Below are 916,175 nucleotides of genomic sequence, written 5' to 3'. Positions count from 1 at the left end.
GAAGCATGTTGTACTAAGGTCACGTAGTTTACTTATATACGCAAATAATACTCTTAACAACACGATTGAACTATGCAAGTACTTTAAAGAGAAACTGAAATATCATATGAAACGGTATTCTCATTCTAAAGTGATATACGTTTTTACGTACGTGGTATTTCAAGTGATGGAATGCGAACAAACACACCGCGAAAGTGACAATGTATTTCTCTCAATAGGGTATTAAACGTCGAGTTTTCAGGTGAGCGTCCTGCGCTTCTGGGTACTACATGTGGTCTAGTTTGACATAGAGATACACGTACAACAAGACAGTTAGTGGACTTCCGGAAGAGTGTTGAAACTTTCTTGCAAGAAGTAAGTAGTAAATGCGACTACACAAGTTTCATTTAACAATTTAGTTATAATTGTGTGTTGATGTTTGCGGAATAAAATCAATAGAGAGGCTAAAAAATAATTTATGTGAAGAAAGGAACTATTCTGGTAAATGAGAGTCATCTTGTGACGTACTGCAGTATCGTGCTGATGTGATAGGTCGCTGCTTACAACAATGATGCATTGGCGTAAGGATTGTGACCAGAGATATATAAAAATGTCTTTAATCACGTACAGACAATTCTGCAAGCACTCAGGCCTTCTAAATGCCTACGCCATGACCAGTGTTCTTCTTCTATAGGTGGTATAGAGACTCCTACATGCGACACACTATGTATAGCACCTCCGACTTTTTATGGTGTATGTCGCTTTGTATCTTAAACGAATATAGGCCTACAACACGTACCGCTTCCTATAATGCGCCTACGCATTTTGTCAACCCGGCAATATTAATTTACTAAGCTAAAACTTATAAACTAATAAGAGAAGAACAGCTGCTGTCTATCGCAACAGCTCACCGTTTAATTACGTCGCACATTTCAGTCCGTGTTGTTGAGATTTCCGATGCGCGCTTCAAACGGATTGGCGTCATTCAGATCTGCAAACATCCTGTCACTTATTTGAACAAGTTCATCATTTTGGTTACCTTCACCGTGAATTTTACGTCGACTACCATGACATGTTTGCACATAATATTTTCACGTACCTTTTCGCCACTCCATGCTGCCTGCTGCTCTGCCGTCATTCGATCGTCCGCTGTCTGCCGCAGTCTTTTGTTTACTACAGATATTAACCTACCCGTCAGTAATTCTTTTTTTCGGATTTTGGATTGTACATGTAATACATTTGAAAAAAATTATGACACAATTTTTTCCAGAATACATTATACACCTCATATTTCTTCCATTTTATACAAAGAAGCGAGATACAGTGAGCAAAAAGTGTGCTTCCTCAAATAAAAACATTTACTGAATTTCTGGCACAGCATTCCTGATGTTAAGGTGTACCGGTCAGACTCAAAACCCGGTTGTTGTTGTTGTGGTCTTCAGTCCTGAGACTGGTTTGAAGCAGCTCTCCATTCTACTCTATCCTGTGCAACCTTCTTCATCACCCAGTACTTACTGCAACCTACATCCTTCTGAATCTGCTTCGTGTATTCATCTCTTGGTCTCCCTCCAGGATTTTTACCCTCCACGCTGCCCTCCAATACTAAATTGGTGATCCCTTGATGCCTCAGAACATGTTCTACCAACTGATCCCTTCTTCTGGTCAAGTTGTGCAACAAACTTCTCTTCTCCCCAATCCTATTCAGCACTTCCTCATTAGTTATGCGATCTACACATATAATCTTAATCATTCTTCTGTAGCACCACATTTCGGAAGCTTCTATTCTCTTCTTGTCCAAGCTATTTGTCGTCCATGTTTCACTTCCATACATGGCTACACTCCATACAAATACTTTCAGAAAAGACTTCCTGACACTTAAATCTATACTCGATGTTAACAAATTTCTCTTCTTTAGAAACGCTTTCCTTGCCATTGCCATTGACTAGCATAAATTTAAACAGCAGGTAACCCGGTGCATTAATTCTACTGCCCGCATCGTATATCTCTTGTACGCAAATAAACCAACCCTACTTTGCCTAATAGTGGCTGATGAATGATGAAAGCGACTTCTTTATCTTAATTTTTTTTTCTTTTCTTCTTTTTGCGACTCGGAATTCTCACTCCCGCTATTCATTCAGAATACTTATTTAACGTTTTCATTTTAGAAGTGTCGCGTTTACACTTTGCACCTATATCTGCACTCTAGCAATCACAGTTAGGTGTGTGGCAAGGCATACATTAGGCTTTCTTCTCTTTCCACTCAGGAATGGAGAGAGGTACGAATGACTGCTTGGACACCTCTGTGCGAACCGTTATTTGCACTATCGCTACGGGATTCAAGGTAGGGAATGGATGAATATTTATTTTTGTAAATAGGTTCTTACCAAGCGTAATCTGTCCTTCGAGTATGTGTAGTTATGTTATTTTAACATGGCAGTTGCAGTCGAACAAGCTGTACATCTGCATCTACTTTCTGATCCGCAACCCCTCACGGTGCGTGACAGGGAGTGCCTCACTACCATTATCATTTGTCCCCTTTTATGTTGCATTCACAAGCACAGCCCGAGAAAAACACTGGATTGGCTCCGTACAAACTGCAATTTCTCTCATTTTTCCGTAGTGGTCATTTTGTCTTATGTATGTGGGACGAAGCAATGTGCTGCCTGACCCTTCTTGGAACATATGATCTCGGAATTTTAACAGTAATCCTATACGACGTGATCCGCAACGACACTCTTGTAGCGTCACGTATGGAATTATAGCTGTCTCGCACTTGCCGTATGAACCCCTTGACGAAACGCGCCGCTTTTCTTTGGACTTTCTCTATCTGATATGTACCTGGTACGTACCCGGAGCTTACGAGGATCTGTCGAATTATTGTTTTGTGAGCTATTTCTTTCATGGATGAATTACATTTTGTCGGGACTCTTCTAATGAATCTCATCTACTTGCCCTACTAATAGTTCTGTGTCATCCTTCCACTTTAAGTTGCTCCGCGCGGCTTTTACCAGAATTTTAGAGTTGTTACTGCTTCTAGTGTTTTATCGCCGATAGTATAATGATGGATCAGGGCCATCAATCATGTAGGAAGACGTAAAGAATGCAAACTGCAATGAAAAATGGGGAAACAGTGGTGCATGCACTATACCAGGAGAAACCTTTCAGTGTTTGAAGCAAGAAGGAATGAGAGAAATATTGAGGTTATACAACAAAAGAGGTGAATATGCAGTGCACTTGACAAGTTGACAATAGTTACGATTGCAGTACGAAAGACAAGAATCCCAGTAAAGACGTGAGCACATCACTGTTAGCCTCATTTGACACGCAGCCAAAGTGATGTTAAGAATCACGGATAAAAGACTGGAAATGTACTGGATAAGAATTTCGCTGAGAAGCTGTTTGGTTTTAGAAGAAATCCAGGTACAAGATATGTCACAGAGGTCTTGCGAATTTCGGGAGAGAGGTTTATCGAAAAGGCAAGCGGCTTCTATATATGCTTAATAGAAAACGTTATTTGATAATCTTGCTTGTTAGAACTACAAAGAGGGAAAAGGGAGTGGTCTGGAAAAGCCGTGAGACGTATAAAGTCAAAAAGCGTCAGCGAGAATTAGAGGAGGAAGTACCAACCGGGCTGAATTAGGTAAAGCAGTAGAACAAGGCTGCTGCCTGCACCCTATCCATTTCAGTTTGCACTTGGGAGTATGGCTGAGCACTTACCATAAACTGACAAAGGTGGTAGAATTTCAGGAAGAGGAATACGGTGTCTGAGGTTTGCCGATGACATGATCTTTCATGTAAGGGCTGAAAAGGAGTTGCTGCTGATAACAGAAGTCGTCGTATCTACAGGGAAGAGCTGTGAAAAGAAAATCAAAACACAGAAAGCAAAAGTAATGGCTCTAGAAGGAAATAAAATGATGAAGATGAAGCTGAATGGATAAACATTAGAACAGCTGTAAATCGTTAAATACTTAGCAAACAGAAAGACAGCATTTTGACGCTTAGCAAGGAAACTGAAAATTATTTAACAACCAGTAAAGCCCTATACCCAAACCTTAAGGAATGGAACTTCCACGCATAAAATAGCTTCAAACGTCTGATTACTTTGCAAATGTGTTACAGTGTTAAATATTTGGCATCAAGCACGCAGGCGGGAAATGGTTAGAAATTGTTTAAAATTTTGTTTAAAGATTCTTGGAAGTCGCTAAGTGCTGTTTTTGTAAAGCACTGGTTGAGTATATTCTGGGTGATTTGCACTCCGTTTAATTAAGCTAGTTTTTCACCCATATCAAAGTTTACAACGGCACATATGCCGCACAACTTGTTCTCCATACAATGGGAGGATTTTGCAGATACATTCTGTGGCGGGTGTGGATACTGTCTGCAAAGTATGTTGCGAATAGATAGAGCAGTAAAGAAGCGCCTCACGCAGAGGTTGGAGTGCGTGAGTAGCGAATATGTGTGAAGCAGTGATCTTTTTTCCTTTCATGATTTTGTGCTGGAGTAGAGAGGGAGGGAGTGTCAAGGAGAGAAAGTTTCGTAAAGGTTTGAAATCACATGTGAAATGTGTTGTAATTCGCCAAGTACTCTCGTTCGCAAGTACTGGATGAAGACAGTCCGTCTGCCTCAAGAGATGTACACAGTTTCTGTGTGCACTACTTGTCTCTTAATGAGAGCATTTAAAATTTTTTAATTCGATCAATAATTATATGAAATACTTAAAAATCAACTATTTGTTGATCCTGGAAACATTTAAATAGGCCACCTACAACTATGACGGTGCACAATGCCTCGGTTTAGCCGTCTAGTAATACAGATGAGAAAACGGGCATATTGTAAGAAAAGTACGAGGGTTGAATGAAAAGTAATGCCTCCGCCTTCGTTAATTGGGTTTGGATGGGAATATTTTAATGAATCAAACACATAAATAATCCTTAGTATGTTATCTTAAATTACCAATATTCACTTTTCCACATAATCACCAGCCAATTGGATTCATTTCTCCCAACGATGAACAAGTTTTGTGAAGCCGCCACGGAAGAAGTCTACACTCTGTCTCCGCAACCACAGTCTCACAGTTCCCTCAAACTCTTCATCAGAAACATAAAGATGTCCCCGCAGATCCTCTTTCGTTATCGGGAACAGATGGAAGTCAGACGGTGCTAAATCTGGACTGTATGGAGGATGCCGTACGGTGGTGAGATTCAGTCTCTGAAGTTCTGCTGTGGTGGCACGTGAAGTGTGCGGTTTGGCATTGTCATGCCGAAGGAAAACATTTCCCTTTTCCTTTCGGACCCTTCTAAGCCGAGTTCGCATCGTTTTGATGTAACGCTCTGAATTTATTGTAGTTCCACGATCAAGGAAATCAACACGGATAACACCATCTGCGTCCCAGAACACTGTGGCCATTATTTTTCCAGCTGAATTTCTTTTTTGGGGCAAGTCTTTGTGTAGGTATTCCATAGACTGACGTTCCGTCTTTGGGTCGTAATGGTGTACCCACTTTTCGTCTCCTGTCACAATGGAGATAGGCGTCACCTTCGTTCTCGTAACGCGAAAAGAGTTCCTCGCAAATTTCAAGTCTGCGTTCTGTCATTTCAGGAGTCAGCATCCGGGGTACCCATCGTGCACAGATGTTCCGATAGCCAAGCAACTCAATAATGTGACCCACACGTCGTTGTGAACTGCCGATGGAGTTCGCAGTTTCTCTCTGAGTGATACGGCGATCGTCGTGACTCAATCTGTCAACAGTTTGCTGGTGAAACTCTGTGGCTGCTGTCACAGGACGCCCAACTCTTTGTTTGTCACGCAGGTCAGATGTTCCCGCCTCAACATCTTTAAACTTACTCGCCCAACGACGCACAGTATCCACATCAACACAATCACTACAAACTGCTTTCATTCTCTGATGACTCTCCTTTGGGGTGACACCTTCTGGTGTCAAGAATCCAGTGACTTGCTTATATCGCACTCACCGACTGTCTGCGCAGGGTTCCATACTTTACACTGTAACAATACAACGGTTCAATACTAACGCTTCACGCAAACTGGAGCTGTAGAGCAGAGACTACGAAAGAAGCCAGTACCTGCCGCATACCAATGCTGCCAACTGTTGAAAAGTTACGAAGTTGGAGGCATTACTTTTCAGTCAGCCCTCGTAGATGTTGACAAAGATTTGAGTAAAATACTGATGATGTGTGACGAAACATGGACAATGAGAAAAAGAAAACTGGACCAAAAATGGAAACTTTTGAGATGAGTGCGTGGTGGAGGACGAAAACAATTGTAGGACGGATAGAGAGAGAAATGAGGAGATGGTGAGAAGAATGGCAGAGCAGAGACAGTTACTGCGAGCACTGCAAAGAAGGAAAAGGGGGCTGTATGCGGAATATACAGTGCAATCCATATAAACGTGAACTACTTTAATGAGTCCTAGCTTTTAACCAACAATAAGACACATTTGCAACTTTGGAAGATGGTAATACGCAACTGGGAGATTAAATACATGCACAAAAGTGCTCACAGCAAATGTTGGAAGTGCCCTCCACCATTATCGATGGACAGCTTACTTCTTTCATAATATTCCACAGCATTCTGTTAAGTGTATCCTCTCCAATGTTGTTTATTTCTTGTGTAATGATGTCAAGGGGTTCTGTAGTTGTTTGCGGCCTATTCTTTTACCATAAGAAAAATAATATCCGGGGGGGGGGGGGGGGGGGAGAGGGAGGTGTTTAGGACACGTAATCGAGGGCACAAATTTCGTGAGATTATTCGGTTAGCAGAGAAACTGGTTAAAAGTTGCGTTGAAGCGTTAGTTGTGTGACACGCCGGTCCGTCTTGTTGGAAACGATCCTCTTTAAGTTCGACGTCATCCAGCTACTTCACAAACGTACTGAAGACGCCCGTATAAACGGTAGTGTCTACGGTCCTATTAATGAAAATAGGGCCAACAATCCTGGAAGGTTACACCGTGCGCCACACACCATCCATTTCCTCACGCAATGGTGTTTGATGGATGATACGGGGATTTACACCCTGTCAGTATCTGCTTTCTTCTGTGTTGAAATAACCGGATAGATGGAAACATGGCTCATCTGTAATCCATGTTACTGAGGGCCTGTCTGGACGATGAATAAGAAACCCCTGAAACGATAGACAGCAAAGCATCTTTTCTCACGATGTACTGCTTGCAATACTTGTACCCCGTGCAGTTTGTTTGGTCGCATTGCCGCACTGGCTCTCTGAAACGTACCATATGAAATGCCTGTCTCCCAGCACAATCGACGCAACGATTTCCTTTTCCTTATAGAGTTCTCCAAGCGTCTTCGAGCGTCATCAGTGAAGTCTGCAGCTAATTATGGTCTGTCACTGCTTAGTACAGCAGTTCTCTCCAGCTTCCTTACAATCGATAAAATTTTTGCTTTTGTTGGAACATCGCGCACAGTGAATTTTATCCGGAATGTCCAATTGTTGTACCCAGTGAGTCCGTTTCCCAATATGTTTTCACAATAGAAACCCACACACGCCGCCTGAACAAAACACTCCCAGACTTCACAAACAGCGACCGACTGGGCTACGAACATACAAAGACGAGCCGATCAAGTGTGGCACTGTACCGGACAGAGGACCTTTCCCGCAGGATCAACAGTCAACTGTCCAACAACGGGCGGTACTTCTGATTCTCCCAGAGCTGCTGAGATCATTGAATCAACATCCCCATGTCGACGAACTTTCGTAGGGAAATTATGACCCACTGAAGTAGTTCAAGTTTATGTGGACTGCCGTCTACTAAGACAGAAGGAGGGGTTAATAGAAGCGGCTGCAAATTGATAAGAGAAAGGGAAGAGGGGCCGAGGGTGAAGACAGTTCAGATCGTGGACCACAAGCTGGGCAGCAAGATAAGCAGCGGCCGTACTAAGAAGGAAGCGAGGGACCGCCAGAGGTAGAGACGCACAGGACCTGCTAACTAGCGGGAAGCCGGTGATGGTGATGAGTCTCTGAGTGTCCCTAACTCCACTACGGCCGTCGCAATGGGAGACGACGCTCGAGCAGAACAACTGAGAGCGAGAGCAAGCCGGGGCCGGCCGGCCGATCGCATTGATCTGAGCGGCGGTCGGCGCAGAGCAGGGCACAGCGCCGTCCCACACGGTTCAATACCGGGACCCGCGCAGCCTGCCGCCTGCTCTGTATCTCTCTCCCAATTAACGCTCCCTGCCGGACAACAGCGGCCTGCGTCCCGCCCGCGTACAGCGGCAGTCTCACACACGCCGCTCTCGTGTTTACATCTGCAATTCCTGGTACTGTATCGACCGACGAAGAAGGCCCGGCCGGGATCACAGCGCTGGTTCAAACCCGACAAAGAGTGTCTAATCTCAGTATCAACGTACAGCCCGATACACGGCAGCCGTAGTGGGGGGATGGTTTTAACTTTCTTTTTGTTGTGACCAACAGTTCTAAGACTGATTTGATGCAGCTCTCCAGACTTGTTATCCTGTTCTGAACTCACGACTTCTGCAAAAACGCTGCGTCCTACAATCATCTGAACCTGAACGAGCTTCGGTCTCCCTCTAGAGTTTCCCTCCTCCTCCCTCCAATATCTCCCTCCATTACCTAACTGACGACTCTACGATGGCACAGGACGTGTCCTATTCTTATTTTGATCACTGTTTCCCATAAATTTATTTTCTCCCTAACTTGCTTCCATATCTCCTCATTACTTATACGATCTACCTGCCCAATCTTCAAGATTTCTCTGTTGCATCGACTTTCAAAAGCTTCTTTGTTATAACTGCTGAGCATTTGCATTTCACTTGTGTGCGATCGAGGCAAATACCTAAGGAACAGACTTCCTAACATTTAAATTTATATTCTGTGCTACCAATGTTCTCTTTCTAGACGTTTTTCTTGTTATTACCGCTCTGCATTTCATATCCTGTGTGCTTTAACCATCGTGAGCTAATTGTGAGCCTAAATACCAAACACGTAGACTACTTCTGGTGCTTCGTTTCCTCATCTAATTCTGTTAGCATTATTCGATTTAATTCGGCTACATTCTATTACCCTTATTCTACTATTGTTGATGTTCACCGTATAACCTCTTTTTGAGACACTATCCATTCCGTTCAACTGCTTGGCCAACTCCTTTGCTGTGTCTATTACGTCAACAGCAAACCCGGAAGTTTTGTAGAACTGATTCGTACTATGGAGAGCAGTGTGCTCTGATTTGGAGCTTCATGGGGGATTGAAAATGTAGCATTCCAAAAAAAAAAAAAAAAAAAAAAAAAAAAAAAAAAAAAAAAAAAAAAAAAAAACTGGCCGCAGGCATCTGCATCATGGTGAATTTCTCCCTGAACGTTAGGGTGCTTGCGATACCTCTCTACACAGTCCGTGACAGGTAGAGGGCTACACAACCTTCTAACTAGTGGAACACTTCTGTCGCAACCTGAAGATTCAAATGGTTCAAATGGCTTTGAGCGCTATGGGATTTTACTGTTGAGGTCATCAGTCTCATAGAACTCACAACTACTTAAACCTAACTAACCTAAGGACATCACAAACATCCATGCCCGAGGCAGGATTCGAACCTGCGACCGTAGTGGTAGCGCGGTTCCAGACTGAAGCGCCCAGAATCGCTCGGCCACTTACCAGGAGTCTGCGACTTGCCTGTGGATGTACATCACTACAAATCTAACACTCCAGTGAATATGGAGGGTAAGTAATACTGTGACAAAAGAGAGAATGAAAGGTGATATCTATTTATAATTTTGATTTGCACCTCCGTGTATAGGCCGTGTTTGCAGTTAAAATTGTTGGATTTTATGCAAAACACAGTTTTTTCTCTGTACCCAAACATCTATACTGCTTCTTCTAATTATTGTGAGCAATAATAAATGAAAAGCACCAGTTTGCTTTTCTTCTACAAATTTTTGAGCAAAGTTATTACTCCATTCCACATACGTCTCATGAGATGACTGCAATTAGAAAATTGGTAGCTATACATAAACTGATCGAGGAAGTATGAAAATGCTCACGGAAATCAGTTAATGTGGCTATATAAATACTTTAGGAACGTGATGAATAGGATGTGTAGGGCAGCCGCGGTGATATGGCTGCGGGGGGAAGTAAAATTATGTGCTATTTTTCTCATTGAGATAGTTCCCCATCTGGACAGAGCCAGATGGAGGACTACACAGCATTGTAGCTGATGAAATAGTGCTGTCGGAACGTATTGGTATTTCAAGAGAATTCGAAAAGATCTGTAACTTGGCTGAGGATGATTCTTACTTCTCACAATCTACCCGATTCAAATGCTACTATGTATCAAAGATGGAAAGATTCGTGAGAATACGGTGGGAAGTGAGAGACAAACAGCGGCAGAAATTCCATCTTATGTTTTCTCGATAAATGTTGTTGTTGTTGTGGTCTTCAGTCCTGAGACTGGTTTGATGCAGCTGTCCATGCTACTGTATCCTGCGCAAGCTTTTTCATTTCACAGTACCTACTGCAGCCACATCCTTCTGAATCTGCGTAGTGTATTCATCTCTTGGTCTTCCTCTACGATTTTTACCCTCTACGGTGCCCTCCAATACTAAATTGGTGATCCCTTGATGCCTCAGAACATGACCTACCAACCGATCCTTTCTTTTAGTCAAGTTGTGCCACAAACTTCTCTTCTCGACAATCCTATTCAACATCTCCTCATTAGTTATGTGATCTACCCATCTAATCTTCAGCGTTTCCAAAGCTTCTATTCTCTTCTTCTCCAAACTATTTATCGTCCATGCTTCACTTTCATACATGGCTACACTCCACACAAATACTTTCGGAAACGTCTTCCTGACATTGAAATTTATACCCGATGTTAACAAATATCTTTTCTGCAGAAAAGCTTTCCTTGCCATTACCAGTCTACATTTTATATCCTCTCTACTTCGACCATCATCAGTTATTTTGCTCCCCAAATAGCAAAACTCCTTTACTACTTTAAGTGTCTCATTTCCTGTTCTAATTCCCTCAGCATCACCCGACTTAATTCGACTACATTCCATTATCCTCGTTTTGCTTTTGGTGATGTTCATCTTATATCTTCCTTTCAAGACACTATCCATTCCGTTCAACTGCTCTTCCTAGTCCTTTGCTGTCTCTGACAGAATTGCAATGTCATCGGTGAACCTCAAAGTTTTTATTTCTTCTCCTTGGATTTTAATACCTACTCCAAATTTTTCTTTTGTTTCCTTCTCTGCTTGCTCAATATACAGATTGAATAACGCCTGGGAGAGGCTACAAACCTCTCTAACTCCCTTACCAACCACTGCTTCCCTTTCATGCCCCTCAACTCTTATAACTGCCATTTGGTTTCTATACAAATTGTAAATAGCCTTTGACTCCCTGTATTTTACCCCTGCCACCTTTAGAATTTGAAAGAGAGTAGTCCAGTCAACATTGTCAAAAACTTTCTCTAAGTCTACAAATGCTAGAAACGTAGGTTTGCCTTTCCTTAATCTAGCTTCTAAGATAAGCCGTAGGGTCAGTATTGCCTCACGTGTTCCAGTATTTCTACGGAATCCAAACTGATCTTCCCCGAGGTCGGCTTCTACTAGTTTTTCCATTCGTCTCTAAAGAATTCACGTTAGTATTTTGCAGCTGTGACTTATTAAACTGATAGTTCGGCAATTTTCGCATCTGTCAACACCTGCTTTCTTTGGGATTGGAATTATTATATTCTTCTTGAACTCTGAGGGTATTTCGCCTGTCTCATACATCTTGCTCACCAGATGGTAGAGTTTTGTCAGGACTGGCTCTCCCAAGGCTGTCAGTAGTTCTAATGGAATGTTGTCTACTCTGGGGGCCTTGCTTCGACTCAGGTCTTTCAGTGCTCTGTCAAACTCTTCACGCAGTATCATATCTCCCATTTCATCTTCATCTACATTCTCTTCCATTTCCATAATATTGTCCTAAAGAACATCGCCATTCTATAGACCTTCTATATACTCCTTCCACCTTTCTGCTTTCCCTTCTTTGCTTAGAACTGGGTTTGTATCTCAGCTCTTTATATTCATACAACTGGTTCTCTTTTCTCCAAAGATCTCTTTAATTTTCCTGTAGGCAGTATCTATCTTACCTGTAGTGAGAAAAGCCTTTACATCCTTACATTTATCCTCTAGCCATCCCTGCTTAGCCATTTTGCACTTTCTGTTAATCTCATTTTTGAGACGTTTGTATTCCTTTTTGCTTGCTTCATTTACTGCATTTTTATATTTTCTCCTTTCATCAATTAAATTCAATATTTCTTCTGTTACCCAAGGATTTCTACTAGCCCTCGTCTTTATACCTACTTGATCCTCTGCTCCCTTCACTACTTCATCCCTCAAAGCTACCCATTCTTCTTCTACTGTATTTCTTTCGCCCATTCCTGCCATTTGTTCCCTTACGCTCTCCCTGAAACTCTGTATAACCTCTTTTTTAGTCAGTTTATCCAGGTCCCATCTCCTTAAATTTCCACCTTCTTGCAGTTTCTTCAGTTTTAATCTGCAGTTCATAACCAATAGATTGTGGTCAGAGTCCACATCTGCCCCTGGAAATGTCTTACAATTTAAAATCTGGTTCCTAAATCTCTGTCTTGCCATTATATAATCTATCTGAAATCTGTTAGTATCTCCAGGCTTCTTCCATGTATACAACTTTCTTTTATGATTCTTGAACCAAACGTTAGCTATGATTAAGTTGTGCTCTGTGCAAAATTCTACCAGGCGGCTTCCTCTTTCATTTCTTAGCCCCGATCCATATTCACCTATTGCGTTTCCTTCTCTCCCTTTTCCTACTCTCGAATTCCAGTCACCCATGACTATTAAATTTTCATCTCCAAATCCTTTGGGTCCCGAACGTGCCTCGACGAGTTCTTCACCTCAGAACCACGCGATTTCTACATTCGCAGAATGGAAAAGCTACCCCAGTGTTGTCAGACTGTCGTGATGAACGCATGGAAAAAAAGCTGCCAACCCAAACACTGCGTCCCGAGATATCAGTCCGTTGCGTGAAATTTAGATCTTTTGGCACGACATGCTCTCATACTGAATAAGCTACGCGAAAACTGTCAATTTTTAAAATCTTTCCCCCTCTTGGATAAGAGTGGCCGAGCGGTTCTAGGCGCTACATTCTGGATCCGCGCGACCGCTAAGGTCGCAGGTTCGAATCCTGCCTCGGACTTGGATGTGTATGATGTCCTTAGGTTGGTTAGGTTTAAGTAGTTCTAAGTTCTAGGGGATTGATGACTTCAGATGTTAAGTCCCATAGTGCTCAGAGCCATTTGAACCATTTCGAACCCCTCTTGGATAAATATAAACGCTTATGCCTTTCAAAACACATTCATAAACGTGCTGTCGCGAAATGCACACATCTCATCTTTAACATCTGGAATCTTTTTTTTTCTTGTTCGTCCACAGAAACCAAATTATTGCTCATATTTGACAGTCGATGTTACTTGAGGCGGAAGTGGCGACTCTAAAACTTTTCACGCACCTTAGAAGACAGCAGCGTTCTTCAATTCCGGACTGTTGGCTCCTTACTGGGGGTGTAGAGCAGTTGTCTCCTCTTACCGCCTTCCATGAGCCGTGTGCAAATTTAGTTTATTTTGCAAAGTTGCTGTCTTATTTTTACTACTCGATCAGATTCCAATAGTGAACCTGTGGCATGTGCTTCAGTTCTTCCGTCAAGTTGCTGCCTGGAAGCATTGTCTTCAAATGAAAATATTCCAGTGGCGGTTGTTGTGTAAGAGCGCATTACTACGTGAACACAACGCACCTTTTGACAGCTTGCGGATTTACTGATTATTTTTGTTTTTGCTGCTCAAGAATGTTCAAATATGTGTGAAATCTTATGGGACTTAACTGCTAAGGTCATCAGTTCCTAAGCTTACACACTACTTAACGTAAATTATCCTAAGGACAAACACACACACCCATGCCCGAGGGAGGACTCGAACCTCTGCCGGGACCAGCCGCTCAGTCCGTGACTGCGTGTTTTTGCTGTTAAATTTAGTGCAGATGTGGCAATCTCAAATACATGGCACTTAAATCTACCGTGCGGTTCTGCTTCTCTAGACTCCGTCAAACTCGGCATGACGGCTGTGAACACACCCTCAGTTGTGCACGTTTTAAGGAGCTTTTGCACAAGCGAAACTGGCGCGACGTACTTGCCTTGTGGGCCAAATACATACGGATTTGACAAACAATGTGCAGAATTAACGGCGTGCATTGCTAGTCCTTACAACTCAACTGCAAGTTTACGTCAATGCCACTAAGTGGCAGGACATTGCGGCAGACTTATCCACATTTGCTCGGCATAAATCCTACTAGATGACAGCACACTTCACAGATATGCCAGTTCACCGACTATACAGGGTGAAGTGAAATTCGCGCACTTGGATTTCGCAGCGTGACTCCTCACATGCCAGCGATAAAAAAAAGTCTCTCTCAAAATTTCGTCCGGCGACTACATCCAGCAAAAAAAAGCACTTTAAAGAGTGGCAATCTGGCAAAACTGTGACCACATGTATGGTAACTACCTTTGTCAGTACGTTCCAATTATGCTGTGCAGTTGCTGCAGTGGGTAGAGTTTTGGGTTAGCATGCAGCTGGTCGATGGTTCGATCCTGTGTTGGGGCATATGTGTTTTATATGGTAAATGTAGTCCAGGTGGTACAGTATGTGGCATCTTATTCGACAACAGCCTCTTCAGTGGGTCCTCTAGTCAACATTTGCACTTACATACTACAATCGTAGGAATGGAAGACTGGTAAGCTTTAAAAGAAGCTCTTTCCGCATCGTGGGCGTGAATTTATTCGCACCTCTTCATTTACTATACGTGAAACCTTAGGAATGGAAGATTTGTAAGCTTTAAAAGGAGCCCTTTCCACATCGTGGGCGTGAATTTATTCGCACCTCTTCATCTACTATATGTGAAACCTTAGGAATGGAAGATTGGTAAGCTTTAAAAGGAGCCCTTTCCACATCGTGGACGTGAATTTATTCGCACCAGTTCATCTACTATACGCGAAATCTGTTTTCTTTATACCCTCCTCCAATGGTCCTATAGATTAGTAGCAACTGTTATTGATCCCTCGATCAGTTCCATTACATTTCGTTAGGGCCTTACGTTACCCGTAGGACTAGCAACGTGCTCTGCGTATAATGTACAAACTCGGTTACTATTTGCACGTGTTATCACAATGGTCCCAATAATTATACCTTTCAACATCGAGTCTGGTAACCGCATACTGTTTATTACTTATCTCAATGCATTATTATTATTATTATTATTATTATTATTATTATTACTATTGTTGTTGCTGTTGTTACTGTGAACGCAGCTTTGCTGTGAATGGTCGAGAGCTGTATGATCCGGCGGGTTGCGCAATGTAGAGCATCTGAGTACAACATATTCTGTTGTGGAGGTCATGCGGTTATTAATATGGACATTATTATTATCACTGGTTGCTAATGTGCGACATCTGAGCGCTCATATTACATGTAACATGAATGACAAATACATGTTGTATTGTTGTACTCTGCTGTCATCTTTAGCGTCTCGAAACTGATATTGTTTTTGCAGTTATTCTGTGCTCTGACAGAACGTTTGTTTCAACTGTCTGTTTCTTATTTGCCTAACCACATATTTGTTATGTTCAGAGTTACAAAATGTTGTAAATTTAGGATACATGTAACCTAAGAAATGGTGTATATTGCCAGATTGCTACTCTTTATCGTCCTTTTTCTGTCGGATGTACTCGCCGGCCGAAATTTCGAGAGAGACATTTTTCATCGCTGGCATGTGAGAAGTCAAGCTGCTAAGCCCGAGTGCGCGAATTTCGCTTCACCCTGTATAGTAAAATTAGATTGAATGTCACTATATGTTATAGTTATACTCATAGAAAACTTATTTTGTGGGATTCTGAATGAGAGTATATCAAGTTTTGGATTTTATCATACCGTAATGCATTTGAGCCACTGAGAACCATTACGCCCATCATCGTCGATTATGACCCTGTAGCTGTGTTCATGCTTCTGACATTTGTTGATCTTATGGTGGGTTCAAGTGGCTCTGAGCACTATGGGACTTAACATCGGAGGTCATTAGTCCCCTAGAACTTAGAACTACTTAAACCTAACTAACCTAAGAACGTAACACACATCCGTGCCCGAGGCAGGATTCGAACCTGCGAGCGTAGCGGTCGTGCGGTTCCAGACTCAAGCACCTAGAACCGCTCGGCCACAGCGGCCGGCTCTTATAGTGGGTCAGCTTTGTCTATAATGTAGATCTATATTGTACATTTATCTGAAAATTCGCTAGAATCTGTCTCAATGTTTCGGCTGATATTCACTTAAATATGGGGGCTCGAAGACGTTGTGCTTTTGGCCCTTACGGCTCTCAGCACCTGTTTTATATTGCAGTCAAGTGACCTAGTTGTCAGATAGTACTACTTGAATTTAATAATTTCCGCAAACGGCAAGCTCTAAGAGAAGAGAAAAGAAAAGTACCAGGAAAAGTCGGCGGCCAGGGAAGTGGGGTCTCCTAGACCAGATCCGCTGTTTGACGAAATCAAATAAGCGTGACTACAACCGAATATTTAACAAAGAAGTGTATAGTGTGCGAGTTGTTGTGTGAGTGGAAAGTAAGAATGTCTGTTATTCTTCCCAGAAGTTAAGTCGTTAACTTATACATGTATTAGGGATCTTGTACATTTGCACGAAAAATAAAAACACGACATCTCCAAATAACACATAAATGCTAAACGGAGAGTAGTGAAAGCTTATACATTATTTCGTTCTTGCCATAGACTGTACTTAATTATGTACAAAACAACAAAATTCCACGAAACAATTCTTTTTTTCAGAAAAGTTATGTATATTATTATTATTACTATTATTATTATTATTATTTCTGGTATTATTGTCATTATTATTGATAGCACATGAAGTTGTATGAACATGTTGATAAACATAACTGTTGTACAACAGATACTATTAATTTTGCATTCTCAAATTTTTCTGAATATAAAAATTTGTGAATAATCAGGTTATATGCCTATGAGCCTGTGTGGTTAATGACGAACGCAGTAATTCAGGTGTTAGCAAAGGGAAGCAGAGGTTGGAAAGGGAGTCAGACAGGGTTGTAGCCTATCCTCGATGTTATTCAATCTGTATACTGAGCAAGTAATAAAGGAAGGAAAACAAAAATTTGGAGTAGGTATTAAAATCCATGGAGAAGAAAGTAAAACTTTGAGGTTCGCCGATGACACTGTAATTCTGTCAGAGACCGCAAAGGGCTTGAAAGAGCAGCTCAAATGTTCTTGAAATATTATGGGATTTAACTGCTAAGCTCATCAGTCCCTAAGGTTACACACTTCTTAACCGAAATTATCCTAAGGACAAACACACACACCCATCCCCGAGAGAGGTCTCAAACCTCCGCCGGGACCAGCCACACAGTCCATGGCTGTAGCGCATTAGACCGCTTTTTCTTTTCGTCTCATTTTGTTCGGCATTTTTCGTTGCGTATGGTCTGGGCGGACGTCACAAGACATCCGTTCTAGCTGATCGTTAATTCCTTCACTCAGTTTCTTTATAACAGATGGCGAGCGGCCCTCTGACCGAACACGCTGAGCTACCGTTCCGGCTAATCCCGCGAGTCGAAGACCAGCTGAACGGAATGGACAGTGTCTTGAAAGGAGGATATAAGATGAACATCAACAAAAGCAAAACGAGGATTATGGAATGCATTCGAATAAAATCGGGTGATGCTGAGGGTATTAGATTAGGAACTGAGATGCTTAAATTAGTAAATGAGTTTTGCTATTTGGGGAACAAAATAACTGATGATGGTCGAAGTAGAGAGGATATAAAATGTAGACTGACAATGGCAAGGAAAGCTTTTCTGCAGAAAAGACATTTGTTAACATCGGGTATAAATTTCAATGTCAGGAAGACGTTTCCGAAAATATTTGTGTGGAGTGTAGCCATGTATGGAAGTGAAGCATGGACGATAAATAGTTTGGAGAAGAAGAGAATAGAAGCTTTGGAAATGTGGTGCTAAAGAAGAATGCTGAAGATTAGATAGGTAGATCACATAACTAATGAGGAGGTATTAAACAGAATTGGGGAGAAGAGAAATTTGTGGCACATTTGACTAGAAGAAGGGGTCGGTTGCTAGGACATCTTCTGAGGCATCAAGGGCGACCAAGAGATGAATATACTAAGCAGATTCAGAAGGATGTAGGTTGCAGTAGGTACTGGGAGACGAAGAAGCTTTCACAGGATAGAGTAGCATGGAGAGCTGCATCAAACCAGTCTCTGGGCTGAAGCCCACAACAGAAACAACAGCAAATCTGAGGCGATTTCCCAAATCGGTAGGGGTAAAGAAAGCCGTTTCGGGCTCTCCGCCAGTTTCATTAGTAGCGTTCGGGCGCTCGTGCTGGGCTCGGACCTCTCCGCTCCCCCTGGTGGGGCGCCTCCATTCGCCGCGGCAGATGCGCCGGTTACAGGTACGGCGCCTCCCCCCTCCCCACCCCCGCTGTCACGTGATTCGCCAGCCAGCTGAGAGCAGAAGAGTCAGCCTCGCAAGTGTGTCGATTACAGAACTCGGCGCCGTCTGTGCGTGCCGTTCTCGGGTCTGAGGGTAGGGGTGGGGGGGGGGGGGGGGTGGCGGTGCGTGCTTCAGATCACCCACGTGTCTCCCGGAGGGAGGCTTCCACGCGGCGTGCTCGTGCGTTGTCTAGAATGACGAATCCGTCACTTTTAGGCTGGACGGTAGTTGGGAATACTCTGTTCAAATTGTTCTCGGTTGCGGTGAGAGGCGTCCGACATTCGAGGTGAGGCGTAGCTGAGAAAACGTGTAGACTGTTGTTCAAATGTACTGTTGTGATCACTGTAGCCTCAGCTCTGGCTGGGGTCAAGAGTGATAGAGGTGACCGTACATCAGTTTCCGTTATGAATGTCTTTTACTCGAAATTCCTGTTTTTTCAAGCTGTAGTAGCGCCTCTGTGGCAGTACATTAAAAATTAGGAGAATTTCTTGTCGTCCTTGGTGGCAAACTATTTTTTTGGAGAACTTTGAGGAGAAGGCGCTGGGCTGTGCTAGCTTGACGCCGACAGTATTTTCGAGGTACGTTGATGACACGTCTGTAGTGGGGCCCCATGATAAGTTAAAAGAATCTTTCAATAGTCTGATTTCCATCCACAGACAAATTCAGTTCATGGCGGAAATCGAAAAAGATGGGTGCCTTCTATTTTTGTATGTTTTGTTACGATGCAAAGATGATGACACCTCGGGATATGCAGTAAACCGGAAACCGACCCATACGGATATATATTTTCGTGCAAATAGCTGCTACCATCGTTCACAGAAGACGGGTGATCTCAGATTTCTGGTATACAGAGCGCACGTCATCGCTGACGACAGCAGCCATGAGGAAGAGCTGCTAAAGCTTGATAAGAGTTTTGAAGCCGCCGGGTACTCTCCCCAGGAGATACGTAAGGCACTACGAATGGAACCAAGGGTGGTCATAAGGAAAGCACAAGAAGATACGGAAAGGCTCAAGTGCATGGCTTTTCTGCCATACGTGGGAAGCCCATCATCAAAAGCAGGACGCAACCTCAGCAAATACAAAGTGAAACTGATTTCCCGCCTTCCACCAAAGACAGCAGCAGTCCTCGGATCCCTTATAGATGATTTGGTGCGTTGGAATCCTGTGGCTTACAAGAAGCGCTGTGAGTGTGGCCGTTCATTCATCTGACAGGCGACACGTACAGTCCGTGACAGATGCACAGAGCACCCGTTTCTTACAAACTAATATACACTACTGGCCATTAAAATTGCTACACCACTAAGATGACGTGCTACAGACGCGAAATTTTACCGACACGAAGAAGATGCTGTGATATGAAAATGATTAGCTTTGCAGAGCATTCACACATGGTTGGCAGCGGTGGCGACACCTACAACGTGATGACATGAGGAAATTGATGAAATCTTCTCGGGTTATCAGCCGAGTGGTGGCGTCGTCTTGTCGCAACGTTTCGATGAGTTTCGTACCCATCATCTTCTGGCGCCAGAAGATGATGGGTACGAAACTCATCGAAACGTTGCGACAAGACGACGCCACCACTCGGCTGATAACCCGAGAAGATTTCATCAATGGAATACGCCGAGAAAGACTGCAATCGCATATGACATGAGGAAAGTTTCCAACCGATTATTCATACACAAATAGCAGTTGACCGGCGTTGCCTGGTAAAACGTTGTTGTGATGCCTCGTCTAAGGAGGAGAAATGAGCACCATCACGTTTCCGACTTTGATAAAGGTCGGTTTGTACCCTATCGCTATTGCGGTTTATCGTATCGCGACATTGCTGCTCGTGTTGGTCGAGATCCAATCACTGTTAGCAGAATATGGAATCGGTGGGTTCAGGAGAGTAATACGGAACGCCGTGCTGGCCTCGTGTCACTAGCAGTCGAGATGACAGGCACCTTATCCGCATGGCTGTAACGGATAGTGCAGCCACGTCTCGATCCCTGAGTCAACAGATGAGGACGTTTGCAAGACAACAACCATCTGCACGAACAGTTCGATGACGTTTGCAGCAGCATGGACTGTCAGCCCGGACACCACGGCTGCGGTTACCCTTGACGCTGCATCACAGACAGTAGCGCCTGCGATGGTAACTCAGCGACGAACATGGATGCAAGAATGTCAAAACGTCATTTTTTCGGATGAATCCAGGTTCTGTTTACGCCGTCAGCGTCCGTGTTTGGCGACATCGCGGCGAACGCACACTGGAAGCGTGTATTCGTCATCGCCATACTGCCGTATCACCCGACGTGATGGTATGGGGTGCCATTGGTTACACGTCTCGGTCACCTCTTGTTCGCACAGACGGAACTTTGAACAGCGACGTTACATTTAAGATGTGTTAGGACCCGTGACTCTACCCTTCATTCGATTCCTGCGAAACCCTACATTTCAGCAGGATGATGCACAACGCATGTTGCAGGTTCTGTACGGGCCTTTCTGGATACAGAAAGTGTTCGACTGCTGCCCTGGCCAGAACATTCTCCAGATCTCTCACGAATTGAAAACGTCTGGTCAATGGTGGCAAAGCAACGCCAGTCACTACTCTGGATGAACTGTGGTATCGTGTTGAAGTTGCACGGGCAGCTGTACCTGTACACGCCACCCAAGCTCTGTTTGACTCAATGCCCAGGCGTATCAAGGCCGTTATTACTGCCAGAGGTGGTTTTTCTGGGTACTGACTTCTCACGATCTATGCACCCAAATTGCGTGAAAATATAATCACGCGTCAGTTCTAGTATAATATATTTCTCCAATGAATAGCCGTGTATCATCTGCATTTCTTCTTGGTGTAGCAATTTTAAAGGCCAGTAGTGTATCAGTGGTGACAGAGCACTGTGTTGACACTGGGCACTCTATGGTGTACGGTAATTTTACCCTCGATTTTATCTTTCTGGGACTCGGTAGTGAAGGAAGCAACTGAAATTCGGTTGGTGACGAATTTAATTATTAAATGTAGCGCCTTCAGCTTGGAGAAGTCATGGAACCTGACACTTTCTGTAATAAACTCACAGAGACGTCGCGATCCTTGCAGCTCGCAGTGATACATCGATATCACTATGTGGGTCGACCGCGCAGCCGTAGGTCTAATTTCATGCATATGTTGTACCTTTTTTCCGTCTATCAACGTCTCTGGCGTCTTGTGTATCTGTGGCCACATGGGTAGCGGCGCAGTCCGCAGGTTTAGAAAGACGGAGCAGGTGCTGGAGCGTCAGTCACCTAGATTAGATTAATACTAGTTATATTGATCATGAATACGATATTTCGTAATGATGTGGAACGAGTCAAATTTTCCAACACATGACATAATTAAGGGAATTTAACAACATAATTAACTTAGTATAACAATTTTTTTATTTTTTGTTTCTTTAGTTTCTTTTCTTAATTTATATCTAAAAGTTCCTCTATGGAGTAGAAGGAGTTGTCATTCAGAAATTCTTTTAATTTCTTCTTAAATACTTGTTGGTTATCTGTCAGACTTTTGATACTGTTTGGTAAGTGACCAAAGACTTTAGTGGCAGTATAATTCACCCTTTTCTGTGTCAAAGTTAGATTTATTCTTGAATAGTGAAGATCATCCTTTCTCCTAGTATTGTAGTTATGCACACTGCTATTACTTTTGAATTGGGTTTGGTTGTTAATAACAAATTTCATAAGGGAGTATATATACTGCGAAGCTACTGTGAGTATCCCTAAATCATTAAATAAATGTCTGCAGGATGATCTTGGGTGGACTCCAGCTATTATTCTGATTACAAAAAAATGGGTCAAATGGCTCTGAGCACTATGGGACTCAACTGCCGAGGTCATAAGTCCCCTAGAACTTAGAACTTCTTAAACCTAACGAACCTAAGGACATCACACACATCCATGCCCGAGGCAGGATTCGAACCTGCGACCGTAGCAGTCGCGCGGCTCCGGACTGAGCGCCTAGAACCGCTAGACCACCGGGGCCGGCTATTCTGATTACACGCTTTTGTGCAATAAATACTTTATTCCTCGGTGATGAATTACCCCAAGTCACTCTGAAGATGGTTGCACGGTATACAGCCGAAATTTCAGAAGAGGAAGTGAAATTTATGCGGCTGTACACACAAGTTTGTGGAACAATTTCCTGATCTTGTGTGTAAGTACGAACTTGGCTGGAATAAATAGCACGCAACTCTTTCTACAGGCAGACCGAGGCCAGTGAGGTGCGCCGATCGCCCCTGCAACTACGGTGATCTCTCGCGTACGTGACTTTAGTTGTCGAAGGCTAGCAGACGTAACGCGAGGTACAGGTTAGAGAACGGGGCCGTTTGCCAACAGTCGGCCTGTATCCACGAGCTACGTGAGACGGACGTCGACTCACCGGCCTGGAGAGCGAACAGACGGAAATAGCGGGGCCGGCCCGGAAGTGGAGCGCAGCGGCTGGAGAGAGGACGCGCAAATAGACCGGCCGGCAGGCTCGGAGCTGCGCCACGTCTCCAGGGCGGGGGGTGGGGGGTCAGTGTGCCGTAGTCTGGAAAGGCCGACGTGCGTCCAGCAGCCCTCACCGCCGACCAAATGCAGCCGCTAAGGCGCCTCCTACGCTACTACTCCTAAGCCGTCAGCACACGGACCGTGCTGTCGAACGTTAACGTTGAGCGTGCCAAGTTCAACGTGCTGCTGGACGCTCAGGAGCGATGCGACTCGTGCACACGGCACGTGGGCTCCAACGTGCTGTACGCGATTGCAACGCACTCCAGCGGCAGTTGACGGACGTTTCTAGTTCGTAAATCACACTGTTTACTCAACGGGCGCGCGTAAAATTCCCACGTTACCTCTATTAAAACGCACATTTCCTCCATCGTCCACGAAAAGGAAAGTACCATGTCCAGTCAGTAAGGACACAGGCTTATAAAAGTTTCATTACAAACAGTGTGTTACAAATTTGGAATACTTCTCCGCATAACATAAACGTTATTTGATCATTCCCACATTTTAGAAAAACCCCGAGGTCAGACTTACTTGATCACTGTCCCTACCCAGTAGCAGAATCTTTGTAACAAGTGAATTAAGGAGCGTTAAAGAAAAAGGAGCAAAATATCTTTATACAAGTAGCGCAAGCTGTCCTGTAGATTAAGCCAATCGAACAAAGTCACCCCTCAATATTTACATAGCATCAGATATATTACATACTTATATTAAACTTATAATAAAGTATCAGAACCTAATAACAACGCGAATGATAGGAAAAAACTTGGAAGTTTCAAGACGCAAACCACTGCCCCCAACAAGCAACTCAATACTGGACAGTGAGGCTACTCATTTCGATTCTTTTTAAGGAGGGTGGGGAGGGCAGTGCGATCAGGGGTCGTAACCCGAGGCCTGGTCACAGTGGCCCTCTCGCCCGTCAAGGAATCAAGGAACCAGGGATGGTAAGGGGAAATCTTTTGTGAGAATTTTTACTTATTTATTTATTTTTATTTACTGTTTTTAATATATTCTTAATTTGGTTTTACTTTATACCACAACAAAAATAAATGTACCTAGCACCACATCGTGCTCTGAGTGAAGAAAACAATATCTCGGTACGTTCCTACACCGTGGTAATGTATATGGGGGGAAAAATGTGATGCAGATAAGTGTATCGCTACTCTTCCTACGCTTCATCATCCAGGTGCGTCTTCACGTATGTCGTATGTTTTCCACCGAGAACCGAACTTAGTCTTGTCAGCTCACTCAATGGGTGTCTTCTCCTACCTGTTGATGATCCAGCTGCATGGAGGGTCGCGTAGGGCACTCTCTAAGTAATTAGAAAAATACTGACTGTATTTTGGGTTCCGTGCGATCTTGCAATGACGTTCTTGTACGTACTTCCGAAAGTCGAATACATCTTTAGGTCCACTGTGAAAGACGTAGTGTACCGCATGCGCACGGATCCACGTGACAGCGTTGGTCTTGGCGCGCGGGAAATACTGTTGATCCGGAAATAGTAGAAACCGAGGTGTAATGTGTTCCGGAGTCAATCGTAGAAAATACGACAAAATTTGTCGCACCAAGCGCCATACGTCTTCTGCCGCGCCACCTGTTAGACGGTGTTCGTCCGTTTCTGGCATCCCGCAACACGTACAGGCGATTCCGCCATGTTTATCTTGTGGAGGGGTGATAGGGTGATCTGTTTACCATTGACTGTTTTGTACCATGTGGATCGGACGTCTGTGTCCAGTGTAACCACGTGAATCGCCTTCCACACCACCTTCCAATTAACCTGAGGGCTTTTGGTCTCCACGATGTTTAGTGGGCGCCTCTGCTGTAGGACATGATATATATCCCGCGCCGACGCCTGTTTCGTCGGTAGTACTGCGATACGGACATAGCTGTGTTCAATGTAAAAGTTCCCGAAGTAGTAGAAGGGTGGGGGTATGTCTTGCGTCGTCAGTTGGGCCATCAGTGAGGGCGCAGCTAAGGACTCCAACAGCAAACCTGTCTAACTTTCCGGGTGGTGGCGCCACAGCTTGATGTGTGAGCTGACATACAGGGCCACAGCTCTGTCGTGGGCATGGACGAGACCAAGACCTCCCCTTTCTGGGGATAACAGACGCTTCTCCACAGCTTAGCACTTTACCACAGAGCTAGGGAAGAGGTAAACGCTGAATCAACATCACACCCCTCGCATCTAATCATATTATGTTACCGCTTGCTGAAAACCTTAATTGTAGATATATTACTACTTGAGATTTAATTATAACAAATTATACCAAGAACATTGCGTTTTGGGTGGATCTTCAGCGTGTCGCTGCCCTCAAATAGCCCACTCTCATAATAGGCAAGTTACAATAATTCTTTTGCCACGAATATGACGTTTCTCATTATTTTATCGGAACGAATCATAAAGTTAACAACGGGTTTTCCAGTGATTCTCAATTTCCTGGTGCTCAGAAGTAGCATATATACATATTGGCTTGACATAAATGCCAATATGGCGCCCCACAACTGTCTACTGAGGGGAGACAGCGTGCTTGTGACGTAGGTGGTGTTGTGCCATCTCATTGGTCAACGCTCAGACGCACGCTCACAATATCTGACATGCCAGATATTGCTCTGGACGTTCGGAAAGACTCCCGAGCGTACTATTTGTTGTGTACATACTTCTGCGTAGTCAGCGCGTACATACTTTCCCACTAGAGCACATCCCAATAGCACAACAGTGCAGGCGCAGCACTCGTCCGTCTCTGCACTACGAGGTGGCGTTGCCTTAGAGACGGACCAAATTCTGCTTCCGCCGATCCGTGTATTAATATGTAACGCAGCCAATGAGATTGCTGCTAACGTAGAACCTTTTCTCCTCGCGAAGCACACTCGCGCAGTGATACCTGAACACTCGAGGTATCATAACGAGTGTACAGACCTCCAATTAATCAGTCTGCATTTGTCTGCACCAGTCTGCACCAGTCTGCATTGGTCTGTACCAGTCTATAGTCAAGTTCCAGTCTGCGCCTAATAACATTACCATATTCCTGTACATAGCCATGACGAGAAATGAATAGACACTTTGTCAAGTATCAGACATATGTGAGAATAAGATTAACGTGAATGAGATTTTCACTCTGCAGCGGAGTGTGTGCTGATATGAACTTCCTGGCAGATTAAAACTGTGTGCCCGACCGAGACTCGAACTCGGGACCTTTGCCTTTCGCGGGCAAGTGCTCTACCAACTGAGCTACCGAAGCACGACTCACGTCCGCTACTCACAGCTTTACTTCTGCCAGTATCCGTCTCCTACCTTCCAAACTTTACAGAAGCTCTTCTGCGAACCTTGCAGAACTAGCACTCCTGAAAGAAAGGATACTTCGGAGATATGGCTTAGCCACAGCGTGGGGGATGTTTCCAGAATGAGATTTTCACTCTGCAGCGGAGTGTGCGCTGATATGAAACTTCCTGGCAGATTAAAACTGTGTGCCCGACCGAGACTCGAACTCGGGACCTTTGCCTTTCGCGGGCAAGTGCTCTACCAACTTTTTTTTTTTTTTTGAACAGGATAAATGAACAAAAGATCTTTATTGGTACAAACTTAAATACAAGAAAAATGCCATCCTTCCGGCGAAAATAACGCAAGACTTGATACTCGTACAAGGTGAGCAAGTTTTTTTTTTTAGTATGAACAAGGTGTAGGAAAAAAAAGCTAATAATACTGATGGAAGCTAAGAGGTGTAAAGCAATTTACAGTGGAGTGAGGGAAAAACCAGAGTTTTTTTCTGGTGTAGTGCATAAAAGAAGGCGCGTGTCCATGCGCCTACTCCACTATGGGTTACAATGTAGAAAGCAGCGCGAGGGGTCTCAGATGTCAACAGGCGGGGCGGGAGTGCTGTCGGCTTGTGGTACCATCCAACTGAGCGGGGGTGACGTAAAGATCGCGTGTAAGTAATTAGCGAAGAAGGCGCGGTAGCGCGGTCGCTGTTCGACTTCACTGTGGGCGGTTTGTAAGTACTGCCACAAATCAAGGCGTGATTTGTCGCCATCATTATACATGTAGGTGATGGTCCATCCCTTGACCCATACAATCGCATGATTTTTTGTGGCGGGGAAATAAGTATTCTCAGGATGGATAAAAGTCCATGGGTCAATCGAGTCCGGCGGAACACGGAGGTAACAGGCAACGAACTGTCGGGCAAGTTTCCAGACGTCACTGGTGGCAGCACAAGTCAGTTGATGGACATCGTCATCCATGAGGTGGCAGATGGAGCAGAGTGGAGAGTCCTTTAGTCCGATGGCGTGAAGACGATGATTTGTGGCGAATTTTTCATTTGCGACCTGGTACCATGTTGCCCGGACGTTGGAAGGAAGAAAAGGCTGGTGGATGTGACGCCAAACCGTGGGCCACCGCGTGGACGGATGTCTCAGTTCGATATTGTTGCTGGATATGGAACGAAGGAGTGGGGTGTAAAAATCTTTAGGTCGAGGAGAACGCGTGGTCGGTAAGTGTGTGTGAGCATAACTGAAGTCGACGATGAAATCGGAAATGTGCGTCATATGGTGCTTGATGTGTCCGACTGGTACTGGTGGTGTTATGGTCGAGGGCACAAGAATTTCCAGCAAGCTGCGCGTAAGGGAGGTGCCCCCGTGCCACTGCTTGTGCGTGGTGGACATGTACAAGGACGCCGCGCGGAGTCGCACATTGACAAGACCGAGGCCACCCGCTCGCGGGGGAAGGGTGAGCGCGTCGTAGCGGACCTTAAAGAGCGTACCGGCCGTAAGGATGTATCCGAAGGCAGCCTGGAGGCTGCGTCCAATAGTTGATGGCAGCGGGAGGACCTGTGCGATGTGGACCATTCTGGACGCCACATGTTGATTGAGGTATTGGACACGTTGTAAAGAATCGAGTCGTCGGAGAAGATTTTGTCGCACCTTCGTGCGGATGGTTTGGAGAGCACGCCGAAAATTGATGGCAGCGGAGCGGCGCACGGTGGAGGTGAAAATGATACCGAGGTATCGTAGTTTCTGTACACACGGGAGAGGTGCTAAGTCGTCGTGTGAGAGGCCGCGTCCAATGGGCATCGCCGCGGATTTAGCCACATTCATGTTACTGCCCGCTGCAGTGCCGTACGTTGATATCAAATCAAGTACCGTGTGTGTTTCACTCCGTGAGCGGATCAAGAGGAGGAGGTCGTCCGCATACGCACGACATCGAAAACTGTGCTGTCGCAAAGTGAGACCAGAAAGGTGGCTCGTCAGACTCCCGATGAGTGGCTCCAGCCTGATGGCATAGAGTAGGGTCGAAAGTGGGCAGCCTTGCCGTACGGAACGTCGGATCGCCACTGGACCCGCCACACGGCCATTAACCTGAATCAGCGATTCGGCGGTGCCGTACAGGCGCCGGATTACGTCGCTAAAGGCTGGTGGAAAACCCATGCGGTTCATCACGGAGAACAGAAAAGGATGCCGCACTTTGTCGAATGCGCTGTCAAAATCAATGGCAACCACTGCGGCGCGGAGTCTGCACGCCGCTGCCAGTGCAATTAAATCGCGACATTCTCCTGTGGCCGTTTGTGTATTAACTGAGCCGCCCGGAGTTGTCTGTTCCGGGGATAGAATGCTAGGCAGGACCTTGCGGCATCGCGTTGCCAGGAGGCGTGTAAAAATTTTACAGTCTGCGTTAAGCAGAGTCAGGGGACGGTAATGTGCTGTCGTCACACCTGGTGTCGGTTTGTGGATGGGTATAATAATTCCCGTGACGAAGGACGGCGGTACGGCGTTCCCCATCGTCAGCAGTTCATGAAACATCGTTGTCCACCGTGACGCCATTAGTGTGAAGAAAGCACGATAAAATTCTATCGGCAATCCGTCGACACCAGGTGACTTATTCAGAGCACCTTTTTTGATTGCATTGTGGATTTCGTCACGCGTAATGGGTTCCGTCAGCTCATCCGCTTCGTCGCTGGTGAGGGTGCGAGTTACGTGTGGTAACACAGACTCCTCAGCGTGGTTGTCGGTAGTCTCCTCCTGGTACATTGTGCGGTAGTGGTCGACAAAGGCACTGACGATTTCGGCCTGGCAAGTGACGTGCTGGCCGCGACAGGTTGTGATCTCGGTGATGAGTTGTTGTCGCCGATGTTTCCTATCGGAGGCGATATGATGCATGGTCGGATGTTCCTGTTCCGCCGAATCTTGATATCGGGTTCGCACCATAGCCCCCTGCAGTCGACGGCGTGTCAAAGTTACAATTTGGGCCTTAGTCCTGCTGCGTTCCCTCTGGGTGTCGGGTGTGGGCGGTTGGGCGTCCAGGTCGCGGAGAACGGCGTAGAAATAGTCGGTAGTGTGCCGGCGCCACATAGCAACTTCTTTTCCATACTGAATCAAAGTACGTCGAATGGCAGGTTTGGCACATTCCAGCCACCAGGTCAAGGTCGTGCAGTATTTAGGTAAGCGACGTTCACAGGTGGTCCATGTCTCGGTAATACGTTGAAGACATTCGGGATCATGAAGATGGGAGGTGTTTAGCTTCCACGGTGCACGACTACGCCAGACCACTTGCTTGGGGAAGAGAATGTTGCAGATGTAGGCACAGTGGTCCGAAAAGGCCAAGGGCCAAAGTTCTGCACCTTGGACTGCAGGTGTGAGTTCCCGAGAGACGTAAATTCTGTCCAGGCGGCTCGCGGAGTGACTCGTCTGGTAAGTATGTCCAGGGGCGTCGCCGTGCTCAACTTCCCAAGTGTCGCGGAGCAACAGATCTCGGACGACAAGACGCAGTTCTTGACAGGTGTTGTAGTGGGGCACTTGATCTTTAGGGTGCAAGACACAATTAAAATCACCCCCAAACAAGTAATGGTCGCAGCGTCCAAGAAACAAAGGAGCGATTTCTTCTGAATAGAAGAGGGCCCTGTCGCGTCTGCGGGTGGAGCCTGACGGAGCGTAAATGTTGACGATACGCGTCCCCATGATGGTGACGGCCATGCCTCTGGCAGATGGAAGGTATGTGATATCGGTCACTGGAATGCCTTCTCTGGCGTAGATGGCTACGCCGCGTCCCAGGTGGTCACCAGGAGAAGGATAAGTGTTATATCCCGCGACGTCTGGAAATGTGGCCAAGTGTACTTCCTGTAGTAGTGCTATATCGACGTCCGACGCCCATATCATCTCTCGCAGCAGTTGAAGTTTCACGGGTGAGCTGATGGTGTTAGTGTTTATCGTTGCTATGCGGTAGGTTTGGAGCCGTCCCCCGCCGTGAAGGGGAACTCCATCGGCGGAGGATGAAGAGGGGCGAGGCAACGGCGAGCCGTGCCGTGCGCCACCTGACGGCGTTATCAGCGGCTTAACGATGCTTCCGTCTGGGGTAACTCTGTCCCCAGCGTGTGGTCCGGGTCCTCATCGACGTCCTCACTCCACACCATTGAGGGCGCTGTCGTTGTGATGGTCGTACGTTCCACTTCGGTCGTAGGGGCGGAGGACGTCTCGGCGGCAGTCGCATCGGTGGAGTCCATTGGTTCAGGAGCACCTGAGCGAGCCCGTAGAGTTGTTGGCATCGAAACATCCACAGTCGGCGTCATGTTGTCGTCATTCGTATCGTCGTGTAGGTTCTCTGAGGCCTCGTCGCGTCGGACGGCCTCTGGAGCATCAGGGGGAGGTGATCCGTCTCGTTCCGAGACCGTACGACGCCTCCTCTTGCGCCTCTTAGGTGAACGTTGTTTGCGGGTTCGTCCCTCTGTGTCGGAAGACGGAAGGGAGTCGCGTCGCTCTGAGAGGAAGGCCGTCGCGGGAACGTCAAATGAAGGGGTGTCCATATGTTCAGGCTGGTGGGTGTCGGAAGTCGTCGCTGTTGGTAGTGGCGCCGTAGTAGCGTCTGGCTTTGAGCGCGACGTGTCGGCCCCGGCGGTATCCATAGCAGCTGGAAGGGTCACCGGTACATGGTCCGATGAGCGGCGGCCGGTGGGAGGAGAAGAGAGTGCCGATGCGTAGGTGATCGGTAAAATCGTCGTCGGAGCCGTTGGTGCCACGGTAGCGCCTGGCAATTGGGTGATCCGTCGCTGAAGACTCTCAGATCTGAGGTGGCCTTCTTTTCCGCACCCGGAACAGTCTTGGGTTGGCCGTCGTATATGACAACCGCTAAGCACCCGCTAATTTGCAGGTAAGATGGCACGTGGCGATGGAGGTCGATGGTGATCTGCCGTACACCGTTAAGAACGGGGTACGTTTGGAATTGTGCCCAGCGTTCGGCAGTGTGGCCATGTACAGTGCCATAGGGGCGGAAAGCCGCGATAACGTCTTCCGCCGGTAGCTCGAACGGGAGTTCGAAAACTCGTATGGTGCGCATTCCTAAGCCGGCATGGTCGACAGTGACCGCTCCGACATTGCCGTCGGCGTGGCAAAAGCGTAATCCGTGGTTGGTGTCACGAAGTATTCTTTCACATACCGGGTCATTGACGACTTTGACGTACACCGTAATGCTTAATATGGATAGATAGCTGCCCGAGATGTCGGAAGCTGGGATCTTAGCAACGTCGCGTAAGAAGCGTTCCACTTCCAAGGCCTTTGGTCGTGCGTATTCGTTGCAGAAGTTGAATCGTAAAGTTGATTTTCGAAAACGATTGGCCATGGCTCTATTGCACGTAAGCGTCACGTAAGTGACGGCCGCTGAAATGTAAACAACAGCGAGCGCGCGCGCTCCGCAGGCGGAAACAAACAACACGTCCGCACTGCACGGCGGCGAAAGCCGGACTGTACTAAGCTACCGAAGCACGACTCACGTCCGGTACTCACAGCTTTACTTCTGCCAGTATCCGTCTCCTACCTTCCAAACTTTACAGAAGCTCTTCTGCGAACCTTGCAGAACTAGCACTCCTGAAAGAAAGGATACTGCGGAGACATGGCTTAGCCACAGCGTGGGGGATGTTTCCAGAATGAGATTTTCACTCTGCAGCGGCGTGTGCGCTGATATGAAACTTCCTGGCAGATTAAAACTGTGTGCCCGACCGAGACTCGAACTCGGGACCTTTGCCTTTCGCGGGCAAGTGCGCTACCAACTGAGTGAAAATCTCATTCTGGAAACATCCCCCAGGCTGTGGCTAAGCCATGTCTCCGCAGTATCCTTTCTTTCAGGAGTGCTAGTTCTGCAAGGTTCGCAGAAGAGCTTCTGTAAAGTTTGGAAGGTAGGAGACGGATACTGGCAGAAGTAAAGCTGTGAGTACCGGACGTGAGTCGTGCTTCGGTAGCTCAGTTGGTAGAGCACTTGCCCGCGAAAGGGAAAGGTCTCGAGTTCGAGTCTCGGTCGGGCACACAGTTTTAATCTGCCAGGAAGTTTCAAGATTAACGTGCGAAGACCAAAGGAACTTCAGATTGTCAATTGTAAACAGCATCCAGAATCAAGTTTCGTAATATCTATGTTTTTCATTATTTTAATAAATGTGTGTGAAAATTAATCAAGTTCAGTTTGAAGTTGGTCACTGTCATTCTGCTACTCTAAGCGTGCAATTGGCATTTCTATCGTCTGACCTAACGGCAGAAGATAAACACGCCACGATAAGACTACGAGACATATTGCTGACACTCGCCTACTTCGTTAGAGCGACAAGTCAAATAATCTGACAGCGTGTGTACCGAAGGTCTTACGGTACGCACACCACACTATTCCACGCTCTGACGTCAGAAACTCGGCGCGCTCAACGCTCAACGTTCGGATGCACGGTCCGTGTACCGACGGCCTTAGCGCCAGTATTGTAAAAGCAGTAGCTATACTTCCGTTCATCCGTGGACGCCGAGCACAGTGCGCGGAAAGAAAGTGACACACGCAGAATGGGAGGAGGAAACGAAATGAAGCTTCACAGTTTGAAACGATAGCCCTACGCGATGTTCTTGCTCTGATTACAAAGTTGAGTAATGTCCACCAAGTACTTGCCGGTATGAGCCCACTCATGACTACGACATGGCGCCCGGTTTGGTGTGGAAGCAAGCAGGGCTTCTGCAAGCCGCTGTATCGCCTCCTGGGTCGAGCTGCTTGGCAGCTGACGTACAGTGTGTAAACACTTAGATGGGAGACCTCTCCCTAGTCCTGAATCGGCAGAAGTCGGTAAACGTCGGGAGGTTTCGGTAGACACGCAGTTTAGACTGCTGCCAACATTACGTAGCTGACTGTGTTGTACAAGGTAGCCATTGTCGTCTGCTTCTTTATTGTTTTGCGCTGTACTGTTCTGCGTGTTTTTATTGTGCAGTTGTGCTAAACATTAACAAAATGAGTGAAGAGGCAGCTGCTGGCCCATCTCGGGAGTCGCCAACAACCCCTACCGGTAGGCCAAGGGTTAGAAGGAAACCAGTATTACGTAGCGATGCTCGCAAAATTATATTGCGTGTGATTGAATGCTGCGAAAGGGAAAGGGAGCAGAACAAATTGCTTCATCCCATTCAAAAAATCTTCAGTGAGAGCTGCTACATACACAGGACAAAGCATGCGTAGCATTGGAAGATTCAAACAGTTTTCCGAGAATCATCCTGGCGTACCACCACGAACGCCTGGCAAGAAAAGGTGAGTTTCCATTTCAGATATTTTGTTCGCGATCACTTTGAAGGACTCACCAAAATTTCATCGCAATCGGATGAATGGTTTGGGAATGCACAGAGGGCAGACACACACGCACACACACACACACACACACACACACATATATATATATATATATATATATATATATATAACCTGTTTAAGTATATCTAAATTTTATAATTAATAGTTTAACATTGGGGGGAAATAAATAAAATGAAAGAAACATTGTCCATTACTGTCTTCGGGCGTTCAGAGAACAACTCACCAAAGTTTTATTGCAATCGGATGAATGGTTTGTGAGTGCATAGTAGACAAACATATGGTAGGTCTGCCTTGTCTCCTCCTCAACGGCTCTCCACCCCTCGCCAGCCAATGCTTGCTTCCTCCTCTCCCGGCACTCCCCTCACAACTCAGCCATCGTACAGTTGACACACTGTAAGTGGCCGTCGCGCCCTCGACACCGGCACTGGGGCAGAGCTGACGCCCTGGCTGCCGGCGCACGCATCCTGTCCGGGCAGGACTGGCGACCTCGCAGGCCGCAGAACCACCTCGGCAACACGCAGAGACACGTGCCGCGTGTGGGCGACCGTTCTCCGTGCACAGCTCACTGTGTAGTGACAAAACTAAAATTATGGCCTTAAATAACGTAGAAATTACAAAGCGTAACCAGCTTGTCACAACAACATTTGAAGTGAATAACTTAATACTGCCGTATGTGTGCAACCTGTTCTTATTTATTCTATTATTGCTTTGCTACATTGTTAAAGAGCAATTAATGATTTTATTTTATAGAAACTCGATAGATGTCTCCTGTATGGTGTTGCGTTCTTCCCCCCTACACGTGCTGCTCACTCGCCTCTCGCCCCTCGCCCCCCGTCACAAAGCCCGCATTCTCTTACTGTCCAACACATTCCATATTCGAGAATGAGATCTGCACTCTCCAGCGGAGTGTGCGCTGATGTGAAACTTCCTGGCAGATTAAAACTGTGTGTCGGACCGAGACTCTCACTCGGGACCTTTGCCTCTCGCGGGCATGTCTCTACTATTTGAAGTTTCCAAGCCCGAGTCTCGGTCCGGCACACAGTTTCAATCTGCCAGGAAGTTTCACATCAGCTCACACTCCGCTACACACTGCACATGCCATTCTGGAAACATCTGCCTTCCCCACAATATTATCTATGTGGTCTTTCCAACTGAAGTTGTTCGTAATATTAACACCCAGGTACTTAGTTGAATTTAAAGCCTTGAGAATTGTACTATTTATCAAGTAATCGAATTCCAACGGATTTCTTTTGGAACTCGTGTGGATCACCCCACACTTGTCGTTATTTAGCGTCAACTGCCACCTGCCACACCATACAGCAATTTTTTCTAAATCGCTTTGCAACTGATACTGGTCTTCGGATGACCTTACTAGACGGTAAATTACAGCATCATCTGCGAACAGTCTAAGAGAACTGCTCAGATTTTCACCCAGGTAATTTACATAGATCAGGAACAGCAGAGGTCCCAGGACGCTTCCCTGGGGAACACCTGATATCACTTCAGTTTTACTCGATGCTTTGCCGTCTATTACTACGAACTGCGACCTTCCTGACAGGAAATCACGAATCCAGTCGCACAACTGAGACGATACCCCATAGGCCCGCAGCTTGATTAGAAGTCGCTTGTGAGGAACGGAACGGTGTCAAAAGCTTTCCGGAAATCTAGAAATACGGAATCAACTTGAGATCCCCTGTCGATAGCGGCCATTACTTCGTGCGATTGAAGAGCTAGCTGCGTTGCACAAGAACGATATTTTCTGAAACCATGCTGATTACGTATCAATAGATCGTTCCCTTCGAGGTGATTCATAATGTTTGAATACAATATGTGCTCCAAAACCCTACTGCAAACCGACGTCAATGATATAGGTCTGTAGTTCGATGGATTACTCCTACTGCACTTCTTAAACACTGGTGCGACCTGCGCAATTTTCCAATCTGTAGGTACAGATCTATCGGTGAGCGAGCGGTCGTATATGATTGCTAAGTAGGGAGCTATTGTATCAGAGTAATGTGAAAGGAACCTAATCGGTATACAATCTGGATCCGAAGACTTGCCCGTATCAAGCGATTTGAGTTGCTTCGCAACCCCTAAGGTATCTGCTTCTAAGAAATTCATGCTAGCAGCTGTTCGTGTTTGAAATTCTGGAATATTCCATTCGTCTTCCCTGTGTAATTCTCATTATGTTCCATGAAGAGTTGTTGAAGAAGAAAAATTCGGTCAATTACTTTCTGGGCAGCTCTCGTACAGTGATGTTTGGCAGCCGTTTGCTGTGTAGTGTTACCACGCACGGGACGGTAACTCACCCAGTCCAGCTGCCGACTGTGCCAGACCACTGGCGCTTGGTGACGCAGGATGTCGCAGCGGGTCACTTACTGGTTCTCAGATGTCAGACGCAGAAACGAAGCAGCTACCACGTGCCTGGTACACAGTACGGCGTTCCGTCCTTCTGCTGGTCAGATGATGTCGCCTGAAAGCTGCGTCTCTTGTACTAGTAGTTGCGGAACCTTGTTCTGAAACAGCAATGGAGCCAATGAATTATCCGGTATTCTTTCTATTCTGATTCGTTAAGACGTTTATTTTCCGCAGTCGCCATACGTTTCTGCAGTTCTATGTCTTGGGACCAATGGACGCCACACGAACTGTGTATCTTGGCGTCGGTGCTTGTGGAAGCGTCGCGGCGCTTCGGTTTGACCTCTTGTGAACGCTGTGACTATTTCACAGTTCAGCTGTTTCAATGAAATATTAATCGCACCTCACCCCGTCTTTGTTCTGCTGTGGGCGGTATTACGTCTCACAACAGAGAGACGTGTTCCCTGCACTCTGAAACGTTGTCGTCCGCCCACAGGGCACGGCGAATGTTCGCAGGAGAGCTGCAGTTCATTCGTGGCGTTAACTCCAACAGTCTTTTGTCTCTCTGCGACCGCTGACCGCCTACCCTCAGAAGCGCGCCGGTGTACTGGTTTTCGTGTTCTTCTCGGCTGTCATTGGAAATGCCGAGTTGGGAGATTTAAGTTTAGCTTTGGTATAACATCACTGTAGCGCTGTCGGGAAAGAGACGACTAAGCGACCTAACAATTTATATTCCTTTGTGCCAGGCACGAGTTTAGCTGAACTCTGTTTGCTCTGTATCTTTCTGCAGCGCCCCTTACTCTAGATGGAGCTGCAGTGGTTAGTTTTTAGAGTCATAATCGAAAAACCGCTCACCACAGCGTATCAAAGTCGACGCTGGTAACTGTTCGCCGTCTCAGAGTCACCATAATTACGTCCCTTTCGCCTCTCTCCTAGAACACGCCAAATGCGGCCTTTTTACCATTACACTATTTTTTATTTTCTGTTTTGTTGTACTGGATTTTAACGTAACAGAGTTGTGTGCGGCCTGTAAACTATTTATCTGAGCGCTGAGCTGGCTAGTTCTGAGTACCAGAAACCTCAAGACTGCAAAACTCTACGTAGTACTTGCATCCATTCGTTACAGGCGAAAAGCTTAGAGCACACTACAATACCTGTGACGCGATGTGTCTCTAGAAGATCTGTCTGTAGACCGTGTAGAGATAGTGTACCCAGACTGTGTAAGAGCTCATCTCCTTACATGACACACATAAGTTAAAGTGTCTCCTAAGAAACGTGTTAGTGACAATTATGAAAAGAAGTGTAGAGATCCCATGAATAATGTACAAACGTAACATTCTAAAAAAACTAATTGCGTTATTTTCTGTTCCAAGTGCAGGACAATATGTGACACGACACTGTGTTCAAACCGCATTTTCTTACGTTTCGTTTTTGTGCCGCGGAATCTCACATGGAAGGAATGGGCCCTCTCAGAACTGGTATTGGAGATACGGCGTACTGAGAACTTGGCCCGAGAAGCCACGTTAATTCTGTATGGATAGCAACAGAGGGCTCCAGTGTCGAGGGCCATGTCTAAATGTTAAAGGAACCGCTCGCATCCATACAAAAACTAATATATAAGTAATATAAGAAACTTGTAAACTATTCCATATCAGGAGAAATCCATATATTTTAAGAGTTAAATCTCGTGTAACTTGTCCATGTGGGATCTCCTGCATATCTTACGGTACAGGTAGTCGAACCGTACATGCAACCACAACGAAGGGGTACCTGTTCAGAGGCCAGGCCAACGTGTTGATAAATGGTGTGTTTCCGAGAGTTATTTCGAGCTGTGGTTTCCGTTTTATGCACAACGTGGAGATATCGTGTTCTGTCGGTTATGAACTGCAGATTGAAACTGAAAAAACTGCAAAATAAAGTAGGTAATAAAGGGGGTGGGAGATAACTTCGTTGGAACGACGAGAGGTTGTTGAGAGTTACAAACAGAGCATTACTCGATATTGGTCTGCAAAACGAGAAAGGAATGCAACAGACGAAGAATGGGTAGCTTTGAGAAATAAAATAGTGGAGGCAGCAGAGTATCACATTGCCAAAGGTAAAAGGACCAGGAGAAATTCTTGGTTAATAAACGAGTTTTCGAATCTAATTGTCGAAAGCAGAAAACATTAAAGATTCAGCAAATGAAGCAAGCAAAGGGGAATACAGACGTATAAAGAATGAGACTGACAGAAAATGCAGAGTGACAAAGCAGAAACGGCTACAGGACAAATGAAACCCATTAGCAGCATATCACGAATAGCACTCCGTCTTCAGGCCACAAGTGGCTCATCGGAACCATCTGACCGCCGTCTCGACCTCATTGAGGATGCGGATAGGAGGGGCATGTGGTCAGCACATCGCTCTCCCTGTCGTTATGATGGTTTTCTTTGACCGGAGCCACTACTATTCGGTGGAGTAGCTCCTCATTTGGCATCACGAGGCAACAACGCATGGCAGCCGGATGGTCACCCATCCAAGTGCCGGCCACACCCGACAGCGCTTAACTACGGTGATCTCACGGGAACCGGCGTATCCACTGCGGCAAGGCCGTTGCCCATATCACAAATAGGGAGAAGATATATGCTTCCTGTAGGAAAATTAAAGAAAGAAGAGGTGAAATGAGAGCCTATACTCAGCAAAGAAGGGATAACTGAAAGGTTGAAAGAATGTATAGCGGGCTTTTACAAAAGAAACAAACTTTAAGATGACAATAGAGAATGAGATGTATTTGACAGAGCAGTGAAACAGTTAAGTATAAATCAGGTCCCTAGACTACATGACATTCTCTTCGAATTGTCAGGAACCTTGAGAGAGCCAGCTATGGCGAAACTATTACACCTAGTATGTAAAACAGGCTTCAAGATGAATGTACATCTATTTCTGAGAAAGGCAGGTGCTGACGTGTGTAGATATTGCACAACTATCAGTTTAATAAGTCATAGTTGCAAAATACCGACACAAATCGTTTAAAGAAGAAAGGAAAAGCTGATGGAGTCCGGCCTCGGGAGAGATCAGTTTGCGTTCCGGGGAAATGTAGGGGAACATTGAGCAAGTATTCGATCTAAGATTTGTTTCAGAAAATAGAATGGAAAAAGGCGAACATCCGCCCAGATAGCCGTGCGTGTTAAAGCTCCGTTTAAGGGAAGGGGAGGTGTGGCAGCCGCAGGACGTGCCCGAGGTGGTCTGGTGTGCCGGCCAACCAGCCTGGATGTGGATTTTACGCGGTTTTCCCCACATCCCACTAAGCGATGCCGGGCTGGCTCCCAAGTCCCGCCTCAGACGAATCGCAGACGTTCAGAAAACGTTCGCTCACTTCCACATGAATGGCATTACGGGCAGAAAGTTGGGTGCACATGTTCCCTCTCTATGGGTAACAGGGTGGCTATCCACACACTCCGCGATGATGATGGCATTGAAACAGAGGATGACACGCGTAAAGCTGAAATACTAAACACCCTTTTCCAAAGCTGTTTCACAGAGGAAGACCGCACTGCAGTTCCTTCTCTAAATCCTCGCACAAACGAAAAAATGGCTGACATCGAAATAAGTGTCCAAGTAATAGAAAAGCAACTGGAACCACTCAACAGAGGAACGTCCACTGGACTTGACGGGATACCAATTCGATTCTACACAGAGTACTCGAAAGAAATTGCCCCCCTTGTAACAGCCGTGTACCGCAAGTCTCTAGAGGAACGGAAGGTCCCAAACGACTGCAAAAGACCACAGGTAGTCCCAGTCTTCAAGAAGGGTCGTCGAGCAGATGCGCAAAACTATAGACCTATATCTCTGACGTAGATATGTTGTAGAATTTTAGAACATGTATTTTGCTCAAGTATCATGTCGTTTCTGGAAACCCAGAATCCAATCTGTAGGAATCAACATGGATTCCGGAAACAGCGACCGTGTGAGACACAACTCGCTTTAGTTGTTCATGAGACCCAGAAAATATTAGATACAGTCTCCCAGGTAGATGCTATTTTCCTTTACTTTCGGAAGGCGTTCGATACAGTTCCGCACTGTTACCTGATAAACAAAGTAAGAGCGTACGGAATATCCGGAATATCGGACCATCTGTGTGGCTGGATTGAAGAGTTTTTAGCAAACAGAACACAGCATGTTGTTCTCAATGGAGAGACGTCTACAGACGTTAAAGTAACCTCTGGCGTGCCACAGGGGAGTGCTATGGGACCATTGCTTTTCACAATATATATAAATGACCTAGTAGATAGTGTCGGAAGTTCCATGCGGCTTTTCGCGGATGATGTTGTAGTATACAGAGAAGTTGCAACATTAGAAAATTGTAGCGAAATGGAGGAAGATCTGCAGCGGATAGGCACTTGGTGCAGGGAGTGGCAACTGACCCTTAACATAGACAAATGTAACGTATTGCGAATACATAGAAAGAAAGATCCTTCGTTGTATGATTACATGATAGCGGAACGAACACTGGTAGCAGTTACTTCTGTAAAATATCTGGGAGTATGCGTGCGGAACGATTTGAAGTGGAATCATCATATAAAATTAGGTGTTGGTAAGTCGGGTACCAGGTTGAGATTCATTGGGAGTGTCCTTAGAAAATGTAGTCCATCAACAAAGGAGGTGGCTTACAAAACACTCGTTCGCCCTATACGTGAGTACTGCTCATCAGTGTGGGATCCGTACCAGGTCGGCTTGACAAAGGAGATAGTGAAGATCCAAAGAAGAGCGGCGCGTTTCGTCACAGGGTTATTTGGTAAGTGTCATAGCGTTCCGGAGATGTTTAGCAAACTCAAGTGGCAGACTCTGCAAGAGAGGCACTCTGAATCGCGGAGCAGCTTGCTGTCCAGGTTTCGAGAGGGTGCGTTTCTGGTAGGGTTTCGAATATATAACTTCCCCCTACTTATACCTCCTGAGGAGATCACGAATGTAAAATTCCGGAGATTCGAGCGCGCACGGAGGCTTTCCGACAGTCGTTCTTCCCGCGAACCATACGCGACTGGAACTGGAAAGGGAGGTAATGATAGTGGCACGTAAAGCGCCCTCAGCCACACACCGTAGGGTGGTTTGCGGGGTATAAATGTAGATGTAGATGTAGAGGATACCCACCAGGGAATCCGGTCTCCCTTTAAACTAAAATCCATTAGTAATTACGGCGACCCTGCACGGCTGGGTGCAGAGGCGCAAGAAGAAGACTGAAGACTGAAGACTGAAGAACGGAGAACAGCCCTATGAAGATAGCATGGAAAAATACACAGGCTGAACAGCTATCTACAACTTGTACAGAAACCAGACTCTAGCTATAAAAGTCGAAAAAGGTTTTTGGAACGGGAATTTTAATTCATCGAGAAGAAATAAAACCTTTGAGGTTGGCAGACGACATTGTAACGCTGTGAGAGACGAAAGAGAAGTTGGAAAGTCGGATGAATAGAATTGATAGGGTCTTGAAAAGAGGTTCTACGATACACGTGAACAAAAGTAAAACAAAGGTAAGAGAAAGTAGTCGAATTAACTCCAGTGATGCTTGTGGTGTTACATAAGGAAATGAAATACTAGAAATAGTCTATGGTTTTTGGTATTTGAGCGAAAATTAACTTACGATGGTCGATACAGAGAGAAAATAAAATGCTGATTGATAATAGCAAAATAAGGAAGGTATTCGTCTCGAGTGCAACCTTGTACGGCAAGCAGTTCAGACAAGAAGAGAGAACAGGGGCTTTTGAACATCAGATGCGTAGATCGAGTAACTAATGAGGCGATACTGAGTCAAATTGGGTAAAAACGAAGTTTATGGCACAATTTGACTAAAAGAAGGGATTGATTGATAAGACACATGACGAGGTATGAAGGAATCAGTACTTTGGTGATAGAGACACAGTGTATGTGAGGGATTAGTACTGTGAAATGGGATCGAGCCTTGAATACGCGAAGCAGGTTTACACGGATGTAGAGTGCGGTAGCTATGGGGAGACGAAGAGGTTTGCAAAGGACAGAACGGCGTAAGAGTAGAATCAAGCCACATCAAAAGACTCTGTTATTATCACTGTCTTCAAGACGCCGACAGTGAAATGTGAAATGTAACTAACACTTCCCTTATTACTTATTGTAAGACAGCACTCACTCACTCCGTCTTTAGGTCACGAGTGGCCTACCGCGACCATCCGACCGCCGTGTCATCCTCAGACGAGGATGCGGATAGGAGGGGCGTGTGGTCAGCACACCGCTCTCCTGGTCGTCACGATGGTATTCTTGATCGAAGCCGCTACTATTCGGTCGAGTAGCTCCTCAATTGGCATCACGAGGCTGAGTGCACCCCTTATTGTAAGACACACTTGAGGTAATGTAATAATACTCTCTGTAAGAGAGTATATCGAGTACTTAGTAGTAAAGGTCTATTACATGTACGTGGGTAAGATTTTCTGTCTGGAGTATGATGGATAATCTTAGGAAAAGGAAGATTTTGCGAGTTTGTCAGTAGATTGCTTGCTGATTTACGCACACATAGTTTCTCGTTTCAGTTTGTAATAAACGTAAAATTATCATTGAAATTAGGCACTTATTACTATGTTTCCTTTTTATTACCTTCAAAAAATTTTAATCAGCAAATTGTGATAATGAACGTGATTAGAACTGGGTAAGTTATTCCCTTTTAAAAATGGGAAATTTACTTTGCTCGTAAGACTTACGAAAAGAAACAGAAATTATTAATCTGGTAGGAAAGGAAAGACAAAACTAATTCTTAGGCCTTTGAGAGAATTGCGTCAGCTATGAAGATAAGAATGGTTAGTGCCCGTTTGTCTGCGATACCTGTAACGAGGTGCCAAAGGTCATGGGGCACCGCCTAATACCGTGCAGGACCTCGCTATGCGCGGCGCAGTGCAGCTTCTCGACGTGGCAGGGACTCAACAAGTCGCTGGAACTTCTCTGCAGAAAAACTGAGCCGTGCTGCCTCTACAGCCGTCCATGACTGCGAAAGTGTTGCAGATGGAGAATTTTGAGCACGAACTGTCCTCTCGATTATGTCCCATTGTAACTAACGTGTTTGTATGGGTTATTACGTTAAGATTAGGGTTGCCACCGACTCTAAGCAAACAACTAATCAAAGGTTTGACCGGGTCGGAAAATAAATTAATTTGGTCACAGTCCACAAACTCATGAAAATGTATACGTCGTGATATCGCTCATGGGGGATGCGATGTAATTAATAGTATTGCCTGTGCACTGTTGACGAGAATCAAATATTTAACTCGTGAAACGGTACACGTTTCGCAGTACACCCGGGTGCCCACGTGGTTTGTGGAGACGCAGTGTCTAGGTATCGTGGCCGAGTTGCAACAATATCACATCGCATAATCATGAACAGTTAACATTCTTTAAAACAAACATGAGATCGGACAGTTAGTGATGATGGTAGCCCAACAAACTCTAATGTTCAACCACGTGGTCGGCTCCCCACGGACGAAAGATAGATAAAGCAAGCAAAATTTACGAGAAGGCAAAGCTATTGATATTTAGGAAAATAAAAGCTTATACAGGCACAGCTGAAGGCAAACAGACATTGATACAGGAGCGAGTGCTCACTTCTTATCGACACCTTTGTGTGGCGCTCTACCGGCGGATCCAAGTCTGCTGTAGAAAATTTCTAAAAGAAAAATGTGCCAAAGTTTTGCATTCCTTGCTGAGACAAGGCAAAGCAATGTTTCAGAGTTGAAAAGCGAGACCAAAAGCTAACAGCTCTCCCCTCGTCAAGTAACAACGCGCCACCCGGTCAGTCTAACTCAGCCTTCTTCGACTGGAGCACAGCTGTGGACGCTTCGCGTACCGGCGGCAGACTGCCTCCCTTTTTCCCCTCCAGCCTCCTCTCCGCGTGGCCCGGAAAACCCCAAGATGCCATTTCCGCCACCAACCTAACGCAGGTGGATTTCTCACAAGTAGCGCAAACCTCTTGCCTACTTGGCCACTACGAGAGTTGGCTATTCTGTACAATTGCTGCTGAATCTGTATGACTATGGCAGACTTTCTGCAGCAGACTACGCCACCGCCTAGCAGCGTGACACACAACCACTTTCATTCAATCACACCACTATGAGAGTTCTGAAATGAGAGAAACAAGGAAAAGAAAGAGAAATGCTAGTGAAAATACACTGGGCTCGCATTCGGGAGGACGACGGTTCAATCCCGTCTCCGACCATCCTGATTTAGGTTTTCCGTGATTTCCCTAAATCGCTTCAGGCAAATGCTGGGATGGTTACTTTGAAAGGGCACGGCCGATTTCCTTCCCCATCCTTCCCTCACCCGAGCCTGCGCTCCGTCTCTAATGACCTCGTTGTCGACGGGACGTTAAACACTAATCTCCTCCTCCTGCTAGTGAAAATGGGCTACCGGACTAATGAAAGGTCGCTACAGGACTCTTTCACCATAAATGTTCGATGGGATTCATGTCTTGCGATATGGACGGTCAGATCATTCGCTCGAATTGTCCAGAATGTTTTTGAAACCAGTGACATGACGAATTGTCATCCACACGGAGCGAGGTGGTGCAGTGGTTCGCGCACTGGACTCAGGTTAGAGAGGACGACGGTTCAAACCCGCGTCCGGCCATCCTGACTCAGGTTTCCCGTGATTTCCATACATCGCTTAATGCAAATGCCGCGATGGTTGCTTCGAAAGGGCACAGCCGCATCGTTCTGCATCCCCCCCCCCCCCCCAATCTCTAATGACCTCGCTGTCGACGGGACGTTTAACACTATTCTCCCCCTCCTCCTCCACCATTTCCTCCATTGTCATCCATAAAAATTGCAACCTTGCTAGGGAATCTGAAGTCCATGAAGCTGCAAATGGTCTCCAAGTAGCTGAACATAACCATTGCCAGTCAACGATCGATTCAGTTGGACCAAAGAATCCAGTCCATTCCACGTCAACACAGCCCACACCATTATGGAGCCACCACCAGTTTGCACAGTGAATTGTTGACAGCTTGGGTTCGTGGGTCGAACACTATCTTCACCTCTTACCCACTGATATGTCTGCCCCCAGTTGCTGAATAGTCAACGTAACGGATTGTCAATCCTCTGGGCCCGGATTCGATTCCCGGCTGGGTCGGGGAACTTCCCCGCCCTGAAATTGGGTGTTGTCCTGTCATCATCATCCTATCGTCCTCATCGACTGCAGGTCGCTGAAGTGGCGTCAAATTGAAAGACCGGCACCCGGCGAACGGTCTGCCCGACGGGGGGCCTAGCCATACGATTAAATAAATAACCAGCCGCTACGGGGCCTCGTGTAGACACCACGGTTTTCCAGTCGTCTACTGTCTAAACGACATGCTCGCGTGCCCAGGAGAGGCGCTGCAGGCGATTCCATGCTGTTTGCAAATGCACTCGCGTCGGTCGTCTGCTGTCATAGCCCAAATTTCGCCGCACTGTCCTAAAGGACACCTTCGTCGTACGTCCCACATTGATTTCTACGGTTCTTTCATGCAGTGTTCCTTGTCTTTTTGCACTGACAACTCTGCGCAAACAGCGCTGCACTCGGTCGTTAAATGAAGATCGTCAGCCATTGCTTTGTCCGTGGTGAGAGGTAGTGCCTGATATTTGGTGTTCTCGGCACACTCTCAGCACTATGGATCTCGAAATACTGAATTCCCTAACGATTTCCGAAATGGAATGTGGCATGCGTCTATATATATATACAAAAACAATTACAATATACAAAGACACAGAAATGTCATATCTTCAGGTAACAAAATAAGGAAAGCATTTATAGGACAATAGAAACAGGAGGATATGCATTTCCGGTTTTACAAGTCCACAATAGTTTTCGTTGATCCAGCATGGGCGACGGTGTTAAATGCGAAATGCGTGCACGCTCGGTACCACCAGTTTCGCCCACCTGACGACTGCCTGTTTCCGAGCTTCGCTCCAGAGGTGTGAGGCTGAGGGCCTGCTCAACAGTGCCAGCCCTCTCCTCCCATCCCTTCCCTTCCCTTTGGCTGGCAGGGAGGCTGCGTTTTGCCGGCAAGTGAAGGCCGTTTCTTCTAGTCTCGGAATCATTACCATCACACTCTGTGTTCTGGCTGATTTTTCACTCGTTCAAAACAATGTTCAAATGTGTGTGAAATCTTATGGGACTCAACTGCTAAGGTTATCAGTACCTAAGCTTACACACTACTTAACCTAAATTATCCTAAGGACAAACACACACACCCATGCCCGAGGGAGGACTCGAACCTCCGCCGGAACCAGCCGCACAGTCCATGACTGCAGCGCATCAGACCGCAAGGCTAATCCCGCGCGGCTTCACTCGTCAGGTGGTAGCGGGAACAGCAGGAAATCACAAGAGACCGGAGTTTTAAAGAAAGGGGCCAATTTTCTTTCGTGCTCTTTGCTCAAACTTTTATTGTATACCCAGTTAAATTAAGTATTAATTTTTTTTAAATTTCTGGCACTGTCACAAGGAACGTTATTTTGACAACTACAGATGTTAAAGTGTAGCTACTGTGACACTGCCGGCACACAAGTACTTGACTATTTCTAAATTAGACATTGGTTTTGTGCCACAGAGCAAATAGTAGACGAATGTGGACATAAAACTTCGTAGTGCGTCGTCACGAAGGTAGATCTGTCAGAGAATATACGCGCTATTCACTTTGCTTCAGTAATTAATTATGTAATAATGGAAGAAGAGATAGCGGGGTTACGTCCCATGTTTCTGTCTCTCACATAGGAACACGAAAAGAGAGAGAATATTTCTCGCATTATGGTTGAATTACATTCGTGTCGCAAAAAAATTAACATCTAAAGTATGCGGACTGTAGACAGCTCTCAAATGAATACTTAAATATAACGATCGAATGCTTGGAATAAAAACTTCTGACGGTACAGCTATTGAATCAGCACTGAGATTGAGATCATCTATTAGGACCCTCTTTAGCATGAAATCGTTTGAATGATGCGTCATACCTGATCTCCTTTTGTGATAGCCACAATTGTCGTAAACTATAGCTCTTATCGTTCGCGGGAGTTTAGGGTTCCAATACAATAACGGACCATTCCACTTCGAAACTACGTCTGTGAATATCTGGACAACAGAGACCCTCATCGTACAACATACCAACTGCTAAGGTGAACCAGTCGATTTTCTAATTGGATTCCTTAATGGGAAACCATATTTGCGACGTAGCATTATAATGGGATTGTTGGTTAGGTCGTATCTGAGCTACGCACGGCTCTGTTCAGAAAATGTGGTTCGACGTTGTCATAGTCTAGGGTCGAGGCGTGCTTACACGTCTGCTTTCATGCCCATTAGCTAAGACAGCTGGAACTACAATCACAGATTGTAATCCTCCAGTCAAATAGCGAAAGCAGTAGCAAGTTAAGCGAGATTTCAAACAAACACAAACTGCAATTAAATTAATAATTATAAGTGGCAATAAGAGGTTGTTATGTGCTGATAATAAATTGATGTAGACGGCAAAACAGATCTATGCTGAAGCAAGTGGTAATTTATTGAATCAAACATATGAAAGAATATCTGCAAGTGGTGGTCCTACAATAATTCACTTTGAAAGATGCAAATTGGTAATATTCCATTACAGTTAAGATTGCGTAAATCTGCGTAATCAGAATGGTAGTAGACTCCCCAAAAATCATAAATCACCTCTAATTCCTCAAAATAGCTAAGTCCCATGCTTTGAGCTAGGCGCAAATAATCCCAGAAAAAGAAGTAAATCACGCGAAAGTTCCATGGAGGATGATGATCGCTCAAAACCAAAATTCATACTAACTCAGTGAGTCAAAATCCAACTAGCCACACTCTACCGTGCTACCTGCTCTGCCACACAAAGTCTTTCTCTTCTTCCATCTCGACAACAAGTCTCCCCTCTATCCCATCTCGACACAAAGTTTACTGTATCACATTTCCACACCAAGTGCTCCCTATCACACTCGACACAAAGTGTTCGCTACCACATCTCTATATCACTTCTCTGTATCACATCTCAACACAAAGTGTTCGCTATCACATCTGTCTATCACATCTTCCGTTTCATATCTCGAGACAAAGTACTCTATACGATCTCTTCCCTATGACATCCTGACACAAAGTATTTAAACTCTCTGTCTTTCCCAGGATTTCCACCTTGCTCTGAAGAGCCACTCCAGAATGTCCGAGAACCCCACGGTTCGCGCCAATAAGAAACATTCGCTCCCCTATCAAACAGCATGAATTACTAAAATGTGTAATATGGAGCACCATTCGCATAATAATAAAGCTACAGGTTACATGTATGGTTTAAATTAAAGAACATTTTTTCCAGCTTCAGTAGACAGCAAACACGATATTGTACACAGAAAAGCATAGATATGACTAATTAAACACAATCTCACACTTATGAACAAAAGAGCAAAAATCACACATCAAAATATTTGAAATGTAAGTTTGGCCAGCTCAGCTGATGGGTCTTGTCATGCTCAATCTATTTATGCTATTAAATCTTACAAATCATTTGCCATTCTTAAATTATAGAGATTTTAATACTTCCCAACATAAATTTTATTAATAATTCAGAAACAGTCAATGACTGAGATAAATGTAACCTGGTCACATATGGCTAAACCTGAGAGTTGCCATGCTGTTTGCTGTGTATCCATAGAGCATACTATGATATAACACATTAACGTAATAAAAAGATATAAAACACACTAATTCAATAAATAAAATATGTATCAGTGTAGATAGGGATAGAACGTAGAGTGCTGAGCTATCATCTGATACTTCGATCTTTAAGATCACATGAAGCCGTTATTAATTTGTAGTGACTATTGTAAGTACATTTGTTAAGTGTGTTCAACTTAACTTGTAGAGTTTTTATGGAATGTGTAATACGAGGTGTGACAGTAAAGTAATGAGACTGATGTGAAAAAAATGTTGCTTACCGTTTTAGTCAAGCTCAGTGTTGTCTCCTTCAAAATTGTTCCCTTCTGATTGCACACACTTTTTACAGAGCTTCTGCCACTGATGGTAACATTTCTAGAACTCTTCTTCTGCAGTATCCTCCAAGACCCTCGTGACAGCTTTGTGGACATCTTGTGTTGTTTGAAAATGGTGTTACTTCACCGCCGTTTTGACTCTCGCAAATAGAAAAAAGTCGCACGGAGCGATATCTGGTGAATAAGGTGGCTCTGGTAGTACTGAAGTTTGTTTTGAGGTTAAAAACTGCTGTACTGACAGAGCAGTATGGCATGGCGCATTATCGTGATGAAGAATCCAAATCTTTCTCATACCAAGATCTTCAGTTATTATTAGACGAACCGTTTCTCGATCGATGTTCAGTTCTTCTGCAAACATTTTCACAGATGATCTTCGATCATATCGTACGAGTTCACACACCCTAGCCAAGTTGACATCTGTCCGTGAGGTTGATGGTCGTCCACTGCGGTCTTCATCTTCAACATTCGTTCTGCCTTCACTAAACATTTTATGCCAACAAAAAACTGGAGCTCTTGTGATAACCTCCTCTCCAAAAGCCTTCTGAAGCTTACCGCAAGGTGGCGCGTTTTCACCCGGCTTAACGCAAAAAGAAATGACATACCGTTGCGCAATATCATGCGGTTCCATTTCCGTGACGAGAGACACAAACACATGCTAACCTATTACAGCACAACTTACGACTGAGCAGTTGCATCGATGTGCTGCTTGGACTAAAAGCAGCTTATAGACCAAGGTCAAAGATATTGTGCCTTCGCAAGCCTGCAGGGTTGACACATCTTGCAAAGAAAATCAGTCTCATTACTTTATTGTCGCACCTCGTACGAAGGTCTTAATAAATTGGCATAATTGCAGCAAGCGTGCTTGATATATTTGCATTTGTAGTACTGTAAAACATTGAATTACTATCGAGTTATGAAGTACACTACTGGCCATTAAAATTGCTACACCACGAAGATGACGTGCTACACACTCGAAATTTAACCGACACGAAGAAGCTGCTGGGATATGCAAGTGATTAGCTTTTCAGAGCATTCACACAAGGTTGGCCCCGGTGGTGACACCTACAACGTCCGGACATGAGTAAAGCTTCCAACCGATTTCTCATACATAAACAGCAGTTGACAGGCGTTGCCTGGTGAAACGTTGTTGTGATACCTCGTGTAAGGAGGAGAAATGCGTACCATCTCGTTTCCGACTTTGATAAAGGTCGGATTGTAGCCCATCGCTATTGCGGTTTATCGTATTGCGACATTGCTGCTCGCGTTGGTCGAGATCCAATCACTGTTAGCAGAATATGTAATCGGTGGGTTCAGGATGGTAATACAGACCGCCATGCTGGATCCCAACGGCCACGTATCACTAGCAGTCGAGATGACAGGCATCTTATCCGCATGGCTGTAACGGATCGTGCAGCCACGTCTCAATCCCTGAGTCAACAGATGGGGATGTTCGCAAGACAAAAACCATCTGCACAAACAGTTCAATGACCTTTGGAGCAGCATGGACTATCAGCTCGGAGACCACGGCTGCGGTTACCCTTGACGCTGCATCACTGACAGGAGCGCCTGCGTCGGTGTGCTCAACGACGAACCTGGGTGCACGAATGGCAAAACGTCATTTTTTCGGATGAATCCAGGTTTTGTTTACAGCATCAAGATGGTCGCATCCGTGTTTGGCACATCGCGGTGAACGCACATTGGAAGCGTGTATTCGTCATCGCCATACTGGCGTATCAACCGGCGTGATGGTATGGGGTGCCATTGGTTATACGTCTCCATCACCTCTTGTTCGCATTAACGGCACTTTTAACAGTGGAAGTTACATTTCAGATGTGTTATGACCCGTTGCTCCACTCTTCATTCGCTCACTGCGAAACCCTACATTTCAGCAGGATAATGCACGACGGCATGTTGCAGGTCCTGTACGGGCCTTTCTGGATACAGAAAATGTTCGACTGCTGCCCTGGCCGGCACATTCTCCAGATCTCTCACTAATTGAAGACGTCTGGTCAATGGTGGCCGAGCAACTGGCTCGTCACAATACGGCAGTCACTACTCTTGATGAACTGTGGTACCGTGTTGAAGCTGCATGGGCAGCTGTACCTGTACACGCCATCCAAGCTCTTTTTGACTCAATGCCCAGGCGTGTCAAGGCCGTTATTACGGCCAGAGGTGATTGTTCTGGGTACTGTTTTCTCAGGATCTATGCACCCAAATGGCATGAAAATGTAATCACATGTCAGTTCTAGAACAATATATTTGTCCAATGAATAACCGTTTATCATCTGCATTTCGTCTTGGTGTAGCAGTTTTAGTGGCCAGTAGTATACTTCAATATGATCACCTTTCATACTGTAGCAAACGCCGCCATAGTACCGGACTCGTTACGTAGTCAGGGGCGGAGGCCTACCCTGCTACTGGTGTCCGATTATGGCTGGTCGTTGCTCTGCGTGGCACGTGGGCCATCCGGAAGGCACGTGCCGCCAGACCGCACTCCCATGATACGTTTTAAAAGTTCCCTCCGGCTGATTTCCCGAGAATACGCCTTATATTACAACCGGTGGAAGTACAGGGTAGCGCGCACTAGGCTTTCGTTGTGGAGGACGTCGGTTTAGACCTGTGCAGCAAGCACACAGCGACCACCACCGTCATCAAGAGCTTTGATGGAAACCCAGTTCTAAGCAAAGAAGGGAAAGGAGAAAGGTGGAAGGAGTATATAGACGGTCTATACGAGTGCGATGTACTTGAGGACAATATTATGGAAATGGAAGAGGATGTAGATGAAGATGAAATGGGAGATATGATACTGCGTGAAGAGTTTGACGGAGCACTGAAACATCTAAAGCGAAACAAGGCCCCGGGAGTAGACAACATTCCATTAGAGCTACTGACAGCCTTGGGAGAGCCAGTCCTAACAAAACTCTACCATCTGCTGAGCAAGATGTATGAGACAGGCGAAATACCCTCAGACTTCAAGAAGAATATAATAATTCCAATCCCAAAGAAAGCAGGTGTTGACAGATGTGAAAATTACCGAACTATCAGGTTAATAAGTCACAGCTGCAAAATACTAACGCGAATTCTTCACAGACGAATGGAAAAACTGGTAGAAGCCGACCTCAAGGAAGATCAGTTTGTATTCCGTAGAAATGTTGGAACACGTCAGGCAGTACTGACCCTACGACGTATCTTAGAAGAAAGATTAAGGAAAGGCAAACCTACGTTTCTAGCATTTGTAGACTCAGAGAAAGCTTTTGACAATGTTGATTGGAATACTCTCTTTCAAATTCTGAAGGTGGCAGGGGTAACGTACAGGGAGCGAAAGGCTATTTACAATTTGTACAGAAACCAGATGGCAGTTATAAGAGTCGAGGGGCATGAAAGGGAAGCTGTGGTTGGGAAGGGAGTGAGACAGGGTTGTAGCCTCTCCCCGATGTTATTCAATCTGTATATTGAGCAAGCAATAAAGGAAACAAAAGAAGAGTTCGGAGTAGGTATTAAAATCCATGGAAAAGAAATAAAAACTTTGAGTTTCGCCGATGACATTGTAATTCTGTCAGAGACAGCAAAGGACTTGGAAGAGCAGTTGAACGGAATGGACAGTGTCTTGAAAGGAGGGTATAAGATGAACATCAACAAAAGCAAAACGAGGATAATGGAATGTAGTCGAATTAAGTCGAGTGATGCTGAGGGAATTAGATTAGGAAATGAGACACCTAAAGTAGTAAAGGAGTTTTGGTATTTGGGGAGCAAAATAACTGATGATGGTCAAAGTAGAGAGGATATAAAATGTAGACTGGCAATGGCAAGGAAAGCGTTTCTGAAGAAGAGAAATTTGTTAACATCGAGTATAGATTTAAGTGTCAGGAAGTCGTTTCTGAAAGTATTTGTATGGAGTGTAGCCATGTTTGGAAGTGAAACATGGACGATAAATAGTTTGGGCAAGAAGAGAATAGAAGCTTTCGAAATGTGGTGCTACAGAAGAATGTTGAAGACTAGATGGTTAGATCACATAACTAATGAGGAAGTATTGATTAGAATTGGGGAGAAGAGAAATTTGTGGCAGAACTTGACTAGAAGAAGGGATCGGTTGATAGGACATGTTCTGAGACATCGAGTGATCACCAGTTTAGTACTGGAGGGCAGCGTGGAGAGTAAAAATCGTAGAGGGAGATCAAGAGATGATTACACTAAGCAGACGCAGAAGGATATAGGCTGCAGTAGGTATCGGTAGAGGAAGAGGCTTGCACAAGATAGAGCAGCAGGGAGAGCTGCATCAAACCCGTCTCAGGATTGAAGACCACAACAACAACAACAACAACAACAACAACAACAACATGCGAAGCGGATCTAAGGCTTCTATCCGGTCACTCTGGTGCAGCAGCTGAAAAACAGCAAACCGAAATTCTAAAATCCGCATTTAAGAAATCGTTCATGCAGGAGAATTGTACAGACATACAGCCCTTAGTCCCGTATGGACGGCGTAGTAGGAAGCATCCTTGGCGTAGAGAAACGAGTGGAAGAGTTGAAAACAACCGAGCCGCCAGATCATAGAATGAAGGCAGTTCGCCGCTTGTCCTCGGAGGATGATGCCTACCGCAGTCGAAGCGAAACGTCAGGGGAGAGTTTCATGTATGGACTACGGCATCTCAGCCCTGAAGTGTTAAGTAACGAAACTAAGTCACCAGGTCCGGATCGACTCCCATTTCGGTTTTACAAAGAGTACTCTAAAGCGTTGACGCCTTAGTTAGGTCGCATTTATTGCGAATCTCTCGCCCAGCGCAAAGTCCCAAGAGACTTGAAAAAAGCGCAGGGGATTTCTGTATACACGAACGATAAAAGAACTGACTCTCAAAATTGTAGACCAATATCTTAACATCAGTTTGCTGCAGAATTGAAGAACATACTCCGAATTCGAATATAATAAATTTCCTAGAAATGGAAAAGCTCATATACACCAATCAGCACGGTTTTATAAAGAATCGCTCTTGTGAAACGTAGCTTGCTCTTTTTTCGGTCGGAGGACAAGAAGCGGATTCCATATTTCTAGATCTCCGAAAAGCATTTCACACGGTGCCCCATTGCAGACTTAACGAAGATAGCAGCATGTGGTGTAGGTTCCCAGATATGTGAGTGGCAAGAAGACTTCTGAAGTAACTGAACCCAATACGCTGTCCTCGGTGGCGGGTGTTAATCAGAGACAAGGGTATCATCAGGAGTATCCCAGGGAAATGTCACATGACCGCCGTTCTTCTCTGTATACATACATGATTTCGCGGACAGGTTTGTCAGAAATCTTCTGTTGCTTTCTGATGTTGTTTTGGCGTACGGTAAGCTGTCGAAGTTGAGTGACCGTAGGAAGGTACAAGACGAGTTAGACAAAATTTTCAGTTGGTATGATGAATGGCAGCTGGCTCTAAAAGCTTAAAAATGTAAGTTAATGCGGATGAGTAGGTGAAAACAACTGGTAATGGCAGGTTGCAGCAGTAGTAGTGTCCTACTTGAGACAGTCACGTCGTCTTAATATCTTTGCGTAACGTTCCAAAGCGACGTTAAGTGGGACGAGCTAGTGAGGACTGTGGCGCGAAAGGCGAATGGTAGACTTCGGTTTATTGCGAGAATTTTAGGGAAGTCTGCAACGGAGACCGCCTATAGGATGCTGGTGCGACATATTCCTGAGTACTGCTGGAGTGCTCCGGGATCGACAACAGGTAGGATGGAACGAAGACATGGAAGAAATTCAGAGTCGGGCTGCTAGATTTGTTACCGGTAGGTTCGAAGGGCACGCAAGTGTTACGGAGATGCTTCGCGAATTTAAAAGCAAATCCGTGGAGTGCAGCCGACATTGTTTTCGAGGAATACTACTGGGAAAATTTAAAGAACGGGCATTTCAGACCGCCCGTAGAACTATTCTACTTCCGCTCGTGTACATTTCTAGTAAGGATCACGAAGATAAGATATGAAAAATTAGGGCTCGTGCGGATGCATATAGACAGGCGTTTTCGCCTCTCTGTGTTTGCCTTTGGAACAAGAAAGGAGATGACCAGTAGCGGCACACAGTACCCCCCCGCCACGCACCATACGGTAGCTTACGGAGTACGAGGGGTGTTTGAAAAGTCCGTGCAAAGTCCAAGAGATGGCACCACCGGCGCGTATCGAGGTCATGTTTACTTAGTAGCATGTTTGGAAAGAACGAACACCAAGTTTCAGCCACATTGGTCTATTTCTTTGTGTTTGGCATTCGCGTGAATCAAGAAACTCGAGTGACTGTCAAAAAAATGGACGAAAAAGAATTTCGTGTGGTGATTAAACATTACCTTATTAAAGGCTAAACGCCTCAGGAAACTAAAGAGAAGCTTGAGAAACATTAGGGTGACTCTGCACCTTCGATTAGAACAGTTTATAAGTGGTTTCAAAATTTTCTGAGTGGCCATAGGGGCACAAGTGATGCTGAACGTTCTGGACACCCTGTGGAGGTTACGACTCCAGCAATCATTGGTAAAATCCATGATACGGTGATGGATGGCAGAAGAGTTAAGGTGCGTGAGATTGCTAGTGCTGTGGGCATCTCGAATGAACGCATACATAATATTTTGCACAAACATTTGGACACGAGATAGCTATCCCCAAGATGGGTTCCGCGATTGCTCACGCATGTCTAAAAACGGAATCGTGTGATGCGTTGCAAGGATGGTTTGCAGCTGTTCAGGAAGAATCCGCAGGGCTTTAAGTGTCGTTTCGTCACTGTGGATGAAACATGGACACATTAAATATACTCCTGAGACCTAACAACAGTCTAAACAATGGGTTACCAAGGGAGAATTTGCACCAAAAAAGGCGAAGACCATTCCTTCTGCCGGAAAGGTTATGGCGACTGTCTTTTGGGATTTGCAAGTGATAATCCTCATCGACTATCTGAAAAATGGTATAACCATTACAGGTGAACATTGTTCATCGTTACTGGACCGTTTGAAAATCGAGCTACAAGAAAAATGCCGGAGATTGGGCCGGAATAAAGTCCTTTTCCATCACGACAATGCACCAGCACACACACCTCAGCAGTTGTGGTTCCAAAATTAATGAAATAGGATTCCAACTTGTTTCACATCCCCCCTATTCTCCAGACTTGGCTCCCTCGGACTACTATTTGTTCAAGTGGCTCTGAGCACTATTGGACTTAACATCTATGGTCATCAGTCCCCTAGAACTTAGAACTACTTAAACCTAACTAACCTAAGGACAGCACACAACACCCAGTCATCACGAGGCAGAGAAAATCCCTGACCCCGCCGGGAATCGAACCCGGGAACCCGGGCGTGGGAAGCGAGAACGCTACCGCACGACCGCGAGATGCGGACTACTACTATTTGTTCCCCAATTTGAATGAATGGCTGGCGGGACAAAGATTTTATTCAAACGAGGAAGTGATTGCAGCAATTAGCAGCTATTTTGCAGAATTGGACAATTCCTTTTATTCGGAAGGGATCAACAAATTAGAACAGCGTTGGACGAAGTCTAAAAGGAGACTATGTGGAAAAATGAAAAGGGTTTACCCCAAACACTTAATAAATTTTTATTTTTGCGCGGACTTTTCAGACGCCCCTCGTATCGGCATAGATGTAGGTCCCCGTCAGGCACTGCAGATTTCCGTTTTTCGTTGTTTCCCTAAATAGCAAAACCGAGTTCAGGGCTGATTCGTTTCAAAAGAACGCGACCGATTTCCTGCCTCGTCCATGTCCCAGTCCAAGCTTCAGCTAACCACGCGGACTGCAAGGGAAGAGACCCCGGTCTGTCGCCAGATCCCGTTGCAGAGGACTGCCAGCACGGCGGTAGACGGAGTCGCCCGTGTGCTGAGCCGCGGAAGCATCTGGACAACAGCTGTGCTGCAGGCGAGAGCCGTGAGTGACCGAGTGTGGCAGAACTGTCAACTAGCGGTTGGCCCTTGCGAGTCTGCACAACTGCCGTGGACTTAGCTAACTTACAGCTATAAAATGTTCGCTCTTCGTGAGAATAAGTAATAGCTCATTAACGCAAAGTAGTCAGCTGAGAAACGTGTAGCACGTGAATAATTTGACCGCAAATTCAGAAATTGGTAATGCGGACGCATTGGTAGTTTACATACGTCTCACAGTGCGGTTGGCCACTGCAGCTACTACTCTGCCGACCTGCTTGTATCAGCATTGGAGAGAGCTGCACGGGCGTACGCGTGCTCCAGCGTGATTAAAATTGCCTGTAGGCTGACACCTCAGGCGTTGGAGGTGGTTTCCTTTAACCAGAGCGTCGCAGCGTCACCACCAAACTATTCGCCGTTGCAAGCTGCCACAACAATTCGATAGTTCACTTTGGAATTTTGGCTCCCCATTCTTGGGCCTCCCCCTTTTATTTAGCATTTCATCAGACATGGAAAGACTCAAACACACCAATAAACACACACACACACACAACGATGCTAACGACGTCATCACCTTTCGTACACAGCCCTAAACCAGACACTAATGTATCGCACAAGACGCGATTCAGCGTAACATATAGGATCTTCCCGTATGAGCATGCAAAAACGCAACAGGACATAAAGGATGCACCACTGAACAATTTGATGTAAGAACCTGGGGTCGGAGCCGTCAGCTTAAGGAGATAACAGTAATAAAACCACAATACTGTGTACTTTCTTATTTAGGTTAGTTACAGTTAACAGCAAATACCATCATTGACGCAATGAACGTACCACTTTTACTGTATCTTACAAAATGTGCAAAAACTGGGATCAACCTCAATGCGAGCATGACATCGTCGAATAATATTCTGACGCACCCTCACAAATATCCCTGGCGTGTTTCGGATCACATCACAGGCAGCTACAATTCTGGCAACTAATTCCATCTCCGTAACCACTTGAGTCTCATGCACAAGTGGCTTCAGATATACCCATTCGAAATAATGAACTGGATTCAGGTCAGTGACCTCTCAGGCCATGGAGCAGGACCTCCCCTTACAGTCCAGCGACCAGGAAAGACTGTGCCGGTATTGATTCATAGTATTGAAGTGTTGAAACGTCCCGTTAGAAAAAATTAATGAATTACTGTGCTGATAAACCTCTTACATTATCTGATTTTCAAATAGCTGAGCAGAACTGAACGTACTCAGACATTTCGCTCTTTCTCTATTCTGATCAACACTAAACTGGCACACAATATTTTTAGCGCAACGCAATCTGACTTTCAAATATCCCTACAAAAGAATGGTCCTGACTAACAATAACCTATACCTTTCATGAATCACTTACCTCACAAAAATCTTCGTTACTCAAACTACTACAATACAGCGAGCGCCACTACTGCCAGCTAAATAAAAGATCCTAACTACTGAAGGTACTAACTACCGATAGGCTTAGTTACCAAATGAAAGATTTTGATAGAGAACAAACAACGTATTTACCTTAATAGTGTTTAAAAGTCATAATATATATAGCAGTTCATGACATCCAGTCTTACAAATTTACTGTCTCTGATGGACACACGTCCAGATCATCCGCTCTCAAAACTCCGCCATTTCTCTCCCCACATCCACCACTGCTGGCTGCTCACCAACTGCGCAACGCTACGCGCTCTTAACAGCCAACCGCCCAACACTACAATAGCAAATTCCAACACAGCCAGTAATTTTCATACAGAGCGCTAGGTGACGGTGGCGTTACCAATATAAGAACCTAAACAGCCTACTTACACTGTACGTCTCTGAACAGCACTGAGTAATGAATGAAGATGTCGTCGATTCATAGCACGTTCTGTCATGAGACAATGTAAATACGATGCAACAGAGCCATATTATGGACAAGTAAAGTAAACAAAACCTGCATCATGACTCTTCCTCCTTGATCCCTCGCGGGAAATAAAGAATGTACAGCACAGTGCGTGTAAACTTGTACGCATGTTAGTTGTAAATGAGCTGGAAAAAAGTAATGCTAGACAAAGCGATAGACAAGTTTGCTTCCATATCTCCTTAAGCTGGATTCTCTAACCCCAGGCACTCTACCTCAAATTGTTCAGTGGAGCATTCTCTACATCCTGTTGCATTTTTGCACGCTCTTACGAAAACACCCCGAATACGGTTACCGTCGTCACACAGAGATGGGCTACATTAGATACGCTTCGTACGTGAGGCCGTACTTTTTGGAGGCAGCAAATCATCGTTGCAACAAGTTCTCGAAACTCATAAATATAACAACGGAATGCAGAGTGACGATGTAGCGCAGTGGTTAAAATACATTTCTTGATTTGAATTTTGTCACGTGCTTTGAAATTTGTATTTGTAAATATTTTCAAAATGTCTTTGGTTATTATTTTTATTCGATAAACTGGATTAAATGCAATTTTTTTATTTCAAATACTTTGCCTAGTCATGTTCTTTGTTGTATTGAATTTTTTATGTACTCTCTTTTTTCTTCCATCACTCTTTTTTTCGTTTGGCTCACGCATTTGTTGCCTATAACCTGTAACAAAGCCTGATCAGCGGTCGGTAGTGCAGCAGCTCATGTAGCCACAATGACAAAACTTTCAGGTAATCAATGAAAGCGACGAATTACAGTTTTCTTTCACCGTTAAAACTCAGTGTTTTCCGTCTTGAGTTTGCTCCCAGAGATTAGCTTCAATACATTTAAAAAAAAAAGAAACAAAAAGAGCGTGATAAGTGTTTGTGCCGTAGACTGTTGATCGCCATTTTTTTCCGAATTCACTGCACATCACGCGGTTGTAGTTATGTTGTGACATGAGCGTAAATTCTGAAATCATCTAATGAAAAAAATATAATGATCCGAAATTACAGAAAGTATCTACTACAATGAAAAACATATAATCCGGAAATTTCAAATGAAGGAACTTTCAGTATTGACAGTATTAAGTGAAACTAGCCTGGTCAGGGATATGCTAACTCACAGTGGCTATACATTACGCGTCGAGAATGTGATCATGTCTAATTTATTATACTGTACGCAAGGAAACCACCTTGCAAATGAGTTCTGTAAAGTCTTACCCGCAACAGGCGCTCGGTGTGCTGCCAAAGATAACGCCGTTGCGACATAATAAGCTTAAAGAGAACAGCGCTGAACAGTGTGCTGTAATTCACCGCCTGTCAGGAAGGAAAACAACCTGTACACTCGTCGTTCTGTTCTTACTAGTCACTGCATTCAGAACGTATGTTATTCAAGAAGAGGATGATTATAAATGAAAAACAAAATGAAACCAGGATCTATTTAAATTTCTCAAAATTGCAAATGTAACTTTTAAACTCCTTCTAATAAAATTACTCATTGTTTTTAATCCTATCACAGACACCGAGTATTATTGAGGTATAAAACTGCTATTAAATTAACACCTCCCTTTAATCAACAGAAGTGGATGCAACTCGCTAACACCTTCGACGTATGACTGATAAATTGTCTCCTTTGCCTGACACTCGAAATCACTTAACACTGAAAATTAACAAACTACTAAATTGTGAGTGTCGTGTGACTAGGCCCTTCCATCGGGTAGACCGTTCGCCGGGTGCAAGTCTTATGATTTGACGCCACTTCGGCGACTTGCGCATCGATGGGGATGAAATGATGATGATTAGAACAACACAACACCCAGTCCCTGAGCGGAGGAAATCTCCGACCCAGCCGGGAATCAAACCCCGGTCCTTAGGATTGACATTCTGTCCCGCTGACCACTCAGCTACCGGGGTCGGACCAAATGAACACAGAGCAATGCGACTTATACCTTTCGGTTGCTGAATCGTTTCTGTGTACAAATCAAATTCCACAAGTCTTTCCTCCAGTAATCTTCATTTCTTAGCTATTTTTCACCTCTCAAAATTCCTCATCTTCGAAAGGGAAGCACTTGGTCTGACCGAGAACTCCTCAGCCAGGCCAACCGATCGCCGTCGCATCTCGCCCAACACACAACACGCCTGCGACTACACCTCGCTCTCACCGTTGCTGCTGCTTTTGTCCTGCCGGCCGCGCGCTACTCTACGCAACGGTGCTTCTCTTAATACTCAAAGACAATGTTTCCTTTCATGTGTCCAAGCTTTACAAATGTATCTATCAGAGATAAAGTCTTTGCAGTTGATCTGTTACACAAACGACTGATACACTGCTGCTACAGAAATATGTCACAGTTTCTGGCATTTGTAGACTTAGAGAAAGCTTTTGACGGCGTCGACTGGAATACTCTCTTTCAAATTTTGAAGGTGGCAGGGGTAAAATACATGGAGCGAAAGGCTATTTATAATTTCTACAGAAACGAGGTGGCAGTTATAAGAGTCGAGAGGCATGGAAGCGAAGCATTGGTTGGGAAGGGAGTGAGGCAGTGTTGTAGCTTATCCCCGATGTTATTCAGTCAGTATATTGAGCAAGCAGTAAAGGAATTAAAAGAAAAATTCGAAGTAGTAATTAACATCCATGGAGAAGAAATAAAAGCTTTGAGGTTTGCCGATCACATTGTAATTCTGTCAGACACAGCAAAGGACCTGGAAGAGCAACTGAACGGAATGGACAGTGTCTTAAAAGGAGGATATAATATGAACATCAACAAAAGCAAAACGAGGATAATGGAATGTAGTCGAATTAAGTCGGATGACGCTGAGGGAATTAGATTAGGAAATGAGACACTTAAAGTAGTGAAGGAGTTTTGCTAGTTGGGGAGCAAAGTAACTGAATGGCAATGGCAAGGAAAGCGTTTCTGAAGAAGAGAAATTTGTTAACATCGAGTATAGATTTAAGTGTCAGGAAGTCGTTTCTGAAAGTTTTAGTATGGATTGTAGCCATGTATGGAAGTCAAACATGGACAATAAATAGTTTGGACAAGAAGAGAATAGAAGCTTTCAAAATGTGGTGCTACAGAAGAATGTTGAAGATTAGATGGTAGATCACATAACTAATGAGAAAGTATTAATTAGAATTGGGGAGAAGAGAAATTTGTGCCAGAACTTGACTAGAAGAAGGGATCGGTTGGTATGGCGTATTCTGAGGCATCAAGGGATCACCAGTTTAGTATTGGAGGGCAGCGTGGAGAGCAAAAATCGTAGAGGGAGACCAAGAGATGAATACACTAAGCAGATTCAGAAGGATGTAGGTTGCAGCAGGTACTGAGAGATGAAGAAGCTTGCACAGAATAAAGTAGCACGGACAGCTGCATCAAACCAGTCTCTGGACTGAAGACCACAACAACAACAATTCGATACATTACAGTAACTCGTTACATTACAGTAAAGAGAGTCGACAAACTATTTTTATAGATAAAAGTTCTTGGTCAAATAAGTGGCAGACAATGTGTTTCTCTAAGATTCCTCTATCATACTAGTAAATCTGGTCTATAGATTATTCCTGTGTCATGCATAGTGCGTGGCTTCCTCCCTGCGGCGACCTTTCAGTTCAGGTCTACAAAACGTCTCGTCTGTCACGGTTGTGTCACTGGTCTCTTAGAATCAGCTGTCGACAGAGGTCCCGCGTTCCCGCCACGCCGCAAGACTGCCGCTTCCAGCACTGCTCCGCTTTACACGAAGCGCTCGTGGAGTGACCCGCCGTATGCCAGCGGCTTCTCTGACGTCATCTCCGAACGCGCCGTCTCCGTGTGTCTCCGCGGCCGCTCCCGTAACCGACAACCCGCCGCCACGTGAGCCTGTTGTGGTCGGGTACAAGTGTTCTGTACTGCACTGTACTGAGCTGTACCACGCCAGCACCGAAAGGAGGGCGGTACACGAGTTGGCGAGTAGGGCCGAGAACTGCCTCAGCATGGCCGATACACGCACAGAGGCGGGGATGACGTCTCTCTGTCTGTACGTGGTTAACTTAAAAGTTCCCCACCACCGTTTCCTGTCCATACGTGAAGAACGACCTCACAAAATACCGTGGGGACTTTGATACGGTTTCACTAACAGGCTGAGTCACGACGACGATTTGCGTACACAGTGCATTACCGCTACGATAGCCAATTGGTGCGGCCTCCGTTTTTGTAGGTTCATCTTAGTATATGCTGTCTATTTAGAGAAAGTCCAACAATTGCGTTCACATACGCACACACTTTCGACAAGGTACCGAGTCTGAGACAACGGTACAAGAAAAGAGTATAGGAGTATGACGTCGTTAATCTGAATGATGGTTACCTACAGTATTAAAATAAATTTACAGTAGTCGTCAAAAAATTACAGAAATAAGAAGAGGAAGTGGGAGAATACAAAGTCTACCTGTCAGGAGTCAAAGCAGGAATAGCACAATGGGGTGTAGGGCTTTACATCAGGAAAGAAATGGAACCCAGCGTAGTTGCTATAAGGTATGTAAACGAAAGACTGATGTGGATAGATTTAACAGCGTCTAGAAAGAAAATTAGGACTGTGTCAGTATATTCGCATTGTGAAGGGACAGATCAAAATAAGAAGGATAGTTTCTATGAAGCACTCAGTGATGTAGTTGTTAGAGTAAAGGACAAGGACACTGTTCTGCTCATGGGTGATTTTAACGCCAGGATTGGAAATCGAACAGAAGGATATGAAAAGGATATGGGCAAATTTGGAGACGATATGGGGGCCAACAGGAACGGGAAACAACTCTTGGATTTCTGTGCCAGTATGGGCTTAGCAATCACAAACTCCTGTTTTAAATATAAGAACATTTACCTGTATACTTGGGAAGGCAGGGGAACCAGATCTGTCATTGACTATATAATAACAGATCAGGAACTCAGGAAGGCTGTGCGGGACACACGTGTATTCAGGGGATTCTTTGATGACATTGATCACTATTTAATCTGCAATGAAATTGGTATTGTGAGGCCAAAAGAGCACGAGGTCTGGTCCATATGTAGGAGGATAAGAGTGGAGAAACTTCAGGATAAGGAAATCAGGCACAAGTACATAACAGTGATCTCAGAAAGGTACCATAGTTAAATGTAGTCAATTACAGTCATTGGAAAAGGAATGGACAAGGTACAGGGACACAGTACTAGAAGTAGCTAAAGAATGTCTTGGAACAGTAGTGTGTAAAGGTAGGATGAAGCAAACAACTTGGTGGAATGACACAGTCAAGGCAGCCTGTAAAAGGAAAAAGAAGGCGTATCAAAAATGTCTACATACTAGAACTCAGGTAGACAGAAAAAGTTATGTTGAAGAAAGAAACAAAGCCAAACAGATAATTGCAGCATCCGAGAAGAAATCTTGGGACCGCTTTGGAAACAGGTCGGAGTCTTTGGGTCAAGCTGCTGGGAAACCATTCTGGAGTGTAATTAGCAGTCTTCGAAAGGGAGGTAAGAAGTATTTTGGACAGGTCAGGAAAACTGCTAGTGAATCCTGTTGATGCCTTGGGCAGATGGAGGGAATATTTTGAAGAGCTGCTCAATGTAGGTGAAAATACGATCAGTAATGTTTCAGATTTAGATGCTCAATGGGATAGGAATGATGATGGAAATCGGATCACATTTGAGGAAGTGGAGAAAATGGTCAATAGATTACAGTGCAATAAAGCGGCTGGAGTGGATGAAATTAAGTCGGAACTCATCAAATACAGTGGTATGTCAGGTCTTAAATGGCTACACAGGATAATTGAAATGGCGTGTGAGTCGGGACAGGTTCCATCAGACTGGACGAAAGCAGTAATCACAGCAATCCTTAAACATGGAAACAGAAAATATTGCAACAACTACAGAGGTATGTCACTAATCACCGTTGTGGGTAAAAATCTTCTCAGGTATTGTTGAAAGGAAAGTGCGAGTATTAGTTGAAGACAAACTGGATGAAAATCAGTGTGGGTTTAGGTCACTTAGAGGTTATCAGGACCAGATCTTTAGCTTACGGCAAATAATGGAGAAGTGTTTGAAACAGGGAACTGTATCTATGCTTTATAGATCTAGAAAAGGCATATGACCGGGTTCCTAGGAGGAAGTTATTGTCTGTTCTACGAGATAATGGAATAGGAGGCAAACGTTTGCAAGCAATTAAAGGTCTTTAGATAGATAGTCAGGCAGCAATTAGAGTAGACGGTAAATTGAGTTCATGGTTCAGAGTAGATTCAGGGGTAAGACAAGGCTGCAACCTGTCTCCACTGTTGTTCATATTATTTATGGATCATGTATTGAAAACAATAGACTGGCTAGGTGAGATTAAGATATGTGAACACAAAATAAGCAGTCTCGCATATGCGGATGACTTAGTTGTGATGGCAGACTCGACTGAAAGTTTGCAAAGTAATATTTCAGAGCTAGATCAGAAATGTAAGGACTATGGTACGAAGATTAGCATCTCCAAAACGAAAGTAATGTCAATGGGAAACAGATATAGGCGGAGTGAGTGCCAAATAGGAGGAACAAAGTTAGAACAGGTGGACAGTTTCAAGTACATAGGATGCATATTCTCACACGATGGTAACATGGTGAAAGAACTTTTGATGAAAATATATATAATGTAAAATGATGAAGGAATGGATGAAAAAATGGTGGGAAGAAAAGGCTTTAAATATTTATGTTATTTACTCTTTCAGTACGAACTTTGTTGTAGAACCCCTTATTTACGTGTGGTAATAAAAATTCATTTACACAGAATTAAGCACATTTAAAATTACGTGAACCTTAGCAGACCTTTCATGCTGATAAATTCAAACTAACTGATTAGTAACATTTATTTGAAACTTATTTAAATTAATTTTTTTACGTATTTAGGCCTTGGCACACATTTTCTAGATGCAGTAGGTTTTTAAATATTTACTGAATTCTTTCCCGGCGTTAGCTATGGAACACAAGACTGTCTCTGTTAGCATAAAATGGTTGAATATTGCCAAGCCGACCTGAACATTTGATTTTCATTGACAAAACACACTTCACTATACGTTTAAGTTAATGGAAAGAACCAACAGATTAACAACTTCAACGTTAATTATCCGCCTATGAATGCACAAATGTAAAACCAGTAATAAATTCAGTCAGCCTCAGGATCGCTGTAAAAGAAATATATTTCGTAATTCATTGCTAATTTTACCTGTTCCCATTTTACGGGTTTGGTTAATTTTATATCGGAACAATTTTTTAAATGTGCCGCAACTGCAAATCGTTCGGTCGCGGCACAGCCCAGCAACACCAACGATAATCGCTAAAAGTGCTGAAAATTCTTTAAAGAAATATTAAAGATGACATGGGCAAGCTAATTTACATTAGTAATACACAATTTTGATAAATTATAATGTATTTAGACCATAACAATAATTTAAATTACACACCTGTACAATTTCTCCTCTAATGGCGGCTAAAGATAGATACAGACAAACGAAGTCTACTCATTCATATAATGCTACGTCACAGGTTCCTCTCTCTCTCAGCTCTAGAGGAAGACGACAAAGAATGCACATTATGTAGTGCTTTTTATATTATTGCTGATTGTGAATGTCGCTTTGTAATCTTACATTATTTTCCTCTGTGGCTATATTTTACATTTTTCATCGCAGATATTAGTATATTTCGTAATTATATTATGAGTATATAAATATTACAATCGTAAATACATCGAGAATATTATTACAGAAAATATTACAATAATAACCAAACCCTTTAGACAAAATTAAATAACATTTTTTATTAAACAATTACAGTACATTAGAATTGCTTCATAGCGGCGTACATAGTACAATTAAATGTCATTTCATTTTATTAATATTGTGTGTGCTGCCAGGGAACGTTACAAACTGGAAGCGAGGTGTAGCAAAGCTAATGCAGTGAGCGCTCAACTACGATCTACTCTCTTGTGCAAGAAGGAAGTCAGTACTAAGTCTAAGTTATCTATGCACCGTTCAATCTTTCGACCAACTTTGTTGTATGGTGGCGAAAGCTAGGTGGATTCAGGTTACCTTATCAATAAGGTTGAGGTTACGGATATGAAAGTAGCTAGGATGATTGCAGGTACTAGTAGATGGGAACAATGGCAGGAGGGTGTCCACAATGAGGAAATCAGAGAAAAACTGGGAATGAACTCTATAGATGTAGCAGTAACGGCAAATAGGCTTAGATGGTGGGGTCGTGTTACACGCATGGGAGAAGCAAGATTACCCAAGAGACTCATGGGTTCTGCAGTAGAGGGTAGGAGGAGTCGGGGTAGACCAAGGAGAAGGTACCTGGATTCGTTTAAGAATGATTTTGAAGTAATAGGCTTAACATCAGAAGAGGCACCAATGTTAGCACTGAATAGGGTATCATGGAGGAATTTTATAAGGGAGACTATGCTCCAGAATCAACACTGAAAGGCGTAATCAGTCTTAAATGGTTATGGTGATGATGATGATCATGATGATGATCATGATGAGCTAAGCGTTTCTAGGAAACCGTTGAAAAGGGTCATTAAATTTAAATAACATAATCTGAAAAGTATTGACAGCAATTAACATATATCAGATGTGTGTAACAGATCATTGTTTCTGTGAACCAATTATATGTCATCCGCAACGTTAAGGTCCAGACGACTACGACACTGGGCAACAACCAGACCTACAGCACTGAACTTCCTCTCACTGGATCCACTCGAGACTGGAATACACAGTATGCTCTGGGCTACAAGTGCCAGAGGCGGTAGTATCGTTCCACGTTTGTCCGTCTCCCGATCTTTTCCGGCAGCGGTAATGGAAATGAGCGTTTGACGTCATTGGCCGGGAGGTTGGTTGGTTGTTTTGGGGAAGGAGACCAGACAGCGAGGTCATCGGTCTCATCGGATTAGGGAAGGACGCGAAAGGAAGTCGGCCATGCCCTGTGAAAGGAACCATCCCGGCATTTGCCTGGAGCGATTTAGGGAAATCACAGAAAACCTAAATCAGGATGGCCGGACGCGGGATTGAACCGTTGTCCTTCCGAATGCGAGTCCAGTGTCTAACCACCGCGCCACCTCGTTCGGTTTGGCCGGGAGGCCCTTTGCGGGGCAGGTCCGGCCGCCTAGGTGCAGGTCTTGTTACATTCGATGCCACATTGGGCGACCTGCGCGCCGGATGGGGATGAAATGATGTGGAAAAAATCCCCGACCCAGCCGGGAATCGAAGCTTTTTTTTTGTAACCATATATATTTATTAAAAAATATTAACAACGATACATTTAAGTAAAAGACATTTTATTCTATTAACCTATTATATTCCTAGTGTTGGTTAATATTACTGTAATTTTATAGGTTTTCGTTTTTATATTTTTTCCTTCTTCGTTTTTCTCTTATTGTTGTTCCTTAAACCCTTTTACATGGCCATTTGTCATCTTTTTTGGTGTCAGACATTGCAGGACAGGCATAACAGTTTATATTTCGCGTCGATGAATTGATTTTGAGTTCATGTTTCTGTATGTCATGCACTTGTGATGCCACAGGCACATTGTGCATTCTGGTTTGATCTCTTCCTCTAGTTTACACTGTTAGGTGGGACAGTATGAGGGAAACATCACCATGATAGATGGAGCAGAAGTGGAAGAAACTTTTTTACATATACTACAGATTATACATAAATTGAAGAAGAGAGAAAATTTTGTCATATTATATAAGAGAAGCAGAAAGGAGAGTGTAAGTAAACAATAGAATTTTATAAGCACAAAGTAAAGGAAATCATGTAAAAAAATTATGAGTAGCTGGCACTTTCCACTAACTAATGCTTGTCTCCTAGACAATATAGTACAAAAAATTTAAAAAAAATTAAAAATCTGGTAGTACTACTGGGCATACTATTGACACTGTTTTGGCTGCGAGCATGGCAGGTGTTTGGTGAGAAGGACTTTGTATCACTGCTTTCACTAAGAAGAAACACTTTATACTACTATACTTCACTATATGAGACGAGAGGAGAAAGCACTTTATCTTTTGTGTTGCACTTGTTCACTATCACTGCACACGTTCTTCTTGTAGTGAGTGGCGAGTGTTTGACACTCGCCTGAAGATGGCTGTAAGGTTGTCAGCCGAAATATCGTGGAAAGAAGTCGACGAGATCCAGCTGCAATCCCGAAATCTTGTGGAATATTCGATACGCCGGGAAAACTTCAAGAGTCATCCCATTAGTCCTTTACACAAGTTTATTATCTCTTCTGCATGACTTAGTTCCGGCTGTGACGTGAAAAACTCCGAGCTGAAAGTGTGTCTGAGTAAAGTGCTAAGACCGTGACAAGAGCTGGGAAGTCTTGTTACGTGTTTCAGACCTGCCACTATGTTACAACCTTGACCTGTTACGAAAGGTGGTGACTTCATTAAGTAATAACAAACTGCCAAGGACTCGAAACAGCCAACAAGCTCCGATAAAACGTTAACTGCTGGTTTTTCCTCATCAGCAAATGGGTCGTAAAACAGTACTCTGTTCTCCATATGCCACGTTTCACTAATAATGTAGTAATGTTCACTAATAATGTAGTGTATGTTATTTTACGTGTATCCTCCATCCATACATCAGTTTGGAAAGAGGCTCTTCTAAAGGTAATGCAGCAATAACCCATGGATCCAGTACCTTTTTAATAGCGTCTGCAATTGCAATTACCCTGTTCATAACCGTAGTCGGATGAGGTAGTAAAGACTCGACGTCTACGTCACAGCCCACTGCAGCTCGTGCAGATGCGACTGCTTGGGCCACGTTTCTGACACCGGAGCCGTAACCCGTACTGAATGGTGTAGTATACCCGCAGCACACGGCTGGCACTGAATCACAGACAGCGCACATTTTGGTTGCAGGGACATAACAATGGCGATGACATGCGTCTTGTTTTGTATTGATGCAACACGTATGTTTCCTCGTGGTGAAAGCAGAATAAACAATAATGCAACCATTTTGTTTGAACTGTGCAAAACTTGTATCTTTTACGTCTGCAGTGTGCAAAACAGCGTAGAACTTCTTCCAGACGTCACACTTCCTCTTTTGGAGCACATTTGAAGTTATGTACGCTGCAATCACGCAATTTTCGTTCTGCATCCCTTATAGTCCTAGGAGCCACAGATTCGTTAGAGTCGCTCATTTTTGCCCCGTCAGTGCAACACAACGAAGCAAGATCGTGTACCCAACTTCTGTATTATGTCACGGCTAACTTTACTCTCCTGCACGCTTCCATTTATCCATTTCATAATGACTGACCCATGACTTTGAATTCATATTGCGGTCACATTGGACTATGAACATTATGTCTTATACCTTTCTGAAGTCGTGGAACTGTCTAGTTTTATTTAGTGTATAAATATTACATCTTAGTTGAAATCGGGGAGACATACGCGGTGATAGTTAAGAGAAATCGCGCTTTTTCTAGCTTTCCTCGGCAAGTGACAACTTTACGGACGCTTAAAAATCAGAGCGTAATTAGGAGAAAAATTCCCGATGCACAGTTTACAGATACAGCCTTGCTCTCTTTTCAGGCGTACTTTCCTTAGTTTCTGATTACTCGTTTCATCGGTGTAATGTCAAACGCAAGACGCTGCGTTGTAGCTACTGCGACGGAGAAGGCACTGGTCTTAAACATTAACTTTTGTTGGTTACTTCATATGTATTTTGCTTGCTTACGTCATATATCTTTACAAGTAAATAATCCTCGTGCTGGTTAAATGAAATGGCTCTCAGCACTATGGGACTTAACTTCTAAGGTTATCAGTCCCCTAGACCTGAGAACTACTTAAACCTAACTAACCTAAGGACGAGACGCACATCCATGCCCGAGGCAGGATTTGAACCTGCGACCGCGTGCTGGTTAGTTAAGTTTGTAAAGCAATCGTGTCAGTAGTTCCAATACACGCGGAACTGTGGTGGAGGATAGTTGCGACTCCAGCGCGCCGGCCATGTTCTAATGAGCCAGAAACGCCTGTTCTTCAGCCAAGACTAGAGACTTCGTAGTCGCATTCCAGTACGGCTTTGCACGTTCAGTTGTTGCGAGTAGAGGGAAATAATGTAGGGAATTGCAAATTAATGCTCGATATGCAAGCAGCTCACAATAAATGAACATTTGTATAGCTCCTTTCAACAGTAAATGGAGAAGTCGGTTAGCTCCAATAAATTTTGCAGTAAAGAATGACGACTGAAATAAAACCTACCTTAATCGCTTTCGCTGCTGAGCTGCTACTACTGCAGTCGTCTGTTGATCAGCAACGGTTCTTTTGCTGTGTCAAGACAGTGGGCCCTTTGTGCATGACTGTTTATAATTTTGTGCACATGACTCACTCAATTCCTCCAGACACTTTGGGGAACACTTTCCAGAGCGGAGCGACACAACTGAAAAATATCATTTATTTTAAAATTCTTGTTCTCCTTTGCTACCTTGTTCTTGACAAACGCACAGATAAGTCCAATGGCGTTCAATTAGCAACGTGCAACAGGCAATCAATGAAGTTTAATGTTATTGCCCACTGATCGCAATATACTTTCCAAAAGATATTCCTGCACCCTGAAGTGCGGTTGCACGTCTCCAGTAGGTCTGTTTTAGTCAATTCCTCACACGATATGGCATTAGATGGAAGCTCTACATTATTTCTCTCCATCCACTCACTATCGTTTCTCCATTTCATAGATGGATTTCATGATACTGCATTGATCATCGTGTTATATGGAACCTTAGCGAAAATAATCGCATTTCTGTCCGGAAACTTTTCGGCAACGCTCCTAAACCACATTTCGTAGTGTTTGGCATTCATTTCAGAATGATAATCTGCACTTCCTTTTTGCCCAATAAAATATGAGCTAGCATTTTGCACAAATCCATCTTCGTTCCCTTTGTGACATATTATAATCCTTTTTCCACAACCGCAAGGTGTGTGAGTTGCTCCTTTCCAGCCATTCAGCTCTTGAACACTTCCTCTTCGATAATCGTATACATATTCTAATGCATAAGGCAGTTTTTGTTCCTGCCAACCAAACTTTCTGGAATGATTGGAACCACACCAACTCTCATCAGTGTAGTAAGTAGTGCATCTAGTGTTGCGAAAGCGTCTTATTTCCCAACAGAACTCGCCACTTTTTCCTGTTTCTTGGTTATTTCCTCCGCTTTGGCAAATGAATCACCTATCGTTCCTAGAAGGCGGCAAGAGTCACGGTAATGTCTGTTTCACATGTATGCTATTCCATTCCGTTCGGCTCGTTCTCGGTTGTTTCTTGGCCACTGCCGACAAGTGTGACCTAGGAAACAGCGGAGCTCCGAATACCCCCTCGACACGAACAGGTTTCATCAGGTTTCTATTACGTGCGAACTTGTTTCCAGGGAACAGAAAGGAATCGAGGCCTTCACACACGCACAGTTTTGTTTCTGTTTTAACCTGATAGCGAGTGGATATCTTTAAAAAAAGATCTACTTTTATTGGCTCTGAGCACTATGGGACTTAACTTCTGAGGTCGTCAATCCCCCAGAACTTAGAACTACTTTAACCTAACTAACCTAAAGACATCACACACATCCATGCCCGAGGCAGGATTCGAACCTGCGACCGCAGCGGTCACGCGGTTCCAGATTGTAGTGCCTAGAACCGCTCTTATTATTATTATTATTATTATTATTATTATGTTTAAGAGTTCCATGGCAGAATCAGTGGAAACGGAACTGTTGTAGGAAGCTTTGTTGCCCTTCCGTCTGTCTGTCCGTCTGTTAACAACACATTTTCTCTGGAACGGGTAGACGTACAAAATTCAAATTTATCTCACGTGTTAAGCTCTATGGTGCCTTTGCTGTGTTAAAACTTTAAGCTTCTACGTCAATTGAAGAAAATGGTACGACCACTTATATCATTAATTTTGATACTCGAAAACTCACTCATTACAACTTATAGGCTACTTCTATTTGATGTTGAGTTATAACATTTGGCAAAAAGCAACGTTTTGAAATACAAGTAAAGTAACAAAAATCTGAAAACTGTTAAACTGTGATTACATCGCACAAAAAACTATCTTTTTGCCATTAGAACATACATTGCATTCATCATCCGTCAAAAGCATAATAGACGAACCTTACTGCATTTAAACACAAATGTAAGTTGTAGCCATATTTTAGTAAGCAAATAAAAAATATTATTAAACTTTCTCTCTCTACGTACGTAAACTGGAGTACCCTGCTAGCCTCTCTTCGTATGTGTGTGCTAGTCTGAGGAAATACTGTAGAGATTTGATACGGTCTCGGAATCCCCGGAACCGATCTCTTGCCAGTATCTGCAGCGAAAACAGACAAAAATAGTTGAGACCGTCAATTCACAGGATGGATGATATACACTCCTGGAAATGGAAAAAAGAACACATTGACACCGGTGTGTCAGACCCACCATACTTGCTCCGGGCACTGCGAGAGGGCTATACAAGCAACGATCACACGCACGGCACAGCGGACACACCAGGAACCGCGGTGTTGGCCGTCGAATGGCGCTAGCTGCGCAGCATTTGTGCACCGCCGCCGTCAGTGTTAGCCAGTTTGCCGTGGCATACGGAGCTCCATCGCAGTCTTTAACATTGGTAGCATGCCGCGACAGCGTGGACGTGAACCGTATGTGCAGTTGACGGACTTTGAGCGAGGGCGTATAGTGGGCATGCGGGAGGCCGGGTGGACGTACCGCTGAATTGCTCAACACGTGGGGCGTGAGGTCTCCACAGTACATCGATGTTGTCGCCAGTGGTCGGCGGAAGGTGCACGTGCCCGTCGACCTGGGACCGGACCGCAGCGACGCACGGATGCACGCCAAGACCGTAGGATCCTACGCAGTGCCGTAGGGGACCGCACCGCAACTTCCCAGCAAATTAGGGACACTGTTGCTCCTGGGATATCGGCGAGGAAAATTCGCAACCGTCTCCATGAAACTGGGCTACGGTCCCGCACACCGTTAGGCCGTCTTCCGCTCACGCCCCAACATCGTGCAGCCCGCCTCCAGTGGTGTCGCACAGGCGTGAATGGAGGGACGAATGGAGACGTGTCGTCTTCAGCGATGAGAGTCGCTTCTGCCTTGGTGCCAATGATGGTCGTATGCGTGTTTGGCGCCGTGCAGGTGAGCGCCACAATCAGGACTGCATACGACCGAGGCACACAGGGCCAACACCCGGCATCATGGTGTGGGGAGCGATCTCCTACACTGGCCGTACACCTCTGGTGATCGTCGAGGGGACACTGAATAGTGCACGGTACATCCAAACCGTCATCGAACCCATCGTTCTACCATTCGTAGACCGGCAAGGGAACTTGCTGTTCCAACAGGACAATGCACGTCCGCATGTATCCCGTGCCACCCAACGTGCTCTCGAAGGTGTAAGTCAACTACCCTGGTCAGCAAGATCTCCGGATCTGTCCCCCATTGAGCATGTTTGGGACTGGATGAAGCGTCGTCTCACGCGGTCTGCACGTCCAGCACGAACGCTGGTCCAACTGAGGCGCCAGGTGGAAATGGCATGGCAAGCCGTTCCACAGGACTACATCCAGCGTCTCTACGATCGTCTCCGTGGTAGAATAGCAGCCTGCATTGCTGCGAAAGGTGGATATACACTGTACTAGTGCCGACATTGTGCATGCTCTGTTGCCTGTGTCTATGTGCCTGTGGTTCTGTCAGTGTGATCATGTGATGTATCTGACCCCAGGAATGTGTCAATAAAGTTTCCCCTTCCTGGGACAATGAATTCACTGTGTTCTTATTTCAATTTCCAGGAGTATATATATATAAAGTTTGCACGGAAGCCTCAGTGGCCGAGTCCTGCTCGCCCGTGGTCAACTTTTTTAAAAGTTGTTGTCGCAGTTTTTCTGATTAAATGAGTGGTTTACCGGATGTTGATGTGGATCGGATGATTTTTGCAGTGCAAGCCAAACTAGTACCATAAGACAAAACTTGTGAAAAATAGAAGGACGAATTAAAGGCGCACGAAGCATGGAAAGACGTATGTGTAGAAATTTTCGACGTTATTGATTAATTTGACGTCACTACAAATTTTAGTTGGGTAAACATTGAAAAATTCGTTCTTGTCTAATAAGAGACGTAGTCCATAAGGACAAATAGTAAACAAACCGTGATTTTGAGGAAACATAGAAAGAAATGATTTGAATATTAAGAAAATAACCAATGGCATTTATTTAAAATACATATCAAATTATAATACGGTACACCGTTTTTAATCTTTTGTAGAGAACAATTTTACTTCTCTCCATGATGACTACTGAACCTGCGTGCAGAAGAAAAAACAAAACGTAATATGAACCGTGTGAGAATCGTGTATGAGTGAAAGGGTTGCATTCGTTTTTCATTGCAACCGAAAACGAATCGGACCGGATGGGACCCCATGAATGTGAAACAGGTCTAACGCGAAGCGTCCCTTGATACGGTGACAAACAACGGCATTCACGGCATCGGGTATACTGCACGCCTTCACACGCCTCGCCGCTTTTTCGGTCTGTAATGTTGGCAGAACGGGTTGGGCAGCAGCTGCGTTATCTCTGGCAGCGAGCGTCAGCTGATATCTCCGCTGCAGCCGAGGTTAGCCAGCTGTGCTGTGCGTGAAGTTGTATGTAAACAGAGGATTCCGCCGGCTCGGGACGGGATTGCGTGCCGCCGCAGAAGTCAGTCAGCCGGCACGACTTTGTGGCAGCGTCACGGCGTGGGCGGACACGGTCGGCGCCTCTTTCCGGTGAGCGTAAACCTTTACAAGCTGTGTCCTTTCATGCAGTGACGCAGGGATCACGCTTATCTAAAAGAACAAGCGGGGAGTGATAAGCTAACGTGGCTACAACACACTGAGGCGAAGAAATTGAAAATCTGTGGGTGCACACTGCATATAAAAACACAAGCAACTCGTTCAAAAATTGTGTGACATTGTATTACTGTTCTATCAGCGTCTACGCGTAAAACATCACTATACAGCTATAAATCGTGTTATTTGTTTCACTGGTATTTAACTGCGTTGCGTATTTTTCCCACTGTCCCTGTCAAAACATTCTAGAATATCTGTCTACCGTGTGAAGTGCGGTGACTAAATTTTTGTCTTCATAATGTTTCTTTCTTTCACATATCTCCAAATTACCGGTACATTTATTTTCATCACCCGATCGGCGTTACCTATTTGTGACATTTCTTCTGAACAGCAAAAGTATCAAGGATTCTCAGCGTATCCAAATTGCTCAATACCGATCAAGAAACTGCCAACAAAGTTTATTTAATCACGGAAATATATTCGAATTTGCCTGATTTCCGCATGTAACCCGTTATTAAAACGCACCTAACTCTGTTCATGGGTAGTTCACAATACACTGATTCCCGTGGGCATCTGTTTTGACTCTGATGTTCCTACAGGAAGAGTTTGTACTAGTAATCCACAAACTAAAGTGAATCAAATTCAACATATAAATCACTGTTGGTCCATGATGGTAAATTGTGTAATAAAGAAGAGAATCAATCCTACTTTCGTCTAATACACGACTTACCTAGCAGTAACTTTTCGAACCTATGAGCGCCTTTAGTCAGCATTCTACACTTCCCGCTGAAATTTCACATTATTTATCATGCTCAAAAAGAGAATTTTGTAAACTCAGTCAAAAACAGGTTTTCTCGGCACCTGTTTGACCTTAGAAACTGATGAAGGCACTGAAATCACTCTGTAGAATATAAGAAAAATTAGCCATCATGTGTGTGAATGTAGTACCATCTTTAAACGAAAATGTACCCCGGCCATTTAAAAATAATGCAGGACTAATACTGGTTTTAGGCGAATAGATTAACCATGGAGTGTTTTGTGACACACTGCAGTCAGTGAGTGAAAATATTTCTTTTCATGAGGACTTTACATGACAAATCCCTTAGAAGGTTTAATAAAGCAAATTAAATGGTCCATTCGACGAAACTGTTGCAATGTTGGGGGAAGGAACACTTCGACAAATTACTGTATTAATTAGACTTATCTTTCAAAAGAGCCGCTTTGTTTGAGTCTAACACCCCGTTCAGTCCATGCACTAATACAAATATCGATATGTTCTGCTTGCCAACAGCTCAGTTTTTAACCGATCTATGTACACAGTAGCGCCCGCATCTCGTGGTCGTGCGGTAGCGTTCTCGCTTCCCACGTCCGGGTTCCCGGGTTCGATTCCCGGCGGGGTCAGGGATTTTCTCTGCCTCGTGATGGCTGCGTGTTGTGTGACGCCCTTAGGTTAGTTAGGTTTAAGTAGTTCTAAGTTCTAGGGGACTGATGACCATAGATGTTAAGTCCCATAGTGCTCAGAGCCATTTGAACCATTTTTTTACACAGTAGCAAGTCAAATTCCGCGTATCACAGAACAGCTTCCTGTTACAGCAGTGTTCAGTTATTTCGTTATCTGTCGCGGCGCTAGCCCGATAACTGAAACGGCGTCAGCTCTACAGCGAGTGTTTTGTCGCTGCCTGCAATAAAAAGATGGCCCTTACTATATTTTACAGATAAACTAATATCAGACTGACGTCGTGTTTATCGTGTCTGTCACGCATCGTGGATTTCGAACAACGTATGAAGATTAAGTTCTGCTTTAAGTTGCAAACAAGTGCCAGAGAAGGTCATGGAATGTAGAAATTGGTGTGTGACGATAATGCTGTAATTCTGAAAACTGTTTACGAGAGGTATTTTCGGTGTAACCATTCGTGACGAAATTAATTAAAATTTCGCACATCACAGTAAAAATTAGTTTTTTTTTTCCTTTTGGGATTGATGCTGAGTGAGGCCATGTTCCTAAATTTCGATTATTGTTCATATTTTTATAATTATTTTCTATGGGCCGTATATGTCCCGTTGGAGTCGAGAAGGAATAAATGGTTCCCTAAAATTTATTCCTGCTGGAGTCCAGCAAGACTTGTACATTGCACTTAAAATAATGTTTTTACTAGGGATCATGTTTTTTTTTTTTAAAGGAAAGCACCATTATTATGTCACACAAATTCCAAGATAATCAGCCAGTTACAGTTTTGTCAACTGCTGATGACGTGATTCGTCACAAGAGAAATATAGATGGTGTAACCTGAGCCCTATACTGCCCTGCATCCACAGCAGATTGCGCGGCTGTAATGGGAGGTGTGGACCGGTTCTATCAGCGGAAAGGTCTGTTACTGACAGTACGTTACTCAAATTGTGAAATTGTCCTCCTTATTTTCTTTTGGAAGTTTCAATAATCAAGTTTCATCATGTGGAACTATAACAATGAAGGGAAATGTGACAACCATTCTTTTCACCTTGATTTTGTAAGCAGTTTTCGACTGGGAGAAATGTAAATACAAACGGAAGGCAATCATCAACTGGGAGACATATTAAGAGAAGGGGAGCGCAAGCCTCAACTGGGAGAAACATAAATAGAAGGGGAAGGCAAGCACTGGTGTCAAAAAACAAACCACGATTCAGTGGAGTTTTCCATTTTATATCAATTCAACGAAAATAAAATAATAAGGTTACAGCACCGGATATAACATAGAAATGTAAAAATTTGGACACAAGTGTGGACGAAGGGCACAAATATAAGTTCTCTGCACACGCTCTAGCTGTAAGGTATAACTACTAAAAGAATTTAAAAGCGGTTTATCAATAAATATGTGCACAGATCTGTATCTTTCTAGAAAGCAATATAAAAAAGACAACAAATACGTTTGCGGAACTTATCTACTGCAGACAGGAAAAAATTACATGAAACTGAAAAAAAGGGCACAATGAAAAACTGAAAAAATTAAGCGATATATCGCTTTTGGGGCTCCAACAATGAATCTATTGTCTCCAAACAGTTGATACATTCAAGTGTAGATTGCAGCACCACGTAGATGTGGGACATTCACATCGCTGTGAAATCAGGGAAATAAATTTGTGTATGGGACACACCTTTCTCACCGAACACGAAAGCGGAAATGAGTCGGTACAAGAAGAGCAACATTCGGGATGTCCATTAACCTAAAAAACAGAGGGAAAAAAATACAAAAGTGGAAAAAATTGTTTGTTCAGATAGGCGTATAACTAACTCTTCCATACGTTACCAAAAAAGTCTTAGGATTTCGTATGGGTCCATGCAAAGCGTTTTAACCTATAATCTGCATATGTGACGAGAATGTGCAAAATTTGTTCCGAGACTTTTTTGTGCCGTATGTCTGTCTGCATGGAGTTGAAGGATTTTCTTCGTTCAGATCCGGACTTAAAGTCCAAAATTGTAACAGTAGATTAAATTTGGATCTCAAATTCTTAATGTACCGATCCTTATGTAAAATTACTTCAGTTACCATTTTTTATGTGCAAGTCTTACACACAGAGAAAAAAGGGGTTCACTCAGCCGGTTAGAAATTCTAGAAATAAAAAAAAAAGCAGATTTTTACATCCCCACATCTGTTAGTAAACGAGCAAACGCAATTCAGTTATTCACCTCTTTTAGATGATATTACAACTGCAGAATGGAAGTAAAAGTTTGCGCATCAGTCCTACAGTAGATAAAAAGTTCTAGGCTGATGCATAATTTTATTCCTAGGTATGCCAAGTCATGTTAGTGTAATTGCTGAATTGTATAATTCCATATGTAATTTGTCAAAAAAAGGTCATTGAAGTACTTTTACGTTACGCCAAGGATCGATACATTAAGTAGTTGACGTGACTATCTTTGGCTTATCATCATGTTTACCTTGCATTATCACCTTTGTAATTAGTAATGTACTTGAAAATGGGCTTATAACCCGACACTTAGGTCGTACAGCAGCCATAATAAAATTTGTGAAACAAGGCAAAAACAGTGTTTCATTAGTTAATTTACAATGTTTCTTCACGAACCCACAGTTTGTAAGTAGGCTGTTTAGGTTTTTATGTTGCTAACGCCACGTAGGGCTCTGTATGAAAATCGCTGACTGTGCTGTGTGCAGTCTGTGGCTGGTTGGTACTGTTGGAATTCGCCATTGTAGTGTTGGGCAGCTGGATGTTAACAGCGCGTAGCGTTGTGCAGTTGGTGAGCCGCCAGCAGTGGTGGACGTGGGGAGAGAGATGGCGGAGTTTTGAGAGCAGATGATCTGGACGTGTGTCCATCAGAAAGAGTAAATTTGTAAGACTGGATGCCATGAACTGATATATAATTACTTTTGAACACTATTAAGATAAATACATTGTTTGTTCTCTATGAAAATCTTTCATTTGCTAACTACGCCTATCAGTGGTTAGTGCCTTCAGTAGTTTGAATCTTTTATTCAGCTGGAAGTATTGGCGCTCGCTGTATTGCAGTAGTTTGAGTAACGATTTTTTTTTTTTTTGAGGTAAGTGTTTCATGAAAGGTATAGGTTGTTGTTAGAAAGGGCCATTCTTTTGTGGGGATTTATGAAAGTCGGATTGCGTTGCTCTAAAAATATTGTCAGTTTAAGCACTGTAATTTATAATTTTTCTAGGGGGACGTTTCAAGTTGATCCAATTAAAAAGGAAAAGAGATATAAACACAACGACAGGCTCACATTTTGGGGTAATGAGCGTCCTGAGGCTGTCGCTGTAGAAGTAGCAACCCGTGGCAAGTGGACAGCTGTAGTCACCACACACAGATCTCCATCAGGTGATGTTGAGTCATTCATATCATTTAAATCACGCTCAATCAATTTTCAAGAAGAATTATGTAAGTAGCAGTGCTGAATCTGATAACAGTTCTATATACGCACGAGACTTCAAAAGCAGTCTGTAGATACTTGCAGTTAAGCTAAATGACTAATAAATGGAAAAGGAACTGTCGATTTTAAGACTTATTTGAGAGATCCAGATAGGAAAGATGTACTGAACACACTTGTAACGTTGTGTAATCTAGCCCACGGGACCAAAGAAAAACGTTCCAAAAAAATTATAATAATTTTTCCAAGTATTAGTGTGTAAGTAGGATGTTTAGGTTTTTTTATTGGTAACGCCGCCGCCACGTAGCGCTCTGTATGAAAATCACTGGCTGTGCCGTGTGCAGTCTGTGGCTGGTTTGCATTGTTGTCTGCCATTGTAGTGTTGGGCGGCTGGATGCTAACAGCGCGTAGCGTTGGGCAGTTGGAGGTGAGCCGCCAGCAGTGGTGGACGTGGGGAGAGAGATGGCGGAGTTTTGAAATTTGTAAGACTGGATGTCATGAACTGCTATATATATTATGACTATTAAGGTAAATACATTGTTTGTTCTCTATTAAAATCTTTCATTTGCTAACTGTGCCTATCAGTAGTTAGTGCCTTGAGTACTTTGAATCTTTTATTTAGCTGGCAGTAGTGGCGCTCGCTATATTGCAGTAGTTCGAGTAACGAAGATTTTTGGTGAGGTAACTGATTTGTGAAAGGTATAGGTTAATGTTAGTCAAGGCCATTCTTTTGTAGGGATTTTTGGAAGTCAGATTGCGTTGCGCTAAAAATATTGTGTGTCAGTTTAAGCACAGTCGTGTATAATTTTTCTAAGGGGACGTTTCAAGTGGACCGACGGAGGTCTACTGCCATTGCTAGTAAACATAGGCAACATAGGCCAGTACATGGCTTTCGTCATACTCGTTGATATTACCTGACAGATGGCTGGCGTATGGTGGGGTGGGAATGAGCCAGCGACTGCAGCCGATATCGCCGTAGACCAGTCGCTCTTCGGCTCGGCCCTCAGAGCGAACGTCGTACAAGTTAACGAATTAAAAGTCAGCGTCAGTCTTCGAATCCAGGCTGGTCTCCGGTCGCGTATAAACCACACCTGTCTTCGTTCCCATGGGCGACAGCCGTCAATAGCGCGTGTGACTTGTCACGCTGCAGGTTCTGATAGGCAGAGCCCGGCAAGTCGTCCGCGAAAGTGCAGCGCCCTACGAGTGCACAACAGCGTTCTCCCTCATCCAGTCACAGTACCCGGTGGCTAACGTGACGTCTCCGTTCGATGGGCGCTGGGTGATTCGCACTTGCCCGGTCGTGCTTTTGCGCTGTGAGTTACTGCCGCGTGCTGTCTGAATACCGCTCCATCGGCAACTGAAACGCAGGTTCTGACCGACTGATCCTCAGCGTCCAGTGGTGACCATTGCGGACAAGGGTAAAACAGATCATAGCCCAAAACTATTTAATTCCGTACGTATCTATATAGGCACTTTTTTACTATTTGAACGATACTATCCCCTACGAGGTCTGACGGCACGTCACATAAATATTGACATTTTAGCGGTTGTAAATCGTAGTTTACGTATTTTATGAATATAATTAGTGTAAAACGTATAGTTAATGTTCTTGAAACAGTTGATATGCAGCGATAGCATCTTTATTTAATGTTTATGAAAATAAAAACAACGATCGAAAGAGACGAGATTGTACGGCCGAGGAGGAAGGACGTATTTTGTGGTACACACACTGTTTTGTTTCGCTACACGGAAGGAATCCATTGACCGGCTACACGTATTTTATGTAAGTTATTCGTATTTATTGCTAAAATAAACTTGTTTATTATTATTACAGAATGAATTTCTTTGTGATAGTTGTCACCTCAAATGCTCGCAGTGGCTAATTATTGTTAATAAGCATTTTTTCAGTAATTTGCGCTGCGAGAAGCTCATCTTCCGATGCAGCCGCTGGTTGGCCATTACGCGCCGAAGTATTAATTAATTTTTCAGTATTAACAGTAACTGTAAATGCGAGAGATTTCGTTATAAGAACCTTTTTAAATTGCAACAGATAATTAATTTACGTTAAAGTTCGTGTTTTTAAACTATACAGATGCCACGAGTTAAGTAAGTTTTATCTTGGCCGCTCCACGGCAACAATAGAAATTCTTTCAAGCCTTGCTTTGCAATCAATAAATAGAAATTAACAAAATTACATTCAATTCAGTTAAGGGCAACTATATTTTAGTTATCACGTTCAAAATCTAAAGTTGGTACATGAATAACTGAGGCCCTTCGAGAACCCGTTTCATATTTACTTATGCACGTAAGTAAAAGTGGTAAGAAAAGACAATATCCCTGAGAGAAAGAATCATGCTGATGAATTAAAAAATAAAAATATATATGTAATAATTTTTTTGTATGTGACGTAACGAAATGCCACTGACGTCACAGAGGATACGAGACTTACTTTTTAAACACCCTATGTATTTATTATTGAGCGAGTAGCGCTTTGTATGCTGTCCTCATAGCATGTTCACATAAAACAACTTCAATCGTCCAGAATGAGATTCTCACTCTGCAGCGGAGTGTGCGCTGGCAGAAGTAAAGCTGTGAGTACCGGGCGTGAGTCGTGCTTCGGTAGCTCAGATGGTAGAGCATTTGCTCTCGAAAGGCAAAGGTCCCGAATTCGAGTCTCGGTCGGGCATACAGTTTTAATCTGGCAGGAAGTTTCAACTTCAGTCGTCTCACAAGTGGAAAAAATACATAAAAAATTCGAAAAGACCGCTCTTTTATTTGAACGATGTGAAAAGAAAAAGCTCTCCATAGGCCGAGGATAGTTTCCACAGCTGAGATTTAAGCTAGGTGTGGTCCCACGGCTAGCGCCACACCCTCGCCGTTCTGGGACGTCCTATGCGAATGACGCAGCCGGTTGCGAAACGCGGAACAACTCGCCACTCGACACATTAGTTCGGTTATCGCCGGCAGTGAAAGAGGCGATTAGTGGCGCTGTCTACTGGAGGAGTTACTGAGGACTTGACCGGCTCTGGACCTACTCTTTGACACACAGCCAGGTAGTCCACAAGCCACACCTAACTTCTCAGTACTGATTATACAGGGTGGTCCATTGATCGTGACCGGGCCAAATATCTCACAAAATAAGCGTCAACCGAAAAAAACTACAAAGAACGAAACTTGTCTAGCTTGAAGGGGGAAACCAGATGGCGCCATGGTTGGCCCGCTAGATGGCGCTGCCATATGTCAAACATATAAACTACTTTTTTAAAATAGGAACGCCCATTTTTTATTACATATTCGTGTAGTACGTAAAGAAATATGAATGTTTCAGTTGGACCACTTTTTCGCTTTGTGATAGATGGTGCTGTAATAGTCACAAACATATGGCTTACAATTTTAGACGAACAGTTGTTAACACGTAGGTATTTTAAATTAAAATACAGAACGTAGGTACGTTTGAACATTTTATTTCGGTCGTTCCAATGTGATACATGTACCTTTGTGAACTTATCATTTCTGAGAACGCATGCTGTTACAGCGTGATTACCGGTAAACACCACATTAAGTCAATAAATACTCAAAATGATGTCCATCAACCTCAATACATTTGGCAATACGTGTAACGACATTCCTCTCAACAGCGAGTAGTTCGCCTTCCGTAATATTCGCACATACATTGACAATGTGCTGATGCATGTTGTCAGGCGTTGTCGGTGAATCACGATAGCAAATATCCTTCAACTTTCCCCACAGAAAGAAATCCGGGGACGTCAGATCCTGTGAACGTGCGGGCCATTGTATCCACCTGTCATGAAATATGCTGCTATTCAATACCGCTTCAACCACGCGCAAGCTATGTGCCGGACATCCATCATGTTGGAAGTACATCGCCATTCTGTCATGCAGTGAAACATCTTGTAGTAACATCGGTAGAACATTACGTAGGAAATCAACATACATAGCACCATTTAGATTGCCATCGATAAAATGGGGGCCAATTATCGTTCCTCCCATAATGCCGCACCATACATTAACCCGCCAAGGTCGCTGATGTTTTACTTGTGGCAGCCTTCTAGGATTTTCCGTTGTACAATAGTGCATATCATGTTGGTTTACAACTGTTGATGAATAACGCTTCGTTGCTAAATAGAGCACGTGCAAAAAATCTGTCATCGTCCCGTAATTTCTCTTGTGCACAATAGCAGAACTGTACACGACGTTCAAAGTCGTCGCCATGCAATTCCTGGTGCATAGAAATATGGTACGGGTGCAATCGATGTTGATGCAGCATTCTCAACACCGACGGACGCATTAGCCGCGACAGCAGCTAAAACACCTTCTTGGGCATCATCATTTGTTGCAGGTCGTGGTTGACGTTTCACATGTGGCTGAACGCTTCCTGGTTTCTTAAGTAACGTAACTATCTGGCGAACGGTTCGGACACTTGGATGATGTCGTCCAGGATACCGAGCAGCATACATAGCACACGCCCGTTCGGCATTTTGATCGCAATAGCCATACAACAACAGTATATCGACCTTTTCCGCAATTGGTGAACGGTCCATTTTAACACGGGTAATGTATCACGAAGCAAATACCGTCCGCACTGGCGGAATGTTACGCGATGCCACGTACTTATACGTTTGTGAATATTACAGCGCCATCTATCACAAAGCGAAAAAAGTGGTCCAACTAAGACGTTCATATTTATTTACGTACTACACGAATATGTAATAGAAAATGGGGGTTCCTATTTAAAAAAAAACGCAGTTGATATCCGTTTGACCTATGGCTGCGCCATCTAGCGGGTCAACCACAGCGCCATCAGGTTTCCCCTTTCAAGCTAGACGTGTTTTGTTTTTTGTAGTTATTTCGTTTGATGCTTATTTCGTGAGATATTTGGCCCGGTCGCTCTCAATGGACCACCCTGTATATCGTTACTCTTGCCAGTAATGAAGAAGTCTTCATAGAGATAAACTAATTTAAATAGGAAAATAGTGCATGTACTGGGTCAGTCTTGGCGGTGCATACGGATGTGTTTTCTCCTACAAATAAAGAGCAGCATTATATGACAGACCGCCTTGCTGGAGAGAGGGTTTACTGAGAGGAAGGGTTATAAACGCCGCTGATTCGGGATTTTCCTTTCTCATAGCTAAGGTGACTATCTACTCCGCCAGTAAACAGTTTAAATGTAAAAAAATCGAATGGAACTATTCTCAGAATTAGAATTTAAACTGCAGGCGCCACCTTAGCGACACTGTCTGTGTATCTGAAGGCTACAGCTTGCCCACACTCCTTCCAGAAGGCTTTATGAAGACTACTACCAGCACAATGTTCAGAAAGACCCATACACAGGCACAAATGTGGTTCGTCTAACTCAATAACACGATATCAGTTTTCTGCTACCATTTCTCGTCGCCCACTGTAAGCGAGTGACTCCGACAGTAGGGTGTCTTGCGTCCCGTCTATCCCACACGTCCATTCTCAGGCGCATCTTTTGTTATGACCTGCTGGAATTTTACTTTTCTAGAGACATATTCAGTCTCAACTTTATCTTTGAGGAGCATAAAAGCTGACGTAATGGATTAAAATTTGTGCCAAGACCGAGACTTGAAGCCGGGTCCCCTGCTAACTGGGCAGGCGTGCTGCCCACTGCACCGCCCTGGCGTTGTGGCTAACAGAGCTGCACGGACTGCCTGCCACAGTCCAGTGCCTTCCCTATTACGAACCTCAGCTCACGTCTCAGCCAATCTTGACTTTCCCCTTCTCAAATCGCTAGTATTGCCGAGGCTTTCCGGTATTAGAATAGCACCACAGCTTTGTATACAAGGCGGTAATCCCGCGTATACACCTCTTATTACTTCAACTTCTATCCTTTTCGAATATGAAAGTGAGAATCAGTATGTCTCCAGGAAAATGTAATTCCATCAGATCAATAGATCACCTACACCTGACGTTCAGGTAGAATTTCCCCGTTACACAGGAAGCTGGGATGCTATTCCAGTGTTGAAGAGCCTCAGCAGTACTGACGATTTACACTACTGGCCATTAAAATTGCTACACCAAGAACAAATGCAGATGATAAACGGGTATTCATTGGACAGATATATTATACTAGAACTGACATGTGATTACATTTTCACGCAATTTGGGTGCATAGATCCTGCGAAATCAGTACCCAGAACAACCATCTCTGGCTGCAATAACGGCCTTGATGCGCCTGGGCATTGAGTCAAACAGAGCTTGGATAGCGTGTACAGGTACAGCTATCCATGCAGCTTCAACACGATACCGCAGTTCGTCAAGAATAGTGACTGGCGTATTGTGACGAGCCGGTCAAAAATGGTTCAAATGGCTCTGAGCACTATGGGATTTAACATCTATGGTCATCAGCCCCCTAGAACTTAGAACTATTTCAACCTAACTAACCTAAGGACAGCACACAACACCCAGTCATCACGAGGCAGAGAAAATCCCTGACCCCGCAGGGAATCGAACCCGGGAACCCGGGCGTGGGAAGCGAGAACGCTATCGCGCGAGCACGAGATGCGGACCGACCCAGTTCCTCGGCCACCATTGACCAGACGTTTTCAGTTGGTGAGAGATCTGGAGAATGTGCTGGCCATGGCGGCAGTCGAACATTTTGTGTATCCAGAAAGGCCCGTACAGAACCTGCAACATGCGGTCGTGCATTATCCTGCTGAAATGTAGGGTTTCGCAGGGATCGAATGAAGGGTAGTGCCACGGGTCGTAACACATGTGAAATGTAACGTCCACTGTTCAAAGTGCCGTCAGTGCGAACAAGAGGTGACCGAGACGTGTAACTAATGGCACCCCATACCATCACGCCGGGTGATACGCCAGTATGCCGATGACGAATACACGCTTCCAATGTGCGTTCACCGCGATGTCGCCAAACACGGCTGCGACCATCATGATGCTGCAGACAGAACGTGGGTTCATCCGAAAAAATGACGTTTTGCCACTCGTGCACCCAGGTTCGTCGTGTACACCATCGCAGGCGCTCCTGTCTGAGGTGCAGCGTCGAGGGTAACTGCAGCCATAGTTTCCGAGCTGATAGTCCATGCTGCTGCAAACGTCGTCGAACTGTTCGTGCAGATGGTTGTGGTCTTGCAAAAGTCCTCATCTGTTGACTCAGGGATCGAGACGTGGCTGCACGATCCGTTACAGTCATGCGGATAAGTTGCCTGTCATTTCGACTGCTCGTGATACGAGGCCGTTGGAATCCAGCACGGCGTCCCGTATTACCCCCCTGAAGCCACCGATTACATATTCTGCTAACAGTCATTGGATCCCGACCAGCGCGAGCAGCAATGTCGCGATACGGCAAACCGCAATCGCGATAGGCTACAATCCGACCTTGATCAAAGTCGGAAACGTGGTGGTACGCATTTCTCCTCCTTACACGAGACACCATAGCAACGTCTCACCAGGCAACGCCGGTCAACTGCTGTTGGTGTATGAGAAATCGGTTGGAAACTTTCCTCATGTCCGCACATTGTAGGTGTCACCACCGGCGCCAACCTTGTGTGAATGCTCTGAAAAGCTAATCATTTTCATATCACGGCGTCTTCTTCCTGTCGGTTAAATTTCGCGTCTGTAGCACGTCATCTTCGTGGTGTAGCAACTTTAATGGGCAGTAGTGTAAGAAAAGGAAAATCGAGATGGGCTGAGGCGCGAGTTGAAGGGCACCTGTGTTAGCCAGGATGCCTGGGTGGTGCAGCGGACAGTATATCTGCCTAATAAGTAGGGGACCTAGGTTCAGGTCCTGTCCTTGCCACAAATTCCATTTCATTACGTCATTTTTATCCTCACCGAAACTACAATCATTCGATCATAACTGTGGGTTCATTGGTTGCTCTAGGAGATGGCTGATCAGAACTATGACATGGTAAATATTACTTCACTTTATTATAAAATGATGAAAAGATTTATTTAGCCTTAAACAGTCCATAGGCAAAGGAATATACCGAAGATTTACAATGGTAAAAGTGAACTTGGTTACAACCGCAAGAATTTTCTGTATCGGTTTCGGCCTATTGTAGCCCATCTTCAGACCTCACACCACGATGGCACACGGTGGCTGTGAACGGGGCAGGCGCTACGACTCCACCGACGCTCACTGCTGTGAGCAGTTCATAGCCACCGTCGGTATCAAGTGCAGTAGCAGCTAGTACTACAGTTTAATAAAGGCGGCAATTATTAACGCATTTCTGTAGGGATTTAAGAGAACCACAAACGAAGCGATGAAAGGACGTAAAAATTTTACAGCTTTAACAATAGAACTCCAGGTCGCCGCACTTCTTTTTTTTTGCCTTAGCTACCCACCAAGCTCCCTTTGCTGTATACGCAGTCAACTTGATCTGCTTTGTAAATCTCATTTTCTCTCTCTCTTCTCTCTCTCTCTCTCTCTCTCTCTCTCTAGTAGAGTAATTGCTGCCAGTCAGCTGAATTCTTTTACATACGTAATGAAATTCTTTTATGTGGATAACGAGGAACTTAATTGGCGCATTACTCGTCTCTCTCTGTCTTGTGTCCGGTTCCCACCTACACACGTGCTGTGTGCGCCATTACCAGCACTGCCCGGAAATTGTCACACTGTCAGAGCGAGAACGTTTCTCCAGACCGGACAGTTTGTCAAGGCCGCTGCGAGGCCGTTCCTACTGAACTACTAGGCTGTCGCGGCTGCTACGTACTTTCTGTCACAGCGCCTTCAGTGACTTCCGGCGTTCAGCCGCTGCTGTTCCGGGTGCTGGCCAAATGTTGGAAGTATACCACCGACACACATCGCCGGACAATAGAGTGTGCTGTTTTTAGATGAAAAAACGAAAATGAGAGATTGCGTGTTTTCCCCGATAGCTTACAATGAATCCTTCAAAGCTTCCTCAGTATAACTTCAAATGGAACAACGTATTAATAATGTTCAAAAGTCATCAGATATATAATTTTGTGATATCCAATTAAACAAATTAACTTATTCTGACTGACATACGTCCAGATCGTGCTCACATAGTAACCTCTCAAAACTCTGGCATCTCTCCCTCTCCCTCTCCCCCAACATTCGCCACTTCTGGCGGCTCACCTCCAACTGCGCAACGCTATGCGCTGTTCACATCCAACTGCCCAACATCACAACAGCGAATATTCCAACAATGAGTCCAACCAGCCACAGGCTGCACACAGCAGTCAGTGATTTTCATACAGAGCGCTACGTGGCGTTACGAACATAAAAACCTAAACATTCTACTTACAGTGTTAGGAAAGACAAGGCGTGGGAAGAAAGATGCGAACGTGTAGGGAGGATAATTGCTGGGACTCGCAGCGCTCAGGCACGGAGAACAATCATGTGTGTGAGTCAGCCAGTCACAAGTTACATGATAATGATATTAGTCATCATCAATGGCTAACGTATTTTAAGGATTTATTCCAGGAAAATCTGTCTGAATTTTCACATGGATGTGAGGTTAGGAGTTATGGCGTATGCTGTGAGGTTAGGAGCTGTAAGATAACAAAGGCACCAGGATCTGGATCAACATATCCACAGCTGGAATGAGATTTTCACTCTGCAGCGGAGTGTGCGTTGATATGAAACTTCCTCGTAGATTAAAACTGTGTGCTGGTAGAGCACTTGCCCGCGAAAGGCAAAAGTCCCGAGTTCGAGTCTCGGTCCGTCACACAGTTTTAATCTGCCAGGAAGTTTCATATCCAGAGCTGGTGGAATTTGCTCCACCAAAATAGTCTGATATGTTAAGGAGGCTGTTTGAATGAGTATTAAATGGGGAAGATGTTCCTTTGGAATGGAAAACATATTACATAGGACCAGTGCATAAGAAAGAGTCACGTAATTATAGGGGATTAGCAGTGATCCGTTTCGCTGGAAGACTGTACTCAAAGGTACTGAACGATCTGGTGGAGAAAGAACCTTGTCACAAGCAGCAAGAAGAGCAAGTACGATTCTGAGCAGGAAGATCGGTAGCGGATAACATTTTCACAGTGGAACTAATAAGTGAGACACCCGGGAAGGTTGCACTGTAGAGGCATATAGCTTCGACTGACCTAGAGAAAGCGTATCATAATATACCCACCAACAAACTGTGGGAAATGTTGAAAGTGACAGAGTTGGATCAAAGATTCCTAAAGGCTGTTATGAAGTTATATGAAAATAACACGGCGAGAGTAAGGATGGATAATAGTTGGACAGCATTTTAAGCGGTATGTAGGAACGATCCTGCAGACTTGGGATAGGGAATGCCAGGTTACGGGAGTGACGGTAGAGGGCAGCAAGGTATTTAGCTCGTATTTTGCAGGTGACCAAATTGTACTAGCAGAAGATGAAGATGATTTGAGCTAAGTGATAGGAAAATTTAGACGAATAAAATAAGGCTGATCTGAAGATGAACTTGAACAAGTGTCGGCGCTTGGCTGCTGGAATTGAAAAAGTAAACAATTTGGTGCTGGATGAAGAGGTAATTGTAGATGTGGAAAAGGCAGAATATCTTCGCGTATTATTGATAATTATGGAAAAACTGTTAGAAGCCGACCTTGGGGAAAATCAGTTTGGATTCCATAGAAATGTTGGAACACACAAGGCAATACTGACACTACGACGTATCTTAGAAGACAGATTAAGGAAAGGCCAACTTACGTTTCTAGCATTTGTAGACTTAGAGAAAGCTTTTGACAATGTTGACTGGAATACTCTCAAGTTCTCAAGGTGGCAGGATTAAAATACAGGGAGCGAAAGGCTATTTACAATTTGTACAGAAACCAGATGGCAATTATCAAAGTCGAGTGGCATGAAAGGAAAGCAATGGTTGGGAAGAGAGTGAGACAGGGTTGTAGTCCCTCCCCAACGTTATTCAATCTGTATATTGAGCAAGCAGTAAAGGAATTAAAAGAGAAATTCGAAGTAGTAATTAACATCCATGGAGAAGAAATAAAAGCTTTGAGGTTTGCCGATCACATTGTAATTCTGTCAGACACAGCAAAGGACCTGGAAGAGAAATTTGTTAACATCGGCTATAGATTTGTCAGGAAGTCGTTGCTGAAATTATTGGTGTGGAGTGTAGCCATGTATGGAAGTGAAACATGGACGATGAATCGCTTAGAGAACAAGAGAATAGACACCTTCGAAATGTTGTGCTACTGAAGGATGCTGAAGATTAGATGGGTAGATCACATAACTAACGAGGAGGTACTGAATATACACTCCTGGAAATGAAAAAAGAACACATTGACACCGGTGTGTCAGACCCACCATACTTGCTCCGGACACTGCGAGAGGGCTGTACAAGCAATGATCACACGCACGGCACAGCGGACACACCAGGAACCGCGGTGTTGGCCGTCGAATGGCGCTAGCTGCGCAGCATTTGTGCACCGCCGCCGTCAGTGTCAGCCAGTTTGCCGTGACATACGGAGCTCCATCGCAGTCTTTAACACTGGTAGCATGCCGCGACAGCGTGGACGTGAACCGTATGTGCAGTTGACGGACTTTGAGCGAGGGCGTATAGTGTGCATGCGGGAGGCCGGTGGACGTACCGCCGAATTGCTCAACACGTGGGGCGTGAGGTCTCCACAGTACATCGATGTTGTCACCAGTGGTCGGCGGAAGGTGCACGTGCCCGTCGACCTGGGACCGGACCGCAGCGACGCACGGATTCACGCCAAGACCGTAGGATCCTACGCAGTGCCGTAGGGGACCGCACCGCCACTTCCCAGCAAATTAGGGACACTGTTGCTCCTGGGGTATCGGCGAGGACCATTCGCAACCGTCTCCATGAAGCTGCGCTACGGTCCCGCACACCGTTAGGCCGTCTTCCGCTCACGCCCCAACATCGTGCAGCCCGCCTCCAGTGGTGTCGCGACAGGCGTGAATGGAGGGACGAATGGAGACGTGTCGTCTTCAGCGATGAGAGTCGCTTCTGCCTTGGTGCCAATGATGGTCGTATGCGTGTTTGGCGCCGTGCAGGTGAGCGGCACAATCAGGACTGCATACGACTGAGGCACACAGGGCCAACACCCGGCATCATGGTGTGGGGAGCGATCTCCTACACTGGCCGTACACCTCTGGTGATCGTCGAGGGCACACTGAATAGTGCACGGTACATCCAAACCGTCATCGAACCCATCGTTCTACCATTCCTAGACCGGCAATGGAACTTGCTGTTCCAACAGGACAATGCATGTCCGCATGTATCCCGTGCCACCCAACGTGCTCTAGAAGGTGTAAGTCAACTACCGTGGCCAGCAAGATCTCCGGATCTGTCCCCCATTGAACATGTTTGGGACTAGATGAAGCGTCGTCTCACGCGGTCTGCACGTCCAGCACGAACGCTGGTCCAACTGAGGTGCCAGGTGGAAATGGCATGGCAAGCCGTTCCACAGGACTACATCCAGCATCTCTACGATCGTCTCCATGGGAGAATAGCAGCGTGCATTGCTGCGAAAGGTGGATATACACTGTACTGGTGCCGACATTGTGCATGCTCTGTTGCCTGTGTCTATGTGCCTGTGGTTCTGTCAGTGTGATCATGTGATGTATCTGACCCCAGGAATGTGTCAATAAAGTTTCCCCTTCCTGGGACAATGAATTCACGGTGTTCGTATATCAATTTCCAGGAGTGTAATTAGGGAGAAGAGGAATTTGTGGCACAACTTGACTAGAATAAGGGATTGGCTGGTAGATCATGTTCTGAGGCATCAAGGGATCACCACTGTAGTATTGGAAGGGGAGCGTGGAGGTTAAAAATCGTAGAGGAGACCAAGAGATGAGTACAGTAAGCGGATTCAGAAGGATGTAGGTTGCAGTAGGTACTTCGAGATGATAGAGCTTGCACGGAATAGGGTAGCATCGAGAGCTGCATCAAACCAGTCTCTGGACTGAAGACCACAACAACATTAATGAGTAAACAGAAATCACTAGTCGGATGACTAAAAGATGAGGTGTAGCAAGAGCACAGAACTCTGTTCTGTGGAACGTCGGCAAAAAAAAAAAAAAAAAAAAAAAAAAAGGGAAAAGAAAAACGGCTTGCCGCTGATATGTATTACTTAAGACGAAGATCAAACTGTACTAGGATGGCTAGGATAAGAAATTACCTAATATGAAATAGGATGAAAATGGATAGGGATATCTGTGATGACATGCAACAAAAACAGCTGGCTTGGTTTGGCCATGTGAATAGAATTAATGAAGAAGGGATACCAAATAGGATACTACGCTGAATACCATCCCAGCGGAAGAAAAGAGGTCGCCCACGACGCAACTTATGGAATATGAACATTAAGAAAAATAAAGACAGAAGAAGATGACGATTGGGGATGGCGAACCGGCGCCAACCGTAGATAATCTGAAAGTAGGAAGAGCAGTATGAGGTCGAATTGTCACAGTTGGGTGGTGAAGTTGCCCCCGACTGCACATCTTTTTTGTAAGATCTACCGTGTCGTGATGAACAGGAAATCGTTGTGAAGGACTTTGGAAAAAGGAGATGAAAGATCAGAGTTTGTCCCTTAGTCGGTGCAGCACAATCTGTGACTCGCAAAGGAAGTCGGCTATCAATCTCGGAGGAACCAGCCCTGTTGTCTGCCGTTAGTGGCTTAGAGAAACCACGGAAACTCTGCATCAGCATTGCTGGACGGGGATTTGAAGCGTCGTCCAACTGAAAGTGGATCCCGTCAGTGCCTCTGGACTGCACCAGACAACTCGCTGGCTACCACGCAGGCATCTAAGACTCGCTGAGTATCAACAGTCTGATAAGTTTACAGAAATGTCGAAAGGAGCGACACAAAGGCCAGAAGAGATGTCGCACGTGGTGGGAGGTTGGTTGTAGGGTATTGAGCGACTGCGGTTTACCTCCGCTGTACAACACGTGTGCCCGAGAAGTTCAAGGTTGCGTGCGGGCGGTGCAAAACAGGGGAACAATAAAAGAAACAATAGAATCAAGGACGCAGCAGTAGTCGTTCAGGAGCGAGACCGCAGATGCGAGCGACACAGTATGTCGGGGGCGGGGGTATACCCAAGTTTACCCAAGCAGTGGTGTCTACAAAATCTCGAATAGTGTGAAATGTATGGAGAGGCCACCTTTTCCTACCAGCTTTCTCTGATAACTTGCGGGCAGTTGGTAAACAGCATTTTCTTTTCAGAAGTTGTATTCGTGATACTTATGTGAAGAAGTCGTCACACACTACATCCAAGTATTCATGTATGGACCAACAAATGTCTTCATTAGAGGAGATCGCCAGCAGGACCGATTCCACCTTCATCACATTATCGGAAAGCTTTTAGCATGGAATCGCTGCCGACAGCCACTTGGCGTTTCTACCCGTACCTCTCAGGTTTTGAAGCCAGACTGAGTGAACTTGGACAGGAACAACAACTGCTCGACACAAATATGTAGACCGGAATGCACATGCTTTGACATCTTGCTGTGAGTGTCTGTCATATGTATGACATGAGAGCACACCTTTCCCTTTTAGTCGCTTCGATAGCGTGATTCCATTGAATGTAGTGGTAGCCCTAACGTAGAGGATAGCAAGAAACGACTCAACCCCTCTAACGGTATCAGATATAGTAGTGTGTTTGAGAATATATTCGTCAATAACAAATGCCAGTCGGTCCAGGGTAGACGTCTGATGGACCCAGGCTTTTCGGATATGGGGAACGACCACAGTTATCCAGAGGAACATTTTGCTGTCCACGCTCTGCCTACTCCCCCCTTTGTCGACCCTAAGCCTCTGCCTACTTCCCCCTTTGTCGACCCTAAGCCTCTGCCTACTTCCCCCTTTGTCGACCCTAAGCCTCTGTACCGACAGTCAAACCACTGAGATAGTTTCTTTTAAGTGCGTTGCATTGCCTTGTGGGAAGTGTGTGGTTCAGTTCTGCGCCATTTAAGTGAGAATCGCCATCGCCTCTAGCTGTACCCTCTGTTCGACATTGTGAGCTTGCAAAATCCCAGCAGTAGCAGCTCGGGCAGCTGTACGACAAATGATTGCGGCGGAGCCGGCTCGGCTACCTTTTCTAGCAGTGCGATGAAGTGGTTGGCCTCTGAATGAGGTGACACCAAGAGAGAAGCGAAACGAGTGTTGAGATAAGTTACTGGAATGCAGCCGGGTGACGACATCGACAAAGGCGGATACTTAGATAGCATCACACCCAGCACAGCGCTTACTTGCCGCAGACTTGCCTTGAAAACTAAAGGGTGCGTTCCTGCCGAAATACCAGCGGTTGTCGACAACGTCTGAACTGTTCCTACAGGGTGTTTCAAAAATGACCGGTATATTTGAAACGACAATAAAAACTAAACGAGCAGCGATAGAAATACACCGTTTGTTGCAATATGCTTGGGACAACAGTACATTTTCAGGCGGACAAACTTTCGAAATTACAGTAGTTACAATTTTCAACAACAGATGGCGCTGTATGTGATGTGAAAGATATAGAAGACAACGCAGTCTGTGGGTGCGCCATTCTGTACGTCGTCTTTCTGCTGTAAGCGTGTGCTGTTCACAATGTGCAAGTGTGCTTTGGACAACATGGTTTATTCCTTAGAACAGAGGATTTTTCTGGTGTTGGAATTCCACCGCCTAGAACACAGTGTTGTTGCAACAAGACGAAGTTTTCAACGGAGATTTAATGTAACCAAAGGACCGAAAAGCGATACAATAAAGGATCTGTTTGAAAAATTTCAACGGACTGGGAACGTGACGGATGAACGTGCTGGAACGGTAGGGCGACCGCGTACGGCAACCACAGAGGGCAACGCGCAGCTAGTGCAGCAGGTGATCCAACAGCGGTCTCGGTTTTCCGTTCGCCGTGTTGCAGCTGCGGTCCAAATGACGCCAACGTCCACGTATCGTCTCATGCGCCAGAGTTTACACCTCTATCCATACAAAATTCAAACGCGGCAACCCCTCAACGCCGCTACCATTGCTGCACGAGAGACATTCGCTAACAATATAGTGCACAGGACTGATGACGGCGATATGCATGTGGGCACTTTGTAAGGTAATGAATGTGTTGCTTTAGGAGTCTGGTTTACTCTCTTATTTCAAATTAAATTTGCGTGATTTGTGTTTCCGATTTCTCTCAGATGAGCAATAAATTTATCCAGAATGTTTATGTTCATTTTTACTGTAGATCTTACTCGTCTCCGATTACTTGATATTCCAAAGCGGTTTATGACCTTTGATTCGGAAATGCCTTCCTTATTCGATTGACAAAATGTATTTGATATGTAGTTCCATTTGAAACACGGCTAGTGCAATTTCTACTTTTTTATATCATGAAGAGAGAAAATATGTTCTACTCCAACACCCTACCAACGTATGCTCATATCTGTATCGTATCCAAAGTTTTTCACTGATGAATCGATCTTCGTTTCTGTCATAATTATGAATTAAAATTTCCCATTATCTTTTAATCGAGCTTTTCGTGCTAGCTTTTTAACTAGTCGTAGAGGTCATCCAGTTCTTCGGTACAGTTTTTTATCTTTCCGTGGCTTCTCTGAAAACCGAGATATTAAATTCGCTTGCACAGGGCTTCCCTGCTACAGTTTTGCCTTGAAAATGGCGGCGTGTGTTCCTGTCGAAATATCGGCGCTTGTCGATGACGTCATCCAACTGTATTCCCGTAAATTTGAACATTGTATACGCTGGAAGAGACGCAGGCCTCGAAATGAGAGTTTTTTTGTGGGACGACTGCAGTTGAAATGAAAATTGGGAAAGAAAAATATATGATCTCAGAAACGTTATGTTTCTCATACTTTCCGTTTCTATGCACACACGGAGGTTTATCAGAATCTTCATCCGAGCTCCCTGCTGTACTTCGTTTTGCATCATCATCAGTATTACTTTAAATACAATCTGTATATTCTGCTTCACGTAGAATTTCTAGAATACGATATATCAATACCAACTGCTCACCCGTGAGATGGCGCAGACGAACCTTAGTACACCACTTCAGACGGCCTGTTATTCAACTTACACAAATTTTTATTCTGTCAAAGATGTCTCACTACAGTTTTGCGGCCGGCCGTTGTGGCCGAGCGGTTCTAAGCGCTACACTCTAGAACCGCGCGACCGCTATGGCCTCAGGTTCGAATCCTGCCTCGGGCATGGGTGTGTGTGATGTCCTTAGGTTAGTTAGTTTTAAATAGTTCTACGTTCTAGGGGACTGATCACCTGAGATGTTAAATCCCATAGTGCTCAGAGCAATTTTTGAACAGTTTTGCGTCTGCTTGTATCAGCAGACAGCAGCAATCGGCAGTACTTGATTTATCCAGTGGAACAAAAACTTCTCCTCGGAAATTTTATATAATTATTTTTTCTTCAAACTCTGCAATCCACGACACTTACTCTTATTTACAAATGAACTATGCTAGGAACTATTGGAAGTCGTGAAGACTGATCTCCCTCCCAGAAACCAGGGATTAAAATTTTGCTATGGAACAACGGCTCTAGTGTTCAGAGCGACTATCAAGGCTGTGAGCCACACTCCGGTGTGAACGTGTAGAGCAGATGCAGTCAACGTTCCGTACTTACAGACCAGTTTTGTGTCCATGTTGCTACTAAAATCTTCTAACCGCCGAATGCTTCCACAGTGAAGATGGTTTTTTTTTTTAAAATACTGAATGTGGCCAACTATGGACCGCAAAGAAGACTTCTTGCCTTTTCTCCTCTCCTCCTAAAGCCTCTTCATTCTTTCGCTTATTTTCTTTCTCTCCTGCTCAGACTCGGCCTCCTATTTGGTGGTTTCTCTCGAAATGATTTTATGTTGTTATGTTTATTATTGCGCAAGCAGTAAAGGAAACAAAAGAAAAATTCGGAGTAGGTTTTAAAATACATGGAGAAAAATTAAAAACTTTGAGGTTCGCCGATGACATTGTAATTCTGTCAGAGACAGCAAAGGACTTGGAAGAGCAGTTGAACGGGATGGGCAGTGTCTTGAAAGGAGGGTATAAGATGAACATCAACAAAAGGAAAACGAGGATTATGGAATGTAATCGAATTCAATCTGGTGATGCAGCGGGAATTAGATTAGGAAAGGAGACACTTAATGCAGTAAAGGAGTTTTGCTGTTTGGGAAGCAAAATAACTGATGATGGTCGAAGTAGAGAGGATATAAAATGTAGACTGGCAATGGCAAGGAAAGCGTTTCTGAAGAAGAGAAATTTGTTAACATCGACTATAGACTTAAGAAGTCGTTTCTGAAAGTATTTGTATGGAGTGTTGCCATGTATGGAAGTGAAACATGGAAGATAAATAATTTAGACAAGAAGAGAATAGAAGCTTTCGAAATGTGGTGCTACAGAAGAATGCTGAAGATTAGATGGGTAGATCACATAACTAATGAGGAAGTATTGAATATAATTGGGGAGCAGAGGAGTTTGTGGCACAACTTGACTAGAAGAAGGGATCGGTTGGTAGGACACGTTCTGAGGCATCAAGGGATCACCAATTTAGTATTGGAGGGCGGGGTAAAAATCGTAGAGGGAGACAAAGAGACGAATACACTAAGCAGATTTAGAAGGATGTAGGCTGCAGTAGGTACTGGGAGATGAAGAAGCTTGCACAGGATAGAATAGCATGGAAAGCTGCATCAAACCAGTCTCAGGACTGATAGATAACTTTTTTATAGATAACTTTTTTATAGACCAAGATAAATTTAAGGACATAAATGCTTATCCTGTTGAGAATGGTCTTTCAGCTCATGGTGCACAGTTAGTTACAGTACATGACATAGCTCTATGCTGTATATCAAAACATAATTTCAAAGCAGTGCGTTCAATTAACAATATAAATATTGCAAACTTTAGGGAAAGCCTAAAGTAGCTAGACTGGGATGAAGTGTATAAGGAACCTGATGCAAACTTTAAATATAACCTATTTCACGATACATTTTTAAGGGTATTTGAAAATTGTTTTCCCAAGAAAACAGTTAAACATAATTCCAAGAAAACATAAACCTTGGCTAACTAAAGGAATAAGAATAAATTGCAACCTTAAAAGAGAACTGTATCTAACAGCAAGAGTCAGTACTGACCCCAAAATTGTTCAACATTATAAACTATTGTGTGGTACTAAGAAAAGTTATTAAAAAGTCCAGAAGCATGTGTATCATGTCTGAGATCAGTAACTCTGATAATAAAATTAAAGCAATTTGGAATATTATTGAAAGGGAAACAGTGCAACCAAGAGCACAGGAAGACTTTAGTGCCATAAAACTGAATGACAAGTGTGCTAACAAACATTCAGAAATTGGAAATAATTTCAATAATCGTTTTTTAAATGTTGTGGAGAAAATAGGACCTAGATCTTCACTAGAAGAGGCAAGGCTTCTAATAGAAGAGGCCATACCTGTGCAGTTTGAGACAACTATATTTCCACCAACCACTCCCTCTGAAATCAGTAAAATAATAAACTCACTGAAAAGTAAAAGCTCTTATGGAATTGATGGCACTTCCAGCAAGATACTTAAAGCTTGTTCCCCAGAGTTAAGTAGGATTCTCAGCCACGTATGCAATAGCTCTTTGGAGCAGGGTGTTTTCCCCGATAGACTGAAATATGCCATTGTAAAACCATTGCATAAAAAGGGGGATGCGACGGATGCCAACAACTATCTCCCAAACTCTCTTCTGACAGCCCTATCAAAAATTTTTGAGAAAGTAATGTGTTCAAGAGTAGCCTCCCATATTTGTAAAAATAAAGTACTAACAAAATTTCAGTTTGGTTTTCAGAAAGGCTTTTGAACAGAAAATGCTATATACGCGTTCACTGATGAAATATTAAATGCTCTGAATAACCAGATATCACCCACTGGTATTTTTTGTGATCTCTCAAAGGCCATTGATTGTGTAAATCATGGAATTCTTTTAGATAAGCTAAATCATTATGGTTTGGGGGGGGGCAGTGCACAAATGGTTTAACTCATACTTCACTGGAAGAATGCAGAAAGTTGAAATAAGTGATTCATGTAATGTTAAAACAAACTGGGGGGGGGGGGGCTATCAATTACGGGGTCCCACAGGGTTCGGTCTTAAGTCCTTCACTGTTCTTGATATACATAAATGACTTACCATTCCACATTGATGAAGATACAAAGTTAGTTCTTTTTGCTGATGATACAAGTATAGTAATAACATCCAAAAACCAAGAACTAAGTGATGTAATTGTAAATGATGTTTTTCACAAAATTATTAAGTGGTTCTCAGCAAACGGACTCTCTTTAAATTTTGATAAAACACAGTATATACAGTTCCGTACAGTAAAAGGCACAACTTCAATAAAAATATGGACTTTGAACAGAAGTCTGTAGCTAAGGTAGAATTTTCAAAATTTTTAGGTGTGGCCATTGATGAGAGGTTAAACTGGAAGCAACACATTGATGGTCTGCTGAAACATCTGAGTTCAGCTACGTGTGCTATTAGGGTTATTGCAAATTTTGGTGACAATAATCTCAGTAAATTAGCTTACTATGCCTACTTTCATTCACTGCTTTCGTATGGCATCATATTCTGGGGTAATTGATCATTGAGTAAAAAAGTATTCATTGCTCAAACACGTGTAATCAGAATAATTGCTGGAGCCCACCCACGGTCATCCTGCAGACATCTATTTAAGGATCTAGGGAACCTCACAGTATATATATTCACTTATGAAATTTGTTGTTAATAATCCTACCCAGTTGAAAAGTAATAGCAGTGTGCATAGCTATAACACCAGGAGAAAGGATGATCTTCACTATGCAGGGTTAAATCTGACTTTGGCACAGAAAGCGGCAAATTATGCTGCCACAAAAGTCTTTGGTCACCTACCAAACAGCATCAAAAGCCTGACAGATAGTCAATCAACATTTAAAAATAAATTAAAAGAATTTCTAGATGACAACTCCTTCTACTCACTGGCTGAATTTTTAGATATAAATTAAGGGAGGGAAAAAAACTAGCTTAAACATTAGTGTCATCCAATATTTTGTGTAATGCAATATCTTGTAGAGTCATCTTTCGTTAACCTGACACGTTCCACATCATTACGAAGTGTCGTATTCATGATCTGTGGAACAAGTATTAATCTAATCTAATCTAATCTAATCTGAAGACAACAACAACAACAACAACAACAACAACATGTTTATTAACTGCATAGTGCGGAGTCCGCAGCTCGTGGTCTCGTAGTCGCGTTCTCGCTTCCCGAGCATGGAGTCCTGGGTTCGATTCCCGGTGGGATCAGGGATTTTCACGTACCTCAAGATGACTGGATGTTCGTTTTGTCCTCATCATTTCATCATCATTCATGCAAGTGGCAAGATTAGACTGGGAAAGGGTTAGGAATTTGTGTGGGCGCTGATAACCGCGCAGTTGAGCACCCCACAGTCCAAACAACAACATCATCATCATCATCAACATCATGTATAGTGCGGAGAACCGGTGTGTGCATCGCACCACGCACTTGTTTTAGTGTTTCAAGAGTAATCAGATCCGTCAGTCGAGTGATAGCTCTGCTAGAAGCATCAGCGAAGCATTAGTACCGTGAATCGAAATAAGAAGCGAATTACTTTAAATTTCGTAAGTGTATTTCGTGCGTGTCTCTGTATGTATCAGAGCTGCTTTAGTATGGACAGGAACTGTGATTTCTGTGTACAGATTGGAGCCAAGTTGGTGACCCTTCGCTTACAGCAGGCGGTGCTGGCTTTGGTGATGCAGCTCAAGGCTGCTGCCAATTGGCAACACTGTGAGGGACCAGACTGGGCGATCCGTGGGCGTCCAACACGACGCACGCGCTCCACGATTGATCCACTACTGTGGCCACCCTGGGTACTGCCCACACTCAGGTCGATCCTTACCCGTGGTCCAATGGACGGTTGTTTCAATGTGTGGCTGGAAGCGAAAGACTTTCCGAGTGGCCGATGGGAGGGTCTCCCCAGTTACTCTGATGAACAAGTGTCGGGCACTACCTGTGGCTGTCGAAGTCCGTGAGCGAGATGAAGTCACTAGCTCTGTTCCACAGGAATCCTCTCGGCCTGTAAGGTGTGGACATTCACTAAGGGTTGGATTACTGGCAGGGAGCTCCAACGTTATGTGCATTGTAGAGCCCTTTAAGGATGCGGCTGTAAAGGAGGGAACGAATCCAACATTCACTCCGTGTGCATACCGGGAGGAGTCATTCCAGATGTGGAATGGGTGCTTCTGGATCCCACGATGAGCACGGGGTACAGCCAACTGCAGGTAGGGCTGATGTCGGTACTAGGAATGTGTACCGCTTTGGATCAGAAGCGATTTTGTCTGGTTTAGGCGCAGATTGCTGAAGTAATAAAGACTGCCAGTCGCGCTTGCGAGCCGAATGTGGTCCTTTGGCACGGAGCAGAGTGGAGGGTATGAATAAGAGGCTCAAACTGTGTAGGTTGCAGATTCCTAGACTTCCGCCATATGGTGGTGGGTTTCCAGGTTCCTTTGCAAAAACAGACATAATGTCTGATAGGATATCAGCAATCAGTGAATTTTACGATGTTACTTATAATCCGTCTTGATTGCAAAATTTTTATTCATATGACCGGTTTCGGTTCATCTAGAACCATCTTCAGACCCGATATTTCGGTTAAAGGAGTAACCCGTCCAAATGCAGCAACTTTCACATGAACCGAAACCGGTCATATGAATACAAATTTTGCAGTAAAGACGGGTTTATAAGTAACATTTCCAGGTTCCGCTAAACAGGTCAGGAGACAACTACATGCAGGAAGCGTCTACATGGGTGGCATTAGCAATTTCTGGCGTGGAGCAGGCCCGTACACGCCACCACGGTTGGGCGTGCTCCATATCAGCGTCTGCTGCCATCACCAAAGAATGTAGACCTGATGAAAATCTCGGTATAAGGTCGAAACTGTTCATCTAAAAATAAAAAGTAACAACTTGTATGTGCCCACGACTGTGTTTACTAAATAAGTTATTCAGATTTTATTTTATTTTGTGCACTAGATCATTTGGGTTGTGCAGCAACTTCAAAGTAAAACGTCTAACTCGTTTACTACATACGTCTTACGTTACACTCATTTTCGTGAGCATTCCGTGGTTCACCCAGTTTGCAAATTGTATAGCTACACCACCTGCCTCCATGGCTGGTGGCAGACTGGAGTCGGACCCGAGGCGTTAAGTTACCCGTGTGTAATGGTCAAGAAAAGACACGGACGGAAAGAAGTAGCCAAAATGTTTGTTTATTAATAAAAAACACCAGTTTGCTTTTGTTCTAAAATTTTTTTACTAGTTTTGCTTATTAATAGAAACTATTATGTAGGCACGCTGTTCCTATTTTGTACTAAAGGTTTTCCTGTCTACTCCATTGTTATTTATGTACTAATCAATTTTTACTTTTACATTGCATTACTACCACACTGTCAAACATGTTACTTACTGTATGTTTCTACTTCAGTCTAGACGTGTTGCTTCTCTTCGAATGTGGTTTGTAAACATTGTAATTGCTTTGATGGTAATACTCAGTAAATGTCTGAAGATGGGCTTGTAAGCTGAAAACCGGTTAACAATAAAAGTAATTGTAGAACAAAAGCAAACTGGTGCTTTTCATTTATTGTAGTGTTGTTCTACCAAGAACCGACGGAAGATTCTGTTAAAATGTTTGTTATTTCAAAAGTAATCGCCACAACTGTTAATAGATTTATGCCGCTGTGTGGCAAGACAGTCTGTGCTTTCATGGGAAAATGTCTGCGGTGCGCAGAGCCACATGTCGTCAAGGCTGTTTCGACTACGCAGCGGAAGTTTCGCTGGAAAACCCTTACGCGTCCTTTCTATACTCCCGACCTCTCCGTTTGTAACTTCGATACTTACGGAGCCGTGAAGGAAGACATTCGTGGCCGTCAATCAGCTTCAGGCAAGAGGTGCCGGCCTGTGTCAAATCACGGTTCCGCAGGCAGCCCCAAATATTTTTCCGTGGAGGCGTTGGTCGTCTTGTCTAGCAGTGGAATAAACACTTTAACAGTTACTCCACATACTTTTCAAGTAATAAACAGTTTACTATGTTTTTTCCATCTGTCTCGTATCCATTTGACTGCCCACGCAGACAGACGACAGAGGGATAGAGAAACAATTAAAATCGCTCAAAAGAGGAAAGGCCGCTGGACCTGTTGGGATACCAGTTCGATCTTACACAGAGTACGCGAAGGAACTTGCCCCCTTCTTGCAGCGGTGTACCGTAGTTCTCTAGAAGAGCGTAGCGTTCCAAAGGATTGGAAAAGGGCACAGGTCATCCCCTTTTCAAGATGAGCAGGACTATAGAGCTATATCTCTAACGTCTATCAGTTGTAGAATTTTGGAACACATATTATGTTCGAGTATAATGACTTATCTGGAGACTAGAAATCTACTCTGCAGGAATCAGCATGGGTTTCGAAAAGGACGATCGTGTGAAACCCAGCTCTCGCTATTCGTCTACGAGACTCAGAGGTCCATAGACACGGGTTCCCAGGTAGATGCCGTGTTTCTTGACTTCCGCAAGGCGTTCGACACAGTTCCCCATAGTCGTTTAATGAACGAAGAGCATATGGACTATCAGAGCAATTGTGTGATTGGATTGAAGAGTTCCTTGGTAACAGAACGCAGCATGTCATTCTCAATGGAGAGAAGTCTTATGAAGTAAGAGCGATTTCGGGTGTGCTACAGGGGAGTGTCATAGGACCGTTGCTATTCAAAATATACATAAATGACCTGGTGGATGACATCGGAAGTTCACTGAGGCTTTTTGCAGATGATGCTGTGGTGTATCGAGAGGTTGTAACAATGGAAAATTGTACTGAAATGCAGGAGGATCTGCAGCGAATTGAGGCATGGTGCAGGGAATGGCAATTGAATCTCATTGTAGAGAAGTGTAATGTGCTGAGAATACATAGAAAGAAAGATCCCTTACCATTTAGCTAAAATAAAGCAGGTCAGCAACTGGAAGCAGGTAATTCCATGAATTATCTGGGAAGTAGGCATTGGGAGTGATTTAAAATGGAATGACCATATAAAGTTGATCATCGATAAAGCAGATGCCAGACTGAGATTCATTGGAAGAATCCTAAGGAAATGCAATCCAAAAACAAAGGAAGTAGTTTACAGTACACTTGTTCGCCCTCTGCTTTAATATTGCTCACCGGTGTGGGATCCATACCAGATAGGATTGATAGAAGAGATAGAGAAGATCCAACGGAGAGCAGCGCGCTTCGTTACAGGATAATTTACTAATCGCGAAAACCGAGCCGAGGTGGCGCAGTGGTTAGCACACTGGACTCGCATTCGGGAGGACGACGGTTCAATCCCGTCTCCAGCCATCCTAATTTAGGTTTTCCGTGATTTCCCTAAATCGTTTCAGGCAAATGCCGGGATGGTTCCTTTGAAAGGGCACGGCCGATTTCCTTCCCAATTCTTCCCTAACGTGAGCTTGCGCTCCGTCTCCGTCTCTAATGACGGGACGTTAAACACTAACCACCACCACCACCACCACCACCACCACCACCACCACCACCACCACCACCACCACCACTAATCGCGAAAGCGTTACGGAGATGATAGATAAACTCCGGTGGAAGACTCTGCAAGAGAGACGCTCAGTAGCTCGGTACGGGCTTTTGTTGAAGTTTCGAGAACATACTTCCACCGAGGAGTCAAGCAATATATTGCTCCCTCATACGTATATTTCGCGGAGAGACCATGAGGATAAAATCAGAGAGATTAGAGCCCACACAGAGGCATACCGACAATCCTTCTTTCCACGTACAATACGAGACTGGAATAGAAGGGAGAACCAGTAGAGGTACTCAAGGTACTCTCCGCCACACACCGTCTGGTGGCTTGCGGAGTATGGATGTAGATGTAGATGGTGGCCGACATTTCGCCTCCTTATACTGAGTTTCGTTTTGGAGATGCTAATCTGCATACCATAGTCCTTACATTTCTAATCTAGCTCTGAAATATTACTTTTGCGATTGAAAGTTTGCAAAGTAATATTTCAGAGCTAGATCGGAAATGTAAGGACTATGGTATGAACATTAGCATCTCCAAAACGAAAGTAATGTCAGTAGGAAAGAGATATAAACGGATTGAGTGCCAAATAGGAGGAACAAAGTTAGAACAGGATGGCAACATAGTGAAAGAACTGGAAGCGAGGTGTAGCAAAGCTAATGCAGTGAGCGCTCAGCTACGATCTACTCTCTTCTGCAAGAAGGAAATCAGTACCAAGACTAAGTTATCTGTGCACCGTTCAATCTTTCGACCAACTTTGTTGTAGGGGAGCGAAATCTGGGTGGATTCAGGTTACCTTATCAACAAGGTTGAGGTTACGGATATGAAAGTAGTTAGGATGATTGCAGGTACTAGTAGATGGGAACAATTGCAGGAGGGTGTCCACAATGAGGAGATCAAAGAAAAACTGGGAATGAACTCTATAGATGTAGCAGTCAGGGCGAACAGGCTTAGATGGTGGGGTCACGTTATACGCATGGGAGAAGCAAGGTTACCCAAGAGACTCATGGGTTCAGCAGTAGAGGGTAGGAGGAGTCGGGGCAGACCAAGGAGAAGGTACCTGGATTCGGTTAAGAATGATTTTGAAGTAATAGGCTTAACATCAGAAGAGGCACAAATGTTAGAACTGAATAGGGGATCATGGAGGAATTTTATAAGAGGGCTATGCCCCAGACTGAACGCTGAAAGGCATAATCAGTCTTCAATGATGATGATGATGATGATGATGATACTGAGTTTCAAGTTTTCTATGCAAATGGGGGAGTAAGAGAGTGTTAATCATTCTCCTTTTCTACCTCTGGCGATGATTTGATAGTTTGAGTTCGTGTCAGTTCGTGTGTGTAGGTTTCCGCTGCACGCTATGTTCTAGATTCTCATCATTTCTCGCAACCACTTAATTTCGGAAATGTAACTGTTGATCTCTTTCCATCTCCGTGGTACATTTAATATTGTCGTGGAGGCTGTTGAGGTGTCTTAGGAGGCCAGCGAACTGTTCTTCAGCATGGATGAACACGACGGAGCTGTCGGCGACGATCTAGTACCACAGCTTAGGTTTAAAGGTGTGGAACCCAGTCGTGTTTTTCGAAATGCTCCATACCTCCGTGGTTGAGGAAACCTGTATTAGAAATGCAGATCGGGAACACACAGGATAACTGTTTATTAGCCTCTTCCAAGTAATATCTCCCATGTGATGTCGAAAAGCACATTCAACTCAGAAATTTCCATGTAATTCCAATTTTGCTTTGCGTATTAACTAGCTACAGTGGATCATATGCCAACGCAGCGGTGGGAAGGAAACCTTAGTGCTGAACGGATACTTAAAGTCTAGAAGGCTATTGTTTGCTTCAAAATGGCCAACACGTACCATTGTGCACTCTTTCCGTTATTGGCGTCGGCAATCTGTAGCCCGCCTTCGTTTCTTTTACAGACGATACGCACCAGCGGAACAATGGGGGCAGCGTATTGTGGTGTGGCTCGGAACTGCTGCTGATGAACAATGCGTTGTGATAACGGCCTGAGTTCGCCGCTGTTGCCGAAGAAGAATGTGCCGACAGAGGCGGCGGTGCTGAATTTTTCAGCCGATTACGTTGCTAACATTCCCACATGAGGATAAAACCTAATGCTTCACTGCTGGAAGCCAGTAAAAGGAGAGGTAATGCGTATGCTAACACTGTAGGGCGCTTTCTGCACAAATGGGTTTGAAGTTGGACGTAATAATATGGTGTATAATACTATGTGGAAGCTGTCGTCCATATATGAAGTATATTGAAATTACTGAGTAATACTTGGGGATCGGGTACCTCTGTGAAAAATAAAAAGCAACGATGTGCAAATATTTATTCTTAGAGTTATGAGGCATGCAGTTATAGCTAATTGTGACTGGGTGTGTTGAGTCACATCCTGAAAGCTTCTGCCTAGTTACTCGGATAACTGAACAGTCTGTAAAACTTTGTCGTGAGGCTGATCTTCCTTGTTCAGGGATAGTAGAAGTCTGGAGAATTCCGGCCGCTGCTATGCACTTACATACGAGATGTAGCTGGTGATGATGTTGTGGCCATACGAAACCACTTTTGTCCGGCCGTAACTGTGGATTTTTTGATTGCTCTGGGAGAAGTCTCACCAAACTAGAAGACACGTAATACTAGTTCACTTTAGTACATAAACGAATAAAGGATTTTCTTGACGTCGATACAGTCCTTTGGCACAGGCTTGCTTCATAATTTACAGCTGACTTTGAAAGAAGAAAAATTCGCAGTAGGTATTAAAATCCATGGAGAAGAAATAGAAACTTTAAGGTTCGCCGATGACATTGTAATTCTGTCAGAGACAGCAAAGGACTTGGAAGAGCAGTTGAACGGAATCGACAGTGTCTTGAAAGGAGGATATAAGATGAACATCAACAAAAGCAAAACGAGGATAATGGAATGTAGTCGAATTAAGGCGGGTGATGCTGAGGGAATTAGATTAGGAAATGACACTTAAAGTAGTAAAGGAGTTTTGCTATTTGGGGAGCAAAATAACTGATGATGGTCGAAGTAGAGGATATAAAATGTACACTGGCAATGGCAAGGAAAGCTTTTCTGAAGAAGAGAAATTTGTATCGAGTATAGATTTGAGTGTCAGGAAGTCGTTTCTGAAAGTATTTGTATGGAGTGTAGCCATGTATGGAAGTGAAACGTGGACGAAAAATAGTTTGGACAAGAAGAGAATAGCAACTTTTGAAATGTGGTGCTGCAGAAGAATGCCGAAGATTAGATGGGTAGATCACATAATTAATGAGGAGGTATTGAATAGAACTGGGGAGAAGATACGTTTGTGGCACACCTTGACTAGAAGAAGGGATCGGTTGGTAGGACATGTTCTGAGGCATCACTGGATCACCAATTTAGTATTGGAGGGCAGCGTGGAGGGTAAAAATCGTAGAGGTAGAGCAAGAGATGAATACACTAAGCGGATTCAGAAGGATGTAAGCTGCAGTAGGTACTAGGAGATGAAGCAGCTTGCACAGGATGGAATAGCATGGGGAGCTGCATCAAACCAGTCTCAGGACTGAAGACCACAACAACAACAACAACATCAACATGTAAGAATCATTTGATGCACCGATTAACAAAGTGTTCTCTTGCAGTACAAAATGCAACATTCACCAAAGAACATTTCATCAGAAACTTGAACAACTGTCAGTGTCCTGCTTGGCGGTGATGTTGACTGCTTCAGCTCGACACTACATTGACCTCAGCGAGAGGGCGCTGCTGTACTGAGAGTGGGCGAGGGGAGAGAGGGGGGGGGGGGGTAGGCGGCTTGTGTCCTGGAGTTTCTCCCACTGGTTGTTCCAGATTTGCATCGACAGCTCGCTAATGTCCGCGGTATCCATTCACGTTGCCGACTTCGGTGATTTCTGGACGACACCGCAAAACGTTCTGGCGATACTTATTGACAGTACACGTGGAAGTTTCGACTTTGCAAAGCCACCAACGAAACCCACCGATTTTGACTATTAAGCGACTTCTCTGGTCGTTATTGGTCACGATCACAGATTTGTTGGTAGGTCTGGTGGATGTGTGGCTCATCTTGACTCTGCTAATCAATCTGAACGAAGTTGAAGCAACTAGTAGCTGCAGTGGACAGTGTTCGCGATTGCTTTAATGGAGTGTACGCTTGTGAAGAGAAGGAAATAAGTGAAATCTGTTGTTTTGTTGGCGGAACGAGGTCCCACGCAAAAGTTGGCACCTACACTGAAGGCAGTCTCTGCCAGAAGCGGAAAGGGATCGGAGACGTCGGCGTGGGCGCGTCCACGACTGCCTCCCTTACGCCTCCACAGCCGGGAAGTCATTTGCGTCCGAGCGTAGAGCTGACCGGCCCCAGTCTCCACGTAATCAGCCCAGCCTCTCTCTCTCTCTCTCTCTCTCTCTCTCTCTCTCTCTCTCTCTCTGTAATCAGCGGTCAGCTATAATCATCGCTAACTACCGTGTCGTCATATCACAGATCCGGTGGCGTGCCGGCAGCACAGTTGTTCTGAACTTACGTCCAATTACGCAGTTGTGCTGAAGGTAGGCAAGTGCTTGTGAAACCACAAATCCTGCTGACCGTATGGAAATACATCCCTTCACTTCTTTGTTTGGTGCACACCAAGGAAAACTTATGGTCATGACCGACATCGCAGTTACACGACTTACAAGGACACAAAACACTTTTATACAGGTACATTTATTTAACACTGTACCGACGCAGGAAGAGTGTGTGAATGTTTTCGGGAACACTACACGAAGTGGCTCGAGCAAAACTACAGAGGAATTTAAGAATCGTGATAAAAAGAAATATGTTCTGTTGAAGCTGCTTTAACGCCAATTGTTAGTACCACTGAAAGGTTTTCTTTTTCTTGACTATTACTGCACTGCACCATACGATTCTCAATGTTTGTCTTTTACTGCACTGCGCGCACCATTCACTTGTATTAGTACGATATTAACATGGACGCCTTATCGCGCAGAGATGTTTTATACAGAGTGTAAATAAAATTGTGACATCTCTGCAAACTGTGGCGACATCAACAGCATGCACAGTGCTCGAAAATGAAAACGAATAAGTAAATAAATAAAAAACGCACGAGATATGCGGAGAAAAAGTATGGGCTTCATACTGCCGCTGTAATGAGTTGGCAGTGAGACTCAGATAAATTTGTCAGAGAGCGCACTGTGCTTCAGCACTGCGCGTAAAGAGAGGCGCCTTTCACTGATCCCTGCATCTACATCTGAAACCTCTCCTCACAAAAATAATTGAACTACTGTGCTGATAAACCTCTTACGTTATTTGATTTTCAAACAGCTGAGCAGAACTGAACGTACTCAGACATTTCTCTCTTTACTTATTCTGATCAACAGTAAACTGACACACAATATTTTTAGCGCAACGCAAACTGACTTTCAATAATCCCTACAAAAGAATGGCCCTGACTTACAATAACCTCTAACTTTCATGAATCACTTACCTCACAAAAATCTTCGTTACTCGAACTACTGCAATACAGCGAGCGCGTACTACTGCCAGCTAAATAAAAGATTCAAACTACTGAAGGCAGTAACTACTGATAGACATAGTCAGCAAATGAAAGATTTTGATAGAGAACAAACAATGTATTTACCTTAATAATGTTCCAAAGTCATCACATATATATCAGTTCACATGATATCCAATATTACAAATTTACTCTTTCTGATGGACACACGTCCAGATCGTCCGCTCTCAAAGTTCTGCCATCTCTCCCCCCACATCCACCACTGCTGGCGGTTCACCTCCAACTGCGCAACGCTACTCGCTGTTCACGTCCAACTGCCCAACAATACAATAGCCAACATTCCAACAATGCAATCCATCCACAGACTCCACACAGCACAGCCAGTGATTTTCATACAGAGTGCTACGTGGCGTTACCAACATAAACCCTAAACAGCCTACTTACACATCGTGCAGTGAACAGAAAGATGAGTGATGAATGTAGCATAAGAGGATGGACAACCAGACATTCCTTTTCTACACGTATCACGTATGCACCCCCTACTGGGCAGCCGTCTCTAACGACCTCGATGTCGACGGGACGTTAAACCCAGTCTTCCTTCCTTCACGACCGGTTAGAGTAATATCCACTAAGGTAGCGGTACATTCAGGAGCGTCCCAGTCAATAGACAACAACATTTTTGAGTTTTCTCCAGAACGCTAGTAGAAAGGTATGAGCGGAGGGGAGGAAACCAGCCCTGCTCTGGACACTGGAGGCTGCTGGAGGTTGCTGGAGGTTGCTGGAGGTTGCTGGAGGTTGCTGGAGGCTGCTGGAGGCTAGTGCTCGTCGCATAGAGAGACCGCTTCGCCTCCGCCACCCAACGTGGCGACCAGAAACTGTGCACAGTGGCCCACACCGAGCGAAAGGGTCCACAGAAAAGGGAGTCACACATGAAGGAATCAACGCCCAAGTACTTCACAGAAATGAATTTGAACGCGCCTCATTGACACGGTGAAAAAGCTCGTGCTGCAGGTTACTCATGAGCTCTCAGGGACATTCAACAATGGCCTGCTAAAGGCTGTTGAACACAGTACCGGTTCATGTCCAGAGCTGACAGAGGCAGGTCGTTGAGATAAAACATTAAGGACTTGTGCACGAGACACCGGCTAATGTGACCTCATTTTTCAGTATTGATATCAGTATTGGCAGAAAACAAATGTTAATTCCTCTTTTGACGGAAAAGCATGGGACGATTTGCAAACACGAGAACACGCGCCATATGTATCTATTGCTTACTCATTCTTGTATACACATTAACATCTGTCCAAAAGTTTCCCGGTTCTTGCGACGGCTAGAGATCAGGGACAGCCAGTAGGGCCACATGGTTTATTACTTCCATGCGACACACATTTTCGGTTAAAAGTAGCACACTAGGCCGCAGTAGCAACAGGTAAAACACAGTTCGAGGCGACAATGACAAGCACGTTTGTCGTTTCGGAAAGTGTACTCGTTCAGAAAAGTCAACGAGGAGAAATCACGGAATAACTCGGTGGTCTTGGTTATTATCTGTGAGGAAGCTGCGTACTAATTATACAGCTAATACCACGAAGACGAAGTGCTACAGACGCGAAATTTAACCGACAGGCAGAAGATTGTGTGAAATGCTTTACAGAGCATTCACACAAGGTTGGCGCCGGTGGCGAAACCTACAACGTGCTGACATGAGGAAAGTTTCCAACCGATTTCTCATACACAAACAGCAGTTGAGCGACGTTGCCTGGTGAAACGTTGTTGTGATGCTTCGCCTAAGGAGGAGAAATGCGTACAATCACGTTTCCGACTTTGATAAAGGTCGGATTGTAGCCTATCGCGATTGCGGTTTATCGTATCGCGACATTGTTGCTCGCGTTGGTCGAGATCCGATGACTGTCAGCAGAGTATGGAATCGTTGGGTTCAGGAGAGTAATACGGAACGCCGTGCTGGATCCCAACGGCCTCGTGTCACTAGCAGTCGAGATGACAGGCATCTTATCCGCATGGCTGTAAACGATCGTGCAGCCACATCTCGATGCCTGAGTCAACAGATGGGGACGTTTGCAAGACAACAACCATCTGCACGAACAGTTCGACGACGTTTGCAGCAGCATGGACTATCAGCTCGGAGACCATGGCTGCAGTTACGCTTGACGCAGCATCACAGACAGGAGCGCCTGCGATGGTGTACTCAAAGACGAACCTGGGTGCACAAATGGCAAAACGTCATTTTTTCGGATGAATCCAGGTTCTGTTTACAGCATCATGATGGTCGCAATCGTGTTTGGCGACATCGCGGTGAACGCACATTGGAAGCATGTATTCGTCATCGCCATACTGGCGTATCACTCGGCGTGATGGTATGGGGTGCCATTAGTTACACGTCTCGGTCACCTCTTGTTCGCATCAACTGCACTTTGAACGTTACATTTCAGATGTGTTACGACCCGTGGCTCTACCCTTCATTCGATCCCAGCGAAACCCTACATTGCAGCAGGATAGAGCACGACCGCATGTTGCAGGTCCTGTATGGGCCTTTCTGGATACAGAAAATGTTCGACTGCTGCCCTGGCCGGCACATTCTCCAGATCTCTCACTAACTGAAGACGTCTGGTCAATGGTGGCCGAGCAACTGGCTCGTCACAATATGCCAGTCACTACTCTTGATGAACTGTGGAGTCGTGTTGAAGCTGGATGGGCAGCTGTACCTGTACACGCCATCCAAGTTCTGTTTGACTCAATGCCCAGGCGTTTCAAGTCCGTTATTACGGTCAGAGATGGTTGCTGTGGGTACTGATTTCTCAGGATCTATGCACCCAGATCGTGTGAAGATGTAATCACTTGTCAGTTATTGTATAATATATTAGTGCAATGAATACCCGTTTATCATTTGCATTTCTTCTTGGTGTAGCAATTTTAAAGTTCAGTAGTGTAATTACTTCAGAACAAGTGAAATGGTACTTGTAATAAGATAATATGCAAAAGGAAGTCTCTTATTCGTGATCAATAAGTTAGCTTCGTAAGATACGGGTATGAAGCTGGGCAACCGTAATGCCCTTTTGCCTAAGATAGTTAGTGTATCTTTTACGTTAGCATCTCCCACGAGTAATAAGTTTTTGCGAAAAATCTGTTTGCAATGTATGAATCCACTTAGAAAATCTTTATAACGATACTTCAGTCATGATGATGATGATGATGATGATGATGATGATGATGATGATGATGTTTGGTTTGTGGCGCGCTCAACTGAGCGGTCATCAGCGCCCATACAAAGTCTTAATTTTTTCACAGTCTAATATAGCCACTGTCACGAATGATGATGATGAAATGATGACGACAACACAAGCATCCTGTCCCCGGAGAGAGAGAGAATCCCCACCCCGGCCGGGAATCGAACCCGGGACCTCGTGATCCAGGGCCACCAATGCCAGCCACTAGACCGCAAGCTGCGGACGGTACTTCATTTATCTCTGTGCGATTAGTATGCATTGAGAGAAACGGAGGTTCACTTGAGAAATAGTACTTTTATTAGGGATGTCTTGGCATTGTCTTTCCACCGGAGGAAAATCATTTTGTCAGCTTCATTACAGGAGAAACCTACAGTTTACGTGGATAAAGTTAAACGTTTTTCACGAAACCAAATCAGAGAATGAAAATAATACGATATAGGTGTATCCATACATTTTTATTTTATCTAGAGCGTGTTTAGACCTTGAATGCCTCTTTTACATAACTGTTCTTAATGAAAAGTGCTGGCAGTTTATCTACAGCAAGGTGCCCTGGGGTTTTTTGTTCCACCTTACCTTTGCAAGAAGGAAACGGCGTGCTCAGCAATACGGCAGATGTCGTCACGTGTTGTGTCAGTATAACGGATAAACCGAGCGTAGCGGGAAGGCTGGCACTAGGGTTCAAATCCCCGTTCGGCCATCTCGATTTAGGTTTTCCGTGAATTTTCCTAACTCCATGGTTCCTTTGAGCCAAATGCTGTTCACTTTCTCCCACGTCCGACGTAGTGTTCCCTCTGCAATGCCGTAGTCGTCTTAGGGAGCTTAGGCCCTTATCTTCCGTCCCGAATCAACACGTAACAACTGACTCAAGCAGATCGGGAGATGGTGATGTTGTGAAAGTCACAGACGTGAAGACGTTCTGTTTGCAACATGCCCAAGAGGTACCGCTGAGGTAGTTTCATACCACCTCTAACTTACTGAAAGGTACAAAGAATCGTCTTCTTTCGTTGCTGCAGTGGGTTCTCGTGTAGACTGTGTGCGGAGCCAGGAGCCGTCTCACTGCTTCCAGTAACATAGGCTGTATCGAGGAGAGCTGTTCAGACGATTCGACATGTTTCTTTCGTATCTTTTTCTTTCAAGACTTATAGCAGAGCTGTGTGCGAGTATGGTTTAGAGGCAGAACGAGTTTCAAGGCTAGCTCGTGTGAAATCGGCACTGCGAACAGAAAATGATAAACACGAAACCTTTTATTAAGCGATTACCCATTGTCTGCTTCTTCCTCCTGCCGCAAGCGTGACCGCAGACGACAGAGGTGTATCGCAGACGTCTGCCTCTGGGCGGTGTTGTGTTGGGCGCTTATATCAGCCTCCGAGCAGCCAACCGGTGATCCAGAACAGCGACCTGTCGTGCAGAACGCAGTCAAGGACGCCGGCCGGCTAACCGCGACTCGCCGCGATGTGACGTGGAAGCTGTCGTGTGTAGCTTCATCGTGTTCCTGTGCTGTGCACTGTCGGGCAGTCTTCTCACGCTCAGTTTCAACGCTCGCTGTAACTGTGCCCTTAGTACGGCAGTCAAAATCCCCTTTTATTGGGCTCCATCAACTACAAAATGTGACTCTGATAAGAACTACGGAGACAGGCTTTAATTATGCCTTAGCTGGAATTGCGAGAAACCGTCAGAGTTCATCTTATTGTGTAATCGGGACATTAACGTCGTACAGATGTTAGTGGGAATGATGCAACAATCTTGACGGGTTACTTCCTGGAGAACAGGGTGGATGAGCGGCTCTCCATCTCGCTGTTAAGTCCCGTAGTGCTCAGAGCCATCCATCTCACTCTGCAGACACAACCTTCATACAAATAGTGTGTAACAATGTCTACCAAACGTACGGGGTGATCACAGTTAAACTTTCAGTGCTTGAGAGCGTCCGTATGAAAAACGAGTGACCCTAGGAAGATGAAACTTTGTGGAAACATTTGTAAGGACATGCGGAAGTGAAATAACTGATAAACCGTTCAAAGAAACAAGTTTTAATTTCGTCATGAGACTGTAACATTTGGCAATTGCGTACCTTGTTTACGTTCTCTCTAGAGAGAGGTGCCATTTCACAATAGTCCGCGGCACTTTTCAAATGTTCAGCCGTCGTGAGGCAGTTCGTGCACTGCTTGAACCCCCCCCCCCCCCCTCCCCCATTGCGTCCAACGTACTCAGCTGTGGCAACTTGAACTTCTTCGACAAGCCGCGCGGGATTAGCCGAGCGGTCTAGGGGGCTGCAGTCATGGACTGTGCGGCTGGTCCCGGCGGTCGTTAGTCCTCCCTCAGGCATGTGTGTGTGTGTGTGTGTGTGTGTGTGTGTGTGTGTGTGTGTGTGTCCTTACGACAGTAGTGTGGAAGCTTAGAGACTGCTAACCTTAGCAGTTAAGTCCCATAAGATTTCACACACATTTTTTTTTTCTTCGGCAATGTGTGGCGCCATTTCCCGTCGGTGTCTCCCGGGAGCAATTCCCAAATCGCCACTTACATCGACCTTCCGAATCGTGTTCTTGACACCCGGTGCCGAAACACGACCTCTCCGTATTCCTTTAATACTTAGATACTCGCGAATGGCAGCAGCACTACTGCTGGTGTTGGGATAAAACATCTCCACCAGTAGAGCCCTGGTCACCTTGTCCAGACCCATGTAGACTGTCTGCAACTGTATCGCACACTGATGCCTGTGTTTCAGCCCTGCGTCGCCGTCACCAGTAACGCTACTAACAATAGTTTTCCGTTTACACTGGCCCAGTAGCGAAAGGTTAATTATGATCATCGTGTATTACGGATGACACAAACACACAGACTGTTGAATGCCGTTACTGATTGGAAACTTGCAGGAGCCACGGTCACGCGAACTGGCCGTGACAACCCCGGGATACCTGGCTCTCTGAGCCGGCAGCGTTTGGGCCTGCCGTAGCTTTCATTATGGCTGACATTACTGATACACGGAGCTGAAACTGGCAAAATGTTCATTGACAAAATCATGTTGAATGCGCACAGTTCTAGCAAAGTATTAACAACAATATAAAAATGCTTCTTGAAGTCTCCTCCACAACTAATCAATTAACACCACAGAAATTAAACACTTCTTCAGGAAATTTTCTGTGGCAAGCAGAGCTAGTCTTGAACACTGTAGTAAACAACACAGTCTGGCAAAACGTCAATATCTGGATAACAAATAATCAAGTCCCTTGCTGGAAGATATAACTGGTAGAACAAAAGCTAAAGTTCTGACAAGCCACTACAGTGAACATTCGTCATGAACACTAAGTCCGTGGCAAGAACGACTAATGAAAAAATTGTATTGTATTGTATTGTATGTTAACTGGGGGCCTAGAAACGATGGAGAGGCTCTGTCCCCACCACAGCCCCACCACAGCCGCAGTTGCCCACAACCCCACGACGACTACCGCAGTCCACTTAACGCCTCAGCCACCCTACACCGAACCACTCTTTCAAGGTTATTGTCCCGCTGCCCCCCCCCCCCTCCCCCCCCAGGGAACATCTCACACCAGACCAGCATAGCCCCTATGTTTGTGTGGTAGAGTAATGGTGGTGTGCGCGTATGTGGAGAACTTATTTGTGCAACAGTCGCCGACATAGTGTAGCTGAGGCGGAATAAGCGAAACCAGCCCGCATTCGCCGAGGCAGACGGAAAACCGCCTAAGAACCATCGACAGACTGGCCAGCTCACCGGACCTCGACACAAGTCCCCCAGGCAGACTCGTGCTGCAGATCAGGTTCAATCCGGAAAGCCATTCGTTATACCGCATGGCTAACCAGGCGGGCATAATAAAAAAGTTAATGTTCCTTTCTATAATCACTACTGAAACGATGACAAAATTGACACAAGCTGAGCTAGTCGTCTGCTCCCTGGGGGCGCGACGCCTTGGCTCAAGTGCATTGGTGGATGGCAGACTGAACATAGACAGCGACGGCAGTTCTGGTGCAGTTCATCAGCTCCAGTCAGGCTATGTCAGTGCCTTCTGCTTCATCAGAACATACTCTTCTCGAGTCATGATGATGCTAGCTGTGTACGACGATTGGCATTTTGGTGCCGCCGCCGGAGTCGCCCTCTGATGGTCTACTCGATGACTTCTTCGCTCTCCTGCAGTTGCGGTGGAGCCGTGGGCGTTTCAGTTGTCCAGCTGGCAGATATATGGCCACCGACACTCTGCAGGTCACACGCTATACCATCCCTAGGACGGAGGCGTCGACATGGAGGCATGTTGCTGCGGCCTCGCTGACATCAGAGTCCTCCGATCCCTGGGGGAAGCTCCAGGTGATGCATCAACATCCATCTGGAGGTGCTGCTGAGCTGCTGCTGGTTGGGTGGTGTCCACCTAGGATGACACCTAGTCATTGTCAGCTGTTGGCGCCGTGGTTTTTGGAACAAACAGTGCCGTCACATTGTCTGTCGCTTGTCAGGTATCCTGCTGTGGGCAAAGTAGGTGCCTGTGTCTACACCCATCAACAAATGAAATTCCCACCATGGACGTTGCTAGGAGGCGCTGAATGGAAACTGGGACCCAAATCTGCATACCCATGGTACATAGATTTGCTCAGACCAGGTCTCATTGACTATACCTGCGATGCTGTGGGCAGGAGGGCTGATACAGTGGAAGTGTCAGGTGGATGATGGATAGTTCAACACATAACAGGTATCTGTGTATCTTCTCAATGGGTGACACACCCCCTTGTGAGCATGTCCCCATTAGGAGGATAGAAGAAGGGAGAGTGCATGATGAATGTGTGATGCTTGCAGAGTTTAGACATTTTGACTTTTGAAAGTTCTTACGAAATGTTCCTCCAGGCTGTTTGAAGTCGGATTGAATGGGGCCATATGGACTAACGTGACTCTGTAAACTTTGCAAAATTCTTGGAACTCTGTGGGTGTAGATGGGGAACCATTATCTGTTACTATGGATTCTCAGGGACCTCTAAGGAAAATATCTTGGCTGAGGGCTGGATGGTGGCAGCAGAAGTGGTGGAAGTCATCTGTGAGACGAATAGGTATCCAGAGCCTGCGCCACAACAGTGAGCCAAAGGTTCCCTGAAATGGGCCAGCAAAATCCAGATGAATCATTGACCAGTGGGTTGAGGTGGATGGCCATGGGAAATATCTATAGCCTGGGGCCTCTTCCTTAGATTGCCAAATGGTACAAGTCCAAACTATGTTTGTGATGGATGTGTCAATTCCCCAGCAGTGCATGTGATGTCTGGCCAGCTGCTTTGTGAGCACCACCTCCCAGTGACCCTGGTAGCAGAGTTGTAGTCCCTCTGTTAAAGTGAGATGGGGATTATGACGTGTGTTCGCCCATTTTCCCATGGAGCAATATGACCGCCCAATAGTGTAGAGAGGTCGTGGTAGTGATCCCAGAAAGCTTGAACTTCTTGGTTTTCTGTATTTGTTTTCTTTTGGCTGGTCACCTAAACTGCATGCATCTGCCAGCCTTGCCTAGTATTCAGTCCTGTTGTGTGTGGTGCTTCAATAGTGTTGACATCCAGAGGGAGGTTGTTGATGTCTTCCTCTGCTGCAATACTCAGAGGGAGCCAGGCCTTGTGGTCCTTGCTGAAGGCACGATCCAAACCTCAATGTAAACAGGAGAGATGATCTGCATTAGAATGGTGCTTTGTCGAACTAAACTAGATATCGTATGAGTAACTTGATAAAAAGAGGGCACAGCAGTGAAAGCATTAGCGGTTATGGTGGGAAGAGTGCAGGGATGGAAGGAGGGTCCCATGGTATGTGGGAAGTGTGAACTGACGGCCATGGATTTAGTCGTAGAATTGCTTTATGCCAAATGTGATAGCTGTAATTCTTCTGTGCATCATTCAATTTTTTGAAAAAAAAAGACATGGGGCTTTCCATCCTATTCACTATTTGTGAGAGAATCGCACCTAACCCATAATCAGATGTGTAGAGCCAAAGAGACCAATGACTTTGCTGAATCATATGCTATTAGGGAGGTAGGTTTCAGAAGAACCTGCTTCAACCTGTGCAAAAGCTCAATCACATTGGTCCATCCATTTGTAAGGTACTTTTTCCATAAGAGCTAATGTAACAGTTTCACTATGGATGCCACCTGGAGAATGAGGCAGTGGTAGTAACTGATTTGACCTAAGACCGACTTGAGTTGGGGTTAGGCAGCGTTTGGACCCACATACGTTGAGGTGGGACAGATACCCAAAGCACTGAATGTGTGTCCCAAATACTTCACTTGGTTTACGAAGCATTCACACTTGTACATGTTCCAATGTAAATTAACTTTCTGAAAATCGGAATAGTAAATAATGCTTCTAAATTATGAGGATGTCCTCTGTAGTTTTTCCCACCACCAAAATAGCGTGTATAAAATTGGATGTACTAGGAACTTGTCCGATTAACTGTTCTAAATATCCTTGGAATATGGCCAGCGCACTGAAAATATCTAAAGGTAATCGTTTATACTGGAAAAGTCCAAATGACGTATTGAACACAAGTAAGCTCTTAGTCATTGTCATGGGAGAGCTTTAAATCAGTCTTGGCAAAGATTCTATCCCTAATGAGATGAGACACGTCATCTTCATCTTTGAGCATTGGATATGAATTGATGACCTCATGTGCATTGATGGTGGCTTTAAAGTTCCCAAAAATGCTAGACCCTCCATTGTGTTTCTTGATTAAGACAGTGGGGTTGCCTATCTACTTTTGGGCACTGGCGACAGAATTCCATCCTATTGCAGGTGTTCAAGTTTCGGTGAAGCTTCCTCAACAGAGTAAATGGAACATTATAGGCTTTAAAAATATGGTAATGTGTGCCTCACAGTTGTGTATCTGTTTTATTTGTTGAAGAAGTCGTGTGGAACTGTTGAACGAAATGTCATACCTACAGCAGTCTATCGCCTGATAGCACTGTTGGTGACATGTCACATATCTCTAAGCCCAGGATGTGAAAGAGTTCCATACCCAGCAAATTAGAGGCACCCATGGTAGCAACAACCACGATGTGAGTCGTAACAGATTTGACCATGACCAATGGAAGAAACCTCTTACCAATATCACATCATTCTGAAACTCTTCAATGGAGTGGAAAAATGATGCAAAGATGGTGCTCCCACTTTTTTGTACATGTTCCAGTCAATTATTGTGACTGCTGAACGAGTGTCAGCATCTCCGTAGTACTCCTCTAAACATTCATGGTGGTGTCTGTTTGTCTTATATCGTGTCTCCCTACCACTTTCGCACAACGACGCTCTGAGCGTGTTTTTTTAGGGAATTGACTACTCTGAACCTGGGACCTGTTGCTGGTAAGGAGACGACAGACCACACATGACATGTAGAATTCAGAAGAGATCAATGAAACTAGCGATGATATAACCAAATACTTAATGATCTCAGCGTCAGCTCCACTGCACTCCCTGTAAAAGAATATTAATGCTACCTAAATTTAGTGGAAGGGGTTCAAGGCTTTCCTATTTTTAGTTAGCTGGTAAAATAACGTCGAAAAAGCAGTTACGTTTACCACTGGAAATTTTATTCTACTCACAAAACATCGTTTATAAATTGCACTATTGATAAAAGGAAATGTTTTAATACAGGATGGTAAAAACCAACTGCATTCAACAAAAATGTCAACGAATATTACTTGAATAGGTTCTCAAGTTCTACAATGGATCGAAGGATGACCTATGCCATATCACATCTATAATCTAAGTTTAAGTTTCACAAAAGAGAAAACTATCAAAAAGGTCTACAGTGACCCTCAATTATCTTTAATTACTTATCTAACTTGTCGTGAATTACAGTGGCTGATGTGGCTTCTCAGTAACTATATAAAAGAAAAATCATCGTGTTTCAGATTTTTACTTCAAGTGGCAAATGTGAACACCATGAGCATTAATTTACGGTCGACACTAGTATTACGTAAAAAGGGGGTGTAACAGATGAGACTTCTGCAGTTCTGAATGAAGCCCTATGCGCTCAAAAATGCGGCATCGCGTGCGTTCATTACCTTGGCGGTGTTTAGGCAGCGACAAGTCGACAGCGGCTGGCACACCAGCCATCCAGCTCGCCGTCTCGGAACTAACTCTCCTCTAACTTCTCCTTACTACAATTTACCGAAGTTAGTTTTAAAAAAAACTATCTGGCTATGTTTTCATCTGACCAATCAGGGTCTCAATGTTAACCTTAAGCTCCGCCTTCAAAAGTTCTGTCTATCCAATGAGAAACGTTATACTTTTCGTGGTGGGGCAATGTTTTTAAAGTTTGCATCATAACAAGACGCGAAAAAGTCTCACGCTAAAACTTGCAGCTGGTGTGGTTCTTTTAGCGTTATCGTAAGATCTATACTGTTGTTCTGGAGGGCTCTATCTTTTAACATGGGCTGGGGAGTGATCCTAATGTAACAGACACGTGAAAAGGCTCACGCTAAAACTTGCGGGTGGTAATGTTTTGTGTTATCGTAAGATCTATACTGTTTTCTGGAGGGCTCTAGCTTTTAACATGGGCTGGGGGGTGGTCCTTGATGTAACAGAGACGCGAAAAAGTCTCATGCTAAAACTTGCGGGTGGTGTCGTCCTAACGGTTAGCTGGCGACGTGGGTGTCCAGTCCGTCCCTTATCGTAGGGCCTTCTAGCTTAACACGGTTCTGCTCTCGGCTTCTGTTCTCGTTTCTCCCCTCGGAACTGTGTCGGTCTCATGGTGGGAAGTTACAACATGCATTTAGGCATTCTTGTGTTAGTCTGTGGTATTCCATTTGCTCACTCGTTACTCGTATTACTTTGGTTAATTTAATGTCTCGATTTATTCGGAGCTATGTGACATACTACTGGATTTGCTTATCATGTCAGGGTGTTCATGGAAGGTGTCGGATTTGCCTGACACCTTACATATCACCACCCTTCGAACTTAATTTTTGCACTGAAGTTAGACAATGATTGAATCGTTGTCTAAGTCAGTCAAAAATTATTCTGGTGTCTAAATTTTGTTGCCTACTGTTCAGCCACGTTATTCTGTTCTATGCTCAGTATTAGTAATTTATATTTTTATATTCTTCCACATTATAATTAAAAATGACAACAGAAGAATATTTTTATGCTGTTATTAATATTTAATTATTTTCTTTCTTTATTTAAGTGTGAAGTTTGTTGTTTAAGAAGTTTGTTACCGAAAGTGAGGAGTCTTTCACATCGATTTTCTTAGAAATATTGTTTTTATAAATATAGTAACTAAGTAAAATCTATTCCTAACACATTTTCTAAATATCATGTACAATTAAAATGTTTTTGTTTCTAGACACTCATTTCAACATTGTTACACTAACAAAAAGGAATTATTTCCAAGAATTGGTTTGACAGAGAAATATACATACACACATATTGAGGTATTATCCTAATAAATGGTACAAATGTTAAAGAAAGGGAAAACATCCAACAAGATATTTTTGTATTCATTGTTTTTATAAGGAGAAAATAAGTAAAATATAGTTAATCTTTTATTTTTATGAGGAGAAAATAAGTGGTATATAGTTTTAGCGTTTATATTGCCTTACTTGGTGTTCTTTATATACTGTCCATTTCAGAACTAATGACTTATTTTTATCGATAGTCTATTTTTTACTTAATTCCATAGTCAATGACTGTTATTTTTTAGTTTATTAGCTGTCTGGTGTGCTTAACTTATTTAGTTTTTTGCACGTTTCTTTTGAACAATTCCGACATCACATAATTTGATTTCACACATTCACACAATCCTATGAATGTTTAAGCATGAGGTTGGCGAATGTTTTTGCACGAAGGTGATGGACTTGAGCGAGGTGGATGTGGGGAATCATTTGATGTACAGGTTCTTTCGTCGTTCCTTGTTGGTTTTGCAAGTGTGTGTTGCTGTTGTGGAGGTCCCATAATGGAATGGAGCTGTGAGTGCAGAATCTCGTGATTTACTGGCTTTGTATGCGTGGAAGTCATCGTTATGTGTCGCTGAAAGCGGTCGTTTGTCGTTGTAATACTTCACAGACGACTAGTTTACAATAGGATAGGGATTTGGGAAGGTATGTCGTCTATTCTTCACCCATCTTCTTTCTTGGTCTCAATCTTGCGAATCTTCAACTTCTGTTCTTCCTGCTTTTTCTCTGCTTCTTACTTGCTTCTTGGCTCTTCTCTGGGCAGGATATGGAAATATTTATTGATAACTAGTCGCTTTGAAGTTCTCCTCCTAGTAACAGTTTGATAAATTGTTTGGGTGCGTCATTTTTACTTTGTGGAAGTTCTTCAGTTTCGTGCATCAGTGTGCTGTTGAATAGCAGTAGTGTGACTTTTACGCATATTTTTTGCCAGCGGTGACTTTCCCAAGCGGTCTACTCGTCTGGCCGTTTTTTGCTCGCTCCACTGAGCCGGGGGCTCGGAGACCCTTCCGGTGTTCACCCGTCCCGTTGCGTCTCAGCAGGGTTCCCACTAGCGGGCAAATTTGTTGCCCACTTTCTATACAAGGGTCTTATGTTGGTTTCACTGTCCTTTCCCATCTCTCAACGCTCCTGCTATGTAGGAATCGTGTCTTGCTAATTATGTCCTTTTCTTTCTTGATAAATCTCGCGTTGCAACTTGTGGGTCGTTGCATCTGGTCTTTGTTGGAGTTTTTACAATGGTTCTTACAAAAAGTTTTACTTACAATCATCTAACATATGTCTAGTATCTACTTGTTTTACGCCTACTTAAAAAGCTTTGCAAATTTTGGCGCCCTTTCCATGTTACAGTTCTAAGATATCTGGAGTCTTAACGTCTATGCAATAATCCTCAAATTCGTTTTTTATTTTTGTGTAGTGTCGTGGTGTATAGAATTTTAGCATTTCATGCTGTTAGACTATCTACGCTTTATCCCTTCTCCTTAATCTATGGAACTATTGGTGTTATTATTGAAACTACTTTCTTTTTCCCACCTTCCTCTCTCTTCATTCTTGTTTCTCCTGACTATCTTATCTGCAACATAATCTTGAAATATTGTACTGATTATTTACGAGTAATAAAATTAATCTTCAAGCTTGTACTGGAAGTGTTTAATACTGCCAGCCTTAGGTAAAAATACCTCTGCTTTATCTCGGAAAATACCCTCTAATTCTCTTTTACTTTGTTCCGAAATACCTTGAACTTCTTGCAATTTTTCATCGATTTCTTTATGGACTTGTAACATGAGTTAAGGCGATTCCCCCTTTTGTGCATACCATTCTCATTCTTCATCCTCTTTATCTCGCGTCAATATTAATTGTTTGTTTATAACTGGTATTTCTTCTAATTTTAGCTTTTGCTCAAACAGAAGTGTGACGTTCCCGAATGTTACGCTACCTTTCCCCATATCTATTATCGCACGTCTCTCATTTAAAAAATCTGCACCTGTAATCAAATCTACAGTTAGTTTAGGTATAATCACGAAGTTGGCTTCGATCTTTTGACCTTGGCACGAAAGAGTTAACCTTGTTTGTCTCGTAACTTCCGCAGCATTGTTTCTAATAGGACCTCTTACTTTAATCTTACATGTTTTCAGAACTGGCAATTCCTCATTGGCATTACACTGCATGAATAAATTTTCTGAGATCGCAGTCAATTCACTTCCGCTATCCATTATAATATTGACTGGGATATGCTTTACCACGGCCTTCACAATTGGTTGAATTTGAAAGGGTTGGTTCTGTTCTTCTTCTTCTTGCATCAACGAATCCTCCACTGAATCATACATGAGTCTTTTTAGGAATTTCCATTGTGAATTCGAACTTTCTGTAGGATAAGCTTCGACTGCTACTCCTCTCTTTTTATTTCCTCTTCTTTATTTCATCCTTCATTTACGCTCTCTTCAACATCCTCTACTTTTTCCTCATCCTCGTCTATCTTCTCCTTCTTCGTCGCTACTTCCACATAATCGCATCTAAATGCTGTAATTATAGCTTCATAACTTCCTTCATTATATACGTTGGGTTGTGTGCCCACTCGTAACTTATTTTCAACTTCTGGCGACTGCGCATTATCCTCAGTGAATTCCCTTTCCCTGGTTTCCATATCAAATAGCTCTGCAATACTCATTACTTCATCCTTTCCTCCTACATTCGTTGTGCATGCCTCTGGTAATTCATCTTCCTCGTCATTATTCTCATAATTAATTTCGTCCCAACACGATTATGTTATTTTCTTTGCCTTTGTTTTCATCTGGTCCCTGCGCATTTGTTTTTGCCTTCTTCTTTTCTCGTGATAAGATTTTTACTTCTCTGTTCAAGGTGCTGCAATTGTCCTGGGTCAGTGCGTCATTCTCTTTGGCATGGGCGCTTAGCTGTCAACTCGAACGTTTATTGGTGTTTGGTGGTCTTACCTCCACGTCTTCTATCTGTATTCGCTTTTCTGGTTCAGCTTGTTGATAGTGGTTTCTTTGTTGATAATTTGTCGGTCTATTGGTTCTCCAGTATCCGTTCCAGTAGTCGTTATTCCTTCTGTAAAAGTTGTTGCCGTTCCTGGGTGAATTATAGTTATTGCCATATTCTCTTCTAAATCCATAACCGGTTCTTTGTTGCAATCTATTGTCGTTTCTCGGTGCGAAGTTATCACGTGGTTCGTAATTATTGTTTCTTCTTACTGTGTCTTGTGGATTCCACTGCTTTTTGCTTTCGTTTTCACGTGTGCTTCGTCTTTTTCTTGCGTCATATTGCGAAAATATGAACTCTAGTTCCCTGAGAATACCTTTAAATGCTTCGACGTCATTGGCTCCGCGACCTACTAATGATTGCTGGTATTTCAATGGTAGCTTCATCGCGCATAATTTAATCAACTCTCCGCCACTGTATGGTACAAATAAGCATTGATTTTTCTTAGCCATTAATTCGAAAAATTTCACGGGACTCTTCTCTCCTGAATTTTCAAGATACGGGTTCTGCAATAATTAGTACTTCACTCTGTTCTGTGCTTCGCGCGACCAATATCGTGAGAGAAACTTCTCTCTGAAATCTTCGTACGATCGACATGTCGCTGCAACATTTTGCATGATTTCTGCGACTGTTCCTGACATGTGTGCACATATAAAGTCTAATTTGTGTGCTAGCGTCCAGTGTTCTGGTAATCCTACTCGGAATTGATCAATAAAAGTTCGTGGATGTAATGAGTTTCCTTCTCGAAAGTGTTGAAATTTTCTGACTGTGAGGAAATGATCGTTGTCGTACTTCGTCATAGTTCCATATGTAATTCGCGATTCTTCGCCACTTTTGCTTCTGATCATTTCACCCGTCGTTCTTTCCGGTTGTGGTAGATCCATTGCATATTGTCCACTGTAACTTTCGCCTACCCTTGCGTAGTATCGTTGGAGTGGTACGCAATAATTTTCTTCCATCGGTTGTGAACGTGTAGCTGAATGCATTGCACTGTACTCTTCGCGACCTGGCTTTCTATTGTCACGTATGTTACTTTCCACCTGTGATTGGAATCGCAAATGCGTAATATTTTGGTTAATTGCCTGATTTTCCGGTGCTGTTACAGATACGGATGTGGCTGCAGACTCTGTGCTTGTTCGATCCTATTCACTACGCTCTTCAATGGTTTGCAACGCCCCTGTTCGCAATTTCTGAAATTGTCGCCTCGTTTGCGCCCCTATTTTGACTATGCGATTATTATATCTTTTCAGCGCTGCTTTTGTGATACGTTTGTGCAACACACTGTTTTCAACAATTTCACGCGCTGTACGTGCTGCTTGTCTAGTAATTTCGTTTATCTGTTTCTCTAGCTTCTTGACTTCTCCGTGGGTGTTGTTACGTAATGTTTTGATCTCGTCCTGAATGTCATTACGCAATGTTTGTACGTCCTCTTGTACCTTGTCAATGTCTGTTCTCAATTGATTGTAACCTGTTATTAAGTTTCCTATCACTTCTCGAGATTCTTTTGCCTCGTCTTCAATATGACTTAGGTGTAACTGAATTTTTTTGTTTTGTTCTTTAATCTCAAGCATTTGTCTCGTGGTTTCTGCATTTTGTTTCTTCATTTCTGCATTCTGAATTTTAATTTGGTTCGCAATTCCTTTATTTTGCTTTGTCATGGTTTCCGTAATTAATTGTAATAATTCTGCCAGATTGGTGGGTCCTATTGTGTTTTCTTCCGACGTCCTACGCTCTGTGTTTTCGCCCAAGTGTTGGTTCGCAACCGATTGCATTGAACTGTGCTGTGACACGTTTCTGCGCGCATTCCTTGTACACTGTGGTGAGGGAGCTCTGATTACTTGTACTATGGGTTCTATGTATTAAAGTTAGAATACTCATCACCTGTCTCACTACTTTCCTTCTCCTCTGTCGTATGCTGACCTAGGTTTTCTGTGCCTTTGCGTACATTATCCTCGTTATGGTGCGTTATCTGTCCTATTTCTCGCGATACTGCATCGTCTGTTGTACTGTCCTCTATTCTCTGTCCATTTTCATGCTGAGTCTCTACCTCAATTCCGTCAAGGTCTCGATCTGCCATTGCTAATCTTTCCGAATCCCTTATTTTCTGTTTTAAAAACAATTCACGCGCCCTACTTCGCGTCAACATGCGCTCATACGATCTCACGCGTTTCATAAACTTTTTGTTCACACGACTTGACAAACCATTCACTTACTTTTTGGATCAGAACCAACTTGTCAACGACGTATCCGCCAGCTGTGCGCTTGCATTGGGGAGAAAAATTAATTCTAACAATTTTTAAAATTCATAAAGTTAATTATGCTGTGTCTCTGCTACAATGTCTCACTATTTCTTGAATACTTTCTTACTATCTATCGCTGCAGCTACTGTTTTCGACTGTGTATAACTTCAAGAAAAAAAATTTTTTAGCAGGATATTTTTCTGACATGTTTAGGCATGTGGTCGACCTTCAATCATGGTATTTTACCATCCTGGCAGGGTCGCCAGTTTCTAAACATTCACGGTGGTGTCTGTTTGCCTTATATCGTGTCTCCCTACCACTTTCGCACAACGACGCTCTGAGCATGTTTTTTAGGGAATTGACTAGTCTGAACCTGGGACCTGTTGCTGGTAAGGAGACGGCTGACCACACATGACATGTAGAATTCAGAAGAGTTCAGTGAAACTAGCGATGATATAACCAAATACTAAATGATCTCAGCGTCAGCTCCACTGCACTCTCTGTAAAAGAATCTTAATACTAACTAAATTTAGTGAAAGGGGTTCAAGGCTTTCCTATTTTTAGTTAGCTGGTAAAATAACGTCGAAAAAGCAGTTACGTTTACCATTGGAAATTTTATTCTACCCACAAAACATCGTTTATAAATTGCACTATTGATAAAAGGAAATGTTTTAATACAGCATGGTAAAAACCAACTGTGTTCAACAAAAATGTGAACGAATATTCCCTGATTGGGTTTCCCAGTTCTACAATGAATTGAAGGATGACCTATGCCATATCACATCTATAATCTAGGTTTAAATTAAGTTTCACAAAAGAGAAAAACTATCAAAAATGGTCTACAGTGACCCTCAATTATCTTTAATTACTCATTTAACTTGTCGTAAATTACAGTGGCTGATGTGGCTTCTCAATAACTACATAACAGAGAAAACATCGCGTTTCAGATTTTTACTTCAAGTGGCAAATGTGAACACCATGAGCTTTTATTTACGATCGACACTAGTATTACGCCAAAAGGGGGTGTAACAGATGAGACTTCTGCAGTTCTGAGTGAAGCCTTATGTGCTCAAAAATGCGGCATAGCGTGCGTTCATTACCTTGTCGGTGTTTATGCAGCGTCAGGGCAGCGGCGGGCAACACAACTCCGCTCACCTCGCCATCTCGGAAGCAACTCCCTCCTAACTTCTCCTTACTACAATTTACCGAAGTTGGTTTTAAAAAACTATCTGGCTGTGTTTTCATCTGACCAATGAGGGTCTCAATGTTAACCTTAAGCTCCGCCTACAAAAATTCTGTCTATCCAATGAGAAACGTAATACTTTTTGTGGTGAGGCAATGTTTTTAATGTTTGCAACGTAACACAGACGCTAAAAAGTCTCACGCTAAAACCTGTAGCTGGTGTGGTCGTTTTAGCATTGTCGTAAGATCTATACTGTTGTTCTGGAGGGCTCTAGCTTTTAACATGGGCTGGGGGGTGGTCCTTGACGTAACAGAGACGCGAAAAAGTCTCACGCTAAAACTTGTGGGTGGTGAGCCCCAGTAGTTAGCTGGCGACGTGGGTGTCCAGTCCGTCCCTTATCGTAGGGCCTTCTAGATTAACACGGTTCTGCTCTCAGTTTCTGTTCTCGTTTCTCCCCTCGACTGCGTCGGTCTCACGGTGGGAAGGTACGACATGCATTTAGGCATTCTCGTGTTAATTTGTGGTATTCCATTTGCTCACTCGTTACTCGTATTACTTTGGTTAATTTAATGTCACGATTTATTCGGAGCTATATGACATACTACTGGATTTGCTTATCATGTAAGGGTTTTTATGGAAGGTGTTGGATTTGCCTGACACCTTACACTCGTGTTGAAGTGGAACCTTAAGTCGCAATGACAAGAAATCATTATCTGAACCTGAAGGACACTGTGACTGCATCAATTTGAACTTGCAGTTTTATGTGTGTGGCCAGAGCGGTAGAACAGACTGGATGTGTGCTGTGTTGGGATCCTCAAACTCTGTCTGGGCCTGGACTGCACAAATTGTTTAGTTTGACTATAATCCACAATCATTTGTAAAGAGGAGTGGTAGACCTCCACTCCTACTTTGGTGCAAGGTGTACATTTCATGCACCGAAAACGACAGTGCTGGGGCGGGTGCCGTGTGAAACATTGTGTGCAAGGTGGGAGGGCCCTGCCAGCGGTACCCCATCCTGCTTCTGGAATGGAATGGCCACTGGGGTCCACAGGTGGGCTTGGCCGACTTGGACGTGAACACTTTGGTGGGACCTTCAGGGCTGCTGAAGAGTGTGGAAGGGGTTTCTTTCAATAAAATGATGATTAGGGACCCTAGGCGGGTCAGCCAAATGTCAGGAGGTTGTAACAGGAATGCTTTTACTTGTTCACTTTGCCTACTGGATCGGGTCGTTATCTCTAGCTGAAGGCCTGTTATGAGACCCAACCTGTTAATTAAAACTGCCCCTTCACTAATTTGATTAATATTTAACAACTAAATAGTGTTCAGTGAACTGATCACTAATAACAAACATTGAACACATTTATTGAACACCAATCTTCCTAACACCAAACTGAACAATGACATACATTTATAAGTGAAAAAATTAAGCTAGTAATGGCAATGGCCCTTAAATTCCAAAACTAACTTCTAAGGTCGGATAACGCATCTGTACTTGTTATTTTCCACTCTCTCCCCTCGTCAGACGTCATAAAATACGTTAGAAAACCTACTGCAATTAACAAATTCTCAATAAAAGCGTGGCTGGAAAACTGAGCTCTGGTAATCACAGGCGTGCGTAATTTCTTATTAAACGCCGAAGCTGAGCACCACGTCACCAGATGCAGCGCCGAGGACAGGTGAGCAAGCTGCCGGTGGCGTCTCTGTCGTCGTGGAGCCTCAATTGCAACAAAAATGAATTTATTTTCGCGAACAGGCTTTCTGTTCGTAAATTCCTATTCAAAAGCTAACTCTGCTTTCTTTCCTTTGAAAGGGCACGGCCGATTTCCTTCCCAATACTTCCCTAACCTGAGCTTGCGCTCCGTCTCTAATGACCTCGTTGGCGACGGGACGTTAAACCCTAACCACCACCACCACTGTCCATTAGTACTCATGAATTTATACTCTCTTGATAGTCCCTGTAAGAGGGTGATCCACTTGCGGTATGAATCAGATTCTATCTTGTGACAGCTTAGAAACATATGCATCACGGTTGTGATGTGAATCTGCGAATGACAGTAGTCTGAGTGGCTAACTTTGAGGGCATCATCGGGCTTAGGGCTCTGCTTCACTGTGCAGTTGTTTCACTGACTGGAATACTGAAGGGCCCGCACGAGTCAGAAGGAAAGTACAGCGCTGCATACCCCCTGTCACCTCATAGATGCAGAAGAGTTGTTCCAGCTGGGCGACAGAGCAGTCCGGTGGTTCTGCCCTCCATTTGAAGGTCGGAGGCAGTTGGTCGATACTGCACACAGACGAGTCCTCCAGTTCCGCCAACAGCCTCTCACCGGTCTGCTGGAGGTATATGGGTGTGGGGTGTGTGATGTCCACTGTCTCTGGTGGAGACGCTGTGTAGATTGAAAAACTGGTGGACACAGTTCTAAGCCTTCAACTAAGTGTAAAAAACAACACAAAAGAGGCCTCTTCCAAAAGTAATCAATTAAGAGCATAGAAATTAAACACTTCTCCAGAAAATTTTTGGTGCCAAGAAGAGCTATTCTCGACACGTGTACTAAACAGCACTGCCTTGCTAAACGTCAACAGTTGTAGCCGATAGGCAGAGGATGTGCCGGGATGTGAAAATGATTAGCTTTCCAGAGCATTCACACTAGGTTGGCGCCGGTGGCGACACCTACAACGTGCTGACATGAGGAAAGTTTCCAACCGATTACTCATACACAAACAGCAGTTGACCAGCGTTGACTGGTGAAACGTTGTTGGGATGCCTCGTGTAAGGAGGAGAAATACGTACCATCACGTTTCCGACTTTGATAAAGGTCGGATTGTAGCCTATCATGATTGCGGTTTATCGTGTCGCGACGTTGCTACTCGTGTTGGTCGAGAGCCAATGACTGTTAGCAGAATATGTAATCGGTGGGTTCAGGAGAGTAATACGGAACGCCGTGCTGGATCCCAACGGCCTCGTATCGCTAGCAGTCGAGATGACAGGCATCTTATCCGCATGGCTGTAACGGATCGTGCAGCCACGTCTCGATTCATGAGTCAACAGATGGAGACGTCTCACAAGGCAACAACCGTCTGCACGAACAGTTCGACGTCGTTTGCAGCAGCATGGACTCTCAGCTCAGAGACCATGGCTGCGGTTACCCTTGACGCTGCACCACAGACAGGTGTACTCAACGACGAACCTGGGTCCACGGATGGCAAAACGCCATTTTTTCGGTGAATCCAGGTTCTGTTTCCAGCATCATGATGGTCGGATCCGTGTTTGGCGACATGGCAGTGAATGCACATTGGAAGCGTCTATTCTTCATCGCCATACTGGCGTATCACCCGGCGTGATGGTATGGGTTGCCATTGGTTACACGTCTCGGTCACCTCTTGTTTACATTGACGGCACTTTGAACAGTGGACGTTACATTTCAGATGTGTTACGACCCGTGGCTCTACCCTTCATTCGATCGCTGCGAAACCCTACATTTCGGCACGATAATGCACGACCGCATGTTGCAGGTCCTGTATGGGCATTTCTGGGTATAGAAAATATTCGGCTGCTGCCCTCGGCAGCATATTCTGCAGATCTCTCACCAACTGAAAAATACTGGTCAGTGGTGGCCGAGCAACTGGCTCGTCACAATATGCCAGTCACTACTCTTGATGAACTGTGGTATCGTGTTGGAGCTGCATGAGCAGCTATACCTGCACACGCCATCCACGCTCTTTTTGACTCAATGCCCAGGCGTATCAAGGCCGTTATTACGGCCAGAGGTGGTTGTTCTGGGTATTAATTTATCAGGATCTATGCACCCAAATTCAATGAAAATGTAATCACATGTCAGTTGTAGTATAATAATTTGTCCAATGAATACCTGTTTATCATCTGCGTTTCTTCTTCGTGTAGCAATTTTAAAGGCCAGTAGTTTAGCTTGAAGGTGATTGGATGAACCCTCCGCGAGGAACTTAAGTGTGAATAGCAGAGTAGTCACGTAGATGTGGATACAGTGGACGGCCGAACACTGAATCCACTGCCTGCCCACGACTCGTGCTCCACCCTCCCCCCCCACCCCGTGTCCCTCTGACGGCACCTCAACACTCAGCTGAGCGACTGGCACGTGCCTCTGAACATCACCCCTGCACCATGCAACAGCGGCGACGTGTAGCGTGGACCAGTGAATCCCGACTTCATGTGTGTCGAGCTGATGAGCGTGCGAGGGTGTGGCGTATGTCCCACGAAACCCTGGAGCCTGTGCGTCGACGAGGTTGTCTACAGCCGTGAGTGGATCAGTCGTGGTCTGGGCTCCGTTTACAGCACCGCAAGGTCCTGGTGTAGAGAGCAGTGACGGGTGCACGTTATGTATAGATCACGGAAACCGCCTGCATTCACTCCTGTCATTAGAGTGCCCTGATGGAGACACCGTGTTTTCACAGGGCGAGGCGACGCCGATGCTATTTGCTTCTACGCGTGTGGCTTGACGAACACACCAGAGAATTCACTACCGTGACTTGGCTCCTCAGATGAACCAATCCAGGTTTTACAAGATTCTGTCTATACCCGGGTACTCTGCGCTAGGACAGTTGTGGGTGGATCAGTATCTCTGCAGAAGAATTCCAGTACTTCGTGGAGTGCATATCTGGAATTTTACTTCAGTTTCCTGAGCTTCTGGAACAGGGACTAACTGTTAATAGCAGCGCGGTTTAAGGCACCATGTCACGGACTGTGCGGTCCCTCCCGCCGGAGATTCGAGTCCTCCCTCGGGCGGTCGTGTGTGTGTGTGTGTGTGTGTGTGTGTGTGTGTGTGTGTGTGTGTGTGTGGTGGTCGTAGCATAAGTTAGTTTACGTAGTGTGTAAGTCTGGGGGCCGATGACCCCAGCAGCTCGGTTCCCTTATTAATTCACAGACATTTGAACTTTTTTTTTTCACTGTTAACATCACGTCCAGTGCCTCCGCACGACTTTCGGCCAGTCAGTGCTTCTACTGGTAGTGGGATGCCCTTATCTTGACGCGATCTTTGGAATTACAGATCCAGCCGCTTCTAGGGACACCATCACTTTGACGTAGACTGGCAGCTAGTGCCATATAAGTTTTATAAAGCTATTCGTGATATGAAGGATGGGAAGGCGTTGGTAGTTGACTGTGTTTCAACAGAAGTGACTGACCTGGAGGGAAAGATCTCCAGAAGGTACGTGTAGCGTTATTTACAGGTTGTCACTGAAGGAAGACAACTCCTGCCCCCCTCTCAAACTGGAAAAATGCGATATCTATTGTTCCTCACATGAAGTGAGAGAGGCGAGATACCAAAAATAAGATACACTTAAGAGTCTCATTTCCATAATACACTAAATGTAGACCTAAGTTATGTAATGCAGCTCTTATCTTTGGGGGACAAATATTAATTATCAGTAGTAGTATATTAAGCTGCAAATTATCACTTTAACCCCCCTGCGGGTTCGGGGGTACGAATAGGCTCGCGGTATTCCTGCCTGTCGTAAGAGGCGACTAAAAGGAGTCTTCAAAGTTTCGGCCTTATGTGATGGTCCCCACTTGGGTTTGACCTGCCATTTTCAAAATTTCCGTTGTTAGTGCGTGCCATTTGGGGAAGGACGCCTTACGTGGTGTTTTTCTATTGGTCCATCGTGCACCTCCATATTGCATGCTATCTATTGTCGTGTGGAGGGATTTACACCCCATGTCTTCTGGGTTGCCTCCTCGTCTTGTGCGCAATCCCCTTCTTAGCGCCCACGGCAATTGTGGACCCTTTCAACACCTAAAATCCAGCACGGTAGCCAGTCCGTTGTGGTGGGGTCGTCATGTACCCTCTTGGTGGTAGCCCCCTGACCACGCAGGGATCGCACTACAGATGCCAGAGCTGTTTCCTCCCCATGCATGCCAAGGAGTATGTGCCCATCTTGTCTGGGGCACGGGGACTCCGGGCAATGGGATATCGGCCAGGTACCCGTTGCTTTGGCTGGGTGGCGCCCTTGGGGAGAGCCCTCGTTCGGAGTAGGTGGCATCTGGGCGGATGTGGCGCAATGAAGCGCAATAAATCTCAGCAAGCTGGTGGTCGCACTGCCACCAGCGTCTCTAAGGGAGGCAAAATTGAATTCGATGCTGCACAATATGATCCTCAGTCGTTCCCCTCGTTGGCTGCGCCATGGGAGGGACGCAGATCTAGTGCCAAGCAGGAGCCTTATGTACCACAATACCTTGTCTGCAGCAGAAGTGATGGTGACTCCTTTCTTTCGACAAAGCCTATGTTTTTTGTGGAACACCTGGAGGATAAGTTTGGGGAAGTGGCGGGTTTGTCTAAAATGAGGAATGGGTCCATCCTCCTCAAGACGGCCTCCCCAGCCCAGTCACGGGCGTTGCTCTTGTGTGATAAGCTGGGAGACGTCCCTGTTACCGTCACTCCCCACAGTAGCTTAAATATGGTCCAGGGGATTATTTACCAGCGCGACTTCTTGTTACAGTCCGATGACGAGCTGAGAGCTGACTTGGAACGACGTGGTGTGCATTTTGTCCGTCGTGTGCACAGAGGACCCAAGACCAACAGGGTGGCCACCGGTGCCTTTATCTTGGCCTTCGAGGGTGCTGTATTGCCTGAGAAGGTCAAGGTAATGGTTTACCGTTGTGACGTCAAGCCATACGTCCCTCCCCCGATGCGGTGCTTCCAGTGCTGGAAGTTTGGGCATATGTCCTCCCGTTGCCCATCCAGTGCCACATGTCGAGATTGCGGACGCCCCTCCCATCCCGATTCTCCATGTGCGCCTCCGCCTGTCTGTGTCAACTGTGGGGAACACCACTCTCCATGCTCGCCGGACTACCCCGTTCTTCATAAGGAGCGGAAGATTATGGAATTTAAGACCCTGGACCGGCTTACTTATCGCGAGGCAAAACTGAAATTTGAAAGGTTGCATCCTGTCCCTCTTCAAACTTCTTATGCTGCAGCTACGTTATCGTCGCCCTCGCGGGCGGCAGTTGTCGCCTCCTCTGTGCCGCCTTCAGTTGGCCCTCGGGGCCGTCCATCTCTGTCTGCCCCCCTTGTGTCTGGGGGCAAGCCTTCCTCTGTTGCCCCCTTAGCAGTTGGGGGCAAACGCCCTTCTGTCACTCCCCCCGCACATGCTTCAGGAGTGACATCTGCTCCAAAACCAGGGGGCTCGATCCCTCCCCCTCCCCCTCCCCCTCCCCCTCCCCCTTCTCTGCCGGCGTCGTCTCCGCCGGCGTCGTCTCTGCCGGCTCCTCTCTCGCGGAAGGGGTCCCTCGGGGCCTTCAGTTTCTTCTGCTACCCCGCCGGATGTCAGCCAGTGGCTGAAGGTTCATCCACCTGCTGGTCGTAGGGCTTCTGCGTCGTCGTCAGCCTCCGACGCTCCTTCAGAGAAACTCTCCCAGCCCTCTAAGCCAAAGGACAGACGCGAGAAGAAGGACCGGAACGTGTCCAAGAAGAAGGACGCTCCGGCAGTTTCAGTACCGCCTGCTGTCAATAGCTCTGGCTCTGGGGATGCGGTGGAGATCCTCGCCTCTGCCGCGGATCTCGCCCTCACGGAACCCTCGGGGACCTCTCCTATGGACACAGCTGACTCTCGCTCGGTGGCGGCCGTTGACTCTGCGGCGCCGTCTGCCTCTTAGTCGCCTTCACGCCCTCCCAGTCCCTTCCTGCTTCCATTCTCCAGTGGAATTGCGGCGGTTATTTCCGCCACCTGCCTGAGCTCCGGATGCTTCTGAGTGTTTCCCCTGTTCTGTGCATTGCTCTTCAGGAAACTTGGTTTCCAGCAATGCGGACCCCTGCCCTTCGCGGTTATCGGGGATACTATAAGAACCGCGCTGACTGTCAACGAGCTTCAGGTGGAGTTTGCCTCTTTGTTCACCACTCTGTCTGTAGCTCACCAGTACCCCTTCTGACGCCTTTAGAGGCAGTCGCTGTCAGGATTGAGCTCTCGCCGGCTATTACTGTTTGCTCTGTTTACATTCCTCCGTATGGGCAACTCCCCCGACATGTCTTGGCTGCGCTGCTGGCTCAACTCCCGCCGCCATTGCTGCTTCTGGGCGATTTCAATGCCCACAACCCTCTATGGGGTGGGACTGTCTCCGATGACCGTGGTCGCGCTGTGGAGCATGTGTTGGCTCAGCTCGACCTTAGCCTCTTGAACACCGGTGCTCCCACGCATTTCAGTGTGGCCCATGGCTCGTTCTCGGCCATCGATCTCTCTCTTTGCAGCCCTGGACTTCTCCCATCCCTTCACTGGAGAGTGCATCCTGACCTGTGTGGTAGTGACCATTTTCCCATCTATTTGTCACTGCCCCAGTGTCATTCTTCTGGGCGCCTGCCCCGCTGGGCTCTCAACAGGGCTGACTGGCCGGCTTTTACTTCCGCTGCCACCATTGCTTCTCTCCCACAGGGTGACATTGACGAGGTGGTCCGTGTCCTGACCTCGTCAATTATTTCTGCGGCCGAGACTGCCATCCCTCGCTCTTCTGGACTCCCTCGGAGGAAGTCTGTCCCCTGGTGGTCACCGGAGATTGCTGAGGCTATTCGCGACCGTAGGCGGGCTCTCCAGCGTCATAAGCGGCACCCGTCTCTGGAGACCCTCATCGCCTTTAAGAAGCTCCGTGCCTTGGCCCGTCGTCTTATTGCACGGCGTAAGCAGGAATGCTGGGAGAGGTACATTTCATCCTTGGGCTCCCGTGTCTCCCCGTCGCTCGTGTGGTCCCGCATCCGGCGGATTTATGGATACCAGACCCCTATGGGTGTCCCTGGAATCTCCCTGGACGGCGCTGTCTGCACGGACGCTGCCACCATTGCTGACCACCTTGCCACGCACTTTGCTACGAGCTCTGCGACTGCAACTTACCCTCCTGCCTTTCGCTCTCTAAAGGAGCGCGCCGAGCGGACGCCGTTATCGTTCCACACACGTCGTTCTGAAAAATACAATGCTCCTTTCAGCGAGAGGGAATTCCTCGCTGCCCTCGCCAATTGCCCTGATACAGCGCCAGGACCGGACTGCATCCACGCGCAGATGCTGAAGCATCTCTCCAGGGACTGCCAGAGATACATCCTCACCATCTTTAACCGCATTTGGAGCGAGGGCGTGTTCCCGTCGCAATGGCGAGAGGGTGTTATCGTTCCCATCTTGAAGCCCGGTGCGGACCCTCTGGCGGTGGACGGCTATCGCCCCATTACACTAACCAACGTTTTGTGCAAATTGCTCGAACGTATGGTGGGGCGGCGTTTGTGTTGGGTCCTTGAGTCGCGCGGTCTCCTCGCTCCATCCCAGAGTGGCTTCCGTCAGGGCCGGTCTGCTGCGGACAATTTGGTGCGGCTGGAATCTGCTATCCGTACGGCCTTTTCCCGCCGTCAGCATCTCGTTGCTGTATTTTTTGATCTGCGGAAGGCATATGACACAACATGGAGGCATCACATCCTTGCTACGTTGCGCGAGTGGGGTCTTCGTGGTCAGCTTCCAGCTTTTCTTCAAAACTTTTTATTGCGCCGCTCTTTCCGGGTGCATTTCGGTGCCGCCTCTGGTTCATCTTATATACAGGAAAATGGGGTCCCGCAGGGCTCGGTATTGAGCGTTTCCTTATTTCTAGTGGCCATTAATGGTCTGGCTGCAGCTGTGGGGTCGTCGGTGTCTCCTTCTTTGTATGCCGACGACTTCTGCATCTCATTTAGCTCAACGACTACGGGAGTCGCCGAACGCAGGCTGCAAGCAGCCGTTCGCAAGGCGGCATCATGGGCTCTGACTCATGGATTTCGGTTCTCTGCGGCCAAGACTCGAGTTATGCACTTCTGCAGGCGTCGGACGGTCCACCCTCATCCGGAACTTTACCTCGACGGTCACCTACTTGAAGTGGTGGACACTAGCCGCTTCTTAGGACTCGTCTTTGATGCCCGGCTCACATGGGTTCCTCATATTACTCAGCTGAAGCAAAAGTGCTGGCAGCACCTCAACGCCCTCTGCTGCCTGAGCCATGCGTCTTGGGGTGCAGATCGCAGCACGCTGTTGCGATTGTACAGAGCCCTTGTGCAGTCCAGGCTTGATTATGGGAGCCTGGCCTATGGGTCTGCATCGCCCTCAGTGTTGACGTTGTTGGACCCCATACACCACTGTGGGGTTCGGCTTGCAACTGGTGCTTTCCGTACGAGCCCCGTGGATAGTCTGCTGGTGGAGGCCGGGGTTCCCCCGCTGCGGATTCGCCGCCACCGACTGCTCGCCGACTATGCTGTCCATGTGCATTGCTCACCAGGCCATCCCAATCATCGCCTGCTTTTCCCTGCCAGGGTCCTCCCTCTGCCCGACCGGCGACCTAGGTCTGGGCTTTCCATTGCTGTCCGTGTCCAGTCCCTGCTGTCGGAACTGGGGTCGTTCCCTCTTCTGCCACCCTTCCGGGCCTGTGCACCCACGCCTCCCTGGTGTATGACCCGTCCGTCCGTCCGCCTGGACTTGGCACGGGAACCCAAGGACTCGGTTCCGCATGTGGCCCTCCGTCACCGTTTTCTTGCGCTCGTCGCCTCGTTTTCAGGCTGTGAGCCTGTCTACACTGATGGTTCCCTGGTGGATGGTCGTCCTGCCTACGCTTTTGCCCACGCTGCCCATGTTGAACAGCGCTCCTTGCCGGCTGGCTGCAGTATTTTTACTGCAGAGCTGGTGGCCATATTGCGCGCTCTTGAGCATATGCGTTCCTGCTCAGGTACGTCCATCGTCATCTGCAGTGACTCCCTGAGCAGCCTCCAGGCTATCGACCGCTGCTATACCTCTTGTCCTCTGGTATCCTTTATTCAGGAGTCTGTTTTTGCCATTACCCGCTCTGGTCGTTCGGTGGTCTTTGTTTGGACGCCAGGTCACGTTGGCATCCCGGGGAATGAACGTGTCGACAGGCTGGCCAAAGGGGCGGTCGACGCCCCCACTTTGGCGATCGGCCTCCCGGCTCGTGATTTGCAGCTGGCGTTGCGCCGTAAGGTGCTTCAGATGTGGCGTGACGAGTGGCGTAGCCTGACTTCTCCGAATAAACTGCGGGCTGTCAAGGAGACGACCGATGTGTGGCAGTCCTCCCTGCGGGCTTCTCGCAGGGACTCTGTCATCCTGTGTCGGCTCCGCATCGGCCATACCTACCTGACGCACGGACATCTTTTGCGTCAGGAGGATCCCCCCCTGTGTCAGTGTGGGTCCCGGTTGACGGTCGCCCACATTTTGTTGGAGTGTCCCCGCCTGCGCATCCTCCGGCAGACTTTTAATCTCCCGGGCACGTTGCCTTTGGTTTTATGCGACGATGCCTCCATGGCTGACGACGTTTTAAATTTTATCCGTGGTAGTCCTTTTTATGGTTCCATTTAGGGGGGACCTGTCCCTTTCCCTTTCTGTGTATCTTGTCCTCGAGTGTCTCATTGGTTGCAGATTTTAATGTGTGTATTCGGATGGTTGACTCTTTCCCAATTTTTGTACCCATGGTCAGTCAACCAGTCTCCGACCCTCTTATTTTCTTCCGTTTCTTTCTGTCCAGTGTTCGTCTGTACTCTTCTTGTCTCTAGTGTTCGCTGACACATTGGTGTTCTTTCAGTGACTGGGGGGAGGGGCGTCTCCTCCCCCCTTGGGGTTTTACCTGTTCCGTAAATTTTGTTTCGCCGGTTTTTTGGAATGGGGGACTGATGACCTTAGCTGTTTAGTCCCCCTTAAACATCCCAACAACAACATCACTTTAAACCTGTGTGGCCTCCCTGGTGTGCCTGGTCGACCACAAGTCCCCGCCACGCTGTTCACTCTATTAACAGAGTGCGTACAGGGTTGATGACATGGAGAAAGAAAGCTATCGTCACAATTTGAAGTTAGAGCAATGCAACTTTCTTACCTTTATTGGTCGCTCTTGCACGCTCGTGGTCCAGTGATGAATCTCGTGATGACTGGGTGCTGTGTGATGTCCTTAGGTTAGTTACGTTTAAGCAGTTCTAAGTTCTAGGGGACTGATGACCATAGATATCAAGTCCCATAGTGCTCAGAGCCATTTTGATGAATCTCGCTATCCGCTGTTTGTTAAACCAATTTGATGTCCTTGGTGTGTGTTCTGCTGCGTAAGAACTGACAAATATTTAAACTTCCAACTTTTATTTTATAAATGCTGACCGTGACGATATTCAATAATTTTCAAAGTAACAGCTTTTCCAATACATCATTTCGTTTCCTCTATCCTTGACCTTCTCAAAGCAAGCGTATTAAAAGACGTCTCAACACCAACTACCCATTGTCTCTACACCCGCCAACAACCGGCTTCTGTCCACAGAGCTTACAAACTGTGCAGTACTGCCAACCTTGGTTGTATATCGATACTTTACACATCGCACGTATACATATATGAAAAATGAAAAGTGTTTATAACATAGTTCTGCGGCAATATACCTCATGATTGTCCTCATATTAACAGTTTTGTAACAAAATAATAATATTTCAATTTATGTTTCAGTAGTCAAAGTTCACTTGCTCCCTCAAGTTTGGAAAGTATACGAAAATAAAGGAACGGATCAGGGAACAGAGTGGAGCGCAAGGTGAGGGAGTAGGGAGAGGGTGTGCGCGGTGTGCAGAGAGGTGGACGCAGCCCTTCATGAGCAGTGTGTGTCAAGTGGCTGGTGGTGGTGGTGATTTCCTTGAGCCAGAGCTGCATTTCAAATGTTCTGAAAGACGAGATGTTAAACGGTAACGATCCTCTTTTTAGGACCTTTCTCTGTGAATAGACAAAAAGGGCAGGCACCGCCACCTTTAGGACAATGTGCGTTTCGCGCTGTACAAGTGAGCGTCGGAGACGGGTGTGAGGAAACCTAGAGCGCCGTTGTAGACCAGTGGGTCCGAGTGGCGATGAGCTGCCTCTGGCTGTCGCCGACCTGGTGTGCAGTGAAGTGGCACGTCTGTGACTGTCTGGTGCGGACGTTCCTGAGCAGTGCCTGCACAGTGGCGGGGCAGCGCCGTAGTTGTGTGGGGGGCGGAGGCGGTGGGTCCAGAGCCCTGCACGAGCAGGTGGAGCGGCGGCAGGGCTTCACGCCCTCGTCTGCTGGAGTGTTGCTGCGCGGTATGGGATCCTTACCAGGTAGGATTGGCGGAAGACGTGGAAAAAGTGCGAAGAAGGGCAGCTCGTTTCTTGTTATCGTGCGATAGGGGTGAGACTGTCACTGATACGAGACGCGAGTTGGGGTGGCAGTCACTGAAACAAGGGCCGTTTTCTTTGCGGCGAGATCTATTTACGAAATTTCAATCGCCAAGTTTCTCTTCCGAATGCGAAAATATTTTGTTGACACCCGCCTACGTAGGGAGAAATGACCATCATAATAAAACAAGAGAAATCAGATCTCGAACGGAAAGATGTAGGTGTTCCTTTTTCCCCTGCGCCATTCGAGAGTGGAATAGTAGAGAAGTAGTATGATAATGGTTCGATGAACCCTCTGCCAGGCGCTTAACTCTAGGACACCTAAGGGGTGGGGGTTTCGTTGAACCCACAGTTTTTTTATATCCCCTGCTTCTGCAGAAGTAAATTTCATACTACATATTCCCCCTTGAGTTATTGTTTGTTGGCTTTTTTATGAAAGGTTAGTGTCAATATATTTTATAGAAAATTCCTGCTTTGAAAGAAAAAAAAATAAACTTATTATGGGTCTAACAACCCCCCCCCCCCCTTAGCATCCCATGTTATAGTAGCATTTCGTATTCTCATCTTTACAACAATGCAAGTTAGTTTCTTGTTGGTTGGTATTCTTGATATTCACAACAATCGGTTTACTTTCTGAGGAAATGATAGTTGACGTCAGTCAGCTGTTATTTATCTTGTAAACCTGCAGTGAGTTAGTGCAATTCCCAACACGTAGGCCTCCAGTAACTTTGGTGTCCTACACAGAAAAAACGAAACCAAGTAAAAAACTTACTGATGATGTCAACAATGCACCAAGATAAAGGCACTGTTGGAGGAGTGAAGAATAAAACCGAGATAAAAGCATATTATATTTCCACTAAAGGTGGAATTGATACCATTCATCAAATGGCGCGTATGTACACCTGCAAGAGGGGAACAAAGAGATTGCCTCTATCTGTATTTTACTCTCTCATCGACATTTACGCTATCAGTGCAATCACCATATTCATCCAGCAACATCCAAGATGGAATGAAGAGAAAAACAACAAACGGAAACTTTATCTTTTGCAAGCTGGGATGGAACTAGTGAAATAGCAGGTAGAAGAAAGAAGTGCCAATGCAAGAGGGTTATCTAACCAAATTGTTCAATCAATGGAGACTATTCTACAAAAGAAAATCAAAGAAGTGACAACAGAAGGACGTCAGCCTCCTGCAGGGAAAGGTCGGTGCCATGTTTGTGTACGAAAAGCTAAAACAAAGAAGAAGTACAACAATCTAAGTAAACCAAAACAGTATTGTGGACAGTGTCATAAACATGTGTGTAACACACATTCAGAATAAAATTGTGAAGTGTGTCCCTTGCCTTGAAGTGGAGGACTCAAAGCAGTCTATTGTATACGGACACATCTGTATTTTGTATTGTAATGCGTCAATTTTTTATTCACTCAATCCAATATTTATAACAATTATTCAACATTTATAAACCGATGGTCAGCCGATGTGGCCGTCCGGTTCTAGGCCCTTCAGTCTGGAACCGCGTGACCGCTACGGTCGCAGGTTCGAATCCAGCCTCGGGCATGGATGTGTGCGATGCCTTAGGTTTAAGTAGTTCTAAGTTCTAGGGGACTGATGACCACAGATGTTAAGTATCATAGTGCTCAGAGCCATTTAAACCATTTATAAACCAATGCCATGGTTAAAATACATAAACCAATTTGAAAGTTGTAAGTTTTCGTCAGTAAACTTATTTAATACCTGTTGGCTCCCCCCCCGCTCTTCTTATGCATCCAAGTTAGCAAAAAAGGCTTTGGCGTCCTAGGGTTAAGTGTGAATTGCAGAGTAACCATGTAGATGTAGATAGCTACACTGTGTGGGGCACTGAGGAGAGGTTGACTGACAACAGGACAGAGTCCTCTAGTCTCCTCGCTGACCAGACACAGCTGGCAGGAGTCTCTTCCGCCTCTAGGACTGAGGGGGCTGCCTGAGAGCCGAGTGCCAACACGCCAGCGACGCTGGGGGGATCGAGCGAGTGCTGCAGCCAGCACTTCTCCACACGGACACGTGTGCGTCGTAGACATGTCGACATCGTGGCTAGGACAAAACGTCGGCGCTGCCAAAGCCTTGCGAGACGTCAGGGGAGCGGGAGGCAGCGTGGTGGTGCACGCGAGTCGGGGGCGACAAGTAGACAGCGAGCAGCGTGGAGCGGGAAGAGGGGGGGGGGGGCGCTAGCCGAGTAAACTCCTTGGCTGACCGCGCAGGCACGCGCTGGAAGCATGCCAGACTGCTGCTGCTGCCGCCTGCAGCGTGTTTCCGGGACGATAAGAGGGGGGAGGGGGGAGGGGGGAGGGAGGGAGGCGGCCGGACGCACTACCGGCAGGAGGCCGTGCACACACACATACACACAAAAACACACATCTACATTTATACTCCGCAAGCCACCCAACGGTGTGTGGCGGAGGGCACTTTACGTGCCACTGTCACTATCTCGCTTTTCTGTTCCAGTCGCGTATGGTTCGCGGGAAGAACGACTGCCGGAAAGCCTCCGCGCGCTCGAATCTCTCCAATTTCGCATTCGTGATCTCCTCGGGAAGTATAAGTAGCGGGAAGCAATATATTCGATACCTCATCCAGAAACGCACCCTCTCGAAACCTGGCGAGCAAGCTACAGCCGCGATGCAGAGCGCCTCTCTTGCAGAGTCTCCCACTTGAGTTTGTTAAACATCTCGCTTACCAAATAACCGTGTGACGAAACGCGCCGCTCTTCTTTGGATCTTCTCTATCTCCTCCATCAACCCGACCTGGTATGGATCCCACACTGATGAGCAATACTCAAGTATAGGTCGAACGAGTGTTTTGGAAGCCACCTCCTTTATTGATGGACTACATTTTCTAAGGACACTCCCAATGAATCTTAACCTGGTACCCGCCTTACCAACAGTTAATTTTATATCATCATTCCACTTCAAATCGTTCCGTACGCATACTCCGAGATATTTTACAGAAGTAACTGCTACCAGTGTTTGTTCCGCTATCATATAATCGAACAATAAAGGATGCTTCTTTCTATGTATTCGCAATACATTACATTTGTCTATGTTAAGGGTAGGTTGCCACTCCCTGCACTAAGTGCCTATCCGCTGTGGATCTTCCTGCATTTCGCTGCAATTTTCTAATGCTGCAACTTCTCTGTATACTATAGCATCATCCGCGAAAAGCCGCATGGAACTTCGGACACTATCTACTAGGTCATATTGTGAAAAGCAATGGTCGCATAACACTCCCCTGTGGCACGCCAGAGGTTGCTTTCACTTCTGTAGACGTCTCTCCATTGAGAACATGCTGTGTTCTGTTTGCTATAAACTCTTGAATCCAGCCACACAGCTGGTCTGATATTCCGTAGGCTCTTACTGTGTTTATCAGGCGACAGTGTGGAACTATATGGAACGCCTTCCGGAAGTCAAGGGAAATGGCATCTACCTGGCCGCCTGTATCTAATATTTTCTGGGCCTCATGAACAAATAAAGCCCGATGGGTCTCACATGATCGCTGATTCCCATATCGATGTTGACTCCTACAGAGTAGATTCTGTGTTTCCAGAAACGACGTGATCCGCAAGCAAAAAACATGTTCTAAAATTCTACAAAAGATCGATGTCGGAGATATAGGCCTATACTTTTGCGCATCTGCTCGACGACCCTTCTTGAAGACTGGGACTACCTGTGCTCTTTTCCAATCGTTTGGAACCTTCCGTTCCTCTAGAGACTTGAGGTACACGGCTGTTAGAATGGGGGCAAGTTTTTTCGCGTACTCTGTGTAGAATCGAATTGGTATCGCGTGAGGTCCAGTGGACTTTCCTCTGTTGAGTGATTTCAGTTGCTTTTCTGTTCCTTGGACACTTATTTCGATGTCAGCCATTTTTTCGTTCGTGCGAGTATTTAGAGAAGGAACTGCAATGAGGCCTTCCTCTGTGAAACAGCTTTGGAAAAACGTGTTTAGTATTTCAGCTTTACGCGTGTCATCCTCTGTTTCAATGCCATCATCATCCCAGAGTGTTTGGATATGCTGTTTAGTTCCACTTAGTGATTTGACGACTGCCGAATAACAGATTCAAGACTTTGTTGTGCCGCCTGCGTCAGTTCGCGAGGACTGCTGCGTGCAGCTCACTGTGAAAGTACACACAGTGGCACGTGCTCCGTGTACGTCTACATCCGTAGTGCACTGTCCATGATGGCGGGTACTCGGTACCACTAACAGTCATTTCCTTACCTCATAGAATGAAGGTTTTCACGGCAGGTGTTGTCATCACGTAACACTCCCGGGCTGAGATGCCGTGGGACTCTCCCCTGACGTTTCGCCTTCGACTGCGGAAGGCATCACCCGCGGACAATCGGCGACCTACATCGAGAGCACTTTTTTATTCCTTTATTGAATTTCGATTCTCCCCAAAGGGGGCGGGCTGGCAGCAGCTTATTACGCTGCTCTGCAGCCTACAGACTTTTCAAAACGTAGGAACAAGATAAGAAACAATAAAAGCAGGCGATTATGCGGTGACTTAAATTGTAAAACGGCGGAAAATTGGGTGAAGTTAAAACATAAAGCAAACGGTTGGCAAAGCTAGTAAAATACACAGGAAGCAGACAGGTAACATAGTAGACAGACAATTAAAAAAAACATGGCGACAGTCTGGTGTCTGTTCGCAAGAGATATAAAAATCACACCCAGCGACAGTATGATGTCCGTTCGCAACACTTCGGACAAGACACACAACAAGGAACACTCACTGTAAACAGTGCACTAAAATGTCGGCACAAAGATGACACACCATAGCCAATGGTATATATGGGGAGGTGGGAGGGGGGGGGGGGGACAAGGAGGGAGGAGAGGAAAACGAGAACACGAGTGAGCGCCGTACATATAGGCCATCCAGAGGGCGCCGCTGTCAATCATGTGACGCCGGCTGTGCTATAATCTCTCTGATATTGCCAAGTTCCCCAACTGAAATTAATCGATTGTCACGCAGTTGCTCCAATGTTGACATCCAGCTTAATGCCTTCATCTTTTCTATTAAAATTATTGTGTTTAGCAGTCTGAATAGCCTCTCTGTGCATTCGCGCATGATAATGCGACCTCTTTGCTAAGACGGTCGTCTCAATAAACTTTATTTCATGATCACCTTCCTGAAACACATGTTCCGCTACAGCCAGCCTCTTGTGGCCGAGCGGTTCTAGGCGCTTCAGTCTGGAACCGCGCGACCGCTATGGTTGCAGGTCCGAATCCTGCCTCGGGAATGGGTGTGCGTGATGTTCTTAGGTTAGTAAGGTTAAAGTAATTCTACGTCCTAGGGGACTAATGACCTCAGATGTTAAGTCCCATATTGCTCAGAGCCATTTGAACTATTTTTGTTCCGCTACAGCCGATTTATCAATATGCCTGAGGCGGCAGTTCCTTTTATGTTCACCCAGACGGTGTTGACACTTCTTTTTGTTGTGCCTATATAGACCTTTCCACAACTGCACTGAATTTTATAGACACTCGGTGTAGCTAGAGGATGTCGTTTACCTTTTACATATCGTAAACATTGTTTTATTTTCGTGATGGGTCTGAAAACAGTTTCCACATCGTAGTTGCTTAAAATTTTTCCAATGCGATCAGTGACGTTACTGATGAATGGTAAGAACACTTTCCCTTGGGTTGGTGTCGGTCCTCGTCCCTTCTGGTTGTCAGTCTTGGGCGCAGTGCACGATCTATCTCTCTGTTGGAATACCCATTCTTCTTGAAGGTCGCTCTAAGGTGTTTAGTCTCATCATCTAAATGAGCTGGTTCACATATTTTGTGGAGCCTGTCTACTAATGTTTTAAGAATGAGATTTTCACTCTCTGAGCTAATCTGCCAGTAAGTTTCATATCAGCGCACACTCCGCTGCAGAGTGAAAATCTTCTCATTCTTGAAACATCCGCTAGGCTGTGGCTAAGCCATGTCTCCACAATGTCCTTTCTTTCAGGAGTGCTAGGTTCGCAGGAGAGCTTCTGTAAAGTTTGGAAGGTAGGAGGCAAGGTACTGACAGAAGCAAATCTGTGAGGACGGGGCGTGAGTCGTGCTTGGTTAGCTCAGTTGGTAGAGCACTTGCCCGCAAAAGGCAAAGGTCCTGAGTTCGAGTCTCGGTCCGGCACACAGTTTTAATCTGCCAGTATGTTTTAATCGCCGCTCTTTTATGTCTTCGGTGGTGGTTAGAATCTTTCTGCAGATAACGATGTGCGTGTGTGTGTGTGTGTGTGTGTGTGTGTGTGTGTGTGTGTGTGTGTGTGGAATGTGTGTGTTTACTGAAAACCTTATGACCCAATGATCCGTCCTCTCGTTTGATTAAGTCACATCTAAGAAGTTCACGTGACCATTGATTTCCTTTTACATAGTGAATCGATTTCTTGGATTAATACTATTCAGATGTAACAGGAAGGCATCCACGCAACAGCGTACAACCTATTAATTTCAATAGGGAAAGTTGGCAATATCAGAGATCATAGCACAGCCGACGTCACGTGTTTGACAGCAGCGCCCTCTGGATGTCTCTTATATACGGCGTTCACTCGCGCTCTCGTTGCAGTTCGCTGATTGTCCTCGGAGGATGCCTTCCGCAGTCGAAGGCGAAACGTCAGGGGAGAGTCTTACGTACGGACCACGGCATCTCGGCCCGGAAGTGTTAACTGATGATTTCCTTACCTGTTCCACTCGCATACGGAGCGACTGTCTGTCTCCCTCTGTACGAGCTCTAAATTCTCTCATCCAGTCTCCGCGATCGCTTACACGAAATGTACGTTGGCGCCAGTATAATATTTCTGCAGTCAGCCCCAATTGGCAGTTCTCAATACTCTTTCGCGAAAATAACGTGTCCTTCCCTCCACAGACTCACATTTGAGTTTAGAAACCATCTCCGTAATACTCGTGTGTTGATCGAACCCACCGCTCACGAATCTAGTGAAAATTCTCTGATTCTCCTTCATTTCTTCCTTTAGCCCGATCGGGTGGGGATCGCACACACTCCAGCAGCATGCAAGAATGTGTCGCACTAGTGTTCCGTACGCGGTCTGCTTTACAGCAGGTGAACCACACTTCACTAAAATCCTCCCAATATACCGAATTCGACCATTCACCTTCCCTACTGCAATGCCTACATGCTCGTTCCATATCACGTTACTTTGCAGCGTTACGTCCAGATATTTAATCGACGTGACAACGTCAAGCATCACACTACTTACATTACTTTACCTATTTGCGCTCGACAACACTGCACTTATTTTCGTAAATTACTCTAGAGAAAATACTGCAGCCATAATTTTACTCCAAATAATTTTATTATACCATTACTAGTTTCGGGCCTGAGCCCACCATTAGGTGGTAGCGTTGTCTCCTTGCAAGTTTTACATTTGAGGTTTTCCTGAAAAGCTCTCCTTCACACACCTCTGGCTTATAATATTTGGAGGAGAGCTTTCCAGGAAGACACAAATGTAAAACTTGCAAGAAGTGAATGCTATCGTCTGATGATGCGCTCAGGCTCGAAACTAGTAATGGTATAATAAAATTATTTAGAGAGAACTTGTGGCTGGTTGCACGATTTCCTAGAGTGTGACCTACAGTACCTAATATTTTATTGAGACATTAAGGAATTGTTGTTGCTACTTGCCTGCACTAACTTATGTTTTAATACTTTCAGAGCTAGCTGCCGTTTAGCCCATCCATTAGACCACCGTTGTATGTAGAGAATAAGATTGGTCCTGTAACACTTCCCTGGACTATTCCTGACGGCAGCCATGTCTCTATTGAAGAGTCGCTGTCGATGGCAAAGGTAATGCGTTCTATTACTTAACAAGTCTTCCAGCCACTGACAGGTACGCCGACCTAATCTGCATTCTCGAACCACCGTTAACAGTCTGCAGTGGGCCATCGCGTCAAACGTTTCCCGGAAATGTAGAAATACAGAAAGTGCCTATTGCTCTTTGTGCGGAAGTCTGAACACATAATGTAACCAAAAGCCAAGCTGAGTTGCGCATGAGCGATGGTTCTCAAATCCACACGTGCGAAATCAAGGCACCAGGGAGGCCATTCCTCAACCCATTTGTGCCGTGAACTAGAATGTGATGTCCTTGCATTATATTACTGGAATATGTCATTTGGATCCTGGACAGGAAAGGAATGGCAATAGAGGCTACCATTCTCACCACGTACTTCAGAGTATTTAGCCTCCCTTTGACAATTACCAAATCTATTCAAATTTGGATCAAATGGCTCTGATCACTATGGGACTTAACATCTGAGGTCGTCAGTCCCCTAGAACTTAGAACTAATTAAACCCAACTAACCTAAGGACATCACACACATCCATGCCCGAGGCAGGATTCGAAACCTGCGACCGTAGTGGTCACGCGGTGCCAGACTGAAGTGCCTAGAACCGCTCGGCCACAACGGACGGCACACAAATCAGTCCTCCTGCCATACCCAATATCTCCCACAGTTACGTTGCACGAGCTGCAGAGATTTGAGTCTCAAGAATTGCTGTTTGCTGTTACTTTTGTAACTTTTCTGAATAAAAATGTTTCTTTGTTGTGGAATAAACCATGACTGGACTGGTTTCCTACCTTAAGCTCCCTGTACGTCTTTTATCGTACTCAACTATGCAGGTGGTGTAAAATTACAGACACGCTATCTGATTAAATGAGTCGCCAATACTATCTGAGACTGTATAACTGTATTTGAATAGTCGTTTATCAAAATAATCAGAAAACCTGAAGCAGTATGCTAAAGACAATATCCTGCGAATTCCATATTGTGCAGACCAGCGCTACAACGCATGACGTCACACTACGTGACTTGCAATTTCGACAGACTAACAGAATAAAAAAATGCTGCATAAACTTAGAAACTGAATTTCGAAAGAATAAATAACACAAAATGTTTCTGTGAAAATACCCTGTAATTTTACGAACAGAAACTGACTAGACAAATTGATACACAGGCAAATGTAGCACTGCACTATGAGAATAGAACTATCTGGATAAGAAATGAGATCTGAACACACTTTACCTAATCTGAACCTGACGATAATTTTGAAATGCAAAGCTAACAGTAAATGATCTTGCTATATTCTGAATGTGATGCAAAACTAGCCATAACTAGTTTTCGTGGCGTATCTGTGTCAACTAGATACTGCTAGAAGTGACGAACATAAAAAATGCACTACAGCAGCAAAGTAGTCACATGAAGGAAAACCTTGCGTAGCGCAATGCAAGGATATGCAACTGTTCTAGGGAGTTCACGCTTTCGTTTTAGCCACTGTGTCCAGCTAAGTGCAATGTGGTGACACACATAACCAAACAGTAAACTTTCTTGGGGAGACGGTGGTACAGACTCAACTTGTAAACTTGTTAAATGACTGAAAAGAAATTAGTCTTTCTAAACAACTATATTGTGAATAATTAAACTCACTCTCAAAATATTAGTCACGTTCCTTTTTTTTTAAAAAAAAAAGAAGGTTCATATTTAAAATATGGCTGCGACCTGAAATCAGTTATTGAAATGGCAACGGAGTGCAAGCCATGTGAACAGATAACTTGTTTAACCACGTCTCAATTATGAGCTAACTGTTCCAAACAAATAAAGAAAAATCCTACTAAAACTTCCGATTGCCCAGACACACCATAAACTACGCGCAAGCAAACACAACAACAACAGTTCCTATAGGTCTTCACTTCTCTAATTAATCTTTACCAAATCATGTTTTCCTAATCCATCATCCTCTGCATCATCATCTCAGTGGTCTCAAGCCGTTTACAGACAGTAGGTAGCATGACAAACATCAGACTCACTCACTACCTTCTCTTACAATGCTACAGCAACGATAATGCTACTAACAACCAAAGATCACACTGTTGCACTCAGAACTTCTGTGGTGTAACATACTGACAATTGAATACGAGTGCCGGACGGGGTGGAGGAGCGGTTCTAGGCGCTACAGTCTGGAACGGCGCGACCGCTACGGTCGCAGGTTCGAATCCTGCCTCGGGCATGGATGTGTGTGATGTCCTTAGGTTAGTTAGGTTTAAGTAGTTCTAAGTTCTAGGGGACTGATGACCTCAGAAATTAAGTCCCATAGTGTTCAGAGGCATTTGAACCATATTTTTGAAAACTAGTGTTTGAAGAATGTTCAGTATACACATATGAATTAAACTGGAGCTCACGTCTCTTTTCTTGACTACGACTTGATGCCGATCTGAAGACCACAAAGAAAGGCGAAACAGCGCCGTGTAGCACGCAGTACCCTCGGTGTCCCAGCTGACTGCAGCTCCACGCTGTACAGGTGGCTGTCCTTTTGTGACACGGTCACAGCTGAGTGCAGCTCCACGCTGTACAGCTGTCTGTCCTTTTGTGACACGGTCCCAGCTGACTGCAGCTCTACGCTGTACAGGTGTCTGTCCTTTTGTGACACGGTCACAGCGGTGAGCAACGCGTGCCAGACCGTTCTCTGAATCCAGTTTCCAGTGATCTCTTCCAGAAGGCTCATGGTGACGCAGTGCCTCTAACCCCAGCTGTCATCACCCGTCTTCGTCTGAGCCAGTTGAACGATCGTATGAAATTCTCTTGGTGTGGTCTTTATGGAAGGACTCGTGCCCACTCTTCTTGACAGAATGCTTTCTATCTCGGAAATGGCAGACTTTATATTTTGTTTTATTCCTGCAAATTTCACTGCTCATGTCGGCCGTTTACCGTGTTGAATAATATACTTCCGTTATCCTTGTTGATGGTAAGAGCAAAGATAAAAGCACATTGTAAAAGCATTTCGCAAAGCTACCAAAAACAATCTGGTTCTATTAGAAATAATACATATGTTACACATACCCAGAACCGTTAATGATTTGCAGTGACAACATTAACAGATGTTTACTGCATGCTGCACCAATGGAAAATAACGGAGGGACGTGTCTTCACTTGTTAACAGAATTCTGTAGGTCTTTCATAATAGCAAAGAGGTTGCAATGGAAGACATGTGTTTCATGGTAGCGAAAACGAATAAGTGCTCATAGCTGTAAATACACACATTTTATAGCCCATTTCTACCAGACATTTTTGTTTTGTTTTGGTCCATGCTACCACCTCTCGAGTTATTGAATACTTTCTTCAACATCGTATTTGTCATCGACAACGATTCTTTGAGTGTTTCTTCTTTTATTTCAGGCCATATTCACATTTCTATTAACAATGATTATCACTTTAGTTCCATTTTAGAACAGTTTTAGTTGTGTTGAAACAAGACACGCTGTTTTATGTTACGTAACTGATCTGGAACACAGGTGTCATAAATATGAAGGTGTATGTAGGTGTAAGGAAGAATGGGATTTCTCAGCCACTTCTGCCCCCTCTATATGTACGCCATGAGTGTATATCCTGGTGTGTGTGACCTCCTCCCTCTCCCACACACATCCACCCCCTCCGTTTGAGTAATACATAAACGCCAGGGAAGCCAGTCTCAGCACAATCATCATTGATCGCCTCCCCTCATGTGTCACTTTCAAGGTCATCCCTCCCAACTCCTTTAGGCTAACTGTCGTATATATAAATGGTGGCCTGTTCTCCTTCTGGCTGGGGCACACGAGGCCAATGATTTCTGACATGTCATTTTGTAGATCATCTGAACTGTTACCCATTTCGTATAATTTATGAACAAAAAATAGCTGAAGCTCACAAAGACATCAGATACGTGAAGTTTTATATGGCGGGGAGAAATTAAAAAAAAGTATATTTTGAAAACTTTTATGACATATATAAACCGGTATAATGTTAAAACGCTGCGCTAAGTATAAACTGACTTGAAATTCTAAAAATGCACTCTACTCGTAGTTTGCTTGTTAAAATAATTAAAGACTTATTTCAATACATTAACTTAAAACATTTTACCTTGAACTCTCTTGATCGTAAGGCAGTAGCTGTGTTTGCTTTATATTTATGTCATGCATATCTGTTTCGCTGTTTCACTCTTCCACATATCGTACTGTGCACATACATAAGTAGGAACGACCCTCATTCACACACAGTCTCTCCTGCTCTGATTTTGTGAATTCAGTACTCATGTGAAGCTGAAAAGAAATGTACGCAGCTAGCAATATTTCACTGTCTACTTAGGTATCAATTTAAAGACATGTAAGGACAACAAATTTTGCTTGTTAGAAATGCTAATGTCGATCAGCGTAGCAAAGCTCCCCTGCGTGTAATGTGCCCAACACATTTAAAGATGCCAGGCACAACCCATTGCTGATAATGACTTATGATCAAACAAACAACTCGGACTCCTCATGTTTACAATGGTGTGATAAGTGATTTTATAAATACAAATAGATTACTCTTTTGACAAAGAAGTGGTCGTCCTACTTGGTAAATACTAGCATAACTAATACATAGTGTAGTCACGATCAGATCCCGTCTTACAGAAGTCTACCTCAGTTCAAAGTTGTGCTCCAGCTACATAAATTTGGAAAATAAATAATAACGATGAACCTCAGTGTGTAATGAGTGTTCCCAAAACATACTGGCATTAGTATTGATCATATGTGTAACTGCGTATTTCAGGTTAGCTTTAAAATAGTATCATTATTTGTGGAAATTATGTTCAAGTACAAACAATGTATACTTTTAATATTATGCTCCAGTATTCATTGCACGTAGCTATTCGTAACCTCTGAATGTTGGATGCCAAATATAAAAGTTGCAATCAGCTTTTAACTTTATTAAATTACATATCAACAAAAATTTTTCGTTAGTTCTATCCGTATGAATAGATTTTCCCTTACAGCCTAGGTCAGCCATCTTAGAGACTGAAAACTCTGTATGCCAACATAGCTCTTAATTAAATATTGCACAAGTATCAAATGTTTCATTAGATTGAAATGTCTCACTGGTCATGCTAACTGATCACCCACTCATATACTAGCATTTGCTTTAATTTTATTCTACTATCTCAAATCACTTACAAGGCAATGAATATAACTTGTCTCTGAACTATTGTCAGCCAGAGGAATTTAAATATTGTAAGAATCTGTTTATTTTTTCAAGCCCCCATGGGGCTCGCGGTTCTTTCGTGAGCTGGTGCGTGGCGCCCAACTGCCCCGAGCTGCTGCAGCCCGTTCTTCCTCCACTGGCTGCGTTCCCTTCTCCGCGCCCCTCCCTCCACATCCTCCTTCCTTCCCCCTTGCCCCCACCCTACCCCTCTTTCGGCCTTCTTACTTACGTCGTCCTCGCCATCCACCTGGTTTCCTAGATTCCTTGCGGTTTCATTCGCCTTGTCTTTGCTCTTTCATCATCCCTTTTTGACGTTTTTAGTCCCCCTTTGGAGTTTGACTTCCACTTTGTTAGACCCACTAATGTGAGAAACACTCCCGCATTAATCAATTTTCTGCAAGCACACCAGTGTGTGCAAATATCTTCTCTTCCTATTCATACACTGATCAACCAGTACATCTACATCATACTCAGCAAGCCACCCAATGGTGTGTGGCGGAGGGTACTTTCGGGACCACTATCTGATCCCTCCATCCCCGTTCCACTCGCGAACAGTACGTGGGAAGAATGATTGTTGGTACGCCTCAGTATTGGCTCTAATTTCTCTAATTTTCTCCCCGTAGACAATGTGCGAGATGTATGCTGGGGGAAGTAATATGTTGTCTGACTCCTCCTGTAAAGTGCTGTCCCGAAATGTCAGTAGTAAATCTCTCCGTGATGTACCACGTCTTTCTTGTAATGTCTGCCAGTGGAGTTTGTTTACCATCTCCGTAACGCTCTCTCACCAGTTAAACGATCCCTTGACGAAACGCGCCGCTGTTCGTTGGATTTTCTCTATCTCCTATATCAGTCCTGGCTGATAGGGATTCAAGACAGACGAACAACACTCAAGAATCGGGCTAACAGGTGCCTTATAAGCCACTTCTTTCGTGGATCAGTTACATTTCTTTAAGATTCTTCCGATGAATCTGAGTCTTGTGTCTGCTTTTCCCACTATCTGTTTTATATGGTCATTCCACTTACGGTCACTCTGGATAGTTACGCCTAGATGAGTCGCTGTCTCCAGCTGTTTGTCATAAATAGTGTAGCTGTACAGTAGTAGATATCTTTTCCTATGTGTGCGCAATATGTTTCATTTATTTACGTCCAGGGTCAACTGCCAGAGCCTGCACCATTCATCAATTCTCTGCAGGTCGTTCTGCAAATTCTTACTGTCTTCCGCCGTTGCTACTTTGGTATAAAAATAAATAATATAAAAAATATTCACATTTAGTGTAACCTCAAAACAGAAAATTTCCTAAAACTGTCAACAGTAAAAAATATAATTATGTCGTTCACATTCAATATAACCTACGAACAGGAAAATTGCGTAATGTTTCAATAACAAAATGTGATTAATCTCTCAATAAAATTGCGACTCACATATAACCTATCAATAATTGACTGTGAATTTAAACTGGTAAATTTAGGACGTCAGCAGTGCTGCGTCATGGCCCTGAAAGATCATACTGAATAAATTGAAAATTCTTACCTCAGTCTAGTCGCCGGATGACGCATATATATATATCTGCTCCTATATGGAACTAAACTTTTCTGGCACAGCCCAGTGCAATGCTGGCCGATAGATTTGTCATGTATAAAAAGAAACAACTGATTTTTCTTTACAATAATCGGGATGACCATGGATTGGAGAAATTAGTGAAATCTTTAAATCGAGATGAATGTCAAAAGTTACTTTTTATGAGAAAGATTATTAGTAAAAGACATTTTTTTAATATTTACATGGGACTGGATATAACAATACTACACATGCGCGACGCTGCTTTTACCTTATACTACAACGCTCAGGCTCCGCCATCGCTCCACACGACCGGCCCAACCAACTTCACACTCCAGACTGCTAGCAACCACTTACTCCTACTGCCACACTGTTCCTACTGCATACAACACTGCTCTTTGGTCTGAGATTCTCTTTTAGCTTACATACCGCAGGTAGCGCGTGAGCAATCCATCGAAATTACATCTGCTCGAGTGCGCTAACAACGAATTCCTTAATCATGGACCTCTTACAGGCTCTACAGTCTGGAACCGCGCGACCGATACGGTCGCAGGTTCGAATCCTACCTCGGGCATGGATGTGTGTGATGTCCTTAGGGTTGGTTAGGTTTAAGTAGTTCTAAGTTGGTTAGGTTTAAGTAGTTCTAAGTTCTAGAGGAATGATGACCTCAGAAGTTAAGTCCCATAGCGCTCGGAGTCATTTGAACCATTTGTCTTACGGCCTTTCCTAAAAACGCGAGTGACCTGCGGTTTTTTTCAGTCGTTAGGTATGTTTCGAAGCTCAAGCGATCTACGATAAATTACTGCTAGAAGGAGAGCAATTTCTTTCGCATAATCTTTATAGAATCTTACAGGTATCTCCTCTGGTCCTGAGTGATTGTAGCTGCTTTTCAGTATCTGCCATTCCGACGTTCGCACGACGATTGAAAGGAGGGGCAATGTTACGATCTTCCGCAGTGAAACAACTTAGGAAGACCGAATTCAGTATTGCGGCCTTCTCTCTGTTATCTTCCGTTTCAGTGCCGGAGTGGTCGCTGAGAGAATGAATAGGTAACTTTGACCGACTTTCTGATTTTACATACCACCTATATCTCTTAGGGTTTTTACTCAGGTCAGTTGCACTCCGTCTTCAGGCCACATATGGCCCATCTGGACCATCCGACCGCCGTGTCATCCTCAGCGAAGGATGCGGATAGGAGGGGCGTGTAGTCAGCACCCCGCACTCCTGGTCGTTAAGATGGTTTTGTTTGCCCAGAGCCGCTACTGTTGGGACGAGTAGCTCCTCAGTTGGCATCACGAGGCTGAGTGCACCCGAAAAATGGCAACAGCGCATGGCGGTCCGGATGGTCACCCCATCCAAGTGCCGGCCACGTCCGACAGCGCTTAACTGCGGTGTTCTGACGGGAACCGGCGTATCCACTGCGGCAAGGCCGTTGCCTCAGGTCAGTTGACAACTTTCGAAATCATTGAACGCTTCTCTCTTTGCTCTCCTTGCTCTCCTTACGCACATTTTGTGACCACTGCTCAACGTGAGGTTGTATGCTGCCTGGTGGCGCTGAGGGCTCGTGATGCTTTAAGAGAAGTGTGCGAGCGGAGCAGAGACGGGTGGGGAATCATTGTAGCGACTAAGTGACTCAAATGCGGAAATCCACCGACTTAAGCGACTTTGACGAAAGCCGAAGTGTTGTGGCCCAGTGGCTGGGAGCAAGCATCTCGGAAACGGCGTAGCTGGTGAGCTGTTGGCGTGCTAGTATATAAAAAAAAAGGTCCAGATGGCTTTGAGCACTATGGGACTTGACATCTGAGGTCATCAGTCCCCTAGAACTTAGACCTACTTAAACCTAACTAACCTAAGGACATCACACACACCCATGCCCGAGGCAGGATTTGAACCTGACTGTAGCACCTAGAACCGCTCGGCCACTCCGGCCGGCGTGCTAGTGTCGTGAGCGTCTGTGTACCATGGTTGAAGAGTGCTGAAACCACGAGTAGGCGACGACAAGGAGCTCGTCGACCACACCTCATCACGGAAGGTGGGGGTAGCGGCTCGCCCGCCCTCTAAAGCAGGATGGGCGGCGGTATGCGGCAGAGCTGGAGACAGAGTACAGGGTTGGCGAGACAGGCTCTACTGTTTTGGAGCACAGTGTTCAGCGCACAGTGTCGAACAGTAGAGGACCACTGTGTGTTCCCATGTTGACCCAACAACACAGTAAATTATGATTACAGTGACTGGAGAGAAGATCAATGGGAATCGTGTCGCCTGGTCGGACGAATCCCATTTATTGTTTTGCCAGGTCGACGGTCGTGTCCAAAAGCGCCGTCATGCAGGCGACCGGCTACCAGAAGTGTGCACCACGCACCGACGCAGGTCGGTGAGAGCCGTGTCGGGGTATGGGGGACATTCTCCTGGGCTTCCAGTGGACTTTCGGTAGCAATCTATGGCACCGTGACAACTGTGCACTACGGGAACAAAATCAGGGAGCGCCTGCAGCCCCTTATGCTGGACGTCTTCCTCATTAGCGATGGCATCTTCCAGCAGCATAACTTGCAGTGTCACAAGGCCACAGCCGTGGTGCAGTGGTTCGAGTACCATGACAGTGAACTCACGTCGATGTCCTGGCCATCAGATTCGGCGTGTCTGAATCTGATGAAACCCAACTCGGACGCTATTGGGCGCCAGCTCCGCGCCCACAAACGCCCCGCTCGTAAACTACAGGAACAGCGGGATCTGTGAGCCGTCATCTAGTGCCACAGACCTCTGGAATCGTACCAACTACTTGTCGAGCCATTGCATGCGGAATCAGTGCTGAATTGCCTTCCTACTACACTACTGGCCATTAAAATTGCTACACCACGAAGATGACGTGCTACAGACGCGAAATTTAAGCGACAGGAAGAAGATGCTGTGGAATGCAAATTATTAGCTTTTCAGACCATTCACACAAGGTTGGCGCCGGTGGCGACACCTACAACGTGCTGATATGAAGAAAGTTTCCAACCGATTTCTCATACACAAACAGAAGTTGACGGCGTTGCCTGGTGAAACGTTGTTGGGATGCCTCGTGTAAGGAGGAGAAATGCGTACCATCACGCTTCCGACTTTGATGAAGGTCGGATTGTAGCCTATCGGAAGTGCGGTTTATCGTATCGCGACATTGCTGCTCGCGTTGGTCGAGATGGAATGACTGCTAGCAAAATCTGGAATCGGAGGGTTCAGGAGGTTAATACGGAACGCCGTGCTAGATCCCACCGGCCTCGTATCACTAGCAGTCGACAGGCATCTTATCCGCATGGCTGTAACACACACCGTCAGATGGCTTGCGGACTATGGATGTAGATGTAGAACGGATCGTGCATCCACGTCTCGATCCCTGACTCAACAGTTGGGGACGTTTGCAAGACAACAACCATCTGCACGAACAGTTCGACGACGTTTGCAGCAGCATGGACCATCCGCTCGGAGACCATGGCTGCAGTTACGCTTGACGCTGCATCACAGACAGGAGCGCCTGCGATGGTGTACACGACGAAGAACCTGGGTGCACGAGTGGCAAAACGTCATTTTTTCGGATGAATCCAGGTTCTGTCTACAGCATCATGATGGTCGCAGCCATGTTTGGCGACATCGCGGTGAACGCACATTGGAAGCGTGTATTCGTCATCGCCATTCTGACGTATCTCCTGGCGTGATGGTATGGGGTGCCATTGGTTACACGTCTCGGTCACCTCTTCTTCGCGTTGACGGACCTTTGAACAGTGGACGTTACATTTTCCGTGGCGCCACCCTTCATTCTATCTCTGCGAAACCCTACTTTTCAGCAGGATAATGCACGACCGCATGTTGCAGGTCCTGTACTGGTATTTCTGCATACAAAAAATGTTAGATTGCTGTCCTGGCCAGCACATTCTCCAGATCTCTCACCAACTGAAAACGTCTGGTCAACGGTGGCCGAGCAACTTACTCGTCACAATACGCCAGACACTACTCTTGATGAACTGTGGTATCGTGGTGAAGTTGCATGGGCAGCTCTACCTGTACACGCCATCCAAGCTCTGTTTGACTCAATGCCCGGGCGTATCAAGGCCGTTATTACGGCCAGAGGTGGTTGTTCTGGGTACTGATTTCTCAGGATCTATGCACCCAATTTGCGTGAAAATGTAATCGCATGTCAGTTCTAGTATAATATATTTGTCCAATGAATATCCGTTTATCATCTGCATATCTCCTTGGTATAGAACTTTTAATGGCCGCTAGTGTAATATTTTCGCTCATCAGTGTATTTAGATACATTCTGTAGTCTGGGTATAAATGTGTGTGTAAATTAATAAAGATATTGTACAAGCATATAGTTCTTATTGGCTACCCTACCAGGTGTGGATTGGTTTCTTTAGCATCCAACGGTTACATGGATTCCTCACCTAGCCAGAGTGCCTACAAAGCGGTTTCAGGACTGCTACTTCTGCTCCTCCTCCTTCTTCTCCTGAATGTTTCACATGAAAGCTTCTGTAAACGCATAAAGCGAATTGCCATAGTTGTATGTGGAGAAGGTGTACTGCATTATACTGCTATTGCGTCATACATGAATTTCTTTACTTGATACATTCAGTAGGCGTATTCTAGTAGGAACCTGAAGGAAGAATTGGTACATTTTCAAAATTTCAGAAAATGATTCTAAATTCTGACACTTTTTAATTAAAAAGAACACCACTGTTGATCTATTTTTAGAGTTTTCGTTCAGCATTGTCGATTTGGCACAATTCTTGATGTTGCAGAACTGATCAAACCATTTCAAATCATCAATTTTTTAGGCTCACGGTTTGTAATTACTGAAGACACGCAAGAATGTCCACCAAGCAAAGGTCCTTTAAGTCTTTGAGTTGAAGCCTATTGTGCGCTTGAATTCTTCCATTGTTTGCATCCATTTTTCTGTGTACTCAGATTAAGTTTCTTTTTAAACTAGATACATCATCCACGTGCGCCTGCCACTCGTCTTCCAAGCCAGCTTCGGAAAAGGAATTAAAAGCTTCTCTGAGAGTAATTAACTTATTCTCAAGTCTATTTCTTAGAGAAATTAATATATTTCCTAATACGTCATGAACTTCTGCAATGTAAGTGTTTTTCCGTTCAACGTACATCATTTTGCAATGAAAAATGTGCACGGTCTAGGAGCGAAGCAGATCATATTGCTCCGAAAAGTCGTTCTGTAGAGAATTTCTAATTTTATTACGCACAGATTTGGTATCCTAGGGGAGAAAGTAACATTTAAGTGCTGGCTACAATTGTAGAACCCTTTCTGTTGCTGGATACAATGATAGCCATCTGATACCGGACTGGATTAGAAGCTACTGGTAATTTATGTCCACAAATTCGCAGGAATCTTTCAGTTGCTTTGTGCGTACTGCATACACGTGAAAAAATTTGAAGTTTCATAACGAAAGATTCTGCGTCTAAAGGAAGAGAGTCAGTTCCGTGTTGCAAGGTATTTTCTGGTATACGCATGGTAGCCAAGATCTGTTATTATGCTTTCGTTTAACTGTCGTTTGAAAACAGAATACAAATTTTTTGCTCCCCTGGTTGTAAGACCAAAGAAGTTAACATTTGTACTATCACCAACATAAGCAGTATCTTGACAAGTGGTAAGGTTATTCTTTCTCGAAGTATTGTGATGTAGTTGGCAATACTTTCTAAAGTTTCGTTTGGACAACTTTGTTGGTCAACAACTTTTCGTTGAATGCCACTGTTATAGTAATCAAAATTTTGGATTACAGCTGACAATATTTTCAGTGTATCCTTATTACTTACATCTGTCCTCAGGCCATAACATGTAACTTGGTCATTCATCTACAGTTCGTGGTGCAATGACATAATTAACTACCTCTTCTGTTTTAGTTCTTCCAAAAGATATATTTTGTGCAACCTCAGATTTTCGAAGTAGTTTTGTATGTCATTTCCGATTTGTAAAAATGGCGGTGGGAAACCGTGTGGTAGGCCAGCATGGCTACTGTGACTTGAGCGTTTCTGACTGTAAGAGGGTGATTTTTACTTAGAAAATCAAGTAGTGAGCCAGACATGGAGCTGGCTCGTACTATCATTTTATTTTTTCCTGTGCTAAGTTTCTTTTCATGTTAACGTAACATTCACACACTGCGCATTTAGATTCCCTTTAGTTTCGTCCAAATACAAAGCACTAGCATCTCGTTTCTATTTTATCTGCCTTTTTCTGCTATCTATGGAATTTACAAGACGACGTACTTCAAATCAGATTTTAACTAATAAGCTTTTGTTTCAGTGCGTGGAAACATCAGGGTTTTGCTAGACGAATTACAATATCTCCACTCCAGATATCGGAGTCGACCGTGAAAATATCGAAGCAATGCTACACAAAGCACAATAGGTCGAATCGATATATCGTACGCGTCGACTACGAATGGAACGTTTCTCCGATAATTGGTAGCCATTGGTAACGGACCTCGTGAAAGAATGTGTAGCCAATCATGTGCAGCTTTAACGTACTCCAGTTACTCTACACTGAAATTCGTCGGAGGATGAAATGCAACTTCGTTACCAAAAAGCCGGACACTTTCTAAAAAATAAAACTTCCGACCGGACGTTAGAAAAAGCAAAACAGGACATGTCCGGAAAAATCCGAATGGTTGATAACCCTACTTCCCGTACACAACAGCCTCACCAGGAAACAGCTGCTGATTGCTCCTCACACTGTCCATCGCAGCACTTCTGTATACAGAGAATAAGCGCGCTCCTGTCAGAATTCCCTGGGCACTGCTGACGATACGCCTGTCTCTCGTTAACACTCGCCGTTGAGAACAACGTAGTGGGTTGTATTACTTAAGAAGCTTTCGAGCCACTCACATAAATATGGGAACCTAATCCGTATGCTCGTAAGTTCTGTCACATTAAGCGTTTAGGCACCGTTCAGATGCCTTCTAGAAATTTGAAATCTGCCTGTTGCCTTCCATCCACGACTCGCTGAATATGATGCGAGAAAAGGGCAAGCAGAGTTTAGTACGAGAAACGATTTCTAAATCAGTACCTATTCGTGGACAGAGGCTTTTCTGTCCCAAGAAAATTTATTACATTCGAATCGAGAACATGTTCAACAATTCTGCGGGAAGCTTATGTTCAGAAAGTTGATCTGTAATTATGTTGGTCCGTTCTTTAGGCCTTCTTATACGCAGGCGGCATCTACTCTTTTCTGCAGGCGCATCGGACTTTGCGCCGGACGAGAGACTCGCTATAAATGCAAGCTAAGTGAGTGGTGTTCCCTGCCGCCGTTGGATAAGCAGCTGCAGCAGCAAGTCGTATAACCCTAGCTTACTTATTTGTTAGATAGTTTAATTAATTTCTTTGCGTGTTTTTGGGTACTTGCATTGTTTAATTCATATATTTTGGGCGTATTATAGTATTTGACAGTTGTAGCATCGCACTTTAGTGTTTACTTCGTAGATTCTTATTTAAATTGCGTGTGAGTTTCGTATAGGAGGTGCAATTTCGAGTCTTAGTTACTGTAATCGTAAATTCAGCAGATTGTAGCGCAGTCGTTAGGCATTTGTACAGGTTAGTTGATACATTCTTTGCGTGTTTCGCTTGCGTTATCTAGGCACGGACTCGTGTTTCGGCAACTGTTGTTCAACATCGATTAGAATGGACAGGGACTGCGATTGCTGTGTTCGGATGAGGGCTGACTTGGCATCCCTTCGCTCACAGCTGCAATCGGCGCTGACTTCGGTCGCGCAGCTTGAGGCTGTTGCCAATGGGCACCACTGTGGGGAGCCGGACTTGGGTATCACGGGGATGTCAACCTCGTCCCGTCTGTCCCCAGATCGGGCTGCCGCTGTGGTTGCCCCGGTTGCTGCCCGCAGTGGGGCTGAGCCCTCGCCTGTGGTTGATTGGGAGGTCGTTCCAAGGCGTGGCAGGCAGCGAAAGGCGTCCCCGGAGGCTGATCAGAAAGCCTCCCCGGTGCGTCTGACAAACCGGTTTCAGGCACTGTCTCTGGCTGAGCCAGATGCAGCTGCCTGTCCTGTTTCAGAGGATCATTCTCAGCCTTCAAGGTCCGGGCAATCGCAGAGGGTGGGCTTACTGGTAGTTGGGAGCTCCAATGTTAGGCGCGTAATGGGGCCCCTTAGGGATACGGAGGCTAAGGAGGGGAAGAAATCCAGTGTGCACTCCGTGTGCATTCCGGGAGGAGTCATTCCTGATGTGGAAAGGGTCCTTCCGGATGCCATGAAGAGCACAGGGTGCAGCCAGCTGCAGGTGGTGGCACATGTCGGCACTAATAACGTGTGTCGCTTTGGATCTGAGGAAATTCTCTCTGGATTCCAGCGGCTATATGATTTGGTGAAGGCTGCCGGTCTTGCTTACGAGATGAAGGCAGAGCTCACCATCTGCAGCATCGTTGACAGAACCGACTGCGGACCTTTGGTGCAGAGCCGGGTGGAGGGTCTGAATCAGAGGCTCAGACGGTTTTGCGACCGTATTGGCTGCAGATTCCTTGACTTGCGCCATAGGGTGGCGGGGTTTCGGGTTCCGCTGAATAGGTCAGGAGTTCACTACACTCAGCTGGCGGCTACAAGGGTAGCGGAGGCTGTGTGGCGTGGACTGGGCGGTTTTTTAGGTTAGAAGGCCTCGGGAAACTGCGGGATGGGCTGCAATGTCAAAGGGTGCTTGGCAATTACAGGACGTGCTTGGATCAAGGAACAGTCGGAACTGTAGTTGTAAATTGTTGTAGTTGCGCTGGAAAAGTCCCTGAGCTTCAAGCGCTAATAGAAAGCACAGAAGCTGATATCGTTATAGGTACAGAAAGCTGGCTAAAGCCTGAAATAAGTTCTGCAGAAATTGTTACGAAGTCTCAGACGGTGTTCAGGAAAGATAGATTAGGCAGAATTGGTGGTGGAGTGTTTGTGTCTGTCAGTAGTGGTTTATCTTGTAGTGAGGTCGAAGTAGATACTCCGTGCGAATTGGTATGGGTGGAGGTTATACTTAACAGCCGAATTAAGTTAATAATTGGCTCCTTCTACCGACCCCCAGACTCCGATGATACAGTTGCGGAACAGTTCAGAGAAAGTTTGAGTCTCGTAACAAATAAATACCCCACTCATACGGTTATAGTTGGTGGGGACTTCAACCTACCCTCGGTATGTTGGCAAAAATACTTGTTCAAAACCGGTGGTAGGCAGAAAACGTCTTCCGAGATTGTCCTAAATGCATTCTCCGAAAATTATTTCGAGCAGTTAGTCCACGAACCCAAGCGAATTGTAAATGGTTGCGAAAACACACTTGACCTCTTAGCCACAAACAATCCAGAGCTGATAGAGAGCATCATGACTGATACAGGGATTAGTGATCACAAGGTCATTGTAGCTAGGCTCAATACCATTTCTTCCAAATCCATCAGAAACAAACGCAAAATAATTTTATTTAAAAAAGCGGAGAAAGTGCCACTAGAAGCCTTCCTAAAAGACAATTTCCATTCCTTCCGAACTGACGATGCGAATGTAGACGAGATGTGGCTCAAATTCAAAGATATAGTAGCAACAGCAATTGAGATATTCATACCTCATAAATTGGTAAGAGATGGAACGGATCCCCCGTGGTACACAAAAAAGGTCCGAACGCTGTTGCAGAGGCAAAGGAAAAAGCATGCGAAGTTCAGAAGAACGCGAAATCCCGAAGATGGGCTAAAATTTACAGACGCGAGAAATTTGGCACGTACTTCGATGCGAGATGCCTTTGTTCCACAACGAAACGTTGTCTCGAAATTTGGTAGAAAATCCGAAGAAATTCTGGTCCTATGTTAAGTACACAAGCCGCAAGACGCAGTCAATACCTTCGCTGCGCAGTGCCGATGGTACTGTTACCGACGACTGTGCCACTAAAGCAGAGTTATTGAACGTAGTTTTCCGAAATTCCTTCACCAGGGAAGACGAATCGAATACTCCAGAATTTGAAACACGAACATCTGCTAGCATGAGTTTCTTAGAAGTAGATACCTTAGGGGCTGCGAAGCAACTCAAATCGCTTGATACGGGCAAGTCTTCAGGCCCAGATTGTATACCGATTAGGTTCCTTTCAGATTACGCTGATACTATAGCTCCCTACTTAGCACTCATATACAATTGCGCAGGTCGCACCAGTGTTCAAGAAGGGTAGTAGGAGTAATCCATTTAACTACAGACCTATATCATTGACGTCGGTTTGCAGTAGGGTTTTGGAGCATATACTGTATTCAAACATTATGAATGTTTGCAGATGATGCTGTAATTTACCGTCTAGTAAGGTCATCCGAAGACCAGTATCAGTTGCAAAGCAATTTAGAAAAGATTGCTGTATGGTGTGTCAGGTGGCAGTTGACGCTAAATAACGAAAAGTGTGAGATGATCCACATGAGTTCCAAAAGAAATCCGTTGGAATTCGATTACTCGATAAATAGTACAATTCTCAAGGCTGTCAATTCAACTAAGTACCTGGGTGTTAAAATTACGAACAACTTCAGTTGGAAGGACCACATAGATAATATTGTCGGGAAGGCGAGCCAAAGGTTGCGTTTAATTGGCAGGACACTTAGAAGATGCAACAACTCCACTAAAGAGACAGCTTACACTACACTCGTTCGTCCTCTGTTAGAATATTGCTGCGCGGTGTGGAATCCTTACCAGGTGGGATTGACGGAGGACATCGAAAGAGTGCAAAAAAGGGCAGCTCGTTTTGTATTATCACTTTATAGGGGAGAGAATGTGGCAGATATGATACACGAGTTGGGATGGAAGTCATTACAGCATAGACGTTTTTCGTCGCGGCGAGACCTTTTTACGAAATTTCAGTCACCAACTTTCTCTTCCGAATGCGAAAATATTTTGTTGAGCCCAACCTATATAGGTAGCAATGATCATCAAAATAAAATAAGAGAAATCAAAGCTCGAACAGAAAGGTTTAGGTGTTCGTTTTTCTCGCTCGCTGTTCGGGAGTGGAATAGTAGAGAGATAGTTTGATTGTGGTTCGATGAACCCTCTGCCAAGCACTTAAATGTGAATTGCAGAGTAGTCATGTAGATGTAGATGGCGGACCAATGTCTCAGCGTTCTTATTGTGAATCCGAACTGGTATTCCCTATGGAGCCGGCGACATGTTTGTTTTCAGCTCTTTTCGCTGGTTCTCTACTGCACGGATTTGCCTACTACCGTGTCCTCAATGCTAGAGTCTGCACGTCCGTCAAACGGTGTTGTTGTTGTCCAACTAGCTGTTGAAGACGACATACGGAATCGTGGTCAACAGAACTTCACAAAGTGTCTGCCGTTCTATCAGCAGTGAGCCCACAGACGCCCCAGTCGTCACTCGATAGCTTAAAGTTTCGTCCAGCTAACGCTGCATTATCTGAGTGTAGACTTTCTTTGAATGTTTCTACAATTGTTCAATTGTTATGCCAGAATCGGGTGGCCGGTAAAATCATTCGATAATTAGCTATGTTATGTTATGTTAACCGGGGACCTAGAAACGACGGAGAGGCTCCGTCCCCTCCTCCCCCGACGACTACCGCAGTCCACTTCACCCCTCCGCCGCCCCACACCGAACCGAGGGTTATTGTGCGATTCGGCCCCCGGTGGACCCCCCAGGGAGCGTCTCACAGCAGACGAGTGTAACCCCTATGTTTGCGTGGTAGAGTAATGGTGGTGTACGCGTACGTGGAGAACTTGTTTGCGCAGGAATCGCCGACATAGTGTAGCTGAGGCGGAATAAGGGGAACTAGCTCGCATTTGCCGAGGCAGATGGAAAACCGCCTAAAAACCACCGGACCTCGACTCATCTGCCGGGCGGATTCGTGCCGGGGACCAGGAGCTCCTTCCCGCCCGGACAGCCGTGCGTTAGACAGCACGGCCAACCGGGCGGGCTGATAATTAGCTATACTTGGCCTGCTACTTGCGTCCAGATAACTTCGCGGTTAGATACTATTTCGACCTTGATAGGCGCAATACTTTTTTGAACAGCAATGAGCGCTCCCTGTCCTATGGCACGCAGTCTGTTGTTTCGATAACCGTTCCATGCCTCGCTAAATATTTCGGAGCTTTCTGCTTCCGGTTTGAGCCAGCTTTCTGTTCCGATAATATTTGAGGATGACAACTTTCCTGTAGGGCAGTAAATTCAGGAAATCTGTTGCCAATGATATGGCACTGCGCTGTTAAAATTTTGACCGTTGACATGTGTTTACTCTTTACACGGTCTGATTTCGCTGTCTGCTTATTGACTGGCCAGTTCTCGCCACAGAGCTTTAACTACAATCTAGGGAAAAAAGTGTACACTCCGCGAGTACTCAGCTACCCGAGTAGCTGCTTCTTTTGTGTACTGCACCCTTGGCCTGTCAAGGGGAATCAAATGGTTCAAATGGCTCTGAGCACTATGGGACTCAACTGCTGTGGTCATCAGTCCCCTAGAACTTAGAACTACTTAAACCTAACAAACCTAAGGACATCACACACATCCATGCCCGAGGCAGGATTCGAACCTGCGACCGTAGCAGTCGCACGGTTCCGGACTGCGCGCCTAGAACCGCGAGACCACCGCGGCCGGCGTCAAGGGGAATCCTACAATTCTCGACTCCATAATGGACGTCCAATAATCGGTAACCAAGACCGTCACAGAACAGACGGAGCCTTTGGTTGAGACCCTCCACGCGGCTGCAAACGAAACGACCCATACCAATTCTGGGAATGATGCTGCAATTTGTGAGCTCTTCTTGCACCCTGTGACCAAGTGGAGCAGTCTTCACCATTTCTGTCGTTCGCCCATACTAACTGATGATGGCCTCAGAACACTAGCAGCAGACATCACTGGTGCCGATATGAACCAGAATTTGCAGATGACAGAATCCTGCAGACTCAGTAGCCACTGGCAGGGGCTCCTTTACATCTCAGATGAGACTTCCGGCAGAGACGCAGAGTTCACATTGGAGTCCTTTCCAGCCCTGGACGCTATCTCCCTAAGGGGCCCCATAACTTTCCTAACACTGGAGGTGCCGACAACTAGTAAACCTTTCCACCCTCGCCCCCTTCTCCCCTCCCCCCCCCCCCCCCCCCCCCCCGACCTGTGGGCGCTCAGACCCTGCTGAAGGACTGGCTACATATTCACTCACAGCGTGGACGTGTGAGGCTAGACTGCCAGCAGGCTCCACATTGACTCTCCACCTCAGGCGATGCGAACGGGTCACCGTGCATCGCTCACCCTCTGTGGGGATGGAGCTGCTGCGTCAGATACACCGGTAGGTGCTTCGGCAGCGCAGTCCGTGGGAGGAATGAGTCACACCTATGGTGTTGACCACTCACGACGCATCAGACGTTCCGTCACCAGTACAGCCCTGAGGCAGCAGCCTGCAGGTGGCTCACCAGTCATAAGCGTCTCCAGCTGTTCGCAAACTGTGGCTAGGTCCTACTGTATCTGCACACAGCATGCACACACGCTATACATCCTACTACCGCCAACTATAAAACAAACAGAAAAAGCTAAATGTGTGACTTTTTCCTCTTGTGCCTCACCAATGGAGGCTGGGAGCTGACCAGTTCTGAGTCTGCGTATGACACTGTGGTGGATGTGTCCTTGTGTGAAGGCCGAGAGGAGATTTTAATCGTGATCATGGTAAGGATTAAGCTATTGACTTGATGGTATAAGGTGCCATCAGTTACACTATGCGAGCACCTATCTCAGAGGTCCTCGTGGCATTATCTTTCAGCAAGATAGCGCAAGACCGCAGACTGTCTGCGCTCTTTTGGCCTGCCTCGGTACAGAGAGCACTGAGACGTTATGCTGGCCAGTGCATCGTCCAGCAGGCCTCTCACCTGCCACACACATCTCACCGTGGCACGTCGATCGACTGGTGCCAGCCCCCGTGACTGATGAGCGTTTTGCAGCAGAGCAGCATGGAGTGACGTAACCACACACGTCGCCCGAGCTGAGGTCCACTCGACGCTCATCTCGGTTACATTCAGGGCTGGTGGCAACTCTGTGTACCGTGTTTTGCATCATACATACCTCCAAGCCACACCAAACAGTTTTCATATGTTATTCCTACTGCACTGTGTATGCACAAGGTATAAAATGTTATAATTTTTAATATACAGGGTGTCCCAAAAAGTGACCCTATTTTAAATAGAATTATTTGTTAGGAAGAAGGGCTTAACACCAATAAATTGCATACTAAATTACTCTGACAAGACAGAAGTTTATAAAAATCCACCATAAATGTTCAATATGTCCTCCATTGGCTGCACGGACAACATTTTGAAGATAGCCGAATCCATCCCAAACTGAGCGTAAGGTGTCTTCTTTCACTGAAGCTACAGCAGCCGATATTCTGGTTTTTAGTTCATCAGTGTCACGAGGTAAGGGAGGAATGTAAACACATTGTTTAACATATCCCCACAGGAAGTAATCACATGGTGTTAAGTCAGGGGACCTAGAAGGCCAATAGTGTAAAGCCTTGTCTTGCGGTCCTGTACGCTCTATCCAACGTTGAGGCACGTTGGCATTAAGGAAACTGCGGACGTTTTTGTGCCAGTGCAGTGGTGCTCCATCTTGCTGATAGATGAAATTGTCAGAGTCAAGTTGTGGGAATAACCAGTTCCGTAGCATTGCAAGATGTGATTGTCCTGTTACGGTTTCTTCCTCAAAAAAGTAGAGTCCATAAATCTTCTTGGCGAAACAGCACAAAAAACATTCCTTTTCGGTGAATCACGTTCGTGTTCAATTATTTCATGAGGGCTTTGGAGCCCCCATTTACGCAAATTATGACGGCGAACCTTACAGCTAATTTGAAAGGTTGCCTCATCATTGAATGTCAACCGTGACATAAAAGTGTCATCTTCCAAGTCCTGTAGAATAGCATTGCTCAAGTGCACTCGCTTCACTTTGTCAGTATCTCGAAGAGCTTGTACCAGTTGTACTCGGTATGGTTTGAGGGCTAAACGACGCCGTAACACACGCCACGCTGTCATGGGCGGTAACACGCGGCTAGCACGACGCGTAGACTTACGGGGGCTCCGCTGATATTCTCGTCGGATTTGTCGCATTGTTTGTTCAGGAACGCGTGGCCGGCCAGACCTTTTGCCTTTACAGAGGCACCCTGTTTCTTCAAACTGTTTATACCGCCGTCAAATGTTCTTTGGTGATGGTGGTTTGGCACGAAGACGAAATGAAACGCCCGCTGAACTGCGGTCAGTCACTAAGTGCGAGACTGGCTGCACGCTCCAGGGCAGCGCTCGTAGCGACATCTAGCGGATTTTTTCTGAAACTCCAGACCATGCCGATTACATCTAGCACCGTTTCAGTTACCTAGTGACGTTTGTCTCAATATTATTACAAGTTAAAATCGGGTGATTCTCTTTGGGACACCCTGTACTTCCTGATGTAATTTCAATGCGGGTTTAGCCTATGCGCCCTAGATGTGTCTGTGTTGGCCTGCCTCAGCTGGCCCGCCTTGCACATAACACTGACAACAGCGGCAGACGAATGAGTGCGCGCACGCCACCTGCTGGTAACCTGCGAAATGCTGTACTCGCTGTTCTTGGCAGGTGTGGCGATTACAGAAATGACTACACAACAAACATCGTTCCTTACGGTTTGGAAGGTAACTGCTCTGGCGCTGATTTTTAAATGAAAGCACGTGTCGTTTCCTTACTGGTCCGGCGGTAGGCGACTGTGCGAGAGCGGCTACATCTATCCTAGAACACTGGTTCCCCAACCTCGCGGTAATTACACCCTGAGGGGTTAACTGAAATTTTCTGAGGAGGAAAAAGCAATAGAGTTCAATATTGTATTGCGGTTATAAACTTAAATTATTGCAAAAGATCATTGCTATCAGCACTATTTCGTAAGACTGTAATACTAGTTACCTAAATTGCCACTAATTAATTTTTTCAACTACAGTAAATTCTACAGTAAATTCTACAGTATCAGTGGGTGGATTATCCTCTTTGCGGGTTATCCACGGCATAATTCTCCCACTTTTTTTTCTGCTGAAAATTCTGTGTTAACCCGAGAGTGGTCGCGAGTGGGCAATAATCTCACGTTACAACACGTGTGTAGTAAGTAATGTGCAGTTCCATCACTTCAAGAACTGGAATGTTTCACACTAATGTAACATACGTAATGTGAAATTGGATTGTACTGTATTCGTTGACAGCACGCAATTCTCACATATACTGTGTTGATTAAAGTACAATTTATAATAAATATTATTTAATGATTTAAGTTATGATATTCTAATTAATTTTTATTTTAGAACAGCCATAATACATTACTGTGTACTTTAATTGCGGATTATCCGCAGAATTTCATTATTCGTGGTTTTCAAGTCCTCAGTTGCCGCGGATAATCGAGAGTTTATTTTTTTTTCACTAGCTTTTATATTTTATGACCCACCGTATAATCTCCTATGGTGGGTCGTATGTTGGCACTTGGCCGCTGTGACTGGGTCCGGGGTCCGGAGTGACTGTGAGTGACTCCACCCCGGCTCCCCTCCCCACTCACACCGTTGCCCGTGTCCCGTCACGTGGTGGCGGGCTGTGTTTTTTTACATCCATTTGATATCTTTTTTGTGCAGCATTAGAAAAACTTATAACTAATTCAAAATCAAGTGAGATATTAATAAACAAAGCGAAATTAAATATTTAGAAAGAAGGAAGGAAGAGAACTGAATAGAGAAGAGATAGGTATAATATTGCCGTCACCTGGTTGTGGGCGGCGGCCCGGGTCTTGGAATGACCCTCAATACGCTGGCCGTCGCTCACTGTGCCTTTAACATCTACCATCCCAAAAACTAACTTAACTAGAAGGGATTAGGGTACGTTAAAGCTAGAAACTAAGACCTCTATGTCCAGCCTGCTAAACTATTTACGATATACAGTGGAGAGGTAACTGGTTTTGTGCTGGCCTCAAAGTTGCTGATGAAAGGGTTCTAGTGGTAATAGTAATAAAGGTAATGACGCTACTGTACTAGCAGTAATGAATGCCACAAACTGCTGAACGTTTACTCCTCCCGCACCGGCCATGAAGCCCCGAAAGTACCGACCGGCCGCCGTGTCATCCTGAGCCCACAGGCGTCACTGGCTGCGGTTATGGAGGGTCGTGTGGTCAGCACGCCGCCCTCCAGGCCGTAGGCCAACGTCCGACACCGGAGACGCTACTCCACAATCAAGTAGCTCACCACAGGCGTCACTGGCTGCGGATATAGAGGGTCGTGTGGTCAGCACGCCGCCCTCCAGGCCGTAGGCCAACGTCCGACACCGGAGACGCTACTCCACAATCAAGTAGCTCACCATTTTTGCTCACAAGGGCTGAGTGCAGCCCGCTTGCCAATAGCGCTCGGCAAACCGGATGGTCACCCATCTTAGTGCTAGCCCAGCCCGACAGCGCTTAACTTCGGTGATCTGACGGGAATCCATGTTACCACTGCGGCAAGGCCGTTGGCGGTGAAGGTTTACAGCTTGTGAAACGATTGTATGAACATCTTCCTCACTACGACAGTAAAACTGAGACATGTACACGGTCCGATGACATTGTCAGCCCCGCTTACAGTGTGTCCAGAAAAGGACTCCCTGATTTCAAAATTAAATATCTCGAAAGCAAAGATCGATAGAGGAATGCAGTAAACGGTACGTTTATTGTGAAAGCTGTAAGAAGTTTATACAGCAGTTTGAACTAATAGTTACAAAAGCTGCTAACAGATGGCGCTGTAATCACCATACGTAATGCCTAGTATAAATAGTGATACGAAGCCCAGAGCGATCAGTTCCACTATTGAAACGTGAAAGGAGGTTAGCGTACCGAGGAAGAGATTAAAACCATGTACTCCATTGAACAACGCGTTTTTCTGGTGCTAGAGTACCACAGGTTAGAAGAGAGTCCTACGGCAACAAGGCGAAGTTTTGAAGCACGATTTAATGTACCACAAGGACCCGATGCGAAAACCATTCCTACGCTCTTAGCAAAATTTCAACGAACAGGCACCGTAACTGATGATCTAGTGGGGCATGTTGGCCGCAAGCAAACCGCAGTTACGCCTGAAAATATCGCCACAGTTTCTGGAATTATTCAGCGATATCCAATGTCATCCGTCCGTAGAATTGCATTTGAGACTGGTTTGAAACGTTCCAGCAGGCAGAAAATACTGAGAAAGAGCCTACACATGCTTCCATTCAAAATTCAAACGCACCAGGCCATATCCGTAAAAGCTGTGCAACAAAGGGTTGCCTTTTGCTAATCAGATGCTCACAATGATTGACAGTGAAGGATTTGATGTTGGCTGCATTTGGTTTACAGATGAAGCACACTTCCACCTGAATGGATACTTGAATAAGCAGAACTGGCGATTTTGGGGTTCCGAAAAGCCATATTGGTGTGAAGCGAAACCCCTGTATTCTCTTAAAGTTACTGTGTGGGCTGCAGTATGCAGCAGAGGCATTATTGGCCCTTTTATCATTCGAGAAACGGTCACTGGTGCACGCCACGTTGCAGTTCTGTAACAATTTGTCGCCACACAGCAAGCGTTAGAGGATCGACCAGGTACTGAATGGTTTATGCAATATGGAGCCCGACCACATCGTACCGAACAAGTGTTTCGCTTTCTTGAGGAATACACCGGGAATCAAGTCATTGCTTTGGAATATCCCAAATTTACTGGTGCAGACATGGATTGGCCTCCATATTCGCCGGATTTGACTCCCTGTGACCATTTCCTTGTGGGGCACAGTGAAAGACATGGTCTACCCGAAGCATCCCGCCACGGTGGACGAGCTTGAATAGGCGATCTCTGTGGCAAGTGAATCCATTTCGGTTGAGACACTACGAAATGTGGTGGCGAATTTCATTCTTCGTTTGAGCCACCTCTGTAGTGCCAATGGTGAACATTTTGAAAACATTGTGATGTGATTGTTTGCAAAGATTGTTTTCATACGATTATTTCACTTATGTATGCTGATATGAGCTGTACAGCGTGCAGCGCCATCTGTTAGCAGCTTTTCTAATTATTATTTGAAACTGCTGTATAAACTTACAGCTTTCACAATAAACATACCGTTTACTGCATTCCTCTATAGATCTTTGTTTTCGAGATATTTCATTTTGAAATCAGGGAGTCATTTTCTGGACATCCTGTATGTTCGACGTCAACGTGTAATAACCATTCACAGACGTCATCTGGCAGCGCTAGCAGTGGAGGGTATATAAAGGGGTCAGGAATATTGGAAAATAGTGCAGTCGTTGTCGTAATGCGGAAACGGGGCGATTTATCTGACGTACAAAAGGGCCGAGGGTCGAAGCAGTTCCGAAGTGGCTCAGTCTGTAAAGTGTTTGCGTGCCGCCGTGGTTAAAGGATACCGCGCATAGCAAAGTGGCGCACCGTGGGTCATAGACGGCAGAGTGAAGGACGGCTGCGGAGATGCGTACGGGCGGATACACACCGCCCAGGCGAACCAAGGTCTCCTCAACGACAGTTGATCGAACGTTGCTGCGTGCGGACCTCCTCAGCAGGCGCCTGGTTGGTGCACCCGTGCTGTCCCCCGTTCATCGACGGCGAAGGCTGGAATTTGTACGCCAGTACCCCATCTGGACGTCCACTGAGTGACAACAGGTGTCCTGTTCAGATGAACCACATTTTATGCTCCTTTGGGCAGATAACACTCTGCGAAATTTATGGTCTGGGGAATGTTTTTGGGGCATTCCCGCGATGGTCTCGTCTCGAATGCACAATCGATCAACACAGGTTGTAAGTAGGCTGTTCAGGTTTTTATGTTGGTAACGCCACGTAGCACTCTATATGAAAATCACTGACTGTGCTGTTGTGTAGTCTGAGGATGCTTTCCATTGCTGGAATATTCGCTGTTGTAATGTTGGGCCGTTGGATGTGAACAGCTCGTAGCGTTGCGCAGCTGGAGGTGAGCCGCTAGCAGTGGTGGATGTGGGGAGTGAGATGGCGGAGTTTTGAGAGCGGATGATCTGGACGTGTGTCCATCACAGACAGTAAATTTGTAAGACTGGATGTCATGAACTGATTATATATGACTTTTGAACACTATTAAGGTAATTACATTGTTTGTTCTCTATCAAAATCTTTCATTTGCTAACTATGCCTATCAGTAGTTAGTGCCTTCAGTAGTTAGAATCTTCTACTTAGCTGGCAGTATTGGCGCTCGGTGTATTGCAGTAGTTCAAGTAACGAAGATTTTTGTGTGGTGATTCGTAAAAGGTATAGTTTATTGTTAGTCAGAGTCATTCTTTTGTAGGGATTTTTGAAAGTCAGATTGCGTTGCGCTAAAAATATTGTGTGTAAGTTTAGTGTTGATCAGAGTAAGTAAAGAGAGTAATATCTGAGTACGTTCAGCTTTGCTCAGCTGTTTGAAAATCAAACAACGTAGAGGTTTATCAGCACAGTAATTCATTAATTTTTCTGAGGGGAGGTTTCAAGGTACACATCTATCGTTAGGGGTATGTACAGCCCTGCATGAAGTTTTTTTACTCGGCGCTATGGCACCTACCAGCAGGGCAATGCAGCGTGTCACACAGCTCGTATACCCTACGAGCGTGGTTCGAAGAGAACCAGGATGATTTTACTGTACTCCCCTGCCCGTGGAACTCCCGGGGTTTAGGTGTAACTGAGTCGATGGGAATTCGTCGGGCTATTAGGGCCACGAATCTGCAACCGAGAAACGTAGAGCAGCAGGTCACAGCACTGGAGTTCGCATGGCTCCGCTTACCTCCCAGGACTGCCTTGCTGCCCGTCTCTCAGGGGTGCCCATCGCAGAAGGCGGTTATTCAGGCATTTCTAACAGGTGGTCGCGTTAAAGTGTATATCACATACCGTTAAATATCTCGTGGAAATGAGTTGTAGGTATACCATGCAGTGACCAAAAATGGCTTCGTTAAAATAATTATGAGCGTATGGCATTGGTGGCCGCCGCTCCACAAGTTATTTAACGCCACTACGGCGACTTGCGACTGAATGAAGATGTAATAATGATGAGAGACCCACAACACCCAGTCATCTCGAAGCAGAGAAAATCCCCGATCCCGCCGGGAATCGAACGCGGGACCCCGTGCTCCGGAAGCGAGAACGCTACCGCAAGACCACGAGCCGCGGACGTAGCTTCGTTGTTTATTTTGCAACAATAAATAAACTGACAGGACGACACAGCAGTAACTTTGTATTGCTCAATACACACACTGCTTTGGGATTCACGCGGTATTGTTATTAGTAGTAGAGCTAGTATTACTACAGCCAGCAGTGGGACACAAAACATTGGCAACCCATAGTCTTCCAAATTCTTCCATTCCATAAGTAACGAGTCTACCAGTCAAGTGAGTCACAAACAATAAGTGGAGTGCAGACACATTTTACCTCGCTTGACTGCAAATCGGGCTGCAAGGTGTGAGTGAAGCAAGTGTCGCTGCGAAGCACGTCTTGTAACGAGTGTCTGCCCCAGGTGCCGATGGTTGGCCTTCTTTGCTGGCAAGGGCTTGTAGGAAGTGCCTCCGTTGCACCTGTAACTGCTTTATCGTTCTAACAAAAACAAACAGTACCAGTTGTGTCACTGACTCATAAGTTCATGGTTTAATAAAACGTCCTTTCACAATAAAAATATTCGAAGGAAGCAAATACACCCTGAAGAAGGTCACTTGCAACAGTGACCGAAACGCTGTAGTTTTTCATATTGACAATGCGGTCACAAAGGCACAAAAATTTTATTGACTGTGACAATGGTCGCGGAAGCCTACGTTTGTATTTGAAGGAAATTGTTTTTCATTCGAAAATTTAGCTATGGGCTAATATTGTTGATGAGGGGTGGGGGGAAGCGAGCGGTAATAGCCGATACCTGAATGTACTCAAAAGGAGACGGCACGAGCGTGGGGTCGGGGATTCGTCCGAAATTTTGTGTGGTGAAAGAGGACCCCTAACACCTCACGTGGTTAAAATATTAGGACCCACTAACCGGAAAATTCCGGGAAAAATCGATCCAAAGTTTCGTAGGTGCCTTATGAGTATAAATGTTAGTTCACTGCCGGGACACCGTCTGGCCTAGATGTTTAGGGCACGGATTCTTACGCCAGAGGTTTCGGGTTCTATTCCTCCTCTGGCACTTTTTTTTCTTCTGTTTCATTTTCTTTTGTTATTCCACCGATTATTCAGAAAATTTCCCTAACCTGCATTATCTTTAACAAATTAGGTACATTATTGAATAAAAATTATTTTCTTTTTGTCCAACAAGACAATTCATGTCGGTGGGTTTTCCATTTTTCATTGTAAAGTATACACTCCTGCAAATTGAAATAAGAACACCGTAAATTCATTGTCCCAGGAAGGGAAACTTTATTGACTCATTCCTGGGGTCAGATACATCACATGATCACACTGACAGAACCACAGGCACATAGACACAGGCAACAGAGCATGCACAATGTCGGCACTAGTACAGTGTATATCCACCTTTCGCAGCAATGCAGGCTGCTATTCTCCCATGGAGACGATCGTAGAGACGCTGGATGTAGTCCTGTGCAACGGCTTGCCATGCCATTTCCACCTGGCGCCTCAGTTGGAACAGCGTTCGTGCTGGACGTGCAGACCGCGTGAGACGACGCTTCATCCAGTCCCAAACATGCTCAATGGGGGACAGATCCGGAGATCTTGCTGGCCAGGGTAGTTGACTTACACCTTCGAGAGCACGTTGGATGGCACGGGATACATTCGGACGTGCATTGTCCTGTTGGAACAGCAAGTTCCCTTGCCGGTCTAGGAATGGTAGAACGATGGGTTCGATGACGGTTTGGATGAACCGTGCACTATTCAGTGTCCCCTCGACCATCACCAGAGGTGTACGGCCAGTGTAGGAGATCGCTCCCCACACCATGATGCCGCGTGTTGGCCCTGTGTGCCTCGGTCGTATGCAGTCCTCATTGTGGCGCTCACCTGCACGGCGCCAAACACGCATACGACCATCATTGGCGCCAAGGCAGAAGCGACTCTCATCGCTGAAGACGACACGTCTCCATTCGTCCCTCCATTCACGCCTGTCGCGACACCACTGGAGGCGGGCTGCACGATGTTGGGGCGTGAGCGGAAGACGGCCTAACGGTGTGCGGGACCGTAGCCCAGCTTCATGGAGACGGTTGCGAATGGTCCTCGCCGATACCCCAGGAGTAACAGTGTCCCTAATTTGCTGGGAAGTGGCGGTGCGGTCCCCTACGGCACTGCGTAGGATCCTACTGTCTTGGCGTGCATCCGTGCGTCGCTGCGGTCCGGTCCCAGGTCGACGGGCACGTGCACCTTCCGCCGACCACTGGCGACAACATCGATGTACTGTGGAGACCTCACGCCCCACGTGTTGAGCAATTCGGCGGTACGTCCATCCGGCCTCCCGCATGCCCACTATACGCCCTCGCTCAAAGTCCGTCCACTGCACATACGGTTCACGTCCACGCTGTCGCGGCATGCTACCAGTGTTAAAGACTGCGATGGAGCTCCGTATGCCACGGCAAACTGGCTGACACTGACGGCGGCGGTGCACAAATGCTGCGCACCTAGCGCCATTCGACGGCCAACACCGCGGTTCCTGGTGTGTCCGCTGTGCCGTGCGTGTGATCATTGCTTGTACAGCCCTCTCGCAGTGTCCGGAGCAAGTATGGTGGGTCTGACACACCGGTGTCAATGTGTTCTTTTTTCCATTTCCAGGAGTGTATAAGGAGAATCATTGGGTTTTTAATCAGAATAATAAATTCGATTGGGAAACATTCAATTTTTATACATATAGTAATTATAAACAAGAACCGCAATGGTAATCATCGTAAGAACAAACGAAGCAATAATTTTTGCGACACATTTCGCAACATATAAAAGTGGATTTTTTACAATCACAGGGCGTTTGCAATAAATCTGTACAAAAATATGCCCCATTAACATTTACGAAAATGTTTAGAGTTTCTAATAATTTTGAGGCAAACCAGGCATACTGAATCATGTCTCGGAATATTGGTGACGATAACTGACGGTGAATTATAGAACGAATTTTTATACAGTCTTCCCGGGAATTAATTTCACGATTCTCCTGTAACAATGCGCTGCAATTTTGCAAGCAACAGAAGAACTCTGGCCAGACGGCAGCTCGGCAGTGGACTAACATTTAACACTCACAAGGCACCTAAGAAACTTTGGAACGATTTTTCTCGGGATTTTCCGAGTAGCGCGTCCTAATATTTTAACTACGTGATGTGTTAGGGGTCCTCTTTAATCAGACAAAATTTCGGACAAATCCCGGACCCCACGGCCGTGCCGTCTCCTTGTCAGAGAGGTTGGTAACGGCTGTCTGCAGTCCTAGAAGGAAGCCTACTGCTCTCACCGAGGTCATCCCGTGGTCGTGGCCTCCTCCCTAGTTGCGATGGCCAACTTTTCATGGCCGGCAGGCACTGAGCAAACGTCCAAATGGAAGCGGCCTGCCTTATGCTGAACGACTGGTAGGTGAAAGGCTCTGCGATCAGTCGCTGATAACTGCTACTGTAAAAACTTGAGTGGTTATGATATTAATCATCTGTTCACGCAGTTAGTTGCTCTGGGCTCTCGCTACTGTCCCTCATTTCCCGTAGTTTTTTCAAGTGTGATTTAATGGAGCTCTTGAGCGCAGTGCACACCTGCTCGCCTATACATAACTACAACTACATCTACATCTTCATCAACATCTGCATTTATACTCAACAAGCCACCCAACGGCGTGTGGCGGGGGGCACTTTACGGGCCACTGTCATTACTTCCCTTTCCTGTTCCAGTCGCGTATGGTTCGCGGGAAGAACGACTGCCGAAAAGCCTCCGTGCGCGCTCGAATCTCTCTAATTTTACATTCATGATCTCCTCGGGAGGTATAAGTAGGGGGAAGCAATACATTCGATACCTGATCCAGAAACGCACCCTCTCGAAACCTGGACAGCAAGCTACACCGCGATGCACAGCGCCTCTCTTGCAGAGTCTGCCACTTGAGTTTGCTAAACATCTCCGTAACGCTATCACGCTTACCAAATAATCCTGTCACGAAACGCGCAACTATTTTTTGCATCTTCTCTATCTCCTCAGTCAACCCGATCTGGTACGGATCCCACACTGATGAGCAATACTCAAGTATAGGTCGAACGTGTGTTTTGTAAGCCACCTCCTTTGTTGGAGGACTACATTTTCTAAGGACTCTCCTAATGAATCTCAACCTGGCATCCGCCTTACCAACAATTAATTTTATATGATCATTCCACTTCAAATCATTCCGCACGCATACTCCCAGATATTTTCCAGAAGTAACTGCTACCAGTGTTTGTTCCGCTATCATATAATCATACAATAAAGGATCCTTCTTTCTATGTATTCGCAATACATTACATTTATCTATGTTAAGGGTCAGTTGCCACTCCCTGCACCAAGTGCCCATCCGCTGAAGATCTTCCCGCATTTCGCTGCAATTTTCTAATGCTGCAATTTTCTAATGCTGCAATTTTCTAATGCTGCAACTTCTCTGTATACTACAGCATCATCCGCGAAAAGCCGCATGGAACTTCCGACACTATCTACTAGGTCATTTATATATATTGTGAAAAGCAATGGTTCTTTAACACTCCTTTGTGGCGCGGCAGAGGTTACTTTAACGTCTGTAGAGTCTCTCCATTGAGAACAACATGCTGCGTTCTGGTTGCTAAAAACTCTTCAATCCAGCGACACAGCTGGTCTGATATTCCGCAGGCTCTTACTTTGTTTATCAGGCGACAGTGCGGAACTCTATGGAACGCCTTCCGGAAATCAAGGAAAATGGCACCTACCTGGGAGCCTGTATCTAATATTTTCTGGGTCTCATGAACAAATAAAGCGCGTTGGGTCGCACACGATCACTGTTTCCGGAATCCATGTTTATTCCTACAGAGTAGATTCTGGGTTCCCAGAAATGACATGATACACGAGCAAAAAACAAGTTCTAAAATTCTAAAACAGATCGATGTCATAGATATAGGTCTATAGTTTTGCCCATCTGCTCGACGACCCTTCTTGAAAACTGGGACTACCTGTGCTCTTTTCCAATCGTTTGGAACCTTCCGTTCCTGTAGAGACTTGAGGTACACGGCTGTTAGAAGGGGGACAAGTTCTTTCGCGTACTCTGTGTAGAATCGAATTGGTGTCCCGTCAGGTCCAGTGGACTTTGTTGAGTGATTTCAGTTGATTTTCTATCCTTTGGACACTTATTTCGATGTCAGCCATTTTTTCGTTTGTGCGAGGATTTAGAGAAGGAACTGCAGTGCGGTCTTTCTCTGTGAAACAGCTTTGGAAGAAGGTGTTTAGTATTTCAGCTTTACGCGTGTCCCCCCTCCCACCATTAAGAAATTGGCGCCACCTTGATGTCTCAAGATGTGTCCCACCGTCATATGTCTTCTTCTGGTCAAGTCGTGTCATAATACAGCTCTCCTCCCTCTCCTCCCTCTCCTACCCCTCTCACCCCGATCCCATTCAGTAACTGTCCTCGTTATACATCTAATCTACCCCACTACTCTTGAACATTCTTACAAAACAACACATTCCTGAAGCTTCTTCCCATTTTTAATCTCTGCTGCTAATCATCTACAATTCTCTTTGGTACTAAGCCACAGATTATATATTAAAAAAGTCTCCATGATGCATTCACATTCGATGTTAACAGCTTTCTCTTCTTCAGATTTTTGTTGCTATTGCAGGCCTGAATTTTGAATTCTCTTTACTTCGTCGATCGGCAATTATTTTGCTGCTCAATTAGCTAAACTTGTCTGCTAATTTTGGTGTTCTCCATGATTTGATTCCTCTCGCCATAGCCTCACTTAATCCGAATATACTCCATTACACTTGAATTACTCATGATGATGATCATCTTATAACAGCTTTCCGAGACAAGTTCTTTGCCGTTTCTCACAGAACGACAAGGTCATCGGGAAACCCGAAAGTTTTTATTTCCCCTCCGTGAAATTTAATTCCGCTTCGCACTGCCTCCCATTCATATCATATAATTGCAGTCTAGTTTTAATGGTTCAAATGGCTCTGAGCACTATGGGGCTTAATATCTTAGGTCATCAGTCCTCTAGAGCTTAGAGCTACTTAAACCTAACTAACGTAAGGACATCGCACAGCCGGCCGCGGTGGCCGTGCGGTTCTAGGCGCTGCAGTCCGGAACTGCGGGACTGCTACGGTCGCAGGTTCGAATCCTGCCTCGGGCATGGATGTGTGTGATGTTCTTAGGTTAGTTAGGTTTAAGTAGTTCTAATTTCTAGGGGACTGATGACCTAAGACGTTAACTCCCATAGTGTTCAGAGCCATTTTGAACCATTTGACATCGCACACATCCATGCCCGAGGCAGGATTCGAACCTGCGACCGTAGCGGTCGCACGGTTCCGGACTGCGCGCCTAGAACCGAAAGTTCAGATCCCCGTCCAACCGTTCAGATTTCGGTTTTCCGTACTTTCTGTAAATCGCTTAACGCAGATCTCGGAATGATTCCTTCGAAAAAGAGACGGCCGACTTCATTTCGCATCATTCAAAAATCTGAATACGTGCTCCGCCTCTGATCACCATGTCTCAACGTTACGAAGAGACATAAAACCCCAAGTTTTCCTCCTTCCTATTCATCGGCGATTCTCTACTGCCCCTACACATAGCTGGACTTCACGAGTTCATCTAAAAAACCACACCAGATCTCGGACCCTACCTCACGCATTGGTATTGCTTGCATGGCCACAAATGCTGATTCGTTGTCGAAACAACGTAAGCGTTGACATTTTCTATATTTTCCTCCCAATATATGTTGCCCCACATATTGGTACCTGCCTAGTCGACCAATACTTTGGAGCCGAATCTGCTTATGGTAGTTCCCGTAAACATGAAAAAAATTATAGGCGAAAAAAGTATACCTAATTACTATTGAGATTAAATGACGCAGCACCAACTATTAAAAGCAAAAGTATGTGTTTCTGATCTACTGGGTGAAGAGCCCTCACAATACACGCTCGCACTGTACACCACCTGATCAGCAGTACCCGGACACCTGCTGTGGACATTACCGTAAAATGGAGTGTGTCCAGCCTTAGCCTTTATAGCAGTTTCATTTTGCTGTGGACCCTTTCAATTGTGTTTCTGAATGGCTCTGGAAGGAGGGCAGCCCATTCTATCTAAAGAGCCGAAACCAGATGTTTTTACGGGGAGTTGATGCTTTGTTTGGGTTCGTCCATTCTCTTTTTTTCCCTATGTTAGCATAAAGACACCATTTCTCGTCACCAGTACCGCTACAGGATAGAAATCGTCGTTGTTGTTCAGCCAACATGTGATAAGCAAGTAGAGATGCACTTTCCCCACTGCATGCAAATGTCGCACGATGGTGGAATGATCACAGTTCGTCACATTCGGCAGTTCTCGAGTACGCTGACGTGTATCATTGTGGATTAATGCGTTTAAACGATCTTCATCAAACCCAGAAAGTATCCCTAAAAGTGAAGAGTCAAAAATCATCCTTAAAACGAGAAAATCATTTTCTTGCGGTGCTGTGTCCAGTGACATTTACCCCATACAAGCCGCAATTGGTTTTGGCTGCGTTTGCTACTGTCACCCCTCCAGCGAACTCAAACGGAAAGATACGTCGGAAACGCCACGATCTCTCCACTTGGCACGCCATTTTCTAGCGTGCGCTGCTCCGCTCACTATCTCCAAATGACTGTGTACACTAGAATAGAAACAGTGAACTATAAAGAAAAAAATGACAACTGATAAAAAGCCCATAGGAAAAGGAATACCAATAGGCAAAACAAAAACGCTACGGACTTATGCACCAACCGACTACCTAGATTTTAAAAAATTGAAAAATAACAGTTTAAGTGCAAAATATATTCAGAATAAATATTTTTTAAATTCTTTGTGGTACTGCTACATTCGTTCGGCGAATTGCCTGCTCATAACCCCCCACCCCACGGCTGGTACCATCAGCATATAGTCTTTTTTCAATTGTTAAGACAATGAGCTAGTAAAAGGCATAGGGGTGCTAGAATTTCGTGGCCATTTTTCATGAGATGGAACGTCATACCGAGCCAACGTAGCTACACGAATGAAATTTCATCCTTTATTTTCAAACTGCTATGCAGCCTATTTTTTCCCATTTATCTGTTTCGAAGTGTAGCTGTTCTAAATTACTTGTAAGTTTCATTACGGCTATGTAAAGCCAAGGAAGCCGATCAGGTCGTTATAGACAACATTTGATGGGTGGTTATCATCAAATTAATTCTGGAGAAGAAAATTGAGAGTGGCAGAGAATTAAGTCACCCAGTCACAAAAATACGCACATCACCCTGTTCCCCAGAACTCCTGAAGATAGACGTTGACAGTGGATATTGTATCACAGACACAGTCCCTTCGACTGTTCAGAGATATCACTAAACCCTCCGAAAGATTGATTGGCGACTCCATAGAGTCCCGTGTGCACAACGATATATGATAAATAAAATTAGTAGGTAGGTCAGCATTGGCCGTAATTTTGATGATTTATTAATAGCAAAATCGATTTTCGATCATATAAACCGAGCGAGGTGGCGCAGTGGTTAGCACACTGGACTCGCATTCGGAAGAACGACGGTTCAATCCTGCGTCCGGCCATCCTGATTTAAGTTTTCCGCGATTTCCCTAAATCGCTCCAGGCAAATGCCGGGATGGTTCCTTTGAAAGGGCACGGCCGACTTCCTTCCCCTTCCTTCCCTAATCCGATGAGACCGATGACCTCGCTGTTTGGTCTCTTCCCCCAAACAACCCAACCCAATGATAACATAATGATCATCTTCAGTGCTTTAGCGTACAAATTAAAGCTCTTAGGCACTGGCATGTAGTTATTAGCAGTAAAAGAGGCTATGAAACGATGACAGACTATTGTGATAGTTTCATAGCTTCATGCCAGTGCCTACGAGCTTCAATTTGTACGCTAAGGCACTGAAGATGATCTTTATGTGATCGAAGATCGTTTTTCCTCCCAAAGATGTAAACAACCATGCACGAGCAGCGCCTATTAGGCGGAGGGGGTCCGACAGCCGATCAGTTCCAGTCATTGCACCAGGAAGGGGGTACACGGCTCGTGTTGTCTGTAGTTTAACCACGCCTAGGCAGTCAGTACCGCGCCTCTCTGTCGTTCATAGGTCCCCGGTTTAACAAACATTACACACACAATACGCAATACCTGTGCAGATGTTATTGCAACTCCGTTAAATGTTAGGATGAAAGGGACATTTACTATAACTGATGTATGCTATATTCATTTAATGTATGGCGAGGCGAGAGGTGTTGCGTGGGCACTTCTACAGATTTATCGAGGACGCTTCCCACAACGAAAACTTACAGCACGATAGATATTTGTTGCTATTTACCGAAGGTTTGTATCGTCATAGTTCTCTAATTTTACTCGATTATTCTGCGATCCCCCACCCATGAACCATGGACCTTGCCGTTGGTGGGGAGGCTTGCGTGCCTCAGCGATACAGATGGCCGTACCGTAGGTGCAACCACAACGGAGGGGTATCTGTTGAGAGGCCAGACAAACGTGTGGCTCCTGAAGAGGGGCAGCAGCCTTTTCAGTAGTTTCAGGGGCAACAGTCTGGATGATGGACTGATCTGGCCTTGTAACATTAACCAAAACGGCCTTGCTGTGTTGGTACTGCGAACGGCTGAAAGCAAGGGGAAACTACAGCAGTAATTTTTCCCGAGGGCATGCAGCTTTACTGTATGATTAAATGATGATGGCGGCGTCCTCTTGGGTAAAATATTCCGGAGGTAAACTAGTCCCCCATTCGGATCTCCGGGCGGGTACTACTCAAGAGGACGTCGTTATCAGGAGAAAGAAAACTGGCGTTCTACGGATCGGAGAGTGGAATGTCAGATACCTTAATCGGGCACGTAGGTTAGAAAATTTAAAGAGGGAAATGGATAGGTTAAAGTTAGATATAGTGGGAATTAGTGAAGTTCGGTGGCAGGAGGAACAAGACTTCTGGTCACGTGACTACAGTGTTATAAACACAAAATCAAATAGGGGTAATGCAGGAGTAGGTTTAGTAATGAATAGGAAACTAGGAATGCGGGTAAGCTACTACAAACAGCATAGTGAACGCATTATTGTGGCCGAGATAGATACAAAGCCCACGACTACTACAGTAGTACAAGTTTATATGCCAACTAGCTCTGCAGATGACGAAGAAATTGAGGAAATGTATGATGAGATAAAAGAAATTATTCAGGTAGTGAAGGGAGACGAAAATTTAATAGTCATGGGTGACTGGAATTCGTCAGTAGGAAAAGGCAGAGAAGGAAACATAGTAGGTGAATATGGATTGGGGGGGAATAAATGAAAAAGGAAGCCGTCTGGTAGAATTTTGCACAGAGCATAACTTAATCATAGCTAATACTTGGTTCAAGAATCATAAAAGGAGGTTGTATACATGGAAGAATCCTGGAGATACTAAAAGGTATCAGATAGATTATATAATGGTAAGACAGAGATTTAGGAATCAGGTTTTAAATTGTAAGACATTTCCAGGGGCAGATGTGGATTCTGACCACAATCTATTGGTTATGACCTGTAGATTAAAACTGAAGAAACTACAAAAAGGTGCTAATTTAAGGAGATGGGACCTGGATAAACTGAAAGAACCAGAGGTTGTAGAGAGTTTCAGGGAGAGCATAAGGGAACAATTGACAGGAATGGAGGAAAGAAATACAGTAGAAGAAGAATGGGTAGCTCTGAGGGATGAAATAGTGAAGGCAGCAGAAGATAAAGTAGGTAAAAAGACGAGGGCTAATAGAAATCCGTGGGTAACAGAAGGGATATTGAATTTAACTGATGAAAGGAGAAAATATAAAAATGCAGTAAATGAAGCAGGCAAAAAGGAATACAAACGTCTCAAAAACGAGATCGACAGGATGTGCAAAATGGCTAAGCAGGGATGGCTAGAGGACAAATGTAAGGATGTAGAGGCTTATCTCACCAGGGGTAAGATAGATACTGCCTACAGGAAAATTAAAGAGACCTTTGGAGAAAAGAGAGCCACTTGTATGAATATCAAGTGCTCAGATTGAAACCCAGTTCTAAGCAAAGAAAGGAAGGCGGAAAGGTGGAAGGAGTATATAGAGGGTTTATACAAGGGCGATGTAATTGAGGACAATATTATGGAAATGGAAGAGGATGTAGATGAAGACGAAGTGGGAGATAAGATACTGCGTGAAGAGTTTGACAGAGCATTGAAAGACCTGAGTCGAAACAAGGCCCCGGGAGTAGACAACATATAATGACAAGGAAGAAGGAGAAACATATGCTGATTTACCAAAATCCTTATTCGCCAATTCAGAAATATGGTAAGTGCGATAAGCAATAATGTCTCTGTCAACAAAACTTTCAAGTCCAGCAACACTTGGTACTCCTGTACCACCACGAACAATGGCTACGGTAAACCATCCGTTACCATGACCAAAAGAATCATTCATATCTAAACTAAAATTAAGTCTGCAACTGACGAAAACAGCAGGACCATCCAACAGAGCTTGTGCAGCGACAGACTTCACTGGAATACGATTCTTCTTGTCTCCAGCTGTTGTAGCAAATTCGATGTTCTCGATGGTCTTGTAGACTGTTTGTTTAGAACGGCGGCGATATCTTCTGTAGTTTCCCCTTGCTTTCAGCCGTTCGCAGTACCAGCACAGCAAGGCCGCTTTGGTTAATGTTACAAGGCCAGATCAGTCCATCATCCAGACTGTTGCCCCTGAAACTACTGAAAAGGCTGCTGCCCCTCTTCCATTATGACTTATTAAATTGATAGTTCGGTAATTTTCACATCTGTCAACACCTGCTTTCCTTGGGATTGGAATTATTATATTCTTCTTGAAGTCTGAGGGTATTTCGCCTGTCTCATACATCTTGCTCACCAGATGGTAGAGTTTTGTCAAGACTGGCTCTCCCAAGGCCGTCAGTAGTTTTATACTGACTTTGGAACAGCGGCGTCTGCAGTCAATGCCTACAAGCGTTGGAAGAGCAAGATTTCCCTCCGTGGCAAGAATTGTTGCAGTGGTTCTTTCACTCTCCACCAATGAAGCGTATTTCACTCGCGACGGAATAGCCAATTTCCATAACACGCAGACGTGGAGCCTACACAATCCGCGCCAAGCAGCAGCAACACATTCACAGCGCCGCATTTCCGTAAATGTATGGGCGAGTATGATCGATGATTGCAGCATTGAGCATTACGCCTTACCCGCACGACTGACGAGGGGAAAGATTGCTGCCAACTTTATTACAAAATATTCCGTTTGCTGTATGACATAACATGTGGTTCCTCCACTATGGTGCTCCACCGCACATTGGTCACAGAGTACGAAAATTTTTGAATAAAAGATTTCCAAGACAGTGGATAGGTCGGTTTGGTCCTCGTCGATGGCTAGCACGCAGTCCTGATTTAAATCCGTTGGATTTCTGCTTTTGGGGCAGTATGAAGGAACTTATTTATGCTCAGCAAATAAATGAAAAACAACTTACTCATAGGATTTTCAGTACTTCCATTACCGTAAACACAATTGTGCTTGCATGTGAACGCTTGCTTTCTTTGGGACTGGGATTATTATATTCTTCTTGTAGTCAGATTGGCATATGGTTCCACAAATTGTTCTTGTACACTAATGTGGTTTTAACGACAAGTCAACATACTATAATAGCTTCGTTAAATGCAGAAATGTATCAGATCAAGAACCCGAGGGCGAATACGACAGTACCGAGCGAGGTGGCGCAGTGGTTAGACACTGGACTCGCATTCGGGAGGACGACGGTTCAATCCCGCGTCCGGCCATCCTGATTTAGGTTTTCCGTGATTTCCCTAAATCGCTCCAGGCAAATGCCGGGATGGTTCCTTTGAAAGGGCACTGACGACTTCCTTCCCTAATCCGATGAGACCGATGACCTCGCTGTCTGGTCTCCTTCCCCAGACAACCCAACCCCCGAATACGCCAGTGAAAATGTAGATGTCTTTTATACTTCAGCAAGCGCAATCGAAGCTATTGCTGAGACTGTTGTAGCGACAGCCGATCGTATTATGCAGATGTTACAAAAATTAGAAGCGAGGACAGGCACAACTAGCGTGGGTAGTCAAGTATTCTGTTTTTTGGTAATTAATCTTCAAACCCCAAGTTTTGTATGCTACTGCTAGTTGATTGCACATATAGTTAGCATCCTCCCCATCTTGTGCTACGACTACTTGATCATCAGCAAATAATAAATGATGTAGGTAAACTCCATCTCTTATTTCTAATCCCATACTATTACATTAACGAGACCATGTTCTAAGGCTAATATCTATATAGATTTTAAATAATTATGGAGTCATGGGACATCCCTGTAAAAGGCTTTTGCTTGTTCTAAATTTCTGTGAAAGTTTGTTACCAACTTTCACTTGCCAAATGTTATCTTTATACATCTGTTGTATTATTTTAATCAAGGAAGGGTTTATGTTTGCCATATGTAGTGCTCTCGGTCCTTTTTATTGCTGATGTGAACCACTGACTGCACTTTGTACCACCATACAGTGAGACCTTCAGAGGTGGTGGTCCAGATTGCTGTAGGCCCTACACACCGCCGACCGCGGTGGTCTCGCTGTTCTAGGCGCGCAGTCCGGAACCGTGCGACTGCTACGGTCGCAGGTTCGAATTCTGCCTCGGGCATGGATGTGTGTGATGTACTTAGGTTAGTTAGGTTTAAGTAGTTCTAAGTTCTAGGGGACTGATGACCACAGCAGTTGAGTCCCATAGTACTCAGAGCCATTTGAACCATTTTGAACCCTACACGCCGGTATCTCAAATACCCAGTAGCACGTCCTCTTGTATTGATGCATGCTTGTATTCGTCGTGGCATACTACCCAAAATTTCATCAAGGCACTGTTGGTCCAGATTGTCCCACTGCTCAACGGCGATTCGGCGTAGGTCCCCCAGAGTGGTTGGTGGGTCACGTCGTCCATAAACAGCCCTTTTCAATCTGTACCAGGCATGTTGGATAGGGTTCATGTCTGGAGAACATGCTGGCCACTCTAGTCGAGCGATGTCGTTACCCTGAAGGAAGTCATTCATAAGATGTGCACGATGGGGGCGCGAATCGTAGTAAAAGAAGATGAATGCCTCGCCAATATGCAATATTGCACTATCGGTCGGTGGATGACATTCACATATCGTACAGCCTTTACGGCGCCTTCCACAACCACCGTCGGCGTACGTAGGCCCCACATAATGCCACAAAAATATGAGGAAACCTCCACCTTGCTGTTCTCGCTGGACAGTGTGTCTAAGGCGTTCAGCCTGACCGAGTTGCCTCCAAACACGTCTCCGACGATTGTCTGGTTGAAGGCGTATGCGACACTCATGGCTCAAGAGAACGTGATGCCAATCCTGAGCGGTCCATTCGGCATGTTGTTTGTCCCATCTGTACCGCGATGCATGGTGTCGGGGTTGCAAAGATGGACCTCGCCGTGGACGTCGGGAGTGAAGTTTGGCACCATGCACCCTAGTGCGCACAGTTTGAGACGTAACACGACGTCCTGTGGCTGCACGAAGAGCATTATTCAACACGGTGGCGTTGCTGTCACGGTTCCTCAAGGCCGCAATCCGTAGGTAGCGGTCATCCACTGCAGTAGTAGCCCTTGGGCGGCCTGAGCGAGGCATGTCATAGACAGTTCCTGTCTCTCTGTATCTCCCCCATGTGCGAACAACATCGCTTTGGTTCACTCCGACACGCCTGGGCACTTCCCTTGTTGAGATCTCTTCCTGGCACAAAGTAACAATGCAGACGCGATGGAACCACGGTATTGACCGTCTAGGTATGGTTGAACTACAGACAACTCGAGCCGTGTACCTCCTTCCTGGTGGAATGACTGGAACTGATCGGCTGTCGGACTCCCTCCGTCTAATAGGCGCTACTCACGCATGGTTATTTACTTCTTTCCGCGGATTTAGTGACAATTTTGACCAGTCAAAGGCACTGTGTCTGTCTATATTCAGTTGTTCTGGGAACTGGGTGATGCAAAACTTTTTCGATGTGTGTATCAAAGGTACTGCTGAATAGGAAAAACAATTGACTGAGAAATTAAATACCCTACAATTAGAAAAAAATATTTTAAACTCATCGGCAGGTAGTAAAACAGGTAGAGGATCCTTCTACCAAACGTGAAGGAAATGTAGATGACTTTTTAAGAGAGTAGGATGGTCACATCACAGAAAGATTAGCGTCAGAGTTAAAAGGAGCGGTACAGCAACCCGTGACTGAAGTATAGAAAGAGCAAAGCATGGCAGCACAGGCGACAATGAGTGGCACCGACAGAAGAGTTGCATGAGTGGAAGAACAGTATAGAAATTTAGTTTAGTACTCAAACACGCAATATTGAATATGAATTGAATGCAGTTAAGGAACATGGAAGGAATTGTGCAGCCCATGTAGTTAGGACTGTCGTCTCCTGAAATGGGAATGCTGGGGAAGTACACAGTAGTAAGCAGTTACGACAAAGCCTTACACCTAGTAGTATGGGGGCAGGGCCCACTCTTTCTTCCATTTTGGTAGACGAAACTCTAGCAAAACACAAGCAAATTTCGATATTCACATCCAAGATAAATAGTATGGATGACAAAAACTGTACCAGCACTTACGGCACGTCATTTCTCGCAGGTTTTTTCGTCTCTGTACTTCGTAAGACGGAAAAGTCAGTGCGGTGACACAACCGGTGGGAAAACCACTGCACTGCGCTACGCACGCGGAGCACATCCAGCTCTACGTGAATACTCTGTTATTCACAATAAAGTGCCTGACAGAGGGTTCATTGAACTACCTTCATGTTGTCTCTCTACCGTTCCACTCTCGAACGGCACGTGGGAAAAACGAGCACTTAAATTTTTCCGTGAGATCCCTGATTACTCTTATTTTAACGTGATGATCATTTCTCCCTATGTTCGTGGGTGCCAACAGAACGTTTACGCAATCGGAGGAGAAAACTGGTGATTGAAATTTCATGAGAAGATCCCGTCGCAACGAAAAACGCCTTTGTTTTAATGATTGCCAATCCAATCCACGTATAATGTCTGTGACACTATCTCCCCTATTTCGCGATAATACAAAACGAGCTGCCCTTCTTTGTACTTTTTCGATGTCATCCGTCAGTCCCACCTGATGCGGATCCCACACCGCACAGCAGTACTCCAGAACAGGACGGACAAGCGTAGTGTAAGCAGTCTCTTTGGTAGACCTGTTGCACCTTCTAAGTGTTCTGCCAATGAATCGCAGTCTTTGGTTTGCTCTAGCCGCAATATTATCTATGTAATCGTTCCAATTTAGGTTATTTGTAATTGTAATCCCTAAGTATTTAGTTGTATTTGCAGCCCTCAGATTTGTGTGGCTTATCGCGTAATCGAAATTTTGCTGATTTCTTTTAGTACTCTAGTGAATAACTTTGGACTTTTCTTTATTCAGGGTCAATTGCCACTTTTCGCACCATACAGATATCTTATCTAAATCATTTTGCAAGTCGTTTTGATCATCTGATGACTTTACAAGACGGTAAATGACAGCATCATCTGCAAACAATCTAAGACGGTCACTCCTATGTCACTCCTATGTCGTTAATATAGATCAGGAACAATAGAGGGCCTATAACACTTCCTTGGGGAACGCCGGATATTATTTCTTTTTTACTCGATGACTTTCCGTCTATTACTACGAACTGTGATCTTTCTGACAGGAAATCACGAATCCAGTCTCACAAGTGAGGCGATACTCCCTAGGCACGCAGTTTGGTTAGCAGACGCTTGTAAGGAACGGTGTCGAAAGCCTTCTGGAAACCTGAAAATATGGAATGAATTTGACATCCCATGTCGAAAGCACTTATTACTTCATGAGTATAAAGAGCTAGTTGTTTCACAAGAACGATATTTTCTGAATACGTGCTTACTATATGTCAATGAATCGTTTTCTTCGAGGTACTTCATAATCTTAGAATACAGTGTATGTTCTAAAACCCTACTGCATTTCGACTTTAGTGATATAGGCCTGTAATTTAGCGGATTACTCTTAACTTGCCTTTCTGGGTATTCGTGTGACTTGAGCAATTTTCCAGTGTTTACGTACGTATCTTTCTGTGAGCGAGTGGTTGTATATAACTGCTAAATATGGAGCTATTTTATCACCATACTCTGAGAGGAACCTGACTGGTGTGCAGTCGGGACCAGAGGCCTTCCATTTATTAAGTGATTTAAGCTGCTTTGCTGCACCGAGGATATCTACTTCTATGTTTCTCATCTTTGCAGATGTTCTTGATTGGAATTCAGGAATATTTACTTCGTCTTCTTTGGTGAAGGAGTTTCGGAAAACCGTGTTTAATAACTCTGCTTTAGTGGCACTGTCATCAGTGACTTCACCGTTGTTATCGCGCAGTGAAGGTACTGATTGTGTTCAGCCACCTGTGTGCTGTATGTATGACCAGAGTCTCTTTGGGTTTTTGCCAGATTTCGAGACAGAATTTCGTTATGGGAATTATTATACGCATCTCGCATTGAAGTACGCTCCATATTTCGAACTTCTGTAAAACTTTGCCAATCTTGGGGATTTTGCGTTCTTTTAAATTTGGCATGCATTTTTCGCTGCTTCTGCAACAACGATCTGACCCGTGTTGTGGATCAGTACCATCACTTATTAATTTATATGATATATATCTCTCAATTGCTGTTGATACTGTCTCTTTGAAAACATTCCACAACTTTTCTACACTTACATGATCAGATCGGAAGGAGTGAAGACCGTCTCTTAAAAGGCGTTAAGAGCATTTTTATCAACTTTTTAAAATAGATACACCGTGCGTTTCTTTTTGACGGTTGTAGTATTCAGCCTAACAGCAACTGCCTTGTGGTCGCTAATCCTTGTATTCGTCACAAAACTCGCTGTTTGTCCAGGATTATTTGTTGCTGAAAGGTCAAGTATACTTTCGCAACCATTTACGCTTCGAGTGGGCTCATTAACTAGTCGTTCAAAATAATTTTCTGAGAAAGCATTCAGTACAATTTCGGATGACGTTTTATGCCTGTCGCCTGCTGTAAACATGTAATTTTTCCAGCATATCGAGGGTAGATTGAAGTCACCGCCGACTAATTTGTATGAGCGGGGTACTTATTTGAAATGAGACTCAATTTTTCTTTGATCTGTTCAGAAACTATGTCTTCTGAGTCGGGCAGTCCGTAAAACAATCCAATTAATAGTTTAGTCCGATTGTCAGGTATAACCTCTACTCATACTATTTCACATGAACTATCTACTTCAATTTCGCTACAAGGCAAACTACCTCTGGCAGCTATAAATACTCCACCACCAACTGTGTTTAATCTATCCTTTCTGAACACTGTTAGATCGTTTGCAAAAATTTCTGCTGAACTTATTTCTTGCTTTAGCCAGCTCCCTGTACCTACAACTATTTGAGCTTCATTGCTTTCTATTAGGGCTTGAAGCTCTGGTTGTTTCCCAACATAGCTACGACAATTTACAACTACAATACCAATCGTTCCTACAACTACCTTACTGTGTTTCACCTGCCCACTTTCTGACGGACGCACCTTCTGTAGTTCCCTGAGACTCTATAACCTCGCCTTGTGTTAATAAAATAAGTTGTGTGACGGAAAAACAGTCGGTTTTCGCTCTCCCTGTTTAGGACGGTACACTGAACGGAATATTATCTTAATATATGGCGTGTTACACCTACTAGGTCGACCAGAGTGGGCGGGGGCAGTTTAATTCCAAATAGTGAGAATTCACCACGAGGGCAGATACTTTTAGCTTTGTCATCTAGTAATAAAATTAAGGAATTTTATTTCCACATGGACGTAAAGAAATACTAGAGCTTGCAAGTAATTAATGGAGGTGGAAGACCCACCCAAGGTTCAGGAACCATAAATCTTGATATAACACTGCAGTTATTACTTAGTTGGGTTCCACTGACTACATTCAGATCATAACTTAATTATAGTGAAATAAAAGCAAGCAGCGATTACTCTGTTTTCATGGACTAAGTTAAGTTCTATTGCTATGTATGAAAGCTTCATTTCTTCCGGTGAGAATATTATTATTAATTAGTAACTAGGATACGCAAGTAACTAGTTGCTGTACATCAACAGCAAGCACTTTTTATAGTGACTGATGAAAAGTGTTACGACAGCTGTGATATTAGGTTAGGGTTATTAAAGGAAACCAAAGTCGATTGGCACGGCCCAAATAGCTAATTAAATACACTACGGCTGCGGCGATGAAATACTGGCGGGGCGAATGAGTTGACCTTCCACCAGGTCCGGAATTTAAATGATAGATGAGTAACAGGGTTCATTTTGTAAAATATCTAGGTGGGCAACATGAACTGAAGACTGCATATTAGCACTCCCAGAGAACTGGATAGAAAAGTAATGTTATGGCAGACACTCATGGAAGCATATATTTAACTGCGCTGAAAACTGGAATAAGTATGTACATTTTGGCGTGAACTCTTGAGTGTGAAACTTCAGTTACTGTTATTTCATAGCTTTAATATGAAAGCATTCTTGATATATGGTAAGACGGAAGTATTTTTCCCATCATCTAGTTGCAAAGTTAATGAACGATGTCTAGTGGGCGTGATGTAACTATTGAACTACAATGTGGCAAATCACTCGGGAATTTTTAAATTTTATTTTTTATTTTATTATTTTTTGAGGTGACTACCTCGTGTGACACGAAGTGATGCAGACTGTGGAATTATTTGTAATGAGCAATGACTAATGCTATATCTTATTATTAGTAATGGAAAGTCACAGTTTTCTAATTAACTGATAGAGCTACATTTTCACTGACAGAGTGATGTAGCACGTAATATTAGAAATACACTGAAGCACCAAAGAAAATGGTATAGGCATGCGTATTAAAATACAGAGATATGTAAACAGGCAGAACACGGCGCTGCGGTCGGCAACGCCTATATAAGACAATTGTCTGGCAACGGTTGTTAAAACGGTTACTGCTGCTACAATGGCAAGTCATCAAGATTTAAGCGAGTTTGAACGTGGTGTTATAGTCAGCGCACGAGCGATAGGACACAGGATCTCCGAGGAAACGATGAAGTGGTGATTTTCCCGTACGACCATTGCATGAGTGTATCGTGAATATCAGGAATCTGGTAAAATGTCAAATCTCCGACATCACTGTTGCAGTGAAAAAGATCCTGCAAAAAAAAAAAAAAAAAAAGCACCAACGACGACTGAGGAGAACAGTTCGAAGTGGCAGAAGTGCAACCGTTCCGCAAAATGCTGCAGATTTCAGTGCTGGGCCATCAAGAAGTGTCAACGTGCGAACGATTCAACGAAACTTCATCGATATGGGCTTTCGGTACCGAATACCCACGCGTGTACCCTTTATGACTGCACGACACAAAGCTTAACACATAGCGTTCGGCCATCAATATCGACATTGGACTATTGAAACTGGAAACATGTTGCCTGATCGGACGAGTATCGCTTCAAATTGTATCGAGCGGATGGACATGTAGGGGTATGGAGACAACCTCATGAATCCACGGACCCTGCATGTCAGCAGACGACTGTTCAAGCTGGTGGAGGCTCTGTAATGGGGAGGTGCGTGTGCAGTTGGAGTGATACGGGACCCCTGATACATGTAGATGCGACTCTGACAGGTGACACGTATGTAAGCACTCTGTCTGATCACCTGCATCCATTCGTGTCCATTGTGCATTCCGGCGGACTTGGGCAATTACAGCAGGACAATGCGACACCCCAGACGTCTAGAACTGCTACAGAGTGGCTTCAGAAACACTCTTCTGAGTTTAAACACTTCTGATGGCCAGCAAACTCCGCAGACATGAAAATTATTCAGCATTTCTGGGATGCCTTGCAACGTGTTTTTCAGAAGAGATCTCCACCCCCTCGGACTACTACGGATTTATAGACAGCCCTGAAGGTTTCATGGTGTCAGTTCCCTCCAGCACTACTTCAGACAATCGTCGAGTGCATTCCACGTCGTGTTGCGGCACTTCTGCGTGCTCGCGGGGGCCCTACACAATATTTAGGCAGGTGTACCAGTTTCTTTGGCTCTTCAGTGTAATAGCTAGTAAGAATTTGATTCAGCACTGTTAATTAGCAAATTACAACATTATTCTTGATGTGCTGAAGACATTCCAGTAGCTGAAATTTTTGGGACTTACGTGATGAACTGAATCCGAACAATACTGATCCACGAATTTAGATAGAAGTACATAATTAGAGAAGTACAGGAAACTTAGATTCCTTCTATCTATAAATTTGTAAATATGTATACATATATACTTCTTAGATAGTAAATGAACAGTATCACATTTGAACAGTAAATGATTTATCATTTGCCATTTTAGTCAGTAAAAGAAAAGAGATATGCCTTAATACACCTGGTGGTAATTGCCTGTTAAAGTAATTTTAGGTAATGTTATATAAATATTTTCTATGAATAAGTAACTGAACAGGGAAGAGTATAGAATTTTGTACGGGTCCCAAATGAATAGATTTTACTCGGTTCATTTCTTGATGAATTTATTTTTTGTCTCCTTTGGTTGAGACTTACATCTGCACATGTTGTTGCTTGCTTCTTATATGCTAATTCGCATACTGAAAGCTGCTGAATTACTCTATTAGTAAATGAAAGAGTAGCATATATTTGATGCGGGCACGATATACGCTGAACTGTGTTCTCCGTTCGCCGGCCGCTGTGGCCGAGCCGTTCTAGGCGCTTCAGACCGGAACCGCGCTGCTGCTACGGTCGCAGGTTCGAATCCTGCCTCGGACATGGATGTTAGGTTAGTTAGGTTTAAATAGTTCTAAGTCTAGGGGACTGGTGACCTCAGACGTCAAGTCCCATAGTGAAGAGCCATTTGATCCGTTTTTGTTCTCCGTTCGTATAACATAAAAGCCCGAAATATTATCACGTAGATAATTGTATGTTCTCACCGCTCAAGGAAAAAAATTATAAATTTTCAAATAATTTAAATTGATGTAAAAGCAGAACATAGATTTCTAGTTAATTCACAATTAGAGTATTCGTGAGTGAGGCCGACATGTATAAAGTATTCTATAAGTAAAGTGAAGGGGAGAACGAATTTAATTGACCCAGCGTAAATAATTAACTGTGCTATGTATGTACAGTACTCTTAGTGAAAGTGAAAAAAACGTGAAACTGTGATACATAGTGATGCTAAATAACTGTACCGCCTACTGGAAAACCTGGTTGACAGTGACAGAATGCATTGCTTACCAGTGCTGGAAGGTTGCGGTGTCGGACAGTGATTGAACACGAGTAAGGTCTTAGTTTCTTCCTGTGAGTAGCAACAAATGTTGCGAAGTCGCCGACAGCAGCCCTGAATGTTAAGCAGATCAACGCTGAATATGGGTGTGTGTACGAGGCTGTCGTCGTGGCAGCGTAGCGCAGCCTCGCCTGTGAGCCGCTTCCTGCGGTCCTTCAAATTTACTGTCGGTGGTCTAGTGCTAACGTCTTGACGTTTAATGAACGTACAAAAGAATTAAGGATTGACAATATCACACGCAGAGACACTATATGTTGTTCCTATGATTGGTTATCTCTAGCTAATGAAGACTATTTGAAACTGTCTGTGGATTCCCTGTAAATAAATTGTGCTAAAGTTACATCTGTCATAGTCCTGAAATGATACTCCGGCTTCTAGTTAAATTCATGAGGATTCCCAATGAATTTTGACTTGGGTCAGTTATAGAAAATAAATTAACTGTGTCCTAAGGTGAACTTTCCTTTCTGCACAAGAATCTGTCTCGTGTGTGTGCAACTATTCTGATTAGTGCCTGTGTATTGTTTCATGTAATCTGTCTAATGTGAACGTCACCACGACCACCTGAAATCCTATCTTGAACGGCCTCGAGGTGTCCTGTCCACTGAAATCGAAAACCTTCCCTGGAGGTCCCTACATCGCGATGATGTGTAGTCATGCAACTAAGTCTGGAGTCTTCTATCTCTTGTCGGCAGTGCAGTTATCACCAGTTACTTCCAGTCGAAATTTCCACTAAAATTGACACAAATAAACTTACCGTTTCATCTCAAATTTGTTTAAAGAAAGACACTATCGTAAATATGAAATAATTTGTACCTTTGTGTCGTGTAATGAGCGATCATAGAAACTGAGTGGATAGAATTTTTTTCCTAGTCGTGGTTATGTGATTGACACTAGTTTTGAAAAATGTAAACATTTTTAGTGAATTTGGAAAACTAGATGGACTGATAAGTTTATTTTTATCTATGTATCATGAAGATATTGCTAGTTATGAGAAATATTTTTCTTTTTTTAATATATATATATATATATATATATATATAATCTTTGATGGTGTAAAACCGGGGTTCCTAAAGTTTTCTTTCCACGGAACACTTTAAAAATCCTGATACTAAGATGGAACAGCTTGTTTATTTTGAAGGTTAATAAAACTATTAAAGTTTTTAAAAATAACAAAAACTTGTGTTATTAAGTCATTAGTTGATTTTAAATCATATCTACTAACACAGAAATCGTAATACAATTTTTTTAAATAAGAAAGAATATGAAAATACCGGCCATGCAATTAATAGTTTTTCGTGGAACAATTATTTACTTGCCGCAAGCATCAGTGTTCTGCAGAACACAGTTTGGGAAACACTGGTCTAGAATACTTTCTTGTTATAGTCTGCAATAAGAAATGTTACTAAGTTTTGATTTATTTGTACTGCTACATGAATCACCTTTTAACTAAATATGTAATAGTTTAAATGCTTGTTTCATTTTATGTTTAATGCGACGTGTAAAAAAAAAAGTAATACGCAGCATTTTTGTGCGATATGTGTAAAGTCAAATATAATGCGATGGAGGTAAAAATAAGGGAGATGGCGCTACAGACTTTATTTCAAATTCTTTTAAAGAAAGACACTATCGTAAATATGAAATAATTTGCACCTTTGTGTCATCTAATGAGCGATCGTAGAACAGTGGATGTTTTGAAGGAGGAGTGGGCGGGGCCTGCCGCCATCTTAAACAGCCCAAGGCATTGGCACACTTCCATCTACGATGGCTTCTTGTCCACTATATCTGTCGTGTGGGCACAACAGCTGTTTTAAACACTAAAAGCTGCATTGCTTACATGAATAACTCAGTGTCAGGAAGGCAATTTCAAACGTTTTTCTGTTCTTGAATTCGTATTTGCTTTAATAATAACACACATTTGGCCTCGTTAATGTAACTGGTTTTTCTTGATACATTTCGAATGACCAAGTCGAGGAAGTTGTTATGTGAAAAGTATGCTTTCGTGATCCATGTAATTCCATCTACACCGTATTTGTACTGAGAGCAAATGAAGCTGCAACTCCGAAACCAGTGCTTGTTTGTTTACTGTTACAGCTTCTTGTTCGTTAGATTTTCATTTTTCAGTTTGTATGCCCAACATTTTTAATGTTTACGTTCGCAAAAAAAATGTTCTTTGTTAGCTCATAAACGCGTGCAATGAGGAAAGAAGCGAGACATGCTATTGTATCTTGTGCACGTCAGCAAACTGAAGGATTGTTGAAATGTCATAGAAATAGAACTGCATGCATAATAGAGATTTTTATGAAACAACCACATTTCCACACAATCATCGCACCAGATGTTATTTGCGATACGACCACGAAGGTCGATAGTTATTCCCATCACTCGAAACTGGCCACGGGCGCATCAGAGTGATGGCACGGCTGAGTAATACTGCGGTGAACCGTGGAGGTACGAATGCGGCGACCCTAATGTTTTGGGCTACATAAGATGGCGGGCGTCGGCTTCAAGTTTGTGACGTAATGAAAACTCCTTTCCTCTTGTATCTCCATATGTAACGCATTGGAGGCAAAAAAGGAAGAAGAAAGTTGTCATTACGTCACCAACTTGAAGTCGATGTCCGCCATCTTACGTAGCCCATAAACACTAGAATCACCGCAGTGATGCGCCTCTGTAACGTCACTCTGACGCGCCCGTGGCCAGTTTCGACCGTGTTGGGTCCTTTGAATGTGTGTAAAAGTAGCTGTCTCGTCAAAAACGCTAGCTTGCGTTCTTTACGGGTGCACTAATCGATCCGATCACAACTTTCCACTCGTAAATGAAACCGTTCAAGCAACGTTTTATTTCTATACATGAATTGTGACTGCAATATTTACTTCTATTGTAATGGTTTTATCTCTGTCATTTGAATTTAGACTTGCCTTACTTTACTCAGTTGCTGTTCATTCTCTTCTTCCTTCTGTTTTTCGTTGCCTTCCAAATCGCAAACGCTCCAATATCCGAGCCACGCTGTATCAGAGAACTCGTCCCCTCCCAACACACGGCTACGTAACCGCGTGGATTGTTGAGGCAGCATCTGATGCCCCAAATTCATCCCGCCGATAAATATTCATTGTTCACATTTCCTCCCCCTTTAAATTAGATTCTGGCTAGAAAAGCCGGAGACGGCGCGAATGTGTGTATGAGTTCCGGATGTATGACTGTGTTAACTTGTATGTCTTTCCTTCGCTTCCTCTCTGAAGAAGGCTTTGGCTGAGAAAACACGAGAACACACTTTCCGTCGCGCCTGCCTGCTGCTCGACATATGAGTAGCTGTCTATACGTTTCACAGTATAGTTAATCCCTCATGAAGTTTGTTGGAAATGGTCCACCACATTTCAACAGGAACAATGAAGTACATCACTGCAATAACGGGAAAAAATGACATTCATTACGTCACATTAAGATTGCCTGTAGCACAAACAGGGGTTCACAATGCTACAACCAGAAGTTTTGCCACCCAGCCAGCCGCGCGAACCGTGACAGACAAGACGCCTCAGACTGCGCGGTTACCCCGTGTGGCATTATTACAGTGTGCAGGAATCAGACAGTATTGAGCTTGCCCGTTGTTTTCTTAATCACGAAGTCTGATGCATCAGTGCGAACGAGTTTGATGCACATAAAAAATATTTAAAATTGATGGTCGCGGAATAATTAGCCAAGCCACTTAATTTCTAAACACAATATTTCGTGTTTTTTCGTTTAACACTTGATCAAGGTCATCAATGTAGCAACAGCGTTACATGTTATAGTTTCTCAGTGATTGTTGTTTATATATATATCCTTCAGTCTTTTAGTTTCTTCTTCATTATATTTCGTGATTTACTGAATACAGTGAAAGAATTATTCCAGTAACGTCCAAAATTTTGTAAAATTGCTTCAAAAATCAAGGTTTTGTCCCTGTTGTCAATGAGTATGTACAACATAAATCATCCAGAGTGTCCAACCCACCTATGATCGTATTTTAAAAAATTGAGGAAAATTGGTTTGAGTCCCTAATGCGAGTATTTTTGTTTTTAAAAAAAGGAGAATAAGAGCTAAAAATCAGAAATTCGCTGAAAGTGAACGTTAGTGTATACTTCTCTCTTCCACTGACTCCTTTTAACTTGGTTGAAATTTCTTTTTATTTGTATCCTAAAGAGACATCCAATAACATGCATTATAATGATCGTAATGTCCCCTCATGAACCATGGACCTTGCCGTTGGTGGGGAAGCTTACGTGTCTCTGTGATACAGATAGCCGTACCGTAACCACAACGGAGGGGTATCTGTTGAGAGGCCAGACAAACGTAAGGTGCCTGAAGAGGGGCAGCATCCTTTTCAATAGTTTCAGGGGCAACAGTCTGGATGATAGACTGATCTGGCCTTGTAACACTAATCTAAACGGCCTTGATGTGCTGGTACTGCGAACGGCTGAAAGCAAGGGAAACTACGGCCGTAATTTTCACGAGGGCATACAGCTTTACTGTATGATTAAATGATGATGGTGTCCTCTTGGTTAAAATATTCCGGAGGTAAAATAGCCCCCATTCGGATCTCCGGGCGGGGACTACTCAAGAGGATGTCGTTATCAGGAGAAAGAAAACTGGTGCTCTGCGGATCGGAGCGTGGAATGTCAGATACCTCAATCGGGCAGGTAGGTTAGAAAATTTAAAGAGGGAAATGGATAGGTTAAAGTTAGATATAGTGTGGATTAGTGAAGTTCAGTGGCAGGAGGAACAAGACTTTTGGTCAGGTGACTACAGGGTTATAAACACAAAATCAAATAGGGGTAATGCAGGGGTAGGTTTAATAATGTGTAGGAAAATAGGAATGCTGGTGAGCTGCTACAAACAGCATAGTGAACGCATTATTGTGGCCAAGATAGAAACGAAGCCCACACCTACTACAGTAGTACAAGTTTATATGCCAACTAGCTCTGCAGATGACGAAGAAATTGAAGAAATGTATGATGAAATAAAAGAAATTATTCAGGTAGTGAAGGGAGGTCAAAATTTAATAGTCATGGGTGATGGAATTCGAGTGTAGGAAAGGGAGAGAAGGAAACGTAGTAGGTGGATATGGATTGGGGCTAAGAAATGAAAGAGGAAGCCGCTTGGTAGAATTTTGCACAGAACACAACTTAATCATAGCTAACACTTGGTTTAAGAACCATGAAAGAAGGTTGTATACATGGAAGAACCCTAGAGATACTAAAAGGTATCAGATAGATTATATAATGGTAAGACAGAGATTTAGGAACCAGGTTTTAAATTGTAAGACATTTCCAGGGGCAGATGTGGACTCTGACCATAATCTATTGGTTATGACCTGTAGATTAAAACTGAAGAAACTGCAAAAAGGTATAAAATTTAAGGAGATGGGACCTGGATAAACTGTAAGAACCAGAGGTTGTTGAGAGTTTCAGGGAGAGCATAAGGGAACAATTGACAGGAATGGGGGAAAGAAATACAGTAGAAGAAGAATGGGTAGCTTTGAGGGATGAAGTAGTGAAGGCAGCAGAGGATCAAGTAGGTAAAAAGACAAGGGCTAGTAGAAATCCTTGGGTAACAGAAGAAATATTGAATTTAATTGATGAAAGGAGAAAATATAAAAATGCAATAACCGAAGCAGGCAAAAAGCAAAACAAACGTCTCAGAAATGAGATCGACAGGAAGTGCAAAATGGCTAAGCAGGGATGACTAGAGGACAAATGTAAGGATGTAGAGGCTTATTTCACTGGGGTTAAGATAGATACTGCCTACAGGAAAATTAAAGAGACCTTCGGAGATAAGAGAACCACTTGTACGAACATAAAGAGCTCAGATGGAAACCCAGTTCTAAGCAAAGAAGGGAAAGCAGAAAGGTGGAAGGAGTATATAGAGGGTCTATACAACGGCGACGTAATTGAGGACAATATTATGGAAATGGAAGAGAATGTAGATGAAGACGAAATGAGAGACACAATACTGCATGACGAGTTTGTCAGAGCACTGAAAGACCTCAGTCGAAACAAGGAACCGGGAGTAGACAACATTCCATTAGAACTACTGACGGCCTTGGGAGAGCCAGTCCTAACACAAATCTATCATCTGATGAGCAAGATGCTATGAGACAGGCGAAATACCCTCAGACTTCAAGAATAATATAATAATTCCAATCCCAAAGAAAGCAGGTGTTGACAGATGTGAAAATTACCGAACTGTCAGTTTAATAAGTCACAGCTGCAGAATACTAACGCGAATTATTTACAGACGAATGGAAAAACTGGTACAAGCTGACCTCGGGGAAGATCAGTTTGGATTCCGTACAAATACTGGAACACGTGAGGCAATACTGACCTTACGAGTTATCTTATAAGAAAGATTAAGATAAGGTAAACCTACGTTTCTGGCATTTGTAGACTTAGAGAAAGCTTTTGGCAATGTTGATTGGAATACTCTTTCAAATTCTAAAGATGGCAGGGGTAAAATACAGGGAGCGAAAGGCTATTTGCAATTTGTACAGAAAAAAGATGCCAGTTGTAAGAGTCGAGGGACATGAAAGGGAAGCAGTGGTTGGGAAGGGAGTGAGACAGGGTTGTAGCCTCTCACCGATGTTATTCAACCTGTATATTGAGCAAGCAGTAAAGGAAACAAAAGAAAAATTCGGAGTAGGTATTAAAATCCAATGAGAAGAAATAAAAACTTTGAGGTTCGCCGATGACATTGTAATTCTGTCAGAGACAGCAAAGGACTTGGAAGAGCAGTTGAATGGAATGGACAGTGTCTTGAGAGGAGTATATAAGATGAACATCAACAAAAGGAAAACGAGGATAATGGAATGTAGTCGAATTAACTCGGGTGGTGCTGAGGGAATTAGATTAGGAAATGAGACATTTAAAGTAGTAAAGGTGTTTTGCTATTTAGGGAGTAAAATAACTGATGATGGCCGAAGTAGAGAGGATATAAAATATAGACTGGCAATGGCAAGGAAAGCGTTTCTGAAGAAGAGAAATTTTTTAACATCGAGTATAGATTGAAGTGTCAGGAAGTCTTTTCTTAAAGTATTTGTATGGAGTGTAGCCATGTATGGAAGTGAAACATGGACGATAAATAGTTTGGACAAGAAGAGAATAGAAGCTTTTGAAATGTGGTGCTACAGAAGAATGCTGAAGATTAGATGGGTAGATCACATAACTAATGAGGAATTATTGAATAGGATTGGGGAGAAGAGAAGTTAGTGGCACAACTTGACCAGAAGAAGGGATCGGTTGGACATGTTCTGAGGCATCATGGGATCACCAATTTGGTACTGCAGGACAGCGTGGAGGGTAAAAATCGTAGAGGGAGACCAAGAGATGAATACACCAAGCAGATTCAGAAGGATGTAGGTTGCAGTAGGTACTGGGAGATGAAGAAGCTTGCACAGGATAGAGTAGCAATGAGAGCTGCATCAAACCAGTCTCAGGACTGGAACAACAACAACAACAACGTCAAGAATTAGACGCTCAGGTGAGAGAGTTCTTACGCTCATATCCAGGGGTACTGTTGTGTAAACCAAACCGTTCTTCGCATGAAAGGTTTTCATTACATGACTGTCACTCACAGACAGTCATGAATTGCAACTAAAGATGTTACGTGCAAATGGTTCAAATGGCTCTGAGCACTATGAGACTTAACTTCTCAGGTCATCAGTCCCCTAGAACTTAGAACTAATTAAACCTAACTAACCTAAGGACATGACACACATCCATGCCCGAGGCAGGATTCGAACCTGCGATCGTAGCGGTTGATGATTAGCTATTACTTATTTGAGAAACATCTCTTGATACCAGCAATTGAAAAACTAGGCTGTCATTATTCAGATATTTGAAATTCAAATATTTGAAAACAGAATTAAGTTATGTAAAACACGTATCCCTGTGAGAGTCGTGAAGTGCCAGCCACTTTGAACTTTGATCGTGATATAAAAAAAGCACCTTTTTCTGGAATACAGAAATTGTTTCTCATCGACGTCGTGTTTTCTTTTAATTCTATGTCTGGAGCCGCTTACTGTCAGCATACTTATTAATGGGAGATACTCATATAAACACTGCAAAATTTAGTTACGTGTGTTTCATGTTTTGACTGGCAGCGTATTTTGACTGTGAGGGAGAGGTGAGGAAACAGTCCGACATTTCGCTAGACAAGTGTGGAAAATAGCATCAAATCGCTGCCAGACCATACATACGCTGTACCACTGCACGTGTTGTCAGTACAATGGGTGAATTCAGCCCGTTTCCCGCTAACCCTAGCGCCTCGTGAGTCATAGACAACTAGTCCCAAATTAGATTGAGAAATTACGTTCTTTAAACTGGCTGAAAGTGCAACCAGCCACTTGTTCTGCAGCGCTTTCGGCACCTCAATGCGTCACATCCATTTGTTGCCACGACACTTGATACGTGAGGTACGTGTACATTAGCACCGAGTAAACCGTCAAACAGCAAGTTGTTGAAACTAGTTTCGACCTGTACTGTCTTAGTTAAGGTGTTATTAAGTTTCACATTGGGCGTGTTACACATTCTGCACTACTAAAAGACAAACTATATGAAATTCAAAAGTTTTCTCTCAAAATATATCAACCGGGCAAAAGTCGTCGACAGTGTTAAACTCTTGTGATTACAGGTTGACAGTGAATTGAGTTGGGAGGAGCATATTACAGAACTGGGTAAGCGTCAGAAACAGATACTTATTTGCAATGCGTGTGTGTCACCGCTAACAAAATTCTCATACTTTCGTTGTGTGAGGTCAAACGGAGAGAGTCATTAGTGTACGTAAGCTGAAGTTTTCCAAGTCCAAAAACGAGTAATACCAGTTATTTGCGTTGTCAATTCAAGAACTTTCTACAGAGGCCTGTTTAGTGAATTGGGGAAAGCGACTGCTGTTTCCTCATGTATTTATTCCTGAATAGCATCTCTCTTTTCAAATCGACAGCTCGGTACTACAAAAACAATAATCTACACAAAGATTTAAAGTGACTTTCTTGGTACGTAAAGGTATTCGTTAACGTGGAGCACACGTTCTGAACAACTTGCTAGAAGGCATCAAGCTTTTAACTACAAACAACGTACGATTTAAGAGGACCCGAAAGAATATATTGTCAGCCAACCGCGTGTGTTCCACTGATGAAGTTCTGTAGTAGAACCAGTTGAAATATAGTTTATTAATAACATCAAATAACGTGAATGTTATGAAAACTCTCACATCCAATGTGATCAGCGTAAATAAGTATTGCAATTTTTTTAATATGATGTGGCTACAATGGTCCATAAATTATCTTATGCACTTTTGGTGTATATACAGGGTGTCCCAGGAGTAATGATCAATCTTCAGGTATATGAGAGGAACAATCGTGTGAAGAGAAAAAGTAAACACAGGCTGTAAAATGCCTACCTTAAGAACTGAGAGCACTTGGTCGGTAGAAAAGATGTGTTTTGGAGTATCGAAGATGATGAAGTGGTCATAGTTTTTAAGGTATGCCTTTTTAGGATCCATGTTTATTAGACATTTTTGCTTCGAAAGATTGTTGTTGTCATATTCGTGAATATTGACCATTGCTTCTGGGACACACTATACATTTGCTGGTTTATTTTACGTATTTGACACTCTCGAGGATCGTTTGATGTAGGATATGAATATTTATTCGGTATTTCTGCTTTATTAGATGTAATGCATCCTTAAGTATTTCCTCGTTATTGACCTATGGAAAACCGTATCTTTATTAACCAGAAACCTCTCTGTGTTTAAATCTACCTACCCATCGATGCAAATTATTTTACTTTCCACTTCCAGACACAGAGTTATTCTGCTTCACGTATTTCCTTGTTAACACTGTAACGGCAGTACATTCCTGATGCTGGACTAAGAGCCGTTTCTGGCGCGGTTATGTCTGAGCTGATTGCACATGCAGAGTGCAGCAACCTGGTCGCCAAAAAAAGGCAGGAGCAGAACGGCAATCCCGGCTGGACTACCGGCCGTCCAGACGGGTCCACGATCCAGTCTGCGTACCTGACGAATCGTTAGCTGTCGCCAGCCGACACCGGCTACTGGCAAGGCAGCGCAGAGTAGAGAAGTGTACCACGCACGCCCTCAGCTGTGCTTCCGACCGGTTCCTGGTCCCGCAGTGCGCTTGGCTGACCGGGTGCTGCTTACCGCCCGATTTCACAAGGTTACACCCACTTTCACCAGCACGTAAAAGGGTCAGACGAGTGAAGCCGAGACAGACGAAAAAAAGTAAGTAAACTGGTCATTACTTCAAACCTAATTACCGTAACTCTTAATACATTTACTCCTCTGTCAGACAAGACGGTCAGTGCCTTAATGGACAAAAACTTGCAGTTGCTTACGGTAACGTGATTGTACCTATGCGCGCATCTCTTCATCCGACACAAATTGACGACTGCGAATGTCTTTCTTAAGGGTTCTAAAACAATGGAAATTGCATCGGGAGGGATCAGGACCGTATGGGGAGTGTGTAAGGGTCCACCTTTTGCCAAGTTTGTTCCGACTAACTATCGATCGGAAGTCCTTAAACGTCCCACATACAGAACGGATCTCTTCCCATACGATTTCCATATCTTCTGGAGCTCTAAAGAAAGACATTCGGGCCGTCGATTTGCTTCAGATGAAGAGGTGCGCACCTGATTGCAATCATGGTTCCGTGGAGAACAACAAACATTTGTCCATGAAGGAACTCACCGTCTGCTCTCACAGTGGGATACATAGACTGAGGTGACAGAAGTCATCAGATGACTCCTAATATCGTGCCGGACCTCCTTTTGCCGAGATAATGCAGCAGTTCCACGTGGCATGGACTCAAGTCGTTGGAAGTCCCCCACAGAAATACTGAGCCATCCTGTCTCGTGTTCACGAAAGCGTTGCCGGTGCAGGATTTTGTGCAGTAGCTGGCCTCTCGACTATGCCCCATAAATGATCGATACGATTCATATTGGGCCGTCTGGGTGGGCGAACCATTCACTCGATTCGTCCTGTCCACCGCTCATGGTCTAGTAGTTGGCGTTGCTGCCTCAGGGTCACTGGGTCCCGGGTTCGATTTCCGGGAGGGTCCGAGAGTTTCTCCGCCCGAGGACTGGGTGTTTGTCTTGTCCTCATCATTTCATCGTCATACAGGGAAATGGCGCGACTGGACCGTGACAAGACTGGGAATTTGAACAGGCGCCCTACAAACCAAACATCGTCATCATCATCGTCATCATTATCATCACCATCATCATCATCATCATCGAATGTTCTCCAAACCAATCGCGAACAATTATGGCCTTGGCACATCGCGCACTGTCATCCATAAAAATTCGATCGGTATTTGGCAACCTGAAGTCCTTAAACGGCTGCAAATAGCCTCAGTTGTTTCATTTGGACTATGTGATCCAGCCCATTCGTTGTAAACATTGCTCACACCATTATGGAGCCACTACAAGCCTGCCTTGTTGACAACCTGGGACCATGGCTTCGTCACGTCTGCACCAACCTCGAATTCTGCCATCGGCTCTCAGGAACTGAAATCCGAACTCATCTGACAAGACCACGGTTTCCGAGTCTTCTAGGGCCCAATCGATCCGGTCACGAACCGAAGACAGGCTCTGCAGGCTATGTCGTGCTGTTAGCAAAGGCATTTGCGTCGCCAGATTTCGCTCCATGTTCATCGCATATCCCACACTGTTTTCACGGAGTGTTGCTTGTCTGTTACCACTGACAATTCCACGCAAACGCCGCTGCTCTCGGCCGTTAAGTGAAGGCCATCGTCCACTGTATTGTCTGTCGTGAGAAGTAATGCCTGAAATTTGGTATTCTCGTCACTCTCTTGAGACTGGGTATCTCGGAAGTTGAATTGACTAACAATTTCGGAAACGGAATGTCTCATGCGTCTAGCTCCAAATACCATTCCGTTTTCAAAATATGTTAATTTCCTACGTACGGACCCAACCGCGTCGAAAACCTTTTCCCATAAGTCATCTCGGTACAAATCTCAGCTCTGCCAAGTGAATGCCCTTCTACACTCCTGCAAATGAAATAAGAACACCGTGAATTCATTGTCCCAGGAAGGGAAACTTTATTGACACATTCCTGGGGTCAGATACATCGCATGATCACACTGACAGAACCACAGGCACATAGACACAGGCAACAGAGCATGCACAATGTCGGCACTAGTACAGTGTATATCCACCTTTCGCAGCAATGCAGGCTGCTATTCTCCCATGGAGACGATCGTAGAGATGCTGGATGTAGTCCTTTGGAAAGGCTTGCCATGCCATTTCCACCTGGCGCCTCAGTTGGACCAGCGTTGGTGCTGGACCTGCAGACCGCGTGAGGCGACGCTTCATCCAGTCCCAAACATGCTCAATGGGGGACAGATCCGGAGATCTTGCTGGCCAGGGTAGCTGACTTACACCTTCGAGAGCACGTTGGATGGCACGGGATTCATGCGGACGTGCATTGTCCTGTTGGAACAGCAAGTTCCCTTGCCGGTCTAGGAATGGTAGAACGATGGGTTCGATGACGGTTTGGATGTACCGTGCACTCTTCAGTGTCCCCTCGACGATCACCAGAGGTGTACGGCCAGTGTAGGAGATCGCTCCCCACACCATGATGCCGGGTGTTGGCCCTGTGTGCCTCGGTCGTATGCAGTCCTGATTGTGGCGCTCACCTGTACGGCGCCAAACACGCATACGACCATCATTGGCACCAAGGCAGAAGCGACTCTCATCGCTGAAGACGACACGTCTCCATTCGTCCCTCCATTCACGCCTGTCGCGACACCACTGGAGGCGGGCTGCACGATGTTGGGGCGTGAGCGGAAGACGGCCTAACGGTGTGCGGAACCGTAGCCCAGCTTCATGGAGACGGTTGCGAATGGTCCTCGCCGATACCCCAGGAGCAACAGTGTCCCTAATTTGCTGGGAAGTGGCGGTGCGGTCCCCTACGGCACTGCGTACGATCCTACGGTCTTGGCGTGCATCCGTGCGTCGCTGCGGTCCGGTCCCAGGTCGACGGGCACGTGCACCTTCCGCCGACCACTGGCGACAACATCGATGTACTGTGGAGACCTCACGCCCCACGTGTTGAGCAATTCGGCGGTACGTCCACCCGGCCTCCCGCATGCCCACTATACGCCCTCGCTCAAAGTCCGTCAACTGCACATACGGTTCACGTCCACGCTGTCGCGGCATGCTACCAGTGTTAAAGACTGCGATGGAGCTCCGTATGCCACGGCAAACTGGCTGACACTGACGGCGGCGGTGCACAAATGCTGCGCAGCTAGCGCCATTCGACGGCCAACACCGCGGTTCCTGGTGTGTCCGCTATGCCGTGCGTGTGATCATTGCTTGTACAGCCCTCTCGCAGTGTCCGGAGCAAGTATGGTGGGTCTGACACACCGGTGTCAATGTGTTCTTTCTTCCATTTCCAGGAGTGTATATCCCGCATGCGCGATGCTGTTGCTATATGTGTATACATATCACTTATCCCACGAGTTTCGTCATCTCAGTGCACGTTAAAAGCTAAGTGATTACGTTTGAAATAATAAACAGTTTACTTACTTCTTTTACATCCTCTTCGTTTCCGTTTGACGACCATTGATTTGTACATACATACTCTCACCGTCTCTACCCCAGCATGTCCAGCTTTGTATAAACAGGTCAGTAACGTCGGCGATACATACGAGAAAGTCAATGAACAACGAGCAGTGTTCCAAATTTCTCATGGTACTGAAAATCAGTTAATTAAAATTACGCTCAGCACTTTAATTACAGGTAGTATGTCGTATACGATAGAAATGTGGTGTTTCAGAACAGGCAGTGCTCCTGCACTTGTCCCGGCTACGGAATCCATTGATACGTTTCGTTAACTTGTATTGCAGACAGACTGCTAGCGCTATGTCGGGCACCACTGCGATGCCAAGTTTCGGCAGAGCCCGCTCTTCAGGCACACACTGGTCTTGCCGACTCTTACGCTTGGCACCTCAAGCGGAGGAGAGCTGTCCCCACACGCCGTCCATGACTTAGGTGTTTCTGCATATTGCATGTTTTCGATAGAGACCGCATGGTCGCTGCGCTAAACGAAAACTGGATCCGACTCCGCTGTATGTGCCCATAGCGTTTGGGATATGTGCTTTATTTTAAGACGATATCGATGTATGTGAACTGTTGACAGTGATTCGAATTATTTGCAAAAGATCGCGAGTTGGTACTGAACAAAGATCAGTTTGGCTTCAGAAAGTTACCAAAGAAGCAATACTGATCTTCTGATTAGTAACGGAAGGGAACACAAAGAAAAAAAAAACGGCTACTTTCGCAATACTTACGGGTCTGGAGGAAAACGGTGACAAGGTAAGAGAGAATAACACGTTCGGAGCCCTGACTTTAATTGGCACAGAGTAAAGAGAGATATAATCTATGAAGCAATAAAAGTGAAAGAGCGAGAAACTCTTGTCCGTGATAAAAATTGTGTAAGGATTGTGGCTTATTACCCCTGTTTTGAAGCTTCTAAGAATAAATAATGAATGACTGAAAGAATATCTCATAAAAGAAGACGTTGGTGCGGTAACCACGTTGGTCGCGTTTACATACTTCAGAGCAGAACACACAAAAATTGCCAGAAACTGAAAACCTTTATCAGGCAATGTTGCCTTTTTCCAACCTTCATTTAGGCCACCAACACAAATAGCCTATTAAATAGCCAAACAAAGACTTGTTGTGACATTTGGTGAATTTTGGAAAAATGGATCTGCCTCGCTGTTGCAACATACGACTTTCTTTTTTGAATACTATGTAAAAAAACTGAAAAAAGTGCTATTACTTTACAGATTACTGAATATGATGAAGAGGGTTACAATCAAAAATTTAAAAAAAAAATGATATCCTACTAAAAGTCATATGTGTGGAAGGTTAGTAAGAAGTTAATTGTGTTTCCCCTTCAGATAAACTGCATGTAGCACTCGTAACATTTCTGTCACAGACCGCATTAGAATGAAATTCCGAGTCTGAAGCTGATACATACTTCTTCGCAAACTCAATGACATTTTCATATTTCTCAGATTTAACTGGAAGAGACACTTACTTAACTTTTTCCTCAGGAAAACTCAAAGTATGTGTTACTTTCTGAACGATGAAATCACGATAATGATAATTACGCACTATCCCCATGACGAACCATGGACCTTGACGCTGGTGGGGAGGCTTGCGTGCCTCAATGATACAGATAGCCGTACGGTGGGTGCCACCACAAAGGAGGGGTATCTGTTGAGAGGCCAGACAAACGTGTGGTTCCTGAAGAGGGGCAGCAGCCTTTTCAGTAGTTTCAGGGGCAACAGTCTGGATGATGGACAGATCTGGCCTTGTAACATTAACCAAAACGGCCTTGCTGTGCTGGTACTGAGAACGGCTGAAAGCAAGGGGAAACTACGCCGTAATTTTTCCCGAGGTCATGCACCTTTACTGTATGATTAAATGATGATGGCGTCCTCTTGGGTAAAATATTCCGGAGGTAAAATAGTCCCCCATTCGGACCTCCGAGCAGGGACTACTAAAGAGGACGTCGTTATCAGGAGAAAGAAAACTGGCGTTCTACGGATCGGAGCGTGGAATGTCAGATCCCTTAATCGGGTATGATAGAAAATTTAAAAAGGGAAATGGGTAGGTTAAAGTTAGTTATAGTGCGAATTAGCGAAGTTCGGTGGCAGGAGGAACAAGACCTCTGGTCACGTGAATACAGGGTTATAAATACAAATTCAAATAGGGGTAATGCAGTAGTAGGTTTAATAATGAATAAAAAAATAGGAGTGCGGATAAGTTACTACAGACAGCGTAGTGAACGCATCATTGTAGCCAAGATAGACACGAAACCCACGCCTACCACAGTAGTACAAGTTTATATGCCAAATAGCTCCGAAAACGACGGAGAAATTGAAGAAATGTGTGATAAGTTAAAGAAATTATTCAGATAATGAAGGGACAGGAAAATTTAATAGTCATGGGGGACTGGAATTCGATAGTAGGAAAATGAAGAGAAGGAAGCGTAGTAGGTGAATATGGAATGGGAGTAGGAATGAAAGAGGAAGCCGCCTGGTAGAATTTGGCACAGAGCATAACTTTATCGTAGCTAACACTTGGTTTAAAAATAATGAAAGGGTGTTGTGAACATGGAAGAGGCCTGGAGACACTAGAAGGTTTCAGATAGATTTTATAATGGTAAGACAAAGATTTAGGAACCAGGTTTTAAATTTTAAGACATTTCCAGGGGCAGAGGAGGACTCTGACCACAATCTGTTGGTTATGAACTGTAGATTAAATCAGAAGGAGCAGCGAAAAGGTGGGAATTTAAGGAGGTGGGATCTGGATAAACTGAAAGAACCTGAGGTTGTAGAGTGTTTCAGAGAGAGCATTAGGAAACGATTGACAAGAACGGGGCAAAGAAATACAGTACCGGCAGAAGAAGAATGGGTAGTTTTTAAAGATGAAATTGTAAAGGCAGCAGGGGACCAAGTTGGTGAAATGAAAAGCGCTAGTTGAAATCCTTGGGTAACAGATGAGATATTAAACTTAATTGATGAAAAGAGAAAATGCTCGTATAAAAATGCATTAGGCAAAAACAAATACAAACGTCTCAAAAATGAGATCGGTGAGAAATGCAAAATGGCTGAAGAGGGATGGCTAGAGGACAAATGTAAGGATGTGGAGGCATATATCACTAGGAGTATGATAGATACTGCCTACAGGAAAATTAAAGAGACCTTTGGAGAAAAGAGGATTGGTTCAAATGCCTCTGAGCACTATGGGACTCAACTGCTGTGGTCATCAGTCCCCTAGAACTTAGAACTACTTAAACCTAACTAACCTAAGGACATCACACACATCTATGCCCGAGGCAGGACTCGAACCTGCGACCGTATCAGTCGCACGGTTCCTGACTGCGCGCCTAGAACCGCGAGACTACCGCGGCCGGCGAGAAAAGAGGACCACCTCTATGAATATCAAGAGCTCAGATGGAGAACCAGAGCTAAACAAAGAATGGAAAGCAGGAAGGTGGAAGAAGTATATATTAAGTTTATACAAGGGCGATGTACTTCAGGGCGATAATGTGGAAATGGAAGAGGACGTAGACGAAGATGAAATGACAGATGTGATACTGCGTGAAGAATTAGGCAGAGCACTGAAAGACCTAAGTCGAAAAAAGGCCCCAGGCGTAGACAACATTCCATTAGAGCTACTGATGGCCTTGAGAGAGCCATGCCTGACAAAACTCTACCATCTGGTGAGCAAGATGTATGAGGCAGGCGAAATACTCTGACTTCAAGAAGAATATAATAATTCCAATCCCAAAGAAATAAGGTGTTGACAGGTGTGAAAATTACCAATCTATCAGTTTAAGTCTCGGCTGCCAAATACTAACACGTGTTCTTTACAGACGAATGGAAAAACTGGTAGAAGCCGGCCTCGGGGAGGATGAGTTTGAATTCCGTAGAAATGTTGGAACACGTGAGGCAATACTGACCCTACGACTTATCTTAGAAGAAAGATTAAGGAAAGGCAAACCTACGTTTCTAGCATTTGTAGACTTAGAGAAAGCTTTTGACAATGTTGACTGGAATACTCTCTTTCAAATTCTGAAGGTGGCAGGGGTAAAATACAGGAACCGAAAGGCTATTCGCAATTTTTACAGGATTCAGATGGCAGTTATAAGAGTAGAGGAGCGTGAAAGGGTAGCAGTATTTGGGAAGTGAGTTCGAGTCTCGTTCCGGCACGCACTTTTAATCTGCCAGGAAGTTTCATATCAGCGCACACTGCGGTGCAGAGTGAAAATCTCGTTCTGGAAATTGATACATTCTAGACTATTTTTCCATCATGGTAATAGTAAAACATAAGAAAATGAAAATTGAGATATTAAAACGATTGACAACTATTAATCTTATGGTTACATTCTCCAGTCAGGCATCTGGCTATGTAACTGGGCAGATGGAAATTGAGGTTTCATGCAGTTAACGGTATAGCAAAAGATTTTTCACGTCATTTTTAACAAAAAGAATGGAGAAGATTCTAATTCGTAATGCATTAACTGTGAGGAGGGGATATTTTTGTGATTGGAGAGGGGGTGCGGATGATAAATAATGGATTTATGTAGCCTGCATTTGGGTGACATGGGGCAAACGTGGAATTGGTAACACATGCTTGGATAGGTAAGTGATTAGCATTTCAATTACCCGCACAAAGGTAGGCAAAGATAATGCTATCCACTGTCTATAGTGATAGATCGTGCAGCGCGTTTCTCATTCGCGAATCGCATTAGAATGTTGACAGTTGGTGAGAAGATGGAGTTACTCATCCAGTAAGAAGGCAGCACTAGCAGGTGACAGAATTAAAGAGCGGCAGAGTCCTGGCCTGTCGAGAAGGCGGTTTGCCTTTCCACATTACTACTATTAACATTTGGTGGGTCGGGTATCACGCCTGTCATGCGACAATGGAATCTGTGGGTCCATGAGGGCTACACGCAGTACCGTGCAGGAACTCATTGGCCCATGGAGCTAGTGCCGAAGACCATAGCCGTGAACTGTCTCATCGAAAGTATCGGTTCTCGTGTTAGTGGACATATTATGGAGTGTTATCCACCTTTCGCCTTTATTATGGTGGCGTGAACTGTGTTGGGGAGACTTTCAGTGAGGCGTCTGAACGTCTGGGAAGGAATGGCAGCCCATATTTGCTCAGCAGAAGAATCCTGAGAAGGATGATGTAGGACGCTAGACTTTAAAGCGAATTCAGCGTCGCAACTTGTCCCCGAAACTTCAGGAATGATAGTGTCCAGAAACGACTGCCTAAAAGTTGCTCATTTAAGGCAGGGTGCACATTCGTACTGATATAAAGAGTCAAAGCGGCAGGTGGATCAACACAAAACGTCCACAGACTCTGTAACCAAAATGGTACTGAAAAAGAGGATAACGAACTAAAGGCCGAAATACTAAACGCCTTTTTCCAAGCTATTTCACAGAGGAACACTACACTGTAGTTCCCTCTCTAGATTGTCGCACAGATGACAAAATGGTAGATATCTAAATAGACGACAGAGAGACGATTAAAATCGCTCAAAAGAGGAAAAGCCGCTGGACCTGATGGGATACCAGTTCGATTTTACTCAGGGTACGCGAAGAACTTGCCCCCCTTCTCGCAGCGGTGTACCGTAGGTCTCTAGAAGAGCGTAGCGTTCCAAAGGATTGGAAAAAGGCACAGATCATCCCCATTTTCAAGATGGGACGTCGAACAGATGTGCAGAACTATACACCTATGTCTCTAACTTCGATCAGTTGTAGAATTTTGGAACACGTATTACGTTAGAGTATAATGACTTCTCTGGAGACTAGAAATCTACTCTGTAGGACTCAGCATGGGTTTGGAAAAAGAATATCGTGTGAAACCCAGCTCGTGCTATTCGTCGATGAGACTCAGAGGGCCATAGACACGGGTTCCCAGGAAGATGCCGTGTTTCTTGACTTCCGCAAGGCGTTCGATACAGTTCCCCACAGTCGTTTAATGAACAAAGAGCATATGGACTATCAGAGCAATTGTGTGATTGGATTGAAGAGCTCCTAGATAACAGAACGCAGCGTGTCATTCTCAATGGAGAGAAGTCTTCCGAAGTAAGAGTGAATTCAGGTGTGCCGCAGGGGAGTGTCGTAGGACCGTTGCGATTCACAATATACATAAATGATCTTGTGGATGACATCGGAAGTTCACTGAGGCTTTTTGCAGATGATGCTGTGGTGTATCGAGAGGTTCTAATAATGGAAAATTGTACTGAAATGCAGTAGGATCTGCAGCGAATTGACGCATGGTGCAGGGAATGGCAATTGAATCTCAATGTAGACAAGTGTAATGTGCTGCGAATACATAAAAAGAAAGATCGTTTATCATTTAGGTACGATATAGCAGGTCAGCAACTGGAAGCAGTTAATTACATAAATTATCTGGGAGTACGCATTAGGAGTGATTTGAAATGGCATGATCATATAAAGTTGATCGTCGGTAAAGCAGATGCCAGACTGAGATTCATAGGAAGAATCCTAAGGAAATGCAATCCGAAAACAACGGAAGTAGGTTACAGTACACTTGTTGGCCCACTGCTTGAATACTGCTCACCAATGTGGGATCCGCACCAAACAGGGTTGATAGAAGAGATAGAGAAGATCCAACGGAGAGCAGCGCGCTTCTTTACAGGATCATTTAGTAATCGTGAAATCGTTACGGAGATGATAGATAAACTCCAGTGGAAGACTCTGCAGGAGAGACGCTCAGTGGCTCGGTACGGGCTTTCGTTGAAGTTTTGAGAACATACCTTCACCCAGGAGTCAAGCAGTATATTGCTCCCTCCTACGTATATCTCGCGAAGAGACCATTAGGATAAAATCAGAGAGATTAGAGCACACAGGCATACCGACAACCTTTCTTTCCACGAACAGTACGATAAGGGAGAAACGGTAGAGGTACTCAAAGTACCCTCCTCTACACAGCGTCAGGTGCTTGCGGAGTATGGATGTAGATGCCTCCGAACAGTTCCTCGACTGTACGCAATGCACACTGTTGTAAAAATCTTGTTCCGCATTTAGCGTTTTCTCAGCGGCAGTAAGAGAACAATGCTGTAACCACGAACCCTCCATCCGTAACAGCACCACCTCCGCACTACGCTGTCGGTACCGCGTATGACGGCAGGTGACGCCCTCCACGCGTTCGCCAAAACCAAACCGTTCCGTCGGATTGTCACAGGGTGCAGCGTGGTTCATCAGTCCAAAGTACTCGTTTCCAGTCACCTACTGTCCAGTGGCGTCGGTCTTTCGCCACCTCAAGCGTCGCTCAGCACTGGCTACAGAAACCTGTGACTTATGAGCAACCGCTCGATCACCGTGCCCCGTTCTTTCCAGCTCACTACAAACGGTCATGTGGAGTTCTTACAGCCCATTGGAACCCACGAGCGATTTCTGCCGCTGATTTCATACGATTTGTCTCACAACCACCCTCCAGGAGCAATGCTCGCGGTCCCTGTCCTTCTGTACCAGAGGTCTGCCTGATCTTGATTTAGCTGTTGTGGTCCCTTCGCGTTTGTTCTTCATAATCACGTGACCATTAGTCGGCTTGGGAAAATGTAGAAGAGGCGAAAGGTGCCTGACGCATTTGCTACACAGATTAAATCGAATGAGCAGTCCACGTTTGAAGTCACTGAGTTCCTGTGACCGACCTGCTCTGGTGTTATCGCTTCTGTGCTGGTAACACAAGTCTGCTCGCCCCCTCTCACTGAGGTCAGGGCAACTGTCGCCACACCCTACCTTCAGGGCTGTCCGTGTACTTTCCAGCAGCTGGTGTATTCTCCGTCCTACAGCCAGGGAGCGGGCTCGTCTCCAGCGGGGCCAGTATGCACACGTACAGAGCGGAACGCCTCGTCTGGATCACCACGATCCACTGTCGGGGCTCTCCTTCAGGCGGCAGCAGGGAAGGCAGCGCTGAAGACACTGGGTACTGGCTGGAGTCTTCCCACACCAGTCGCCCTCCGGAGTACAGCCTCGCGATCCGAGGTGCGATGTAAGAATCCGTGTGGGGCCCAGGAGGTGGCGTGATGGTTTGGTGCTACACTGGGAACACAACACGACCACTTCTGCTTCTCAAACTCTCGGGTCAGGGAGGGGGTGAATAGCGTGCACGGTGGCCGCTGTACATCTTTCCAAAAAAATCACAGTGATAGAGAGTTGCGTTTATCTTTTCCTTCGAACAAAGAAGATGCCGTTCACTTGGATTGAATTTCGGCAACATCGCTGGTTAGGCCACACGCAGTCGACAGAAATCAAACTGCTTATTGCATCACCTTCGGTAATTCAACACTTTTGTTATAATCGTTGAATATCTTAGGTGAATTGACTTGTTTTTCCCTCTGCTCCTATTTGACGCAAGTATACACAATAATTTGTATCAATTTTATTTTGTTATCTTGATTTATTTATGTAAAATTATTTACGTTTCAACATTTTCTTAAGGAACATGTGGAAGTGCGTATGTCATCTGATCTCTGTATTATTCTGAACTATGAGTATTAACCTGGAAGAAATACTGAATATCATTTTTACGACATACAACAAATAATTTTTCGTAAATATAAATCTCCCGTCGGATAGATCGTTCAAAAATGGTTCTAATGGTTCTGAGCACTATGGGACTTAACATCTGAGGTCATCAGTACCCTAGAACTTAGAACTACTTAAACATAACTAACCTAAGGACATCACACACATCCATGCCCGAGCGTAGCAGTCGCGCGGTTCCAGACTGAAACGCCTAGAACCGCTCGGTCACTGAGGCCGACGTAGACCGTTCGCTGGATGCACGTCTTTCAATTTGACGCCACTTTGGCGACTTGCACGTCGATGTGAATGAAATAATGATGATTAGGACAACCCAACACGCTCTCCCTGACCGGAGAAAATCTCTGACCCAGCCGGGAATCGAACCCGAGCCCTTATGAGTGACATTCTGTCGCGCTGACCACTCAGCTACTAGGGGAGGACATAATTTTTAGTGTTGGGACGTACACAGTTACGTCATCTGAATCATCTGTTGCCATTTAATACTTGGTCGGTTATCCACGTGCCTTAATCACCGCTTTGATGCAAGCACATACGCATAAGAGTCTCTTACAGTTGCTGTGTATTATGTGGCATCGTTTTTCCGACAGCATTTCTCGTAGCTACCCATCTGTTCTCAATAGGATTCAGATCAGGACTGTTTCCAGACCATTGCAATGTTTGAACATTTTGTGTACGGAATTTTTTTTTTACCCGAAATGTAGAAATGTAGGGACATCATCCGCTTCTTGCTTGATGCAGGACTCATCTTGAAAGCAGGTCACTTGTTGCTGTCATAAGCTTCCTTTCAGGGATGTTGATGTTTCCATTTGATTCGACAGTGCCCTTTATGAAGTCCAGACAACGTACTCCGCCAGCAGAACGCATGTTTGACTGTGTTATATACGAAGGCAAAAATTCATCTAGTTTTCGATTCATGAACACTTCGGCATCGAAGCCACGCAAATTAAATTTAGACTCATTTGAGGGGATTACTGTGTCCCACATCTCCGATGTCCACTTAGTGTGTGCTTTTGACCATTTTAGCCGCTGTTGTAGCATTATTTTTGTCAACAAAGGCTTCTTTCTAGGTCAATGGGCAGCGGACCCACATCCAGCGGTCTGTTTCTGCTGGTTACCGAGACCTCACAGATTTCTTCCCAATCTCACTTTATCTGAGCTGAAGACAGGCAACGATACACGCGGGATAGTCTTTTCAGTATCCTATGCTGTTTGACAGTAGACGTCCTTCTTTCTACGTCTTCGTGTCTCACGACCAAAATTCCCTTCTCCCTGTGCTTTTACAGTAATATAAAAACAGTAGAGTCTCAAAGAATATCTCTACTCTCGTGCTGAGACGAACTGATGCATAAGTGATTGTAACAGGTTTCTTCTTTGGCGTTGATTGCACTGACGTTCCAATCTTTCCACTTCAGTGTGTCAACACAAAACGACAATATGGACACTGCTTCAGCGTAGATAACATTAGTGGCAACAAGGGTTTGGATATTGTTGGAAAAAAAGATGTCATACGGAGTGAAACAATAAAGGCAAGAATATTTAACCGACTGTTTAACAACAGTGAACTGTTACAAACAGAAGCAAACTGCCGCCAAGGCCACGTAATCACTGGTGATGCAATAAACAATTCGGTCTCGCTACTGCAGTGCAGCCTCAATTAGCGCGTGTGCGGGCAGGGTTTGGCTCGCGTATACCGATGCCTCCTCACATTCTGTTAAGATTTCGCTTGGAACAACTGGCTGTAATATGAAGCGGTTAGCGACAAACGTGGAGACCTCAGTGGTCCATCAACTTCTAGAAGGGTGAGAGATAAACCGAACGCGAAAACGAGAAGGTATGATGTGAACCTTTTACTTGTAGCTCAACAGTCGAAGAGAATTCCAGTCTCTAATGACACAGCGCGTAGAAGAATTTTAAGCGTTTCTGACTGTTTTCTCGAGCATTTAACTGATAAATTTGTAATAATTGTTTTGCACTTAATGTGGACAAAGCGACTGATATTCATAAAGTTGGTCATTTCTTTGCTTACATCGTTGATGAGTTCCACATGCAAGAGAAATCGCTTTTCTCTGAGCAGATACTAAAAGCAGCTACGGCTCAAAGCCTTTTTGATATGATCAACACTTTTCTAATCAAAAAGGGATATCTCGACGTAGGTGTATCGGAGCATGCACAGATGGAACTCGGGGAATGTCTGAAATTCATTGTGGATTGCAAGCGAAAGTTAAATCTGTACTGCTGATGCAGCAGGGCGTCATAGTATGATACATCGGAAGTCTCTGGCTGCTGAAGAAATTAGTCCACAGTTTCGTTACGTGCTGCAAATGGCTATTTTTAAGGAAAATTGGAAATTGGACGTTTGTGGTAAGTTCTTGTGGGAGCAAACTGCTGAGGTCATCGGTCCCTACTCTTTCACACTACTTAATCTAACTTCAGATAACCTACGCTAAGGACAGCGCACACAACCATGCCCGAGGGAGGACTCGAACCCCGGACGAGAGGGGTCGCGCGAACCGTGGGAGGGAGCCTCAGACTGCGCGGCTATTACTAAGGCAAAACCTGTCAGTTAGAGGCTTTTTAAAGTGCTACGTCAATACGTGGGTCCTGAACACACTCAGTTGCTTACTTTTAGTAATGCTCCATGGTTTACAGGGGGTGCTGTTTGAACTGAGGAATGAGGTATCGCATTTCTTAAAGGAGAAAAGTTACTCTCTGTCAGACTGTTTGTCTCACTGACACTTTTGAGAAACTGAACATTCTTAACACTTCACTTCAAAGTAATGAAACAAGTGTACTACCTTGGAGTGAAAAAGTGGAGGCGTTGATAAATAAATTAGAACCATGACAAAGCCGAATGGAAACTGGCATGCTAGATGTATTCCCTACTCCAGTGTCACTGTTAAGAGAATACGGACAAGTCGGTGCGACCAAAGGCGATAAAAGCCTGCCTTGTTCATCATCTTGTAACACTAAAAGTTAATTCGAAAGGTATTTGAGCGACGATTTTGATAAATTTGATTGGTTTCAAAATACATTAAAAAATCCTGTACCATAACGTCTAAATATAAGAGAGCAGAAACAACTAGTTGATCTCACTTGTGATCCTTGACTGAAGAGTAAATTTAATAAGGTGTGTTTGTTGGAGTTTTCGACATATATTAGGAATTAATTCCCAAAAAGCACTGAAGATCCCGATTTCTTTGTACGAGTTTTGGCAACTATGAAGTCGAACTATCGTTCAGAGCTATATGTGAGCAAAGAAGTTCGAGTTGCTGTTTGTGCTATTACACCACGTCTTGGTTTCGGTTTCTGTTGCGTACAATCCTAAATTGAACGTGGTGGAACAGAGAATAAGGCAAATAAAACACAAAAAATAACTATTTTTATCAACGAAATAGCCCCGAGAGCAGAGCCGAGCTGACAGTATTTTTACACGTGAAAGGTGGCCCAGAGGAAAAAAGTTTGAGGACCAATGGCACCGCCGATAATTCGGACAGCGGCCGTTAACATTTATGACGTATAAAGGCCGGCGGCTGCGCGCCGCCTCTGAGCTCCCAAACAAGTTGTCCTTCAATCGAGATATCGCGAGACCGCATTTCGCCCGTGCTCTCCTGACCTACCTCCACACAGAAGCTGTTCGACCGTCCCCCTGTCCAGCCGACCTCAGACTGGAAACATCTGGTGTAGTCGCTATTGATGCGCACGGTGGAGTCACGTTAACGCGACCACCGCCTATGTCGGGCGTCAAAGTGCACCAAGGACTCACAGATGGCAGGTGGTAGCACTAGCCGTAGAGAGGGTATACGGCAAAGCGTGTCGGGGGTGCGCGTAATGCAGTGCAGCCCTTGCCGCTATGCGAAAATGGAGCTGTCTATATGACGTCCAAATGGGTGTGAACATTGGCTTCCGGGCCAAGGGCTGAAACATTACCAAAACGCGTCGAAGACTGCCACTGACCGAAACAGGAGCCGAGATGACTGTGGTGCACCAAGGACCTCTGATTGCAGGGGCCAGAGATGTGTACGTGCAAATGCTGAGGAACTGGCCGTCCAGGTGAACGAAGGGGCTACCAGCAGTGTTTGCTCAACGAGCGTTCAGTGAATGTTGCTCCCTATGGAGCAGGCGCCTCGTTCACGCACCCAGGCTGCCTGCCGTCCATCGCTGACGAAGGCTGGAATTGGCACTCCAGCAGCGCCGCTTGGCGTCCACTCAGGGGCGGCAGACGGCCTTCTCAGACGACAGGTAGTTGTTAGCGTGTACGGCGTGGAAATTCTGGCAGCAAACAGTCTGCAGCAATTGCTGGAAGGGTGCAGGCCAGAGGAGGGAGCGTTACGGTCTTGGGGGATGCCTTCGTGGCATTCCCTGGGAGGCTGAGTGGGCCGACCCAAGTATGAATCTATCTGTGGGGACCATGTTCAATGTCCCCCGGTATGGCCGAGCGGTTTTAGGTGGAACCACGCGGCTGCTACGGTCGCAGGTTCGAATCCTGCCTCGGGCATGGATGTGTGTGATGTCCTTAGGTTAGTTAGGTTTAAGTAGTTCTAAGTTCTAGGCGACTGATGACCACAGATGTTAAGTCCCATAGTGCGCAGAGCCATCTGAACCATTTTTTTGACTCTGTCAAACCCCCACATGCTGTTCGTTCTTCCTCAGTGCGATGGCATCTACAACCAGAACAATGCAACGCGTCAGAGAGCTTGCGGCGTAGACACGTGATTCGAAGAGCACGAGTCTGGGTTTACCCCACTCGCCTGCCCAGCAAACTCTCTAGATTTTAACCCGATTGGGAATCTGCGGAACTATCTCCATCGGGTTGTTCGCACCGGGGATCCTCAACCGACACAGCTAGGGCTCAGCAGGCCACCGTACTGGATTCGGTACGGCTCCACCTGCAACTCCACCTCCATGTCGGCACTTTCAGAACATGGTTGTCTCCCTTCCTTCATGTTTCGCAGCAGTCGCCGCTGCAGGAGGTGGTTGCCCAGGCTGTTGACAGGTGGCTACGTTAATGCGACTGCACAGCGCAGTATCAACAGTGTTTGGCGACCGTTGAAAAGTATTCCTATCGCCGATGACACATTGCGTATAATTCCAGACATTTCTGACGTTTTACTGGAGCAATTAATCCAAAAGGTACGTAACTACTGTTGAGCACTTACAGTGAACAAGGCGACTGATATTCATAAACATCTTCATTTTGTTCTTCAAAAATGGTTCAAATGGCTCTGAGCACTATGGGACTTAACATCTGAGATCATCAGTCGCCTAGAACTTAGAACTAATTAAACCTAACTAACCTAAGGACACCACACACATCCATGCCCGAGGCAGGATTCGAACCTGCGACCGTAGCGCTCACGCGGTTCCAAACTGAAGTGCCTAGAACCGCTCGGCCACAACGGCAGGCCATTTTATTGTTCATCGAATTACTTTTCTTTAAGCAGATACTAAAAAAAAACCATTTTGACATTATAGAGGGGGGGGGGGGAGAGAGAGAGAGAGAGAGAGAGAGAGAGAGAGAGAGAGAGAGAGAGAGAGAGAGAGAGAGAGAGAGAGAAAGAGATAGAGAGAGAGAGAGAGAGAGAGAGAGAGAGAGTCAGTGAGAGAGAGACAGACAGAGAGAGACGGCATATTGTGGAGTAGGTGCGCAGGAGTATTCGTGATGGACTTCGAGCGAAAGTTCAAGCTGTAGCTCCTGATGCTAGTAGGGCCTCACTGCATGATACATGGGGAGGCTCTGACTTCTAAACAATATAGATTCCCCCCCCCCCCCCTTCCCCGGTTGAGTTCATTCCGAAAAGCGGAAGAGACAACATGGGCACACCACCCTACAGGACAATCACTTCAAATCCGGCCAGCGTGTAAAGTGACAGTTCCTTCCGGTATTTGTTCTACTTCCGTAGGCTGTGTCGAATCGTTAAAACTTTCTCTCCGTTGCGATCACCACCGTGGACGACGACGATTGCAGCTCCATGAACTTCACAAACCCAGCCGCACAGTGTCGCAAACGTGTCGACCCCATCGCTGAAGGAACAATCACTTACCAACGAGTAAGATGGAGCGCCAACTTATTCACAACCATCAATAAAGGGCCTTCCACCGAGCGAGGTGGCGCAGTGGCTAGCACACTGGACTTCCATTCGCAAGGACGACCGTTCAATCCAGCGTCCGGCTATGCTAATTTAGGTTTCCCGTCACTTCCCTAAATCGCTCCAGGCAAATGCCGGGATGGTTCCTTTAAAAGGACACGGCCGACTTTCTTCCCCGTTCATCCCTAGTTTGATGAGACCGATGACTTCGCTGTTTGGTCTTCTCCCCAAACAGCACATCCCAAAGGACCTTCCATCTTACCTGTTGAAAATAGAGACAGAAACTTGGCCAGTCTCCATACTGTGGCACTACGCAAAGTCATAACGCGGACTACGAGTCACAATTGGAGCACACAGGCAATATTGTCCTCAAGTACATCGTCCTTGTATGGACTCTCTCTATACTCCTTCTACCTTTCGGCTTTCACTTCTTTGCTCAGGATTGGTCTACCATCTGAGCTGTTGATAATCACACACGTCTTTCTCTTTTCTCCAAAGGTCTCTCTAATTTTTTTCTAGGATCGATCTAATTTACCCCTAGTGATGTTTACTCCTGTATCCTTACATTTCTCCTCTAGCCAATGTAATTGAGGGAAATATTATGGAAATCGAAGACGACGTAGATGAAAATGAAAGGGGAGATGAAAGGGGAGGTATTTGACAGGTCACTGAGAGACGTAAGTAGAAACAGCCCCCCGGGAGTAGACAACGTTCTATTAGAATTACTGAGAGCCTCGGGAGTCCCAGACGTGACAAAACTCTTGCATCTGGTGTGCAAGATGTATGAGACAGGCGAAATACCCTCAGACTTCAAGAAGGATATAATAATTCCAATTCCAAAGAAATGAGGTGCTGAGACGTGTGAAAATTGCCGAACTGTCAGTTTCAACAATCACTGTTGAAAAATACTAACAAGAAATCTTTACAGCTGATTAGGGAGACTGGTACAAGCCGGCCTCAGGGAGGATCCGTCTGGATTCCGTAGAAGTGTTAGAACACACGAGACAGTACTGACCTACGACTTGCCTTAGAAACCAGGTTACGTGTCTGGCATATGCAGACTTAGAAAAAGCTTTTGGCAATGTTGACTGGAACACTTTCTTCAAAAGCCGAAGGTGTGAGGGGTAAAACACAGGGAACGAAAAGCTATTTCCAGTTTGCACAGAAACCAGGAGGCAACTATAAGAGTCGAGGGGCACGAAAGGGAAGCAATGATTGAGAGGGAAGTGGGAGAGGGTAGCAGCCTATGCCCGATGTTATTCAGTCTGTATAGTGAACAAACAATAAAGGAAACCAGAGAAAAATATGGATAACGAATTCAAATCCAGGGAGAAGAAATAAAAACATTGAGGTTTGGCAGTGACTTTGTAATTCTGTCAGACACGCTAAAGGACATGGAAGAACGGTTGAACGGAATGTACAGTGTCTAGAAAGGTGGATGTAAGATGAACACCAAGAAAAGCAAAACAAGGATAGTGGAATGTAGACGAATTGAATCAGGTGACGCTGAGACAATTAGATTAGGAAATGAGACACTTGAAGCAGTAGATGAGTTTTGCTACTTGAGCACCAAAGCAACGGAGCGTCGTCGAAGTAGAGAGGATATAAAATGTAGACTGGCAATGGCAAGGAAAGCAAAGAAATTTGTTAACATCGAGTATAGATTTAAGTGTGATGGAGTCTTTGCTGAAAGTATTTGTCCGATCCCCGGCAGGAATCCGCCCGGCGGATTTGTATAGAGGTCCGGTGAGCCGGCCAGTCCGTGGATGGTTTTCCATCTGCCTCGGCGAATGCCGGCTGTTTCCCCTTATTCCGTCTAAGCTAGACTATGTCGGCGATTGCTGCGCAAACAAGTTCTCCACGTACGCGTACACCGCCATTACTCTACCACGCAAACATAGGGGTTAACTCGTCTGGTGTGAGACGTTCCCTGGGGGATGGGCAACGGGAGCCGAACCGCAGAATAACCCTGGGTTCGGTGTGGGGCGGCGGAGGGGTGAAGTGGACTGCGGTAGTCGTCGTGGGGTTGTGGACCACTGCGGCTGCGGCGGGGACGGAGTCTGTCCGTCGTTTCTAGGTCCCCGGTTACCATAACATAACATGGCTATGAAACATGGACGATAAATAGTTTAGACGAGAAAAGAATAGAAGCGTTTGAAATGTAGTGCTGTAGAAGAACGCTGATTACTAGACGGGCAGATCAGGTAACTAATGAGGTGGTAGTCAATAGAATTGGGGAGAAGAGGAATTTGTGACGCAACTTGACAAGAAGAAGGGATCGGTTGGTTTTGAGGCATCAAGGGATCAGAAATTTAGTAGTGGAGGAAGCGCAGAGGGTAAAAACCGTTGAGGGAGACCACGGCATGAATACGCTAAACAGATTAAGAAGCATGTAGGTTGCAGTAGTTACTCGGAGATGAAGCAGCATGCAGAGGGTAGAGTAGCCTAGAGAGCTGCAAAAAACCAATCTCTGGACTGAACACCACAACAACAACAAGCAATATTATGGCGGCGGGGAAAAACCGTATAAAAACTGAGACTGTCAGGATTAACTGCCAGAACCTTAGCTCGACACTCTTAGACAAAGCAACACCAGAGACCTACATTCTTCACTACAAAACAAGGTATCATCGATTCTGCTGGAACATTCCTTGCGTAGGACGTATGACTGACGGAAATTACGTGTTGTTGCGAAATTATTGCCATCAGGAGATGTAATAAAATTGTAATTCTGAACGGGCAAAAGGTAATAAAGCCGTCTTCGGAATGTGTTGCGACATTTAGATAACAGCGGTCCCCACAGTTTGTCTATACTCGTGCAGTTCGCTGCCCAGTGAACGTGTACCCTCCGTCTTTGCTGTAACTGTTTGCGATGTGGAGACGGCTGCAAACAGTGCAGAAGCGACCAAGACGTGCGCACTGCGCAGGACCTCAGACATGCGGTGCCTGCGGGAGGACCAGTCAGCTGCCAGTGGCCACAGTGCTGCGTCTCGAACCTGCACAATGTACCTCAGGCACAGGGAAACTGACAACAGCATGTCTTCCAATAACGTACTCTTTCTAAAAGCAGCAGTTGTGTTTGAAAACAAGCCTTATGCGAATGCACTTGCTCCTTCCGCCGGCCTTACGAGACAGGGTACAGAATTCCCGCCCCCTCTCGGTTCATCGGCAGCCAGTGCCACAGACGCCAGGAACCGCGGCCCCAGAGGATTCACCGCCGACCCCACCGCGCTCTCCCCTAGTAGAGCACACCCAACTACCCCATCAGCAACGCGCAAATTCTGTAGAACATGCAGGATCCCATCAAAGCGCGATCACGCGGAACCAGTCATAACAGCCAGAACTGTGCCTTCCTGTAGCACCATTGGCTCCAAACCCCTACTCACCACAATTTGACAGATTCAGCCAACAGAGTTATGTTGGGAACCCATTCGACCCGCGTGTCAATCCAAAATATGTTGACCACACTCCTTCCACCCCAGAGTGGCCTATAAAATCATCCAATGGAACGCACGATTGCTGAAGGCAGGCAAAGACAACCTTCGACATTTTCTCTCTCTCTCTCTCTCTCTCTCTCTCTCTCTCTCTCTCTCTCTCTGTGTGTGTGTGTGTGTGTGTGTGTGTGTGTGTGTGTGTGTGTGTGTGTGTGTGTTTGAGGTTTTCGGCGCTAAACAGCGTGGTCATCAGCGGCCAAACGCATAGAAACAGGAGCACATGCAGTGAAGGGACGAAGGCGGACGGCGAACAAGGAGAACGGCGAAAGGACACAGACCTGACGCGGTTCCTAATCCTCACATACAGAGGCAAAACAAGACGAGAAGAAACGCACTAAAAAAAAGGAAAGGAAACACAAGGAAAAGAGAACAGACATTTTCTGCTCGAGACTGAAGTAAACATTTGTGCCATCACCAAAAGACGAACTGTCGCACTCCCGGGCTATTATGTCGTTATGAAAGACAGAGATGACGGCCTCAGTGGTGCAGCATTGTAACACAAGATATCCACTTTTCCTTTGTCAGTACTGGCACTCAGCATGATCCATTGCAAATAATGGGTATCCTCCTGCCCAGCAAGGACCTCCATCTGAAACTGATCGCAGCACGCAAATCGCCTGCCGACAGTGATTCTAAACAACAGTTGTCAACGATCATTGTCTCCCTCGGTAAATCGCTTTTGCTACTAGGTGACTCACCAAGCACTGTGGCGCTGTAGAAATGCCAACACAGCGGATGTGCTAGATTCGGTAAACCTTACAGTACTAAATGGTGGCTCACCCCCACAAACAGTCCGACAAAACGAAGCCATGACGGCAGTGGACTAGAGCATGGCATCCCTTGCCCTGTCTACCGGAACAATATGGGAAGTGGTGCCTGTTACTTTAGGTTTGGATCACTTGCCGATCCAAATCATACTAAACGCACAATCTAGGTAGACTGTCAAACACGCAACCAGTCGGTAAGGGGACACAAACAATTTCAACTGCAACGTATACGAAACACTACGGGAAGACAAACTGGAATCGATCATGGAGATTAGGAATCCCGAAAGAGACTTCTGGGGTCTTGATATCGCAAATCATTGAAGCTGCGGAAGTCTCAGTATCTCGAACAAGACATAACTGAACTAATGATCGGCCACCACTCTGTTGCTAGAATTCAGACAGTCCTCAAGCAACGAAGGGAGGCGTTAAGAAGATACAAACATCTCTCTAATGGCACGAATTTTCGTGCTCTTAAGAAAGCAGCCAAGAAAATTTTCAGGTTCAAAAAAAGAAAATCGTGGCAAAATTTCTGCACTGCGGTTTGCAAAGAAACACCAAGATCTGGAATGTAACACGGAACATAAAAACTGATCCTATAGCGGACACGAACACGCCTCGGCCATTAGACGAACTTTTAGAATCCCTCTTGTGTATGATACGACGTAATGGACAAGAAAGAGCAGGCGGAATATGGAGAGGACGGCAGTGTCACTACGCAACACCATTCGCTGGAAGAACTTCAGACTGGACTACATTGACCACCCAGTGCTACGTCACATCCCACACAAAGCGGAACTGCTGCTGCTCAAAATTTACAATAGCGTCTAGACACAAAAGATGAAAATCGTTTCGCCGAAAACGAGTCGTGTCGTCCCCGTCTACAAATCGGGAAAAAGATGTGGTATACACGAGGCGCATGGACTCATCAGCTTACTACGATGTTCGGCTAAGGTAATGGAAAGGATTATTAAGCGGTGCTTAGAATGGTGTTGTGAAAGCAGGCAAATATTACTGGGAAAACAATTTGGGTCTGCCAAACAAAAAGGGACAACTGAAATCCTTCTACGGTTATCGACTAACATACAGCACTTTTATCTCTGAAGAATTTCATGATGGTTACGTTCATCGACTTCACGATAGCATACCACAACGTCGTCTTGTCAGCGTTATGGGGAAAACTGGACAACTTCAGATTCAAAAACCGCTTGTGTGTAAAGTTGTCGGCTTTCTAAGCAATGGAAAGACAATCATTTCAGAACACGTAACCACACTGGGATGCAGAGAAACTAGCAGAGGACTCCCGCAAAGATGAGTCTCGGGTCCCTTTCTATCGTCTCTTTACTGGAGACCTTCATGACATCTTTGGTAGTGGCAATCAACTGTTGAAATACGCAGTATTCCGAAGACAGTACTCATCAGTCCTGTCGTCTGTAAATCACCCTCCTCGCGCACTTCTGCATGAGTGATTCACAGAGAGTGGCCTCGAAATCCATGGTAGCAAGTCTGCTGTGATGGTCTCTACTCGCCACAGGTTCCCACTTCCTCAAACAATGCAACCGGCACAGCACACTTTCCTAACTGCGAAAACTACTCAATATCTTGGGCTGATTATCGCCGGTAAAAAAAAATGGCTCTGACCACTATGGGACTTAACATCTGTGGTCATCAGTCCCCTAGATCTTAGAACTACTTAAACCTAACTAACCTAAGGACACCACACACATCCATGCCCGAGGCAGGATTCGAACCTGCGGCCGTAGCGGTCACGCGGTTCCAGACTGAAGCGCCTAGAACCGCACGGCCACATCGGCCGGTTATCGCCGATAAACTAAGAGGGGCCTGTCATATCTGACATAGCTTTACTAGATGTGAAAAAGCCTGCTACGTCATCAGGGCTGCGACTAGAGTACGGTGCGGCTCTTATCGGAGGGCAGCGGTAACTTTGTACCGGTCCCTACAGAGGACACACTTTGATTACCGCCGAATGTGCTTCGGATCAGCGTCAGGCAGCACGCTCCAAAATCTTGACCCTACGCAGTACAAAGCCTTACGTATAGCGCATTCATGTCAACCCCAAGCAACACTTTACCTGCCGAAGCGAGTGCACCACAATTAAAGCTGTGACGAATATTCCTTTGCGAGAAATTCTTCCTGCGGCTCTGTTTCGACGGATATCGGTCCCTTGACGAAAACATCTGGCGATTAACATCTTACTGTGTATGCGGAAGATATTTTGGACTAATAAACAGCTTCCACCCGTCACGGCTGAATATTTGGAGATGTAAGCAGTAAGGGACAAGGTGCGGACAAGTCCTCTTATACCGCTTTACATTAGGCCGTACGAAACGTCGACTCTGCGGATTGCTACTAGTACGAGCTAAACGCTTGAAATCCAGCTCCCAACTAACACAACGGCAATAGAGTTCCTGCCTGACTGTCACGACGCGTGGTTGGTTGTGTGTAGATGGGTCAAAGTCTAGTGGAGGCGCTCGGAGCGCCTACTGGCTACCCAGAAGCAAACAACAAGACCTATACAAGCTGGACGCGCACTCCACTGTTATGACAGCCGAACTGGGTGCCGTTTTGGAAGCCCTGCTATACGTACAGACGACCACAGCAGACACAGTAGTCATAACCTGTGTTAGAATGCCAGCCCTACAACTGATCAGAAACCATCAAAATAGTTGTTGTATTCCCATGGTTGCACTAGTGTCGACGTTGTATTGCTGTGCAGAACAACTTGTGACCACCTCTTCTCTCTTTGCTAAGTTTCTTTCGCTGATCCTTCCTCTTCGTTCTTCCTTCTTCGTACCGCGGCCGTATCTCAGGGTTTTCAATGCAAAAATGTACTGAGAAGGGGGCACATGCGTGTGGTGGTTCACGATGTCGTAGTGCTGTGAGGGAGCGTCACTCGTGCCTCTGGTTTGAGAAGAGTGACGGCTGAAGTACGAACATTTCTCAAAAGAAAAACAGGTATGTGCAGTCTTTTCTTTTAAAACTATAAACAGTAGCGTAGCTAGTACTATCTATCGTTCTACTAATCTGAAAGTGCGAACCCATTGATGAAGTTTCAACCTCGAAAGAAGTTTATTAACACCAAGTAGCTGAAATAAAAAAGCCTCATCCAATCCAGAAGTCACTCATAGTTAGAGCAATTAGTTTCTGATGTGTCTGTGGTGGTCACTGATACTTAAAAGATCGTTTCAGTAATTTTATCACTGTCCGTTTATGAGGTGCTAAGCAACGTATCAACAAGCTGTATCCCGACAGTACATCGCTTATCACTTGCTTTAAGCATCAAGACGATTACTATGCCGCTCATATAAGTCTTCGATAGTTATTATCAAGCTAATGTACGTAAATTGCGGTTAATGTTACTCAATCCCACACGCGACGATAACGCCCGATATCTAAGCCGCGTACCTTAAACTCCGCGCCGATATTTGAGAATTCGCGCGCGATTTGTTTGCTCCAAAGTCGGCCCGTGGTTCCTTACAATAATTTTTAAATCAACTCCGTGTTGTAAATTGACAATTCTGTGCCCATTGATGAAAGTTACAGCATGTCCGCACTCCACGAGTACTTGATCGCGCACTCGAGCAACACGGGAAGCTTCTGCTCTTACAAAGAGTAAACATATCATGCATAATGCAACAACGTTACTTGCTATGTCAAAAAATATTTATATCTATATCATTAAAACTCATAACCTATTAAATGTTTATATAATTAAATTTTTTTACTCTGCAAGTAATCAATAAAATTTAGAAATGAATTAAATGTATAAAAAAATTTCTCAAGTTGATATGACGTCATGAGTCACTACTGGTTTCGACTTCCCTACACTCACGTGACGCAAAGTACATCCGACTATATTGGACATACTCATGTAATGTTACAAACTGTCGCAACATCTTGATGGTATTGACGAAAGGCCACTCTGGGATACCTACAAATGAAGAAGTAGATGCCTGAGCATAGCTGGCCTCTCCGAATGTAGCAATGAAATGTGATGAACTTTCTCTGACAGATATGGTACCAATGTTCAGAAATCGGTTATCCTCGTACTGACAAGAGGAATAGTCGAGGACATCTAAAATCGAAGGCAGTCACTAAGCACTGACACACCCGACGATTGCAACAGTACCGAGATATAACAAGGCACAAACATCAAGGGGCTTCATGAGAGTTGTAGCACGGCTGAAATTCAATCATTGGAAGTTCAACACACACCTCTGCCGGCTCAACCTAAGCACCTCCCCTCTGTATATTGCGGACAGGAAGACAATCCAAAGCGTGTATTCCTACAATGTCGACGAAACACGTATCACAGATGGAAACCTTCAAGTAATCCTTGGGGTCTTGGACATCAGTTCCGAATCAGCCTGCAACCTTGTGAACATCCAAGGATACCTCAACGTAAAAGAGACAGTGCGAGGTCGTCAACAGAGGCAGTATCGAGATATAGGTCTCTGCGCTGCTAATCTAACTGTGTTGACACTTACAACGTCAGTGGTGTCCAAAAGCTCAATTTTGTATTTTAACATGCTACTCAGCATAATATGGAACGTTCAGCCTCTAACTGTATGTCACTGTGTATCTCCTATATGTATGTGTCTGATTACTGGTGTACCTACGTGTGTGGCTGTAATATACAAATGAGGTTCTTGTAACCTGTTCTCCTGTTCTGTCTAGATGGTACTTACAGACCAGCTCAGATCTTCAACACTCTGTCCGCAGCTTTTGGAAACATTCTTGCAGCACAGACAAAGAACATTGTATTGTTAATTTAGATACGTATTCATTAATATGGGCTGAACTGGAAGTACCCCAGTTGTGTTCCACAGGCGATTTACCATTTCTTATTGTGTTACCAGTAAGATTTGACAGCGTAGCACTACTTTGTATTCTGTGTTACAGTTTCCACTTATTCACTCGTTTTAGTATAGACTGATTGTAAAACTTGTGTCGAATGAGTCCTTTGTTAAGCCTATGTAACTTCGTACCAAAGTACGACTATAGCTAATGTTTGTCGTAAATAGTCAAAACAAGTTGTGACATAACATTTCCTGTGTTGAAATTGCTGTACAGGCATGTTCCGAAAGTCAATAAATTAAAATAAAAGAAACTCATTCCGCCCCTTCATGAAATGCTGCTAACAGTTACAAAATCAGTTAATATTATTAAGGCAAAATGTACAAATTCAAGGCTTTTTAAAGTACCACGTGAATAGATGGGAGCTGAACGCACTCAGTTCCTCGTTTTAGCAGCGCTCTATGGCTTTCAAGGGATGAGGTACTACAAAGGATATTTGGACTGAGGAATGAGGTGCTCTGTTTCTTAAAGAAGAAAAGCCACTCTTTGGCAGACTGTTTCTGCAATCGGGCTTTTCTTTTGCAAATGACTCACTTCACTGACATTTTTGAGAAACTAAATATACTTCAAAGATCTCATCAAGGTGGTAACGTAACTGTACTACCTTGGGACAAAAAAGTGAGGGCCTTTATTAGAAATTAGACGTGTGGCAAAACCTAAGGGAAAGTGGCATGCTAGATATGTTCCATGCTCTAGTGTCACTTTTAGAGGATACAGATAAACCGATACTTACAATGGTGACAAAAGTCTGCTTCTCTCATAGTTCTGCTACACTAGAGGTTCAGTTCGACAGCTATTTCAACGACGGTTTTGATAAACGTAGTTGGTTTAAAAATCCATTCAGAAGTGCTCCCGGAGCATCACGTCTAAATATAAGAGAGCAAGAATAACTTATTGAGCTCACTTGTGATATTTTACTAACGCGTAAATTTGATTATGTGTCTTTCTTGGAGTTTTGTGTACATATTCCCAATTCTGAGCCAAAATGCAATGAAGATTCTGATTCCTCTTGCAACAACATATTTCATCTACATCTGCATGGATGCTCTGCAAATCACACTTACATGCCTGGTAGAGGGTTCGTCGAACCATCTTCAAATTAACTCTCTATTATTCCACTCTCGAACAGTACGTGGGAGAAACGAACACCTTTTGCTTTCCGTGCGAACACTGATTTCCCTTATTTCATTATGATGATCGTTTCTCCCTATATAGGTCTGCGTCAACAAAATATTTTCGCATTCGGAGCATAAAGTTGGTGGCTGAAATTTCGTGAGAAGATTCCGCCGCATCGAAAAGCACATTTGTTTCAATGGTGTCCATCTCAAATCCTGTATCATTTCAGTGACACACACTACCATATTTCGGGATAGTATAAAACGTGCTGCCCTTCTTTGAACTTTTTCCATGTACTCCGTCATTCCTATCTGGTAAGGCTCCCACACCGCGCAGCAGTATTCTAAAAGTGGACGGACACGCGTAGTGTAGGCAGTCTCCTTAGTAGGTCTGTCACATTTTCTAAGTGTCCTACCAATAAAGCGCAGTCTTTGGTTAGGTTTCCCGATAAAATTTTCTGTGTGCTCCTTCCAATTTAAGTTGTTCGTAACTGTAATTCCTAGATATTTAGTTGAACTTACGGCCTTTGGATTTGACTGATTGATCGTGTAACCGATGTTTAACTCATTCCTTTTAGCGCTCCTGTGGATGAAATCACACATTTCATTATTTAGGGTCAATTGACTGTTTTTGCACCACATAGAAATATTTTCTAAATCGTTTTGCAATTTGTTTTGATCTTCTCATCACTTTATTAGTCGATAAACGACAGCGTCATCTGCAAGCAACCTAAGACGGCTGCTCACAATGGATAGCAGAGGGCTTATAACATTACCTTGGGGACCGCGAGAAATTACTTCTGTTTCACTGGACGACTTTTCGTCAATTGCTACAAACAGTGACCTTTCTGACAGGACATCACGAATCCAGTCACATAACTGAGACGATATTCTATAAGCATGCAATTTCACTGCAAGCCGCTTGTGTAGTAGAGTGTCGAAAGCCGTCTCGAAATCTACAAACAAAGAATAAATTCGAAATTCTTTGTCAACAAATGGTTCAAATGGCTCTGAGCACTATGCGACTTAATTTCAGAGGTCATCAGTAGCCTAGAACATAGAACTAATTAAACCTAAGTAACCTAAGGTCATCACACACATCCATGCCCGAGGCAGGATTCGAACCTGCGACCGTAGCAGTGACGCGGTTCCAGACTGAAGCGCCTAGAACCGCACGGCCACACCGGCCGGCTTTGTCAATAGCATTGAACACTTCGCGTGTGTAAAAAGCTAGTTATGTTTCAAAAGAACAATGTTTCATAAATCCCTGTTGACTGTGCGGCAATAGACAGTTCTCTTCGATGTAATTCGTAACTTTTGCGAGAATGGCTTTTAGGCTTTGGCAGCTATGAAGTCGAACTACCGTTCAAAGATAAATGCAAGCAAAGAACTTGGAGTGGCTGTTTGTGGTACGAGTATTATACCAAGTCTTGAGAAGCTTTCTTCTTGGAAGCAAGCTTATCCGTCAGAATGAACTTTGTAACTTAAAGTTTTAATGCTCCTGTAATCTTTGTTTGCTGAATAGTGCCTGCTGCTGTGGCCGAGCAGTTCTAGGCGGTTCAGATTGGAACCCGCGACTGACACTGTCGCAGGTTCAAATCCTGCCTCGGGCATGGATCTGTGTGTTGTCCTTAGGTTAGTTAGGTTTAAGTAGTTCTAAGTTCTAGGGGACTGATGACCTCAGATGTAAAGTCTCATAGTGCTCAGAGCAATTTGGACCATTTTTTTGCTGAATAGTAAATGATGGGTTGGCAGAATAGCCAACACCGTGTTACTAGAGGAGGCCGAAATGCACGCGTTTTAGCTCACGCAGGCTGGCGTGAGGAGGGCAGAACTATACTGACGTGAGGTCTGGAACATGACAAGGAATGAGTATTCAGAAAGCGGACGTAATTAGTTTGATACTTAACTTTAATCCATTAATAATGAACGTCGCTCTTGACGGTACACGAGTCAAAATACTATCTGTTCAGAAGACATAGTAACTAAACATGGCGCCTTGCTAGGTCGTAGCAAATGATGTAGCTGAAGGCTATGCTAAACTGTAGTCTCTGCAAATGAGAGCGTATGTAGTCAGTAAACTATCGCTAGCAAAGTCGGCTGTCCAACTGGAGCGAGTGCTAGAGAGTCTCTCTAGACTAGACCTGCTGTGTGGCGGCGCTCGGTCTGCAGTCACTGATAGTGGCGACACGCGGGTCCGACGTGTAGTAACGGACCGCGGCCGATTTAAAGGCTACCACCTAGCAAGTGTGGTGTCTGGCGGTGACACCACAGTAAATATTGTTCATTTCATAGTTTTTGAATTAATGACAATGTGGTGAAGGTAAGCTATTTGTTTCGTATCTTCATTTTAATAATTAATGTAGTTTTGGTTTCAGTTGCGTAAAATCCTTCAGAGTCGAATTTGGTAGAATATAGGATACAGCAAAGAAGATATTAATAAGTGAATATTGATAAGATTGGCGTGAGATGGGGGGCGATACAATGTTTTGCTCGTGAAAGGTGGCACAGAAGGAAAACAGTCTGAGAACCAATGGCGTAGCCGAAATGTGGACAGCGTGTGAAGGCCGGCGGCTGCGGCCCGCCTCCGAGGTGCCAGACAGGTTGTCCTCCGTCGAGACACGGCAGGACCGCGTTTCGCCCGTGCTCCCCTGACCTACCTCGACGCAGACGCTGTTCGACTGTTACCCTGTCCAGCACGTTGTGCAGACTGCAAGCACCTGGCAGTGGGTGGGCGAGGGTCTGGCGCGTCGCCGCCGGCCACTGGCACGATTGCTAAACCCTGTCCGGCACGGAGCTGAAACCGCAGGGGATGACACTCCTGCGCACCCGGACTAGATCTGTTGTTAGCACCCGACGTGGTGACAGATCTGTGACCAGACAATGTCACCCGCAAATCCACTACAAATCTAGTCAGGCATTCTTGTTGCTACACTGTATATGTAAAATAGTCATAACCTCGTTTATCAAAAGAACACCATGTTCAAATAAAGAACTTTTCTGATCTTACCTCCTTACCTACATGCTGTCGAACTTACTTGAAATACATAGCATTGAAAAAATCCTAAGACCCAAAAATAATTAATGTAGACTAATGAAAATTTGGGAATACACGTGTCTCGGTAACATATTTAAGAGACAATACTTAAAGTTCACAGGCACAACGGGCTTGTACGCAAACTAGGCGAAGCTGGTTTCCCGGACGGACTCGTACGTCTCATGCACTCATATCTCGCGAACAGGTGTTTCAACACTAACATGCAGGTCAGCCAATCAACACAACACGGTATCCAAGCTGGAGTACCCCAAGGAAGCATCCTAGGGCCCATCTTGTGCAACCTGTACACTAATGACTTCCCAGCGACACGAAACACGACGTTAGCCGCCTACACGGATGACACAGCCATCCTTGTGCAAGATTGGAAACCGTCGAACAACCCACGAATACAGACAGCACTCAGAACAGCTGCGCCTTGGCTCGAGCGATTCCGCATTAAAGTAAACGTCGACAAGTGTGAAGCAGTTCTGTTCACACGCAGACCGAAACTACTGCGCAAACACCAACACTGTAGACCAATAACACTGCATGCACGCCCAATACGTTTCCGAGATAAAGTCAGATACCTAGGTGTCTTGCTGGACCGGACACTTACATGGGGCGACCACATCGAGTACGCTGCCAACAGAGCGCACGCGAGGCTTAAACAGCTCTGCCCAATGCTCAACAGGGAAAGCACACTGAATAGGAGGGTGTCGAGGTCCATGTACGTGACACTGATTAGACTTCTGATGACGTACGCAGCTCCCGTCTGGGGATATGCAGCTCCTACACGACTGCGCCGCCTGCAGATCATACAGAACAAGGTACTACGAATCATTAGCAACGCTCCACGCTACACACGCACCGTGGATCTTCACCATGAATACCGCCTTGATACCCTCAAGAAAGTATTCAAACAACAAGCCACACGGCTATACAGGAACTCGAGACATTCGAACAATTCTTTCATCCTCACTCTGGGAAACTACGATCACATCCACAGGTGGAAGCACAAGCGGCCAAAGACACCGCTAGGTAGGGCATAGCCACCTGTGGTAAACTAACATACGCAAACAGCGACAAACGTCGGCAAGCCCCTGAATATCAGCAACACTGACTGGTAACTACCAGCTACTATCAGAGCCGACCAACAGGCCACAGCAGGGACACCGACGAGCTCGCCCACAGACGCACAAACAATCCGCCAACATTCCCTCACACTGTGCTTCCGGTATATGACCTATCGGACACAAAGATCGATAACAAACCTAACTGTTGCAGGTTGCCGACGCTGAACGAGGACTCTGTACCAGCACCCAGCGCCAGCCGCCGAGCAGCACAAACGCACAACGTCAAGGTATCGACATGCATGATAACAACTACTAACAAAGCCTTTTCTTGCACGACCTATCGCAGGCAGCAAGACAACCGCTACTACTCTTACCACCGACCTAACTATCGCAGAGGTTTTTTTTCCCTTGGCTCTTGCCTTGGCACTTTTTTTCCTCTGCCCTTCAAACCGCTACCCTTCGTTCGATTTCGACCAATCTATCTCCAGATGAGCGCGTATTAATGGTTAACCGTACCCAGACGTACGCAGACATCGCAGTACCCACGTCCTGCGACACCTCACCTTAGTGAATACTAACCCTAAAAAAGTTCACAGGTTAATGTAAGCGCGAGGCAGCCATTGCAGATGTGAAATCCTGGTACATTAATAACCGCTCTGACCGCCAGCATTTTGAAAGCAAGCAAGCATGCATACATCTACATCTACATGGATACTTTGCAAATCACATTTAAGTGCCTGGCAGAGGGTTCATAGAACCACCTTCAAAATTCTTTATTATTCCAATCTCTTAAAGCGCGCGGAAAGAACGAACACCTGTATCTTTCCATGCAATCTCTGGTTTCCCTTATTTTATCGTGGTGTGATCCTTTCACCCTAAATAGGTCGGTGTCAAAAAAATATTTTCGCATTCGGAGGAGAAAGTTGGTGATTTCAATTTCGTGAGAAGATTCCGTCGCAACGAAAAACGCCTTTCTTTCAATGATGTCCAGCCCAAATCCTTTATGATTTCTGAGACACTCTCTCCCATATCCTATCTGGTAATGAAGCCTGACGGCGAAGCAGTATTCTAAAAGTGGACGGACACGCGTAGTGTAGGCAGTCTCCTTAGTAGGTCTGTCACATTTTCTAAGTGTCCTGTCAATAAAACGCAGTCTTAGGTTAGCCTTCCCCACAACATTTTCCATGTGATCCATGCAATGTAAGCTGTTAGTAATTGTAATTCGTAGGTATTTAGTTAAATTTACAATATTTAGATCTACTGATTTATCGCGTAACACAAGTTTAACGAATTCCTTTTAGCACTCATGTGGATGACCTCACACTTTTCGTTATGTAGGGTCAACTGCCAGTTTTCGTACCATACAGATGTCTTTCCTAAATCGTTTTGCAATTTGTTTTGATCTTCTGATGGCTTTGTTAGTCGAGAAACGAAAGCGTCATCTGCAAACAACCTAACACAGCTGCTCTGGTTGTCTCCTAAATAGATTATATAGATGAGGAACAACTAAGGGCCTATAACACTACCTTGGGAAACGCCAGAAATCACTTCCCTTTTACTCAATGACTTTCCGTCAATTACTGTGAACTGTGACGTCTCTGACAGGAAATCACAAATCCAGTTACATAACTGAGACGATATTCCATAAGCACGCAATTTCACTACAAGCCGCTTGTGTGGTACAGTGTCAAAAGCCTTCCGGAAATCCAGAAATACGGAAAAGATCTGAAATCCCTTGTCAATAGCACTCAACATTTCATGTGAATAAAGAGCTAGTTGTGTTTCACAGAAACGATATTTTCTACACCCATGTTGACTGTGTGTCAATAGATCGTTTTCTTCGAGGTAATTCATAATCTACGAACACAGTATATGTTCTAAAATCCTGCTGAATATCGACGTTAACGATATGGGCCTGTAATCTTGTGGATTACTTCTACTACCTTTATTGAATATTGGTGTGACCTGTGCAACTTTCCAGTCTTTGGGTACGGATCTTTCGTCGAGCGAATGGTTATATACGATTGTTAAGTATGGAGCTAAATGATTAGCGTACTCGGAAAGGAACCTAATTGGTATACAGTCTGGACCAGAATACTTGCTGTTATTAAGTGATTAAAGTTGCTTCACTGGTCCGAGGATATTTACTTCTACGTTACTCATGTTGGCAGCTGTTCTCGATTCGAATTCTGGAATATTTACTTCCTGTTCTTTTGTGAAGGCATTTCTGAAGGCTGTGTTTTGTCTCTGCTTTGGCAGCACTGTCTTCGATAGTATCTGCATTGTTATCGCGCAGAGAACGCATTGACTGTTTCTTGCCGCTAACATACTTCACATACGACCAGAATCTCTTTGGATTTTCTGCCAGGTTTCGAGAAAACGTTTCGTTGTGGAAACTGTTATAAGCCTCGGGCATTGAAGTCCGCGGTAAATTTCGATCTTCTGTAAAAGATCACCAGTCCTGGGGATTTTGCGTCTGTTTAAATTTGGCATGTTTGGCTCGTTGTTTCTGCAACAGTGTCCTATCCCGTTTTGTGTACCAAGGAGGATCAGTTCCGTCTTTTGTTAATTTATTTCGTATAAATCTCTCAGTTGCTGCCGATACTATGTTTTGGACAAGTGCCAGACGTCAGTTTGTGGGATGGAGTTCCAAGGCTATTGCACTTGGTCTGCCAGTACAGGGACGGTTAATGCGGATTTTGGATGACGCTGGAGTTGTCTGGTGATGTGCCGTATGTGCTCGACTGGAGATCGATCAGGCCAAGGCAAGAGGTCGACACTGCGTAGAGCACGTTCGATTACAATAGCAGTATGTGGGCAAGCGTTATCCTGTTGGAAGAGACCTGGTGGAATGCTGTCCACGTATGGCCGCACAGTCTGTGGAACCACCAGACTGACGCACAGATTTGTAGTCAGGGCGCCTGGCATAACAAAGAGTGCGTTCGTGCTGTTAAACGAAACCGCAACCCAGACCATACAAAACTGCAGATGCAGTGAATCTGGCACGCAGATGGGCTGGTTACAGTCGCTCAACAGGGCGCCTAGTAAGCAACACACGGCCACCACTGGCAACGAGGCAGAGGCAGCTTTCATCAGAAGACACAACAGACCTCCACCCTGCCCTCTCGCTTGACATCACTGAAGTGGCAAATAGCGGTGGTTCGGTCTCAGTGCAAAGCACGGTACAGGGCGTCTGCCTCGTAAAGTCCTTGAAGTAACAGATCTGTAACAGTTCGCTGTGTCACTGCGCCGCCAACTGCTGCTCAGAGTACTATAGCAGATGCAGTGCGATGTGCCAGAACCGTACGCCGAACATTATGGTGTTCCCCCTCGGTAGTGCCACGTGGCCGTCCGGCGCCCGGTCTTCTCCCTACTGTATGGTCTGTCTGTAAACTCAAGAGCGAGCAGCGCTTTTGGTGGGGGAAGTGGCCTTTCCCGGAAGAACGCCTCCACCGGCCTACAGGGTCACCCAAAATCTGTGGCCCGTTATCTGTCTAGCAGTGTAGATAAGTCGTTTCTGTTCGTGGGATCTTAGTTGCCAGTGTCAGTGAGATAACTTTGTATAGTTACCGATGTACTTCGATATCCGTAAGTGATGAATAATCGTCTAGCATTGCAAGACAATGCACAGAATACGAAAAAGTGGAGGTATTTGTTGAGTAACGAGCGTTCGATCGTCTCTAATGTTATTACAGCGTGTGTTAAGGAGGCGACACTAAAAGAACTGTTGGTTAATATTACCAGTCACACTCAAAGGGCTGCAATTTATGCAAACGTCAGCATCACCTAATAGGACGCGTAAGTAAGAAATGGAAAAATAAGTCGCATGGTTCACTGGAATCGCCATGAAGGAAAACTAATAATTTTGGGAGGAAACCCATCGTTATAGACACTTTCAAAATAACGTAAAACCTTTGATGCTTATGGAACACTAAATCTCTATCTCTGTCACTATACATTTATTCTAAGACATACTGCTTAAAACATATTATAAACACTGCTCAAATTTCCTTCTGGAGTTCTAAGCAAAAAGCTTGACATACGAAGTGCGTTCACATATTAATTTTTGATGAGAACTTTATTTGTTAATGTACAGCAATGTTATCCTCTTCAAGATATTACCCATTACATACTATACACTTATGCCAGTGCTTTTTTGAATTCCCGCAACACTTCAGAAACTGTTTCTTCGGGATTGTTTATAGGTCTCTTAACTGTGCATTGTTAATCTCATACATTCTTGTAAAACCGCTGTCCTTTAAGGCCTGCTTTGAAATGTTTATATCACTTGTCTGCCCTTGGTCTACTCATAACAGGCTCACCAAAAGCAATATTTACCATTTCCAAAAATTTCATACACTTTATTCCATTGTTATAACAAAATTTAATACAGATTCTCTAATTTATTTTTATGCAAACAAATAGTCGTTGATGCTACCAAACCACATGTAACCTTTCTGACAGCTGACAACAGAGTAAATACCCAATATGCATAACTATGAACACATACTTCTGAGGCATGTTTACGAAGACAGTGACAAAGTAGTGCGAATCGAACTAATACAACCCACAAAATTATAAATATCTGCTTACTTCTTAAACACTCTTCGTGTTGCAATAATTGTTTAGTTTCACTGCAATCCTTCAAAGAAAACTTCTACCCTTTAGTAGAAACACAAAGTAAGCACAAGCCTTAAATTCTACAGACTGATTGCATTATATGGGATTCGTTTTACGAATAGCAATAGAGCAGCATACATTCACATGAACAGGCATTTGATCTATGTTTCTAGTAGAATCTTGACTTCCATTTTATGTTAATATTATTTATTCTATAATGTTGTGTTTCGGAAGAAGCTATCGTTTTTTGTATTCCTTGTGGTCGTAATGCGTTTGTCTAAAAATAAACGCAGCCGAGACGTATCTGTACACGGGTTCGCCACAGATTTAAAGCGCGCGCCGTGGCAGGGACTGCACTAAGTTGTGAAACAGCCTGTAGAAGACCCTCGTGACGTATCTGGGTTGGCAGAGTGGGGTCTAGCTCACTCGCTCTTCAGTTTACCGACAGACTATACATTCCCGTGACCACCGCTGCCAGCAGTCAAGTACAGTGGCTACACTCCTGCCAAATCTTTCCCCAATATTGCCGAAGGTACAGCCGTATTACACGATCCCCTACAAAGTCAATGAGGTGTTGATAATAGCGTCATTGTCGCCTGGAAGGCATTCATCACTGACATCGAGTTACCACATCCAACCGGGGAGACAACTAACGCTCACGAGCGTCTCAACACGCCCGGGGGTGCAAATGGCGGGGTCCCTTAAACTGCTTGTCGTTTCGGACCGTGCACCCTGTCCTCACCACGTGCCTGGTAATCCCGCGGGGGTCGTACTGTTCTGCTCCACACTACCGCTGGCTTGCCTGGAGTTATCTATCGAAATATGCAAGCGTGTTTAGGGGAGCCACTCAACGTTAAAACACTGCACCTGTAACCTCCTCACTTACCGACGTTAATGACAGTAAGAAATGAAACCACGTGCACCTAATGGAAACTTGGGAAAAGCAATCTTCACCGAAGTTAATTTGTCGGTAAAGAGGGAGGAAACGGTTACATCTAAATGAAAAAGAAAAATGCAAATGAAATTGGTGGAAATTAATTTTGAGAAAACGGTAAAATTAATGAATAAAGTAAATGTCCGTCGTTACATTAACAATTAATTGGCGTTAATTAAATATTTGAGATTTGGGGAAAATTACGGTCGCCAGTCCTATGGACAACTACTACAATAATTGAAAATGAAAGATTAATGCACATGTAAATAGCACTAAAAGTGTGGCAACTGAAGGTTGACACGTGCTGTGTGAAAACTGAATGTTTGTCAGAAGTAATAAATTTCGCTACACTCTGACATAATTTATCAAAAGAATTAATAAAACGGAAAAACTGAAAGTTAATTTAGTGACTGAAATTAATAGTGAGCTTTGTTTTTGATGCACATCGAAATTCAGTAAAATACGGTTAGTCTTGGGCTACCTCAACAATCATTTCAAAAGGTACTTGAATCTACGCAAATTAGAAATAAGAGATTTAACTTTTAACTTGAATTAAATGATTCTGAACAATTAATAATAGTAAAATTTAGTACGTTCCAAACTGAGCTGCAGTCACAGGCAAGCTAAAATATGGTATCAAAACTCGCACTATTAATTTGTGGTTGCGTAATCTAAATATTGTAGCCAGCTGTGAATACTTTAACTGAACTTTGAAATTAAAGCAGTGAAATGGAATGATATTACTTTAATGCTGGCGTATGAATTTCAATGACACTCGGGTGAATACCAGAAAAGGAAGGGACCCTGCTTGTTAATGCAATTCGGACAATGAGCAACAAAGTTTCATGCTACGTTGCTGTAATTTCCTGAGACAAATTGAACACCTTGAAAAGCTGAGGTCTGCCATACAGTTCTAAAACTTTACGTGCTTCTAGTCTTCCTGGTTGGTTGATTGAAGGTTTGAAGTCGTCGATCGAGGAGGTGGCGACAGTCACTCATTGTCGGCCGTCGCTGTTGCAGAAGCTGGATGCTGGCGCGCCTCCTTCTCGACACGGTCACCAGGCGAAACAGGCTCTTGATGTGCGCCAGTTAATGCTTCCCGTCCGCGACACCGTGCCAGAAACTATCGTAGCAAGTGGAGCGCAATTACATTCTGCCAAATCCCGAAAGCACGGCAACTCGCGGGAGCGTCACTCAACACACCTGCTCCACCGCCCTACTCCAGCCAGACTCCCTCTGCTCGCGCTCCAAACGGCAGAGTTAACACTACCACAGATCCTAAACACTTTGGTTCTCCACACGACCTATCGATGTAATCGTTCGATAGCGTAGTTTTCCCTATGCCAGACTCAGCGTAAAAATAGAAATAATATTTACAAAACAAACCAATTATACATCTATATATATATATATATATATATATATATATATATATATATATATATATATATAAAGACACAGAAATGTCATATCTTCAGGTAACAAAATAAGGAAAAAATTTATAGTACAATCGATGGAGATAGGAGGATATGCATTTCTGGCGTTACACACTCATCTACATCTGGTGTGAACAACAATATTCTGAGACGGTAAAAGAAAGTCGCAGGCTGCACTGTTTAAACTCTTAAGTCGTAAATGTTTATCCCACTTAACAATTTTGATGATTGTCTGTCCACAATATCACTTGGACGAGCGTACGCCTACCGAACACGGCGCGGATGATTGTTGATAATGCGGAAACGCGATGATCGAACGCACGTCCTCACGCTCGCTACAAGACACAATTAGTAACATAGAACTAATAAATTTAAATGTCTTGCATGATGCGGTAGTTTATTACGCATCTCAGTGTTTGCGTCATATACCCTAAACTAAGTGTCGCAAAGGGAAGTAATTTTTCTGGTACATTCAGTGGAATGCGTGAATACTGTCTGAGAAATGTGTAGCGGATATAGTTAGTAGTAAATTAGTAATAAATTAAAACGTGATGCCTCAAGTGACAGTTTTAAGGCATGAAAAGCGAAAATATAGCAAGCAATTAACGTTTTTCCTTTCTTAATTAAGTGAGTGTCGTCAGTGACAAAGTTTCGTAAAGGTTTGAAATTATGTTTACAAACTTCCTGGCAGATTAAAACTGTGTGCCCGACCGAGACTCGAGCTCGGGACCTTTGCCTTTCGCGGGCAAGTGCTCTACCAACTGAGCCACCGAAGCACGACTCACGCCCGGTACTCACAGCTTTACTTCTGCCAGTATCCGTCTCCTACCTTCCAAACTTTACAGAAGCTCTTCTGCGAACCATGCAGAACTAGCACTCCTGAAAGAAAGGATATTGCGGAGACATGGCTTAGCCACAGCCTGGGGGATGTTTCCAGAATGAGATTTTCACTCTGCAGCGGAGTGTGCGCTGATATGAAACTTCCTGGCAGATTAAAACTGTGTGCCCGACCGAGACTCGAACTCGGGACCTTTGCCTTTCGCGGGCAAGTGCTCTACCAAACTGGCAGAAGTAAAGCTGTGAGTACCGGACGTGAGTCGTGCTTCGGTAGCTCAGTTGGTAGAGCACTTGCCCGCGAAAGGCAAAGGTCCCGAGTTCGAGTCTCGGTCGGGCACACAGTTTTAATCTGCCAGGAAGTTTCATATCAGCGCACACTCCGCTTCAGAGTGAAAATCTCATTCTGGATTATGTTTACAGTTTGTCGCAAGTCCCTAATTCCGTCATTGTCAGGTACTGTACGACTGAGGTATGTGTAGTCCCGCGTCGTGAGCTGCAGTGCTTTTCCACGCCTACCCCCACACCTTTGATAGGTGGGTCGTTGTTATCCCCACAATGATTGTTTGCAGGCAGCAATTAAACGTCTGTCCTATAGAGGACGTGCGCGTGCAACGCAAAGAGTAGGGCAATCTGATGTTGGGTATTATGTTTAATTTGATATCGCGTGAACGCATGTTCGCCACACTGGTACGATTCAAGTTTAATTTGACCCACGAAGAGTCGCAGTACGTCCCAAGCTAGAGCAGCGCGCCGGCACGCAGTTTCAATGTGCCACGCAGTTACAGAGCTACTAAAAATATTGTTATTTTTTTCGGGTCTTAGTGAGAGTTGGCAATACTCTCTTAGGATTTAAAGGTCGGCTACAGCGCGCAAACACAAGCTCTGGAATCTGAGATATTGTTGTCGCGCCTCGCAGCGCACGGATTAACTAGTGGCAGTTTGGCGGCCAGTGTGGGAGCCCGCCTGCTGTGGTGAGCACGTGTGTTGGGCGAGGGGTCGTCGCCGAGCTGCCGTACTGCCGTGTCCGCCAGCAGCGACACAGGATTTGGTACTGAGTTGATATTTTTCATAATTTGCAGCGCGCTTGTTAATTTAAAGAAAATGGTTTGTGTATGTGCGTAGAAGCAGACGATAATTTTGATAATGATAGGAGTTGAATTCTTAAGGGAAACCATTGTTAGGCGAATAGATTAAGTATTGATTTTTGTCATTGATTTCTTTTGTAATCATCAGGGAATTGTTTCACTATGCATTTAACTAAGAAGTATTTCAGTCTGTCTCAAGAGTTTGATTAATTTGTAATATTGCTTTAATGCCACTGGAGGCCGATTTACATACGAAGCGATTGTTCAAAGAGCTTCTAGCGTTTTGTTAATTGAATGAGAGAGAATCGCTTTCAGTATATAGTTTTTTGTTTGGGTTATCATTTACCTAGTTTAGATTTGACCAAAGCCTTTCTCTCGAATTATATGTAGTTGTAGTAAGCAGCAGGAGCCGCCATACAGAACATGCATTGCACTGACCATGAATAATAGGTTTTTTTATGTTTTTGTTAAATAATGGAATGCAGCAGATCAAGCAGTGGCAGCAGAAAGATCAAGTCAGTTATCTTTTGCGCACAGGACCAATGAACAAAAATTTTAGGCGATGTCTGTAATAGTAATGTTAACAAGAGTACAAGCACGAGATTTTCAGTAGAGAACACGAGATAAGGAGATAGAGCCTGCGACTTTCATTAGTATAAGACTATTATTTGTTCCTATTGCAGCATTTAAAAATGGCCGTTGTGGACTGAAAGCGGTTGTGACTGTCTCACAAAATGTGACTGCGCCAAAAATAAACAAAACTTGACATAACTCCTTTCTGCCACTGTCACGTCGGCCCGAGTTACCGGGCTGACTGCAGACAGCCACATCTTACGTCATCGGCGGGGCGCTACAGGACCGGCCGGCAGGCACCTGTTCTGCGTCACTCCGCACCGACCGGTTCCCGTGTCAGCGGCGGTCATCCGACGTTACGTCCTCTGGCCTGATGCGGCACAAGAGTGTTCTAGGAATGTACGGTCTCGGAATTTTGACAGAAAACGGGACTGCGATGATGATGTTTGATTTGTGCGGTGCTCAACTGCACGGTTATCAGAGCCCGTACAAAGTCCCAATTTATACGCAGTCCAGTTTTTTCGGAATCCAATCTAGCCACTGTCCATGATGATGATGATGATGATGATGATGATGATGATGATGATGAAGTCAACACAAAGACCCAGTTTCCCGGCAGAGAAAAATCCCCTCCAGGGAGTGGCAAATGACCCTTAACATAGACAAATGTAATTTATTGAAAATACATAGAAAGGAGGATCCTTTATTGTATAATTATATCATAGCTGAATAAACAGTGGTTTGCAGGAGAGCTTCTGTAAAGTTTGGAAGGTAGGAGACAAGGTACTGGCACAAGTAAAGCTGTGAGGACGGGGCGTGAGTCGTGATTAGGTAGCTCAGTTGGTAGAGCACTTACCCGCGAAAGGCATAGGTCCCGAGTTCGAGTCTCGGTCCGGCACACAGTTTTAATCTGCCAGGAAGTTTCATATCAGCGCACAGTCGGCTGCAGAGTGAAAATCTCATTTTGGAAACAGTAGTAGCAGATACTTCCGTAAAATATCTGGGAGTATGCGTACGGAACGACTTCAAGTGGAATGATCATATAAAATTAATTGTTGGTAAGGCGTGTGCCAGGTTGAGATTCATTGGAGGAGTCATTAACAAATGTAGTCCATCAACAATGGTGGTGGCTTACAAAACACTCGTTCGACCTATACTTGAGTATTGTTCATCAATGTAGGATCCGTACCAGGTCGGATTGACAGAGGAGCTAGAGAAGATCCAAAGAAGAGTGAGGCGTTTCGTCACAAGGTTATTTGGTAAGCGCGATAGCGTTACAGAGATGTTTAGCAAACTCACGTGACAGACTCTGCAAGAGAGGGGCACTTCATCGCGGTGTAGCTTGCTGTCCAGGTTTCGACACGCTGCGTTTCTGGATGAGGTATCGAATATATTGCTTCCCCCTACTTATACCTCCCGAGTGTAAAATTAGAGAGATTCGACAGCGCACGGAGGCTTTCCGGCAATCGTTCTTCCCGCGAACCATACGCAAAGGGAGGTAATGACAATGGCACGTAAGGTGCCCTCTGCCACACACCGTTGGGTGGCTTGCGGAGTATAAATGTAGATGTAGATGAACCCGGCCGAGAATCGAACGGGGGCCCCGTGATCCAGAGGCAGCAACGCTGGCCACTAGACCACGAGCTGCGATCAACGACGGCTCTCTCTTAGCGCCAGTCCGTTGTAGTTGGAGGAGCACAGCGGTTATCGCCTTCGTCGATACCAGAGTGGGCGAGGCCACAAAGTCGCTGATGTCACTGGCTTTAGCAGTATGCGGGGTGATTCAGAAGTAGCTGTACACACACTTCGTGGGTGTAATGTATGAAAAAAAGTAAGAGTAAAATTTTGAATAAAGTTTTGTCTGAAACTGCGTTATTTCCGAGTTGTGACGCATAAGGTTATTTGTGGTCGGCATTACATCATGGGGCAGCACTGGCTGCTGACGGGTCGTGTTTGCTTGCATATCCACTGGTGTTGCTTTGTACACCCCACTACACTGCTCGTTTGATTCTGGCACGAAATGCTTCTGTTTAGTTCTGTGTGGTCCGTTGTCCTCTACGGTGCTGTTGCAGCGTAGCGTGACCACACGTATTACGTACACTCATTCTGTCGGTAGTTCGTCGACTGGAATCGCCGTGTACGATACGACGGCGTACTCAGGCGGTGAATACGCGGAAATGCCGGTCCTCCACGATGCAGCAGAAGGCTATGCGCGAACGGCGAGACAACGATATATGGAAATGTTTCTAAACAGAAGACTACCGAACCGTCAGACTTCGACATTAGAATGCTCGCGTAACTAAAGTATGAGGATATCGTTTTGCACTGAACAGTTGGTGTGGTGCAGTGGACAGTCAGTTACTCGAAGCGCATGTTACTCCACGGCACCTGACTGGTAGAGTGTATCGGAAGCTTTTGGAACATGAACTGGGTACCTTGCTTCATGGTGTCGCACTCGCTACACGAACCAGCTCATGGTTTACACACGGCGCTGAGCTTGTTTAAATGTGGAAGCAAAAGGGTGTCCCGCTACTGATTATCCCGATGAGAGGACAGGTCGTGCTGCACAAGTGCTTGGCCCGCCAGACCACCGGATTTTAAGAGGACCACAGATAGAAAAAAATCGATTTTCGGTTTTCATCATATTTCGATAGATTAAGGTTTTATTTAACTACTCAAAAGGATTTAGCTGAAATTTTTTTTTCGAGCATTTACAGAGCATTTTCCTACCACGTGTGTTTATGTGCCACGCCCACTTTTCTGTCCACTCGCTGTCAACTCTAAGCCAGATGGAGATACCATTATTATCAAAATAGAATGTGTAGGCCATGTTCAAAAAAGTTTGGGAACAATGCTGAGAAAACTGCTGATATGAGAGGAAAAAACTAAAAAATGGAAAATTGTTGACGAGACAGGGTCGGTTAACTAAAACTGAAATAGAAAACTTGCAGGTATGCTATAGGTAGGCAATTAGGAGAAATAAAGAAAATGTGGAGGCAATGAACAGAGATGTTCGGGCCATATTCTTCCATAAGTCATCTACTGATGATAAGCCATGTGATGGATTGTGTCCATCAGGAGAAAATTCGTGGTGCAACTACAAGAGGGCTCAGGCAACTGGACAATCTTATTGTCACCAGCATTCTCTTCCTCTTCCTGTTTGTTATTACAGCAATTAAACCTATTTTCAGACAGTTGGCTCATCCTAACCTTGTAAGGAAATGTCTGCATGGGCAGACGCAGAACCCAAATGAATGTTTGAACAGCATAATTTGGAACCGCCTTCCTTAAAACTGTATTTGTAGGCACGCATACAATGACACTACGAGTACATGATACTGTTATTACATTCAGTTATTACATTCAATTGCGGTAATGTTGGAAAGTGATGGTACTGAAAAAGCTGGGAATTAACCCTGGTGAAAATGCGATAACTGGGGTGCAACACTGCGATAAAATGACGATGGCTGATGCAGACAGGTGTGCATCTAATATGGCCAAGAAAGCAAGACAAACGCCCAGGAAGGTGAAAAAGAAGCTGGAAGGCCTGCTAGAGGCCAAAGAATGCCCATCATATGCAGCAGGACAGTTTTAATTAAGTGTAAGAAACAAATTTCAAAAGTTTTTTTCTTTAAAGTCAATTTCCTGCAAAACAAAATTACCAGTACATATGCCCCATTATATCAGAAACTACCATAGGTAAATGAATGAAATTTAAAGAGACTCTGCATAACATAAAAGGGTCACCTCTGGTACTACATTCATTAATATTCCACCATTAGGAAGTTCACAAAAATATTTTCTGCAGAAAAAACCTAATACTTTTTGTTAATAAATTTAAAAAAGTATTTATTAAAAACTATAAAATGGATAAAGTGGATTTTAGTGCAGTTGACTCCACTCGCATAGTGTAACATACAGTAAAAATATTAAGGTCCTGCATCAAATAGCTTTTTCAGAAATGGGTTACATACTTGCCTAAATTAACATGGGTTAGATAGGCACGGTGTGGTCCCCTGAACTTCTACCACCTTTGGGGCCATGTTAAGGAGGTCGTGTATGGCGTTGCAAGTGAGAATACAGAACAACCACAACAGCGAACTGAAAATGGTTGTGCAGCTGTGCAGAATGAGGTGAACGGAGGCTGAAACATTCAGAGAGCGGTAAGGCGTCGTGAACGTCACAATCTTCGTCTACACAGACACAATTTTGAAGATGTCCGGAGTAAATGTACAGGACGTAGTCCTGTTCAGCTTCGGGTCCCTTCGTGTCGTCGCTTTCGGAGAAGAATCAATTACGTGTTGTTTGTGTCGCACTTTTGATCCCTACACCGCTACATAGCTCTGAAATAAAGAAGTTTTTAAAAAAAGTTTACTGAAAATGTTACGTTTATTCCGATGCATAAATTACCCTGTATGTGCAAATGTAGACTGGAACGGGAAGTGGCGGAAATGAGGATGCTGAGGTGGATGTGTGGGGTAACAAGGAAGGACAGGATTAGAAATGAATTTGTTAGAGGAGCTGTGAAAGTGGGACCCATGGGGAAAAAGATACAAGAGAGCAGACTAAGGTGGTACGGAAAGTTAGAGAGAAAAGGGGAAGAGTTTATGGGAAACAGAGTTGAAGATATAAAGATTGAAGGAGCGAGAAGGAGAGGAAGACCGAAGATGAGGTGGAAGGATAAGATATCCGGGGACCTAAGGGAGAAAGGATGGAAGAAGGAAGAGGCAATGGATAGAGTACTGTGGAGGAGAAGGCTCCACAAGAGCAACGCCGACCCTACGTGACGAGGGACAAGGCGACGATAAAGAAGAAGAAGAAGAAGGAGACTGGTACGAGAAGGAACCTCGATAAGTGCAACGGTTAAAGCTACTCCCCGTCAGTGATCTGCAGGGTAGTGATGTGCATGAAGCCGCGGCACTTGTGCGGAGTGCCAGGCGCACACCCTGACGGCCGTCTCCTGTCTGCGCCGCGCCGACCTCTCAATGTGACCGACTGCTGAGTGAGTGAGTGGGCGAGTGGGCGAGACGTGAGCGATGCCGCCGGCCGTTTAGTCACGGCGGCGTGCCCCGTCATCACGTCCCCACACGGCCGCCGGCACTCCGCCTGCCGCGCCGCTCCAGCTCCAGTCGCGACCCACCGGCCGCCGGCGCTGCACCTCCACTGCCCCTGCTCGCAGCACCCAGGTACGTGGCTCACCTGGCCCAGGGAGCAGGAGCGCCTCCACCCTGCAACCCGAGCGCACAGCCGGTCCGCGTCCAAACACCAGCACTCAGGCGACCGATACAGCACTCGCACGTCCTGCCTGCGCCAATCACATACTGTAACTGATCAACGCTTCCGTCAGCTTATCATGCTAGCGAACGTGTCAGTCTCAAGAACTGAAAGGCTCACTGAAAGGAGAAATCCTAACTGAAGTCTGTGACGAGAAAATTAAGTTTTAAATGAAACAACAAGATGACTGTTACCGGCCACTGTTTGTTTATCTCTACGACGCGTTTGAAACGTTTAAACCTCCATCATCAGGTGGATTTACATTTATTGTTATGACATGTATGTGTGTGCTGTGTTAGGATTTTTTCGAGGAAATGTCTGCACTATACAGTGCCCCAAGTTCCAACAAAAACTCGAAACACACACACACACACACACACACACACACACACACACACACACACACGGCATACTAACAAATGTAAATCAAACCTGATGACGGTAGTTTAAACCCGTGAAACGCGTCGTGGAGGTCAATAAATAGTAAATGAAATTTATCCATAGTGGATGCTGTAGAGCCGGCCGGAGTGCCCGATCGGTTCTAGGCGCTACAGTCTCGAACCGCGCTATCGCTACGGTCGCAGTTTCGAATCCTGCCTCGGGCATGGATGTATGTGATGTCCTTAGATTAGTTAGGTTTATGTAGTTCTAAGTTCTATGGGACTGATGACCTCAGAAGTTAAGTCCCATAGTGCTCAGAGCCATTTGAACCATTTTTGGATGCTGTAGAACTCCGTGACTGCTCCTTTATAGCGTGTAGAAAAATTTCCACTACCAGTCAAAGCCACGGCCCACATGTTTGTATGTAAGCACAGTGTATTTCACGAGTGCACATCGTAATAGTGAAATATGCAGCTGAAATTTATAAAACTGAAATATGGATGTGAAAATTATAATAAGTGTACAACTAAATGGAAAAACTGTCACCACAGCGTAACTTTAATAATGATGCTTCATTTTTATTGATCTCCAACAATATAAACATGTACATAAATGTATGAACACCTGAGGATGGGCGCAAGCCCGAAATCGGTCGTGTGACAAATAAATAACCTTTTATTGTGACTGGTAGCGGAAATTTTTCTGCACCCTATAAATAAACAGTGACTGTTAACAGTAAAACTTGTTTCATTTAATGTCAATAATAGTCACGGTAAATTCTAACCTAAAAATCTTCGAATTTAAAATTAAGTTGTTCTAAATTCCAGCTATTAGCAGGCACGTAACATTTGCATCTTTATATCTAAGGGTTATAGCACCGCTAAACAAGCGTCGAAATGCGCAAGATACTGTGTGACTTAATTGCAAAATTATTTGTTTCTTTTCACTTTCGAATTTCTCACACGTAGATTCTGTGTCACGTGAAGATGTTTTAATTGAATTTTTTTTTTTTGTGCGACAGAACTTCGTTCCATTACACAGAGAACAGTAACGAAATAAAAAAAAAGTTTGAATTAAGCAAACTGCAAAACGTTTTTCTTTTCCAAATTTGTCTCCAGGTACACGCTGCAGTTAAACTCCTCAATTTCAGAAGTATGTTCAGATTCTGATTCGTGATTTCTGTAACACATTGGAAATGAGCGTTTGGCTTCATTGGCCGGGAGGCTCCTTACGGGGCAGGTCCGGCCGCCTTGGTGCAGGTCTTGTTACATTCGACGCCACACTGGGCGACCTGCGCGCCGGATGGGGATCAAATGATGATGAACACAACACAGCACCCAGTCCCTGAGAGGAGAAAATCCCCGACCCACCCGGGAATCGAACACGAGGCCGTGGGACGGCAATCCGTCACGCTGACCACTCAACTACCGGGGCGGACTGTAGCACATTGGTACACAGGAGCTGTAAATTTTAATGGGGGACTCAATCTTGTAAATTTCAATGAAGAACGCAATACCGTCATATATTGACTTTTTAATTGATCTGGCACGACCGTATTTCGTCTGTAACACTGAACGTTTGTCGCTTCCCCATTCTACCGACCGTTACCTTTTTGCTACTACTTACTTCAGATTAAGTTCGTCATTTCTGTCACTAACTACACACTCCTTACTCTGCTTTTCTTTATGGTTTCAGCCTATTGTGCAGGTCAGTCAACTATTTGCATTTTCCGTTTTAACACTCCTCTTACAGCGAAATCTGCAGGATATAGCAACAACGTACGCTCTGGCAGAATAATCTCATGTTGCGTTTCCCACCACCAGACGCAATCGACCATCTCAAGATAAGCCCCACTGCCGTAAATGTATGATTTTGGCCTCTCATCTCAAAACATTGGTCATTGTTACAGAGCATCACGGGAATCACTTTTCCAGAGGCGAGAAGTATATTCCTTTCCGGGGTTGCACAAAATTTCGTTCTCCAGTTTGTTCCGTTCCTATAAATTCCTTTTTGCTCTGACGTTTAGATATACTACAATCACCATCTCTACCACTCGGGATATTTGTCATACTGCAGCCGTTTCAAAGAATAAAGCTGCATTTTTCTGCCACAACAATGCCGATACACGCTGTCTGTTGTGATTGTTCCTGCCATTCAAGCGTGGAAACATAGAAATGAAGCCCCAAAACCAAATGCAACTTCGCGGAGAAAGTTAGAAGCAACGTATTCTGTGAACTGATAGAGGATGGAGATAGGATTAAGCGGCGTACTCAGTGTCGGTAAGATAAGCAGACTACGGCCGAAACTGGCAATGATTCTAATCATAGTTCTGTAATTCTGTCGAAAACAAAAGGAAGTGTACGTATATTTGCAGCATCTGTCTGGTAACCTTGTCGAGCATGCATCACGCCTTGCTACCAATACGGAACAGCGCTGAATAAGGCGGGTTTGCGAGAGTTCAAAATGTTTAGCCAACATTTTCCTTTTCTTTTGGAGTAGGTGAAAGAAGGCTACTTAAATGTTACAATCATGTAAATATATTTCCTAGCCTTATCTAAGGTAAAAACAAACAGTATTGATCCTCTTTTTCCCTTTCGGCTTGTCCCATTAGCATATACAGGGCGTAAAATCCTAGGCATACAAAATTTTGGATTGTTTAGAGGAGATAAAACGAAAATTTTATCTCACAAGAACGTTACAAGTGTACCGGTTCCCCACTGTGGGTCATTGAAGGTTTTGACGCTAGGGATGTTCAGAGACGGTGTCCAGAATTCCGTGCAATGAAAATCATTGTTCTGTATATTTTTCTGAAAACGTCGTCCGTTTACGTTAATGCACAGCTGGTCTCTGTGTGCTAATGATTGTCTATCACAGCGGTTCCCAAACTTGTTTGACGACGGAACCATTTTGAAATTCTAAGTATATAACCGAGCCCTAAAATAAGCAAAACCTGGTTTTATGTTTATTCTATAATTACAGTTCAATCACTTAATGAAAATCACACAAAAATAGGCACATTACTCACTAGTGACTTCTATAACACTATACAAAACAACACACAGTAATACAAAACACAAAATAAGACTAGGGTACCGTGGAGCTATTCCGATCATGTTAATTCCTCTACAGGGTGAAGCGAAATTCACGCACTCTGCCTCCGGAGCGCAACTCCTCACACGTTAGCGATAAAAAAAGTTTATCCCAAAATTTCGTCTGGCTAGTACATCCGACAGAAAAAAACTTTAAAGCGTGGCAATGTGGCAACACTGTAACCACATGTATGGTAACTACCTCTGTCAGCACACATTGTTTGTATTGTGCACTTGGTGCAGAGTATAAAGTTTTGGATTAGCATGCAGGTGGTCGAGGGTTCGATCGTGGGTTGGGGCGCATATTTTTTATTTGCTGATTTCATTCTGACATTTTATTCTGTAATATACACCATTTCTTGGGTCACGCATATCCTAATTTTACAACATTTTGTAACGGTAAACATAACAAATACGTGGTTAGACAAATCAGAAACAGACAGTTGAAACAAATGACCTGTCCATAGGAAAGAATTTGATATCAACAGTCGCAGGTGATGTTCGGGTTAACCTCACACCAATGGTGGCCATTGTGCATATTGAAGACACCTGAAGAATGCTGGTTCATCTGACCATATAACGGTGTTCCCAAAGCCATCGTTGGCTTCCTTTTTTTGTTGGAACCGTTCACAGAATTGCATTCTCTGATGGTGATCTGCAGGATACAGGTGTCGCGTGAAAGCATAATGATAGGGGTGAGGTCCATGATCGTGTAGCACGTTAACGACCGTGCGATGCGAGACACGCAGCTGGTCTTGCTACGCTACGTGTACTTCGCTGAGGTTCTTGGTGTATGACCTCCAGAATAGCTTCCTCAGTAGCTGGGGTACAGCGAGTCCGTGGAAGACCTCTGTCACGCGATGGTGGAAGGAGACAACCTGACTTCCGAAGGCGCAGTTCCAGATGACAAAACAATTTTTTTCTGGATGGCGTCGACGAGGATATCTTGACCGGCCCGGTTATCAGATGCACCATGGACCAGAAGCATACCCACATATTCGTTTGTGTATGCCATACATCTGCCACACTGGTTTACAGGTTTACGAGAGAATTCGATACGTTGTACGCAAGTACATTGGAGTGTCTCACTGGTGCGTTACTCCAGTCGCAACTAGTTCCTGGCTGGTGGACGGGGCATACAGTATAAACACGCCGTCAGTCCTGTCAGCTGTTTCACCTAATGCACATTACCCTTTTGACAGATGTTATTGTGCATGATTCGTCCCCACACCGCTAATTGTGAAATGTTCGGTTTCGAATTACACTGTTTCCCTAACTGTAATAGACGTGATGTCTCCACAATCCTGTCGATACAATAATAATAATAATAATAATAATAATAATAATAATAATAATAATGCCACAAATACAGAATACATCACATACATTCAGCAACAGAAAGATTCACATTAAGCAGAAAGGAAGGAGGAAGAGGATTTATCGACATAAAAAACCTATATTATGAACAGGTAGACAATTTAAGAAAGTTCTTTATAGAACGAGCGGAAACTAGCAAAATACACAAAGCACTCACTCATATAAATACATCGGCTACACCACTTCAATTTCATAACCACTTCTACAACCCTTTAGATCACATAACATCAACAGATACGAAGAAAGTAAATTGGATAAAGAAAACACTACACGGCAAGCACCCGCATCATCTAACACAGCCACACATCGATCAAGACGCATCCAACACATGGCTAGCAAATGGCAATATATACAGTGAGAGGGAAGGATTCATGATTGCAATACAGGATCAAACAATAAACACCAGATATTACAGCAAGCATATTATTAAAGATCCCAATACCACAACAGATAAACGCCGACTTTGCAAACAACAAATAGAAACAGTAGATCACATCACAAGCGGATGCACAATACTAGCAAATACAGAATACCCTAGAAGACATGACAATTTAGCAAGGTAGGAGACGGATACTGGCAGAAGTAAAGCTGTGAGTACCGGACGTGAGTCGTGCTTCGGTAGCTCAGATGGTAGAGCACTTGCCCGCGAAAGGCAAAGGTCCCGAGTTCGAGTCTCGGTCGGGCACACAGTTTTAATCTGCCAGGAAGTTTCACATCAGCGCACACTCCGCTGCAGAGTGAAAATCTCATTCTGAATACATCAACAGCTTGCCTTACAAAATAACTTATAAAACAACACGTTCCCACATACAAGTATGCACCACAAAATGTACTGGAGAATGATGAATACAAATTATACTGGAACAGAACCATTATAACAGATAAAACAACACCATTTAACAAACCTGACATCAGACTCGCCAATAAAAAGAAGAAATTAACACGACTAATCGAAATATCCATACCCAATAGAACAAATATACAGAAGAAAACAGGAGAAAAAATTGAAAAATACATCCAACTGGCTGAGGAAGTAAAGGACATGTAGCATCAGGATAAAGTTGCCATTATACCAATTATGCTATCAACTACAGAAATCATACCACACAATATCCAACAGTACATCAATGCAATACACCTACATCCAAACTTATATATACAACTACAGAAATCCGTAATTATTGATACATGTTCAATTACACGAAAGTTCCTAAATGCAATATGTACCGTAGTCACGCTTGATCAAGGTCCGCGTCACTTTCCATTTTTGACCAGACATAACGTCTGAGAAAAGAAAGAAATAATAATAATAATAATAATAATAATAATAATAATAATAATAATAATAATGATGCATTGAGATACGTATTAAACAGCATGTGGTTACCAGACTCAATGTTGAAAGGTATAATTAGAGGGACCATGCTGATAACACATACAAATAATAACAGAGTTTGGACATTATTCGCTGGCCGGTGTGGTGGAGCGGTTCTAGGCGCTTCAGTCCGGAACTGCGCTGCTGCTACTGTCGCAGGTCCGAATCCTGCCTCGGGCATGGATGTGAGCGATGTCCTTAGGTTAGTTAGGTTTAAGTATTTCTGAGATCTAGGGGACTAATGACCTCAGATGTTAAGTCCCATAGTGCTTAGAGCCATTTGAACCATTTTTTGGACATTATTCACAAAGCAAGTTGCTAATCCTATTGGTAACGTAAGGCCCGAACGAAATTCAATGGACCTGAACAAGGCAAGAACAATAGTTGATACTGTGGAACCATGTCCGCCCCTTAGTTGAGTGTTTAGCGCGACGGAATGTCATACCTAACGTTCCGGGTTCGTTTCCCGGCTGGGTCGGAGATTTTCACCGCTGTCGGACTGGATGTTGTTTTGTCCTTATCATCATTTCATTCCCATCGAAACGCAAGTCGCCGAAGTGGCATCAACTCGAAAGACTTGCACCAGGCGAACGGTCTACCCGACGGGAGGCCCTAGTCACACGGAATTTCCATTTCCATATGGGACCGTTGGAGAACGGTACAAAGAAAACAGGTTTCGCATCTGGTAGATGAAATGGTGCTAATAAATTCACGCCCACGTTGTGGAAAGGGCTTCTTCCAAAGCTGACCAGTCTTCCATTTCTACGATTGTAGTATGTAAGTGAAAACGTTTTCTAGATCACCCGCTGCAATCGCTGTTGACGATTAAGACGCCAGGTACCATACCACCTGGACTACATTTACCAAATAAGAAAAAAAAAACGTATGTCGCAACCCTGGTTCGAACCCTCAACCTCCTGCATGCTAACCCAAAACTTTATACACTGCACCAACTGCACAGTGCAACCAATGTGTGCTGACAGAGGTAGTCACCATACATGTGGCTACAGTGTTGCCAGATTGTCACTCTTTAACGTCCTTTTTCTGCCAGATGTACACGCCAGACGAAATTTTGGGAGACACATTTTTTTATCGCTAGCATATGAGGAGTCACGCTTCCAAGCACGAGTGCGCGAATTTCACTTCACCCTGTATAATACTATACGAAACCTTCTAAAAAGTCTGTCAATGCGATACAATTATGATATTTTAATTGTGAATACGTTCCAGTATATAACGGATCGAAATTCCTTTACATGAAAAATAGTTAAAGGCACAAATCACGCTATATAAAAATGATGGGGCTATCCCCCCCCCAATCAAGAATCTATTGCGCCCACTGTATTTCAGTGTCAAAATCACAAGCATTTACCACAAGTCAACATTTTTGGTCGTATAATATCGACACGCACGTCGCGAAACCACGTGCCACATTGCAGGCACTTTATCCAGAGAAGCTGCCAATAACACTCATTAATGCTTGCTTCACACCTTCCTCTGACCATGAAGCACTCGGCTTTTCCCGAAAAGAAATCAAGAAAACGTGTTCTCTAGAATGTGCCTGAGCGGAAATAGCTCCACGTGTACAGGGCGAAATAGCACCACGTGCAGACATTTCCAGAGACGCGGCAAATCAGACCTTTGTGGAAAAAGTCAGCAATATTTGCTGATACACACACCATAACAAGTGCTCTTACACAGGTAACGATAAGAGTCTGAAATTTCACGTAATTGTGGATGGCACACATTAATTTGGTAGGTCGTATTTTTTAACTGTGCTAATGATGCATCAAAGTGCGCTTACCTCTAGAATTTGTTCTTCTGTCCTGTCAATTACGTGACAGAAAACTACTTTGGTACAACAACGTGGGGCGACACGGAGATACTGGCACACGCTGAAGGCAAGGCGACCCTGACTGGGTGAGGAACCAGAACACTGTTGCAACACTCCGCATTGGAAATTGTTTCCTTTTAATGGGCGGCGGAAAGTTGCAAGTTGCTTTTTATGTTTGACTCACTGTCGATAGAAGAGAGCTGAAAAAGCAGGTCAGTTTCAGCATCCAGTCTGCGGCGATATTTTGTTTTTGTAGGTACATACTCTGACAATGCTGTTTCACAGAAGTATGTTGTTGGCAACAGGAGAAGAAAAGTGTAGTAAGTTGTGGATATTTGTCGAGAACGGGGCACCAGGAATCATCAAATGACATCGTCTTGAACAACGATTCCAAGTTTTAACCTGTTGTCATTTCTAAAAAATATTCATAGATTTCGTTTGACATATTTTCTGGCATCGGCAAATTCCGTATAAAAAGTTTTCTGAACCCATGCATTGTAATATCAGTTTTGTATTCTGCTCTTCAGGAAAATACAGTACTTCTCAAAAGACGCGCATATCATGGAGCCGGCCGGGGTGGCCGAGCGGTTGTAGGCGCTACACTCTGGAACCACGCGACCGCTACGGTCGCAGGTTCGAATCCTGCCACGGGCATGTATGTGTGTGATGTCCTTAGGTTACGTTTAAGTAGTTCTAAGTTCTAGGGGACTGATGAGCTCAGAAGTTAATTCTCATAGTGCTCAGAGCCATTTGCACCATATCATGTAGTCATCAGTCAAATTCTTCACCTATATCATTTAGTATTTCTGCTGCCTCACCAACGAACACATTCAGTGTTAAATAGCTTTCTAGTTCTCTCTTCGCAACACAAACAATGCAAAAATCTAATTTTTTAAGGCTGCTATTTTGTTCTTAATATTTAAAACCTTTGTTTCTTTTCATTGTAGACATAGATTTAAGTCATTAGTTTTTCCTAGTGTATCTGTCAAGAAAGCTACTCTGAACAAGCAAGCTGCATCGCTCAGACGCTAATTTAAATGAAGTCAGTCACAAACGCCTGTAACTCACCTCTTAGTTCGAATAATCCTGTTAACGTCTTGCCTGCAGATGACCATCTAGCCTCGGTGCGGAGCAGCAGTGTTTATGTCTGCTGTCGTAACCTTCACACAATACTGGAAACAATCGGCGCTGAAAAGGGCTTTATTTACATAACTGATTAATTTTTACCGTATCGAATCGCTACATGCCTACGCGTACAAATTCTTTTGTTTCTACCTTCTGATCGTAGCATTGATGCAGACTTAGTACGCTCCCTGGCGCCTCAGTTTAGGCTGTCAGGCACTGACTAGGGAACCTCCCATCGCACCCCCCTCAGATTTAGTTATAAGTTGGCACAGTGGACAGGCCTTGAAAAGCTGAACACAGATTAATCGAGAAAACAGGAAGAAGTGTGGAACTATGAAAAAAATAAGTAAAATATACAAACTGAGTAGTCCATGCGCAAGATAGGAAACATAAAGGATAGGGTGAGCTCAGGAGCGCCGTGGTCCCCTGGTTAGCGTGAGCAGCTGTGGAACGAGAGGTCCTTGGTTCAAGTCTTCCCTCGAGTGAGAAGTTTACTTTCTTTATTTTCACAAAGTTATGATATGTCCGTTCGTTCATTGACGTCTCTGTTCACTGTAATAAGTTTAGTGCCTGTTTTGTGACCGCACCGTAATGGCGTGCGATTAGTAGACGAAAGGACGTGCCTTTCCAATGGGAAACGAAAACATTTGATCGGAAGGTCATAGGTCAACCGATACCTCCACAGGAAAACACGTCTGATATATTCTATACGACACTGGTGACGGCATGTGCGTCACATGACAGGAATATGTTGTCGACCCACCTAACTTGTACACTTGGCGAATGGGTAAAAAGATTCTTCTACCTGGTCCCATTTAGGTTTCCTTGTGGATGTGATAATCACTCCCAAAAAAGTGATGAAAACATAAGAGTTTGTCACATAAACTGCAACAAATGAATGCAACACTTTCACAGTCGCACAGTTTTCCCTGTGCTCTGTCAAAACATATGTTTTTAACGTTTTCAAATTTTTCCGTGTGTAGACCGCAAAATCCTGCATATGTCCAAGCAAATATGAACACGTCCTGGAATTCTGGAGAGCGAAGTTGATTATGTGTGAGTGTCTGAACTTTGATAATTGTCTGAAAATAAAAAATTAAACTTTTCACTCGAGGGAAGACTTGAACTAAGGACCTCTCATTCAGCAGCTGCTCACGCTAACCACGGGACCACGGCGCTCCTGAGATCACATTATCCTTGATGTTGCCTATCTTGAGCATGGACTACTCAGTTTGTATATTTTGCTTATTTTTTTCATAGTTACACACAACTTCTTCCTGTTTTCTCGACTGATCTGTGTTCATTTTTTCAAGACCTATCCACTGTGCCTACTTATAACTAAATCCGAAGTGGTGCGTTCGGGAGGTTCCCTTGTGAGAGAAAGAAAATAACGTTTATAAAAGCAACACCGATTTGATACCTGTTGTTTGTCTCAGTGTGTGACAAGACTTGGTGCGTTTTTGTTCTTTTTCATTCTACCGGAGCCCTCGCAGAGCTCCAGAGCTCTCGGAGCACATTTTGAGCATCGCTGGTCCATCACATTCAGAACTAGCACGCGTTTTCCGAATAACGACTGCAGCCTCACAGAACGGGGAACCGGTTCTCCCGCAGTGCCTGCCGGCGTCTCGAACACCTTATCGCCCATCACGGAAAGGAATCCACAGGAGGGAGGTCGGGAGAATGTTAGCAAAGCCCTCGCTGTCTAAAAGTTCCCAGACATCAAAGGCATACTGAGGTGGGCTCCTGTCGTGCTGGAAACACAATCACTGCCTTATCGCTAGCGGGACTTTCTCCGACATTTCCGATAAAGCTCTCTTGATGGTGAAACACACGCATTGCTTTGGGGGTTTGCGACTCCCAGACGTAGCTATTGTGACTTTTCAATGTTCCTTCCCCTGTAAAGGCAAATTCGTCAGTAAACAAAAGACACTTTTGGAAGTCAGGGATGTTTACCGATTGGTGTGACAGAATTCCACGTGCTGGGGAAAGTCATCAGCTGAAAGGTGTTGTACCTTCTGATTCTCGAATAGATGCGTGCCCACGTCGTGCATGGTATTCCACACAGTGGCGTCGGGGACATTTCTTTCCGTAGCTGTGGATCGCGTGCTGGTGCTGGAGTCGTCCATAGGTAACACCCGCCTGCAAGAAGGGTAGTAGAGGAGCTCCACGAAACTGCCATCCAATATCTTTGAGATCAATTTGTTGTAGAATCTTAGAACGTATTCTGGGCTCAAACACAATGAGGTATCTTCAACAAAATGACCTCCTCCATGCCAACCAGCTAGCATTCCGAAAACAGCGATTATGTGAAACCCAACTCACACTTTTCTCACATGACAAGCTGAAAGCTGTCGATCAAGGCAGTTGGGTAGATGCAGTATTTCTTTGTTCCCGAAATGCATTTGACTCAGTATCGTATCTACGCTTACTATCAAAAATACGATCATATGGTGTATCAAGTGAAATTTGTGACTTGATTAAAGGACTTTTCGTAAGGAGGGAAACAGCATGTTGTCTTCGATAGAGAGTCATGGTCAGACGTAGAAGTAACATCGGGTGTGTCCCAAGGAGGTGTGCTGGGACCCTTGCCGTACATGTTGTATGTCACTGGCCCTGCGAACAGTGTTAATAGTAAGCTCAGCCTTTCTGCAGATGCAATTACCTGTGATGAAGTAGCGTCTGAAAGAAGCTGCGTGTCAGATCTTGGTAAGTTTTCAGTGTGGTGGAATGATTGGCAACTTGCTTTAAATGCCTAGAAATCTAAAAGCGTGCACTTCACAAACGATAAAACGAAGTATTCTATGATTATAAAATCAATGAGTCACTGTTGGAATCCTGTGCGGCTGATCCCGGCGGAGGTTCGAGTCCTGCCTCGGGCATGGGTGTGTGTGTGTTTGTCCTTAGGATAATTTAGGTTAAGTAGTGTGTTGTAGTTGGCAGGAGAGCCAACACCGTGTTACTAGAGGACGCCGAAAGGCACGCGTTTCAGATCATGCAGGCTGGCGTGAGGTCTGGAACAGGACAAGGAAATTAGAATTTAGAAAAACGGACGTAGCTGGTGGAATACTTAACTTTAATCCATTAATGATGGACGTCGGTCTTGACTGTACATGATTCACAATATCAATAGTAACTGATAATGGCGCCTTGCTAGGTCGTAGCAAATGGCGTAGCTGAAGGCTATGCTAAACTGTCGTCTCGGCAAATGAGAACGTAAGTAGGCAGTGAACCATCGCTAGAAAAGTCCGCTGTACAACTGGGGCGAGTGCTAGGAAGTCTCTCTAGACTAGACCTGCCGTGTGGCGGCGCTCGGTCTGCAATCACTGATAGTGGCGACACGCGGGTCCGACGTATACTACCGGACCGCGGCCGATTTATAGGCTACCACCTAGGAAATGTGGTGTCTGGCGGTGACACCATAAAGTGTGTAAGCTTAGGGACTGATGACCTTAGCAGTTAAGTCCCATAAGAATTCACACACACACACACACACACACACACTGTTGGAATAGACCAACTCACACAAATACCTGAGTGTAACACTTTGTAGGGATGTGAAATGGAATGATCACTTAGACTCAATCGTGGGTAAAACAGGTGGTAGTCCTCGATTTATTGGTACAATACTGGGGGAAGTGCAACCAGTCTACACAAGAAATTGCTTAGAAATCACTCCTGTGACTCATTCACAATACAACCAAATTATGTGGGACACATACCAAACAGGACTAACAGGGACATTGAAAGTATTCAGATAATGGCGGTACGAATGGTCAAAGGTTTGTCTTATCCGCGGGAAAGTGCCACAGACATTCTGAAGGAAATGAACTGGCAGACTATTGAAGATAGACTATCCCGAGATAGTCTACTAACAAACTTTTAAGATCTGGTCTTAAATGATGAATCTAGGAATATTTTACAACCTCCTACGCATCGCTCACATAGGGATCGTGAGGGTAAGATTAGAATGATTGCTGCACGTACAGAGGCGTTCAGACAGTCATTCGTCCCGCGCTCCAAACGTTAATGGAGCGGGAAGAAACTATTGATAATTGTTACAATAGGACCTATCCTGTGCTATGCATTTTGCGGTGTTTTTCAGAGTAAGCATGTAGCTGTAGATACAGCCGTAGAATTCGCATTATCACAGTAAGAATTGGAATGATTATGTACTGCGCTTGTCTCATGTATCTCGCATACCAGATGCAAGAGTTTTGTCATGGCTGGCTTTCCCAAGTCTATCAGTAGTTCTGAGGGTACGTGGTCTACTCTAGGGGCCTTGTTTCTACTTAGATCTTTCCGTGCTCTGTCAAATTCTTCTAGCAGTATCATGCGCTGCATATCATCTTCATGTGCTTCCTCTTCCCTTTTATAATGCTGTCTTCTGTGCACACTTCATATTCCTTCCACATTCCAGCCTTCCCTTCTTTGTTTGGTACGGACGTACAATCGCAGGTTTTAACACTTTTGCAGGTGCTTTTTATTTTCTCCAAAGATGTCTTTAATTTTCCTACAGGTGGCGCCTATCTTCCCTCTAGTCATGCGTGCGGCGTCTATGTATGCCCTAGTCATGCAGGCTGCTACAGTTTGGGATTTATCGTATAGTCGGTGCTGTTTTGCCATTTTGCGCTGCCGACCAATTTAATTTCTGAAGCGTTTGTGTATCCTTCTGCATGCTCCATTTTCTACATTTTTTATTTTTTACTTTGCACTTGCGTCGAACACATTCAGTATCCCGTGTTATCCAAGAATTTCTTCCGAGCTTTATCTTGTTGCCTACTAGATCTTGCCCTTCATTATGTCAGATCTCAGAGCTACCCATTCGTCTTCTGTTCTGTTCCATTAGTCCAGTTATAGTCAGAGTTTTTTGCTTAAGAACCAACATTGACACTATCGACCGTGACTTCCGACCGCATATGAAATGGGGAGGGGTGGTGGTGGTAAAGTGGCCACTCAAACAGAAATTCAACCAAACTGTGGTTATGGACACAAGACACAAGCTTACCACTCACGCATTTTGAATCTACATATTGGAATGAACCACACCAAATACTTCAGTATATTATCTTCTTTTTATCTTCGAAGAGCCAAAGAAACTGATACACCTGCCTAATATACTATCGCGTAAGCCCCCCCCCCCCCCCCCCCCAACACGGCGTGGCATGTACTCGACTAATGTTTGAAGTAGTGCTGCAGGTAATTGACACCATGAATCCTGGATGACTGTCCATAAACCCGTCAGACTACGTGGGGGTGAAGATCTCTTCTGAACAGCACCTTGCAAGGCAAGGCATCCAAGATATGTTCAGTAAGATTGTCTGGGCAGTTTGGTGGCCAGCAGAAGCGTTGAGACTCAGAAGATCTACTCTGTAGCAGTTCTGGACGTGTGGATTGTCGCATTGTCCTGCTGGAATTGCCCAAGTCTGTCGGAATGTATAATGGACATGAGTAGATGCAGGTGCTCAGACAGGATGCTTACGTACGTGTCACCTGCCAGAGTCGTATGTAGACGTATCACCCCAGCTGCACGCACCCAGTACCATTACAGAGCCTCCACCAACTTGAAAAACCCTCTGCTGACATGCAGGGTCCAAGGATTCATTAGATTGCATTCATACCCAGACACGTGGGCCATCCGCTCGCTAACATTTTGAAACGAGACTCGTCCGACCAGGTAGATGTTTCCAGTCATCGTCCAATGTCAGTGTTCATTGGCCCAGGTGAGGGGTAAAGCTTTGTATCGTGCGGTCATCAAGAGCACACGACTGTGCCTTCGGCTCCGAAAGCTCACAACGATGGTGTTTCGTTGAATGGTTCGCAAGCTGACTCTTGTTGAAATGGTTCAAATAGCTCTGAGCACTATGGGACTTAACATCTGAGGTCATCAGTCCCCTAGAACTTAGAACTACTTAAACCTAACTAACCTAAGGACATCGCACACATCCATGCCCGAGGCAGAATTCGAACCTGCGACGTAGCGGTCGCGCGGTTCTGAACTGAAGCGCCTAGAACCGCTCGGCCACCCAGGCCGGCGGACTCTTGTTGACGGCCCAGCATAGAAATCTACAGCAATTTTCGGTAGGGTTGGACTTCTGTCACGTTGAACGAACCTCTTCAGTCGCCGTTGGTCCCGTTTTGGCATGATCGTTTTCCGGCCCCAGCAATGTCGGAGATTTCATGTTTTACCGGATTCTTGATATTCACGATACACTCGTGGATTGTTCGAACGGTAAAATCCCCACTTCATCGCTAGCTCGGAGATGCTGTGTTCCGCCGCTCGTGTGCCGACTGTAACACCACGTTCAAACTCACTTAAATTTTGACAGTCAGTCATTGTAGCAGCAGTAACTGTGAAATGTCCCCTTAGAAAAATTATACATGACTGTGCTTAAACTGACACACAATATTTTTTAGCGCAACGCAATCTGACTTTCAATAATCCCTACAAGAGAATGGCCCTGACTAAATTAACCTATACGTTTCACAAATCACTTACCTCATAAAAATCTTCATTACACAAACTACTGATTCCAGTGAGCGCCAATACTGCTAGCTAAATAAGAGATTCAAACTACGGAAGGCACTACCTACAGACAGGCATAGTTAGCAAATGAAAGATTTTGATAGCGAACAAACAATGTGTTTACCTTAATAGTGTTCAAAAGTCATAATATATATAGCACTTCATGACATCCAGTCTTACAAATTTCAAAACTCCGCCATCTCTCTCCTCACATCCACCACTGCTGGCGGCTCAGCTCCAACTGCGCAACGCTACGCGCTGTTAACATCCAGCTGCCCAACACTACAATGGCAGACAACAATGCAAACTAGCCACAGACTGCACACAGCACAGCCAGTGATTTTCATACAGAGCGCTACGTGGCGTTACGAATAAGAAAACCTAAACAGCCTACTTACAACTGATCTAAGAACTGCGTCAGACACTTGTTTTCCTATAGAAGCATTTCCGAGCGCAGCGCCGTTTTCTGCCTGTTCACATATCTCTGTAGTTGAATACGCATGCCTGTACCAGTTTCTTTGGCGCTTTAGTGTGTATTGGAACTACACGCACGTTTGTGAAGGCTTACCTGGTGATGAGTTTCCCGTACTGAAGCGGGTTCTGTGGCCAGTGCCCTTGCAATAGCCTCCCACGTTTGTTTTTCTGATTCCCTGGCGAATTTTATAGAAATTTTCACGCCCTGTTATCAAAGGCAGTACCAACCGGCTGCAGCAGACCGTTTTCAATCTGACTTTTGTATTGGCCTAAATCTAACAGAAAAGACACGGTTTTAAATAATATGATGTGGTTAATTCAAAATTGTCACGTAGAGATAAGATGGTGTATGGCAGCTTTATATTGTACGTGTTTCTTGGAAGTGACTGATTGAACCCGCCGTTCCGACCAGTGATATGCCCACTTTTCCCGATCGCACGCCATGTCGGCATTACTGAGCCCCAGAAGATTAGATTAGATTAGATTAGATTAGTACTAGTTCCATGGATCATGAATACGATATTTCGTAATGATGTGTAACGAGTCAAATTTTCCAATACATGACATAACTAAGTTAATTTAACAACATAATTAAGTTAATATAACAACTTTTTATTTTTTGTTGTTTTTTAAATTTTTTAAAATTTTTCTATATTTTTTGTTTTTTTCTGTTTTCGTAATTTATACATAAAAATTCCTCTATGGAGTAGGAGTTGTATAATTCACTCCATTCTGTGCCAAAGTTAGATTTAATCTTGAATAGTGAAGGTCATCCTTTCTCCTAGTATTGTAGTTATACACACTGCTATTGCTTTTGAATTGGGTTTGGTTGGTAATAACAAATTTCATAAGAGAGTATATATACTGAGAAGCTACTGTGAATATCCCTAGATCCTTAAATAAATGTCTACAGGATGATCTTGGGTGGACTGCAGCTACTATTCTGATTACACGCTTTTGTGCAATAAATACTTTATTCCTCAGTGATAAATAACCCCAAAATATGATGCCATACGCAAGCAATGAGTGAAAATAGGCGTAGTAAGCTAATTTACTAAGATGTTTATCACCAAAATTTGCAATGACCCTTATTGCATAAGTAGCTGAACTCAAACGTTTCAGCAGATCATCAATGTGTTTCTTCCAATTTAATCTCTCATCAATGGACACACCTAAAAATTTTGAATATTCTACCTTAGCTATATGCTTCTGATTAAGGTCTATATTTATTAATGGCGTCATACCATTTACTGTACGGAACTGTATGTACTGTGTCTTATCAAAATTCAGTGAGAGCCCGTTTACAAGGAACCACTTAGTAATTTTCTGAAAGACAGTATTGACAATTTCATCAGTTAATTCTTGTTTGTCAGGTGTAATTACTATACTTGTATCATCAGCAAAGAGAACTAACTTCGCCTCTTCATGAATATAGAATGCCAAGTCATTAACATATATTAAGAACAACAAAGGTCCCAAGACCGACCCTTGTAGAACCCCATTCTAGATAGTTCCCCAGTTTGAAGAATGTGCTGATCTTTGCATATAATGAGAACTGCTTATTTCAACTTTCTGCACTGTCAAACTGAAAAAGTACGAGGAACTGCGTTTGTAGGCAAAAAAGACTTTGTTTGAACATTGATATTGTTAGAAATTATTTCTCTAGATACAAGTGAAGTAACAAGAATAAGATTTATCTTTCATCATATGACTAAAAAACAAAAAGGTTTCTTTCAAAAAAACAACAAGCACGCTTTCTGTATCGTTCTCGCTTGCAACAGCGGCGATGTTTATTGGAACTGGTCTGACCACTTCTCGCAGGGCTGTTCAGGTGAGAAAATATGCAGTGGCCACTTTTCCCGTCCTGGCCACTTAACGACACGTTCCTCTACCGATCTCACTATTAATTAGTAACCTACATAAATTAGTAGGTCATATTAATTAATTAATAACGTTAATGGAAATACCAGGCAAGGTCACAAATGTTTTCTGAATGTTTTGAATGCCATTGTTTGCTTTTACTCACTGCAGTGTATTACAACTACTTTCATTTGATTGCCCATTACTTGCTGAAGACGCGGTCTCTCCAATACGCGTTCACGAGTCCACAGTACTTCCGTTTGGCACTCACGCCACAGCAGCTGGTCGGTGTGCTAGTTGCGCAAGCCCCGTGAGCAGTCAACAGTGGAAGACAAGACACGATAAAGTATTCCCCGACTCACTTCTTTTATTATAACTCCGCAGTGGTCATATCACATACCACTGCGCAAACTGTACTGCTGCCCAAGCACGACTCACGCCCCGTCCTCACTGCTTTACTTCTGCCAGTACCTCGTCTCCTACTTTCCAAACTTTACAGAAGCTCTCCTGCGAGCCTTGCAGAACTAGCACTCCTGAAAGAAAGGATATTGCGGAGACATGGGTTAGCCACAGCCTGGGGGATGTTTACAGAATGAGATTTTCTCTCTGAGTCGTGCTTGGGTAGCTCAGTTGGTAGAGCACTTGCCCGCTAAATACAAAGGTCCCGAGTTCTAGTCTCGGTCCGGCACACAGTTTTAATCTGCCAGGAAGTTTCGTATCAACGCACACTCCGCTGCAGAGTGAAAATCTCATTCTGCTGGAAACTGGCATCAGTCGCTTCTTGTGGAATCATTGTAAGCCCCGCCGTCACACCGTCTTAGGGTACTCGCAACGCCTCATCGCACTCACTCTTGCTGACTCTTCTGCAACAGTTCGTAATTCATACGCATCTCCGCGAGTGTAACGTTGCGTATTTTGCAAAGCATATCGCCCCTCGCCCTTACTGGGGAAAAAAATATCACGCCCTGGAAGATCCGCACCGGCATCTGTACAGCGGGTTTCTCTGCTACTGGATGTCCGGCAACCTAGACCACTGAACCGCAGCCGACTGTGTCCTTGGTCGACTTATTCCTGTTACCTATTACCGAATGGTTCCTTTAACGTCCAGCCTCGCGTTCCACTCGAGAAATGGCACCTTCACCTAGCTCTGTATAACATTCGAGACCTTGGCGTGCCTTGAACGTAGTAGTGTTATCTGTATGCACGCTCTGCGCAGCGGTTGGTCTATTACCGCCAGAGATTATACCTCAGTCACACAACGTCTTTTTTTCGTCGTACTGCCTTTCTGTGCTCTCGTAACAACTTCAGTTCTCCTCACCTCCGTGTTCTCCTTCTACTTTATCGTCTCCCCACAACAACATTGTCCTTCACTTCGCATACTGAGTGCCTCAACAGCTCTGTAGATGAAATATTTAAGAGAGTTTCTTTTTGTTTCGTCTCTCTGATAATAGTCTCTCTCATTTCCGTGATCCAGACAAGTGTTTACTTCTGTTTGCAGGAGTGCAGCGGCATTCCTCCCGTTTGTTTATTCTTGTTAACTGCACAGGCACGTCCACAAAATATTAGTCTTCGTTTTCAGCATTACGTCTGATCTTTTCTGTATAGTGATCGAGATTATCTCGTTTCCTCCTTGGCTGAGCACTATATTTCACCAATGATCAACAACTAAGTCCCACTACATTGTGCTTATAATGAAAGTCATTGGAAGGTGATGTATATGGTCTGCAAAGCGGAGTCAGTATATTTGTCTGCCCCACCATTTTGGTTTAGATTTTTCCTGGTTTTCCCTAATCTTTTCAGGCGATTCGCCAGACGGTTTCTACCAAAACGGAATAGCCTCTATCCCCTCCTTTCGTTACTAATAAGTTAAAATTTTCCTTTCTTGCAGTATCCTGCCCTATGCCTTGGATTTTGTCGCTTTCTATGTTCCGTCCATGCTGCTACTGTTTTCTTGCCTTCTGAGTTTCATGTCTACATCCACACTCGACAAACTATTGAGATATACATGGAATATTAATAGCTGGTCTATTCAAATCACATCCTTTTCCCCATTGTGCTTTTCCTTTCATCTATTGCAGATATTTCCAGATACGGTATTTCCTTCCGTTATTTCTGCAAGGTACTACGTATTTCAATTCCCTAGGCATTTCTGTCTCGCTTATTTATACGTCTATACATTTCGGTACATTTATTTATTCCTAATGAACTTCTTTCAATTTTACTTGTTATGTTAAGTCCTGCTACGTTGGCTATTCTTTCTAAAAGATTTTGTTGGGTGGTTACATTCATAGGATCACTGAAAACATCTTTAATTCGCCGTTTTCTTTCCAGAAGGGCTGATTTAATTTTGTAACTTTTCTACTATTTCTCATACCGTTTCCAGCAATCAAGCAATAAAGATGATAAGCCATCACCATGCCTTACATTACCTGGCATTTAAAATGATCGACGTATTTCTCCTCTAAATTTTACTTCGATTTCTTATAATTTTACTCGTAATTTTCTAATACTTTAATATTTATCTGGTGAGTCAAATTCTCTCTTAAAATAACAAAGAAAACCACTATTTTTTCCGTGTACACATTCTGAGGATTTATTGATTTCAAACTAAAATTACGCCTTAAAAAGGGCCTGCCTTTCTGCAATTAGCTGGTTATCTTAAATTGTCTCGACCTCGTTTACCAGGGTATTTGCCAGTATTAGCCAGTTTTGTCTATGCAGTTGGTAAGTGACGGCATACACAATTATCTTTACCTTAATGTAATGGCAGATAACAAGCTCGTGAGACAAAAGTTCAGCGGTACTCCATAAGGTATAAATTGAAAAACGCCAGAATGTTGGCCCAGGTAAATAAAGCAGTACTGTACGCACAATAGGTTTATCGGTAATCTGAAACGACTGGCCGCCGGTAGTGGCCGAGCGGTTCTAGGCGCTTCAGTCTGGAATCGCGCGACCGCTACGGTCGCAGGTTCGAATCCTGCCTCGGGCATGGGTGTGTGTGATGTCCTTAGGTTAGTTAGGTTTAAGTAGTTCTATGTTCTAGGAGACTGATGACCATAGATGTTAAGTCCCATAGTGCGCAGAGCCATCTGAACCATTTGCCATTGACAGGTGGTAGGGATTACGTGGCATGGCCACCACGTTCCCAAAATATGAGTCCATTGGATTTCTATCTACGAGGAACTGAAGACAACTGTGTATGTCGTGTAGTTCAGAAACATCCTACACCTCAGGGAGCGGACTGTTGATGCCTTTACCCGCATCCCGGTAGGTCTACATACGTTCGTTAAAGACCACGAAGAATGGGTGAAGCGGATTACAAAAATATTGCAATTTGCTGGATAACACGTCGGGCTGACTCTGTAGGCTTCATGTGGTGTCAGCAGTATTTGGCTTGTTCTAAACAAAATAAGACGCAAGTCGAGAATGAGTAGAGCTATGGTCAAATGAAAGACAGCATCGTTGACCTCGTGTTATTCTCTACTTCTGATGTATCACATGACACGTATACCATTTATTATCACCAGTTGCTTCTAAAATGATCGCCACCTTGCTAGTGCAGCCTCGTGGTCTAAACAAAACAGTTCTCTGCGCCAGTCACTCATTTATTTTCCCATTTCTCAAACCGATGAGCCACCCGTTACAATAACGGTGCAGGCGGAAGTTTTTCGGCACACACTGTTGAACATACGGCTCCGCCGCAGCAGGTGATGATACGTGTTCCCACGTTGGCCCAACGACGGCGTCCATTACGATTGCAGTGGCAACGAGATTATCGAGAGTGGACCATGGATCAATGGAAATGTGTCGCCTGGTCGGATGATTCAAAAGCCTTGTTATACGACACCCACGGGGTGTGCAGTTATGTCATCAATGAGGCAATCGGCCCGCATTCGTGTCATTGGGGGCAGCATTAAGCTATAGGGGGGACATTTACATGGGCTTCTATGGAAACCGTGGTAGTAATCGAAGGTATCATCTTGACAGGTGTGGACTGCGTGAACTTTACTGCACACCAGCAGCATCCCTTTCCACTTGGAGTCTCCCCCGACGGTGGTTGGCATCGTCCAGCACGATAACTGTTTGTGTGACGTGGCCTGGTTCGTGTTACAGTGATCTGAGAAACGTGACATACAACTCACGTTGATCTCTTTGCTGCCAGTTTCGTGCGATGTGAACCCGATGGAACGCATTTGGGACGCTATTGGATGCCAGGATCGCACACACATACCACTCGCCCTTAGTTTACGGGAATTGAGTGACGTGTGCGTGCACGTTTGATGCCACGCACTTTCGTAAACGTGGCTAGGGACTTATCGAATCTACACCACGTAGAATCGCTGCTGCGTCGGGCTAATACGATATTAAGCGAGTTTCCATGATATTTTGGACAGGCTGTGTCGCGTGGTCTACGGAGTCTCGTGACGGTTCGCGCGACTCCCCCGTCGGAGGTTCGAGTCCTGGCACGGGCACTGGCGTGTGCGTGTTGTCCTTAGCGGAGGTTAGTTCAAGTTAGATTAAGTAGTGTGTGAGCTTAGGGCCCGATGACCTCAGCTGTTTGGTCCCATAAACCTTACAACAAATTTCAAATTTTACAAGCTGTGTATGATCACCTTGGAGAACATAGTTCATGGTTGGCTATCGGACTGTAGGAAGAGAGACTTTCTTAAGCCGTGATAGCATAAAAAACTAAACAGAAGCCTAACTGTATTTGATGAGACGTATAATTACTGCAGTATTTATCGTAAATATTGGCAACGGTTCTTCCTATATAGAAGCTAATGTTCTTCAACTTAAATTATTCACCTTCCAGACAGTAGAAAACACGCTTAACTGTATCGAACTTATTCACTGTGATGAAATTGTTGCTACAGTTTATTCATTCTAAATGCGCACGATTCAGCGTTTCTGTTCCAAGGAAATATTTCTCTCAATGCACTATTGAACACTTTGTAATTCAACTAAGCGTGTTTGTGACTCACGTCTGATTCATCTCACGCTCACTCGATCGACTCCGCCGCACTGCTGCCTCGCGGGCTCGCCAGAGTCCTCGCAGGATGCACTGAGAGGGGTCCTCGCAGGATGCGCTGAGAGGGGTCCTCGCAGGATGCGCTGAGAGGGGTCCTCGCAGGATGCGCTGAGAGGGGTCCTCGCAGGATGCGCTGAGAGGGGTCCTCGCAGGATGCGCTGAGAGGGGTACTCGCAGGATGCGCTGAGAGGGGTTCCGCGCAGGATGCGCTGAGAGGGGTTCCGCGCAGGATGCGCTGAGAGGGGTTCCGCGCAGGATGCGCTGAGAGGGGTCCTCGCAGGATGCGCTGAGAGGGGTTCCGCGCAGGATGCGCTGAGAGGGGTTCCGCGCAGGATGCGCTGAGAGGGGTCCTCGCAGGATGCGCTGAGAGGGGTCCTCGCAGGATGCGCTGAGAGGGGTCCTCGCAGGATGCGCTGAGAGGGGTCCTCGCAGGATGCGCTGAGAGGGGTTCCGCGCAGGATGCGCTGAGAGGGGTTCCGCGCAGGATGCGCTGAGAGGGTTCCGCGCAGGATGCGCTGAGAGGGGTCCTCGCAGGATGCGCTGAGAGGGGTTCCGCGCAGGATGCGCTGAGAGGGGTCCTCGCAGGATGCGCTGAAAGGGGTTCCGCGCAGGATGCGCTGAGAGGGGTTCCGCGCAGGATGCGCTGAGAGGGGTCCTCGCAGGATGCGCTGAGAGAGGTTCCGCGCAGGATGCGCTGAGAGGGGTCCTCGCAGGATGCGCTGAGAGGGGTTCCGCGCAGGATGCGCTGAGAGGGGTTCCGCGCAGGATGCGCTGAGAGGGGTCCTCGCAGGATGCGCTGAGAGGGGTCCTCGCAGGATGCGCTGAGAGGGGTTCCGCGCAGGATGCGCTGAGAGGGGTCCTCGCAGGATGCGCTGAGAGGGGTTCCGCGCAGGATGCGCTGAGAGGGGTTCCGCGCAGGATGCGCTGAGAGGGGTCCTCGCAGGATGCGCTGAGAGGGGTCCTCGCAGGATGCGCTGAGAGGGGTCCTCGCAGGATGCGCTGAGAGGGGTCCTCGCAGGATGCGCTGAGAGGGTCCTCGCAGGATGCGCTGAGAGGGGTTCCGCGCAGGATGCGCTGAGAGGGGTTCCGCGCAGGATGCGCTGAGAGGGGTTCCGCGCAGGATGCGCTGAGAGGGGTCCTCGCAGGATGCGCTGAGAGGGGTCCTCGCAGGATGCGCTGAGAGGGGTTCCGCGCAGGATGCGCTGAGAGGGGTTCCGCGCAGGATGCGCTGAGAGGGGTTCCGCGCAGGATGCGCTGAGAGGGGTCCTCGCAGGATGCGCTGAGAGGGGTCCTCGCAGGATGCGCTGAGAGGGGTTCCGCGCAGGATGCGCTGAGAGGGGTCCTCGCAGGATGCGCTGAGAGGGGTCCTCGCAGGATGCGCTGAGAGAGGTTCCGCGCAGGATGCGCTGAGAGGGGTCCTCGCAGGATGCGCTGAGAGGGGTTCCGCGCAGGATGCGCTGAGAGGGGTTCCGCGCAGGATGCGCTGAGAGGGGTCCTCGCAGGATGCGCTGAGAGGGGTCCTCGCAGGATGCGCTGAGAGGGGTTCCGCGCAGGATGCGCTGAGAGGGGTTCCGCGCAGGATGCGCTGAGAGGGGTCCTCGCAGGATGCGCTGAGAGGGGTCCTCGCAGGATGCGCTGAGAGGGGTCCTCGCAGGATGCGCTGAGAGGGGTCCTCGCAGGATGCGCTGAGAGGGGTTCCGCGCAGGATGCGCTGAGAGGGGTTCCGCGCAGGATGCGCTGAGAGGGGTCCTCGCAGGATGCGCTGAGAGGGGTCCTCGCAGGATGCGCTGAGAGAGGTTCCGCGCAGGATGCGCTGAGAGGGGTCCTCGCAGGATGCGCTGAGAGGGGTCCTCGCAGGATGCGCTGAGAGGGGTCCTCGCAGGATGCGCTGAGAGGGGTTCCGCACAGGATGCGCTGAGATGGGTTCCGCGCAGGATGCGCTGAGAGGGGTCCTCGCAGGATGCGCTGAGAGGGGTCCTCGCAGGATGCGCTGAGAGGGGTTCCGCGCAGGATGCGCTGAGAGGGGTCCTCGCAGGATGCGCTGAGAGGGGTCCTCGCAGGATGCGCTGAGAGGGGTCCTCGCAGGATGCGCTGAGAGGGGTCCTCGCAGGATGCGCTGAGAGGGGTTCCGCGCAGGATGCGCTGAGAGGGGTTCCGCGCAGGATGCGCTGAGAGGGGTCCTCGCAGGATGCGCTGAGAGGGGTCCTCGCAGGATGCGCTGAGAGAGGTTCCGCGCAGGATGCGCTGAGAGGGGTACTCGCAGGATGCGCTGAGAGGGGTTCCGCGCAGGATGCGCTGAGAGGGGTTCCGCGCAGGATGCGCTGAGAGGGGTCCTCGCAGGATGCGCTGAGAGGGGTCCTCGCAGGATGCGCTGAGAGGGGTTCCGCGCAGGATGCGCTGAGAGGGGTCCTCGCAGGATGCGCTGAGAGGGGTCCTCGCAGGATGCGCTGAGAGGGGTCCTCGCAGGATGCGCTGAGAGGGGTTCCGCGCAGGATGCGCTGAGAGGGGTTCCGCGCAGGATGCGCTGAGAGGGGTTCCGCGCAGGATGCGCTGAGAGGGGTTCCGCGCAGGATGCGCTGAGAGGGGTTCCGCGCAGGATGCGCTGAGAGGGGTTCCGCGCAGGATGCGCTGAGAGGGGTTCCGCGCAGGATGCGCTGAGAGGGGTTCCGCGCAGGATGCGCTGAGAGGGGTTCCGCGCAGGATGCGCTGAGAGGGGTTCCGCGCAGGATGCGCTGAGAGGGGTTCCGCGCAGGATGCGCTGAGAGGGGTCCCCGCAGGATGCGCTGAGAGGGGTTCCGCGCAGGATGCGCTGAGAGGGGTCCTCGCAGGATGCCCTGTGAGGGGTCCTCGCAGGATGCGCTGAGAGGGGTCCCCGCAGGATGCGCTGAGAGGGGTCCTCGCAGGATGCCCTGTGAGAGGTCCTCGCAGGATGCGCTGAGAGGGGTCCTCGTCCGGAGCGCTGAGAGGGGTACTCGTCCGGAGCGCTTGCCGACTTCATTCGTTTGTTCAGAAGGGAAGAAGCGAAGACCGACAGTGTCTGCCGCCTTTCGGCCGGTCTGCCATGACAGAATACAGGAGCGCTCCGCGCAATCTTTCTCAAACGAGTTTACACAATCTAATCGGTTTGTTGTCGTCGTGGTCTTCAGTCTTGAGACTGGTTTGATGCAGCTCTCCATGCTACTCTATCACGTGCAAGCTTCTTCATCTCCCAGTACCTACTGCAACCTACATCCTTCTGAATCTGCTTAGTGCATTCATCTCTTGGTCTCCCTCTACGATTTTTACCCTCCACGCTGCCCTCCAGTGCTAAATTTGTGATCCCTTGATGCCTCAGAACATGTCCCACCAACCGATCCCTTCTTCTTGTCAAGTTGTGCCACAAAATCCTCTTCGCCCCAATTCTATTCAATACCCCCCCATTAGAGATTGGATCTACCCGTCTAATCTTCATCATTATTCTGAAGCACCACATTTCGAAAGCTTCTATTCTCTTCTTGTCCAAACTATTTATCGTCCATGATTCGCTTTCATACATGGCTACACTCCATACAAATACTTTCATAAATGACTTCCTGACACTTAAATCTATACTCGATGTTAACAAATTTCTCTTCTTCAGAAACGCTTTCCTGGCCATTGCCAGTCTACATTTTATATCCTCTCTACTTCGACCATCATCAGTTATTTTACTTCCTAAATAGCAAAACTCCTTTACTACTTTAAGTGTCTCATTTCCTAATCTAATTCCCTCAGCATCACCCGATTTAATTTGACTACATTCCATTATCCTCGTTTTGCTTTTGTTGATGTTCATCTTATATCCTCTTTTCAAGACACTGTCCATTCCGTTCAACTGCTCTTCCAAGTCCTTTGCCGTCTCTGGCAGAATTACAATGTCATCGGCGAACCTCAAAGTTTTTACTTCTTCTCCATGAATTTTAATACCTACTCCAAATTTTTCTTTTGTTTCCTTTACTGCTTGCCCAATATACAGACTGAATAACATCGGGGAGCGGCTACAACCCTGTTTCACTCCTTTCCCAACCACTTCTTCCCTTTCATGCCCCTCGACTCTAATAACTGCCATCTGGCTCCTGTACAAATTGTAAATAGCCGTTCGCTCCCTGTATTTTACCCCTGCCACCTTTAGAATTTGAAAGAGAGTATTCCAGTCAACATTTTCAAAAGCTTTCTCTAAGTCTACAAATGCTGGACACGTAGGTTTGCCTTTTCTTAATCTTTCTTCTAAGATAAGTCGTAAGGTCTGTATTGCCTCACGTGTTCCAACATTTCTACGGAATCCAAACTGATCCTCCCCGAGGTCCGCATCTACCAGTTTTTCCATTCGTCTGTAAAGAATTCGCTTTAGTATTTTTCAGCTGTTACTTATTAAACTGATAGATCGGTAATTTTCACATCTGTCAGCATCTGCTTTCTTTGGGATTAGAATTATTATATTCTTCTTGAAGTCTGGGAGTATTTCGCCTGTCTGACGCATCTTGCTTACCAGCTGGTAGAGTTTTGTCATGACTGGCTCTCCCAAGGCCATCAGTAGTTCTAATGGAATGTTGTCTACTCCGGGCGTCTTGTTTCGATCAGGTCTTTCAGTGCTCTGTCAAACTCTTCACGCAGTAACTTATCTCCCATTTCGTCTTCATCTACATCCTCTTCCATTTCCATAATATTGTCGTCAATTACGTCGCCGTTGTATAGACCCTCTATATACTCCTTCCACCTTTCTGCTTTCCCTTCTCTGTTTAGCACTGTGTTGCCATCTGAGCTCTTGATATTCATACACGTGGTTCTCTTCTCTCCAAAGCTCTCTTTAATTTTCCTGTAGGCAGTATCTATCTTACCCCCTAGTGAGATAGGATTCTACATCCTTACATTTGTCCTCTAGCCATCTCTGCTTAGCCATTTTGCACTTCCTGTCGATCTCATTTTTGAGACGTTTGTATTCCTTTTTGCGTGCTTCATTTACTGCATTTTTATATTTTCTCCTTTCATCAATTAAATTCAATATTTCTTCTCTTACCCAAGGATTTCTAGCAGCCCTCGTCTTTTTACCTACTTCATCCTCTGCTGCCTTCACTACTTCATCCCACAGAGCTACCCATTCTTCTTCTACTGTGTTTCTTTCCCCCATTCCTGTCAATTGTTCCCTAATGCTCTCCTTGAAACTCTGTACAACCTCTGGTTCTTTCAGCTTATCCAGATCCCATGTCCTTAAATTCTCACCTTTTTGCAGTTTCTTCAGTTTTAACCTACAGGTCATAACCAATAGATTGTGGTCAGAGTCCACATCTGCCCCTGGAAATGTCCTACAATTTAAAACCTAATTCCTAAATCTCTGTCTTAGAACTACGTAAACCTAACTAACCTAAGGACATCACACAACACCAAGTCATCACGAGGCAGAGAAAATTCGTGACGCCGCTGGAATTGAACCCGGAAACCCGGACCACGGGTTTGGCTGGCCTCAAGAGATACACCTCCGTTGTGGTTGTATCTACGGTACGGCTATCTGTATCGTTGAGGCACGCAAGCCTCCCCACCAACGGCAAGGTCCATGGTTCATGGGTAAATTTCAGTTTTGCTTTGCTTGTAGATTTATATGTCAGGTTCATGATGTCCCCATCATTTCGTTAATGGTCATAGTTGTTGCTACATTTACGTGGAATTAAGACACTGCACGAGATGAAAGAGTTTTCAGTTAAAAATAGGCGTCACTGTGATTTCGCATCTAGTATATACTGGGTGATCAAAAAGTCAGTATAAATTTGAAAAGTGAATAAATCACGGAATAATTTAGATAGAGAGGTTCAAATTGACACACATGCTTCGAATGACGTAGGGTTTTATTAGCACCAAAAAAATACAAAAGTTCAAAAATGTCCGACACATGGCGCTTCATCTGATCAGAATAGCAATAATTAGCATAACAAAGTAAGGCAAAGCAAAGATGATGATCTTTTGCAGTAAATGTTCAATATGTCCACCATCATTCCTCAACAACAGCTGTAGTCGAGGAATAATGTTGTGAACAGCACTGTAAAGCATGTCCGGAGCTGTGGTGAGGCATTGTCATCGGATGTTGTCTTTCAGCATCCCTAGAGATGTCGGTCGATCTGGATACACTTGCGATTTCAGGTAACCCCAAAGCCAATAATCGCACGGTCTGAGGTCTGGGGACCTGGGGGGCAAAGCATGACGGAAGTGGTGGCTGAGCACACGATCATCACCTAACGACGCACGCAAGAGTTCTTTCACGCATCTAGCAATATGGGGTGTTTTTTTTTGGTTCTAATAAAACCCCATGTCATTCCAACCATGTGTTTCAATTTTTACCTCTCTATCTACATTATTCCGTGGTTTATTAAATTTTCAAATTTATACTGACTTTTTCATCACCCCTTATTATATAATATATTGCCATGGACGAAATTTAGCATACTGAATATTTCTTTACGTTTGCGTGGAGGTCTATGTCTCTCTACAAACTCGAAAAAAGTGATCTAATGTACCACTCTCATTGGCGATCGCACCACCCCAGCCATAAGGCCAGACTGAAATATCTACGACTTTCATTATATTTGAGATACTGAAATGACATTATAGGAAATGACAGCACATAAAGAGGGGAGTATTTTGTCGTATGATTATTACGCAAAGGTTCACTGTCTACCATGTTATTTCACTAACCACAGACTTACCCGATGGAAGAATGGAATTTTTAATGGCCATTTTTTTGGTGAAGTGAGAAATGTTATGGGTTCTGTAACAGCACAGGTGAAGACATTACGCACTTATTTTGTACTGAGGATGTGCTTTTTTATAACCTACTGACCTTAGTTTTCATCTGTTCCTCATTTAATAAACTTAATAATCAAGTGTTTCAGAAATCTCTCGCAACTGTGTCTGTACAAAGAGTTAGTGGGGTGAGACACAGTAAGTGTCACTGTGTTTTGTCAAAAGAAGCAAATTTTAATGTGGCAACAAGAAGACTGTATAACATGGCAAAAAGAGCAATGTGCGGGTTTTTCTCAAAATTCGCTACTCGTGATGCTCCTGTGAAAGTTGCAAATCATTAACAAATTAGAGCGAAAATGAATTGCTGCGCCGGAATTCTTTTCGGATTCTAACTAAAGCAGAGGCGACAGTTGCTTTTGAATGGTCGCCATGGAAGTGTGCGCCTGGCCGGGCCCCACATCATATTTACAAAAAATGCACTTCCCCCTCCAGCGCTCGGCATTTCCCCTGCAGCCACTGCCCGCACCCCCCACCACTACAGTTCACCTCATGTGTGCCCTGCCGTATGCGCATCTACCAGCCACCGTATTCTGTGTAGACTGTAGTAGCCCACATTCTCGACGTCATTGCCCTGTCCATTGGAAAAGACAGGAGGACACTGAATGTTCTAGATACTACAACTTGCCAGCTCTAACCTTCCACTAGGTGGTTTTCTGGCAAACTTACCGATCACAGTATCCTTACACCACGGACTGACATGTTTGACATGACTGTTAAAACAACACGTCGCAGAGTCGCACCTATTAAGCAAATAATATGCTCCGCACATGACGCTCTAAAAGGAGGATTCACCAACTTAAAGGCGATGAGAATGCTGTAAGGTTTTTATTACAGTGCGTTTCTACACAGGCAAATGGACATTTGCAGACAATTGGCGAATTTTCACTACCGTTTGCTACCGTCTATGAACGAGTGTCTATACTAGAGGGAACGGAAGAGAACACGAAATACACTACTGGACATCAAAATTGCTACACCACGAAGATGACGTGCTGCAGAGGCGAAATTTAAGCGACAGGAAGAAGATGCTGTGATATGCAAATGATTAGCTTTTCAGTGAATTCACACTAGGATGGCGACGGTGGCGACACTTACAACGTGTTGACATGAGGAAAGTTTCCAACCGATTTCTCATACACAAACAGCAGTTGACCGGCGTTGCCTGGTGAAACGTTGTTGTGATGCCTCCCGTAAGGAGGAGAAATGCCTACCATCACGTTTACGACTTTGATAAAGGTCGGATTGTAGCCTGTTGCGATTGCGGTTTATCGTATCGCGACGTTACTGCTCGCGTTGGTCGAGATCCAATGACTGTTGGCAGAATATGGAATCGGTGGGTTCAGGAGGGTAATACGGAACGCCGTGCTGGATCCCAACAGCCTGGTGTCACTAGCAGACGAGATGACAGGCATCTTATCCGCATAGCTGTAACGGATCGTGCAGCCAAGTCTCGATCCCTGAGTCAACAGATGGGGACGTTTACAAGACAACAACCATCTGCACGAGCAGTTAGACGACGTTTGCAGCAGCACGGACTATCAGCTCGGAGACCGTAGCTGCGGTTACCCTTGACGCTGCATTACAGACAGGAGCGCCTTCGATGGTGTACTCAAGGACGAACCTGGGTGCACGAATGGCAAAACGTTATTTTTTCGGATGAATCCAGATTGTGTTTACAGCACCGTGATGGTCGCATCCGTGTTTGGCGACATCGCGGTGAACGCACATTGGAAGTGTGTATTCGTCATCGCCATACTGGCGTATCACTCGGCGTGATGGTATGGGGTGCCATTGGTTACACTTCTCGGTCACCTCTTGTTCGCATTGACGGCACTTTGAACAGTGGACGTTACATTTCAGATGTGTTACGACCCGTGGCTCTACCCTTCATTCGATCCCTGCGAAACCCTACATTTCAGCGGGATAATGCACGACCGCATGTTGCAGGCCCTGAGGGGCCTTTCTGGATACAGAAAATGTTCGACTGCTGCCCTGGCCAGCACATTCTCCAGATCTCTCACCAATTGAAAACGTCTGGTCAATGGTGGCCGAGCAACTGGCTCGTCACAATACGCCAGTCTCTACTCTTGATGAACTGTGGTATCGTGTTGAAGCTGCATGGGCAGCTGTACCTGCGCACGCCATCCAAGCTCTGTTTGACTGAATGCCCAGACGTATCAAGTCCGTTATTACGGCCACAGTTGGTTGTTCTGGGTATTGATTTCTCAGGATCTATGCACCCAAATTGCATGGAAATGCAATGACATGTCCGTTCTAGTATAATATATTTGTCCAATGAATACCCGTTTATCATCTGCATTCCTTCTCGGTGTAGCAATTGTAATGGCCAGTAGTGTAAAAAGAATAGTCCATTAAACGTGTGCTATTGTTTTTATGCTTAAGAACTGGCATGCAGACTAAAAAGTAGTGTATGAGGGTACTTGAAAGAGTAAGTTACACGTGTAGTTGCACGCTAAGGCCATTACACACCGAGAGTGTCGCATCGTAAGAAGAGAGTGCATGCTCCAGGTGTCCTGCAGACACGGGTCTGCTGTGGTACGGATGACAGACGCATCACAGCCTCCTTGTGAAATGGCGCGGCAACAGGAAACGTAGTCTGAAGTTGAAGTACACGGGACAATACGATTCTTCGTGGTTAAACGCCAAAGCTGCTGACTGAATCACCGTGGAACTCGCGCTGTGCACGTACTATGTAGATGCAATGTCGCGTGCAGGCGCAGTGACCGGGGCCGCGAAGCGCAAAGGACGGCCAGCGACATCGGCCGCGGACGACGTCTCCAGCCGATATGTAGTCTGTTCGTAATCAGAGCCCCATACAATCCCCCCCCCCCCCCCCCCACCTCTCTCTCTAACTCTCTTCTCTCTGCCTTTTTCGAAACTGACAGCTCATAGGCCACTCGTGCGATCTTTCTAATTTCGATGCATCTGATAAAATTAGTTATTTGCTGTGCTCGTGCATAAAACATCACGTCAGCATACAAGACTGATAAGCAACTTACTCCTTCCGATCGGAGCGTCTGTAGGTCAAGAAAATAATTTTACGAACTGTTTGAGTTACATTTCGTTAACACACAACTTTCCTCAAATGGTTCAAATGGCTCTGACTACTGTGGAATTTAACATCTGAGGTCATCAGTCCCTTAGAACTTAGAACTTCTTAAACCTAACTAACCTAAGGACATCACACACATCCATGCCCGAAGCAGGATTCGAACGTGCGACCGTAGCGGTCGCCACAGCGGCTCTCACAACGTTCTTCCCACTTTACAATAAGTTTACTAAATTTCGAAGTGTATTTAATGGCCCTAAACAGATATAACATATTTACGGTCGAGATGTCAGTTTCGTGCACACAGCAGGCAGTTCAGACGACGAACGTTATCAGACAACTTACTGACGGCAATACAGTTGCAACTAATATTAATTAATAACGACTTAATGAATGTGTCCATATTAATTCATTAATTACTTAATAAAAAGACATTACCAGAGATGAGGTATATCTTTCAATTAAAAGCGAATCGCACACATCGGCAGTTTATTTTCACAATTTTCAAACCTATTTCAATCAAACAACAATACTCTGCGCAAAAGAATTAAAGCGTCACTTTTTTGTTACCCCGTCATTTTCTCCCGTTGCAACGCAAATATCTGAAGGCTGCTTCAGAGATGCCTGCAAGCTCCCTCTGTAACGGTGCGGAACCGTGTCGGCTTGCGACCTCAACCCCCCTGGCTTGGTGACGCTTCAGACAGCGATGTGTCGACACATTCCACGGGAAGGTCACAGCTCAAAAGTGCGCGTGACGTCACGTTGGCCCCAAATTTCTCCACGGTGCTGTCCAACACTCCTGTGGCTATGTCGCACGATAGGGAGGACGTCACAGCCCCTCTCACTGACATCTCACCCCCTCTTTTGACACATCTGCGATGGCGGTCAGAAAGGCCACACCCAGCGTTGAAATCACGTGGTTTTCTTGTGGGTGGTCGAGGAAAACAGGGCAGACACACAGCCGTCCGGTATCTACCCGAAAAGGCCTCAGGACACGGCATATGGGGCGTCAATGAAGGCATCGCTACCTCGGGGCGTTCATTTACACAAATTTCGCGGTCGAAAACGATAACTTGCAGCGCAGTGTGCAACAGACTGACGCTGTTGAGAACCTGCGATCCTGCTGGCATATGCTACATCATTTCTCCCAATATATGTGGGTGACAACAGAATGTTTTCGCAGTCAGAGGAGACAAGTGGTGATTGAAATCTCATGAGAAGATCCCGTCGCAACGAAAAATGCCTTTGTTCTAATGATTGCCACTCCAATTCACGTCTGTGACGCTATCTTCCCTATTTCGCGATAATACAAAACGAGCTGCCCTTCTTTGTACTGGGCGATTCAGTCCTTTTCTTAGTGCATCCTGGGACTTCATATCCACTAAACATGAACTGACCCCTTAGGAGGACTGGGCGAACCAATTTTTTTGCTCTGGTATACAGGGAGCAACCTCTAGGAACCTTTCAAAGCCATTCGTCCAAATCCAAACATGGTGCGAAGCAGCACAAGGTATCTAGTTTCTTTTCCAGGCCTGATCACGTGGAATGCGAAACTGATAGCTGCGTGAATAAAACGACAAAGGGTCTTCTAAGACCCGTCTTGTTTGGCAACAAACTCGGTGCCACCGGTACACCTGTGTTGAGCACTTTAAAAATGTGCCTGTTCAGAGTGAGAGAGCCCCTGACGGATTCCCAGATGCCTGCAGGCAGGAAACCCCTACTCGTGCTATGCCAGGCACTGTAGTGTGTACCTGCTTGCGTGCGGAATCTGAGGCGTGCCGAAATTGTGATGGCATGTAAAACAGAAATGGAATTTTCCAAGAGACGTCTTTTATTATTATACACTATTAATTTCAATTTGAAACTAATTGTTGTTGTGGTCTTCAGTCGTGAGACTGGTTTGATGCAGCTCTCCACGCTACGCCATCCTGTGCAAGCATCTTCACCTCTCAGTACCTACACCAGCCTACATCCTTCTGAATGTGCTTAGTGTATTCATCTCTTGGTCTCCCTCTACGATTTTTACCCTCCACGCTGCCATCCAGTACTAAACTGGTGATCCCTTGATGCCTCAGAACATGTCCTACAAACCGATCCCTTCTTCTTGTAAAGTTGTGCCACAAACTCCTCTTCTCCCCAATTCTATTCAATACCTCCTCATTAGTTACGTGATCTACCCATCTAATCTTCATCATTCTTCTGTAGCATCACATTTCGAAAGCTTTTATTCTCTTCTTGTCCAAACTATTTATCGTCCATGTTTCACTTCCATACATGGCTACACTCCATACAAATACTTTCAGGAACGACTTCCTGACACTTAAATCAATACTCGATGTCAACAAATTTCTCTTCTTCAGAAACGCTTTCCTTGCCATTGCCAGACTACATTTTAAATCCTCTCTACTTCTACTATCATCAGTTATTTTGCTCCCCAAAGAGGAAAACTCCTTTACTACTTTAAGTGTCTCATTTCCTAATCTAATTCCCTCAGTATCACCCGACTTAATTCGACTACATTCAATTATCCTCGTTTTGCTTTTGTTGATGTTCATCTTATACCTTGCTTTCAAGACACTGTCCATTCCGTTCAACTGCTCTTCCAAGACCTTTGCTGTCTTTGACAGAATTACAATGTCATCGGCGAACCTCAAAGTTTTTATTTCTTCTCCATGGATTTTAATACCTACTCCGAACTTTTCCTTCGATTCCTTTACTGCTTGCTCGATATACAGATTGAATAGCATCGGGGAGAGGCTACAACCCTGTCTCACTCCCTTCCCAACCACTGCCTCCCTTTCATGTTCCTCGAGTCTAGTAACTGCCACCTGGTTTCTGTACAAATTGTAAATAGCCTTTCGCTTCCTTTTTTTTTACTCCTGCCACCTTCAGCATTATCAGCAAACAAAGTAAGACTACACTGAATGACTTTTGCCTCATATTTATGTATACTGTGATATCTGTAAACAGATCTGCTTTAGACACAAGTGGGAGTTGCTGCTGAGCTTTTGTGAGATGCGTACGTACTTCTCACTAATGGATTTCCATAATACTTTTGGGTGGCAAAATATTAGGAATCTTAGCTTGTGATAAAAGATGAAGTTTCAAAAATGGTTCAAAGAGCTCTAACATGGGACTTAACATCTGAGGTCATTAGTCCCCTAGACTTCGAACTACTTAAACCTAACTAACGTAAGGACAGCACACACATCCATGCACGAGGCAGGATTCAAACCTGCGACCTTAGCAGGCGCGCGGTTCCGGACTGAAGCGCCTAGAGCCGCTCGGCCACAGCGGCCGGCTTATGAAGTTTTAATTAGGAAATAAATGCACTGGGAACAGGCAATACGTTTTTTACATTCGTGACGGCAGGTCCAGTATTTCTACAAAGCCCTGGAAAACTCTATGGACCAAAAGATAAATATTTCTATTAATGTGAAAATGTCCGTAGCCACACATGTGGCATTTGACATGTGTACTTCGTTAAACTATAAGGGACGTTCAAACGAAAATGAGACAGAAGGAAAAATATAAGTAAACTGTTTATTATTTCAGGAACGATCGCCACACCAGTTAATACATTTATCCCACTGTGAGACAAGACGGTCAGTGCGTTAATGGGAAAATGATTGCGGTTGTCTGCAGAACCATAGTTGTATCCTCGCGTGCAGCTGGGCATCCGAGGCAAATAGATGGCCACTAACCTGTTTCTTCAGGGCTCCAAAAATATGGAAATCGCGTGGGTCCACCCAAATGTTGCCAAGGTTGTTTCCAGTACGCTGCGGAAGTTTCGCTGGGAAGCCCTGACACGTAGTCCATAAATTCCAGTTCCTCCCCACGCTATTTCCCTATTTTTGATGTCTTGAAGAAAGACATTTGTGACCTTCGATTTCCTTCGGACTACGAGGTGCACGCCTGTTCACAATCATAGTTCCGTAGGACCCCACAAGCATTTTTCCATTAAGGCGGCGTTGACCTTCTTGTGTCACAGCGAGGTAAACGAGCTAACAGCTGTGGCGATCACTTCTGAAATAATAGTTTTCTTCCTTTTTCCGACCTGTCTCGTTTTCATTCGACTGGCCCTTGTAGCGGCAACGCCACAGCCTTCATACTAGAATGTTTCATAACCTGCAAGTTATTATAAATGACGTCCATCAGTACGTCTGCAATGCACAAAAACAGTCTTTTCGTAAACAGCACACGTTTTGTGTTATTCACCAACTACTCTACTTTTACACCCTTTTCCACCATTTGTTCTCTGCATTCCTAGCTCTGAGCTCCCTTATGTGAAGCGGCTCAAGTCGAGAGTACTTAGCAAAGTGTTGTAGACGCTTTGTATCCGCTGTGAACATGCAAATGGAGAGGAGGGACAGCCAGCAATAACACGAGTTCTATCGTAGTTGAACGTTGCCCAACTAGCTATAAATTAGCAAGCCATCCAACATAAATACACGGACGTTGCTGATAAAACGATTACAGAGGCGGACAGGAACGTGATCCGATCTGCACATTGTCTGATAGCGAATCTAGTGCCTGTCTGTGAACAAGGGACACACTGGAAACGTTACACAAATAACGATATTAAAAATCAACAACAAATCCACAATGAGAAAGCTGCTGGAAAATACAACGTACCTTTCACAATAATGAGGTCTGTGAATCGTTAGTTCTTTCGAGCGTGACTGCCACTTCAAAAGACTGTAAGATCACGTGCCTCCGTAAATCAAACAAAATTATAGTTAATGCCGGCAGTGACGTCGACCAACCCTTGTCCTTGTCACTTCTGTATTCGCTATCGACGGAGCAAAAAATACCACTTGTAAGCGCAAGATATGATTTATGTTGTTTAGAAAAGGCACTGAGAAACTTGTGCGATTTATAGTTCGAAGAGTAAGTCTTTAATCAGTGTTACTACCTCGCAAGCAGCTATTATAGGCTTGCAGATTAGAATTTATTTGACATATACTCTCGCATTCCCATTAGCATTTCGTCTTTTATCCAAGGCTGGAATGTGTTCACTGTCGCTGAAATTTTAAGGAGTGTAAAGAAGTAATAATATTCACCATATAAAGAGAGCTCACGAAATCGATGTTCAGTTCATCAGACAAAATTTCACTTTGATAGCAACTGTTGTAGATAAAGATTGTTGGTAACAAGCCGTTGCTGCCAACTTACCCACGATTTCTTTTATTACAAATTATTTTTCCCAATATACGTATTACATGAAAAAGAGGTGGCATAGAAAACAGACAACATTTACTTAACACCAAGTAATTAACGTATGTCTTTAAAATATAACGTGTGATTCTAAACATTTAGTCTGGCTGCTTCTTTGGCTTACAACAGCAAAGCTAAGTTTACGACACAGTTGCAGTGTTAAGTGTTATCATCACAAGAGCAGCAGCAGCAGCCAGTGGAGTTGGACAGCAATAGACTAGGGTTGTTCCAGGCTCATTAATGTTTACATTTCAAGAGAGCACATGTTTGTTGTAATGTCACATGTTGCACCTAAATGGAATATTCCACGAATCATTAGTTGTTGCATTTGTGTTCACAATTAAATGCCTCTTGTATGGCCCAAGGTTGGTAAGAATATGGCTGAAAGCAGCACTGTGTGCGGCTTTATGCACTCGTGACCACCACAGCATTGTCTGCTGGGACGTTATTTTATCTTCGTCCGCTCTCAGATTTCTGCTTACGCGATGTTTTTAAGTGTTGGTAAACACAGCTGGCCAGTTGCACATCGATGCAAAACAAAGATAAAAAGCTGTTTCTATTTTTTTTATGTTCCGTGTCCGCTTCCCGAGACTTTCGCTTCCCAAATGTCTTTTGGAAGGACGTAAGGAAATCGCGAACTAATAGGGTAACCTGCATTGCTGTAGCGATTGTAAAGTGTAGTATTCAGAAACTTTTGTAATTTTAACAAACATTAGACGCAAAAGAATCAAAAACCTAGCCATTAAAATTCCACGGTTTTAAATCTGCTGGTCGCTTAGTATCAGCACTTCCGTAAAGCGTAGTGTACGTCCTTCTCGTCAGTTTATTTTGCGCTGAGACAAGTTCGTAAAGTACTTTCAGCAATGTAGTGACGTTTTTCGTCTAATTAATACTGTACAGAGTTATAAACAAAACAAGCCTTACAACATTTCCTTTCTCCTCCAGTTTCGGGTTCCCGGGTTCGATTCCCGCCGGGGTCAGGGATTTTCTCTGCCTCGTGATGACTGGGTGTTGTGTGATGTCCTTAGGTTATTTAGATTTAAGTAGTTCTAAGTTCTAGGGGACTGATGACCATAGATGTTAAGTCCCATAGTGCTCAGAGCCATTTGAACCATTTTTTTCTCCTCCAGTTTCCGCTGGAAAAGCCCCAGTGAGACGGGAGCTCTCGATGCTTCAAGTGGAGAACACGACGTTCTGGTGCAAACAGAATAACAGAACAGTCTTTTACTGCCTGGTAATAAAACACAGAAATCTTTAGCAACATGACGGTTAAGTCTTAAAATGAGTCAGCAACAAGTTTATAGCCAGCAGGTAGGAGGAATTAAATTACTTAAGTCGCGGAACAAGAAAGACAGAAAGTTAGGGGGAGGATTAAATAGCGTGTATTTTTGCATTAGCAACAAGTATAGACGTATAACTGGTCAGCTGTGGTTACCAACGCCTAAAAACATCGCGTAAGCAGGTGTCTTCGAATGAACAAACATAAAACTATGACTCAGCAGATAGTATTGTGTTCGTCAGGAACTGCATCATTCAGCACACATCTCTACTTATTTTCATTTTTACTGCTGATTTCTGTCCCATTCTGATTATTCTCGAACCACATCAATGAGCCTGGAAAAACTCTGAGGCAGGAAATCAGAAATGCTGATCATGTGAATTTCTTTGAGAGTCGGAAGCATACCACATCAAATCAAGCAAGAAGTTCAGCATCATGAAAAATGAAGATCATAGAGATATTGACGAGAGCAGAACTTATTTAACAAAGTTACTTATTCCAACACCAAAAATGTTGTGCACGCGCAAAAAGGAAAAGGAAAGAACGCCTGAAACAGAGCAAGGCAGCTATCAAAGGAAAGATGAGCGTTTCAAGCTAACAGTTGCATAAACTTGATAGACCATACTGAATTAAACGAAACTGTGGCATTAGGAAACATGTGAGTCTATGCAGTGGAAATTTATTAACTGAAACAATGGTAAGCAGTAAGACTATGAACAAAATTGGTTAGCACACTGGACTCGCATTCGGGAGGACGACGGTTCAATCCCGTCTCCAGCCATCCTAATTTAGGTTTTCCGTGATTTCCCTAAATCGTTTCAGCAAATGCCGGGATGGTTCCTTTGAAAGGGCACGGCCGATTTCCTTCCCAATCCTTCCCTACCCCGAGCTTGCGCTCCGTCTCTAATGACCTCGTTGTCGACGGGACGTTAAACACTAACCACCACCACCACCAACAACAACAACAACAAAATTGGTTTGGCGTGACGAAGTATGAATACTACGAGACGTACAGATTTCGACGTGTATATACAACGATTTTTCGTGAGTGTAGTGGAAGTGTGCTCTCTAACCAGTGACCAGATGAGCGAAAACATAAACTTTGGCGGGACAGATGAGTTGTTGTTGTTGTTGTCTTCAGTCCTGAGACTGGTTTGATGCAGCTCTCCATGCTACTCTATCCTGTGCAAGCTGCTTCATCTCCCAGTACCTACTGCAACCTACATCCTTCTGAATCTGCTTAGTGTACTCATCTCTCGGTCTCCCTCTACGATTTTTACCCTCCACGCTGCCCTCCAATGCTAAATTTGTGATCCCTTGGTGCCTCAAAACATGTCCTACCAACCGATCCCTTCTTCTAGTCAAGTTGTGCCACAAACTTCTCTTCTCCCCAATCCTATTCAATACCTCCTCATTAGTTACGTGATCTATCCACCTTATCTTCAGTATTCTTCTGTAGCACCACATTTCGAAAGCTTCTATTCTCTTCTTGTCCAAACTAGTTATCGTCCATGTTTCACTTCCATACATGGCTACACTCCAAACAAATACTTTCAGAAACGACTTCCTGATACATAAATCTATATTCGATGTTAACAAATTTCTCTTCTTCAGAAAAGCTTTCCTTGCCATTGCCAGTCTACATTTTATATCCTCTCTACTTCGACCATCATCAGTTATTTTACTTCCTAAATAGCAAAACTCCTTTACTACTTTAAGTGTCTCATTTCCTAATCTAATTCCCTCAGCATCACCCGATTTAATTTGACTACATTCCATTATCCTCGTTTTGCTTTTGTTAATGTTCATCTTATATCCTCCTTTCAAGACACTGTCCATTCCGTTCAACTGCTCTTCCAAGTCCTTTGCCGTCTCTGACAGAATTACAATGTCATCGGCGAACCTCAAAGTTTTTACTTCGTCTCCATGAATTTTAGTACCTACTCCAAATTTTTCTTTTGTTTCCTTTACTGCTTGCTCAATATACAGATTGAACAACATCGGGGAGAGGCTACAACCCTGTCTCACTCCCTTCCCAACCACTGCTTCCCTTTCATGCCCCTCGACTCTTATTACTGCCATCTGGTTTCTGTACAAATTATAAATAGCCTTTCGCTCCCTGTATTTTACCCCTGCCACCTTTAGAATTTGAAAAAGAGTATTCCAGTTAACATTGTCAAAAGCTTTCTCTAAGTCTACAAATGCTAGAAACGTAGGTTTGCCTTTTCTTAATCTTTCTTCTAAGATAAGTCGTAAGGTCAGTATTGCCTCACGTGTTCCAACATTTCGACGGAATCCAAACTGATCCTCCCCGAGGTCCGCATCTACCAGTTTTTCCATTCGTCTGTAAAGAATTCGCGTTAGTATTTTGCAGCCGTGGCTTATTAAACTGATAGTTCGGTAATTTTCACATCTGTCAGTACCTGCTTTCTTTGGGATTGGAATTATTATATTCTTTTTGAAGTCTGAGGGTATTTCGCCTGTCTCATACATCTTGCTCACCAGCTGGTAGAGTTTTGTCATGACTGGCTCTCCCAAGGCCGTCAGTAGTTCTAATGGAATGTTGTCTACTCCGGGGGCCTTGTTTCGACTCAGGTCTTTCAGTGCTCTGTCAAACTCTTCACGCAGTATCGTATCTCCCATTTCGTCTTCATCTACATCCTCTTCTATTTCCATAATATTGTCCTCAAGTACATCGTCCTTGTATAAACCTTCTATATACTCCTTCCACCTTTCTGCCTTCCCTTCTTTGCTTAGAACTGGGCTGCCATCTGAGCTCTTGATATTCATACACGTGGTTCTCTTCTCTCCAAAGGTCTCTTTAATTTTCCTGTAGGCAGTATCTATCTTACCCCTAGTGAGATAAGCTTCTACATCCTTACATTTGTCCTCTAGCCATCCCTGTTTAGCCATTTTGCACTTCCTGTCGATCTCATTTTTGAGACGTTTGTATTCCTTTTTGCCTGCTTCATTTACTGCATTTTTATATTTTCTCCTTTCATCAATTAAATTCAATATTTCTTCTGTTACCCAAGGATTTCTAGCAGCCCTCGTCTTTGTACCTACTTTATCCTCTGCTGCCTTCACTACTACATCCCTCAGAGCTACCCATTCTTCTTCTACTGTATTTCTTTCCCCTATTCCTGTCAATTGTTCCCTTATGCTCTCTCTGAAACTCTGTACAACCTCTGGTTCTTTCAGTTTATCCAGGTCCCATCTCCTTAATTTCCCACATTTTTGCAGTTTCTTCAGTTTTAATCTACAGGTCATAACCAATAGATTGTGGTCAGAGTCCACATCTGCCCCTGGAAATGTCTTACAACTTAAAACCTGGTCCCTAAATCTCAGTCTTACCATTATATAATCTATCTGATACCTTTTAGTATCTCCAGGGTTCTTCCACGTATACAACCTTCTTTCATGATTCTTAAACCAAGTGTTAGCTATGATTAAGTTGTGCTCTGTGCAAAATTCTACTAGGCGGCTTCCTCTTTCATTTCTTAGCCCCAATCCATATTCACCTACTATGTTTCCTTCTCTCCCTTTTCCTACACTCGAATTCCAGTCACCCATTACTATTAAATTTTCGTCTCCCTTCACCATCTGAATAATTTCTTTTATTTCATTGTACATTTCTTCAATTTCTTCATCATCTGCAGAGCTAGTTGGCATATAAACTTGTACTACTGTAGTAGGTGTGGGCTTCGTATCTATCTTGGCCACAATAATGCGTTCACTATGCTGTTTGTAGTAGCTCTAAATAATATTATATCCATGTAGAAAATTGGTGTGATCTTTTTCGAAAAACAAATCAAAATTATTCCAGAACAAGTTCACTGCAGATGCTTTTAATACAAAAGGGGAAATCCACTTAGAAGGTAAGTAAACATTATTTGCAGCAAAAGAAAGGTGTTTCAAGTTATAAAAGGAATATTTATGACACGAATAGAAAATCGAACAACGATACCGAAATTTCTGTAGATGTTACTATAATTTAAGAGATGAATAAAAAATACAGGTAATTAACAATGACAATAACGTTCTTCAGAATTACTTTAAGAGAAAATGGATAAGTTATTCAAATTATGAAGAACGTCCAGTCTAAAAAGGATGATGATGCAATAGAAATGATTAGCAGGCCTAGTTAGAGAGAAGTTATAGAAAGAACTTCAAAATTGTTTGTAGAATATCTGCGGAGGAAGGCAGTGCGATAGGTGTGGAAGAATGCTGTCGTTATTGTACTTCTCAAGAAAATATGCAAATATATACTGAGTTTCCTCTCTGCAATGTATAAGATGTTCACTGCACGGAGGAAACATCCGATTTCTATCAGAAAAAGTAAAAAGCTGGCTGTAGAAGGGAATATTATAAAATAGCGGATGTGAAATACGTGAACGAAAATGTTCAACGGAATGATTGGTATCTGTGAGTTAATACCTTGCCTGGAGTGATCGGGGCTGTTCGCGGATACCTCGTAAGATATCAGTGGCTAGGGCACCTCTCCAGAAATCGATTCGCAATACGCACCTCGGCTTGGATGCAAAGCACACCACTGCGGAATAAGCTGGCGTACAGTTGGGCTGCGCGTGTGTTTTGTGTCCTTGAATTCGCTAGTTGGGAGCCATCTGTGAAGGTTCAGCGGCAATTTTGTGCCAGATGCCAGGGAAAAGCTCCAACTCACAAAACAATTCATGGCTGGTACAACACATTCCGTGATGTGAGGTAGACAGACCGCCAGCAGTGGAGGCGGGGCGAGTGCGGGAGTCAGCAGCCAGGAGGAGTGCTCGGCAAGTAGCCGAGTCAGCGAAGACCGAAGAAGACAGAATAGGGGGGCAAAAAACTCGCGTAGTCGCAAATATTTGTACAGCGGAGTGCCATGAACAACATAGTAAAAGTCTACACCGGTGGGATGGAAGAAGCTTTTGAGGTAACCTTTTTATGTTATTCTTGAATAACATGAAAACAGAACAACATTAAACGACATTAAATTCTCTGTAAAGAAAGGTACTATGCAGTTTTCTCCTCTACGACTAATAGTATCTGTGTTACAGGACATGGAAAAATAGTTGACCGTTAGAAATAGTGTTTTAATTATATAAAATTAACGTTTCATGTTAAAGGACGAATGTTGAATGTGTGAAACAGACTCAAGTGCAATAGAGTCATGTTAAGATATAAATGGATAAATTGTCTAACAGGATGGAGGGGAAGGGGGCGAGGGGGGTGGAAGATGAAGGGTAGAAGTACGAGGGAAAGTGGGTCGCCAGCTTGTGGTCGTCCGATTCCTTCCTCTGTGTCACAAGAAGCAACTCCAGGGTGTTTCACAACATTACAACGAGTTACTGGTGACGCAGTGCACGGACATGCAAGCGGAGGGTGGATTTTCCGCACAGTAATATAACTACCACACGGAGTATACATGAAGCACCAATGAAACTGGTGTAGGCATGCGTATTCAAATGCAGAGATACGTAAACAGGCAGAACACAGCACTACGGTCTGCAACGCCTCTATAAGACGACAAGCGTATGGCGCAGTTGTCAGATCGGTTACTGCTGCTGCAGTCACAGGTTATCGAGATTTAAGTGAGTATCAACGTGATGTTACATTAGGCGGACGAGCGACGGGACACAGCATCTACGAGGTAGCGATGAAGTGGGGACTTTCCGGTACGACCATTTCGCGAGTATACCGTGAATATGAGGCATCCGGGGAAACACCAAATCTTCGACATCGCTGCGGCCGGAAAAAGGTCCTGCTAGAACGGGACCAACGATGACTGAACTGAAACGCTCAACGTGACAGAGGTGCAACCCTTCCGAAAATTGCTAGAGATTTCAATGCTGAGCCATCAACAAGTGTCAGTGTGCGAACCATTCGACGAAACATCATCGATATGGGCTTTCGGAGCCGAAGGTCCACTCGTGTGCTCTTGATGACCGCACGATGCAAAGCTTTACACCTCGCCTGGGCCGATAAACACCGACAATGGACTGTTGATGATTGGAAACATGTTGCCTGGTCGGACGAGTCTCGTTTCAAAATGTTTTCGAGCGGATGGCCCACGTGTGCGGGTATGGAGACAGTCTAATGAATCCATGGACCATGCATGTCAGCAGGAGACCGTCAAGCTGTTGGAGGCCCTGTAATGGTGTGGCGCATCTGCAGTTGGAGTGATATGGGACCCCTGATACGTCTAGATACGACTCCGACAGATGACACGGACGTAACCTTCCTGTCTGATCACCTGCATCCATTCATGTCCATTGCGCATTTGACGAACTTGGGCAGTTCCAGCAGGACAATGCGACACCCCACACGTCGAGAATTGCTACAGAGTGGCTCCAGCACCACTCATCTGAGTTTAAACACTCCCCAGACATGAACATTATTCAGCATATCTGGGATGCCTTGCAATGTGCTGTTCAGAAGAGATCTCCACCCCCTCGTACTCTTTCGGATTTATGGACAGCCCTGCAGAATTCTTGGTATCAGTTCCCTCAAGCATTATTCCAGACATTAGTCGAGTTCACGCCACGTCGTGTTGCGGCACTTCTGCGAAATTGCGGGGGCCTTAAACGATATTACACAGGTATACAAGTTTCTTTGGCTCTTCAATGTAGATATGTGTTATTAATATTACTGACGCGAGAAGCGCATGTGGATAGGATCTACGTAAATCTCTGCAAACTGTTCTACACTGCTACAGGGTACACTGATTCTTAGTCATCCTTCTTACGGGAAAGAGAACTTCCCCTACCACAGTCGCTGCTTGCTTTTCAGTTTAGAGACAGACTATATTTCCCCATCACTTCTGGGATGGCCAGGAGGCTCGGCACGAGCGTTCCGGAAACTGAACGACTTGCCAGGTGTTGAAGGAGTGCTGCGTTGAGTGTCTTGAACACGTGGCAAAACCAAGGTGAAACCACAACCAAACATCTGGGAGTTGAACGGCCATTACAGATGTCGGGCGTCATAGGCTGGGCAGACTGGTGAAGCAGGACAGGTAGCGAACTGCGGCGGAACGAATATCAGACTTTAATGCTGGGCAGAGTATAAGTGTGTCTGAACACACAGCGCGCCGAACACTCATAACGCCTGTGCATGTGCCAGTGTTAACACCGCGACATCGACGATTACGACCGAGATGAACGTGTGACCATGGGCACTGGCTGTTGGCGCAGTGGCAGAGCGTTGCTTGGTCTGGTGAATCCTGATAGCCTCTGCATCGTGCCGATGGGTGCGCGAGAATCCGTCCTCTTCCAGGGGAGCAGCTCCTTGTCGCCTGTACAGTGGTACGGAGGCAAGCTGGCGGCGGCTCCATTACGCTCACGTGGCCAGCCATGGGTCCAGTGGAGGTCGTGAGATGCACCACGACGACCAAGGAGTGACGATCATGTTTCGTGACGGCAGTGGCATTTTTCAACAGAGTGGCGAGTTCCAGTCTCCCATGAGGCACCGCCTTATCGTAGCACTGTCCGTGTGGGCATGAGAGTTTGTGTGCTCCAAGGAAGCTGAGAGCTATATCGGCGGTAGCGTAGCTACTGGCAGGTCCAACCTAGACGGGCAGGTCTCAGCAGAGGAGCCAGACAAAGTGTGCCTCACAACGACCCGTCCTATATCCTATATCCTACATATCCTATTCCCTACCCTCTCCTCAGTTACCATTCCTTTTCTTTTTCTAATTACCTTAACACACCACTGCCTTGTGGTTGGTCTCGGGAGGGATGAAGGCTAAGGGAGAAAACCCTGAAAGAAAATCTGGAGTGGGGCCCCAAAGGCGCTTGGAAGACGTACTACGTCCCCTTTCGGCAGCTCCTGCAGCCGAAGTGATACCAGACGTATTGTCTTGCCTTTCCTCTGTATCTTATCATTTAGGTCGAGAGGGAGACCGTGATGATTGGGCAACTCACGTGTCTTCATATTTATCGCTCAGGCGTGTAGCATCCTGTAGAGGACACTTCAGGGACGTCCAAGGACTTCGGCACAACACGGGAAGAGGCAGCCGGTTATAAGCTGTGTCTGATTGGCGTGAGACTCGAGTGCCAGGAGCCACTTCCGACGGTGGGAGAGATCATTGCATCTCATTGGACAGCTACCGCCCGCCTCAAGCTGGGCAGCCCCCAGCCAATGAGGCGCTGTCCCGCCACTATCCGCCTGCTTCACGGGGTGTGTGGAGCTTAGAAGTAATCTTCGACAAGCGGGTTGATATAGTGCACCAACCAACAACAAAAATGAAATAGTAAAGAAATCACTATATCGTATTGCCACCTGGAATGTCAGGACCATGTATCCAAGGTACACTGACGATGCCCAAGAGGTTCATTTCAGCCGTAAGACTGCCGTAATTGACAGAGAGCTCCATCGTTTGAATGTTGACATCGCGGGACTGCAGGAGACGCGGCTTCCAGACGCGGGCTCTATCAGGGAGGATAATTACACATTCTTCTGGCAGGGGAAGTCTCAAGACGAGCAAAGACTTCATGGCGTAGGATTTGTTGTTAAAAACACCCTTCTGGACTGTACTGTGCCACCATCCAGTGGAACAGAGCGAATTATCGCTTTAAAAATATGATCCTCAAGCGGCACTGTCAACATCCAAAATGTGTACGCTCCGACCTTATCCAGCGTGGAAGAGAAGGATCTGTTCTATGAGTTACTCAGCGATAGAACAGCTAGGGTACCTATCACCGAGACACTTTACATTCTAGGGGACTTCAATGCTAGAGTTGGATCAGATAACGACATATGGCCGAATTGCCTGGGACATCATGGGGTGGGAAAAATGAATGAAAATGGCCAGGGACAGCTTGAAGTTTGCAGCTTTTATGGACTCTGTGTCACAAACACATATCTCCAGCCTAAGGATCAGCACAAGGTGTCTTGGAGACACCCGCGCTCTCATCACTGGCATCAACTTGACTTAGCCATAGCTAGGCGTACTGGTCTCAAGAATGTGCTACTGACACGATGTTATCATAGTGCTGATTGCAACACTGACCACGCCCTGATGGCGTGCACATGGAGGCTCACTCCTAAGAAATATCACCTCGCTAAACCGAGAGGTCATCCCCGTATCAACACAGATCATGTTGATGACACACAAAGAAAGCAGGATTTTGCCAGTAATTGTCAAAGTGCTTTCGCAGGAAACTAGCAAAATTTGGAAGAAATGGAACCAGTCACTGAGGCTAAACGGAAAGCCCTGCTTGATTAAAAAAAAACAAAAACAAAAAAAACAAAAAAAATGAAAGAACTCGATATGACCTACGAAAATCAAAGAACAGGGCACAGCTAACATCCAGGACATGCACAAATAACTACTGGCTGAATTTATGTGCACATATACAGAAAGCGGCCGATTCTGGAGATGCTAAGGCAATGTACGATGGTATTAAGAAAGCAATTGAACCAACCGCCAGAAAAAACAGCTCCTCTGAAGTCCAAGACGGGTGAAGTCATTACTGACGAAGGCAAACAAATGGAACGCTGGGTTGAACACTACCTCGAGTTGTATGCAGCCGAGAATGAAGTTAACATGGATGCATGAGACGCCAGTTGTGGAAGAACTCAGTAGAGAAATAGATTCTCTTGCTAACGGAAAGCCCCCAGGTGAAGATAGGATCCCAGGAGAGGTTATTAAGTATAACAAGTGTGTTATTCTGAAACATTTACATTCCCTCATCACAACCAGCTGGCAAGAAGGTAATGTCCCGATGAGTATGCGGAATTCTAGGATAGTTACTCTGTGTAAACAGAAAGGGAGCAGAAGTGACTGTAACAATTACCGAGGCATTCCATTACTAACTGTAGCCGGGAAAGCTTATGGGAGAGTCGTCCTAATGCGATTACAGATCTTAGCTTCCAGAATCTACCGAGAATCTCAGTGTGGCTTCAGGTCTGGCCGATCAACCGTAGATATGATCTTCTCCTTAAGACAGCTACAAGAGAAATGTCTTGAACAGCAGAGGCCACTTTGTAATGCTTTCATTGACCTTGTTAAAGCGTTTGATTTAGTGAGCAGAAATGGGCTTTTCAAACTGTTCAGAAGATTGGGTGCCAACCTAAACTACTACAAACAATTGTCTCTTTCCATGAGAAAACACAAGCAACAATCTGCTTCAACGGTAAAACATCAGAAGCATTCCCTGTTAATAGCGGTATGAGACAGGGGTGTGTGTTAGCTCCAACGTTATTTGGGATTTTCTTTTCCCTTGTGCTCAGATTTGCCTTTGGAGACTGTGAGGAGGGAGTGTATCTACATACGAGGTCTGATGGAAATCTTTTCAACATTGCTCGCCTCAAGGCCAAGACCAAAGTAAATACAGTTGTTATCCGTAAGTTGTTATATGCGGACGATGCAGCTCTAGTAGCGATCACACAAGATGAGCTGCAGTATATATTTAACAAATTATCACACGCCTGTTAAAATTTTGGTCTACTCATCAGCCTTCAAAAGACGAAGATCATGGCGGAGAACACTACCAACCTTCCATCGATCAGCATTCATGGCAATCCTCTCCAGGTAGTTGACGACTTTACCTACTTGGGATCCACAATATGTAGCAACTTGTCCATGGACACTGAAATTACTAACAGAATCGCAAACGCATCATCTGTCATGGCTAGATTGAAAAACAGAGTATGGAACAACGGACTGCTTACCACAAAAACTAAATTAAAAGTCTATAACGGTTGTTATAAGCACCCTTCTCTATAGCTGTGAGAGATGGACAACTCTTTCTAAGCACGAATCTCGACTCAACATCTTCCATCTCCGCTGTCTCCGGAAGATCTTTCAGATATCTTGGAGAGATAGGGTACCCAACACCGAAGTCTTTCATCGTGCGAGCACATCCAGAATCTTTGCACTCCTGAGTCAGCGACGTCTAAGATGGTTGGGACATGTCAGGCTCATGGATCCGAAACAGCTGCTGTACGGAAAACTTCAGGAAGGTGTGAGGCCAGTGCGACGACCGCATCTTCGCTTCAAGGATTTCTGCAAGAGAGACCTGACCCAGACCAGAATCAATCCAAGTCGCTGGGAAAGCATTGCAGATGACCGCGTCAAGTGGCGAGTAACTGTGCGCAACGGCGTCAAGCTCTCAGAGGACGAACGCACACAGCAACACATCAGGAAGAGGACAAAGCGGAGAGACAGAGCGGCTTCTGTCTGAAGTCCCTCAGATTTCACACGTCCAAACTGCAGTAGGGACTGCCACAGCAGACGCTGGAGACTCTGAACCAAGCATGTTACACCATCATCCCTTAAGGGTGGACGGATGCCATTATAGGCGAGTTCCAGTTAATGTGCTGGTGCCCCAACTTGCCACAACTGAACTCGATCGAACACATCGTGGATGTGATTGGCGTGAGAGCTCATCGCCGCCCCCCCTTCCCCCTGCACGAAATTTACGGAAATCAGGTGATCTGTGGGAGCAGATTTGGCTCCACCTCCCTCCAGCAACGTGACAAGGCCTCACTGCTGCCACGCCACGATACGTCGCCAAACGCGGCTGCTGGGTGGGTGGTCATAAAGTTCTGGCTGATCAGTGCCTGTTCTGTGGTGTATGTCGATACTGCCTCCAAAATGAATTGCGAATAAAGTTAGTAATAATGACATTCTAAAGTAAAACCTCAAGCCGAATCCTGAAATTTTACTGCGTGTACAGAGAGAATGTAGTAAGAAACAAGCACATTTCCTTTCATCGTTTTTTGGGGTGTCAGCAAGGAAAAGTTTTGTAATGGTTTAAAATTGTGTGTAAGGTTCGTTGAAACTCGCTTAGCGTTCTCATGCTCAATACTTATTGAACGAAGTCTGGCTAATTTGCTCGCCGTGAGCCATACTGTGCCGCCTCACGACATATAGAGTGTTTCTAACTGTAGTACTCTTATTACTGCGATAAATCTTTAACATTAAGTTGTACATCTTAATAATAGATTAAGACAGCATTTTAAATTCTGAAATTCGGCCAGTAATTATACGAAATACTGAAAATCAAATTTCTGTTGCCCCTGAAAGCCAGTAGATGGGCAGCCTGCAGATGGAATCGTGCTCCTCGAACCGTGTGATGGGCCAGTCGCTTGGTGTTCAGCGATGGCAGGTGTATCCGGCAATGGCCCACTATTTCTCAGCAGGTTCGATGGGTACGTCCGTCCTGAGGATCACGTGGCGGTTATGTAACGGCTGTGATGAGTTACAGGCAGCTTGGTTTGGTATAGTCGAAGTTTCTGTCACCAGGCGGTACTCTCGATTGGGTCTACAGTTTTTCTCTCGCAGGCATTTCGTGGGGCAAATGCCGGTAGAGGAGAACGCTTTTTGTGTTGCTTTCCTTGTGTTTGCTAATGGTGACTCTTTTGCAAAAGCAAAGACAATCGTTTGTCGGAATCAGAAAGTGATGAACTCTTTTGTTGTTAATATTTGCAGCGATTTTTCCTCAGGTACTGCTTCATTTATGTTTACCGTGTACATAAAGACAAACATCATCCGTCTTTTGCAACCTAATGCATAATTCTTGCATATTATCAATTGGGGAGGTGTACTGCCTTCATCTAGTGCATACGCTACAATCAAAGGAGACACGAAAAGAACAGTAAACACAAAAGTGGGAAATCACAACTCTATACTTACTGTAAATAGTAATACAACCTGGAACTGCTGCCATGTGTCACAATACAATATTTATAGTTAACGATTTCCTCTTTTATTTCACGGTTTGCTGATGACATGTAATATGAATAGGTGAAACATGTTTATTTAAACAAAGATGCACTACCGATGAAGTAACCTTTATAAATCACTCAAAGCTGATTAAGAAATATGCATTACGGAGCCATTGAGATTCGCACTGGCTGAAGACTGAACATCAAAGGCGGAGGTTCTTGCTCGATTATGGGAGACTATGTGATTGGTCCTTACTTAACTGAAGAAATCGAAACAGCAACTGATTCTCACAGTCTCTTACTGAAGCTCCACCGGTCCACACATGTATATATGTGGTACCTGCACTGTGTATCCCCGGATCAGTCTGGGAAAGCACTCATCTGGCTCTCTTCCAATCACTGTATAGGTTCAGTTACAATACATGAAGACAAGGGGATATTCAGGAGAGAGCCCTTGTCCCATCCCACCTTTCCCCTAAAAACTAAAAAAAATACAGTGTTTGTAACCTGTAGCCACATAGTGTCCTGCCAACCAGTGAGACGTATTAGTTCACAATCCGTTTAACGAAACCCCGAATATATTACGGATAGTTTTTAGTGTAGAGATTTAATGTAACTGACGAAAAACGAAAATACAAAAACACAGCAAATGAAGGCAAAGAGATATATAACGGTCTGAAACTGCGTTTGACAGGAAAAGGAAAATAGTAAAGCAGGAATGGCCAGACGAGGAACCCTAGGACGTAGAAGCATGCATAATTATGAGAAAGACAGTTGCCACCTTCAGGAAAATAAGAGAGACCCGTGAGGAAAAGAGAACTATCTGGAAAAGTATCGAGAGGTCAGATGGCAAGCATATATATAGAACGGCTATACAAGGGAAATGAACTCGAAAACAATATTGTAGAAAGGGAAGCTGAAGTAGATGAAGATGAGATGGGACGTAGGGTACTGGCAGAAGAAATTGACATAGCGCTGAAAGATACATGTCGAAGCAAGGCCGCTGGATTGGATGATATTGCCAAAAAGATATTGAGCTCCGTGGGAGAGCCAGCCATCACGAAACTGATCCACCTGGTGTGCAAGATATGTGAGACAAGCGAAATACCCTCCGGCTTCAAGAGGAACGTAACAACCCTAATTCCAAAGAAGCCAGTTGATCATATGTGTGAATATTAGCGAACCATGAGTTTAATATGTCGTGGTTGCAAAATATTGAGACGAATTGTCTACAGGAGAAAGGAAGTACTGGTAGTAGTCTACCTCGGGGAAGATAAATTTGGTCTATGGGGAAGTGTGGGAACACGCAATACTGACCATACGACATACCTCAGGAAATAAGTTGAAGAAAGGGAACGTACATTTATATAATCTGGCGTTTTAGAGAAAGCTTTTGACAGTGTTGACTGGAGTACACTCCTTTCTTAAATTCTAATGGAAACGGGAATACATTATAGAGTGAGAGGTTATTTACATCTTGTACATGAAACTGAGTGAAATTGCTAGAGTCCACGCACACACACAAAAGGAAAGAAGTGGTTGAGAATGGGGAGAGACTTTGTAGCCTATCTCCGGTGGTAGGCATTCTGTACATTCCACAAGGTGTGAAGCAAACCAAGGATATGTGAAAAACAATTACAGATCCAGAAGATATAAGAATTTTGAAGTCTGTTGATGACATTGTCATTATGTCAGACACAGCAAAGAACTTGGAAGCGGAATAAATGCAGTGCATAGCGTCATGAGAAGAGCTTATGAGATGATCATCAACAAAAGTAGAATAAATTTAATGGAATTTAGTTAAATTAAATCAGGCGATGCCGATGTACGTAGACTGGGGAATGACATACTAAAAGTAGAATATGTGTTTTGCTATTTAGACAGCAAAATAACTGATAATAATAAAATAACTGAAAAGAACAGTGAGGGTATAAAACGCAGAAGAATGCTGAAGATTAGATGGGTAGATCACATAACTGAGGAGGTATTGAACAGAATTGGGAAGAAATTTGTGGTACAACTTGACAAGAAGAAGGGATCGGTTGGTAGGACATGTTCTGAGGCATCAAAGGATCACCAATTTAGTATTGGAGGGCAGCATGGAGGGTAAAAATCGTAGAGAGAGACCAAAGGATGAATACACTAAACACATTCAGAAGGATTTAGGTTGCAGTAAGTACTGGGAGATGAAGGGGCTTGCACAGGATAGACTAGCATGGAGAACTGCATCAAACCAGTCTCTGGACTGAAGACCGCAACAATAACAAGAATTTAGTTGGATTTACAGCCTTTAGATTTGTGTGAGCTATCGTGTTCCCAAAATTTAGTGGATCCTTTTAGTTCTCATGTAGATTATTTCACACTTTCCATTATCTACAGTCAATTACCAATTTTCGCACCATACAGATGTCTCGTGTAAATCGTTTTGCAGTTTATTATAATCATCTGATCACTTTATAACACGATAAATGACAGCATCATCTGTAAACAACCTAAGAGGGCTGCTCAGATTGTCTCCTAAATCGTTTGTACAGATAAGGACCAGCAGAGCGCCTATAACACTTCCTGCTGGAACACCAGATATTACTTCTGTTTTACTCGATGAATTTCCGTCAGTTATTACGAACTTTGATATTTCTGGCAAGAAATGATGAATTCCGTCACACAACTGAGAGGAAACTCCACTGGCACGCAGTCTGATTAGAAGTCGCTTCTGACGAACGATGTCAAAAACCATCTGGATATCTATGAATATGGAAGCACTGTCATCCTCTGTCGATAGCACTCATTAATTCCTGAAAATAAAAAACTAGTTATGTTTCACAAGAACTGTATTTTCTGGATCCGTGTTGCCTGTTTGTCATCAAATCGTTTCCTTGGAAGTACTACTGCAAATCGACGTTAGTGATGTGGGTCTGTAATTCAGCGGATTAGTCCCATTTCCCTTCTTCCGTATTTGTATGAGTTTTGCAACTTTCCAGTCTTTAGGTACGGATCTTTCGACTAGAGAGTGCTTGTGTATAATTGCTAAGTACGGACGTTGTGACCGAGCGGTTCTAGGCGCTTCAGTCCGGAACCGCGCTGCTGCTACGGTCGCAGTTTCGAATCCTGCCTCGGGCACGGATGGGTGTGATGTCGTTAGGTTAGTTAGGTTTAAGTAGTTCTAAGTCTAGGGGACTGATGATCTCAGATGTTAAGTGCCACAGTGTTTAGAGCCATTTGAACCTTTACATACGACCAGATTCTCTTTGTGTTTTCTGACGGATTTCGAGACCGCGTTTCGTTGTGAAACTATTAAAAGCATCTCGCACTGCAGTCAGCGCTAAATTTCGCGTGTCTGTAAAACTTCGCCTATCTTGCGGGTTTTTAGGACTTTTTCTTATCAACGTATACATATTGCTGTAAATGATAATATTAATTTCTTTTTCAAGCCTGACACGATCATGAAAGGAGACAGCCGTATTACTTAATTTATTCAAATTTTAAAAAAAGAATTTATTCCAAAAGGTTGTACTACCTTGCCGCAACTTACATTAGACATTTAAAACTTAATTACGAATATCAGTTGTGTATAACAACCATCGTCATATTGTGCAGATTGTAAATGAAGGTGAATATGCACTGAACAAGTATTTGTATTTAAAAAGAAATGACAAGGCTAAGACAATAGTAATGTTAAAAACATTGTCACGGGCGAACGAGGTCGTAACACTTATTGTTGCGAGGCGCAGGAAATGAGAAAAAGGAAGGGGCAGTTACACAAGGCAAATTCTGTCAGTCATCCGATATATGCGTCTGTAAAACGGGTAATGGAGTGAGACAGCTTTATGCAGGCAACAGCAACTAGAATTAAAAACTGTTGCACACGCTGTGCGTGTCCAGAGTCTGCTTCTGGTGGAGGCAGACTTTTACAGCGCAAGCAGTATTTCATTTCCCAGGACAATCACAAAGCGAAACAGGTGGCGTTATTTCTGGCAGCTCAGCGACGAGGCAGTAGCTTAGTAGTACGTCCCTCTCCAGCGTGTATCCCAACCAAGCGAGCTCCAGGAGAGTTCGGGTTGCTGTGGGGGAGGAGACCAGACAGCGAGGTCATCGGTCTCATCGGATTAGGGAAGGACGGGGAAGGAAGTCGGCCGTGCCCTTTCAAAGGAACCATCCCGGCATTTGCCTGGAGCGATTTAGGGCAAATCACGGAAAACCCAAGTCAGGATGGCCGGACGCGTGATTGAACCGACGTCCTCCCGATTGCGAGTCCAGTGTGCTAACCACTGCGCCACCTCGGTCGGTGCTCCAGAAGAGCTCCAGGGATTTCCAGACTCACCTTCAAAAAGGCGCCTCAGCTCGTTGTTGGCTCAGCCCGTCTTGACGTGCCGGAAAACGAAAGCTAATCGACAGATAAACTCATCAACAGGCTCCACCTTCCCACACAAATATGCCTTTCTCCATCAGGACATGAACTGAAATGTATTAAACTCAAACGTTCCGTTATAAAAGTAAATCCAGCGGCATTGTCGTAATTCAATCCTCGCACCACTGAAAAGATTAGTGAAACAGAATTTACTGTCAGTGGTACTGAGAAACAGGCGAACTCTCTACGAGGTGCATTCAAGTTCTAAGGCCTCCGATTTTTTTTCTAATTAACTACTCAGCCGAAATCGATAAAACTGGCTTTACTTCTCGACGTAATCGCCCTGCAGACGTACACATTTTTTACAGCGCTGACGCCATGATTCTTTCATTGTTGGAAAAAGCCAAAAGTCACTAGGAGCCAGGTCAGGTGAGTAGGGAGCATGAGGAATCACTTCAAAGTTGTTATCACGAAGAAACTGTTGCGTAACGTTAGCTCGATGTGCGGGTGCGTTGTCTTGGTGAAACAGCACACGCGCAGCCCTTCCCGGACGTTTTTGTTGCAGTGCAGGAAGGAATTTGTTCTTCAAAACATTTTCGTAGTATGCACCTGTTACCATAGTGCCCTTTGGAACGCAATGGGTAAGGATTACGCCCTCGCTGTCCCAGACTATGGACACCATCATTTTTCAGCACTGGCGGTAACCCGAAATTTTTTGGTGGCGGTGAATCTATGTGCTTCCATTGAGCTGACCGGCGCTTTGTTTCTGGATTGAAAAATGGCATCCACGTCTCATCCATTGTCACAGCCGACGATAAGAAAGTCCCATTCATGCTGTCGTTGCGAGTCAACATTGCTTGGCAACATGCCACACGGGCAGCCATGTGGTCGTCCGTCAGCATTCGTGGCACCCACCTGGATGACACTTTTCGCATTTTCGGGTCGTCTTGCGGGATTGTGTACACAGAACCCACAGAAATGCCAACTCTGGAGGCGATCTGTTCAACAGTCGTTCGGCGACCCCCAAAAACAATTCTCTCCACTTTCTCGATCGTGTTGTCAGACCGGCTTGTGCAAGCCCAAGGTTGTTTCGGTTTGTTGTCACACGATGTTCTGCCTTCATTAAACTGTCGCACCCACGAACGCACTTTAGACACATCCACAACTCCATCACCACATGTCTCCTTCAACTGTCGATGAATTTCAGTTGGTTTCACACCACGAAAATTCAGAAAACGAATAGTTGCACAGTGTTCAAGTAAGGAAAACGTCGCCATTTTAAGTATTTAAAACAGTTCTCATTCTCGCCGCTGGCGGTAAAATTCCATCTGCCTTACGGTGCTGCCATCTCTGGGACGTATTGACAATGAACGCGGCCTCATTTTAAAACTCTTTCCAGTCCGGAGAAAAAAAATCGGAGGCCTTACAACTTCAATGCACCTCGTAAAACATCGAATAAAGATCGATGGTACGATTGGATCACTATCAGATTCTAAACCGAACTCGCGGCTTAGTTAGCCCCTCTTTTCCAAGATAAATATACCGTAGATCCCCCGAGGAAGAAACGGTCCACATGGCTTTGAAGAAAAACACAGGTCACACTTGTGTACAAGAAGGATAGCAGAAGTGATCTACAAGCCTAACGGCCCATATCGTTGATATCCATTTGTTCTAGAATCTTACAATATATATACTGAACTGAAACGTAATGAGGTATCTGGATGAGAATGACCTCCATGTCAAAGTATGTATTTTGAGAAATCCAACTCACGCTTTTCTCGCATGACATCATTTGTCTAGGCAGTCAGATTATGAATCTAGGCAGTCAGATTATGAATCTAGGCAGTCATATTATGGATCTAGGCTGTGAGATAGACGTAGTATTCTTGACTTCCGATTTGTGGTTGAATTGAGGATCCTTTTGACAGGGAGGACGCGTCATGTTAACATCTGTGGAGAGTTGTTGAGAGATGCAGAAATAACGTCAGTTGTGGCCCAGGAAATTGTGTTGGGACACATGTTGTTCATGTTGTGTATTAATGACCTTTCAGACAACATAAAAAGGGCCTCAGACTTTTCGCGTGTAATGCGATTAGATACAGGGTGCGGCAGCGTTCATAGTAGGATATAAAAAACACGCCATCGGGCAGTAACTGTAACTTATTTATTACCTCTTATTTCAATTAAGTTAATGGTATGCCATTTACCAATGTGTAAGTCATTGTCCATTGGTGGATTACTTTTTGAATATGACTCCTGTCAAATGACGCCCCCTCTGCGCAAACACATTCATCTACGCGGCTTAGGAAGCTTTCCATAACCCGGCGTAACGTATTCCCTGGGACATTGCCGACGGCAGTTCTGATGCGATCCTTCCAACTCAGGAGTGGTGGCCGGAATTTGCATGGATTTCTTGCGACCGACATTTCCCGGTAGAGTAATTTCCCGTTTTGGTGACGTTTCCTGGCCGCCTCGCTCACCGACCTTTCAAGTGCAGACATTTTCCTTTGATGCTAACTGAAGCAAGAAGTGTTCCGAACACGTTGTGCCACCACTCCTGAGTTGAAGGATCGCATCAGAACTGCCGTCTGCAATGTCCCAGGGAATATGTTACGCCGAGTTATGGAAAGCTTCCAAAGCCGCGTAGGTGAACGTGTTGTGCAGAGGAGGCCGGCATCACTTGACAGGAGTCAAATACAAAAAGTAATCCACGCAATGGACAATGACTTACACATTAGTAAATGGCATACCTTTAACTTAATTGACATAAGAGGTTATAAATGAATTACAGTTACTGCCCGATGGTGTGTTTTTAATATTCTACTATGAACGCTGCCGCTCCCTGTATAATGAGGTAGTTTGAAAAAACCTGCACAAATATTCACTTAGATCTTGATAAGATTTTGAAGTTGGCAATTTGCTGTAATTGTTTAGAATTGTAGAACGGGAAAAAGCTTAATATCCTATGTCTAAAATTTCAGTGAGCTAAAGTTGGAATCGGTAATCTCATACAAATACTTGCGTGAGGGGGGAGATCGGTTTATTAGTAGAATATTAGGGAAATGGAATCAGTGTACAAAGGAAATCACTCTTGCGACATGTCCTAGAATACTGCTGAAGTATGAAGGGCCCGTACCAAATAGGACTAACAGGGGCTACTGAAGGTATACAGCGAAGAGCAGCGTGGATGATTTCAAGTTTGTCTGAACCGTAGGAAAGTGTCGCGGAGAAGCTAAAAGCACTGAACAGGCAGACTCTTGAATATAGACGCAAACTTTCCCGTAAGAGACCACTCATCTTAAATGATGAATCTAGGAATGTATCTACTCCTGTCTGTACGTGTCAGTCACGCAGGGACCGAGAAGACCGCGTTGGTCTGTTCAGCGGGTACAGTGGCACGTGTCCTCTGGCAAGCAATTAACAGTGGTTTGCACAGTATGGATGTACGAGTGTGAGTCAAATGAAAACCTTAAATATTTTTTAAATATTATTTATTGTGCGGAAGAGGTACAACGCTGTATCACTTTTCAACATAATCTCCCCCACGCTCAGTGCAAGTCTGCCAGCCCTTACAAAGAGCATAAATTCCTTTAGAAAAAATTCTTTTGGTAGTCCGCGCAACCACTTATGCACCGCGTGGCGTACCTCTTTATCAGAACGGAACTTCTTTCCTCCCATTGCGTCTCTGAGTGGTCCAAACATATGGAAATCACTGGGGCAACGTCTGGTGAGTATGGTGGATGAGGAAGACACTCAAAATGCAGCTCAGTGATTGTTGCAACTGCTGTACGGGCAGTGTGGAGCCTTGCATTGTCACGTTGCAAAAGGTCACCTGCTGACAGCAGTCCACGTCGCTTTGATTTGATTGCAGGTAAGCCTCAGATGATTTATTAGGAGATCTGTGTATGATTCACTGGTGACAGTGGTCCCTCTAGGCACGTAATGCTCCAAAAATGACGCATTTTTCGTCGTAAAAGAGAGTAAGGATAACCTTCCCTGCTGATGGTTCTGTTCGAAACTTCTTTAGTTTTGTTGATGGCGCCATTCCTTGCTCGCTCTCTTCGTTTCCGGTTAACAAGCCTCAACACGTCGTTTTCTCATTTCAGGAGTCAGCTGCCGTGGCACCCATCTTGCAGATACTTTGTGAAACTGGAGCACATCATGCACAGTGTGGTGTGCTGACCCATGACTAATCTGTAAACATGCTGCATTGTCATTCAGTGTCACTCTGTGGTTTTCCTCCACTGTGGCTTCAACTGCTACAATGTTCTGTGGACTCACAACTCGTTGTGCCTGACGTGGACGAGGAGCATCTTCCACTGCAGTCACACCATTTGTGAACTTTCTACTCCATTCGTAGACTTGCTGCTGTGGCAAACATGCATCACCGTACTGAACCCTCACTCGTCGATGAATTTCAATAGGTTTCACACTCCCACTACGCAAAAACCGAGTAACAGAACGGTGTTCTTCCCTGGTGCAATTGGCAAGTGGGGCGGCCATCTTTATACTGATACTACGACGGCATGTGTGCATCTGCACTATGCTGCCACCTACAGGCCACTCTGCACGCTGTTTGTAGCACGCCTCCCAACTTACAGGATATAGGCGCGAAAATTCGATTTTTTATTACAAATTTAATGTTTTCATTTGTCTCACCCTCGTAGATGTAGAATTAAATGATCTGTTTGGCGGATAAACATGTCAAAAGCCTAATTAAAGAAGTGGCTGGTGTATTGGTTACATTTCGGATTCCTGCATTTAGACTTATATGATAAACATAGCCGTTGAGAGAAAGTCTTACAAGGAGGACACCAGATAGCATTTGGATTTTTGTAATTTTTTATGTTTATAATACATGACGTTTAGCACTGAAATGTTAATATCCCAAAACATTTCCTGCAATTCTTAAAAATTCGTGAGAAAATCCACTTTGAATTTTCCCGTGAGTCTTCAACAACCTAAACATGGGTCCAGTTTTCGGCGAGCAGCGCGACGCTGTTCTGTGGTAGAGTAGAATGCTCGCCAACCATGTGAGCGGCCTGGCTTCGATTCCTGGTCGAGGCAAATTCTTAAATACTGGTGTGGCTCCTACGAGCATTTTCGTGAAGCGTAAAATACGTAAAGATGAAAAATAAATCGATAGTTGTCGTGTCTGGTAATTGCTGGTTCGTGTCTCATTTCGGTCATTATTTTCTCCGTTTTCTCCTGTGCAATGGAGTATCTACGTCATTTAAATATGCAATTTATCAGATATATGTTGATAACACATATTTAATTGCCATTTTTGTGATAGATGCGTATCTTCCTATTTCTAATTATATATCGCACAGAAAATTTAGTTTTCATCACAAATATAAATATCTGATTGACTGTCTTTTATAACAGATAGTTAATTAGGAATGTTTAAATTTTAAAAAAATATCAGAAACGATTTTTTTCAATCTAGATGTATTTTACGCTTCACGCGAATGCTCTTAGAACTTGGAGTTTTGTTTAAAAGTTTACGTTATCCAGGAATTGAATCCATGGCATCCACTTGGCTTGCAAACGATCTACCTCAGTGCCACGCTACCCCTTCGAAACGAAGATCTTGTTTTAGGGTATGAGAGACAGTTGGAAAAACATGAAAATCAATTTTGTTGAGACTTTTTGAGAGTTGCATGGTACTCCTTCGGGAGAACAATATTGTGCCTGAGCGGTCTGACATCTCCGATACATACATTTGTGAGAAACAGGGAAACTGCTCTCGACGTTTCTCTCATTATGAATGCAGAAATGTTGTCAGAACTCCCACGAAAATCCCTATTTGAGAGTACAGAGTGTAATGAAAGAGGGATACTGCATGTAATATTTGAATTCTGTCCTTCAAGTCCCATGAATATGAAAGAAAAAATACAAGAATCCGATTGTCAAGCGGTTTCCTTGCCAGCTCCAGCTCAGATATACGTGTATTACTTTGTACCAGATGTATAACTATTTGTTTAAATAACTGTATAGGCCGGCCAGAGTCGCCGAGCGGTTCTAGGCGCTACAGTCTGGAGCCGCGCGACCGCTGCGGTCGCAGGTTCGAATCCTTCCTCGGGCATGGATGCGTGTGATGTCATTAGGTTAGTTAGGTTTAAGTAGTTCTAAGTTCTAGGGGACTGATTACCTCAGAAGTTAAGTCGCATAGTGCTCAGAGCCATTTGAACCATTTGTGCACATCTGTCAACATTTGCGGTACCCAACGTGCGCACAATTTTCGGTAATTCAATTGCTCGGTCACAATGCCATTCAAAACAGTACGAGAAACATTACGAAAGTCATCGCGCAAGGAGGAAATCGTAAAGCACCTGTTTCCTCAAACCTTGTTGTCCACTTCCTGCACCAAACTTTCATTAACGACCGAAAGACGCCTACTCCGTTGTTCATAATGCACATTTGTGCGGCCATCTTTAAATGCTCTCACCCACTTTCTTATCATTCCATCACTCATAATGTTTTCTCCGCAAACTCCACAGATATCAAGATGAGTATCGATCGCTTTCAGGCCTTCATCACTAAGAAATCTCATAACAGCCCGTACTTCAGAGTCGCCGGGACTCACGACTATCGGAGGAATCTCAAACACTCTGTACACAACGTAAACCAGGAAGAATCAGACTGTGATGGAGTCAGCGAGTAGATTAAGGTACAGGCTTTCATGTGAAAATAAAATTATTGAGGTATCTAAGCACCTCTTTTTTAATTTCGACGGTACATACTTAAAAAAAAAACGCATCGTTCTTTCCCCGATGTGGTTATAGTCCTCACTTTCGTGATTCGTGTTCTTTAGAAAACATGCATAAAAATCAGTTCTGAACAAAACATAGAGACAAAAGCACAATTGCTGGCACCTACATTACTATTAGAAGCAGCATACTGAACATACTGAATATCGAATAATATTTTTATTGTATTATTGATTCTTGTCATTTGTAGCAATTATTGTACTCTACTGGCCATTAAAATTGCTACACCAAGAAGAAATGCAGGTCATAGACGGGAATGCATTGGACAAATATGTTGTACTAGAGCTGACATGTGATTACACTTTCACGCAATTTGGGTACATAGACCCTGATAAATCAGTACCCAGAACAACCACCCCTGGCCGTAATAACGGCCTTGATACCCCTGGGCATTGAGTCAAATAGAGCTTGGATGGCGTGTATACGTACAGCTGCCCATGCAGCTTCTACACGATACCACAGTTCATCAAGAGTAGTGACTGGCGGATTGTGACGAGCCAGTTGCTCGGCCACCATTGACCAGACGTTTTCAATTGGTGACACATGTGGATAACGTGCTGGCCAGGGCAGCAGCTGAACATTTTCTGTATCCAGAAAGGCCAGTACAGGACCTGCAACATGTGGTCGTGCATTATACTGCTGAAATGTAGGGTTTCGCAGGAATCGAATGAAGGGTACGGCCATCTGAAATGTAACGCCCACTGTTCAAAGTGCCGCCAATGAGAACAAGTGGTGACCGAGACGTGTAACCGATGGCACCCCATACCATCACGCCAGGTAATACGCCAGTATGGAGATGACGAATACACGTTTCCAATGTGTGTTCACCGCGATGTCGCCAAACACGGATGCGACCATCATGACGCTGTAAACAGAACCTGGATTCATCCGAAAAAATGACGTGGCATTCGTGCACCCAGGTTCGTCGTTGAGTACACCATCGCAGGCGCTCCTGTCTGTAATGCAGCGTCAAGGGTAACCGCAGCCATGGTCTCCGAGCTGATGGTCCATGCTGCTGGAAACGTCGTCGAACTGTTCGTGCAGATGGTTGTTGTGATGTGGCTTCACGATCCGTTACAGCCGTGCGGATAAGATGCCTGTCATCTCGACTGCTAGTGATACGAGGCCGTTGGGATCCAGCACCGCGTTCCGTATTACCCTCCTCAACGCACCGATTCCATATTCTGCTAACAGCCATTGGATCTCGACGAACGAGAGCAGCAATGTCGCGATACGATAAACCGCACTCGCGATAGGCTAGAATCCGACCTTCATCAAAGTCGGAAACGTGATGGTACGAATTTCTCCTCCTTACATCATCACAACTGCGTTTCACCAGGCAACGCCGGTCAACTGCTGTTTGTGTATGAGAAATCCGTCGGAAACTTTCCTCATGTCAGCACGTTGCAGGTGTCGCTACCGGCGCTAACCTTGTGTTAATGCTTTGAAAAGCTAATCATTTGCATATCACGGCATCTTCTTCCTGTCGGTTAAATTTCTCGTCTGTAGCACGTCATCTTCGTGGTGTAGCAATTTTAATGGCCAGTAGTGTATTAGGGGCAACATACTGAACTGACGTGGTCTGAATATCGAATAATACTTTTGTTGTATTCTTTGATTCTTGTCGTTTGTAGCAGTTATTATACATACATCGTCAATAAACTCCTATGTTTCCCTAAACCAAGGCTACATTTCACTTCCAGGTTTGGTTGGCAGTCGGCCACTGACGTGTCGTGTTCCCTACCTCTGCTGGTGGTGGGTGAGCCCCGCCTCCAGTAACGCTGCCTGCCTCTCTTTCTTTGCGCCCGCCCGCCTGCAGCAGTGAGTAGTTCGTGCGATGGCCGCCACCGCGTCGCTGGCGCTGGCCGCGGCGCTGCTCTCTCTCGCCGGCCTCTCCAGGGGATCCCCCCAGGATGGCCTGCCCAGCCGGGACTTCCCGCCGGGCTTCATGTTCGGCGCGGCCACCGCCGCCTTCCAGATAGAGGGCGCCTGGAACCTCAGCGGTAGGTCTTACTCACTTGCAGCACCCCTCACGTTCCTTCTTGTCAACAGCCTCTGTCACAGCTACTCACAGAAGCGCAGCAGACGTCAGAATTAACATGTGTACAACAATAGCTAGTTTTTGAGTACAGATCGAAAGGACATTTCACACAGTTGGACGATGACTATCTCGTAACAAGTATTCAAAACGTCGAAATGTCCTGACGGGTTAAAAGTGTTTGCTCGGTGGCAGCTCGAATCTGGAACCTTGGCTTTCACAGACTGTGCTCTTAGCAGCTGAGCCATCCAGGCGTGACTGACCACCCGCCCTCACAGCCTTACGTCAGCCAGTACCTCATAGTCTACCTTCCAAATTACGTAGAAGCTCTCCTGCATGCCTTACAGGACTATGGAACGGAACCCATTAAAGGCTTTCCTTTACCAAAGTATGCGATACCCTCCAAATTCAACCAGTTTAACGAGTATTTATGATCATAGAAAAGTTATTGTGTATGTTAACAATGATTGCATGACATGTTTCCATAAACAGTCAACCCATTTAATTATACTGAATAACTGACCACACAAAAGTTAATATCACTTGATCACTGATACAGCAAATGTCATCATGTAAAAACACTAAGTTTAATTTGAACGGATGTCTTGTGACGTCCGCTTCGACCAAACGCAACGAACTGTATCGAACAAAATGAGTAAATATGTACATATATAAGTTGGTAGAGCACTTGCCCCGAAAGGCAAAGGACCCGAGTTCGAGTCTCAGTCCTGCACATTGTTTTAATCTGCCAGGAAGTTTCCTGTAGAACCTGTTTGTGGCCAGGGAGAAGTAGCAGCGTTAAATATGGCAGACGTAAGTTTGGCTGTAAAGGGAAACTGTTATGAAAAGTATTTAATTCTGTAGTAATTCAGAGAATGAAGCCACAGTAATTTTCATGGTGATCCCAATAAAACTAGAATACTCATCATATCTTTAATAGCTTAGGATTTACTGTTAATGTGGAATTAACAATTTTTGTAACAAAGACCTGAATGCTGAAACCTGAACGCGTACGTCGATTATAATGATCGACATTTCCTATAAAAGCGCGTCAATAAAATGACAAATGTCGTAAATATCAACTCTGTAACATTATTTGTTTAAAAAATAAAGTAAATTTAAATAATCAGTATTTACAGATTATGAGATCACCGTTTCCTCCACACAAAACACATTGAACTATGACAGCATGCCACCTTATTGAATCATTAGGTAGTAGAATATTTGTTGTAAAGTTTAGTTGGGCGGGGGGGGGGGGGGTTGATTTCGGAGGGAAGAGACCAAACTGCGAGGTCAAAGGGTCCATCAGATTAGGGAAGGGTGGGGAAGGAGGTCGGCCGTGCCCTTTCAAAGGAACCATCCCGGCATTTGCCTGAAGCGATTTAGGGAAGTCACGGAAAACCTAAATCAGGATGGCCGGACGCGGGATTGAACCGTCGTCCTCCCGAATGCGAATCCAGTGTGCTAACTACTGCGCCACGTCGCTCGGTTAAAGTTTAGTGCATAATAGTTACTTTTGTTCTTTATTTATTTATCAGAAAGTACAGTAGTGCAAGGCTACTGGCCTTGGCGTTAAAGGTTAAGAAGGAAATTGTATTGGTTGTATGAAAAAGAATTTAACGTTTGTTATGCAATAGATATTATTGTTATTTTATTTAGAACGTGAAAGTGATCAAACTTTGAATAGTTACATAAATTAAAATGTAGAATACTGTAGAATAAGCCGTAGCCAATGAGATGGACGGCTTCAGGGAAGGGAACTGCCCTAGTCATTTGAGCGAGGATGTTCGCGCGCGGGAAAACGCGGTCTGAGACGGGCAGAAGGACAGCGCTGGGGGAGACGCGAAAGCAGACGGTCTGTCTTTAGGCAGCCAGGAAGTGAAACGACTTATAAAATGTCGCGTTGTGTGGTATCGCGGGACTTAGTCTCTGAGCGATGAGCATGCGGGCTCCTGGTGTGAACTCCAACTTCTCGCGTAGACAACTTGCATTTCGCGATGACATTGTGAATGATCGAACTGAGTGAAATGGATATACGCACGAGTGTAATTGTAATTCTAAATGCGACCTATTTCGCAATTACTTTGCTTTCTGAATAAACACTATTCTAACCAAATTGCACTGAGTGTCCTACATCATTTATGGGTCGTTAATTTTGCTCCCAATATTATTATTATTGTTGCTATATGTTGTATTAAAATTGTATGTTTCATGCGATTTCGCAAACTTGCCATCAGCCAAACAATTTAACCAAAAGGGCACAAGTGACCAATTTAGGGCGTGAGGTTCAACCCCTAGACGACTTTGAGCCAAGACTTTTAGAGGAAGAGGAACCGCATGTGAGCCCGAACACCTTTGGAATGTTAGCTCGCACCCAAGAGCCGAAATCAGAGAAGGTGGTTATTTTGGACGCTGGAGTGTGGTGCGAAATCAACTTTCTTACTCATCCCAAAAGTGTTCCTTTGGGTTGAGGCGTGACTCTCGGTGACCCCGTCCATTTCAAGAATGTAATGGTCCACAAAATCTTGCTTCACAGACGCTACTTTATGGCAGCACCTGCTCAGGACATCGCTGCTGGCACTACACGTGACGCCAGGTAACGTTCTACAGGATCCACCACACACGAACACTACCAGTGTACAGAATGGCTCACCACTCCGAAAGACTCGTTTCCGGTCGTCCACTGGCCTCGCTGATCACGTCGCCTGAGGAAATGTGTGGCTCATGAAGTGCCTCTCCACCATTGCACCCCAACTTCCTACCCGCAGTCTCTGCGCTACCCAAACTCCGGGAAGCACCTTGGAACTTTCGAGCGATTTCTTCTGCTGATTTCATGCGATGCTTTTTGGAACGACACCCTGCAATGCTCGACGGTCCCTCTCCATCAGTGCTTCAGGTCTGCCAAATCTTGGTTTACCAGTGGTTGTTTCTCCTAAGAGTCGACTTGTGCAGCTATAGAAGGGGTGAAATGTTGCTGGTCATTCTGCTGCTCAGGTGGTATCCAGGGACAAGTCACGAGATCCCTGCCGGGACCACCCTGCTGTTTCTGCTCACCTGCTGACACCACACTGCTCACCCGCCTGCTCCTCTGTGGCGCATCCGCCACTCGTGACATCTAGTGGTCAGTTCCGCACTACGTACGAGTTCAAATGGTTCAAATGGCTCCGAGACTATGGGACTTAACATCTGAGGTCATCAGTCCCCTAGAACTTAGAACTACTTAAACCAAACTAACCTAAGGACATCACACAAATCCATGCCCGAGGCAGGATTCGAACCTGGGACCATTGCGGTCGCGCGGTTCCAGACTTAAGCGCCTAGAACCGCTCGGCGGGCAACGTACGGGTGTCCAATAGTTTTCATCACATAGTTTATCCACGCATCCCACGGGTCTCGCACCCCAGCCCACTTTCAAATACCCCCAGTTCGTCTCGCAGCCCTTCGTGACAGACTGACGAAGTGCCTCTGCATTACTAACTGTTTTAGGTGGCTGCAAAGGACTGAGAGTGAGGGAAGTGTAGGTAGCTTGCCCTTTTCTCACACGATGTCCTGCGAACTATAGATAAGTGGCAACAGTTAGATTCCATATTCCTAGATTTCTGGAAAGCGTTTGACACAATCATCCACTGCAGACTGTCCAAGAACGTCCTAGAGTGTGAATTAGGATCCCAGAGCCGGCCGCGGTGGCCATGCGGTTCTAGGCGCTGTAGTCCGGAACCGCGCGACTGCTACGGTCGCAGGTTCGAATCCTGCCTCACACATGGATGTGTGTGTGATGTCCTTAGGTTAGTTAGGTTTAAGTAGTTCTAAGTTCTAGGGGACTGATGACCTCAGATGTTAGGTCCCATAGGGCTCAGAGCCATTTGAACCATTTTTTTAGGATCGCAGATAGGTGAATCACTCGAAGGCTTCTTATTAGCAGAACACAGTACTTTATCCTCGACGGCGAGTGTTCACCAGAGACATGTCTATCGCTAGGCGTACCCCTAGGGAACTGTGACAGGGCTGGACTAGTCCTCGATAGACAAAAATTATCTGAAGGATAGGCTAAGCAGCAACTTTCTAGTCTTCTGATTATCATATAATGCACAGGGAAGCATCTTCGTTGAACGACTGTAGAAGGACACTGGATGATTTGGACAGGCTTCCTGTCATGTTGCAATAAATGTAGATAGTTGTAAGTTTACACAGCTGAGTAGGAAAGAAATCCCGCAATGTTCCAATAGTATATTAGTGGTTTCGTGCTTGACACAGTGAGTTCAGTTAAATAACTAGGCGTAACTTTGCAAAGCGGTATGAAATGGAACGAGCACTTAAGATCGTTAAGAGGAAAGGCGAATAATCGACTTCGGCTTATTGGGAGTATTATAGGAAAGTGTATCTTATTTACAAAGCAGGCCACCTTCTGAACAATACTACGCCCCATCCCTGACTACTACTAGAGTGTCTGCGATCCACACCGGATCAGATTAAGGGAAGGGGCCGATGTAGTTCGAAGACGTGCTTGATTTGTCACTAGAAGTTTCTATCAGCATGTGAGTATCTCGGAGAACTAAAATGGGAAACCCCAGAGGCAAGACGACATTCATTTCACGGAACACTACTGAACAAATTTACAGAACCCAAATTTGCGTCTGACTACAGAAAGTTTCTATTTCCGCCAATTCACATTTCGCATAAGGACCAAGAAGACAAGATAACAGAAATTAGGGCTCATAAGGTGGCCATATACAGTTTTAATTGTGAGGTGAGTGGGAATCTAAATGACTGATGATGGTACAATATATTCTGCGCCATGCATCATACGTTGGCTTGTTGAAGTGTAGCTACCTAGCAACTGCGGTACACATTATACAGCGCTTTTCGAACGACGAGTTGTAGCTCCAACATGCACGATCCATATGCTTCCTTTTATTTGCAGACCAAAGGAATAGCTTTCTGAATAAAACTGTTGCAAAAACACCACAAAGACGTGCAGGAGGGACATGTGGACCTAGTGGACACTCACCTGAACTGCAACCCACACATAAATCCTGATTATGTTGCTTCTGGTGTCTACAGCTGGCTTGAGGATTTTCATTTAACTGTAAATGTTTTGGTAGTGCATTTGTGTATTAGAGTACATCGTGATCCTTTTACAAAATAAATGAGATTGTGACTTGAGAACATTATTATTCAGGAACTAAGGAGCTTCTTAGATAAGTTCATATCGAGTTAGTTTTGCTTTGGTGTGAATACCTTACCTCGAAATTTGCGAAAATATCTCACAAATCCCTGTTTAGAAAAAGAGGACAAAATATACAAAATTCATGTCCTATTTATGTATATGTTAAAGAAATACACTGAAACACAAAAACTAAAAGTATATGTACGAGCGCATCAGCAGTTTTTTGAAGCATGTATGCGGATTGGCTATAGTTTCCATTCAGTTTCATCAAGAAGGTGAAAAGTTAGGAACTGTGTTAGGAATTAGACATGTGACTCCACTTAACCAAAACTATGTTATACATCACATCCATTACAGATGACGAACTTCAAATGTCCTTTAAATTGGCGATTTGTGTGGGTATGATGTGCAACAAATCGCTTTATGGATTTGGTACAGTTTATTATACCATCAGCAAGTTGTCGACCCACTATATCCTCATCATCAGATGGTGGTGTTTGTTATGGAAGCACATATAGCTGCACTTGTTGCAGAGAATAATGTTCCTGCAACACGATCATCTGATACCAAGCCTGCAGTGTCACCAAAACTACTTAATCATAGAATGCATTGTTTTAAAACTCCAAAAAGGTGACTGGTTGTGCACATCATATCTTTATAAACCTCCTATTTCAAACAGCCTAGGAAGGGCCCTTCAGATCATTGAACTGGCATGAAGAAGAAATTCAGATAAATGGATCATATAGGGTTTGCAAATAATAATGTTACCTCAAAGTACTTAAACGATAGATAGATTTGATAAACAGAGCATGTATACAGTAGGCCTGAAGATTAGTTAAACTAAGATGACAGTAATACACTATAAGTATGCTGATAGGAAAATGATAACATTAATGATAAAATTATTGGAGAGGTTCCCGAATTTATTTGTTTAGGTGAAATGAAAACAAGAAGCAGGTGGATACTTAAAGATATAAATGGAAGGGCAAAAATGCTGTAGAGTTACTTGGAAAAGTAAGGGCTGTATTCAATATGAATTGCCAGTGCACCTTAAAGGGCAAGTTGGCAACCAGCACACATCGCTAGTACTCAGTCACAAAAATGACCCATGGGAATTGTATGAGCAAGTCAGCTCAGTGACTGATTGTTGTCCAATGAGCATTGGAGAGATTTATGCTGGGCATAATGAGAAGGCGCAGGAAACATAGTAGTCACAAAACAGGACAGTATTCGGGGATATGATAAAGTTCAATGTGAAATTCATGTGGAGAATGGCAGCAGATACAGTGAGGTGAGATGAAGGAAGCTGGGTGAAGTAGATTCCTTACTGAATTCCCATAGAGGGTGGCCTAATGGAAGACGCACTCACAACAAAGAAACAAGAAGCAGGACAAACATGGATGTGGCATTCTGAAGACCATAACGTAAGTCTAGAACAGGCCTCTACCCAGCAGCTCGTGTTAAGTACATGTTGACAGCGGTTTGGAAATGGAGGTCATTTGGTTGTGCCTAATTCCAGAAGAATATTATTATCAACATATAAGGAGGCACATTTCCAATAAAGAGGTAACGGGAAGAAAGAGAACATGAAAATATTTTATCCGTAACATTAAATATCGTCAGCAGGACACAGGAATCACATCAAGTTGATGTTCATACATGTTTCAATGCATTATCTGCTAATGAGGTATTTCTCCATAGTTGAGGGAAGACAACACTCCATGCAGATTGGGGATTACAAAACTCTTACTGCCTAATGAATTATGCACATGTTTCAGCACAATTCGAAATGCTTATTTATGTCACACCAGGAAGTTTAAAGATACATCTTCATCGTCTTAAACATTATATATATATAGGGAATACTTCGACATGTAACAAGGATTATTGTGATGTGTTATGCTACAGAGTTTTTTCTATTTTTTGGAATGGAGTACTTCAGTTAAACTCAGACTGTACATCAGAAACATAATTTAAAAATTTCAGAAAGTGAAGGAAACATCATATCAAATAAAGGAAAACATTCAGTACGATACAACTTAGGAGTCGATAATGGCTACATTAAGATTTTGTTTAGCTTTTGCCAATTTGACATCATCTACAAATATAGAAGTGCCATTGACTAAAAATGGATAAATGTCAAATGGTTTGTGACACCATATGCAGTATTTCAGGATACAATATGGACAAAAGTTGAGTCCTCCTCAGTAATCACTACTCACAACATAAATTTAAACTGTCTGCAGTTCAGTGGGAGAATACTCATGACAGAAATGGGAAACATCAGAATGTGCTTTAAAAAATTTCACATTCACAGACTGTAAATTATATATATATATTAAACTTCCTAGCGGATTAAGACTGTGTGCCAGACTGAGACTCGAACTCGGGACCTTTGCCTTTCGCGGGCAAGTGCTCTTCACTCTGCAGCAGAGTGTGCGCTGATATGCTTTCTTTCAGGAGTGCTTGTTCTGCTAGGTTCGCAGGAGAGCTTCTGTAAAGTTTGGAAGGTTGGAGACCAGGTACTGGCGGAAGTAAAGCTGTGAGGACAGTGTGTGAGTCATGCTAAGGTAGCTCAGTTAGTAGTGCACTTGCCCGTGAAAGGCAAAGGTACCGAGTTCAAGTCTCAGTCTGAAACACAGTTTTAAACTCCCAGGAAATTTCATATCAGTGCACACTCCGCTGTAGAGTGAAAAATTTCATTCTACACATATATTGATTACCTTCCCAATTTTCACAAAGTGGCCAGATTTCATTAAATATCACAAAAATAGTCAAAAAGTCACCAAAATGTCAGATTTTAATAACAAAAATGTCAAATTCATATGAATGAATAACAATCTGTTTTCTAAGCATTTTAACTGATCTTTGGAATATTCATGCTATTTTAAAACATTTTCAATTTTTGCCAAATATTTTTACTATTTTCTGAGAATTTTCACTATTAACTTCATGTTTGTTTTATTTGTCCAAATGGTTTTCAAATATTTTCGAAAAGATTTCAAGGAAAATCGTTAATTTAAAAAAATTAAAAAGCATAAAAATTTCAAATTTTCCAATAAACTCCTCAAGTAGGAACGGAAGGAGGGTTGCTATGATGCTTTTCAGTTACTTGAAAAATTAAAAAATTTCAATTAATTTGAAGAAAATTATTGAATTTTTCTAGAGGTATTAAATGAAATACCAAAATATTGTTAACACAATACTTTTTAAAACATTGAAAAATTTCAGCTATCTTATTATTACCAAATGTTTTGTTAAAATACTTCATTCCTTAAATGGAAGAATTTCTGCCTGCAATTCACTCACTAGACGTATTGAATATTGCAATAAAGTATAAGTAACTGTTACATTTACATCAAAATACAATCTTTATTAATGAGTCAGGTTTATACTCTAAACATTAAAAAACTAAAATATTAAAATTATTTCTAGATGCTTCAAAATAAAATTGTAATGAAAATTTCATCTATGTATGAGGATACTGAGAACAAAATTTGTCCTATTAATACATATTTCTTAAAAGAATTAATAGCAAATAAAATCAAACCTACAGATGATAATTTGGTTTATGGTTATATACAGGAAATATGTTAACAACAATTTAATAAGGATTATTGGAGAGATTATTTGTGCAAAAGACGAATAAAAATAAATCAGGAATGACGATTTCTTAAACAACTTTAATTTTTGTAAGGAACATCAAATAGAAGGCTTCAAAATTATTGTAAATAACAGTAAAGCTGTTGTTAAAGACTATTTCACATGAATTAATCATTATTTCCAATAAAAAGTCATACTTTTTGTCAAATTGTTAAAGTAGATTTTATGTTTTAATAAACTTATGCAACAATCTATAGGATCAAATTCTATACTATTTTTAAAATTTGTATTAGTATAACTAAAAATTGCTACTTCTAGTCTTGTAATTTCATGGTTTATGACTTAAATCAGAACTAAATGATCCTTTTAATCCTTTATCTAGACATTTTGCTAAATTTTTGTAGTGATTACCTAAATTTCTATTTACTCCAGCACTTGCTACTTTTTTGACATTTTTATTGTAGAATCATGATTAAACCATGTTAAACTATATTTACCAACAGTTTGACCATTATCTGAAATAATTATTCAACCTTGTTCTATTTCATCTTGTTTACAAAAATTGGAGTTGCTTAAGAAATAATTAGTCAATTATGTTTAATTAAAAATTCCTGAAGAACTTGTGCTATATCTAAAGGAAGCAAAAAATAATGTTCAATAGCTGTTAACTGTTTCTGGTAATGCTTATAATAATACTAATAATTTTCATGTGCTAATTCAATTTTATATGGAAATAGTTTAAATTTTTTATTACTTGTTATATATTATTTTGCTGTCTTCATGTATTATTTCTTCAACTACACTAGTTTATCTATTAAAAACTTATGGTAATTATGCTAAATACATTGATTTGCTAACGAAAATTTAGAAATTTGCTTCTTAAATAACTGTTAAGTCATCCACAAACATCGTTTGTTTTAATAATTGTCCTTCTAAAGCTACAGAACTTGTAAATTTAACAATCGTAATATTATTACAAGAAAGTTCTATTAGTCATTCAGATTTGCTTAATTTTTATTCATCTTTTGTGCAATTTATCTCTCCAATATTTGTCAATAAAATGTGGTTAAATACATTTTTTGTAAGTAAGTTTAATCGAAGTCCTCCATTGTGGATTTAATTTTACTTCCTAATAGGTCTGTTAAAGAATATGTATTTGAAGCACGATTTTTGTTTTCAATTTGCATTCATATAGAACATTTATTTAATTACAATTTTATTTTTCTTTATTTTTAGTTAAATCTACTATTTTATGTAGAAAATAGTTTATTATTACAAATAATGAATAAATTTTGAGTATGTTAATAACACAGTAATAAATATGTTGACTGTATTTTAATAGTTTCTGTTTTTGGACAGTTTACAATATAAACCTGGTTCATTAATACGATTTCTATCTGACTTTAAGTGTATGAGTTAGTTACACTTTAATTCTTCATAATTTTAAGTATATTTCGTTGGATGAAGAAATCGATCATTCAGAATCTTTTTTATTTAAGAAATTAAGTATTTTAACTAAATTTTTCATAATTTTGTTAAAATTATGAAGTAGCTGTTATTTTTTATATAAAATTTTTTTTATTAAATATATATTTGATATTTTATTTCCTAATTTTAGAAAAAGTATCAATTTTCTACATATTCATTAATTTTTGAAATTTTTACATTACCTGGAAAGTAGCTAGCAGCCCTTCTTCCTTATCTATCTGAAATACAATGAACATGAAGCAAGTAGTTTTTAGTTATTACATTAAATATATCAATGGACATTAGAGATACCCAGTTGATTATAGTTGTTCACATTTAACTAATAATAAAAAATTATAGAATGTATGAGGAGAGAAGATAACACATTCTGGAATTGAACATCTGAAGAGCCATCAAGGCATAATAACTTACACTTTTATTGTCTAGGTGCCATTGTTTATAACAACAAATAAGTTTGCCATCATGCTTATTTAACTGGAAAATATATAAGTCCATTAAGTAATGCTGGTAATTTACAACTAAATCATCCAAGCCTTGTAACAATTTATTTACGTAATTTATCAGGACATGATCCTCAGTTCTTCATAAAAGTACTCGATTTTGAGAAAAAAAGAAACAGATTTGATACCAGATAATTAGATAGTTTTGGTAAAAAATTCAAATTGTTACAACAGGATGTATTGATACATTTAAAATGAACCACCAAGTCTCAAAAAAACATTTATCGAATTCAAGAAACGATCAAATGACAACATTAAAAAAAATTTCAGGAAAATGTTGTAAATTCTGTAGTTTAAAGTGATTTATCCTTACGATTATACAGATAATTGGAAAAAGACTTTGAAGAAACAGGCCTTCTGACAAAACATCCTTTCTCTAGCAAATTCAATGAATGTGATGTTATTCATCAACATAATAAACAGTAGAAATTACTTCGAGCAAATTTTACTACAGAAAACCTTGGTAAAAATTGATTTATACTTCAGAAATGATGTTTTGTTACATAGAATATTTCTGAAAATTTTAGAAAAGCTTTTATAAAGTCTTATGATTTACATCGATCTTGATATGTTACAGTTCCTGATGTAGCTTTTGATTAGATGTTAAAAAGAAATGGTTTTAAATTATAGTTAGTGGATGATTACCACATGATACTACTGACTAAAAGGAAATACAGGCTGTATATCTGTGTTGTAAAATATAGTCAAGGAAAATAATAAATATATGAAAAATAATGATTAAAATAAAAATCAAATTATTTAACATACTTAAATGAAAGTGATTTATATACTGGGCTATGAGTCACTATTTTTAATGTGATGAATTTGAATGGGATAATCCAGATTATTTTGATTCTAAAAAAATAAAGCGTAATTCCTGATACTTCTAAATTTCAGTACAGTTTTCAAGCAGATTTAGAGTATTCAAAAACTTTAAATTATGAACAAAAGGTTTACCATTAGCTCTGAAAATAATTGTGCCTGGGACAAAAGAAATCTTATTAACAACTTTGAATGATAAACATGATTATCTGATTCATTAAATAAATCTCAGTTTTGTCTTTTGGAATGAGGATAACAAAAGTACATTATGTTTTAATACTTAAGCATTCACAATGATTGAAAAATTATGTAGATTTAAATACAGGAATGAAAGGTAAAGCAAAAAAATTAATGTATAATTGAATATTTGGAAAGTCGATGGAAAATAGAAACATAGCGGACATATAATTAGTTTCAGATACAAGAAAGAGCGAAAAATTTACAACAAAACCAATTGTCAATACAAGAACAACATTTAATAAAAACCTTGCTGCAATTCACACAAATAAGACCAAAATTGTGTTCAGTAAACTAATTTATATTGGAATGAGCATACTTGATCTGTCAAAAGAAATAATGTATAATTTTCACTATGGTGTTATGAAACCTAAATATGGAGGAAAAACTGAACTTTGTTGCCAAGCTATTGACAGCTCCATTTATAATATAGAAACAGAAGATATAAAGAAAATTTGTGATAAAGATAGTACAGGTTATTATGCAAAATATGTTTACAACATTCCTCAAGAAATAATAAGTATTTGTTAAATAAAAGATAAATGTAATGGAAAATTAATGGAGGAATTTTGTAGTTAAAGATCAAAAATATATGGTTACAAAATTTTTGATGTTTTTGAGAGAAGGCAAAAGGAGTTCATATATATGATGAAAAAAATAAAATAAGCTTACAAAATTATAAATATTGTTTGTTTAATAATACTGAACAATAAAGGACTATGAATATATGTAATAAATATATTATTTTATCTGTTGAGATTATTATGGAAATACATCTGGACCTAATGATGATAAGAGATACATTTTTGAAAATACGTATATACATACATAACCAAATTGAATAATATAATTAAATAATTCATAAATAGATTTTTGATTTTGTATAGCTTTAATTATTATAAAATTCACATTTGATATATTTGTCTTCCCCAAGAAAAAATCATTTTTATGGTCTTTGATTGTTAAGCAATATTCACAACCATCATAATTATGATTTAAACTCAAAACAGCAACAAAAATTTGAAAAATTCTATTATCTTAATTCTCAATATAGAATATACATGTGCTATTTAACATTTATATAGAATTATCAAAGAACACTTTTGATATGCCCTATAAGGTATTATTATTGTTAGAATTGTGTAACTCCTCCAAACCTTTTATTTGACACATTGATATTGAAATGATATTTTCAGTTAAAATTGTAAGGAAATAAATGATTGAAAACTGTGGGGCAGACCGATACTCAAACTGAGGCCCTTGCATTTTGCAGGCAAGTGCTCTACCATCTGATCTATCCAAGCATTACTAACAACTCGTCCTCTAAGCTTCAGGTACTGGCAGCAGAGGTACTGGCAATATTGAAGCTTTGAGGACAGGTTGTGTGATATACTTGGGTAGCTCAGATGGTAGCGATCTTACCCATGAAAGGTGAAGGTCCTGAGGTCGAGTCTCCTTCTGGCACACAGTTTTAATCTGCTAGAAAGTTTCATATCAGCACACACTCCGCAGCACTGGAGTGAAAATATATCATTTTGTACTGGGTTTTTCCATTTTTATATCCATATTTTAAAGTCAAAAATGTGGCAATGAGGGGCTGATTTCCCTGAATCCTGTGGAACATATTTGGAAAATGTTTAGACAAGTGAAACAAACATTCTAAGTTAATAGTGAAAATTCTCAAGAAATAGTAATAATACTTGAAAAAATGATAAACATGTTTGAAAAAACAGTGAAAAATATGACTGTATGGGTTATATGGGAATGAGCATGTGGTATGGACGATGATATAAAATACACTCTCTTTCATCATCTCGCTGAAAATCAGAGTTCTAAACTGTTCACAAGTTCCATATTATTTCCGAGCCACCAAGTACTACTGCACGAAAAGATTTAGACACACACATGACATAGCACAAACAGTTTAATGAGTCTCTGTAAATGGCATTGGACTTACAAATTTGGTTACATTTCATCAATGGGGTGCCAACTGACATTCGTTGCTATGCACACAGTGTTACATGAAATGATGTAATATAAGTGCAGGCATGATTTGAATGCAAAAATCACATACACGCTCATATATTGTTTAAAGTTTCACAAATTCGAGTGTATTTCCAATAAGAACAAAGAAAAATCGAAAGTCACAGTTCACAATAAATTAATTTCAGAGTCTGACTGAGTTTCTTAAGATCTTGGAGGTGGTTGAATAAACCGCAATTAATTATGTGAGCTACATTTAGAAAATCGTTAGAGCTCCGCATGATCTCAAACTATAAATTCCACAATGGTTGCACACTGCAACTGTCTAAGGGCAGCTTGCATCACACGCAAACCCCCTCCCACGCCCAAACAAAAAAAAACACATCTCCTAGGTGCCAAAGAATTTCTATAGCTAAAAGTAGGAACTCCGAATAATTTGCACATGTGAATATGGCACTATTTCCCACTCATCAGATAAAACTTTCTCGAAACACAGACTAAAACAGCCTGACCACATCCAACAGCGTACAAACATAGACTACACGCTGTTCACCCCGAAAACCTCAGTCAGCACCACTGAAATCATTGAAACCACTAAACATGAAAATTCTTAATATTCTTAATTTTTACCTTTTATATAAATATGATACGTCAATTCACATGAAATATTAACCAGATGTCAGTTTCTTTTACCTGCCATTGATTAATTACAAACAATAATTTCCTCCTTTTTTGGATTTATAAGTGCAAATATTAACAAACAATTTCAATTATACATTACATAATTTCACATCTATCTAAAGTTTACGGTACTGCCGCTACCTTTAATGTTTTTCTATGTACTTGACAAGAAAAACTATTTTTAATTGCAAGAAGTCCACTTTTCAGCCTCTCATTTAAATATTTGAATAATTTCAGTAAATATGCTGTCACAATCCGATACAGTTCTATGAGGTGGGTCCATAGACGTCTAGTTTGTTGCAATCACATAATGCGTTACCGACATATTCACTTTTACAGTTCAGGAATCATTTATTTCTTGTAACTTACGATAGCTTAGTAACTAATTCGAATATCGAAGGTACGTCTTCACGCTCGTAATTGTCCATCTGTTCTGCTTCAAATGAGCTTGCTGCCCCTTCAGTGACGGATATGATTCATCATTTATTAATATCGTGATATGCTTTGCGAGCTAACTTCCCATAAATGTTCTGGCTCACATGTAGTTCCTCTTCGTCTAAATGTCTTGGCTCAAACTCGTCTAGTGGTTGAACCGCACATGTCGCATTACACCCCCTAAATTAGACACTTGTGACAGTTAAATTGTCTGGCTGATGGCAAGTTGCCAAATACACAGTTAATATAATATCTGGAACTAAATTAACGGCCCATAAATGATTTAGTCACACAGTTGCGATTTGGTTAGAGTAATGTTTATTCAGAAAGAAAACTAAGAGCGAATGTTGTCGTATTTAGAGTTAGTTACACTCGAGCACATATCGAAATTCACTCCAGGCGCGCAGCTGCTCACTGCTCAGAGACTAAGTCCTGCGATACTACACAAGGCGAAATTTTCTAAGTCGTTTCACTTCCTAGCTGCCTAAAGATCCACTGTCCGCTTTTTGCGTCTCAATCCGAACTGTACCCTTTTGCGTCTCCAGCCGAACTGCCCCCTTTGGGTCTCGACCAGAACTGCTCTGTGCCCCTCTCCACTCGCGTTTCCCGAGCGCCGAACATCTTCGCCCAACTGACTAGTGCAGTTCCCATTCCGGAAGCCGTCCATCTGATTGGCTACAGCTTATTCCCTTTAACTCACAGCTTTAATTTTGCACTGGACTTGAAAAGCAGCCGTGATATACGAGCATCCATTAACCTGCCTGCTGGACAGGTTTATCCCACTCACCTTAGCGGCCTGTGGAATTCCGGAGACAATCCCATCTGTGGAGCATAGTATGAAATTGGCCATCCACGTGCTCCTGTCAAGGTGATTCCAGCTGTCAACGCGAATCTGATTCAATCTTAGCCACCCCTCTGTGCGTCCGCGGTCTCGAGTTTGTGACTAAGTGTTTCTACTCGTTACAGTAGGCTGTCGTGTCACAAAATGTTCCAAAAAAACGGTTCAAATGTCAAAAAAAGACGACTATTGTTGTTCGTAATGTAAATATTTGAGTTTTTTTATTAAAATCTGACGTTTTGGTAAAAACGTGTTTTTGGTGATATTTTGATGATTTTGTACTATTTTTGTGAAATTTAGTGAAACTTGACAGATTTGATGATTTTGTGAAAATTGTGACAGGAACTCCAATATATACCCCAATATAACTTGTATACTGGTCTGCAAGGAAATCGAAGTGGTAATAAAGACATTCTGTAAGAAACATAGTTCATGCATTGGACATAAAATCAAAACGCCAAAAAGACAATGACCAATAGAACAGAAGCGAAGTAACGAGATGGTAAGAGCAATCTGAATTGCAGCAAGGTATTAGGAAACTACAATTCACTCTAAGAGATTTGAAAAGTAAAACAGAGTGAATGAGGAAAATCAGAGACAAAGACAGTAGATTAGAAGCATGCTAAACAAACATACAATGTGAAGGGTGGTTTATGTTGGAGACAGAAGCTTAAGATCTGGGGGAAGTACTACTGGTCCAACAAGAAACTGGGTATCCCTTTTTACAAATGGAAGAGGGCAAAAAATATACAAAAATGACTACAAGGCTATTGACATATTGTTCTTAATCTCTCCAGTTTGGTGGTTCGTCGGCTCCATCAGACTTCCTCCCCAGTGTTGGTTTCATGTTAGAATTTCTGTCGTGACCTTATGACCTCTACCACTGCCTGTAGCTGGCGCAGTGCTGACCGCGTCCGTGTGGTCGTGTGTCCAGGCAAGGGCGAGAACATCTGGGACCGGTGGACGCACCAGCACCCTGAGTGGGTGGCCGACGGCAGCAACGCAGACGTCGCCTGCGACTCCTTCCACCGCTTCAAGGAGGACGTCCAGGCGCTCGTCGACACCGGGGTGAGTCGGTCAGAGGGCAACTCTCCAGTCTCACCAGCACACAGTGGCCCAAAGTGCACGCGACTGACGTAGCGTGTACCACCTGCCAGGAACGTACCTTCTCCATCTGTCAGTTGGTTCAGTGTGCTAACAATGGACGAAGCTGACATGAATCCATTAATCCTACGGTATATTGATAATTTTTACTTATGGAGCGTCTGTTTAATTTACATTTTTGTCACTGTGCCTATACGTTATAAACAGTTCTGGTGGTTGATGTTTCCCATTAAGTAGTAATGTTTTGAACTGTACTTAAAAGGTTGCATGAACAATTTCTTACATAATACTCTCCTGTTGCATTTTTGGTATTGTTCTTCTTCTTCTTCTTCTTCTTCTTCTTCTTCTTCTTCTGAATCCCATTTTTTGTTTTTTTCCCCACATTCCACAACACTATCAACTGAAAGCTTGTTTCAATGCAATGTTTTGGTTTCTGTTGCCGACTGTCAAATTTTGTCACCAAAGATCGAATGTTATCGCCAAACTTTCGAGTGTAATTGTTAAAGTATCTGTGATCTGTTCGTGTATGTGTGTGTGTGTGTGTGTGTGTGTGTGTGTGTGTGTGTGTGTGTGTGTGTGTGTGTTATGGTGTGGTTTTTTTGTTTTGTTGTTGTTCTTTTTTGTTCGGCTTGTGTGTTTGTGTTTGTTTGTGTATTTTGGTGTGGTATTTTTTTCATGTTTGTTTTCTGCTATGGCTTTCTGGATGTGGAAGTTTGTATAAGATGTTTCCCATGGTTGCTTATTCTCATTATTTTCTTTTTTTGTTCCATGTTTGTAGGATGATGGTTATGGTGTTTTAAATGTTCTGCAAATGTGGAATTATTTGTTTCATACTTCCAACATCTGATATGTTCTTTGTATCTTCTTTCAAAATTCCTGCATGTCATGCCTATGTATATTGCATCACAACTTTGACATTCAAGTTTACATATTCCTGATTGTTGAAATTTGTCCCTCTTGGTAGCTGACTGGCTTAGGTGTGATTGGAGGATTTGCCCAGGCTTATGTGCGATTTTGAAGCCCTGTCTCTTTAGGATGTTTGCAACCCTGTGTATTAGGTTATGTGTGTAGGTCATGGTGTACTATCTGGTTCTCTTCTATGTGGTGTTGTCACTGTGTGTGCTTGTTGAGTGTGTTTGTAAGTTTTCCGCTTGTGAGTTCTTTTGTATTCTGGAAATGTTGTGTTTCTTTTGTATTTATGTTTTTATTTTTTGATTGAGCCAGTGTACCACATGTGTGTCATACCCGTTGTTCCTAGCTATTTGTATGATTGTACTCATTTCTTGTTCATAGTTTCTCTTGCGGAGTGGGATTCTGTTTAATCCATATAACATGTGTCTTACTGCTGCAGCTTTCTGGCTGTGGGGTGGTTGGTTGTGGAATATATTATTGTGTCTGTTGGTTTGCTAAAGATGTTAAATGTATGTTTGCCATTTTCTTTTTTTATTGCAATGTCAAGAAAGATTATTTGAGTTTCTTTTTCAAGTGTGAATTTTATGCTCTGATGAGCTTTGTTTATTTCCAAATGGAGTTCATCTAGTTTTTCACTTCGCTCATCTACCAGACAAATGATGTCATCCACGTATCTGTACCAATATATGATTTTGAAACTTTAATTTGTGGTTATCTTTTCAAATATCTGATTTTCTAGTTGACTGATGAAAATGTTTGCTAGTGTTCCTGATATGGGGGATCCCATGGGCAATCCATCACTTTGTAGATAATATTCTTTCTCAAACTGAAAGTAGTTTTGTTCAGTTGTCAGTCTTGCATCTTGGGTCTGTGGTGAGGTTTCTGTGGGATGAGAGATTTTGCTCTATGCTTTCTATTGTTTCTGTGATAGGGATGGAGATATACATATTTTCTATGTCGAATGAAATCAGCGATGTTGTGTGTGGTACCTGTATGTTCTGTATGTTTTCTATTAGGTTTCCTGTGTTTATCAGGGTTCTGTTGTTTTCTACTTCATAATGTTTTGTAACTAACTTTTGGAGGTGTTTGGCTATGTGGTATGTTGGGGAATAAAACCGAAAATTGGCATTCGTAAGAAGAAGAAGAACATAAAAAATGCAGCAGGAGAGCAATATGTAAGAAATTGTTCATGCAGCCTATAAGTACAGTTCAAAACATTATAACTTAATAGGAAATACTAACCACCAGAACTGTTTATAAACTATAGGCAGAGTGACAAAAATTTAAATTAAATAGCTAACATATGTACATATTCCATGCCACTGATGATGCCTTGCAGAAAATAAAGGCGAAACGCATATGGCACTAAAATTGCGTTTTATTCAGTTGCTGTCAGACGGTCCATAAGTAAAAACTATCTATATAGAGTAATATTACACGCAACTGAGGAACACCGGACCACAAAAGTTGAAGATGCCATTAATCCTGATTGTTGTTCTTCTCTCTCTCTCTCTCTCTCTCTCTCTCTCTCTCTCTCTCTCTCACACACACACACACACACACACACACACACACACTGCAACAATGTAGCCTCTATGGCGAAACTTTGCCCAATACTTTTTTAAAAATTTACTATATTTTAATATAAAAAATTTGTATAACACTGTCCGCTGGATAACTCCAAGTGGTTGTTGAGTCGCCTATCCGTAAAGGGACTTATTCCTCCATCGACAATCACCCTTGTCCTCGAGTTGTGTGAGGGCTATTCTGTCCTGTACAAGCCTCTTCGCCTCCGAATAACTACTGCAACGAACATCTTTCCGAATCTGCTCACTGCATTCCCTTTGTGTCTTCCCCCCCTCCTCTCCAATACTAAATTCGTGAGCCATTGATGTCTTGCAGTCTTGCAACGTGTGTAATCGACCGATACCTTGCTTTGGTCAAGTTGTTCCACAAATTTCTTGTTTCACCAGTTGTGTTCAGTATCTCCTCGCTCGTTCTGGGATCAAACCATTTAATATTCATCATTATTCCCTACCACTGCATTTCAAAAACCTCTATTCTCCTGTTGTCGAAACTGTTTATCGTCCACCTTCCACTTCCATACATCTGTATCTACACAGATACTCTGCAAATGACATTTAAATGCCTGGCAGAGGATTAATCGAGCCAACTTCGCATTCCTACGTTATTCCAGTCTGGTATAGCGCGCAGAGAAAACGAACACCTACATCTATCCGCGCGAGCTCTGATGCCCCTTATTTTATTCTGGTGACCGTTTCTCCCTATGTAGGTCGGTGTCAAGAAAATATTTTCGCATTCGGAGGGGAAAGTTGTTGACTGAAATTTCGTGAGAAGATTCCGTCGCAACGAAAAACGCTTTTGTTTTAACGATATCCACCACAAATCCTGTATCATTTCAGTGACACTCTTCCTTATTACGCGATACTGCAAGACATTCTGCCCTTCTGTAAACTTTATCGATGTACTCCGTTAGTCCTATCTGCTATGGAACGCACACCACGCAACGGTATTCTAAGAGAGGACGGACAAGCATAGTGTACGCTGTCTCTTTAGAAGACATCTTACATTTTCTAAGTGACCTGCGAATAGAACGCAGTAAGTGGGTATCCTTCACCACGGCATTTTCTGTGTATGCTCTCCAATTTAAGGTGTTCGTCATAGTAATATACGAACCTGCATTGCAAATACCTTCATAGAAGGCTTCCTAACCCTTACAACTACATTCCATGTCAACAAATTTCTCTTCCTCAGAAACGCTTTTCCTCCCTTTGCGAATCTGACATTATATCCTCTCTACTTTGGCCATCGTCAGTTATTTTACTGCCCAAATAGTAAAATGTATCATTTCCTGCTTTAACTCCCTCAGCATCATCTGATGAAAAGGAGTGTCGCGAAAGGATTACAATTCTGCGTTTTAAGGGGAGCGGCACTGCAACAGTCCATGCTGAAGCGACATCACTGTTGGGCAACAGTGTACCATCGTATGGTACGGATGGTAGGTGGTGCACACGATTCCATTGCTGTCAAACAAGTGTTAGTGGCGGAGAAGCAAGAGGCGAACCATCGCTCCGCGAAGAACAGGAAATCGCAAAGACAGTGGAGGAAGCCATGGTGCTGAAAGACTGGTGTATCGCAACAGAGGCGACGTTGGAAAAAGGGGAAACCAGTCACACATCAGCTTTCAGCGTCTTGTGTATTTATAACAGGGCAGAGCCAGCCGCCTGCTGGGTTCCAAGGGCTCCTATATGTGATATACCTTTTGCGTTTCTTACTTTTATGTTTTCATCCTCTTTAAAAGCAAAGAGAAAAGATGAGGTGGTAGTAGCCCAGCGTAGAGCCTGTGCCTACCGTCAGGTATTTTTGACTTTCGGACGTTAAAAGACAGAGCAGTTTTTGTTCTTGTACGAGTTGTTGGAAGAAAGGTTTCGCTCAGTGAGTGAACGAGTGAGAACCGCCATTTTTTAGCGAGTAATTGCAGACCGCCATTGTGTGTATTTTCTATGTGCATCGACCAGAAATATAGTAGTGTTTTATTAACAGAATATTTGTGAGAGTTATTATTATTTCAAGTAGTAATGCAATAAGAAGAACGGAAGCCCACATGTGTACTTCGGAAAATTTACGAAGATCCGAATATAACAACACGGCCACAGTCAAGGAGACGGCGATCGGACATAATATTAATAATTGGTACGCATAAAATACTATGAAGACGATTTATTTATATAAATATAAACTAAAATGATTCCTTTCCCGTTACAGGCAATGCCTAGCTTATTGTGCTTGTCCTTCATGCTAAAGAATTAATCTCTTTAATTTATCCATTTTAAAAAAGCCACACATTCCAACCTTTTATTATCATTCATTCCCTATCCTATTATATTGTCATTTTATTATATTATAAAGTGGCGACAAGTGACAGGACTTGCTTCCGGGTGGAACTTGGATACTAAAATATGACGTATGTTTTGTGATTTTAAAAATGATTTCCATTGGTCACCTGTAAAATTTGAAGCATTATCAGTTAGAACCGCTTGTGGTTTCCCAATACATGGTATGTAGTCTTCCAGAATCCGTCTTATAATTGGTCCAGACCTAACCGTTTTGACTGCGTACGGGTGGAGATACTTATTAAAAACGTCATACACGGCTACGGTGTATTTAACCCCGCCGCGGGCTTGGGGATAATGTCCTGCGGCGTCAATAGATACAAGGTCCCTTGGTTGTTTTGGTATTATTGGGTGTAGTACATTAAGACATGTCCTATTTTGATGTTTGACCTTCTGACACACCGCACATCGTCTGATTACTTGCTCTATACGTCGCCTCATATTAGGGAAATAACAATATGTTGCAATTTTTGCAGCACACTTTAGCACTCCATAATGTCCCCACGAACGGTGCGTGTGCTGAATTAAGTTGTCCACATATTCCTGAGGTATGCACACACACCACTTATCCATTCGCCGATCTCTTCTGTGAAAGAGGACGCTATTATGTATAATGTAATACTGCTTTAACTGTTCGTGTGTTCCGGACTGCAAATATCTTCTTACCTTGCTCCATCTCGGGTCTTCTTCCTGTAGACGTTGCATGTTTTTGCACATATTGATATAATATGGTTTAAAAGTTCCATCATTTATTAAAAGTACTTTGAAATCAGATGTTTGTTCCTCTAAGTCGTGATAATCGGGGAGGCCTTGTGGTAATCGTGATAGTGCATCTGCCAAAACATTCTGTTCCCCTTTTATGTACACAACCTCAAAATCAAACTCCTGTAGGTACATGCACCACCTCGCTATTCTCTTATGTAACAACTTACATGTCAGAAGAAAGGACAAAGCTTGATGATCACAGTAAACTTTAGTATGTTTTCCCCAAAGGTAATATTGAAATTTACGAAAGGACCAAATAACTGCCAACAATTCCAGTTCAGTTACAGAATACGATCTTTCACATTCTGTAAGAGTTCTACTCGCAAAACTTATTACATTGATTTCTTCCTTACCATCTTTTGTTATTATTTGAAACAGACACGCATCAAGCCCCTGATAACAAGCATCAGTGCTTAAACAAAAGTCCAACTCCATATCCGGGTGTTTAAGGATAGGTGCATTAATCAGTGCCTGCTTAATGCGTTGAAAATCACTTTCACACTCTTTAGTCCACAGCCAACTGTGATTTTTACGCAGTAGGTTTAACAGCGAGCTACTGTTCAACAATTTTTGTGGCAGAAATTCCCTGAAAAACGAGACCATTCCTAGAAAACCTTTTAATTGTCTCTTATTGTAGGGTGTTGGGAAATTTCGTATCGCATCTAATTTACCTGGGTCGGGTAAGATCCCTTCTGGTGAAATAATATGCCCTAAAAATTTTATTTTGTCCTTTCCGAATTCAGACTTTCTAAAGTTAACTGTGACATTGTATTCATCGAATTTTTGAAAAACCTTTTCCAGAATACTTACATGTTCATCCCATGTTTGAGTTGCAATTAATAAATCGTCAACGTAGAGTGTAACCTGGCTAAGCAACTCCGGTCAAGTACTTTGTCTAATGCTTCAATAAATACACCAGCGCTCACGTTTAATCCGAAAGGCAGCACCCTAAATTGGTAACTCCTCCCGGCATTTATGAAAGCTGTATACTTTCTACTCTCTTCATGCAACAAAATTTGCCAGTACGAAGCTTTCAAATCGAGGGATGTTAAATACTTAACGCCATGAAACTTTAATAACTGCTATTCTAGATTCTCTGGCCTTGTTCTTATAGGAACGATGATTTTGTTTATTTCTCTCGCGTCTAACACCAGCCGCACCGTTCCGTCAGTTTTACCAACTGCGAGAATCGGACTGCAGTAAGCCGAGTGCGATGTTTCAATCACCTTCCACCTAATCATACGCTCTATTTCTTGTCTTACTGCGTCTTTCTTTGCCCAAGGAATGTCATATGACGTTCTACAATAGGTTTCATGCGGGCACACTTCCATTTTATATTCGTATCCCTAATAACACTGGGTTGTTTACGAAAAATGTTATGATATTTGAAGAGTAATTTTGCCAGTTCACTTCGCTGTTCATTGTTAAGACAAGTGGATTGACTTATTTTACTATCTACTGTTTGCTCATCTAGGATCTCACCGCCAGGGTCATCAAATTCCGTCTCCCTTGCTATTAAGACTTGAGGGTAGCTAAGTTTAACATCAATATCGGGTATCTGCCTACCCTGATTCGTCGTTGTAGTTTTTATTAAGTCCACTGTCAGTGTGCGCTCTCCTACATGAAATTGACATTCTCCGCTGCCGATATCTATTTTTACCCCATACCTTCTGAACACCTCCATACCAAGTATACAGTTCACTATCAGTTTGTCTATCAACAAGAAAGTACACTGCAAAGTTACACCACATATGCTAATGGGTATGCTGGCCTGTAATTTTATAACCTTAGATTTACTTCCCATTGCCGTTACGATCTTACAGTTCTCCACGGGTAGCGTGGGTACACTTACTTCCCTCGCTATCTCTTTGAACAAGATAGTAGACATGAGGCTTGTCGACGCGCCAGTATCCAAAACAACGGGTACATCTATGTTTCGCACTTTTACCTTTATTATTGCTTGAATAATTTCACTTACCTTGGGTGTTGTTCCTTTCTTCTGAGTAAACAGGTCTTCTTTCATTTCTGTGTCCTTATCATACCTTAAAAATAGATTCCGGATGTGCTGTATGTGTAGGTTTGTTTCAGTTTCTACTTCCTCCTTTCCGTCCCTGTTCGTGTTAGTGTTTATGTCGCTCATATTAGTACTGTGGCACATTGACAGTTCATTACCTCCTTCCTCTAGTCACGCTCGATTACTATTGCTTGGGGATGGTAAAAGTATGGATTCATTCTCTGCCGTCATTTCTACTATGTTCACTGTATGTTTGGGTGTTCGCCAGTTCGTGTCCCGGTTGTTTCGATTTGATTGTACTGGCTGCCTGTTCTCTCTCGGATACCTGTGTTGCATATTCCGATCCTGGTAATTTGCATTTCCTTGTCGCCTGCTGTCAAAGTTTTTCCCTCGGATTCCTAATGTCTCGGCCATTGCCGTACCTATGGGGCTGATACTTATTTTCGCACCCTCTGTCACCCTGTGGCTGGTGGGTAGGCCGATTGTACGGATTGCCGTTGTGACGCGGCGGTGCATACGGATGCCATTCATTCATACGCACACGACCACTATAGTTTCCAAATCCATTGCCGTTACCATAGTTGTTCTTTCCGTGTGGGTAGTGTTCATTACCGTTACGATAACTAGGCATGGCTTGCCCATCCTCATGAATCTGATCTATTGAGTCGAGCACTGAAAGAAAATACTCAAGGTCATATTCGGGAACAGTTACTAATTTTTCCCTAACATTTGCAGGTAACTTGTTCTTTAAGATTTTCAATACATCTAAATGAGAGATCGGATTATTCCAGTAACTGGTCTTGTTTAGATATGTTTCAAAATAGTTTCTTAGCCCCCCGAATTTTGAATGATATGGTACTGGGTTAAATACCTCTCGTCTTAACCTCTCCTGGATAGCTGTAGACCAGTATTTATCTAAAAATGCATTCTCAAACTGATCATATGTCTCGCAAAGTTCTGACATCTCCGTAGCCCACAAAAGGGCATCACCTTCGGTATGTCCTACTACGTATTTGATCTTTTGAGTTTCTGTCCAAGTCCTCGGCAGTACATTTCTGAAGGCTCAGACAAACAGTACCGGGTGCGTTCGCTTTTTCTCATTTGAGAATACGGGAAACTGTCGATGTTTTATTAAGCTCTCATCCATTAACAACGCTGTCCAGGAGGGCGGAACAGCATTTCCCTGCAGTGACGGTATATTTGTTTCACAAAAATTTTGCCCGTTGCTCGCGTCGTGCGTCGACATGCGGTCGCGCGGCGTGGGTTGGGCATTGTTGTCCGCGCCACTGATTCCTCCCACTGGCGGATGGCTGTTTAGCGCTCCGCTTACCGCCCCCGGCGATGATATTACCGTACTTTGTTTGCTAACTATTTCGTCCCTTAACCTTTGTTCTACCTGTCTGATGTCCTGTTCTATGCGTTTTAAGATTTCTTCTTCCTTTTCCCCCATTACTTCCTTTACCGCTTCCACGTAAGTGCGCTGTTCACGTACGCATTTTTCTGCGAACGTTGTGTTTTCGTCCTTTGTATTACTCTTTACCGTTTCGTAAAGCAGCACAATGTCTGAGTTGATTCTCTTGTGTTCTAACTTGAGTAACCCTATCTCCACTGTGATTTTCTCTACATTTTCTGGCAAGTCGTCACAGAAAGAATGTAGTTTCGCTACTTCTGATTGTACATTGTCTAAGTTAACCTGCGTATTCTTTTGCATTGCCTGTAAATTCTCTTGGGTTTCTCTAATACCGGATAGCTCCTGTCGATATGTGTGTGTTAGTGTCTCAAAATTTTCTCTCATTATGCCTTTTAATTTCTCACCCATATCATGAACTGAAATTTGCGCTTGTTCATTAATTTTCCTATCCACCTCCATGGAGATTTGCGAAATCTGCTGTGTGAACTTCGTATCCATGTTATTGAGTTCTGTGCGCAAACTTTGTACCTCGCCTGAAATGTGCGTCATGTTTGTATTTACCTTCGCGATCTCGGACTTTACTGTGGTCATGTCTGCTTTCATGTTAGTCATGTCTGCTTTCATGTTAGTCATGTCTGCTTTCATGTTAGTCATATCTGCTTGTATTATGTCTAAACTCGACATTTTTGAATTAATTGTGTTCATGTTAGTTTGTATAGTTTCTGTTAAAGCTCGAAATAATGCTTGCATATCTTCTCTATTCATTTCCGGCCTACGCCTGTCAGCATCTGCGTCTGTACTACGCGTACGACGTTCATTTAAAATATTCTCCTGCCTTGAGTTTTCATTAATTTCGTCTATTGTAATCAAAGTATTGCTGGTAATGAAATGTTCTGTATTCACGGGCGTCGAATGCAACAATGGCATGTTGCGCCCAGCATCCAAATAATCACCGCTTAACGGTTCTAAACCACTCATTGTTGCGTTTTGTAAATGCACATCCACTACATTGGCATTTTGATTTTCGAATGACATTTCCTTACTGTTTTGACTCTCCATTATAGAAACTCTTAAGGCACTACAGTTATCAAAATCAGTATTTTCTCTCTTTAGATTTCACTTTCCTGGTACTTCTCACGCTAAAAATGCATATACAGCTGTATGTAATTGTAATCTCAGTTGTTGTTCGGTCAATATATTTTCAGTACTAATAAAGAAATGTCATTGTCTCTACTCGAATACAATAGCGTTAATCTCTGAAGCTTTAGGTTCTGTATTTTAGGAAATAGGTGCTTGGGTTTTCTAATATGCTTACTGGGAACGCATTTTCTATATGCATTGCGCGGTCCTACCTGATTGTTGTCTTGTAACTGTTACGTCCTCTATTGTGCTTTGTTGTATGTTCTTGGTATTGTCGTCCTCTTCCTTCTAATTTATTTATTATTTCGTTTCAGTATCACATCACCGTCTCCGTCACATCATCAGCGTACATGGAACATAAAGAAATTGTTAACATACATGTATATTCATTTTCCTAACAATACTAGTACTCACAGTTTTGCCCACTACGTATCGTGCCTGTCACTTGTCGCCACTTTATAATATAATAAAATCATAATATAATAGGATAGGGAATGAATGATAATAAAATGTTGGAATGTGTGACTTTTTAAAAATAGATGAATTAAAGAGATTAATTCTTTAGCATGAAGGACAAGCACGATAAGCTAGGCATTGCCTGTAACGGGAAAGGAATCATTTTAGTTTATATTTATATAAATAAATCGTCTTCATAATATTTTATGCGTACCAATTATTAATATTATGTCCGATCGCCGTCTCCTTGACTGTGGCCGTGTTGTTATATTCGGATCTTCGTAAATTTTCCGAAGTACACATGTGGGCTTCCGTTCTTCTTATTGCATTACTACTTGAAATAATAATAACTCTCACAAATATTCTGTTAATAAAACACTACTATATTTCTGTTCGATGCACATAGAAAATACACACAATGGCGGTCTGTAATTAGTCGCTAAAAAATGGCGGTTCTCACTCGTTCACTCACTGAGCGAAACCTTTCTTCCAACAACTCGTACAAGAACAAAAACTGCTCTGTCTTTTAACATCTGAAAGTCAAAAATACCTGACGGTAGGCACAGGCTCTACGCTGGGCTACTACCACCTCATCTTTTCTCTTTGCTTTTAAAGAGGATGAAAACATAAAAGTAAGAACATCACTGTTGGGCAACAGTGTACCATCGTATGGTACGGATGGTAGGTGGTGCACACGATTCCATTGCTGTCAAACAAGTGTTAGTGGCGGAGAAGCAAGAGGCGAACCATCGCTCCGCGAAGAACAGGAAATCACAAAGACAGTGGAGGAAGCCATGGTGCTGAAAGACTGGTGTATCGCAACAGAGGCGACGTTGGAAAAAGGGGAAACCAGTCACACATCAGCTTTCAGCGTCTTGTGTATTTATAACAGGGCAGAGCCAGCCGCCTGCTGGGTTCCAAGGGCTCCTATACCTGAAGGCATGGGGGGGGGGGCTGCCACCCCCACCCCCGATCCCTCTAAGCTCTCAGGGAAAAGAAAAAAAGAAAAAAATATGGTTCAAGAAAATATTTTTAAAAGTCAGTGGTATCCAAGTTCTTAACAGGGTCGGAAGTGAAGATTTTTTATGGCTGCTTACACGTTGCCATACGTCTTCCGAAGTTTTTAATACTCCACACCCCCAGCCCATACAGACTAGTGTGGGCGACATTGTTTTGCTGGGTTGCGCCGCAGCTCACAGCCTTTCTAAAAGCCCGCAGGACCGAGGCAGCAACGGTACAGTTGGCAACAGTGTCAGGCCAATCCACATCACTTCTTCAGTCGCCTAATTGCCATGAGCGAGTGGCTGGTGTTACACTAGAACCGCAAAACAGATGGGCAGAGCGAGCAGTTGGGACAATTGGATTCACCACCACAGGAAACCAGAGTTGAGCCAGAGGATGCTGAATATTTTTGGGACTACCTTGGTATGGCGCTAACGGGTTATGGTCCTACATGTGGCAAACTGCCATAGAACCGTACTATTGAAATCACGTGACGAAGTGACAGCGGGATATCAAAATGGAGCTCTCTGTGGCAACCTGTCTGAGCGGGTTTCTTGCTTCACGACAACGCCCGGTTCACACTGAACGGATGCTCTCAGTCCTGCAGGTTCTTTCGACTAACAAATTTTATCCAACCCCTCACTTCCCTGCAGTCCGTCCTTTGTTTTCTTGATATGGTTCCTGTCACCATTTCCTCGTCCTTTGCTTGATGGGACGAAGGTGTGACAGCCATTCCAGAATGATGAAGATGTGAGTTTCGTCGGGGGTGTGCTTCTTGCAAAGCCTAAAAACAGTCACTGATGGACAGGTCTGTGAAGAATTATCCATTGTTGGCATGTTCTAAATACACAAGTCGCTGAAAGATGATGCGTGACTGGTTTCTCCCTTTTCCAACGTCGCCTTGGTTGCGATGCACCAGTCTTTGAGCACCAGGGCTTCCTCCACTGCGTTTACCATATTTCATGCAGATGCCTATCTCATAACATAACGTGGACTTATTTATTAATAACTATTTCCATTTTGTATTTAAGTAACGTCTGTATGAATAACGGCTGATGATCAGCGAATCATGCTCTGTACACATGGTAGTGTGGTGAATTAAACATAAGATAAGTAAATGTGGCGGGCAGCAGAAAATACAAATGATTATTCCTCACAGTCACAGTTCCTAAACCTATCCACCCTGGCTACAGTTAGTAATAATAATACAGGAGACAGTCAAAAAGGGTGAATATGTGAGGAAGACTTAAGTGAAAATTTCGCTCTTGAAATACAGGAAGAGTGGGATGAAATTATCAAAAGGGAGAGAAAACAAACGATGATGGCAAATTCTGAAGAGAGACTTGAAATACCGCTACACTTGTCCACTATATATGAGGAACCATATTTGGAAGAGACACATGCTCTTTGTCAGTAATGGGAAAAAATTTACACGAAACACAGGAAGACAGTTTTGGCAGAGGTCAAGTTAGAACAAACGCCTAAAGTCATGGGGGATAGATAATACTTGCGCAATGCGTGATTCGCGTCGTGTCTGTTGCGGCAACTGTTTTCTGCTTCTGCGGTCAGTGTGGGAGGGGTGGTAAATGGCTGTCGCGGATGACACTGAGTCGTCGGGGCGTTCGATTCAAGTCCCACCCAGGCGGCGGAGCACGAAGGAGAAGGTTTCTCCACAAAACCCAGTGTCTTAAGTAACTGGCTCACTGAAATAGTCATACGGCAAGCACCTCTTCACCATATTTCATGTAGAAGCCTATCTCGTAACATAATGTGAACTTATTTATTAATAACTAAATGGTTCAAATGGCTCTGAGCGCTATGGGACTTGACTTCTGAGGTCATCAGTCCCCTAGAACTTAGAACTACTTAAACCTAACTAACCTAAGGACATCACACACATCCATGCCCGAGGCAGGATTCGAAACTGCGGCCGCAGCGGTCGCTCGGTTCCAGATTCTAGCGCCTAGAACCTCACGGCCACTCTGGCCGGCTATTAATAACTATTTCTATTTTGTATTTAAGTAACATTTGTATGAATAACGGCTGATGATGAGCGAATCATGCTCTGTACACGTGGTAGTGTGGTGAATTAAACATAAGATAAGTAAATGTGGCGGGCAGCAGAAAATACAAATGATTACTCCACACACAGTCACAGTTCCTAAACTTATCCACCCTGGCTACATTTAGTAATAATAATACAGGGGACAGTCAAAAAGTAATGCCTCGTTTCTTTTTTTATTAGTCATGAATTTAAAATCGAACTAAATATCTTGGAAACCAAAACGTCGACGGTTAATTTAGGATTTCTCAGTATAATCGCCGTCCATTTGCCCAGTTAAAAACAAAGGCATGTGTTCCAGTGTGATAAAACGCACGGTCCTGCTTCCGAAGCCATTAATGGCCTCTTCATCAGCAAAGTGAATCTCACAACGAGCTTCTTTTAGCGACTTGAACAGGTGGAGTTCTGATGGCGCAAAGGTCAGGGCTGCACGGGGGATGAGGCGAGACTCCCCTTCCAGTTCTCACAGTCTCTTCCGTGACGTGACGGCTGGTGTTTGGTCGTGCATTGTCACCTGCCATAGCTTTTGCTGGGTGAGCTCGCTGAAGACGAGCTTGAATCTATCTGAGGGTTCTGACGTATCGGACGGAATTTATTGTGCGTATTTGCTCCAAAAAATCAACCATAATCACAGCTTTCTGCATCCCTAAATACTGTGGCCATAACTTTGCCAGCCAATCGCACAGTTTGAACTTTTTCTGCTTTCGGGAGTTTCTGTGATACCATTCGGCAGCCTGAGTGTTTGATTCTGGTTCAAAAAAATTAACCAATGTTTCGTCTCCAGTCAGAACTTTTTTCAGAAACTCCTCTCCCTCCAAACGCAACAGCAGCTAGTGCTGGAAGGCAATTGTTTTTCTTGTCTCTTTATTCTGATCGGTTAAGATTCTTGGTACTAAAGTTGCACAAACCACTGAGTATCCCGACTGTTGAATAATCATCACACTTCGTTTACTGGGGGAGGTAACGCGACACAAATATCTGCAGTCACCCTGTGATGGCCACGAATGATGCCGTCGACTCACAGAGTGTTGTCTGCAGTCACTGCAGTCGCAGACCTGCCGCCCCGAGATTCGTTAGCCAAAGGCGTTCATCCTTCCGCTTCGTTAGAGCGACGAACCCATCGTCTTGCAGTGCTCGTATGCACTGTTGTATCACTTGTACACATTTTTTCGTCTTGTATGAGTGCGTATGGCCGCTTCATCTGCATTCAACAGCTCTACCACAGAATGCTGTCTAATACTACCATCGATGTCGGGCATTTTGCAAGCGACCGCAGTATTGACATCTGTTGACGCAGAGAGTTACTACTGCAATGGATTTGAGAAGCAACCTTGCGGAATATCACCAAATTTAAATTTTTCACTTAACAAAAATTATTTAAGGAGGAAGGTCCTCCAGCCTGCTCATCACTGTGATCATTTCCGCTGGTAAAACATGCACCTTCGACCACATCTCCAGCCATAACAACACTAAAAACAGGCACCACTGCCTTGACATCATTAACATCGCCTTCCACAGTAGTACCAACTTCATACAGTTCAATGTCTTCCATGTCACACACTCATTCTCCTTCTCATGGCACAAATTCATTTTATTCAGTTGCATACCTGATGCATTTTCATTACCTAACATAGCTGCCAAGCCAACACTGTTTATTTGACTATCTAGGACAATGTGATCCCTCTCATTACGCAAACCTCCAACATTAATTTCCACCTTTTTCTATAAGCTCTCCTCTTATGATACTGATTCCCCCCCCCCCCCCCCCTCGCCAATAAAGTAGCTCATCTTCGCCTAGGATGGCTTCGGTACTACACATCGTTTCCTCCCTTATTGCCTTGATTACATACTTTTTGAAACACTCCATTATTTTTCCTATAGTAATTTTACCCTCATAATAATAATACTAAATTTATTTGTTATACTGACTATTCGGAACAAAATGCGTTATGAGATGAGAAGATCCACCCAGCATCGGCTGTCAGATGTGTAAGACATGTAATTATTCCACCACCCACTCACGGATTTTATGCCCTCATAAGTGCGTGTAACAAATGAAAAGAGCGTGCCAGGTCAGGATTGGTACCCAGCGCTGCCAGTATGTAAGCCGTACTACGTGGAATGCGTCACTCGCCCACACAAAGCTGTCTGGAGTTTATCTTGCGTGTGATATACGTGTGGAGAGACCGTTCCTAAATGGATGGCGTGCACGGCCATCATGTTCAGCGCAACTGGTCGCGTGTTGACATTGGGAAACGGTTGCGTGAGAGCGCTACGTAAGCAGCCAACGTCACGTCTTTATCGGTGCGCGAGTGCAGGTCTCAAGATAAAGCGGTTAGTGAGGCATTTGTGCCATGCAGGGCTGCGCTAGAAGTGTTCTACACACACACACACACACACACACACACACACACACACACACACACACACACTGGTGTCTCCCAAGTATGGCTCGGCAGCTCTGTGGTTAATTATAATGTTACTTAAAAACCGTCTTGATTGCAAATATTTTTATTCATATGACCGGTTTCGGTTCATTCAGAACCATCTTCAGATCTGATATTTCAGTTACAGGAGTAACCCGTCCAAATCCAGCAGTTTTCACATGCTACGTCATGTGACGTCATGTGACGTAGCATGTGAAAACTGCTGGATTTGGACGGGTTACTCCTGTAACTGAAATATCAGATCTGAAGATGGTTCTGAATGAACCGAAACCGGTCATATGAATAAAAATATTTGCAATCAAGACGGTTTTTAAGTAACATTATAATTTCACTGATTGCTGTTGTCCCAAAAGACATTATGTCTGTTTTTGCTGTGGTTAATTGCCAGACTACGACTTCAGAAGTATCTGGTTCTGCCTCTAACCAGTGCTGGGAGGAGGGGAGGTGATTAGTATTCGACGTCCCGCCGACAACGATGTCATTAGAGACGGATCACAAGCTCGGCTTAGGGAGGATGGGGAAAGAAGTCGGCCGTGCCCTTTCGAAGAAACCACCCCCACATTTGCCATAAGCGATTTTAGGAAACTCACGGAGAACGTAAATCACAAGGGCCGGACACGGGTTTAAACCGTCATGCTCCCGAATGCTAGGCCAATGTGCTAACCACTGCGCCACCTCCCCATCAGTACTAGAATTTTTACATGTCGCTCACCACTCTTTTCACGTCTGGAAGAGTTAGTGGATGTGGAAATCGCTTAAGTTCCGCTGCGGTTGGGATCCCACCTTAAATGGCACGAACCCCTGTAACTAGCTGGCTAAGTCAGTTCGAAGTTTGGCAAACGGCCAGTGCATCCCACGTCCAGCAGGAAAACGGCGAGTGGTGTTCAGTCGAACCTTCAGTCTGATGGCAACATTGTCTCCTCTCTACGTAGCAGTACGTACACCTCTTTATATCGTGAACGACATCGAACGCTGTTCTCGACAAGTGATTGTTCGCAGGAGAGCCGCGTGCTTTTGTTCTACGATTGTGCTGTGCCCGTTGATGGAAACTGCTGGCTGCAGGCTGATATGAAAGTACGTGTGTTCCCATCGCATCCCACCCCACGGATCGTCCATGAGTGACAGAACCAGGGACCACGTAGGCCAGTTAAGGTTCAGTGCATACCTCAAAGCGTCTGTAGCGTGAACTGCAGTGCGCGGTGTTGCGTTATCTCACTGAAATACATCATTTAGTACCCTTGTCATCGGGCGTGTGACGTCAGGGTTTGCCGTTCTCGCCACACGCTGGCGACCATTCAACGTCCGCTCAAAATTACCAACTCATCCTGCTGTCATATCGAGCTGTTCCCCACACTGTGACTGCTGGTTCAGATGGCTCTGAGCACTATGGGACACCTGAGGTCATCAGTCCCCTAAAACTTAGAACTACTTAAACCTAACTAACCTTAGGACATCACACACAGCCATGCCGGAGGCAGGATTTGAACCTGCGACCGCAGCGGCCGCGCGGTTCCAGACTGTAGCGCCTAGAACCGCTCGGTCACACCGGCCGGCATGACTGCAGGAACTAGAGCAGTATGGATCTCTACCGCCGCTGCTTCCTGTAATGATTCACCAGGACGTCTACTTAGGGACACGCTGGGGCCAGCATGAGTGCCACAAACAGAGGCGAGACTCATCTCTGAGCACCACAGACGTCACTCACTGTCCCACTTGTCTCTGGGTGTACAGAATGCAAGTGCCTGTTGTCCGTCGTACTCGTACGGTGTCGGCTGTCAAGGTCTCATGTCAGTCGACATCTCAACCCACCTTCCAGCAGTCTGTTCCCCACGTTTCGGTGTGACACAGCAGCTGTAACCTTTGCTCGGACTTCAGGTGATGTCATTTGTCTATTCGCCAGAACGATTCGAACAGTCCTACGGTCTTCTCGCGCTGTTGTCCTTTTAGATGGAACAATGTCTACTGTCTTGGAGTACTGCTGTCATCCCTCGTTCTACAGCTGCCAGCGTAACCTGTCTCTATTGTGCGCCTGTTTTCCTCATTCCAGTGACTCGACCTGTCTCAGACTACGCAAGATGGGGATAAACTCAAAAGTTCACATCCACTGGATAAACTGTGTTGCCATCTCCACATGAAAAGTTCCAGTAACGGTAGCCACGCGCAGTCTCTATCAAGCACTCACACAATACTCGACCCGAGCCGACCAGACTGGTTACCTTCCAGCTTGCCCACACTTTCCTCAATCATCCAACCTCTGGAAACTAGAGACAGTCTATCGCTCGTGTCTTCAACGTGCGAAGATAGTCAAACTGGCAATATTCCGTATAAACAGGCAATTTTCATTATATATGCATTCAGAGACGCACGAAATGGGAGTATACCAAAGTAAGTGTGATTTACTGCTATTTCATTTCGTGTATAAACCTTTCACAGAAATATAGTTTGGGTCCTTTATGCTGCCTAATAATTGAATACAAACAGCCTGCAATGATATTCAAGCATGACTATCATAGTTATTTTCGTTCAGACGGAGTCGAACGTTATTTTTTGGATTTTAGGTTCAACAAACACATCCTCTTTCAATGTGACTTAAAAGAAAGAGGAAACTTCTAGCAAAAATATTTCGAAAATTCTCAATCTTTGAGGAAGACATGAACATAATGTTCTCTTAGCCTCAACATAATTTTTAGAGATGGTAGTAGATCCAGTTATGTGAAAAGATCTACGGAAATTTTGCAAGTATCGGACTGGTGCTTTCATTTCTATCGCCGTACTTTTATACGCGGACTAGAATGTGAAGTAGTTGGTCAAGATGATGTGACCATTCTCGTACAAGTACCTCATGCACAGATCCCAATTCCTGAGTAATATTTTTATATGACTGTACACACACTTTTCATTCTCTATCGTGAAGGCTGAAGCTCTGTCCCATTGCAGAGCCTGTCCAGCTGTGACGAGGCGACATGGAACAGGGTGTGCGGGGACCTTCACTGTACGGATGTTTGGGAGGGGATATTCAGGACTGACATCTGCCAAAGGAATCCTCCATAAAGCCTCGATTGGAAGCGCGATATCTGAGCTATTTTTAACTTTCTTCTATGACAACATGTTCTAGACGTAAATATGAAGTCTTAGTGTCTGGTTATGTGTGTAACTCAGTACAGTCGATAACTTGCGGGATACACGCAGCTTGACTGTGCTTACAGTTGACTTTGTCCTAATGCACTACTTTTTACTTTCCCATCGAATTATAAAATCTTTGACAGTGTTCTAAGCCGTCAGTTGGTTTTTGCTACTTGAATTATTTCTTTCTTCTACTGTTCCATCAGAGCTTGGAGACTCCCACCGACCGCTGAGGGAAAATCTGTTTGTGGTACCCAGACATAATGTACGTGGTGTCGTGGCAGCATACTTTGCCCTCTGAAGTCGACTGACCGAGAAGAACTAAACTTACCGACACAGAGAAGAAGGCTGTTTCCTCAGTAGATGACATTTTGAGGGTTTCACAGTTCTATGAGAAAGTATGTTTTGCGACAGTATTTATTGTCTGTTACCACTGACCGTTTCAAACATTTCCTTGGTCATCAGATGGATCCAATGATCTTAATAATTATCTGTTGAACATGACAGTACCATGATATCAATAATAATGTCCCAGTAACTTGAGTTTCTCGCTTTGCGCGAAAAATGACTTCGCGCACTTATTACTGCTATGCGTGAGTTTTTCAGCACAATCTACACGTACATGACTTAGTTATTTTGAAGCACTGTACAGTGGATATTGCAGAGTACTTCCAACCAATGTTAGCCATTTTCTTTTCTTGCGACCAGTCACCAAAAACGTCGATATCCTCTTCGTGGTTTCGCACAGTCTTATCGGTATCGTTGCGAGCGATTTACCGAGCAACGTCACACCAATACTCAAGAAACGCAACAGGAGTAACCCATTGAATTACAGACCCATAACTCTGACATCAATTTGCAGTAGGAGATTGGAGCATATACTGTACTCGAACATTATGAATCACCTTGAAGACGACGACTTATTGATACATAACCAACACGGATTCAGAACATATAGTTCTTGTGCAACACAGCTATCTCTTTATTCCTATGAAGTAATGAGTGCCGTCGACAAGGGATCTCAGATCGATTCCATATTCCTAGATTCCCAGAAGGCTTTTGATACCGTTCCTCACAAGCGACTATTAATCAAATTGCGTGCATACGGAGTGTCGCCTCAGTTGTGTGACTGGATTCGTGATCTCGTCTCAGAGAGTTCACAGTTCGTAGTGATAGACGTTAAATCATCGAGTAGAACAGAAGTGGTATCTGGCGTTCCGCAAGGTAGTGTCATAGGCTTTCTGGTGTTCCTGATTTACATAAATGATCTAGATGATAATCCAGAGCAGCCCCCTTATAGTGTTTGCAGATGACGCTGTAATTTACCGTTTAGTAAAATCATCAGACGATCAATTCCAATTACTAAACGGTCTAAAGAGAATTTCTGTATGGCGCAAAAAGTGGCAATTGGCACTAAACAAAGAATAGTGCGAGGTCATCCACATGGGTACTAAAAGAAATCCGATAAATTTGGGGTATACGATAAACCGCACAAATCTAACGGCTGTCAATTCGACTGAATACCTAGGAGTTACAATTACGAGCAACTTCAATTGGAAAGACCACATAGATAATGTTGTGGGGAAGGCGAAACAAAGACTGCGCTTTGTTGGCAGAACACTTAGTAGACGCGACAAACCCACTAAAGAGACAGCCTACATTACACTTGTCCGTCGTCTGCTGGAATACTGCTGCGCGGTGTGGAATCCTTACCAGGTAGGACTGACGGAGGACACCGAAAAAGTGCAAAGAAGGGCAGCTCGTTTCGTGTTATCGCGCAATTGGGGTGAGAGTGTCACTGATATGATACGCGAGTTGGGGTGGCAGTCACTGAAACAAAGGCGGTTTTCTTTGCGGCGAGATCTATTTACGAAATTTCAATCACCAACTTTCTCTTCCGAATGCGGAAATATTTTGTTGAGACGCACCTACGTAGGGAGAAATGATCATCATAATAAAATAAGAGAAATCAGAGCTTCAACGGAAAGATTTAGGTGTTCTTTTTTCTGACGCGCCATTCGAGAGTGGAATGGTAGAGAAGTAGTATGAAAATGGTTCGATGTACCCTCTGCCAGGCACTGAAGTGTGAATTGCAGAGTGACCACGTAGATGTAGACCGTGCTCCATGTGGCGAACCGCAGGCTCCACAGCTCCGTGTCGTTGCTCGCATCTTCCGGCCGACAGGGCAGCGTCGTGTCGCGCCGACAGTGCTGGACGTGAAGCGAGGTTCTCCTGGCTGCGGGAGTCTCCCGCAACGTCCCTGCATCGAAGCTGCAGCGAGGCCACACCCGCCGCCCGCCATCCGGACAGTGCAGACATTCTAGCAGACCGTTTTGCCAGGGTGCGGGCAACGCAACGACGCTGAGGGCTCTGTGCTCGCGTGCTTCCGGGGGAGTCTGGCTCGCACGTCGTAACGGTTTGACGGTTTGGTCGGATGATGGAGGAAAAGGAAAAACGGGGGGGGGGGGGGGGGCAATATATTTGTTTCGTGCACACGGACAGCAGTGGAGAAGCCAATTCTTACGATCTAATTATGTAATTATTAATGAAATATTCACCAGAAATGTCGGCTGACCGCTTCTCTACCTCATATGATAAGCAGCGTATCGCGTTGGTATCCGAATAGCATGTTTTGTGAAATATTAATGATGCCACCTTGAAAAACTAAATACAAAAGGAGTTAATTTGGGCAGAAATCGGAAGAAAAAGGGGTGAAACACGTAAGAAAAGTTACTTTCATTATGTTCAATGTAATACATTTGTAAATACACTCCTGGCAATTGAAATAAGAACACCGCGAATTCATTGTCCCAGGAAGGGGAAACTTTGACACATACCTGGGGTCAGATACATCACATGATCACACTGACAGAACCATAGGCACATAGACACAGGCAACAGAGCATGCACAATGTCGGCACTAGTACAGTGTATATCCACCTTTCGCAGCAATGCAGGCTGCTATTCTCCCATGGAGATGATCGTAGAGATGCTGGATGTAGTCCTTTGGAACGGCTTGCCATGCCATTTCCACCTGGTGCCTCAGTTGGACCAGCGTTCGTGCTGGACGTGCAGACCGCGTGAGACGACGCTTCATCCAGTCCCAAACATGCTCAATGGGGGACAGATCCGGAGATCTTGCTGGCCATGGTAGTTGACTTACACCTTCTAGAGCACGTTGGGTGGCACGGGATACATGCGGACGTGCATTGTCCTGTTGGAACAGCAAGTTCCCTTGCCGGTCTAGGAATGGTAGAACGATGGGTTCGATGACGGTTTGGATGTACCGTGCACTATTCAGTGTCCCCTCGACAATCACCAGAGGTCTACGGCCAGTGTAGGAGATCGCTCCCCACACCATGATGCCGGGTGTTGGCCCTCTGTGCCTCGGTCGTATGCAGTCCTGATTGTGGCGCTCACCTGCACGGCGCCAAACACGCATACGACCATCATTGGCACCAAGGCAGAAGCGACTCTCATCGCTGAAGACGACACGTCTCCATTCGTCCCTCCATTCACGCCTGTCGCGACACCACTGGAGGCGGGCTGCACGATGTTGGGGCGTGAACGGAAGACGGCCTAACGGTGTGCGGGACCGTAGCCCAGCTTCATGGAGACGGTTGCGAATGGTCCTCGCCGATACCCCAGGAGCAACAGTGTCCCTAATTTGCTGGGAAGTGGCGGTGCGGTCCCCTACGGCACTGCGTAGGATCTTACGGTCTTGGCGTGCATCCGTGCGTCGCTGCGGTCCGGTCCCAGGTAGACGGGCACGTGCACCTTCCGCCGACCACTGGCGACAACATCGATGTACTGTGGAGACCTCACGCCCCACGTGTTGAGCAATTCGGCGGTACGCCACCCGGCCTCCCGCATGCCCACTATACGCCCTCACTCAAAGTCCGTCAACTACACATACGGTTCACGTCCACGCTGTCGCGGCATGCTACCAGTGTTAAAGACTGCGATGGAGCTCCGTATGTCACGGCAAACTGGCTGACACTGACGGCGGCGGTGCACAAATGCCGCGCAGCTAGCGCCATTCGACGGCCAACACCGCGGTTCCTGGTGTGTCCGCTGTGCCGTGCGTGTGATAATTGCTTGTACAGCCCTCTCGCAGTGTCCGGAGCAAGTATGGTGGGTCTGACACACCGGTGTCAATGTGTTCTTTTTTCCATTTCCAGGAGTGTATATTTGCACTGATCCTTTAACCGCTGTTATAACTAGTTTGATGTTGCTGTTATTGTGATTAATACTGTCGACGACGGTTAAAATTAGGCCCGTTGAAGTAATCAGAGAATCTCTCAGCTCTGGCTTAACCGCCGACGTCTACCACTGGTGTCATGTTGTCCTGGGCAGTTCATTAGCTTCAGCTACGTAGTCTGCAGAGTGAGGCAGTGGGAAATGGCATTCCTCAGCATCGTCGAGCAGGTGCTTTGTTAGTGAGATGTCATCCGGCCGTTGTTCTTCACTATAGAACGCTTGTGTGGCCGCTATGCGCTGCCCGAGTACTCTCCCCAATAATATACAGTCCTCCTCCAGTTCGCTAACTTCTCCTGTATTGCCGGAGTGCCAAATTAACAGCTTGTCTCCAGATCGATCACTGAGCCGCACGTTGTGCCTTCGCAGCCTCCGCTACTACAGCCGCGCCGCAGCTCGCTGGAATTCGCGTCGCCCTAGTGAACCACAAAGTACTTCTGTGCTCCAGGGGAACCTGTGGCACCCACTGACTTCCAATACACTGTGAAAGTAAAACTGAAGCCTTTCCGAAACTTTTCTCTCTTTAGCCCCCACAAAAAGGCCATTACGTCTCTCGCTTTGTGCATTCCGGACGTTTGTTACCTAAAAATTTACGCGTCACACGTGATATTTTAATTTGCTCTTTCACTGTTACTGACTCGCCACAAAGTTTGCACACGTTATCTACACTACTGGCCATTAAAATTGCTACACCATGAAGACGACGTGCTACAGGGGACAAATCTAAGCGACAGGAAGAAGATGCTGTGATATGCAAATGATTACCTTTTCAGAGCATTCACACAATGTTGGCGCCGGTGGCGACACCTACAACTTGCTGACATGAGGAAAGTTTCCAAGCGAATCCTCATACACAAACAGCAGTTCACCGGCGTCGCCCGGTGATACGTTCTTGTGCTGCCACGTATAAAGAGGAGAAATGCGTACAACTGCGTTTCAGACTTCGATAAAGGTCGGATTGTACCCTATCGCGACATTGCTGCTCGCGTTGGTCGACATCCAATGGCTGTTACCAGAATATGGAATCTGTGGGTTGAGGAGAGTAATACGGAACGCCGTGCTGGATCCTAACGGCCTCGTATCACTAGCAGTCGAGATGACAGGCAGCTTATCCGCGTGGCTGTAACGGATCCTGCAGCCACCTCTCGATCCCTCAGTCAACAGATGGGGACGTTTGGAAGACAACAACCATGTGCACGAAAAGTTCGACGACGTTTGCAGCAGCATGAACTATCAGCTGGGGCTACCCTTGACGCTGCATCACAGACAGGAGCGCCTGCGATGGTGTACTCAACGACGAACCTGGATGCACTAATGGCAAAACGTCATTATTTCGGACGAATCCAGGTTCAGGTTACAGCATCACGATGGTCGCATCCGTGTTTGGCGACATCGCGGTGAACGCACATTGGTAGCGTGTATTAGTCATCGTCGTACTGGTGTATCACCCGGCGTGATGGTATGGGCTGCCATTGGTTACACGTCTCGGTCACCTCTTGTTCGCATTGGCGGCACTTTGGACAGTGGACGTAACATTTCAGATGTGTTACGACCCGTGGCTCTACGCTTCATTCGATCCCTTCGAAACCCTACATTTCAACAGGATAATACACGACCGCATCGTGCAGGTCCTGTACGGGTTTTTCTGCATACAGAAAATGTTCGAGTGCTGCCCAAGCCAGCACATTCTCCAGATGTCTCACCAATTGAAAACGTCTGGTCAATGGTGGCCGAGCAACTGGCTCGTCACAATACGCCAGTCACTACTCTTGATGAACTGTGATATCGTGTTGAAGCTGCATGGGCAGCTGTACCTGTACACGCCATCCAAGTTCTGTTTGACTCAATGCCCAGGCGTATCAAGGCCGTTATTACGGCAATTAGAAAATTGCAGCGAAATTGTGCGCACGTTTGGTACCGAAAATGTTGACAGATGTGCACAAATGGTTCAAATGGCTCTGAGCACTATGCGACTTAACTTCTAAGGTCATCAGTCCCCTAGAACTTAGAACTACTTAAACTTAACTAACCTAAGGACATCACACACATCCATGCCCGGCCACACCGGCCTGCCAACATGCATAGTTTAAGAGCTATAGGCACTTGTTTATATTCGCTAAACACGTCTCTTCTATTGAACAAGTGCTCGTAACTCTTAAGGTAAGCATTTCAGACTTTTTTGCTTCCGTTACCCAAATTCTTGGTAACACGATAACTTTGCTGGATGTTGTAACGGAGGGCGCACAACTTCTGATCGTCGTCATCAACAGTGAAAGCGCACACTTTGCTAGCGGTGACTTCAGCGGGATGCAGTTTACACACAGCGGGGAATCTTGGCAGTGCAGTGTGTGGGTATGCGACGCACAAAGTACGAGCTTCACAAACTAACACATAGACGGTAACTGATGAGCAAACGGACGCCCCCTGCGCTGTAAACCGAGCCGCAGCAGGTGTTTATTGTTGCGCAGGAGCGCGGACAAATGCCATACGTTTATTGCTGTAGCGGATTCAATTTATGACCTCGCACCGGGTAGCAGATGTTTCCCGGGACGGCATAACGTGCTACTGCCAAACAATTCAGCAATAAAACTCCCAAAGGGACGCCTGGAGTTGGGGCCGGCTGCTAGACTGTTTATCTGCACCGTGCTCTCACGTACACTGTGCGTCTGCGCCGCTGCGTCCGCTTCGGTCAGGGAAGTTTGAAACCCGGCGATTCTCCTCACATGCGCTTCCTTTTGCACGCTGGAAATAAGCGAGGCTAGTTCTTTCATCGTTCCAGTTGAAATGTCCCCTTAGAAAAATTTATGAATGACTGTGCTGGTAAACCCTTTACGTTATTTGCTTTTCAAACAGCTGAGCAGAACTGAACGTACTCAGATATTTCGCTCTTTACTTATTCTGATCAACACTAAACTGACACACAATATTTTTAGCGCAACGCAATTCAATAATCCCTACAAAAAATGGCCCTGACTAACAATAACCTGTAACTTTCATGAATCACTTACCTCACAAAAATCTTCGTTACACGAACTACTGCAATACAGCGAGCGCCACTACTGCCAGCTAAATAAAAGATTCAAACTACTGAAGGCACTAACTACTGATAGACATAGTCAGCAAATGAAAGATTTTGGTAGAGAACAAACAATGTATTTATCTTAATAATGTTCCAAAGTCATCACATATATGTCAGTTCATGATATCCAATATTACAAATTTACTCTTTCTGATGGACACACGTCCAGATCGTCCGCTCTCAAAGTTCTGCCATCTGTCTCCCCACCTCCACCACTGCTGACGGCTCACCTCCAACTGCGCAGCGCTACTCGCTGTTCACATCCAACTGTCGAACAATACAATAGCCAACATTCCAACAATGCAATCCATCCACAGACTGCACACAGCACAGCCAGTGATTTTCATACAGAGCGCTACGTGGCGGTGTTTACCAACATACAAACCTGAACAGCCTACTTACTAGTGTCCAGAAGCGCAAAACAAAACTCTGTGCTGATAACAAAATTAACGTAGACCCGAACACAATTATTTATTTTTGGATATACTTATTCCGTACCGCTTCCGCAGGAAACCACTATTGTGGCAGAGGATAACGCGAGTGTTGGCGAGCGTCGTGCCATCCTCTACGGTCTGATATGCGAGTGACTTTTCTTTTTTTATGTATTCTAATCATTTTACCACTTCCTGTGCGGGTTGCAGTAGTTCGGCAGTTTAAAAACTAAAAATGATGCTTTCCAAAATTTGGCTTAATTTTTTATTATTAGTTGCCATTTATTTCATTAACAGTACAGAGTAACCCATCGCCTTGAAAAATAAGGTGGGTCGTATGCTTCTGAATCCATCAGCGAAGGTTTCCCATTGTTACAGTCTTATTCGTATACAGTTGTTAATGCTTCTTTTTTTAAATAATATAAAGAACATAATATATAAAGAGTTCTCTGAGGTTACAGCGAATTGAATGGTTAACCATTGTTACAATGGTTCCATATAGTTTGTTACTACATACTTGATGAGAATATACACTACTGGCCATTAAAATTGCTACACCACGAAGATGACGTGCTACACACGCGAAATTTAATCGACAGGAAGAAGATGCTGTGATATGCAAATGATTAGCTTTTCTGAGCATTCACACAAGGTTAGCGTCGGTGGCGACAGCTGCAACGTGCTGACATGAGGAAAGTTTCCAACCGATTTCTCAACACAAACAGCAGTCGACCGGCGTTGCTTCTGTGAAACGTTGTTGTGATGCCTCGTGTAAAGAGGAGAAATGCGTACCAACGCGTTTCCGACTTTGATAGACGTCGGATTGTAACCTATCGCGATTGCAGTTTATCGTATCGCAACCTTGCTGCTCGCGTTGGTCGAGATGCAATGACTGTCAGCAGAATATGGAATCGGTGCGTTGAGGAGGGTAGTACGGAACGCCGTGCTGGATCCCAACGGCCTCGTATCACTAGCAGTCGAGATGACAGGCATCTTATCCGCGTGGCTGTAACGGATCGTGCAGCCACGTCTCGATCCCTGAGTCAACAGATGGGGACGTTTCAAAGACAATAACCATCTGCACGAGCAGTTCGACGACGTTTGGAGCAGCATGGACTATCAGCTCGGAGGCCACGGCTGCGGTTACCCTTGTCGCTGCATCACAGACAGGAGCGCCTGCGATGGTGTACTCAACGACAAACCTGGGTGCACGAACGGCAAAACGTCATTATTTCGGATGAATCCAGGTTCTGTTTACAGCATCGTGATGGTCGCACCCGTGTTTGGCGACATCGCGGTGAACGCACATTGGAAGCGCGTATTCGTCATCGCCGCACTCTCGTATTACCCGACGTGATGGTATGGGGTGCCATTGGTTACACGTCTCGGTCACCTCTTGTTCGCATTGGCGGCACTTTGAACAGTGGACGTTACATTTCAGATGTTACGACCCGTGGCCCTACCCTTCATTCGATCCCTGCAAAACCCTACATTTCAGCAGGATAATGCACGACCACATGTTGCAGATCCTGTACGGGCCTTTCTGGATACAGAAAATGTTCAACTGCTGCCCTGGCCAGCACATTCTCCAGATGCCTCACTAATTGAAAACGTCTGGTCAATGGTGGCCGAGCAACTGGTTCGTCACAATACTCCAGTCACTACTCTTGATGAACTGTGGTATCGTGTTGAAGCTGCATGGGCAGCTGTACGTGTACACGCCATCCAGGTTCTGATTGACTTAATGCCTAGGCGTATCAAGGCCGTTATCACGGCCATTGGTGGTTGTTCTGGGTACTGATTTCTCAGGATCTATGCACTCAAATTGCGTGAAAATGTAATCACATGTCGGTACTAGTATAATATATTTGTCCAATGACTACCCACCCGTTTATCATATGCATTTCTTCTTTGTGTAGAAATTTTAATGGACAGTAGTGTAATTTATACAATGCAAATGTGAAAGAAAAATTTAAAAAAATGTAACACAATGAGCTTGGTTAAGAATAATTTGTAAAATAAAGAGGGGAGTGATACGCTGTATTTGGATGAGCAATACAGTCTAAGTAGCATGTTGTTTAGTAATAGCCTACTTCTATCTGTTTCAGATAGGAAGGTCTCGGTACAAGCTCGAGCTACTCTCATCTGAAATGGTTTGCGCTATTGTATGTTTACACAGATTATACAGATTAAATGCTGACTGAGCACTTCATACATGGAATACATGAATATTAGCTTCATTTGAGAAATACCATTATTTTTGTAAATTGTTAGTTGAATTAGAATTTAGTTCATTGCTACTCTTCAGTGCATTATTCCTTAAATAACTTCATACATTACTGATATATGAAATTCACTGATTATAGCTTTGAACAGGGAAAGGTCTATGTTGCTTACACCACCGGCGTCTCCGCGGTAGGTAGGCGGCTGACCCTCCCTATTCAGTATGAAGAGGTTGCATTCATTTACCACGTCAGGCACTAGTTGCCCTCTGCCGTCAGTTCTGTCTGAGTTCCACACGGGGGATTTTGCGTTGATATCAGTTAGAATGAGCAGCATTTTACTTTCTGAGTGTCGTGCAACGTCTTTTATCTTGTGTAAGAAAGGTTCTGTATCATACGAGTACTGAGCGTAAATAGGCGACATGAACCATACATCTGTCCGTCTGTTATTTCTGCTGTGGCAATGTGTTCAGACCAACACTGGGTGATCTGTGTTACTGTGAGGTTTTTATTAACTGCTGTTATCGCGGCTTTCGCGTTTGGTGTTCCAGGTATTGTGATGCAATGTGAGGGGAGCCCTGAAATTTTTCCGCCTCGCAGAAAATGTTCCTGAACGCAGGCTATGTCTGCTTTCGTTTCATCTAAGAGCCTACCTCGTTCAGTGTTTACGAGGGTACTGCCCTGGGAATTTAGTTGTATTACCTTGAGAAGGGATATCTAGTGAAGGAAAAACACTTGGGTGTGGTTTCTTTAAAATGCAGAAACACACGTCCGTGTGCTCTCACGAAGTCCTTGTACGCTTCCTCTAGCTTTAGGCCCTCTCTCCTTCGCGCACATGCCTCCCCTAGAAGCGTACGTAACTCTTTGGGGTTCGTTGGCAGATTTACAACTCTTAGGATCATCCTGTCAGTTTTTTCTGTAGTTGGAAAGCAGATTTTATCACCGTTTTCATGCTTAGTTGGTATTACATAGCGATGAGCTGTTTGAAATATGTCCTTGTTTTCTAGTCTGCTAAGCCGTAGGTTAACTTCTAAGTTTTCGTAGCTTACGTAATAAACGGTATTCAGCTTGGGGTCTTTAGTTGTATCTGGTTGGTGTTCTTGACTGTTTGTTGCTCCGATTTGGAGTAATTTTCTAGTGCAGCACGTCTTTCCCGCTTTATGGTTTCTGGTAGTATGTAGTTCGATGTGGTTTCGCTGAACATTCCCCCTGGTAGTGACTTATTGTTGTTTTTGATCTCTACCGGGGATTTGTTAGTAAAAAGTGACTGTATGCCCGTTTCTGGGGTGACTACGAAGGCTTTCCCGGTGTAATAATTGATATTTTTCTCGGGTATGCAGCCGGATCATAACGTCTCCATGACACAATATTTCCGCGGTCCAACTGGCCGCCATCTTCAGGTAAGAGTGCTGGTGCACGATCTCGCCGGAACTGACTTCCCAGCGCAAGCGGCGGCCCCTATATAGGCCACAGAAGACCCACAACACGTGCGCGAGAAGGTGCCGTAACTGCCCTCTAGCGCAGTAGACATACCCCGCCGCCAGTGATGGAAACAGGCGAAATCGAGATATCTCTGTCAAAAATTAAAATATAAAAATAAATATATATTTTATTTTTTTATTCCGACGATAGAACCACAGACCGTTGTTTTTTTAATGTCAGATAACACTGGGTCCCAAGTCTTACTTAAAAGAAAACCCTTGTCTCTATTAATAAGATTGTCAGATAACCGAATCTCTATAGATTCTTTTAAAATACAGTCCCAACAGCGAGATGCAGGGGCAACCATTTGTGTCTCGTCATATAGTATTCTGTGTCCCTCGGTGAGACAGTGTTCCGCCACTGCAGACTTCTCAGGTTGAAGCAGCTGTGTGTGCCGCTGATGCTCAACACATCGGTCCCGAATGGTCCGGATTGTATGACCAATATAAGCCTTTCCACAGTGGCAAGGGATCTTGTAAACACCGGGCTTCCTCAAACCCAAGTCATCCTTAACAGAGCCAAGGAGCGCTCTAATCTTCGCCGGCGGACGAAAAATACTTTTGATGTGATATCTTTTCAGAGTCCTTCCTATCTTCGAGGAAATGCTCCCAGCAAAAGGCAGAAAAGCTACCGATTTGCAGGTATCTTCCGGTGGTTCAGGCGAAGGTCCAAACTGGAAAGCACGACGGATCTGTTTATCTGTATAGCCATTCTGCTTGAACACAATCTTAAGATGGTCCAATTATTACGCCGGGAAAGCCTTCGTAGTCACATCAGAAACCTCTACGGGGAGGAGATGGTGGAACTTGTCAAGAAGTTCTGTTGCTGTATGCTTCCATTCCATGATAAATGTGATTTGTAGAGAAGTAATAAAATGAGCTGTAACATTGAAAGTAAGCATATCCGAACACATGTCCAGATAACATTTTTTTTTCTTTGTGTGTGAGGAATGTTTCCTGAAAGTTTGGCCGTACCTTTTTGTAACACCCTGTGTTTATTACAGACATCGATGTCTGACGTGACTGTTGTAAAACTTTTAGTTGGCCGACTAATATGATAGGCTAGTCATGACGTAAGGGAAGATGGAAGGAAAGAGGCTATTCGTGGATACGCAGAAGAATTTTAATCACTATGACACCGGCCGCGGAAGCCTACGTTCTCTTATCATTTTAGTTTCCATTTTCTTCCTTTTGGGAATTAACTCTCCACTAGATACCACTCGTCTTATTGCTCCCGAGCTGCTGCCCGTCGGAGTCGCATCACTGTTTCGACGTCCTCCGACTGATGAGTAGCTCACTCTGATTCGGGGAGCGCGTTCGGCGTTCTCCAAAGTAGCAGCGGCTGGCGCCAGCGTGGGCCAGGTTGTATGCTCCAGTGCCAGCGTATACTCGCGGACATGGAGCTTAACTCAGCTTTGAGCCGAGGCACCCGTCGCAAATGCTTCACAGAGTGAGGAAAAGTGGGCGCACACCGGACGAAATTTGCTGTACGGCAGCCGATTCCCAAATTCTGGATCCGTTGCGTATGTAGTTTGTCTCTCAACCGAGTGCAATTAGTTCCGTTAAGCGCAATACTCTCTGTGATTTGTTCTACAGCTTGCCGCGCTGTTACTCGGTAACGCCAGGAAATACGAGCCACACGCCAGTTGACAGTAGACCTACCTGCGGCCAGCTTTCCGTAGACGAAAAAATGGCTGACATCGAAATAAGTATCGGAGGAATAGGAAAGCAGCAGGAATTACTCAACAGAGGAAAGTCCACTGGACCTGACGAGATACCAGTTCGATTCTATACAGAGTACGCGAAAGAACTTGCCTCCCTTCTAACAGCCGTGTACCGCAAGTCTCTAGAGGAACATAAGGTTCCAAACGATTGGAAAAGAGCACAGGTAGTCCCAGTCTTCAAGAAGGGTCGTCGAGCAGATGCGCAAAACTATAGACCTATATCCCTGACGTCAATCTATTGTAAAATTTTAGAACATGTTTTTTGCTCGCGTATCATTTCGTTTCTGGAAACTCAGAATCTACTCTGTAGGAATAAACATGGATTCCGGAAACAGCGATCGTTCATGAGACCCAGAAAATATTAGATACAGGCTCCCAGGTAGATGCCATTTTCCTTGACTTCCGGAAGGCGTTCGATACAGTTCGGCACTGTCGTCTGATAAACAAAGTAAGAACCTACGGAGTATCAGACCAGCTGTGTGGCTGGATTGAAGGGTTTTTTTAGAAAACAGAACACAGCATGTTGCTCTCAATGGAGAGACGTCTACAGACGTTAAAGTAATCTCTGGCGTGCCACAGGAGAGTGTTATGGGACCGTTGCTTTTCACAATATATATATATATATATGACGCAGTAGATAGTATCGGAAGTTCCATGCGGCTTTTCGCGGATGATGCAGCACTATATAGAGAACTTTCAGCATAAGAAAATTGTAGTGAAATGCAAGAAGATCTGCAGCGGATAGGTACTAGGTGCAGGGAGTGGCAACTGACCCTTAACATAGACAAATGTAATGTATTGTGAATACATAGAAAGAAGGATCCTTTATTGTATGATTATATGATAGTGGAACAAACACTGGTAGCAGTTACTTCTGTAAAATATCTTGAAGTATGCGTGCGGAACGATTTGAAGTGGAATGATCACATAAAATTAATTGTTGGTAAGGCGAGTACCAGGTTGAGATTCATTGGGAGAGTCCTTAGAAAATGTAGTCCATCAACAAAGGACGTGGCTTACAAAACATTCTTTCGACCTATACTTGACTATTGTTCATCAGTGTGGGATCCGCACCAGGTCGGGTTGACAGAGGAGATAGAGAAGATGCAAAGAAGAGTGGCGCGTTTCGTCACAGGGTTATTTGGTAAGTGTGATAGCGTTACGGAGATGTTTAGCAAACTCAAGTGGCAGACTCTGCAAGAGAGGCGCTCTGCATCGCGGTGTAGCTTGCTGTCCAGGTTTCGAGAGGGTGCGCTTGTGGATGAGGTATCGAATATATTGCTTCCCCCTAATTATACCTCCCGAGGAGATCACGTATGTAAAATTAGAGAGATTCGAGCGCGCACGGAGGCTTTCGAGCAGTCGTTCTTCCCGCGAACCATACGCGACTGGAACAGAAAAGGGAGGTAATGACAGTGGCACGTAAAGTGCCCTACGCCACACTCCGTTGGGTGGCTTCAAGTGTATAAATGTAGATGTAGATGAAGACGGCGTCCGCTGAGCCGGTCGCTGCCGTCTGGGACGCCTGACGCAACGAACAGCTGTGGCTTGCGCAGTCAGCCCGACGCAACCCGCGCTGTCAACGCCGCCTGCGCCCGACGTCACTGCAACCCGCAGCACTCCACGCCGTCAGCGGAAAGCGCAACGCGTCGCAGTCCACAGAGAAGATAATAGCCTTCCGTTCCGCCGACGAAACTTGCCACACGGCACGCAAGAATACATTCACAGTCACAGAAAAGAAAGACTTCTCACGGTCAAACTAAGGTTTCCGAACTATCCACGCTGAAACTTGCACTGTACTCCGACCACTTTTTCCCACCACAAACTCGAAAACAACCAATGTTTAAAATGCCGTTACAAACATACTGACTGCAGCAACATTTGCATTCCAAAAGTTCTTTGGCCGCTGTGGCCTAGCGATTCTATGCGCTTCATTCTGGAACCGTGCTGCTGCTACGGTCGCAGGTTCAAAAAATGGTTCAAATGGCTCTAAGCACTATGGGACTTAACTACTGAGGTCATCAGTCTACTGACTGGTTTGATGCGGCCCGCCGCGAATTCCTTTCCTGTGCTAACCTCTTCATCTCAGAGTAGCACTTGCAACCTACGTCCTCAATTATTTGCTTGACGTATTCCAATCTCTGTCTTCCTCTACAGTTCTTGCCCTCTACAGCTCCCTCTAGTACCATAGAAGTCATTCCCTCATGTCTTAGCAGATGTCCTATCATCCTGTCCCTTCTCCTTATCAGTGTTTTCCACATATTCCTTTCCTCTCCGATTCTGCGTAGAACCTCCTCATTCCTTACCTTATCAGTCCACCTAATTTTCAACATTCGTCTATAGCACCACATCTCAAATGCTTCGATTCTCTTCTGTTCCGGTTTTCCCACAGTCCATGTTTCACTACCATACAATGCTGTACTCCAGACGTACATCCTCGAAATTTCTTCCTCAAATTAAGACCGGTATTTGATATTAGTAGACTTCTCTTGGCCAGAAATGACTTTTTTGCCATAGTGAGTCTGCTTTTGATGTCCTCCTTGCTCCGTCCGTCATTGGTTATTTTACTGCCTAGGTAGCAGAATTCCTTAACTTCATTGACTTCGTGACCATAAATCCTGATGTTAAGTTTCTCGCTGTTATCATTTCTACTACTTCTCATTACTTTCGTCTTTCTCCGATTTACTCTCAAACCATGCTGTGTACACATTAGACTGTTCATTCCGTTCAGCAGATCTTTTAATTCTTCTTCACTTTCACTCAGGATAGAAATGTCATCAGCGAATCGTATCATTGATATCCTTTCACCTTGTATTTTAATTCCACTCCTGAGCCTTTGTTTTATTTCCATCATTGCTTCCTCGATGTACAGATTGAAGAGTAGGGGCGAAAGGCTACAGCCTTGTCTTACACCCCTCTTAATACGAGCACTTCGTTCTTGATCGTCCACTCTTATTATTCCCTCTTGGTTGTTGTACATATTGTATATGATCCGTCTCTCCCTATAGCTTACCCCTGCTTTCTTTCAGAATTTTGAACAGCTTGCACCATTTTATATTGATGAACGCTTTTTCCAGGTCGAAAAATCCTATGAACGTATCTTGATTTTTCTTTAGCCTTGCTTCCATTATTAGCCGTAACGTCAGAATTGCCTCTCTCGTGCCTTTACTTTTCCTAAAGCCAAACTGATCGTCACCTAGCGCATTCTCAATTTTCTTTTCCATTCTTCTGTATATTATTCTTGTAAGCAGCTTCGATGCATGAGCTGTTCAGCTGATTGTGCGATAATTCTCGCACTTGTCAGCTTTTGCCGTCTTCGGTATTGTGTGGATGATGCTTTTCCGAAAGTCAGATGGTATGTCGCCAGACTCATATATTCTACACACCAACGTGAATAGTCGTTTTGTTGCCACTTCCCCTAATGATTTTAGAAATTCTGATGGAATGTTATCTATACCTTCTGCCTTATTTGACCGTAAGTCTTCCAAAGCTCTTTTAAATTCCGATTCTAATACTGGATCCCCTATCTCTTCTATATCGACTCCTGTTTCTTCTTCTTTCACATCAGACAAATCTTCACCCTCATAGAGGCTTTCAATGTATTCTTTCCACCTATCTGCTCTCTCCTCTGCATTTAACAGTGGAATTCCCGTTGCACTCTTAATGTTACCACCGTTGTTTTTAATGTCACCAAAGGTTGTTTTGACTTTCCTGTATGCTGAGTCTGTCCTTCCGACAATCATATCTTTTTCGATGTCTTCACATTTTTCCTGCAGCCATTTCGTCTTAGCTTCCCTGCACTTCCTATTTATTTCATTACTTAGCGACTTGTATTTCTGCATTCCTGATTTTCCCGGAACATGTTTGTACTTCCTCCTTTCATCAATCAACTGAAGTATTTCTTCTGTTACCCATGGTTTCTTCGCATCTACCTTCTTTGTACCTATGTTTTCCTTCCCAACTTCGGTGATGTCCCTTTTTAGATACGTCCATTCCTCTTCAACTGTGTTGCCTACTGCGCTATTCCTTATTGCTGTATCTATAGCGTTAGAGAACTTCAAACGTATTTCGTCATTCCTTAGAACTTCTGTATCCCACTTTTTAGCGTATTGATTCTTCCTGACTAATGTCTTGAACTTCATCCTACTGTTCATCACTACTATATGGTGACCTGAGTCTATATCTGCTCCTGGGTACGCCTTACAATCCAGTATCTGATTTCGGAATCTCTGTCTGACCATGATGTAATCTAATTGAAATCTTCCCGTATCTCCCGGCCTTTTCCAAGTGTACCTCCTCCTCTTGTGATTCTTGAACAGGGTATTCGCTATTACTAGCTGAAACTTGTTACAGAACTCAATTAGTCTTTCTCCTCTTTCATTCCTTGTCCCAAGCCCATATTCTCCTGTAACCTTTTCTTCTACTCCTTCCCCTACAACTGCATTCCAGTCGCCCATGACTATTAGATTTTCGTCCCCCTTTACATACTGCATTACCCTTTCAATATCCTCATACACTTTCTCTATCTGTTCATCTTCAGCTTGCGACGTCAGCATGTATACCTGAACTATCGTTGTCGGTGTTGGTCTGCTGTCGATTCTGATTAGAGCAACCCGGTCACTGAACTGTTCACAGTAACATACCCTCTGCCCTACCTTCCTATTCATAACGAATCCTACACCTGTTATACCATTTTCTGCTGCTGTTGATATTACCCGATACTCATCTGACCAGAAATCCTTGTCTTCCTTCCACTTCACTGACCCCTACTATATCTAGATTGAGCCTTTGAATTTCCCTTTTTAGATTTTCTAGTTTCCCTACCACGTTCAAGTTTCTGACATTCCACGCCCCGACTCGTAGAACATTATCCTTTCGTTAATTATTCAATCTTTTTCTCATGGTAACCTCCCTCTTGGCAGTCCCGTCGCGGAGATCAGAATGGGGGACTATTCCGGAATATTTTTCCAGTGGAGAGATCATCATGACACTTCTTCTACTACAGGCCACATGTTCTATGGATACACGTTACGTGTCTTTAATGCAGTGGTTTCCATTGCCTTCTGCATCCTCATGTCGTTGATCATTGCTGATTCTTCCGCCTTTAGGGGCAATTTCCCACCCCTAGGACAAGAGAGTGCCCTGAAACTCTATCCGCTCCTCCGCCCTCTTTGACAAGGCCGTTGGCAGAGTGAGGCTGACTTCTTATGCCGGAAGTCTTCGGCAGTGGCGGGGATCGAACCCGGGACCGAAAACGTTTTGATTATGAATCAAAGACGCTACCCTTAGACCACGGCTAGAACTTAGAACTACTTATACCTAACTAACCTAAGGACATCATACACATCAATGCCCGAGGCAAGATTCGAACCTGCGACCGTAGCGGTTCCAGACTGTAGCGCCTAGAACCGCTCGGCTACTTTAACCGGCCAGATCGCACGTTCGAATCCTGCCTCGGGCATGGATGTGTGTGATGTCCTTAGGTCAGTTAGGTTTAAGCAGTTTTAAGTTCTAGGGGACTGATGACATCAGATGCTAAGTCCCATAGTGCTCAGAGCCATTTGAACCGTTTTCGAAAGTTCAGACCTATGAAACTATTTAGAACAAAACATTAGCTGATTTTATAAAAATAGAGATATTCGTTCACACATGATGTGCTGGAAGACCTGCTAATGGTATGGAGATTTGTAATAGCGAATTGGCACAACTTACCAGTAGGTTCATCGCAAGAGATTTAAGTTACATAGGAAGAAAACACGTATCTGTTGACTCTACTTGAATTTAAGAACTTCCCGATCAAACAACCACTTTACGAATCACGCAGCTCTTTTTTCGTCTCTTTCTCTCTCTCTCTCTCTCTCTCTCTCTCTCTCTCTCTCTCTCTCTCTCTCTCTCTCTCTTCTCTTTCTCTTTCTCTTTCTCTCACTGGTCAAACATCAAAAAGCTGCGACAGTAACGAACAAAGGACAGAATCGGTACGATCAAAGTTCTGCACACGTCCTCTTGCAGCGACGCACTTCTTTCCATCCCTTTACAACGAAACCTGCACCTACCTGTGAACATTGACTCAGCATATCATCAGTAGGGAAGCCGAGTGAAACCTACTGTTCTTCAACGTGAACCAGGCTCCAATTAAAGTCACTTATCTACGTTTCGGGAGAGAGTTTTCACATGAAATGGAAGGTTGGAAATTTTGTCCTTAATTAATATATTCTGAAACGTAGGTGAGCAAGTATCATTTCCAAGCCCGTACTACTCTTAATAGAGTCACTCACAATCCCTTTCGCTCACGTTAGCAAGTTTATGGTGTTGCATTTCCCGAAAACATAATAGCTACAAAAATACTGATTGTTTTTGATTGATAATTCTCGCCAAATATTAAGTCTGTCGGTACCAAATGCAGTCACAGTTTTTAGCCACCGACCTGCTCAATACGTCACGCGGAATATATGTCTTTTTTAGTCACAAAATTCACTTAAAATTTCCGAAATTTCTACACGCCCATCGGAATAAATATGCCGTCACTTTACCACACTTTTGATGTATGAAACAGTGCTAGATCCGGCAACTTATCGTTTTCATCGGAACTAGTAGTACACACATTCGAACTGTTTCATGGCTAGGCTCTGACCCTTCTCTACAATACTCTGTCTTCTTTTCCAGCAGAGAAAGGCGCGCGAAGAATATTGCTTTACCATTAGCCAGTTTACTCAACAGCCAATAGCAAAACAACATTCTCCCCCGTCAGTACGTGCTTTTCATCCATAACCAACCGCAAAATAGTCAACCTCAAGACTGCACTTTTTACTGACGTAATTATCTAATATTTTGAAGTTTTGTTTACGCATAAAGTTATTTACTATTGTTATTTATACCTGAATTGACTTTCCCTTTACCATAAACTTACTTGACAAATCTAGTCTACAAAAATCCTCTTTGTCCATATCCATACTTCTTCGAAACGTTCCCACACTAAATCGCACTACATAACTCGTTAAACAATTATCTTCATATTAGCCTTAAACCACACTCACGCATCATTCATACTGCTAAAACACATGTACAACATTTTACATACACAAAAAGACATAATAACACTTTATGAAAATACTAGAGCAGTTTATGAAAAACATTCTATTACTTTAGTGCGCTCTAGTGGGCAGAACCGAAACTAAACCACAGTCCCCCTATCCAATACTGTCCCCTATCGGCTGATACATAAACTACGTGCGCGTCCAGCCTCCCGTCACCATCTGTCACTCTCCAGCTCTGAGACACATCTCCCACTTAACCGCCTCCACGGCAGGATCGGCACACGGCGCTACGCCTCAGTCTCTCATGCATGAATTCTTCGAATGAATCATAGTCTGACGTGTGCCTTACCCACGGTTCCATTCCTGTTGCCGGTCCACCTTTAATCTTGGCTTAACTTCCTGTACCGCGAGATATGCAGAAGCCTTGATACATATATGAAGCGTGTTTTCTAAGTAAGTATCGTTTGGAATTATAAATGAAACTAGTAGACTTTCCTTAGCAATTTCATTTTTACGTGAAAGCCTGTACTTTACTTTTCTGCATAACTCCCACCAACATTAAGGCACTTATCGTATCGTACAAACAGCCTCTGTGTACCATCCACGAAGCAATCTGCCTCCTGATTAGGTAAACTCACCACATAACTTCGAAATTGTTAATTTTCTGATCTTTTTCATCAACTTCATGTACCAAATCGCCACTAATGACTGCAGGTCGCCTGCTTCGTTCCTCATCGTGCGCATTCATACGGCCATCTTCAAAAACTCTTCATGTTTCCATACCCACCCCATCGCTCATAACGTGTTCTCCGTACACTCCACTGAACTGACGATGAATTTCAGTCGTTTCACGCCTTCAACACTGAGAAAGCGAATACGGCGCATGTTTCACAGAGACATTTCAAACACGCACAAATAAACGTAAACATGCCATAAACTGGTGGTATAATATAGGTAAGTAAAGTACGGGAGACAATGCAAAAGTAAAGTTGCTCAGAAGTGTCTAATGTTATATTTTTATTTCAGAACGTTACTTACTAAAAAGCATCCTTATATATATATATATATATATATATATATATATATATATATATATATATATATAATTCTCAAACTCTGAGTCTTAAGAGCCTATAAATAAACTGGACCGCTGTTGAGAAAAAGGAGTCGCTGGTGATAACTTTATTTCGGTAGCTGCTCGTGGAACTTCTATGGATCTCAGTAACTGGACACAAACATTCATTACGGTTCGACTGTTCAGTCTGGTAGCAACGCCCTCAACAAGACATCCCGTGAGTTCAGTCCAACTGAACACTTGCGAGGATAGACTAGACACGACGTAAAAATGTAACGGAATGTGACATGGTGTTTCTACTTTTAGAGAGTGAACAAGGGACTCCCGAAGAGCTCTCATGTTTTTATCCTTTTGTGCGAAACCCATGGGAGTTTGAAAATAGTGAAAAGCCTCCCACATGAGTACCGATATCCATCGCCACTCCCCCTCAGATTAGAATGTTGCTGAATGCTGAACATCTTCAGTCCTCCGTTTGTTACTGATCTGCACAACATTTAACCAAAGCAAAGGTGTTGTTTCATCCCGAGGTATTACGAGCTTTCATACATGCCGTCTTGGGGAAGAGTGGGAGATTACCTTTGATGTCAAAATACAATGAAGAGTGTTAGCGGGAAGGTGGAGGAGATGACCGCTTTCCTAATGACTTTAACCAAAGTACGACTCATTGACCGGAAGGTGCAACCTGACATACGTTCATCCATTAAGGTGCTTAAAATGCCTGCTATACAGACCGGGTGCTGCATAAGGGGTTGGCAGCACTGTGAAAACTGAGCATTCCGTGAGACTTAGCGGTGCCAGTTCGATAGAGAGCTGGATCCACAACCATTGAGGCTGCAGTGCGTCACATTTCAGCTCCCACCTATAAGTAACGCTAATAAGACGGATTCCAACAGCATTACTAAAGCTACAAAAAGTATCGTGGCCAGTGCTTCTGAGTTGTTAAAGATTTTTGTTTGGGTTTTTGGTTCCGTTTTTTATGTTAGCACTCCAACCTTTTTAGACGCACCGTATTTTTTTTAGATAGCTTTTCCTGTGCGACCTAAGATCTCGCTTGCCTTTTGGACTGATAATGTGTGCCATACAGGCTCTCCAATTTATCCTGAGGTGGGTCTATCGCGGTTTCATTTATATATATCGTCGGTTCCCACATTGGGCGGCTACAAAAGGCGTCTCTATCACATGTCAGTGGCGGCCTCAACCCACCTCCTGATCTGGAAAATCGGGTTGCCCTCGGCAACACGCCACAAATCCAACCACTAAACATCACGATGGAACAACGAGGAAAATTTCACTACCCTGGGCCCCAGTCAATAGACTGGAACAATTGTGAGCGTCGGATTCCCGGGACCTACTGACATCATGAGAAGAATCCGAGCTTCTCAAACCCTCTCAACACAAAACAAACACTACATCGCAACACTAAACATGAATACTCTATTCAAGACGGGCAAGATGAAACAGCTCACAGATACTTTAGACGTGTTCAAGATCAAAATTTTCGCACTACAAGAAAAATGGTTAAAGTCTCTGAGCACTATGAGACTTAACATCTATGGTCATTAGTCCCCTAGAACTTAGAACTACTTAAACCTAACTAACCTAAGGACATCACACACATCCATGCCCGAAGCAGGATTCGAACCTGCGACCGTAGCGGTCGCGCGGTTCCAGACTGAAGCGCCTAGAACCGCTCGGCCACCAGATGCCCACTACAAGAAATATAATTCCCAGACGGAGACCATTTCAACACAGGGAACTACAGAATATACAGAGGAAAACCATCGAAACACAGGAAGAACCTCAGGCTCTGTGGCACAGGGTTAGCAGCACACAGGACGATCACAGACGTAGTAATGGACTTCACATCGCCTACCGAAAGAATCAGCACGCTGACAACTAAGTCGGCAAACAGGGCATACACGATCTTAAACGCACGCGCTCCAACAAATGACCACAACGGGAAGGACCCAGCCGCCATTGAGGACTTTTGGACAGTAATGGAGGAGAGAATCAAGAAAATACCTACACACCGAACTAAAATTATTCAAGCAGACTTCAACGCGCAAAACTAGGAAAACAACAAAAATATAGGCACATTACAGAAATATACACACCACACCGTGACACAAACCTAAACGGGAGACACTTGATAGAATTCTGCGAAACCCGTGACCCCAAAGTCATGTCAACGAACTTCAAGAAACCAATACAAAAAATAACCACACGGAAACTCCCAAATGTCAATAGAGAATTACAGGTCGACCACGTCATAACACAAAGAAAAGCACGGAAGGAAATACTGAACATCAACACACGAAAGGGCTTGTTTGACTCTGATCAACATCTACTACAGATAAATACACGCCTAATCCCTAAGAGGAAGCAACAGAAAACTAAGATCATTAGACCAGAACCAGAATATCTGTCACTCAACCAAGAGAAAATACTGGAGAAAATTAAGATAGGAACAACGCAAATCTGGGAACAGCTATCAGCAAATCTTCAGAAAGCCATGAAATTAGCAGTACAGCCGAGGACAAGGAAATTCCGCTGGTGGAACCACGCATGTGACCTAGCAATCTAAAGATGGCAAGAATTTCTCAAAACACAGAGACAGACATGTAAAATTATCCGTAAAGAAAAACGAAACTACAACAAACAGGAACGTAGAGATGCAAACAGACTTCACAAGGAACAACATGAGGAATTTCTACAGGACGTTCAGAGGAAACATGATGAAATAACAAACACCGAACCTCTGCTTTAGGAGACCGCATGGCACACTAGAGACCAATACCAAGAACAACTCTAACCTTCTAGCGAAGTAACTTCGAGAAACTCTTAAAGGCAGAATCACCAACAGACAAACTGGACACAGAGGAACACGCATCAAACCCAGATAGCGAACCACCATTCGTAGAAGAAGTAAGAGAAATCATCAAGAACGTGAAGAACAGTAGAGCACCAGGAGAGGATGGAGTCATCGCGGAGTTCTGGAAGCTGCAGGACGCGGACCTCACAGAACACAGACACAACATCATGACGTGGGAAACAGAAGGGATACCGGAACAATGGCGCACAGCACTGATACACCCTCTGCACAAGAAAGGGAGTGAATTGGACCCAAACAACTATAGGAGAATATCACTGTTACCTGTCACATATAAGATATTGCCGAAAGCACTGCTCAATAGATTAGAGAAGCAAACAGACCACCTGAGTGACGAATACCAGGCTGGTTTTCGTAAACACAGGTCGTGTGCTGAACAGATATGGAACCTTAAGAACAGAACGTAACCTTCAATTTCGTCGACTTCAAGAAGACGTACGACTCAGCAGACAGAGAAAGCCTCTTTAAATCCTGAAAGAATACAGAGTAGATAGGAAGACTGTAACCACAATTCAGCAGACACTAAGAAACACGACATCTAAAGTGAAGTTGTGTGGAGAGCTCTCAGAACAATTCGAAATCGGGAGTCAGGCAGGGCGACGGCGCCTAGCGATTGCTGTTCAGCATAGTACTGGGCAAAATAGTGAAGGAATGGGAAAAGACACAGAAAGGAGTCCCGTTGGGAAAGTAAGAGACAAGTGCGTAGCGTTCGCAAACGGTTTAGCCATCGCAACGGTACGAGGGACAGAAACAATAAGAGCCGTAGAGGAACTACACGAAATCGCAGCCAAGACCGGACTACATATATCATACGAGAAAACGTAGTTCATGAACACCCGAAAACACCCACCATTACACACAAAATATGGGACAATACACAGAACAGAAAATTTCAAGTACCTAGGAGAAACAACAGGAAGAAATAAGGTATCTAATGAAGAGAGAAGAGCGAAACTAGAGAACGCCTACAAACTGACTTGGAATCACTACAATAAGAAAGCTATCTCACGAAAGGCCAAGCTACGACACTACGAGACGGTGGTGCTGCCAGAAGCCACTAAACGCAGCCAAGACCACAGTAGTACAAGGACAGACACGAATCAAACGTGTAGAGAAGACGGAACGAAAAATACTCAGGAAAATAGTCGTGGTGACGCAAAGAGACGGGGTATGGTTGAAGAGACCAGCTGAAGAACTATACAAACACACAGAGAAAATAACAGAGCAAATCAGGAAACGAAGACTACAGTTTTACGGACACCTCAGCAGGATGGCACCACATAGGATAACGAGACAGATCTTGGACTGGGTTAGCACAAGGAAAAACAACAAATGGGTGAATGAAGTAAGAAATGACATGGAACAACTCATCATCACATAGGAAACCATACAAAACAAAACATAACATTCCTTAGGAACCTGATCAGAAGAAACAAACTACAAGAAACACCACATAACAAACGAACACAATGGACGGGACAGAGACGACACGAACACAGACCGAGTGTGAAGGAACAAGAGAAAAGAGAAGCCGAAGAGAACACAGGACCTGAAGTGGACCGGAGAACGGAAGCAGAATTACAGCACACGAAGAAGGGAAGTTTGGGGAGAAGGTAAAGAGAAAACAACAGGGAAATGGACATGAAGTTTAATCTAAATGCGCTCTGTACGAACATAACTTAAATAATAATAGTAATAAGTAAACAAGTTTGTGTGTGCGGTACCTCTTATGAAGACTCGAAGAAAGACGTTTACCTCATTCACACACACACACACACACACACACACACACACATATATATATATATATATATATATATATATATATATATATATATATATATATATATATATATATATATATATAGGGTGATACAAAAAGGTACGGCCAAACTTTCAGGAAACATTCCTCACACACAAATAAAGAAAAGATGTTACATGGACATGTGTCCGGAAACGCTTAATTTCCATGTTAGAGCTCATTTTATTTTCGTCAGTATGTACTGTACTTCCTCGATTCACCGCCAGTTGCCCCAATTGAAGGAAGGTAATGTTGACTTCGGTGCTTGTGTTGACATGCGACTCATTGTCTACAGTACTAGCATCAAGCACATCAGTAAGTAGCATCAACAGGTTAGTGTTCATCACGAACGTGGTTTTGCAGTCAGTGCAATGTTTACAAATGCGGAGTTGTCAGATGCCCATTAGATGTATGGATTAGCACGGAGCAATAGCCGTGGCGCGGTACGTTTGTATCGAGACAGATTTCCAGAACGAAGGTGTCCCGACTGGAAGACGTTCGAAGCAATTGATCGGCGCCTTAGGGAGCACGGAACATTCCAGCCTATGACTCGCGACTGGGGAAGACCTAGAACGACGAGGACACCTACAGTGGACGAGGCAATTCTCCGTGCAGTTGACGATAACCCTAATGTCAGAGTCGGAGAAGTTGCTGCTGTACAAGGTAACGTTGACCACGTCACTGTATGAAGAGTGCTACGGGAGAACCAGTTGTTCCGTACCCTGTACAGTGTGTGCAGGTACTATCAGCAGCTGATTGGCCTCCACGGGTACACTTCTGCGAATGGTTCATCCAACAATGTGTCAATCCTCATTTCAGTGCAAATGTTATCTTTACGGATGAGGCTTCATTCCCACGTGATCAAATTGTAAATTTTCACAATCAACATGTATGGGCTGACGAGAATCCGCACGCAATTGTGCAATCACGTCATCAACACAGATTTTCTGTGAACGTTTGGGCAGGAATTGTTGGTGATGTCTGGATTGGGCCCCATGTTCTTCCACCTACGCTCAATGGAGGACGTTATCATGATTTCATACGGGATACTTTACCTGTGCTGCTAGAACATGTGCCTTTACAAGTACGACACAACATGTGGTTCATGCACGATGGAGCTCCTGCAGATTTCAGTCGAAGTGTTCTCCCGTTTCTGAACAACAGATTCGGTGACCGATGGTTTGGTAGAGGGGGACCAATTTCATGGCGTCCATATTCTCCTGACCTCAACCCTCTTGACTTTCATTTATGGGGCATTTGAAAGCTCTTGTCTACGCAACCCCGTTACCAAATGTAGAGACTCTTCGTGCTCGTATTGTGGACGGCTGTGATACAATAAGCCATTCTCCAGGTCTGCATCAGCGCATCAGGGATTCCATGCGACGGAGGGTGGATGCGTGTATCCTCGCTAACGGAGGACATTTTGAACATCTCCTGTAACAAAGTGTTTGAAGTCACGCTGGTACGTTCTGTTGCTGTGTATTTCCATTCCACGATTAATGTGATTTGAAGAGAAATAATAAAATGAGCTGTAATATGGTAAGTAAGCGTATCCGAACACATGTCCACATAACATATTTTCTTTCTTTGTGTGTGAAGAATGTTTCCTGAAAGTTTGGCCGTACCTTTTTGTAACACCCTGTATAATGGGTAACGTATGCACAAATTTGTCGAATGTAGGCTACGTGTTTCCATGTAGGCTGTAATATTTATTAAGAGCTGCTCTTAGACACGCTACTGGTTTCGGATTGAACACGTATTTCGACGGTCTGCACGATTTCCTACCGTTGGTGATGATGGGTTACACAATTACGATAACATTTCTACTTTAGTTCGAGAACGGTGGCGCATCGAATGAACATTTGAAAGTGGCTGCACTAACCGAAACAAGCTGCGTGACTAAGAAGAGGTCTCAATAAATATTACGTTCTTCGTTCAACACCTTTGGTTGCTGAGTTTTCGAAAGTTAGCTGTGGTGTTTTGCGAAATTTCGGCTGTGCGGAAGAAGATGTAGAGCGCTCTCCCCGCACGTAAACGTAAGCTGACACAGATCTCGAAGATTTAACATACCATCAATGAAGGTTGCCAAGCGTGAAATGCGTAGATGTGGATGGAAAGAAGAATGAAGTTTTTGCACCAGCGTGTAATAACGATCTTGAAGCGAAAAACAAGTGAACCTCCGATTGGATGAAGTGCGAGTGTGATTTTCTACTTCGAAACTTTTACGACATGAGCAGTACCGTGCTCTGTAAATGATGATCGAAAAGTAACTAAAGAAACAAATGCCACTCAGGCCATCACGTGATCCGGGACCGCGCGACCGCTACTGTCGCAGGTTCGAATCCTGCCTCGGGTAATGGATGTGTGTGATGTCCTTAGATTAGTTAGGTTTAAGTAGTAGTTCTAAGTTCTAGGGGACTGATGACTTCAGATATTAAGTCCCATAGTGCTCAGAGCCATTTGAAGCATTTGTCCTTGACAGACGGCGTGCTGTTGAGGAAGAGTGGGGGCCGCAACTGGACGTAAAGGTGCTCGCCGTGGCATGGGACCGTGTGGTAAACGTCCAGGAATAGAAGGCTTAAAAAGTTCTCAGTAGTTGGCACTCAAAGAAAGTAAAATTGTCACCTGATTGTGAAACAAAGACTAGTGAACTTCATGGTGCAGGGTAGTGTTCAGCGAGTATAAAGGCTTCTCAGACCAGTGCAGGAAATGACAGTGCTACATTAGAGACGAAAATGAAAAGGAAGAAAACAGAGAAAAGGAATGTAGAGAAGGAAAAATATGTTACAGATGAAGTGACTACAAGCTTTTCAAGTGTAAATCCGTTCAGCTTATTACTTGAAACTTTTGCGGGTATCGGAAATAAAAGTTAAAATAATTTTCAGACAATCAAAGAAGGTAGCTCAGTGGGTGAGTACCGGACAGTCATCCAAAACGTTACGGGTTCGACTCTCAGCTGGTCCCACGAGTTTTATACGTCACTTGTCCCTTCTCTTACCGTTGACACTTACTCTTTCATTTTAAAAATGGCGAGTTGCACAGTAGATCGGGGTCCGCGTTTAAGCTGCAGCTCTGTAGCAGACTGGCTGAGTTGGAAGATCGTAAGAAGGCGAGTGAGTAGCTCCTCCAATGTGACCGTGCGTAGTGAAGCACCGAGTATTCACATCAGCCTTCGGGTTAAGGACTGCTTGTAGTTGTTATGGATTTAAAAAGTCCTCCAAAAACCGAGGTGTATTTGAATCGCGTACTACAAGGGGCTTTGGCTAAGGTCCAGATCAGCGCCAGTGGCAATCATGTTGGTAGCTGGAAACGCGGCGATTTCGAGTAGCCAGTGGGATAATTCCCGCGTGTAAGCAGTGAGAGGCGAGGACAGGGGCAGTGTGTTTGTAGCGCGTAAATTGGAACCATTGTCTTGTTTGCTGTTTTTTCGATGTAGTAGTAAGAAATATTTTGTGGTTGTGGCAGCGAGCGTTGCAAAGTGGACTGATTAAACTGGTTTTGTTCTGCAGTGCGACGTCATCCGTTGGTGCATTTCCCCTGAATGAATTGCAGAAACATGAAGATGTATCAAATTTGGTGGGGAAATGACTACGCAGTCGATCTGCGTGACCACGCTGAGTGAGTGGGTCAATGTTATTTAATTAAATCATGGGAGAAGGTAGGTGCATCAATGTTCATTCATAAAAGAGTCGCACGTTCGATAGATTGATTAACATTGATCCACCTACCTTCTCCCATTATTTAGTCAAAAAACATCGATTCACTTACGCAGATGACCTGCGTAGGAACACAGTGCACAGAAATATTTCACTGCTTCTCCGAATATCTCGTATGTTGCTACTCTGTCCTAGGCTTGCAGATACCAGCAGAGTTTAAAGAGCTACAAGTCGAACGAGGAGTAAGTACATTTACAATCCTCGTTTTCACCAATGTTTCACCCGTCCTTCGGAATGTATTGCTTGGAAGCACGTCCTCTGCCTGCCGCTCTCTCGTCGCCTGCGTAACACGAACAGCTGACACACCTTCTTCTGTTCCCATCATACCTCACGGCGTGCGCTGCACGAAACACAAAAGTACACCACTGACCCTATTCAAGGATTTTACAGGGGCGACCAAATTGTTTCCGTTTGCTTGCGTTGCTGCAGCGTATATACGACCCAGCGCGACTGTGATTCGGCTATAGAAGCAGGCATAAGGCGAAACGTCCGGAAACATTACGACAAGGGTCTCTGCTGCTTGATGATAACGCACCTCGCCACATCGCAAACGTCGTAACGCAGAAATTACCGTCAAATCAATTGGGAGCACACGCTGTGTAGTCCTCATTTCCCCTTATACGTTTATCACGCCTTCGGTCCCTTAAGAAAAGCCTTGAAGGGTCGACGATTCATGCCGGACGGGATGTGTAACCGGAAGTTACGGTCCTCCACGCAGTATGACACGGTTTTACGGAAGGGCTATCTTTCAACCTGGTGCGTCAGTGAGATGATGTCCTTAAGCCGTCGACACACGGACCGTGCTGTCGAACGTTAACGCTGAGCGCTCAGGAACGATGCGACTTGTGCACACGGTACGTGGGCCCAACGTGGTATACGCGATCGAAAAGCAGTCCAGTGGCCGTTGAGGGATGTTTCTAGTTCGTAAATTACACTGTTTACTCATCGGGCGCGCGTAAAATTCCCACGCTAGCTCCATTAAAACTTACATTTCCTCCATCGTCCACGAAAAGGAAAGTGTCATCTCCAGTCAATAAGGACACAGGCTTATAAAAGTTCCATTACAAACAGTGCGTTACAAATTTGGAATACTTCTCCGCATAAGATAAACATTTTTTCATCATTCGCACATTTTAGTAAAACCCAAAGGTCAGTCTTACGTAATCACTGTTCCTACCCAGTAGCAGAATCTTTGCAACATGTGAATTACGAAGAGCAAAAGAAAAAGGAGCAAAATATCTTTATACAAATAGCTGAAACTGTCCTGTAGATTAAGCCAATCGAACAAAGTCACCCCTCAAAGAAAGGTGAACTTATATTTACATAACATAAATTATTATTATAGTATATATTTATATTAAACTAATAATAAAGCATCATAACCTAATAAAAAAGTGAATGTTAGGAACATGAGTTTGGATGTTCTAAGAAGCGAACCACTGCCCCACGCTACGCATTACGCTAAACGAAGTTCACAACCCTTTATATATTTATTACCCATTGCTGAAAACCTTAATCGTAGATATGTTACTAATGGAAATTTAATTAGAACAAATTGTACCAAGAACAATACGTTTTGGGTGGGTCATCAGTGTGTCGCTGCCTTCAAATAGCCTACTCTCATAATACGCTAGTTACAATAATTCTTTTACCACGAATATGATGTTAACAACGAGTTTTCCAGTGATTCTCAATTTGCTGGTGCTCAGAAACGGCATATATACATAGAGGCTTGAAATGTATGCCAATATGTCGCCTCACAACTCTGCACTGAAGGGAGACTGCGTGCGTGTGACGTAGGTGGCGTTGTGCCATCTCATTGGTCAACGGTCAGACGCACGGAAAGACTCCCGAACGTGCTATTCCACGCTATGGCGCCAGAAACTCGGCTCGCTCAACGTTCGGATGCACGGTACGTGTGCCGACGGCTTTAGTGCACACGGCATACTGATTCTGGACTGTACAGCCTTCGAAAGGGAACTTTCACGTTGACCACGCCGCTCTCCATCATTTCGGTTTCCTTAAACACTACGATGTTTTTCGCAGATCTTCGTTGTATGTTAACCATGGAGGAGTTTACCGCTACACATCGTGTGCTAATAACGACATTTTTTCCAGAACGGAGAAAGTTATCCATCAACTGTGAGACGTTTTCGCGTGATTCTAGTGCGTAGTGAAGCACCTAATGAATCAAGAATTCGCTGACTTATTGGAAGATGCAGTGATAACAGTGAAGATTATGTGTCCTGGACGGTCTCATTCCAGCCGATGTGAAACATCGCGGTGGTTTGCTAGTGTTAGTCCAGTGAAGTCGCTTCTTCGCCGTTCTCAAGAATTGGACATAGCATATTATTTAGCACCGCGAATTCTCCAATACGACCTGCATCACCGCAACTTTTACAGAATTTAGCTCAAGCAGCAGCTGAAAGAAACCGACCGTGAGAAAGGGCGATATTTTGCTCACTGGTTTCTGGGAAGACGACAGAAAGGCGATGGTTTTGTGAGGAATATCACTTTTAGTGAAGAAGCGCAATCCATGTAAATGGATTTGTGAATATACTGAACTACGGTATCTCGGGGCATCGCTCAAGAGAGCGAAATGCAGTGACAGCGAGTCACAATTTGGTATGGCTTTTGAGTGGACGGCATCATCGGCCCCAATTTTTTGAAGGAGAGACAGGATGTGCTGTTACAGTTAATGGAAAACGATACCGTGCGCAGATATGAGTATTTTTATGTGGCTTCCTGTCATGGGAGGGACGTTGAAAATTAGTGGTTTCAGTTGCCACGCTACATTGCCCGGGAAACATTTGAGTTCCCGGATCGTTTCCTCTCGCGTAATGGTGGCCAAAAATGCCCACCAAGGTTCAAAAAATGGATCTAAGCACTATGGGACTTAACATCTGAGGTCATCAGTCCCCTAGACTTAGAACTACTTAAAGCTAACTAACCTAAGGACACCACGCACATCCATGCGCGAAGCAGGATTCGGACCTGCGACCGTAGTAGCAGCGCGGTTCCGGACTGAAGCGCCTAGAACCGTACGGCTATATCAGCTGGCTCCCACCAAGGTCATGTGACTTAACTCCTCGCAATTTTTTTTCTTTGCTGTTATGTTAAATCATTGGAGTACGTCAGTAAACCCTGAAACATCCGTGAGTTCAGGAAGGAAATTCGAAGCGTTGTCGGCAAAATGCAAGCGGGTCAGGCACTCAGAGCCAATTTTACGGACAGAGTTCTTCTCTGTCAGAACAGTAGAAGGAGTTATGTCAGGCGTCATTTTCAGTGCCTGAAATGGGCACTTGAGATGAAGCCGTTTATGTATTTTGTTAACGAGTTTAGAAAAAATAAAGTTCATAATTTCAGTATTAAAAGTGACGCGGCTTTTGAAGGACCCTGTTCAACGATATCGGACATATTTACAATCGCTCAAAATGGTCTACATGTCTAGGACATCTCGTAACACGACCATTCTAACATTTGACAAAAAAAAGGCACAATTAGAAAGATTATGTAGCGCCAGGTGAAACAGATGTCTGTTCAGACATCAAGAAATATTCTCTTTTCTTCCGCCAAAGATGCTACTTGCCATTCAAATTGCATCACCAGGAAGGACAAGAAGGAATGAAAGTTTAGATACTCATCGTATACAGTATAGTACGAAGAACATATGACTGGATTTGTATGGCATTCTACGGTGTACAAGGCGCGAAGATCGGTGTACGGAGCTGCCGTCTGTTGCTAACCCAGGTGGGCATCAATTCGAACTGAGCCGGAATGTGAGACGCACGTTGCCTGCCTCACTCCGCGCTGAATAGAGATGGGGCCCATCCACGCCCGCACCAACGTGGTGACCAGACCAAAAGTTCTACTGTCACCTCCGTCAACAATTTAGTTATCTAGTAAGTGGACCACAGGATGCTGGGCTGTGATGTTATCCGTGCGTCTAGGTAAGACTACGCATTAAGACGGTCCATCAGGTGATAGATAGTGGACGAAACGCGAGTGAGGGTAGCGATTTGAAGAACAGAGGGACAAAAGTGCCAAGGCTCGTGCTGTGGGACAAAACCTCTGCGACAGTGGGATGGGTAGTAAGAGCAATAGTGGCTTACTAGCTGCGGTAGTTCATGCAAGGCTGGACTTGTTAGTATGGATATCATGCATCATTACCGTGGCAAGCGATGGTGATGTATCCCAGTTGCTGTAGCCGCTACATTCCTGGAACAATCAAGATCGTTATATAGTAGTGGGAGATCGGCCATAGATCATCTCACTCTGTGGGGGATATGTGGAGCTTGTCTGCATGCAGTGTACGGTACGGCTTCCCTGTGTGGTGCCAGTTATTCGGCTAGTGTGTTCCAGCTGGACATCTAGTAATGGCTTCTGATTAACAGGGGCTCACCTGTACCGTTGTGTTTGCGTGTGCTTGGCCATAGATGTTAGGTCCTTACAAGGACGTCTTTTGGTCTGTTATGTTTCCATCTATGGCTGTGGTCGTAGTTCCCCAGATTAAGAATAAACGGGTTCTGTGAATGTCTGGGGTTTCTGTACAGTCTTGTCGTGAGTTTGTGGATTACCTCAGTGAGAGTCTCAAGTCGGTATTCCCGGTGAAGGTCCGCGATGCGTGTGTATCATGGAGCATTGCTTATGATTTTGAGTACTTTGTTTTGTATGCGCTGCAGACGGCGCAGGCGTGTAGGCGCAGCGTATTCCCCAGACAGGAGCTGCTTACGTCATCAGGGGTCGAATAAGTGTCATGACCTCGACACCCTTCTGTTCAGTGTGCTACGCCTGTTGACCATAGGGTACAGCAGTTTGAGCCTCGCGCTAGCTCGGTTGGTCATGTGTTGTATGTGGTCCCCCCAGAGTAATTTTCGGTCCAGCCGGACACCGAGGTATTTGACTTTTTCACGGAAACGTATTGGGCGTGCATGTAGAGTTATTGGTCTGCAGTATCGGTGTCAATAGATGTGAACGAATGGCGTATAGCAGCAATGGACAGAATAGAATGTAGGAGGAACTTGTAGATGAGTGCGGTCCACTGGGCCTGATCACGTAGTAGTAGTAGTAGTAGTAGAAGTGTCGATGTTTGCGCAGTTGCTTCGGTCCTCTAGTGAACAGAACGGCTTCGCACTTGTCGACGTTTACTCTAACACGCCATTTCTCCAACCAAGGCTCAGCCACTCTGAGTGCAGTCTGTAAGCGTGACGTAATCTTTGATGGTTTGCAACCTTGCGCGAGGATGGCGGAGTCATCCCCGTAGATTGCCATCGTTGTGTTGTGTGTGATTGGGAGATCGTTTATGCAGAGGTTAAACAGCAGGGGCCCTAGGATGCTTCCCTGGGGTATTCCCGCGTGTATACCGTGTCGTGTTGATTGTTTTCCCTGCACGTCAGTGTTGAAACTCCTGTCTGTGAGGTATCAGTGTATTAGACGCACCAGCCCGTCGGGGAATCCCGTGTCACCGAGTTTGCGAATGAGGCCGTTGTGCCATAGACGGTCGAAAGCCTTTTCGATGTCCAGGAACACCGCCCCTGTAGCTTTGTTTATGTTGAAGCCATGTGTTATATGTTCAACGACCCGTAAGAGTTGTGTGTGGAGTGGTGATTCCTGAAGCCGAATTGCTCCGGTCTCAGGATGTCATTCGTTCTGCAGTGCCTAGTGATGCGTTTGATAATCACGTTCTCAACAATCTTACTGAGCGAGCTCAGAAGGCTGATGGGTCGGTAATTTTTTGGAAGGGTGTGGTCTTTCCCCGGCTTCCTGAACCGCAGGACCTAGGCCGTCTTCCAAAAGGCGGGGAAGTGTTGGTGTTTTAGTATGGCATTCGTTATGTGTGTTAGGTACTCAGTAGCTTTATCCGTGAACTCCTGGAGGACACGGTTTTGAACGCCATCATGAGTTTGCGCTGCGAGTTCATCAACCACAGAGGCTGGAGTGCCAATCTGTCGGCAACGCGTGACCAGAAGTTTCCAGTGGCTGAGTAGCCTGAAGGAACAGAGTGCTGATCAGGGAAACCGACGAACACCTCCTGTATCGAGCGAGGTAGGTCAGGGTACCAAGGGCAACATGCGGTCTTGCGATACCTTGTCGAAATATAACGTAACTCTGAGCTCAAAGATAGGACACTGCCGCGTCGAAACGTGACGCCTGCTGTCCAAATTATTGGCTGCGCGAACCGTAGGTGATGGTGTTCGCAGTGGCAGCCCACAGTACATGACCAGACACTGGGCCTCTGTGCTGGCCTCTGAGCTGGAGGTTGAGAGCGCGAGCACCCTAGTACTGTATACAAGAATGATTCATCGGCCCCTACCGATGTAGTTTTATGCAACCCACAACTTGCATCTGGCCATCAAAAACCACGCGCTAAATTTTCAAATTCTCGCAGTCGTTACGCGCAACTACAGTAACATTCCATAGAAACAATCAACGGGATCTTTTTGCAGGAAATTTAACGTTGTTAAATTTTGTACTGGTAGGACACGATTTTCGAGTTATTCGTGAAAAACGTACAAAAATGATCTTAAAACGCCTCTCCACCCCAACACTCATCCCTCATTAGTCAGGACTTCTAGTACGTTTTTCGTAACACTCCCCCCTAACACTGAACAAAAATTTTCGACTACACGAATAATTCCCGTCATTCGATCTTTTTTATCTCTATTGATCGGGCTATTATATCGCACGGTCTGTTATTTCCTTATCATTGTTAATTTAATCGTGTCCGTGGGGATAATGAAAGAAAAACGACTTGTGTAAACAGTACTCTAAAAGTACACTTGTGTTCAAAATTTTAAAACAACTAACCCCTATTTCCCCGTTTCTGTGTCTAAATCACGATATAATCATACAAACGGTCAACACAAGTCCGTATAAACGTGTTCTGCACGAAAGGTGGCATTCCGGTCAGCCAACCCATGAGGCCGAGCGGTTCTAGGCGCTTCAGTCCGAAACTGCACTGCTGCTACGGTCGCAGGTTCGAATCCTGCCTCGGGCATAGATGTGTGTGATGTCCTTAGGTTAGTTATGTTTAAGTAGTTCTAAGTTCTAGGAGACTGATGACCTCACATGCTAAGTCCCATAGTGCTTAGAGCCATTTGAACCATTCGGGTCGACGGACGAGCACGCGAACGATGACATCAGGGAATCTGTCAAACGGGGTAGTTTTTGCCTCGTAGACCCATATCTACAACTGTTGTGTACACAGTCACAGATGGGGTAGCATGGCAGGCGCGTACCAGACTCTCTGCGATGGAGGGCCACAGGAAGAATGGAAGCGGGACAGTCGCAAACTTATGTGGCCCGATAGCTTAACGTGAGCCGTTCTGTTGTTTCTCGGATGTGGCGACAGCTTATAGAGACCGAAACTGTATCCCGAAGACCAGGGAGGGACCGACCATTTGTGACATCCTACAGACAAGACCGTTATCTGGTTGTAGGGGCACGGCGATATCACCTGAGTACTGCGCTGCAATTGCCATCTGACCTCGCAGCATCCAATGGACGTGCTGTATCGGAGTAAACGGTGTACAGAAGGCCTTCTGTATGTGTACTTGCGGCGTGTGTTCACAAAAGGAGACGTCTAGAGTGGAGTTTTCAATTTGTCACCTGGACGGTCGAAAAGTGGCCTAATGTTCTTTTCACAGATGTGTCCCGATTTTTGGTCTGGAGAGTGATTCTCGACGAATTCGCATCTGGAAGAAACGCAGATCTCAATTTCGAAACCCAAACACTGTGGAAGGAGACCGACGTCGAGGAGGATCCCTAATGGTTTGGGCAGAGATATGTTGACCACTCGAACATCTGCTCATGAAATTGTATGGGTGAATCGGTAACGTTTAACTGCGTCAGGTATCGTGACGACGTCTTGAGACCCTATGTACGATTGTTTAGTGGTGCTGTGCGCCCAGACGTCGTATTGGTGGACGATAGTGCTCGACCTCATAGTGAACGAGTGTTTGATGTTTTCTCTGAAACGGAAGATATTCCACTCAGGGCGTTGCCTGCGCGCTCTCCCGGTTTGAATCCCAGGGAGCACGTGTGGGACGCGCTAGGGAGACCGGCTGCATCACGCCAGCACCCACCAACCACCAACCACTCTCCCAGACCTGCGAGCCGCTCTCCATGAAGAATGAGCGTTAGTGCCTCAACTTGAGACTGATGACGTCATTCACAGCGTGCCCCACCGTTGTCAGGCCTATACTGCTGCCAGAGAGGGTCACACCCCATACTGTGCACATTAACCAGTTTTCAAAATGTATGTGCAAATCCACTAAGTTGGAAAAAACGAAGAACATTTTTGTTTGCCGCTGTGTATGTTGCGGTTGTTTACGGTCTGTATTCTTTACGTTGTTTCTATTGTGTCTCACTGTTTAGAGGCACAAAACCCGTGGGTGTTTTCAGCTCGTTACTAAATGCAAATAAGTAGGAGGCCGAGTTGATAGGAGCTGAAGGAGTCCAGGTTGCAATGATATGCGGTACGGGACGCTGTTGGAGAGAAGGACTGTTATCTTCAGTAGTTTGTAGGACTGCAGTTGCGGCTATGAACTGACTATCTCGTAACATGTAATACCATGAACTAATACAACATATTCTCAGGGACTAAGCCTGATGGGCCCTCCTCAGAGAAACGATGCAAACATTACAGAACTGGCTCAGGGCCGATTATGAAAGTGCGTCTGCCTAGGTTGAGGTCTAGCTAAGAAGTGGACGAGGCACACTCCAGTTCCGTCGAGCTGCACAGCCCGCTAGATTGCGCGGCGTTGTAGTAGTATCTGTGGCAAAGATACTACAGTTCCTACCTTATCATCAGCTGCGCATACTATTTTGTGGCAAAATAAACGCAGCCTTGCAAGATTTTCGTTTGTTGCTTTAATTTTGAACACCAGTGCAATTACGTTGACAATTCGATTCAAACTCAAACTTTACAAGAAAAACAGTTTCGTGATCAGAAGACCTGACAATGTAATTGTTTATGATATTCTGTTAAAATTCACAAAATTGTTAGGTGAAATTTACACAGATGTCAATTTTACAATTTTTGAGCGGTCGACTAATCCTGTGGCGTAATAAGGCCAGTCAATGAAGACCAAAAAAGGTCGAATGTGGAAAATAATTCGTATAGACACAAATTTTGTACAGTGGTAGGAGGGAGTGCCGTGGACGACATGCTACAAATCCTGACCGTAGGGGGCTGATTGTGGAAAGGGGATTCTTTCGTGAAGGTCACTTTTGTAAGTTTATCTTGAATAACTCTAAAACTAACGCGTCTAATAAAAACGTATCTCGGTACAAACTTAAACTACATTAAATTTCATTTTTTTTTCTACAGAGCTAATAGTCGGCGCGTAGCAAGCGAAAGAATATGAAATCTGGCTTGTGGTTTTTGATGGCCAGATATAACATTGCGGGTTGTATAAAACACCATCTGGTGGGGCAACTGAGTCTCGCTGTATAGAATCGATATCGTTTCGTTTCTAGAAAGTGTTCGTAGGAGGGACAAAAGTAACAGAATTGAATTTGAATAAACACGCAATCATCGAATAAAACTGAAAATGGAAATTAAAAGCAGGTAATGGGTAAATGCCCCCCCATGACCCACGGACCTTGCCGTTGGTGGGGAGGCTTGCGTGCCTCAGCGATACAGATGGCCGTACAGTAGGTGCAACCACAACGGAGGGGTATCTGTTGAGAGGCCAGACAAACGTGTGGTTCCTGAAGAGGGGCAGCAGCCTTTTCAGTAGTTGCAGGGGCAACAGTGTGGATGATTGACTCATCTGGCCTTGTAACCCCTAACCAAAACGGCATGGCTGTGATGGTACTGCGAACGGCTGAAAGCAAGGGGAAACTACGGCCGTAATTTTTCCCGAGGGCATGCAGCTTGGGTAAAACATTCCGGAGGTAAAATAGTCCCACATTCGGATCTCCGGGCGGGGACTACTCAAGAGGATGTCGTTATCAGGAGAAAGAAAACTGGCGTTCTACGGATCGGAGCGTGGAATGTCAGATCCCTTAATCAGTCACGTAGGTTACAAAATTTAAAAAGGGAAATGGATAGGTTAAAGTTAGATATAGTAGGAATTAGTGAAGTTCGCTGGAAGGAGGAATAAGACTTCTGGTCAAGTGACTACAGGGTTATAAACACAAAATCAAATAGGGGTAATGCAGGAGTAGGTTTAATAATGAATAGGAAAATAGGAATGCGGGTAAGCTACTACAAACAGCATAGTGAACGCATTATTGTGGCCAAGATAGATACGAAGCCAACGCCTACCAAGGTGGTAAAAGTTTATATGCCTACTAGCTCTGCAGATGACGAAGAAACTGAAGAAATGTACGATGAAATAAAAGAAATTATTCAGATAGTGAAGGGAGACGAAAATTTAATAGTCATGGGTGACTGGAATTCGGTAGTAGGAAAAGGGAGAGAAGGAAACGTAGTAAGTGACTATGGATTGGGGCTAAGAAAAGAAAGAGGAAGCTGCCTGGTAGAATTTTGCACAGAGCACAACTTAATCATAGCTAACACATGGTTCAAGAATCATAAAAGAAGGTTGTATACATGAAACAAGCCTGGAGATACTGACATGTATCAGATAGATTATACAATGGTAAGACACGCATTTAGGAACCAGATTTTAAATTGTAAGACATTTCCAGGGGCAGATGTGGACTCTGACCACAATCTATTGGTTATGAACTGTAGGTTGAAACTGAAGAAACTGCAAAAAGGTCGAAGTTTAAGGAGATGGGATCTGGATAAACTGACTAAATCAGAGGTGCTACAGAGATTCAGGGAGAGCATAAGGGGACAATTGACAAGAACGGAGGAAAGAAATACAGTAGAAGAAGAATGGGTAGCTTTGAGGAATGAAGTAGTGAAGGCAGCAGAGGATCAAGTAGGTACAAAGATGAGGGCTAGTAGAAATCCTTGGGTAACAGAAGAAATATTGAATTTAATTGATGAAAGGAGAAAATATAAAAATGCAGTAAATGAAGCAAGCAAAAAGGAATACAAACGTCTCAAAAATGAGATCGACAGGAAGTGCATAATGGCTAAGCAGGGATGGCTAGAGGACAAATGTAAGGATGTAGAGCCTTATCTCACTAGGGGTAAGATAGATACAGCCTACAGGAAAATTAAAGAGACCTTTGGAGATAAGAGAACCACTTGTACGAAATATCAAGAGCTCAGATGGAAACCCAGTTCTAAGCAAAGAAGGGAAAGCTGAAAGATGGAAGGAGTATATCGAGGGTCTATACAAAGGGCGATGTACTTGAGGACAATAGTATGGAAATGGAAGAGGAGGTAAATGAAGATGAAATGGGAGATATGATACTGCGTGAAGAGTTTGACAGAGTACTGAAAGACCTGAGTCGAAACAAGGCCGTGGAAGTAGACAACATTCCATTAGAACTACTGACAGCCTTGGGAGAGCCAGTACTGACAAAACTCTGCCATCTGGTGAGCAAGATGTATGAGACAGGCGAAATACCTTCAGACTTCAAGAAGAATATAATAATTCCAATCCCAAAGAAAGCAGGTGTTGGCAGATGTGAAAATTATGGAACTATCAGTTTAATAAGTCACGGCTGCAAAATACTAACGCGAATTCTTTACAGACGTATGGAAAAACAAGTAGAAGCCGACCTCGGGGAAGATCATTTTGGATTCCGTAGAAATATCGGAACACGTGAGGCAATACTGACCCTACGACTTATCTTAGAAGGAAGATTAAGGAAAGGCAAACCTACGTTTCTAGCTTTTGTCAACTTAGAGAAAGCTTTTGACAATGTTGATTGGAATACTCTATTTCAAATTATGAAGGTGACAGGGGTAAAATATAAGGAGCGTAAGGCTATTTACAATTTGTACAGAAACCAGATGGCTGTTATAAGAGTCGAGGGACATGAAAGGGAAGCAGTGGTTGGGAAGGGAGTGAGACAGGGTTGTATCTTCTCTCCGAAGTTATTCAATCTCTATATTGAGCAAGCAGTGAAGGAAACAAAAGAAAAATTCGGAGTAGGTATTAAAACCCATGGAGAAGAAATAGAAACTTTGAGGTTCGCCGATGACATTGTAATTCTGTCAGAGACCGCAAAGGACTTGGAAGAGCAGTTGATTGGAATGGATAGTGTCTTGAAAGGAGGATATAAAATGAATATCAACAAAAGCAAAACGAGGATAATGGAGTGTAGTCGAATTAAGTCGGGTGATGCTGAAGGAATTAGATTAGGAAATGAGACACTTAAAGTAGTAAAGGAGTTTTGCTATTTGGGGAACAAAATAACTGATGGTAGTCGAAGTAGAGAGGATATAAAATGTAGACTGGCAATGGCAAGGAAAGCGTTTCTGAAGAAGAGAAATTTGTTAACATCGAGTATAGGTTTAAGTGTCAGGAAAGCGTTTCTAAAAGTATTTGTATGGAGTGTAGCCATGTACGGAAGTGAAACATGGACGATAAATAGTTAAGACAAGAAGAGAATAGAAGCTTTCGAACTGTGGTGCTACAGAAGAATGCTGAAGATTAGATGGGTAGATCACATAACTAATGAGGAAGTGTTGAACATGATTGGGGAGAAGAGAAGTTTGTGGGACAACTTGACCAGAAGAAAGGATCAGTTGGGAGGACATGTTCTGAGGCATCAAGGGATCACCAATTTAGTATTGGAGGGCAGTGTGGAGGGCAAAAATCGTAGAGGGAGACCAAGAGATGAATACACTAAGCAGATTCGGAAGAATGTCGGTTGCAGTAGGTACTGGGAGATGAAGAAGCTTTGCACAGGATAGAGTAGCATGGAGAGCTGCATCAAACCAGTCTCAGGACTGAAGACCACAACAAAAACAACAACAACAATGGGTAAATGAACATGTGTAATTACATCTACTCCTTGCCGATATGTCAAACGGTAAAACTGAAGTTACTTGCCTCGTCACAGGAAACAGCTTACTGAAACAAGAATGTAACGCAGTATGGAATCCTAAATGTAAATATTCAGATGTAAGGTGTACATGAAGTATGCGCGTACAGAAAAACATGCAGTGTCGAGCTTAGGAAGTGTTGCCAAATGTGTGTGTTCTCGTTTACGGTGAGTGATAACTAGATCCGTAAGACACGTACATCTAATCAAAGTGGATAAACCGTTGCAAAAACTGAATTGACTATCTAGTCACATTGAGACAGTACCTATAAAATATGTGTATGAAACAGTGAAAAATCGTAGGTATAGACAAAAGGAGCGGTCCACACAAGCGGACACACTGGCCAAGAGTGTGATATACGAGTGTAATCATATCTCGAAAAGAAACAGGTACTAATTACTAAGAAGTGTAGCATGGTCTAGAATACATACCAAGACTAACACGGCTAAAGCAGACTATATCAAAAAACACCACATTATAAGATGTTCCTAGAGCAGTCGAAGAATCTTCTATTTTTAAAGTCGATCTGTTCATTCAAGATGTTTTCTGGCTGATCTCTAAAGTCATATAAATTATCTGTACTAAACAATTAACCTGTTTGTGTCTTCCGATTCTGTGGAGAATTTCCAAGGAGTTTTCGATGTCATCTTATTTACGAGGCGTGTTTTTTAAGTAAGTACCATTTTGAAATTTAAAAAAGACGTGCTAAGATATCTCAATAACTTTATTTTTTCACTAAAGCCTGTACCTTAATCAACTTTTCTACATAATTTCCGTCAATACTGAGGCACTTGTCATAACGTTGTAGCAGTTTTTCAATACCCACCTCATAGAAGTCTGCCACCTGACTTGTTAACAACTGCATCACCACTGTTTATACTTCGTCATCTTGAAGACGCTGACCGGCCATGTGTTTCTTCAAGCGCACTAACAGATGGTAGTCAATGGGCGCAAAATCGGGGCTGTACGGTGGATGATCTAGAGTTTCCCATCGAAAAGATGTGATGAGATCTTTGGTCTGATTCGCCACATGCGGACGGGCATTGACTTGCAGCAAAACGATGCCGTTGCTCAACTTCCGTGGACTGTTGCTTTGATTCTAGTGTGACGTAGGCCACCCATGTTGGTTTTGTGCACATCCGTCAACATTTTCGGTATCCAACGTGCGCATAATTTTCGGTAATTCAAGTGCTCGGTCACAATGTCATACAAAACACTACGAGAAACATTAGGAAAGTCATCCCTCAAGGAGGAAACCGTAAAGCGTCTGTTTTCTCTCACCTTATTGTCCACTTACTGCACCAAACTTTCATTAACGTCCGATGGACGCCCACTCCGTTGTTGATCATGCACATTTGTGTGCCCATCTTTAAATGCTCTCACCCACTTTCTTACCATTCCATCACCCATAATGTTTTTTTCCGTAAACTGCACTGATCTTACGATGGATATCGTACGCTTTTAGGCCTTTAGCACTAAGAAATCTTACAGCAGTCCGTACCTCACAGGCGGGACTCATTATTATCGGAGGCATCTTAATCATTCAGTACAAAACGTAAACAAGAAAGAATCAGACTGTAATGGCGTCAGTGCGTAGATTAAGGTACCGGCTTTTATGTGAAAATAAAATTATTGAGATATCTTAGCACGTCTTTTTTTAATTTCAAAACGGTACTTACTTAAAAAACACGCCTCGTAGTTTGCTCATCCGAAGATGGTTCCCAAAAGATGAGGTACAATTGCAGCTGCTGTTGCTGTGTTCACAAATAGAAATGTTAAAGGTTCTACCAGTTTGTGCTATACAAAAATCATACAGGACAAACTGGTGCAACTGCGTTCTCTGGAACTTATGTTAAAACGTCTGCCTTATTTAGAAGTGTTGCGCTGGAACACTGCTCACTTTCACATGGAACCACGCAGAGCGCTTCGTGAGAGCTCCACGCTTGTTCACGCGTTCGTGTTGCTGCAATTTCAACATCCGCAAGCGTAGCATTTTGTGTTAAAGATTGCTGCAGTCTCGAAAAAACAAAATTAATTTTCGTGCCGTATACGCACACGTAATTAGTGTACGGAGCGTTCGACAGGTAGAGAGAAAAAAAAAACAACACGTACTTGGCAGAGCTGCACTGTCAGAGTTTCGGCGAGGGCGTGTGAGCGCACGTGGCAGGGGGTGATTAAAACCCACCTTTCCGCGCCTCCTGCCGCCCCGCTGGGTTTTCCATCGGCAGCCTGCGCGGAATTTAATATCGCCCGGCAGCTGGCGCTGCTGACAGCCTCACAGTGACGTCACGCCAGCGTCCGCTGCTGACGAGTTCGCCACGCGCCGATCCCAGGGCAGCACAAGACGAACGGGCACGAATCCGCCCCCAATTAAAGCGACAGCCTGCCAGTGGCTTAGCTCAGCCTCCTCGCCAACTTTATTCAGATCCGTTGTGGCTGTACGCAGTATACTCCTGGCTCCACATTGTGTGTGTATTCTATTGTGTACTGAACCGCGGATCTAGAAACGACGGAGAGGCTTCGTTCTGCCGTAGCCTTCAGTGGTTCACAACCCCACAACAGGCCACTGCAGTATGAAACACCCCCGTTTTGTCCTTTATTGAGTTTGTGTGATTTACCGAAACCGCCAAACAATTAATTATTAAATTATATGACAGTGTGGTAAATGGATGAAGGCTATCGGTTTTCCTGCTGTCGTTTCGGGGGTATTTCAACCATGTGCGGCTGTTCTGAGACGGAATACTTAATGATTGAAAGTTTGTCTATTATTAAGGACGACAAAAGTTGCGATATACAAATTGATATGTATTTTCTAGTAACACACGAATTCTGAGGCAGTTGCTACCTTCGTCTTAACGTCTAATTACGGTTATATCTTTTATTGGTTGCTGATATTAAATACTTCGTCACACGCAATGATGATGATTAACATTCACAACAATCCTCACTGCAGTCCGTGGTTATTGCTGGCCGACGCGGTTGACGCGAAACACGTAATTCGGCACTTGTCATTTTTGGTTTCGTATCACTCGCAAATCGGTGTGGATGAGGGTCAACCCCGCGAAGATCAGGGGGACGCTCTCATTCGTCATACTCCGGTGAATTTACCGTTTACTACTCACTCGACCATCATTCTTTCCCGTCTCTCCAGTACCCCACTGTTCATTCGACACTCGTCTCACTGCCTCCTGCAGCGCTCGACAATCGACTCCTCTCTGCTATCGACCTGCGTGTCGGGTACTAGCGTCTATGTTCGTGGGGTCACGGATCCCTTACAACTCCACCCAAATGTTTGCGTGGTAGAGTAGTTATGGTGTACGCGCTGCAATCGCCGACATAGTGTAACTAACGCAGAATAAGGGAAACCAGCCCGCATTCGCCTATGTTGTTGTTGTTGTTGTTGTTGTCTTCAGTCCTGAGACTGGTTTGATGCAGCTCTCCATGCTACTCTATCCTGTGCAAGCTGCTTCATCTCCCAGTACCTACCGCAACCTACATCCTTCTGAATCTGCTTAGTGTACTCATCTCTCGGTCTCCCTCTACGATTTTTGCCCTCCACGCTGCCCTCCAATGCTAAATTTGTGATCCCTTGATGCCCCAAAACATGTCCTACGAACCGATCCCTTCTTCTAGTCAAGTTGTGCCACAAACTTCTCTTCTCCCCAATCCTATTCAATACCTCCTCATTAGTTACGTGATCTATCCACCTTATCTTCAGTATTCTTCTGTAGCACCACATTTCGAAAGCTTCTATTCTCTTCTTGTCCAAACTAGTTATCGTCCATGTTTCACTTCCATACATGGCTATACTCCAAACAAATACTTTCAGAAACGACTTCCTGATACATAAATCTATATTCGATGTTAACAAATTTCTCTTCTTCAGAAACGCTTTCCTTGCCATTGCCAGTCTACATTTTATATCCTCTCTACTTCGACCATCATCAGTTATTTTACTTCCTAAATAGCAAAACTCCTTTACTACTTTAAGTGTCTCATTTCCTAATCTAATTCCCTCAGCATCACCCGATTTAATTTGACTACATTCCATTATCCTCGTTTTGCTTTTGTTAATGTTCATCTTATATCCTCCTTTCAAAACACTGTCCATTCCGTTCAACTGCTCTTCCAAGTCCTTTGCCGTCTCTGACAGAATTACAATGTCGTCGGCGAACCTCAAAGTTTTTACTTCGTCTCCATGAATTTTAATACCTACTCCAAATTTTTCTTTTGTTTCCTTTACTGCTTGCTCAATATACAGATTGAATAACATCGGGGAGAGGCTACAACCCTGTCTCACTCCTTTCCCAACCACTGCTTCCCTTTCATGCCCCTCGACTCTTATTACTGCCATCTGGTTTCTGTACAAATTATAAATAGCCTTTCGCTCCATGTATTTTACCCCTGCCACCTTTAGAATTTGAAAATGAGTATTCCAGTCAACATTGTAAAAAGCATTCTCTAAGTCTACAAATGCTAGAAACGTAGGTTTGCCTTTTCTTAATCTTCCTTCTAAGATAAGTCGTAAGGTCAGTATTGCCTCACGTGTTCCAACATTTCGACGGAATCCAAACTGATCCTCCCCGAGGTCTGCATCTACCAGTTTTTCCGTTCGTCTGTAAAGAATTCGCGTTAGTATTTTGCAGCCGTGGCTTATTAAACTGATAGTTCGGTAATTTTCACATCTGTCAGCACCTGCTTTCTTTGGGATTGGAATTATTATATTCTTCTTGAAGTCTGAGGGTATTTCGCCTGTCTCATACATCTTGCTCACCAGCTGGTAGAGTTTTGTCATGACTGGCTCTCCCAAGGCCGTCAGTAGTTCTAATGGAATGTTGTCTACTCCGGGGGCCTTGTTTCGACTCAGGTCTTTCAGTGCTCTGTCAAACTCTTCACGCAGTAACTTATCTCCCATTTCGTCTTCATCTACATCCTCTTCCATTTCCATAATATTGTCGTCAATTACGTCGCCGTTGTAAAGACCCTCTATATACTCCTTCCACCTTTCTGCCTTCCCTTTTTTGCTTAGCACTGGGCTGCCATCTGAGCTCTTGATATTCATACACGTGGTTCTCTTCTCTCCAAAGGTCTCTTTAATTTTCCTGTAGGCAGTATCTATCTTACCCCTAGTGAGATAAGCTTCTACATCCTTACATTTGTCCTCTAGCCATCCCTGTTTAGCCATTTTGCACTTCCTGTCGATCTCATTTTTGAGACGTTTGTATTCCTTTTTGCCTGCTTCATTTACTGCATTTTTATATTTTCTCCTGTCATCAATTAAATTCAATATTTCTTCTGTTACCCAAGGATTTCTAGCAGCCCTCGTCTTTGTACCTACTTTATCCTCTGCTGCCTTCACTACTACATCCCTCAGAGCTATCCATTCTTCTTCTACTGTATTTCTTTCCCCTATTCCTGTCAATTGTTCCCTTATGCTCTCTCTGAAACTCTGTACAACCTCTGGTTCTTTCAGTTTATCCAGGTCCCATCTCCTTAATTTCCCACCTTTTTGCAGTTTCTTCAGTTTTAATCTACAGGTCATAACCAATAGATTGTGGTCAGAGTCCACATCTGCCCCTGGAAATGTCTTACAACTTAAAACCTGGTTCCTAAATCTCTGTCTTACCATTATATAATCTATCTGATACCTTTTAGTATCTCCAGGGTTCTTCCACGTATACATCCTTCTTTCATGATTCTTAAACCAAGTGTTAGCTATGATTAAGTTGTGCTCTGTGCAAAATTCTACTAGGCGGCTTCCTCTTTCATTTCTTAGCCCCAATCCATATTCACCTACTATGTTTCCTTCTCTCCCTTTTCCTACACTCGAATTCCAGTCACCCATTACTATTAAATTTTCGTCTCCCTTCACTATCTGAATAATTTCTTTTATTTCATCGTACATTTCTTCAATTTCTTCATCATCTGCAGAGCTAGTTGGCATATAAACTTGTACTACTGTAGTAGGTGTGGGCTTCGTATCTATATTGGCCACAATAATGCGTTCACTATGTTGTTTGTAGTAGCTTACCCGCATTCCTATTTTCCTATTCATTATTAAACCTACTCCTGCATTACCCCTATTTGATTTTGTGTTTATAACCCTGTAATCACCTGACCAGAAGTCTTGTTCCTCCTGCCACCGAACGTCACTAATTCCCACTATATCTAACTTTAACCTATCCATTTCCCTTTTTAAATTTTCTAACCTACCTGCCCGATTAAGGGATCTGACATTCCACGCTCCGATCCGTAGAACGCCAGTTTTCTTTCTCCTGATAACGACATCCTCCTGAGTAGTCCCCGCCCGGAGATCCGAATGGGGGACTAGTTTACCTCCGGAATATTTTACCCAAGAGGATGCCATCATCATTTAATCATACAGTAAAGCTGCATGTCCTCGGGAAAAATTACGGCTGTAGTTTCCCCTTGCTTTCAGCCGTTCGCAGTACCAGCACAGCAAGGCCGTTTTGGTTATTGTTGCAAGGCCAGATCAGTCAATCATCCAGACTGTTGCCCCTGCAACTACTGAAAAGGCTGCTGCCCCTCTTCAGGAACCACACGTTTGTCTGGCCTCTCAACAGATACCCCTCCGTTGTGGTTGCACCTACGGTACGGCCATCTGTATCGCTGAGGCACGCAAGCCTCCCCACCAACGGCAAGGTCCATGGTTCATGGGGGGGCATTCGCCTAGGCAGACGAAAAACCGCCTTAAAAACCACCCTCAGGCTGGCCGGCAAACCAGACCTCGACACTATTCCACCAGGCGGATTCGTGCCAGGAAGCCGGCCGGTGTGACCGAGCGGTTCTAAGCGCTTCAATCTGAAACTGCGTGACCGCTACGGTCGCAGGTTCGAATCCTGCCTCGCGCATGAATGTGTGTGATGTGCTTAGGTTAGTTAGGTTTAAGTAGTTCTAAGTTCTAGGGGACTGATGACCTCAGATGTTAAGTCCCATAGTGCTCAGAGCCATTTGAACCCATTCGTGCCAGAAACTAGCACGTCTTCTCGCTCGGGAAGGAGTGCGTTAGACCGCGCGGCTGCCCTGGCGGGCTGGTTCCACAGTGCTACACTCCAAGAAGAAACTGGACCATTTAGGCGCGAGACACTGGCCACTTTCAGTTTGGGGCCATGCTCTAGGACCCACCGATTTCAGTGACCTTCTGCACATTAGTCGGGGGCCAAGGGAATGTATCTCCAGCCAAAGGGCTTAGCTCACAACACTTCCATTTTCTTGAGTTTTCCCAGGCGAAAATACACTCGTCGATACAACGGTGGGTTCTTTGGTTTGCTTCGGGAGGAGGCTGACTGAACACCATAAGACATATGACTAAACTCCGTCCCAATAGGCCCTATGAAGTCCCAACGATACCGACCGACCGCCGTGTCATCCTCTGTGGATAGGTGTCACTAGATCCAGATATGGAAGGGCTTGTAGTCAGTACAACGCTCTCTCCGTCCTTTTCAGCTTTCGCAATCTGAGTCGCTACTCTTCAATCAAGTAGCTTCTCAATTGGTCACACAAGAGCTGAGTGCACCCCGGTTGTTAACAGCACTCGGCAAACCAGAATGGTCACCTATCCAAGTGCTAGCAAAGTCCGACAGCACTGGACTTGGATGAACTGATGGGAACTGGTGTTACCGCTGTGGCGAGGCTGCTGCTGGGGCTGCAACACACAGTAATACGCAAAATATTAGTTCACTTTGTCGAAACATAGATGAAAAGAATTACCTAACTGCGTACAATTCATTTCCACAGGAATGTCACGAGTATCCACAAATGTCTCTGAACATTAACGTGTCATTTGATGGAGACAAAATACAAGAGTGTCACTCAGAGTACATTTGACAATAACTTTTAAGCAGACTCCTGTGTAATACAGTGATGACCCAACTGGTCTATTAGAAGACGGTGCAATCGTCTTAGTCGGTAATAACTCTTGTGGGTGTGGCTACGCCGGTGTCGCTCATTCGTCGGTGCAGCTTGCACTGTCTGTCTTACCCTTTGGTTGCGTCGAGAGGTTGCTTTGGCACCTCGTTCTTCGGACGACACAACAAAAAGTCACCGTAGTGGACCAGCTGACGTCATTAGAATACTTGTCCATAGCGAAATTTTAAGTATAAATATCAATACCGTAATATTATTCTGATAGACTATCCCACCTGATACCTTGGTCATGAAGGATTTCAGCACCGGGTTTACCATTTTTGCCACTTACTGATGATCATTCAGCCTCCTTCCAACATTCTGCAAATCATAACTGCGTATACCCCGATTCCAGGTGATGGAGACCCATCCATCTCGACGTTAGCCTGCTTCCTGTGACCTCCGACGAGGCCGTCTGTGGATACGTTGGCATCGAGCTGACGATCAGAAACAAGAGCTAGACTTGCCGCTGAACTCCACAGAGCGCCAATCGGCGTCCCAGTTGATTGTTGCTCCACCCCGCGCGAGTGTCTCTTGTCCGTGGAGTGGAGTGGAGTGGTGTGAGCGGTGAGCGGCGCGTGCCGACTCGACATCTCAGCCGCGCTTCCCGACATTCGTAGTAACACTCTGCCTGCCTGTCTGCCTGCAGCAAAAAATGGTTCAAATGGCTCTGAGCACTATGGGACTTAACATCTATGGGCATCAGTCCCCTAGAACTTAGAGCTACTTAAACCTAACTAACTTAAGGACAGCACACAACACCCAGCCATCACGAGGCAGAAAAAAATCCCTGACCCCGCCGGGAATCGAACCCGGGAACCCGGGCGTGGGAAGCGAGAACGCTACCGCACGACCACGAGATGCGGGCTGCCTGCAGCCTCTGCCCGATTTCAACTGTTGCCATCCGTCTGTTTCTCAGGGCCAGTGTAACTCTCCGTAGTCATACCTCCGGGAAATACGGAAGCGTCCGATCCCGCCCGTCTGCTTTGACCCATGACGTCACAAATATGGCGGAAACGACCATAAACCACGATTCCAATATGGCACATATAAAGTCGTTACGTACACATTATGAGGACGAAAATACATCGAAAAACAAACACACACACTTTCCACAAAAAGCCTGATGACACTAACGGGACAAGCGCGGAAAATGGGGTGTTTTTGGTTGGGGGCAAACTAAATATAAACAAATTTAGACACCCATCCCCATACAAAACCACACAAAACTCCCCAAATACCACTAAACACAATATCATCTGGAATCGGACGCTTCCCTTGACCTATATAGTTCAACAGCAGCTTCCGATCCCATACATTAGGATCAAACATTTCCCTTGGCCTATTTAGCTGAAAAACATCTCCCGATACCAATACCAGCCACACACTGGGATCGAACACTTCCCTTTACCTGCGCAGTGTTAATTTTATCCGTCATATCCATTCCTAAACAACAACCGATTAATTTTACTAAAATTACCGCACGACGTACAGCGAACAACACTAAATTAACCTTCACACAAAATCGTTAACTCACTTAAACGAATTCCACTACAAACGCAGCCGACACTCTAACAATTCTTGATAATGAGCAAAAGCAAACTGAGCCCATTACACCGCACAAACGAAAACCCTGAACATACCACCAGAGAGCACAACAAACCACGACACGACGACATCTACAAACACGCCACACTCACAAACCAAACTCCGCGCCGTCATGACGTCACACACAACATCCTTACGTCACGGATCAAAGCCGACGCGTGGGATCGGACACTTCTGTCGACCCTACCTCCGTAGGGGGGTGGTGCGTGTGTGGTGACGTCGTAAGTGACGGGGAACCGGTGGAAACAATGTGGACCAGCCCTACGACCTCACCGTGGTATGGTCTTTGTGGAACTGCTTACTACACTGTTCTCCGTGTAGTTGCGAAGCGTTCTGCACGCATTGCCCTACAGGCAACTGTCTGTGCGATCTATACGTTCGGTGCGCCGATGCCCCTCATGCCATTGATTTCAATGTCCGAAAGACGGCGAGAAGCTACATATGCACGGCTGCTGGCATGCTGTGTTGCTGTCTGTGCCTGAAAACTTCCGCCGCCGATGTGGCTGAGCGGTTCCAGGCGTTTCAGTTCGGAATTGCGCTGCTGCTACGGTCGCAGGTTCGAATCCTGCCTCGGGCATGGATGTGTGTGACGTCCCTAGGTTAGTTAGGTTTAAGTAGTTCTAACTTCTAGGGGACCGATGACCTCAGATGTTAAGTCCTATAGTGCTCAGAGCCATTTGAAGCATTTGAAAACTTCCGGTGACGTCAGATACACACAATAGCCACCATGTGCTTCGTCTATAGGAATGGATAGGAATGTGTAGGAGTAGACTCGAATAAGCGTGAAATTGTAACAGATATACCCGACAGGCTGTGTCAGTTCGGTAGCATTCCGTCAAGGTGTTCTTCGTGTGACATTTCCCATCCCCATCCGTGTAAGATGCCTTTCCAGAGAAGACACGACCAAAGGCATAGACGCGACCTTTATCAGATTTTGGCACCATTTTTGATATTTACATCATCAATGGGGCATTGGGGCACAGTACTTAATACCAACTGCTGCTTCATCATCATGGGGACCTTCAAACAATGTTTCCATTCTGTATTTCTGTGCAGCCACAGGAGATGGCAGATGAATTGCTATCATCGGAAGCAAAGCTTCACCTGCTGGGAGCCAGGTTCTCATCACAACCTTGAGGAGGGCCTTGCCGTCTTTTCCGCTATCCTCAAGGTTAAGTTCAATATTTAGTTTCTGCATGAGACTTGCAGATTCCTCTTTTTTATCGTTCATGGTTGAATCAAATACCTTTTAAACTGGATCCAGGACATAGATTAGATTAATACTTGTTCCATGGATCATGAATACGACACTTCGTAATGATGTGGAACGTGTCAGGTTAATAAAAGATGTCTGTACAAGATATTACATTACACAAAATATTGCATGACACTAATTTTTAAGTATTTTTTAAATGTTTTATACAAACATTCATCCAATGAGTAGGAGGAGTTGTCATCTAGAAATTCTTTTAATATAATTGTAAATGTTATTTGGCTATCTGTCAGGCTTTTGATGCTGTTTGGTAGGTGACCAAAGACTTTTGTGGCAGCATAATTTACCCCTTTCTGTGCCAATGTCAGATTTAACGCTGCATAGTGATGATCATCCTTTCTCCTGGTGTTATAGCTATGCACACTGCTTTTACTTTTGAACTGGGTTGGATTATTAACAACACATTTCATAAGTGAATATATATAATGTGAAGATCCCTAGATCCTTAAATAGATGTCTGCAGGATGACCGTGGGTGGGCTGCAGAGTTACTCTGATTACACGTTTTTGAGCAATGAATACTTTTCTACTCAACGACGAATTACCCCAGAATATGGTGCCATACGAAAACAGTGAATGAAAGTAGGCATAGTAAGCTAATTTACTGAGATCCTTATCACCAAAATTTGCAATAAACCTAATAGCATATGTAGCTGAACTCAGACGTTTCAGCAGACTATCAATGTGTTGCTTGCATTTTAACCTCTCATCAATGGACACACCTAAAACTTTTGAAAATTCTACGTTAGCTACAGACTTCTGTTCAAAGTCTATATTTATTACTGGAGTTGTGCCATTTACTGTACGGATCTATATATACTGTGTTTTATCAAAATTTAAAGAGAGTCCGTTTGCTGAGAACCACTTAATAATTTTGTGAAAAACATCTTTTACAATTACATCACTTAGTTCTTGTGTTTTGGATGTTATTGCTATACTTGTATCATCAGCAAAAAGAACTAACTTTGCATCTTCATCAATGTGGAATGGTAAGTCATTAATGTATATCAAGAACAGTAAAGGACCTATGACTGAACCCTGTGGGACCCCGTCCTAGATAAGCCCCCCCCCCCCCCCCCCCCCCTGTTTGAGGAATCTGCTGTTGTTTTAACATTATATGAACCACTTATTTCAACTTTCTGCATTCTTCTAGTTAAGTACGAATTAAACCATTTGTGCACTGCCCCACTCAAACCATAATGATTTAGCTTATCTAAAAGAATTCCATGATTTACACAATCAAAGGCCTTTGAGAGGTCACAAAAAATACCAATGGGTGATGTCCGGTTATTCAGAGCATTTAATATTTGATCATTGAAAGAGTATATAGCATTTTCTGTTGAAAAGCCTTTCTGGTGGCCACCTAGAGTGTTTAAACTCATAAGAGTGTTCCTGAAGCCACTTTGTAGCAGTTCTGGACGTGTGCGGTGTCGCATTGTCCTGCTGGAAGTGCACAAATCTGTCGGAATGCACAATGGACATGAATGGATGCAGGTGATCAGACAGGATGCTTACGTACGTGACACCTGTCAGAGTCGTATCTAGACGTATCAGGGGTCCCGTATCACTCCAACTGGACACACCCCACACCATTACAGAGCCTCCACCAGCTTGAACAGTCCGGTGGGTTCATTGCCTCCATACCTGTACAAGTCCATCCGCACGATACGATTTAAAACGAGACTCGTCCGACGAGGCAATATGTTTCCAGTCGCCAATGGTCCAACGTCGGTGTTGACGCGCAGGCGAGGCGTAAAACTTTGTGTCGTGCAGTCATCAAGGGTACACGAGTGCGACTTTAGCTCCGAAAGCCCATATCGACGATGTTTCGTTCATTGGTTCGCACCTTGACATTCGTTGACGGCCCAGCATTGAAATCTGCAGCAGTTTGTCAAAGAGTTGCACTTCTGACATGCTGAAACGTTCTCTCCAGTTCTCATTGGTCCAGTTCCTGCACAATCTTTTTCCGGCCGAGGCGACGTCGGAGACTTGATGTCTTACCGGATTTCTGATATTCACGGTACACTCGTAAAATGGTCGTACGGGAAAATCCCCCACTTCATCGCTACCTCGGAGGCGCTGTGTCCCATCGCTCGTGCGCCGACTACAACACCACGTTCAAACTCATTAAAATCTTGATAACCTGCCATTGTAGCAGCAGGAACCGATCGAACAAACCGCCCCAGACACTTGTTGTCTTAGACAGGCGTTGTCGACATCAGCGCCGTATTCTGACTGTTTACATCCCTCTGTACTTCAATACGGATGCCTGTACCAGTCTGCCTGGTGCTTCAGTGTATATTGACAATACAAGGAAGCTGGCAGTCTACACCGAGTACGAAACACGAATCGTCGAAGATCGTAAGCCCCTACGCTGATCAGCTTGTCCTTGCGTACATCAGAAATTGTTTTATTAAAATTGCAACATAGGAACTAAGCAACAGCTTTCAGTTTCTCCAGAAAGCGCAAAAAACAATGCAAACATTGCTGTTCAGTAGGGCAGATACGAAAGCAGTTTCATTCACATCGATTTCAGCTACTGTGTTGCTATCTTAAGTGAAATTATATCGACGCCACGATGAGTGATCGTAAATAAAATAGCACGTTGTGCCACGTTTCCATTGCAGATAACAGACAGCTAAAATGTGTTTATGATTTCACTGCTGATGGCTACATAGTAGCTGAAATCGATCTACACTAAACAGTTTAAAAATTCACGACAGGTGTTGCTCACCCTCCTATCCTGGATCTCGTTAATACAGTCGTTTAGCGCGCAGTTCTTGAAGAATATTAAATACGCTATTATCAGCCATTTCGAAAGAAGGGGGAACACAGCAGCACAGAATTATTAATTTGACTCACTTTCCAATATTTTCAAAAACGTTCGAGATTATCATAAAAATAAATTTTTAATCGCTTATTAAGGTAACAAATTACCAGTAGAGGACGAACATTGATTTCAAAAAGGATGGTCAGCTGAACACGCTATTTTTATCTTAAAAGATGGTGTCCTAGAATCAATACAACATAAATTGCTACTATGGTAATTATTTTGTGACTTAGCTAATGTTTATGAAGATATCCTCACGCAAAGGTTAAAACTACGACAGTCATTTCAAAAGTTCTGCACTCTGTAAGATGGAGTTGAAGAAAATTATTTATTTTACAAAATACCTTTACAGGCCTTCAATATGATCTCAATTCTTGCTTATGACAGCTTCCCTACGTTTCGGCAACTTATGTATTCCGGATACGACAGCTTTGCTGTTGAGTTGTCTGTCTACTTGGGTCACGTCACAGAAAGTTTCACCAGTTTTAGCAAAACTTTTCCCACGGAGTTGTTCCTTGAATTTGGGACGCAAATCAGTGTGTGGTGGGACGGGCTGGTGGCTGGAGAAACATTTCCCATCCAAATCTGTTGAGAGTTTCTCTCACGGTTAGAGAAATGTGGGGTCTTGCGTTAACGTGTAAGACAAGGACACAAGGTGTAAGCATGCCTCGCTTTCTTTGACTAATTTCGTGGTTCAAACCATTCTGCAGGGACAGATTGTAGCACGTATCTGTTACAGACGTCCCTTGGGGCACTCTGTTTGTAGCTATCACTCCATTCGTGTCATCCGCAAAGCCCGTCATCAGTTTCACCTTTGATTTTTGACGGGGGGGATATTTTCTGGCGTGGAGAGTCTGAACTTTTCCCTTGTGACGACTGAGACTCCATTTATGGCTTAAAATCTCGTATCCATATTTCATCAAGTTCAATAGTCTTTTTCAGAAACCGTTCTGCTTCTGTTCGATAATGTTGAAGCCGTTCTCGTGCCATTATTTCGCGACTTGATTTCTGCTCTTCACTCAGATCATGCAGAACCCATCTGGAAGCAACTTTTCTCGGCTTTAACTTTTCAGTTATGATTCCGTAAACAGAAGCAACGGACATTCTGGCCTCGTATGCAATTTCCTCACATGATTTTCGTCGATGCTCTCTCAAGATAACTTGAGAGGTGCGCTTCCAATTCTTGGGTTGTTCTCAGTGGTTACCCGACCTTCACGGAAGCGAGCAGACGCCGGTGATACGGTGCTGCGACCCACTACACTGTTCCCACGCACCTCTCTCAGAGGACTGTCGATTTCCGTTGGGTTCCTTCCGCATAGGGATTCGATTTTGACCTAGGAACGCTAGTCACTACGTGTAGTGCGACCTGACTCGGTTTCAACTTCCACTTTAAAACAGAATTACTCACGACACAGTCACGCGAACCAGAAAAAAAACCATATACGACCGTCACGCCTAAAGTCGCGCTCACGAGTGACACGCATTTCGACTTGATCACGCCACCGCAACAGTCGCGCATGCACGCTGTGCAGTACTTTTGAAATGAGCCTCGTATTACCGGATAATAGGCAGACACCCTAACTTAGCAGGAGACACTTGGCAGTTGTACCATAATGTTCAATTTTTGGTACCTTGTTGTCTCTGATGTACATAAATGATCTTCCACTTACACTGATATCTTTTCAGGTGATACAAGCGCAGTTATGAGAGTAGTGTTAGTCCACTCACTGGAAACGGACCTAACGAAATATTTGAAAACATCAACATGTGGTTCAAGGCAGATGGGTTAGCATTAAATTCCGGCGAAAATCAGTACATGCAATTCAGTACTTCTTACTGAACTTCACGTCTTTAAAACAGCTTATTCAAACGAAAAAATAGCAGACTTAAAAGGCGATACGTTTTTAGGGCTATAGGCCGATGATAACCGTTAATCACAAAACACACGTCCAGTAGTTAATGAACGACGTTAATCCGGTTTGTTGTAGTACACAACATTGGAGGTAATGGGCAATTTAAAAACCGGTAAGACTCTGACGATGAGGGTTCCGTGCAAATTGCGTATAAATAATAGCAATAACAATAATTATTGTTATTATTTAATTTCGTATGGTTCAGCCGCATGGTGCAGGTCTTCGTATTGGACGCCGCTTCGGCGACTTTCGTGCCACTTACCTGCCCCAGTTATGCAGACGTGGAGAGGGGAACAACAGTATGACGTGGAATCCTAACCACGTTTTGTTTCTCACACCGTTGACAGGTAGGCCTGTATTGTTTTTGATGAGAGAGCTTGTGACTATCAAAATATGTGACGTAAATGGCCGTATCGTTTCATTGCATGGACTTACAAGTTTAAATTATGTATGCCGCCAAGGGACCGTAGACATTAGTATTTGAGACAAATTTCAACTTGATACCTCTCCCAGTTCCTGAGAAGAAGTCGCCTTGGACAGAGTGACAGACGCACAGGAAACGACAAAAGAAAAATATTGTGTTGCGAGAAGTAGTTATACAGCGAGGGAAGAAATGTAGGAAGACATGGGAGAATCAGGTGTGTCTGGCAATACGGAGAGGACAGGATGGAAAAGAATGGGTAGGGGAGTCCTGATGTGGATCAGGAGGGGAAGCGAGGGGCAGGAGATGCCATCAGGGCCAGATGGGGCGCCTTGCATGGACTGTTATGGACGGCATGCCGCAGCTTGGGAACAGCATGTGGAGTGCGTGTTGGGGTCGGTGTAGCAACACACCTGGATTGGAAGTCGATCTGATTATGCAGTAGTTGGCCAGTTTAAAGGAATTAATCAAATACAGTTGTGCAGTGTAGCGAATTAATACGCTACTGGCTACCTGTATTAAAATTGCTACACCACGAAGATGACGTGCTACAGGCGCGAAATTTAACCGACATGAAGAAGATGCTGTGATATGCAAATGATTAGCTTTTCAGAGCATTCACACAAGGTTGGCGCCGGTGGCGACACCTACAACGTGTTGAAACGAGGAAAGTTTCCAACCGATTTCTCATACACAAGCAGCAGTTGACCGGCGATACCTGGTGAAAGGTTGTTGTGATGCCTCGTAAGGAGGAGGAATGCGTACCATCACGTTTCCGACTTTGATAAAGGTCGGATTGTAGCCTATCGCGATTGCGGCTTATCGTATCGCGACATCGCTGTTCGTGTTGGTCGAGATCCAATGACTGTTAGCAGAATATGGAATCGATTGATTCAGGGGGGTAATACGGAACGCCGTGCTGGATCCCAACGGCCTCGTATAACTAGCAGTCGAGATGACAGGCATCTTATCCGCATGGCTGTAACGGATCGTGGAGCCACGTCTCGATCCCTGAGTCAACAGATGGGGACGTTTGCATGACAACAACCGGCTGCACAAACAGTTCGACGACGTTTGCAGCAGCATGGACTATCAGGTCGGAAACCATGGCTGCGGTTACCCTTGACGCTGCATCACAGACAGGAGCGCCTGAGATGGTGTACTCGACGACGAACCTGGGTGCACGAATGGCAAAACGTCATTTTTTCGGACGAATCCAGGTTCTGTTTACAGCATCGTGATGGTCGCATCCGTGTTTGGCGACATCGCGGTGAACGCACATTGGAAGCGTGCATTCGTCATCGCCATACTGGCGTATCACCCGGCTTGATGGTATGAGGTGCCATTAGTTACTCGTCTCTGTCTCCTCTTGTTCGCACTGACGGCACTTTGAACAGCGACGTTACATTTCAGATGTGTTACGACCCGTGGCTCTGCCCTTTATTCGATCCCTGCGAAAACGCTACATTTCAGCAGGATAATGCAAGACCGCATGTTGCAGGTTCTGCACGGGCCTTTCTGGATGCAGATAATGTTCGACTGCTGCTCTGACCAGCACATTCTCCAGATCTCCCACCAATTGAAAACGTCTGGTCAATGGTGGCCGAGCAACTGTATCGTCTGAATACGCCAGTCACTACTCTTGATGAACTGTGGTATCGTGTTGAAGCTGTATGGGCAGCTGTACCTGTACACGCCATCCAATCTCTGTTTGACTCAATGCCCAGGCGGATCAAGGCCATTATTACGGCCACAGGTGGTTGTTCCGGGTACTGGTTTCTCAGGATCTATGCACCCAAATTGAGTGAAAATGTAATCACATGTCAGTTTTAGTTTAATATATTTGTCCAATGAATACCCGTTTATCATCTGCATTTCTTTTTGGTGCAGCAATTTTAATGGGCAGTAATGTAGTTGATTATATGCAACAAAAAAAAAATTGTTCACTGCTGGCAGCTACAATGATGAGACCTTACACGCAATTTGCAGTTATGCATGTTGCACGTGATATGAGCAACGGGTCTGGATCGATCAATCGCGAAAATTATTGGGTTTGCGCATACGTTCGCAGCGTTTTCCAGTTCACTTAACAGAGACTTTAGTTATTGACAGTACATTTTCCTTCACTATTGACAGTAGTCGACCAACGCTGAGGTAACTTTTCGATTCCGGAATTGTCGACATGACGGTGGTTTTGAGGCGAAGGACTCGTCGAGCCACGGTCGGAGCATATTTTGATCCAGAAAGGAATTTCCTTGACGGTTCGTCGATAGGGAGCGGAAAAAGTGAAGATCTGAGAGCGCAAGAACTGGTCATTGAGGTGGGTGCGGAATGACTTCTTCCCATATCAACTCCTGTATAGCATTTTTTGTCAACTTAGCAGAATGCCGTCAGGCGTTGTCTTAGAGTGGCATCACTTTACACTGTCTTTCTGGTCGTTGTTCTTGGACTGCATCTGCAAGACTTCCCAGTTGTTGACAATAAATGTCAATAGTGATAGCTACACCCTGGGGAAGCAATTCGTAGCACGCCATACCGTCGCTCAGCCACCAGATGAATGTGGGTGCACGGAGGTCCTGGTCCTATGAGTTGCTGCTTCCTTTGGGCTCAACCAGTCATTTGTTCTCCTTATGTAAACATAAAGACACCATTTCTCGTCACTAGAAACGGTACGTGATGGGAATTGTCGATGTTGTTCACGAGCCAATGGATGACCAGCAAGCAGAGATGCACGTATGGCTACCTGCTGATTCTTGTGAGTTTCGCTTGGAGCGTACACCGATTTCTGAACGTTCCCCATTGCACGCAAATGCCACACCATGGTGGAGCGATCACAGTTCATCACGTTCCCCAGTTCTCGAATACACTGACGGGTATCACTGTGGATTAATGAGTAAACGATCTGCATCAAATCCCAAAGATCCTCCTGAACGAGGAGAGTCATTAATCTCAAAACGATCCTCCTTAAAACTAGAAAGCTATTTTCTTGCCGTGCTCGGAAATGTTCCGATTTATCAACTTGGCACCATAATTTTTAGCGTCCACAGATTCACGCACTATCTATAGATGACAAAATGTAAACTCAGATAGCAACAGTGAAATACAAATAAAAAACGACAATCCATAAATAAACCCATAGCAACGGGAATACCGACATTCAGAACAAAAACGCTAGTAACTTATGCATCAACCGGACATGTGAACTGCAACAAGGATTCTTACCGAAAAGAACTTGGACTCTGAAGCAGATCACGCTTAATGAAGGGAAGACATGCTGTTAGAATTGTGGTTCGAGTCAGTTTCTCCCGTTCACGTCGAAGGTGGCCGTGACCGCCATCCAACTCGATCGAGTATGGTCTCTGTTAGTTCTCGAATCGTCCAGGTTAGTTGGCACCATGGGTGCTCATGCAGTTTTTACGTGTCACATCGAAAAATTTCCACCTCGAAAATCCTCTCGTCATCATTCTAGAAACGTCTTCCAGGCAATGGGTTCTTCACCCGAGGGAAGAGGAATAAGTCATTGGCTGGCCTTTCAGGAGAACACCGGCAGATGTGAGTGAAGTGAAACCTAGTAGCCGAGAGAATGACGTGGGTGGGCGTTGTCGCCGAGCACAGACACTCCCTTGGAAAGTCTTGTGCAGTCTCCTCAGCAGATTTCGGTGGTTTTCTCCTGTGACGGCTTGCCCGTCAAGAGCAAAATCTGTTAGCACCACACCATGACTATGTCAAACACACTCAGCATCTATTTTCTGTATGATTATTGGGTCCACATCTACATCTACATCATTACTCTCCTATTCAAATTAAGGGCCTGGCAGAGGTTTCGATGAACCGCCTTCAAGCTGTCTCTCTAACGTTCCACTCGCGAACGGCGCGCGGAGGAAACGAGTACTTAAATTTTTCTGTGTGGTCCCTTATTTCTAGGTTGGTGCCAACAGAATGCTTTCGCAATCGGAGCAGAAAACTGGTGATGGAAATTTCATGAGAAGATCCCGTCGCAACGAAAATCGCCTTTGTTTCAATGATTACCACTCCAATTCACGTATCATGTCTGCGGCACTATCTCCCCTATTTCGCGATAATACAAAACGAGCCGCCCTTCTTTGAACTTTTTCAATATCATCCGTCAGTCGCATCTGATACAGATCCAACACCGCACAGCAGTACTCCAGAACAGGACGGACTAGTGTAGTGTAGTGTAAGCAGTCTCTTTATCAGATCTGTTCCACCTTCTAAGTGTTCTGTCAATGAATCGCAGTCTTTGGTTTGCTCTACCTACAACATTACCTACGTGATCGTTCCAACTTAAGTGATTTGTAATTGTAATCCCTAAGTAATTAGTTGAATTTAAAGCCTTCAGATTTGTGTGAAATATCGCGTAATAGAAATGTAGCGGATTTCTTTTAGCACTCATGTGAATTACTTCACACTTTTCTTTGTTCAGGGTCAATTGACACTTTTCGCACAGATATCTTATCTGAATAATTTTGCAATTTATTTTGGTCATCTGATAACTTTAGAAGGCGGTAAATGACAGCATCATCGGCAAGTAATGGAACAGGGCTACTCAGATTGTCTCCTGTGTCGTTAATATAGATCAGGAACAATAGAGGGCCTATAACATTTCCTTGGGGAACGCCGGATATTACTTCTGTTTTACTAGATGACTTTCTGGCTATTACTACGAACTGTGACCTTTCCGCCAGGAAATCACGAATCCAGTCTCACAAGTGAGGCGATATTCCATAGGTATACAGTTTAGTTAGAAGACACTTGTGAGGAACGGTGTCGAAATCCTTCTGAAAATCTAAAAATATGGAGTCAATTTGACATCCCCTGTCGATAGCACTCATTACTTCATGCGTGTAAAAAGCTAGTTGTGTTCTGCAAGAACGATATTTTCTGAATCCGTGCTGTGTGTCAATAAATCGTTTTCTTGGAGGTACTTCATAATGTTCGAATACAGCACATGTTCCAGAACCCTACTGGAAATCGACGTTAGTGATATAGGCCTGTAATTCAGCGGATTACTCCTACTTCCCTTTTTGGGTATTGATGTGACTTCGGTGGCGTTCCAGTCTTAAGGTACGGAACTTTCTGTGAGCGAGCGGTTGTATATAATTGCTAAATATGGAGCTATTCTATCATCATACTCTGAAAGGAACCTGACTGGTTTACCATACGGTCCGGAAGCCTTGCATTTATTAAGTGATTTAAGCTGCTTTGCTCCTTTCTGCCGGTGACGTAATGATACAGTCAGCAATCGGCCGTGGTGATTAGCAGATTAAAAAAGTTATCTGAAGTAGGCTAATGCAGCTGCTGTATAGTTTGAGTTGTACATTGCACTATCCTTATTGTTCAATGTGCATCACTGCATAAGTTCGGCAGTCAATAGTTGCGCCACAGTTAATTAGGTAAGTCCATCGAACGCGGCAAGATCTGAACAAGAGGCATAACGTCTCTCTTGTAACGTCTGCATGTGGAGTTCGTATAGCTTCTCCGTAACGCTCTATCGCCAGCTAAACCATCCCGTGACGAAACGCGCCGCTGTTCGTTGGACCTTCTCTATGTCAGTCGTAACTGATACGGATCGCAGATAGATGAACAATACTCAAGAATGGGGCGAACAAGCACCTTATAAGCCACTTCTTTCGTGGATGAGTTACATTTCCTTAAGATTCTTCCGATGAATGTGAGTCTTGTGCCTGCTTTTCCCACTATCTGTTTTATATGGTCAGTCCACTTAAGGTCGCTCTGAATAGTCACGCCTACATATTTTACGGCAGACGGCGTGTCCAGCTGTTTGTCATCAATAGTGTAGCTGTGCAGTAGTGGATTTCGTTTCCTATGTATGTGCAAATGTTACATTTATTTACGTTCAGGGTCAACTGCCAGAGTCTGCAACACTCATCAGCTCTCTGCAGGTCGTTCAGCAAATTCTTACTGTCTTCTGGCGTTGCTACTTTCATATAAACAATTGCATCATCTGCGAATAACCTTAAAGAGCATCCGACACTTTCTACTACATCATTTACATATTTTGTGAACAGCAACGATCCTATCACACTTCCCTGTGGTACTCCGGATATTACCATGCACTTCAAAAGAACCTGTCTTTTCGAATTTTGTGGGCATTATAAAGTGTCACATCAAAACACCTTCAACCGTCTAAATTTCCATTTTTATTTAACTTTTGTTACCAGTTTCAGCGGCCGGCCGGTGTGGCCGAGGGGTTCTAGGGGCTACAGTCTGGAACCGCGCGACCGCTACGCTCGCAGGTTCGAATCCTGCCTCGGGCACGGATGTGTCCGATGTCCTTAGATTAGTTAGGTTTAAGTAGTTCTAAGTTGTAGGGGACTGATGACCTCAGATGTCAAGTCCCATACCGCTCAGAGCCATTTGAACCGTTTATTGGACTGCGTGGGAACGTGGGGGCAGGCAGACTTGTCAAGGTTCTGGTCAACCATATCTGACTACCACAGGGGAGGACCCACTACTGTGCACAAAGCACACCGCAACCATCACACTCTCGCGCCTGCCACCCGGGAACAAGTAATAGGACTCCTTGCAAAGTTCTGCGGCATCCCACACCATTGGCTGCAGACTGGGAGCAACTGGACTGGGGAGATACCGTCCCAACCGTAGTCTGCCTTCAGCACCACGACACAAAACGTCCGGTGCCGTGACTAGGAAACATGGACTTTTGGTGAACGTCATCGCACTGTGTTCAGCACTGAATCGCGGTTCCTCACTGCCCCGGATGACCCACCGTCGGCGACTATGGCGGGGCGACCTCGGCAGTAGTCTCATTCTTCCAACATTTTGGTGAGCCTGAGCAGTGTTACTCCTGGTGGCATGGCGGGGGCAGCCTTTGGGTATAACGACAGTGCGTGGCTGGCAGAGACATCCCCCATCCTCATCCTCTCATGGGACAGTACCACGGCGTCATTTCCCAGCTGGACCATGCCAGTCCACATATGGAACGTGTCTCTCTGAATTGTCTCCGTGATGCTGGAACTACGAGATGCATTCAAGTTCTAAGGCCTCCGATTTTTGTTCTAATTAACTAGTCACCCGAAATCGACGAAACTAGCGTTACTTCTCGACGTAATCGCCCTGCAGACGTACACATTTTTCACAACGGTGACGCCATGGTTCCATGGCAGCGGCGAAGGCTTCTTTAGGAGTCTGTTTTGACCACTGGAAAATCGCTGAGGCAATAGCAGCACGGCTGGTGAGTGTGCGGCCACGCAGGCAAATGCCGGGATGGTTCCTTTGAAAGGGCACGGCCGATTTCCTTCCCAATCCTTCCCTAACCCGATCTTGCGCTCCGTCTCTAATGACCTCGTTGACGACGGGACGTTAAACACTAACCACCACCACCACCACCACCACCACCACTGTGCGGCCACGGAGAGTGTCTTTCATTGTTGAAAAAAGCTAAAAGTCACTAGGAGCCAGGTCAGGTGACTAGGGAGCATCAGGAATCTCTTCAAAGTTGTTATCACGAAGAAACAGTTGCGTAATGTTAGCTCGATGTGCGGGTGCGTTGTCTTGGTAAAACAGCTCACGTGCAGCCCTTCCCGGACGTTTTTGTTGCAGTGCAGGAAGGAATTTGTTCTTCAAAAAATTTTTCGTAGGATGCACCTGTTACCGTAGTGCCCTTTGGAACGCAATGGGTAAGGATTACGCCCTCGCTGTCCCAGAACATGGACACCATAATTTTTCCAGCACTGGCGGTTACCCGAAATTTTATTGGTGGCGGTGTATCTGTGTGCTTGCATTGAGCTGAGTGGCGCCTTGTTTCTGGATTGAAAAATGGCATCCACGTCTCAACCATTGTCACAACCGACGAAAAGAAAGTACCATTCATGCTGTCGTTGCGCGTCAACATTGCTTGGCAACATGCCACACGGGCAGCCGTGTGGTCGTCCGTCAGCATTTGTGGCACCCACCTGGATGACACTTTTCGCATTTTCAGGTCGTCATGCAGGACTGTGTGCACAGAATCCACAGAAATGCCAACTCTGGAGGTGATCTGTTCAACAGTCATTCGGCGATCCCCCAAAACAATTCTCTCCACTTTCTCGATCATGTCGTCAGACCGGCTTGTGCGAGCCCGAGGTGGTTTCGGTTTGTTGTCACACGATGTTCTGCCTACATTAAACTGTCGCACCCACGAACACACTTCCGACACATCCATAACTCCATCACCACATGTCTCCGTCAACTGTCGATTAATTTCAACTGGTTTCACACCACGCAAAAACAGAAAACGAATGATTGCACGCTATTCAAGAAAGGAAAACGTCGCCATTTTAAGTATTTAAAAGTTCTCATTCTCGCCACTGGCGGTAAAATTGCATCTGCCGTCCAGTGCTGCCATCTCTGGGACGTACTGACGATGAACGCGGCCTCATTTTAAAACAATGCGTATGTTTCTATCTCTTTCCAGTCCGGAGAAAAAAAAATCGGAGGCCTTAGAACTTGAATGCACCTCGTACTACCGTGGTCATCTAGATATCGAGATCCGTCCCAATGGTACGGACGTGAACTACACCACAGTGCTTATGAAAGACTAGCTGCAACAGACGTGGGCCAGCTTGCCTCGGGAGAGGAGAGGAGAGGAGAGGAGAGGAGAGGAGAGGAGAGGAGAGGAGAGGAGACACCGTCCCCAACCGAATCACTGCGTGCATCCAGGCCTAATCGGATGCGAACTCAAACTGACAGGTGGGATCATACGGCCAAGCACTTTGTAAACGTAATCACTGAAATAACATCATGTACCCTCTCAAACCTGAAGGTTCGTTTCATTTCACTTCCCGCCCCCTTCTGGGTGCTTCACTTCCGTTGTCAAGCGGTGTGTACTAGTATCATCACAGGCCCACACAACAGTCGCGACGCTTCGTCTTGTTTTTGTTACCCCAGCGATACCAGCGCCCCTAGCGACCAGCAATCGACACATCTGAATACGATATCGGATGAGTGCGAATATTAACAATTATATTGATGTCTAACATAGCTTTTACTATAGATAGTTTGTGTACTGCCATAAAAAACGACAATAACTAAAAAGTTACACCGCATTTATGATTATTTACTTTCCTAATGACCCAGCGGGGCAACGGTCTTGCCGCAGTGGATACACCGGTTCCCGTGAGATCACAGAAGTTAAGCGCTGTTGGGCGTGGCTGGCACTTGGATGGGTGACCATCCAGCCGCCTTGCACTGTTGCCATTTTTCGGGGTGCACTCAGCCTCGCGATGCCAATTGAGGAGCTACTCGACCGAATAGTAGTGGCTTCGGTCAAGAATACCATCATAACGACCGGGAGAGCGGTGTGCTGACCCCACGCCCCTCCTATCCGCATCCTCCACTGAGGATGACACGGCGGTCGGATGGTCCCGATAGGCCACTGGTGGCCTGGAGACTAAGTGCTTAATGACACAGCGAGATACGAAACGGTCAATTACAGGACAGTTTATTTACAATTCTCTTGTAATGCACAGAAATTTCCCGACAAATGTTTTGCGTTATTAACAAAAAAGTTGGTGGTAAACACCAGAAGACCTGACCTTTTACAAAAAGACGTCGTATATCTATCCAACAAAGCAGAGTTCTGTTTGCTACACTTTCTGCCATATCGGTGAATCTGGAACTTAGGAAAGCTAGACGGAGTGTAATACCTACATTATTTAATGTATCAAATAAGTCACCACAACTGTATCTTAAGGGAAAATGACACAGACGTGACAATAAAACGTCAAAAGCAATAACATTGTTTCCCAACACAGGAGAAAGCATTTCCACAATTTTTGGTAAATATGAGCAACAAATGGGAATAATCTTCAACACATTTGCTTTTGAAGCAAAAGTAACTACATTTACAGAAATATTCGTGTATTAGAAGGTCTAATGAAGAGTAAGAAAGGGTGATTCATTGCACTCCATGAAAAGTTTCAAGTATCAAGGAAGGTTCCTATTATAATTACATCAGATAACAGAAATATATGTTTCTCACGCGTGAACTGTGTTTATATTCTTTTAGCTTTATGGGAAATAAGCTGCGGATACAAACATATTTGAAAGTATTTCTTCATGAATGAGCTGTAGCTTATGTAACTGAAACAGTGCGATTCGGCTATTTTTACGTGCATTTCGGAATAATTTATTTCTCTTGGTAACTGACTAACGCAAAAACTAAAAACCATTCCGTTAATTAAGTAGAATACAATTAAAAACAGACATTATGACGCATGTGACTCTCCGCTTTATCACCGCTTTGAGCGCTAGTGTCGCTCTGTCAAACGGCGACAACTTTCTCACCAGATAGTGTCGTGAATGTGTTTACTACACTGTGGTATTACCACTGTGTTCATTATTTTGAAATGAAATACAATTGTTTTCCTTACAGCTGAAGACAACGTAAGAGTTTCTGGACGCTGGAACACAAATGTCCTCTTTTGACTCTTCGCTTCCTTTGAATTTTCCGACTGTGGAATCGGTCTGACGTTTATTCGACAAGTATTCGAATGCAAAATCGTAGATCGTCAAATTCTTTAATTTGGTCGTGATAACTATCGCTTTGACCGCTGAGCTCGTTCATTCACCTCATACAGTAGAAATACGTGTTAAGTGAGCATTCGGATGCTCAGAACGAAATTGTTCTCGTCACGTGACCATGATCGGCTAAGGTTTGTCTAGAAGCGCTCTGCAGACTTTCAGTGTGATGATATCACTAGTACAGTCAGAAACCATTCAAAACTACCGTGAATTTTGTACTTTCATCCCATATCCATCTTAATAATTTGAATTCAGTATCTGGACTGAAGTTTGCTTAAACTTTTGAACAGCATCCTCCTTGTATGCGGCCAAGTGTCACACTTCTTACGTCACCATCTTTGTTTTCTTTTAGGAAATGAAAGGAAAGCCACCACTACTTTTACGTATTGTGTTGTATGTCGTCGTATCACCGAATTTCTGCTTTAATGCGTTATGGTAGGGTAGAGTTGCGAAATGTCTTCTTGGTACGTCAAAGTAAAAGTATAACGAAACACAGCGAATTTGGAGCTATGGCATGCAGTAAGTTAGCGAGCTATTAGACGTTCAAAATTTTTACGCCCAAATTCTTTCGCTTTTACTTTCAGCTACCGTATTTGTAATTTTCGTTTAACCTTAAACAGACAAATATTTTGATATCTCAGGTATGATTGGTTAAAGGTGCGCTTCCTGTTGTTCAAGTGAACTGTTTCCATGGTGTGCGCAATATTTGGACGACGAATCCAGCCGTCTTGGTCGGTCGGTGAAATATCTAACAGAAAAATGGAATCAACCAGTCTGTTGAAAACACGGAGGCCCACAATTGAACTAAAATATTGTTCGAACATAATGATTCCCCACGTCGTAGATGGTAGTCGTATTGCTGTCTGTTGTGAGTGCCTAAAAATAAACACAAAAGTTTAGAAATGAGCATAGCCCGGAGGTTATGACTCAGACTGTCATACGCAGATCTTACCCGCAGGTGCATATTGAGATAAACGTGTATACATTCAACGGATTGGCTACTATAAACCTACAACAAAATCGAAATTATCCAGCACTTGGCACAAGTAACGATCGTACAGTTATGTAAAGTTGCTCTACCCTTTCTTGCCTTCATTTCAGTGTGTCTCGATGATCTGCATCTACATCTACATCTATACTCCGCAAGCCACCCAACGGTGTGTGGCGGGGGGCACTGTCATTACCTCCCTTTCCTGTTCCAGTCGCGTATGGTTCACGGCAAGAACGGCTGCCGGAAAGCCTCCGTGCGTGCTCGTATCTCTCTAATTTTACATTCGTGATCTCCTCGGGAGGTATAAGTAGGGCGAAGCAATATATTCGATACCTCATCCAGAAACGCACGCTCTCGAAACCTGGACAGCAAGCTACACCGCGATGCAGAGCGCCTTTCTAGCAGAATCTGCCACTTGAGTTTGCTAAACATCTCCGTAACGCTATCACGCTTACCAAATAACCCTGTGAGGAAAGCGCGCCGCTCTTCTTTGGATCTTCTCTATCTCCTCCGTCAACCCGACCTGGTACGGATCCCACACTATGAGTAATACTCAAGTATAGGTCGAACGAGTGTTTTGTAAGCCACCTCCTTTGTTGATGGACCACATTTTCTAAGGACTCTCCCAATGAATCTCAACCTGGTACCCGCCTTACCGACAATTAATTTTATATGATCATTCCACTTCAAATCGTTCCGCACGCATACTCCCAGATATTTTACAGAAGTAACTGCTACCAGTGTTTGTTCCACTATCATATAATCATACAATAAAGGATCCTTCTTTCTATGTATTCACAATACATTACATTTGTCTATGTTAAGGGTCAGTTGCCACTCTCTGCACTAAGTGCCTATTCGCTGCACATCTTCCTGCATTTCGCTGCAATTTTCTAATGCTGCTAACTTCTCTGTATGCTACAGCATCATCCGCGAAAAGCCGCATGGAACTTCCGACACTATCTACTTGGTCATTTATATATATTGTGAAAGGCAATGGTCCCATAACACTCTCCTGTGTCACGCCAGTGGTTACTTTAACGTCTGAAGACGTCTTTCCATTGAGAACAACATGCTGCGTTCTGGTTGCTAAAAACTCTTCAATCCAGCCACACAGCAGGTCTGATATTCCTTAGGCTCTTACTTTGTTTATCAGGCGACAGTGCGGAACTGTATCGAACGCCTTCCGGAAGTCAAGGAAAATAGCATCTACCTGGAAGCCTGTATCTAATATTTTCTGGGTCTCATGAACAAATAAAGCGAGTTGGGTCTCACACGATCGCTGTCTCCGGAATCCATGTTGATTCCTATAACGTAGATTCTGGGTTTCCAGAAACGACATGATACGCGAGTAAAAAAACGTGTTCTAAAATTTTACAACATATCGACGTCAGAGATATTGGTCTATAGTTTTGCGCTTCTGCTCGACGATCCTTCTTGAAGACTGGGACTACCTGTGCTCTTTTGCAGTCGTTTGGAATCATGATAATCGAGATGAAAGTGAATTACGGATGTCAGTAGCATGAGGGCATTCACAGTAATTTAAACTTGCTCTACACCGGGACTCGAACCCGGGTTTCCTGCTTGACGCCAGCGGTCGCCTCGATCGCCGATCCGAGCGCCACCCACGGCCAGATCCAAATTTTCAACTTGTCGCACACTACTTCCGTACTGCCCGCCCCCACATCCAGCACGGCTTCCCCACTTGTAAGTTATGGGGTTTGTGCTGCTGCTATGCACTTGACAGAATAGTGGTACTGCAAGCGGGAGCTGTTTGGGGACACATGGTCTGGGGTGCAGATAAACTTGTCGTGATGCTTTTATCCTAAATAATCACCTCTTTTATTCAGAATAGTTACCTCATGAATCGTCCTTCCATGTATTTATCACACGTTTGTAATCCATCAGGACCACACACACACACACAAAGGTAATGAGTACATAACCACAGCACAAGAAATAAACGTGGTTATTACAGACAGAGAACCAAATTAAAAAAAGACCACAGTCCATACATCAGTAGATGTGGTCCAACAAATTACCCCAATCCATAAGAGCACATACTGGGGATGCTTTTAAACAAAAATTAAAAACGTCTGTATTCACTGAAATAATTGTAAGCTGTGTATATTACTTATTAGCCACTTGCAGATTATGAGTTGTATATTAAATGTTTGTACACTAATATGTCACGTACCACTTCCTTACGCACAACATGATGTTTCGAAAAGACTTCCTTTGACGACTACTCTCAAAAGGAAATGTAAGTAAAATGAAAAATAAATAAACTTATTTTGTCAGGATGGGTTGCCGTTGATGCACAGACTCTTAGTATTGTACGGTCGCAGTACAATCAGCAATGACCATTGTGTGGCCGCTTCGTATTTGTAAGATCGTCAGTTATCAAGATTAATCGAGTGCAGTTGCAGTTCAAGTTGCTGGTGCACTGTATTTCCAGTGAGCCATGCGTCGTCCTGTATTGCGTTCTCGCCATACTGCTTCAGTAGACCATTGCCTGCTTCACCGTCTCTGAAACACTGCCGCCGTTTCTACATTTGATATCTTCGACAGAGTTGTATCGACAGATTCATGTTTACAGCAAGAGTTGCTGTTATTATTTTATGGTTAGGACATGTTGTCACAGGAATTCTAGTAGTGAAAGGATCCCGCGGCGTCGGTAAGTATTCATCCTCTACCTTGCAAAAGTCAATAAGCCCATAGGAGATCCATTGGAAACGGAAAGTTGTTTCTACGTAGTTACATAGCTTGCTGCCACGTCTTTCGTACGTGCAACCATAAAATTATCGAAAAAAAAGGATGGTCCCGTCGACGGCAAGATCAGTAGAAACAGAGTATTGGGAGATGGCGGGTGAGGAAGTGGACAGTGCCCTTTCAAAGGCACCGCCCCATCATTCGCCTGAAGCTCTTTAGGAGACCCCAGAAAACCTAAGTGTGGGTGGCCACTGGCGGAGAGAAACCGGCGGTACGCGACCACATGGCTAGCCGACCACCATCTGCTGGCGCGTCACAACGTAGATGTGTTTAGGACTGACTGCTTCTGAGGAGCAGTATCAAATGGGACGACTGCACAAAATCGGTAGTTGAAAAGTTGAAGACTCAGACGCGTCGGAAGGCTTCTGTGAAAGCGCAGTGCACGTTGAAAGGGCATCGCATGCAAGATCGTAATGCAACCAGTTCTAGAGTACTGTTGCAGTGTTCGAGTTCCTTATGAAGTAGACGTGGCAACAGACACCCAAAGACTTGAGACGTACGATGCTAGGATAAATACACTCTCAGAGAGAGAGAAAACCGACGCACCACGAATGAGTTATCCGAATGCGACGAAAAACGGTAGACGTGATGTACATACACAGACATATTACAACAGTTCGAAAGAAATTGGATGATTTATTCAAAAGAAAGAGCTTCTCAAATCCACCACGTCAATTACGCTTTGGTCCACCTCTGGCGCTTATGCTAGTAGTTATTCGGCTTGGCATTGACTAACAAAGCTGTTGGGTGTCCTCCTGGCGAATATCGCGCGTAATTCTGTACAACTGGCGCGATAGATCGTCACAATCTCGAGCTGGTTGCAAGGCCCTGCCCATAACGCTCCATACGTTCTCAATTTGGGACAGGTTGTGCGACCTCGCTGGCCAAGGTAGGGTTTGGCAAACACGAAGAGAAGCAGTAGAGACTCTCTCCGTCTGCGGGCGGCCGTTATCTTGTTCAAATGTAAGCCCACGTTGGATTACCATTAAGGGCAGCAAACCGGAGCGTGGAATATCTTGGACGTACTGCTCTGATGTTGGGAGTACCGCGGATGACAACCAGAGGGATCCTGCCGTGGAATGAAACATCACCCCAGACCGCCATCCAGGTCGTCAAACCATGTAGCAGGCGACAGCTGGGCTGCTATCCCACCTCTTTCCGGGGCGTCTCCACACACGTCTTCGGCCAGGTGTCTCACTGAGTGGAGTAGAACTGTCTCCAGTGAGTCCCACTTCGAAATGAGCCCCGATGATTAGCAAAGACGTGTAGTTTAGCCTTGCTATTACAACATGTACGCTTGGTAATTCTTCCAAAAATCTGCATCCAACACGATGGATGCCCTGCCCGTAATTCTTCAGTAGCAGCAGATGCGTTAAGTCCGTTATTTCCAAATTGGTGGGTGGAAAGAGGCAGTCCCATTCACAGGTATACAGCACGATCGCCTGTCCTGGCGCCGTTAGACTTCTTCCCCTGGCCTCGTGTACAGCGTGTGGCCTACAAGCTGGTTGCAAGGGGTGTCGAGGACGCGGGAGACGCAATTACTTCTGGCTGTAAGGCCAGGTACCGCGACACTTGTGAGTTCGTCAGTCACGCAGCGTCTATGAAAGGCACTTGATACAAACGTTTTTCACTACGGACAACCTCTTTAAAATTTTCACCAACAGACATTATTCGGGACATAATAATGTCTTCATGTCTTTTTTTTTTAACATCTTTGCTTTCATTTATGTTACCTATTATACACAACCAAAAAATGTTTCCATCACCTCGGTTCCGAGAGTTCCGGAACATGTACAGAAAATTGGAAGAGACATTGTAACCTCCCTCTTACTAATCGGCCCATCCTACTTGCGATGTAAAATATGACCGTGGATCGCGTGTATGCCTAACGGATTTTTTTCTTAATGGATAAGGCGATTTTTCCCGAGGAAGTGATACCAACAAGTCGGAGTGAAGTGTACAACCGACCCTTCTGATGGAAGGTCTACTAAAATAAAAAGTAATTAAACTGAGTAGGGCTATAATTTGGAAAATAAAACTAATTTTGTGCGTTCACTCACGAACAGCACTGGACAGAAAAGCGGTACCACTGATCCAAAAGTTATACTAATTAACGTAAAGGAAATAATTAACGTTCGCCCGGCCACTAGGGTAATTTACATCTAAACATCCTGTACAAGATGATGGGAAAGAAAAACATGTATTATTAAACACTGACGTGGCAACTGAAGGTTGTCACGTTTATTGGCACTAATTTTAAGTGAGTATTTAATGATAAAGAATACTGATAAGTCACTCTTACGTTACGTTTTGCATTAAATTTTGGAAAAGGCAATCCAGTAATTATTTGAAAATATATTAAACTGTATGTTATCACTGAACTTCGTTATGTGAACAATGACCTTCAGTGACCTCAACATAACGTCAAAGAAATTTAGAAGAAAGGAAGCACTTTTTACTTTTCCATTACTTATTTTGCAAATTGGATTCCATATTATTGTCTGAACAACTGAACCTCTTTTACTGACTTGAACAGGACTTGAACAGAATTAAATACTAGGATACGTACCAAACCAAACATCCATGTAGTTCAAACTATATGTAAAATAAATAAAACTTTCTCACTCTTAACTTGTGCATTTCTTTCGATTTGGATTTTTTCCAGTGATTGATCCTCAAACTTGAAAAATGAGCTAGCTTTACTTTAGTCATATACTGAAACCACTGTTGTACAACAGTTAATTGAAAGTAGACTGAGGCTAAAATTCTTAAAAGTTAAATTATTCATTAATAAACTGGCTGTAACTATTCAATTTGTTTCTTATGACACTCGGTTGGCATATAAGGGAAAAAAAGGAACAAGGACCCTGCTTGGTAAAAATGTCTTGGGCAATGAGGGCACAATCGCCCTGAATTTAACTGATTATTATTTAAATAAATTTCATCAATCAATCACATTCAGTTGTGCTGCTGGGTTAGCCGTTGATACCTTCTACCAATGTACAGTCTTACTTCAGTGCTGTGCATACGACGAAACTCGGAGCCGACGACGAATCTGTGTTGCTGGAACTGCTGCTGTTGTTGTTGAAGACGGTAGCGTCTTGTGGGGCCACGGATAATTACAGGAACGGGCAATCGTGATTAATACAGCCTCTTCCGCCCGTCCACTGTCCTTCCTGCTACTAGTCATCTGGCCGGCGCGCGTACATTATGGCGCCGAAAATGGTACTCTCTACTGCGAGAGTGTTAACACCACACTTCCCCACACTACAAGCGCTGGAACCCGTCTCTCCCTCTCTCTCTCCGCGCGCTCCGCGCAACAACTCCCCACCCAAAGATTTTACAACGCACAAGCACTGCTATTGACGTTGCTAGTCGATGCAAATAACAATTCCTTTGGCTTTTTCCCAGAGCTTAAAAGTTTCACAGTAAGACACAGATAAATACAATGAAACGTCAACAGACTTCTACCTAAATTTACATATAGTGCAGCAATGTCCTTACTTATTAAAAGAAAGCATTTAAATTACAAATATTTACATACAATTCAGAAAAAATTATATATCGGTAGCAGGTGCGATGCATCCTGCATTTTCGGTATCACAACATCAACATAAACATCATTTCCGCCCTTTTTATTGCACATGAAAACTACACATTACATGTTGTACCGCAATACAGCGAGACCTTCGAGGTGGTGTTCCAGATTGCTGTACATACCGGTACCTCTAATACCCAGTAGCACGTCCTCTTGCATTGATAAATGCCTGTATTCGTCGTGGCATACTGTCCACAAGTACATCAAGGCACTGTTGGTCCAGATTGCCGCACTCCGCAACAGCGATTCGGCGTAGATCCCGGAATAGTTGGTGGGTCAAGTCGTCCATAGACAGCCCTTTTCAGTCTATCCCAGGCATGTTCCATAAGGTTCATGTCTGGAGCAGAGCGATGTCGTTACCCTGAAGGAAGTCATTCACAAGGTGTGCAAGATGGGGGGGGGGGGGGGGGGGGCGAATTGTCGTCCATGAAGTCGAATCCCTCGCCAATATGCTGCCGATATCGTTGCACTAGCGGTCGAAGGATGGCATTCACGTATCGTGCAGCCGTTACTGCGCCTTCCATGACCACCATCGGCGTACGTCGGCCCCACATAATGCCACCCCAACACACCAGAGAACCTCCACCTTGCTGCACTCACTGGACAGTGTGTCTTAGGCGTTCAGCCTGACCGGGTTGGCTCCAAACAGGTCTCCAACTGTTGTGTGGTTGAAGCCATATGCGACACTCATCATTGAAGAGAACGTGATGCCAATCCTGATTCGGCATGTTGTTGGACACAACCGTACCGCGCTGCATGGTGTCGTGGTTGCAAAGATGGACCTCGCCATAGACGTCGGGAGTGAAGTAGCGCACCATGCAGCCTGTTGCACACAGTTTGAGTCGTAACACGGCGTCTGTGTCTGCACGAAAAGCATCATTCAACATGGTGGCGTTGCTGTGAGGACTCCTCCGAGCCATAATCCGTAGGTAGCGGTCATCCACTGTAGTAGTAGCTCTTGGGTGGCCTGAGCGACACATGTCATCGACAGTTCCTACCTCTCTGTATCTCCTCCATGTCCGAAAAACATCGCTTTGGTTCACTCCGAGGTGTGTAGACACTCCCCTTGTTCAGAGCCCTTCCTGGCACAAAGTAGCAATGCGGACACGATCGAACCGCGGCATTGACCATCTAGGCATGGTTGAATTACAGACAACACGAGCCGTGTACCTCCTTCCTGGTGGAATAACTAACTCATCGGCTGTCGGACCCCCTCCTAATGGGCGCTGCTCATGCATGGTCGTTTACATCTTGGGGCGGGTTTAGTGCACTCCGAACAGTCAAAGGGACTGTGTATGTGATACAATATTCACAGTCAACTTCTATCTTCAGGAGTTCTGGGAACCCGGGTGATGCAAAATTTTTTTTGATGTGTGTATTTTCATTTACAATTTTTTGCCGCTGTGCGGATAAGACAGGTATACAAAAAGAATTTTAAAAAAGTGAAAACAATTTGATTTTCATTTAAATTAATATATTTTTGCGGTATGAGATTTTCACTTTGCAGCGGAGTGTGCGCTCACATGAAACTTTCTGGCAGATTAAAACTGTGTGCCGGACCGAGACTCGAACTCGGGACCTTTGCCTTTCGCGGGAAAGTGCTCTACCAACAGTTTTAATCTGCCAGGAAGTTTCATATTAGCGCACACTCCGCTGCAGAGTGAAAATCTCATTCTGGAAACGTCCCCTAGGCTGTGGCTAAGCCATATCTCCGCAATATCCTTTCTTTCAGGAGTGCTATTTCTGCTAGGTTAGCAGGAGAGCTTCTGTAAAGTTTGGAAGGTAGGAGACGAGATACTGGCAGAAGTAAAGCTGTGAGGGCGGGTCGTGAGTCGTACTTGGGTAGCTCAGTTGGTAGAGCATTTGAACCCGAAAGGGAAAGGTCCCGAGTTCGAGTCTCGGTCCGGCACACAGTTTTAATCTGCCAGGAAAGTTTTAATAAATTTTTGCTTCCAAATCGTTACACTCTTGCCACCAACAAGTATTCTTTTGTAAGCATCAGAGGTTCATATGGAAATCTGATAATTTGTTGAACATTTTGGGAGAAACGAAGTAAACTGTCTTACCTGAATGACTTTTCAGCAATGTAGGTTTTCTTTGATACGAAACGTGTTCAAGACATTGCATAGTCGGGCGCAGAAGAATGACATTGCCTCGTAACTCGGCCACGCAAGTTTCCTTTGAGGGTCCCGTAAACACTTCTCTGTCGTTGGCCATTGAAAGGCTGGAACAATAGCACAAAAAATGCTGCAGTCACAGTATTTTCAATCCAGGATCTACAAAATAATTGTATCACTGAGTTAGTCTCGTTGAGTTCTGCTACTCTGGTGCCAAAAACAGTAATGTTTGAAAAACAGAAGTTGATATCAGTATCTCGTTATTAATGAAACTAGAAGAACGTATCGCTTATTCTTCTGCGAGCCCCTGCCCACTATTCGTGTAGGTGAAAATAACGGGTCAGAAGCAAGTCTAGGTGGAAAAGTTACACCTTCGAAGTATATGCGATAGTTCTGGAACGTCAAACTTGGTACACTTGGGCATTATTACCAGCAGATATTTACCGTGAGAGTACGATACCCGTAGTTCCTGGCTTTGTGTGGACGGGCCTGTGAAAGTTTTTGGGTTGCAAGCATAGCGCTGGAACGTCTTGATCAGTTTTTCAAGGAAACTGCTTAGCGATTAGACGTACTGTCTTTAAAAAATTCTGTTGAGGTAAGACAATTGTAGCACCTTTAGAGACCGAAGTGTGAGTGTGGATGAGCTGACAAGTAAAAGTGATGGAAAACTAGAGATGTACACATTGGTGGATTACACTGCATTTTCTGCCTAAAACAAGTCCTGTGCAATAAACTAGATACGAATAAACAGTACGCCTCTGACTGCTTATGTTCGTTTTGTTTTCGCTTCAGTTTGACTTCTACCGCTTCTCCATCTCCTGGTCACGAATCCTGCCGCGCGGCACCGTCGACTACGTCAACGAGGAGGGCCTCTGGTACTACAACCGCCTCCTCACGGAGCTGATGGCACACAGGATAACGCCCGTGGTGAGTCGACCGCTTCTGGTACCTGCGGAGGGAGGAGGGAGAAGGGGAGGGAGGGTCTGTTCTCGACCTCCTCTATGTGCGTCTTCTCCTCCGCTCCCCCTCTCCTCCTGTCCTCTCTACCTCTCTCTACCTCCTCCTTTCCGCTGTTGACGTCCATTTCCTCACACCCCCTTGTCCATCTCCTCCCCCTATCCCTGACATTGAGCCTTGGGTCTTTGCTATTGCATATTCAGATTGAGTAGTAGTATTCTAATCATAAGCCCCAATAAGGTGTCCCTAAACGTTTATTGCAGCAATGTTTAAAAATCTGAAGTAAATCGTAAAAATACATGTTGAGATTTTCGATAACAATGTTACATACTTATCCAGTTCTCTCTCTCTCTCTCTCTCTCTCTCTCTCTCTCTCTCTCTCTCACACACACACACACACACACACACACACACACACACACATAGACATAGACATACACACAGGGGGATCAAAAAGTCAGTATAAATCTGAAAACTGAGTAAGTCACGGAACAATGTAGATAGAGATGTACAAATTGACACACATGCTTGGAATGACATGGGGTTTTATTAGAACAAAAAAAATACAAAAGTTCAAAAAATATCCGACAGATGGCGCTTCATCTGATCAGAATAGCAATAATTAGCATAACAAAGACAAAGCAAAGATGATGTTCTTTACAGAAAATGCTTACTATGTCCACCGTCATTCGTCAACAATAGCTGTAGTCGAGGAGTAATGTTGTGAACAGCACTGTAAAGCATGTCCGGAGTTAAGGTGAGGCATTGGCGTCGGATGTTGTCTTTCGGCATCCCTAGAGATGTCGGTCGATCACGATACATTTGCGATTTCAGGTAACCCCAAAGCCAATAGTCGCACGGACTGAGATCTGGGAGGCCAAGCATGACGAAAGTGGCGGCTGAGCACACGATCATCACCAAACAACGCGCGCGCAAGAGATCTTTCACGCGTCTAGCAATATAGGGTGGAGCGCCATCCTACATGAACATCGTACATTCCAGCAGGTGTTTATCAGACAGGCTGGGGATGACGCGAATCTGTAACATAACGGCGTACCTCTCACCCGTCACGGTAGCAGTTACAAAACCAGAATCACGCATTTCCTCGGATAAAAAGGCCCGATAACGGTAGATGGGGTAAATCCAACCCATACCGTGACTTTCTCGTCGTGGAATGTAGTTTCCACGACTGTTCTAGGATTTTCGGTATCCCAAATTCTGCACTTGTGGGCGCTGACAGACCCTCGGCTCGTGAAACGAGCTTCGTCGGTCCAAAACACGTTACTCAACCAATCGTCATCTTCCGACATCTTTTGAAACGCCCACACCGCAAATGCTCTCCGCTTCACTAAATCGCCAGGTAACAGTTCATGATGCCGATGGATTTTGTACGGATAGCATCGGAAGGTACGTCTAAGAGCCAACCAAACAGTAGTGTATGGAATGCCGGTGCGACGTAAGACTGCACGAGCGCTGACTTCCCCGTGCACAGACGAACCCGCTACAGTCTCCATTTCTCCCTGAACTGTCTCAGCAGCATTACGCCTTGTGCTCGGTCGGCCACTACGGAGTCTATCGTCTAAACAAGCCGTGGCTTCGAACTTCGAAATCATTCTCGCAACAGCTGCATTTGTCAACGGACCTTTACCCGTTCGAAACCCCTTCCTATGGAATAGGATCGTAACGCTGAAGTAGCACATTCCCCATTCTGATAATACATCTTCATTAAAAGCGCCTTTTCAGGTAACGTCAACATGCTGCGACTGCTTGCGCATTTGTTTCTCTCTCTCATTACAGCTCCTTTTATACAGGATTGTCATGCGCAGTCACTGACGTTTTGCTGTGCAGCGTCATCTGTCTGACATTTTGTGAACTTTTTTTGTTCTAATAAAACCCCATATCAATCCAAGCATGTGTGTCAATTTTTACCTCTGTATCTACATTACTCCGTGGTTTATTAGGTTTTCAAATTTATACTGACTTTTTGATCACCCTGACCGCTAAACCCGCTGGGCAGAACAGGTGCTTAGGATTGTGGAAAGGGCCCAAGAGGTTGGATCAGTTTCACCTTAAAATTGTAATTTAATAACACATTTAGAACCAAAGCGGCAGATAGCCGAACCTTTACAACTACGAATTTCAAAATGCAATTCTTTCACGGTCGAAGGCCTCCAAAAAAGAAATCTTATAAATCGACAAGATAAAAATGCAGTTAAAATGGCAAATAAAATAATTAAGATATATATGGTATCACAGCTAGGCTGGAAGCCTCAAGGCAAGCGTGGATAGACAAACATAAACAAGATGCAATACAAACGGCTGAAAGCCCACAATGAAGTTTTCAAGATTTTAAAATAAATTGCCATAACCTTTCAAAGGCAGAAGGCCGCAATGTTTAAGCTTGAAAGGTAATTTTAAGAATAAGATTCCAAAGCTGAAGGCCCACAATTAATTTTCCAAAATTAAAAAAAAAGATAACCGCAAGCCTTAAGGAGCTTAAACCAGACTAAAAGAAGAGACAACACAACAGCAACAATCTTTCAGCAAAAATCCACCTGCCAGAATACAAACTTACTTACATAAAACACACTAAAACCAAGAATATTCTTTATCATTGGCTGTGATAGATTATAAACCGACAATTCAACACCGGTGAGAACGCCAGTAAAGACAGCACTGAGAAGCCTCCAGGAAGGGTCGGTCTGCCTTCACTCCCTTAGGTGAGACACGTGGGGAGCCCAACCCAACCAAGGAACAGCCACGGACCGACCGACAAACGACTTGCTTGCCACCAATCGCTACATGAGAATTCAAACAAAATGTTACGGGCGTGATTATCCACAATTAATATGTATTAAGCTGTCAAAACTATACACCGTGTTGGACAGCGACAACAGGGGAGGAAAGGACACTGCCTGAAATTACGTTAGTAGCCATGGCAGATAACCGGAACACTAGCGGCCACAGGGCAGAAAATTCTGCTGGAGCACTTGAATTGTAGTCAACCAATATAGTTAATTCCACCGCATGGCGGCTAAATTTCAACAATAGAAACACGCGGTGTAGCTCACAGGAAAACCTCCCCAACAGCGAACCACCGAAACGAACAGCACAACACAAATGGACGTGCCTTGCGTAATTGAAACCACTACTCAACTTGATGCCCTGGGTCGGTGAACCACGAAGCTCGTAGCTGTCAGACAGGTCAACACACTCTCCGACACTGCGCAGGGACCGCCAGCGGACCTAGCTGACTGCACCGCCCGGAGAAAACTTTCCTGGTCAGCAGCAACGGACCGAATGCCCGCAGACCCCCTCGCCGGAAACTACACTCCTGGAAATTGAAATAAGAACACCGTGAATTCATTGTCCCAGGAAGGGGAAACTTTATTGACACATTCCTGGGGTCAGATACATCACATGATCACACTGACAGAACCACAGGCACATAGACACAGGCAACAGATCATGCACAATGTCGGCACTAGTACAGTGTATATCCACCTTTCGCAGCAATGCAGGCTGCTATTCTCCCATGGAGACGATCGTAGAGATGCTGGATGTAGTCCTGTGGAACGGCTTGCCATGCCATTTCCACCTGGCGCCTCAGTTGGACCAGCGTTCGTGCTGGACGTGCAGACCGCGTGAGACGACGCTTCATCCAGTCCCAAACATGCTCAATGGGGGACAGATCTGGAGATCTTGCTGGCCAGGGTAGTTGACTTACACGTTCTAGAGCACGTTGGGTGGCACGGGATACATGCGGACGTGCATTGTCCTGTTGGAACAGCAAGTTCCCTTGCCGGTCTAGGAATGGTAGAACGATGGGTTCGATGACGGTTTGGAAGTACCGTGCACTATTCGGGGGCCCTGTGTGCCTCGGGTGTTGGCCCTGTGTGCCTCGCAGTGTCCGGAGCAAGTATGGTGGGTCTGACACACCGGTGTCAATGTGTTGATTTTTCCATTTCCAGGAGTGTATATGCATCAAACCAAAGATGGTACACGGTGCAAATTTCGATACACGTCACTGCTGCCACGCGTAGAAGGAAGAAGAACCACGACGTAACAGCGAGAAGGGCGGGAAACCAAACATAGAGAGACAGGAAAGTTCACGAAAACGCATAGTTGGGAGAGAGCACAGATCAATATATAGATGCACATATTAAAGAATTAGGTATCTAAAACACATCAATACTGTCAAAGTTTCAAATCAGCTGAACTTTCGGAGATTAACGGTTTTGAAGAAACCAAAATTTACATTTTTATAACGTTTCCCCTTTTATTACGTGTTTACAGTGTGGCATTCCAGTAGATACATCAAAGCGCTTCAGTATTCAAATGTAAAGTTGTGTTAAAATTTCAAAGCAATCCATGAAGAACTTTCAGCTATTTGAGGTTTCGAAAAAACGAACATGTACTTCTGTATTTCTGTAGAAACTATAAATGTTCCTAATCACAGATCTCCAATGTTTTGTAATTTTGATACTACGTTGCACTGGAATACGCGTGTGTTTTAATACTCCTATATTTTAATATGTGCAATACAATTTCTTTAAACTTTATAACAGGGAAACATTGTTAGAAAAAATCTCAAAAACTTTATATAAATGTAAATATAAAGCCAAAAAACAACAAAAAATAAAAATACGTACCTAAAAGTACGCCTGTATTAGAATATAACGTTGTGAGTTAACCGATTTTGGACAAACCAACATTTACGGTTTTAGAATAATATTTTCACTCTGCAGCAGAGTGTGCGCTGATATAAAACTTCAAGGCAGATGAAGACTGTGGGCCTGACCGAGACTCGAACTCGGGACCTTTGCCTTTAGCGGGCAAGTGCTCTACCAGATGAGCTACCCAAGCACGACTTACAAGCCATTCTCACAGCTTTACTTCGGGCAGTAGCAGCAGGTCCGTGCTTGGGTAGCTCAGCTGGTAGAGCGCTTGCCCGCGAAAGGCAAAGGTCCCGGGTCCGACTCTCGGTCAGGCACGCAGTTTTAACCCGCCACGAAGTTTCACTTACATTTTTATTTATATAAATTGAGCCGGAGAAAAAGTACTGTCTGTATGCTTCTGTACTCATCCTAATCTGTCTCGCTTCATTCTCATGATTACTGCGCGGTGGTATCACAGGGTCCTCCTCAAATTTACCCAACAGTGATTTATTAAATCAACGGTCTATTTTATACCAGAGATTCCCATTTGTGTTAACCTAGTATCTCTGTAACAATTCCTTACAGGCTATATCAACTTTTCCCGGTATTAAAATTACATTATTCATTTAAAAAATCTGCCATTTCTTTGTACCTAGCAGGCAGTTTCAGAGGTTATTTTTTGGCTGTTGTGGCGTATCCCAGTCACACCCATCCTGTAACCACAGTTTCTCCTATGTACCACGTCCCCTACCCCCTTTCCCAGTTATACATTCGTTTATTCGGCTCTCATTAATGCGGATCTCCGGTTCACCTGGGTCCTTTTCTTTCTTTTTTTAAGTAATTAACTGCAAAGTATTTGATACTTCGTAAGTAATAAAGGCAGCCATTGGCGACGGCAACGATCGTTAAATTCAAGTTCGGCCAACCGCCACACTTGTTGTGCTACCGCTGTTTCTTCGTCTGCAGACAGTGAAGACAATAACGATGGATGAACGGACAAAGTTGGCGCTCATCATGAAGAGTTATGCCACGTAGAGAGGCAACAGCGCAGCCGAGCGAAATAACGGTTCATTTCGAACGTCAGCGGAAACATCTTCGGCCGAACTAATTCCGGCGAAACACCTTGCGAGGTCGTACTGCTACGCACAAACGACGAACCGATCTGGCTGAGAAGAAACTTACTGGCCATTTCAATGCAGGAAACTCACTCAGTTTTTTTTTTCAATATCCACTCAAAAGTTACATCAAAATAATGTTGTATAATTCATTCGTTTACGTGAAAAGAAATACAACATGTGTGTTTATGGCACTTCAAACAACTTCAATCGAATTTTTCCTGATTTTCCGTATTATCTGGATTTTTATATTCGGACGAGCTACGGTTCCAGCTAGTCCTGTTACAGGAGCTTCCATTTCACTTGCTTTCCATGTTGCTGTCACCTGTGACTGGCTTTGACCATTTAGTCACGACCCTTTGAAACACGATAGCTCAGATTTTCAAAAGACACCAAAAACACAAGACCATATTGTTCTTGTCACGGGCTTAGCGGGAGGGTAAAGATGGCATGTAAAAATTTTAAATAAATAAATAAATAAAATAAAATAAAATAAAATAAAAGCGATGTACTTCGTGACGACAGTTTCATCAAATGTATGTGGCTGGAAAGTGTGTGTGCTGACGTTCAGACTGTGTTTTGCTTTTTCTGTAGAGAAAACTCTGCCGCTATGAGCCGTAAATTATTCACTATACACGGAGAGTTATTAACTATTGCCACCTAGAATAACTCCGAAAGTATGATAGTACCTAAAAAGTTTGTGGGACAAATGTTGCGCGGGACAACGGGGGCCAAAATATGACGTTGGTTTTTTTGTTTCTAGATGGGGTCGCGTCAGAGATATGAAGGTCAACTTAGTTTTTTTAAGTGAGATGATATAGTTTTGTACTTATTTTCTGATAGCGGCTATTGAGACGAATCCAATGATGTGTAACAGTAGGGTCTTTGGAGGTCAACAAAGGGCACGGAAGTGGCATGAACGTCCACTTACAGAAGGTGTTCAAAGTAATGACCATTGGTGTCAGAGGAGTGCTGAAATCTTCTTATCATGGATTGTGTGGTATTCCTTATCACTTCGGCACTCATCGAAGCACATGCTCCGACAATTCTCTCTCGTATATCGTGCAAATAGTAAATATCCGCCGAATACGGAGTATCCATGTAATGTGCCATTGACATGTAAACACCATTCGACGGTTTCGCAGTACGACACTAATAGAAACGGTAAGACTAGTATGTCGGACCAAGCGAATGTGAATGATGTAGTCCTTCGAAGAACAGGTCGATATGCTCCTCATTTGCGGAGAATACTAACGAAATTCAGTGATAGCTAGGGACTTATACGCAGAAACATATCCTCAACGTACTCAACCTGCATGTCGTACATTTAAATATGTGTATGATAAATTGAGAACAACTGGACCTTTAATGCATCGGAAACATATCCGGCAAAGTTACTAAGGTGGAAACGCAAATTGGTACTCTTGCCACTGTGGTTCGAGATCCTTGGCTTAGTTCGTGTCATATCGCAAGGGAATGTGGCATGAGCCGGAGTAGTGTTATTCGTGTTCTGCATCGCCATAAATATCATCCTTACCATATCAGTCTCCACCAAGAATTAACTGGTACGGATTGTATGCGTCGCACTGAATGCTGCCGATGGCCTCAACTTCAGATTCAGAGGGATGACACATTTATTAATATGATTTCATTTACTGACAAGGCTACATTCACGAACCATGGAGATGTTAATTTGCATAACGTGCATTATTGAGCAACTGAAATTCCATGTTGGCTGCGGCAAGTTGCACACCAAAAACCGTGGTCGGTGAATGTATGGTGTGGGATTCTGGAGGTCTGAATTATAGGCACCAATTTCAGAGAAGGAAATCTTAATGTTAGGAAGTACACCACATTCCTGCAAGAAACAATAGGTCTGTTATTGGAAGAAATACCTTTAGGAACAAGGAACAGAATGTGGTATCAACACGATGGGTGTCCGGCACATTTTACGCTGTTGGCTAGAAATGCTGCACAGACAATTCCCAAATCGTTGGAGTGGACGCGGAGATGTGTCGTGGCCGGCTCGTTTGCCGAACTTGACGCCTCTGGACTTTTTCTTGTGGGGATTCGTAAAAGACACTGTTTATGAAGACGTTCCAACTATACCTGGAGATGTGCGGGAGAGAGTTGTCAGAGCATGTGCTTCGATAAGTGTCCACTAAATCCATAATGAGAAAATTGCAGCGCTGCATTGATACCAATGGTCATTACTCCGAACACCTTCTGTAAATGGAAGTCCATGTCACCTTTGTGACCTTCAAATATGTTACTGGTACGCATCAGTGGATTCCTCTTGATAGCCGCTATCAGAAAATAAGAGCCAAACTATAGCATTCCATTTAAAAAAACGAAGTTGACCTTCATATCTCTGAAGCGACCCCACCTAGCAACAAAAAACCAACGTCATATTATGGCCCCTGTTGTCCAATGCAACTTGCGTCCCACAAACTTTTCAGCAACTGTCATACTTTCGGAGTTATTCTTGGCGGCAATAGTTAGTCACTCACCCTGTAGAATTAGTGTAATAAAACTTAACAAACTCTCAGTAATACGACCAGTTAGTAATAAAATCAGTGTAAGACAACTCAAAAAAATTTAGTAATATCAGCTTTATCCACAGCGTCATGTTAATTTTAATGCTTCACAGTACGGATATGTTTTTCACGCTCGTTTCCAGTAAAAGTGGCGTAACGCGAAATTGCCTGTCGAAGGGTTAAGTTAATTTCTCGCCAGTTAGGTCGGCTTTACGGCCGAGGGAACAAACGCGTGTCACATCATCCCATACACGGTACTGTCACGGCAGGCCGTCACCTACAATTCACGAGCGGATATTGTGGTGTAATGTAACAACCTCCGTTTCACCATCTGCACTGGTACCACAAACTGCGCAGTTATTTGTTGTCAACAGACGCAGTTTATGGTACTTGTGTTTACTGTAGCTTAATATACGTAGTATATACCAGGAAACACGTTCACGAAAAATTAGTTATCAAGAAATAATACTGTAGCTGCGAAAATATCCTATCTAATTTAACACATTTTCTTCTTTTAACACAAAATAAAAATCGTTCACGGACGAAATCGTGTACCTGTTATCTATAGATGCGACTTCCCTTCCTTTCTTGCCGTTTTTTTGCCACACTGAAGTAATCAACCAACGGTTGCCGCTCCTGCTACATCGCCGCTTCTCTCTACGACAAAAACTTCAGTTTTCGGATTTGTTGTGAAGTAGATTAAATAAGAGTCAAAATAAGTGAATTTTGTGTCCAGATAATCTCATGGTTTTCGTTTCTAAATCCAGCTACTTTATATTTTTTTTACTTTTTATGCGCAACAGCAAAAAAAGTAATCTTTAAACAGTGGATGTTCATGTCTGCAAAGTGCCGATTAAGTTCTATGTACTGACTTGGCAGAAAATCGAAAGAAATTTTGGTCTTATGTCAAAGCGGTAGGTGGATCAAAACAAAATATCCAGACACTCTTTGACCAAAATGGTACTGAAACAGAGGGTGACAGACTAAAGGCCGAAATACTAAATGTCTTTTTCCAAAGCTGTTTCACAGAGGAAGACTGCACTGTAGCTCCTTCTCTAAATTGTCGCACAGATGACAAAATGTTAGATATCGAAATAGACGACAGAGGGATAGAGAAACAATTAAAATCGCTCAAAAGAGGAAAGGCCGCTGGAGGTGATGGGATACCATTTCAGTTTTACACAGAGTACGCGAAGGAACTTGTCCCCCTTCTTGCAGCGGTGTACCGTAGGTCTCTAGAAGAGCGTAGCGTTCCAAAGGATTGGAAAAGGGCACAGGTCATCCCCGTTTTCAAGAAGAGACATCGAACAGATGTGCAGGACTATATCTCTAACGTCGATCAGTTGTAGAATTTTGGAACACGTATTATGTTCGAGTATAATGACGTTTCTGGAGACTAGAAATTTACTCTGTAGGAATCAGCATGGGTTTCGAAAAAGACGGTCGTGTGAAACCCAGCTCGCGCTATTCGTCCACGAGACTCAGATGGCGATAGCCACGGGTTCCCAGGTAGACGCCGTGTTTCTTGACTTCCGCAAGGCGTTCGATACAGTTCCCCACAGTCGTTTAGTGAACAAAGTAAGACCATATGGACTATCAGACCAATTGTGTGATTAGATAGAAGTGTTCCTAGATAACACAACGCAGCATGTCATTCTCAATGGAGAGAAGTCTTCCGAAGAAAGACTGATTTGAGGTGTGCCGCAGGGGAGTGTCGTAGGACCGTTGCTATGACCTTGTGGATGAAATCGGAAGTTCACTGAGGCTTTTTGCAGATGATGCTGTAGTGTGTCGAGAGGTTGTAACAATGGAAAATTGTACTGAAATGCAGGAGGATCTGCAGCGAATTGACGCATGGTGCAGGGAATGGCAGTTGAATCTCAATGTAGACAAGTGTAATGTGCTGCGAATACATAGAAAGATAGTTCCCTTATCATTTAGCTACAACATAGCACGTCAGCAATTGGAAGCAGTTAATTCCATAAATTATCTGGGAGTAGGCATTAAGAGTGATTTAAAATGGAATGATCATTTAAAGTTGATCGTCGGTAAAGCAGATGCCAGACTGAGATTCATTGGAAGAATCCTAAGGAAATGCAGTCCGACAACAAAGGAAGTAGGTTACAGTACGCTTGTTCCCTCACTGATTGAATACTGCTCAGCAGTGTGAGATCCGTACCAGATAGGTTTGATAGAAGAGATAGAGAAGATCCAACGGAGAGCAGCGCGCTTCGTTACAGGATCATTTAGTAATCGCGAAAGCGTTACGGAGATGACAGATAAACTCCAGTGGAAGACTCTGCAGGAGAGACGCTCAGTAGCTCGGAACGGGCTTTTGTCAAAGTTTCGAGAACATACCTTCACCGAAGAGTAAAGCAGTATATTGCTCCCTCCTACGAATGTCTCGTGAAGAGACCATGAGGATAAAATCAGAGAGATTAGAGCCCACACAGAAGCATACCGACAATCCTTCTTTGCACGAGCAATACGAGACTGAAATAGAAGGGAAAACCGATAGAGGTACTCAGGGTACCCTCCGCCACACACCGTCAGGTGGCTTGCGGAGTATGGATATAGATGTAGATGAAAAAGATATATTTCAGCTCAAAACATCGAATCGATGGCGAATTTTGGAATATACATTGCAGTTCGTGTCTCCACCACATCGGGTATGCAGTTCGCCATAAAAAGTATTGACAAACACTTACGTGCGCATTGGAATTAAAAAATGAGCAAAACGATAGACGATATCGGAAGAGTTGTGGGAAATTTATTGCTGGAGAAAACATTAGTAATAAAAACAACACCTTACAGTGCAGTATAACACAGTAACGAAGCACAGTGCCTGTACAGTAGAAAGACGTAGAGTGCCTGTACAGTACAGTGTGCATATAATACAGTATAACGAAGGACAGTGTCCGTACAGTAGAGTGTAGAGTGGTATAGTGCCCATACACTACAGTATGATAAGCACAGTGTATGTACAGTATTGTACGGTGAAATTCAATGGCTGTACAGTAGAATATAGTACGGCGAAAACAGTGTCCATACAGTACAGCAATGTACAGTACCTGTGCAACACAAGTAAATAAAATACAGTACAATACAGTACAATAAAATATAGTACAGTACACTGCATTACAATGTAAGCACAGTACAGAATAGCACAATAAAATGCCTGCACAGTATAGTGAAACACTGTGCTAGTACGTTACTCCACAATATAGCACAAGGCGGTCCATGTATAGTATGGCAGAATGTAGTACAGTGCCTCCACAGTGCAGCAGAGTGAAGTGCAATGTCCGTACCCCCCTCCCCCTAGGGGGCTCGCTACTCTTTGGCGGGTTCGTGCTTGGCTGCCACGGGGCCCTTCCGTGCTCCATGCCTATCCTCTTGCTATTCTTCCTCCCCTGCCTTGGGGGGCATGTCTCGGGTGTTATTGCGAATGTTCCCCGTTGTCTGTCGCTGACATAAGAACAGTCTCAGCACTGTTTTTCGTTCCCTTCTTTGTTTCCCTTCTCCTCTCGTCCCTCCGTTTCGGTTTTTGAGGTTCCTCTTTTTCTTCTTCCTCCCTGTGTGCTCCTGAAGGCCGCCCCACACGTCTGACGCATAACAGGTGACTGGGTAAAGCGTAATTCCCAGCCCCGGGTCGACAGGTAGGGTTTGCACTTACGCCCTGGCTCAGGCCAGGTCCAGGGAGGGGTGATTGCCTGAGCTGCAACCTTGCCGATTGGCCCCTCGATCAGGTGTTCGGCAGTTGTGACCTGAGGTGTGAACCATCACCTAAGGTGTGTGCGCCCCCTTGTGAAGGGAGCCCCCAGATGTAAGTAGCGCGTCATCGGGACGTTGGCTATTGTGGGGAATTTTCTCGCAATGAGCCAATCATTTTCACAATCAGTGTCTACGGAACGTAAAAGTAATGAGGCTAACGATTCAAAGACCCATCCAGCTGCACCACGGCTCATCATGGTCTCATGCACTGAAGACGGTCAGTCCTACGCCACGGGAAATCAGTTTATTATTCAGAAAGGTGTTGGTGTAATTGCCGTCCCTGTGATATCCTGCTCTCGTTTACGGCATGGCATTTTGCTTTTGGAGACTACTTCTGATTCTCGAGCACAACAACCTCTTGCCGCCTCGCTTCCCCATGGCTACCCTGTTCGGGTTGAGGCCCATACAACTCTGAATTCGTAACTTGGTGTTATTTACACTAGGCTCGCGACGGTCTGACCAAGGCCGAAATCCAGTCTTACGTTTGTGATCAGATTCCTCCTTAGTGCTCACCCACACCCTTTTTCTCACCTTTGATAGAGTAGTACTTCCATCCAATATGAAAGCAGGCTATGAAGTTATCACAGTCCGACCATATGTTCCGATCCCGATGCGCTGCTACCAGTGTCATCGTTTCAACGACACCTGAACCGCTTGTCGGCACCGAGCCAGATCTGTAACTTGTATTCGGGATGAGCACGAGGGCGATTGTCCGCATCCCCCCCCCCCCCCCCCCCCACTGTGTCAACTGCAATGGCGGCAATACTGTCTCCTCTCGGTATTGTCTCTTGTATCTTGATAAGCAGGCTGTCCAAGAGATCCGGGTAAAGGAAAAAGTGTCTTACTCTGTCACTCGCAAATTATTGGCTAGTCGCAAACCCTGCGTTCTCTCGTCTGGCACCTATAGTTCTTGTTACCCCACGCTCCATGAAGGACATGGCCATGCAGACATGTGATCTCAAATTCAGCTCTTAGGTAGTGAAATCGCCCAGTGTCAAGGTAGCAACGCCATCCCCCCATCCAGGTGTGCAACAACCCATCAAACTCTCGCTACACAACTGGTAGGCCCGAAAGGACAGAAGGAGTACTCCCGTGAAGACTCCCTCCATTTCATGAGCCAAACGACGCCCAGGTCTTCCTTTGCTAAACGGAAAGGTTCAAAGAAGTCCATCAAAGGCAAATGGTCTTCTCCCTCACCAACTGAAGGTCCTCTTCAATGGTGTTGCCACGTGATACCTTAGCCCACCCAGCCTCTGTGTCGCCGGTGCCCACCACCAACCGTTTTTCTGCGTTGGACTCCACAGACCGACCGCACAAGCAAGTCGATTCTTCTGTGGATCCCATGGAGCGGGATCCTCCCGCTTCTCTGCCCTGTAGTAGCGACTCTTCGCAGGCTCTCACTCGGCAGCCACCGAGCTGTTACCCCTTCATCTCTGCCTCATCATGACTCTCGTCCAATGGAACGTTCGCGGCCTTCGGTCCCGCAAAGAGCATTTACAGCTGCATTCAGCATCAGAGCGTCCCCTTGTACTCTGTCTCCACGAAACGAAACTGCGCTCTCGCGACCGCTTTGAGCTTTCACATTTCTTCCTCTGAGGCCGGCATCCCATCCCATAGGAGTATCACGACATTCATAGTCGACCAATCTCCCTGAATACCGATCTTCAAGCTGTTGCACTTCATCTTTTCCTTCCCCAACTGAATTTTTCCCTCTGTACCATTTATGTCCCTACATAATTCGCTGTCAACAGGGCAGACTTCCTTCAGCTTATTGAGCAGCTACCTTCCTCATTTTTGCTACTCGGTGACTTTAATGCACATCTCATCCCCTTTGGGGTTCTCCCAGAACCAGTCAGAGAGGTGCCCTCCTGTCTGATCTTTTCAATCAACTCAACGTCTTCTGCTTTAACACTGGAGCGCACACAACCCTTTCAGACCCCTCGCACGCCAGCCAGCCAAAGTGGCTGAGCTGTTCTAGGCGCTGCAGTCTGGAACCGCGCGACCGCTACTGTCGCAGGTTCGAATCTAGCCTCGGGCGTGGGTGTGTGTGTGTGATGCCCTTAGGTTAGATAGGTTTAGTTCTAGGGGAATGATGACCTCAGCTGTTAAGTCCCATAGTGCTCAGAGCCATTTGAACCATCCTCGCACGCCTATTCCCATTTGGACCGATCCTTCTGCACTGCCCAGCTTGTCCATCGCCTTGAGTGGTGCATTCCTTCTGACACCTACTCGAGCGACTATTTCCCATGTGCTATCCGTTTGCTGACTTTTACTGCATGTGTGTGCACGCCCAAATGGCAGCTTCACTCCTTCCTGGCGACCTTCGAAGATCAGAATTAGTTGTGATGACTAGGTGGGATATCTCACAAACGTTATCCTTACTGCTGCAGAACGTTCCATTCCTCACACTTCCTCTTCACCACATCGTGTCCCAGACCCATGGTGGACTGAGTCGTGCCGCGACGCAATTCGCCCACGGAGACGTGCTCTCCGCGTTTTTGAGCGTCATCCTACGATGCCAAACTGCATTCATTATAAACAAATGCGTGCAAAGTGTCGTCGCGTTTTTCGGCAAAGCAAAATAGCTAGAAGGATTTCATTCATTAGTTCTTTTAACAGTTACACACTTACCTCTGTCGTGTGGGCCAACTTCCGACGGCTCTCTGGGACCAAGATCCATTCACCAGTTTCCGGCTTCACAGTAGCAGACGACGTTATCGTGGACTCTATTGCTATGTCCAACACCTTGGTCCACCATTTTCCCACTATCACCCTGCCTTTCCCCATCGACAACGAGTGGAGGAGGCTCGGGCGATACTTTTCTCCTCTCAGAATCGTGAGTGCTACAATGCCGCCTTTATTATGAGGGAGCTATATCATGGTCGCAGTTCATCCCGATCCTCCACCCCAGGGACAGACGCTGTGTACATTCAGAAGTCACAGCACTTTCTGCTTAATACGTACAACCACATCTGGGCAGAGGGCATATTCCCGAATACCTAAGCCCGGCAAGGACAAAACCCTTCCTTCTAGCTACCGCCCCATCTCTCTCACCAGTTGCGTTTGCAAGGTGATGGAACACATGATTCATGCCGGGTGGGTGTCGTGGCTCGAGTCTCGCAATTTATTTAACGATTGCACAGTGAGGATTTCGAGCGCGGCGTTCTGCAGTTGACCATCTCGTTACTTTGTCCACCCATGCCATGAATGGTTGTCTGCGGAAATCCCAGGGTGTGGCCGTGTTTCTCGATTTGGAGAAGACATATGACACCTGCTGGAGAACTGGTATCCTCCATACTCTCTACACGTGGGGCTTCCATGGCCTCATGCCATGTTTCCTTCAGGAATTTTTAAAGGACCGAGCTTTAAAGGTGCGTGTGGGTTCTGCTTTGTCTGACACCTTTACCCAGGAAAACTGTGTGCCCCAGGGTTCCGTCTTGAGCGTCATACTCTTATAATTGCCTGTCTCCCGCCGGTCATCTGCAGTTCCCTTTATGTCGACGATTTTGTCCTCTATTGCAGTTCTCCACGGACCTGTCTCACTGAGTGTCGTCTTCAGCGATGTCTTGATCGTCTTTACTCCTGGAGCATCGACAATGGCTTTAGTTTTCCCATTGACAAAACCGTCTGTATGAATTTCTGGCGGTTAAAATGGTTTCTCCCACCATCTTTACATCTTGGGCTTGTTGCTCTTCCGTTCGTTGAAACTACGAAATTCCTGGAGCTCATGCTCGGTAGAAAATACTGTTGGTCCTTCCATGTGCCTTACCTGTGAGCTCGCTGTACGCAGTTCCTCAATGTCCTACGTGTCCTCAGTGGTACTTCTTGGGGTGCCGATCGAACCACTGTTCTCCGTTTGTACCGGTCCCTTGTCCGTTCGAAATTCGACTCAGGATGCTTTGTTTTGAGCGTTCGTGCCGTTTATTGCTTGACAGCTTGTCTTTGTGGCGCCGCCGTCTCGTTTCTTACTCGGTTTACTGGCGGCACTAGGTTGTTTATTAGCTTGCCCGTGAGTGGCAGCAGCACCGCGTATCGATAAATGCACTGTCGTACTGTCTTCCTAACGACCGTTAGTACTTCCGGGTCGTCGTGTGTCTGGAGTTCAGTCGAGGACGGAGCGCCAGAAAGCTCTGGACAGCCAGTGCTCGCCGACCGCTGACGACACACACGCACTGGCCGACGGAAGGAGACTGGAGCGGGAACAACCGTTGGTTGGTCGTTCGGTCGGTCGTCTCATCGGACGACGTGTATTTGGTCGCCTACCGCTCATGGGTTCTCTGTGTGTCTCGACTTGTGATTCGCCCTTGTTGTCCCACAGTGATTGCTTTTAGGATTGTTCGAGTTCTTGTGAAACTGTTTCCGTGCAACTGTGTCTAGCTTGTGTGATTTCGACTGTGCAGTTATGTTAATGCTGCCTGAGCACTGGAGTTGTCAGTCGGTCGTTTGGGACAGTCCGGCACGGCGTGTAGTTCAGCAGCCTTTGGTGGTGTTCATATTTTTCAGTGGTTATGGCGCCTTGGATGCTTTTAGACGCCAGTATTTCAAGAATTATTGCTGCTGTTTTTAGGAAAATAAAAATTGTGTATTTCGTGCAACTGACAGCAACTGATTTGGGCCCCTTTCCACAACCTGATCACTCTGTCCTGCGAAACCAGATCACAGTTTATACGTTTGCGCGCCCATCCCTGTTATGCCGTCTCAACAGTATCCACCATCGTAGCATCCCTTTGGCCGCTGGCGGCTTTTACACAAGATTTTTGGACAACATGGTTGTGGAGATAGTTTCCTGCCGTTATGTAGACAGGAGTGACACCACCAGCTGTCGAACAATGGTGTAAACGCCCAGAAGATGACCCCTACTTCGGGTTGAAACCGGTTGGCGCAATAATAATAATAATAATAATAATAATAATACGCTATAATAATAATAATAATAATAATAATAATAATAATAATAATAATAATAATAATGAAAGCGATTAAGACTGTTCTTGAATTATTGGCCTTTTACACTAGTCCGGTTGAGAGTCTGTACGCTAAAGCTGCTGAACTACCACTGTCCTACTGCCGTGACTTTTTCCTCTGCAGGTATGCAGGCCGTTTGTCTGCCACGCCTGGCCACCCTTCCTATACCTCCTTCTGCGATGGGTACTTTGATTGCCAGTATGGGGCGCGTTCCTGCTGGAGTCCACTTTCGCCACTAGCTTCGGCAGCACTACCTGCAACTACCCCAGGGGGTGTGAACCCTTCAGCACCTTGGCCTTCATTCACTTCCTAAGGACACTACTCCAGCCTGGCTCTATCGGCTTCAGTTTCATGACCTTCACATGGAAGTTCGCGACAGTACCTTTGTGTACACTGGTGGCTGTCGGACTGACCGTGGGGTCGGGTGTGCCTTCGTCATTGGTGCCCACGTCTTTAGATATCGGCTCCCGGCACACTGCTCAACATTTACAGCCGAGCTCTGAGCCCTGTATCAGTACATCCATGGAGTACATCCGGCGACACCAACTTCTCAATCGTGTCCTCAGCTCAGACACTCGCAGCCCTTCACGCCCTTCAAAGTCTATGTTCGCTTCACACCGCCCGCCCGTTAGTGTAACGGGTCCAGGAAAACTGTCACTTGCTCACTCTTGGTGGAGCCAGTGTCATGTTTGTGTGGGTCCCTGGTCATGTCGGTCTGCCAGGAAACAAGGCTGCTGTCGCTGCTGCCATGGCTGCAGTCCTCGTACCTCAGTCCGAGAGTTCCTACATTCCCTCCGATGACCTCTGTGTTGCCGTCTGTCAGGAGGTGGTGTCCCTTTGGTGTCGGCATTGGTTCTCCCTTCGTGGGAATAAGCACAAGATTATTAAGCCTCTCCCACCTCTGTATGGTGTTCTTAGTAGCACTTCCTCCATGTCCCCGTATTTAGCTGTCTTCTCGTACGTGAATTGTGATTGACGTTTAGTCGATTTGTAACTCCTCACTGTTTTCGTGTTCTATAGTTTTGACGTAGGCGCGTATGGCCGCAGTTGTTTTTGTGCCCTAAAACAAAACAAATCAAACAAAACAGTGTCCGTACAGTAAAAGTTAATGCAGTACAGTTCGCACTCAGTTCCATGTAGTCCTAAAAATGCCTGCACTGTCCAGTATACTGAAAAATAAAGCCCATACAGCACAGCACAGTACAGTACAGTACAGTACAGTATAGTATAGTATAGTTATTACAGTGCCGAAACAGTGACCATACACTAGTACAGTATAGCGCAATACAAACCCTGTACAGTACAGTACAGTATAGTGCCCATACAGTACAGTTTAGTATATTGATATGCTTGTACAGCACAGCATAACAAAGTACAGTGCTGACACAGTACAGTATCTTGCAATACAGTGTCAGTTCAGTACAGTGCCCATACTGTACACTGTAATTAACTCAAGTGTCTGTACAATACATTAGATTACAGCACAGTACTGTACAGTACAGCATAGAACAGTCCAGTGCCCATACAATACCGTAGGAGGAGGTACAGTGGCCATATGGTAGAGCAGAATGAATTACAGTGCCCCTGCTGGACAGTATAAAAAAAAGTACAATGCCCCTAGAGTGCAGTGTAAGGAAGGGCATTGCCCTATCTACACAGTATAGTGGAGTACATTGGCTGAACAACAGAGTATAATGGAGTACAGTATCTGTGCAGCCTAGTGTGCCAAAGCACAGTAGCTGCGCAGTTCAGTATGGTATGGTACAGTACCTGTGCAGGACACTACAGTACAATGCTCATACAGTGCAGTATAGTAAAGTAGAGTGCTCATACAGTACAGCATAGTGCAATACTGTGCCTGTTCAGCACATTATAGAGCAATACCGTGCCCATGCAGTACAGTATCACCTCAACGTCAAACTGGAAATGCTTGCCACACAGCAGTGTTTCCGTTTCATCTACATGGATACTCTCCAAATCATATTTAAGTGGCTGGCAGAGGGTTCATCAAACCACCTTCAAACTTCTCTATTATTCCAATCTCGTATAGTGTGTGGAAAGAACGAACACCTACATCTTTCCGTGCTGCCTCTGATTTCCCTAATTTTATCGTGGTGATCGTTTCTCCCTATGTAGGTCGTTGTCAACAAAATGTTTTCGCATTCGGAGAAGAAATTTGGTGAATGGAATTTCGTGAGAAGATTCCGTTGCAACGAAAACGCCTTTCTTTTAATGATCTCCAGCCCAAGACCTGTATCATTTCAGTGACACTCTCTCTCATATTACGCGATAATACAAAACGAGCTGCCCTTCTTTGATCTTTTCAATGTACTCCGTCAGTCCTATCTGGTAAGCATCCCACACCGCACAACAATATTCTAAAAGAGGGCGGACAAGCGTAGTGTAGTCAATCTCCTTAGTAGATCTGTTACACTTCGTACTGCCAATAGAACGCAGTCTTTGGTTAGCCTTCCGCACAACATTTTCCATGTGTTCCTTCCAATTTAAGTTGTTCCTAATTGTAATTCCTCGGTATTTAGTTGCATTTACGGCCTTTATATGTGACTGGTTTATCGTGTAACCGAAGTTTGAGTTCCTTTTAGTACTCATGTGGATTACCTCACACTTTTCGTTATTTAGGGTCAACTGCCAATTTTCGCACCATACAGATATCTTTTGTAAATCGTTTTGCCATTTGTTCTGATCATCTGATGACTTTATTAGTCGATAAACGACAGCGTCATTTGCAGAAAACCTAAGACGGCTGCTCTGATTGTCTCCCAAATAGTTTATATAGATAAGGAACAGCAAAGGGCCTGTAACACTACCTTGGGGAACGCCAGAAATCACTTCTCTTTTACTCCATGACTTTCCGTCGATTACTACGAACTGTGACCTCTCTGATAGGAAATCACAAATCCAGTCACATAACTGAGACGATATTGCATAAGCACGCAATTTCACTACGAGCCGCTTGTGTGTCACAGTGTCAAAAGACTTCCATAAATACGGAATCGATCTGAAATCCCTTGTCAATAGCGCTCAACACTTTATGTGAATAAAGAGCTAGTTGTGTTTCACAAGAACGATGTTTTCTAAATCCGTGTTGGCTGTGTGTCAATCGTCGGCTTTATTCGAGGTAATTCATAATGTTCTAAGACAATATATGTTCCAAAATCCTGCTGCATCTCGACGTTAATGATATGGGCCTGTAATTTAGTGGATTATTCCTACTACCTTTCTTGAATATTGGTGTGACCTGTGTAACGTTCCAGCCTTTGGGTACGGATCTATCGTTGAGCGAACGGTTGTATTGTATATGATTGTTAAGTATGGAGCTAATGCATCAACATCTTTTGTGGAAAGAGAAATGCGATACTGGGTCTAATGTCAGGAGAGTATGTGAGGGCAGGGGGAGGGGGGGGGGGGGAATCCTTATATATAGTTTGGTAGCCCAAAGAAGCAGCGTGTGTACTTGCGGCTTGCGCAGAGCTGTTGTCATGGTTGGTTCAAATGGCTCTAAGCACTACGGGACTTAACTTCTGAGGTCATCAGTCCCCTAGAACTTAGAACTACTTAAACCTAACTAACCTAAGGACATCCCACACATCCATGCCCGAGGCAGGATTCGCACCTGCGACCGTAGGGGTCGCGCGGTTCCAGGCTGTAGCGCGTAGAACCGCTCGTGCAACCCGACCGGCTGTTGTCATGGAATGGGGAAAAAACCAGATGGGTAGCTTCATATGATGCTCCATCCAGACAGCCCTCTGTCACCTCGTCATGAGGACCGGGGCTGTTCTATTGTGATGTTTTGTCGAGTTACAAGTATAAGCCGATAGCCTCAGTCCGTGGCAATTCCAAGAAAACTCAGCATGACCCTACCTGGCGATTGATTGGGTCTTCGCCTTTTTCTGCAGTTGTGAACCCACGCATTCCAACTGCTTGTTTTCTCCTCTATCTTAAGGTCATTGCGATACACCCAGTTACGCCCAGGGTGACGTTGCGCCTAAGCAAGTCACCTGGACTGGTCTAACACGGTTGCAGCCTTCCCTCTGCATTGGGAGGGCTTCCTGAGTGGGTGTGACCATTTGCGGAACCCAGCCGGCGGTAACCTTTGTCACGGCCAGACCGGCGTGCAACGCGATGAAATCCAGCGCCTGACAGATGTTCGCTTCGACTGTGAAGTGTCAGTCGCCGAGCACCACTGCCCCACGTTACTTGCGTGTTGCCCGCCTCCGCCAACTCCGTACTGACTGTTGCACTGCGTTGTTACCCATCAGACGCAGTAAACGGGTTACTGTAGGGTACTCTACATTATGAAAGGACTGTGCCATCACATTTTCTGGTCATCTAGCGGTGCGGTACGGTGCTGTGATACAGGGATTTCAATGTATGCCAGGGATGCAGACACTTATCTACAAATAAACAAACAATTAATTATGTAAATTTATTATTTGTTGTTGATAATTAGAACTTTGTCTACTTGTTACACACTAAGGTGAAGATCTGCAGGACCTACAACATGATGAAGCCAGTGGTTGTTATGGTAAAGTTTAGCTACTACGTTTTGTTAAGCGGGGTAGGACGTGAAACGGGCAGACTTGGAGCAGGAGAGGCACCACAGGACATTTTAATTTCCACTGTCTATACTTTAACAAATAAATTCATAAAACGTTGTCAGCATGACCAGGAAGGATTCAGAATTCACACTCATAGCATTGGAAGTTCGAAAACATAACGAAGTAATTTTTTTTTACCTGTGAACTTTAATCATTTTTTTCACTTACTAATGGTAGAATTTGTTGCTATGGGTACACTTTTCTTCATAAGTAGCCGGCCGAAGTGGGCGAGTGGTTCTAGGCGCTTCAGTCTGGAACCGCGCGACCGCTACGGTCGCAGGTGCGAATCCTGCCTCGAGCATGGATGTGTGTGATGTCCTTAGGTTAGTTAGATTTAAGTAGTTCTAAGTTCTAGAGGACTGATGACCTCAGATGTTAAGTCCCATAGTGATCAGAGCCATTTGATGGTTCGATGAACTATGCACAGCATACATACCATACTTAAAGGTGTGTGAAACTGTAGAATTTTCCAAATCTATTAAAAACTATGGTAAAAATTGAGGTAGCGTAATTAACAACAAAATTAGTGTTTTTTCTAAACATGAAGTTTAAAATACAACAGATCATTCGTTTTTTCCTTAAATTAAATAAATTCTAGAGTATCATACACCTGTAAGTATGGAATGTATGCTATGCAAAATTCATATAAGAATCGCTCTAACTTATGAAGAAAAATGTACCTATAGCAACAAATGCAGCGATTAGTAAGTGAAAAAAATGATGAAATTTCACACGTAAAAAAATTATTTTGTTATGTTTTAGAACTTTCACTACAATGATTGTAAATCCTAAATCCTTCCTGGTGATGCTGACAAAGTTTTATGAATTTATTTGTAAAAGTATGGACACTGGAAATTAAAATGTCCTGCGGTGCCTCTCCTGCTCCAAGTCTGCCCGTTTGACGTCCTACCCTCCTTAAGCGCCGCAAAATCTTGAAGGAGGCAAGGGATCTTCGACAACAAGAACAACAACAGCGGAAATCTGTGAGATATCGTAATTTCTTACTCACCTCTTCGACATAACTTCAAAAACCATTTACCGAAACATTAGGAATGGATATGATATTGAATTTCCTGTGTTGTTAAGAACAATGGTGCATGCATGACCAAAGGAGCAGCCACTGCAGCCACTACAGTCGTTATGAAATGCATGAACTCGCGGTTGCGAATACGACCAACCGTCATCTGTACAAGGAAATAACGACAGTGAAAATTTGTGCCGACCGGGACTCGAACCCGCATCTCCCGCATTACCCGAGCGGTCGTCTTAACCGCTTTGACTGCCCGTGCAGGACTCACGGCCAGACACAAACTTCCAACTGTCGCCGCTCCAGCGTCACACAACCTGTACTCGTACACGCATTACGTGATTCCCGTTCAGGAGAGGACATTTTAACTGAAAGTGTCTGGTATCGGCGGATAAATACCATGTCGCACTGCCTCTGTTGTTAGAAAGAACGTGTCCTCATCTGTGCGCGAATTAAATTATGTGTCTACCGTGTACAAGTTCGGTGATAATTTTCACAGTCCTTACACTGACAGCAATCCTTTTACCTCATTTTTGTTGTCTAGACGTATATCAGCGCATCGGTACCGTCTTCAGTGACTCCTTGTTTTATTGAAAATCTGAAAATACAAACAAATCAGCAACTATCTTTCATGACATTGATGCATTCTGTTCTGTATTTTCCATTGTTTGAAAATATTATAGCATTTTTATGAGAGTTTCGAGTGAGTTTTAGATCTAAGTATTTTGTTAAAGAACTATCTTGAATTTTATAGTGAGAATTGTCCTCAGGAGTTACTGTTGGGTTCGTTGACGAATGCCTGGCTAAATGTTGAAATAATAAATCTTTGGTTTGCGATGCTCTAAAAGTAAAGTAAAAGGGTTAGTTTTCTAAAACAAACGGAACATAGTCACACATATTTTTTGGAAACGCGTACACTTTTGAGTTATCGAATCCAGAGCGCAGAAAACCTTCTAACCAGTCCGTAAATTCGTCAGTAGAAGTCTACTGATTTCTATTTAATTCGCACAAGAAGGAGTATTCTTTTGCGCGCTCACGAAATCCTGATGCGTTTTAAAAGTAGTCTTTCCGTTTCGTATTATCTTTCCTTGGATGAAGCTCACAACCACTTAACTGCCAAGACAATGATATCATTTTTTAATGATTTTTAATATTGTTTTTGTTCTTTTACGACTTTTGTGTTTCAAGAGGTACTGGAAAAGGCACAACATGCGACAGTTTATTTTTGACACCTCTGGGCTAATAAAGTCACTCGCTCAGAAATTTTCGCTGCCATTACGGTGCACCGTCCCTTCCGCGTGCGCTCCTGCATTACATCACAGAGAACAAAGCGAGCGTCCCGCCATTCCCTGAAGACCAGGGCATGCAATCGATAGAACCAGCCAGCCAGCCAGCCAGCCAGCCAGCCAGCCAGCCAGCCAGCCAGCTAGCTCTCCCTCCCTCCCTTCCTTCACGTGTCGTCCCTTTCTTCTCAGAACTATGCTCCTTCGCAAGCCCCCTCGATTGGTCAGATATTTATGCTTATAAATACACATATCCATATTAAAACAGTAGGCCTAACTAGCGACTCGATACACTATTTTTATGTCTTTCTAAAATACAGCTACTGTGCGTTAAAATTCCTACACCAAGAAGAAATGCAGATGATAAACGGATATTCATTGGACGAATATATTGTACTAGAACTGACATGTGATTACATTTTCACACAGTTTGCATGCATAGATCCTGAAAAATCAGTACCCAGAGCAACCACCTCTGGCCGTAATAACGTCCTTGGTACGCCTGGGCATTGAGTCAAATAGAGCTTGGATGGCGTGTACAGGTACAGTTGCCCATGCAGCTTCAACACGATACCACAGTTCATCAAGAGGAGTGACTGGCGTATTGTGACGAGCCAGTTGCTCGGCCACCATTGACCAGACTTTTTCAATTGGTGAGAGATCTGGAGAATGTGCTGGCCAGGGCAGCAGTCGAACATTTTCTGTATCCAGAAAAGCCCGTACAGCACCTGCAACATGCGGTCGTGCATTATCCTGCTGAAATGTAGGGTTTCGCAGGGATCGAATGAAGGGTAGAGCCACAGGTCGTAACACATCTGAAATGTAACGTCCACTGTCCAAAGTACCGTCAATGCGAACAAAGTCCGGAACCGTGCGACTGCTACGGTCGCAGGTTCGAATCCTGCCTCGGGCATGGATGTGTGTGATGTTCTTTGGTTAGTTAGGTTTAAGTAGTTCTAAGTTCTAGGGGACTGATGACCACAGCAGTTGAGTCCCATAGTGCTCAGAGCCATTTGAACTTTTTTTTTTTTTTTTTTTTTTTTGCGAACTAGAGGTAACCGAGACGTGCAACCAGTGGCACTCTATACCATCACGCCGGGTGATACGCCAGTGTGCAATGACGAATACACGCTTCCAATGTGAGTTCACCACGATGTCGCCAAACACGGATGCGACCATCATGATGCTGTACACAGAACCTAGATTCATCCGAAAACGTGGTGTTTTGCCATTCGTGCACCCAGGTTCGTCGTTGAGTACACCATTGCAGGCGCTGCTGTCTGTGATACAGCGTCAAGGGTAACCACAGCCATGGGATCCGAGCTGATAGTTCATGCTGCTGCAAACGTCGTCGAACTGTTCGTGCAGATGCTTTTTGTAAACGTCCCCATCTGCTGACTCAGGGATAGAGATGTGGCTGCACGATCCGTTACAGCCATGCGGATAAGATGCCTGTCTTCTCGACTGCTAGTGATACGAGGCCGTTGGGATCCACCACGGCGCTCCGTATTACCCTCCTGAACCCACCGATTCCATATTGTGCTAACAGTCGTTGGATCTCGACCAACGCGAGCAGCAATGTCGTAATACTATCAACTGCAATCGCGACAGGCTACAATCCGACCTTTATCAAAGTCGGAAACGTGATGGTAGGCATTTCGCCTCCTTACACGAGGCATCACAAGAACGTTTCACCAGGCAACGCCGGTCAACTGCTGTTTGTGCATGAGAAATCGGTTATAAAGTTTCCTCATGTCAGCACGTTGTAGGTGTCGCCACCGGCGCCAACCTTGTGTGAATGCCCTGAAAAGCTAATCATTTGCATATCATAGCATCTTCTTCTTGTCGGTTATATTTCGCGTCTATAGCACATTTATCTTCGTGGTGTAGCAATTTTAATGTCCAGTAGTGTATTTTTTTGGGGACAATGGTGAAAAAGTACATACGGACTTCATATTGTCGTGGTCCTTTACTTTATTGTTTGGCAAATAGCTGAATTCGCCCCCTTGGATATTATCAAGGTGTGTCACTTACAGGGTGTCCTATTCCACACATCAGTGTCGGGAGACAAGGAGGGTGCAATGGCCGCCCTATTAAGAGTTTCACACGGTCATATTAGGTATCGGCATAACTGTGACAGATGGGTCGAAGTGCACATGTAAAACTGTTTTATCACAGTGCTAGCATACGTGACACATTAAAGAAGGTCAGAGTGAAAACACACATGGTGTGGTCGGCGGCTGACATTCAGACAGGACGCGTCTCAGCCTCTACTAGGAACGCCATCAGATATCGCTTTCCACCCTCCCCCACCCAAACCAAACCCCCTCTGCTCCTGCCTTCAACACTAACGAATGGAGTATGACGTGTTGTAGGCACTAACAGTTTTAACTGTGATGCACATGATGGCTATCATTCGCTACCGAGGCCAGTGTACACGGGAAACTATTTACCGTGCAGGTTCCGAACTTTATACGACTTATGTTCACACTGCGCTGCAGGATTTTCGTTGTTAATACTGCTAGTGTCACGACGTGCCTACTGATACGGCGGCGTGGGGCTGATGCACAAGCATCAGTGTGCGATACAACTTCCAGACAGCAAGCATGGTGTAGTTACATGTTCCATAGGCCATCTGGACGATTCTTTTATCGAAATGACGTGTATGAGTCAGTTTACAGGATATGTGTACGTGACTTGTGTTAACGTTATTAACGCATTGTTTTTTATTCCTACTCTTGCCTCTACACTTAAAAACTAGATGTTTCTTTTTTTGTTGACTGTCAGTTTTTAAATAGAAATTCGCCCATGGAACAGAAGGAGCTGACCAGGAGAAACTATTTCATGTTACATTGAGCACTTGCTGCGCTGTGCTACCTGTCAGACATTTTGTGGTGTTGTGAACATCATCACAAATTTTTGTTGCCTCATACTCCTTTGTGAACCGCTCAAATTTTCCTTTAGTGTCGTAGGAATGGACATCACTACGCTTATCAAATTATGATGAATTATTTATGACGAATTTCATTCGAGAATATATGTACACTCCTGCAAATTGAAATAAGAACACCGTGAATTTATTGTCCCAGGAAGGGGAAACTTTATTGACACATTCCTGGGGTCAGATACATCACATGATCACACTGACAGAACCACAGGCACATAGACACAGGCAACAGAGCATGCACAATGTCGGCACTAGTACAGTGTATATCCACCTTTCGCAGCAATGCAGGCTGCTGTTCTCCCATGGAGACGATCGTAGAGATGCTGGATGTAGTCCTGTGGAACGGCTTGCCATGCCATTTCCACCTGGCGCCTCAGTTGGACCAGCGTTCGTGCTGGACGTGCAGACCGCGTGAGACGACGCTTCATCCAGTCCCAAACATGCTCAATGGGGGACAGATCCGGACATCTTGCTGGCCAGGGTAGTTGACTTACACCTTCTAGAGCACGTTGGGTGGCACGGGATACATGCGGACGTGCATTGTCCTGTTGGAACAGCAAGTTCCCTTGCCGGTCTAGGAATGGTAGAACGATGGGTTCGATGATGGTTTGGATGTACCGTGCACTATTCAGTGTCCCCTCGACGATCACCAGAGGTGTACGGCCAGTGTAGGAGATCGCTCCCCACACCATGATGCCGGGTGTTGGCCCTGTGTGCCTCGGTCGTATGCAGTCCTGATTGTGGCGCTCACCTGCACGGCGCCAAACACGCATACGACCATCATTGGCACCAAGGCAGAAGCGACTCTCATCGCTGAAGACGACACGTCTCCATTCCTCCCTCCATTCACGCCTGTCGCGACACCACTGGAGGCGGGCTGCACGATGTTGGGGCGTGAGCGGAAGACGGTCTAACGGTGAGCGGGACCGTAGCCCAGCTTCATGGAGACGGTTGCGAATGGTCCTCGCCGATACCCCAGGAACAACAGTGTCCCTAATTTGCTGGGAAGTGGCGGTGCGGTCCCCTACGGCACTGCGTAGGATCCTACGGTCTTGGCGTGCATCCGTGCGTCTCTGCGGTCCGGTCCCAGGTCGACGGGCACGTGCACCTTCCTCCGACCACTGGCGACAACATCGATGTACTGTGGAGACCTCACGCCCCACGTGTTGAGCAATTCGGCGGTACGTCCACCCGGCCTCCCGCATGCCCACTATACGCCCTCGCTCAAAGTCCGTCAACTGCACATACGGTTCACGTCCACGCTGTCGCGGCATGCTACCGGTGTTAAAGACTGCGATGGAGCTCCGTATGCCACGGCAAACTGGCTGATACTGACGGCGGCGGTGCACAATTGCTGCGCAGCTAGCGCCATTCGACGGCCAACACGGCGGTTCCTGGTGTGTCCGCTGTGCCGTGCGTGTGATCATTGCTTGTAAAGCCCTCTCGCAGTGTCCGGAGCAAGTATGGTGGGTCTGACACACCAGTGTCAATGTGTTCTTTTTTCCATTTCCAGGAGTGTGTTAACTGAAACTCCTTTTTTACCGTATCTACATGTTCGCTAACCATTTTCTCCTGCCCAGTTTGCTTATCATGACAGATGTTGCATCAGTTTGTAGGCCACCTCTTCTTACCGTTGTGTACGAATTAATACGACTGTTTTCGGCGCAAGACAAAAGATAGATAAGGAAATCGAGACTTTGAAACAGATTGCGAAAACAAATGGACACAGCAGTGCTGTGGTTACGTGCTTGTACAATAATTTAAAGCGTAGTCAACACGAACCTGAACTAAGGAAGAAGTGTAATTTTGTCAGAATCGCGTACCATGGCACGATGTCTGATAAAATCAGAAGATCCCTGAACCGTCACTAGGCCGGTTCACAAACAACAACTCAAGTACACATGTTATTCCAAAAACGTTGTCGTGTAAGTAGGGGCCAGAATGTGCTGCTAAAATAACACACACTGCTAAGGTTATCTTTTTATTTTGAAAGTCTTTCTCAATAATAAATTTTTAAGTCTGGCATTTAAAAGAAAACATTTCGAAAACAATTTCGAATAGCTGACAAATTTTCTTTATGAAAAGGAGATTGCCAGCTACGATGTTAACAACTTCCCATTAGTAAAATTTTAAATTGATTATATATATATATATATATATATATATATATATATATATATATATATATATATGAAAACAATTAAAAAAACTCTTAAATAGCTGGCAAATTTTCTCCATGTAAAGGATATCGCAAGGTATGACGTAACAACTTCCTAATAATAAGATTTTAAACTTGTTATATCCACAAGAGAACATTTCCTTAAAAAAACACCTTTAAGTAGCTAGTTTGTACTAAAGCTAAAATAGTTGTCTCTCACTAGTTAAATAACTTATATTACGCCTTTCAGTTGTTACAAGATAAATGTGAAAAAGTCAGCACACAAACCTTCACATTAAAGGCACTTCCCAAAAAAAATTTCCTCAGCTCGGTGAGGGAGCGACACGTGTAAAGGGGCCCAAATCACAATGGGCGGAATAGTTATTCGTGGTCTACAGGAGCACAGCAGATCAGTCCCAAAAGTTGCATTACAAGCGACCACGTCCCCGAGTTACCCAAAACCAGAAGATGTAGCAAGGGCGGTGGCTGCACAGGCTCCGAACCACAAAGACACGCGACACCGACCGTAAACTACCCAGTCGAGATGTGAATGAAACTGCTCGACCAAGAAGCAATTACCACACTCCCGCGGACAGGCAAACGAAACTGGTGGGAAGACCCCAACAAAACCTTCACTAGAACTTGAAAAACCCCTTTATAGAAACAGTACTCAACTTCTCGCACTCCACCACAGCGCCGGGAACACGTTGCACTTCCAAATGCTCGTCATAGCCAACCGCTGCCAGTGGTTTCAACGGCCGATAAGAAGACATATGGTCCCAAGCGCTGATCTTCTGCACCACGGCTTCTAAGCTTCATAAGCCACGTACATGCGGGTAAGGTAGACTCAGCCCCTGACAGCCGAGAGGTCGGCCAAAGCACGTGGCGAGCAGTTGACGACCCCCAACAGCAGCGCCACCACCTCTTTCGGTTACCGCGCCCATACGTACTCTCGATCGTCTCGCGACCGTACACTTGCTCCACTTCCCGCCAGAGGGCGGTAGCGATCCAAACAGCGCGACAAACCGAAAGCGCCACGGCAAACACTAGACGCGAAGCGAAAGCACTCCGCCTGGCGCGCTTTTCGAAGAGCCGGACACAACTACGGCTCAGTCCCTACGTAAGTCTAATGTAAAAGTTGCCTTTACAACTGAAAGTACGTAGGGATACAGGGCTCGTCAGAACATTTCACAGGGAAGGAATAAGTCAGGAGAGGACAGCCAGCCGTCACGCTGCACATGCTGCCAACGAAGAAGAGTTAGGCATGTGACGACACCGCCCTGTATACAGGGTGTTACAAAAAGGTACGGCCAAACTTTCAGGAAACATTCCTCACACACAAATAAAGAAATGATGTTATGTGGACATGTGTCCGGAAACCCTTAATTTCCATGTTAGAGGTCATTTTAGTTTTGTCAGTATGTACTGTACTTCGATTCACCGCCATGATTTCATACGGGATACTCTACCTGTGCTGCTAGAACATGTGCCTTTACAAGTACGACGCAACATGTGGTTCATGCACGATGGAGCTCCTGCACATTTCAGTCGAAGTGTTCGTACGCTTCTCAACAACAGATTCGGTGACCGACGCTTTGGTAGAGGCGCACCAATTCCATGGCCTCCACGCTCTCCTGACCTCAACCCTCTTGACTTTCATTTATGGCGGCATTTGAAAGCCCTTGTCTACGCAACCCCGGTACCAAATGTAGAGACTCTTCGTTCTCGTATTGTAGACGGCTGTGATACAATACGCCATTCTCTAGGGCTGCATTAGCGCATCAGGGATTCCATGCGATGGAGGGTGGATGCATGTATCCTCGCCAACGGAGGACGTTTTGAACATTTCCTGTAACAAAGTGTTTGAAGTCACGCTGGTACGTTCTGTTGCTGTGTGTTTCCATTCCATGATTGATGTGATTTGAAGAGAAGTAATAAAATGAGCTGTAACATGGAAAGTAACATATTTTCTTTCTTTGTGTGTGTGAGGAATGTTTCCTGAAAGTTTGGCCGCACCTTTTTGTAACACCCTGTACTGCTGCTGCCGCTGCTGCAAGAACAGAGGTGTGCGGGAAGCAGCAATTTAGGAAAGACACCAAACAGATCTGGTGTTGACAACTGACATCTTGTATATCACCATTTTAGTGCTGGTTGTTTCAATTTCGTAATGGTCACACAATTGGATTTCGGATGTATGCTATAAGAAAATTCAGTTGCCCGTTCCGGAATTGTTATGATGCACTCCAACAAATGTGTGAAGTAGTCATATTGTCGATATTCCCTTGCTCGCTTTCTGTATTTATTAAGGAATAGTAAGCTCATCTTGAAAACGATTCTGCACACACCTGGCAGATATTCGGTGCGGCAGCGGTCCCAGATGTGCATTAACTAAAACGGTCATCACTTAGAACATTTGATGATAAGAAAAACATTATTAGTGCAGTTTTTCCCCCTTATCTCTGTTCAATATTTTTCCGACCTACTGACAAATACGCCCTTCTTGGATCCACAGACAATTTGCATGTTGTTGTTATGGTCTTCAGTCCTGAGACTGGTTTGATGCAGCTCTCCATGCTACTCTATCCTGTGCAAGCTGCTTCATCTCCCAGTACCTACTGCAACCTACATCCTTCTGAATCTGCTTAGTGTATTCATCTCTTGGTCTCCCTCTACGATTTTTACCCTCCACGCTGCCCTCCAATACTAAATTGGTGATCCCTTGATGCCTCAGAACATGTCCTACCAACCGATCCCTCCTTCTTCTAGTCAATCCTCGCCCCGGATTCGAACGACGTACCTCAAACGCATGACCTCTCCACAACGCCCGATCAGTTCTTTCAAGTACGCTACAGTTCAGTATAGCACAGATGGCTCAGATTAGAGTATTTTCTATTGGTTTCAACGCGGCCAGAGTATCAACTTATTGTCTCGCCAGCGTTTTAGCTTTATATTCTCTAGAGAGCTCACTCATGATTTTCGTTGTTTTATAACATTACTGCTTCCTATTATTGTGAGGCGGTAAATATCAAGATTTCTGTTTGTGTCTGCTGAGCAAACCAGACGGACAGATGTTTTCGGGACAGATATAAATTTAAAGGTTGCAAAAAACGAGATTGGTACGGGCAGCTGAATCACACTGTGTAAAAATTATAGTTTTGCTTGCAGGACCGTCTTATAACGTAAATAGAACAGAACAAACAACTGCACTGACCCAAAGGGTCCAATACGTAAAACTCGCTTTGATGGATGTACGCTTTCACAAAGTGAAACCGCACTAGGGCTCATTTTTCGTATTGTATTGTATCAACATACGCAAACATAAAATCACTGGTACTGACAATAACATGAAGATCTTACGTAGAGCAAACAAAGGGCGGTACCTCGACGTACTTGAGGAATTTGAAATTTATACTGACAAAATAAAAGAATCTGACAAAAATCTTAACGAACAGAACGTAACACTTACCGATGACTCTTTCCAGTAGGTGTGCAATAGCTAGTGTTCTTCCTCGTTCGACGAACATGAGTCTGTTTATCATGTCATCTGGCCGGCGTATGACGTATGTAGTTGCCGCGATATGCAGCCTGTGACACGCATAATCAACATACTACTGCTTACCTCGTCACTCAAACTGTTGTGGTAGGTGGCGCACTCTGGCGGCAATTCCATTATTTTTCCCACACTAGTAAACGACTTTGTAATTTATAATACAGTATTCGCAAAAAGCTATAGTTATTTTTTTAACTGATTCCCTCATCTCCCGCTTCTTAGGGTCCTCAATATATTTGTATTGTTATTATGAAGGCCAATTCTTACAGTTGTATTTTAACAGGTGGAACAAACTATGCTGATCAGATATGCTCGTTAATTCTGAACTGTCTTTTAAAATATGCAAACAAGAAAGAAAATGTAGCATGTACACTGTGCTGTGAGGCTGTTTTTTTACATGTGTATTTTATCTTCTATTGTTTTATGCGTCATACTTACAGAAATCTACTGCATTATCATGTCTTTTAGTTCGTGATTCCATTGTTTACTTTTTCTGTTATTGTTGCTGTGGTCGTCAGTGCAAAGACTGTTTTGATGCAGCTCTCCATGCTTCTCCATCCTATGCATCCTGTGCAAAGCTATTCATCTCCGAGTAACTACTGCAACCTACATCCCTCTGAATCTGCTTGGTGTATTCATCTCTTGGTCTCCCTTTATAAATTTTATCCTTCATTTTCATCGTCCACGCTTCCCTCCAATACTAAATTCGTCATTCCTTGATGCTTCAGAATGTGTCCTACCAACCGTCCTCTTCTTCTGTTCAAATTGTGCCACAAATTCCTCTTCTCCTTAATTCTATTCAGAACCTCCTCCTTAGTTACATGAACGACCCATCTAATCTTCCGCATTCTTCTATAGCACCACATTTCAAAAGTTTCTCTTCTCTTCCTGTCTAAACTGCTTACTGTCCATTTTGCACTTCCATATATGGCTACACTCCATCCAAATACTTTCAGAAAAGACTTCCTGACAATTAAATTTATAGTGGATTTTAACAAATTCCTCTTCTTCAGAAACGCTTTCCTTGCCATTGCCAGTCTATATTTTATATCCTCTCTACTTCGACCATCATCAGTTATTTTGCTCCCCAAGTAGCAAAACTCCTTTGCTACTTTAAGTGTCTCATTTCCTAATCTAATTCCCTCAGCATCACACGACTTAATTCGACTACATTCCATTATCCTCGTTTTGCTTTTGTTGATGTTCATTTTATATCCTCCTTTCAAGACACTGTCCATTCCGTTCAACTGTTCTTCCAACTCCTTTGCTGTCTCTGAGAGAATTGCAATGTCAGCGGCAAACTTCAAGGTTTTTATTTCTTCTCCTTCAATTTTAATTCTTACTCCAAATTTTTCTATCTCCTTTACTGCTTGTTCAATATACAGATTGAATAACATCGGGGAGAAGCAACAGCCGTGTCTCACTCCCTTCTCAACCACTGTATCTCAACTGGTCGTTGCACAAATTGTAAATAGCCTTTCGCTCCCTGTATTTTACCCCTGCTACCTTTAGAATTTCAAAGAGAGTATTCCAGTCAACATTGTCAAAAGCTTTCTCTAAGTCTACAAATGCTAGAAATGTCGGATTTCCTTTCCTTAATCCATTTTCTTGTATAAGTCGTAGGGTCAGTATTGCCTCACGTGTTCCAAAATTTCTACAGAATCCAAACTGATCTTCCACGAGGTCTGCTTCTACCAGTTTTTCGATTCGTCTGTAAGGAATTCGTGTTAGTATTTTTCAGCCGTGACTTATTAAGCTGATAGTTCGGAAATTTTCACACCTATCAGCACCTGCTTTCTTTGGAATTGGAATTATTTTGTTGTTCTTGAAGTCTGAGGGTACTTCGCCTGTCTCATTCATCTTACTCGCCAGATGGAAGAGTTTTGTTATGACTGGCTCTCCCGAGGCTTCCATTAGTTCTAACGGAATGTTGTCTACTCTCGGGGCCTTGTTTCGACCCTAGATGTTTCAGTGCTCCGTCAAATTCTACACGCAGTATAGTATCTCACATCTCATATTCATCTACGTTCTCTTCCATTTCCATAATACATCACCCTTATATAGTCTCTCTGTACAATTCTTCCAACTTTCTGGTTCAAATGGCTCAGAGCACTATGGGACTCAACTTCTGAGGTCATTAGTCCCCTAGAACTTAGAACTAGTTAAACCTAACTAACCTAAGGACATCACACACATCCATGCCCGAGGCAGGATTCGAACCTGCGACCGTAGCGGTCTCGCGGTTCCAGAATGCAGCGCCTAGAACCGCACGGCCACTTCGGTCGGCCTCCAACTTTCTGCTTTCCTTTCTTTGCGCAGGACTGGTTTTCCATCTCCGCTTTTGATATTTGTACAACTGGTTCTCTTTTCTCCAAAGGTCTCTTTAATTTTCCTGCAGGCAGCATGTATTTGACCCCTAGTGAAATATGCTTCTGCATCGTTACATTTATCGTCTAGCCATTCCTACATAGCGATTTTTCATTTCCTGTCGATCTCATTTTTGTAACGTTTGTATTCTTTGATTTTGTCCTTTGCTTTTTTATGATGGAGAATCTCTTTGACGCTTGTATCTTTTGAATTTTTTCCTTTACTTTTTTATGATGGAGGAATCTCTTTGTCGCTCCATTAATGTAGTAACGTATGACATAATCACACGTCACGTGACTACACAAACATTTTTACACCGCCCACAATCTTTATACTGGGTATGTTCAAAACGAATGTGCGTATATGGAACGTAAGACACATAAGTATGAGACTTGGGACATACATTTACGACTCTATCAAGTTTATAGATTACAGATGTTCCATATGTTCTCCAACAGCGACACGAACAATATCACATTGATACTCAAATTCCTCCCATACTCGTGTAGGCATGTCCATCGTCATTGATGTCATAGCAGCAAGGTTCTCCAACTCTTCAAGGGTCTGTGGTAGTGTTGGCTCATAAATTTTGTCTTTAATGAAACATCACAGGAAGAAGTCACAGTGCTAAGTCACCGGCTATTCGATGACCAATCCAGCGGCTCGCTAGAGTTTCATTCAGATATTCACGCACATGGCGACTCTAGTGACGGGGTGCTCCGTTTTATTGAAAAATGAGGTTGTCTTCATTCACCCTAGGAAACAACCTGTTTTGTAAAATAGCAAGATAGTGCTGACCCGTTAACCGTGTTTTCTTCACAGAAGAATGAGCCGTAGACAGAAGAATGTGATAACGCCCAAAACACTTTTTGACTTTGGGTGAATCACGTGCGCTTTCAGTGCGTGCATGTGGTTCTGTAGCCCCCAAATTCTAACGTTGTGTTTGTTTACGTTCCCATTAAGATGGAAAATCGCTTCAGCACTAAACACGATACGTTGTACAAAAGAGTTATCACTCTGACAGCATTCTGAAACGCACCAGAAAATTCCACACATTTGTGTTTGTCGTTATGGCATAGAGTTCGTAACAGCTGCAACTTGTACAGCTTCATAACCAAACGACATCTCAAAACACGCCAAATTATCTTTGAAGACAGTTGTAACTCCTGACTGACACGAAGAGTTGATTTTGTAGAACTGCATTGGAAAGCGGTTTGAATTCGTGCGACATTTTCGTCGGACACACGAAGGCGGCGAGGGCTCTTTCCCTGACACACACATCCTGTGTTTACACACTGTCGATAACATACGCAAGTTTTCACCCATTCGGGGAATGAGTTTGGTTCCTCAACCTGGAACGTCTTTGCATTGTAATCACAGAATTACACTTCATTTCTGCTGCGGAGTATTAATTTTGTAACATGTGGCGGGTAACTAAGCAAACAGAAGAAAACTGATATGTAGCGGCAAACCAGGCAATGTATTCCTTCCTCCAACGAACGACCGCGGCGCAGCGATCGATTGCTTTGGCAACATAATTCTTTGTAGTACTTATATTCTTTTTGAAACACCCTGTATTTTACGTTAGTTGACAAACAGCCATTTGCGGCGCCAGTATTTGTGAAATCTAATAATATTTTGTTGTTAACTGCGCAATCCCTTATAGTATTGTTTGTAATGTCACACTTTTATAATTGTTATTATTGTTGCCTATTTTTCCTGTTCCCACTAGACCTGAAGATAAACTGCATTGAAACCGGTAGTCAGAAATAAAAGTAATCCGGACGGTATTTGTTTAGTTATGCCTTACATTAGTGTTTCACTAGCAATCACAAACATAAACCAATTGGATTTTTCAGTCCCGAAAGACACACTTGAATACAAACACTGAGTATTTAGTGAACATAATCAAGAAATCAAACATACTCACACCAGTGGTCGAAGATAACGCACAGCCCTACTGAGATGCCTGGGTGTTCGAACCTAGTCACTCACTGAATGCTAACAGTGTAATTACAAAGTAGCTAATCACAGACATTGGTATTAAAAAATTCTGCATTTTTTTAAGAACGTATATTCGTGGTACTAAGATCGTAGTTTCCTGAACAAGTGTTGATGTGCTACTGAGTCAAATGCTTTTCGAGAATGACGAAGTACTGGATTCACTTGGTTGCTGTCCATGGCTTTCAGGACATGTGCGAAAAACATGAGACGGATATGACCAATGTTCTCAACATCCGTGCCGCTTGACATGGCTGAGGTCATTCTGTTCGAGATACCTAATCACGTTTGAGCTTAGGATGTGCCCTGGTGCAGTAGATGGATGTCAGTGATGGGGGATGGTAGTTTTGAGGATCACTTCTGTCACCCTTCTTGTAGGCGGGTGTGCTTTCTTGCAACCATTGTGCATAGCTATCTGCGGTATATTAAGCTTTAACAAAAAAAAGGGTTAACTCAGCAGCAAATTTTGAGAGGGATTCCATCGCGACAGGTGGTCTTGTTCAGCTTCAGCGACTTTAGCTGTTTCGCAACGCAACTGACACTAACATCTTTGAAATGGTGCGAAAAGCAAACTATGCAGTACTGCTGCATCTTCCTTTGTAAAGGAACATTTGAAAGTGGAGTTCAGCTTTTCTGCTTTTGCTTTGATACCCAAGTTTCATTTCCTGTGGCTCCCGTGAATGCCTGAACACTAACTTTGGTTCCACTGACAGCCTTAGATGTGACTATAACTTTTGGGCTTTGTAATAGCTCTTCTGATGAGATTCTGCTGCTGCAGTCCTTGAAGGCTTCAAGCAGTGCCCGTTTCACAGCCAAATACGTCTCCTTTAGCGTCTTTATCTACAGAATTACGCATTTTTTTACACCTGTTGCGCGGTAAACGCTGATTGCTTAGACGTTTGTTTACAGAAGCCGTTTACCACAGAGGTTCCCTTACATCGTCAACAACTCTACTAGCCACTTATCCTGTGGTTACTCAACTGTTTTTTTAAACTTGTGCGACAGTTCCTCTATATTCTCCTGCCCAGCGCTAAACGTTTCCAGTTCCTGTTTCATAGATGATACTACTGCTCCTGTGTCAATTTTCAGGATGAGTCATCTCCAGTCCACGCACCACAGAAGGGAGGGCTTGCCTGCTAAAAATAAAATGTCAACTTCCAAATGCTTTCCACAGCGAAGTTTGCAGAGAAGTGCCCGTTATTTGATCACCCAGCCTTTGACAGTCATTGTTTAAGGATTTGTAAACACAAATACGAGACAACACCACAGAAAACATACCGCTGATACTACGATGGCACTGTTGCCAGATTTCAGTGGCAACAACGCATTTCAATAATAAACACTCACTGAGAGTCGAATAGTCGATACATTTCGTTCTGATTGAGCTCAAGAATACTTGGTGATTCACTTGGAGATCTTTGACTCTTTATATCCATCATCCTCCGTTTAAGTACCAAATCTAATGATGGAATACGTTTTGAACGCTCTTCTCTAATGAAATGACGTAAAAATGTAAAAAACAGTAAGCAATGGGTTATTTGTAGCCTCTTTAACAGCGATTGATCACGTAATTTTCTTCTTCTGCAGGTGACGATGTTCCACTGGGACCTCCCACAACCGCTGCAGGACCTGGGAGGATGGACCAATCCCGTAGTCGCTGACTACTTCGAGGACTACGCCAGGATCCTGTTCCGTCATTTTGGGGACCGGGTAAGCGGCGACGAGACGGACTAATGTCCGATTGCACTACTGAATAATAAATTACTCGAAACAGTTACTGCTGTAAAATACCGAGGAGTAGCCAGCCATCTGGTGCAACCCAAAGAGGAATTATCACACATTTTTATGAATCTGTAACCCTGATCAAGTTGGACTGACATGCAATGTAGAGAACATCCAACGAAGAGCGGCACGTTTCGTCAGTCGACACGAGAGTATTATGTAGACGATTTAAAAAATACTGTGTCAGACATTACAAACGGCACATTGTCCGTCGCTGTTGGTTATATTTGGATAGCGTATCTTCCAAAGTGGCTCGAGCAAGCATATTAATTCTTCCTGCAAATATCTCGCGAAATGACAGTAACGAGAAAATCAGGGAAGTTAGAGCTCATGAGGAGCTTTTCCGAAAGTCGCCCTTCCGCGCACCATTCGCGAATGGAAGGAGGGAAGAAGCTAGTGTTACCAGAAGTACCCTCCGCCATCTACCGGAAAGTGGTTTGAGAGTTATAGATTCAGATCTAGAGTAGTTGCTGAATGACTGATTTGATGTAGCGCTTTTGCTAACACTTCTGCTGTGATGATCACTGTTGCGACTGCTGTAAATTCTGTTTTTGGGCTAGAGAGAGGCAGCTTTAACTCCCATTCGTGCAATAGTACAACAGTTTCAGTAAAATGAAACTTATTTTACGTTGAAGGTGTCAGTATAGCATACAATGTGATTTTCATGAGATTACTTTACAATACAGTACTCAACAAACAAAACATTTTTGCAACAATTTGAAGTACAGAATTTAAGTGCTAAGCCTGCTGGTAAAGATGCCACTCGACTTTCCAGAAACACACACATTTTCCGAGCTTTCGATGACTGTGCCATAGTTCTACAGTTCCTTGCACAAAATTTGAATATTTCTCCAATATATCGCAGAAAATTTTAATCTTGAAAGAAAAAATTATTTGCTGTTTTGCGAATGAAATTATGATCGTAGCTCTTGGAAAACTTCGTCCTCAGTATGATCCATCCCAGCTGGGTAGCCGTCTGCGCAACGTTACAGTGTTTAGTCGTCTACTTTAAGTTAGCCATTTAAAATAAAATTGTGACAAAGATATATTGTGCAGCGTTTTTAATTATTATAGGAAGGTACATTTAATGTGCAATCTGGAAGAGCAGCTGAACGGAATGGACAGTGTCTTGAAAGGACAATATAAGATGAACATCAGCAAAAGCAAAACGAGGATAATGGAATGTAGTCGAATTAAATCAGGTGATGCTGAGGGAATTAGATTAGGAAATGAGGCCCTTAAAGTAGTAAATGAGTTTTGCTATTTGGGAAGCAAAATAACTGATGATTGTCGAAGTAGAGAGGATATAAAATGTAGACTGGCAATTGCAAGGAAATCGTTTCTGAAGAAGAGAAATTTGTTAACATCGAGTATAGATTTAAGTGTCAGGAAGTCGTTTCTGAAAGTATTTGTATGGAGTGTAGCCATGTATGGAAGTGAAATATGGACGATAAATAGTTTGGACAAGAAGAGAATAGAAGCTTTCGAAATGTGGTGCTACAGAAGAATGCTGAAGATTAGATGGGTAGATCACATAACTAATGAGGAAGTATTGAATAGGATTTGGGAGAAGAGAAGTTTGTGGCACAACTTGACCAGAAGAAGGGATCGTTTGGTAGGACATGTTTTGAGGCATCAAGGGATCACAAATTTAGTATTGGAGGGCAGTGTGGAGGGTAAAAATCGTACAGGGAGACCAATAGATGAATACCCTAAACAGATTCAAAAGGATGTAGGTTGTAGTAGGTACTGGGAGATGAAGAAGCTTGCACAGGATTGAGTCGCATGGAGAGCTGCATCAAGCCAGTCTGTGGTCTGAAGACAACAACAACAACAACAACAACATTAACAACAACATGAAGTTTTATAGAATCTGAAGCACTATGGAGATGCTGTGGTAAAATATTCTCGATAGTCTTTTAACTTGTTTACTGCAGGCCGGAATAACTTATTTTGTAAAACGATCTCGGTGACATACCAGCTCCGGATTATTTATTAGACAGAAGAAAACCACAGACTTCTGTTAAAAGAAAAGGCGAATATTGAGATAGCATGTCCGTAAGGTTTATTCGTAAAGGAGTACGTAACAATCAGACAATAAAGAACACGTTAACTAAGAAGACTGTAAGAAGTATAGCAACAATACTACCCACGCTCGTTTGAGCTGTATAGTTTCTAACATTCTGCGTGGTGTCTGTTTGTTCTATATTGTGTCTCCCTACCACTTTCGCGCAACGACGCTCTGAGCGTGTTTTTTAGGGAATTACCTGTTGCTGGTAAGGAGACGCCAGACCACACATGACATGTAGAATTCAGAAGACTTCAGTGAGACTAGCGATGATATAACCAAATACTTAATGATTTCAGCGTCAGCTCCACTGCATTCCCTGTAAAAGGATCTTAATACTAACTAAATTTAGTGGAAAGGGTTCAAGGCATTTCTATTTTTAGTTAGCTGGTAAAATAACGTCGAAAAAGCAGTTAAGTTTATCATTGGAAATTTTATTCTACTCACAAAACATTGTTTATAAACTGCACTATTAATAAAAGGAAATTTTTTAATACAGGATGGTAAAAACCAACTGCGTTCAACAAAAATGTGAACGAATATTCCCTGAATGGGTTTCCAAGTTCTACAATGGATCGAAGGATGACCTATGCCATTTCTCATCTATAATCTAGGTTTAAATTAAGTATCACAAAAGAGAAAACTATCAAAACGGTCTACAGTGGCCCTCAATTATCTTTAATTACTTATCTAACTTGTCGTAAATTACAGTGGCTGATGTGGCATCTCAATAACTATATAACAGAAAAATCATCGCATTTCATATTTTTACTTCAAGTGGCAAATGTGAACACCATGAGCTTTAATTGACGATCGACACTAGTATTACGCAAGAAGGGGGTGTAACAGATGAGACTTCTGCAGCTCTGAGTGAAGCTTTATGCGCTGTTATGCGGCATCGCTTGCGTTCATTACCTTGTCGGTGTTCGTCAGGGGGCGGCGGGCAGCACAGCTCCGCTCACCTCGCTGTCTCGGAAGCAACTGTCTCGTAACTTCTCCTTACTACAATTTACCGAAGTTGGTTTAAAAAAATACTATCTGGCTGTGTTTTCATCTGACCAATCAGGGTCTCAATGTTAACCTTAAGCTCCGCCTACAAAAATTCTGTCTGTCCAATGAGAAACGTTATATTTTTCGTGGTGGGGCAATGTTTTTAAAGTTTGCATCATAACAAGACGCGAAAAAGTCTCACGCTAAAACTTGCAGCTGGTGTGGTTCTTTTAGCGTTATCGTAAGATCTATACTGTTCTTCTGGAGGGCTCTATCTTTTAACATGGGCTGGGGGTGGTCCTAACGTAACAGAGACGCGAAAAAGTCTCACGCTAAAACTTGCGGGTGGTGTGACCCTTTTTGTGTTATCGTAAGATCTATACTGTTTTTCTGGAGGGCTCTAGCTTTTAACATGGGCTGGGGGGTGGTCCTTGACGTAACAGAGACGTGAAAAAGTCTCACACTAAAACTTGCAGCTGGGGTTGCCCTAGTGGTTAGCTGGCGACGTGGGTGTCCAGTCCGTCCCTTATCGTAGGGCCTTCTAGCTTAACACGGTTCTGCTCTCGGCTTCTGTTCTCGTTTCTCCCCTCGGAACTGCGTCTGTCTCACTGTGGGAAGGTATGACATGCATTTGGGCATTCTTGTGTTAGTCTGTGGTATTCCATTTGCTCACTCGTTACTCGTATTACTTTGGTTAATTTAATGTCACGAATTATTTGGAGCTATGTGACATACTACTGGATTTACTTATCATGCCAGGGTTTTCATGGAAGGTGTTGGATTTGCCTGACACCTTACTAGTTATGCTCGTTCAGTAAATGTTCTTGTGTAGTCGTCTGATATTTGCGAACGAGCCGGCCGCGATGGTCTCGCGGTTCTAGGCGCGCAGTCCGGAACCGTGCGACTGCTACGGTCGCAGGTTCGAATCCTGCCTCGGGCATGGATGTGTGTCATGTCCTTAGCTTAGTTAGGTTTAAGTAGTTCTAAGTTCTAGGGGACTGATGACCACAGCAGTTGAGTCCCATAGTGCTCAGAACCATTTGCGAACGATAACAACCTTAAAATGTACAAGCTACCAGAACTGAAACGCCTTCTCGCCTTGCAAGAATTTAATGTGATCCGCCATCGAGGCATTCTCTTCACTGCGTCTGATCTTGTTTTCCAGAAACTATCGGTTGCGATGGAAGACATCGAATAAAAATGTCATCGAAACATTTTTGCACAACAGTTAAGGAAGATCGTCATGGTCTTCTTACGTACATTAGATATACATTCATGCTGGAACGTTTCGTTAAAGAAAAATATGACAACAGCAAAGATGAGTTCTGGGACGTCTTTGGTTCATCGTCCAATAAGGACTTAACAAAACAGTTTGATCTTCTACCGTCAGCAGAAAAATGTGCTACCATAAAATCACCAAACAAGACAGTTGGAAAGAATTGTGATCATATGTTTTGCGAATTTCTGCAGAACTATTCAGATTTTACAGAGCACTCTATTCTAGCATATCTATTAAGAACTCTGAAAAAAGAAGTATATTTCTCGAAGTCGAGTGCCAACATCACAGTTAGTCAAAATGTGTCCCTCGTTACCGCAATTCTCTCTTAAACTATAATCTGTACAAAAAAGGCCTTAGGATTTCTTTAAAACCCTGGGAAGCTATTCAGAATTGTGATCATAATTGGCTAATAATTTTAATTATCAGACTGAAATTTGCTCGAGTACTATGCTTTCGTTATCGAAATTTTTCAGAACTATTCAGTTTTTTCACAGAGAACTCTGTGACTATAGAATGTCTATCAAGAACGTGGAAAGAAAATATATATTTCTCGAAAGCAGGCTGTCGGACTTCACATGTCAGTTGTGCATAGTTCAAGAGAAGCTTGTTGGATGCATTAGCGACGTTCTACTCCGTTGGCGAACTTCTTAGCAGAACTAGGTATCACCACAGCAGTGCATTCTGCCTAAGAAGCTACTGTAAGCTGCCTTCTTTTGACAATTGTTGACTATAATAGACTAGTCATTATTGTTGTATCTTTTACTGTGTGAGCATTTTCGTCGTTATGAAACTTTTCTGGTAACTCATTAATAAAGTAAGTTTAGTGTTTTTTTTTTCTTTTTCATATCAAATGCAATTATAAGGATGCAATATACACGATGTGATCAAAAATATTCCAACACACTATGAAATGTGGAAACGACCAATAGATGCCACGGGAGGCGGACCCGCCATTATAAGAGGAGGCGGGGCGTACTGTATTGTCAGCAGCGAAGCAGCATACAGGGGAATGGGTTGTTCACGAGAGCTCAGTGACTTCGAAGTTGCACTAATCACTGGATGTCACCTGAGTAACAGACCTATCAGGGACATTTCAGCTCTTCTAAAGCTACCCAATCCGACTGACTGTTGGTGTGGTGACTGTGGAGTAGAAACTCGAAGGAACTGCCGCAGCTAAAGCAAGGCCACGCAGACGTTATGTACTGACGGCCAGTGACCATCGAGCGTTGCGAAGCGTGATTGTAAAAAATTGCATGAAATCAGCTGAAGGAATCTCTCATAAATTTCAAAGTTCTACCAGACGCCCAGCTAGCACAGTGACTGTGCATGAGTGAAAAAGAAAGGCGTACAGTGGTCGAGTCACTGTGGAAAATTCTGGCATCAAATTGATGTCCCGGAAAATACATCAAAATACTTCGGCTACTACATGACAACATGAGTGCCGCTATCCTTCGCAGCAATGGATCCGGATAAACGTTGAAGATTACCACAGGAGTCAAGCAGGGATGTGTTATTGTCCCTAGCCAATTCTCGATATTTGTGTCAATCATATTTCACCTTGTTAAGGAAAACCTACAGTTGGGTGTTGAAATAGCTTATAGGACTGATGGTAAGCTATTCAATCTTATCAGACTCCGAGCTAAAAGCGAAATAACCACAACAACTGTCGTCGTATTTCAGTGCGCTAATGATAAAGTTCTCATGGTAAACATAGAGGAAGATCTACAAAGTACTCTAAATGCATTCAGTCTGGCATACAAATCTATTGATCTAGAGCTTAACACAGACAAAACGAAAGTCCTCTGTCAACCAGCCCCAAATTCCACCGCAGCAGCTCCAGTTATCACAGTTGACGGAACACCTCTACAGATTGTAGAGTATTTTCCTCACCTGGGAAGCCATTTTTCTGCTAATTCAAACATAGATGCAGAAATTCAACACCGAATAAAGTGTGCAAGTACTACATAAGGTCGTCTTTTCATTAGTGCGTTTGATAACCATGATTTCGCTGTCAAAATTAAGCTTACAGTCTACAACGCCATTATCTTACCTACACTTCTTTATGGATGTGAAACCTGGACCACCTACTGGCTCCAGGATCGGGGAACAAACAACTGCATTTTGGAAGAAACCACCTCCACCAGCATTGAAGCAAATATTGTCAAACATCAACTTCGCTGGACTGGTCATATCATCCGCACGCCAAACTCTCGTCTCCATAAGCACATCATGTTCTCCCAATTGAAGAATGGCCAACGCAATCAGGAGAACAAACAAAACGATACAAAGATGTCCTCAAGTTAGATGTGACAAAATGTCAAATACACACAAATGATTGGAAAACTGCAGCCCTAGACAGATCCAAATGGCGACAAATTGTTCATCAAGGAAAACTTAATACTGAAAAGCAGAGAAACTGCAGGAAAATAGGAAGAGAGATCGCAGAAGAGAACAGGAGCTCTTGAGAGGGACAAACCCGTTCACAATTCAGTCAACATCAACTAGGTATGCCATTACTGCAGGAAAATCTGTGGCTCGAAAACAGGGCCATTTAGCCACCAAAGAATCCACAGATAACGCTACTCGTGAACGAGTAAATGCCTATGAATCTGTTGCCACTGCTAAGCGACGCTTTAGGTGATGAAAGATAATTACGCCCTAGGACAGCAGATGAGTACAGATAAGTGATTGTGAGTAATGAATTACTCTACACCCTGTGGCAATCAGATGGATGGGTTAGGATTTGGCGAAAGAATGGAGAACGTTATCCGCCCTTATGTTTAGTATGTAATGGAGCACGTAGGGGGTACAAAGGACAGGAATGCAAAGGAACTGATGATACCAGCTGCATTAGGACATTACGGGGAATATGCGGAGACGAGTGAAGATGTATAACAGACAGACTGGGGCTCGAACCCCAGATCTCCTGCTTAGTACGCAATTGCGTTAACCACTGCGCCATCCACACACAGTACTTACGGCAAGTGCACGAATTGTCTCGGCAGAGTTCCCGGTCGATCCACTTGCCCACCTACCGCCACCTATCTGCAATCCCTGTCCGTGTTCTCGATGCTCGCTAGTTTTAGTTTGACGCTGGATGTCGGACGAAATGTGCACCCACACTGAAGGTTGTTCATTCATTGCCCATCGAGGCCAATCAATTGTATGAATGCGTGGTGTGTGTTCTTTCGGACACGCATTCATATAATTATATGTAGTGCCAACAGTCAAGTATGAAACAAATATGGTTCAAATGGTTCAAATGGCTCTGAGCACTATGGGACTCAACTGCTGTGGTCATTAGTCCCCTAGAACTTAGAACTACTTAAACCTAACTAACCTATGGACATCACACACATCCATGCCCGAGGCAGGATTCGAACCTGCGACCGTAGCAGTCGCACGGCTCTGGACTGCGCGCCCAGAACCGCGAGACCACCGCGGCCGGCGAAACAAATAGTATTGCAGTATGGGGGTGTTTTCCTTAGAGTGTGCTCCCGTTATTGCACTTAAGAAAGCGCTAAATTCGGGGGAATATGAACACGTTCCAAACTTTGTGTACTGTGTAAAGCAGAGGAACAGTTCGGAGATGATTATTGATTGTATCAGCTGGACAGTGCACACTGGCACAAAGCAGCATCTCTGAAGCAATCGCTAATGGGCAGTAACATTGCCTTCCCAGTCTCGACCTCATCCCAATGGAACACCTTTGGGATGAGTCAGAACATCGGCGTCGTTCCGGATCCCAGCGACCATCGTCATTTCCGTTTTAGTTTTGCTCCTTGAGGAAGAATCGGCTACCATTCCTCCACGGATATTCAGAGACCTGGGAGGAAGTGCACCAGCATGCAGAAAAAATTCCGAAGTAACACCAGAACAAATTGCTTCCCACATCATTACTACATGAAGAGTACCTCCTGACAAGAAACATACAAGACATATCAGACGACAGCTTCGTGACCTGAAAAAGGAGGCATCTCCCTCATCTGAGTATACCCAGCCCTTCACAGTTTGAGACACTGACTCTGGACTGAAGGACCTCAAACCTCTTAAGGCGCCTGGATTCGATGGTATCCATCCAGAATTCCTGATCCATATGGGAGGAAAAGCTAAGAAATGGCTGGCAGAATTCTTCACTGACATCCTGCTGACTGGTCAACTTCCATCGGAGTTTAAAAAGGCGAAGATAATATCTGTTCTGAAACATGCCAAACCCAGCAACAAAGTAGAAAGCTATCGCCCCATTGCCCTACTTAGTTGCTGCTACAAGCTTTTTGGAAGGCTAATATATAACAGAGTAAGTAGCGCTATCCTAGAGAACCTTCCAATTGATCAGGCAGGCTTCAGACCAGGGCGTAGCTGCTGCGACCAAGTATTGTCTCTCACAGCCTTCAAAGAGTGAGGATACCAAATGAAGCAGAAACCATCTGTGGCATTTCTTGACCTCACTGCCGCCTTCGACACTGTGTGGAAGGAAGGCCTTATTTAAAAATGTCTCCGCATCATACCCTGCAGAACAATTGCTCGGCTGATTAACAGCATGCTAAGTGATCGGAAGTTCCAGGTAATCAGGGGAAGCAACATAAGTAAGGAGAGGAATCTGAACAACGGATTGCCACACGGATCAGTTCTATCACCCTTACTGTTCAACCTATATCTATCTGACCTACCTGACACTTCGTCCAGAAAATAGTGCTGTGCCGATGACCTGGCTCTAGCCGTCAAACACCAGGAAATGAATACAACAGAAGAGATTCTAGCCAATGACCTGTCTGCATTAGATAATTACTTTAAAATCTGGAGACTCCAACCCAGTGTGAGTAAAACAGAAGTGTGTTGCTTCCACCTAAATAATCGGTTGGCGAACGTAAATCTGGTAGTAGGTTTCAGAGGCAGAATTCTTCGCCATAATTGGAACCCAAAATATCTTGGTGTCATCCTGGATCGTACACTATGCTTCAAACAACACCTTCTTAACTTAGCTCAAAAGTTGACGACTCGAAACAACATCCTCCATAAGCTATGCGGAACTACCTGGGGATCTTCAACAACCACCCTGCGATCTTCAGCTCTGGGATTGGTGTACTCATGTTCTGCGTATTGTGCACCTGTTTGGACGAACAGTCATCATACGAGGCTTGTTGATACCCAGCTGAATACGACAATGCGCATAATATCTGGCACAATCAGATCTACTCCAGTTTATTGGCTTCCTCTGTTAGCCGGTATAATGCCTCCTGATCTACGCAGGTGTACTGTCCTTATGAGAGAATTCCACAAGATCTCCAGGAATTCTAACCTAGCCGTGCATAGCGACCTGCCACTTTTAAATCGCAAAAGACTGAAATAACGCCGTCCAACTCTGTGCTATGCTGCTGACATGGTTGCTAAGGATTTCAAATCTCTTGAAGAATGGAAAGATCGATGGGAAGCAGCGACAGATGTGCACCTGCATAACATCTGCTCAGGTGCTAAACTTCCAAGTGGATTCGACCTACCGCGCAAGACCTGGACTACTCAACAGAATCCGTACCGGCCATGGCCGATGCAGGGATGCTCTCTTTAAGTGGAAGAAGCTGCCTGATCCAGCCTGTGACTGCGGGTCTCCATACCAGACTGTTCAGCACATTGTCAGTGAATGCAGGATTCGAGCCTATAACGGCGCCAAAGAGGACTTCCTGCTAGCAACTCCAGATGCAGTGCGCTTGATTGAAGGACTGGATATTCAGTTGTAAAGACAAACTTTAGTTTCTTGTGTGTCAATACGTAAGATGTATATGTAATTTAATGTCATGATATGTCTGCATTAGCCATACGCTAAATAAATAAGAGACCTCATTTAAAATGTCCCCACCAGAGTTCAAGCCATAATAGAGGCGAAGGTGGACGCACTCACCAATAGAAAGTGTCCAGATACTTTTGATCAGCTAGTATATACTCTGTTGCATGTCACTAGAGGCCTGGTCAGGCTTTTTGTCATTATAATTAAACATTAAAAAGATGTAAAATGTGTCATTATTTGTATCTGGCAACACGTCTGTCCTCAATGATGACCTTGAACCTGGTTCGGATGACAAGCAGTTTGCAACGAGCGACACGTCATGTTGATACAGTGGCTCTCTTTGTACGTGATATTTTGGGCGGTGGTAGCTGTCAGCCCACCTTGCTGCTTTTCTGACGTGTACGTACACGCTCTCAGGTGAAGTACTGGATAACCATCAACGAGCCGGCCAGCATCATCGAGAGCTACGCCAACAGCCGGCTGGGGGCGCCCGGGCTGGACGAGCACGGCGTCGCCGACTACCAGGCCAGCCACACCCTGCTCAAGGCGCATGCTAAGGCGTACCACCTGTACGACAAGTACTTCCGCAAGACGCAGAAAGGTGAGCGCTTTCGTCTCAAACATTTCAACCACAACTTCACACTCCATCCAGAGTGAGAGACTCACGGTACAGTTCTTAACCCCATCTGTTGGTGAACAAATCTACACTTTCAGAATGAAGTTTCACTCAGCAGTGGATTGTGCAGTGATCTGATATCTGCTGCCAGATTAAAAATGTGTAACTGACGAAATCGAATCTGGAACCTCTGCCTTCTACAATATTATTGTAGAGCAATGATGAGCTTTTTTTTTTCTCTGGTCCTTTCCTGAGAGCACTCTTAAGTACAGTGGTAGAGCACTTGATCGCGAAAGCGAGAGGTCCAAAGCGCAAATCCCAGTACGGCACACAGTTTCAATCTGCCAGGAAGTTTCAAACCTTTCAGATTTCTTGATTTCTGAAACGCATTTGACTTATTACCACACCCAAGCTTATTATCGAGAGCACAGTGTTACGAGATATCAAGCGAAATATGTGACATGATTGACTATTTATCGGTAGGGAGGACGCAGCGTCTCATCTCCAATGAACAGTCATCGACAGAAGCGGAAGTAACTTTAGGTTTACCCCAACCAAGTCTATTGGTAATATTACTGCTCATGCTGTATGTTAATGATCTTGCAAAATATGGTTCAAATGGCTCTGAGCACTACGGGACTTAACTTCAGAGGTCATCAGTCCCCTAGAACTTAGAATTACTTCAACCTAACTAACCTAAGGACATCACACACATACATGCCCGAGGCAGGATTCGAACCTGCGACCGTAGCACTGGCGCGGTCCCAGACTGTAGCGCCTAGAACCGCTCGGCCACTCCGGCCAGCAATGATCTTGCAGACACTATTAATAGCAACCTAAGATTCTATCCACATGCTGCCGTTATCTATAATTAAACACTGCATAACAACGATCTCTTGTAGAATTTTAGGACATGTTTTTTTGCTCGAGTATCATGTCATTTCAGGAAACCCAGAATCTGATCTCTATGGACGGCCGGTTGGCTGAGCGGTTTAGGCGCTACAGTCTGGAACCGCGTGGTCGCTACAGTCGCAGGTTCGAATCCTGCACCGGGCATGGATGTGTGTGATGTCCTTATGTTAGTTAGGTTTAAGTAGTTCTAAGTTCTAGGGGACTGATGACCTCAGAAGATAAGTCCCATAGTGCTCAGAGCCATTTCATTTTTGCTCTGTAGGTATCAACATGGATTCCGGAAACAGCGATCGTGTGAGACCCAACTCGCTTTAATCGTTCATGAGACCCAGAAAATATTAGATACACGCTCCCAGGTAGATACCATTTTCCTTGACTTCCGGAAGACGTTCGATACAGTTCCGCACTGTCGCCTCATAAACAAAGTAAGAGCCTACGGAATATCAGACCAGTTGTGTGGATGGATTTAAGAGTTTTTAGCAAACAGAACACAGCATGTTGTTCTCAATAGAGAGACGTCTACAGACGTTAAAGTAACCTCTGGCGAGCCACAGGGGAGTGTTACGGCACCATTGCGTTTCACAATATATATATAAATGACCTAGTAGACAGTGTCGGAAATTCCATGCGGCTTTTCGCGGATGATGCTGTAGTATACAGAGTGGTTGCAGCATTAGAAAATTGCAGCGAAATACTGGAAGGTCAGCAGTGGATAGGCACTTGGTGCAGGGAGTGGCAACTGACCCTTAACATAGACAAATGTAATGTATTGCGAATACATAGAAAGAAGAATCCTTCACTGTATGATTATATAATAGCGGAACAAACACTGGTAGCAGTGTAAAATATCTGGGAGTATGCGTACCGAACGATTTGAAGTGGAATGGTCATATAAAATTAATTGTTCGTAAGGAGGGTGCCAGGTTCAGATTCATTGGTAGAGCCCTTAGAAAATGTAGTCCATCAACAAAGGAGGTGGCTTACAAAACACTCTTTCGACCTATACTGGAGTATTGCTCAGCAGTGTGGGATCCGTACCAGGTCGGGTTGACAGAGGAATTAGAGAAGATCCAAAGAACACCGGCGCATTTCGTCACAGGTTTATTTGGTAAGTGTGACAGCGTTACGGAGATGTTTAGCAAACTCAAGTGGCAGACTCTGCGAGAGAGGCTCTCTGCATCGCGGTGTAGCTTGCTGTCCAGGTTTTGAGAGGGTGCGTTTCTGGACGAGGTATCGAATATATTGCTTCCCCCTACTTATACCTCCCGAGGAGATCACGAATGTTAACATTAGAGAGATTCGAGAGCGCACAGAAGCTTTCCGGCAGCCGTTCTTCCCGCGAACCATACGCGACTGGAACAGGAAAGGGAGGTAATGACAGTGCCACGTAAAGTGCCCTCCGCCACACACCGTTTGGTGACTTGCGGAGTATAAATGTAGATGTAGAAAGCTGCACAGATATTCAGTTGGATCTTGATTAGACTTCAGTGTTGTGTTAGGTATCTGTTGGATGATGATGATGATGATGATATGATGATGATGATATGATGATGAGAGGAGAGAGAGGGTTAAACCTGGTGCTGGCACACAGCCCACTCCTCTCAAATAGCACCATGGAGGCCACCAAGTTTAATTTCCCCATCCAATGCATGGACCAGTATCAACAGTGTCACATGCCCTCTCTTCATCAGACACTACAGAGGGGTTTGGGATTTAAACCAGGGCGTTGGCGCAAAGACTGGTGATCAGCGACTTTACGCCACCATCCCTCCTCCACTTGCCAGCAAAGTAGTGGTAATGGAAATTCATGTACCATGAGAGTTTGTACCGTGTTAAGTCTGAATCGAGCATCACCGCATGTGCGAGCTTTAGCGACCTGGACTACAGAGGTCGTTGGGATATGAAATGTAGACCGCAGAGGCTCACTCATAAGTAAACCAGTTGACAGACTTTGGTTCATTGGCAGAATACTAGGGAAACACAGTAAGTCTATAAAAGGAAACTGCTTACAAAACACTCGTGCAATCCATTCTAGAATACTGTTCGAGTGTGTGCAACACGTGCCAAATAGGGCTAACAAGGGATACTGAACGTACACATAGAAGGCCAGAATGAATGGTCACCATCATTTACACCCTCCCGCCGGAGGTTCGAGTCCTCCCTCAGGCATGGTTGTGTATGATCTTCTTAGCGTAAATTAGGTTAAGTTAGTTTATGTAGTGTTTAAGTGCAGGGACCGATGACCTAAGCAGTTTGGTCCCTTAGGAATTCACATGCATTTCATCATCATTTACAGAGTTTGGATGTGGATCCGGATCTAAATTTCCTCATGATTCTGCACATTTCCTGGAAGAACCTGTCTTCACCTGCAGTAGCATGAGTCGGGTGTTATGTATTGCTTCCGTTTATGCTGGTCGTCAATATAGTTTTCTAGCTTTTCTTACACAAAATACGTTTAGAAATACTTCAGTCAAGTGAATCAACTGCCAGTCCACACGTTGACTTGAAAGGCACAATGCTTTATGGTGTCGTGTTGTTGCAGGTGGTACACCTCTGCCTTACCCCTACGCTGAAGCAGCAAGTTATGATAGGATCAGTTTCCAGTTTAAAATGGAATCTGGGCATTATACACTCCTGGAAATGGAAAAAAGAACACATTGACACCGGTGTGTCAGACCCACCATACTTGCTCCGGACACTGCGAGAGGGCTGTACAAGCAATGATCACACGCAAGGCACAGCGGACACACCAGGAACCGCGGTGTTGGCCGTCGAATGGCGCTAGCTGCGCAGCATTTATGCACCGCCGCCGTCAGTGTCAGCCAGTTTGCCGTGGCATACGGAGCTCCATCGCAGTCTTTAACATTGGTAGCATGCCGCGACAGCGTGGACGTGAACCGTATGTGCAGTTGACGGACTTTGAGCGAGGGCGTATAGTGGGCATGCGGGAGGCCGGGTGGACGTACCGCCGAATTGCTCAACACGTGGGGCGTGAGACGTCCACAGTACATCGATGTTGTCGCCAGTGGTCGGCGGAAGGTGCACGTGCCCGTGGACCTGGGACCGGACCGGAGACGTGTCGTCTTCAGCGATGAGAGTCGCTTCTGCCTTGGTGCCAATGATGGTCGTATGCGTGTTTGGCGCCGTGCAGGTGAGCGACACAATCAGGACTGCATACTACCGAGGCACACAGGGCCAACACCCGGCATCATGGTGTGGGGAGCGATCTCCTACACTGGCCGTACACCGCTGGTGATCGTCGAGGGGTCACTGAATAGTGCACGATACATCCAAACCGTCATCGAACCCATCGTTCTACCATTCCTAGACCGGCAAGGGAACTTGCTGTTCCAACAGGACAATGCACGTCCGCAAGTATCCCGTGCCACCCAACGTGCTCTAGAAGGTGTAACTCAACTACCCTGGCCAGCAAGATCTCCGGATCTGTCCCCCATTGAGCATGTTTGGGACTGGATGAAGCGTCGTCTCACGTGGTCTGCACGTCCAGCACGAACGCTGGTCCAACTGAGGCGCCAGGTGGAAATGGCATGGCAAGCCGTTCCACAGGACTACATCCAGCATCTCTACGATCGTCTCCATGGGAGAATAGCACCCTGCATTGCTGCGAAAGGTGGATATACACTGTACTAGTGCCGACATTGTGCATGCTCTGTTGCCTGTGTTTATGTGCCTGTGGTTCTGTCAGTGTGATCATGTGATGTATCTGACCCCAGGAATGTGTCAATAAAGTTTTCCCTTCCTGGGACAATGAATTCACGGTGTTCTTATTTCAATTTCCAGGAGTGTATATACTTCCTAAATAACAAACAGAACGCTTAAATTACATATAAAGGCGTGATTATAGTTAAACTTTCTGACTGCTGTAGAAATAACATGTTGTTGTTGTCTTCAGTCCTGAGACTGGTTGGATGCAGCTCTCCATGCTACTCTATCCTGTGCAAGCTGCTTCATCTCCCAGTACCTACTGCAACCTACATCCTTTTGAATCTGCTTAGTGTACTCATCTCTCGGTCTCCCTCTACGATTTTTACCCTCCACGCTGCCCGCCAACGCTAAATTTGTGATCCCTTGATGCCTCAAAAGGTGTCCTACCAACCGATCCCTTCTTCTAGTCAAGTTGTGCCACAAACTTCTCCTCTCCCCAATCCTATTCAATACCTCCTCATTAGTTACGTGATCTATCCACCTTATCTTCAGTATTCTTCTGTAGCACCACATTTCGAAAGCTTCTATTCTCTTCTTGTCCAAACTAGTAATCGTCCATCTTTCACTTCCATACATGGCTACACTCCAAACAAATACTTTCAGAAACGACTTCCTGATACATAAATCTATATTCGATGTTAACAAATTTCTCTTCTTCAGAAACGCTTTCCTTGCCATTACCAGTCTACATTTTATATCCTCTCTACTTCGACCATCATCAGTTATTTTACTTCCTAAATAGCAAAACTCCTTTACTACTTTAAGTGTCTCATTTCCTAATCTAATTCCCTCAGCATCACCCGATTTAATTTGACTACATTCCATTATCCTCGTTTTGCTTTTGTTGATGTTCATCTTATATCCTCCTTTCAAGACACTGTCCATTCCGTTCAACTGCTCTTCCAAGTCCTTTGCCGTCTCTGACAGAATTACAATCTCATCGGCGAACCTCAAAGTTTTTACTTCGTCTCCATGAATTTTAATACCTACTCCAAATTTTTCTTTTGTTTCCTTTACTGCTTGCTCAATATACAGATTGAATAACATCGGGGAGAGGCTACAACCCTGTCTCACTCCTTTCCCAACCACTGCTTCCCTTTCATGCCCCTCGACTTTTATGACTGCCATCTGGTTTCTGTACAAATTATAAATAGCCTTTCGCTCCCTGTATTTTACCCCTGCCACCTTTAGAATTTGAAAAAGAGTATTCCAGTCAACATTGTCAAAAGCTTTCTCTAAGTCTACAAATGCTAGAAACGTAGGTTTGCCTTTTCTTAATCTTTCTGCTAATATAAGCCCTAAGGTCAGTATTGCCTCACGTGTTCCAACATTTCGACGGAATCCAAACTGATCCTCCCCGAGGTCCGCATCTACCAGTTTTTCCATTCGTCTGTAAAGAATTCGCGTTAGTATTTTGCAGCTGTGACTTATTAAACTGATAGTTCGGTAATTTTCACATCTGTCAGCACCTGCTTTCTTCGGGATTGGAATTATTATATTCTTCTTGAAGTCTGAGGGTATTTCGCCTGTCTCATACATCTTGCTCACCAGCTGGTAGAGTTTTGTCATGACTGGCTCTCCCAAGGCCGTCAGTAGTTCTAATGGAATGTTGTCTACTCCGGGGGCCTTGTTTCGATTCAGGTCTTTCAGTGCTCTGTCAAACTCTTCACGCAGTATCGTATCTCCCATTTCGTCTTCATCTACATCCTCTTCCATTTCCATAATATTGTCCTCAAGTACATCACCCTTGTATAAACCTTCTATATACTCCTTCCACCTTTCTGCCTTCCCTTCTTTGCTTAGAACTGGGTTGCCATCTGAGTTCTTGATATTCATACACGTGGTTCTCTTCTCTCCAAAGGTCTGTTTAATTTTCCTGTAGGCAGTATCTATCTTACCCCTAGTGAGATAAGCTTCACTCCTGATAACGACATCCTCCTGAGTAGTCCCCGCCCGGAGATCCGAATGGGGGACTATTTTACCTCCGGAATATTTTACCCAAGAGGATGCCATCATCATTTAATCATACAGTAAAGCTGCATGTCCTCGGGAAAAATTACGGCTGTAGTTTCCCCTTGCTTTCAGCCGTTCGCAGTACCAGCACAGCAAGGCCGTTTTGGTTAATGTTGCAAGGCCAGATCAGTCAATCATCCAGACTGTTGCCCCTGCTACTACTGAAAAGGCTGCTGCCCCTCTTCAGGAACCACACGTTTGTCTGGCCTCTCAACAGATACCCCTCCGTTGTTGCTGCACCTACGGTACGGCCATCTGTATCGCTGAGGCACGCAAGCCTCCCCACCAACGGCAAGGTCCATGGCTCATGGGGGGGGGGGGGGGGGAGAAATAACATAACTGATCATAATGACATCAAATCGCAACGGATTATCGGAGAAGGGAGAAAACGTGTGGCAGAAGAAAAATAAGTAGTTACAAAACGTAGCAATAGATGGCGCTTAAGCATCATAATTAAGAATCTACTACAAATGAAAAATGAATCATACAACGTCTAAAGTGTACGTTTGACGTTAAACAAACTCTACTACTCAGTGTGATACTGTTAGTCACGCAAGCTCATCCACTACGGCAAGGTCATATCACATCCGATCGGAAAAATCGGTTTTTAATTGTCCTGAAGCCAAAACCCGCATAAAAAGCATCAGTCATCGATTTTTAATTGTCCTGAGGCCAAACACCACACGAAGAGCATCAGTCGCATCAGTCTTTAATTGTCCTGACGCCAAAAGCCGCATAAAATGCATCAATCAAAATCAAATTGGATTATTAATTTCCGTGTGAGTGCCGCAAAACATGATGAATATGCCGTCCACCGTTTTCTGCAGCAAGCTGAAATCGAGAAACAGCAGTTTCACAACTGATCGAAGCGTTGTCGAGGTCACGTTCAGAATGTGTTGCGCAAAATCTTCCAGGGCCAATCATTGTCCACTTCCATGTGAACAAGAAATTCTCAAGGAAAGACATCTCTTGCTGGCAGGTCAACAGGAAGCAACTCGTGCACATGGGTAATTTTGAATGGGTAGCAAAGAAGGACGTTTCATAGGATTTTACACACCGTACTCACGGGTGCATCCAATGTCCACGTTTGCACACCATCACTCGTCGTCTCCTGCATTGCTGTGGCCACTGCTTCCACTGACGTCAAATCAATTCCTTTCCTCCCTCTACCAGGTTGCACACCAAAAGAACAGGTATTTTCGAATTTCCGATTCATTTTCTCGACCCACGGCAGTCGCCGGATCAACGCATATTTTTTCAAACCCTCCAGTGGCCGGAACTTCTGCAGAGCGACGTGTGCACAGTCATCATTCTTGTAATACAGCTTTACAAGCAGTGCGCGATCCTGCATTGAGACAGTCATGTCGAACGTCGGATACGCAAAAGGGGGAAAAGCCGTGTACCCGGCGTGTTTATACCAACTTCAGAGGGTTGTGCGCATGACAAGTGTTTTCATTTACGTTTTCTGACACATACAGCACCATCTATTGATCAATTTTCACACTTTTTTTGCTTCTCCGATAATATTCCGTTGCAGTTTGACATCATTCTGACAAGTGGTGTTACTTATACAGCGTTTTGAAAGTGTAACTTTAATTATAATCATCCTGTGTGTGATATACATGACACATTGTGACGATCGCCTGCTTCATTTCCTCGTTGATTGCCCTGGGTGTCAATGTACTGTGTTACTGTACTGGCTAAAAAACGGACGTTCAACACTGGCTACTTTAAATGATATAGCCGACAGGTGCACATTTGCGTTTCACAGTTCTTTACTTTCACCCTTCACAACCCCGCAATAAACACATTTAATAACGTCACTTAACTACTGTTTAACTTTCGATAAGCCTCATTAGTAGGTTGCAGGTAAACATTCACATACTGCTACAATAGTTTACTGTTGAACATCTATGAGCAGTAAAAACCTAACCACACATTTCACAGTCTTTCAAATAATTTGAACAGACACTGTCACTGCTTTCACATGCGACCTATTGGTCTAACACTTATTTCACAGTTAATTTGATGCATTGTTGTTGATCTATCGAATATGGCTTCGGCGTCTGAACTCGGCCATGGACGACTGACTGTCTCGGGAACAAAAATCAAGTCCTTATATATCCTCACAATAATCGGCACTGAAACTACACATTGTTTGATGTTTAAAATACAGAAATTACAATCAAAACTTAACTCATTAAATTAACTGAATACATCGGAAACTTCCTGCTTTTTAACAGTTCCTCCTACTACAAGGATTAAGCCGAATTATTTGTTTAAATCATGAAATTAACAAATATAATTACACAAACAATACTTTTGTCGAAACTGGAAATTGCTTTGGAATTAGTTAAGAGATGGCTTTGTTAACATGCCTTTCAATAGAGCCGAATGGATACTTTAAGATTACTAGTATTTCGTCTTCCAAATATTTATAATTAGTTCAGAATTTATATTTGTTTATAAGTAAAAAGTAGAATTTAAGTTAATATTTAATCCTATAACAAAATATATTAACTAGGAATAGTCAAAATAAATAAGAAAATCAATTACATAACTAATCACAAAATTAGATCTCGTGTGAAATTCTTTAATACTGCGGGCAAACCTTTCTCTTTTGTGAAAATGCAGATTATACTAAAGTATGTCAATGGTAATTAGTCAGACTTGAAAAAATGAATTTTAAGGAGGCATATGGCAAAACAAGAGAGGAAGTAAAAATGTTGCTGCTTCCTTCGTCACAACATACGTAATGTATCAATACAAAAGTACTTCCAATTTTAAAAACAGCATATACCATCCTATAGTGTGTACATAAAAATTATGTCACAATTAATTATTACAATTTATGTGTACATATATAAATACATGTACCAATAATAATTTGAATATATTTAGATATGGTTTGACTACGAACCATGATCGAAACCAGTAGCAATAAATAAAAAAAAACAGCTCTGTTGGAATACTCTACAACAAGCTTTGTACAACTTGTAGCTGCAGGGCAGCTTACCAAAATATATTCACTACAGAAGAATGCTGAAGATTAGATGGGTAGATCACATAACTAATGAGGAAGTATTTAACTGGATTGGGGAGAAGAGAAGTTTGTGGCACAACTTGACCAGAAGAAGGGATCGGTTGGTAGGACATGTTCTGAGGCATCAAATGATGACCAATTTCGTATTGGAGGGCAGCGTGGAGGGTAATCGTAGAGGGAGACCAACAGATGACTACACTAAGCAGATTCAGAAGGATGTAGGTTGCAGTAGGTACTGCGAGATGAAGAAGCTTGCACAGGATAGAGTAGCATGGAGAGCTGCATCAAACCAGTCTCGGGACTGAAGAACACAGGTTTTGCAGATCGAAATGCGTGAGACATGGGCAACCAAGCAGCACGTTTCAGTTTTTAAAAAGATTGCTCTCATTTTCCAGTGCTTTTAAAAGGAACATTTTTATGTCAGAGGTGATGCAAAGGAGGTGTGATTTGCACTAACACATATAGTCTACCACCAGCAGTTGTAGATGGGGCAAAACTAATTTGCCCTCTCGCTTAAGCTGTAGGCAACTCTGTTGTGTGTTGTGACCCAGGCTGTGTCCTGCATTTGGATTGTTGCACAGTCTGGAGCAACTGCATGCCTCATCACTGAAATGTGAGTGAAACCAACACAGGTCCTGCCACAGCCCATTGAGCTTCTATGTATGTTATTGTCAGCCACAGGTGTGGCACTCACATGCAGCTGAAGATCACCATTCCCAGGCCTGTCACTCGTGACATCTCTCTCATGAGTGTACATAACTATTCGAGTCTCGACACTTTCTCATGGCTGTAGTTGGCATGTCATACCAGAATGTGCTGGTATCATTTGTTGTTGAACTCACATTCAATTATTGTCATTGCTTTGGGATGGCGAAAAGTCAGTCAGCCAGACATAATTTATTTTCCCTCATATCATACTCATGCAATTATTGCCAGCCGGAAAAAACAACAGTAATTAAACTGAGCAGAACATCCAGAATGTGCTGCCGGATATAACATGAAGTTGATCTATTCATGGAGGTGCCTCGGCTGTATGAATTCAATGACTGTAGGTGTTCTGGTTGTAAGGCCAGTAGTTTAAGTTGAGAACCTGCTGATATATGTAGTCCACAGAAGTCCTGTTGAGGATGTGCTGGAACGTTCGGTCTGACATCGATGACAGACAGTATCCTGTAAACAATATACACTGGCATGCCAGTGTGGGATGTCACACGTAGGCCAGACCACCCGAACTGCGGACTTGAGGTGTAAAGAACACCAGAGACATACCAGACTCGGGCAGGCAACTAAATCAGCCATAGCAGAGCATTGTCTGGAACTTGGTCATTCAATGGATTACAATGACACCAAGATTGTGACACAGACCTCAAGATTTTGGGACAGTGTCATTAAAGAAGCCATTGAGATTAAGGTCTCAGACAAACTAATCAGCCGTGACTCAGGATACCAAATCAGCACTGCCTGGAATCCAGCGCTTGAGCTTGTGAAAATTCAACGCAGGGCACTCCGGGATTCTACAAGAAATAGAAGTGGAGACCGAGAGAACAGCCGTGAGACAAGGTGTCGGACTTCAGAGACCAGATCTGACACACCCCAGATCGTGAACTCGACTTCAGAAGACGGCCAGGCTGGGTGCAGACGGCGGAGGGAACACTGGCGGCCGAGAAGTGGAGACCGAGAGAAAAGCCGTGAGACAAGGTGTCGGACATCAGAGACCAGATCTAACACACCCCAGATCATGAACTCGACTTCAGAAGACGGCCAGGCCGGGCGCGGATGGCGGAGGGAACACTGGCGACCAGAGAGGGACAATGTAGCGGGCGCGGACCTCAGACGGAACACATGACGCGGCGCGGACCGATTAGGGAGCGCCCAGCACGAAACAGAAGTGGGAATCATAGTAACAGTCATGAGATAGAGTACCCAACATTTCAGATCGGGTCTGAAACACCTCAGGGGGAGAACGACGGTTCAATCCTGCGTCCGGCCATCCTGATTTAGGTTTTCCGTGATTTCCCTAAATCGCTCCGGCAAATGCCGGGATGGTTCCTCTGAAAGGGCACGGCCGACTTCCTTCCCTAATCCGATGAGACCCATGACCTCGCTGTTTGGTCTCTTCCCCCAAAACCAACCAGCCAATCTGAAACACCTCAGATGACAACCACAACTGTTGAGGAAGGCCAAAACGGGCGCCGGCGGCAGTCGGAACATCCGCGACTGGAGGGGTCCATTGAAGCCGAGTCTGGCAGGCGCGGACCACAGATGGAACACTCGACCCGGCGCGGACCGATTAGGGAACGCCCAGCTCCGCCCAGGGATAAATACTGGATTCGATCGACCCGAGGACCAGTCTCAGGTAGCACCTGAAGGAGACAGCGAGGCACGCTGTTGAAATATCGTGCGAGAACGGCGCGAACATCCAGCTGGATTACCGAATATCCAAGATGTCAACAGATCGCCGGGAAAGCACGAAGAATTACATTACAAAGAAATGCCTATTATCACAACTGTGATGGATATTGAAGGAAAATAAAGACTCAAAATATTGTTATGTAAATGTGAATTAGTTGACCAAATACTACCTTGTTGATATGAGGCTAGATTTACTTCTCACCGAAATCACTAAGGAGGTCAAAATGCATTACACATTGTACATACATATGTTCACCTTGTTGCTGTTGGTGGTGAGTGCAGTAGTATGTCACTCTTGTGTTTTGTTTTACACAAATTGTAGGCTGATCAAAGTGAAAGAGAATGTTATATGAGTCACTTTTAAAATCATTATTCTGTCTACTCACCTAAATATTATGATATACACATATTTGAAACCATCTTTTGAAGCCCATCATGTTACACTAAAATTTAACATAGGGTTCCATTTTTTAAAAAAACGAAAGATGGTCTCATATCTCTGTAATAAAATCTAGCACAAACATGAAATATGATATATTCAAGTAACCCCTGTCCCTGCAATTCACTGTCCAAGCGGCACCTTTGTATCTATTAGAGTTGGGGAGATACAAGGGGTGTCATGACTTAGCTGCCTCACCCTGTATATGCATAATTTAAAATTAGTAACAACTATACTTTTATGAATATGTAAAATGTATTTTTACAAAGCCAGTTGCAAGGTAAACATGCTGAATAGCTAATAAATGATCATATGAACATTGTAGGAATTTGGGTTTTAATGGTTTGAGGAATGAAGCTGGAAGCAGCGAGTAAAGTTAACATGACTTTTTTTGTTACTAATAATAGAATGTACAGAAAGATTACATGCACACAAAACAGTTGTTCACAGTGAAGTGAGGATGGCTAGAGTGCAAGGATATTCCTCGCTGTGGGAAGACTAAACTAATATCACTCCAAAGAGTTTTACTTGTGTAATATTTTTAGCTCTTGGTGGAGAGGTTACCACACATAATACAGTGTACAGAATTAGTTTGTAATAGCTGTTTTTATTTACTAATATGTTCCTTGACTCATTCCATATCCCTGGAGGTTTCTCATTGCGTATGTAGTACATTAAGTGAGTGAATGAATACTACATTAAGGATACAGGGTACTTTTCTGTCTAAATGTTATGTAAAAATCAACACCTATTTCTTTCAGGGACTATTTGCAACGAATATGTTTTATAGATTTTCTGTTGATATCAGGTAATGCAGCACACTTTCTAAAGTATTTTCTAAAGTATTTTGAATATTTTTGAACCTGCTTAGGGTTATTAAAAAATTACAAGGAAATTGATGCAATTTTTTTCCAAAATGCTTCCTTAATCCAATGTTATACGTGTGAAGGAGACACATTTTTACCAGATATGTATGACATGATCTCTGAGATACTAAACCTATTTAATTCTTCCTATTATGTATAACACAAGGAAAGAAATCACATCTTCCATTTTAATTTTTATAGCTTTTTTCCTGATAAAAATGTTATTTTTTCTATAATTTGGTTGATTCTGCCAAAAATCTTAGGTCTGCTACATACGTATGGACTATTGCAAATTACAGAAAAATGATTAGAGCAATGCTTTATAATCTTTAGGAAATATTTGTACCTGAATTCTGAAAAATACAACTTGCAGGAAGTTGCAAATGAAAATATGATTCCAATTAAACTGTTTCTTAGAACATTCCTGAAGCTTAGTTTTCACTCTGCAGCATTTCTTCATCTTCAAGCTTCCTCTTGGCATTCCTTTTAGCACTACTTGCTTCTTTGTTAACTTGAAGAGTGAATATTTCAGCTTCATGCACCCATTGTCTGTCACATGCAAGTAATTGATATTTCATATTACAGCCACATTTTATGCCTAAATATCTCAGGACTTCCATCCTTCCTATCACTCCATCATTGAAACATATCACTGCATCTAGTACACCATCTTTTAATGGATTTAGTCCTACAAAAACATTCTTGGGTAAACTTTCCTACATGCAATGGTTGAAACTTTCTTTTGTATTCTGAGTGCCCCCATGAAGACATTTACTCAGCAAAACTGGGCCACTCAGGTCTCTAAAAATTGGTTTTATTTCATTAATAGCAGGCTCAGGAAGAGAATGCTAATGGCTGTATATTTGACCACTTTCTTTTGCTTTTTAGTAACCACACCAAGAATACGCTCCTTTAGGGGAAAGTCCAAGAACAGGGTGGTCATCTGTGGACAACTTATGAAAGTAGATGGACCATACAGCTTTTCTCATTGCTGTAACATCATTTAGAGGTACAGTTCATCTAATAGCCAGTCCATAATAACTCCGAAGTAGGTCTATTTCAGTTTCTGTAAATCTGCCTCATCCAGACAGAGATTTTTTCATCAGGTAGTAACTTTCCTTTCATTTCTCTCCATAGCTCCTCAATCTAGCACCCATCCTCTTTTGCACATGTTCACAACACTACAGTTTTATTACCAAGGCATTGAACTCATTAATTTTATTGAAAGCTTTAGAGTCCCCATCAGCTAGGTACTTCATATACACTCCTGGAAATTGAAATAAGAACACCGTGAATTCATTGTCCCAGGAAGGGGAAACTTTATTGACACATTCCTGGGGTCAGATACATCACATGATCACACTGACAGAACCACAGGCACATAGACACAGGCAACAGAGCATGCACAATGTCGGCACTAGTACAGTGTATATCCACCTTTCGCAACAATGCAGGCTGCTATTCTCCCATGGAGACGATCGTAGAGATGCTGGATGTAGTCCTGTGGAACGGTTTGCCATGCCATTTCCACCTGGCGCCTCAGTTGGACCAGCGTTCGTGCTGGATGTGCAGACCACGTGAGACGACGCTTCATCCAGTCCCAAACATGCTCAATGGGGGACAGATCCGGAGATCTTGCTGGCCAGGGTAGTTGACTTACACCTTCTAGAGCACGTTGGGTGGCACGGGATACATGCGGACGTGCATTGTCCTGTTGGAACAGCAAGTTCCCTTGCCGGTCTAGGAATGGTAGAACGATGGGTTCGATGACGGTTTGGATGTACCATGCACTATTCAGTGTCCCCTCGACGATCACCAGAGGTCTACGGCCAGTGTTGGGCGTGAACGGAAGACGGCCTAACGGTGTGCGGGACCGTAGCCCAGCTTCATGGAGACGGCTGCGAATGGTCCTCGCCGATACCCCTGGAGCAACCGTGTCCCTAATTTGCTGGGAAGTGGCGGTGCGGTCCCCTATGGCACTGCGTAGGATCCTACGGTCTTGGCGTGCATCCGTGCGTCGCTGCGGTCCGGTCCCAGGACGACGGGCACGTGCACCTTCCGCCGACCACTGGCGACAACATCGATGTACTGTGGAGATCTCACGCCCCACGTGTTGAGCAATTCGGCGGTACGTCCACCCGGCCTCCCGCATGCCCACTATACGCCCTCGCTCAAAGTCCGTCAGCTGCACATACGGTTCACGTCCACGCTGTCGCGGCATGCTACCAGTGTTAAAGACTGCGATGGAGCTCCGTATGCCACGGCAAACTGGCTGACACTGACGGCGGCGGTGCACAAATGCTGCGCAGCTCGCGCCATTCGACGGCCAACACCGCGGTTCCTGGTGTGTCCGCTGTGCCTTGCGTGTGATCATTGCTTGTAAAGCCCTCTCGCAGTGTCCGGAGCAAGTATGGTGGGTCTGACACACCGGTGTCAATGTGTTCTTTTTTCCATTTCCAGGAGTGTATCTTACATTATAAACGTTATAAACGTCCTTCTGGAGGAACACACTGCTAATAAGACTATAGTGCGTGTCCGGGATAAGCCATTTTTGACCCGAAAAAAAATTTCTAATTTCCAAAAACTAACACCGGCATGCACAGGGTGCAGCCAGCTGCAGGTGGTGGCACATGTCGGCACTAATGACGTGTGTCGCTTTGGATCTGAGGAAATTCTCTCTGGATTCCAGCGGCTATCTGATTTGGTGAAGGCTGCCGGTCTTGCGTACGAGATGAAGGCAGAGCTCACCATCTGCAGCATCGTTGACAGAACCGACTGCGGACCTTTGGTGCAGAGCCGGGTGGAGGGTCTGAATCAGAGGCTCAGACGGTTTTGCGACCGTATTGGCTGCAGATTCCTTGACTTGCGCCATAGGGTGGTGGGGTTTCGGGTTCCGCTGAATAGGTCAGGAGTTCACTACACTCAGCTGGCGGCTACACGGGTAGCGGAGGCTGTGTGGCGTGGACTGGGCGGTTTTTTAGGTTAGAAGGCCGCGGGAAAGTACGGGGTGGGCTGCAACCTCAAAGGGTGCATGGTAAATACAGGACGTGCTTGGATCAAGGAACAGTCGGAACTGTAGTTGTAAATTGTTGTAGTTGTGCTGGGAAAGTCCCTGAGCTTCAAGAGCTAATAGAAACCACAGAAGCTGATATCGTTATAGGTACAGAAAGCTGGCTAAAGCCTGAAATAAGTTCTATAGAAATTTTTACGAAGTCTCAGACGGTGTTCAGGAAAGATAGATTAGGCAGAATTGGTGGTGGAGTGTTTGTGTCTGTCAGTAGTGGTTTATCTTGCAGTGACGTCGAAGTAGATACTCCGTGCGAATTGGTGTGGGTGGAGGTTATACTTAACAGCCGAATTACGTTAATAATTGGCGCCGTCTACCGACCCCCAGACTCCGATGATACAGTTACGGAACAGTTCAGAGAAAGTTTGAGTCTCGTAACAAATAAATACCCCACTCATACGGTTATAGTTGGTGGGGACTTCAACCTACCCTCGGTATGTTGGCAAAAATACTTGTTCAAAACCGGTGGTAGGCAGAAAACGTCTTCCGAGATTGTCCTAAATGCTTTCTCCGAAAATTATTTCGAACAGCTAGTCCACGAACCCACGCGAATTGTAAATGGTTGCGAAAACACACTTGACCTCTTAGCCACAAACAATCCAGAGCTGATAGAGAGCATCATGACTGATACAGGGATTAGTGATCACAAGGTCGTTGTAGCTAGGCTCAATACCATTTCTTCCAAACCCATCAGAAACAAACGCAAAATAATTTTAATTAAAAAAGCGGATAAAGTGTCACTAGAAGCCTTCCTAGAAGACAATTTCCATTCCTTCCGAAGTGACTATGCGAATGTAGACGAGATGTGGCTCAAGTTCAAAGATATAGTAGCAACAGCAATTGAGATATTCATACCTCATAAATTGGTAAGAGATGTAACGGATCCCCCGTGGTACACAAAAAAGGTCCGAACGCTGTTGCAGAGGCAACGGAAAAAGCATGCGAAGTTCAGAAGAACGCGAAATCCCGAATATGGGCTAAAATTTACAGACGTCCGAAATTTGGCACGTACTCACGTACTTCGATGCGAGATGCCTTTAATAGCTTCCACAATGAAACATTGTCTCGAAATTTGGTAGAAAATCCGAAGAAATTCTGGTCGTATGTAAAGTACACAAGCGGCAAGACGCAGTCAATACCTTCGCTGTGCAGTGCCGATGGTACTGTTATCGACGACTGTGCCGCTAAAGCGGAGTTATTGAACGCAGTTTTCCGAAATTCCTTCACCAGGGAAGACGAATGGAATATTCCAGAATTTGATACACGAACATCTGCTAGCATGAGTTTCTTAGAAGTAGATACCTTAGGGGTTGCGAAGCAACTCAAATCGCTAGATACGGGCAAGTTTTCAGGTCCAGATTGTATACTGATTAGGTTCCTTTCAGATTACGCTGATACTATAGCTCCCTACTTAGCACTCATATACAACCGCTCGCTCACCGATAGATCTGTACCTACAGATTGGAAAATTGCGCAGGTCGCACCAGTGTTCAAGAAGGGTAGTAGGAGTAATCCATTTAACTACAGACCTATATCATTGACGTCGGTTTGCAGTAGGGTTTTGGAGCATATACTGTATTCAAACATTATGAATCACCTCGAAGGGAACGATCTATTGACACGTAATCAGCATGGCTTCAGAAAACATCGCTCTTGTGCAACGCAGCTAGCTCTTTATTCGCACGAAGTAATGGCCGCTATCGACAGGGGATCTCAAGTTGATTCCGTATTTCTAGATTTCCGGAAAGCTTTTGACACCGTTCCTCACAAGCGACTTCTAATCAAGCTGCGGAGCTATGGGGTATCGTCTCAGTTGTGCGACTGGATTCGTGATTTCCTGTCAGGAAGGTCGCAGTTCGTAGTAATAGACGGCAAATCATCGAGTAAAACTGAAGTGATATCAGGTGTTCCCCAGGGAAGCGTCCTGGGACCTCTGCTGTTCCTGATCTATATAAATGACCTGGGTGACAATCTGAGCAGTTCTCTTAGATTGTTCGCAGATGATGCTGTAATTTACCGTCTAGTAAGGTCATCCGAAGACCAGTATCAGTTGCAAAGCGATTTAGAAAAGATTGCTGTATGGTGTGTCAGGTGGCAGTTGACGCTAAATAACGAAAAGTGTAGATGATCCACATGAGTTCCAAAAGGAATCCGTTGGAATTCGATTACTCGATAAATTGTACAATTCTCAAGGCTGTCAATTCAACTAAGTACCGGGGTGTTAAAATTACGAATAACTTCTGTTGGAAGGACCACATAGATAATATTGTCGGGAAGGCGAGCCGAAGGTTACGTTTCATTGGCAGGACACTTAGAAGATGCAACAAGTCCACTAAAGAGACAGCTTACACTACACTCGTTCGTCCTCTGTTAGAATATTGCTGCGCGGTGTGGGATCCTTACCAGGTGGGATTGACGGAGGACATCGAAAGGGTGCAAAAAAGGGCAGCTCGTTTTGTATTATCACGTTATAGGGGAGAGAGTGTGGCAGATATGATACACGAGTTGGGATGGAAGTCATTACAGCATAGACGTTTTTCGTCGCGGCGAGACCTTTTTACGAAATTTCAGTCACCAACTTTCTCTTCCGAATGCGAAAATATTTTGTTGAGCCCAACCTACATAGGTAGGAATGATCATCAAAATAAAATAAGAGAAATCAGAGCTCGAACAGAAAGGTTTAGGTGTTCGTTTTTCCCGCTCGCTGTTCGGGAGTGGAATAGTAGAGAGATAGTATGATTGTGGTTCGATGAACCCTCTGCCAAGCACTTAAATGTGAATTGCAGAGTAGTCATGTAGATGTAGATATCCAGAATAAGTCTTTTTTTTCATTGAAAATCACATTTACCATTACTTTATAGCACTGTAAACATTGTTTATCCTATACCTCAATGTATAAGAACTTTAACTTTTCTCCCTTTTAGAGCTCAGTCACACTCCATACCTCCACTATAACCATCATAATTCTTAGACCACTGCTGTTCAATATGTCCTTCAGTGTTACCATGGCAGGTGTGACAGTACTTAGATGGGCACTCAACATCAACAACTTTTCCGTTCTCCAGAGAAGTAGCACTTACAACACCATTCAAGGAATAATGTCTTTGATGTTGTCATGTCCCATCAAGTGCAACAGCAATGTCCCTAGTTCCACTAATATTGACAGTTTCTTCTACTGCATGTTTCATTGATGCTTTAGACACAACCATCCAGGCACCTAAAACTATTTTTATGTACTTCCTAAACCTACGGGAAGATCCATCAAACCTCAAAACGTTTGAGCAGCTTTTATTTTCTTTTTTCTATGCATGCATTAACTTCAGATTCACATCATATGATTTATACACAATGTTTGAAGTCATTTTCAAGGTAGATTTATTGCAGGATATACATAGAACAACTAATTTTGACACTAAACCCTTCCTGCTACTTTGTTGTTCAGTTATTTCCAGACACCCTACACCATCACACTGCTTAAATTTCGCCATTTTCTTTGTCAGAGAAGATATGATGCCCACAACAATAATAACAACAATAACAACAACAACAAATCCACCACAAACAGTGTCATTGTTAACACAAAAATTTGAATCACCAGGAGGCATACCATGTGGAAGTTTCTTCCCTGAAGAACTGATACTTAGGTTACTTTCAACACAGTGGCTTGCTTTGTTTATGAACTGGTTAACTACCATGGAATTTCCTTTTATTGAATTTCTTGACGTGTGGTATAGTTTGTATGTATTGCACACTAAAGGATATGTACTTCCACAAATATATGTAGCACTTGGGCAAAAAACATTCAGTAACTTGTGAACAAACTGCTTCAGCAAAACAAAAGTAAATAATAGCAAAGATAATCATTTACTGGCACTATAAACCTGCACTGTTACCAACATTCACAATGTATCATACATATAATCTCTGGAAACAGAAATTTCATAGTTCTTTTCGAAATAATACTGGTTTCTGCAACAGAAATAAAGGGAGCGGGGTGGCATACATGACCGTAACTATAAAATTTGGTATATATAGGTCATTTTTCATTTGTAACCCTATAATGTACATATCGATGTAATCAGGAAAGACTATAGAATGTAATAAGGTCACAATTTTTTTTCCATCATTTATAAGTATCCTGTATCCTTAAATTAACTAGAACTTTAAGTGCCAGCTGTTCCTCTCAAGTGCTGTGTGCTAATAGTAGCCATAGATGCATCACTGATAATGACCAACATCACTGTTCTTGTAGACTGCAGTACAAAATTCCACATAAAACCAGTGTAAACCATCTTCACAATGATTTCCTGTGAAGTGCATGGCAGAGAAGTTTATCTCTGTACCTCTCAGGGACAGTTAAGCTAGAGTAATGTTTATATACCAACACCATTAGAAGTTAAAGTGTTTCTTTAACAGGTAAACAATATAAAATTATTAGAAAATAATTTAACAGGGAAATTCAAACATTATTTTGCAATAACACTGATAATGAAAGAAGCTGATCAAAGAAATAAATATTTGCTATCATAATTATGTAACTGCAGGAAGATTATACCAAATTTATTTGTTTTGTGCTATTCTAAGAATTATACATTTTATTTCTATTATGAGAAGTGAAACAAGATGCCAAGCAGTCTTCTCTAAGCTTCTGTTTTCCCTATTTTATACTATGCATCAGATTTCTAGCATTGTTAGTAACAGTGCAAATTTGCTTCAATTTAAGGTCGTGTAAGCATTACACTGAATTCAGCATGGCATGAGCCTCGAACAAATTCTCAAGAAGATAGACAGGCAGCTGAAAGAGCCAGACAGTTTTATGTAAGTATTTCAAATCAAGTGTTACTTATTTTGTAATTCAGCTGCATGTAGCGTGAAGATTATTTTGTACTTATTTGACACTTATAGGGGAAAAAATTCTCCTACATCAATAACAACGTACCAAAACGTCTTGAGGTGAGAATTTGTAGAATGCCTGTAGACATATTTGAAACTAATAATAATAATAATAATAATAATAATAATAATAATAATAATAATAATAATAGCTTTATTCAACATCGAATGTACACTGCACAAGTACAAAGAAACAGTAATGATTAAAGTTATTTGTACAATATGCAAGACACATTCTTCTGAATACATCATTAATTTACAACAAAATTACAATAAGCTCTTAACTGATTTCTATTCACATAATTTCAAAAAGCATTTGTTGTTCTTCATATAAGTATGGTACTCTTCTAATGAGTAGAAAGGGTGTTTTACTAAAAATTTCTTAAGTTGATGTTTCAGTTTAATTGTAGGAAGAGCCATGACTGCACTAGGCAGTGCATTAGCTAATTTTATACCTGCGTACTGAGGTCCCCTTTCGTAAAGTGCTGTTCTGTGGCTGCCAATGTAAAATCTTTCTAGTACTGTACTGGTGGAAATCTGAATAAGTGTTTGGGTGCAGTCTTTTCACAAGCAATATGGCTTTTAGAATGTATGTGTTTATAACAGTTAACACCTCTGTTTTTGGAAACAAGTTGCGACAAGATTCCCTATATTTTGCTCCACAGATTATTCGCACACCCCTTTTTTGAAGAATGAGTAGCTAATCTAGATTAGTTTTGGTTGTTGCCCCCCAAATTTCAGTACCGTAGTTCAAGGGAGAGGTGAAAACAGCATGGTATGCAGTCTTTAGGACTACAGTGTCTCTACAGAACTTGTTAATAGTACTGATTGCAAATATATTTTTTGACAACTTAGTTGCTAGGTAGTCAATATGTGTGTCCCATTTCAGGTTGCTTTGGATTGTTATGCCAAGGAATTTTACACTAGACTCTTTCTTTACCAATTCATTACCCATGTATAATTTAATTTCAGTATTCAAACTACTTTTTTTAAACTCCATCAAACATGTTTTACTGGTGCTTACATTTAAATGGCTTTCATTAAAAAACTGAACAATTTCTTTTGTCACATTATTGCACTCAGCCTCTAGTTCATTACATGATTCCTTTTTACATACAATGGACGTGTCATCGGCATACAGAACAATTTTGGAATTTATAGTACAGTCTTTAATATCATTTACATAGATCAAGAATAGAAGGCGGCCCAACACCAAGCCCTGGGGCACACCATATTTTATGCAAGTGATCTCAGATTTGTAGACACCACTTTCCATTTTAAGTGGAACAAATTGTTTTCTGTTGCTCATATAACACTTTATTAGGTCATAAGCAGCGCCTCTAATGCCCATTTTCCATAGCTTGTCTAGTAGGATGTCAACATTCACACAATCAAAGGCTTTTTCCAGGTCTAGGTATACACCTGCCACATGTTCCTTGCTTTCAATACCCCCTATCACTTCTTCAATTAGTTTAGCGGCTGCAGTGCTAGTTGATTTACCTTTTAGGAATCCATTTTGATTTTCGAACATCAGGTTGTGTTTGTTAAGAAAGTTTATAATCCTGTTGTATATAACTTTCTCAACTATTTTGGAAAAGACAGGAAGGATTGAGACTGGTCTGTAGTTTTCTATTTTGTTGTTGTCACCTTTCTTAAAAATGGGTGTTACCTGTGCTATTTTGAGTCTGTCTGGAAAGGTGCCTGATTCTATTATATTGTTGACTGCTGCAGACAGAGGTACAGAAACATTTTGGCTACAGGCTTTTAAAACATTAGTATTTAGGCCATCATGCCCAGCTGAATTAGAGGGTTTTAGAGAGCTAATGATGCCCATTATTTCTGCACAGTTTGTTGGGGCTAGATATATACTATGGTCACATGTATTACCTTTAAAACTGCAGTGCATGTTTTTATGTTTGCCATTTATGGCTTCCCCTACGGAAGAAAAATATTCATTAAAAATATTTGCAATTTCCAGTTGGTCTTTTATGAGCATACCATTGTGGTTAATAGTGAAGTCCATACAGGATTTGTCATTGCAGGTTCTAAAACTGTTTATGACTGCCCAGATGCCAGCAGTTACGTTGTGTGAGTTTTGAAGCTTATTTGCAACATAGTTGCTCCTGGTCTATGAGAGTAAGTCCTTATAGTGTGGTTGATATATTTTGAAGGCTTCCTTTACCTCAGGAATCTCTCTACTATTCAGCATTGCACTGTGGAGTAGTTTTAATTTTTCCCTCGCTTCAGTGACATTACTATTTACCCAAATATTTTTGTTTATATTTTTTGCTTGTTTCATTTTTGTGATTACAACTGGGCATGTGGTAACAAGGCAGTAATAGAAGTCAGCAGCAAAGGTATCATATGAAAAGCTACTATTTTCAAACCATTTTATTTGTGCTAGCATGCAGTTTAGTCTGTTTATGTTGTCATTATACATTATTCTTTTAGTTACAAACTGTTGCTTTGTAGTGACAGTGGGGGCCTCATGGAGCTCCAATTTAAGCTGTACTGCATGGTGATCTGAGATGGCTAGTTTTAAAACCGATGCACTGTGGGATAGGTGGGTCATGTTTGTTATTATGTTGTCAAGACATGTTTTACTACTGTCAATTTCCCTAGTGGGTTTCCGAATGAGTGGGGTCAGGTTAAATTCATCACACAGACGATGTAACTTTTTGGTGCTGACATCATTTGTTAATAAATCTATATTTATATCCCCTGTAACTATAATATTTACATGACCATTTGGCCCAGAAAATGTTGTAACTATATATTTGTCTTAGGTTTTCAGTCAAAAGTCTGTGTGTGTGTCCTTCTGAGGAGAGAGAGGAAATGTTTAAGCATAGTTGTAATCTGTAATAAAAGCAATTTCAAACTATAGGCCCAGCAGATAGCAACAGGAAGGCAGAAAAAGATTAAGGCCCAAACAAATGAAATGTTAGAAGAACCCTTATATGGTAGCTCTGTGGAGATATAAACTGGAGGGGCAGAAATGAAAGGCACAGAAATAGTGTCCTAAACATAAACAAATACACAAAAAAGAAATTCCTATAGGAAGAAACATTACTTATGAATATTTTAGTTGCAAGAAAGGGTGATACACATAAAAAAAGATGCTTGTAAAAGTTATTGAGGAAAAAGATAAAAAGAGTATGAGAAACATGAAGACGACAAAGAAAAACAGTGCTAGGAAGGGAGTGAAACAGGATATGATATTAGCATCAGAAAGCTCACATAAAAACTGCATGTGCAAAAGAAAATGTTCAAGCATGAATTAAACTAAAATGGATAGCAGAAACCAAACAAGTTTCAGAGAACAAAAGGAACTTTCACTTTTTGTAGCTAATCCAACTCTCAACCAAAACTTATTGGCTTTTAGAATAAATTTATGTAGAAGCATATGTTGCTGAATCCTCAAAAATGTATATTATAATGCAGCTTTTGATACTGCTTTGAAAACTTACAGACTGTTTGCAAAGTGACGAGTACATTTTTTTTTCATGTGAGATTTCAAATATTTGCAGTTTCCATATCTGACTCATATTAAAGGAACTACTGTAAATTCTAGTGTGTGAGTAAGTACATCAGTGCACTGTGTTGGATAACTTAATTTTTGAATAATTTACATTGGCTAAATTCTTCAGTTCATTTGAAATTCACTGCTTGTCCACTGTCAGTTGATGTAGTTCCTGAAGTGATGGTTGTGCAAGAATAAACGATGGTTGAAAGAAGAAAGTAAGATTATTATAGCCCACAGACAATGGTGCATCACTGATAAACCACAAGCTCAGACAAGGTATGGATGAGGAAGGAAAATGGCCATTTCTGTTTCAAAGGAACCAACTCAGCAACTCTGATTGACTTAGGGAATCCATATAGCCTACATCAGAGCGGACAGACAGGGACTTGAACGCCACTCCTCTTTTAATGTTAATCATTTTGCTGACTACTGAGAATGGTGATCCCAGACCAGGAAGGACAAAAATATCAACAGGTTTATGAAGTGTAAAACTTCTCTCTTGAATAATATTGTGGTACAATGTGCAAAGACGTTTCTGAGAGATTCTAGCATCATCAGCATTCTCAATTCTTATAAGGGAATTAAGAAAACAGAGATACTGCTGCATGACATGTCCACTGCCGTTTGACTACTAAGTAGATATAGAAATGGCTTGACATCACTGGCTTCCAGAAACACAGGAACAATACTGACTGTTAACTGGTCTGGATCAAACTGTCATACTGATGCCAAGTTGCACTGTGCTTTGAAACTGATGTAAAACTTTAGGCCCTCATGTAACTGAACAAGTAAGCTAGTTCAAAGGTCAGATGAAGGCAAGACCTTATCATCTTAATTCATAATGATGCTTTCCTGATAACTAGTACAGAAAAGACTGACATCAAAAAAGCATAATCTGGAGAATGTAGTCAAGACACCATGACTTAAACTGTATCTAACACCACTATTAGTTTTGATAATGACTTCTTTTATAGAGTTGGGTGTGGAATTATTCAAATCAGTTTTCTGATGTCCAGAATGGATTACATTATATTAATAATCATTCTTTTCTTATCATATGATTTAACTCATTGCTTAGTGTTTGTATAACCATGCTGAATTACATATGTATAAATTAAGGAAGGGAAAGGCAACTACTCACCTATATCACATCAATGCATGGAGCACAGCAGCACTTAATAGCAAACAGCATTCACACTAGCTTTCGAGCATTAGCTCATTTTTCAGCAACATTAGTCACATGCATACATGCAACATCCAACCACATAGACACTCAAGCACACAATCACACCATCATGGCAAGACTAGTCATTGGCACTTGATTTTTGAAAGCAGTTGCCTGAACTGATGGAGACGGGGAGGGGATGGAGAAGGATGCAAGAAGTAGAAGTGGGAAAGAGGCAGGTCTTTGGACAGATGACTGCACAACAAGATGAGAAAAGTGTAGATGGTACAACAACAAAAAAAAGATGTAGAAAGACAGAGAGGGGGCAGAGAAATTAGGACGAAGGAGGAGAGAAAGGTGAAGATGAAGAGGGAAGGGGGTAGAGAAAGGAGAGAGACTGAAAAAGTTGAGAGGAGTGGAGGGAGGGAGGGGAGAAGTGAGAAGAGAGAAAAGGAGAAGAGGAAAGGGAAAAGGCAAGGTGAATCAGTGGGAACAGGTTAGTGGAGGTTTAGGCCAGTGGGATTGCAAGAATGCAGGATGTTTTAGAGAGACAATTCCTATTTGCATATTTTAGAGAAACTTGTGCTGTAAGAGAATATCCAAATGACCCCCACAGTGAAGCAACTGCTTATGCCACTTGTGCTGTGGTGTGCAGCATATTTGGCAAGTGGATGGTAAAGTTTGGATGCTTAAGTTTGTGGTTTGTTACAGTTTGGTGGTGGCCATTCATGCAAGTAGACAGTTGGTTACTTGTCATGGCCACATAGAATGCTGCACATTAATTTGAGCATAGCTGACATATACCATGGCTGCTTTCACGCATGACTCCGACTGCAGTAGGAGGTGGTATGTGGGTGTATGAGGCAGGTCTCACACCTCTGTCGACCATGAGGGAATGACCCAAGGGGTACAAGTTTGGAACAGGAATGGACCAGGATATTCTGAAGCTTGAGTGGGCAGCAGAACACCACTTTGGGTGGTTTGGGTGGCATTTATGGTAGTATATCTGTCATCTCGTGCCACAACAGGAAGTAGTAGAAGATCTGGTGGAGAATATGGTTGGCCTTTTCAAAGCCACAGTGATACTGGTGGCTGTTTAACACGTTTACTGGTGTTAGATGAACAGATGGTAAGGGAGACTTGTTTATGGATGAGCTGGATAAAATATTGCCTCTCAGTAAAGGTTTTGGTGAGGCTATCTTAATTTCGACAGCAGATGCAGTGTCCACAGATGGTGAGGCTGTAAGGAAGAGCTTTTTTATAGAATGGTTGACATTTGCAAACTGTTGGCATTTTGTGTGCTTGATATGGACAGATGTATTTATGGAGCCATCTGAGAGGTGGAGGTTGATGTGTAGGAAAGTGGCTCAATAACTTACGAAGGACCAGGTGCAGCAGATTTGGGAGTTGGAGTTGAGGTTATGGAGGGAAGAGCTAAGGTTGTCTTTGACATGAGTCCACATTGTGAAAATGTCATCAATGAATCTGAAAGACATAAGAGGTTTTAGGCAGTGATTGGATATGAGGGTTTCCTCTAGATGACCTGTAAATAAGTTGGCACAGGATGGAGTCATACAAGTACCTGTCACAGTACCACAGATTTGTTGGTAGATTGGGTCTTTGAAAGTGAAATAATTGTGGATCAGGATGTGGTTGGCTAAGAGGGTTAGGAAAGAGGTGGTGGTTTAGTATCAGGAAGACACTGGGAAAGGTAGTGTTCCATGGCCACAAAACCTGGGGCATGGGGGCTGTTGGTTTATAGACAAACTTAAACTGTTCCCACTGCCTCAACGTGCCTTTTACCTTCTCTCTTCTGCATGTACCACTCCTTCTCCATCCAGATCATCCACTGCTTTCTCCCAGCACTCTTCTTCTCCCCCCCCCCCCCCCCCCTCTCTCTCTCTCTCTCACTCTCTCGCTCTCTCGCTCTCTCGCTCTCTCTTACTCTTTCCCCCTTTCCCTCCTCCCCTCTCCTTTTCCACCCCTTCTCTTCTCTCTTCTTCTTGATCTTCACCTTTCTCTCCTTTTTACCCCTCCCCCTTTTCCTCCCTCAGTTCCTTGCTCCCTCCCTCATCTATTTTTGCTTTATCCTGTGTACTTTTTTCATCTTATTTAGCAGTCATGATGAAGTCATCTGTTCAAAGACCTGCCTCTTTTTTGCTACCCCATTTTTGCATCCTTTCCTATCCCCTCCCCACCTCCATCACCTCAAACATCCACTTTTAAAAATCGAGTGTCAATGATTAGTCTTGCTGTGGGCATGTGAGTATGTTTTTGGGTGTCCGTGTGGATGCATGTATGAATGTGTGTACTGCTGCTGAAGAATGAGCTAGTGCATGAAAACTAGTGTGAATGCTGCTTTCTGTTAAGAGTTGCTGTGCCTCAAGCATTGATATGATGTAGGTGAATAGTTGCCTTTCCCTTATTTTATGCATTGCTCCATCCAGGAATTTCCATTATTGTTGTGTAAGTGGATTTTATTTTGTGTTTTAAGCTTACTTGACACTGATGTTATGTGTCTGTAAAAGGCAACTAAAAAGCTGTTATTTTTGTTTCATTATTTATTTTTGTACAATATTGCAGTTACAGATCAGAATTTAACAAAACTTTTTCACAAAGTATTTTGATTGAAAGAATTTCATGGTAGCCTACAACACTCAGTAATTTGAGAAGTAAACATAAAATTTTTTCTGTTAACTAAAAAAGGAAAGTTACATATTTCATTGTTTGTTTTCATTTCAACTGCATATCTGGAGTCCCGGTACATACTGGAACTTCACACAACAGCAGTGAAGCAAAATGCTAGAAGAGCCAAAATAAAATGTTTCACCCCGCTGATAAAGTGATGGGCTTCCACACTGTTCTGGCACTTCTAGTGCCTTGCTGATGTACTGTGGTGTGAGGTTTCAGTACATACCAAGACTGTAGACATGTACTTGGATTCAAACAAACAACAATTTAAATACATAAGTTTATTTTTTTAGTTGCTAGTGAACACTTTGTAATTATTACTCATAATGCATTATTTTATCTACAAATTATGTATTGTGTAAAATGGCTTACATAATGTGAAGATTTTACTGTTTTATTTAAGTTTGGATACTGGGCCCATCCAATCTACAGTAAAATTGGTGACTATCCTGCTGTAATGAAGGAGAGAATCATGAGAAACAGCCTGGCAGAGGGCCGGTTCAGATCTCGTCTACCAGAATTTTCTCCGCAGTGGGTCAAATTTATCAGAGGTAATGATGGAAAATAATTGTTGTAGCCAAACATTTGTGCCTTTGGGATACAGACTGTGACATTCCATAACACAAAAATATTAAACAATGTTGATTATACATAATGAGATAAAACTGTATGACACATCAAAATTTGAAGCTAGATCTCTGCCACAACCAAGTATGGCATCTGGTCATGTCTCAAAGCTTGAGCCTGTCACTGGCTTTGTACTAAGTAGAAGCCCTCTTAGTAGATACTGAAAGACTAGTAGCACCTTCATGAGGAAGGGCCCCATGGGAAGTTTTACCTACCAGTCACTTCTTAGTCTGTTGCCAAATGAATTCTCATACTCTTTGCAGAATATGTGTCCCATTGATTATGTACATGAGAAGTGAAAGCTGCATGTTGGACAAAGATTCATACCCAAAGTCTTGATTTCACTGGCAGTTTGCTGCCAATTACACCTTGTCTGGCACAGTTCCGCTCTTCACATAAAATCTGTGTAGCCTCACTATAAATAGGCTAACAAAATTCATTCTCAGCAGCAACCTAGAACCAACTCCCACCATATTTTTTCACTGTGGTGCTATCCTCTTGGCACCATAGGGTGAGTAAAGGGGAGGAGGGTAGGAGGGGCTCACTGCACAGTTTTGAAGGGAATGGGATAGCTCGCTCCAGCTTCAAGCTTTTCGAGTTGGTCTATGAATCATGCCAAGACCACCTTGTTTATTATTGAAAACACGTGTGTGCACGCGCACACACACACACACACACACACACACACACACACACACACACACACACACACACACACATTGACAAGGTGGAGAGAGGGAGAGAGAGAGAGAGAGAGAGGGAGAGAGCGTTGCCTAAACAAAATTATGATTCTTACTAATTTTAATTGCTGTCAGTCATGTTTAGGTGTAATAAAAATGGAAATTTTTAAATGAAAACCATTAATGAAGTTTAACATTGAAATTTTTATGTGCAGTTAGTAATATGCATCCTAACTTAGCTCAGAACTCATGATTCTGTAATTTTTCTATTAAAGTTGCATTTTTTCTGGAGGATGTCATAATTTAAACCTTCTGCAAAAATCTAACAGTTTGATCAGTCAATTTAATTCTCTGTCACTGTAAGTCTTCAATTTATCTTACAGTGATTCAGCTTGTCAGTGGCTGTTAGTGAACAAAAGTTGTCTGGATTTACTAACATCTTTGAAATTACCCACAGTTATCCTGATCGCAACACTAGGCTATTGTGTGTTGCTGCTTTGTAATTTGATTATCACCCAGCATATACTAGTGATACTGTCCTGCTATTTTACTTGACTTGACCATTGCTAATGTAGGATTTTGTGACTGGTAGCACACACAGCTTGATAATAGACACTTTTAATATCCTCAAAGGTAACGCAATGCAGTGTCACTAGGTTATAAGAGGATGCACCAAAAGGAATATTATCAGCTCACAAAGGACAAATATATCTCACTGTAACAGTCAATTGTTGTTTGTGATTTCCCAATCGATCTTCAAGTTGTGACACCTCCCCCACCTTACATCTCGTTATTTTTTTTTTTTTTAAGCCTCGGGAATGTCAGATAACTGGTGTTCAACCTGCTACCCTGCCCTCATCATCATCATCATCATCAGTGGACACTCTGGTGTAGGGGATTGTGGCAGACACTGTTGCTCATTTATCTCCTCGACATCCCTGCTGGTCAAATTTGATGTCTGGGGTGAAGTGTTAATGGGTGGGAGGTAACACCCTGTAGTCATAGGCTGGTCCCCAGTTGCATTTGTGTTGGTAGTCTCCTCTGATAGATGAGCCTGCTTTAAGTGCATCACAGAAACTGTATCCTTGTGCCCATTCCAGATAATTTTATAAGTATGTGGTCCTCTTCATATCACCACATACAAAACAGAGTACATTGGTGTTGAATGTGGATGCACAGCACTGTCTCACACCCAAAGATGAGTAATACTAAACAGATCCTGGTAACTGAACACCAATTTGTCACAGTGAGGCTTCGGCTCATTCACCTACAGCACAGACACATTCTCAGGAAAGACATTCCAAAACTCAGAGATACTCGCCACCAGTGGAATCTGTGTGTGTTTGTCCATATTAAGCTCAGCAGGCAGTCTCAAGGTTTTGGCAGGGGCCAGCTGGGCTGTTGTGTGTTCTACATCTTCTTTCAGAGCCATCCTTAAACCCAGCAGGACCAAAGGAAATCCATCTGTTCACTTCTCAACTCTGCATGCCAACACTGCCTTAAAGTCTGGTGCAACCATTTCACCATTTAACTGGTGGTGTGAATGTTTAGGCAACTGCATCAATGAAGGAACTCCTGAAACAATGATTCTTCAAACTGCCTATCTCAGTTAGTGTCGAACAAAGACTCAAAGCATAGTACAAGATTTGTCACATCACAAAGATATAGCCAATTCTGGAACATGCACCTATGCTACTTCCAAGCTAGACTGCCCTTTTCCTGGGGGAAACAATACTCAGGGTCCAGTCTTTCAGCCGCAGCAATACTACTCAAGTCTACAGCCTTTACATTTGTGCAGCACCTGGACAGAAAATCCAGGACCACATTTCTGCTCCCACTAATGTGATGCCTGTCCATCATTAACTGTGACATGAGCTCTGTGTATCTGCATTCTCTAGGAGACCCATTGGAGATTGTTAATGTTGTTGTTGTTGTGGTCTTCAGTCCTGAGACTGGTTTGATGCAGCTTTCCATGCTACTCTATCCTGTGCTAGCTTCTTCTTCTCCCAGTACCTACTGCAACCTACATCCTTCTGAATCTGCTTAGTATATTCATCTCTTGGTCTCCCTCTACAATTTTTATCTTCCACACTGCCCTCCAATGCTAAATTTGTGATCCCTTGATGCCTCAGAACATGTCCTACCAACCGGTCCCTTCTTCTAGTCTAGTTGTCCCACAAACTCCTCTTTTACCCAATTCTATTCAATACCTCCTCATTAGTTATGTGATCTACCAATCTAATCTTGAGCATTCTTCTGTAGCATCACGTTTCGAAAGCTTCTATTCTATTTTTGTCCAAACTATTTATCATCCATATTTCACTTCCTTACAAATACTTTCAGAAACAACTTCCTGGCACTTCAATCTGTACTCGATGTTAACAAATTTCTCTTCTTCAGAAACGCTTTCCTTGCCATTGCCAGTCTACATTTTATATCTTCTCTACTTTGACAATCATCAGTTATTTTGCTCCCCAAATAGCAAAACTCCTTTACTACTTTAAGTGTCTCATTTCCTAATCTAATTCCCTCAGCATCGCCCGACTTAATTTGACTACATTCCATTATCCTCATTTTGCTTTTGTTGATGTTCATCTTATATCCTACTGTCAAGCCACTGTTCATTCCGTTCAACAGCTCTTCCAAGTCCTTTGCTGTCTCTGACGGAATTACAATGTCATCAGCGAACCTCAAAGTTTTTATTTCTTCTCCATGGATTTAATACCTACTCCGAATTTTTCTTTTGTTTGCTTTACTGAACCATGAACCATGGACCTTGCGTGCCTCAGCAATACAGATGGCCGTACCATAGGTGCAACCACAACGAAGGGGTAGCTGTTGAGAGGCCCCTGAAGAGGAGCAGCAGCCTTTTCAGTAGTTGCAGGGGCAACGGTCTGGGTGATTGACTGATCTGGCCTTGTAACACTAGACAAAATGGCCTTGCTGTTGTGGTACTGCAAACAGCTGAAAGCAGGGGGAAACTACAGCCATAATTTTTCCTGAGTGCATGCAGCTTTACTGTATGGTTAAATGATGATGGTGTCCTCTTGGGTAAAATATTCCAGAGGTAAAATAGTCCCTCATTTGGATCTCCGGGTGGGGACTTCGCAGGAGGACGTCATTATCAGGAGAAAGAAAACTGGCATTCTACGGATCGGAGCTTGGAATGTCAGATCCCTTAATCGGGCAGGTAGGGTAGAAAATTAAAAAAGGGAAATAGTTAGGTTAAAGTTAGATATAGTGGGAATTAGTGAAGTTTGATGGCAGGAGGAACAGGTTTAATAATGAATTAAAAAATAGGAGTGCAGGTAAGCTACTACAAACACCATAATGAACACATTATTGTGGCCGAGATAGACACAAAGCCCATGCCTACTACAGTAGTACAAGTTTATATGCCAAATAGCTCTGCAGATGATGAAGAAATTGAAGAAATGTATGATGAGATAAAAGAAATTATTCCAGTAGTGAAGAGAGATGAAAATTTAATAGTCATTGGTGACTGGAATTCGAGAGTAGGAAAAGGGAGAGAAGGAAACATAGTAGGTGAATATGGATTGGGGCTAAGAAATGAAAGAGGAAGCCGTCTGGTAGAATTTTGCACAGAGCATAAATTAGTCATAGCTAACACTTGGTTCAAGAATCATAAAAGGTTGTATACATGGAAGAATCCTGGAGATACTAGAAGGTATCAGATAGATTATATAATGTCAAGACAGAGATTTAGGAACCAGGTTTTAAATTGTAAGACTTTTCCAGGGCAGATGTGGACTCTGACCTCAATCTACTTGTCATGAACTGTAGATTAAAACTGAAGAAACTTCAAAAATGTGGGAATTTAAGGAGATGCGACCTGGATAAACTGACTAAACCAGAGGTTGTACAGAGTTTCAGGGAGAGCATAAGGGTACAATTGACAGGAATGGGGGAAAGAAGTACAGTAGAAGCAGAATGGGTAGCTCTGAGGGATAAAGTAGTGAAGGCAGCAGAGGATCAAGTAGGTAAAAAGACAAGGGCTAGTAGAAATCCTTGGAAAACAGAAGAAATATTGAATTTAATTGATGAAAGGAGAAAATATAAAATGCAGTAAATGAAGCAGGCAAAAACGAATACAAACGTCTCAAAAGTGAGATTGACAGGAAGTGCAAAATGCCTAAGCATAGATGGCTAGAGGACAAATGTAAGGATGTAGAGGCATGTATTGCTAGGAGTAGGATAGATACTGCCTACAGGAAAATTAAAGAGACATTTGGAGAAAAGAGAACCACTTATATGAATATCAAAAGCTCAGATGGAAACCCAGTTCTAAGCAAAGAAGGGAAAGTAGAAAGGTAGAAGGAGTATATAGAGGGTCTATACAAGGGCGATGTACTTGAGGACAATATTATGGAAATGGAAGAGGATGTAGATGTAGATGAAATGGGAGATATGATACTGCGTGAAGAGTTTGACAGAGCACTGAAAGACCTGAGTCAAAACAAGGCCCCATGAGTAGACAACATTCCATTATAACTACTGACGGCCTTGGGAGAGCCAGTCCTGACAAAACTCTACCATCTGGTGAGCAAGATGTATGAGACAGGCAAAATACCCTCAAACTTCAAGAAGAATATAATAATTCCAGTCCCAAAGAAAGCAGGTGTTGACAGATGTGAAAATTACCGAACTATCAGTTTAATGAGTCACAGCTGCAAAATACTAACGCGTATTCTTTACAGACGAATGGAAAAACTGGTAGAAGCTGCCCTTGGGGGAGATCAGTTTGGATTCTGTAGAAATGTTGGAACACGTGAGGCAATACTGACTTTACGATTTATCCTAGAAGAATGATTAAGGAAAGGCAAACCTATGTTTCTAGCATTTGTAGACTTACAGGAACCTTTTGACAATATTGACTGGAATACTCTCTTTCAAATTCTATAGGTGGCAGGTGTAAAGTAGATGGAACGAAAGGCTATTTACAATTTGTACAGAAACCAGAATGGCAGTTATAAGAGTCGAGGGACATGAAAGGGAAGCAGTGGTTGAGAAGGGAGTGAGACAGGGTGGTAGCCTCTCCCTGATGTTATTCGATCTGTATACTGAGCAAGCAGTGAAGATTGTTAATAGTGCTATTACAGGAGCACAGCCAGTGTAGGTGGAAAAATGTTTCCCTTCAAGTGAGTGTCTAAAATGCAAGATAGCAGCATGTATGGTGTACAGCTCTCTGTCAGTGGTGCGCCAATTCTTCTGAGCATTGGTGAGAAGCTGAGGAGAGAAAGAAGAATGCTAAAGGTTGTCACACACTTTCTAGGAACTGCTGTAGGATTTCCCCACAGCCACCTGACTAGCATCTACCATGAGTGTCATAGGCATGCTATGGTGTGAATATGCAAACAGTACAGCTAGCACTGCATAGTCCTTGACTCTATTGAAAAATGTCAGTTGTTCTGTTTGCCAGTTTTATCTTCCATGTTCTGGCTGTTTGTCTTCCTTTTTAGCAGTGCAGTCAGTGGTGAGTTGCTTCCCCAACTAGAGTGTGATACCTGTTGATGAATTTCAGAGCCTAGCAACATGATGCTGCTCTTCCCAAATGCACATTTATTTTGGCTGATTACCACCCTATATTCCTGTAAATGCCAAAAAAACTTGGCACACATGGATCTAGTGTTGAGTAAAACCAGGATGTCATCTGCATAACAAAAGAGGAATTCAAAGCCCTGAACACTTGATGGATAATGCACTGCCAAGTTTGCATGGCATTCTTCAACCCTTATGCAATATAATGGTACTCAAATAATCCACATTTCATGGTGAGAGTCATCTTTTCAGCATCAGTTGGTGCCACAGAAATTTATGAATAAGGTTAGGTGCTGACCATCAGGGTATGGTCACTACCAGCGGACCTACTGAAGTGTGAATGAAGTGCAGTGTGTTGTGTCTGGCTGTACTCTTTGCATCTGTCATTGATGTAATTTAAGGAAACACTTCCAAAATATACTTCAGATGTCCTGCATACTCTGCAGCTGTGACCTCTGCAGCGTTCCTGTGTTGAGGTCCATGACCAGTTTGAAATGGTGTAAAGAATCCATCTCCAAAGTGGTGTCACTGACATCCCCCTACCAAGAAATTCCTCTCAAATTGTTTGTTTAAGCCAATGTCTGATGTCATGATATTCTTGCTGTATGCTGTGATCACTGAATTGTTTGCTGCTGTAAGATGTAGTGGAGCCAACATACTGATCAGTTCCAAATGACTTATCAGTGGCACACCAAGGTCTGAACCTGTGTCCACCTAAAACTTTGTTCCTGAATACATGTCTACTATAAGGACAACAAGATACACTCAGTGCACTTGTGAAACCAATTCTTTGAGGATTCTAAACAGGCACATTAGGCCTAATGGTTGTATCACAAAAATAAAATTGTAGCTCCTCAAAGATGAGGTTCTTGCAGCCAGATGCAAAAGTAATGCAATGATGCTGTACATTGATTGATTGTGTGTTGTGTATAGATTCAAATTTATGATTCTGCACACCCATGTTTTGCTATCTGAAGAAAAAAAAACTGTTGTTTTGCTATTCTGTGCACTAGGGCCAAGAAAACTGATACCTCCCAGAATTAGACTAATTCACGTGTTCAGTGCTATGTGCAGGAAAATGATACAGTGGTTTCTCCACAGAAATAATCTAGTTCTTTGTGCCTGGGAGCACACTGTGTAATTTTTCAGCTATGGGTGTCATCGGAATACTCAGCACAGTAGTCACAGCAGGGGAAGAGGGGACGGGCACAATGGTGTGTAGCGCCCTTTATAATCTGTCAAGGGAGTTGTGTATTTGAAAGGGGTTGTGCACTCGCATGCCCTGTTTCCTAAACGTTGGTGAAACCAAAACCAATAATCCTTATGCTTATTTGTCCTAAATTTATACTGCTTGACACCTTCTGTTAGTTTTTGTGTCCTCCAAACATTACCTACTCTATGGTGGCACAACTTATGTGCTAACTGCCTGAAAGCTCTCTGCCAGCTTGCTCTGTGGAATTTGTCAGAGCACCCAGTTGAATGTCTGGTACAGGCCAGAATATATATCTGCCTCTGAAATAATTGGTTCAGGCCCACCATCCATATCAATTCTAGAACAGTGCTACAAACATTGAATTGTAGACAAAAATGGCCTCTGCTTTTCTATCAACACTTAGAGGCACTTCTGTGTCCATGGCTAGTATGATTCTTTTGTTATCATGAAGCCTTTCTAACCAAAGCGTTCTCACTGACCTCTCATGCAACAGATCTGTACCTGCCAGTGAATGAAGTTCTAGCAAGGGTTTTTTGGTTGGCTCACTTCCCTCATCTAATTTCTGTAACATAATAACCTCTGTAATCCAAACTATGGAGTAGGTGTGGCTGTTTTATTAGGTAAGCAATTTTTCAATGATGAGTAATTGCATGTAAGTAAAACTTCCTTTACCTCTAAGGTCTGCAAGTCTTTTAAATGTTCAATGATATAGTGAACTTGAACTATGTCACTGTAAACACCATATTGGCAGGAAATGCTATCAGAACCTGAGTTCCGGTCTAGATGTTCAGAATACCTGCAGTTTGACTGGACATGTGGTCCTATCTTGTTCAGGAAACGGATGAATCTGTGGTTGGTGATCAGTGGAAGTACCTGCTGCAGTGAGGTATTGTGTTTGCTGTACCTCATTTGTGTCCTCTTGTCTAACACTGACACTTCCAAGTTGGTCTGTCATTTCCTCGTGTTCCCTCTTGGGTCACCACTGTAGGATTTTGTGACTGATGTGCTGATCCACTGTGACAGCACATAAAACTTGCAGTGTTGCTAGGTCACTAGAGAATATGCCAAACAGAATACAAAGAGCCTACAAAAGACAAAACACATTTCTCTGTAACAGTAAATCGTTGCTTGCAATTTCTCAGTCGATCTTCAGGTCACTACGTTATCATACGTCTCCACCAAAGAACTGTATGCCACCCATTACAGCACTTGAGCATTGGTATCGACCAGCATGAAGTAGTCCTCCTACTTGAACAGTGGAAGTCCATATAGACCAGCAGTGAGTCAGAACATGATTTGCTTATCTTGGTAATTCTATTACTCATTTAAAATTTATGCCTGGCTCCCAGTTTTAACCTGCTGTATACAACCAATGTGACATATAATCTGTTTGGAGAAAGAGAATTTGTTCTTATATGACAGTATTACTCAAACTGACTCATTGATTGGATATGTTAGAGTTAGTGAATACATTTATTTATGTGTTATTTTCACATTCACAGTGTATTACAGTCATTGCATGGAATGCATAATTGCTTTTAGGTTCCTTTCATGCTTCTGATTTTGTTCATACATTTAAATGCTATCAAAATTTGATTTTCAGGACATAAGGTCATAACAGCTTTCAGAAATATACTTTCTGCATTTCACTGCTATGTTATTTATTAGATCAAGAGAATTTTGTAATAATTTAGTGATTTCTTTTGAAGCACACATAATAAGTTGCTACTGATTATGTCCTTCATTTCTGCTTTTAATAAATGTAGTAGTAATGCTTTTGTGTTCATAGCTGAGTATCAGTTTCATTAAATTCCAGACTAAAAATATTATGAACCCATTATCAGTGTTGCTCTTGGATTAAAGGTGTGTTCATGTATAGTTTGAGATCAAAAGTATCACACTTTTTCAGAATAGCTTTATCCTGTAAAGATTTTTGCTGTACAAATCTGAGGTGTTGTGGCTCAAATATTACTTTCTTTAACCCTTGACACATGTAAGGAACAGCTGTCTTTGTGTTACCAAAGTGAACATGTAAGAGCGAAATAATGGTTTAAGATCCGTTTAATTAAGCTATGATAAAATAAACTCACATAATATGTACTAAAGCACAGGTTAATTAAACAATGATGAAATAAACTTTCATCACATTCCTCTGTTGCCACAGACAGGTGTTACCCCACAGGAATGAGCCACTCAAACCATTAAACAGTGCAGAAGCATCAGAACCCCACCAGCCACTTCTTCAATTACACATTACCTCATAGGCAGCAGCCTCATTGTATGATTGTGCTGCTAGTTCATTAGTGATTGATTTTCTTGCAAGGATTGTAATTTTTTCTGACCTAGCTTACTGTTTATTTTATATTACTGCTGCTCACAAGGACCAATGACAACACAATTTATCACTGCAACAGTATAATGAAACGGATACTTGCTACTCACCATATAGCAGAGATACTGAATCACAGATAGGCGCAACAAAAGACTGTCAGAAGATGATCTTCTGGCCAACAAGGAATTCACCAACTCACACACAATTAACTGCAGTCTTAGGCAACTGAAACCACACTGCAAGCAGCAGCACCAGTGCATGATGGGAATTGTGACTGGGTGGGGTTAAGGAGGTGGATGGAGCAGGAAGGGGGAGGGATAGTATGGTTGGGGTGGCAGACAGTTTAGAGGAAGGGCAGGGGAGAGATGGAGATGGAGAGGGGGAGGGGGGAGTAGTGGAAAAGGAGAGAAAAATAAAAAGACTGGGTGTGGTGGTGGAATGACACCTGTGTGGTGCTGGAACGGGAACAGGGAAGGGGCTAGATGGATGCAGACAGTGACTAATGAAGGTTGAGGCCAGGAGGGTAATGGGAACATAGGATGTATTCCAGGGGAAGCTCCCACCTTACACAGTTCAAAAAATCTGGTGTTGGTGGAAAGGATCCATATGGCACAGGCTGTGAAGCAGTCACTGAATTGATGGATGTCATGTTTGGCAGTGTGTTCAGCAACAGGGTAGTCCACTTGTTTCTTGGCCACAGTTTGTCAGTGGTCATTCATGCAGACAGAGTGCTTGTTGTTTGTCATGCCCACATAGAATGCTGCACAATTGTTGCAGCTTAGCTTGTAGACTGGTTTCACAGGTAGCCCTGACTTTGATGGGGTAGGTGACGTTAGTGACTGGACTGGAGTAGGTGGCCATTGAAGAATGTGTGAAAAAGGTCTTGAATCTAGGTCTATTACAGGGGTATGAGCCGTGAGGTAAGGGATTGGGAGCAGGGGTTGTGTAAAGAAAGGATAAATGTCCTGTCCACTATCCTTCCCACCCCTTCCACAGTGGTATTCCACCATCCACTGAACCTACACAATATATCCATCCATTCTTACACAACTCCTGCCCCCAATCCTTGGATTTCATATACATCCTTTGCCTGGAGATAGTTCTACATATCTTGTTAACAATATAATATTTTTCCTGCTCAATTCTAGTGGTGTGGTATATGAATCGGTTTTGAATTATTTCAGAATAAAAATGGTCTTGGTTACAAAGTTATTTAATATTAATAATGCATTTCTCCCTTTCAAGGCGTCATTAGATTGTCTACAAAACAATCTATTAGAAACATATAGAGGAAGGGGCATGGACTTATCTTGTGTGATGTGAAGGTAAAATAAACTAAAAGCTGTAGAAACTTCATAAAAGTAGCTGAATATGTAATCCATCCATATAAAATGAAGAATGGATGCAAAAGTAACTAGATATGTAACCTACCCATCATAAAAACACATAAAATGGAAAGTGTACCTAGTTAAAAGAAAAGAAAACTATCAGTTTATCATCACAAATCTACAAGAAGGGGCAGAAAAATTTCAGGAGCTATCACATGTTACCTTAAGCACACCAGTCGACTCCACCACAGCAGCACAGAATAGGACCACGCTCACAAAATAAATGTGGTATGAGCTGCATAACACCCAGTAATATCTGTTTGGCATGCACACAAATATTACTGTGACAGACCAGGATACAAACACCATGTACAATGTGGCAAAAGGTGCCAAGCTGGCATTCAAGACTGGCATAAGGCACATCTATGAAATGTAAATCTATATAAAACAAATAGATTAATATGTATATATGTAAAGCATTGCAATCACATGTAACCAAAATTACATTAAGGTACCCCTACACCAAGCAGAAAAAATATGTGAAATGATAAAAAGGGATACAAAATATGTCAGAGTTCTGTGGTACAGGATAAAATAGTTAAATTTTAAAGTACATGCACAGTACATGAATTCAAGATCAACAGATCCAAACATCAAGGCATCAGGATCAGGGGCAATCATAAATGTTGCAAATTACAGACAAAAGCCTATTTTTAGCCATTAAAATAAAGAAACATAAGACATAAAATACAAAAAAGTAATGTCACTTATGATAAAATAAGACCATTAAAAAGCCCACCTTGAAATGTAATGCCTCTAACTTGCCTGATAACAAAACAAACAATTTAAAAAATAGTGCTGTTGACATAAAATAAAGATATCATTAAAGCAACACTCCAAACACTGGTAGCATTTCATCATAATGTACTTTATTTCTGCTAATTGGCTGATCGTTCAGTGACTTGTCCTACCAGCATACAGATACTTAAACGATTTCCAGCTCCTTGAGCATCTGAAGCTTTTTCTCTTTCTGGGCAAGGAGCAGTGTTCTCAAGGTTTCTAGTGTGGGAGATTAGTGTCCACTTGACTTAAGATGCTCAGAAAACATGTAATTCTGTTTAGCCTGGTCTTTCTTAGTTGGTCTGTGTTCATTGAACCTAGTCTCAAACATTATGCCAGTCTGGCCTATATATGATACTTCACAATCATTACACCCTCATTTGCATATGCCTGACCTGTCATTGTGAATATAATTATGTTGAGTTTATGGGTTACATATCCAGTTTCTTTTGCACCCCTTTTTCCACTTTATATGGCTTTGTGACTGATGGGTTACTTATACAGCTGCATTTACATGTGTTTCTGCTACTTTTAGTTCATTTTACCTGCATATTTGTACAAGTTGGGTCATAAAACGTAACTTTTGAGTTTAGTTTCCCCTAGGCTATTTACATTTCATGTCAGTTCCAGTAGAACGCTGTAGAATGGTGATTAGAGGTGATGTTTACGAACCATATTAAATGGATAAATCCCAAAATTAGATAATAAGATAACTGGACTGAAAAATGAACTTTGTTTTATTTCTCAGTGAAAAGGTAAAAAATATCAGTTTACATTATTCACTCACAAATGCATTCATTCTGTTGATCAGGAAGGAGTATGTTTCAGACCACCTACACAACTGTCATTATGCTTTAACAACAGCTACTAGATGTTATGCAAATACAAATAAATGAACCAACTCAGAATCTAATTTTTGTTTGCTTGTGCATTACATTTATCATAGAATGATCTCAAGAAAGTAGTTTACATATTTGTGGGATAACAACTATATTTTTATGGCACTTTGCATTTTGTATTAACCAGTGTGAAACATGATAAAAATGTTCCTCTTAAAAATCAACAGTGTTTATTCCAGTTTAATCTTGTTTTCAGGTACAGCAGATTTCTTCGCATACAATCATTACACAACACGATATGCTGCTTCAGGCACTCAAGGAGAAATTCCATCTCTTCAAAGAGATTCAGGAGTTATTAGAAGCTATGATCCCAAATGGCCTTCATCTGCATCATCCTGGCTTAAGGTAAAGTGGTTTATTGTTAAAATATCTGAAATTTAAGAATTACTCAAAGGACAGTGATTAACAATTTTTTTAAAATGTTTACTTACTTATTTTGTGTGGAATAAAGATATAGTTTCTTAATTAGGTAGTTATAAGCATGTTCTGTGGATCATAACTGTTACCTTTTATCAGTGCTTGATTTGCAAAAGAAAAGATTCCAGTACTATAGCCTTTAGGGGTGTGCTTTTTGAAATTTAGACATCTTAAAACATTTAAGTATATCCATTGTGGATGACAAACTGCAACTATGATTTAAACTGGTAATTTATCATGTAATAAATATGCAGCCACTCGCTTTTTTACAATTTATTCAACCATGAACATGTTTTCAAACCGCTACAGGCTCATCAACGGATGGGGATGATACAAGGACATTATGTTGTGGACCAAGTGTAGATAGATGCAGTATTGGTGTTCCTGGGGAAATGACAGAAACTTAGTAATCAGTGATGAAATGTTTACAAACCTGAATGTACCTAAACCATAAAAAAACTTTCAGGTTCATAAACGTTTTGTCACTGATTACTAAATTTCTATCATTTCTGCCAGCAGCACCAGCACTGCATATAGCTAATCTTGGCCCACGACATAATGTTCTTGTAACATCTTCATGTGAGCCTGAGGTGGCTTGAAAATGTATTTATGGTCGAATAATTCATAAAAAAGTGAATGGTTGCATGTTTATTACCAGATAAATCACTAATCATAAAACATTGTTTTAACACTCTTTTTTCTCAAAGTTACCAGTATGGTGTACCATCGCAAACCAAGCACTGCCTCTCACAGTGAGACAGTTTTAAAATTACACTACATATTTTCAGCAGAAAGTATGGCAACATGCTGACCAATTAATGATTTCTTAAGGTTTTTTTAATGCACACAGTGATTTATACTTAGCCATGTTCTCTTCCTCTCACCATCTCAAACCTCTTAAGAGAGTAAATGTATTGCAAGGCTACTGTTGGTACACCCAACTGTTTAAAGATCTGCTTAAAAATGTTCTAGAGTGGATGGCACACATAAATCGTTCTAAGTGCTTCTGTGAAACAAATACTTCTTTCCTCAGTGATAAATTTCCTCATTATATGATGCCACATAAGTGTAGCAAAATAGGAAAAAATAAGTCAACTGTTTTTATATTTTTGTCTTCAAACTATGATACTATCTGTAATGCAGAAGCTGCAGATCTTAGATGTTTAAAAAGATCTGTAGCATGTGACACACAGTTCAGACTCTTATTAATGTAAACTCCCTAGAACATAGAATATTCTGCATTTTTTTACTGGTTTACCCTCATCCATTAACTAAAGGCTGTGGTCAGGCTTTTTACAACACTCAATTGTATATAATAACAACAACATTAAAAGGATAGATTGCTTCTCTCCACATAGAGAAGTGTTGAGTTGCAGGGGAGGGGCAGGGATAGCTGCTTAGTGGGGAAAGATGATATGCTGCTTGTGGGAGTGTGGAGGGATATGGTGGAAACAGGATGGGCTGTTAGGTGTAGAGTCAGGAGGCCATGCTGGGGGTGGATGGAGGGAAGCAGAGAATGGGAAGCACCTCGTGTTGGGCAGTGTGCTCGACAACTGGGTGGTCCAGCTGCCTCTTGGGCACAGTTTGGTGGTGGCCAGACAAGCTTGTTAGTTGTCATGCCCTTATAGAAAATGGTTCAGTGGTTGCAGCTTAGTTAGTAGATTACATGGCTGCTTTCACAGATAGCTCTGCCTCTGATGGGGTAGGAGAGGCCTGTGACAGGACTGGGGTAGGTGGTAGTGGTAGGATATATGGGATAGGCTGTACATTTAGGCATATTGCAGGGGTATGAGCCACAGGGCAAGGAGTGGGGAGCAGGGATGGAGTAGATACAGATGGGGAGATTGCATAGGTTCGGTGGATGGTGGCATATCTTTTTAGGAGGTATGGGGAGGACAATGGGAAAGGTATTCCTCATTTCAGGGCATGACAAGAGGTGCTTGAAATCCTGGTAGAGAATGTGATGCAGTTGCTACAGTCTTTTTAAATCAAGAGATTATATTTTTAGCAGTCTTTCTCATTGTGACTGTCCATGAGTCAGTGTGCCCTCTATGTAAATAATAGGAATCTATCTTTTCTACACTGTTGTTACCATCCAGGACTTTCCACTGAATCATATGTATCGTTTTCATCTAAATTGAATGGCCATCCATTTGCAGGAAACTGGTTGTTCATTAGTTACATGTTTCATGGATCATTTGAATGGGTATTTTATTGAAATAATGTGGAATGAGTAAGAGGATATGTACACATGATTAGCTTAGTAATTATAAGGGAATGATCTGGTCACAAAACCTGACAGTATCCAGAAGAGCGGTGTGCTAGCCACATGCATCTCCATATCCACCTCCACTGACACCAGTAGGCTGAGGATGACACAGCAGTTGGTCAGTACCATTGGGCCTCCCAAGGCCTGTTCGGACAGTCTGATTAATTGCCTGTCATAGGATTCAGAAAGTGTGCAGAAGACTACTAATAACAAGCAAATGAGTTGCTAGTGACCTTGAAAAATATCTGGTGTTCCTCAGGCTACTTCAAGAAGAAGAACACATGGTAAGGATAAGTAAGTTTTAAGTTCTGATAATGGTTTAGGTTGGTTTCAGCAATGCTTTGAACATGTCTAGAAACTGAGGTAAAATAGTACATTAAAGACCTTGAATCCAGGCTGTTAGGACTTAAATTGAATGACATAAGGAAACTAGCATTTGAGTTAGCCATTGTAGCGGTTCACCTTCTTTGTTTCTTCTTTTGTTGTCCTCAGTGTCAACATACTGGCTGAAATATGGGTTGTGGAAGTGCGACTGCTGTCTGCTGTAATTGATGTAGTTGACAGATGTACACTTGTGTTTCACTGTTATTTACTTTCACTTTCCACAACCCCCCCCCCCCCCCATCCCCCATGTACATATTTAATATGGCCAGTGCACTAATGTTTAACTTCCGATAAGCCGCATTTATAGTTTTCAGGCGAACATCCACATACTGCTATAATAGTTTACTGTTGAACATCTATGAGCAGTAAAAAACCTAACCAAAAAGTTCACAAGTCCTGTAGTATAGAGGGTATGTATGGAAACAGTCACTGTCATTGTTTTTACACACAGCCTAATTAGGTAACACTTATTTCGTGGATGCATTGTTGTTGATCTTTCCAACACAGTTTCCTCATCTGAAACTCGGCTGCGGACTGACTCTCTCGGGACAAAAAATTGGGCCCTTATATATCCTCACAATAATAGGTGCTGAAACTACACATTTTTCAAAGTTTAATTTACAGAAATTAAAACTTAACTCATTAAATGAACTGAATACATCGAAAAATTCAGTCTTTTTAACCGTTTCTTCTACTACACGAGTTAGGCCAGATTATTTGTTTAAATTGTGAAATCAACATATATAGTTACACAAACAAAACTGTTAATTACTTTGGAATTAATTAAGGTCTGGCTTTGCTAACACATTTTCGAATAGAACCAAATAAATACTTTAAGATTACTAGCACATTGTCTTCCAAACATTTATAATTATTACATAATTTATATTTATTTATATGTCAACAATTGAATTTAAGTTATGAAACAATTACTGACTTCACCCTATAATGAAAGATATCTAACTAGGAATAGTCAAAATAAATTAGAAAATCAACTACATACATAAAACTAAGCACAAAAATAGATTGTTGTTACATTCTTTAAAACTGAGTGCCAACCTTCCTCTTTTATGAAAATGCAGATTATGTTCATGTATGTTATTGGTAATTAGTTAAAAGTGAAGGAAATGAATTTTAAGGAGGCAGATGGCAAAACAAGAGGGGAAGTAAAATTATCCCATCTTACTTCATCACATCAGCCGCCCCACTGGATTGACCAGAGAGATATTGCAAATGGCTAAGATGGCAATTCAATGACCACAAGTGACACCAGAAATTGAGTTTAAAATCGAAACACAAAAAAAATTACACAAGAAATCCTATCAAAAACTGCAGTACATATATTTTTAAAATTTATACTTATGAGAACTGGCCACACAAAAATCCCCATACAAAATATTTACATACAGTGCATTGTACACTGTCAAAAAGATCCACAAGTTATGCTTTTAATAAAAATTATACATCTTCATCATAAGTGATGTCCTTTGTGAGTAAATAAGGATTACATTCAAAACTACATATTACTTTAAATAAGTCATGTCTTGCAAACAAAGTAAATCGTAATGGGTTGCAAAAAGTTTCACAGGAACTTCCACACTTTTAATGATCTTTAGCACACTTTCTCACCACGCTGTCCATGCCTTTAACAGGTCCAAGTGGCAGTTAGGAAGTGCACTGCAATCAGTTCCCTTGGAGGTGATTCTTCTCCACCACAGTACACAAAAAAATTAGACAAAATATCCTACTTTAGTATACTTACTTTTTCTAACTTAAGTCTACAAATTTTTAACACTAATGGCAAATGATAGTCATTACATCATAAATAAATACATTACATAGTTCTCATAACATTACAATAACTAGCACTAAAATTGACTATAGTATGAAAAGGGTGTACTAGTAAAAATTTAAAATCAAATGCACATTACACTATAAACCTTTACTCTTAAGTTATAACTGTTTGAAACTGGTTAAACTTGAAAGACTTTTTTTCTTTTCCACTTGCAAAATATCACCTAAAATATGTACGTTACCTTTAATAAACGTTGAAGATGTGCAGTAGCAAAGCTTTACTAATCATTATGTTACGAAAAAAGGAGAGAGTCTCCATCACATAACCTACTTACTATCAAATCAAAATTAAGTGGATGGAAGTTGTACCAAATCATAGCCCCACTTGTCTACTCAACTCTGAGCACTCCTCTCATTCAACCAGAAAATTAAATCTTCATAAATTACAAAATGTTACCAAATACACTCCTGGAAATGGAAAAAAGAACACATTGACACCGGTGTGTTAGACCCACCATACTTGCTCTGGACACTGCGAGAGGGCTGTACAAGCAATGATCACATGCACAGCACAGCGGACACACCAGGAACCACGGTGTTGGCCATTGAATGGCGCTAGCTGCACAGCATTTGTGCACCGCCGCCGTCAGTGTCAGCCAGTTTGCTGTGGCATACAGAGCTCCATCGCAGTCTTTAACACTGGTCGCATGCCGCAACAGCGTGGATGTGAACCGTATGTGCAGTTGACGGACTTTGAGCGAGGGCGTATAGTGGGCATGCGGGAGGCCGGGTGGACATTCTGCCGAATTGCTCAACACGTGAGGCATGAGGTCTCCACAGTATATCGATGTTGTCGCCAGTGGTCGGTGGAAGGTGCACGTGCCCGTCGACCTGGGACCGGACCGCAGCGACGCACGGATGCACGCCAAGACCGTAGGATCCTACGCAGTGCCGTAGGGGACCGCACCGCCACTTCCCAGCAAATTAGGGACACTGTTGCTCCTGGGGTATCGGCGAGGACCATTCGCAACCGTCTCCATGAAGCTGGGCTATGGTCCCGCACACCGTTAGGCCGTCTTCCGTTCACGCCCCAACATCGTGCAGCCTGCCTGCAGTGGAGTCGCGACAGGCGTGAATGGAGGGACGAATGGAGACGTGTCGTCTTCAGCGATGAGAGTCGCTTCTGCCTTGGTGCCAATGATGGTCGTATGCGTGTTTGGCACCGTGCAGGCGAGCGCCACAATCAGGACTGCATACGACCTAGGCACACAGGGCCAACACCCGGCAATAATGGTGTGGGGAGCGATCTCCTACACTGGCCGTACACCTCTGGTGACCGTCGAGGGGACACTGAATAGTGCACGGTACATCCAAACCATCATCGAACCCATTGTTCTACCATTCCTAGACCGGCAAGGGAACTTGCTGTTCCAACAGGACAATGCACGTCCACATGTATCCCGTGCCACCCAACGTGCTCTAGAAGGTGTAAGTCAACTACCCTGGCCAGCAAGATCTCCGGATCTGTCCCCCATTGATCATGTTTGGGACTGGATGAAGCGTCGTCTCACACGGTATGCACGTCCAGCATGAACCCTGGTCCAACTGAGGCGCCAGGTGGAAATGGCATGGCAAGCCATTCCACAGGACTACATCCAGCATCTCTACGATCGTCTCCATGGGAGAATAGCAGCCTGCATTGCTGCGAAAGGTGAATATACACTGTACTAGTGCCGACATTGTGCATGCTCTGTTGCCTGTGTCTATGTGCCTGTGGTTCTGTCAGTGTGATCATGTGATGTATCTGACCCCAGGAATGTGTCAATAAAGTTTCCCCTTCCTGGGACAATGAATTTACGGTGTTCTTATTTCAATTTCCAGGAGTGTAGTTGACCTGTCAGAATATCCACATTAGTCTATCTACACAGTTGTCAGTTAATCAGCAAACTTATCGCTCTTCATTCCAGTATTACCATTTTAAGCTCATAATTCCTTTAGAAAACAAATAGAAGTTTTCAGGTATCCTATAGATCCAATGATTCAACATTATGTGACTTGTAAATATTTCTCTTTCTGTTAATCTCGCATTCCAGCTGCAGTGACATGAATTGAATTGCACAATATAAACAGTACCCAATACCCAGCGAGGTGGCTCACTGGTTAGCACACTGGACTCGCATTTGGGAGGACGACGGTTCAAACCCACATCCGGCCATCCTGATTTAAGTTTTCCGTGATTTCACTAAATTGCTCCAGGCAAGTGCCGGGATGGTTCCTTTGAAAGAGCATGGTTGACTTCCTTCCCCATCCTTCCCTAATCCGATGAGACCGATGACCTCGTAGTTTGGTCTCTTACCCCAAAACAACCATTCTTTTACTTACCTTTCTTACCTCGTTAACTAGTCGAGGGCATTCTCAAATATATTGCTACTGCAGAGACAGGCTCACTAAACATTAAGACCCTAATATTATTCATTATTTTATTGCTTCATTATCTACTAAATAAACACCTGCTCTGCTTATCTAATGCAAAACTGACTCTACAGGAAAACACTCCACAGTAACAGATACCTATGCTAAGGCAAACTTAACTCTCATCACCAATCAGACAAAATTATTGCTTAGAAAAACTATTATTTCACTGTATCCCATCTCTTTCCTTGAGATTCTAGTCTGAAGGTGAATATACAAGGTGTACAACTTTGCTGCTGCCATTTTCTCCCCAACATTTGAGGCTTTAATGAAACAAATTGGTTACACATTTATCATTCAAAGTATTTTCCATTGCTAGCCGCTACTTTCTCCAATCTTTTGGGCAGTACATGAATCCCATGTTGAAAAAATTGTTCATCTTTTGAAGTGATCCACAATTCGATCCATTTTGTGACTACTTCATGAGATCAAAAGTGTTGGTCTGCCAAGTCATGTGCCATGTCCTAAACAGGTGATAGTCAGAGGAAGCAATGTCTGGAGAGCACGGTGGGTGGGAACGACTTCCAATTTTAACATTTCCAAGTATGTTTTGACCTCTTCAGCAGCATGGAGGTGAGTGTTGTCATGGTGCAAAATCACTTTATAGTACCTCTCACTGTATTGTGGCTGTTTGTCTTTTAATGCTCTGCTCAGATGCATTATTTGTGTTCGATAACAAGCACCTCCCCCCATGAACCATGGACCTTGCCGTTGGTGGGGAGGATTGTGTGCCTCAGCGATACAGATAACCGTACCGTAGGTACAACCACAACAGAGGGGTATCTGTTGAGAGGCCAGACAAACGTGTGGTTCCCGAAGAGGGGCAGCAGCCTTTTCAGTAGTTGCAAGAGCAACAGTCTGGATGATTGACTGATCTGGCCTTGTAACAATAACCAAAATGGCCTTGCTGTGCTGGTACTGCGAACGGCTGAAAGCAAGGGGAAACTACAGCTGTAATTTTTCCCGAGGTCATGCAGCTTTACTGTATGATTAAATGATGATGTCGTCCTCTTGTGTAAAATATTCCGGAGGTAAAATAGTCCCCCATTCGGATCTCCGGGCAGAGTCTACTCAAGAGGATGTCGTTATCAGGAGAAAGAAAACTGGCATTCTACAGATCGGAGCATGGAATGGGAAATGGATAGGTTAAAGTTAGATATAGTGGGAATTAGTGAAGTTCGATGGCAGGAGGAACAAGACTTCTGGTCAGGTGACTACAGGGTTATAAACACAAGATCAAACAGGTAATGCAGGAGAAGGTTTAATAATGAATAGGAAAATAGGAATGCAGGTAAGCTACTACAAACAGCATAGTGAACGCATTATTGTGGCCAAGATAGATACGAAGCACACACCTACTACAGTAGTACAAGTTTATATGCCAACTAGCTCTGCAGATGATGAAGAAATTGAAGAAATGTATGATGAAATAAAAGAAATTATTCAGATAGTGAAGGGAGATGAAAATTTAATAGTCATGGGTGACTGGAATTCGAGTGTAGGAAAAGGGAGAGAAGGAAACGTAATAGGTGGGTATGGATTGGGGCTAAGAAATGAAAGAAGAAGCCGCCTTGTAGAATTTTGCACATAGCACAACTTAATCATAGCTAACACGTGGTTTAAGAATCACGAAAGAAGGTTGTATACATGGAAGAACCCTGGAGATACTAAAAGGTATCAGATAGATTATGTAATGGTAAGACAGAGATTTAGGAACCAGGTTTTAAATTGTAAGACATTTCCAGGGGCAGATGTGGACTCTGACCACAATCTATTGGTTATGACCTGTAGATTAAATCTGAAGAAACTGCAAAAAGGTGGGAATTTAAGGACATGGGACCTGGATAAACTGAAAGAACTAGAGGTTGTATAGAGTTTACAGGAGAGCATAAGGGAACAATTGACAGGAATGAGGGAAAGAAGTACAGTAGAAGAAGAATGGGTACCTTTGAGGGATGAAGTAGTGAAGGCAGCAGAGGATCAAGTAGGTAAAAAGATGCGGGCTAGTAGAAATCCTTGGGTAACAGACAAAATATTGAATTTAATACTAACAAAGAGATAGACGGGCTGGCCAGTACTTACCTCAGCTCAGTACAGCCGATAGATACACCAAAAACAACCGAAAATTTAAGTTCCTAGCTTTTGGAATAAGTGTTTCTTCATCAGGGACGAGAGAGGGGAAAGAAAGGGAAGAAAGGAAAGTGCATTTAGTTACTCACAACCCAGGTTATGAAGCAACATATATAAGATTTTCCATTAATTATTTAGAAATATTGAATTTAATTGATGAAAGGAGAAAATACAAAAATGCAATAAATGAAGCACGCAAAAACGAATACAAACGTCTAAAAAATGAGATCGACAGGAAGTGCAAAATTGCTAAGCAGGGATGGCTAGAGGACAAATGTAAGGATGTAGAGGCTTATCTCATGAGGGGTAAGATAGATACTGCCTACAGGAAAATTAAAGAGACCTTTGGAGATAAGAGAACCACTTGTATGAACATCAAGAGCTCAGATGAAAACCCAGTTCTAAGCAAAGAAAGGAAAGCAGAAAGGTGGAAGGCTTATCTAGAGGGTCTATACAAGGGCAATGTACTTGAGGACAATATTATGGAAATGGAAGGGGATGTAGATGAAGATGAAATGGGAGATACGGTACTGCGTGAAGAGTTTGACAGAGCACTGAAAGACCTGAGTCGAAACAAGGCCCTCGGAGTTGACAACATTCCATTGGAACTACTGATGGCCTTGGGAGAGCCACTCCTGACAAAACTCTACCATCTGGTGAGCAAGATGTATGAAACAGGCGAAATGCCCTCAGACTTCAAGAAGAATATAATAATTTCAATCCCAAAGGAAGCAGGTGTTGACAGATGGGAAAATTACTGAACAATCAAAACAAAGATTCGAAGACTTACCAAGCGGGAAACCGCCGGCAGACAGGCGCATGAACAAGACACACAAACACACACACAGAATTGCTAGCTTTCGCAACCGATGGTTGCTTCTTCAGGAAGGAGAGGGAAAGACGAAAGGATGTGGGTTTTAAGGGAGAGGGTAAGGAGTCATTCCAATCCTGGGAGCGGAAAGACTTCCCTTAGGGGAAAAAAAGGACAGGTGTACACTCGCGCACACACACACACACATAAGGGACGTCTTTCCGCTCCCGGGATTGGAATGACTCCTTACCCTCTCCCTTAAAACCCACATCCTTTCGTCTTTCCCTCTCCTTCCTGAAGAAGCAACCATCGGTTGCGAAAGCTAGCAATTCTGTGTGTGTGTTTGTGTGTCTTGTTCATGTGCCTGTCTGCTGGCGGTTTTCTGCTTGGTAAGTCTTCGAATCTTTGTTTTTATTATATTTTTCCCATGTGGAAGTTTCTTTCTATTTTATTTACATCATCATTAATTTGAACCCAACAATTACTGAACAATCAGTTTAATAAGCCATAGCTGCAAAATACTAACATGAATTCCTTACAGATGAATGGAAAAACTAGTAGAAGCCAACCTCTGGGAAGATCAGTTTGGATTCCATAGAAATACTGGAACACGTGAGGCAACACTGACCTTACGACTTACCTTAGAAGAAAGATTAAGAAAAGGCAAACCTACGTTTCTAGCATTTGTAGACTTAGAGAAAGCTTTTGACAATGTTGACTGGAATAATTGATGATGGCCGAAGCAGAGAGGATATAAAATGTAGACTGGCAATGGCAAGGAAAGTGTTTCTGAAGAAGAGAAATTTGTTAACATCGAGTATAGATTTAAGTGTCAGGAAGTCTTTTCTGAAAGTATTTGTATGGAGTGTAACCATGTATGGAAGTGAAACATGGGCAATAAATAGTTTGGACAAGAAGAGAATAGAAGCTTTTGAAATGTGGTGCTACAGAACAATGCTGAAGATTAGATGGGTAGATCACATAAGTAATGAGGAAGTATTGAATAGGATTGGGAGAAGAGAAGTTTGTGGCACAACTTGACTAGAAGGAGGGATCGCTTGGTAGGACATGTTCTGAGGCATCAAGGGATCACCAATTTCGTATTGGAAGGCAGCGTGGAGGGTAAAAATCATAGAGGGAGACCAAGAGATGAATACACTAAGCAGATTCAGAAGGATGTAGGTTGCAGTAAGTACTGGGAGATGAAGAAGCTTGCACAGGATAGAGTGGCATGGAGAGCTGCATCAAACCAGTCTCAGGACTGAAGATTACAACAACAACAACAAGCACCTATTATTGTTTCACTTGGTTTTAACACCTCACAGTACATGAAGCCAAGCTGGTCCCACCAAATGCAGAGCATGATCTTGGAGCTGTGAATATTTGGTTTGGCTGTTGACGTGGAAGCAAGGCCGGGATATCCCCATGATTTTTTGCATTTAGAGTTGTCATAATGAATCCATTTTTCGTCCCCGGTCACAATGCAATGCAAAAATCAGTTCCGTTCTTGCCTCTTAAGCAACTGTTCACAAACACACAAATGCCATTGAGCATCTCTTGCTTTCAGCTAACACAGGACCCTAGTTCCTTCTTTCTGAATCGTGCCCAGAGCCTTGAGACATTTTGAAATGGCTTGCTGTGTCACTCCCACTACTTGTGACAATTCCCCTTGAGTCTGGCGTGAGTCTTCACTCAACAGTGTCTCCGATTCTGCATCTTTAAAAACATTCTCTCTTCCAGCACTGTGCTGATCTATGACATTAAAATCATCATTCTTGAAGTGTTGAAGAGAGCATTTGATGAAACTCAGCTGCTGCTTTCTTCATATTGAAACAAAACTGTAACACCTCCCACAAATTATGAGAATTAGGCTCGTAACCTGACATTATCAATCAAGAACAACTTTATGATGCAGACACATATCAACTAATGTTTGAATGAGTTTATGTTGACCGAGGTCCAAGCTAACTGCCTGATGTCTGCGATCTGTTTCTTTTGACCACTACTTAATGTTGTCGCCACCTATTGGCAAATGGCAGAAGCAAAGTTGTACACCTTGTACATACAAACCTTGCTTATTCTTTCCACATACTATGTTTAAAGTTGTAATTCCTTAATGTTAGACAAGGCTGTACCATGACACTTCTCTGTGTAGATAGTTATCTCCATATACTGATGGCATTGAAACAACAAACACTTCTATTGTATCACAATAAATATTAAGATATAGTAATCAAGATGATTTTTACTGCCTATTTCCTCTGCTGCTGCACCAATGAGCACATTACTTCAGATGCTGATTATCCTTCACATATGCTGACACCTTTCATTTTCAGTTTACCTTACCTCTTTGACAGAAATTCTTTAATCATTGTGCCAATTTACTTTCTTCCATCTTCTTATGATTGCATTACTTATCACTAACACAACATATATAAATATAATAGAAAGAAACATTCCACATGGGAGAAATCACACACACACACACACACACACACACACACACACACACACACACACAGAAACACTGGAGAAAGCTTTTTTTTAAATATTCCCCTATACTAAAGTATTTTACTGTACAGAAACACATGAAAGTCAAAGGCAGAAAGACAGAATGTTTGTGATTCACTTATAAACTACAGATAGGGTAGGATAATAGTTTGACTGTCTCAGGAAAAATGAAAAATGAGACAGACAGCAGGGGTAAGCATTACTGCCACATAATGAATCCAACTCAAAATGTAGAACCTCCTACTTGCTAATTGCACAAGAAATTAGTCCCAAATATTTCATCAATGCTGAGATTTTGAATTAGCAAGAAACTGTATTTCAACAGCTGTTTTGCCAGTTTCACCATTAATAGTATCTCTTGTTTCACACTCTTTAATAGCTTACCAGTAGCACCAACAATTTTTATTCTATACACCTGCATCACCACTATACCCTCTGTGTTCTTAATAGATTCAAAAAATGCCTGTGAAATGCGATTAAAATCACTACCACTCTCCAGTAAACACTTAACATGTATATCTTTTACACTTGCTGTTATTACAGGGTGCCACTTTGTACTCACCATGTGATGTTCTCCATACAGCAAATCCTCTTTCCCTGGAAAAACTATCATCCTACTTATCAAATCAATTATCATACACTGTCAAATGACAGATAGCATGGTCCTCATTACCACTCTCAAACTATAACTCTTCATGCAGCCTAATATTATCCTCCTTTATTCTTTCTTTACTTACCACTTGGCCATCATTATCAATTACAAATTCAAATAACCTATCCTCTTCACCACTCTACTGAACAAGGTGGCGCAGTAGTTAGCATATTGGACTCACATTTGGGAGGACAACAGTTCAACCCCACATTCGGTCATCCTGATTTAGGTTTTCCATAATTTCCCTAAATCGCTCCAGGCAAATGCTGGGATGGTTCCTTTGAAAGGGCACAGCTGACTTCCTTTCCCATCTTTCCCTAATCTGATGAGACTGATGACCACACAGTTGGTCTCATCACCATACAAAACAACCCAACCAACTCATCACCACTGGATTCGTCACTGCTATCATCATTACAACTAGTCAGAATCAGACACACTGTCACTTACGTTGTACTTTAGATTTGGTACCTCTTCCACTTTCTTCTCTATTTCAGTCAATTTTGAATCTACATTTTCATTTACTTTTACCGGTTTTTCCTCTACCACTATTCCACACTTAGTTTCTACCTCAGTTTCTGAATCATTTTTAATCTGATCAATTTGGTTCTCGAGCTTAACCCTATTTTCAGCGCATTGTTTCTCAAAACCCTCCACCTTTCTACTGTTGTCATCACAAAGTTTCTCTCTCTCTCTCTCTCTCTCTCTCTCTCTCTCTCTCTCTCTCTCTCTCTCTCTCTCTCTCTCTTTTCTACACATTTACTACTCAATGTTAATTTCTCAATCATATTATGTACCATACTACTTTCTTCAACCTATTAATGCCTTCTTTTGTAGCTATATTATTCATAATTTTCCTTACTGTTGCTTCCAATTTTCTGTAATGACTATTTTCTTGCAAATCATTCCCTGTTAAGTCTTTCTGTTTATTTAAAAACTTAACCTCTACACCTTTGTTTTCAGTCACACTGTCTTGTTCATTAAGGCCATTCATTATGTTTCACTTAATATAAAACGGTTTTTTCCATGAATAGCCTTGTTTTTAATCAAAATAAAATAGAAAGAAACTTCCACATGGGAAAAATATATTAAAAACAAAGATTCCAAGACTTACCAAGTGGGAAAGTGCCAGTAAATAGGCACAATAAATAAAACACACAAACACACACACAGAATTTCTAGCTTTCGCAACCGATGGTTGCTTCTTCAGGAAAGAGGGAAGTAGAAGGAAAGACAAAAGGATGTGGGTTTTAAGGGAGAGGGTAAGGAGTCATTCCAATCCCGGGAGTGGAAAGACTTACCTTAGGGGGAAAAAAGGAAAAAAGGACAGGTGTACACTCGCACACGCACACATATCCATCTGCACATACACAGACACAAGCAGACATTGACAGGATACTTCCTGGGACTGGATCAGACTCTGAATGTGGCTCTCCAGCAGGTATACAACTTCCTAAAATCCTGCCCCGAAATGAGATCCATCCTTCATGAAATCCTCCCCACTCCACCAAGAGTGTCTTTCCGCCGTCCACCTAACCTTCGTAACCTCTTGGTTCATCCCTATGAAATCCCCAAATCACCTTCCCTACCCTCTGGCTCCTACCCTTGTAACCGCCCCTGGTGTAAAACCTGTCCTATGCACCCTCCCACCACTACCTACTCCAGTCCTGTAACCCGGAAGGTGTACATGATCAAAGGAAGAGCCACGTGTGAAAGCACCCACGTGATTTACCAACTGACCTGCCTACACTGTGATGCTTTCTATGTGGGAATGACCAGCAACAAACTGTCCATTCACATGAATGGACACAGGCAGACAGTGTTTGTTGGTAATGAGGATCTCCCTGTGACTAAACATGCCTTGGTGCACGGCCAGCACATCTTGGCACAGTGTTACACCGTCCGGGTTATCTGGATACTTCCCGCCAAACACCAACCTATCCGAACTCTGGAGATGGGAACTCGCCCTTCAGTATATCCTCTCTTCTCGTTATCCGCCAGGCCTCAACCTCTGCTAATTTCAAGTTGCCACTGCTCATACCTCACCTGTCTTTCAACAACTTCTTTGCCTCTGTACTTCCGCCTCGACTGACATCTCTGCCCGAACTCTTTGCCGTTACAAATGTCTGCTTGTGTCTGTGTATGTGCAGATGGATATGTGTGTGTGTGTGTGCGCGAGTGTACACCTGTCCTTTTTTCCCTTTTTCCCCCTAAGGTAAGTCTTTCCGCTCCCAGGATTGGAATGACTCCTTACCCTCTCCCTTAAAACCCACATCCTTTCGTCTTTCCTTCTCCTTCCCTCTTTCCTGAAGAAGCAACCATCGGTTGCGAAAGCTAGAAATTCTGTGTGTGTGTTTGTGTGTTTTATTTATTGTGCCTATCTACCGGCGCTTTCCCACTTGGTAAGTCTTGTTTTTAATCACTCGTTGGCTGCTGCTCTCCTGTGGTTATCTCAACTTGTCATCTGCTGCAAGTTGTAATTCTCTCAGTGAGGCGTCTTGTTTGTCTCAGTCAGCTCTGTCTACCTGCATGCTGCTGGCTGCTCCTATACTCAGTGGCTGCTTCCATAGAACTCGCTCATTGATTGGCTGCTGTCATACTGTGGCCATGAAACCCAAGAGCTGATTGGCTGTTGCATCAATACACTGTAAACCACTCTTGTTTTCACTGTTCAAAATTCGCGAGTCCTTGTTTATTGTACCCCCATACAATATTGCTCACCTGGGGCATCACATGTGATGGCATTCACCCTCTTTGTTTCTTCTTTTGTTGTCCTCAATGTCGATGTACTGGCTGAAATATGGGTTGCTGAAGTACAGGGAGACACACAGCAGATGGATGGTTTTGAACTGCGTAGTACTGAGGGCGCGGTGGTGGGAGGTGGTTGTGATGGGGATAGTTCTGATCCACACAAGACGCCATTTCATTTACTCAGTCACTATGGAGCGGTGGGACTTGCAACACTGAGTGTTTGTCTATGACAATTTCGTGAAAAGTGGTGAATCTATTATTGCTACGCAATGATTGTTTCTTGCGTGGTTTTATGTTGGTCAACATGGAGCTGCTCCAAGCCATAACACAATTCTCAGATGGGTGGAAAACTTCAGATCAACTGGAAACGTACTGGATAAGAAGTATCCTGGCCCGAGACGCAGAGTAACAACACCAGAAAATGTTGAAAGGGTAAGGCAAGCGGCAGTCAGAAGCCCAGGACGGTCAGCTAGACGTCATGCTAGTGAGTTACGAATCAATCGTGAATGAATTAGATGAATTTTGCGTAAAGAATTAAAATTCCCTCATTGTCCAACAACTTAAGGAAACTGATTTTTCTATACGAGAAGACTTCGCTTGCAGAATGCAAGTGATTTTGGGATTGAATGAAAATGAAATTTTATAGATGAGCAATGAAGCTCATTTTCATTTAAACAGGACTGTGAATAAGCAAAACCTACGTTACTGGGCTCCAGAGCATCCATACCTTATCCACCAGCAGCCTCTACACTCATAAAAAGTAACAGTCTGGTGTGCTCATGGCTCTGTTGGTATTATTGGACCTTAGTTTTTTTTAAGAGAATGGGGCCACAGTTACTGTTAATTCGATTTGCTACATTCGTATTCTTGAAACACTCTTGAAACCAGAACTAAGAAGACGATGAATCATTTAAAAATGTGTTTGGTTCCAGCAGGATGGGACAACATCGCACACCGCAAACACTTCAATGACAGTTCTTAGACGCATGTTTCCTCGCCGAAGTATCTCACATTTTGGCAATGTTCCTTGGCCTCCCAGGTCTCCCGATTTGTCAGTATGTGACTTTTTTATGTGGGGGTACCTTAAGAACTGTGTCTATAACCACAAACCACGAAATTTGGACGAGTTGAAGAATGCAATCATTCAGGAAATTGCTGTGATCCATGCAGAGATTTTAGCCCGTGTGATGGAGGATTCTGAGAAGAGACTTGAGTCCTGCATTCAAAATGATGGACATGTTGTGGTTGGCAGGAGAGCCAACTCCGTATTGCTAAAGGAGGCCGAAATGCAAGCGTGTCAGCTTACGCAGGCTGACGTGAGGTCTGGAACATGACAAGGGAATTAGAATTGAGAAAAACGGACGTAGCTGCTGGAATACTTAACTTTAATCCATTAATGACGAGCGTCGGTCTTGACGGTACATGATTTACAATATCAATAGTAACTTATAGGGGCGCCTTGCTAGGTCGTAGCAAATGACGTAGCTGAAGGCTATGCTAACTATCGTCTCGGCAAATGGGAGCGTATTTTGTCAGTGAACCATCGCTAGCAAAGTTGGCTGTACAACTGGGGCAGACCTGCCGTGTGGCGGCGCTTGGTCTGCAATCACTGATAGTGGCGACACGCGGGTCCGACGTATACTACCGGACCGTGGCCGATTTAAAGGCTACCACCTAGCAAGTGTGGCGTCTGGCGGTGACACCACTGGACATTACCTTGATGACATTATTTTTCACAAATAACTTTGTTAACTAAAATGGCAAATAATGAGCTTTGATTTTGTGAAAATAAACATGCATTAGTTTTAAAGATGGCTGAGTATTATTTCATTGAAAACCGTCCATCTCCTGTGTGTCACCCTGAACAACTACTGTCTACTGTAATTGATGTAGCCAACAGATGCACATTTGTGTTTCACTTTTATTTACTTTCACTTTTCACAACCCTCCATATATACATTTGGTATGGGCAGTGCACTGTTGTTTAACTTTTGATAAGCCTCATTAATAGTTTTCAGGCGAAACTCCACATACTGTTACCATAGTTTACTGTTGAACATCTACGAGCAGCAAAAACCTAACCACAAAGTTCACAAGTCCTGTAGTAGGCCTATAGAAAAGTGTGTATGGAAACAGTCACTGTTATTGTTTTTACACATGGCCTAATTGTGTAGCACTTATTTCACAGACACATTGTTGTTGACCTAACCAACACAGGTTCCTCGTCTGAAACTCGGGCGTGGACTAACTGTCTTGGGGCCAAAAATCGGGACCTTATATATCTTCACAATAATAACTGCTTAAACTACACATTGTTCAAAGTTTAAATTACAGAAATTACAATTAAAACTTGACTCATTAAATGAACTGAATACATCGAAAAATTCAGTCCTTTTAACGGTTTCTTTTACCAGATGAGTTAGGCAGAATGTTTTTAACAGTTTCCTCTGTTGCAAGAGTTAGGCCAAATAATTTGTTTAAATCATAAAATTAACACATATAGTTATGCAAACAATACTTTAGACAAAACTGTTAATTACTTTAGAATTAATTAAGGACTGGCTTTGCTAACATGTTTTGAAATAGAGACAAATAAATACTTTAAGATCACTAGCATTTCGTCTTCCAAACATTTATAATTATTGCAGAATTTATATTTATTTATGCATCAACAATAGAATTTAAGTTATCAAACAATTACTGACTTTGCCCTATAGTGAAAGATACTAACTAGGAATAGTCAAAATAAATTAGAAAATCAATTACATACATAAAACCAAGCACAAAATTAGACCTGGTTTACATTCCTTAAAACTGAGTGCCAACCTTTCTCTTTTATGAAAATGTGGATTATGTTCATCTATGTTAATGGTAATTAGTTAAAAGTGAAAAAAAAATGAATTTTAAGGAGGCAAATGGCAAAACAAGAAGGGGAGTATAATTATCCCAGCTTGCTTTTTCACACCATGTGGAATGAAATTGGCAACCAATTCAGTAAGCAGCCATTGATGGCAGGTAAACTCATATTTAATTTAATACAACAAACAATAAGCAGTTGCAGGAACTCAGGTATGGATGGGTGTGATAAAATACAACTGAGATCCATACATTAGGGTTCCCTCCTTTATTTACACAGTGTATGTATACTGCTGTGGACCAAACATCCTAACGTAACACAGGTTAGGTCCAGACTAAACTGTCAGAGACCATCTCCTGAACACTGCTCAATAGTCAGATATTTCGTGTTGGGCAGTGTCACTGGTTGAGTACCCACAGAGCCACCCCTCCACCATCTAGTGAAGAGCAGAGGATGATGAGAGAAGGGACATGGGTTGTTGGTGTGGTCATCTGTGAACAGATGTGCTTGACCGCATGTTTCGTGGCTGGCTGTGAGGCAGGCCACAGGCGGATCCTTTCTCACAGGGTGGAGACACAGATGCACCTGGCCAGATGTGCCATAAATGTTGTCTGTGTGAGGCATGACCAGACCATTAGGATATGAGTCATCAGGTTGAGATTTCCTAACTGTGGCAGGGGCAGTAGATTGCATCCCCTGCACTGCAGTTGTCATTTTTTGTATGGGGAGGGGTTGTTTGAAACCAGAAGATTGTATGCCACAAACTGTTCTTGCAGTTGTTGCAGTTGTTCAGGAGGGAACAAATGTTGCAAAGATGGCTTCTTGTATGCAACAAGTTGCCCAGTAGATGTCTGTGGAACCATGATATCATCCTGGAATGTTTGTTCAGTGCATTAACACTGTTCTTCTTGTGGCGCAAATGCTGCAGCGTGATGTCAGATAGGATCTGTGATTTAGTGCGCATGGTGCGGGTCATGTAGCACAGTGGTGAAGTGTGTGCAGAGATTGGCACTTGCATGTGGAGGAGCCGAAACACAGGTGGAACCAGCGTAGACTGGTGGTGCGTGGTGGGAGACTGGCATCTGCTGCATGAGAGCTTGCTGTGTTTTCTGGCGCCACTGCAAGGAAGTGTCACCTCCTTCCAAGGTGGTGATCAGGGTGAGCCATGTCATCACAGTGTCATTTGGACAAAGGCATGACATTATGGCTGACTGCCATGGCACGAAGAGGATGCCAGGTCCCACGACCATATGAAATGGCATGTTGGTAAGGGTGTCACGATCAGTGAGGGTCAGCTGAAGTCGTGTGAGCTCGGGTTCTTGTTCTCAAGAGGTGAGTGGAGGTTGCGGTGAGGCAAGATGGCTGTCATTGTTGATGGTGTCGAGCACACCATTTCTTGCACACTGATGGCAGGTGGGACACCGTAGATGCACTGGGTGACAGGTACACTATATGTTTGTGTCATTGTTTCAGGTATGAAAACAGTTTGATGTACTGTGAACAAATGCTCTGTGTCATAGTGCAGCATGTAAAACAAGGATGCATGCAAATCACTCTGTCAGTTCATGCAAAATGTGTAGGGGCAGATTTCAATAATGGCTGCATTAGCGTTCCACAGTAACTGGCTCTGCATTAAAGCGAGAAAATACAGCACGATGAGATAGCCTTTTAGGAACTTGAGTATGGACAGGTGTGACAAGATACAACACAAATCCATACATTAGAGTTCAATACCGTATTTACACTATGTCCTAATGTGGCGCAGGTTGCATCCAGACTAAACTGGCAGAGAGTATCTACTCAGCACCACTCTGTAATCAGAGATGGTGTTGGAGGGTCTCACTGGTCAAGACCCCAAACATATGATAGCCTACCTATAATTTGACAAACCATTATTTGTGATGTTTGCAAATAAAGGTGAACATCTATAGAAGACACAAGAGTATGTCATTTTGCCCAATGACTCTGAGGACATGACATTGTGTAATCTTTCTAATACTACATTGTAACACTCATATAAGGTATAACATAGTTTTCTTCCCTGTATCACTGTGTAATTAATAGCATTAATGTTAACTCGTACTTATAGTGTTAACTTATACTTCACAGTAGAAAATGTACCCACAGTAGAATATTTCCCTTGTGGTATGTCATTTTAGAGCATCTTCCACTATATACCATGCATTATTTGTGTACAGACATTTAATACATAACAGATTTATCTACAAAGGTTAATCTATAAAATATATACAGCTTAGAATTCTTTCAGTGAATACAGACACTTATTTACAACAAGAAACTTAAACTTTGTTTTCAATGGATCACCAGTATGTGATGTTACAGATTCTGACAATTTGTTGTACCACACTGAACCACTGATATATGAACTGTGATGTTATACTTTTAATTTCGTTCTTTGACTGAAATAATTGTGCTTATTTCTTTATTTCTTGTGCTGTGATTATGTTCATCAGAACATATGGGTGCATTGGCCTGACGGCTTAAAAAAAATTTTGTATACTGTGAGATATTTACTTTTGATAAGAACGTCATGAAAGGTCTCCCTGTTGCCCAGACCATGTATCAGCGTAACGGCTCTTTTGTAGCACCAGTATTCTGTTTAAGTGCAGTGGCTATCTCTCCCTCTTAGCTCTCTCCCATAACTCACTTATATTACACCAGTGTCATGTGTGCTTCATTATAATTAATAAATGGGAACACTTTCAGCGTTATATCGCATACAATTTTGGACCATTGGCTAAGTGACCAGAATTCACTGATTATTTTCCTGCAAGCAAAGTTGACATGGATTCCCACTGGAGACTGACATACAAGTGCAGACCAAGAAATTTACGATCTTCATTGTCTCTGTATGAAATTGCACAAATATTTCTCACACAACTGTGGCATGAGTTGCCTGCCTTGAACTCCAGTAACTGTGATTTTGTGATACTGACTTTTAATCCATGGTTACTAAAATATTTAGTCATTTCTGCTGTCATGTATGTTGAAAATGTGTCATATCCTCCTTGTTATCACCATAAAACAGCAGTGTGGTGTCATAGCATAAGTAATTATATGGGAATCAGCAGGTTGTATGATATTATTTACACACACAAGAAAAACAAATGGTCCCCATATTGATCTTTGTAGCACCATATGTATTACTGTTAATTGTCAACTGATTGTTGACGTTTCTCACCCAATTCTGATCGATTATATTTCTGCATTGTTTATGTAATTTTAGGTATATAGACAGTTCTTTATGAAACCACCAATATGATTTACACTTTCAAATGCCATAGAAAAAAATCACAAAATATACCATATGGCGATATTTTATTATTTAATGCTTGCAATTTTTGATGAGTAAACATATAAATTTAATTCTCATTTGAGCAACTGTAATTTTGGGGAAGAAATTGCATTTTCAAGTTTTTAAGTTAATTCATTTGGCTTGATTGTAATACTTGCATCATCAGCAAGATAAACTATTTCTGCTTCTTGAGCCTTTGATGTAAGATCATAACAAGAACAAGAGCAGACCCAGCATCAGTCCCTGTACTACACCTGTAGTAGTAGTAGTAGTAGTAGTTGTTGTTGTTGTTATTTTTATTCATCCATAACTAAATTTTACAATGATATTGGACAAGTCTTGCTGCTACAATTTAAGAATTACAAAAATAATGCAATTCGTTTATACAGGCATTTATACACCTACAGGTTTAGCTTGACAAGGATGGGGCAGGTAGTTGGTCATGGCCTTGTACTAGGAACCATGAACTGAAGTAATTTAGGAAAACCACTGAAAACCTAAATCATGGTGACAGGATGGAGACTGGAGCCTGCACCTTCCTAAATACGAGGCCAGTCTGTTTAAAACAGTTTGTCCCTAATGTATAGGACTGTTTTAGAAAGACATTATTTAATAAAGTAAAAGGCTAGTGCTACACTTTTCACTCATTCCTCACTCCCATACTCCCATACTACACACACTATACACACATAGTTTCATAATGTTACACTACACACTACCAGCTGACATAAGGACCATAGTAATGATGTCTGGTATCCATTTTATGTACCACAACCTCACAATTGCTACCCTGAAGAACTGTGTCAGTATCCCTATATAACAACTGAGATGTTGAACTTGGAAAGAGGATAGTGTTACTATTATACATTGCATAGCCCTGAGAGTAAATTTTTCCAGAAAAGAAAAAAGAGGAAAACCATAGTGTGAAAGTGTCATGTGAAATAAGACATTTTACTATCTTTACACAATGAAAAATACAGGATGGAATCCAGAGAAATATCTGAGGTGGCAAACAGCTACTCCAAATAGTTTGTAGCAGGTTGTCTAGAACTGCACCAGTGTTGATCTTACTATGCAGGTGCTGCAAGTACTGGGATGGTTCATGGTCCTCAGTGTCCTCATGTGTTAGAACCTTATGGAGGCATTCTTCTTGTGAAGATAATACTCTTCTCATTAACTCTGCCTTCAGCCAGGTGTATGAATGGCTTTCAGGTGGCCCAGTAATTATGTCCCGTGCCTCGGCAGCACACTGGTGGTCAAGCTGACTTATGACCAATGCAGACTTTGTAGCATTGGCACTTGTGCCTGAGTAGGTGAAGATAACTTTGTCTTGCACAAAACAGAGGACTGTATTGTGAAGTCAGAAGGGCAGCAGTCACACTGCAAGTCTTGACACAGTGAGGTTGGTCGCTGCCAGGCTTTCTGTCATCTCATAAATTGTCCTTGATAGTTGTTGTTGTTGTTGTGGTCTTCAGTCCAGAGACTGGTTTGATGCAGCTCTCCATGCTACTCTGTCCTGCGCAAGCTTCTTCATCTCCCAGTACCTACTGCAACCTACATCCTTCTGAATCTGCTTAGTGTATTCATCTCTTGGTCTCCCTCTACGATTTTTGCCCTCCACACTGCCCTCCAATACTAAATTGGTGATCCCTTGATGCCTCAGAACATGTCCTCCCAACTGATCCTTTCTTCTGGTCAAGTTGTCCCACAAACTTCTCTTCTCCCCAAACATGTTCAACACTTCCTCATTAGTTATGTGATCTACCCATCTAATCTTCAGCATTCTTCTGTAGCACCACAGTTCGAAAGCTTCTATTCTCTTCTTGTCCAAACTATGTATCGTCCACGTTTCACTTCCATATATAGCTACACTCCATACAAATACTTTCAGAAAAGACTTCCTGACACTTAAATCTATGCTCGATGTTAACAAATTTCTCTTCTTCAGAAAGGCTTTCCTTGCCATTGCCAGTCTACATTTTATATCCTCTCTACTTCAACTATCATCAGTTATTTTGCTCCCCAAATAGCAAAACTCCTTTACTACTTTAAGTGTCTCATTTCCTAATGTAATTCCCTCAGCATCACCCGACTTAATTCGACTACATTCCATTATTCTCGTTTTGCTTTTGTTGATGTTCATGTTATATCCTCCTTTCAAGACACTGTCAATTCCATTCAACTGCTCTTCCAAGTCCTTTGCTGTCTCTGACAGAATTACAGTGTCATCAGTGAACCTCAAAGTTTTTATTTCTTCTCCATGGATTTTAATACCTACTCTGAATTTTTCTTTTGTTTCCTTTACCGCTTGCTCAATATACAGATTGAATAACATCGGGGAGAGGCTACAACCCTGTCTCACTCCCTTCCCAACCACTGCTTCCCTTTCACGTCCCTCGACTCTTATAACTGCCATCTGGTTTCTGTACAAATTGTAAATAGCCTTTCACTCCCTGGATTTTACCTCTGCCACCTTCAGAATTTGAAAGAGAGAATTCCAGTCAACATTGTCAAATGCTTTCTCTAAGTCTACAAATGCTAGGAACATAGGTTTGCCTTTCCTTAATCGTTCCTCTAAGATAAGTTGTAAGGTCAGTATTGGCTCAGGTGTTCCAGTATTTCAACGGAATCCAAACTGATCTTCCCCGAGGTTGGCTTCTACTAGTTTTTCCATTCATCTGTAAAGAATTCGTGTTAGTATTTTGGAGCTGTGACTTATGAAACTGATAGTTCGGTAATTTCCACATCTGTCAAAACCTGCTTTCTTTGGGATTGGAATTATTATATTCTTCTTGAAGTCTGAAGGTATTTCGCCTGACTCATACATCTTGCTCACCAGATGGTAGAGTTTTGTCAGGACTGGCTCTCCCAAGGCTGTCAGTAGTTCTAATGGAATGTTGTATACTCCTGGGGCCTTGTTTCGACTTAGGTCTTTTAGTGCTCTGTCAAACTCTTCACGCAATATTGTATCTCCCATTTCAACTTCATCTACATCCTCTTCCATTTCCGTAATATTGTCCTCAAGTACATCACCCTTGTATAGACCCTCTATATACTCCTTCCACCTTTCTGCTTTCCCTTCTTTGCTCAGAACTGTGTTTCCATCTGAGCTCTTGATGTTCATACAAGTGGTTCTCGTATCTCCAAAGGTCTATTTAATTTTCCTGTAGGCAGTATCTATCTTACCCCTAGTGAGATAAGCCTCTACATCCTTACATTTGTCCTCTAGCCATCCCTGCTTAGCCATTTTGCATTTCCTGTTGATCTCATTTTTGAGACGTTTGTATTTCTTTTTGCCTGCTTCATTTACTGCATTTTTATATTTTCTCCTTTCATCAATTAAATTCAATATTTCTTCTATTACCCAAGGATTTCTACTAGCCCTCGTCTTTTTACCTACTTGATCCTCTGCTGCCTTCACTACTTCATCCCTCAGAGCTACCAATTCTTCTTCTACTGTATTTCTTTCCACCATTCCTGTCACTTGTTCCCTTATGCTCTCCCTGAAACACTCTACAACCTCTGGTTCTTTCAGTCTGTCCAGGTCCCATCTCCTTAAATTCCCACCTTTTTGCAGTTTCTTCAGTTTTAATCTACAGTTCATAACCAATAGATTGTGGTCAGAGTCCACATCTGCCCCTGGAAATGTCTTACAATTTAAAACCTGGTTCCTAAATCTCTGTCTTACCATTACATAATCTATCTGATACCTTTTAGTATCTCCAGGGTTCTTCCATGTATACAACCTTCTTTCATGGTTCTTAGACCAAGTGTTAGCTATGACTAAGTTGTGCTCTGTGCAAAATTCTATGAGGCGGCTTCCTCTTTCATTTCTTAGCCCCAATCCATATTCACCTACTACATTTCCTTCTCTCCCTTTTCCTACTCTCGAATTCCAGTCGCCCATGACTATTAAATTTTCGTCTCCCTTCACTACCTGAATAATTTCTTTTATTTCATCATACATTTCTTCAATTTCTTCGTCATCTGCAGAGCTAGTTGGAATATAAACTTGTACTACTGTAGTAGGTGTGGGCTTCGTATCTATCTTGGCCACGATAATGCATTCACTATGCTGTTTGTAGTAGCTTACCCGCATTCCTATTTTCCTATTCATTATTAAACCTACTCCTGCATTACCCCTATTTGATTTTGTGTTTATAACCCTGTATTCACCTGACCAAAAGTCTTGTTCCTCCTGCCACTGAACTTCACTAATCCCCACTATATCTAACTTTAACCTATCCATTTCCCTTTTTAAATTTTCTAACCTACCTGCCCGATTAACGGATCTGACATTCCATGCTCCGATCCGTAGAACGTCAGTTTTCTTTCTGCTGATAACGACGTCCTCCTGAGTAGTCCCCTCCCGGAGATCCGAATGGGGGACTATTTTACCTCTGGAATATTTTACCCAAGAGGACACCATCATCATATAATCATACAGTAAAGCTGCATGCCCTCGGGAAAAATTACGGCTGTAGTTTCCCCTTGCTTTCAGCCGTTCGCAGTACCAACACAGCAAGGCCGTTTTGGTTATTGTTACAAGACCAGATCAGTCAATCATGCAGACTGTTGCCCTTGCAACTACTGAAAAGGCTGCTGCCCCTCTTCAGGAACCACACGTTTGTCTGGCCTCTCAACAGATACCCCTCCGTTGTGGTTGTACCTACGGTATGGCTATCTGTATCGCTGAGGCACGCAAGCCACCCCACCAATGGCTGATGACTGGGTGTTGCGTGATATCCTTAGGTTAGTTAGGTTTAAGTAATTCTAAGTTCTAGGGGACTGATGACCCTAGATGTTAAGTCCCATAGTGCTCAGAGCCATTTGAACCATTTTTGTTTATCCCGTGTAGTATTGTGATTAAATTCGACAAACAATGTCTTGGTTCTGTAGCAACAACTTCAATCACTAGTCAAAATTAGATAATACAGCAAGGCTCTCTGAGCAGCTCTAAGAATAAACAGAAACATAGAGCATATAATAGAAACACAATGCCCCTTGTGGCTAGTGATAAAACTATTTTGGGACAGCACAAAGTCTGTAAACACAAACGCACCACACTGCGCAAATGAGCTGACAGCTGAGGTTGCTACAGAATTGTTCCACATCATTGTGATTTATCATGCAAAATGATCTATGGAATGTAAAACGAACAAATGAATTAACTAACTAACTAACTACCATGTCTCTTTATCAATTTTCACAAGTCTATTAGACATCATGAGTTTGTAATTTTCACCAGTTTCATGGACACAAATGTCTTCTTTTTGGAGACTATTGCAGTATTTTCTGTCCCTTTGTGCAGTAGTGTGGCACAGATGAAAATAAAGTACAGACCCCACCTTGGCGAAGAAAAGTGAGCAGAATGAGGACATTGACAACATTTTAGAAGATTGTTGTAGTATTGCTTGAATGCAGTTACTAACACAGCGTGATGATGAAGAATCCCAATGAAAAAATAAACTTGTTTGCTTATTATAAGTCTGAAAATGATTTTTTTCTTATGGAACAGACACTGGAACTGATGAACTGTCTTCTGGTTGTATACTGATCGATAAAAGATAAAACCAATTTGTCTCTGTGTAGTTATTCAGACAATGAAAGAAATGACAAACAGTGTCTCATTGAGTGACCTGTTCAACAAAGATATCAACAATTACTGAAAGAGAAAAAAAGAAATAGCAGACAGATATCTATTACAGTAAATTATACTTGTATACTCTGAAAAATGTACAGCACAGAACAGTCATTTCCAAACAGAAACTGAGTTTTTATACTAACAGGGTTAGTGCCACTTAATTTTTACTGATGGTTAAATATGGTTCTTTGTTGTTTGATTTTTTTCAGGTTGTGCCTTGGGGTCTGAGGAAGATGCTGAACTGGATTAAGAAAGAATATGGCAATCTTCCACTGCTGATAACAGAGAATGGTTTCTCTGACCATGGTGGTCTGCACGACAAAGATCGCATCAATTACTTCGTTGTAAGTAAAGTTATTGGATTTGCATTGGGGAAAAAGTTGGATGCCCATATGAGATTTCCTTCACGATATCTTTCGTGCTCTAAGCTCTTGTTTTCTTATTATGAAGCTAATTTTTAACATTTAAATGTTCTCTCCAAATTTGCAAACAGTTTTCTCACATCGTCCCTCAGCCTGAAGTGTATCTTTTACTTTCATTATTATTATTATTATTATTATTATTATTATTATTATACATTTTTGCCCTTAAGGCAGTGAATGAACTTGAACATTACATCATTATACAGTTTTCCCCTTTTTATGTTTTCTTTTTCTCTTCCCAAAACCTCTTCATTCTTTGACTGTTTTCGTGTTTCCTATGTTCTGCCCATATTTTCCCTGGTCACTTCCTTTCTTTTATTTCAAATTTCATGTCCATAATTTTGTTTCTGAATTTGTCTCTTTCATCTATTATTTCTTCATTGATTCCTGGTTGCTTTAGGTCTTCTATTTCATGAGACCAGTTGGTTTTTTTTATTGAGCTGTTGACTAAATCAAAAATCCTCTTTGTGAGTCTGGTGTTGTTCATTCTGTTTATGTGCCTAAAGAATGTTAATTGACCTTTTCTGATGATGTTTGTGAGTCAGTCTGCATGTTTGTATAGTTCTTTGGTTGACTGTTTATGTGCCTAAAGAATGTTAATTGACCTTTTCTGATGATGTTTGTGAGTCAGTCTGCATGTTTGTATAGTTCTTTGGTTGACCTCTTCATCCATGGACCATCTCTATGTACTGCACCAAAAATTCTTTGACGGATTTTATGTTCTATCTTTTCTGTCTCTGTGGTGCCCGATGCACCGATTGTGGTCATTTCTGATGCATAGAGGGCTTCTGGTAGTACAACTGCATTGTAGTGCCTGAGTTTCACCTGTCTTGAGATGCTTCTTTTATTGTAGTGTGTCCATGTGGGTTTGTATGCTTTCTGCTTGTTCTGTATTGGATGCCTTGTTGGATCCTCCTATTTGTATGTATTCTCCAAGATACTTGAATTTTTCCACTCTGTTAACCAGTGCTTAATATGTGTGCATGACTTGTGTATTGTTGTTCTTTCTTTCCATATACTGTGTTTTCTTGTACGATATCTGTAACCCTATTTTAGCAGAGACTTCATGTAAATATTCCAGGGTTTTTTGCACCTCTTCCCTGTTGTTGCTGAGTATTGCCAAGTCATCTGCAAATGCTAGGAATTTTATGATTGTCTTGTTTGCACATATTCTTTCTAACTCAATTCGTTTTACTTTTTATTCCCACTGATTGATAATTTTGTCTAGTACTATGTTGAATAGAATTGGTGCGAGACCATCTCCTTGTCTGACCCCTGTATGTACCTCAGATGACTCTGAGATTTCTCCCATAAATTTTATTTTGGGTGTGGTGTCTGTGAGTGTCTGTTCTATAAGTGCCCTAGTTTTTCTGTCTATTCCATATTCTTCTAGTGTGCCAAAGGGAGTCTACCTCTCAACAGAGTCATAGGCCTTCTTTTACTTTTATTTTTAACTGATATTTTTCTCATCTTACTCTTTGGTCACATGCAGCCTACATCCTCTCTGCACTGTTTGTTTGAAGTCTTCCTTTCTCTGCCAGTATTAAGTAGCTCCTCAGTTTATTATGTGAAACAACTTCTGAAAAATGTATTTATTAATGAAGGCTCTCTTTTATTTTTCAACTTTTTTTTTGTTTTTTCACTTACAGCCATAGGCTTATGAGCAGAAAAATGGTCCTGCCGGAGCACATAAAAGACTGTGATAAAAAAGTGGAAAACTAACTGCCTCAATCCTTTCCACCTTCCTCATCAAAAATTTTGGTACATGAATATGTCTGTGCCCTTTCAACACAGAATATTGTAAATCCTTTTACCCAGTCCCTCTTTACTCTCTTTATATTTAGTCCTTTATACTCAGCTTCTCCCTCTCATGGCCACTGTCTATATCCCTCTCCAACTGTCTCCTCCTTCTCCCATTGATTTGCAGTACATCTGATTGCCACTGCCCTCTCTCTCCCTTACACTGTCTCCTTTTGTCTCTTTCTCACTGACACTGTCTCCACCACACATTGGCAGCTAAAAAACTCTAGGGGGGAGGGGAAAGTCCAGCTTATTTTTTCTCTTTACCCACAGTGAACAGAGAATTGTATCTATGCTTTATAGACCTAGGAAAGGCATATGTCCGGGTTCCTAGGAGGAAGTTATTGTCTGTTCTATGAGATTATGGAATAGGAGGCAAAATTTTGCAAGCAATTAAAGGTCTTTACATGGATAGTCAGGCAGCAGTTAGAGTTGACGGTAAATTGAGTTCATGGTTCAGAGCAGTTTCAGGAGTAAGACAAGGTGCAACCTGTCTCCACTGTTGTTCATATTATTTATGGATCATATGTTAAAAACAATAGACTGGCTGGGTGAGATTAAGATATGTGAACACAAAATAAGCAGTCTTGCATATGCAGATGACTTAGTTGTGATGGCAGATTCGATTGAAAGTTTGCAAAGTAATATTTCAGAGCTAGATCAGACATGTAAGGACTATGGTATGAAGATTAGCATCTCCAAAACGAAAGTAATGTCAGTGAGAAAGAAATATAAATAGATTGAGTGCCAAATAGGAGGAACAAAGTTAGAACAGGTGGACGGTTTCAAGTACTTAGGATGCATATTCTCACAGGATGGCAACATAGTGAAAGAATTGGAAGCGAGGTGTAGCAAAGCTAATGCAGTGAGTGCTCAGCTATGATCTACTCTCTTCTGCAAGAAGGAAGTCAGTACCAAGACTAAGTTATCTGTGCACCGTTCAATCTTTCGACCAACTTTGTTGTATGGGAGCGAAAGCTGGGTGGATTCAGGTTACCTTATCAATAAGGTTGAGGTTACGGATATGAAAGTAGCTAGGATGATTGCAGGTACTAATAAATTGGAACAATGCCAGGAGAGTGTCCACAACGAGGAAATCAAAGAAAAACTGGGAATGAACTCTATAGATGTAGCAGTAAGGGCGAACAGGCTTAGATGACGAGGTCATGTTACATGCATGGGAGAAGCAAGGTTACCCAAGAGACTCATGGGTTCAGCAGTAGAGGGTAGGAGTTGGGGCAGACCAAGGAGAAGGTACCTGGATTCGGTTAAGAATGATTTTGAAGTAATAGGTTTAACATCAGAAGAGGCACCAATGTTAGCACTGAAATAGGGGTTCATGGAGGAATTTTATAAGGAGGCTATGCTCCAGACTGAACGCTGAAAGGCATAATCAGTCTTAAATGATGATGATGATGATGACCCACACATTTAAAATTTTGGTCCTAAGTGCACCCTCTCCTATACCTATGTGTTAAAAGTTCACCGGTGTGGAAGGGCCCAGATCCCCAAAGTGTGTGTATGGTCTCCATTCATCTGTATTTTTCATTTCCCCTGTCTTTTTTCTCTTTTGCTCCCATGGCTTCTATCTCCATCCATCTTCCTTTTCTCTTTTACTGTCACTGTCTCCCACTGGTCATCAATATCTCCTACCCCTTTGGTTTCCACTGCTATTGTCTCCATCCATCTCCCTTTCTCTTTCACTGTTACTTTTTCTCACCCACTGGCTCTGTCTCTTCTCTCTTCCACTGTCACTGTATCTATGCTACTCTCTTTCACCGCAAAAAAGTAAGAATATGTTTGCATGCCAAAAAATTTTGTCGAGGAAGCCAGAATGGGGTCTGTGGCACCTGCTTCCCTATTTTTGTATAATGGTATTTCAAAGAGAAATCTATTCACCTTTATTGTTCTCTGACAGGGCCATTTCTCTGCTGGTTCCCTTTTTTTCCAAGCTACAGTTGGGTGTGCTGCTTGTATAAAACAAATATATATGTAAATATTTTGTCACTGCAGTACCACTTTCAGCATATTTATGTAATCATGAAGTGCACATTATACAGAGACAGTACGTCATGAAGTTTTATTAGTGGCAAGATCATGACTAAAAACATAGCTTGGTGACCTCAGAAACTTTGTGATGACCTTAGAACTCTAAATGTGTTCACTATGTAAGCTAAAACTAATTTATGCCTCAGATTGGGTATTAAAAGCATATTTTATCTGCATAAGTACAGTAACTTTGAACTTCTGATCTTGGTAATGAGCAATGATATCACAAAAATTTCAGGCTTCCCTGAGGACATAGCATTAATAACATATGGTAAAAATTTTGGTAATTTTCCATTACAGAAGTTGCTGTCTCTACAACTGGTACTTTTTGTACCCAAAAATCATGGTTTTTTGAGGTCTTCTAAGAAAACCACCAGTGAACATGTGGTGCTTTTATAGGCCACCTAAGCTCCTCCCTAGACCACACCTAATGCTAAAGAACTAATCATATGCTCAGTTTTCCTGGGCTGGAGGAAGAGTGTAGTGTTTAAATTTTGATATGTAAATAGAAGGGGGATCACTGCTATCAGCTGATCAACTGCAGCAGTACATGAAGCAGAAACAGTGGCGATGAACGAAAATACATACTAGATTGGGATTTGACCCCAGATCTCCTTACTAGGCAGCTGCGGTAATCATTCACACTGAAGAAAGTGGATCCATTGCCCAGCCAAGCTTATCAATTATTTAATGCGCAGTGTCTGCTCCTTCAAAAGAACAGACACCATGCAAATCCAGCTGCTGTGAAACACTATATGTAAACTTAATAGGAATCACTGCTATAAGCTGCACTGGGACATTAAACAGAATCAGCAGCTCAAATACGTCAGACCTCCAGTGGGAATCTCTAAGCAACGAACAGGAGTATAATGGACAGGGACTGAGGATATGTGGCGCTCAATGGGAGTGTGGATCAGCCATGAGGCATACTGAGATAGTCCACGCAGTTACGATAATGCTGTGACCTGGATGGCGCAGTGGTTACATCTGCCTAGTAAACAACACATCCTGGGTTTGAATCCTGGTCTGGTACACATTCTTGTTCATCACCACTGATTCTGCTTAATGTCTCACTGCAGCTGATAGCAGTGATTCCTATTCAGTTTACATATAGTGTTTTACGGCAGCTGAATTTACATGATGTCTGTTCTTTTGAAGGAACAGACAGTGTGCATTAAATAGTTGATAAGCCCAGCTGGGCAATGGATCCACTTTCTTCTATGCAAATGCTCAAATATGTCTGACCTTGTGTGGGAATCTCTAAGTAGCAAACAGGAGTATAAGGTTCAGGGACAGTGGATAGGTGACGCTCAATGGATATGTTGATTGGCTGTGATGGGTACCAAGATAGTCCATGCAGTTGTGATAATGCTGCATCCTGGGTGGTACTTTAATTACTGCACCTTCCTTGTAAGCCAGAGATCCTGGTTTGAATCCCAGCCTGGTACACATTTTTGTTTGTCACTGCTGGGACCCTTGCTGTTTATGTTGTGTATGAATGACAATATTAATAGTAAAATTGCCAGAATTTTTGCCAATGATGCAGTTATCCATGATGATGTACTGTCTGAAAGAAGCTGTATAAATATTCAACCATGTCTTGATAAGATTTCAAAGAGGTGCAAAGATTGGCAACTTACTTCAAATATTCAGAAATGGAAAATTGTGCACTTCAAAAGTGAAAACAATAAATGTAATTGTAGTATCCTAAAACTATAATATCAATATGCCACTGTTGTAATCATCCATCTCATACAAATACCTGTGTGAAATGGCATGACTACATAGACTCAGCTGTTCAAAAAGCAGGTGGTAGACTTCAATTTACTGGTACAATACTGGAGGAATGCAGTCAGTCTACAAATCACTCATATGACCAGTTCTAGAACATTGCTTTTGAGTGGGATCTCTTCCAAATAGGACTAACAGGGGATACCGAATGTATACAGAGAACATGAATGGTAACAGGTTTGCTTGATCTGTGGGAGAGTATTTCAGAGGTACTGAAGGAAACGAATTGAAAGACTCTTCAAGATAGACGTAAAGTATCCAAAAAACTTCTGTTAACAATGTTCAAGAACAAACTTTAAATGCTGACTCTGGAACTCACATATGGATCATGAGGATAAGATAAAAATATTAACTTCGTATGCAGAGGCATTCAAACAATCATTCTTGCCATACTTCATATGTGAATGGAACAGGAAGAAACCCTAATAACTTGTATAATGGGACACAATGTGTGCTATGCATCTAGGATGGTTAGCAGAGTATAGATGTAGATGCTTTTAGAATATTTTTGCTGTTGCACTGTGTGATTGTTTTTAGGAGCAGAAGGAGAACTATCTCTTTGTTTGGTTCTTTTTCATTTCAAACTCTAGGCCATGGGATGGTGATTGGAATTTTTGTGAAAGAATATATCAGTGACTGTGGTTTATGTAGACTATACCCCCTAAGGTTCCAAAAGGTTTTCCAATTGGCTTCTCATATAACAAAAGTATCATTATGATACTGAAACGAACAAGAGAGCTTCATCTTCATTGTCTGAAGGGCTGCTTCTTCAAATTTTTGTACAAAAAATTTCTCTATCACTACACATGGTCACACTGTCAGTTTGTTCATGATGCCTGACCACTGAAAAGGACCTACACCTGCCACTTAGTAGAGTAGAAGTATATAAAATTCCCCTTTGTACATACCTCAAGAAAAACAAGAGCAGTTGTTTCCTGAGAAAGACACACAGAATCAGCAGTAGCAGACCATCTACTAGAACTGGGAAACCATCAAATTTGTTTCTTCTCTGACACTCGTTTTAGCAAGCTGTAATTATTACCACACTATGATACACAGTGAGGCCATAGACATTCAGGAAAAAAATGATTTGAACAAAAAGAAGAAGAATTGAAATTAACAAGTTGTGGCCATTAGTACTAAATAAAATAAACAACAGCAGCTCTTCCCCACTACAAGCCCAACAGCATATAATGGTGCGACTCCCTGATCTTAGACAGTGGTCTGATAATGTCGTGAGGTGACCATCATGTGCATGTATATAAACAGTTCAGCCATCCAAACTTATACAACTTGTAACAGCTTCCTCAGTTGTTAAACCCCTTGATGAAGTCTCCAGTAATGGAAGATGAGCTTTTAGGTTGAGAATTATGCCTTTACTATGACTTTATGTCCATGTCAGGCTGTATGTACATACAAAAATGATAAAGAAGATCAATAAACCAATACAATACAATGCAGTACATCAATAAATGTTTATTCAGCTTCACATAAACTCTAAAGATTAAGCAGTAGGAAAGAAGTAGGTGACCAGCAGAGCCTGGATCTGTGTTCTACAACTTACGCTTTATGCATTGTTTGCTCTTATAGGAATATAGTAACTATTAAATTGATTTATTATGATTATTTTCATGCTATTGTGACACATGGAATCATACTTTGGTGAAGTTAGCCACTAGCTAGAAAAGTGCTTCATTCACAGAAAAGAGCCATAAGAATAATTTGTGGAGTCCACTGTTGAGCCATATGCAGATATCTTTTTACAGAACTTGACATCCTTGCACCCACTGCACAGTATATATTATCCCTGACTTGTTTCATAACAGAACAAGTCCCTTTTTTAAACCTAATAATGTGTATCACAGTCATGATACCAGAATAAAAGAAGACATCCATTCTGAGCACAGAAACATGAGTATAGTACAGAAGTGCATTCATTCAGTGGCTTGAAACTGTCAAAGTGTAAATATTTTTATATTCAAACAATGGAAAGCCCAAGTTGGAACATCAAAAATTGCAAAAAGGATAGATTGCTACTCACCATGCAGATGACACAATGACTTACTGACAGTTATAATGAAAAGATTGCTACATGCTTAGCTTTCAATCAAAGCCTTCTTTAGAAAAGAAAAGAAAACATACAGATTCACGCAAGCAGGCACCTTACATGCACAGAATCACTATCTCCAGCCAACTGGCAGTCTGGTCAGATGGCCACAGATAGTGGTCCTGTGTGTGTAAGATGCCTGCTTGTGTGAATATGTGTGTTTTCCTTTCTTTCCTAAGGGAGGCTTTGACTGAAAGCTCAGTGTGTAGCAGTCTCTTCATTATAACTGTCAGCAACTCATCTTGTAATCTGTATGGTGAGTAGCAAACTATTCTTTCCACAATTTTTGATATTTTTATATTCAAACTAACGTGTACTGAGGTATGTAGTTGACTCTCAACAGCAGTGATGTTTTCATTAAAGAAGATGGTATAGAATTCAGAAAAGTGCCAGCCAAAAATTAACTGATAGAATAAATTAAAATGTCCAAGAAAATTTAATGGCTTGACCAAATCTGTGTTTAGGACCATTGCTTCCATGTATTTTTATTTTGTTTTACAAAGTATATCACTGTGTCAACTTTGGAGATCTAGGATTCATATCCCTGTCCAACCATCCAGATTTATATTTTCCATTGTTTCCCTAAACTGCTGAAGGCGAATGCTAAGATGGCTCCTCTTGTGATCTTACCAGACAAATCGGTGGATCACTCGATGTAATTATGCATACATCATATGAGGTGCAGTGGGGTACATCTGCCAGTGCCAGGCCATGTGACGAAACATCTGTGCCAGATTCAAGGGCTAACGTGGCTGCCATGATCTTGCCAATGTTTACAGCAAGCTATTCAGTGCAACTGTTAACAATGACCCAAATGCCACATGGTTTTCTCCTGGACTGTAATTTGGACATTGGACTGTAATTTGGACATTGTTGTTACCTACTAACAATGTTTGACTAGAGCATAGACTTGCCTATCTGCCTAATGCAGGGCTGTCTTTGCTCTCCATTCAACTGGCCCTTGTGTTTTCTGCGAACAAACTGATGGCATTTTGGCGAACTGAGAGTGTGGATTATATCCAAGTGTTTCGTACAAACAGTGTTCCCAGCACTGACATGTGAGTTATTTAACACATGTTCAGGGTACTGTATTGAGCATGAGATACCCATCACTAGAAGTCTTTTGTTTTGTATATTCATAGATGTTGCTTTTTGTGATTTATTTGTAAATAGATTCCTCTCAATAAAATCTGTGTCGTTGAAGAAGCAGAGTCAAAACAGCTCCAGTGGAAAAGGACATGACCAGTTTTCTTTCTGATCCAGCATTGTACTCCACCTCCATGGAGCTTATCAGTAGTTGGACACTTAACCCGAACCTTCCTTTTTTTACACTAGTCTGCAGTGCATGAATTTCTAACACATTCTTGTCAACAGAAGGGAAAGGGCTGTCAAAAAGGGTCATATTAAGTTAATTTTTGTGTTAAATCTGCTATTTACTAGGCATTTTTATTTCACTGCAGGAATAAAGAGAATTTTTGTTTCAGCATCGTCCATCCCTTATGGAGTTGGTTTCAGTTCAAAGTAATGGCCCTTTCTAATCTGTTATGGAATTATGGATGTTATTATTCCTTCTGAATTATGATTCATTGCTTAAAAGAAATTGCATTAGGGATTTTATGTATTGTGAAGTTACTGGAAAAGGCAGTTCCTTGGAGGCTTTAATAGAAAATATTGAAAGTAATACAAAATATAGTATGAGCAAAGCAAGCACCTCATGAGATAAAGTAAATTAAAAAAAAATGCAAATTCATCATGAAAAATGTGCACAGCTGAATGCGAGATTTTTTTGTCTCCCTCTCCTTTCCCCCAATGTGCCTACTGAAAGTTCATTGATTGTAGTAAAATGATTGTGACATACTACTGTAATTTCTGTGCGTATCTATTTCATTGGATCTCTGACAATTTAATGTGTTCATTGCTTAACTTCTTTAATCAAATGGAACTCTATGGTTCCAGAGACCTTTTCAAGTCTGAAGTATCTAAAATGTTTATATGCAGACTGAATCAATGAATGAAAATTTGTACTGGCCGGCTTTGGTCCAAATTTTCATTTATCACTTCAGTCTGCATACATACTTAATTTCTTTATTTATGCTAGTATGTTGCCTTATGTGTAAGTTTATATAGCAGTTGCTGTTCATGATGTGCCATTCTGCCTGCTGAACATTAAACTAAGTAAGTGTGAAATTCTCTGTCATTAATATTATACTATGATTTTAGATTATACTATGTTTTAGTGTAATTTTGGACTTGGATAAATAAATAAACATCAATATGTTCCCATTACCAGCACTGGAATTTTAATTTTTGTGAAGAAAACCTTGACTCTCTTGTATCCTAGTGATTCAGTCACTTTCTTGATCAGTGAATCACACATGAAATAACTAAATAAATGAACTACTGAAATGTCTGTAGATTTTCATATGGAACACATGATATGCATTTTGATTCCAAATCTACTCTTATGATTTTCCAGAGCTACTTACAAGAACTGCTGAAGGCTATTTATATAGATAAGTGCAATGTGTTTGGATATACAGCATGGAGTCTGGTAGACAATTTTGAATGGGCAAGAGGATATACGTGAGTATGAAAATTACATTCTTTCTGACAAATTTTAAGGGAATAAAAATAAATGTTTTATGCAACTGTTTTGCTTTTATCAAAATGCTGAAGGTATAATTGCTACAAAAAAATCTTTTCTACTCTGTTGCAAGATTGGAAATGCTTGGTCGATCTACATGATTGTTTCATACTTTTTATCACAATTTTTCTTTTGATTTTATTTTATTGGTCTATAAATCATTTCCAGTGGAAAAGTATGATATACAGGGGTTGAAGAAAAATATAGAAAGACCTCAATAAATGGATGCTTGAACATAAATGCAGTTGCTGGCCAAGCCTGCAGGATGCCCTGTTGTATTTGGCCATGAATGGCACCTTTGCAACATCCTCAACATGTTGCAAATGCCATTTGTGGTCAAAGCAGTGTTAAGTGAAACTGAACATGGGAAAATTGTTAGCACTTGTATGATGAGTTCTTCTGAAAACAAGGTAGCTGAAGTATGCGGTGTTTCAAGAGGCTCTGTACCAAATATCTATACAGCATACAGGGAAAGAAGAAAAACCTCATCCTCTAAATCACAACATGGACAAAGGTGTGTGTCGAACTCTATCAGCATGAAAACAACATGAAAGGAGCTCCATAAGCAGCAAGTTCTAGGCTGACCTGGAATTCCAAAAGCACTTATCAGTGATGTAAACGCCCATAACAAGAAAATGTGCTGTGAAAGCCATAAAATCTAGACTATTGAACAATGGAAGAATGTAATTTGGTCAGATGAGTCTTGTTTCACATTGCTTCCAAACTTCTGGCTGAATTTACATCCCAATAGTGAAACATGCAGGAGTTTGGTGATGATTTGGACAGCCATACCATGGTATTCTATGGATGCCGTGATTAGTCTGCAAAGTTAGATAACTGGCAATGATTATATGACTGTTCTGGTTGGTCAAGACCATCTCACAGCACAATGTTTGTTCCCCAGTGGGAATGCTGTGTTCCAAGATGACAGGGCCACTGTTCTCACAGGTCACATTATTCAGAACTGGTTTTGAGGATGGAATGTCACATCTCCACTGCCTTCCACAGTCACTAGATCTCAATGTTATGGAGACTTTGTGGTCGTCTTTGGAGAGAGGGGAGTGTGATCTCTCTCAACTTCCATTGTTTTTACCTGAATGTGCCACTATTTTGCAGGAATAATAATATAAGATTTTGTTGATAATCTTACAGGACGTGTATTTATCCATTCCGAGATTAAAAGAAGCTGTTTTGAATGCCAACGGTTTTCCTACACTGTATTAGCCATGGTAATGTGTATTGTTTCGGATTTTCCTATATTTTTGTCCTCCTCCTCCCCTCCACCCTCCTCTCCCCTCATAAGTGCAAGTCAACAGTGGTAATGTATTATGAGAGATGATATGATGACAAAAGTGATATGGATTAATGTGTTGATGTGACACATATGATTAGGTGTAGACATAAATACTGAAAAAATAAACAACACACTATGATTTAGATAGAATTACCAAAACATCACATTAGATTCCGGGTATCTCTCATAAGAGATGTCTGATGCATTTTCTCTGTTTGTTTCTGAAATATGGCGATAGTGATCCTGAAGAAATACTGTTTATCAAATGTTTAATGAAAAATGTAGGTTTGTTTCTCATCACAAACAAATGGTTTTTAAAACTGCAATTTTCTGTTCCCACCCAGTAGAGTGGCCCCAAATTATTCTACTGAAATGGCACTCATCATATCTGTAAATGTTCATCCACCGTGCCTTTCTGGATCGGCTTGCCCTTCTCACCTTTTTCATGGACCTGGCTGCTCTGTGTGTCTGCTACTGTCAACTGCACACTACCCAGTCACTGCTAGAGTATTCATTATTCTCTGTATTAAGTTATATCAGCAAACTGAGTATCACACAGGATTACTTTATTGCTGTTACATTGAATGAGTACAAATTATTTAATTCAAAAATTTGGTTTGGACTGACGGAAAAAAACCATCTTCCATTGGCACTAGCTATCACATGAAGCAGGTGATAAGTTGTATTGATTTGAAGTGATGTGATCATCACAGTTCACAAATAAAATTATAAACATTTGCTAAAATACCAGATACAATGTGCCTGGTAATTCTTAACATTCATTACACAGCAAAACTTTGTGACAAGGTCAATAAAGTAATGTAACATATTAACAGCTTCCAGAATGAGATTTTTCACTCTACAGCAGAGTGTGCTCTGATATCAATGAAAGTGAGACAGCATGCTGCTAGAGGCCTTCCACTTGTGCATGGAAAGCTGGACATTGCACGGCGTAAGGTCAGCGTGATTATAGCACTCTATTGGGCTGGTCCCGCAAAAAGTTGGCTGTATAATTTTTTGCTACTTATTTATAAACCCTTTTCCCTTTATCTACAGGTATATTTTGTCTCAATTGTTACATTCCATCTTGGATTTTCCAGTTTGATCTATTTTGTCTCAGCAGTGCATGTGCAGTTGTAGACCACTGAGGTCACATTATTAATCATGTGGCTCTGCAACTAACAGCATCTGCATATTCCAATTCTGACCCAACAGTATCATCAGTTATGATTATATTGGGCACAGGACTACTGAGGTTGGACTGTGATCAATCAAACACTACTGCAGGGTCATATGAATTACATTACTTTTTAAATGGTCATGCCAGCATATGCCATCATCCAGGCAGCTGGCTGCTCAAAATATGCACCGTGCCATCAACGCAGATTGGAAGGGTAGTGTTATGCTGTGGTGGACATTCACCTGGGCTTCAGTGTCAAGTAGTCTGGAACTCAAGGAGTGAAGTGGGGGGAGTGGTTGACACTGCTGTGAGGGCAGTGAAACTGTGGCTAGTGGTGTAACCTGTTCTGTTTGCAAGTTCTGAGGCTGTGGTTTTTTTCTCAGCAGCTGTGACTATGAGGGTTCTATCTGCCAACAATAAAGAAGATATTGTGTCTAAGTTGACATCCTGTGGAAGCCTATAATGGCCACAGTATATTTCCAGAGGTGTCCCTTGGTAGTTCCATCATTCAACTTGCTGTCATTCCAAACTGGAAAGGTCATTGATGTGTCTAACGGGGACTTTTTCAGGTTCAAATTGCTGCATGTCTATTTGTACTATAACTACACTGTCATGCTGACCAATGTGAGTGATGTTGTTCATGTGGTCGATGCTACTTACTATCATGTTGGAGGTTTCCTTAAGGATCTGCTCAGGTTTCAGTCTATTGACGGTAACAGTCACCAATTTCTATTTCAATAAGATGTCACACATGTCACTGTCCCATTGAATCAGTCTGTGCAGACCTGAGTAAAGTGGTTGCAATGTCGGGCAGGCAGTACCACCTGTCAGCATTATGTAGTTGCACTCCTTTAGGGCTTGATGGATGGAGATGCTATGTGAGCCATGTATGGTCCACTGGTAGAGCAAGTGGTTCCCTGGAAAGTACTTTTGCAAGAAATGCACAGAGGTCTTCTTTATATGCTGAATACATGCCTAAAATGCCCATGGTAGGGCTTCTGAACACCCCTCTCCATGACACATGACGGCTTTTTGTGGCATAAGGTGCCAGTGCTCCACTAGTCCATTACATTGACAATGGTAAGCTGTAGTTCAGAAGTACTGAACACTACACAGATGACTGAATTCAGTAAAAAGTGGTGATTCAAATTGTGTGCTTTGATCAGTAGCAGTTGAGGCAGGGTGACTAAAACTGGACATCCATAAACTGACAAATGCTTTTGGCATGGTTTCTGATGTGATGTGAGATATAGGTGTATAACCTCAACCCACTGAGCTGCAGAAAGGATATGATGAAAACCACCTGAGTTGGGGTGAGATCCGATGAGGCCTAGATGGATGTGCTGAAAGCTGAACTGACTAACAGACATGTTGTTGTTGTGCATTCCATCCTATTTTAGACTATTGGCAGACAGCACGTGATCACATCAAAGTTTTACAATCTTTTTTTTGTCATTTGGGCACACAGAGCAGCCTGTGACAAGTTTCACTGTTGGATGGTTCTCTGGATGTGATAGCTTGTGTAGTTTACTGAAGATGAGTCTCCACATGCCAAGAGATACCAGTAGCGAAAGATGATTCAGTAAAGCATCACAAAGCACCTCTCTTGAGGAGAAATGAACAGGCTGGCATTCTACTTACAAACTAACAGTGGTGTTGTGCAAGAGTTCACATAATTGTGTGTCCTGTAGTTGTGCTTCTGCTAATTTATCATAGCCAGTAATTACTGAGTGCACATTGATCCTAGAGAGCTAATCAGTGCCATGAAGATGTTGGACACCTGCTGTGAACTGTGGAATATAAATTAATTGACAAAAATGCGGTGGGCAACAGTCTTTTACTGGATCGTGAATGGAATCTGCTAAAGGCCAATGAATTGTGTAGATGGTCAAAGGTCTGCCCTTCAGTCTCCTTTAAAGTGCCATACTGCTTCATGCACCACCAGCAATTCCCCTGCCAGAAGTTGGTTGCTTGTGCTGGAGGTCAGTTAACCTTTTGGAAATGAAGCTAGTGTGAAGTATATGTTTGCAATAAAAATTTATCGTGCCAAGGAGTTGGTGTCATTCTTGAAAGTTATGTGACCAGGGTAGTTGACTAATGAGCTCAGTTCATTGTATTGTAGGCCATATACTATCACTGGTAACTGAATGGCCATGGAAAGTAACTACTGACTTTCACAATTGACATTTTTCCTCATTGCCTGTGATGCCAGGAGTATGTAAGTCTCTGATGACCAGTTGGAGATGTTCACCATGTTCATGTTGAAAAGTAGCGGAGGCTAAAATATCCTCTAAGAAGGCATAGCAAAGGGGAAACTGGAAAAGAACGTTATTTATGAACATTCGCTGAGTCTGCATTATTTTTTTAGTCTGCATGGCATGCAAAGAAATTCATAAAGTCCAAAAGGGATGGTAATAGCCATCTCTAGTGTATGCTCATGGTTTTTGGGGATCTGCAAATAAGTGTTTTTGGAACACTGCACATGGAGGCACCTGCTAAATTCTGAGTGAAGTCCTGAATATTTGGAATTTGATAACTGTCCAGGTTAGTGCAGGTGTTGAGATCCCAATAGCACCACACATTTTATTTGTGCCATCCTTCTTGTAAGTGAAGTGTTTCTTGTTTGATGTTGATGCAGCACTGGGTTAGTTGCTGCAATTTCAATGCTGGTGTCAGGGTGTCTCAAAATATCTGTTGGTTGTATTTGTCTTTGTTGACACAATGGATGACTTGTGAGCTGCCATTTGTGGAAGGTGGTTGCATGAATGGTGAGGCTGCACTAATGATCTCAGTTACAGAGCATTCACAAATAAGGGAGAGAGTGTCACAAATAAGATTAGTGAACTGGGCCAGCAGTTATTAAAACAAAACTATTTTTCATTTTTGAAATTTCACACACCAACTTTCTCTTTCAAATATGAATATATTTAGTTCACTCCTGCCTACATAGGGAGAAATCATCATTGTAATAAAATAAGAGGGATCAGAGTTCACACGGTAAGATTTACATGCTATTCAAGAGTGGGATGACCGAGAAATGGTATGAAAATGGTTCTGTGAACTCTCCCTCTGCAAAGTACATTTCTGAGTTGCAGAGTGGTCACATGGATGTAAATATCAAACGAATTTCTCTCTCTCTCTCTCTCTCTCTCTCTCTCTCTCTCTCTCTCTCTCTCTCTCTCTCTCTCTCTCTCTCTCTCTCTCTCTCTCTCCCTCTCCCATCTATCTCTTTCTTCAGTAAAATGAATATGGCAATAGACTAATTTGGGATTGCTCTGTCAGATGGGCACATAAAATCTCTCTTCAAAAATAATTTCGTTTGTAAAGGTTTCTGCTGATGCTGCATGTATATGAAAAATGGAATGAGCAGGCTTTTTTGGGGCTGACTCTAGCTACAAAATGCAAAGAAGAGATTGCTAATATCTGCAAAAACAAAAGAGAACATGCACCTGGTAACATTTAGGAAGGACACTCTGAATAGATGCACATACCAATGTCTGCACATAAGCAATTGAAAAGATGATTAGAACTCACCTTATCCTTTCTTCATGAGGTGATAGTACTCAGCAAGCTGTAGATGACAGCATATGAAAAATTTCGATTGGCCATTGTGAGTTAACTCACAGAAAATAGAAATTTGTGTTTGAAACATATCTAATATTTAAACAAGACTTCCACAAAGATTTATAAAGTAGCGTGCTTAATACAGTAGTTACAGATTACTTTAGCATAGTGGATATGCTAGTACAAAAATTGAACATGAAATAACAAGTCATGTTTCTTTATTTAAAAATATACCAACAAGATGTTTTTTACTCACAGTACACATATTGTGATAGTAAAGAATTTTGTGTTACTTAAAAAGTTACGACATATGTTTCTGTGTATATTTCAGGGAAAAATTTGGAATTTACCAAGTCAACTTCACAGATCCCAATCGTGCAAGGATTCCAAAAGATTCTGCTCAAGCCTTACGCAAAATCATCAAACATCGAGCACTTGTACCAAATTTATTACAAGGAGAAATGCCTGAGCCAAGAGTAGTACTTGTTACGTGATCACGTGGAATAATGTACAGCATTAATATTAGTATAACAGCACAATAATTGTAAAGTGATACAGAACAAGTTCCTTGCTCATCAGTATAGTATGGATTGCTTCAATATAAAAATCTATTGTGACTTAGTATTGTACCACACTAGGGAAGAATTCTAGGATTAAGGAAGTTACAGAGCAACTGGATCATGTTTGCTATTGATAAAATTTATCACTGTAAAAAAAAAAAATGTTTTGATGTAATGCATTTGTTATGCTTATAGCAAGTATAAATGTGATAGGAATGGCACAACTAAATCTCTTGAAAAGTGAGTTCATATGTGACATAGAATATAAATCAAGAGATTTTGCTGTTAATGGTTCTGAAAGAATCTGAATCATACTTTGTAAATATTTATTTTGTGTTTAGCTGTAAGTGACTCACATCAAAACAAGTGAGGCCTGCTGGTCTTCATGTGCCACTATTAAAAAGACACCCAGCAGCTATGTGAATTTTTTTGTTCATACTATTTAATAGTCCAGTATATAAACTGTTATGGAGCTTACAAAACAGCATGTCAAATGCTCAAATTTTCTAAATTACAAGCATATTTTTGTATTGATGTATGTAATATTACATGTGTCTTTGTAACTATTCCAGTAACCTTTTACTCTGAAGTATATTATATGCATATTTATTTTAAATTCAACTTCATTCATTTTACACATGTTAGATTCTCATAAATTATTTTGAAGTTTTTTAATGAGAGAAGTTCAGGTACCTACTTGCAACAGAAGGGGATTCCATTAACTGCATTTTAAGTAGTTTTAACCATAAGTATGTCTCGTATCAAAGACTGTTACAGCATTCATCGAAACTATTTTGCTTGACAACATCTCTCAACAGAAGACAGACTTTCAGTGAAGTAAAAAAGATGGTTAGGAAAATCTTTAACTGGACACAGTAAATAGAAAAGAATGAAAGCACAGATAGGATAAGGCTGAGGGGCAATAATTGGCTGCATTCATTTGAAAGGGAGCAATCCCCTAGTTATCTTAACGAAGACATGGAAACCAGAAAGAGCCTAGATCTGGGTCGCTGGATAGGTAGTTGAACCCTTCGTCTTCTGAACTTGAGTCTAGTGTGTTAACTATTATGCCATCATGCTGGGTACACCCAACATAGAACCCACAAGTTTAGAGATGTAAAATTCATTCTTTGGGAGTAAAGAACTTGAAGAAAAAAAGTGCAGCTGAGACCCATTGCTGAGGTGAGCATGAAGAGCACAAAATTGTGATCACTGCATAGCACCAATTTATTTTATTAACTGGTCTTTGGCTTACAAGGCCATCCTCACACTTTAACTTGGGAGCCAAAAACCAGTTAATAAAGTCTTTGCTGGACTACTGCAGTGGTACTCTCTGACTAGCTGAGGAATTGTGGCACCTGACACAGTTGTAAGGAAAATGAAAAAAAGAAGAAGACAGAGGGGTTAGGATGAGAGAAAATAAGAGAAATGAAATATGCTTTTAGACAAGAGAGAGGAAGAGAAAAAATAGAATATAAGGCCTCTTAGATATAGCTTGGTTAGGTCAATGGAAAGGATTGTGCAGAGGGAGGTGTTTGCTAGGGGCAAGTTAGGGAAACAAGTGTATCTGTCTCTCTATCTGTGACACATTATTTTTTCATGCCTATGACTGAGACACTTCATTGAGTAACTTTCACTTTTGCTTGGGATATTTAAATTGTGATCTATAGTGCACTAAGCACTAGTTGTCACAAAAACTGTCTATTCCTTCAGGTCACAACAAATTTTTTGCTATCAGATTTTGTTTTAGCTATGGCATTTAGTCAGATTCAATATTGTGATATCTTCATTATCAAAGTGAAAGTTATTGATGAGAGAAAAGCAGAACAAAACAGGAAAAAGAGGGGAAAATATGTAACATAAAAAATATAGTACTGCAATAGAAAAAAGACTATAACTAAACAACCCAATTTTGACAGTAAAAATTTGCAAGAAGAATGTGATCTCTCAATTCAGTTTGACCTTTTAATGTGTATTGTGGGAGATGATTCTTACAACATAATATCTCAGTTTTCCCAAAATAGTTCAGGTGGTTTAAACTTCGTTTTCACAATATAAAATTTTTAGATGATTCAACAAATTAGTTACAGAATGTCCTTGTTCAGAGAGATGTGTACTTACAGCTGGTATTGAAAGGGTTAAATTCAAATGTTCTCAAAATCTGATGTTAAAATCACTTCTAGTTTGGCCAGTGTACACCACAGGACAGCTGTCACATTGGGTACAGTCAACACCTGTGGCAGATATTTTTAGTTAGTGGTACATTCTTTGTGTCTGTATCTGCTGGTGATATTATTGGATGAAGTGTGCTTTGTGCTATTTTGTTGAAAACTGACATTCTGAGCCTGTGACTGTGTAGGAAGTATATGTTGACTCTTGCAGAGAAGGTAAATGCAATCAGCCACTTTTTTTTACAATGCTACTTATTTATTTAAATACCTCAGTTACCGGTTTCAAACTGGAAGGTACATCTTTGGACTGCTAGTTCACATTAAGATACATTTTACCTTAGCCTTCACTTTTTCTTTACCCAAATGATGAAATTTCCTTGGGTGGTACTGCCCTACAACCAAAACAAGAAGTGAGAAAATGTCTTTTTAACTCTAATTGTGCCTCACAATGATTTTAAATGATGTAAACAAATTATTCTTGTGGAAGGTAAGTAACCAAAACAATTCCACTAGAATAATTTGCTTACATCATTTAAAATCTTTGTGAGGCACAACACAGTTAAAAATACATTGTCTCACTTCTGGTTGTATTGTGACTCATATTTTGCATAGAGTGTTTTCTCATAAAGCAGAGTGCATTCAGGTGTTAGAGAAACTATGTGGAATGACCCAAATTTTTCAGTTTCATTGTTGTTGCAATTAGAGTTGAAGAATGTAAATAAAACAGTATGTGATTTGCAATCTACTGTGTAAGTAATATGTCAAACTAGATAATAAATAAACAATAAAAAGAAGAAATGTCCAATACGACAGAGCCATTGAGTTATATATAACTGATGAATTCAAATGTCAATAACTACTATTGAGCTCTTGAAAACTGTAGGCCACGAACATGATTTGTTACTGGGGCCATAACCGACTATAACACCAAGCCACAGCACGCTACTGTGAGTTACAGCTGCACCACGGAGCTTTAAATGGAAAAATATCCGTGAGTTGTATTTACTTCATGTGGCCCAAAGAGAACACTTCCTTTGAGTTATATTTAACTCATGTGGCAGTCAATGTGTTAAATATAAAGACTGCTAGCAGCTTTAAAATATTTATATTTGAAACCAATATCAATTAATGTGTGTGAGGATGTCATAGATCTCAAGGCATGCTGGAGGCAGGTTCGATTCCTGTTAGGGGACTGAGTGGAGTGTATCTTTCATCGTCATTGAGACGCAAGTTGCCGAAGTGGCATCAACTAAAAAGGCTTGTAATACGGCGGCTAAACCCCGAAGGGGATATCCCCATATGATAATTACATTTTACCTGATTTAAACAAACACAAACACGATGATTCCTCAGAAGCCTTAGCACATGTGCACTGGTGTTGTTACGCTCCTGGAAGTAAGTCCTACTTGTGTATGAGACATATTATTACTAAGTTACGTTACATGAAACTTAAGATATTCAAATATACACTACTGGCCATTAAAATTGCTCCATCATGAAGATGAGATGCCAGAGATGTGTAGTTTAACCGGCAGGAAGAAGATGCTGTGGTATGCAAATGATTAGTTTTTCAGGGCATTCACACAAGGTTGGCACTGGTGGCCGCACCTACAACGTGCTGACATGAGGAAAGTTTCCAACCGATTTCTCATACACAAACAGCAGTTGACCGGCGTTGCCTGGTGAAATGTTGTTGTGATGCCTCGTGTAAGGAGGAGAAATGCGTACCATCACGTTTCCGACTTTGATAAAGGTCGGATTGTATCCTATCGCAATTGCTGTTTATTGTATCGCGACACTGCTGCTCGCATTGGTCGAGATCCAATGACTGTTAGCAGAATATGGAATTGGTGGGTTCAGGAGGGTATTATGGACCGCTGTGCTGGATCCCAACAGGCTCCTACCACTAGCAGTCCAGATGACAGGCATCTTATCAGCATGGCTGTAACGGGTCTTGCAGCCACATCTCGATCCCTGAGCCAACAGATGGGGACGTTTGCAAGGCAACAACCATCTGCAAGAACAGTTCGACGACGTTTACAGCAGCATGGACTATCAGCTCGGAGACCAAGGCTGCAGTTACCCTTGACACTGCATCGCAGACAGGAGCACCTGCAATGGTGTACTCAATGACGAACCTGGGTGCACGAATGGCAAAACGTCATTTTTTCGGATGAATCCAGGTTCTCTTTAGAGCATAATGATGGTCGCATCTGTGTTTTGCAACATCGCAGTGAACGCACATTGGAAGCGTGTTTTCGTCATCGCCATACTGGCGTATCACCCGGCATGATGGTACTGGGTGCCATTAGTTACACGTGTCGGTCACCTCTTGGTCCCACTGACGGCACTTTGAATAGTGGACGTCACATTTCAGATGTGTTACGAACCGTGGCTCTACCCTTCATTCGATCCCTGCGAAACCCCAAATTTGAGCAGGATAATACACGAACGCATGTTGCAGGTCCTGTACGGGCCTTTCTGGATACAGAAAACGTTCAACTGCTGCCCTGGCCAGCGCGTTCTCCAGATCTCTCACCAATTTAAAATGTCTCGTCAATGGTGGCCGAGCAACTGTCTCGTCACAATACGCCAATCACTACTCTTGATGAACTGTAGTATCGTGTTAAAGCTACATGAGCAGCTGTACCTGTACACGGCATCCAAGCTCTGTTTGACTCAATGCCTAGGCGTATCAAGGCCGTTATTACGGCCAGAGGTGGTTGCTGTGGATACATATTTCTCAGGATCTATGAACCCAAATTGCGTGAAAATGTAATGACATGTCAGTTCTAGTATAATATATTTGTCCAATGAATACCCACCCGTTTATCTTCTGCATTTCTTCTTGGTGTAGCAATTTTAATGGCCAGTAGTGTATAAACAACCATCGACGCATTTCGTAATCACGCTTTAGCTATGTAGTTTTTATTTCAAAAATCGTGTACAGTCACAGTCTCTGCGCTGTTATGCTCCGATTGTCACGCAGTTAATGCGCAGTACGGAAATGGCTGAGGCTGCTTCCTGCTCCGCAGTGAAACACGGCCAAAAAGTGCTGAAAAATAGGTTGTTGTTAATGTTTTTCATAAATTTACACAAATAATTGGCTTTGAAGTTTTCCAAGGACTGTGTCAGATACAATTAACACATGAACTGACAATGTTTGTATAGCGCTATCGGTAGCATAGCAAATTACGAAGTCCATGGTTCGATGGATCAAGTCTCGCCTGAGTTACTTTTTTTTCCTTGTTCAATTTGAAATACCTACATCTCGTAATTGTAAAATTCATCATCACATTTTTACGAATAATGCAGGTCGTCTTGTTTCTAATTACATATTACATGCGAAACTCCTGTTTTCTTTTCAAACATAAATTCTTAAATATCGATATTTTACGGAAATACTGTTACTAAAAGTTGCGTAAACTAAGAAAACATAACAATTTAATTGTTTAAGGCAAAAATTTAAAAAAAAAAGCAAATACTCTTTATTTGGACTGTGTCCATTGTTTTATACCAGAGATGTAGATAAGTGTCGTAGAAACAGGGAAGACAATCATATTCAGAGCATCGAGCACACCATACAAATGCTGCAGTTTTACATTTGCCACTTTACCATTACAATATGAACCCAACAGAACTGATCTGGAACCAAGTTAAGGGATTTGAACCGAGAAATAACACGGCTGTTAAGCAGCCAGACCTAATGGAACCAACGCATGCAGCTTTTTCACATGTCACTGCCGAACGCTGGCGGGATACAGGACGGCTCGTCACAAAAGAAGAGGAGAAAATGCGTGGGTGGCTTCGTGGATTCTGTTGTTGATCGACTCGTTATCAACGTAGCAGGTGACAGCCCCAGAACTCAAGTGTATTTCTCGGATTCAGTTGAGGAAGGAGCTAAGAGATTACCTGACGACTGACTAATTAATACCTCCATTGGCTTCAGAATTCAACAGTATGGTGAAATCCTTGTAGTACGCATTTACATCACACATCGCTCGGTCAGAAGAATTACCCTTATGATGATGAACAGAGTATAGGTCTAGATGTGCTCGTGGTGAAACGTAGAACAAAAATTTTGTAGTTAAAATGTAGTAGGTAATTGTTGTAATTAACTGATTAATGACGTATATTTCGGTGTACACCGTCACGTGTGAGACGTCATCGTTAGTTTGTCTTGTTATTATGTTCTCGAAAGGAAAACTAAGTTGTCGAATAGTTAAATCACTATAATATTTAAATCACTATCTGGTAACGCATGGTATTGCTAACTACCTCAGACTGTCATGGATGCGTTTATTCCATCACAAGATTCAATGAATTTTTTAATTGTAAATCTTGCATTCTCCTCACACATTTCTTTGAACATAAACTCCTGATGAAAGAAAGAAAGTTGACGCCAAGTCTGCCTATTAAAACTCTTACGAAAATTTATAAGAACTTTCCAAACACAATGGTACAGTTAAAAAACATGATAAAGTGGCAGCCTTGTAAGGATTAAACTTTTTTGTATTTACTGTGTACTATCTGGAATGGGTAAAGACGGTTTAACATGGCGTAAGCGGGGGAGTAGGCGAAGAAAGTCTTCAAAATTCGATTTCGAAAGCTAAAACCACGGATTTCCACATTTCCACATTACAGCAGCTGTTAAATACAATCAACTAGGTACAGTAAGAACTGAGTATGCTCTTTCAGAAGCAACAGGCCTGAAAGCTTTGAACATTACGAGAAGGTTGATCGAAACAGAAGTATAATGAAGAGGCTTATTCCTATTATCTACTTTTTAGCACGGCAAGAGTTAGCTCTTCTAGATCATGACGAATCTGAGGTATCAGTAAATAAAGGAAATTACTTAGAACTTTTGGATTTCTTAGCAGAAGAACAACCACACATAAAAGATCGTTTAGCATCCTATGGAGCATTTAAAGGCACTTCCTCTGACGCACGGAATGAATTAATAGCTTTAGTATGGATGTTGTTAAAGAACAAATTGAAAGTTAAGTTAGAAATTGTCTTTTATATCAGTACAAGACGAGGAAAGAACGGATGTCTCAATTAGAAATGAAATGAGTGTAATTTTTCGTTTTGCAAATAACGAATCAGGGGAAATACAAGAGAGATTCGCAGGGTTTTATGACGTATCCGAAGACCGGGGGGCTAAGCAGTTGGAATATTGATAAAAATAAATAAGTATCGTAAACATAAGACGACTGCTGTGCAATGGCAAGGAAACATTATAGTGTCCATTGTGTTGTGAAACAAGCATATTTCCATGCTCTATTTATCCACTGTTACGCACAACAGTTGAACCTAGTACTCCTGTATGCTTGTAAAAGAAAATTACTATAGTAAAAAATTTTGTGGCAAATCTACAAGGATTTCGTGCATTTTTTGGCCGTTCCAGTAACAGAAGTGAACATGCTATTGTGAAACAAGGTGGAATTTTCATTCACGCGCTGTACAAACCATTATTCTTCACTATACAGACCTGAGAGCTTCACTTACTAGTGTGATAAACGATAAAGGATGGCATCATAATTCTTTATTGGTATGAATAGTATACTGGATGATGAAACTTTTCTTTTTCTACTGCAGTTCTACAATTCAATTGCAAAATAAAAGCTAGAAACTGGGATTTTCACACCTTTAGGGGGTTGAATTCCCGAAAACACTTAAAGTATTTTTTTATTTGTACCAAAAGTCAAACACAAATTTTCACTGATGTAGCTTTAGTTAAGAATGCTTTATTAGTTCCTTAATAATGACTTACATTAAAAAACTTGCACTCACTATTTTACCCCCTTGAATTTCCAAAAATGCTGAAAAACGTATTTTTTGTTTTCGTAATTATAGCTCCAAAGCTGTCTTGATAGAGAGATGTTTTCAAAAGGACTTTTATCCCCTGAGGAGCGGAATTTGGAACAATTCCTTCTTAAATGATGCCCACAGTATAAGACTCAAACCCTCTGCAAGTTTCAAATTTCTATCAGCGGTTTTGGCTGGGAGATGATAAGTCAGTGAATCAGTATGGACCTATTTCACCTCCTTAAGCGTTGAATATCCCAAAACAGTGAAACACGAATTTTTTTTCATATCTAACCGGGAAACCAAATACCAATTTCCGTCGATTTAGCATTAAAATGGGTTCATTATGATATATTTTCATAAAACAGTTCCAAAAATACTGAAGCACTCAAATATCAATTTTCATAGACAGAGATTACTCCTACGACAGTCGAGTCGTTCGCCCGTAGTAGATACTTAGAGGTGCCCGTGGAAAGTCCGGAGGAGTCGCTAGTTACATACAACCGGAGGAAAAAATAAGTTTACTATTTTAAAAACAAGTGACACAGGGACATTTACTCATTAACTGAACAGATTGGTAACGTACCTGACACTCAAATGATGGGCAAACGTTGGCTGGCGGGGGTGGCCGAGTGGTTCTGGCGCTACAGTGTGGAACCACGCGACCGCTACGGTCGCAGGTTCGAATCCTGCCTCGGGCATGGATGTGTGTGATGTCCTTAGGTTAGTTAGGTTTAAGTAGTTCCAAGTTCTAGGGGACTGATGACCTCAGAACTTCAGTCTCATAGTCCTCACAGCCATTTGATCCATGGGCAAACGTTGCAAAGGAGCGGTTGTCTTCACCGAGGCGTGCATAATTCGTCTAGCGCCGGGTATCACAGTATTCAGGGAAGTAGGACGCCCCGCATCTATTTCGAAGGCAATCTGAAGACTGTTAAGTATCGGAACAGGATTCTAAAACCGAAAGTGCAGCCCTACGGTCAACATTTCGACGACAGTTCCTATTTTAAGGAAATAACGCACGAGGTGACTGTACTCAGCTCGTGAAGACCTTTCTCGACAAGGCAGAAACCAATCGAATGGAACGGCCTGCAGTATTCTGCTGACGGGAGTCGGAATGAGTACGTTTGGAAACAAAAACTTGGTGGTGAGCAATGGATGACGTCATGAGGGCTGCAACGTCTGAACTACCCTGTGGACAGAATACCAACGAGGATGCGAGCGTTTGGAGTGAGTCGTTATTCGTTATTGAATAACGCTGTGCTCGCAGATACTGCTAAACCAAGCTATTGATTCAGTTTTTCTGAACGGTATTTCGACGACCAAAAACCGTCTCGCCATCTTCGCTTGCTGCGGACTGTGTTGTTAACGCGTACTGCAACTAGACTGTGAAGTACTGCGGGTGTCGTGCCGCTATTTGTAGCAGAATCCGACTCCTAGCTACTGTCACCGCCTATATTGAGGTACATCGACTGTAATACTTAATGCTTTTCAAAGAAAGAGCCGAAAAATATGTTACGCAGTGCTCTCAGATCAGGATGTATGGGATTATTTCGTGAAAGGTATCCTACACAAAATGTATTACGTCACTGTAGGTGGTGCTGACTTCCAATAAATGTTGGCACCTCTGAAGATAGTTTCTAAAAGGGAAACCAAATAAAAAAACTTGAAGCAGCTGATCATCTTAGTGCACGTATGAAGAGCTATATTAAAAGAGACGGATAATGTCAAGCAGTTTTACTTAGTATCCGAAAATATCTGTTCTGTTACACCAAAAACAACTTTTATTACTTTTTATTTTGACGAACAGTAAGTATTCCACCTGAAGCAAACGATCTTTGAAGTGTGAAAAGAGCGGAGAATTGAGTAGAATTGTATGAAAGACTGAAGGCGTTTATCGCCAGGAATGAAGTCAACTACTGAAGTGCAGCATGTGATCTCTCTGGTTTTTTATTTTCGGTGTAATTTATTAATGGTATGCTTTCCGGTATTCGGCCGGGCTGTTTGTTTCATTCCGTGCGCGATATTTTGACTACCGACGGCAATTGCCTTCTTCAGGTCCTGCGTGCTGTGTTGTAATTGCCAGCATTGTGAACCACAGTTTGTTCGCATAGCGCCGCTGTTAAGAATTCGTCTTCTGGCAGCCGCTTACGGCCTTCGATGCTCATTTTTCTTTCATACGCACTGTTATTCGATGATGAAACGCACGTTCCCTCAGCGTTTCTGAGTTCTCGTTGATGAGGTGACCGGCGAAATCGTAGTAAGTTGAGCGTCGCACCGACTTCGAAGCAAACGCTGTAGGGCTAGCCTAGCTCAAAGCAACGTGTTTCTACAGAGCGAAGCAAGCTAATTATCTGTCGCTGAACACTGTCTCGACTGTAATTAAGAAATAAAATACGACGACACCACTATCACCGTGCTAAATGACATGTTTCAGGAACAGCGTAGTTACGTAGTTTATCTAAATAACGGTGACCAAACTTTATAAACCGAGGCGAGGGTTTAAGTTTTAGCAAGGGCTGGGAACTAGCACTGAATTTATAAAGATATCGTCGGCTTCCTCATCCAACAGGGCTGTAAAACGCCGAGACAATATGCATTTCACGAAATAACATTACGGGCTCCGAGAAACAAATGAGCATCAGAGGTCGTAGTGCGAGTCGAGAGTTGAACTCGAATGTAAATGGCGGCGCGACAGCAAAAGCTCATCACAATCCAGGCAGCGAATGCATACTAACAACACAGCTCGCGACAGCTGAAGTTGGTGAAATATTGCATATGAAATGGAACCAAGAACTCTGCTGAACACTCGAAAGCAGACGGGTGCAGCGCAGCGCGCTCGTGTTGTGAGTTTGCAACCTACAATTTAGAAGTCCGCCGCGATGGAATAGTACGCGCGCGTCGCGCTGTGCAGATAAACAAGTCCCGCTGAGCCACCGAGGGCTTTTATTAGAGGACGGGCGTAGCTCCGCGCTCAGTACACAGGCGTCCATGCATCGTCCGCGACGCGTGAAGATCGGCAGGCGCAGCAACCACCGGAGGAGGTTCGCCATTCCAGCAGACCTGGGCCCAGGTAGGTCCTCTCTCTCTTGCTGGCAAACTTTAAGTTCCCCTCCATGGCTGGTTATGTTAGACGTGAAATTCAGGTTTACCGAGTCAACTTTTAATATTAAATTAGGTATGCTAAAACTACCGTAAGTTGTTAAGGTAACCTTAAGCTGTGCTGCAGGAGCAGCCCTGCGGGAGAAAATCTGTGTGGTCTATTGTTGTTTACACGTAATGAAATCTAACGAACCAGTGTTACAAATTTTTGCTGATTTACGGAGAGCAAAAATAAATTGTTATCCAAAAAAGTACAGCACCAGCTTAGGCGGACAAAACCGCACAGCTATTATAAACATACCCAACACGTTTTCTTACCGGACAAACTGCCGAGGGTTAGGCGCAAGTGAGCAAGGTTAATATTCGGATACTGAATTTTGCTTTGTAACACAAATAAATAAATAAATAAATAAACAAGTAGCATATATCAAGTTATATGGTTCAGATGGCTCTGAGGACTACGGGACTTAACATCTGAGGTCATCAGTCGCCTAGAACTTAGAACTACTTAAACCTAGCTAACCTAAGGACATCACACACATCCATGCCCGAGGCAGGATTCGAACCTGTGACCGTAGCGGTCAAGCGGTTCCAAACTGAAGCGCCTAGAACCGCACGGTCACACCGGCCGGCATCAAGTTATATGTTCTGTAAATCAAGCGTAAACTCTATTAACATAGCTTACAATACTTTTTTAATAGTACAAGTTAAAGAAAACTCGGTCCTGTTTTCACGTTACTTCAATATTTTGACACTTTTCAGAACTAATTATTTCAGGACAAATTTTTGTGAAAAATATATTTTTCAATAACTTGTCGTGCAGTTGTATCACTTCTTTTTTCAAACGCCGCGGCATACTGCCAACGATTTTTTAAAAATAGTCTGTTCATAGGCCATACCATTCTTCTCTCGATCGACACTTCAAAGTTCGTTAGGAAGATGTCGGTGTTTTGCTAATACGTCGCTCTAGTCCTGCCCACACATTCTCAGTGGGGTCGAGGTCTGGTGAAGTACGTCGTCGTTGTAAGACTTTAAGACTGATGTAAAAAATATTCCACAATGCGAGCCTTGTGTTTCCGGTCATAGTCCTGCTAAAACGTGAACGTGTTTGAGATCCCCATTTTTTCAACACTGATGCTCAAGTTGTTCCTTATTCGCTCAGATGGACCTATTTGTTCGTAATACTGTTGGTGAATACTAATTCACGCGGTTCAAATGTGGATATACAAACTCAGACAAGAACATTGCCGTCTCCATTCCTTACAGTCGGTTTAACCGTTGGGAGTTTAAAATTCTTCATTCTTCTTCCGCCACAGCATCCTGCGTCCATCCGACCAGTAGTTGCGAATTAAATCAGCTGAAGATAACGGTTCCAATTGAACAGCTAGGCAAACTTTAAATTCCTCTCCAAAGCTTGTTACGTTAGACACGAATATTTAGTGTTTACTGTGTAAACTCTTCACTAAAATCAGCTATGCTAAGGCTACGGAAACTCCATTAATTTGTTAAGGTAATAAACTGCACTTTAGAATCAGCACAGCAGTAGGATAGAGGACTTGTTGGATTGTTAGTGAGGTGCAGCGTTATTAAAGCGTAATGAAATCTAAAAACACATGTTTTAAATTTTTGCTAATGTACAGAGAGCGCAAATGAAATTTTCCTCTAACGGATACAGCAGCAGCTTAGGCGGACAAAAGCGCACAGCTAACATAGACGCACTCACACAAGTTTGCTTACCAGACAAACTTCCGCGAGTTCCACAACGGTGTTGCGGTTAGCTGAAGATTTTTACTTTGTTTTATATCACTTCATTCCCGGGCAGCATTTTTTCCACCCTGTGCAACGTACACTATAATTTATCATTATTTCGATGACACCGTTCTTTCTCAAGATTAAAAAATGTAAGGTCAAACCTGTTTCTATATTTCAATTTTTGAAATGTCACATGTGAACAAAATCACAAGATGTACGTATATGATGGAAGTCACTAAACAGCATACCAGTAATCTCGACACGTAGGCCCATGTCATTTGGACACATTCTCGTTCATTAATAACATTTCAGTTTTGAAGCAGCCAACGGCCTTGCTGCAGTGGTAACACTGGTCCCCGTCAGTTCGCCGAAATTAAGCGCTGTCGGGCTGGGCTAGCACATGGATGGGTGACCATCCGGTCTGCCGAGCGCTGTTGGCAAGCGGGGTGCACTCAGTCCTTGTGAGGCAAACTGAGGAGCTGCTTGATTGATAAGCAGCGGCTCCGGTCTCGGAAACTGACATACGGTTGGGAGAGCGGTGTGCTGACCACACGACCCTCCATATGCGCATCCAGTGACGCCTATGGGCTGAGGATGACGGCGGTACCGTTGGGACTTCGTGGCCTGTTCAGGAGGAGTTTAGTTTTGAAGCAAGTCATCTTCCTCGTTCTTTTTATTTCATTTTACCGCGTTGCCCCGTTTCTCTCTGTGATTTCACCCGAAATAGCGCAAATACTGCCTTAAGTTTAGGCCTTGAACACTGAAAATGACTACAGATCACACATTTCCGTGATTCTCACAGGTGTCTTCATTTACACTAATTATTACTGTAATCGATCTTTACTTCTTACGTGCTCCCAGATACCAAATTTGCAGAACATAGTGTACTTCTGTTCCATTTCTTAGTGCCTTCACTGAGCGAAACTGACTCATTTTGTTGTTGAAGACCAACGTAGTCGAGCTAATGGTTGCCCTAAATGACCACTCAGCAGTCAATAATATTAGGCAATATTTCATGATGCACGATAATACTGAACGAGTTGGGGTGAGAATGAGAGGTTGCACAATTGTATTGGGAACATTAAAAACTCTTGAAATATATTGCGCTGGCCGGAAATATTGTGATGCCTGTGGGCAGCCTTGCCTGTCTCTCGCGTGCTACAGTCGTTGGACATCTTTATGTTAGCTGTCCGTTGTTGTTGTTGTGCTGAAAATGAGTTCAAAACAAGATGAGTACAGAAACAAATGATAAGAATGAACAGTACGATTTTGTGCTCAGAAGATACCGGAAACGGTACCATACAGCCACGAAGAAAGATGATTTAAAAATTTTTAATCCTAGAGTACTAAACCCTCTTAAAATTTGTAGTTGGTATCTATTCGGCGTTTCTGCCAATCTGGAAACATCAGCGACACGTGCCCTTGAGTACCTTCGTGGAAAACATTGTTAACAATGGCTAAATTATTTACTGCCTGACTTTAGCGGTTTGATGACACTGGCGCCCCTGTCGTAAATATTACGAATGTTGTGTAACGGCACGCCTTTTTTATCACGGTCGACACATTTGTTTTATCGCTTACCGTTTTGGTGTGGCGTCTTAGTTGAAATATCAAGCAGTCACAGTTAGAAAAGTGTTGGCTTGCATCACATTGGCCCTCTTAAATTATAATCTCGCCTTTTGCGCTGAAGTTAGCGCAATAGGGTTGACCTTGAGTCTGATTGTCTCAGTAACATAATCAATGACTTGCTTAAAGAAGCTGATAGAAAGATACAGTTAATGGAGAATTTTGTCTTAGAATCTTCTCGAACAAGATAACAGTGAGATAAGCGCCGATTTTGAAGCAGCAACCGAGGGAAACCAGGAATCGGAAGACGAATCCCATGGTGACTGGGGAAGGCCGAGCCAGGTCGTGATTAAACTGTAATAATAGTGTCTAAACAGACGACTCACTGCTCTTTTTGTGTGTATATATAGATATATAGATATTTATGTATGTGTATATCAGAATATAACCACCCTACGTAACTTTTATCCGAACGTAAGTCACGCAGCGATTGCTAAAGCCTTAGTATTGTTTGACAGTAATCAGACGTGTAGTGCATTTGGCTAGACTTGGGGTTTAACAGAATCACCGAAAATCATTTCTAGAAGTGAATGAGAATTTTGTGTTGAATAGAAGCTCTGCACTCCATATTAAAGGAGGGGGGGGGGGGGTGGAGTGCTTATGTATGTGTACAAGCATTTCCAGGAATGTTTCTAATATTCGACTATCACCAAGCAAAAATTATGACGACCTTTGTTCGACCTAAATTCTCTCCTGAACGAATTTTTCATCCACCTTTTTTTTCCAGTTGCAACGAAGTAAAAGCAATTATCACGACAGGAAAGTCGTTATCGACCAACATTCCGAACCACAATATTATTGCGAAGTATTGTTGAGCACTCTAGTGAAAACTTCAATAACTGCAGTATTATTGACCGTCAAGCGATGCTTTAAGTACTCTGAGATCGAAGCTTCTGCGACATAACGTTCTTCTGCTTCGTTTCATCGTGCCACCATGTTCTGTTATTCGAAACGAACGTAATCTTTGTTTGGTTTTTCGAGATTCATGTAATCGAGGCGAACTTTCCTGCGTACATTCCCATACACTGAAATTTCTGAAACATAATATTGAGTATTTTTAAGTCAACAGCATTCGATATCCGTCTAAAACATATTATTTCCTATTACAGAACATTTAAGCATATTCACAGAATTTCTAGGACATTTGAGAACATTCCTAAACACTCTTCAACATTTATGAAGTTTTCGGGATACCATGAAAAGAATGAGTTAGAAATATTTCTCCACCATTTAAACGCTATTGAAGCGAGACAGCTGGGTCTTAAACCCTTTACACATCCATGTCTTCCAAAACATCCAAACTCACACCAAGAATACTGCAGTACTAAAAGAGAATTCGATAGAACTTGCTTGCAGGACTTCAAGTCGACGATATGTTAATCGCAGGAAGCGAGACTCGACTCTGTGGGAAGTGTGTAACAGCCCTCCCTCCTGTCTCTTTTTAGTTCGTAATTTATAAGCAGTCATAGTGCTAAGAGGAGGCCGATAACAGATATGACACATCGCCCAGTTAACCTGAACCATGTTGCCTGACCCAAATTTGTCACGCATATTATAAACTTTAGCTCCAAGAAACGAAGAATCATTTGAATGAAACGATTCATGAAATTGAAAATTTAACAGTTTTGCCATTTCATACAGGGATTTATCATTGCTTCATTTTATTGTTCCACTTAGAGTTTTCAAGTTCACTGCCATCATACAATTAAATATACAATACGTAACCATTATAACCAGAGACAATTACTGGATAGTAAATTCGTCACCTCCTTCCCCCCCCCCCCCCCCCCCCCGAACCATGGACCTAACCGTTGGTGGGGAGGCTTGCGTGCCTCAACGATACAGATAGCCGTACCGTAGGTGCAACCACAACGGAGGCGTATCTGTTGAGAGGCCAGACAAACGTGTGGTACCTGCAGAAGGGCAGCAGCCTCTTCAGTAGTTGCAGGGGCAACAGTCTTGATGATTGACTGATCTGGCCCTGTAACACTAACCAGAACGGTCTTGCTGTTGTGCTACAGAGTACGGCTGAAAGCAAGAAGAAACTACAGCCGTAATTTTTCCCGAGAGCATGCTGGTTTACTGTATGATTAAATGATGATGGTGTCCTCTTGGGTAAAATATTCCGGAGATAAAATACACCCCCATTCGGATCGCCGGGCGGGGACTACTCAAGAGGATGTCGTTATCAAGAGAAAGTAAACTGGCGTTCTGCAGATCGGAGCGTGGAATGTCAGATCCCTTAATCGGGCAGGTAGGTTAGAAAATTTAAAAAGGGAAATGGATAGGTTAAAGTGTGATACAGTAGGAATTAGTGAAGTTCGATGGCAGCAGGAACAACACTTTTGCTCAGGTAAATACAGGGTTATAAATACAAAATCAACTAGGGGTAATGCAGGAGTAGCTTTAATAATGAATAGGAAAATAGGAGTGCGGGTAAGCTACTACAAACAGCATAGTGAACGCATTATTGTGGCCAAGATAGAAGCGAAGCCCATGCCTACTACAGTAGTACAAGTTTATATGCCAACTAGATCTGCAGATGATGAAGAAATTGAAGAAATGTATGATGAAATAAAAGAAATTATTCAGATAGTGAAGGGAGACGAAATAGTCATGGGTGACTGGAATTCGACAGCAGGAAAAGGAAGAGAAGGAAACGTAGTAGGTGAATTTCGATTGGGGCTAAGAAATGAAAGAGGAAGCCGCCTGGTAGGGCATAACTTAATCATAGCTAACACTTGGTTCAAGAATCATAAAAGAAGGTTGTATACATGGAAGAATCCTGGGGATACTACAAGGTATCAGGTTATATAATGGTGAGACAGAGATTTAGGAACCAGATTTTAAATTGTAAGATACTTCCAGGGGCAGATGTGGATTCTGACCACAATCCATTGGTTATGAACTGTAGATTAAAACTGAAGAAAGTGCAAAAAGGTGGGAATTTAAGGAGATGGGACTTGGATAAACTGACTAAACCAGAGGTTGTACAGAGTTTCATGGAGAGCATAAGGGAACAATTGACAAGAATGGGGAAAGAAATACAGTAGAAGAAGAATGGGTAGCTTTGAGGAATGAAATAGTGAAGGCAGCATAGGATCATCATCATCATCATTTAAGACTGATTATGCCTTTCAGCGTTCAGTCTGGAGCGTAGCCCCCTTATAAAATTCCTCCATAATCCCCTATTCAGTGCTAACATTGGTGCCTCTTCTGATGTTAAACCTATTACTTCAAAATCTTTCTTAACCGAGTCCAGGTACCTTCTCCTTGGTCTGCCCCGACTCTTCCTACCCTCTACTGCTGAACCCACGAGTCTCTTGGGTAACCTTGCTTCTCCCATGCGTGTAACATGATCCCACCATCTAAGCCTGTTCATCCTGACTGCTATATCTATAGAGTTCATTCCCAGTTTTTCTTTGATTTCCTCATTGTGGACACCCTCCTGCCATTGTTCCCATCTACTAGTACCTGCAATCATCCTAGCTACTTTCATATCCGTAACCTCAACCTTGTTGATAAGGTAACCTGAATGCACCCAGCTTTCGCTCCCATACAACAAAGTAGGTCGAAAGATTGAACGGTGCACAGATAACTTAGTCTTGGTACTGATTTCCCTCTTGCAGAAGAGAGTAGATCGTAGCTGAGCGCTCACTGCATTAGCTTTGCTACAGCTCGCTTCCAGTTCTTTCACTCTGTTGCCATCCTGTGAGAATATGCATCCTAAGTACTTGAAACCGTCCACCTGTTTAACTTTGTTCCTTCTATTTGGCACTCAATCCGTTTATATTTCTTTACCACTGACATTACTTTCGTTTTGGAGATTCTAATCTTCATACCATAGTCCTTACATTTCTGATCTAGCTCTGAAATATTACTTTGCAAACTTTCAATCGAATCTGCCATCACAACTAAATCATCCGCATATGCGAGACTGCTTTTTTTGTGTTCACATATCTTGATCTCACCCAGCCAGTCTATTGTTTTCAACATATGATCCATAAATAATATGAACAACAGTGGAGACAGGTTGCAGCCTTGTCTTACCCCTGAAACTACTCCGAACGATGAACTCAATTTACCGTCAACTCTAACTGCTGCCTGACTATCCATGTAAAGACCTTTAATTGCTTGCAAAAGTTTGCCTCCTATTCCATAATCTCATAGAACAGACAATAACTTACTCCTAGGAACCCGGTCATATGCCTTTTCCAGATCTATAAAGCATAGATACAATTCCCTGTTCCACTCATAACACTTCTCCATTATTTGCCGTAAGCTAAAGATCTGGTCGTGACAACCTCTAAGAGGCCTAAACCCACACTGATTTTCATCCAATTGGTCCTCAACTAATACTCACATTTTCCTTTCAACAATACCTGAGAAGATTTTACCCACAACGCTGATTAAAGAGATACCTCTGTAGTTGTTACATTCTTTTCTGTTTCCATGTTTAAAGATTGGTGTGATTACTGCTTTTGTCCAGTCTGATGGAATCTGTCCCGACTCCCAAGCCATTTCAATTATCCTGTGTAGCCATTTAAGACCTGACGTTCCACTGTATTTGATGAGTTCCTACTCAGTTTCATCCAACCCAGCTTCTTTTTGTTTTGGTCATCAGTCTACTGACTGGTTTGATGCGGCCCGCCACGAGTTCCTTTCCTGTGCTAACCTCTTCATCTCAGAGTAGCACTCGCAACCTACGTCCTCAATTATTTGCTTGACGTATTCCAATCTCTGTCTTCCTCTACAGTTTTTGCCCTCTACAGCTCAATCTAGTACCATGGAAGTCATTCCCTCATGTCTTAGCAGATGTCCTATCATCCTGTCCCTTCTCCTTATCAGTGTTTTCCACATATTCCTTTCCTCTCCGATTAGGCGTAGAACCTCCTCATTCCTTACCTTATCAGTCCACCTAATTTTCAACATTCGTCTATAGCACCACATCTCAAATGCTTCGATTCTCTTCTGTTCCGGTATTCCCACAGTCCATGTTTCACTACCATAGAATGCTGTACTCCAGACGTACATCCTCAGAAATTTCTTCCTCAAATTAAGGCTGGTATTTGATATTAGTAGACTTCTCTTGGCCAGAAATGTCTTTTTTACCATAGCGAGTCTGCTTTTGATGTCCTCCTTGCTCCGTCCGTCATTGGTTTTTTACTGCCTAGGTAGCAGAATTCCTTAACTTCATTGACTTCGTGACCATCAATCCTGATGTTAAGTTTCTCGCTGTTCTCATTTCTACTACTTCTCATTACCTTCGTCTTTCTCCGATTTACTTTCAATCCATACTGTGTACTCATTAGACTGTTCATTCCGTTCAGCAAATCATTTAATTCTTCTTCACTTTCACTCAGGATAGCAATGTCATCAGCGAATCGTATCATTGATATCCTTTCACCTTGTATTTTAATTCCACTCCTGACCCTTTCTTTTATTTCCATCTTTGCTTCCTCGATGTACAGATTGAAGAGTAGGGGCGAAAGGCTACAGCCTTGTCTTACTCCCTTCTTAATACGAGCACTTCGTTCTTGATCGTCCACTCTTATTATTCCCTGTTGGTTGTTGTACATATTGTATATGACCCGTCTCTCCCTATAGCTTACCCCTAATTTTTTCAGGACCTCGAACAGCTTGCACCTTTTTATATTGTCGAACGCTTTTTCCAGATCGACAAATCCTATGAACGTGTCTTGATTTTTCTTTAGCCTTGCTTCCATTATTAGCCGTAACGTCAGAATTGCCTCTCTCGTCCCTTTACTTTTCCTAAAGCCAAACTGATCGTCACCTAGCGCATTCTCAATTTTCTTTTCCATTCTTCTGTATATGATTCTTGTAAGCAGCTTCGATGCATGAGCTGTTAAGCTGATTGTGCGATAATTCTCGCACTTCTCAGCTCTTGCCGTCTTCGGAATTGTGTGGATGATGCTTTTCCGAAAGTCAGATGGTATGTCGCCAGACTCATATATTCTACACACCAACATGAATAGTCGTTTTGTTGCCACTTCCCCTAATGATTTTAGAAATTCTGATGGAATGTTATCTATCCCTTCTGCCTTATTTGACCGTAAGTCCTCCAAAGCTCTTTTAAATTCCGATTCTAATACTGGATCCCCTATGTCTTCTAAATCGACTCCTGTTTCTTCTTCTATCATATCAGACAAATATTCACCCTCATAGAGGCTTTCAATGTATTCTTTCCACCTATCTGCTCTCTCCTCTGCATTTAACAGTGGAATTCCCGTTGCACTCTTAATGTTACCACCGTTGCTTTTAATATCACCAAAGGTTGTTCTGACTTTCCTGTATGCTGAGTCTGTCCTTCCGACAATCATATCTTTTTCGATGTCTTCACATTTTTCCTGCAGCCGTTTCGTCTTAGCTTCCTTGCACTTCCTATTTATTTCATTCCTCAGCGACTTGTATTTCTGTATTCCTGATTTTCCCGGAACATGTTTGTACTTCCTCCTTTCATCAATCAACTGAAGTATTTCCTCTGTTACCCATGGTTTCTTCGCATCTACCTTCTTTGTACCTATGTTTTCCTTCCCAACTTCTGTGATGGCCCTTTTTAGAGACGTCCATTCCTCTTCAACTGTGTTGCCTACTGCGCTATTCCTTATTGCTGTATCTATAGCGTTAGAGAACTTCAAACGTATCTCGTCATTCCTTAGAACTTCCGTATCCCACTTCTTAGCGTATTGATTCTTCCTGACTAATGTCTTGAAATTCAGCCTACTCTTCATCACTACCATATTGTGATCTGAGTCTATATCTGCTCCTGGGTACGCCTTACAATTCAGTATCTGATTTCGGAATCTCTGTCTGACCATGATGTAATCTAATTGAAATCTTCCCGTATCTACCGGCCTTTTCCAAGTATATCTCCTCCTCTTGTGATTCTTGAACAGGGTATTAGCTATTACTAACTGAAACTTGTTACAGAACTCAATTAGTCTTTCTCCTCTTACATTCCTTGTCCCAAGCCCATAGTCTCCTGTAACCTTTTCTTCTACTCCTTCCCCTACATCTGCATTCCAGCCGCCCATGACTATTAGATTTTCGTCCCCCTTTACATACTGCATTACCCTTTCAATATCCTCATACACTTTCTCTATCTGTTCATCTTCAGCTTGCGACGTCGGCATGTATATCTGAACTATCGTTGTCGGCGTTAGTCTGCTGTCTATTCTGATTAGAACAACCCGGTCACTGAACTGTTCACCGTAACACACCCTCTGCCCTACCTTCCTATTCATAACGAATCCTACACCTGCTATACCATTTCCTGCTGCTGTTGATATTACCCGATACTCATCTGACCAGAAATCCTTGTCTTCCTTCCACTTCACTTCACTGACCCTTACTATATCTAGATTGAGCCTTTGAATTTCCCTTTTCAGATTTTCTAGTTCCCCTACCACGTTCAAGCTTCTGACATTCCACGCCCCAGCTCGTAGAACATTATCCTTTCGTTGATTATTCAATCTTTTTCTCGTGGTAACCTCCCCCTTGGCAGTCCCCTCCCGGAGATCCGAAAGGGGGACTATTCCGGAATCTTTTGCCAATGGAGAGATCATGACACTTCTTCAACTACAGGCCACATGTCCTGCGGATACACGTTACGTGTCTTTAATGCAGTGGTTTCCATTGCCTTCTGCATCCTCATGTCGTTGATCATTGCTGATTCTTCCGCTTTTAGGGGCAATTTCCCAACCCTAGTACAAGAGAGTGCCCTGAACCTCTATCCGCTCCTCCGCCCTCTTTGACAAGGCCGTTGGCAGAATGAGGCTGACTTCTTATGCCGGAAGTCTTCGGCCGCCATTGCTGATTATTTATCAAAGTTTAGGCAGTGGCGGGGATCGAACCCGGGACTGAAGACGTTTTGATTATGAATCAAAGACGCTACCCCTTTTTTATTTTTTATTTTTTGGTTTTTCTTTTTTGATTTTTGTTTTTTATGTTTTTTATTTTTCCCCTTTTTCTTTTTTTATTTACCCCTTTTTTATTTTTTGGTTTTTTCTTTTTTCTTTTATTTTTTCTTTTTTATTTCTTTTTTGTTTTTTCTTTATTTTTTATTTATTTTTATTTTTTGAAATAGGCGCTACCCCCTTTTTTAATACCCTTTTTTAAGAAATTTCCCTTAAAAAGCCCCTTAGGAAAATGGAATTAAAAAACCCTTAAGTGCCACCGCCACTTTTCATCCTATAACAAAAAATCTGATCCACTTCAGGCGTTGGCTCCTGAGTAAACCCACCCCAGAGAGCTGCCTATATATCAGGGGAAATATGGGAAATCAAGGTTGGGGCTATCCTTTGCCACTTTTTTTTTTTTTTTTTTTTTTTTGTTACATGAGAATTCTAGTAACTAAGTGTTACAAATAAGTGTTACAACAATAAAGGTGACATAAAAGAGTAATCCAGAAATAAAAACATAAATCACTGATGTAATTCCAACTAAAAGGTTCTTCAATAATGTAACTGGTTCCACTTGGAGCCTCGTCATCGTTATCTGATATCTCCAATTGCGCCTTTGAAGGGCATCTGCAACGGAGGCATTCAGCTTCGCTAGTGCCTCAAGGAAAACAGCATCCTTGCAGCAGCTTGTCTCTTCCTTCGCTCATGGCTGACAAGGCAGAACGTTCAGCCGTTTGTGTGATGCGGCACAGAACATTAACCGCAGCTCGGCACTACCCAGCTGAGTGGGGGGTTAACGAAAACGCTGCGTAAACAATTTGCGAAGAGCGTACGGTATTTCGGTGTGCGTTCGAGGGCATTGTGAGCATTTTGCAGGAACCACCAGTAATCAAGCTGCTCTTTCTCTCCGTCGCGAAAGATGTAGGCGACTGTAAGTCCTTTGAACCATGTAAGCGCATGATATTTTGCAGCCGGAAAGTAAGTTCCATCGGGACAGAGTAGGGTCTGAGGGTCAATCATATCAGGTGTCACCCGGAGGTAACAAGCCAATATCTTCTGTGTTAGTCGCCAAACTCCGGACGATGATGCGCAAGTAAAACGATGTTCATCAGTATCCAAAAGGTGACAATCTGGGCAATAAGGGGAGTCTGCCAGTCCAATAGTGTGAAGTCGCTGTAGTGTGGCATATTTTTTGTTGGCGATCTGATACCACTTCGAACGCACCGTGGAGGACAGAAAGTTGTGGTGTACCGTTTTCCACACTCTTGGCCAGTGAACCGTAGGGTACTTGTTTTCCACCACGTTATGGGGAACAGCACGCAGAAGGTTCGTATAAAAATCTTTCGCCTTTGGTGGACGCGTGGCGGAGAGGTTCGAGCTGACATAGCTGTAATCAAGAATGAAGGTCGACACATGGGAGAGCTGTGGTGCGACGTGCGCAACCGACACCGGCGGGACGTTAGAGACTGGCATCAGAACCTGTAGTAAACGACCCGTGAGAGAGGTATATTGACTTTTCCATCGTTTCCTCATGTTGCTCATGTAAAGGCTAGCTGCTCTCGCCCTGACGTTGACCAATCCCAGCCCTCCTTTGTGCACTGGGAGGGTAAGAGTGTCGTATCGTACTTTAAAGATATGACCTGCGGAAACGTAGTAACTGAAGGCCGCTTGAAGCCGGCGACCTATCTGCAGCGGTAGTGGGAGGACTTGTGCCACGTGGTTGAGTTTTGGTGCCACGTAGAGGTTAAGGTATTCAACACGTTGTAGCTGGTTCAAGTCCTGGAGCAGGTTCTGTCGCACCATTGCGCGTATGATCTGTAATAACCGTCGGTAGTTTGCTGTAGCTGTTTTACGTACATCTTTCTTGAACGTGATTCCCAAATATCGCAGATCAGAAACTGGTGGGAGGGGAGCGAGGGCTTCCGGTCCGAGACCTCGCCCAATATCCAATGCCGCCGACTTGTTGATGTTCAGAAGACTGCCTGCGGCCTGTCCGTATCGCTCAATCCAGGTTAGTACGCTTTGAACTTCGTCATTGGAACGAACCAGCAGTAGCAGGTCGTCAGCGTATGTCCTATAGCGAAAGGTGACGTCCCGCAGCGTGATGCCACATAGGCGGTGGTTAAGGCCCCCTAGGAGTGGCTCGAGTGCGATGGCATAAAGGTAGGTAGAAAGGGGACAACACTGTCGTAGAGACCTCTTAATGGGTACTATTCCTACCGTCCTTCCGATGACCTGGACGTGTGAGCTGGCTGCGGTCCAAAGACGCCGTAGGGTGTCGATGAGGCCCGGGGGAAATCCCATACAGTCCATCACTCGTAGGAGGAAGTTGTGGTGCACTCTATCAAAGGCGCGGTTGGAATCTACGGAAACGATCGCCGCTTCCAGACGGCACGCAGAAGCGATTGCTATTAAGTCCCTGCAGTCACCGGTGGCCATGTGTATGTTGGCTTCTCCCCCCTGCGACGTCTGTTCTGGAGCGAGGATCATCGGCAAAGTTGTCTTAATACGGCTCGCCATAATCCTGGTGAAAATCTTGTAATCGGCGTTCAGCTTTGTAAGCGGCCGATAGTCGTTAATCGATAGCCCTCCACCTGGCTTGTGTACCGCTGGCGGCACAACACAGTCTGGAGACATAAGTTCGCGGAACATTATAACCCAGCGAGGCATCATGATGTCACGGAAAGTCCGGTAGAATTCGATGGGCAATCCATCAGGTCCAGGAGACTTATTGGTCGCACCTTTGTCCACGGCGTCTTCGACTTCTTCGAGTGAGATTTCCTCTGTTAGTGAATTCATGGTAGCCTCGTCGATAGTACGTGTTATCTGCTGTAACACTTCAGTAGTGGCCTCGTCATCGACGATTCTTTTCTTGTAAAGATGACGAAAATAATCCTCCACCACCTTTACTATGGTTGCTTGGGTCGTACATAAGCGACCGTCGTGTGTCCTGAGTTGTGTGATTAAATGTTGGCGTTGTCGGCGCTTATCCGCCATAACGTGGTGCATTGTGGGTTCCTCCGCAAACGTTCGGTCGTGCCGTCGCGAGCGGACGACTGCACCTTCTAGTCGGCGCTTCGTCAATGATAGTATGTGAGCCTTGATTCTGCTTTGATCATGTTGTCTCTCCGGGGAAGGGGATAAGGCGTCGAGGTCCCTGAGTGCCGCGTAGTAAAAATCGAGGGTCTGTCGATGGCACGCAGTCACGTCCTTGCCATATTGCATAAGTGTCCTACGGATTGCTGGTTTGGCACAGAGGAGCCACCACTCCAGGGTCGAGGCGTATCGAGGGTGGCGGCGTTCACAGTCAGTCCACGTTGCTGCAACTTGCCGACGGCAATCCAGGTCCTGGAGATGGGTTACGTTGAGCTTCCAAAAGCCATTGCTGCTCCAGACTTGTTGGGGGCGTAGGTGTATAGTGCAGGTATAGGCACTGTGATCAGAATAGGCTTGAGGCCATAGTTCGGCGTCCACCACAACTTGTGTGAGATCTTGTGACACAGATATGCGGTCGAGTTGGCTGGCCGAATGACTGGTAAGATGAGTGTGGCCAGAGCGGTTACCGTGGCCTTTTTCCCACGTGTCGCACAAGTGAAGTTCTTGGATCATCGCACCCAGTTCCGGACAAGGCGTGTAATGTGGGATTTGGTCCTTGGGGTGAAGTACGCAATTAAAATCGCCGGCGAAGACGCTGTGGTCGTAACGTCCTAGGAAAAGGGGATCGACATCTGTGGAGTAGAATCTGGCGCGGTCGTGACGTCTTGTGGTACCCGACGGTGCGTAAACATTAATGAATCGGGTGTTGAGTGCCGTAAATGCTATTCCTCGCGCGGAGGGAAGAAACGTGACGTCGGTAACTTCAATACCTTCACGCACTAATATTGCCACTCCGGTATCTGCAGGGCTACTGGGCGTCACATGTGTGGTGTACCCGGAAAAGTGCGGGAGTGCCGTCGTTTTCGCTTCTTGTAGGAAAGCAAAGTCAACCCCCATGGCTCGTATGGTTTCTTTCAAAAGTTGGATCTTGACAGGAGAACTTATCATGTTGATATTCGTTGTCGCGAGGCGGTAAGCCTGGCAACGAGTTGTTTGGGCGAGGTTATCCATGGTGAAGGTGGAGAGAAGCGAACATCGGAAGTGACGTCACCCCCCGCCGAACGCGGTCCTCCTTGTGCTGCTTATGCTGCACGATCCGGCGGCGCCTCAGCTGGCCGCGGGTCGGGATCTTGTGTCTCGACGTCCTCGGCCCACGAAGCGGGCGCGGATGTCTGTTCATGGTCCATAGCCTCGGAATGTTTGACAGCAAGGGACCGGGCGACTTCGCTGCCTGCACTGGTACCTTCCCGCTGCTCACTGTTTCTGTCAATGGGCTGATGGTCGAAAGCTGCACGTTTTTCTGTCTGTTCTGCAAGGTTGGAGTCAGTGGAAACAGCTTCAGCTTCGCGGCTGGCTTCTTGAGTGGTCAGTCGTTCTTCCCCGGCCGAATGCGAACCGCTGTGTTCCGACACGGTCCGACGACGCCGCTTTCGGCGTTTCGGTGATCGCTGTTTCCGTACGTGGCATTCATTGTCATAAGACGGCACTGACTCATGCTCCGCCGGAACAAACGCTTCGGTCGGTACAATAAGGGAATCAATTGCCATCTTACTGGCGTCAATGTCTGTCGCATTCGGTAGCTCCAGAGTCGTAGTGCTATTTTCCACCACTGGCCAGGTCGGCGGATCATCCAGGTCTTTGTCCGTGGAAAGTGATTCTTGTACCGCTGAAGCGGTCGGCCGTGTCTGTTGTGTGGAGAACGTCGTGAGCGCCGCCGCGTAAGTAACGGGTAGAATAGTCTTCGCCGCTGGTGGTGCAACGTCCTTCGGTGGGAGTTGTGTGATCCGACGCTGGAGGCACTCGGAACGAAGGTGACCTTCCTTACCGCATCCGGAGCACGTCTTCGGTTGGCCGTCATAAATAACTATGGCCCGGCATCCACCTATCTGTAGATAGGATGGCACGTGTCGTTGGAGATCTATGCGCACTTGGCGTACTCCATTGAGTACTGGATACGTCTTAAACTGGGTCCATATTTCAGCCACGTGTTAGTGTACCGTGCCGTAGGGGCGGAGCGCCGCTACAACTTCTGCCGCCGGGAGTTTAAATGGGAGTTCGAAGATGCGTATAGTCCGCAGTCCCATTGCGGCATGGCCGACCTCGACGTTGCCAACATTTCCATCTGCGTGGTAGAAGCGGAGTTCTTGTTTCATCTCTCGAAGCACCTTGTCGCAAGTAGTTTCGTTTATGAGCTTTACATAGGCCGTGCTACTGACGATCGAAAAGTGAATGCCGGCAATGTCGGCAGCCGGGATCTTGGCTTCCTCTTTTAAAAAACGTTCGACTTCGAGCGCCTTTGGTCGGGTAAAGTCGTTCCGAAATGTGAATTTCAAGGCTGATCTTCTGTATTGGTTTGCCATGGTCTTGTAGCGCTACGGCGTCACGTTAGTGTCGGCCGAAGAAAGTAAACAAGGCGCGCGGGCCCTCTCTGCCAGCGGAGAGCACGCACCGCACGTCCGCTTCGCTCGGCTGCGAGAGCCGCACTAACCCCTAGACCACGGGTACCCCTCCCAGCTGCTTTATTGCACTGCAATCTGTTGACCATTTTCTCCACTTCCTCATATGTGATCCTATATCCATCATCATTCCTGTCCCATTCTACCTCAAAATCTGAAACATTACTTATCGTATTTTCACCTACATTGAGCAACTCTTCAAAATATTCCCTGCATCTGCTCAAGGCATCCACAGGATTCACCAGCAGTTTTCCTGACCTGTCCAAAATACTTGTCATTTCCTTCTTACCTCCCTTTCGAAGACTGCTAGTTACACTCCAGAATGGTTTTCCAGCAGCTTGACCCATAGTCTCCAACCTGTTTCCAAAGTCTTCCCAACATTTCTTCTTGGATGCTGCAATTATCTGTTTGGCTTTCTTTCTTTCTTCAACATAACTTTCTCTGTATACCTGAGTTCTAGTATGTAACCATTTTTGATACGCCTTGTTTTTTCTTTTACAGGCTGCCTTCACTGTGTCATTCCACCAAGCTGTTTGCTTCATCCTACTTTTACACACTACTGTTCCATGACATTCTTTAGCCACTTCTAGTACTGTGTCCCTGTACCTTGTCCATTCCTTTTCCAATGACTGTAATTGACTACACTCAACTAACTGGTACCTTTCTGAGATCTCTGTTATGTACTTGTGCCTGATTTCCTTATCCTGAAGTTTCTCCACTCTTATCCTCCTACATATAGACCTGACCTCCTGCACTTTGGGCCTCACAATCCCAATTTCACTGCAGATTAAATAATGATCAGTGTCATCAAAGAATCCCCTGAATACACGTGTGTCCCTCACAGCCTTCCTGAATTCCTGATCTGTTATTATATAGTCAATGACAGATCTGGTTCCCCTGCCTTCCCAAGTATATCGGTGAATGTTCTTATGTTTAAAAAATGAGTTTGTGATTACTAAGCCCATACTGGCACAGAAATCCAAGAGTTGTTTCCCGTTCCTGTTGGCCTCCATATCCTCTGCAAATTTATCCATAACCTTTTCATACCCTTCTGTTCGATTTCCAATCCTGGCATTAAAATCACCCATGAGCAGAACACTGTCATTGTCCTTTACTCTAACAAATATATCACTGAGTGCCTCATAAAAACTATCCATCTTATCTTGATCTGTCCCTTCACAATGCGAATATACTGACACAATCTTCATTTTCTTGCTAGACACTGTCAAATCTATCCACATCAGTCGTTCGTTTACATACCTTACTGCAACTACGCTGGGTTCCATTTCTTTCCTGATGTACACCCCATTCTGCTATTCCTGCTTTGACTCCTGCAGGTAGACCTTGTATTCTCCCACTTCCTCTTCTTCCTCACCCACTAACAGCTAAAACGTCCAGACCCATCTTACTTGCAGCCTCTGCCAGCTCTACCTTCTTCCCAGAGTAGCCCCCATTGATATTAATAGCTCCCCATCTATAGGATCAAGTAGGTAAAAACACGAGGGCTGGTAGAAATCCTTGGATAACAGAAGAGATACTGAATGTAACTAATGAAAGGAGAAAATATAAAAATGCAGTAAATGAAGCAGGCAAAAACGAATACAAACGTCTCAAAAATGAGATCGACAGGAAGTGCAAAACGGCTAAGCAGGGATGGCTGGAGGACAAATGTAAGGATGCAGAGGCTTATCTCACTAGGGGTAAAATATATACTGCCTACAGGAAAATTAAAGAGACCTTTGGAGAAAAGAAACCACTTGTATGACTATCAAGAGCTCAGATGGAAACCCAGTTCTAAGAAAAGAAGGGAAAGCAGAAAGGTGGAGGGAGTGTATAGAGGGCCTATACAAGGGCAATGTACTTGAGGACAATATTATGGAAGTGGAAGAGGATGTAGATGAAGATGAAATGGGAGATACGATACTGCGTGAAGAGTTTGACAGAGCACTGAAAGACCTAAGTCGAAACATGGCCCTGGGAGTAGACAACATTCCATTAGAACTACTGACAACCTTGGGAGAGCCAGTCCTGACAAAACTCTACCATCTGGTGAGCAAGATGTATGAGACAGGAGAGATTCCTTCAGACGTCATGAAGAATATAATAATTCCAATCCCAAAGAAAGCAGGTGTTGTCAGACGCGAAAATTACTGAACTCCACAGCTGCAAAATACTAACGCGAATTCTTTACAGACGAATGGAAAAACTAGTAGAAGCTGACCTCGGGGAAGATCAGTTTGGTTTCTGTAGAAATGTTGGAACACGTGAGGCAATACTGACCTTACGACTTATCTTAGAAGAAAGATTAAGGAAAGGCAAACCTACGTTTCTAGCATTTGTAGACTTAGAGAAAGCTTTTGACAATGTTGACTGGAAAACTATCTTTCAAATTCTGAAGGTGGCAGGGGTAAAATACAGGGAGCGAAAGGCTATTTACAATTTGTACAGAAACCAGATGGCAGTTATAAGAGTCGAATGGCATGAAGGGGAAGCAGTGGTTGGGAAGGGAGTGAGACAGGGTTGTAGCCTCTCCCCGATGTTATTCAATCTGTATATTGAGCAAGCAGTAAAGGAAACAAAAGAAAAGTTCGGAGTAGGTATTAAAATCCATGGAGAAGAAATAAAAACTTTGAGGTTCGTCGATGACATTGTAATTCTGTCATAGACGGCAAAGGACCTAGAAGAGCAGTTGAACGGAATGGACAGTGTCGTGAAAGGAGGATATAAGATGAACATCAACAAAACCAAAACAAGGATAATGGAATGTGGTCGAATTAAGTCAGGTGATGCCTAGGTATTTACATTAGGAAATGACACTTAAAACAGTAAATGAGTTTTGCTATTTGGGGAGCAAAATAACTGATGATGGTCGAAGTAGAGAGGATATAAAATGTAGACTGGCAATGACAAGGAAAGCGTTTCTGAAGAAGAGAAATTTGTTAACATCGAGTATAGATTTAAGTGTCAGGAAGTCGTTTCTGAAAGTATTTGTATGGAGTGTAGCCATGTATGGAAGTGAAACATGGTCGATAAATAGTGTGGACAAGAAGAGAATAGAAGCTTTCGAAATGTGGTGCTACAGAAGAATGCTGAAGATTAGATGGATAGATCACATAATTAATGAGGAGGTATTGAATAGAATTGGGGAGAAGAGAAGCTTGTGGCACAACTTGACTAGAAGAAGGGATCGGTTGGTAGGACATGTTCTGAGGCATCGAGGGATCAGCAATTTAGTGTTGGAGGGCAGCGTGGAGGGTAAAAATCGTAGAGGGAGACCAGGAGATGAATAAAATAAGCAGATTCAGAAGGATGTGGCTGCAGTAGGTACTGGGAAATGAAAAAGCTTGCACAGGATAGAGTACAATGGAGAGTAGCATCAAACCAGTCTCAGGACTGAAGACCACACCAACAACAACAAGAACAAATAAGTCACAGGTAAACAACTATAACTAAGAAATACCTGTAAAAAAACAAGACAGGTCCCTGTAGTATTCAAAAACGCTGTTACCACAAAATGTAAACAAACAGTTTTATACTTAAGTCAAGTAACAGTTATAGTTTGATGTCGGCGTCGTGTGCACAACGCTATGCTCACTCCATAGACAATCGTACTCGATGACAAAACCGCTCACGTCCCTTAATTTTGTGTGGTGATCATACTTTCCGAGTGTTGTACCATTGTGTTGTTGCTCAAAGGTGCTTATGTCATGGCGTATTGAATTATTTTACGAAAACAGTTGTTACAGTAACAGTTATTTTACGATGCCAATGATTTTTAGCGGATGATGATGACGCAGGTAATAAGAGAAGGGAGGTGGCCCTACAAACTTGGCTATACATTGCCGCCGCTTTAGTTGGCACAAAACAGAAGCAGACTATCGTTCGTTTAGAATTGCTCCTTGTTCATTATTTCTGTCGTGTGTGCGCAACAAGTGTTCTAAATACTAAAACACACAGAGCTTACACGAATAACAGTCAGGAAACCATTTTCCAACATTCTTCTGTTCTTGGATGTGTATCTGCTCTAGTAATAGGACACATTTGTCCTCGTTAACGTAACTTCTTTTTTGCTGCTATATTTCGGATAACCAGAAGCAGAAGGAAGTGATGTGAAAAGCATGCTTTCACATTCCATTTAATTCCACTTTTACTGCCTTTGTATTGATACCGAATGAAACTTGAACTCCGAAATCAATGCTTGTTTGCTTATTGGTATCGGTACTGTTTCTTGTTCGTTACATTTTCAGCTTTCAACTCGTATGCAAAACATTTTTACTGTTCACGCTTGCAAAAAAGAAACTTACCTACGTGTTCTTTGATAACCCATAAACGTGAGCAATTAGGAAAGAAACAACACATGCTATCTTATCTTGTGCATGTCACCAAAGTGAATGATTATTGAAATGTCAAAGAAACCGAACTGCATAAAGGTATACCTCCATGTTTTATTAGAGCCTCATTCTAACGGTCTTCTTACTTTGAAATCTTACCTATGATGCGTGATTCACTGCGTGGCCAATAACAACAACTTACACGCTAAAAAAGATACAATCTTTCCAATGACTTCCAGCATTGTGGAATGCTATAAATGTTACTAAGGGAATGATCTCAAACGCTTAAAACCCTTCAAAATTATTATTTTGTTTTAACATGTATGTGAGTAACTTTTTAGTAATGATAGACTAACCTGTGAAACGTCCCCTTAGAACAATTATACACGACTGTGCTTAAACTGACACACAATATTTTTAGCGCAACGCAATCTGACTTTCAATAATCCCTACAAAAGAATGGCCCTGACTAACATTAAGCAAATGAAAGATTTTAATAGAGAACAAACATTGTATTTACCTTAATAGTCATTATATATATATATATATATATATATATATATATAATATCAGTTCATGACATCCATTCTTACAAATTTCAAAACTGCGCAAGAATGATGATGATGATGATGATGAGTCTCATATTTCTTTACAAAGCGTAGGGGAGCGACGCAGGAAACCCGCGCCGCCTTACTAGGCAAGGTCCTAGTGGAGGTGGTTTGCCATTGCCTTCCTCCGACCATAATGGATTCAAATGGCTTTGAGCACTACGGGACTTAACATCTGAGGTCATTAGTCCCCTAGAACGTAGAACTACTTAAACCTAACTAACCTAAGGACATCACACACATCCATGCCCGAGGCAGGATTCGAACCTGCGACCGTCGCAGTCGCGCGGTTCCGGACTGAGCGCCTAGAACCGCGAGACCACTGCGGCCGGCACCATAATGGGGATGACACCTTTGATGACTCACCAATACCATTATTTCTACAAGGACTGCAGTGGGTCTGCAGCTCTGGTGACCCACCAATACCGTAATCTCTACCAGGACTACAATGGGTCTACTCTGTGTTGACCTATCTACCAATATTCTTCAAAACTTCGATTGACTCTGCTGTGGGTTTGCTCTGTTGTGGCCCATTACCTGTCTGCATGTCAAGAGTCAGCACTGTCTTTCCGTTGGAAGGACAACACTACTTCTTCAAGACTGCATGGAAATCCACTACTTCCGTGTGCATTCTCTTTTACTACTCAGACTTTGAGAAAAACACTGCAATTTTACTTTGATGAATGATCAGGACTGTCTTTATGGACTGTGAGAAAATTTTAGCTTTTGACCAACATTGTATCGATAAGTGTGTGCGTTTCATTTCCTTGTTATTGTAATTATGAATTTTTTTTTCAAATATGTATTGGCCACTGCGCAAAACAATTTGTAAATGTTTTCTGGGGAGCATGGGGGCTATGTAAGTAGGCTGTTTAGGTTGTTTTATTGGTAACGCCGCCGCCACGTAGCGCTGTGTATGAAAATCACTGGCTGTGCCGTGTGCAGCCTGTGGCTGGTTTGCATTGTTGTCGGCCATTGTAGCGTTGCACAGTGGGAGGTGAGCCGCCAGCAGTGGTGGACGTGGGGAGAGAGATGGCGGAGTTTTGAAATTTGTAAGACTGGATGTCATTAACTGCTATATATACACTCCTGGAAATGGAAAAAAGAACACATTGACACCGGTGTGTAAGACCCACCATACTTGCTCCGGACACTGCGAGAGGGCTGTACAAGCAATGATCACACGCACGGCACAGCGGACACACCAGGAACCGCGGTGTTGGCCGTCGAATGGCGCTAGCTGCGCAGTATTTGTGCACCGCCGCCGTCAGTGTCAGCCAGTTTGCCGTGGCATACGGAGCTCCATCGCAGTCTTTAACACTGGTAGCATGCCGCGACAGCGTGGACGTGAACCGTATGTGCAGTTGACGGACTTTGAGCGAGGGCGTATAGTGGGCATGCGGGAGGCCGGGTGGACGTACCGCCGAATTGCTCAACACGTGGGGCGTGAGGTCTCCACAGTACATCGATGTTGTCGCCAGTGGTCGGCGGAAGGTGCACGTGCCCGTCGACCTGGGACCGGACTGCAGCGACGCACGGATGCACGCCAAGACCGTAGGATCCTACGCAGTGCCGTAGGGGACCGCACCGCCATTTCCCAGCAAATTAGGGACACTGTTGCTCCTGGGGTATCGGCGAGGACCATTCGCAACCGTCTCCATGAAGCTGGGCTACGGTCCCGCACACCGTTAGGCCGTCTTCCGCTCACGCCTCAACATCGTGCAGCCCGCCTCCAGTGGTGTCGCGACAGGCGTGAATGGAGGGAGGAATGGAGACGTGTCGTCTTCAGCGATGACAGTCGCTTCTGCCTTGGTGCCAATGATGGTCGTATGCGTGTTTGGCGCCGTGCAGGTGAGCGCCACAATCCGGACTGCATACGACCGAGGCACACAGGGCCAACACCCGGCATCATGGTGTGGGGAGCGATCTCCTACACTGGCCGTACACCTCTGGTGATCGTCGAGGGGACACTGAATAGTGCACGGTACATCCAAACCGTCATCGAACCCATCGTTCTACCATTCCTAGACCGGCAAGGGAACTTGCTGTTCCAACAGGACAATGCACGTCCGCATGTATCCCGTGCCACCCAACGTGCTCTAGAACTACCCTGGCCAGCAAGATCTCCGGATGTGTCCCCCATTGAGCATGTTTGGGACTGGATGAAGCGTCGTCTTACGCGGGCTGCACGTCCAACACGAACGCTGGTCCAACTGAGGCGCCAGGTGGAAATGGCATGGCAAGCCGTTCCACAGGACTACATCCAGCATCTCTACGATCGTCTCCATGGGAGAATAGCAGCCTGCATTGCTGCGAAAGGTGGATATACACTGTACTAGTGCCGACATTGTGCATGCTCTGTTGCCTGTGTCTATGTGCCTGTGGTTCTGTCAGTGTGATCATGTGATGTATCTGCCCCCAGGAATGTGTCAATAAAGTTTCCCCTTCCTGGGACAATGAATTCACGGTGTTCTTATTTCAATTTCCAGGAGTGTATTATGATAATATTAAGGTAAATACATTGTTTGTTCTCTATTAAAATCTTTCATTTGCTAACTATGCCTATCAGTAGTTAGTGACTTCCGTAGTTTGAATCTTTTAGTTAGCTGACAGTAGTGGCGCTCTCTGTATTGCAGTAGTTCGTGTAACGAAGATTTTTGGTGAGATAAGTGATATGTGAAACGTATAGGTTAATGTTAGTCAGGGCCATTCTTTTGTAGGGATTATTGAAAGTCAGATTGCGTTGCGCTAAAAATATTGTGTGTCAGTTTAAGCACAGTCGTGTATAATTGTTCTAAGGGGACGTTTCAGCTGTGTAACATGTAGGCCTACCTTTCGAACAGTAGCTTCTTTTCCCGGAATATTTCTCGCCAGTAACTCTGCCAGTTTTTCAGGAATAACCAAACATAGCACAATTGGAACGTGCATCTACTTTGATCATCTGCTTCATTTTACTTTTGAATTTTATTTTGATGGCAATGGTTCAAATGGCTCTGAGCACTATGGGACTTACCATCTATGGTCATCAGTCCCCTAGAACTTAGAACTACTTAAACCTAACTAACCTAAGGACATCACACAACACCCAGCCATCACGAGGCAGAGAAAATCCCTGACCCCGCCGGGAATCGAATCCGGGAACCCGGGCGTGGGAAGCGAGAACGCTACCGCACGACCACGAGATGCGGGCTTTTATTTTGAGGTTTTCAAAGTATATGTCTGTACCATGCTTTGTGGGATACCAATAGTTTCATTTTTCACGTATATTTCCAAGATAAATCGTGATGGAACAAATTATTATAATTGACATAAATATTCCAGAATGAGATTTTCACTCTGCAGCGGAGTGTGCGCTGATATGAAACTTCCTGGCAGATTAAAACTGTGTGCCCGACCGAGACTCGAACTCGGGACCCGACATAAATATTTCTTTTTGTAAATATGCCTCCATGCTGATCATTTTTTTTACGTTTTTTAATTAAAGACAGATGTTTGTCAGTAATTCATCCATCACCATCTACACATTACACTAATATATCTATTCTGCGGAAGATTATCAAAGAGAGACATTTTCAGTTTAGCTTCAATTTTTACTTCGCTATATGTCAGGCATTTTATACCAACGAGTAAGTGATCAAAAATTTTCGTTGCCGCATTGTGACCACGTTTGTGCTACAGACAACCTTAATGTGGCATAATGAATGTCATTTTTTTCTACTCTTATTATAATTATGTACATCATTGTTCCTGCTGAAGTGCAGTGGGTTATTTACAACAAACTTAAAGAGGAAAACGACTATAGTGTGAAACGGATAGATCGCCACTCACACGATGAGCACAAGGCAGGCAGACGAAAAGTGATCACATAAATTTTCATCCAAAGCCTTCTTCAGAAAGGAAGCACAGCACATACACACGAAACTCAGCGCGCAAATGACCGCTGTCTCCGGCTGTTCCAGCAGAATCTTTTAGGGGGGAGGGATTTGGGGCATCAGGTGCTGTCCCAACAATGAGCAGGGTTACGTAGCCGTGTGTCGTGAGGAACGGGACGTTGACGCAGTGTGATTCGGATGTCGGAGCCTGTGCGATTTGGAAGGCAATGAAAAACACAGGGAAGGAGAGAAGGAACGGACAATGAGCAAAGTAAGCCGAATCTAAAGTCAAATGACAGAAATAAACCCACTACAACAAAAGTAAGTAGGATAACAATAATTCATGTACACAAAAGAAAATATTGCTTTAATTGCTCCACTTACGAATGAAATGTGATTCCTTTAAACGTCAGATTACGATCGGATAAATTAGTACACCCGTAAACAACGCAAGCTGACAGTTTGAATGAAACAACGACGTCTCCACATAATCATAGCACATAACACGGTCGAAACTGGGCACGGACACGTCAGAGTGACGTCACGGGGAAATGTCAGCGCGGTGAATCTAATTATTTTGGGCTAGTTACATGGCGGACATCAGCTTCAAGTTTTTGACGTAATAACACTCCCTCCTTTTTTTTTTACATCCATGCTAATAACTGGCAGTTATCTGAACTGTAAATGCATACTGGAAGGCAAACTGTGTAGTAGCCATATTTTATTTCATAATTCTCAAGATCGTGTGCGAGAATTATTAAGGGATAAAGAGAAGACTCACCCAAAAGCAGAAGCGCTGCGCCGTCGACAGGTACAAGAACAAAAGGTACAGAGCTTTGCTTTGCCAGTTTTCGGAATGAACCTTTCTCGATCTGTAGGAGAGAAACACACACACACACACACACACACACACACACACACACACACACACACACACACACACACACACACACATTTTAGAAGGGGTCCCTCTTTCATCTAATGTTAATTGAATGCTGGTCGTGGATTGTACTTTACCCGCACAACCCAAACAGTGTAAAATATTTTTGGTGACTGTATCTAACAGTTTTGATAAATTGTGGACATGACGTCATGTAACAATCCACGTTGCTGTTCAATTTATTCTTTATTATGTAGCCAGTTTAGGACAAAGACATTTATCCAGCACAGACTTTTGCTAACAGCAACTACTTCTGCATCACTAAACATTGTTTATAAACATTATAATTGTGACATTGTGTTTTTATGTATATTTTTTACACCTGCTGTTAACAGAGATCGACGCTGGACAGTGGTATTTCTGTATCTGAACACACGTTCCACGTTCTGCAGAGGCTGCAGACGCTGGCACGCGCAAAGATACTCTTGACGCAGTTGTTACATTTGGGTACACATCTCTCAAGTTCTTGTCGAAGAAACTGCTGCGACGTGTTCAGTCTCTTTTATGTCACTAAGACCTTATCAACAATGAATTGAGATTTCAACAGAGGATGCAGAAATGTTGCATATGCTCCGAGAGACCGCAAAATGCAGCCAGGTGACATAAATTCGCAGGATCTCCTGCCCGCTATGCTTTCAGAAAACTGCAAACCCATGCTTAGTAGTAGTTAAGTATGTCTTGAGGTATACCTATTATATTCTTCCAAGCCTCCATAGTATTGCGTGTTAGTGTGTGTGTGATTACAATTAAACCCGGATAAACGCAGTATGGTGGCTGATTGGTTAGCGTCTTTCACGTGTGGCAAGACCTCTTAGCCACTCGTTGCTTACTGAAGATGTCAACTCATTTTTAATGATTTTTGACTAGGAAAAGCTTTCAGTTGTTGATAAAAGCTGATTGGTACCGTACCAGCTGAAGTCATTAGTTTTTCACGCATAATCCGTGACACCACAAATGTAGGAATACAACGCGTAGGAGAGCTCATGAGTGCCTCTCAGAGTAATCTCGACAAAAACTAGGCCACAGATTTTTCATCTGTTCAGCGGCAGCATCCTTAGATTTTTTGTTGATGAGTACAGGGATTGGAGAGAAACTGGAAAAACCGCGAGAAATGCATGCTCGAACACAAATGCAGATGCTGGCCAAGCCAAGAAACATCGCCCAGGCTGTGGCTAAGCCGTGTCTCCGCAGTACCCTCTCTTCCAGGAGTGCTGTTTCTGAAAGCTTCACACGAGAGCTTCTGTGAAGTTTTGGAAGGTAGGAGACGAGGTACTGGCGGAAGTAAATCTGTGATGGCGAGTCGTGAGTCGTGCTTGGGTAGCTCGGTCGGTAGAGCACTTGCCCGCGAAAGGCAAAGGTCCCGAGTTCGAGTCTCTGTCCGGCACACTGTTTTAATCTGCCACGAAGTTCCCTGTCAAGCATTTCCTTCTTCGTGACAATTCCAGTCCGCCCACTGCCGGGCAGTGAAAACGCCGTTACAGCGTTTTCCATGGGAACTGGTTTATGATCCACTGTACGCCCCGGACTTGGCTCCCATTGATGTTGACCTCTGCTCCTATGAACCACTGACTATGAAGACAACATTTTGGTACGGACGAGGAACTGCAGATCAGCGTAGAGAAATGACTGCAAGCACAGGCGGCTGCCTTCTATGGCAAGATTTAGAACTTATCTTGAATGGATTCCCACGTAGATTTCGTCTCAGTTGTTATGGCTCATCTTGTTGATTCTAGGGTGATTTCACTTTGACTGCTAGAAGATCCAGATCTATATTTTAGAAATATTTGAAGACCTAACAAATGCGTTTTTCAGGAAATTCTTAATGATCAAACAATCCCAGATCAGGACAATGGTATGGTAGAAATAATTTTTGACTTGGTGTTCACGATCCACATTTTTATTAAACTTCTTGTAAATTCACATATACTTCTGAATTGTCACATCATCAGGAAAACAGTTTTGTATCAATCTTCATAATTTAATTTCCACTTTAACCAAACACAAGACTTGACTGTTCTTTTACAAAGCGAAATAACAACTTAATTTCTGCAAAATGAAACAAAGACTGCTCTGTGCGCATTCACGCCAAAACGGTTACAAGTAAGTCAAAGATTATTACAGTCTCACAGAAATGAATACACACAAGAACCATATCACTGTAATATATCGATACATCGGAGTACCTATACATTAATAAAACCAAATGTCAATATTGTCACAAAAATGTCTGTTACCGCGCAGAAAAGTAGTACGATATTGTTCGTATCCAGAACTGGGGTTGGAATGCCGTAATAGTTACGTAAATAAAGAACCATTACAAGTAGAACTCTAGTACAACGATAAGACGAATGTCTAAGACGGAGCGGCGACTGTGCAAAGAAGTAGCTTCAAGGTTTGCAGGTTGTTGCAAATTTTTCGTTGCGGTTTGTATTTCGCGGACTGATCGGAACTTACTTTCTGAACAGTCCTATGAAAGTGGAATTTTACGTCGCTATTCCATTAAGCGGTCCCAAATTAGTGCAGTGTGACCATAGCCTTATCGACATGTATTAGCAGGGACAGTGAAGCACACAAAGAGTAACGGCTACTCCACTGGCGAGTCAGCAGCGGTGCTCCATAGCCGTAGCAGTCAGCGAGGGCTAAGGCGGTACTGTTCAAATGGTTCAAATGGCTCTGAGCACCACGGCACTTAAAGTCTGAGGTCATCAGTCCCCTAGAACTTGGAACTACTAAAACCTAACTAAGGTCATCACACACATCCATGCACGAGACTGAAGCGCCTAGAACCGCTCGGCCACAGCGGCCGGCCGGCGGTACTGTCATCCTGCAGTACTGGTTATTCTTTGTGTTTTTCAATGTCCCTGCTAATACATGTCGATGAAACAAAGATCACACTAGACTAATTTAGGACTCCTCTGTCGAATAGGCACGTAAAATTCCTCTTTGAAAGTAATTTTGTTTGTAATGGGAAACAAACCGACTGTTTCCGCCGACAGTGGGCGTTGCACAAGACATGAGAAGCCGGATTTTATTGGGCTGACTCCAGCTACACGCTGCAGCAACTAAATTGCAAATGTGTTGTTGTGGTCTTCAGTCCTGAGACTCGTTTGATGCAGCTCTCCATGCTACCCTATCCTGTGCAAGTTTCTACATGTCCCAGTACCTACTGCAACCTACATCCTTCTGAATCTGCTTAGAGTATTCATCTCTTGGTCTCCCTCTACGATTTTTACCCTCCACGCTGTCCTCCAATGCTAAATTTGTGATCCCCTGATGCCTCAGAACATCTCCTACCAACCGGTCCCTTCTTCTCGTCAAGTTGTGCCACAAACTCCTCCCCAGTTCTATTCAGTACCTCCTAATTAGTTATGTCATCTACCCATCTAATCTTCAGCATTCTTCTGTAGCACCACATTTCGAAAGCTTCTATTCTCTTCTTGTCCAAACTATTTATCGTCCACGTTTCACTTCATTACATGGCTGCACTCCATACAAATATTTTCAGAAACGACTTCCTGACACTTTAACCTATACTCGATGTTAACAAATTTCTCTTCTTCAGAAACGCTTTCCTTGCCATTGTCAGTCTACATTTTATATCCCCTCTACTTTGACCATCGGCAGTTATTTTGCTCCCCAAATAGCAAAACTCCTTTACTACTTTAAGTGTCCCATTTCCTAATCTAATTCCCTCAGCATCACCCGATTTAATTCGACTACATTCCATTATCATCGTTTTCCTTTTGTTGATGTTCATCTTATACCCTTCTTTCAAGACACTGCCCATTCCGTTCAATTGTTCTTCGAAATCCTTTGCTGTCACTGACAGAATTACAATGTCATCGGCGAACCTCAAAGTTTTTATTTCTTCTCCATGGATTTTAATACCTACTGCGAATTTTTCTTTTGTTTCCTTTACTGCTTGCTCAATATACAGATAGAATAGCATCGGGGAGAGGCTACAAGCCTGTCGCACTCCCTTCCCAACAACTGCTTCCCTTTGATGTCGCTCGATTCTTATAACTGCCATCTGGTTTCTGTACAAATTGTATATAGCCTTTCGCTCCCAGTATTTTACCCCTGCCACCTTTACAATTTGGAAGAGAGTATTCCAGTCAATATAGAGAAAAGCTTTCTCTAAGTCTACAAATGCTAGAAACGTGGGTTTGCCTTTCCTTTATTTTTCTTCTAAGATGAGTCGTAAGGTCAGTATTGCCTCACGTGTTCCAACATTTCTACGGAATCCAAACTGATCTTCCCCGAGGTCGGCTTCTACCAGTTTTTCCATTCGCCTGTAAAGAATTCGCGTTAGTATTTTGCAGGTGTGACTTATTAAACTGATAGTTCGCTAATTTTCACATCTGTCAACACTTGCTTTCTTTGGGATTGGAATTATTATATTCTTGCTAAAGTCTGAGGGAATTTCGCCTGTCTCATACATCTTTCTCACCAGATGGTAGGATTTTGTCAGGACTGGCTCTCCCAAGGACGTCAGTAGTTCTAATGGGATGTTGTCTACTACCGGGGCCTTGTTTCGAATTAGGTCTTTCAGTGCTCTGTCAAACTGTTCACGCAGTATCATATCTGCCATTTCATCTTCATCTACATGCTCTTCCATTTCCGTAATATTGTCCTCACGTACATCGCCTTTGTATAGACCCTCTATATACTCCTTCCACCTTTCTGCTGTCCCTTATTTGGTTAGAACTGGGTTTCCATTTGAGCTCTTGATATTCATTGCAAATATCTGCCAAAATACTAGAGGGGATGCCGCTGATCATTCTGAGGAGATACACGCTGTTGTGAAAAGCTGTGGTCCTATAACTTTCCCTGGGGTTACAGCTGCAGTCTTTTTGTACTTCTGAAAACTTCTCCGTTAAGAATGTGTAGTGTGTTTAGTTTGCTAGAAGCCCTTCAGTGAAACCACAGCATTTGATCATAAATGCTGTAGAGTCAGAGTTTCAACAAGAAACTTCTAGACTCAAGAGTACCACGTCTGACGCAGCCTTCCTGCATCCTTTGCATGCTAGCCTCCAATTTGAACGGGAGGAAAAAAAAAAAGACTCCGGCAAATTCGCTACGTTACGAAAGCGCGCTGACAAGTCCGCCGGGATCTCGAGGAAATTACATCCGGGAAGTGAAGCTGAGTGGCGAACCGCCGACCCGCGAGAGTCCTATCTGCGTGACATTCCTCACTGAGAGCAAGGACAGGCAGTCTGTCAGCGTACAGCGGTGTTCTTTGGAAGCGCACACGGAACGATTCTGCTCACCTTCCGCACAGCTGTCGTACATCGTTACACACAGCGAGTGCTGCGCTACAATTATGCACCTTGCCAAGTGTTTCCGGCAATTCGAGGTTCAAAGTTCTCCGAGCCTATTGAATGCCATACCAAAGCGCCAGGGTGTCAGCACAACAGGCCGAGGCGGCAGCATAAAATTCTGTCTCATCCCGCTGCTACCCAGTTTCGTCTCTTTTCCCAAAAACAAATCTTCTTTTTTTCTAGAAGGAATAAAAATAATAATAATGACGATAACCGTAGTGCAGCATTTCAAGTCGAGCTATAATCGAAGTACCAAAAGAAGTCGTGACCAAATGAACATTTATTTATCGATACATTCGTGCGCGTATCGCAGTGAAGTCATACCAAGCTGCACCTGCTTCGAATAAAATACACCATATTCTACATCTACATTTACATTCACATCCATCTTCATTTTCCTACTATAGAATTCCAGTCCCCCATGACTATTAAATTTTCCTGTCTACATCTACATCTACATCTACATCCATACTCCGCAAGCCACCTGACGGTGTGTGGCGGAGGGTACCCTGAGTACCTCTATCGGTTCTCCCTTCTATTCCAGTCTCGTATTGTTCGTGGAAAGAAGGATTATCGGTATGCCTCTGTGTGGGCTCTAATCTCTCTGATTTTATCCTCATGGTCTCTTCGCGGGATATACTTAGGAGAGAGCAATATACTGCTTGACTCTTGAAACTTCAATAAAAGCCCGTAACGAGCTACTGAGCGTCTCTCCTGCGGAGTCTTCCACTGGAGTTTATCTATCATCTCCGTAACGCTTTCGCGATTACTAAATGATCCTGTGACGAAGCGCGCTGCTCTCCGTTGGATCTTCTCTATCTCTTCTATCAACTCTATCTAGTACGGATTCCACACTGCTGAGCAGTATTCAAGCAGTGAGCGAACAAGCGTAGTGTAACCTACATCCTTTTTTTCGGATTGCATTTCCTTAAGGTTCTTCCAGTGAATCTGTCTGGCATCTGCTTTACCGACGATCAACTTTATATGATCATTCCATTTTAAATCACTCCTAATGCGTACTCCCAGATAATTTATGGAATTAACTGCTTCCAGTTTCTGACCTGCTATATTGTAGCTAAATGATATGGGATCTTTCTTTCTATGTATTCGCAGCACATTACACTTGTCTACATTGAGATTCAATTGTCATTCCCTGCACCACGCGTCAGTTCGTTGCAGATCCTCCTGCATTTCAGTACAGTGTTCCATTGTTACAACCTATCGACATACCACAGCATCATCCGCAAAAAAGCCTCAGTAAACTTCCGATGTTATCCACAAGGTCATTTATATATATTGTGAATAGCAACGGTGTTACGACACTCCCCTGCGGCGCACCTGAATTCACTGTTACTTGGGAAGACTTCTCTCCATTGAGAATGACGTGCTGCGTTCTGTTATCTAGGAACTCTTCAATCCAATCACACACTTGGCCTGATAGTCCATATTCTCTTACTTTGTTCATTAAATGACTGTGGGGAACTGTATCGAACGCCTTGCGCCTTCGAGTCGCTTTTGATGGAACACTAGAAAGCAGCCGTGCCAACCCGTTACTCGTGCAGTATGGAGCTTTTGTCTGTCTTCCTACCTGCTGTCATCCTGACCACCTCTTCTCGAGTCCAGAAGTGATCATGCTGTCAGTCAACAGTTCATAAAAGCTCAGGGAACTCTTTCGGTACGGGCACTGGAAACATAGTTTACTGCGCTTCTTGAAACGGATTCGTTACCAGAACTTTAAGCCCCTACTGAAGAACCATCGTACGAGTGTTTGGAGGAAGATTAGGGAAAAGAAAGACGAGAGTGGGACGGGATACGGGGAGAGTTCTAGTCTGTCACTTTAGCCGACTGTTGCGCTAGCACTGCTACTCGGCTTCTGGTGCTGTGGTTTTGTATTCAGGTGGCTAATAAAGCTTTGAATGTTGAAACGACTGAGAAACGCACATTACTAGTGAGCCATGCTCTCTCCCAACTTTGCGGTTTCGTGAACTTCACTGTCTATCTGGGTTTGGTTTCCCGCCCTTGTCGCAGTTACGTCGTGGTTCTTCCTCCTTCTACGCGTGGCAGCAGTGATGTGTGTCGATATTTGCGCCATGTACCATCTTTGTTTTGGTGCACATAGTTTCCGGCAAGGGGGTCTGGGCAAATCCTTAATCCGTCCCATCCTCTGTTATGCCAGTCCCACCTGGATATCTGCCCCCCCCCCCCCAATTCTATAAGTCCCTCTACATCTTGAGCGTCATGTACTCCGCCTCAGCTTCCGTATACGCCTCCCGTCCCCCACACGGATCCTCTACGACCTCATTCCTTTCCCCCATCTGCTCCTACTCCTCAAACATATCCGCATACTCTACACCTCCCGCTGCCTTGATCCCCCTCACCCCCTGGTTGCTCCTCTCCTCTCCCATCCCCGCCCGCTGCCACGCCTTCACTGTTGTCCCCCCCCCCCTACCCTCCATCTCTACACCCTTCATCTCCTTTCCCAAGGTGGCTTCCATCAACTCCCCCTCCCAGATGATGCCCTCTCTCCCTCCATCTATCCCTCCTATCAACTCTGATCCCCACCCCCACTCCTTTCCTCTGTCCTTTCCCTGGGCTCCCTCTTCCCCCCTTCCATCCTGTTTTCTCCCCACCTAACCTCTCCCTACCTCCCTTCTCCTCCCAGTCCTTTTTTATTTCCCTCCTCTGCCTTCCCCACTCCCTGTCGTATCTGCCCAGCAGCCCCCACCTTTCTTATGGGTCCTCATCCTCCATCATATCCTTTCCTGGTGTCCCCCCCTTCGCTTTCCCTCTCCTTCCCCCCTTTTTTATTTTCCCATCATCTGTCCAGTTTCTCCCCACCTGCTCTCGGCTGTGGTATGTCACATTTGCCAACTTTTTAGTGCACTGTTCGAGTGACTGTTCACTGTTCTTCGTCTTGCTCATGTTGCAAACAGAAACCATGCTGTCGCTAGGTGTGAATTTTATGTCCTTTGCGAACAGAAACCAGTGTGTCGCCGTGTTTTTTAATTGTCTGTCTATTGTTTTACCTGTCTAATCTTTCAAATGGCTCTGAGGACTATGGGACTTAACATCTGTGGTCATTAGTCCCCTAGAACTTAGAACTACTTAAACCTAACTAACCTAAGGTCATCACACACATCCATGCTCGAGGCAGGATTCGAACCTGCGGCCATAGCAGTCGCGAGGTTCCAGACTGAGCGCCTAGAACCGCGAGACTACCGTGGACGGCTTTACCTGTCTGCTTCGTATGTATTTTATTAGCATCATCATCCCTCTGTTCTTTGTTTTAAGTTCCACTATATTTTTTTCGCCTTGTTACTCTTTAAGTCTCCGATTTTATCGCCTGTTTTTATTATTTATTCTCTTCATCTTTTTAACAAAGTCTGTTGGCTGAAGAGCGGCATACTGAGCTGCTGCCAGCCCGTCCCCTTCGGGGGGAATTGAAATTCAATAACGAAAAATAGGGGTCTGGGGTCGTCGGTCGGTTATTGTGGACGAGGGAAGTTAACTCCGCGTGGTGTAGTCGGCTGGGTCTCCTGGCAGCCCTTGCGCAGTGCCGGAGCATGTGTGGAGCTGTCCAATCGCTAAGAGCTTCGTAGCTCACCGACCCAGGACGTGAAAGTTGTTTAGTGGCTTTAACTATCCTAGGCACGTCTATTCAGGTTGTGGTGGTTCACTTCGGTGGTTTGCTGTTGGGGAGGTTTTCCGATGAGCAACACAGAGTGGTTCCACTGCTGAGATTTAGTCGCCATGCGGTGCAATTAACTATTTTAGTCGACTACGTTTTGAGTGCAGCAGTGGAACTTTGTGTCTTGTAGTCGTTAGTGTCCTGGTTACCTGCCCTTGGCACTGACATAAATTCAGATAGTGTTCTTTTGAGCGAAGTTAACTATTACCGTGTTTCAAATTCAAGTGTAGCAGCGGAATTTTCTGCCTAGGGGTCGTTAGTGTTCTGGTTACCTGCCCTGGCCACTAACGTAATTTCAGGCAGCGTGCTTTCCTCACCTGTTGTCGCTGTCAAACAAAGTGTGTTCTAAACATTCATGGTGGTGTCTGTTCGTTCTATATCGTATCTCCCTACCACTTTCGCGTAACGATGCTCTGAGCGTGTTTTTTAGGGAATTAACTAGTTTGAACCTGGGACCTGTTGCTGGTAAGGAGACGCCAGACCACACATGACGTGTAGAATTCAGAAGAGTTCAGTGAGACTAGCGATGATATAACCAAATACTTTTCGTGGTGGGGCAATGTTTTTAAAGTTTGCAACGTAACAGAGACGCTAAAAAGTCTCACGCTAAAACCTGTAGCTGGTGTGGTCCTTTTAGCGTTATCGTAATATCTATACTGTTCTTCTGGAGGGCTCTAGCTTTATCATGGGCTGGGGGGTGGTCCTTGATGTAACAGAGACGCGAAAAAGTCTCGCGCTAAAACTTGTGGGTGATAGTGGATCTTTTTGTGTTATCGTAAGATCTATACTGTTGTTCTGGAGGGCTCTAGCTTTTAACATGGGCTGGGGGGTGGTCCTTGATGTAACAGAGACGCAAAAAAGTCTCACGCTAAAACGTGCGGGTAGTAGTCTTAGAGGTAGGCTGGCAACGTGGGTGTCCAGTCCGTCCCTTATCGTAGGGCCTTCTAGCTTAACACGGTTCTGCTCTCGGCTTCTGTTCTCGTTTCTCCCCTTGGAACTGCGTCGGTCTCACGGTGGGAAGGTACGACATGCATTTAGGCATTCTTGTGTTAGTCTGTGGTATTCCATTTGCTCACTGGTTACTGATTTTACTTTGGTTAATTTAATGTCACGATTTATTCAGAGCTATGTGACATACTACTAGATTTGCTTATCATGTCTGGATTTTCATGGAAGGTGTTGGATTTGCCTGACACCTAACATATCACCACCCTTCGAACTTAATTTTTGCACTGAATTTAGGCAATGATTGAGTTGTTGTCTAAGTTAGTCAAAAATTTTCTAATTTATCTCAATTTTGTTGTGTACTGTTTACCCACATTATTCTGTTCTATGCTAGTTTGTATTACTAATTTATATTTTTAAATTCTTCCACATTGTAATTAAAAGTGGCAAGAGAAGAATATTTTTATGCTATTATTAATTTTTAATTATTTTCTTTCTTTATTTAAGTGTGAAGTTTGTCTTTTAAGAAGTTTGTTATCGAAAGTGAGGAGTCTTTCACATCGATTTTCTTAGAAGTATTGTTTTTATGAGTATAGTAATTAAGTAAAATCTATTCCTAACACATTTTGTAAATATCATGTGCAAGTAAAATGGTTTTGTTTATAGACACTCATTTCAACATTGTTACCCTAACAAATAAGAATTATTTCCAAGAATTGCTTTGACAAAGAAATATACATACACAAGTATTAAGATATTATCCTAACAAATGGTACAAATGTTAAAAAAAGGGAAAACATCCAACAAGATAATCTTTCATTCTTTGTTTTTATAAGGGGAAAATAAGTAAAATATAGTTATTCTTTTATTTTTATGAGGAGAAAATAAGTGGCATATTGTTTCTTTATATACTTTCCATTTCAGAACTAATGACTTATTTTTATCGATAATCTATTTTTTACTTAAGTCCATAGTCAAGGACTGTTATTTTGTAGTTTATTAGCTGTCTGTTGTGCTTAACTTATTTAGTATTTCACGTGTTCTTTTCCACAATTCCTACATCGCATAATTTGATTTCACACGTTCACACAATCCTGTGAATGTTTAAGCATGAGGTTGGCGAATGTTTTTGCACGAAGGTGATGGACTTGAGTGAGGTGGATGTGGGCAAGTATTTGATGTACAGCTACGTTTGTGGTTCCTTGTTGGCTTTGCAAGTGTGTGTTGCTGTTGTTGAGGTCCCATAATGGAATGGAGCTGTGAGTGCAGAATCTCGTGGTTTACTGGCTTTGTATGCGTGAAAGTCATCATTATGTGTCGCTGAATGCGGTCGTTTTTCGTTGTAATACTTCGCAGACGGCTAGTTTACAATAGGGTAGGGATTTGGGAAGGTATGTCGTCTATTCTTCACCCATCTTCTTTCTTGATCTCAGTCTTGCGAATTTTCAACTTGTGTCCTTCCTGCTTTTTCTTTTCTTCTTACTTGCTTCTTGGTTCTTCTCTGGGCAGGATATGGAAATATTTATTGATAACTAGTTGCTTTGAAGTTGTCCTCCTAGTAACAGTTTGATAAATTGTTTGGACGTGTCATTTTTAACTTGTGGAAGTTCTTCAGCTTCGTGCATCAGCATGCTGTTTGATAGCAGTAGTGTGACTTTTACGCATATTTTTTGCCAGTGGTGGCTTGCCCAAGCGGTCTTCTCGTCGAGCCCTTTTTTGCTCGCTCTGCTGAGTCGGGGGCGCCCCGGGGTTTATGAGCGGTGCATGGGTCTCTTCTGGTGTCCCGTGGCGCCTCTGCACGGCTGTCGCTGTGTTTCTCCCTGTTCCATCCCAACAAGGTTCCACCTGGTGGGCAAATTTATTGCCCACTTTCTATACTAGGGGCTTCTGTTGGTTTCGCTGTCCTTTCCCTTCTCTCGACGCTCCTGGTATGTAGGAATCGTGTCTTGCTAATTACGTCCTTTTCTTTCTTGATACATCTCGCGTTGCATCTTGTGGGTCATTGCATCTCTTCCTTGCTGGAGTTATTACAATGGTTCTTACAAAAAGTTTTACTTATAATCATCTAACATATATCTAGTACCTACTTGTTTTACGCCTTCTTAAAAAGCTTTACAAATTTCGGCGCCCTTTCCATGTTACAATTCTAAGATATTTGGAGTCTTAACGTCTACTCAAGAATCCTCAAATTCGTTTTTTTATTTTTGTGTAGTGTCGTGGTGTATAGCATCTTAGTATTTCATGCTGTTAGACTATCTACGCTTTATCCCTTCACCTTAATCTATGGTACTATTGGTGTTATTATTGAAACTACTTTCTTTTTCCCACCTTCCTCTCTCTTCATTCTTCTTTCTCCTGACGATCTTATCTGCAACTTAATCTTGAAATATTGTGCTGATTATTTACGAATAATAAAATTAATCTTCAAACTTCTACTGAAAGTGTTTAATACTGCCAGCCTTAGGTAAAAATACCTCTGCTTTATCTCGTAAAATACCCTCCAATTCTCTTTTACTGTGTTCCGAAATACTGTGAATTTCTTGCAATTTTTCGTCGATTTCTTTATGGACTTCTAACATGAGTTGAGGCGATTCCTTCTTTTGTGCATAGCATTCTAATTCTTCATCCACTTTATCTTGCGTCATTCTTAATTGTTTGTTTATAACTGGTATCTCTTCTAATTTTAGCTTTTGCTCAAAGACAAGTGTGACATTTCCGAATATTACGCTACCTTTCCCCTTATCTATTATCTCTCGACTCTCATTTAAAAAATCTGCACCTATAATCAAATCTACAGTTAGTTTAGGTATAATCACGAAGTTGGCTTCGACCTTTTGACCTTGGCACGAAAGAGTTAACCTTGTTTGCCTCGTAACTTCCGCAGCATTGTTTCTAATAGGACCCCTTACTTTAATCTTACATGTTTTCAGAACTGGCAATTCCTCATTGGCATTACACTGCATGAATAAATTTTCTGAGATCGCAGTCAGTTCACTTCTGCTATCAATTACAATATTGACTGGGATACGCTTTACCATGGCCTTCACAATTGGTTGAATTTGAAAGGGTTGGTTCTGTTCTTCTTCCTCTTGCATCAACGAATCCTTCACTGAATCATACATGAGTCTTTTTGGAATTTCCATTGTGAATTCGAACTTTCTGTAGGATAAGCTTCGACTGCTCTCTCTTTTATTTCCTCTTCTCTATTTCTTCCTTCATTTACGCTTTCTTCTACATCCTCTACTTTTTCCTCATCCTCATCTATCTTCTCCTTCTTCGTCGCTACTTCCACATAATCGCATCTAAATGCAGTAATTATCGCTTCATAACTTCCTTCATTATATACGTTGGGTTGTGTGCCCACTCGTAATTTATTTACAACTTCTGTCGACTGTGCATTATCCTCATTGAATTCGCTTTCCCTGGTTTCCATCTCAAATAGCTCTGCAATACTCATTACTTCGTCCTTTCCTCCTACATTCGTTGTGCATGCCTCTGGTAATTCATCTTCCTCGTCAGTATTCTCCAAATTAATTTCGTCCCAACACGATATTGTTGTTCTCTTGTCTTCGTTTTCATCTGGTTCCTGCGGATTTGTTTCTTCCTTATTCTCTTCTCGTGATAAGATTTTTACTTCTCTGTTCAAGGTGCTGCAATTGTCCTGGGTCAGTGCGTCATTCTCTTTGGCATGGGCGCTTAGCTGTCAAATCGAACATTTATCGGGCTTTGGTGGTTTTACCTCCACCTCTTCTATCTGTATTCGCTTTTCTTGTTCAGCTTGTTGATAGTGGTTTCTTTGTTGATAATTTGTCGGTCTATTGGTTCTCCAGTACCCGTTCCGGTTGTCGTTATTCCCTCTGTAATAGTTGTTGCCGTTCCTGGGTGAATTGTGGTTATTGCCACATTCTCTTCTAAATCCATAACCGGTTCTTTGTTGAAATCTATTGTCGTTCCTTGGTGCGAAGTTAACACGTGGTTCGTAATTATTGCTTCTTCGTACTGTGTCTTGTGGATTCCACTGCTTTTTTGCTTTCGTTTTCACGTGTGCTTCGTCTTTTTCTTGCGTCATCTTCCGAAAATATGAACTCTAGTTCCCTTAGGATACCTTTAAGTGCTTCGACGTCATTGCCTCCGCCACCTACCAATGATTGCTGGTATTTCAATGGTAGCTTCATCGCGCATAATTTAATCAACTCTCCGTTACTGTATGGTACATCTAAGCATTGATTTTTCTTTGCTATTAATTCGAAAAATTTCATGGGACTCTTTTCTCCTGAATTTTCAAAATATGGGTTCTGTAATAATTCGTACTTCACTCTGTTCTGTGCTTCGCTGGACTAATATTGTGAGAGAAACCTCTCTCTGAAATCTTTGTACGATCGGCATGTCGCTGCAACATTCTGCATGGTTTCTGCGACTGTTCCTGACATGTGTGCACACATAAAGTCTAAGCTAAAAGCTAGCGACCAGTGTTCTGGTAATCCTACTCGGAATTGATCAACAAAAGTTCGTGGATGTAATGAGTTTCCTTCTCGAAAGTGTTGAAATTTTCTGACTGTGAGGAAATGATCGTTGTCGTACTTCGTCATAGTTCCATATGAAATTCGCGATTCTTCGCCACTTTTGCTTCTGATCATTTCACCCGTCGTTCTTTCCGGTTGTGGTAGATCCATTGGATATTGTCCACTGTAACTTTCGCCTACCCTTGCATAGTATCGTTGGAGTGGTACGCAATAATTTTCTTCCATCGGTTGTGAACGTGTAGCTGAATGCATTGTACTGTACTCTTCGCGACCTGGCTTTTCATTGTCACGTATGTTACTTTCCGCCTGTGATTGGAATCGCAAATGCGTAATATCTTCGTTAATTGCTTGTTTTTCCGGTGCTGTTACAGATACGGATGTGGTTGCAGACTCTGTGCTTGTTCGATCCTGTTCACTACGCTCTTCAATGGTTTGCAACAACTCTGTTCGCAATTTCTGAAATTGTTGCTTCGTTTGCGCTTCTATTTTGACTATGCGGTTATCATATCTTTTCAGCGCTGCTTTTGTGATACGTTTGTGTAACACACTGTTTTCAACAATTTCACGCTCTGTACCTGCTGCTTGTCTAGTAATTACGTTTATCTGTTTCTTTATTTTCTTGACTTCTCCCTGGATGTTGTTACGTAGTGTTTTGATCTCGTCCTGAGTGTCATTACGCAATGTTTGTACATCCACTTGTACCTTGTCAATGTCTGTTCTCAATTGATTGTAACCTGTTGTTACTTCTCGAGATTCTTTTGCCTCTTCTTCAATATGACTTAGGTGTAATCCTATTTTTTTTGTTTTGTTCTTTAAGCTCACGCATTTGTCTCGTGGTTTCTGCATTTTGTATCGTCATTTCTGCATTCTGAATTTTAATTTGGTTCGCAATTTCTTTACTTTGCCTTGTCATGGTTTCCGTAATTTGTTGTAATAATTCTGCCAGATTGGTGGGTCCTATTGCGGTTTCTTCCGACGTCCTACGCTCTATGTTTTCGCCCAAGTGTTGGTTCGCAACCGATTGCATTGAACTGTGCTGTGACACGTTTCTGCTCGCATTCCTTGTACACTGTGGTGAGGGAGCTCTGATTACTTGTACTATGGGTTCTATGTATTCAAGACGCAAGTTAGAATCCTCATCGCCTGTGTCACTACTTTCCTTCTCCTCTGTCGTATGCTGACCTAGGTTTTCTGTGCCTTGGCGTACATTATCCTCGTTATGGTGCGTTATATGTCATATTTCTCGCGATACTGCATCGTCTGTTGTACTGTCCTCTATTCTCTGTCCATTTTCATGCTGGGTCTCTACCTCAAATCGGTCAAGGTCTCGATCTGCCATTGCTAATCATTCCGGATCCCTTATTTTCTGTTTTAAAAACAATTCACGCGCCCTTCTTCGCGTCAACATGCGCTCATACGATCTCACGCCTTTCATAAATTTTTTTGTTCCACGACTTGACAAACCATTCACTTACTTGTTGGGTCAGAACCAACTTGTCAACGATGCATCCGCCATCTGTGCGCTTGCATTGGAGAGAAAACTTAATTCTAAACAAATATTAAAATTCATAACATAATTATGCTATTATCTCTGCTAGAATTCTCACTATTTCTTGAATACTTTTACTATCTATCTATCGCCGCAGCTACTGTTTACGACTATGTATAAATTTAAGAAAAAAAATTTTTACTACGAAAATTTTTCAGCAGGATATTTTTCTGACCTAGTTAGACATGTGGTCGACCTTCAATCATGGTATTTCACCATCCTGGCAGGGTCGCCATTTTCTAAACATTCATGGTGGTGTCTGATTGTTCTATATCGTGTCTCCCTACCACTTTCGCGCAACGACGCTCTGAGCATGTTTTTTAGGGAATTAACTAGTTTGAACCTGGGACCTGTTGCTGGTAAGGAGACGCCAGACCACACATTCATGTACAATTCAGAAGAGTTCAGTGAGACTAGCGATGATATAACCAAATACTAAATATTCTCAGCGTCAGCTCCACTGCACTCCCTGTAAAAGAATCTTAATACTAACTAAATTTAGTGGAAGGGGTTCAAGGCTTTCCTATTTTTAGTTAGCTGGTAAAATAACGTCGAAAAAGCAGTTAAATTTACCATTGGAAGTTTTATTCTACTCACAAAACATCGTTTATAAATTGCACTATTGATAAAAGGAAATGTTTTAATACAGGATGGTAAAAACCAACTGCGTTCAACAAAAATGTGAACGAATATTCCCTGAATGGGTTTCCAAGTTCTACAATCAATCGAAGGATGACGTATGCCATATCACATCTATAATCTAAGTTTAATTTAAGTTTCACAAAAGAGAAAACTATCAAAATGGTCTACAGTGACCCTCAATTATCTTTAATTACTTATTTAACTTGTCGTAAATTACAGTGGCTTCTCAATAACTATATAAAAGAAAAATCATCGCGTTTCAGATCTGTTCTTCAAGTGGCAAATGTGAACACCATGAGTTTTAATTAACGATCGACACTAGTATTACGCAAAAAGGGGGTGTAACAGATGAGACTTCTGCAGTTCTGAGTGAAGCCTTATGCACTCAAAAATGCGGCATCGCGTGCGTTCATTACCTGGTCGGTGTTTAGGCAGCGTCAGGGCAGCGGCGGGCAGCACAGCTCCGCTCACCTCGCCATCTCGGAACTAACTCTCCTCTAACTTCTCCTTACTACTATTTACCGAAGCTGGTTTGAAAAAGCTATCTGGCTGCGTTCTCATCTGACCAATCAGGGTCTCAATGTTAACCTTAAGCTCCGCCTACAAAAATTCTGTCTATCCAATGAGAAACGTTATACTTTTCGTGGTGGGGCAATGTTTTTAAAGTTTGCAACGTAACAGAGACGCTAAAAAGTCTCACGCTAAAACCTGCAGCTGGTGTGGTCCTTTTACCGTTATCGTAAGATCTATACTGTTCTTCTGGAGGGCTCTATCTTTTAACATGGGCTGGGGATGGTCCTAATGTAACAGAAACGTGAAAAGCCTCACGCTAAAACTTGCGGATGGTAGTGGCCTTTTTTGTGTTATCGTAAGATCTATATCGTTGTTCTGGAGGGCTCTAGCTTTTAACATGGGCTGGGGGGTGGTCCTTGACGTAACAGAGACGCAAAAAAGTCTCACACTAAAACGTGCGGGTAGTAGTCTTAGAGGTAAGCTGGCAACGTGGGTTCTGCTCTCGGCTTCTGTTCTCGTTTCTCCCCTCGGAACTGCGTCGGTCTCACGGTGGGAAGGTATGACATGCATTAAGGCGTTCTTGTGTTAGTTTGCTCACTCGTTACTCGTATTACTTTGGTTAATTTAATGTCACGATTTATTCAGAGCTATGTGACATACTACTAGATTTGCTTATCATGTCTGGGTTTTCATGGAAGGTGTTGGATTTGCCTGACACCTTACAGTGTAATTTTGACAGCTAATACGTACTCCATTGTGGATTATCACGTTTGTAACATTGCCGGTTTGAGTCCTCATGTACTGATTGATGGGAAGCAAGTCGTTGTGTCGTTCGGTCCGTGGCTGTCCCCTGGTTGGGTTCCGTTGGAACAAGTGTAGTTGGGCTCACCACCTGTCTCACCTAAGTGAACGAAGGCAGACCGACCTCCCTGGAGGCTTTCTGAGTGCCACCGGTGTTTAATTATCTGTTGTCAGCTATTTTAAATTTTAGGCTTATGGTTATTTGTTTGTTTTCTTAAAATTTTGCAAATTAATTTTTAAATTATCTTTCAAGCTTAAACACTGCGGCCTTCTGCCTCTAAGGATTATGGTAATATATTTCAAAATTTTGAAATTTAATTGTCGCCATCAGCCAGTTGTGTTGCACCTTGCATATGTTGCCTTTTGAGTTTTTAATTATTTTATTGCTATCTTAATTGAATTTTTGATTTTTTAAGTTTTCTTGTTGGCCTTCTGCCTTTAAAGGTCTGTGGTAATATATTCTAAAATTTTGAAATTTAATTGTGGCCCTCATCCATTTATATTGCGCTTTGCGTATGTTGTTTTTTGAGTGATTTTATTGGTATCTTAATTGGATTTTTATCTTGTTCAGAAATGAAAGAGTTGTATTCGGTAAAGATTCGGCTATGTGCCGTTTTGGTTGTAAAGGTTATTAAATTACAATAAATGCCAATTAGAAGCAGAAACTGACCTCAAACTCGGCCCTTTGCACAATCCTATTACCTGTTCTGCCCAGCGGGTTTAGCAGGCGTATCAACTAGAGAAGCGTTTCTTACGACTACGTACGCACTACAGCCTCGTGAAGGGCGACCAGATTGGTTGGATATTTGCTTAACTCGAGAGTCAACCGCCGGTCTTCTCACATGACTGGAGTTCATCATCATTTTCAGTCCACCGTCTGAGCCGTTTTTAAGCGCAAAACGGAGATTCCAGCTTAAACTTCCTTGGGCGTCGAGTTCATTCGAGGCGGAGCATTCAACAGCAGGCCGTAACGTTTTAGAAAGACCCAGCCAAGGATTCAGCTTTTATCGTCTCAACAGAGCTACGGAAAAACTAAATGCGGATGTCCACACAGGAGGCTAAGACCACTCCTTCCGAATGTGAGTTAACCAAAGCTGGAACACTAGGGTTTCAGCTTTCAGGCGAGTGCGGAACTTAGCATGGGACCGTATTTTTTGGAAATAAATATCATTGGAGACTGGCATGGTCACGCGTCTGCTTGTCTAGATCATAATAGAGATACTGTTCCACTTTACAAGCATTATTCATCAAAAGAAAAATGACGAACTAGAATAATTGTTCCATTGTTTAAAACCGTACCTTATAATGTGTAGAATGTACCGTTTATCAGCGATACCCTCAATCCATGACATCTGTAAATTTCTTAGGCCATAGTCTGCTAAATTTGAAAATAGTCTCCGTCAAATTTAGTATAATAAGTTGTAAACACAGTGGGTGCCATATATTAGAGGTAAATCATAAAAAAAGCGACACCTTACAACAGTGGCGATTCCCCAGACTACCTGATGCAAATTAGCCGTACTAGAATCCTTTAGAGCCATCCAAACACAACCGACGAAAAATTAGTAACCCTCTGGACATACCACGCTAATAGCTGAGGGAGAGAACCCGCAAGTTTCTTCATGTGTGCCACACCCAGCTGAAACTGCACCCTGACGATTTCGCAGAGCTACCAGATTGCGAGTATATTGACTGCAACGTTTCACCCGCCGTTCCACAGAGTCAGATATTTTGTGGGGGGATTGAGATCAGTCGATTTAGCAACCCAGACGAGGTGACAGACCCTCGTCGAGTGCTCGTCAAAGCAGCAACGTCAGTGTACAGCCCTCTGAAGAACACTCCTGTCATCATGAAGACCTCCACTGTTCAGTCACATTAGTGTGAACACCTGTCAAAAGCCTGCGCATAACCAACTTTTGCCGCGCCGCTCGCAGCGACACGTGCAAGGAGTGAGCTTCTGGAAGGTAAAGACGTGGACCTGGAGCCACGGAGGCTCAAGTGCCGTAGCCAGCTGCGCTCAGATTCTCGATTGAGGATCCATGGCAAGGGAAGCACAATCGAGATAGTTCCACAGATTCTCGATTGGATTTAAATTCGAGGAATTTGGCCGCCGGGGGAGAACGACAAACTCATTCCTAGTGCCCACTGAACCACACACATACAGCGGGATCTGTGTGACACGTTGCATTGTCCTGCCGGGAGAGGCCATCGTGTCTAGTAAATATAAACAGCGTGTAGGCGTGGACACGGTTCCCAAAGCTAGATGCATATTTGTGTAGAGCCATTGTGCTTCCAGGATGACGAGAGGAAAGGTCACAAAAACATTCTCCGCGCCTGCTATACGGACATCTGTCACAGCTCCCGTACAAGATAAGTAATTTAAATAGTAATAAACTGTTTTTAACACTTCATTCAAGCGTACCGTTAAAGGTTTTTGTCTTACTCGCGTATTTTCGCAATAATCACGTAAAGTTCGTTTTGTTTATATATCGCGACCAGGCAGAACTTTTGAGCTTTCAGATTAAACTTTATACCGCAATTTTAACTGCATTTACTGATAGTTGTGTGTGCTAAATACGTTTGCTGCCCCTTTAAATCTGTAGAGTATCGTCATCTCTTAAGGCATTTCCAGTAAAAAAACGTCTGAACCACTGTTTACATAGTCGTGAGTAGGCCTAATTTTTCGTACACATACTTTCATTGTTTTCCGGTAATTTAATTGTCTTTCTGTCACTAAAATCGATTTGTACCATGAGTGTAAAGTGCCTGCCGTGCCGTAGAATCGTTAGTTCCGGGGTCTGGTGTGATGGATGTAGTAACTTTTTTCATTGGGGCGATTGTAGTGGCGTGGGAATTGGGAAAATAAGCGAGACTCATCAGTGGTTCTGTATGCTATTCATTAGAGATAGAAAGATTGTGGAACAAGAGGGGAAAATTGCTGCCCTTCAGGCTGTGTTATATGAGGCTAGGCGAGAACTGGGCAGGTTAAGGGGGGAGAAGGGTAAACAGGGGTGGTAAGTGGCAACAGGCATAAGGAACAGGCCAAGAAATTCTTCTGACGGCTTTGTTGTTAATGTACAAAATAGGTTTGACCTGTTGCCTCAGAATAAGAATGTAGGGAAGTCTGCAAAGAGAAAGAAAGTCTTGTTGCTAGGTAGTTCGCATGCTAGGGGTGTGTGCCAACTTCTGCAGGATGAATCAGGGTCAGAATACAAGGTCACAAGTTTTTTCAACCCTAGTGCTGGACTGGGACAGGTTACAGAATACACTGCTGGAAATGGAAAAAAGAACACATTGACACCGGTGTGTCAGACCCACCATACTTGCTCCGGACACTGCGAGAGGGCTGTACAAGCAATGATCACACACGCACGGCACAGCCGACACACCAGGAACCGCGGTGCTGGCCGTCGAATGGCGCTAGCTGCGCAGCATTTGTGCACCGCCGCCGTCAGTGTCAGCCAGTTTGCCGTGGCATACGGAGCTCCATCGCAGTCTTTAACACTGGTAGCATGCCGCGACAGCGTGGACGTGAACCGTATGTGCAGTTGACGGACTTTGAGCGAGGGCGTATAGTGGGCATGCGGGAGGCCGGGTGGACGTACCGCCGAATTGCTCAACACGTGGGGCGTGAGGTCTCCACAGTACATCGATGTTGTCGCCAGTGGTCGGCGGAAGGTGCACGTGCCCGTCGACCTGGGACCGGACCGCAGCGACGCACGGATGCACGCCAAGAACGTAGGATCCTACGCAGTGCCGTAGGGGACCCCACCGCCACTTCCCAGGAAATTAGGGACACTGTTGCTCCTGGGGTATCGGCGAGGACCATTCGCAACCGTCTCCATGAAGCTGGGCTACGGTCCCGCACACCGTTAGGCCGTCTTCCGCTCACACCCCAACATCGTGCAGCCCACCTCCAGTGGTGTCGCGACAGGCGTGAATGGAGGGACGAATGGAGACGTGTCGTCTTCAGCGATGAGAGTCGCTTCTGCCTTGGTGCCAATGATGGTCGTATGCGTGTTTGGCGCCGTGCAGGTGATCGCCACAATCAGGACTGCATACCACCGAGGCACACAGGGCCAACACCCGGCATCATGGTGTGGGGAGCGATCTCCTACACTGGCCGTACACCTCTGGTGATCGTCGAGGGGACACTGAATAGTGCACGGTACATCCAAAATCGTCATCGAACCCATCGTTCTACCATTCCTAGACCGTCAAGGGAACTTGCTGTTCCAACAGGACAATGCACGTCCGCATGTATCCCGTGCCACCCAACGTGCTCTAGAAGGTGTAAGTCAACTACCCTGGCCAGCAAGATCTCCGGATCTGTCCCCCATTGAGCATGTTTGGGACTGGATGAAGCGTCGTCTCACGCGGTCTGCACGTGCAGCACGAATACGATCGTCTCCATGGGAGAATAGCAGCCCGCATTGCTGCGAAAGGTGGATATACACTGTACTAGTGCCGACATTGTGCATGCTCTGTTGCCTGTGTCTATGTGCCTGTGGTTCTGTCAGTGTGATCATGTGATGTATCTGACCCCAGGAATGTGTCAATAAAGTTTCCCCTTCCTGGGACAATGAATTCACGGTGTTCTTATTTCAATTTCCAGGAGTGTAATTATGTTCACTATGTAGAGGCTTTACTAAGGAAGATACCGTGGTTATTGTGGGTGGGCCGGGCAACAGTATTGACAGAGATCCGGGGTACAGCATAGAGTGTGACCTGGCAAATATTGCAGCAGCATCGAGTCATACCAGTGTTCTGTTTGTGTCGGTTTTGGAGCGCCACGACCGACCTCATTTGAGCTCTTCTGTCAGAAGAGTTAATTTGGAGTTGGAACGGCTACTTGGATCTGGTGCAGGGTCACACATTGGTGTGGTTCCTGTTGATTTACTCTGTAGGTGGGACTGTACTAGACATGGCCTACACCTCAACAAGAAAGGGAAGGGTAAACTGGCTGGGCTGATAGCAGGAAATTTAAAGGGGGGGGGGGGGGGGAGGAACTACATCTAATGGTGGAAACTATTTTTTAGTGTAAGATCAGTGTCCAGTGGGAAACTCAGCCAGGCAAGTACTAAAGATGTTAAAAAAGTTCAAGATACTCACAAAAGTAGATGGAAAAATAATGTTAATATATTTCATCAAAATATTGGGGGATTGAAGAATAAAATAGATGAGCTTCTGCTTTGACATCTTGCATATTCGGGAATCCAGCCGGATGTTCGCGAACGTTCGAGAACGACGAGAACATCCGGCTGGATTCACGAATATCCAAGGTGTCAACAGATCGCCGGGAAAGCATGAAGAATTACATTAGCTTCTGCTTTGCTTAGAAGATATAGAAACTGAGAATGTAATAGATGTACTGTGCCTGTCTGAGCATCACATTGTCACTGATATGCAAAAGGTTAGCATCAATGACTAAAAATTAGCTGCACATGTAAGTAGAGATAATATGATGAGACGAGGAGTTGCCATATATGTCAAAAGCTTCCACAGTGTAAAAAATTTCGAAACTAAATATTTTTGTGTAGAGCAACATATGGAAGCATGTGCCACTGAACTTAAACTAAATGATGGCACTTTCATAATTGTAACAGTGTATAGGTCCCCCTCAGGGAATTTCCAGCTATTTCTAGAAAACTGGATGCTTTGTTGTGCTATCTGTCTGACAGGGGGAAGCAAATTATCATTTGTGGGGATTTCAATGTTGATTCCCTGAAAGAGTGTAATAGGAAGAATGACCTTGTAGTATTACTCAGTTCTTTCAATTTGAGCTCCGTCATTGATTTTCCTACTCGGATAATAAAGAACAGCAGGACATTGATAGATAACTTTTTTATAGACCAAGATAAGTTTAAGGACATAAATGCTTATTTTGTTGAGAATGGTCTTTCAGATCATGGTGCACAGCTAGTTACAGTACATGACATAGCTCCATGCAGTATATCAAATCAGACTTTCAAAGCAGTGCGTTCAATTAACAATATAAATATTGCAAACTTTAGCGAAAGCCTACAGCAGCTAGACTGGGATTAAGTGTATAAGAAACCCGATGCAAACTTGAAATATATCTTATTTTACAATACATTTTTAAGAGTATTTGAAAATTGTTTTCCCAAGAAAATAATTAAACATAATTCCAAGATAACATATAATAAATCTTGGCTAACTAAAGGAATAAGAATATCTTGCAACTATAAAGGAGTACTGTATCTAACAGCAAGAGGGAGTACTGACCCTGAAATTGTTCAATATTATAAAAACTACTGTGTGGTACTAAGAAAAGTTATTAAGAAGTCCAGAAGCATGTGTATCATGTCTGAGATCAGTAACTCTGATAATAAAATTAAAGCAATTTGGAATATTATTGAAAGGGAAACAGGGCAACCAAGAGCACAGGAAGACTTTAGTGCCATAAAACTGAATGACAAGTGTACTAACAAACAATCAGAAATTGAAAATATTTTCAATAATCATTTTTTAAATGTTGTCGAGAAAATAGGATCTAGATCTTCACTAGAAGAGGCAAGGCTACTAATAGAAGAGACCATATCTGTGCAGTTTGGAACAACTGTAATTCCACCAACCTCTCACTCTGAAATAATAAACTCACTGAATTGATGGCATTTCCAGCAAGGTACTTAAAGCTTGTTCCCCACAGATAAGTAGGATTCTCAGCCACGCATGTAATAGCTCTTTGGAGCAGGGTGTTTTCCCCGATAGACTGAAATATGCCATTGTAAAACCATTGCATAAAAAGGGGATACGTCAGATGTCAACAACTACCGCCCAAACTCTCTTCTGACAGCTCTATCATAAATTTTTGAGAAGGTAATGTATTCAGGAGTAGCCTCCCATATTTGTAAAAATAAAGTACTAAAAAAATGTCAGTTTGGTTTTCAGAAACGCTTTTCAACAGAAAATTCTATATACGCTTTCACTGATCAAATATTAAATACTCTGAATAACTGGACGTCACTCATTGATATCTTTTGTGATCTCTCAAAGACCTTTGATTGTGTAAATCATGGAATTCTTTCAGATAAGCTAAATCATTATGGTATGAGTGGGGCAGTGCACAAACGGTTTAATTCATACTTAACAGGAATAATGCAGAAAGTTGAAATAAGTGGTTCATGTAACGTTAAAATAACATCTGATTACTCAAACTTGGGTGCTATCAAGTACAGGGTCCCACAAGTTTCGGTCTTAGGTCCTTTACTGTTCTTGATATAAATTAATGACTTACCATTCCACATTGATGAAGATGAAAAGTTAGTTCTTTTTGCTGATGATACAAGTATAGTAATAACATTCAAAAACCAAGAACTAAGTGATGTACTTTTAAATGATGTTTTTCACAAAATTAAGTGGTTCTCAGCAAACGGACTCTCTCTAAGTTTTCATAAAACACTGTATATACAGTTCCATACAGTAAGTGGCACAACTCCTGTAATAAATATAGACTTTGAACAGAAGTCTATAGCTCAGGTAGGATTTTAAAATATTTTTAGGTGTGGCCATTGATGAGAGGTTAAACTGGAAGCAACACATTGATGGTCTGCTGAAACGTAGAGTTCAGCTACGTATGCTATTGGGGTTATTGCAAATTTTGGTGATGAGAATCTCAGTAAATTAGCTTACTATGCATACTTTCATTCACTGCTTTCGTATGGCATCATTTTCTGCGGTAATTCATCGTTGAGTAGAAAAGTATTCATTGCTCAAAAACGTGTACTCAGAATAATTGCTGGAACCCACCCACAGTCATCTTGCAGACATCTATTTAAGGGTCTAGGGATCCTCACAGTATATATATTCAGTTATAAAATTTGTTGTTAATACTCCAACCCAGTTCAAAAGTAATAGCAGTGTGCATAGCTATAACATCAGGAGAAAGGATGATCTTCACTATGCAGGGTTAAATCTGACTTTGGCACAGAAAGGGGTAAATTCTGCTGCCACAAAAGTCTTTGGTCACCTACCAAACATCATCAAAAGCCTGACAGATAGCCAACTAACATTTAAAAATAAATTAAAAGAATTTCTAGATGACAACTCCTTCTACTCATTGGCTGAATTTTTGGATATAAATTAAGGGGGGGGGGGAGACTTAAACATTGGTGTTATGCAATTTTTTTGTGTAATGTAATATTTTGTACAGACATCTTTTATTAACCTGACGCGTTCCACATCATTACGAAGTGTCATATTCATGATCTATGGAACAAGTATTAATCTAATCTAATCTAATCTAATCTAACGCTCCCTCCTCCGGCCTGGGCACTTCCGTCGATTGTCACAGGTCCGTAAACAGCAATTGCCATACGTCACATAGAACACAGAATGAGATTGATCGGAAAAGGCCACCTCTCGGCACTCAGTGGTCGTCCAGATGCTGTACTGGTGTGCAAATTCCAGCCTTCATCGGTTATGAACAGCAGGCAGCATGGCTGCATAAACCGGGTGCCTGTTGCGGAGACCAATACGCACGAGCGTTTGCTGAACGGTCGTTGAGGATGCACTGTTGGTAGCCCTTGGTTCATCTGGGCAGTCAGCTGTTACCAGTTCCACGGCTGTTCGCCAGAGCACGTCCGAGCAGTGATACCACACCTGCCTCGGCGCCGGTTTTGGATAGCGCCATTTTGCCATGCACGGTGTGCTATAACCACAGCTGCATGCCAACAGTTTACAAGCTTACCAGCTGCGTTTGCAAGGTGATGGAACGTATGATTCATGCCCGGGTCGTATGGTGGCTTGAGTCGCGCAGTTTATTTTCGAATTCATTTAACCTAATTCTACTATAAGATAAAGGTCATCGTTTCCTCATCTTCATCACGATGGATAGTAAGAGTGAGAGTGATGCTAATGACGGTTAGTATGTTAGTATACTGGGCCCTTTTTCATCATCGTCAATAGCTTCCTCTGGATCTATGCCGATGTCATCTGGGCGATGTTCTATATCATATAGTTTCCTTATATATTCTTCCCATGTTTTCAGCACTTCTACTTGTTCAGTAACAACTTTTCCTCTAGAATTTTCTATTCCGAACGTCCTCACACTTTTGTTCTCTCCTTCTCCCACTTCCTTCGTTTTCTGGTACATGAGGTCGTACCTTCCTCTCCTTTGTAGTTCTTCTATTTCGTCACACATTTCTTCTAAGTACTTTTCCTTCGCTTTGTATGTTTCCCTCCTGAGGGCGTTGTTAAGTCTTCTGTATTCTTCTTCATTAACATTTTTACACTTCATCCTTTCCTCCATCTTCTCCAGCATCTCATTGGTGATCCAAGGTTTTCTCGCTCTCTTTGCTTCCCTCCCAACTTCCCTTTTCAGACTATTTAACAAAACCATTTTAACATTTTGCCACTGATCTTCCCCACTTACACTTGCAGTTTTGTGTCTCACTTCGTTAAATATTTTCTCTAACGATTTTCCTACTGCCACGTTATTCTCTCTTAGCTTTTGTAAGTCCCATCTGTCTTCTCCTCCCATGCTCTCGGATCTTCTTCAGCCTTGTGCTGATATCTGCAACCAAAAGGTTGTGATCAGAGTCTATGTCGGCAGCCAGTATAGTCTTGGCGTCCTTCACACTGCCCCTAAACCTCTGTTTGACGAGTATGTAGTCTATCTTATATCTGTTCATATCTCCTGGGCTCTTCCATGTGTACAGTTTACTCTTCGTTTCCTTGAACCAAGTGTTCATCACCACCAAAATTATTTCGGCGACAGAATTCCACTAGCATGCCTCCTCTGTTGTTTCTTTTTCCTAATCCATATTGTCAAACAATGTTTCGTAAATGCTTCCAGCTTTGGATGGAAAACCAATGATCATGTCGTTTCGGACATCAGATAAATCGCTAAATTTCTGTATTCCAACAACGAGAGCACTGTTTTCCGCGTTCCCTGGACACCCTTTATGTACCGTCCACGGGAAGTGCTGCCAACTGCCACCTGTGTTGACATCAAACATAGGTAGTGGTCACCCCCCAGGGGGCTCGCCACTCTTTGGTGCATTCCTGATTGGCTACCACGGGGCCACAGCCTTTGCAGCATTTTTCGCTTCCGTGCTGTATGTCTATCCTCTTGCTATTCTTTTTCCCCTCACTTGTGTAACATGTCTGGGGTGTTATTGGGAATGTTCTGCATTGTTTGTCAATGACGTAAAAACAGTTTCACCATTGTTTTTCGCTCCCTTTTCTTTTCTTTATTTCCCTTCTCCTGTCCTTCCTCCGCCTCGGCGTTTGAGGTTCCTTTTTCTTTTCCCTCCCTGTGTGCTCCTGAAGCCTGGCCTCTGTGTCTGACGCGTAACTGGTGACTGGGTAATGCCTAATTCCCAGTCCCGAGTCGACAGGTGAGGTTGACATATTCTCATGATAAAGGCCAGTCCCAGGAAGGGGTGATTGCCTGAGCTACAACCTTCCCAACTCGCTAATTGGTTCTTCTGTCAGGTGTTCGGGAGGTGCGACTTGAGGTGTAAACAATTATCTAAGGCTGGTGCACCCCCTTGTGAAGGGGGCTCCCAGTTGGAAGGAGTGTGCCACCGGATACGCTGGCAATCATGGGGGATTTCCTCGAAATGAGTCAATCATCTTGACAATCAATATCTACAAAACGTAAGGAGGCCACGATTCAATAATCCTTCCTGGAGCACCACGTTTCCTCGTGGTCTGTCATACTGAAGACAGTCAGTCCTTCACCACGGTAAATCCACTTATTATTCAGAAAGATATTGATGCAGTTGCCAGCCCTGTGTGAAATCCTGCTCTCGTTTACGAAATGAGACTTTGCTTTTGGAGACTACTTCTGATTCTCAAGCAGAACAACTGCTTGCCATCTCGCTTCTCCACGGCTGTGCTGTTCGTGTCGAGGCCCATAGAACTTTGAATTCTTCCTGTGGTGTTACATACGCTAGGCCGCTTGACGATCTAACCGAGACCTAAATCCAATCTTACCTCTCTGATCACGGTGTCATTGCCGTCCACTGCGTAATGAAAAAGGTAGATTCCGCCTTAGTGCCCACTCGCACACTGTTTCTCATCCTTTGATAGAGTGCTGCTTCCATCCATGATCAAAGCAGGCTATGAAATTCAATAAGTCCAGCCGTACATTCCGAACCCGACGAGCTGCTACCAGCGTCATCGTTTCAATCACACTAGAACGTCTTGTCGACACCCAGCCAAATGTGTAACCTGCAGTGGGGATGGATATGAGGGCGATTCACCGCCTCCTCCTCCCCACTGTATCAACCGCGATAGCAGCCATGCCGCCTCCTCTCGGGATTGCCCCATGGATCTTGATGAGTGGGCTGTCCAAGAGATCGAGGTAAAGGGAAAAGTGCCTTACCCAGTCGCTCGCAAGTTATTGGCTAGTCGCAAATCCTGCGTTCTCCTGTCTGACATCTATAGTTCTGTTCTTGTTAACCCTTGCTCCATGAAGGACATGGCCATGCAGACATGGACTTCCAATTCAGATCAGGTTGTGAAATTGCCCAGTATCAAGGTAGCATCGCCATCCCCCTGTCCAGCTGTACAACAAGCCATCAAACTCTCACCTCAAGGGGCGAAGCCACCAGCTACACAACCGGTAGGCCAGAAAGGACAGAAGGAGTACTCCCATGAAGACTTCCTACAACCCTCTCGCCAAACACCACTCGAGTCTGCCTCTACCCAGAGAGGCTCGAAGAACTCCACCAAAGGCAAACGGTCTTCTCCTTCGCCGACTTGAAGATCCTCTTTGATGGTGTCGTCATGTGATACCTGAGGTGGCCGTTTTCCAGCGTTGAAATCCACAGACCGGCTGCACGAGCAAGTCGATGCTTCTGTGAATCTCACGGAGCAGGATCCTCCTGCTAGTAGCGACTCTTCATGGGCTGTCACTCCGCAGCCACCGAGGTGACACCCCTACACCTCTTCCTCATCATGACTCTCCTCCAATGGAACATTCGCGGCCTTCGGTTCCGCAAAGAGCATTTACAGCTGCTTTTAGCGTCACAGCGTCCCCTTGTACTCTGTCTCCAGGAAACGAAATTACGCCCTCACGAACGCTTTCAGCTTTCACATTTCCTCCCGGTTCGTTTTGACCTTCCCTCTGAGGTTGGTATCCCATTCTATGGGAGTATCATGACATTCATAGTCAACCCATCTCCGTGACTACCCATCTTTAAGCTGTTGCAGTTCACCTTTTCGCCCGTCTGTGAGGCCGTGCGGTTCTAGGCGCTCCAGTCTGGAACTGCGTGACCGCTACGGTCTCAGGTTCGAATGCTGCCTCGGGCATGCATGTGTGTGATGTCCTTAGTTTAGTCAGGTTTAAGTGGTTCTAAGTTATGGGGGACTGATGACCCATAGTGCTCAGAGCCATTTGAACCAAGTTCACCTTTTCCTTCCCCACCTGACTATTTCCCTCTGTACCATTTATTTCCCTCCGTCATTCGATGTCACCAGGACAGACTTCCTTCAGCTTATTGAGCAGCTACCTCCCCATTTCTACTACTCGGTAACTTTAATGCACGTCATACTCTTTGGGGTTCTCCCCGAACCTATCAGAGAGGTGCCCTCTTGGGTGATCTTCGTAATCCAAACGTCTTCTGCCTTAAAACTGGAGCACCCACATTCCTTTCAGTCTCCTTGCACACCTATTCCCATCTAGACCGATCCTTCTGCACTGCCCAGGTTGCCCGTCGTGAGTGGTCCGATGTTTCTGACGCCTACTCGAGCGACCATTTCCCACGTGTCATCCGTCTGCTGAGTCCCACTCCATCCACGTGCACGCCCCAGTGGCACCTTACTAAGGCTGACTGGCAGCTTTACTCCTCCCTGGCGACCTTCCAAGAACAGGATTTCCCAGGTGGGATATCTCACAAACTTTGTCCTTGCTGCTGCGGAACGTTACATTCCTCGCACTTCCTCTCCACCAATCCATGTCCCAGTCCCTAGGTGTCCTGAGTCGTGCCGCGATGCAATTCGTGCACGGAGACGTGCTCTCCGCGTTTTTAAGCGTCGTCCTACGAAGGCAAACTGCATTCATTATAAACAAATGCGTGCAAAGTGTCTCGCGTTCTTCTGGATAGCAAAAAAGCTAGCTGGATTTCATTCACTAGTTTTTTTAACAGTTCCACACCTTCCTCTGTCATGTGGGCCAACTTCCGACGGCTCTCTGGGACCAAGATCGATTCGCCAATTTCCGGCCTCACTGCAGCAGACGATGTTATCGTGGACCCTATTGCTATCACCAACACCTTGAGCCACCATTTAGCGAAAGTTTCGCGCTCTTCGTTCCCACAACGAGGCCTTCCTCCACCGGCAACGAGGCTCGGGCGATACCGTTCTCTTCTCAGGATTCTGAGTGCTATAATGCCGCCTTTACTATGAGGGAGCTAGATCATTCAGTTCATCCCCATCCTCCATCCCAGGTCCAGGCGCTGTCCACATGCAGATGTTGCAGAACCTTTCCCTTGCAGGAAGCACTTTCTGCTTAATACGTACAACCACATCTGGGCAGAGGGACTATTTCCCAATACCTAAGCCCGGTAAGGACAAAACTCTTCCTTCTAGCTACCGCCCCATCTTTCTAACCAGCTGCGTTTGCAAGGTGATGGAACACATGATTGATGCCCAGTGGGTATCGTGGCTGGAGTCTTGCAATTTATTTAACGGTTGCGCAGTGAGGGTTTCGAGCGCGTCGGACCATCTCGTTACTCTGTCCACCCATGCCATCGACGATTTTCTATCGAAATCGCAGACTGGCCGTTTCGATCTGGAGGAGACCTATGACACGTGCTGCAGAACTGGTCTCATCCGTACTCTCTACACGTGGGGCTTTCGTGGCCGCCTGCCCCGTTTCCTTCAGGCATTTTTTAAAGACCGAGGTGCGTGTGGGTTATGCGTTGTCGGACAGCCTTACGCAGGAAAACGGCGTGCCCCAGGGTTCAGTCCTGAGCGTCGTCCTCTTTGCTGTAAGGGCCAGCCTCCCGCCGGGCATCTCCGGCTCCCTTTTTGTTGACGATTTTGCCCTCTACTGCAAATCTCCACGGACCTGTCTCAATGAGCGGCGTCTTCAGGGATGTCTTGATCTTCTTTACTCATGGAACATCGACAATGGCTTTTGCTTTTCCACTGACAAAACCGTCTGTATGAATTTCTGGCGGCGCAAATGGTTTCCCCCACCATCTTTACATCTTGGTCCTGTTGCCCTCCCGTTCGATGAAACTACGAAACTCCTGGGGCTCATGCTCGATAGGAAACTCTCTTGGTCCTCCCACATGTCTCACCTGGCAGCCCACTATACGCGGTTCCTCAGTGTCCTGCACGGTACTTCCTGGGGTGCCGATCGAACCAACCTCCTCCGTCTCTACCTGTCCCTTGTCCGTTCGAAACTCCACTATGGGTGCTCTGTTTGTGCGTCTGCACGTCCATCCCTCTTACGCCGTCTCAAAACTATCAACCATCGTGGCATCCGTTTTGCCACTAGTGCCTTTTACACTAGCCCAGTTGAGAGTCTGTTTGCTGAAGCTGCTAACTACCACTGTCCTACTGCCGTGACTTCCTCCTCAGCAGGTACGCATGCCGTTTGTCTGCCACGCGTGTCCACCCACCCTGTCCCGCCTCCTCCGATGATTCCCTTGACCGCCAGTATGGGGTACATCCCTCTTCTCTCTTGCCTCCTGGAGTCCGCTTTCGGCACACGTTACGGCGGCGTAACTTCACACTATCTGCAATTTTCCCGGTGGACGTGAACCGATCACCACCTTGGCTTCGTGAAGCGACCCATGTTAAGGACGCTACTCCAGCCTTGCTCTATCGCCTTCTTCGAATGGAACTTCGCGATGGTACCTTTGTGTACACTCCTGTGTCGTCGGATGTACCTCCGTCATTGGCGCCAGTGTCTTTCGATATCGGCTAGCGGCACACTGCTCATTATTTACAGCTGAGCAGTTCGCCCTGTGTCAGGCCACGCAGTACATCCGGAAACACAGACTTTTCAGTTGCGTCCTCTGCTCAGACTCACTCAGCGCCCTTCAAAATCTATGTGCGCAGTACACCGCCCATCCCTTAGTGTAGCGGATCCCGAAAAACTGTCACTTGCTCTGTCCTGGTGTAGCTCTGCCAGGAAACGAGGCTGCTGACGCTGCTGCCAAGGCTGCAGTCCTCGTACTTCAGCTCACTAGTTGCTATATTGCTTCGAATGATCTCTGTGTTGTCGATTGTGACGAGGTGGTGTCCATTTGGCATCGCCAGTGGTCCTCCCTTCACGGGAATAAGCTCCGGCATATTAAGGCTCTCCGTGCGTATTGGGCACTGCCCTTTTAGCCATCGTCATTTGATAAGTGACGCTCCCCAACCACTTTGTACACGTTGTGTCCAAGTTTTAACTGTCCACCACTTCCTGAGGAAATGTCCATTTTTCTAACTGTTTACGTTCCCGCTTGGGTTTGCCGACTGAGCCATCGGCCGTTTTAGGAAATGGCGCGGGGGCTGTCGACCGCGTTTTACTTTTTATCCGCCGAAGCAATATGGTGAAGTCCATTTAATTTTTAGTTTTGGACTTCTATTTCTGTATGGTGTCTTTTTTAGCCCTTTCTCCACGTCCCTGTTTTTAGCTGTCTTCTCTAATGTCACTTGGGACCGACGTACAGTCGTTTATTAACTCCTCTCTGTCTTCGTGTTCTACAGTTTTGACTTGGCGCTATAACTCCCCAACGACCCCCTTAAAGTCAGTTAAGACAGAATATCATAATATGAAGTGGGGAAGAGTTACCTTGGCAAATACTACATCTTTGCCGATAAACTAAAACCAAGAAGTTTTGATAACAACAACATTATACATCACTGAGATTTTTTGTTATGAAAAGAGGAGGAAGAAACCTGAGATTTAATTAATGGAAAAATATCCAAGTGATAACTGCAATTAATATCTTGAAAGCTAAGTCCAAGGTGATGTTAGTCAGAGATAACTTTTATGTGTAACAGAGCTGAAAGCGCAACGAAGAAATTCAATGCGCCTACAATACTCTTTCACAGAAGAAGTCGCTTGCTGGCTCTCGTCCTGTAAAGACGTGCGAGAACAATTCTTGTCTTAGTTATTCAGAGTACGGAACGCGACGAGGTTGTTTTGCCTTCAGAAGTGTGATGTGATTCACGAACTTCGGATAGTGATTTTCTAAGCAGAGGCAGGAACTGACAGACACATTTAACCGTGCATAACGGGTTAATTGGACTTTATTGACGAAACTAGTGAATATTGGACTTGACTTTCAAATAGTTGGAACTAAATGAAGAGTGGATAGTATATCAAAGGCCTACACTCAATTAGTCTCGAGTAGGACACAATTACACGACTTCACGAAGATAATACAATTACGTTGAAGAGTCAAGTTGTCGTAATTGTCAAGAAACATAATTTTAATAGAACTGACTTTACCATCCAACTGCATGTGCGTGTGGTACGAAAATTAAAAAGTATTTAGTGGCCAAGGAACAATAAACTGTTCGTTCCAAGTGAAATATCAAGCGTGGACTACATTATTAAGTGATTTAATTAATGACAGTTAAGCAACGACTGTTCAGCAGGGACAATTTAATCTGAATATCAAAATACCTACTTCATTAATCGAAAAAAGAGAACTTATGAACATTTTTTTAACATTACGGCGTAGGTTCACTCAGACGTGATCAAAGAGTATCTGTGGATCTCGCTTCGTACAGGTTCAACAATTCCATAGCAACGAGCCAACAACGTACGAGAAGACTGATAATTACCATGCTTCCTCGCAATTGGTGGTGTGTACGATGCGCATGAGATAAGATTTAACAACTACTGCATATCCGGGCAATGAAGCATTCAATCTTAAATCACAAGAAGCATCCACGGTACGAGTTCGCATTTCTGTCTCCCGTTCACCAACGGGGACCTACGTCATCGCACATCGGGTCTCAACTCCACTGCGAGAGGTGTGGCAATAGCAGCTCTACGGCGTCGACAATATCAGCACGCGGTTGGAGTGAAGGGACGCCAGTAGTTTTTTGCGCCCTGAAGCAAAACAAAACGAACATCATTAATGTGACTGGACGTCTGGGGTTTCGGAAGATGAGAATGCAAAAACAAGGCATACAGAAAAGACACATATTAGTGGATAAACTGTCCATACAAGTTTCGAATCTTAATACGCTCCTTGCAATAGTTTCACCAGGGCCAAGTTTGTCAGAACATGTAGACAATACATACGCTCCACATTGTCACTTGCAATTTACTGATGCTTCGAAATAAGCAGCCCTATGAACAGATGCTGTTCCGCCTTGCCAGGAAAGTTTGAATTAATCGTGCACACGTATTGAGGTTTTCCACGTTAGAAACCAGTTCCCATAATGATCACTTGTAATGTCAGGTGGAAACTTCGATAGATGCTGAGCCCACTAACGTGTCTATTTTCCGTGCGTCTATATAGCTTCAGTACCAGTAGCCGAGCGGTTCTAGGCCCTTCAGTCAGGAACCGTGCGATCTCTTCGGTATCAGGTTCGAATCCTGCCTCGGGCGTGGATGTGTGTGATGTCCTTAGGTTAGTTAGGTTTAAGTAGTTCTGAGTTCTAGGGGACTGATGACCTCAGATGTTGAGTCCCACAGTGCTCAGAGCCATTCAGCTCTGTGCTGGCGCGCCCGTCTCCCGGGAAGCCACGGCCAGCAGTTGTCGTGTGACAGACCGGGGACAGCGTGCTGGCCACGCTAAGAGTCGATCACACTCTCTAATGGGGCAGCTGACGTCACCACGGGCATCGTGCGGCGCTGCGTTATCTCGTTGGAAGAGTACATCACAGAGACCACGTTGACAGGGCACAGCCGCCGGCGTTAATACGTTACAGATGTAGCGGCTTCTGTCCGAAGCACTGGCTCAGCGAAGCTCGGGCGATGCTCTTGTGTACCATATGTTGGCCCACGTCCTCAAGGTAGGTGACGGGTACAGCGAATAAACTCTGGCGATGTTCGTTGTGCAGGCTGACTCGTACAGAGAAGGCGACAGCACCCAGCCACTTTTTACAATGCTGTTCATTTATTTAAATAGCGCCGTTGCTGCTAGTTCACTTTACGATACCATTTTACATTAGCTTTCATCATCTGGGAAAACAGAAAGTGAAAGCTAACGCAAAATGTATCGTAAAGTGAACTAGCTGTCTGAAGACGAACCTTTCGGTTGGAAACTGGTAACGGCGCTATCTAAATAACTGAATAGCATTGTAAAAAGAGGCTGTCTGCTTTCGTATTGTCTGTAGGAGTCAAACTGTATTTTTCACACAGCCAAGGGCTCAGTCAGTTTTCGACAAAATAGCAATGTTCGTTCTCGAAGTCTACACGTACGGATACGTCCATCGCAATGCTGTACACAGTACTGGGGTTTGACTGGAAAGACGACGCGTTGCCACTTACTTGTTTTTTTTCCTTAATTGTTCATTTTATCTATTTATCATAGTCCACCTTCTTGATTACAACAATGGATTGTTACAAACAGAACTACGTGTCGGTGGGTTTTCATGATAATCTAGGCCTACTTATTTTTTATTTCTTTTTTCGTTTTGAACGTGAATTTAGTTCACTTTGCCTATATACTTCTTTTCCTTCTCTTTATATTTTTCTACTACTATCACTCTAACATTTAGATGACTATCACTCGTTTTCCTATGGCATCTCTATACGCCTTCAGTCGCGTATACCTTTACTGACACACAAAGAGTGTCACAGATTCTCGTTATTTCAGATTATCTTGACTAATTTGCGGTTATCATTATACCTACGGCTATTACTACTCTTACGGTAACATATACCACTTCTACAATGACAAACAACATAACTATTACAAACACAGATAAGCCGCTAATACTATTCCCGTCACCAGGATTTACCAGCTAATGCCACTGCTACTGAAGATTATATTGCTGCTACGAATATTAGTATTTCGATAGTTCTACTATGATTACAAATGTTCGCTGTTTCTCTTTATTGTAGTCTGTGATGGACATACATACAATTTAGTACAATCGAAATGTATCTACACTACTGCCCATTAAAATTGCTACACCACCAAGATGACGTGCTACAGACGCGAAATTTAACCGACTGGAAGAAGATGCTTTGATATGCAAATGATTAGCTTTTCAGAGCATTCAACGGTGGCGACACCTACAACGTGCTGACATGAGGAAAGTTTCCAACCGATTTCTCATACACAAACAGCAGTTGACCGGCGTTGCCTGGTGAAGCGTTGTTGTGATGCCTCGTGTAAGGAGGAGAAATACGTACCATCACGTTTCCGACTTTGATAAAGGTCGGATTGTAGCCTATCGCGACTGCGGTTTATCGTATTGCGACATTGCTGCTCGCGTTGGTAGAGATCCAATGACTGTTAGCAGAATATGGAATCGGTGGGTTCAGCAGGGTGATACGTAACGCCGTGCTGGATACCAACAGCCTCGTATCACTAGCAGTCGAGATGACAGGCATTTTATCCGCATGGCTGTAACGGATCGTGGAGCCACGTCTCGATCCCTGAGTCAACAGATGGGGACGTTTGTAAGATAACAACCATCTGCACGAACAGTTCGACGATGTTTGCAGCAGCATGGCCTATCTGCCCGGAGACTATGGCTACGGTTACCCTTGACGCTGCATCGCAGACAGGAGCACCTGCGATGGTGTACTCAACGACGAACCTGCGTGCGCGACTGGCAAAACGTCATTTTTTCGGATGAATCTAGGTTGTGTTTACAGCATCATGATGGTCGCATCCGTGTTTGACGACAACGCGGTGAACGCACATTGGAAACGTGTATTCGTCATCGCCATACTGGCGTATCGCCCGGCGTGATGGTATGGGGTGCCGTAGGTTACACGTCTCGGTCACCTCTTGTTCGAATTACGGCACTTTGAACATTGGACGTTACATTTCAGATGTGTTACGTTCCGTGGCTCTACCCTTCATTCGATTTCTACGAAACCTTACATTTCAGCAGGATAATGCACGACCGCGTGTTGCAGGTCCTGTACGGGCCTTTCTGGCTACGGAATATGTTCGACTGCTGCCCTGGACAGCACATTCTACAGATCTCTTACCAATTGAAAACGTCTGGTCAATGGTGGCCGAGGAATTGGCTCGTCACTACAAGTCAGTCACTACTCTTGGTGAACTGTGGTATCGTGTTGAAGCTGCATTGGCAGCTGTACCTGTTCACGCGATCCGAGCTCTGTTTGACTCAATTCCCAGGCGTTTCAAGGCCGTTATTACGGGCAGAGGTGGTTGTTCTGGGTACTGATTTCTCAGGATCCATGCACCCAAATTGCGTGAAAATGTAATCACATGTCATTCTAATATAATATATTTGTCGAATGAATACCCGTTTATCATCTGTATTTCTTCTTGGTGTAGCAATTTTAATGGCCAGTGGTGTAGTTTCCAAGTTCTGTGCCAGATGAGCCACCCCATCGGGTTCACCGATACTCTGCTGCCTCCAGACAGCATGACGGCGGATTGGAGCTTATCAACTACAGTGGTTCCTCTCGCTCTTCTTGAGTACGCTTGTAACCACCTACCTTCACTCACCCCGTTACAGGGCCATGTGATCGTACAGCTATTGGGCTTCGTCGACATTCAATAGGACCGTATAGAAACCTCACTCGACTCTGCTGTGGTGTCTGTTGGCTGTAATTAGTCTTGCTTTCCTCGAGATGGCATCAGCCACAAGATTTAAGATTGCTCTAATCATGTCATAAAAAGATTTACGTATTCAAGCCTGTCTAGCATTCTTTGCTATATCTTCAATTAGGGGACATTCCCATTGAACATGGTCTGGTGTTCCAATTTCGGCACAGTCGGAGCTGCTTTATCAACTGAAATAGTGTCTCTAAATGAGTCCGCCATCATGTAATGGTACTTTGTTTGTAAAGGTCGATCTTGATCACACAAATTTTGCAATTCACAATTACCAGTTTCAGCTACTACCTTCTTCATATCTGTTACAAATAGAAAACACAGTGGTGTAACCACAGATACCAGAATACCCTGTGCGGTCACGAGATGTATGCACAGTAGAAAGCCGCACCGCTGATGGCAGAGTGAACCCAGCCAGAGCTCAGTAGCCCGCAATTGCCGTGTTGTAATCGCGTTTACGAGGGATAACGGGGCTTCTTACGGCAGTGTGAACTTTTATTAGTAATTGGCGATTGATGGATTGCTTGGAGTGAGTTTTTAAGTGAAAAGTAACGGCTTATTGTTGTAGATACTTGTAAAAGTACAGGTTCATTTTCACTGAAAATGCTCGTGTCTGCTCCATACATTTTACTAATTCGGATAATGAAAGCGATTTGAAAAGTGAACTGTTAAATATTCCTTCGAAAAACAAGTTCAAGACTGAGCTGTTCCATCTCTAAGCCTACCATCGTCAGATGCTGATTCGTGGTCTGGTAATGAGCTTAATAATTAGATAACGAAGCTTCCGTAAAGAAATACCTAGAAAATGTTTTACATGTAAATATATTACCAATTAATGAAGACATTAGTTTAGTTATTGCATTTTTTCGTGATGTTTTATAGTTCTCCGTAGTAGAAGATTAACAGGAACTATGCTTGCCGTATGCTGATGAAAGATGGGTTGGCCACTGTGTGTAAACATGTAGACGCTGCTTTGGCCATAGCTGACGCGGTTCAGGCTGCTGGCCTCAGCTGGTGCGAGGCTGAGGCAAGGTGCCAAGAGCCGCGACATCTCTGCTGTGGCTGGAATTCCCACGATGTCACTACGTCTTCCGCTGCACAACCTCAGATCGCTTAGCCCTGACTCGAAGGTGGGCTGCGTATTTTTGGGTGAAAGGTGATCGTGGGAACCAGCCTTACATCTTCGCAACAGGGCAGAGATGTTGCTCAGTCTTGGTAGTGCATCAGAGCCAGCACGGGATGCCTCGTCTTTTGGCCCAGCGGCCAATTTTCCTGCGCAGTTCAGAGAAATGCAGCGGACGAGTAAGCTAGTCCCTGGTAACGACAACGGTAGGTGGGTAAAGGAGCCCCCCAGGAAAATAACGCGCAGGTTAGGAAAGGTGTCCAGCGTGCACTCGGTATGTTTGCCAGGAGGTGTCGACCTAGATATGGGTGACACGCTGCCGGTGGCGGCTGAACGCTGTGGGTACAGGCGGTTGCAAATCGTAGTTCATGCTGGCTGGAACGAGACGCACTGCCTAAGTTCTGAGCCCGTCCTCAGTTCCTTTCTCTGAAATGGTTCAAACGTCCCCTTAGAAAAATTAACGAATTACTGTGCTGATAAAACTCTTAAGCTATTTGATTTTCAAACAGCTGTGCAAAACTGAACGTACTCAGACATTTCGCTCTTTACCTATTCTGATCAACACTAAACTGACACACAATATTTTTAGCGCAACGCAATCTGACTTTCAATAATCCCTACAAAAGAATGGCCCTGACTAACATTAACCGACACCTTTCACAAATCACTTACCTCACAAAAATCTTCGTTACTCGAACTACTGCAATACAGCGAGCGCCAACACTGCCAGCTAAATAGATGATTCAAACTACTGAAGGCACCAACTACTGATAGGCATAGTTAGCCAATGAAAGATTTTAATAGAGAACAAACAATGTATTTACCTTAATAGTGTTCAAAAGTGATAATATATATAGAAGTTCATGACATCCAGTCTTACAAATTTACTGTCTCTGATGGACACACGTCCAGATCATCCGCTCTCAAAACTCCGCCATTTCTCTCCCCACATCCACCACTGCTGGCGGCTCACCTCCAACTGTCCAACGCTACGCGCTGTTAACAGCCAACTGCCCAACACTACAATAGCATATACTCCAACAATGCAAACGAACCACAGCCTTCACACAGCACAGTCAGTGATTTTCATACAGAGCGCTACGTGGCGTTACCAACATAAAAACCTAAACAGCCTACTTACATGGTGAAGACTCATAAGGTCGCACGTGAGGTGGAAGCACGCCTCAGTACTTGCAGCATCGCATGCACAACTGAATTCGGCCTTCTGATGTGGGGCCAAGTTCAAGGTCTTGACTAATTGCTACAGAAAACTTGTTGGTAGCAGCGAAATTCTGAATTTGAAAATATCTTGCAAGGTTAGTCTGGACTCAGATGTTTCGATAATATCTGGTGGAGTGCTAGCAAGTTATGAAGGTGGAAAAATTCTGCACAAGCACAAACGTCAAAGTTTGGTTCAAATGGGTCTGAGCACTAGGGGACTTAACATCTGAGGTCAGCAGTCCCCTAGACGTAGAACTACTTCAACCTAACTAATCTAAGGACATCACACACATCGATGCCCGAAGCAGGATTCGAACCTGCGACCATAGCAGCAGCGTGGTTCCGGTCTGAAGCGCCTAGAACCGCTCGGCCAAAGAGGCCCGGCGTCAGAGTTTGGTCAAACACGGTAATCTCGTCGTTTTTTAGACTCCCTGACTCAGTAGATGTAGCGGCAGGGCATTTCAGACAAAAATTAGATAATATTGTGAGTAATTTCGTGCTATTGCAATAGGGGAGACGTCAGTATCTTTGTTAGAATGGGAGAATCATGCCATTAAATCAGGTACCGTGTTAATTATTGTAACCTTTCTTCCTGAAAAATACTTCGACCCAGTTAGTTAGAAAACCAACTCCTAAAGCCAACGCCTCAGAGCTCCGCCCCAAGTAACAGAAACAAACTTCTTGGAATAGTTGACGTAGAAGCGGTGTAAAGCTGCCAGATTTAGCCACCGCACTTAATATTGTGTGAATTACTTTAGATTTATATTTGTATTAGATCACTGTTTGTAATGCAGAACTTGATTATTAATCGTTTCATTGGCTGATACTAGCACGACACATTAACAATTTCTGTTGCACTGCATGTCTGGGACTTAAAATGGTTCAAATGGCTCTTGAGCACTATGGGACTTAACTGCTGAGGTCATCAGTCCCCTAGAACTAAGAACTACTTAAACCTAACTAACCTAAGGACATCGCACACATACATGCCCGACGCAGGATTCGAACCTGCGGTCACGCGGTTCCAGACTGTAGCCACCCCGGCCGGCGGGACTTAAATAGAGCTTATCACTGAGAGGTAGGGCGACGTGGATAGCGCGTTCCTCAGAAGCCGCTAAGGGGCTGAAGAGGAGCTGGCAACGGAGTTGTCGTGTTTTGCAGGGGCGGACGTTTACTGCCCTGGGAGAGAGCAGAGCGAGGGGGCGGCAGTTCACAATGCTCGAGGCTCCAGAACACCTGTAGCACGGGCAATGCGGGTGGGAGGTCGCACTCTGGAGGAACAGAAAATATTTCAGTATAACATACCAGTTGGGAGAGTGCAGGGGGCAGTACAAGGCGAAAAGACCTTTTGGTGCGAAGGAATGCGCCGGGTCACAAACGATGGTCGTGAGCCGACCTCCGAGGAATCGCCTCACGGGATGCTCCTGGTGACGCTTCCCGCTGAAAAGGAGAGATCCGTACTTGACTGGCAGAGTGCTAGGGGCGTAGGAGGGAAATTGGAAACTTCAAGAAAATCATCTAAAATGAATATGAGCTCGAGACGACTGTCTGGCAGATTCGTGACCCATACAGTGGGAAGTAATGTTTTTCTGCTGGCTGCTGGCATTTTTCGTCAGAGTGCAAACGTAGACGCCGCATGTCCAGAAGTGAGCGGGAGCATGGAGTGGAGAAAGTTCCCTGTGGGGATCGATCGGAGACACTCCCCTCTAGGGATCGACCTAGATACTTCGCTGGCGAGACCCACAGCGGAGAACCTGGCGCTCAGATTTTGAGAAGAGTTGCTTGGTGGCACGAGGAGCGTTGCTATTCTGTTTACTGTGGTGACGATTCTTTAGCTCTCTGCGGAGTCTGACACACAACAAAGTTCTTCCTTTTCAGTGGAAAACTTCAGTAGAGTTTCTGTTCCTAGCTAGTGAGCAAACAGAAATCTTGACTCGTGTTCTGTATTGTACCGAGGTAATTCCAGCCTTAGGTGTTTACAGAAGGTATATTGCATCCACTATGTAGGCAGATAATAACAGATACGTCACGTACGTCATCTGCACAGCGGGCAAATGCCCTACGAGCAGATCATTGGCTCAGTGCATCTGCTGCCCGTATTTCAATATGTGGTAGGCGCACTCTGGTTCGGCCGATATGGAAACACTCACAGTAAATGTACTGAGTTCCATTTGCTTCTACACTGAGGTTTTTCTGAAAGTACCAGTCAGTGAGTAGATCTTCTGTTCCTTACCGCTAATCAGCCAGTCCGTCTAATAAAAGAGGGCGTGGTCCAAACAAAGTCAAACATGAAACTTCCTGGCAGATTAAAACTGTGTACCAGACCGAGACTCGAACTCGGGACCTTTGCCTTCCGCGGGAAAGTGGTAGTGCTATACCACTTGCCCGCGAAAGGCAAAGGTCCCGAGTTCGAGTCTCGGTCTGGTACACATTTTTAATCTGCCAGGAAGTTTCATATCAGCGCACACTCCGCTGCAGAGTGAAAATCTCATTCTGAAAGTCAAACATGATATACCTGTCTCTAAATTACATTTTGGATACAAGCTGAGATTGTGTGCTTCATATTTATAGTTTTATGCACTCTCCATTTTTTTCGGCAGTAAATAGTTTACGGTACCCTAGTTATGATACATTCTGGTAGCATCCCGATAGGAATAACTGGTTTGATTTGCTACACTGGGGCAAAGTAAAACCACAACACAGTACTTCGTTTTATGGAAATCGCTAGATGTAGATGGTCAATGAGAGCGTCGTTTGTCATTTGTAGGCTGATAATTCCACTGTGGAGACAATGTTAGGTAGTCCCAATTACACACGCTATATATTACAAACACGGTAGAGGTGATCATAAGACAGTTTCAGCATCGATGACTACAGGTGTTAACGAGGAACGATAAAAAAGATAGGAAAGTATTTTTGGTTAGCAATAGCTGTACGAAATAAGTCGCAGATCATCTGAATAGCCAAGATAAAGTATTCAGCTCTAGGGACGAAGATGTGGAACACGAATGGATTACTACTTTCAGGCCATTGTACGCTGTGCCTTAGAATGGTATGCGCTGAGCAGGGTTGTGAGGGCTTGAGAAGACCTGCCTGGTGCAGTAGCTGCTCACTCTGTTTGCGGGAAGGCGTCCGGTTAGTGAAGAGAATACGAGCTTACCGAGTACCTGAACGGATTCGTAATTGGATTCATGACTTCCCAGAAGGTACGACTCTACAAATTTAAAATTTTTGAACGCGGTTGCGTGGTCAGTGACCGTTTACAAGTAAAATTAACAGCAATAGCAGCCATCGGTCGCAAAAAATGAGTCTGATGCTACGGTAGCTCGACGCACACGAGCAGCCCATAGTGGCTAACCTTGTGACTAAAGCTTTATCGTTTGATTTTTAGTTTAATATGTGACGTGCTAATTTGAAGATTTTATTTCTGATGAAGCCACTCATAGCAGTGCCGAAACCTATGTCAAAAGACTCCTTTTCTGTGACCGAGCTCAGCTATTGCTGTTAATTTCACTCTACAGGTTTTTTTTTCATCAGTTGTCTCACGGGTTGGATGAGGACCGCTACGTGTTCATCCTCTCTTGTGCCAACCTCTTCATTCCACAGATGCACTTGCGCCCTACAGCCTCGGTTATTTGTTGAGTATATCCCAATTTCTGTCTTCCTCTACAATTTTTACCCTGCACAGCTCCCTCTAATATCATGAAAGTCTTACCACCTGTCAAATCACACTGTCCTTTCTTCTTGTCAATGTTTTACAAATGTTCCTGTCTTCGACGGTGAACCTCCTCATATCTTATAACTGCACCAAATACCCACCAACCTTCTGCAACTTCACGTCTCAAACACTTCGAATCTCTTTTTCCCGGTTTTCCCACAGCCCATGTTTCACCACCATACAAATCTGTATTCCTAATGTTCATTCTCAGAAATTTCTTCCTCAAATTAAGGCCGATGTTTGATATTAGTAGACTTATTTCGGTCAGGAATGCCTCTTTGCCTGTCCTAAGTCTGTTTTTTGTGTCCTCCTCATTTCATCCGTCACGTCATTTTGCTTCAAAGATGTAAGAATTCTTTCATTTCATCTACTTCGTGGTCTTCCACTTTGATGTTAAATTTATCGCCAATCTCACTTCTGCTACATCTCGTGATTATCGTCTTTTTCGGTTTGTCCTCATTCCAGATTTTGTGCACATCAGACTGATCATTCCATTCAACAGGTCAGTAATTTTTCTTCACTTTCACTGAGGATAGCAATGTTTTCAGCGAGTCTTATCACTGACATCCTTTCACACAGATTTTTCATTCCGCCCTCGAAAATGGCTCTGAGCACTATGGGACTTAACTTCTAAGGTCATCAGTCCCCCAGAACTTAGAACTACTTAAACCTAACTAACCTAAGGACATCACACACATCCTTGTCCGAGGCAGGATTCGAACCTGCGACCCAAGCGCCTAGAACCGCACGGCCAATTCGGCCCTCGAATCTTTCTTGTATTCCTGTCATTACTTATTCGATGCATAGCTTGAACAGCAGGAGCGAAGACTTTGTCCCTGTCTTACATCCTTTTTAATCCAAGCACTTTGTTCTTGGCCTTCCATTCTTACCGTTCCCTCTTAAATTTTGTGTATACTGTAACTTACCCATTTTCCTCTATACCTTATCCCTATTTTCCGCAGAATTTCATACGCCTTGAACCATTTTACACCGTGAATCACTTTTTCTGGGTGTACCAATCAAATGAAGTAATGAAAACCTCTTGTTTTTGTGTGGGTCCGCCTTCAGCAAAACATAATTTTGTTTGCTAAAGGCGGACCCCCACACAAAAAGAAGTATGTATTCTTAAAGCAAACACAGACAAGAGCTTCAACAAGATGAAGATGTCTTGATTTTTCTTAAGTCTTGCTACCGCCACCAAGCGCAACGTCAGAATGATCTCTCTGACGCCACGCACTTTCCTAAAGCGAAATTGACTGTCATGTAACATAACCTTATTTCCTTTTCCATTTTTCTGAGTATTATTCTTGTCAATAATTGTGATTTATGTAGTGTTAAGCTGATTGCACCATAGTTTTCACACTTACCTGCCCTTGTTGTCTTCAGGATTGTGTGGATGATGTTTTACCGAAAATCTAATGGTATGTCTCCAGACTCGTAGATTCCTCACATCAACTTGAATAGTTGTTCGGTTGCCGCACTCATCAATGATTCCAGAAATCCCGAAAGAATGTTGTGTAATGCCTTCCGCCTTATTTGTTCGCCAGTCTTCCGAAGCTCTACTAAACTCTGACTCCAATATTCTACAATCTACGACTTCCATATCGATTCTCATTTCTTCTTCCATCACGTCATCAAAGTCTTCCCCCTTGTAGAGGCCTTCGAGATACTCTCTCCACATATCCACTCTATTCTTTGCGTTTAACAGTAGAATTTCCATTGCACTGCTAATGTTCACAACATTGATTTTAATTTGACGGGTTTTTATTTTATTTTATTTTAACTTCTTCATTCTGAATCTGTCCATGCGACTACAATTTATTTTTCGGTTTCTTCAATTTTTCCTGCAACTTTTTCGATTCATCTTCCCTGCCGTTCATATTTACTTCATTCCTAAGTGATTTATCTTGCTGCATATCTGTATTTTCGTGAGCATTTTTGTACTTCCTTCGTTCGTCAATTGATTGAAGTATTTCTTCTGTGGACCGGCCGATGTGACCGTGCGGTTCTAGGCGCTTCAGTCTGGAACCGCGTGCCCGCTTTACGATCGCAGGTTCGAATCTTGCCTCGGGCATGGATGTGTGTGATGTCCTTAGGTTAGTTAGGTATAAGTAGTTCTGTGTACTAGGGGACTAATGACCTGAGATGTTAAGTCTCATAGTGTTCAGATCCATTTGAAACATCTTCTGTGGCAAAAGGTTTCTTCAGTTACTTCCTTGTTTCTCTATTTGCCTATCCAACTTTGGTGATTGCCGTTGTAAGAGACGTCCATTCATTTTCAACTGCGCTACCTAGTGTACTATTCATAATCGCAGTATGTACAGCCTTAGAGACTTCAGACACTTTGCATCATTGGTCAGTAGTTTAGCATGCCACTTCTTTCCAAACTATTTCTTCCGAGCGATTGTCTTGAGCTTCAGTCTGCTCTTCATCATTAATGAATTGCGATCTGAATCTGCATTTTCTCCCGGGTACGCTTTACAATCCGCTATCTGATTTCAAAACCTTTGTCTGCCTGTGACCTACAGAATTCAGCTGGAATCTTCCCTTGCCTGCAGGCCCTTCCCCAGTACACCTCGTCTTCTGATTTTCGAACTGCGTATTCGTTATTAGTAGCTAAAATGTGCAGATGTTTTCAGTGCAGTTACAGATACAAAGATATAAGCACCGTCGGAAGTTCGAGTCCTCCCTCGGGCATTTGTGTGTGTGTGTGTGTGTGTGTGTGTGTGTGTGTGTGTGTGTGTGTGTGTGTGTTGTCCTTAGCGTTGAGTTAAAGTAAGATTAAGTAGTATGTAAGCCTAGGGACCGATGACCTCAGCAGTTTGGTCCCATAGTAACTTACAGCAAATTTCTAATTTCCAAAGATATAAGTGGGGGTTAAGGAACTCAACAAGAAGCAATTACTCTGTAACGAACCATTGGGGACCAAGGCTCCCTTATGCGAAAACACTCTGAGATACTGCTGAAGACCCTGGGAAATGTTGTCGATGGAGTTCGAACTCTCCTGGATCTGTGTTTGAAATTGTTGTTGTTGTTGTTGTTGTTGTTGTGGTCTTCAGTCCTGAGACTGGTTTGACGCAGATCTCCATGCTACTCTATCCTGTGCAAGCTTCTTCATCTCCCAGTACTTACTGCAACCTAAATCCTTCTGAATCTGCTTAATGTATTCATCTCTTGGTCTCCCTATACGATTTTTACCCTCCACGCTGCCCTCCAATGCTAAATTTGTGGTCCCTTGATGCCTCAGAACATGTCCTACCAACCGGTTCCTTCTTCTTGTAAGTAGTGCCACAAACTCCTCTTCTCCCCTATTCTGTTCAATACCTCCTCATTAGTTACGTGATCTACCCATCTAATCTTCAGCATTCTTCTGTAGCACCACATTTCGAAAGCTTCTATTCTCTTCCTGTCCAAACTATTGATCGTCCATGTTTCACTTCCATCCATGGCTACACTCATTCAAATACTTTCAGAAACGACTTTGACATTTAAATCTATACTCGATTTAACAAATTCCTCTTCTTCAGAAACATTTCTATGGAATCCAAACTGATCTTCCCCGAGGTCGACTTCTACCAGTTTTTCCATTCGTCTATAAAGAATCTGCGTTAGTATTTTGCAGCTGTGACTTATTAAACTCATAGTTCGGTAACTCTCTACAACCTCTGGTTTAGTCAGTTTATCAAGGTTCCATATCCTTAAATTCCCACCTTTTTGCAGTTTCTTCAGTTTTAATCTACAGTTCATAACCAATAGATTGTAGTCAGAGTCCACATCGACCCCTGGAAATGTCTTACAATTCAAAACCTGGTTCCTAAATCTCTGTCTTACCATTATATAATATATCTGATACCTTCTAGTATCTCCAGGGTTCTTCCGTGTATACAACCTTCTTTCATGATTCTTGAACCAAGTGTTAGCTATGATTAATGTATGCTCTGTGCAAAATTCTACCAGACAGCTTCCTCTTTCATTTCCTACCCCCAATCCATATTCACCTACTATGTTTCCTTATCTCCCTTTTCCTACTCTCGAATTCCAGTCACCCACGATTATTAAATTTTCGTCTCCCTTCACTACCTGAATAATTTGTTTTATCTCATCATAAATTTCATAAATTTCTACAGCCTCTGCAGAGCTAGTTGGTATACAAAGTTGTACAACTGTAGTAGGCGTGAGCTTCGTGTCTATCTTGGCCACAATAATACGTTCACTGTGCTGTTTGTAGTAGCTTACCCGCACTCCTATTTTTTTTTTTTATTATGAAGAGAGAAAAGGGACAAGAGGTAACATTTACACAACTTGGACTCAGCGGTCCACCGGCGCTGAACATGTGAGTTGTGTCCTGAGGGTAAACAAAGCCCTTTTTTCTTTACGTCCTGTAAATCTGCGCTCGGCGTCAGGAACCACAGATTCCATTTCGGACAGTACAGTAGCTGTGGAGCGGTGGAAAACTGTTTAGTGGCGAACGGAGCCGGCGCCTGCCGGCCCGTGGAACGGCTGCAGGAGCCTGAGAGCCGTGTGATGTGGCTGGCTGTGGCTGTGCGGCATTGTTCGCGGCGTGACGGCTTTATGGATGAATGGAGCAGCGTTACGTAAGCCCCGCCTAACACTGTGTGTCCCAGGAGGCACCGTCAACGGCTCTCAAGGCGGCAGGGCTACGGGATGTGGTCCGGAGCTGGTGGGCGCTCGTCGCTAGGCTGTCCGTGTCTCTCTGGTGTCCTCCTAGGCGAGTCTGCTAAAGGACGCTGTGGTGCGCTGGTGCTGGGGTCGGAGGCAGCCATTCAGAATCCTGCAGGTGGAAGACATTTCCGCAGCCAGAAATTGGTCGGTAGTGAATGGAGAGGTAGTGATGTCAGTTTTCTGATCAGTAGAATTTGCGCCAACGTCCAGGGTTCAATCTTGAATGTGTCCGCAATGTCTGAATGAATGACTGTGGGCATGTGACGCCGATGATGGTGATTTGGCCGTCGGAGAAGGACTTTAAGTTTGCTAAGAACAGATATGGTTGCTGTGGAATCTTCTAAGTCAAGGATAGCGTGAGGCCCTCGTGTGCTGTCCCTTGATCTGAGGATTGCCCATCTGAGAGGGTCGAAACCACTCATCCGATAACACAACGCTCTCATTGTGGCAGAAAATAAAAAACCATTCTAATAAGGCGAACTTTTCTCCTTCGGTGTAAGTACGACGGCTCAAGTGTTACTCCTTAACTACATGGTTCAAAAAATGGTTCAAATGGCTCTGAGCACTATGGGACTCAACTTCTGAGGTCATAAGTCCCCTAGAACTTAGAACTACTTAAACCTAACTAACCTAAGGACATCACTCACATCCATGCCCGAGGCAGGATTCGAACCTGCGACCATAGCGGTCGCGCGGTTCCAGGCTGTAGCGCCTAGAACCGGTCGGCCACACCGGCCGGCCTACATGGTTCAAATGGCTCTGAGCACTATGGGACTTAACATCTGAGGTCATCAGTCACTTAGAATTTATAACTTAAAGGCGTGTACATTTCCATTGTCTATTGTCAAGCCACAATTTATATTTTATTAATAGGATTAAGTAGGAATAATTAATATCTGTCATTTAGGAAATAATTGTGGTAGCAGGGATTGTCTGCACCAGAAAGCATTGTTGGCGGAAGAGACCGCACTTTAGCGTTCGTAGGAAGTCAGTAGTAACCGAGATGTGAAGCGAGTCGGTAGCAGTTCTGAAGCGAGAGGTTGAGAGGAGCGGTGTGCCTGCCAGCCACCAGCTATGATTTACAAGAGTTTATAAACGGATGTACAGAGACATCAGCTAACTACTATCATAAGAGGAACTAATATTTTTTTAATTATTCTTTTGAAAAACTCAAGACTACTGAAGGTATGTTTGCGCAATGCTAGTTGTAAGATTATGGTAAAAAGGAAGTCCCAGTTGAACGTTTGTAAAATCATTTTATTACCAAAAGTAAATATTTGAAGAATCGTTTTCAGAATATAATTAATTTTTGCCAGCAACATTGCATTACTGATAATAATCCGTCCCATAAAGCATCAATGTAAAACTATGCAAAATTTTATTGTTGTCAAGAAAAAGTTTAACTATGAATTACGTAACTTCGGTCAAATTAATTAGACAATAACGTCAGCTTTCATATTAAAGGATAACATTCGCTTTGGTAATAAATACAGCCACTTATTATGACAGCCCACCAGCAGCTTATAGCGTATAGTAAAAAAGAGTAAGTATATTCATGTCGCAGTTCGATGTAGCAGTCAGATGGTCATCCAGTAACAATGAAAAAGGTAAGGATTAGTTTTGGGTTATTGCAGGGAACAACTGAGGGCCACGACGACGACACATTCCATGTTTCGTCGAAATAATCAGCAAATCACATTTAATAAGCAGAATTTAAATTTGTATGCGAAGAATGCAATTATTATTATTATTATTATTATTATTATTATTATTACTATTATTATTATTATTATTATTGAGAAAGAGAATCAGTTTCAAAGGGAAGATTTCATTTATTATTATTAAGCAAGAGATAGAAACCCTAAGGGAAGTTTTCATAGGTTATTGTAGAAGGGAAGACTGCGTAACAAAAGAGATATAGGGGAGACGGAAAGGTTTCAAACTACTTAAACCTAACTAGCCTAAGGACATCACACACATCGATGCCCGAGGCAGGATTCGAACCTGCCACCGGAGCGGTCGCGCGGTTCCAGACTGAAGCGCCTAGAACCGGTCGGCCACACCGGCCGGCTTACTCGTTAACTCGAACGGTTTCAGTGTAGGTGATTTTGAAGAGTGGGTGTGAAGTGTTTGTGGTGTTATTTGTGGGAGAGAAAGCGGAGGGAGCAAACTCCATTTTGATAAGCAGCCTACTGCTCTCGAATGACGTAGACACTGCTGCAATTCTGACGAAAGAAGGAAGGTGTGCGGCAAGAACGGCTTTGATTTTCTAACACACTCACAGTGTTATATTTTCCGGTGAGCGGTTTCGACCCTCTGAAGCGGCCATCCTAGGCTCGAGGAACTGGACAGGAAGGTCATGCGATTTCACAGACCTGAAAGGTTCCGTCGGAGACATTGGAAAGCAGAACTTAATAGTAAAAACCGTTTCATGCGTTGTTAATTTCGTTCTTACTAGGCTAACGGATGTTTGGAAGTTACAGCTTTACCGTCGGGGCTTCATTTCTTCTGGAAACACCTTCATTGCGACGTCAACACGCTAGAAACACTGATCAGTAGCAATTTTAGTGCGCGTTTATAATTGCAGTTTTCGGAACTGTTGTGAAATACTAGGTCTCTCACAGAAAGTGTGTGTGTGTGTGTGTGTGTGTGTGTGTGTGTGTGTGTGTGTGTGCGAGAGAGAGAGAGAGACTGTAGCTGGGTGTGTTCGGTCAGAGGGCTGGCTCCTCCCTAAAATAAGTCTTTGAGTGATGTATTCAACGATAAACTTGGACAGGTATCATGTGACGTTCGCCTAGATCAAATATCGAGCCCAATTACGGTCGAGAGGAAGGGAAAAAAAGTTTAGCGTGTTCGACTACTAATGGAGGCGTCTTCGATCCCGGGTTAGGAGCTCGCCACAGCTTAAATTTTGAATGAAAAATACCAGCAATGGTGGCCGATGACTGGCAGAGTAAGAAGTCATTCTTGTTCTGCCAACGGCCATGTCAAAAAGGGCGGAGTTGAGGACAGTTTCAGAGCAAGTACGACGCTGATATCCGGCAGAACACCCGACAGCCCAAGATGTCAGTGTTTCTCCAGTCACTGACATTCAAGGTTCACTAAACTGACAGTTCTTATAATTGTGACTGAGCCGGCCGGAGTGGCCGAGCGATTCTAGGCGCTTCAGTCTGGAACCGCGAGACCGCTACGGTCGCAGGTTCGAATCCTGCCTCAGGCATGGATGTGTGTGATGTCCTTAGGTTAGTTAGGTTTAAGTAGTTCTGAGTTCTAGGGCACTGATGACCACAGATGTTAAGTCCCATTGTGCTCAGAGCCATTTTTGAATCGTGACTGATGTAGCTGTACTTCCTGGGATGGCAGCTGCCATAAGGGTGCAAGATTAATGCTGTCCCAGGAGGTAACGGTTACGACAGCCAGACCGTTACTCTCTCCGACCCCAGGTGACACACCTCTATTGTGGACGAGTCACCCAATGGCACATGACATCATGAACCTAACACCTGCCACGTGTTGGTAAAAGCTCTCTACGGCCTTCCGTGAAGTAAAACAGCGGACAAGATGGCCAAGGCAGACCCTTACGCCGGAGAAAGAGAGAAACCCAAAAATGTGTCCCAGTAACAGTTGCAAATCTTGTAAAAAGTGACATACCAGCAATGAGAGAGAGGAGTGAAACACTGAAAGGTAAGAGTCATCCAAATGCAAACGCACAGGTTACGCCAATGTTGTCACTTGGCGATAGTGACAAAGTTATGGCACCAAACCATCGGAGTACCAGAAGATTTAACACGCTTCAGACAACCAAGGATGCTATAGTAAACACGTACATCGCATTAACCTAGTGGCTTCCTCATTATACGACTGCCCTGAATAAGAGGCTGCCAACCACATCTTCTCTGGTAGCCGCAACAGATAGGATACTAAGAGTCATCTGCTACATAACGTATGGTCAACATGGTTTATCCTCTGACTACTTCTGTAACCCTGCTGCTATGCCTAAAAGGGTTCAGTGTACATCTTCTACTCTACCTTATTCCTGTAAATCAAGTGCACATCAAGTTTTAAAGTGTTGTGCGAACCAGAACTTCACCGCTGAACTTCCAAAGGTGGTAGTATCCATTAAAACAACGAAACGAGTGTCCAGTAAACACTGACTCCAAAATGTATGCTTTACTAGCTATGAGCACTTGATCAGTAGAAGAGATGTATTTCATAGTAGCGAAGGCGAATAATTGCTCGTACCTCTTAAGATTTGCATTTTACAGCCAATACTTACTGTTAGTTTGTTCCTTGCTTTGGTCCAAGCTACCTCCTCTGGAAGTTTGTCGGAGCTCTGGTTTACTCTGTAAGGTAGTATGTATGCAGGGTGGTCCATTGATAGTGACCGAGCCAAATATCTCACGAAATAAGTATCGAACGAAAAAACTACAAAGAACGAAACTTGTCTCGCTTGAAGGGCGAAACCAGATGGCGCTATGGTTGGCCCGCTAGATGGCGCTGCCATAGGTCAAACGGATATCAACTGCGTTTTTTCAAATAGGAACATGTCTTACATTGGTCAGACAAGAACTGTGGAGATCAGGTGCAAAGAACATCAGAGGCACACTAGATTAAGACAGGTGACTAAGTCAGCCATAGCTGAAGACTGTCTAGAACCAAATCATGCCATGACGTACGAGGATACCAAGATTCTAGCACAAACACCCAGATTTTGGGACAGTGTTATAAGAGAATCGATAGAAATAAAAATGGCTGACGATCTAATAAACCGTGACACAGGGTACCAGCTAAGCAGAGCCTGGGATCCAGCTCTGGAATTGTTAAAGGAGCAACGGGGCAGCTGCAACACTACACAGAAGAATCAGAGACATGGAGATGGAAAACGAGCCCCTGACGGACCGCCAGGCGCACCAGACCGAAGATCGAACACCCAGAAGTGGGACCGGTGGGCGCTGACGGCAGAGGGAACGTCCAGAGCCGCAGCGGACGGAAAACGGAGCGGCAACGCTGCAGCAGGTCGCAGGGAATGGGCGCGGACCACAGAGGAAGCGCCTGCAGCCGTTGGTGGAGGGGTAAGGTCATAGACATAAATAGTGGACCAGGTCGATTCGAGGAGCAGTCTCAGGTCGCACCTGATGAAGGTTACGAGCTACGTGACCGAAATATCGTGCAAGTACGACGCTGATATCCGGCAGAACACCCGACAACCCAAGATGTCATCAGATCGCCGGGAAAGCCTGAAGATTGTAGAAACACTCATTCAAAAGACCCCCATTTAAGTATCCCTAACCAAAGTCTAGTAAAAATTGTCGCTCTAATATACTGACCTGCTAAACTGAACCGTAGTAATCTTCGTGCGTATAAACTTCTTTCGATAAATGTAATAGTTTGGATGACACTCAAAGCAAATTTAGATACTTATTTCAGTTACGCTGTCATGGAAACTGGCGATCAGAAACGCTGCTTACAAACTCAGAATATACACGATCGTCCGCAAAGAACAGAGAGACGGAGACACTATTCTCCACATACGAAGGAAGCTGTCCGCGTTCCGGCTTTGCGAAGCCCGCAGTTTTCAGTTCTTAGCCAGAGAACTGCGGACACACTATCCCGAGGGACTTTCTGAGTCGAATTTCCGTTCTATATGCTCAAGACCACGCAAGACGTGTAGCGCAAAAAGATATTTCATAAATATTAAACATTAATTTTTGTGTTACCCCGAGTTTGTTAACCTGACAGTGCCTGTCTGAAACAAGTCCATATAGTCTCCACTCCGCTCAGTGTTGCGAATTTCATCGTCTAGAAGTTGCAGTACTCCCTCCCAAGATATCCATCTTGGTTTATCTGCTGAATGGCTGTAGCAGGTCTGGGGCGCCATGCCACGGTTCGCGCGGCTCCCCCTGTCGGAGGTTGCAGTCCTCCCTCGGTGTGTGTGTGTGTGTGTGTGTGTGTGTGTGTGTGTGTGTGTGTGTGTGTGTTGTCCTTAGTGTAATTTAGTCTAAGTTAGATTAACTAGTGTGTAAGCCTAGGGACCGATGACCTCAGCAGTTTGCTGCCATAGCGCTTTCCACGAATTTCCAAATTTGTATTACGTGGCAGAAACTACTTCCAGAGGAGGACGAAGATTATGTCCACACCGTGAAGTACTCGCGGTATCCGCGTTTTATTACTGAAATCAGACAACACGACACCGGGACCAGAGTACTGCTCACGGCATGCGTCAGTGCAAGACTCGAATATAAAAACCTGACGCCCGTTATTTGTCACGTTTACTGTAGTTGTTAATCTCTAAATTTTTCAAGGGATACATTATTAAATACGTAGTAGTAGGAATGAATTATGCGTGTGCATCACTGTTGATGTGTTAGTGTTGGGGGAAGGTTTGGTTTCCAGTAAAATAATTACGACAACCAAAATGCATATTCGAGATTTTCATTAATTGTGTAAGAATTATTAGACTTAATGTAGAAAGCTATTTCACGATTTTATTTACAACGAGATACACTACTGGCCATTAAAATTGCTACACCACGGAGATGACGTGCTACAGACGCGAGATTTAACCGACAGGAAGAAGATGCTGTGATATGCAAATGATTAGCTTTTCAGAGCATTCACGCAAGGTTGGCGCCGGTGGCGACACCTGCTACGTGCTGACACGAGGAAAGTTTCCAACCCATTTCTCATACACAAACAGCAGTTGACCGCCGTTTCCTGGTGAAACGTTGTTGTGATTCCTCTTGTAAGGAGGAGAAATGCGGTCCACCACGTTTCCGACTTTGATAAAGGTCGGATTGTAGCATATCGCGATTGTGGTTTACCGTATCGAGACATTGCTGCTAGAGTTGGTCGAGATCCAATGACTGTTAGCAGAATATGGAATCGGAGGGTCCAGGAGGGTAATACGGAATGCCCTGCTGGATCTCAACGCCCTGGTATCACTATCAGCCGAGATGACAGGCATCTTATCCGCATGGATGTAACAGATCGTGCAGTCACGTCTCGATCCCTGAGTCAACAGATGGGGCCGTTTGCAAGACAACAACCATCTGCACGAACAGTTCGACGACGTCTGCAGTAGCATCGACTTTCAGCTCAGAGACCGTGGCTGCGGTTATCCTTGACGCTGCATCACAGACAGGAGCGCCTGCGATGGTGTACTCAACGACGAACCTGGGTGCACGAATGGCAAAACATCATTTTTTTTCGGATGAATCCAGGTTCTGGTTACAGTATCGTGCTGGTCCCATCCCTGTTTGGCGACATCGCGGTGATCGCGCCTCAGAAGCGTGTATTCGTCATCGCCATACTGGCGTATCACCCGGCGTGATGGTATGGGGTGCCATTAGTTACACGTCTCGGTCACCTCTTGTTCGCATTGACGGCACTTTGAACAATAGACGTAACATTTCAGATGTGTTACGACCGGTGGCTCTACCCTTCATTCGATCCCTGCGAAATCCTACATGTCACCACGATAATGCAAGACCGCATGTTGCAGGTCCTTTACGGGCCTTTCCGCATGCAGAAAATTTTCTACTGCGACCCTGGCCATCACATTCTCCAGATCTCTCACCAATTGAAAACGCCTGATCAATGGTGGCAGAGCAACTGGCTCGTCACAATACGCCACTCACTACTCTTGATGAACTGTGGTATCGTGTTGAAGCTGTATGGGCAGCTGTACCTGTACACGCCATCCAAGCTCCGTTTGACTCAATGCCCAGGCGTACCAAGGCCGTTATTACGGCCAGAGGTGGTTGTTCTGGGTACTGATTTCTCAGGATCCATGCACCCAAACTGCGTGAAAATGTAATCAATGTCAGTTCTAGTATAATATATTTGTGCAATGAATACCGGTTTATCTTCTGAATTTATTCTTGGTGTAGCAATTTTAATGGCCAGCAGTGTAATAAGCTCGTCGGACAAAACATTTGTCACAGTTTTAGAAGAGCACAATGATCGCTTTGGGGCGATGCAGACGAATTACAACTCGTGCCTAGTGGGGGAGCGACCCTCGAGCCCTTACGGAAATCTTGGCAGCGCAGTAAGGTGTGGAATCAGCGCCTTACAGTGGGCTGGGGGACGTTTGTTGGTGTATCGAAGCGGACAGCCTGGCGTGTCTGCGAGGAATGGTGTACCATTCACAGCCGTGTAACGCGATTCGTGTATTCAGGCGAGAAGTGGAAGGCTAATGAAGGAAACAGGTCCTTCGATTTCAAGAGACTAGAAATGAGCCAGGTACTACGTAATAGGTGGGTGGACGCAAATTTGCAGCAATGGCTGCACACTGTACTGAGTGAAGAAGTCATGGTAGCAGTGACCGTCAAATAAAGTTACGAGACAATGTTCGTAATCAATGCGCACAAACAGCCTCGAGCCGGGAGTTGGGTTTCCGTCTTATAGCCAACTGTCGCCTCAGCTGTTAAGTTGTGCCTCCAGGCACGATTGACGGTTTCATTGTCTCTTATGTTTCCAAGTACTACTCAGTTTCCCGCTAGCGGTATGCAAGAATAACGGTACAATTGGAAAGGAGCCAAACACTGCAATCTACCCTGCACCAGGGGATTACAGATCAGAAATGAGCTGCGTATACTCGCTTTAAACTCGCCAGCGTATCGTGTGACGTCATCTCCGAGCTGTCTGACTCCACGTGTCCGTAGTCTCCAGTCGTGAGAGTCCACTACGGGAGACTACACGAGTTCTCAAGTCAAGTACGAGGCGTGTTTTTTAAAGTAAGTAGCGCCTTGAAACTAAAAAAAAGACGTGCAAAGATATCTCAATAATTTTATTTTTACAGGAAAGCCCGTACCTTAATCTACACACAAACGCCATTAGTCTGATTCTTCCTTTTTTACGTTGTGTACTGAGTGTTCAAGATGCCTCCGATAATCGTGAGTCCCGCCGACTGTGAAGTACGGGCTGTTATAAGATTTATTAGTGCTGAAGGCCTAAAAGCGATCGATACTCATCTTGATATCTGTGCAGTTTATGGAGAAAACGTTATGAGTGATGGAATTGTAAGAAAGTTGGTCAGGGCATTTAAAGATGGCCGCACAGCTGTGCATGATGAACAACGGAGTCGGCGTCCTTCGGTCCTTAATGAAAGTTTGGTTTAGGAAATGGACAATAAGGTGAGAGAAAACAGGTCTAGCGGTTCAGGCGCTCAGTCCGGAACCGCGCGACTGCTACGGTCGCAGGTTCGAATCCTGCCTCGGGCATGGATGTGTGTGATGTCCTTAGGTTAGTTAGGTTTAAGTAGTTCTAACTTCTAGGGGACTGATGACCACAGATGTTAAGTCCCATAGTGCTCAGAGCCATTTGAACCATTTTTTTGAGAGAAAACAGACGCTTTCCGATTTACTCCCTGCGGGATGACTTTCGTAATGTTTCTCGTAGTGTTTTGTATGACACGTTGGGTACCGAAAATGTTGACGGATGTGCACAAAGCCAAACTCTTAGACAGTGCATTGACTTTCCATGGTCGGTACCACATAAACGGTGATGATTTCTTAAGCCAAATTGTTACGGGTGATGAAACATGGGTTGAAATTCGGTTCGAACAATAATAGTTATGGTAATTACCATGAAGTCCAGATCAGAAATGCAGTACGTTGAGAGAAATAACTATCAGTGATAAAAAGTGGCTGTAAATATTTTTATTAAACGGAGGACGGAGGGTTCAAATGGCTCTGAGCACTATGGGACTTAACATCTATGGTCATCAGTCCCCTAGAACTTAAAACTACTTAAACCTAACTAATCTAAGGACAGCACACAACACCCAGTCATCGAGGACGGAGGGAACGCTTATAATAAATACTGTGCCAAGCCAGTCTCGTTTCATAAGACATGATTGTGAATTGTATCAATCGAACAATGAAATATACACCACTTTTCTAAAGATTTAGCACCGCACGTCAGTCAGTGCCCCATTACTTAGAGAAGTTTACGAGACTGGGCCTTCTGCCTTGCAAGTGAGATGAACATTACAGCCATCCAGGCTTCTTCAACCTAGTTAAATAGATTCAGGGAATTTTACAGATAAGGAAGTAAACGTGTAGAGGAGATGCCATTAATTGGCAATACTGTAGAGAAATTCGTAGCTGACGTAAGACGAAGCTCCTTGGTGTCCCCTAAAATGCTGTGTATAAAGCCAATCAGTCGGGTTTCTTGTAAGAACTGCGTGAAATCCGCAATTTATCATTTCTAGCGAAAAAGACAGAATCGACTCGCCATCGTACGATGCTGTGACGCCTTCGTTAACAATAATGCCACTGATAATATTAGTGGGTACTCTTTCTGCATCTTTATCTCTTTCTTCAGAAACCTGTGAAGCAAATTACGATAAAAAATTTAAATGAACGACTATTCAGTTAGAAAAAAATCTTGTGATTGGCACTCCAAAATCTGGAAAAATAGGGCAGAATAAGTTCCATAATTTATCCATTTTAGTGGCTGTTGAGCTCCGTGGCTATAGATTATATTATATTAATAAGTACAGCAGCCAGCCATACTGTCAGGTATTTTTGTTTAACCTTTCGATCTTTCACCCATCTGCAATTAGCGTAATGCATATTTGAGTCTTCAGACAGTACATATTTGCAACATCTACAGGAAATGGAATGCTGCAACTGCCGTATTTAAAGTAAATACTATGTTTAGCTACTACATTCGAAAGTTGTGTGTTTACTATGCCGGCCGCGGTGGTCTAGTGGTTCTAGGCGCGCAGTCCGGAACCGCGGGACTGCTACGGTAGCAGGTTCGAATCCTGCCTCAGGCATGGATGTGTGTGATGTCCTTAGGTTAGTTAGGTTTAAGTAGTTCTAAGTTCTAGGGGACTGATGACCACAGCAGTTGAGTCCCATAGTGCTCAGAGCCATTTTTTTGTTTACTATGTACTGCTTTTTAGGTGTACTTACTTTGTACTCTAGTTGTGTAATTTCGATTTTCGTCCATGTGGATGTGGCACACGCACTTTTTTACTTCTGTTTTGAACAAAATAGCCCAGTATCGGCCATGTTGCCGACTGACATCTTTGTTTACATCTGAAAATACATCTCTCGTCAAAGATTATATCTTACTTCAATGTTCAGCAATGGTCGAAGTTGTGTTTTGCTTACAGTTTTTGTATGACTAAATAGGATTAAAATTGTTTAACAAAACTGTGCTGAGTATTCTGTATGTGTGCGCGCGTGGTCTTCTTCCCGTGGTGGCACATTTGAGTGTGAATGTATAGTGCGAGAGGACTCACTGATCTCCCCTTGTTTCCACTCACAATAACTAGACGGAACAAGTTATCTGTTATAAGTATTTATTACATTAAAGTTTAGAACTTACACAGGCGGCGCGCCAACTGCGGCTCCTGGCTTAGCTGGAAGACATACACACGCGTTCGCTACGGGGTCTCGCAGCTACCTGGTCGGCCGTTACAACGGCTAATCCTACCTGCGTGCACAAAGGACCTGGGAGGTCCACTTCCGCACATAGGTTGCAAATTCTTCCGGCAGGGAGCAGACTGTACTGGACAGACAGACCTGCCCAGTTTGAAGCTGCCACTAGATGGCAGTTGGAGTGAGTAGCACAGTCCAAACATACTCTCACTCTAAAATGAGTTTTCTCATTTTACAAATACCAAAATTTTAAGAAACGACAAACTAAAACAAGTAAACAACAAAAATATAACTAGACACAATATTAATGCACATAAAACATGAATATACTAACATTTGGGATGCCCACATCACTGTCCTGCTGCATGTGAAACACGATGGGTACTAACATGCAGGACACAAAACAATAAAGTATTAATATTATATTGCATAAAAACATGAAATCAATACTAACAGCAGTTAGTCCACAAGAAATATCCACAGCTTCCCAAGCTGACCTTATGAATTATGAGGTTATTCCAGTAAATGGCCATTTGGCACTGGTCCTGTATCATATACCACTACACAGATCTGAGGGAACACTTAACTGATTCACTGCTTAGGCAGGGGACACAATATTGCTAAAGGTCTCTTAATCTGCCCATTAGCACTTTTTACCATTACCACACGCACACACTTATCAGGACCGGGAAACAGCTGGTCAAGGACAGCCAGCCTCCACACCAAGGGAGGCAAATCATCCTCCTTGACCAACACATGATCGCCGATCTGGGGTTTCCATGCTACTTCCGATGTCCACTTTTTGCGTGGCTGCAAATCATGTATGTACTCTGTGGACCACCTCTTCCTAAAGGACTGATGCAACTGCTGCACAAGTTGCCATCTGTGCAACCTGTTGGCGGGAACTTTAAGGACAGAGGGTTCAGGATGAGTACAAAGAGGCTGTCTGATTAGGAAATGACCAGGAGTGAGAGCAGCAGGAGAATCTAGGTCATCAGAGAGAAGACACAATGGCCTTGAATTCAAGCATGCTTCTATCAGAATAGTAGTCAGTTCTTCAAATGTCAGCACTGCACTGCCAATGACATTTTTGAGATACGACTTCATGCATTTGATTCCCACCTCCCAGAGTCCACCAAAGTGAGGGGCACGAGGTGGAGTGAACCTCCAACTGATTCCCTCTGACGTCGAAATATTCCCCACACCTTCAACAGTAACATCGATGGAGAGAAAACGTTTAGGCTCATTGTCTGCACCTACAAATGTGGTGTCATTTTCACTGTACATGTGAGAAGGTTACCCTCTTCTTGCAATGAATCTCCCGAAAACGGCAAAAAAAAAAAAAACTTGTTACCAAGTCACTAACTAATTCTAAGTGGATGGCCTTGGTTGCCATGCAAATAAATAAAGCAATATAAGCCTTGGTGGTAACCTTACTTCGTCTTCCACCATGCTATACAGCAATAGGGCCTGCATAATCTACTCCACAGTGCTGGAATGGATGAGACTGGTTTACTCTAGCTGCAGGTAGCTGACCCGTGAGTTGAACTGCTGTCTTGGACTTAAGCCTAAAGCATTTTAAACATTTTCTGGTAACTCCCTTCACTGTGTTGCGCCTATTGGGGATCCAAAACCTCCTCTCAAGATGCGCCAGTCTCTGAGAGTCTTGATGTCGTGATTCGCCTAAGGATTTACAGTCAGGTTTCACTGGTAGTCGAACCACAAATCTCCCTTCATCTCGTGCCGTGTGGCGCTGAAAGTGAGCTTCACGTATTTTACCCTGCTTAATAATCGTTTTCGTAGACAGTTACTCTAACTCCCAAAATCTTTGCAGTTTGGCATCTAAATTGTCACCTCTAACAAAGCACGAGGTCACTGTAGAAGGAGGCATGTTGCATGAAGCTGAGGCATTGTACCAGACAAAATCCAGCCAAATTTTTTTTCGACCAGTGAGGGATGACTTGGTTTCACCAGACTTTCCTTACAAACAACGTCAAAGAAAACCTCAGCACCAAGAATTAAATCTACTGTGGCAGGCTTGTTGAATTCTGGATCAGCGAGCGGAAGATTACACGGGACATTCCAGGACTTTGTATCTATCTTGCTCGCTGGTAGGTCACTGGTGACATGATCTACGATAGCACAAGTGGTTCTGACATGAAAGTCGTTGACCCTAGACGACAGGTCAACATCACAAGTGTAAGACACTGAGGCTGCAAAGGCATTGTTTATACCCTTCGCAGGAAACGAATGTTTACTTCGTTCCAGTTTTAATTTCTCTGCCATGCCCTTAGATATAAATGATAGCTGACTCGCACTATCTAGCAAAACTCTGCAAACCTGCTGTCTACCCATGCTGTCTTTAATGTTGACAATTTGGACTCTGCTACTCAGTAAGCTTATTAAATAAGTGCATTATTGACTGTTTAGGTTATGTGGCATAATACAGGGTGTTTCAAAGTAAACATAACGGTTTTAAGGCGTTGTAGCATTTATGACGTTCAACGTAGGATTGTAGATAATACACCAAATGAAAGAACAACTGAAGCAGTTTTGTTTGTATACCTGTGCGCAATGGGAACAGTGTGGAATGACTGAGAGTGACTGAAAAACGTGTTGGACGGGTGCGAGTCTTTCACGCTTAGCCCCAAAAAATATCCCCGCGGAAAGTTTATGGGCCTTTCTTTATGGGTGAATCAACTGTACTTGATGTTTCTTATCTTGATGCGCTACAGCTATGGCGCGTGCCTCAGTGGGGAGATGCTGAACAACACATCTTTATTTGGGAGCAAGATGGTGTTCTGCCTCAGTACGCGACTGGTTAAACGACGGTGTACCCGACCGGTGGATTGGATGCAGGGAGCCGGTAGACGAAGCACTTTGTGCATGACCTACACGTTCACACACGATCTGACGCGATCATGCGTATGTGCCTGCGATACCAGCTGATCCATCCGACTTAACAAAAGTGTTATTGCAACAGTTACTCCTGACACATTTAGGTTTCGGAACTACTCGACTATAGACTCGATGTGTGATCGGTGTTCACACTGGATAATTGTAAGAAAAACTGTTTGTGTTTCTCTATCATTTGGAGTATTATTTATAATTGTAAGGTAATATGTGCTACAAAGTGTTAAATCCCCTCTATTCATTTTGAAACACCCTGTATTATAAAAAATAAAAATAATATGGTATTTCTTCTTTTTCCTTCAGCGTTTGTGCCACGTGCCTGCGTGGTCCGCTGCATTGGTCCCTTGAATGTTTACGCATTTAAGGTCTTTATGAATCGTATCAGCCCAACGTTGATTAGGTCGTGCTTTGGGTCTACTGCCGACGACTTCAAGTGTGTAACCCGCCTTGGCAAGAGTGTCATCGCGGGCCCGTAAAACATGCCCAAACCATCGAAGACGACTCTCACGCATCTTGTGTTAAATCGGTGCAACACCAAACTGTTTCCTAACGCTGTCACTAGAAACGTGATCTAACTTAGTGAGGACTGCTGTCCACCGTAGCATCTTCGTTTCCATTATACTTAGGCGGCGTTCTGACTCAACTGTAGTCGGCCAGCACTCACAACCATACAAGGCGACTGGTCGGTTGGCGGCGCGATAGATTTTTGATTTTAAATTATCTTTCATCCTGCGGTCGCAAGTGACTCCGGTTGTTGTTCGCCACCTCATCCAGGCTGCCTGAGTTCTGGTGTTGACGCCTGCGGTGAGTCGGCCGTCGACGGTGATCTTGGAACCGAGGTACTTAAGCTTACTCACACCAGTCAGAGCTTCACCATTAATCGTGATGGTTCCCATTCCATGTCTGTCTGGTGTCATGTACTCGGTTTTCTTTAAATTTAGGAGCAAACCGTGTTGCGCGAACCGTTCACTCCATTCTTGAATTAGGCTCTGCAGATCAAGCTTGTTTTCTGCTGCCAGCATCACGTCGTCAGCGTAAATTAGGGTCTATGGTGATGACCGGTGCAGGTCAGCTGCCACTGTGTCCACTACGAGAACGAACAGACGTGGTGATAATGCAGAACCTTGATGGACGCCGACTGTGATGGGGAAGTCCTTGGATAGTCCTGAGGTTGTACGGACATAACTTCTGGGCTCGGCATAAAGCAACTGCACCCAGTTGATAAGCTGTTCAGGCACATCATGCTGTCGCAATGCTACCCAGATGAGACTGTGTGGCACCCGAACAAAGGCGTTTTCCAGATCCATGATGTTTCTCGACTAAGTCTTGCGGCATGAATCGCATCAGTTGCGCCGCAGTTCTTCACAAATACAGGTTGGTTTCTGGAAATCTGTGTGATATATAAGAAATATATTTTTTTCTTCTTTTCTTCTCTCACAGTATGAATGATATTTATAAACGATTAAGACATAACAAATTTATTTAGAACTATTTTATGCACTGGATGAGCTCACATTGCGTTATGTTTCTTTATCGCTGTGCTTGATGTACAGTTGTATGGGCAAATTATGGAAATTTACAAAAATTTTGTCTGATAGCTCTGTTTCGTCATTTAGGATGTCATTTGGAGATGCACATTTATGAGAATAAATTTCGATTTCTTCAGGTATGTTTATTCTTTTTCCATTGTGGACCAGGTGGAGTACGTGTAAGTTGTGAGCTATGCCTGTCACTTGATGTTCATCTTCAGCTAGAAGTAGGGCAAAGGGGGATTTGCTCAAGTTGTTTAAAAATGGTTCAGATGGCTCTGAGCACTATGGGACTTCTGAGCTCCTCTGTCCCCTAGAACTTAGAACTACTTAAACCTAACTAACCTAAGGACATCACACACATCCATGCCCGAGGCAGGATTCGAACATGCGACCGTAGCGGTCGCACGGTTCAAGACTGTAGCGCCTAGAACCGCTCGACCACACGGGCCAGCTAAGTTGTTTATATATAACAAAGGCAGCTATATGTTTCCGGAATAGTATCCTGTAATTTCTTCCTGTTTGGCCAATGTATGTCATTGAGCATGATTTGTTAACTTCGTATATTCCTGATCGAGTGTATGGCTTGCTATTATTTTTAACACTATGGATGGCTTTGTCCTTCGTTTTACTGTTTGTGTGAAAACTGATTCTGACATTCGTTCCGCAGAAAACGTTTACTACTTTGTATGATAGTTTTGCTAAAAGTGGCATGCTCACATATTTTTGTTATGTGGTGTAGGGTTATTTAGTATTGATTTGTCTTTGTGATTGGTTATGTGGGTATTTATTATACTATTTAGCTCATCTATTAGTTTTTGATTGTAGGCGCTCAGTCGGGAACCGCGCGACTGCTACGGTCGCAGGTTCGAATCCTGCCTCGGGCATGGATGTGTGTGATGTCCTTAGGTTAGTTAGGTTTAAGTAGTTCTAAGTTCTAGGGGACTGATGACCACAGATGTTAAGTCCCATAGTGCTCAGAGCCATTTGAACCATTTTTTGATTGTAGCCCTTTTTGTAATCACTTGTTTAGTCACCTGATCCTAATGGGATTTTGCGCATTCTGTTAACATTGCTCTGGATGAAGCCAATTCGTGTTTTATCTCGGTGGCATGAGGTTTTATTGATTGTGGCATCTATGCGCGTTGGTTTCCTGTACACTTGAAATTTGTGTACGTTGATAGAGCTACTTGTGAAGAGATCCAGGGAATTGAAGCCTTTAACTGTTTGGTGTTCAGCACTGAAGATGACATTCTGATGTATTTTATTCATTCCTTTTGCGAGATCCTCTATTGTACCATGCAACAAGATAAGTAAATCAACATATCTTTTATAATATACTAATTTGTTAACTATCTGCGTATTTTCTTTAAAGAATTTGCAATCTAAATTATTGATGGAAAACAGCAGCACGTAAACAGGCGAGGCAACTGCCCATAGCTAGGCCATTTTCCTACTGGTACATTTTGTTATTAAAAGAGTAGTAGTTTGACAGCACTAATGTTAACAAATCGGTCAACTCGTATTTCTGGTAAGGAAACATTTTTGTGATTGAGCAAGTTATTTTTAATTATTTCTATTGTTTTGCTGACAAGTATTGTCGTGCAGGGTTCGTTGATATCCAATGATGCCAACTCAGCCTTTTCAGAAAACCGAATGTCGTTTCTGCACTTAAATAGCTCACAACTATTCAGTACTGAGTATCACTATTCAAATTTAAATGTGTTGCTGAGAAATTCATTCTGGAATGTTGTAACTATGAATGACGGAAGACTGAAATCTGTATTACGCTAGTTGAAGACGGGTGAAAGTCCGAAACGCAAGTTAGCTTATAAAAAAATACAAAACGAAGTGGCTGGATGCTGCAGTTTTTTACCAGTTGCAGAAAATAAATCTTTGCTTTCATTGGACTCTTGACCTGGTCATAACACCACCTCCATATTTAGGACGACGACGAAAAGACTGTTAATATAATTTAGATTTCAGCCTCGGAACTTCTGATAGCTCTTTGTCATTTCAGGTTTATCCGCGGAACAGTACCGTTAAACTTCAGACATTTGTCCTTTGTCATTTTGCATCATTAGCGTTTTACGAATGCGATTACGTATGCCTGGTACGCAGCACAATACGCAGAAAAACGGACAAGGCCATTTCTTCCTCCATCCCTGTTCTGTCTAAATAAAACCAATAATTACTGTGAAGTGCCTGAATGCAATTTCTATTGTCAAGTGTGCTTGATGTAAGGAAAATGTTTGCTTTCATCACCCAATAGACACTTCGAATTCCTGTGACGACTACCGGGTACAAACAAGAAAGTGTTTGTCAGTAAACATACGCTGAAAAGCCAAAGAAACTGGTACACCTGCCTAATATCGTGTAGGGCGCAGAAGTGCCGCAACACGACGTGGCATGGACTCGACTTATGTCTGAAGTAGTGCTGGAGGGAACTGACACCATGAATCCTTCAAGGCTGCCCGTAAATAAGTAAGTGTACGAAGGGATGGAGATCTCTTCTGAACAGCACGTTGCAAGGCAGACAAGATATGCCCAATAATGTTCATGTCTGGGGACTTTGGAGGCCAGCGGAAGTGTTTAAACTCAGAAGAGTGTTCCTGGAGCTTCTCTGTAGCAATTCTGGACATGTGGGGTGTCACATTGTCCTGCTGGAATTGCCCAAGTCCGTCGGAATGGACAACGGACACGAATGGATGGAGGTGAGCAGACAGGATGCTTACGTACGCGTCACCTGTCAGAGTCGTATGTAGACGTATCAGTGACCCCATATCACTCGAAATGCACACGCCACAAACCATTACAGAGCCTCCACCAACTTGAACAGTCCCCTGCTGACATGCAGGACCCATAGGTTCATGAAGTTGTCTCCATACCCGTACACGTCCACCGCTCGATAAAATTTGAAACGAGACTCGTCCGACCAGATAACATGTTTTCAGTCATCAACAGTCCAATATCGGTGTTCACGGGCCCAGGCGAGACATAAAGCTTTGTGTCGTGCTGTCATCAAGGGTACACGAGTGGGCCTTCGGCTCAGAAAGCCCACATCGACGATGTTTCGTTGAATGGTTCGCACGTTCACACTTGTTGATGGCCCAGCATTGAAATCTGCAGCAATTTGCGGAAGGGTTGCACTTCTTTCACGTTCAACGATTTTGTTCAGCCGTCGTTGGTCTCGTTCTTGCAGGATCTTTTTCCGGCAGCAGCGATGTCGGAGCTTTGATGTTTTACCAGATTCCGCATATTCACGGTACAATCGTGAGATGATCGTACGGGAAAATGCACACTTCATCGCTACCTCGGAGATGCTGTATCCCAACGCTCGTGCGCCGACTATAAAACCGCGTTCAAACTCCCTTACATCTTGATAACCTGCCGTTGTAGCAGCAGGAACCGACCTAAGAACTGAGCCAGACACTTGTTTTTTACAGGCGTTGCCGACCGCAGCACCGTATTCTGCCTGTTTACATATCTCTTTATTTGAATACCCATGTCTACATCAGTTTCTATGGTGCTTCAGTGTACATTATCGAAAAATTATCCTAGGAACTGTGGTACACGATTTGTTATAAAATATTTAAAGTCAACAAAATGATATCTATATTGACGGAAGCGGTCTGTGATGGGACAGCATTCGCTGCCTTGATTTTCTTTCCTCTGATGCTCACTTGTGTAACAATTAAACCTGTAGTAGTTTAACTGCTGACATGAACTGCAAGCTATTCAAAAAAATTAATGATGTGCGGCATTTTTGGTCGGCCTGAGTGCTTCAAATTCAGATGTGGGCGGTTTGCAATTCGCCCTACACAGCGATGCGTTCTCTTGTTGCGGATACGTCTGCTTATTCTCCGATTCGCACGCAAGGCCATAAGGGCTGTACAGTCCGCCATTATGATCGACTCTTTGTGCGGCAGATACGAGTAACTTCAATTTTTTTTTTAAGTAGTTGCAGTGTGCCTCAGCAGCTAAAAGTTTGACAGTGCATTTCTTTTGGTGTATTCTCCCTCTGTGAAAAATTTCAGGTTAGGTTTCGACATGTCGGATTGTACCATTACCTTGTTAGCATATGAGCTTCAGAACAAAGAGATAGAGGAAGATGAGAAGAAAGTCCGCCGACGGGACTTCCAGGTTCCTTACCATTTTTGAACGATAAGGTGTGGTACGTTAGCTTGGTTTCTACAGCGTGGGCTGTTCCGTATCACAAATTTCTTAAATCGGTGCACTCGAGGGCTGGAAAAGGAAGGCGTCGACCTACACAGGAGTTGAACGGAAGCAGCTGCTTTGTCACAGGCGGTCATAAATCGCCCGCCTTACCTTGTCACCGCCGTGCGACTTGAGACACGTGACGTCATTAGCGCAGATGATAACAGCAACCCGTGGATCGAAAATATTACGCCTCAAACACAGCAGTTCTCGAACAATTCTGGTGCTCGCCTGGCTGGTCCGTGTATGCTGAAAACTATGTGGGACACCTTCATGTCAGCCCCGTCCATAATGACAACAGTACGTGCCGGATCACCTGTGGCAGCGGTATGGCTGCTTACGCCAGCTGACAAAGCATTCTGCGGATGTCATCCCAAACCCAGAGACAGTTTCTGGATCAATGAAATTCAGTGCATACCGGTGGACTCCACAAATATGGTGGCAATCAGTAAGGCACCTGTGAATGAATGTTTAGTGAGCAAATATCGATTACGGCGAAAGATGTACATACGTGTCAGCCTTCTCTACAAGCCACTGCAGGCGTACATTTGTGGGAGTCTCACACTTTCATACGTTTACCTGCTCTTAAACTAAGTTGTTTTGCTCATTATGAGTGTTTAGTTTGAAAGCAAAGAACAGAGGACAATGAAGAATTCTTTTCATACAAGCGTTAGCACTTCCCGATCATCAGGTGAGTGTTTTGTACTGCAAGCAGTCATCTAAAGATGGCTGAATTACTGTCAGGCGAAATGCCGTGACAAGAAGTAGACGTGATCCGTGTGCAATCCTGAAACTTCATGGAATAATCTTTACACCGGGAAAATTTCGAGAATCACAGCTTTTAGTATTTTTGATATGAGTTAGCTATGAAGAATAGGTCGTGTCGCACTTATTATTTCCCGCGTCGTACTCATTCTCGAAAAACCAGTTCCACATCAGGCACAGAACCAGGTCTCACTGTTTGGCCCTGCCCATATCTTCTGTATTACGGAAGGCTGTCTCACTTTACATTAAAGTAACCACTTTACTATATAACAGGTTAAGTCTAGAATACCTCTGTTTCTGTTTTCCTCGTGCAGATTTAATGGTGGATGTGAAGCAGAAACGGTTGAACGGTTCGAATGAAGTAAAATGTGACCGAGACGGTGATTTCTACAGTTTAGATTTCAAAACATGTCTCCTCCAAAAGATCAAAGCGACCTTTTTTTAATTTTTAACGAGTTCACTTTTCATGTAAATTGACTGTTCAGTTAGCAAAACAAGTTTACTTGAGTTATCGCAACGCCTATAAACTGTACCACAACACTGGAAATGAACGCAGTTGCGCAATAAGATTGAAATACCACGAAGGCGGAGTACGTTAGACGTGAAATGGGCATGGCGTTTGCTACACACCCTAGACAGCAAATGGCAGCTCAACTACGAGGGTCGGTCAAAAAGTAATGCCTCCCATTTTTTTTCTACTTAAAAAAATTAAGTTAAGTGAAAAATTTGAATTTGGCGCCATTCCTCAAACCTTCTTCTGCAATCCACTGCAGTAGTAACTTTCTGTGTCAACAGGTGGCAGCACAGCAGAAGTTTGTAAGATGGCCGACATCGATGTTCGTTTGAGACAGCGTTGTGTGATTGAATTCTTGAATGCAGAAGGTGAAACGCCGATACGCATTCATGAAAGACTGAAGAAGGTGTATAGTGTTGTGACAGTGGATGTCAGCACTGTTAGACGATGGGTTCGTCGTTGTAAGGAAGCTGAAGGGCAAACACCGTTGACTGACGAAAAGCGGAGCGGCAGGCCGGTGACTGCAGTGACTCCACACAACATTCAGCAAGTTGATGACATCATTCGTGGTGACCGTCGGGTGACTGCAGATGAAGTGTGTCGCATCATTTCTCTTAGTAAAGGCAGTGTGATCACGATTATTAAACAATTGGGGTACTCAAAAGTTTGTGCACGGTGGGTTCCAAGAATGTTAACCGATCAGAATAAAGAGGCAAGGAAAACAATAGCCTCTCAACACTTGCAGCGCTTCCGTTTGGAGGGAGATGAGTTTCTGAAAAAAATTGTGACCGGGGACGAAACAGGGGTGCATTTTTTTGAACCCGAATCAAAGAGGCAGTCAATGGAGTGGCGTCACACAAGCTCGCCGAGGAAGAAAAAATTCAAAACTGTGCGATCGGCAGGGAAAGTTATGGCAACAGTTTTCTGGGATACAGAGGGTGTGATTCTGGTTGATTTTTTGGAGCAGGGATGCACAATAAATTCTGTTCAATACGTCACAACCCTCAAAAAACTTAAAGCACGTCTTCAGCGAGTTCGCCCAACAAAATCAATGGCAGATGTTCTTCTTTTGCATGACAATGCAAGACCACACACCAGTCGTCACACCTCTGACGAGATTGTCAAAATTGGATGGGAAGTTTTGCCTCATTCCCCATACAGCCCTGACCTGGCACCATCAGACTTCCATCTGTTCGGGCCACTAAAAGAAGCTCATCGTGGGATTCATTTTGAAGATGAGGAGGCCGTCAAAACATCCATGCGTCAATGGCTTAGGAAGCAGAGCTGTGATTTTTACCGTGCTGGGATACATGCCCTTGTTCAAAGATGGACCAAAACTGTAGAGATGGGCGGAGATTACATTGAAAAATGACAAAATGATCCTCAATGTTGTGGTTTTCAACCTATGTAATTGCATTTAAATTTCCTGACAATTAAACGTAGAAAAAAAATAGGAGGCATTACTTTTTGACTGACCCTCGTAAGCAAAGTGCGACTGTATGGGTGTAAACTGGTCTTGATTTGTCAAAATCGAGATTCCGGTACTGTTAACTCCCGGGCGGTGTTTTTGAAACTTAGACTTCTTAAAACGTTTTTTAACGCTTTTACTGCACTTTAAAAATTGGAATATAAATTTGTACTCGTAAAAATAACTTCCATGTGCAGTATCTACCTTTTATAACATGTTTTATTAATTAAGTTAAATATAATTTTTGAATTTACGACTAGTTGCAATAAGGAGTTACAGTAAGGTGAGCACACCTAAATTTGAACTATAAGATATTAAGAAAGGGAAGAAAACATGAATGTTTTATTAACATTCAGGTAATAAAATTGTCCAAAGCTTTTAAGGTTTTCGTCGACCGTCTCTCTTCCTTTGCTGTCTGTATACATAACGGGCTTCCATCCACGAAGCAGCCAAGACTGCACGTACTGTACTTTGAAGAATCAGTACCAGTTACTTGTCACCCATTCACCGTCAGAAAAAGTACTACAGAAATAGTTTGTGTTAACAGAGAGGCTCTACGGTCGGTAGTGATCAGATTCATTTGGAAAAGCTCTCTCCCACATTCAGCAGATGATACTGGAATTGTCTTGATAAACTTAGAGAGGGTTCGACACTGAGGTTTGTAAGGCAAACTGTAATGTGCGGAATTAGAGCTTTTCTTTGCTTAAAGTAGCTGATTGGTCTATGATGATTGCAAAATTATTGTCCGCTTGCACTATACCACGCATAATACATTTACTCATTTCTGTGCTGATACGGTTAATGGTTTCGACAAATGCTTTATTCAAATATAAAGTATTCGCCATACATTTAATTCAGTGAGCTCTTGAACATAGATTTCTGATTCAGACATGTTAAAAGATTGGTTTTCTTTTGCAACTTTACAGGCAGTGTGAAAGATTCTCGCTGTATCTTCGTTCTCTTTTGATATGGTTTTCAAACAAACGTTTTCTAAGCCGATATGAAATTTCTTGGCAGATTAAAACTGTGTGTCGGACCGAGATTCGCACTCGGGACCTTTGCCTTTCGCGGGCAAGTGCTCTACTAAGTGAGCTACCTAAGCACGACTCACGACCCGTCCCCAAAGCTTCAATTCTGCCAGTACCTCGTTTCTTACAATTTCACAAAAGCTCTCATTCTGGAAACATTCCCCAGGCTGTAGCTAAGCCACGTCTCCGCATATCCTTTTTTCCAGGAGTGCTAGTTCTGCAAGGTTCGCAGAAGAGCTTCGTAAAGTTTGGAAAGTAGGAGACGGCGTACTGGCAGAATTGAAGCTGTAGGGACGGGTCGTGAGTCGTGCTTGGGTAGCTCAGTTGGCACCGGCACGGTAGCTCAGCGTGATCAGTCAGAGGGTTTAGCAACCCTCTGTAACAAAAAACTGAGTGAACGGACCGGCGAACAACCTGAACGAGTGTCATCAGACGTCCGCCACGAACAAATTCAACGAACAATATAGAACAAAATGAGATTAAAAAAAAGTTGGTAGAGCACTTGCCCGCGAGAGGCAGAGATCCCGAGTTTGAGTCTCGGTTCGGCACACAGTTTTAATCTACCAGGAAGTTTCATATCGGCGCACACTCCACTGCAAAGTGGAAATCTCAAACGTTTTCAACTTTTTTTTTTTTTTTTTTTTTTTTTTTGCTACTCGGATAAAACTCCTACAACTCCTACAACTGCTCTGGCGCGGCACTGTCTTTGTAGTGAAATATCTCTTTTCTCAAGGCTGTTTGTTGGTTGGTTAGAGTTTCCCCAAAACTAGTGATATCACATCCAGTCCATTACTTACACATTTTCATAGCAGTTTTTTACAACGCTCAGAGGTCAGAGGTTCAACTATTAAGCAAACTTCACAGCCAAATTTTCGGTTGTTTACAATAAGCGAACTATATATATATATATATATATATATATATATATATATATATATATATATATATATATATATATAAAGCTCGTTCATTTGTTCAGAAGTCCAAAAGCCTGGCCAATGTTTATCACCTCCTTTGACGTCTGTTTCTAACAACAAGGTCCTATTTCGTACCTGGTCTGAGGTGTGGGGTTGATCTCTTATTCTGTAATTCTGCGCAACGGATTAATCTGAGATGTACCCTTTACCCAGTGGTTCCTGCAAGATGCAATTTCCACCCCCACACTACTACAGAAGTCAGATAGACGCTCCTAACGTTCTAAAGAGAAATGCCTGAAAAACTTTCAGCAACAAATATCTTCTGGAGTCGTCCGGTGTGAGGAAATGACACAAAAATTCAGAAAATTTCTTACGTAACTAGTGGGATACTTGGGCACTGGAGTAGTGCTAGTTAGTGTAAGAAAAACATGAAACTAACGAAAGTTATTATCTATTTTGCAAAAATTCTGAGAAATCACAATGGCACTTTTAGTTATGAGTTGAACGAGTTATATTCTGGTTCTTTTCGGAATGTGAAGTTACCTCTCAAAGATAGGATTTGCTAATGAAATTTCTATACAAAGTTTAAGATGGTTGTTGACGTGACTGAGAGGCGTGTCTGCTCAACTTGAATATTTATCCTTTAGAATGTTGCTAGGTACGGTCGAGGCTGTCGCGTGTGAAATGCAGTGAAGTGTACTGTTGTGGAGGAAATATGAGGCTCGCAATAGCCGTAGCGTACAATACCCTAAGTTGCGATGACTGCTGTCTGCGCCGCTCGCTGCTGACAAATAAGATAACTCTCGTTCTACGTTGATTGACCTTCGCCAATCAAACTCTCCCTATGCCTTGATGAAGTCAAGGATTCCTATTCGCCCCTAGTCTAAATATTGGCGTGGTACACCGGTCAGATAACCACAATGCCACTCAAAATTCGCTCGCAGGCGTTTAACTATAACTCTGTCCGTTCACACCGCACAATAAGTGTGTCGGCCAACACAGTGAACAACGCTTAATAGCAAGGACTCAATATAGAGTCGCACTTCGATTCGCTCTCGACAGAGGAGCTCTCCTAGTGAAGTACTGAGGATATACTTGTTCCTCACTCCAAGAGTGACAACAGAACATCGCCTCTCCATACCAGACGTGAAGGGGTATATCTTTCGGTCTCTTCCATTATTCCTTCAGCTCAAGGCGTCAGAAATATTGTCTGCCAATCAGCATTGCTCTTCTAAAACGGGAGAATGACGTTTCGTTTAAGGCGACTAATCCGGAAACCTGTAGCATTAGCGTTTGGCGTTTGCTGTCTCCCTATGAAAATCTCTGAAACTGCATGCTATGTGTAAAGAATGCTGGCCGCTCCCACACAATGTAGCGGAATTTTCTTTTAAGCCGAACACGGTTTCGTTCCCCCTTTCACTCGGGCCCACGCTGTCCACTACACAGGCGGTCACTGGCCGACAAAGGCTGGGTCGTCCTCTGAAGGGACTGCGTCCCATTGTGTGGTTTCTTTTCCGAGCTAAAAGCAAGCCCCTGCGACCGTCGTGTCTTGAATGTGTGTGTGTGTGTGTGTGTGTATGCCAGCCTCAAGTATTTCAACCATGGTGCGCTTACTTGTTATTTACATATAGTTTACATGAATTCATACAACATTGACTTTATCTTATCGAGTTTGGGTTTGAATGAAGCGTCTTGATGTGCAGAATATGATTGTGAGGGCGGAATATTTAAGCAATGAAGGAGACCACGACGTCTTATAAGGTGAAGTTTGATATCTGATACTCCACGGTCCTAATTTTTCTTCGTCAGAAGTACTGATTCAGAGTACTGGCGTGTACCGCCACAAATTAAGCACTGGGAGTACAGCCATCTGCATTATTTAGACAAGGAAAGGTTATGCAGCCGGTGTAGCATTGAGAAATCTCTTTAGAACGTAGTTTGTATGTGAGAAGGTAGAACTGCGCCCCCTGTCTGGATGAGGAAAGTCTGCCAGCACGACAGCTGCTGAGCACCGTGTCTTACCGTGGCACTGGTGTGGATCTCGTGACTGGGAATCGATTGGATGGGGAGGGCAGCACTCAAGGCCCTGAAGGTTCTAAACAGCCCCACGCTACTAGCACCCGAGAGGACAGACATATTTTTTACTCGGCCGCGCAGAGACGTCACGTACCTCGAGTCTCGAAATGGGCTTGTTCGCGGCACTGTCGCACGCACAGTGTGACTAGGTGTGGAGCCTCACGGACTGCCTCCATGGCGACCATTGTTGCGGCCCGGCAGCAGAGGGACGGTGGGAGCCCACCACAACGACGGACACAAGAGTGGCGTCGAGCGTGCCCCGCTTCTGTGTACACGGTCACGACCCACGTATCTGAGTGTGGAGCGTTCATTGTCGTCGTTCGGTTCCAGCACCTGTCGCGATTGTGTGTCACTGCTCACACAGCACGATCTTCGGTGGTTAGCGTAGTCGCTAATGTGGACAGCAGGTATTATACAGAGTGAGTCAAGAAGAGACGTACATAGTTTCAGGGCTGATAGTATTATTACTGTAATGGACATTCGGGAATACATCTGTGTAGGTAAAACGTTTTAAGTGATTAACATTGCAAGATAAAAGGTTAATGTAAGCGTGAGATAATCCATTGCAAATGTGGAATGCTGGTACATTAACAACTGCTGTAATCGCGAGAATGTTAGATGAACGCATGTAAACGTGCTTGCATTATGTTGTACAGCTGTCGGATGTCAGTTTGTGGGGTGGAGTTCCATGCCTGTAGCACCTGGTCGGTCAACACAGGGATGAATAATACTGTTTGTGGATGACGCTGGAGTTGTCGGCCGATGATGTCGCATACGTGCTCCATTGGAGATAGAGATGGTGATCGAGCAGGCCGAGGCAACATGTCGACACTCTGTAGAGCTTTTTGGGTTACGATAGCGGTACGTGAGCGAGCGTTATCCTGTTGGAAAAACACCCCCTCCAAATGGTGTTCTTGGATGGCAGCACCACAGTTTGAATCACCAGACAACATCTACATATATACTCTGCGGTGTGTGGCGGAGGGCACAATTCGTTCCAAAGTCATATCCCCCCCCCCTCCCCCTGTTCCACTTGCAGATCGCGCGAGGGAAAAACCGACTGCCTGAACGCCTCAGTACGAGCGCTAATTTCCCTTATCTTTGAATGGTGATTATTGCGCGATCTGAAAGTTGGTCGTAATAATATATGCTCTATGTCCTCGGTGAAGATCGGATTTCGAAATTTAATCAGCAGCTCCTTCCGTTTAGAGCGTCGTCTATCTGCAAGTGTGTCCCACTTCAAACTTTCTATGAGATTTGTAACGCTCTCGTGATGGCTAAATGTACCAGGCACCAATCTTGCCGCTCTTCTTAGGACCTTCTCAATGTCTTGAATCAGACCCAACTGGTAAGGGTCCCATACAGACGAAAAATACTCTAAGGCTGGACTAACTAACGTATTGTAAGCAATTTCCTTTGTTCAAGGACTGCATCGGTTCAGGATTCTACCAACAAACCGAAATGTAGAGTTTGCCTTGCCCATTACTTGTGTAATCTGATCATTCCATTTGAGATCATTTCGAGTAGTCACACCATATGCTTGACGGATGTTACCGCTTCCAAAGACTGGGCATTTATTTTTTACCCGTACATCAATGGGGATTTTCGCCTTGTTAAACGCAGTGAAACGTCCCCTTAGAAAAATTATACAAGACTGTGCTTAAGCTGACACACAATATCTTTTAGGGCAACGCAGTCTGACTTTCAATAATCCCTATAAGAGAATGGCCCTGACTAACATTAACCTATATGTTTCACAAATCACTTACCTCACAAAAATCTTCATTACTCGAACTACTGCAATACAGCGAGTGCCACTACTGCCAGCTAACTAAAAGATTCAAACTACAGAAGTCACTAACTACTGATAGGCACAGTTAGCAAATGAAAGATTTTAATAGAGAACAAACAATGTATTTACCTTTATAGTCATAATATATATAGCAGTTCATGACACCAATTCTTACAAATTTCAAAACTCCGCCATCTCTCTCCCCACGTCCACCACTGTTGGCGGCTCACCTCCAACTGCGCAACGCTACGCGCTGTTAGCATCCAGCTGCCGCTGCTCAACACTACAATGGCAGACAACAATGCAAACTAAACACAGACTGCGCACAGCACACCCAGTGATTTTTCATACAGAGCGCTAATCGGCGTTACCAATAAGAAAGCCTAAACAGCCTACTTACATAGGCCCCATGCTCCCCACAAAAAATTTTTACAAATTGTTTTGGGCAGTGGCCAATAATGATTTGATAAAATTTTTCATAATTACTATAACAAAGATATCAAATGCACACACTTATTGATACAATGTTGGTCAGAAGCTAAAATTCTCTCACAGTCCATAAAGACAGTCCTCATCATTCATCACAGTAAAATAGTTGTGTTTTTCTCAAAGTTTGAATAGTAAAACAAAATGCACTTGGAAGTAGTGGATTTCTAAGCAGTCTTGAAGAAGTAGTGTTGTCCTTCCAACAAAAGACAGTGCTGACTCTTGACATGCAGACAGGTAATAGGCCATAGCAGAGTCAGTCGACGTTGAAGACTATCGGTAGGTAGGTCATCACAGAGCAGACCCACTGTAGTCCTGGTAGAGATTACTATTGGTGGGCCACCAGAGGTATAGACCCACTGCAGTCCTTGTAGAAATAATGGTATTGGTGGGTCATCAAAGGTGTAGACCCACTGTAGTCTTTGTAGAGATGGCCAGCAGCCATCTGTTTGACTGTGCAGGCGCACAATCACCATTGAAGAGTCTTGCGGATAATATAGCAAGTCCATAACCACCACTTGTGCACTCACAAAAATTGTTTTTGGAATGTCCTTAGAACCAGTAATGCTGTTATCCAGTCCCTTGCTGAATTATTAACACACGTGCAAACACTATCAGTCCCTACTTCTCACATATTGTCCATATACTATGACCAACAGAAACGTGTGCAGTGAAATGTAATTTACAAATTACTTAATTTGATGAACTGGTGTCAATTACAATTCTATAACATGTTGTTGTTGTTGTTGTCTTCAGTCCTGAGACTGGTTTGATGCAGCTCTCCATGCTACTCTATCCTGTGCAAGCTGCTTCATCTCCCAGTACCTACTGCAACCTACATCCTTCTGAATCTGCTTAGTGTACTCGTCTCTCGGTCTCCCTCTACGATTTTTACCCTCCACACTTCCCTCCAATGCTAAGTTTGTGATCCCTTGATGCCTCAAAACATGTCCTACCAACCGATCCCTTCTTCTAGTCAAGTTGTGCCACAAACTTCTCTTCTCCCCAATCCTATTCAATACCTCCTCATTAGTTACGTGATCTATCCACCTTATCTTCAGTATTCTTCTGTAGCACCACATTTCGAAAGCTTCTATTCTCTTCTTGTCCAAACTAGTTATCGTCCATGTTTCACTTCCATACATGGCTACACTCCAAACAAATACTTTCAGAAACGACTTCCTGATACATAAATCTATATTCGATGTTAACAAATTTCTCTTCTTCAGAAATGCTTTCCTTGCCATTGCCAGTCTACATTTTATATCCTCTCTACTTCGACCATCATCAGTTATTTTACTTCCTAAATAGCAAAACTCCTTTACTACTTTAAGTGTCTCATTTCCTAATCTAATTCCCTCAGCATCACCCGATTTAATTTGACTACATTCCATTATCCTCGTTTTGCTTTTGTTAATGTTCATCTTATATCCTCCTTTCAAGACACTGTCCATTCCGTTCAACTGCTCTTCCAAGTCCTTTGCCGTCTCTGACAGAATTACAATGTCATCGGCGAACCTCAAAGTTTTTACTTCGTCTCCATGAATTTTAATACCTACTCCAAATTTTTCTTTTGTTTCCTTTACTGCTTGCTCAATATACAGATTGAATAACATCGGGGAGAGGCTACAACCCTGTCTTACTCCCTTCCCAACCACTGCTTCCCTTTCATGTCCCTCAACTCTTATAACTGCCATCTGGTTTCTGTACAAATTGTAAATAGCCTTTCGCTCCCTGTATTTTACCCCTGCCACCTTTAGAATTTGAAAAAGAGTATTCCAGTCAACATTGTCAAAAGCTTTCTCTAAGTCTACAAATGCTAGAAACGTAGGTTTGCCTTTTCTTAATCTTTCTTCTAAGATAAGTCGTAAGGTCAGTATTGCCTCACGTGTTCCAACATTTCGACGGAATCCAAACTGATCCTCCCCGAGGTCTGCATCTACCAGTTTTTCCATTCGTCTGTAAAGAATTCGCGTTAGTATTTTGCAGCCGTGGCTAATTAAACTGATAGTTCGGTAATTTTCACATCTGTCAGCACCTGCTTTCTTTGGGATTGGAATTATTATATTCTTCTTGAAGTCTGAGGGTATTTCGCCTGTCTCATACATCTTGCTCACCAGCTGGTAGAGTTTTGTCATGACTGGCTCTCCCAAGGCCGTCAGTAGTTCTAATGGAATGTTGTCTACTCCGGGGGCCTTGTTTCGACTCAGGTCTTTCAGTGCTCTGTCAAACTCTTCACGCAGTATCGTATCTCCCATTTCGTCTTCATCTACATCCTCTTCTATTTCCATAATATTGTCCTCAAGTACATCGCCCTTGTATAAGCCTTCTATATACTCCTTCCACCTTTCTGCCTTCCCTTCTTTGCTTAGAACTGGGCTGCCATCTGAGCTCTTGATATTCATACACGTGGTTCTCTTCTCTCCGAAGGTCTCTCTAATTTTCCTGTAGGCAGTATCTATCTTACCCCTAGTGAGATAAGCTTCTACATCCTTACATTTGTCCTCTAGCCATCCCTCTTTAGCCATTTTGCACTTCCTGTCGATCTCATTTTTGAGACGTTTGTATTCCTTTTTGCCTGCTTCATTTACTGCATTTTTATATTTTCTCCTTTCATCAATTAAATTCAATATTTCTTCTGTTACCCAAGGATTTCTAGCAGCCCTTGTCTTTTTACCTACTTTATCCTCTGCTGCCTTCACTACTACATCCCTCAGAGCTACCCATTCTTCTTCTACTGTATTTCTTTCCCCCATTCCTGTCAATTGTTCCCTTATGCTCTCTCTGAAACTCTGTACAACCTCTGGTTCTTTCAGTTTATCCAGGTCCCATCTCCTTAATTTCTCACATTTTTGCAGTTTCTTCAGTTTGAATACAATAACAAAGGTACAAAATACATTTTTAAAGAACATAACAATACAGATAACATTTGTAGTAGTACAGGCTTTACAAAAGAATCGAAATAGCAAATACATCAGTGTTACAAAAATTACGGCATAAGTACATACATAAAAGATCATAATTACTTTTCAAACATCAACTTCACACATGAGCATTAAAATAAAACAGAATAAATAATGTCTAAGCATCTTTACAAAGTAAATAACATATTATCAGAAAAATTCTATAATGTAACTCTCATCAGATAGACACATAAAGACAGGAAGAACACAAATATAAAAGAGTACACAAACACATAGCGGAATAACAGAAAGGGAAAGAACAGGGTTTCATTTCAGTGTAACATTTGGTAATGCAGTCCAACCCAAAACGTCATTCTGTAGATCTTTCGTCTTATCTCAACATTTGTTTCCACCAAAAATATTCTATCCACGCATGCTTTCTGTATTTTGTTCACATCCTTTTTCAAAAATAGTTTTCCTCCACTATACACTACTTTTTTTGGCCAAATCATTTTCTTATAGCTTCTGAATGCATTTCTTCCAATTCCTCATAGTTAGTTTCTTATATAGTCTACCCCCTCTTAAGCTAACTTAAAATCTACTGAGCTCAGATGCTAAACTAAGGGACGACGCAATGCAGCAGCACAAAACAATTAACACAAACAGCAATGACTAAAAAATGCAAGTAAGCATAGCAAGCAGCAATAAATGTAATAACTTATACCTAAACATAACAAAGCTGAAGCAGAAAAAATATTACAGTAAAAAATGTTTAATACCTATGTCACATCTTAACACTAGAGTGATTCATCACAACATACGCTAGCAGATAAGTTACCAAATAGTAAAAAAATTATTTTTGCACTTCCTGTGAAGGGAAATTTCTATTTGTGCTCTCTTTTCTAAGAAAGTACATCATAAAATGGTTCTTTACTGGGTCTGTAGACAGAAAATAGTGATATTAGTACATCTATTAAATTTTATTTTAACCAATGCTGCAGTGCAGATAGAAACTGGATATTAAACAAAATGAGCAATCTCTCAGCTAGAAAGACAATAGATATAAAATGTTTCTCATCATTTCATTTCAGTAAATATCATAAATTAAGAGCTTCACAGTGTAATCATATGTTTTCAAGTTTGGGCGTGTCGTATTTGCGATGCTTTCTACAAAGGAATGTCAATAACGAGGTTAATGGCCTCCTTTTTTCTCCACCTGTGCCTCTGAAAGGCACACACTAATGACTTTTTCTCAAGGCAGCTGGCACACCTGGCCGCTCGCAACGCATTACGTCACGGTCACCTACCTTTCTTACCGAAATATTTACGACAGCAGTTTCCGCTACAGTGACAGTCTCATGTAAAAATATTTTCACAGGTTGAGAATTTGCGTTACAAACGCGTAGAAAATAAAATCCTATAAATTTAACAGCGTCCAAAAATTTTTCGGCAGCATTGTAATACATTCACGCATGTACACACATTTCATAACTCCTAAAGTACGATTCTTGGTTTCCAACAACCGTTTTCACAAACCAGAGTCCCTAACCACTACTCATTATTCCTTACCTTATTCGTCGACACTTCGTCGACACTTCTTCAATATTTCATCATGGCAGATACGTAGCATAACCAAATAACTCATATAGCATCAGCTTAAACATACCTCAGCAGCATAATTCACATCGTCGTCGTAATAATATCATAACACCTCAGTCAAATCTCAAAAACGTCATAGCTTTCTGCAATAATTTCAAAACCTAAAAAAAATTCTCTGCTCATTTCAAAAGTGTCATCTACCTCAAACGTACTTTAACAATCATGATCCCAAACCAAACACATCATTCAAAGCTCTCGTAGTATCACAATGGTTCTGAAAAAATATGAACATTTCACAAAGTACAGACAAAATACAATTTCTTTAGTTTGAAGTTATTCAGCTGTGTAATTACGTAAACATCTGTCACTGACGTAGTAAAAAAAAATGTTTGTCTCTCAGTTAAATGATCAGATAGCTGTGTAATTTATGTGTTAGAGAAATATAGTACCGATGTGTAAAGTTGTATAAGCAAATACCATATTAGCTAGGGCTTCTTGTGCTTGCCAAACACATGGTACACAAAGTAAGCGTGTACCCCCCTGAGGATTAATGTAATTATATCCTCAGGTGTTACAGATTACAGCAATGGAATGAAATGTATCACAGAAAACTTCCTTTGTAATTCAAAAATCTTGAAAAATAAATGGTTTAAGTACGAAATTAATCACTCAAATGCGTGTCCTGTAACACTAAATGTGCGTCTTACTGTAAGATAATTCTGTGGAAGTGTTGTAGTTATCGTCCTCTGTAAGCAAAGTTCTGCTGAAGTCAATGTACTTACCTCATGAATGAGATTTTCACTCTGCAGCGGAGTGTGCGCTGATATGAAACTTCCTGGCAGATTAAAAATCTCATTCTGGAAACATCCCCCAGGCTAAGCCATGTTTCCGCAATATCCTTTCTTTCAGGGGTGCTAGTTCTGCATGGTTCGCAGGAGAGCTTCTGTAAAGTTTGGAAGGTAGGAGACGATGGACTGGCAGAAGTAAAGCTGTGGGTACCGGGCGTGAGTCGTGCTTCGGTAGCTCAGTTGGTAGAGCACTTGCCCGTGAAAGGCAAAGGTCCCGAGTTCGAGTCTCGGTCGGGTACACAGTTTTAATCTGCCAGGAAGTTACTTACCTCATGATAAACAAAAGTGAAATTCTTTGCATATAAGTATCTTAGTTATTACGCTTATTGCCGTGATGAAGTAAGTACTGTACTGTACGTATTGTTGTGCTACAGAAAAGGCTGTCTCATTGTAGCTATACCACAAACGTTACTACTAAAACATGTTTTACTTTCCAGAAAAATTCAGACAAACTGTGCAGATATAAAACAGATAAACTGCAAAAGCAACATTGTAAATTGTCACTCATTAGTAGCGTCGTGATAAAATCGTGTAGCTGTCACATAAACTAACCACTGTATCATTTGGTATCTCACAGAAAGTACTTTAAATCCAGAATGTATTTTCAAGTAAACCAAAATGTTGCATTAAAATCTCATTAGCAATACTGGTAAATGTTCTAAGTATGTGAGACTTATAGTCGTTACGTAATCGTGCAACTAACAAGCAAGAATGTACACACACAATAACACTGTGACGTCTGTTCACTATAACAATGCATTCGTAATTTCTGTTTAAAAATGTTCCCTAGGTTCTAGAGCGTATAGTTAACTTCAAAACATTGTTGCATGTTAACAGTTTCTCAGTGTGACAAAGCATACTAGAAATGTAAAATGAAAAGTTATATGACAAAGACAAAGTTAAAAAGCTGATTACATTTCAATAAACGGTTTTACATGTGAAATGTGGTGTAAACCTTTACTCTTCCTAGTACGCAGACTGTCAACTGAAAAGCAGTTATCATGTGATTACGTCGGTAAGGAACACTGGAATTTTGCTCAAGGTTAGCTTATGTTATTTTTCTCTGAGCCAGCCGGCGCACGCGGCTGCCTGCGGTCAGTTTCTTTGTTGGCACGCGCCGTTATTGGGATTAGGAGACCTAACTTCTACAAATTCACCTTGCCGAGAGGGCCCTACCCTGTTTGAAGCTCGCCAGTTCTGATGGATTTCCGGTCTGTCATTATGATTATATCGTCTGTCATTATGTCGGTAGTTCCTGTAATTTCTTGTTTCTCGGTCATGTGGTGAAGAATTTCTCCCTGAATTATCTCTGCGCGGTGGACCCATGCGTCTGAAGTTATTCTGTCTCCCGTGATAATAATAGTTGTGGTTGCCATATTGTCTGTTTCTATGATTGTCTCTGTCATGTTCATTACTACGGAAATACGATCTTTCTCTGTAACTATTACTCTGCCAGTGGTTGTCTTACGGGTAGTGTCTGTTTTGGTCACGATTTGTGTTGTGAGAATAGCCTTGTCGTGTCCAGTTATTATTTCTTTCATCGCGGAATTGCGACGGATGTGACCTGTAATTGTTGTGTTCCTGTTTTCGCGTTCCGCGATTGTCAGTGTCAATTTCTAATTCATGTAAGAGTCCCTGAAAAGCTTCAATGTCGTCTTTGCAACGGCCTGCCAAAATAATATTCCTTAAATGTTCCGGCAATTTCATTAAGCAAATGCGGATGAGTTCTGAGGGGCTGTAAGGGTTTGACAGGTACTGATTCTTATGTAACAAACCTTCAAAATATTTGACAAGACTGGAAAATTCAGATTGTTCGAAATGTTTCATCATTATGATGCTATGTTTTACTCGGTCTTGTGTAGCTTGAGACCAATATGCTGAGAGGAAGGCATGATAAAATTCTCCTTCACTATGACAATCGTGAATGACCGATCGCATTCTTACAGCTGGTTCATTCTCTAAGTAGTCACACATAAATTCTAATCTGTGCTCTAGTGACCAGTTGGGAGGAAAACAATGAGAGAATTGATGGAGCCAAGCTTGTGGATGAATGTCGTTGCCAGAATTCTTAAATGTTTTGAATTTAAGTGTAGTAATGAACAGCTTATAGTCAAAATCATCGTGTCGGCGGGTCGCATATCGGTCATTGTTACGTCGTTTCGGCGGTTCCATCTCAAAATTCGGTGTACTTTGCCAATTTCTTTCATAATCTCCAAAGTGCCCTGTGTTATTATTTTGTGGCAGTTCCGTATTTTTATGTCCCTCTTCCCGTATTGGAGTGCGAGTGTCCTCTGAAATACGTAATTCTTGTATTACCTGTGTCAACTGATCTTGTACTTCCCGGATTTCTCTTTGGTGTTGCGTATTAATTTGATTCTGATTTTGTTTGAATTTCCTAATTTGTTCGAACTCTTCTGTGTCATTAAAGACTACCGGTTTTGTGTCATTCAGATTATCATCTACCTTCGTAGATAAATTAGTGAACTGATCTGAAAGTTCGGCTACTTTCTCCGATAGTGAACACATTTCCTCAGTGTGTTTTTCTGAACCAAGTTTCAGAGTGTCCATTTGTGTTGAAATCGAATCTACTGTGACCTTTAAGTTTTCCTGAGTTCTTGCAAGTTGCGTAACCGAATCGGTGGATGCAACTGAGTCCATTTTAGCTTGCAAGGTGTCGTATTTTCACGAACAATAGTTTGCAGTTCTTTTATGGCTGCTTCATGATTCTGTAATGCATTTTTATGCCGCGAAAACATAGGTTGAAAATGCTCCCAAATTTGTGTTTTAACGTCATTACAGATTTTTTGGCATTTCGATTCAATGTTATGTAACTCAGTAGTTAAATCTTCACGTGTTTGTTCAAGTGTGGTGTCTAACTTCCGAAGATTTTGTTCCATTGTGTCTAACTTTTGAAGCTTTTGCTGTGTTTGTCTCTGATTTTGTTCCATTGAGTCTAACTTTTGAAGATTATGTTCCATTGTGTCTAACTTTTGAAGATTATGTTCCATTGTGCCTAACTTTTGAAGATTTTGTTCCATTGTGTCTAACTGTTGCTGTGTTAGTCTGTGGTTTTGTTTCATTTGTTGCATTAATTGCAATAATAATGTATTAGTGTCTGGAATCTGATCCTCTATGCTTTTCGGCAGTGCATTTGCACCGGCAACATTCACAGTTTGACAAGCAGAAAATGTGTCTCGACTTATTTGAGAAAACGGTGAGGACGCAAAACCTGAATGTACAGTATTTGCAAAATTGTGTCCTGTCATATCGGATTCCTGACGCGAGCTGTTGCCGACCAATCGATCGATAATGCTTCCCTGTTCACTAACTGTTTCACTGCCTACACCATTATTTGCAGCCCGCTCCATTTCCCTATGCACTATTACCAAATTACTACTTTGAACATTTGTTAATTCATTACATGGTGGCGCTAACACACTGCTTTCGTCTTCACTGTCATTTCTCAGTTTACTTTGGATCCTAGTATTACGTTTTTCACACGCCATTATTGTCACAATATTTCACACGACAACACAGAAAAGCACAATTTGAAGAGCAAAAATAAGAGAACACTTTAACATAGCACTGAAAATAATATCTAGTTAATTGCAAGCAAAGCTGCGAAATACTTGGTATATGCGTGCCACAACTGTTTTACTGTACAACAATGAACGACTGCAACTACAAAGGAAATTCTCTCTATGATTACGCGCTAGCAATAAACAAAGGCTACACTAACTACACAAACTACAAGAAAAAATCAGAACATTCCAGTGAGGTATCCTTGGCTAAGGGTCGACATATGAAACGTCCCCTTAGAACAATTTTACACGACTGTGGTTAAACTGACACACAATATCTTTTAGCGCAACGCAATCTGACTTTCAATAATCCCTATAAGAGAATGGCCCTGACTAACATTAACCTATATGTTTCACAAATCACTTACCTCACAAAAATCTTCATTACTCGAACTACTGCAATACAGCGAGTGCCACTACTGCCAGCTAACTAAAAGATTCAAACTACAGAAGTCACTAACTACTGATAGGCACAGTTAGCAAATGAAAGATTTTAATGGAGAACAAACAATGTATTTACCTTTATAGTCATAATATGTATAGCAGTTCATGACACCAATTCTTACAAATTTCAAAACTCCGCCATCTCTGTCCCCACGTCCACCTCTGCTGGCGGCTCACCTCCATCTGCGCAACGCTACGCGCTGTTAGCATCCAGCTGCCGCTGCTCAACACTACAATGGCAGACAACAATGCAAACTAAACACAGACTGCGCACAGCACAGCCAGTGATTTTTCATACCGAGCGCTAAGCGGCGTTACCAATAAGAAAGCCTAAACAGCCTACTTACAGCAGTAGGTTACACTTGCTAATATTGAGAGATAACTGCCAGTCATTACACCACGCATTTATTTTCTGCAAATCCTGATTGATTTGTTCACAACTTTCGTGTGGTGCTACTTTCCTGTAGATTACAGCATCATCGACAGTCTAATGCCGCTGTCACTACCATCAACCAGATCGTTTAGTAAATCGTAAAAAGCAGAGGACCTGTTACTCTGCCCTGGGGCACACCTGAAGCTACGATTGTTTTTGTTGAAGTCACCCCATTCAGGACAGCATACTGGTCTCTGTCTGTTAGAAACTTTCTATCCAACCGCATATGTCATCGGATAGACCGTAAGCGCACAATTTTTGGGGCAACTGAGTCGAATGCCTTTCGAAAGTCGAGAAATATGGCGTCAACCTGGGAACCGGTATCTAGAGCCTGTTGTATATCATGCACAAAGAGGGCCAGCTGTATCTCGCATGACGGCTGTTCCATAAAACCGTGCTGGTTTCTGCAGATGAGCTTCTCCGACTCTAGAAAGTGTCATTGTGTCGGAACACAAATTTATGTTCCGTGATTCTACAAGAAATCGACGCTACTGAAACTAGCCGGTAAATAAGTGCATTCGATTTTCTACACTCCTGGAAATTGAAATAAGAACACCGTGAATTCATTGTCCCAGGAAGGGGAATCTTTATTGACACATTCCTGGGGTCAGATACATCACATGATCACACTGACAGAACCACAGGCACATAGACACAGGCAACAGAGCATGCACAATGTCGGCACTAGTACAGTGTATATCCACCTTTCGCAGCAATGCAGGCTGCTATTCTCCCATGGAGACGATCGTAGAGATGCTGGATGTAGTCCTGTGGAACGGCATGCCATGCCATTTCCACCTGGCGCCTCAGTTGGACCAGCGTTCGTGCTGGACGTGCAGACCGCGTGAGACGACGCTTCATCCAGTCCCAAACAAGCTCAATGGGGGACAGATCCGGAGATCTTGCTGGCCAGGGTAGTTGACTTACACCTTCTAGAGCACGTTGGGTGGCACGGGATACATGCCGACGTGCATTGTCCTGTTGCAACAGCAAGTTCCCTTGCCGGTCTAGGAATGGTAGAACGATGGGTTCGATGACGGTTTGGATGTACCGTGCACTATTCAGTGTCCCCTCGACGATCACCAGAGGTGTACTGCCAGTGTAGGAGATCGCTCCCCACACCATGATGCCGGGTGTTGGCCGTGTGCCTCGGTCGTATGCAGTCCTGATTGTGGCGCTCACCTGCACGGCGCCAAACACGCATACGACCATCATTGGCACCAAGGCAGAAGCGACTCTCATCTCTGAAGACGACACGTCTCCATTCGTCCCTCCATTCACGCCTGTCGCGACACCACTGGAGGCGGGCTGCACGATGTTGGGGCGTGAGCGGAAGACGGCCTAACGGTGTGCGGGACCGTAGCCCAGCTTCATGGAGACGGTTGCGAATGGTCCTCGCCGATACCCCAGGAGCCACAGTGACCCTAATTTGCTGGGAAGTGGCGGTGCGGTCCCCTACGGCACTGCGTAGGATCCTACGGTCTTGGCGTGCATCCGTGTGTCGCTGCGGTCCGGTCCCAGGTCGACGGGCACGTGCACCTTCCGACGACCATTGGCGACAACATCGATGTACTGTGGAGATCTCACGCCCCACGTGTTGAGCAATTCGGCGGTACGCCCACCCGGCCTCCCACATGCACAAATGCTGCGCAGCTAGCGCCATTCGACGGCCAACACCGCGGTTCCTGGTGTGTCCACTGTGCCGTGCGTGTGATCATTGCTTGTACAGCCCTCTCGCAGTGTCCGGAGCAAGTATGGTGGGTCTGACACACCGGTGTCAATGTGTTCTTTTTTCCATTTCCAGGAGTGTAGATTGCTATGACCTAGGCACTCTTCCAGTCCCGTGGAACTTTCCGCTGTTCCAATGATGTCTAATAGATGATGGCTAAGAATGGAACTATATTTGTAGCATAGTCAACATATAATCTTACGGGGATGCCATCTGGGCCAGATGCCATCGTGGCGTCTAAGGATCAACTGTTTTTCAATCCCAGATACACTAACCACAATGTCAGCTATCCTTGTGTTTGTTCTATAATGGAAAGGGGGAACGGTGCTGCAGTCCTCTACCGTAAACGAGTTTTAGAAAGCTAGGTTTAGAATTTCGGCCTTCTGTTTACCAGCATCCGTTACATTACCCGTACTGTCAACAAGAGAAGGTATTGAATTATTTGTAACGTTCATTGATTTTACGTACGAACAAAATGTTACGTACGACCTAATTTTTTGGGGATATTTTTAGAATCTGCAGATAAAATATTGCTTTAAAATTCGTTAAAAGAATCTCTCATTGTCCTTCTGAGAGCTGCTTTCATTTCGCATCATTTCTGTTTGTCAGCGGGGCAGTGAGTATGTTTAAAACGACTGTGCAAAATTCTCTGCTTTCTCAGCAACTTCCTTATATGTTCGTTGTACCAAGGTGAATCCTTTCCCTCTCCTATATTTTTGCTAGGCACATACTTCTCTAGCACGTGGTGGGCAATACCTTTAAATTCCGACCAAAGGTGCTCAGTATTTTTGTGTTCTGCGGTGAATGCTTGGAGCTAACTATGAAGATATTCAATATTGACAATTTTTCTTTTGCTTTCCCAAACAAGAAACTCCACGCTGTTTCTTTGTTTTTGTTGTTTTTTCTCCTTTTCTTTCAACCTACATTGACAAAAACGCCACAGGGACATTATGGTCGCTAATACCTTGTTCTAGATTAACTTTCTCAAACAGATCAGGTCTGTTTGTCGACAAGATATCTAATATGTTCCCATCTCGAGTTGGTTTTCTAACCAATTGCTCAAGGTTGTATGTTGAGAGCGCTCCTAGAATAACTTCACACGAGTCTTTGCTTCTGCCTCCTCTGATAAACGTGTAATTTTCCCAGTCAATGGATGCCAGATTAAAGTCTCCACCTATAACTAATGGATAATTTGGATATTTATTTCCTATGTACTCAAGACTTTCCCAGAGACGTTTTGCGACGTTTGTTTCTGATACTGGTGGTCTATAAAAACTGATGTACAGATTTGCAGTCAGTGAGCGTGAGATGAGCACGAAAGTGCTCCTACTGTCATACCAAATGGCAGCCCTCACCATAACTCCAGGTGTAGGTCCAGTGTGTTTGGCACACAGACGGGTTGACTGGAGGCCCTCAACTTGCCTCCTCATAACTGTTGAGGCCTCAGCTCCTCATCACTGGCGCCGAGACAGGACCAGGTTTCATCAGAAAACACTACAGCATTCCACCCTGCCCTCCAATGAACTCTAACTTGACACCTCTAAAGTCACAAATGGCGGTGATTTAGGGGTCAGTGGAATGCACTCTACGGGGAGTCTCCCTCGGAGTTGTCGTGGAAGTAACCGACCTGTAAGAGTTCGCTGTGTCACTGCGGTCCCAACTGCTGCTCAGATTGCTGCTGCAGATGCAGTGCGATGCGCCAGAACCGTACGCTAAACACGGTGCTCTTCCCTATTGGTAGTGCCACACGGCCGTCCAGAGTCTGATCTTCATGCGACCATAGGCTCTCGTGAACATCTCTGCCAGCAGTCACGTACAGTGGCTACATTCCTGCCAAGTGTTTCTGCAGTATCGCGGAAGGAACGTCCAGCATCTCGTAGCCCTATTGCACGATCCCGTTCAAACTCAGTGACGTGTTGGTAATGCGGTCTTTGTCGCCTGAATAGCATTCTTGACTAATGTCAACTCGCCACGTACAGTCGTAAAGATGACTAACGCTCACGACCGTTAGTGTGTATTTAAAGCAACGCTACCAGCGTCACTCTTACGCGACTGGCGCGAAATTTGAATAGATATCAACTTTGAGATGAAGAAACACGCCTACCAACTTTCGTTTCTCGCGCAACTACTTCTTGGTGTTGAAATTTCTTCCCGTCAGAGTGTATCATGTTCTTAAGCGATTCCAAGGAGACCAAAGAAAACAGTGAGCAACAGGACAAGTGCAGGTGATCTGTTGTTTTGTTTAATTGTGTACATTCCCCCACAAAAAGATGTTCAGAATGTCCACTGTCAACTGCAACATATTTTTACAGCTGTTATCGTCGTCGGCTGTGTTGCTAATATCATCTCATTCGTGCGGTACTTGAGCACACTTATGTAAAGACGCGTGAGAACTTCGGCCTTTGTGTCCGCTCTGTGCCTGTAGATCTCACTCCTAAGTCAATCCCATAAACAATAATCTAATAGAATACGACTGGTTGACATCGGCTGCCAAGAAATGACTCCACGGCGACCCGTCCAGCACCAAGAGTACGTTTCAGTGCTGCACTGTGTCGCTGACCGTACAGAATGTTGCAGGAACTGCGCCGTGCTGGAAGTGCGTACGACGTCCTGTTGCGAGAAATATCGCTGCAAATTTGTTTGGGCAGTAGTGCGCAGATGTTCATCTGCCGACACGTGATGGCTCTCAGCACTATTGCACTTAACTTCTGAGGTCATCAGTCCCCTAGAACTTAGAGCTACTTAAACCTGACTAAACTAAGGACACCACACACAATCATGCCCGAGGCAGGATTCGAACCTGCGACCGTAGCGGTCGCGCCGTTCGAGGCTGTAGCGCCTAGAACCGCTCCCCCACTCCGGCCGGCCTCGACACGTGAGATGTAGTCTGATGTAGTCGCAGGTACATTTTTGAATCATCAGTGAACACAATACGTGGAATATAGCATTCATCGGGCAATGATATATTGACAGAATTACTTTCGCTTGGCGTCATCTCATACATGCAGATGTTTCACACATTGCTGACGATACGGACGCAGATCCTACTAATGTACTGTGCTCTTCATTCGTGTTTGTGGAATACCAAGCTGTGCAGCAATTCTTCTAGAGCTGGTAGTTGAGCTGCGTTATATCATTTCAAGAATGTTCTCGTCTTCACTAAGATCTCGTGTGACGCAGCGTTCAGGCACAGCACGTACGCTGGGAAGCGTACCCAGCTCATTCAGTCAAACAGCCTGCTAAATATCCCGCCATCACGCGCTCTGCATTTAGAAAATCGTCTTTCGTATTCGCGAACAGTTGCCCTGTGATATGTCCACTGCTCTGCCCCGTACTGTCTTGACTGTACAGGTAACAACACTGTTGTATGCTGCTGCAACTGCTGCTGTACTGAGACGTGAGCTAAACAACGTGCAGACTACGACGATTCTTCGCCCCACCATGCGAAAGTGAAGCGCGCATTAGTAAATACAACACTACGTAGCCTAATGTCGCTTTGCCTCCATTCGTACGTGAGTGCTAATGAAGGAGGAAATGCGACTGACGCCCGTAGTTTCAAACAGCTGTGTGTCGGATACGGTTAAGGAAATGCATGTGTTCATTTGCATTTTTTGTTCAGAAACACCAATACTATCACTCCTCAGGGCGTGCAACTTTCCTCCTGACTCATCCTGTATTTCCATCGCGCTAAGTCCAGTGAAACTGCCTCACCTTCGCGACCGACGCGCCGTGCTGTCTAGTTCCATCTCGACACAGAGAGCACTACACTGTTGGCCTGACCAGCAGGTGCTGCTCATCTCTCACCCCTGGATTACATCCGGTCCTTACTTCCTGACAGATTTCCACTCCACACCTTGCCGTCCACACTCTGGCACAAAACTGAAGTAACACGGAATGCCGTACCCGTATATCCTGTCATCCAAGCACAGTTCGACCCTATGCCCAGTTGAGTCGTGACCGATGTTGCTCCTGGCAGGTCTGCGTGGTGAAGTTCTCGTCCAGTACACCCTCAAATCACCTATAGATTTAATCATCATATGGTTCAAATGGCTCTGAGCACTATGCGACTTAACTTCTAAAATTTAGAACTACTTAAACCTGACAAACCTAAGGACATCACACACATCCGTGCCCGAGGCAGTATTCGAACCTGCTACCGTAGCGGTCGCTCGTTTTCGGACTGTAGCGCCTAGAACCGCAAGGCCACTCCGGTCGTCATTTAATCATCTCTTCTTCTTCGTACTACAGTGTTAACACACAATAAGTAACATTTCGTCATTTCCTATTATTGGTCTTGCAACTTCATAGCCCACACTGTTATTGAATACATTCACTATGCAAATGATAAAAAACCTTTAAGAGATTTTCACCCTGCAGCGGAGTGTGCGCTGATATGAAACTTCCTGGCAGATTAAAACTGTGTGCCCGACCGAGACTCGAACTCGGGACCTTTGCCTTTCGCGGGCATGTGCTCTACCAACTGAGCTACCGAAGCACGACTCACGCCCGGTACTCACAGCTGTACTCCTGCCAGTATCTCGTCTCATACCTTCCAAACTTTACAGAAGCTCTCCTGCGAAACTTGCAGAACTAGCACTCTTGAAAGAAAGGATACTGCGGAGACATCGCTTAGCCACAGCCTGGGGGATGTTTCCAGAATGAGTATACTTTATGAATTTAGGTCTGTCGACTATCTCTATTTAGATTTTTTCCAGATTAACTTCGGGCTTACCTTGCTGGTCTGGTAGGACACTCGCACTTCATCGATGTTTTTACATAAACGGAAGAGACGTATGAATGCCATTAGAGAAACAGTGTTCGTCGAACGAGGGTTCTGTAAGCTGGCCGCTTCATGGATGGATTACAATTTCTGAAAATTCTTCCAATGAACACAGCCTGGGACCTGCATTTGCTGTGATTAGTTCAAATGTGGGCATTTCACTTCAAATCTGACCGTACGCGTACTCACATATATTTAATGCAAGTGACTACGTCCAGTGATTACGCTGCAGTCGTATCGTACAATAGCGGGTATTTCTACTTAACTGCGCAAAATACGTTACACTTGTTCATTCTGCTCTGCAGGGATTTCTGCATTTCGCTAGAATTTTCCAGCGTTTCGACTTTTCTGTATCCGCGAAGAGCCTCGTGAAACTTCGATGTTGTCGACGAGGTCACCATTGTATGTGATGAAAATAGATGGTCCTATAACGCTCCTTTTCCGGGTGTTTGAAGGTGCTTTTACGTCTGATGTCTTGTTTTCGCTAACAGTGACGTGTTGTCTGTCGTCTCTGTCACCGGCACGCGAGAGACGGCGCTTAACACTAGCGTCCCCAACGAGAGGAGGGGGAGGTCCCCTCCCCCAGCTGTAGAAAAAAAAGTTACAAACCGAGCTCGATTCCTTTCCCGCCAAACAGAGAGACGAAGTACTTCGGCGTCAGTTCGATGACAGCCCGAACGTGTTTCAGCTATTGACGCTGCAGTTTATGCAAGCCAAACAGGAGTGGTGTAGAGCGGGTTTCATACCTCGCAGGCTAGACGCACTAGCTCTGAAGCGAGCGTTCTGCTTTAGTTGGACCTTTGCTGCACGACTGACCGATTGCTTGCAGTGACGCTGTGACGTAACATTCACATTATCAAGAGCTACGACACAGGTTACTGTCACGCACTCGCTTGGGAATATAAAACCAGCCACTTTATGACAATAATTCTGGGGAAGTTCCGTGACGTTGCCAAAATGCGTTACAATGTTTCTTAGTCAGTTGTGAAATAAGTGTAGCTTTGTCTTGAAAATGTAGTTAGAAACATTCTTTTTATGAAATACAGGATCTGGAAAGATCATAACTGTTCTGCTATGATGGATGTGTTAAAATCCTCGAAATTCCTTCTTGAATAATATTGTAGATATTGTACAGGATACCAAGATGGACGTGTTCGACACTTTTGCACATCACACAGAGAAATAGTGGGGTGAGCTTTAGTGAGACCAATTAGAATCCTACCACCGGTGAAAAATCTAAGAGACAAATATGAACTACAAACCTATATGGGCACACAGTGAGAACATAAATACGCTTACAACAATAGTGTCTCCCACCAACTATTAAACCTGTAAAGTACTGGTAATTACAAATAAGTAATACTATAACAATTCATGTCATTAAAGGAGTATTATACTAAAGTTTGGTAGGAACATGGACCACACGAAAGATTAAATTATTGAGGGACAACAGCAGTGTGAACAGCCACCATTTAAAGTTTCTTAGAGGGATGTTAGAGGGGTACAACATAAGGAGTCTTTGTGAGAAGCCAGCAGATGTCCAGAGACAGCGGCCTGCTACAGCAGCCGACGACAACAGCCGGTGGTGCTGTACCGCTGTTCTGTTACTGCTGTACCGTGCTTTTGTTACACTGCTGCGTTTCTTGCAGAAACCGACGCGCCAAGCCGTCTTCGCTGTGACATCGACAAAAACTTATTTCAGCTAGTAACACTGGGGGTTACAATAGTGAGATGGGTGTTAACGTTCTTAATGGTGGCTGCATGATGCAGCCGTCCAACCCGCCACTGTGGGTCATCGGCTTCCGACAGGAGGCTGCAAACAGGACTTAACACGGAACGCCCCCACTGCCAACCGCACGCCAGTGTGGAGAACAGGGAGGAGCAGGCTGAGTACGGAAGGTGCTGCCGATTGCAGGCGTGACATCCGTGGTGGTGGTTAGTGTTTAACGTCCCGTCAACAACGAGGTCATTAGAGACGGAGCGCAAGCTCGGGTTAGGGAAGGATTGGGAAGGAAATCGGCCGTGCCCTTTCAAAGGAACCATCCCGGCATTTGCCTGAAACGATTTAGGGAAATCACGCAAAACCTAAATCTGGATGGCCGGAGACGGGATTGAACCGTCGTCCTCCCGAATGCGAGTCCAGTGTGCTAACCACTGCGCCACCTCGCTCGGTTCACATCCGTAGTCCAAGCGGTATAAGATCAGCGCTTCGTAAAAGTTCCGAAGAACTGTGCGGTCCGCGCCCCACGAAGAGTTCTTAAGAAAACGGAGAGCATTTAGCCGTGAGCCGGCGAACATGTGGCAGACAAGTTAGCTTGTTATCAAATAAGGCGCTTAAAAATTGAAACTGGTCACCAACATAAATTTCTTAGTACGGGTACGCGGTCCGGTGTCTGAAAATTCACAACTCATGATTTTGCAAGAGGAAATTAATAGGCCTGATCCATGGCTCAGTGATGTACTCTCCCGACAGCCCCCTGAAGTTGTAGCTCAGCGATGTGCAGTGTTGCTGAGAGACAGTACAGGCAAAGATCATCCACGTGCAGTGACGGACAGTCGGTGGGGCCCACTGCATTTAGATAACATTCATGTCGATAGCGAACAGCGTTACGCTTACAATCGATCCGTGAGGGACTCCAGTTCCCTATACGTATTGGTAACTGGCAGTCGATCCTGTCTGGACCTGAAAAAGATAAGAAATTCTGAATAAAAATTGATGAACTACCCCGGAAACCCCACTCGTGCTGTGTGGATAAAATGTGATGTCGCCAGGTGGATGTCGCCAGATGGATTCGTCTGCCTTCGGTAGGTTAAAGCACACAGAAATCATACGTTGGCGACGCGCTAAAGCACCGCGTACTGCAGCTTCCAGACGAACCAGATGATCTGCGGTGGACTGGAAAGCCCAAAAGCCTCTCTGTAATCGTGATATATGCCCTCCGGCTTCAAGGCACCAACAAAGACGGCGGTTGACCCGTTCGAATAGTTTACTCAGACCATTCGTCAGAGAGATGGGGCGGTAGTTAGTTAAAATATCAGGATCGTTTCTCAGTTTCAAGACGGAATAATATCGCCTTCTCGCCATTGCGAGGTAAATTATCCTTTCCGCCAAATACGATTAAAAAACCTTAGGATATATTTCATACTGTCGGCACGGAGATGTTTGAGCAATTGGTTGTGAATTTTGTCGGGTCCAAGGGCCGTGTCTCGACACTCGGCCAAATCGCTGCGAAGCTCACATTCACTTAAAGGGGCCTTGTACAGTTACGGCACAGCCGCGTGCACAGAAGGATAGCAGGCGGCGCTCAGTAATGTGTTTCTGGGTCAGGAAATGAGGATGGTAATTACTGACAGCGGACGCTTAAGCGAAGTGTGCCCCAAAACATGCCGCGGGGTCAGAACAGGTTTTACCATTGGCGAGGATGCCAGGAAACGCCGTGGGCATTGGATGCCCGCAAATACTGCGCAGTTCAGTTTATACTTGGGACGATGGAGCGCGGGATCGAATAGATGACACATATTGCTCCTAGCACTCCTGCTTCCTTTTCTTTATCTAAAACTTCGCTATCGTCCGGAGTCTCTTGAATGCTATTAAATTATCGATACAGGAATGGCGCTTGCGCCGATGAAGCGTCCTGCAGCGTTTCATGATAGCTGCGGCTGTATCATCAGACCACTGTAGCACCGGCGGTCGTCGGGATGAACTGGAGGAGTAGGGTATCGTTGCTGCTGTAGCATGAATAGTAGTATCCTCTACCACATTGTCGATATCCGTCGCACGACTGTATGCAAAAGTGGCTGTAGAGGAGGGAGCCTGCCAGTCAGCTTTTCGGAGCGACCAACGTGGAGCATGTCCCAGATGTCTGTGATTGGAGAGGGAGAGAACTACAGACAAATGGTCGCTGTCACAGAGATCGCCGTGGACGCGCCAATGAATCAGGCGTGAGATATTTGGGCTACAAACAGTGAGAGTAGTAGCTGAGTATGTTTCACGGGCCGCAATGAAACGTGTGAGTAGGCAGACGTCCAATTGCGAAAGGAAGTGTTCTAGAAAACGACATCTGCGAGATACAGTATTAAAGTACGCTTTCCCTGCCATTGCCAGTCTACATTTTATATCCTCTCTACTTCGACCATTATCAGTTATTTTGCTCCTCAAATATCAAAACTCCTTTACTACTACTTCAAGTGTCTCATTTCCTAATCTAATTCCCTCAGCATCACCCGACTTAATTCGTCTACATTCCATTATCCTTGTTTTGCTTTTGTTGATGTTCATCTTATATCCTCCTTTCAAGACACTATCCATTCCGTTCAACTGCTCTTCCAACTCCTTTGCTGTCTCTGACACAATTACGATGTCATTGGCGAACCACAAAGTTTTTATTTCTTCTCCATAAATTTTAATACCTACTCCGAATTTTTCTTTAGTTTCCTTCACTGCTTCCTCAATATACAGATTGAATAACATCGGGGAGAGACTACAACCCTGTCTCACTCCCTCCCCAACCACTACTTCCTTTTCACGTCCCTCGACTCTTCTAACTGCCATCTGGTTTCTGTACAAATTGTAAATAGCCTTCTCTCCCTGTATTTTACCTCTGCCCCCTTCAGAATTTGAAAGAGAATGTTCCAGTCAACATTCTCAAAAGCTTTCTCTAAGTCTACAAATGCTAGAAACGTAGGTTTGCCCTCCATTAATCTAGCTTCTAGATAAGTCGTAGGGTCAGTATTGCCTCATGTGTTCCAACATTTCTACGAAATCCAAACTGATCTTCCCCGAGGTCGGCTTCTACTAGTTTTTCCATTCTCCTGTAAAGAATTCGCGTTAGTATTTTGCAGCTGTGACTTATTAAACTGATATTTCGGTAATTTTGACATCTGTCAACATCTGCTTTCTTTGGGATTGGAATTATTATTTTCTTCTTAAAATCTGAGGGTATTTCGCCTGTTTCATATATCTTTCTCAGCAGATGGTAGAGTTTTGTCAGGACTGGCTCTCCCACGGCTGTCAGTAGTTCCAATGGAATATTGTCTACTCCGGGGGCCTTATTTCGACTGTGGTCTTTCAGTGCTCTGTTAAACTCTTCACGCAGTATCGTATATCCCATTTCATCTTCATCTATATCCTCTTCCATTTCCATAATATTGTCGTCAAGTATATCGCCGTTGTATAGTCCCTCTATATACTCCTGCCACCTTTCTGCTTTCCCTTCTTTGCTTAGAACTGGGTTTCCATCTGAGCTCTTGATATTCATACAAGTGGTTCTCTTATCTCCGAAGGTCTCTTCAATTTTCCTGAAGGCAGTATCTATCTTACCTTACCCTAGTGAGATAAGCCTCTACATCCTTGCATTTGTCCTCTAGCCATCCCTGCTTAGCCATTTTGCACTTGCTGTCGATTTCATTTTTGATACGTTTGTATTTCTTTTTGCCTGCTTCATTTACTGAATTTTTGTATTTTCTCCTTTCATCAATTAAATTCAGTATTTCTTCTGTCACCCAAGGATTTCTACTAGCCCTCGTCTTTTTACCTACTTGGTCCTCTGATGCCTTCATCCCTCAGAGCTACCCATTCTTCTTCTACTGTATTTCTTTCCCCCATTCCTGTCAATTGTTCCCTTATGCTCTCCCTGAAACTCTTTACAACCTCTGGTTCTTTTAGTTTATCCAGGTCCCATCTTCTTAAATTCCCACCTTTTTGCGGTTTCTTCAGTTTTAATCTACAGGTCATAACCAATAGATTGTGGTCAGAGTCCACATCTTCCCCTGGAAATGTCTTGCAATTTAAAATCTGGTTCCTAAATCTCTGTCTTACCATTATATAATCTATCTGAAACCTGTCAGTATCTCCAGGCTTGTTCCATGTATACAGCCTTCTTTTATGATTCTTGAACCAAGTGTTAGCTATGATACTGAGTAGATATAAAACCAAAAACTAACTTCCATCGATGGGTACTTCGCAATACTTGACGTGAAAGAATAAGCAGCGCACAGAACGCGTATGACAGTTACAATATCATACGCCTATAATTGTTCGTAAACCAGTGGTGCACTGCCAATCATGTGGTAATTATTATGGTTAATAGACACAGTCATAAGGAAGTGTGAGATCAGGAAAGTGGAAATGATACTATAACAGCTCTACAACTCTGGATGTCCGAACGAACAAAATGTATGCCGTCTTGGACGCCAGCCGCGCGGCATTGTTATGGCCCATCTGATCCCGTAGATTCTACATTCGTGTGATGGGATCCGTCAATGTGAACAACAATATCACACAAGAATAAATAAGTCTTGATGGGCAACCGTTGCTGCCACTGTCAGATCCAAACGGGTGATGGCACTGTGCGTCATTCTTACATGAAGTGCAACACCATGTTCTTCCTGCACTCCATAGCTGAACGAAACGGGAAAAATCCATAATGGCTGGCATGAGAGGACATATCCTCTGCCGTGTACTTCACTGTGGTTTGCAGACTAGAGATGTAAATATAGAAACAACTAACATTCAAACGCGATTTCTGACTAAGAAACCGGCTGCACAATATTTCCTTATACAGAGTGTAACAGAAATAACTGCATATATTTTTGTACGTGGTATCTTAACATGTTCAGGCACCCGTGTGAAGGTTGTTTATTCTGTGAGTCGAACGGCCTTCCCACAAACATGTCAAAGTTTTTACGACCTGATGTTTTCTAAACAGTGATAACTGCACCACTTACAAGGAGACGGCACGAGTGTGGGGTCGGGGATTTGTCCGAAATTTTGTGTGGTGAAAGAGGACCCCTAACACCTCACGTGGTTAAAATATTAGGACGCACTACCCATAAAATCCCGGGAAAAATCGATCCAAAGTTTCTTAGGTGCCTTATGAGTGAAAAATGGTCCATTGCCGAGCCGCTGTCTGGCCTAGATGTTTAGGGTGCGGACTCTTACCCCAGGGGTCTCGGGTTCCATTCCTCCTCTGGTACCTTTTATTTCTTCTGTTTCATTTTCTTTTCTTATTCCACAATTATTCAGAAAGTTTCCCAAACCTACATTATCTTTAACAAGTTAGTTACATTATTGAATAAAAATTATTTTCTTTTTGTCCAACAACACAATTCATGGCGATGGGTTTTTCATTTTTCATTGTAAAGTATATACGGAGAATCATTGGACTTCTAATCAGAATAAGAAATTCAATTGGGAAACATTCAATTTTTATACATATAATAATTATAAACAAGAACCGCAGTGGTAATTATCGTAAAAACAAACAAAGCAATAATTTTTGCGACATCTTGCACAACATATAAAACGTAATTTTCTACAACCACAGGGCGTTTGCAATAAATCTGTACAAAAATATGCCCCATTAACATTTACGAAAATGTTTTGAGTTTCTGATAATTTTGAGGCAAGCCAGGCGTATTGAATCGTGTCTAGGAATATTGGTGACGATAACTGATGGTGAATAATAGAATGAATTTTTATACAGACTTCCCGGGAATTAATTTGACGGTTCTCCTGTAACAATGCGCTGCAATTTTGCAAGCAACAGAAGGGGGAATCGAACCGGAGACCTCTGGCGTAAGGGCCCGACAGCTAACCATATAGGCCAGACTGCGGCTCGGCAGTGGACTAACATTTTATATACATAAGGCACCTTAGAAACTTTGGATCGATTTTTCTCGGGATTTTCCGAGTATTGCGTCCTAATATTTTAACCACGTGAGGTGTTAGGGGTCCTCTTTCACGCAACAAAATTTCGGACAAATCCCCGACCCCACGGCCGTGCCGTCTCCTTGTTAGTGGACTACGGCTGTCAGTGTGGGCTAAAAATTTGGCATCCACATTTCAGGCCCATACCTGCTACCCACGGAAAAATAAACAATAATGGCTTGTTCTTGCCACATGTACTTGGAGCTGCTACCCAACTTAAAAACATATGACTCGTTATAGCTATAATAATTAATCTGTAAATGAAGTAAACAGTGATACAGTGTTCAGTACACTGTCCTCTGTCACCAATAAAAATATCTGGACTTATATCCATAACGTTATGTATACAGAATATAGACGGCGTTACCTCTACCTGCTTTATGGAAGACTGCGAGATTTCATATTCAGACCAGTGGCACACTCCACGCCAATTTGACGTTTTCGCATGCTGTCTACATGCTGTTGCGATTTAGTGGCCATGTGCTCTGGTGTATGGTAGGAAAATGCTACCAATGCTTTTGTGTTCTCAGTGTAAACACGAATCGATTAACAACGATTTTTGAGAATCTACCAACAATAGTCATGACGCAGTTCTCTTTATAGAACAAATGATTCAAAATTCTATTGTGTCGAGGTGATTACCCTCGCCTGAGAAAGGTGTCGCGTTCTCTTAGACATCCAACGCCGGCACTGGACCGAAAACAAGAGTCCGAGAATATTTCGAGCAGCTTCAGTTGTGTCTCTGAATCGCTACTCCTAGGTATACATGGAAGCACGCGGCATTGTAAATAGGAATCCAGTGAAGTGTTTCCTTTCCTGAACCTCCTCGTTTTCTTGCGACGGAGAATGGCTGGGCTTAATAGCCCGTGGAGTGGCAGCGACCAAGGCCGTAAGATGGCCACCTTCTCCGCGGAGCAGCAACGACGGAAAAACCAGCTGGCTGAGTCAGCTGGATTCAGATCCCTACCAGACCGTAGCGAATCATTGTTTTCTCGTGTTTCCTTGAATCAGTCCGACCGAAAACACGGGCGGTGGAGGCGCGTTTTAAATAAAGCAAACACCCAAACCGCTCTGTGCGCGAAGAACAACAGTGGTGAATACTCATATTGTTGTGTGGGAGAAAGGGAAAAGCACAGCATCATCCAATTAAAAAATGGTTCAAATGGCTCTGAGCACTATGGGACTTAACATCTGGGATCGCCAGTCCCCTAGACTTAGAATTATCTAAACTTAACTAACCGAAGGACATCACACACATCCATGCCCGAGGCAGGATTCGAATCTGCGATCGCAGCAGCAGCAGCAACGCGGTTCCGGACTCAAGCGTTTAGATTCACTCGGCCATAGCGGCCGGCTACATCATCCAATAACTCTGTCTCTTTCCAGACCTATAACAGACTAATACTAGCAACTTATTTATATACAAAAATCTGAAATGACCACTACTGATGTTCGAGTAACATTTATTTTATATTTTGTTGCAAACTGGCATTCGGACAGCTTAAAACCGAACAGATAGTCCACATAACGTCAGAGAGAACTTCTGCAAAGACTAGTACTTCCATAACTGTATAGCATTAAACATTATGCATCTTTAAGAAAAGGATAAAGCACAAAATTGGAATGTTTCAAACTGAGATGGTTATAGAGCAAGAAATGATACGTAAAGATGTACTGAATATTTTATACTTTAAAGGTGTAATTATAAATTCACAATCCCAACATATTTATACAGCTATACAGATACTGGTTAAAATGTCTAAGCTACAAACAAAGCCGGCCGGAGTGGCCGTGCACTTATAGGCGCTGTAATCTGGAGCCGAGCGACCCCTACGCTCGCAGGTTCGAATCCTGCTTCGGGCATGGATGTGTGTGATGTTCTTAGGTTAGTTAGGTTTAATTAGTTCTTAGTTCTAGGCGACTTATGATCTCAGACGTTAAGTCCCATAGTGCTCAGAGCCATTTTGAACCTACAAACAAACTGCTGCTGAAATATGCGGGGTGAATTATGCAAACCTGTACCGTAGATATTACGGAAATACAAAGTGCGGTTATTACAGTATGGATTGAAATTCAGGGGGCTCGTATTGTTAGCCAATCAAAATGTTGTGATACTACTTACAAAGAGTATTTTTTGTGCAAATATACACTTTTTGTAATTGACAAACTAAAAGTAGGGTAAATTAGAATGCCAGTAATGTTTGTTGCAGCACTCTAGTGCGAGTCATTTGCGAGATACCGTATTTTGAATAGGTCCCACTCCAATACTTGTACAACACCTGTGGTAGCACACACTAGAGAGCAACACAAGTAGACACACCAGTTATGTGGATACTGACCAGTAACGAGACAGATGGCCATCTCAGGTTGTGTTCAAAATGACCACTGGCAGCGGAAATAGGCGCTGCCAGTCTGCTGTGGAACAACTACTGCACACGTGCTGGCATTTCAGCGCAGAAGTCCGGGCAGGCTGCAGTGATACGTCGTTGCATGTCATTGGGTGTAGTCGGTATGTCAATGTAGACAACGTCTTTCAGCTTTCACCACAGAAAAAAATCTACAGGCGAAGGTACTGCTACTCTGCGTCCAGTCCACCTGTTGGGAAGAATCCGCGAGGACGTGTTGTAGTGCTTGGTGCACTATTGGCTGGACAGCCACCGTGTTGGTACCACAGGTCCCTCCCAGTGTGCAGAGGAACCTGTTCCACCGTCCACGGAAGACGGTCTGTTAGTAGTCAGCGATACTTGTGCGCGTTCAGTGTTCTGTCTGTGAAACACGGGGCTATGAGCTGATGGCTCACTGTCCCACACATCACGTTTACACTCCATGGACGTTGACGTTCCACCAGACGAATCCAACGGGGATTGTCAACAGACCAATACTGCACGTTTCACCAGTTTACCTGGCCGTGATTGGTAAATGTGACTTCATCACTGAACAAGGTACGTGATACATCTGGAGTGTCTTGTCCTAATGCCCATGTACGAGGCGTGTTCTTTTAAGTAAGTACCGTTGTGAAATTTAAAAAAGTCATGCTAAGATATCTCAATAATTTTATTTTTAGATGAAAGCCTGTACTTTAATCTACGCACTGACGCCATTGAAGTTTGATTCTTCCTTGTTTACGTTGTGTACTGAGTGTTTAAGATTCCTCCGATAACCGTGAGTCCCGCCGACTGTGAAGTACGGGCTGTTATAAGATTTCTTTGTGCTAAAGGCTTAAAAGCGGTCGATATTCATCGTGAGATCTGTGCAATTTACGGAGAGTACATTATGAGTGGTGGAATGGTAAGAAAGTGGGTGAGAGCATTTAAAGATGGCCGCACAAATATGCATGATGAACAACGGAGTGGGCGTCCTTCGCTCGTTAACGAAAGTTTGGTGCAGGACGTGGACAATAAGGTGAGAGAAAACAGACGCTTTACGATTTCCTCCTTGTGGGATGACTTTCCTAATGTTTCTTGTAGTGTTTTGTATGACACTTGAATTTCCGAAAATTGTGCGCACGTTGGTTACCGAAAACGTTGACGGATGTGCACAAAACCAAACGTTCAGAGAGTCCATTGGCTTTCCTTGAGCGGTACCACAACGACGGTGATGATTTCTTAAGCCAAATTGTTACGGGCATGAAACATGGGTGGTCTAGGTCACACCGGAATCAAAGCAACAGGCTATGGAAGTTGAGCAAGGACATCGTTTTGCTGCAAGACAATGCCCGTCCGCATGTGCCGAATCAGACCAAAGATCTCATCACATCTTTTCGATGGGAAACTCTAGATCATCCCCCGTACAGCCCCGATCTCGAGCCCAGTGACTACCATTCGTTCCTGCACTTGAAAAAACACCTGGGAGGTCAGCGTCTTCAAGAAGATGACAGAGTCAAAACAGTGGTGATACAGTGGTTAACAAGTCAGGCGGTAGGCTTCTATGAGGAGGGTATTCAAAAACTGGTACGATGTTATGACAAGTGCCTGAATATTGACGGAAATTATGTAGAAAAGTAAATTAAGGAACAGGCTTTCATGTAAAAATAAAATTATTGAGATATCTTAGCACGTCTGTCTTTTTTTTTAATTTAAAACGGTACTTACGTTGAGGTTCGCCGATGACATTGTAATTCTGTCAGACACAGCCAAGGACATGGAAGAGCTGTTGAACGGAATTGACAGTGTCTTAAAAGCAAGATATAAGATGAACATCAACAAAAGCAAAACGAGGATAATGGAATGTAGTCGAATTAAGTCGGGTGATGCTGAGGAAATAGATTAGGAAATGAGACGCTTAAAGTAGTAAATGAGTTTTGCTATTTGGGGAGGAAATAACTGACGATGGTCGAAGTAGAGAGGATATAAAATGTAGATTGGCAATGGCAAGGGGAGCCTTTCTGAAGAAGAGAAATTTGTTAACATCGAGTATAGATTTAAGTGTCAGGAAGTCATTTCTGAAAGTATTTGTATGGAGTGTAGCCATGTATGGAAGTGAAACATGGACGATAAATAATTTTGACAAGAAGAGAATAGTAGCTTTCGAAATGTGGTGCTACAGAAGAATGTTGAATATCAGGTGGGTAAATCACGAAACTAATGAGGAGGTATTGAATAGGATTGGGGAGAAGCGAAGTTTGTGGCACAACTTGACCAGAAGAAGGGATCGGTTGGTAGGAGATGTTCTGAGGCATCAAGGGATCACAAATTTAGCATTGGAGGGCAGCGTGGAGGGTAAAAATCGTAGAGGGAGACCAAGAGATGAATACACTCAGCAGATTCAGAAGGATGTAGGTTGCAGTAGGTACTGGGAGATGGAGCTTGCACAGGGTAGAGTAGCATGGAGAGCTGCATCAAACCAGTCTCAGAACTGAAGACCACAACAACAACAACTCAAAGATAAAAGGTATATGAGTATAAAGGGAAAAACAGTGACCAAGTGAGCAATGACGTAGATTAGTATCGTATATGGACAAAAAAAGTGTCTGATTTCTTTGACACCCAGAATTTCCAGTAATATTGGTTTTCTGTCTTTATTTGATACGAGGGGGAGTTGGAAAATAAGTTTCCCCTGTCGACTGTGGGCAGAGTTGTGTATGAAAGGAAAAAAAATAGATTGAGACATTAAAGATATATCTCTGTTTTTCTACATAATTTCCAAGTACACTTAGACATTTGTCTAAGCGCTTTATATGCTTCAAAAAGCTTTCCAGGAAAAAAATCAGAGCGTTGCATACTTTGTAGGATGCAACGATCAATACTGTGCGGTACTGAGCCACTCTATCGAAAGTGAAAGGGGTGACTCGGAAAAAGGGGCGTGGTCTTCTGAGATCTGCCGTTCTGCTGTTGGATGACAATGCGAGACCACGCACGGCGACGGCGACGCAAGACCATATTGCAACTCTTGGTTGGGAGCGCCTATACTATCCCGCCTTACAGTCCGGATCTCGCACCAAGTGACTTCCATCTGTTTCCAGATTTGAAGAAGACTCTCGGCGGAAGGCACTTTGGCAGAAATGCTGACGTCAAACAAGCCGTTCAACGCTTCTTCCGTATCCAACGTGCTGATTTTTTCCTGAAAGGTTTTTTGAAGCTTATAAAGCGGCATGACTAATGTCTCAATGTACTTGGAAATTATGTAGAAAAATACATAATGTCTCATTCTATTGTTTTTTTCCTATCATACACAACTCGGCCCACAGTCGACAGGGGAAACTTACATTTCCAACTCCCTCTCGTACATGGAGACTATAGTACATAATGTCATAAGAAGGACATTCACTAACAAACTCCTTGAGTGCGAGATCGCAAAATGCTGTTGACACTCACGGCATTCGGCGACCCACATATTGTCTAAATGGTTCAAATGGCTCTGAGCACTGTGGGACTTAACATCTGTGGTCATCAGTCCCCTAGAACTTAGAACTACTTAAACCTAACCAACCTAAGGACATAACACATATCCATGCCCGAGGCAGGATTCGAACCTGCGACGGTAGCGGTCACGCGGTTCCAGACTGAAGCGCGTATAACCGGACGGCCACACCGGCTGGCCACATATTGTCTACCATGCGACCAAAATATTGGTTGCTGATGGTGAGTACAGCATGGGGCTACGGAACGTATTTGAAGTGCTTACTTGACGAGTAACTCACACCAGTGCTCCACTGCTAGTGGTGTTCATGCAAAGCAGAGCAATGCAACGATGGACAACGCAAATATTCCGTTATGTCTACCACAATAGTTGCCGAAGTTTACATTTCATCGGAAAGGAACGCAAGAAATTGCACGGTCAGAAATAAGTAGCAGATGAAATATTAGCGTTCCTGCAAGATGATTGGAATGCACGGTGTCTCATACGCGCGACTGCGCGTGAAATGTACATCAGGAGTGCAATGGTGACGAAACATTCGTAGAAAGGGGAAGTGAAACAGTTTTCGAGCCATATGGTTCACCATTCTTGTCGGACAGGGAGCCACAAATGCCGTTTCCAGTGAAGTGTAGTACAGTCGTTGTCCAAGGGGCGGGTAGTTGACATAGTTGCGTACACTAAAGATCATCCGCAGCGTAGCTGAAAAGCAATTACGGACAGATTTCTAGCGAGTCCGCAGCAGTATGACAGTGTATTGCATAAGAAGGACAAGGCACACTTGATACAAAAACTAGAGTTCGCGCGTTTCGAGGACGTGCGGTACAATTTAAGAGATGTGCGTGACAGTGACTTACTACGTTAACAGCGCTTCACAACTGGAAGACTTAAGGTAACGAAATTTCAAACGAAGCGTCAAGTTGACGATGCACAACAAACTGTGGAATCGGCCCGAAAATTTGTAGATGAGGTAAACAGACTTCTACCATCGTTCAGTAAGGAATCTGTTTTCAGCTCCGACCAATCGGGATTTGAAGAGAGGTGCATATGAAAGGAACCCTGGAAATCAGAGGTACGATGAGAGTTCTATCAAGATCAGGTAATATCAACGCCTTAACGCATTCGTATACAATTATGTTTACTGCTAATCTGGATGGTAAATTTGCTGGAAAGTTCTTTATTGTGCTGCGAGGAATCAGAGCTGCTTTCGCACCTACAGTTCTTCGTCGTCTGCGTCGTATTGTAAGAGCAGTAGGGAATAACAGCAAGCAAGTGTGGGTAGGTGGGCTTAAGGAAACTATAACTGCGATATGAGCTCTGCTTTTGGCCAATAACTGGTCAAAATAACTTCCTTTTCCTTGACTCCTTGTATGCGTATAAAAATCATACTCCTTTAGAGCAAACTATCCCTCCTAAAAAGTGTTTGACACTGCAGCTTATACGAATGCTGGACAAATTCAGCCTCTGGATCGTTGTTTTTTCCGCGCCTACAAAACACACTGTCTCACTGTCTGCAGCTACACCTTACAGGATAACCAGTTTCACCACATTCCACGACGAACTGTTTAGTAACCGGTTGCGTGGCATCACATTCCGCCATTTCCCATCAGCCTGTTACACCATTATGATTGTGCATGCATTCTTTAAGAGTGGACACGTAGCTTAACGTCCTACACGGTTTGTCAACTCCCAAGGTATTCGCCTTCGGTCATGATGATGTGAACCTTTATTGATGACTGTGGCGCGCCATTTTTCATTCGCTGTTCATGGTGAAAGTCAGTGGTTCGTTTTGAACATTTCTTGGATGTTGACAATATCCATATTGTGAAGTGTAATGCGTACATCCCATAGAAGGTTGATCTCTGCACGGCCCGGACACACATTTTCTGTCGTCCTCCTGGTGCAAATGGTTAGCCATTAGCAGCTAATATTTTTCATATCATAACTGTTAGCAAAATGAGCAGAATTAAAGACTGAACTAGCGACCTCAAGGAGTTCCTTGTAAGAGTATGTTCAGTAAATCTATCATCATTCTTTTTTAATCTCCAGTTCCCTTCACGTTCAATCAGTGTACCTAAAGTCATAGCCCTACCTGATTGGCGTATATTGTGTTTGCGACACATATGCAACGAGTCCTATCAATTCTCTTCTCTTCTGTTCTAAAGGCTGAATGTATATTTTGTAGATTTCAGTTTACTGGAAAATGTGTGTGAATTCCAGCCCAGACATAACATGGGGAGCCATTTATTGCTGGTATGATTTAGTGCCTCTTCTGAAGAGAAGAAAGAATTCCTGTTATTCTCTGTATACTCTTTCTTCTAAGTCAGGTTAAGACTGTAACTCACTGTACATAATCGTTTATTTATTTTAACTAATTTCCAAACATGATTTAGTTTGTCATATAGACAGCAAGTGATGCACAATAAGGTGGGAAGCTATATTTTTGTGTATTTCAAGGATCCTGGGAGATAATAGATATTAGAGTGTCTGTAGAAATTACTTTCTCGTGTATATTATATAAATATTTTTGTATAGTAATGCCTAAATGGTAAGGTCTAAGAAGCTCATAGTCTACTCCCAACTTAATTTTACTGTGATGCAAATTTAAATGTAGAAGATATTTTATCATCTTTAGTGACTGTTGAACTCCCTGGCTGTGCATTATATTACTTTAATGAACACAGCGACCAGTCACTTTGTTATGTATTTTTATTTAAGGTAATACGTGTTTCGGGCCTCCACGCATCTTCAGTTAATGTGTTCTGTACAGCGCAGCCGCAGCATACAGTTTGTTGCCTATGTTGTTAACTATCTACTGACTGAAGACTCAGATATGCATTACGCTAATTGAAGATGCACGAAAGCTCTAAACGGGTATTACTTTAAATAAAAATTCGCAATAAAGTTTCTGGTTACTGATTTTTTTAAAAATAATAGAAGATATCTCCTCCGTTCCCTTTGCCCTCACGCCATGCACTCCCAGTTCATGACATCCACTAATCTCTGGATTTGTTTCCATATTCCATAGTAACCTCTGCCACTTCTCATTAGATATACTGTTTTGTCCTTTCTATTCATCTACTTTTAATTTGTGACTGCAATCTAATATACGGTTTATTGGGACATAAAATTTCTTTGTGTCTATTTCGACATCAGTCTGTGTACAATTTAGAGATTTTTAACTGATTTGTGTGAAACTGGCGTAGTTCAGTTTGTTTAGGCCAGTGAAACATTGAGGCTGTGGATTTATACTGAGATCTTTGCATTCTAAAATATTGAGCACCTCATTACGTAGTATTTCTCGTTTTGTACTCATGTCAAATTGAAGAATTCCAGTTCTTTGTTTTCCGTGAAGATGCGTAATGTCAAATGCCCTATATCAAGCCGGTCGCTGTGGCCGAGCGGTTCTAGGGGCTTCCGTCTGGAGCCGAGCGACCGCTACGGTCGCAGGTTCGAATCCTGCCTCGGGCATCGATGTGTGTGATGTCTTAGGTAAGTTAGGTTCAAGTAGTTCTAAGTTCTAGGGGACTGATGACCTCAGATGTTAAGAGCCATTTGAACCATTTGAACCCTATAGCAATGTAAAGAACAGGCTTCTCACAGCTAGAAGTCTTAAGTTGTCTCAAAAGTAGCTAGAAAGCCGAAGCCCGATTCACAAGAAAATACACTCCTGGAAATTGAAATAAGAACACCGTGAATTCATTGTCCCAGGAAGGGGAAACTTTATTGACACATTCCTGGGGTCAGATACATCACATGATCACACTGACAGAACCACAGGCACATAGACACAGGCAACAGAGCATGCACAATGTCGGCACTAGTACAGTGTATATCCACCTTTCGCAGCAATGCAGGCTGCTATTCTCCCATGGAGACGATCGTAGAGATGCTGGATGTAGTCCTGTGGAACGGCTTGCCATGCCATTTCCACCTGGCGCCTCAGTTGGACCAGCGTTCGTGCTGGACGTGCAGACCGCGTGAGACGACGCTTCATCCAGTCCCAAGCATGCTCAATGGGGGACAGATCCGGAGATCTTGCTGGCCAGGGTAGTTGACTTACACCTTCTAGAGCACGTTGGGTGGCACGGGATACATGAGGACGTGCATTGTCCTGTTGGAACAGTAAGTTCCCTTGCCGGTCTAGGAATGGTAGAACGATGGGTTCGATGACGGTTTGGATGTACCGTGCACTATTCAGTGTCCCCTCGACGATCACCAGAGGTGTACGGCCAGTGTAGGAGATCGCTCCCCACACCATGATGCCGGGTGTTGGCCCTGTGTGCCTCGGTCGTATGCAGTCCTGATTGTGGCGCTCACCTGCACGGCGCCAAACACGCATACGACCATCATTGGCACCAAGGCAGAAGCGACTCTCATCGCTGAAGACGACACGTCTCCATTCGTCCCTCCATTCACGCCTGTCGCGACACCACTGGAGGCGGACTGCACGATGTTGGGGCGTGAGCGGAAGACGGCCTAACGGTGTGCGGGACCGTAGCCCAGCTTCATGGAGACGGTTGCGAATGGTCCTTGCCGATACCCCAGGAGCAACAGTGTCCCTAATTTGCTGGGAAGTGGCCGTGCGGTCCCCTACGGCACTGCGTAGGATCCTACGGTCTTGGCGTGCATCCGTGCGTCGCTGCGGTCCGGTCCCAGGTCGACGGGCACGTGCACCTTCCGCCGACCACTGGCGACAACATCGATGTACTGTGGAGACCTCACGCCCCACGTGTTGAGCAATTCGGCGGTACGTCCACCCGGCCTCCCGCATGCCCAATATACGCCGTCGCTCAAAGTCCGTCAACTGCACATACGGTTCACGTCCACGCTGTCGCGGCATGATACCAGTGTTAAAGACTGCGATGGAGCTCCGTATGCCACGGCAAACTGGCTGACAGTGACGGCGGCGGTGCACAAATGCTGCGCAGCTAGCGCCATTCGACGGCCAACACCGCGGTTCCTGGTGTGTCCGCTGTGCCGTGCGTGTGATCATTGCTTGTACAGCCTTCTCGCAGTGTCCGGAGCAAGTATGGTGGGTCTGACACACCGGTGTCAATGTGTTCTTTTTTCCATTTCCAGGAGTGTATATTACTGTGGAACATCAGTGCTCTGTATATAAGTTTTTAATACGTCTGTGTTGCTCTAAGTACTGATGGAATATTGCACAAAACTTATATTTCTTTTTATTTGATAAATGTTTTCCTCCAGCTTTGTCTTAGAGGAATTTTAATAAGCGGAGTGCTTTTGCCTGACAACGCGAACTGAAGTTTACAGCTGAGGAGACAGAATATTCTGACTACCTCTGCAAGAGGCACTGAGATGTATGTTTTTCCCCTGGTGCTTCGGTAGATATTACATATCTGGGATTTTCTTATGTCGATGGAAGCAATCGAGAAGAATAATGCCACATTTTACGCAACGCTCAGTGGCGCTTTGTTTTTCGTTATAAGTAAAACGTTATTTGGAGTACAATTTTAATGAAGCAGTGTGGGCAGCAATAGGCAAATATTAATCAGTAAGCGTCGTAGCCGTAGAGTCTTGACTGTCATCTCGAGATGCGACCAGGAAACTTAGTGATGGTGTTGAACCTACTGCACATGTTCAGCCTTCAGTGCGACATGATTTTCCAAAAGTGGATGACTAGAGGGAGAGGTTGCACAGTCAGCATTTTCTGTGTTCAGGAAATGTTAGACGTTCAAAATTTGCTCGCCATCGTGCTTTTTGAATTTAACACAATGTTTTCTTCTTCCGAGGAGAAGAGAGGAAGAAGTCAGTGGGTGCCATGTCAGGAAAATATGGGGGTAGGCAAAATGTGGCAGCTCAGAGAATCAGTGTCTGCGACTGACTAGCAGGGGCCCTCTTTGACAGCTTCTGGCACACTATGTCTTGATAGCTTTCCAGGAGACTCTGGCAGTAGGCCAGTGTTCTTGTGACGGTTTGCTCCTGCAGGAAGGCAGTCTGCCAGTACCACAACACGGCAGTCTCACTCGGCACCAGCTTCCCCGAAGACGTTTGGATCTTCGCCTTTGTCAGCGGTGCCGAGATCCACATACCGGGTGGTCAAAAAGTCAGTATATATTTGAAAACTGAATAAATCATGGAATAATGTAGATAGAGAGGTACAAATTTATACATATGCTCGGAATGACATGGGGTTTTATTAGAACCAAAAAATACAAAAGTTCAAAAAATGTCCGACAGTTGGCGCTTTATCTGATCAGAATAGCAATAATTAGCATAACAAAGTAATACAAAGCAAAGATGATGTTCTTTACAGGAAATGCTTAATGTGTCCACCATCATTCCTCAACAATAGCTGTAGTCGAGGAATAATGTTGTGAACAGCACCTTAAAGGATGTCCTGAGTTATGGTGAGGCATTGGCGTCGGATGTGGTCTTTCAGCATCTCTAGAGATGTCGGTCGATCACGATACACTTGCGACTTCAGGTAACCCCAAAGCCAATAATCGCACGGACTGAGGTCTGGGGACCTGGGAGGCCAAGCATGACGAAAGTGGCGGCTGAGCACACGATCACCACCAAACGACGCCCGCAAGAGATCTTTGACGCTGTATGTAGGCTGTTCAGGTTTTTATATTGGTAACGCCACGTAGCGCTCTGTATGAAAATCAGTGGGTGTGCTGTGTGCAGTCTGTGGCTGGTTGGCATTGTTGTAATATTAGCTATTGTAGTGTTGGGCAGTTGGCTGTTAACAGCGCGTAGCGTTGTGCAGTTGGAGGTGAGCCGCCAGCAGTTGTGGATGTAGGGAGCGAAATGGCGGAGTTTTGACAGCGGATGATCTGGACGTGTGTCCATCAGAGACAGTAAATTTGTAAGACTGGATGTCATGAACTGATATATATATCTATATATATATTATAACTTTTGAACACTATTAAGGTAAATACATTTTTTGTTCTCTACCAAACCTTTTATTTGCTAACTATGGCTATCAGTAGTTAGTGCCTTCAGTAGTTAGAATCTTTTATTTAGCTGGCAGTATTGGCGGATTCTGTATTGCAGTAGTTTGAGTAACGAAGATTTTTGTGAGGTAAGTGATTTGTGAAAGGTATAGGTTATTGTTAGTCAGGGCCAATCTTTTGTAGGGATTATTGGAAGTTAGACTGCGTTGCGCTAAAAATATTGTGTGTCAGTTAAGTGTTCATCAGAATAAGTAAAGAGAGTAATGTCTGAGTACGTTCAGTTTTGCTCAGCTGTTTGAAAAGCAAATGACGTAAGGGGTTTACCAGCACAGTAATTCATAAATTTTTCTCGCGTGTACCAATATGGGGTGGTTCTAATAAAACCCCATGTCATTGCAAGCACCTGTGTCAATTCTTACCTGTCTATCTTCATTATTCTGTGGTTTTTTAAGTTTTCAACTTTATACGGAATTTTTGATCACCCGGTATTTTCACCGTTTGCTTTGCGTTTTCTTTTTTTTGTTTTTTTGTTTTTGTTTCTCGGTGGTAGAGATGGGCCCAACACTCATCCTTGCTGACCAGGCGGCTGAAGAAGTCCTCTGGACTGGGGCGACACAGCGCTGCTGCCTCAGTTCCTGGACGGGTGGCACGGTGAACACGACGCGCAAGCAGCTGAAAACCGGCCCACGGCCGATGTTCGCGTTCTCCACTGTCCCCTCGATTCTGTTGCACCGGACTAGGGTCACCAGGACTCCCGCTTCTCTTGCGGCTTTGGTTTTCCACCTAAGCGTGTACATCTACAGGATCACTCTGCTCATTCTCTACTGTCCCACTCTCGAACAGCGCGCACGAAAACCTTCCTGTGCGAGCTCTGGTTTCCTTTATTTTATTATGATGATCATTTCTTCCCATATTATGAAGATGGCATCTGTTATTTCGGACATGTTCGAAAGAACAGATGCCATCTTCATATCGTTAAGGCTAACCGGCTGACGACCTTCTTCAGTGCGCACACGAATTGCCTGAACTCTTACGGGACACGGTGGATTGTCTACCGCGAGTAATGGATATGATGGCAGGGGCACTACGAATGTAGTGTGCGGACTGTAAGTTGAGAATGTGGGTCTTACGGGGAGCGTGCCAGGGACAAATCCCTGCAGTCGCGCTATCCTCAGTGCCCTCAGATGGGTAGAGCGTCTGCCATGTATGCAGGAGATCCCGGGTTCGAGTCCCTGTCGGGGCACACATTTTCAACTGTCCCCGTTGGTATATATCAGCGCCTGTCAGTAGCTAATGGTATTGATTTAATAGTAACTTCATTCTTCCTATATTGGTGGGCGCCAACGAAATATTTTCGCACTCTGAGTAAAAAGTTGGTGATTCAAATTTCGTGAGAAGGTCCTGCCACAACGAAAAAAGCGTTTCTTTCATGATTGCCTCCCAAATTTGTGTATCGTATCCGTGGTTCTCTCTCTTTCCTATTTCGCGATAGTACAAAACGAAATGCCTTTCTTTGAAGTTTATCGACATCCTGCGCTTGTCCTATCTCATGGGAATCTCACAGCGCACACCAGTACTCCGGAAGCGTAGCGCAGGCAGTCTCTTTACCAGGCCTGTTGCATTTTCTAAGTTTTCTGTCAGTAGGTCGCAGTCCTTCGTTCGCCTTCGCAACAACTTTGTCTGTGTGATCGTTCTAATGCAAATTATTTGTAACTGTAATCAGTAAGTATTTATCTGAATTCATAGGCTTTAGATCTCTGTGATTTTGCGTGTAGTCGAAATTTAGCTGATATCTTTTCGTACTCGCTTGGGTAACTTCTGAATTTTCATTATTTAGAGTCAGTTGCCACTTCACGCATCCTACAGATATCTTGTCTAAATCATTTTGCAATTGTTTTTGATCGTCTGATGACTTTACAAGACTGTAAAAGAGTTATCTGCACACAATCTAAGAAGGCGGCTCAAACTGTCTGCTAAATCGTTTACGTAGATCAGGAACAATAGAGGACTACAAAACTTCCTTGCCGAACGTCAGAAATGACTTCTGTTTTACTCGATTACTTTTCGTCGCTTACTGCGAACTGTGACCTTTCTAATACGAAATGACGAATCCAGTCACACAACGGAGACTATTCTCCATAGAAACACAATTTGATTAGAAGTCGCTTGTGAAGAACGGATTCAAAAGCCTTCTGGATATCTAGAAATATGGAATCAATTTGACATCCCCTGTCGAGAACATTGATTAATTTGTGCGAATGATGAGCTAGTTGGGTATCACAAGAACAATATACTCTAAATGTGTGTTGGCTGTTTGTCAATAAAGCATTTTCTTCAAGGTACTGCTGCAAATTGACGTTAGTGATGTAGGTCTATAATTTATCGGATTACTTCGGGTCTGTAATTCATCGGATTACTTCTGTTTCCTTTTTTGTATTGGTGTGACTTGTGCAACTTTCCAGTCTTTACATACGGATCTGTCGAGTAGCGAACAGCTAAGTACGGAGCTACTGTATAATCATGCTATTAAAGCAATCTGACTGGTATACAATCTGTACTGGAAGCCTTTCCTTTCTTAAGTGTTATAAGCTGCTTCGCTATACCGAGGATATCTCGTTCGTGTTCGGAGCTGTTCTTGACCAGAATTCTGGAATATTTATTTCGCCTTCTTTGGTAAAGACACTTCGGAGAACAGTGTTTATTGGCTGTGCTGTAGTGGGCACATCCATCAGTAACATCGCCATTGCTTACGCACAGTGAAGGTACTGACTGCGTCTTTCCGCTGCTGCACCTTACATACGACCGGCGTCTGTTTGGGCTCTGCACTAGATTTCAAGACAGAACTTCGTTGTAGAAACCATTAAAAGCATCTCGCGTTGAAGTTCGCGCTAACTTTCGAACGTCTGGAAAACACCGCCAATCTTGGGGATTTTGCGTTCTTTTAAATCTGGCATGCTATGTTATTTGTTTCTGCCACAGTGTTTTGAGTGCCATGGGGAATCAGTACCATCTCGTATTAATTTATTTGGTATGCATCTCTCAGTTGCCGTCTGCAGTATTTCTTTAAATCCAAGCCACATCTGGTCTACCCTTACACTGTCAGGAAGACTGGAAGGGGTGGAGACTGTCTCGTATGAAGGCGACAAGGGAATTTTTGTAGCTTTTTTTTTTTTTTTTTTTTTTTTTTTTAACAGGAGAGACGGTCTGCCAGTTCATTCTTCGTCATTCAGATTCGTCTGACCACACTGGAAACATCTCGTCACGCAGCAGCGCAACTAAGTCACTGCTGCAGTACTGTCTTGTCTCTCGTGTTTCGCCGTCCCTGTGAATGTGTGTAGTTACACTGAATATCAGACATACCTAATTGCTCCCTACTCTTTTGAATGAAGGTATATATATTTCCATTTTAAAACACAACGAAACAGTTTTTGCAGATGTTTGCAGTTGTATAGCTTCTAGCACAATATAACATGTCAGCGTCATGCAAGGTGTGTCTAAAACTACATGAATGTGTTTTGCAAACTGGTGTTCTACGCTCAATGTTCGCCATAGCATAAACGTACAATATTACGGTCCTCAGTTTTGTAACGTGGACCATTAACTCCATATGTAAAGTTCCACGTGCTGTCCCCAAGACGGCCCAAGCGGGACCAACCGGCCGCCGTGTCATCCTATGCCAATGGCGTCATCGGATTCTGCTTGGGAGGTATGTAGCCAGCACACCATTCTCCCGATATCGCCAGCTTCCTTTACCCAGGAGCTGCTATTGTTCGGTACACTGAGCGGATATTCTCAGTTGGTCTCTCGAGGCTGAGTGCACCCTGCGCCAGCCCCCCCCCCCCCCCCCCCCCCCGCCCCCCTCTCCCAGGTAAACATCTCTGGCAGGAACGGGAGTCGAACCTGGGGCAGTCAGCAGCAAAGATACCTGTTTGTTCCGCCATTTGGTCTGGGTGGAGGTCACTTGAGAACCCCGTCCTCGCTGTTGACTGAGCTATGGAGACGACTATCGATTATTGAACGAAGGTCGATCACGACCACTAACAATACACTATTTGACCCCTGGCCTAAATTGATTTTACGTAAATTCAATGTTTTAATGCTTAGGACATGTTTATAACTACAGCACAAAATTGGTAATTGGTCGCTGATTCCATAAATATCATACAGTCCTTCTGAAATCGTATTTTTGGATTCACGTAAGAAATGAGCGTTTCGAACGATGGAACGAGTTAAGTTCATGATCCCATGGTTTGCTACAGTGAATTGAGGATACATAACAACTAAAGATCATAATACGATAGTAGGTTTTATGGGGGACCTACTGCTTTGGCTAATTCCAAAATTGTTCCAAGCATCAACGATGGAGTTTTTGACCTGATATTGAAATTCAGGTAAAAAGACTGTTTTCAAAAGTAACATAACCAAAATCTATCAGATGAATTAATATTAATAAAATATTAACTATAACATTAAATCTTCCATAACTTCGGAAATACTACAGACGCGCAAAAAAGTGTAAGTCCAGTTTTGGAGCCAGCACAAAATTTCATTTAAGATGAGACATCCTACACATAATTTTACAGTCGTTTTAAATTTCGTAGCAATTACATGCATGTTATTTTTCTAAGATAGCAGAACGAGTTGCAGAAGCCAAGACGGGTACGAAAGCCCCAAAATGATCAGGGCACTAAAAATGGAGTTTTTAAAAGTATTTGTGGCTGGTGGCGTGATTCACCAAGAGTTGTGACCACTTGGTTAACAGCGAGTTGGTCCATCTTTAGAACGCGGCACAGCACCGGGTTTGCTGAGCACGGATTCGGGAAGTCCTTGCTAGCTCTCCGGAGGTAAACTACGGCTCCAGACGTCTGAGCACAGGCCACGGTGGTGTGTTTGGTGGCAGAGACATCAACGTGAGTCCGCTGTCACGCTGCTTAAAACACTGTAGCGAAGATTCTGACACTGCCAGTTGTCCTGCTGGAAGTAGCCATCACCGTCCTAGATGGCAGCAGATAACAAAGCGTTGTCGGTGATGACAATAACGTTGACGACAGCTGTCACGGTGGCTTCGTTTACTGCAGAAGTCCACGTCAGTGTCCCCCTTGGCGCTTTCTGGTCTCGCCGGTCAATAAACAATGGCATTCTGAGCCCTCTTCTGTTACGTCACAAATATTATTGATTTCATCGATAGTTATTGATGAATTAATCAAACCGCATGCCCTGCATTCCAGAAGTTTGCTGCCAGGGTTCACTTGTGCTAATAGCTCTCTGTTACATGTACCAAGCAACAGGTCCAAACATGTCTTTCTTCTTCCTTCGAATAACCCATCTGGAGGGTACGATGAATCAACTTTGGCTACTCTTCATTGTATTAGATTTCCTTAGTTTCCAAATTTCCTCCATTTTTGTGGAGTATTGTTTCCTTTCTTCTTGAGTCTGCTTTCATCTAGTTGTTTTCTTTCTCTACTGAAATTCTGCCTTTTGACCTGCCTTTCTCAAATATGTTCTGTTTTCTATTGTGTCTATTGTAATTCCATCATTTTCCATGTCCTTTTCAGTCACTATGAACCATGCGGGCTTTCTGCCGCATACAGAGCTTCAGATCTGGCCACTGTTTGGTAGTGTCTTCATTACGATTTTCAGGACAAGGATTTTTTGTTGTAAACGTTTTTGGTCATATGAAAAACTCTTTCCATTTTGTGCACTCTAGTTTCTATAGCTGTCTTTTCTTTTGCGTTGTATGTATTCCACTTTCCTAGGTATTTAAAGGAATCTGTTTTCTGTATTGTAATGTTGTCAACTGCAATATTTTGAGGGGCATCACAGATGTTTGTCATTAACTTTGTTTTTTTTTCAAAGGATATTTGTAGTCCTACTTCGGCTGCTTGTTTTTGCAGTTCTCTTATTTGTTCTTGTGCATTATCCAGCGAGTCTGTAACCAATGCCATGTCATCTGCGAAGGCTAAACAGTCGACAGTGATCTTGTTTGGATTTGTTCCTAGCTGAGTTCCTTTAGTATTGATGGCCTTTCTGCGTTCTTGAACTGCCTTCTCCAATACACAATTGAAAAGCAGAGGTGACAAACCATCTCCTGTCGGACATCTGACTCTATTTTAAACGATTTTGAGAGCTATCTCCTAAATTTTACTTTCGATTTTGTATTTGTCAAAGCTGATTTAATTATTTCAGTTGTTTTAGTTCGATTCCCAATTCTTTTAAGATATCAAGCAGTGTATTTCTGTTAATTGAATCATATGCTTTTTTTAAATCCACAAAAGTAATTACACACTTTAAGTTACTGATTTTCCTCATTTCTATTATGTTCTTTACGTTTAATATGTATTCTGCACATGACCTTCCCTTCCTAAATCCAGCCTGATACTCTCCTAGTTGTTTGTCAAGTATTTCTTCTGCGCCTTAAACAAGATCTTATGGGGCACTGGTAAGAGGGAAATTCCCCTATAATTGTTGGGGTCTGTTTCTATGTAGCGGATGTATTAGTGCAGATGTCCATTCTGGTGGTTAGCTTTGTGTTGTCCAGATTTCTTTGACTGTTTCTGATAGACATTGTATCATGTTGTCACTAGAGTACTCCCATAGTTCAGCAACTATATTATCCTCTCTAGGAGCTTTATTATTTTTAAGGTCTTCAATGATTTCTTTTATTTCTTCTGTCGTTGGCGCCTTTGAGTCCGGTGGTGTTGAGTTTACAGTACCGAAATTAAATTTTTGTTTCGGTGGATCACAGTTACGTAGTTCTTCGAAGTATCCGGCAAGTATTCTACCGTTCTCTGTGCTATTGTATGCAGTTTTCTACGTCTTGGGTCCGTGAGAAAGAGACTAGGTGGAGTATATTTCTTTAAGCTGCTTTCTAAAGTTTTGTAAATGTCCCTAACATTGTTCTGTTTGAATTTGGTGTCTATTGATGCTAGTTGGTCTTTCATGTATTGTACTTTGATCTTTTTAAGGCCTGTTGATGCTTGCTTCCTGGTTTCTTTTAGGGAGTTCCTCAAAAATGGTTCAAATGGCTCTAATCACTATTTGACTTAACATCTGAGGTCATCAGTCGTCTAGAGTTAGAACTACTTAAACGTAACTCACCTAAGGACATCACACACATCCATGCCCGAGGCAGGATTCGAACCTGCAACCGTAGCAGCACCGGGGCTCAGGACTGAAGCGCCTAGAACCGCTCGGCCACAGCTGCCGGCGTAGGGAGTTCCTATTTTTATCGTTTTTATTTGCATTCCATATGTTCCAAGCTTGATATCTTTCTAGGATTAGTTCGTCACAGTCATCATTCCACCAGGGTCTCTTCTGCTGTCTGTACTATGTCTTTTTAAAGTTGTTCCGATGTTTCAGGTGTTCTCTTTTCCAAAAGTGTCCTGAAATTGTCTTCCTTAGTTAATTTCTGAGTGTCAGACTTTTTCGGTTGATATTGGCTGTTCCTTTTATATATTGGCCTAATTTTGAATTTAACGATAGATAGATAGTGATCTGAATCTAAACCTGCACTCTTAGCAACTTTTACATTGAGTATATCTGATGTAGACTGTCTGCTTGTAGCAACATGGCCAAGTTGTTTCTCCCCCACTGACCGGATTCGAGGATACCTACGTAGTTTGTTTTGAAGGGAGTTTTTTTTTTTTAATTCAGATTTTAGAACTATTTGATGTTCTCTGCATAAACTAATAACTCTTTCTGCACTTGTATTGGTTCTTGTATGTGCAGGGAATTTGACTACAGTGATGACGTTCTTTGCCGATTTGAGCATTAAAATCTCCCAGCAATATTATTGTGCTTTTGGATGAAATCTGGTCTAAGGTGTTTGACACATGTTCCTTTCAAAAACATGTCTTTATAAATTACATTTAATACGTAAACACAGTTTAGATCCAGAGTCGCAATATCAACAGCCATCGACCATGTTTCTGCACGACTGCCTACTTAATTTTTGCATACTTCTATAAAAATACATGTGCCGTCAGCCACAGTGCTTTACCTCTAGATTTGCTACCACTGAACAGCCTTTGGCGTCACTTAAAATTGAATTCTATGCACCAACAAGCTTTCCCCCACCAGCGTAAGAGATGTGAAGTACCAGAAACAACGCATACTATGTACTTCGTGGAAGAATTAAGCTGCCTGGTGGTTCGTGCTACTTAATTTATGCTACTTTTTACATAAGAGTTTTTCTTTTGTCTATTAAATTAACCGTGATGTACATTTATTAATGTCTTACTAAGAATGTCTGAGTCACAGTACCGGACGCCAGCAGCGCGATCTCACACCGCCGGCCAGTAGTTTGCTGGGACTGTGTGACGTGTGCCTCTGGATGTCTGGTGGCGCTGTGTAACTCCGGAAACCTAGCGAGGACTTCCCGAATTCAGGCCGAGAAAAACCGGTGCTCTGTGTGGTTAGGTCATTACAGCTTCACAGTTGTAAAGTCTTTCACAAAGAAAGATCATCAGTCCACAAGATTTAAACAATCTGTATGATAAATTCATGGAACGTATTGAGAGGAATACTAATGTGTATTCTCTGTTTGATGGTAACAGTTTTTACCTTTCTTTTATGATGGTAAAAATTCGAGAAAGGGTTTCTTAATAACCCAAGAGGTAGCTAAAATGTACTGAAGCCCTTATTTGAAGGCGTCGCTGGTTGCGTGAAACTTATCGACAGGGGCAGCTGAGTCCCCCTGCCTACAGGATGGTCAGAAGAAGCGTGAAAACTTCTACCGGTGTTGCAGCGCAGGTTGTGCTCACAAATAATTGTTAACAAAAACTCGATACGTTGCACCTTTCCCGAATTAATCAGCATTAAAGTTAGCCAACCAGGACGTTATGCGGCCAAATTCTCGCGGCCCGCCAGATACAATTAGTCAGCTGTTCCCATAAGGTAGATGACAGCGCACGAGACTGCTCACCCCTTGTCTCGGGTTCGATGCTTAATGAGCCCCATGTCCAGTTTTTGTATCGCTCTCTTGTTCTGTTTTAGCAAACCACACGAGGAACACGTTCGGGGACGCCGTCTCTTGCGGCGGTTTTGAATTTGCGAGCGCGCAGCGGTCTGATTGGCTACCTTCAATGCTAATTAACTCGGACGCAGTGCAAAGTACCGAATTTTTTTTACTAACAGCTGTTTGTCAGCGCAACCTACCCTTCAACACCGTTACAAAATTTTCAGACTGTTTTTGACCGCCCTGTATGCATAGGCCAGTAAAATCAAAATTAAACAGATCTACTAAAAGTAAGCAGACCGTTTATTATTTCGAAGGTAATCGCCACAACTGTTAATACACTACTGGCCATTAAAATTGCTACACCACGAAGATGACGTGCTACAGACGCGAAATTTAACCGACAGGAAGAAGATGCTCTGATATGCAAATGATTAGCTTTTCAGAGCATTCACACAAGGCTGGCGCCGGTGGCGACACCTACAACGTGCTGACATGAGGAAAGTTTCCAACCGATTTCTCATAAACAAACAGTAGTTGACCGGCGTTGCCTGGTGAAACGTTGTTGTGATGCCTCCCGTAAGGAGGAGAAATGCGTACCATCACGTTTCCGACTTTGATAAAGGTCGGATTGTGGCCTATCGCGATTGCGGTTTATCGTATCGCGACATTGCTGCTCGCGTTGGGGGAGATCCAATGACTGTTAGCAGAATATGGAATAGGTGGGTTCAGGAGGGTAATACGGAACGCCGTGCTGGATACCAACAGCCTGGTAACACTAGCAGACGAGATGACAGGCATCTTATTCGCATGGCTGTAACGGACCGTGCAGCCACGTCTCGATCCCTGAGTCAATAGATGGGGACGTTTGCGAGACAACAACCATCTGCACGAACAGTTCGACGACGTTTGCAGCAGCACGGACTATCAGCTCGGAGACCGTGGCTGCGGTTACCCTTGACGCTGCATCACAGACAGGAGCGCCTGCGATGGTGTACTCAACGACGAAACTGGCTGCACGAGTGGCAAAACGTGATTTTTTCGGATGAATCCAGGTTCTGTTTACAGCACCATGATGGTCGCATCCGTGTTTGGCGACATCACGGTGAACGTACATTGGAAGCGTGTATTCGTCATCGCCATACTGGCGTATCATCCGGAGTGATGGTATTTGGTGCCATTGGTTACACGTCTCGGTCATCTGTTGTTTGCATTGACGGCACTTTGAACAGTGGACGTTACATTTCAGATGTGTTACGACCCGTGGCTCTACCCTTCATTCGATCCCTGCGAAACCCTACATTTCAGTAGGATAATGCACGACCGCATGTTGCAGGTCCTGTAGGGCCTTTCTGGATACAGAAAATGTTCGACTGCTGTTCTGGCCAGCACATTCTACAGATTTCTCACCAACTGAAAACGTCTGGCCAATGGTGGCCGAGCAACTGGCGTGTCACAATACGCCAGTCACTACTCTTGATGATCTGTGGTATCGTACTGAAGCTGCATGGGCTGCTGTACCTGTACACGCCATCCAATCTCTGTTTGACTCAATGCGCAGGTGTATCAAGGCCGTAATTATGGCCAAAGGTGGTTGTTCTGGGTACTGGTTTCTCAGGATCTATGCACCCAAATTGCGTGAAAATGTAATCACATGTCAGTTCTAGTATAATATATTTGTCCAATGAATACCCGTTTATCATCTGCATATCTTCTTGGTGTAGCAATTTTAATGGCCAGTAGTGTACATTTATCGCCCTGGGATGCAAGGCAGTCAGTGGGTTGATGGAAATACATTTACTCTTGCCTACGGAATCATGATTCTACCCAGGAGTGCATCTCTTCGTCCGAAGCTACCCGACGTTAACGAATGTCTTTCTTCAGGGCTCCAAAAATGTAGAATTTCCATCGAAAGAGATCGGGACTGTACGGGAGATGCGTAAGGGATTCCCGTGAAACTTCTTCAGTGTAGTCAAAACAACGCTGGAAACATGTGGGCCGGCAGTATCCGGCAACAGAACGATTCCGTCCGTGAACATTGTAGGGTATTTGGATTTGATGCCACCCTTCCATTTTTGCACAGTGTCTACGCGCCCCTGGGCGTTAACTGTGGCACCGTGTTCCAAAAGGTTAATGAGCAGTGGTCCTTTGCTGTCAAATTGAAAAGTTCATGGTGACTTTCCCGGAACTGGCGTGCCTGTTGTTCCGACTAAGCTGCTGAAGTTTTTCTGGGAATCCCTTACACATCCTCCTCAAAGTCACGATCTCTCCCCCATGCGATTTCCATACTTTTGGAGCCCTGAAGAAAGACATTCGTGGCCTTTGATTTGCTTCGGACAAAAGAGGTGCTGGCCTGGGTACAGTCTAGCTTTCGTTGGCAACCGCAAAGATTTTGCCATGAATAGAATGACCGTATTGTCTCACAGTGGGATAAACTTATTAACAGCTATGGCGAAAGTGCCATCACTTCTGCCTCTATGCTGTTCATTTTTGGAACACAACCTACGACCATGTTAGAGACGGAAGTGATGGCACATTCTGCAGGACCTGACCACCGTTTTGCAGAACAATGCTCAAGCACCTACAGTGCAAGCTGTTACTGATTTGTTTGACTGGTGCGGCTGCTAAGTGCTGTACCTCCTATTGCACTCTCCTAACTTAAGCCCTCGTCAGTTCAAGTCGATTTCTAAACTGAAGGAAGCACTTCCCGGCATTCGATTCACAACTGCTACAAATTAGTCAGGTAATAGACCGCGCCGCTCGAACTGTCAACACAACTGGCACTGCGAAGAGTATCCTACGACTTCCACACCGCGGGCAACTGGTTATAAACAATGCTGGTGACTACTTTGAAGGTCAGTAAAACTTAGAAACACGTATCTATTTTGTACGAGCCGTAAATAAATGGTTGCCACTATTTAAGTTCCAACTCTCGTATTTATTTCAGTGAAACTTTTCTTTTGTCCCGTGTCTGATGTTTGCAAAAGCCATCAGCTTGATGACTACCTGCAAGCAATATAAATAAAGAAATGTTGTCGGAAAGCAAAATGATACGCCAAAAAATAACACAGTACACATCGCTGGTAACAGCCCCAATCCTTTCCCCTCCTCGCCGGTTTATAGACAGAGCCAAGGGACTAGGGCAGTGGTTACATTAGACACTGGACATGTATTCGGGATTAGTAACGTTCCGGCCAACCAGATTTACATTTTCCGTGATTTCCCTACATCGCTCCGGACAATTCACGGGAAGGTTCCGCCGAAAAAGGCACGGCCGATTTCCTTACCCATCCTTGAAAAAGTCGTATCTTGTGACCCGTCTCTCATGACTTCGATGTCGACGGGACATTAAACTATCTTACATCGAGTTTACAGTCGGCTGCGGGATGCGCGCTGCCTGAAACCGGACGTTTCGCTCTCGGCGGAATCCTAAGGAAATGAGCCTGCAGTCTGCAAACTTCCCGTCGCGCAGTCGAGAACGCAGTCGCATTTTTGTCGGGCTCCTCGTCTATGTTTCTGACGCTGCTCGCTAGATGGCTCCGCGTGCTGTCTGCTGACAACTGGCGGCCCGCCTACCCCCCCCCCCCCCCCCCCCCCCCACAACACCGCCCGCAGCTGGTGCCAGTAATCTTGCACAGGACTGTGAAAGCAGTGTGCAACGCGATGTCGAGTGGCGTGCTTGACGTTGTGTGAGATGACGTGTAAGCTGGCGTCTCCTCCGGGAAAGAGCTCTTCTGGCGGCGGCTCCGTTGTCGTCCTAGCTTGTGGTGCTGTAGACGGACGCTCTTCTGCGGAACGTTACAAGTTTCACGGCTTCTAGAGAGCAGGTCACCGACGCGCAAAACGATGCCTTCCGTTCACGTTATTCCGTTGCATACGCCGGCAAGTCAAAGCCAGTTAAAGTTTTTCGCTGGCGTGATAAAACGGTCGATTCACAGTAGTTTCCTGAATATACGTGGTTATAATTTTATTTTCGAAGGTTATATAGTGTGCTTCGCTGCATCGCGCTTGCGACAGAAGTTGCGTAAAGTGGGCGATAAGGCTGACATATGTGAGGGGTTCCGACATTGTTTTCGTCTCTGCGCTGTTGGGCAACGCACAAAGTTTGTGTTTGTGTGTTTATGTGCTCAGAGAAGAGAGTCGAACGCGGTTTCCTTTGCTTCTCTACTGATGCCGTATTTACGAAGGGGAAAGTTGGGAAAGACTGTATAGGTGATTCCAATATTTAACCGTTTAACCGCAGAATTATTTATTTCCTTCGCCACTACCTTAAACAAAATGAAGTATCGTCATCTTTTCCAGTTTTCCGTCGTTCCTTAGTTTCTTCAAAATTCATTGAGATGTGTATGTTTCGTCTTTCAGCTAAATAAAAGGAACCTTGTTTTTTGCGGTACGCATTTCGCTATCTTTTGTTTATGGAGCGTGTTCAGTGACGGCCCGTAATATATCTTTGTTTTTATGTATATGGTGATTCAGCCTGTAGATCTTATGCAACCTGCACCACCTTCAGAAACCAGAGGCGAAATTTTCATATTTTCTCGCTTGCTACTGAAAAAATGAACATGACCTTTCGAAGGAAATTTAATGTACTTAAATTTTCTACTAGACTACATTTTCGCTGGCGACCATGGTTTTTCAGATATTAAAGAAAAGAGCTTTCCAAGATCAGTTTTGTACGTTTTCTATAATAATTTGAAAACTACAGCATCTAGCAAAACCGTATCCCAGTACAAAATTCAACCCCATTAAGTATCCTACAAAAACGTCCTGATCGTTTGAAATGTAGGAGTGACAGTTTGCGTGTAGCGAGCGAGAGAGCATGAAAATCTCATGCGTGTTTCTGAAGGCATTGCGGGTTGCATCAAATCCATAAGTAGGGGCACCTGACCCACCTTGAGTACAACAAATGCATTATACGTTACGTTTCCTCTCGTTATTCTCTAGTTTTTCAAGTTCGAAACAAATTATGGTTTTTTGGGTTAGAAACAACTTGTTGTCTGTAATATGTATAACAACACAATAATGTAGGAAAACGTAACATACTTGTACAAACTACATAAAGCATTTATTGTAGATGTACAGACAGAAATGTATTAATTACATGCCACTGAAGATGCTTGATAAATAAAAGAAGCGAAACACTTATGGCAAAAAGCAAACTGCCTGTCATCTAGCTGCAAAGACAGAACATACCTTCATGAAAAATGAAGCTTAACAAAAGAAACGCTAAAAGAATGTGTTTATATAAAAGGTCTTTTCCAGTGTCTGTGACCTTCCTATTTGTGTGGAGTAAGGTGATTTTTGATGTTAGATTTGTTTTGCATTTTGAATCAGTATTAGTTATTCTTCAGATGTCTGCTTCCCGTTTTCAGTAACCAGATTCTTAAACGAGTGGCATCCTCACAAGCAAGCCTGCATTAAAAATGGTGCCATCACAACCACGTAGGTGAAATTTGTTATCGTCACACGAGTTTCTCTTGTAACACTTCTGCAATCACTGCTCAACGTGGAGGCATGGCGGTCGTATTTTGGGGAACACGATTCAGATTCCCGTCCAGCTATCCGGATGTATTTGTTCCAGTTTTTCCCTATGTAAGGGGCTACTGACATATTTTGTGATCTGTCAAAGGCGTTTGGCTGCGTAAATTAGGAAATCCTGTTTAGTACAACAGAATATTATGGTATAGCAGGAAATCAAGGGATCACCAACTTACTATTAGAGGGAAGTGTGGAGGGTAAAAATCGTAGAGGGAGACCAAGACATTAATACACTAAGCAGATTCAGAAGGATGTAGGTTGCAGTTGGTACTTGGAAATGAAGCAGCTTGCACAAGTTAGAGTAGCATGGAGAGCTGCATCAAACCAGTCTCTGGACTGAAGATAACAACAACAACAGGAAATGTCACAAAAGTAGTGGACAGAAAGGAATGGGTGCCAATAACGAGTCTTGTTAAGCCTCAGCCGTCTTCCAACTGGGAACTAAGTACTTGTTATTTTCTCACAAGCTGCGATGCTGTAACCCTTGGTTCTTCCTGTGTAGCTTAAAGATCTTTTCCGAATCCTGGTCCGCCACATAGTTTCATGCGGTACTCAGTTTAGAATGTAGGATCAGATACGCGCATGAAGACAAATGTGTACATCGCCCTGCTCATGGGCGGTAATACTAGCGGTTATCGTTTTCTCGAACGTCGATAAATGGAATCTGTCGATATGTCGAACTCATTGTGAAGTTACCTTGAAAAGAACCTCGTTAAATCGGAGAAATTTTGTTCCTTTTTCTTACACACGATAATTTGAAACGATTGTCGTGACACAGAACCTCGCAAACAACCAATAATATCTAATCAGTGACGATGCAGTATTTGGTAATTCGAATTGTTAGAGTAATTCTTCAAGTAACTGTTTTCCAGTCGGTTCTGCGAAACACTTTTCGATTTCTCAGCGATGGGTCACTTTCCACAGAACATACAAATCAATTAGCTGTAACAATAACTTCCAAGAAGCACAGCTGTTTGACTTCCGCAGAAAAGAAGCGGATAACTGAGGTCGCGGACTCTGGAGTTGAAAGAAAGAAGGGAGGATGTAGCGAAAGGTTTCGGGACACCGTGATGGGACGTTGTCGAAAATTCTGAACCACGAAGGTAATAATAATTACTGCCGAAAAGTAATATGTGGAGGGAGAGGTGGCGAGACGAGTAGAAACGGCTTAATGAGTTTATAAGACAAAACACACTTGTGCTACTGTGTGGGCACTGAAGGGTTCGCCGCTAATGACTGTGGCTCACGAAATAAAAAGACGACTTTGTTTCTAAAATGATTTGTAGAGGAAACGCAACTGTTGATGACACAGTTCGTTCAGCATGGAGAAATGAATGATATTTACATTTTCTTCCGTATTTCCCGAAATGTTTGTGTGCCTTTAATTTGAAATGTAAAATAAATAAAAAATAACTGATTATCGTAGGTAAAAAAGAACTTTTCTTTAATATCAATTCCAACTGTCACTTTCAGCTATCCTCTGTAAGGAAATGAGTTTGCTTTCGAAAGGAGAGTACAATTTTTTAACTTGTACTCTTACTCGGGCTTCTTCCTGATTCCATCTTGATCAGCGAGCACTACTCTGCTGGTGTCTATGGCGTTCGACCATTCAGCTAATACAGTGAAACCAAGACCTCCTTGCTGAGTCCTGGATGGTCACTACACTTGGATTCCTACCCAGCCTGACCACAGGACTCACCACGTTGTGGTGACTGTGGTGTACCGCCGTCACGTCAGTAGCTCACATTTCGGAAGAGTGACACCACTTTACTAATGTGTGCGTCATGCAGTTTCGTCGTGGACTTGTTGTCTGTCTTATGTGAACATCAACAAAGTGTCGTTTATCTGCTATGATTTTATGAAAAGTGTTGGGCAGAAAGATTTATGTTGGAAATCAAACAGTTTGAGTTGTCTCCAGAATGAGATTTTCACTCTGCAGCGGAGTGTACGCTGATATGAAACTTCCTGGCAGATTAAAACTGTGTGCCCGACCGAGACTCGAACTCGGGACCTTTGCCTTTCGCGGGCAAGTGCTCTACCATCTGAGCTACCTCATTCTGGAAACATCCCCCAGGCTGTGGCTAAGCCATGTCTCCGCAATATTCTTTCTTCCAGGAGTGCTAGTTCTGCATGTTTCGCAGGAGAGCTTCTGTGAAGTTTGGAAGGTAGGAGACGAGGTACTGGCAGAAGTAAAGCTGTGAGTACCGGGCGTGAGTCGTGCTTCGGTAGCTCAGATGGTAGAGCACTTGCCCGCGAAAGGCAAAGGTCCCGAGTTCGAGTCTCGGTCGGGCACACAGTTTTAATCTGTCAGGAAGTTTCAGTTTGAGTTGTATTTGAGACATCTCTAGAATATACAGTTATTTGTGCACTTATCTGTGTGCAATGTTCTCTACTGCAAATTACTGCTTTGGGGTTAATGTTTTCCCATATGAGTTTATTTAGTTGAGTTTTTATTTACGTCCGTTTGGGTACTAATGAGCACACTGCCGTTCGGCCCAACACAAACAACACGGAAAACATAACGCGCACCCCTTCACCATGGGTACAGTGTATTGTAATGGGAAACCGCATCACCTACAGAGGCCAACCGTGGTGATGTGCAATGCATTCCTCCAATATGAGAAAAAGAGGTATAGAAATTTTTTTCTCCTATTGAACATGTTTCGGGTCAAGCATTCAACACTCGTCTCGATAAAATGAACGCATGAGAACATACGTCACGCGGTGAGCTCATTCTCAAGTGTGTGAGTTTGACAGCCTTCTAGTAAAAAAAAAATTCAAATAGCTCTGAGCACTATGGGGCTTAACAGTTGAGGTCATCAGTGCCCTAGAACTTAGAACTACTTAAACCTCACTAACCTAAGGACATCACACACATCCATGCCCGAGGCAGGATTCGAACCTGCGACCGTAGCGGTCGAGCAGTTCCCGACTGTAGCGCCTAGAATCGCTTGGCCACACCGGCCTGCCGTCATAGTAAGGAGAGGCTGTGCACTCACCATGTCACACGGATAAGGAAGAAGGGACAGCAGCCAAATCAGAATGTGAGAATAACGATAAATGCCCCACATCGTGCTAACAGTTCAGAACTTCCAATGTGACTTCCATCAGTTTGTAAAAGAATCGTTAGTTTTTGCGCATCTACATACACAGTTTACAAATTCGTGTGAAGTGCATGGCGATGGATACCCGGCAGTTAACTGGACTTTCTTCACGTTACAAACACGTTGACGGTAGGAAGAACGGCTGCCTAATTGTCTGGGTGCCCGCTGTAAGTAGTCTGGTCTCGTCTTCGTGTTATGTCTTTGGAAGTTACACATAGAGCCGAACTGTCTCTCGTGTTCTCCACTTAATACTGCTCCTTGAATCTTGGTGAGTACTCTTTCGCGGGATAACTGTCGTCTTTCTTTAAGGGCCCTCAATTGAGGTTTTTTTGACACTATCGTGTGGCTCCCTCGAGTCAAACAGACCTGCCCTTCCCGATGTGTGTGCAGTAATCCCCGGTAGTCCCATTTGGTACCCACTTCAACAGTATTCTAAGACTGGACGCACATGTGGTTTCTAAGTAGCAGAATGATTACATTTTCCTACTATCCTGCCCCTGAACTGAAGTCGACAACCCGCATTGCCTTCGACTGAGCCTTCCATTTGACACTCCTACAAATTGTTACATACAGGTATGGGCTGACTGCTTCCAGTTGTGACTCACTGATATTGTAGTCATTGAATACTTTTCTGTGTTCTGTGTGGTGCACAGTTTTACATGTAAAGGAAGTTGCCAGACTTTACATCACTTCGAAATCTTATCGAACTCTGAGTGAGTATTCATGGAGACTATATTTGCGAGTATTTAGTTATAGACAGCTACATCATCTGCGAAAAGTGAGAGTTTACTGTTCATATTGCCTGACAAATCATTACTATTCAACATGAACAGTAAGGGTCCCAACACATTTTCCTCCGGTACGCCAGAAGTTACTTCTACATTTCACGAGGACTATCTGTCCAAGATAAAACGTTACGACCTCCCTACCAAGAAATTCTCACTTCAGTCACAGATTTCGCTTCATACCCCGTATCGCTAACAAGTCTGGATTTGGTACTGAATCAAATGCTTTTAGAAAGTCAGAAAATACGTCTAGCCAAGCCATGGCTTTCGGGACGTCATGTGAGAAAAGTGAGTTGATTTTAGCACCGACAATGTTTTCGGTATCTTGTCGAGCCACAATGCTGTCATTTCAATAAAATGACATACGATGTAACAGCATTCCAGTTCAGTACTATCACTACAACGTCCCTACAAGACATGCCCGACAGAAAATAAAATAAATGTTCGGTATCGGTCTTGGTAGCGTAGAGTACGTTATTATGTTCGAAATAACTTGTCTTGTTTGATTATTAAATTACACAGATTAATATGGACGCACTTCTTACTAGTAGAGCGTTACATGTACGTATCTACGAGACGATATCACCGAAATGATGTAGGTTCTCACACCTTGAAATTATGACAAGGAGTGTTGAAACTGGTCTTCAGCCCGATGTCAGTTCAGGGTGATACGAAATATGTGCTGACAGCGCAGCACAGGTGTCCCAAGAGTGTGACACTTGAACAGAGCGTTCAGCATACCTGGAGGCGTGTCTCTGACATGCATGCTCAATTTCTCCTTGTGGGCTCACTGGCTACGTTTGGGAACCATGACTGTTTGATTACTTATTACTATTTTCTGCTATTGGTCACTTTCATTTGTTTTATGTTTAAATTAATACATTGCAACGCCTCACGAGCATCTTCTTCCTCTTCTTCTTTCACTTGCGCCTTATCCAGCAGTTTTCGCAGGGTCGGCATGGTTACGATCGGATTTGGCGTGGTTAATTGAAGGGGTCTGGATATGCCACCCCCCCCCCCCCCAGGATGGAAACAGTGTACACCACCTGTTTGTGCCTAGTGTAATCTATGAAATAGTACGAACATGTTGCAGATGTCTGCGAGTCGTGTAAGTGAGGCAGGAAGTGGGGTCCAGCCTGGTATTCGCCTAGTAGGGTGTGGAAAACCACCTAAAAACGACATACAGATTCGCCAGATCACCGACCCTCGTCGTTAATCTGCCGGGCGGATTCGATATGGGGCCGGCGCGCCTACATGAGTCGAGGAAGCAGGGCGTTAGCGCTCTCGGCTAACCTGGCGGGTCATTGCCTTACCAGCATGTTCTGCTGATACTCAGCCGACTATACATAGAGAAAATTGTTATTTAAGAATTACAGGTTTTGAACTAAACTAACGTAGGACTCTTTGTTTGTTGCTCGTTGTTGATGTTGCTGTTGGGGTATTTGGAGGGAGGTGGGGCAGTGGTTGGCCAGAAACTGATGTCCAATGACGCCTTCTGCGGGTGTGGAGCTCCCTCTAGCTGTTTATTATGATTTACACGACATTTTGTGTGGGATGCAGATAGTTTTGCATCAATTTTTATAGGGTGAAAATCGCGTGTACACGTTTTTTTTTTTTTTTTTTATTTGACAGTTGTTCTATTACGGTTTTGGCGTTTGTATCATTGATACACTGGCGGAACTTTGGGACGTAAAAAGGCACTAACGTTCGAAATTAAAGCAGCAAACGGAAATTTTGAAAGGTTGCGTTTGTTGTGCCACAAAACAGTGTAAACAGGTGACAGCAAATTAGAAACAATGTAAAGAATACATAACGTACACAACTGCAACGAAATTGTTCGTTTTTTCTTTTATTTTTTAACTTAACAGATTTCCACAAACATTCCGACAACTGGTTTGTGTGCTCACTATGGGGTCTGACCACCTCCGGTAGCAATAAAGGGCTGACAACGATGGAGCATGCTGTGAATAAGGTCATAAATGTCATGTTGAGGCAATAACGCTCATTGTTCCTGCGGAGATGCTCGCATGTCTTGGAGTGTGGTTGGTGGATGCTGACGTGATGCAACCTGTTCCCTTGTGCATCCCAGACATGCTCTATGAGATTCAAATCGAGACAACAGCCAGGCCACGCAATGCGTGCAGTATCTTCCGTTTCCAAGAAAACATCAACCAGCTGTGCTGTATGCGGTCGAGCATTATCGTCCATCAGTACGAAGCTCTTGCCCACAGCATCTCGCAACAGTCATACATGAGGACCCAAGACTTCGTCACGATACTTTGTAACAACAACGCTGTACTATTGTACAAACAATTTTTTCTGATTTTTCGAAAACTTGGGTAATTAATGTTCTGCTTTCATTTCTTTTTTGTTTCATGCCATTGTGTTAAAAAAAATGTAAACAAGTTTCAATGTGAAGATTAATGTTGATGTCAAATGTCAAGCAATATTGTAATAGAATTAAAATGTAACAAATGTTGAGACTGTTGTAAGATGTTTAAAATTGTAACTGTGTGTCTGGTCCATACGTAGGCAATGTGTTAGGGTATTCATCCGAGGTTTTGCATTCTACATATCCTGTCTGTAAGGGAGCGGTAAAAGGTGGATGGCAGGCGAGCGAGGGAAAATGCACGCGGCCACTGCACGGCACAACGGGCTCAGCAGTGGTAGTTGGTTGGAGTTTGGCACTGGTCTGAGCAACACCTTCTGGAGCGAGGAGGCTCTCCTGGAAGACGTAGCTTCACTGAGCCTCGGGTATGCCGTTCCATCGCCCACACAGCACGGCAAAATTCCACAGGCACTAAATGGAAAACTATTGCTACGCTAAGAAAAATTATAGTGCCGATACGTCAAGAGCCATAGCTGTGGTTGTATGTGTGCTCTGTGCCTCGCTATCTCGCCGCTCGCCAACCGCCGCATCGATAAAAGCAGGTTGAAACTTTTAGTACTGTATTCGTATGGACCATGGAGTGAACTGTTCAATAATAACCTAAATTTTACCAGAACTTTCCTCTCATTTAATTATCCTCACAACTAACCTAGACAGGGTCCTTTCCAAATATTGTGCAGTCCGAGTGTCCCGAAATGAAAAATTAAATTTTGTGTTAATAATAATTACTTGCAGACCTAGTTATGTTAGAATGGTGTTTAAAGAACTCTTTTGTTAATGAACCAGTAAATGAATAATGAAGGTCTAATGAAGTTGAAAGATTACTTTAATATTGATATCGTAATGAAGTTCAGTTATTTCGAGACAGATATAAAGGCATTTAAATGAGAAGTAAATAAGGGAAAAAGAGTAGTAACTCATATACTGGAAATCTTGAACGCATGATAATTTCAGTAATCAATTTTTTTAGTATAGTGATCATAACAATTTCAGCTCCCCCCCCCCCCTCTTTATTCATTTGAATTCTGAAGTGTTCCACATTGGTTTGACCAGCAAAAGTTAAAGTCAATATAAGTCAAAATTTATCAGTGTTTTATCTTTATCAAAATTTACATTTTGTGTGTGGCTCGAAAGTGCTATTTCTAGGGTAAGCTATGCCCGATTTTAATCAGATGAATAGACAGTACGAAGTTTTGTAGTATACATTATAGTGTAGTTTTATGTATTCATGGTTTTTCCATATCAGTACAGAACTTGAAACTATCGGTTCAATAGATTTTCTGGTTCTAAAATTTTACTATATTATGCAGTGTTCCTACGTGTTGTTTTACATGAATATACACCAACTTAAACATGGAAGAAACTCAGTTAATGTCTAATTAGGCTGGTGACCGTATTATTATGAAATTGGTAACATCTTCAGTGTTGCTTTTAGTCCATACTGACGTGTAATTGCATTTTGAACTTACTTGACGGATCATTGTTATTACAGAGTGGGTGTAAGTCTGATTTGCCACCATTCAGGTACACGCGGTCGATAACTATACGAAAATCCTTTCTCATAAGGTGAATCCCTCTGTTACCACAGCACAGGCTTTAACGAGTATTGTGTGCCCCACGCTCACGTTACAACATGACAGCAGTTAAATCATTCCGATTTACCCGTACAATTTCATGAACAGATGTTTGAGTGATAAAACATAATCCCTGCCCGTATCATTAGCGATCCTCCTCGATATGGGTCTCTTTCCACAATGTTTGGGCCTGGAAATCGTGTTCCACGTTCCCTTCAGATGTGATTCCGCCGAGAATCACTCTCCAGCTCAAAGAACAGCGCCCCCCTGTTCGACTGTCCAGGTGCCATGTTGACGACTCCGCACCAGATAGTTCCCCTTCGAGAAGACGCGTTGAAACGTCCCCTTTGAAAAACTGTGCAAGACTGTGCTTAAACTGACACACAATATTTTTAGCGCAACGCAATCTGACTTACAATAATCCCTACAAAAGAATGGCCCTGACTAATATTAACCTATACGTTTCACAAATCACTTACCTCACAAAAATCTTCGTTACTCGAACTACTGCAATACAGCGAGCGCCAATACTGCCAGCTAAATAAAAGATTCAAACTACTGAAGTCACTAACTACTCATAGGCATACTAAGCAAATGAAAGATTTTGATAGAAACAAACAATGTATTTACCTTAATAGTGTTCAAAAGTTATAATATATATATAAAGTTATAATATATATATAGATATATATATCAGTTCATGACATCCAGTCTTACAAATGTACTGTTTGTGACGGACACACGTCCAGATCATCCGCTCTCAAAACTCCGCCATCTCTCTCCCCACATCCACCACTGCTGGCGGCTCACCTCCAACTGCGCAACGCTACGCGCTGTTAACATGCAGCTGCCCAACGCTACAGTGGCGAGTATTACAACAATGCCAACCAGCCACTGACTGCACACAGCACAGCCAGTGATTTTTCATACAGAGCGCTATGTGGCGTTACCAATAAAAAACCTAAACAGCCTACTTACAGCGTCAGAGGTGCACATACAGCAGGTCTCCGACAGTAAAGGCCATTCTGTCGAAGCATTCCCTACACAGTCTACCTCGATACAACACGTTCAGTGGATGCTGCGAGGTGAGATGCCAGTTGCCGTGCAGTAGTAAGGCGGTACTGGCGTGCCTTTACAGCCAAATAATGGTCCACTTTCTCTGATTTCACCCGAGGACGGCCTTGTACTGGTCTCCGGGATGCAGTTTCGGCCTCCATAAGCTATCGTCACATCCGAGAAACAACAGAATGGGTCCTACTATGCCCTTGGGTCACATCAGTTTACGTCTCTCCTGCTTCCATTCTTCCTACAGCAGAACGTCTTCTCTGTGCCACATTGCACTGTCTGTGACTGTGCTTGCAGAAATTGTGGATGAGAGACTACCTGACAAACCCCACCCCATTTGGTAGTTGCCATGACGTTATTGTTGGCGCAGCTGTTGTCTTTTGTGCAGAACACGATCGTACGGACATTTTCTGACTGTCTGAATTAGATGCAGGACGGGGAAAGGGCAGTTTGTTGCTTTAATTTGGACACCAGCGTACAAATGAGCCTTCCAGTGGCCGCCGAGCGCACTCTGCAGCAGAGAACCGCCGGCTGCGAGGCGTTCCTTCCTTCCTTCATTCACACAACCCGCGGGACGCTGCGGTCCACGTTGACGCAGCGTGTAAACAGAACGCGTAATCACTTCTGTGAAACTGCGGCGGCGGGAAGTTTGCAGATGGCCGGTTGCGCCTTCCTGTAGACTTCCCGATGACTGCAACTTGTTTGTTGCTCTAATCAGACAGAGACGCCTATGTTCCTCATCTTATGTTCCAAGTCTTGTCGATCCGATTCCTTCGCCTAGTTTGGTTTCGCGTTTTGCTTGCTCTACATACATCTCACGAGGGGTAAGACAGATACTGCCTACAGGAAAATTAGAGAGACCTTTGGACAAAAGAGAACCACTTGTATGAATATCAAGAGCTCAGATGGAAACCTAGTTCTAAGCAAAGAAGGGAAAGCAGAAAGGTGGAAGGAGTATATCGAGGGTCTACACAGGGGCGATGTTCTTGAGAACTATATTATGGAAATGGAAGAGCACGAAGATGAAATGGGAGATACGATACTGCGTGAAGAATCTGATAGAGCACTGAAAGACGTAAGTCGAAACAAGGCTCTGGGAGTAGACAACATTCCATTGGAACTATTGACAACCTTGGGAGAGCCAGTCCTGACGAAACTCTACCATCTGGTAAGCAAGGTGTATGAGACAGGCGAAATTCCCTCAGAGTTCAAGAAGAATATAATAATTCCAATCCCAAAGAAAGCAGGTGTTCACGGATGTGAAAATTACCGAAATATCAGTTTAATATGTCACAGCGCAAAATACTAACGCGAATTCTTTACAGACGAATGGAAAAACTAGTAGAAGCCGACCTCGGGGAAGATCAGTTTGGATTCCGTAGAAATACTGGAACACGTGAGGCAATACTGACCTTACGACTTATCTTAGAAAAAAGCTTAAGGAAAGGGAAACCTACGTTTCTAGCATTTGTAGACTTAGAGAAAGCTTTTGACAATGTTGACTGGAATACTCTCTTTCAAATTCTAAAGGTGGCAGGGGTAAAATACAGGGAGCGAAAGGCTATTTACAATTTGTACAGAAACCAGATGGCAGTTATATGAGTCGAGGGACATGAAAGGGAAGCAGTGGTTGGGAAGGGAGTAAGTCAGGGTTGTAGCCTCTCCCCAATGTTATTCAATCTATATATTGAGCAAGCAGTAAAGGAAACAAAAGAAAAATCGGAGTAGGTATTAAAATCCATGGAGAAGAAATAAAAGCTTTGAGGTTCGCCGATGACATTGTAATTCTGTCAGAGACAGCAAAGGACTTGGAAGAGCAGTTGAATGGAATGGACAGTGTCTTGAGAGGAGTATATGAGATGAACACCAGCAACAGCAAAAGAGGATAATGGGATGTAGTCGACTTAAGTCGGGTGATGTTGAGGTAATTAGATTAGGAAATGAGAGACTTAAAGTAGTAAAGGAGTTTCGCATCAAACCAGTCTCAGGACTGAAGACCACAACAACATCATTTTTTGTTGTGTGATGTTTGCAGTTTGCAATTCTTTCTTTATTAGCTTTCCAGAACTATTCAATAATTTCTGCTAGATACTTGATTTCGTCTACGTGGGAGATTTTGCCGAATTCGACAAATTAAGAAACTGTCTCCATCTGTCATACAAAAAGTGGTTCTGGACAAGGTTCTAGTAAACAATCCAAATGAATTCCTCACGACACCATTATGATTGTTTAAGAGTGTACAAATGTTTCGAAACCGGTAGTGCTAATTATCATGTTTAATTTCAGGCGATACACTTTCCCATACATTATTTGATTAAAATTTATCTAAACATATGTTGTAATTGAATTATGCATTCAGTTTTTCATGTTCTTCGGATCTTTTAGTGTTTTCTTTCAAAACTGGGTATGCACATAAAATGCAATAAATAACGTAAGGAAGGTATATAATTGTGATGTCTCACGTATAACAGAAAACTGCAACATTAGAATGTACGTTAAAATTTTTAACCACGCTCACACATGCAGTGTGATCAGTTAACCGTCCCTTGCGCTGCTCTGCGTTTCACGCCGCGTTTGTGAGACGTTGCGTTGTTCCTCTTCTGCACCGTAGTGTAAAAGATGACACGAAATCAGCCAAGTGAAAACAAAAGTTCTAAAATTCTCACATTTCTTTGCTTAAATTAACGTATATAAATCGAATTCCGGATTTTCTTTTGTCTCTGAATAAAATCACGTACGTCAGATATAATCATTTCGAAAACTTAGGTCTAAGAACTTCACGTAAAATATGAACATGTTTTTGGTGCTGATTTTATTAGAACAGCAGTCATGCTCATAAATTAAGAATAATGCCGATACATGATGAAACAACGCTCTGGTGGGCGGGTTGCGGCTTTAAATCACCTCGGGGTATGACCATGCGGTGTATTTGACCTGCGGTCGTCGCACGGTGGCGCTGGCAGCAGTCTACATACGCAGAGGTGTGTTAGTGCATGTCAGAGTACGGTGCAGCGAGTAAGTGTGCAGAAGTTTTCAGACGTGCTAATGGTGACTGTGTGTTGAAAATGGCTCAAAGAACACATACTGATGACGTTATGATGGGTAGAATAACAGGGCGACTGGAGGCTGGTCAAACACAACAGGTAGAAGCACGGACCCTCCTTGTGCCACAAACTGTGATCTCAGGATTATGGCAACGATTCCAGCAGACAGGAAACGTGTCCAGGCGCTACAGTACGGGACGTCCACAGTGTACTGCACCAAAAGAAGACCGATATCTCTCCGTCAGTGCCCTCAGACGGCCACGGAGTACTGCAGGTAGCCTCGCTCGGGACCTTACCGCAGCCACTGGAACAGTTGTCTCCAGACACACAGTCTCCAGACATACAGTCTACAGACGACTGAACAGACATGGTTTATTCGCCTGGTGACCTGCAAGGTGCATTCCACTGACCCCTGGTCACAGGAGAGCACATAAAGCCTGGTGTCAAGAACACAGTACATGGTCATTTGAACAGTGGTCCCAGGTTATGTTCACCAACAAGTCCAGGTATAGTCTGAGCAGTGATTCTCACTGGAACCAGATACCAACCCCTTAATGTGCTTGAAAGGGACCTGTATGGAGGCCGTGGTTTGATGGTGTGGGGTCGGATTACGATTGGCGCACCCCTGCATGTGTTTGACAGAGGAACTGTAGCAGGTCATGGTAGTGGGGCGTCAATTTGCACCAGTAAGTCCGCCTTTTCAGGGGTGCAGTGTGTCCCACCTTTCTCTTGATGGATGATAACGCACTGCCCCACCGAGCTGCCATGGTGGTGGAGTACCTTGAAACAGAAGACATCAGGCGAATGGACTGGCTTGCCTGTTCTCCAGACCTAAACTCCCTCGAGCACTTCTGGGATGCTCTCGTTCGACGTATCGCTGCACGTCTTCAAAACCCTACGACACTTCAGGAGTTACTACAGGCACTGGTGTAAGAATGGGAGGCTATACTCCAGCAGCTCCTCGACCACCTGATGCAGAGTATGCCAACCCGTTGTGAAGCCTGTGTACGTGTGCATGGTGATCGTATCCCATGTTGATGTCGGGGTACATGCCCAGGAAACGGTGGCGTTTTGTAGCACATGTCTTTCGGGACGGTTTTCTCAACTTATCACTAATACTCGTGGACTTAAAGATCTGTGTCGTGTGTGTTCCCTATGTGCCTATGCTATTAGCGTCAGTTTTGTGTAGTGCCCCGTTGTGTGGCACCACATTGCGCAATTATCCTTAATTTATGAGCATGAGTGTCTTGATGTGTTGTATAGTGATAACGTGTGTCCGAGGAGTAAGGATGAATTTGAATTCTGCGCCTCTTTTGTAATATGACAATTGACAGCTGTGATTTGTTCGTGTTTGTTACCTGCGATCCTTCCCCTTAGCAACCTGATAACTTTTGTGTGGTGAGCATTGTTATTTGTAGTTTATTTTCGTCATGCGGTAGATGACAACTGAACAACATATCCAAGTGATAAAAAGTTATTACAAAAGTAGTGAAACTCCCATGGCAACCGTTTGTGAATTGCGTGTGACACTCGGATGTAATACTGTTCCAACAAAATCATGAGTTCGGAAGTTGATCCGGAAGGTTGAGAGCACGGAATCCATTTCAAACGTTAAGGAAACACGACGACCGAGCTCTGTTGGCACACATGGAAACATTCCTATCGTGTGTGACAGTGTGACCATCAGGAAACCTGGAAATTGGTTCGCCGAGGAGCACAACAATTGAATTTGTCACCAAGTTCACTGTATGAAATCTTTCAAAAGATCTGAAAACGCATGCGTACAAGATTCACCTTACGTAAGAGTCGAAGCCTGCAGACCATGGAAAGAGACATCTATTTGCTCAGTAGGTCTTGGCTCTACAGGCAGAGAACGAGAAATTCACAACAAGAATTATTTTCTGAGATGAGGCGCACTTCCACCTCAGTGGGCACTTCAGTAAGCAGAATTGCAGAATTTGAAGTAGCGAAAACCCACAGTTGGAGACGAGAGACATCCACAACGCACGACTGTGTAGTGTGGTATAACATTCTTAGGGGTTGTTTTGCTCATCGTATCTGGCAATCTGTCGCAGTATAAGCCCTGGAGACAGTTACTGTAAAAAAAAAAACCTATTAAGTTATCTTTTAAGTAATTAATCATGTTTTTTGTTTCCATTGAACATTTATTATAGTCTCAAATTAATTAAAAGCATCTTGATAAATCTGAAATAAGTTGTAACAATAATGAAATAAATCAAGGTCAACAAGCTACATGCTTTCTGTTTAAATGCACTCAAAGTACTGACCCACACTGCCAACATGGCTGTAACTATTTATACTTACTTAACAATCCCGAAAAATCCTCGGCATTGTTTAAAATGAATGTTTGATTAATTAACAATTAAAATTGACACAAAAAATTGAAAATACATATCTGATTATATGTTTACTCCAGAACAGCTAGTACACTACGATATTAGTACATGTCTGCTATTTTATCCGAGAATAAATTTTCAAATATGATATTACAATAACACATTTACATTTTTTGTTAATTACTAGAGGCTCCCTTCAGGGGAATTGTTCCCTTCATTTACAGAGCTTCTACACTTTGAAGTGAAAGAGATTAAACAGTTATTTTCTCAGTAATAATATTTTCTAGACGAGTTACATATTTTATTTCCATGTGCGATCCTGAATTAGACTGGAAAATGTTCGTTTTAAGTGGGTCTTAATGGGTTGTTACGTTTCAGTGGGTTCTGGGCACGATGAGTGATCGGCCTGCATTTTTTTGAACATGATGAGGAAGCTTCTGTCACTGTGAACGGGGACCGTAACCGAAACATGCTTTCTGATTGGTTATTTGTTTTCCCTCTTACTGATCAAAATGCCGATTTTTGGATTCAACAAGATGGTGCTACATGTCACACATCCTGTGAAACGATTGTTCTGCTGAATGAAGAGTTTCCTCAAAAAATTATCTCTCTCGTCATTTTTTTTCTGTTCTCCGTCTTCTCTTAGTTGCTTTAAGTTCTTGGAGGTATGTACCGTCCATGCAACAAATTGAAGGCAGTTTGTTCGTTGCCATACAATATGAAAAACAAACTGTTTACAATTGGTTGCATAGACGGTACATTCCTCCAAGAATTATCTCTCTGTGTAGCATCCAGGAATGGCCTGCCAGATCATGCGATCGTACGACTTGTGACTGTTTTTGTGGGGATTTATGAAATCAAAGTCCACGTGAACAAACGACAAACTATAAACAGGTTAAAGGATGAAATTAAAAAGATTCATTCTTCTCTTGTTTTACCATTTGCCTCCGTAAATTCATTTTTTTCAGTTTCATGAGTATAATTTGCATTTCCATAAAAGAGAAAGGTTGACCTTCAGTCTTAAAGAATTAGCACCAGATCTAATTTTGTGCTTAGTTTTGTGTATGTAATTAATTTTCTAATTCATTTTGACCACTGCTAGTGAATACTTTTGTTATATGGTGAAATCAGTAATTGCTTCGGGACTTAGATTCTATTGTTGATTTATAAACACATACAAATTGTGTACTAATTATAAACATTTGGAAGAACAACTCTAGGATCTGGAAGAAGAACTAATAGCATTCTTAAAGTATTTATTTGACTCCATTCGGAAACATATTAGCAAAGCCAGCCCTGTATTAATTCAAAAGTAATTACCAGGTTTGTCAAAAGTTTTGTTTAAACAAATAATTCGGCCTCACCTTTGTGGTAAAAGAAACTGTTACAAAGAACGAGTTCTTCGGTAGATCCAATTAATTGAATGAGTAATGTTTTAATTGTAATTTCTGTATTTTAAATATTAAACAATGTAAAGGTTCAATACTTATTATTGTGAGGATATATATAAAGGATGGATTTTTGATCATGAGACAGTCAGTCCACGGCCGATTTTCAGAGGGGAATTATGTACTCTTTCAAGTAACAACGATGTATCAACTTAAGAGTGCAAATAGACGATGTCTATCGCAGTGTCTGTTCAATAGTGTCACACGTACCGTATTATTCTGTACAACTGTGTGGTTAGTGTCTTACTGTTCATAGATGTTCAACGGTAAACTACTGTAGCAGTATGCTGACGTTCGCGTGCAAACGTATTAATGAGGCTTATCAAAAGGCCATACAACTTTGTAATATTATGGGGATGTGAACAGCAAAAGTAAATAACTGTGAAACGCAACTGTGCAACTGTCGACTACATCATTTACAGTTGTCGGTGCTGAACTCCCCCCCTCCCCCCTCCACCATTTTTCACCAGTATACGATTCAGTACGTCGGCTCCGAGGACTATCAACGAAGGAAGAAAGCAGGGGAATGTCACAAAGCGTGATATATTGTGCATTTTCTATCGTCAATTGTAGACTTACAACGATATTTTGAGCAACTTTGAACCACAATATACTGATTCGAAACCAATGGTTCCTTGATTTCACTTTACATTTACGTGAAACAATGGTATATTTTTGTGAATTTTCAGACGCTTGCAAAGATTTTCGTAGTAAATCGGCGTTTGTGATTTATAGTTACTGGTAATAAGTAACAATCATGTCAGTTTGGTTTTCTCTTTTAAAAGATATATATACTGTTTTATTTTGTCATAAATTAACGCTATTGTCGAATTGATTAGTGATCTTAACCTGAAAAACTTTTCAGAGAAATAGTAAAACTTGCAGCAAGATTAAATATGTTAACGAGTACTGGTGATAACTCGTGGCACTTGACTTAGTGAATAAAAGAGAAACAACAAGCCTAATGTATAGGTATTTCTTTACTATTCTGCAAAACACTGGAGCGAGCAACATGTCCCACTGCGTTTGAATCAATAAGTTGCTATTTGAATTCTGATGGAAGTCGCCCTGAGTACTGTGAAAGGCTACCGAGAGAAATCTACATATGAAAGTTACCTAATGTATTATCCTGTCGTCTCCTGTACATAGTGTCTCTTCTGCGGGAAATGCATGGCCCACCAGTGCCCTTCCACTTCACTGCGAGTGGCGCCTCAGTGGTAGGGGACGCAGGGAGTGGAGAGAACTCTGGGTGTCGCACCAGCCCTCTTAATCAACATGGTCGAGGTGTAGTCTCACACTGAATCCGAAACTGAAGCTCCCTTCGCCAATTGGGAAATGTGCTGTGTTCTGTGTGAAGAGGCGGCGAACGCAAATCTGTTCCTTGTCGGCAGTTCAGACATACAGCGAGTAATGGTACCCCCTTAGGGAAATGGCTGCAAGGGACAGGAAGAAACACCAGATCCACTAAGTATGTGGACCTGGGGACCTCATTCAGCATGCTGACGAGGCTATTCTGGCAGTGGTCAGGGGAACGGCGTACAACCAACTGCAGATAGTGGAACATGCAGAAACAAACGATGCCTGTCGTCTGGACTCAGAGGTCATACTCGGACCATTCCAGTGACTAGCAGACGTGCTTGAGAATACCAGCCTTGCCGACGGAGTCTCAACGAAACTCACCATCTGCAGTGTCGTCCCCAGATGGGTGACGGCCACCTTGCTTCTGAGTCGAGTGGACGAATCAGAGGCTGCGAAGGCTCTGTGACAAGCTAGCCCGTCACTTCCTAGACTTGTATCTCAGTGTTGAGAACTGTAAGTTCCCCGTAAATAGATAAAGTTTTCAAATGGTTCAAATGGCTCTGAGCACTATGGGACTTAACATCTAAGGTCATCAGTCCCCTAGAACTTAGAACTACTTAAACCTAACTAACCTAAGATCACACAACACCCAGCCATCACGAGGCAGAGAAAATCCCTGGCCCCGCCGGGAATCGAACCCGGGAACCCGGGCGTGGGAAGCGAGAACGCTACCGCACGACCACGAGATGCGGGCAGATAAAGTGTGCACTACACATCAAAGACAGCTCCACGGGTAACTGACTGTGTGGTGCACACAATTTTTTTGTAGATTAGGAATTTCGCTATCCAGTTCATGTAACCATAACTGTAGGGGACCCAGAAGTACCAAAGATCCAAAGAAACACCCCACGCAGACGAGAATATTAAAATCCTGGTGGTTAACTTCCGAAACATTCGCAACAAAGCTCCAGGGTTTGAAGCGCTTCTACAGACCAGCGAAGCTCACAAGATACTGGGCGTAGAAAGCTGGTTAAAACGTTAACTAGACAGTAGTGAGATGTTGGAGGAAAAATTTGAGGGTATACCGAAAGGATAGGCTAGTGGGAGCAGTAGTAAAGAAACTAAATTTCACCGAGATAGAAACTGAAACATGTGAGAGCGTTTGGGCAAGATTCAGTAATAAGGGTAGGCTTAAAATTGTGATAGGAGCAGTCTATCGATCACCACACTCACCTTCTGATGTATCAGAAAATATCAGTTTGTCTGAATATGATATTTAGGTCGATAAGCAAGATAAGTAGTACATACACCAGCATAATAACCATGCTGGGGATAGGAAGACATACACAAAGTATAAACACCTCTAAAAGGATAAAAGATGAATACCAAAAATCTAAAGGAAGATCAAGAAATAATTCTATTTAGTAATTTTAATCCACCTAAAATATTTAAAGTAGGAGTAGCAGCCATATTTGATGATATTAGGAGAAATCACAGAGCTGTCTCTAGGGCATAACATAGATTATAACCTTGTTAATACCCTTAAACGCATGTAAAATTATCCCAATCATAGTGTAATCATCGGAGGAGACATAAATAATCCAGCAATTAGTTGGGGTAATTACAGTTTTGTCAGTGGTGGGCATGAAAAGACATCCTGTGAAACATTATTAAATGCCTTCTCTACAAACTCCTTAGAACAGATAGTCCGTAATCGCACTCATGATGAAAATATGTTACATCTAACGGCAACAAACAGGCCTGACCTCTTTCAGGACTTCTGCGTCGAATCTGGTATCAATTATGATGAAGCATTTACAGCAACAGTACAGTAGTACAACAGTACAACCAAAGTACAAAGGGCAAGTAAAACAAGCAGAAGCATTTATGCGTTCGACAACTAGACAAAGAAACAATAGTGTCGTATCTCAGTGAGCAACTTCAAACTTTTATTTTGGAACAGGAGAATGTGGAGGGACTGTGGCTCACGTTCAAAAGAATGGTTGACCGTGCACTGGATAGAACAGTTCATGATGGGGAGGGGGGAGACCGTCAACGGAATACAGTCACTGTACCAGAACTTCTGAAGGCGCACACACTACTGCGTAGTAGGTGCAAGACAAAGCGTAGGGCTACAGGCAAGGAGGCACTCAATGAAGCGCATTTGGCTGTTGGGAGAGCAATGCACGAAGCCTTCAGTGACTATTGTAGCTTAATATTGTAGAAAGATCTTTCACAAAAGCTAAAGAAATTCTGGTCGTATGGAAACGCTGTTGATGATACCAAAGTTAGTGTCTAGTCATTCACAAATGAGGAAGGAACTGAATCTGAGGGTAGCAAAGCAAAAGCAGAAATGCTCAAATCGTTCTTCAAATGTTCATTTAAAAGGAAAAATCGAGGGCAATTGCCGTAATTTAATTCTCGTACCACTGAAAATATGAGTGTAATGGGTATTAGTGTCACCGGCAGTGAGAAACAGCTGAAATCATTGAAATTGATGATGATGTTTGGTTTGTGGTGCGCCCGTACAAATTTTCAACCTTTGCTCAGTCCAGTCTCGCCACTTTCATGAATGAATGATGATGAAATGACGAGGACAACACAAAACAAAGCTCCAGTGACCGATGGAAACCCTATGAGATTCTGTACTTAGTTTGGCGCTGAGTTAGCCACCACACTATCTGTAACCTATCGTAGCTCTTTCGAACAAATCTGTCCAAAAGTTGGAAGAAAGCACAGGTCACATCGATCTACAAAAAGGAAAGCAGAAGTGATGCACAAAACTATCGTTCCGTATCCTTGACACTGATTTGTTGTTGAATCATTCTGAGATAAAACGACGTATCTTGAACAGAATAACCTAATCCATGCCATTGACCATGGATTTCGGGAACATTCGTTCATGTGAAACCAACTCACACTTTTCTCACATGTCATGCCGAAAGTCATGGATTAAGGCGGTGAGATAGATGCAGTATTTCTCGGATTTCCGAAAGGAATTTGGCTTAATGCCACATTTATACTTAATTACCAAACGTTCGATCGTATGTGCTATCAAGTGAAATTTGTGACTGGATTGAAGAGGTTTTGGTAGGGAGGACGGAGCATGTTATCTTGGATGGAGATTCATCTTCAGATGTAGATGTAACTTCAGGCATGCACCAATGAAGTGCGTTGACACCCTTGCAGTTCATGTTGTATATTCATGATCTTGCAAACAATATTGATAGTAGCATGAGACTTGTCGAAGATTATGCAGTTTCGTATAGTGAATTACTGCCTGAGAGAAGCTGCATAAATATCCAGTCAAATGTTGATAATATTTCAAATGGTACAAAGACTTTCAACTCGATTTAAACATTAAGAAATTTAAATTGCGCTCTTCACAAAACTAAAAAAACGTAGTATCGTATGACTCATGTACGTGAGTCATAGTTGGTGTCGCTAAACTCATAAAAATACCTGGGTGTAAAATTTTGTAGGGATATGAAATGAAGGGCTTATTTCAATAGTGATGCAAGTCCATTACTTCCACTTTTCTGTCTATAATGCTTCTGAAATTAATGGTCCAAACAAACAGAAAGAAAGGTTCATCTGTAGCAAGAAGCCATATGCATGAATATTTATGGTATCTCAACAGCAGATATTTCAGCTTTCATTTAACTTTACGACTGTGTTTCTCAATATGAACAAAAATGAACTTGTACCACTATTGAAATAAGCTCTTCAGATAAAACGATCACATAAGTTCAGTCGTGGATAAAGCAGGTGGTAGACTTCGATTCTGGGGAAATGCAATCAAGAACCGAAGAAGACTGTTTAGAAATCACTCGTAGGACCGTACCAGAATATTTCTAAAGCGTGTGGGACCCGCACCAAATAGAGCAAACAGCGTATGGTGAATGTATACAGAGGACAGCACGAATGGTCACAGATCTGTTTTACCCGTAGAAGTGTGTCACCCCGAGTTGGTGAAAAAAGTGAGCTGGGACGCTGGTGAACGCAGACTAAATCAGTCTACTTACAAAGTTCCATGAACCGGTTTTAAATGATTCCTCTATGAGCATTCTACAACCTCCTGGGTACCGCTCCCGTAGAGATCTTGATGACAAGATTAGATTAACTGCAGCACGCAGAAGGCAATGAAATAATATTTCTTCCCGCGCTCCAAAGGTGAATGAAAGAGGGATAAGCCCTAATAACTGTTGGAATGGGGCGTAACCACTACCATGCACTTTACAGTGGTTTGTAGAGAATAGATGTAGCTATCCTGTGGTAATTTGGTATATTCGCTAATACGCGACTCTAACCATTGTGATAATTGCTCTTTACATCTTCAGCCTTCAGTACAAATACATTTTTCTCGACGATGGATGATCTGGTGGCGAGGCTGCTCTCGAAAACGACCAGCTTGTCATGCCTGCCACTGCAACGGTTTCTTCGTCCGAGCAAAGAGGAAGGGGGCACTTGGTACCACGCCAGGACGATATGCAAGAAGAGGCGAAATAGGCAGTCCAGAGATGCAGCATGTCGAACTGTGTCCCATGTGGAGGAGCTAGGACGTTGTCGTGCAGTGATAACTCCCTTTGTCTTCATGGTGAATTTGAGCCACATCAGGAGACATGGGTAACACGCTTCTTCGAAGGTTTGTTTCTTACTACATCTACATCTACATACATACTCCGCAATCCACCATACGGTGCGTGGCGGAGGGTACCTCGTACCACACACCGAGCGAGGTGGCGCAGTGGTTAGCACACTGGACTCGCATTCGGGAGGACGACGGTTCCATTCCGTCTCCAGCCATCCTGATTTAGGTTTTCCGTGATTTCCCTAAATCGTTTCAGGCAAATGCCGGGATGATTCCTTTGAAAGGGCACGGCCTATTTCCTTCCCCATCCTTCCCTAACCCGAGCTTGTGCTCCGTCTCTAATGACCCCGTTGTCGACGAGACGTTAAACACTAACCACCACCACCACACCATCGTACCACACCTAGCATCATCTCTCCCTGTTCCACTCCCAAACAGAACGAGGGAAAAATTACTGCCTATATGCCTCTGTACGAGCTCTAATCTCTCTTATCTTATCTTTGTGCTCTTTCCGCGAAATGTAAGTTGGCGGCAGCAAAATGTACTGCAGTCAGCCTCAAATGCTGGTTCTCTAAATTTCCTCAGTAGCGATTCATGAAAAGAACGCCTCCTTTCCACCAGAGACTGCCACCCGAGTTGTTCAAATGGCTCTGAGCACTATGGGACTTAACTTCTAAGGTCATCAGTCCCCGGCTGTGGTGACCGAGCGGTTCTAGGCGCTTCAGTCTGAAACCGCGCTGCCGCTACTGTCGCAGGTTCGAATCCTGCCTCGGGGATGGATGTGTGTGATGTCCCTAGGTTAGTTAGGTTTAAGTAGTTCCAAGTCCAGAGGACTGATGACCTCAGATGTTAAGTCCCATAGTGCTTACAGCTATTTTTGTGCGTCATGTTGGGGCCGTCGAATAATCTATGCCGTGCTAATTTTCCATTGCCGAGACTGCTCTAAAGCCTGCTGGAAGGAAGATTGGAGATATTAAGTATTTAATGTTATTTAAGTTCCTGCATTCGTTATTACATCTGCAACCTGGGGTAGGTGATTGTGTGGCTCGTTGGAAATTAATCATCGTGGGTGAGAAATGAAAGACATATAGTGTGGCCGAGAAAGCCTGTTTCGTTTCTAGAACGTTAACGAAAACTACCAAAGGACGTAAGAGAATGTTGCTTCGTACGTCATTCTGAGCAGCAAACGAGAGAATCTTTGACATTTTAAAGGAACATCTGCGGGAAGAGGGAATTTTATGTACAAAATATTTGAAACTTAATAAATAAAGCACCAGTTAAAAAATAAATTTTATGAACGGTTGTGTCGACTGTAGGATACAACTGCAGAAACAAATGCAGAATCACGTTCCTCAATTGTTTTTGTGAAGCGGACGGCACCTTTTTTTGTTTTAGAAGCGAGGCAAGACGGCCGCTCTCTGCCATTACGTCAGATTTATACGGCACACTGCCATAACCATTTATATTTTGTAGAGGCGCTATCACATTAGGCGCACTCGCATTTTGTTGCGTACAGCAACTGATTTAATGTGTCACTGTAAATTTGTTGTTTATGTGGGATAATTGAATATAGTGATGTTACGTAATATTTGTTTCATTTTATGTTAAGTCATTGCAGCTATACAGCGTCCTGACATGGCGTGAGGTTCCCTGTTCGTGAAATGCACATAAATCGTCCAGGACGAGCCATTTCGTGGGTGGGTAAATGTTTTCGAAGTCCGATAGAACTATTTACCATTTGAAGAGAGATCCACCGTCGAGTAAACGAATGAGAACGGACCTTAAACACAAAGTCATTGTCAAGCGCGACAAACAAGAGTAATGCAGTAACAAAAATTATTTAATCAAGAAATTACTGAATTATTTTGATAAGTGTGGCCCACTGCCTAGCATTTATCCACGCACAAACCCGTCAGAATTAATAATTAAAAAATATAAAACATGTTCAACTTCTAACGAAAACTTATACCTGTCACACGATAGAGAGAGCTAGTTTTGGATATGACAGAAGTGCAGAATGCAAAAGTCACGGAAAAACCTGTGGCCCCTGGAGTGTTTCAAGTGCACCAGTCAGCTGCACAGCTCTGGTTGCCACAGAGCCCTCTCGGAACCGGCGGAGGCGGCCAAAGGCGAGACAGAAATGTGACGTTTGGGATGAGTGGAGATTTTAAAATCTGACGAGCTTTTACCCTCTCGCATTGGATGCGAGAGTACCTCTCACGAGAGACTAGCGGAGGCAGACGGCAGAGTATTCGTAGTCTCACCGTGACAGCAGGGAGAGGGCGTGACTGGTCACTTTCAGGTGTAACGCCCGCTGCTTTCCCCCGCTCCTAAGGACAGCGGAACGACCTCATTTGCGTGAGGGCTTCCCAGTCAGCGAGCGGCTCTGGCGACGCGATGAACGCAAGGGCGGCGTCTGGTGTCGGTTAAGTCCGCCGAACGTAAATCACCCAAAAGTGTGTGGCGGAGGGCACTTTACGTGCCACTGTCATTACCTCCATTTTCTGTTCCAGGCGCGTATGGTTCGCGGGAAGAACGACTGTCTGAAAGCCTCCGTGCGCGCTCGAATCTCTCTAATTTTACATTCGTGATCTCCGCGGGAGGTATAAGTAGGGGGAAGCAACATATTCGATACCTCATCCAGAAACGCACCCTCTCGAAACCTGGCGAGCAAGCTACACCGCGATGCAGAGCGCCTCTCTTGTAGAGTCGCCACTTGAGTTTTCTAAACATCTCCGTAACGCTGTCACGCTTACCAAATAACCCTGTGACGAAACGCGCCGCTCTTCTTTGGATCTTCTCTATCTCCTCCGTCAACCCGATCTGGTACGGATCCCACACTGATGAGCAATACTCAAGTATAGGTCGAATGAGTGTTTTGTAAGCCACCTCCTTTGTTGATGGACTGCATTTTCTAAGGACTCTCCCAATGAATCTCAACCTGGTACCCACCTTACCAACAATTAATTTTATATGATCATTTCACTTCAAATCGTTCCGTACGCAAAATCCTACAGAAGTAACTGCTACCAGTGTTTGTTCCGCTACCCTATAATCATACAGTGAAGGATCCTTCTTTCTATGTATTCGCAATACATTACATTTCTCTATGTTAAGGGTCAGTTGCCACTCCCTGTACCAAGTGCCTATCCGCTGCAGATCTTCCTGCATTTCGCTACAATTTTCTAATGATGCAACTACTCTGTATACTACAGCATCATCCGCGAAAAGCCGCATGGAACTTCCGACACTATCTACTAGGTTATTTATATATATTGTGAAAAGCAATGGTCCCATAACACTTCCCTGTCGCACGCCAGAGGTTACTTTAACGTCTGTAGACGTCTCTCCATTGAGAACAACATGCTGTGTTCTGTTTGCTAAAAACTCTTCAATCCAGCCACACAGCTGGTCTGATATTCCGTAGGCTCTTACATTGTGTATCAGGCGACAGTGCGGAACTGTATCGAACGCGTTCGCGTCGTTTCCGTTTATGCTTGTTTGGTCCAGTCAAGTCAGGTTGACGTTCGTCACCGTTCGTACAGCTCACAACGCTTTCGATGCAACCAAAGCATCAACGGTAGTCCGTTCCGCGGTAGGTCGTAATTTCCCTCAATGAGCCCCAAGTACTTGGAATAGTGGCCGGTAGCTAGCAGAGAAACAGGTTTCATAGCTGTATCTGCAAGAGATATGCGAGAGAATAATAATTTACCCTTCTTATACGTAACTATTTCCGTATTCTCCTCCCCACATTACGGTATTCCCGATGCCTTTAGAGGATTATAGTGTTAGGAGGACAATGCCTTGTTGTGTAACCATTTTGTAATCATTCTTTGTTAGATGTGTTCTTGGTGTAGTTGACGTCTTAGAAATAAAGAGGATTTGTGACGTCAAAGCAATTAGCTTGTCACCACCTAAGCGCTCGGTCTAAGGCGCTGCAGTCATGGACTGGGCGGCTGGTTCCGGCGGAGGTTCGAGTCCTCCCTCGGGCTTGGGTGTGTGTGTGTGTCTGTCCTTAGGATCCTTAGGATAATTTAGGTTAAGTAGTGTGTAAGCTTAGGGACTGACGACCTTAACAGTTAAGTCCCATATGATTTCACACACATTTTAACATTTCTGAACCTAAGCGCTAGAATTCGTTTCCGTTGCACGACATTAGATCACTAGGTCGGAGGTTGCATGCAGAAATTTTATTGTTCCATTTAGCTCGTACAACATTCCCACTGTAATTTCGTGAAATTGACTTCATACTCAGAATATGACAACTAAAAGCATCGACTATCGGGTACAATTATTTATTGAAACTCTGTCTTTGGCGGCAACTTTGTAAGAAAACTGGGGCCAAATAATGTCCCTCATTTAATTCTCAACTGCTTTCGTAAAAGTCAAAATGACGATAATACTTGTAACTTTGATTTACTTCAAAACTGAAAAATATCTCGGGTCACAGTTGGGTTGGAAACAATTGATTTAGTATTTTGCGTGACCGTGAAAAGACTGGAAGTTACCTTCCTAAAGAGTTTTACTCAGAATTGTGAACCGACTTCGTGAAAAATAAATGGGTGTGAGCGGACGATTTGGGTGGGATTCGGTTAATGAAAAGGGGACATACAATTCAAGGTTTATTTCCCCCAAAAAATTAATTAATCGTAATAAATTACACTGTGGCTTCCAAATTACAGTGACACAAACAAATCAAGCTGCTTACAATATGAGGTAATAAAAATGTTACATACCACAGGTAAAGAGAGAAACTTCAAAACTGTTTACAATTTGATACATTAACATATAATCATTGTGCATTAAACTACACACTTTCAACTAATTCAGTTAAATTTTTAAATGTGAAGCACAAATGTATAATTTACAATTAAATTTTCAGTTGAAGTTACTCCTCCTTATACCTTCTTTAAAAGAGTCATAAAATTTCCAACAGGTATCTCAGTTAAAAATGCCCTAAAATCCTTAACAACAACAACGCGTTCATGACTAAATGTAGCCCAACATCAACAGCGCAAAACACATTCAAACTCTCGCCAACATGGGCCGCTTGCAGGTCAAAACATGTTACGACTACAGCAGCGGGCAAACTTACATAGGTAATTACACAGGCCACCTAGCAGTCTTGCCAAAATCAGTTTACACGAAGGAGGGAGAAGGGGGGTCACAATAAATACCATAAGCAAGTGCACTTGCCAAACCTACTACTAAAAATACAGTATAAAAGGTTCTCAATTAATGACAAATCCGGGATAGGCCCGGCAATATTGCACTTGAGCGCTAGCAGCCAAAATAAGATTGATACATACCAAAGTCTGACATCATCTTTGCGCTATCTGGCACAACAAATAAATAAGAGTAAAAGAACAAGCAAATGCCAGTGCCCAAGAATTTAAAGAGGATTAAGTACACACGAGGCTAAAATCAATTGCTAGCACCTTGGACATCGTCTTAGGCTTAATTGTCACTACAAATAAATAAAGGTAAAAGAACAGACAATCGACAATGCCCAGCAATTTAAATAACATGAGTGAGCACAAGGCTAAAAGCAATTGCTAGCAACTTAACAAGCACACATAAAAATATCAGACTGCTGCCACATCACAAAACGGAACAGGCGCGCGCGCAGTCCCCAGAAAGCCAGAAAACCAACAACACACACTCCAGCAACCGAGCCAGCCTGACCACAGTAATTTCAACTCAGAATCAGGGCGCGTGAGAACACCGGATCCACGCAAAAACACACACTGCCACATAATTCCCACCAACAGATACAGCTGCCTCCCCCCCCCCCCCCCCCCCCCCCCCCCCTGGTCGGGAAAACGGGGGCGATGACCGGATACACACCAGCAGAAAACTCGACACCTAGTCTACGGCCAAAACGGAATCACGCAGAAAATATAAACAACAGCTGGAGTAAGGTGAAACGAACCCCGCCACGCAGACCGGACAGAGCAAACACACAGAAAGCCTGCCCTGCAGTCCTTACAACTCCCGGGTGCGGAAACCCAAGCGATATCGTGACACCCTTTTCAGAGGCGGAGAACCTCGAGCGATCGTGTGCCGGGATCCACCAGTTGTCCACTGCAGCACATCAACACGCCACACCGCCCAACCGCCAAATCAACGAGGCCCGCCAACAACAAGACCACACCTCCGTGCCGGGGCGGAAGGCCAAATACCGCCAGCTCGGTGCGAATCCAACTGAAGGCCGAGCGCGCGGCCCCCCGCGGAAAACGCTCCAGAGGGCAGCAGCCGCCTCAGCGCCTGCGCAGGCCGAACCAGACGGAAACAGAAACACCAGTCGCTATCGAGAGTGCCGGATACGCAACGCGCCAGAGAAATGGCACAGCGTGCAGGAGCTATTGAATCTAACAATGTAGCAATTACATACAAAACGGAGTTTAAAATCATCGTGAACCAAACGAATAGCTTCCATTTTTAACTGTTTCAGTTTTATTACACAATATTAACTTTCATCCTGATTTGAAACGAAAAGGCTCTCTAAATGACGTAGTCGTGATGGCATTTATTGGCCGGGATATCCCCTTCGGGGTTCGACCGCCGTATTGCAAGTCTTTTAACTTGACGCCACTTCGGCGACTTGCGTGTCAGTGATGATGAAAATGATGATGATGATGGACAAACACAACAGCCAGTCCCCTGTCGGGAATCGAAACCGGGTCCCCTTGCGTGGTATGAGGTAACGCTACCGCTGCGCTACGGAGGCGGATATAGGGCCGTGATGCAACAACTATTTTTTTTTTACACTTTTAATGCACATTCAACCTACGCAACCAAATGAGGCATTAAATTGTAGGCAACAAATTAAGCCGACATCCGGCTTTGCACAAAATACTTTATTTTTTTCGATTTGGAGAAAAACTGAACTGTCAAAGAGTAAAAAGTTACATCTAACGTTCGCTGCATTTCCTTGGAGTAAACGAAGCACGCATCACTGGCTACTCCCACGTTCCCACGAAATTATGCAGGTCAGCGACAGAAGAAACCATCCAAATGAATACACATCAATCCATGCGATCTAAATCCATGCAGTCGAGGGAGAATGACCTTTCTTGCATTCGTACACATTATTTATAATTAAGTAATTAAGAGTAAAATCTTTGCTCTTTACAAACGATAAGGCTTACAAAGCTCACATATCGCTACATTTGACAGATGACAAATTGACAGTATTTAAATATTCTTTTCATTACGTATCATGGAATACGTCCTAGTATCATGTTCGACCTCTTTTTGCCCGGCGTAGTGTAGTAAGTCGACGTGGCACAGACTCAACAAGTCACTGAAAGACCTCTACATAAATACTGAGCCATGCTGCCTGTATAGCAGTCCATCTTTGCGAAAGTGTTCCCGGTGCAGGATTTTATACACGAGCTAATCTGTCGATTATGTCTCATAGGTGTTCGACAGCATTCATGTCGAGTAATATAGGTGGCCAAATAATTCTCTCGAATTCTCCAGAAAGCTCTTCAAACCAATCGCAAACAGTTGTAGCCCGGTGATATGGCGCACTTATATCCATTAAAATTCCATCGGTTTTTGAGAATGTGAAGTTTTTGTATGGCTGAAAACGGTCTCCAAGTAGCCGAACATAACAGTTTCCAGTCAATGATCGCTTCAGTTGGACCAGAACACCCGGTCCATGCCATATGAACACAGCTGACACCATTATGGAGCCACCACCAGCTTCCACCGTGCCTTGTTGACAACTTGGGACCATTGCTTCGTAGGGTGTGCGCCACACTCGAATCCTACCATCAGCTCTTACCAACTCCGGTCGGGATTCATCTTATTGGCCATGGTTTTCCAGTCGCTTAGGATCCAACCGATATGGTCACGACCCCAGAAGAGGCTCTGCAGACGAGGCACTCTCGTCGGTCGTCTACTGCCTATTGACTCCACATTTCGTCGCACTGTCCCAGCGGATACCTCAGTCGCTAGTCCCACATTTATTTCACGCAGTCTTGCTTGCCTGTCAGCATTGACAGCTGCACCCAAATGCCACTGCTTTCGACCGTTAACTGAAGGCCGGCAACAGCATTGTTTATAGTGAGAGGTAACGCCTCAAATTTGGTATTCTTGACATGCTTTTGACAATGTGGATCCCGGAACATTGAATTCCCTAACGATTTCCGAAATGAAATGTCCCATGCGTCTAGCTTCAACTACCATTTTGCGTTCAGAGTCTGTTAATACCTGTCACGCAGCCATTATCTCTTCACTTGTACCAACGTAAAGAAAGTCCCTCTCTCTGGATTGCTTCAATCTAGATCGCTTGTATTGACGTCTGTTGATTTGGATCATTTCTTCTCTGGCTGAGCTGCATGATTTAATGTCTTATTTTCGTGTGTAGGTCGAATTTGCATTAAAAATCTTATAAACCACGTGATTAAAAATAACAGCTCCGCCAATCCACTGATCTTCTATACCTCGTGTACCGATAGTGTAGCCATCTGTATAACTGCACGTCAGTATGTCATGATTTTCATCATCTCAGTTCATCTCAATAAAAGGGTAGAAGAGCCTTTAAATAAAGCTCTGATGACACATCTACACCACTAGAAGCTATTTTGAACTTGTTAGATACTCGGCAGTCTAAGACGCTGCAGTCATGGACTGTGCGGCTGATCCCGGCAGCGGTTCGAGTCCTTCCTCGGCCATGGGTGTGTGTGTGTTTGTCCTTGGGATAATTTAGGTTAAGTAGTGTGTAAGCTTAGGGACTGGTGACCTTAGCAGTTCAGTTCCATACGATTTCACAGACATTTAAACATTTTTTTGATACTAGGCAGGAACACTTTCGGTTAGTTGTCCACCAGGATGTGTATTAAAGACAGAACAGTATTTACATTGAAGACGGAACAAGCGCGGAACCCTGCGGGTGGTCACATTTGTCTAGTTCACAATGCCGTACATAAATACATACATACATACATACATACATAAATCCTTGTTCTATAGATCATGAATACGACATTTCATAATGATGTGGAATGTGTCACATTAATACAAGTTTTCTTTGCACAATATAATTAAAATTATTTTTTTACAGTTAATACTTCACTTCTAAGAATTAATCTATTGAGAAGAAGGATTTCTTTTCATTTTCTTTCAAATGTTGGTTGGCTATCTGTCAGACTTTTAATACTATTTGGCAAATTACCAAAGACCCTTGTGGCAGCATAATTCACCCCTTTCTGTGCCAAAGTGAGATTTAATTCAGAACAGTATCATCCTTTCTTCTAGTGTTGTAGCTACGCATTTCGCTGATATTTTTGAATTGGGATGGGTTATTCATGACAAATTTCATGAGTGATGTACACTACTGGCCATTACAATTGCTACACCACGAAGATGACGTGCTACAGACGCGAAATTTAACCGCCAGGAAGAAGATGCTGTGATATGCAAATGAGTAGCTTTTCAGAGCATTCACACAAGGTAAGCGCCGGTGGCGACACCTATAACCTGCTGGCATGAGGAAAGTTTCCAACCGATTTCTCATACACAAGCAGCAGTTGACCGACGTTGCCTGGTGAAACGTTGTTGTGATGCCTCGTGTAAGGAGGAGAAATGCGTACCATCACGTTTCCGACTTTGATAAAGGTCGCATTGTAGCCTATCTAGAAGAATTTCACGAGTCACACAATCAAAAGCCTTTGAGAGATCACAAAATGTCCTAATGGGTGATGGCCGGTTATTCAATGCATTTAATATTTGATCAATGAAAGCATCTATATCATTTTCTGTTGAAAAGCTTTTCTCAAAACCAGACTGAGATTTTGTTAGTGCTTCATTTTTACAAATGTGTGATGCTACTCTTGGATACATTGCCTTTTCAAGAATTTTGGATAAAACTGTCAGAAGTGAGATTGGGCGGTAGTTATTAGTCAGATCTATCCCCTTCTTTATGCAATATTTTAACAACAGCATATTTCAGTCTATCTGGAATAATGCCCTGTTTCAGAGAGCTGCTACCTATGTGGCTGAGAATAGTTATTAGTCAGATCTATCCCCTTCTTTATGCAATATTTTAACAACAGCATATTTCAGTCTCTCTGGAATAATGCCCTGTTTCAGTGAGCTGCTACCTATGTGGCTGAGAATCCTACTTATTTGTTGGGAACAAGCTTTTAGTGCTCTGTGGAAAATGCCATGAATTCCAAGTGAGCTTTTACTTTCGAGTGAATTTATTATTTTCCTAATTTCAGTAGAAGAGGTGGGTTGAATTTCAGTTTTTTCAACTTGTGTAGGTTCTGCCTCTTCCATATATTGCCTTGCATTTTCTAATGAATAACTGCATCCTGTTTTCTCTAGAACACTTTATTTATTATTAAAAATGTTTTCTACTTCTGACTTCTTGTTATCAAACTTTTCATTGTGTTTGATAGAAATACAGTCTTCCTGTGCCCTCATGCCCTATTTCCCTTCTAACAATATTCCAAATTGTTTTAATTTTATTTTCGATGTTCTAATCTCAGACATAATGTCCATGGTTATGGACTTTTAATAACGTTTCTTAATATAGTGCAGTAGTTTTTATAATGTTTCACTGTTTTGGGATCATTACTCCTCGTAGCTATAAGATACATTTCCCTTTTCTGTTTACGAGATATTTTAATCCGTTTAGTAAGCCATGGCTTTTTACATGGTTTCTTACAATTATATTTCACTGTTTTCTTAGGGAAACTGTTTTCAAATATACTCACAAAGGTGTCATCAAATAGGTCAAATTTTAAATTAGCATCGTGTTCCCTGTACACATCATCCCAGTCTATCTGTTGCAAGCTTTCCCTAAAATCGTGAATTGTTAAATCGTGAATTGTTAAATCGTTAATTGAATGCACTATTTTGGAGGACTGTTTTGCATTACTGTTTGGAGCTATATCATATACTGTAACTAGCTGTGCACCGTGATCAGACAGACCATTCTTAATAGGAAAAGTTTTTATTTGATTAAATTTATCTTAGTCTATGAAAACATTATCTATCAGTGTGCTGCTTTCCTGTGTCATTCGTGTAGGAAAGTCAATAACTGATGTCAGATTGAAAGAACCAAGGTCAAGCTTTCTATCGGGCTCTTTCTGCAAATCTACATTGAAATCCCAACGAACAGTAATTTGCTTTCCTCTGTCTTACAGGTAGCACAACAAAGAATACAAGTTTTTCAAAAATTGTTGAAACTTTCTCAGTGGGGGGCCTACACACGGCTACAATTATAAGAGTGCCATTATTTAGTTTAAGCTGACATGCGCATGTTTGCATATGTTGCTCTACGCAAAATTTTTTAGTTTCCAAATTTTGCACATTATGACAGATTTTAACATGTATGGCAACTCCTCTCTCCGTAGTGTGTCCACTTACATGTGCTGAAAACTTACATCCACCCACATTTACCATTTACATACCTGTGACTATATAATGTTCAGACAGGCATAGTACATCTATTCCCACCTCAGTGTCTAAATCTTCTAAACAAACGAGAAACTCATCTACTTTGTTTATTAATTCCTTGCTATTCTGATGCAGCATTCTAACAATATTTTTCACTCTGCTTTTATGTGAATCTTGTGACATACTAACATTACTTTTCACTGTGTATGAAAATCTTGTGATGTTTTCACATCTCCAGTACCTACCTGTCTGAACTTCTCATTAAGCTTAATCTCAATCAACGTAGGGTGACTGGACACTGATCCTAGCCTAAAAAAGCACTCCCACGAGTTTCAATGCCCCCCCCCCCCCTCCCCTTAGAGATTCTGCTATCATCCCAGCCAGTTTACCCTACGCTTTCCTACTGAGACGCAGGCCATGTCTTATGAAGTCCCACCTACCAACACCATCAACAGGAGCCAAACCTATGCCTGTCAAAGTAGCCGCCCGAAGCAGCTGATCTAGCTGTATATTGACCCACCTGACAGAGCTGTTAAATAGGGGTCGATCATACCGCATGAAAGCAGGAACCAAGCCAACATTAGCATGGTTCGTTGCAGATGCTATTTTTACCTCAATATTGTAACCCTGATCCCGATCCAGCAGTAGTTTTCGTTTTGTCTATTAACGCTTGGATGTAACAGGTCAGTACTGAATCACCAACGACACCTCTTCCCTTGTGTGTGCCAGTTCTTATCGGGAGGTGGCCTTCCGCTTCGTCCTACATGATTCAGACTCGTTCGGCCGCACTGGAAACGTGAGCGCCTCGTGGCCACTGGGCTGCACGACGGTGAATCGCAGTCGAACACGCCCACTAACGTCTCAGGAGCGGCTTACTGTGGCGGCGTTGTTCCCCTTCAGAAGGAGAAAACGAATCATCGCACAGTACAAGCGCTCCGCGTCGTTCTGTTTTGGCTGCCCTGGCGCCGTGCTGCGGTACTAGGGCGACGCCGTTTCACTGAGTGCCTGCAAAACAAACAAATAACTACGTAACTTTACTTTTTCCATGTGACGGCAAAAACTTGATTACTAACCCGCTTGAGTGGCGTATAATGCTGGTTCTCCTAGGCATTCGTTGCTGCATTTCATTTCCGTAGGCGACGAGGTGGAATGTTCCACTACCTCAGCACGTTCTTTTTTTTTTTTTTTTCTTTCTTGTTTGTAGCTTAGACTTTGGACAGCAATAATAACGTCGCTTTCGTACCGAATGTATACGTAAAAAGCCGGAGTTGAACATTTCAGCGCTGATTTCGAGACTCCTTTACCTCGATCTGTCCGTCTCACCTGATGTGAGCGACTCTCGGTCGTAAATGATTTCTCTACTTCCGGCTGTCATCTGTCGTAGTAGCGAGATGCGGGATTTCTCATAAGACGCGAAGTCCGGCTGTCAGGTAAAGGAAGTGGGTGTTCCTCTCCGCTGACAGGCGAGATTAGCCTACTCACGTCGCGGAGAGCGTTCCCCGGTGGTTACCCGTAACCCCGACCTTCCAGAACGTGCCAGCTGTCACAAGTCGTAGCGGCACTCACCGCCTGTCTCACATATTCCTCTCGCCCACGTGTTCCCTGGCCAGACTGGTTGTCAGCTGTTTAACAGCGGCACGTAACAATGAATACAGTCACCAATTTCGGCCATCGCGTGAACGATGTCCTGGCAAAAACTGAGGTAAGCGATCGCGGAATAGTCAGCTTACCAGAACGGCTCAAAAGACGGGAAGGTATCTGGGGCTGTACCGTTCTGTACATACTATGCGAAAGAACTTGCTCCCATCTTATTTACTGATCTTACTTGAAATGGCTTCGAGCAGTGGCCTACTCAAGTAGGTAAGAAATTCAGAAATATGAAATAAAGTTAAACGGTAATTACTTACAAGCACGACGTGAGCTTACAGAAATATACAACATTAATCTCTGTACACATTGTTATGACGAAAATAAAGACACTGAGCACTGTGTCATTCAAAGTATTATTAAAAATCCCTATTACAAAGTGTAACGAGCTTATAAATGCATTTACAGGCATGATATGTGACAAAAATTAGAACTAATCTTAGTGATAAGTAATCAAGTTCTTCGTGTAGTTTTCTCATCCCCTTTGCTTTATATTTTACACTGTCTAAACAAAAAACGCTGGATTTTATCTCCAGCTGCACAGTAGTCGCGGAGAGAATTAACTCTAATACATGTTTCCTTTTGTTCGTAGTTAATTTATCAGTTGCGACAATAAAACCGGAATTAACAACCTACAGAGTGTGAGGGACGTTCTCTGCACAAGGGGTAATGAACACGCTGATCAGACAGACGAAAACGTGCAACATCACGCACAGACACTATAATATCCTGTCGGTAGTTCAAGTGAAGTGTATCTTCTGCTTGCAGCTGAAACAAAAGATTAATGGTCACGGCAGTCCATTGTGGGCACTGATTTGAAAGGAACTTGATGATGGGCTGTCCAACAATAGTCGATTACAGATTCGTGGAAGAGTTAAGGGCTCGAAACAGTTGAAAACAAAAGGCACAGGTCTTTCCCATTGCAAAGAAGGGCCGTCCTACCCAGTTCCACGTCTGTGTGGCTGGCCTCACTCTGTGTAGGCGTATGGGAAATTGGAAATTTGTGGTTAGTTCCAGTGGAACCAAACTGCAGAGGTCATCGGTCTCTAGGCTTACACACTACTTAATCTTATGTAAGTTAACTTACGCTAAGGACAAAACAAACACACACACACACACACATATGCCCGAGAGAGTACTCGAATCTCCGATGGGGGGTAGCCGCGCGAACCGTGAACCGTGGCAAGGCGCCTGAGACTTCGCGCTTACCACGCGCGACCAGAGTTATGGAATACATTTTATGAACACATATTAGAACCTTTTTGGAGAACAAAACTCCCTTACATATGAATGAACACGGATTCTGCCGATAGGGGTGACGTGAAACGCAGCTCGCTTACCTCGGTTATGAGATACACAACACGACTGAAAGAGACACCCAGGCTGACGCCTTGTTCCTCGACTTTCGGAAGCATTCGATACGGTTCTGCACTTTCCATAAACGAAAAAAGACGAACTTAGAGACTATCCTGCTAGCTTTGTGATTGGGTGCAGGACTTCTCAGCAAATAACGTTGTTTAAATTAAATTTATCCGTATTATATGGAATGTTTCGAGAAATGCTCCTGTATTGTAAATTTATGAAATAATTTTCGTTACGTGAAATGGACAAGAGACACCAAATGGACTTATATGAAGAATAACAAGTTTTAATTACTGCACAGTAAATGGCAACATCTTATTGAATGATGAGCTAGTAAGTAACAATATTAATTTCTTCAAAAACTTCTCGAGTGGTTAATGATTATTTTCAGTAAATATTGACGTTAACAAAAAATTGTCATTACCAAGTAATCACATTATCTAATATGTGCCATGAAATAAATGCACCTAGACAGAAAGTTTCATCTTCAATATATATTACTATCGTAGCAATTGAAACTAATTTATCTTAGTAGTTAAGACTCTTCGGACTGATGAAAACATACGTATATGAAAGTGTTAAGCTACGATGTGTTTGTCACTGAACTGTCTGTGCCAGATAACTAAGTTTCTAAACATGGAAATCGCATAATGTACACTCTGAAATTCGTATATCTTCCTGAACGGAATTATATTTCGATTCGTAACTTCACTGGCATACAAAACACACAAACCTAATCACACTTGTGGTTAATGTAATGTACATGTAACTAGAATGCATTTGATGATGGAATCATGCTGACGAAAGGCGTCGTGCTAATTGGTTGGTTGATTGATCTGATGAGGTCAACGGTCCCATCGGATGAGGGAGGATGGGGAAGTAAGTAAGTCTGCCGTGCACTATCAAAGCAACCATCCCGGCATTTACCTGAAGCGATTTAGGGAAATCACGGAGAACCTAAATCAGAACGGCCGGACGCGGGTTTGAACCGTCGTCCTTCCGAATGGTAGTCCAGCGTACTTACCAATGCGCCACCTCGTTCGGTGAATGTTAGTAAAAAGTGACGGAAGGAGCGAAAATTATTTTATAGATAACGTTGTACCTAGTACAGCGAAATTATCAGAGTTACATCAGCTGAGAGTTACATAATCATACTGCTCACTATTTGTATCATCGATCTTATGGATAACGTGGAGAAACTCTGTGACGCAGTTGTATATAGCACTGCTACCCTCATATGGCCGGCGCGAAAAAAAAACGATACCGGCACTGTGTGGGAGGTACAGCGGACTGGTGTCGATAGCCGTACCTCGAGGTGGCGCAAGGAGGCGGCTGCATTAGCGACGCTCTCCGCCGGAGAGCGGGACGCGTACAGCGCCGGGTGCAAGGTGCACCGACTCCCCGTTAAACTCAGAGGCGTCGCCGCCTCCAGCAGCCGACGCCTCACTCTAGACACGGGCGAACTGCAACACGTAACTGTTTCGAAACAAATGAAGCACTACAATGTAATGTTCCGATACGCCGTTTCGAAACAGTGAAACAATTTGTGTTTTGTAATCTAATAGATCTACACATTTTATCATCTTCACTGTCTACTGTCTACTGTATAAGTATGTCCACGTAAACACAAATGAGGTGCGAGAGCGCTAATCATATCGCAGAAAGTATGAAACTACCTCTTAGGCGTCTTGGCAGTTTCTTATTTCGTGCAGCAAATGTGCTGCTTTCGTGTCATGTGACTTTCGTACTTTTCAATGGCCTCAAGACAGCCATAGCTGAGGACAAAAGAGCCACCACGAACGGAACTGAAAGTGGGAGCAAACTGCAGAAACAACGTATATGGTACTGGGATTCCCACATTCCGCTAGTATGGGTAATTTCCATGCACACAAAGGAAATCATTGAGGATAATAAACACAGTGACTATAGACTCACAAATAACGCCAAATAATTCGAATAAATAACAAAATCTAACACAAAAAATTTGTCTTTCAAGGTGTTTCGAACCGTTACTATAAAGTCACCATGCTTCCTGTTCCTTCCCGTTCACCATTACACTATCAGTGATGTGTCAAACAGATTGCTTGCAATTATACCTACATCAAATTTATGTATATGTCTAATAACTGTCACTCTATGCCTTTTTTTATTCAATATTTTGTAGGATTACTTACGTTTCTTAATATGATTACTGTACATGAATAGAGAAGCGTATGTTATAAAAAAAAGTGTAATTTAACTGAATGATTTTCACATATGTATTGTTTTGAATGTGAATAGTATGCGTTATTTTATTGTTTGGTTAGTGTTCATAAAGCAGATGTTACGCCATTTCGGAATATGACAGCTAGAAACGAAGCTTTATTTTCGGATATCTTAAGCGTCATGCTATTGCTTGTCAAAAAGATTTCGACACTCTTGAAAGTGGTTCATGAAGTGGTTTGTTGTGTTTCAGTACCTGTGCCGAGCCCGAATCTCGTCCGACACAGAGCGGAATGAAACATTACTGTTTGATACAATTAGTCCGTTCCGAGCACAGGTGGACTGAAACAGCCTTATTTTGAAACAACGATACAGTTTCTGTGTCTGGCGCGAGATCGAATCTGGTCCGGTTATCCGAGACAGGGGCGGAATGAAACACCACTGTTTCGAAACAGTGAATCGTAGCCGTTCCGAAACACTGAAACAGTTCCACGTATCGACACACTGTATCGAAACATAGAAACAGTGGCAAAGTCTAGCTCACTCACTCAGGCACGTGTCCCACAGGGCTGTGTGCTCGGCCCGCTGTTGTGTCGTGCGCGCTCAGCTCTGCGGATCTGCGACACCAGACCGGACGGGTGCAGCTCGCCTCGAGAGCGGACACGCCGCTGTGTTCACGAGCAGCACGAACGCCGACTTGATGGGCAGGCCACTGCAGCGGTCAACCGTTGATCTCGCAGGGTGGGCGAGGAAATGGCGGCGCTCGTGCAACGCCTCAAAAACACAAGGGTGTCGTAGTCTCCCAGAAGGTGGTGCTCGGAGGCTCACAAGAAGCGATGGAGCGGGGCGAACCTGTCGAATCGTCCCCTACAGCCGTGCACCTTTGCGTACGTTTCACTGCACACTGATGTGATACCAGCACACTCTCCAGGTCTGAAGACTGGAGAAACTTAAGTCATTCTGGAACCCATATCTTCTCTTCCTCCGATAAGCCTACATGCAACTACGGTGTTGCAAGTACTGGAATTGGTGCTTTTGTACGGGGAAGCACACGAATCTACGGGTGCTTGGGCAGTAAAAAACTCCACCTGAAAACGTGCGCTGGAAGCACGTCCTCGGTACGTTACTGAAAGGATTCACGCATTGGCCGCGATGCCGCTCCTCCACGAGATCTTCAAGTAGTTGAGGGCGACAGTTTCGCGAAAAAGGAAAAAAAAAACCTGTCCACACCAGCAGTACAAAAACTCACGCTGTGCCTCAAAGGCTCCATCTGTGCGAGACAATGAAATGACCCAGTCTGCCGCGCGTATACAGGATGGGTCACTTGAAACTTCCACCGCAGATACTGCGGAAACTGAAAGTGTTGTTCATGTGCACTTTTCGACAGAATGGACTGATACTCAGGGGCTAGTCGAGGGTTCGTATTGTTAACGTATTGTTGGCCAGTCAACAAATTGTATTAACACTTTGAATGTGCGTTTTTGTGCATATATACAACTCTTTAAATGGAAAAACGATTATTCACAGTAATAAATTAAAAGTAAGGCAAATTAGAATGTTAGTGCTGTTTGTTGCAGTATTCTAGTGCGACTCTTTTACGAGATATTGTATACTGAAAAGTTCCCACTCAGAAACTTGTACAATACGTGGGCTAGCAGACAATAAAGAACAACACAAGTGACTACACTAGTTACATGGATTCCAGCCAGTAACGAGACAGTTGGTCATCACATGCTCTGTTCGCGATGACCAATGGTAGCGGTAATACACGCTTCCAGTCTGGTATGCAACGACTCCTGCACACGTGCTGGCATTCCAGCGGAGAGGTCCGAGCAGGCTGCAGTAATACGTCGTCCCATATCATTGGGTATAGTTGGTATGTGCTTCTAGACACTCTTTCAGCTGTCACCACAGAAGAAAATCTACAGGCTTCAAATCCGGAGAACGGGCCGGCCAATACACAGGTCCTCTGCGTCCAGTCCAACGGCTTCGAAACAAGTCTTGTAAACACATTTTGTGCACTATGGGCTGGACAGGCATCGTGTTGGTACCGCAGGTTCCTCCTAGCGTGCAGAGGAACGTCCTCTAGCATCCGTGAATGATGGTCTGTTTGGAGGCTGCTACTCTTGTGCGCATTCAGTGTTCCGACTATGAAACATGGGCGTATGAAGTTTACATTCCGTGGACGCTGATGTTCCACCTAACGAAGCCAATGGGTACTGTCAACAGACCAATAGTTCTTGTTTCGCCGGTTTACCTGTAAATGTGGCTACAGAGCTAAACAAGGTACATCATACGTCTCGAGTATTCTGTCTTAACGCCCATGTACAAAAGTTAAGTGTTTTCGTAATAGTTTCCATGCACCTCTTGATGGGCAGAGGTGTGACGGGGATGGAACCTATGTCGGTGGAGATGCGTAGGACAGGTACCTGACTAATGTCACTTCCTCGTGCGACTGCGCGGGAGATAGCGTGTGCATCCGCTTCAGCAGCAAGGAAATCAATTTTAATGCAGGCGACAGCATTGATCCCCTTCAGTTTTACATACAATGTCTCACAGCTGCAGATTACGCGTGGTGTCTGTCCTTTCGGACATGTCCGAAATAACAGACAACACGCACTCATATGCACTCCTGGAAATTGAAATAAGAACACCGTGAATTCATTGTCCCAGGAAGGGGAAACTTTATTGACACATTCCTGGGGTCAGATACATCACATGATCACACTGACAGAACCACAGGCACATAGACACAGGCAACAGAGCATGCACAATGTCGGCACTAGTACAGTGTATATCCACCTTTCGCAGCAATGCAGGCTGCTATTCTCCCATGGAGACGATCGTAGAGATGCTGGATGTAGTCCTGTGGAACGGCTTGCCATGCCATTTCCACCTGGCGCCTCAGTTGGACCAGCGTTCGTGCTGGACGTGCAGACCGCGTGAGACGACGCTTCATCCAGTCCCAAACATGCTCAATGGGGGACAGATCCGGAGATCGTGCTGGCCAGGGTAGTTGACTTACACCTTCTAGAGCACGTTGGGTGGCACGGGATACATGCGGACGTGCATTGTCCTGTTGGAACAGCAAGTTCCCTTGCCGGTCTAGGAATGGTAGAACGATGGGTTCGATGACGGTTTGGATGTACTGTGCACTATTCAGTGTCCCCTCGACGATCACCAGAGGTGTACGGCCAGTGTAGGAGATCGCTCCCCACACCATGATGCCGGGTGTTGGCCCTGTGTGCCTCAGTCGTATGCAGTCCTGATTGTGACGCTCACCTGCACGGTGCCAAACACGCATACGACCATCATTGGCACCAAGGCAGAAGCGACTCTCATCGCTGAAGACGACACGTCTCCATTCGTCCCTCCATTCACGCCTGTCGCGACACCACTGGAGGCGGGCTGCACGATGTTGGGGCGTGAGCGGAAGACGGCCTAACGGTGTGCGGGACCGTAGCCCAGCTTCATGGAGACGGTTGCGAATGGTCCTCGCCGATACCCCAGGAGCAACATTGTCCCTAATTTGCTGGGAAGTGGCGGTGCGGTCCCCTACGGAACTGCGTAGGATCCTACGGTCTTGACGTGCATCCGTGCGTCGCTGCGGTCCGGTCCCAGGTCGACGGGCACGTGCACCTTACGCCGACCACTGGCGACAACATCGATGTACTGTGGAGACCTCACGCCCCACGTGTTGAGCAATTCGGCGGTACGTCCACCCGGCCTCCCGCATGCCCACTATACGCCCTCATTCAAAGTCCGTCAACTGCACATACGGTTCACGTCCACGCTGTCGCGGCATGCTACCAGTGTTAAAGACTGCGATGGAGCTGCGTATGCCACGGCAAACTGGCTGACACTGACGGCGGCGGTGCACAAATGCTGCGCAGCTAGCGCCATTCGACGGCCAACACCGCGGTTCCTGGTGTGTCCGCTGAGCCTTGCGTGTGATCATTGCTTGTACAGCCCTCTCGCAGTGTCCGGAGCAAGTATGGTGGGTCTGACACACCGGTGTCAATGTGTTCTTTTTTCCATTTCCAGGAGTATAAATAACTGACCCTCTCCTGTCGTCAATTGTTTCCTTTCGTTACGTTACTACCAGTTTCACGTAAGTGATTGAAGAGGTTGATAAATAATTGTCGAGAAGGTTGACGTCTGTTGAAATACCTTGCCGCATACACCGTACAAGAACAAACTGGGTTCTTTCTACACTCTCCGTACACCATGAGCGTGCCGGCTTTTTGTGGGTTGGCTAATCCCATCATCCACTCAGGACCTACTGCTTGGAATGTCACACATTAACTAACTAGCAAGTCGCAAGGCACTCAAGGAAGACACAGGCACACTCTAAGCAAACGTAAAAACATTGTACGTAACAACTACACAGATTGAATGGCAAAGAAATGTGTGAGTGTGAAAACTTTTTCTTTTAAATACGATATCTCGTAAACGACTCGCAGTAGAATCGTGACACACACACACACACCACAGACATTTTAATTTATCCTACTTTCAATTTATTAATCTCAATATTTAAAAGTGCGTATTTGGACAAAAAAATAGACTTGTAAGTGTTAATACAAGATTGGTTAGGAGTACGAGCCCTTGACTACCAGTTTATTCTACGAAAACCGCACATCAGTAGCAGTTTCCACTTCCGGATATTTGCAGTGCAAGGTTTAGATGATTCAGAACGTACAGCGCTGCTGCGCCAGCAGCCCAGCACCAAAGCGTGGCGGCAATGACGACTAAAAAGCACTACTCCCCCCCCCCCCCTCCCCCCCACCTCCCCCTACACACACACACACACACACACACACACACACACGTCTCAGTGATGTAATTACGACTGGAGGAAAAGCGAGACGCGCTTTGTCGTCGCCTATACGTGGCAGTCCAGCTTTTAACCAACAGCCAATGCGTTCTTTATGAAGCTAATCGATGGTGCGATCTCATACCTGTTACACCGACTCGGGTATACTCTTAGTTTTTGTCCTTATTAACTTTTGAAACTCCATGTCCAGCAATACGAGGGCTCTGGCTTTGGCCTGCTGGTTCTGAGTACGGTGCTCTGATCGCCCACTGTCTGAGTCCCTGGCGAGGCCAGTGTTCACATCCACGGAGTTCTCAGCTCCTCTGCTTACGCACGTGGAGTCAAACTTTGAAGTGTGCCTACTAATGCGCTACATACAGTGTGTATCATTATTGATAGGGTGCACACATACAAATGGAAGTACAGATACAAGGAAGAAGAAAGTCGCAGTAAATATAGGTCTGCAAACGAAGAGTTTGCGAGATAATGACTGCTTCGTGGTTACTAGCCACCACTGAGTTGATTCTGTAAAGGTTGCGGGAATGAGGAAAAGCTAACAGTATTGCACACCGTTAAGAAAATTTATTAGAGATACTTTGGTAGAAATGCAGGTGTTCTGAATGAGCACAACAACAGTTACGTGAGTGTACGTATACGAGGGTTGGAACTTAGTGTCAACATTGCTGTGGAGACACTATGCAATGGAATCTACTGTTGTCGCTGATGGCACACGCTGTTAACATGCCTACCTTACCGCCGAGCAAGTGGACTCACCCGTCCCACGTCACCGGCTTGAGCAGTATCGAGGGAAACAGTCACTTGTGAGCGAGCGGTCTGACGTAACGGTGTCACTATGTTTTAGAAACAGGAACAACGGAGTTGGATCAAGATTGAATGTGCCAGAGCTGGTACAAGGTGACAGTGTCATCAAGGTCTTCAGTTTTTCGAAAGAAGCGGAGACACTTTCAGCGCAATCCACCCATCATTTTGCAAGACAATGCGCGGGCGCATACAGCGCAAGCTGTGGCTGCTCTGTTCGGGCGATGGGACTGGGAAGCACTGTACCATCCACCATACTGCCCGGACTTAAGTCCTTATGACTTTGATTTGATTCCGAAGATGAAGGAAATACTTCGTGGCATTCGATTCAGAACTGTTCCAGAAATTCGACAGGCAGTAGACCGCTCCATTCGCGCCATCAACAGAACAGGCTCTGTTAACGGTATACTACGCCTTCTACATCTACATCTACATCTACATCCATTCCCCGCAAGCCACCTGACGGTGTGTGGCGGATGGTACCTTGAGTACCTCTATCGGTTCTCCCTTCTATTCCTGTCTCGTATTGCACGTGAAAAAAAAGAGTGTCGGTACGCCTCTGTGTGGCCTCTGATCTCTCTGATTTTATCCTCATGGTCTCTTCGCGATATATACGCAGGAGGGAGGAATATACTGCTTGACTCCTCGGTGAAGGTATGCTCTCGAAACTTCAACAAAAGCCCGTACCGAGCTACTGAGCGTCTCTCTTGCAAGGTCTCCCACTGGAGTTCATATATGATCTCTGTAACACTTTCGCGATTACTAAATGATCCTGTAACGAAGGGCGCTGCTCTCCGTTGGATCTTCTCTCTCTCTTCTATCGTCTCTATCTGGTACGGATCCCACACCGATGAGCAGTTTTCAAGCAGTGGGCGAACAAGTGTGCCGTAACCTACTTCCTTTGTTTTCGGACTGCATTTCCTTAGGATTCTTCCAATGAATCTGTCTGGCATCTGCTTTACTGACGGATAATTTTATATGGTAATTCCATTTTAAATCACTTTTAATGCCTACTCCTAGATAATTTATGGAATTAACTGCTTCCAGTTGCTTACCTGCTATATTGTACCTAAATGATAATGAGCTTTCTTTTTATGTATTCGCAGCACATTATACTTGTGTATATTGAGATTCAATTGCCATTCCCTGCACCATGCGTCAATTCGTTGCAGATCCTCCTGCATTTCAGTACAATTTTCCATTGTTACAACCTCTCGATATACCGCAGCATCATCCGCAAAAAGCCTCAGTGAGCTTCCGATGTTGTCCATAAGGTCATTTATGTATATTGTGAATAGCAACGGTCCTATGACACTCCCCTATTGCACACCAGAAATCACTCTTACTTCGGAAGACTTCTCTCCATTGAGAATGACATGCTGCGTTCTGTTATCTAGGAACTCCTCAATCCAATCACACAATTGGTCTGATAGTCCACATGCTCTTAATTTCTTCATTAAACGATTCTGGGGAACTGTATCGAACGCCTTGCGGAAGTCAAAAAACACTCCATCTATCTGGAAACCCGTGTCTATGGCGGTCTGAGTCTCGTGGACCAATAGCGCGAGCTGGGTTTCACACGACCGTCTTTTTCGAAACCCATGTTGATTGCTACAGAGTAGATTTCTAGACTCTAGAAAAGCCATTATCCTCGAACATAATACGTGTTCCAAAATTCTACAACTGATCGACGTTAGAGATATAGGTCTATAGTCCTGCACATCTGTTCGTCCCTTCTTGAAAACGGGGATGTTCTGTGCCCTTTTCCAATCCTTTGGAACGCTATGATCTTCTAGAGACCTACGGTACACCGCTGCAAGAAGGGGGGACAAGTTCCTTCGCGTACTCTGTGTAAAATCGAACGAGTATCCCAATAGATCCAGCGGCCTTTCCTCTTTTGAGCGATTTTAATTGTTTTTCTATCCCTCTGTCATCTATTTCGATACCTACCATTCTGTCATCTGTGCGACAATCTAGAGAAGGAACTACAGTGCGGTCTTCGTCTGTGAAACAGCTTTGGAAAAAGACATTTAGTATTTCGGCCTTTAGTCTGTCATCGACTGTTTCAGTACCATTTTGGTCACAGAGTGTCTGGACGTTTTGTTTTGGTCAAAAATGGCTCTGAGCACTATGGGACTTAACATCTATGGTCATCAGTCCCCTAGAACTTAGAACTACTTAAACCTAACTAACCTAAGGACGTCACACAACACCCTGTCATCACGAGGCAGACAAAATGCCTGACCCCGCCGGGAATCGAATTATTTTGATCCACCTACCGCTTTGACATCAGACCAAAATTTCTTAGGATATTCCACATCGCTGGCAACGGCTTCTACACAACGCTGGTGACCAGTCTGAAGGACAGTAACAGGTGCAAACATGTAACTCTCTTGTATCTGTTGTGAAAAAATAGTTGCCACTATTTGAGTTCCAACCCTCGTAATTAAAGGACTTGTTTAAAATGTCGTCCTCGTATCCGGAAGCAGGTCTGTGCCGTCAGCGGTATGAGTTTCGAGTCCTTCTAGACAGGTCTGGATCATTTAGAAATTCGTGACAAGTATTAACAAGTCCCGTCCAAACCGGAGCGTCGTGCACTACATCTTTAAGATGGCCCCAAGCGCACAAGCCCACAGGGTTCAGACCAAGTGATCTTTGGAGGTCACGACGGACGTCCTTCTCGCCCGATCCATCTTTGGCCACGTCGGAGCGTTACATGAGTTGGTGCGTTGCTGTAAGGCAACATCCTCAAGCAATCCTGCAGGATGCTGCTGCAGAAACCGAAGGTAATTCAGCCCACTGAGTTTGCTTGGTAGCATGTACGGCCGAATAAGGGGACCACCTCGTGTCCCTAACCATACGTTGAGTGAGAAACGTCGCTGATGGGGAGACTCGCGCACAGCATATGGGTGAATCCTGGAACTTAAACGCACCATCACGAGTGAACCCTGCTTCACCTGTAAATAAAATATCATTGTCGACTGGAGGTTAAACTAGAGCCTGTTGTTGCAACCACAGACACAACGTTACTCTACGACTCAAGTCCGCTTCACTAAGACACTGAACTGTGTGGAAGTGGCACGGAGAAGCACTAGTCTCCAAACACTACTGTTGCTCATTCCAGGGTGTGTCAAGTTACCTTGTCAGATCCGTAGAGAGTGTTCGACTTTTTTCGAGCACCACATCTTCGAGCACAGATGCAATTCGTGCAGACCTACCAGCTGCCGCAGCACCTGCAAAGCTCCTAGTTTCTCGGAGGCGTCGATGCTCCCTCGTAAACGCCCGACTCTCGGGCAGGCTACAGGCGTTCGGCATACCGTGCGTTGCCTTTACCCCTGCCACACGTGAAACGCATATTCGCAGACTGCTCGTTGCAGCGGTGTTCCACGTTAACCACCGACACTCGTACAACACAACAGACGCTCCGCAACCAGCTGACACGAGTGGCATTCCGATTGTGTGCTGTTCTGTCGTATCCGGTCTGTTTACAACTCCACGTCTCGAAAATGTAAACGAAGACCGCAGGTAAGCCAAGGGGGGAGGGGGGAGGGGGAGGTAACAGTTTCGTGTCTGTGTTGGCTTTTCCTCCCCACTCACGCCGTAAATCCAGTCTTCATTCGCTTCTTTCCTTGCAGTCTAGGAGCAGCAGCTTGAGTGTTGCTGTAATAAATGATGACTAACAAGGGGAATAAAGGAGTGCTAATTACCGAAATTTAAGATTCAGCCTAGTATAATCAATTGATGCATTTTTAACACTTGCGCTGCACACGGCTGCACTGTTACACGCTTCAAAAGTAACAAATATGTTGATACACTGGTACATGCAATAACACTACACCACAACACATCATCCAACACTGCTATTCAATGCGGCTTTAGTGGCAATACAGTTAATCAGATTTTCATTTGCCGGCGCGGATGAGATGCTCGAGGGAATCTGATCATGTTCCCGAGATTGTTCTCGTGGTTTTTGACTTCGCGAACCGCGGATTACGTCTCGTGAGGCACACGAATAATTTCACAGCATCAAACACCTTTACAGTCACAAAATTTACTTCTTCTCTTAGCCTGATTCCTTAACATCTTCACACCAAGCACATGGTTAAACGTCTCCACGCGACTCCCTCGCTCGTTCTGGCGCGAGGAAAAAAAAAAGAAGCGACCATATCGCTCTCATCATCATCATGATCGATATCAGCGCTACTCGATGCATGCTTACACACACCACTCACCATCGTGCGGTGCTTCCACGGAATCACGTCAGTAGTGGCTGGTAAGCACAAAGTCGCAATTTTTTTTTATTTATTTTACCTGGCAAGATTAGGGCCTTCAGGCCCTCTCTTACACCTAACCAGGCATACTCAGATTTCTACAGAACATTAAGGACATATAGCGTGTTATACAATTACCTCGCAAAGGGCTGTGTTGGGGATCTATGTTTATCGAGAGTTTTTTGCTTCTGTTAAATTGTACTTTGAACTGTACGCGTTAACGCCATTAATTATGGTAGACCTTGTACACTGTGCCTCGTGATTCCAGGTAGCGTTTAACCCACGCTCCAGCCGCCCACTGGCGGTGTTCTTGCGGTTCGGAGAACGACTTTCGGCCAATCCTAGTAATTTTTTCTGATTTTCTTGTCGTGGTCGTTTTACGGGCAATCTTGGACAACGTGATCAATTCCCAGGCTCTTCTAGGAACGTGTGCTCTCAGAATTTAAACAGAGAAACTCTCCTTGATACTGGCCCCTCTTGTAGCACCTGGCACTGCAATTTGTGGAGCATCTCCGAAACACTCTCACGCACGCTTATCGATCCCGTGACGCAGTGACGAAACGTGCCGCTCTTCGTGGGACCACACCTATTTCTTCTGTTAATCCAACCATTCAACCTGGTTATGTTTACACGTTTTCTTGCTGTACAGTGCAGAAGTAATGTCTCTCTCTCTCTCTCTCTCTCTCTCTCTCTCTCTCTCTCTCTCTCTCTCTGTCTCTCTCCTCCCTCTCTCTGTCACTGAGACAAGTGTATGTGTCGTGGTTATTTCCTTGACTGGGACTTCCTAGGAGCATTACTCAAGGATGTTTCCTTCGCATTCCAGATCTGCGTCCGCACTGCTGAAGCACCAGCGGCACAGACGGCTACTGCGGCTGTATTCGCTGGCGTACTCACCTGAAAAGCCGCAACGTTACAAGAAAAAAACAGGTAAGTTGGCGATCTAGTGCTGCGTAAGAAGTTAATTCTAGTTTCCACTGTAAACGTGTCCTCAGCAACTCACAACGTGATGGCTTATCCCGTCATGTAACTGGCACGTTACCCGACTGACGTACGAACTGCCTTACACGCCTGTAGCTTGATTCTTACCAATGTTTAATGGAACACCTGCCTGTTTAGCACACAGATAAGTGGACCATTTGCTGTGGAGCAGTTTCACGACGGACAACACGTCGGACAATTTTCTCAGTCGGCTGGATGAAACCTACACGACTTAACATTTAATTTAGTGAAAAACACCTTACACCGCAAACGATATGACTTATCCGTAACATTAGTCAGTGCCATAAATGCTTACACTAGTTGGCTGCCTACCTTCCACCGTAAGTTCTTCTTGCTTCTTATTTTAGTACGCTGGGAACACAAAAGTCATACGATAACGATATGCACATATACAGATGGCGGTAGTACCGTGTACACAAGGTGTAAGAGGAGAGTACAGCGGCGGAGTCGTCATTTGCACTCAGGTGATTCATGTCAGAAGGCTTCCGGTGTGGTTAAAGCCGCACGACGGGAATTGACAGACGTTGAATGCGAAATGGTAGTTGGAGCTATACGCATGGGGCATTACATTTCGGAAATCGTTAGGGAATTCAATATTCAGAGATCTACAGTGTCAAAAGTATGCTGAGAATACCGAATTTCGGGCATTACCCCTTACCACGGACAATGCAGTGGCCGAGAGCGTTCACTTAATGACCGAGAGCAGCGGCGTTTGCGTAGAGTTGTCAACGCTAACAGACAACCAACACTGCGTGAAATACCCACAGAAATGAAGGCGGGACGAAGGACAAAAGTATCCGTTAGGACAGTCCGGCGAAATTTGGTCTACCCTACTTTGGCAAAACCTGAAAGTAGGGTTCGAGCGTGGCGCAGACCCCACTAAGACATGGACCTAAGTTGTCAACAATGTTCTGTGCAAGGTGATGGGGGCTCCATAATGGTGTGGGCTGTGTTTACGTCTAACGGACTTTGTCCTATTGTCCCATTCAACCGATCAATAACTGGAAGTGGCTATGTTCGTTTATTTGGACACCATTTGTAGTCATTCATCGACTTCCTGTTCCGAAACAACAATGTCATTTTTGTGTGTGACAGTGCGCCATTTCAGTGGGCCATAATTGTTCGCGGTGGGTTTGAAGAACATTCTGGCCACACAGATCGCCCGACACGAATGCCATCGAATTTTTATGGGACACTTTCGCAGTTACGGACGGCTGTAGAGACAGCAGGGCTCAGTATTTGTGCAGGGGACGTCAAACGACTTGTTGAGCTCACGCCACGTGCCGGGCAAAAGGAGGTCCGACACGGTGTTAGTGGGTCACTTAGTGTGTACTGCGCGAATAAACAAACAGTGAGAGCGCTTCTGGAGGGGCAAGTGGTATTTCACGGCAGAACTCTACATTTGCTGTATTGGAACACCATCAACCAGTTTCCCTTCTAGTCGGTAGTGACGCATGTTTTGATTTGTGTCGATTCCCTCCATGCGCGTACTTGTGTTAATTGTATTAGCTACTGATTTCCTGTCTTCTGTGTATTGTGAAAAAAATTAGTGGAAAACATACATTCGCAGGTGTGTCGGAATGTTGTTTTGCCACTCATTTCAAGAGGCGTGCTACGGAATGGCCGGTATAACATTGTGGAAAAGCCTGTAGTTGCTGCTTGTGAAGTAGTTGGGTGGGGAGAGACAGTGGGTATCAGTTTGCTCGCTGTTCACTATACTGACAGAGTATAGAAAAACATCAGTATTGCTTCACTCGGGAAACAGAGAGAACTGTCGATAGCAAAAATGTTCCGAAATACTTCGCTGAGGAGAGGAGACATGTGCTTCAACACTGACATAAGATTAACTTAATGCACGTGTATGAAGTAACAATACGCCTAAGAAATAAATGTATTATCATCTAGGTTATAATCACGTTTTGTATCTTTATGCTACTGTCTGTTTTCGGTCGTCATGGGTTTCTTGCAGGCGTTCCTCAACTTATAGCGAAATCCAGTTTCTAACAAAGTACGCAAGAAAGTTTATAAAAGTTGAAGTCGGTCACCGGACGATTACACAGGCAACGAAAAAGTTTTTTGAAAATCTTTTTTTTACTTTGGTAGAAGATCTTTAGTGATTTTTATGAGCTGAATCCAATTATACCTTTAGTTTTTTTTGTATCACCCATAGTTTTCGAGCAGTATGCTTTTTATTATATAGTATAAAAATCCTATGCTATACAGTAAACGGGGAAGTTAATGAAACGCTTTGTTACAACATAAGCGTGGTCTGTATTTACAGTAAGCTACTTGAAACAATGATATGTGTTAATAAAGGTTTCACTTGTCAGCTGGAATTGGTTTGTATTTTCTTTATCTTTTGTCATTGAAACTTCTTGTGTAGCTTTTTCTACGGTGAGTCGCTTGCTGAAATTCTCGGGGAAGTGACTAACTGTAGTCCCCCATCATGTTGGTATTTTCAGCGGCCTTGGTAGCGTTTTTCCATCACTTTAATGTCCCGGTGAAAACATCTCCCATATTATCCGGGAAGTAATCAAGGTGACTGTTCAAAAAGTGAGCTTTCAGGCTCATTAAACATCCTAAAGTTTTAAACTTCAACATTGTAGCTATAACAGAAACCTATTCTGGGTCTTTTTCATGTCCTAAGAACTTTGTAACGACTTGATTGAATGATACCCATGCTTCTTCCTCATTTAAGGTCATTGTGGATTCAAAGTTAACATCGAACATCAATTTCCTAATGTCAGGTCCGACAAAGATGCGCTCTTTTAGTTTAGCTTCTGAAAGGTGTGGGAACTTTTGGGTTATTTACTTTTAATAGTCTTGAAAGGAGGATATAAGATGAACATTAACAAAAGCAAAACGAGGATAATGGAATGTGGTCAAATTAAATCGGGTGATGCTGAGGGAATTAGATTAGGAAATGAGACACTTAAAGTAGTAAAGGAGTTTTGCTATTTAGGAAGTAAAATAACTGATGATGGTCGAAGTAGAGAGGATATAAAATGTAGACTGGCAATGGCAAGGAAAGCGTTTCTGAAGAAGAGAAATTTGTTAACATCGAATATAGATTTATGTATCAGGAAGTCGTTTCTGAAAGTATTTGTTTGGAGTGTAGCCCTGTATGGAAGTGAAACATGGACGATAACTAGTTTGGACAAGAAGAGAATAGAAGCTTTCGAAATGTGGTGCTACAGAAGAATACTGAAGATAAGGTGGATAGATCACGTAACTAATGAGGAGGTATTGAATAGGATTGGGGAGAAGAGAAGTTTGTGGCACAACTTGACTAGAAGAAGGGATCGGTTGGTAGGACATGTTTTGAGGCATCAAGGGATCACAAATTTAGCATTGGAGGGCAGCGTGGAGGGTAAAAATCGTAGAGGGAGACCGAGAGATGAGTACACTAAGCAGATTCAGAAGGATGTAGGTTGCAGTAGGTACTGGGAGATGAAGCAGCTTGCACAGGATAGAGTAGCATGGAGAGCTGCATCAAACCAGTCTCAGGACTGAAGACAACAACAACAACAACTTTTAATCTAGAGCCAAGCAATTCAGCTTTTTCTTTTGTTAAACTCAAATCCCTAACCAAATCGTTAAGCTCGGTCTGAGCAAACAATTTGGAGTCTAGAGTTACATGGAATTCATCATCATCTGGTTCATCTAAATCACACTGTAAATCAGAAAATACTTCTGTTCGAATAGAATTTCAATCATCTGGTGGTTCAGGAACAGAAAATCTACACCATGCCCGACTGGTCACATGGCAGACAGAAGGTTTGGGTAGCTCATTACCTTTTTGTTTTCGAATTATGACCAGTAATATCAACACTCCAAAACAGCAATAATCAGAATGATTTCTTGACTCCCTCCATATCATAGGAACAGCTATCTAAACCGGCCATCCTGATTTAGGTTTTCTGATATTTCCCTAAATCGCTCTAGGCAAGTGCCCGGATGGTTCCTTTGAAAGATGCACGGCCGACTTCCTTCCCCATCCTTCCCTAATCCGATGAGACCGATGACCTCGCTGTTTCGTCTCTTCCCTCAAATAATTAATACCAATCTCCTTTTTTGGACCATTTTCTCAGATCTTCAACACACACGTAACATACCTTATGTGTCACCCAATATTTATCGTGATCACCAAGTTTAGATCCAAAGTCTGAAGGATAAACCCTTTTCACAAAGTTTTTAATGTTTCTTTGGTGTTTTTTAATCACAAACGTACCACAAATACACGAAAACTGTCATCAGAGTTTTTACAACCACTATTAGACATTGTACTGAGGACAAGTACAGGAAACGGGAAAGTGAGGTTAGGTTGACAGTAAACAAAACACCATCTGCTAACACAAAAATAGAATCGACCTTTTTTGGCAGCAAGTGTGTTTCATCAGTGCTACCAACGTCATCTACATTCATTACACCTTCTTTTTAAATTACTTTAACTATATAAAAGCTGTTAAATTCTTTAAAAATCACTTAATTTAATAAATTTTACGGTAAATTGTGAAGAAATGGTGGGTGATACAGTTTTTTAAGTATCATATTTGGATTTCCCACCATAAAAACATAAGAATGAAGTATTTTCAGCAAAAAAGATTTTCCATCGTTGACCTGTGTAATCTTACGGAATTGTACAAGCTATGTGGTACTTCATAAATCCACATCATAACCCATAGAATACCAGTCTCTTAAATTAAGCGGAAATGCGGAACATAGTATCCTCGACTGAATTCGAGCACACAGGTCTTTAGAAAGTCCCCGGTAACGTGTGAGAACCGCTCGTGTCGAACTCGTGACTGAAAGCTTCTAGCTGGCCGCGGTGGTCTCGCGGTTCTAGGCGCGCAGTCCGGAACCGTGCGACTGCTACGGTCGCAGGTTCGAATCCTGCCTCGGGCATGGATGTGTGTGATGTCTTTAGGTTAGTTAGGTTTAAGTAGTTCTAAGTTCTAGGGGACTGATGACCACAGCAGTTGAGTCCCATAGCGCTCAGAGCCATTTGAACCATTTGAAAGCTTCTATCACACTTTCATAAGCAGGTCTTGGAGTGCAGCAGTGCATAGGCTGTTGCTGGGAAGTTTTCAGTGGTGTTATTGGTCAACACGTACGCTTTGATCAGTTCTTAGGCCGCTCACGGACAACTCGAATTAAATTCGTTGGTTCTCGTGCGTCCCGTCGGATAACGTTGTGGAAGCTGCACAGTATTTCAACGAGACAGCTGCTCGTCATCTTGAGTTGCTCACTGAACATGACGAGCAGTTGTCTAGGAATACTGTGCAGCTTCCACAACGTTGTCCGGCGGCACGCACGAGAACCAACGGAGCAGCTACTAGGTCGGGAAATCCTCAAACGGCACAATTCAAATCCACCTCATGGGCGGCGCGAGGTGACAACTGGTCGCTTGCGAATCATTCCCCGTGCAGCGGAACTGGACTCTGCAGGCAGCGCGACTGTGGCACGACTCGGCAGCACTTCGTTCGCAGAACGTGTTGGTCCGCCTCCTATACTGAGCTGGCATATACGGCGACTGTGTCCCGAAGACTTTTCATGGCCACAGCATCAAGCCTTGATCGGATAAAGATACTGGACATTAGAGTACAACGCCAGTTTTTAATGCACTACCTTTGTTTATGTCTTTCTTATGTATTCTTGACCGTGTTTCATGTAGAGTGCACCACGTCACATAATTAAATAAATAAATGTTAGTCTGCATCCGCGTTGACAAGCGATCCGAGATACGTCTTCTCCTCCAGCGCAGCACTGTGGTACTCTATTCTGAAAATGGACGAGCAGGTTTTGAACATTAGCTATGCACGGCAAGTATAAAACATCCCATTTTAAACGACTATACTTTCTCAGCCAGTGGTAGATAGATTTGTCTGAGAAGTCGTGGTGTAAAGGGTGAAAAGGAGTTCAAATGACACGTATTTGGTACACTGTATTTCTATTCCTTTCAAGAAAATTGGATACGCCAACGACAAGAGAAAGTAAATCGTACTGTGAGTATTCTTTTGTGTGACTAGAGCCGGCCGCCTCGTTATCTAAAATTACAGTATTGTATGCAGTCGAACAGTGGGAATGGCGGGCAAGCAACAGAGATGTCACTAAACTCCGATAAGTGTAAACATAGCGGTGCTCATATGCAGATCATTCTATTAAAAGCAATAAACTTCGATTCGCTCTGTTGCAGCTCCTTGGCTGCTACAAACAGCCTACACTTTCTTTAGCTGAGCGGATGAAACCCTAATATCAGTCGTTTACTTATTCCCATGCGATAACAACAGAATACTCTGTACGCCGAGCGTAACAAAAAGGCGCGCGGGTGCAACAACCAGTACCGCTTCCTCCCCCCCTCCCCCCTCCCCCCCCACCCCTCCTCCACTCCCCCCCCCCAACCCCCTATTATCCCCTAGACAGTCGCACAGAGCTATTGCTCTCTCTCTCTCTCTCTCTCTCTCTCTCTCCCCCCTCGGAGTTGCACCACGTGCGGAACTGCGTTGCCAGTGAGTCAGCACTCAATCACTGGCTCAGATCGCCGGCGCGTTGCTTTGCTCTCCAGTCGCTGGGTGTGCAGACGGCCTGACACGTCACGCGTTAACACACTGGAGGTGATGACTGTGGCAGTGGCTGATGAGCGTGCAGTCTACGTCGGCAATATTACCACGCGGGAGCTGTTTCGCGGGAAGCGTCAATTTGGCGAATGAGTCGCGCGCCGCGGGGACCTGCGTCACAGAGTTTCACGTGTCGCAGCGCAGTGAGGCGGCCGGCCCACGTGGGGGCCACGTGCGCCGTGACTCATGTGCTTGCCCCGCATGAGTTCGCTGCGAATTATCAGTCGAGTTTTGCGCCATACCCCTTGTTTGTAATACCTGTTCAGCTATCCTCTGTCACTACAGAAAGCATTCTTTGATACTAGCTTACGAAACACGATGTCGACCATTAATGACCACTCTCTTATGTTCTGAGATCCAGAGGATATCCCTACCCCGATTCTGTCCTGCAGTAAACCCCGAGTGAAGCTGCTGTTGCCCGTACAGACTCGCCCAGTCTGCTCCGTCGTTGTCTTCTGCCCCGGCGAGCTCTTCAAATAAAACGTATTTCGGAAAGGTCCCTCGGATTCCACACCACAAGGCTGTCTGTATGACAGAAGATAGAAACTTCAGATCAATTTTAACTTACGCATAAGACTAGAAAGTTTCTATTTTTAAAAGATTGTACAACGATATACACTGAAGCACCAAGGAAACTGGTATAGGCATGGGTATTCAAATACAGAGATATGTAAACAGGCAGAATACGGCGCTGCGGTCGGTAACGTCTATATAATACTGTAAGTAGGCTGTTTAGTTTTTTATACTGGTGACGCCACGTACTGCTCTGTATGAAAAATCACTGGCTGTGCTGTGTGCAGTCTGCGGCTGGTTGGCATTGTTGTAATACTCGCCACTGTAGTGTTGGGCAGTTGGATGTTAACAGTGCGTAGCGTTGCGCAGTTAGAGGTGAGCCGCGAGCAGTGGTGGATGTGGGGAGAGAAATGTCAGAGTTTTGAGAGCGGATGATCTGGACGTGTGTCCATCAGAGACAGTAAATTTGTAAGACGGGATGTCATGAACATGACTTTTGAACACTATTAGGGTAAATACGTTGTTTCTTTCTGTCAAAATCTTTCATTTGCTAACTATGCCTATCAGTAGTTAGTGCCTTCATTAGTTTGAATATTCTACTTAGCTGGCAGTAGTGGCGCTCGCTGTATTACAGTAGTTCGAATAACGAAGATTTTTGTGAGGTAAGTGATTTGTGAAAGGTATAGGTTAAGGTTAGTCAGGGCCATTCTTTTGTAGGGATTATTGAAAGTCAGATTGCGTTTCGCTAAAAATATTGTGTCAGTGTGTATTGTGTGATCAGAAGAGGTAAAGAGCGAAATGTCGCAATACGTTTAGTTTTGCTCAGCTGTTTGAAAATCATATAATGTAAGAGGTTTATCAGCACAGTAATTCATTAATTTTTCTAAGGGAACGTTTCATATGAATCTGGTATAGGTATGGGTATTCAAATACAGAGATATGTAAACAGGCAGAATACGGCGCTGTGGTCGTAGCGGCGAAGTGGGAATTTTTCCGTACGACCGTTTCACGAGTGTACCGTGAATATCAGGAACCCAGTAAAACATCAGATCTCTGACGTCGCTTCGGCCGGTAAAATATACTGCAAGAATGGGACCAACGACAACTCCAGAGAATCGTTCAACGTGACATAACTGGAACCCTTACGCAGATTTCAATGCTGGGCCATCAACAAGTGTCAGCGTGCGATCCATTCAACGAAACGTAATCGATACGGGCTTTCGGAGCCGAAGGCCCACTCGTATACCTTCGATGACTGCTCGACACAAAGCTTTACGCCTCGCGCGTGGGCCCTTCAGTACCGACATTGGACTGTTGGTGACTGGAAACATGTTGCCTGGTCGGACGTGTCACGTTTCAAATTGTATCGAGTGGATGGACTTGTACGGGCGTGGAGACAGCCTCAAGAAGCTATGTACCCTGCATGTTAGCAGGGGACTGTTCAAGATGGTGGAGGCTGTGTAATGGTGTGGGGCGTGTGCAGTTGGAGTGACATGGGACCCCTGATATGTCTGGATACAGCTCTAACAGGTCTAAGTAGGCTGTTTAGGTTTTTTTATTGGTAACGCCACATAGCGATCTGTATAAAAAATCACTGGCTGTGCTGTGTGCAGTCTGTGGCTAGTTGGCATTGTTGTAATACTCACCATTGTAGCGTTGGGCAGCTGCATGTTAACAGCGCATGGCGTTGCGCAATTGGACGTGAGCCGCCGGCAGTGGTGGATGTGGGGAGAGAAACGGCGGAGTTTTGAAATTTGTAAGACTGGATGTCATGAACTGCTATATATATTATGACTTTTGATGACTATTAAGGTAAGTGCATTGTTTGTTCTCTATTAAAATCTTTCATTTGCTGCATTAATTGCAATAATAATGTATTAGTGTCTGGAATCTGTTTCTCTATGCTTTTTGGCAGTGCATTTTCACTGGCAACATTCACATTTTGACAAGCAGAAAATGTGTCTCGACTCATTTGAGAAAACGGTGAGGACCCAAAACCTGAATCTACATTATTGACAATATTGTGTTCTGTCATTTCAGATTCCTGAGACGAGCTGTTGCCGACCGATCGATCGATAATGCTTCCCTGTTCACTAATTGTTTCACTGCCTACACCATTATTTGCAGCCCACTCCATTTCCCTATGCACAATTACCAAATTACTACTTTGAACATTAGTTAATTCATCACATGGTGGCGCTAATACACTGCTTTCGTCTTCACTGTCATTTCTCAGTTTACTTTGAAGCCTAGTATTACGTTTTTCACACGCCATTATTGTCACAATATTTCACACGACAACACAGAAAAGCACAATTTGAAGAGCAAAATAACAACACATTAACATAGCTTTGAAAATAATATCTAGTTAATTGCAAGCGCAGCTGCGAAATACTTGGTGCAAATCTATAGGCATGCCACAACTGTTTTACTGTACAACAATGAAAAACTGCAACTACAAAGGAAATTCTGTCTCTAATTACGCTCTAGCAATAAACAAAACCTACACTAATTACACAAACTATAAGAAAAAATCCGAAGATTCCAGTGAGGTATCCTCAGCTAAGGGTCGACATATGAAGCGTCCCCTTAGAACAATTATACATGACTATGCTTAAATTGACACACAATATTTTTAGCGCAACGCAATCTGACTTTCAGTAATCGCTACAAAGAATGGCCCTGACTAACATTAACCTATACGTTTCACAAATCGCTTACCTCACAAAAATCTTCGTTAATCGAACTACTGCAATACAGTGAGCGCCTATACTGCCATCTAAATAAAAGATTCAAACTACGGAAGGCACTAACTACTGATAGACATAGTTAGCAAATGAAAGATTTTAATAGAGAACAAACAATGTATTTACCTTAATAGTAATCAAAAGTCATAATATATATATAGCAGTTCATGACATCCAGTCTTATAAATTTCAAAACGCCGCCGTTTCTCTCCTCACAGCCACCACTGCTGGCGGCTCAGCTCCAACTGCGCAACGCTACGCGCTGTTAACATCCATCTGCCCAACGCTACAATGGCGAGTATTACAACAATGCCAACCAGCCACAGACTGCACACAGCACAGCCAGTGATCTTCATACAGAACGCTACGTGGCGTTGCCAATAAAAAAAACCTAAACAGCCTACTTACACAGGTGACACGTACATAAGCATCCAGTCTGATCGCTTGCATCTAGTGACGTCCATTGCGCATTCAGACGGATTTGGGCAATTCCAGCAGGATGATGAGACACCCCAAACCTCCAGAATTGCTACAGAGTGGCTCCAGGAACAGTCTTCCGCTGGCCAACGAACTCCCCAGACATAAACATTATTGAGCATATCTTCGATGCCTTGCAACGTGCTGTTCAGAAGAAATCTTCAACCCCCCCCCCCCCCCCCCCCCCTCCTACTCTTACGGACTTACAGACAGCCCTGCAGGATTCATCGCTTCAATTCCCTCCAGCACTACAGACATTAGTCGAATCCGTGCCACGTTGTGTTGCGGCACTTGTGCGTTCTCACGGGGGCCCTACACGATATTAGGAAGGGAACAGCTTGTTTGGCTCTTCAGACTATATTTCACATGCATGCACATGCAATCTTGCGCTAAATTTGACACTTACGGTTAGGAACAAAGTTTTCACTTCCCTTTCACGAATGTCGAATGTCACCATCACTGAACACACGGCAAATATCAGCATGATCCCCTTAGTCGCCCAATACTTTTGCGTGTTTCGACTTATTGGGTTTCCTGTTCTCGCTATTTGCTGTCACAGTTCGCCCAAAGTTGCTGGAAGGGGAAGCACATGCAGTGAAGCCTTCAAAATCGCCACAAAATCGTTAAAAGAAGGCGGCTTCCTTAGAGGCCGATGCTGCAGTGAGAGATCCGTGCTCCCAGTAACGACCGACCCATTCTTCAGACCACTCGTTGCATACACGTGCCATTTGGGTGGTGTTCCATCCTGCTCAGAAATTAAAATTTTCAACACGTTCTCAGAATTTCGAAAAAGACCGATATCCAACTTAATTTACTTTTTCGTGTCTGGAAACTACAATTAGTTTGCCCTGTATTGGGCAATGACTGATGCTTCTTCTTTAGCCAGCCATAGATCGTCGAGGGTGCATCTGTGGGGGCAGGCAGGGCATTGTAGAAGATATTCCATGTCCTGTAGAGAGCAGCAGTCACATTTGTCGTCATTTGCAGCCAACAAACCCCATTTGATCAGATTAGATTTCACAGGAGCCACACCAGTTCTGATGCGGTTAAGCATTCTCCAGGTTTTCCAATCACCAGAAACACCGCTTGGTGGGTCTTCTCTTAGTGGATAGTAAATGGGGGGCTCTTCTGCGGCGCAACTTAGGAAACGGCATCTGGATTTGAGTCTGCTGGGGCCACGCTCTAGGCCAAATATTGAGTGACGGGCATCAAAGGTTTGTTTTAGTTTCTCGGTATGTTCATGGGCTTTCCTACGTGAGTCAGGGTTTGTGAAACCAGGGGCCCTGTGAATATTTTCTATGGGGGTTGGTTTCATGCACCCTGTTACTATCCTGCATGTTTCATTCAAGCTAATATCTACCTTTTTTGCGTGGACGGAACTGCACCATACCGGGCAGGCATATTCGGCAGTTGAGAAGCACGAAGTTTGCGCTGAAGTTCTGACCACGGTAGGTTTGGCACCCCATTTGCTATTGGACAGCTTTCTTATTAGGGAACTTCGTGCTTCTACTTTCTTGCGTGTTTTTCGCAATGATATTTGTATGTCAATGTTCTGTCCAGCATGACGCCAAGGTAGGTGGGACTATCTGTGTGTTCTAGTAATGTCCCATCCCAGGTAACATTGTGCCTGTACTTTGCCTGCCTCGAGTTCAGATGGAATGCACTCACTTGAGTTTTGGAGGGATTGGGTTTTAGAGAATTCTTTTTGTAGTAGGTTAACATTGTAGAAAGGGCGGTTTCCAGTTTCTTCTCGATGGCCTCAAACCTGTTGCCTTGAACTGTTATTGCCAGGTCGTCTGCATATACAAAAGTTTTGGTTTTGTCTGGAGTTGGTTGGTCATTTGTATATATGTTGAATAAGATTGGCCCTAGCACGCTCCCTTGGGCGAGCCCCTTTTTCTGATTCCGCCATCGACTCTTTCCCCTCAAGCATCACGAAGAACTATCTATCTTGGAGCAGGGATTCCCAGATACGTGATTCTTGTAAACGTTCTTTCCATGAAAGGGATCGGGCGGTAAACATTTCCGAACCCAGCCGATTCTACCTACTGTTTCGTCTACACCACCTGTGACCGAGACGTACTAATACGTCCACGGCGATGACAGAGATACGTCCGCACTTTATTGAATGCTAAAAGACGTTGTACTGAAAAGCGCGCCCACTGAAATTTGCGCCCAAAAGGGTCGAGGAAGGGTCAATTACTCTCCTTGCCCGGCAGGTAGAAGAGCTGAGGGACGCAACCAAGAGGTTTCAGAGCTCGCATTTTCAAGCCATACTACACAGCACGTGGCGAACAGAGAACGTCTGTGTTAACAGTGCATCGACAGCCTTATACAAGAAATCTACACACATTGCAAAACCATGGAACGTATATCAGATGTTGTTTCAGATCCTAGTCATTATATTAAAATGTCAGAAACGAAACTTCCCACGATTACACAAAAATCAGTTGATAATTATTTCCGAATCCGTTCCCAACTTTATTTTGGCTCTAAGATTTTTCTTAACTTTCTGTTTTTCGATAGCTTTGTGTAAGAGAACTCTTTTTTCCAGAAATAAAATTAATTAAGAATTATCTTACGTCCACTATGAGTCAAGCACAGCTATCTAATTCATCAGTTATTCGATAAAGTCAGCTACTGTGACAGAGGAGGTCTATCGGAGAAAGTAGTTTAGAGTAGTTCCGACTGCCGAGACACAAAGGTATTGGGAGTACATTTTAGAGATGCCTGGTTGGGTGCAAATGTCACTGTGAAACGTCCCCTTAGAAAAATTATACATGTTGTTGTTGTTGTTGTCTTCAGTCCTGAGACTGGTTTGATGCAGCTCTCCATGCTACTCTATCCTGTGCAAGCTGCTTCATCTCCCAGTACCTACTGCAACCTACATCCTTCTGAATCTGCTTAGTGTACTCATCTCTCGGTCTCCCTCTACGATTTTTACCCTCCACGCTGCCCTCCAATGCTAAATTTGTGATCCCTTGATGCCTCAGAACAGTCAAGTTGTGCCACAGACTCCTCTTCTCCCCAATCCTATTCAACACTTCCTCATTAGTTATGTGATCTACCCATCTAATCTTCAGCATTCTTCTGTAGCACCACATTTCGAAAGCTTCTATTCTCTTCTTGTCTAAACTATTTATCATTCGTGTTTCACTTCCGTACATGGCTACACTCTATACAAATACTTTCAGAAATGACTTCCTGACACTTCAATCTATACTCGATGTTAACAAATTTCTCTTCTTCAGAAATGCTTTCCTGGCCATTGTCAGTCAACATTTTATATCCTCTCTACTTCGACCATCATCAGTTATTTTGCTCCCCAAATAGCAAAACTCCTTTACTACTTTAAGTGTCTCATTGCCTGATCTAATTTCCGCAGCATCACCCGACTTATTTCGACTACTTTCCATTATCCTCGTTTTGATTTTGTTGATGTTCGTCTTATACCCTCCTTCCAACACACTGTCCATTCCGTTCAACAGCTCTTCCAAGTCCTTTGCTGTCGCGGACAGAATAAGAATGTCATAGGCGAACCTTAAAGTTTTTATTTCTTCTCCATGGATTCTAATACCTACTCCAAATTTTTCTTTTGTTTCATTTACTGCTCGCTCAATGTACAGATTGAATAGCAACGGGGATAGGTTAGAACCTTGTCTCACTCCCTTCCCAACCACTGTTTCCCTTTCATGTCCTTCGACTCTTATAACTGCCATCTGCTTTCTGTACAAATTGTAAATTGCATTTCGCTCCCTGTATTTTACCTCTGCCACCTTTAAAATTTGAAAGAGAGTATTCCAGTCAACATTGGCAAAAGCTTTCTCTAAGTCTACAAATGCCAGATACGTAGGTTTGCCTTTCCTTAATCTATCTTCTAAGACAAGTCGTAGGGTCAGTATTACCTCACGTGTTCCAACATTTCTACGGAATCCAAACTGATCTTCCCCAAGGTCGGCTTCTACCAGTTTTTCCATTCGTCTGTAAAGAATTCGTGTTAGTATTTTGCAGCCGTGACTTATTAAACTGATAGGTAATTTTCACATCTGTCAGCACCTGCTTTCTTTGGGATTGGAATTATTATATTCTTCTTGAAGTCTGAGGGTATTTTGCCTGTCTCATACACCTTGCTCACCAGATGGTAGAGTTCTGTCAGAACTGGCTCTCCCAAGGCTGTCAGTAGTTCTAATGGAATGTTGTCTACTCCCGGGGCCTTGTTTCGAGTTAGGTCTTTCAGTGCTCTGTCAGATTCTTCACGCAGTATCATATCTCTCGTTTCATCTTCATCTACCTCCTCTTCCATTTCCATAATACTGTCCTCAATAACATCGCCCCTGGTCATGAGTTCATCATTTACGATGGGCCTAAAGAAAGTCCCTCGTAATTCCTAGAAACCGTAGCAAGCCTAAGTAACACCGCTCTCGCTGCAAAGCCTCCCAGCGGAACCTCTCCGTACCGACACATTAGCCTCACGTTAGTTTTCATGAGTGTCCTTGATCCCACCCTCACCAAACTCATTTACAAACTCCGCCTCTCCCTCTCTTCATCACTGCGTGGCTTCCGTCTCTACGTTTCAGCTGACTGTCAACACGTGCGCCTAGCCCATCTCCTACAAACAGCGACTTCCCTTCCTCTTGTCTCTAGACAATGACAAAGCCTAAAACTAAGTGAGATGTATGGCTACTTCAATTGGACTGCTAGTGTACCTGATGAATCTGTCCTAACGCTTATCTTCTGTGCACAGCCGAGACTCCTGACTCATTCCCTCTTGTGGCCCTACCTCAGTTCGTTGGCTGAGCTACTCTTCTTGCTGTCCATCCCACGTTTCATTAGTCCCAGCTATTCCAACAGTTCCACCTCAATAATATCCGCTCCTACTGTAACCAGTGGGTCTTCTCCATGATGCTTGCGAAAATCCACGCAAAAGTTATACGAAAATCTACGCCATCTTTCCCCATGGATACTTTTACCTGACAATGTACGAACATCCAGTTCATCCAACTAAGTACCCCTTGAACTAATATTCTGTGAAAAAGAAAGGAAAAACCACAACTCTTAGTGCCTACGCATTACCCATCTGAAAGCAAACCCACAGCAGCCTAAAAATACTAAGAAGCGAAACATAGGGCCTAGAACTCTCGACTACCACCTGCAAGAGCCTCATACGTCGCGTCATCCCCTTCGCAAAAAGTCGCACGGATCGCCACCCCCCCCCCCCCCCCCCCCCTTTGGCGACTGCCTCCAAATCCTTACGTGAGTGCCATCCATTCTGATGCTCTCCCCACTTCTTGCCACATGTTTCAGACAAAATCGAAATCAAATCCCAACACCTCACTGTAAAATGGTTCAAATGGCTCTGAGCACTATGGGACTTAACATCTGTGACCATCACTCCCCTATAACTCAGAACTACTTAAACCTAACTAACCTAAGGACATCACACACATGCATTCCCGAGGCAGGATTCGAACCTGCGAGCGTAGGGGTCACGCGGTTCCACACTGAAGCTCCTAGAACCGCACGGCCACACCGCCCGGACATCTCACTGTACTCCACATTCTTGAGGCTATGACTGCTTAAGTTGGACTGCGCTCGGCAACGTTCGTGACTTAATGGGGACGCTTAGCCTCGTGACTGGTTTAATCTGACCCGCCACTATTTTCTCTCATTTGCCAGCCCCCATTACACAAAGATGTCTCGTAGTAGCAATATATATATATATATATATATTCCATGTAATGATCTTAAGTCTGAAGACTGGTTGGATACAGCTCTTCACACTATATTTTGCTGTGCAAGGCTCTTAATTTCCGTATAACTAATGGAGCCTACATTGACTCAACCTGCTTGCTGTATTCATACCTTGTTGTTCATATATAATTCCCCTCCCCCCCCCCTCCCCCCCCCCTCCCCGCCATACACACGCACACTTCCTCCATTAACAAACGGACGGCTGCTCCCTACCTTAGGATGTGCCCTATCAACCGATCCCTTCTTTCAGTCAAGTTGTGAGATAATTCTTTTCCATCCTTCAGTACCTCCTCATTAGTCACTGCCTCTACCTATTCAACCTTCAGCATTGTTCTGTAGCACCACATTTCAAAAGATTCTATTGTCTTCCTGTGTGAACTATTCATCGTCCAACTTTCACTTCCGTGCAAGGCTACACTCCAGATAAATACCTCTAGAAAAGATTTCCTAACACTGAAATTTATACTAGATTTTAGCAAAGTCCCCCTTTTTCGGAAATACTTTACTTTCTGTTGCTTTTCTGCATTTCATACCTTCTCTGTTTCGGCCATACTTTGTGTTTCATTTCCTAATCCTACTACCTCAGAATCGCCTAATTTAATTTAACTAAGCTTGACCGCTCTTCTCTTACTTTTATTGATGTTTATCTTATAACCTTCTCCCATGACACTATTCATTCCATTTAATTGCTCTTCCAAGTCCTTCTCCGTCTTTGGGAGAATTGCAGTGTCATCACTGAACCTCAGAGTTTTTATTTTTCCTCCCTAAACTTTAATTCCTTTTCCACTTTTCTCCATGGTTTCCTTCACATCCTGCTTAATGCACATATTGAATAACATTGGTGATAGGCTACAAACGTGTGTCACTCACTTCTTAACTGTTGGTTCCCTTTCATTTTGTTCTATTCTTGTATCTGCAGCATACGTTCTGTACACTCTGTAGATAACCTTACGCTCCTTGTATTTTATCCCTGCTACCTTCAGAATTTCGAAGAATGTATTCCAGTCAACACTGTCAACAGCCTTCTTTTGAAGTACAAATGCTACAAACGTAACTTTAGTTTGTTCAAAATACCTTCTGAAATAAGTCTTAGGGTCTGTAGTGTACATATCTCTGGAATCCAGACTGATTCCCCCCCACGGGGTCGGCTTCTACCAGTCTTTTCCAATCTTCTGGAAAGGACTTACTAAACTGTTGATTCTGTCAGCACCTGCCTTCTATGGGACTGTGATTATTACATTCTTAATATCTCCGTACATTCTGCTACCGTACTACGAGTTTCTCTAAGCTATAGACATTTCTGTGAGATTTACATGACAGCTTTCACATGAAAATGCACTAGCAAAATTCTCGGGAAGTGATGCAGTATGCTATCATTGAATGCTCTCAAAGCTAATGCGATGAACGTACGCCCGAAAGCCACCCATTCAGGACAGTCTTCGGAGCTTCACGAAGGTAAATCCGAATGGAACTGATGAGTAAGCTAGCCTAACTGATACGCCCTGTTTTTTAATATACTCACTCGCCCGTGGTTTAGTTGTTTGCTGTTATTTAATGTTCTAACTGCCGTAACTGTAGAACAGTACCCGTAAGTCATTCATCCTTTTTTTCTAAATTATAATCTCACGAATAAAACATAATAGTATAAGGTAGTAATTTACGAAACAGGAAGGGTGTAAATCGGTCGTGTGGACATTTCATTTTAAAGTTTGTGATTTCATCTTAGACAACTTGAGAAGCAATAAAGTAATAACGCGAATAGTACTTCACGTAGCATTGATAGGCTACAGTGCTGTCTGATAGTAGGATTGAATGCTCCATACTTGGCCAACAGACAGATGATGAAAGGCTTCCTAAACAGCCACCTCTCGTCAGCTGACAAATCGCTGAGCATCAGGCGAGCTTCGCTGTGGGACGCAGCAGGTATCAGGAATTTGACAGCCTGAGCCCACGTGGCCAGCTGCTGCTGAGTATGCCGCCCACATTCTCTGTTATCGGCGCCTGACACCTGTTCTGAGGCGAGACACAGACACAGCACTTGACGCCGGCTGTTTCCGGCGCCCTGACAGGTATCAGGAATTTGACAGCCTGAGACACGGGTCCGGCGAACGACCACGTGGCCAGCTGCTGCTGAGTATTCCGCCCACATTCTCTGTTATCGGCGCCTGACACCTGTTCTGAGGCGAGACACAGACACAGCACTTGACGCCGGCTGTTTCCGGCGCCCTGACAGGTATCAGGAATTTGACAGCCTGAGACACGGGTCCGGCGAACGACCACGTGGCCAGCTGCTGCTGAGTATGCCGCCCACATTCTCTGTTATCGGCGCCTGACACCTGTTCTGAGGCGAGACACAGACACAGCACTTGACGCCGGCTGTTTCCGGCGCCCTGACAGGTATCAGGAATTTGACAGCCTGAGACACGGGTCCGGCGAACGACCACGTGGCCAGCTGCTGCTGAGTATGCCGCCCACATTCTCTGTTATCGGCGCCTGACACCTGTTCTGAGGCGAGACACAGACACAGCACTTGACGCCGGCTGTTTCCGGCGCCCTGACAGGTATCAGGAATTTGACAGCCTGAGACACGGGTCCGGCGAACGACCACGTGGCCAGCTGCTGCTGAGTATGCCGCCCACATTCTCTGTTATCGGCGCCTGACACCTGTTCTGAGGCGAGACACAGACACAGCACTTGACGCCGGCTGTTTCCGGCGCCCTGACAGGGATTACGTTTCCACCCGCCGGACGTACTATCGCGGTTGACCTTGAGAATAACGTATCACTGCACGATCCGTAACGGTTTTGTAACCGATATAATCGGCATTTCGCTACCGGCTGTTATCCTTTTGGCGACTCTCGCTGACCTCTGTTACAGTCTGCTTCTCCTGCTGCTTCAGTGGTGAGTCCACTTGTTATTCTTTCTCCACAACGAAAGCTAACTTTCAACTAGCAGTCTTCTTATGAGTTCGTTCCTCACTGGCAAAGACAGGAACGACTTTTCTAAAATTATCATTATTGCTGTTGGCTTCTGCATCATTTACACTACTGGCCATTAAAATTGCTACACCACGACGATGACGTGCTACAGATGCGAAATTTAACCGACAGGAAGAAGATGCTGTGATATGCAAATGATTAGCTTTTCAGACCATTCACACAAGGTTGGCGCCGATGGCGACACCTACAACGTGCAGAAATGAGGAAAGTTTCCGACCGATTTCTCATACACAAACAGCAGTTGACCGGCGTTGCCTGGTGAAACGTTGTTGTGATGCCTCGTGTAAGGAGGAGAAATGCGTACCATCACGTTTCCAACTTTGATAAAGGTAGCATTGTAACCTATCACGATTGAGGTTTATCGTATCGCGACATTGCTGCCCGCGTCGGTCTAGATCCAGCGACTGTTAGCAGAATATGGAATCGGTGGGTTGAGGAGGTAATACGGAACGCCGTGCTGGATCCCGACGGCCTCGTATCACTAGCAGTCGAGATGACAGGAATCCTATCCGCATGGCTGTAACGAATCGTACAGCCACGTCTCGATCCCTGAGTCAACAGATGGGGACGTTTGCAAGACAACAACCATCTGCACGAACAGTTCGACAACGTTTGGAGCAGCATGGACTATCAGCTCGGAGACCACGTCTGCGGTTACCCTTGACGCTGCATCACAGACAAGAGCGCATGCGATGGTGTACTCAACGACGAACCTTGGTGCACGAATGGCAACACGTCAATTTTGGGATGAATTCAGGTTCCGTGTACAGCATCATGATGGTCACATCCGTGTTTGGCGACATCGCTGTGAACGCACATTGAAAGCTTGTATTCGTCATCACCATACTGGCGTATCACCCTGCCTGATAGTATGGGGTGCCATTGGTTACACCTCTGGGTCACCTCTTGTTCGCACTGGCGGCACTTTGAACAGTGGACGTTACATTTCAGATGTGTTACGACCCGTGGCTGTACCCTTGATTCGATCCCTGCGAAACCCTACATTTCAGGAGGATAATGCACGACCGCATGTTGCTGGTCCTGCACTGGCATTTCTGCATACAGAAAATGTTCGACTGCTGCCCTGGCCAGCACATTCTACAGATTTCTCACCAATTGAAAACGTGTGGTCAATGGTGGCCGAGCAACTGGCTCGCCACAATACGCCAGTCACTACTCTTGATGAAGTGTGGTATCGCGTTGAAGCTGCGTGGACAGCTGTACCTGTACACGCCATCCAAGCTCCGTTTGACTCAATGCCCAGTCGTATCTAGGCCGTAATTATGGCCAGAGGTGGTTGTTCTGGGTACTGATTTCTCAGGATCTATGCACCCAAATTGCGTGAAAATGTAAAGATATGTTAGTTCCAGTATAATATATTTGTGCAGTGAATACCCGTTTATCATCTGCATTTCTTGTTGGTGTAGCAATTTTAATGGCCAGTAGTGTATGTTATATTTTTGAACAAAGGTTTTTTCTTTTTTTCCTAGTCGTCGTCCTATGAAGTTGCGTCCATTTTGCACATCCCCTGACCGTTATTCGTAGACTTCCGTATTGGTTCGGCCCGAGTTGACGAGTTCGCACACTGCTGTTAATGCAGTGTGTCAGCCTGGTGTGCAGTAGCAGATAAGCCACTGCCGCCCCGCCCCTCTGACAGCTCAGTAATCAGATGAGGCGGCGATTCACTTGTCTACGTAGCGTCGCACGAGTACCGCGTTCACGTGACTAGCGTTTGCATTCGCACGGCGTAGGCCGCGGAAGCTGTCTGTACCGACTAGTCCGTGCATACTCCGCAAGCCAGAATAAGTGCACCGCGGAGGGTATTTAGTACCACTGCCAGTCGGTCCCTCTTCTACATCTACGTCTACATTCACATGCATACTCCGCAAGCCACCTCACGGTGAGCGGGGGAGGGTTTCTTGATTACCTCTATCGGTTCTCCCTTCTATTCCAGTCTCGTATTGTTCGTGCAAAGGAGGATTGTCGGTATGCCTCTGTGTGGGCTCTACTCTCTTTGATTTTATCCTCATGGTCTCTTCGCGAGATACACGTAGGAGGGAGCAAAATATTGCTTGACTCCTCGGTGAAGGTATGTCCTCGAAAATTCAACAAAAGCCCGTTCCGCGCTACTGAGCGTCTCTCCTGCAGAGTCTTCCACTGGAGTTTATCTGTCATGTCCGTAACGCTTTCGCGATTACTAAATGATCCTGTAAAGAAGCGCGCTGCTCTCCGTTGGATCTTCTCTATCTCTTCTATCAACCCTGTTTGGTGCGGATCCCACATTGGTGAGCAGTATTCAAGCAGTGGGCCAACAAGTGTACTGTAACCTACTTCCTTTGTTTTCGGATTGCATTTCCTTAGGATTCTTCCACTGAATCTCAGTCTGGCATCTGCTTTACCGACGATCAACTTTATATGATCATTCCATTTTAAATCACTCCTAATGCGTACTCCCAGATAATTTATGGAATTAACTGCTTCCAGTTGCTTACCTGCTATATTGTAGCTAAATGATATGGGATCTTTCTTTCTATGTATTCGCAGCACATTACACTTGTCTACATTGAGATTCAATTGCCATTCCCTGCACCATGCGCCAATTCGCTGCAGATCCTCCTGCATTTCAGTACAATTTTCCATTGTTACAACCTCTCGATACACCACAGCATCATCCGCAAAAAGCGTCAGTGAACTTCCGATGTCATCCACCAGGTCATTTATGTATATTGTGAATAGCAACGCCCCTATGACACTCCCCTGTGGCACACCTGAAATCACTCTTACTTCGGAAGACTTCTCTCCATTGAGAATGACATGCTGCGTTCTTTCATCTAGGAACTCTTCAATCCAATGACACAATTGGTCTGATAGTCCATATGCTCTTACTTTGTTCATTAAACGACTGTGGGGAACTGTATCGAACGCCTTGCGGAAGTCAAGAAACACGGCATCTACTTGTGAACCCGTGTCTATGGCCCTGTGAGTCTCGTGGACGAATAGCGCGAGCTGGGTTTCACACGATCGTCTTTTTCGAAACCCATGCTGATTCCTACAGAGTAGATTTCTAGTCTCCAGAGAAGTCATTATACTCTAACGTAATACGTGTTCCAAAATTCTACAACTGCTCCACTCGCAAAAAGAGCGAGGGGAAAACGACAGTCTGCCTGCCTCCGTGTGAACCCTTACGTACGTCATCTTATCTTCGTGGTCCTTACGTGCACTGTACATTAGCGGCAGTAGAACCGTCATGAAGCCAGTCGCAAACGCCGTTTCTCTAAATATTCTCAACAGCGCTTCTCAAACAGAATGTCGTCTTCACTGCTGGGATAGCCATTTGAGCTCACGGAGCATCCACGCTATACTCGCTTCTTGATCATATCAACCGGTAACAAACCTGTCAGCCTGTCTCTGAACTATTTCGATGTCTTCCTGTAATACGACATAGTGGGCATCCCAAACACTGGATCAGCATTCAAGAATGCGTCGTATCGGTGTTCTATAGGCGGCAGAGGGCAGAGAAGTGTCCTACTTAGGCTATCTGGAGCCTTCGGTACCACCTCAGCGGCTGCGCTGTGTGTGGTGCTCGGAATATGTCCCATAGATATCACGATCAAATACAGAGTTTCAAGGTACTGGTTAAAGTTGGGGAGGTACACACAATAACCGGTGCGCCCATAGAGACGATACGTCACCTTAAAAGTTGGCGTTTGGATACATGGCGAGGTGAGTGGGGTGTAAGTGATAAGGGACGTAGACTGCACGACTTCCTCCCTTACATAAGGCAGCGGTTGAGAATGAGACATGTCGATCCCAGCCGCGGTATGGTACATTTCTTACCGGGCACGGACCTTATCCCACGCACTTAAACCGCGTGAGTCTGAGGCAGGCACCTGCATGCACATGCGGGGAAGAAGGTTCCCCAAAACACACTGTCCTTTCCTACGGGCAATACGTAAACAATAGACATACACTACACTTAGATTACACAGATACAGACATAGATATATACACAGCAATAAGAGACGGACAATGGGCACAATTAAACACACTGAAAAACAGTATTTCAAAAACAACACATGAGGAGTACACGCGGACTCGACATCACAGACATGCCTATGTGCAGCGTAACAGCAGTCTCCAGAGGATGGACAGCGATACCCACAGTGACAGCGAAAATAGTGGCAATGAAGAGGAACGGGAGGAGGAAGCCGAGATGTGACAGTGAATAAGCATAAAGTGCTGGCGATCTAGCCAAGAAAACACCAGATGCTGTACATGGATGGGCACCTGAAGTAGTTAATACATACGATTAGTAATAAATAGTTGTAAGAGTCGAGGCACATGAAAGGGAAGCAGTGGTTGGCAAGGCAGTAACACAGGGTCGTAGCCTCTCCCCGATGTTATTCAATCTGTATATTGAGCAAGCAGTAAAGGAAACAAAAGAAAAATTCGGAGTACGTATTAAAATCCACGGAGAAGAAATAAAAGCTCTGAGGTTTGCCGATGACATTGTAATTCTGTCAGAGACAGCAAAGGACTTGGAAGAGCAGTTGAAAGGAATGGACAGTGTCTTGAAAGGAGGATATAAGATGAACATCAACAAAAGCAAAACGAGGATAATGGAATGTAGTCGAATTAAGTCGGGTGATTCTGAGAGAATTAGATTAGGAAATGAGACACATAAAGTAGTAAAGGAGTTTTGCTATTTGGGGAGCAAAATAACTGATGATGGTCGAAGTAGAGAGGATATAAAATGTAGACTGGCAATGGCAAGGAAAGCGTTTCTAAAGAAGAGAAATTTGTTAACATCGAGCATAGATTTAAGTGTCAGGAAATCATTTCTGAAAGTATTTGTATGGAGTGTAGCCATCTATGGAAGTGAAACATTGACGATAAATACTTTGGACAAGAAGAGAATAGAAGCTTTCGAAATGTGGTGTTACAGAAGAATGCTGAAGATTAGATGGGTAGATCACATAACTAATGAGGAAGTATTGAATAGGATTGGGGAGAAGAGAAGTTTGTGGCACAACTTGACCAGAAGAAGGGATCGGTTGGTAGGACATGTTTTGAGGCATCAAGGGATCACCAATTTAGTATTGGAGGGCAGCGTCGAGGGTAAAAATCGTAGAGGGAGACCTAGAGATGACTACACTAAGCAGATTCAGAAGGGTGTAGGTTGCAGTAGGTACTGGGAGATGAAGAAGCTTGCACAGGATAGAGTAGCACGGAGAGCTGCATCAAACCAGTCTCAGGACTGAAGACCGCAACAACACAACAGCATAGTAATAAATAGGATAAGCCACATTATTTCTCTACTAATAACCATTTGTGTGTGTGTGTGTGTGTGTGTGTGTGTGTGTGTGTGTGTGTGTGTGTGTGTGTGTGTGAGTGTGTGTGACTGGCGGTCAACGGCTCGAAGAAAGCATTCCGAGGTATTTACCGTCTGTCACACTCGGTGATGGTACTAACAAATGTCTCATTATCCTATCTTCTTTTTATATTCTTCTTTAAAAACAACAAAATATTATTTATATTTCAACCTTAAATTATTGTTATTTTGAAAAGTATCATTCTTTGTAAATGTTGTAGATAAAACAAAAGGAAAGAAAACTGTAAAAATATGAAAAACGAAAATTGTAAGATGTACGACCTGTTTTAAACCTCAGGTAACAGGTCTATAATTTGACAATAATTAAATGTTCCTTACGCGGTCTGTTTTAAAGTTGGGCTACGCTTTCCTAGAATTTTTCTGATAAATCGACATCGACCATTCGCCTTCCCTACTGCCGACATTACGCGCTCGTTCCTTTCCTTACGGCTTTGCAAAGTTACGCCCAGATAGCTCATTTACATGACTGTGTCACGGCTAATAAACAAACTCTGAGCCACCTTTTACGACACCACAAATCAAGTTTTTGATTTGATCGACATTTAGTGATGAATTAATTTAACTGGCTAGAGTTCTTTCACAGAAAACAGCTACTGTCAGTCGCAGTGACTGTGGCGTCTCGTAAAAATATACAGGTCGTTTCACAATGCATGTTACACACTTCTAAGAGATTGTAGAGGGGACTTGGTGGATTCCGTTTCCGAAAACATCGTTTGAGTTATAGGCGCTGGCGCCTGTAAATGTATGTGTGTACTGTGTGATTCCGTGACGATACAAGCTTTCATATGGAGAAGAATAAATGTATCATTTTAAGGTTACGCACTCTGTACCGGAAACGAGAAAGAAAGTTTTTCACAGTAAAGAAAATGAAGTAGTGCTCATAGCTCTTACGATGTGCACTTTAGAGCCCCTGTTTACCGGACTTTCTTCCTTGTTTTCGTCCGCACTATCGCCTCTGAGAGTTTCCCCACCCTCTAATCTCACCAACAACAGTAACAGTACTTGTATTCCACTGTGAGAGGCATCAGAACTGTTCTTGCTTATAACTTTCGACTCGTTCGCTACCGGCACAGGGCCCGTTACCTGGATACTTTTATCCTTTTCTGTCACCCTAGAAAGTATGTAACGTCCCACGCAATCACCCTATATACATACACTACGAGATCAAAAGTATCCGGACACCCTCAAAAACATACGTTTTTCATATTAGGTGCATTGTGCTGCGACCTACTGCCAGGTATTCCATATCAGCGACCTCAGTAGTCATTAGACATCGTGAGAGAGCAGAATGGGGCGCTCCGCGGAACTCAAAAACGGACTTCGAACGTGGTCAGCTGATTGGGTGTCACTTGCGTCATACATCTGTGCGCGAAATTTCCACAGTCCTAAACATCCCTAGATCTATTTGTTGTTTTGAGTGGCACTATCACAGCGCAGGCGTACATCGATGTTTTAAGCACCTTCTTGCTTCCCAATGTTGAATAGCAATTCAGAGATGGCGACTGCATGTTTCAACACGGTCGGTCACCCATTCATAATGCACGGCCTGTGGCTGGGTGGTTACACCCCAATAACACCCCTGTAATGGGCTGGCCTGCACAGAATCCTGACCTGAATCCTACAGAACACCTTTGGGATGCTTTGGAACGCCGACTTCGTGGCAGGGCTCACCGGTCGACGTCGATACCACTCCTCAGTGCAGCACTCCGTGAAGAATGGGATGCCATTTCCAAAAAAACCTTACAACACCGGATTGAACGTATGTCTGCGAGAGTAGAAGCTGTCGTCAAGGCTAAGGGTGGGCCAACACCATATTGAATTCGAGCATTACCGATGGAGGGCGCCACCAACTTCTAAGTCGTTTTAGCCATGCGTCCAGATACTTTTCATCACATAGTGTGCATAGATACATTTACTGGCGGCGACGCCTAAAACGTTGACGCTCTGTAACGTCGTCCGGACATGGGTTCCTGTGTAAAACGTGATCTATTACGTCCCATCTGCAACCTATAGAAGTGTGTAACATGAATTGTGAAACGTCCTGTGGATACTGTCATGGCTCTCCACGCCAGATGACGAGAGGTGAGGTGAGGTCACGAAACCGAAGTATAAGTGTTTTCTTCGTTATAAATTAAAACAGCACTAGCCATAAGACAGCATAATTCTACAATAGTTGTAAATTTAGCTGGTTACAACATTGGAAATATTGACTTATTACAAGAATTCTAAAGTACAGTTTCAGAAGGTTTGTGTAGTGTCTATGGAAGCAGCGATACATCGCCATTGTTGTCGTGTTGTTATAAACGTTTCTTAACATATACAAATCGAATTTACGTAATATCACTTTGGGTTAGGTTCAAAGGGATCTATTGCTAGTGGTCCTGATCAACTTCAATAATCGATAGTCTACTACGAGATTATATCTCATATAGTATTCGAGCATTACAATATTGTCTTACGTGCCCATCTGCATTAACTTAAATTTTTCTACATTTTTAGCGAGCCGGCATTCATCACGCCAAAAGGAAATTCTGTCCAAATCATCTCGTATACTGCTACCGCCAGTTAACAACGACACCTTCCCCTACACTACAGCGTCATCAGTAAACGGTCGTAAATTATACAGAGAACAAGATAAGTCCTCCCACACTTCCGTGTGGCGCTGCTGACAATGCCCTTCTCTCCGATAAACACTCGCCGTCGACGCTGGCTTCTGTTAGCTGAAACGTCTTTCAACAAATAACAAATCTGGACCCTATTCCCTACGTTCGGTCCTGCGTTAACAGCCTTCAGTGGGCACTATGTCAAACGCTTTCCGGAAATTTAGAAATATGGAATCTTCATCCATGGTTCGACACGTATGATGCGAAAAAAGGGCAAGCTGAGTTTCGTATGAGTGATGCTTTCTAAGTCCGTGTTAATTTGTGGATAGATGCTTTCCTGTCTGAAGGAAATTCGCTAGGCAGTGCCGCTTGACAGCCAGTGTTCCCTCAGACAGGGTGTAATGATGCTTCATTAGTCACTGAGTGATATGTGCACTTGTTTGGCAGGACTGGACTTGCACCACACAGATCATGCATATTCAGCAGGTGAGTAGCAAAGTGGCAGAGCTGTAGTGCACACTGTACTTGGCTGTGTACCCCATGTAGTGCCTGACAGTTTGCACGAGTGTCGTTTCCAGCAGCAACTTTATGCATCGTGATCATGCAGTGTTTCCTGTGTGTGCCTTTCCTAATTTAACATATAATATTTTAGGGTTGTGCAGTCCTTCAGCGGTATTCCATCTTATGTCACTTGTCGTGTGTTTGACTCCTACTTATTCCTCATGCAAAAACCATATGGTTGGATCTTCGAGGTATTAGTTTTGGGTTGGTTTAACCTTGTAGTGGACACCAAGTCATTCAACGACGTCTGATAGTTTCTTTTCGATGTTCTGAAAGGTATTTCCTGGGACTGTAATGATTGTGTTATCGGGTGGCAATTGGTATAAATATTGAGAAGCAATGTAGCCAGGCGGTAAACCAACCTTCTTTGCTCTGTATCGTGTTCTCTGAGGTGAAAATCAACAAGTATTATTCTTTTCTGGAAGAGATTTCCAGTCTTAAGTCTCGCGGCATAATCTTTTCTTAGTACTCTTTCCATAGTAGGTGGTTGACTTTGTCGCAAGAAGGTAATAAATCTATGAAAACAGCCATGATGATTCCTCGTTCTTCGAATCCATCCTCAATGTATTGCGTTACTTTCAGTAGCTGCGATGTGCCACGTTTCTCATTTCTCAAGACGGCTTGTTAGATCGGAAGAGGTTCCATTACTTCTGCGAACCTGTTGAATGTGGCACAGTAATGGAACTGGCCTATCGCTGTAAAGGTGATCTGGTTTTTTCTGTGGGTTTAGATGGGCCACGAGCCGGAACTTCCTGCAGATGTTCGGCATTCTGCAAGAATATCATGCATTTGGACATTAGAGTGAGTAAGCAGTTTTTGGCCGCGGGTCCGAATGTTTTTACTTGTGGAGTAAGTAAGCTGTTTAGGTTTTTATGTTAGTAACGTCACGTACCGGTCTGTATGAAAATGACTGGCTGTGCTGTGTGCAGTCTGTGGCTGGTTGGACTCATGGTTGGAATATTCGCTATTGTAGTGTTCGGCAGTTGGATGTGAACAGCGTGTAGCGTTGCGCAGTTGGAGGTGAGCCGCCAGCAGTGGTGGATGTGGGGAGAGAGATGGCAGAATTTTGGGAGCGGACGATCTGGACGTGCGTCCGTCAGAAAAACGAAATTTGTAATACTAGATATCATGAACTGATATATTATCAATTTTTCACAGTATAAAGGTAAATACATTATTTGTTCTCTATCAAAATATTTAATTTGCTAACTATGCCTATCAGTAGTTAGTGCCTTCAGTAGTTTGAATCTTTTATTTAGCTGGAAGTAGTGGCGCTCGCTGTATTGCAGTAGTTCGAGGAACGAAGATTTTTGTGAGGTAAGTGATTCATGAAAGGTGTAGGTTATTGTTAGTCAGAGCCATTCGTTTGTAGCGATTTTTGAAAGTCAGATTGCGTTGCGCTAAAAATATTGTGTGTCAGTTTAGTGTTGATCAGAATAAGTAAAGAGAGAAATGTCTGAGTTCGTTCAGTCCTGCTCAGCTGTTTGAAAATCAAACAACGTAAGAGGTTTACTAGCACAGCAATTAATCAATTTTTCTAAGGGGAGGTTTCAGTGGTACTCAAATGTCGCCCAGGCCGGCTGCCTTGCGTCTTTTGCACTTACTGACTGCCTTAACGACTTTTGTCATAGTAAACGGTTCAGAAATTTGGTTCGTCTCTCGGGTGCGGTCTCGCGTTATTCTGCTGTATTTCTTATTTTGTTGCGTTTATCTAGGGGCCTTCCATTTTCGAGTAGCTGATGTGCAGTTTGATCTGATTTGACATTGCCATGCTAGGTGGTCTTTGTGGGGTCCCTGGCTATGCGATTAAAGAATCTCAAAGTCTTGCGGCTGCTTGGATCCATGTCGATTTCACCCATTTGCTTGCCGGATTTTTTCTTTTTTGCTTCGTATGTGAAGGAAATAACGAAGTTTGCTTCTCCAAGAGTTTCAAAAACAGTACAGTACTGCTCCACGAGCACGACTGTCTCAGATGCAAATTCCTTTACGCGATTAGGTCTGCGTCCTCTAGAAAGGGACGCTCTATAGTACGTCCTGATTGTGTCCGTGAACCGATAGTGTCCTTCTAGCTGAAGACTTACATACTCCAAGTGCCAAAATTATCAATTTGAGGAATATTATTTTTGAAAATGCTACTTAATTAATAATAATTACACTATTAATGTATTTCAGTTGAAAGTTTAACATAGTATGGATCTAGTTTTCAAAGGAGGTTACAAACATTGTTTTGTAACAGTGTGGAAAACGTACTGAAAGTAAAAATGTAACGAAAAGCTGTTAGTGCAGTAGTTACACAGTGAAAAAATATGTGGTAGAAGTTCATTGTGCCTCTGTAAAACGGTATGTCGTCATTATTCTTCAGATACTGCATCATTTCAATCGAATATTTCTTATTTTGTTCACAGACGTGGTATGTATCATCTAGGGCAGGTGTTTGCATTTTCTCGACGTCCTATAACCGTACACCTTTTTCTGAAGATAGGGTACCTTCCCAAGACCTAAATTGCATTTACCTTTCTCGTGGTCTTAACTACATGAGGCTTATGTTTGCCCAAAAATAGCCCGTGTAGTTTGGACATGTTTGGATTTGCTGTGTTTATAGTAGAATATACAGGTTTCTCAACACCTAGTAAGTCAGATGTATTCATGATGCTGGATAAATGGTTGTCTTCTTTTGGTAGCTGTTTAATATCTTTCACACGATCTGAAACAATGGATATGGTAACTCAGGAATAGACATTCTGCCCAGTTACATCGTAGGGTGGACATCAGGAACGACTCTTAACTGCTGTGCTCGACGAGCTCTTGGGTGGATACATTTATCACTTCCGATTTTTCAGCTGTTTCCTAATTCTTGTCACAGTACCTTCCCCTTTAATTTGTCGATTCTGTCCACTGAAAATGTTACAAACATCTGCCTCCCAGCAATTTATCCGACATATAATATAAGCGCTTGGGACGTTAAGTCTCTCATACGTTAACAGCACTGGCTGTTAAACCGCGTACCGTCTGTTGCTTGCATTTGGTACTGCATTTTTATTCATAGCAGTCTGAGCCTTTCCCCACGTTATTGGGCTTGGAATGTAGATCCCATTTCACACCGAGACGCCGGCCGCGGTGGTCTAGCGGTTCTAGGCGCGCTGTCTGGAACCGCGCGACTGCTACGGTCGCAGGTTCGAATCCTGCCTCGGGCATGGATGTGTGTGATGTCCTTAGGTTAGTTAGGTTTACGTAGTTCTAAGTTTTAGGGGACTGATGACCACAGATGTAAAGTCCCATAGTTCTCAGAACCATTTGAACCACAACGAGACCTCAAAATTCCTTATTGTGGCTCATTGAGCCGTTTTCTATTTCAAGTCGTCAGTTTAGAGTAATTTTATCTGTTGTTGTTGTTATTGTTGTTGTGGTCTTCATTCCAGAGACTGGTTTGATGAAGCTCTCCATGCTACTCTATCCTGTGCAAGCCTCTTCATCTCCCAGCACCTCCTGAATCTGTTTAATGTATTCATCTCTTGGTCGCCCTCTACGATTTTTACCCTCCACGCTGCCCACCAATGCTAAATTGGTGATCCCTTGATGCCTCAGAACATGTCCTACAAAGCGATCCCTTCTTCTAGTCAAGATGTGCCACAAACTCCTCTTCTCCCCAATTCTATTCAATACCTCTTCATTAGTTATGTGATCTACCCATTTAACCTTCGGCATTTTTCTGTATCACCACATTTCGAAAGCTTCTATTCTCTTCTTGTCTAAACTATTTATCGTCCACGCTTCACTTCCATGCATGGCTACACTAGATACAAATACTTTCAGAAACGACTTCCTGACATTTAAGTCTATACTCGATGTTAACAAATTTCTCTTGTTCAGAAATGCTTTCCCTGCCATTGCCAGTCAACATTTTATATCCTCTCTACTTCGACCATCATCAGTTATTTTTCTCCCCAGATAGCAAAACTCCTTTACTACTTTAAGTGTCTCATTTCCTAATCTAATTCCCGCAGCATCACCCGACATATTTCGACTACTTTCCATTAGCCTCGTTTTGCTTTTGTTGATGTTCATCTTATATCCTCCTTCCAACACACTGTCCATTCCGTTCAACTACTCTTCCAAGTCCTTTGCTGTCTCTGACAGAATTACAATGTCATCGGCGAACCTCAAAGCTTTTATTTTTTCTGTATGGATTCTAATACCTACTCCAAATTTTTCTTTTGTTTCCTTTACTGCTTGCTCAATGCACAGATTGAATAGCAACGGGGATAGGCTAGAACTTTGTCTCACTCCCTTCCCAACCACTGTTTCCCTTTCATGTCCCTCGACTCTTATAACTGCCATCTGCTTTCTGTACAAATTGGAAATTGCATTTGGCTCCCTGTATTTTACCCCTGCCACCTTTAGGATTTGAAAGAGAGTATTCCAGTCAACATTGTCAAAAGCTTGCTCTAAGTCTACAAATGCCATATACGTAGGTTTGCCTTTCCTTAATCTTTCTTCTAAGACAAGTCGTAGGGTCAGTATTGCCTCACGTGTTTCAACATTTCTACGGAATTCAAACTGATCTTCCCCGAGGTCGGCTTCCACCAGTTTTTCCATTCGTCTGTAAAGAATTCGTGTTAGTATTTTGCAGCTGTGACTTATTAAACTGATAGTTAGGTAATTTTCACATCTGTCAGCACCTGCTTTCTTTGGGTTTGGAATTATTATATTCTTCTTGAAGTCTGAGGGTATTTCGCCTGTCTCATACATCTTGCTCACCAGATGGTAGAGTTTTGTCAGGCCTGGCTCTCCCAAGGCAGTCCTTATGGGATGTTGTCTACTCCCGGGGCCTTGTTTCGACTCATGTCTTTCAATGCTCTGTCAAACTCTTCACGCAGTATCGTATCTCTTGTTTCATCATCATCTACCGCCTCTTCCATTTCCTTAATATTGTCTACGTAATTAAAATTCTTGCCTCGGAAGTTGGGTACGTCATGTCAGTGTAGAAGGTTCAGTATTCGTGATCTATTTGACAGAGATAATTCCGAAATCGCTTGTCGCGGCACGGGAAGAACAACGAACCGCGTCGCGACGAATGCGGGACACGTAGCGTGCAGTGGACAGTCATCCGCGTGAACACTAAAAGTGAGAGGGTCTGACAGATAACCACCGTCGCAGATACTTTTCGTTGCATACGGTACCGCCAAATCTTGAAACAGCCGCGCCGCAACCTGCAACAATTCGGACTTGCGCCCCGGATGCAACGACCTCGTCTCGGCGGGGCGCTGACCGCCCGCTCGGCAGAGCGCCCGCCCGCACCTTGCGGAGAGCCCCTGCCAGCAGCCGCGGCTTTCGCTGGCTGCTGCTGCTGCCGCCGCCGTTCCGTCGTGAGTGAGCCAGTGAAAGCGTCTGCCCTGCCGCTGATCAGCGCAGCGCACCTCAGCAACAAGTGGGGTGTCCACTACACTACAGTACAGTACAGTACAGTGCAGGGCTGCTCCACCGCTGGCTGTAGGTCGCCACCAATACAACGCCGCGGCGCGGAGCTCCCTGGCGTGAGGCAGTCTGCTGTTTGTTCACTTTGCAGGAATCAACATCCATCACACACTCTGTACTGATCCTCGCAGTACAGATGCAAATGTCAGTCACTGACTCACGAACCTGTATCTAAACCTTGAGAAAATCGCTACGGGATTGCTTACCATTTTAAATGCGAACAGTTTAGCTTAGGCTTCACCGTGACTGTTATTGACATCAAATCAAAGTTCCTGTGCAACGCAGCTAACTCTTTATTCGCACGAAGTAATGGCCGCTATCAACAGGGGATCTCAAGTTGATTCCGTATTTCGAGATCTCCGGCAAACTTTTGTCACCATTCCTCACAAGCGACTTCTAATCAAGTTGCGGGCCTATGGGGTATCGTCTCAGTTGGGCGACTGGATTCGTGATTTCCTGTCAGGAAGGTCGCAGTTTGTAGTAATAGACGGTAAATCGTCGAGTAAAACTGAAGTGATATCAGGTGTTCCCCAGGTAAGCGTCCTGGGACCTCTGCTGTTATTGATCTATATAAATGACCTTGGTGACAATCTGAGCAGTTCTCGTAGGTTGTTCGCAGATGATGCTGTAATTTACCGTCTAGTAAGGTCATCCGAAGACCAGTATCAGTTGCAAAGCGATTTAGAAAAGATTGCTGTATGGTGTGTCAGGTGGCAGTTGACGATAAGTAACGAAACGTGTGAGGTGATCCACACGAGTTCCAGAAGAAATCCGTTGGATTTCGATTCCTCGATAAATAGTACAATTCTCGAGGCTGTCAGTTCAACTAAGTACCTGGGTGTTAAAATTACGAACAACTTCAGTTGGAAAGACCACATAGATAATATTGTGGGGAAGGCGATCCAAAGGTTGCGTTTCATTAGCAGGACACTTAGAAGATGTAACAAGTTACACTACACTCGTTCGCCCTCTGTTAGAATATTGCTTCACAGTGTGGGATCCTTACCAGGTGGGATTGACGGAGGACATCGAAATGGTGCAAAAAAGGGCACCTCGCTTTGTATTATCACGTAATAGGGGAGAGAGTGTGGCAGATATGATACGCGAGTTGGGATGGAAGTCATTAAAGCAGAGACATCTTTCGTCGCGGCGAGATCTATTTACGAAATTTCAGTTACCAACTTTCTCTTCCGAATGCGAAAATATTTTGTTGAGCCCAACCTAAATAGGTAGGAATAATTATCAAAATAAAATAAGAGAAATCAGAGCTCGAACAGAAAGATTTAGGTGTTCGTTTTTCCCGGCTGTTCGGAAGTGGAATGGTAGAGAGATAATATGATTGTGGTTCGATGAACCCTCTGCCATGCACTCAAATGTGAATTTCAGAGGAATCATGTAGATGTAGCTGTAGATGTAGCGCAGGGTAGCCGCACGCTGAGGCGTCATGCCACGGTTCGTGCCCCCCCCCCCCCCCCCCCCTCCACCGTCGGAGGTTCGAGTCCTCCCTTGGGCTTGGGTGTGTGTTTTGTACTTAGCGTAAAGCTAGTTCATTTTTTTTAATTTCATTATCCATCTTTCGCCATAAAAAAATGCAACTGATGTCATTTGTGTACATATACTGTTTACATAACTAACAGAAATGGTGTAATATATTGTAGATCAATATTGTCTAATAAGATACAAAAAATTTTCTTGATGCTGCACAAGGTATTTGCATTATATTTACATGTGTAAGTTTAATCCAAGTGAAACTGTATTAGTACCGGTACTTAAGATCATCTTTAGTGCACATTATAAACTCTTCTATTGTGTAAAAAGCTTTTTCTCCAAGCCATTTCATTGTGACACTTTTAAACTCATTCAGTGACACATTATGTGCCTCTATTGGCAACATGTCAAGTAGTTTTACTGCCATGTACCTGTAACTATCTTGAGTTTTCTGTAGTCTAGCAACTGGGATGTCAATTTGCTGTTTTATACGTGTGTCATAGTGATGGATAGATTGACGTAGTTTGTGACTCTGTTAGTTTTCTTTTGTGTGTATCAGACAACTTAGTATAGTTAGTATTTTTAGATTTCTGAAATATGGTCTACAAGACTCGTTATTTCTAACTCCATGGATGCATCTGACTGCCTTCTTTTGCCAAATGAAAACTTGTTTTGCTCCGGGTGAGTTTCCCCACAACTAAGTGGCATATGTTAAATGGTTGTGGAAAAAGGCATAGTATGCATTGAGTAATAACTCGCCACTAACACACTACCTTAGTTTACCTACTTGAAAGATGCATTTAAGAGTGATGCACACCCACGCCCATGACTACTAGATAACAGCGGTATATCGTTTGTATGCCTGACCTGACTCATTTGACTACCAGTAACTATTTTCCTGCAGCTGAAGGACGTTACACTCCGTTCTGTTGTGCCTTTTTTTTTTGCAACAATATTGTTTTTGGCGGAATATTGACGCTAACGGTTGCTGGTTTCAAATTGTGCACTGTAGGACCATTAGCTTCTGCATTTTGTTTTGAATTAGATAGAAGAGTGGGAGTGTTATGTATTCCAAGTTCACTTTGTAGGTATTTTTCCAGTAATGCATCATATTGATGTTAGAGAAGTTGAAACTCGTCGAATATCATCGAGATAACTTCGTCTTTACTGTTAAACGTTTCGCCTTTTCCTTGTTTACAGCATCTTCGAGATAGCCAAAATTTTTTGCTTTTCGCTAACATTCGTACAGCAGTAATGATAAACAGTCCTGCATTTAATGCACAAAACACCTTTAAACACACGTATATTGCAATAGCAGTAATTAATTTCTATCAGTTCCTTAGTATCACATGTTCGATCTTGTAACGAAGTACACGGCTTCATTAACAGAGTTTACTGCTTTCTTCCGCAACATTAGCGATTATATAACACACGATACACTTGTCACCACAATACACGGAAAGTTAAAGTTCGATTATGTACTGTGGAAGCTTAGAGCCCACGACCTCAGCAGTTTGGTCCCATAACACCTTACCACTTATTTCCAAAAATCAAATCAAAAAACAACAAGTTTACTGTTACCAATCACTATTTATCTCCACAACTCGTTTCAAATGTTTAATCCTCCATCATCAGGTGGGTTTACGTTTGTTAGTATGACGTGTGTGTGTGTGTGTGTGTGTGTGTGTGTGTGTGTGTGTGTGTGTGTGTGTGTGTGTGTGGGGGTCATGTGGGTGTGTGTGTGGGTGGGTCGTGTGTGTGGGTGGGTCGTGTGGTGTGGGTGGATCGTGTGGTGTGGGTGGGTCGTGTGGTGTGGGTGGGTCGTGTGTGTGTGGGTGTGTCGTGTGTGTGTGTGTGTGTGTCGTGTGTGTGTGTGGGTGTGTCGTGTGTGTGTGGGTGTATCGTGTGAGTGGGTTGTGTGGGTGTGGGTGGGTTGTGTGGGTGTGGGTGGGTTGTGTGGGTGTGGGTGGGTTGTGTGGGTGTGGGTGGGTTGTGTGGGTGTGGGTGGGTCGTGTGGGTGTGGGTGTGTTGTGTGGGTGTGGGTGGGTCGTGTGGGTGTGGGTGGGTCGTGTGGGTGTGGGTGGGTCGTGTGGGTGTGGGTGGGTCGTGTGGGTGTGGGTGGGTTGTGTGGGTGTGGGTGGGTCGTGTGGGTGTGGGTGGGTCGTGTGGGTGTGGGTGGGTCGTGTGGGTGTGGGTGGGTCGTGTGGGTGTGGGTGGGTCGTGTGGGTGTGGGTGTGGGTGGGTCAGGTGGGTAGTGTGGGTGTGGGTGGGTCGTGTGAGTGTTGTATTACGATGTTTTGAAGGAATTTATGATACTGTCTCCAATGATCACAGGTTCCTTTCACTGTCATAACAGATTACACATTGACTGTCATACTTCGTATAAAAGAAATATAAAGTTTAATAGTTTCCAGACGCCACATTTGTGTACAACATATGAATGGCTTATTTCAATAGTGGTAAAAGTCCATTACCTCCACTTTTCTGTTATAATGCTTCTGACTTTAATGGTCCAAACAAACAGAAACAAAGGTTCATCTCTAGCAAGAAGCCATATGCTTGAATGTTTCTGGTACCTCAACTGCAGATTTTTCAGCTCCCATTTAACTGTAGGACTTCGTATCTCAGAATGAACAAATGTGCACTTGTACCACTATTGAAATAAGCCCTTCGTATGACAGTATACATGTGATGCGTTACGACAGTGCCGGCCGCAGTAGCCGAGCGGTTGTGAGCGCTACAGTCTGGAACCACGTGACCGCTGCGGTCGCAGGTCCGAATCCTGCCTCGGGCATGCATGTGTCTGATGTACTTAAGTTAATTAGGTTTAAGTAGTTCTAAGTTCTAGGGGACGGACGACCTCTGCTATTAAGTGCTATTGTGCTCAGAGCCATTTTTCTGTTACGACAGTGAAAGGAACTTGTGACCAGTGGAGAAAGTGTCGTAAGTTCCTCCAAAAAATCGACACACACACACGCCTGTCATAATAACAGATGTAAATTCAAATGATCATGAGGGTTTAAACCTCTGAAACGCGTCGTGCAGATAAATAAACGGTAACTGGTAACACCAAACTTGATGTTTCATTTGATGTTTACCATTTTTTTTAAATTTACTTTTTTTTTACGCGAATTGTAATCAGCTACGTGGACTGCAGAAAACATCTTTTTGTTGCAGTTGCTACGCTTTTGCTAATTACCATTACATTTATTTCAGACTAGGACACACGTCCACAATCAATCACATATTATGCACCAAACTGTCTGATGATTTAAAGCTTCCTTTGCTACCTGCCAGTATGGCGATGTCGAATACACGCTTCCAATTTGCGTTCACTGCGATGTCACCAAACACGGATGCGACCATCATGATGCTGTAAACAGAAACTGGATTCATCCGAAAAAAAATGACGTTTTGCCATTCGTGCAGCCAGGTTCGTCGTTGAGTACACCATCGCAGACGCTCCTGTCTGTGATGCAGCGTCAAGGGTAGCCGCAGCCACGTTCTGTGAGGTGATGGTCCATGCTGCTGCAAACGTCGTCGAACTGTTCGTGCAGATGGTTGTTGTCTTGCAAACGTCCCTCATCTGTTGACTGAGGCATCGAGACGTGGCTGCACGTTCCGTTACAGCCATGCATACAAGATGCCTGTCATCTCGACTGCTAGTGATAAGAGGCCGTTGGGATCCAGCATGGCGTTCCGTATTACCCTCCTGAACCCACCGATTCCATATTCTGCTAACAGTCATTGGATCTCGACCAACGCGAGCAGCAATGTCGCGATACGATAAACCGCAGTCGCGATAGGCTACAATCCGACCCTTATCAAAGTCGGAAATGTGATGGTACGCATTTCTTCTTCTTACACGAGGCATCACAACAACGTTTAACCAGGCAACGCCGATCAACTTATGTTTGTGTATGAGTAATCGGTTGGAAACTTTCGTCATGCCAGTACGTTGTAGGTGTCGCCGCCGGCGCCAACCTTGTGTGAATGCTCTGAAAAGCTAATGATTTGCATATCACAGCATGTTCTTCCTGTCGGTTAAATGTCGCGCCTGGAGCACGTCATCTTCGTGGTGTAGCAACTTTAATGGCCAGTAGTGCAATCGGCCACCCGTATCACCCGACATGAATCCAGTCGAACACTTATGAGACATAATCGAGAGGTCGGTTCGTGCACAAATTCCTGCATCGGCAAGACTTTCGCAGTTACGGAACCTACGGAGGCAGCGTGGCTCAGTATTTCTGCAGGGGACTTCCAGCGACTTGCTGAGTGCACGCCTCGCCGAGCTCATGCACTACTCCGAGCGACAGGGAGTCCGGCGCGACATTACGAGCTGTCTCGTGGCTTTTGCCACCTCAGTGAACTGTACTGTGTGACTATATGCAATTTTCATTTATTTTCATAAGATGACGTGATCATTAATCAAAAGTAAAAGTAGTTAGTCTCATTAAAAATGCAATTCTATATTTGTTAACAACATTTACTTCTTTTTAAAAAAGGGCATAAGAAAATAGTCGTAGTGGGAAATAAAAAAATGTTTTAGAAGAAAAATTCCAGGAAATATGGAATTCTTCTCGTACGGACTAGTAGCACAGGTGGCCATTGATTGGTATGCATTAATTTTTACATGAATTCAGATGTATACAGCTTTATGCACATCTAAAATGTTAAACCAGCCACACTTGCAAAAACAAATTTGGTCTCATACGAAGGAGAGACAGAACATAACATTGATATCTGCCCACACTAGAGAATTAAATGTTACAAAACGACTCTGAGGCACAGACAGTGAGCGTAACATTCTCATACTTGCAAAATAAATACGTAGAAATATTCGAAAGGCACATGGAAACTCAAGTCCTTCACTTGTGATGGGCTGTTGTTCCTCAGTGATCCTCACGTGCCGTACTTATGTCAGCAGTGCAGCTGGTGCGTTCCCCGTAGAATTGCGTGTGCTCGCTTGAAACGTTCTGCTGTATCTTTTGCGAGTCTTGAATTTTTTGCACTTTAATTGGCACCTGTCCCGCCGTGTAGGCGGCGTCCGTAGGTGGAAGAACAGGTTCTCGCTGGTGTGCCATGAAGGACGAGTGACTCACTAATCCGTTGGTACACGTCGAACCTTTGATGGAACCAACTCTGGCACTCGAATACACAAAGAGAGAGATACTGCCGATTGGAAATATGTATCTATCACATCTTCGCTTGTTCCTTGTTTCTTCCGGAACTCTAGTCTTCTTGTAATATTTTGCCCACTAGCATTTAAAGTCGAGAATTTCAGATGTGTCAACATCTGTAACTATAAATTTTGAGGGTTCTGTACTAATTTGTAGACTGTGCTGTGTTATTTGATAAATTGTGAATATCCTGTCGAAGTTCCTTTGAAATGATACCAAAGTCTCGACCGCACGATAAAGAGTTACCTCAATGCGAAATACTGTTGAATAAGTCTGAAACGCCCAGAATCTTTTAGTGAGAGCACTAGTCTAGAGAGCACTTGGTTTTTGTTCTGTACTGTGCAGTTACCGCAGGACAATCGAAGCTGTGTGATATTTTCGGGGATAGATGTCATATATTCAAATGAAAAGGAACAGATTCAATTGAAATCCTTCCCACCGGCTCCTTCATGATAAACCAAGTGTTTGGTGTCTTTATAATGTCCTGAACGCAGAAAACATTGACTGAGATCCCGCCAGGGGGTCCGCAACTGTTTTTGTGGTGAGCACAGGACCCCGAGCTAATGTGGCTCTCTTTCCTTTCCGGGCTGCATACCTTCCCTTTCCACATTCCTCTCTTACCCCGATCCTCCCCTCTCCTCCTTCCGCCTCTTCCCCTTCCCTCCTCCCTCTCATTGGAGGTATGTTTTGTGCCTACGTCTGGAGACGGACGCTTGTGGCTGTAAGACATAGTCTCTCTTCTTTCTCTGCTGGAAAGTCTCTGTCCTCACTTTGTCCTTCTCTTTTCCATGCCTCTTCTCTTTACCTTCTTCTCCGCTGCGGCGTTTGAGACCTCTCTTCTTTCCTTTTCATTGTTCCTCCCTTTCTCTTTCTTTCCTCCCTGTGCGTGTCTCTTGGCCGACCCACACATTCCCACGCGTAGCCAGTGACGGGGTAACGCGTAATTTCCCACCCCTGGTAGACAGGTAGGACACGTACGTACCCCCTGGTAAAGGCCAGGCCTAGGTAGGGTTGATTACCCGAGCTGTTACCTTTCGAACGTGCCGATTAGTCCCTCTGTCCATTTCTCGGGAGGTATGGCCTGAGGTGTGGAGAATCACCTAAGGCGGGAGTGCCCTCAGAGAGGGCGCCCAAGAGGAAGCAGCACGCCATCAGAGACGCCGGTAATCATGGGGGATGTTTTCGCAATGGTTCCCTCCACTTCTGCAACTTCTGCCCACATGACAAAGCTAGACGAGTCTTGACTACGGACAATTCTTCCGTCAGTGCCAAAACTCCTAGTTGTTTCTCTGTGTGACGTAGATCAAGACTTCTCTACAGTCAACCCTTTCATTACTCAGAAAGGTGTCGACGCAGTTGCACGTCCTGTAAAATCTTGTTCCCGGTTATGAAGTAGCACCTTGTTGTCAGAAACAGACGGTGCCCTCCAGGCACGTAAATTGCTTCGAACTCCACTGCTACACACCTTCCCTGTCCGGGTGGAAGTGCACCGACTTTAAACTCATCGCATGGGATGGTTTATACAAGATCACTCGACGGATTACCCACTCAGGAGGTTCAAAATTACCTGTCTGTCCAGGGCGTAATGGCTATCCATCAAGTAACAAAAATGGTTGACAGAGATTTCGTACCAACCCGTACTCTCTTCTTGATGTTCGACGGAGTTCAACTTCCGTCAAACATTAAAGTGGCCTATGAGATGATTTCAGTTCGCCCTTACATCCCCAACGCTATGCATTGTTATCGGTGTCAGTGCCAGACAGTCGTGCTCCAATATGGCCAAATGCATTACATACAGCAGGGATGCCCATGAGGGTGATTGTCCAGCATTGCCTCGTTGCGAGCACCCTGCTTCGTCTCGAAATTGCCCAATTTTCAAAGATGAACGAGTTATTCACAACATCTGAGTGAAGGAAAGGGTGTCTACCTTTATTGCTCGTAAATTATTCGCCAGTAGAAAGACCACTGTGTTCCCAGGGAGTAAATATAGCACAGTCCTTGCATCTCCTCGGCCTACTGAGGAGGCAGCCATGCAGACTTTCGATCTCACCTTTAGCGCCACGGTCGTTCGATCGACCAGCCCAGAGATCACCAATTCAACATCCCCACTATCACCTGCTCACTCTAAGGCTCACTCCTGTCAGCTCCTGCTAAATCACGGGCCCCAAAATCGGACGCCCGGACTTCCAAACAAGGGCTTATTTGCAAACAACCATCGATTCCTTCCTCATCTGAACGTCCTGCTTCCAAGAAGGCTCACATGTGAAACAAAGTTCCTCTCCTTCTCCGCCACTGCGTATTTCCTCTGCAGCGCCACCCAGCAGTAACCGCCCTTAGCCGTCTTTTGTGTCGCCGAGACGCTCCGCTGGAACCCTATCAAACAGCCAATCACTGGCGTCAGGAGCTGCCCCCGAACAACATATGGATCAGGGTGAATGCTGTTTCATGGTGTCGGTCGCCGGCTCTCAGCGGTCGGTGAGTTCACGGTAACCATGGCGAGATTTTTTACTTTTTTGTCCACCATAAGCCAATTATCCATGGGAATATATGCGGAATTCGCTCCAATCGGGATGAATTGTCGATCCTCTTACGATCCTACTCCCCATATACCTTCTGTCTTCAGGAAACAAAGTTATGTCCCCATTATCGCTTTGTCTTCCCTCATTTCCAATCAGTCCAGGTTGACATCCCTTCTGTTGATGGCACTCCAGCAGACGGGAAGTTACGATTCTTCTCCATGATACAATGCATTATGACCCAGCCCCCTTACACAGCTCCTTCCCAGCTGTCGCTGTACATCTTTCCCTTTCTGGATACACCTTCTCTCTTTGTACTATATTAATTCCACCCTCTACACCAATGGCAAGAGCCTATCACCTTCACCTTCTTGGTCAGCTCCCGCGCCCCTACTTGCTGGTTGGGGACTTCAACACCTACCACCCATTTTAGGGATTTCCACGTCCTTGTCCAAGAGTCTCCCTATTGATTGACCTCTTCCAACAAGCGGATCTGGTTTGCCTCAACACTGGGGAACCTACATTTTTGTCCGCCTCCACGTCAACCTACTCTCATTTGGACCTTTCAGTCGGTACTGTTCAGCTAGCTCGGCGCTTGGAATGGTTCGCTCTTGCTGATACACACTCGACTGACCATCTCTCTGTGTGCTTCAATTACAGCCACAACTGCCATCTATGCGCCCAAGACGCTGGCAGTTTTCCCAAGCCGACTGGACACTTGTCTCCTCTCTACCAACATTTGATGACCGTCCGTTTCCTAGCATCTATGATCAGGTCACTCATGTTACGAATTTATTCTTACAGCCGTGGAACGTTCAATACCTCATAACTCTCCTTTGCCCCAGTGCCCCCCCCCCCCCCCTCAGAGAGGAGGGGTCGAGTACTTCAGGATGTAGATCGAATTCCCGTACATACACTCCTGGAAATTGAAATAAGAACACCGTGAATTCATTGTCCCAGGAAGGGGAAACTTTATTGACACATTCCTGGGGTCAGATACATCACATGATCACACTGACAGAACCACAGGCACATAGACACAGGCAACAGAGCATGCACAATGTCGGCACTAGTACAGTGTATATCCACCTTTCGCAGCAATGCAGGCTGCTATTCTCCCATGGAGACGATCGTAGAGATGCTGGATGTAGTCCTGTGGAACGGCTTGCCATGCCATTTCCACCTGGCGCCTCAGTTGGACCAGCGTTCGTGCTGGACGTGCAGACCGCGTGAGACGACGCTTCATCCAGTCCCAAACATGCTCAATGGGGGACAGATCCGGAGATCTTGCTGGCCAGGGTAGTTGACTTACACCTTCTAGGGCACGTTTGGTGGCAAGGGATACATACGGACGTGCATTGTCCTGTTGGAACAGCAAGTTCCCTTGCCGGTCTAGGAATGGTAGAACGATGGGTTCGATGACGGTTTGGATGTACCGTGCACTATTCAGTGTCCCCTCGACGATCACCAGAGGTGTACGGCCAGTGTAGGAGATCGCTCCCCACACCATGATGCCGGGTGTTGGCCCTGTGTGCCTCGGTCGTATGCAGTCCTGATTGTGGCGCTCACCTGCACGGCGCCAAACACGCATACGACCATCATTGGCACCAAGGCAGCAGCGACTCTCACTGAAGACGACACGTCTCCATTCGTCCCTCCATTCACGCCTGTCGCGACACCACTGGAGGCGGGCTGCACGATGTTGGGGCGTGAGCGGAAGACGGCCTAACGGTGTGCGGGACCGTAGCCCAGCTTCATGGAGACGGTTGCGAATGGTCCTCGCCGATACCCCAGGAGCAACAGTGTCCCTAATTTGGTGGGAAGTGGCGGTGCTGTCCCCTACGGCACTGTGTAGGATCCTACAGTCTTGGCGTGCATCCGTGCGTCGCTGCGGTCCGGTCCCAGGTCGACGGGCACGTGCACCTTCCGCCGACCACTGGCGACAACATCGATGTACTGTGGAGACCTCACGCCCCACGTGTTGAGCAATTCGGCGGTACGTCCACCCGGCCTCCCGCATGCCCACTATACGCCCTCGCTCAAAGTCCGTCAACTGCCCATACGGTTGACGTCCACGCTGTCGCGGCATGCTACCAGTGTTAAAGACTGCGATGGAGCTCCGTATGCCACGGCAAACTGGCTGACACTGACGGCGGCGGTGCACAAATGGTGCGCAGCTAGCGCCATTCGACGGCCAACACCGCGGTTCCTGGTGTGTCCGCTGTGCCGTGCGTGTGATCATTGCTTGTACAGCCCTCTCGCAGTGTCCGGAGCAAGTATGGTGGGTCTGACACACCGGTGTCAATGTGTTCTTTTTTCCATTTCCAGGAGTGTAGTTAGCAGTTACGAAGTATTGCCTGGTTCGCTAGTATATAAATATGGATTTATTATAAATTACCTGTCGCGAACAGTGAATGGATTGTACTAAGAGCCAGAAGTAGAGATTTAGAGAACGGCTTGAAACTGAACAAGAACAGGCGAATGCAGTGAGCGAAAGGAACTACAACTGAACAGTGAAAGGCGGAGGTGAAAGTAGGAACGAGAGTGACCTGAAGTGCAGGCTGAATGGCCGTTCGTCAGCCGTCAATCCCCGGTCCTCTAGCACATTTAAGCGGACCGTTCCTTCGCGAGGGACTCGTCTCCCACACTAACACATCAGCATACGTACAGTACAGTACAGTACATCGCGGAGCAGGCCAGCAGTTGTTGTTATCGAGTGCATTACGGTCTTGGAAGGTGGCATTAAGCAGATCTTTCACTGGGCCCCGTCTTGCATGAAAATACTGGTTTCCACATAGCTCCGCTGTTTCAAAGCAGGAATCACGTGCTGTACACGGAGGTCCCGATAATGTGCGGACGTTCAAATGGTTAAAATGGCTCTGAGCACTATTGAAGTTAACATCTGAGGTCATCAGTCCCCTAGAACTTAGAACTACTTAAACCTAACTAACCTAAGGACATCACACACATCCATGCGCGAGGCAGGATTCGAACCTGCGACCGTGGCGGTCGCGCGGTTCCAGACTGAAGCGCCTAGAACAGCTCGGCCACCATCGGCCGCAATGTGCGGACGTCACGCTATACTTGACACTTGCTGTGGGTGTATTCTCTTGAAAGAAGAACGGACCGAGAGTTGAGGGCTCTTGTATGCACACCACAGAGCAACATATAGATAGTGCAACGCCCCTTCCAGCGGTTTAACAGCCACTGCTGTTAACTTACAAGGCGACGATTATTGAATTGTTTGATAAAATATAGATTAGTTACAAACTACAAGGTACACGCACTTTAGGCTATGACGTGTTCGATACTCCTGTCACCACTGGCGATGATGCGGAGCAGACAATAGCGAAATTCTGGATGACGCTCTGAACTGTCGGAACATTGATGCTGTGGATGATCTCCTGAATGGCTGTTTTCAGCTCAGAAAAGGTTTTCGGGTTATTGCTGCATACCTTGTCTTTAATATAGCTCCACAAAAAGGAGTCGGATGTGTCCAGATCCGGAGAATATGCCGGCCAATAATGGATCTCGCCAGGGGCCTCAGGATACCCAGAGCCACATAGCGGTCCTCAAAGTGTTCCTCCAGAACATCAAACTCTCTCGTGCTGCTATGGGGTCGAGCGTGTTGCTTGAACCACATGTTGTAGGGATCAGGGTCACTTTGGATAATGGGGATGAAATAAAGGGCTCTGAGTGCTGTGGGACTTAATAAACATCTGAGGTCATCAGACCCCTAGAACTTAGGACTACTTAAACCTAACTAAACTAAGGACATGACACACATCCATGCCCGAGGCAGGATTCGAACCTGCGACCGTAGACTGAAGCGCCTAGAACCACTCGGTCACAGCGGCCGGCTGGGGATGAAATCGTCTTGCGAAACCTTCACGGACCTTTCGGTAGTCGCCAAGGAATATGGTACAGAGTATTCCGTAAACCGACATTGCACACCACAGTCACCCGTTGAGGCTGAAGAGGCTTGTCGATAGCGAAATGCGTTTTCTCAGTCCCCTAAATGCTCCAATTCCGGTTACTGACGAACCCGTCGAAATGAAAGTGGGCGTCATCGTTCAACCAAAGCATGGTACTTACAGCTTTCCATATTATTTCCACTTTCAGTAACTTTTCTATACCACAGCAGTATAAAGTTTGTTGTTTCCTTTGAAAATTAGATTCATACTATGCTTAACTCTTAGATGAAATGCATTAATGGAGCAGTGTGCTTAAAACTCATTTTCCTGAAATTCATAACTTTGGCAGTTAGAGAATTTTTTATTTCAAGGCTTCAGTACTTTTTTTTTTCGCGTCCAGAGCCGTCAATTTTTGGGCCCAGAAGCTTGAGGCTTGCTTAGCTAGAGGTCGCCTAGCGTTGCAGGACAGTTTCGGCATGTTATAAGATGCTCCACACTGTGTACTTCTCCAGAGTCTCACTTATTGTCATCAGGCACCAGCAGGCTCCGTTTTACCATTCTGGTGTTGACAGGGGCTGCACCAATTCTGATGCGTCTTAGCATTGTCCATGGCTTGTAGTTCACATCAACAGCACTTGGTGCATGTTCTGAAATGGGGTAGTCGACATTGGGTTCATCCAAAGTGTAATTCCGGAGCGCATATCTTGATTTTAGTCCTTTTGATGCCGTATAGTGGCTGGAGCTCATCACATGTATTTTTTGATCTGTTCATGAGCTACTCTACGAGATTTCGGACTGCTGGAACCTGCAGCTTGATAGAGCTTTTAGAGTGGAGTGCGGTTCATCCTGTGACTAGCCTACGAGTTCCGTAAAGGCTTACATCTACCTCCTTTGCATGCGCCGATCTAGCTAGGACAGCGTACCGAGCGATGTGCCGCAGTTGTTAGGACACTGGACTCGCATTTGGGAGGACGACGGTTCAAACCCGCGTCCGGCCATCCTGACATAGGTTTTCCGTGATTTTCAGACACCCTCATAGGCGGGACAACCACAGGTATGAGTATTCATCTTGAGCACTATGACTCGCTTCAGCTGTATTTTGTCCTTTATTATTGGATCACTAACGATTTCGTGCGACTAAAGAAGCGGACCCATTCACAATATTGGAATCCAGGTGTTTTTATTCTCCGCGCGGGGTAGCCGTGCGGTCTCAGGCGTCTTGTCACGATTCGCGCGGCTCCCCCCGTCGGAGGTTCGAGTCCTCTCTCGGGCATGGGGGTGTGTGCTGTCCTTACCGTAAGTTAGTTTAAGTTAGATTAAGTAGTGCATAAGGTTAGGGATCGATGACCTCGGCAGTTTGGTCCCTTATGATCATACCACAAACTTAATTTTTAATTTTGTTTTTATTCTATGACATACCGTCTTTTACTGGAGTTTTGTCTTGACGGGCAACAAATGTTGGGTAAACAGGTTTGCACTCAATGTTTTAGTCATTTTTTAAGTAGGCTGTTCAGGTTTTTACATTGGTAACGCCACGTAGTGCTCTGTATGCAAATCACTGGCTGTGCTGTGTGCAGTCTGTGGCTGGTTGGCATTATTGGAATATTCGCTATTGTAGTGTTGGGCAGTTGTATGTGAATAGCGCGTAGCGTTGTGCAGTTTGATGTGAGCCGCCAGCAGTTGTGGCTGTGGGGAGAGAGATGGCAGAATTTTCAGAGCCGACGATCTGGACGTATGTCCATCAGAAAAAGGAAATTTGTAAGAGTGGATGTCATGAACTGACTATGAACACTATTAAGATAAATAGATTGTTTGATCTCTATCAAAGTCTTTCATTTGCTAACTATATGCCTATCAGTAGTTAGTGCCTTCAGTACTTAGAATCTTTTATTTAGCTGGCAGTATTGGCGCTCGCTGTATTCCAGTAGTTCGAGTAACGAAGATATTTGTGGGGTAAGTGATTCATGAAAGGTATAGGTTATTGTTAGTCAGGGCCATTATTTTGTAGGGATTATTGAAAGTCAGATTAGGTTGCGATAAAAATATTGTGCGTCAGTTTAGTGTTAATCAGAAAAAGTAAAGAGAGAAATGTTTGCGTACGTTGAGTTTTGCTCAGCTGTTTGAGAATGAAATAACGTAAGAGTTTCACCAGCACAGCCATTAATAATTTTTCTTAGATGCAGCTTTTAGTGCCACGTAACCGGTAGTGATGCAATAATAAAGGAGCAATTAGAGCTGAAGCGGTTGTTGATATCCAAGATTGATTTCCCTAAATCGCTTCAGGCAAATGCCGGGATGGTTCCTTTGGAAGGGCACGGCCGACTTGCTTCTGCATCTTTCCCTGATCCGATGGGACCGATGACCTCGCTGTCTGTCCCCCTCCGAATCAACCAACCAATCAAGCAGACAAGGTACGTGTACTCAGCAGTGGAAAATCAAAGTGCTGAAGCTGGGCTCCTGATGACAGTAGGTTTGGCGTCCCACTTACTGCCAGTCAGCTTCCCGAGTATTTTGTTCCTTGCAGCTGTGAGGGAGCTGTCAAGCATCACATCACTCTGCTGGCTGGTCTGCGTACTCAAGAGATTCCCATTAAAGTTACAGTGCAGCTTTCTGTTTGCTGGCCGTGTGTGCATCTGAAGAGCGCAAACTTTCGTTTTGTTTGGCTTGGTTTGAGTGAGCTGTCATCGTAGAACGTCGGTATAGGTTTCAAATGGCTGTGAGCACTATGGGACTTGACTTCTAACGTCATCAGTTCCCCAGAACTACTTAAACCTAACTAACCTAAGGACATCACACACATCCATACCCGAGGCAGGATTCGAACCTGCAACCGTAGCGGTCGCGCGTTTCCAGACTGTAGTGCCTAGAACCGCTCGGCCACCCAGCCGGCATAGCTTCTAGGGTATTCTCCAACTTTACCTCTGGTCCCAGAAGGCTCTTCCTTGCGCTGTGATAATCAAATCAAAATCAAGTCTTGAGTTATAGCCGTGCGGTACATTGAACGCATGTAATAATTGTAAGGGCGCTGATGTCCATGACGTTGACCGTCTGAAACAAGCAGTGGCACCAAGTCGGTTTCGTAACTAAGAACGCAGTAGACGGCTCGGACTCTTCTCCCTCTAGACACGGTGGCCGTCCGCGCGTCGTCGGGTGGTCTGCGGTCCGCAGCAGACATTTACGGCGAGACGAAGGCCGGCTCGCCTTGGCCTTTCCCTCTCCTCTCCAGTCCACGCAGTGTGGAGCCGGCCGCTGGAGTCCAAAGGCCCGGCCAGGCGGCGCACGTCGCGTGGCGTGGCTGCGAGGCTGCCTCCCGCCCCCCTCTGTGTGTGGTGTGTGGTGTGTGGCTGGTCCTCCAGGCGCGTCTCCATTCAGACAGTAGATTGACTTGACTGGCTGGGTCGCGGCGCTGGATGCCCTCCCGCCCGCCTCTGAACCTGGCCCTTATCGCCGGCCCACGTCACAGATAGCCGTCCGGTCGCGCCGCCATCCAGAGGAGAACCAGGCAGCACGTGGCGCCCGGCCGAGTGCTCTCGCGTCAGCGCCGCCACAGTGGCGAGTCACGGTCAAGGCGCGCCGCGGTCGCTCCCTGCTCCCTGCTCCCTGGCGCTTCTTTTTCTGGCCTGCGGGCTGGCGGAGCTCCAGGCGTCTGTGCAAATGTCTACTACTGCTGCTGCTGCTGCTGAACTACTGCCGCTAATAGTACCACGACTCTCCACCACGGAGCGTGCCAAAACACCCCCACTGCTGCTTTGGAGGAAGGTGCACACCAATCAGCAGCGGTAGTCGACATAAAGAGTTAAGCGCATGGTAAGCAGAAGCGGATCAAAGCCTGCTTTGAGTTGCTGTTGCAGTTCGTTGGACCGTTGACACCCGTAAAGTGTAACATGATTCTTTCTTTCCCTTCTACATCTACATGATTACTCTGCAATTCACATTTAAGTGCTTGGCAGAGGGTTCATCGAGCCCCAATCATACTATCTCTCTACCATTTCACTCCCGAACAGCTAGCGGGAAAAACGAACACCTAACCCTTTCTGTTCGAGCTCTAATTTATCTTATTTTATTTTGATAATCATTCCTACCTATGTAGGTCGGGCTCAACAAGTTACTTTCGCATTCGGAAGAGAAAGTTGCTCACTGAAATTTAGTAAATAGATCTCGCCGTGACGAAAAACTTCTTTGCTTTAATGACTTCCATCCCAGCTCGCGTATCATATCTGCCACACTCTCTTCCCCATTACGTGATAATGCAAAACGAGTTGCCCTTTTTTTGCACCCTTTCGATGTCCTCTGTCAATTCCACCTGGTAAGGATCCCACACCGCGCAGTAATATTCCAACAGAGGACGAACGAGTGTAGTGTAAGCTGTCTCTTTAGTGAACTTGTTGCATCTTCTAAGTGTCCTGCCAATGAAACGCAACCTTTACCTCGCCTTCCCCACAGTATTATCTATGCGGACCTTCCAACTGAAGCTGTTGGTAATTTTAACACCCAGGTATGCCATAGTCCCAGAGCGATCGCAGGGCCGGCGTAGTTACAACGGATTTGGCAAGATTAGTTGTAGGGATGGCCGGATTCCCTTCTTGCCGCCACCTCGTACCCCCCCCCCCCCCCCCCCCCCCCCTCTGCTGAATCAGTGTACCCCAACTGTCTGCGTTTAGTGTAAATCGTGAAATAGAGCGGATGTGTTTCAAATGTCTGCGACGCGTCTAACTGAGGCGGAAGTGAGGACCAGCCCGGTATTCACCTAGCGGGACGTGGAAAACCGCCTAAAAACCACATCGAGGCTGCCCAGCACACTGGCCCTCGTCGTTAATACGCCGGGCGGATTCGATACGGGGCCGGCGCGCCTACCCGAGTCCAGAAAGCAGCTCGTCAGCGCTCTCGGCTGCCCGCGCGAGTTTTAAAGTCTGAGATGACACAGTTACTAAAAGGTTCAAAGAAAACATGAGTTTGATTTCAAACACGTACCCGACTCATACGATAATAGTTGGTGGTGACTTTACTTTACCCTCGATATGTTGGCGAAAATACGTGTTTCATTCCGGAGGTACGCATAAAATATCATTCGAAATTGTGCTAAACGCATTCTCTGAAAATTATTTCGAGCAGTTAGTTCATGAGCCCACGCGAATAGTAAACGGTTGTCAAAACTATGGTGTCACCGCCAGACACCACACATGCTAGGTGGTAGCCTTTAAAGGGGCCGCGGTCCGTTAGTATACGTGGGACCCGCGTGTCGCCACTATCTGCGATTGTAGACCGAGCGCCGCCACACGGCAGGTCTAGTCTAGAGAAACTCCGTAGCACTCAGCCCAGTTGTACAGCCGACTTTGCTAGCGATGGTTCACTGTCTACATACGCTTTCTTTTGCAAAGACGACAGTTCAGCATAGCCTTCAGCTACGTCATTTTCTACGACCTAGCAAGGCGTCATCTTCAGTTACTATAACTACTATCTTCAAGAATGTCTTCTGAACAGATAATATTGTGAATCATGTACCGTCAAGAGCGACCTTCATCATTAATGGATTAAAGTTAAGTATCAAACTAATTACGTCCGCTTTCTGAATTCTCATTCCTTGTCATGTTCCAGACCTCACGTCAGTATAGTTCTTCCCTCCTCACGCCAGCTTGAGTGAGCTAAAACGCGTGCATTTCGGCCTCCACTCGTAACACGGTGTTAGTTCTTCTACTAACACCAAAAACACACACTTGACCTCTTAACAACAAATAATCCTGAGTTAATAACGAGCATCAATACCGATTCAGGGATTAGTGAACACATGGTTGTCCTAGCGAGACTGAATATTGTAATCCCCAAATCCCCGAAAAATAAGCGAAACACATAACTATTCAAAGAAGCAGATAAAAATTCACTTGAAGACTTCCTGACAGACAATCTCCACTCATTCCAAATTAAGAATATAAGTGTAGACCAGATGTGGCTCAAATTCAAAGAAATAGTATCGGCAGCAGTTGAGAGATTTATACCAAATAAATTAACAAGCGACGGAGCTGATCCTCCTTGCTACACAAGACGGGTTAGAACACTGTTGCAGAAACAACGAAACAAAGATGCCAAATTTAAACAGACGCAAAATCAACAAAATTAGTGATCTTTTACAGAAGCTCGAAATTTACCGCGGACTTCAATGCGAGATGCATATAACGGTTTCCACAAAGAAACTTTGTCTCGAAACCAGGCAGAAAAACCAAAGAGATTCTGGTCGTATGTGAAGTATGTTAGCGGCAAGAAACAATCAATGCCTTCTCTGCGCGATAGCAATGGACATACTATCGAAGACAGTGCTGCCAAAGCAGATTTACTAAACACAGCCTTCCGAAATGCCTTCACAAAAGAAGACGAAGTAAATATTCCAAAATTCGAATCGATAATAGCTGCCAACACGGGTAACGTAGAAGTAAATATCCTCGGAGTAGTGCAGCAACATAAATCACTTAATAAAAGCAAGTCTTCTGGTCCAGACTGTATACCAAAGAGGTTCCTTTCGAAGTCTGCTGATGCATTAGCTCCATACTTAACAATCATATACAACCGTTCGCTCGACGAAAAATCGGTACCCAATGACTGAAAGTTGCACAGGTCACACCAATATTCAAGAAAGGTAGTAGGAGTCGTCTACTAAATTACAGGCCCATATCGTTAACGTCGATATGAAGCCGGATTTTAGAACATATATTGTGTTCGAACATTATGAATTACCTCGAAGAAAACGGTCTATTGACACAATTCAACATGTGTTTAGAAAACATCGTTCCTGTCAGACACAATTAGCTCTTTATTCACATGAAGTGTTGAGTGCTATTGACAAGGAATGTCAGATCGAATCCGTATTCCTGGGTTTCCAAAAGGCTTTTGACACTGTACCACACAAGCGGCTCGTAGTAAAATTGCGTGCTTATGGAATATCGTCTCAGTTATGTGACTGGATTTGTGATTTCCTGTCAGAGAGGTCACAATTCGTACTAATTGGCGGAAAATCGTCGAGTAAAACTGAAGTGATTTCTGGCGTTCCCCAAAGTATTTTTATAGGCCCTTGGCTGTTCCTTACCTATATAAGCGATTTGGGAGACAATCTGAGCAGACGTCTTCGGTTGTTTGCAGATGACGCTGTCGTTTGTCGACTAATAAAGTCATCAGAAGATGAAAACAAACTGCAAAACGATTTAGGAAAGATATCTGAATGGTGCGAAAGGTGGCAGTTGACCCTAAATAACGAAAAGTGTGAGGTCATCCACATGAGTGATAAAAGGAACTCGTTAAAATTCGGTTACATGATAAATCAGTCTAATCTAAAAGCTGTAAATTCAACTAAATACTTACGAATTACAATTACGAACAATTTAAACTGGAAGGAACACACAGAAAATGTTGTGGGGAAGGATAACCAAAGACTGCGTTTTACTGGCGGGACACTTACAGAAGGTAACAGACCTACTAATGAGACTGACTACACTACGATTTTCCGTCCCCTTCTAGAACACTGCTGCACGGTGTGGGATCCTTAACAGATAGGACTGACGGAGTACATCGAAAAAGTTCAAAGAAAGGCAGCACGTTTTGTATTATCGTGAAATATGGGAGAGAGTGTCACAGAAATGATACAGGATTTGGGCTGGAAATCATTAAAAGAAAGGCGTTTTTCGTTGCGACGGAATCTTCTCACGAAATTCCAATCACCAACTTCCTCAGAGCTCGTACGGAAAAATATAGGTGTTGGTTCTTTCCGCACGCTATACGAGATTGGAACAGTAGGGAATTGTGAAGGTGGTTCGATGAGCCCTCTGCCAGGCACTTGAATGTGAATATGAAATAAAATCGTCACAACTTCTGGACGGTTTGCTTTTGGACGTTCAAACTGCTCGGTTGGCCGCGGGGCATGCTGGGAAATAGTACGCGCATGCGCCTTGCTGTTGTCGGACGTTTGTACGTGAGAAGTAGCAAAACTGGCGCATTTGCAGGACTGAGAGTCCGTATTTCGCGATCGAGAAGTCTCTTCACCCTCAACGTGTGACTGTGTGGTGTGCAATGTCCAGTCAGCTAATAATCGGTGCGATATTCCTTGATTACCGAACGGCAGGTGAAGCTTTTGGAAGATAATTTCATCCCCATGATCCAAAGTGTCGCTGATTTCGAGAAGTTGTAGTTCGTGCAAGACGGAGCTCGACTGCATCGTAGCAGGAGTGCGTCTGGTGTCCTGGAGGAGCATCTTGAGGACCGCATTCTGGCTCTGGGGTACCCACAGGCATGGGCATCGATTGACGGCCACGTTCTCCGGATCTGAACACAGGCGACTCCTTTTTGTGGGGTTGTATTAAGGACAGGGTGTACGCCAACAACCCCCAAAAACTATTACTGAGCTGAAAACAGCCATTAAGGAAGTCATCGACAGCATCGACGCTCCGACACTTCATCGGGTCATGCAGAATTTCGCTATTCGTCTGTGCCACATCATTGCCAATGATAGCAGGCATATCGAACATGCCATAACCTAAATCCGAATATCGGTGGTGACGTATAGATATTGAATAAAGTGTGTACACGCCACAGTTTGTAACTAATTTACGTTTCTTTCATAAAGTTCAATAATTGTCACCCTGTACAAAAGCTACTACACTCCTGGAAATTGGAATAAGAACACCGTGAATTCATTGTCCCAGGAAGGGGAAACTTTATTGACACATTCCTGGGGTCAGATACATCACATGATCACACTGACAGAACCACAGGCACATAGACACAGGCAACAGAGCATGCACAATGTCGGCACTAGTACAGTGTATATCCACCTTTCGCAGCAATGCAGACTGCTATTCTCCCATGGAGACGATCGTAGAGATGCTGGGTGTAGTCCTGTGGAACGGCTTGCCATGCCATTTCCACCTGGCGCCTCAGTTGGACCAGCGTTCGTGCTGGACGTGCTGACCGCGTGAGACGACCCTTCATCCAGTCCCAAACATGCTCAATGGGGGACAGATCCGGAGATCTTGCTGGCCAGGGTAGTTGACTTACACCTTCTAGAGTACGTTGGGTGGCACGGGATACGACGCATACGACCATCATTGGCACCAAGGCAGAAGCGACTCTCATCGCTGAAGACGACACGTCTCCATTCGTCCCTCCATTCACGCCTGTCGCGACACCACTGGAGGCGGGCTGCACGATGTTGGGGCGTGAGCGGAAGACGGCCTAACGGTGTGCGGGACCGTAGCCCAGCTTCATGGAGACGGTTGCGAATGGTCCTCGCCGATACCCCAGGAGCAACAGTGTCCCTAATTTGCTGGGAAGTGGCGGTGCGGTTCCCTACGGCACTGCGTAGGATCCTACGGTCTTGGCGTGCATCCGTGCGTCGCTGCGGTCCGGTCCCAGGTGGACGGGCACGTGCACCTTCCGCCGACCACTGGCGACAACATCGATGTACTGTGGAGACCTCACGCCCCACGTGTTGAGCAATTCGGCGGTACGTCCACCCGGCCTCCCGCATGCCCACTATACGCCCTCGCTCAAAGTCCGTCAACTGCACATACGGTTCACGTCCACGCTGTCGCGGCATGCTACCAGTGTTAAAGACTGCGATGGAGCTCCGTATGCCACGGCAAACTGGCTGACACTGAGGGCGGCGGTGCACAAATGCTGCGCGGCTAGCGCCATTAGACGGCCAACACCGTGGTTCCTGGTATGTCCGCTGTGCCGTGCGTGTGATCATTGCTTGTACAACCCTCTCGCAGTGTCCAGAGCAACTATAGTGGGTCTGACACACCGGTGTCAATGTGTTCTTTTTTCCATTTCCAGGAGTGTATATACAACTATAAATTATGAATGTTTTAATGTCTATAATACGATGTAAAGACAAGACAAGACTTTGACTTAGTTAGGAAAGAACTCGAAAAGTTCTTGACAGATGATTTACTTCAAATTTTTACACGACAGTCTAACAATCATTCAGATGGACACTGGCTGTATGACATTGTACAAGTCTTCTGTTAAAAGAGATTGCAAAAAAGAAAATCCTGCGCTATCCCGTGCAGTGAAAAATGTGTGCTCTAGTTTCCTTCCTCGCAGTGTTTTAACTACGATAGCAGGCCACTTAAACAGTTTGACATTTTTTCACGCATAGAACATTTTTGTTTCCTTATAGAGAGTCACTCAACAGTCATGTCCCATACGACAAACTAACTTGGTGACTGAATACTCATGGGACATAGGACAAAGTCGTTTCCGGGGATGTGACAGGAACCGTCTTCGAAGCAAAAACGTCCAGTAAACACGTGTTCTGAAAGCCATACCTAAAGAATTACGAGTACTTGTTCACTATCGTAGAAGTATTTATACCTTTTAAGCTGTGCAATTTAGAACCCGTGTTTACTGGACTTTCTTTCTCTTGGGCCGGCCTCTGTGTCCGAGCGATTCTAGGCATTTCAGTCTAGAACTGCGCTACCACTACGGTCGCAGGTTCTAATCCTGCCTCCGGCATGGATCTGTGTGATGTCCTTAGGTTAGTTAGGTTTAAGAAGTTCTAAGTTCTAGGGGACTGGTGACCTCAGATGTTAAGTCCCATAGTTCTCAGAGCAATTTGAACCATTTTTTTTTCCTCTTGTTTTGGTCCATACCACCACTTCAAATGACTCTGAGCACTATGGGACTTAACATATATGGTCATCAGTCCCCTAGAACTTAGAACTACTTAAACCTAACTAACCTAAGGATATCACACCACCACTTCACTAGATGTGGAACGGAAAGAGGTTGCAGTGGAAGACATTTGTTTCACAGTATCGAAAATGAAGAAGTGCCTCTCAGAGCCCATATCTAGTAGACTTTTATATTTCAAATGAGCGTTCCTCTCATACCCCCGAATACGACTTTGTCCTATGAGACCTGACTTTTGAGTCAACCTGCATATAATTTTAAACAAAAATTGTATACGCAACAATGTGCAGTTTTATTTTCTTCCTCAGACTTCGTTAAAAACACGAAAGTTGCATTTATTGCTTACCGGCTTATAATGACACTACTGCTACGGAATCTCCAGTGGTCCGAAAACTTCCAAATCCTGCCTATTCCCATACTAATACTCTCATTTTATCTACTATCCTCATGGAACCAGCAGTTGAACATGTCTCGTTCTGACACCCCATATACCAATGATCCCAACCGACTTAGCCACTCATTTTAAGCGACTTCAATTCCAAAGCAAGGTTTTGTTTCCAGGAACAATAAATAAGTCTGAAAATCAGAGATACTGTGGAAAGAGGTCATGGGCATAGATGGGGGAGGAACGAAATGGACGATGGGAGGGGTAAGGAGGAGATAGACACAGGGGGGGGGGGGGGGAGGAGGAGCAGCAGGAGCAGATGGACAAAGGAAATGAGGAGAAGGAGATAAGAACTGAGATGTAAGTCCAGAACATAGATAACAGTTGCGGAGCATTGCTGGCTTTACTAGTAATAATTTCCAAAATGAGACGGAACTCTTGAAAGAAACTCCAGAGAAAGTCTACCGCCGGATACCCTTTGAAAAGACAGAATACGTAACCTACAACAAAGAAACACCAAAATTCATGGAGGCGAAATATGACAAAATCAACGAAGTTACACAGTTTAAATATATCGATGAAACCGTTGACTGAAATGGAATCGAAGCAAAATGAAAGGGAATCGAAACAAAATGAAAGGGAATCAGACGGCAAAAGATGGGAACTTCATACCAACTTATCCTAAACACCTACAACAAGAAAGGTATTTGTAAGCACACAAAACTAAGACATTACACTACAGTCATCAAACTAGAATATCTGTGTGGTTCGGTATCACTAATTTGCAACAGGAAAACAGACGTTGAAACCATTGTGAAAAAGGAAAGCAAAATTGTAAGAAAAAAATCTAGGCCCGAAACTTGTAGGCAAACAACAGCGACACAGGCGCGCAAATAGGAAGTGAAACAATACGCAGATATCCATACTGAGATCAGATCAGAAAACGCCGGTTAGGATGCTATTGCCACATTAAAAGGATGAACTCACACAAACAAGTAATTGCGTTACTCATCATTTGGTTTCGGTGCTCATGGACAATGTCCGTGTTTCCTGATAAAATTAATGACTGTAAGATCCGTCTATTCTGCAAACAACTGCTCTCTCACACGAGTCGAAACATATTTAAACACTAGAACGAGATTTTCACTCTGCAGCGGAGTGTGCGCTGATATGAGGAAGGTAGGAGACGAGGTACTGGCAGAATTAAAGCTGTGAGGACGGGGCATGAGTCGTGTTTGGGTAGCTCAGATGGATGCCGGCACGGTAGCTCAGCGTGATCGTTTGGAGGGTTAGTTGCCCTCTGTAATGGAAAAACTGAGTTAATCGATGAACAACGCTCTTAAACGGATGTCTTACGACGTCAGCCCCGAGCATATACAACAAAAAAAGCGAACAAAGAGATTTTTTTTAAAAAAGGTAGAGACTTGCCCGCGGAAGACAAAGCTCCCGAGTTTGAGTCTCAGCCCTGCAGACAGTTTTCATCTGCCAGGAAGATTCATATTTCAACACCTCTGCGCCCTCGTCCATGGTACTCTTCACTCAAATCTTAATTTTTCTACATTTCAGTAAAGTATACCCACTGACGATCTCACGAAGATGCTGTCTTAAGTTTGGATTTACACTAACTTGACGAAAGTCGTGGGATAGCGAAATGCACCCATAGAGATGGCGGTTGTATCACGCACACAAACCGTGCGAGCTGGCGCAGTGGTTACTACACTGGACTTGCATTCGGAAGAACTACGGCCCAAACCCGCTTTCGGCCATCCAGATTCAGGTTTACCGTGATTTCCCTAAATCGGTGTAGTCAAATGCCGGGATGGTTCCTTTCCAATAGTTGAAACAATCAGATCTTGCGCTCCGTCGTAATGTCCTCAATGTCGATGGGACGTTAAACCCAACCTTCCTTCCTCCCTTCCTCCCTCCCTCCCTCCCTCTCTCCCTCCCTCCCTCTCTCCCATCCTCCCTCTCTCCCTCCCTCCTTCCTTCCCTCCCTCCCTTCCTCCCTTCCTTCCCGCGCACAAAAGGTATAAAAGGACAGTGCATTGGCGGAGCTGTCATTTGTTCTCAGGTGATTCGTGTGAAACGTTTTCCGGCGTGACTACGGCCGCTCGACGAGAATTAACAGACTTTGAATACGGAATGGTAGTTGGAACTAGACGCATTTGACAAATCGTTAGGGAATTCAATATTCCGAAATCCACAGCGTCAAGGGGGTGCCGAAAGTACCAGGTTTCAGGCATCAGGTCTCACCACGGACAACACAGTGGCCGACGGCCTTGAGTTAACTACAAAGAACAGCGGCATTTCCGTAGAGTTGTCAGTGCTAACAGAGAAGGAACACTCTGTGAAATATCCGAAATTAATGTGGGATGTACGACCAATGTATCCATTGGCACAGTGCGACGAAATTTGGATTTAATGGGCTACACAGCAGACGACTGACGCGAGCGCCTTTGCTAACAGCGCGACATCGCCTGCAGCGCCTCTACTGGGCTCGTTGGGAGAGGACAAGTCACTCTCTCACCTATGTTTCGCATATGGAAAATTATTGAAGATATCGTTACAACCTGATGCACCTTGAATGAGACTCTAGAAAGTTAATGGCCTAAGCAGACGTTGATGGAGCCTGGTAGGGCACTAAAAGTACGAGGTATTTTTATGATATTTAGTGGATAGAAACGGCTTGTTGGGAGTTGAAAGCAATTGGTGGTGAGCCCATTCCTTAGTAAATATTGATGGACAGGCCCACAGCCGTACAGGGCAGACAGGGCAGCCCCTCATCAAGACAGGGCTCCAGCAGAACAATGCCACGATACCTGCAATGGCGCCAGCCAAAGCCTGGGCTGGGGGGCGACGGACTGAAGGAACGCGTCTACGCAGTGGAGTCATAAACCAGGTACTGTGTGCAGAGCCACACGTAATAAAAATTCACTTGTTTTTATGTGTGCAAATAGGCCAGTGTACCACTTCCATCGGCTGTCTTAGTTGTATAATAAACTCCGGTGTCTGATAAACGTTTAGAGACAGAATCTTTATTACACCTCATAGCTAGGACCCACAGGCTCAAAGGCATAGGCGATTTAGATAAAGATCTTTGAGACTATCTGTTCTGTTGTTGCCATGGGAAGAGACACAACTTCATAAAAAAATTATCCCTTCCCCCTCTGAAAAAATTTAGCCAGTAATTGGCGGCTTCTTTCTTCTTTTTTTTTTCTTCTTCAGAGACGCAGGTTGCTTAACTCATGTCCTGGTTCAACATGAGTTTATGCTGTCGTGTGGGAGGGCAGATTTAGCGCCTCTAGAGCTCTGTGATTGGCTCAGAACGGTGTGAAAGCGGTGTCATTCACGCACTTTGCAGGGAAACGGATTTTTTTTTTTCTGAAGAGGTGTGAAGCACTCGAGTGTGGGACTTTGGTCTGGTAAGCACTTCTGGTTATGATCTGGTATATCTGGTTGGTACTTGGGACATGTCCTGAGACTGACTTCACTTGCAAGTAGTTTAGACTGGGGAGCCTGTGGTGAAGTTCTTACTGTACTGACAGTGTGACTTCAAACGTCTGAGACTACTCGTTTGCCGAGGGCACACTTATTCGTTTTTGGTGTGCCAGACTTGAAATTCGGTCTCCTCCTCCACTCTGTCGTACAAGTGAGCCAAATTGGTCCTTGGTACAGCCAGAACATGCGTGTCACACACTGAAATATACCGTAATTTCAGAGCTCTGGTAGAGGGAGTAAATTGCGATGCCTGATCGGTAGACCATGAGATATCTACATTTCTTTCGTGGCCGCGATCGATTCAAAGATGCCGCCTCCACGTCTCACCTCCGCTGCACACATCTCGCCAACTGAAAGTCATGTCGCTGCACAAAGTAGACAGGGTAACGTACTACAACTCTGGTATTGTCAGGGCGTACAGACATCAATCGTCACTTGCTCTCAGCTGCAACTATGTAGAGGAACTGCAGTAGATTTGGTCAGTCAAAGTCTGCTCAGCGTCAGATCAGTTCAGCGCCAGGGTACTTGACTCACTAACCACCTAGTTCAACTGTGTTTGCGAACCTGTTAGTAGCCGGCCGCGGTGGTCTCGCGGTTCTAGGCGCGCAGCCCGGAACCGTGCGATTACTACGGTCGCAGGTTCGAATCCTGCCTCGGGCATGGATGTGTGTGATGTCCTTAGGTTAGTTAGGTTTAAGTAGTTCTAAGTTCTAGGGGACTGATGACCACAGCAGTTGAGTCCCATAGTGCTCAGAGCCATTTTTTTTTGAACCTGTTAGTTATTTACGATATTCAATCTGTAGCTTGTTTAGCATAATTTATGTCTGGTTGAAAAAAAAATGTTGATAGAAGACTAAAATTATGGCAACATTCTCAATCATTTAAATAGTCCCACCGGAGTTGCCGTTCATCATGACCATATTGTTTGTACGCTAGACGACTGCAAAAGTGTGGCCTGTTCAGATGAGTCGCGATTTCACTTGGTAAGAGGTGATGGTAGGGTTTGAGTGTGGTGCACACTCCGCGAAACCAAAGGACCCAAGTGCAAGCTCCATAACGGCGTGGGCTGTGTTTATGTAGAATGGACTGGGACTTCTGGTCGAATGAACAGACCATTAACTGGAAATGGTTATGTTTGGTTACCTGGAGATGATTTGCAGTCATTAATGGGCTTCGTGTTCCAAAACATGTCAGTGGGCTGCAGTAGTACCTGATTGGTTTGAAGCACATTCTGGACAGTTCGTGCCAAAGATTTAGCCACAGAGATCGCCCGACTTGAATCCCATCGAACATCTATGGGACATAATCAGAGGCAACAATTTCGCAATTATGGGTGACTATGGAGGCAACATGGCTCAGTATTTCTGCAGGGGACGTGCAAAGACTTATTTGAGTCCATGACACGTTGAGTTACTGCACTGCACCGGGTAAAAGGAGGTCCGACACGATATTAGGACGTATCCCACGACTTCTCTCACCTCACTGTACAGTTGTTTTGCGTAACACAGGGACCTTATATCCAGTAGTAGTCGCACAGGAATGTGTTCAAAATAGGTCGGTCTGCTGTGACCCCCATCTGTCACGCGGTAGCCAGCGTGTTTAAGGAGAATGTCTACAACGAATCTATACCACTAGTACTGCCTCACGTGAGTCAAACATGGACGTTATATACGCAAACAGTTAAACATCGAGTGTTGACCGAAGAGCAATGGAAAGATGTATGTTGGCCCTAACAAGAAGGAACAAAACACTAAGAAATGGCCGAGAAAAACGATAGGAGCTGAGGACACGATAGTGGTTGTTAGGAAAGTGAAATGAATGTGGGCTGAGCGTATAGTGACACTAAACGATGAGATACAGGCTAACGAATTTTTACGTTGCATTCCTCCTGATACGAATCAGGCGAGGAAGGATGGGCTGAGGACATAAAAGAAACAACCAGGTGAAATGAGGAAAGCAAAACCTAGGGATCCTATTTGAGAAGTGTGGAAGAGGCCCAGATCCTTCAGTGGAAGATAAATGGCTTATCGTCATGACCACCACAATTATGTTCCGCACTCCTGTCTGCTGCATGCCCTACTCACTTGCTCTGGTGTTTCTGTTATGTTACTCCTAAGATACGTTCATCAGTCCGTTACTAGCAGAGGTTTTTGCACAATTTTCCGGTTGAAAGTTCGTGTCTGATTTTCAGAAGTCGAAACTGATAATAATCTGCCATCGCTTCAAGACGTATGAAGTCGTGTTTGATGGTAAGCAGCATTTACTCTTGCGACACACAAATGTGAATTACAGGTTGTTTCCTGTTAACTAGAGGGTGCACAACGTGTCTCGTAAGGCTCCATTTCAAAGGAAATGGTATCAGTAAATGTTTCATGACTTAAAAGAAGGGCCGGCCGGTGTGGAAGAGCGGTTCTAGGAGCTTCAGTCTGGAACCGCGCGACCGCTACGGTCGCAGGTTCGAATCCTGCCTTGGGCATGCATGTGTGTGATGTCCTTAGGTTAGCTAGGTGTAAGTAGTTCTAAGCGACTGATGACCTCAGATGTTGAGTCCCATCGCGCTCAGAGCCATTTGAATTTTTTAAAAGGAGGAGGATTCTGTTTAACGTCCCGTCGACATCAAGGTCATTAGAGACGAAGCAGAAGCTCGGATTTTGCCAGCGTTGGGGAAGGAAGTCAATCGTGCCCTTTCAAAGGAACATCCCGGTATTTGCCTGGAATGATTTAGGGAAATCACGGAAAACATGAATCTGGATGGCCGCAGGACGGTTTGAACCGTTGCCTTCCCGTCTGCGAGGAAAAAAACTTGAGATGACTACTTGTGTCGCTGAGGAGACATAGCGAGATGCAGAGACTAGGTGCGTGTTGACTCGTAACACGACCCTAGTAACGGGAGGCGAGTAGCGTCTGAGTGTGTTTCTCTTGCAGCTCTCGCCGCGGGGAACGGAGAAAGCGCTGCCCAGCAGCTGACGACACAGCGGGAAAGCCCCCGTTTCAGTTCGGAGTTAAGAGACCCCGTTATCAGGTCATGGCAATTGTCAATGTGTGTCCAGAATGAACACTGATACGAAATTTCTTGGCAGATTAAAACAGTGTGCGTGACCGAGACTTGAACTCGGGACCATTGTCTTTCGCGGGCAAGCTCTCTACCGACTGAGCTGCCTAAGTACGACTCGCCACTCCTCCTAACAGTTTTACTGCAGCCAGTACATCATCTCCTACCTTCCAAACTTCACAGAAGTTCTCCTGCGAATCTGTGAAGTTTGGTAGGTAGGAGATGAGATACTGGCGGTAGTGAAACCTTGAGGACGGATCGTGTTAGCAGTGCTTGGGTAGCTCAGTTGGTAGAGCACTTTCCCGCGAAAGACAATGGTCCTGAGTTCAAAAATGGTTCAAATGGCTCTGAGCACTATGGGACTTAACATCCGTGGTCATCAGTCCCCTAGAACTTAGAACTACTTAAACCTAACTAACCTAAGGACATCACACACACCCCTGCCCGAGGCACGATTCGAACCTGCGACCGTAGCGGTCACGCGGTTCCGGACTGCGCGCCTAGAACCGCGAGACCACCGCGGCCGGCGTCCTGAGTTCAAGTCTCGGTCACGCACACTGTTTTTATCTGCCAGAAACTTTCGTCAATGTGTGTCCTCAGAATTTTTGAAAAACGATAGATGGGACTTAAAATCAGTAGAATGATAATTGTTTGAACCTGGCTCGAGAACGATTGTACTGCCGCCAACGTCCTTTCGCGTACGGGCCACCAAGGTGAGAGAAATCAGGGCTCGTAAGGAGGCATGTAGACAGCGATTTTTCCCTCGTCCTATTTACAAGCGGAAGAGAGAGAGAGAGAGAGAGAGAGAGTGTGTGTGTGTGTGTGTGTGTGTGTGTGTGTGTGTGTGTGTGTGTGTGTGTGTGTGTGTGCGCGCGTGTGCGTGTGCGTGTACGCGCAATCTTATGAGACTTCTGAGGTCATCAGTCCCTAAGCTTAAACACTGCTTAACCCAAACTAACCTAAGGACAAACACACACACACACACACACACACACACACACACACACACACACACACGCCCGAGGGAGGACTCGAACCTCCGCCATGACCAGCCGCACAGTCCACGACTGCAGCGCCCAAGACCGCTCGGCTAATCCCGCGCGGCTAGCGGAAGAGTGAAGGAAGTGACTAGTAGTGAGAAAAGATATCCTCCATTGTGCACTATACGGTGGCTTGCGGAGTATATACAGGCTGTTTCAAAAATGACTGGTATATTTGAAACGGCAATACAAACTAAACGAGCAGCGATAGAAATACATCGTTTGTTGCAATATGCTTGGGACAACAGTACATTTTCAGGCAGACAAACTTTCGAAATTACAGTAGTTACAATTGTCAACAACAGATGGCGCTGCGGTCTGGGAAACTCTATAGTACGATATTTTCCACATATCCACCATGCGTAGCAATAATATGGCGTAGTCTCTGAATGAAATTACCCGAAACCTTTGACAACGTGTCTGGAGGAATGGCTTCACATGCAGATGAGATGTACTGCTTCAGCTGTTCAATTGTTTCTGGATTCTGGCGGTACACCTGGTCTTTCAAGTGTCCCCACAGAAAGAAGTCACAGGGGTTCATGTCTGACGAATAGGGAGGCCAATCCACGCCGCCTCCTGTATGTTTCGGATAGCCCAAAGCAATCACACGATCATCGAAATATTCATTCAGGAAATTAAAGACGTCGGCCGTGCGATGTGGCCGGGCACCATCTTGCATAAACCACGAGGTGTTTGCAGTGTCGTCTAAGGCAGTTTGTACCGCCACAAATTCACAAAGAATGTCCAGATAGCGTGATGCAGTAATCGTTTCGGATCTGAAAAATGGGCCAATGATTCCTTTGGAAGAAATGGCGGCCCAGGCTAGTACTTTTTGAGGATGCAGGGACAATGGGATTGTAACATGGGGCTTTTCGGTTCCCCATGTGCGCCAGTTCTGTTTATTGACGAAGCCGTCCAGGTAAAAATTAACTTCGTCAGTAAACCAAATGCTGCCCATATGCATATCGTCGTCATCAATCCTGTGCACTATATCGTTAGCGAACGTCTCTCGTGCAGCAATGGTAGCGGCGCTGAGGGGTTGCCGCGTTTGAATTTTGTATGGATGGAGGTGTAAACTCTGGCGCATGAGACGATACGTGGACGATGGCGTTATTTGGACCGCAGCTGCAACACGGCGAACGGAAACCCGAGACCGCTGTTGGATCACCTGCTGCACTAGCTGCGCGTTGCCCTCTGTGGTTGCCGTACGCGGTCGCCCTACCTTTCCAGCACGTTCATCCGTCATGTTCCCAGTCCGTTGAAATTTTTCAAACAGATCCTTTATTGTATCGCTTTTCGGTCGATTGGTTACATTAAACCTCCGTTGAAAACTTCGTCTTGTTGCAACAACACTATGTTCTAGGCAGTGGAATTCCAACACCAGAAAAATCCTCTGTTCTGAGGAATAAACCATGTTGTCCACAGCACACTTGCACGTTGTGAACAGCACACGCTTACAGCAGAAAGACGACATACAGAATGGCGCACCCACAGACTGCGTTGTCTTCTATATCTTTCACATCACTTGCAGCGTCATCTGTTCTTGAAAATTGTAACTACTGTAATTTCGAAAGTTTGTCCGCCTGAAATGTACTGTTGTCCCAAGCATATTGCAACAAACGGTGTATTTCTATCGCTGCTCGTTTAGTTTTTATTGATGTTTCAAATATACCGGTCATTTTTGAAACACGCTGTATTTAGATGCAGCCGTAGAGAATCAATTTTCAGCTAGAGGTAGTTACCCTACATGAATCGTTTTTTGATATCTGCACCTTACGCATGTGTACTGTAATTACACTTACGTCATTATAGAAGATAACACTGTGGAACTTCTAGAATCTTTCTTGGATTTTTCTTATGTGGGCAAATGGCGCAGAGGATAAGTGGAAAGAGATTCAACAACAGCTGGAAAAAGTTTGGCTGGAAATTGCTTTGTGTAGGACTCAGGGTAATGGCAAAGCCACTCCAGTGTCAGGTGTGGGTGGAGGACAACGAAAAATTCGAAAAGTCAGTCGAGAGACACCGCTCAGTTCCTCAACAAACCATTCGATAAAGCTTGGCAGAGTTCATCGATTCTCATGTGCCCCCGCTAGCATCACCTGTTTTGCTACTGTAGAGAGGTCACATCCATTCTTCTCGTCCTCTGCATATAGGTGGGAATTACTTGCAAAACAAACAGGCACAAATTTAAAACGATTGTCTGGAGTTCTCATTACAATCCAATTAGTCATATAAGAAAACGTGGATATAACTAAGTAGTTTGAAAGATATGCAAGACCTTGATGCTAAATCTGCGGCAAGCTACTCCTTCCAACTATTGTGGTTTTATCTTTTTGTCCTACAGAAAATATAGCACACGATACTGGCGGAAATAAACTGAGTAGTCCAACGGTACCTCCGCCTCCTCCGTCCGCACAGGCCTCGGAAGGCGCAACGCTACCGACCGACCGCCGCCTCATCCTCTGCCGACAGGAATCACTGGTTGCGGATATTGAGGAGCATGTTGTCAGCGCACTCAGCTCCCCCGGCCGTTGTCAGTTTTCGTGGCGGGAACCGCTTCTAAATTAGGCTCACAAGGGTTTGCCACGCGCTCTCGGCAGACCCGGACGGTCATCCATGATGCAAGTTCTGGCCGAGCCAGACAGCGCTTTACGTCAGTGACCTGACGGGAGGAAATGTTAAGACTACGGCAAGGCCGCTGGCGGCTGAGTAGTATCTACTGTTTCCAAAAATGTCTTTGGATTAAGGACTCGCCAAGTTAAAAACCCTGAGTGAATTTTTAATGATGGAACGAAGTACAATTATAGATAGTGCTGTTACTTCCGCCTCTAAAAAATGCAGTTATACAGACATTAACATTGGCCGACGAGACAGGGGGAGGAAAAATAAAACAATGCCGGGTGAAGTAGCTTATGAAGCTGTAAAAAATGACGTTTATCTTAGTAATATAAATATTTATATCTGTGTTTGGAGAGACAGAGATTGATTTTTGATTGAGATTTTTATTTTTAGTCGTAACTTCTTTAAGGTTTGAAATACGAGTCTGTTAGTTACTTGGCCGTAATGCGGATAGCTTTCAGCCTAAGTTTTCGTGGCTTTTCGTACCTAAGGGACCACTGTGGTAAGCCGGCCGCGGTGGCCGTGCGGTTCTGGCGCTGCAGTCCGGAACCGCGGGGCTGCTGCGGTCGCAGCTTCGAATCCTGCCTCGGGCATGGGTGGGTGTGATGTCCTTAGGTTAGTTAGGTTTAAGTAGTTCTAAGTTCTAGGGGACTTATGACCTAAGATGTTGAGTCCCATAGTGCTCAGAGCCACACTGTGGTAAGTAAATAAGGTCAAACAGCAATCTGCTTTACGTGAGAGAAGCACACAAACTTCTTTCAAACTACACGTCCTGCTACATCAAAATTGGTCAATGGAGTTCAGCACCATACTATTGTACAAGAACATAATCCAATTACTGTAATTAAGAAATTATGAGAGGTTGTTACTTATTGAATGCAAACTTTTCCTGTATTTTAGTGTACTTTGTACACTTACAATTTTGTCGATTGACAGACGGCAACGACAGTGAAGTTCACCTCCTTTTCCAAAAACAAGATATTTCTATTCTTCACTTCCATAAAATTTGTATACATAAATGTTTGGCAAATCTTACACATACTTGACTCGGTTCTATCACTAAAATACAATTTTCATTAAATGTAACAATACGTTCTGAGCGACGACCTAGCAACACGTCCTCTTGTCACAAGGTACAGATTAAGTCTTTTTTTTTAATAAAATCAATTGTCTTTTTTAGAGTCCATACTCAAAGATTCTCTATTATTATCGTTGCGGGGATTGCGCGCTAAGGAGTTTCTTGCTGTCAAGCTGCGCTTCACTTCAAGTACTTTTTGAGTCACATTTACATTTACGGCATTTACATACATTACAGAGGTTCTCAGAATAAAATCAGACACAAATTAGCTAAAGGAAAAAAAAGCAGTGAGGCACACATAACACTACAGCTGGATTCTCGATTGAGGAAGTAGTTTGTCGGTCAGTGTTTGAATTCATAGAACGATCTGTATAAGAACTGTCACAAAGATACACGGCCGTGAAGGAAATCACAAATATTTTCCAAATGATTAAAAGAAATTATGATTCAAGCTTCCGATAGCGCGCTGGTTGTAGCGCTGGAGAATCTGATAGAGAATTCTGATAAGTTTGATAAGGAGCAGGTGCAGCGTGAGATAAAAAGGTATCATAGATATCTGTGTGCAACCCACATTCGTGTGGACATTTGCTAGATGGACCGGCAAAGAAATCCTTCAATTAATAATGGTATGGCTCTTCTGTGAGTCGTCATCTAACACCTCACTTGTAATCCAGTACTTCTTGACCATTTGCGTTTCATTCGCGTGTGAGAGAAGTTTCTCTAAACTGAAACTAACCAAAATTTTCTTTAATCTACGATGAATCAAGAACGTCTAGCCAATTCGTTCATTTTATCAACTGAAAGAGAAGTTCTGAATGAATCAATTTTAACGACGTTACTGAGTATTTCATTAGAATAAAGGCACGAAAATATGTACTATAATAATAACTAGTATCTCGTACTAACTTTACGAAACTAGTCCATGTTACACGACACTAACTGACATTATAATTATACAGACTTCGTTTTCAGACACAAAATAAAAGGTAATTTTCTTCCTTTGTTCTCTATTACTTCCGTGCACTCTGCCTGTTGGTTGCTATGCTAAATGCTCACTCGTGTTCTAAGTTCTTCATCCAATAAGTATGTGCACAGTATTGTAGTTACTCCAGCGCGTAGGACGCACATTACAAATACTTGACCTTTTTTGTCAGCCATTACATCCACATTAATTCTTTACAAAAGTACACTACGTAGACGTGAGTTTATTGAGAGGCGGTGTAGTTCGTAGAGATCCGTCCTCCAGTTCGTGTCGCTCCCACGTGCACCGAGAAGATACCAGACTGACCAAAGCGCGCAGAGAGGGGAAAACGTGTCGTACAATGGAAATTGTCCTCTGACGTGCACTTTACATGCAGATTAGTGGTGTAGATGTACTGCATTCGTTTCGATGTTCTCGTCTTGTCGGCGACCACTTAGAACGATGATTTGAAGCCAGTTTAGTGTCAACCTTTCGCTGCCACGAAGAAATGAGCGAATATTTGCGATGGATATCGTTGCTGACGTTGCAGCCTTGACTCCGATTGCGGGTTTTGTGAAACTTTCCCCGGCAGTTAGTCCTGTGCGAAGCTCTTGAACCCACGTCTGCACAGTTACCGTACTTCAGCCTACGTCCAGCTGTAAGACTACTGTACATGTGGCGCCAGCCTTTCTACCGACACGCGTCCTTCGACATCGCTGCCTTTATCCTCGATCCATTCCTGTTTCCCAAATTTGCATCTTCCGTCATATTGATTTTTTAGACGTGTCTGTATTCTCTTTTCCCTGATTCATATGCTGCCGTTTTACATTTTGTCTTGTGTTATCGAAGGACTTCTGTTGGGACTCATCTTGCCAAGCTGTTTGGTGCGTTCACTGTCTTAGGTTCCAAAGCTATACACCAAGCTATATACCAAAGCCGTAAACCAAGTTTAAGAATGTTAATTTATACGAACAATAATGAACTCGTTAATGTTACTAATGTTAGTATGAAAGAAGGAAAAAAGGACTGTGGAAGTCGTTTTTCTGTAATAATAACTGAAGTAAATCTGGACGATGGCAAAACATGACCGGAAGAGGAGTACCGTCAACGGTGCGGACGTGTTGATCAACTTATGAGAAGAGTGCTGCGAGCCGCGCCTGCGCCATAGACTACCCCCGCAAAACAGCAACCTCGTCAAACATTCGTACACCCGTGATCCTACGAAAGTAGGGAGCTAATAAGCGCTTCAATTATTTTATACAGTCACAAATGAGGCCTAGTCGTTACGAATTACTACTCTTCAGTGTCACCGCGGGTAGTATTGTTCGTTAACTAACATCGGCACTGAGCGGAAACAAGTCGAAGTGTTCTTACGGCCCCAACGCCTTCCTCAAAGTATGTCATGTTAGACTGTCCATGTACGAGTACCTCAATGGTGCGAATATTCGTTGCCGATGATGAGCGAACGACGGTTAAAAATGTTTTCTTGCTCTACGCTAGAGATTAGAAGCAAGTAGACGTAAACGTTATTTATTATTTTCGGGAGAACTCTTGATTTTCTTCGTATTCATAAGCCTACGCGAATGCTCTGTTGCCTCTGGTTGCAGCCGGATGGGGTGGCCGAGCGGTTGTAGGCGCTACAGTCTGGAACCGCGCGACAGCTACGCTCGCAGGTTCGAATCCGGCCTCGGGCATGGATATGTGAGATGTCCTTAGGTTAGTTAGGTTTAAGTAGTTCTAAGTTCTAGGGGACTGATGACCACAGATGTTAAGTCCCATAGTGCTCAGAGCCATTTGAAACATTTTGAACCTCCGGGTGTATGTTCCAGTACATTCGACTCTGCATATCTTCTGTACACAACGTGAGTTCGAATGTGGCACAAATGTGCCATCGTCACCAAATATTCGTTGCCCTGCTGTGTGGGATTTGTGAACAGCTTGTCGTGGTATCGTTTCACGTTATTGCGTTTCCCAGATTTTACCCTACATTGTTGATTCCATTAATTTTATTCTGGCGTATTTCATTAATTATTTTTGGATGACCTAGCACATGTTCGTTCCAAATTGCGCTTTTTGTATAATTTGTCGTTACACTTCTTTATTGGTTTACTTTCCAGAGTCTATTCATTTCTTACTTTCCTTGTGTAGCATTGAATAGCTCTCCTTACTCGTTGAATTTCCTTGATACACATATATTTCAGAAACATGGAAGGAGATTGCATACGAAGAAGAGATATAAAGACACAGGAAAGTTGAAGATAAATTACACCATCCTAAGACAGACATCTAGAAATGAGTTTTTAAATTGCAAAACATTTCCAGGAGCAGATATTGGCTACCAGCATAATACAGTAGATTAGTTATAAAATGCAGATTAAAGTTGACGGAATTGGAGAAAGATAGGGAAATCAATGAAAAGGGGCACTGAAGAACTAAACAACCAGAGATTATTGAGAGTTTCAAAGGGAACGTTAATGAGCGACAGTCTGAAATAGACGAAAGAAATAAAACAGACGCTGGAATAGCAAACGGTGCTAAAAGATATCTGATTTATTACTAGTTTCTCTTTACATTTTCCTCGGTTCATCTTGAGGTTAAAAGTTTCGTGAATGTCTACACTGCACAGATACCGTAACGGCGCACAATTCGACAAAACGCAAACCAACTGAAGCGGCAAGGCAGTTCATTCTTACAGGAGTACCACTGCACGAGACTGGCACCGGCAGGCTGCTCCCACCATGTGTTCACAAGCCGTGGCCCTCCCAACACGTCACGCTAATACCGTGTAACAGTGGCTCTAGTCGTCAGAATGGATCCTGCTTCCTCAGATATGCCAGATCCAGATGAAGCCGCTCTTACCCGACTATGTACGGCAAACTAGAAACATTTCGCTGATGTTGGTTCCTGCTTCTCACCCACTGCTGCAGATAGTTGCGGCGACATTTCCTGTGGGCTTACGTTCGGGTGGCTTAGTGGGAGAGGCGAGGTGCGACACAGTTGCCTAAGTCTCCGTCAAGACGGGAACCAGTGTGATCACGGCAGTTGGGAGTACCCCCAGCGAACACGTCACCCAGAGTGTTGAAATAAGCATCCCGATTCACGCTCACGGTTACATGACTGCGTGAGCTCAAATCACGTGCAGATTCGTGTGCCGCTCGTTGCAGTCGCTTTTAGAGAAGTGCCCGACTGCAGATGTCCACTGCATGCAGTTCCCTTCGCAGTGTTTGCCCAGTAACAGGCTGAGATGGACGTGTACTTTTCGGCAGCTCCAATTCTTCTTGGGTTTGAAACCGCTGGTCAATCCCGAGACATGACACTCGCGTCCGTTTCCTGTCGGCCAGCGTCTTTTTGGTGCCACAGCTCTTACGCCGTCCTTCGCCGTTGCGAGAGGCGCACCTGTGGTTGTAGACACGTTGCGACGTCGGCGTCGACACGACGTCATTAGAGATGGGCAAACTCTTTCATCCTTGGGAAGTAGTTCACTGGTAATCGCTCTTTTTTGGGAACCGTTCACTTTCATTCGTCCACAGTTCACTGTGCTTGGTACATGGTTCTTACGAGAAATTGAAAATAGCTAGCATAGGTGACTGAAGATGGAAGGGGTCAATAGGGGGCACTTACCTCCCCTCTGGAGTACAGAATTTTGATTCATAACAGAATTCTCACACACTCGTAATTCTTGTGATCCTGCAAAACGTCTCGTTTAACCAGCTGTAGCGTTATGTGGCTGATCGCAGTGAAATAATGTAAGGTGGCGCCTCGAGTAGAGACTGCTAGCCAATTACGCACGATTTGTTGACCGCCATGAGCAGAAAAGATAAACATGTAATAATTAGGCAGTGAAGCTATAACAAATAAGCTAATGCGAACAACAACTTCGAAACAATACATGGCGATTGGTGGGCGACAATGAGCAGTCTAGTACTCGGGGCCAATTTTTCGTGCGCCACCCTGTACCACTAAAATAATATCGTAGTAGTTATCACATTCTCTTTACAAAACGTGACACCAGACACTCGATTATGGAGCGCGGGCTTCATTGGGTTGTCAGTCGGTCTGCCTTCCATAACAATGAACATGCTGTTTTACCTTGGATCAAAAAATGGCGGAAAATGGCCACTCGTATGTGCCGCGCCGACTTTCTTTACATATGTAGTTTAAAAAAATCTTGAAACTTCCTGGCATATTAAAACTGTGTGCCGGAGCGAGACTCGAACTCGGGACCTTTGCCTTTCGTGGTCAAGTGCTCTACCATCTGAGCTACCCAAGCACGACTCACGACCCCTCTTCACAGCTTCAATTCTGCCACTACCTTCTCTGCTACCTTCCAAACTTCACAGAAGCTCTTCTGCAAACCTAGCAGAACTAGCACTCCTGGAAGAAAAGATATTGCGGAGACATGGCTTAGCCACAGCCTGGGGGATGTTTCCAGAATGAGATTTTCACCCTGCAGCGAAGTTTCATATCAGCGCACACTCCGCAGTAGGATGAAAATCTTATTCTAAAAAAAAAATCTTGCCTTTTTACGAGTATTTCTTCTGCTGTTTATCGAAATAGTGAAGTAAGCTGATAAGGCGTTATGTTGCCTGAAAAGATGTATGTATTACATACCACGTAACTTTTATGTAATTTACGTAATTATAAAATACATTTTAATTACCGGTCGTGGACGCTGAAAACAAAAGAACCAGAAGCTCGGAGTTCAAAAAAGGTTTGAAAAAGGTCTAGAATGGGCGTGCCACATGAAGGAGGGCGAGTCCGGCTGAGCGAGACCGAGACAGACGGGAACGGGACCGAGGCTGGAACGAGACCGGCCGACGTGCCGTTGCGTTAACGAGACCCACCGTTTCCCGTTCCCGGGAACTATAAGTAGAAAGCTGCGACCGAAGTGAACTATGAAAGACCGTACCATAGAATTCGTTCCTCGCTAGTTCCGATCATCTTGGTGAACCGTTCCTTTGGACCCGTTAGTTCATGAACGACCCATTTCGAGACGTCATCTGCGGTGTGGTTGCAGACACGCCTGCACACGACGGCTGCTGTGAGCTACTCTGCCAACTCAGCGAGTTGCCTCGTCTTCCATCGCCCACACAACCATCTGCCGTGTACGTAATACTTCACCACCATGACTAGTGTCAGCAGTTCAGTAACTTGAGCGCCCGGTACCATTCTCACCCCGTGTAGAGAGAGCTCTCCGAAGCGATTGCTGTTGTGTTTTAAGTGGTAAGTAACACGGTGTCCGGTGAGATTAGCAGACTCTATGTAAGATGGCAAGAACAATGCCTCTTACATGAAGTCATTAAATATCACCTAACTCACGCTGAGCGAACAGTAGGGCTGAACAAAAATGACTGACATGAACACTTTGTGGAAACGCGTCGATTTACTGGAGGCTAGTTTATCCCAGGGAAATATACAGAGCTGACCGTGGCCGGCTGGGGAGAGGCGAAGGGAAGTGACAATAGGGAGCTTAGGGCGGCTCAAGCTCTGAGAAAGCGGTAACGCGGCGCGGCCTCCAGCCATCTTAAGATGCGTGACAGTGAGTGGATGGTTGACCCCATGCTGGTTTACCGGGAAGCAGGCGGAGAACTTGTACGCCTGTTGATAAATGTCCGTCGTCCCATTTTCAGTGAAACATGCGAGCAAGCCGCGCAAAGCTGCGGTGGAGCGGTCAACAGAGGCCAAAATATGCGTGTTCGTGACTATAGCAACTTCACACTGAATTCACGGTCCGCAGAGTCTGAAGTAAATCAGACAGAATAAAATACGCTGGCCTCCAACGGGAACGTTGGACCGAGGAATTTGTAGTACTCTCCTGGGAGTCAGAATTGCGGAAAACTTAGTGTTTTGTGCAGACGCTAACCTTGATGGGTGGCCTGGGAGGAGCTAAATAGCAGAAACTGAGAGGAAGGGAAAGTTTGTGGGAATTCGTTCACTTTCCAGAGCAGGCATTGGTCAGCGCTGGGAAGCGACGTATAATTAACGCGACTTGCGCTGCAATTGGCATAAGTGATTTTGCTGAAGGGGAAACTTAGGCAAAGATCGGACTGGGAGAAGTCTCAGTAGCGGTCTTCCATTCCCAGCTTGCCTAGAGTGCGGACGTGGCGTCCTTTAGTCAGCTTGCCTGAGAAAGAGTGAGCATCTCTGCAGGTTAGGACTTAGCAAATGGAACGATTGAGCTTGGAGATAGGAAGTTTTGGTTCAGCTCTGTACTGAGAAAGATAGCTAGGAGTGAATAGACGAGCGCAACCTTGCAGCACCACGAGGCCGGCCGACGACCACACAACGACGCCGCTCCGCCACGCTGTATTCGGTGATATTGCGCCCTCTCCGGCCACTGATTAATTTGTTGGATCACGTCCTCAAAGTTTCTACTAGGGTTTCATGGACCGTGTATTGTAGAATTCTTGTCGCACTTCGCATTACGCCTCGGTCAGTCGATAGGAATTACTTTTGAGTTATCGCGCTTTACTCCACGCAAATGCAATTTATTATCACTGCCTGATAGGAGAGTCTTGTAATGTGATGATTGAAGGTCGGGAGTTAAAATAAATCTTTGCTAATGGATTGCATCTGTTTTCAATCAAGTAGTTGAAATCCAAAGTCACTTTCGTAATTAATTTTATGTTCAACATCTGCATCTGGTGTTCGATAGCTGAATATTACATCAATGTGCACCACTTTTTAATTAAAAGTGATCAATTCTGAATCAATTAATGTCAACACTGCCACCGCAGTTTAATCAGGAGTCACAGGGCCTAATTACTTTTTCTTGTGTTATCCGATATTGCGGCAGTTTTGCACTCTGTTGATCTGTTAGTCAATTAGCTGGGGCGAACACACGCCAAAACCAGCTAAATGACGGGTGGTGTGTTACAACTAATGCTGTAAGACTCGAGCGAAACGATTTGGTCGAAACCACAGAAGTCCCTTATAACAAACTGTTACGCAGGTCTGGTGGTGGGTTGGTTGTTTTGGGAAAGGGGCCAAACAGCGAGCCCATAGGTCCCATCGGATTATGGAAGGGTGGGGAAGGGAGTCGGCTGTGCCCTATCAAAGGAACCATCCCGGCATTTCCTGAAGCGAGTCTAGTGTGCTAACCACTGCGACACCTCACTCGGTGATACATGTCTGTCCACAGGAGACAGGACAAACTCACCCTCGAGTACCAAGGTGGATAAATATTTGTCCTGTTTCTAACTGACTTCTGTAACAACATCCTGGTGAAGTATGAACCATAGGCCTTAATTTGAGGATGGAATTTTTGAGAATGTACGTCTGGAGCACAGCATTGTATGTTAGTGAAACATGGACTGTGGGAAAACCGGAACAGAAGAGAATCAAAGCATTTGAGATGTTGTGGTATACAATAATGTTCAAAATTAGGTGGACTGATAAGGCTAGGTGAGGAATACATGGAAAACACAGGTAAAGAGAAGGGACAGTATGATAGTACACCTGTTAAGACCTTGACTTATAACCTACAAGATACCAGAGAGAGATGAAAAGGCTAAAAACTATAGCAGAAGACAAAGATTGGAATACATCCAGCAAATAACTGAAGACGTAGGTTCCAATTGCTACTCTGAGATGAAAACGTTGGCACAGGTGAGGAATTCGTGGCGGGCCGCATCAAACTTGCTGATAACTGAACGTCAAAAAATTATAAGCAAAGCGTCGTCGAAGACGCCTAAGGGTGAGACTATATTTTCTGTTACGCGCCTTACAGACAGAGACCAGAGCCTACCCCATCTGCAGCCAGTGGAGGCTGACACTATTGAGAGCAGTTAGTCGATAAGCTCCCTAGAGGTCGTATGTGGAGAGAACGGGCAGAACAACATCGGCATCCATCTAATGTAGCGTGGTACCGGATACAGCATCGGCAACAAGACGTCCAGTACAGCTCACAAACACCTTTGCTGATGGTCACATGTTTCGGATTTGAAGTAGTGACTAGGTGATTCATGAAAATACGGAACAAAGAGCTTCGTAAGAAGTACTGGTTTTCGTCCGATGCTCGCCATTTGATTAACACCGCGACAGTTCCAGTTTTTCCTCGTTTTCCTCCGGCGTCCCCTATCTTTGAGACTTGCATCTGTTTCCTTTCTTCAGACCACTTCACGCGTGTTTTCTTACTACTTCTGCCTTACATTCACACCAAATTTTACAGTTTCCTTCCAAAATTATCTATTGCTGCTACTACTTCTACTGCCTTTATTTTGTGTCTTTCCAAACCTGTTTTGGCTTCTCGGACCCTTCCCTTAGCACGTTTTTCTAATCCATTTTCTTCAGTGATGTTTCATAGGTACTTCAGGACCTTCACAGTTTTGCGTCTGAATTATATCAGTCCGTAAATATTCCCACAGATATTTAAAAATCTGTGATTCTGGAGTTTCTCCCGGCACATTTGATAATCAAAATATCCACGGGTACACCCGTGGATGCTTCTTAATTTAAAAGTTCCTTTCCTTCTTATGGACCCAACAGGCGTCTGATTATTTTTACAGTATTTTTTCGAGTAATTTTTGTAAGTCAATACTCAGTGCTACTATTTGAACTGAATAGAGGCATTCCGGTTTCAGTGCCATATTTTAATCCGTTATTTTTGCATGTATTTATATGCACTTTTTATTGTAAATTTTTTTGTTATTTCATATTCCGATTTCATTTCATATACCTTATCAATATAGCATCTTTTTCTAATCCATTTTCTTCACTGATCATTCATAGATACTTCAGGATCTTCACAGTTGTGTGTCTGAGTTATATCAGTCACTAAAAATGTTCGTGCCTTATTATACTAACGGCAAATTCGTGTTTTTCCCCAGAAATTCTTCAACTTTGTCTGCTAGTTACCTATTCCAAAACACTTTATTTATCCATCTACTAGATATGCAGATAATACAGCAAAAACGTGTGGAAATTCCGGTCTGTTTACTTCAACGTACTGTTTGTTTCTCCTCAGTCTGTTTTCTTTACTTTAGGACTTCGTTACGAAAATGCAAATTGCTCAGATATTTCTAAAATGTCAAAACTCATCATCGAACCATAGCGCATCAATCACATTTCGTTTAGTTGAAACTGCAAGTCAGCATTACAGTCCGAAATAGAATGCTTGAATGCTTTGTGTTTATCTTCGTGTATTCGTAAGCCTGTTATCTCCAGCTCACCGAACGGCGCTTCTGCCGTCAAAACTGAAGGGTTAAACCATCGTTATCAAGCTGATGCAGCACGAAACAAGTTACTCATACTTTTTTATGATGCTGCAATTGTCAATCAATCTCGCCTCAGGGAAAAGGAAGGCGATCTTTTTTTAGTGAAACGTATAAAATTTATTAAAAGACAAAACGTGGATACTGAATGAATGTCGTCGTGTAGGACGTCTGATTCCGTCCAAAGCAGCACCAGTCATTCAACAGTAACAAAATGTGGCCAAAACTTTGTGACTCATTTCATTGTTCCGTAATGACCATTAAGTGTGAAGTCGCGTCTCGAGTGCTTTTCCTTTTCTTAGTTGTTTTGTTTACTGGCTTTTCCACTTCTCACACACATTCTCGTCAAGTTGACCGCTTCATTTCTAATGGCCTTGTTGATCAACATTTCCTTTTGTGTGCATTTGTGTACTTTTAAATATACTGCTCTACTCTTGAAAGAGTTCGTCATTGTTTCCAGAATGAGATTTTCACTCTGCAGCGGAGTGTGCGCTGATATGAAACTTCCTGACGGATTAAAATTATGTGACGGACCGAGACTCGAACTCGGGACCTTTGTCTTTCGCGGGAAAGTGCTCTACCATCTTTTTTTTTCTATTTGTTCGCTTTAGTTCGTTGTATGTGCTCGGGGCGGACGTCGTAAGACATCCGTTTAAGTTCGTCTTTGATCGGTTAACTCAGTTTTTTATTACAGAGGGCTACTAACCATCTGACCGAACAGGCTGAGCTACCGTGCCGGCTACCATCTGAACTACAGAAGCACGACTCACGCCCGGTCCTCACAGCTTTACTTCTGCCAGTATCTCATCTCCGGCCTTCCAAACTTCACAGAAGCTCTTCTCCGAACCTTGCAGAACTAGCACTCCGCTGCAGAGTGAAAATCTCATTCTGGAAACATCCCCCAGGCTGTAGCTAAGCCATGTCTCCGCAATATCCTTTCTTCTAGGAGTGCTAGTTCTGCAGTTCTGCAGCGTTCGCAGGAGAGCTGCTGTGAAGTCTGGAAGGTAGGAGACGAGGTAGTGGCAGAATTGAAGCTGTGAGGATGGGGCGTGAGTCGTGCTTGGGTAGCTCAGCCGGTGGAGCACTTGCCCGCGAATGACAAAGGTCCCGAGTTCGAGTCTCGGTCCGGCACACAGTTTTAATCTGGCAGGAAGTTTCCTCACTGTTATTTCTCATTTTACGACAATCTTTGTTTCCACAAATTTTTTGCAGCTGCCACCTTATTAGTGATACTTTGTTTCCCAGAAATGCTGCAATATTCGTATGGTTGATGTGTGATTATTTTTAGGATTCCGCACTTCAATCGGGAAAAACGGACCCCTTGTAGGACCACCCTGTTGCCCTTCTGTCTGCCTCCCTGCCAGCCAGCCTGTCTGTCTGTCTTTCTGTCCGTCTGTTGAAAACCCTTCTTCTCAGCAACGGCTACCGAGCGAGGTGGCGCAGTGGTCAGCACACTGGACTCGCATTCGGGAGGACGGCGGTTCAATCCCGTCTCCAGCCATCCTGATTTAGGTTTTCCGTGATTTCCCTAAATCGTTTCAGGCAAATGCCGGGATGGTTCCTTTGAAAGGGCACGGCCGATTTCCTACCCAATACTTCCCTAACCCGAGCTTGCGCTCCGTCTCTAATGACCTCGTTGTCGACGGGACGTTAAGCACTAACCACCACCACCACCACTGACTGGTAGGCGTATCAGGTGCATATTTATGTCGTATACTCAGGTCTATAGCCTCTTGGCGGTTTAGTAAGTATAAGCTTCTAAATCAGTACAATCAAAAGATACGGCCAATTACGTCACATATTTTGTTGCTCATATACTCACTCATGACAACCTATAGGGAATAAAGTATAATTACCAGAAAACCTTTAATTTGTAATTATATAACATGAAAATATTTGTTTTGTTATTTATTATCCGACTTGAAACTTAAATTTAAAACATTTGCGAAAGTCTTGGAATTTCCGTGACCGGAATCTTATCAGTATCAGTGTCGATAGCAGGCAAAAAATCGTCGTGATTCTCGATTTGCAGGATGGATGAACTGTCTGTATAAGCTGAGCTGACGAAAGTCATGGGATACTAACATGCACGTATGCAGATGGGAGTAATATTGCGTACACAAGATATAAAAGGACAGTGCATTGACGGAGCCGTTATTTGCGCTCGGGCGATTCACGTGAACAGATTTCCGACGTGATTCCGGCCGTTGGACAGGAATTAACAGACCTTGAACGCGAAACGGTAGTTGCAGCTACACGAATGGCGCATTCCATTTCGGAAACCGTTAGTGAATTGAGTATTCGAAATCCACGGTGTCATGAGTGTGCCAAGAATATCGAATTGCAGGCAGTACCTGTCACCACGGACAACGCAGCGGCCGACGGCTTTCACTTAACGACCAGCAGCAGCGGCGGTTGTGAACAATTGCCAGAACTAACACACAAGCATCAGCGCACGAAATGACCGCAGAGATCAGTGTGCGCCGTACGACGAACGTATCCGTTTCGACCGGTGCGGCGAAATATGGCGTTAACAGGCTGTGGCAGCAGATGACGGACGCGAGTGGTTTGGCTTACAGCACGACATCCACTGCAGCGCCTTTCCTCGGTTCGTGACCATATCGTTTGGACCTTAGATGAACGGAGAACCGTGGCCACTGTCTTGATTTCAGTTGGTATAGGTTGATGGTAGAGTTGGAGTGTGGCGCTGGCCGCACGATGCCTTGGACCCCACTTTTCAACAAGTCGCTGTTCAATCTGGTGATAGCTCCACACTGTTGTGGGCTTTGTTTACATGGAATGGACTGTGTCCTCTGGTCCAGCTGAACCGATCATTGAGTGGCAATGGCTGTGTTCGGCTTCTTGGACACCATTTGCAGCCATTCGTGGACTTACGGCTCGCAAACAACGATGGAATTTTTTAATGACAACACACCACGTCACCAGGTCACAGTTGTTCGCGATTGGTTTAAACAACATTCACGACAATCCGAGCGAATGATCGCTCGACAAGGAACGTAATCGGGGGGCCAGTTCCTGGAGAAAATGCTGCACCGCCGATTGTCTCGCAATTGTGGACGGCTATAGAGAGAGCACAGCTCGATATTTCTTCAGGCGACTTCCAACGACTTGCTGAGTCCCTGCGACATCGAGTTGCTGCACTATCCCGGATAGGAGGAGGTCAGACACAGTGTCAGGAGACATCCCATGACTTTTGTCACCTCAGTGTACACAATTATGTTGGTGTGGAACTCTCTGAGCGTAAGTCCTACTGGCATCTGACAAGTTTTCTTTTTTTTTCTTTTTTTTAATAAACCCAAGATATGGTTCAAATGGCTCTGAGCACTATGGGACTTAACAGCTGAGGCCATCAGTCCCATACAACTTAGAACTACTTAAACCTAACTAACCTAAGGACATCACACACATCCATGCCCGAGGCAGGATTCGAACCTGCGACCGTAGCGGTCTCGCAAAACCAGACTGTAGCGTCCAGAACCACTCGGCCACTCCGGCCGGCCATATCCAAGATAGATCGACTATGATTCCCATAATATCTCCAGTAGTTTTTGTAAACCTGAAAACATATAAGGAGTAAACGTCAGCAGTAAAATCCGAAGTTGTGTGGGCAGTGTGTGTTTGGCGTATAGGCCTGCATCTCTGTAGCAGGTTGTCGGAAAAAGACTGCTGTAATTGCGGCAGACCGCGTCCTGATGCTGATGGATGCTGCGTGTGACACTATAATACAGATGTGCTACCTCAAAAATTTTGCAAGTTATGTTTATTGTAAAAGTGATGTACTTGTTTTGTCCTGTAAACCTTTAGATACTATGTTTTCTATGGTAATTTGTATTTATTCTGGGGGAGGTCGCCAACAGTGGCCTAGCGTGGCACTCTCTGAACTGCTTCGTACAGCATAGTGGCCTGCCCTGGTGTACGTAGCTAGTTGGGAGTGAGAGTCGGCCAGGAGCGTGCTGGGATAGTTTGGGTGGCGCAGTGGTTAATGCAACCATCTAGTAAGCATGAGATCATGGGTTCAAGTTCCAGTTTCAGTCCAGCACACTTCTTTACTCGTCGCCATTGATTCCACGCAAAGTCCCGATGCAACTGATGTAATTACTTCCTTCCCATCCCTTCCCCCCTTCTCCCTTCCAACCTGTTACAGTAAATTATTTTTATTAACGTACTTAAAAAGAAGTACTTATTAATCAACATCATATATGAGCATAAAGTTCTGTTTATCTCTGGTTTTACTTTGAGCCACAACACTCGCACTTTTACTGTTAGATGTTTTTAGAAGCTCCTTGGTCAAGTGACTTCTTGTGTAAACAGTGTCTCCAGATTCAGAAATAAATCGAAGGATTTGAAAACCAGACTCAGCGCTTTTTGTCAGCACCTGATCTTTATTGAGAATAAATAAGTTTTTTCTCAAAAAAAATACAGTACACCCCTTGCCCTTTCCTCCACAAACCCTTCCCCCCTCTCCTCTCCCCCCCTTCGCCCCCCTTCCCCCATTCCCGCCCCCCCTCTTCCTGCTCCCTCCCCCTTTGTCCTACTGCCCTCCTCCTTACGTGAGTGAGAGCACAGTACACACCTTTATTTGGGACACTAGCAAATGTAAAGAAATGCTAGACTCTTCAGTGCATAGCTAAATATAGTTCGTTTCATTTCGTTTGAAATTGGCAACGTGTGAGAAAGCAGTCATTTTAAAATTTCCGGTCAAAAGAATTACTCAGATAGTTCTCACTTCTTCACGCTTCGTCCAGACGCAAAACACTCGCTATTGCCTCGGAAATGTCGCTAATTCTTGGAAGTATGATTGATTTAAGAGCTCACTGATACTCTGCTACTGAAGCGTCTCGGTATTTTAAATTGTTTGTGTACATAAACGAGGCGGTCGTGGTGACCGAGCGGTTCTAGGCGCTTCAGTCTGGAACCGCGCGACGGCTACGGTCGAAGGTTCGAATCCTGCCTCGGGCATGGATGTGTGTGATGTCCTCAGGTTACTTAGGTTTAATTAGCTCTAAAACGACGTCGTCTAAGTCTCTACAAATAGTTAAACAGAAAAATGTGAACTGTGAAACTGTTCATACTACGTCCCGCTCCCCCCCCCCCCCCCCTCTCTCTCTCTCTCTCTCTCTCTCTCTCTCTCTCTCTCTCTCTCTCTCTCTCTCTCTCTCTCTCTGTGTGTGTGTGTGTGTGTGTGTGTGTGTGTGTGTGTGTGTGTGTGTGTGTGTGTCACTCCCCCTCCCTGGAAACTTACCTATACTCAAGCTAATCCATTCATCGTAAGGTGTTTTAAAATTCAGGCGGTCTAAAGTGGAAATTAAGAACTGGTATCAATTTTTCCAATTCGTGTTTGCTGCGTGTGATCACTGACCTCCTCAGAAACACAGCTGCAGTACTATTTTCCTTAAGCAATGGTGAATGGTGAAAGTTGAGCTGTACACCAGGAAGCTGAATTTTTCCGAGACGTAAGAGCAAGAAGACTGACTCGTGTTTCTAGATTCACCATTTATTTGCAAAAGAGCGTTTTGAAACAACGACGAAAATTTGTTTACTACTCTGTGTGTTCTGTGTGCCAGGCCACGCGCGTTTATTTTTACCTGTCGGAATGCAGTATTTCAGTAAGAAATACATATGTGCGTCATTGTTCAGGACAGAGCCAAATGATTCTGTTTAAAGCACCAGAGAATTCCCCTTGTCTGCGATTCGTGTCTTCTCTGACGCTGGAATTCGCAGCTGAGAAGCAAGACGTGAGGACGTACTAAGTGGTTTCTGTGCGTCCATTTGCTGAAAGAATTTGATGCATTAAGCTGTGTGTCTCAGGCTGTAGCTGCTGCTGACGTCATCACCCTCCAACACAAGTAAGGCGCAGAACACGCTGCGTGTGCCACTTTCCGCAGTGGGGTCCTTTGGTTACTTAGTTCGTGCAATACTTTCAATCCCCACGCGTAATAACTAGGAACACTTTGCCTTATGCTTCGAAAACAGAATTCTAACTGATGGAAAATAAGAGATCAACAAATGAGCAGACTCTGTAGTTTGCCGTCATTTTTGTTTTTCTTGCCGTTGCTCAGTTCGTTCTATGTCTTGTAGTCACACGACATTGCGGGAGGGAGTAATTCTTTGTTATAACGAGACCTGCGTAAATCAGGGTCGTCTGACGTTCATGAAAGTGCATGCAAAAAAAAAAAAAAAAAAAAAAAAAGGCTCTGAGCACTATGGAACTTAATTTCTGAGGTCATCAGTCCCCTAGAACTTAGAACTACTTAAGCCTAAGTAACCTAAGGACATCGCACACATCCATGCCCGAGGCAGGATTCGAACCTAGAACCACTCGGCCACTCCGGCCGGCAAAGTGTATGCACCCCAATCCCCTTTCTGCACAGGATACAACAGCTGTTGATTCTAGACGTGGCCGTTCCGGTGCTGTATTTGACACACTAGGTAAATTCTAGTGTCCGATTCCACTCGTCGGCTTTGAGCAATGACGCCATACCTAAGGCATAGACGCTACATAGAGGCGGTCTTTGAGAGCAACTGTCATATTCGTAAACAAACGAATATAGCATACGATAAAATTACACACACAGTTCACACGATTGATTACTTAGCTGCAAACTATACCGACAAGAATAAAAGGTAAGGAAAATAAATAATAACAGTAAAAGAGAAGTACACATGACTAAAATAAATTATTATCGTAATTTATGCGTGTAAGAGATGCACAGAGAACGTTTAATCCTTGTACAGTATAGCTCTTGCTGAAGTCATAATATTGTGAATCAGCGTTAACTTGTAATACTAACTGTTAAATCTAAAGAGACGAGCACACAAGTAACTTAAAGTGACAAAAAGTAGGTACTAAGAAGTACTGGAATAGGTAACTGGAACTGACCTTTATGGGTTATATCCTCTCTACTTCGACCATCATCAGTTATTTTTCTCCCCAAATAGCAAAACTCCTTTACTACTTTAAGTCTCTAATTTCCTAATCTAATTCCCTCAGCGTTACACGACTTAATTCGACTACATTCCATTATCCTGTAAGTAGGCTGTTTAGGTTTTCTTATTGGTAACGTCACCTAGCGCTCTGTATGGAGAAATCACTGGCTGTGCTGTGCGCAATCTGTGGCTAGTTTTCATTCTTGTCCGCCATTGTAGTGTTGGGCAGCTGGTGTAAAGCCTGTTTTACTACACATGTTATCTGTATTATTATGTTTTAATGATGCATTTTGTACCTTTGTTATTGTATTCTTATGTTTTAAAATTGTAATTGACACCTGTTCATCAAATTAAGTAACTCGTAAGTTTCATTTCACTGCACACGTTTCTCTTGGTCATAGTATATGGACAATATGTGAGAAGTAGGGACTGTTAGTGTTTGCACGTGTGTTGATAATTCCGCAAGGGACTGGTTAACAGCATTGCTGGGTCTAAGGACAATTCCAAAAACTTTGTGCGTACACAAGTGGTGGTTGATGGACTTGCTACATTCTCTGCAAGACTCTTCGATGGTGATTGTGCACCTGCACAGTCGCAATAGATGGCTGCTGGCCGTCTCTACAAGGACTACAGTGAGTCTGCACTTTCGATGGCCCACCAATACCATTAGTTCTATAAGGACTACAGTGGGTCTACTCCTTTGTTGACTCACCAATACCATTATTTATACAAGGACTGCAGTGGGACTGCACCTCTGGTGGCCCACCAATACCGTAATCTCTAACAAGACTACAGTGGTCTGTTCTGTGACGACCTACCTACCAATATTCTTCAAAACTTCGACTGACTCTACTGTGGGTTTGCTCTGTTGTGGCCCATTACCTGTCTGCATGTCAAGAGTCAGCACTGTCTTTCCGTTGGAAGGACAACACTACTCCTTCAAGACTGCAGAGAAATCCACTACTTCAGTGTGCATTTTATTTTACTACTCAGACTTTGAGAAAAACACTGCAATTTTACTGTGATGAATGATCAGGACTGTCTTTATGGACTGTGAGAAAATTTTAGCTTTTGACCAACATTGTATTAATAAGTGTGTGCATTTGATATCTTTCTTACTGTAATTATGAAAATTTTTTTTCAGTTCTGTATTGGCCAGTGCCCAAAACAATTTGTAAAATTTTTTGTGGGGAGCATGGGGCTTATGTAAGTAGGCTTTTTAGCTTTTCTTTTTGGTAACGCCACGTAGCGCTCTGTATGGAAAAATTACTGGCTGTGCTGTGTGCAGTCTGTGGCTAGTTTGCATTGTTGTCTGCCATTGTAGTGTTGGGCAGCTTGATGTTAACAGCGCGTAGCCGCCAGCAGTGGTGGATGTGGGGAGGGAAATGGTGGAGTTTTGTAATTTGTAAGACTGGATGTCATGAACTGCTATATACATTATGACTTTTGAACACTATTGAGGTAAATACATTGTTTGTTCTCTATCAAAATCTTTCATTTGCTAACTGTGCCTATCAGTAGTTAGTGCCTTCAGTAGTTTGAATCTTTTATTTAGCTGGCAGTACTAGCGCTCGCTGTATTGCAGTAGCTTGAGCAACGAAGATTTTTGTGAGGTAAGTGATTTGTGAAACGTCTAGGTTAATTTAGTCACGGCCATTCTTTTGTAGGGATTATTGAAAGTTAGATTGCGTTGCGCTAAAAAAAATGTTGTGTGTCAGTTTAAGCACAGTCATGGACAATTTTTCTAAGGGGACGTTTCAATCTTCGTTTTTCTTTTCTTGATGTTCATCTTATACCCTCCTTTCAAGACACTGTCCATTCCGTTCAACTGTTCTTCCAAGTCCTTTGCTGTCTGTGACAGGATTACAATGTCATCGGCGAACCTCAAAGTTTTTATTTCTTCTCCATGGATTTTAATAATAATTTTAAGAAATCCATAAATCTTACAAAAACATAGTTCACAGATTTACTGCAAAAATGTACAAAATCATGAAAAGTTCGAATCGGTAAGTAGAACTGATCTATGTAGGTCAATTCTAGTTACCTGTTTCAACTATTCGATGATTCATTAATTATATCGCTTTTCTTTCACATATGTGTGCACCAAAATGTAGACTAATATGATATCTGCTTTTGTAATTTCTCTCTGAACTACTGCAGAAAAGGTGCTAATACTGGAATCGGTAACCAGAACTGACCTATACAGAAGGTCAGTTCTAGTTAATGATTCCAATTTTTGTTATACCCCGCAGTAATTTTAGGGAGCAATGAAATGTAGAAATGGTAGTACGTTTCAGTGCACACAACTCATCATCATCATTTAAGACTGATTATGCCTTTCAGCGTTCAGTCTGGAGTATAGCCCCCTTATAAAATTCCTCCATGATTCCCTATTCAGTGCTAACATTGGTGCCTCTTCTGATGTTAAACCTGTTAGTTCAAAATCATTCTTAACTGAATCCAGGTACCTTCTCCTTGGTCTTCCCCGACTCCTCCTACCCTCTACTGCTGAACCCATGAGTCTCTTGGGTAACCTTGCTTCTCCCATGCGTGTAACATGACCCCACCATCTAAGCCTGTTCGCCCTGACTGCTACATCTATAGAGTTCATTCCCAGTTTTTCTTTGATTTCCCCATTGTGGACACCCTCCTGCCATTGTTCCCATCTAATAGTACCTGCAATCATCCTAGCTACTTCCATATCCGTAACCTCAACCTTGTTGATAAGATAAGCTGAATACAATTGCAAAAATAATTTGCATAAGAATCATGGAGCGGTTGGGATCTGTAACTGCAATTTACCTACATAGATTAATTCTAGTTATCGATTCAGTATTCTTTACTTTTTGTAGATATTCATTTGTCATGTACTGACTTTTCTTTTAGAATTTAGTGTGTAGGTTTCCCCACATTTTATCCTACTGTTTCGTATTTGTTGCCATTCATTTAATTTTCCCGTTTGTCTGATACATTTCAGTTTCTCCCCGCCCAAACCACCACTTTCCTGCGCCTTTCCCGTTAGATTCAATAATTAATATGAAATTAACGATATTCTATAATAGTGTCACTTCACCATGCGCTTTACTGCAATGAAATGTAAAGGCTCTCTGTGCCTTTCTAGTCGCATAAATCTACATCAACATCTACATGGTTACTCTGCAATTCACACTTAAGTGCCTGGCAGAGAGTTCATCGAACCATTTTCATACTATTTCTCTACCATACAACTCTCGAGTGGCGCTTGAAAAAAAGAACACACAAATCTTTCCGTTCGAGCTCTGATTTGTCTTATTTTATTATGATCATTTGTCCCTATGTAGGTGGGTGTCAACAAGATATTTTCGCTTTCGGAAGAGAGAGCCGGTGATTGAAATTTCGTAAATAGATCTCGCCGCAAAGAAAACCGCCTTTGTTTCACTGATTGCCACCCCAACTCACGTACCATATCAGTGACACTCTCACCCCTATTCTGTGATAACACGAAACGAGCTGCTCTTCTTTGCACTTTTTCGATGTCCTCCGTCAATCCTACCGGGTAAGGATCCCATACCGCGCAGCAATATTCCAGCATAGAACGGACAAGTGTAATGTAGGCTGTCTCTTTAGTGGGTTTGTCGCATCTTCTAAGTCTTCTGCCAATAAAGCGCAGTCTTTGTGTCGGCTACCTCACAATATTATCTGTGTGGTCTTTCCAATTTAAGTTACTCGTAATTGTAATTCCTAAGTATTTAGTCGAATTTATAGCCCTTAGATTTGTGCTATTTATCGTATACCCAAAATTTATCGGATTTCTTTTCGTACCTATGTAGATTACCTCCCACTTTTCTTAGTTTAGTGCCAGTTGCCACTTTTCGCACCATACAGAAATTCTCTCTAGATCATTTTGTAATTGGGATTGATCATCTGATGATTTTACTAGACGGTAAATTACAGCATCATGTGCAAACAGTGTAAGGGGGCTGCTCAGATTATCACCTAGATCTTTTATGTAAATCAGGAACAGCAGAGAGCCTATGACACTACCTTGCGGAACGCCATATATGAATTCTGTTCTACTCCATGATTTACCGTCTATCACTACGAATTGTGACCTCTCTGAGAGCGAATCACGAATCCAGTCATACAACTTGCGAGACATGAAAATTTGTTTTTAATTCTTGTTCTTAATTATTTTCTTTATGTTCAATTCATTTCGATGTAATTCATGACCAAGTAAATAACTTCGTGAAAGTGACTGTAATTTAATCGTATGCTACATTCGTTTGTTTACGTATATGATCTGTTGCTTTCATTAATTGCCTGTACTTAGCGTCTTTGTCGTAGGTACGAGGTCATTGCTCAAAGTCGACAGGTGGAATCGGACACTAGAATTTATCCCGCGAAGGCACTGCAAGAAGCGCAAAGTTATCAGAAGTCGTCGCGATGTTGCATGATTGATTGATTTATTTATTTTTATTGTTATAGAGACCTCAGGGATCATCTGAGGCATTACAAAAGTCAATATTACACAGTATAAATGTTACACAAATAATTACAAAAACAAGAAAAATATTACACAATATAAATATTACACAAATAATTATGGTACCTTCACACAAATACAAAACAGAGAAACTTCTGGTACAAATTGATATTGCATAGTAAATTTAGCCAATTACAGACTTACTCATTTATAGAAGCATATAAAAACTGATCACAAAGTGCAGTCATACCATATTCTTTGCCTCCCTTAAAAATTCGTCAGTTTCATGAATGCTCAGCTCAAGAAGAAATTCTTTATTATGTCGCATGTCATACTGCTGATAACTCGGATAGTTTTCCTAAATATTCATTACACACTGTAGTATAAGTATTGACGGCAGGGTCATAATCTGTAATTTTTTAAAGCTTGGCCTACAGTGAGCTCTGGGTGCCAAGCTACATATCAGTCTTATTGCCTTCTTTTGTAGTTTGAAGACATTAGCTGCCTTGCTTTGATGTCCCCACAGTATTGTACCACAGGAAATATGGCTGTGTATTAAAGCAAAAGAAACCACTTTAAGTATGGGTATGGGCACCTTTAATCAAAGACGCAGCTTCCTTAGAGCAAATATTCCTTTGCTAATGCTGCTTCCCACTTTTTCTATATGGCTACACCAGGATAATTTTGACTCAATTGAGATTCCAAGAAAATTAACAGCATTTGAGCTCTGTTCAAGCTTAGTGTTACTATTCCACGATACATACAGGTCTTGTATTTTTTTCGGTTGACTCAAAGGCAATTAGCTTTACACCAATTTTCAACTTTGACAGTGCACTGGTCTGCTTCATATTTCACCTTCTGTGCTGTTCCTGCAATTATACAGACTGAAAGATCATCTGCAAATAAGTAAGTCCTAGTTGAGGGCCCAACTATGTTACATGGTAAGTCATAAATATTATATAAATAATAAATAGAATTGGGCCAAGTACAGAACCTTGTAGGACACCCATGCCCACAGGTAAGTAATCTGATTCTGCACCATTAAAAACAACCTTCTGCACTCTATTACTTAGATAAGATTTTATCAATTCCAGAGCACTTCCTGTAAAGCCATAGAATTGCAGCTTGTTCGATAAGATTTCGTGAGACACAGTGTCAAAAGCTTTTGATAAATCAGAGAGTTTATTCTGAACCGCTAACTTGCTTTCTAGTTGCTTCACACAATGTGTTAAAAGTGAAAAGGCAGATTTAACAGTTCCTAACCCTGATCTGAAGCCAAATTGGCTATCAGTGAAGATTTTGTTTTCTTCAAAGTATTTTACTATGTGATTATTTAATATAGCTTCTATCACTTTAGCCAAGATTGCCACAATTGAAACAGGCCTAAAATTATCACAACTTGAGAGGCTGCCTTTGTGTATTGGAGTGACTTTAACAAACTTTAGTGCCTTTGGGAACTGAGCCTCCAAAATACATGTATTTACTACATGTGTTATCAATTCTGGCAGTTGAACTGAATCACACTTTAACATGGCTGAACTTAAACCATAAACGTCATTACTAAAACTGTTCTTCATTTTCCTCAGTATATTAGTAACATCCTGTACCTTGACCAGTCTAAAGCTACATGTACTTTCAGTCTTTGTGGTGTTTCTCAGGTAGTATTTATGGTCAGTGGCTATATTGGAAGTGCCAATCACCTTTATTATTTCTTGCACCTTCTCAGTGAAGAATGTATTTAACTGTGCAGCATTCAGATTACTGCTTTCAGCCTGTGAAGTCATTTTCCGGTTGCACTGGCTGTTAATGATATTCCACATTGCACGTGTCTTATTTTCTAGATGTTAGTATTATATCTGCATTTTTTTTACGCCTAGCTTCATTTAAGGCCTGTCTTAATCTTTTCTTTTTCGCTGTGAGTATGTCTTTAAATACTTGAGAACCTGTACTTCTACACCAGTCATAATATTGATCACACTCCCTCTTGATCTTCAACACCTTTTCATCCTTGACCTTATTTACTCTAAGTGCCTTTTTATTATTTAGTAACTTAATGGGAAAGGACATCTTAGCATATACAGAAAGAGTAGATATGAGTTCTTCCACCTTTCTATCTATTGCATGTTCTCGGTAAACCTGCAACCAATTACTTTTATCAATATGAGACTTAAACATATTTAGATTATCATAATTGACCAAACGTACTTTCTTTCTTGCCATGCGCACTGAGTCAGTGTTACAATTTCTTGTTATATCTGTTTAAGAAGCAGTGGCCAGTGGTCAGATACCCAGATCTTAATTGTCTTTGACTTGAGATGCATTAACTCATTTGATACAACTATGTTGTGAATACAGGTACCAGTACATTTAAAATGTGGCCTTGTTATTTCAGTGGTTGTAATATAAAGACCAAAAGAATTTAATAAATTATTTATATGTGAGTTATAGATAGTGGACAACTGAAGATTCAAATTGAAATTTCTGCTGCTGGGAGATCGGAGGATGGAAGTGTGAGACATTACCGACGCCGAAAACATTTAGAAACGAACTTGCGGTGGGGAGATTAACACGAAAAATAGCGATCTTAGTGCTTTTCACAAGAAAGGAGCTGCGTTTTGTCACACTATACCAAAAGCGTGCATGAATTTTGAAACTTTTTCGACAATTTCTGCATCATTTGGATTACAATGAAACTGACTTCGTTTCTGAGACTTAAACGAATCGTCACCTACTACAATTCTACTGGCAGTCATGTGAATATACAGGGTGGTCCATTCATCGTGACCGGGCCAAATATCTCACGAAATAAGCGTCAAAGGAAAAAACTACAAAGAACAAAACTTGACTAGCTTGAAGGGGGAAGCCCGTGCACGTCTCTGTCGATCTGTTCTTTGCGGACGATCCCGTATACTCTGAGTATACGAGCAGCGTTTCTGATCGCACGTTTCCATGACAGTGTAGCTGAAATAACTATCTAAATTTGCTCTGTGTGTCATCCAAACATTTATCTAAAGAAGTTTATACGCAGGAAGATTATTAAGGTTCAGTTTAGCAGACCAGTATATTAGAGCGACAAGTTTTATTAGACTTTGGTTAGGGATACCTAAATGGGGGGTCTTTTGAATGAGTGTTTCTCCAATCACTGGCATTCAAGGTTCGTCTAAACTGGCAGTTCTAACAATTATGACTGATGTAGCTGTACTTCCTGGGATGGCAGCTGCCACAAGGGTGCAAGATTAGTTCTGTCCGAGGAGGTTAACAGTTATGACAGCCATACCGTTACTCTCTCCGACCCCAGGTGACACGAAACAATCATCCAGTGGCACATGACATCATGAACCTGTCACCTGTCACGTGTTGGTAAAAGCTGTCTGTGGCGCTGCGTGAAATAAAACAGCGGACAAGGTGGCCAAAGCAGTCGCTTTACGCCGGACGAAGACAGAAAAAAAAACGTGTCCACAGTTGCAAATCTCGTAAAAAGTGACGTACTAGCAATGAGAGAGGAGTGAAACACTCAAAGGTGAGAGTTATCCAAATGCAAACGCACAGGTTACGCCAAAGTTGTCACCTGGCGCTGGTGAGCAAGCTATGGCACCAAAACCATCGGAGTACCGTAAGATTTAACACGCTTCAGACAACCGAGGATGCTATAGTAAACACATACAACGCATTAACCTGGTGGCGTCCTCATTATACGACTGCCGTGAATAAGAGTGTGCCACCCACATCTTCTCTGGTAGCCGCAACAGATAAGATACTACGAGCCATCTGCTACATAACGTATGGTCAACATGGTTTATCCTCTGATTATTTCTGTAATCCTGCTGCTATGCCTAAAAGGGTTCAGTGTACATCTTCCACTCTACTTTATTCCTGTAAATCAAGTGAACATCAAGTTTCAAAGTGTTGTACAGTGTGAACCAGAACTTCACCGCTGACCTTTACACGTGGTAGTATCCATTAAAACAACGAAACGAGTGTCCAGTAAACACTGACTCCAAAATGTATGCTTTACTAGCTATGAGCACTTGATCAGTAGAAGAGATGTATTTCATAGTAGCGAAGGCGAATAATTGCTCGTACCTCTTAAGATATGCATTTTAGAGCCAATACTTACTGTTAGTTTGTTTCTTGCTTTGGTCCAAGCTACCTCCTACGGAAGTTTGTCGGAGCTCTGGTTCACTCTGTAAGGTAGTATGTATACAGGGTGGTCCATTGATAGTGACCGAGCCAAATATCTCACGAAATAAGCATCGAACGAAAAAACTACAAAGAACGAAACTTGTCTCGCTTGAAGGGCGAAACCAGATGGCGCTATGGTTGGCCCGCTAGATGGCGCTGCCATAGGTCAAACGGATATCAACTGCGTTTTTTAAAATAGGAACCCCCATATTTTATAACATATTCGTATAGTACGTACAGAAATATGAATGTTTTAGTTGGACCACTTTTTTCCCTTTGTGATAGATGGCGCTGTAATAGTCACAAACATATGGCTCACAATTTTAGACGAACAGTTGGTAACAGGTACGTTTTTTAAAATTAAAATACAGAACGTAGGTACGTTACAACATTTTATTTCTGTTGTTCCAATGTGAAACATATGCCTTTGTGAACTTATCATTTCTGAGAACGCATGCTGTTACAGCGTGATTACCTGTAAATACCACATTAATTCAATAAATGCGCAAAGTGATGTCCGTCAACCTCAGTGCATTTGGCAATACGTGTAACGACATTCCTCTCAACAGCGAGTATTTCGCCTTTCGTAACGTTCGCACGTGCATATTCTTCAACTTTCCCCACAGAAAGAAATCCGGGGACGTCAGATCCGGTGAACGTGCTTCGACGACCGATCCACCTGTCATGAAATATGCTATTCAATACCGCTTCAACCGCACGCGAACTATGTGCCGGACATCCATCATGTTGGAAGTACATCGCCATTCTGTCATGGAGTGAAATATCTTGTAGTAACATCGGTAGAACATTACGTAGGAAATCAGTATACATTGCACCATTTAGATTGTCTTCGATAAAATGGGGGCCAATTATCGCTCCATCCATAATGCGGCACCATACATTAACCCTCCAAGGTCGCTGATGTTCCACTTGTCGCAGCCATCGTGGATTTTCCGTTGCCCAATAGTGCATATTATGCTGCTTCACGTTACCGCTGTTGGTGAGTGACGCTTCGTCGCTAAAAAGAACGCGTGCAAAAAATCTGCCATCGTCCCGTAATTTCTCTTGTGCCCAGTGGCAGAATTGTACACGACGTTCAAAGTCGGCGCCATGCAATTCCCGGTGCATAGAAATATGGTACGAGTGCAAATGATGTTGATGTAACATTCTCAACACCGACGTTTCTGAGATCCCCCATTTCGCGCAATTGGTCTGCTACTGATGTGCGGATTAGCAGCGACAGCAGCTAAAACACCTACTTGGACATCATCATTTGTAGCAGGTCGTGGTTGACGTTTCACATGTGGCTGAACGCTTCCTATTTCATTAAATAACGTAATTATCCGGCGAACGTTCCGGATACTTGGATGATGTTGTCCAGGATACCGAGCAGCATACATAGCACACGCCCGTTGGGCATTTTGATCACAATAGCCATACATCAACACGATATCGACCTTCTCCGCAATTGGTAAAGGGTCCATTTTAACACGGGTAATGTACTACGGAGCAAATACCGTCCGCACTGGCGGAATGTTACGTGATACCACGTACTTATAAGTTTGTGACTATTACAGCGCCATCTATCACAAAGCGAAAAAAGTGGTCCAACTAAAACATTCATATATCTCGACGTACTACACGAATATGTAGAAAAATGGGGGTTCCTATTTTAAAAAAAAACCGCAGTTGATATCCGTTTGACGTATGGCAGCGTCATCTAGTGGGCCAACCATAGCGCCATCTGTTTTCCCCCTTCAAGCTAGACGAGTTTCGTTCTTTGTAGTTTTTTCGTTTGATGCTTATTTCGTGAGACATTTGGCCCGGTCACTATCAATGAACGACCCTGCATAAAAGATGACAATGTAAACAACGTTTCTTTCCCGAGAAAAACGATAAATATGTAAAAGTCTTTGGATGTTGAACTGATTTCGTTCACTGATTTTCTTCAGAGCAGTAGATCAGTAAACAGAGAAATTTTATTCCCATTTGTGAGCAATAATAGACGCGCAAATTGGTGAGATTTTGTTTGAAACAGGAGCTTCTTTTTCAGCTGAACATTGCTCCTCGCTACACGTCTTCTGATAGTGCAAACGCAAGAGTACTTCACTATTAAAATGTGTACGACTACATTCGTATCGCTAGATGGCCCAGTCGCAATATTCAGTGTCTGTCAGTACGGCATGTTTGCCTCTGGTCCACTACTATAAGCAACAGAACTTCTCAACCCTTTAACTTGTGGCCCAATCGCCCCCACCCAGTCTTACCTTTTACCCTACGTTCTCCACTGACCACGTCGGCGTTATACTAAACCGTTAACTGCGTATTCCCACTACCAGTACTGCAACCATTCTGGTTCCCCTTTAGGAACATTTCTTGTTTAGTCTACTGAAGCCTTCCCGACACTTGCGTCCGCTTTGGCAACACTCAGACACGCTCAGATAAAACAGATTAAATGGATTTTTTTTAAAAAGAAACCAGTTTATCAGTCTTTGAAGAAATACAGTCAAGTACGAATTTACTATTATTACACCAACAATACAGAGAAATATTTACTACAGTAAACGCAAAGAACTCAGTTAACATTTCCGGTTTAAGTTTGTCTGTAATGATGTGAATGAAAGCTTCCAAAGTCGGTAGGAGAAGAAAACAATTGTAATTACATATTCAGCGTAAGAAAACATAAGGGAACATTGTCAAATGTATCAGTATCATTTCTGTGATACTATAAAACAAGCCACATTGTAGAGTGCGCGTGTATGACGTTTCGTACATCAACGAACCTAATACTATAGTCCAGCACACAAGGAGGCCATTTGTTAATTACAACAAAAGAATAATTTCCATAGTTGTTGCGATAAATCGCGACTACAGTGGTCGCATTGAGGTTGACTTTTACGAGGACGCTACGTCTCTGGCGGAAGACCAAAGCCACTAGGTGCGGGAACTGCAGCGTTTATCGGTGTGGCCGGGTAATTAAACTCCAACAGACCACGTAATCCCGTTCCTATCGCAGCGCCGGTGGTTCGACAAATGTTTGAACAGCTGATGGTAGTGTCCACTTATTACTGGGATGGCGTCGTATCGAGTCTTCTCGTGACCAGATGCGCGAATTCTCAGTCCCAGACAGATACCGTATCATCTGATACCCTACTCTACACATCCCTGATCAGATATTGGCGTGATACACGCTGTGAAATCTGGTTTCGCAGGACAGAGCGGATCAGGTTGTGGAAAGGGACCTAGATCAATTACTGTTAGTTACAGAAGAACACACACAACTTTATTCCTCAAACCAATGCACAGTTTTCTGTTTAAAACAACAAAGATCAATTCACGGCTGTGGGCCCAAGTAACTTCTCCAAAATAAGTTTAAATGATTGCTTTTAAAACACCAGGATTTAGACTAATAGCTGAAGGCCTTACTTAAGTAAAATTACAATATCTTCTCGACTAAAGGCCGAAATAATATTTCAGATCAGCTAAGGAAATTCTTTAAAAGCGAAGCATTTGCAAATTCCGGGTAAAGGCCATATTAAGGAAAATTGAAGTTAATTCTTGGGCTGAGAGCCCAATTAAAATTTTCTTTACATAATAAAAGAGAGACTTTAAGTATAAGCTTTTACACAGTACAACAGAAAAACATCTTAAGAAAACTTGAAATATCATGACAGCTGAGGGCCCAAACAATTACTCAAGAATAATGCAAGACAATCTTAAGATAAACATTTACAGAACACGGCTGAAGGCCGCTTAAAGAATTCAAGATAGTTAAAGAGAAAGCTTATAGACAAGGATTTACACAGTAAAGCCACAGATTCTGAAACAAACGCGGCTGAAGGCGTAAATACAGATCAAGAAGAATTTTAAATGAAACACGAGTAAAGGCCTAATCTTAAAGTTGTTATGATGTTCGGCTGATGGCCATATACTAAACGGAAAACAGACAACATTAATACATGGCTGAAGGCCTGGCACAGTACCTGCGACCAAATAAAATGACAAACAACAAACAGCGGTGCTCAGAAGTGTTCCGAGGGTTGGCCTGGGGAGGAAACTGTAACCACAGTGTAGGTGAGGCAGACAGCCAAGCGTAACGCCAAACAACCGGGTTGGAGCACGACCTACGGACCGCTGGCGAACTGTCTGCCTAATCCATTCCATTCCACCCGACCGACAGCACGACAACCAAAGTACCAGCAAAGGCGAAGATCCCAGCAGGATTGTGTCTTAATTATCGGCGTATAAACACAGTCAAGGTAGAATAAACACTCAAAGGGAAAAGGAGAACAACACAAAGCTGTCCAACTACACGCCGTGCCGGACAGCATCAACACGGCGAGAAAAACACACTGCGGCAAAACTACGCTAACGACCAGGGCAGGTAACCGGAACGTTAACGGCCACAATGCAGAAGATACCGCCGGTGCACTTCACTAATAAATTACAATCATTTCAAAGGTTAAACACCATACAGGGAGACGGCTGCAAAATTTTGCGACTCCAACACACCGTCACGTTGCCGCTTGCGGTGTCAGCTAGGGATGCAACAACCAGCAATGAACGAAGAGATGTCGCAACGGTTGAGCTTTCGCGACAGGTTCAGTGATTACTCAACTCCAGTCTGAAGGTGTGGTGGGCGACGAACTCGGCAGTTCTCGCAGCCGGTGCCACACAACTCTGACCGTGCGTGCACGCCGCCAGCGGTCCCACGCCGCAGAGGCTTGCTCGCTGCTCCGCCGCAACCGACCAGCTGCCTGCACACACCATGACGCGGAAATGTAGCTGCCACACCTAAGAAGTTACAACGGTTCCAGTACCGATAATCGCTGCTGCTGCCGCTGTCGGGGGCAAGTGAGCAACTCGTACAGACTGTAACTGAGCGAGCAATAAGAGGCCACTCGATGGTGACAAAATACCCAAAGGGAAAAACAGCATTGACGCAAGCCGATCAAGGCTCACACTGGACTCGTGTTCCAAAGGTTGCTGGTTCAGTCCTCCTTCCGACCCTTCACATTTACATTGCTCGTTATTCGCTCAAAATCTCTCAACGGTCATACAATTTTGAACATCCATCGTACGCTGTCAATTCTTTTCATGCAAGATGACCTTTACTGCATCATGTATGACACGTCATTACTGATCAGGTTTGGCCTTTAATAACAACACAACTGAAAAGTAAACCACTTATTTGCTTGCACACTACAACTGTTGTTACATACATTTGCAGCCTCGCGAACTGTTGAAAACGCCCAAGAAGCGACCGTTAGAAACCGTCCAACGCAGTGGAAAACTGCACCAAAGGGATAAAGAATTGATAGACTTCCTTGTGGCCGGTCTGTAATGATCTACTCATCGACGGAAGGTGAAACACTAATCTTCCTTCCTCCCCTCTTGCTACCCACTCATCTGAGGCTCGCTGCCTGATTATGTGAATGTACGGGAACTGAGGACCATACGGTAATGCTTAATGAAGATGGTGACACACTTAACAGCCGAAACAGCCTGTGCCACATTACACGCAGTCTGTCCAGTGCGAGGCAGCTAAGCCGGGGCACTTCCAGATACACACATCATGAGTAAGTATATTGAAGAGCTAAGTTATAGCGTACAATGCGGAGAATTTTATGAGACGTGCCAATAATTTGTAACGTTTGTAGCTGCTGAATTACGACACCGACTTTTTTTAAAAATCTTGCACTTGAAAGAACCACAGAAGAGGTCTTGAACGACATAATGTGATGTGGAATCCGATCAAACGATAACAAGGCTACAGCAACGCAAAACTACTGTCCCACAGGCAGGAACGAGAGGTCACAGCAAACCTAACCAGACACGATAACTGAGGTAATGTTCGTGTGTTTTCTGTTAACGTTGTTGTGGTCTTCAGTCCTGAGACTGGTTTGATGCAGCTCTCCATGCTACTCTATCCTGTGCAAGCTTCATCTCCCAGTACCTACTGCAACCTCCATCCTTCTGAATCTCCTTAATGTATTCATCTCTTGGTCTCCCTCTACGATTTTTACCCCCCCACGCTGCCCTCCAATACTAAATTGGTGATCCCTTGATGCCTCAGAACATGTCCTACCAACCGACCCCTTCTTGTAGTCAAGTTGTGCCACAAGCCCCTCTTCTCCCCAATCCTATTCAATACCTCCTCATTAGTTATGTGATCTACCCATCTAATCTTCACCATTCTTCTGTAGCACCACATTTCGAAAGCTTCTATTCTCTTCTTGTCCAAACTATTTATTGTCCATGTTTCACTTCCATACATGGCTACACTCCATACAAATACTTTGAGAAAAGACTTCCTGACACTTAAATCTATACTCGATGTCAACAAATGTCTCTTCTTCAGAAAAGCTTTTCTTGCCGTTGCCAGTCTACATTTTATATCCTCTCTACTTCGACCATTATCAGTTATTTTGCTCCCCAAACAACAAAACTCATGTACAACTTTAAGTGTCTCATTTTCTAATCGAATTCCCTCAGCGTCACCTGATTTGATTAGACTACATTCCATTATCCTAGTTTGGTTTTTGTTGATGCTCATCTTATAGTTTGTTATTAACTGTTTCCAATGTTGACCCTGAGCATTCATACATCTGAGAAAATGGTTCTGAGAAGAGAATTCTGCGTGTTGAAATTCATATGGACACGTCTCAGCTGGTCCGTCGCTATACGCCAGGCGTCATTGTTTCCTCGTAGCCTTTCGTACTCATTTACTCCACATGTAAAAGTCCAGAAGGGTTAAGTCTCCTGAGCGTGTAGGTAATTTTTGTATTTCCTGAGCGAGCGTTCGAACGATCAAGTGTTCGGCTAAAGAAGTCCGTAATCATCTGTGCTTCATTGTCGGGACATCTGTCGTGTTGCTGCCACGTGGATTTCCTCATAACGATTGCGATGTCCTCCAGAAACTGCTACAGCATGTGTGTTAAGATCTGTAGCCGCTTGTGGCTCTGTAGAGCCGCGTCACTAAAACACTGACCAATGATAACGATTCCTGGAAAAGTCACACCGTTTGCTGAGATACTGTAACGCAATGCATTTGTCAGTCTAAATCTAAATAGCCTAAATGACTGGGTTAGAGAGTGGTGAGATACTCTCTTCATACTACATTGACTGAACGTAAGTGTCTTAACTGAAAGTAAGTAATTCGAATTGGGATTCGTAGGTGAAAAGAATGAAATTAAATTTATTGTCCAACTCAAAATCAAAAAAGCTCTTCCGTTATGCTCACCCTGTATATTTATCTAAATATGAAAAATGCAGGATGGATAATGCTTAAGAAACACCATTCTCTGACATTTAATATAGATGCCACAAGTGTATAGGGCGATCGTTGTTGAATTCACCCAGAAGCGTACCCTGTCATACGGAATACATTGCCGCGCCCAACCCATGCAATTCCCGTAATATTGTAATCAAACCAGTCCCAAAAACGTGTACATCATCTGTCAGATTCAAATACCGTGCGCGCTTCTCGGCCCACCGCAACGAAGCACGTTTACGGTAGGTTCGCGCCAACCGGTCCATGCTAGACAGCTTGTTTCAAAAATTGACGACAGAACTTCAGGAATGGATTCTTCATACAACAATTAGAAACAAAGTCCAGAAAACATGGCCTCTGAGATGCATACCTTAAGAGCTAGCAGCGCTTGTTCGATAGGCGAGACGTGTTTCACAGAAGCGAAGATCAGCAAGGGTTCACAACTCATAAGGTACGCGTTTTATAGCCGAGGTTTACTACACATTTTAAGAGCTTGCAGTAGCAGAGATTTGTTTCAAAGTATCGAAAATGAAGACTTGTTCGTAGCTCTTAAGGTAGCACCTTAGAATCCACGTTTGCTAGGCTTTTTCTTATGGTTGTATGTGCGCTGGTCGTCGGGGCTCAGTTCGAGTCGGGTTTCAACACTGGTCGAATACGAGCTCGATTGATTCCGGCCACACAGCCGGACAACTGTGGGTGATGGTCTGGGGCGCCATGCCGTCCCCTTTGTCATCCGCGGCCCCTTACAGCGCACCGCTGCGTCGACGGTACTCTACGGCCCGTTTTGGTGCCCTTCATGGCAAGCCATTCTAGGCTTACGTTTCAGCAAGATAGTGCCCGCGCGCACACGGCGAGAGTTTCTGGTGGTTGTCTTCGCTTTTGCCAAACCCTACCTTGGCCAACAGGGCCGTCGGATCTCTTCCCAACCGAAAGCGTTTGCAGCATTAGGGGGAAGGCCCTCGACGGAGCTCGGGATTTTGACGATCTCACCGGCAATTTAGGAAGAATTTGGCACGGTATCCCTCAGGAAGACATCCAGCAACTCTCAATCAATGTCAGGTTGCACAACTGGTTGCATAACGGCCAGAGGCGGACAAACGCGATATCGGCCTGCCCATTTTGTGAAGATCTTTCCTCTTGAATAAATCATCCAATTTTTCCGCAATTCTAATTATTTATTTGTCTGTGCACGTGCATCACGCCTACCAATTTCCGTCCCATTCAGATAATTCCTTCGTTCTGCGTCGGTGTTTTTGTCTTGTACCTCATGTTCATTTCCTCATAACTCAACATTTACAAAAAAAATGGTTCAAATGGCTCTGAGCACTATGGGACTTAACATCAGAGGTCATCAGTCCCCTAGGACATCTGAGGTCATAAATCCCGTAGAACGTAGAACTACGTAAACCTAACCAACCTAAGGACTTCACACACATCCATGCCCGAGGTAGGATCCAAACCTGCCACCGTAGCGGCAACGCGATGCCGGACTGAAGCGCCTAGAACCGCTCGGCCACTCCGGCCGGCCAACATTTACAGCAAAACAGAATGTAAACATAATCGATGATTTGTAAGTCAGTAACGGTAAAGTCTATCACTGACGACTTTGTGTAAATAATGTAATCCACAAAAATGTAAGACCTCCGACTGTGTACAATATCTTTCTGAAACCATAATAACGTAATATCTCTGTAACATCTTTTGATTACAAAAACAAACCGTGTAAGAAATGGTTTTGTGTGTGTGTGTGTGTGTGTGTGTGTGTGTGTGTGTAGAGAGAGAGAGAGAGAGAGAGAGAGAGAGAGAGAGAGAGAGAGAGAGATTTTGCTTAATGGAAGAGCCACAGTACCTGTAAGTAGACAAACAAAAAACATTATTTATAACGTTAGCATATAAGAAGCGGCTCCAAATTTATTTTGTCTGATTTTGCAGTTGCAGTATAACCTCAAAGAAACGAGTACAGTGCAAGAGAGGCAAAAAATCACAGGCACAGACGTCACAAAAAGTGCTTGTGTAAAATAATGCAGTTGACAACGAGAATAAATTCTCGAGACGCGTCGTGCTAAGTAAAATAAAAATACGTAAGTGGTCTAGTTCCTCATTATTTAAATCACAGAAGAAGAGCATTTGAAATGTAAGCTTTTGTATCAAGTCTCAGTCTACTTGGGTTCAGTTTCACCCGTGGCCTACCTACAACCTGAGTACTATGGGCTGGTAGCTGCTACATGAGGTGTTCCACGTGTCGCCCACGCATTTACCTGCAGCTGGCCACGGTACTCGTCTCTGCAATTCTTTGAAACACCGCGGGACATCTCGTAAATCTTGGACCGACTGTACAATTTGCTACTCCGGTTCTCTACCAACGGGAGGGCCATGCACTTAAATTTTTGGACGAGCCCGTCGGCAAGTATCCATGTCGGTCCATTTTGGCGTATTAGATGTCGTGATAGTAACACGAGCAGCGAAATGTACCGGTGCCGCGTGTAAGGGACACATCCTCAGGCAGTCGTGGAAAAGCCCGCCGACCGCTGAAAGCGAAAGGACCGTCGTTCGTGAAGTTTGTTTTGAAACAGCCTGTGACCTCACAACACATTCAGTGAGAAATGTTGCTGGTGGTGAGTCATAAACGGCATGTGTGGAACTTGAGCCCAATCAGTCGGGGACTTAATCGAAGAGTTTACGTTTCAGATACATTTACTCTAGCTAGGACAACATTCCATTGTCAAACTGTAACCGTAAAGAAGCAGTTATCTCGCAGGCTGCTCCTTTGTGTACCCACGTTGGTTGGGATGTTCTTGTTTTTTATGTCTTGTATCTTCATCTGTCTCAGTTTTCCCTGTTAACTGTGATCCACCCTGTAGACTCAGCGTGTTAACTAGTATGTGAGAAACGTCTGGGGATTGACAGAAGACTTAAAATAAGCAAAAAAGTTCGTATATACATACGGGCAATTTCTCTTATTCTCTTCGTTACGGACGCTTTTTTTGCTGTCACTTGTTTGCTTCGTTTGTGTCTACTTGTTTCAAAATTTTCAGCTTGGTTGTACACGTATGTTTCCTCTTCAAATGTTCGTTTTGGTGAGTGTTAAGTCTAAGCCTTCTGATGTTTATTTTAGTTGTCATGGTGCTATTAAATAAACGTGTCCTTTTAGTGTTGACAACACAATCAGTAGTGGATGCTTACTCTGCAGTTTTGAGCGACTATTGTCTAGTGTGTACTCAACTTTCAAAAATGTGTGTGAAATCTTACAGGACTTAACTGCTAAGGTCATCAGTCCCTAAGCTTACTTAACCTAAATTACCCTAAACGCGCTCGCACACACACACACACACACACACACACACACACACACACACACACACACACACATGCCCGAGGGAGGACTCGAACCTCCGCCGGGACCAGCCGTACAATCCATGACTGCAGCGCCCTAAACCGCACGGCTAATCCCGCGCGGCTACTCAGCTTTCTTCCCCCCACCAGGAATCGAAAGGGCTGTCTCCTAGAAGGGCGCCATCGGACAAGCGACCGTAGCGACCTCGGCTGGTGAGCGAAGTGTCGTGTCTGTCTTCCAGTCCCGGGTGAGACGCCTACTTGGCCGTATTCTTACTGGACTGGCGTGCGCAACACATTCATAGCTAAATTGTGTTCTTATTACCACATTTCGGACATGCACCTGACGTATGGACTTGCAGACTGCAATCCGTTTGAAGCCAGACGTTTGTACGCTGTTTCCCAGCGATAATACCTTTCGATGAATACATGAACGTCTCGTGAAGACAGGCTCTTTTGAGAAAAGGCCATTTCATTGTGGAAGATCAAATATTGTTTCAACTCCTAGTCTACAACATGGAGTACTTCATCATGCTGAGGTCAGTAATGATAGCAGTACCAGAGAAGTAGCACAAACTAAGAGTGAGAGTCGCGTGAGTGTGGCAAGTCTAATGAGAGTAACTCCTTTCCTGTATTATCTCCAGATAGTGCAGGGTCTTCCTGCGAGATGTGTTCAGTCCAGAAAAGCTTCTTGCACTTAGTTACTGGAGATGCTTGCTGCAGACCGATACTTTCTGTCTACCATACCATCCACTGATGAACCAAAGTTTAACTGGAGTGGAATGCAAAATTTTCACAACACTCATACACGGCTGGATGAAGGTCCGTTTCCAGTTCTGCAAGTAAAACATCAACAGCAATGAGCTGATCTAATTGGATATAGATTGATTCGATTTTTCATTGCCCGTGGATCGCTGACTGGGTCACCATAAAGTGAATTTTTAATGGAATATTTAAATATCCTGCTGAAAGACATCCCACTTCACTTACGTGAAAACATGTGGTTCGTGCGCGATGGGTCACTACCTCAATTTGCTCTTCGAGCGAGAACACTAGAACAATGTCAAATTAGCGTTCCCCAAATAAATGGACAGGTCGCGTTGCAGCAACATCTTGGCCTTCTCGATCTTCTGATCTCATTCCACTTAATTTTTATTGTTGGGGGGCATCTAAAGGACACAGCGTGTTCAAGATTTACTGCGAGTGTTAACATTGTTCACCAGCGTGTTCAAGGACTTCAGAAAACACCTAGAATACGGCAGCCATAAAGACAGTGCATGAGGTGGCGTTTAGAAGGTTGAGCTAGAGCTAATGTTAGACATTTTGAGGATTTCATTTACCCATCAGAAGACATTTGAGAAGGAAAAATATCTGTTGAACGAAGCTGGGAATCTGAAAACAAAAAGACGGAAACAAAGCAAACATTAACAACAAAAAGTTTTCTGTAACTAAGAACATTGACCATATGTAGCGTTTCTGCTTATTTTAAATTCCTCTACGCATTCCGGAGAGATTTCCCACGTATTATAAGGGACGATCAAAAAGTTTCCGTTAGAGGTCGTCGGTACAGCGCTTGTGCAATGTAGCGCGAGTCCGATACGGGTACGTAAGCAGCGACTTGTAGGCAAGATATGTGTGTGGCGTGCGGGTCTTTCCGACGTGCGTGCCGTTTATACGGAAACGCGATCTATGCCGACGCTATTAGCAAATGCGTCAGAACAGAACGAACGTGGTGTTGTCCTTTTTTAGGCTGCTGAAGGACAAACGCCACTAGACGTCCGTTGGAAAATGAAGATTACACGATGTTTCGAGAAGGACTTTACAACTTTGAAAATCATATAAATTAATTCATAGCACCTATAAAGGCGATTGAAGTTCAGTTTGCAGGTAAATACATCAAGTTATGTCTCTCGTAGTTTAGTGCTGAATCGGACCGTAAGGAGCGCTAGCGGCAGTTGCGTTAAAGATGGCTGCCTTCACTGGACCTAGCTATGTCTTTTGGTTTGAAGGATCGCAGTCGCCGACAACAGTTCAGCGTTAATTACCGTTCCAAGTACGCTAAAGATCCTCCTAGTAGGCCTACTATTTGTGGGTGGCATAAATGTTTTGTAGAAACAGGGTTCCCGGTAAGTCGTGGGAAATCATCAGGTCGTCCAAGCACGTCTGGCGACGACGTTGAGCAAGTGAGACAACGTTTTGTCAACAGCCCTACGAAATCGACCCGGCGTGCATCTCGCGAACTGCAAATGCCACACACGACTGTTTGGCGTGTCTTGAGAAAATCGTTTGCATTTGAAACCATACAGATTAACGACCGTACAAGCAATGAGAGACGCTGATAAGTTTGCTCGTAAGACCTTCTGTGCGGATATGTTAAATCGATTACATGAGGATGAAAATTTCTGTGTGTGCGAGAGTGTTTACCAAAATCAGTCAGTCACCATCGTAAATCGTAAGTTCTTATTATCCGCTAAGAGCGGAGCAACATGCTGTACTCTGTGTTTCGTGGTTTTCAAAACAACCTTTCGTAATATTTTGCAAACGAGTTTCCGGTTGCTTGTCGATCCAGTCACATTTAAGTGTTTCTAGACTTGAGTGATCTTTTTTCTCCATAAATTCCCCTGTCTACTTAATTTCGATGTGTTGCAAAATTGTGACATCTTATTATGAAGAAGAGTCAACAGTTGGTTCCAAACCCAGTAAGGTTTAACTGTTATTTATCGTTTGTGGTCCCTTTAACATACTTTCGCGCTCTTGCTATTCGCAGTAAATATCAGAGTTTAGTAGACTATACTACCGTCTATCCACTAATGCATCAGCTAATAGTATATTACTGTATTATTATTATTAATTATATTTTATTATATTTTCATTGAAAGATCTCTGTTGGATTCCTTTCATGTTAATTTCTTAAATTTGTTGCCATTTACGGCATACATTCCAGTTATAAATTTACTGTAGTGTTTCTGACTCTATCTGGGAGGAGACTGAGCAGTGGAAAGTGTTACTCTTACACATAAACAAGAACGATCTGTCACACTCCTACACTTTAAAACACAGTTTATATGTAATTCATGTCACACAGTCTCATACGGAACCTACATCCGCTTTTTTTATATACTGTATATGATAAGATACTGTCATCCCCCTTCCCTTCTGTGTGAAATGATGAATGAGCAAATGTATTTCTACTTGCATGCTTGGTGGCAGCAGACAAGCCTGTCTGCTAGAGAACAGTAGGACCAACGTCGGAATAGGTAGCTACGCTTTCTAAAAGCAAAGAGGTTTCTATCCTTAGTATGGTCCTGTCCGTCCCTTGTCATGCTGGTATAAGAAGCTGCCTCTCTGGTCACTTCCGTTTGTATCTGTGAAGCACACTCTGTCCGCAGCGAGCGTCTGAAGTGGTAAGATCTCCGGCTAAGCACGTCTCTGCTAAGTACGTAGGACAATGGATTTCTTAAGTTCAGCCTAACTGAAAATTTATCACCTTTATTTCAGATTTAGATCTAAAATATCTAATGTTATCTTAAATTGTAACGCAGTGTAATTCGTGTGTGAAGCTCAGAATATCTTCCGGTAGTTGCTTTGTCACTACTTTGTGAGTGGAGTGGAACCACGTGTTGATCAGTAACTCTAACTAAGATCATCAATCTTAAATGCGAATGTGCGTGAGATTATAACGTCTCCTCTTGACAATATTTTTCAATACAGCAACTTTTCTTCATGTTCAACCCACATGGGGTGTACTTTGTGAGACCAGTACCACGTGCTTATACAGTTGTTTGACCCATCAGGTTAATAGTAAGACGATAGTAACCAGTTCGAGGTTTTTCTTTTGCAAATTGCGTTTCGATGTCATTTATTTTAATTATCAAAATTATTGTGGAGTTATACTCTTTGTGTAAACCAAGTTGACCACGTGAAGCATGTGGTGTAATCATCAAAGTAGCCCACAGCTATTCTTTTCCAGAAGATTTCACAGAGGGTTAGTGTGAATTTAGTATACCCGTGTGTGGTAATTTCATGACGGACAGGATTGCGCTACGAACACAACTTCTTTGGGTGAAAATTGAATCGGTTGGTTGTGGTTAATTTCCTCTTGCATATGTTTCAACGTTCTTCGTGTGTTATTTTATGAACGCAGAGTTGTATGCAGTCTCCCAATCTTGGCACCATATTTTATGTGTTCCGTAAGATTACAAATTCAGATTTTCACAATCCTAAATAAGGCACCAGTTTAGTTATGAGTCAAGTTTAATATGCTGGAAGTTAAACGGAATAATCATCAATGTTAAAATAAATGTCCAAATATAAACTGATTTATTTCTTTTTATTTAAATTCTGTTTTTATATATGTATCACCGGTTTTGTAAGACGACTATTAAAAGATTATAATTAATGTTAGTATGGTTGGGAATTTGGTAAGCTAGACTGGATACCTGGTGAAACAGTTGCTCAGTAATGCAAGGTTAACTTCCCCAGATAGGATATCGTGTTTGTACCCCCTGTGCCGGCTTCATTACCTGAACGTATAGTAAGAATTGACGCCGCCGCTAAGCAAGTTACACCTCCTATGCTACAGCGAGTTTGGGAAGAAATTGACTTCCGATGGGATGTGTGCAGGATAACCAACGGAAGCCACATACAACATCTTTAGTTTAAGGTAAAAAAAAAAACCTTGATGTGTTTCCCTATAAAATAACACTAAACCCAGCTCTATATCTTCATTCAGTAAATTTATGCGAATTTTTAAAATTGTAATGTCCTTTTTGAAACACTCTGTATGTATAGGGGCAGAATGTCTGTCCACAACCACCATAGTGCCGAATTGGAATGGTGCGCAAAGTTCAGTGCTGAATACACGTTCTCGTATCGGAAACGTCGTAACACAAGCGACGCCAACTCAAGTGGCAGAGACTCGAGCTCCTGTGATGTGGTCCTGATCTCTACATATACGATCTCCTATGCCTGTTAATACTTCTTTTATGGTGTTGTCTCTTTTAGTTGCTGTTTCAACCTTGTGCGTCGCGGTGCATTCCTAACTTAGTCAGGGCGCTAATGACCATTGTAGTTGTTCGCCCTAAAACCACAAAAAAAACATATACGATCACCTCGCCTCCGGCCACTTAAAAAAGACCGTGCAGAGTCGAAGATTCCTGTCGCACGAAGATATGCAGCAGGCAGTGACGGACTTCTTCACGCAGCAGCACACGGTGTAGTGCCAAACGGGTATCTGCCATCTGGTGCGTCGGTGGCCTTACTGAGGCAGTATGCTCACGGCGATTCTGCCTGATCGGCATACAGTTTATAGATTGGGCGACCTACGAAAGGCAACTTCTTGATTGCCCTTATAGTTAGCACCCTGTATAATAACAAAATTTGCCGGACACGGTGGCCGAGCGGTTCTAGGCCCTTCAGTCCAGAACCGCGCGACTGCTATGGCCACAGGTCGAATCCTGCCTCGGGCATGGATGTGTGTGATGTCCTTAGGTTAGTTAGCTTTAAGTATTTCTAGTTCTAGGGGACTGATGACCACAGAAGTTAAGTCTATAGTGCTCGGAGCCATTTGAACCATTTTTTTGAATAACAAAGTTTTATTGTTATGTTAACAGATAAATAAATAATAAATCTCTTGTAGCTCACAGTATAACGGTACAGCGTCCCCAAGGGCTCATATGCAATGTCCGATACCACACTTCTTTTTTCTATGCATCTGGATAGTTATCGGACAATTCAGTGCTTCCTGAGGTCTTCTACATGTGTCTTTATATGTATAATTCTGTTCTATTTGATAAAACACCTGATATTCCTTGCGGAAGCATATGGAATGTTCTGGAAGGACGTGCGTTGTCATAATTATCGGTGGATTGCTGTCATTGATAAAATTATGAACATAGACTAAATTAAGTAAATAATCAAGAAATAAATCCTTAGCAATAGATAACTAGAGACTGCAGAGATGTTAGCATGAAAAATCAATGCTTCTAATTAACAAAATGGTAACCTAAAAATCCAGTAACAGAAGACCCAACTATCTTGAGAAACAGCTTAAAAGTTATTACCAAACGATGTATTTTCATTTGTTACTATTTTTATGTCTTCCTCTGCAATTAATATTCTTTCTAATTACATTTCTAATTAACTCTCTAATTGTTTACATCTCACAGTTTTCCAATTTCCAGAATTGGGGGCCTTATTTGTGCGTTTTATGTATGTAATCAGATAAAGCACGAGCTCTCTACTACCATTAAATGTTAGTAACCAAATCCAAACTGTAATTAATTACGTAACTAAAATAATACAAGAGCCATTATTGTAATTCAAGTTCAGAATGATTTTCTTATGGAAAACTAAAGATATTACTGTAAAATATTGTCATTCAATATTGTATTTTATATCTTATTCGACTGTAACATCAGTTTATTTACGTTTCGCAAATTTTAATTCTAACATCAAAATTAATAATGCTTTATTTCGGAAGGTATTGTTAAAATTGTATGTAAAGTGATGCAGTGATGCTGCGATAAGTCAGTTTTGAAGTTACTTTTGGAAGTTAGAGAGATCAGTTAAGTCTGTCCGTGTTTTGTTTACAAGAAGAGTGTGCAGTTCGGATGTCAATTAATTTGAATAAATTTTTGTAAAGCATGAAAATTTCGTATTCATACATCAATGGACCAAGCAGAACAAACTTAAGTAACATTCAACATGAATCGTTACAACAGGTCCGTGCCAACAGTTTCATCTGACGCAGTTTTAGTGGCGGGAATATCAGTTAAAATTGGTACTGTCACGAGCTATGGAACACACGTCCAGAGCATGAAACGTGTGAATATTACCAGTCAACAACGGTGCGTAAAATGAGCAAAAGCTCAAGGAATTGAGTTTGCGGGGGTAGGGGGGGGAGGGGAGGGGACGCGAAATGATAAAATGGTTCAAATGGCTCTGAGCACTATGCGACTTAACTTCTGACGTCATCAGTTCCCTAGAACTTAGAACTACTTAAACCTAACTAACCTAAGGACAACCATGCCCAATGCAGGATTCCAACCTGAAGCGCCTAGAACCGCTCGGTCATTCCAGCCGGCTAAATAATCGTAGGGTAATTTTTGCTCTGCCAGTCCACCGGTTAAATACCGCAAGTGTAATTTTTGCTCAGTTGAAACCGCGTTCCTGCGTCACTCTAGTTGCTGTATTACGTAAACTGTTAAGGTAAAGATCCCTAACACGTCTCTGAAGAATGACAACGGAGAGAATACAGTTTTGTTGTGTATCAGTTAGTATTACAGTATGAGTTTCTACTGTACAGCAGAGTGTGCGGTAATTTGAAACTTCCGTGTGTGCAAAGGTTCGGGATTCTTGCACCGGCCCAGCACGCAATTTGAATCTACCAGGAAGTTTGTTTAACACCGTTTGATCTCCCAACCCGTGAATTAATTACTCTGTGCCAGAATGACGCAACACGCAGTTCACGGTATAAGCGAGAGTGTTTACCAAAAACAGTTAGTTACCATCGTAAATCGTAAGTTCTTGTTATCCGCTAAGAGCGGAGCAACATGCTGTACTCTGTGTTTCGTGGTTTGCAAAATATTACGAAAGGTTGTTTTGAAAACGATTTTCCGGTAACTTGTCGATCCAGTCACGTTTAAGTGTTTTTAGACGTGCGTGATCGTTTTTCTCAATAAATTCCCCTGTCTACTTAATTTCGGTGTTTGCAAAATATTGTGAAATCTTATGCTGAAACATTCAACAGATGGTTCTGGACCCACTAAGATTTAACTGTTATTTAGCGTTTGTGGTCCCTTTAACATCCTTTCGCGCTCTTGTTCTTCGCAGTACATATCAGATTTTAGTAGACTGTACTGCTGTCGATCCATTAATGCATCAGATAAAATATTATTATTATTATTATTATTATTATATTATTATAAATATATAAATTAATATTATAAGACTGTGCACCGCATCGTGTCTCGCCTTTCGGATGTAAGTGGTCTACAGACTGACCTAACCAACCACAACTAGGATCGCGCTCTCACAGCCTTAGTTCCGCCGGTACCTCTTCCAGATTTCACACACGTTCTGCTGCATACTTCGAGGGGCGAGCACTTTCCGTGCCCAACACAGGCCCCAGATTCGAGTCCCGGTCTGGCACACAGTTTTAATCTGCCAGTAACTGTCAAGAGCGACTGTTCACTGCACGTTACAGTCTATAACTTTGCCTAAGTCATCCTAATATGGAAGATATATGAGGCACGCGAAATAGTCTGACTTCGTAAGGAATGTAGTAATTTCAGTTGCAGGCAAGACTCATGCACGTATGAGTAGTACCGATCAGTAAGTTTAATCAGTCATTGTTTCAAAATAGACACACAAATCACGTGCAGAAGAATGGAACGAGCGGTAGAAGCCAGGCTCGGGAAAGATCAGCTTGCGTCCCAGAGAAATGAACGGATACGCGAGGCTCAAATGGCTGTGAGCACTATGGGACTTAACATCTGAGGTCTTCAGTCCCCTAGAACTTAGAGCTACTTAAACCTAACTAACCTAAGGACATCACACACATCCATGCCCGAGGCAGGATTCGAACCTGCGACCGTAACGGTTGCGCTGTCCCACACTGTAACGGCTAGAACCGATCGGCCACCCCGGCCGGCTATGAAACTTCCTGGCAGATTAAAACTGTTTGCTGGAGAGAGACTCGAACTCGGGACCCCAGTGGCACTGGTCACTGACGAAAGTGATGAAGCCCCTGGAAGATTAGAAACCACATGGTAGTAGGTTCCACGGACGCAGAACGAACACTGCCGAAAGGCTCTTCCGGATCCAGACTACTGAGCTGTCTTTGCTGCAGGAAACACGTCCGATCACGAAGTAATGCGCAGAATCGGTGACAAGTGAATGGGTGTAACAAACAGAGCTCACAAAGCGAGATTAATGAGATAAGGAAGTGGTTAACAACCGCCGGCCGAAGTGGCCAAGCGGTTCTACGCGCTTCAATCTGGAACCGCGCTGCTGCTACGGTCGCAGGTTCGAGTCCTGCCTCGGGCATGGATGTGTGTGATCTCCTTAGGTTGGTTAGGTTTAAGTAGTTCTACGTTCTAGGGGACTGATGACCTCATATGTTGAGTCCCATAGTGCTGAGAGCCATTTGAACCATTTTTGGTTAACAACCAACATTTGTGGTGGAAACGATAATTTAAAATGTCCCTGTTTTGTTGCAGGAGACGTAGCTGGGAGACGCAAGTGCGTAAGACACTGGACTCTGTATCCTTTTAACCTCTGTTGCCATCAGTCATAGACAGTCGTCGGTTTCTTTATGATAGTGCTTGGAGGCAGACATTTTTAAAGCTAAACAGTTTTAAATTCCTGTGTTACGAACATACCACGTAGTGACACGTTCCACTCCCGTAACTTCTTAACGCACGCAGTGAGGATTAACTTCAGAAATTTGTAACTGAAAAGTTTGTTACGTTGATGCGACCACCCGTTGAAATCCTGAATAAGAACCTTTTCCACTGTGGGCCTCTGCGAAACGCGCAGTAAGAGAGTCAGTGATGTTCTGGAAGGTACAGACAGGGATGTGGGAGCCAAGCCGATTCCGGTGTCGTGGACAACTGCTCCAGGTTTCCCGGTTGATGATCGAGCGGTAGAGGTGACGTCACAGATTTTCATTTGTGCCTGTAATCAGTGAGTGTGTTGGCCAGGAGACTACTACAAACTCATCCTGGTGCTTTTCGAACTACGCACTTACAACAAGATCTGTGTGACAAGTTGCGTTGTCCTGCTGGTAGATGCCACCTTACCGACGGAAAACAAACAGCATGTAAGGGTGGACATGGTCCCCAAGGATAGATGGAGTACTAGTGTTGATGCGTTTTAGGTCTTCCACCATGACGGAATCACTCAGGGAATGTCCCGGAAACATTCCTCAGACCATACACGTTGCAGGGTGTTTCCTTTCAAACTTTTCACGCTGTTCACGCCAACGCCTATCTGTCTGAAGGAGCATAGAACGTGATTCATCTGAAAACGCCATCTGTCGCCACGCTGTGGATGTCCAGATGTGGTGTTTCTGCGTAAGTCTCCTCCTTTGCCGCCAGACCAGCAGTCAGCGTAGGTGCACGAACCAGCCACTTGCTGCGGAGGCTCGTACGCTGCGACTTTCGCTGAGGGGTCGTTGAGGAGACTCTGCAGGTAGCCCCCTGATCAGTCTAGGTTACTCTACAGTTGAACATGTGCACATCTCTGAAACGGTCGTTCAAAAACATGTTCAAATGTGTGTTAAATCGTATGGGACTTAACTGCTAAGGTCATCAGTCCCTAAGCTTGCACACTACTTAACCTAAAATATCCTAAGGACAATCACACACAAACACACACACACACACACACACACACACACACACACACACACACACACATGCCCGAGGGAGGACTCGAACCTCCGCCGGGACCAGCCGCTCAGTCCATGACTGCAGCGCCCCTGACCGCACGGTTAATCCCGCGCGGCAAACGGTCGTTCACTATTATCTGTGGTGCAGCACAGTTTCTCGGCGCCGGTTTTCGATATCGCCATTGTGCCATGCACGGTACGCTTTAACCATAGTTTACAAACTTAGCCGTACTGGAAATGCCTTCACCCTTGGCTCGAAAGCCAATGATTCTGCCATTTTGGGGGTGACATAAATAGCTGCGTTTCGACGCTACAGCAACGACTTCACTACCTTTCCGCACTGACGCTGATGCTGGAATGACGAGCCTGTCCTTGGCTCGTGGTGGTGCAGTTTAGACAAAAATTTGCCATTCCTGCGGTTCCTGAAAGAGAGAGAAAGATATATTACGACTCTTCTTGATTGGTCCTAGCTGGTGTAACCTGAAAAAGAGAAAGACACACTCTGTTGAGGGATTAGTAAAACTAAATCCCTCAGCAGGTGAGGCCAACGCCTGGTTGGCCTGTGATGAGGTTATTGGCCCAGCCCACGGATGAGCCGGTTGCGGGAGCGTCCCGGCTTCTCGTAGAACTTCCTGGCGATGGCTATTGATATACTTTCCGGAATGTGAGGTCGTGTTCCAAGAACTTTTCTGCTCCTTACGTTTCGTCCAGGACTGCGCTGGACTTCCTCAGAGCCGCTGCTCCGCTGAGTCTTGCCGACACACTATTCGAAGAACAAGGCCACCAATCTTTTTCTTTTCACTATCTTTTTTATTCCGATTAATTCGATTATGATTCAAAGATAACCTAAACACACCATTACATTTTATACAATTACACATGAGAAACTCCGCCCAGTGGTGATTCTCTATCTTATGATCTCGTAATTATCTAACACTACAGTCCACTTTCTGGATAGGATGTGGATCTTTTGCTATATCTCACACTTCGACTCTCACACCCATCACCACGAAAATTTCCTCCAGACCGAGCGGTACAAAAAGGAACATGCATAGCCCACTGCCTCGGAAACTATCTTGCTACTTTCCCATGCAAACCACACGTGCTTAAATTGCATGAAATACACCACACTGGCAACATGGAATACAACACAAGGAATAGTCATAAGTTTATAATCACATCACTTTCAGCTTTCCCAGTTCAATTAGTATTCATCCCAGTTTCACACGACACTGCCCCACATCGTAGCTTTTCTTTCCTACTATGAACTCTGGAGGATATATGCACGGCTTCCTGTGCAATGCAAGCCAAGTGGCGTTGCTGGATAGACAGCGGACTCATCTTGCTTCACTCTCAGAGTATTATAGTTTGAATCAAGCGTCACACGGAAACATAACACGCAAAGTAATATTAAGATCATATTCGTCACACACGTGAGTCCTCAACTGATACCATGGATGAGTACTTCTCTTTGTCCTTTGTCTCGTACACAGATTGAGACTCACACAGTACTCACCACGTGGAAGTACTCGTCACTAATTTCAAGTCCTGTACACGCCATTTCTTAAATATGTCCAACTTATAGTACACACGCCAGTAATTCAGCTTAACTTTAGCACTCGGAAGGATTTCAACTTATTACTACACGTGGTTTCATTGTGACTGTTGGTCACTTCCGATGATTACTACGATCCCCTTAATATTACCTGCCTTACATTTAATTCTCCCCACAAAAGTTCCTGAAATAGAGAAATTATTATTCCAAACTACTCTTAAGTATTCCACATGCATACCATCCTCTCCACTCTTTTGTCTTTACGGAGCACACTTAAGACAGGTCTTACCAATACAAGATCCAGCGCCAGAATGCTGAAAACATGGCTGTTCTTCAGGTCAGCTCGCACCTCCGTCGCGGTGGTGGAGCGCCTTGCTACCGTATTGGTCAGCCACATTTCAGGCGCTCAAAGCTCAGGCAAATTTTATCTCTTTGGCTCCACCAATGGTGACCAAAGGACCGTCTCAAAGATGATCATATATTGCACATTCACTTTCTGCGGTTATCAGACGACCATACATTCATTCATATCACAGATCTCACCAAACTGGATGTAGGGATTTATTTTGTGGGAGTGCACATGTGATCAATTAAATAAATAAATTATCCTTCTTTCCTACACAGGTATCCGGCTTTGGTGTATTAAGTGAAATTGCGTTATTATTACAAAAAAATATGTTGTTATGACAAGAATAACGAAGAATGTTGTTCCTATTTTCAATGTCGGGCGGTACTGTACCCTTTCAATTTGACTGCAACTGCAGTATTGGTCTTTGGCGAGTTATATAGTATGTGAGTCCTCTCTTTCATTTTTTTTTTCCTTCTTATGCCTTCGTGTCAAACAAGCAGTGCTTGCCACGTTGCACCAGGTATGTATGTGAATCTCACTTGAAAACTGCTTCACAGCGGTAGCGGTTAATCCAAAACAGGTGAATGCAGCTGCCGATGAGCAGAATGGCAGAGCGTTGTAGCTCAGGTGTGGCTTGCCTGCATAGTTTCAGGCGAATGCCAGGATGGTTCCTTCTAGACGCCGCTGCTGTTCCCAACCCGTCAGTAGTCCTCTGAGTTGCTATTCTGCCCTAATGGCCCACAAATTAACGGCACGATTACCGCCGGTCTCCCTATCATTCTCTTAAAGATTAGATACGGCTGCAGTACCTCATCTCATGAGGGGAGAGAGAGACAGAGAGACAGACAGATAGAGAGAGAGAGAGAGAGAGAGAGAGAGAGAGAGAGAGAGAGAGAGAGAGAGAGGGGGGGGGGGGGGGGGGGGAACACCCCTGGGCAGCGTGTGGGTACTATCTGCGTCTCTGCCTCTGCTGCGAACTCTTCCGGTGGCTTAACAGCTCATCCGATAAGCAGAGACGCCGGCAGCGGCACACAATACACCGTGCTGTATACACTATGCAGCAACACAGCGCCGCCGCGTGGAGTACCCCAGCAGGCGGTTACGTGAGCGACCGACTTGGCCGTAAGCTGACGAACCGACACCGACCACCGACATTTCAGTTATCAAAATACAGCCGCCACATCTGTACTAGGCAAGCCAGTTTGCGGGGTGTGGCAAAGAGTTACTCCCATTCGACCCCCGAAGACGGCGAGCGCACAATGGCTGCCGACAAGCTTCAGCCTCACCGGAACTTCCACCGCTATCCATCGAATCGTTTATACGGGGGTTGGAACTTAAATAGTGGCAACTATTTACTCACAACCGACACAAAAGAGTTACGTGTTTCTACCTGTTACTATCCTTCAAAGTAGTCACCAGCGTTGTGTAAAACCCGTTGCCAGCGATGTGGAAGGCATTGTATTCCGTTACCAGACCCTGTTCTGTTGATGGGGCGAATGGAGCGATCTAAACTTATGGTGATTCTCGTGTAAGACTGTGATGGTGTTATCCTAACGCGTTACATTCCTCCACGGCAGACCGTCAAAGCACAGTATTGCTGTGCGTTTTTGGAGAATCACCTGCGACCAGCTTTGCGAAAGAAGCGGCGACACTTTCTGTGCAACCCACCCACCATTTTGCACGACAAAGCGCGGGCACATACAGCGCAAGCTGTGGCTGCTCTTTTCGGTCGATGGGACTGGGAAGTACTGTACCGTCCACCATACTCCCCGGACTTAAGTCCTTGTGACTTTGATTTGGTTCCGAAGGTGAAGGAACCACTTCGTGGCATTCGCTTCACAGAGATTCGACAGGCAGTAGAGCGCTCCACTCGCACCACCAACAGAACAGGCTCTGCTAACCGTATACTACGTCATCCACATCACTGGCAACGGGTTCCACACAACACTGGTGGCTACTTTGAAGGAGAGTAACACGTCCAAACGTGTAAGTCTGTTGTATCCGTTGTGAATAAGTAGTTGCCACTATTTAAGTTGCAACCCTCGCATAGACAGGCACAATACGGCACTGCGGTCAGCCACGCCTAAATAAGACAAGTGTCTCTCGCAGTTGTTAGATCGGTCCCTGCTGCTACAATGGCAGGTTATCAAGATTTAAGTGAGTTTTAGCGTGGTGTTATAGTCGGCGCACGAGCGATGGCACACGGCATCTTCGAGGTAGCGATGAAATGGGGATTTTTCCCGTACGCCCATTTCACGAATGTACCGTGTATATCAGGAATCCGGTAAAACATCAAATCTCCGACGTCGCTGCGGCCGGAAAAAGATCCTGCAAGAACGGGACCAACGACGACCGATGAAAATCATTGCAATGCTGGGCCATCAACAAGAGCCAGCGTGCTAACCATTCAACGAAACGTCATCGATATGGCACGACACAAAGCATGGGCCCGTCAACACCGACGTTGGACTGTTGACGTCTGTAAATATGTTTCCCGATCGGACGAGTCTCGTTTCAAATTGTATCGAGCGGATGGACGTGTATGGGTATGGAGACAACCTCGTGAATCCATGTTAGCAGGAGACTGTAATGCTGTGCGGCCTGTGCAGTTGCAGTGATATGGGACCCCTGATCCGTGTGGATGCGGGTGTGACAGGTGACACGTACGTAAGCATCCATTCATTATGAACGTTCATTCCGACTGACTTGCGCAATTCCAGTAGAACAATGCGACAACCCACACGTCCAGAATTGCTACAGAGTGGCTCCAGGAATAGTCTTTTGAGTTAAAACACGTCCGCTGACCACGAAACTCCCCAGACACGAACATTATTGAGCGTGTCTGGGATGCCTTGAAACGTTCTGTTCAGAAGAGATCTGCACCCCCTTACTTACGGATGAATAGACAGCCCTGCAGAATTCATGGTGTCAGTTCCTTCCAGCACAACTTCAGACATCAGCCGAGTAGACGCTACGTCGTGTTGCAGCGCACTTCGGTGTGCTCGCGGGAACCCTACACGATATTAGGCAGGTGTACCAGTTTCTTTGGCTCTTCATTGTAAATTAGTTCGTGTCCTGTCTTGCACCTCAATTCACTTCGCTGTATAAAAGGTGTGAAACACGGACAGCTGTTCCGCACTGCCCTACACTGTACAGTTAGCGTCTTACAGTGGATCTGGAACCAGCCGCGTCGTTTTCCAGTCTCGCGGCCCGCGCTGTTACTCCAGCCATGTACGGTAAAGTGAGGCAGCGGTGGTCCCCCAAAGGAGATCCGCACCGAGTTCTGCTCTCTCTCTCTCTCTCCCCTGCCGTGTGTCTCCGCTGCGGTGAGCGACGCCCGATGACAGGCAGAGGAGTCCCTTCCTGTGCTGTGCAGTCCCGTTGACCATGACGTCAGATGGCTCCAACACTACGGGCTCAACTGCCGACAGTGGCCCACTTAGCCGGACATACTGTGAGACAGTTGTGAGACTGCACCACGTTCCCCTCTCTCCTCCCCTCTATCGTGACGCTAAGCAGAAATACCAAACACAACTAAAGGCAACAAGGCAAGACTACTGGACCGATTTCGTAAAAACCCAGCTACAGAACGACATCTGGGGACAACCATTCGAGATAGAAACAGAACGAGTCAAGACACCGACAGTTCTGTCAACACTAAAACAAGCTGACGGCACAATGACCAGAGGATGGAAAAGCACAGCAGAATATCTTCTGAACAGGCCACTCCCGGATGACGACGCCACACAAGACGAGGGACGCCACGCTGACCTAAGAGAGAGCATGAGGCAACCGTACATCAGTGACAGTGTAACCGTGCCATTCGCGCAAGAAGAAGTAGCGACGGCAATCAGCAGGCTTAAAACCCGAAAAGCACCCGTCCCAGACAAAATACTTCCAGAAACATTAAAACAAACAGTAGCACAAATCACACCTTTTCTTACTAACATGTTCAACGAGGCACTACTAACAGGCAGAATTACAAACCTCTGGAAAACTGCTAACGCAGTAATAATCAGAAAATCACAAGACGAAGAGCCAACAGACCCCAAAACGTACCGACCGATCTACCTCTTCAACACTCTCGGCGAGGTACAGGAAAGGCTCCAATCGCACAGGCGCCTCCTCGGCCTAACGCCCCCTCAGTTCGGCTTCAGGGAAGGCAGGTTAATAGAAGACGCCGTCAACCAAGCACTGTCAGTTACAAATAGCATCAGCGACAAGTACGCGGACGCCATTCTAATCGACATAGCCGCGGCTTTGGACAACTTGTGGTGGCCGTACCTCTTCGCCAGGTTAAGGGAAATGAGGCTATCAGCTTCCCTGTACAATAACTTCCTCGATTACCGCAGAGGAAGACTGACGGAGTGGAGGACTGGTACGCGGAAGGTTGTCAAGAGAATAACAAAGGGATGTCCACAGGGCTCGATCTGCGGACGAAGCTCATAGTGGTGGTGCTCGTAGTGGTGTCAACCAACTCGAGAGCAGCATTACAGACAAAAGGCTCGCAACTGCTTCAGAAAATTCAGTTGGTGCACAGAAAATAAATTAAAAATAGCTCCCAACAAAACTGTGTATTTACTGTTCAGAGGGACACTTCAGAGTGTAACAACCCTACCACAACAAAGGTCAGCATTTAGTAACGATTGTGGTGTTGCTCACGCTGCTAAATACTGCATTTTCGGGCAACAACAGTCATATTATGTGGCAGGTGTCATTAGAGCACAGTTAATAAAGTCATTTCATGTAATAATCAAAAAACTAGGCACTCATCTTTTTGTGTTTCCCACGCTGGTCTCGTATTGTCATGGCTCAATCGTTGAAAACGTAGGTGATTATGATTCCAAGCTCGGATGCAAAGAGGGCTAGGTTTTATTCTGCTATATTCAAAAGTTTTGTAGACGCGCTTCACAAACCATTCTTGGAAATTACACTTCCTTTTAATTGCTTTTATTGCAATATCACGCGAAACA

At 43.8% G+C, this 916,175-nt stretch overlaps 2 protein-coding genes and 1 pseudogene across 5 annotated transcripts; 1 reads left to right on the top strand and 2 right to left on the bottom strand.

Annotated features, from left to right (window-relative positions):
- Window positions 1-75,357: 75,357 nt before the first annotated feature.
- LOC126285345 (myrosinase 1-like) lies at window positions 75,358-577,806 on the top strand. Of its 4 annotated transcripts, XM_049984661.1 has the most exons (13): window positions 75,358-75,567; window positions 244,583-244,658; window positions 324,061-324,360; window positions 341,084-341,217; window positions 439,935-440,069; window positions 478,685-478,807; window positions 489,416-489,599; window positions 510,816-510,910; window positions 518,768-518,915; window positions 532,039-532,187; window positions 560,060-560,194; window positions 570,496-570,602; window positions 577,033-577,806. In XM_049984661.1, the coding sequence occupies exons 3-13, from the start codon at window positions 324,195-324,197 to the stop codon at window positions 577,193-577,195; spliced, it is 1,539 nt and encodes a 512-aa protein (XP_049840618.1). In that variant the 5' UTR covers window positions 75,358-75,567; window positions 244,583-244,658; window positions 324,061-324,194; the 3' UTR covers window positions 577,196-577,806. The 4 variants fall into 4 exon arrangements, with proteins under 4 accessions (XP_049840618.1, XP_049840620.1, XP_049840621.1 ...); XM_049984663.1 differs by lacking the exon at window positions 244,583-244,658 and having other exon boundaries at window positions 75,385-75,567; XM_049984662.1 differs by lacking the exons at window positions 75,358-75,567; window positions 244,583-244,658 and adding an exon at window positions 258,820-259,042.
- On the bottom strand, window positions 159,640-159,758 carry LOC126285581 (5S ribosomal RNA; annotated as a pseudogene).
- LOC126285266 (uncharacterized protein DKFZp434B061-like) lies at window positions 282,169-287,824 on the bottom strand. Its single transcript, XM_049984557.1, has 2 exons — window positions 287,757-287,824; window positions 282,169-285,106 (listed from the first exon to the last, which is right to left on the bottom strand). The coding sequence occupies exons 1-2, from the start codon at window positions 287,822-287,824 to the stop codon at window positions 282,169-282,171; spliced, it is 3,006 nt and encodes a 1,001-aa protein (XP_049840514.1).
- Window positions 577,807-916,175: the final 338,369 nt, after the last annotated feature.

This window comes from Schistocerca gregaria, chromosome 8, assembly GCF_023897955.1.
Source record: "Schistocerca gregaria isolate iqSchGreg1 chromosome 8, iqSchGreg1.2, whole genome shotgun sequence".
Classification (NCBI taxonomy): Eukaryota; Metazoa; Arthropoda; class Insecta; order Orthoptera; family Acrididae; genus Schistocerca; species Schistocerca gregaria.
The sequence above is the reverse complement of the archived record's forward strand: the minus strand, read 5'-3'. Positions and strand labels throughout refer to the sequence as shown.

Coding starts and splice junctions, on each gene's coding strand:
- LOC126285266 (XM_049984557.1), bottom strand. CDS start 287,824: ATGAACCTGACATATAAATCTACAAGCAAAGCAAAACTGAAATTTACC. Junction 285,107..287,756: donor CATGAACCATGGACCTTGCC/GTTGGTGGGGAG, acceptor GACCTCTCACAG/GGCATCCTGCGAGGACCCCT.
- LOC126285345 (XM_049984661.1), top strand. CDS start 324,195: ATGGCCGCCACCGCGTCGCTGGCGCTGGCCGCGGCGCTGCTCTCTCTC. Junction 324,361..341,083: donor GGGCGCCTGGAACCTCAGCG/GTAGGTCTTACT, acceptor TCGTGTGTCCAG/GCAAGGGCGAGAACATCTGG. Junction 510,911..518,767: donor AAAGAGCCAGACAGTTTTAT/GTAAGTATTTCA, acceptor GTTTTATTTAAG/TTTGGATACTGGGCCCATCC.